Genomic DNA, 1,153,433 nt, shown 5'->3' on the forward strand with positions numbered 1-1,153,433 from the left:
AAGGAAAAATACATGGAAGGTGGACCCAAATATTTCGTCATTTGTTGTTTCGTGGATACACTTTAATGCTTAACAACAATCACCACGATTATAAATTCAAAAAAAGAATAACAACACTCACAATAATTTGAAAAACTTGAACAGGATCAACTCATTAATAACAAACTTTAACAATTTATGCCTTTAAGAACAAGACTTGAAACCAGGAATATGCAGTCTCACAAATACGAAGAAGAAGCCACGCCAACTGGGCCTGGCTGCAAGCGGGTTCAATAAACTGAGTTTTACCACTAAAATGAATTACAAATGACTGCCACTAAATGTACTAACAATTCCCAAGCACGGATTACGCTACACAAGCAGACAACGCCCGCCCAAAATACAGAAGGGATAACAAGTCGCCCCACTGATCGTGGCTTCGGAAAGCCTTAATAAAATCCCTTAAGCAATAAATACACAACCCCCAAAATGCAAGCAAAGCTAGAAAGGTATACATTTTAAAATGTGACTCCCAGCTGGTACACATCAGCAGAAATATTGACAATGACCCTTAAATAAATTACAATTCCCCAAAATACAAGATAAGTTGGGAAGACATGCAATTTAAATGTGACCCTCTGCTGACACACACCAGCAGAAACAATGACAATGACCACTTGTTTGGGCTGCCGGTGTGGCCGAGCGGTTCTAGGCGCTTCAGTCTGGAACCGCGCGACCGCTACGGTCGCAGGTTCGAATCCTGCCTCGGGCATGGATGTGTGTGATGTCCTTAGGTTAGTTAGGTTTAAGTAGTTCTAAGTTCTAGGGGACTGATGACCTCAAATGTTAAGTCTCATAGTGCTCAGAGCCATTTGAACCACTTGTTTGCAAATGAAACTGCCTTTTCGTGCTGCTAGTTACTTTATTTACCCCATACGCGTTTCGCCTTCTCCTGTCCTAAGGCATCATCAGTGGGATCTATAACGATACAGTTTTGTTAGTTTTAGATTATTAAGCAGTTCACTTCGCGATTTTTTTGTAAAAAAAGTAATTACTTACCATTTGCCGATCTGCGTTTCCTCACATCTGGTGTGGAGGTCGCACTACCACTTTTATCACTGCCATATAATCACATCTTTGTGTTCTCGCCTTCCACACACTGTTCACCATGTTTCTCACTCTTTTTTGTGGTGGACTGTTGTTCTTTTGTGACTCGATACAACTATTTCGTTTCATCTTCTTTGGTATGTTTACCTATTTGTTGCCAACTTGACGAAGTATATGTTCGTGACTAACTTCTATTTATGATGTTTATACCGTGTGTGTCGACTCTATCCCCTTCTCTCTCTCACACACACACACACGGTATAAACATCATAAATATAAGTTAGTCACGAACATATACTTCGTTAAGTTGGCGACAAATAGGTAAACATACCAAAGAAGATGAAACACGTAATGGAGTCTCAATATTTACGTTGTGAAAAACAGTGATAAAAGAACCACAAAAAAGAGTGAGAAACATGGTGAACAGTGTGTTGAAACCGAGAACACAAAGATGTGATTATATGGCAGTGATAAAAGTGGTATTGCGACCTCCAAACTAGATGTGAGGAAACGCAGATCAGCAAATCGTAATTACTTTTGTTACAAAAAAATCGCGAAGTGAACTGTTTAATAATCTAAAACTAACAAAACTGTATCGTTATAGATCCCACTGATGATGCCTTAGGACAGGAGAAAGCGAAACGCTTATGGGATAAATAAAGTAACTAGCAGCACGAAAAGGCAGTTCTATTTACAAAACAAGTATTTATATGCTTCCTGTGGAGAATGTCTCACAAACAAACTTGTTAATGACAATGACCCTTAAATAAATACACAGTCCGCTGAAGTACAAGATAAGCTGAGAAACATGCAATTTAAATGTGACTCTCAACTGGTACACACCAGCACAAACATTTACAATAAGCCTTAAATAAATATACAACTCCCCTGAAACACAAGATAAGCTGGCAAATACAGCAGGCGTCCATCACAGCCAACAGGCAACAACCAGGTAAGTTTTACAATGTGTGGAGTTAGCTATGACTGTGGATAAGAAGGAAAACCTCCACAGTTGATACTGATAACTAAAAGGTTTCAAAACCGAAGACTCTCCAGAACACAATAATGGTGCAAGGTTTAAACGAGTAGTGAAAGAATAGGTATAGTGACAAGTGACTTTGGGCTCTCGGGACACGCTTTAAAGCTTATGTGCTTTCTGAATTCGCAATATTGAATAGATCAGGAGTTCCAGATTGACTGGCGACTCTCCGCCGTTGCACGTACCAAACGATCAAATATGCTTAACTTGACCCGACACGGGGTGGCTGGTAGAGGAGCCAGACTGCGGGCCAAACCAGACGTCGTGAGACGACGGAAGTGTGTCCGCAGCAGATAGAAAACACGTCTCTGTTCTGGGCCCAGAAAACAGGAACGTGTGGTCTGCTGCCAAAAATACACTGCCAACACACATCAGAAAAAAGCAGTACTCTGGCCAAATAAGGGTACAGGCGAGAAGGTCTAAGATGTAGGCAATATCAATTTAATCCAAAAGTGACTACACATACAGGTTACAAGCTTAACACTTTTTAAAAATTACTTGAAAGTGAACGAAGCGAAATGTCAGCGCCTGCAAATGTATTACTAGGGCATACTCATCCATAAAGGGTGCCGTGCCTTCGACGCAGACTGTATTACAATTTCAGTTTCATCAACTCAATTTGTAATAGAGAATGCTCGTATACTTGCACCGAATATGGCCTGGAACAACAAATTATCATCAGTTACACTGAGCGATGACCACTCACACAATGACTCCGAGGCGCGTTAATATGACAGATCAAATCCCACGTTAACACAGATATGGCGTTAGGATAACAAATACCAGTAAAAAAAAAAACACTTAACTCCGCTCAGGTGTGAAGGAGCCGTGACTTCCAGGATTCCATGCAGGCGTGTTATTGCCTCCAGCCAGGCGCCCTTCGAGGTGCCGTAAAATTTAGACTTGCATAGTTGACCGGGAACTTGCCGACCGGGTAGCACATGGCTTCCACTGCATCTCGCCGCTGTCAATCCTTAATCCAGTAATCAAAGCTTGCCTCCGACCGATCTCACCACTCGCGGCTTCTCGAGGCCCGTACCGGACAGCAGGATCCCCCAAAACCAACAACTTACAGCCACGTGCCCTCCAGCTAACTGCCAGTACCAGGGCCCGTCAAAAACCCACAATACACGCCTCGACCAAAGACCCTAGCTCCCGACATATAATTAGGATCGATATCGATGGGCCAAGTAGTCAGTGGCACCAGCGGAGCGCCATGCCAGCCGAAATTAAGGCCGCCACGGCTCAATTTAGCTCTGTTCGTACTTCTTTAATTTGATGCTCACGTTTGATAGCTTCGTTAGGTATTATCTCCTTTACACTAACTTCAGCATGTCTAACCTCTTTCACACTCTCTGCTACTTTTCCCAACAACCAGGTAACCGCTTGACTGGGCCTTTTCCATAGGGTACATTGCCTCTGCGAACAGCCACCCACATCGCCACTTAATCTGTACGGCATCTTTTCCTCTCTGTGGTAGCGGAAACTGTCGAATTGGATTTTTCCCAAGTGGTAAACGACCATCACATATGATGGAGAAAGACAAGGCCAACAGACGACCACTTTGGTTTGTGGCTATTGCTCGAGAACCTGGACATCTTCCTTCTGACACTGGCAACGTATATTACACCGAAAATGGTACACCACTTCCCAAGAAGAATTTAAATTTGCTTACGCCAAGTATATAATCGTTTCGCCATAACATTATGTTGGTTAAAATCTGCGATCAAGTCGACTGTCAGGGGAAATTACAAAACTTATGGTCTATAATGTTCACGAAAGAAATGTGTGGTGGTTTAACAATTATCTGTGTTGCAAATTCTACAAGTTCATCACTGCCAAGCACTGCCTCAGGACGAAGCTACCATTAATACTACATGAGAAAGACAGCGTGACAGCAAGAAAAAATTGGGAAAAAACGCCAGGGAAGCACTGGAAATCATTTCTATTGACTATAAAAATTCTGGGGCTACATCATATGAAATAGAATTGGCTAATGTTAAAATTGATGTTCTAATGGAAGACTACCTACAACATTGGGGCAGATTCGTGTGGACGACTAATACATGCCGGCCGGAGTGACCGAGCGTTTCTAGGTCCTACAGCCTGGAACCGCGCGACCGCTACGGTCGCAGGTTAGAATCCTGCCTCGGGCATGGACGCGAGTGATGTCCTTAGGTTAGTTAGGTTTAAGTGGTTCTAAGTTCTAGAGGACTGATGATCTCAGAAGTTAAGTCCCATAGTGCTCAGAGCCATTCGAACCATATGACTAATACATTTTGGATTTGGACATAACACACGATTTTTCTGGTACTTTAAACAAAATGGAGATTTGTGACTATCTAATATCATATCACGACTTCTGCGTGGAAGGAGACTGCCGGGAAAACAGCAATGTGGTTGTGGAGAATGGATGACACTTGGGATTGTCTGTTTAATGTGGCTGAACTCAAATTGTAGAATAAATGTGTATAACAATTTTTATGTCAAATCACAAACCCAGGAGTGAACAAAGCTATTGATAACCACTTCACAGATTTCATAAACGATGCCACGGTTCGCGCGGCTCCCTCCGTCGGAGGTTCGAGTCCTCCCTCGGGCATGGGTGTGTGTGTTGTCCTTAGCGTAAGTTAGTTTAAGTCAGATTAAGTAGTGTGTAAGCTCAGGGAACGATGACATGGGCAGTTTGGTCCCATAAGATCTTACTACAAATTTCCAAAATTTCATAAACAATGCAAATACGCGACTATGAGAATCGTTTACGTCTTACTTGGCTAAAGAAAATGGAATTACCAGACTGGAGGCTACAATAAACAACTACAGAATGAATCATGTGTTTGGCACTGTGCGATGTATTAGACACCAAGAAACAGTAATTACAATATACCCCGCTGTACTATGCGGCAGTCACTTCTATGTGGTATCAATTAACGAACAGCCTACAGAAAAGCTGCTGTGCGGTGTTTAATGACGTACTGCAGTTTGTCCACTGGGATAATAAGAATGCCCGAAAACTGACAGGTGCACAAGTAAAGCTCCCAGACACTCAAGACCGAGAACAGCTTATAAACTATGTTCTGTGTGCGCACAGTTTTAAATATCCACCTGAAACTACGTAGCGATTCTTAATACAGACCCTAACGATGACGATATAAGTATTTTAAGGAAGAGTTACGTTTTATATTTTTTTCACTATGGAACAATGCTCCCTACAATATTGTCAAATGTAAATATTGCTGACTTATGTCTGGCACTCATGAACAATATTATCTCACAAGTCCTAAGAAAAATAACCAATGTGTCGAACACATTTTTGTGAAAATTGTGAACATTAAGTTCTATTCAGAAATTCCACAAGATCGTGTAGGAGAAGAGCTGTTAGCGTACACAGAAGAACATCTGAAATAAGTGCTCTCCCGTAGAAGAACTGCAGGAAGGAATAGAGCTAATTGTTAAAGCCCTAGAACAGAAATTTTACAGGACAAAATTCAGTAAATATTAAAATTCGAGCACTGACCTTCTTTCTATTTACCAAATTATTGACTGGAGAACGAAACATACGGGTCTACGTACTGTAGACTTAAATTATATGTTAAAAATTAAACTACTCCAAAAAAGCATAAATAAAGAATTGTTTTGTGTATGTAAATGTATATGCAAAAATTAATAAAGTTATTACAAGAACTTTTGCTCTCTTTTTCGCTGCCCTACCTGGGATCCTAAAAAGCATCCGATTTGCAAAAATCCACCTGTGTCTTTTGAAAGGGAAATGAAAGCTGTGTGACTTTGATAAGTAGATGAAACCAGGTAGCTGAAAGCACAGCACCCCATTTCTCACCTACTTGATCGACACCAGGTTTGTAAGGTCGGGAAGAACACATTCTGTGGATTGTGAGTGCTGCTACTGCTGCTGTGGCTGAGCTGCTACCTAGTCGAATGATACCAGATCAGGAAGACATCCTGTGAACAATGACTGGTGCCGCTGTGGTGCAGGCAGGAACTTCTGTAAGTTCTTGTCTGTGACAATAGCAACAAAAACTTAAGTTAATTTATCACAATCGGTCAGAGTACCTGTAAAATGCAAATGTACCCAAGCAATAAACTGAGCCGACAAAAGTCCTGGGATGCAGCAGTATCGCGTACACGAGCTATAAAAGGCCAGTGCATTGTCGGAACTACCATTTGTACTCAGGTGATTCATGTGAAAAGGTTTCCGACGTGATTATGGCCGCACGGCGGGAACTAATACACTTTGAACGCGGAGTGGTAGTTGGGGCTAGACACTTGTGACATTCCATTTCTGAAATCGTTAGACAATTCAGTGTTCCGAGATCCGCAGTGTCAAAGTGTGCCGAAAATATCAAATTTCTAACGTAAACGCTCACCACGGACAACACAGTGGGCGACACATTCACATAACGACCGAGAGCAGCAGCCTTTGCGTGGAGTTGTTATTGCTCAACAATGCGTGAAATAACCGCAGAATTCAATGTGAGGCGTGCAATGAACGTATTCGTTAGCACAGTGCGATAAAAATGACGTTAATGGACTACGACAGAAGACGACCGACGCGAGTGCCTTTGCCAACAGCACCGACATCGCTTGCAGCGCCTCTCCTTTGCTCGTGACCATATCAGTTGGACCCTAGACGACTGGAAAACCGTGGCCTTGTCAGATGAGTTCTGAGTTCTGTTGGTAAGAGCTGATGGCACGGTTCGAGTGTTGCACAGACCCCACGAAACCATGGACCCAAGTTGTCAAAAGGCACTGTGGTTCCATAATGGTGTGGACTGAGTTTACATGGAATGGACTGGGTCCTCTTGTCCAATTGATCCGATCATTGACTGTAAATGGTTGCGTTTGGCTACTTGAGGACCAATTTCAGTCATTCACGGACTTTATGTTCCCAAACAACAATGAAATTTTTGTGGATGACAGTGTGCCATGACGCCAGGCCACAATTGTTCGAGATTGATATAAAGAACATTCTGGATAATTCGGGCGACTTATTTGGCCACCCACATCGTCCGACATGTGGCATAATCGAGACCTTGTACCGGCAATACTTTCACAGCTATGGACGACAATAGAGGCAGCATGGCTCAATATTTCTACAGGGGCTTCCTGGCCAGGTCGGGTTGCTGCAGTACGCCGGGCAAAAGAAGGTCCGACACGATATTAGGAGTGGATCACGGTTTTCTTAACTTCAGTGTATAACGTTATCACTACGTTGGAGCAATGTGACCCAAACACATGCAAAAAAAAAATGGTTCAAATGGTTCTAAGCACTATGGGACTTAACATCTGATGTCATCAGTCCCCTAGACTTACAACTACTTAAACCTAACTAACCTAGGGACATCACACACATCCATATCCGAGGCAGGATTCGAACCTGCGACCGTAGCAGCAGCGCGGTTCCGGACTGAAGCGCCTAGAACCACTCGGCCACACTGGCCGGCATATGCAAAAGTTGCGGATTTTATACTAACAATTGCCATTTTGTTATAACAAAAAGAATTGACAAATACGTACTAATAGGTATCTTCTTCCCAGCTGATCGCTGCCGCTGCTGCTTTTCTAATTAATGTCGGCACTTCACACTGGATGAACGTACAGACGACAAAATGATGCTGATTGCACACTCCAACTACAAAAACTAAAATTGTTTTCAGGGTGGGGGCCGAATTTCCACGCCATTGGGCACTCTGTGTTTGCGTTAAACGCATAACGCCATTGGTTACCGAGGGGGTGGGGGAAGAGAGGGGAGAGTGGGGAGGGGGGGGGAGATAATTCCGGAAATAATGTCGTTGCCCAAGCTCTGGATACTGACGTCGACGATTCTGAGAAAAGTCGATGCTGATGTCAATGGTTCCAGGAATGTTGATGCTGTATCAACAACTTTTGGTCCTGTAACAGCAGTGCCGATCTACTTGCCAGTTATTCCCTTTTTATTCTTTCTCTTTATAGTGATTAATACAAATGATTTTCACATTCATTGATGTTCTGTTATTCAAACTATGCCTGCCATTTATTAAGTTACATGGTTTATGAAACCATCACCTGCTCAGTTATCATCGTTTTTACTATCGTAATCAGGTAACACTCATTAATTGATTATTTGGGCCATACATATATGCCTCGTTTATAAAAGGCCCAGTTTCATTAAGACAGGGCTTACATTAGCAGCTTAGTTACATATAGAGCAGTCACCTTGCAACTGCGCGTTTCTTTTAATTGCGTGTGTTTGCTGTTTATAGTATTGTCTATAGGCAGTTTTTGATGCTCATTTGTTTCGTGTGTAGGGATTTACCCTTACAGTTGCCACTTACACGTGGTCGTCTACGAAATTAAGTATCATTAGTAGCTATACCCATCATATATCACGTGCTTGTTGACAAAACATTGCGTGTTCGATTCCCGATTGGTATTATACTTATTTCTCGTAATAACACAATACTCCATGCACGTAAAAAAAACAAAAAAAAAACAACCCAGCGTCTATCTTTCCACCGTTCTGATTCTACGCTATAGGTTTCTGGAGATGATGAGGTATCTCGAACAGAATGACCTTTTCCATGTCAGACAGGTTGGACCTCAAAAACACCAATCATGCGCTTTTTCTTACACAACATCTTAAAAGCCATTGATAAAGGCAGTTAGGTGGATGCGGTACTTCTAGATACTCAAAAACGTTTGACTAGGCACTACATCAAAATTTATTAACAAAAATACAATTGTATGGGGTATCAAATAAAATTGTAGCTGGATTGAGAATTTCTTTGTAGGAGGGCCGCAGCATATTATCTTGCATGGAGAGTCATCGCAAAACGCAGAACTAAACGCAGGCATGCTTCAGGAAACAGTGTTAGGACTGTTGGCATGGATATTAATGACCTGACAGACAATATTTATGGTAACCTCAAACTTTTTGCAGATGATGGAGTTATCTACTCGAAGTACTATCTGACAACAATATCCAATATCCAATAAAATATCCAATAATAATTTAACCAGCTCCTATCTAAGACAAAATAGGCGAATATGCTCCTGTTTGTTGCAAGACCCTACTGAGAAGGGGGTATCAACCGCCTCATTCTACCCTCCAAAGCACCTTTAAAAGTTTTCCAAAAATATTCGCGCTCTTTTTAACATGCAGGTTACCTCTCTCCCACAAGCTCCCCTGATTAACTCGCTCACACCAGCTAGTCCATCTCTGTAAGTCGCTCATAACCACCCTCTCCCACTTGCCCATTCTTAGTCACTCGTTCAGCCCAACTCATTGTCATTATTTCTTCGTGTCTCGCTGTCATTGGCGTTTGTATCACAGCCATAGGCTCCTTTGTTCTGTGCTACTACTACAGTGTCCTCTCACTGTGACTGTCTGCCTCTTACTCTCTCTTACTGCTAATATCTTATTCATTCCTTCCTTCCTTCCTTCGTACTGCTGCTGTCTCTTTTCACTGTCACTTTTTCTCTCTTCCTTGTGGTCACTGTCATATACACTGTCTTTCATTATCACTGGCTGTCACCCAGTTCCTCTAACTCCATCTCTTTATTCCTCTCCCACTGCCACTGTCTCCTTCACTCTCTGTCTAGCACTGTTCTATCACTGTCAGCTACGTTGCACTGCCACTGTGTTCCTCTTTTCCCCTCACACTGCCATTGTCTCCTTCGCTCTTTCTATAACGCGACCACTGTCTGCTATCTTCCAGTATTTATTAGTTTTTCTTCTCCTTGCCACTGCCACTATCTCCATCTCTCTCGGGATAAAAAAGCATAAATACGTTTTTAAACGTGCTGAGGAAGGTAGAATGAGGCAGCAGGTACCCCACTTTTCAGGCAGACTCTTTTAATAAAGAAGAACATATTCGCCTTTTTTGTGTTCCGAAGCTGATTCTCTTCTTTTCCATTATACAGCAGGACACGTCACACACACGAAAACAATTTTATTACTTTACTTATGTGAAACTGAAATAAAGCACAACGATATAATTTTATACCTCAGTCCGGATTTTATGTGTACAAAAATTTTGCATGTACTTTAGTACTACAACAACATGGGGTTTCCAGAAACCTTCAGCTTATAAGGGAGGCACTTTACGCCTTATTTCTGCGTACTACGACATTTTATAAACTACGTTTCCGCCTTACACCGGATTTTCTTGCGCAAGTAGGTAACTTTCAACCCCTATACCTCGGAAACGGATAAAGATGTCAAGGAAATTTTCAAGGTTATTCGAGATCGTGATTTTAGAACATGTCGTAAACATTTCAGCCGTTTGGTCTGCACAGTCGTCTTGCTATTTCCGGTTCGGTTTCGGTACCCAAAAATCATATTTTTAAGGTATTCTCAGGAACTGCCCATGAACTAAACGGTACTTCCTTAAGCTCCTTAAGGCGCACCATAGACCACATCTAATGCAAGGAGGACCAATCGATTTGCTCTTGGAAATGCATAATATTCTAACTTTGACCCTGTACCTTACAATAACTACAGTAAGACGATCCTTCTGTTGGATGCAGAATGGTCCCTAGTCCAAGGGCTATCGAAAACATTTGACCCTATCTTCCTATCACCAACAGAACCCAAGCTGAGCCACGGAAAAATTTCGTTCCAGTGCTTGGCTGTTTGGAGCATATCAAGTAGCGTATCCTGTCGCATGCTTATATAAAAGATTTTAAAACTGTGCAAAGATTGACAACTTGCTTTGAATTCACAGAAATATAAAAAAGTGCACTTCCCAAAAAGTGAATTACAACAGCAATGAGTCATAATTTTAGTCAGTTATCTCATACAGGTACCTCGGTGTAACAGTTTGTAGGGATATAAAATGAAATGATCACATATTCTCAGTCGTTGGTAAAACAACAGACAGACTTCGGCTCATAGACAGGATACTGAAAACATGCAGCCAATCTACAAGGAACGCGTTGAAAGCACGGCTGCTTGCTGGGCCGCCTTGTTTCATGTTACGTGCACCCGCGCGACTAACGTGAGTCACTTTTTCTCTCCGAGAATCTCAGTCGCTGGCGAATTCTTCTGCTAGTGAGGAGGTGTGTGTGTGTGTGTGTGTGTGTGTGTGTGTGTGTGTGTGTGTGTGTGTGTCACTGCGTGCATCACTAAGTTTTTCCAATGGCTGCTGCTCCTTCGTCGAGTAGGTTTAACTTAGATGCTTGTCTTGTGTGTTTCGAGATGGACGCGTTCAATATGCTGTTTCAAAGGAGTTATTGAGACAGCTGCTTGCTTGACGCATTCGCGTATCGTTCACTTGGTGGAAATTAACATATGGCAAAAGCTAGTTAATTAGTTAGTTTACAAGAAATGCACACATGACTGATCTTAACGTTAATGAACACATTATTTTTTTGTCATACTCATGCAAATACATTGAAAACAGTTTTTTACAAGCTACAAGTTTTTAAACAGAAATTCGTCCTTGAAATGGGAGTTGTCCAGGAGAAATGATTTTAGGTTATATTTAAAACTTACTTTGCTACCTGTCAGACATTTTATTTTACTGAGTAACTGATCAAAATCTTTGTTACTACGTGCTGGACTCCTTTCTGAGCCTATGGAAGTTTTAATAATGGACAGTAAAGGTCATTTTTTTCCTCTATTGTTTAGTTATTGAAAATACTGTTCTCAAATTTTGTACCACGATTTTTACTAGCGAATATATATATATATATATTGTGACTGTGACGGTGTAGTTAAAATGCGGAACTCCTTAAGGAGGTACGTACATGATTTCCACGGATGAAGACCACAATATTCTTATTTCTCGCTTTTGGGCAATCGATGCATTTTTTTCCAGAAAATTGTTCCATAATACGTTATTGAGAGGAAATATGCAAAATTTCTCAGAAGGTTCATTCATTTGTTTCCGAGACTAGCAAATATACGAGGAGGAAAGATAGCTGAAGTTTATGAGACGTTCGGTAACATGTTTCTTCCAGATAAAGTTTTCATCAATATGTGCACCCAAAAATTTGGAGCATTCTATCCTATTTACTGACTCTTGAAGTTCCTGGCAGATCAAAACTGTGTGCTGGACTGAGAGTCGAGCTCGGGACCCTTGTCTTCTGCGAGCAATTGTTCTTTGACCCCACATTCATGTGCTACATTGGTAGCTGGTGTGTGTCTATTTGTCGTACAGAAATGAATATAGTGTATTTTCTCACAATTTATGGAGACTCAATTTTCAGACAACTACTTAATAATTCTTTGAAAAATGTCACTATCTGTTCTGTTGCTTTCTTTCTAATGGGATTTGTTGTAACACCAGTATCAGTTCTGCTTGTTGACAGGTATGGGGAAGGTGAGTCATTATTTAAGGAGCAGGAGTGGACCCAAAATTGAAACCTATGGCACTCTTTTTGTGGTTTCTCTCCAGTTACTAAAATTTCCTCCCTTCCAACAAAGAATTGTTCAGCACGACTTTTTTATATTTCAAACCAACAATGAGTTCCACAAAATAAGAGACTGTAGCAAGATTGGTTCATTTGGGGGAGGGGACGAAACAGCGAGGCCATCTATGCAATCAAATGCCCTTGGAAAGATTACACAAAGAAACCAACTGGTGATATTTTGTTATAAAAGGCATGTAATATTTGGTGGTTGAATGTATAAATAGTATTTTCTGTCATGCAACCCTTCTGGACTGCAAATTATGATATGTTAAGCAAAGTCTATCTGTTTAAATGTGAGACTGCTCTTGAGTACCGTTACTTTATGGAATATTTTGGGAAGAGATGTCAATAAGGAAATTGGACGATATTATACAAGTGTTTCTTCTCAACTTTCTGATAAAGAGGTTAACAGCCATATATTTTAATCTGACCAGAAAATTCCCTGTACCAATTATGCAACATTAAGTTAGAACAACTTGTCAGAACCCTGTTTAAAATTCCATCAACACCATATGAGCTTTTGTTTTTTGGAAGTTTTATAATTCTATTAATTTCAGTGAAGTATGTTTGTGCTACTTTACTTTCTTAAAGTTTTATGGAATGACATTTTTAAAATGCTCTCTTGCTTCTTCAAATAAACAACTTATTCCTGTTTTGGCTGCCACATTTAGAAAGTGGTGTTAAAAATACTCACAATTTATGAATTATCAGTGACACCACTGTTACTTAGTTTAATTGTTACGGTATCTCGTATTCTGGCTGTTCTGTTTCCCATTTGACAATATGCCACATAGTTTAATCTTATTACTGCCTTACTAATTTCTCTCAGGAGGTGCATATTTCTAGACATTTTAATGACGTCTGGTCCCTATATAAATTTTCCTCTTCCTCTTGCACGAAATTTTAACCCCTTTAGTTATCCATGTCTTACTTGTTTTCTTAATGGATTTTCTGGATAACTGTTTAGGATAACTGCTTTCAAATAATGACACAAATTTGTGTTGTTGTTGTTGTGGTCCTCAGTCCTGAGACTGGTTTGATGCAGCTCTCCATGCTACTCTATCCTGTGCAAGCTTCTTCATCTCCCAGTACCTACTGCAGCCTACATCCTTCTGAATCTGCTTAGTGTATTCACCTCTTGATCTCCCTCTACGATTTTTACCCTCCACGCTGCCCTCCAATACTAAATTGGTGATCCCTTGATGCCTCAGAACATGTCCTACCAACCAATCCCTTCTTCTGGTCAAGTTGTGCCACAAACTTCTCTTCTCCCCAATCCTATTCAATACTTCCTCATTAGTTATGTGATCTACCCATCTAATCTTCAGCATTCTTCTGTAGCACCACATTTCGAAAGCTTCTATTCTCTTCTTGTCTAAACTATTTATCGTCCATGTTTCACTTCCATACATGGCTACACTCCATACAAATACTTTCAGAAACGACTTCCTGACACTTAAATCAATAGTCGATGTTAACAAATTTCTCTTTTTCAGAAACGCTTTCCTTGCCATTGCCAGTCTACATTTTGTATCCTCTCTACTTCGACCATCATCAGTTATTTTGCTCCCCAAATAGCAAAACTCCTTTACTACTTTAAGTGTCTCATTTCCTAATCTAATTCCCTCAGCATCGCCCGACTTAATTCGGCTGCATTCCATTATCCTCGTTTTGGTTTTGTTGATGTTCATCTTATATACTCCTCTCAAGACACTGTCCATTCCATTCAACTGCTCTTCCAAGTCCTTTGCTGTCTCTGACAGAATTACAATGTCATCGGCGAACTTCAAAGTTTTTATTTCTTCTCCATGGATTTTAATACCTACTCCGAATTTTTCTTTTGTTTCCTTTACTGCTTGTTCAATATACAGATTGAATAACATCGGGGAGAGGCTACAACCCTGTCTTACTCCCTTCCCAACCACTGCTTCCCTTTCATGTCCCTCGACCCTTATAACTGCCATCTGGTTTCTGTACAAATTGTAAATAGCCTTTCGCTCCCTGTATTTTACCCCTGCCACCTTTAGAATTTGAAAGAGAGTATTCCAGTCAACATTGTCAAAAGCTTTCTCTAAGTCTATAAATGCTAGAAACGTAGGTTTGCCTTTCCTTAATCTTTCTTCTAAGATAAGTCGTACGGTCAGTATTGCCTCACGTATTCCAGTATTTCTACGGAATCCAAACTGATCTTCCCCGAGGTCGGCTTCTACCAGTTTTTCCATTCGTCTATAAAGAATTCGTGTTAGTATTTTGCAGTTGTGGCTTATTAAACTGATTGTTCGGTAATTTTCACATCTGTCAACACCTGCTTTCTTTGGGATTGGAATTATTATATTCTTCTTGAAGTCTGAGGGTATTTCGCCTGTTTCATACATCTTGCCCACCAGATGGTAGAGTTTTGTCAGGACTGGCTCTCCCAAGGCCGTCAGTAGTTCCAATGGAATGTTGTCTACTCCGGGGGCCTTGTTTCGACTCAGGTCTTTCAGTGCTCTGTCAAACTCTTCACGCAGTATCGTATCTCCCAATTTATCTTCATCTACATCCTCTTCCATTTCCATAATATTGTCCTCAAGTACATCGCCCTTGTGTAGACCCTCTATATACTCCTTCCATCTTTCTGCTTTCCCTTCTTTGCTTAGAACTGGGTTTCCATCTGAGCTCTTGATGTTCATACAAGTGGTTCTCCTATCTCCAAAGGTCTCTTTAATTTTCCTGTAGGCAGTATCTATCTTACCCCTAGTGAGATAAGCCTCTACATCCTTACATTTGCCTTCTAACCATCCTTGCTTAGCCATTTTGCACTTCCTGTCGATCTCATTTTTGAGACGTTTGTATTCCTTTTTGCCTGCTTCATTTATTGCATTTTTATATTTTCTCCTTTCATCAATTAAATTCAATATTTCTTCTGTTACCCAAGGATTTCTACGAGCCCTCGTCTTTATACCTACTTGATCCTCTGCTGCCTTCACTACTTCATCCCTCAAAGCTACCCATTCTTCTTCTACTGTATTTCTTTTCCCCATTCCTGTCAATTGTTCCCTTATGCTCTCCCTGAAACTCTGTACAACCTCTGGTTCTTTCAGTTTATCCAGGTCCCATCTCCTTAAATTCCCACCTTTTTGCAGTTTCTTCAGTTTTAATCTACAGGTCATAACCAATAGATTGTGGTCAGAGTCCACATCTGCCCCTGGAAATGTCTTACAATTTAAAACCTGGTTCCTAAATCTCTGTCTTACCATTATATAATCTATCTGATACCTTTTAGTATCTCCAGGGTTCATCCATGTATCCAACCTTCTTTCATGATTCTTAAACCAAGTGTTAGCTATGATTAAGTTGTGCTCTGTGCAAAATTCTACCAGGCGGCTTCCTCTTTCATTTCTTAGCCCCAATCCATATCCACCTACTACGTTTCCTTCTCTCCCTTTTCCTACACTCGAATTCCAGTCACTCATGACTATTAAATTTTCGCCTCCCTTCACTACCTGAATAATTTCTTTTATCTCATCATACATTTCATCAATTTCTTCGTCATCTGCAGAGCTAGTTGGCATATAAACTTGTACTACTGTAGTAGGTGTGAGCTTCGTGTCTATCTTGGCCACAATAATGCGTTCACTATGCTGTTTGTAGTAGCTTACCCGTACTCTTATTTTTTTATTCATTATTAAACCTACTCCTGCATGACCCCTATTTGATTTTGTGTTTATAACCCTGTTGTCACCTGACCAGAAGTCTTGTTCCTCCTGTCACCGAACTTCACTAACTCTCATTATATCTAACTTTAACCTATCCATTTCCCTTTTTAAATTTTCTAACCTACCTGCCCGATTAAGGGATCTGACATTCCACGCTCCGATCCGTAGAACGCCAGTTTTCTTTCTCCTGATAACGACATCCTCTTGAGTAGTCCCCGCCCGGAGATCCGAATGGGGGACTATTTTACTTCCGGAATATTTTACCCAAGAGGACGCCATCATCATGTAATCATACAGTAAAGCTGCATGCCCTCGGGAAAAATTACGGCTGTAGTTTCCCCTTGCTTTCAGCCGTTCGCAGCACCAGCACAGGAAAGCCGTTTTGGTTATTGTTACAAGGCCAGATCAGTCAATCATCCAGACTGTTGCCCCTGCAACTACTGAAAAGGCTGCTGCGCCTCTTCAGGAACCACACGTTTGTCTGTCTCAACAGATACCCCTCCGTTGTGGTTGTACCTACGGTGCGGCTATCTGTATCGCTGAGGCACGCAAGCCTCCCCACCAACGGCAAGGTCCATGGTTCATGGGGGGGTGGCACAAATTTACTATGAAATAAAATGAATTTGACGTTAGCATCTCTTTCCACATATACCTCATCCCATACCACACCTCTTTTAACTTACTCCTAAAACATTGCGTCCTGTTCTCATCAGCAGGCCTCACCACTTTATAATAACCTGCTTCAGGACTGTAAGGTACTACTTTGTTTATATAAATGGATTGTGCATCATGATCAGATAGTCCATTAATAGCTGGGTACACATTAACTGTTCCAGCCCAAGCAGTGTGTATAACAATGTTGTCAGTCAGGGTCCTACTACGAGGGTTCGAGTCTTTAATAGTGGCATCTATTTTTTTACAGTTCATACAAAATAGATACGTGTTTCAAAGTTTTACTGACCTTCAAAGGAGTCACCAGCATTGCGTACAACCGTTGCCAGCGATGTGGAAGTCGTAGAATACTATTAGAAGTCCCAGTTGTGTTGACAGTTCGAGCGGCGCAGTCTATTACCCGATGAATTTGTAGCAGTTCTGAAGCGAATGCCGTGAAGTGTTTCCTTCAGTTTAGAGATAGAGTTGAACTCTCAGGGGAGTGCAGTCGGTGGTATGGCACTTAGTGAAATCTGGCTTTGCAGGACAGAGCGGATCAGGTTGTAGAAAGGGGCCTAGATCAGTTACTGTTACACAAGAAGACACAACTTTATTCCTCGAAAACCAGTGCACAGTTTTCTCTTTAAAACAACAAGAATCAATTCACGGCTGAGTTTAAATAATTCCTTTTAAAACACAAGAATTTAGAGTAACGGCTGAAGGCCTTACTTAAGTAAAATTAAAATATCCTTAAATAATTTCTTTTAAGGCACAAGAATTTAGACAAACGGCTGAAGGACTTACTTAAATAAAATTAGAATATCTTCAGGCTAAAGGCCCAAATAATATTTCAGGTCAGCAAAGGAAATTCTTAAAAGGCAAGCATTTACAAATTTCGGCTAAAAGCTATATTAAGGAAAATTTAAATTAATTCCTCGGCTGAACGCCCAATAATATTTCAGCATAATAAAGGGGAACCTCTAAAGACAAACATTTACACAGTACAACAGAAAACCATCTTAAGAAAAATTGAAATATCTTGACGGCTGAAGGCCCAAACAATTATTCAAAATAATTAAAGACAAACCTTAAGATAAGCATTTACACAGTACGGCTGAAAGCCATTTTAAAATATCAAGATAATTGAAGAGATACCTTACACACAGGAATTTACACATTACGGCCTGAAATCCACAGATTTTAAAGCAAACGCGGCGAAGGCTTAAATACAGAGCAAACAAGAATTTTAAATAATACATGGCTGAAGGTCTAATCTTAAAATACTTCACTTAAGGTTCGGCTGAAGGCAATATACTGAACATAGAACAGACAAAATTAATACATGGCTGAAGGCCTGGCACAGTACTTTTGACAAAAGAAAATCACAATCACAAACAACAGAACAGTGGTGCTCAGAATTGTTCCAAGGGTCGGCCTGTGGAGGAAACTCTAACAACAATTTAGGTGAGACAGGCAGCCAAAAGTAAGATTAAATAATCAGGTGGCAACCCGACCCAGGGACGGCTGAAGGACCAACCAACAACCTAACCAATTCCCTTCCGGCCGACCAACGGCACGACATCAGAAAATGTCAGCGAGGACGAAGATACCGGCAGCGCTGTCTTCAAATATTCGCGTCTAAAAACAGCCAAGGCACAATAACTACCAACAACTCCGACAATCCTAGAACCAATCACCGTGGAACAACAAGGGGAAATGACAGGTCACACACACACACACACACACACACACACACACACACAGAGAGAGAGAGAGAGAGAGAGAGAGAGAGAGAGAGAGAGAGTTTCCATAAGTGGTCGGCGACCAAACACACGTCGACCGACCGAACGACCAACCGAGGTCGTCCCCACTCAAGATATGAGTGTCGGAAAAGATCGGGAGAGGCTTGGCTGTCCGGAGCTCACTGCCGCTCCAACCCGACTCAACTCGATGTCCATTCAGAACTCGGGGACTCGGCGACCCGGGCACACTGGCTCGGACCCACCCATGCAGAGGTAACTTTTGCGCATCGGCGACGACATCTCTGCACGAGGAAGGAACCGACCCACGTCCGGCAAGATGACCAACTGACGAGGCCCAGAAATGGTCAAAATCCCAAATACACGTCGCCCTATGAGACGACCAACGGAACGACCAACCGGCGATGGTTCCTGCTCCAATCTCCTTCCGTCGGACAGTTCATGTGTGTGGCCAGCGGTCGGCAAGTACTGGCTGTCCGAGCCTCACTAGCGCTCCGTCCCCGACTGCTGCTCAGTCCCCGACTGAACTCCCGACAGACGACGACCCGAAAATACTTCGGTCGCTCCAGAGATAGTACGACAGTGCACTTATCGATAAGCGCTGCTGCTGCCACTCAAGGGTAAGTAAACCAGCAACCTATTGATGGCAGTAAACCGAATTAAAAGAAAAACGAGGCGTCAGAACCACAAAAACAAGATGACGAGCAAAAAACGGCATGACCACGAGCCGCGCACGGCTCACTTAGCAGCCCCATCAGTCAAACAAATCAGTAACTGCTTGCACTGTATGCGCTTGAGTATTGTCCTGCAAAATGATAGTCTGGCGTGAGGTCAGTCGCTTGACGGCGCGTTTCGGCGCGGGCCCGCCCGTTGCTGGCGCGCCGTAAGGCACGGAACCTCGCACTGGGGCGTATGGCTTCCAGTCGGGCGTGCCGCGGCAGTCCTCACTCGGGGAAGTGATGCGTCTCTCATAGCCTCTCCTTCCCAAGTGGCTCTTTCCGCCTTCCCGTGGTGCCAGATGTTAAGCTCAGCATTCTGCCTTGTGACAAAAGGGAGAGCTGCGACCCAACCCGATGCGAAAGCGAAGGGTGCGTGGCACAGGGGGAGTTGTGTCAAGGGACCGAACACCAGTCCCTCTCTGTTCGCAGGGTACAGACAATCAGGTGCTCTGCATGCCGGAGACCTCGTTTGTCGGCGTGGGATCGCGGCGCGACTCGGCAAGGGTGTTTCTTCGCGCCCCTGGATAACCGGGGCGTGTTCTGCCAAACCCAGGAGGTGGTGACATCGTCTGGGCTAGGTTAGATGGGTCCAGACCGCTGAACGACTGGGTGACCGACCCACCACCTGAGTAGGAATGGGTCCTTGGCCGAGAGCTGGAAGCTCGGGCTAGTAAGCGGCGAAGGGCGAGGGGTGCATCCGCCCCTCCGGAGTGCGGGGTGCCCTTGCCGAGGTGCGTCGGGTGAAATCGACGATGACGGAGCCACCGAAGGGGACCAGTGCGCTGGCGACGGCGCGCTGAACCCTACAGTTCGAAGAGTGCCCTTGGCCTTGGGGCGAGGTCGGTGGGCGAGCTGCAACAGTCCCCCCCCTCCCCCCCCCATGCCAGAGGAGCCGGTCCAGGGCAAGAGACGGTCTCCCAACCAACCTTTTTTCACTCGTCAATCAACATGGCTGACCAAGAGACGAGTGATTCGAGTGCGACTTCGAGGGCGAGTATGTCTACCGTCCCTACCTCGCAGGAGGAAATGGGACATGACGATGAAAATGTGTACGACAGACACTGTCGAATTAGCCAAATTCTAGACTCCAGCGTAAAGAATGGAAAAATAAGCCAGGCTGCGGTCCTGGCAATAAAGAATGAGCTCGCTGCCTGGGCTATTGCCAATGCGAAGGTTGAGGGGCGTCTCGAGGAGCTGGGAAAAGAAAATGCCAGACTAAGACAACAGCCATTCAAGACATGGGCCGGAGTGGTGGCGCAAGCCGCCACGAAGGCTCAAACAACTAAAGAAACAATTGCTAAGATCTCTAAGAAACCAGACACGGCAGTCTTTCTAAGACCCCTGCCTGGTCAGACCATTAAAAAGGTGCAAGAGATCTTTACAACCACAATCGATCCGGCAAGAGATAAAATTAAAATCAACAAGGTGAAAGCCACAAAAAATGTTGTAGTTGTAGATCTTGCCACCGAGGAAGACAGGGACAAAATACTAAACAACTCTAAATTAAATAAGACTATCAGATGTGAACCACCCAAGAAAAGAAATCCTCTGGTGATATTGTATGATGTACCAGTGGCCCTAACAGAAAGTGACATATACGAGACAATGTATAACCAAAACTTTGAAGATATCGAATGGGAAACGTTTAAAAATGAATTCAAACTGCGTTTCAAAACGGGACCTCGGGAACGGGATGTTGTCCATCACGTCGCCGAGGTCTCCGGCAAGATGTGGCGTAAACTTACCGCTATGGGGAAAATATACATTGGACTTCACGCAATCAATGTCAGAGACTACTTAGTAGTCCCCCAATGCCACAACTGTGGCGATCTGGACCATGTCCATAAACTCTGTGATAGGAAGCCGGCCCGCTCCAGGTGTGGGGCAGAGGGCCACACAAGAAAAAATTGCAATAAAAACGCAACCTGCATTCCATGCACAAAAAGGGGAAGAAAACCCTGTAATACCACTGGTAGGAACTGCCCAACGTACAGGATGCTAGAGCAAAGATTAATTTCCCGAGATGACTATGGCTGAGGCCATACCTGAACTCAGGAAGCCAAAAAGGAAATCCCCAAGCAAGAGGATGAGGGACGCTCTCAGGGCGAACAAATTCAAAGAATTTATTCAAAAAATCACGCAATTGCGATCTCTGACGATAACAATGAAAGACGTTTGCATAAAAACCGACCCATGTGAAGAAGACGCTCCCTCTCCTCCCTGCTGGGGACCTAGGTCGAACCAAGAGCATTCTCGACCACGCAGGCATCCTGTACTTGGGAGTTCACAATCTCACTGCAAAGAAACAGTAACAACTGAACATGTCCAATGTAATGAAGTGAGCAGCACAAATCTATCCTCTGACTCACCATCCCAGAGAGGAATGGGAATTGATCCCCTACGAATATACCCCAACCTGGAGCATGCATTGCAACTATCAAGATTAGCGGAGCCGGCAATCCTCACTACCGCACTGAGACATGTGGTACGTGTTGGCCACGAGTACGGCAGAGACGTCACCTTTCCAGTAATGGAGGCTGTGGATAGAATCCATCTCGAGACAATGAATCTCCCCATCGACTTCGGAGCCCTGCGAGATCTAGTCAAAAAGGTTTTTGAAAGAAGAAATGAAAAATTCGACATAGATGAATTATACTATCAAACAGTAATAACAAATGGCAGAGTAGCCCACGACTGGTCCAAAAACTGGCCAGAATCACACATTCATACTTACTTCCCACGTGAACCAACTAAACGTGGGTCAGATCAACACCCACAATAGCAAACTAGTCTTGCAGGAACTCCGGAAGTGGTGGAAGAGAAGAGTCTAGATGTACTCTGTTTGCAGGAACCGTACTCCCAAGCGGGGCGGATCCCATTCATGGCTGCCAACTGGCAAGTAATACACTCTGACACAGAGCCAAAAGCTGCAGTGGTAATTATCAACAGAACATTTAGAGCCACAGTCCTTGCGCAGTTTTCTGGCGAACACTGCAATGTCGTGGAACTGCAAACACCTACATGAGTGTTATACATCTCCAACATATACTTTCAATATGGAAGGGAAATAGACGAGATTTTGGAGACACTTACACAAGTTGCCACGGCATTACAGGGACGCAGGATGCTCGTGACGGCAGATTTAAATGCAAAGTCCCCCCTATGGTTCAGTGGCACACACGACGATCGGGGGCTAAAGGCTGAGGAGACAATCATGGCATTGCAACTGGTGGTTGCCAAACAACAAGGGAACCCCCCCACCTATTCTGGTGGCGAGGGAGAAGGCACAAATATTGATGTTACACTAGTAACACCAAACCTCATCACAAAAGTCGCCAACTGGAAAGTGTGGGACAGAGCAACCACCAGTGATCATAACTTAATCACCTTTACTATTGGGGACAGGGAGTGCCACTGGGACATGGGGTGGGAGCTGCAGCTCATTTACAACAAGACCAACTGGGACCGTCTCGCGGAAGAGTACAACATCCCGGCATTGCTGGAGGGTGCCGAAAACGTGGAAGAGTACGCCGAAGAACTGGGACAAGCGATCATCAGGGCAGTGCGAGCTGCTGTACCAACCAGGAGGAGAGCCGTTGCGGCCACCCCCACACCATGTTGTTGTTGTTGTTGTTGTGGTCTTCAGTCCTGAGACTGGTTTGATGCAGCTCTCCATGCTACTCTATCCTGTGCAAGCTTCTTCATCTCCCAGTACCTACTGCAACCTACATCCTTCTGAATCTGCTTAGTGTATTCATCTCTTGGCCTCCCCCTACGATTTTTACCCTCCACGCTGCCCTCCAATACTAAATTGGTGATCCCTTGATGCCTCAGAACATGTCCTACCAACCAATCCCTTCTTCTGGTCAAGTTGTACCACAAACTTCTCCTCTCCCCACACCATGGTCGGTCGAATTAAGACAGATGCGCCAGGCTGTAAGGAGGGCAAGGAGGTACTACCAGCGGAGTGTCGTCTGGGGAGAAAAACAAAGATGGCTGCAGATCTATAGAGAAAGCAAGGATCAATTTCAGCAGGAGCTCAGGGCAGTAAGGTTCAGAAGTTGGGAAAATTATGTGAGAAGCCAATTGGCTACAGACTCTTGGGGAGTCCCGTACAAACTGGTACGGGAAAAAATAAGATCACCCATGGTCAGGGACGGGGACCGGATGACGGGCACATGGCAGGAAACTGCTGAGGCACTCCTTCGGGTCCTGTTACCTGACGATGTGGAGGAAAATGATACAGAAGAACAGAAAAGAACAAGGAGAGAAGACCTAAGGGATTATGACAATAATATCAGAACTTACCCCTTCTCTGAAGAAGAGGTTGCTGCCCAGATCAAGGCCCTCAAAAAGGGAAAAACTCCTGGCCCGGACGGCATTACTGCGGAGATGGTGCAATTCCTTGCCCCCCAGCTCGTAGCTCCTCTCACTAAGCTATACAACGAGTGCCTGCGACTCGGGAAATTCCCAGCAATATGGAAAAAAGCAAAAAATGGTTCAAATGGCTCTGAGCACTATGCGACTTAACTTCTGAGGTCATCAGTCGCCTAGAACTTAGAACTAATGAAACCTAACTAACCTAAGGACGCCACACACATCCATGCCCGAGGCAGGATTCGAACCTGCGACCGTAGCAGTCACGCGGTTCCAGACTGAAGCGCCTTTAACCGCACGGCCACACCGGCCGGCCGGAAAAAAGCAAATATAATCATCATTAAAAAGGGTCCAGATAAAGATCCTACCGAAATTAAGTCATATAGACCCATCTGCTTGCTAGACATACTGGGCAAACTTTTTGAGAGGCTACTGGCAAACAGACTGACAGCACACCGCATGCTGTGCGGGATGAGTGACAGACAATTCGGTTTCCGGTCTGGGCGGTCTGCGTCTGACGCAATCGCCCTGGCCGCCGAGGTCTGTGGCTCCACCCCGCACAAGTATGTCGTCGGCATCATGGTGGACATCAGTGGCGCCTTCGACAACCTGTGGTGGCCCTCACTCTTTTCCTGCTTGCGGGAGAAGAACTGCCCAGGGCTACTATATGGCTGTCTGAGGAGCTATTGTGCAGACAGGGAGATCTGGCTATCGGCCCCTAGCGGCATAGTCAGAAAGACTGTGACCAAAGGATGTCCTCAAGGCTCTGTCTTAGGACCTCTCTTTTGGGACATCAACATGGAGCCATTACTGGAAGACCTGAAAACAGTGACGATGTGCTAGAGGTCATAGCATACGCAGACGACCTCCTCCTGCTGGTCGGCGGCCGAAGCAGCGAGGACTTAGAGCCCAAAGTGGAGAGAGCCATAACTTTACTTACATCATGGTGTCATAAAACCAAAATGACGATTGCGCCCAGTAAATCTACATACCTACTTCTCAAAGGCCAACTGGTCAGAAACCCTACCGTAAGAATTAATGGCACGCCAGTTCTTCGGCGCCGCGAGGCCCGATATCTAGGTGTAATCATCGATGAGAGGTGGAACTTTGCATCACACATTGATACCGTATCTCAAAAATCCTTGGTTTTACTAAACAATCTCATTGGAATTGGTCACAAACGATTTCACCTTCCACCTAACTTAATCAAATTACACTCCTGGAAATTGAAATAAGAACACCGTGAATTCATTGTCCCAGGAAGGGGAAACTTTATTGACACATTCCTGGGGTCAGATACATCACATGATCACACTGACAGAACCACAGGCACATAGACACAGGCAACAGAGCATGCACAATGTCGGAACTAGTACAGTGTATATCCACCTTTCGCAGCAATGCAGGCTGCTATTCTCCCATGGAGACGATCGTAGAGATGCTGGATGTAGTCCTGTGGAACGGCTTGCCATGCCATTTCCACCTGGCGCCTCAGTTGGACCAGCGTTCGTGCTGGACGTGCAGACCGCGTGAGACGACGCTTCATCCAGTCCCAAACATGCTCAATGGGGGACAGATCCGGAGATCTTGCTGGCCAGGGTAGTTGACTTACACCTTCTAGAGCACGTTGGGTGGCACGGGATACGTGCGGACGTGCATTGTCCTGTTGGAACAGCAAGTTTCCTTGCCGGTCTAGGAATGGTAGAACGATGGGTTCGATGACGGTTTGGATGTACCGTGCACTATTCAGTGTCCCCTCGACGATCACCAGTGGTGTACGGCCAGTGTAGGAGATCGCTCCCCACACCATGATGCCGGGTGTTGGCCCTGTGTGCCTCGGTCGTATGCAGTCCTGATTGTGGCGCTCACCTGCACGGCGCCAAACACGCATACGACCATCATTGGCACCAAGGCAGAAGCGACTCTCATCGCTGAAGACGACACGTCTCCATTCGTCCCTCCATTCACGCCTGTCGCGACACGACTGAAGGCGGGCTGCACGATGTTGGGGCGTAAGCGGAAGACGGCCTAACGGTGTGCGGGACCGTAGCCCAGCTTCATGGAGACGGTTGCGAATGGTCCTCGCCGATACCTCAGGAGCAACAGTGTCCCTAATTTGCTGGGAAGTGGCGGTGCGGTCCCCTACGGCACTGCGTAGGATCCTACGGTCTTGGCGTGCATCCGTGCGTCGCTGCGGTCCGGTCCCAGGTCGACGGGCACGTGCACCTTCCGCCGACCACTGGCGACAACATCGATGTACTGTGGAGACCTCACGCCCCACGTGTTGAGCAATTCGGCGGTACGTCCACCCGGCCTCCCGCATGCCCACTATACGCCCTCGCTCAAAGTCCGTCAACTGCACATACGGTTCACGTCCATGCTGTCGCGGCATGCTACCAGTGTTAAAGACTGCGATGGAGCTCCGTATGCCACGGCAAACTGGCTGACACTAACGGCGGCGGTGCACAAATGCTGCGCAGCTAGCGCCATTCGACGGCCAACACTGCGGTTCCTGGTGTGTCCGCTGTGCCGTGCGTGTGATCATTGCTTGTACAGCCCTCTCGCAGTGTCCGGAGCAAGTATGGTGGGTCTGACACACCGGTGTCAATGTGTTCTTTTTTCCATTTCCAGGAGTGTATATCATAATAGTATCTTGACCTCAATAGTAGGATACGGATCAGGGGTCTGGGCACACAGACTCACGAGGGTCATGCCTGCCATGGCCGTAAGAAGAGTGCAGCGGAACATGCTCCTACGTTCAGCAGGGGCCTACAGGATAACACCTGGGGGAGCGCTTTTAGTGCTAATGGGGATCTGTCCACTGGACATAAAAATTCGTGAGCAGGCCGCCTGGTACTGGGCGAAGAAGGAGAACAGGGACAAAATTAGGGAGATACTTGGGGTTTATGCTGGGGATAAGAAGGCCATCAAAAAGAGAGGGATCGAACTGTGGCAGGAACAGTGAAGCAACGAGGATACGGGACGCAGAACCTATGAGCTGCTACCGGACATAGAGGAACGGATAAAACTTACATTTTTCACGCCTAAGAGATGAATGCTGCACTTTCTTACTGGACATGGACGATACCCAACATATCTATGTCGGTTTGGGAAGCAGGCTGCACCCGCGTGTGACTGTGGTGCTGTGCAAGGCACCCCAGAACATGTGGTGTATGAGTGCCATCTCTTCGATGGCGTAGCTCATGACCTAAGACAACAGCTACCAAACAATGACACGTACCACTTACTAAGGCACGACAACACTTTCAACATCTTAAACAAACTCACAGACGAAATGTCGAAAAAAGTCCTTAAGAACTTTTTAAGGGACAATCATTAAAAGCAAAATTTCTTCACCGACTTAAACTTCGTGCACCCATCCTGTACCGCCGGGTAGGGACTTGGGCAGCCGCTTCACGGCTGGAATCCGCCTTGCCCTGGACTAGGAGGGAGGGGGGTACAAAAACACCGGACTGGAACACGCACCAATTATGACTTATGTAATTTAGATTAGATGTAGAAGATAGGATAACACCTTAGAATAGACTGCAGCGATACCAAGTCGAGGGCCAGCCCAGTGCCAGGGGCTTGCCCTCTGGGATTAGCTCAGTGGGCCTGTCCAACATCCATCAGGCTTATAGTAGCACTGGCACACCTGTAACGCTGCAGGTAGCATGTAGTTTCCTTGTAGATTAAGTAGCTTAGAACCACATAGCGGTAAGATTATAGTAATAATAATAATAAAATCACCTGTAGTGTAGAACAGAAAGCTGCACTTCTTTGTATCATTATTAGGACCCACTAATGTAATTAGGTAGTGGGTTAATATGTATAATGCAATGAATTGCATAAAGAATTTTTTTTAAAAAAACAAAAAGAAAATGATAGTCAGGTCCTGCAGAAAGTGTCATCACTTCTGTCTCCAAGCCGGTCGTAGATAGTGTTCCAAAAATGAACAGCATGGAGACAGAAGTGATGACACTTTCTGCAGGACCTGACCATCATTTTGCAGCACAATGCTCAAGCACGTACAGTGCAAGCAGTTACTGTTTTGTTTGACTGATGGGGCTGCTAAGTGCTTTACCACCTATTGCACTCCCCTGACTTCAGCTCTCGTGACTTCAACTCGATTTCCAAACTGAAGGAAACATTTCACGGCATTCGCTTCAGAACTGCTACGAATTCGTGGGGAAAAGGACCGCGCCGCTCGAACTGTCAACACAACTGGCATTGCTAAGAATATCCTACGACTTCCACATCGCTGGCTACGGGTTATACACAATGCTGGTGACTACTTTGATGGGCAGTAAAACTTTGAAACACGTATCTATTTTGTACGAACTGTAAATAAATAGTTGTCACTATTAAAGTTCCAACCCTCGTATATTGCTGAGGACGAGCTGGAAAACTGACAATTGAAATTAGATTTAAATAGTCAAATAATGATCCCAGTTTATTCTTCCTGTCTGTGTCTTACGAAATCTACATTGCACTTTCCGCAAATTACTATTTTTTCTTGTCTAACAAATAACTCAATAATTCACCTAGATTTCTCACAAAAAGTTGAAAGCTTCCTAGAGGGGATCTATAGACCGCACAATTACCAGAGAAGTATTCTGCAGTAACAGCTCATCAGCACATGCTTCTAGCGTATTATCTGATAGTTTGTTTCACATAATATTGTTACAACTCCGCAGTTTTCCATGTTAACTCTACATGAAAATGGCGCTGACCTGTAATTCCTTACATTTAATTTCTCCATTCTTACGGTTCCATTGTCTTCAGAGAGGCTTCATCTGTCACTTCAGAATTTTCCACATTTTCTAGGCATGCGTGAAGCGCGCCTATCTTTTACTCAACAGTCTAATCTTCTGAAGAAACAAATTCGATTTGCTGACGGAACAGTATTTTTTGATGGTCCATTTCATCTCACTTGTGCACGTGGAGACCAGTATCTGCTGTTAGTACATCGATGCATGGATAAAGGTGACTTACTATCTCTCTTTCTTCCACGCCCTCTTGTAAAATAAGGTAATTTGCTTTTCAATACTATTTTGAATATCTCTTGTGTGCCAATACAGATTTACGACGTTGAATACCATGAACCGGATGTATCTTATCCGCCCATATAGGGTAATTCATTCTTCATATTCATTTACATAATTACAATGGCTATTTAGTACTTTTGAAGTTCGGGAATTCATTATTTTACGTGCTTTCGTTTGCCCGTGCTTCTGCTCACGTGTCCCTCACGTGATCATATTTATATCATAGTTGCTTACGGAAATGGGTCTCATTCTCGTACTTTTGTTACTTTCATGGGTAATAACAATTATTTATGAAGCGCATTTGCTAATGCCTTCCTTAGAATTTTCACAGCATTACAGGCAAGACTACGCGAAACAGATCTCCGAGGCACACAGTTGCAAAAACATCGTATCAGGAATTCAGTCTCTTCGCCACGCCAGCTCATAGATTACCAGATTTGTCATGCCTTGAAGGTTATGGATAGCAAGCACATTTGCTCTGCACGAATTGAGTGTATAAGTCAAGGTTTAATACACGACGATAACTTAGTTCTGCAGTGTTTGCAGTCAGTGTTCAAACCTGAATCTACTTATCGTTTCATAATAGCCCCTTTACGCTCTTGTGAAACGCGTGCCACTTACGAAATATTATTTGAGTCAAACTGCGGTTCAAGGGGCCCGTGTTCAATAATTCTGGAGTAGATTTCAGAGCCAGCCATAGTCAGACTTTTCATTAACGCCAATATTTAAATTTTTGAGATATGATAGAGTGTCAACTGCTCAGAAAACGCTAGTGCACTCCACCTTAAAATATGGGATACTGAACATATACAGAGTGTGGTGTCACCGCCAGACACCACACTTGCTAGGTGGTAGCCTTTAAATCGGCCGCGGTCCGTTAGTATACGTCGGACCCGCGTGTCACCACTGACAGTGATTGCAGACCGAGCGCCACCACACGGCAGGTCTAGAGAGACGTCCTAGCACTCGCCCCAGTTGTACAGCCGACTTTGCTAGCGATGCTATACTGACAAACTACGCTCTCATTTGCCGAGACGATAGTTAGCATAGCCTTCAGCTACGTCATTTGCTACGACCTAGCAAGGCGCCATTACCAGTTTATATTGAGATTGTCATTAATGTATCAACAAGAGCGATGTTCTCCAATTATGGATTACAGTTAAGTATTACAGCAACTACGTACTTTATTTGCTACTATAAACTCCTTTAATTGTTCCAGACCTCACGCCAGTCTGCGTGATCTTAAAGGCGTGCCTTTCGGCTACCTCCGAGTGGCTTGGCTGTCTTGCCAAGTCACTACACAGAATTTGTCCAAAAAGATGTTACCACTGATATGGTACTTCACAATTTTAAATTTTCTTTTGCTGCACACTAGAGATGGCCATCAGACTTACTTTGGAAGCATCTTGGATGGTAGTGTTTGGGTCACCCTCAGTAGCAAGAAAGATATTTCAGCAGTGGTTTCATAAGGATTCTGCAACCCGTTTAACTTTCCGTCGACTGAATGAGAAATTTCTGCGCACCGGGTCAGTGACCAGTGACTGTAAACGACCAGCAGACATCCAAGAAATATTCGAACAGAAGATAACATCATAAACATTCAAGGAGCCAAGGAAAGTCAAGTACGAGATTAGCACAGGAAACCGGAATTGGGGGGAACAAAGTCTCAAGAGTTCTCCATCTCGAGCTGGGAATGAGGCCGTATCACGTTCCAATGATGCGGACCCTATCTGATGTTGGTAAAATTGCTCGTAAAAGCTGCATAAGTGTTATCAGATATGACGCACATACATCCTAATGTCGTGTTCTTTATGTCGTACGAAACCATACTTCATGTCAGCGGCAACGTGAATAAGCACAGCTGTGTCGTCTGGAGTACAGACAAGCCCCATGAAATAAGAGAGCACTCTCGATCCTCTCCGAAAGTTAACGTACGAAGTGGTATTTCGAAATTTTGAATACTTGATCCATATTTTTTCCAGTTATCAGACTGTAACGGGAGATAACTACTTAGATATGTTGTAGAATTTTTTGTTGATAATCTTCCCCTCCGTAATATAAAATCAGGTTACTTCCAGCAAGATGGTGCACATTATTCCTTAAAGATTCGACATTACCTGCATGAAACATTTGGTAAACGCTGAACTGGAAGAGGTGGACCTTTGGCATTGCCATCAGGCTCAATTGATTTGATTCCATATGATTTCTGGCTGTGTGGAACAGTGAAAGAACGTGTATATGTTACAACGACATGGAAGAACACATAATACAAATTGCGCTCTCTATAGCTACGATAATGTGTTAAAGAGCTATGGCCTGTATGGTGGAAAAACTCTGCACATGCTCTGAGAACCAACGAGTACAGGTCGAAGAAGCGCACTAGCTTCACTTGGACTTGTGTACATAGCATGCTTTACATTAAATAAATAAAATAAAAATAAGAAATGGTAATATCTTTTTGGGCAATCCAGTACAAAGAACGCAAGCTTGGAAAGACATGGAAATGTTCAAAAATCTAGATTGGCTGTCGCTTGAGGAAGAGACCAATTATCCCCCGAAAACCTACTTACAATGTACTGGCAAGGGAACCGTGCGATCTTCCCCTCATCAATTTGATTCATATTGACAGGGTTTGAAGGGCAGGACTAGGACTTCAACCTACGTAAACAGCAAAGTACAACTCTTAACCGTTTTTGAGAAAATACGGTTTGAAAATTTCAAGCCTGGTTACGTATTTTGTATGGTCGCAAATGTTCAAGCAGTCGGCAGCCGAGCGAGTAAGCGCTTAGTTTCATAACCATATTGTCTCTGAATCGAATCTCGCTGCTGGTACTTTTTTAAAAAGACTCCCACGTAATTCTCACAATAGATTAATTATGACTGTGCAGGTTATCAGTATTTAATGATTCATTTATTATTCACATGATTTTTATCATAAAAAAAGGAGATAATTTTTCGTAAGGAGACTGTATACAAAAAGGATACACAAGAACTTTCAACTAAATCACTATTAATCAGTTTTTTCAGGTTTATTTCACTTCAATACCATAGTCCAGCCATAGGGGCAGTAAATTACTGAAATATTACATGACTAGTTTCGGCGAAGCTTTGTCACCATTATGAAATGTAATAAGCATGAAATAAGTCTGCTATTGATTATGAGAACCTGAAATACACACATCAAAAAAAGTTTTGCATCACCTCGGTTCCGAGAGTTCCGGAACCTATACAGAAAATTGGAACAGAGATCAACATAAACATCATTTCGCCCTTTATTGCTCATCTCATGAAAACCACACGTTGCATGTTGTACCGCCGTACAGCGAGACCTCCAGAGGTGGTGGTCCAGATTGCTGTACACACCGGTACCTCTAATACCCAGCAGCACGTCCTCTTGCATTGATGCATGCCTGTATTCAACGTGGCATACTATCCACAAGTTCATCAAGGCACTGTTGGTCCAGATTGTCCCATTCCTCAACGGCGATTCGGCGTAGATCCCTCAGAGTGGTTGGTGGGTCACGTCGTCCATAAACAGACCTTTTCAGTCTATCCCAGGCATGTTCGATAGGGTTCATGTCTGAAGAACATGCTGGCCATTCTAGTCGAACGATGTCGTTATTCTGAAGTAAGGCATTCACAAGATGTGCACGATGGGGGGTGAATTGTCGTCCATGAAGACGAATGCCTCGCCAATATGCTACCGATATGGTTGCACTGTCGGTGGGAGGATGGCATTCACGCATCGTACAGCCGTTACAGCACCTTCCATGACCACCAGCGGCGTACGTCGGCCCACATAATGCCACCTCAAAACAGCAGGGAACGTCCACCTTGCTGCACTCGCTGGACAGTATGTGTAAGGCGTTCAGCCTGACCAGATTGCCTCCAAACATGTCTCTGACAATTGTCTGGTTGAAGGCATATACGACACTCATCGGTGAAGAGAACGTGATGCCAATGCTGAGCGGTCCATTCGCATGTTGTTGGGCCCATCTGTACCGCGCTGCATGGTGTCGTCGTTGCAAAGATGGACCTCACCATAGACATCGGGAGTGAAGTTGCGCATCAAGCAGCCTATTGCGCACAGTTTGAGTCGTAACACGACGTCCTGTGGCTGCACGAAAAGCATTATTCAACATGGTGGCGTTGCTGTCAGGGTTCCTCCTAGCCATAATCCGTAGGTAGCGGTCATCCACTGCAGTAGTAGCCGTTGGGCGGCCTGAGCGAGGCATTCCATCGACAATTCCTGTCTCTCCACCACGTCCGAACAACATCCTTATGGTTCACTCCGAGACGCCTGGGCACTTCAATTGTTGAGAGCCCTTCCTGACACAAAGTGACAATGCGACACGATCGCACCGCGGTATTGACCGCCCAGGCGTGGTTGAACTACAGACAACAGGAGCCGTGTACCTCCTTCCTGCTGGATTGACAGGAACTGATCTTCTGTCGGACCCCTCCGTCTAATAGGCGCTTTTCATGCATGGTTGTTTACATCTTTGGGCGGGTTTAGTGACATCTCTCAACAGTCATAGGGACAGTGTCCGTGATACAATATCCACAGCAGCGTCTATCTTCAGGAGTTCTGGGAACTGGGGTGATGCAAAACTTTTTTTGATGTGTGTATAAGTAACATCTAGCTGCAACACCTTTGTCATAAAAACAATACTGTGAAATTATCGTGTTAAATTAAACCTCAAAATGCAGCAATGGCAAAGAAGTAACATCATTGCAATTGATCGTTGTGAAGCTTTTAGCTACACAGAACATTAAAACTGTAACGTCGTATATGCTGGATTAGGATCGGCGTTGTACAACTACCTGCATAGCGAACCTAACAAGTATAGAACTTGTCTTATTAATCTTAGCAATTTGCTCTTATTCTGAAACATACATTGCTCAAGTATGAGGTGGGATGGATAATCGAAGTATCAGACTGCACCTTAAATAAGTAATTCATGCTTGAACACTGCATATTATTATCTGCATATATTGTTTCCAAACCAGTTTGTCAACTCTGAGACGATCTCCACATCTCAACGTCTTAAAGCTGAAAATACTCAGCTTTCAATCTTGAACACAGCACTTTATAGCACTCAGCATATGACTCATATGGTAACCTCAGCTGTATGGGTCGTCCAAGCAAACAGTTGTTTCTTGGACGCAGTGTTATTGAGTACTTCGAGTGCTGTGTCCATCGTATTGATCAGTTATGTGTTAACGTCGGCTGTACACTTGTTGTCCACGCAAATAGTCATTTCTTGGACGCAGTGTTATTAAGTGCTGTTCAAGATTACAAGCTGAGTATTTTCAACTTTAAGATCTTGAGATGTGGTGTTTTTGTTTCAGAATTGACCAGTTGGTTTGGAGACAGTATATACAGATACTAATATACAGTATTCATGTATGAATGTTGTTATTTCATTAATTTCATCAAGGTGCATTCTGATGCTTTAATTAGCCATCCCACCTCATACTTGAGCGATGTATGCTTCAGAAAAACAGCAGAATTGCTAAGATTAGAAACACAAGATTTTCACTTGTTAAGTTCGCTATGCAGGTAGTTGGACAACGCCGAACCTAACCCGGCATGTATGACGTAGAAATTTTAGTGTTCTGTATAGCTAAAGGTTTCTCAGCCATCAATTGCAATGATTTTGCTTCTTTTTCATTACAGCCTAACGAGGTTTAAGTTAATATAATAATTTCACAGTTTTGTTTCCTACAACAAAGATTTTGCGGTTAGATGTTACTTATTTTCCGTTTCTCATAATTAATAGCAAATTTATTCCATACTTGTTATATTTGATGATGGTTAATTGAAACTAGTCATGTAAACTTTCTGTAATTCACTACGACTATACCTTGGCTACTGTAGTGAAGTCAAATAAATTTGGAAAGACATTTAGTCGCGCTCTTTAACAGAGTCATGTCTAATTACAAATCGGTGTAGTTATTTCACTTATGTTGTTGTATCTACATTTACGGCAATTTGTAACCTATGGAACGCTGCACGAATCAGGTTGATACTGATCGTAGAAAAGTAGTAAACAATAATTACTGCGACATACATCACGTGTGGTGAACGCCGAATTTTTACATTTACATGTGCATCATATTTCAGTGTGTTTATCGCAAAAAAAAAAAAAAAGATTTGCATTGATAAACGGTTCTCGGTCATCACATAATTTAGCGGCGTACCATGCATATCGAAGCATATCAACGAATGTTGATACAGACGGCTGTTGGTTTACTACAGATAAAATTTTTATGCCTTCTCCAGAAGCTATCTCTCTATTCCGCTCGTTGATGTACGCACAATTTTGTAGTCGTTTTATAAAGTACAAAATAACAGTCTCGAGGCGTCACCTGAGGAGGGAATTCTTTAACACTGCACGTGAAAAAAGAAAAGCCGTAGTCTGCTTCGATACAGGGGCCTCGCGCATATGAAACTTACCTCTTATTTTGTCAGCTGTGGACTGCTTATACATTTGCGACCATACAAAACAGGCCAACAATTTTCAAATTCGATTTTCTCGGAAACGGTTGAGAGTTGCGACTTCCTGTCACGTAAGTTGAAGTGCTAGTCACACCCTGTCAACATCAATCAAATCGGTAAATCAAAGTTAGTACGGTCCCCATGTTGGCAGTATTGAGTGAAGACTTTTATACACGTACTTCAGCCCGCTGCAAACCGCTCCAGAATTCTCCCGGAAAACAAGATGAGACTAATTACAGTGCACGTAGAGGAGTTACGCAGTTATTCTTGTCGCGCTCCTTATGTGATTGGAGCGGAAAGAAAGCCTAATGGGTGGTACAATGGACGAACAACAGTAACACCCTAATCATGAACAACATGTTCAAACAGTGGCGCCCGAATGATTCTGAACTTACATCTACATCACTACTCTGCAAATCACCCTTAAGTGCTTGACAGAGAATTCATAAAATCACTTTCAGACTAGTTATGCACTATTCCACTCTCTAATAGCATGTGAAAAAATGAACACATAAATCTTTCCGTGCGAGCTCTGATTTCCCTTATTTTATCAAGATAATCGTATATCTCTTTGTGCATGGGAGCGAACAATATATTTTCGCATTCGAAGGAGAAAGTTGATGATCGAAATTTCGTGGAAAGGTCTCGGCGCAACGAGACGATTATCACCCCAACTCGCTTATCATATCCGTGACACACTCTCCCCTGTTTCGCTGTAATACGTAATACAAAGCGAACTGCCTGTCTTAGAACTCTTTTAGTACCCTCCGCCAGTTTTATCTGGAAAAAAACCCATACCACGCAGCAATACCGCATAAGAGGACTGTCAATCGTAGTGTAAGCAGTCTCTTCAGTAGAATCGTTACATCTTGGAAGTATTCTGGCAAACACGGTCAGTAGTTCGTCTCTCCACAACATTTTCCTTGTGATGGTTCCAGTTTAAGTTCTTCGTAGATATTTAGTTGAATCGACGATCTTTAAATTTGTATGATTTATCGTCAAAACAAAATTCACCGGTTTTGTTTGTGCTCTTGTGGAGAACTTAACATATTTTATTGTTCATGGTCAATAGCTACTTTTCGATTATGCAGATATCTTTGGTAATCCGTATTGATTTTTTGTCGAGTTTACTAGACGGCAAACGACATCGTCGTCTGGAAACAATCAAAGAGAACTGCTTGTATTGTCTCCTAAATCGTTTATATGGATTAAGAACAGGAGAGGACCTACAACACTTCCTTAGGAAACCCTAGATATCAGTTCTTTCATTCGATGACACCCCGTCAATTACAAGGAACTGTCATCTTTCTGATAGGAAATCATCAATCTAGTCGCACAGCTGAGACGATGCTCCATAGTTACGCGATTTGATTGGAAGACTATTGTGAGGATGATGCAGTCCCATATTCCTTGACAGAGCGTAGGGGAACGATACGGGAGACCCGCACCGCCGTATTAGGCAAGGTCCTGGTGGAGGTGGTTTGCCATTGCCTTCCTCCAACCATAACGGGGATGAATGATGAAAATGAAGACAACACAACAACACCCAGTCATCACGAGGCAAGTGAAAATCCCTGACCCCTCCGGGAATCGAACCCGGGGACCCCGTGCTCAGGAAGCGAGAATGCTACCGCGAGACCATGAGTTGCGGACATCGTGAGGATAGAAGACGAGAGATGTTTTGACACCGACCCTCAAAAAAATGGTTCAAATGGCTCTGAGCACTATGGGACTTAACATCTGAGGTCATCAGTCCCTAGAACTTAGAACTACTTAAACCTAAGTAACCTAAGGACATCACATACACCCATGCCCGAGGCAGGATTCGAACCTGCGACCGTAGCAGTCACGCGGTTCCGGACTGACGCGCCTAGAACCGCACGGCCACCGCGGCCGGCTACCGACCCTCACAATCGTCTTCTATTGTGAGGATAGAAGACGATTGTCAAAACCCCTCTGGAGATCTAGAAATATAGAATCAACTTAAGACACCCTGTCGACAGCAGTCATTACTTAGTTTGAATGAAGAGCCAGTTGTTAGTTGGTTAGTTTAATATTCCTCGGATCGTTTGCACGATAAATCGTAGTGACATGGAACGAGTCATTTTACATTCTCGTCGCATATGAATTTGTAAATACAACTACATGCTGAATATTTATAAGTTTCTTTTTCTTTCTTTTCTTTTAATATACAGATGTGTGTTATTAATGCCTACCCACCGTCTTTTACGCATTACAATAACATAAATTGTTGTGTGGAATAGAAGGTAATATCAAGGAGAATCTCTTTCAGTTTGATTTCAACTTTTACCTTTGCTGTCTATCAGACATTTTACATCTCTGGATAAGTGATCAAAAATTTTAGTTGCAGCATTGTGCACTCCTTTTTGAGCTGAAGACAACCTTAAACTTGCGTAATGAGCGTAATTTTTACTTCTGGTATTATAACTATGTACATCATTGTTCCTTTTGAACTGCAGCGGATTATTTATAACAAAATTCGTGAAGAATGAATATACTGTGAAGCATTAGTCAGAATGCCCAACTCGTTAAACAGATGTGTACAAGGTGATCGTGGGTGAGTACTAAATATTATTCTTAGAGCACTATTACTTATTTGTCGCCGGCCAGAGTGGCCGAGCGGTTCTAGGCTCTATAGTCTGGAACCGCGCGACCACTACAGTCGCAGGTTCGAATCCTGCCTCGGGCATGGACGTGTATCATGTCCTTAGGTTAGTTAGGTTTAAGTAGTTCTAAGTTCTAGGGGACTGATGACCTCACAAGTTAAGTCCCATAGCGTTCAGAGCCATTTGAACCATTTTTTGAGCTTATTTGACTCTCCCAAGACTTGCAATGATTCTAAGTGCAAATGTGGCAGAAGTTAGTTGTTTTAGGGCTTTCAAAATGTGTTTTTTTCCAGTTTAAATTTTCCTAATGGACTTCTAAGAATTTAGAAGTTTCAACGCTATTTATTATTTCCTCACTATGTGTGTCATGTATCTATGGTGTAGTACCCATAGGTGCGCAGAACTGAATACGCCGTGTCTTTTCAAACATTGAAGATGAGACCATTCGCATAAAACCAGTCTATGATACTTTAAGAATATTGTTTACCATTTCTTCTGTTTCCGTATGTATGCTTGAGTGATTTCAATACTAATGCGATCTCCAAAAAGAACTAATTCTGTTTATTATATATTAGATGGAAGATCGTTTACTCGTACATATATGAGGAACAAGAGTGGACCAAAGATTGAGCCTTGGGGACCCCTATATGTGATTTCTTTCCAGTCAGTCACCGGACTACGTTGGATGTATAACCAAGTACAACTTTTTGCATTCTTTTGGTTAGATATGACATTATCCATTGTTTGGTTTTACCATCAGTTCCACAAAACTTCAATTTTATAGGAGAAATGATTCAAACACACAAGTGCCTTAACTAGGTAGCACAAAATACCAACTGGAGTTATTTTATTACTTAATTCTCGTAAAATTTGGTGAGGGAACATGTAAATGGCATTCGCAGTAGAGGTCTCATGCTGGCATGTAGCTCATAACACGATCTGGAAATTTATGTGATTGATTTTACTGATGTGGTAAGCTCTCGATTTTAGGGACCTTTATGTACAAATAGTTGCCGACACATTTCATGTGGAGGTGCTAGATCGCTTTACAATCTGACTGGTTGCTAATGTGAAGTTTGTTTCTTTTCCTTCTTCAGAAGGGTTAGAATCCGTTAGCACCATGGTTAAGATTGATTGAAACTCACCATTTATTGCAACTGGTTGGTAGTCTTATTCAACTGATATTCTGTAGCCGTTGCTGAGTGCAGCCATGTTAAAAAAATGATTTGCTGAGGATATTATTGTCGCTCAGGTGAGATACTATTCTAGAATACATCATCTTCTGCAAAATTTTGGCAAAAGATGTCAGCAGTAAAACAGGTAGGTAGATGTTGACATCTCTCCTATCGCTTTTCTTAAAAAGGAGTTTCACAGTTACATGGTTTTTTTTTATTTATTTACTTATTTTTTTTAGGAATGTTCCAAAATCTTACTGCAAATTGATATAATTGATTTGGGTCTATGATTCAGCGAATCCCATTTCTTTCCTTTCTCGTGTATTTGTGTGATTTGTGCAACTTTTCCAGTCATTAAGAACGGATCTTCCGACTAGCAATCTCTTTTAGATGATTACAAAAACAAAAAAAGGAAAAAAAAGATTTCATCAGCACACTTCGAAAGTAATGAGCCCTGTCCGTATTACGCTCTCCATGGAAACCATGCTCTGGCTGTAATAAATGAAATAAATGAAGTAAATGAATAAAATCCATCTTTTAAAAGACAACCAAGCAGCAGAGATCAGCCAGCGAATTGGTCTCACCTGGAGGGCATATGGGAAACTTGGTTACATTCGCTGTAAGCAGACTATCTCTGTAAATCGGAAGATTTATAAAATATGCATCCTGGCAGTAAAAACATGCAGGTTGGAAAGGACACTAGAAGCAGCGCAAATCGACTGCGGATCTAAGGGCAATAGAGACAGCAATGCTTGGAGTTAATCTGACAAGGAATCCCTTGAGTTAGAGGTTGCAGAAGGCCAATGATGTTTACGGCATTCGATGCCCCACGTATTGTGTACCATGCAACCACAATATTGGCTTCTATTGGCAACTGGGGATGGGACACGAGGTACGCAATGGTGAGCACAACATGATGCTACGGAGCGTAGTTGAACTGTTTAGTCGGTGAGTAACAACAGTGTTACCGTGTTAGTGGTGTTGATAAAAAGCAGAGCTATCTGCAACAGTTGCTGAAGTTGATATTTCGTGAGAAAGGAACCCAAGGTATTTCGCAGAGTGAGAAAGAAGTGGCAGATGAAGTAGTACCGTTTCTGCAAGATGAGTCAGTGGAATGTGTAGTGTCGGAGAAGCTCGACTGTGTGAACGATGTACAGTACATAAGGAGTGCAAGTGATACTGAAATGGGTGTCGAGCCACGTAATTCAGCAACCATGTCGGATAGGGAGCCACAAATCCCGTCTCCAGGGGAGCATAGTAAACGACAATCGTTATCCAAGGAGCGGGTACTGGACATGATTATGTAAATCGAAGATAGTGGTGACGAATAAGGTGAAAACTAAATGGGTAAAGGAAACCATGGAAGACCTCAAAAATCTAACATCTCCAGAGAAGAAATATCAAACAGAGGAAAATAAAGAGAAAAAATCAACAAACAGAAATTCGAAGAAACACCAAAAGAGAAGAAATCAGGAAAGAAGTGGACAGAAGAGAGGAAGAAGAAACACAGTGAATTTATGAAAGGTTTTTGGGAAGAGAAAAGAAAGAGACAGAAAAAAGTGCCATGAATTTGAAATGTACCAATTTATGTACCATATTGTCATTGTGAATATTGGTTGTGTTTTAACACTCTCCTTAATGGGGAATTAACGATAATAATAATAATAATAAATCGAAGATCATCAGCATCATAATAAAAAAACAATTACGAACACATTTCGAGTAAGTCCGCAACAATACGACCGTTTAGTGCATAAGGAAAACTACGGATATTCACGGGAAGACAAGGAGCACTTGTTACAAAAACTGGTGTTTGCGTTTTTCAAGGACGTTCGATGCAATTTAGAGGATGTATATGACAGTGATATATTACGTTATGCACATCACATTGTGCGTGGCATAGATTACAGTGATTCCAAGGGAAGCAGTGGATGGCTGCATAAATTTAAATAGTGTTACTGAATTGGACGACGTAGGATAACGAAATTTCAAACAAAGCGTCAACTTCACGATGCACAGCAAACTGCGGAATCGGCCTGAAAATCTGTAGAAGAGTTCAGTAAGGAAATTGTGTTGAACTCCGACCAGTCGGTATTTGAAGAGGAAATGCATAAGAAAGGAATCCTGGAATTTAGAGATACCAAGAGAGTTATATCAAATAAAATTTTTAGCTGGATTGAGAATTTCTTTGTAGGAGGGACGCAGCATACTATCCTGCATGGAGAGTCATCACAAAACGCAGAACTAAACGCAGGCATGCTCCAGGAAACTGTGTTAGGACTGTTGGCATGGATATTAATGACCTGACAGACAATATTTATGGTAACCTCAAACTTTTTGCAGTTGATGGAGTTATCTACTCAAAGTACAATTTGACAACAGATGCATAAATATCAAATAATAATTTGACTCCTTCTGAAAAGTTTATGACATTGCATTTCATATCATCTGGAACCACTGGCTAAATTCGCCCTCTGGATGTTTCTTTTTTCCCTGCATATAAAACATTATCGCACTACCTGCAGCTACGCCTTAAACGATACTGTTTCACAATAAGCTCTACGACAGACTGTTTCGCATTCGGTTGCATGCCATCATATTCCATCAGTTCTCATCGCCCCGCTGCACTAATATGAGTCTATATGCATTTCATAAGAGTGGATACATAACAAAACTTCCAGCACTATTTGTATCTCCCAAGGAGTTCACCTTCGATCTTGATGGTGCGAACTTGTCTGATCACTGTGGCGCAACACTTTTGATTCGGTGTTCATGGTGCAAGTTAATGGTTTCTTCTGAACATTTCTTGAATACAGAAGAAGTAGATTTTGTGAAGTGTAATACGTACCCCCCATATAAGGTTGATCTCTGCACTTCCCAGACTTCATTTTGTGTCGCCCTCTTGATGCACATGGCGAGTCATTAGCAGCTAATATTTTTCCTGTCGTAATTGTTAAGACAACACTTCCAAGTGAGCTTTACTAAAGATTGAACTTGCAACCTCGCACTCATGGGTCTCTTTGTGAGAGAGAGGATCAAGAAAGAAGAGATAAGGAGAAGACTTCGTCTTACAGCTAATGAGACAGAAGTAGCGTTAGACAGGACACTTGCCAAGGAACAACTTCAAATGGACGAAAACACTGATGCAGTAAAAGATGAATATCGCATCCTTTGGCGAGATAGAGAAACGACAACGAACGACATGAGGGAAAATACGAGATTGAGATTCCCAGCAAGGACAGGTAAGTAAATCTATGGAAGAAGCCTATGTCCAGTTGTGGGTATCTAAAGGCTGAGGAAGAACAAGACTCAGAAAGAAACCTGATTGGTGCACAGAGTGGTTATAATTAAACTTCCTATACTTGAGTCAGTTTAGGCGGAAAACTATTTACCCTACGGATACGCAACTCTATAGGAATGGTGTTCAGAATTTGCGCTGCAGTATTTGCGCTGTTAGGAGTGCTGGTGTTACGACTTGCCGTTTGGTGCCGGTTCTGGTGCGGTGACGTAGGGTCGAAGCGCAAGCATCGTTCTTCATTACAATTGCAGACAGTCAACACGCGACTGGACAAGGTGAGCAGAGCTTTGCTTGTGAAGTTGTTTAATCAAAACAGCAGCTGCTGCTCTTCGCGCGTATCGGCGCACTGAAGGAATCTGGAGAGATCCTCTTTCCCCACTGGGGTGGAAGAACATGATTCGGAAGTTGGAATTAACTGGCGATTTGGGAATCGCTCCTGCGAGAAGTCGACGGCCAATTGCGCCACAAGTTTTTGTTACAGTTGCCATGGCTGAAATGCTGGACGTAATGCGCAGCCTTCAAGCAGCGTACAAGGTGTGTCACGACAGGTGAACACTCCATGGACCATCATTCGAAAAGCAATGCGAACAATTTGTGAAACTGTGTCTTTATTGCGGTTCCAGACTGTTGTGGGTGCAGATGGTCGTCACGATGCGCAACGTTTGTAACACACAACATGGTGCGTAATAGAGATGGGCAAAGATGTTCATTCTTGGGAACTGACTCATTGGTGATCGCTCTTTTTTGGGAACCGTTCATTTTTACTCGTCCACCGTTCATTGTGCTTGGTATATGGTTCTTGTGAAAAATTGAAAATTAGTAGCATTGGTGACTGAAGATGGAAGGTGCCAAGAGGGAGCACTTGCCTCTCCCCTGGAATACAAAGATTTCATTCATAACAGAACTCTCACACACTTGTAATTTTAGTGATTCTATAAAACATCTCGTTTAGGCAATTGCAGCGTTATGTGGCTGATCACAGTGAAACAATATAAGGTGGCGCACGATAAACCGGCCCCGAGTAAAGACTGCTCACCAATTACACACGATTTGTTGACCGCTACGAGCAGAATAGATAAACATGTAATAATTAGGCAGTGAAGAAATAACAAGTAAGCTAATGCAAACAACTTCGAAACAATAGATGACGATTGGTAAGCGACAATCAGCAGTCTAGTACTCTGGGCCGATTTTTCGTTCGCCACCCTGTACCACTGACATAATATTGTAGGAGTCATGTTCTCTTTGCCAAATGTGACTCCATACACTCGATTACGATGCGCGGGCTTCATTCGGTTGTAAGCCGGTCTGCCTTCCATAACAATGAACATGCTCTTTTACTTTGGATCAAAAAAAGACGGAAAATGGCCACTCGTGAGTGTCGTGCCGACGTCCTTTGCATGTGTAATAACAAAAAATCTTGTCTTTTTACAACTATTTCTTCTACTGTTTATCGAAATAGTGAAATAAGCTGATACGCCGTTTTGTTACCTAAAAATATGTATTCATGAAACACGACGTAATTTTTATGTAATTTACGTAATTATAAAATACATTTTAACTACCGGTGGTGGACGCTGAATAGAATACGAAAAGAACCAGAAGTTCAGAATTCAAAAAAGGTTTGAGACAGATCTAGAATGGGCGTGAGAAGCTAACGAAACGAACAACTCTATACTGAACTAACTATGAGCAGTTGGCAGTGGAACTACGACGAGTGGCCGCGCGAAGGACGAGTCCAGCCGAGCGAGACCGAGACAGACGGGAACGAGACCGAGACAGACGGGAACGAGACCGAACGTTTCCCGTTCCCGGGAACTACAAGTAGAAAGCCGCGACCGAAGTGAACTATGGAAGACTGTTCCTTAGAATTCGTTCCTCGCTCGTTCCGTTCATCTTGGTGAACCGCTACTTTGGACCCGTTAGTTCGCGAACGATCCATCTCTAGTACGTAATTAACAAATGCTACCCAGAAACTCCCCGACATGTTAAAACTGTGTGCCTTAGCGAGACTCGAACTCGAGTCCTTTGCCTTCTAATCTCCCCAAGCACGATTCACCACCCGTTCTCACAACTTTGGTTCCACCATTTCGAGTCTCGGTCTGGCACACATTTTTGCTCTGCCAGGAAGTTTCGTATCGGCGCACACTTCGCTGCAGAGTGAAAATTTCATTCTCGGAACGTTAACCTCTAATGTGGGAATTAAAGTGTGTTTCTTTCAATGATTTGTTCGTAATTTCTCTCCCGCATGTCCTTAAAAATGTTTCCACACAGTTTCATTCTCCTATGATCACTGGTTTTTTCGTGGGGACCCACTCAAGAAGCGTCTAAAGGAATACAGAGAGCAGTCGAGCAGTGCCGAACTTATTACGGTTTGTATTTTCATTCAACCGCGATGGCGTTCCCAACTGCCTCAATAGCCCTGTCAATAAAAACGCTATTGGAAATTTTCTTCCGCGAGGTTCGTGACGTTATGTGCGAACTCAGCCTCTTTTTAAGTGCGCCGTGGAATGTTTGGAAGTTCGCTTCCTGGGCGCGGCGTGCCCACCTGTGGCTTCGGCTGCGTGCCGCAGACTGGTAGCTCAGCAGCCATCGCCGGCGGTTGCGCCAGGCTGCGCTGCCCCTTCCAGTTTCCAGTCTGCGCTGGGAAAGTGGCGGCCGTGACGTCACAGCCCACCTGGTCTCGCCAGCGCCAGTCGCGACCGAGCCGCTGCCGTGTGCGGCCATGACACGCACTCCCTGACGTCCCGCGCACGTTTCACTGCTGACTGCTGCTACAACGACGTCCTGCGGAACACTTGTGCGTCGCCGGTGCTTTCTGTTCTCCGAGACAAAGACACGTGTTTAGTTGCTGGAGGCGCCATGGCTAGCGTGTCGTCCGCTGTGCTTCGTTTCGCCGCGGCAGTGCTGCTGAACGCCTGCTTCATAAAGGTAAGGCGGCGACGGCAAAGTAGTGGGTTTTTCTCGTGCTGGACAGACCACTGCTTTGCACTATACAGATGAAGCGTCAGCTGTGTGCCGACTACGATCGCAGCTGCTCTGCCGCGAGCCCACGTTGGGTTGTATCCCCACACTCCCAGTCTCACAGAAAGGACGCCAATGGCAGTTTCAACACGAATGTGTGCTCTCCCTAGCACTAACGACGTAATTTATATTACGACGTGATGCCAGTGTAGTATTCATGGTTTTATTACCTGACGATAACGACTTTATATCTCGCCTAACATGATGCTGTGAGTACTTTTATGATCATGATGACAGTCAGATGACTGAAACTGGTTGTATAAATATTTTACCAGCAGCTCTGGGCGGTAATATGACATTTTTCAAATATGTAAGATCTCTGGGGCACCGCCTCACGAAAATATATTGGGCGAGTTTGTCATCTGCATTTATGCCAGTCCAAGATGCTGTTAAAAACAAATCTATAGTCACTGTAATCAACGCAAAACACAATCTGATTCATCTTTGTTTCTGTTTTGATACTATTATGAATGATTTAAAGTGTCTCTAACTTACTTACATTGCGAAAGATCGCTCTCTGAAGTTAACATTACCAAGGATATTTTTTTTTTTGGTGTAGTAGGCGTAAACCCTTTAACTGTATTTATAGTCCTTATTTATTTTGCAATCAATTGCTTTTTGACGTGCTGCCACGGGCAGACCATAGCAGGATAGAAGATTCAGCACAGCTACAGACTTTTTTGTATCATAAATGAGATGCATAACGATGACTGCCCAGTTTCCACGTATGGTATTGTAGAGGCCTGAAATAGTGCAATGTAACATCGAAATCGATTTGCAAATAAAATAAGATCTAGAAATACAGCTACAGGAGCAATCCCTGCTACATAAAGATATAGCAGCAGCTGTAGTCCCGTGGTCTATTGTAATATGGTGTAAGGAGATAAGAATTTCTTGTACGCTTTGTACAACATATCCTTCAGAGAAAGGGGAATGTGAATGAGTGCGATTTTCTGTGAACTTCAGTACCCGCGATTAGCCGCATAATATAAGCTACTCTCTATAACGTTGTTTATCTTCACGAGATTAACTAATCAAGGATGCCCCTCATGTATTTCCAGCAGTGAAGTTTATTCACGTTAATTTCCTATTTTTTCGATGCAATTTCTCTTCTTTGTTTCTTTCGTTGCCTTTCAGGGGATAACAATGTCACACTTTCCCGAAGGTGTGACGTCTCAAACATATCACTTTCGAAAATTCTTCGCTAAACACACACAGATGCATCTCTTGCCTCGGTTTATGCTTAGCACATATCACTATGGAGTAAAATACAGGGTGAGTAAGAAGGATAGGTACACGCTTTGAATGATTCTAAACAAAAAACTTCATATGGACATACACCCTGTTCCGAATGGTTTCCGAGACAGAACATATTTCATATCACTTTTGTACGTTTTTCTTGAATGACTCGAAAACCGCACCCTCCAGCGCAAACGTGTCGCAGTACACAATTAAACTACGTTAAATTTCCTTCAAAATAGCTTATATTTCTCGCGCGATGCGCGTACTCTGTAGCTTAGGTAGATTTTAGAGGTCAGTTTGAGAGAGTTTCCCGACTTGATGCACCACAAGCCTCCTGTATCAAATTTTTCGCCTTAGCTTCTTCTACACTACTGTGGTACCTTGTAAACAATGACAATATTTGAATAAAGCAGAAAATAAATAACAATGCATATATTTGTTCTATCTATCAAACAATTTAAAATAGGGCATATGTCCGACTGTTTTTTTTTCTTTTTTTCGTTCAGACACTAATAATATAAGCCCTCGAAGCGTGTACTTCCTTCCAGACTCATCCTATATAACCTATGTATATGGATCCAACCATGTACCTTCGCTTTCCCTTTAATTTCTTGGTCCATTTGGGACTTTCCCACCTTCAGGGCCCTATACAACACATGGTATATTTCTCTTTTCTGCTCTAAAGTGATTGTAACGTTAGTGTCAACTTATCACAATGGTGACCTGTTATTTCGGTGGAGTACCCTGCCATTTAATAAGAGTCTTACCTTGTGATGAGGTGTGTCATATTAACTATGAATTGCCTGCTCGCGTCTTATAAAGCAAAAATACTAAATAATGTTTATCTGAGGCACTACGCTTTATGACTGATTGTATGGAAAAGAAACATACGTAAGCAGTCAGTTTTTCGTCTATGTAAGCAGTTTGGGCGAGGTGTTTCAGTTTCCTTCCCATATCGCTGTTGTTATGTCAGCGACATCCACCACGCTAACTTGTTCATCCATCTTAACATCGTTCTATCAGACGTATATATAGCAGCCAACGTATATTACGACCTTCCGGCTTTTCACACTGGAGTACTCGTGTGCCTGGTTCGAATTGTCGCTATCCTTCCGGGAACTGCAGCGATTCACACCTCGCGTGACAGGAATGTGAATGAGCGCATGGTTCTGTGAACTTCTGACTAATGCCCGTCGCAGACAACGCAATAGTTGCTCTCTAGAATAGTCGTCTCTTCCTAGGCGCAGGTATCAAATGTTTTCTTTCCCTTAATTCAATTTGTTTCGATGAGAAAATATTAATATTGCGATTTATTTATTAGGGAAGGTTGCTTAAGGTTTTACGTCATTTTATCGTCGAGTACTATTACCGCCTCGGCTCATGGTGATACGCTACAACCAACGTTCTCTACATAAATTTTACTGTAACGGTGCCACTTTGGTGGATCAGACTAGCGAAAAGAAAAACGGACAAGTGCAAGTAAGACTCACGCTCGAGTGTTTCATACAAACTGAATTATGTACATAGACAGCTCATCTATAGGTTTTGACGCATGAGTTCGCGAGCATCAAAATATTTGACATGTGGCCGTATCTTAGAGTGCACTTAGTTAGAAAGTTAAAATTTTTGCACGATCAAGGGACCGTAAATTTCAACTTTATAACTATGCGTTCCTGAGAAAAAAAAATCTTAACAGACTCGCAACAACGTGATCGTATAGGAAAAGCGTTCCATTTTTTATCGATCGAGCCACGGAAAATTTGGCTTTAGGAATTTGAGAATTTATTGTCACTAGCTGTGCTTTTAATCTCTACAATACTATTCGCAAGTACCAGATGGTACCGTGTCTAGGATTACAAGGTAACCTGTGTCCCTTACTCGAATTCCCTGAGCGAATGAGTATACAGGTAGGAGCGGTCTATAACAGGTCGCAGCTAGCAAAACATGGCGGTGTTCAAGATCTGCTTCGGACTCATGAGTGATCGACTTGTTACTATTACCGTTTTCAATTTTAATAGCCGTCATTATAACTATTATGATTGCAACAGAGGAACGGTATTGCCAGACAAAAATTCTTTCCGAGTTTTAGTACCCAATACGCAATGTAGATTATGCGAGGAAAAAAAATTAGTTGTCATCTGTGCTCCGATCAGTTCTGTTTCACAAGAGTTCCTCGAATCGACGTTCGCCATGGGACGCTGGTGGAGTTCTATATATGACGCAATAATGTGCAAGTTTCGGTTGAATTTCGGTTCACTGTTGCTTTGCCCGTGGCAAAAGTTGTGAATGTCTTCCATCACTGGCTTTTCAATTTAGGAATAAGCCCTTCCCTCTCTCCTCCTAGCTTACGTTTCTGAATCATTGCACAGTATAATGAAGCGCTCTTGTGATGTGTCATCTGGAGTGATGGGCCTTACTGACTCATCGTAGATGGGACTCATTGCGGTGCTGAGGTATGTCGCATACAGCACTAGCTGAGAAATCGCACCATCCTTTTCGTATCAGTTCTGTAATACACCCATACAAATTTTACTTGGAATGACTTCGATCGCGAAAGCTTGAGCACGAACGACTCATGGTTGACTACCATACCACCCAGCAACAAGGGGCTTTGAAACAGCTGAATAACATGTTCGTTTTGTGCTCTGCTATTTTTTGCTGAAACTTACTTTGATATTTTCCATTGTCCATGAAAAATGTATGATTTAATGTTTCAGATTTCATGTTAGCTAATAGTACCTGCCCTTCGATTGAATAAAACATTTTGTAGGTAAAATAGTACTATCTCCAGTAGCACTTCGTCGTGTTCAGACAAACTTTACACTCAAGGAGAACCGGTACAGATTTACCTCTAGTTGATGTCTTCACTTTGCTTTCTTTTCATACATTGCCGTCCGTGGTGAACACACACCGTATGAAGAGCAATATTACCGTCTTTTTTAATGTCCATAATCATAAATCGTGGTGAGTTCAGTGTAATTGTTGTCTTCAAATAATAGTGTCAATTCTGTTCGTCTCATTGGGTATTTATTTCAGTTACCTTCTGTGGTATACTGTAGCAGTTCTTTGTACATATTGTCCAAGTTTCATCGAACTCTGTTACTTAGCAGTGACACATCATGCGAAATATACTTTCGTATGTATTTTTGCACACCAGTATGTAAAAGGCAGTTCCCTGGTTTTTAGTCCAGAAGGGCAAATGCGCTGAAGAGCCAGAGAAACTGGTATAGGCATACGTATTCAAATACAGAGATATGTAAAAAGGCAGAATACGGCGCTACGGTCTGCAACGCCTATATAAGACAACAAGTGTCTGGCGCAGTTGCTAGATCGGTTACTGCTGATACACTAACAGGTGATCAAAATTTAAGTGAGTTTGAAAGTGGTGTTCTGGTCGGCGCACGAGCGATGGGACACAGCATCTCCGAGGTAGCGATGAAGTGGGGATTTTCCCTTGCGACGATTTCAAGAGTGCACCGTGATTATCAGGAATCCTGTAAAACATCAAATCTCCGACATCGCTGCGGCCGGGAAAAGATCCTCGAAGTACGGGATCAACGACGACTGAAGAGAATCGTTTAACGTGACAGAAGTGCAACCCTTCCGCATATTGCCGCAGATTACAATGCGGGACCACCAACAAGTGTCAGCGTGCGAACCATCATCGATATGGTCTTTCGGAGCCGAAAGCCCATTCGTGTACCTTGATTGCACTACACAAAGCTTTACGCCTTGCCTGGACCCGTCTGCACCGACAGTGGATTGTTGATGACTGGAAACATGTTGCCTGGTCGGACGAGTCTCGTTTCAAATTGTATCGAGCGGATTTACGTGCACAGGTATGGAGACAACCTCATGAATCCATGCGCCCTGCATGTCAGCAGGGGACTGTTCAAGCTGGTGGAGGATCTGTAATGGTGCTACGCTTGTGCGGTTGGAGTGATACGGGGTCCCTGATACGTCTAGATACGGATCTGACCGGTGACACGTACGTAAGCATCCTATCTGATCACCTACATCCATTCGAGTCCATTGAGCATTGCAATTCCAGCAGGACAATGCGACACCCCACACGTTTAGAATTGCTACAGAATGGCTCCAGGAACACTCTTCTGAGTTTAAACACTACCGCTGGCCACCAAACTCCCTAGACATGAACGTTATTGAGCATATTCGGCATGCTTTGCAACGTGCTGTTCAGAAGAGATCTCCACCCTGTGGTATTCTGACGGATTTATGGACAGCGCTGCAGAACTTATGGCATCAGTTCCCTCGAGCACTACTCCAGGCATTAGTCAAGTCCACGCCACGTCGCGTTGCGGCACTTCTGTGTGTTCGCGGGGGCCCTACACGATATTAAGCTTCTGTAACAGTTTATTTGGCTCTTCGGTGTAGAACAGCCAACGGACGTATGTAGAAAAGCGAAAATATTAAAACTCATTAATACACCTGAATCAGTTAGGCAAAGGTGTCGTTATGAAACGAAATATATCTCAGTTACGAAATGTAAGTGATAGTTATTTTTTATCCACAAGACAAGCCGTATTAGTCTTCCGTTTCACTTCACGAGACCGTCGGGAGAAACTGACGATATTGTCTCCTTATTGTGTCGGTATAGAACGCTTTTCTCCTGAATGAAGTAGCGCTGTTTTGCTACAGAAAACACTTTCGCCCCAAACGCGACGTCCGTGTCAAGGTGCGCTGCCAGATCGCTTGCGTAACGCGGCAGTGTCGAAGGAAGGACGCACTGCTGTAGGTCCCGCGCAAGTCTGCTACACGGTAGTACTACAGACAATATAGCGCAGTGCTGTGCTGGAGTGCAACGCTATACATCAAAGTAGCATGCGCTCTAAAAGGAGCTTCGAATGTGTACACTGCTATCAGATTGCAACTACTGTGACTTCTTTCAGGGATCCCACCTATTGGTCCCGTATCAGCAGTGGAGATGGACAAATTTTTGTGCGTGATTATACACAGTATTTAAGGAAGAACAAGACGTAAACCAATATTTTTGAAAATTGCAAAAGTATGAAGGGGTCGTCTTAATTAAATAACCTCCGAATGAACACACAATTCGCAAACGGGATGGCACTGTGGTATGCTATTTAGTGTACTATATATATCATCCCATGCCAGACTTGTAGATACAGACCTCAACTTAACCTGTAGGCAGATTACAGGAATCAAAAATTAACAAACACCGCCTCAAACACAATTTTGTATTACCGGCGACCAGTTCCAATCTGCTCTGCAGATCATCTTCCGGTACAATTTATAACAGAAAGTAAGGCAGCAACATTAAAAAGTTGCAAAAGTGTGGCCGGCCGGTGTGGCCGAGCGGTTTTAGGCGCTTCAGTCGGCAACCGAGCGACCGCCACGGTCGCAGGTTCGGATCCTGCCTCGGGCATGGATGTGTGTGATGTCCTTAGGTTCGTTAGGTTTAAGTAGTTCTAAGTTCTAGGTGACTGATGACCACAGATGTTAAGTCCCATAGTGCTCAGAGCCATTTTTTTTTTGCAAAAGTGTGCTATTACAAACCACCATCAAACTGAAGATAATTGCCATTTATTGTTTCATCTCAGTTGCACATGTTTAATTAGATTATGATGTTTCGATAATTGGGGATCATCTTCAGATCTAAGTAGTTGCGTCAACAATGGATCAAAGAAGTACTGTCAAATCTATTTTGGACAAAGTTTTTTTTCTTTTTTTCTCACTAGTCACATGAATAGACAAATGGCAAGAAATATTGTGAATTTTAAAATTTTCCCGGCGAATTGACTGTTCAAACAAATTTCGGGCTTGCAGCCGGTCGTCGTTCAATACTTCGCACGATATTTCAACTGGGCACCTGCCAGTCATCTTCATGTGAGCCGTCGCAGACTGGCGAAACCGTCTTTTTTTTTTTTTTTCTTCTTTATTGTGATTTCATTCCCCTGCCCCATATGGGCAGGGGAGGGCTGTCAGCTGCACAATCCGCCGCTCTTCAGCCGAGTGACACGACAACTAAAACAAGAATAAAATAATACATACATAAGGAGATAAAAAAGGGGAACATAAAACAGAGTAAGGGGAGAAAATGGAGGTAAAAAGACATGGACATGTAGACGTTCATGGGGGACAGTTAAAAAAGTCACCAGAAAGTTAAAAAACACAGTTGGCGATTCTTAAAACACAGAGAAGACACTGGATGCTCATGCACAGGTTAAAAGTTGGCCACAGTATTAAAAACACTCCAAAACAACACCCGTAAAAACCCACTTGGAGCACACACGACAAAGAATAGAACTACCAGGTGGGACCTGCCGAGGGAAAGGTCAGAGAGGATGGAAAAGGAGGGGAGAGCATGGGGCAGCTGGGGAAGCGGCGGGATGAAGAGAGGAGGGGTAACCGTGGGTTCACGAAGAGGCAGGACACACATGGGGCGGGAGAGGAAAAGGGAAGACAGGGCAGGAGGGAGCGCAGAGAAACTGAAAGAAGGCACAAGAGATGGAGGGGGAGTAGGAGGGGAAATCCGCTCAGAAGGAGGGAGGGGGAGGAGAGGGAGCCCTGAGGAGGAGGCAGGAAGAGGGGGTTAGAGTTGGTAGGAAGGGTAGATGTCAGGGCGAAGCTCATCATCCGGGAGGGGTAGATGGTGGAAGTTGTGTTGGGAAAGGAGATGGAGGGTGTGGAGATAGAGAGAGGGAGGGACACAACGGTAAAGGCGCGGCAACTGGTTGGGAGTGGAGAGGAAGGGAGACACCAGGGGGTGAGGGGGATCAAGGCGGCGGACAATATATAGTGTTCGGATGTGTTCAAGGAAAAGGAGAAGGTGGGGGAACGGGATGAGGTCATAGAGGATGCGCGTGGGGGATGGAAGGCGGATGCGGAAGGCGAGGCAGAGTGCATGGCGTTTGAGGATTTGGAGGGCTTTATAGAACCGGGGAGGGGCGGAAATCCAAGCGATGCTGGCATAACAAAGGATGGGGTGGATCATGGATTTGTAGGTGTGAAGAATGGTGGAAGGATGCAGACCCCACGTCCGGCCGGACAGGAGTTTCAGGAGGCGGAGGCGGTTGTGAGCTTTGCTTTGGATGGTAAGGAGATGGGGAGTCCAGGTGAGGTGGCGGTCGAGTGTGAGGCCAAGGTATTTGAGGATAGGAGTGAGGTGGATAGGACGGACATAAATGATCAGGTAGAAATCATGGAGGCGGAAGGAGCGGGTGGTGCGGCCTATGATGATCGCCTGGGTCTTGGAGGGATTAACACGGAGGAACCACTGGTTGCACCAAGCAGTGAATTGGTCAAGGTGGGTTTGGAGGGTACGTTAGGACCGTTGAAGGGTAGGATAAAGGGCTAGGAAGGCGGTGTCATCAGCGAACTGGAGAAGATGAACAGGAGGGGGAGGTTTGGGCATATCAGCAGTGTACAGGAGATAGAGGAGAGGGGAAAGGACAGAACCTTGGGGCACGCCGGCAGAGAGGTAGAAAGTACGGGAGTTGAAATTGTGGATAGTCACATAGGAGGGACGATGGGAGAGGAAGGAAGCAACGAGACGGACGAAGTTGATGGGGAGAGCATAGGTCTGGAGTTTGAAAAGGAGCCCGGGATGCCAGACACAGTAATAGGCGTTCTGGAGATCAAGGGAAACAAAGATAGCAGAGCGACGGGAGTTAAGTTGGAGGGAAAGAAGATTGGTAAGATTAAGGAGCTGGTCGTCGGCAGAGAAGGAAGGCCGGAAGCCACATTGGGTAAGGGGAAGGAGGCGGTGCTGGTTAAGGTGGCGGTGGATACGGCGAGAGAGGATGGCCTCAAAGACCTTACTGAACACGGAGGTGAGGCAGATGGGACGATAGGAAGAGGTAGCAGAGGGGGGTTTGTTAGGCTTAGGGAACAGCAGGACATGGGAAGTCTTCCACAGGTCAGGGTAAAATCCAGTGGAGAGGAGGACACTGTACAGGGTAGCAAGGACAGACAGGAAGGATGGAGGGGATTCCTTGAGGTGACGGTAGGTGACGCCATGATGACCAGGGGCAGTGTTGCGTTTGGAGCGGAGGACGAGTGTGATGTCTTGCGTGGTGATGGGAGTGTTGATGTCTGAGGGGGGTAACCGATCCAAGTACTGGAAGCTAGGGGCGAGCGGGGGCTGGAAGCTAGGGGCGAGCGGGGGGACACAGGTGTCAGTGCGGTCAAGGATGGTGGGGAAGAGGGAGTAATCAAAATGGGGATCGTCAGGAATGGAGAAGACCTCGGATAGGTGGGAAGCAAAATGGTTAGCCTTACTGAGGTTATCAGGAAAGGGTCGATCGTCATGGAGGATGGGGTAATGTGGGGTGGGGCGAAAACGTCCTCCGTTCCGCAGTATATAGCGTACTGTAACTATTCTGCGCATGCGTCGAAAACTTGATAGTTGGACCACACTGCCCGCCGGCAGAGCCCTCGCTGGTGGAATAGCGGAACACAGTCGCCCTCTGCGTTACAGTTTGCCACGGCCGTCGACGCACTCTGTCGTCTTCGATTTGAGCAAATCGTGGAGATGATGGGATTCCATGCAAGCCGCTGTCACGGTTTAACAGATTTTCCGCCAGTCGTATTTCTACTGATTCTTTAATAATGGAGTCCCAGAAAGACGTTGCTGTGGACAAAATCATTTTTTTCTCATACTCCATTGAATGTCCAGTAGAAATACAATGTTCAGCAATAGCGGACTTGCTTGGCTGCAAAAGGCGGGTGTAACGTTGATGTTCAGTGCAGCGTTCTTTCACGGTGCGTGTGGTTTGACCTATGTAAGCCATACCACATTGGCACGGTATCTTGTAAATTCCGGCCTTTCGTAGTAACAGATTGTCCTTAACTGATCCCACAAGGTCTGCAATCTTCGATGGTGGGCGGAAAACCACTTTTACCTGAAATTTTCGGAGGATTCTTGCTATTTTAAAGGAAGTGTTGCCAACGAAAGGAAGAAAAGCTAAAGATTGTTCCGGCATGTTCTCCTCTTTATTCACTTCCTGCTTCTTAGTTTTAACTGTTAGTGCCCTGTTAATCTGCCGGATGGAATACCCATTTTCGCTGAACACTGTCTTTAGATGGGCGAGTTCTTGAGGTAAGCTATCCAGATCTGAGACAGTATGAGCTCTATGAACAAGTGTTCTAAGCAATCTCATGGTTTGCGATGGGTGATGGCAACTCGATGCTTGCTGGTACAAATCAGTATGAGTGGGTTTCCGGTAAACTAAATGCCCTAGAGAACCATCATTCTTCCTTCGAACCAGGACATCCAAGAAAGGCAAACAACCATCTTTCTCTATTTCCATGGTGAACCAGATGTTGCTATGAATGGAGTTGAGGTGACGTAGAAACTCCATTAATTTATCTTCTCCATGAGGCCACACTATGAAAGTGTCATCCACATACCGCCAAAAAACTGTTGGCCTCAGGGCAGCTGATACAAGCGCTCTCTCTTCAAAATCCTCCATAAAAAGGTTGGCCACCAAAGGAGACAGGGGGCTACCCATGGCGACACCGTCAGTCTGTTCAAAATATTCTTGATTAAACATAAAATAAGTCGAGGAAAGAGCTGCACTGAACATCAACGTTACACCCGCCTTTTGCAGCCAAGCAAGTCCGCTATTGCTGAACATTGTATTTCTACTGGACATTCAATGGAGTATGAGAAAAAAATGATTTTGTCCACAGCAACGTCTTCCTGGGACTCCATTATTACAGAATCAGCAGAAATACGACTGGCGGAAAATCTGTTAAACCGTGACAGCGGCTTGCATGGAATCCCATCATCTCCACGATTTGCTCAAATCGAAGACGACAGAGTGCGTCGACGGCCGTGGCAAACAGCAACGCAGAGGGCGACTGAGTTCCGCTATTCCACCAGCGAGGGCGCTGCCGGCGGGCAGTGTGGTTCAACTATCAAGTTTTCGACGCATGCGCGGAATAGTTACAGTACGCTATATATTGCGGAACGGAGGACGTTTTCGCCAGTTTGCGACGGCTCACCTGAAGATGACTGGCAGGTGCCCAGTTGAAATGTCGTGCGAGGTATTGAACGACGACCGGCTGCAAGCCCGAAATTTGTTTGAACAGGCAAGAAATATTCTCTGTGGTAATACCGGATGCTCTCAAGTTTTCCCGCGGCGGGGATACGTCACCAAGCTTCCTGCAAGGCCGGCTCATGCTTAGCCACGAGCTGAACTTGACATTCGTGTTGTTGCCTTGCGTATCGTCTGTTGCATTCAGCGCAGGGCATGCCGACAACAGTCCGTCTGTTTAGTTAGATGACCATTTGTCTTAACTACTAAGCCACCTCTCGTTTGTACTAGCTTTCTGACACTGCGATTCAACGACGGCGGATTTTCCTCGTTTCTCGACCTTTCTCGGTGCTGACATAATATCTAAGACCAAGTATGTAATCACCTCATCGTCTGTAGGACCTGAAGCCACTATTCTCTCTTCATTTAAAAAGTTGCTTCGAAACAAAGATAGTTCCATCAGAGATTTAAAAGAAACTAAAGCGCCTTATGGATATGAACCATAAGTAAACAGACAAACACCGACATAAAAATCCTCAAAAGCAGCAACCGCCTTCCACATAATCTTATAACCCAAGTAAAATATCATACACAAAAAGCCGCAGTAGAAGGAACAGAAACAATAAATAATTATACAGACCTATGCAAAGGAACGCACAAAAAACAAAAGAAAATTTTAATAAGTACCGTTTACATAGGGACATGACAGCGTGCAAACAAAATCTAAGTACAGACAAACTACATACACCCTTCTCACAGCACTCACCGACCTGCAAATTCTATCACAAGTAATATCTCTTCACAACATTTTCGAAAGCTGTTGACGCAGCAAACCATAGATGAAAAGTTAGTAACAAATCAATGTTGACAGCTGAACGTGACAAATATTTGTAGTAATAAAACATTAAAACATTGAGAAGATAAACAGTAGTTTCTTTTTTGGGATAGCATTTCGGGACATGTATATGATATATCATTGAGAAATCCTGAGGAATTACAGATGACACACTATAGCAAAATATCAACTGCACTACAGACGACAGACAGCTACAAAATAAGTATGTTATCATCATAATCATCATCATCGTCATCATCAGTCATTTCCATCACTAAATGATGATGCCTGTCTAAGTACTAAGCTCAGGTGTCTGCAACTTCTTTTTACAATATTAAAGGTCCAGGACGAAATTCAAGCAGTTGACTCCAGCGATCTTCCCTTCTGTATGATAATCGTCGTTTTGAACTCTCTCTGTCTCTCAGACTCCATTCGAGCACCGCCTTTGTCCATTGCTCATCATTTATTGTGGCAACATGGCCGGCTCATTGGCGTTTGATAGCGGATTTTCTCTCCAGGATATCCTTGACATCAGTAATTGATCTTACTTCTTCCCTTTTTTTATCTTTCCTTGTAAACCCCAACATAAACCTTTCCGTGTCTCGCTGTGTAGTTCTAAGTATCCATCTTGTATATTCATGAAGTGTTCAGGTTTCACAGCCGTAAATCAAAACAGGTACTGTCGTGAAAGCGTTAGCTGCGCAAAAGGCAAAGGTGGCCTGTATCATTTGTACGAAACTTCTACTGTTTTTGCTGGTGTCAGCGGACCAACTCAGGAGTTTTCAATTCACACAGGAATAAATAAGGTGGTCCCGTCTATCCCAAACTGATATGTACTGACAGAAATGGCAGTGTCAAAACTGAAGTGAGAAGAAATCGGAATTAGAATCTATGATGTCTCTATGCTCGTCATCAAATATGTGGAGTCCAGGAAGCCTGCTTACTCGGTTCGCTAGACATACAATCCAAACAAGTCGTATTAATGAGTTTTATTACAAAAGCAAATATACAATATTTAACTGTGCAATTACACTGATGTGTCGCAAGCAAAGGGCGACGTACGAAATATTAAATCTTCTTCAGTATAAACAATTCCAAGTCCGTGCCACATAGAGTGGACAAGCGAAGTAACTAGCATTGACCTTCTGTCCAAGTCGCTATTCTTGAAGCCGCTATTCTACTGGGGCGTCGCCAGTCGGTCGCGGCGCTTTAAGTCGTCTTCGCGTAGGGGCCGCTGCTGTAGCGTTGTCGCCTTGGAGAGGGGTCGCTCAGAGTGCTATTGGCTTACGTCTTCTCACAGCTGTCTCTTCTCTATCGTTCACGACTGGCCTGCCGGCGCTTGACTTTACGCCGTAACAGAATCAACGGGAAGAGACTTAAGAACCATAGATTTGCAGATGATATTGAACTACTGGCAAATGACTTTGAAGAACTACAGACGTTCGTATCGGATCTCGTCTTGGAACGTCAGGTTGCGGGACAGAACATAAGCCTTTCTAATTCAAAAGTTACGTCTAATAAATAGAGCACGATAGGAAACGTAGGACTCAATGTAAGAGAATACATCATATTGGTCAGCTTTTAGATGTGATGGGAGAGATAAGATTGGAAATGTTTCCAACACATCAAACTAGGCTGGCAAGCTTTTGAAAGACTTTCAGTTATCTTCAGGTCAAGCACGGCGGTAAAACTGAAAAAAAAATATTTTGATTAGTATTGAATATTAAGGTATATATTTTGTCAACAATGTTATACTGTGATCCCAAAACTGTATGAAGACCTGTTGTTACACAAGACTTTTACCTGTTATTAGAGAGAAAATAAAATGAACTCACTGATGATGGTGAAACTTGACCGAAACATGGGAAGACAATTATGTATACTCTAGGCAGAGCCCTGTTTCCGCAATTATGTATTGGAAATGAAACACGGACAGAAAGCGAGCCTCAATCCCAAGGAACCTAAGACTTCTTGATAAAGAAGCCATAATGAATCTAAAATGAGCGTAACAAAAGCAATGGTAAAAGCATTTCATGATATCGAAAATAGAATTTTGTCAATCGATCTGATCAAAATACTGAGAAGTTTTGGTCTTACGTAAAGACAATAGAAGACCCGTAATACCATCCGTCAAGCATCACAAAGTGATTTTCGGAGATTGGAGGTACAATTCCTTTACCCCGAACAATTTTCCTCCCTATACCTTAAAAACACAGACTTTTGTCAACACCTGGTCCAGCTGACCACAAGATAACTTTGCCTTTCAGCAGGATATCTGCTTCGTCATAACTATGTGTGGCCAGTAACACACGGTCAAACCCACCGCTTTAGAAGTCCCGTCTTTGACGTTGGTGGGGACTTCAAATCTGCTATTGCTGTGTGCCCTCTAGATGAAGGACTGATAGACATGTCTGCTAATTATGAGTGAAGAAAATAAGTGATACATAAAAATAAAGATGACCGATTTGAAAGAGTGGGTGGACTGTTCGTTCTAGAACCTTAACGGTAAAAATATTAAGCTTCCTCCACTGCTTCGATGATTTGTGTTTCCATCTCACAGGGGTTCAGAGTTCCGGAAAATGCGTTTCCGCTATTCCGATAAACACCAAAAAGTATAGATCTATAGTGACTGTGACGCATGCACGCCAGTATTTTACAGCCATGATATTCAGACGACAGAAGATGCTTAGCTATCCTAAAAACGAAGTACTTTAAGTTACTTCTGTTCACACTTCTACTCTTAATTGGTTATTATTGCTTTTCCCTCTTGAGCTTACTGCAATTTAGTTAAAGAGAATTACACCAGACGCATTTCGATTTTTATAAATAAAAGCGAACCGCGTCTGTTGTAGTTCTCTTTAATTAAGTTGCAGTAAGCTCATGACGGAAAACCAATAATAACTGATTTCAACAGCTACTACAGAAGATGGCCCTGCAAACAAACGTACTAATTGTTTTGTAATACAATTGGATGTTCCTTTGGTTTTCCGAATGAGTTTCATGAATTCTTTTGTATACGTCAACAAATTTGTAGAAGAATGGGATTCTAAAAGAACCAATACGATGGACTTAGGAATGAATAAATTTATCAAATATTTTATTTGCGCTTGATCAGGTTCTCCTAAACATACAGTGAGAGTGGTTTAAGAGAAAATGTAGATAAATTGAATAATATTTCCAAAAGAAGTTTTCTGCGATATAGAAAAAGAATGGAGTTTATTCAAAGACACTTTAGTCGAAGCAGTACAAAAAGTATGTGGTAGAACATCTGGAAAGGAAAAACTAAGACAGAGAAGTTGGTGGGATGATACCACAATCCAAGCAGTTAGAAGGAAAAATGGAGCATGGAGAAAGTGGTAGAAAACTAAAAATGACGAAGACCATAAAAGATATATAGAGGAAAAGAAGAAGTGCAAAGAAATAATGGAAACAACAAAGAAAAAGGCATGGGAAGAGTTTACAGAAAAACTTGAAGATGTGAAGAGCAATAAGAAAATGTTCTATAAAATGATGAAAAATAAAAGGAAGGCTTCTGAAGTACCAGTAAATGTGGAAATAGAGGACGTTACCGTGACTGAAGATCCAGGGAATATAAAAGATCTCTGGAAAGAATATTTTAAGAAGCTGTTAAACGCTGAGGAGCAGGTACATGAGGAAACAACAAATAATGGAGAAACTGAGAGAAGTTGGGAAGCAGAATTAGGACAAATTACACAGGAAGAAATGGGAAAAGCTATGAAGAATGGGGGGGGGGGGGGGGGGGGGAAAGGGAAAGCCCCAGGACCTGATGAGGTATCAGTGGACATGATAAGAGCAGCAGATCCAGTGGGAATGCAGTGGTTGTATAGAGTACTATGAAGCGTGTGGACAAATAGTACAATACCTGACGATTGGAGAACAGGAGACATTGTTCTCATCTTCAAGAAAGGCAATAAAAGACTTTGTAAAAAATTACAGAGGAATAACCCTTATGAGTTATACTGCCAAGATTTTTGAAAGAATTTTACTAAATCGAATAAGTAAAAAGATAGAAAAGGAGCTGAGTGAAGAACAGCATAGGTTTAGGAAAGGAAGAAGCACGATCGACCTGATATTTTCTATCCGTCAACTGATGGAAAAAAGTTGGAAGTATAACACACACATATATATATATATATATATATATATATATATATATATATATAGAAGATGGATACATTAATGTAATAAAGACAATGACAGAGGACACAATTGTAGAATTAGAACACCATTGGGGAACTCTGAATACTTCGCAATAAGACAAGGACTTAAACAAGGAAGTATTCTATCTCCTGCACTTTTTAATGTTGTAATGAATGGAATGAATAGGGCAGTTAAAACTATAGTAAAAGAAAAAGACAAAAAGATGATTTTTGCAGATGATATGGTAATATGGGGTGATAAAGAGGTAGATGTACAGTTAAAGCTTGATGCGTGGCAGGAAATAATGAAAAGGTACGGATTAAAAATAAATAAAGATAAGAGTGAAGTAATGGTATTTGGAAGAGAGAAGGGATCAACGGAAATATTACATTGAATGGAGAACCCCTCAAAGTGGTAGAAAGTTTCACTTATTTAGGGAGTGAAATATCTAGGGATGGAAGAATAACTAACGAAATTAATAGGAGGTTACAGAAGGGAGGCAATTTCTACCAAACAATAAAACACCTGATTTGGAATAAGATGTATAAGAATTATTACTTCCCTATTGTCACCTATGGTGGAGAAACATGGACAATGACAGAAAGGGACTGGAGCAGACTGCAAGTAGGGGAAATGAAATTTCTCAGAGCTGTTAAGGGAAAAACAAGTATGGACAGAGTAAGGAATGTAGAGACTAGAAAGGACCTTAAACAAGAAAGTATGAGAAAAGAATTTGAAAGAAAGAGATTAAGATGGTATGGGCATGTTAAGAGGATACATGGGCAGAGATTCCCCAAAATTATGGAAGAACTAAAGATGGATGGGAAAAGACCTAGAGGGCGCCCAAGAACACGGTGGAAAATGGGAGTGAGAATATCTGTAGAAAGGAGAGATGTGACCTGGCAGCAAGTGGAGGAAGAAAAGTGGTGGAAGGACCGAGCCAGATGGAGAGGACTCGTCAGCACCCAGACCCGGCAGTAGCTGGAGCGGGATTCGGATATAGATAGATTTTGCAATTTGCAAGAAGAAAAAGAACTAGTAATGAAAGTAATGGAATAGGTAAATTCGTTTAAATATCTCGGGGCAAATACATCAATACATAAAATTAACTCGAATGTGATTCAAAATACACAGAAACAAAGCGTATAAATGGTTGTATAGGAAGGCACCTTGGCAGAGCTATAAGGTAAAAGATAACACTGAGACTGCACAACGCGGTGGCTTAGCCTGCTCTTGTGTATATTATGAAAACTGGATTCTAAGAAAAGGGAAAGAACAGGGACTTGAAATACCGGGGATTAACATCAAGAGACAGAGTGCGGAGTGAAGACATAAGACAGTAACTAGGTATGAATACGACAACGGTTCAAATGGCTCTGAGCACTATGGGACTTAACACCTGAGGTCATCAGTCCCCTAGACTTAGATCTACTTTAACCTAAGGACATCACACACATCCATGCCCGAGGCAGGATTCGAACCAGCGACCGTAGCAGCAGCGCGGTTCCGGACTGAAGCGCCTAGAACACGACAATGACAGAAGAGGTTAGACACTACCAAAAAAAAAGTCGTATAGCCACATCAGAAGCACTCCACCCGAGTGCCTGCCATGCTAAGTATTACATTTTAAGCAAACTGGAAGACGGGATATAGGACGGCTGGTGAAGAGTCGGATACAAAAGTTCTGTTAAATTCCTGAACGGTCCAATGTCAAGCCCTTGAGAAGAAGAAGAAGAAGTGGACGTTCATCTTCAGGCATTTCTACGTTCTTCGTATCACGATGTGTAATGTAATACGTGACAGTTGCTTTGTAACTGCTTTTCATGAGTTCTTTTTTTCCATGTGGGGCTAATATCTTTACTCACAATAGTTTTCAGAAAACGTTGTCGGGAAGTACGAGCGGTCCAGTCACGCAGTGAGAGTGTGAGGAGTTAGTATGTAGGTGCTAAGAACTTCGGGGTAGTGCGGTTGCCTGCTGGCCTTGGAGGCGTTCTCGAAAGGTAGTGCACGCCACGCAGACCTGAGAGGTGAGCACCTCGAAGTTGACCGACGGTGTTACAAGAAAGACATGCAATTGTTCGTGGGTATCCGCTAGAGATGGACAGGGATCGGCCAGATATGGGCTACAACCATTTTTTAGATATTACCTTGAAATAACCTACGGTTACACACTACGAAGCTACGAGGAGTTAGTATGTAGGTGCTAAGAACTTCGGGGTAGTGCGGTTGCCTGCTGGCCTTGGAGGCGTTCTCGAAAGGTAGTGCACGCCACGCAGACCTGAGAGGTGAGTATTAATTTGAGCACCTCGAAGTTGACCGACGGTGTTACAAGAAAGACATGCAATTGTTCGTGGGTATCCGCTAGAGATGGACAGGGATCGGCCAGATATGGGCTACAACCATTTTTTAGATATTACCTTGAAATAACCTACGGTTACACAGAACGAAGCTGACCAATAATGTTTTTCATGTGCCGTCGACATCGAGATCATTAGAGACAAGGAAAGAATGCAAATTTAATTCTGTATCGGGAATTGCGTCGTTTTAAATCATTCTGGCAGATCAAAAGTGTGTACCTGGCTGGGACTCGAGCCTGGAACCTTGCGTTCGTGGGCAATGCTTTCACCGGCTGAACTATGCAGGCACGATTCACGACCCGCATTTACACCTCTCCTACCACTGATTTTATTTTTTTATTTTGGCTTTAGGCAACAATAGGCATACAGCCAGCAATATTTATAACGGTACAAAGTTAGCATAAAAACTTTGAGTTAAGACAAAATGACGGAGTAACCTTAGCTTTGTAGATAACCAGTATGCTAAGGAAATTACATTACGTACAAGTATGGGCTTCAAATGTTTTCAGATGGAGTGAATTATTCAAGATACTTTGAGTCTACATATACAGAGATACCAGTTCGTAATGTATGAATTATACAAGGGAACAATAGATGGAATCCTTATATAAAATTCAAACCAGGCTGTCTCCATAACAATACTTGAGCCACATGGACTTATAGCAAAAATTTACATCTGTATGTTAGCTTGTTTCAGATATCAAACTGTACTTATTTAAAATCGAATCAATACAGTAAGGGGGTAACACTTACAGGTAGTGGGCAAAGAGTTTCCTGTTCAATAGTTCTTGTGCTTCCTTGTTCTTGGTGCATGCCAGTTTACATGATTCACATCTGCCACGTCAGTTTGATGCTCATCGCAATGTCTAGAGACCAGAACTTTTATATAACGCAAATATGTGGGGTAAACATCCGTGTCCCGGCCTTATGTGAATGACTGGCGTCACATGACGTTTACTTAGTTTTACGTAGGTGAACCATGGTCTAAACGTGCTGAGATAATAGCCATTCGCGGTTCCATTCATGGTAAGCAGCTTTCTTGATCGTAAGTTTGAAGTCAGCAGAGGTTCTATTCTGTTGCAATGAACTTTATTATATTTTTATAATCTTAATCAATTCATTATTCGACGCAGATGCCCATCTGAGACTGCTGAAGATGCAAAGAATTGCTTGTACGCAGTAATACACGGAACATATTGATAACTAGTCAGAAGAGAGATTTAGAAGAAGAAAGAAATGTAGAGATGAAAAAAATGTGCAGCTTACCTCCCTTGTATTTAATTTTTTTGTAATTGTTAGAATTTCAAAACATCGAGAACATGATCTGAGCACTGCAGCTGAAATCCCCCATTTGTATTTAAGTTCTCTGTGGTTTATCAGACAAGCTCAGAAGAAGTGCTGGATTGAAATGGACATATTCGACTTCCTTGCGCATTCTACCCCAATCCATCTTGTACTACATCTGATGATGATGATGATTGTTGTGTCAGCTACTGTGCGAGTCAGCATCGACCCAAATAAGGAAGGAGAGAAGTTGGCGATGGCCGGTATCAGGAATCGAAAATGATTTGTACATATCACATGCTGATTAATATAACATTTTATTTATACAAAGAAAAGAGATTTAACTTCTTGATTCCTTTGCTTCCTGTGCCTTCCACATGCAAGTTCTTTGACACTTTTGGAATCTATTACTGTCGCAGAACGCAGGCTAAGAAACATCTTCCTATTAGCCAGTACTGACGCTCTAGAAGTCTACTGCCGAACTAGGTCGACGAGCGATGGGCACCTGGTTACTTCAACGTTGACAGGGGGCGCTGAACTCTTGCTGGGGTTGTGGCGTTGCCTGCTCTTTCCATGACACACGGGTCAGCGCCTTCTTAATGCCGTGTAGCGGCGCTGCGCTGGTCGCTCTGGAGTCGATGCTTTAGAAATGCACAATGTTGATTATGAGTTTAAAGAGATTAAAAACATATGATCATCAGTTCCTCATTCACTCCGCAGGACGGAACGTGTGCCGCCTCTGAGTATAGAGTAAATCCCAAGTGCAAGAGTGAGACCTTTTTCTCATTATTTGCGAAGCATGTATCTGAGACAGAACGAGGATACCAGCTCGGTATTTATCTAGTGGGATGTGGGAAAGAGCATAAAAACCAAATCCAGGCTGTGCCATCTTACCAGGTCACGTTGTTTATCTGCGAGGCGGATTCGATCCGGACCAGGCGACAGGACGATAAGTTCTAAACTGACATCCTGCTGTATTTGAAGGGCAAAATTGGTTATCGTACAAGGAACGCCTTGAGTGCGAGGCTGCAAGTTTTGTCTTTAGTAAGGCTCATTTGCTAGCCCACCCGGCTAGCCGCGGGGTCTAACGCGTTGCTTCCCGAGCGAGAAGGCGTGCCGGTCCCCGCCACGAATCCGCCCGGCGGATTAGTGTCGAGGTCCGGTGTGCAGGCAGCCTGTGGATGGTTTTAAAGGTGGTTTTCGATCTGCCCACCGAGCGAGGTGGCGCAGTGGTTAGCACACTGGACTCGCATTCGGGAGGCCGACGGTTCAATCCCGTCTCCGGCCATCCTGATTTAGGTTTTCCGTGATTTCCCTAAATCGTTTCAGGCAAATGCCGGGATGGTTCCTTTGAAAGGGCGCGGCCGATTTCCCTCCCAATCCTTCCCTAACCCGAGCTTGCGCTCCGTCTCTAATGACCTCGTTGTCGACGGGACGTTAAACACTAACCACCACCACCTCCATCTGCCTCGGCGAATGGGGGCTGGTTCCCCTTATTCCGCCTCAGTTACACTATGCCAGCCCGGCGTTTGCTGCGCAAACACTGTCTCCATGTACGCGTACACCCTAATTACTCTACCACGCAAACATTTGGGGTTCAATAACCCTGGGATCGGTGTGGGAGGCGGTGGGATGGGTGGACTGCTGTGTCCTGTTCTTGGGGTTGTGAACCACAGAGAGCTGCGGCGGGACGAAGCCTCTCTGTCGTTCCTAGGTCCCCGGTACAATACACGCAAGGCTCATTTGAAAGTGTTGTGTTAGCAATTACGACAGGAAAAAATATTAGCAGCTAATGACTTACCAAGTGCATCAGGAGGGCGACAGAAAATGAATGTCCACAAAGTCGACATCTTCTATATTCAAAAAATGTTCAGAAGAAACTATTGTACCATGAACACTGAATGAAAAATGATGCATCACAGACAAGTTCGCACCATCAAGATCGAAGGCGAACTCCCTGGGACAAACAAATAGCGCTGGACGTTTTGTTAGGTACCCATTCTTAAAAGAATGCATATAGACTCATACTAGTGTAACGGGGCGATAAGAACTGATGGAATGTGATGGCAGGCAGCAGAATACAAAACAGTCTGTCGTGGAACTTATCGTGAAACTGCCTGTCTTTTAAGGCGTAGCTGCAGATTGTGCGATAATGTTTTATAGGCAGGGAAAAAACAAGCATCGAAAGGGCGAATTTAGCCAGTGGTTCCAGGTGATATGAACTGCAACGGCATACACTTTTAAGAAGGAATAGTTTGCTCTACAGAAGTATGATTTTTATACGGAGACCAGGAACCAAGCAAAAGCAAGTTATTTAGACCAGCTATTGGCCAAAAGCAGTGCTTATATCACAGCAGTAGTTCTCTATGCCCATTTTCCCACTCTCGCTTGCTGTTACGTAAATATTTCTTACTGCCCCTTGCAAGATTACGCTCACGAGAAAAAATCGTATTAGGTAGAGCACCTCCAATTTCTCGCAGTACAATACACAACTTTCCAGCCAATTTACAATACGGATTCACAGTGGGCGTAATTGTATGCAAATGCGTTAAGGCATATAGGTTTGTTGATCCTGATGCAGCTCTCTTGGTACATATGATTTCCTGGGTTCCTTTCAAATGAATTTGCTCTTCAAATCCTGATCGGTCAGAGCTGAAAACGAATTTCTTACTGAACGTTGGGCTAAATTTGTTTGTCTCATTTTCGGGCCGATTTCGCATTTTGCTGTGCATCGTCATGTTGATGCTTTGTTTGAAATTTAATTATTTTACGTCTTCCAATTCTGTAGCAGTGTTGGAAGTTATGCAATCAGCTGCTGTTTCCCTTGAAATCGCTGTAATCTACGTCGCGCACAATTTGATGTGCATTACGTAGTAGGTTACTATCATGCACATCCTTTAAATTGCATCGAGTATCCTTGAAAAGCGCAAACACAAGTTTTTGTAACAAGTGTGCTGTGTCCTCACTCGAATATCCGTAGTTTTTCTTATGCACTGTACGTTCATATTGATGTAGACTTGTTCGAAAGCTTTTCATATTTTATTTTTTTTTATTTTTCATTTTTTTTCCCTGCTGAAGAGGACTTCCTGCTAGCAACTCCAGATGCAGTGCGCTGGATTGGATGACTGGATATTCAGTTGTAAAGACAAACTTGAGTTTCTTGCGTGTCTATATGTACATATGTATATGTAATTTAATTTTAGGATATGTCTGTATTAGCCATACGCTAAATAAAATAAAATACTATGCTGCAGATTATGTGTAGTACCTGCTCCTTGGACAATGATTGTTCTTTACTTCGTTTTGCTGTAAATGTGATTTGAGGAACCCTATCCGACAAGGATGATGGACTACGTGGCTCGACACTTGTTTCAATATCAGTTTCACTTGTCAAGCATGTATCGTTATCTTTGTACTCATCATGTACATTGTCCGCATAGACGAGCGTATACATTACACATTCCACTGTCATCTTGCAGAAACGATGATATTTCATCCGCCACTTCTTTCTCAGTCTGTTAAATCCCTCGAATTCCATTCTGGCGAAATTTAAACTTCGGCAACTGTTGTTGTAGATACAATGCAATGTTTGCTTTGTTTATCGTTGCCACTGCTCTGCTTTTTGTCAGCATCACTGTTTATAGCACTGTAGCACTACTGTGAGTTATTCGTCGATTAAGTAGTTCAACTACGCTCCGTAGCTTCATGCTGTGCTCACCATTGAATACCCTCAGTCCCGCGCCCTGTTGCCATTAGCAGCCAATGTAGTGATTGCAGCACAGACAATATGTGGAGCTTCGAATGCCGTAAACATAATTGTCGACCTCGCACTCAATGGGTTCCTTGTTATTAGCGTAGACGTGTTATTACTGCTCCGCAGTTAAGTACAAGACTAAGGTGGAATTACACAGTTTGATGCACTGATTGCCTGTATCACAGTTTTATAGAACATCTGAATTGTAGTTCAGCGGAGTTATGATCTGCAAGGAATGTGAGACAACACTTGCGGCCTTGGTGCTGGTATTTGTCGTGCTTGGTTTCCTGTTCACGCATCTGTCATAGCATCTACGCTGTGGCGGCTTCCGGAAATTGCTCAACTGTTTGCACAAGGCTGCGCGCTTTGTATGACTGGCTTCAGCAGAAATCACCTTTCCACGACTTTGTATCTAGAAATCAGTCGATAAACCCGCACTGTGCAGCTTTTCATGCGATCTCTAGAAACGACAAGTAAGCGTTCCTCTGCCACTGGGTTTTGGCTTCCGCGATTAGCGCTATTTTAGCACCTGCAGATGATTTACACATTTACATACAGCACTCTTTTTTGTACGATTAATTGATTTAGAAAATTTTTGCAACGTACATTAGCCTAAAATAATGCAAAATTAGGGCGCGTTAAGTTGGATCACCCAGACGGGAAAATAAACCAGAGGCTATACATGAATCAGGCGGCAACTGTCAAAATAAAAGATAATGACACAAAAATTGCAGGAAAGTGTTCTGCTGGAATGCAGCATTTCCTCATTACTTTTCACCATATGCACTGAGGATGCGATATTAACGAATGCAAAGATGCATTTGTAGAATGAACAACAGTACTTCGTTAAAACATAAAAATTCTTTAATATGTAGCTAATGTGGCAGCGTAATCCATATCTGAAAACAGTATCCAAAAGGCGATAGAAGGAATGAACAAGGTATTTTCAAAAAATAAATGAGGGGAAAACCGAAATCCGCCTTTAAGATTTTTTAACCAACATGGTTGGGAGTGTCAGCAATCTTACTGTTGATAATTACTTATGAAGAAACAGTCACGATCGCAAAATATCATTTATTTAAAATGACTACTTTCAGCACATACAGAAGGCCAGCTTCAGATTGATTGCACTGTAAATATTATAAAAGTCAAGGTAATTAGGGAAGACAGTCTTGCATAAAATACACGATGTTTAGACTAAAAAGCCGTGATGTTTTATCCATTTGCTGTAGCTGGCGACGTGTTGAGGAAATGGGTAAAACATCACACCGTTTTAGTTTAATCTTGTACATTTTATGCAAGACTGACTTCCCTAATTACCATCCACTTACATAATCTTTACAGTGCAATAAATCTGAAGATGGCCCTCTGTATGTGTCGAAAGCGGTCATTTTAAATATTTGATATTTTGCGATGGTGACTGTTTCTTCGTAAGTAAGAAATCCTATTTTTTGTTAAGTTCCAATAACAGCAAACCTACTTCTTGATGGAGACAATTTGAAACAAGTCACCAACTGTATGCATTTAGGTAGTAAAGTAACAGAGGATGGCCAGACCATGCCAGGAGATTAAATGCAGAATTGCACAAACTAAAACATCATTCAACAGAAGAAGCGTCTACGAATATCCAATAACATTAAACGTCTGGAAACTGTATGTACAAATTTTTGCTTGGAGCTTTGTCCTATATGGCTCGGGAACATGAGCAGTAGGGGGACCAGAACGGAAAAGACTATGATTTTGAGACATGATATCATACAAGAGTCCTAAAGATTTCAAAGACAGAGAGAATGACCAATGAAGAATTCTTCAACAACATAGAAGAGGACTGTCAAGTAACGGAGGGACCGATGGATTGGCCGGCTGGTGTGGCCGAGCGGTTCTAGGCGCTTCAGTCTGCAACCGCGCGACCGCTACGGTCGTAGGTTCGAATCCTGCCTCGGGCATGGATGTGTGTGATGTCCTTTGCTTAGTTTGGTTTAAGTAGTTCTAAGTTGTAGGGGTATGATGACCTCAGTGCTCAGAGCCATTTGAACCATTTTTTGAACCGGTGGGTTGGATACCTACAGACAAATTGTCTATCGATTGTGAAGTTAATAAAAGGGAAAGTGACTGGGAAGAATGCACGAGAATTGCTGCCGACCAAACTGCAGATTGAGAAGAATAGAAGAACATGTTTATTTTTAAAAATTTTGCCGCTTCATCATACACACATAAATTAGAACATATGATTCAAACAATAATAATAATAATAATAATAATAATAGGTTACATATGTCCGATGAAATTCATAATGTGACCATATTTTTCGCCGCAATCATGGTCAACGTGAATCTGACAGGCGACTTCGTCCCACTGACTGATTTTGCATAAGACCTAACCTTTTTGGTTTTTTTACTACTCAGCTGATCTTGCTGTAGAATTTATTGGTCGCTTCCCACATAGTTGTCCTCCCGACTTTTTTCGAATCAGTTCAGCTTTTGTATGTCTGTGACAGCTCGACTTTGTTTAAATCTACTGTTCGGTTCTCTTTACCTTCTTAGTTGTTATTACTACTACTGAATGGTGGCAAGTTCTTACTATCCTCACTATCTTCTTGGACTTCAAAATATTTAGCACGTGGCTTAAAATACGTCTGAATTTATGATAGAGAGCCTCCACATTCTATTCCTGAGACCTGAATGTTCCCTGCTGACTACCAAGATAACTTCTAATCATTTCTGAGACTGTATTCGGTAGACAGGAATTTCTACTTCCCTGTTCCCATGGCACTAGGGAGCAATAATTGTGTAATAGTTTTATGGTCGCTGATTCCTACCCGCGTTCGAAATGTTCAGGCGTTATAGTTGCCTACGGATCTGCCAACAGAGACGCCACCTCTTCACTAGACACAAACTACTTTTTAGCCACTAAGTTCTTCAAATGTGAGAAGAAGATATAGTCAGAAGGTGTCGAATCTGGTGATAGCGTCATGTTTCAACGATTTGTGTCTCTAAACCCTCAGTTTCCCCATAATGCCGCATTTGGAAATACGTAACGTCCACTCCTGTTGTTCATCGTAACAGCGTCACAACGATCGCAAAAGTATTGGTGACAATAACACGAGACAGTATGGTCTTTACACTGTAGAAACACGCGAACTATTTACAGAAAAATTGCTACAACCCGACCTCGGGGAAGATAAACTTTGGTTCCGAAAAATGTGGAAACATGCGAGGCAGTAGTGAGTCAACGATTTATTCTAGAAGATACGTTGAAAAAAGGGATACCTACGTTTATAGGCTTAGAGAAAGCTGGTTATGATGTTGACTGGACTTAACTTTTTGAAATTTTGAACGCAGCAGGGATAAAACACAGCGAACGCAAGATTAAAACTTGCACAGGAACCAGTTCTAAGAGTCGAAGGACATGGAAGAGAAACCTTAGTTGAGAAGGTGACGAGGCATGGTTTAGCCTATCCCCAATATTACTCAAATTATACATTGAGCAAGCCGTGAAGAAAACCAAGGGAAATTTGGAGAGCCGGCCGATGTGGCCGAGCGGTTCTAGGCGCTTCAGTCTGGAACCGCGAAACCGCTACGGTCGCAGGTTCGAATCCTGCCTCGGGCATGGATGTGTGTGATGTCCTTAGGTTAGTTAGGTTTAAGTAGTTCTATGTCTAGGGGACTGATGACCTCAGATATTAAGTCCCATAGTGCTCAGAGCCAAATGTGGAGAGCGAATTAAAGTTCAGGGTGAAGAAATATAAATTTTAAGCTTTTCCGATGATACTGTAGTTCTACCAGAGATGGTAAAGTACTGGCAACAACAGCTGAATGAAATGGATAGTGTCTGGGAAAGGGATTTTAAGATGAACATTAGCCGGAGATTTTAGGATGAACACGAGGATAGCTGAATTAAATCAGGCGGTGCTGAGGGGATTACTTTAGGAAATGAGACTCTAAAAGTAGTAGATGAGTTTTGCTTTTTGGGTAGCAAAATAATGATGGTGGCCGAAGTACAGAGGATATAAAATGCAAACCAATAGCAATAAAACCGTTTCTGAAGAAGAGGAAGTTGTTAACATCTAATACAAATTTAAGTATTAGCAATTCTTTTCTGAAGATATTTGTCTCGGGTGTAGCCTCATATAGATGTTGACCATAAACAGTTCAGGCAGTAGGAGAATAGAATATTTTGAAATGGTGCTATGAAAAAAATACTTAAGACTGGATGGATAGATTGAACAATTAATAAGGAGGTACTGAATCGAATCGGGGGCAAAAATAAATCTACAGCATAACTCGATTAAAGGAAGCAATCGTTGGATAGAGCATATCCTGAGGCATCAAGGAATTATCAGTTTGGTAAAGGAATGAAGTGTGGCGAGTTAAGCCGGTTCAGGTTTATGTAGGTTGCATTACTTATGTACACAAGAAGGGGTTTGCAACCCGCCAGGTTAGCCGAGCGCGCTAATGCGCTGCTTCCTGGACTCGGGTAGGCGCGCCAGCTGCGGACCGAATCCGCCCGGCGGCTTAACGACGGAGGCCGGTGTGCCAGCCAGCCTGGTTGTGGTTTTTAGGCGGTTTTCCACATCCCACTAGGTGAATACCGGGCTAGTCCCCACATGCTGCCTCAGTTCCATAGCTCGCAGACATCTGAACACATTCGCACTATTCCATGGATTACATAGACACAAGACAGTTTGGGTACACTAATTCCATCCTGGGGGTATGGGATGGTGGCAGGAAGGGCATCCAGCCACCCCTTATATTAACCTTGCCAAATCCGATTAACCATGCCGCCCCTGCGTCATTGCGGGAAAAAGGCACAAGCAAAAGAAAGAAACATGAAGGGGCTTGCAAAGGATAGAATAGAGTGAAAAGCTGCATCAAACCAGTCTTCGGGCTAATAGTGGTACATGTCGCTATAAAGCATAGTGACATGTCTCACTTTCCTTTTGCTAGACTGATGAAAAATGTGCATGTGAGAAACGTGACTTTAATTAGCAGGAGAGGAAAGGGCATCCACTGTGCCTGGGTTTGTTGGAATTTATGTGCAGATGTGAGAAAGAAAAATACGGGTACAGTGTAGAAAGCGACGACAGATGAATAATTTGGACTGGTCAGTGAGGGGTCACTTGCACTTTGCAGTCGATCTATAGGTTGCTATGTATCCCTGAGAAAAAAGGTACCTGACAGCGATCAGGCACTAACGATAAATGAATGTTGTTATTCCATGCCATACCGTGCTATCTGGAGTTAAATACGAACTTATGGTTTTGGTGAAGCTTGGAAGCATGCATGAACATGTTGTCTGAAAGGCTTGTTAATTATCAGTTTTGTGAGTTCATAACTTATTTGAATATAGAAGAATTATGGAAAAGGTGTTTTGTGATTTAGTTGTGAGTTATTTAAATGTAGAAGCTCTCTTATAGTCCTCGCTTCCCTGCAATCGGAAAGCCGGCCGTTGTGGCCGTGCGGTTCTAGGCGCTTCAGTCCGGAACCGCGGGACTGCTACGGTCGCAGGTTCGAATCCTGCCTCGGGCATGGATGTGTGTGATGTCCTTAGGTTAGTTAGGTTTAAGTAGTTCTAAGTTCTAGGGGACTGATGACCTAATATGTTAAGTCCCATAGTGCTCAGAGCCATTTGCAATCGGAAACGAAGCCCGCGGTTAACATCAAGAGAGAACAGGACGGCAATCGGGAAATTCGGGAAAAGAAGGTAACTGTTATTACATGGAAACGAATAGAGACCTGGCATCTCGCAATATATAGGTCACTTAAAGTCAACAAACAACAAACAAAGCACCTTAGGCTGAAGACCATAATAACAAAAACGCAACAGCAGAAGCTCCGAGGATATTTTTCTCTCCTGAGTGCTGTAGACGGTTAGAAAAATGAAGAAGCAAGATCTGTGTATAGTTTTATTGCAATTGTGTGTAAATCCTTAAAGAATTCGTTGTAGGGCGATCTTTGGTCTTTTTTGAGACTAATTTTGGGGTTCTTGGCCTGAGGAATTTGTAAGATTATGGGCGCAAAAAATTTGTTTTAGATAATATTTAATGGAAGGCAGGAGGGAAACGTATATAACTCATCACTTGAAGAATTAATGGTTGCCTTAAGCGTTGCCTAACGAAAATATTGAGATTATAGCGGAGAGCATTTGCCGTAAACCGAAATACCTTCGTTTGAAGGTTTTGCAATCTTTTCAGATGAATGTCGAAGACCATTAATCACACTTTCGAACCATACAAGATCGCCCTTTTTATCTTCTGACAGTCACTCTTAAAAGAGGAGGTACAATTGATAATGTAGACTGCAACCTTTGTTAACTAAACTGGATATGTGCGAACCCCAAGACGGTCCATAGTAAGTCCTAAGTATGTCACTGAACTAGAACAATGCAAGTCTGTCTCACCAATTACAAGCGTAAAAATAGTCTTTCGAGTACGGTACCAATGAGAACAAAAGTTCAGAACTTGGAGCACGAAAATGCTATGGCGGATACTAAACCAAATATTAAAAGAATTGTTAGAAATAAGCAAAATCCGACATACCATTGAGTCGTTATTTCTTGTTTTAGTGAAATACATAGAAAACGCATGAGTTTCAGGTTTTGAACATTAACGAAGCACCGGCCGATGTGGCCGAGCGGTTCTAGGCGCTTCAGTCTGGAACCGCGCGACGCCTACGGTCGCAGGTTCGAATCCTGCCTCCGGCATGGATGTGTGTGATTTCCTTAGGTTAGTTAGGTTTAAGTAGTTCTAATTTCTAGGGGACTGATGACAGTTCCATGCTCAGAGCCATTTGAACCATTTTTGTAAAAGGGCAGTGCATGGGAGGAGCTGTCATTTGTACTCAGGCGAGTCATGTATAAAGGTTTCCGACGTGATTATAGCCGCACTACAGAAGCTAACAGACTTTGAACGCGGAATGGTAGTTGGAGCTAGGCTCATGGGACATAGGACATACCATTTCGGAAATCGTTTGGGAATTAAATATTCTGAGATCCACCCTGTCAAGAATGTGCTGCGAATACCAAATTTCAGGCATTACCTCTCACCACGGACAAGGCAGTGCCCGACGGTTTTAACTTGACGACCGAGAGCATAGAGTTGTCAGTGCTACAGACAAGCAACACTGCGTGAAATAACCGCAGAAATCAATGTGGGACGTATGGCGACGTATCCGTTAGCACAGTGCAACGACATTTGGTGTTAATGGGCTGTGGAAACAAACGACCAACGTGAGTGTCTTTGCTAACAACACGACATCGCCTGGAGCGCCTCTTCTGGGTTCGTAACTCTAGATGACTAGAAAACCGTGGCCTGGTCAGATGAGTCCCGATTCCGATTGGCAAGAGCTGATTGTAGTGTTAGAGTGTGGCGCAGACCCCACGAAGCCATGGACTGAAATGGTCAACAAGTCACTGTACAAGCTGGTGGTGGCTCCATGATGATATGGATGTGTTTCACGAAATGGTCTGAGTCTTCTGGCTCAGTTGAACAAAACACTGACTTACCATTTGAAGTCATTCATGGACTTCATGTTCCCGAACAACGATGGAATTTTTATAAATGACAGTGCGCCGTATCACCGGGTCACAGTTGATAGCGATTGGTTTGAAGAACATTCTGGAAAGTTCGAGCGAATGATGTGGCCAACAAGATCGCCCGACGTGTATCCAATCGAGTATCCGTGGGACATAAAAAGATCAGTTCGTGCATAAAATCCTGTACCGGCAATACTTTCGCAGTTATAGAGGTAGCATGGCCCAATATGTCTCTAGGAGGCTTCGAACGACTTGTTGACTCTGTGCCAAGTCGAGTTGATGCACTGCGCTGGGAAAAAGGAGATCCGACACGGTATTAGGAGGTATCGCATGGCTTTAGTCACCTCAGTGCGTAAATGACGTGTCACTTCAAAAATAGGAGGGCTAATTTTAAAGAATCTGTTGTCTAATAACGACTCAAACTGTATTCTGTGTATTGGACGACATATCATCTCGTTCAGGGGTGATGATCCGAAAGAAGTTTGGAACCATTGTTGTGGAGGGGCCTGTGTGCGGCAGGTCCCGGCGGAGGTTCGAGTCCTCCTTGGGGCATGGGTGTGTGTGTTTGTCCTTAGGATAATTTAGGTTAAGTAGCGTGTAAGCTTAGGGACTGATGATCTTAGCAGTTAAGTCCCATAAGATTTCACACACATTTGAACATTTTTTTTTTTGGGGGGGGGGGGGGCTCTTTTCCGAACAGACGTCATTACGATGTGGCTGGAACTGCGCCGCAGGCAGTGCGGACGTCCTCGCTGACGTCCTCCGGAGGACAATCCGCGAGCGTGTGCGCTGGAGCGGCTTGCTTTCCGACAACCGGCGCGCTTCCGGGCTGTGGAAATCACCTCCTGACTCGTAGCGGCTGGCGCCGCGCTGTTTGACGCGAAGCATCGATCTTTTCCCGTTAGGGATACCAGAAGCAGATTTATACACGGCAATTTTTTTCCACCGTGTACAAAATCTAGGGATTCATCGATGGGAGTATAGGGAACAAAAAATGTCTAATGAACTTATGTCCGGAAATGCATGGTTTCCATGTTAGAGACCATTTATTCAGTCTTACTTCGTTATAGAGACTGCGGCCTAATACGCGGTGTACCATGCAGCCACGGATACAGTATGCGTTAAAAACGGTTTCCGTGTGCCTATGCACGTGCATGAACGCGTCGTAGCGCGTCCTGTCTCACACGTTCACATCGGCTAGGCTGCTTCCGAACAGTGTCAAAGGTAACACAAATACACTGGTCCAGTGTCTCAACATATGGAATGGGCTCTGCATATACGATACTTTTGAGATGGCTCCATACCCAGAAGTCACACGGGTTGAGTTCTGTTGAACGAGCCCGCCATGGAACTAGACTCCCTCACTTTACTCATCGATAAGGGAAGACATGGTTGAGATGCGTCGCGGCGTTAACGGCACGTGGGCTGGATCACCACAGCCACATAACCCTTCGAATCATCAACGGCCCTTCTTCCAGCAGGGGAGGCAAAGTCACCCACAAGAAACGTCGATAGTTCCAGGGTGTTAGGCGACGTGGAAGGAAGACTGATCCCAAAATGCGATCGCCAATTATCCCGGCCCACACAAAAATCTTGTGTGTGAAATCTTATGTGACTTAACTGCCAAGGTCATCAGTCCCTAAGCTTCCACACTACTTAACCTAAATTATCCTAAGGACAAACGCACACACCCATGCCCGAGGGAGGACTCGAACCTCCGCCGGGACCAGCCGCACAGTCCCTGACTGCAGCGCCCTAGACCGCTCGGCTAATCCCGCGCGGCCCGGCCCACACATTCCGGCGGCACTGATGCTGATGATTCTCTGTCATCATACCGTGGGGTTCTGCATACTATTTCACAGATGACTGTTACGAGAGGTGAAGATACCACTCCGCGTAAAGGAGGCCTCATCTGTGAATAGGATGGATGACACAAATACCGGAATCGTGGTTGCCTGGCGAAGAAACCAGTGACAAAACTGCTCCCGATGTGGAAAGTCTGTCGCTAGCAAGCCCTGCACACGCTGTACGTCATTTGGGTAGTAACAGTTGTCGTGGAGAATGTTCCACACTGTCGTCTGGCTTACCCTGTACCGGCGAGCCAAATGCCTGGTACTGCACGGCGGTAGCCTTCCACAGTGTCAATCACATTTTCCTCCAAGTCTGGTGTCCGAACATTTCGGGTACGTCCTTCATGATTTTCTACTTCCTGAAACGACCCTGTCTCAAACGGCGAAACACTGTTGCAAATATTCAATGCTGTGGTTGTTGTCAGCGGGGATAGATCTCCTGCTACAACCTTGCTGCCCGCCGCCTGTTGCCGTTTGCCTTTCCGTAAGCAAACACCACGTCCGGAAGCCTTCGATCTGAATACGGAACCATTGTGTACAATTCTGTATCACATCCACTAAAAGGTGAGTCAGCAAGAGAAGTGAATCGGACACATTAGCAATGATTATGGCGGGAGAGGGCGCTAGGGGATGACGTATAAGGGACAGTACCACCATCTAGGAGGAAACTATGCATACTGTAACTGTGGCTGCATGGTACGGCGCGTATTAGATCGCAAGACTGAATAAATGATCGCTAGCACGGAAACCATGCATTTCCGGACGTAAGTTCGTTAGACCTTTTTTGTGTCTTATCCTCTCAGCGGTCATTCCTTAGAGTACTTACACGGTGGAAAAAATAACTCTGTATTATGGAAGCGGCGTACTACATCATCCACTCACATTGTTACCATCTCTCAAAAGCCTGAATAACCACTTTCTATAGCTCGGGCCGCTGTGGGACATGCAGGAGCCGGCCGTTGTGGCCGAGCGGTTCTAGACGCTTCAGTCTGGAACCGCGCGACCGCTACGGTCGCACGTTCGAATCCTGCCTCGGGCATGGATGTGTGTTGATGTCCTTAGGTTAGTTAGGTTTAAGTAGTTCTAAGTCAGATGCTCATAGTGCTCAGAACCATCTGAACCATTTGACACGCAGGAAGAGAGTCAATATGGTTCTGGAACTTACCGACAGGGATGTGGATCCATACCGATTCCATTGCCGTGGCCACCTGCGCTAGGATTCTCGGTTTATTATCAAAGTGGTCCCATTGTAACCTCCCCACAATAAAGTAATATAAATAATATTCAAATTTAGCGTAACTACCCAACAGTGAAAATATGTATAGCATTGACATTTAGTGTAACCTAGCAACAGTTTATTATTCCGTAACCTACCAAAACTAACGTGACTAATTTCTCAATAAAATTGTGGCTCACTTATAACCTTTCAATAATTGACTGTGGATTTAACCTGGTAAATTTTGGACGTCAGCAGTGCTGCGTCATGGCCCTGAAAGATCATTCTGAATAAATAGAAAATTCTTACCTCAATAAGGTTGCCGGATAACGCGTATATATCTGCTTCTATAAGAAATTTTTCTGGCACAGCTCAGTGCAATGCTGGCCGATAGATTGGTCATGTATAAAAAGAAACAACTGACTTTTCTTTACAATAATCGGGATGACCATGGATTGGAGAAATTAGTAAAATCTTTAAATTGAGATGAATGATTGTCAAAAGTTAATTTTTATAAGAAAGATTATTATTAAGAGATTTTTTAAAACATTTACATGGGACTTGATATAACAATAGTACATAAGCGCGAGGCTGCTTTTACCTTATACTACATCGCTCAGGCACCGCCATCGCTCCCCCACGACTGGCCCAGCCAACTCCACACACACGACTGCTTCCTATTGCTACTCAGTTCCTACTGCATACAACAGTGCTCTCTGGTCTGAGATTCTCTTGTAGCTTACATATCGCAGGCAGAGCGTGAGCAATCCATCGAAATTACATCTGCTCGAGTGCGCCAGCAAAAAAATTCCTTAGTCATGGACCTCTTACACCATATATTCTCGACTGGGTTTAAATCCGGGGAGTCTGGTGGCCAGGGGAGTACGGCAAACTCATCCTGGTGGTCTTCGAACCACGCACGTACGCTGCGAGCCACGTGATATGTTGCATTGTCCCTCTGATCGATGGCATCGTGCAGAGGTAAAACAAACTGTTTGTGAACTGCCCATGATCCCCAAGGATAGCTGCATAATTGTGTTGGCCTATCGTGCCTTCCAGAATGACGATATCACCCACGGAACGCCACGACAACATTCCCCAGACCATAATGCGTGCAGGGTATTTCCTTTCAGCGGGTTCACTCCGTACACGTCAAAGCCATCCGTACTCTGGAGCTTAAAACGTGAGTTATCTGGAAAGGCCATCAGTCGCCACGCACCAGAGTCCAGCTGCGGTATTAGCGTGCAAATTCCAGCCTCCGTCGCCGATGAACAACAGTCAGCATGGGTATACGAACCAGGCGCCCTGCTGCGGAGGCGCATAACGCTGCAACTGTTGGTAGCCCCTTGGTTCATCTGAGCGGTCAGTCGGTCAACATTTGCACGTCTATTCTCCCGTACACATTTCTGCAGCCGTCGTTCACCTCTGTTATATGTAGCCCATGATGCACCACTGTTGCCTCGACGCCGGTTTCGAATAGCGCCATTTTACTATGCTTGGTATACTTTAACCACGGTGTCATGCGAACAGATTACAGACTTTCGGAAATTCTTCCACCCTTGGCCAGAAATCCAATAAATACGCCCTTTTGTACATCTGACAAATCTCTCCGTTTCCGCATTACCACAACGACTGCATTATTTTCCCGCGCGCACCCCCCCCCCCCCCCCCCCCACACACACACACAAACAAACACACGTTTATATGACCAAAATTTCTAATGTTGCCACTCGCCTTCGTTATTACACGTCGACGTCGAACACAGGCGGTGATCACATTAATATAATTGGACCGTGTAGATAAGCTACACAAAACAACGTTTATCGTGCTAGTACAGGAGTCAGTAGGGAATAATATGCAACCACTCGCTCGGCAAATGATCTCTACCTATTCAAATGGCTCTGAGCACTATGGGACTTAGCTTCTGAGGTCATCAGTCCCCTAGAACTTAAAACTACTTAAACCTAACTAACCTAAGGACATCACACACATCCATGCCCGAGGCAGGATTCGAACCTGCGACCGTAGCGGTCGCACGGTTCCTGACTGTAGCGTCTACCTATTCAGAGTGAGAAGAGTCATGCCGGCCGTGGTGGCCGAGCGGTTCTAGGCGCTTCAGTCCGGAACCGCGCGACTGTACGGTCGCAGGTTCGAATCCTGCCTCGGGCATGGATATGTGTGATGTCCTTAGGTTAGTTCGGTTTAAGTAGTTCTAAGTTCTAGGGGACTGATGACCTCAGATGTTAAGTCCCATAGTGCTCAGAGCCATTTGAATTAGAGAAGTCTCATAAGTCACAACAATATGCAAACAAGGAAGGAGAATTAGTCCGTTAAATTATAGACCCATGTAGCTGACATCGATTTATTGTAGGACTTTGGCACATACCCCGCCATGTAGGTTATGTCGTCAATGCGTTGACCCATTAGTGGATTTGTGCACTTTTTGGTTTTGCAGTAAGTTCATGTTGATAACACCACGTCTCGTCACTAGTGATATTTTTGTCCGAAAATAATTCTCCTCGTTTTGCGTTCGGCTTCCACCTGTCGTTTTTGTTCGGCAGTCAAGGTGTGCGGGACAAACATTACACATACATTTCTCTTCTTCCGCTCTCGAGAATGTGTTCAACATTTGTTGTGGTATTTGTAACACAACTACTTTTGCACATTACAGTCGCACTTCACTACTCTGCCTGCTCACATCTGACTGGTTGGATGCACATATGTTGTTTACAGTTGTTAGTTCAAGTTGCCGTCGTAGTTAACGCGCTAAGGATAAAATCAGTGTGTTCCAGCATTACGAAATACGTCTAACAAAGTGTTCTAGTGATAAATTAGTTTCACAGATTCAGGAAATATATAAAATCGGCGCGTTCTAGCACTGCGAATTATCTCTTAAGAAAATGGTTTAGTGACAAATAACCAAACACGGTTTCAGAAAACATCGTCCTTGTGAAACACAACTGGCTTCTTATTCAGGCGTAATAATGAGTACTATCGACAAGGGATCTCAGTATTTCTACATTATTAGAAAACTTTTGATACAGTTCCGCACAAGTGGCTTCCAAGCAAATAGCGTACCTGTGGAGTAGCGTGTCAGTTGTATCACTGGACTCGTGATTTCTTGTCAGGAAGGTCACAGTTCGCAGTACTTGACGGCAGGCATCTACCAAGACAGTACTGATACTCGGCTTTCTCCAGGGAAGTGTTATAGGCCCTGTTATATACTTCATGTATGTAAACGATTTAGGAGACACCTTGTGCAGTCTTCTTTGATTGTTTTACTGTTTACTAAAGTCATCAGAAGATCAAAATGAATTGCAAAATGGTTTAAACAAAATACCTGTATGGTGCGAAAAGTGGCAATTGGCCTTAAATAATAAAAAGTGTGAAGTCCTCCGCATTACTAAAAAAGTTTGTTATATTTCGGCTACATGAAGAATGACAAATTTACAGGTTGCCGATTCAACTAAATATCGAAAGATTACAGTTACGAACAACTTAAATTGGAATGATCAAGTAGACAATGTTATGGGGAAGGCGAACTACAGACAGCGTTTCATTGGCAAAACCCATAGAAGGTGCAACAAATCTATAAGAGAGACTGCTTACAGTACGCTTGTCCGCCCTGTTCTGGAGTACTGTTACACAGTATGGGGTCCTTATCAGATAAATTTGACGGAGAACATCGAAAAAAAATTGAAGAATGGCAGCTCGTTTTGTATTACCGCTAAATAGGAAATGAAATGAATTTTTTTTAATATTATCAAAATTTATATATGTTTTTGGAGAGAGAGAGAGAGATTGATTTTTAATTGAGATTTTTACTGTAAGTCGTAACTGGTAACTGAATTTTGGTTACTGCCTCCTTGAATGATCAGCTTCTACACCAGCTGGTGACGTGTTACAATTTGGAGGAAGTTATTGTTCTTTCAAGGTTTAAAATACGTCTCTGTTAGTTACTTGGCCGTATTGCGGATAGCTTTGAGCCCAAGTTTTCGTAGCTTTTCATACCTAAGGGACCACTGTTATAAGTAAATAAGATCAAACAGCAATCTGCTTTTCGTGAGAAAAGGAGATTGCTTAGCACACAAACTTCCTTCAAAATACTCGTCCTGCTACATCGAAATTGGTCAGTGGAGTTCAGCACCATACTATTGTACAAGAACATAATCCAATTACAGTAATTAAGAAATTATGAGAGGTTGTTACTTATTGAATGAAAACTCTAGAGAATGCATTTCTTTTCCTGTATTTTAGTGAACTTTGTACAGTTAGAATTCTGTCGATTGATAGACGGCGACGACAATGAAGTTCACCTCCTTTTCCAAAAAAAAAAAAAAGATGTTTCTATTCTTCACTTCCAGAAAATTTGTATACATAAATGATTGGCAACTCTTATACATACTTTAGTCGGTTGTATCACTAAAATATCAATTTTCATTAAATGTAACAATACGTTATGAGCGACGGCCCAGCAACACGTCCTCTTTCCACAAGATACAGATTAACAGTTCTCTCTTTTTTTAATAAATCAATTGTCTTTTTTTTTTTAGAATCTGTACTCAGATTCATAACTACTATCGTTGCGGGCATTACGCGGTAAAGAGTTTGTTGTTGTCCAGATGCGCTTCACTTCACTTCACTTCAAGTACATTTTAAATCAAATTTACATTTACGGTATTTACGTACGTTACTGAGCTTCTCAGAATAAAATCAGGCACAAATTAATTAAAAAAGAAAAGCAGTGAGGCACACATAACACTACAGGGAGAGTGTGTCATGGATATAATAAACGTGTTGGGGCGGCTGTTACTAAACCAAAGGCGTTTTTAATTGAGGTGAGATCTTTTCATGAAATTTCAATCACCAACATTCTCCTCCGAATACCGAAATATTTTTTTTTAATGCCACCTACATAAGGGGAAATGACCATCGCAATAAAATAAGTGAAATCAGAACACACACAGAAATATTTAGGTGTTCATATTTCAACATGCTATTCGTGAGTGGCCGGTAAAGAAACTGAAAGTAGTTCCATGTACCCCCTGCCAAAGACTTAAGTGTGAATTTTGTGCAGTAAGCGTATAGATTTATATATAGAAGGAAGATTGAGGTTTAATGTCCTGTCGAGAAGGAGGAAATTACAGGCGCAGCACGTAGCCGGATGTGACTAGGATAGTGCGTCATGCAGCGTGTAATATTTTGAAAGGAAACAGTTTGGCTCAAATGGCTCTGAGCACTGAGAAAGAAAAACTATGCAGATTTCATTCCGGCAACAAGAAGCAGTGCGTATCACTCTTTTTGATGTGAAACATCTCTATTAACACACCACAAACCGCACATACCGAATTTGCGACGAACGAGGCGATCGGACGCATCTCCAGCAGCCACGCGCCTGTGACTCGCCCGTTCCAGAGAAAAAGCGTGTCCGAGGTGAGCAGCGGATTCGCGTGGAGGTGAGGAGGCTGTTGCGCTTTCTCCGTCTGTTGCGTAACCAGTGGTGTCCTGTGAGGTGGCTGTGCTTCCTTACTCTTCTGCCAGAATGCGGAACATTCGCTAGCGCTTCTGGCGGACGCAGAGCTGGTCTCGCACGCTTGTTCAGCTGTGGAGGAAGAGCGGTTTCACTTTTCCGTAGATTATGACACAATTTCTGCGAAAGTATACTGTACCTGTGCTACCTAGGTCTCCAAGAAGGCGCGGAAGAAAGCCCCTTTCTGTTTATGGGGTGCATTCGACGCAGTAGGCGGTTGCACGACGAAGAGCAAATTAGTGTGGCACTTGTACTTAAATATTGCTACTCACAGTAATCGGGAAAAGCTAAATTATCGCAGTTTGTACATAGTAGGTTAACTATGAGACTTGGATGAAAACTATAATGTGTGCATATGTCCGAGTACATGTTTATCCAGCAGTGAATATCAAATGACTGGCAGTATGGTATACTTCGTTCTTATCTAACTTGTATTCATCACTGATTTGGAACTGATATAACCGAGAGAGAGAGAGAGAGAGAGAGAGATTGTCTCCGGGTGTTCCTGAATTCATCTCCAATTAGACATGAAATTTCATTCTTCTTTTCTTCGCATTGGCTGAGACTAATGTCTGATATCTAAGCTTCAGATTTTTAATGCGGTATTAACTCTATTTGAGCTAGAGTCTTGAAACACTCAACGTAGCTCAGAACAGGGTGACAATGCTAACCCACTTTCCTGCCTGATGTGTGGCAGAGGGTATTTTTTGTATCACTACTTTTTGCTCCTTTTCCTGTTCCACTTCCGAATGTTACGTTATAAGAACGGTTCCTGGTAAGCCCCCCTGGGAGCTCGATTTTCTCTAATTTTTACCTTAGATGTCTTTTCGTGAGAACTGTAGGAGAAAGCAATGTATTGTTTGAGTCAGGTGAAGAGAAAGTGAAATAATCATGAAATTTATCACAAGTTTCTGTTGTACGCTCATCAAAGTGTTTGATGCTGATAGAAAAATTTGACACACGCAAGACTAAATAGCAGAAAATAATTATTTAAATAAAAAGGTTTTAATGTAACACGTTTTCAAAACGGACTTAAAAGTATAAAATATCTCTTAGCCTCACACAGAATCCTAACTCCATACAGGTTTGAAAATTTCTGCTTGTCAGTTTTTAAAAGCTGTGAAAATACTTTTAGATTTTAAAACTAAAAGGTGAGGCGCATGCAGTACATAATTGATCTATGAATATTTCACCTACTTACTATTGTCCATTGCATGTGCCCCCCCCGTTTCTCGTTTTAAATTCTACAGGTATTTTCATAGCTATCAAAAATTCACAAGCGCAAATTTTCAGAACTATCTGTATGGGGTTAGAAGACTGTATGGGGTAGGAGAAATTGTTTTATACCTTTTACAGTTTTAATCCTGGCGTCAGACAGCAACCTTGCAAGAATGTAATAGGAATAAATGTATATATGTAGCATCTGAAGGTGAGCTGCTAGGCAGCTCGAAACCGGTCATGGTTTACTGAAATACATCTATTTAAAAAGGCAACTGGTTGCGATAATTTTTGAAAACCTTTTCATATTATAGTCGCAGTGTTCCACATCCACTATGGATAAAAGTTTTATTTTGAAAAATTTACTGCACCAAAACAAAAAATAATTATTTACATGAAAAGTTTTTAATATAACACGTTCTTAAAACGGACTACAAAATATACAATAATTTCTCTTAGGCCCATACAAATTCCTAACCCAATACAGATAGTCCTGAAAATTTGTGCTTGTGAATTTTTAATAGCTATGAACATACTTGTAAAAATCAAAATGGAAAACGTGGGGCTCATGCAGTACATAATTGATGCAGGAATAGTTCACCTCATTGTTATCTATTGCATGGGCACCACATTTTTCGTTTTATATTCTACAAGTAATTTCATCGCTATTATAAATTCACAAGCACACGTTTTCAGGACTATCTGTGTGGGGTTAGGAAAGTGTATGGGGCTGGGAGAAATTGTTTTATCCTTTTTCAGTTTTAAACTTGGCTTTGAGACAGCAACCTTGCAAGAATACGATGAGTATAAAACAGCCAACGGGTTCCAACAATTTTTTTCTATTATCAAGTTTCGACACCGGCTATGGGTGTCTTCATGAGAGGACATCATGATTACGTATAGTAACAGACAAACAAATTTAAGAGGAATAATGCTTTCATCACATAAGATACTTCACTAAGAAGTTAATATTAAAACCACATAAAATTAAAGGCACTGAAACTGGCAAAGCTGGTAATTGCTAGTAGAACTACAGCTACACTGAAGTAGCGCGGTACTCGCCGCTAAGGACTGCCAGAGGTAAGTCGTTGGAGGTGGCGTCAGACTATATCTTTTAGTCCGTTCTAAAAAAAGTTACATCAGAATGATTTTTATTTAAGTAAATACTGTGTCAGCTCAGTTGTTGTCTTGAATAACACTAACTGTAATATCTCGTCATCTTGCTGTGCAACATCGTTGTTAATTTGTACTCTTACAAATTCAAAATGGTTCAAATGACTCTGAGCACTATGGGACTTAACTTCTGAGGTCATCAGTTCCCTAGAACTTAGAACTACTTAAACCTAACTAACCTAAGGACACCATACACATCCATGCCCGAGGCAGGATTCGAACCTGCGAGCGTAGCGGTCGCGCGGTTCCAGACTGTAGCGCCTAGAACCTCTCGGCCACCCCGGCCGGCTCTTACAATTTTCTTTCCGACAAGTTCATAATACATTGTGTTAGTTTTCTTGCAACGATTGCCAAACATAATTTCAAGCTTGTGTCAGTGGCAAATTAAATAGATCGTTTTCACCACCTGCAATTTGTATCCGATCAACAGTGTTGGGCATTTTTCCCACACGCGTACAAAGGGCTGCACAGAGTGCTTGCCGCCGCCACCTGCCGACCCAATTCGCTGGCCCCGGCTCGCCGACACCTGACAACAGGAGCAAAACCCACTCCACGTTGGCGTGCGAGACGGAATTGCCAATTTCTGCGACGTCCGACGCGCGTGGCGAATCCCGAGGCGACGGCGGACGGCACAGGCGGCAGATGAAGGGACGGAGTGAATGGCGGGCGGCGGAATGCTTGCGCAGTCCGGCGGTGGTCAGTGCAGCTCCTGCGCCTTTGTCGCCGCCTGCGCGACCGTGGGAGTGCCGGCCGCCGCAGATTGCGTCGTCTCGCCCGTGGCCCCCATCATTCCGTCGGAATGATCCCATCGCGGGCAGACAGTCAGACGCGTCTGGCGAGGCTGGGGGAGCGGCTCCTCTCACCGGTGCGTGACGCAGCAGTGTCTGGGAGTGAGCGCCGACGCCCAGCCTTACCCAGTGGTAGCTCGGTTTTCTAGACGCGTCACTCCGATTATCACCTGGTAGCATGAACTCCATAAGTTTTGGTTTCCAAAACACGTACTATCATTAATAAAAGGGACAACAGTCGTACTGCAACCATAAAAACATCTACATCTACATACATACTTCGCAATCCACCATAGAGTGCGTAGCGGAGGGTACCTCAACTAGCGTCTTCTCTCCCTGTTCCACTCCCAAACAGAACGAGGGAAAGATCACTGCCTACATGCCTCTGTACGAGCTCTAATCTCTCTTTACCGAGCGAGGTGGCGCAATGGTTAGACACTGGACTCGCATTCGGGAGGACGACGGTTCAATCCCGCGTCCGGCCATCCTGATTTAGGTTTTCCGTGATTTCCCTAAATCGCTCCAAGCAAATGCCGGGATGGTTCCTCTGAAAGGGCACGGCCGACTTCCTTCCCCATCCTTCCCTAATCCGATGAGACCGATGACCACGCTGTCTGGTCTCCTTCCCCAACCAACCAACCAACACACTCTAATCTCTCTTATCTTTTCTTTGTAGTCTTCCCGCGAAATATAAGTTGGTGGCAGTAAAATTGTACTGCAGTCAGCCTCAAATGCTAGTTCTCTAAATTTCATCAGTAGCGATTCACGAAAAGAACGCCTCCTTTCCTCCAGTGACTCCCACCCGAGTTCCTGAAGCATTTCCGTAACACTCGCGTGATGATCAAACCCACCAGTAACAAATCTAGCAGCCCGCTTCTGAATTGCTTCTACGTCCTCCCTCAATCCGACCTCATAGGGATCCCAAACGCTCGAGCAGTACTCAAGAATAGGTCGTATTAGTGTTTTATAAGCTGTCTCCTTTACAGATGAACCACATCTTCCCAAAATTCTACCAATGAACCGAAGACGACTATCCGCCTTCCCCACAACTGTCATTACATGCTTGCCCCAATTCATATCGCTCTGCAATGTTACGCCCAAATATTTAATCGACGTGATTGTGTCAAGCGCTACACTACTAATGGGGTATTCAAACATTACAGGATTCTTTTTCCTATTCATCTGCATTAATTTACACTTATCTGTATTTAGAGTTAGCTGCCATTCTTTACACCAATCACAACTCCTGTCCAAGTCGTCTTGTATCCTCCTACAGTCACTCAACGACGACACCTTCCCGTACACCACAGCATCATCAGCAAACATCCGCACATTGCTATCCACCCTATCCAAAAGATCATTTATGTAGATAGAAAACAACAGCGGACCTACCACATTTCGCTGGGGCACTCCAGATGATACCCTCACCTCCGATGAACACTCACCATCGAGGACAACGTACTGGGTTCTATTACTTAAGAAGTCTTCGAGCCACTCACATATTTGGGAATCAATCCCATATGTTCGTACCTTAGTTAGGAGTATGCAGTGGGACACCGAGTCAAACACTTACCGGAAGTCAAGGAATATGGCATCCGTCTGATACCCTTCATCCATGGTTCGCAAGATATTGTGCGAAAAAAGGGCAAGTTGCGATTCGCAGGAGCCATGCTTTCTAAAGCCGTGCTGATGCGTGGACAGCAACTTATCTGTCTCAAAGAAATTCATTATATTCGAACTGAGAATATGTTCGAGAATCCTGCAACAAACCGATGTTAAGGATATTGGTCTGTAATTTTGAGAATGATGAATACTCTGAGTTTTTCGATGAGAAAAATGGAGTCAGACTACTTTCTAGCGTATTAAAAGTGTGTGTCGGACCGAGACTCGAACTCGGCACCTTTCCCTTTTGCGGGCTAGTGGTCTAGCAACTGAGTTACCCACGTTCCACGAGCGGTCCTCACAGCTTTACTTCCGCCGGTACCTCACCATTTACCCTCGCTGAAGTTCTTCTACGAAACTTGCAAGACCAGCACTCGTGGAAGTGAGGATGCTGCGGAGAAAAAGCTTAGCCACACCGCGAGGGATGATTCCAGAAGGAAAGCACCAAAGATTCATTCTGGAAATATCCCCCAGGCTGTGGCTAAGCCATCTCTCTGCAGTATCCTTTTATTCCAGGAGTGTTAGTTCTGCAACTTTGGTAGGAGAGGTTCTGTGAAGTTTGGAAAGTAGGCGATGAGGCACTGAAGGAAGTAAAGCTGTGAGGACGGCCGTGCTTAGGTAGCTCAGTCGGTAGAGAACTTGATGGCGGCAAAGGCCAGTGTTCGAGTCTGAGTCTCGGTCCGGCACACAATTTTAATCTGCCAGGAAGTTTCGTATCTGCGCGCATTCCGAAGCAGAGTGAAAAATACATTCATGAGTAAGGCACGTTGTACACTGTCACCTCAGTTCTACAACATCTATGCAGTATATGTTATCAGGGGCGCATTGTATGGCTGAGACCATGGAACTTCGATTGGAAGCCCTACTACTCCCCCAATTGCAGGAACTCAGAAAAAATTAAGTGATCGGTTCTGCAGAATGAACACTATTAGTTCAAATTTCGGTCTAAGACAAGAAAAAGCCCACTCTAATGATTAGCAAGCTGCAGTTTCTCCAACATCCAGAGTGTTTAACCCAACTACTTCAAGGATTTTTGCGTTTCAGTGAGTATCACGGGGGTCATAAAGACCCCAAGTAATTTACCCGAGATATACTGGCAGAATTTTAATCAACTAAAATACATACATTCCAGCCGATCAAAATAACAGTCATCACTGTACATTGCACAACAGAATTAAAGGATCACTTTTTCGAAATGTCGTGATTCCCATCAATTGGGGCACTTAAATTTGAAATTTGGCTTAAAGATGCGTCCGACCTTCGTCTGTTGTGGTGCAAATGCATGGCGCCCCGTGACGTCACCCGCAGGCTCGACGACGCTCCAGATAGCACGGCGTCGACACTTTCGAAAAACAAGGCCACAGCTCAGGAGTTCATGTGACGTGTAAGGATGGCTAATGATATCACATTGGCACCAAACTTCACCACAATTGCCCAAAACGCCACCGTCGACGTGTCACGTGATGGGGTGGTCGTCACAGCCCTTCTTACCTACATGTCTGCCCAGCTTGCGACGCCTCTGTGATGCAGGTCAAACCACAGCGCCCAGCTTTGCAGTCACGCGGGTTTCTTGTAATTGGCCGAGAAAACATTCCAGACACATCGCCGCTCAAAAACAGCTCAAAAAGGTCGCAAGGGGTGGCAAAAAGACTTTCAATGAAAGAAGTCCTTCCTCTGGGGGAAGACGAGAGTGCGCAGTGCGATGTGTACCTGGAAAACGTTCTTCACATTCTTCGATCCTGCTGACACCCTCGGGCGGTTCAACCCTTCTCTAAGCAAATTGTGGGACAGCATCCGCAACGAACGTGATCACATCCGTTCGGTGCGTAACGCGACCACAATTTTTGCTATCCTGTACAGGTTGGACCACTAGGAACCGTTCAAAACCATTCGATGAAATTTGAACGTGATCTAAAGCAGGTAAGGGTGCTTACGCTTTTTCAGCACGAAGCAACGAAACAGTTTCATCATACGGCCAAATAGCTCATCGCTGAAAACATAGGGGAACACAGATTAGCAACAATTTATAATAATTTATTAATAGAAGTGTTACACAAATTAACTTTACTCTGAGGATGCTGCGTAACAATAGTTAAACTGCACTGACCTGATCCGATCTGTATTTAGCTCTGGCGACTCCTGAACCCAACGAACGACAACTGCGATCACTTGGAGATTGTCCACTTTGGTTCTTGGTGGAGCGTATATACTGTTGATACAGCGCGTACTCTCTCTGGATCTGCTTATACACGCGTTTGGCGGATATATGTTCCCTTGGGAACTATTGTGAAATATGGTGGAAGCATGAGTGGCGCCCTCTCTGTGGACTGTCCTTTACCCTGTGACACCTGAGTACATGGATACTTTGTGCACTTCCGGAGGAAACTGCAGTATCTCATTATTCTCTCTGTTTTTATGTAAAGAGTAGCTGAGTACCTGGCCTTGCCCGGGTATGTGTTTATTATTCCAATCGTCTGTTAGTCTCTCTCCTCCTTCCCCTTATCCTTTCTCCTCTTTCTCTCCATCTCATCCTTCACCCCCCCCCCTCCTCTGTCCCACTCTTCCTCCCCCTCCGTCTGCCCACCTCCTCATCTTCCTTGTCTGTGTCCACTCCTCCTTCCTCTCTCTCTCCACATTACTAAGCCCAATTTAATATGAGGCTCGTGGTTCTTAAGACCACAGTATTTGTTTTCAGATCGTAACTAATATGTCTACCAATTTTGACTGGTATCGTTCCAGGGGTTTATAATGAGCTTTTAACCCCCCCCCCCCCTGACTTTGCCTGCGTACGCACGTGCCAAATATATTTCACATATATTTAACCCATGTCGCACATATTTCACCTGTTTCTTTACTGAATTTCACACTGAAATTTCATTTTTACTCAGCTTAATCTCTATGACGTCGTATCCTATGATGTATGTGCTTCACAATGATACAGTTTTGCGGGTACATCTAGTAGTATATGAGTCTACTGTCTGCGAAATGTCTTATAATAGAGCTAGTAGTAAAGAATCATACATTAAAACGTCTTGAATGATGCTGCAGTTTTTCACGCGTGTCTTCGTTTATGACGTCACGTCCTGAATAGTGTATCGGTGGGGTTGTCAGTGAGAAAATTTTTTTCAAAGGTCTGAAATTACGCTAAAATTTGTGGCATGTCAATATGTGCTCTCATTCTCAAATACTGGGTAAATGAAATATGGCTTTTCGCGCATAGTGGTCTCTGCTGCTTCGCTGCTTTTCTACCCCCACCACTTTGATAGGTACGTGGTTCTTACGGGTTTCTTTCCAGACTGGAACATACATACATACCTCCATTTTTATTATACAGGGTGAAGATGAATAAAACCGACAAACTTCAGGGACGAATTCCTGACTGAAAATGGAGGAAGAAAGGGCTTATGAACAAGTGTCCAGAAATGAACGGTGTGCGTGCAACGACAACAAATCGTCCCGAAACAGAATACAGAGCTGCATCTCATCCACGTCACAACAGATGTTCAAAGCGGCCACCATGGGATGCAATGCACGCGTTCACACGTCTCATCATGGATTGCCATTCTCTTTCGCGTGTTCCGGCCTCTCTCCGAATAGCGTCACTGGCGCCGGCGTCATGGACACGCTTTTGAAGGGTGTGCACATTAGGAACCGGTTCAGCTTACATCACTCTTTTCAGATGCCTCCAGAGGTAAAAATCCAGGGTACTTAAGCCCAGAGATGTAGCAGGCCATGATACAGGGCCTCCGCGTTCTACACAACGCCTGGAGAACATGATGTTGAGGTATCGGGGAACGGTAATGCGGAAGTGGGGTGGTGCTCTATTGTGTAAAAACCACATAACCTGTAATATTGCCAAAGGCACATTCTCAAGCAGCTCAGGCAGAATATTGCGCAGGTAGTCCCGGTAGGTTCCTCCGTCGAGGTGTTGTGGAACAATGACCGGTGCGAGTATGTGTTCGCCAAGAATCCCTGGCCACACACTGACGCTGAATTGATGCTGATGAGACGCCTCAATCATTTCTCGAGGATTGTCTGTAGCCCACAGCAGACGATTATGCAGATTGGTGATGCCAGTTCTGGTAAAGATTGCTTCGTCGGTAAAGACGAATGGTGACAGAATCCCATAATTGCGATGGTCTGGTACAAAAACCAGCGACAAAATCCTTCCCTTGGAGGGAAATCCACTGCTGATTCTCCTCGCACTGATTCCAGGTGATAGATAGTCGCGGTTATCATGGAAGATACACATAATCGTACTTTGGCTTACACTATGTTGGCGGGCCGGTTGTCTGGAGCTTGTTCTAGGGTTAGTATCAATATCCTGCCTAACACGGCCCTCCAAATGTGGTGAACGCAGTCCGCCGGTTCCAGAGATTATAGACGGGACATAGTGGATGAAGGTTTACCTAGGAACACCTTTCCGGAAACGCTACAGAGCGTCAGAGTTGAAGGCTCTGGGGTCTGTAATTGTGTGTATATACAGGGTGATTCCGTGATGATGTTACAGACTTTCTAGGATGATGGAGAAGGATAAATGCATCAATTCAAGGTGATGATCCCTGTACCGGAAACGAACGAATCGGAAGTTATAAGCGAAAACTGTTGTGATACCTCTGGCAGTGGAGTGCGAATACATGTACTGGTACTGTGTTGTTGCTAATATTGTAGGGTACGCAACTTCCGGAGGTGGTATTATGGACCAAACCAAGAAACTGGTAAACATGAACTGTAAAATGCATACCTTAAACGCTATGAGCTCCTGTTCAGTATAGGAGAATGTGTTTCACAGTAGCGAAGCTGAAAAGTGCTAATAACTCCTCAGGTATGCATTTTAGAGCCTATGTTTAGTAGACAGTTTTTCTCGTCTTGGTCCATACTATCACCTCTGAATGTAACTTATCCTACATTCTCAGCAACGTGTATTCGACTGTCAGAGGTATCAGAAAGAATTTCGCTTGTAATTTTCGACTCGGTCGATTCCGAACCAGGTACACTTACCTCAAACTGATACTTTTATCCATCTCCATCATCCTAAAAACTTTTTAACATTACAGAATCACCATGTCTATACATACATACGGCGCCTATAGTTTTGACGCTCTGTAGTGTAGTTGGATGACGTTTCCGGACATGGGTTCCTAGATAAAACTTGACCTATTAAGTCACCCCTACAACTTCTAAAAGAGTGTAATATGAACTGTGAAATACCTTGTATTATATTTGTGAATGCAATAGTGCAAAGTTACTGTGAAAAAGAGCTGAAGCTAAGGCAAATTAACTACGGAGAAGGAAAGATGCAGGACGGTGACAATTTTCTGTCTCCATCTTAACGCGCCATAAGTAATGAAGAAGTAAGATTATATTTTAACGTACCGTCGACAGCGAGGTCAGTAGAGACTGAGCACAGGCTCGGATTACGAAAGGATGGGGAAGGAAATCGGCCGTGCCCTTTTCAAAGGCACTACCCCAGAATTTTCCTGGAGTGATTCAGGGAAATCACAGAAAACATAAATTAGGATAACCGTCGCGTCGTACCGAATGCGAGTCCCGTATGCTAACCACTGCACCACCTCGCTCAGTGTATCACAAGCAACTCATTCGTAGCTCAGTGTTTATGTACGGTGCAAATCAGGATTGAAACATATTTGGCCGCGGTGTACCCACAACAAAGAATCTGGGATATCTCGTCAAATGATGGAGATTTGTCCGACCTGAGTGCTGTGCAAGTAGGAGCGAACTGCAAGATCTGGTGCCATGACTACTCCAAAAACGAATTCGATTTTGTCTGGGCATCTGAGGAGAAAAGGAAAGAGAAAACGAGGCCGGAGCGAAGTAACAGCAGGATGTGTTGAGAGAAACAATCTCGAGAAGAATTTCTTTCTTCTGGACGGGCAGGAACGAATGTGACTGCATTCCTTGTCTCAGGGCATACCATTAGCCGACATTCTCTCCAGACAGGAGCACTCTCCCGTTGGGCCTTTTAGAAAACAAGCTCTCCTCTGCGATACGGCCATTGGTGCTTATCTCGTTCTCTGAGGCAGCTGCTCGTAAAACACTGTGACTCTTGGTGTCACAAGGAATTCTGCTTTGAATTCGGCACATTCTTTCACCACTTAGCTGAGGGGGTTCAACCCATGTTCGTAGACTCGCATTAATGTTGTGTACCTCCACTTTTCTACGCTGCTTACCAACACAATGGAAGAAATAAATGTTTAACTCCACGCAGTCCTTTCTCACTAATAATGCTCAATATAAAAAAAAAGACACTGATGAAATGTCTCTGCAATACAGGAAACAGCTGTCGGCTTCTCTTTTTCAGAAATCACGAAACATTAATGACAGAATAGACTAGTTAGTAGACTTTTTTTGTTTCATTAGCTACGAACTTTCGTGTCAGTACAGTACGAAGGCAATTTTTTTTCAATTTATCGGTCGTGAAAGTAAAATTACAGTGAAAATCCGATGACGCTTTGTACAGTGTCCCTGGTGTGCCTGTCGATCGCGTGAAGTCACACTTTTCAATTCTGAGTGCACAGTGAGTACGTAAATATGTCTAGAAGAATGAATAAGTCGTCCACCAAGTTCGAAATGGCTCTGAGCACTAAGGGACTTAACATCTCAGGTCATCAGCCCCCTAGAACTTAGAACTACTTAAACCTAACTAACCTAAGGACATCACACACATCCATGCCCGAGGCAGGATTCGAACCTGCGAACGTAGCGGTCGCGCGGTTCCAGACTGAAGCGCCTAGAACAGCTCGGTCACGAACGGCCGGCTCTTCCGCCAAGTGTGAAGTGCTTGCTGAGGGGTTCCGCCTGATTGCATGCAGTCCACATAATGTAACTGTCATGCGTCTCCTTCATGACAGTGCTCGGACGCTCACTACAGGCGCAGCGTTTTCAGTGAGACGTGTTTGACCACCCACAATACAACCTGAACTTGGCTCCCTCTTTGTTTCATCTCTTTGCTTACACGAACTGCTGGCTATGAGGAAAGTATTTTGGCACAGATAGCTAACTGGAGACTAGCTTAGGGAACTGGCAGAAAGCACAGGCGGCTGACTTCTATGACGAAGGTATTGTAAAGTTGGTACCATTCTATGACAGTTGTCTAAGTCAGAGCGACGGCTATGTAGAGAAGTAGCTGGAAGGTGTAGGTAACTGCTGAAAATAAAAAAAAATTGATTTTCACTGTGGTTTCCATTCCGCGACTGATCGGAGGTTGGGGGAAAAAGAAAAAGCCCTCGTAGTTGCATGATACTGCAAGGAACATTGTGATAGAGTAATTCCAACAAATCTTCGTCATTTTCTCAAAAAGAGAACTGCCCATCCGCATTGAACAAAGCCTTAAGGGATGTCATGATACGGGATGTAAAATCTACAGATTACTCATCGCCATTTCAACAATTTTAGTGTATTGTTCACTGAAAGTCTGCTCCGCCGTTTTTGCCTTTAAAGGAGCCCAAGAACACGTCTGTTATAGTCTGTTCGTGTGCTGTCACCGAGACGAACGAAAATGATGAAACGTGTCACTGCGCAATAGTATATTAGAAGGTCGAAATCTTTCGAGTACCAGTACGTTACGAAAAAGAGTTCTTCAGCAACTCGAGCAAGCTCGTTTCTGCGGTGTCGATGTAGTACTTGGGCGTGTTTTCTACTAGGAGTAATTATAAAGTTCTAGTTATCACCCTAAAAAAAGAAAAAGGCAGCGACCATGACACCTGGTGACGGTGTCGGTCCACTTATTCACTCTTCCATGCGATACATTTTTCGCAGCAACTGATACCTTGGCAGATACTTTTGTTGTAGTAGTCTTGAAATTTGGCTGTTCAGGAAACGAACCACCTGAAAATCACGTTATCGTCATGCTTAATGTGGTTTTCACACAAAGATTTGGCTGCCCAAGGGAAGAGGAAGAAATCATTGGCCGCCATGTCAAGAAAACACGAGGGGTTGGGCAAAATTTGATAGCCCAGAGAAGCAGCAAGTCTGAGTCCTGTGCAAAATGAGCCGGGGGGCTCACCGTGAAGCAAAAACACCACTTTGGACAGAATACCGTCACTCTTCATCTTGACAGACACCCGTAAGTCGGAAGATTTCGAAAGTACGCTACTCTGGCGGTTGACCCATACGAACATGAAAACGCTCCTAATGACGTTCTGCCCGATGATGTTTGAGTGTTCACCGTTCATGGCACGTTCCACATCATTACGAAATGTCGTATTCATGATCTATGGAACAGGGATAAATGTATGTATATATGTATGGTGAATCCGTATGTTTCAAATGCGGAGAAGGTTGTTTGAGACGCTGTGGAAGTAGTCCTGCTTGCTCTAGCGAATAACTGCTAGAAACAGCATTTGAGCCTTCCATACTGGAAGACTAACGGTGTGAAGTATGCAACACCAAGCATCCTTGCGTTGGAGTGGGATTGTTATGAATATCAACAGGATTTTACATCGTGATTGCTTGTTTTACTAGTCTCCCGACTGGTCTGGTGCGACCTGCCACAACAATTCCTCTCAGGGACCCATTCCACAGTAGCACTTGCACACAAAGTTCTCAATTATTTGGTGGATGTAGTCCAATCTCTGTCTTCCCCTAGAGTTTTAACACCGTGTGGCTCCCTCACATACCACGGAAGTTATTTCTTGATGGCTTAACGCATTTACTATCATCCTCTCCTTTTTCTTGTCAGTATTTTCTACGTACCCTTCTCTTAGTCGACTCCGCGGAGAACCTCCTCATTTCTTATAAATCAAGCTAATTTCCAACATTCTTCTGTAGCACCATATCTCAAACGCTTCGATCCTCTTTCCCCTTTTTCCCCACTGTTCATACAACGCTCTGCTCCAAATATAATTTCTTAGAAATTCCTTCTTCAAATTAAGGCCAGTTTTTTGAACTAGTAGACTTCTTTTGGCCAGGAATTCCCTCTTTGCCTGTGTTAGTCTATTTTTGTCCTCTTTGCTTCGTTCGTCATTTGTTATTTCACTTCAGCAGAATTTCTTCGTTTCATCTACTTCGCGGTCCCTATTTTTGACGTTAAATTTATAACTTACCTCATTCCCGCTACTCCTTAGTACTTTCGTCTTTCGTTTACTTTCAATCGGCAGTGTGTGCTCATCAGTGTGTTTATTCTATTCAACAGGTTCTGCAAGTGTTCCTCAGTTTCACTGTTTGTAGAAAATTTCATCAGCGAATCAGTCATCGATATCCTTTCATCTCGACTTTTTCCCCACTTCTAAACCTTTCTTTTGTTTACGACATTGCTTCTTCGATCGTAGATTGAACAGTTGTGGCAAAACACTACAGCCGTGTCTTTACACTCTTTCTAATCCGAGCACTTCGTTCTTTGACATTGTTTCTTCGATCGTAGATTGAACAGATGTGGCAAAACACTACAGCCGTGTCTTTACACTCTTTCTAATCCGAGCACTTCGTTCTTTGTGTTCCGTTTTTATTTTCCCCTCTTGGAGCTTTTACATATTACCTATATTTTCCCGTCGCCTTCACCTATTTTCCTGAGAATTGTGAAAGTCTTTTAGCCCAGGTCGAAAAAATCCTATGAGAGTGTCTTGATCTAAAGTTTGTTTGCGTTATGAAGCGCAACGTCAGAACTGCCTCTCTGTTGACCTTAACTTTCCTAATGCTAAATCAATCACCATCTAACATATTCTCAATTTCCTTTTCCATTCCTCTGTAGCCGGCCGTTGTGACCGAGCGGTTCTAGGAGCTTCAGCCTGGAACCGCGCTACCGCTACGGTCGCAGGTTCGAGTCCTGCCTCGGGCATGGATGTGTGTGATGTCCTTAGGTTAGTTAGGTTTAAGTAGTTCTAAGTTCTACAGGACTGGTGACCTAAGATGTAAAGTCCCATAGTGCTCAGAGTCATTTGAAATATTCCTCTGTATGTTATTCGTATCAGCAACTTGTCTGCGTAAGCTCTTAAAATTATTGTGTGATAGTTCTCGCACATATTTGCCCTTACTATCTCCGGGATTGTGCCCATAGTATTTTTCCGAAAGTTGCATGGGGGCATAATTTAAAAGAAAGGACTATAATTAATGAATAAATGCAATAATTTTAGTAGCTGTGTGACCGGTTACGAGGTCTCGTAACCGGTTGGCCCTGACTAGTATTAGCACGTAATCTGACTGCATGAAATAAAAATAAAGAATGACAAGGAATTTCCATTAACACAATTGATTAATCAAGTTCCCTGCAACTATAAAAGCTACGAAACAACAAAGCACAAGTGTAACTGTTCTGTGTGTGGTAGTGTGACTCAACGTACATGTATCTGGCTCGGTTCTTTCTCAATACGACAAAATATTTTAAATACCATTTACAATGAACTAATTGAAAAACCAAAAATACGATAATTGCACATAGAAACCAGAATTACAAGTCTAATAAATGAACACGAGCCAGATGCTTTGTTGACTGTACCTGTGAGTAAGAGGTATTGTCATTAAAGAAAACTGTAATACCTTTTTACCTCATTATATATTGACGAAAATATTCCATTACACCAGCATCATAAATCAAAAGCCTATCTCCTTTCTCAAATATATTCTGACAATTGCAACTTCTTCCATCGATACAATGCACCAACCGAACAGCGTCTACTCTCTCGCCCAACAGAACAACAACTGCCCTCGCCATCCTCTGAACTACTACTGCCCAGTGGAGGCGGCGGAATAATAATCTTTGGCGCAATCTCTGGCGCTGTGACTCAGTGTAGCCACCTGTCAAAGTCTGGTGGTTCATCTCAAAATTCATAGATTCCACAAGCCAAACTGTATTAGCATTTGGTTGCCACTTCCCACAGTGATTTTAGGAATTCCTAAAGAATATTTGCTATGCGTTTCGCCTATCTTACAGCAAGCTTTGCAAAGCTTTGTTAAATTCAGACTTCAGTACTGCATCCCCCAGGTCTTCCATACTGACTTTCTTTACATCTTGCATCACGTTATCAGAAATTTCTCCTTATCGTAGAGGCCTTCATGCGTAGCTATCTGCTGTCTCCTCTGCGTTTAACTGTGGATTTTATCTTGCACTTTTAATGTTCACATCTTGGCTTTTAATTTTATCGAAGATTGTTTTAACATTGCTACATACTTGAATCAGCCCTTTCGACGGGTATTTCTTTTTGGATTTTTCACATATTTCCTGCAGTCATTTCGCCTTGGCTTCTTATTTGTTTCACTCCTACGTGACTTGCTGCATTCCTGGCACATATTTGTACGTCCTTCTATCGCCGATGAAGTGCAGTCTCTCTTCTGTTAGCCAGTGTCAGACTCACTGGCGTTTATTGAGGCCATGTGGTGTTATCACTCAGCCCTAACGGCCCTTTTCCTCCGCCAGCGCTGCTACGGTCAGTCGCCTGAGAAAGCGCTCTTGACAGAAGAGCCGGCGCCCGCTGCACACCTCCTCGCCGAACACCTGCTCGGAACTCGTTCCGCGGCGCGGTGGTCCACCTCGAGTGAGTCAGCTGTAGCTGGCGTGCCTGCCCTCATTTGCGCCGTGACGGATTGCAAACTGCTGTGACTCGGACAAGGTGCTGCTCCCGTACAATCAGGGACGGCGAATGCTGTCACGTAGAAACAACTCCGACGGTCACCTCCAAAAGGCATGATTTTGGACGATTTAACATGACGCTATGTGTATATTGCGTTCTCGTTAACAATTAATTTACAATGCTCACCGGTAGTTGCTGAAAAATAAAATACACACTTGGAGGACGGGTATCACATGTGTTATATCCTCGTCGGACAAAATAGTTGTCACCCATTAAGAGTCCACTGGTCGCTATGGAGTTCTGTAGATGGGTAGAACTGACTGCAGGTGGTCGTCTGACCCTCCACAGCTGACGTAAATCGTGGAAGTGAAGAAATGCGTATGTAACAGTAGACTATATGGAATAAAACCAGCAGGATGGGTCCTCGTGGAGGCGTGATAGAATGGCGTAAAGGACCTATCGTGTTTGGACTTACGCGTGACCACAAAGTGAATTAAGTTGCCCCCGTTCTCAGTTTATCGACGCGGACTGTCCAGCGCGTTACAAGGAATGGTGTACCAACCGCGGTTACGTAACACGCCGTAAGATCAGTGGTCGTAGAAAGATCTTAACCGACAGGGACGGCACAAGAGTGTCACACCTTGCCAGTGACAGCTGTTTCAAATCCGACAAAAATTGCTGTTGTCCATGAATACAGCCCATCTCAACCAGTTTGCGAGCAACCATTGCGACTGGAAGTCCATGTAATGGACATCTGGTTTTGGGTACTTCACAGAGGCACACTGCTCACAACAGCATATAAAACTGCACTTGTTAAGTGCACCAAACAACATAGAAAGTCGCAGTTTCCCAATTTTCCAGATTATAGAAGGTGTCGAGTCCCCCAACGGCCCAATGAGACGCTTAACTCGCAGTATGGGAAAGGCGTACTTCAGGCTGGAGGTGGAGCTGTGATGTTTCGGTGGTGCTTCTCGTACATTGATGTGGGGCCAGTCTTTCCAGTTATTGTGAAAATGGATCTTTATGTTTATTTCAATATTCTCGTTACCTAATGTTGTCCTTTTTCCAACATCTTCATGATAAGCATCTTCAGGTCAATCCAATCTTCGAAGAAGACGACGACAGTCGCGTTCACAGAGTGAGCGCATATTTTACTGGAGTGACGAATTCTGAGGAACCGCTTCACACCTTGCCTGTCTTGATCCCATAGGAAGCGTCTGGGTCTGTTTGGAGCAGAAGGTGAGTGTAGCAAGCAATATCTCCGCACGATTAATCATCAGTCAGTGGATTCAGGTGGATGTGGCGTACAGGGATTGGGAAAAACATAGAAGCACTAAAAACACTATATATTACCATCCTTAATACGGTGTTGACATTCGAAACAGCTTCCAATCGTCTCAGAATGGATAAATAAAGGCCCTGTATGGTTTTCAACGGAATCTTTACCATTCCTCCTGGAAAATATTCGCAAGTTCAGGAAACGATGCTGGAGGTGAATAGCGATACGCACCATTCTCTCCGATAATAGGGTCACTAATACTGAGCTCTCATGACTCTGGTGACCAAAGTAGTTGCGAAAATGTACCTCGTGTTCACAAAACCAGTCTTGGACGATGCGAGTTGTCTGAACAGTGATCTTGTCGTCTTGGAATGCAACATCACCATTGGGGAAAAACATTGTACCATGGAATGGATCTGATCAGACAAAATGAATGGTCACATAAACCTTGGCACAGTAAGACCTTGCACAGTAACCTAGGCCCCATGGAGTACCACGATACAGCTGCCCAAATCATCACCAAACCGGCGCCAGGTTTCACTCTCGAACGTAAATTCTGCGAGAAGTTGGAGGAAGCAGTATGAAACAAGACTCATCCGACCAAATGACTTTCTTCCATTGCTCCATGGTTCAGGTTTTATCTATTCGGCTCCACATTTTTCTGTTGCGGGCATTTGCATCGCTGACTGGTTTGAAATTCGAGCTCGCCCTCCAATTGCCTGCTTATGGATCTCCCTTAGTATTGTTTTGGTGCTGGCAGGGTTCGGGCGACATTCAGTTCTAGAGCCGCTTTTGCAGTTATTTTTCCTCACAATCCTCTTAATGCCCATCCGACACGCTCGCTCAACACATACCTTCATTAACCGATGTTTTTCCTCTTTCCTAGTATGCGGGGCAGATCTTCGATGCGGTGCTTCTTGAAATACCAAACACTTCAGCTACCTTGGTTACGGAAACACCCAAAAGGCGAGCACCAACAATTTGCCCACATTCGAATTCACTGCTGCGAGGTAATGCACTCACAACTACACGGAATACGTTTCTCCAGACCACGACTGACATTTGCAATGCCGTTCTCGGTCAAATGCAAGAGCACGACCTGTAGGCTTGGCTAACATCAGTATTTATGAAACTTCCTGGCAGATTAAAACCGTGTGCCGGACCGAGACTCGAACTCGGGACCTTTGCCTTTCGCGGGCAAGTGCTCTGGAAACATCCCCTAGGCTGAGGCTAAGCCATGTCTCCACAATATCCTTTCTTTCAGGAGTGCTATTCCTGCATGGTTCGCAGGAGAGCTTCTGTAAAGTTTGGAAGGTAGGAGACGAGGTACTGGCAGAAGTAAAGCTGTGAGGACGGGGCGTGAGTCGTGCTTGGGTAGCTCAGTTGGTAGAGCACTTGCCCGCGAAAGGCAAAGGTCTCGAGTTCGAGTCTCGGTCCGGCACACGGTTTTAATCTGCCAGGAAGTTTCATATCAGCGCACACTCCGCTGCAGAGTGAAAATCTCATTCTGGGATCTGTATTTATGTTCAGGGATGCATTCAATGTTTTCGTCCAGCCCCTGTACCTGAAGAAGCTTGTGGACTCTCTTACTCGGCGAATTGAAGCCATTATCAACGATTGGGCGGAAGGGGCTTGAAATAATTGCATGCATTAATTGCCCGGCACAGTACTGTAGTAACCTGTTTAATTACACAGTCGACCATTCTTCCTCTACAAAATTCGAACTAATTCTGGCTAAGCCGCCGAAGATTCGTATAAGGCAACTAAAACAGCACGCATGAGTCGTTCCTATACCTACGCCAACGTGTTGAGCAGGTAAAGTTGCCCCTAACTTTTTGACTCTGTAAGGTCCTTATCCTCTCCACTGTGGAACATATCTTTCCGTGCTTGTAGGGTTGAACTTTTACATGAGTAATTATTCGGTCCGGAGCCTAATTACCTAGTGTGTCAGACTAACCCTCTCGCTGAGATGTGAGAGGTCCTTGTCGGGGATTTTGGGAGACACTGCGAACTGCATGGGTGCTGGGATACATCACGTGGCTTAGTCGGAAGTTTAATCATCCCTAAAACTTCTAGCTGCGACCAAAGAAATTTGGTGTTCGTCGTTCTCTATATATCCACTATTCGATATTAGGTATTCATCCCTAGAATGATCGACTTGGCAGAGATCTTGGTTGCAGAAGTCTGCATTTTTGTTATTCAGAAAACATTCCATCTTGAAAATTACCTCGTCGTCATTGCGTAAATGGCTGACACGCAATGGTTTCTTCACCTGAGGAAAGTGGAAGAAGGTTTGGATTTCATGTCAGTAGAATACGGAGAGTGAGACAAAATTTGATAGCCGAAAGCAGCAGTATAAGAGACTGGGTCCTTCAAAGACTGAACGATGGTGCTAACGTGGAGCAAAAACACCTCCTTGGACAGTTTCCCCGCAAGGCTTCGTCTGACGGTCTTCCATCTGGAGATTTCGGTTTTATACTCCCGTGTCAGTTTGCTCGTTTACGAGCATTATCTTTCAGAACCTCACCAAGGCAGTCCCAAAAAACCACTCAGCATCACCTAGCCCAGTGGCTGGATCTTCACATTTTATGACTCTAAAGTATCAACATGTTTCACTGCTTGCGTACCTCCTTGTCTGGGATCATGGTGACACATTCCGCACACATCCACGGTCATTAGATGGCTACAGAAGTCATCTGGATTGGCCTGATGTAGGTGCAATATTTCCAGGAATGTCCCAATTCGGAGGGTTTATTGAATGGGCGCGAGCAGTCACGCTCTCGTCAAACCGTCGACACACGGGACGAGACAGCTAACTTTGGCAAGCAGCAGACGGTATATCCAGCATCACGAGACAGCGCCGTCAGCACAGGGGACGAGGAGGTTAACGTGATTTTGTGGTCTCAGCGTCGTTCATCAGCAGCTGTCGACTTTATGTGGCTGGCAAACTATACTGTTTGTCCACGAAAACGGACACACGTAAAAAAATTGCTACGTTAGCGCTGTTAAAACGTACGTTTTCTCCTTGTCCATAAGGTAGTCATGTTGTTCCGTCTGTGGCACCCATCATGTAAACAAATACTTCAGTATCTGTGAACATGTATTAAGACAAAAAGGAGATAAGTATCCAGTCAGTGAGGACATCAGCTTATAAAAGTTCACCAAATCAAACAAACTGACTCTTGACAGAGAACGCAAACCGTAACGGGTATAAGTGCAGATACTTTTATATATTGCACCTTAATATGTACACACATTAGTGTGTCGGTTACTTTTGTCTCTGTGTCGAAGAGGCTTCACACAAACAAATGGTTCAAATGGCTCTGAGCACTATGGGACTCAACTGCTGAGGTCATTAGTCCCCTAGAACTTAGAACTAGTTAAACCTAACTAACCTAAGGACATCACAAACATCCATGCCCGAGGCAGGATTCGAACCTGCGACCGTAGCGGTCTTGCGGTTCCAGACTGCAGCGCCTTTAACCGCACGGCCACTTCGGCCGGCTCACACAAACAGGTCACGAACTTTATGACTGATGCTTTCTGCACGCTCGTAACTGCGCCACCACCCAGTGGACTGCACCTGTCAGTATAGACTAAGGGTTTTGCATCCATGTGTCCACACTTCAAGCCTGACCTGCTGCCCAAGCGAAAATACGCATTAATGGCTTTCTCTTGTCACATGTACTAGGAGCTACTACCCGACCTAAAAACCGCTATAATTATTAGTCTGCAAATGACGTAAGTACCGATGTAATATTGTTCAGTACACCGTCCTCAGTCAGTAGTAGAAATATCTGTTCAAAAAATTTTCATATGTGTGTGGAATCTTATGGGACTTAACTGCTAAGGTCATCAGTTCCTAAGCTTACACACTATGTAATCTAAATTATCCTAAGGACAAACACACACACACACACACACACACACACACACACACACACACCTATGCCCGAGGGAGGACTCGAACCTCCGCCGGGACAAGCCGCACAGTCCATGACTGCAGCGCCTTAGACCGCTCGGCTAAGAGAAATATCTGCACTTACACCCTTTACACCCTGTCTACATAACAATACATATTACATAATTATTTCTGTTAATTTAATTAGAAAATTCTGCAACGTTTTAGGACATGCAAAGGTGGAAAAAGACATTACATACAGCAGGAAGCGAACTATCTACCGGTCTGCCCTCTATTTCGTATTACGACGCAATGCTAAGGCTCTACAGTCAGCGACCTTGTTTTTCATGTTACGAGTTTTTAAAGGCTTTAATCGCCGAAATGTTATTAGCTGGCATTTATTTATAACAAATCCTAACAAGAACAACACTTTCTTCGTGTATCTTCGATGCGCGTTTACCTTGAAACGGCTTACTTTTACAAGGCGCGAGTTATAACGCGAAAATAAATAAACTCGAAAATTCTTTAACCACCAGTATGAAGTTGCCCTCCCGGCCAGCCACGTGGTCTAACACGCCGCTTCCCGAGCGGGAAGGCTTGCTGGTCCCCGCCACGAATACGCCCGGCGGGTTAGTGTCGAGGTCCGGTGTGCCGGCCAGCCTGTGGATGGTTTTTAAGGCGGTTTTCCATCTACTTCGGCGAATGCGGGCTGGTTCCCCTTATTCCGACTCAGTTACACTGTGTCAGCTATTGCTGCGCAAACACCGTTTCCACGTACGTTCACACCACAATTACTCTACCGTGCAAACATTTGGGGTTACACTTGTCTAGTATGAGACATTCCAGAGGAGGTCCACTGGGGGCCGAACCGCAAAATAACCCTGAGTTCGGTGTGAGGCGGCGGTGGGGTGGGTGGACTGTTGTATCCTGTTGTGGGGTTGTGAACCACTGAGGGCCACGGCGGGACGAATCCTCTCCGTCGTTTCTAGGTGCCCTGTTTAAAACAGTACAATACAATATAAACTTTCCCGTCATTTTATTACAAATCGTAGCAATAACTGTTCGTTCACGAGGCATCCAATGTGCTGGTGCTTACAAACACCACAGATTCAGTGTAAGGTCTAACATAAAACCCACCGAATATGGGCGTCTCCTGAACACGACAAATACAATATGATGTCTCACTTTCTGCTTGTGACGTAGGGAGCGTTCTCGCTTCTTATCGGTTCTTATTTTCGTCCCACGCAGCCGTAATATCACAGAACTTATTTTGTGTTTCACGTGACGAATCGTCTCCTTAACGTGTAAGTGACGTCACAAAAATCGTTGAGGGCCACATCAATATTAACTAACTCATTCCGTGTGACGACGGCCTTAGAGGTTGTCAGGTTGCCTCCGTAGCCGAGTGGTCAATATGGCTGAATGCGTACGGGCGAACCAGGTTAGATTCTCGGCCAGGTTGTAGATTTTACCCGCCTCGGGAAGGATTTGGGGGGGGGGGGGGGGCTGGATGTTGTGATGTTGTGTTGTTCTCATCATGACTGCATCATCTACGACGCGGAAGTCACTGAAGTAGGTCAAAATAAAGACCCACTAGGCGACCAAACAACGCCACATCTACATCAGCAAACCACCGCGAGGTGCGTGGCAGAGGGTACGTCCCATTGCATCAGTTTTTAGGGTTCCTTCCTGTTGCATTCACGTGGGGAGCGCGGGAACAAAGTTTCTTTGAATGCCTCTCTGCGTGCAGTAATTATTCTAATCTTATCTTTACGATCCGTATGTGAGCGATACGGACGGGGTTGTAGTATTTTCCTACAGTAATCATTTAAAACCGGTTCTTGAAACTTTGTTAACAGACGTTCTTCGGATAGTTTACGTCTATCTTCAAGAGTCTTCCAGTTCAATTCATTCAGTCTCTCTGTGACTCTCTCCCGCGGATTAAACAAACCTGTAACCATTCCTGTTGCTCTTCTCTTTATATATTCAATATCCCCTATCTGGTACGGGTCCCACACACTTGAGCAATATTCTACAACCGGTGGCACGGGTGATTCGTAAGCAGTCTCCTTTGTAGATTGATTGCACTTCTCCAATATTCTACCAGTGGGGTCTCCTGGCCAAAACTGCCACTTCTTAAGATTCTCATACTTGCGAACACTTCTCCACCGGTCTGGTGATTGCTGGTTCTAAACACCACCAGTGGCCCTCCACTTTCTCGTCCACCTGAGAGTGCCTCTCTCACCTCCAACCGAGAGGTGATCGTTACAGTTCCGTTGCAACGCCCGCTGAGCCTCCGCGACAACGGCAGTTCGGATAAAGGTTTCTGCTGCCGCAGTTCACATTTGCGTGGCATACTACTGGGAGCTGTCAAATGAAAATGAGACATACAGAAGAAAAGTAGCTGTAATAAATTAAAATACCTCGCTATGTCAAAGATCAAATTAAGCGCTCTATCTTTGCTAACACTTAGCAATCGTTGCCGTAATTTCGTTTTTTAAATTTTTTAAATAAATTAGGTACTAAAAGCATCTTCACTATTGCCTTTTCTCTTCTGTCCGTCTTCGCGTTAGGACTCGTTTCTTTGCTAGTTGTAACTTTAACAGTAATAATAATGATATTTAAGTTCATGCTTTTATTTAGTAAGCATTTGTTTAAAATCCCTATACTAACTATATATCCAGAATTTGTTTACCTTTCAGCTGTTTTAACTACTTTGGGAAGCGATTGGTTCAGTGACAACGCGGTTTCTCGCCATCAGCGCGATATCGTATATATATTTGCGTTTTCCTACAAGTCGAACGTTGCAATCTACTTTTATCATTACGAAGTTCGATTACTATTTTTCTGTTACCTAAAAAATTTCAGTGCATTATTCTCCATGTTATCACTTTCCGCCGCCACCAAGCTTTCCTGCTCCTCAGTGACGACTCTGTGCCTGATACCGAAAAAATTCCCCAAAAGATGGCGGTAACGGAGCCGTCTTGGCCACGTTGGAGTTGTAATACTATTTAATAGTGAACGTCTAATAGTTCGTGATCTTTGATGTGCTGTGCTGCTGCTGTGGTCATTGTGGTGTATCCCACATCCGAACAATTAGCTTTCGGATGTTTTTAAGTTCAATAACTTTATTACATATTTATTCACCTCTTCTTTTTTCATGGGATATATTCCGTAAGTAAACTGTTTATTATTTCAAAAGTACTCGCCATTACTCTTAATACTTTTATCCCACTGCGAAATCCATGTTGATTTTTATAGAGGAGATGTTCATTTGCCAAAAAGTCATAATTCTTTAGCATAAAACATGTTTCATAATTCTACAACAGATTGACGTCAACGATATAGGTCTATAATTGTGTGTATCTGTCTTACGGCCCTTCTTAAAAACGGGAATGACCTGTGCTTTTTTTTCAATCGTTAGGTACTTTTCGTTGCTCAAGTGATTTCCGATAAATTACTGCTAGAAGGGGAGCGAGTTCTTTCGCATAAACTTTATAGAATCTTAAGGGTGCTTCTTCTGGTTCTGACGCGATTGTAGCTGCTTTTCAATTCCGCTAGCGGTTATCTCAGTGTCTGTCATTTCGACGTTCATTTGTCACAAACAGCTGATGGTGTTCCAGATTCGCAAATTTGCGAATCCATTTCATAGTAATTGTCTTATCTCGCAATGGGATAAATGTATTAATGGTTATAGCGATTACTTTTGAAATAATAAACAGTTTACCCATTTCTTCTTCCATCCGTCTCATTTTCATTTGCCTGCCCCTTATACTTGCCTGGTTCCTTCCGATTCAGTGAAGTGCACTTGCGCAGTATTCAAAGCATTTGGGCAGGGTTGCTATCTGTTGCTGGCAGGTACAATACATTCGGCTCTATCTGTGTATCATTTATGTCTTTAAAACTCTGCTGTTCAAGTCTTTCGTTGTTTGTTGCTTGCCTGTAGGGCGTCGTACGCCGCCTCAGTTTTGTAACGATTCAGGTTGTGTGAAGGTGAGTATAAGATGAGTTTATTTGACAGTCCTTGAGAGGATGTTATTCTTTGCAGGACTTTCACAGTGTGCGCGCTGTCCGGTTTCGAACGGAATGCCGCCACAGCTAAAGGTCAGCGCGCACGCAAAGTAGCGAGGCCTACCGACCCTGGCGGCAGCAGTTTGAGTAACAGCCAGGGCAGAGATTACTGCATTACTCTGCCGCCGGGAGGCGGCGCTCATTTCACGGTAGCGTAGCTTTCGAAATGATTCCGTCTGGATAATGGCGGCAGCCAACTGAAATGGAACGAGGCGCTGGCCCACGGCAGATGCGAACTGCCCGGATGCGACTGAGTAAATACTCTCTCAGGAGGCACTGCTGCTACTCACGTAATGGCTAAAACCCACAGTGGATAGCTAGCAGCTGCTTCGTTCTGACCATTTCACGCAGCACCATCTCACTCGTCTGCGACCTAAAGGGATGAGTTAGCTAACGGTGACGTGGCTCTCTACGAGTTTTGTGACGTCACTTCCTCTTATTTCACGTTGAAGGGTCACTTCGTCAAGTGAAACACAAAATAAGTTCTGCTGTGTTTTGGCGACGTGTCACGTAAAGCAGAACCAATAGGAAGCAAGAACGCCCCCCAACGTCACAAGCAGAATGCACGAGACCTGCAGAAAGCAAGACGCCGTATTGTATTTGTCGTGTTCTGCAGAAGCCCATATTCGGTGGGTTTTATCTTTTACATCCCGTGAATATGTATTGTTTCTAAGCACCATCACATTGAATAAACTCGAGAACGAATCATTATCGGTACTATTTACTGTAACAAAACTACGCGAAACGTCATATTCGTGGTTAAAGAATTTTCGGTTGTAGTTGTTATCGCATTATAACTCGCGTGTTTTTAACGTAAGCCGTTTTAAGGCAACGGCCTATTGAAGATTCACGAAAAACTTGTCATTCTTGTTAGTATTTGTTATAATTAAATGCAAATTAATAACATACGATGATGATGATGAGGAGGTCCCATACTCCGGGGAGCGTAAGGGACGATGCGGGAGACCCGCACCGCCGCACTAGGCAAGGTCCTAGTGGAGGTGGTTTGCCATTGCCTTCCTCCGACCGTTGTTGTTGTTGTTGTTGTTGTTGTGGTCTTCAGTCCTGAGACTGGTTTGATGCAGCTCTCCATGCTACTCTATCCTGTGCAAGCTTCTTCATCTCCCAGTACCTACTGCAACCTACATCCTTCTGAATCTGCTTAGTGTATTCATCTCTTGGTCTCCCCCTACGATTTTTACCCTCCACGCTGTCCTCCAATACTAAATTGGTGATCCCTTGATGCCTCAGAACATGTCCTACCAACCGATCCCTTCTTCTGGTCAAGTTGTACCACAAACTTCTCCTCTCCCCATTCCTATTCAATACTTCCTCATTAGTTATGTGATCTACCCGTCTAATCTTCAGCATTCTTCTGTAGCACCACATTTCGAAAGCTTCTATTCTCTTCTTGTCCAAACTGTTTACCGTCCATGTTTCACTTCCATACATGGCTACACTCCATACAAATACTTTCAGAAATGACTTCCTGACACTTAAATCTATACTCGATGTTAACAAATTTCTCTTCTTCAGAAACGCTTTCCTTGCCATTGCCAGTCTACATTTGATATCCTCTCTACTTCGACCATCATCAGTTATTTTGCTCCCCAAATAGCAAAACTCCTTTACTACTTTAAGTGTCTCATTTCCTAATCTAATACCCTCAGCATCACCCGACTTAAGTCGACTACATTCCATTATCCTCGTTTTGCCTTTGTTGATGTTCATCTTATATCCTCCCTTCAAGACACCATCCATTCCGTTCAACTGCTCTTCCAAGTCCTTTGCTGTCTCTGACAGAATTACAATGTCATCGGCGAACCTCAAAGTTTTTATTTCTTCTCCATGGATTTTAATACCTACTCCGAATTTTTCTTTTGTTTCCTTTACTGCTTGCTCAATATACAGATTGAATAACATTGGGGAGAGGCTACAACCCTGTCTTACTCCTTTCCCAACCACTGCTTCCCTTTCTTGTCCCTCGACTCTTATAACTGCCATCTGGTTTCTGTACAAATTGTAAATAGCCTTTCGCTCCCTGTATTTTACCCCTGCCACCTTTAGAATTTGAAAGAGAGTATTCCAGTCAACATTGTCAAAAGCTTTCTCTAAGTCTACAAATGCTAGAAACGTAGGTTTGCCTTTCCTTAATCTTTCTTCTAAGATAAGTCGTAAGGTCAATATTGCCTCACGTGTTCCAGTATTTCTACGGAATCCAAACTGATCTTCCCCAAGGTCGGCTTCTACTAGTTTTTCCATTCGTCTGTAAGGAATTCGAGTTAGTATTTTGCAGCTGTGACTTATTAAACTGATTGTTCGGTAATTTTCACATCTGTCAACACCTGCTTTCTTTGGGATTGGAATTATCATATTCTTCTTGAAGTCTGAGGGTATTTCACCTGTTTCATACATCTTGCTCACCAGATGATAAGAGTTTTGTCAGGACTGGCTCTCCCAAGGCCGTCAGTAGTTCCAATGGAATGTTGTCTACTCCGGGGGCCTTGTTTCGACTCAGGTCTTTCAGTACTCTGTCAAACTCTTCACGCAGTATCGTGTCTCCCATTTCATCTTCATCTACATCCTCTTCCATTTCCATAATACTGTCCTCAAGTGCATCGCCCTTGTATAGACCCTCTATATACTCCTTACACCTTTCTGCTTTCCCTTCTTTGCTTAGAACTGGGTTTTAATCTGAGCTCTTGATGTTCATACAAGTGGTTCTCTTATCTCCAAAGGTCTCTTTAATTTTCCTGAAGGCAGTATCTATCTTACCCCTAGTGAGATAAGCCTCTACATCCTTACATTTGTCCTCTAGCCATCCCCGCTTAGCCATTTTGCACTTCCTGTCGATCTCATTTTTGAGACGTTTGTATTCCTTTTTGCCTGCTTCATTTACTGCATTTTTATATTTTCTCCTTTCATCAATTAAATTCAATATTTCTTCTGTTACCCAAGAATTTCTCCTAGCCCTCGTCTTTTTACCTACTTGATCCTCTGCTGCCTTCACTACTTCATCCCTCAAAGCTACCCATTCTTCTTCTACTGTATTTCTTTCCCCCATTCCTGTCAATTGCTCCCTTATGCTCTCCCTGAAACTCTGTACAACCTCTGGTTCTTTCAGTTTATCCAGGTCCCATCTCCTTAAATTCCCACCTTTTTGCAGTTTCTTCAGTTTTAATCTACAGCTCATAACCAATAGATTGTGGTCAGAGTCCACATCTGCCCCTGGAAATGTCTTACAATTTAAAACCTGGTTCCTAAATCTCTGTCTTACCATTATATAATCTATCTGATACCTTTTAGTATCTCCAGGGTTCTTCCATGTATACAACCTTCTATCATGATTCTTAAACCAAGTGTTAGCTATGATTAAGTTGTGCTCTGTGCAAAATTCTTCCAGGTGGCTTCCTCTTTCATTTCTTAGCCCCAATCCATATTCACCTACTACGTTTCCTTCTCTCCCTTTTCCTACACTCGAATTCCAGTCACCCATGACTATTAAATTTTCGTCTCCCTTCACTATCTGAATAATTTCTTTTATTTCATCATACATTTCTTCAATTTCTTCGTCATCTGCAGAGCTAGTTGGCATATAAACTTGTACTACTGTAGTAGTCATGGGCTTCGTGTCTATCTTGGCCACAATAATGCGTTCACTATGCTGTTTGTAGTAGCTTACCCGCATTCCTATTTTCCTATTCATTATTAAACCTACTCCTGCACTACCCCTATTTGACTTCGTGTTTATAACCCTGTAGTCACCTGACCAGAAGTCTTGTTCCTCCTGCCACCGAACTTCACTAATTCCCACTATATCTAACTTTAACCTATCCATTTCTCTTTTTAAATTTTCTAACCTACCTGCCCGATTAAGGGATCTGACATTCCACGCTCTGATCCGTAGAACGCCAGTTTTCTTTCTCCTGATAACGACATCCTCTTGAGTAGTCCCCGCCCGGAGATCCGAATGGGGGACTATTTTACCTCCGGAATATTTTACCCAAGAGGACGCCATCATCATTTAATCATACAGTAAAAGCTGCATGCCCTCGGGAAAAATTACGGCCGTATTTTCCCCTTGCTTTCAGCCGTTCGCAGTACCAGCACAGGAAGGCCGTTTTGGTTATTGTTACAAGGCCAGATCAGTCAATCATCCAGACTGTTGCCCTTGCAAAACTGAAAAGGCTGCTGCCCCTCTTCAGGAACCACACGTTTGTCTGGCCTCTCAACAGATACCCCTCCGTTGTGGTTGTACCTACGGTACAGCTATCTGTATCGCTGAGGCACGCAAGCCTCCCCACGAACGGCAAGGTCCATGGTTCATAGGGGGGGGATGAATGATGACGATGAAGACGACACAACAGCATCCAGTCATCTCGAGGCAATTAATAACATAGAAGGCTACAAATAATAAAATACATGGTCACTAATCATGAAGGTAGAGCCTAACTAATATTCTGGAATAGTTGACATTGCCATACATCGAATAGTAAGTTGCTCAAGAATGACAGATATATGGATGTGGATGAAATTTAAAGCAGTAAGTTTGCTGTCAACCACTGTTAACGAAATAAACAGCAAGAGAATAATGTATAGGGACGTAAAAGCGTTTCCAGCATCCATGACAAAAACAGTCACATGGCAAATATATTGTTTTGTGAGCTACATCTTAAACAAAGGAGGAGAGCCTATATAGTAGAGACGATAAACAACAATAAATGGAAAAAAGAAAATTTCATGTCATTCATACATCTTACTTAAATGTTGTATTTAAAGTCAGTGTAAAAGCTTTGTGATACCTGTTGCCGAATAAATTAACTAGAAAAAATAAAGAGGCCCGGTGCAGCCAGTCTCTTTCGCCAATGGCTGTTCGTTTCAGTTCCATGTAACTGTCATAGCCTATCGTCTTCTCGATTCTTACCAAAAACGTCATCTTCGCCGTCATTTCCCAAGACTGTCCCTTCAAGAATATTAATGATGAAATTGTTGTGTCTGGTGACATGTCCAATAAATTTTATTTTCTCTTTCCCATTTCCTTTAATAATCTTTTCTCTTGGTTGACTTCCTCGAGGCTTCCTTCCATCGAACTCGTTATTTTCGCGACATCCACATCTCATCAGCTTCAAGTCCATTCCTTTCAAATTTACCCAGAGCCGATCTTTCACTTCGTGTAATCCATAAACATTTTGTAAAAGAAATTCTGACATTTGTGTTCATACGTTTACCAGTTAAAATGTTTTTCTAAGTCATAAATTACCGCTTTAAGGGTCTGTTGTCCTCTGAGATTATACAAACGAGATAACAAAATTGTTTTACCTGCTCAATTCTAACGTCATCAGTTTTTATGTTGGTTTTAATTCTCCCATACTACCATTACTATTGTATTCCGATTGTTCACTAATTTGCGTAGTCGCAGAGTATCTGATACGATTTACAACATTATGTTCATTTCTTTTTCGGATTCTGCAACTATCACGATGTCATCAGCAAATCTTAATACAATGTATCATCCTTTCACCATTGCCGTTTATTCCCCATGTTTTCACCTCCATGATCTGAATAACTTCCTCAACGTACACATTAAATAAATATGGCGATAGGGGACATCCTTGTCTAATACCTTTTCTTTTTGATGTTTTTTTGTGGTTTGGTTTTCTCCAAAGCTTTTTCTAAGTCAATGAAGGTAACGTAAGTTGTTCTATTCATATCCGTCCTTCTCTCCAATAGCATGCACAAGGCCAAAATTGCTTGTCTTGTTCCTCTGCCTTCTGTAAATCAAAATTGGTCTTCTTCATTATACTTATGCACATTTCCTTTTATCCTGCTTGTAAATATATTAATGAGTATGTTGGAGGCATGTGATAACAGTGATGTGATCTATAATTGGTGAAAATATTTCTACAGGGAAAGCTGCATATGGTAGAAGGTAATACACTACTGGCCATTAAAATTGCTGCACCACAAAGATTACGTGCTACAGACGCGAATTTTAACCGACAGGAAGAAGATGGTGTGATTGGAAATGATTAGCTTTTCAGAGCATTCACACAAGGTTGGCGCCGGTGGCGACACCTACAACGTGCTGACATCAGGAAAGTTTCCAACCGATTTCTCATACACAAAAAACAGTTGACCGGCGTTGCCTGGTGAAACGTTGTTGTGATGCCTCGTGTAAGGAGGAGAAATGCGTACCATCACGTTTCTGACTTTGATAAAGGTCGCATTGTAGCCTATGGCGATTGCGGTTTATCATATCGCGACAGTGCTGCTCGCGTTGGTCGAGATCCAATGACTGTTAGCAGAATATGGAATCAGTGGGTTCAGGAGGGTAATACTCAACGCCGTGCTGGATCCCAACGGCCTCGTATCACTAGCCTCGTGTCACTAGCAGGCATCTTATCCGCATGGCTGTAGCAGATCGTGCAGCCACGTCTCGATCCCTGAGTCAACAGATGGGGACATTTTAAAGACAACAACCATCTGCACGAACAGTTCGACGACGTTTGCAGCAGCATGGACTGTCAGCTCGGAGACCATGACTGTGGTTACCCTTGACGCTGCATCACAGACAGGAGCGCCTGCGATGGTGTACTCAACTACGAACCTGGGTGCACGAAAGCAAAACGTCATTTTTTCGGAAGAGTGCAGGTTCTGTTTACAGCATCGTGATGGTCGCATCCGTGTTTGGCGACATCACGGTGAACGCACATTGGAAGCGTGTATTCGTCATCGCCATACTGGCGTATCACCCGGCGTGATGGTATGGGGTGCCATTGATTACACGTGTCGGTATCCTCTTGTTCGCATTGATGGCGCTTTGAAGAGTGGACGTTACATTTCAGATGTGTTACGACCCGTGGCTCTACCCTTCATTCGATCCCCGCGAAACCCTACATTTCAGCAGGATAATGCACGACCGCATGTTGCAGTTTCTGTACGGGCCTTTCTGGATACAGAAAATGTTCGACTGCTGCCCTGGCCAGCACATTCTCCAGATCTCTCGCCAACTGAAAACGTCTGGTCAGTGGTGGCTGAGCAACTGCCTCTTCACAATACGCCAGTCACTACTCTCGACCAACTGTGGTATTGTGTAGAAGCTGCATGGGCAGCTGTACCTGTACACGCCATCCAAGCTCTGTTTGACTCAATGCCCAGGCTATCACGCCCGTTATTACGGCCAGAGGTGGTTGTTCTGGGTACTGATTTCTCAGGATGTATGCACCCAAATTGCGTGAAAATGTAATCACATGTCAGTTCTAGTATAATACATTTGTCCAACGAATACCCGTTTATTATCTGCATTTCTTCTTGGTGTAGCAATTTTAATGGCCAGTCGTGTATTTGTACAGTAAGACCTCGTTTTCACGGACTGGTTGGGATCTTAAGTCATCCGGGTATAAGTAAGACTTCGCAACGGGGTATACTGTGCAGATCAGTGTTAACTTTGTAACTGGCGCCATACCAGGATCTGTGTGACGGGCGGGCAACTTTAAATTTAATTATTGTTTCGTCGATTGTTGACGCTACAGCAAAATCTGATCAAAAGCATCTGGACATCCCTACTTGCTCTCCATCCTAAGAGGCCTCGAAGGCCCAACGGTACATACCGACCGCCGTATCATCCTTACCCAGATAAGCGTCACTGGATGCAGGTATGGAGGGGCTTGTAGTCAGTACACCGCTCTCACGGCAGTTCTCAGTTTTCGTGACAGGGGCCACTACTTCTTAGTCAATTATCTCGTCAATTGGCCTCACAAGGGCTGAGCGCAACCAGCTTGCCATCAGCGCTCGGCAGACCTGGACAGTTAACCATGCAAGTGCTAGCCAAGCCGGACAGCGCTTGACTTAGGTGATCTTACGAGAACCGGTGTTGACACTGAGGTAAGACCGTTGGCTCAGAGCTCCCCCCCTCCCCGCCCCCCCCCCCCCCCCCTTGAATGTAAAGCAGAATTGACCATTAGACGTCACGAAAGACAGACCCACCAGTATAAAATGAGGCGGATAGTAGTGCGTTGTAGAAGTGCGTTGTCTGCAGAGAAACAGTAACAACAAAGTATGAACAGAATGGATCCGTCAGGAGAGCTCAGTGTCATCGAAAGATACCTGGTCTTTGGATGCCATCTGAGTAACAAATCCATCAGAAACATTTCAACCCTTCTAAAGCTGTCAAAGTCCCTTCTCTACGATGTTGTCTTCGTTACCGATGTATAGCGGTTTCCTTATCCTCTGTCGTGCCGAGGATGGAAGCACGCAGCAGGACTAGTAACCTCAAACGACGGTGGTTGCTTGGTTTCCGCAATGCCGCAGAATTGAAAGTCACGCGTGGCAAGAATGCTCCTTCGAGAGTAACGGCGTGCGTTATTAGCGGCTGCGGAGGAGGTCACGTGGACACGAGTACTTCTAGATAACTCGCTAACTCCCGACGCGCGAGAGAATCCTTTAGGAACTGGCTGCCCCAGTTTTGACGCCGCTTCTGCCACGCTCTGGTACTCAACGTAATTTAGAGATAGCATCTCGCGCGAAGAAAACCCTTTCCTTTCCACGGGCTCCATTCTGGCCCGACTGACGCCCTACTTCCGCCAGAGTGTCAGGGGTCGCGTCAGCTTCCCTCGCTCTGCGTCCCAAAACCCATCTCTTCATATTCGTCCCGCATTTTGCTGTCCTGTAATAAACTAGTAATTTCGTTTTGTTATGCGGCCTTGAAATGCAAAATATAGGGGAGAGTGCTGTACATTGGACAGATGTCATACCATCGCCTCTAGTCAACTCTGTAATAGAAGTTTAACGTATTTTCTTATGTCATTTTGAAATGATGGTGTTCACTCTTTGTGAGCTGCAACTTTTTTATGAAATTACAAAAATTACTTAGGAAAAGTAAGGTTCTTCCAAACGTGAAAACATGTTCCAAGGTGCAGCATAATTCTGTAGGAGCTTAATTGAGAAAATTTCGTCATTGCTGTATTTAATCGACCGTTTGTTGCATTATTCCTGTACTACTCATCAGTAACGAGTAAATGAAATCAAATTAGGTAAAATTATTATCATGCACCAGTTATAAATTAAATAGATTTCGAAAGAGAAGCTATTGGTAATTAAAACAAACTTTCATTTTCAAACAGGGAAAATTGTTAAGACATTAAAGAAATTCAGTTCATTTGCAAGTGCCACATGTTACATGGTAAAAGACATTCTTCTGCTTAACGGTACAAGATGGTGCAGACCGACAAAGTATGGCTTTCCTGTTCACATGTTACACAGGGTCATTACAACAAACTGAAATGTTTGTAAGGGTGTTGTTGCAGTGTAGGTTGTGCTGAGAAATAATTCTTAAACAAAAATGTTCTATACATTGTGCCGTTCCCGAGTTTATTAGCATCAAAGTTAGCCACTCAGGCCATTGCCCGCGTAAATTCAAGCGCCCCGCCGGAGAGGATGTTGCTACATGTTTTCCTGAAATCTAACAAGAGAACGGTATAAAAATTGGACATAGGACGATAGTAAGGATCGAACCCAAGCCAAAGGCCGAGCAGTCTCGTGCGCTGTCATTAACGCTGTGAGCACTTCTGACACTAACTCTATCTGGCGGGCTACTTGAATTTGCCCACAAAGGCCTGATTGGCTAACTTCAAAGCTAATTAATTCGGAAACGGTACAACGTACCGATTTTTTTTCTTAGCATTTATGTCTCAGCACAACCTACCCTGCTACACCGTCACAAGCTTTTCACAATGTTTTTGACCACCCTGTATAACTAGTTGTAAAACTATATGGAATTTTACTTGCCATAGAATTCTATCACAGAAGAATTAACAATGTCTTCTAAACAGCTTTAATATATAAAGGGTGTTCAAAAAGTTTTGCACAGTCGTCTCAATTTTTTTTTAATTTTTTGCAGGAGGGGAATGAAATTTTTGTGAACATACTTGGAACATTTAGCTATAACTTGCTGTAAAGAATATTTTATTTTATTTACATGTGAGCCATAATGGACCATGAAGTAGTTGTCAGGTTGTGGCAACGATCGGTAATGGAGTGCCTTTTCAAGAACGGCGATGACTCTGCCACATCGATTCACAAGAAGTTGCTCCCCGTTTATGGGGAGCACACAGTGGATCGCAGTAGTATCCAGCGGTGGTTGCAGAGGTTTAGAGAAGGTGATTTCTCTCTACTGGACAATCCACGATGCGGTAGACCATCGACAGCAGTGAGTGATTAGAATAAGGAGACAATTGATCAAATCATCCAAAATGACAAATGTGTGACGATACGACAGCTTGCTGAAATTACTCGTTTGTCATTGGTTAGTGTGGTATTACTGGTACAGAAAAATCTGTGCACGTTGGGTGCATAGATTATTGAGAAGAGAAATGAAAACGATGAGGAAGAATGTGTGCGAGGGTCTCATGCAGACCTTTACTGAAGAAATGGCTCTGAGCACTATGGGACTTAACATCTGTGGTCATCAGTCCCCTAGAACTTACAACTACTTAAACCTAACTAACCTAAGGACATCACACACATCCATGCCCGAGGCAGGATTCGAACCTGCGACCGTAGCAGTCGCGCGGTTCCGGACTGCGCGCCTAGAACCGCTAGACCACCGCGGCCGGCTTTACTGAAGAGTTCAAATGACTCAAATGACACTAAGCACTATGGGACTTAACATCTTAGGTCATCAGTCCTCCAGACTGAGAACTACTTAAACCTAACTTACCTAAGGACATCACACACATCCATGCCCGAGGCAGGATTCGAACCTGCGACCGTAGCAGCAGCGCGGTTCTGGACTGAAGCGCGTAGAACCGCTCGGCCACAGCGGCTGGCTTTACTGAAGAGTGGAAACAGTGTTTTGACGGCTTCATTACCCAGGATGAAACATAGTTGTTTTTGTCCGAACCTGAGAGCAAAACCCAATCCATGGAGTGGCGTCATCCGGGTTCCCCTCGGAAGAAGTAACCAAGATTTTCACGAAGAGCAGGCTGGAAGGGGATGGCCTCCTCCTTCTGGGATCAGTGTGGTGTCATTTTCATTGACTTTTTGGAACCAGGTTCCATAATTATCCAGGACCGTTACTGTTTGTCATTGGACAAGCTGCGACGTGCCCTCAAGACCCACAGACCACGGCTTCAGGGTCAGATCATCATACTACACCTTGACAATGCCAAACCCAATACAGCCCTTAAGACGCAGGAGAAAATCAGGAAAATAAGTTGGAAAATTGTTCCTCGTCCTCCCTACAGTTCGGACTTGGCTCCGTCTGATGTTTACCTCTGTGGTCGTCTGAAGGCCCACCTGCGGTAAATCATTTGCTACCGAGAAAGACCTCTTTGGTCGTCTGAAGGCCCACCTGCGGTAAATCATTTGCTACCGAGAAAGACCTATTTTCCTGTGTCAAGCGGTGGTGTAAAAGTCAATCACCAGAATTTTAGCAAAGTGCTTTTACGTCATGGGAAAAACGTTGGGCCAGATGCGTCACAGCTGATGTAGGCTACATTGAGTAAGCTCAATGTATAGCTAAATGTTCCAAGTATGTCCACAAAAAATTTCATTCTACTCCTGCAAAAAAATAAAAAAAGTTAGAGACGACTGTGCAATACTTTTTGAACGCCCTTTGTATTACACATCACTTACATGTGTAGAATTCCAAATATTTACAAATGCTGCTCAATATGCAGCCTCATGTCTCACAACAACGAAAGCTGCCTATGGCCGTCTGTAGTGTGCATTATCCGTGCGATTCTAAAATCGGTCTTTTGGTTGAAACACCAGGAAACATCATGTTTCCACAGGTAGATCATTCTCAGGAACAGTGCTCCCCCTATAATTTTTTTAAACCTGCCTGACCACTGCGAGGGAAAATCCAACGCTATGCGTACAATACTACAGCAAGGAGAGCCACGAAGAAGAAAAAGTAATTTTGTATGTCAGTACAAACATACAGATAACGATGATTAATGATAATTATTCCGTAGACTAAGATATCTGTTATTCGTGTTTTGCAACTGAATTTTAGTTTGATACTCAAACGATCACGTTTCGCCAAATTGTTTTAGGTATCTAGAATGGTCTACAAGAGATATGCTCTTTATAATTATTTTCCCATTATAACGCAAAGACAGAAAATTATACCAATTAGCACACACTTTTAATCCACATAAATGAATCTATAACGAAACAAAAGACACCACATAGTGTTAGGTATCGTAACAAGTGCACACAATAATTAAAATCATTAAAGAACAAGTACGTAAAACAGCCTTTAAAACAAATAATGCACTTTAAAAGATGACTGATTCCTACAACAGAAGAAAAAAACCAGCACAGTAGTTCAGGAATACACGAAAAAAAGTGTAACAGCAGCAACTCTCATTGTACTGGAATGACTGCCAGAGACGTTAGTATCAATTAATAAGCGCATCTGAGAATACTCTACAGTACGAGTACGTATTCTACACGTGCGTAGCACCCAGTATAGGAAAATCACCAAAACACTGAAAAAAGACGATGTCGATTACTGTAAAAATAGCAGCAAAACCGAGGGCCTCCTTACTCTTCAGCAAAACTATTGCACACAGAGTGTCGAATGACCCAAATAGCATCAATAGAAAACTATGCTGATGATTAGATGAGTAAATCGCATAACTAGTGACGAGGTGCTGAATCGAATTGGGGAAACGAGAAATTTATGGCACAGCTTGACTAAAAAATAACAGGCTACATACATGAGGTATCACGAAATTGTTGCTTTGGTAATCGAAGTAAGTGTTTCGGGAAACGGGGCTTGCCTACAGGAAGATGGGTTTGCAGTACTCATACCGAGACGGAGAAACTCACAGAGGGTAGACTGGAGTGGAGAGCTGTACCAAACCAGTTCTCGGACTGAGGACCACAATATCAGCAACAACACTGTTTACCGAAGACGGAAACAGAAGTTAACGGGAGTGTTCTTAATGCGCCACCACTACTATCATCGGAACTTCACTATTTTTCGCAACAGATTACCTGTTACGTCATCTGGCCTCGCAAAAAGCTAAAACACGATACCGTGAAAAAATATGTTTAAGAAGAGTGTCTTATCTCGGGTTCACAAAGGCAAAGTAGCCAGTAAACGCACGTAGTAATAGATCGGAGAGATTCCAGTAGATGATTAACACACTCTAAGACAAAAGAAGACAAACCGTTGTCCGAATAGGACGGAAATTGGTAGTTGTGATGTACATGTACCGAGAAACAAATTATTACAATTTCAGAAAAATTAGACGATTTATTCAAGAGAAAGAGCATCACACATAGAGGAAGCCAATAACGTGTTGGTACATCTATAGCCCTTATGCAAGCAGTTATTCCGCTTGGCAATGACTGATATTGTTGTTGGTTGTCCTCCTGAGGGATACCGTGCCAAATTCTGTCTAACTGGCGTCACAATCCATATCTAGTAGGAGGGCCCTGTCCAGAAAAGTCCAAACGTTTTCAGCTGGGAAGAGATCGGCGAGCACGGAGACAGGCGATAGAAACTCTCAGAGTGTGGGCGGGCATTATCTTGCTAAGCCCAGGATGGCTTGCTATGGAGGGCAACAAAACGGGGCGGACAATATCGTCGATGTACCGTTGTACAGGAAGGACCCCGCATTTGGCAACCTAAGGAGTCCTGCAGTGAAAAGAATTGGTAGTCCACACCATCACTCGCGGTTGTTGGGCGGTATAACGGGCAGGTTGGTATTCCAACGCTATGTAGGACGTCTCCAGATGCGTGTTCTGCAGCAGAATGTTTCAGTGTTGAGTCTCGCTTCGAAATGAGCACCGAAGACCAGCGAAGACGTGTCTGGAGATGCTCTGGGCAGTAGTGGGACAGCCATACGGCCCGGGAACCAGGAGTGATGGTCTGGGATGTCATTTCTTTTCATATCGGCTCCCTTATAGCACCGCGGTACTCGACGGTATTCGACGCCCCCTTTTGTTGCCCTCCTTGGCGAACCATGCTGGTCTTCCATTTTAGCAGGATAATGCCGCCTGCACACGACAAGAGTTTCTACTGTTTGTCTTCGTGCTTGTCAAACCCTACGTTGGCCAGCAAGGTCGTCGGATCTCTCCCCAACTGGGAACATTTGGATGGTTCAAATGGCTCTGAGCACTATGGGACTCAACTACTGAGGTCATTAGTCCCCTAGAACTTAGAACTAGTTAAACCCAACCAACCTAAGGACACCACACACATCCATGCCCGAGGCAGGATTCGAACCTGCGACCGTAGCGGTCTCGCGGTTCAAGACTGCAGCGCCAGAACCGCGCGGCCACTTCGGCGGGTGGGTACATTTGGAGCATTACGGTTAGGGCCCTTGAACCACCTCGGGGTTTTGACGATCTAACGCATCAATTGGACAGAATTTGACACGATATCCCTCAGGAGGACATCCTACAACAAAGTCTGTCAGAGCCAAGCAGAATAACTGCTTGCATAAGGGCTATAGATGGACCAATGCGTTATTGACTTGCTCAACTTGTGAAGCTCTTTTTCTTGAATAAACCTATTTTTTGAAATTGTAATCACTTGTTTCTCTGTGGATGTACATCATGTCTACCAATTTCTGTCCCATTCAGACAATACCTTCGTGGTGCGTCGTTTTTTTTCTTATTTTAGAGTGTATTTATACTTTATTTATAATATAATTATGCAAATAAGGAGTTGTCCGTAAGAGCTGATAAGTAATTTCAACACGTAATCAAACTATTCACTATAAAATAACTGAGGCAAGAAAGTGTAACAATGAATTGTGCTGTAGATGAAGGTAAATTCCAAACTATGTTTTGTGAAATGTATTTGGTTACCACGCAAAATTAAAATCAGCTGTGAAATACAATAGTTATGTAAATGTAGACTTACGTGCCAGTTGTCACAGTCTGTAAAATTCTTCAGGGTACATGACCGCTTTGTCAGTGTGTAAGTTAGCAAAAACACTCTGAGGAAGCCATTTGCAACAGTGACGGAAACGTCGGAGAATTTTAGACATCGACAATGCGGTCACAACCCTGAAGAATTTTATTGATAATATTTATCATGATGTGCAAGATAAACAACACTGAACTAGCAGACTCCTGAGTAGGGTTTACACTCGACCTGATAATTTTTTGTCGTTGTAACGCTCGTCGAGTGACTGCTGTGATGGAGTCGTTGAGAGGACGCAGCTTCTGGCGGTAGAGCACCTGCCGCGATGTGGAAAGCTCAGAGGTTTCCGCTTCCGGTAAGACGACCCCCAGCAACCAACCGCACGCCACGCCGGCACAAAAAATGCCGCCGTCTCGCCACGCCGTGCCAGTTAAGACCACCTGACCCGCCGGCTCTCAACAATGAAATCCATCCCACATATTTGTGGTACCCTATAGGACTTCGGTGAAACGAGCTCCTAAACATGATCGTGCACAGCGAGAGAGAGAGAGAGAGAGAGAGAGAGAGAGAGAGAGAGAGAAAGGACATCGAAAACTAGACACGAGCACTTGCTCCCATAGAATACAATCTCATTCCGACGTCATGGCTTCATCAGTGGAGTTTTGTTCTTAAATGTCTTACAGCGTTAGCTGTTACCTATAATGAACACGCCAAAAGTTTCTGTACGTAGTAGTTACTTCTGTTCAGGTTTGAATATAAGCAGTGAGGGGGAGGGGGAAGGGCGCGCTCGGATTGGGCGTCATAAGATACTGACCCCACACTCCAAAACTGTAGTAAATATAACATGGAAGCTAATATCGTTTGCGGTTGCAAAAAAGTCTTATTTGGACCTGACGTGTTTTGATTTCGTTAAAGTATCATCAGCGGTCAGTGTAGCAGTAGTCGTTCTGCTTCACATATCAATTTAGCAAGGCAATATCTCTTTCCATGCTTAGTATTAATTACACGCATCCTTCTGATCCTACATTATTTCCATGCATTATTCTACCAACAAGTGTTAGAGTTTTATTTTTAGCACACTGCACCGCAGTGGCACACAATATCTTCTCATTTTCATATTGCTATCTATCCATATTGACCTTGTGTAATTTGTCTTGCTCGCATGAAATGCATTGTCTTATCTTTTTGTAGCTGTTGCAGTGTCTATTTTGTCAGTGCAGTGTAGTGTACTGAGCTAAAAATCGTACTTAGGAGCGTAGAAGAACGCGTCGAAATAATGTAAGACCTAGAAAACGTGATCAATACAAGTAATTTTAAACATGGGAACTGATATGATCTTGCCACATCGATTTGTAAGCAAAACTATTGTTACTGTCCGCTGGAGATGTTTTAAATGAAAAGAGCAATGCATCTCATCCAAGTAAGACTTCGTTACAGTTGCAAATACGGCATAATAAAAACTGCGACTGTCCGCAGCTCGTGGTCGTGCGGTAGCGTTCTCGCTTCCCGCGCCCGGGTTCCAGGGTTCGATTCCCGCCGGGGTCAGGGATTTTCTCTGCCTCGTGATGACTGGGTGTTGTGTGATGTCCTTAGGTTAGTTAGGTTTAAGTAGTTCTAAGTTCTAGGGGACTGATGACCATAGATGTTAAGTCCCATAGTGCTCAGAGCCATTTGAGCCAAAAACTGCGACTGCAGAAGAAAGATCTATAAACAAAAACAAAAAAGTGCTTAGTAAAATTGCTTATATTTGTACATACGTAAACCTCCAAATTCCTCAGCTAATTTTGGAGAATAGAGAAGCATAAAATTAAATCTCTCGGAAATAGCAATGTCTTCCGGAAATTACTAACTATGTTTAATACACTATACCTTCCTCCTATGGGGGCCTGCAAATGTAGATAATAATACGTTCATAAATGTTAGCACTAATCATGTATACACAGAGGACACAAAAGTCATGGGATAGCGATATCGACATATACAGATGGCGGTAATATCGCTTACACAAGATGTAAAAGGGTAGTGCATTGGCGGAGCTTTCATTTGTACCTAGGCGATTCATGTGAAAGAGTTTTCGACGTGATTATGGCCGCACTACATGATTTAACAGCTTTGAACACGGAATGGAGCTAGACACATGGGACAGTCCATTTCGGACATCTTTAGGAAATTCAATATTCCGAGATCCACAGTGTCAAGACTGCAGAGAATATCAAATTTCAGGCATTACCACTCATCAAGGACAAGGCAGTGGCCGATGGTGTTCACTTTACGACCTAAAGCAGCGGAGATTGCATAAAGTTGTCAGTGCTAACAGACAAACAGCGCCGCCCGGTGTGGCCGAGCGGTTATAGGCGCTACAGTCTGGAACCGCGAGACTGCTACGGTCGCAGGTTCGAATCCTGCCTTGGGCATGGATGTGTGTGATGTTCATAGGTTAGTTAGGTTTAAGTAGTTCTAAGTTCTAGGGGACTGATGACCTCAGATGTTAAGTCCCATAGTGCTCAGAGCCATTTGAACCAGCCAGACAAGCAGCACTGCGTGAAATAACCGCAGACTTCAATGTGGGACGAATGACGAACATATCCGTTAGGACAGTGCGGCTATAGCAGCAGACGAACAATGCGAGTGGCTTTGCTAACAGCACGACATCGCCTGCAGCGCCTCTCCTGGGCTCGTGGCCGTGTCGGTTGGACCATAGACGATTGGAAAACCGTGACTTGATCAGATGAATCTCGATTTCCATTGGTAAGATCTGATGGCGGGTTTCGAGTGTGGCGCAGACTCCACGAAGGCATGGAGTCAGGTTGTCAACAAGGTATTATGCATGCTGATGGTGGTTCTGTGGTGTCACCGCCAGACACCACACTTGCTAGGTGGTAGCCTTTAAATCGGCCGCGGTCCATTAGTATACGCCGGACCCGCGTGTCGCCACTGTCGGTGATTGCAGTCCGAGCGCCACCACACGGCAGGTGTAGAGAGACATCCTGGCACTCGCCCCAGTTGTACAGCCGACTTTGGTAGCGAAGCTACACTGACCGATACGCTCTCATTTGCCGAGACGATAGTTAGCATAGCCTTCAGCTACGTCAATTGCTACGACCTAGCAAGGCGCCATAATCCTTTGCTATATATATTGTGGTTATAACATGTACCGTCAAGAGAGATGTTCTACAATTGTGGATTAAAGTTAAGTATTATATCAACTACTTACTTTATTTGCAATTCTCAAGATATTGTCCTGTTCGAGACCTCACGCCAGTCAGCGTGTAATTAAACGCGTGCATTTCGGCCTCCTCTAGAAAAACAGTGTTGGCTCTTCTGCCAACACTACAGGTGCCATACTGGTGTCGCTGTGTTTACATAGAATGGGCTGAGTCCTCGGATCCAGGTGTTACTTGGAGACCATTTACAGTCATTCATGAAGTTTATGTTCCCAAACAACAATGTAATTTTATGGATGACAATGCGTCGTGTCATCGGGCAGCAATTGTTCGCGATTGGTTTGAAGATCTTTCTGTACAGTTCGAGCGAATGATTTGGCCACCCCAGTTCGCCTAGCATAAATCTCATTGGAAATTTGTGGGACGTAATCGAGAGGTCAGTTCGTGCACAACACCTTTCACCTACAACTTTTTAGCCATTGTGGATGGCTGTAGAGCCAGCATGACTCATTATTTCTGCAGAATACTTCCGACAACTTGTTGAGTCCATGCCACATCGAGTTGCTACTCTACGCCGGGCAAAAGGAGTCCTGAAATGATATTAGAAGGTATCCCATGACTTTTTTCAGGAATGTGTGTGTGAATTTCTAAGGGACCAAACTGCTGAGGTCATCGGCTCCTATGACTATTTTCACCTCAGTGTGTACCTTCTAGGCTATTCCCTGGGGACCTGTCCACGTGGATAATAATGTGTTCATCAGTGTCAAACTAATCATGTATACATATCCTGTAAACTTACTCTTCCAAATCATTTCGATAAAAGAATCATTGAAATGATCTGTAGAAAATTTAAGTAACTAACGGTCTTGCTGGCTAACCAGCTGAAGAGAATACTCCAGTCATAAAATTGCTGCCATCAACAAATCCGACATGATTTGTGAGTTTACAGGTTGTAGTGATCTCAAACTCTCTTCTCTGGCATGACATGATATGCAAATTAGTAATGCGATCACTGTCCCTGGGAGCCAGTAATTAACGACGATCAAACACTGAAAGAAAACAGCAAAAAGTTACGAGATTAAGTGACTGATATATGAATGGAGCAGATTAATTAGAGGATTAAAATACGAAATACTTGCCTTTATTACGGTACCCTTTACAAAAATTTCAAATCTCATGGCCGATTTGCCTGGGCGTGGGCACGATTCAGTTACTAAGGAGAAGGAGGGGAGAATGAATCACGTCACCAGTCTTCGTAGTCATTTGTCGTGTTGTGGTGACGGCGGCAGACGCTGGGTCGGTATGACGCGTCACCTCGTAGCGAGAAGGCCTCACATCGGTACAGAGAGGGGGATGTCTTCGCTTTAGAGCCGACCACAGTGGCCGTGGCTGAACTTACAATTCTCAGCCACTACTGCAGTCATCCTCTGTAACTGAATATCAGCAGAGAGGTAAGTATAGGCGGCATTTGCGTACGTTGTGACGAAGGGACCGCGAACTTATTTGTTTCACGTCAGTGTTTCGTTCTTCTGAATTAGTTCACACAGCCAGCTATCTGCAGCCAGTACGCGATTACGCGAAAGAACCGTTTCATGTTCTTTCTTTTCTGGGTCTTTTCTTTAGGCTATCAACTTACTCAGCAATCATTGGGTTTTTTCGTGGTCATAATTCTCGTATCATTCTACCTCGAATCTACCCAACTCTATTAAGGTCTCTAGTATACGTTTTTTGCCTCCATGTACCCTTTTGTAGTTATCTGTTTTATTTATCCTGTGACTAATATCATGTTAATGCATATAGCACAAATCTGATTGTTACAGATATCTTTAGCTTCATTTACTATATTGATGGAAACATCTATCAGTATTTCTGTGTGATTTACAGTGCCCGTCTTTCATGTGTAATTGGGCTACCCCTGTTAGATTCATATGTGTAGTTAGTTGTCCGTTGCGCGAGTTTGCTTCTTCATATCACATGATCTCATGGGAAGCGAACGGTCAGCTGTAAAGGTCACCGACTTCCGATCTTGCAGCATCTCAGGTGTACGCTAAATGCTCATCCGACACAATATCACTTCAGTTCAGAAAATGGCGATGCTGAATTTCTAAATATTTCTTATTAGGAAAGAGTAGCTGTTCTTTTTTTTTAATTCTTTATTCATAACATTGTTCATCATACCTCAATAACCTACCACCTAACCAATTGGTGAGTCCAACAATTTACTACAATGTCACATGCAGCTACATATACAGTAGTGTTTCATTAATTCTAATGGGCAAGCTAACTACATTATTTACTCTACTGGGAACTAAGGAGTTATACTGCTATCCTTCTTCACTACACTACTGCAGAGTTACACGTGTGTCAGCACAGGTATAAACCTACTTTTGTGGCTGTTCCCATGGAGCTAACCCCAGTGGGCATGCCCCTGACACTGGGCTGGCCCTAGAAACTGTACTATCGCTGTAGGATCCTAAAATATTAGTTTCAAGAAATCTATTTTTACTAAACTACATCTATGGCTAACTTGTGCAATTTCCTTCATTGGTGTGAAACGCACCTCTCCTAGCCCGCGACATGTTGGAGTCCGACCGTAACGGCGGTCGGCCAGTCCACGTCGCGGCGGTACAGGGTGGGTGCGTAGTTACCTAGTTTGGCAATCCTCTACTTTTATAAATTATCCCTCAGATATTACCTTAAAATCTTTGTGGAAACCTCGTTTGCCAAGCTGTTGATGATCTCAAAGGTATTCTGCTGTCTTAATAAGTGATAAGTGTCATTATTTGGTAGTTATCGCTGCGAGCCGGTTGCAACGTCATCACGTATGGGGCACTCATAGACCACGTGGTCTGGTGTATCCTCCAAGGCGCCACAGCCGCACAAAGGCACCGCCCGCTTCCCAAACCCACATAGATATGCCGGATAGGGCCAATGTGCTGTGAGGAAGTGCGGCAGACCTCTGCTGGACTCAAAATACACTACTGGCCATTAAAATTGCTACATCAAGAAGAAATTCAGATGATAAACGGGTATTCATCGGGCAAATATATAATATTAGAACTGACATGTGATTACATTTTCACGCAATTTGGGTGCATACATCCTGAGAAATCAATACCCAGAACAACCACCTCTGGCCGTAATAACAGCCTTGATACGCCTGGGCATTGAGTCAAACAGAGCTTGGATGGCGTGTAAAGGTACAGCTACCCATGCAACTTCAACACGATACCACAGTTCATCAAGAGTAGTGACTGGGGTATTGTGAGGAGCTAGTTGCTCGGCCACCATTGACCAGACGTTTTCAGTTGGTGAGGGATCTGGGGAATGTGCTGGCCAGGGCAGCAGTCGAACATTTTCTGTATCCAGAAAGGCCCGTACAGGACCTGCAACATGCGGTCGTGCATTATCCTGCTGAAATGTAGGGTTTCGCAGGGATCGAATGAAGGGTAGAGCCACGGGTCGTAACACATCTGAAATGTAACGTCCGCTGTTCAAAGTGCCGTCAATGCGAACAAGAGGTGACCGAGACGTCTAACCAGTGGCACCGCATACCATCACGCCGGGTGATACGCCAGTATGGCGATGACGAAAGCACGCTTCCAATGTGCGTTCATCGCGATGTCGGCAAACACGGATGCGACCATCATGATGCTGTAAACAGAACCTGGATTCATCCGAAAAAATGACTTTTTGCCATTCGTGATCCCAGGTTCGTCGTTGAGTACATCATCGCAGGCGCTCCTGTCTGTGATGCAGCGTCAAGGGTAATCGCAGCCATGGTCTCCGAGCTGATAGTCCATGCTGCTGCAAACGTCGTCGAACTGTTCGTGCAGATGGTTGTTGTGTTGCAAACGTCCCCATCTCTTGACTCAGGGATCGAGACGTGGCTGCACGATCCGTTACAGCCAAGCGGATAAGATGCCTGTCATCTCGACTGCTAGTGATACGAGGCCGTTGAGATCCAGCACGGCGTTGAGTATTACCCTCCTGAACCCATGGATTCCATATTCTGCTAACAGTTATTGGATCTCGACCAACGCGAGCAGCAATGTCGCGATACGATAAACCGCAATCACGATAGGCTACAATCTGACCTCTATGAAAGTCGGAAACGTGATGGTACGCATTTCTCCTCCTTACACGAGGCATCACAACAACGTTTCACCAGGCAATGCCGGTGAACTGCTGTTTTATATGAGAAATCGGTTGTAAACTTTCCTCGTGTCAGCACGTTGTAGGTGTCGCCACCGACGCTAACCCTGTGTGAATGCTCTGAAAAGCTAATCATTTGAATATCACAGCATCTTCTTCCTGTCGGTTAAATTTCGCGTCTGTAACACGTCATCTTCGTGGTGTAGCAATTTTAATGGCCAGTAGTGTATTATGCTGTCTTAATAAGTGATAAGTGTCATTATTTGGTAGTTGTCGCTGCGAGTCGCCTGCAACGTCATCACGTATTGGGCACTCAAAGACCACGTGGTCTAGTGTGCACTCCGAGGCGCCACAGTCGCACGAAGGCATTGCCCGCTCCCCAAACTCACATAGATATGCCGGATAGGGCCAATGTACTGTGAGGAAGTGCAACAAACCTCTGCTGGATTGAAAATACTTAAGTTTCAGCCGTTGCGAAATGCTCGGTAAAAATTGCAATGTCTTGCGTCCAGTCCCGTCAGTCTCCCAGGTCTCCTGCTGTTTGCTGAAGCAGTTTCCTTGCAACAGGTGACGTGTTTGCCACGCACCCTGGGCACTACGCTAGTCAACGCACGTGGCACTGGAGGCCGCGAACCATTGTTCTGATCGCCGATACATTCGCGCTGACGCACGCCCGGTCCCAGCGTGGACATAGCTCTCCAGGGGTTGCACTGTACGTCGGCCGCACAAGGCGCTCACCATTCAGCCGTTCATGCGAATGGGATCGTTATGAGCCCCGAAGGGGACAGCGGAACCTCTCCACCGTCTGAGCGGCAATTCGTACCGGGAACTGGTCTGCATACGTTCATGCTGGATAGGCTATCATGGTGATATCTAATTATCGCCCGACAATATTCGCCAGCACAACGAAAAAAGGGTACGGGAAGGTAGTTTGACGACTGATATTCGGAACGCCACGGAACACTTGGTTTTGGAACTGGGAATTGAATATACAGTGAAGGAAAAAAAATTGTAACACCAAAAGATAATTAATGTAGAGTAGTGAAATTTGTGGAATACATTTGTCTAGGTAAGGTATTCAAGTGATTAATATTGCAAGATCATAGGTTAATGTAAGCGTGATATAGGCCATTGTAAATGCGAAATACTGGTACTTTAATAACTGGTGTAACCGCCACAATGTTGAATGTAAACATGCAAACGCGGATGTATTGTCTTGAACAGGTACCGGATGTCAGTTTGTAGGATGGAGTTCTATGCCTACTGCACTTGGTTGTTCAATACAGGGACGGTTAATGCCGGTTGCGGATGACACTGAAGTATCTAGGCGAGCGTTAGCCTGTTGGAAAACCTCCTTGGAACGTTCTTCATGAATGGCTGCAGAACAGGTCGAACACCAGATTGACGTACGAACTTTCAGTCAGGGTACGTGGTATAACCACGAGAGTGCTCCTATTGTCATACGAAATAGCACCCTAGACCGTAACTTTAGGCATAGGTACAGTGCGTCTAGTGCGCTGTTCAAATAGCTCTGAGCACTATGGTACTTAACTTCTGAGGTCATCAGTCCCCTAGAACTTAGAAGTAATTAAACCTAGCTAACCTAAGGACATCACACACATCCATTCCCGAGGCAGGATTCGAACCTGCGACCGTAGCGGCCGCGCGGTTCCAGACTGTAGCGCCTAGAACCGCTCGGCCACGCCGGCCGGCACAGACAGACTAGTTGTAGACCCTCAACTGTCCTTCTAACCAGCACACAGCAACCACTGGTGGAACCAGTTTTCATCAGAAACAACAGACCTACACCCTGCTCTCGAGTGAGCTCTCGCTTGCCACGACTGAAGTCGCAAATGGGGATGGTCTGGGTTCACTAGAATGCACGTTACAGGGCATCTGACTCGGAGCTGTCCTTGAAGTATCCGTTCTGTAACATTTCTTAAAAGACATCATAGTCACCATTGACTGTATGAAATATTTATTATTATGATCGCAATCTCGGTCTTAGGGCCATTTTCAAGTAACACTGCAAATGTTCAAGTAACACTGCAAAAGTTACCTAGACACAAAAAACACATAAATGAAGCACGGGGTGTATATACATAATTAAACAAATATTTCATTAAGATAGTAGCGTAATTATAAAAATTGGTGAGAAATATACATAACTTACATCCTGTCAGAATATAAGACTACCTGACAATTTCGATGGAATAGTATAACGTATTTACTTAGTCTTGTTCGCTATGATAGAGCCTGGTTGAAGGATGCATCCTGTATTTGTGCTGAGGCATTGTGATGTTTTGTCCCAATTTGTTGTCCTGCACAGTGAACTGAATTGCTGGCGAGCGTTTTACGTCATTCATCTTCGTAAAATGTATACGCACACGAAGTATTATATATCAGAACTCTGTCTTCATCTCATTTACGAGCACTTAAGTTAATGTGAGAGCTTTTTAACAGATAACACATGTATTACCCTCTATTATGTTATAAATAAATATTCCCATCCTGTCCTACTGCCCCTTACAATCATAGCACTATTTAGAAAGCTGTATGATGTCGATAGACGAAAAGACTTTACGATATAAAGCTTGTAAGTCGTATCCTTGGTGTGCACTATCTTTGCTACGTGCACAGTATCTTTAGTAAATGTATTTTCGCGCCAACAGACTTACCTCCACATGTCAGTGCACCTGAGCTTTTATTTTTGATAGATTATTAGAACGATGGTAACATTTACAATACAGCACATATTTAACAACATTTTACGATGTAATAAGTGTCGTACTCATCGCATCTTGTAGGACTCTCACAGTCCAAGGCTACATTTTGACGACGACATGTACTCATGTCAGGTAGTCTTATATTCTGAGAGAATGTAAGTTATGTATATTTCTCACCAATTTTTATAATTACGCTACTATCTTAATGAAATGTTTGTTTAATTATGTGTATACACCCTGTGCTTCTTTTTTGTGTTTAAGTAACTTTTGCAGTGTTATTTGAACTTCTGCAGTGTTACTTGAAAATGGCCCAAAGGCCGAAATTGTAATCATAATAATAAATATTTCATACAGTCAGCGGCGACTGTGATGTCTTTTAAGAAATATTATATGACTGTGAATCCCAACCATGAGAAGTTAATCGTTCTGTAACAGTTCGTTGTGTCATTGTGGTGCTACTGCTGCTCAGATTGCTGCTGCAGTTTCAGTAAGATGCGACTGAGGCGTATGCCGAACACGATGGTCTTCCCTCTCGGTGGTTCTACGTGTCCATCCGGAGGCCGATCTTCTTGCAACCGTATATTCCCGCAACCACCACTGGCAGCAATCATGTACACTGGCTGCATTTCTGTCAAGTCTTCCAGCAGTATCGCAGATGAAACGTCCAGCTTCTTTTAGCCCTATTACACGGCCTCGTTCAAACTCAGTGAGGTGTTGATAATGGCGTCGTTGTCGCCTTAAAGGCATTACTAACTAACAACTCACCACGTCCAGTCTCAAGGGTAACTGACGCTCATGATCGTTACAGCGTGTATTTAAAGCAAACCTGATCTGCAACATCATAGTGGCGCTACTAGTACCACTCCTATACGTCCAGCGGGAAATTTCAATGGACGTCAGCTTTCGGATGTACAAAGACGCCAACCAACTTTCGTTTATGTCTCAAAACTCTTGGTGCTGCCATTTTTTTTCTGTCAGTGTGGTTTAGATATGGCTCTATTTAACAATACAGCAAATAATTGAATCGTTAACCACCGATTGTTTTCTCGTTTCTTTTTAAAGTATAACCTCGTTTATATGATCATTATTAATCCGGATCTCCGGTTCATGCGCATGACATATTTTGGTTTTACAGTTTGACGTTCAGGAAGGTATAATTTGTGTTTTCTGTCATTTGATTCACAGATGCTGTCTTGTTGGTTTGACAGCTTGAAATTTGCAAAGGTTATAACACTGTAAATTTCAACCTGCCAAATCAACAAGACAGCATTCGTGATCCAAAACGAATAGAAAATGCAAATTTAAAGACAATGACTTTTAAATACCCAAGGCATAATTTTCTATTGCAGAACAACAACATCCCCCCCATCGGAGGTTCGAGTCCTCCCTCGGGCATGGATGTGTGTGTTGTTCTTAGTGTAAGTTAGTTTAAGTTAGATTAAGTAGTGTGTAGGCTTAGGGACCGACGACCTCAGTAGTTTGGTCCCATAAAACTTTACCACAAATTTCCAAACAACAAAATCACATGAGAATTAAGTTAAAAGACTAGTTGTGAACAAATTAAATTAATCCACCAAAAGTGGAAAATTCCTCCTCCTTTTAATAAATTCATTGCTGTGGTGCCCACTTCGAAAAAAGATAAGCTTTCGCATTGAATTTGCTCATATACTTGTTTTATGACCATCTAGAGCCTTTTGACTTAGAATGGTAGCAATCGTAGATAAACTGAATATATTAATTTTTTGTATATGAATTGAACTGTTTAAAGATATTTAAAGTGTATAATTAATTGTTTGACATTGTGAGGAATAAAATGAAATGAACTAAAAAACTTTGGTTGCAGCAGGAATCGAGCCCAGGTCTAAATATTACTAGTCAGCGAACTTGGCCACTCACCCACAGAGCTACTATTACAGTTGTTCCACAAAAACCCCTGGTGTGTGTGTGTGTGTGTGTATTGAACCGGGGACCTAGAAACGACGGAGAGACTGCGTCCTGCTGTAGCCCTCAGTGGTTCACAACCCCACAACAGACCACAGCAGTCTACCCACCCCACCGCCGCCCCACACCGAACACAGGATTATCGTGCGGTTCGGCCCCTAGTGGACACCCCCTCCCTCCTCCCTCCCGGAACGTCTCATACCAGACGAGTGTAAGCCCAAATGTTTGCGTGGTAGAGTAATTATGGTGTACGCATACGTAGAGACAGTGTTTGCACATCAATCGCCGACATAGTGGAACTGAGGCAGAATAAGGGAAGCCAGCCCGCATTCACCGAGGCAGTTGGAAAGCCGCTTTAAAACACCCACAGGTTGAAAAAAAAAAACAAAGATCTGACCACTGCGAGTGACTTAACACTCTAGTGCCGGTAGGGATCTCCTCACATTAGAGCATGCGCAGTTGACGTAAACAGACAACTGCGTCCCTTCTCTGAGTTGATTGTAGCGCGTCTGACCATCATTTCAGCACTAGACACTGGTTTCTAGTTATCTCGGTGAGAGCGCTGCAGAACTTGTTTTCCTCCGTTTTATTTTGGTGCCAGTACACATACGATGAGAAATGGCGTAATTTTTGTGCATTTTCTGACTCGCATCCGAAGACAAATGTAATTTTAGTATTGTTTCCGACTCGTATTCAGAGAGAAAAGGCATGATTTTGTTATGGTATTTACAGTGTGCTGTAGAACATTAGCACATGATAACTGGCCGCCATTGGAACGGTCCTAGAACCACTTGCGGAAGTGGGCTCGTGACGCAAAATCCTGTGGCTGCATTGCTGCACCTTCTGGGATGGTATGCGTGTAGCTGCTGCTCATGCAGAACACGCCAGACAGTTTGGTGAAATTTGGAAATTTGTGATAAGTTCCTGTGGGACCAAACTGGTCAGGTCATCGGTCCTAGTCTTACACTGTACTTAATCTAACTTAAACTAGCGGGTGATCCACATTCAGTCCAACTGCTAAGCTCCTGGTACTCATCAGTGCATCCTCTCCCTCTGCAAGGAGTACTACAGCCTCTTCACACTCGACTGTGTGGCGCCGTCTTGGAGCACCACAGTCGGCCTTGCTGGTGATGGGTATACCAGTCTCCGAGGCCCGCTGGTACACCGCAGCAAAGAGGGAGTGCGAAGGTAACTGGCGATGTGGAAAACGCTCCACATACAACTGACGAACAGCCCTACCATTGCATTGAGCTCTGTCGTACACTAACACATGTCGGTGTATTCTGCAAACGTGTGGTTCACGTGGGCGACACCAATACTCTAAAAATGAAATGTGTGTACTACTTGCATTCGGTATTGTATCGAATGACTACTACTGTACAGCAGTACAGTATGAACAGAGACCGCAAGCACAACAGCAGGTACAAACCTCTGGGCAGATCGCAAACTCAGCTGAATGACTTGTAAACATGCCTGAAGTGGGCACGGTGAATGACATACTTAATGCCGTAGTTGATAGCGCCGAAAATGTGGGTGATTTGAACGTATGCCATGGTATTTTGTATGTAGAGGAAAAACTATGTTTCTGGAGATGAGCTGCTAACTTAACGATCTTGGTCCCCACTACAAGTCTTCAACGTCAGTGAAGGGAAATTAGTTACGCCCTGTACAACGCAATTATTATACAAGGTGATTCAGCTGCCCTACCGATAGGTTTTATGCAATACACACTCACCATATGTGAGATTTTCGTATTCTCTCGCTCACCACACACAAACTATTTGTCCTACACAAAAATGAGCAGCATCTTTTTGTAGGAAATTTAATGTAGTTAAATTCTGTATTGTGATAATTTTCGCTGGAGGCCACAGTTTTCGAGTTATTCAAGACAAACGTACTAAAATGACCTTAAAACGCACCTCCACACCCAAACTCAGGCTCCACCGGTCAGGATTTCTAATATGTTGTTCACGCCGCTCCCTTCTACCACTATACAAAAATTAACGATTGCACCAATTATTTCCCATATTCGATCATTTTTAGCCTTCACAGACTTGCCTTATTGCGCCACCGGCATTATCGAGGGCCTTCTGACTACGAAATTTCTGTGCTTGTAGCGGTTAAATTGGAATCGAATTGTCAACGTAATTAGTTTTCGCGTAACGTTTGAGAAAGTCGTTTCTCTTTCATTATACTCATGGGCACGTTTAAATTAATAATGTTAAGAAAATAGCCGACTATGCTGGTGGCGTAATATCCCAAACAATAGAGACAAAAGAAGGTCGAATATCGCGAATAGTTCATGTAAAAAAATGGTTCAAATGGCTCTGAGCACTATGGGACTCAACTTCTGAGGTCATTAGTCTCCTAGAACTTAGAACTAGTTAAACCTAACTAATCTAAGGACATCACACACATCCATGCCCGAGGCAGGATTCGAACCTGCGACCTTAGGGGTCGCTCGGTTATGAACTGAAGCGCCTAGAACCGCACGGCGGCTTCCACCGGTCTGAAATTTTTGTACAGTGGTAGGAAGGAGTGGCATAAACAACATACTAGAAATCTTGACTGGTGAGGGATGAGCGTGGTGAAGAGGTTCAAAATGGTTCAAATGGCTCTGAGCACTATGGGACTTAACATCTGAGGTCATGAGTCCCCTAGAACTTAGAACTACTTAAACCTAACTAACCTAAGGACATCAGACACATCCATGCCCGACGCAGACTTGGAACCTGCGACCTTAGCGGTCGCTCGGTTATGGACTGAAGCGCCTGGAACCGCTCGGCCACACCGGCCGGCGTGGTGAAGAGGTCGGTCCTTCAAATGAAGTGAAAATTAATACATGTTTGTTATTATTTAACAGATCGAAGTATTCAGGCTGATTTACGGGAATACTCAGATATACAGCAGATAACCGTGTCACTGACGTTGTCAGATGTTAATCATGTTTTCCCACAGCATAAATCTTATATTTTGGTATGTTAGAAATAAGCAGACTGCTAAGAAAAATAACTGGTTTATCACAAACCTACCTATCTATTTCTCTCAACGAACCTCACGGATGACTCTTTACGTATTTGAGAGCGCGCGGACCATTATGCGTCGTATTCAACAAAAATCATCTCGTGATAGAAAGTTCTGGCAGAGTTCCCGTTTGGAGTTGGTGAACATGTCATATAATCTTAAGAGTGTTCGCATAATGCGTCCACTTAACTTCAGTGACAATATAGTTTCCCGGATGTCGAAAATTCGGTAACATCGTTAGAAAATGCATTTTCGTAAACTGTCCGTAATCCTCTTAATAATTTGTTTCGGCACAAATTTAAAATCTAAGCGTAGTGCAACTCTTCCAGAACACACTGATGCTAGTTCTATATTTGTACAGAGAATAGTTAGCCTGTTTGAGCGAGATGAATGAATGTAACATTACGCGTGTGTTCTGTGTCGGACATGGCGGACAACACACACCGAGAACCTTCTCGAGGAGGAGGGGAAGTAGCGAGAAGGAACTCTCTCGTCAGAGAATATGCTTCGAAATTTTTATTCGTGTGAAATCTATACTTTCTCGGAGAATTTCTTTTTGCTCTGAGAGTCTTCTCCGGAGAGTGTTCTCCTTTTTATTCATAAGACCGATTGGCACTGCCTGGAGGTAATGGTAAAAATATTGTTACTAGCGCTCTTGACTCGCGACCGGCGTGAGCCAGGTTATCTGATGGGGAAACGGCAGCAGAGTGGAGTGCCGCATAGCGACACGGCGCCCCTCCCAAGTCGGCGTCTGAGGCGAAGGTCGCCAGCCACGCCCTGCACGGCTGCCGCTGCGGGTAAACAGGGGGCCGTAACCTAACCAGCGTGGAACGCGCCGGGGTCAGGGGCTGCTTTCGCCGCCGTCTGCGTGGCAGCGAAAGCCGCGCTCCGGATCACCGGCCACAATAGCGGCGGCCCGCGGCGCGACGCCCCCAGCGAGAAAGGGAAGTGGCGAAGGAGAGTTACGGCGGCGCGACGCGACTGCCGGCTCGGTGAAGGGCGGTGTCTCGCGTGGGCGGAATGGGTGCGCCGGCCGAGCCGCTGACCGGAGCGCGGCTTTCACCGTGCATAGCTGCTGCTGCTGGCAACACCTCCGTATCTGTCTCCAACCTGTGTTGTACTGCTGCGCACGGCATTACGTCAGCTCGAACAAAGAAACTAAGAGGAGAAGACAACCCGTTTCCTTTAACCGCTCGAAAGAACAGTTTCGTAATTATTCTGTTGGTGCATAAGCTCGTAGCGTTTTTGTTTGCATGTTAATATTCCGGCTCATATATGCAGCGATAGTCATTTTTTATCTGTAGTTCACTGCTGCTGTTTGAGTTTACACATTGCATTTTGTCATTTGGAGACAATGAGTGGAGCTGTGGACGCTAGGAAATGGAGTGCCAAGTGGAGAAATCTAAACATTTCCGACATATTCTTCTGTCTGATTTCAGAAGAGGTGACACGAGCGGAGACAGCCAGAAACATTTGCGCGCAGATGGAGATAATACCATTGAACAGAGCACTGGTTTCATCGTTTTAAGGGGGATCGTATTGATATTAATGACTCTCCACGTTCAGCAGAACCTTCGGTGTTCGATGAAGGTCGTTTGAAGACATTAATCCACAGTGATTCACGTCAGTGTACTCGAGGACTGGGAAATGTGATGAACTGTGATCATTGCATCATCGTGCGACATTCTGTATGCGATGGGGAAGGTTCAAAAAACGCGCATAAGGGTACCGCATGTTCTAAACCAAAATCATAAAAATCATCACGTGGCCGTATGTGCGTTCAAATGTGTGTGAAATCTTATGGGACTTAACTGCTAAGAATGGGGCCCCCGGGGTCCCACGGTCGCGATGGCGGCGTCACTGTCCCGCCGAGATAATTTGTCCTTTTAGGACAATTATCTGAGCAAGCACCCACGCCAGCAAAATGCTTCCATTCTCTTCTGTTCCGGTTTTCCCACAGGCCATGTTTCACTACCATACAATGCTGTGCTTCAAATGTACTTTTTCAGAAATTTCTTCCTCAAATTAAAGTTTGTGTTTGACACTAGTAGACCTCTTGGCCGTATATCCTAGCCAAGTAAATTCAATGTTAGTTTGTGTTCCTAAAGATAAGGTTGTGGTGCTTTAAAGTTGTCAGTGAGGTAAAAGAACTAACAGCGCTATCTATTGGTTCTGTGGTGTATTCAGAAATTAACGCTGCCATCTATTGGTTCTTTAGTGTTTTACACCATGATGATTAAATATCCAAAGTACTAAACCGAGCAGACGATTTTAGATAAAACTTTAAATTACGATGTATTTTCTTTCATGGTCCGATGTTGACGAAATAACCCCCATACGTTACCCCATGAAAATTCGTCTACTAGTTTCGAAGATTAGCGTGTTCAAACAGACAGATAAAGTTCTTAAAATAATCTTATTGTAATCTACTACCCTTCCTACATCACCCCCCAATCAGTTTTTGGCAAATATTTTCGATGTACAGGCACGGCGGTTTTAAGTTTTATTATCAGTATAAATGCAGATACAAGGTTCATCTGAGAAGTTCGACGAATGGTCTCAGAATATAAAGGAAATAAGTTACAAACAAAATACTTTTATTGCCCTTCGAAGTAGCCGCCATTAGCCACAACTCACGTTTGATATTGATTGTAAAGCTGTTGGGAATTGTCATCAAACACTTCTGTGGCATCGTTCGAAGTACTATGCTCAGGCGATGTTGGATATCTGCATCATTACGGGACATGAGAGGTGGTGCTACCAGTACGATCCGGAGACCAAGAGACAGTCAATGGCCTGTTGTTAATCGTCTTCCTCACCTCCGTCAGGTACAAATTAGTGAAGGATCGAGTCCTTGCTTTCAAATACGGCGACCAGTATCGTCCGAATCTTGTGTTTTGTCAGCTGACTTTTTTTGCGAGTCGGGGAAGACGATGAACACCATGCAATCGGCTGTCGCTTAGTCTCCGGATTGTATTATGAATGAAACACACACAACACTGGTGAATTATTATACAATGTTCTTCAGCTGTTACACAAACTGGTTTTCGGCTGTTATGCCATCATCAGACACAAAGACAATAAGTATGTGGTGCAGTGAAATTTTGTTGGATCACAGATTTTAAACTAGTTCGTCTACAGAGTATCTGTATTTCCAGAGATGAGAATGTTAATGTTAGAATGGGAATAAAACAAACTACGTAAGATGATTTAACTAAGATATAATATGTGACAGTAACTGATGAACTATAGGCAAATTACAACAGGAGTACATAGAAGAACACAATTTAACAATAAGTTTTGGTGACATATTCTAAAGACGTAAGTAAATAAAATAATGTTATCTTTAATAGATCAAAAATTGCAAATAGATTAGATATAATAGTGATATTAAACAGAGATATAATAGTGATATTAAGCAGGTGAGTGAGTGATCCAGCCAAGTAAAATTATTTTAACACAACAAGGAAAATTATAGTAACTGAAATAAAGGAAGTGGAGCATGTGAGTAAGAGGGGCAATTTACAACGTGGCCTGGATGTGATTATGAGTAGTATTTGCAGTTAGAAGTGGTGAGTAAGGGAACTGTGTCTCGTCATTCAGTACTAGGCTTGGATTGATGCACATGTTTTTATTAATTTCCATAATTCCAAAAATCATCTTCCTTCCTTTGTGGACATGATGTTATACTTCATATTTCACCTTGTAACTAGGCGTTTTTTAAGCAGGTGGTTTGCGAAAGTAGTCTCCTTTCCTAAATTTCCAACTTCAGTGGTGTTCCTTCAAGCGGGTATGTATTGCCCTGCCAGACCGACGTATTCTAACATTAACATTTTCATCTCTGTAAATGGAAATGCTGTGTCATCCACTAGTTTAAAATCATTGATCCAACAAAATTTCACTTCCTCACATGTCTTTGTACCTGATGATGGCGTAACAACCGAAAACAAGTTCGCTAACAAATAAGAAATATTGCATAACTTTACACCAGTGGTGTGTGTGTTTCATTCATAACGTACAAAATATTCTATCAAATATTCTATCTATTCTTCGAACGATTCCACAACAAGTGTTTGATGGCACATTCTAACAGCTTCAAAACCGATACTAGAAGTGTTTCTAGTTATTGGTGATTACTTTGGAGGCCAGTAAAAGTACTTTGTTTCGAACTGTTGCTTCCCTTGTTTTCTGAGATCATTTACCTAACTTTTCACACGCGCATTGCCTTATTCTGTCTCATACAAACATTCTTACAAAACATACTATGAGACTCGTGAAATACGTAAACATTATTGAGAACCATTTGCATCATCCCACCAGGCACGGCACTTTCCAATTAGACAACTGTTCATATTACGAAGTCGGCATCTCAGTATATAGGACCGGTAAGCGTGTTGGGCGAACTGCAGCTGATAAATGAGTTCCGCAAAGTCTCTCGACGTAAACACTCTATAACGCACACATTATTTCGACGCCCTGCAGAACGGAGACAGTTAATCGCCTTCTTGTAGTCGAGGTGTGCAGGAGAAACTGCACACAGTTTTTCCTTCTTCAAAGCATTCTGGAGAATGTCTCTAACATTTGATTTAGAGATGTTACTCCATCGTGCTTTGTAACACTGCAATGTTGAGAGAATACGGTCCCTCGTGCCTGCTCATAACTGACTGGTCGAATGTACATCTGTTGTTTACGAATGTTAGTTCAAGCTGCCGCCGTTGTCATTGCCCTTGGTCGCATCTACGCCAGAAAAACAGTCTCAGAACGTTTTGGACGGCCATTGTAAAAAACCAGAAACAATACGCAAACATCTCGAAGACCTGGCCCAATTTAAATTAAATCCTTCCCTCATACAATGCAATTCTTCCTTCTTACCAATAGGTAACCGTGAAATTTCTTTTTATGTATACGCAAATGTAAAATTCCTTTTTTGAAAATGTAAATGTGAAAATGTCCATTTTTTTATTAGTCTGTAAAATATGGACAATTGCACATTTGCAAGATACAAGCTGCGCCTGAACAGTTCGGTTGGTTGGTTGAGGGGAGGGGACCAACAGCGATGTCATCGAATTACCGGATTAGAGAAGGGTGGGGAAGGAGGTCGGCCGTGCCCTTTTTTAAAAGGAACCATCCCGGCATTTGCCTGAGGCAATTTGGGGAAATCACGGAAAGCCTAAATCAGAATGGCCAGACGCGTGTTTGAACCGTCGTCCTCGCGAATGCGAGTCCAACGCGAACACATCGGTGAATGGTCTTAGAGCATATGGGAAAGAAGAGTTACGAAAAAAAATTACTGGCCTTCAAAGAATATCACCTTCACATTTACTGATTGTTCCGTCGATTCTATTGTCCCTCCTGCCCCTTAAATTAGTCCTGAAAGTCAAGCTTCGCATACGTTACTGATATCCGATAACGAGTGAGCACAGTGCTTCGAGCGAGTAAGTAGTGTTTGATGACAGTTTCCAACAGCTTCACAACTCCAGAATGAGATTTTCACTCTGCAGCGGAGTGTGCGCTGATGTGAAACTTCCTGGCAAATTAAAACTGTGAGGCGGACCGAGACTCGAACTCGGGACCTTTGCCTTTCGCGGGCAAGTGCTCTACCAACTGAGCTACCCAAGCACGACTCACGTCATTTGGTAGAGCACTTGCCCGCGAAAGGCAAAGGTCCCGAGTTTGAGTCTCGGTCCGCCTCACAGTTTTAATCTGCCAGGAAGTTTCATATCAGCGCACACTCTGCTGCAGAGTGAAAATCTCATTCTGGAAACATCCCCCAGGCTGTGGCTAAGCCATGTCTCCGCAATATCCTTTCTTTCAGGAGTGTTAGTTTTGCAAGGTTGGTAGGAGACGAAGTACTGGCAGAAGTAGAGCTGTGAGGATGGGGCGTGAGTCGTGCTTGGGTAGCTCAGTTGGTAGAGCACTTGCCCGCGAAAGGCAAAGGTCCCGAGTTCGAGTCTCGGTCTGGCACACAGTTTTAATCTGCCAGGAAGTTTTAGCTTCACAACTGACTTCAGAAGTCTGTTGCAGCTAATAGGTGTTACTATGAAGGAAGGTTGCTTGTAACTCTTGTTTGCTTTATTTTCTGAGACCATTCACCGAGCTTTTCAGACGCACCTTGTAGTTTCCCACTGGTCTGTGGACATTCTGCGATCATGCACGAAGCAGGCGTTCTGTTGCTAGACTAAGTATCCTGACACGACCACGCAATACAAAACGCGAGTCCACTGACAAGGCAGCTCGTAAAGATCGAATCACAACGTTCCCCGTTCACTGAAGTCGTAACTGTCAATGTCGCGGAGCCAACAATGGTATATATATCTGCAGCGGAATCTCATTCTGAACGGCGGCAAAATAACATTCTCCTCGTAAATAATTTTGTCTTCTCCAGAATTATTCCTACCTGTTGTAGAACAGTCATTTACTTTGCTTTACGCAATATGAAAGCGTACGACATTCATTTTATATGATGGGATATTGCGTTCAGCGCCTTAAATGCTGGTGGTTTCATATACTTCTTCCAGGTGCGGTAGATATTACTGTGTGTGAAATCTTATGGGACTTAACTGTTAAGGTCATCAGTCCCTAAGCTTACACACTAATTAACCTAAATTATCCTAAGGACAAACACACACACCTATGCCCGAGGGAGGACTCGAACTTCTTCCGGGATCAGCCGCTGCGGTAGATATTACTGCCAGCAGCACGTTTAACAAAGGACAGGCTTTGTCATTTCAACGATATTCCTTGCTAGCCATCAGCGTGCCAAATCTTCAAAATCTTGAAGATGCTCTTAAGTCAGCCACGTTATTGATTCTTTGGATACAAAGTTGGCCAGTACCTGCACGTATGTTACACTGTAGTACCATATAAAATGCCCAGCTCATGAACTCGAGATGCTTTTAGTGTTACAGTTTATTGGAACATCAAAAAATAGCATTAATGAACGCAGGCATTAGTAGCTATTTAAAAGGTAACTAACATAATTAATTTTATTATGATAACATGTTGCATGTTAACAGCTGAGCATACGCAATAGCAAAACTATTTTTTATTAATAACTAATAATAATTTCGTGTGGCTCAGTGGCCTGTTGCAAATCTGTCAGTTGTATAAGCAGACTGACGTTACGAATGAAAATTTACACTGAGGCCGGGATTCGAATTTGGGTCACCTGCTCCTTTGGCAGATGTACTAACCACTATGCCATCCTAGCACAGTGGCTTCGCACAAGTGAATGGACTACCTATGCCTGGGTTTCAGGTAGTATACCATATTAGTTCGATGCTGAGGTGCTATTCCAATATAGTTGGAGGCTTCTGCACTGCTGTTCGAAATTAAGCGCTACAAATTTTCATTCGTCGCGTAAGTCCGTACATGTGAAAAAAGTTGCTTCTAGGGAGATTCGAACTGTCGACATTATGATTACAAGAATTTTACACTACTCATTTTTTTAGATACCGGCGTCTATAGTAACTCCTTCTATAGTAACTCCTTCCGTCTATAGTAACTCGACAAAATATTTTTTCTCTTTTTTTTAATGAAATTGCATCCTCCTGCTTTAGGGAACTCATGTCCGAGTGCTGAGCTACAAATCCGAGAAGTATGCAGAACATCGAAGAGGTCTGGTCCATAAGGCGCCCTTGTCGCTGGTAATACCAGACTACAAATACAATGGTTCACAGTTCTAACTCCAGTCACTCCTAAGATTTTTCTGTCACTTCTTTGGTAATGTGGATAATGCCAAGATGCACTGTCGTTCGGATTCTGCGTTGGACTGTGAGTGACTCGATACGTCAGTTCGAAGGGCGGAAGAAAACGATGGCATACCACCTCCAGTAGCTTTGTGTTTGTACAAACCAAACAACAAGTTGTTGACGTTAACATACCGCTCTCTTATCTCTAGCAGATGCTGTAACATTCTTTGCTGCAGTTGCTAAACTTAATATTTGTCAGACAGCCAGTGCGAGAGCTGAAGACAACGTTCTGACATGCCGCGACGTGCTGTCCGCTTTGCAGGGCTGACAGAAACGCAACCTCATCGTGCACCGCAAGACAGCTGTCCTAAAAAACATTGTTGTGTGGTACACAACCTGGCGACACTTTGACATCTTGCACGGTGAAGTCGCTGCTTATTTACTGAAGATGCGGATCCGTTGAGCAACACGAGACTGAGGACAGGCAGTTCCTGAACTGTGGTTAGTTTAAGCTTTACAACCACCTTACGTTGTGCTTTGACTTCAATATCTACTCAGATTACTTACTTACTTCAATTAATGACGACCTCAACAAAAATTACTTAATGCAAAGAGCAAACGCACAAACAGAAACACAGAATTGATCAGAAAAGAACCACAGGAATAAACGCTCAGGCTTCGCTTGTGTAAGGTGCTTAAACAGACCATGCATAGGAAGCGAACTTTGAACTGAAAAATTGATTACATAAAAAATTTACAAAATTAATTCAAAATGGAAACTCGTGAAATTAAATCATTACAGCACTGCATTCAACAAATGATTCTAGTTCCAGAAGCATCCAGCTACAGTCTCTCACTGAACGCCAGCACCGGCCGCCTGATTACAGCTTCACATAACAGTTTAGAAAAGTATGGACAGGCACTTATAAAACACACGCAAAATAAGGCACTTATTCCACATGAAATATTTCAAGAAACCGCTAGGTTAATATAAAACACCCTTTAAACGAAAACCCACCTGACTCGGGACTATATGTGACTTTTAACTAACAAATGAACAAATAATTAAACATCACTTAAACGTGATAAAACTCAAAGACTGCACAAAAGTTCAGGCATTGGCATGAGCTTGAAAATTATCTATAAAATAAATGAAACTTAAAACCAAGACGGCGACTACACCGATTAAAATTACTAGCTCAGATCCAAAATTTCACATAGCTGCACTGTTATCTGTTCTGTTCTCAAACAAATTACAAGCGGGGGCAGTTGTGAATTAAATCAGCCAGAATATGCTTAAACTTAACGACAGACAAGTCCCATAGTGCTCAGAGCCAGTTTTGCGCCGACAGACAGTTCTCGAGCCACCATGCATGCCAGCTTTAACTAACGATCCCATTACTCGCCTGCCTCCTAGCGCGCAGCGATACCATGCTTCCACGAGATGGAAGCAAATCTTTGGAATCGACACCGGACCGGCTCAGTTTCTATAACAGCAAAATTTAGGTTGGCCGTTAGAAATATGATCTCTGACTGTATCAGTAGCTAACGATGCTAACCACTAGTTACTGTTACACTGATACCTCCATTATCGTAAAAGAGGACTACGTATAAAATGTTTCTCTTCCTTTTTAATTTTCATCTTATTTATTGTGGGTTATTAGTCTTCTGACTGGTTTGATGAGGTCTGCCGCGAATTTATATCCTGTGCCAACGTGTTCATCTCAGAGCAGCATTTGCATCCAAAGTTCTCAAAGTTGGATATTTTTCAGTCGCTGTCTTCCCCAAGAGTTCCTACACTCTACAACTTCTAGTACCATGGTAGTTATACCTTTATGTCTTAACACATGTAATATCATTCCATTCCTTCTGAAGCGTCCCCTTAGAAAAATTTAAGAATTACTGTGCTGATAAACCTCTTACATTATTTGATTTTCAAACAGCTGAGCAGAACTGAACGTACTCAGACATTTCGCTCTTTACCTATTCTGATCAACACTAAACTGACACAATATTTTCAGCGCAACGCAATCTGACTTTCAAAAATCCCTGCAAAAGAATAGCCCTGACTAGCATTAACCTATACCTTTCACAAATCACTAACCTCACAAAAATCTTCGTTACTCGCACTACTGCAATACAGCGAGCGCCACTACTGCCAGCTAAATAAAAGATTCTAACTACTGAAGGGACTAACTACTGATAGGCATAGTTAGCAAATGAAAGATTTTGATAGAGAACAAACAATGTATTCCACCACTGCTGGTGGCTCACCTCCAACTGCTCAAAGCTACGCGCTGTTGACAGCCAACTGCCCAACACTACAATGGCGAATATTACAACAATGCTAACCAGCAACAGACTGCACACAGCACAGCCAGTGATTTTCATACAGAGCGCTACGTGGCGTTACCAATATAAAAACTTAAACAGCCCACTTCCACTGGTCAATATTTACCACGTATTCCTCTCCTTGCCGAATATGCGGAGAAGCTTCTCATCTTCTATCTTATTAGTTTAATTTTAAAAATATTACTGTAGTACCACATATCAATCATTTCAGTTCCCTTCTTTCCCGATTTTCCCTGTTCCTGATTAACTTCCATACACTGCTGTGCTCTAAACGTAAACCTTACGAATTTCTTCCTCAAACTGAGTACGATGCTTGATACTTGTAGATTTCTTTCGGCCAGCAATGCCCACTTTGCCTCTGCCACTCTGCTTTTTATGAATTCCTTACTTCGTCCTTCTTATATCATTTTGCTTCGAAGGTAGCAGAATTCCTTGATTTCGTCTACTTCGTGGTTCCCGAATTCGAAGTTACGTTTATCGCTGATCTCATTTCTGCTACTCGTCGTTAGTTTCAAACTTCTTCATTTACGTAACAAACCGAAAATTACTGTGAAACAGTTATTTACGACGGCTATTCATAAAGTAAAATCCGTCTTAATGTAAGCCTAGCGTGCGTAATAGTGCGGAGAGTGGTGCTGCTCTTGCTGTGGAATAGAACTTGGACAAGTGCACTGTGCGTAGCAGAGAATCAAGGTCGTGTCTTTGTTCGTCTACGAGCCACGTTTTTCCAAAATATATACTGAAGTCACAGGTTCTACCAGTTGCGAGATACGTCTGCAGTAAGGTTTCTTGTGCCGAAAAATTGTAAGGCTAGCGAAATGTATAACGAACTTTGTGAATTTTATGGGCCAAACATAATGAGTGAAGATGACGTTAAGGCAATGGTGCCATATGTTCAAAAAAAGCGATCCAATGTGCTTGATGAAGAGAAAAGTCATCGACCGAGTATCGCGAAGGCGGACATGATTCCTTTGTTTGAGGAAAGAAAACCGCAGAGTCATCTGTTGTGTGTTCATTTTCCATAGATAAGTCATACTCTTCAGCACAAAGTGATTACCGAGGATTTGGGCTACCGGAAAATTAAATGCCAGATGAGTACCTGAACACTTTTCTGAAGAACAATTGCCTCATCTTATGGCAGCAGCGCTGTCCTTTCTTGTGCGTTAAGAAAGAGAAGGCGATGCTTTTCCCTATCAGATTGTGACAGGAGAGCGGTACTTGAATGCTGAAACAGGACTTCAATCAATGCAGTTAGGCCGTACTGGGTCACCAGAAAAACCCACACCACAAAGCGTCGTCACGCTTTTCAGCAGGAACCTCATGGCAACTGTCTTCCGGAAGAGGAGGAGATTGTTGACAAACGTTGGTCGACAGCGAGGTCATTAGAGACGGAGCACAAGCTCGGTCGAGGGGAGGATGGAGAAGGAAAGCGGCCGTGTCCCTTCGAATGAACCATCCCGTCATTTGTCTGAAGAGATTTAGGGATATCACTGAAAACTTAATTCACGATGGCCGGCCGGCCACGGTGGTCTAGCGGTTCATGGCGCGCAGTCCGGAACCGCGCGACTGCTACGGTCGCAGGTTCGAATCCTGCCTCGGGCATGGATGTGTGTGATGTCCTTCGGTTAGTTAGGTTTAAGTAGTTCTAAGTTCTAGGGGACTGATGACCACAGATGTTAAGTCCCATAGTGCTCAGAGCCATTTGAACCATTTGAACGACGATGGCCGGACACGGGTTTGAACCGTCGTCCTCCGGAATGCGAATCCAGTGTTTTAACCAGTGTGCGACCCCGCTCTTAGCTGTCTTCTGGGACAGGAACGTAATTTTGCTGGTGGAGTTCTTAGAGAGAAATGCCACAGTTAACGCTGAAAGTGTAGCACACTAACAAACTTGAGAAGGGCCATTCGAAATAAGCTTCGTGGCATGTTGAGCTGTGGCGTGATTATCCCGCGTAACAACGCGCGTCCGCCTACAGAACGACGTGTTGCAACCAAACTGCGAAAGTTCAAACTGGATGTATCGGTTCACGCTCCTTCAGCCCTGATCTGCGCCTGTCGATTATCATCTCTTCAGACATATGAAGAAGTGGTGTGGCTCGAAGCGCTTGTCGATGACGAACAGTTGAAACCAGTGTCTTAGGTTGACGTCAGTCGCAGGCGGCAGTATTCTGCGATCTTTTAGAGTTCTTCAAGTACTACGAGAAACGTCTGAATGTCGCTTTAAACTGTCTCGAAAAAATAGACTGTTCGGTACTTTCACAGTATCATAAAACAAATTCTGTAACATCGTTCACATTTTTTAAAAAAATAGACGCCGGCCGCTTTGGCCGAGCGGTTCTAGACGCTTCAGTCCGGAACCGCGCTGCTGCTACGGTCGCAGGTTCGAATCCTGCCTCGGGCATGGATGTGTGAGATGTCCTTAGGTTAGTTAAGTTTAAGTAGTTCTAAATCTAGGGACTGATAACCTCAGATGATGTCCCATAGTGCCTAGAGCCATTTGAACCATTTTCAAAAAATACCCGGATCTCTATGGCGTATATTATAGACCTTTCTCCACGTCCCTGTTTTTAGCTGTCTTATCTTCCTTCGATTAGGATTTACGTGTAGTCGTTTGTAACTCCTCTCTTTGTCTTCCTGTTCTACAGTTTTGACATGGGTGCGTATAACCCTAGTTGTTTTTGCGCCCAAAAACGAAAACAAAACGGACCGTACATTAGGTCGATTTGCACGTTCAACTGTGACTTAGGCTCATTCATATTGAAGTAGAGTTGCCGCCATGCGTTATTTCGTTGTGTCGAAAGACAGTTACTAGGCGTAGGACTCTCCGTTCGTACGCGACGAGCGCGCCGACCTTAACACAGATACAGTATACGGCGCGCTCGCTACCGCGCCGCCCTGCCGTTCTTTCGAAACAGTGCCGGCGCCCAGCTGTCGGCGTGTTTTGTGCCAGTAATACTAAGTGCTGGCCGCAGTACGCGTCGTCCATGCCCAACAGCGAGTCTCGAACACTTTCCTTTCCTCCAGAAGGCACGGTGTCATCTTTGCGGATTATTTTGCGTCTCTCTCTGCACAGTGCGCGTTTAGGAAAAGACTTTACAATCGCTTTTAACTTGGATAGTTCTACGTAACGTTTTAATCAGTATAAGAAACTGGACTCTGTTATCTACGTTACTGGCACACAGTGACTCAAATAGCAAACTAAGGAATCTCTGCAGCGACAAGCGTGCTGAACAAGCCACTGTAGAATAAGATTTTCACTCTGCAGCGGAGTGTGTGCTGATATGAAACTTCCTGGCGGATTAAAACTGTCTGCCGGACCGAGACTCGAACTCCAGATCTTTGTCTGTCGCGGGCAAGTACTCTACCACTGAGCTACCCAAGCACGATTCACGACCCGTCCTCACAGCTTCAATTCTGCCAGTACCTCGTCTCCCACCTTCCAAACATCACAGAAGCTCTTTTGCGAACCATGCGGAACTAGCACTCCTAGAAGAAAGGATATTGCGGAGACATGGCTTAGCCACAGCCTAGGGGATGTTTCCAGAATTGCCCGCGAAAGGCAAAGGTCCCGAGTTCGAATCTCGGTCCGGCACACAGTTTTAATCTGCCAGGAAGTTTCAAACCAGCGCACACTCCGCTGCAGAGTGAAAATCTCATTCTGGAAACATCCCCCAGGCTGTGGCTAAGCCATGTCTCCGCAATATCCTTTCTTCCAGGAGTGCTAGCTCTGCAAGGTTCGCAGGAGAGCTTCTGTGAAGTTTGGAAGGTAGGAGACGAGGTACTGGCAGAATTGAAGCTGTGAGGACGGGTCGTGAGTCGTGCTTGGGTAGCTCAGTTGGTAGAGCAATTGCCCGCAAAAGGCAAAGGTCCCGAGTTCAAGTCTCGATCCGGCACACAGTCTTAATCTGTCAGGAAGTTTCAAGCCTCTGTACATTGCAACGCTGAGGGTACTTCGTACCTCATATCACCTACAGGGGATGGACGAAAATATGGAAACACCACAAAAACAACGCGTTACTATGCCTGATGTGGTGTGGGAAAACAGTTATCATTCAAAACAGCTTCCAATCGTCTCGGAATGAATAAATACGGGTCCTGTACGGTTTACAATGCAATCTTTTATCATTATTGCTGCAAAATAGTGGCAAGTTCTGGCGATATTAATGGAGATGGTTAGCATTCACCCAACATTCTCTCCAAATTAGACCAGAAAGGAACAATAATATTGAGAGCTGGTTACTGTGGTGACCATATGAGAGCCGAGAATTCATCCTCGTGCTCATAGTTCTGGACGATGCGAGCTGCGCGAACAGGGGCACTGTCGTCTTTGATCACATTATCACCACTGGGAAACAAATACTGTACCACGGCATAAACATCGACAGCCAAAATGGCCTCATAATCCTTGACAGAAATGCGACCTTGCAAAATAACCATGATCTCTCAAATCATCACAGAACCCCTGCCATGTTTCACTCTTGGAACATAAACTGAGCTAGAAGTTGGAAACAGTATGCAGCAACGCTCATCCGGCCAAATGACTTCGTTCCATTGTTCTATAGTCCAGATTTTATATCGTCGGCAACACGTTTTTTTGTTGCGGCATCACTAGTGAGTGCTTCCGTAACCAAGGTAGTTGAAGTGTCTGATGCTTCAAGAGGTACCGTATAGAAAATTTATACCGCGTACGGGGAAAGCGGAAAAAACATCATCTGCTACGTCATAATCTGAATGAAAGTTTTCATTTTCTAATTCCAGCTCGCCTTGCCGTTCCCTGCTTATGGAACTCCCTTCGTGTTGTCTTGCTGCTGACAGGACTCGTGAGAGCGGCATTCAACAGAACAGTGACTTTTGCAGCTGGCATTCCCTTGTTTTTCTTCACAATCCTCTTCAATTGCCGTCTGCCACGTCCACTCAGCATTCAACACTCTCTCGTCCGTGTTGTGACTTAGCGGATGATGTTTTTCAGTTATCCCTATATGAGGTATAAATCTTCTATATGGCGCCTCTTGAAGCACCAAACACTTCGGGTACCTTCGTTACGGAAGCATCAACAGTTTGCCCACGTTCGAATGCACTGAGATCCAATATAATGTACCCACAAGCACAGAGAACACTGTTCTGACCATGACTGAGACTTGCAACGTATTTGGTCAAGAAATCTAGGTGAATTCGTTGGTGGTCAAGAAAACAACGTGAGATCGCTATCACTTTCCTGAAACCATTACAGAACGATTCTGTTCTTGTGGCAGCGTCGTGGTAGACATCAGACATGAAGGGGCGCTGGTGGTGTGCAATAATATTCACATAGTCCAGAGCTGTCGTGACCCGCCAGAGTCGCCGAGAGCGCTAACGCGCTGCTTCCTGGACTCGGGTAGGCGCGCCGGCCCTGAATCGAATCCGCGGATTAACGACGAGGGCCGGTGTGCCGGTCAGTCTGGATGTGGTTTATAGGCGGTTTTCCACATCCCTCTAGGTGAATACCGGGCTGGCCCCCACGTGCCGCCTCAGTTACACGACTCGCAGACATCTGAACACGCTCGCACTATTCCATTAATTACACTCGACGCAGATAGGGGTACAGTAATTCCGTCCTGAGGGGTACAGGGTGGCGGCAGGAAGGGCATCCAGCCACCCCTTTCCACTAACCTTGCCAAATCCGTTCCTAACAATGCCGACCCTGCGTCAGCGCGGGACATGGCACCAGTGAAAGAAAGAAAGAAAGAATGTCCAGAGCAGTCGTGGTGGCTTCGATAACTGTCATGGGTCCAATGCAAGATTTGTGATTTTCCTCCATAGCATAATTTATCCCACAGAGGTGTGCGTCTCCACCACAGCGCAAGTTTTAAGCAGTCGTAAGCTGGATGACGGCGTATCCGGACACGAACGTTTAGGAGTGGCCTAGCGGTTCTGGCCGCTACAGTATGGAGCCGCGCGACCGCTACGGTCGCGGGTTCGAATCCTGCCTCGGGAATGGATATGTGTGGTGCCCTTAGGTTAGTCAGGTTTAAGTAGTTCTAAGTTCTAGGGGACTGATGACCTCAGAAGTTAAGTCCCATAGTGCTCAGAGCAATTTTTTGAACGAACGTTTACGTGGTGTAGCAAAAAAAGCGTCGTCCAGACGACTCGTTCCCAGCGATGCGCGGTCCAATCTCATTGATCTCGTGCCAGCTGAGGACTTGTTGGGTCAAGAAGGGAACACGTAGGGAGTCGCCTGCTGCGGAGACCCGTGTTTAACAGTGTGCGCTGAACCGTGTGTTCCGAAGCGATTCTGAGTGCACCTACTTTATATTCTATGGTCAGCTCTGTCACGGATTGCCGCCCATCCTGCTTTAGAGAGAGATTCAACCTCCGACCTATGCGTTGTACGATGAGGCTTCCAAGTCCATCTTGCCGCCTTCAGCTAATTTCCATAATTGCTGACGACATTAGCAAGCGAACAGACGACCAGCTTCGCCGAGATGCTCTTTCGCAGGCGCAGGGCCTCAACAATCTGCCCTTTGTCAAAGTCTCTTACATCGGTGTATTTCGCCTTTTGCGGTCTTTATCGTCGGTAGAATGATTCTGCATTCGTCTCTGCTCCACTTATATACCGGGTGGTTATAATTAAACTGTAGCTACTCACGGCGTTCCATTGTTGACTGTAATCATCGTATGGTGCCGAACTTGGTAGATATTTCTTTCGTTAAAGTGGAACCGATTTACGCTGGAAAAAAGTAATTCAAATTTTGGCCACCAGGCGCAAATCTGGCGCTGTACAGCATCTCGTCTACTACTCCGGTGCTCGTATTTAACAAATTGTGTAAGCGGCTGTTAGTAATAAAATCATCACGCCTTTATCACTTGTTTCTGCCTTTGTACCGTTCCTAATGTGTTACATATGGAAACATTTCTAAGTGTCTTTCTTGCATTCACAGCGTCAGATTTGCGCCTGGTGGCGAAAATTAGAAGTAATTTTTTCCAACGAATTAAAACACTTGCCATGTTCCGCTGCTGTACAACAATTGTAGCCCACACTGGACCTAGGTGAGTAGCTGCACATTTATTATAGTCACCCAGTACTTTCCTTAATATGTCACGTGCCGGCAACGTCACAGGAGGCATTCAATCTCGCGGTTGGCAGTAGTTATAATGTTTTTGTTGCACTCCTGTAAGTTGGCTTCAGTATGCTACTAGTCAGTTTAGAGAACGATTCCTATTAAGAACCCTCACCTTTAACGTCTTCCCTTCGCAGCCTTAACGAAACGTTCCAAGTAAAAGGAAGCGAAATGAAGGCAAGTAAGAAAGTTGTAACTTTCGAACGTAAGAGACATACAAGGCGGCAGAACTATCGGACGGTGGATAATCACCAGCCAGTATGAATCCCTTTGTCCAGGACAAGAAGTGCTGTTCCGCTTTCAGGAGACGACCAACGCGACTAATTACAGACTGCGTCCCGTCGCGATGGGCGTAGAAAGCCGCTTCAGTGCGCATGCGCGCGCGCCACACACACACACACACACACACACACACACACACACACACACACTCTGCTTTCCACTTTCGGAAAGGAGAAAGTCACGCACTGTAAGGAGCAACATGTGGCTTCAAGTTCAGTACTCTTACGCACCAAGCCGTGCACGGCGACGCCTCGGATTTTACTTTCAAGTATGCAGAAACATTATGCTTTCTTGGTGCACCTCCTCTATCTATTCTGATCGTTCCGTACGAGTGAATAAGATAGTTTCTTTTACTCACTGCTTACGAACTACGATGCTATAGAACCTTCGCCATAGTTTGTTCTCTGTGGTCAAAATAGATTTCGAACAGTCAGCAATAAATCAGCTTCAGGATCAGCTGTTGGATACCTAGGACACAGCACATCGATGTAACACCGTATCTGCGGTATATTATACAACTGTAACATTAAGGAAGCGAACATAACGACTGAGGGAAGCCAGTTTAACCGCCTTCTAATGACCACGGAACTCTGCGTATGACTGACAGCTGTTACGTAAAATCTTCAGATCTCGGAAATCTTAGTTCGTTCTGTTTATCCATATGCGAAGCCTTCTATGAAGCCACTCCTAAATTCCTTCTGTGTACTGTTCTGAGAGCAGGGGTTCCTAGAAGCACCAACAAACCTATGCCTTCTACCTAAAAACAACTTTACTTTACTTTTTCGTGTCCGGGAACTACAATTTGTTTGCCCAGTATTGGGCAATGTCCAATGCTTCATCTTTAGCCAGCCATAGATCGTCGAGGGTGCATCTGTGGGGGCAGGCAGGGCATTGTAGGAGATGTTCCATGCCCTGTCGAGTACCACAGTCGCATTTGTCGACATTTTCGTCCAACAAACCACATTTGATCAGATTAGATCTCACAGGAGCCACCCCAGTTTTCCGATCACCAGAAACGCCGCTTGGTGGGTCCCCTCTTAGTGGATAGTAGATGGGAGGGGGGGGGGGGGCTCATCTAAGGCGCAACTTAGGAAACGGCGTCTGGATTTGAGTCTGCTGGGGCCACACTCTAGGCCAAATATTGAGTGACGGGCATCAAAAGTTTGTTTTAGCTTCTCGGTATGTTCATGGGCTTTCCTACGTGAGTCAGGGTTTGTGAAACCTGCGGCCCTCTGAAGATTTTCTATGGGGGTTGGTTTCATGCAGCTTGTCACTATCCTGCATGTTTCATTCAAGTTAATATCTACCTTTCTTTCGTGGTCGGATCTGCACCTTAGCGGGCAGGCATATTCGGCAGTTGAGAAGCACAAAGGTTGGGCTGAAGTTCTGACCACGGTAGATTTGGCACCCCATTTGCTATTGGACAGCTTTCTTATTAGGGAATTTCGTGCTTCTACTTTTTTGCGTGTTTTTTCGCAATGATATTTGTATGTCAATGTTCTGTCCAGCACGACGCCAAGGTAGGTGGGAGTATCTGTGTGTCCTAGTAATGTCCCATCCCAGGTAACATTGAGCCTGTACTTTGCCTGCCTCGAGTTCAGATAGAATGCACTCACTTGAGTTTTGGAGGGATTGGGTTTTAGAGAATTCTCTTTGTAGTAGGTTGACATTGTAGAAAGGGCGGTTTCTAGTTTCTCCTCGATGGCTTCAAATCTGTTGCCTTGAACTGTTATTGCCAGGTCGTCTTCATATACAAAAGTTTTGGTTTTGCCTGGAGTTTGTTGGTCATTTGTATGTATGTTGAATAGGACTGGCGCCAACACGCTCCCTTGGGCGAGCCTATTTTTCTGATTCCACCATCGACTCTGTTTCCTCTCAAGCACCGGAAACCAATGCAATAAAAAGCCTACAAACAACATATTGCATTATGTTGACCAAACAACATCGTCAATTAAGATTGCAGTGGGAACGCGATCATCGAGATGGGACCGAAGATCAGTGGAAACGAATCACCTGGACGGATGAATCACCATTCTTTTTTTGCACCAAGTCAGTTATCGAGTCCGGACCCCATCATCCAAACTAATGGCTGCTCGAAGCATGTACCGCGACCCTCCCGCAGGCTGGTTGCAGCGATATTATGCCATGGGAGACATGCAGCTGGGTTTTCATGGGACCTGTCTGAATAATGGAAGACACCATGACAGCTGTAGACCACGTGAACATTATTGTGGACCATCTGTACCCCTCGTGTTTGTTGTCTTGCCCGATAGCGGTGGCATCTTCTAGCAAGAAAAGTGTCCCTGTCAGAATGCCAGAATCGTGTCTAAAAGTTAACTGATGAAACCATGTCTGGCGTTGAAGTGAAGGCGACTAAAACTAAACACAGAAAAAAATTATTCAGCTTGACGGGGTGTAACTTATTTATCTTGGAAAAAGATCAGAGTAGGAAACTTAAAAACAGTCTTTCGATCAAATGAATTACTGTCTAGCCATATTGGCATAATAGTGGGAGCTTAGCACCTATAATTCGTGCGTAGCGAGCGACAGAATCTGAAAACGTCGCGTGTGTTTTTGAAGACCAGATATACATTGCGGGGTGCAAAAAACGGCATCGATAGTCTCAGCTGTCATCCTGTGTCATGTCGTAGAAAATGATTACTGGGGTGGTGCATAATTTCGTAGCGTTTTTCCATATTCTTCATAAACACAACAGATACTTTAGTCATCAACAATGTATTCATCTTCACTCTTTAGAACAGTCTTCCAACGCTGGGGTAACCTTTACATTTCGCGACTGTAAAAATCGAGGTAATTTCTGGAGTACCACAGGGAAGTGTGATAGGACCGTTGCTGTTCACAATGTGTATAAATAATCTAGTAGAAAGCGTCGGATGCTCTTTAAGACTATTCGCAGACGATGCAGCTGTTTGTGGTGTCACCGCCAGACACCCCACTTGCTAGGTGGTAGCCTTTAAGTCGGCCGCGGTCCGTTAGTATACGTCGTACCCGCGTGTCGCCACTGTCAGTGATTGCAGACCGAGCGCCGCCACACGGCAGGTCTAGTCTAGAGAGACTCCCTAGCACTCGACCCAGTTGTACAGCCGACTTTGCTAGCGATGGTTTACTGACTACATACGCTCTCATTTGCCGAGACGACAGTATAGCATAGCCTTCAGCTACGTCATTTGCTACGACCTAGCAAGGCGCCATTTTCAGTTACTATTGATACTGTGAATCATGTACCTTCAAGAGCGACGTTCATCATTAATGGATTAAAGTTAAGTATCCAACTAATTACGTCCGCTTTCTGAATTCTAATTCCTTGTCATGTTCCAGACCTCACGTCAGTAGAGTCCTTCCCTCCTCACGGCAGCCTGCATGAGCTAAAACGCGTGCATTTCGGCCTCCTCTAGTAACACGGTGTTGGCCCTTCAGCCAACACAACACTGTTTATACCAAAGTAGCAACGCCAGAAGATAATAAGAATTTGCAGAGCGACCTACAGAGAATTGATGAATGTGCAGGCTCTGGCAGTTGACCCCGAACGTAAATAAATGTAACATATTACGCATACACAGGAAAAGAAATCCACTACTGTACAGCTACACTATTGATGACAAACAGCTGGAGACAGCGTCTGCCGTAAAATATCTGGGCATAACTATCCAGAGCGATCTTAAGTGGAATGACCATATAAAACAGATAGTGGAAAAAGCAGACACACAATTCAGATTCATCGAAAGAATCTTAAGGAAATGTAAATCGCCCACAAAGGAAGTGGCTTATAAGGCGGTTGTTCGCCCGATTCTTGAGTATTGTTCATCTATCTGGGGTCCCTATCAGGTAGGACTGATAGAGGAGATGGAGAAGATGCAACGAAGAGCGGCGCGTTTCGTCACGGGATCTTTTAGCTGGCGAGAGGACGTTACAGAGATGCTAAACGAATTCCACTAACAGACGTTAAAAGAGTGGCGTTGTGCATCACGGAGAGATTTACTACTGAAATTTCAGGAGAGCACTTCACAGGAGGGGTCAGACAACATATTACTTCCCCCCCCCACATACATCTCTCGTATTGACCACGAGGAGAAAATTCGAGAAATTAGAGCCAATACGGAGGCTTACCGACAATCATTCTTCCCACGCACTATTCGCCAGTGGAACGGGGTTGGAGGGATCAGTAGTGTTACCGAAAGTACCCTCTGCCACACACCATTAGGTGGCTTGCGCAGTATGATGCAGGTGAATCGCGTGGTTTTGATGCGAGGAACTCGCCGAGACATGGTCGGAGCGCATTCTCATCTGAAAAGTAAGTTCCTTGAAGATTGTTGGATAGAGAGCGGAAAAGGTGAAAGTCTGAGGGCGCAGGCGAATAAGGTGGGTCCTAATGACTTCCCAACTAAACTCCTGGTCGTTGTTCTTGGACTACGTCCCCAAGACGTCTCAGTTGTTAACAACAAATGTCAGCTGTGATGTTTACACCTCGGTGAAGCAGTTCGTAGTATACCATACCGACGCTGCTCCACCAGTTGCATAACATTATCTTTTGTGGATGTTCACAGGTCTTTGTATACGGGGAGTTGCTGCTTTATATGGTCTCAACCCTTTCTTTCTTTTCCTTATGTCAGCATAAAGACACCAGTCTCTAGTAACGATACAGGACGGAAATGTGTTGTTCATGAGCAAGCAGAGTTACACACATGGGCACCAGCTGGTTTTTGTGATTTTAGCTTAGAGCATGCGGTACCGATACACCCATTTTTCGAAACTTCCCCACTGCATGGAAACGTCGCACGATGGTAGGATGATCAGAGTTCATCACATATGCGATTTCTCGAGGGCACTTCATCAAATCCCTACGGCCTTGCATTAGAGTCACTATTATCAAAAAGATCCACTTTAAAACAATAGAGACATTTTCTTGCCGTGCTCTGTCTATTGGCATTATCACCACACACGGCGTGAATGTTTCTGGCTGCTTCTACTGCAGCCGGCCGGTGTGGCCGAGTGGTTCTAGGCGCTTCAGTCTGGAACCGCTCGACCGCTACGTTCGCAGGTTCGAATCCTGCCTCGGGCATGGATGTGTGTGATGTACTTAGGCTAATTAGGTTTAAATAGTTCTAAGTTCTAGGGGACTGATGACCTCAGAAGTTAAGTACCATGGTGCTCAGAACCATTTGAACCATGTTTTTGCTTCTACTGCTGTCACCCCTCTGTTGAACTCAAACAGAAGAACGTCGGAAATGTTTTAATCTCTTCATTTGGCACTCCATTTTCTAGCGTGCACAGTTTCTCTCACTACCGCCAAATAACAGAATGACAATATGTAAACCCAAATAGCAACAGTGAACTACAATGAAAAAGGCACTCGATAAATAAACCCAAAACAACCAGAATACCAACATGCAAAACAAAAACGCTACGAACTCATCTAAAAGCTGCGGAGATCCAAGCATCCAAAATTTTTTAAGAGGCAATTAACATAATAACGAGCACTAGGGATGACTTAATCAGTTCATGCGTGCGACACGAGCTCCTCAGCGAATCTGCTAACACAAAGGCGGTGAATTAATTCTGGAATCGCAATACGGTAAGGGCTCGCGGTGCACAAGATTGTCTGCTGTCAGGCTGGCAGCGCGATGCATATCGGCGCGGCGCCGTATTTCATCTCGGTTATCAGAGACCGCATCTCGCGCGCGTGGCCGACTGCAGGCTCCAGAGATCTCAAGCAGTAAACGAGCGCTGCGCTCTCGTGAGTTATATACTGCCTGTCGCAGCGAGGCGCTTCGTGACGCGGGGCGCCCAGCCGACGACGGTGGGGCAACCAGCGCAGCCGCGGGCCTGCTGCAGTTCGCTACCGCCTCAGCGAGCGGGAAAACAACTTGCACAGTATCCCTCTCCAATCGGCATTTTAGGTATTTAGGTTAGATGAAATGCCGAGTTTCCCCTGTATTTTATAGTTTGCACTAAAGCAGTGGTTGTCAAACTACCGAGCGAGGTGGCGCAGTGGTTAGCACACTGGACTCGAATTTGGGAGGACAACGGTTCAAACCCACGTCCGGCCATCCTGATTTAGGTTTTCCGTGATTTCTCTAAATCGCTTCAGGAAAATGCCGGGCTGGTTCCTTTGAAAGTGCACGGCAGACTTCCTACCCCATCCTTCCCTAATTCAATGGGACCGATAAGCTCGCTGTTTGATCCACTCCCCTCACATCAACAAACCATATTATAAGGTATCACGCCAAATATTTGTAAGTGAAAAGAAAATAATATGTTGTAGCTACGTGCCTGTTTCTGAAGGCTTACATAGTGACCAATTCTCCGCACCTAAGCTGGTACTGTGGCCTGTGCCATCGCATTATGATCCCATGTTTGCTGTTCTGATGTCCAGACACATTTTTTAGGCATCTTCGTGCCCCAGCACCCGAAAGAACACCATGTGACTGCAGCAGACCGTTTCCAATCGGACTTTTCTATTGCGCCAAATATAACAAAATAGAGACGTTATTAAATAATATAAATAATTCAAAATTGTCACAAAGGGATAGAATGTCGGATCATAACTTTGTATGTAACAAGGTTTTTCTACAGGACTATGCATGTTATTTGGACGTTAGCTAACTCTTACTGGGGTGAACACCTCGGCCACTTTTACCGACAGGTAGCGTGCCCATTTTTCACGATCGGACGCCATGTCAGCATTTGTGATCCACAGAAGAAACTATAAAACTGAAATAAATAACCAGGGACTACACTTGCAGGCCAAAAGACGTTGTTTGAACATCCATATTATAAAAAAAATATTATTATCCATGCAAATGAGGTAATAAGGGTTCAAAATGGTTCAGATGGCTGTACGCACTGTGGGACTTAACATCTGAGGTCGTCAGTCCCCTATACTTAGAACTAGTTAAACCTAACTAACCTACGGACATCACACACGTCCATGCCCGAGACAGGATTCGAACCTGGGACCGTAGCAGCAGCGCGGTTCCGGACTGAAGCGCCTAGAACCGATCGGCTACTGCGGCCGGCGGTAAGAAGGGTACTATAAATGTCTTACCTTACATCCGACGACTGAAAATCAGAAAAGGTTTTACTAAAAAATAACGGAACAAGCTCTCTCCATCAAACTTATTGACAACAATGATGGTTTGTATTAGAACTAGTCTGACCACTTCTGGACAGGCAGCAGTGTTGTTTAAGTCAGAAAATGTGCAGTGGCCATTTTCCTCGTCCAGGCCACTTTACCACACTTTCCGTTATCGATCCTATCATTAATTGATAATCTACATTAACTAGTATTTTATATTAATTCATAGTAGTAACTGCGATGTAAGACACCGTCACAGATGTTTACTAAATATTTTGAACGTCACTTTTCTTTTACTCATTGCTTCGTACTACAACAGACATAATTTGAGATCATTTTATTTGCCACAAACATGTATCACATTTGAAGACGACCGTCTGTGTAAAGTGCATTCACCATGTTAGTTCCTTTCGACATTTACACCATAGCAGCTGACGGGCGCTAGTTGCGCATGCTCGTCAGCTGTCAGCATTGGAAGACAAACATTAAAATATTTCGCTTCTCATTTCTATTAACACCACAATGGACGCGCTACATTTCAGCCTGCCTCTGATGAAAACCCGCGCGACCCGTCGGTTGCAGGTTCGAATCCTGCTTCGGGCATGGATGTTTGTGATGTCCTTAGGTTAGTTAAGTTTAAGTAGTTCTAAGTTCTAGGGGACTGATGACCTCAGAAGTTAAGTTCCATGGTGCTCAGAGCCATTTTGAACCTGACGTAAGCTGCAAACTTTGCTTACGTCACAGCCGAATTCACCAATGTCAATTAAAATCAAGCACATCTTAAAATTAATATTATTGTCTCTGTACGTATTTTCGTGTGTCACTGAGTAAGGAAAACAGATTGTTAGGAAGCTCTTACCGTTAGTTGACGTTTCGGACTCTGCTGTTACTTGCTAGATGCTTATTATAAAATACAGCTGAAAACCGCGGGACGCAGGAACACATGATTCCACAGTTTGACGACCACTGCATTAAAGAGTTAGTCATTTAAATAACCAAGCAAGTAGTGTGCACGTCATTTCAGTGTTAACGATTTTTGCATGCCGTATTCATGGTAATGCAATTTTAATTGCCAGAAATATATTTGAATTTTAGTATGGATGGGTAAAAGGTAATAGCAAAGTCGTTCCCACGCGGGACGAAGCAGCTAACGTTGAAGTGGATGCGACCTTACGAGAGAGAGAGAGAGAGAGAGAGAGAGAGAGAGAGAGAGAGAGAGAGAGCGCAGTCAGCACACAAGACGATTTGATTAACGGGATTTGCGCTCTCAGCGCTCTCCGGTGGCAGTTGTCGACTTTATTTGACTCGCAAACCACACAATTTCTGTGTAGTTTCCTGACGTTTTATTACAACAAATCGTAGCTAAAACGACGCGTTTTCGAGAGATCCTCAAATTGCTGATATTCTTACCACGTATTCTATAAGAAAGAAAACCCACCAAATATGATGTTTAATTCCACACTTCGGTCAAAATGTTTATTTGTAATGCGGTAACTAATTTCGATCGGTACTGACCATCTTCAGACCTGAGTAGAAATGTGTTGCAGGTCACTATGGTCATCATCAACCGAAATTAATTACCTGATTATAAATAAACATTATGATCCATGCCTTGAACTACGAAAAACGAATACACTCCTTGATTTCTGAAAACTTGTTCGTAACTATGTGACAACTTGTATACGACGTTTACCGCCATACAATATGGCGGATTCTATGTTCTGCTTGTGACGAAAAACGACGTCGCGACTCACTGCTCACGTTCCTCTCTACTACGAAAAAATCTGGCAAGTCAGGTCCTTTATTTCACGCACGGCAGTGTAGTAGAACGTGGAATTCCAAGCTGTGACGTCATCACGTCCTCGTCCACGCGCGTTTTGACGTCCAGTGAGAGGGCGGCTTATTGATTGGCTGCACCTCTGAGTTATAGGTAAGCGGTTAACCCCCATACACAGCTTCGCTGGTAGTCGGACTTCGGACATTTCCCTGCAAATGTACAGCTGGTATTGTTCCAAATCTGCACGGTTCTTCCCGCGTACCTTAGTAACAATGACCTCTAACTAGGTCCACACCTACATACTTACTGCAGAATGTACAATTTAGAGTAAACCAAAGAAGCAACGAGCCTTTTGGCTCCGATGTTCGTCTTGAGGCCCCCGTAAACGAACAAATATTTTGTCAAACTTAACTGTGCTTGTCAAATATTTGACCGTGTACGGTGCTGTTGGACGTGTTTGTCAAGTATAGAGCGTGTTTGTCAAGTATAGAGCGTGTTTGACGTTTTTGCGGGAAATTTTGTTTGACGAAAAGTTTGACATGATGGCGGACTTTCCTTATGTCGATGATTCGCTGCAGATGTATAGTGAAAAACTGTTTTATTACAATTTATCACACTGTATCATGAGTTTCCACACCTGTGCAAACTACGATTAAGGATGAAAACAAACAAGCATTGGCAGCTGCCAAAGTGGTAGGGGTATCACAACTTTTTCAGCCATATATTACGTACGAAGAAATTATGAAAAAAATCGCTATTTTATGCTTAATATATGTACAAGCAGAAGTGCAGTGAAATAAAAGAAATGGAAATTTTGGGTTCTTCCACGAACGGGGTGGGCTGTGTGTTCCTATGTCGTGGTATTTTAATGAACTGTCATCACAGGAACAAGCCTAAGAGAATAAATTTTCCCATGCATGCCTCTTCTCGTTCAAAATGAGGGCGAAGTAACTCTAAACAACTTCCCATTAAAGGTTTCACTGCCCATTCGCAGAAAGTGGTTGTGATTATCAGATTCTGAGTGTAGCATTTCCATAAACAGGTTTTTATGTATATATTTCTCTCTCATTTTAAATAATTTCCTGGACCATCATCTTGTTTCCTTTTCTTTAAACACAGCGTCAGAGTCAATGCTAGAAATGCTGTACCTGCATTTGTAGCCATCCCCACTAGTCCCAAAATGCAGCGTACACGAAAAGCATCTGCTTCAAATGTAAGGTTAAATTGACAAGTTTTTTTGGTAAGTGCGCTGGCTTGTTTGACACATCCGTGGCTAGATATTAGCGAGTTTGATGGATAAGTTTCCTTTTTTACGATGGCCTTAACAAGTTTCTAAAAATATCATTGTTCATTCGAAGAAAGTTGATATCATCGTCGGGTTCTGAGAATAATACTTTCTTTAGCAGACTTTCATGGGTAAGTCTCTCTCTCTCTCTCTCTCTCTCTCTCTCTCTCTCTCTCTCTCTCTCTCTCTCCCCCCCTCCCATATGTTAAGCCATTCCGTGGGCCGGAGTCAAGTTTTCTTCTTCTTCAAACAAAGTACAAAAGTCAATGCCAGGGCCGCTTTGTCAATATTCGTGGCCAATCTCGAAACTGTGAAAAGACTCACAAACACGAACAGCATCTGCTTCAAAGTGAGGGTAAACTGTTGGCTTGTTTAACAAATCCGCGACTAGACAGAGGCTCGTTTGACAAACGGGTTTGGTCGTTTACGGGGACCTTTAAGGTGCATTTACACATGTGCGCCTCATGGCTAACAGCCGTGCGGCTGTAGCATGCCCCACACCAAAGCTCAAAATAGTTCAAATGGCTCTGAAGACTATGGGACTTAACATCTGAGGTCATCAGTCCCCTAGAACTTAGAACTACTAAAAACTAACTAACCTGAGGACATAACACACATCCATGCCCGAGGCAGGATTCGAACCTGCGACCGTAGCGATCGCGCGGTTCCAGACTGAAGCGCCTAGAACCGCTCGGCCACAACGGCTGGCACACCAAAGCAGAGGCGCCCAGTTTGAAAACATGTGTGAATGGAATCATTCGCACGCACATATTGAGGAAGGGACATGCAACCTACACGCGTGCCTCTATTTGCGTGTGGGGCAAGCAATGTCACACGGCTACTAGGCGCAAAGCGCACAGGTATAAACGCACCTTTCTGAAAAACAGAAAACGGTTAACATCAAATATATATTTAAGCGATAGGAGGCCTTTCCTGCAGGTATTTGTCTGGAGTTTACCATTGTCTGGGAGCGAAATACGAACGACAAACAGTTCAAACAAGTTGACGAGCCACATCAGAAGGGAAGAGTTTTGTGTATGTGTGTGTGGGGGGGATGGGAGAGGAGTAATGTAGTAGCGGGAGACCGAAAGTTAGAAGCTTCAAATGTATAGAGGTTGGCGTAGTCATGCAGCAGACCAGGGTGGAGATGGAGAGCTACATCAAACCAAACTGAATACCACAACAATTAATTCATCAAAAATTATGATGATATTAATAACCACACTTCATCGCTCTGACGAAATAGAAACAACTGGTGTACCGAATCATTTGTGTAAAACAACTGACGATTGAAAAACCAATATTCGTCCCGGATAGCGAAAGAGATTAACGTGTAACATGTAAACACGACATTGGAAATCGCTTTCGTCTTCAGGAAGTTGTGTGGCACGTGTGGGTGATGTGTGAGCCTGAGTTGCTTTGTAGTGCTGAACATAGGTGGGGTACCGCGCGGTTGGCAGGCCTGCAGCGTGGGCCTCTCCAGCAGAACTGGTCCAGCTGCAGCAGGGCGGAGGCGCTGCTGGAGGCTGGAACCACGCCAGCGCATAACTTACCCTGGACAGCGGCACAGCTGCGCTCAGGGTCGGCGTCACACGCGGATACTCGGTGCACGCAACTCTCATCAGACCTTCAAGTCAACGTTTTAAACTGAGAGATGAAAAAACTGATCAAGGGAATAATACGTACTGATTTGCGGTCCTGACCTGGCAATTCATGCACCAATGGCGCGTATCATTTGTGTTTGATTTCCCAAACGACAAACATTCTACAAGAATTAATGTCGTCACTGAAGAGTTCCATATACAGTCTCGGTTAGCGTATCGCTGTGTATAGGAAACTGAAGAAAGAAATGCGACTGAAAACGTATTTCCCGCTCCTTACCCCAGGGTGGTCACAGCAAACGAATTCACCTCACCAGCACTCAAAATTAAAAACAAATGCGACTGGCGTATCATGTTATCGAGCGAGGTGGCTCAGTGATTAGCACACTGGACTCGCATTCGGGAGGACGACGGTTCAAACCCGCGTCCTACCGTCCTGATTTAGGTTTCCCGAGATTTCCTTAAATCGTTTCAGGTAAATGTCGGGTACGTTCCTGTGAAAGGGCCGGCTGACTTCATTCCCCATCCTTCTCTAATCCGATGGTCCCCCGAATCATCCATCTGTACCTGGTGCTGAACGAAAAATATGTTGTGTGATCTCTAAAGAAATTTCAAACTTATTTTTTTCTTGTGACAATCCCCAGAAAAAGATGAAAACTACAGAATCAGTCGTCATGTGCTGGTTAACTGCTTCATACAAAGTTTGTCTGCCGCGCTGGGTAGCTGCATGGTCTAGGAAAAAAAAAATGTTCAGATGTGTGTGAAATCTTATGGGACTTAACTGCTAAGGTCATCAGTCCCTAAGCTTACACACTACTTAACCTAAATTATCCTAAGGAAAACACACACACACCCATGCCCGAGGGAGGACTCGAACCTCCACCGGGACCAGCCGCACAGTGCGTGGTCTGGGACGCCTTGCCACGGTTCGCACAGCTTCCTTCGTCTGAGGTTCCTCTCTCGGGCATGGGTGTGTGTGCTGTCCTTAGCGTAAGTTAGTTTAAGTTTGATTAAGTAGTGTGCAAGCCAAGGGCCGATGACCTCAGCAGTTTGGTCCCATTGGAACGTACCAGAAATTTCCAAAGTTTGCCTACTTAAGGTTCTAAATACGAAACGGGCAAAGAAAATCTCTTTTCATGTGTAGCGCGGCTGAAAGGGCAAGCTCGCATCAACGGAAGACGTTGCACTAAATCTGTATACCTCATAATGGCGGTTTGTACTTACAATGCGTGAAGCCAATAAAAAGAATTGACAAAAAACACTGGGATTGGTGCAGTACCCCCGGCGAAAGTATGACAACGAGTTTGTCACTTGAACCTCTAACGAATAGATACGACGGAGAGAATAGAAAGCACGCTATGAGGAAAATGGTATTTAACTCGATTATAACTTTCTTGTGCTACGACTATTACCACTGCTACTACAACTACCACCTCCGCTTATTATTGAACGAATTGGTCTTCTCTGTAAATAGTTATGAACGTTAAGCAAAATTAATAATTTTTGGGAGTATTGATGCATCTCCGAAAGAGATGGTAATAAAAACATGTAATTTTTTTCAATATATCTGTTATGAATTACCCGTAGCCACCTTCTTTGTGAGGTGTGCTATACATGTCAACAGAGAGAACGCAGAGAGATTGGTTATTTAGAAATTATCAACGTGAGAGAAGAGCAAAACAGTCGGCTAACAGCCACAGACTTCCGCCAATTATGTTGAAATCCCTGCGGAATTCAGTTTCCCGGTTAACACGTGTCATTCCACAATTTCCTTTTCTCGACGCCAAATTTCCGTTCCAACAGGCCCCTATTCGACCCTAGCGTGTTGATACGCAGTGAAGAAATCTAAAGTGAAAGCAGATTCGTTACTAATTGTTGAAACACGTATGTAACGCAGCAGCGATGGCGAGGCATTGTAGCATCTGTGACCAGAGAGTATGCGCTTGACCGCGCGAGTGTTGCGAGCGGTTCTCAGTCAGTAGTAGTCTTTGCGAGTTAGTTGTCGCTATGCAGAGTAGCAGTCAGTCTGTCGTTGCGAGTCGTTCAGTAGTAGTAGCCCAGTGCGGTTGTGTGATGTAGGCGGTCGGCAACACTGGTCAAGATGAGGAATAAGGTATACTGTTAATTAATATAATTATTAGATAATGAAAAATTTTATTTATTGTAACTATTCTCCAACAAGTTCCCCAATAATAATTTTTATTTCAAAAGCATTTTTTCAAAAATTTAATTTTTTATGGAACTAAAGATTTCGTTGCACTTCCCTTTTCACTCCACTTCTTTAAAAGAAAATTTTTAGTAAAATCACAAAAAAGGAGAATATTATTATTTGCAATGCAGTTCCTCCAAGCGGTGCGCAACAACAAGAGCAGATATGTGACGTCCATTTATTCTGAGGTAAGACTTTAATTCTGATTGTTTTACACAGGGCCAAAGACCGATATTTCGGTTTAATTGAATTTTCTTGTCACTGAATGGACTTTACTTTTGAAGGATTTATATTTGAGTCAGATTGCGAATTTCACATTTTTGCTGCCATTATCAGTACATTTGATTGTGGGCAGGTTACGCTTAGACCAATGTCCATCAGCATTTCTAATTAGTATCTTTATTTTCTTATAAAAATCACACTGAGGAGGTTACACTTGGCCCCCATTTCTATTAAGTATTGCTATATTTTCTTTCTTTTAAAATTACGGTGGGGAGGTTACACTTGGCGACACCCAGTCCAGGATCGAATTTCGTTGAGAGTCTTTTGAGCGACAGTCAGATATCTGCTCTTATTTGCTTAGATAATTAGGATTTGGCGCAACGCTTTTAATAATATTGTGACTTTCTTTCTACAGGTCAACGGCAATTTGCTGCTTTGTTGTATTTGTGTGTTGCTTTTGCATTGTGCTTATTTGTTTTGTGAATAATTGTGAGTATTGCAAAAATGCCGCGAAAGACTGTGAATAGTGTATCGCGAAGTATTGTGAATGAAATTACCGACTTAAACAACGTGACCGATAGTAATTGTGATACGCAGCGTAATGATGACAATCCTGCGTTCACTAACAGTCAGTGCATTCCAACCACTAATGATGACTTTTACCTTAATGATGAACAAACGAACTCAATTGTCTCGTCTGTTAACTTGACGACAATTGATGACGCGGAGCGGTCTATAGTAATGAGTGCTGCCGAGCTTAACATAACCGATTTAGTAAATTCACGTGACGAGCAGACAAATTTGTCTAATGAAGATGAACAGATCACACAAAGTAGGACGGATTTATTTAATTCCGAAACAATGACTGACGGTGTACGTCCGACTGATAAACCTTTCTGTGAATTACAGAATGACCAAATGGTCAAGCAAAACGTGACAATTGTCGGTACGCAATTAAACAGCACAGATATTAGAGTAGTTAATGGCTTGGGTCAAATTTTGGTAATGTTACGTCTAATGAATGAAAAACTGGATAACAATCTCGAACGAAGCAAACTGATTAATGAAAGGGATAAACAATCGAATGAAGAACAAGACAACATTGATAAAAAAATCAAACAACTTAGTGAACGAAATGAACGGATTAGTGAACAGATTAAAGCCATTGCCACGCAAAATTGTGATAATACAAGTCAATTACGTGAGGATACTAAGACTTGTGCTAATAACAGTAATGAAAAAGTTGGCACTGTTGCACAAGAATTAAGTAGCACACGTGTAAGCACAACAGAATTACATAAAGACGAAGTTAAAGCAGTCACTGAACAATGTTCAGCAAACGCAACAGTGATACACGAAATTAATGCAGTCACTGAAGAATGCCCTAAAAACGCAGTACAGATTCGCGACAAAATTAATTTAGAGTCAGTGGAAGTTTCACACACTCCGAACACGGAAGATGACGAGAAATTTGCACGACAAATCAACCAAATTGACAAAAGTGTTACAGTAACAGAGTTGAAAACTATTTCAGTCACCAATACGTCACAGAATCCGCTACTTTGCGAGCATTTGTCAAAGTCACGCAGCGTGTATAATATGAACAATTTACAGAGACTACGCGAATTAAAATCCGAAAAGCTACGCGACTTAAAATCTGAAAAGCTATGCAACTTGAAATCCGAAATGACACAGACGAACAGATACACTCACAAACCCAAACGTGTTTTCAAATTCAACGACGAGAACGTAGATTACGGGCAATTTTTATCCGCAAGAAAATGTAAGGAATTTAATAATGACATCGTACAGGTACACGATTTGCACTGTATACGAGAATTTATCTTTGTACATTCACCGCTATTACCTGTAATGCAAAAGCTAGCTTTGAACCAGATGCGACAATTTATTTTTGTATTTACAAAAGCATTGCCTATAATGAAGAAACCAGAATTAACTTGGATACAACTATTTGCTTTTGAATTTATACCGCTATTGCCTGTAACGCAAAAGCCAAAATTTATTTGTAGTGCGTAAATGACCTCAGGGGATTCATTACGCTTTAATGAATATGTGCCGTAGCGAGCATAGGGCCCCGAGCTGTAGTAGTGCTGTTTCATCTTTAGTTTTCTGCACTGCTGCCTTTTCTTCTACTATCCTTTATATCTATCAAAACTGCTCTTCAACTATTGCTCTATCTAGGATTAAGAACATGTAATGAAAACCGGATATGACAAATATTTTACCGAATGTGACAATTTTCAGTAGGCACTCCCGTAATGGCAACTACCGCCGTAATTTTAATAACAGATAAAATCGTAATCATCAGTATGTGTAAAATTATCAGCAATAGCAAACCACATTTTGGTAACAATATATGTTTTTCGGTACAATAGCATAAAAGTCAACCGCTTAGCATACCTAACCAACAATGCAGTCTACAAGGTTAACCAAACTTTAATGTTTCGCCGCGTGCACGTATAGTCCCAGCTCCAACAAATAGTAACGCACGGCAGCAAGGAAACAACTACGTACAGACAACATACCATTTCAACTCGTATCGCAATGCGCCGTATAGAAATTACTATCTTGACAGACGTAAAAATAACGAGCACAATTTTCAGCGTACATTTAATAACAATCGATCTTTTCAGCAGCAACAACCTTGGCAACAACATATTATGATGAATGAAACAGACAATAGGTGTCATCCATAGCGTAACACGTCAGTAAGAAATAACAGAACAGTTCATATAGTGGATATGCCACAACATTCTCCCGTAAATAATAACACGTACGATAGATTTTAACCAGATACAGCACAGATTGCATATTACAGTAACGCAAACATTACTTTTGATACGCAGAATTTTGCTCACGAGAATGTTATTTGAAAAATGCTCTGTTGAATGCACCACTTTTGTCGCACCCAGATCTTACTAGAAATTTTTCTATTGCCACCGACAGTTCCAACACCGCTTTAGGCGTACACATTTTTCAGGAAATTGAAGAAGATGGTTCTACAGTAATTAAAAACATCGCATTTGCAAGCCGCATTCTGTCACCTGCTGAGCGAAATTATTCCGTTACAGAACTTGAAACATTATGTGTTGTATGGGCTTTCACGAGATTTAGGCATTTTCTTTATGGCAGACACACCACCGTTTACACTGACCATAGAGCCATACAATTTTTGCTTTCAGCTAAATTTACTCACGATAGATTAAGCAGATGGAAACTTTATTTACAGGAATTTAATTTTACAATAGTTCACATTCCCGAATACGTCAGTAAGAGTTAACAGAACAGTTCATATAGTGGATATGCCACAACATTCTCCCGTAAATAATAACACGTACGATAGATTTTAACCAGATACAGCACAGATTGCATAATACAGTAACGCAAACATTACTTTTGATACGCAGAATTTTGCTCACGAGAATGTTATTTGAAAAATGCTCTGTTGAATGCACCACTTTTGTCGCACCCAGATCTTACTAGAAATTTTTCTATTGCCACCGACAGTTCCAACACCGCTTTAGGCGTACACATTTTTCAGGAAATTGAAGAAGATGGTTCTACAGTAATTAAAAACATCGCATTTGCAAGCCGCATTCTGTCACCTGCTGAGCGAAATTATTCCGTTACAGAACTTGAAACATTATGTGTTGTATGGGCTTTCACGAGATTTAGGCATTTTCTTTATGGCAGACACACCACCGTTTACACTGACCATAGAGCCATACAATTTTTGCTTTCAGCCAAATTCACTCACGATAGATTAAGCAGATGGAAACTATATTTACAGGAATTTAATTTTACAATAGTTCACATTCCCGGTACACAAAATGTTATAGCAGACGCACTATCGCGTTCTCTCGGCAACAATCAGCAAGACGTAGCGACCAACTTCTGCAAAACAAATTTCAGTGTCATGTACATTCAGCAAGTTGCATTTGAAAACTTTATTTCATCGTCATTACAGGACATAGCACAAGAACAAAACAAAGACAACGTGTGGAAAGAAATTAAACAGCTTTGGCAAGATAAGAATAATGTTACGATTAGAAACCACTACACTGTACGCAATGACATTCTGTTTCGCCGCTCTCATCCTGACAGCAACAATTGGTTATTATGCATTCCTGACGAACTGGTTAACAAATTAATCTGGTACACTCATTTAAGCTACGCACATTACGGAGCACGAAAATGTTTTCTTATACTGAGACAGAACTGTTATTTTACTAACATGGAGAAACGTATTCGACGAGTTTTAGCGTCTTGTAAAATTTGCCAGAAAGCTAAATCAGACACCACTTCACATATTCCTCCATTATATCCCATTATACCTGTTAAATTAAGACATATGGCCGCAGTAGATATTTTTGGTCCGATTCCGAGAACTAACAGAGGTTTTTGCTACATATTTGTCGCTGTTGAGCTCACTTCAAAATTTGTTACTTTCACTCCGTTACGCAAAGCTACTGCTAAAACTGTTTCAAATGCATTTGTAAAGCATTTTCTATCTCATGTAGGGCATGTAATGAAAGTAATTTCTGATAATGGATCTCAATTTCGTAGTAGCGTATGGACACGCATGTTACGAGCCAGAAACATTTCTCCGATCTATATATCCAAGTATCACGCTTCTTCGAACCCCTGTGAAAGATTAATGAAGGAAATTGGTAAGCTGTGCCGAATATACTGCCACAAAAGACATATTGATTGGGATACACACATACTCTCATTCCAAGATGTAATTAATTCCATTCCAAATGAATCCACTATGCTATCTCCGACTGTTATACTGAAAAACGTTGAACCACCGAACAAAATTAAAGAATTAATAGAATTTCCCAAAAGTCGTCGCCTACGACACCACGAAATAATTGACATTGCGCTGAACAACATCAAACGTGCCGCAGAGCGCCGGAGAAGACAGCAAAAACAGGTTTGTACACGCCGCGACTTTCACGTTGGACAGAAGATATTAGTACGTACACACTATTTATCCAGCAAATTAAAAGGTAAGTGCAGTAAATTTGAACTTCTATACGCAGGTCCATATCGGATTCGCAGCATCCCTCACCCCAATGTTGTACACGTCGAAACTTTGAGAACCAGAAAATCGAAAGGCAATCACCATATCTCAAACATTAAACCGTTTATTGAGTGAAACCACTGTATGATTCAACACACTATGATGCCATTTACTAATGCAATTAATTCACCTGACTAATTACTGATGATTATCGTATTTTTTCTTGGCAAGTGCCCGGCAAGGTAAGGTTAGCAGGTCGCTCTTCTTGTCGTTACACATCAGACCGTGCATATTTTTCCAGATGAATTTACACATTTACGACTATTTCTGCAATTATATTTATGTGACTACTTATTGATGATTATCGTATTTTTTTTTTTCTTGGCAAGTGCCCGGCAAGGTAAGGTTAGCAGGTCGCTTTTCTTGTCGTTACACATCAGACCGTGCACATTTTCCATTTTTTTGTGTATATGACTGTACTCCAGTTTTGTTTGTATGCACTATGAAATAGTTAAGATATAACACACACCAGTCGACTTTGACATTTTTTTTTTTTGCCTTATGACATCTCAACATCGTGACTGTTTCACATTTTTTTTGCTACTGCATTGTATTATTCTGTATATATTTTTGTTTTTGAACACTGTCAATGTTTTTAACATATTACGTTTTCTGTCATGTTATGCTGTATGGTTAATTATGTTACCATAAACCAGTCATTATCTAGTGGGTATATGATTTAAATGCAGGACATTAATCTTTGTTCATCAATTTCAGAAAGGAATGATGATTCTAAGAAATAAATTTAACATAAATGGAATTTCACCTACGGAATAAACGAAAGGAGATGCAATAACTTTATGAGGAAGAGTAAATGGATCAGGATTAACAAACATTAACAAGAATATACTATACTCATCGAAGAATAGCAGTCTTAACTAATTTTTTCTTTCAGAATACAAGGTGATTGATGCAGGCTGTCAGACTGAACTACACATCTTAGTTTTAGTGATGAAATATGCTAGAGATAAGGAATAGTTATGTAATGAGTAATGAAGTGATTTTTTGCAGATGATAATGAATACTGATGAATAATGATGAAGGATATGGTATTATGAATAATGAAGTTTTTCTTTACAGGTGATGATAATGGTGAAGTTATGATGATATGGATAATGAAGTTTTTTTCTTTACAGATGAGGATAATATTGAAGTAATGTATTTATGCTACGTAGTTATTTAAGTATTTGTTGCAGTTTGCTTTGACAGCAGGTGTTACATTGCATAGTAGGATGACGGAAAGTTTTGGAAAGGACAGCTATGGAACACATTTTATACACATTTCACTACTTGTTAATTCGAAGTTCACTTCTTTTCAGCATAGTGTGCGTTTCTTCTTTCAGGTCAATAATCCGTTTTTGTATTTTTTCCAGGAGAAGCTTTTCATGATACTTGCTAAACCTGTTACTTATTATACCTGTTCTAGTACTTGCATTTATATATTTTACCCATTTGTGTTTATCACTTCTAAATGTGATCACATGTACTGCCTTGTTACATAATCTTGCTACAGCTGACTCATGACGAATGACGTTACCTATCCTCATTTGCTGCAATAGGTCAAAAGCCAATAGTGTTATGTTTCAGCAATTAATTATCGATCCCAACGCAATGCATTGCTACCAAAAAAAAAAATGTATTACCAGTCGCACATAATGTCACTAGTTTATGATAATTCTGAATAATACTGATCAACTATGAATAGCATGTCACTTGAGTAATGACCTCTTAATGAGACTATATTCAAAATAATGCTTTGTCACTAGCTAATAACTGCCACTGTTTATTGTAATGATACTACTTATAATGCCTGTGATTACTAATGATTTGACTGTAATTAACTGATTTTAATAATGACTTTGTAATGGTCTGAATACTACTGAAGGAGGAACACTGTTTATTGTAATGTTACCACTTATAATGCCTGTGATTATTAATGATTTGACTGTAATTAACTGATTTTTAATAATGACTTCGTAATAATCTGAATAATACTGAATGATGATTCTATTCAATACTTGCTGGCCACTGAGTGCCAATAATTAATGTCACTCCACGAATTGTGATTAATTATGCCATTGATTAGCTCTTGTTTCCAATGTTGATACTTTGTAACCAGAAAAGAATGTGACTGTTTAATAATGCTTTGTGATTAATTAAGGCTACAAATGATTAATTAATTAACTGTAATTAGACAAATGATTAATTAACGACAAATGATTAATTAACTATAATTAGACAAATGATTAATTAATGACAAATGATTAATTAACTGTAATTAGGAAAAGGCTAATGATTCTTAATTATACTCTGTAACTGGAAAAGAATGCGATTATTTAATAATGCTTTGTAACTAGGAAAAGAAGATTACTGATTCTATGTAAAACAATTAATGAACATTTTTCTGTAATACTACATACTTGGTACAGAAATGTTCAATAACTAGGCTATGAATGCCACAAACTACTCATGAAGACTGTAATTGTCAATATTATGTGACTTGATGTCCTTCACCTCATAAGCTGACTACCCTGAATTACTGCAATGTCCATTTGTCCTGTTTATCCCACTGATCATGGAGCACTATATTTGGTTTTTGCACTAATTCTACGTTGGTGTGCCTTGTAAGAGCGTGGTGTTGACACGACATGCTGTCCACCACCGTGAGCAATGAAGACGTTATTATGGTCCCACTGTTTGGTGTACCTAATGTACTGCCAAAATGAAAACATGGAACATTACTACGACAGTTCAGTGTCTTGGCTACACTGATAAATTCTGATGGGAAAAGAACTTCAAGTTGTGTCACTTGGTGTTGTACTTCTGTGGAAAGATATGGACTTTCAGAGCAGCTGTGTGCAATCTAAAGTGCTACAACCATGATGCAATCCTTCCCTTTCCTATCCTGATTCTTGTCACATAAAGAAAAATTTTTTGGTAACATCATTTATGTTCATAGGTTATACATTTTTTCGATTCGCTAAACTCCAGTGTGAGTACACTTATGTCACTGGTCGACATGATGTTTGCCATTATGTTTATTTGTTGTGAAAATACTAAAGACATTTTTCAGTGCATGTGCACTTTGGACATGAATTTTTTTTTGCCATTATGTTTATTTGTTGTGAAAATACTAAAGACATTTTTTCAGTGCATGTGCACTTTGGACATGAATTTTTTTTTTTGCCATTATGTTTATTTGTTGTGACAATGCTAAAGACATTTTTCAGTGCATGTACACTTGTCAACATAATATTTTTTGCCAGTCTGTTTATTTGTTCTGAATATGCTAAAGAATTTTTTCAGTGCCTGTGCACTTTGTTATCTGTCAAATAATTTGTATATACTTTTCTGATTTGCTACTATGTTTTGTACTCACATTTTGTCTTTGTCTGATATATTTTGTACTTAGTGCGTGTGCACAACATTTACTTTATGTACTACATCTAATATTTTTTGCCAGTCTGTTTATTTGTTCTGAATATGCTAAAGAATTTTTTCAGTGCCTGTGCACTTTGTTATCTGTCAAATAATTTGTATATACTTTTCTGATTTGCTACTATGTTTTGTACTCACATTTTGTCTTTGTCTGATATATTTTGTACTTAGTGCGTGTGCACAACATTTACTTTATGTACTACATCTAATTATTCTTGCCAGTCTGTTTATTTGTTCTGCATATGCTAAAGAATTTTTTCAGTGCCTGTGCACTTTATCTGTCAAAAAGTTTGTATATACTTTTTTCTGATTTGCTACTATGTTTAGTATTCACATTTTGTCCTTGTCTGATATATTTTGTACTTAGTGCGTGTGCACAACATTTAAATATTCTGTAAGTTGTAGGATTTTGTTAATTAAAGAAAAATTTTGCCGCGCTTGGCAAGTCCAAATGACTCACCATCGCTGCCAAATTTTTGCCCCCCGAGTGGAGGGTTATGAAACACGTATGTAACGCAGCAGCGATGGCGAGGCATTGTAGCATCTGTGACCAGAGAGTATGCGCTTGACCGCGCGAGTGTTGCGAGCGGTTCTCAGTCAGTAGTAGTCTTTGCGAGTTAGTTGTCGCTATGCAGAGTAGCAGTCAGTCTGTCGTTGCGAGTCGTTCAGTAGTAGTAGCCCAGTGCGGTTGTGTGATGTAGGCGGTCGGCAACACTGGTCAAGATGAGGAATAAGGTATACTGTTAATTAATATAATTATTAGATAATGAAAAATTTTATTTATTGTAACTATTCTCCAACAAGTTCCCCAATAATAATTTTTATTTCAAAAGCATTTTTTCAAAAATTTAATTTTTTATGGAACTAAAGATTTCGTTGCACTTCCCTTTTCACTCCACTTCTTTAAAAGAAAATTTTTAGTAAAATCACAAAAAAGGAGAATATTATTATTTGCAATGCAGTTCCTCCAAGCGGTGCGCAACAACAAGAGCAGATATGTGACGTCCATTTATTCTGAGGTAAGACTTTAATTCTGATTGTTTTACACAGGGCCAAAGACCGATATTTCGGTTTAATTGAATTTTCTTGTCACTGAATGGACTTTACTTTTGAAGGATTTATATTTGAGTCAGATTGCGAATTTCACATTTTTGCTGCCATTATCAGTACATTTGATTGTGGGCAGGTTACGCTTAGACCAATGTCCATCAGCATTTCTAATTAGTATCTTTATTTTCTTATAAAAATCACACTGAGGAGGTTACACTTGGCCCCCATTTCTATTAAGTATTGCTATATTTTCTTTCTTTTAAAATTACGGTGGGGAGGTTACATTGTTTGCCTCAGTTGTTTCTCTTCTCATTTGTGGAAAACAATTCTTGGCACGCAACTCTTACACCGAGTGCAATTCGAATTTCGCAGTTCGATAGTCACAGGTATGAATTTCATGCCATCGGAAGATTCGCCAGTATAAAAGCAGGCGTGGAGAATTGTGTTGCCACTTCAGAAGCAGTAACAGCAGAACAGATCTGTCAGGAGAGCTCACTGGCTTCGAACGTGGACTAGTCATTGGACGTCAGCCATCAGCGGCTTGTCAACCTTCCTAAAACTGACAAAGTCGATTGTTGGTGACGTGACTGAAGTGAAAACAGCTACATCAAGACCAAGCAGTATAACAAAAAGGGACCGTTGAACACTGCGGGAGGTGGCTGTAAAAAATAGCGTGAAATTAACGGAAGAAATCACTCGATACATCTACATCTACATCTACATTTATACTCCGCAAGCCACCCGACGGTGTGTGGCGGAGGGCACTTTACGTATAAGTAGGGTGAAGCAATATATTCGATACCTCGTCCAGAAACGCACCCTCTCGAAACCTGGACAACTAGCTACACCGCGATGCAGAGCGCCTCTCTTGCAGAGTCTGACACTTGAGTTTGCTAAACATCTCCCTAACGCTATCACGCTTAACAATTAACCCTGTGACGAAACGCGCCGCTCTTCTTTGGATCTTCTCTATCTCCTCTGTCAACCTGACCTGGTACGGACCCCACATTGATGAGCAATACTCAAGAATAGCCCGAACGAGCGTTTTGTAAGCCACCTCCTTTGTTGATGGATTACATTTTCTAAGGACTCTCCCAATGAAATTCAACCTGGCACCCGCCTTACCAACAATTAATTTTATATTATCATTCCACTTCAAATCGTTCCGTACGCATACTCCCATGTATTTTACAGAAGTAAATGCTACCAGTGTTTGTTCCGCTATCATATAATCATACAATAAAGGATCCTTCTTTCTATGTATTCCCAATACATTACATTTGTCTATGTTAAGGGTCAGTTGCAACTCCGTGCATTAAGTGCCGAACCGCTGCAGATCTTCCTGTATTTCGCTGCCATTTTCTAATGCTGCAAGTTCTCTGTATACTACAGCATCATCCGCGAAAAGCCGCATGGAAACTTCCGACACTATCTACTAGGTAATTTATATATATTGTGAAAGGCAATGGTCCCATGACACTCCCCTGTGGTACGCCAGAGGTTACTTTAACGTCTGTAGACGTCTCTCCATTGAGAACAACATGCTGTGCTCTGTTTGCTAAAAACTTTTCAATCCAGCCACACAGCTGGTCTGATATTCCGTAGGCTCTTACTTTGTTTATCAGGCGACAGTGCGGAACTGTATCGAACGCCTTCCGGAAGTCAAGGAAAATGACATCTACCTGGGAGCCTGTACCTAATATTTTCTGGGTCTCATGAACAAATAAAGCGAGTTGGGTCTCACACGATCACTGTTTCCGGAATACATGCTGATTCCTACAGAATAGATTCTGGGTTTCCAGAAATGACATGTTCTAAAATTCTACACTTCCAAAGTGCTACCAATAGTTCAGCATGCTTGATGACTGTGGGTACGGAGTTTAAACGAAGGCAGTAAAATGGTCGTGGAGTTCCTATAAGCCACAAAATTGTTTAGTCAGTGCCGAGCGACGCTTGCATTGGGCTGTATATCACCGGAAACGAGTGATTTGGAGTGAAAAATCGCGCTATACCCCGTGGTAATCCAATACAGAGTTAGGGTTCTGCGAATGCGTGGAGAACGTTACTTGCTATCATGCATAGTACCATGAGTGCAGAGGCGGTGGTGTTGCGACATAGGGGTGTTTTTCTTGATTAGGACGTAGTCCACATATTGCCCTTAAGGAAACGGTAAATGCGGAACGATATGAAAACATTTTAGAGCATCGTGTACTGCGTGCTGTAGAGAAACGGTTCAGAGACTACGACTTTTTGAGCATGACAGTGCACCCTCTTATAAAACAGCATCTGTGAGACAATTGTTTGTGAACAGTAACGTTTTTGAAATGGACTAGCCTGCCCAAAGACCCGATCTGAAGCCAATGGAACACCGCTGGAGAGAGTTACAATGTCGACTTCGCTGACATCCGCAGCGTCCAACATCACTATCTTCTCTGATTTCGGGTCTTGAGGAAGAATGGGCTGCCATTCCTCGACAGATATTGAGACACGTCACTAAAAGTACCCTCAGCATAGTTCAAGCCGGCCGCTACGGTCGCAGGTTCGAATCCTGCCTCGGGCATGGATGTGTGTGATGTCCTTAGATTAGTTAGGTTTACGTAATTCTAAGTAGGGGACTGACGACCTCAGATGTTAAGTCCCATAGTGCTTAGAGCCATTTGAGCCATAGTTCAAGCGGCCATAAAGGCGATGGGTTGATACAGCCCATATTAATGTATTGATGTCGAATAGTAATTTGTAATCTTACCCTCCCACACATCATCATAAAATTTCTCTTAGTCTCTTCATTATTTTCAAAAGCTTCGAGAGGCGTAAGGTATACAAAAGAAAAACTTTTCACTTGTCTTCATTTTCTTTTCGTGTTGTTGGCTCGAATTCTTGCGTCTAGGGGTACATTCTTGCGGCTGAAATTTTGATTTACAACATTGTGGGTTCCTGATGACTAAATAACTGATGAAAATTTGCATGTATATTGCTTGAATTTTATTCTTTGTCACATTATTATATATCACTCCGTTTTTACAATATTCATTCAGTATTCCAAATTACATTTTTAGTATCGATCATATACATACGTCTGTCTCCATTAGAGGCATGCCCACTACTCCTAGCATTCTGCCGAACTCACAATATTCCAAAGAGTTTACAAAACAAGACAGCTTACAAACTTCTTTGACAAAAGTAGAATCTTTACCACACTATATCATTATCTTGTAGCCGGCCGGTGTGGCCGAGCGGTCCAGGCGCTGCAGTCTGGAACCGCGCGACCGCTGCGGTCGCAGGTTCGAATCCTGCCTCGGGCATGGATGTGTGTGATGTCCTTAGGTTGGTTAGGTTTAAGTAGTTCTAAGTTCTAGGGGACTGATGACCACAGATGTTAAGTCCCATAGTGCTCAGAGCCATTTGAACCATTATCTTATAAACGAATCCAGAAGGAAATTTAACAAATCACATTAGATTGTGCAGTTAATAATATGAATTTTAAATATGCTACAAATGTCGTAATTTCAAATATTTCTAAAAGAAGAGTAATTTCTACCATTAGTACATATCGATTGTAACAAATTAATTTCTTTTTATACATTTTAGCCTGAAATATAATACATCGTATACAAAATCATATGAACTTCTGTTAGTGGAACAGCCGATATAATGTTCACCTTTACGAGATTCGAGATTAATCCTGGTATCGGCTACTCCATAAAAAAAGTTAATGCTAGAGGAGAGTGTACCATTAGAAACTGTCTGAATGCTTTCGATCAGGTAGTGTATTTGGTTCAGAAAAGTTAATTTTTTACTTTTATTTTTTTGAAAAAAGCGTACTAAACTGAAGAAGTCCTAAATTATATTCGCCTTTAGCTTTTGATTTGTTGATGTGTGCAGGGAAGTAGGATTACTGTTTAACCTTCTGTCGATCACTGGGTCATTATAGACGGAGCAGACTGGAAGGGAGAGATATCGTATGTGTCGTTATGCAAGGGAAATGCATTAACCACGGTGGTAAATGGTCGTTTGCGAGGTGGAGGTGCCCGACTCCTTATGGTCATTACCTGCAGTTCGGCTCGCAATATTCTCTCGCAAATTGCTTGAGATGGATCTTCGTTCATTAACAGCAGCAATTACCGTCGATTTAAAAGTGATTGTCGTTGACAAGGCGTGACACTCTCCTGCAGTGTATGTTGAATTGGATGTTTTTACGACCGATTTTCTTACCTCGTGTTGCATGGCGGCGAGTGACACATCATGCCTTGTACACGCTTCGCACAGTCCACGCTGATTCAACAAAAAGTCGAACAACTTCATTTACGGCAAGTTCATGAGCACGCCCAAACGCACTAGCTTCTTCACACACACACACACACACACACACACACACACACACACATCACTATCATGACATACATTCAGCAGTGGGGGGTAACACCTTCTCGTACCAATCCTATACCACCCACAACGACCAACCCACCGAGCGAGCTGAGACACTGGAAAGACTGCGGTTCAAACCCCGTGCGATGCTCCAGTTTTAACGTTTCCGTGATTACCTTAAATCGCTTAAGGCTAATGCTAGGATCGTTCGTGTGAAACTGTTGGGCCGATTTCTTTTCCCGTTCTTCCGCAAACTGGGCGTGTGCTCTGCCGCTAATGACTTCGTCGTCGACGGGACATTAAACTCTAATATTCCTTTTTTTCCCAAAGCGGTTTGGATGTGTTCTTTTAATGGAGTAACTAACATTCAATTCAGTGAGCTTACGTGTAACATTTTGCAACAGTGCACCACTCTGAAATCTCTGTTCTCGTTACCACTGCAATTAAAGGGTAGTCTGAACTTGATTTCTTTCACTTACACGGTACGTTACCTATATCACGACTCTTACATCTCCCTCCTTTTTTTATCTTCTATCTGCGCATGAGCAGACTCCAAGCGTTCGTCCACTCTCTTTAGTTGTAGTTAGATAACAATGGAGATATTAATGTACATTACAACGAGCTTGGCGTTTCTTCTGATCACGGTCATCCTCAGTTACGTGCTTCCTCTTTCAAGGCCACAGACGATCGTTACCGAGAGCTCTAAATGGATATTAAATTGAAAATTAATTTATCTCGCTGATCTCTTGACACAAGATGTGTGGGCAGTCACTGTGTAGCTATAAAAATGAGAGGAAAGAAGTGAACAAATCAACTAGGTTTTTTTCCATATTACGTGGACTTTTTTAATTTAGCCTTTCTTATGGCTGGTTGTTGCAGTCACTGCAAGTGTAATAACATTAATATAAAATTTTGTATGATGCATGTGTATGGCTCAGTGGTAACGTGCCAGACTAAAAGTCTAAAGGTCTCGGATTTGATCCCCAGTCAGTCCCAGGATTTTTTTAACTCTCTGATTAAGTCAGTTCAGAGGTCGGCGGAAGGCAACAGCATGTCTCCTCCGACAGGACTATGTCTAGTAAAGCTCCGTCGTTTCCAAAACAATCTGCGGATTGATGACTGCATCACTTATAATCCTAAGTGTATTGCGAACAGCATTAATGTTAAAGATACGAAAAGGATAAAAAGGAAACACGCGCACATACGAATCTACGTACACGCACCTACAAATACAAAACACTTAAAACTACAAAATTCAATTACAGTTTTACACTATAATGATAACATGGGATCATGTGTAGCGATAAAATTTCGCTAATAAATTTTGTAGCTATATGTGGTCCCATGATACGGTAGACTATAATTGACTGTTTGTAGTTGTAACTGTTTTAAACGTGAGCGTAAGAACACGTATTTGTGGATATTTGTACAAAGTGTGAGTAAATTACTTGATGTATCTTTACCTTTATGCAATTTCAAGACATTAGTTTCAGATGGCTGCGGAGTTTTGACTTAGATTTGGTAATTGACACTGAAGCGTATCATATTCTTTCTTATTTCTCATGGACACTGTGTTTGAAACCACCAAACAGTCAATTTTTTTTAATTTATTAGCTTTCAGGACGTGTCCCTACAGCCATCTCAATAATGGAAGGTCAATTATTACGATACGAACGTAACGACTATACAACACCAAGTCCCCGAGCGGAGAAAATCTCCACCCGGCCGGGAATCGAACCTGGGCCCTTCGCTTAGGAATCTGCTGTGCTGGTCAAATAATTACAGTGATAATAGGATGTAGTTCCATCTTTGATACATTCTATGTAGAAAGTCTGCCATTTAAGCAATGATTACTGTCCTTGGTTGTCTGCTTCGATTTTTGTCAAATGGCCTTCGTCAGACTTGAAATGAATGTCTGTCCATCTTGAAACCGGAAACATTTAGGGGGCACTGTGCTGTACAACCAAGCGTAATGTAAATTAAATAGCTCGGATACGCCTCTGGGGAAGTTCCAATGTAAGCGACAGTCAGCCGGATGTGTTCTGAATAGCGTCTGTCCGCTTCTGTCTTAGACACGCCCAATCACCGAACTTTCACGTTGCTGTTTTAATTTATTTAACATTGTTGATGTCACTAAGCGATATGAATAATGTGTGTCGAATTCAGCATGTGGCTAATTACACGCAGAAAAGTGAATGAGGAACTGAACGCAGTGGGCCACAAGGACCGTACACACTTGAGTGCGATAAATGAGAGCGTTTTGTTTAGTTGTACATCTCCAACATAAGTTCTGACTGACTTTTTGCTGTTGTAACAAACTTCCCCCGTTTTATTCATAGGGTACACTCTGACTTGACTATCTGGTATCGCTGTTCGTGCGTTGTCATTGACGCAAGTTCCAGTCACTCCACGGGCATCGATGTGGACTTTTGTGTGTGAAAGTTTGCGTAGAGCCCTCTGTTCTCTCCCGATAATAATAACTACAGAGGTCTACTATTGTGTCCACGGCCATGTCTCTAGCGAAAAACATCGCCGTGGCACCGAAAGGTACTAGAGGACTTTACTACGCTACTCATCAAAGTGACGCAAAAATATGACACTATTTTTCAGCATATTCACCGAGGCTCTGTAAACTACGGTTGGAACCTTCTGGCAATCGCTTAGCTGCTCAACAATGGAAATTCGATCCTTGGCCACGAAACCATTCGACAACTGCTGTATGAATGTCCTCCTCATTGGAAAATCTGTTTTCCGTGGCCTTTGTCAAATTGTTGGCACCATTTCACTACGGTTAGACGTGACACTGCATTTGGCCTATAAGGCACCAGAATTTAATGGTGAATGTATGTGAAATAAACGTTTTGCCTACAAGAACCGTACTGCCCTGCATATTTCAACTATGGAATCCGTTTCTAGTTGCTGTGCCACTTCAATTGCACACTGCGTCACACCTGTTACTTCTACTGCAGCAGAAATGTGACTGCAGGAAACGATGAACATGCAGCCTCTTCTCACAATGCGCCACTCTTGCTGCGGAACAGTCTTAACGTGGGACGACATGAGTAACTTACTGTCTTAAGTCTGTAAGTTCAAGAAAAAACGACTACAAAAGGAAACTTTAAGACTATCAGCTACCCGCAGCTCTGCTCGCATATCAGTGGTTTTGTTAAAATAGGTGACGGAGAATAAGTAAGCTACTGTACGTGCAGTAACATCAGCTGCCGTCATGTGTTTGCCTGTTCCGGCAAGCATGGCCCGTGATGTGTGTCCCGCCTCTCCCTTCCACTTCCAACGCATGATGTGGTGGCATGCGCAGCAGCCCTGCCACGCAGTGCGTGAAATAGCATGGGCAGGAGTGCGCAACCATTCATTGTGCTACTGAAGTAGCTATTAATAAGACAACGTGTACATAAAGCATCAAATTTAATAATTTGTTGTCTGTGAGTCCGACTGTTAAAAACCCTTTTCCACAGGAACGGGTAGACGTAAAAAATTGAAATTTCCGTCAGATATACTGGGTCAATGGCCCCTTGGCCGTGTAAAAAAGGGAAGCTTCTAAGTCAATGCAATCAAAAGATTAGTCGTTTATGTCACATATTTTGATACTCACAAACTCTCAAAATGGTTCAAAAGGCTCTGAGCACTATGGGACTTAACTTCTGAGGTCATCAGTCCCCTAGAACTTAGATCTACCTAAACCTAACTAACCTAAGGACATCACACACATCCATGCCCGAGGCAGGATTCGAACCTGCGACGTAGCGGTAGCGCGGTTCCAGACTGTAGCACCTAGAACCGCTCGGTCACTCCGGCCGGCCGCAAACTCTCTCATCAAAGCCTATGTGGTACTTCCTTTGGCCTAGAATCATAAAATTTGACATGAAACAAGGTTCTACAGCCATAAGTATACGGGAAAAATCCGAAAATCGTTAATTTGTAATTACATCACCCAATAAATGTTTCTTTCGTCATTTATTATCTGACGTCAAACTTGAAACTAAAACAAGCAGCAGCTCTGCTTTCCGGTTGATAGGGTCGCAACGGTAAAAATCAAACATCAGGCAAGGAATGACTTTAATTCTTACATGACACGTTTCGGAATATATCCATCATCAGATACCCAGACTAATCTGCGAATGACTACTCGGAGAACGTTTGTTTCACATACAACGCCGTATCTACATCCAGCAATCGCTTCCGGATGTCTGGTGAAGGATAAATCCCGAAACACGTCATATGAGCAATAAAGTTATTCCTTGCCTGATATCTGACTTTACCATTGTGACCCCAGACAGCTTGGATGCATAGTTTCTCATTATTGTAACAATGGACGACTGCTTACAGCATGATTTTATGTCACATGTTATTGAAATTAGAACATTCTCGCAAATATTGAAATACTTGGGACTGATATCTTACCAGTATCAGTGTCGATAACAGGCAAAATAGTCGACATTCTCGATTCGCGGAATAGATAAACTGCCTATATACATAATTAAGTTTGACGGACTGTGTATAATCTTTCTGTTGTTCCCATCTATGTTTGGAAAAGTGAATCTTTCTGTTCTTTTTTTTTTTTTTCGCGGTGGAGCATCATTACCCTTCCGTCTTGCCTTCCCTCAGCTTCCTGTGGCTCTTAGGTTTTCCCCCAGTGGGCTGACGAACCGTGGCATATCTGTTATTGGCGACAGGCGTGGTCAGCCTGTGAAGGGGAACGTTTTCCTGGCTGTAAAGTTCTCTGCAACCAGTCAGGTCACAACTCAACCCACGTGGGCCGAAAAGTAATCTGTATTTAACGAAAGTTGTATTTTTTTTATTTTTTAGAACTTCTTTTTATTTACGAGAATTTTAAGTGTCACTAGATAGGTACCCAGCGTCCCCGGATTTCACTTGTATTATTAGTCAGTCTCCTCCTCCCCCCCCCCTCTCACTCTCTCTCTCTCTCTCTCTGTTCATTTTTTTCTCTGTCCACTTCCTCTATCCCCTATTCTCTGTCCATCTCCTCCTCCTCCTTTGTCCACCACCTCCTCCTTTCTTTACACGTGAAACTTCTGTTCCCCCCTGTCCCTGTACATCATCTGCTCTTTCGTTTCTCTATCCATCTGCTCCTCCCCTCCCTCTCTCTCTACTGTACAATGATATAATTCGGTAGGTACATTCAGCAGCATATGTGGATACTGTCTGCTAAATCTGTTGTGAGTAGAGTTAGTATCAAAGAAGAAATAAATTCAAACGTCATGCACGATGTAGCAGTTTTTCGCGAATCTCATTGTTTATAACGTCATATCTTCTGAACTAGGTGCCGTACAATGACGTAATTTGACGCTTTCAGTGGAATATTTGAAGATTGCCTGTAGAATATGACGCGAATACAGTTACTCGTAAAGAAGTAATAAATTAAAAAGTCATACCTGATGCGAAAATGAACAGCGAAACTGTAGTAAGTGATAAATTTGTAACCTTTCATCATTATGTGGAGGCTGTCAGTGAGAAGTGGTTTCGTAAAGGTTTGAAATTATGTGTAGAGTTTGTTGCAAGTCACCAAGTGCTACGTTCTCGAATACTGGATCAATAAAATCGGGGTGTTCACGCGTCATGGCCTACACTCCTTTTCACCCCACCCTTACCCGTCTTGATAGGTCCGTGATTCTTGCCCCACAACGATTATTTCAGGACATTACGCGGTATCTGTACCAAGTTTGGTCGAAATCGGTTCAGTGGTTTCAGCACAGATGTGGAACATAGATAAATTTTTAGTAAGTATGAATAGCCTATCTTTATTTTCGTGATCAGATTTTGATAAAGTATAGCCTATAAAGTGCCCTTAGCTACGTTTAAGTTGCCCGTGGAAATCGCAAAAAAACTCGTCCACTAGTTTTGGAGATTAGAATGTTCAGGTGGACAGGAACTTTAAATCGCCATATCTTTTTTTCCCTTGATCCAATTTTGATGAAGTAAAACCTATACAGTGCTCCAAACTACGTTCAAGTTACTTGCTAAAATCCATGAAACTTTTTACGAGATTAGTGCGTTCAAAAGACACGCAAACAAACTCGACAGTCTGTCGATTGTTAGAGATGGGGGTGGGGAGAGGGGTGGGGGGAGCTTCATGACCACCAGAGGCCCTGTCTCCCCTTTGGACCCTCTCCCGCCCCTGTAACACGGGCTTCAGCATTTGTTTACCGTATTAGCAACCGTGTTGGCACAGTGCAACAGCAAGGTGGTGATCAGTGGTTCGGTCAGCGCACCAGCAGCAGCCTGCGGGCGCTGCTGGGAAGAACAAAGGGGCCGCCACGCAAGCCGCCTGCAGCGCTCCAGTTAGCCCAGGGCTGGCGCCGGCCGTCCGCAGAAACACAGCACTGCTGCAGTGTACCGTACCCTACCAAAGAGCCGGCAGCAAGCCAGTCCAATCCACATTACACACGATATCCACCGCGCTTTGTTTACAAGCGTGTGTTACGTGGTGCCATTTTCTGATCTCCTGTTCTCGTAATATGGTTCCTATTGTCATAACATGGCTGCTAAGATGCGAAGGTAGCGGTTTTGATGGCTCGCGCTGTGCATTAATTTTGGATTTTATGTGAACAGGGTCCAATTACATAAATGACATCACCCTTTATGTTCGACGTCAGCGTGAAATAATCACTCACAGATGGCAGGTGACAGCAACTTTGGAGGATATATAAAGCATGTCGGGTGACACGGAAAACAGTGTAGGAGGACGGAGCGATTTATCTGACGTCCAAAAGAGCATGATTATTGGCTTTCGAGCCAGGGGTGGAAGCATTTCCGAAACAAGGCTGTAAACTGTCCGCGGGCCGCCATAGATTAAAGCATACCGTGGACACCAAAATGGCGATATCCAAAAATGGCGCCGAGGAAACTGGGTGAAGAGACGTGCCACTGTAGACCAACTGAACGTCCAGATGAACCAAGCGGCTACCAATAATGTCTCCACAACAACCGTTCAGCGAACGTTGTTGCTTATGGGCCTCTGAAGCAGGCGCCTGGTTCATTCACCCATGCTACTGCTATTCATGGCCAACGAATGGCTGGAATTTGCACACCAATACCGCAGCTGTACGTCCACAGAGTGGCGAGTGGCCTTTTCAGATGAATCACGTTTTATGTTCCATCGGACAGATTGCCGTTGGAGTGTTAGGGGCCATCTCCTTACCCACATGCAGTTGCTTTATCTTCGGTACGATGGCATCTGCCAGCGTAACAATGCAACATGTCACACAACTCGCAGTGTACGTGCATGCATCGAACACAAGGATGAGTTTACCGTACTCTCCTGGTCACCAGACTCCCTAATCGAGAGAAGCACCTCGATCGAACTGTTCGAGCAATGGATCCTCAGCCGAGAATCCTGGTGCAGCTGGACACAGCACTGGAATCGGCATGGCGCCACATCACTGTCGGTACCTTCCAGAACCTCACTGACACTCTTCCCGCTCGTCTGACAATAGTCCGTGCTGCTAACGGCGGTTGTTCAGTTTCATAACAGGTGATCACATTAACGTGACTGGACGTTGTATGAGGTGTATCAGTTAGTTGCGAAAACTGGCACACTTATCAGCCAAAACAGATGACCACTGCCCACTTCGAAACTAAATGCCGCCTGGCTGTGTTGTGGATATTTCACGTGCTAAGGAAAGTATATAAGTGGAGCAGAGACGAATGGGGAGAGGCAGGGCCGCAGATAGCGAAATCCACTGACAAAATCAACTTTGACAATACACAGATTTTTATGGTCCAGCGCCTGGAAATGATTTCGGGAACAACGAAGGTGGTTGGATGTGCTACTGTCATGAGCATCTTTGGATAATGCTCGAATCACGCACTGCGCCACAGACGCAGGGCGGTGGGAGCAGTATTATGCTATGGGGGACACTAAACTTGGTTTCCATGTGATCTGCAGTAGCAGTGCTACACATGATGACAGCTGTAGCCTACGTGAACGTTATTGCGGACCAACATTCTTTCGCGCTTGATGCCTCCCGTCGACGGTGAAGTTATCTTACAGCAGTACATCTCAAAAGACTAAAAACTTACTACAGTGATTTGAGGAGGACGACCATCAAATTTGCCTGACCTGAAACCGATGGAAAACATTTAAGACGGTATCTGGCGCCAGTTGCGCCTACACAAGCTACCGGCCCGCAATTTGCGGGAATTGTGTGACCTGTACGTATACATCCAAAGTCACATATTTCAGGAACCCTACCCAGGAGTTAGTCGAATCCATGCCACTCAGAATCGCCGTATGTTGCCTTCCAAAAGTGAACCAACACGTCACTAAGCGGGTGGTCATATGTTTTTGCCCATCAGAGTGCATCTGCTTCTTTCCGTTAGCGTTGAGTGTGGATCTTTACATAGAGCAACATTTTGTTGCTGCACGAACTAGCGGGGTATCAGTGCCATGTGAGTGGGCGAATAAATATAGTTTCGTTCGAAAAAGAAACAGCCTTTAAACAATGTTAGTCGAATCAATGCCACTCAGAATCGCGATATGTTGCCTTCCAAAAGTGAACCAACATGTCATTAAGCGGATGGTCATATATTTTGGCCCATCAGGGAGCGTCTGCTTCTTTTCCTTGCAAGGGAACCTCCCCATCGCACCCCCCTCAGATTTAGTTATAAGTTGTCACAGTGGATAGGCCTTGAAAAACTGAACACAGATCAATCGAGAAAACAGGAAGAAGTTGTGTGGAACTATGAAAAAAATAAGCAAAATATACAAACTGAGTAGTCCATGCGCAAGATAGGCAACATCAAGGAGAATGTGAGCTCAGGAGCGCCGTGGTCCCGTGGTTAGCGTAGCTGCGGAACGAGAGGTCCTTGGTTCAAGTCTTCCCTCGACTGAAAATTCTTCTTTCTTTATTTTCGCAAAGTTATGATCTGTCAGTTCGTTCATTGACGTCTCTGTTCACTGTAATAAGTTTAGTGTCTGTGTTTTGAGACCGCACCGCAAAACCGTGCGTTTAGTCGACGAAAGGACGTGCCTCTTTAATGGGAACCGAAAACATTTGATCGCAAGGTCATGGGTCAACCGATTCCTCCACAGGAAAACACGTCTGATGTATTCTATACGACACTGGTGACGGCATGTGCGTCACATGACAGGACTATGTTGTCGACCCACTTAACTTGTACACTTAGCGAATGGGTAAAAAGATTCCTCTGCCTTGCCCGATTTAGCTTTTCTTGTGGATGTGATAATCACTCCCCAAAAAGTGATGAAAACATAAGAGTTTGTCACATAAACTGAAAATAAAAAATTAAACTTTTCACTCGAGGAAAGACTTGAACCTTTTTTTCTTTTTATCTTATTTTGTTCGCTTTTTGTTCGTTGCATCTACTCGGGGCGGACGTCGTAAGACAATCTTTTAAGTTCGTTATTCATCGATTAACTCTTTTTTTTATTACAGAGCAAAAGAATAATCTCCAAAACAGCTATAAGGCAATTACTTTACAGCATTCTGTGTGGGAATGACAATGGCAGAGGCCTTTTATGTAAGTGGACCAAACTGGACTATAACCTAGGACCTCTCGTTCCGTAGCTGCTCTCGCTAACCACGGGACCACGGCGCTCCTTAACTCTCATTGTCCTTGATGTTGCCTATTTTCGCATGGACTACTCAGTTTGTATATTTTACTTATTTTTTTCATGGTTCCACACAACTTCTTCCTGTTTTCTCGATTGATCTGTGTTCAGTTTTTCAAGGCCTATCCACTGTGACAACTTATAACTAAATCTGAGGGGGGTGCGATGGGGAGGTTTCCTTGTTAGTATTGTGTGTGGATCTCTACATAAAGCAACATCTTGCCACTGTACGTACTAGAGGATGTCAGTACCATGTAAGCTCGCGAATAAACAGAGTTTCGTTCAAAAAAGGAACAGTCTTGAAACAGACGTAACGTGCATGAGTGATAGTATACAGCTACACAGTTCAAATCGCCTTGAGTACACTTTTCAGTTTGATGATTGTGAAATTTACGATAGAGGTGTGTGCATGCTGTGTGATCAGCTGCCTTTCCTATCTGTTTTTGAAATTATTCTTTTGTATGTCACTGTGATTATGATTGTTATTTTCTTTGTTCCAGGTAAGAGATTGAACATGGAAGAGAAAACCAACATCAGTGTTTCGAGGAGCATAATTGGTGAGCAACTCGACTTTCTCTCTGCACGATGTAGTTTGTTATATTCAGTGTTGTTTTGAATGGGACATTCGACGCCTTTTCTTTCTGTATGCAGTAACCATGTAACCATGCCACTGAGATGCACTCGTGTTTTCTATAGCCAACTGAGCTAGTTTGAAAAGGGTCAATTGTGGCCTTCTGAATGGCGGGGTGATCCTTTAGGAGAAGTGCCATACAAGTTGGACGTTCTGCGTCAGTTGTGCAACCATGCTGGTATCAGTAATCACGTGACTATTTCGCACGTGTAGACGAGGTTTTGGGCGTTCAAACGGCACAGCCGCCCGCCAGGACAGCAGTGCAGATCGCACAGCTACCACAGCTCACATGAGGGATTGTGAGCCCAGAAAAGTCAACACGAACTATTGTGAAACTCTTATTAACAGTGGACCTACGGGCATGGACACCTCTAGACCGTCTTCCACTCACGCCACAGCATCGACGTGCACGGCCCGACTGGTGCCGTCAAAGGCTCACCTTGAAGGTGGAATTACGCGCCGTGGTATTAAGCGATGAAAGCAGATTCTGCCTCCTCACAAGTGGTGGTCGTTTGTACGTACGAAGTAGACCAGGTGAGCGCTGTCTCGTAGAGTGCATTCGTTACACTGGCCCAATCCCAGGCCTTATGGTTTGGAATGCGATAAGCTACCTCTCTCGTGCACCTTTGTTGTTTTTGGAGGGGACGCTAAGCAAAACTCGGTATGTGCAGAATGTTGTTGGATTCGTTCTTTTGCAGTTCTTTCAAAAGGTAAATGATGTTTTATTCCAACAGGATAATGCTCCAATCGCTGCCCACGAACTCAAGTTGCTCTGCTAGACGTGTTGCAACTTCCCCAGTGAGCACGATCTCCAATTGAGAACGTGAGAGATACTATGGGACCAGAAGTGGTTCATGCGACTCGTCAACCAACAACTCTTACCGAACTACGTGAACAGGTCGAGCAGGCGTGGAATGACGTATCCCAGGACAGTAGTCGTCATCTGTACGATCGACTGGATGCCCGAGTTAGCGCCTGGATTGCCGCCATGTACTTTTATATGGGTGGTTCAGCATGGATCATACCTGGTACCTCAGAACCGCTTGTGCTGTTGATCTGTAAATCTAATCATCTCATATACTCCGTGTGCACTGTTGCAGCAATAAATCTTGAGTGAATTGGAAACCTCTAAAAAGATGTACTAATTTTTTTCCGGCAGTGTATTTCCAGTAGTGTCATGCTTCTACTTTTCTTAACAGTATGTGAAACTTCAGTATCGACTCATATTGGTGGTTTTCTGTGAAGATATGTTCGGCAGGGGTTGAATCTGCCGTTCTTAAACTCCAGTTTCTCTCATGTTCAGCTAACCTAATTACCGCAGCTCTGCCTGAAAGAGCAACATATACTTTTACACAATGCTTGTAGTATTTAACACACACCACTCTGACCCGAAGGTTGCAATTTGCGTCACCAAATAAATATAACTTTGCAGAAAATTGGGGAAGTGTTTCCTATTTAACATTAGTAACATATTGTTTCAGAAATAAATCAACTTATGGTTCAACAAATAATTATGATATCAAAGATACTGAAAATTTCCTCCTAATTCTGGAAGAGTGAATGATGAAACTGGACTGTATTAGTAGGAATACTATGGTGTCAGGTTTGAAGTAAGTTTACTTTTCAGATAAGAAATTTTTAAAAAAGTTTGGATAACATCATGAAAGCGTGTAAAATAAGTCATTGGAGCGAGAAAAATAGCTATAAACACTACTGTATTTATTAACACAGGGAAGTAACTAAGAGCACCAGTAAACACAATGGAGTTAGAAAAAAATTATTCAAATGTGTGTGAAATCTTATGGGACTTAACTGCTAAGGTCATCAGTCCCTAAGCTTACACACTACTTAACCTAAATTATCCTAAGGACAAACACACACACCCATGCCCGAGGGAGGACTCGAACCTCCGCCGGGACCAGCCGAAGGAGTTAGACAATGTTGCTGTCTCTTCCCAACACTTTCTAATATCTATGATGACGAGATCTTAGTAAGTCGGAAACAAATTTTCAAGTGTCGTATAATGCTCTCACCTCAAGAAAGATTTACCACCAGACAGCAGCGCTATTCAGTTCGCTACCGCCGGAGTACCGATTATTCTTCTTATTTTACTGTCCCTAATAACACGTACCGATAAAAAAGTATCGCACTAGACTAATCTCGGGCCGCACTATTGGATGGGCATGTAAAATTCTGGTTTAAAAATGATTTTGCTTGTAACGGGAAACAAACGACGCTTTGCATCAGCACCGAACGTCGCATGAAAGACGTGATGATCAGCATTTGTTTGGGCTGGCTCCAACTGCACCTTGCAAAAATGAAATTACAAATATCTGTTCAGAGAAAATTCGGCTGAAGACTCTTAGGAGAGGCACCCTGTGTATGTGCGAAAATGCATAGAACTTTGAAATAGAAAACCAGAAAGGAAACTAAACTGAAACTTCTCCAAACAATGGTGTAAATGATATTACTATATGGAGGTGGGCCAGCCGGAGTGGCCGAGCGTTCCTAGGCGCTACAGTCTGGAACCGCGTGACCACTAGGGTCGCAGGTCCGAATCCTGCCTCGGGCATGGATGTGTGTGAGTGATATCCTTAGGTTAGTTAGGTTTAAGTAGTTCTAAGTTCTAGGGGACTGATGATTAAAATGGTTTAAATGGCTCTGAGCACTATGGGACTCAACTTCTGAGGTCATTAGTCCCCTAGAACTTAGAACTAGTTAAACCCAACTAACCTAAGGACATCACACATACCCATGCCCGAGGCAGGATTCGAACCTGCGACCGTAGCGGTCTCGCGGTTCCTGACTGCAGCGCCTAGAACCGCACGACCACTTCGGCCGGCGGGACTGATGACCTCAGATGTTAAGTCCCATAGTGCTCAGAGCCATTTGAACCATATGGAGGTGGGACATGAGTGCTCTCAAAGAAAGAACGAAGGAAAATTACATTAGCTGAGATGAAATTTCTCGGGGCAGTCAAAGGCTGCACACTGATGTTCAGACTATGAAACACGGAAATAAGACAAGAGCTACAGATTTCCGATACGGAAAGCAAAACAAAAAAAAGAAAGTCAGCTGGTGTAACTATTAGGAAAAAAATGCGGCGAGATCATCTGCGTAGATTCGCCATGAACTACACACTGGGCAGCGAAGTGGCGGACGTGCGAGATGGTTTCCGGAATAGGCTGTGCAGCCTCCTCCTTGATGTGAAGATGGTGGTGGTGATTATGGTGATGGTGAATGATTCTTAATAAAATGTGATAGTGAAATGGGCGTCGTCGGTTGCGCAACGTCGCTCGGCGCCCGGTGCAGAGTGCAGAGGTTCGACCACCGCCGAGGGCGTCGACTGCAGAACTCGCCCGATCGTCCCACGACTGCAGCAAGTAAGGGCAACGGCCCCTTACACTGGAGGAGCGTTTCCGCGTTCACTCTTCGCATCACTGAGATACAGAAATTTCTATTCCACCGTACCATACACGCTGCTAGGAAATAAAATTACGAAACCACGACGGCGGCATGCACCAAGCGTCAAAATTGGTGTCAAGTGAGCCACTTGTTTGGAAATGCAAACGTTTGCAATTCGGCGCAGCCACACAAAATCAATGTGAGTAACTCCACCTGCAATCTGTATATTATGCAACGGGTTTCTCGTTCAGAAACCGCATTTGGTAATTTGTGAGAAGGTGGTCTTAAGCCTCATTTAAGAAGGAGAAACTGTACCAACAACACGGTTCTGTAATTCCGTGTTATATAAGTGGAAGAATGGGACTGCATAAGATCGACGATTTTCGGAAAACAGATATCCAAGCGCCGTAAATTTACGGAATAATTTTATTGCGCTATTGGTTTCGGTGTCTCATTAGGGCGTGAAGACGATGCCAACGAGGCACCGAAACCAGTAGCATAATAAAATTATTCCGTAAATTTACGGCATTTGGATATCTGTTCTTTGCAAGTCTACCAACACGTGTCGGAATTTGACAACGACAGTATCGTAGTCTATCGAGAATACGGCGCATCGCTACGTGAAATTGTTGGTCGCTTTGGTCGAGCCTGCTTGAAACCATGGCAAAGCTTGCATACCAAAGAGATTGGTGAGACTTGTAGAGATATCCCAAAATGGCATGACACCCCAGATTAAGATAGGCAATCAAATGACATAAAGTTTCCAGGATGTATAAAGGGCAGCCAAATGAAAAGGAAACTAATGGGAAAAATTATGTAAACTGTTCATAATTTCAAAAGTAATCACCATAACAATTAATGTATTTATCCCACTATGAGACAATACGGTCGATGCTTTCATGGAAAAATGTTTGCGGTTTCCTGTGGAACCATAATTGTACCCAGGCGTGGACCTCTTCGTCCGAAGGACATGGGCGGCCACGAATGTCTTTTTTCAGGGCTCCAGGAATATGGAAATCTGATGAGGAGAGATAGAGGCTTAGTGAAGTTGTGTAAGGGCTTCCCGGCGAAACTCCTGCGGCATAGTCGAAACAACCTGCCACAAAATGCCCGTCTGCATGTTGCCAAGATTGTATCGTCTACACCGCAGAAGTTTGGCTGGGAAGCCATTACACATCTTCCGTACATTCTCGATCTCCCTACCCTCCTTCCCCCCCCCCCCCCCCGTACTGTTTTTCGAGCCCCAAGAAAGACATTCATGGCTGTCGATGACCACACCTGGGTACAATCATGGTTCCGTAGGCAACCGCAAAACTTTTTCCGGGAAGGCATTGGCAGTCGCGTCTCACAGAGGGATAAATGTATTATATTAACAGTTGCGGTGTAAATTTTAGAAATAATGATCCATTTACTTACTTTTTTTCCGTGTGTGTCGTTTTCATATGACTGCGCTAATAAACAGGGTTGAGAGAAGATGGATTATCAGCTGCCGGCCGGTGTGGCCGTACGGTTCTAGGCGCTTCAGTCTGGAACCGCGTGACCGCTACGGACGCAGGTTCGAACCCTGCCTCGGGCATGGATGTGTGTGTTGTCCTTAGGTTAGTTAGGTTTAAGTAGTTCTAAGTTCTAGGGGACTGATGACCACAGATGTTAAGTCCCATAGTGCTCAGAGCCATTTGAACCATTTTGATTATCAGCTGTCCTTTACAATCTGACAGGCAAAAAGGTAATGCCGGAATTCAACGAACAGAACTTTCAGGGTGCTCAAGCTGACAATGTAAATATTATCTATCTGGCGCATGCAGATGACATTTCACTAATAGTATGCACAGGAGCAGGACTGGGAAGAAGTATTCAAACCCTGGAATTGGTGGCATGGTGGTTCAGGCTACAAATTTGTATGAATTGTATTAGTACAAATTAGTATGAAAAGACTGACAAGGAGAACACGGCAAGTGCCATCACAAGCTGACACAAGATCACATATTGCCAGTACTGTCCTACCTCGATACAGGGAGTGTTAGACTTTTGCCCTCGTCAGCATGTTTTGCAGAACTCTCGCTCATTGAGAACATATGCCCACGCATGGTTGAGAGCACATTACCACTTCACTTGCCATCATTGATATAATCTGGCAAAGAGTTCAAGCAGTATGGAATGACATACCCGGTCTGTCATACAAGCTTAGTGTGACTGTGTCCAGTCGTGATAGAGCCGTTGTTGCTGCCTGTGGTAACAAACCTGAATCGCAAATTTCACACCCTATAGACACCCATGAATCACCTACAAATTTAATATATTGTTCCTGCTCTGCTGTATATCCACAAGTATCGGTACTTACCATCCTTTACAATTTTAATGGCCAGTTATGTAGCATTGTCTCCACTTGCACTGAACAATGATACGAACATGATCGGATAGCAGCTTGAATGCCTCCGAAGACATTGTTGTTCTTTCTGCACTAGTTGAGAAATATATAAATGTGTACGGGTTTATAATGGGTTCCGGGTGTTCAGCCGAGTTGTTGCTTCTATTGTCGGCGTAGTATTTTGACGACTGGGAAAACAGGGAAAGAAGAGAGTAGAAGTATCAGAGAGGTCATGCTACAGAAGAATGTTGGAAATTAGGTGGGCTGATAAGGTTCTCCTCAGAATCGACGAGGAAAAGAATGTATGGAAAACACTGACAAGAAGAAGGGACAAGATGATTAGACATCTGTTAAAGGGAATAACTTCCTTGGTACTAAGAGAAAACCGTAGAGAATAAAAACTGTAGAGGAAGACAAGGACTGGAATTCGACAGCAAATAACTGAGGATGTAGGTTGGAAATGCTAGTCTGAGATGAAAAGGATGGCGCAAGGGAGAAATTCAAGGCGGGCTGATTCAGATTATGAGCTATTGTTGGTCTGAGTCCGCTTTTTGTAGACGACTTCGATTCCCGACGTCCACTGCACCGTTTGATTCTACAAATTTTACATAATTAACACAAACTTCTACAATGACTGACGTTTTTTAGAAAACATGTATTGTGGCTGATGTTTATTTTTTTAATTTTTAAATTTTTAATTTTTTTTACAGTCCGTTTGAATTTGTGGTCGTGGTGGTGTAGTGGATAGAGCACTAGTTTATGGTCTTGCAGGTCCCAGATTCACTCTCTAGGGTTGATGGAGATGGAGAAAAATATTTTATTAGACTTCAGTTACACATCTCGAAATCATTGAACACTCGAGGCAGACGCGCCCCACTACAGCTTGGCAAGCTGGCAATGGCCAGCAGACGGTTGGCTTGCACCCTGGCCCCGTGATCACGATGTCAGGCTGGCAGCAGCCCAGCGGCCCATTATTCGGCCAAGACCCTGAAGTCACTGGCTCTGTACTGCGACGGCATTCTGCTGCACAACGCCTGCTATCAGGTGACTCAGACCCTACTTGCATCCACCGCAGTGACGAGAAGAGACTACTGTGCACGGGAATCACACGCTGCCTCGTGACAATAGTTTGGCAGCGGCAGTCACGGACGGCATGTCGGGGCCGCAGTGGCACCAAGTCTGACAGGCAGAATTCAGTGCGAATGACGGCTGTCCCGACGCGTGTCTCAAACCCATGGCTGCAGCTGGCAGTGCCCAATTGTCTCATCGTTTAGCGTAGCCTTGTCATCATGATGGTGCTGCCGGACTCTGAATGAATTTGCCTCAAAATTCATAGCTATTAACTTTGAAACGCCAAAGAAATTGGTGTACGCATTCGTATGCAAATATAGAAATAAGCAAACAGGCAGAATATGGCGCCGTGGTCGGCAACGCCTATACAAGACAGCAAGTGTCTGGCGCAGTTGTTAGATCGGTTACTGCTGCTGCAATGGCAGGTTATCACGATCTACGTGAGTTTGAACGTGGTGTTATAGCCGACGCACGAGTGGTGGGACACAGCATCTCCGAGGTATCGACGAAGTGGGGATTTTCCCGTACGGCCGCTTCGCGAGTGTACCATGAATATCAGGAATCCGGTAAAACATCAAATCTCCGAAAACGCTGCGGCCGGAAAAAGATCCTGCAAGAACGGGACAAACGACGACTGAAGAGAATCGTTCAACGTGACAGAAGTGCAACCGTGCCGCTAATTGGTGCAGATTTCAATGCTGGGCCACCAGCAAGTGTCAGCGAGTGAACCGTTCAACGAAACATCAGCGATATGGGCTTTCGGAGCCTCAGGCCCACTTGGGTACCCTTGATAGCTACACGACACAAAGCTTGACGCCTCGTCTGCTCCCGTCAACACCGGCATTGGACTGTTGATGACTGGAAACACGTTGCCTGGTCGGACGAGTCTCGTTTCAAATTGTAAGGCGCGGATGGACGCGTACGGGTATGGAGACAACCTCATGAATCCATGGATCCTGCTTGTCAGCTGGGGACTGTTCAAGCTGGTGGAGGCTCTGTAATGGTGCGGGGCGCATGCAGTTGCACTGATATATGCCTAGATACGTCTCTGACAGGCGACACGTACGTAAGCATCCATTCGTGTCCATTTTGCATTTCGGCGGATTGGGCAATCCCAGCAAGACAATGTGATGCCCCACACGTCCGGAATTGCTACACACTGGCTCCAGAAGCACGTTTCTGAGTTTAAACAATTCCGCTGGCCATCCAACTCCCCATACATGAACATTATTGTGTATATCTGGGATGTCTTGCAATGTATTGTTCAGAAGAGAACTCCACCCCCTCTACTCTAACGGATTTATGGACAGCTCTGCAGGATTCATGATGTCATTTCCCTCCAGCACTACTTCAGACATTAGTCGTTTTACGGCGCTTCTGCGTGCTCGCCGAGGCCCTATACGATATTAGACAGGTGTACTAGTTTCTTTGGCTCTTCAGCGCATTGGCTCCAGGGCGCATTTGCCAGACTATTACCCAATCCTCGGTTGTCTAGCTTATAACATGGTTCTTGCCCTGGTGTGGTGACACCACCCAGCCTGTTGTGGCTATTACCGCTGCTCGGTGTAGGTTTCGCTGAGCACAGCTAACGTGCCTCACAGTCCTTTTGCTACATGTTGCTACACTGTGCTTACCAATTAGTGGTAACCAACGCAACGCTCCATGGCGGCTTTCTTACAAATTCCTACAAGTTTTATTTAAAATTAGCTAACGACACTTCTCTGCTGCATCTAAATTTACATCATTACTCTGCTATTCACAATAAAGTGTCTGGCAGAGGCTTCAACGGACCACCTTCAAGCTGTCTCTCTACTGTTCCACTCTCGAACTGCGCGCGGGATGAACGAGCACTTAAATTTTTCTGTGCTAACTCTGAGTTGTCTTATTTTATCGTGATGATCATTTCTCCCTATGTAGTTGGGTGCCAACAGAATGTTTTCGCAAACGGAGGACAAAACTGGTGATTGAAATGGCTCTGAGCACCATGGGACTTAACATCTATGGTCATCAGTCCCCTAGAACTTAGAACTACTTAAACCTAACTAACCTAAGGACATCACACAACACCCAGCCATCACGAGGCAGAGAAAATCACTGACCCCGCCGGGAATCAAACCCGGGAACCCGGGCGTGGGAAGCGAGAACGCTACCGCACGACCACGAGATGCGGGCCACTGGTGATTGAAATTTCACGAGAAGGTCCCGTCGCAACGAGAAACGCCTTTGTTTTAATCGTTGCCACTCCAGTTCACGTATAATGTCTGTGGCACTATCTCCCTTATTTTGCGATAGTACAAAACGAGCCGCTCCTTCTTTGAACTTTTTCGATGTCATCCGTCAGTCCCACCTGATGCGGAGCACACACCGCACAGCAACACTCCAGAATAGGGCGGACAAGCGTGGTGTAAGCAGTTTCTTTAGTAGACCTGTTGCACCTTCTAGGTGTTCTACCAATGAATCGCACCCTTTGGTTTGCTCTACCCACAACATTAGCTATGTGATGGTTCCAATTTAGGTTACTTGCAATTATAATCTTTAACTATTTAGTTGAATTTACAGCCTTCAGATATGTGCGACTTACCGCGTAATCGAAATTTAGCGGATTTCTTTTAGTACTCATGTGAATAACTTCACACTTTTATTTATTCAGAGTCAGTTGTCACTTTTCGCACCATACAGATATCTTGTTGTTGTTGTTGTTGTGGTCTTCAGTCCTGGGACTGGTTTGATGCAGCTCTCCATGCTACTCTATCCTGTGCAAGATTCTTCGTCTCCCAGTACTTACTGCAACCTACATCCTTCTGAATGTGTTTTGTGTATTCATCTCTTGGTCTCCCTCTACGAATTTTACCCTCCACGCTGCCCTCCAATGTAAATTTGTGATCCCTTGGTGCCTCAGAACATGTCCTACCAACCAGTCCCTTCTTCTTGTCAAGTTGTGCCATAAACTCCTCTTCTCCACAATTCTATTCAACACCTCCTCATTAGTTATGTGATCTACCCACCTAATCTTCAGCATTCTTCTGTAGCACCACATTTCGAAAGCTTCTATTCTCTTCTTGTCCAAACTATTTATCGTCCATGTTTCACTTCCATACATAGCTACACTCCGTACAAATACTTTCAGAAACGACTTCCTGACACTTAAATCTATACTCGATGTTAACAAATTTTTCTTCTTCAGAAACGCTTTCCTTGCCATTGCCAGTCTACATTTTATGTCCTCTCTACTTCGACCATCATCAGTTATTTTGCTCCCCAAATAGCAAAACTCCTTTACTACACTCCTGGAAATTGAAATAAGAACACCGTGAATTCATTGTCCCAGGAAGGGGAAACTTTATGGACACATTCCTGGGGTCAGATACATCACATGATCACACTGACAGAACCACAGGCACATAGACACAGGCAACAGAGCATGCACAATGTCGGCACTAGTACAGTGTATATCCACCTTTCGCAGCAATGCAGGCTGCTATTCTCCCATGGAGACGATCGTAGAGATGCTGGATGTAGTCGTGTGGAACGGCTTGCCATGCCATTTCCACCTGGCGCCTCAGTTGGACCAGCGTTCGTGCTGGACGTGCAGACCGCGTGAGACGACGCCTCATCCAGTCCCAAACATGCTCAATGGGGGACAGATCCGGAGATCTTGCTGGCCAGGGTAGTTGACTTACACCTTCTAGAGCACGTTGGGTGGCATGGGATACATGCGGACGTGCATTGTCCTGTTGGAACAGCAAGTTCCCTTGCCGGTCTAGGAATGGTAGAACGATGGGTTCGATGACGGTTTGGATGTACCGTGCACTATTCAGTGTCCCCTCGACGATCACCAGTGGTGTACGGCCAGTGTAGGAGATCGCTCCCCACACCATGATGCCGGGTGTTGGCCCTGTATGCCTCGGTCGTATGCAGTCCTGATTGTGGCGCTCACCTGCACGGCGCCAAACACGCATACGACCATCATTGGCACCAAGGCAGAAGCGACTCTCATCGCTGAAGACGACACGTCTCCATTCGTCCCTCCATTCACGCGTGTCGCGAACCACTGGAGGCGGGCTGCACGATGTTGGGGCGTGAGCAGAAGACGGCCTAACGGTGTGCGGGACCGTAGCCCAGCTTCATGGAGACGGTTGCGAATGGTCCTCGCCGATACCCCAGGAGCAACAGTGTCCCTAATTTGCTGGGAAGTGGCGGTGCGGTCCCCTACGGCACTGCGTAGGATCCTACGGTCTTGGCGTGCATCCGTGCGTCGCTGCGGTCCGGTCCCAGGTCGACGGGCACGTGCACCTTCCGCCGACCACTGGCGACAACATCGATGTACTGTGGAGACCTCACGCCCCACGTGTTGAGCAATTCGGCGGTACGTCCACCCGGCCTCCCGCATGCCCACTATACGCCCTCGCTCAAAGTCCGTCAACTGCACATACGGTTCACGTCCACGCTGTCGCGGCAGGCTACCAGTGTTAAAGACTGCGATGGAGCTCCGTATGCCACGGCAAACTGGCTGACACTGACGGCGGCGGTGCACAAATGCTGCGCAGCTAGCGCCATTCGACGGCCAACATCGCGGTTCCTGGTGTGTCCGCTGTGCCGTGCGTGTGATCATTGCTTGTGCAGCCCTCTCGCAGTGTCCGGAGTAAGTATGGTGGGTCTGACACACCGGTGTCAATGTGTTCTTTTTTCCATTTCCAGGAGTGTATTTTAAGTGTCTCATTTCCTAATCTGATTCCCTCAGCATCACCCGACTTAATTCGACTACGTTCCATCATCCTCGTTTTGCTTTTGTTGATGTTCATCTTATATCCTCCTTTCAAGACACTGTCCATTCCGTTCAACTGCTCTTCCAAGTCCTTTGCTGTCTCTGATAGAATTAAAATGTCATCGGCGAACCTCAAAGTTTTTATTTCTTCTCCATGGATTTTAATATCTACTCCGAATTTTTCTTTTGTTTCCTTTACTGCTTGCTCAATATACAGATTGAATAACATCGGGGAGAGGCTACAATCCTGTCTCACTCCCTTCCCAACCACTGCTTCCCTTTCATGTCCCTCGACTCATAACTGCCATCTGGTTTCTGTACAAGTTGTAAATAGCCTTTCGCTCCCTGTATTTTACCCCTTCCACCTTTAGATTTTGAAAGAGGGTATTCCAGTCAACATTGTCAAAAGCTTTCTCTAAGTCTACAAACGCTAGAAACGTAGGCTTGCCTTTCCTTAATCTTTCTTCGAAGATAAGTCGTAATGTCAGTATTGCCTCACGTGTTCCAATATTTCTACGGAATCCAAACTGATCTTCCACAAGGTTGGCTTCTACTAGTTTTTCCATTCGTCTGTAAAGAATTCGCGTTAGTATTTTGCAGCTGTGGCTTATTAAACTGATAGTTCGGTAATTTTCACATCTGTCAACGCCTGCTTTCTTTGGGATTGGAATTAGTATATTCTTCTTGAAGTCTGAGGGTATTTCGCCTGTCTGATACATCTTGCTCACCAGATGGTAGAGTTTTGTCAGGACTGGCTCTCCCAAGGCCGTCAGTAGTTCTAATGGAATGTTGTCTATTCCCGGGGCCTTGTTTCGACTCAGGTCTTTCAGTACTCTGTCAAACTCTTCACCCAGTATTGTATCTCCCATTTCGTCTTCATCTACATTCTCTTCCATTTCCAGAATATTGTCCTCAAGTACGTCGCCCTTGTATAGACCCTCTATATACTCCTTCCACCTTTCTGCTTTCCCTTCTTTGCTTAGAACTGAGTTTCCATCTGAGCTCTTGATATTCATACAAGTGGTTCTCTTTTCTCCAAAGGTCTCTTTAATTGTCTTGTAGGCAGTATCTATCTTACGCCTAGTGAGATAAGCCTCTACATCCTTACATTTGTCCTCTAGCCATCCCCACTTAGCCATTTTGCACTTCCTGTCGATCTCATTTTTGAGACGTTTGTATTCCTTTTTGCCTGCTTCATTTACTGCATTTTTATATTTTCTCCTTTCATCAATTAAATTCAATATTTCTTCTGTTACCCAAGGATTTCTACTAGCCCTCGTCTTTTTACCTACTTGATCCTCTGCTGCCTTCACAACTTCATCCCTCAGAGCTACCCATTCTTGTTCTACAGTATTTCTTTCCCCAACTGCTGTCAATTGTTCCCTTATGCTCTCCCTGAAACTCTGTACAACCTCTGGTTTAATCAGTTTGTCCAGGTCCCATCTCCTTAAATTCCCACCTTTCTGCAGTTTCTTCAGTTTTAATCTACAGTTCATAACCAATAGATTGTGGAAGTGTCTTACAATTGAATACCTGGTTCCTAAATCTCTGTCTTACCATTATATAATCTATCTGATACTTTCTGGTATTTCCAGGATTCTTCCATGTGTACAACGTTCTTTTATGATTCTTGAACCAAGTGTTAGCTATGATTAAGTTATGCTCTGTGCAAAATTCTACCAGACGGCTTCCTCTTTCATTTCATTCCCCCAATCCATATTCTCCTACTATGTTTCCTTCTCTCCCTTTTCCTACTCTCGAATTCCAGTCACCCATGACTATTAAATTTTCGTCTCCCTTCACTACCTGAATAATTTCTTTTATCTCATCATACATTTCATCAATTTCTTCATCATCTGCAGAGCTAGTTGGCATATATATCTTATCTAAATCATTTTGCACGTCGTTTTGATGATTTCATGAATTTACAAGACGGTAAATGACAGCATCATCTACAAACAATGTAAGACGGCTACTCAGATTGTTTTCTAGCCGTCAATATAGATCAGGAACAATGGAAGGCCTATAACACTTCCTTGGGGAACGCCGGATATTACTTATGTTTTACTCGATGACTTTCCGTCTATCACTACGAACTGTGGCCTTTCTGACAGGAAATCACGAATCCAGTCACACAACTGAGGCGATACTCCGTAGGCACGCAGTTTGGTTAGAAGACGCTTGTGAGGAACGGTGTCGAAAAGCCTTCTGGAAATCTAAAAATATAGAATCAATTTGACATCCCCTGTCGATAGCAGTCATTACTTCATGAGTATAACGAGCTAGTTATGTTTCACAAGAACGATATTTTCTGAAACCGTGCTATGTGTCACTAAATCGTTTTCTTCTAGGTAATTCATCATGTTCGAACACAGTATATGTTCCAAAACCCTACTGCAAATCGACGTTAGTGATATGGGCCTGTATTTCAACGGATTACTCCTATTTACCCTTTTGGGTATTGGTGTGACCTGAGAAATTTTCCAGTCTTTAGGTACGGAACTTTCTGTGAGCGAGCGGTTGTACGTAACTGCTAAATATGGAGCTATTGTATCAATATAGCATACTCTGAAAGGAACCAGCCTGGTACACAATCTGGACCGTAGGCCTTGCCTGTACTAAGTGATTTAAGCTGTTTTGCTACAACAGGGATATCTACTCCTATGTTTCTCATCATGGCAGTTGTTCTTGCTTGGAATTCAGGAGTATTTACTTGGTCTTCTTTTGTGAAGGGCCGGTCGGAGTGGCCTAGCGGTTTTAGGTGCTACAGTCTGGAACCGAGCGACCGCTACGGTCGCAGGTTCGAATCCTGTCTCGGGCATGGATGTGTGTGATGTCCTTAGGTTAGTTAGGTTTAAGTAGTTCTAAGTTCTAGGGGACTGATGACCTCACATGTTAAGTCCCATAGTGCTCAGAGCCATTTGAACCATTTCTTCGCGAAGGAGTTTCGAAAAACGCTAGGCAAATGTTTTGTCTGGAGTGTGGCACTATATGGGGCAGAAACATCGACGCTGAGAAGATAGGATGAAAAAAGGTTAGAAGCATTTGAGATGTGGGACAATGGAGAGAATAAGCTGGATGGAAAGAGTGGGTAATGAAAGAGTATTGGGAAGGGTTGATAAGAGAAGATGTCTGCTGAAGGTTGTAAGAGAAAGGAAAAAGAACTGGTTGGGACATTCATTGAGAAGGGAGTGCTTGCTAGCAGATGCTTTGGAGAAGACTGAGAGGAAGAAGGAGATACAAGATGGTAGACGACATAAAGGGAAGAGTAAATCATGCAGAACTGAAGAGGATGGCAGAAGACCGGACGGGCTGGAGAACTACCATGTGAAAACCTGCCTTTTGGCAGAACACTGTTGATGATGAGTGGCACTGTGATCAGTGACTTCAGCGTTGTTATCGCGCAGTGGTGTGCTTTATGTATGACGAGAATCTCTTTTGAGTTTCCTGCCATCAAATGAACACCACCACTCTCCTCGTCTTAGTGCCACGGCGAAGAAGGGCAGTTCAAATTGGTTCAAATGGCTCTGAGCACTATGGGACTTAACATCTGTGGTCATCAGTCCCCTAGAACTTAGACCTACTTAAACCTAACTAACCTAAGGACATCACACACATCCATGCCCGAGGATTCGAACCTGCGACCGTAGCAGTCGCGCGGCTTCGGACTGTGCGCCTAGAACCGCTAGACCACCGCGGCCGGCCAGAAGGGCACTACTCTGCCTACAATCGCCAACAGTCTGGTCACGGGCTTGAACCACAGACTTTTTTATGTTTTGAATTTTGGACTAGTGTGTGTGTGTGTGTGTGTGTTTGGGGGGGGGGGGGGGGAGTGAGGGCCGGGTAAAAACTGTAGAGCAAGACCAAGCCTTTAATGCAGCGAGTAGATTTAAATGGACTGGCTACGGCAAGATGAAAAGACTTGCAGAGGATGAGGTAGCACGGAGAACTGCGTCAAAACATTCATCTGACAGATGACTGCTACGACAACAGAGTTCGTTTTTGTGTAGCGCTCATAAACAAGCGCGAATATCCAGTAGCAGGAGTGGCCCCCCGAGGAGCACCTCAATAAAACCAAACCGATGCTGCGAGAGCAGCCGTGGGAACTCTTCAGAATACACACAAAGAACGAGGAGTGAGGTGGGAGGGCAGCGATTAGAGTCGTTCGTTTCGTTTTTCCGCCCCTCCATCTCTCTCCAGATCGCCGGCCGCAGCCCTGTTATTCTCTGTCCACTTCTTACCCGCCGACATCAAACACGTACGCACGCCGCCGCAGATGGCTGTGAGCCCCGGAACGGACCGTCACCGGCGAGTCGGAACAGCGGCCGCGTGGAGCCTCGCGGCGACCACGGCGTAACCGCGTTAGTGCCGGCCGGCGTCGCGTCGGGAGACCGCGCATCCCGCGCCCCCTCCTGGACTTCACGCTCCGACGCTCGTCGCCGGTGTTATTGTCGGCAAACATTTTGGATGCTAAGTACAGGGTTATTACAAATGATTAAAGCGATTTCACAGCTCTACAATAACTTTATTATTTGAGATATTTTCACAATGCTTTGCACACACATACAAAAACTCAAAAAGTTTTTTTAGGCATTCACAAATGTTCGATATGTGCCCCTTCAGTGATTCGGCAGACATCAAGCCGATAGTAAAGTTCCTCCCACATTCGGCGCAGCATGTCCCCATCAATGAGTTCGAAAGCATCGTTGATGCGAGCTCGCAGTTCTGGCACGTTTCTTGGTAGAGGCGGTTCAAACAATGAATCTTTCACATAACCCCACAGAAAGAAATTGCATCGGGTCAAGTCGGGAGAGCGTGGAGGCCATGACATGAATTGCTGATCATGATCTCCACCACCACCGATCCATCGGTTTTCGAATCTCCTGTTTAAGAAATGCCGAACATCATGATGGAAGTGCGGTGGAGCAGCATCCTGTTGAAAGATGAAGTCGGCGCTATCGGTCTCCTGTTGTGGCATGAGCCAATTTTCCAGCATGTCCAGATACACGTGTCGTGTAACGTTTTTTTCGCAGAAGAAAAAGGGGCCGTAAACTTTAAACCGTGAGATTGCACAAAACATGTTAACTTTTGGTGAATTGCGAATTTGCTGCACTAATGCGTGAGGATTCTCTACCGCCCAGATTCGCACATTGTGTCTGTTCACTTCACCATTAAGAAACAATGTTGCTTCATCACTGAAAACAAGTTTCGCACTGAACGCATCCTCTTCCATGAGCTGTTGCAACCGCGCCGAAAATTCAAAGCGTTTGACTTTGTCATCACGTGTCAGGGCTTGTAGCAATTGTAAACGGTAAGGCTTCCGCTTGTAAGATTTTCCAAACCGTCGGCTGTGTTACGTTTAGCTCCCTGCTTGCTTTATTCGTCGACTTCCGCGGGCTACGCGTGAAACTTGCCCGCACGCGTTCAACCGTTTCTTCGCTCACTGCAGGCCGACCCGTTGATTTCCCCTTACAGAGGCATCCAGAAGCTGTAAACTGCGCACACCATCGCCGAATGGAGTTAGCAGTTGGTGGATCTTTGTTGAACTTCGTCCTGAAGTGCCGCTGCACTGTTAGGACTGACTGATGTGAGTGCATTTCAAGCACGACATACGCTTTCTCGGCTCCTGTCGCCATTTTGTCTCACTGCGCTCTCGAGCGCTCTGGCGGCAGAAACCTGAAGTGCGGCTTCAGCCGAACAAAACTTTATGAGTTCTTCTACGTATCTGTAGTGTGTCGTGACCATATGTCAATGAATGGAGCTACAGTGAATTTATGAAATCGCTTCAATCATTTGTAATAGCCCTGTACATAGCCAGCGGCGCCCCCCGCTTCACGCGTGTACTTGTGATGGTGCATCGCTCCCTGAGAAGCATCGTAGAACAAAGGCTGACACAGAATGTACACATGTCACACTTGCGGTGTTTCCCATGGCCGTGTGTAACTTGATATCTACGTCTACATACATATTACAAATACGTGCTTGACGGGGAACACCTTGTACCACTGTTAGTCCTTCCACCTGCAAATGGATTTAAGGAAAAACGACTGTTGTTATGCTGCTCTAATTCCTATTTTCTCTTTGCGGATCTTAACCGAGATGGCAGCAGCATCGTCCCGAAGTCAAACTTGAAATGCCTGTTGTCTAAACTCTCTCAACACTTTTGAAAAGAAAGTCTTATTCCCTCTAGAGATTCCCATTTGACTTCACCTGACACTTCCGTAATACTCGCCTGTTAACCGGACCTACTGGTTAAAAGAAGGTTGAAATGTGTGTGAATTTTTAAGGGACCAAACTGCTGAGGTCATCTGTCCCTAGACTTATACACTACTTAAACTATCTTATGCTGAGAACAACACACACACATGCCCAAGGGAGGACTCGACCTCCGGCGGGAGCGGCGGCACAATCAGTGACATGGCGCCTACGGGTAAAAACAGTCCGCCTCTGATTGCTTCGATGTCTTCCTGTAATCCGTCGCGGTAGCAATGCCCAACAATTGAACACTACTCAAGAATGGGTCTTACCAGTTTTCCATACACGATGTCATTTACAGATGAACCACATTTTCCAGCCGGCCGAAGTGGCCGTGCGGTTAAAGGCGCTGCAGTCTGGAACTGCAAGACCGCTACGGTCGCAGGTTCGAATCCTGCCTCGGGCATGGATGTTTGTGATGTCCTTAGGTTAGTTAGGTTTAACTAGTTCTAAGTTCTAGGGGACTAATGACCTCAGCAGTTGAGTCCCATAGTGCTCAGAGCCATTTGAACCATTTGAACCACATTTTCCTACAATTCTGTCGGCCGGTGTGGCCGAGCAGTTATAGGCGCTTCAGTCTGGAACCGCGCGATCGCTACGGTCGCAGGTTCGAATCCTGCCTCGGGCATGGATGCGTGTGATGTCCTTAGTTTAGTTAGGTTTAAGTAGTTCTAAGTTCTAGGGGACTGATGACCTCAGATATTAAGTCCCATAGTGCTCAGAGCCATTTGAACCATTTGAACCTACAATTCTCCCAATAAACTGAAGTCGACCATTCGTTTTCCCTATAACTACCTTAACTGCTCGTTCCACTTCATTTCACTTTGCAACGTTACGCGTGGATTTTTAACTGACGTGACTTTGTCAAGCAGCGCACCACTAATACTGCATTCGAAATTTATAGGATAGTTTTTCCTATTCCACTGCTTTAATTTACATTCTTCTGCACTTCGGCAAGCTACCGAACAGCTATCAAAGTCATCCTGTATACTGATACAGTTACTTAAAAATAGCACTGACCCTAACACTGGGGCACTCCTGACTGTATTTTGACTCAGATGAACACTCGCCAGCCAGGACGACATACCAATCCCGAGAAAGTCACATATCTGAGAACTTATTCTGTATGCTGAAAAAGGACAAGCTGGGTTTCGCACGAGCGATGTTTTCTAAATCCGAGTTGATTTATGGATAGAAGCCTTTCTCTCTCTCAAAGAAATTTATAATTTTCGAGCTGCCCTCAAGAATTCTACAGCAAAATGATGTGTTACGCTTCTCATATAGTGCGCTTTTTTTCAATAGCTTGCGGCTTTGCGCTGGTCCGTAGATTCGTGATTAATACAACTTAAATATGGGGCCAATACCGAAAAGTACGCTCTATAAAACTGAACTGTGATTCCATCTGGATCTGGTCTATTTCTGTACCCTTCACACACGTGTGGCTGTCAGACTATCGTTTGTCTGCACGATCCTCCTGCAGGAATGATACTTTAAGTGTGGAACTGAAAGAACCAAGTTTCCATTTTGCAGTTTTCTACTGCTATTTCAAAATGTTTTCGGCTATACCTGTGCAATCAGGCAACAATGATGGTTTAAGCAGCACGATAAATTTTGTAATTACGACATGTTTGGGGACGGAAATGTCCAATATCAAAATTCACATAAAAATAGCGAACAGAATTCTTGCGAAAGTTTGCTCGCTCTGTTCGTCTAACAGATCCAGAGCGCCGCAGATAACACCAACCAGGTTGGCATGGTGTTCCTTGACATCAGGGTGGCGTCCGATAAACGTCGGCACAATTGCTTAGTGAACAAAATACGAGCATGATGTACCAGTGGCAAAAACGCTCCTACCGGGGCCCAAAAAGGATAACATGCTCCCGTTTTAAAAGGACCGGGCTGTAAAATGGGGTACCAGCTGCCTCCTTCTACGTTCCTCAGCACCTTTACAAATTTTCCCACAAATTGGGGCATGCGAACATATTCGTGCTCTGTTTAACAAGCAACTCACATCCCCTTAATCCATCGCTGTAAGTCGCTCATACCCATCCACTTCCGCTTTACCAATCTTACCAACTCATTCATCCCAACCCATTCTCATTATCTCTTTGTGTCTCTCTAACTGTAACTGTCTGTTGTCTCAAAACCATAGTCTCCTTCGTCTTGTCCTACTGCCACTGTCTCCTCTCACTTTCACTGTAATTGTCTCCATATTGCTCTTTCTCACTGATACTATCTCGTTCATTCCTTCGCACTGCTTCTGTCTTTCTTCACTATCTTTCTTCCTCGTTGTCGTTCTTATAGACTCTATCTCATTGTCACTCTCTATCTCACCCACTTCCACTTTCTCCTTCTCGTTATTCCTCTCCCATTATCTCCTCACTCTTTTCCTAGCACTGTCAACTATATTTTACTGCCACTGTCTACCTCTCTTTATCTCACACTGCCATTGTGTTCTTCGCCTTTTCTACGCACAACCACTGTCTACTATCTTAAGGCATTTATCACTTTTCCGTTTCTTTCCTAGCACCACTACCTCCTCTCTCAGCATAAAAAAGCGCGAATATGTTCGCAAGCCAAAATTTTTGAAAACATTTTTAATGGTGCTGAGGAAGGGAGAATAAGGCTGCTGGTGCCCCACTCTTCAGCCAGTCTTTCAATAAACAGGATCATATTCGTGGTTTCTTTGCTGGCGCAGGAGCATTTTTCCTCTAGTTTCCTTCTTTTTCGTGACGCATCAGGGCAAGCCACATATGTAAAAAGAACTTTATGGGTCAGTAAAATTTTGGCGGTTTACTTATGAGAAATTGAAATGACGCCAAACAATTTTACACCTCAGAATGGATTTTATGTGCTCAAAAATTTTGCAAGTGCTTCAATACTACAACATACAGTTCCCAGAACCATTCTAATGATAACAAAGACACTTTACAGCATTTTTGTCCGTGCTATGTCACTTTATGAACTACGTGTTTTCCTTACACTGGATATCACGTGCGTATTTTGTATGTACATGGAGGGTAACTTTGAACCTCTGTATCTCGGAAACGAGTACAGATATCAAGAAAATTTTTGAGGCTGTTCGAAATCAGAAACTTACGAATATCTCATAAAAATTATACCCAATTTCTGTGCAGGCCATCTTAGAATCCGCGGCTTGGTTTCGCTACCCAAAAACCACGTTTTGTCGGGTTTTCTCAGGAACTGACTGTGAACTAAACGGTGCTTCCGTAAGGACTTCGAGGCGGCCATTTGCCTAAGCTGGAAGAGTGTGAATATTTAAACTCTGATCCTGTTCTGCGGGATAATTACAGTAAGATGACCCTCCTGTTGGGTATGCAAATGGTCCCAAGCCAAGGGCTACACAAAACACTCGACCCCCACCTTTCTATCACCAACAGAACACGAGGTACGAGCCTCAGAAGAATCCCATTTTTATTTGCGGCATTTTGGAATATGTTAGGCAGCGCATACTGTCGTATGCGTACCGATATCAGATCAGATTTGAGGTTGGACCTCTTGAAAGTGGAAGAAGGGACGTCGTTCTTCGGCGAGAGAAATCGACAGATGTAAAGTTAGTTTTGGGAGTACCACAAGAGAGTGTTATAAGGCCGATACTGTTTACAATATACCGGATGAATCACCTGCATCTACAGGGTGTTTCAAAAATGACCGGTATATTTGAAACGGCAATAAAAACTAAACGAGCAGCGATAGAAATACACCGTTTGTTGCAATATGCTTGGGACAACAGTACATTTTCAGACGGACAAACTTTCGAAATTACAGTAGTTAAAATTTTCAACAACAGATGGCGCTGCAAGTGATGTGAAAGATATAGAAGACAACGCAGTCTGTGGGTGCGCCATTCTGTACGTCGTCTTTCTGCTGTAAGCGTGTGCTGTTCACAACGTGCAAGTGTGCTGTAGACAACATGGTTTATTCCTTAGAACAGAGGATTTTTCTGGTGTTGGAATTCCACCGCCTAGAACACAGTGTTGTTGCAACAAGACGAAGTTTTCAACGGAGGTTTAATGTAACCAAAGGACCGAAAAGCGATACAATAAAGGATCTGTTTGAAAAATTTCAACGGACTGGGAATGTGACGGATGAACGTGCTGGAAAGGTAGGGTGACCGCGTATGGCAGCCACAGAGAGCAACGCGCAGCTAGTGCAGCAGGTGATCCAACAGCGGCCTCGGGTTTCCATTCGCCGTGTTGCAGCTGCGGTCCAAATGACGCCAACGTCCACGTATCGTCTCATGCGCCAGAGTTTACACCTCTATCCATACAAAATTCAAACGCGGCAACCCCTCAGCGCCGCTACCATTGCTGCACGAGAGACATTCGCTAACGATATAGTGCACAGGATTGATGACGGCGATATGCATGTGGGCAGCATTTGGTTTACTGACGAAGCTTATTTTTACCTGGACGGCTTCGTCAATAAACAGAACTGGCGCATATGGGGAACCGAAAAGCCCCATGTTGCAGTCCCATCGTCCCTGCATCCTCAAAAAGTACTGGTCTGGGCCGCCATTTCTTCCAAAGGAATCATTGGCCCATTTTTCAGATCCGAAACGATTACTGCATCACGCTATCTGGACATTCTTCGTGAATTTGTGGCGGTACAAACTGCCTTAGTCGACACTGCGAACACCTCGTGGTTTATGCAAGATGGTGCCCGGCCACATCGTACGGCCGACGTCTTTAATTTCCTGAATGAATATTTCGATGATCGTGTGATTGCTTTGGGCTATCCGAAACATACAGGAGGCAGCGTGGATTGGCCTCCCTATTCGCCAGACATGAACCCCTGTGACTTCTTTCTGTGGGGACACTTGAAAGACCAGGTGTACCGCCAGAATCCAGAAACAATTGAACAGCTGAAGCAGTACATCTCATCTGCATGTGAAGCCATTCCGCCAGACACGTTGTCAAAGGTTTCGGGTAATTTCATTCAGAGACTACGCCATATTATTGCTACGCATGGTGGATATGTGGAAAATATCGTACTATAGAGTTTCCCAGACCGCAGTGCCATCTGTTGTTGAAAATTGTAACTACTGTAATTTCGAAAGTTTGTCTGCCTGAAAATGTACTGTTGTCCCAAGCATATTGCAACAAACGGTGTATTTCTATCGCTGCTCGTTTAGTTTTTATTGCCGTTTCAAATATACCGGTCATTTTTGAAACACCCTGTACATCTACATACATACTTCGCAATCCACGGTACGGTGCTTGGCGGGGGGTACCTCGTACCACAAATTTGCACCGTAAATATCGCGGAAATGGAAAGCGCTATTGATGTTCTGTTTTCACAGAATGAATTGGTGGTCAGGGGCTTGTATTCTTAGCTAATCAACAGATTGTAGTAGTTCTTAGAACGTGTATTTTTGTGGAAACATACACTTTTTAAATAAAACAATGCCTATTGACATTAACAGACTAAAAGTGGGGTAAATTAGAATGCCTGTGGTGTTTGTTGCATGATTCTAGCGCGAGTCGTTTACGAGATATCGTGTTTTGCAAAGTTTCCTCACCGACACATGTTCATGCCATTCGACCTGCTTAGTTGCTAGGTACGATGTTGTTGTGTTTGCTGACAGTGTGCTTATGTGTTTTTGGAGTGCATTCCGACTTGCTAGTCAGTCAGTTTGTGACAGTCCATGCTGTTGGTCACGAACGGACGATGGTATTTACTAATGCAGAAAAAGCTGACATACTCACGGTGTATGGAAAATGTTAGAAGAATGCAGTTATTCTTGTATGGTGCATGTGGCAAGATATCTCACCAACCGCCAACCATTTCGGCTATTAATCAACCTTTATAACCAGTTTCGTGAACGTGTAATGTAACACCTAGACAGCGTAACAGAAGGATGTTAGAAGACGTTCCTCTACAGTCTAGGAGGAACCTGTGGTATCAACACGAAGTAGTACAGCATGTCTACACGAGTCGTTTCCATAATGTTGGATTGGACGTAGAGGACCCGTACCTTAGCCTGCCCGTTCCCCGAATTTGACGCCTGTAGAGTCTTTTCTGCGGGGAAAGCTCAAAGACGCTGTCTACGAGGACATAACAACTGCAGCCAATGGTATGCAACGACGTATTACTGCAGCCTGCTCAGACATCTCCGCTGAAATTGTAGCACATTCAGCAGTCGTTGGATACTAGACAGGAAACGTGTATTGCCGCTGCCGGTGGTCATTTTAAACACAACCTGTTGGTGTCGAATGTCTCGTTACTGGTCAGAATTCACGTAACTAGATTATGCGCTTGGGTTGTTCTACAGTATGTGCTGCTACTGGTGTCAGTGTGGGAACTTTTCGAAATGCTATATCTCGTAAACGACTCGAAGTAGAATCCTGCAACAACCTCCACCGACATTTTAATTTACACTACTTTTAGTTCGTCAGTGTCAATAGGCATTGTTCCATTTTCTTTATAAAAGAGAATGTTTGCACAGAAAATACATTTTCTAAGTATTATTGCAATCTGTTTATTGGCCCCTGACTACTAATCCATTATGTGAAAACCGCTCATGAAGACGCTTTCCATTTCCGCAATATTTACAGTGCAAGATTTAGGTGATTCACCCTGTATATCCTTGAGATAGTAGATAATGTCCTAAGCTCGATGAGGATGCTCGCAGTCAACGCGGGTGGCTACAGGAAGTTTGCAGGAAGATCTGCAAAGATTCTATGATTGGCTCATGTACTAGCTAGTGACCTTGAACGTGAATAAATGTAACGTATTACGCATAAATATTCGAAGAGGTCCACTACTCTTCGATTTTACTATTGGCTTCAAATCACTGGAATCAGTAACTGTCGTAAAATACCTAGGACTAACTACCAGGAACGACTTAAAGTGGAACGATCCCGTAAAACAAATAGTAGAAAAAGCAGATGCCAGGATGAGTCATTAGGGAGGATCTTAAGGAAATGTAATCCATCCAAGAAAGAAGTGGTTTACATAACACTTGTTTGACTGATTCTTGATAGCCACTAGGACAGCGAAAAACAAGCCAAAGTTGCAAATTTCACTTTTTTAAATTCACTTGACTAGTTTCGGGCCGGGAGCCATTTTCAGATCATCGTAAGATAATAAAAATTGTATTTCCGAAAAAGGAAAAACCATAACATAAATGTGCTAACGAACAGTTACAACGAATACAGACAACTCAGTTGTACTGATTAACAGAATTTGCTGACGTACAATTATTCCAGCATGCTGGATTTTCGTACTTGCCCATCAGTCTAGGATCCTTACCAGGCTGGATTAATAGAAGAGATGGAGAAAATTTAACGAAGAGGCGTCATAAGGAAGGCACAGCGGTCAGTTTTGTAATGACTGTGTGTCATGCTTGTAGTACATTAGACATTTCGAGCATTTCACAAGTTGTAGTTTGCAAAAACCATTGTACGTTATCCTGTCTTAGGTTTTTAGTGTTTCTTTACAAAGAGGTTTGTATCTTGTACTTTCATTACTGTAATTTCCTATTGATTACCGTTTCTCTCTACTTATCGTAGGCGTAAAGATGATTGTTCAACAGCCGAAACCGGTTGTCTGATGGTAGTGCAATCGCCGCGCAGCGGGAAAGTTTGCACCACAAAAACCGTTATCGAGCGTACGCGGTGCGTCGTATATTCGCGACTTCACACAATAGAAAGAGTGGGAGAGGAGTGTTACAGGTTGGATGAACAATCACGTAGTCACGTAAACAGTGACTGTATCAACAGTGACTATTAGACGCTATTACTGCAATGCTGAGAAACGTGCGTTGTTTGAACAGCAGTACCGGCGCGCTCCGCTGTGTTGGGCTGGAAGATGAGGCGTCACCTGTATGTACACACTCGCGTCCGACGACGTGTGTGGTGAGATATGCGTCGTAATTGCTGTCGCTGCTCGTTGCCACGAGTCCGCGGGCAACGCATTATGGAGTCTTACAGCCGTTAAAGCAACACAATGCTTATTGTGGAAAATTTCAGGGTTGTAAGCTCGCTACGGGGTATGGAAATCTACGAACCTACACTTTTATTAAATGGCTTTCTTTTGTAATATCGTCTAAATGTTTTGACTTTGTTGTATGCCATTCGATATATTTCTTACGTCTACCCCAACTCCTATTATAATATCTAGAAAATACGTAGCATTACATCTTCTTCTTGCCTGAACTTGAAATTATTTGTAAGAATTAGCCTCATTCTCCAAACGGAGTAATACTACAGGGAAACTTCATTTCTCGTTATGGTGTGCTTCTTTGTATTAAACTCGTCTTTCGTTTTAGCTATGCCAAAGCCTTTGGAATTCCACCTCTGTACTCTCTGTCTGAGTTGATGAACTGACCAATGTTTCAGTCTTTACCTGAGCATTTTGCTCAATTAAACCACTAATTCTAGAGTAGAGCCTGAGATTTCAGTTCCGTCTCAATCATTATTTTGCTCTAAAACATTAAATCTTATTGTAGCGTCTGAAATTTGTTTATGTATCTTCGTCAATTCCTGCTCAGTAAGCTGTTTTATTTGTTTTGTATCTTAACTCGCTGACAAACTCGGCATTTCCAGGGTATTCGTTGTTGGTTCTCCATTTTATTGTTCTGTCTTGGTTCTTGTCATTTAAGGTGGTAACCAGTGTTTCGTCTGGTGAACTTGGACAGGATTTTGTGCTTGCAAGAGTTCAGGAAATGTGCCGGAGACGGCCAGTTAACGAGCGCTCGCGGCGGAGTGTGTTCCGCGGCTGGTTTGGTAAATCCAGAGCCAGACCTGTCACCGCCCCCAGCGGCGTACAGCTGCGGGAACAGGTTCTGCGCCGGCCGGTCCGCTCGGCGGGATTCACAGCGTCCGTCCGGAACGCAGCAACGAGCATTTTTTTGCCACCCGCTCACTGTCCGTTCGCACCTGTTAATGACGCCCTTATAACGGAACAGAAATTACGCCGTTGCAGAAGTTTCCCCAGGGCGAGTCTAACAGGTCTGGGGTTGAGACAGGACCTCGGGACGCACGTCCTTTAGTCGAGTATCCGATCTGGTCGATGGTCAAGATTCTTGATTTCACGTCGGTGCCAGTACGCCGAAAGGTGCACAATGTATCCTCGCTTTGTTATTTACAACCGGGCAATGCTTCGCAATTGCTTAATATTTATGGGAATTGGATATACGTCGTGCTTTCCTTCTCCTCCCTCTCTCTGTCGATCTCCTCCTCCCCCTCTCCCTTCCCCTTCCCCTCCCCCTCCTCCCTTTGTCTCTCCTCCTCTCCCTCTCTCTGTCCATCTTCCCTCCCCCCCCCCCCCCCCCCGTTCTGTCCATTTTCTCCATCTCCTTTGTCGGCCCATTCTCCTTCCACCTCTCTTTGTCCATTTCCTCCTCCCTCCCCTCTATTCATCTCCTCTTCCTCCCCCTTACTCTGATCTTAGGCCTTGTTCATTGTTATTGCAAATTAAAGCTAGCGTAGTAATATTCTAATAATACGCCGATAAGCTGTGAATGAAACTTTTCTGTGGAAACTGACTGTGAGAAAGAAAACAAAACTGCACATTTTCACGGTAGAGTACAGCACAACACTTTCTCGTAGTCAGTAATAACACAAAACCTGTGCGCCGTTGTTTCAAACAATTTATAGCCCGTGTCTTTCCGAATGTTTATCACAGTATGGTACAATTTTTTTTATAAAAACAGCCTATGTCTGTTCCAACGTTTATTAGAGCATACTACAAAAAACTGAAGTAAAGCGGCTAAAAACTTATCCAGGTTTTTGCTAACTAAGTTCTCTCCAAGATATGTGGCCTATGTCCGGCCGAAAGTTTATAAGAGTACCTTGTAAAAAGTTGAAGTAATTCTGTCAAGAACCTTTCGCTATTTTTGGTAACAGCGTTAAACAAAGACTTGTCTCTATAGAGTAGTATAGATTTTATATATATTTACATACCGTATGTACTAAAAAATATGTAGCCCATGTCTGACCGGACCTTTATTGGAGTGTCGTCTAAAAATTTGTAGTAAAGCGATCGAGATTTTTGCTAATAAAACACACACACACACACACACACACACACACACACACCAAATGTAGTAAGTATGTGTAGCCTACGTCCATCCAAATGCTTATTAGTGTATCGTGTAAAAATGTGAATTAAATACAGTAGTATATATTGCAGGCTTTACCTGTGTAACTAAGCAGGTATCCCGGTTCATGGTTCATGGCTAACAGTTGCAGGTTGCCTGTATAACCACTTCCAGGGCCAAGAAAAATTCGATTTTCAATTTCGCGCAATTATGGACCAAATTTAAAAATGTAAGATGCTGTCATAATCCCTTCACTAAGACATTTAGTCTTATGTGAAAGGTGCAACACAAGTATTACAGATATAAACTACGTATATATCTTGAGGCAACATAACTCACGCTCGCAAGTAGCCAGATTATATTCATCCGGTATTTGGGAAAGAACACTTAGTGACTTGCTCTGAATTTTAAACATACTTTCAAACCCTTACGAGACTTTTTTGTAGATGAAACCCATGCAAAGAAGTTTATTGCTTACTACATTTCCGCTCTTCGTGCAGTAAAACTGCCACATTATCCATGCCGTTTTAATTTATTACTAGGTTAGCACTAACTGTAATCGGAACATATTTTGCAGGCAGTATCCGTATACACCACTGAGTCTACGTGAAAAAATTTCGACTAGTAATTCAGGAGATATGACGTCATAAACGTGTGGAATGAAAGACCAGCTTCTGCTTAAAACGGAACGCAAATTACCCACACTATACTCACCGTTGTTTGAAAAAAAAATGGTTCAAATGGTTCTGAGCACTATGGGACTTAACATCTGTGGTCATCAGTCCCTAAAACTTAGAACTACTTAAACCTAACTAACCTAAGGACATCACACACATCCATGCCCGAGGCAGGATTCGAACCTGCGACCGTAGCAGTCGCGCGGTTCCGGACTGCGCGCCTAGAACCGCTAGACCACCGCGGCCGGCCGTTGTTTGATAATGACATCCTACGACCCTTAAATATGACTTCAGTTCAAAAAATTTTATCGGTTACATTTTTAACGTCAAATGTTTAACACATTAACTGTCTTGTGAAGTAATCAAAATTCGGAAGCTGTTTTATACCTGGGTTTTCGATTATTTAAAGAATCTAATGCTTGCTGGCTGATATAGAAAGGGCTTTCAACAATGTAGTAGATTTTAATGTGCATTCAATTGGAATACCGAGACTGGAAAATAACCCAGCAGCTTAAAAGCCAGTGACACAGAATTTTCAGGATTAAATAGAGGTGCACAGGGGTGTTCCATTACTCTTCAGTATATACACCATGGATGCAATTGTGTGAGTGAATAAGAGGTGTGAGCACTTGTTCATCCTGGCTACGTGAAGCACATCTCCTCCCCTGAACGAGCGCTCATAGCTCTTAAGGTATGCATTTTAGGACCCACGTTTACTGGAGTTTTTTGCTGCGAGTGATTGTTTCCATCATATTCCTGAATACTAACCGGTCCTGCTGGGACACCCTGTATCATAAGAGAATAAATAAGAAGAAAAGTGCAAGGATGTGGAGAATCCGAAGCACATTATCAGCTGTAAGCATCAAGATAAGACAATAACAGAGTATAGTGAACCATGCCTGGAGATTAAATGTGAAATTCCACAAGCAAAAATAACATTCAACAACAAGAAGACGCTACTAACACCGAAAAACCACAGTATGCACATATTTTTGTTTGAGGCGTTGCCCATATGGCTAGGAGACATGAATAGTAAGCGAGAACCAGATCGGAGAAGCTTAGTAAACGTAAACATGGCCGTTGTATGCTGTAAAGCGATTTTTATTAATCGTACGATTAAATAAAAATAGAATTACAGCTTACTACGGACCATGTATATATTTATTAGACATCTGGAGGCTGTGGATCCACACAAATATAAAAAAAAATTAAGAACGGAGAAGACCACAGGCTTTTGGGGCATGGTGTTGTAGTTAGTCCTTTCACGGACAGAGAAATGTTCAGTGAGAAAGTTTTCAACAACACTGGGGAGAAAAGATCGTTGTGGAGAACTATCACGGAACGGAGGGACCTATGCGTTACGTACCTATATATAGACATTGCTCAATCACTATGAAATTCATAGAAGGAAAAATGCCTGGGAAGAACGCACGAGGAAGACTAGGGCTTCAGTAGATCAGGCAGACGAAACAAGATACGAACATGAGAACATACTCAGATAAGAAAAGCGTTGAAGAATATAGAGAAAATACAGAACGAGAATTGTTGCCGAGCAATCTACAGGTAGAGAACAAAAGAAGAAGAAGAAGAAGAAGAAGATGATGATGATGATGATGATGATGATGATGATGATGATGATGGTGATGATGAAGAATAGGGAATGAAGCAACATTAGGATTTAGCGTCCCGTCCGCAGCTCGTGGTCTTGCGGTAGAGTTCTCGCTTCCCGCGCCCGGGTTCCCGGGTTCGATTTCCGGCGGGGTCAGGGATTTTCTCTGCCTCGTGATGACTGGGTGTTGTGTGATGTCCTTAGGTTAGTTAGGTTTAAGTAGTTCTAAGTTCTAGGGGACTGATGGCCATAGATGTTAAGTCCCATAGTGCTCAGAGCCATTTGAACCATTTAGCGTCCCGTCGAGACGACAAAGATGTCATTATACGGAGCACTAGCTAGGATTGAGCAAGGGTGGGGAAGGGAACAGGCCTTTCCAATGGAACCATACCGGCTTTTGCCAGATGCAGTTTAAGAAACCCACGGGAAACCGAAATATGGGCGGCTGGACGGGGATTTGAACTACTGTTCTCTCGAATGCGAATCCAGTGCCATACAGCTGCCCCATTCTGTATGAGAACAGAGACATATGACATCTGACGTTCTTCATTCAGGTTTTCAGTGGTTCTCCTAAATTACTTCAGGAGAATGACAAGTTCATTATTCAAAAAGCTCACGACAGGTTTCTTCCGATAACTTCCTCTGCAAATAAGGTAATGTCATGTCTCTAACGACGGAGACCTTGACGAGACGTACTGCTCTGTTCTGCCTTTGCAAGATCTTTAATTATATCGACGCTGACTTTGCGGTGAGGATGAGTTTTAAAATCATTCCCTTATCAAATGCTCATTTATACGAGCCGTAGTCTACATTGCTAAATTAGAAATTTCAGTATCAGAAGTATTTTACAACTGGAATTTCTTCCTGCAATGAAGACTGAGTAAATTATCCACTGTGTTTACTAATAGGTCGTTGAAAATGTATCGTTATTAATACTGTCTCTATTATATTCACAGAAAAATTATTTCCAATCCTTTACTGAAACTCTATCATATTAAACTGTTTTATCTTATTTTGCAGTGACCACCATCATTTTTTCTCTCGAGTATTTGTCACTACAGATCGTACAATATCTTCATAATATTAACATACTGGGAGATCAAAAAGTCAGTATAAATTTGAAAACTGAATAAATCACGGAATAATGTAGATAGAGAGGTACAAATTGACACACATGCTTGGAATGACATGAGGTTTTATTAGAACCGAAAAATAATACAAAGGTTCAAAAATTTCCGACAGATGGCGCTTCATCTAATCAGAATAGCAATAATTAGCATAACAGAGTAAGACAAAGCAAAGATGATGTTCTTTACAGGAAATGCTCAATATGTCCACCATCATTCCTCAACAATAGCTGTAGTCGAGGAATAATGTTGTGAACAGCACTGTAAAGCATGTCCGGAGCTATGGTGAGGCATTGGCGTCGGATGTTGACTTTCAGCGTCCCTAGAGATATCGGTCGATCACGATACACTTGCGACTTCAGGTAACCCCACAGCCAATAATCGCACGGACTGAGGTCTGGGGACCTGGGAGGCCTAGCATGACGAAAGTGGCGGCTGAGCACACGATCATCGGCAAAAGACGCGCACAAGAGATCTTTCACGCGTCTAGCAATATAGGATGGAGCGCCACCCTGCATTTTGGTTCCAATAATACCCCATGTCATTCCAAGCATGTGTGTCAATTTTTACCTCTCTATCTACATTATTTCGTGGTTTATTAAGTTTTCAAATTTATACTGACATTTTGATCACCCGGTATATAGGGAACAGTCAAATGAAAACGAGGCAGACGTAAAAAAAAGTAAGTAAATTGTTTAATATTTCAAAGTAACCGCCATAACTCTTAATGCGTTTATCACATTGTGAGAGAGTTCGGACATTGCCTTCATGGAAAAATGTTTGCGGCTCACTACGGAACCATGATTGTATCCGAAGCAAGTAGCTGGCCACTAATGTCTTCCTTCAGGGCTCCAAAAATAAGGAAATCACATGAAAGATGGTGATTTTTGGGGATGTGTAAGAGCTTCCCAGAGAGACTTTTGACAACGTGTGGGCAAACCCACAGCGAATAGCCTTTTTATGTCTTCGTCATTTCCTCTCCTGGGCATGTTGAAAAAAAAACAATGGTTCAAATGGCTCTGAGCACTATGGGACTTAACTTCTGAGGTCATCAGTCCCCTAGAACTTAGAATTACTTAAACCTAACTAACCTTAGGCCATGAGAAACATCCATGCCCGAGGCAGGATTCGAACCTGCGACCGTAGCAGTCGCGCGGTTCCAGATTGTAGCGCCTAGAACCGCTGGGCCACCCCGGCCGGGGCATGTTGAAGACGTGTGTCTCCCACGGTAGTAGTCTCTCGGGCTGTTCCCCAGTGCGCCGGACACACCGACTCCCTAAGGAGACCAAACAAAGACGAGCGCAATAGGTTGTCGAAAGCGCCAGTAATGTCGATCATTCTTGCTAGAGCATAACTCGTGGGCTACACGTTACGTAGGGGAAATTTTAAAGAGTGACAACAGGGAAATCGTTCAGCCTGTGTGGATTCCCTTTTGGCTGAGATAATCCGCGGCCAGTCGAATGTCGGGCTATTAGCGACGTGGCAACAGAGCGGCGGGCCGGCGGTAAAAGTGAGTAGCAGAACCCGTCCTGCCGCCCACCGACCCACCGGTCCAGAGGCGGCCGCCCCAAGTACGGAGGGCGGCGGCGCGTCGCGCCTGCCCACGCCTTATACAGCGCCAGCGCCGCCACGCCCACGCCGCTGACGTCACGAGACCTCGCGCTCCACGTGGGCTCCGCTACGGCGCTCAGCCTTTTGCTTTCTGCACGGACGGGGAGCCTACCGATGAGGACTCGAGCGCTGCTGATGCATCCGTCCCAAAGTCTACGGAAACGGTTAGGAGGCGACCTGTCCCTTGGTGAAATGACGAGTGTCGTATTGCACAGGAGGGCAGCCATGTACAGATTCAATCGACGCCCTGCAAATGAGAATTGTTGTGTACATAGTTCCGCGTAGTCAGCGCGTACACAACTTTCCCACTAGAGCGCGCCCCGATAAGCACAACAGCGCAGGCGCAGCGCTCGTCCGTCTCCGCACTACGAGATGGCGCTGTCTTAGAGACGGACCAAATTCTGCTTCCGCCGATCCGCGTATTAATATGTAACGCAGCTAATGAGATTGCTGCTAACGTAGAACCTTTTCTCCTCGCGGATCACACTCGCGCAGTGATACCTGAACGCGCGAGGTATTATAACGAGTGTACAGACCTCCGATCAGTCAGTCTGCATTAGTCTGCATTTGTCTGTACCAGTCTGTAGTCAAGTTTCAGTCTGCACCTAATAAGATTACCATATTCCTGTACCTAGCCATGAAGATAAATGTATAGACACTTTGTCAAGTATCAGAGATATGTGAGAATAAGATTAACGTACCAAGGCCAAAGGAACTTCAGATTGTCAATTGTAAATAGCATCCAGAATCAAGTTAAGTAAGGTTTATGCTTGTTACTATTTTAATAAATGTGTGTGAAAATTAATCAAGTTCTGTTTAAAGTTGGTCACCGTCAATCTGCTACTCTAAGCGTGCAAGTGGAATTTCTATCTTCTGACCTAACGGCAGAAGATAAACTCGCCACGATAAGATCACGAGACATGTTTCTGACACTAGCCTACTTCGTTAGAGCGACAAGTCAAATAATCTGATGGTGTGTGTACCGAAGGTCTTACAGTACACACAGTACAAGAATCTTACAAACTTTCGTAGGGTGCGTGCAAAGGCGAGGAGAATAATTCGGGATAGCAAGCAGAGCTCTTGGCAAGAGTTCCTGAACTCCGTCAGTAGTTCCTGAACTCCGTCTGTAAGTAAAGTGTGGGAAGCCATCAGGAGGATTTTGAGGCACAACTCTCGACCATCAATAGCAGCTGTACGAATACAGAGGTCTCTTGTAGCATCGACGAGGGATAGAGCTCAGATAATGACTGAATCATATAAATCCATTACCCCCCAGTTCTAGCTAGGATTCCATCTTCCGTCGCTATCGGCAGGCACAGGAGAAGGCTGATGTTGATTTCCATTCCACCAGCATGGATGAAAACAACCAGCCTTCCTCTCTGTGGGAGCTCGATTCTGCATTGTTAGAGGCTTTGATATAACCCCTGGAAAAGACCATATAACCTACAGCATGTTGCAACAGGTGGACCGACGGTAGAAGGAGGTCCTCCTTCAGATCTTCATAAAATTTGGATAACGGGTGACTTTTGAAACTCGTGGAAAGAATCTATTTCAATCCCAATTTTAAAACTAGGGAAGGATCGGACAGAACCCGCTAGTTATCGTACTATTTGCCTGATAAGTGCGTAGGAAAGACACTGGAACGTATGGTCAATCGGCACCTAGTGTGTGTTCTTGAAACCAGGTACCTAATCAGTCGCTCCCAGTGTAGGTTCAGGAGGTATCGCTCCACACTCGATAGCTTGACCCTGCTCGAGCGTTCACATTGCGGCAAGAAACAATCAATGCCTTCTCTGCACGATAACAATGGAGATACTATCGAAGACAGTGCTGTCAAAGCAGATTTACTAAACACAGCCTTCCGAAATGGCTTCACAAAAGAAGATGAAGTAAATACTCCAGAATTGGAGAACAGCTGCCAACATGAGTAACGTAGAAGTAAATATTCTCGGAGTAGTGAAGCAACTCAAATCACTTAATAAAAGCAAGTCTTCTGGTCCAGACTGTATACCAGTTAGGTTCCTTTCGGAGTATGCAGATGCATTAGCTCCATACTTAACAATCATATACAACTGTTCGCTCGAAGAAAGATCCGTACCCAAAGACTGGAAAGTTGCACAGTTCACACCAATATTCAAGAAAGGTAGTAGGAGCAATCCACTAAATTACAGGCCCATATCGCTAACATCGATATGCAGCAGGATTTTAGAACATATATTGTGTTCGAACATTATGAATTACCTCGAAGGAAACACTCTTTTGACACACAGTCAACATGGGTTTAGAAAACATCGTTCCTGTCAAACACAACTAGCTCTTTACTCACATGAAGTGCTGAATGCTATTGACAAGGGATTCCGTATTCCTGGATTTCCGGAAGACTTTTGACACTGTACCACACAAGCGGCTCGTAGTAAAATTGCGTGCTTGTGGAATATCGTCTCAGTTGTGTGACTGGATTTGCGATTTCCTGTCAGAGAGGTCACAGTTCATAGTAACTGACGGAAATTCATCGAGTAAAACAGAAGTGATTTCAGGCTTTCCACAAGGTAATGTTATAGGCCCTTAGCTGTTCCTTATCTATATAAACGATTTGGGAGACAATCTGAGCAGCCGACTTCGGTTGTTTGCAGATGACGCTGTCGTTTATCGACTAATAAAGGTATCAGAAGATCAAAACAAACTGCAAAACGATTTAGAAAAAATATCTGAATGGTGCGAAAAGTGGCAGTTGACCCTAAATAACGAAAAGTGTGAAGTCATTCACATGAATACTAAAAGGAACTCGTTAAACTTCGGTTATACGATAAATCAGTCTAATCTAAAAGTCGTAAATTCAACTAAATACCTAGGTATTACAATTACGAACAACTTAAATTGGAAAGAAAACACAGAAAATGTTGTTGGGAAGGCTAACCAAAGGCTGCGTTTTATTGGCAGGACACTTAAACAATGTTACAGACCTACTAAGGAGACTGCCTACACTACGCTTGTCCGACCTCTTGGAGAATACTGCTGCGCGGTGTGGCGTCCTTACCAGATAGGACTGACAGAGTACATCAAGAAAGTTCAAAGAAAGACAGCACGTTTTGTATTATCGCGAGATATGGGAGAGAGTGTCACAGAAATGATACAGGATTTGGGCTGGACGTCGTTATAAGAAAGGCGTTTTTCGTTGCGACGGAATTTTCTCACGAAATTCCGATCACGAACTTTCTCCTCCGAATGTGAAAATATTTTGTTGACACCGACCTACATAGGGCGGAACGATCACCACGATAAAATAAGGGAAATCAGAGCTCGTGCGGAAAGATATAGGTGTTCATTCTTTCCGCGCACTACACGAAATTGGAATAATGGGGAATTGTGAAGGTGGTTCGATGAACCCTCTGCCAGGAACTTAAATGTGATTTGCAGAGTATCCACGTAGATGTAGAAACTGAAGTGACAATAGTCATGGGATAGTGATATGTACTTCTACAAATGGCGGTACTATCGCATACACAAGACATGAAAGGGCAGTGAATTGGCGGCGCTGTCATTTGTACTCAGGTGATTCGTGTGAAAAGGTTTCCTAGGTGATAAAGGCCGCGAGACGGGGATTAACAGAGTTTGAACGCGGAATGGTAGTTGGTGCTAGACGCATGGGACATTCCATTTCGGAAAGTCAGCAATCCGAGATCCAAAGTGTAAAGAGCATGCTGATCACAAATTTCAGGCAGTACCTCTCACCACGGACAAGGCAGTGGCGGCGGTCTTCCTTTTACAACCGAGTAGCATTTGCGTGGAATTGCCAGTGCTAACGGACAAGGAACACTGTTCGAAATAACAGCAAAAGTCAATATAGGAACGTATCCGTTAGAACAATTCGGCGAAATTTCGTATTAATGGACTAAGATAGCAGACGATCGACTTCAGTGCAAGTGCAAACAGCACGACATCGCCTGCACCCTCTCTCTTGCGCTCGTGACCGTACCAATTGGAATCTAGTCTACTGGAAAATCGTGGCCTGGTCAGATGAGTCCCGATTTCAGCTAGTAAGAGCTGATGATAGGGCTCGAGTCTGGTGCAGACCCCACGAAGCCATGGACCCAAGTTGTCAACAATTCGCTTCGCAAGCTTCTGGTGGCTCCCTAATGGTGTGGGCAGTGTTTACGTGGAATGGATTGGGTCCTCTGGTCAATCAGAACCGATCATTGAATGAAACGATTATATCCGGAAACTTGGAGACCAATTGCAGCCATTCAAACTTCGATGGAATTTTTATGGTTGATAATGTGCCATGTCACCGGGCCACAATTGTTCGTGATTCGTTTGAAAAACATTCTGGACAATTAGAGCGAATGGTTTGGCCACCAAGATCGCCCTACATGAATCCCATCGACCATTCATGGGACATAATAGAGAGGTCAATTCGTGCACAAAATCTCGCACCGGTAAAGCTTTCGCAATTATTGACGGCTACAGAGGCAGCCTGGTTCAATATTTCTGCAGGGAACTTCCGGGACATGTTGACGCTATGCCACGTCGAGTTGCTATGCCGGGCAAAAGGAGGTGTGACACGGTATTAGCAAGTATCTCAAGCTTCTGTCATCTCAGTGTAGTTCGAGGAAGACGAAATTTTGTTACAATATTTATTATGACAATCTCAGTTACAATTAGTCACAGTTGATAACGTCCGCCCCCGGTAGCTGAAGGGTCAGCGTGACGGATTGTCAATCCTCTGGGTCCGGGTTCGATTCCCGGCTGGGTCGGGCAATTATCTCCGCCCAGAGACTGGGTGTTGTGCTGTTTTCATCATCATCCTTTCATCCTCATCGACTGCAGGTCGCCGAAGTGGCGTCAAATTGAAAGACCGGCACCCAGCGAACGGCCTGTCCGACGGGGGCCCTAGACATACGATTAAATAAATTAAATAAATAACAGTTGATTACTAGTTTCGTTCATATTTAATGATCATATTGAGATCTAAAAATAAAATAAAGTAAAATATTAATGAAGAACTATTTAACTAGATAACATACATCGGAAACATTTAAAATATAATTTTTTAAAGATGTACCCGAGTAAGTACGGGATGGTCATAATGAAAGTGCAGCTATTCATGGAGGTCTAGAGTGGGCTAAACTGTTTTATGTGAACGGCAGCAGTAATAATGTCGTATGGCCCACCAACCTGGTGCAAGTCTTTCAGTTGTACGCCACTTCGGCCTGCGAGTCCGTCAGCCAACGGCACCCGGATTCCCCTGGACGGTGACCTATCCAAGTACTAGCCGTGCCCAACGTTGCTTAACTTACCAATGTGACAAGGCCGTTGGCAACAGCAGCAAATTACAGTGCTACATTAAGAGAGTACCGACTGCAATGTCTGAGGAGAGGCTCAGTGTCATTAAATGGTTTACAGAAGATGGTAATGAAATTCGAAAACACGTGTGAGCTTGGTGTGGCACCTGGAAGAGGAAGATGTTCTACCACAGTGGAACTTGTAGATGAGGTTGCTGTTGCTGTAAGTGATCACTTTGCACGTGCTGGGGGAGTGCGAGTGCTCGTGCAGCGTCACTAGAATTGTCCATCCCATGAACAACAGTACGGAAAGCTTTGCTGTGGATATTACACTGAGACTAGTGCAAGATGCAGACGGTGAAGCAACGGCAACCTCGCGATTCGCAGCAACGTTCTGAATTTGCTCTTCGTTGTGCGGCACGGATCGAAGTTGATGACATGTGGCCGCTCAGTATTCTGTAGGGTGACGAGGCACATTGTACACTACAGAGTACAGTTAATACACAGAACTGCCTTACTTACAGTACTGTTAAGCCGCTTGCATGCACGAAGAGCCATTGCACTCCCCGTATGCGGCTGCGTGGTGTCAATTCACAAACACCTTTATTCTGAGTCCGTTCTTCTTTGAAGAGAATACACCCAGATGGCCCGTCACGTGTAGCGTGACGTTTCCACTTTATCGAGGCCTCCATCAGCGGCGTGTGATCTGCGCTTTTGAAGAGCGCAGCCGTGTGGAAACCACTGTTGTCAAGCAAGATGGGACAACACCACATGTCGCTCGCCCAGTGAAAGATCTTGCAACCTTCCGCGAACTTATTTTTCCAGATGCGTGGCCTGAAAGATCACCTAACCTCAATCCATGTGACTTTTGTCACTGGGGATATTTAAAACAACGTGTTTACCGAGCTCTCGTTCGGCCTCTACCTGATCTTATGGCCAGTTTACGGGACAACGTTGCTCAGGTTCCACCGGAATTGGAGGCAGTATCTCGTCGAGGTTTCCGGTGCTTATACTGAACCGATTGTGTAAGAAGCGGTTAATAATAAAATCAACATTACGCTATCCTGAATTGTCTGACCTTCTCTAACCGCGTCCAGTTTGTAATCTGTTACATACGGAAATATTTCTACACGTCTTTCTTGCATTCACAGCGCCATTTTTGCATCTGCCGCCCAAAATTGGAACTAATTTTTTCCACCGTAAATCGGTTCCGCATTAACGCATTATAATATCTACAAAGTCTCTCTGCCGTACGATAACTGCAGCCCGCACTGGAACTCCGAGAGCTGCACTTTAATTATAACTAGCCGATAACTAGCATAGACTGACAAAATTTAAAATTGTACCTGATTCGTTACGAGTTATGAAAAGAACATAGTTATAAGCTGCAAAATAATTGGAACAGCATTATAGCACACTTTTCACCATATTCATAAATCTTGTATTTTAATTACGAATTTTAACAAGACATCTCATGTATCCACATTAGATGCATTACCCAAACTGATGCCTAGTTTTATTAATTGCATTACAACTTTTAGATGATATCTTTGTCACATTTAAGACTGCATAGTACTAGTGCTTTTCCTTTACCGTTTCGCCTTCCTCCCTCCTATACGTACCATGGCTCGTGGATCGGTATGATGCAAAGTGGGTTTAGTAAAATGCTGGATACCATTGAATATGTATAGCAGAGCTGTTCCTTTTGTCTTACAGCTTACAAGAAATTTGACTTTTCACAACACACAATTTCAAGAATTTCTTCTTCTCCTCCTATTTAGGAATTAGGCGAAATTGCCTGTTACGTTACCCATCGTTGCTTGGGTCTTCCTCTATTTCGTCTTCCTTGGCACTTAAAATTTCTAGCTTCTAAGCGGAGTCTCACTCTCCATTGCTTGTAGTTATTCGTTCCATGTTTTCTCTATACTCTTTAATTTTACCATTTAGACTAAAAATTTTTAGTTCTTCTGTAATACCTCGATCCCTTAGTCTGTCTTCTATTGTGCGACCTTTAAGTCGTCTGAGGAATTTCATTGCTTTGGCCTAAATGCGCCTTTCTTGCTTTTTCTTTATCAGCCAGATCTCGCTTCCATAAAGCAGTGAGGGGACCACAACTGTTTTGTAGAATTTGATTTGAGTGTCTTTCCTAATTTTGCTTTTAAGGTTTCTGTTAATTTTTTGACATATCTAGCTAAATTTACTAAGCTGATTGTTACCTCACATCCCAGATAACTGATTTAGTTTACTTGCTCTAAAATCTTTTGATATACCACTATTTTCGTTCTAATGTATTCTTTCCCCATGAAGACCATTGTCTTAGTGGAGATCTCCATGTCAGATTTGGCACTTATTTGTCTCAGTAATTAAATTTCTTTCTGAAGGTCGTCCTCTTCATACACGTTTTTGAAATTCTGTTTTCCATTTTTCCATTGTTTCATGTATGAAAAAGTTAAAGTTCGGAAGATGCAGCAGCCTTGCAGTACTCCTCTGTTAGTTTCTATCTCATTGGAGTGAGAGTCGTATTCTGATACAAACGTTTCATCGCATTTATTGGATGTTTCGGATATCCGTGATTCGTCATTATCTTCCAAAGTTTCCGTCTATTGACATTGTCAAAAGCTTTTTAAAATGTATGTTTTTTTATTATATTGTATTATCTGTTGTAAAACAAAAACTGCATTATCGCAGAGAGTTCCTTCCTAAAACCTGTTTGTTCCTCATGCACTACTACTTCGGGTATGTTTTTAAGTATTGTGTTTAAAATTTTGGCATATGTCTTGTATGCCGAGTCGAGTAAACTTGTTACTCTGCAGTTAGTGCATAGGCTTTTGACTCCTTTATAAAACTGAAATCACTCTAGCAATTTTCCAGACTCTGGATGGGTACTCGTGCTCTACCAATATTCGTTTAAGGGATGTAGCAGTCGTAGATGTTGCATTCGTTCCTCCACATTTTAGCAGTTCAGAATTAGTACCATATCTTCCTGCCGCTTTCCCGTTCTTGAGTGATTTTAATGGCAGATTTCATTTCATCAGACTGTATTTTAGTCCAATATTCCTCTTTCTTGTGTCATATCGTCATATCATAATACGCTGTAATAATTTACCCATTGTTCTTAAAGTTTTAAAAACTTTATAGGCCATTTGCTGTCTTATGCGAACATCACTCTCCATATTAGAAATAAATCCATCCCAATGTTCTTAGTGTGCTTTTCGTACTACACATTTAGCAATATTTCTTCTCTTCTTATGGGACTGCATCTCTTCGGCTGTTGGGTTGCCTAAGTATTTTATACCTGCATCTTGTTTTTCTTTAACAGCTTTTCTTATACCATCACTCCAATTTTTTATGCCCTTTCTTTCCCTTACTTGTTTCCTTTTTACCGAAAGCTTCTCCTGTTACTCTGTATATCACATTCTTCAGATTTTGTCTTTTTGCCGGCTGCTGTGGCCGAGCGGTTCTAGGCGCTTCAGTCTGGAACCGCGCGACCGGAATGCTCGCAGGTTCGAATCCTGCCTCGGGCATGGATGTGTGTGATGTCCTTAGGTTAGTTAGATTTAAGTAGTTCTAAGTTCTAGGGGACTGATGGCCTCAGATGTTAAGTCCCATAGCGCTCGGAGCCATTTGAACCATTTGTCTTTCTTCTTCTACATTATCTCTAGTTTCCAAATTTGCTAGCTCTTTATTTCTTCTGCTTTGGTGAAGATGTTTGATGCTGTCCTCTTGAAGAAAGTATACTTTGCACACGATTTGATTTTGTTAATTACTTATTTGTTTTGTCTTTTTCTTCCATTTCGCTAAAAGATTTATTCTGGAGTTTAGTGAAAAATGATCTGATCCTACATCTTGTTCTGTATAAACTCTTGTATTCCTTATTTGACTCGCTAGCGTATCGTTTACTAAAATGTAGTCAGTTATTGAGCTAAGACCTCTACTTGTCCAATTATACTAAATTTTAAAAAAGTGAGAGTGTTATTTTTAGGGTATTGTAAGTGGGAAAATCTCATAGTATTTTTCCATTTTCATTACATATCGGTTCTCCAGAAGGCCCTATAATATTCGTTACTGGGATATTTCCTAGTCTGGCACTGAAATCACCCATTATAATAATGTGATCAATAGCATAACATTTATTCAGAGTCTTCTGTAGTTCTCCATATTTGCTTATAATGGTGACGTTACCTCTTGTCACTTGTCATTCGCTTATGTATGTGCAATCTTCGATCTCTCTTTCTCATCGGTTATGCAGGTGTAATGCCACACATTTGCATACATAATTATTACATCTCATTTTTATTTCCGTTTCTGTGATTGCTACAGCATCGATATTCATGTATTTTAATATACTTGTTAGCTGTATCTCTTTTTGGGAAATTCCTCTGACATTCCAGGTTGTTACTTCCATATATCCGTTGATCCATTTTCGTTTTTCCTTTATCATAGATCTGCATTGACCTTTGAGACCATTGTTTTTCGGAGGCTTCTTGGGCTACTAGGAGTAGTGTGTATTTTCCTAGAGCTGGTTACCAGTCATCTGCTCAACCCACTTTCGACGAGGATCAGGATTTTCTTGTGGAGTTATCTTCCTTAGCCGGTATATTCTGACTGTTTAAAGGCGCCGGAAAACGCCTTTCATCCTTTACCGTTGACTACATAATGTACAGCCACTGTATGGCATACATTAGGCAAAGGTCACGCGACTGATGTCTTCTTGGACGTGGGAGTAGGGTATGCTGGCAGAGCTGTCTTGAATTCTTGAAGGTCTGATTCATTCAGCAAATTTCATAGTTTTGACCCTCTATTGGTATCGGCAGCCTGAACGGACTCAGGGGTCCTTTGCCGCCAAAAGGAAGAGGGAAATGAAAGATAGCCTCAGGCGTACGGTTGGGGCCGAAGGAAACAAGAGTTGACCAAGGGAGGCCGGAAAAAAAACAGCTTGACGCAAAGTAAGTGGAAGAAGTAATGTCAGGTAAGGGCTTTTGTGGTTGCCACCCACATACTCCGAAGAATTCTATGTTATCTTCTTATTCACGTATTATTTCAACAACTATAAATATTTTTATGACGTAGCAATGGGGTTTTGGTGTTGGGTTTTACAGGGATACGTAATGACATTCCAGTGAACAAGGTTTCATACTTTTATTACACACAAATGCGTAAACAGAAAACTCAAGAGGAAATCTTAGTTAGCCTTACAAGAGAATCGGTAAAACAATTTTATCACACAACAGTTTACTTAAAACCACTTTTAAGATCAATGACTAGCCAAATATTTGAATTTAAACTACCATTCCCCTTTTATCTTTAAGAAACAACTAATATTACGACAGCAGATAATGAATCAACATGACGTAAGGGTACTTGGAAACGCTTTAAATAACTTTCAAACTGTGTGCTGGATTCACCTTCCTGCATTTAGAATAAACAATTTCAAAAGAGCCCATAGATAATTTGTACATTAAAAGAACTAACTAAATCCTAGCAACTAAAGTGGCAGACAAATCGCACTAGCAATTAACAAGAAAGCAGCATAAATAAGCGTTTTTGAAATCAACCAGAACAGCTTTCAAATTATGTTCTAGGTTCGCCTTCCTGATTTAGAATGAACAATTTTAAAGCGACCACATATAACCTTTGCATAAGGAACGAATTAATTGACATGGCAGAAAGAAATCACATAGTTCTCACAAGCAGTTAACAAGACAAATTTAAATTTACGTACTGAGTTCATTCTGCGTATCAGAATAAATAATACTAATATGACCACAGGTAATCCTTAGACAATAGACAAGTCCATTACTACATTTAATTGATAGCTCACGCGTTAACATTACCCATATACAGCCCTCCTTCCAAAATGTGAACATCTTTTTCACTAAAAATGAGTAACAGAATACGTAGTACTCATCGTAATGTAATAAATTTGGGCCGGCCGCGGTGGCCGTGCGGTTCTGGCGCTGCAGTCCGGAACCGCGGGACTGCTAAGGTCGCAGGTTCGAATCCTGCCTCGGGCATGGGTGTGTGTGATGTCCTTAGGTTAGTTAGGTTTAAGTAGTTCTACGTTCTAGGGGACTTATGACCTAAGATGTTGAGTCCCATAGTGCTCAGAGCCATTTGAACCAAATTTAATAAATTTGGTTCTTCTCAAGACAAGCACGCGCATTCAAAACCACGCGGGCTCAATATAATAACCACGATGCGCACTAGTAACGTACTTCGCTACAACCAAGTCATTCGATCGTGTGAGCAGTAAATGTGCCTTTACAAGCTGTCAGGGCCACGCTTATAGCTTTGGAGGGATGGCGGAGGCGATAAAGGATAATAGATTTTTGATTTTTCGAGTGACAGTAACTTCGTAGATTTATTATGTAGTGCCTGTAATTCGATGGGGTAGGTTACTTGTCGATCTATCTTCGCTGTAGCTCCTGAGAAGTTTCACTCCTTTTGTGTTTGTGAAATAAAAGTTGATCAGCTGACTTGTTTCGCTTCCAAGGCAATCAGCTTTGGAGATCAATCTGTTTCACTTTCAAGGCGATCAGCAACTTGTGTTTGCCAACAGACCGGCATAAAGGAATGTACGCTGGCGTATTCTACTGTAAAGTTCGTTACAAGACGCGTTCGCTGTGTCGTATTCACTATGTCTGTTTTATATAGAGCTAGCGAAGATTTCCAAAAAGTAAGTGCGGTACTATTTATATTCATGACAGCTGCCCGACTGGCGTACTTGTATCTCTCAAAGTTCTTTGCTGTGCTCTTTATTTTTTAGGACGCCTCATCGAGCAACAGTACTGTAAAACGCTTATGCTGCAAGGTGTCATCTGATATCTCGCAATAGAAATCGCGCTGATAGTCAAAAACAGATGGTTTTTCGCTTATTATGGTATTTTTAGGCGAGTAAGAGGACAACAGGCACTGTGTGAGCGTAAGATATTTCCAAACCCGCCAGTATCTATAGAGAAAGACATCAAAATATGTTACAGTAAAAGCATCATAATAACACGAAGCAGCTCACACACAACAAACATCAGTTCTGATATTGTCATCATACACGAAAAACGAACTTGTTATTGCGTAATACAGAAAACAAATGAAGGAAAATTGTGATTGGCAGCGTCAGATGCTATAGACACTGAATGAAGTGAAGTTTGGAAGGTAGGAAATGAGGTACTGGTGGAATGAAAGCTGCTTGGCCGAGTCGGATAGCTCGTGCTTGGGTAGCTCGATCGATCGCAGTTCCAGTATCTGCATCATTCAGATATAAAATTCATGTAATATATGGTAACTAACACACATCTAATCTTCATTTTTATGAAAAATGCACGTCTTCTTGTTTCTAATTACACATCGCATGCAAAATTCCTGTTCTCATTGCAAATACAAATTCTTATTTATCGATATTTTATAAAAGATTGTTAATAAATTTGTGATTTTTTTTAATTTAAGGAATCAATATTAACAATCTTTTACAAACTGTTGATAATTAAGCATTTATATTTGCAATGCGTATGGTATGTGATGAGAAACAAGAAATTTTTCGTAAATAATGACAAACAGATATTTGTTAATTGACATGTATTTAATGAATTAAATATTTAAAATGCAGGTCTCCGAACTGAACGAACAAAATAAATCGAAAGAAAGGATCACTATGAGATTCGAATCCGCGACCAATTGATTAGCAAATTCTCAGACACTACCGAGAGAACCATGCGAACCCCCATGAAAATTGCTTGAACTTTGATAAACTGAGGTTTCTGGGAAGTTTTCAGACGTGATTTTCTCGATAATTTTAGAGAGTTACTTTCACAACTTCGTGTAATTGATATTTGTATTCTGAATCTCAATTGCCATAAATACAAAAAAAAAAAAAAAACAAAAATAAAATAAATACAAAAATCTGATCGCCAGGTGGTCTCCTTGTTAGTCAGACTTCCTTAATTTTCTCATGTGCATTTCTTGTAGTTAAGGTGGCACAAATACAATATCAACAAAAAAATATTTAAGTTTTTTAAAGCCTATTCAAAATCGCGTTTTGCTGTGCCCCAACTTGTAGTTCACGCCCCCTTCTATCCGCCTCCTACCACCCTCTCCCTATCACCACTCGCCACCCCTTAGCCCCGCTCTTACCTTTTCACACACACACACACACACACACACACACACTTGAAATCACGCGCCTGTTTCTCAGGACAGTCCTTCATGCTCTTTGGCCAGAGGGCCAGCCCTAATGGCAGCGCTGAGTCGTGCCCGCATGCTCCGCCCCCGCTAGAGCGCCCCGATGACGGACCGTACGCCGTACAGCGGGCGATCACGGCGGGCAGGCACGAGCCGTGGGAAGCGCGGCCAGTAAATCAGAGGAACAAAGGCCGACACCCCAGCCAGGGCCCCAGCAGCCGGCAGCCGCCGGCCGCGGCCACTGGGCCGTACACGTCCCTCACGGACCGCCGCCTGGCGACCGCACATTAGTTCCGTCACTTGGGCGGAAACTGCCAAGTCTGGCCGCCAAGTGGCCGGAGAAACTCGCCCCCGGTTGCTCCTATTCTGGTGCGTAAGTAAGAAGGTGGGTGCGCGATGCTTTCTGCGCAGACAGAGGCGGAGAATACTTTGCGGCGTCACCTGCGTGCACTGGAGTCCAAAGTTTTTTTTTTTTTCAATAATTCCATTTGCGTTCTTATGGAGATTTTTCCATAGCATCTTTCATCCCCTAACCAATATGTCTTTATATCTAACACAGAAGTGGAATACCAGTTTTCGTAAATTTAGCTTTGAAATTTTTTTTAAGGTAAGGAAATATCTTCTTAAAAATTTTCGTCACCTATTGCACTCGCTTAGGGATTGAATTACCAGAAACACTGAAATACATTTTTTTTTATTTCTAACAGAGAAGCCGAATGACAGTTGTCATAGCTGTAGCCTTAAAATCCTTTAGTAGTTCTTAAGTAGTCATTTATTTTTACATCTTTCACCCACTATTGTACCCTCTTAGTGGTTGACTTTCCAAAAAATGCTGAAACATGTATTTTTTTCTGAGAAACCAAATACTAGTTTTCGTAGTTCTAGCTTCAAAATTCCGTTAATAGAGACACACTTTCAAAAAGCCTTACATCCACTATTTCGACCCTTTAGGAGTGGATTTCGGACAATATTTTTATGAACGATCCCTACAGTACAAGACCCACACTCCCTCCAAACTTCAAGTTTCTATCCTTAGCGGTTTCGGCTGGGCGATGATGTGTCAGTAAATCAATGTCATCCTATTTCACCCCCTTGGGTGTTGAATATCCAAAAACAGTCAAACGCGTATTTTTTCATCTCTAGCCGAGGAGCCAAACACTAATTTTCAAAAAAATGTCTCTGAGCACTATGGAACTTAACTTATGAGGTCATCAGTCCCCTAGAACTTAGAAATACTTAAACCTAACTAACCTAAGGACATGACACACTTACATGCCCGAGGTAGGATTCGAACCTGCGACCGCAGCGGTCGCGCGGTTCCAGACTGTAGCGCCTAGAACCGCTCGTCCACCACGGCTGGCACTAATTTTCAAAGATTTAGTTTCAAAAATGCTTTCACAATAAAATATTTACATTCGTTTCACTCTCCCCCCTTTCACCCCCCTTGGGGGGTATAGTTTATTTTTAAAGATTACCCAAATACAAATGTTCATAATTTAGCTTCAAATTTGCATGCACAATGAGATATTTCCATGAAAACTTTCATCGCCCTCTTCACCCCCATAGGGATTGAATTTCCAAAAACAGTGAAACACGTATTTTTTTTATTTGTAACCGAGAAGTCAAATGCTAATGTTCACGGATTTAACTTTAACAATACGTAAGTAGTTCTCTAATAATATTTCCAGAAACAGCTTTCGTCCACTATTTCTCACCTCATAGGGTTAAATTTCCAAAAATGCTGAAACACGTATTTCTTTATTTCTGACCGACAAACCAATAGCAGTTTTCATAGGTCTAGCTTCAAAGTTGCCTTAATAGTGACATTTTTCAAAAAAACTTTTCATCTGCTACTTCACCCCCCTAAGGTTGGGATTGCGAAAAATCCGTCCTTAAACGACGCCTACAGTATAAGATCCACACTTTCTCCAAACTTCAAGTTTCTATCCGTAGCAGAGTGGGCTAGGCGATGGTGAGTCAGTCAGTCAGGGCATCGCCTTTTATATATAAGGAAAAAGACAACAAACAATAAATAAACCAACATCTGTATTTTCATCTCTGATTTACTTCAGAGGCATCCGATTTCGGCTTTCCGTAATGCCATCATCAAGCCATCTATGGTAACATGGTGGGTGAGTTTACACTGTCAGATAGTTATGATACAAAAGCTAGCCAGTATTTTCACAAGCGCATATAACACGGCCGTACAATCGTAAACAATTTGAGGGTGTACGAACATACGCTGGTCGTGTTACATACTCTGGTGCGGATACTGGTTAGCTTTTGCATGATATTCTGTCTGGCAATATAAGCTCACCCGCTATGTTACCATAGAGGGCCTGATGATGTCATAATGGGATGCCGAAACCGGTTGCCTCTGGAATGAATCGGAGACGAAATTACATCTGTTGGTTTATTTATTGCTGGCTATAGCGTTCACTGTCTGTCCCAAACAAACGCTCAAGTTGGTTCCTATCCAGATGTCTTCCAGTGCTGCGGTAGGTGCCACATTGGGCCACTGTTTCTGCTTCTGAACACACAGAAAAATTTATAGGCACGGGGAACTACCGTTTCTTAACGTAATGTTTGTCGTATTTGCTTTATGCTACCCAAAATGAAGAAAGGAAGGCCAAGAATTATCGCACAATCAGCATAACAGCCCATGTAAGAACACTGAGAAGAAGAACTGAAAAGAAAATTAAGGATCTGATAGAATACTTTCCGACTGGCATTAGGTAAAATAAAGACACCAGGGTGTCAGTTCTCACGTCGTGCTTCACAATGGCAGCAAGACCTAAGAAAAATCAAGACACGGTTCTGGCATGCGATGACGAAGAAAAAGCTTCCGAAGGTATAAACAGGTGCATAGGCGAAGATGTTCGTAATTGTGCAAAAGACAGCTGTAAACTGTAGGGAAACACGAGTAACAGAGTGTCTCTTCTAACTGTCGTCAGGCACATTTTCTCTGGCTTTTCGGCAGATATTTGCAGCTTAGTTTTTCCAATGTGTTGATGGAGTCGGCCCAAACCAAACTGCTCATCAAGTCTTTAATGCGACGTCCAGTGCCGGCAGAAAGCGTCGGTTTGTTTCCTGTTGCACCGTGGTACTACTCAATTCTTTAGATAATCAAAAATTACAATCTCACCATAGTTATTTAAAGGCTATAGGAAGCCCGGGATCACTAGTGATGGACAAGCTTGTGATTGTTTTACAATTTTAATTTGACTCAAAACAGACTTTATTATAAACTTCAATTCGGACATTTGCCCTCTTACTGATGCAATACACAAATTTTCACTTTAATGAATTACATAAACACGAATAAGAATCATAGATAGTAGGCACGGTGAATAATCAATCATAAACAATCGTTCTTGTTTAACCATATCTCAAAAGACCAATAACACTATACACTTCCAATCCAAAGCTACACAGCCACACAATACCACAACTTCATTAAAAAAACAAAGATCTTAAAGCTTAATAAAATTGAACTGCCCACATAAAGGTTCACAGCGAAACATGCTTATACTAAAAATTCAAAGTGGGCCAACCAAGTTCGCAAAACTGGCACACAGGAAAAATAACAAGTTGCACCTTCATTAAAGATACACGAATGATTAACATAAGTGTTAAATAAGAATGGCTAGTAATTACTCAACCAGTAAAATAACTTACAGAAACGCTAATATTAACACAGTGGCCTCACTTAACTTTAGAGAACAGCGTTGAGGCCCACAGCAGTATTTGGAAGCAATAACGCTATGGCCGGGAGGCAATATGAGAGTTCACTCCCCACGGCTTGTGCACAGACTCACTAGCAGGCGGTATATACACTCCTGGAAATTGAAATAAGAACACCGTGAATTCATTGTCCCAGGAAGGGGAAACTTTATTGACACATTCCTGGGGTCAGATACATCACATGATCACACTGACAGAACCACAGGCACATAGATTCAGGCAACAGAGCATGCACAATGTCGACACTAGTACAGTGTATATCCACCTTTCGCAGCAATGCAGGCTGCTATTCTCCCATGGAGACGATCGTAGAGATGCTGGATGTAGTCCTGTGGAACGGCTTGCCATGCCATTTCCACCTGGCGCCTCAGTTGGACCAGAGTTCGTGCTGGACGTGCAGACCGCGTGAGACGACGCTTCATCCAGTCCCAAACATGCTCAATGGGGGACAGATCCGGAGATCTTGCTGGCCAGGGTAGTTGACTTACACCTTCTAGAGCACGTTGGGTGGCACGGGAAACATGCGGACGTGCATTGTCCTGTTGGAACAGCAAGTTCCCTTGCCGGTCTAGGAATGGTAGAACGATGGGTTCGATGACGGTTTGGATGTACCGTGCACTATTCAGTGTCCCCTCGACGATCACCAGTGGTGTACGGCCAGTGTAGGAGATCGCTCCCCACACCATGATGCCGGGTGTTGGCCCTGTGTGCGTCGGTCGTATGCAGTCCTGATTGTGGCGCTCACCTGCACGGCGCTAAACACGCATACGACCATCATTGGCACCAAGGCAGAAGCGACTCTCATCGCTGAAGACGACACGTCTCCATTCGTCCCTCCATTCACGCCTGTCGCGACACCACTGGAGGCGGGCTGCACGATGGTGGGGCGTGAGCGGAAGACGGCCTAACGGTGTGCGGGACCGTAGCCCAGCTTCATGGACACGGTTGCGAATGGTCCTCGCCGATACCCCAGGAGCAACAGTGTCCCTAATTTGCTGCGAAGTTGCGGTGCGGTCCCCTACGGCACTGCGTAGGATCCTACGGTCTTGGGGTGCATCCGTGCGTCGCTGCGGTCCGGTCCCAGGTCGACGGACACGTGCACCTTCCGCCGACCACTGGCGACAACATCGATGTACTGTGGAGACCTCACGCCCCACGTGTTGAGCAATTCGGCGGTACGTCCACCCGGCCTCCCGCATGCCCACTATATGCCCTCGCTCAAAGTCCGTCAACTGCACATACGGTTCACGTCCACGCTGTCGCGGCATGCTACCAGTGTTAAAGACTGCGATGGAGCTCCGTATGCCACGGCAAACTGGCTGACACTAACGGCGGCGGTGCACAAATGCTGCGCAGCTAGCGCCATTCGACGGCCAACACCGCGGTTCCTGGTGTGTCCGCTGTGCCATGCGTGTGATCATTGCTTGTACAGCCCTCTCGCAGTGTCCGGAGCAAGTATGGTGGGTCTGACACACCGGTGTCAATGTGTTCTTTTTTCCATTTCCAGGAGTGTATTTATAGATAGTCCGACCGGCCTCACAATGAGCGGTCCTGACAAGAATCCATAACCGCACCGACGCCAAGAAACGAGCAGGTTTAACAAATGGCCTGCAGCACAAATAGATTGCAATGAAAAAAGGTCAAATCACTGGAATATATAATAAGCACGCCCCCAAATTCTTATGGATCAATACTCTAACATTACCCGTCTCACAGTAAATTAGCAGGAAACTTAAAGATCGCTTCCAGTTGCCTTCAGGCACTTTCCACATTAAATAAACATACCAAATCCTGCCGTGGCAAATGGAATTATACCATTAACTCTACGGCTGCCGGGCGCGTACACAACCGCAACCAGTCCCCAAGCGGTCAATATGTCCTAAAACAAGTTAAAACTTGCATGAAAACCACTTAAAACACACACTCCACAGATGATGAGAAACGAAATGAGAAACATCAGCCTCCTTAAAATAACCACTGTGGAACCAAGTTCAGAACCATCTCCGGCAGCTACCAATGCCACAATAAGTTTCAACAATCTTCTTAGTTAAACACAGAATAAAAGTCATACGTAACTTGGAGTTTGCAAATTACGAGCTGGGAAGCTGTTCAGCGTGAGACGACGAAAACACCACAATTTTGCACGTCAAGTCGCCCAGTGATCGGCACCGTACATCCGGCGCGACAAAAGACAAGAACGGCGAACACGACGAGGCCCATGCACCACGGTTAAGCCGTCGGCACACGGACCGTGCTTCCGAAAGTTGAGTGTTGAGCGTGCCGAGTTTCTGACGTCATAGCGTGGAATAGCATGCTCGGGAGTCTTTCCGAACGTGCAGAGAAATATCTGGCATGTCAGATATTCTGAGCGTACGTCTGAGCGTTGACCAATGAGATGGCACAACACCACCTACGTCACATGTACGGTGTCTCCCTTCAGTACAGAGTTGTGAGGCGCCATATTGGCATTCATTTCAAGCCTATATGTATATATGCTGCTTGTGAGCACCAGCAAATTGAGAATCACTGGAAAACCCGTTCCTAACTGTGTGATTCGTTCCAATAAAATAATGAGAAACAACATATTCGTGGCAAAAGACTTATTGTAACTTGCGTATTATGAGAGTAGGCTATTTGAGGGCAGCGACACACTGAAGATCCACCCAAAACGCAATGTTCTTGGTACAATTTGTTATAATTAAATCTCAAGTAGTAACATATCTACGATTAAGGTTTTCAGCAAGAGGTAACATAACATGATTGGATGCGAGGGGTGTGATGTTGATTTAGCGTAATGAGTAAGTAGCCTCACTGTCCAGTATTGAGTTGTTTGTTGGGGCCAGTGGTTTGCGTCTTGAAACTTCCAAGTTTTTTTTCCTAACATTCACGTTTTTATTAGATTCTGATACTTTATTATTAGTTTATAAGTATATAATATATCTGATATTATGTAAATATAAGTTCACCTTTTTTTGAGGGGTGACTTTGTTCGATTGGCTTAATCTACAGGACAGCTTGCGCTACTTGTATAAAGATATTAAGCTCCTTTTTCTTTTACACTTCGTAATATACATGTTTCAAAGATTCTGCTACTGGGTAGGAACAGTGATCAAGTAAGTCTGACCTTGAGGTTTTTCTAAAATGTGGGAATAATGAAATAACGTTTATCTTATGCGGAGAAGTATTCCAAATTTGTATCACACTGTTTGTAATGGAACTTTTATAAGCCTGCGTCCTTATTGATTGGACGTGGTACTTTCCTTTTCATGGACGATGGAGGAAATGTGCGTTTTAATACAGCTAACGTGGGAATTTTACGCGCGCCCGTTGAGTAAACAGTGTGATTTACGAACTAGAAACATCCGTCAACTGCCGCTGGAGTGCGTTGCGATCGCATATAGCAGGTTGGGGCCCACGTACCATATGCACAAGTCGTATCCTTCCTGAGCGTGCAGCAGCACGTTGAACTTCGCACTCTCAACGTTAACGTTCGACAGCACGGTCCGTGTGTCGACGGCTTTAGGGACGCCGGCTTGTTTTCAACACAAATTGGTTCGTTGAACGCCGACCGGAGACTCTCCCGTCACATGTTCACCCGGAAAACCGCCTGGGGGAGCTGTCAAAGATAGCAGGACAGCCGAATATCGATATCAACGATGCAAGTAGAAGACCCTAGCGCCAGCCGCCACGGCTCACCTATTACGAGCTCACTGGATTGAGCGGTCCCGAATTGATCTAGTGCTAAAATAGTTCTATCGATCTGTATTAACGGGGTTACTAAAACAGGAACAACAACCAGTACTCCAGCAGCGACTGAACAGTGTGCTGCACGGCGGTAACAGTCAGTGCGGCCCTGATTGGTTCAGTCGCAGCTGCAGTACTCGTTATTCCTCATGTTTTAGTGTCCCCGATAATCGACAAAATGAATGTAGCACCGGACTAATTTGGGTACGACGGTTCAAACCCGCGCCCGGCCGTCCTGTTTTATGTTTTTCGTGATTTCCCTAAATCACTTCAGGCGAATACCGGGATGGCTCCTTTGAAAGGTCACGGTCGATCTTCTTCCCTAATGCGATGGGACCGATGAGCTCGCTGTTTTGTCGCCACCCCTAAATCAACCAACCAACTAATTTGGAACCCCTGAATCCAGTGGGCACGCAAGTGTCCGTTTTAAAATTCATTTTGCTCGTAATGGAAAAGAAACCGTCACTTTCATCGACACTGGGATTCGCAAGAAAGACCTGATGAGCAATATTTATTTAGGCTGACTCCAGCGAAAACTAAACTGCTAATACCTGCAGAAACACCAGAGAAATTACTCCTGACCAATGAGAGAGACGCTGTACAATATGTACGAGAAGCAACAGGTAATAATAAGAATGGAAAACCAAGAACTAAGTGCTCAGTTTAAAAACGGTATAATACAGGGATGTAAAGTTTCGCCCCTTCAGTTCAGTCTATACATTGAAGAAGGAATGACAGAAATGAAGGAAGTTCCAGGAGTGGGATTAAAACTCGTGGTGAAAGGATATCATTGACAAGATTCAGAGATGACATTGCGATCTTCAGTGGCAGTGAGGAAGAATTGTAAGATTTGCTGAACACAACGAACAGTCTGTTGATCGCACACTACGGACTGGGAGCAAACAGAAGAAAAGCGAAAGAAATGAAGAGTACCAGAAATTAGATTAGCATTAGCCTTGCAAGGGGAACTCCTCGTAAGTCGCTCTCTGATGCGTCGAAGCTTAGCACGGTAAAAGAACGACGACCTTACGTAAAAATGGAGCCGTTTCTGTATATAGATGGCCAAAGCGATCATTCCTTATACGATGGGTTGTTTGTCGATGATATCGGAATATCGAGTTTTCATTGAAAGTAATTGCGCCAAATTGTATGCGTTTAAGTTAACCCTGCTGAGGCGAAATAAGCCCCCTATCACTGTGAGCGAGTGTGCCGCGTGTAACGTTGATGCATTAAGTTGTTCTGAAAGCGGTGCTGATATTCAAGACAATAAAAGCGGGTTAAAAGCTGTGAGCTATCTGGGGAAGTTAACCTTGCAATACTGAGAAACCGTTTCACCAGGTATCCAGTCTAGCTTACCAAATTCCCAACCAGACTAACATTAATTATAATCTTTTAGTAGTCATCTTACGATAACTGGTGAATAGATATACACTCCTGGAAATGGAAAAAAGAACACATTGACACCGGTGTGTCAGACCCACCATACTTGCTCCGGACACTGCGAGAGGGCTGCACAAGCAATGATCACACGCACGGCATAGCGGACACACCAGGAACCGCGGTGTTGGCCGTCGAATGGCGCTAGCTGCGCAGCATTTGTGCACCGCCGCCGTCAGTGTCAGCCAGTTTGCCGTGGCATACGGAGCTCCATCGCAGTCTTTAACACTGGTAGCATGCCGCGACAGCGAGGACGTGAACCGTATGTGCAGTTGACGGACTTTGAGCGAGGGCGTAAAGTGGGCATGCGGGAGGTCGGGTGGACGTACCGCCGAATTGCTCAACACGTGGGGCGTGAGGTCTCCACAGTACATCGATGTTGTCGCCAGTGGTCGGCGGAAGGTGTACGTGCCCGTCGACCTGGGACCGGACATCAGCGAAGCACGGATGCACGCCAAGACCGTAGGATCCTACGCAGTGCCGTAGGGGACCGCACCGCCACTTCCCAGCAAATTAGGGACACTGTTGCTCCTGGGGTATCGGCGAGGACCATTCGCAACCGTCTCCATGAAGCTGGGCTACGGTCCCGCACACCGTTAGGCCGTCTTCCGCTCACGCCCCAACATCGTGCAGCCCGCCTCCAGTGGTGTCGCGACAGGCGTGAATGGAGGGACGAATGGAGACGTGTCGTCTTCAGCGATGAGAGTCGCTTCTGCCTTGGTGCCAATGATGGTCGTATGCGTGTTTGGCGCCGTGCAGGTGAGCGCCACAATCAGGACTGCATACGACCGAGGCAAACAGGGCCAACACCCGGCATTATGGTGTGGGGAGCGATCTCCTACACTGGCCGTACACCACTGGTGATCGTCGAGGGGACACTGAATAGTGCACGGTACATCCAAACCGTCATCAAACCCATCGTTCTACCATTCCTAGACCGGCAAGGGAACTTGCTGTTCCAACAGGACAATGCACGTCCGCATGTATCCCGTGCCACCCAACGTGCTCTAGAAGGTGTAAGTCAACTACCCTGGCCAGCAAGATCTCCGGATTTGTCCCCCATTGAGCATGTTTGGGACTGGATGAGGCGTCGTCTCACGCGGTCTGCACGTCCAGCACGAACGCTGGTCCAACTGAGGCGCCAGGTGGAAATGGCATGGCAAGCCGTTCCACAGGACTACATCCAGCATCTCTACGATCGTCTCCATGGGAGAATAGCAGCCTGCATTGCTGCGAAAGGTGGATATACACTGTACTAGTGCCGACATTGTGCATGCTCTGTTGCCTGTGTCTATGTGCCTGTGGTTCTGTCAGTGTGATCATGTGATGTATCTGACCCCAGGAATGTGTCCATAAAGTTTCCCCTTCCTGGGACAATGAATTCACGGTGTTCTTATTTCAATTTCCAGGAGTGTATGTAAGACAATTTAAATAAAAAGAAATAAATCAGTTTGTATTTGGACATTTATTTTAACATTGATCATTGTTCCGTTAAAATTTCAGCATATTAAACTTGATTCATAACTTAACTGGTGCCTTATTTAGGATTGTGAAAATGTGAGTTTGTAATCTTACGGAACACATCAAATATGGAGCCAAGATTAGGAGACTGCATACAACACTGCATTCATAAAATAACACACGAAGAACGTTGAAACATATGCAAGAGGAAATTAACCACAACCAACCGATTCAATTTTCACCCAAAGAAGTTACGTTCGTAGCGCAATCCTGTCTGTCATGAAATTACCACACACTGGTATACTAAATTCATGCTAACTCCCTGTGAAATCTTCCCGAAAAGAATAGCTGAGAGCTACTTTGGTGGTTACACCACATGCTTCACGTGGTCAATTTGGTTTACACAACGAGTGTAACTCCACAATAATTTTGATAATTAAAATAAATTACATCGAAACACAAATTACAAAAGAAAAGCCTCGAACTGGTTACTACCGTTTACTATTAACCTGATGGGCCAAACAATTGTATAAGCACGTGGTACTGGTCTCACAAAGTACACCCCACGTGGGTTGAACATAAAGAAAAGTTGCTATATTGAAAAATATTGTCAGGACGAGACGTTGTAATCTCATGCACATTCGCATTTAAGATTGATGATCTTAGTTAGAGTTACGGATCATCCACACGTGGTTCCACTTTAATCACAAAGTAGTGACACTGCGTTGCAATTACATTAGATATTTTAGATCTAAACCTGAAACAAAGGTGATTAAATTTTCAGTTAGGCTGAACTTAAGAAATCCATTGTCCTACGGACTTAGCAGAGATGCACTTAGCCTTCGCACTTCAGACGCTCGCCGCGGACAGACTGGCCTGGACCCCTACCGAGGGTGCTTAACAGATACAAACGGAAGTGACCAGAGAGGCAGCTTCCTATACCAATATGACAAGGGACAGACAGGACCGTACTAAGGCTAGAGACCTCTTTGGTTTTAGAAAGCACAGCTACCTGTTCCGACGTTGGTCCTACTGTTCTCTAGCAGACAGGCTTGTCTGCTACCATCAAGCATGCAACTAGAAATACATTTGCTCATTCATCCTTTCACACAGAAGGGAAAGGGGATGACAGTATCTTATCATATAAACTATATAAAAAAACGCATGTAGGTTCAAAAAAATGGTTTAAATGGCTCTGAGCACTATGGGACTAAACTGCTGTGGTCATCAGTCCCCTAGAACTTAGAACTACTTAAACCTAACTAACCTAAGGACATCACACACATCCATGCCCGAGGCAGGATTCGAAACTGCGACCGCAGCGGTCGCGCGGCCCCAGACTGTAGCGCCTAGAACCGCTCGGTCACCCCGACCGGCCCATGTAGGTTCCATATGAGACTGTGTGACATGTTTTACATGTAAACTGTGTTTTAAAGTGTACCAGTTTGAAAGATCGTTCTTGTTTAGGTGTAAAAGTAACACGTTCCACTGCCTAGTCTCCTCCCAGATGGAGTCCGAAACACCACAGTAAATTCAAAAGTGGAATGTATGCCGTAAATGACAACAGATTTAAGAAATTAACATGAAAGGAATCCAACAAAGACCTCTCACGTGGTTTACCCCAGTTTACCACTTACAAGCCCCGCGTCGTCTGAACGCACCTGCGCTTAACGTACAAAGGATTGCATCATAATCTAAGAATGAAATCAAAAGTTAAAATAAACTTTTCCAAACTTCAGCAATACGGCCTTGTCGCAGTGAATACACCGGTTCCCGTGAGATCACCGAAGTTAAACGCTGCCGGGCGTGGTCGGCACATGGATGGGTGACCATCCAGGCCGCCATGCGCTGTTGCCAATTTTCGGGGTGCACTCAGCCTCGTGATGCCAGTTGAGGAGCTACTCGACCGAATAGTAGCGGCTTCGGTCAAGAATACCATCGTAACGACCGGGAGAGCGGTGTGCTGGCCCCACGCCCCTCCTATCTGCATCCTCCACTTAGGATAACACGGCGGTCGGATGGTCCCGGTATCCCACTCGTGGCCTGAAGACGCAGTGAAACTTCAGCAATGCATGCTTAAGTACAATGTTAACGTTTTAAAGTCTCAGAATGATCAAATGAATATGTCAGACAAAATATATGACGTTAAGAAAAAATAAGTGGCGCTGAGTAGTAAGACTACAAAGCTAAAAATTGTGTAAATGTATGTCACAATTAAAAGTTACCAGTTTCAACTTGGTCGGAGCAATATTTTGGCCAAAATCAGCGTTTTTCGAAAAACCGAAGACGCTAAAAATTTGTCTGAGAAAGATGAAAATTCTCATGTTACCTCAGCTACATGTAAAAACCTTATATCTGTGACACCAATTAGCTATCGCTATTAGTTTTCAGGTTATTTACCAAATATCAAATTTGGAATGATGGAGTCCTTATTCATAACAGATTAAGTATCATTTGTATTTGTAATAGAAGGTCCTAATTACAGCATTCGATTACATTCAGGTGACAACACAACTTTACCAAGTTTCAAGTCTATTGTGAATATAAATAATTACAAGGAATCTTAAAAGATCCATTCAGAGGTCATGTCCTACTATCTGTTTCATTCTAAAAATTCTAGCTGGCAAAATTTAAATGGAGTCGAGCTAAAACTATTTCAATACCTAAAGCAAACTTAACTATATTTATAAAGAAAAATTAAGAATATTGTAAATTGTTGAACGACAGAGATATTAATTTGGAAATTTGTGGTAAGGTCTTTTGGGACCAAACTGTTGAGGTCATCGGTCCCTAAGCTTACACACTACGTAATCTTATGTAAACTAACTCTAGCTAAGGACGACACACACACCCCATACCCGAGGGAGGACTCGAACCTCCGACGAGGGGGGGGGGGGGGGGGGGGGGGAGCCGCGCGGACCGTGACAAGACGCCTTAGACTGCGCGGCTGATATTAGTTAATACGTGTCCGAGAAAGGGGCCATTTAGGGCGGTTGAAAGCAGACCGTCAGTTTGGCGGTCCGCTGCACCCGTGTATAAATACGGCCAGGTAGGCAGTTGAAGAGAGACCTCGCACAGGGATATCAACTGTCCGCTTCAGTCAAACGACTACTTGCACTGTGCTTCTGATGACGTCAGAGCTGGGTATCTACCAAAAGCGTTTTCGGTAAAAGTAGGATGTGAACTCGCGAGGACTGTACACAGTCCTGGATCGCTTACATTTCACGAAAGTTCCTGTTTGTGTGCTGCCCGTAATGTTAACAAAACGGCGTGGCGAGATTCTTTTTCCACTTTTAAGGCGAGTAATTAACTTTTGGCTATCAGAAATAAGGATGATAGACCATTTTACTTGGAACTTTCTGTAGACATCGCCTATGAACAGTTAATCGTGCTGTTTTCGATGGATATATCGTCATCATCATCATCAGGGATATTATTATATTTCGTACGTATGAACTTTTACTGAATATATCAATCAGATAAAACTCAAAACTTTTACCTATAATCATAGTTTCTGACCTCCCTGTGTAAATACGAGGGTCTTTCAATAAGTAATGTACTAAATTTTTTAAAAAACCATTAATATACGTAGACTAACGTCCTTGTTCTTGTTTCACATTTGATGTTTCTTCTGTGCGCCGGTGAAGTTTCAAGCCGTTCTGGCAGATGGCAGAGCCGTAGTACAGCGTCAAAATGGCGTCTACATAGGACTCACGTTACAAGCAGCGTGCTGTTATTGATTTCTTGTGTACAGAAAAAGAAAGCTTGGTGAAGATCCATAAACGTTTGTGTGCAGTGTATGGCGATGCTGCAGTTGATAGGAGTACGGTTGGGGGATGGGTAAAGAAAGTTACAGCCTCAGGAAATACAGGAACAGAGCTCCGTGATCAGGCACGCTCGGGACGTCCTGTCACAGTCACTGCTCCAGACGTGCTGAATCGTGCAGATGCCATTATTCGTGCCGACCGGCGCATCACAACTCGGCAGTTGGCTTTACAGTTGTCGGTCAGCATTGGAAGTGCGTCTCCAATGATAGAGACTTTCGGATATTGAAAGAGGTGCTCACTATATGTTCCACGAATGTTCACAGCGGACCATAAGATTCAAAGAAAGAACATTTCATCCGAATTGTTGGAGCGTTTTGAGACCAAGGCCTTTCTGTCACCTATCGTTGTGGGGGACGAAAGCTGGGTGCAGCACTTTGCGCCGGAAACAAAAAGGCAGTCTAAAGAGTAGCTTCATTCTCATTCTCCACAAAAGTAGAAATTCAAGGCAACCCCCTCTGCCAGAAAAGCCATAGTGACAGTCTTCTGGGATTGTGGTGGCGTCATTCTCGTGGATGTGATGCCAAGACTGTCAACAATCAATTCAGAGGCATACGTGGAGACTCTGAATAAACTCAAGAACCGTTTGCGACGTGTTCTATCGGACAAGAATCCAGCAGAAGTCTTACCCCAACCCGATAATGCACGTCCACCCACAACTCTGAGAACCCGGGAACACATCGTCAAATTCGGTTGGACAACATTACTTCATCCACCCTACTGTCCAGACGTGGCACCCGCGAACTTCCGTCTCTTTGGGCCGCTTAAAGATTCTCTTCGAGGAACGAGGAACATACTTTGAGATAACGAGAGTGTCAGTCATACAGTGAAAATATGGCTACACCTACAGGACAAGAGCTTTTACCAGCAGGGAATACATGGTCTTCCCCAACTTTGGGGTGTGGCCTTAGAAAATGATGGAGACTACGTAGAGAAATAGGACATGGACAAGATATGTTGTTGTATACTGCCACTAGTTTCTGACTCTTAACAATAAATATGTTCTGAGAAAAAAAAGTGGGGCATTACTTACTGAACGATCCTCGTAGCAAGTAGAAACTTAGATTAGTTTAGATTCAGTTTTCGTTCCATAGACCCAAAAAATGAGATGATTCTCGTGGGTGTGGAACATGTCAGAAAGTATGACATAAAAACATAAAACATTTGAATAGAATACTTACTACCCTGATCATTTGTCAGGAGATAGTCGAAGGTAAGCTAATACAATGCAGTAAACTGGAACAGCTAATATTTACAGAATTAACACACTGTCAGAATGAAACACTGTTATCCACTATTAATAAATTTATCATAAGCAAAATACCTAATCTTGACTGTTGTGACGAAGTGTTGTCAAGGCGGAAATCTAACAGATATTTTTACTTAAGCTGACTTAACAGTCTCTGTTAAGGTATTCATCTATGGAGTAGATGGAGTTGCCTATCAAAAAGTCTTTCAGACTCTGTTTAAACCGTGCTTTATCTGTGTTGTATCCTAGCCAGTAATGCCACCCGAGCCCGCTGCCAAAAGGTTGGCAGCATCAAAGTCCGGACGCCGTCCGCATAAGCAGCGCCAGCGAGACAGCAAATCGCCGCAAGTCTGCGCGCGCCACCGCTGGCTTCTGGCTTCTTAAGCGCTGGAGTCGCGAGCGCTAGGACAGTTCTGCATTCGCCGCTCAGTTGTGTACTCGCCACCGAATTGTGTACTTGCTAGTCAGTTGTGTGTTCATCGCGGCAGAGTTGTTGTTTGTCGTCAGCCGACGCTGACCTAGCCGCTCCGACTCGAACTAGACAGATTTCTGTAGACACCGAGTTCACTATTGTGTTTCTGTATCTTCATCAATAAAGATAAGTACCGACTTTTATTTAATCAGAGTGTTTCATCTTTCTGTTTACTGTTCCAGCGGACCGGTCGGCCCGCTATTAAAAGTGTGGCGGTGACTTCGTAAGCCATTTCTACAGCCAAGTGTTTGTCGCTACGAACACCGCCACAAAAATCTGAAACCAAGTTTTTAATGGTTGCTGGCAATTTATTAAAAATATGGACCCCTTTCTGGACCAAGATAAGTGATTTCAGGTGTTTATTTAGATTCTTCTTATTCCTAGTATTGATACTGTGTACTGAACTATTGGTTGGAATAAGAAATATATTACTTGTAACAAATTTCATGAATAAATATACTGAGAAGCAGTGGTTAGAATACAAAGTTCCTTGAACAGGTTTCTACAAGATGTTCTTGAATTTACGCCACAAATGATTCTTATCACACGCTTTTGCAGCCTAAAAACTTTTTCTCGGGTTGATGAGTTGCCCCACATTATGATCCCATACGACATAATAGAATGAAAGTAAGCAAAGTATGTTTTTTTATATTTATATCTCCTACATCTGACGTCATTCTCACGGCAAATACAGACTTGTTTAGGTGCTTAAGCAGTTCTGTGGTATACCCTTCCCAACTGAATTTATTATCGAGTTGTAATACCAGAAATTTAAACTGTCAACCTCTTCAATCTGCATGTCTTCATATGTTATGCTGGAAGGAAATCTGTTACGGATTCTGAACTGCACATAGTGGGTCTTCTCAAAGTTTAATGACGAAGAATTAGCTTTAAACCACTTATTAATGTCATTGTAAATTTGATTAGCAGCTATTTCTAAATCTGTACTTGACTTGCTACTTATTTCAATGTTTGTATCACCTGCAAACAAAACAAACTAAGCATCTGGCAATGCAATAGATGAGAGGTCATTAATATACACAAGAGAAAGTAATGGACCCAAAATGGAACCTTGAGGAACACCACATGTAATTAATTCCCAGTCAGATGAAGACTGAAAAAAAGTGAAATTGGTCGATAGTTTGATGGTATCTCTTTAACCCCCATTCTTGTAAAGAGGCTTAACTTCAGCATATTTTAGCTAGTCTGGAAATGTTCCGGTGATAAGAGATTGAGTACATAAAAGACTTAAGACAGAACTTAACTCGCATGAGCACCCTTTGAATAACTTTGTTGCTACGTTAGCATACCCACTGGAATACTTAGATTTTAAGGATTTTATGATGGATGCTACTTCTTTGGGAGATGTGAGTGTCATTTCCATTTTACTGAAGTTATTTTTAAATACTGGTCTCAGATACCCCATTGCACTGTTCACCGAACCAGTTTCTTTCAGTGAGCACAAAGAGTAATGTGGACTTGCAGATTGGAAATAACGGTCAGTATGTCGTTTCATAACGAGATAACAATGTAACGACCATTTGGATTTTATTACTCGCCTCCCCACACTGCAACATACACTTTTAGTGATAGTTGGAGAATGACTTTTGCCTTCATCGGAGCACATAGATAGCAGCTACAAACGTTGAGGAGGAACAGTAGAAGTGGGTAGGAAAAGTTATGGGCATGACGTTTCGACGGAATTTTCTTGCTACGCGCTGCTGCTGGAATCCTCCAGCGATGCGGCGAGTTGGTTGCAACGCAGGAGCAATCGGCTGCATCTGGAGTGTGTCGGCGTGTCGCTACAAGCTGACTAAGAATAGCAGCGAGGCGGGGAAGGGGCAGGGGCGGGGGTTGGGTGCTGGAGCCGGGGGCTAGCGGTGCCGTCTGAGGTCGGCCAGCGGCATTCCAGCTCCAGCCGGCCGTGGCGCTACCTCTCCAGCGCTCTTCTCCAGTAGGCCGCTACCCCTCCAAAGCCGGCTGTAGACGCTATTCACGTTGCTCTATACTTACTCGCAGTCCTATCTTACAACCATCGTCAGCGCTATAATGGGCTTCGCTGCGAGCGCCTGGGCGCATCGCCTTCCATTGGAGTGCTTCGTAAGAATACTACGACGGCGGATCGTACTCCTGAGGCTCACTAACGCCTTTGGCACTGTCGAGGGTTATTTTTCGGGTTACGTCCTTTGGACATCCTGGTACGCCTCAGGCCTGAGGCGTATTGGTTGGGGCGTGAACCGTATGATCGAGTATACATCACAAGAGCTCATATTTATAATAGAAAACACCTAAAAGCTAGAGAGTAGGCAAATGACGGTCCGATTGGGACTCTAGAAGCGCTGCAAGGTGGGTATGCAGGCAAGTATCAGAATAGGCTCACTATGCACTAAATTCACTCTATTCGAGCTAAGGTGCATCTATTTAAAGGTCACGACCTATACCCCAAACGTCTGCATCGAGTGGGTTATAGTAACTGTGAATGCGCACTAGAAAGTTCCGCTAATCATGTCATTTCTTGTTGCCTCCCATTTTCAGTTAGAGGGGCAATGCAGATAATTATGTTTATTTGCAAGCAGTTGCAAGATATCAAAGTTTATGCATTATAATTAATTTAAATGCAAATCATACATGAAAAAAAACTTCCAAAATTTCAAGTTTTAAGATCAAGTGCACGCCGTGAGTATGTAACTAAAGTCAATAGATCCAAAGTCGAAAGCTTTTATGTATATAGAATGCAGTGGCGAGTGAAAATTTGTATCAAGGCTGGGAATCGAACCCGAGTCCCTTGCTTATTAGGCAGGTGCGTTAGCCACTAAGCCACCTTTGCACAGCGGTTCATACAGCTATACGGATTACCCTGGTGTGCCAGTAAAGTGTCTGAAACTGTGTCATTTCATTTGTGTAGGTAACCACTTCTGGGTTCCAGGCTGGGTCTCCCACTTCGTTCAATACAGTGGTGCTATTCCAGAACATGGAGAGCCTTGGCAATTTTATTCATGTATAAGGGGGAATATAAAGTAGACTGGGGCGGCAGTCGGAATTTGGATCGAGGAGGGAGGCGTGTCAGTGTAATACATGCAGTTCTGAAACTTCCTGGCAGATTAAAACTGTGTGCCGGACCGACACTCGAACTCGAGACTGTTGCCTTTCGCGGGCAAGTGCTCTACCGACTGAGCTACCCAAGCACGACTCACGCCCCGTCTTCACAGCTTTACTTCTGCCAGTATCTCGTCTCCTATCTTCCAAACTTTACAGAAGCTCTCCTGCGAACCTTGCAGAAGTTTGGAAGGTAGGAGACGAGATACTGGCAGAAGTAAAGCTGTGAGGACGGGGCGTGAGTCGTGCTTGGGTAGCTCAGTTGGTAGAGCACTTGCCCGCGAAAGGCAAAGGTCGCGAGTTCGAGTCTCGGTCCGGCACACAGTTTTAATCTGCCAGGAAGTTTCATATCAGCGCACACTCCACTGCAGAGTGAAAATCTCATTCTGGACGTGCAGTTCTGTTAACCACTGTGCCAAGGTGACTTAGTAGCTAACGCCCCTGCCTAGTAAGTAGGAGACCCAGGTTCGATTTCTGGCACTGGTACAAATTATCACTCTCCGCATCAGTCTATACACATAAATCATATCCGTATGAGACCAGTAATGCCTCTGAAACTGTCTCATTTCATTTGCAAAGTAAAAGAATAATGTGAAGAGTCACATTCTGTTGGAAAATGGTAGGCATGACTAAAATGTAATTTAAAAAATGGAAAATCGGGTCTCAAGTTTTTTCATTTTAATTAATATTTTAAGTGTCTAGCAAAATAAATGCATTATCACAATTTCAGGAGAGTGAGAGGCTTGTTTCTCAAGAAGGAGACGACACCTTTCTTCCCACAATTAAGCTGATGTTCCATATCAACTGCCCTCTGTTGAGAAGAATGCGCGTGATAGGAATAAGGTAAACATGCCTGTATTTTTTCGCAGTCTAGAATGGGGAATGTGTTTACGTCAGTACTGTACGTGCGACTAACTTAGTTAGATTCGAGAGACGGAAATACACGGTCCAGTCACATTAATATGCAATAACAATTCACAGACGGCAGGTGGCCAGGGCATGATCATTGGTTTTCGGGCCAAGGGTTGAAGCATTTTAGAAACGGCTAAGTTTGTAAACCGTCCGCGTGCCGCCGTGGTTAAAATACACCGAAGTACGGCAAAAATGCACTGTCGCAAACGGGCGCCGAGGCAGCGATGGCGCACCACAGTCCATAGATGACAGGGGTGCACGACGGCTTCGGAGATGTGTACGGGCGAACAGACGTGCAACTGTTGAGCAACTGACCATCCAGATGAACCGAGGGACTACCAACAGTGACTCCTCAACGACCGTTCAGAGAACGTTGGCTCCGCAGCAAGCGATTGGTTCATGCAGCCATGCTGACTGCTGTTTACCGGCGACGAAGGCTGGAATCTGCAATACGACGTCAGCTGAGTGACGACATATGGCCTTTCCAGACGAATCACGTGTTACGCTCCACCGGACAGATGGCCTTCAGCGTGCACTCACACATTTGTCACCAAGGGCTCCTAAATAGGTTAACTGTGCTCACAACTGCTATGGCTACAAATTAAAACGTGACTATGATTGCTACTGCAAAACATGTAAACATGAATTCCAAAAATTGATTCCAACGATTGATGAGAAGTAACATATCTACGGTGGGCAGTGGTCATAATGGTGTCGGGTGTCAGTGTTTTTTCAGCTTAAAGTCGACAGTAGAATTCCGAAATAACTTTAAAAGTGATAAAAGGTCGTAGGCTTCCACGCCAGCTTGGCTGTTGGGCTATGTCATTGTAAACTACTGAAACAACTAAACTGCCGACGTTCCGACCGACTTCCTACCGTTCTTCTCTGTGAACTGCCCTAAAGAGGACCGCAGCAAGTCTGTCGAAACGTCGGCAGTTCAATTGTTTTAATAGTTTACAACAGTGCGGCCCAGTGCCCAAAATAATTTCTATCTATATATGTATCTGCATATGTATGTCTATATATCTATCTGCAATCTTTACCGGTTTCGGTCAGAATAGACCATCTTCTGACCATTTATACCAGCTGACTAAGCAACGGACGTTCACCTTCATCTACGTCATACTCAGCAAGTCACCTAATTTTGTGCGGCAGAGGACTTTTTTGTACCACTAACCGAGCCCTCCGACCCTGTTTCACTCGCGAATAGCGCGTGGGATGAATGATTGTCGGTAATCCTCTGCACTGGCTCTTCTCGAATTTTCTCCTCATAACTGTTACGCGAGACTATGTGGGGAGGGGGGGAGGGGGAGAGGGGGAGAGGGGGGGAGGAGGGGGGAGGAGTAATTTTTTGTCCAACTCTTCCCGGAAAGTGCTCTCTCAAAATTTCAGTAGTAAATTTCTCCGTGATGCACAACACTTCTCTTGTAACGTCCGGCAATGGAGTTTTGTGGGCATTACCGTAATGCTCTCGTGTCGACTAAACGATGCCGTGACGAAACGTGTCAATCTTCACTGGATCTTCTCTCTCTCTCTCTCTCTCTCTCTCTCTCTCTCTCTCTCTCTCTCTCTCTGCTATCAGTCCTATCTGGTAGGGATCCCAGATAGATGAACAGTACTCAAGAACCGATCGAACAAGCGCCTTATAAACCACTTCCTTCGTGGAGGAGTTACATTTGCTGAAGATTCTCCTATATATCTGATGGTTCAAATGGCTCTGAGCATTATGGGACTCAACATCTGAGGTCATCAGTCCCCTAGAACTTAGAACTACTTAAACCTAACTAATCTAAGGACGTCACACACATCCATGCCCGAGGCAGGATTCGAACCTGCGACCGTAGCAGTCGCGCGGTTCCGGACTGAGGCGCCTAGAATCGCTCGGCTACCAAGGCCGGCTCTATATATCTGAATCTGGTATCTGCTTTCCCCACTATTTGTTTTTGTGGTCATTCCACTTAAGATCACTCTGGATAGTTACTCCTAATATTTTACAGTAGATACTATTTCCAGCGGTTAGTCATCAATAGTATAGCTGTACAAAAAAGAAATGGCTCTGAGCACTATGGGACTTAACATCTGAGGTCATCAGTCGCCTAGAATTTAGAACTTCTTAAACCTAACTAACCTAAGGACATCACACACATCCATGCCGAAGGCAGGATTCGAACCTGCGACCGTAGCAGTCGCGCGGTTCCGGACTGAAGCGCCTAGAACCGCTAGGCCACCGCGGCCGGCTATAGCTGTACAGTAGTGGATTTCTTTTTCTATGTATGCTCAGTATGTTACATTTATTTACGTTCAGGCTCAACTGCCAGAGTCTGCACCATTCATCAGTTTTATGGAGGTCATTCTGCAAATCGTTACTACCTTCTGGCGTTTCTACTTTGTTGTAGACAGCCGCATCATCTGCGAACAGCCTTAGAGAGCTGTTTGCGGAGCAACCGTTTACCATCATGCTATAAACTGTCTGTAGATGGTCGCATTCCTGCCGAAACCGGTAACCATTGCAAACAAACATTTTATTGCGGTCAACACTGTTTTAAAACTATTTTTAAAATATTGTTACAAGGCCGCTGTTTTTTCTCCACTGGAAATATTCTCAAAAATTACTCGAAACAACAGTTGAGTGACAGAAAAAGGACAAGTTGCTTTTTACCGTGACGAAAGAGATGTTACTAAGAATATGCGTCCCCTTGTAATTCGTGAAGGTTGTGGAAGCTCCGAGTCGGGAGACGGGCCCTTGGGTCCTGGCCATGTATGGTGAGGCTAGGCGGGAGCGCCTGCATTCCAGGCGCACCACACAGAGGAGTCTGTCAGCCCGCGCCGTCTGAAACCGTCCCCGGCCACAACACACGGGTAGGTACGTGCGGCGAATACAAGCGCAGCCGCCGGACGAACGCGTACTTGACGCGAGTATTCGCTTCCCGATACGGTGTCGCCAGAAATAGTGCCTGCTCTGGAACAAGGGATAACCTTGTCGACTGAGCGAGAGCAATAAGTTACAGCCACACGACGAGGAAGAAAAAGCGACCCACAATTACTTACAACCATTTATGGGCGTAAGTTCTGCTTGTTCCTGGATGATAAACGAACAAAGATGGATTCCTGTACTCCACCACTGAATCAGACCGAGATTAATTGCAATGTCTTTATTTAGTTGCTCGAGGCAAAAAAAAAAAAAAGAAGAAGAATATTCAATGCTTCGTCAACGTCCATAGATTTTCATTTGAGTAAGGGCGAGAAATGGATTTGACAGTGGTCTCTTTCAGCCATTCGTTTTATGTTTGTGATACGGATGAGCAGAACACAGATCTTTAACCACTACGTCACTTTTCAGGATCGCTTTGCAGGTTAGCGTTTTTCCATTATTATTTTAAACCAGGTTGTTGCAGCACGGCGCTTCACAAAAGCGATTCGTGTACTGAAATGAACAGCAGCACTTCAGAAGCAATTCATTGATGAACGACAATCATGTTTACGCTCGAGAAACGGACAGAGGAGGTAAAACAGCGAACACTCCAGTATTGTCGACAAGCAGAACGCTGCCGCACGCCACACGTCTGTATGACAGTCCCTTGCTCAGCACTGACCTACACTTTCGTTTGACCATACTATTCGCATATTGCCACTGTGAAAACATTTACTTATAATGTAATGCGTCTGATTAAAACACTAGCCGTTGTACGAGGGCTGTCCAGAAAGTAAGTTACGATCGGTCGCGAAATGGAAATGACTATGAAAATCCGATAAAGCTTTGCAAAGATGTGTTGGGCAGTGTCTCTAGTATGACTCTAGGTTGAGTTATGTCGCTCTTTTCATTCCTGAGCTCTTAGTGAGCGCGTAAAGATGTTATAGAAAATAGTGTCTCCCGCCAAGTACGAGGACATGGTGAGAATTTTCCCCTGAAGCTATGCAACGAACGTTACAAAACTGTCGTGCGGTTTCTACTTCAAGACAATTCTCAGCCTCATTCTGCAGGGGCAATGAAGATGTTCCGGCATCGTTTCAATTGGAAATGTTTGGTTACCCACAATACAGCCCGTAATTGTCTCCCACTGAGTTTCATCTCTGCTCAAACGAACCGCTGGCTATGAAGACAACATTTTGGCACAGACAACGAGCTTTAGGCCAGCGTAGAGAATTGGCGGAAAGCACTGGCGGCTGCCTTCTATGATGAGAGTATTGGAAAGCTGGTATAACGCTACGACGAATGTCTGAGTCAGAACGGCGACTACGTAGAGAAGTAGCTGAAAGGTGTAGCTAACTGTTTCAAATGAAACATTTTTGATTTTCACTGTGATTTTCATTTCGCGATCAATCGTAACTTACTTTCTGGACAACCCTCGTATTTCTAATGCATCATTTTTTCCTAAAAACCTAACATAGCGTATCTTCTTTTGAAACCATGTCGTCTCGTTCGCAGATGATGACTTGTTGAGGCACCTTTTAAAACCAAATGTCATGAGCAGAATAATAAGTGTCAAAGTTTCCGTGTCAGCCATGACGTCCAGTTCCGCACAATAACAACAGCTGTGAACTACTCGCGAAGTTTGTGTTTCTTTCCGCTTTTCATAATAACTCAGAAATTACTACCTAATGACACATGCATAACCCCCAACTGGATATTTGTTTGTGTACTTTGCTTCCTCTTCGGCTTACATAAGTATCTGATCGCTTAATCGCATTAATCCACAATGATCAACGCTAGTGTGAAGCAACGATGGTCTGGTGTTCTACGAATTGCTTCACCGTGGTGTAACCATTGCTGCTAATATTTATTGTCAACAACTGAGACATCTTGCAGACGCTGTCCAAGAAGCCGGCCGCTGTGGCCTTGCGGTTCTAGGCGCTTCAGTCCGGAACCGCGCTGCTGCTACGGTCGCAGGTTCGAATCCTGCCTCGGGATGGATGTGTGTGATGTCCTTAGGTTAGTTAGGTTTAAGTAGTTGTATTGTATGTTAACCGGGGACCTAGAAACGACGGACCCCCCCCCCCCCCCAGGGAACGTCTCACACCAGATGAGTGTAACCCCTATGTTTGCGTGGTAGAGTAATGGCGGTGTACGCGTACGTGGAGAACTTGTTTGAGCAGCAATCGCCGACATAGTGTAACTGAGGCGGAATAAGGGGAACCAGCCCGCATTCGCCGAGGCAGATGGGAAACCGCGTAAAAACCATCCACAGACTGGCCGGTTCACCGGACCTCGACACAAATCCGCCGGGCGGTTTCGTGCCGGGGTCCGGCGCTCCTTCCCGCCCGAAAAGCCGTGCGTTAGACCGCACGGCCAACCGAGCGGTCTTTAATTAGTTGTAAGTCTAGGGGACTGATGACCTCAGATGTTAAGTCCCATAGTGCTTAGAGCCATTTGAACCATTTTTGCTGTCTAAGAATAACGATCAGGAAGACTGCGTGAAGTGGTGCTACTCACGATAACGCCCGACCGCATTCTGCTAGACTGACAAAAAACGCTGTACAGGAATTGGGTTGGTAAGTCAATCCTCACCCACCTTATTCACCCCATCTTGGGCCCTCAGATTTTCACTTCTTCCGCTTTCTTTCTAACAGCCCTCAAGGAACCTCCTTTCCGCATGAAAATGCGCTCAAAATATGGCTTGACGGATTCTATCCGGATACCACTATGTAAGGCGGGATTGACTATTAGGCCTCAAGAGAGGTGGACCGTCATTATAAAAAAAGGGGGGAGTCACTGTATTGTCAGTAGGAAAGCAGAAACAACAGAATACGGCCAGGAGGGCTAGGTAACTTCGAACGTAGACTAGATATTGGATGTCATCGTAGTAACAAATCATGAGGTACATTTCAACTCGTATGAAACTACTCAAGTTGAGATGATGTGAGTGTGATGTGGAATCGCGAAGAAAAAACCACAGTTAAACCAACAACAGGCAACGTCATGTACGGACAGGGACCATCGAGCATTGCGAGGGTGGTTGTAAAAAATCGCATAAAATCGGCGAAAGAAATGACTCGTGAGCTCCAAAGTATTACCAGCAGTCCATCTAGCTCGATGACTGCGCGTGGAGAGATAAAAAGAATGGAGCACAATAGTCGAACAGTTTCTCATAAGCCACACATTTCTGCGAAGGTTGTGGTGGTGTAAAGTGCGACGTCATAGACAGTGGATGACCAGAAACTAATGATTTGGAGTGATGATTCATCGTGGAAGTGCGGTGGGTTTGTCTTTGGAAAATGCCTGGAGAATAATACCTGCCATCGTGGGTAGTGCCAACAGTGAAGTGCGGAGGAGGTGATGTTTCGGTATGGTACCGTTTTTCGTGGCTAAGGCGTGGTCCCTTTATTGCACTTAAGAAAACGCTAAATACGGAAGGATTTTAACACACTTTATAGGGTTGTGTTCTCGTACAGCAGAGGAATAGTTCTGAGGGGATGATTGTATTAGCATGACAGTACACCCAGTGATGAATCAACATTTGTGAGGCAATGGTTTGTGAACAAAAACATCCTTGAAATGGGCTGGCACACCTGAGTCCCAGTGCAACGCCTTTATATCCTAATTAAAAGGTAGGTCACACAAATGTTTCGAAAACTGCGTCTCCAATAACATTCGACCAGAATCCCCTCAATTAATGACAGAAATATTTTTCATTGTGATACAGCCAGATACCTGATCATATTTTGCGAAACAACGCCATGTGTAATTATGACCATCAACATATACGTTAACTGCCCGATTCTTGTTTTCTTACGCCCATGGAGAACGCCTGTTCCACGCTGCGCGGGATTTATTCCATGGTTTTACCTGTTACAAATTGGTTTCATTCTCCTATTTTGAAAGCTGCGAATCAAAATTTATCAGATCAACGTACATTTAGGCGTGATGAATTTCTTTACACTCTTAGCACCTAGCATGTGATGTGGGTTTCATGATACGCGAGTTACATCTCTGTACTCGCGGTATGGCCACGGGATGAAACGGAGCATAAAAATAAAATATACGATAATAATTCCTGTCTGCTTTGATTCTTATGCTCCTTATATTATTTCATAAAAACACACCGATGTGTAGTGACATACATTCCAAAGAAGAGAGGTGCTGACAGGGGTGAAAACTACCGAACCACCAGTTAAAAAGTCATGCTTGCAAGACACTGAAACCAATCATTTACCGAAGAAAGGAAAGACTGGCAGCAGCCGACCTCGGCAGAAGAACAGTTTGGGTTCCAGAGAAATGTAGCTACGCGCAAGCCAACGCTCATCCTGCTACATAGAAGACAGATTAAAGAAATATAAACCTAGCATTTGCAGATTTATAGGAAGATTTTGACAGTGCTGACTGGACTGCACTCTTTGAAATTTTGAAGGTAACAGGGATAAGATGCACAGAGGGAATGATTGTTTACATCTTGTACAGAAAGCAGAACGCACTTATAATAGTCGAAGGACATGAAAAGGAAGCAGTGGCTGAAATTGGAGTGAGACACGGTCGTAACCTGTCAAAGACATGATTCAGTCTGCACATCGTGGAGGCAGGAAAGGAAACCAAGGAGAAATTTGGACTGGGTATTCAGGGAGAACAAATAAAATCTTTTTGGTTGACGGTTGTGTTGTACTAAGTTGATTCATAAGCTCTTAGCGTTTTTCCACAAGTTTAATAAACAAAACAGGTACACCTAACAGAGACTTCAGTCATCAGTAATATGTTATCCTTTACTATTTACAAGTCTGCCAACAGCGGGGTAACTTTTAGATTCCGCAACTGTAGAATCACGTGGTTTTGAGGCGAATAGCTCGTCGTGCCATGTTCGGAGCAAATTTTCATGCGGAAAGGAAGTTCCTTGAGGCTGTTCGATAGAAAGTGGAAGAGCTGATAATGTGAGGACGCAAAATCAGGTGAACAAGGAAGGTGCGGAATGGCTTCCTAACCCAACTCCTGTGTAGTGTTTTTTGTCAGTCTAGCAGAATGTGGTCGGGCGTTATAGTGACCAGCATCACTTCACGCAGTCTTCCTAGTCGCTGTTCGTGGACAGCGTGTGCAAGACGTCTCAGTCGTCGACAATAAATGTCAGCAGCAATGGTTACACCTCGGGGCAGCAATTCGTAGAACACCATAACGTCGCTGTCTCACCAGATGCATAACATTATACACTACTGGCCATTAAAATTGCTACACCAAGAAAAAATGCAGATGGTAAATGGGTATTCATTGGACAGATATATTATACTAGAACTGACATGTGATTACATGTTCACGCAATTTAGGTGCATAGAGCCTGAGAAATCAGTACCCAGAACAACCACCTCTAGCCGTAATAACAGCCTTGATACGCCTGGGCATTGAGTCAAACAGAGCTTGGATGGCGTGTACAGGTACAGCTGCCCATGCAGCTTCAACACGATACCACAGTTCACCAAGAGTAGTGACTGGAGTATTGTGACGTGCTAGTTGCTCGGCCACCATTGACCAGACGTTTTGAGTTGGTAAGAGACCTGGAGAATGTGCTGGCCAGGGCAGCAGTCGAACATTTTCTGTATCCAGAAAGGCCCGTACAGGACCTGCAACATGCGGTCGTGCATTATCCTGCTCAAATGTAGGGTTTCTCAGGAATCGAATGAAGGGTAGAGCAAGAGGTGACCGGGATGTGTAACCAATGGTACCCCATACCGTCACGCCGGGTGATACGCCAATATGGCGATGACGAATACACGCTTCCAATGTGCGTTCACCGCGATGTCGCCAAACACGGATGCGACCATCATGATGCTGTAAACAGAACCTGGATTCATCCGAAAAAATGACGTTTTGCCATTTGTGCACCCAGATTCGTCGTTCAGTACACCATCGCAGGCGCTCCTGTCTGTGATGCAGCGTCAAGGGTAACCGCAGCCATGGTCTCCGAGCTGATAGTCCATGCTGCTGCAAACGTCGTCTGACTGTTCGTGCAGATGATTGTTGTCTTGCAAACGTTCCCATCTGTTGACTCGGGGATCGAGGCGTGGCTGCACGATCCGTTACAGTCATGCGGATAAGATGCCTGTCTTCTCGACTGCTAGTGATACGAGGCCGTTGGGATCCAGCACGGCGTTCCGTATTACCCTCCTGAACCCACCGATTCCATATTCTGCTAACAGTCATTGGATCTCGACCAACGCGAGCAGCAATGTCGCGATACGATAAACCACAATCGCCATAGGCTACAATCCGACTTTTATCAAAGTCGGAAACGTGATGGTACGCATTTCTCCTCCTTGCACGAGGCATCACAACAACGTTTCACCAGTATCGCCGGTCAACTGCTGTTTGTGTTTGAGAAACCATTGGAAAACTTTCCTCATGGCAGCACGTCGCCAACCTTGTGTCAATGCTCTGAAAAGCTAATCATTCGCATATCACAGCATCTTTTTCCCGTCGGTTAAATTTCGCGTCTATAGCACGTCATCTTCGTGGTGTAGATTTTATTGGCGAGTAGTGTATTTCGTGGATGCGCGCAGGTCTTTGTACGGGGAGTTGCTGCTTTGTTTGGGCTCAGCCATTCCCTCCTTTTCCTTATGTAAGTATAGACACCATTTCTCGTCCCCTGTAGCGATACAGGACACGAATGGTCGTTGCTGTTCACGATCGAATTAATGACAAGCAAGCAGGAGATGCACATATGGCCACCCGCCTTCTGTGATTTTGTCTTAGATCATGCGTTAGCCATACCCCCGGTTTTCAAGCTTCCTCATTACATGAAAATGTTACACGATAGAGGTATGAACACAATTCATCACATTTACCACATCTCAAGTGCACTGACGTGATCATTGTAGAGTAATATGTTTAACCGATCTTCAGCAAACACCGATGGTCTTCCTGAACGTGAAGAGTCGCTAATGCTAAAACGGTCGTCCTTAAAACGTGGAAACCATTTTTTTGTCGTGCTCTGTCCAATGGCATTGTCCTCAAACACGGCGCAAACGTTTCTGTCTGCCTCCGCCGGCCAGAGTGGCCGAGCGGTTCTAGGCGCTACAGTCTGGAACCGCGCGACCGCTACGGTCGCAGGTTCGAATCCTGCCTAGGGCATGGATGTGTGTTAGGTCCTTAGGTTAGTTAGGTTTAAGTAGTTCTAAGTTCTAGGGGACTGATGACCTCAGCAGTTAAATCCCATAGTGCTCAGAGCCATTTGAACCATTTTGTCTGCCTCCGGTGCTGTCACCCCTTTATTGAACTCAAACAGAAGAATATGTCGAAAATGTTCCGATTGCTCCACTTGGCACTCCATTTTCTAGCGTTCACAGTGTCACTCACTATTTCCAAATGACAAAATGAGAGTATGCAAACTCAAATAGCAACATGAACTAGATATATAAAATGACAATAGACAACTAAACCAATGACAACCGAAATACCAACATGCAATATAATTCTGTCAGAGAAGGGAAAGGACTTGAAAGAGCAGTTGAACGCTATACAGAGTATCTTCAAAAGAGGTGAAAATCCACAAAATTAAAAGGCGGTAATGGAATGTAGTCGAATTTCATCTGCCAATGTTGAGGGGATTAGGAAAGTAGGTACTAAAAGTACTAGGTAAGTTACTTGGGCAGCAATATAACTTACGATAGTTAAAATAGTAAGGATATAAACCGCAGGTTGGCAACAGCAAAACAAGCATTTTTTAAGAAAAGAGGAATTTGTTAACATATAACAATAAAATTGAAGTGTGATAAGACCTGGAGTGTAGCCTCGCACATAAGTTAAAATGGTCGATTAGCTGTTCAGATTAGAAGAGAATAAAAGCTTTTGAAGTGTGGTGCTACAGAAAAATGGTGAAAATTATATGGCGAGAGCGAATAACTGATAAGGAAGTACTGAATCCAATTGCGGCAAAAAAGAAATTTGTGGTTCTACTTGATTAAAAGGTGGTATCAGCTGGTAGAACACGTCCTGAGACATCAAGTTATAGTCCATTTGGTAATGAAGTAGGGGGGTAAATATTGTTGAGGAAAATCTAGGCATGAATATAATAAGTGGTTTCAAATGGATGGAGATTGCAGTAATTATTCAGGGATGGAGAAATCTTCACAGGATAGGCTGGCGTAAAGAGCTGCATCAAAACTATTTACGAACTGAAGACAACAACAACAACAACAACGGCAGCATACCTTATATTGAAATCTACATGCATCTCGCGTGATTAATTACGAGATATGTCGCCTGTACAAGTTTACTCGACATATGCCATCAAAAAGGGAAAACCTCATTAACGGACTAACGGCATGTCTGATTGATGACGCAGCCAGACGAGTTGGCACGTCTTGTTTAACGAGCGCCTGAGGAGTTGTGATAGCCCACAGAGAACGGACAGGCTGACTTGCGAACTCTTCTGGCCTTTCCTCGCCCCGTGAGAGCATTGTCTGGCGTCGGGTCCCAAACCGCCCGAACGCTTTCCGCGAAACAGCCGTGTCCGCGAGCGATTTATGGCGCCATTAGCGAATGTCTGTGGCAAACGAGGGCTTGCAGCAGATTGGGCGATTACCCATCCGTACGGAGAACTGATCGTATGTCGGTGGCTACACAGTGTTTCGTAGAAGTGCTTCTTGAATTTTGTCTTCACAGCTTTCCGATTAAATCCCCCGAAAGACGGACCCTGAATTGCCGTATTCTTTAAAATGGCAGATTCGACTCCGCTTTTGCAATCTCTCTCTTTACGGGAGGACTGGGATTCAAATCCCCGTTGGACCATCCAGAGCGCTCCCTCCCTCCCCACTCCCCCTCTGTGTGTGTGTGTGTGTGTGTGTGTGTGTGTGTGTGTGTGTGTGGGGGGGGGGGGGGGGCTCTCGCAAGTCGAAGAGAGATAGAGAAGAAACAGACAAACAAATTTTGTTTAATATATAATATAAAAAAATCATATTTTTGAAAGTTTAGTTAATGGCTCTTTCAGCCTGCTGTATTTACATATGGATTTTCTGAGTCTGGTGCAACTTTTCAAGTCTCGTTAATTTCACCTTGTTTCCTCCATGTGCTGATGTTAGTTTACCTTTGTGTGTCTCACCTGACATGACTATTCATCTTGTCACGATGAACCCCAGATTCGTAATCAGAGAAAAAGTCGTTCAAAATGAGCAAATATTCTCGTTTATTTACTCAGCTATTTAGAGCCGACGCCGGAATATTTTCTTCAAACCGGCCATTGCAGCAGCCACCAGATCTTTGACAAATCTCAGCCATCTGTCTCCAAGGAGTGTACTGGCGACGGGATTGTAAACCATAAAACGGAAATATATAAACGCAACTGTAATGGAGATACGTGGTACGTTAAAGGAGAAGATAATAAAACGTGTTAACACAGAGTTTTTATGCGTAGACACAGTGAAAGAGCGAAGTTATGATGGGACATGATGTTCATTTTGTTCCAAGGCTCAAAACAGAGATCAGCATTCGAAGAAGAAAGCGAAAAATTGTACGAAACTGCCAGTTACACAACATTGCTCTGCATGCCAGTACTACACTAGTGCAGTAAGCCTTACAACAAAGGATGCAGTATCACCCATGTCTCCGCGCATCTAATAGGACCAGCACAGCTTGCAACATCGTAAGAAACAAAACCACCACCACAAAGATTCCACAACATACAAATAATAATTATACAGAATATGAATGACCAATCTGTTACAATTCATCATGCCAGTTACTAACAGACAGATCTTGGTTAAAAGATAACTTCATTTGTATGTCTTCCATAGTCTTTTGAAACGAGTGGCTACTGCTTGAAACTCCTAATAAAAGCTTATGGATGTGACACAGTACCCTTTTACGGATATACGGTAAGTTCATTACTGTCAGTGTTAGTTATTGCGTTTTGATCTCACAGGCTCTGCCTGAAATGCGAGAAAGCCAACACAAATCACCGAAGTGGCGTCCAATTGAACGTCTGGCATCAGGCCACCGAGCCACAGTAAACAGATCATTCCTCCCTTCCAGTTTGGTGCCCTTTATCCAGCCAGTGACGGTTGGTATAATGCTTGACCAACTTCTTAGAGAGCCAACCGTATCCGTACATAGGCTATTACTACGATGAGGTCGCCACTCCCAAAGGCATTTTAAAGCTACTGCCAGCATCTCCCCTCCCCTCCCCCCTTCCTCCTCTACTCCATGGAGAAAATCGTGTCCCGCATCTGTTTGAGCATGATGAAATGTGTCCTCATTTTTCAAAGCGTTCGTTAATCGAGTAACTGAGGCAGGACGTGAGAGTCAGCCCGTTACTTACTCAGGTTCATGTGGAAAACCGCCTAAAACACATCAGGTTGGCCGGCGCTCAAGCCCTCGTCGTTAATTCGTGAGGTGGATTCCACACGGTGCTGACAGGGCACGTTAACACCCTCGGCTATCCGAGCGGGTGACGAAATGGTTCTTTGTCCCTACGACCTATAGTCAAATTTTCTCCCCTTTCCGAAACTAAGGCGAGTGTTTCAAGATTCCGACCCACTGTTACCTCACTGATATCTTTAGCCAGATCTCAGTGAAGTTTAAGTTGAACAAAAAGTTACCATTTTTTTTCATTTACTTCTCGTGAGAGCAGAGCCGGCCGGCTAGTCTTTTAAACCAAATGTCCCAGTTGGTTAGGAATGGGGCAGAATAGTTCCGAATGGGGAATTTCTGTTTCTGACGTTCTCCTGATAGCCGAGGAAAACCTCCAGAAAACCTTGGATGGATGGAAGGAAGGAAGGAAGATTGAGTTTAACGTCCCGTCGATTTCGAGGTTATTACAGACTGAGCACAAGCTCGGATTGTGTCAAAGGAACCATCCCGGCATTTGCCTGGAGCGACCTTGGCTAGAATTGGTATTGTGTGAGTGAGTGTGTGTTGGCGTATACGGATCAGTGAACATGTGGCCGTTGCGACCCATACTGTCAGCAGTGACTCTTATCATACGCCCTTCATCGCCTCTTGAATATAAGAATTAACATTTAGTGATGGCGTATTGTACCAGTCAGTACTGATTTATAAGGTTGATCATAGATCAAACAGACGTTTGAGAATTAAATTTGTTATTCTCATTTGTATAATACGTTAAAACGAACGACCGCGATTGGCTAAAAACGTGTTTTAGGGCAGAATGAATTTTCACTCTTCGGCGGAGCGCGCACTGGTTTGAAACTTCCTGGCAGATTAAAACTGTGTGCCGAACAGGGGCTCGGACCTGGGATCTTCGGCTATTGATTCAGTGCGTAACCATTTAACCAGCCCGAATGTAGTGCGTCAGTACTCTACTTCGTGTGCGTTTCTCTTCGAAATTTATAGTGGGTTTCGAAATGACGACGCATTGCTACTAAGAGAGTGGTGAAGGTGAAAACATAATGTACGAGTGCGTGCTGAAATGTAATGCGACCGAATTTTTTTATGTGAAAGCTTTTTAAATAAAACGAACTTCATCCACCTGCTTCATGTGTAGATATTTATTTCTCAACGTCGACACCCTGACGAGATGCCAGTTTGTTAATACCGTCACTGCAGAATGTTTGACTTTCTCGAAGGAGCCACAACCTCACCTCTGCAAGCACCGCTTCATCACTATCAAAGTGAAGTACTCGAAGGTATTCTGGAAACAGATGAAAATCGGATGGGGCCAAGTCGGGACTGTATGTAGGATGATCGATGACAGTGAACCCAAGGCGTCGGATTGTTGCGGAGGTCTCTTGGGCTCGTATGCGGTCTGGCGTTGTCATGTTGAAGGAGAAGGCGCTGAGTGTGTGGCCGAACTATTAGAATTGGAAATTCGATTACAGCGAACCAACATAGTTACGTTACACACACTGTCATGTTACGCGCTGTAGTTCAGAGCCGTCTAGTGGCACACGGGTGCAGATATGTAGACACTAGGAGCATCCCGCTGAGTTTCCAGCGGTAAAAATGTTGTTTGTATATAAAAAATGCCTGCACATACACTACTGACATTAAAATTGCTACACCAAGAAAAAATGCAGTTGAGAAACGGGTATTCATTGGACAAATATATTATACTAGAACTGACATGTGATTACATTTTCACGCAGTTTGTGTGCATAGATCCTGAGAAATCAGTACCCAGAACAACCACCCCTGCCCGTATGGGTATTGAGTCGAACAGAGCTTGGATGGCGTGTACAGGTACAGCTGCCCATGCAGCTACAACACGATACCACAGTTCATCAAGAGTAGTGACTGGCGTATTGTCACGAGCCAGTTGCTCGGCCACCATTGACCAGACGTTTTGAGTTGGTAAGAGATCTGGAGAATGTGCTGGCCAGGGCAGCAGTCGAACATTTTCTGTATCCAGAAAGGCCCGTACAGGACCTGCAACATGCGGTCGTGCATTATCCTGCTGAAATGTAGGGTTTCGCAGGGATCGAATGAAGGGTAGAGCCACGGGTCGTAACACATCTGAAATGTAACGTCCACTGTTCAAAGTGCCGTCAATGCGAACAAGAGGTGACCGAGACGTGTAACTAATGGCACCCCATACCATCTCGACGGGTGATACGCCAGTATGGCGATGACGAATACACGCTTCCAATGTGCGTTCACTGCGATGTCGCCAAACACGGATTCGACCATCATGATGCTGTACACAGAACCTGGATTCATCCGAAAAAAAGAAGTTTTGCCATTCGCGCACCCAGGTTCGTCGTTGAGTACACCACTGCAGGCGCTCCTGTCTGTGATGCAGCGTCAAGGGTAACCGCAGCCATGGTCTCCGAGCTGATAGTCCATGCTGCTGCAAACGTTGTCGAACTGTTCGTGCAGATGGTCGTTGTCTTGCAAACGTCCCCATCTGCTGACTCAGGGATCGAGACATGGCTGCACGATCCGTTACAGCCATACGGATAAGATGCCTGTCATCTCGACTGCTAGTGATACGAGGCCGTTGGGATCCAGCACGGCGTTCCGTATTACCCTCCTGAACCCACCGATTCCATATTCTGATACCAATCTCGACCAACGCGAGCAGCAATGTCGTGATACAATAAACCACAATCGCGATAGGCTACAGTCTGACCTTGATCAAAGTGGGAAACGCGATGGTACGCATTTCTCCTCCTTACACGAGGCATCACAACAACGTTTCACCAGGCAACGCTGGTCAACTGCTGTTTGTGGATTGAGAAATCGTTTGGAAACTTTCCTCATGTCAGCACGTTGTAGGTGTCGCCACCGGCGCCAACCTTGTGTGAATGCTCTGAAAAGCTAATCATTTGCATGTGACAGCATCTTGTTCCTGTCGGTTAAATTCCGCGTCTGTAGCACGTCATCTTCGTTGTGTAGCAATTTTAATGGGCAGTAGTGTATATTTATTCCAATCTTCTGTTACTCCAGCTCTTACTTCCGCTTCCCTCTGCCCATGCTTTCCTGTTCCCTTTCGCTGTCAATTTCCTACTCGCTATTCACTGTCCATGTCCTTCTTCCTTTTCTCTGTCCATCTACTCGTACTCCTTCTCTCTGTCTATCTCCTCCTCTTTCGCCTCTCTCTCCACCTTACTATCCACACCCCAGTATGGGGCTGGTGGTTCTAACCAACTCCAACCCCCCTCCCCCCTTCCCGCCACGGTACTTCTTTTCACATTGTGAGTAACTTGTCTACCAAATTTGTTTGAAATCGTTCGATGGGTTTAGGATGAGCTTTTTTTATCCGTGACTTTGCCTGCTTGCGCACACGTCAGATATATTTCACTTGCATTTAACATATTTCTAGCGTATTTGTACTCATATTTAACCTGTATCTCTATGAAAATTTCACCTTGCAGCGTCATTTTCACGCAGCTCAATGTTTATGAAGTCGTCCTTCCTGAGCTATGTGTTGCACAATGATATCATTTTGCAGACAATTCCAGTGGTATCTGTGGCTGCTGTCTGCGAAATGTGTTGCGAATACAGTAGTAAAGAAGCAACAGATTAAAACGTCATATACGATGCGAGAGTTTTTCACGTGTCTCAGTGTTTATGATATCATATCTCCTGAACTATGGCTCGTGCAATAATATACTTTTCTAAGTACAATTAGCGGCATAAGCTGATACTGCCTGCGAAATGTATTGCAAACATAGTTAGTAGTAAAGATGTAATAAATGAAAACATCATACATGATGTCGCAGTTTCTCAAGCTTTTAAGTATTTGACATCATGTCTTCTGACTTGGGTCGTACAGTCATATAGTTTTGCCGATACTTTCAGTGGTATATGTCAATACTGTCTGTAAAATGTGTCGCGAATACAGTCAGTAGAAAAGAAGTAACAAATTAAAACGCTTAATGCTTCATAAGGCAGTTTTGCTGCACGAACAGCGAAAATGTAGTAAGCGATGTACTTTTTTGCTGTCATTATTTTGTTGGCATTGTCAGCGATAAAAAGTTTGGTAAAGTTTCGAAATTCTATGTAAGGTTTGATGCAAGTCACTAAGTGCTTTCATTCTCAAATACTGAAGGAATAACGTAGGTATTCGCGTGTCATGCGTAAACTTCATTTTGACCTCTTCCGAAGCCCATATGAAAGATAGGTCTGTATAAGATAGCCTACATATTAATATGGGATATAAGCTATCTCCATTTCAAATTTCATCCAAATCTGTCCAGCCATTTCAGCGTGATGGAGTAACAACAATACTAAATGCACACACACAAACTTTCGCATTTATAATATAGCGGGTGATCAAAAAGTCAGTATAAATTTGAAAACTTAATAAACCACCCAATAATGTAGATAGAGAGGTAAAAATTGACAAACATGCTTGGAATGACATGGGGTTTTATTAGAACAAAAAAAAGTTCACAAAATGTCCGGCAGATGGCGCTGGACAGCAAAACGTAACTGCTACCGTGACGGGTGAGAGGTACGCCAATATGTTACAGAATCGCATCATCCCCAGCCTGGCTGATAAACACCTGCTGGAACGTACGATGTTTATGCAGGAAGGCGCTCCGCCTCATATTGCTAGACGCGTGAAAGATGTCTTGCGCGCGTCGTTTATTGATGATCGTGTGCTCAGCCGCCCCTTTCGTCATGCTTGGCCTCCCAGGTCCCCAGACCTCAGTCCGTGCGATTATTGGCTTTGGGGTTACCTGAAGTCGCAAGTGTATCGTGATCGACCGACATCTCTAGGGATGCTAAAAGACAACATCCGACTCCAATGCCTCACCATAACTCCGGACATGCTTTACAGTGCTGTTCACAACATTATTCTTCGACTACAGCTATTGTTGAGGAATGATGGACATATTGAGCATTTCTTGTAAAGAACATCATCTTTGCTTTGTCTTACTTTGTTATGCTAATTATTGCTATTCTGATCAGATGAAGCACCATCTGTCGGACATTATTTGAACTTTTGTATTTTTTGGTTCTAGTAAAACCCCATGTCATTCCAAGCATGTGTGTCAATTTGTACCTCTCTATCTACATTATTCCGTGATTTATTCAGTTTTCAAATGTATACTGTCTTTTTGATCACCCGGTAGATAAGGGATGAAGGATAAAGCTGTAGAATGTTAGTAAGGTTTATTTTATTTAAAAAGCTTTAAGAATTTACACTTAAAAATCGGAGGAATTACTTTTCAGCACGCCCTCGTAATTATCTGTATGTAGCGTGGACGGAATCGTAGACTGAGAAGTCGTTCTCCAAAAAAGTTAGAAGTCAAGAGGATAAATCAGGAGATAGACTAATCGGTTCTGTGTGACGAAGAGGAGCGATGTGTACTCTGTTAATAAGCCGACTCGTAATCTGACAGTGCAGTAAACGGCAATTGTGCGACGTCTCACCAAGCAGGCTATGAACAGCGTGTGACGTCAGAATATGGGATGTGAAAACTAACTCTCCGCCGATGGATGACACCGGTGAGTGAAGAGCGAAATTAGGAAAGCCCGTCACGGCGCAGTCCAGTGCAGAACTAACAGGTCTGCCGTGAGAGTTTCCAGCTGGGGACCGCGGAGGACTTTCTCCCGTGCGCATGGACAGGCGTCGGCTCTTCTTTGTGGCATTCGCTTTAGTCGCTCGGAACGACTCGCTGCTTCAAAAACTAGTGGAGGGGTTGAAAGAAAACCGAATTAAATTGCCCATTCTTCTTCAATGTTGGCATCCGGCAGCGTGAGCGTTCTGTTAAAGGCAGACGGCGGCGTAACTGAAAATACTGCAGACGCGTTTGTCTGCCCAGGCAATGTGGCGGAGAAAGCGGCAGCAGTACATATGTATGCAGAAAGTTTTAATTATCACCTCGAAAAACTGAAGTTACTTAATTAATTTGTATTTTTGGCAAGTATAGAAACTGAAACAATGAATTACAATTTGTGCCACAGCCAGGACTTGAACGTTGGTCTCCTGCTTATTAGGCAGATGTGCTAACCACCACGTCACCGTAGCATTGCGGCTATCACAACTGCACAGAGTACTCTGCACGCGGGTCTAATAAGCAGGGAGACCTGGGTACAACCCTGGCCGTGGCACAGATTTTAATTCATTGCTTCAGCTCCTGTCAGCGAAGATAAAGTTGAGACTCGCATGTTTCCAGGAAAATATAATTCCATTAAATCAATAATTTGTTTTTGTTTACAGCTACATTTCTGCAGTGATAATGTGGAGATGAAATGAAATGACTGTATGGCATTGTTGGCCGGGAGGCTCCATTGACTGCGCCATATTGGTTTGGTTCCCCTAGCGGCGTGCTACGGTATTGCAGTATTGTGGAGTGGGGATTTCATTGTGTACTACGGTTGCAGACACGTAGCTGCGACCAAACAAAAGCTTTATTATGTAACTTTATTTTTCGGATTGATGGTTAAAACCACAGTCTTAACATGTACAGTCGCGACACTCACTGCTGCGAAAAATGTTAGCGTCTGACAGCACTAACGTCAGTAGCGTTCCTGGCGACAAGACAGCCAGCCATAAGGTTAATGGTTGTTTTGTTTTCCTACTTACTTAGCGAAGTAGTTATAATATTTTTGCGTTTCAAGCGGTAGTACATCAGACGTGAATGACCATGAAATAAGTGAAAAAACAGCCGAATTCTGTTGATTCAGTGACAAAAATTAAAATTTATTCAAATACTTTCGAATGTGCGTGTAATTGCAGCTTACTCCACTGAAAACAAGAGAATATAAAGACATATTTCATGCAAGAGAAGCATAGAATTCTTTTGTATATTTTTTCAATTAAGGCAATCTCGGTTTGCAGCCAAGACTGCCTTTATATTAAGAAGAAGAATATCATAACCGGTTGTTATACTAGACAGTCAGTATTGGAATGGAACCACTATTGCTTAATTTCTGTTGCTTTCTGTTCTTATTATGATAGTCATTTTCCTTGACATGTAACAATTTTGTATGGCGTCTGTTAATTCGCACATTCTTACACATCATTAGACATGCTAATATACAAATATTTTTTTGCAAATGCAACAATTTTTGTTTCAAAAGCGAATGTGTTGAAGACTGTTGCCGTGCATGTTCGAAGGAACATGACACACAGTTCTTAATAAAACAGGCACTAGTATTTTGTATTTATTAGCCATTGCCAGGCCCTTACCTCCCAATAAATCTGTTCTTCCTGGATGGGAATATACGAGGGTGAGTCAAATGAAAACCTTAAATATTTTTTTAAATATTATTTGTTGTGCAGAAGTGGCACAAAGCTGTATCGTTTTTCAACATAATCACCCCCACGCTCAATGAAAGTCCTCCAGCGCATAAATTCCTTTAGAAAAAAATTCTTTTGGTAGTCTGCGCAACCACTTAAGCACCATGAGCAATTTGTAAACATGCTGCAATGTCATTCAATGTCACTCGGCGGTTTTCCTTTACTATGGCTTCAACTGCTGCAATGTTCTGTGGAGTCACAACGCGTTGTGCCTGACCTGGAAGAGAAGCATCTCCACTGAAGTCGCACCATTTGCAACTTCCTACTCCATTCGTAGACTTGCTGCAGTGACAAACATGCAGCACCGTACTGAGCCTTCATTCGTCGATGAATTTCAATAGGTTTCACACCGTCACTACGCAAAAACCGAATAACAGAACGCTGTTCTTCCCTGGTGCAAGTCGCAAGTGGGGCGGCCATCTTTATACTGATACTGTGACGGTATGTGTGCATCTGCACTATGCTGCCTCCTACAATCCATTCTGTAGCACGCTTACCAACTTAAAGGATAACGGCGCGAAATTTCGATTTGTTATTACAAATTTAAGGTTTTCATTTGACTCACCCTCGTATATAATGTACGAGTACAGATTGTGAGACATGGACGGCGACATACGGAAGTTTGGGTGTGGGCGTGATTTGTGCCAGATGAACGAAGTGGTAAACGCGATAGTTCGCGTAAAGCGGGAAAGCCGGGCTCAACTCCCGGTCCACCACAAATTTTCATTGACGTCATTCCAATATAGAGGCGGAGGTGGCTCACATTCGCAACTGTGAATACGTTTCCTGTAATTGTGGAATTGTTTCTTCTATGTTGGAAAACCATTTTAGTGCTTTTGACGCTGTATTATCACTTCTGTATGCTTTAACGACACTAATCTTACGCATCATGTATCGTATTCAGAAGTGTAGCTTTCTGTCCGCATGGAGCGCTGCTATCGCAGTGTATAACACAAATGGTAGGAGAGTCGTGCCTGTATGCGTCAAAGTGTGGTTAAAACTTTCGACTTCTCCTAATATGTACAGGCAAAGAAATCCTGTACACTCCTTTTTAACAACGGCGCAGGGTTATTCACGTGATTTGGACACAGCTTGGAGAAGTCGATGGAAACTTACGTGCGATGGCAGTTCGGAAAGTAAGGTCGCGAAATGGATCACAGCGAAAATCAAAAATGTTTTACTTGCTACATTTAACAGCATCTTCTAACTACTACTCTACACAGTCGCCGCTCCGACTTATATATCTGTCGTAGCGTTGTACCAGCTTTCCGATACCCTTTTCATATAAGGCAGCCGCCTGTGCTTTCCACTAATTATCTACTTTGGTCTACAACTCGTTGTCTTTGGCAAAAAGTTGGTTTCATAGCCAGCGGTTCATGTGAAAAGAGATAAATTTCAATAGGTGCCAAGTCTGACCTGTTTATGGGTGATCAAACACTTCCCACCGAAAATGCTGCAGTAGTGTCTTTACTGGCGCCAGCTGCGTGCGGCCGAGAAGTGTGATGAAGAAAGAAATGCATGAAGCTACATTATGTGGGATTGCCTGAAATTAGGCGAAATCTCTCAGTAGACACTCATACCTGGTGGGAGGCACTGTTTTCTAGTTTTCTAGGCATTTTTACGTCCTCACCGTGCGCTTAGAATTGAAAAGCGCGGCCTGACGCGATCGACAGGGGTACTAGAGACATGGCCCGACACCTCTGTGCAAAGCTTCATCAGATTTTCACTGTTTTTTCCATTTCGCGACCGATCGAACATTACTTTCCGAATAACTCTCGTGTATTTCACCATCCTGTGTTGCAGCGCAAAAGAATACTCCAGAGCCTTAGCGTCACAATTATGCAGAATATCCTAAATTGAGTGTTTTGGGATGAGGAACCAATGGCTCGAGGTAAATATTTCTGGATGAGGAATGCATGTGAGGCACGTGTTTGTAAACTGTTTGTTTCATAACAGTCAAACAACAGAACTGTATGGCACAAACTGCAGAATACATTCCCCACGCGTAGACGAAGAAATTATGTTATCTGAACCTGGGTCTGGAAACGTTTTGTTTCCGTGTTACAGCTCATTTCCTCCAACTCATTAATCATGGGAAACACACACGAATAGAAGGGAGCTGCGTACCACACGCAATGCTTCCCCACAGCAGAAATTCAACCTGCTCTCCCTGAGCACTGATATGTGTATCAACGCACCGTCACAGCGAATCTTGGATGCGCTGCTGTACCCCTGTAGTACTGGGTATGGTTTCTGCTGCCTTCCACAATACGGACACGGAGCCTCTGAACATTTCGTACTAGGGTTCCATACACAAGAGCTTTCAAAAAACCCCACAAATAAAAGTCCAGGAGGTTTAGGTCCGGAGAGCGTGGAGGCCAGGCAGTTGGTCCATCTTTACCTATCCATCTGTCTCCGAGTCTGTTATTTACAATCCGAGGGACATTAACGCTAAAATGAGAAGAAGCTTCATCGTGTCTGAAAAATACGTATTTTGTCTCATAGTTAAAGACACATCTGGTAAAAGATAAGGTGGAACATTCTCTACGAAATTATGATAAGTTTGTCCATTGAGTCGGCGCAGAAGTAAGTGAGGCTCTACCAAACAGTCACCAACGACGTCGGCGTGAATACTGAACGTTTGCTCATACATGCCAGTTGTGAAAACGTACAGTGAGTTGTAACATGGAAACAAAGCGTTTCGAACCCTGCCTCGGGAATGGATGTGTGTGATGTCCTTAGGTTAGTTAGATTTAAATAGTTCTAAGTTCTAGGGGACTGATGACCTCAGATGTTAAGTCCCATAGTGCTCAGAGCCACTTGAACCATTTGAACAAAACGTTTCCAGAGCCATGTTCACATAACGTAATTTGGTTCAAATGGCTCTGAGCACTATGGGACTTCTGAGGTCATCAGTCTCCTAGAACTTAGAACTACTTAAACCAAACTAACCTAAGGACATCACACACATCCATGCCCGAGGCAGGATTCGAACCTGCGACCGTAGCGGTCGCGCGGTTCCAGACTGAATCGCCTAGAACCGCTCGACCATAGCGGCCTGCTAACCTAATTTCTTCGTCTACTTGTGAGGAATGTGTACAGCAATTTGTGCCGTACATTTTTGTTACACCTTGTATAATATGGCCGCTTTATCAGAAATGGTATCTGCGCACATATAATTGCGTTCAATGTGATTTCTGAAAGAGAACCATCTGCATAATGTCCATGGTGTAATTTTAATCACAGCTGTGTACTTTCTTTAGTGCATTCATCATGGTCACGATGTACTCAATTCTCATTTAACATTTTTCCTGCGTTTAAAGTTGTTTCTGTATTTCATTTGTCGTTTTATTTGTAACTACTTCCTGTATGCATTTATGTTACTAATAATGACACTAATCAAAACATGTCTCAGATATAATTTACTAGTTCGAGTATCTATGTAAAGTTTCGCACCATATCTTCCTATACAGTCGACTGTTCAAATCATAGATCACCTCTACTTTGTACTTTTAAGTGTCTGATTCATTAACATCCTCATTAAAGCAAAATGAGTAGACGCTGTGTGGTTCTGGGATAACTGATAGTTTAGTCTGGTTTTCTTGTATAGGGAGCATGTTTACGCAGAAGTTTGTCCTTGTCCGTAATTGTTGTCAGGTCTGGCGCTTCCGAAGTCATGCGCCACGTTATAATCTTAAAGTACGGTTGTCAATTGTTATCCACGGACGCCACTGTGAAAAGATTTTTAAGACAGCAGTATGAATAGTTAGTTTTTGTTTGTGATATAAGCTACAATGCTGCATCGTTAGTGTAACATTACCATATGGGAATCGATTTGCGTTAACTGGCCATCACTCAGAAATTTCTTCCCAATGATGAGGCTATTGCATACCTAACGATCTACATGTTTGTCTGCTCTAATAACTGCTATCAAATTTAAGAACACATAAGATGTTGATGCGGACATCTCCGTTCCGCGTTCTGCTTAGATCGATAAGAAGACGTTTTCCGCGCTAATAGCTGAAACGGGATATCTGGCTGCACGTGTTTCAGTCGCTCTGGAACCAGTTCTGACAGAGGAGAGCTAGTTTAGCTCCCGAGCCGCAACGCAATCGCTTCTACCCAGCGGCGCATCGCAACGCAGGTGGCCTATTAACAACGGTTTACGAACGGAGTTGCTGTTCTGCGCATGCGTTTAAATCTCCAACATTAGCGCTCTAGACAAGCATTTCTTAGCCGACCCCTAGACGGTCAGTAATATTGACAATATTTCCCGAATGCACAATAATAATGACCTTCTAGGAATGAGATTGATAGGTCGCGCAGTAATATCAAGAACCTCAAAAACTTTGGAAATATGTTGCGCTGCCTAGAAATATTGTGCCGTCTATGGGCAGTATTGACAATATCCTTAACAGTCTCTTGTGTCCTACACAGAATACGGAGGTTAGGTTTGGTTTGTTGTTGTTGCGTGGAAAATGAGTTTAGAACAACATGAAAGTGAATCGAAATGTATAAATCATTCCCTGCATTGTAGGGTTTTAGGGCGTATGACTACAAAAACGCAAGTGTTGAGAATGATGAATCGTATTATTTGTTGCTCAGAATATGTAGAGAACGGTCAGGAAGGAAGATGTTTTTAAAAAATTTAATGAATGCAAAATTGTCAATAAAAATGTATATGGATATATATCTGCGTATAGATTACTTAAGTCGGATTTAATCCTTTAGTGCTTGCAATATTGCATGAAACGTTTCAATAACTATGCCTCAAGCACTGTGAGGTTAAACTACTCTTGTAAATTTCAAACCTTCGAAAGAATTGCCAGTAGCAAGGTATCGTGATGTAAGATGTAAGCGCTGACTTGACGGAACTGCGTCTTTCATTGTATTGATTTGTTTTATGATGACAGGGATATGGGCTCCGCAGAAATTTATCCGGCGGGGGGGGGGGGGGGGGGGGGCGGCAAGTGCTTATGTATGGGGATAACAATTTCCAATAATGCATCAAATGTTGCACGATCAACACACAAAAAGTTACAAAATCTTTTTTTTCTCGTTGAACCTCAGGTCTCTCAACAAGTTTCAGTGAGTGATCTTTTACGCTCCTTGAGCCAATTTTTGATCCACCTTTTCTTCTACTTGCAAGAAAGTAGAGGAATTATCACAGCACCAATATCTTATCGTCCAACATTCTGCACCACAGTATTATTGCACCATTTTATTGACAATATTTTGAACAGTCTAGGGCTACGTAAAAGTATTGCGCAATATTATTGTGCAGAATTATTGGCCGTCTTGGTACCTCTTAATACAAACGGACCGAGAACGGAGTTGCTCTTCTGTTCATGCGTTTAAGTCTCCGTCATAAGCTATCTAGACCAGCGTTTGTTCAACTATGTTCTGCGGAACCCTGGGGTTCCCGTGATCACTGAATGATTCTGCGAACAAGCGGCTTCTTCCATAACATTCTAGAAAGTAAATGAAAAAAAAAACAACAAAACTTTTACGAGTTTGAAATTGTAGAATAACAACTAACTTTCGCCTCCACGTGCTAATTTATCTGGTCAGTACGGATACGACGCCGGCAGCGGATAAGGCTCTATTTATCAGAGAGACAGACTGTAACCTTTCAGACAGCAAACTTAACAGTGAGAGAACAAGGCATCATTACTGAAGGCCATTCTAACCCTGCAGAAGGCGAACTAAACCATGAGGGAACGACAGGACAAAGTGTTACTGTAGCAGGCCATTTAAACCGTCACCTTCCTCCGTTCACAGCACACCCGTATCCTCAGCAGCCTGAATCGCTCTGTCGTCTACTGTTAGTACTTTGTAAATGAACAGCAGATTTAATATCAAAATCAACTGCGAATTAAAAACCCGTTTATTGTCAGTGCACGATCTTCAACCATGTCATCAAAAATACGAAAATTCAGTTGAACTGACATCAATTCATCGTCTCGTGAAAAATTTAAATTAAAGCTGTCAGCGGAATTTTGGTGCAGATTAAAAGACGAATATCCCCAGAAGCCCATGTGGAACTTCTACTATTTGACAACTACATGTGCGAAACAGGGTTCTCAGCTTATAAGCAAATACTTCAGCTGGTAAAATAAATACGGCAAGAGACTTGCCGTCGTAAGGGTGCTGTCCGTTCATTAAGGCCAAATCGGTCGCGAAATGGGAACCACAGTGAAAATCCGATGAAGCTTTTCACATATATGGTGGGCAGTGTCTCTAATATGCCGGTCAACCGGGTCAACTCGTTCTTTTTAGTTTTGAGCACACAGTGAGTACGTAAAAGATGCGTACAGTATAGTTTCTCTCGCCAAGTGGAAGTGCTTGCTGAGAGATTTCACCTGATTCCATGCAGCCCACGTAACGTAACTCTCATGCATTTCTTTCTTCATGACAATTCTCGGCCGCACAGTGCAAGAGCAATAAAGACGCTCCTGCAGCGTGTTTGTTGGGAAGTGTGGAGCCCGAACTTCGCTCCCTTCGCGTTTCTCTACTCACGTGAACCGCTGGCTGTTAAGACTTCTTGGCACAGACAACGAGCTGAGGCCAACTTAGAGAACCAGTGGAAAACACAGGCGGTTGTCTTCTATGATGAGAGTACAACTCTACGACAGAGGTCTAAGTAGGAAAGGCCACAATGTGGAAGGTGTGGCCAGCTGGTCCGAATAAAACATTTTTGACTTTCACTGTTATTTCCATTTCGCGACCGATCGGACCTTAATAAACTATATACATGTCATAAGAATTCACCTTTCCTCGCAAAGCCTAATATACCGGGTGATCAAAAAGTCAGTACAAATCTGAAAACTTAATAAACCACGGAGTAATGTAGATAGAGAGGTAAAAATTGACACGCATGCTTGGAATGATATGGGGTTTTATTAGAAAAAAAACCTCATATTGCTAGAAGCGTGAAAAGATCTCTTGCGCGCGTCGTTTGGTGATGATCGTGTGCTCAGTCGCCACTTTCGTCATGCTTGGCCTCCCAGGTCCCCAGACCCCAGTCCGTGCGATTATTAGCTTTGGGGCTACCTGAAGTCGCAAGTGTATCGTGATCGACCGACATCTCTAGGGATGCTGAAAGACAACAATCGTCGCCAATGCCTCACCATAACTCCGGAAATGCTTTACAGTGCTGTTCACAACATTATTCCTCGACTACACCTATTGTAGAGGAATGATGGTGGACATATTGAGCATTTCCTGTAAAGAACATCATCTTTGCTTTGTCTTACTTTATTATGCCAATTATTGCTATTCTGATCAGATGAAGTGTCATCTGTCGGACATTTTTTGGACTTTTGTCTTTTTTTAATTCTAATAAAACCCCATGTCATTCCAAGCATGTGTGTCAATTTGTACCTCTCTATCTACATTATTCCGTGATTTATTCAGTTTTCAAATTTATACTGACTTTTTGATCACCCGGTAAAGCACCATATTTGCGAAAATAAGAACCAGTACCACTTACCTCATTAAAATTTAATTTCAAAAGTCTTATTCGATTGTGTTATTTGAAATTTAAATTACTTTAGAACTTTTGTCTTAATTTTGAAGTTATTGTTTGAAACAAATAAATTTAATTTGGAAAATTTGTCATTTCTCTTGGAGATACTCCACTTACAGAATGTTGCACTATAATCTTTTATAAAAAGAAATCGGGGCTGCACGATAAACGGGGACATTAAAAAGGGTTCCACAGAGAGATGAGGAAGGAGGATGTGGGCAGAGCGAATAAGATGCGGTCTGAGGGAGATGACTGAGGAGATGGAGAGACGGAGAGTGGGGTAGAGGTGATGGGAGGATGAGGATGAGGTGGACAAAGAGATGGGGGAAGAATAAATGGACAGAGAGAGGAAGGACCGTGGATGGCTTTGAAGGACGAGGACACCGCAACGGCAGGCGGTAATTCTTCATGTAGTTGACGACGACCCTAGTGTCAGTACAAAGGCATGTAGCTGTAAAACTGAATGTTGACCACATAACTGTCTGGTGAGTGTGCTGTATCCATATCACTTACAATGTGTGTAGGCACCATCAGCAGCTATTTTCCTGCAAAGACTAAAAATGGTTCAAATGGCTCTGAGCACTATGGGACTTAACATCTGTGGTCATCAGTCCCCTAGAACTTAGAACTACTTGAACCTAACTAATCTAAGTACATCACACACATCCAGGCCCGATGCAGGATTCGAACATGCGACCGTAGCGGTTGCGCGGTTCCAGACTGTAGCACTTTCCATCTGACAGAGGTACAGAGTTTCGGAAAATGTGTGTTTCCGCTATTCCGATAAACACCAAAAAGTATAGATCTATAGTGACTGCCGCATGCGCGCCAATACTTTACAGTCATGTTATTCAGACGACAGAATATGCTTAGCTCCCCTAAAAACGAAGCACTTTAAGTTACTTCTGTTCACACTTCTACTCTTAATTGTTTATTATTGCTTTTCCCTCTTGAGCTTTCTGCAATTCAGTTTAAGAGAATCACGCCAGACGCGTTTCGATTTTTATAAATGAAAGCGATCCGCGTCTGTTGTAGTTCTCTTTAATTAAGCTGCAGTAAGCTCATGACGGAAAACCCATAATAACTGATTTCAACAGCTACTGCAGAAGATGTCCCTGCAAACAAACGTACTACTCTTAATTGTTTTGTAATACAATTGGATGTTCATTTGGTTTTCTGAATGAGTTTCATGAATTCTTTTGTATACGTCAACAAATTTGTAGAAGAATGGAATTCTAAAAGAACCAATACGATGGACTTGGGAAGGAATAACGTTATCAAACATTTTATTTGCCTTCGACCAGGTTCTCCTAAACATACATAAAATTAACTCGGATGTGATTCAAAATACACAGAAACAAAGCGCTACAAATGGTTGTATAGGAAGGCACCTTGGCAGAGCTATAAAGGTAAAAGATAACACTAAGCCTGCACAACGCGGTGGCTTAGCCTGCTCTTGTGTATGTTATGAAAACTGGATTCTAAGAAAAGGAAAAGAACAAGAACTTGAAGTACCTGGGATGAAGACCCTGGGGTCACTTCCTGGATTAACAAGAGACAAAGTGCGAAGTGAAGACATAAGACAGCAACTAGGTATGAATACGACAATCGTTCAGATGGCTCTGAGCACTAAGGGACTTAACATCTGAGGTCATCATTCCCCTAGACTTAGAACTACGGAAACCTAACTAACCTAAGGACATTACACACATCCATGCCCCAGGCAGGATTCAAACCTGCGACCGTAGCGGTCGCGCAGCTCCAGACTGTGGCGCCTAGAACCGCTCGTCCACTCCGGCCGGCTTCCCTAATTCATTGGGACCTATAAGTTCGCAGTTCGGTACCCTGCCCTCAAATCAAAAATGGTTCAAATGGCTCTAAGCGCTATGGGACTTAACATCTGAGGTCATCAATCTCCTAGACTTAGAACTACTTAAACCTAACTAACCTAAGGACATCACACACATCCATGCCCGAGGCAGGATTCGAACCTGCTACCGTAGCGGTCTCGTGCTTCCAGACTGAAGCGCCAAGAACCGACGGCCACACCGGCCGGCGAGGAAGGAGGAAGATACGTGTGCAATATGTGTGTTGAAATCGTACGCGAGCGAAACCAAATTCGTTCTTGTCACTGGCACGTATTTTTGTAGCAGGAGAAATTTGCCATTAAGCACATTTTGTGACACCTAAAAACTAATCTAAAGTACCACTGTTGCTGGGAAAAAAAGATCATTTACATTAGGTAAAGAAGTAATAGTTATAATAAACTGGAGAGACTTGGGGGGGGGGGGGGGGGAGAACTACGAGAAGCGATGGACTGGAGTTGCGTGTCTAATGAAGGTCCGCTATTCCGCAGAAATCGCCTCGGCGCTTCCGCGTCCGCAGGATTCCAGTGGCGTTACAGTGCAGGGAGCGCAAGAAACAAACGGCACCCGGGGCGAGGCAAATCGCCCCTCACGCCGCTGCCCTGCGGGGAACCTGTGCCGGCCTCCACAGCTGGCGCCGCCCATCTGGGGCGTACGGCGCTCCGAGGCACGGCGGCTAGGCTTGCTCCACGGCCTGGACGTGTCAGCCTATTCACAGACAGAAAAAGTTTCAAGGTGGCATCAGTGCTATAATGGACGCATTAAAATAAATGGAGGTTATAGATTGTGTTGTGACTACTTTTATGAGTTAGGCGTTTCGATTTATACATTATCATCAGAGTCATCAGGGTTCGTGTGAATACGTTATACTTATTATTGTGCTGGCAGAAGAGCCAACACCGTGTTACTAGAGGAGGCCAAAATGCACGCGTTTTAGCTCACACAGGCTGGCGTGAGGAGGGAAGGACTATACTGACGTGAGGTCTGGAACATGACAAGGAATTATAATTCAGAAAGCGGACATAATTAGTTTGATACTTAACTTTAATCCATTAATGATGAACGTCGCTCTTGACGGTACATGAGTCACAATGTTATCTGTTCAGAAGACATAGTAACTGAATATGGCGCCTTGCTAGGTCGTAGCAAATGACGTAGCTGACGGCTATGCTAAACTGTCGTCTCCGCAAATGAGAGCGTATGTAGACAGGGAACCATCGCTAGCAAAGTCGGCTTTACAACTGGGGCGAGTGCTAGGGAGTCTCTCTAGGCTTGCCGTGGCGGCGGCTCTCGGTCTGCAATCACTGATAGTGGCGACACGCGGGTCCGACGTATACTAGCGGACCGCGGCCGATTTAAAGGCTACCACCTAGCAAGTGTGGTGTCTGGCGGTGACACCACACTTATGTGTAGAGTTATCAGTCTTATCCATGGAGAGGTGACTCCATACATACATAAGTGATCGTACAGACGTTTCGTTTTTGCCGATAAACGTAGGAAATCCTAAAACGTGTAGAACAAACAAACGCCATGCCATGGAAACCCACTTTTGCTTCCTACAGCCGACTGAGTGACTTTGGGGCCCAAATTGTTGCCTTTCGAGTTGCGGATGGTATTTTTGACGATTTGTTATGCAAATTGGACGGGCAGTGGTGCTGGTAACAGCGAAAAAGAGAGCGTTCTCACACCCGTAGTTGAGATTCTGTATTTTAAATGCAATACTGACACCCGCCTAGTCTTCGTATGTAAAGGTAGCATTGGCAGACCGTACAGCTTCTACAACACATTTACAGCAAATGTGACGTCAGAAGCGTCAGTGCGAACTGGTACTAACAATGGGACTGTGGACGTGCACAGCTTTAGCCAATCGTCCACCCACGCTACACCGTCTACATCCACGGCTAGAATGGTGCCGTCGGAGCCTCAGCTGGTCAATGGAATGTCACGCCATGGACTTTACCGCTAAAAGGAGATTTTGCCCGCATGCAAGTTTCAAAACATTGAAATGGCAGTGCCACATTAACCCTTTTTTTCTGTCCCGTACCTATCTTATGCTTTCGCAAACTGGGGTCATAAGTTTATATTCTGCTAGATATTATTGATGTGTTTAGCGCACTAATGGAGCACAACAACCCGTTACTTAGGCGCGTGACACCAATACATCAGAGAACTTCACTGCAGGGATCTGGGATGAAAGAGGGGTCTCTGCTGAGTCCTCGACCCAACTTCTTTACTGCTATCTCGTTTAGAACTGACCATCTTTAAATGCCTCTTCAGACAACTGCTGGAGTATGCGGCGGGCGTGTGGGGCAATACCGATCATACACACATTCGTACTCTTCAGCTTCATAACAGGACCCTCAGGGCGGCCTTAACCTGCCAAGGAACTGTTAATCACGTGAGCTGCACGACATCACGAGATCGCAGTCTCTTGTAAGTCGTTTTCGAGCAACGGCACGGTTATTCTACGCCAAGAACGCGTGCTGCCCCAGTGGCAACACCCGCGGCTCGGACAAAGTCCACTGGCGTCCTGCTGAGACAGTGAAAACTTTCATCACAGGCCAGCAAACCAGTGTATGCAAACATTAATAGGCAAGCTACTGCCGGCTTAACGGCGTCATAGCTTACACACATCATTCGAGACATACAACAAGCTGCACACTCTATGGAGCTGGAAACCAAATGGCGGTAGAAGATAGACAAACCAATCGAATAAATAGCAAAGCTTTTCGCGCTGGAATTTCATCTCTCTTAGAAGCACATCTGTGTCCTGTGACTTGATAATTACGTTGCTTGTAATGGCACAGAAAAAAACAACTCAGGATCGGATGATGTTGAGGACCATGAAGGCTGTACGCCAGACTAGTCAGTTACGGTTAACAAACTGTTTACTATCTCATTTGTCACACGAACACGTCATGTCTGAAAAATGTCTGTATGCCACGACTTACGAGAAATTCTTTCACACTGAAACTAAGTTTAGCCAAAAGTCCTACGGCTGATTAATCACATCTCGGACATATAATCTGAAATAGTAATTAACATACTGTGGCACGAACACAAATCGACGCTCTCATCAATGCTACCGAAAGGCTCGCGCATTGACTGGACGATTCAAATTTTTCTTTTTTATTTCCTTTTGTGTAGTACATCATGTGTAGGGTCACCATGCAGCTCAGGTAGTCTCTGAACGTCAGCGTTTACAGATGTTATTGCGCTGTTCTCCTGCTACTTCTATACTCCGAAAACCACTTGAAGAGTGTGGCGGAGGGTAATTTGTGTACCAGCTCCGCTTCCCCGATTTCCTGTTCAAGTCGCGAATGGATCGCGGAAAGAACCATTATATGTAAGACTCCGTGTGAGCTCCAATCTCTCATTTAACCTTCAGAGTCTTCTCGCGACATATACGTAGGAGGAAGCAATATATTGATTGGCTCTTCTAGGAATGTAAGTTCCCGGAACTTTAAGAGTAAATCACACCGTGATGCAGAAAGCGCCTCTTCCAGCGTCTGTCCCCTACCTGAACGTCTCCACGACGCATTCTAGCGTACTAAATGAACGCCTAACCAAACGCGCTACTCTTCTTTCGATCTTTTCTATATTCCCTACCAGACCTGTCTGGTACAGATCCCAGACTGACAAGCAGTATTCATGTATCGGTAAATGTAAATGTCAAGGGCCTCCCGTCGGGTAGACCGTTCACCGGGTGCAAGTCTATCGATTTGACGCCACTTCGGCGACTTGCGCGTCGATGGGGATGAAATGATGATGATTAGGACAACACAACACCCAGTCCCTGAGCGGAGAAAACCTCCGACACAGCCGGGAATCGAACCAAGGCCCTTAGGATTGACATTCTGTCGCACTGACCACTCAGCTACCGGGGGCAGACATGTATCGGTCGAACGAGTGTTTTGTAAGGTACCCCCTTTGTGGGTGGACTATATAGCTCGAGGATTCTTGTAATGAATCTCAATCTGGCATCTGTCTTACCTGGGATTTGGATTATGTAATCGCTCCACTTTAAATCGCTCTGTAAACACTGTACCAGATATTTTGTAGTTTTGACTGCCTTCAGTGTTTTTGCAATCGTGTAATCATACAATATTGGGTCTTTATGACTGTTTGTATGCAATACATTGTTCAGAGTCAACTGCCAATCCTCCACGAAACGCCGAGCCTCGGCAGGCCTTTGTGCATTACACTACAATTTTCTAGCTATGTGAATTCTCTATTGCAGTAGGATAATATTCAAAAAGCCTCATGGAACTTTCAAAGTTATCCTCAAAGTCATACACGGGATGTCCCAGAAATATAGCGATAAATGTCGACGGGTTGTAGAGGTTGTCTTGAGGAATAAATCGAGAATATGAACTCGAGTCATCCAACGACGCTACTAGCTTCGACGTTATAGGCGACGGTGCCTGCCACTAGGTCACCCCTTCGGCAGCAAATAAGTCATTTTACGCTGACGGACAGTAGGCAGGATGTCTCGCAATGTTGTCTGTTATTCAGTGATCGGGACTGATTGCCGGGATCGCCAGTGGAGCAGACGGAGCTAGCCGCTGCTCAGACAGGCCTTGTCTCCTATGAATGTGATGCTCTGTTGCCTCGGCGGATGACGGTTTCTGACGCTGGTTTCTATCCTCGATTTGTTCCTCAAGACATCCTCAACATCCCTCGAAGTTTGTCGCAACATTTCTGGGACACACTGTATATGCAGTATAAAAATCAGTGGTCCAACAAAACTCCCTTGAGCTACGCCACAATGTTGTTTTACACTTGAAGATGCCTCTGTTGAGAACGACTGGTTGTTTTCTGTTGCCTAACAACTCGTCAGTCCACTCTAACCGTTGGAGGCGCTACAGTTTGGAACCGCGCGACCGCTACGGTCGCAGATTCGAATCCTGCCTCGGGCATGGGTATGTGTGATGTCCTTAGGTTAGTTAGGTTTAAGTAGTTCTAAGTTCTAGGGGACTAATGACCTCAGCAGTTGAGTCCCATAGTGCTCAGAGCCATTTGAACCTAACTGTTGGTGTGGTACGAGGGTAATCCCAAAAGTAAGGTCTCCTATCTTTTTACAATTACATAGACCTGTTTATTTCTACAATGGTATACATCAGTTTACAGCTTGAACACTTAGCTATTTTTCGACATATAATCACCATTTCTGTCGATGCATTTTTGTAGACGCTGTGGCAGTTTTTCTATGCCCATGTCATACCAGCTTGCCGCCATGCTGTTCAGAAAGTTATGAGCCTTTTCTTTCACCTCGTCGTCGGAGCTGAATCTCTCTCCTGCCAAATCTTCTTTTAACTTGGGCAACAGGTGATAGTCACTGGGCGCCATGTCAGGACTATAGGGTGGGTGGGTGATGATGTTCCACTGAAACTGTTGCAGGAGAGCAACGGTTCGCCGAGCGATTTGTGGGCGAGCGTTTTCATGGAGAATGTGTACAACCTTGCTCAACATTCCTTTTCTCCGGTTCTGAATTGCCCGTTTGAGTTTTTTCAGAGTCTCACAGTACCTGTCAGCGTAAATTGTGGTCCCAGTGAGCATAAAGTCGACCAACAATATCCCTTTCCGATCCCAAAAAGCGGTTGTCATCATTTTACCGGCAGACTGTGTTTGAATTTACGCGGCTTTGGCGAAGAAGGACGCCGCCACTGTCGTGATTGTTGCTTGGTCTCAGGTGTAAAGTGGTATGCCCAGGTTTCGTCACCCGTGACACTTGAGTCCAGAAACTTGTCCTGTTCGGCTGCAAGGCGGTGAAGAAATGCGTGGGAAGCATCAACTCGTTGCCGCATGTGGTCCTCAGTGAGTATGCGTGGCACCCATCTTGCGCACACCTTCCGGTAGTTCAATGTTCCCAGTGAGCGGTGCTTCGGGAAAACTCAGGAACCAACGTGCAGAGATCATCCAGGGTGATCCGCCGATCTTCACGCATGTCTCTGCTCAGTCGTCAACACTGTCTCTGCTCAATCGTCAACACTGTCTCCTCAGAAATTGCTCAACATTCCTCTTCTCCGGTTCTGAATTGCCCGTTTGAGTTTTTTCAGAGTCTCACAGTACCTGTCAGCGTCGTGAATTTCAGTCCGACCAGCTACAAACTCTCTACACCACTTACGAACATTTTTGGCATCCATGCACGAGTCACCATACACTTCTGTCAATTGGCGATGGATTTCTATCAGTGCAGTGCCCTTTGCGTTCAAATCCAAATAACTGCGCGCAATTCCGCTTGGCGGTAGCATCCAACTGGAGCTCCATTCTCAACGGCTGCCAAGCCAAGACTGAGCACCTCTGCGCGGCGTGTGCATGTTTACACACAGCGCGGGAAGCACTCTGCATAACAGTGTGACCAACTGCCACACAAACAGAGTTCTGTACTTATAAAAAAATAGGAGACCTTACTTTTGGGATTACCCTCGTATTTCGTACTCTCGCATTTTGTTCATTAGACGACTCTAGAAAACGTGCACAGTGAACATGGAGGAGTACCACAAACCGATATAATAGAAACTGTGTGGTCTCGTAAACTTCCGGCGTAATGGTTCGTTGTATTCATATCGGGTCTCCAGCTGGAACATATCGCCACCTGGACACAATATTTCGGCGGTCCACCTGGTCGCCATTTTCAGGTGAGTAGGGCGTCGCACTACCTCGCCGGAACTGTTCCTGCAAGGTAATGCAACGGCCTACTCACCTGAAGATGGCGACCAGGTGGACCGCCGAAATATTGTGTCCAGATGACGAGATGTTCCGACAGGAGCCTCGATATGAATACAACCAGGAACTGTGTGGTCTTTGAAAATCGAGAACATTCGAATTTTGAGTTCTATGTACGTGGAAAGTGACAGTGAGGACCGAGCGTTTTGTGTGGATGCCAAATCAGTTTTTGCGAAATAACGCATCCGAGTGCACTGAGACAGGTCTTTGGGCGTGGTGAGGCAGTGCCGGTCCAGGCGAGGTAAGAGTGAGCTCGCAACGGGCGTGGGGAGGCGGAGGTGGTGCGGTGCTGTGCAGGAGAGCCTCATTAGGACCGTTACAGAGTCCGCGGCCGGCCCGCTAACGGGACCCACTCGGACCTCCGCGGCCCGCGGCGGGCCAGCGAGGGCAGGGCTCGCGTAATCACGGCCGATCACCTCTGACGTCACGCGGTGCTCCACTGGCGCGAGACCGCGCAGCGTCCGCCGCGGCTGCGGTTTGCGCAGGCGGCATTTATGGAATTCGTACCAGTGTGACGCCGCAGCGCACATTATAAACCAAAGTGCGTGACTTGGCGCCGGAGCGTTTTAAAAATGACACGTTATCTTGTAAGTTGTTGCTAAAAGTGTTCTTTAGTAAGCGACCGGTTTCGATCAGATACCTTGACAACTTGGGTTAACGGCATGAGTGCTGTGATGAAAAGAAAGGAACACACTGTCGAAAAGTCCACTGGAAACTCTGCACGTAGTTTCTACTGTGAAGAATACGTAAATGGAAATGTAACTGAACGGCAGGCATAGTTTGAAATATTAACAGTAGAATGTATTAAATGTCTCAATAATAATATAATAATAATAATAATAATAATAATAATAATAATAATAATAATAATAATTTTTACATCAGTGTTCAGTACATCGCTTTGGCATAACATTCGGAAAGTTGTAGTTCATAGATATACAGGGTCGTCCATTGATCGTGACCGAGCCCGATATCTCACGAAATAAGCGTCAAACGAAAAAACTACAAAGAACGAAACTTGTCTAGCTTGAAGGGGGAAACCACATGGCGCTATGGTTGTCCCGCTAGATGACGCTGCCATAGGTCAAACTGATATCAACTGTGGTCATATATATATATATATATATATATATATATATATATATATATATATATATATATAAATTACATATTCGTGTAGTACGTAAAGAAATATGAATGTTTTAGTTGGACCACTTTTTTCGCTTTGTGATAGATGGCGCTGTAATAGTCTTCTGGGACCTTTACCAGGTAGGAGTGGTAAAAGAGGTAGAGAAAAAACAACGACGAGCCTTGCGTTTCGTCACGGGATCGATTAGCCGGTGCGAGAGCGTTCCAGAGACGCTTTGCGGGAGACCCGCACCCCTGACCCCTGTACTAAGCAGGTTCCTAGTGGAAGTGGCGAATTCGCTATTGCCTTCCTCCTACCATAATGAGGCTGAATGATTATGATGAAGACGACACAACAACACCCATTCATCTCGAGGCAGGAAAAATCCCTGACCCCGCCGGGAATCGAACCCGGGACCCAGTGCGCGGGAAGCGAGAACACTACCGCGAGACCACGAGCTACAGACAGATGCTACAAGCGAGGCGTTGTGAATTGAGGATCGGCATACTATCGAAATTTCGAGAGAGCACTTTCCGGGAAGAGTCAGACAACATATTACTTCCTCCCACATACGTCTTCCGGAATGACGGTGACGAGAAAATTCGAGAAATTATATTTAATCACTTGTTATAATGACAATGCATTTCTGTAAGCAAACAATTAAGATAAGCTTCAGAAACTTTTAAATATATTTAACGTGGCAGGCAGAAACCTAAATATGGTTATATCTACTCAAAAAACCATATGCGTGGCCATATCAGTGGAACCAATTACACGCAAATTGGAGATGGATGGAAAAATTATTCAACAGGTAATGCATGGAAATATCTTGCCACTGAACTGTCTGGTAGCGGAAATGTCGAAAAGGAAGGGGAAACAAAGTGGCGGGCTGTTTAAATGGTACAAAATGATGATGCAAAAACAAACATACAGGAAAAGATGCGAAGGCAGTAATGAGACCAATAATGACATACACAGCTGACACAAGGCCTGACACATCAGAACGTAGAAGACTTCTGTAAACCACAGAAATGCAAATTCTGCAAAAGATTATAGGGAAGAAACAGAGATAGGGAGAGAGAAATAAAAGCATTAGAACAGAATGTAGACTCAGTTAATGAGTGGGTACATCAGACAAGGCATGAATGGAACCACAGATAGGCTGGATGAATGGAAGATTGTGAAAATTGTTAGAAATAAGGGCACAAGCTGGTAAAAGAAATACAGGCCGTCCAAGGAAAAATGGAGTGTGAGTGAGGGGTACTGAAGGAAACATGTTTTAGTCTAGGAAGAAAGGAACAAGAAGATGAACCAAAAGAAGAGGAGCTAATGCAGAGGATTACCGACAATCATTCTCCCCACGCACCATTCGCAAGAGGAACAGGGAAGAGAGGATCAGTTAGCGGTACTAGATGCCACAAGTCAGTTGACTTGCGGAATATTGATGTAGATTAAAAAAGAACACATTCACATATGCCAATTTCTCTTTTGTCGTTAACGTTTTGAGCCATACTGTGGCCCTTGTAAACACTTCTCGGCCCATAAATGTGTTACCACAATCACTGCCCGTGTCTAGATAATATTCCTTTATCTATTTCTAGCCTATGAAAACGGACAATTTAACGCGAAAAACATTGTTCAGCCTCAGTGTTGACCGTTTAGCACTAACTATTCGTAACATCCAAATAGTGATATGATCTCAGATGTGCGCCCCCGGTAGCTGAGTGGAGCCGGCACGGTAGCTCAGCGTGCTCGGTCAGAGGGTTTCGCTACCCTCTGTAATAAAAACTGAGTGAACGGATCAACGAAGAAACTGAACGGGTGTCGTCGGACGTCCGCCCTGAACAAATTCAACAAACAATGTAGAGCCAAATAAGATTAAAAAAAAAAAAAGAAAGTGGTCAGCGCGGACTGTCAATCCTAAGGGCCCAGGTTCGACTCCCGGCTGGGTCGGAGATTTTCTCTGCACAGGACTGGGTGTTGTGTTGTCCTAATCATCATCATTTCATCCCCATCGACGCGCAAGTCGCCGAAGTAGCGTCACATCGAAAGACTTGCACCGGGCGAGCGGTCTACCCGACGGGAGGCCCTCGTCACACGCCATTATATCAAAGATTACAACATTATTTTAGAGCAGAGTTTCAAGAAATAACTAGGAGAATATTGTGATTTCTTTGTCGTAGTCAAACACTTATCAGTTTTCGAGAACAGCAGCGAACTATGGACTGACTAAGTTTTCTTTTATTTGCCTATTTAATTTAATATTTTGATTCTATGTCTCTTGAAACTAGAGAGTCAACATTTTTTAGTCTTCGCTCGGTTTCTACGCTTATTACAGGAAATAGTAGGAATAAAACACCGAACATCGCTTATTTGACAAAGCGATTATTTCGAGCGGTTTCAACACTCAGGTTAAACCGTATCGAATAAACGGATGTAACGAAAACCTGTAGTTTCAGACACAACCGCCATCCATAGGAAGTGCCACTAGTGCACGAGAATCGATCACTTACAGGGGCACCCTCTGCAGGAGTTCTGGTCAGTTACTCTACAGTTGCTCTTCAGGGCCCTAGCCAGTCCAGTGCAGGACGACGCCAGCGGGCCACTTACCAGTGCTGTGGCGTACATCGCTATCCAGTATTTACTCGGCCTCAGAGACGTCAGCTCATGGCTAGGTCAGTTAGCGTCGTTGAACTCTGACATCAGTCAGACACAACAGATCCGCTTGTCGGAGCCTTACAGTTATGCATGTCAACGCCGTCGTTAGACAAAGGACTGCATCGCATGCAGATCTTCAACGTATCAGTTGAGTATTGACAATATATATGTTTTGCAGTGACGTACGGTTATTCATTCCATGTTTGATTTATGCACCAGTTCCCGTGCACCTTCCTAAACTGAACTACACTACTGGCCATTAAAATTTCTACACCACGAAGATGACGAGCTACAGACGCGAAATTTAACCGACAGGAAGAAAATGCTGTTATATGCAAATGGTTAGCTTTTCAGAGCATTCACACAAGTTTGAAGCAGGTGGCGACACCTACAACATGCTGACATGAGCTCATACACAAACAGCAGTTGACCGGCGTTGCCTGGTGAAACGTTGTTGTGATGCCTCGTGTAAGGGGGAAAAATGCGTACCATCACGTTTCATACTTTGATAAAGGTCGTATTGTAGCCTATCGCGATTGCGGTTTATCGTAACGCGACATTGCTGCTCGCGTTGGTCGAGATCCAATGACAGTTAGCAGGATATGGAATCGGTGGGTTCAGGAGGTTAATACGGAACGCCTTGCTGGATCCCAACAGCCTCGTATCACTCGCAGTCGAGATGACAGGCATCTTATCCGCATGGCTGTAACGGATCGTGCAGCCACGTCTCGATCCGAGAGTCAACAGATGGGGACGTTTGCAAGACAACAACCATCTGCACGAACAGTTAGACGACATTTGCAGCAGCATGGACTATCAGCTCGGAGACCATGGCTGCGGTTACCCTTGACGCTGCATCACAGACAGGAGTGCCTGCGATGGTGCACTCAACGAACCTGGGTGCACGAATGGCAAAACGTTTACTGCACATCTGTTTACAGCATCATGATTGTCGCATCCGTGTTTGGCGACATCGCGGTGAACGCACGTTGGAAGCGTGTATCCGTTGTCGCCATACTGGCGTATCATCAGGCGTACCATTGGTTACGCGTCTCGGTCACCTCTTGTTCACATTGACGGCACTTTGAAGAGTGGACGTTACATTTCAGATGTGATACGACCCGTGGCTCTACCCTTCATTCGATCCCTGCGAAACCCTACATTTGAGCAGGATAATGCACGACCGCATGTTGCAGGTCCTGCACGGGCGTTTCTGGATACAGAAAATGTTCGACTGCTGCCCTGGCCAGCACATTCTCCAGATCTCTCACCAACTGACAACGTCTGGTCGATGGTGGCGGAGCAACTGGCTCGTCACAATTCGCGAGTTACTACTCTTTATGAACTGTGGTATCGTGTTGAAGCTGCATGGACAGCTGTACCTGTACACGCCATGCAAGCTCTGTTTGACTCTATGCCCAGGCGTATCAAGGCCGTTATTACGGCCAGAGGCGGTTGTTCTGGGTACTGATTTCTCAGGATCTATGCACCCAAACTGCGTGAAAATGCAATCACATGTCAGTTCTAGTATAATATATTTGTCCAATGAATACCCGTTTATGATTTGCATTTCTTCTTGGTGTAGCAATTTTAATGGCCAGTAGTGTACATCTTGTGCGCGTACGCGTGTCTACCACTCGGACACACATCTTTCGGCACCGACGCCAAGCGCCATAACAGTTACTAACGAAAATTGTCAGACATTTGTAACTCTGCGTTTCATTCTGGCGTCTGACATTGTTTCGAAGTGCGCATCAAGGTATCTGGAGCCTGAGCCAGCAGCAGCAGCAGAAGTCGCGGCTGTGGATGTGACAGTTTTTCTCGGGCACGGGAGCGTTCGGCTCTTCAAACAGCGACCGGCGCGCCTTTGTGCGGAGGCAGCGCGCCCCCGGGACCCGGCGTCCTTTTTCTGGGCGCCGGCCTCTTCATTCGCCACGCCGCCGCTGCCACCTCTGCGGCCCTTGTCGCTGCAGTCGCCGCCCGGCGGACGACTTAACGAACTGGCGCCGAACAGCAAGTCATTGTTTGTAATTAACCACCGGCCGCCGTCTTTTACAGGCCTAGCTGCGCCATTTGCAAAAATTCCAAGCGCTATGTATTTTTTTTTTTTTCAGTTGCGCCTTCAGTTCTTGGACTCTTTGACACTTAACAGATGGTCTCCGGTGAAAGAGGTGAAGGGTGCACAGTAAGGGGCATTTACACTGAGGTGACGTCATGAGACAGCGATATGGTCATATGTAGATGACGGTGGTATCGCGTAACACAAGGTATAAAAAGGGCAGTGCATTGGTGGAGCTGTCGTTTGTACTCAGGGTATTCATGTGAAAAGGACTGCGACGTGACTGTGGCCGCATGACGGGAATTAACAGATTTTGAGGGCGGAGTAGTAGCTGGATAGACACTTGGGTCATTCTGTTTCGGAAAATCATTAAGGAATTCAATATCTCGAAATCCACAGTGTCAAGAGTGTGCCGACAATACCAAATTTCAGGCATTACCTCTTACCACGGACAACGGCCTTCACGTAACTACCGAGAGGTCTTTCCGTAGAGTTTCCAGTGCCGACAGACAAGAAACACTGCGTGAAATAACCGCAGAAATCAATGTGGGACGTACGGCGGACGTATCCGTTAAGACAATGTGGCGAAATCTGGCGTTAATGGGCTATGGCTGTAGGTGACCGAAACAAATGAATTCGTAACAGCACGACATCGCCTGCTCCGCTTTTCCTCGGCTTGTGGCCATATTGGCTGGACACTAGACGATTGGAAAACCGTGGCCTGGTCAAATAAATCCCGCATTCAGTTTGTAAGAGCTGATGGTACGAGTATGGCGCACACCTTCGAAGCAATGGACCAAAGTTGTCAACAAAGCACTGTGCAAGCTGGTACTGGCTCCCTAATAATGTGGGCTGTCTTTGTTTAGGCGCTGTAGTCCGGAACCGCGCGACTGCTACGGTCACAGGTTCGAATCCTGCCTCGGGCATGGATGTGTGTGATGTCCTTAAGTTAGTTAGATTTAAGTAGTTCTAAGTTCTAGGGGACTGATGATCTCAGATGTTAAGTCCCATACTGTTCAGAGCCATTTGAACCTTTGTATTTGTTTACACGGAATGGATTGGGTCCTCTGATCTAACTGAACCGATCAGTGACTGGAAATAATTATGTTTGGCTACTTGGAGACCATTTGTAGCTGTGCATAGACTTGTGTTAACAAATAACGATGGGAATTTTATGAATGACATGTATCATGTCACCGGGACACAGTTGTTCGAAATTGGTTTGAGGAACATTCCGAACATCTCGAAAAAATGATTTGGCCATCCAACGAACGTTTATGGGTCATAATCGAGATGTCAGTTCGTGCACAAAATCCTGCACCGGCAACACTTTCACAATTATGGGCGGCTATAGTGGCAGCATGGCTCAATATTTCTGCAGGGGACTTCGAATGAGCAGTTGAGACTATGCCACGTCAGTTGCTGCACTTCACAGGGCTAAAGAAGATCCGACACGATATTAGAAGGTATCCCATGACTTTTGTCACGTCAGTGTATATCTGAAACGTTGTAGAGAGATAATGGCTGTCAAGGCTCTAACACAAGCCTTAAATACTGCAGTACAATTTCAGCAGTGGTTTGTTTCGCGTCGGTAGCTAACGACGCGATGATCAGTTCCCGATGACGTGTTCAGGTCTATGTATGTGTGAAAGAACGAACAGAAGGAAAAAAAAAAAAAAACGACACCCAGTGACACTTTTAGGCTATTGTAGTGGAGACCGGGGCTAGTTATTATAAGGGACAGCTCGACATGTAATTGTATCATAAGTTGACGAAATGGATTGCGGGCACACTAATAAAACTGTCTTTCTGAAATTTTGCTGAATTACTCTTCGAGCATGTCTGCAAGGAGTAATAGTCCAATTTTTTTCCATTTTAATTTATTCAGTAGTTATTGCAAGAAACGTCACCAAAACACATAAAAAACTTTGTTTCAGACGTCCGTCATTTTATTATTTTTTTCAATTTTCAAAAAAAAAAATTGAGCTGTTACTCCGTGAGCAATATCCTCTAGATTAAGAAAATTGCTTTCTTGCTTTCAGGTAAGATTTGTAGACTGCAGGACTTCCGTAATGGACACACCGCATTTTGAACGGAGCAACTTAAGCTCCTCCCATTTGTGGGGGGGGGGGGGGGGGGTTGGGGGTTAATTACTGATTTTCTTGGAGAAAAAAAAAACGTTTTCCGAGAATCAATAAATAATGTGCAGAAATATTTACTTTGATTGTTTCATTATCTTTTGAAATAATCGTAAAAATTGCTTATTTTGTAGGCTCTCTGAGGATAATGGATCCATACTACAAAGTTAATAAATTTTGATAACGTAATATTCAGCATATATAAAAAATAGAAGGCACTGCTTATCTTTGTAGCTGATACATCGTTATTTTTAATCTTGATTGTTAGTACTCTGTGCTCAGGTACCTGTAATTCAGAAGCCGCTTCATAATCGTGTTGCCGGCCGCTGTGGCCTAGCGGTTCTAGGCGCTTCAGTCCGGAACCGCACTGCTGCTACGGTCGCAGGTTCGAATCCTGCCTCGGGCATGGATGTGTGTGATGTCCTTAGGATACTTAGGTTTAAGTAGTTGTAAGTATAGGGGACTGATGACCTCAGATGTTAAGTCCCATAGTGCTTAGAGCCATCTGAACCATTTTTTTCATAATCGTGTGAACATTTCATTTCCAAAGAAACGATAGAAGTTGGTGCCGACTGTGAACTATCCATTGCAGCTTCTTCAAAACTTGACAGTGTCCATTAGCATTGCTGGTTGCTTTTCGTATCAGAAAAACGATAAACGACAGACCATCTTGGTTCCAGAAGGCGGCAATTGTTAATGAACGATTAGCCTATTCTAACTTGAATCTCTTTTTGCTCTTTGACCGCCGTGTTCTGTGAATAGCAGGGTAGAATACTACTGTTTCATTATTAAATGTTAAATGGGGGATGGGTCTTATTCATTAGAGTAATGGCTGAAAAACTTGAAGACTGCATCTAGTAGCTTCTTTTTGTTTTCAGCTGTAAAAGTATGGAAAATTCACCGTGCACACATTTTCCTGCATCACAGTGCATACTTTATAATTTCTTAAAAGTGGTAACCTACTCTGCGCCAACCACCTTACGGCACTTCGGATGCCACTGTATCATCTCCCTTTCCTGTTCTATTCAAGGGCATAGACGATTTTCGGGAAACCTCCGTATGAGTTCTCATTTGTCGTCATGGTCATCTAGCTAGATGTGTGTTCGAGGAAGTAAATGTTGCCCGATGTTAACCTTGAAATTTTAGCAGTAAACTTCTCTATGAAGTACTACACAACTCGCAGCATTGCTTTCGATCTTCTCTGTCTCTCCTATTAATTCTGTCTGGTAAAATAGTGACTATCGACCAGCGCTTAAGAGTCGCTCGAGGGAAGGTTTTATAAGCTTGAGAAACTAATGAACTTTGTAAGTTACAATATTACAAATAAATAAATAAATAAATAAGCGTCATAAATAAATAAGCATCACCTATATTAAAAAATGAAGATTTCGTTTTTATCCTCTACGAACTGAACATTTTAAATTCAGAACGATTTTTTGTGTCATCTGTGGCTAAAAAGCATTCAGTGTTTCAATTGAGAGGGGTTTATAAACCTGTTGTTTCAGTCTCGTGTGGCAAGCTGGCTCGCAACTGCTGCAGTTGATGATGATAATGATGATGATGATGATGATGATGACGATCACGATGACGATAACAATGATATTTGGTTAGTGGGGCGCTCAACTACGTGGTTATCAGCGCCATACAAGTTGCCAATCTTTTCACTGTCCAGTCTCGTCATTTTTCCCAAATGATGGTGAATTGATGAGCACAACACAGATGTCCAGTTCCCGGGAGGAGAAAATCCCCGACTCGGGCGGATATCGAAATTGGGACCCCGCGATTCAGAGGCAGCAACGCTAGCCACCAGATCAGAAGCGGCGGACTGCTGCAACTGGTTCTCGATATCCTGGCACTGGGACGAAGTTGACGGTCGGGGACAAATGTGGGGATCTTGCTGGCGAAGGGAGTATCTCAGCGTCACGCACACTGTTCAGAGAGACAAGTGCCATCTTTGGCCGAGTATGGTCCTGTTGAAAAATGGCATCAGGATACTGTCTCATGAGAGGTAATACATGAGGACGCAGGATGTCGTGACGTACCGTTGTGCCCTCAGATTTCACTCAATCGCTCGCCCAACATCGGGCAACTATCACATCTAAATGCCCCACAAACCTGGATAATGTTCGTTACGACCAGTAGGCCAAAGGGAGATGCACAAGAAGGCCCCTTTGAAATTCTGTCAGGTGCCGGTAACGCCATCTGACTTGAGTAAGCGGCATTAGTGTCCTTCACAGTGATCATTCAACATTTGACGCCGTTCACGCCCTTTATATGACCTGCATTCCTGGTAAACAACGTAAACCCGAACAACACTAATGCACTTTGGCGGGTGTTCTTTCTGCCAGAGAGAAGTGTTGCAGTAATCATTTACATACCAGCTGCTGCTGTGCATGTGTACGAAATTTCATTAGCGTCTGACCATGTTTTCTGGGTGCTTCCTTTCTTTCCAGGCAGTGCAGAATAATATCGACACATGTTAAAATAACAACGCATAGAAATAAGTCTCAAATCGTCAACATTTTTAGCTAACGATCTGTGTCTTTCATTATGTATATGAATATCTGTTCACTTGGTATTTTCTCTGTTTACAGGTAAGACTGAGAATGGAAACCACTATTGAAGGCACACGTCGTGTCCAGAGCGGGTAAGACTCCGTATAACTGTTCTTTGCTTCTTCTTTGTGTGTGCGCGTGCTCACCCGCGCGCGCGCGCGCGCGCGCGCGCGCGTGCACACACACACACACACTCACGCGCGCGCGCGCGCGCGCGCGCGTGCACACACACACACACACACACACACACACACACAAACAAATGCGCGCGTGATGGCGCGCCAGCAGCCATACTCAAAAGAGTTTCTGAGTCATATCGAGAATCTCAGTAATTGAGTAAAGATACGACAAAAAATGATGTTTGATATGGAATAAAGGAAATTTCCTCCCCCCCCCCCTCTCTGTCTCTGTCTCTCTCTCTCTCTCTCTCTCTCTCTCTCTCTCTCTCTCTCCCTCCCCCTCTCCCCCCCCCCCCCTCGATTCCGACTCTCCGTGGACTCCAGTTTCTTCTATACTACACTATCTCCCGGTCATTTTCCGTGTTATAATCCATTATGCTGTGACGCTGTCACTCCATCTCTTCCTTTGTCGCCCTCTTCTCATTGTGCTTTCGATCTTCGGCAACATTAAGATCTTTTCCAGAATGATGTATGCCATTATCAAAGCAGGTCAACGTAGATCAGTTTATGGTTCAGTATCAGACTTCCCAAGAAGCAGTGTGGTTTTTTTTTCTTTACTGATGACCTATTCCTTCTTCCTACAGTCCACGGCACTCGAAGGAGTTTCTTCCAACACCAAAATTAAAAGAAGTCTGTTTTACGACGTTCAACCTTTCTTGTGGTCCAAGTCTCACATTTATACATTAAAACTAGAAAGACCATGGCCCTTAAAATGTGGGCTTTGTTGTTAAACTCATGTCTCTAATCCTCAAATCATTGTCAAGGCTGGACAGTGCCTTTGTGCCAAGTCACAATCGTCTCTTGATTTCGCGGTTGCAGCCACCATCAGCAGAAGTTTGGGCGCCGAGATAGTTGAAAATATAAATTACCGTAATTGTTTCTTCTCCTACAAGTCATGAAGTGTTAGACGTAGTTGCCATTATGTTCGTTGTCTTTTTTATTTCACCTTCAGTAGGAGAATGTTTAACTTAATACTAAATACACACTTTCTGAACTTTGGTGTATCCTATATCTTGTGTACCGAAGAGATATTGAAGAAAGGTAAAAAAAATAAAACCAGGGTGGATGTATCTCAAATAGAGTATGTGGATTTATTCAAACAAAAGTTGACCTAAGAATCAAAGGATGAAGGGAAGGAGTAACAGTTCTATCTGTATGTTCGGGCTTATCTCAGGAACTGCTAATAGACTGTTTGGTCCAAGAGGAAGGTTTGTGCATATAACTTATTATTGCTAAAGAATAAAGAGTGTATAGTTTTTTTTCTACCTGTTGCATTTTTATTGACTTTGGAGTGACATCTCGTGGCAATCATAGGAGCAGTGGCCTGATCAGCTATAGAGGAACCTATGTCTGGAGGAGAAACAGTGAAGCAAACAGCTGCTAGAAATACATATCGAGCAACGAAAGATGACTGGAGTATGCGTAGCGCGAGGAAACGAAATGTCGAGGGATCGAATCCTGGTCAGACCACGAATTTTTCCTTCTCCCTTTAAATCCAGTTTTCCCCTTTTAGTGATGTGGAGACCGTCCAAATTTTATGTTAAACTGTGTGTCCTCTTTCCGCGGTCGGATAGATAGGGTAGGTTACGGATACGTAAGTCGCGGAGGTAGCGTCAAATAGAAAGACTTGCAGCAAGCCATTCAGCCAAACTAGATAACTGTTGCCATCAGAATCTACACAGCTGTACATACTTCCTTCTTCTATACATATTATGAAGTCCTCCGTCGCGTTTCTCTGTCTCTACGTGGAGGCTAATCTCAGGAACCATTGTAGGGATTCTGACAGTTTTCCTTAACAGATAGACTGATTCATGAGCTACGCTAGACATGTCGTCCGGCTCTAGCTACCAGTGCGAAGCTGATATGGCTCAAAACTTGAGTTAGAGGCATCCGTGACCACCTCTAACACTCGCATAACGAAGGAAGACCTTTTTTACAAGTTACTTTCTGATCCAGATCTAATTACTTTGAACTGCAGTTTGTCAGCATCGAAGAGGCAGTTAAACTTCACTGTGCTGAGGAACTGCGGTTTGCGGTAATTAGATATGGATTTTAAGATGAGTTGTAACAGACGTCGAAATCGATAATTCTAATAAACTGAGAATGAGCCCAGGCGCCGTCTGTCTTTTCACATAAAGATTACAGTAACATATTGAAAGGATCATAGAACAACGGAAGATAGCAACAGTACAATACAAAATCGTAGACCCGCTGCTACGTGCAGAGACGTGTATCGATCTGTCTACGACAGTGCAATATGTTCCAAAAAGTCACCCGCAAAAATTCGATTTTTCAATGGGTCGGGTTTTGTTGATCACAGAGAGAAGGGGTCAAATGATTTGGATAGCCCTTGTCTTAGCGACCATACATATATGTATCGGAAGAACGGGCATACTTGTAGCTGTCCTGCAGTACAGTGTCAAAATTTAAACATTACACCCGTCTTCCTGCCCAGGCAAATTGAGCAACGCAGTTTGCAGACAATATAAACTTATGCCACTGAATGTACGTGAAAAACTATATAATTGTACGGCATAGTTCAGGAGATATGACTCTTAAAACTTGATATGCGTGATACGTATACTTGTGAGATCGATTCTTTAAGTAATTAGATGTGGGGAAGTGAGGAACTAGTGTCACTGGTGACTGACTAAAGCAGTATCACGGAGTTTCGGCTCAGGGACCACATCTAGTGCGATTTTTTCATTAGGTTTGATCTAGGGTGGACCTTAGACGGCTTATAAAGGCAACATGGGTTCATGGGCGGCTCCTAAGAAAATCGCAAAAACCGGTTTTTAAGCTTTTTTGCAACATGGGCCGCAATTATCTAAATAAATAACCACAGCAAATGGCTCAAATTTAAACTGTATATTCTTTAGAGATTTATCTAGAAAGACATTTCCACGTTTTCGAACCCAGTTTGGGGATGGCCTTTTCTATAACTTCTGTTCATGGAAAATTGTCGTAATTTGCCCTATATGTCCTTAAGATGATTTTCTCGGGAATTCTTGAAATAGTTTCGATGTAATTATCCGTTACCAAGTTCCAGAGTTTTAAAGTTACTTTGCTTATGCACGCCAGATAATATGCGGTATAGGGGTCAAAACCAGAGCAAGCCCTCCTCAACGAAATTTGTGGAGAGGAGACAGTGGTGGTTGAAGAGAGAGACAGCAGATGCAAGAGAGAAAGTAAGGTCAGTAGCCGTCGGAGAGAAAAGCCTGGCCTGTCGGAGAGAAAAGAATGGCATAGAGTGGTGGTTGGGGAGAGAGAGAGAGAGAGAGAGAGAGAGAGGCAGAGAAAGAGACAGTGGTAAGGGAGATGTGATGCTACTGGCTGTGGTCGCCAGTATTTTATTTTGCTAGAAGCTCGCCTTGATGCAGCTTGATATACGTGAAGTAGCATATGGTACAAAAGTGGAGTGAGGTACCAGCGACAGACGGTACAGTACCAGCCCCGTGGGAGAGTCCGCCAACTGTACTGAACTTGCTTCTGATTGGTCGGCACATTCGGGTGCCAGGCGCCGAAACGCTTAGCTTCTCTTATAAATTATTTATATACTTTTCATTGTATTTAACCCACTTTTTAGTATGACAATCTCTCATGGTTACCATACGAGTCTATAGTTTTTGTTTATTAAATTTCGCCAGTTTTGAGAAAAATAAAAGTAACGATATTGCAACTGAAGTGCTTCGGGGCGCTTTGGCGCGCCTAGGGAGACGAAGTACTTCGGCTGGGCTAGTCACTGTGTTTCGGGCGTTCGTAAGAGCCGAACACGTATCTCTGGTTCGGGCGGACATGTACTTTATATCGGAAATGGATAGAAAAATTACCGTACAGTTAAGAAAGCTATTTCGAGTGTTGCAAAAGACAGTGTAAAATATGTGAATATTTAAATAATAACCAAACAGGAAAAGCTAATGAGAAGTGTCGCCTGACATCATCGTCAGTACTACAGATCTTGGCCTCTGTGGATACAGAGACTAACCTGGGCAAGTGGCATCCCATGAAAAACACAATCACAGGTTCAAGTTAACAGCGTAGCAGCCTCCGCCGAAGCAGAACCCACAACCGACGAGCTGTCTTCTGCGCTGGGGACACAACTTTAGAAGATGGCATGTTGTTGGAAAGAACGGTTAGAGACTCTTATTCAGTCTCTCCAGCTCCCAGATCTGACTTCCAAAGCGCACCTAATCTATAAAGAGTGACAGAAAGAATGAAGACAATGACAGTGGGAGAGGCAGACAGGTGAAAGTGCCAAAGAGAAAGAAAAAAAGAAATATATATATATATATATATATATATATATATATGCACTGGTTGTGAGAAGGAGATAATGCGTATGAAGGCTCAACTACGAAGGTAGACTGGGTAAAAGTGTTTAGAATGTTCTTTGCTAAAAGTAGGGACTGAGGCAGCTGGTTCCCACGTTACTGTCAGAGTCTTTTGAAGAGGAACACATTCACCTTTTTGTGCTCCGACAGGAGCCTTTTTCAGTTTGTTATCTATGTATTACTGAAGGGCTAAATCGGACACACGATCCCAGATGCAAGTTTAATGCAACAGAACAAGTATTACAGTTAGAAACTGTGTATATATCTTGAGGCAGCGTAACACACGATCAAGCGTGGCGGCGCAGTGGTTAGCACACCTGACTCGTATTCGGGAGGACGACAGCTCAAGCCCGCGTCCGGCCATCCTGATTTACGTTTCCCATGATTTCCCCAAAAGTGCTTCAGGCAAATGCCGGGACGGTTTCTTCGAAAGGGCACGGCCGACTTCATTCTCCATCCTTCCAAAACACGACGGTGACCATGATCTTGCTGTTTGGTCGCCTCCCTCAAACCATCTACACGTCCGTAGCTCACGGCACACAAATAACCCAGACTATATTCGTCCAGTAATTGGGAATGAGAGTACTTTGAAAATTCCAACCATCTATAACATACTTTCAAACGTTTTCTAAACGTTTGTCACTGACATTTCTCACAGAATAATGAAAGAAAAAAATTTATCGTATACTTCACGGAGCAAAACTTCAGGACCAGGCATTTTAATTTGTTACATCTTTGCTACTAGCTACACTACTGGCCATTAAAATTGCTACACCAAGAAGAAATGCAGATGAAAAATGGGTATTCATTGGACAGATATGCTATACTAGAACTGACATGTGATTACATTTTAACGCAATTTGGGTGCATAAATCCTGAGAAATTAGTACCCAGAACAACCACCTCTGGCCGTAATAACGGCCTTGATACGCCTGGGCATTGAGTCAAACAGAACATGGATAGCGTGTACAGGTACAGCTGCCCATACAGCTTCAACACGATACCACAGTTCATCAAGAGTAGTGACTGGCGTATTGTGACGAGCCAGTTGCTCGGTCACCATTAACCAGACGTTTTCAATTGGTGAGAGATCTTGAGAATGTGCTGGCCACGGCAGCAGTCGAACATTTTATGTATCCAGAAAGGCCCGTACAGGACCTCCAACATGCGGTCGTGCATTATCCCGCTGACATGTAGGGTTTCACAGGGATCGAATGAAGGATAGAGTCACGGGTCGTAACACATCTGAAATGTAACGTCCACTGTTCAAAGTGCCGTCAGTGCGAACATGAGATGACCGAGACGTGTAACCAATGGCACCCCATACTATCACGCCGGGTGATACGACAGTATGGCGATGACGAATACACGCTTCCAATGTGCGTTCACCGCGATGTCGCCAAACACGGATGCAACCATCATGATGCTGTAAACAGAACCTGGATTCATCCGAAAAAATGACGTTTTGCCATTCGTGCATCCAGGTTCTTCGTTGAGTGCACCATGGCAGGCGCTCCTGTCTGTGATGCAGCGTCAAAGGTAACCGCAGTCATGGTCTACGAGCTGATAGTCCATGCTGCTGCAAACGTCGTCGAACTGTTCGTGCAGATGGTTGTTGTCTTGCAATCGTCCCCATCTGTTGACTCAGGGATCGAGACGTGGCTGAACGATCCGTTACAGCCATGCGGATAAGATGCCTGTCATCTCGACTGCTAGTGATACGAGGCCGTTGGGATCCAGCACGGCGTTCCGTATTACCCTCCTGAACCCACCGATTCCATATGCTGCCATCTTCGTGGTGTAGCAATTTTAATGGCCAGTAGTGTATTTGCAGACAATATTGACATATGCCACTGAATGTACGTGCAGAACTATATAATTGTACGGCACATAGTTCAGGAGATACGACTCGTGAATCTTGATATAAGTGAAACGGATGTTTTATACATGTGAGTTCGAGTCTTTAAGGAACTCGTTGTGGGAGAAGTGATGGAGTGGGGTTTTTGGTGACTGACCAAAGCAGACGCAGAGTTTCGGCTCTTGGACGACACCTATGCGCTCCGAAGATGCGTCGCCACTGAGCTCAGCGGGCAGAAGTAAGGCCGCGTTCCACTTGGCTGTCGTCATCGGAAGGCGCCGCGTGTACTGACACACTACGTGGCCTTGTACCGGGAAAACTGTGGACAACTACCTGTCCCAGCGTGCGCAGCGACCGGAGAGAAGTACCGCCCAATCAGTTTAACGTCTCATGTGTCCGAGCTGCTGGCAAGAATAGTATGAAGATGAATCGAAAAGGAAACTTAGGGTCAGTCAAATGACGGTTACCTTGGATTTAGGAACGGTAGAGGCATCAGAGAGGCTGTCCTCACTTTGCGCTCGACAGTGGTAGCAAGATTTAAGATACATCAATAGACATTCATCGGATTCTTCGACATAGGAAAATGACTTGACAACGTAAAATGGTGTAAGGTGTTGGAAATTATTCGGAAAATAGGTGAACACTGTGGGGAAATGTGGGTAATATACAAGAAACAAGAGGAAAAATAAGAATGATGGACCAAGAACAAAGTGCTCGAATTATTAAGGATATAACACATGGGTACAGTCTTTTGGTCCTGTGGTTCAATCTGTACATCGAAGTAGCAATGACGGAAAGTTTACAAAATCTTGACATGGTAGCAGTCAGCAACTGTAGAATTATGGATACAACGGGGATCATACAAACAGACAGCTGCACGTCGAACGTGCAACTGGTTGGCTGTATGATTCCCATTGCATCCAAATATTATGAAGGTTCAGGAGTGGAATTAAAATTAAGGTCGAAAGGATATCAGTAACAATTTTGTGTGTGTGTGTGTGTGTGTGTGTGTGTGTGTGTGTGTGTGTGTGTGTGTGTGTGTGTGTGTGTGTGCGTGCGCGCGTGCGCACGCTCGCGCGTTTGTACTGTGGCGGAAGAGGGGGTGGCTGGTCGGTCTTCCCCTCCAGTGCCAACCTCTTCATCTCGGAGTAGTGCTTACACTCAACGTCCTCCGTTACTTGTTGAGTATATTCCAATCTTTTGTCTTTCCCTACAGTGTTTACCCATCTATAGCTCTCTCTAGTACCGTGGAAGTTATTCCCTGGTCTCTTAACAAATGTTCTAACATCCTGCCGTTCTTCATGTCAGTGTTGTCCACATTGTCCTCACCTATTCTGCGGAGGACATCCTCCTTTCAGTCCGCCTACTTTTCAGTGTGTGTGTATTGTGTAATAAACTGCGGACCTAGAAATGACGGGAGGCTTCGTCCCGCCGTAGCCCTCAGTGGTTCACAATCCCACAACAGGACACAGCAGTCCACTCACGCCACCGCCGCCCCACACCGAACCCAGAGTTATTGTGCGATTCGGCTCCCTGGAACGTCATAAGAGACGAGTGTAACCTCAAATGTTTGCGTGGTAGAGTAATTATGGTGTACGCGTAAATGGAGACAGTGTTTGCGCAGCAGTCGCCGTCATAGTATAACTGAGGCAGAATATGAGGAACCAGCCCGCATTCCCCGAGGCAGATGGAAAACCCGCCTTGAATACCATCCACAGACTGGCCGGCACACCGGACCTCGACACTAATCCGCCGGGCAGATTCGTCGGGGACCGGCACGCCTTCCCGCTCGGGAAGCAGCGTTTTTCTTTTTTTTTTCTATTAGCCTTTTCTAACAGTCTGTGGCTAGTGTGTTTATTTTATTCTTTGTTCATTTCCTTCTGCGACAGATAATAAGAATGTAAGTACTTCAGGAGCTATAGTGACCAGTTATTGTATTAGAGTAAGGACATTTTAATTTAGAATTTTGACTGTTGGAAGTCCACGTTGTGTTTAACTTTCTTGAGAAGCTCTAGGAATTGTATGTCAGCAAGCTCCAGATGCTCTTTCAGAATGTACGGAGGCGAAGTGAGGGTGTGAATATACATTATTTCTTCTAGGGTGTCAATTTTATTGCCTGTGCTAGTTGCATATAATATCCCTAAGTTTTGAAACGCCGTGACTGTCTTGAGCTATGTGAATGGCAACTGCAAATTCACTAAAGTTTTTTAGTCTAAAAGCATTCATGTGTTCACGGTACCTGTCTGTTATGATGAGACAGCAAGTGAGGCAACTGTCACAAATTCCTTATTTTTCAAGACGAAGACTAGTGGTTTAGGAGTTGCTGTATATTATGTTGCACAGGGTTGTTGGTGAAGAAACGCATTTGAACTCCGATCCTTCGGAATAGTTTTGCAACTTGGCATAAGATTGCACCTAGAAAAGGAATGCTTGAAAATGCTTACTATTCTGTTAATAGTTGTGAATTTACTGGAGGTGATTCTATAGCTTTAATTTTGTTATAAAAGCAGTCAATTATATGTGTTTCATATCCATTTTTAGCTACTGTTTTAATCATCTTGATGTGGTATGGATAAAATAACCCTTTTAATGACCGTGCCGTACAGAAGACGTAAAGATAAATGTAAACACAACTGACGGATTTGGCTTGCGGTCGGTCTGGCTGACTGCTGCGTACAAGGCAGTACGAGGATCAGTCTATGCTTGCGGGACATGTGAACAGCATGTTCCCAAACCCATCAGTCGTTATTGACATCAGATGGATCATGATGATGCCACTGCTACCTTATTCAGCCAGCTCCAGACCTAGAGAGGCTGAAAGGACCACGTTACTGCCCTCCCTACCTCTATAAAAATCCATAAAAATCCGAGGAAGTGCAGGGAATCGAACCATGGTTCTTCATACCAAATGTGGCGCTAACCATTTTTTCTTTTATTTACGTTTACCAACATTTTTAACATCACTGTCAGCTAACAAGCATGCAAAAAACAAATAGAAATATGAAACTTCCTGGCAGATTAAAACTGTGTGCCCGACCGAGACTCGAACTCGGGACCTTTGCCTTTCGCGGGCAAGTGCTCTACCATCTGAGCTACGGAAGCACGACTCACGTCCGGTACTCACAGCTTTACTTCTGCCAGTATCTCGTCTCCTACCTTCCAAACTTTACAGAAGCTCTCCTGCGAACCTTGCAGAACTAGCACTCCTGAAAGAAAGGATATTGCGGAGACATGGCAGGAGACATGGCAGGAGAGCTTCTGTAAAGTTTGGAAGGTAGGAGACGAGATACTGGCGGAAGTAAAGCTGTGAGTACAGGGCGTGAGTCGTGCTTCGGTAGCTCAGATGGTAGAGCACTTGCCGGCGAAAGGCAAAGGTCCCGAGTCTCGGTCGGGCACACAGTTTTAATCTGCTAGGAAGTTTCATATCAGCGCACACTCCGCTACAGAGTGAAAATCTCATTCTAAAAAGAAATATGTATACGGCAATTTTTTGACGATGAGCATTCTCATCACCCATCGTCAAAAAAACGTCTGCCAAGAAGGGGCAGTCGAGGAAGGAGACACTCAAATGTAATCGTGTGTAACAGCAGTGGTAGGCAGGTGAGAGGGAAAACTGAAAACAAAGACAATGCGGTGCGCGCGCCGAGGATTTGAAGTAAGGCGAGGCGGTGCCAGAAGTGCCCTCGACAGCAATCGGGGCAACCACGCCAGGCGCGTTCCAGCTGACCGGGGCAACGCGCAGAACCCCACGGAGCAAAGTGGGCTAAGTGGCGAAATAGGCGTCGTTCAGTCTCGAAGGAAACACACGTCCTCTGGGCGAATGAAAGCGTACGGTTCGACCACAAATGGAGGGTGCAGCATAAACTGGTGACCATTTGCCGCAATAGCGTCCGATCTTCACCAACACCGGCGCAGATCAGGCGATGGGCATATACTCCATCGAGTGACAGGTGCAGGAAAGGTTCCGTCAAACCTATCGCATGTGAACGCTGGTCAGTGGCGAATTTTCCGCAGACGACGTGATACGACGTCGTCCGGACTGAAATCGGGAAGTACAGCTGTGGCCGAGCGATTCTAGGCGCTTTAGTCCTGAACCGCGCTGCTGCTACGGCCGCAGGTTCGAATCCTGCCTTGGGCATGGATGTGTGTGATGTCCTTAGATTAGTTAGGTTTAAGTAGTTCTAAGTCTAGGGAATCTAGGGAATTGATGACCTCAGATGTTAAGTCCCATAGTGCTTAGAGCCAGTACAGCTGATGAAGGTCGCGCCGTAACTTTGCTTCGTTCTGTTCCGTTCACCACAGAAATCCTGGTGATGGACAGCTTTGTAAACAGGTCAGGGGACTGGAGAGCCCCTCGTGCATACAGCCTGACGCATTAGTCCTGTCATTCCCCCGTCGGGTGCTCATCTCGAGTAACAGCGCCCACAGCGCTACAGCCAGCCATGTTTCCATAACAAAGAGCCCCGTCGCCATTTTGAGATGGGATGGCGCTGGGAAGGACTCTGCATGTGGTGGGGTCGCTGTCCCTCTCGACGCGAGCGCACATCTGCATTTGAAGCGCCCCCTAATTTGCATGTCACCGACTCGGCCACAAACGACATGCGATCAGCCAATCTGGCAGGAGAAATCCCAAAAGCTATTATGCACTTGTGGGCATTCGCGACAACTGCCAGGATCCGACGTGTGCAGGCGTCGAAGAAAGGAAGAAAGGAATTTCTCGCAAAGCGCAAAATCCCAGCGACTGGAAAAAGGCGCACGTGACTCTCGTATATAAGGAGGGTAAAATTACAGACCAATATCCTTAACGTGGGTTTCATGCAGAATTCATGAGAATATTGTAAGTCCGAATGTAATAAATTTCCTTGAGAGAAAAAAAGGTTCTGTCCACAAATCAGCACTGATATAGAAAGGATCGGTCGTGCGAAACAGCTTGCCCTGTTTTCAGATGTTATCCTACGAACGCGTGAAGAGAACCATGCGTATTCCAAATTCCTAAATTTCCGCAAAGCGTTTGGGCAGTGCCAAATTACAATCTGTTAACGAAGGTCCGAGCGAACGGGAAAGGGTTCTTAGATGTGTGAGCGTGTGAAAGAATTTTTAAGTATTGTAATTGAATTAGGTTTCCTGGACGAAGGGTGCTCATCAGAGCATAGATAACATCAGGAGTGCCCCAGAGAAGTGTGGTGGAACCCCTTGTGTTCTCTCTCTCTCTCTCTCTCTCTCTCTCTCTCTCTCTCTCTCTCTCCCTACCTCCCTCCCTCCCTCCCTCCCTCCCGCCTTCCCTCCCTCCCTCCTTCCCTCCCTCCCCCTCTCACCCGTTTTGTGGCTGTAGGGGGATAAAGATTGATTCGGATAGAACTTATATTTGGTTTGAAGAGTGGCAGCTAGCTCAAGACGAGCAAAAATTTAAGATAATGCAAATGACTAGGAAAAACAAATAATGTTCGAATACAATAATATTGATGCGCTGCTTGAAACAGTCAGGTGGACTATTCTCACTTCGAATGTAAAAAATTTCCTTGAGACGGAGAAGCTTCTTGTCCACGAATCAGCACTATTTCAGAAAGCATCGCTCGTGTGAAACTCTTCCTGCCCTTTTCTCTAATGATATACTACGAACTATGGGTGAAGGGCAGCAGACAGATACCATATTTCTAGATTAAACAAAAACATGTGACACCGTGCCTCACTCACTAGCATATGGAATACGTTCCCATATATGTTAGTGGCTTGAAGACCTCTAAACTAATAGGATCAAGTACGTTGTTCTCGACGGCGAGAGTCCATCAGAGACAAACGTATTGCCAGGAGTGCCCCAGGGAAGTTTATATATGGTGAACAGCAATTTACGGACAATCCTGTAACGTTTGGATACACCATATGTAGTGTGCAGGTTGACTCAGTCACAGCCGCGCGGGATTAGCCGAGCAGTCTCAGGCGCTGTGCGGCTGGTCCCGGCGGAGGTTCGAGTCCTGCCTGGGGCATGTGTGTGTGTGTGTGTGTGTGTGTGTGTGTGTGTGTGTGTGTTTGTTCTTAGGATAGTTTAGGTTAAGTAGTGTGTAAGCTTAGGGACTGATGACCTTGGCAGTTAAGTCCCATAAGATTTCACATTTGAACATTTTTGAACATTTCACACACATTTGAACATTTGACACGGTCACAGAGATTAAATATTTAGGCATAACGATGCTGATGCAGAGCGATATGAAATGGAATGAGCGCGTCAGGCTGGTGGTGGGAAAGGCGAACGCGCGACGTCGTTTTATTGAGATAGTTTTGGGGATGTGTGGCTCATCTGTAGAAGAGACAGTATGTAGCACGCAAGTGCGACCTATTCTTGAGCAGTGTTAGAGTGTTTGTGAGCCTCACAAGGTTGGATCCAAGAACGACATCAAAGCAATTCAGAGTCGTGCTGCTAGATTTGTTACCGGTAGGTTCGATAAACACGCAAGTATTAAGGAAATGCTTAGCGAACTCAAATTAGAACCCTGGAGGGAAGACGAAGCTCTTTTTGCGAGACACTACTGTGGAAATTTAGATAACCAGCATTCAACGCGGACTGCAGAGCGATTCTGCCGCCGCCTGCGTACGTTTCTCATTGAGTCGTCCTCTCACAGAACGTGAAAACGCATATGACGTGGAGCTGGTAACGCTACAGCGTGGAATTCCACATTCCACTACAATGCTGAGCGTGAGATGAAGAATCTGCCATATCAGATTTTTGCCTCGTGGAGAGGGACATGTACAATAGTTGAGACATCGTTTTCACCTCCCAAGCAGAACGTAGGAGCCGTCATGTTGTACTGAGTTTAACTACGTATTTGGTGGGTTATCTTTATCGTAGATTACTTGGTATGAATGTAAGCCGTTTCAAAGCATCAGAAAATTGAGGATCTCTCGAAAACGCGTCGTTTTAGCATCAATTTTTTTGTAATAAAATGACTACAAACTATATATCGTTACAAAAAGGGTTCCTGAATTTGATATATTTAGTGTTATAACTTATGTGCTATGTAAGTATATTGTTTCAATGCTACGGAATAATAATGATCTATCAAAAACGCGACGTTCTGGTGCAATTTGTCATAGTTACATATCAAGTAAAGACACTTGTATATACAGTCTTTTAGACAGCGTATACTGTACATGGAGGCTTGGTTGCGATGTCGAAGCCATAGCTTAGCCGACAGCGTCGTGAACTGAGCAGATAAAGGTAACGGATTCGCGTCCATGAATTTCCAGATCTTTTACGCCTTTTTGCTGTCTAAAAAGATTATGGATCTTTACTAATTTAATAGAAGTATTGCCTGCAGTAATCGATATTATATATTAGAAACAATGTACGACGGACGTTCAATGAGTAATGCCCCACATTTTTTAAAAAAAGTCAATTAGTACACATAGATAAACATGCTTGTTGGTGCTTCACATTTGATGTTTGTTGTGTGCGCCGTTGATGTTTAGAACCGTTCTCGCAGATGGCAGAGCTGTAGTACAGCGTCAAAATGGCGTCTACATACGACTCGCGTTACAAGCAGCCTGCTGTTATTGAAGAAAAATAAACCGTGGTGAACACCAATAATCGTTTGTGTGCAGTGTATGGCGATATTGCAGTTGATAAGAGAACAGTTGGGCGACGGGTAAAGAAAGTTACAGCCTCAGGAAATGCAGAAACAGAGCTCCACGATCAGCCATGCTCAGGACGTCCTGTCACGGTCACTGCTCCAGTCATGCTGAATCGTGCGGATGCCATTATTCTTGCCGACCGGCGCATCCCAACTCGACAGCTGGGGAGCAGACTTTGAAGATGACGACAGTGTCAGTCATGCAGTGAAAACTTGGCTACGCCTACAGGACAAAAACTTTTACCAGCACCGAATTCTCTTCCACAACGTTGGCGTACGGCCAAAGAACTTGATGAAGACTACGTAGGAAAATAGGACATGGACAAGACATGTTGATATATATTGTCACCAAATTATGACTCGTAACAATAAATATCTTTTGAGAAAAAAATGTGGTGCGTTACTTATTGAACGACCCTCGTATTTGCACCAACTCTTGTTGCAGAGGCCAACGACTAGAATGTTTCCACAGTGACCAGAAATCTTAACTAATTGCCAGTCTGTCTGAAAGTAAACACGAGTTACGCACTGGAAGTTTTTGCTATTATGGAACTTTGTGTTGTCCGCAGCTCGTGGTTGTGCGGTAGCGTTCTCACTCCCCACGCCCGGGTTCCCGGGTTCGATTCCCGGCGGGGTCAGGGATTTTCTCTGCCTCATGATGACTGGATGTTGTGTGATTTCCTTAGGTTAGTTAAGTTTAAGTATTTCTAAGTTCTAGGGGACTGATGACCATAGATGTTAAGTCCCATAGTGCTCAGAGCCATTTGAACCATTTTTTTTTTTTTAATTTTGTGTTAAATATATTTTTTGTGTCTATGGACTGCGTCGTATTTGTATCTTGCCAGTAAATATCTTTTTTAGTGATGATGAGCAGATTCGAAAAAATCTCCTCTTCCGTTCAAATGAAATTACGAAACGAATCTCTATCTTGAAATCTGTGTGCTGCAGTACATACTTCAGAGTGATGGTAGTTAATGCAACATCGAGAATACGGATATAATGCAAGAACAAACTGACATTAGACGTTAACTATATTCAATTTAAAACCAAAAATGGGATGAAGATTGAATTGAGTTAACGAATAACTTCTAGTATCCATGTCAGATGGTGGTGCAGCATTATTCACTGTCGAAGCCATCGACGATTCCAGAATCCTCTTCGCGATTTCCTTCGACAGTCGCTAAAATAGTTGACGCAAGTATTTTACGCTCGTCTATTTTCCCAAAGAAACTTTGTGATTTGGGCGCCAGATGCCGCTGACTGCCGCTGAAGATCACTGAGGTCGCAAATCGGGACGAGGACACGTTCCGTGAGATGTAGCAGGTCGTTTCAGAGCGTGCAACAACCATAACGGACATCACGTCTGGCGTGCTTTGCAAAGAGAAACACGTACTGTGTGAAGACGGCTACAGTAGCATAAAGATAAGATGCGAGAAATTACCGTTTTTAAGGACGTTTTTAGACAGTGCTTTTTCCCTCTTTCTATTTTCTAATGGAACAGGAAAGGAAATGACTGACTGTGGTGCGTGGTATCTTCCTCCATGCACCGTGCGGTGTATGTATCCGTGCAAGTGCAGGTTGTAAGTTCCCATGGGACCAAACTGCTGAGATCATAGGTCCCTAGGCTTACACACTACTTAATCTAACTTAAACTAACTTACGCTAAGGACAGCACACACACCCCTGGCCAAGGGAGGACTCGAACCTCAGTTGGGCGGAGCCGCGCGAACCGTGGCAAGGCGCCTAAGACCGCGCGGCTACCCGGTGTAGATGTAGAGGGCGTGTGTAGATGTAGGTAGCACACTGCAGAAAGGCGTCGTGCCAATAATTGTTAAAGATATTAAAAAACTTCAAATAGATAAAAGATAAAACTCCTTGTACATTATACGCCAGTTAAAGTGGATTCGCACTGTTTAGAATGCGTCCAGCATATGGGAACATATGTGCGATAGTGTACCGTGATTTTTTGATGTAACAAGCATCTGTGAGCAATACGTATATGGACATAGCCTTTTGCACGAGATACTTTGTTTTTAAATATTTTAGCGATGACAAACCTTTTATAATGCGATGATTTCCATCCACTTGACATCTTGTGTAAAATGAACATATTTTACAACAAAAAGATTTTAAGACATGAAGATGACAGAAAAGTCTGTTGAAACTGGTTATATCTCATGCAAGCTTAGCTATCGAATGGTTTTTTTACAATTAAAACACATCGCCCTTCACTACTCTCAACACGAGAAAATTCAGTCAAATGTTAGAGAATCTTTTTTAGCGTACCGTCCCCAGTCTGTGAAAAAGGAACTGTTATAGGATTGGCTCTAAATGGTTCAAATGGCTCTGAGTACTATGGGACTTAACATCTGAGGTCATCAGTCCCCTAGAACTTAGAACTACTTAAACATAACTAAACTGAGGGCATCACACACATCCATGCCCGAGGCACGATTCGAACCTGCGACCGTAGCAGTCACGCGGTTCCGGACTGAAGCGCCTAGAGCCGCTCGACTACAGCGGCCGGCGTTATAGGATTGCTTTGTTGTCTGTCTATCTGTGTAACTGTTAAGAATCTTTTTTTCTCAGGAATGAGGAGACATATCATGTTCATATTCTTTACATACTGAGATTTTTGTCATTTGTTGGTGTAACAGTTTTAAGCTTCTAAGCCAGTGCAATTGAAAGGTACGGGCGTCTACGTCACATATTTTGATACTCGGAAACTCACTCATCAAAATCTTTAGAGCACTTCCCGTTAACCTAGGATTATGAAATTTGGAAAGAAGCAAGGTTTCATAGAACAGGTAAAGGAAAAAAACTTCAAAATCGTTAGTCTGTAATTTATAACACAAAAATATTTTTTCGTCTTTTTTATTCTTTTGTCTGTTTGACCGTCAGAAATATTTTTTTGTGATTTTTATCCATCTGTTTGCCTGTTCTTCTGTAAAGACCTTTTTTTCTCTGGAACAGTTTGGCATATGAAGTTGAAATTTGTGTCACAAAAAAATGGTTCAAATGGTTCTGAGCACTATGGGACTCAACTGCTGTGGTCATCAGTCCCCTAGAACTTAGAACTAGTTAAACCTAACTAACCTAAGGACATCACACACATCCATGCCCGAGGCAGGATTCGAACCTGCGACCGTAGCAGTCGCACGGTTCCGGACTGCGCGCCTAGAACCGCGAGACCACCGCGGCCGGCTTTTGTGTCACATGCTAAGGTCTATTGTCCCTTGGTGGTGTACAAATTTAAAGCTTGCAAGCCATTGCAATGAAAATATACGGCCGTTTATGTCACATATTTCGCTACTCATAAACTCACTCATCAAAGGCTGTAGGATACCTTCCATTGATCCAAAATCATGAAATTTGGCAAGAAGGAAGTTTTCACAGTACAAGTACAGGAAAGAAATACAGAATTGTTAATTTGTAATTATATCACACGAGAAAATATTTCTTTCGTCAGTTGTTATGCTACTGCAGACTCGAAATTAAAACATTCTCGAAAGTCCTAGAATCCCTGGGACCGATATCTCGCCAATATCATTGTCGATAACAGGCAAAAATTGCCAATATCCTACACGACTGGCCATTAAAATTGCTACACCAAGAAGAAATGCAAATGATAAACGGGTATTCATTGGACACATATATTATACTAGAACTGACATGTGGCTACATTTTCACGCAATTTGGAAGCGTAGATCCTGAGAAATCAGTACCCAGAACAACCACCTCTGGCCGTAATAACGGCCTTGATACGCCTGGGCATTGAGTCAAACAGAGCTTGGATGCCGTGTACAGGTACAGCTGCCCATGCAGCTTTAACACGATACCACAGTTCATCAAGAGTAGTGACTGCCGTATTGTGACGAGCCAATTGCTCGGAAACCATTGACCAGACGTTTTCAATTGGTGAGAGATCTGGAGAATGTACTGGCCAGGGCAGCAGTTGAACATTTTCTGTATCCAGAAAGGCCCGTACAGGATCTGCAAAAGCAGTCTTGCATTATACTGCTAAAATGTAGGGTTTCGCAGGGATCGAATGAAGGGTAGAGCCACGGGTCGTAAGACATCTGAAGTGTAACGTCCACTGTTCAAGATGCCGTCAATGCGAACAAGACGTGACCGAGACGTGTAACTAGTGGCACCCCATACCATCACGCCGGGTGATGCGACGGTATGGCGATGACGAATACATGATTCCAATGTGCGTTCACCGCGATGTCGCCAAACACGGATGCGACCATCATGATGCTGGAAACAGAACCTGGATTCATCCGAAAAAATGACGTTTTGTCATTCGTGCACCAAGGTTCGTCGTTGAGTACACCATCGCAGACGCTCCTGTCTGTGATGCAGCGTCAAGGGTAACTGCAGCTATGGTCTCCGAGCTGATAGTCCATGCTGCTGCAAACGTCGTCGAACTGTTCGTGCAGATGGTTGTTGTCTTTAAACGTCCCCATCTGCACGATCCGTTACAGACATGCGGATGCCTGTCATATCGACTGCTAGTGATACGAGGCCGTTGCGATCCAGCACGGCGTTCCGTATTACTCTACTGAACCCACCAATTCCATATTCTGCTAACAGTTATTGGATCTCGACCAACGCGAGCAGAAATGTCGCGGTACGATAAACCGCAATCGCGATAGGCTACACTCCGACCTTTATCAAAGTCGGAAACGTGATGGTACGCATTCCTCCTCCTTACACGAGACATCACAACAACGTTTGATCAGGCAACGCTGCTGTTTGTGAGAAATCGGTTGGAAACTTTCCTCATGTAAGTGTCGCCACCGGCGCCAACCTTGCGTAAATGCTCTGAAAAGCTAATCATTTGCATATCACAGCATCTCCTTCCTGTCGGTAAATTTCGTGTCTGTAACACGTCATCTTCGTGGTGTAGCAATTTTAATGGTCAGTAGTGTAGATTTCCGGGATGGATGAACTGTCTACATACATGATTAAGTTTGTACGGAACCCTCAGTGGGCGTGAGCTCGCATCCGGCCAGTTTTTCCCTGCGACACGGCTAGCCTGCTCGGGAAGACGGCTGTACCGCAGGCAGCGGACCTCCCAGGTGGCGAGCGGCTCGGCAAAAGAGCCCGCCTCCGGCGTCGCGCCGCGGCGTGGCGTTACGTGACGTGAGGGTAGGGCAGCCGCCATTACCTTCCGAGGGCCTCGTTAGGAGGCAGGCAGGGCCGCGGCCCGGGGCACAGGGGCCCTCGTAAATTACCGCCGGCACGCCGGACTGTTCTCTGCCAACACACCCCGCTGACGCGGCGGCCCACCCAAAAATTTCAGGGAGTCACAAGTGAGGCGTTCTCCCTGAAGTAGCCGTCACGGAACTGTAGTCGAGTAAGACGATCCCTCGCAGTTCTGAGCAGTGTTGTCAGCTTTCAACTGTGAAGCGCTAATGGCTGTGCACGAAAAGAGTCCGTCTTCAGTGCTGTGACAACACTGAGGCGTTGCTATAGAGACGTTTATAAGAACGCGTTACGTTGTTGGTTGAGGCTGCCACTGTCAGGGATCAACTTATGCCGACCACCTGGCTTACGTACAGCATTGCCAGTTAACTTATCGTACTGTACATGTGCCTCATTGCGTGCTTTCAATTGCAGAACACCTGGCTTCGGTATTGTGAATCGTTTACGAGATATGATTCGCGATGCGCAAGGACGTCAATAGGAACTCGAGAATGAAATGAGATATCTTTCTGCTCTCAATTTTCAATAAAGTTTCGCTATGTTATCTACATTTCATTCATTGCAGTGCATGAGCTAAACTTAACTTTACCCACAGTTTCCGCAATACGTTTTTACCTCTACGAACTCTCTTAATATTTCGTGCAATGTTTTACTTAATTTGATGCAGCATACTAAGCATGACGGACAACGAAAAGAAATTCAGTTCTTTACCGATCGAAGATATGAGACTACAACAGCTGCAAAAATAAAATTTTTTCGCCTAATAGTTTCCGGAAAATTGTATGATAAGTGTTCCATATCGTCCGGAAGGTCGTCATTCAATACAGGTACCAACATTTGCCGTGCAGGACAGACGTAACAAAAGCAGCGTCAGCATGGAATGAAAAGGGCACGTCTGCAGCAGCAAAAGGGCGATTCATTCGTTTTCAACGTACTGTTTTTCCCATTGAATTATATGTACAAATATGACTGATGCATGAATAGAACAGTAAATTCACAGAGTTATCATTGTGTCCAATAGTTGGTGTCATCAGCCGGCAGCTGTGGCCGAGCGGCTCTAGGCGCTTCAGTCCGGAACTGCGCTGCTGCTACGGTCGCAGGTCCGAATCCTGTCTCGGGCATGGGTGTGTGTGATGTCCTTAGGTTAGTTAGCTTTAATTAGTTCTAAGTCTAGGGGACTGATAACCTCAGATGTTAAGTCCCATAGTGCTCAGAGCCATTTGAGTTGGCGTCACCAATGCAGTGGCTGTACAAAATGGCGACAAAGCAAGAAAAGAGTTTTTGTGGGTTGGAATATGCGAGATCTATATCTGTTACAGCAGTGCAGCGTTTATTCAGAAGGAATTACGGAAGAGAACCGCCATGTAAACAGGGCATTGAACCTTGGTGTCGACTATTTAAGGACACTGCTTGCTTTTGAAACCAGAAAAGTAGCGGTAGAGCAAGTCTGCCAAATGCAACTTATGGGAGGGTGAGGGAAAGTTTCGTGCGCAGTCCAAAACAACCAACGGTCCACGCCAGCCACAAACTTCCAATATTGCAGCGAACAGTGCGGAAGTTTTGCGACGGAGGTTGTAATTCAAACCGTACCTTCTGCAGCTCGTGCAACAATTAAAACTGGAATATTGTGGCTGGCTGCAGGAGTCACTTCAAGATGAACATTTCATTTCCAAGCTGATATTCAGAGACGACGGAACATGTCATTTATATGGAAAGGATAACTGCCACAATGTGGGACGCTCAAAATCATCTTGAAATTGTGGTACATCAACGAGAATCGCCGAAGTTTTTTCTGAGCAATGTCACAAACGAAGCTGTATGAGCCGTTTTTCTTCTGTGAGAAATCTGTGGCGGGAACTTCTTACTTTGGTAAGTTCCATTTGCGATCATGTCCACAACTAACTACTGATTTAGAGGACTTCATGTTCCATCAAGTCGAGGCATGGATGTCCGTCGCTCTGAAAGCGATGAGCTTCCGCTTCACTGGATCGGCGTTGTGGTGAAGATGGTGTGGCTCTGTTCCCTTGACACCTAGGTCGACATATGTAAAGACTTGTAACTCTTTCCATTTGGGAAACATTAACCCCAGATCACTATAGGGAGGCAAATGTTACATTTCTACTAAAACACCCGTAAGTTTACTATTCCAAATTTCATTCAAAGGAAGTCCTAATTTATAGAGTATGCAATAGTTATAATTATCATTATTAGATCTCTAATGGTATTTTACATATCAAATTAAGTGCAAAATGTCGTATTTTATACCCTACTGCAGTCACAAATTTTACGAATATTTAGTAATATAGGGTTAAGGACAGTGTACATACGACGTAGAACTACCTGGTTTCGGTTTCGTGACGGCGACTACGAATCCAGCGGCGGTGGGGGCGTTTCTTCGGGACCATGATCTTCCCCCCCCCCCCCCCCTTCCCCGCTTGGCCAGTTTCGCTAAAGCCATAATATTTTTAAAACTGCTTTGAAAACTAAGTTTCGAAAATGGCAAAGAATTCTATAAATAACAAGCTATTGCAACGTAAGGAGAAATAAACTGTCCTTCCGCAGAGAGCTAGCACTAGCATTCGCAACCATCGCCAGGCTCCGTTGGTCGTGGCGGAATTCCAGGTAGGTGACCAGTCAGTTCGTTTTGCCGACCTCAAACACACACACACACACACACACACACACACACACACACACACACACACACAAACAGTGTGACATAGTTTCTGATGGCCGATTAGTTACTCTGTGGCACTTTAGTGAATTCACGCACAGCAGCAAGTAAACGACATTGCGCGACATGCAGAGACCGATCAACTGGCACCTAAACGATTTGTTACGCCAACGACTGGACACCCTGGAAATGAATGCAAGTCTTGAAGTACAAGAAATGTGAGACGCTCCCATGGCACATTGACTACTATAACGAAGCAGGAAATTGATAACGGAAAGGAGAAAGGGGAATGAGAGACACTGTTGGTAGAATGGCGTGTACTGGGAGGGCAGAATCGTGAACTGTGCCAATCGTGACGATGCTAAGCAAAGCCCTGGTTCTACGCGAAGAACGGGAAGAAAACAGTTTACATGGACGTGAAAATCGCTTCGTCACTTTAACACATAGTCTATATACAAGTTGTCAACATAACAAACCGATTACGAGTGAAATGCGGTAGAGTGTTTACATGGCGTGAATACCGATTTTCGAAGCTGAAACCCTAGGGCCAACCTCTATTTCCAGAATCAACACTGGAATGTTTACTTGACGAACGAAAAGCTGTATTGGGAAATCAGTTTACACGAGACATGATTTGGGACCTCTTGTAAGTGTAGTCATAAAGAAAAAAACTAAGATCAATGAAGACAGTAACTGTTCTCGAAAGAACAGTTACTATTGATGACCGTGCAGCTTTCTCTAGAATAAATGACAATTAATTAAACCCCTCAACCGTCCGAAGTGGCCGTGCGGTTCTGGGCGCTGCAGTCTGGAACCGCGAGATCGCTACGGTCGCAGGTTCGAATCCTGCCTGGGGCATGGATGTGTGTGATGTCCTTAGGTTAGTAAGGTTTAACTAGTTCTAAGTTCTAGGGGACTGATGACCTCAGAAGTTGAGTCCCATACTGCTCAGAGCCATTTGAACCATTTTTTTGAAACCCTCAACTGCCGACAGGTGTTGGTGACAAACCTCGATGGGGACAGCTGAAAATGTGTGCCCCGACTGGGGCTCGAACCTGGGATCTCCTGCTTACATGGCAGACGCTCTATCCATTTTTTTAAAATCTCATTTTGTTCGCTATCGTTCTTGACCTCTGCTCGGGGCGGATGTCGTGAGACACCCGTTTAGGTTCGTCGTTGATCGATTAACTCAGTTCTTTTATTACAGAGGGCAGCTAACCCTCTGACCGGACACGCTAAGCTACCATGCCGGCTGAGCCACCGAGGACACAGATGAATAGCACGACGGCAGGGACTTATCTCTTGCACGCTTCCCGTGAGAGCCACGTTCCCAACCGTCCACAATTCTACATACGTAGAATATGTGGTAGCATACGCATGCCTATATCAGTTTCTTTGGCGCTTCAGCCTATATTTGATTGACGTCAGTGTTTTTGGAAAGCCTGTAGTACACAAACAAGCTGTGTATGAGAATATTGGGCAATAACTAGTAGTATTTTGCGTGTACTGGTCAATAAATGCTTGTGCTGCCCAGCGACTCCATTTTCTGCAGAAAGGGCTCTGTCCAAGATAGGAGAAATAATTGATGAAAAACGCAACATAATGAAGGACAAGAATTTAAATACCTTACTTTCTAAAAAACAAAATTTCCATATCTTATATTGCAACTCATTATATTAAACAATGAAAAATTATTATAGAGTTATATTTCGGTTGAAATACCTGCAAAAAATAAACGATAGTTTACCGATATGTCGATATTTTTAAATATACAATCGATGCTATCGTATATTACAAACCACCGATGTTAAAGCAACATTACATCACATCGCCAATGTCGGTCCACGCAGCAGAGAGGTACCAGTCGGCCATTGCTCACGGTGGGCGCCGTGCGTGGCGTCACTGCTGCATAACGTAAGTGAGCGCCTGTGGCCAGCCCGTTACAGGGAGTGCCTCGCCCGACCGAGGCGTGACCTCGCACGCCAGCGCGCTGTGTCAAGCTGCGCACGTGTGTGGTGGGGCCGTGTGTTGCGAAACTGTTTGCGTCCGCCACCTCGAGTCGGCTCGCTTGGCAGTCTGTTCTTGCTGGGAACGGGTCAGTTGAACCCACCGATACTGGATATCGGCTTCATCCCGTAACGTGACGGTGATGTAGTGACGCCATACGTGCGCAAATAGAAAGCGAACAGACTACTGACAATATTTATTAACTGTAAATGGCTCTGAGCACTATAGGACTCAACTTCTGAGGTCATCAGTCCCCTAGAACTTAGAACACTTAAACCTAACTAACCTAAGGACATCACACACATCCATGCCCGAGGCAGGATTCGAACCTGCGACCGTAGCAGTCGCGCGGTTCCAGACTGTAGCGCCTAGAACCGCTCGGCCACATCGGCCGGTTTTTCTTAACTGTATGTATTCGTTTTTTGAGTATAGATTCTTGCTACTGCCTGATCTGTAGCGTAGCCTGAGTTCTAGGTTAGGTTGAATTATGATAGTTGGTTGTGAATTGAGAAGCGGTATCGAACACTTCAGTTAATCCCCGGAAATTTCATATGGATCTGCATTCCTTGTGGCATATTACGTGCAGGTTTAAAACTCAATCTAAATTATAGAAAACACGCACAATGGTGCAATAAAAGTTTCATTATTTAGACGACTATAAAAAATAATTGCGCTAAGTTTGCGTTCAGGTTTTTCAGTGCCTGCTAACAGACACGTTTTTGTTAATTTGTGTAAATTATTTATTATCTCAACATGTTTCGAGATAGAGTCTCAGCGTCAGGTACAATTTGGAACACGAAGACATTTAACATCAATACAGATAGATTATGAACCGAGCGAGGTGGCGCAGTGCTTATCATACTTGACTCGCATTCGGCAGGACGACGGTTCAATCCTGCGTCCGGGCATCCTGATTTAGGTTTTCCGCGATTTCTCTAAATCGCTCCAGGCAAATGCCGGATGGTTCCTTTGAAGGGGCACGGCCGACTTCCTTCCCCGTCCTCGCAGTTTGGTCTCTTCCCCCAAAACCAACAACAACAACGGATAGAGTATGGCTTACATTTATTTAGTGCTGCCTTTCGAGCTATTGGCTATATTTATGTAAGAAGTCTTGTTTACAACATTGTTAGATATCGTTGGCGTTCTAATTGATAACCACCGTATGTTTAAGCACATTAATAATTATTATAATTGTGATAGTAACAGTGATTAAGTAATATGAAAAATTATGCTTGTAATAGGAGAAATATTAATTGACAGAATGCATGTACATGCTCTGGCTAAAAATAAAGAACACGAAAATTTAAAAAGAAGAATTAATATAAACGAATAAAATTTAACAGTAATATGCATTTTACAGACGGTTATAATTCAAGGGCTAGAGGTGGAGACGAATAGCCAGTCAAAGAACGTTAAGTGTTATGTCCTTGCTGTGACCGTAACCATTTTTTTTGTTTTAGTAAACAGTCGTGAAAAGAATCCGGAGTGTTTATTCCACTGTTCCAATATACTCCTTCAGTTCCGCAAATAAGATGAATCGCTTGTGCAATAACATACTAACGTAGTGAGTCAGTGCTGCCTGCAAATAGTCTTGCCCTAAGACACGATCTGAAGAATACTTTTCCTCACTCAAGCGAGGTGATCATCCATGCAACACACAATTTACAATGACGTTTTCCACCTCAGCCGGCCGCGGTGGTCTCGCGGTTCTAGGCGCGCAGTCCGGAACCGCGCGACTGCTACGGTCGCAGGTTCGAATCCTGCCTCGGGCTTGGATATGTGTGATGTCCTTAGGTTAGTTAGGTTTAAGTAGTTTTAAGTTCTAGGGGACTGATGACCACAGCTGTTAAGTCCCATAGTGCTCAGAGCCATTTGAACCACCTCTAACATTTTCGACAGCCAAAAATACATGTTTCACTGCTTTCTTCATTGTCATTTCTCTGTCTTCAAATAATGACTTTGTATGATTATACACTATGCACAATTACCCTACTCTCCCTTATCAAATGCCACAATGTAATGGATGGAAGTAATGCTTAAAACTATGCCTTCACTCTGATACTTTTATATAGGATGAATCAACTAAAACTTGCCTCACAGATAATGGAGAGATGGAAAGTGATATTGATGTGCAGTTTTCAGGGAATGGATTCTTAGTCAAGGCTCTTATTGTAAACCAATAAACAGATTCTAATAACGCTTAGAAAGTGTATTTTTCTTTTTTTTTACAAACGTAACATTTTAAATGGAGCAACGTCTATTGACATTAACAAACTAAAAGTATGGTGAATTTGAATTTCAGTGGTGTTTGTTGCAGGATTTTAGTGAGAATCGTTTATGAGATATCATGTTGTGAGAAGTCTCTACACAGACATATGTTTGTGCCATTCAACCTGTATAGTTGCAAAGTACGATGTTCTTATGTTGCTTACGGTGTGCTTGTGTGTTCCTTACGTGCATTGCGACTTGCTAGCCAGTCAGTGTGTGGCAGACCGAGCAGTAGATGTGAGTGGGCGAAGGGACTTACCAATGCAGAAAAAGCCGACATACTCATTTTGTACGGAGGGTGTAGGAAAAGCACAGTTAGTTCTTGTACGGTGTTTGCAGCAAGATATCCCAATAGACGTCAACCATCTCGGCAGTAGTTTCAGTCTCTTCAACCAGTTACGTGGAAGCGATACTGTAACATCTAGACAACGTAACAGAAGGAAACAAATGACTAAAAAAGAGGGGGGGGGGGAAATTAATGTTCTTGCTGCTGTCTCAGTTGATCCTCACGTTAACTCCTGCACAATCGCGCGAGGAAGTGGCATGAGCCAAGCAAGTGTACTATGCGTTCTCCACCGACATGGGTTCCATCCCTATCACATCTCTCTCCATGGGCATTAAGACAGGATACTCCAGATGTATCGTGTGTCTTGTTTAGTGATGAAGGAACATTTATCAATCACGGCCAGGTAAATCGCCGAAACTTGTACTGTGGACAGCCCCTGTTGGCATCATTAGGTGGAATGTCAAGCGTCCACGGAATGTACACGTGTGGTGTGGGGTAGTGAACCATAAGCTCATAGGCTCGTTTTATATAGGCAGATCACAGAATGCGCACAGGTATCGCAGCCCCATAACAGACCATATTTCACGGATGCCAGAAGACTTTCCTTTGTAGACTAGGAGAAACCTGTGAAACCAACATGGCGGCTGTTCAGACCGTTGTGCAAGAAGTACTTTAGCAAGGCTTCACGAATTGTTTCCAAATCATTAGACTGGACGCAGAGGACCTTACGTTGGCTGGCCTGTGCCCTGGATTTGATGCCTGTATACTTTTGTTCTGTGGGGAAAGTTGAAGGACGCTGTCTACAAGGACATCCCAACGAACCCCAATGATATGAAACGACGCATTACTGCAGCCTCGGACATCTCCGCTGAAATGCTAGCACGTGTGCAGCAGTCGTTTCTTACCAGACTGGAAGCGCCTATTAACCCCTTGCGGTGGTCGTTCTGAACACAGCTTGTGATGTTCAATTGTCTCGTTACTGGTCAGAATCCACACAACTAGTGTATGAACTTGTGTTGCTCTTTAGTGTGCGCTGTCATAGGTATTGTACAAGTGTTGGTGTGGGAACTTTTCTAGATACGATATCTCGTAAATGACTCACAGTAGAATCCTGCAACAAACACGAATGTCGTACTGACTACACTACTTTCATGTGCTAATGTGATTATTGTTTCATTTAAAAAAGTATATGTTTGCGCGCCCTCAGGTTTAGTGGTGAGAGGGCCCAGTGGACAGCATAAATCAAGCATGAAAACAGGAAGAAGGTGTACTGGATTGTGAAAAAAAAAGCAAAATAAAAACAGTGAATGGTCCAAGAACAGGAAGTGCAATGTAGAGCAGCTGTAGAGAGAAATAGCGTCGTGGTTAAGTAGTCGATGTAAGTGCCATACGGGCAGGCCTTGTTCAAACCTCCTTCGTGCCAACTTTTTTTTTTCGCTGTTCGCGTCGTTCAAATTTGTGTCTGTCGTGGCGTAACGTCCGTTTGCAATAGCGAGGTGTAAGGTAGGGACCTATAATGAAAGTTGTTTCTGCACAACTACTCTATTAGCAGCCAAAAGGAAGTGGCGCAACAGGCCAACCGAATCCTCCACCGGAAAACACGCCTGGTGTGTCATACACAGCATTGGTGACAGTACCTATATCTTATGGCAGGAATATCTTATCGACGCACCTAACTTGTCCGCCTGATGCGTGAGTGAGATATGCAAGGGCCCGATTTAGGTGTTCGTATGAAAGTGAAGGTAATCACTCCCAAGAAAATGGCGAAAACATAATAGTTTGGCACATAAGCTGCAACAAATGAACGCAACAGTTTCACAATCACACCGTTTCTCTGTGTTCTTACAAAACATACATTTTTAACGTTTCTGAAGTTGCATTCCGTTTTGGAAGTCTTGATTCTTGAATTCCTTTGTTGTAACATAATTGACACCCGTTACTTGTTGTTTTCATTTCTGTGAGACGTCTATGCGATATCTCGCCTGCTCTCACTATTCATAACATTTACTTGCGAGGGTAACGTATTCTTACCACATGACTCATATTCTATAACAATGTTCAAATGTGTGTGAAATCTTCTGGGACTTAACTGCTAAGGTCATCAGTCCCTAAGCTTACACACTACTTAACCCAAATTATCCTAAGGACAAACACACACACCCATGCCCGAGGGAGGACTCGAACCTCCGCCGGGACCAGCCGCACGGTCTATGACTGCAGCGCCAAGACCGCTAGGCTAATCCTGCGCGGCTATTCTATAACCAATGTATAGCATGACAAATGCCAAGACTACAGCAAGAGAAAAACAATTTCAGTGACCGGATGGACACTTTATAATGTTGTGGAAACAGAAGTTAATGGCACGGGGGAGTACTGAACACAGATGGTCCGCTTGGCAGTCGAACGAAAAAAAATGGTTCAAATGGCTCTGAGCACTATGGGACTTAACATCTATGGTCATCAGTCCCCTAGAACCTAGAACTACTTAAACCTAACTAACCTAAGGACATCACACAACACCCAGTCATCACGGCAGTCGAACACCATGACCACTTACCCACTACGACGATGCTGTTTCAGGTTGCTGTTTATTGCACTTCTTGTTCTTGGACCGTTCACTGTTTTTATTTTGATTTTCTTTTCACAGCTCAGTACGCCTTCTTCCTGTTTTCGTGCTTGATCTGTGTTTAGCTTTGGCGGGCTATCCACTGCGCCATCTTACCACTAAATCTGAGGGGCGTGCGACGGGGAGTTTTCCTTGTAAGCATTATTACAATCTGTTGATTGCGGAACAATACGAGATCCCGACCACCAATCCGTTCTATGAAAGACACATGCCAATAGCACTTTCTATATCCGCTGTATTTGCGGTGCAAGCTTTAGGCTATTCACTCTGTATAATGACATCGGACGTGTATCGCGAGGCCCATGCCGAGTCTGGTGCTACATACGTGACGTAGGTCAGCGTGGTGCCTGCAGACTCAGATTTGAGAAGCAGAGGGCGGCTGCGTCCCTGGTCGCTCCTTAGCGACGTGCGCAGCCCCGACTCCTGTGGGAGGAAGCGCGTGCCACGCTTGCCAACCTCCCAGCAGTGTTGCCAGCACACCGGCCGTGTTCTGTCGGGCTAGTGCCAGTCTCCTATGACTTGTTCCTTCCCCACGCCCTCTCCAGCCCCTCCGTGACGTCCGAACCTAACGGCACGCCGGGGGCTCTTCGATATGCGCGCTGTGTCTGGCCAACTGAATGCCCCTTTGTTGTACAGAGGGACGGCCATTGTCTCAGAGACCCGGGGTCTGGGAAGGTGCAGCAAAGCCACCGCATTGCACTGTGGCCTTCGACTGGAACGAGCAGCTCGTGACTGCGCCAGGCGCAGTGCTGCCTTAGCGTGACCGTTCTGCAATCTACTGCTGACCAGTCTGAATTGCATGATCTAATTTTAGTTACACTGTTCAGCGCATGTAAAAAGTTGGACATTAAGAGCTATAAGCGATTCTGGCCACTCACCTGTTCATGAAGTACCACGTACATTAAGTCTCTAGGCTCCTTCTATCTTTGGATGTCCCAGAACACATGAAATGACGACTGTGTATTATCCGGACTTGATGAGTCTTCAGAATGAGATTTTTCACTCTGCAGCGGAGTGTGTGCTGATATGAAACTTCCTGGCAGATTAAAACTCTGTGCCGGACCGAGACTCGAACTCGGGACCTTTGCCTTTCGCGGGCAAGTGCTCTATCAACTGAGCTACCCAAGCACAACTCACGACCCGTCTTCACAGCTTCAATTCTGCCAGTACCTCGTCTCCTTACCGTCCAGACTACACAGAAGCTCTTCTGCGAACCTTACAGAACTAATGTGCAAGGAATTTCATATCAGCGTACACTCCGCTGCAGAGTGAAAATCTCATTCTGGAAACAACCCACAGGCTGTGGCTAAGCCACGTCTCCGCAATATCCTTTCTTCCACGAGTGCTAGTTCTGCAAGGTTCGCAGAAGAGCTTCTGCGAAGTTTGAAAGATCGGAGACGAGGTACTGGCAGAACTGAAGCTCTGAGGACGGGTCGTTAGTCGTGCTTGGGTAGCTCAGTTGGTAGAGCACTTGTCTGCGAAAGGCAAAGGTCCAGAGTTCGAGTCGCGGTCCGGCACACAGAGTCAATCTGCCAGGAAGTTTCGTGTCACCCACTGTCCAATGGCGTCGCTCGTCGTACTCCATTCTTTTCACCTCCTTTCGCATATTCATTGTGCTCGCTGGACTGGAACTCACGAGTGATTCCTCCTCTGATTTATTGCGACATTTTACAGCCACCCTCCACAATGGTCGACGGTCCCTATCCGTCAGTACATGAGGTCTTGATTTAGCTGTAGTTGTTTCTTAGCGTTCCCACTGCACCAAGAGTCGTCTTGGACACCCCTATATGGATTTGTTACTCAGGTGAAAACTAAGAACCAGCCACGTTTGAAGTCGCTAAGCTTTCCTGAGCTACCCATTCTAATATCACGGCGTCTCTACTGACAACACAATATCCTCGCCTACTTGTGTGCTGGTAGATCCGACTCTCGTGACATCTGGCAGTCAGTTCCGAATTACATAAGGGCTTCAGGATAGTGTGTATGTCATACTTGCCAGGTTGCACTGAAGTTGTAAGTTAATCTGATGTCCACCCGTGTATCCGGATTGCTTAGTTTAGACGTTGCAACAAGGCGAGGGCACCTCCTATACGATAATGCCTCGTTTAGAACTGTGATGTTCAAGCCATGTCTGAGGTTGAAGACAACTGTACTTTAGGGAACTGTTGACGGTCGTTTATTGTAAGTGAACACCGAATGCCTTTACCAGCTGATGGTTAACTGTCACGGTCAATAACATAGCACAGAGATCACTATTCATAACGGGAACTGTATCCTCAATTGGTTGAAGCTCTGCTATGATTTACCGAGCCAGGTGGCGTAGTGGTTAGCACATTGGACTCGCATTCGGGTGGACGACGTTTCAAACCGGCGTCCGGCCATCCTGATTTAGGTTTTCCGTGATTTCCCTAAATCGCTTGAGGCAAATGCCGGGATGGTTCCTTCGAAACGACACGGCCGACTTCCTTCCCCATCCTTCCCTAATCCGATGGGACCGATGACCTCGCTGGTTGGTCCCCTACCCCCCAAATCAATCAATCAGTGCCATGATTTTCTGCACGTTGTAAACTTACTAGGACGATGAACACCTACTTCCAAGCTCGTGCCACTTGACGTCTCCTTCCCATGATGTGGAAACGAAACAGACTCAAGAATAAACTAAATTTTTAAAGGAATTGTAGGCTCATGATGAACTGTTTCACTAACAACCGAAACAACCTTTAGGTTGCATTGCAGTTATTTTCTACATGATCTCTCAAGTATAACAATTGACTGCGTGTTCAATAATCGCAGCACTATGCGCAGAATTATTCTGAAACTGAATCTCTGACCATTAGACATAACATGATACGCAGAATGCCGACAACACCACTATAATGCAAACGAGCTTGAAAACTGGAGGAGCGCAGGTCACTGTCTGGGCGTGTACTGAACCCAGTTAGGAGGTCTGAGTGTCAACGTCGCTGTTTCATTATTCAAGCGTCTCTAGCTGTCGCATTTAAGAGGTTGTGTGGGCCTCGTTCATTGCCACCAACCCACAGGAAAATCTAAAATGGAGAAGGAGAACTTACTTTACGAGCTGAAGCTCTCCGTTATTCATCTGATTTATGCTGTGCAGAAGAAGCCTTGCCTGCAACTCGCCGATACGTACATGAATTGTACGTACAAGTCATTTATGTAGGGAACTGCATACTCCTTCTTTTATCCAAGGACACAAGCACGTGATTTTTTTCTTCTTCCTTTTATCTGTGTTTGCAGTTTTTCAGCCGTACTGAAGTACTGAACGTGAAAACTAGAGCCAAACGTTTCAACAACCTTAACGGTAACTGACTAGTTGAGTTAAAACAGTACGTGCAGGAACAAAGTTTTTCGTTTAAGACGGCCGGGCAAAGTTTTTCGTTTAATGCGTATTCCATTTGCTGTCACGATGAAACTGCAACGCCATTATTACAGAAGTTTTCCAGAAAATTTGATAATGTTTTATAGGCACTGAAAAAAGATATTTCCAGAGGATGAATTTGTCCAGTGGTTCCAAGCAGAATGAACTGCAATGTCACACACTTTTCAGGAGGCATAGTTTGCTCTAAAGGAATATGATTTTTATACACAGACCAATAATGAAGCAATAGCAAGTTATTTTGACCAGGTACTGGCCAAAAGCAGTGCTCATATCGTAGTCTCACTTCTCTTACGCCCATTTTCCCACTGTTGCTTGCTGTGGCGTAATATTCCCTACTGCTCTTAGGAGATCACGCACACGAGAAAGAATCGTAGGGGGGGAGAGCCCCTCCAACTTCTTGCAGCACAATAAATTACTTTCCAGTCAATTTACCATCCAGATTAACGATCAGCATAATTGTATATGAATGTGTTAAGGCATTGATGTTAGTTGACCTTGATACAGCTTCTTGATACATCTAATTTCAAGGATTCCTTTCATACGCATTTCCTATTGGTCGGAGTTGAAAAGAGATTCCATACTGAATGACGGGATAAGTTTGTTTATCTCATCTTCAAATTTTTGGGCCGATTCCGCTGCTTGCTCTGAGTCGTCAAGTAGACACATTGTTTGAAATTTCGTTATCTTACGTCTTCCAATTCCATAGCATTGTTTCAAATTGTGCAACCATCTACCTCTCCCGTTGAAACCACTGCAATCTATCTCGTGCGCAGTTTGATATGCATGATGTATTAGGTCACTATCATGCACATCCTGCAAACTATATCGAGCAACCTTGAAAGGCGCGAACACTAGTTTTTGTAATAAGTGTGCCTTGTCCTCCCTTGAATATCCGTAGTTTTTCTTATGTACTATACGGTCATATTTCTGCGGATTTATTCGAAATCTGTTCATAACATTTCTGTTGCTATGCTTCGGATGATCTTCCATGTACGTGATTATGTTCAGTACCTACCCCCTGGACAACGATTGTCCTTTTGTACGTTTCACTGGAGACAGAATTTGTGACTGCCTGTCACAAGATACTATGATAAACTACATGGTTCGACACCTGTTCCAATATCATTTTCACTTGTTAAGCACGTATCGTTGTACTCCTCATGTACGTTGTCCGCACAATTGAGTGTCTTCGGCAACACATTCCACAGTCTCATTCTGTAGAAACGCTAATATTTAAAGTGTCACTTCTTTTTCACACTGCGGTATTGGGTTCCTTTCTGACGAAATGTCAACTTCGACAACTGTTGTTGCAGATATAATATAATATTTGCTTTGTTTATCATCATCATTGCTCTGGATTGTATCAACACCTCTAGCACTGTAGCACTGTTGTGAGTTACTTGTCGGCTAATTAGTTAAACAACGCTCCGTAGCCTCATGCTCTGCTTACCAGTACCGCCCCCTTTTGCCATTAGCAGCCACTATTGTGGTTGCATGGTAGACAATATGTGGGCATCGAACGCCATAAACATCATTGGGCTTCTGCGACCTCGCACTCAGTGGGTTTCTTGTAAGTCAGTTCGAACGTGGGCCAGTTGTTAGCGCTCGTCTGTTGGGTACTTCCGTAAAAAAGATATCGAAGTTTTCTACGTTTCAAGAGGCACGTACCGAAAATTTATACAGCATACAGGGAAATCGGAAATACGGCATCCACTAAGTTACAACGCAGACGAAAGTGCATGTGCAATGATCGTGACTCGCGGTCTTTGGAGAGGATTGTGACAAAAGATAAGATGACAACCTCTGCTGAAGTCACTGAAGAACCCTGTCCGCATCAAAACAACACAAATGAAGATCCATAAGCACGGAGTTGTAGGGAGAGCCGTAATTCTAAAGCCACTATTATCACTATCACTATTATCACTATCACTATTATTGAGCCTTTGTGGTCTACTTTGGAGAGAAGTGTGCACGACCCCCATTCTCGTTACCTGATCTTACCACTATTTTGCAAGAAGTATGCAAATACCCGTGACAGGAAAGTGTGGTGCCGAAGCTATAAAACCTAGACTAGGGGCCAATGGAAGAATGTCTTTAATTTGGATGAGTCTTGCTTCACACTGTTTCCAACTTCTAGCTGAGTTTATGTCCCAAGAGTGAAATACGACGCTCGTTCGGTGATGATTCTGGCAGCCACAGCGTGATGTTCTACGAGCCTTATGGTTACTCTGCAAGGTCGATTTACTGCCCAGCATTATGTGACAATTTTGGCTGCTCAGGTCCATCCCATTGTGCAGTGTTTGTTCCCCAATGGTGATGCTTTGCTCTAAGACGATGGAGCCCCTGTTCACACAGCTCGCATCATTAACGATTGATTTTGTGAATGCATTGTCACATCTCCCTTGACCACCAGTCAGCAGATGTCACTATTTTTGAGCCTTTGTGGTCTACTTTGGAGAGAAGTGTGAATGACCTCCATTCTCGTTACTTGAACTTACCACTATTTTGCAAGAAGTATGGTATAAGATTTCCTTAAAAACCACTCAGGACCTGTATTTATCCATTGAGACGACTGCAAGCTGGTTTGAATGGCAACGGGCTTAAAACATCTTATCAGTCGTGATAATGCGTTGTGTTTATGGTGTTTCCATACAGGGTATTTCACGAAGATATGCAAATATTTTAATATGTTATTCTACAAGTAAATCTAAAGAAAAAAAGTTCATATAAACATAAGTCCACAAATGTTTAGTTACGGACTTACGGTTAATAAAAGATTTTGCCTGAAATTTAACAACTTCCCTAATATGAAGCCATCGCAAAACTGTACGAGATTAAAGTGAAGCACGATTTCCATTTATTTTGTTTTTACTGGTCTGGTGAATCTAATAAAACAAGTCCCAAACGACAAAGTCAGTACATGTGAGGCATTACTTGGAAAAAAAAAATTGGAAATTTGTGGTAAGGTGTTATGGGACCAAACTGCTGAAGTCATCGGTCCCTAAGCCTACACACTACTTACTCTAACTTAAACTAACTGACGCTATGGACAACACACTCACCCATGCCGGACAGAGGACTCGAACATCCGACGGGGGGGAGCCGGATTAACTGCTCGCATTATGAATGCAATACACGAAATTAAGAACAACCCTGTGAAACCGAAACGAGCAACAAAATCTGTTCATACACGTGCAGCTAAATGCGTTGAACTCTGTGGAGACATTTTCGAACATTTATTGTGAATGTATTGTGAAATTGTATGTACGCTGTACAACTTCCTTAACACTGAGCTTTGTTTTTTCCGGTTTAACATGGATTCACGTGTGCTGTGGTATTTATAAAAGCAGATTATCTGACACATTCATACAGTTTTAATGTTATTACCATAAATTTTTCCAAAATTAAGTTCTCTGCAACTTCTGTTGAAAACTTGGTGGAATTGACTGGAATTTAAAAAACAAATTGGACCAAGTAGTTAATAAATAAAAATTTTTACGAAATTACTGCTTTGCTTCTCTGGATTTTCTGGAAAACTATTGCAGATACATGTCTGGGACATGTTTTATTAGATCGTGCTTTACTTTAACCCCGTACAGTTTCGCGATGGCTTCATATTAGCGAAGTTGCTAAATTTCAGGCAAAATCTTTTATTAGCCGTAACTCCGTAACTAAACATTTGCGGACCTATGTTTGTATGGACTTTTTTTCTTTAGTTTTGCTTGCAGAATAACAGATTAAAATAGTTGCATATCTTAGTGAAACGCCCTGTATATATCGTGCTCATAAAATTAGAGAGATTGGATTTCACACGAAAGCTTACCAACCATTCACCACTGGAATACAAGAGGAAGGAGGGATGGGGGGAGGGGGGGGGGGGGGTTAGTGTCAAAGGTATCCACCGCCACACTCCGTAAGATGGCTTGCGGAGTACAAATGTAGCTGTAGATTCACTCTCCTGAAACACCGTAAATAAGCCGCGGATAGCAAGTATAAACTACATGGGTCTGCAGACAACCTCGCAGATAGGGCAACCACATCTGGTGTGTTAATAAACCGCTTCAGCTGTACTTAGTCCTTTCTAGGTCTAATGTTTTACATATATGTTCAACTGAAGATGTGGCTCGTAGTGCTATGAAAGCAGTAGTGATCTAAAAATAAAGGACTAAATACGGCTGATGCGGTTTATTAATACCCAAGACTTCCATGAATGCCTTACTACGAAAAGAAGGAGGGGTTCTATGCAGAGTTGTTTGGGGACTGAAACTTCGTGGCAGATTAGAAATGTGCGCCGGACCGCAACTCTTACGAGGAACTTAAACTTTCGCTAACAATATTCTTACCGGCTGACATGTCCAAGAATGACCAACGACCCGTTCTCACAGCCCTACTTCCTCCAGTACCCCATATGCTACATTCCAAACTTCACAACAGCTCCTCGGCATACCTTCCTTCACTGAAGCAGATGAGGTACTGGCGGAAGTAGAGCTGCGTCCCGGGTCGTGCATGGATATCTAAGCCGATAAGAGTACTGCAATGGTTCCAATGGCTCTGAGCACTATGGGACTCAACTGCTGTGGTCATAAGTCCCCTAGAACTTAGAACTACTTAAACCTAACTAACCTAAGGACATCACACACATCCATGCCCTAGGCAGGATTCGAACCTGCGACCGTAGTGGTCGTGCGGTTTCAAACTGTAGCGCCTTCAACCGCTCGGCCGCTCCGGCCGGCTAGTACTGCAATGTTCCGGATTGTAATCGCGGTGCGGCTAATCTGCAACAGGGTGTAAGATTAATTCGAAAATGATAGTAAAAGAATAACGAAGAGAACCGTGATACGGACATTTTTTTCGTTTCCTTGTTAGAAATGCGTTGTTGGTGTGCTTGTTGTATTGTAGTAGAGAAGTACAAATCCAGCACCACTATCGCCGTCCTAATTGCTCTTCACTGTGGGAGAATGTTGCTAAGAAAAACAGTTCAGAAGAAGCTACATTCCACATTTGTTATCCTTCCACATCTGAGGCCTTCTTAGTAATTCGCACGGCTGCACTAACGTCCCACGGTCGTCAAGGCTACCCTAATTGACGCCAAGGTCTCTGGGCCAGTGTCGTTCACACCCGGTTCAAAGTCGAGTCTTTCTTACTCGCGATTCTGACCTTGATTTCGTTCTGTTTGTGTTACATTCACCACATCCTGTTAATCGGGAGTTCAGCTGCTATTACGGTGCTTATCAATGGGGAGCCAGCACACACGGAAGGTTTCCTCGCAATCATTTGTCTACGAAATCTGTTATCAAGCAACAAATCATTTTTTAAAATTTTATGAAGGTACCGGCTTCTCAAAAATAGGGCTTCAATTTTACAGCAATAAATCTCATCGTCTTGTAGTGGTCTCTTTCATGATTTTTCGTTCGTGAAGGCAGTAACTTGAATTTCCTCGAACACTTCGCAAAATATTCAGCGTTATTCGCAAACCATAGTCAGAGATGTATAAAGACAACTTGTTATTACTTAACAAAACCAATAACTCATTAGCAGACTTGTAAGTGGACCTACTTCATGCACGAGGGAACAATTCTCTCTAGTGAAATTCTTGGTTAGAACTGGATCGATTGCTCTAATTTAACTTATATTTTCTGAAATTCTATTTTATTAAATCAAAATAGTTTCCGCGAGTGACCTGATCGACAAGTTTAAACAATCTTGACAGGTCTATACATTCGAATGCCTTCGAAAGGACAAGTTTAAACAATCTTGACAGGTCTATACATTCGAATGCCTTCGAAAGGTATACATATTGGTGGCGCTGTTTCTTGGTGGCTGTTCGTTAGCTGTGCGAGTATTGCCTCGCATTCATCATAAACTTTAGAACAGTATCATACTTGGGACGTAGTGCCTTCTTTCTGATACTGCCAAGAACTTTATTAAACAACGTGACTGTATTATTTTCAGTCATTTTGTCTCATGGCGCTACTCGTTAGTGTTAACGATTTCAGTAATGCATTGTCAGTACTGGATGTCCCAAACCTGTAGGGTCAGGCATATACAGAAGGCAGACATACTAAATTGAGCGTTTACTGTTAAGGAACCAACGGCCGAAAATTAACATTTAACACAGTAAGAGCTGTTGAATGCCTGTAAAGCACGCATATGTAAACTCCTTAGGTTTCTGTAAACAATTGCTTGCCTTGTCGAATTTGGTGACGCTACCCCGAAAAACAGTTCACAGTATCATGGAGGCGTTATGACTGATAACAATTTATGACTGGCTACCGAAGATAGTGCATTATTTTTTGCTGGAAATTGGAGGCACGCAGTTAATGTTTGACGCAGCAGGATAAAGGCGAATGAAGAAAGAAACGCTTCGCAGCACGCGCTATCCTAACAGGAAAAAAAATAATGGCTGCGGACAGAAACCATCGAGAAATAATTGGTCAAGTCACAGGGGGCTGGTAAAGGTTTTCGAGAAAAAAGTTAGAGGCACAGCTGAATTTGAGCAGTGTTGAATCGGGTGGTAGAAGATTCTCTGTGAAATGCACACGCTGGAGATTTCAGTCTTGAGAATACCAGTGAAGTGTTGGAGAATACAGTTGAAGTGTTGAGAATACCAATAAAGCAGAAAATACGCTCCCCCCTTCCAACCACCGCGAAATGGTTTTGAACCAAGGGCTTAGTTTTATTAGTGGATTATACAGTGCAGTTAGTACTGTGATTGTCGAACTCCCTGTTATTTGTATTGTTTATGGGTGAGACCACCTCCACTTTGATTAAGTTCTCAACTACCATAATAGTCATGTCCGGAGTGATAAAAATCTTTACACCACTCTCGTCTGTTCACCGGCAACAATTTTCTGTCAACTGTATAGCACTCCACAGTCGCACTTGAAGATGAGATCATCTGCCTTGTTGACACATTATACAGTTTCCCCGAAAGCATACTCTGCAATGACCAAGAACATTCCGAACACTGTGCTCTAAGTTTTATACCAGAAGTCTGATGAAAGAATATAATCTACGGAAATTACGGTTTTTATGCGATTTTGCCCTAAGAACGGACGAGAAACGAGGACACAGCACAGCAGATAAACTACTGTAGTCTATAATATAGACTTCAGATTAGACAGATATAGATAGAATACAAACTATCAGATTTATCAATTCTCTATAAAGCGACAGAACGAAGAATACATTTTGATAGGCCGAAGTGAGTAACAATAATCAAGCACAAGATTGAATCCTCAACGGTTAGGACTTGTTAAAGGTCTTCTGCATTACTGAAGAAGGCAGATTTTAATTTCGGACGCAGTAACGGTCTGCTGTAATTGCTTCTTAATGTTGCATTAATGGCACACCGCAGACTAGGTGCAATGATAAACGTGACCGTTAAGTTTCGTGACAGCCAGTTAGAAGGTAACAGTCACTAACGGCGGATCGCTACAAATAAGATCACTGAGTTGAGTTTGCCGTTCGAAGTCCCAGTGCGACGTCAGAAGCCAAGTGTAAAAACTGCAAAAACAAAAACACCTTCGTTAAGAAAACCGGAGACCAGTTTGCAGTCTACTTGAAATGAATTAAATGCTGCCGCGATGTTTATATGATACGAGACGCTTTGCAGGGCTTATAGTGAAATACGTATTTCCAGGACTTTACGTTTCCTGAAGCAACAAGATTATCAATTACGTACTGCGCCATTATTTCTTTGAATCCTTAACCCATAGAACAGACACTGTGTACAACAAATTCGGAAGCTGTGCTTTTCTAAGAATGTATGTTGTTTAGCAACTGTTTAAATATTTGCTAACGTGGCAGTTATATTTCGACGTCTTCTTGCTTATGTCGATTTCGTGTCACCTCTGCTGCATTGAACTTAGTCACCTAGAATTATTAAATCTTGATAACAGAACGTATCTTGTGCTGTAACGAACTAACACTTATTTTATCCACAGTGGTGTACAATCATAGTCACTTCTAAACTGGTCGTAACATACGTAGCTATATCTCTCACCTCTTTTTCTTTCCTATCTTCAAAACATGATCTAAAATGAGTCGACATTAGTGTAAACTTGTTATTTCTTCTTAGAAATCAGCGCTCTTCCGATATCCGGCGTCGCGCACCAAGGAAAAATGCGAGATCTACTTTTTTTAAGCTCTGGTCTGTTGGGAAATTAAACCACAGTAAAAATCCTGTGAAGCCTTGCGCAGATGTGCGGCGCAATGTCTCTAGTGTGTCCAACGATTGCGTCACATAGCACTTTTCATTTCTGAGTTCACAGTGGGTGTGTAAAGTTGTCTAAAACGATAGTGTCAAATAGTGTCTCCCGCCAAGTGCTGTCATTCGACTTATTCATGCCGGAGGTTGCGCCTGAATTCATGCAGCCCATATAACGTGACTTACATGCGTGACCTTCATGGCAACGCTAAACCACACATTGTAAATTCAACAAAGACGCTCGCAGTGTTTTCGATGGGAAGTGTTTGATCACCCACCATGCGGCCCGGACTTGGCTCCCTCTGATTTTCGTCACTTCGCTCATATCACCTTCGCTTCCATCACCTTATGGAATATCAGTTTTCTCTCTCTTCATATATTTTTAACTTTCTATTTATAGTGGCACATATGCTCTGAAATCCTGTAATTTAATATCTACATCCTCTGTTTTTTGAAAAGTAATGTAGCTCCTTAGGTAATTGAAGTACTGAACTTGGTTCAAAATCTGATCTTAGATTACAGTTTTGCTTCACACTGGGTACGTCCTATGGAATATCACTGTCTCAGTTTTATTTACTAATATCCTTAAAATTATAATCCTTTCTAATTAAGTTTAGAAGATGTATTTCCTTTTATAGTTCGTCTTCAGCATATTATAGTATGTTAATATACTATTCTTGTTTATATGGATTCCTTTCCATTTTCGTATGACATCGTCTACATAAAATTAAAAAGAGCTGGCGGTAAAGTAAACCCCTGTCTCACACTTTCGTTTATTAAAATCTTTTCTCTTGTGTAATGGGGGACGTCAGGTATAAGTTCCATTACACAGACTCTTTGATATATTTTATTAAGTGATTAGGGTATATAAGTTTCGCCATAATTTCTCATACTGTGGTTTCCTTTTCTCGACAGATCGGAACTTAACAAAGCCTTCGTGTAACTATGTGGACCACTGCAGGTGCTAACGATGTGGCACTTTTTTTTCTTTTTTAGTCGTGGTCGACGTTGACGACAGCGACAGAGGCCCCGACACGTCTCGTTCCCCTTTAGGCAGCGTGTACATGAAGAAAAAAGAGCATTTTTGTAGTAACATTGTTTCTACCTGCGGACTCTTAGCATATCTTTTGCTATCGAGTATTAGTTTGTCTGATTGTAAAAGCACAAGTGCTTCACATCACCCGCTCACCCGCATAGTGGTGGCGCGATAATGTACAGTCGTGTGATAAGAAAAAAGCAATCGTGAGGAGTATTTCTCAGTCCTCAATGGACCGTTGCATTCCTGTTTGTTGAAGGTTAACTGTTCGTCTTCGGTGAATTGAATTATCGGCTGACGGTGCGCGATGTCTGCAGTTCTCCAAGGTCGCATTTCATTATAAAGCGAGTCGGGCCTGGTGGTTTGACGGGTGGCTTTGTGGACACGCAGCTCACGACTGCCGGAAAGCCTCCTTGCTCGCTCGAATCTCTCTAATTTTACATTCGTGATCTCCTCGGGAGGTATAAATAGGGGGAAGCAATATATTCGGTACGTCATCCAGAAACGCCCCCTCTCGAAACCTGGACAGCAAGCTACACCGCGATGCAGAGCGCCTCTCTTGAAGAGCCTGCCACTTGAGTTTGCTAAACATCTCCGTAACGCTATCACGCTTACCAAATAATCCTGTGACGATACGCGCCGCTCTTATTTGGATCTTCTCTATCTCCTCCGTCAACCCGACCTGGTACGGACCCCACACTGATAAGCAATACTCAAGTATAGGCCGAACGAGCGTTTTGCGAGCCACCTCCTTTGTTGATGGACTACATTTTCTAAGGACTCTCCCAACGAATCTCAACCTGGCACCCGCCTTGTTTGTTTGCCGATGGCGAGAAAAATATCCTTGATTTCTGGCACTTCCTCAATTAACGCCATTGTGCAATTTGCAATCCCAAACGCAGAAAATTTTTCTCCAATTTCCTTTGCAGTGTGTTTCTTAACCAACCCCAGAGCTGAAGAGTTACTGCAATGAGTTGATCCACGCCTTTTCCATTCTTAGGACCGGTTATTCTCCGTTGATGGGAATGTTCTTCTCCGCATAATTATGCGTAGATAATGTCACCGAATCTAGAAACTTGCCGCTCCCTCATCCTCGCGATACCGGTTTCCTGATATTCTCGGTGGTATTAATGATTTACAAAAATAAATAAATAAATAATTGATGTCTTTTGTAGAGAATGGGACATGGTAGCCAGGCTTCGGGTTCCGACTCCCGCCCACGTTGCCCTCACCCTTTGGTCGCTATAAAAAACAGGATGTGAGCAATCGCCAGAAACGACACATGGTTTCGATTCCACGTTAAACTGTAGGTGGCCTTTCCCCGATTGGGGTGGGTTAGGGTCAGGCAAGTCGCCCAAGCGACATCCACCTGAAAGACTTGCGCCAGGCTACTGGGCCACACGAAATTATTATTGTAAAGCGAGACAGGTGCTATGACCTCTGTGATTCTATGACTGCATGTTTAGAAATAGTATATTATTGTTGCTCTGTGGTCATTGATCAGTCTCATTTGAGTGGCTTGGACGTGTATATAAATGTACTCCGTATCTATTTACGAGTCTTGTGGTAGCATCGCACACTCATAGTACAAGAGTTACAGGTCATTTTATTCTGCCTGGGAGCACTGGTAGAGCTCGCCCAGTGTGATCTAGTGTAGGGGTGGGGAAAGTAGCAGCTGCGCCACTCTTAACTCGCGTTTGAAGGATACACCACACTAACATTACCAATGTGATGGACACAGAAGCATTGGTAGTCTTCTAGCGATGTCACACACTGTCTAATAATAATAATAATAATAATAATAATAATAATAATAATGAAATAGTTAACATTATGTTACGTGTTTTCATTCGACCTGGAAGCTGTGGCTGGTCCCCGATGCTGGTGTTTCACGATGATCCACTCCCTACTGTGAGGAGAACAACAAAGATACCATCCACGCAGAGGCTCTAGCATTAAAAACGGGATTATTCGGGGAGGAGGGGAAATTTATTTTTTACTGGTTCAGAGCGAAAGGGAGAGGGAGCGCTTGGCGCTTAAACTGTTAGCTACGTTTGTAGGCTTCGGCAAGCTACTACTGGTTTGTTGTGGCGGGATGCTCCATCCGTGAATAACTGATTTCGTAGCAGTGGGCTCGATCATTCTTGGGGATATGATCGTGATCTGGTGTAGCCGAGTGTTCACCAAAAAAGTAAGTATCACGACGGGGATATGGTCATTAATGCGGCAGTCAGAATTATTTAACTATCGCCTCAAAAATACAGTCACATAATTAATTTTGTGTTTATTAGAAGGCAGTTGCACCCAACGTCCTCAGTTCTTTGCTGGATGCATTCCAATCTCTGTCTTTTTGTTCCTCTACAGTTTTTACCCTCTGCTGCTACACATCGAAATCCCCGCGCCACAGTAGCGCAGCACGGCGCCAGAAGAACAAAAACAAAACGGCAAGTCCATCAATAAAGCTGAATACCGTGCGGTAATTCGTTTTCGGCAGCATCAGAAATGTTGCAGCTGTATCCGGCTACTCTGAACGGCTGGAGATTTTAACTTTGCCATTGGGCTGTGCTGTTCTGCTTTGGCTCCTCAAGCGGTGTGCTAATGATACTGCGGCCAGAGCTTTACGGTATTTACCACGGCTGCAACACACAAACAAAAAAATTATCATACAAGTATGTTATTTTGAAGTGGTAATTAAAATTTCGTTACTACCCCTCGTATATATAACGGTTTGTCAGTCAGAGTGAGCACCGGTCTCACATAACTCTGACGCCAGTAACCGTCACATCGGTTTAATACCTAGATGTAACGCTACGAAGTGATATGCAATGGACTGAACACTTAAAAGTAGAAGTTTCGGGAATTTTGGCGCATCTCTGAGGGAGGCTGCATATCAACCGAGTGCGACTGTTCGACGATAGTGTGTGTGGGATACCCGTCTAGTCAGTTCAAACCATACAGGACACGCTTTCTGTGATTCCTGTGTACGGGGAGACAATACCAAAACGATAATAACAGTTCCTCGCCCTGTGTGAGAATTACAGAAAGTGTGCAAGTTGTGCGTCGGTCCGGGAGCCGTACACGGCTAGCCGAAGTTGGTAAGGCGACCACTCGCGATAAACGGGATATCCAGGTTTCAGTTTCGGTCCGGCACTAATTCTCATGTGTCACAAATAAATTGTACAGCTGCTGTCAATTACCAATACATTTCGTCTATTTAATACGGGTGCAGGTCGTCGAGCAGTGTCATTGCGTAGTACTATGCACTGACGTGACAAAAGTCGTGGGATAGCGATAGGCATGTATACAGACGGCGGTAGTACCGCGTACACAAGGTATAAGAGGGGGTGCATTGGCGGAGTTATCATTTGCGCTCACGTGATTCATGAGAAAAGCTTTCTGACGTAATTATGGCCGCACGACGGGAAGTAAGACTTTGAAGTCAGAATGGTAGTTGGAGCTACAGGCCTGGGACATTTCATTTCGGAAATCCGTACGTCGTTCAGTGTTTCGAAATTCACAATGTCGAGAATGTGCCGAGAATATGAAATTTCAGGCATTACCTTTCATTACGGGCAAAGGAGTGACCGGCGACCTTCACATGGCAACCGAGAGCAACAGCGTTTGCGTAGAGTTCTCAGGGCTAGCAGACAAGCAACGCTGCGTGAAATAATCGCAGGAATCAATGTGGGACGTACGGCGAACGTATAAGAACAGAGCGGCGAAATTTGACGTTAATGTTAAGTTTATTCGGCCGACTTCTATTCACTAATCAGTTATGGAATCATCTTTTGGGGAAACTCCTCTCACGAAGAGAACATTTTCAAAATTCAGAAACGACTCATTAGAATTATATCTGGTGTCAGTGCTAGATCATCATGCAGAGACCTCTTTAACAAACTTGGTATTCTAATTAATACTTCTCAGTACATATACTCATTGATGTCCTTTGTCATTTCCAACATGTCTCTTTTTACACAAAATAGTGCAAAACAGGATTATAATACCAGAACCAAAAACAAACTGTATAAGGACTATAAAAGCTTAACATTAGTACAAAAAGGAGTAAAATAAATGGGTACTCATATATTCAATAACTTACCAGAGCATATCAGAGGTCTTGTAAGTGATGAAGATTGGTTTCAGAGTGAACTAAAGAACTTCCTCTTGGCCAACTCTTTCTACTCCATCGATGAATATCTTCACAAGACTTATAGCTCATAACTCTGTCTGCATTAGAATTGTACAATATACATGTATCTGAGTAAAAAAAAAAAAAAATCGACTCTTTCCACATCCCACAGACTCCTCTCCAAGGGATCCATGGAAAATGATAAATGTAATGCCTTTGCTAACAGCCTGTCCTGGGCTCTTGGCCATATCGACTGGACCCTAGACGACTGGAAAATTGTGACCTGGCCAGATGAGTCCCGATTTCAATTGTTAACAGCTGATGGTAGTGTTCGAATGTGGCGCAGATCTCACGAAGCCACGGACCCAAACTGTCAAGAAGGCACACTGCGTGCTGGTGGCGGCTCCATGATGGCGTGGACTGTGTTTACGTGCAATAGACTGGGTACTCTGGTCAACCTGAACCGGCCTCTGACTGGAAATGGTTTTTGCAGCCAGTCATGGACTTCATGTTCTCAAAAGTCGATGTCCTGTCACCGGGTTACGACTGTCGCAACTGGTTTGAAGAACATTCTAGACAATGAAACTTCCTGGCAGATTAAAACTGTGTGCCCGACCGAGACTCGAACTCGGGACCTTTGCCTTTCGCGGGCAAGTGCTCTAGCAACTGAGCTACTCAAGCACGACTCACGCCCCGTCCTCACAGCTTTACTTCGTGAGGACGGGGCGTGAGTCGTGCTTGCGTAGCTCAGGTGGTAGAGCACTTTCCCGCGAAAGGCAAAGGTCCCGAGTTCGAGTCTCGGTCCGGCACACAGTTTTAATCTGCCAGGAAGTTTCATATCAGCGTACACTCCGCTGCAGAGTGAAAATCTCATTCTGGATTCTAGACAATGTTAGTAAATGACTTGGCCGCCCAGATCCCCCGTCATGAATCTTATCGAACATTTATGGGACGTAATTGAGAGGTCAGTTCGTTCATGAAATCGTGCTCCGGCAATACTTTCGCCGTTGCGGACGGCTGTAGAGGTAGCATGGCTCAGTATTTCTGCAGGGGACTTCCAACGAATTGTTGAGTCTGTGTCACTTCGTGTTGCTGCACTATGCCGGGCAAAAGGAGTTCCGACACGACATTAGTATGTGTCCCATGACTTTTGTCCCTTCACTGTACAGACACTGAAAAATACATACCTAAGTAAAATATCGTTACTTGCTATCCTGCCTGGTGGTGCATTTTCAGTGTCCAGCAACCATGTGCCTATTTAATCGATGCCGCTATGTATGCAAGATGAGCTGGTGAGCGTGGTAAACGGTGGCGTGTCATTAGCTAGCGCACACGGGTAACGAGATTTCTTTTTTTTTTTTTTAGGCGAGTCAGGGATCGTCAGTTTGAACGGGCAACCGTTACCTCGTAACGGTGTCGGAAGCACGCCCGAAAACGCACACTTCTGGTGGCAACTCAAACCAAATGGCTGCTGTTTGTCAGAAAAGTCACTCGTTCTTAAGTAATCCGAGAAAGAGATTACATGAAGAGTATTCTCGGTTATTTTGGTGACAATGATAGTTCTAACAGCAAATTAAGTAGGAAATCTCCTGCAGGGCCCGTAATAAGAGAACTATGTAGGATCCTTTTCCCCATTCACATGTATGTCTGAAAGACAGACACTAATCACGATTCACTGTTCTAAGAAATATTCTCGAAATTCGTATTTTTTTTTTTTTTAAATCATCAGCCTTCTTCCTGGTTCGATAGGGCCCGCTACGAATTCCTCTCCTGTGCCGAACCTTTTCATCTCAGAGTAGCACTTGCAACCTACGTCCTCAATTATTTTTTACGGTCTTCAGCTTCCTCTAGTACCACGGAATTATTCCATGATGTCTTAATAGGTGTCCTTTCATCCTATCTCTCCTTCTTGTCAGTGTTTTCCACACATTCCTTTCCTCTCCGATTCTGCGGAGAACTACCTCATTCCTTACCTTATCGGTCCGCCTAATTTTCAGCATTCTTCTGTAGCACCTCATGTTAGATGCTTCTATTCTCTTCCGCTCCGGTTTTCTCACGGTCCATGTCTCACTGCCATACACTATTGTGCTCCAAACGCAAACTTCTTCCTCACATTACGACCTATGTTTGATACTAGGAAACTTCTCTTTGCCAGGAATACTCTTTTTGTCAGTGCTATTCTGCCTTTATGTCTTCCTTGCTCCATCCGTCATGGGTTATTTTACTGCCTAGGTAGCAGAATTCCTTAATTTCATATACTTCGTAATCACCAATTTTGATGTTGAGTTTCTCGCTGTTTTCATTTCTGTTACCTCTCATTATTCTCGTATTTCTTCGATTTACCTTCAGTATATATTCTGTACTCATTAGACTGTTCACTCCATTGAGCAGGTCCTAATATTGTTGTACAGTTTCACTAGGGATAGCAGTGCCATTGACGTCCTTTCAACTTGAATTTTAATCCCATTCTTGAACTTTCCTCTACTTCTGTCATTCCTTCTTCGACGTTTAGATTGAGCAGCATGGGCGAAAGACCACATCCCTTTCTTACACTCTTTTTAATCCATGCACTTCTTTTCTGTGGTTCTTGTATATACTGTATATTACCCGTCATTCCCTATGCTTACCCTTATTTTTCTCAGAATTTCGACTATGTTGCACCATTTTACACTGTCCAACGTTTTTTCCAGGTCGAGAAATCCTATGAACTACCGTTATTTTTCTTGAGTCTTTCTTCCATTATGTCGCACCGTCAGAACTTCCACTCCGGTCCCTTTACCTTTCCTAAAGCTAAACTGATCGTCATCTAAGAGATCCGCAGTTTTCTTTTTCATTCTTCTGTATATTATTCTTGTCAACAACTTTGCTGCAGGAACTGTTAAGCTGATTGTGCGATAATTCTCGCACTTGTTGACCCTTGCAATCTTGGGAAATGTGTGGCTGATGTTTTTCTGAAATTTTCACGTATCACAAATAATTGTACAGCTGATGTCTAAGCGTAGTTGTAACTTCGAATTCCTTTGGTCTCTTTAACACGGCTGTAGACGTCAAGCAGTGTCACTGCATAGTACTGTACAGACACTGCAAGCTTATAAGTAAACTATCCATCCTTCCTTGTGTTCGATTTTCAATGTCCAGCAGTTTACCTGAGAGCCCGCGGCCCACCGAACGTTGGCTGGGGTGAGGAAGCACACTTGTGATGTTTGAGCTAAGTACAGCTATTGACATGGTGCACACGTACCGTTTATTTTACATTTTATGCGAGTCTTTTGCCCTTTTGGGCGTTCTGTGTTAATGTTGGACCATGCCTATTTAGTCAGTTTGTAGTTTTAGTGTGTTCCGATAAGGCGTGGTTATCCGCGCCGAAACGTAGATCAACGTCCGGTTTCTATCTGCAACCGAGGCGGATTCTTTATAATCATTAATATTAAAATGTCATGTGACTAGGGCCTCCCGTCGGGTAGACCGTTCGCCGGGTGCAAGCTTTCGATTTGACGCCGCTTCGGTGACTTGTGCGTCGATGGGGATGAAATGACGATGATTAAGACAACACAACACCCAGTCTCTGAGCGGAAAAAATCTCCGACCCAGCCGGGAATCGAATCCGGGCCCTTAGGATTGACATAATGTCGCGCTGACCACTCAGCTACCGGGGACGGACATGTGCATATTTAATCGGTGCCTGATGACCTGGTGAGCGTGGTAAATCGGTGGTGTGTCGTTAGCTCGCATACATGTGTATCGAGATGACTTTTTTTTAGGCGTGTCAGAATATCACAAGTTTGAAAGAGCAACCGTTACCATATAACGATGTCGGCAGCACGCCCTAAAACGCACACTTTCGTAATCCGACAAAGACATTACCTGAACCGCATTCTCTGTTATTTTGGTGTCAGTGATAGCCCTACTAGCGAGTTAAGAAGGAAATCTCATCTAGCAGTTTCTAGCTCGTCATGAGAGAACTTAGTAAGACCGATTTTTCTATTTACATTCGTGTCTGAAAGAATGGACACTGTTGACGATTCAACTGTAGGAAATTTTTTCGATGACTGCGAATCCCTTGACATCTGCTGTGTTAGTTTGTTTCTACTACCCAATAGTGACACATGAAAATATGTGATGGACTTAAACTCGAACACGGATAACGTTGTGGGGACCTCGAAGATACGGGACGCTCACCGGCTTTAGCACTTCAGAAATGTAACGGCTGTTGGTCAGTTTACCATCTACGTGAACCATAGGTGATCATGTCTTGTACCCAACGGCACCCCATACCATCACCCCAAATACCGTGCCCATGTGACGATGGCGAATACAGCTTGGCAAGTTCCATCCTCCTTGGAGCTCCACACATGGAAATGCCCATCATGATGATGTACGCAGAACCGGGATTCGTCTGCACAGACGGCGTGGTTCAGCTGCTGTGAACCGTATTGTCGATATTAAGTGGTAAAGCGAGGGCGACCAATTGATCACTTCAGTGTGAATGATCACCACGCTCGAACTCTTACGGGAATCGTCGAAATGCCGTGAGTAATGATGCTCACTAGAACAGTAGTGTGTGGACAAGTTGGGGATTTGGGCCTGACGGGAGGCGTGCTATGTAGTCCGTGGAGTTTGTAATGGTTCTTTATTTGCGAAACCATTACCACCCGCCAACCCAATTTTTCGATACCGTAGATTAATGAATATTTTTCTACGTAATGTCTCATAGTTTTCACTCTATTCGAATTTGGTTTCATTTTTATATGTAGGTACGTCGATATTTTGAGATGTTGAAATCGATATAATATCTAGTGTGAATATCTTTGTACTTATTGTTATCTTTGAGGCTGGCTTGTGATTTTTGGCGCGGAAGCGAACAGAGCAGTCAAGTTTTTGTGTTGAATAATATGAACAGTCTTGACTTTTTGTTGGAAATCATAAGATGAGTCTGAGTTGTGAACAATGAAAAATGTTGTGAGTTTTATTAAGCGCAGTAATGGCTGCGAAATTGTATGATGAAGTAATGTTTTGAACATGCGAAAGTATAAGAAGTTTAATAAATGTGAATTTTTGTGAAAGATTGTTTTCGTAAGTTCTTCAAGCCGGCGTAATTAACATCCGAGTGCCTACCGCACCATCAACGATAGCCATGCTACCTAGACAACAATTTTAATTACGAGCCAAAGCCAGAGCGAGATCGTCGTTGGATTTCAAATACAAGATAAGTGATATTATTGTTAATTTTCTTCAGTGACTGCGATTAATTGATGTAGCAATACCTGACACATTAAAGACTGTTTTAGTTGCGCAATAAAAAGATCATACTTTGAGTGCACGACGTGTTAATTTTTGAACTAATTAGGAGGTCGACCACTGTGTCCGGATGGCACAATGGTGAGCGCATCTGCCTAGCGAGCAGGAGACCCGAGCTCGAATTCCGGTCCGGCACAAATTTTCAACTTTCCCAATTGATTTAAACCAGTTTCTACTGACGCACCACTACGTGCGCGCCGTCTGTGCTACCGCATCATGGAAAAACGCCCCTCTTACTTCTGACTCGACATTTTATTTAGGAGTGTAAAATAATTTTATATAGTTTCAAGACGAGTGCTTAAACCTGCCCTTGGTAAAACACAACAATTTCACTGTCATTAAACAATTTTTTGGTGAACTTATACCTCTTAGCACAATATGGCCTACGTATTCATCATCACTGTTCTAGTTGCAATTTACGCGCACACAGAATTATGTGTTTCCTGTGGCACAGTTGTCGTCAGACCACCTTTTAAAACTAAGGCACTGGACCCATTCTTTCTTTTTCACTGATTGTATCGTTTCAAGCAGTAAATACAAGTTTCATCCTCTTCATCAGACTACTGCAGGTTATAAGAGAAAGTAAGAATTGGATGGAACATTTGTTTTTTCAGGCGCTTTGAAAGGACTGTTTCGTGAGAGGAGACTGAGAGGATGGAGGAGATACAAGATGATAGGGAAGCGGAAATTACGCGGACCAGAAGAGAATGGCAGAAGCCGGAAAGCATGAACAGCTACCTTGTGAAAACCTGCCTGTGGGCAGAAGATTAATGATGGCATCAGAAATAGGCACATCCAAATTTTTCCTTGCTCTTGCTCTTAAAAATTTCTTGCCCGTATCAGTCCATGCTCTCAGAGAAACAGTTGTTTCTGTTTGATTCATTAGGTTCAAATAGCTATTTTTTAGCAATTTCTATTTTTTCTTTTCCTGTGGTTTGATTTTTTTTAGATCGTGTTTCTAACTGCTGCTGTCTTTAAATTTCCTTGGCTGGGGTATCACTTAGCATGGCAATGCGAAATAGTGCTAGACGTACCCAGACAGAACTCTGTAAAGGTGCTACATCGCCATGATTGAATTAGTTTCGAAACTGAAGTAGAAACTTTCACGTTTTCAGATTATACAAACGTACATTTTAAAGTAGAATAAATTCCTGTACTCGAACCTATATTTATCTATTCTTAATTCTAAAACATATACTGCCTAGGAGCTTCGATATTTGAGCAACAAAATTTACTCACGTTACACGAGCGTCGAGGGTCGACGAAACTCGTCTTGCAGTCCATCCACCGCTCTGGAGTGTGAAGATGACTCTATGAAAGAGTCGAAACCGGTCACTCACTCTAATAAATAAAAAAATTGCGATCAAGACTGTTTTACATTTTAATTTTAATTAGAACACCGACTTCGGTCCAGACCGCAGTGTCCATCGTGACTACGTTCTCTGCTCTTGCCTGTGCGCAAAAATGTAGAAGTGTGGAAAACACCTCATATTAATGTCCACTAATAGACGTCTGAATAGTGTCGATCAGATCGTGTATGATATGTCTGATAATGCTTGATAAAGGATAAATATAATTTCTGCTCTGTCGTAAAGACATTAATGTTTTCACCTGAGGTACAAATGCATTGTAAAATGGACGCATAACGGAGAGAGGAGAATTTCCCGACTCGGGCTGGCAGGTTCGCTCGAGGGCCCTGGCGACTCCATGAATATGCAGCGAGCGCCGCGCCGCGCTGCGCCTTGGTCCAGGCAATGCGTGTCGCGCCGTCCCGTGGAAACCTGCTGCGCTCTTTGTGGCAGCCGCTTTTGTGCTGCGTGTAAATGCAGACTGCGAGTCCGTTCACTCCGCTGCATTGACCTGTAGCACGACCTGGGGGTCCGCAGGGAACGGCGACAGCCCCACGGCGCCGGAGAAGCCTACCACTTTGCCGGCGGGCGGAGACGCAGCCGTTCGCTGCCGTCAACCGGAAGGTTCCAACATGCTTGCACCTATCGCGAGTCCGTCGCCCAGGACAAACTCCCAAGCGACTGGCAAAAAGCGCAGGTGACTCCTAAGAAAAGTAAAAGAAAGGATCCGCATATTTACAGACCAATATCTTTAACGTAGGTTTGCTGCGGAATTCCTGAACACACTCTGAGTTAGAGAACAAAAACTTCACGTGAGACAGGAAAGCTTCTGCCCACCAATCAGCAAGGATTTAGAGAGCGACCGTCGTACGAAACTCTGTTTGCCCTTTTCTTACATGATACCCTGAAAACCTTGGATGGAAGGCAACGGGCACTTTCCATATTCCTAGATTTCCGGTAAGCGTTTGACACGGTACCCCGCCACAGACTGTTGATGAAGGTACGAGCATACAGTTTAGGTTCCCAGGTATCTGACAAGGGAAACTCCCGATCGCATCCCCCTCACATTCAGTGGTAAGATGGTCCAAGGGATAGCCCGTCAGAAAATGGACACTGGTCAAATGGCTCTGAGCACTATGGGACTTAACATCTGAGGTCATCAGTTCCCTAGAACTTATAACTACTTAAACCTAACTAACCTAAGGACATCACACACATCCACGCCCGAGGCAGGATTCGAACCTTCGACCGTAGCGGTCGCGCGGTTCCAGACTGAAGCGCCTAGAACCGCTCGGCGACACCGGCCGGTAGAAACTGGACCCAGGTCAAACATGAAAACAGGACGAAGGTGTACTGAGCTGTGAAAACAGAATCAAAATCGAAAAAGTGAACGGTTAACGCTCAAGATGTGAAACATCGAGCCAATCGGAATAGCTACGGCGTCATGGTTATGTGTTGGACTGCGAAGAGAGAGACCCGTTTTCAAATGTTCCTCGTGCCCCACTTTCTTTTCGACACAACTATGAACCGGCCGTCCATTCATTGACGCGTCCCTTCCCTGTATTCAAATTTGTGTCTGTGTCGTGATGTAATGTCCGCTGCAACACAGAAGTTAAGAGAGAGACCTCCAAACGTATGCACCTCCTATTTGTTCTACACGATTACCACTTGTTATGACTCTTGCGTTCCGTTTTGGAAGGTTTGACTTTTGCACTCCTTTGTTGCAACGTAGTTCATATCCGTTTATTTGTTGTTTTTGTTTCTGTGAGAGGTCTATGCGGCATCTCGCCTGCTCTCACTGTTCATCACGTTTACTTTTGACGGTAATACATTAATACCACATGAGACATATTCTATAACTAATGTGTAGTATGACAACGGCCAAGACTACAGAAGGAGAATAGGCACGCCAGTGACCAGGCGGAAATTTCATAATTTTGTGAAAAAAGAGAAAAGAAAATGGGGCAGGAAGGACATTTGAACACGGGTGTCCCGCTTTGCAGTCCAACACCGTGACTACACAATAACGACACCGTCGTTGCTGGAGTTCGCTCGATGTTGCACATCTTGAGCGTGGACTGTTCACTGCTTCTATCTTGCTTCTTTTTTCACAGTTCAGTACACCTTCATGTTTTCATACTTTATCTGTGTTCAGTTTCTGACGAGCTATCCACTGGGTCATTTTACTATTAAATCTGAATGGGTGCGATGGGGAGTTTTCCTTGTGAGTAGCTCGAAGATTTTTTAAGTACCAGAACACAGTACGTTGTCCTCGATGGATGGCATTCACCGGACACAAGGATACAGTCGAGAGTGCCCCAGAGAAGTGTGAGAGGACCGCTATTATTTTCTACATGTATAAACGATCTGGCGGACAGGGTGAACAGCGATTTACGGCTCTTTGCTGATGACCCTGTGAAGTACGGGACACTGTCGTCCTTGAGTGACTGTGGGGGGGATGCAAGATGACAGACAACATTTGTAGTCGGTGTGATAAACGGCAGCTTACTCTAAAGGTGGAAAAATATAAGATAATGCGGATGACTATGAAAGAAAAGTCATATCACTTACATATCAAGGCGTAACGTAACAAAGCCACATGAAATGGAATGAGCTCGTCATGCTGGTAGTCGCAAAGGCGATTGCTCGACTTCGTTATACTGCGACAATTTTGGGAGTGAGTAGCTTATCTGTAAAGGAGACGGAGTGTAGAGCACTAGTTCGAACCATCCTCGAGTACTGCCCGAGCGTTTGGGATCCCCACCAGGTGGGATTAAAGGAAGACATCGGAACATTTTGTTACCGTTGGATCCGATCGTGACGCAAATACTGAGCAAATCCTTAGTGAACTGGGATTCCCTGGAGGGAAGATTACTCTCTTTTCGCGAGGCACTACTGCGGAAATTTAGAGAACCGGAATTTGAGGCCGACTGCAGATCTATTCGACAGCCGCCAACGTGCATTTCGCATAAGAATCACGAAAATAAGATGAGAGAAATTAGGTATCGTAATGAGACTTACAGACAGTCGATTTTTCCCTCTGTCTGTTTGCAAGAAGAACAGGAAATGACTAGTAGTGATACATGGCTCCCTCCGCCATGCACCGTACGGTGGCTTGCGGAAGTGGAATAAATTTCCTACCACAGCAATTGGCCGGTGTAGCCGCGGTGCATAAATAGTAGCGTTAAGCTGGTGATCGTCAGACTGTTCCGAAATGTCGCGTGATTTATTACAAAACTCTCCGCACCGTTTCGTGGAATGAGAATATGCGACAGCCTTAACGCATTAGGGCTGTAAAAGTAGTGGCTACATTTTGTACCGTATGTATTCGATATTCTCAAGTCATACATCCGTTACAAAGTTCTCGTTACTTTCGTTATTGAATGTCATTACGTGTAAAGGTTTTTGCAGTTGTTGTTAATACATGAATATGATTGTCGACATAAATCACATTTTGCTTCATTTCCCAGCTCTTCTCCGAAAAAATCACGTCATTTGCTTCTTTCTTGCTACGTGATAATCCCACTATGTAATTGGTTACCAACGTTCCTGACACCATTACCCATGAGTGCAATTAGATGTCGAATACGAATTTCGTGCGAAGAAAGAAACACGCAAGGAAGGAAGCGCCTCAGGCAGTAATGAAACGATACTTAAGAGAGTCTCATGGCTCAGTTATTGCTCAGTAATGGATACATAAGATACGCGACACCTCTACATAGCTTAGGGACGTTGAAATCGGCCCCTCGTTTCGCGCTGTTCGAGAGGACTCAACTTTATGTGCGGACATCCTTTCGTTGTTACAGAAACACTTTACACGGTGTCATAGCCTGTTTTATTTGTAAGATTTATGTTTGGCGAAGAAAGGAAGCAGGTGAGCGCAAATAAAGTAAATGTTGTTTACTGTTGGAATTCCGAGAGAGGACATTCTGGGAAGAGACCGACAACTTCTTACTTCCTCCTACATACGTCTCGCGTTTAACAGCAGTGAGAAAATTACAGAAATTATGCGAACACGGAGGTTTACCGATAGTCATTCTTCCAAGCATTCGTGAATGGTACAGGGAAGATGATGTTTGGTGTGTGGGGAGCACAACTGCGCGGTCATCAGCACCCGCAAAAAGTCCCAATTTTTACATATTCCAATTTGTTCACAGTCCAAACTAGCCACTGTCACGAATGATGAAGATGATGATAAGATGAGAACAACACAAACACCCAGTCCCCGGGCAGAGAAAATCCCCAACCTGACCGGGAATCGAAACCGGGACCCCGTGATCTAGAGGCAGAAACGGTAGCCACTAGACCACGACCTGCGGACGGGTAGTGTAATGTCGCTTGCGCAGTATAATTGTAGATGTAAGGCGATCGGACAAAAAATAGCTCCCTTCTAGGTAGGTAATCGCGTCAAGTATAATTTAATACCGTGTAATTACGCCCCTGGACTTCATAATCGCGTGTATTCGGTTAGGAAAGTTGTGCAGGTACGTCGCACCGGGTTAAGCCACTCGCTGAGGATTTGATTCCACGAAACTGCCAGGGAGCTGATGTCAGAGTTTCAGCCGCTGTTACAACATGTCCAAAGCCAGGTGATTTTGCAGGCCAATCGAGATGCAGTGGGGTCGCGGAGTGTTCAGAAAACCAGTGAGATATTGTACCACCACGGTGAACTTCGCTTTTGTCGTCTTGGAAAATACGGGTTTCAACAGCATAGGCCTCCGCACCAGGAAGATCGTGACTGACCATTCAGAACGTGTAAATAAACATACTGGTTCATGTTAATGGTCACTTCAGTGAGGAGGCCCAATTTATGATAGAAAAAATTCCCAAGAACATCACAAACCCATCTCCGGCTTGCGCCTGGCCTTGAACACGTTCAGGATGAAATGCTTCATTTGGCCTTCGGTGCACTTGACGACATACGTCATTTGAATGAAGGCAAAAACGTGATTTGTCAGACCACATTGCGCTTCGCTAGTCGGCTACTGTCCTCGTTCGACGATTTATAGTGCATTGAAGACACGCAGCTTTATGTGCCTGTGTGAGCAATGGTGTCTTGCGAGGTGACGGGTTTCAAATGTTAACTGCATGCAGTTCCCGTCGCAACGTTCTCTGGCTGAGAGGTTGGGATGGACGTTCATCCACTACCTGCAGCAAGTCACGTCAGGTTTGGAAGCGATTTTGAATCACAAGCCGTGAAACGCGTCTCCGGTCCCTCTTAATGAAGATCTTCGTACAGCCACAATTCCGACGTGGTGTTTCTTGGCCACGTGTGTTACACCTCTGCTTGTAGCCACGCTGAACAATCCGCCGCGAACCACTAACAAATCTAACAACTTCACACATCATGCGACACACAATTGCCACTTTTTTCCACTCCGTCACGTCCTTACGTTTACCTATATTTGCGTAAAATAATTGCCTGAAAAATAAACGTCTCACTGACCGCTTTTCCTCACGAGTTGTTGTTGTCGTGGTGGCGGCCAGGGTGGCCGAGCGGTTCTAGGCGATACAGTCAAGAAACCGCGTGAACGCTACGGTCGCAGGTTCGAATCCTGCCTCGGGCATGGGTGTGTGTGATGTCCTTAGGCTATTTAAGTTTAAGTAGTTCTAATTTCTAGGGGACTGATGACCTCAGAAGTTAAGTCCCATAGTGCTCAGAGCCCCCATTTGTTGTCGTGGTCTTCAGTCAAGAGACTGGTTTGATGCAGCTCTCCATGCTACTCTATCCTGTGCAAGCTACTTAATCTCCAAGTAACTACTGCAACATACATCCTTCTGAATCTGCTTAGTGTATTCATCTCTTTGTCTCCCTCTACGATTTTTACTCTCTTCGGTGCCGTACAGTACTAAATTGGTGATCTCTTGATGCCTCAGAACATGTCCTACCAACCGATCCCTTCTTCTAGTCAAGTTGTGCCACAAATTCTTCTCCTCGATTCTGTTCAGTACTTCCTCATTTGTTACATGATCTACCCATCAAATCTTCAGCATCCTTCTGTAGCACCACATTTCGAAATCTATTCTCTTCTTGTCTCAACTATTTATTACCCATGTTTCACTATAAGGCTACAATCCATAAAAATACTTTCAGAAAAGACTTCCAGACACTTAACTCTATACTCGATGTTAACAAATTTCTCTTCTTCAGAAACGCTTTCCTTGCCATTGCCAGTCTACATTTTATATCCTCTTTACTTCGACTATTCTCAGTTATTTTGCTCCCCAAACAGCAAAACTCATGTACTACTTCAAGTGTCTCATTTCCTAATCTAATTCCCTTAGCATCACCTAATTTAAATAGACTACATTACGTTATCCTCGTTTTGCTTTCGTTCATGTTCATCTTATATCCTCCTTTCAAGAGACTGTCCATTTCGTTCAATTGCTCTTCGGTCCTGTGCTCTCTCCCATAGAATTACAATGTCATCGGCAAACTACAAAGTTTTTATTTCTTCTCCGTGGATTTTAATTCCTATTCCGAATTTTCTTTTGTGTCCTTTACTGCTTGCTCAATATACCGATTGAATAACATCGAGGAGAGGCTACAAACCTGTCTCACTCCCTTCCCAACCACTGCTTCCCTTTCATGCCCCTCGACTCTTAAACTGCCGTCTAAACAATCTTTCGCTCCCTGTATTTGACCCCTGCCACCATCAGAATGTGAAAGATAGTATTCCTGTCAACATTGTCAAAAACTTTCCCTAAGTCTACAAATGCTAGAAACGTAGGTTTGTCTTTCCTTAATCTATCTTCTAAGACAATTCGTAGGGTCAGTATTGCCCCTCGTGTTCCACTAGTTTTTCCAATCGTCTGTAAAGAATTCGTGTAAGCATTTTGCAGCCGTGACTTATTAAACTGATAGTTCGGTAATTTTCACATCTGTCATCACCTGCTTCTTTGGGATTGGAATTATTATATTCTTATTGAAGTCTGAGAGTATTTCACCTGTCTGATACATCTTGCTCACCAGATGGTAGAGTTTTGTCAGGACTTGCTCTCCCAAAGCTATCAGTGGTTCTAGTGCAATGTTGTCTACTTCCGGTGCCTTTTTTCGACTTAGGTCTTTCAGTGCTCTATCAAATTCTGTACGCAGTATCATATCTCCCATTTCATCTTCATCTACGTTCTCTTCCATCTCCTCAATATTGCCCTCAAGCACATCGCCGTTGTATAGACCCACTATATACTCCTTCCACTTTTTGCTTTCCCTTCTTAGGACTGGTTTTCCATCTCAGCTGTTGATATTCATACGAGTTGTTCTCTTTTCTCCAAATGTCTCTTTAATTTTCCTGTAGGTAGTACCTATCTTACACCTAGTGATATATGCCTCTACATCCTTACATTTGTCCTCTAGCCATCCCTGCTTAGCCATTTTGCACTTCCTGTCGATCTCATTTTTGAGACGTTTGTATTCCTTTTTGCCTGCTTCATTTACTGCATTTTTATATTTTATCCTTTCATCAATTAAATTCAGTATCTCTTCTGTAACCCAAGGATTTCTACTAGCCCTCGTCTTTTTACCTATTTGATCCTCTACTGACTTCACTATTTCATCTCGCAATGCCACCCATAAACACATTATAGTCTTGACTGGACGAAAATTGTTATAGATGTTTAAAATACGGCTGCGCAACTATAAGAAAATATGTTTTTATATCAAACGTTTCGTTTTAATTGTGTAGAAATCACCAGTGGTGTGTAGTTGCAAAAACGGATTTCAGATACCTTTAATAACTGTAAAGCAACTACGGACACTATGGCCACACAAATGAAGACTTTAAATGTCCTAATTGGGTTACACTTTTTAGTTCTGAGTATAGAAGCTATTATCTGCGAATTTCCGGTATTACGCCACAGATGGGTAATATGAGAAGCCGTTCTATGTCGATACATCCCATATGGTTGTGTGCTATCATGGCTAATCTGTTCCCATAGCAGTTCGCTATTTTGTGAGGCATGGAGGGGAGCCATACCTGAACCGAATCCGCGCGGTAGATTAATGTCCATATGTCTGGAAAACCGGCCAGGAAAAGCGTGCTTTTATGCTGTTTCCCACGCTCGTTTAGGCAAGTACTGGGCTAGTTCCGAACCTCCCTCTCAGAAAATACAATTCGCAAACAATTGAAATATGTTAACACGCAGAGCAAAGTTTACACGATTCACAGAGGACGCACACGAGTTTCTTCTATTACAAGGGCCGATCAAAAAGTTTCTGTCTGAAGATGTTGCTGCAGCGTATATGCAACGTGGAGCGACTCCGATGCGGGTGTGTAAGCGCCTTGATGTTGGCAAACGATTATTGGGATATTCGTGTCTTTCCGATGTGCATGCGGTAAATGCGGAGACGTGACTTATGGCGACGTTATTACAAAATGCGTCTAAACAGGACCAAAGTGCTGTTATTCTTTTCTTGGATGCCGAAAGACAAACACCGGTAGACATCCGTCGGAGACTGAAGAATGTGTATGGGAAGCATGTCTATCGAGAACCAATGTTGCGGAATGGTGTTGCTGCTTGATGGTAACGCAAATCCCCTTTGTACCGCAGAAATTACACCAACTTGAGACACTTGAGCATCCGCTCTATAGTCCTGATCCCGCCCCATGCGATTATTTCGCCTTCAGTCCCATAAAAAAATTCGTTGAAGGATCGACGATTCCTGTCGGATGAGGATGTTCAGCAGGCAGTTACGGACACCTTCACGCAGCAGGACACGGCGTTTTACCAAACGGTTGCCTTCAACCTGGTGCGTCTATGAGATGATTGCCTCAATGCTCACGGCGTTTTTGCATGAATGGCGTACCAGATTCTGGACTGTACGGCCTTCGAACGGAAACTTTTTGATCGCCCCTTATCGTTTAAATGACGACTGCGAAGCAGGATGGAGCTCGGCTACAAAGTTAAATACAAATTAAAATAAATTTGCCAAATCATGGAAAGAACGAACCCCGTTCGACGGATTAAACGCTAGGGAAGAGCCGCGTGGATCATGTTAAGTCTGAGACAGATGAACGCTTATAATTTTGTTTAATGGTGCTTGGTAATTCCAAGGGCATGAAATTTGACGAATACGAATGAAATAAAGTGTTTGTTTCAAATACGAACAAGTGATCCGGGAAAAATGACTTTGCATAAGTAATATGGCTGTTAAGCAGAGCGTAAAAAAAGTACTTCGTGATCAATTACTATGCGTGCCTCACGAGTGCAGCGTGAATAATTGGACGGAAATTATCCGCTACTGGCTAATCAGTCGCGGTAAGCTGAGCCGTATTGACGATAATCTGTTACCTGGATGCACCTCGAAATGAGAGCATTATACAGCAGTGGATGTGTTACAGTATCTCGCTGATCAACGTGCGGTCAATTACAGGGTCTTGCATAAAACAGGAATAGGATGATGTTCCTGCAGTGATTAGCTGAATTAAGCAGCATTACGTTGACGGGTGCGGAGCTGAAATTGTGTATTTATAAGTTTCACATATTGCGGTTGAGATGAATTGAAACGTTTCTCTATTGACAATTCTCCGAGACGTATGCTAGAATTAGGTCAACTGAATTTCGTGTTTTATTCACATTCTATGGGTAGTTGTCTGTTTTACGATATTTTTTCAGTTCACAAAGAGTATGACAACTGAAAATTTTCTCCTATTAATTTTACTTTTTCGAAGATCCTACTTCTTTCACACACAAACGAACACAGCGCGCCGGCCGGGGTGGCCGAGCGGTTTAGGCACTACAGTCTGGAAGCGCGCGACCGCGGCGCTCGCAGGTTCGAATCCTGCCGCGGGCATGGGTGTGTGTGATGTCCTTAGGTTAGTTAGGTTTAAGTAGTTCTAAGTTCTAGGGGACTGATGACCTCAGAAGTTAAGTCCCATAGTGCTCAGAGCCATTTGAACCGTTTGAACACAGCGCGTGAGGACTCCAAATTAAGATTGTGCCCGCCCGGTTAGCCGTGCCGTCTAACTTGCTGCTTCCCGAGTGGGAAGGCGTGACGGTCCCCGGCACGAATCCACTCGGCGGATTAGTGTTGAAGTCTGGTGTGCTGGCCGGCCTGTGGGTGGTTTTTAAGGTGCTTTTCCTTCTACCTCGGCGAATGCTGGCTGATTCTTCTTATTCCCCCTCAGTTACACTGTGTCGACGATTGCTGCGCACACGCCGTTTCCAAGTACGCGTACCTTATAATTATTCTACCAGGCAAACATTTGGGATTACACTCGTCTGGTATGAGACGTTCCCGGGGAGCCCACTGGGAGTCGAACCGCACAATAACCCTGGGTTCGGTGTGGGGCGGCGGTGGGGTGGGTGGACTGCTGTGGCCTGTTGTGGGTTTGTGTGCTACTGAGGGTTACGGCGCGACGAAGCCTCTCTGTCGTTTCTAGGCCTCCGGTTTAATACAATACAATACAAATTAAGGTTGACAAAATTGGTTACTGTCGCTGGGCACGGAATACCTGAGGAAGGGAATGAGGAACAGAAATGTGTTGGTTGGCAAAAGGCGTAGAATCTTACATCTGAGCCATTTCGATATCTTCTGGGCCAGAGATGGAACAAACAAACTGACGAGAAATGTATCTAGGAGTCTGCCACAGTAAGATTTAAAAGTTAACAGATGAGAGCTCCCAGGTGTAGAAGCTAACGCTGACAATTCACGCAAAATGTCGCCTACGACTAGAATCAGTATGTATGCGTTGGTGTGTACTGAGATGACAATTACATACAACGGTCATTTTATTCTGCACTTCATTGCAAATGTGGACTGTTGTGCCAAGAACACAGATTTCGCTTCGCAACTCTGCGGAGGTTTCGCGTTATGACAGCGACAGCATACTTTAGAGCAGACCACGCTCTAGCGACTTTTAACTCGGCGACAGTATCGGCTGACGCAACCTGTAGGCTAGCTGGCGCCGTCGCCTCGGCCACCACAGGCGTTGAGTATTGTTACACAGGTTGAGTCAGCAGAAAAGGTACATGCTTTGAGAGGTAGTAGTACTGGTTATTCTGAACAAAAAACTTCAAATAAACATACGACCTTTTCTTAACCGTATCCGATGTACAACTGTAACAGGCGTCAGCCACATGTCCTCCTTCACCAGGTTTCAAATGCGAACACAACCAAAGCGACATTAAGCTACGTAGTGTTTGTCACTACAGACCATTTCAATGCGCACTTAACTTGCGTATGGCGTGGCGACGAATCCTGTAAGTGTGTTCAAGTAAAGGACCGTACGAATGAGCTCACGTCAGCAAAACAGCAGCTGTCTACAAGAGCTGCAAAATGCATTGCAGTTGACGGTGGACTTTTTGATCATCTTTTGTGAGGACATATACGCAGTCATACAAAACACTAGATCAGAATGTGTCATTTACTATCACCTACATTTTTGCTGCACCCCATTGTCTTCATTAGTTTCCTCGGAAACTTTTACGAACAGGATATATAGTCATATGGCTTTTTTGTTCAGAATCATTAGTATTGTCACATCTGAAAGAATGTAACTTTCCTCATGACTCACTCTGTATACTTTGCTCTTCTTCCCGGTATATACGAAAATCAAGCTTACTACTCACCTAAGTATCACCAATACGACAGTGTTCACCGGTCCACAACTCATGCCGACTATTTTACCTGCAGAAGAACCATAAATCACAGAATTTTGACCGTGCACTGTAAATAATTTTCACATTTCATTCGCGTCACCTGCGTATGCACCGTTTACGTGTTCTAAGGCTTTTTACTAATGTGCGTTTTTCGCCCTTCAAACAAAAAACCACCATATTGTTTTTCTAAGATGTCACTTTCATTGCATCGAAATTTGGTTCCATATCTCAGTTTCGAAGGCATAAACGCAACGGGCCCTACCTTCCTCTCCTCTCTCTTATGAAAAAGTTGTGGCCTAGCTCCTCCATTTTAGTGAGCGTTCCCTGGTCGCGGAGTTCGCTTCTAGCGCGTTCTGCTATTTCGTGATTTGGCGATTTATTTCTATTTGAAGTTTGTGGTCCTATGTCGTTCCTGCCGCCACGCAAGTCAGTTTGCCTAACGGAACAAAGTTGTGTGCGCCATCTGTATGTGAATGCTGCAAACTGTTACTCAGTCTGTTATCTTATTATACCTGTTTTCTAGGCAGAGATTGAGAACCAGCAAGGCACTTGCCAAGATGAGTGGTTATAACCACTAGGAATCACACTTTGGTTAGCCGGCGCGTCAGACGAAAGGTGTCAATTCGCTGAGCAAATTCGAGTTCAGTCTGGGTCACCTCCCTATGTCGTAGGGCAGCGCGCTGCGCGTGAGCCTATACAAGCAGGCTGTATCCTAGCTTACCAAGATGCTGTGAAACGTTGTCGTCCTCGATATTCCGTAGCGTCTGGTGAAGTCCCAGTTGCGGAAGCGGCCAGAGGCCATGCATGCACTGTTAGCGCCATGGCGTGCGCGAGGCGAACCACGAGGCGTTTTGCTCCGTATACTTACCCTGAAACGTATGTTTGCATACCAATTGAAGGCATGAAGCTTGTAATTGAGTCCGCGATCAAATTATGGCACTTTATTTTTATATTTCCATTTTAATCACGTAAGTTGTGTAATTCATAATTACCGGTTTCGGCCATTGCTATCTTCAGATCTGTTTCCGACAGAAAAACAGTGGTGTGACAAGTCCATCGAGCTGACGGTAAATCCATAACGAGCATAGTCATACATATGAACAACAAATAAAAATGTTAACATGATTAAAAGTCATACATACCAGCCAAATATACAATAAAAGTATTGTGGTAAAAGTATCAACGTCAGTACCTTTATAATACTGGTGATGGCCTGGTTTCATCCTGTTCGTATACAAATAACTGAGGCAAGTAGAGAGCAGTAATGCTAATTTGACATTAATAATCTCTATACTAAATTCAGCATTTAAAATTTCCGCCTCCGGTAGCTGAGTGGTCAGCGCGACAGAATGTCAATCCTAAGGGCCCGGCTTCGATTCCCGGCTGGGTCGGAGATTTTCTCCGCTCAGAGACTGGGTGTTGTGTTGTCCTAATCATCATCATCATCATCATTTCATCCCCATCGACACGCAAGTCGCCGAAGTGGCGTCAAATCGAAAGACTTGAACCCGGCGAACGGTCTACCCGACGGGAGGCCCTAGTCACACGACATTTACATTTTTATAAGTTAAAATGCAGTAGGTACCGTCTTTAATTAAAATTCTTTCATATGGAAAAAGTAAGCGTCTGAGAATAAAAAATTAATTGACATAAGTACGGATTGTATTTCCACATTTATTGTCAGAGGCTCATTTTGCCATATGAAATAATTTTAATTAATGGCTGCGCATATTACATTGCAGCTATTGGATTTACGATACTGGTTACTCATGTACCCTAGCATTACTGCCCTCTACTGGCCTCAGTTATTTGTGCAAGTACGGGTCGCCACCAGGCCACTAGCAGCGCTCACTATATATCTAGGAATATTTATAATTACGTTGACACTAGTATCCGAATATTGTTGTAGTATATATGGCTGGTACGGCCTTGCCGCAGTGCATACACCGGTTCACGTGAGATCACCGAAGTTAAGCACTGTCGGGTGTGGCCGGCGCTTGGATGGGTGACCATCCAGCCGCCATGCGCTGTTGCCATTTTTCGGGGTGCACTCAGCCTCGTGATGCCAATTGAGGAGCTACTCGACCGAATAGTAGCGGCTCCGGTCAAAGAAAACCATCATAACGACCGGGAGAGGGGTGTGCTGACCACACGCCCCTCCTATCCGCATCCTCACCTGAAGATGACACGGCGGTCGGATGGTCCCGATGGGCCACTTGTGGCCTGAAGACGTAGTGCTATATATATGGTTGGTGTGCACTCTAATATTTGTGTTTGTTATGTTACTGGGGTTTTTGTAGATTTAGCTCCAGGTAATTGAACATATTTTGTCACACCGCTGTTTGACTATTTCTAACAGATTTGAAGATGGTAGTGTCTGAAACCGGTAATCATGAATTGCACAACTTACATGGCGGACCTTCCAAATGATGTCTGTTGGCGTACCTGGATAATATCTATGCATACAGTGTCACGCTAAATTAGGGTCGCCAACCTCGCTATAACCCGCGAGAAAGGGTCAAAATAGTCACTTCTTCTGTACCACTACTCAGTGCCCTGAATACAACTGACTGCATTAAAGAAAAATACTCCCAAATCTGATCTCTGGAGTGGACAACGAACAACGTAGTCAGTCACTTCACCTTTAACCTCTGTAAACAACACAGGATCACAGTTTGAAGTGAAAGGGGACAAGGACATACGTAAAAGCTGCACATTTCAAATTTCTGTTCGAGCGAAACGCAATTTGTTGTCTTCTAGTACCCCTTTAGAGTGGTCCTATCTTTCTTAAAATTTCTTGAACTTTGATTCTGGCGGGAGTCGGACAAGATTTCAGCAAATGCCAGAAAGACTTCTTAGAATAAAATTCTGCCTGCGAAGTGAAAGCCGAAATGCCGAACACTGCCTGGATTTATTATCCGCAGAATAATTACACTACACTTTACACTCTGGTAGCTTTGTACAGACACTCTATGCAGAATGTCTTATTGATTGAGATGTACTTCAAAGACGGGTTGATTATCGCTGAGAAGCCCAAACCACGGAACATCACAAGGAAGGTCTCCATGGAGCAACGCCCGGCGTTGCAGACTGCGAGGAAATACTGCTGATGATGCAAGCACGTCGAATGGAGACCTTGCTTCAAGGCACGGCACCCCAGGAGTACCTCAGACATAAAAAATACGACCAACCGAAACCAAAATTTCAACTAGTAAACAGTAACTTCATTTTGGTGAATCGTAATTTGAGATGGTTAAGCTTGCCCAGTTATAAAAGTCGATGAGGCTACTAAGACTTCTGCGTAAGGGAACGCACTTCCGAAAGCTTTCCACGCGGAGAGAACTACTTTCGCAATACACCTCCGCACCAACTCCGTCCCAGAGGCCTCCATAATCGCCCCCTGCACTCCACAAAGGGCTGCCGTCCGACTCCCCAACTTCGTCCGCCCCCAACCGCTCCACTAAATTATTTTGGTCATGCAGGCCTTCCGGACAATCAGCGTCCAAAGCGAAGAAGACATTCGATTGACCAATTCCTGCTAACGCTCATAGTGCTACCATCAATTGCTGCTGCTTGCTGACACTTTCATGAGGAGATGCCAGCCATCCTTTGAAAGCAGCCAAGCCTGGCCAAGTCACTAGCCTTTAGCTGGGTTAAGGAAAGACAGTACACTTACCTACCGGCGGGGGGAACAGTCCCCGTCCCCCAGAAGCCGGTAAACTGACACTATTGTTTGCAACAACGACGAGTACTTGCTGACGATCGCGGAACGGCAATCATACGTTGCGACCGCGCCAAATTGAAATTGTATACCTGTCCGGAAGTCGAATGTAAACTAGTGGATCAAACATCGCAGACATCGGAAAACCACAAAGTCCCTTTGGTTTCTCCTAACACCAACCAATCTCCTGTGTGGCTACAGCGTGCAAATACGTCGGATCAGTAACAACCTTGAGGCTACCGTTTAGGCAAACACACGGCTGTATCCTTTCTCCAGGGGTGATACGCTGTAGCATTGTAGGAGAGCCTCTGTGAGTTTGGAACGTATGGAGAGAAAAGAGAGGCGAAGTTGGGTTCTGAATGAGTACGTGAGGGATAGAGGTTAGGGAGGAATTCAGGCTCTGCCCGTAGTTTTAATTTCTCTCAAATCTACATTACGAAGCAGTTCGTGCAATCACCGAGTCACGCGGTTGCTGTAGCAGGTTTTCTGTCTAACGGCTTCCAGGGACAGCAAAAATATGATTTTCAGTATTTTATGTAATTATTGACAGGATTTAAATTTCAAAATACTGTATTAATCTACTCATTAAGAGTTATAATGTTACGTTAAAGGTTTAACACAATAAGAAATGTATTAAAGTTAAAAACTGTTTTTATGTCTTGAGACAGAGCACTTACTGAGTTCCAAAAACCTTTCTATGTAATTTAAAACCGTTTAGACACTTTTTTTTCGCAGGGAGACCCCACAAAAATAAAGAAAGGAAAAGGTTTATCGCTTACTACGTTTTCGCGCCGTCCATCTGGTAAATCTTCAGCATCAGATGTGACATTTTAATATGTTACTTCTTTACTACTAACTTCGTTCGCAATGCATTTTGCGCGCAGTGTGCACATATACCACTGAATGTATCTGCAAAATTATATCGTTGTACGAGACAAATTTCAGGAAATACAACGTCATAAACATTTAAACGCATCAAAAACTAGCTTTATCTGAAATCGGAGTGCAAATTACCAAACTACTCTCCTCCAAAATCTGATTTTCGAAACCAGGGTGACCTTGGATAATGGGGATGAAATCGTCTTACAGAACCTTCACTTCTTCGGTAGTCACCGTACCAGCAAGGAATATCGCACCGATTATTCCGTGACTGGACACTGCACATCACACAGTCAAACGTTGAGAGTGAAGAGACTTCTCGATCGCGAAATGCGGATTCAGTGTCCCCCAGATGCACGAATTTTGCCTGTTGATGACGCCATCAAAATGAAAGTGGGCTTCGTCGCTAAAGCAAACCATACTAATTCCCGTCATGTCCCGCGGCGAACAGTGCAGTTTGAACGTCCTAACGCAAACCGTTCAGAAGCTGTGATGATTTTATTTGATATGGTTCAATAATTGTCACTCTGCATTAACACATTTGTAAAGTAAACAGAGTTGTGAAGCTGTTTTATCCATGGGAGTAAAATTCTTCAAAACCTCTGGGGCGATGGAGTCATTGAATGACGTATAATCAGCTACAGAGTGCACACCATATCGTTTGGCACCTGCCTTACCGACGGCCGTGATTTGAGTCTCAAACAGAAGAAGATGAAATTTTTGGCCATGTCTTGCTCGGTACTAGTGCTGTTTCGGTTCAGCAGCTGGATACTTGTTTGCAGTGGGCAAAAGCCGCGCAGGTGCCAGGGAGGACAGTAGCCTCTGCCCACGTGCTGGTCCGCCGCCAGATGGCGAGCATAGGGGCGACGTCAGACTGCGTGGTGAACGGAGGGCCCAAGGACTCAGCGTGGCACCTGCGAGGACACCGGCAGACTGACGTCCTTGTCCTTTCCTTGCTTTCGGTGCTCTGTCCCTCCACGCAACTACAGATCACAATCCTCTAACGTAGTCAAATGGCGACCTGTTCCGAAGTTCACGCGGCGCTGTAAGTTCCCCCGTAAATGGCTAGCTAAGTCGATTCGAAGATCGGAGCAAGGCAACAACATAGCAGCTTTGATAGAAAGTGAAAATGCCAAAGCTTATGAGCAGCTCCTTTTTCAGCTTGCGGCCCTGTGGGCAGGCTCGCTGGAGATGAGGTAACTGCCGAGAGCAGTCATAGCTTTTGAAGCTGTTGTGATTGTGACTGCAGACGAAGTTGTTCTGCAACCGACCCTTTGATGCAATGCGGTGCCTACGCCAGCCAAAGAAATCAATTTCGTGCCAGTCTTCTGACTGAAGACTACAACAACAACAACAATTATATCCAATATGACCTGCGACTGTATTGTGGAGTTTTGATAGAACGCTTTATTTTATTCTGGAACGTAAGTTTCGGATGCGCTCCAGGAAAGTGTGTTAAGGTAATTGTTGTTATGTTCTAATCACTCAGAGATAATTTTATATGATCTGTGAGCTCAGCGGTTATGTTAATGTGATGGTTAACTAAGAGGACGTATTATTTCAAAAATGCACTGATGCCCAGGTAGGTCTTTCAGCTGGATACAAACTAAGAGAAAGATAAACTTGCATATGTGATAAAATTTAACAAGGATAATGGATTTTTGCTACTTTATAATTGAGTGACAGATAGTCATCCATGCCATTTAAATATCTAGGTTAACAATGCAGGGGAATGTGAAATGAATCGTTCACATAGATTTAGTTGTGCGCAATGACTATTTTGTTTCGATCCCTCCGTAGGTTACTGAAAAACTATAATTTTCCTACGAAATAAATGTTTCGGAAGTCCTCTGTACCAACTTCGTCGAGAATATGCCAAGCACAATACGTTCACCGTACGTAAATAAGAGGAGTTGTTTCGACTGACGGGGGTCACTGAAGACTGAAAAATCAAAGAAGCCGTACGTTGGAAAACTAGAAGAATACTTGCTTTTCTTACATTATTGCGTAAGCAACAGCTCTCTCTAATACACACACACACACACACACACACACACACACACACACACACACACACACACACACACACACACAGACACACAGGCGCGCGCGCGCGCGAGCACACGTTAACGACAAAACCGTATCAGCAAAGGCTTTAAGAATGATCTTTTTAAGCCAGGGAACGGCTTTGTATTTCAGATTCGGCTCATCTCCCACAGGAAGAGGTATTGTGCTGCAGCAGTTCTTTTAGAAGCAAAAATATGACATCTTTGGGAAACCAACACTGCTCTTACTACACGGACATGTCCGAAAGAACAGACACCATATCCATATAAGTATATCGTTCTGGCAATACCGGCCGTGACCTTCTTCTTCTGTGCAGATGCACACATACTCCCCGAACTCTTACGGGACTTGGTAAGAATTTCTTCCACGAGTAATGAGTGTGTGGACGTACAAGGTGAGAATATGGGCCTCGCGGGAGGCGTGCGCGAGATAGTCCCTGCAGTCGCGCTATCGTCTGTGTCCTCGGTGACTCAGATGAATAGAGCGTCTGCCATGTAAGCAGGAGATCCCGGGTTCGAGTCCCGGTCGGGGCACACTTTTCATCTGTCCCCGTTGATATATATGAACGCCCGTCAACTGCTGAAGGTATTAATATAATTAAAATTTCATTCTAGACAGCTGTAGGTCGTCAATGGTGTCTTTTCTTTCGGACATGTCCGAAAGAACAGACACTATATCCATATATGACTACAAATGTCGCACTGAGCAGTCGTTTCATGTTATGTTATATTATGTTAACCGGGGACCTAGAATCGACGGAGAGGCTCCGTCCCCGCCGCAGCCGCAGTGGTCCGCAACTCCACGACGATTACCGCAGTCCACTTCACCCCTCCGCTGCCCACACCGAACCCAGGGTTATTGTGCGGTTGGGCCCCCGGTGGACCCCCCAGGGAACGTCTCACACCAGACGAGTGTAACCCCAAAGTTTGCGTTGTAGAGTAATGGTGGTGTACGCGTACGTGGAGAAATTGTTTGCGCAGCAATCGCCGACATAGTGTAGCTGAGGCGAAATAAGGGGAACCAGCCCGCATTTGCCGAGGCAGATGGAAAACCGCCTAAAAACCATCCACGGACTGGCCGGCTCACCGGACCTCGACACAAATCCGCCGGGCGGATTCGTGCCTGGGACCGGCGCTTCTTCCCGCCCGGAAAGCCGTGCGTTAGACCGCACGGCCAACCGGGGGGGCCGTTCCCGCAGAACAGGTCAACGTGAGCAACATGTGGTTTTTGAAAGATGACGTTACGGAGCGTCAAAGGTAACGTACAGCTGCCGGACTTGATACGTCAGAAGGTCTGTCTAATTTAGCAGCTACGTCAACCAGGGCACCCCATGACATTACACCAGGTGCTACGCCCGTACGGCGGCGACGAATCTAGCCTGACGTTCGTTCTTCCCATAGCCCTAACACCAGAACTACTCATGAAATATCGATATATCTATATTTTTCCAAAGAGAAAACGATGTACGTGGGCGGTATTTTCTCAACGATATATCGCTATATCGATACCCGAATGGCAACAGAGTGTACCGATATTTCTATATGTGCCACTTACATCCAGTTATCAATGTTAACAAAGTGGTTATCGTTATGCGTGAACGTGCATCATTTTCCTTTCAATTCTTCCTCTAAGGGGGATAGGCAGGCTGATAGCTTCTAGATGTATAGAATGTCTAATAATAAATGAATACTTAAAAACACAGCTCTAAACACCGTCGGTATATTTTAATGCGCATACTTTTGTAAGCCGGCATATCGATATTTTTACGTGGGTATATCGATATCATTTTTCGGTACATAGAGAGCTTATAATGATGTTTTTTTTAAATCGATATATCGGATCTCCGACATTTTAAAAATTGCAACAGTCCTACTCCACACACGGATTGTCACTAGTGAAAGGTAGATCAGCGACTAGTATGAAAACAAGACGTGGTGCCACTTTCGCGTCCACTGTCGTCGGCAGAAGCATCGATGTCGACACTCCTGTCACTATTGCCACGACAAGTGAAGCTGCAACAGGTGTTGCATTGTCCTTGTGGATACTTGTCTTCCAGCGAACAAGCGCACATCCTGACCAAGGTATGTCATGTGACTGCTCGATCGTGCACGGCCCACAATACAAGGGACAGTTGCAAATTCTTAATTTTCACATCTAAAAAATAAAGTAATTATTTTGTTGTGTTGGTTCAAATGGTACCGAGCACTATGGGACTTAACTGCATTGGTCATCAGTCCCCTAGAACTTAGAACTACTTAAACCTAACTAACCTAAGGACATCACACACATCCATGCCCGAGGCAGGATTCGAACCTGCGACCGTAGCGGTCGCGCGGTTCCAGACTGTAGCGCCTAGAACCACTCGGCCACTCCGGCCGGCTTTGTTGTTTTGTGTTGCATGGTTGCAACACTGGTACTCTCTGAAATCACAACACCACCATCTAGTAGCACGCCACCAGAAGTTCCGAAACAAAATAGCGCAGCCATTGAGAGACATTGGCGTGCATTCAAATGTGTGTGTCCCGTCGGGCTAGTCGCGCGGAGGCTTCTGACACTTCGCACAGTGTTAAATGTGACTGTCCCAGGAGCCTCAGCTGGAGGCCAACTTACTGTGTCTGAATTCCAGTCATGGCCGTGTCCCTGCTCGGCTATGTTCTTCTCGGACTGTTGTGGACACAGGCTCTTTGCAGAAAAGGTCATTTCACTTTCGAAGACCAAATAGTGAGACCAAATAGTGGTAGAACACCTGATTTTGCGGACCGAGTACGACGGCATACTACGGAAAATAATGACAGCAGTAGCAGAGAAATAGCAGAAACTGAGAATGTGAGTCATGTGACGGTGTGGAAAGTGCTACGAGAGCAACTTCATTACCCATACCATCTTCAGAGAGTGCAAGGTGTAATTGAAACAGACTTTCAATCCGGCAAAACATTTTGTACTTTGTTACGGGGGTTGTGTGCTCAAGACTAACACTTTCTGTCTACCATACAACAGTATTCACTGATAAAGCAAAGTTTACCAGGAATGGAGTGCAGAATTTTCATAACTCACAAATCTGGGAAGATGAGATTATTTTTGCAGTTTTGGAAAGAAGACATAAACAACATTTTAGCATTAATGTATGGGCTGGTACTGTTGGGCACAGATTAATTGGGAAATTTTTAATGGAGAATTTAAACATCAGCACACGTGGTTCATGCTAGATGAAGCACCACCACATTTTGTTCTGCAAGCAAGAACAGTTTTAAATTAGCGTTTCCTGAATAAATGCTCGGGCAGCAACATCTCGGGCTTCTCAATATCCTTATCTCAATCCACTGGATTTTTATTTTCGGGGGCATTTAAAGGACATAGTGTATTCAAGATCTATTGCCAATGTTAACATTCTACTCCAATGTGTTCAAAAAGGATTTCAGCAGATACATAAAACAGCTGGAATATGGGAGTGAGGAAGACAATCCACGAACCGGCGTTTAGAAGCTTGTGAGCTTGTGTTAGAGCTGATGATAACATTTTGAACATTTCATGTAGCCATCAGAAGACAACATTCTGAAAATAAATCATACCTATAGAACCAATCAAAAATTTTGAATACAAGAAGACCAAAACGAAACGAACATGTAACAATAAAAAGTGTCTGTAGTTAAAAAAAATAAGAAACGACCTTGCGTGCATGTGAGCTTTTTTCCTTCTTTTTAAGTCCTCTATACATTCCCTAGAGGTTTCGCACATACATTGAAGAGTCAAAAGAAACTGGTATACCTGCCTAATATCGTGTAGGGCCCGCGCGAGCACGCAGAAATGCCGCAACACGAGTGGCATGTACTCGACAAATGTCTGAAGTAGTGTTGGAGGGAACGGACACCACGAATGCTTTAGGGCTGACCATAAATCCATAAAAGTACGAGGGGTGGAGATCTCTTCTGAACACCACTTTGCAAAGCATCCCTGATATGCTCAATAATGTTCACATCTGAAGTGTTTGGTGACGAGCGGAAGTGTTTAAACACAGAAGAGTGTTCCTGGAGCCACTCTGTAGCAATTCTGGACGTGTGGGCTGTCGCATTGTCCTGCTGGAATCGTAAAAGTCCGTCGGAATGCACAATGGACATGATTGGATGCAGGTGATCAGACAGGATGCTTACGTACGTGTCACCTGGAAGAGTCGTATCTAGAGGTATCAAGGGTCCCATCGCTCTCCGACTAAACTCGCCCCACACCATTTCAGAGCCTCCACAAGCTTGAACAGTATCGGTGTTACTGGCCGGAGTGGCCGAGCGGTTCTAGGCGCTTCAGTCTGGAACCGCGCGGCCGCTACGGTCGCAGGTTCGAATCCTGCCTCGGGGATGAATGTGTGTGATGTTCTTATGTTAGTTAGGTTTCAGTAATTCTACGTTCTAGGGACTGATAACCTCAGATGTTAAGTCCCATAGTGCTCAGACCCATTTGAACTATTCGTGTTGCTGACATCCAGAATTCCGCCGCTGCCTAATAAACACAATATGTAACAGACGCCGCCTGTAGATCCGTACTGGGGAAGGGAAGATTGTGAATCTATCACTAATGTTGTCAGATACTCGAGAGTCTTTGCCGTTTTTTCTTTTGTGGGCACTAGGCACTGGTCTAAGACAAATTTTTCTACCTAACGTTTTGTCTTGCAGTTCTTGGTACTCTTGTACGCTGTAGATAAAGTTGTCGAGCATGTACAGGGCGCTCTCCTGCACATACAAATGCTGCGGGAGGGAGATGCCTTTTGCTGCGTGCCAGGTAAGCGGGTATTAATTCGAAGGGTGGATGTAGCAGCCAAGGAGGCGTGTCCATGTATTAATGGTGCTATATCCATACCCGTACACGTCCATTCGCTCGATACAATTTGAAACGGAACTCGTCCGACCAGGCAACAAGTTTCCAGTCATCAACAGTGCAGTGTCGGTGTTGACGGGCCCACGCGAGGCGTAAAGCTTTGTCTCGTGCGGTCATCAAGGGTACACGAATGGGCCTTCGGCTACGAAAGCGCATATCGATGATGTTGCGTTGAATGGTTCGCTCGCTGCCACTTGTTGACTGCGGAGCAATGAAATCTTCAGCAGTTTGTGGAAGAGTGCACTTCTGTCACGTTGAACGATTCTCTCCAGACGTCGTTGGTCCCGTTCTTGCAGGATCTTTTTCTGGCCGCAGTGATCTCGGAGATTTAATGTTTTACCTGATTCCTCATATTCATGGTACACTCGTGAAATGGTCGTACGGGAAAACGGCCACTTCATCGCTACCTCGTAGGTGCTGTTCCCCGTCGCTCGTACGCTGACTATAACACCACGTTCAAACTCACTTAAATCTCGATAACGTGCCATTGTAGCAGCATTAACCGATCTAACAACTGCGCAGACTCTTCTTGTCTTGTATAGGCGTTGCCGACCGCAGGCCGTATTCTGCTTGTTTACATATATCTGTATTTGCGTACGCATGCCTGTATCAGTGTCTTTGGCGCTTCAATGTACTACGGTTATTGTGTATTACGGTATAGTAGTTAACACCCTGTTTATAAGATGTAGATGGCGTTACTGCTACCTGTGCGGTTGTACTGAAATGCTAATCATGTGCGCATCCAATTACGAAGTACATTTCTTGCTCATTTTACGTTCGTGGCAGGTCAGCTTCATCTAGGTGCATGAAGTTCTTCATTGTACTTCTACGCGTAACGTAACTACGTAACTCGTAGTTACTTCCAGATTGACAGACGGTTGTGTTGCCGCGTGAGTTCATGACGTGTGGCCGCCGCTGCCGGCGTGTAGCGCACCCATGTTGTGCCACATAACGGCGACCGTTACGTGATTGTGCGGGTGTCACGAGCCGTGTCTGCCAACTCGACCAGAGCGTGCGCGGACGCTGGTGGCGGCCGATAGCGGGCCAGCTGTGCGCCGCCGTGCCGGCCGTCCCCGAGAGACACCGCCGAGGCACGCCTGCCCTGGAATGTCGCGGCTGATCATTGCGTCCCAACGGAATCGAGCCAGCTGCCGGAATAGCAAGCGCACACCGCGCGCGCATCGAGAATCAACACGGCCAGGTCTCCAGTTATACGGTCGCTCAGGTCCAACTGTGTCATCATCTCGACACACATAGCACGGCGAGGCCGGCGTCGGTGCCCTGTAACAGGGCCACGTATCTGCGTTGCTGACATCCAGAAATCCTTCGCTGCCTAATAAACACAGTATGTATCAGGCGCCACCTGTAGATTCCGTACTGGGGAAGGTTGTGAATCTGTCACTAATGCTGTCAGATACTCGAGAGTCTTTGCCGATTTTTGATTTATGGGCACTAGGCACTGGTCCAAGACACATAATGAGCGAGGTGGCGCAGTGGCTAGCACACTGGACTCGCATTTGGGAGGTTGTTGTTGTTGTTGTGGTCTTCAGTCCTGAGACTGGTTTGATGCAGCTCTCCGTGCTACCCTATCCTGTGCAAGCTTCTTCATCTCCCAGTACTTACTGCATCCTACATCCTTCTGAATCTGTTTAGTGTACTCATTCCTTGGTCTCCCTCTAAGATTTTTACCCTTCACGCTGCCCTCCAGTACTAAATTGGTCATCCCTTGATACCTAGGAATATGTTCTACCAACCGATCCCTTCTTCTAGTCAAGTTGTGCCACAAATTTCTCTTCTCTCCAATTCTGTTCAATACCTCCTCATTAGTTATGTGCTCTATCCATCTAACCTTCAGCATTCTTCTGAAGCACCAGATTTCGAAAGCTTCTATTCCCTTCTCGTCTAAGCTATTTATCATCCACGTTTCACTTCCATACATGGCTACACTCCATACAAATATTTTCAGAAACGACTTCCTGGCATTTAAGTCTAAACTCGATATTAACAAATTTCTCTTCTTCAGAAACGTTTTCCTTGCCATTTCCAGTCTACATTTTATATCCTCTCTACTTCGACCATCATCAGTTATTTTGCTCCCCAAATAGGAAAACTCCTTTACTATTTTAAGTGTTTCATTTCCTAATCTAATTCCCTCAGCATCACCGACTTAATTCGACTACATTCCATTATCCTGCTTGCTTTTGTTGATGTTCATCTTATATCCTCCTTTCAAGACACTGTCCATTCCGTTCAACTGCTCTTAAAAGTCCTTTGCTGTCTCTGACAGAATTACAAAGTCATCGGCGAACCTCAAAGTTTTTATTTTTTCTCCTCGGATTTTTATAGCTACTACGAATTTTTCTTTTGTTTCCTTTACTGCTTGCTCAATATTCATATTGAATAACATCGGGGAGAGGCTACAACCCTGTCTCACTCCCTTCCCAATCACTGCTTCCCTTTCATACCCCTCGACTCTTATAACTGCCATCTGGTTTCTGTACAAATTGTAAATAGCCTTTCGCTCCCTATATTTTACCCCTGCCACCTTCAGAATTTGAAAGAGAGTATTCCAATCAACATTGTCAAAAGCTTTCTCTAAGTCTACAAATGCTAGAAACGTAGGTTTGCCTTTCCTTAATATTTCTTCTAAGATAAGTCGTAAGGTCAGTATTGCCTCACGTGTTCCAATATTTCTACGTAATCCAAACTGATCTTCCCCGAGGTCGGCTTCTACCAGTTTTTCCATTCGTCTGTAAAGAATTCGCGTTAGTATATTGCAGCTGTGACTTATTAAACTGTAGTTCGGTAATTTTCACATCTGTCCATACCTGCTTTCTTTGGGATTGGAATTATATTCTTCTTGAAGTCTGGGGGTATTTCGCCTATCTTATACATCTTGCTCACCATATGGTAGTGTTTTGTCAGGACTGGCTCATTTGGTAGGACGACGGTTCAATCCCGCGTCCAGCCTTCCTGATTTAGGTTTTCCGTGATTTCCCTAAATCGCTCCAGGCAAATGCCAGGATGGTTACAGTGAAAGGGGGCGGCCGACTTCCTTTCCCGTCCTTCCCTAATCCGATGAGACCGATGACCTCGCTGTTTGGTCTCCTCCCCCAAACAATCCAACCCAAAACATATTTTTCCACCTAACGTTTGGCCTTGCAGTGCTTGGTACTCTTGTACCCAGCAGATAAAGTTGTCCAGCAAGTACAGGGCGCTCTCCTGCACGTACAAAGGCTGCGGGAAGGAGGTGCCTTTTGCTGGGTGCCAGGTAAGCGGGTATTTACGCGAAGGGTGAATGTAGCAGCCAAGGAGGTGTGTCGTGATCCTCAAACACTTCTGTGTGCCTTCCCTCTACATGCTGTCGCCTCGCTGTTGAGGTACGGAGTCATGCGTCGATGGGAAGATTGGCTGGAAGTGACAGACAATAATCTAGTGAAGTCCACAACGCGGCCATGGCATGCCACGTTCCGGATGATGTCTTCCTTACTTGTCTTCGCATAGGCCACAGCCGTATAACGCTTGGCTTCTTGGTCCGGCGAGAGGACCCTCCTACGGGTAGTGTTAGTGGCGTACATAATCACAGTGCGACACATTTTACCACATATTGTTTCATTTTTAGACCAAAGTGCGGCAGTTCATTTGCGGATAGATTTGCTCTACTATTGAGGCTTTGTGAATTGTTCGACTTGTTCCTGAAAATTTTAGGGCGACGTTTTGAATATGTTATCAGGGGTGGCAGGCTCATCCCAGTGTTTTGTAAGCGATCAGCCTGCCACATATATTACTGTTAATCTGTTTCACACACACACACACACACACACACACACACACACACACACAAAATCATGAGAGGCTGTAACGACTCTGAAAGCAGTTACAATCTCAAACAAGCTCAGCAAAACTAACTGTTTATATGTACCCGTTGACTCCATCAGACCACTGCGTACGATCGAGGTTCAAAAATGGTTCAAATGGCTCTGAGCACTATGGGACTTAACATCTTAGGTCATCAGTCCCCTAGAACTTAGAACTACTTAAACCTAACTAACCTAAGGACATCACACAACACCCAGCCATCACGAGGCAGAGAAAATCCCTTACCCCGCCGGGAATCGAACCCGGGAACCGAGAACGCTACCACACGACCACGAGCTGCGCACGTACGTTCGAGGACTCGCGCTGAAGTGTGTTATGCAGAGTGTAGTGGGAAGATTTGGCGCTGTTTGCTTCATTTAGCATTAAGGTCCACTTTCAATTCTCCTTTTCTGCAGTAGTTGTTTTTGCGCTTTTGATTAGCTATGATCTCTTTGTACATCTTAACATAGTAATATTTGGATTCTGACAAAATCATTGTATCGGAGTAACGAATTAGTTGCTTCCCTGTTCAGAGTACATGATCTGCTACTGCCGAATTATCTGTTTTGCCCAGACGACAGCTGCTCTTGTAAAAGTAATGGTTGGAATACCGTCGTAAATTGAATTAGGAAGGCTTATTTATTGTCAGCGACTAGTTTCGGACTTGCGTCCATTCTCAAACTATCCGTTTTCGTAAGTGATTGAATACAGTTATGTATGCTTGGGTGGCACAATGACAGTCCTCTTTCATTGCTCATCGTAACTTTCTGCTGTATGCTAAAACAAGTGACTTAGCATTTGGATTGTATGCTATGGTTAATCGACGCGCGCATAGGCCTACGTAACTGTATTCAGTCACTTACGAAAACGCATGGTTTGAGAATGAACGTACATCCAAAAGTAGTCAAAAATGGTTCAAATGGCTCTGGGCACTATGCGACTTAACTTCTGAGGTCATTAGTCGCCTAGAACTTAGAACTAATTAAACCTAACTAACTTAAGGACATCACACACATCCATGCCCGAGACAGGATTCGAACCCGCGACCGTAGCGGTCGCTCGGCTCCAGACTGTAGCGCCTAGAACCGCACGGCCACTCCGGCTGACTGTTCCGTAGTGCTTATTTTGGCAGTTCCTACTACACTGCACCGTATGTGCAAGTGAATTCACTCAGGGTTTTCCAGAAGGAGCGGTGAATATTCAGGGATATAGATGGAATAATCAGACGAAACGAAAAAGGCTAGTAAACCTGGACTCTAAAATGCATACATTAAGAGCTGTGAGTACTTTTAAGTAGAAGAGAGGGTTCACACTACGGTCGCAGGTTCGAATCCTGCCTCGGGCATGGATGTGTGTGATGTCCTTAGGTTAGTTAGGTTTAAGTACTTCTAAGTTCTAGGGGACTGATGACCACAGATGTTAAGTCCCATAGTGCTCAGAGTCATTTGAACCATTTGAGGGTTCACAATAGCGAAGATGAACAAGCGCTCAAAGGTATGTACTTTAGAGCCCGTTTTACTAGGCGTTTTTTCTTGTTTTGGTCCCTACTACTATCCCTCGGAATACCTGTAGCAAAGCGCTTGCAATAGAACGGATTTGTTTCGCAGTTATGGAAGATGAAGTAGTGTTCAAAGATCTTAAGGGGTGCATTTTATAAGCCGGCCGCGGTGGCCGAGCGGTTCTAGGCGCTTCAGTCCGGAACCGCGCGACTGATACGGTCGCAGGCTCGAATCCTGCCTCGGGCATGGATGTATGTGACTTCCTTAGGTTAGTTAGGTTTAAGTAGTTCTAAGGTCTATGGGACTGATGACCTCAGATGTTAAGTCCCATAGTGCTCAGTGCCATTTTAGCCGTCTGCTATGGCAAGCGGCCGGGATAGGTCCTTTGCAGTGTCGATGTATTTGCACACATTTCTTGTTAGTTTAAACAGTTGGTCAATTCAGTATCTTCTTATTACACTGCTGATGTGACCTGTGACTTTTTTACGACTGGCTATTCATTGGGCCATCTTACTGCTAACTCTGAGGGGGTTGTGATGGGGAGTTCCGCTTGTCAGTAACCGGTGCGTGCGACATCCAACTGCTCTGTGCCTAAGTGTGAGCTGCGCCGTAGCGGCCAGTGTGAAGCCAGGGCGTGGCGGACACGAGGCGGTGTGCTCTTGTGCAACGGCGCATGTCCTTCGCGCCGACACCGGCACGGCCCGCGCTACGCCCTGTCGGAAGCGGCGCGTCGCCCCTGCTGCATTCCTAATGGCAGCACAGTAGGCCCACGTACCGGGCACACCTGTTGCCGAAGCGTCGTCAGCACGCGCGTGTGGGCACTGCTCCGTGTCTCAACTGCTGTGACAAGGCTGTCGGTAGCAAGGGAACAGCTACACCGCTACGAGAACCGTACAGTAATGTACCAGAATGAAAAATGTTCCTACCACAGCACTAAAAAGGCGAATTTGTCAAATATGGAGTTATATATGTAAAAGAAGGTAAATAACTTTCCGACTTGAAACTCCCTTGCAGATTAAAACTGTGTGCCGGACCGAGATTCGAACTTGGGACCTTTACCTTTGGCAGGCAGGAGAGCTTCTGTAAAGTTTGGAAGATAGGAGACGAGATACTGGCAGATGTAAAGCTGTGAGGACGGCTAGTGAGTCGTGCTGGGGTAGCTCAGATCGTAGAGTACTTGCCCGCGAAAGGCAAAGGTCCCGAGTTCGAGTCTCGGTCCGGCACACAGTTTTAATCTGCCAGGAAGTTTCATATCAGCGCACACTCCACCGACTAATCTGGCAGTCAAAATATCTTGAGATATATATATACATAGGCTGAACATTGTTTTAGTGTCCCCCCCCCCCTCCTTAGGAAAAAAAGTCCACCCGTAGAAATTTTATCTACCAAGAATTTTTTAGCTATTACATGTAGGCTTTTCATCCTATGATATATTGTTTTTACTATGACTGGCAAATATTCTGGATATTGGGCGCAGGATCAGCGATGTCAGCCTACAAATTCCAAGATGGAAGTGTGCCAATACATTGCAGCTAAGAGAGCTCACTGCGCTGGAGAAGTAGGGCAACTCGAAAAAGGCGTGAATATGTCAAGATGTTTTGATTTAAATGTCCTTCAAGCTGCTAGAGAAGTCGAAAACCTACATCCCTAACTCTACCCTGGATGTATGCGCCTTTTTGTGCTATGATGGTAGCATTTTTCACTCTGGTTCGCCGGCCGCTGTGGCTGACCGGCTCTGGGCGCTTCATCCCGGAACCGCGCTATTTCTACCGTCGCAAGTTCGAGTCCTGCCTCGGGCATGGATGTGTGTGATGTCTTTAGATTAGTTAGGTTTATGTAGTTCTAAGTCTAGGGGACTGATGACCTCAGATGTTAAGTCCCATAGTGCTTAGAGCCATTTGAACCATTTTTTTGTGATAATACAGTATAAATAATATGGCTAGAGATTGACATTCCTGGAAAATAAGCTATCTGTATGGTAACATAGTTTTCTGTTCACTAAGGGGTTGATCATGGTGAGTCTCCAGAACATCGGAATGCTTGATTTCGGTGGCAGCCCTCGGACTTCGCTATCAACGTGCCAGATTTCTGTGTCTGTTTCCATCCAACCGCCCTAACTGTCGCGATGGCCGACCGGCGGTATATAAACCACAACCTTTTTAATAAGGTAAAATGTCCATGAAGTGGTAGTGGCAGGCTGACCCGCCATGGATACTCACCGAAATCAAGCAAACCAATGGCCAGAGGCAGAGGGTCTCGACGAAATCCAGAGCCACAGTGATGAGAGGCAACGGGACTCGCTGATATCGAGCGTTCTGATGGGAACAGAAAATTATTTCATCCACGTTCTTGTCCCTGAATCATGCTAAAATGTAAATTGTAGCCACGAAACGATGGCCATATTGTACAGTAAAATCAAATTTGCAGTAAATGTCAACCGTTAGAAGTCAGAGGCTTACATTTACATCGTAAATGAAATGTAGAATCAAATGTGTCGCTTCTTAATTCCAAAAGCAGGCACAGTTGATATTTGTCGATTACAGTGCCATCTACCACGCATAGAAAACGATGGTTTTTGTAAACCGTTCGAACATTTTAGCTCAAAATCTAAACATGCAATATAAGTGGTGGGTTACTATCTGAAAATGCAAAGTTGACCCCGCCCAAGCAGGCGGGGTGAGTAGGAGGTTGCCAGTTACAGCATAGACAGATGTCCCCTTTACTACACTACTGGCCATTACAATTGCTACACCAAGAAGAAATGCAAATGATAAACGCGTATTCATTGGACAAATGTATTATACTAGAACTGACATGTGGTTACATTTTCACGCAATTTCGGTGCATAGATTCTAAGAAATCAGCACCCAGAACAACCATCTCTGGCCGTAATAACGGCCTTGATACGCCTGGGCATTGAGTCAAACAGAGCTGGGATGGCGTGCACAGGTACAGCTGCCCATGCAGCTTCAACACGATATCACAGTTCATCAAGAGTGGTGACTGGCGTATTGTAACGAGCCAGTTGCTCGGCCACGATTGACCAGACGTTTTCAATTGGTGAGAGATCTGGAGAATGTGCTGGCTAGGGCAGTAGTCGAACATTTTCTGTATCCAGAAAGGCCCTTATAGTACCTGCAACATGCGGTCGTGCATTATCCTGCTGAAATGTAGGGTTTCGCAGGGATCGAATGAAGGGTAGAGCCACGGGTCCTAACACATCTAAAATGTGACGTCCACTGTTCAAAGTGCTGTCAATGCGAACAAGAGGTGACCGAGACGTGTAGCCAATGGCACCCCATACCATCACGCCGGATGATACGCCAGTATGACGATGACGAATACACGCTTCCAATGTGCGTACACCGCGATGTCGCCAAACACGGATGCGACCATCATAATGCTGTAAACAGAACCTAGATTCATCCGAAAAAATGACGTTTTGCCATTCGTGCACCCAGGTTCGTCGGTGAGTACACCATCGCAGGCGCTCCTGTCTGTGATGCAGCGTCAAGGGTAACCGCAGCCGTGGTCTCCGAGGTGATAGTCCGTGCTGTTCGTGCAGATGGTTGTTGTCTTGCATCTGTTGACTCAGGGATCGAGACGTGGCTGCACGATCCGTTACAGCCATGCGGATAAATACCTGTCATCTCGACTGCTAGTGATACGAGGTCGTTGGGATCCAGTATTTATTTTTAAACCTCTTTACAGGCAGGCCTGCAGCAGCATACTACGCCGCTCTTTGGCCGCAGAGAAACACAAAAGATACAAATGGAGACAATTAGAGAAAAAAACGGAGACAAACACTTTTTAACATACATGGAGCCGTTCACGGGCGTAGAGTCCAAGATAAAATTTGTTCAGACACTTGGACACATACATGGACGAAAACTGTCACACGTGAACGTAGGTGCACAAAACGAATAACACTGAACCACTTAAGCACAAAACAACGGCACACACAGAAACGCGAGGCGTTGATCTCCGGCGCGCGAATGTTCACTAACCGTGTACGAGTCCGGGGACCTGCCAAGAGAGGTGGATGGGGGGGGGTGGGAGAGGGAGAGGGGAGAGCAGGGATGCCACGGGCAGGGGAGATATTGCAGTGGGGAGGAAGGGGGAGGGGAAGCCAGGGGGAAGAGGGGTGGAGGAAGGGGACGGGGGAAAAGGAAAGAGAAGGGAGGAAGGGTGCCTAAAGGAAAGGACATAGGAAGTGGGGGTGCGGAGGATCAAAGTTGATAGGAGGGGTAGATGGAGGGGAGGAGGACATCATCAGGGAGGGGGAGCTGGCGGAAGCCACCTAGGGAGAGGGTAAGGAGATTGGAGAGATGGAGACCGGGTGGGACGTGGGAATACAGGCACGGCAGCGGGCGGGGGTGGGAGGGGATGGGCGAGACAAGCGGATGAGGAGGATCGAGTTTGCGGGAGGTGTACAGGATCCGTATCCTTTCAAGGAAAAGGAGGAGGTGGGGGAACGGAATGAGGTCGTACAGGATCCGCGTAAGGGAGGGGATACGGATGCGATAGGCGAGGCGGAGAGCATGGCGTTCAAGGATTTGAAGGGATTTATAAATGGTAGGGGGGGGGGGGGGGTGGAGATCCAGGCTGGATGGGCGTAACAAAGGATAGGGCGGATGAGGGATTTATAGGTGTGGAGGATGGTGGAGGGGTCCAGACTCCACGTACAGCCGGAAAGGAGCTTGAGGAGACGGAGTCAGGAGCGTGCCTTGGCTTGGATTGTCCAGAGATGGGGGGTCCAGGAGGGGCGACGGTCGAGGGTGACGCCAAGGTACTTGAGGGTGGGGGTGAGGGCGATAGGACGGCCATAAATGGAGACGGAAGGAAGGGCTGGTTTTGCCTACAATGATCACCTGGGTTTTGGAGGGATTGACCTTGAGCAACCACTGGTTGCACCAAGCGGTGAACCGGTCAAGATGGGATTGGAGAAGGTGTTGGGAGCGCTGCAGGGTGGAGGCAAGGACAAGGAAGGCGGTGTCATCGGCAAGTTGGAGAAGGTGGATGGGGGGGGTGACGGCGGCGGCATGTCCGCCGTATACAAAGGGTATAGAAGGTGGGAGAGGACGGAGCCTTGGGGCACACCGGCGGAGGGAAAAAAGGCCGAAGGTTTGGAGCTTCAAGAGGAGTGGGATCCTCCTGAAACCACCGATTCCGTATTCTGCTAACAGTAATTGGATCTCGACCAATGAGAGCAGCAATGTCGCGATAAGATAAACCGCAATCGCGATAGGCTACAATCCGACCTTTATTAAAGTCGGAAACGTGATGGTACGCATTTCTCCTCCTTACATGAGGCATCACAACAACGTTTCACCAGGCAACGCCGGTCAACTGCTGGTTGTGTATGGGAATTCGGTTGGAAACTTTCCTCATGTCAGCACGTTGTAGGTGTCGCCACCGGCGCCAACCTTATGTGAATGCTCTGAAAAGCTAATCATTTGCATATCATAGCATCTTGTTCCTGTCGATAAAATTACGCGTCTGTAGCACGTCATCTTCGTGGTATAGCAATTTTAATGGCCAGTAGTGTAATATTAACTATTCACCTAAAACATTTTTTTTGTATGATGTGTCGTTTTCTCAAGTTAAAACGAATGCCCTATATACTTGACATGGATTCAGGATTAACAAGTTCTTGTTTCTTATTTCGTAATAACCAGACGCACCTTTCTTGCATCGTTTCTTTTTCTTATTACAGACACAAGGCAAATTTACAAATATTGTCACAACATAGTTACACACTGCCAAGCAATATGCAGGCTCCGATTCTCATGTCGTCTACAGTAACAACTGCTGACAGCTGCTTCATCAGTTTATAAATTTTTTAATAACACAGAAGCATATGTTATTGTTAGCTTGTCAGAAAATAATGAAAACTATTAATTTATGAAGCGTTACAAACTTTTCGTGGCGTTTTTCTGTGGTTTAAATTCAATCTTAACGTTCGAAACAACTTGTGCGATCCAAAAATAACTAATGAATTTTATAGAGGTTTGTAAATTTAGAGGCCCAATTTTTTGTTGTGATATTTACTAAAGTTTCACAAGGAATTTACGAAATTGTTTGCATGTCGGCCTCTACTGTTTATGAATTGTGTTGTTGTTGCCCCTAAAAGTTTATCCAGAAGCTGCCGGCCGCGGTGACCGAGCGGTTCTAGGCGCTTCAGTCCGGAACCACGCGACTGCTACGGTCGCAGGTTCGAATTCTGCCTCGTACATGGATGTGTGTGATGTCCTTAGGTTATTTAGGTTTAAGTAGTTCTAAGTTCTAGGGGACTAATGACCTCAGATGTTAAGTCCCATAGTGCCCAGAGCCACTTGAACCATTTTATCCAGAAGCTATTGACATAGTGCGTATCTGTTATTTGTGAGCAACTATTAATGAAACGTAAGATGTTACAAGAACCGAGACTAACAGAAAATAAGTATAAAAGATACAGAATATACTTAATTTCAGTTCAAAGGAGTGAAATGAAACTACTACTGTTTGTAAAATTCTGTAAGTACGAAAAAAAAAAAAACACATTCGGTATCTGGTTGCTCGAATATGATAATTGTGTATCGTGTTCTAAAATAGTACTTGACATTGGCAGTTACATTAAAACTGGCTTACAGGTGCCCAGAAGACGTAGCGCGTAGTAATAATACGCCAAGATTTTTAAATTGATGTCGTCAAACTAGGTGAATATCTTTTGTATTTATAGTATTTGACGGCAATGACTAGGCGAATACCAAAAGCAACATACACAAGAGTAAAAATTGTTGGGAGTAATTTTCGTAAAATGTCCAAATCGAAGCTTCCAGTGTGTCTGAAAACGGAGGTTCGGAATCAATACCTATCGCCGTTTTCGACGAACGGCAGTGAGACGTGAACTTTTAACGATAAAAACGTCCTAAAGCTGAGTGTTCTTCAGCGAACAACGGGGAGATGTATGTCGAGAATTGCTATAAGAACAGGAAAACAAACCAGTGGGTTAAGTAACAGATGGCGGAAGGTGTAATAATAGCTGCAGTGAATATTACATGGAGTTTCCAGGACACGCAGACAGGTGGAGGGACTGTAAGTGGATGATGGACATACAGAAATACCGACATTGTAACATGTCATTTAGCAGCCGTCCATGTGTGCTAGCCCTGTTCGCTAATTGTAGCAGTCTCTGTCAGTTTCCGGTTACAGGGTTAGAACTGTTTTTGTCCGGCCTGATGATGACAGATCATTCTTTCACTAATCCTCGTAAATCGCTGGTGGTCGAAGACGACTATGCTGATTTTAAGGGCCAGTAATCACCCCGTCACAGCTGGTGTTTTTCAACATCTGTGACAGAGAAATTTCTGCGAGTAATCACCCCCGGACAGCCGGAGTCTTCCAACATCTGTGACAGAGAAACTTTGGAAAGCCCTGCAGGAGACAGCACCTTACACAAGCGCTATTGGCGCTAACAGCAAATAGCCAATCAACGTTCGTACATTCTGCTCCAAATTCGGATTGGCTGGAAGGCCTAAATCTGTATCTATACTAATAATAAAGACCGTCGTGTCTGTCCGTTTGGACACGTTTATCTCCAAAACTATTACACTAATTTTCATTTTCATGCGGTTTTCGCAGGTAAGTCGAGGGAAGCTTAGGACAAAGTATAGGCTTTATTTTATGAAAATCAAAACACAAAAAAGAATATCGTAATTTAAAGTTTTATCTAAAACAGTCTGCTCAGCTCAGTGGCTCGGATGTTTAACCATCGTGGTGTAGTACACCAAAGACCAGTAGATGGCGCTGCCTATGTTTCTAAACTCCGCAACCTTATCTCTATACGAACAGAAACTAACAGCGAATTTACTTGGCTAAGATAGACGGATTTACTCATTTTACTTTCTGTGTTAAAAACTTAACGCCGTTGCTTTGCTTCTTTATTTATATTCTTTGCTGGGAAATACAAATTTATTAAGTTTGCCTTGTGATTTGGGTGCCTGTTTATTAAATTATGATTTTGTTTCGTTAATGAATGTATTACCTAGAAAATAGAGGAGTCTTTCTTAATATAACAGAACGGCTAAAAGGCAGAGCGCTATGCAGTCTCCAGAATCCAATGGAGCTCGCGAGTCAAGGCTTGCTTCGGCTTGAACATCAGGTTTTAACAGGCTCTTTGGGAACTCCTTCCGAATGCAAGGGCCGATTTAAATCTGATCGAGAGCATAAAGTATTATCTCGCTCCCCAGAACGCTTCACTCGCAGAGGCTTGAAGTTACTTCTCTCAGCGTAAGATCATAAAAACGGAAATCTTGACCGGAAATTGCCCAGGTGAGCAAGATTTCATAGCCCGAATCTCGATTATTCCTAATCTTTATCATTTCGCTTTAAAAGTGTAAAATTCCCGTTGAGCTTATGTTATGACATGATCGTAAGCAAAGCGCAAGGCCAGTGGGTAAGTATTGCGAGGGTGGACCTTACTGTCAGTTGCTTTTCGCACGGCTCTCTCCCGTGATAATGAAGCAAACAAGCTCTTCGTTCTGTCCCCAACAACGTGCTACAACAAACGTTGTATACAAAGAAGCTTTATAAGTCAAAAACAAATTCTATGCGTAAGAAGCCTCGGGCACAGCTATAAACAAATACCTGGGTAACGCCGGATTTCTCAGCTAGTGCTAAATAATTTCATGGGGGGTTTGGGTGCTCTCGAAATTAGGGAGGCGGCTTGCGGTCCTCGTGGATTGTAGAAGTCGGGTGCCCTCTGGGATGGAGGTCATGTGTTTTCGTAGTATATTTCAGAAGCCGGAAAAAGGCGATCCTTCATGATCAATCGATTTATTTCTTGCGATACGTAAAATTGAGAGAATCCGAATGTGGGTTCCCATGTGTGCGTTCCCGTGCGCGGACGTGGATCACGGGTGGAGTGATTCCGGTTTTTTATGCAAGTGTTGCCTTTACAGCGAGTGTGTCGGTGTTCAGTAAGCAGAGATCTGATATTAGGTTATGGAGCCAAGTAGCGTGCTGGATGGTGACGTTCATTAAACGAGACGTTGCACATATCCCAGGTCAGTGGGAATTTTCCTGAGAGTAGTTGGATAGCTGCGGGACTCTTAGTCATTAATTTCGGAATAATGAGAAGTTTCACCTTGTCCCACGGGCCAAAGCGAGGTTAGTGACCATTGTCTAGACTGATCTGACATGTAGTAATGCAGAGGTTTAATCCGACACTGTTAGTGAACGTTTCCGATCAAATCCGTTGGGCAGTACGTCGCGTAATTTGCCTTTCGCGTCGACGCTACTAAGAATGCCTGGCTTCTGGTCGTAGCTGCAAGCGGAAATAGGTGCGACACTACGGATATTCCACGAAGAGACGAGAGGAACGTTTCGCGATTATGTAAGACAATGGTGCCCAGCCTTGGGGTTATTACCACCTGACGGGAAAACACAATTTTCTGAGGGCTAAAAACAAGAATGACCCTTCTTGTGCCGGCTGGGGTGGCCGAGAGGTTCTAGGCGCTACAGTCTGAAGACGCGCGACCGCTACGGTCGCAGGTTCGAATCCTGCCTCGGGCATGGGTGTGTGTGATGTCCTTAGGTTAGTTAGGTTTAAGTAGTTCTAAGTTCTAGGGGACTGATGACCTCAGAAGTTAAGTCCCATAGTGCTCAGAGCCATTTGAACCATTTGACCCTTCTTGTGGTTCGATCGAGAAACTCAATTTTTTTTAAAAGATCAGTACTATTACCACTAAGACTATAATATTGATAACATATCTTACCATTAATTACATTTTTTTTCAAATTGGCATTTAAAAAAATGGTTCAAATGGCTCTAAGCACCATGGGACCTATCATCTGAGGTCATCAGTTCCCTAGACTTAGAAACTACTTAAACCTAACTAACCTAAGGATATCACACACATCCATGTCCGAGGCAGGATTTGGACCTGCGACCGTAGCAGCAGCGCGATTCCGGACTGAAGCGCCCAGAACGGCTCGGCCACAGCGGCCGGCAAATTGGCATTTACTCGTGACACAATGTGATAGAGGTTACGGCTTGTAAAACGAATGTATGAACATGATCTTCCTCACTTAGTCCACCCATTCCACACGTACTTTTTACTGTTTACCGTGCAGCTATGAGAGTAAATCTGAGACTTATATGTTTAAGTACCTCACGAAAATGTCGTCTTCCAGTTGTGGGTAGTTCGTAAAATAGACCAGTCATTGCTTCATTATTCACTTTAACAATGTACGAACTAGTTGATAGCACAACACAAAAGTGACTATGTAATGTCTGCAAGACAGCTGTAGGGTCTACACTATATTATTATTTACTATTATCAGTGGCAATGGTCAGACTACTGGCAGCTTGAAATCTTCCAATTTCCGCCAGTTCAGAATTAAGGAGACAAATAAGTGATTTACAAACAGTAGGCCTAAGTATAGTGCATGAAATTTAATTGTGTTGATTTTAAAAGGGGGTGGATGAATCAAGTCTCGCTCGGGAGAGGTACAGTGCAGAAGAAACATATTTTGTAACAAGTGTCTATCCTCAATGTGGATAGGTAGCGTTCTTTTCTGTGAAGGGATTGTAGGTAGCACTCGCTATGTACTGTCAATTACTTCATAATTTAAAAAAAAAGTTTTTTGAATAAGCAGGACCAGTGTCTCACTGCCTCATTAGTTCAGGGGTTAACGAAACACATACAGAAACTAAATATCATTTATCTTTCCTGATTTTAAAATGAAAGTGTTCAAAACATATTCTTTCTATTCTAAATCTTAGATGGGCATTAATGTTGATGATGGAGGGAGAGGGGGTGGTGTACTAGGTAACATCCTATTGCTCTCAAGGGCAATAGTATGAGGATTATTGAAAATCACTGATCCAAGGGAAGGTGAGTAGAGCACATGTCCGAGCAACACAGACGACAAGAGATTCTAAATCCACCACTGCTTTTGAGCAATTACTAATAATCCACGGTTACGATGAATCATTAGCGTTGCACATCAAGTGTAAACAACATTTATTGCAACGATATGGATCTTGAAATTCAAGTTACCTTTTTTACGGCATCTGTGTCCATGGGCAGGTAAATTCTTTCAGATATTCGGTTAGACCGTCAGTGAGAGAGCACTTCGATTTCCTGCTGCTAATAAGGCGAGTACACCGTTCGCTTGTTACACATTTTTGCGAGCTTCAAACAGGTACAACTTATTTTCAGTTATCTGGGTAGTTACTATTTTATTTTTGTAATTTCTTGCGTGTTTGAGTGCCTACTAGACACAACCTTTTATTTTAATAACAGTGTAGTGTACAGTATCGCCGTTGCTACTGACCCTCGTATCGTACAGGCTTTTGTTTGTTTGGTTAGAACAGCTCAGTGTCGATTAGACCGTCAGTGAGAGAGCATTTCGATTTCCTGCTGCTAATAAGGCGAGTACACCGTTCGCTTGTTACACATTTTTACGAGCTTCAAACAGGTACAACTTATTTTCAGTTATCTGGGTAGTTACTATTTTATTTTTGTAATTTCTTGCGTGTTTGAGTGCCTACTAGACACAACCTTTTATTTTAATAACAGTGTAGTGTACAGTATCGCCGTTGCTATCGACCCTCGTATCGTACAGGCTTTTGTTTGTTTGGTTAGAACAGCTCAGTGTCGGTTAGACCGTCAGTGAGAGAGCACTTCGATTTCCTGTTGCTAATAAGACGAGTACACCGTTCGCTTGTTACACATTTTTGCGAGCTTCAAACAGGTACAACTTATTTTCAATTATCTGGGTAGTTACTATTTTATTTTTGTAATTTCTTGCGTGTTTGAGTGCCTACTAGACACAACCGTTTATTTTAATAACAGTGTAGTGTACAGTATCGCCGTTGCTATCGACCCTCGTATCGTACAGGCTTTTGTTTGTTTGGTTAGAACAGTTCAGTGTCGGTTAGACCGTCAGTGAGAGAGCATTTCGATTTCCTGCTGCTAATAAGGCGAGTACACCGTTCGCTTGTAGGGTAGACATAGTCATGTGTAGGGAATGTGGTTGTTGTGAGCGGACGCAAGGAGAATTGGCCACTCTTCGGGGGCAGGTGGAGGCTTTGTCTGTTAGGCTCATCGAGCTCGAGGCGCAGGCGTCGGCTCGTAGTGGCGTTGGGGCAACTGTGGTGAGACCTATGCCTACTTCGGTGGCCTTGGAATCGCATGGAACCCCTGATGTCGCTGCGTCTTCCGGCAGTGAGCATCTTACCGGTCAGCCATCACTCCAGGGTGAATGGCGGACAGTGGTGGGCTCGCGCGTGCCTGGCCGAAAGGCGAAGGTGGGATCTGGCCGCGTGGCAGCTGCCTTACCCCTTTCCAACAGGTACGGGGTGCTTCCTAGTGGTGATGACATCGTTTCCGAGCCACCACAGGATGCCTCGCCTGTCGGGCCAGTGGCCGATTCTCCGGCAAGGTCCCGACAGTCACAGAGGGCGGGCCTATTAGTTATAGGGAGCTCCAACGTTAGGCGGGTTATGGAGCCCCTTAGGAAAATAGCGGGTAGGTCGGGGAAGAATGCCAGTGTGCACTCGGTGCGCTTGCCGGGGGGTCTCGTCCGTAATGTGGAGGAGGCCCTTCCGGCAGCTATTGAACGCACTGGGTGTGACCGGCTGCAGATAGTAGCACATGTCGGAACGAATGACGCCTGCCGCTTGGGTTCTGAGGCCATCCTTGGTTCCTTCCGGCGGCTGGCTGATTTGGTGAAGACAACCAGCATCGCACGCGGAGTGCAAGCTGAGCTTAATATCTGCAGCATAGTGCCCAGAGTCGATCGCGGTCCTCTGGTTTGGAGCCGTGTGGAGGGTCTAAACCAGAGGCTCAGACGACTCTGCGACTAAAATGGTTGCAAATTCATCGACCTCCGTTATTGGGTGGAGAACTGTAGGGCCCCCCTAGACAGGTCAGGCGTGCACTACACACCGGAAGCAGCTACTAGGGTAGCAGAGTACGTGTGGCGTGCACACGGGGGTTTTTTAGGTTAGAGGGACCCCCCCTTGGGCGAAACGATAAAATACCTGACGGCTTACCAGAGAGGACATTATCATCGTTGATAAAGAACGTCCGTCCTCAGAGACCAAAAACAGGAAAAGTCAACGTAATATTGGTAAACTGCAGGAGTATCCAGGGCAAGGTTCCTGAATTAGTATCTCTTATTGAAGGAAATAGTGCGCATATAGTATTAGGAACGGAAAGTTGGTTAAAACCGGAAGTGAACAGTAACGAAATCCTAGACACAGAATGGAATATATACCGCAAGGATAGGATAAACGCCAATGGTGGAGGAGTATTTATAGCAGTAAAGAATTCAATAATATCCAGTGAAGTTATTAGCGAATGCGAATGTGAAATAATCTGGGTTAAGTTAAGTATCAAAGGTGGGTCAGATATGATAGTCGGATGCTTCTATAGACCACCTGCATCAGCAACCGTAGTAGTTGAGCGCCTCAGAGAGAACCTGCAGAACGTCGTGAAGAAGTTTCGTGATCATACTATTGTAATAGGGGGAGACTTCAATCTACCAGGTATAGAATGGGATAGTCACACAATCAGAACTGGAGCCAGGGACAGAGACTCTTGTGACATTATCCTGACTGCCTTGTCCGAGAATTACTTCGAGCAGATAGAGAACCAACTCGTGAAGCTAACGTTTTAGACCTCATAGCAACAAATAGACCGGAACTTTTCGACTCCGTGAATGTAGAAGAGGGTATCAGTGATCATAAGTCAGTGGTTGCATCAATGACTACAAGTGTAATAAGAAATGCCAAGAAAGGAAGGAAAATATATTTGCTTAACAAGAGTGATAGGGCACAAATCGCAGAATATCTGAGTGACCACCATCAAACGTTCATTTCTGAGGAAGAGGATGTGGAACAAAAATGGAAAAAATTCAGAAACATCGTCCAGTACGCCTTAGATAAGTTCGTACCGACTAAGGTCCAAAGCGAGGGGAAAGATCCACCGTGGTATAACAATCATGTACGAAAGGTACTACGGAAACAAAGAAAGCTTCATCATAGGTTTAAGAGTAGTCGAATCATAGCTGATAAGGAAAAGCTGAACGAAGCGAAAAAGAGCGTAAAGAGAGCAATGAGAGAAGCATTCAACGAATTCGAACATAAAACATTGGCAAACAATCTAAACAAGAACCCTAAAAAGTTTTGGTCATATGTAAAATCGGTAAGCGGATCTAAATCCCCTATTCAGTCACTCGTTGACCACGATGGCACCGAAACAGAGGACGACCGAAGAAAGGCAGAAATACTGAATTCAGTGTTCCGAAACTGTTTCACTGCGGAAAATCGTAACACGATCCCTGACTTCAGCCGTCGCACGGACGCCAAAATGGAAAATATTGAAATAAACGATATCGGAATTGAAAAACAACTGCTATCACTTAGTAGCGGAAAAGCATCCGGACCAGACGAGATACCCTTAAGATTCTACAGTGATTATGCTAAAGAACTTGCCCCCTTTCTATCAGCAATTTATCGTAGATCGCTGGAAGAACGTAAAGTACCTAGCGACTGGAAGAAAGCGCAGGTCGTTCCCATTTTCAAGAAGGGTCATAAATCAGATGCGAATAATTATAGGCCTATTTCGCTTACGTCAATCTGTTGTAGAATAATGGAACATGTTTTGTGTTCTCGTATTATGACGTTCTTAGATAATACAAATCTCCTTCATCATAACCAACATGGATTCCGCAAACAGAGATCATGTGAAACTCAGCTCGCCCTATTTGCCCAAGAAATTCACAGTGCCGTAGACACTGGCGAGCAGATTGATGCTGTATTCCTGGACTTCAGGAAGGCATTTGATACGGTTCCGCACTTACGTTTAGTGAAAAAAATACGAGCTTACGGAATATCGGACCAGGTTTGTGATTGGATTCAGGATTTCCTAGAAGAAAGAACACAACATGTCATTCTTAACGGTTCAAAATCTGCAGATGTAGAGGTAATTTCGGGAGTACCGCAGGGAAGCGTGATAGGACCTTTATTGTTTACAATATACATAAATGACTTAGTTGACAACATCGGTAGCTCCGTGAGGCTATTTGCAGATGACACGGTTGTCTACAAGAAAGTAGCAACATCAGAAGACTCGTACGTACTCCAGGAGGACCTGCAGAGGATTAATGCATGGTGCGACAGCTGGCAGCTTTCCCTAAACGTAGATAAACGTAATATAATGCGCATACATAGGGGCAGAAATCCATTCCAGTACGATTATGCCATAGGTGGTAAATCATTGGAAGCGGTAACGACCGTAAAATACTTAGGAGTTACTATCCGGAGCGATCTGAAGTGGAATGATCACATAAAACAAATAGTGGGAAAAGCAGGCGCCAGGTTGAGATTCATAGGAAGAATTCTAAGAAAATGTGACTCATCGACGAAAGAAGTAGCTTACAAAACTCTTGTTCGTCCGATTCTTGAGTATTGCTCATCAGTATGGGACCCTTACCAGGTTGGATTAATAGAAGAGATAGACATGATCCAGCGAAAAGCAGCGCGATTCGTCATGGGGACATTTAGTCAGCGCGAGAGCGTTACGGAGATGCTGAACAAGCTCCAGTGGCGGACACTTCAAGAAAGGCGTTACGCAATACGGAGAGGTTTATTATCGAAATTACGAGAGAGCACATTCCAGGAAGAGATGGGCAACATATTACTACCGCCCACATATATCTCGCGTAATGATCACAACGAAAAGATCCGAGAAATTAGAGCAAATACGGAGACTTACAAGCAGTCGTTCTTCCCACGCACAATTCGTGAATGGAACAGGGAAGGGGGGATCAGATAGTGGTACAATAAGTACCCTCCGCCACACACCGTAAGGTGGCTCGCGGAGTATAGATGTAGATGTAGATGTAGATGTATTCCATAAATGTGGTCTGGGCTTTTTTACGCAATTTCAGAGACTGTATTGGTCTCACACAGACATGATTTTATGCATATAGACGGAAGCGGCGAGTGAAAATTTGGACCAATAAATTCTCTGAAATTATGTCATTTCATTTGTATAAGTATCTGCTCCCGGGTTTTGAGCCGTATCCCCCACTTGCGTTCGATGTTGAGGTGCTATTCCAGAACAATCCAGAACAAGAAGAGCCTCGGCAATTCTGTTCGTGTGTAAAGGGGGGTTTAAGGTAGACTGGGACGGCAGTGAGAATTTGGACCGAGGAGGGATCCGTGCCATGGTAATCGGTTGCAGTTGAGTGAACGGCTGTGCCAGGCTGCCTTATGGCTAACGCACCAGCCTAGTTGGCGGGAGACCGGGGTTCGATTCCCGACCTTCGTACAAATTTTCGCTCGCCACTTCAGTCTATATACATAAAATCATCTCTGTATGGAATCACTAAAGTCTCTGAAATTGTGTCATTTCATTTGTATAAAAATATTACTTCTGTTTCTTTTCTATTGATCGAGCTACACATGCAATAATATTGCGGCTATAATTTTAGTCTGACAAAATAGTGTTTCAAAATGTTCTTTGACATTAAGCCGAGCAGGTGGCAGTTCATGGATTTAACGGACATGAAGGTTATTAAGTTCGAAAGATGGATCAAAAACTTAGTGAGAATTGGAGGTGACGATAGGCTTCGAATAGTGAGAGACACGATCAACATCCCATAATAAGTTCCGAAAATTTGTTGCTGGAGTGCAGTTTCATTAAGTATGCCTAGAGAACTCCAAATCCTACAGGAAAAGGCACAAGACCGATGATAGGCACCAGGGCTAAGAAAGTAACAACTAGATTTTCTGCCATGTGTATTCGGTATCGTCGAGAGCATACTCGTTATGAAGCATTCGTCATTCGTTACTGAACGTCATTACTGATGTTGTCATTACACAGACATGTCTTTTTGCCACCGCACCAAGATTTGGATGTAATCATGGTCGTGAGTGAGCCATTGGAGTGTAATCTCTTCGCTGAACAGACTTTTCTACTCACTGACCAGCAGTGACCATGGTTGTGCTAACGTCAATGGTAACAGCTGAAGCTGCAAGAATACATTCGCAATCATATCAAAATACATGGTGTCCCAAAACGTACGTTACAACTTCAATGTCATGTATATCGAATTCGGTTCTAGGCGCTTCAGTCTGGAACCGCGCGACCGCTAAGGTCGCAGGTTCGAATCCTGCTTCGGGTATGGATGTGTGTGATGTCCTTTTAGTTAGGTTTAAGTAGTTCTAAGTTCTAGGGACTCAGGACTGAAGACCACAACAACAAGTTCTAGGGGACTGATGACCTCCGATGTTAAGTCCCATAGTGCTCAGAGCCATTTGAACCATTTGTAAATCGAATTGTAATTAACTTAGAGAAGAAAGTATATTTTGTCTGATGCAACGACTCAAAAAAGTTTTTGTTCATGTAAGATATTAAACAAACGTTTGCCCTTTTTAGGTGACAAGAACAACATAACTGAAGGGAAGCTTTTTATTTGTTGTTGCACAGCGAATACAGAACCCTAAATGGATCGAAAAATGGGGTCTGCCTAGCAAAAGCCGCAGTATTTGGTATACTTTTTTGAAACTACGTCAGACACTCAAGTTCAGAGTAACAGATGAGACTTTCTGAGCACCCAGTGCACTGTCGTACAGGGGTTGGTAATTCTTTTGATGCATTATGAACAGACTTGTATCGTGAACGTTGGGAAACATATCGAATTCCGTCTTGTATCTTCTGCACCACCCTGGCCAGCCTACATGTAGCTTCACATACACACTCCCTATTTCTAAAAAGTTGCTGTGCCACTTTCTTATGGATGGCTGAGAGGATGGTGGTTTCCCGCATCGTGTTCTGAAATTTCTCTGAACTTGGGTGTCTCATTTTGTTTCAATAAATCAAGCCACACACTGTGCCTTTTCAAGTGGACACTCCATTTTTCTATTCATTTGTAGTGCTCCAGCTAGAGTACAACAAGAAAAACCCTTTTTTCGGTTATGTTGCTCTTGACACCTGAAAAGGGAAAACATTTATTCATTGTCTTTCATAATTTATTTTTTTATGATTTGATGCTTCACATAAACTTTACTTTTCTTCTCCAAGTTTATTACAAGTTGAGTTACGAGTAAATGACACTGAAGTTGTAACATGCCTTTTGGGGCATCCTGTAAATCCAAACTGAGTGACCACGGAACTGCCTCACGAACGCCGCTACAGGCAGAAACGCAATTCTGTCGTATGGCGGTTAGCCTCTGCTAAAGTCCCTGTTTAACGCTATGCTTTAACGAAAAGCTGGCAATTTGCCGTATCGTAGAATCGGTAATGCATGAAATGAAGGAAATGGCCAATTGCAAGCAGGGAAATGGTTCAAATGGCTCTGAGCACTATGGGACTTGACATCTGAGGTCATCAGTCCCCTAGAAATTAGAACTACTTAAACCTAACTAACCTAAGGACAGCACTCGCATCCATGCCCGAGGCAGGATTCGAACCTGCGACCGAAGCGGTTGCGCGGTTCTAGACTGAAGCGCCGAGAACCGCATGGCCACACCGGCCGGCCAAGCAGGGAAATAAAACATTGCGAGTGACAAAATTTATTCGTTACCGGGCCCCCCACGAGAATTACGGGACCCATAACGAATTTGTGACGTCACAAAAGTCAGCTTCTCCACCTTACTTCGCAAACGCTCGTCTCCATGCAGGACCCATGGGAAATCAGTATGTCAGTGAAGAAGTACCCAAAAAGGTTTTAACTTTGTCGTGAGGTATCTAGAGCTTGCATGCCCTTAAACGCGCAGTTAAGAATTATTAAAAGCGTCTGAATCAGTTACACGCTCCCCTCCGACTCTTGGAAATCGTAAGGCCTCTGGTGTCGCGTGCTGTGACGTAAGCGCCACGGCTTGTCTTTCTCGTGGGCCTCGTTCGTTACACAGCATCATTAAACACTTGCTCTGTTGAGAATAAGAAACTGGTGGAATACGAAATCTATCGAGTCGCCACGAATCTGCGGGAAGAAGACAAGGCGTTTCAGGCAGTTACGAAACGGTACTTCGAGTGAAGCGGAACATTCTTTACTCAGTAACGAAAACATACGACACGCAACAGCCCTACTGGACACCCAAAGAGCGATTAGCTCGCAGCTACGGAGGCTGCAGGATCGCGGCAAGGTACGTTGTTTACCTTCCATTAGGCATCCGTAACGACCAGCCAGCTAACGAACAGCCGAAAACACTATGCAAATTAGTTACAGTCCAGACTGCCGATGGCCGGAGAACCATTTGAGAGACGGTTACTTTACTCCTCGGCCATCTGTTTATGGACCACCACATTCCCCCGCCATGTTTACGCAAGAACTGCCGTGTTTGTGTGTCGTTTTAAAGGTTGTTAACCCAACGTTAAGGATTTCGTGAGAAGTTCAACTACCAGAATTCTTTTCGTTCTTGATCCGGTCAGAAGCCGTTATTGGCCTTAGCAGTTTTCAACATCAGACGAAGACTGAACTATAAATGCTTGCGAGATTCCCTTTAGGGAGCTCCATTAATAATCACTCGACGAATCATTCCGTCTAGTAGCCCCTATTGCTGCGCTGTTATTCAAAATTGTTGGTATTCTCATCGGCAACTTTGTTAAAGACGGCCAACGTCCCTGATGTCGCGGTCACGTGCTTCCTGGTTTCTTCCGCGTATCAGGGCTACTCTTCCACTGGCGACGCCGCCTGTCAGGCACCGAGAACGTGGGCGCGTGTAAATACTGCTAGCAAACACCCGTGTCCGCCGGCGCTGCTCTGTTTGCCTTCTGGCCGAGCTGAGCCGTCTCACAGACGCCAGTGATGAGTGGACGATGCGGCCGACAGGGAGTGATCATTAGATAGTAATGACATCTAGAATATACGAGGTGCGACACTAAAGTAATGAGACTGATGTGAAAACAGTGTTGCATACCGTTTTAGCCAAGTTTACTGTTGTCTCCTTCAAAGTAGTTCCCTTCTGATTGCACACACTTTTTCCAGCGCTTCTGCCATTGATGGAAAAAATTCTGGAACACATCTTCCGTAATATCCTCCAAGAACCTCATCACAGATTTGGACATCTTGTGTTGTTTGAAAATGGTGTCCCTTGACCGCCGTTTTGACTCTTGGAAATAGAAAAAAGTCGCACAGAGCGAAATCTGGTGAATAAGGTGGCTGTGGTAGTACTGAAATTTGTTTTGAGGTTCAAATGGTTCAAATGGCTCTGAGCAATATGGGACTTAATTTCTGAGGTCATCAGTCCCCTAGAACTACTTAAACCTAACTAATCTAAGGCCATCACACACATCCATTACCGAGGCGGGATTCGAACCTGCGACCGTAGCGGTCGCGCGGTTTCAGACTGTAGCGCCTAGAACCGCTCGGCCACTACGGCCGGCTGAGGTTAAAAATTGCTGTACCGACAGAGCAGTATGGGATGGTGCATTATCGTGATGCAGAATCCAATTATCAGTAATGTTGGCATGGACACGAATAACTCTTTTTATGAAGTCTTTCTAAAATTTCTTTGTAGTAATATTGGTTAACAGTTTGTACAGGAGGCACCCAATCCTTATGAACAATTCCCTTGGAATCAAAGAAGCACACAAGCATGCATTTCACTTTGACATACGATCGTTTTTTGATCTGGGTGATCCCTTTGAGCACCATTGCGAACTTTGGCGTCTCAGGATTGTACTGAAAAAAACCTTCTGAAGCTTACCATAAGTTGTCGTCGCGTTTTCACCCAATTTAATGCAAAAAGAAATGGCATACCGTTGTACAATCTTACGCGGTTCCATTTCCGTGACAAGAGACACAAACAGGTGTTAACTTATTACAGCACAACTCTGGACTGAGCAGTTGCATCGATGTGCCGCTTGGACAAGAAACTGTTCATAGACCGAGATCAAAGATATTGTGCCTACGCAAGCCTACAGGTTCAAAAATGGTTCAAATGGCTCTGAGGACTATGGGACTTAACATCTGTGGTCATCAGTCCCCTAGAACTTAGAACTACTTAAACCTAACTAACCTAAGGACATCACACACATCCATGCCCGAGGCAGGATTCGAACCTGCGACCGTAGCGGTCACGCGGTCCCAGACTGAAGCGCCTAGAACCGCACGGGCACACCGGCCGGCAAGCCTACAGGGTTGCCACATCTTGCAAAGAAAATCAGTCTCATTAGTTTATTGTTGCACATCGTATATAAAAGGAAGGATTACACAAAAGGTTTCTCATTCAAAAGGCGCATTTGAATTTTTGTTGTTCGTGAGAAGTTGATATTATTAGTTTCTCCTTGTTCGGAGAGTGTTTGTATTCCGCGTCTCAGTATTCAGCTAATAAAAGGGCGCTCCATAACCTGATTTGTTCTTTATGTAACAACCGCTTTCGGCCTTCACATCTGGGGCATTTTCAAGTGCATCTGAAACTCCCAATGTTAATACATAATGTTATGGATATATAAATATTTCACATAACGGGAGATGAAAAATAAAACTTGCACATGTAAAAGTAGAAGTACGTAAGTACATATGTGTCTTATATTTTGAAATTGTGATGCAGTGTCAAACTATGGTAGTCCGATGGATTTTAAAGCTATGTGCCCATATCGTAAGGAAAGTGGGCGCGTCATGATTGTGAAAACTACAGTTCGATACATTAAGGGTATTGGCATGCTTTAGCTGTAAAAGGAATTATTTTGTGTCATATACTGGGTGATCAAAAAGTCAGTATAAATTTGAAAACTGAATAAATCACGGAATGATGTAGATAGAGAGGTACAAATTGACACACATGCTTGGAATGACATGGGGTTTTATTAGAACCAAAAAATACAAACGTTCAAGGAATGTCTGACAGATGGCGCTTCATCTGATCAGAATAGCAATAATTAGCATAACAAACTAAGACAAAGCAGAGATGATGTTCTTTACAGGAAGTGCTCAATATGTCCACCATCATTCGCCAACAATAGCTGTAGTCGAGGAATAATGTTGTGAACAGCACTGTAAAGCATGTCCGGAGTTATGGTGAGGCATTAGCGTCGGATGTTGTCTTTCAGCATCCCTAGAGATGTCGGTCGATCACGATACACTTGCGACTTCAGGTAACCCTAAAGCCAATAATCGCACGGACTGAGGTCTGGGGACCTGGGAGGCCAAGCATGACGAAAGTGGCGGCTGAGCACACGATCATCACCAAACGACGCGCGCAAGAGATCTTTCACGCATCTAGCAATATGGGGTGGAGCGCCATCCTGCATAAACATCGTACGTTCCAGCAGGCGTTTATCAGCCAGGCTGGGGATGACGCGATTCTGTAACATATCGGCGTACCTCTCACACGTCAAGGTAGCAGTTTTGCTGTCCAGCGCCATCTCTCGGACGTTTTGTTAACTTTTGTCATTCCAAGCATGTGTGTCAATTTTTACCTCTCTGTCTACATTATTTCGTGGTTTATTAAGTTTTCAAATTTATACTGACTTTTTGATCATCCTGTACAATGGTCTGCAAAACCTAAGGACGAAAATGATTCTCACATGATGTGTCACTGCCAAGTACAAAAATGGTTCAAATGGCTCTGAGCACTATGGGACTTAACATCTGTGGTCATCAGTCCCCTAGAACTTAGAACTACTTAAACCTAACTAACCTAAGGACATCACACACATCCATGCCCGAGGCACGATTCGAACCTGCGACCGTAGCAGCCGCGCGGTTCCGGACTGCGCGCCTAGAACCGCTAGACCACCGCGGCCGGCCACTGCCAAGCAACGCACCTCAGAAAAGCTGGGCCATACGTAGAAAGTACTGCTGCAGTACAGTTCAGATATTAACTGAGGGAAATGTGCAATGAGATGAACATAAATAACATTTTTATTCAAAGACAATTTTAAGTAGGCCGCGATTCGTGATGGGCCGCTGGACGTTACAAACGGACGGACCTGGTCCTCAATAGGGCGTGACGTCACCACGGACAGCTCTGCAAGGTGCTGCCGTATTGGTCTCAAGGTTGGCAAGGAGTTCTTGTGCTTGGGCGTTCCAGTCCGCCAGCAGCGCGGTTGACAACTATTTAATGATCGTTGGTGCTATTTAGACGTGCTGCAATATGCCTCTCCAACACATTCCACGAGTACTCCATGGTTTTTACGTCGGGGAAACTGGCAGCCAATCCATTCGCTGAATATCCTCTCGTTCCAAGAGCTCATGCCTCCTACGCGGTCGCGCACTGTCATCCACAACAATGAAGTCAGGATCGAATGCACACCTGGAAAGGCGCACGTGTGGAAGAGTAAAGTGTCACTATGTTCACGGTTGAGTGTAGCGTGTTCAAATATTTGGATGCAATTTTGTCATATGAGAACATGGTTGGAGACTGTGGCTGTTATTTGAAGACAAATGATGATGGTGTTGGAACAGTTGAACATGAAACTAATAAAAGCATTAACTTCCTTGACCTGAGATTTGCAATAGTAACAATAAACACCAATTTAGTATTTACAGAAAACCTACCAGAACAGATCTCAGTATTGACAACTCATCTTGCCACCCCCACCAACAAAAAATGGAATATTTCTGAGGATGGTACACCGAATTAAAAAAAGTACCAACGAGCGACACAAACCAACAAAATGAAATCAGTATAATTAAAACAGTTGCTCATAGTAATGGATATAAACCTATAATAACAGAAAAACTCTACAAGAAAATGCAGACAAAAACCACAGATTCACTTCACAGCAATCCACACAATATGCGCTTCAAGCCAAATCAGTGTGCCACAGAAGCCAAACCCAAATATGCTACTCTCCCATACATAGGCCCACTGTCATACCAAATAGCAAACTTATTTGAAAAGAATAATATCACAATCAGCTTCTCCACAAATAATAAATTACAACAAAAAGTAATTCATGATGTAAATACCTCCAAGAGTCCATACTGTAAATCAGGAATATACAAACTCAAATGCGATACATACCCAAAATTCTACATTGGGCAGACAGGCAGAAGTTTTGAAATTAGATACATAGAACACATTGATGCTTTAAAGCTTGGCAACTTGAACAAATCCGCATTTGCAGCCCATACTGCTGAAGAAAACCATTCAGTGAGAAACATTCAGAACAACTTAAAAATTTGACATCTAGCAGAAAAAGGAGCCACTATGAATATATTAGAAGATTAGAAGAAATAGAAACGCGCGCGCACACACACACACACACACACACACACACACACACACACACACACACACACACACACACCCGCGCGCGCGCAAAAGCAACACCGTAGACTATATCCTTAATGGAAAAACCGAGTTAGCTAACGTCCCTTTCCTGAAAAATTTCTAAAAATTATTTTCCACCCTCCAAAGCAAATAATATTCCCACGCTGATCTGCAGATCAAGGAGCAAATTTATATGTTACTATAATTCTCATGATACTAAATGTAAATAAATAATCTACTGTTTTACCTATACCGTACTTTAAAAAATGGACCAATGGAACAACTTTATAATAAGTGTGTCCGCAGCTCGTGGTCGTGCGGTAGCGTTCTCGCTTCCCACGCCCGGGTTCCCGGGTTCGATTCCCGGCGGGGTCAGGGATTTTCTCTGCCTCGTGATGACTGGGTGTTGTGTGATGTCCTTAGGTTAGTTAGGTTTAAGTAGTTCTAAGTTCTAGGGGACTGATGACCATAGATGTTAAGTCCCATAGTGCTCAGAGCGATTTGAACCATTTAATAAATGTAACAGTATCTGCTCAAAAACTCACAAAATCAATGTCTCTCTGTACTCGTGTAAAAGCCGTTTCAGTTGAGTAAGTGAATATATGATCTTTTTCCAAACATAGGACGTCTTCAAATGTTATGATATATCATAGCATCTTTGACACTCATATGTTTGTAAGCTCTTTGTATTTATCAAAACATGTGGTGCGTGGTAGAAATCTTTTCTGTGACACATCTAAAGTGCTCAGTGAGAAACATTAACGTGTGCAACGATAACAATGCAGTGGGAATGTATTCAGATCTGTTGGACGAATGTTATGCAAACAAACACTCCAAACCGACATTTTACGTAAGTCGCACCCAATGAAAATCTGTTACGCAACCATCTGTGTGGCGTGCTTATAATTATGTATTATTCATATTTTAGGACAATTAATCTGTAAAAAAGCGCACCATATGTTGTAAGGAAAGCATGGAAACCGTGTGAAGAGGAATCATAACGATTCGAAGCCGGTAACGGTACCCTTTGAATAAAGGAACTGAAAGTAAAGAAAGTAAATTTGTGGCTGGTTGCTGCCCCTGCACCTAGAACATTTGTCTTCAAATATTTCGAGGTCATTACACCCATGCCCTCCGCACTGGAGCACCAAAACGAGCATTTCGATAATGTTCCTAAGTGCATTGTGTGTTCCCACCTCTGTCCGTATGAAGGTTTGTCCAGCGTTGTCGAACATGGACCATTTTGGTGGACCGGATGCTATGGTGCGGGGAGGCATAATGAGTCATGGGTGTACTGACTTCCACATCTTCCAATACTGTACACTTAGCAGTCAACGTATTGTGATACTGTGCTTCTCCCCGATGTGCGTCCTTTCAGGAACGCATTCGGCACTGACTTCATTTTTACGGATAACAGTGCGCGTCAGCATCGAACACCGCAGACGAAAGAACTCGAAAGGAGCCGCGTGACCGCTACGGTCGCAGGTTCGAATCCTGCCTCGGGCATGGATGTGTGTGATGTCCTCAGGTTAGTTAGGTTTAAGTAGTTGTAAGTTCTAGGGGACTGATGACCTCAGAAGTTAAGTCCCATAGTGCTCAGAGCAATTTGAAACTTTTTTTTAAAAAGAAAGGGTATTGGGCGAATGGACTGACATGCCCCTTCCGCAGATTTAAATACCTTCGAGTACGTGTGGGATCCATAGAGCAGACGTATTGCGGCACGTCCACTTGCTCCGACAACCTTGCAGCAGTTGTCAATCGTGCTTGTAGAGAAATGGAACGCTGGGCCACAGGAAGGCCTTACCAGTCTTGTGGCCAGCATTGGAGCGCGTTGCAGAGCGTGCATTGCGGTCGTGGTGATCGTAATCAGCTCAAATTTTAAGAAGCATCATCTTGTGAGCTGAAGTTTACTTGGTAGTATGTGCTATTTTGCTTTTTATCTGTTACATAACAACACTCTAGCCCAGTAACATGTCCTAGCCGACTTATTTTTCGGCAATTACGATGTTTCGTAATATACAAAATTTCACCATTGTGGCTTTATCTGGTCTACTTACGTCATTAAATGGTGTTCTATAGTTTAAGCTGATTTATTTTCGGCAGTTACGGTGTATTTTAGATGACAAAGGTCGCCAGTGTGGCATTTCTTGATGTATTATGTTTGTATGTATGGAATCAAAGACTATAATGTACATCTTAGTAAACAGATACTGCAATTTCTAGCATGTACTATAGAATTTTTAACATGTTGCAGCCCTGTCAGCAACTGTCATAAATTAATATGTCAAAAATCCGACTCAGTTGCGAAATGTTACTGGTCTTTACCCAGCTTTCAGCTAGAATAATGTAGCCTTCTTCAGAAGCATAAAATAAACTAGTACAGGCCAGAATAAGGCACGGTCAAACATAAAAAGCTAAACTACCGTGGTACCGTGTCAAGCTACGTTACTTAGCTGAGGAACAGCCCCGGCCCCATTTCGTGGAAAGCGGTCGGATAGCCGCGGACGCTATGTTGGAGTTCCAACGACATAGAGAGATACGGAATGTCGCATTTTGAAGATATGGTCAGCAGTCCTTGTGGCTGCACGGAGGATTCTCGTCACCGAAGTATTCGGAAGGAACTCGGCGGAAGGACACAATTATTTTCACATTTCCCGCGCGCCCGTTTCCACACGGTCGCCGGATAGAAAGCGCACTATTCTGTACTGGTGCTTGTGAACGCGGACGAATAGCAGAAAGTTTGTGACCGCCACGATAAAGACGTCGCAGTGGGATCTCGGGCAACGCCTTTCACCGCAGCCTGCAGGAACCGCCCGCGGCGTTCGTCAGAGTTCCGCCCTCGCGAAGAAATCAACGAGAGCGTGAGCGACGAAAAATCATCAGTGAAAAATGGCGGCGTTGTCAGCTGCAGCAGGAATGACGCATCAGGAACTGATATCCTGAAACACCAGTAGTCAGAGTGAAAGAGGTAAACTTAAAGCCGTACAGTGCATCGACATTGAGGCTGTTCGCCATGAGACACTGGTTCACGTGAGAAAGTATTTAAAAAATGTTCAAATGTGTGTGAAATCTTATGGGACTTAACTGCTAAGGTCATCAGTCCCTAAGCTTACACACTACTTAACTTAAATTATCCTAAGGACAAACACACAGATCCATGCCCAAGGCAGGATTCGAACCCCCTCCGGAAGGGAAAGTATTGGGAATATAACAGGCCATACTGCCATCATCTCGCATTAGCATGAAGTGATTTACCGAGACTATTGAAAATCCCCGTCAGAATGACCCGCCAACGATGCCTGATTCGTTCTTTTTGAATACGAATCTGGCAATGACACCGGGACAACAGTAATATCTACAACCGTAAACATAACCATATAATATTAGTCACCCGCAAGAGGCACCGCGTTAAAACAGTGAAGACCACTTCTAGCGTTGATAATGGCACAATTTGGCAAGAGAGAGTCCACAGGGTCCTTCAGGTACGTCGTATCCAGCTGAAGATAGTCATTGATGATAAAACTACTGAGCTACCAACTTTGTGGAAGACGCTCCAAAGACGAGACACTACGCAGTTCATGTCAATGATTGATCCACAATTAAAACTGCGACGAAATACCTCTGCAAGAAATTCCTCTTGTCGCTCTATTTCGACGAATGTGACCCCTTGCCAAAAAATCCGGATCTAACATCCTACCGTGTGTGCGGAAGATGCTGGATAAATAAGCAGAGATGCAAACCTTAAAGTACAAGGTGTGAAAAGTCCTCTATACCGTATTACAACAGGCCATACGCAACGTCGATACTGTAGACTGATGCCACAACCAGTTTAACTCACAACCAAGACCGAACCAACGCAACCGCAACGCAATTCCTGTCTATCATGATCCATGCGTGTTGTAAAGAAATGGGTACAAGTTTAGTGACGATGCTGGTAGTGCCTATTGGGTACCCAGATGGAAACAATGCTGACTATATCAGCTGGATTCACACTCTACTGTGATGACTGCTGAGCTGATGGCCATTTTGATAATCCAGCTATTCGCACCGACGGCCGCAGCAGATGCAATAGTCATACTGGACTCGCTTTCGGGAGGACGACGGTTCAAGCCCGCGTCTGGCCACCCTGATTTTGGTTTTCCTTGATTTCCTTAAATCGCGTCAGGCAAATGCTGGGCTGGTTCCTTTGAAAGGGCACGGTCGACTACCTTCCCCATCCTTCCCTAATCTGATGGGACCGATGACCTCGCTATTGCTACGATCGCAGGTTCGAATCCTGCCTCGGGCATGGATGTGTGTGATGTCCTTAGGTTAGTTAGGTTTAAGTAGTTCTAAGTTCTAGGGGACTTATGACCACAGCAGTTGAGTCCCATAGTGCTCAGAGCCATATGAACCATTTTTGAACCTCGCTATTTGGTCCCCTCGTCCCAACCAAACAACAAATAATCATAATCTCTGACAGTATGGCTGGCACACAACTGATTAGAAACCATCACAATAGTTGTTCTAGCCCCCATAGTTGTAGAAATTATCAACGTTGTGTTTCGGGTGCAGATCAATTATCGCAACATCGAGAAGGTACGTAAACTTTTAAAAAACGTATGTTTCAAGAGAAGCAATTTAAAATTCAATCTAAGGTTATTTTCTTATGTCACCTCTTCAGGAGACCGCAGACTTGTAGTCAGTGTCGTCTTTCCCTTAAAAGCTTCTCTTCTGGTTCCTGGTTTTTTGTTTCTGTCTTCTTTCCTTTACCAGGTCTTTGCCTGATTTTTCAGCTGCAGAGAGGCGCTCCAAATCTATTTTTCTCAAGATGCCGTGAGCGGAACTTTATCTTAAAGCCAATTCGCACTAATAACTTCAGTCTCCCTATGTTCCCATTATTAAAAACAAGAACGCATCATAAGCTGCAAATCTGACAATTGTAGCATATGAAAATTTGGTTTTACGCCATCGTTTCAGTATGAGTGAATTTAGAGACACAGAGATACGGAACAGACTCGCAGATATATATCCCGTGAAGATTTGCTTGAGAGCAATCCACGGAATCGTCATTCACCGAGCTGGTATTGAAGAGTTGCTTCAAAATGTGGGCAGGGTACAAAGCTTGAGTCACATATTTCATTATTTTTCGGGCAGTTCGGATGCCATTTCAGCATTAAAACTCTGGGAACTTGTCCATTAATTCTACCAAAATAATTTTTAAAAAATCGAAAATTGATGTTTTCGGCCAATTTCGTGAGCGTATCCCGCCCCCCTTAAGTCTATGTAACTTCGTACCAGGGCATGACTTCAACTAATGTACACCCCGAATTGTCAAACTGCCCTATAATATTTCTAGTGATGAGATGGCTGTATGGGCGCGTAAAGAATGGCATTCAACTAAAAAAAGTGTGGAGATGTTAACTGGTACGTTTCACCCGCTGTTCCATATTTTCTTGTTGTCTTCAGTCCAAAGACTACTTTGATGCAGCTCTGCACGCTACTCTGTCCTGTCCAAGCCTATTCATCTCCGAGTAACTACTGCAACCCGCATCCTTCTGAATCTGCTTACTGTATTCACTTCTCGACCTCCCTCTACGGTTTTTACCCCCGCCCCCGCTCCTTCCCCCCCCCCCCCCCCACCCCTCCGTATTAAATTAGTGATCCCTTGAAGCCTCAGAATATTTCCTACCAACCGACTCCTCCTTCTAGTCAACTTGTGCCACAAATTTCTCTTCTCCCCAATTCTGTTCAATAGGTATTCCATATAGCCCCAGACAATTTTCTGTGGGATTAATGCTAAGTGACTTAGCGGACAGGTTGACGTGCGATAGGCTGCCTGGGTGTTCGTCAAATTAGCTACGTATACTTTCAGCCCTGTGAACACCGTCTTCTAAGCATACTCAACATGAAGATGTGGAAGATAGGTTTTGCAGTTTCTTTATTGTTTCACCTATTGAAGACCTGCAGCTTCGCTCTGAGATGACAAAAGTCATGGGACAACGACATGTACACTCTTTGACATAAAACTTGACCGGCGGCCGGCCGCTTCAGAGGCTAAGTCCGCGCCAATCGCGACATGGGACAAAAAAACTGGCCAACTCGCTAATTCTCTAAGTCCGGTTATCTGCACAATCTGGCAACACTGTAGACTGCGGCACTTCCTGGAGGAAAACTTGTCCCATGATAGAGAAACGCTAGGCTGATTACGCCTGTGGTCTAGCGGTAGCGCGCGTTGTTTCTATTCATAATGTCAGTGGATCGAGAGCAGGTGGTATAAAATATTTTTATAGCCTCTTCTGTCTGAATGCTGAAGACGTGAATGTAATGGTAGCGCAGATTCAATCTATTTCGCTTTGTGACACACCGATATCAAAATTTTATCCAGTAACGATTTTGCGGCAGATTTCCTGCAGACTGTCCTCCTCTGGACGCCGTATGCGGCAAAGCTCCGGGATCCATTTGCTGGCTACTGGCAGCGGCCGTGGCGACAGCAGCGGCGCTGCACTCCCCCGTTCTTTATCGAAAGCGCCTGCTACCGCTCATCGCTTTTGACGATTTAAAACGCTTTATTATTAAATGTTGCTCCACAGAAAATTTCTACAATTTCCATTCACGCTCAAAAGCAACGGAGACAGACGCCCTGATTAGTAGGCGGGTATTATATTACATTAATCGGCAAGAGCTGAGTATGGCCCGAAATTAATTTTATAGACTGGGACGAAATTAAACCACCTCACTACATTCGATGAATTTATAAATGCTTCATACCTCGTTTCTTTTCCTTTCAAACTCAATTATTTGTGCAACTTTTGGTCAATGTTTGGATGTTTTCGTCAAGCCAGAGTGAGCGTCTGTGGTGTAAAGTGTATTACAGTTCTTGTTTCATTCCTTATGGTAAGTCTATGCGATAAACTGTGTGAATACCTTGCAATGCATGCTCTGTAGCAGTGCAGGAACACTGCACATTTGGAGTTCCATGTATGGGTTCATGAAGTATTTATCGTTGATCGGAAGTGATAGTTAAGGTCATCAGATTTAAACCAGAAAAATTTGTCGTTTTGAAGGTTTCAGAGAACGGAAAGGAATTGCTAACGCCGGTGTTAGAAAACGTCTACAGTTAAATGCTATTGCAAAAATTTAGAAGAAGGGAACTACATTAATGAACATGTGCACTTCATAAACAACCTTCTGACATGTTAGACCTATATGACGAACAAAGCTCAAATTTATATCGTTGACAGTCGGTTTGAATCTTTTCAGGGTCTATTTTACAGTGAAGCACCTTGGAATTCGCAAAGCAGAAATCCATGATATTAACTTAATTTACTAAGTCGAAATCGGACGAAGATTGATGTTTAAAGGCATTCTTCAGATTTCGCATAAGAAATTTTTACTAGCAGTTTGCAACTCCATTAATTAAAATGGAAAATAAAAGGTTGTACTCAGCGGCTTCTACCGTGATTCGAACTGCTATGTCTTATAGTACAAGCACTGCAACGCACAAGGGAACCTCTGAGCTAACGACACACTGGCGGCCAGAGGCGGAATATAGTCACTGCGATGTTGCCTGAGCCTCAAAACGCAACCTTAAACACACGAACAGAGGAGGTGGAGATTACTGTTTTAACGTCCCGTCGACAACGATGTCATTAGAGACGGAGCACAAGCTCGGATTAGGGAAGGATGGGGAAGGAAATCGGCCGTGCCCTTCCTAAGGAACCATCCCGGCATTTGCCTGAAGCGATTAAGGGAAATCATTGAAAACCTAAATCAGGATGGCCGGGCGCGGGATTGCACCGTCGTCCTCCCGAATGCACACACAAACAGGTGTTACTTATGTGAAGAACGCCATTCTTGGAGTCCAGAAATTAAATATACTTTCTAATTGTGTCATCTTGCAGTGGATTATATCGTACGAGTCTTCGATGTGGAAAACGAATGTCAAGTGAATTTAGCGAGGTAACGCCGACCTACACCCGGGAGTAAATGCACTATCAGAGTGTTGACAAATACTTGCTACGACGCTGCCATTTCTAGGCTCTCTGACGAGGCAGCTCTTCAGCGAAATGCTTGCCGTGATTCTCCGATACGGTTCTTCAGAGTGGAGACGCGCGCGCACGTTTGGTTTTTATGCGGCGTTCTCCCCTGATGGTTTCTGACGTCGCCTTCTGGGCTATGTATACATATGAGACATTCAATTATCATTAATCCAGAATGATACAAGTTTCAGCTTCCGGCGTGGAAGAAGGCTGTTGACGCCGACATTATATCATTTCAACGTAGGGAAAGCAAAACGGATCATTCAATGTTTCTCATTCAACATAAAGCATGTGAGATAATTTTCCGTAACGTTCATAATCATCTAAAAATACAAACGAAGTAAAAATACACCGGAAGCTTATTCGAATTGAATATAACGCTTTGCACCTCGATGTCGAATCTGTCCACTTGCAATCTTTTGCAGCATACACATAGAATGTCATGATTACCACGAGAATGAAGAAATATGTTGGTAAGGATGGAAGCAAGAAGAGACACAGTCAACAAATATTCTATTCCTCATGGCATTCATTTCATTTGACACGTAAGAAGAGGTAAAGCGGGAATTTACTTTCGTTAACACGAAAGATATGCCGCACATATTGATAACGAGGAAGTCTGCGTCTTCATACGTTTCCTCCTTGAAATCTGTATGCTCTATTATATACTAAGTAGCCCGATCATTGTTTCAGTAATGTTACCCTCTTGTTTGACCCCGTAACGATGAACAGATTCCAAATGCATGTCTCCCTTCCTGGGTTGTTTTTTGTGTTTTATTGCTTGGAATTCCTGAAGCTGACCACTGTGCCTTCCCCCCTCGTGGGTTAGGTCTCAAAACTAAACCGCTTTGTATCCAATGGCATAATTTATTCAGACAGCATCAGCATAAGACTATCAAACAAAGCCTTCCATTTACAGTTGCAGCACTCTAACCAGCACTGACCAAAGTGTAATCCACGGTCATGGTCCTAAATTACCAGCTGTCTGCTACTGTGGCAAAGTCCGTACTACACTGTCGATTCCGCAGCACCATTTTATCTGGTAACACTGTGTAGTTGCACAGTTGTGCTACCAGGTCTGTCCTCACACTGTCAACTTTATGTATCTCACTTCTCCTGTAGCGTAGATCACGAGGAGCCGAAGTAAATGAGTGTATTCTGCATGACGTAACATTCAGTATTCCCTTCTTTCATAGCCACTCTTCATGTGCATCGATACCAAATAGGAATGCGAAAACTCTTGCGAGTGAGAGAATGACAATAACAATCGTAACAAGAACAAGCAAATAATGAATGATGTTTATTCCAACGCAGAACGAGAATGGCTTTAAATATAAAAATCTGTATCTATATCTATATCTATATCCATATCTATTGATCTTTGAGTTGGCACAATGCAAATATATTCTTAGCATTTAGTTACTGAATTTAGTTCTGGATGTTTGCAGAGAAAAGGAAAAGTCGGTACTTCTCGCTAGTGTAATATAATGTGAACCAGCAACTACCCTTTCCTTAGAACACGACTCAAGCAGGTCCTCAAGTAGGTAGCAAGGCACTGCTGCATTCTGTTCCCTGACAGTGCTCTGATGACGGTTAATGCAGATAGTTCCGATTATGAAATACAAAACGTATTGCAGGTTAGTTCCTAGGATAGTAACATTAAATTTGCGTTGTAGACGGCACATGAACGTGACGACTATCCATATTACTCATCAATATAAAAATACAATATTTAGGGAATTTAGCAGGATTACTCAAAATGAATTCTGAAATTGGGTGACTGACTGCACAGGTGCTAAACGTCGTCAAGAGTATACGATGTCCTAATCGCATTAGGAATATGAAGATCGTCTTCGACAGCTCTCAACTTTCACATTGCTATCTCCACCCTACTCCAGACAGCCCTCGGTGGAGTTGCACTACGTTGCCGATGTTATGGAAGGCCTTCAAACCGACAACAGACCACATATTGAAAAATACAAGCGAATTCTCTTGCAGCGTAAGCTTATTGTAACTAATCTAAAAATTATTGGAGAGGAACATTGTCCTATTCAAAAAAAGTAAAATGTTACACACTGTTGACGTCAAACGGACATTATCTATGTCCTGTCTTGTGTCCTACTCATCTATAATATCAAGTGTACTATGAAAATGATTATATATAATGGATGATAGGGTAATGCATTGATACCAGATGGTGGGGGCCGGCCGGTGTGGCCGTGCGGTTCTAGGCGCTTCAGTCTGGAACCGCGTGACCGCTACGGTCGCAGGTTCGAATCCTGCCTCGGGCATGGATGTGAGTGATGTCCTTAGGTTAGTTTGGTTTAAGTAGTTCTAAGTTCTAGGGGACTGATGACCTTAGAAGTTAAGTCCCATAGTGCTCAGAGCCATTTGAACCATTTGAACTATTTAACACAAAATGACATTAAAAATTAAAGTTATTCACGAGCAGCTAGTTGAGAATATGTATGAACATTAAATGACACGACGAACTGAAATAATATGACGAAGAGTTCAGCGCTCACTGGGAATAGAGCCCCACACATATCGTTGTTGACTACACACAAAGAGACGTCAGCTACCGAATTTTTCTCCACCAGCTGCTCAGAATAGCATCTTGAACTTACAGTCATCTCGCAAATAGTTCTGTGTCTCACTGGGAGTTAAAAACGTCAGATATCGTTAGTGTTGACAACGAATGAAAATACATTAAAAATCAAAATTATTATCCACCAGCAGATAGGTGTTCTCATGATAGAGCTTGATAATACATAATTAAATCTTTAGTGCCGGGCCAGGATTCGATCCCATTCACGCGTAATATGTGAAGGTGTTGAGGAATCTGCAGTTTTGAACAAACAACAAATTGTAGCCGAGCTGTATTGCCACGAAGGGATCAAATTCCGCGTTAAGGGCGGTCTGAGTTGCATTCCCAGTTTAGAACCAATTTTATCGACATACAGAAGCTCAAATAAAAGATGGAATAAGTGTCCTGTGACCATACATAGCGTTTGTGTCGTCACTTGAAATAAATAACTAGTATAAGAAAGGTTACTGCTGATAAGAGTTTCTACATGTCGCCACTCCAGACTTTATTGTGGTTCAACCTACCGCCTACTTGGTAAGGAAGGAATATCATCTTTAATGTGAATTTTCAGACCACGCAGCCATTATATCTCCTCACTTGGTGTAGCAAGGAGAGAATGGAATCTGTCTCTCCCTATCTAAAATCATTGACGGAAGTGGGAGTCGAACCCAGACCATAGGTATAACAACCTACCATCCGTCCAATAGACCACGAAATCCTCTTCTCTGCGAGTCATTTTTCTATCGTAACGCAGTTGCGCCACACTGGATGAGAATTCTGACACACAGGCTCCCTGTAGTAATTTGCAGCATGCTCAGTAAATTCATTTACTTGGTTGACCGAATCACCATGAACTAGCTGCCTAGGCTACCCAGTGCATACGTTCGACTATTTTGTAATCACCGAAATAAAATCACCTAACTGCCACCTACACACAACTGCCAACAGTGTAGGATGCAGAAGCTTAAATAGGAAGTGTTCCTTTCCACTTGAGCTATTCTATTGCGCTATCTGTTACTAGAAAACGTCGTTCAGTCCAAAAGAAAAGCTGTAACTGTTTGTCTCTCAGAAGTCAAGACCTGGCCATATGCATAATCTCACAGTGCTGTGGAATCCAAAAGTTCTGGAGGAATAGTTACCGAGCTCTGGAGCTGCTGTAGCTACGTGTCAGCTTGTAGCATAGATAAGATGTCGCGAGTTCGAATACATTCAGTGCTACATTTTTTAAAACGCAATTCTGCTCTCTGCTGAAGGTATCAATCTAATGGAACTTTGAACATAATTCCCTTCACTTCTCAACCCAAAGTAGTCGCATGTGGAAAAAGGTCTAACTACTGTGACATTTTGTTCTATTCAGGTTTAATAGACAGCAGGCAGCAGATGCATCTCGAAGATGTGCAGGGAGAGCGCATCGTGCCATAATATGTCAGAAAAGTATTTTCTATATTAGCCGTCGTGTGGTAGTGATATTTTATTCTTCTTCAAACTTTGTTTGACAGCTTTAACTCAGAACAAGTTTTCTACATGCATGTAATCAATAAACTGCATGTGCATTGTCAGACTGTCATAGGTAACATCTGAGAATTCGCATATATCGTTGATGATTAATTTCTCTCTCATGTTTACTATTGTTTTAACAACACTAAAGGAAACCTTACGAAAATTGTGCACTGTATTATAAGAAATGAAATAAAACTAACCATGGTAACCTTACGACGAAAGTATCTGTAAACAAGCATGCCTCTATCGACACGAGTTAGTAAAATACTACTCACTTAGATTTTGATTGGGTCTGTGTTTAATTGTTATGCTGTGTCATACTCAAGAGGTATGCAAATGTGGCATTTCATAAATATAGTTACGTATTCCTAGAAACCCAAAATTCGCTTGTCAGCAGCGGAAAGAGGCGTTACCTGTTGTGCAGCATTGTAAGTTTTTCAACATTGCACTATGAGCTGAAAGCATTTTCTTGCGATTTCCTTATTGATGTTTGATCTGACTGCTTGTAGCTCTTTCACAGAAGGGATAAAAACGTTACAGTCAGTGAGACTGGAACTGCGAACCGTAACAGACGCTTTTTCACAGCTCAGCACGTTACCACAGAGCTGGCGAGGAGGTATGGGTCTTAGCTTCCTATTACGACGGAAATAGTAACTAGAACTCGTAAACCGCTATTTGAATGTCGAGATTAGTTGCGGTTTCCACCTGCAACGACTTTCCTGGGCTGGAAACCGTAAATTTTCAATTTTTTTTGTTACCCTGCAAGCGATAATAACTGGGATTATTCAATGGAAATGACAGGTAAAATCAAGTGAACTTTGAGGCTTAATTCCGTGCACACCAGGAAGTAACTCGTCGATCACAGGGTTGCCAAACATACGTTGCCTTGTTGCCAAATCTCAGTTACAGTACCAGCAGGAAGAAGACGAACCGATGTGATCCTACAGCGGTCTGGGAAGTGACCATAGCTGGTGTCTCCAAGTCACGGCTGCTACGGCCTGGAATACGTAATGCGTCTGATTCGCTTTCTGTAACTAGGTTTAGGGACTGGAGCGTAGTTACTAATAATACTCAGAACTGACTGCAAACTGAGCATCATAAATCAGTAACTCTCATTGTTGTTTTTATATTTCTTTCGTAAGTGTACTCAAAACTAAGAAAGTCATTCACAGGCGTTTTCGTGCCTCGCCGATAGTCGAGCACAACATACAAATAAAAATAAAAAAGAATGTGTGTGTGTGTGTGTGTGTTTGTGTGAGAGAGAGAGAGAGAGAGAGAGAGAGAGAGAGAGAGAGAAATAAAAAGCAATGAGAGAGAGTGTAAAAAATTGTTGTAAAGAAATTGAATCAAGGTATTTAAAGAAATCTTTCATTAAAATGACACGTTCCATATCATTACGAAATGTCGTATTCATGATCTATGGAACAAGAGTTAATCTAATGTAATCTAATCTAATCTAATCACATCATATTGATGATTAGCCATGAAGAGTCATGAATTACCGAAATTTTGGCCAATACCAGTAACCAAATCTAAACTTGAAAATAAAAGACAATTTTTGTAATAAACCGTGACTCCTATCAAGACCCTTTCGTCCCTGTTATCGAACCACGAAAGATGTCTGATATACCTCCATTCTGAAGTAACAAAGTGTGCATGCATTTAAAGATGAAGTGCATGATGTGAAGTTCTGTGACGGAGATACGAACCCAACACGTAATCCGATTGTTAACTAAGAAAAATCAAATGTTACGTATCGGTTTTTCTTACGAGCCGCTAGGTGTCTGAATCTAAAATAAGGATACAAACTTTTGTGCCTAAGCGACAATCGAACTGCACACCTACCGTGCATCCACGAATATAGCTTAAGTTTCAGTTGCTTACTCATGAACAGTAAGATGTGTGCGTGTTTGACCAGAAATAACGACACCTGTTGCCATTGTTGGAAACACATGAACAGACATTGAAATTGCGCGTTAATTTTCACTAGCAGGTGGGTGTGCACTTGATAAAGCTAGAAATGAAATTATGAATATTTTTGTACTGGATCAGGTTTCAGACCCAAATACTTACCTTTGGAGGAGACCTAGAGAAGATTGCAGTCTTGGGAAAAGGAACGAAATGACTGAACTATACTGTTCCGAGAGATTCAGATCCTCGAAAGAGGAGATACGAATTCGAATCACAGTCCAGCACCAAATTTTTAAACGTCTCTAGTTCAATCAAGTACAAGTAAAATAAGAGCCCTGTCCCTTTAAATGGCTATCGGTTCATCAAATAAAATAAAATTTTCTAATGTAAGTAAGCTTACTGGCGACTGTATTTCTGTTTACCATGACTTCCGCTGTGTCGTTACCCAACGTAAACCGGCTCTGCCCAGTTGGTAATGAAGGAACGTGATGTTTAATGCGGATTCTGGATTATAACGTCTTTCTCTTGAGGTTACCAGAGGTAAAATAAATCTGTTTGTGCCTCTTAAAAGTAAATGCCTGAACCCACGCATTGCACCTGTGATAGCTCGTTCCACCATACCATTGTGGCCACATTACCCAGCCCCAAGAGTGTGCTGTAACGGATGATGTGCTTAGCTTACAAAATTAGTCACGGTGGAAAAAATGCGAGTCTATTAAATGGTCGAGTAGAAGCAAGCTTCTGACGCAGAGATTATGCTATTCTCATGTCATCAGGATGTAAAGACTCTTCTAGGCATCATAGGCTGGATGTGAAGCCATTTTGATTTTTCACAAATTCAGCAAATTTCTTAGTTCGAGAAAATCCACTGTGAAGTGTGAAGTTGCCGGATAATTCGATTATTACTGTTATTATTAATATCATTTTATTCAAACCGCTGCTGGAACACGACCGTAGTCTTCAGGTAAAACGCGAGACCAGCTAATATGACGTCTGGCGACCGAAAGCACATATCGACAAAATATTTATCGCCCCTTTCCTCTCGGTGCTGAAGCTATGAGTGTAATTCAAGCGAATCTACAATATCATATTAGCTGGTCTCGCGTTTTACCTCAAGACTACGGTCGTAGTCAAGAGTAATGTATTAAGACTGGAGTCAAGACTTCCTCTGGGAAGTGCCGCAGTCTACATGTTGCTAGATCGAGCATATTGCCAGACATAGAATTCTGAGATGAGCACGACTGTATTGTCCACCTTACGTGAACGACTCGGCGGTCAATTTTTTGGTCTGAGACTGTATCTACAACACATATTGCACGCTGAAGACCCAGAAGAATTAAAAAAAAAGTAGTTTATGAGAGCAACGTTAACCATAGCGTTCGAAGTATTCATAGTATTGTATACGTGTGTGTAAACGCCTTCCAATGACCACTCAAGAAAGACAAGGATACACAGTCTAGCTCCAATATTATAAATATGCCTCAGTTTGTGGATGAACTCAGACTTAGGTTGATAATAATTGTGAAAATTTAGCAGCACTGTACCCATTGGTGTTAAACTCGTTTTCAACCAATGATTCCCACAGCTACAAGGATACTACTTGTGATACCTCTTAGACAAAATACTTAAGCAGTGTTATCAGACGAAAAGATCAACCTGACACAAACTGTGGGAAGTTTGTTTTACAACCTTCGTACCTGGATATTCGGCTTTTTCCTATTTGAGATATGTGATTGTTGCTGCTTAAGACGATGTAAGCAGAAACTAAATTCCCTCAGCTTCGACAATGTTTAAAGAAATCGTCTTATTGGCACTAAATCGTGGTTTGTGAATTGTTTACCGGCCGTACTCTGCCGTATTTTGCCGGTTGGAAGGCAAAAACTTACTGACAAATTTCACACAGAAATTACTGTTACAGTGTACTTATGGAGCCAAATGAGTGAATTGCGTATTTTCCGGTGAGAAAGAGCACTGGCAAACAGTCTTCACTACATTAGGTTATTTAAACTGGTGTCACTCTGAGCTAGAATTTATGGTCAGCGACTAAGTGTAAGGTCAACGTTTCGGATGCGAGTTTTGCGACTGTGAAATACTTTCCTACATTATAGAAGCGAATATTAAATTTGAACTAATATTGCGAAAATTTTGTACTTGGGCAGCTTAGAATGAAAATACTTCTGTTTATTTCAAAGGGAAACAATAGATTTTCTCAAACACTGTCTGTCATACACAACTTGAAACAGGTCATGTCGACCAAATCATGTAATCATGTGGAAGAACTAACAGCAACGTATATCGGAAGGCAGTAAGATCTCTTGCCTTTTGGTTTGTCAGTACTCGATAGCCATTTCTAGGCGAAAGTAAGTGAAGAAAGGCAGTGCGTTTTTGTTACCAAGTAACGTCTTCGTCAATTACTTTAGTTTTAAAGTAATCTACGAGTAATTGCTGGTGTTTGATATTAACATGAAAAGGATTCTGTAGACAGGGAAAGAACCTGTTCATGAGAAACTACATCTATAGTGACCAAAAGGCATTAAATGATGTTCAAGCACTTGTGTTACAGCAGCGGTATGAATAAAATGATATTAATAATAACAGTAATAATCGAATTATCCGGCAACTTCACACTTCACAGTGGATTTTCTCGAACTAAGAAATTTGCTGAATTTGTGAAAAATCAAAATGGCTTCACATCCAGCCTATGATGCCTAGAAGAGTCTTTACATCCTGATGACATGAGAATAGCATAATCTCTGCGTCAGAAGCTTGCTTCTACTCGACCATTTAATAGACTCGCATTTTTTCCACCGTGACTAATTTTGTAAGCTAAGCATATCATCCGTTACAGCACACTCTTGGGGCTGGGTAATGTGGCCACAATGGTATGGTGGAACGAGCTATCACAGGTGCAATACGTGGGTTCAGGCATTTACTTTTAAGAGGCACAAACAGATTTATTTTACCTCTGGTAACCTCAAGAGAAAGACGTTATAATCCAGAATCCGCATTAAACATCACGTTCCTTCATTACCATCTGGGCAGAGCCGGTTTACGTTGGGTAACGACACAGCGGAAGTCATGGTAAACAGAAATACAGTCGCCAGTAAGCTTACTTACATTAGAAAATTTTATTTTATTTGATGAACCGATAGCCATTTAAAGGGACAGGGCTCTTATTTTACTTGTACTTGATTGAACTAGAGACGTTTAAAAATTTGGTGCTGGACTGTGATTCGAATTCGTATCTCCTCTTTCGAGGATCTGAATCTCTCGGAACAGTATAGTTCAGTCATTTCGTTCCTTTTCCCAAGACTGCAATCTTCTCTAGGTCTCCTCCAAAGGTAAGTATGTGGGTCTGAAACCTGATCCAGTACAAAAATATTCATAATTTCATTTCTAGCTTTATCAAGTGCACACCCACCTGCTAGTGAAAATTAACGCGCAATTTCAATGTCTGTTCATGTGTTTCCAACAATGGCAACAGGTGTCGTTATTTCTGGTCAAACACGCACACATCTTACTGTTCATGAGTAAGCAACTGAAACTTAAGCTATATTCGTGGATGCACGGTAGGTGTGCAGTTCGATTGTCGCTTAGGCACAAAAGTTTGTATCCTTATTTTAGATTCAGACACCTAGCGGCTCGTAAGAAAAACCGATACGTAACATTTGATTTTTCTTAGTTAACAATCGGATTACGTGTTGGGTTCGTATCTCCGTCACAGAACTTCACATCATGCACTTCATCTTTAAATGCATGCACACTTTGTTACTTCAGAATGGAGGTATATCAGACATCTTTCGTGGTTCGATAACAGGGACGGAAGGGTCTTGATAGGAGTCACGGTTTATTACAAAAATTGTCTTTTATTTTCAAGTTTAGATTTGGTTACTGGTATTGGCCAAAATTTCGGTAATTCATGACTCTTCATGGCTAATCATCAATATGATGTGATTAGATTAGATTAGATTACATTAGATTAACTCTTGTTCCATAGATCATGAATACGACATTTCGTAATGATATGGAACGTGTCATTTTAATGAAAGATTTCTTTAAATACCTTGATTCAATTTCTTTACAACAATTTTTTACACTCTCTCTCATTGCTTTTTATTTCTCTCTCTCTCTCTCTCTCTCTCTCTCTCTCTCTCTCTCTCACAAACACACACACACACACACACACACACACACATTCTTTTTTATTTTTATTTGTATGTTGTGCTCGACTATCGGCGAGGCACGAAAACGCCTGTGAATGACTTTCTTAGTTTTGAGTACACTTACGAAAGAAATATAAAAACAACAATGAGAGTTACTGATTTATGATGCTCAGTTTGCAGTCAGTTCTGAGTATTATTAGTAACTACGCTCCAGTCCCTAAACCTAGTTACAGAAAGCGAATCAGACGCATTACGTATTCCAGGCCGTAGCAGCCGTGACTTGGAGACACCAGCTATGGTCACTTCCCAGACCGCTGTAGGATCACATCGGTTCGTCTTCTTCCTGCTGGTACTGTAACTGAGATTTGGCAACAAGGCAACGTATGTTTGGCAACCCTGTGATCGACGAGTTACTTCCTGGTGTGCACGGAATTAAGCCTCAAAGTTCACTTGATTTTACCTGTCATTTCCATTGAATAATCCCAGTTATTATCGCTTGCAGGGTAACAAAAAAAATTGAAAATTTACGGTTTCCAGCCCAGGAAAGTCGTTGCAGGTGGAAACCGCAACTAATCTCGACATTCAAATAGCGGTTTACGAGTTCTAGTTACTATTTCCGTCGTAATAGGAAGCTAAGACCCATACCTCCTCGCCAGCTCTGTTTTAACGTGCTGAGCTGTGAAAAAGCGTCTGTTACGGTTCGCGGTTCCAGTCTCACTGACTGTAACGTTTTTATCCCTTCTGTGAAAGAGCTACAAGCAGTCAGATCAAACATCAATAAGGAAATCGCAAGAAAATGCTTTCAGCTCATAGTGCAATGTTGAAAAACTTACAATGCTGCACAACAGGTAACGCCTCTTTCCGCTGCTGACAAGCGAATTTTGGGTTTCTAGGAATACGTAACTATATTTATGAAATGCCACATTTGCATACCTCTTGAGTATGACACAGCATAACAATTAAACACAGACCCAATCAAAATCTAAGTGAGTAGTATTTTACTAACTCGTGTCGATAGAGGCATGCTTGTTTACAGATACTTTCGTCGTAAGGTTACCATGGTTAGTTTTATTTCATTTCTTATAATACAGTGCACAATTTTCGTAAGGTTTCCTTTAGTGTTGTTAAAACAATAGTAAACATGAGAGAGAAATTAATCATCAACGATATATGCGAATTCTCAGATGTTACCTATGACAGTCTGACAATGCACATGCAGTTTATTGATTACATGCATGTAGAACACTTGTTCTGAGTTAAAGCTGTCAAACAAAGTTTGAAGAAGAATAAAATATCACTACCACACGACGGCTAATATAGAAAATACTTTTCTGACATATTATGGCACGATGCGCTCTCCCTGCACATCTTCGAGATGCATCTGCTGCCTGATGTCTATTAAACCTGAATAGAACAAAATGTCACAGTAGTTAGACCTTTTTCCACATGCGACTACTTTGGGTTGAGAAGTGAAGGGAATTATGTTCAAAGTTCCATTAGATTAATACCTTCAGCAGAGAGCAGAATTGCGTTTTAAAAAATGTAGCACTGAATGTATTCGAACTCGCGACATCTTATCTATGCTACAAGCTGACACGTAGCTACAGCAGCTCCAGAGCTCGGTAACTATTCCTCCAGAACTTTTGGATTCCACAGCACTGTGAGATTATGCATATGGCCAGGTCTTGACTTCTGAGAGACAAACAGTTACAGCTTTTCTTTTGGACTGAACGACGTTTTCTAGTAACAGATAGCGCAATAGAATAGCTCAAGTGGAAAGGAACATTTCCTATTTAAGCTTCTGCATCCTACACTGTTGGCAGTTGTGTGTAGGTGGCAGTTACGTGATTTTATTTCGGTGATTACAAAATAGTCGAACGTATGCACTGGGTAGCCAAGGCAGCTAGTTCATGGTGATTCGGTCACCAAGTAAATGAATTTACTGAGCATGCTGCAAATTACTACAGGGAGCCTGTGTGTCAGAATTCTCATCCAGTGTGGCGCAACTGCGTTACGATAGAAAAATGACTCGCAGAGAAGAGGATTTCGTGGTCTATTGGACGGATGGTAGGTTGTTATACCTATGGTCTGGGTTCGACTCCCACTTCCGTCAATGATTTTAGATAGGGAGAGACAGATTCCATTCTCTCCTTGCTACACCAAGTGAGGAGATATAATGGCTGCGTGGTCTGAAAATTCACATTAAAGATGATATTCCTTCCTTACCAAGTAGGCGGTAGGTTGAACCACAATAAAGTCTGGAGTGGCGACATGTAGAAACTCTTATCAGCAGTAACCTTTCTTATACTAGTTATTTATTTCAAGTGACGACACAAACGCTATGTATGGTCACAGGACACTTATTCCATCTTTTATTTGAGCTTCTGTATGTCGATAAAATTGGTTCTAAACTGGGAATGCAACTCAGACCGCCCTTAACGCGGAATTTGATCCCTTCGTGGCAATACAGCTCGGCTACAATTTGTTGTTTGTTCAAAACTGCAGATTCCTCAACACCTTCACATATTACGCGTGAATGGGATCGAATCCTGGCCCGGCACTAAAGATTTAATTATGTATTATCAAGCTCTATCATGAGAACACCTATCTGCTGGTGGATAATAATTTTGATTTTTAATGTATTTTCATTCGTTGTCAACACTAACGATATCTGACGTTTTTAACTCCCAGTGAGACACAGAACTATTTGCGAGATGACTGTAAGTTCAAGATGCTATTCTGAGCAGCTGGTGGAGAAAAATTCGGTAGCTGACGTCTCTTTGTGTGTAGTCAACAACGATATGTGTGGGGCTCTATTCCCAGTGAGCGCTGAACTCTTCGTCATATTATTTCAGTTCGTCGTGTCATTTAATGTTCATACATATTCTCAACTAGCTGCTCGTGAATAACTTTAATTTTTAATGTCATTTTGTGTTAAATAGTTCAAATGGTTCAAATGGCTCTGAGCACTATGGGACTTAACTTCTAAGGTCATCAGTCCCCTAGAACTTAGAACTACTTAAACCAAACTAACCTAAGGACATCACTCACATCCATGCCCGAGGCAGGATTCGAATCTGCGACCGTAGCGGTCACGCGGTTCCAGACTGAAGCGCCTAGAACCGCACGGCCACACCGGCCGGCCCCCACCATCTGGTATCAATGCATTACCCTATCATCCATTATATATAATCATTTTCATAGTACACTTGATATTATAGATGAGTAGGACACAAGACAGGACATAGATAATGTCCGTTTGACGTCAACAGTGTGTAACATTTTACTTTTTTTGAATAGGACAATGTTCTTCTCCAATAATTTTTAGATTAGTTACAATAAGCTTACGCTGCAAGAGAATTCGCTTGTATTTTTCAATATGTGGTCTGTTGTCGGTTTGAAGGCCTTCCATAACATCGGCAACGTAGTGCAACTCCACCGAGGGCTGTCTGGAGTAGGGTGGAGATAGCAATGTGAAAGTTGAGAGCTGTCGAAGACGATCTTCATATTCCTAATGCGATTAGGACATCGTATACTCTTGACGACGTTTAGCACCTGTGCAGTCAGTCACCCAATTTCAGAATTCATTTTGAGTAATCCTGCTAAATTCCCTAAATATTGTATTTTTATATTGATGAGTAATATGGATAGTCGTCACGTTCATGTGCCGTCTACAACGCAAATTTAATGTTACTATCCTAGGAACTAACCTGCAATACGTTTTGTATTTCATAATCGGAACTATCTGCATTAACCGTCATCAGAGCAATGTCAGGGAACAGAATGCAGCAGTGCCTTGCTACCTACTTGAGGACCTGCTTGAGTCGTGTTCTAAGGAAAGGGTAGTTGCTGGTTCACATTATATTACACTAGCGAGAAGTACCGACTTTTCCTTTTCTCTGCAAACATCCAGAACTAAATTCAGTAACTAAATGCTAAGAATATATTTGCATTGTGCCAACTCAAAGATCAATAGATATGGATATAGATATAGATATAGATACAGATTTTTATATTTAAAGCCATTCTCGTTCTGCGTTGGAATAAACATCATTCATTATTTGCTTGTTCTTGTTACGATTGTTATTGTCATTCTCTCACTCGCAAGAGTTTTCGCATTCCTATTTGGTATCGATGCACATGAAGAGTGGCTATGAAAGAAGGGAATACTGAATGTTACGTCATGCAGAATACACTCATTTACTTCGGCTCCTCGTGATCTACGCTACAGGAGAAGTGAGATACATAAAGTTGACAGTGTGAGGACAGACCTGGTAGCACAACTGTGCAACTACACAGTGTTACCAGATAAAATGGTGCTGCGGAATCGACAGTGTAGTACGGACTTTGCCACAGTAACAGACAGCTGGTAATTTAGGTCCATGACCGTGGATTACACTTTGGTCAGTGCTGGTTAGAGTGCTGCAACTGTAAATGGAAGGCTTTGTTTGATAGTCTTATGCTGATGCTGTCTGAATAAATTATGCCATTGGATACAAAGCGGTTTAGTTTTGAGACCTAACCCACGAGGGGGGAAGGCACAGTGGTCTGCTTCAGGAATTCCAAGCAATAAAACACAAAAAACAACCCAGGAAGGGAGACATGCATTTGGAATCTGTTCATCGTTACGGGGTCAAACAAGAGGGTAACATTACTGAAACAATGATCGGGCTACTTAGTATATAATAGAGCATACAGATTTCAAGGAGGAAACGTATGAAGACGCAGACTTCCTCGTTATCAATATGTGCGGCATATCTTTCGTGTTAACGAAAGTAAATTCCCGCTTTACCTCTTCTTACGTGTCAAATGAAATGAATGCCATGAGGAATAGAATATTTGTTGACTGTGTCTCTTCTTGCTTCCATCCTTACCAACATATTTCTTCATTCTCGTGGTAATCATGACATTCTATGTGTATGCTGCAAAAGATTGCAAGTGGACAAATTCGACATCGAGGTGCAAAGCGTTATATTCAATTCGAATAAGCTTCCGGTGTATTTTTACTTCGTTTGTATTTTTAGATGATTATGAACGTTACGGAAAATTATCTCACATGCTTTATGTTGAATGAGAAACATTGAATGATCCGTTTTGCTTTCCCTACGTTGAAATGATATAATGTCGGCGTCAACAGCCTTCTTCCACGCCGGAAGCTGAAACTTGTATCATTCTGGATTAATGATAATTGAATGTCTCATATGTATACATAGCCCAGAAGGCGACGTCAGAAACCATCAGGGGAGAACGCCGCATAAAAACCAAACGTGCGCGCGCGTCTCCACTCTGAAGAACCGTATCGGAGAATCACGGCAAGCATTTCGCTGAAGAGCTGCCTCGTCAGAGAGCCTAGAAATGGCAGCGTCGTAGCAAGTATTTGTCAACACTCTGATAGTGCATTTACTCCCGGGTGTAGGTCGGCGTTACCTCGCTAAATTCACTTGACATTCGTTTTCCACATCGAAGACTCGTACGATATAATCCACTGCAAGATGACACAATTAGAAAGTATATTTAATTTCTGGACTCCAAGAATGGCGTTCTTCACATAAGTAACACCTGTTTGTGTGTGCATTCGGGAGGACGACGGTGCAATCCCGCGCCCGGCCATCCTGATTTAGGTTTTCAATGATTTCCCTTAATCGCTTCAGGCAAATGCCGGGATGGTTCCTTAGGAAGGGCACGGCCGATTTCCTTCCCCATCCTTCCCTAATCCGAGCTTGTGCTCCGTCTCTAATGACATCGTTGTCGACGGGACGTTAAAACAGTAATCTCCACCTCCTCTGTTCGTGTGTTTAAGGTTGCGTTTTGAGGCTCAGGCAACATCGCAGTGACTATATTCCGCCTCTGGCCGCCAGTGTGTCGTTAGCTCAGAGGTTCCCTTGTGCGTTGCAGTGCTTGTACTATAAGACATAGCAGTTCGAATCACGGTAGAAGCCGCTGAGTACAACCTTTTATTTTCCATTTTAATTAATGGAGTTGCAAACTGCTAGTAAAAATTTCTTATGCGAAATCTGAAGAATGCCTTTAAACATCAATCTTCGTCCGATTTCGACTTAGTAAATTAAGTTAATATCATGGATTTCTGCTTTGCGAATTCCAAGGTGCTTCACTGTAAAATAGACCCTGAAAAGATTCAAACCGACTGTCAACGATATAAATTTGAGCTTTGTTCGTCATATAGGTCTAACATGTCAGAAGGTTGTTTATGAAGTGCACATGTTCATTAATGTAGTTCCCTTCTTCTAAATTTTTGCAATAGCATTTAACTGTAGACGTTTTCTAACACCGGCGTTAGCAATTCCTTTCCGTTCTCTGAAACCTTCAAAACGACAAATTTTTCTGGTTTAAATCTGATGACCTTAACTATCACTTCCGATCAACGATAAATACTTCATGAACCCATACATGGAACTCCAAATGTGCAGTGTTCCTGCACTGCTACAGAGCATGCATTGCAAGGTATTCACACAGTTTATCGCATAGACTTACCATAAGGAATGAAACAAGAACTGTAATACACTTTACACCACAGACGCTCACTCTGGCTTGACGAAAACATCCAAACATTGACCAAAAGTTGCACAAATAATTGAGTTTGAAAGGAAAAGAAACGAGGTATGAAGCATTTATAAATTGATCGAATGTAGTGAGGTGGTTTAATTTCGTCCCAGTCTATAAAATTAATTTCGGGCCATACTCAGCTCTTGCCGATTAATGTAATATAATACCCGCCTACTAATCAGGACGTCTGTCTCCGTTGCTTTTGAGCGTGAATGGAAATTGTAGAAATTTTCTGTGGAGCAACATTTAATAATAAAGCGTTTTAAATCATCAAAAGCGATGAGCGGTAGCAGGCGCTTTCGATAAAGAACGGGGGAGTGCAGCGCCGCTGCTGTCGCCACGGCCGCTGCCAGTAGCCAGCAAATGGATCCCGGAGCTTTGCCGCATACGGCGTCCAGAGGAGGACAGTCTGCAGGAAATCTGCCGCAAAATCGTTACTGGATAAAATTTTGATATCGGTGTGTCACAAAGCGAAATAGATTGAATCTGCGCTACCATTACATTCACGTCTTCAGCATTCAGACAGAAGAGGCTATAAAAATATTTTATACCACCTGCTCTCGATCCACTGACATTATGAATAGAAACAACGCACGCTACCGCTAGACCACAGGCGTAATCAGCCTAGCGTTTCTCTATCATGGGACAAGTTTTCCTCCAGGAAGTGCCGCAGTCTACAGTGTTGCCAGATTGTGCAGATAACCGGACTTAGAGAATTAGCGAGTTGGCCAGTTTTTTTTGTCCCATGTCGCGATTGGCGCGGACTTAGCCTCTGAAGCGGCCGGCCGCCGGTCAAGTTTTATGTCAAAGAGTGTACATATACAAATGGCTTTAGTATCACGTACACAAGGTATAAAAGGGTAGTATCATTCGAACTCAGTAACTCATGTCTAAAGGTTTCCGACATGTTCATGACCGCACTACGGCAACTGATAGACTTTGAACGCGGAATGGTAGTTAGAGCTAGACACATGGGACATTCCATTTCGAAATCCACAGTGTCAAGAATGTGTCGATACTACCGAATGTCAGGCGTTAGCACTCACCAGGGACAGCGCAGCGGCCGACAGTCTTCACTAAATGACCGTGAGCAGTGGTATTTGCGTAGAGTTGTCAATGCTAACAGGCAAGCAACACTTCGTGAAATAACCGCAGAAATTAATGTGGGGCGTACGACGAACGTATCCGTTAGCACAGTGTGGCGAAGTGTGGCGTTAATGAGCTGTGGGAGCAGACGACGGCGCGAGTGTCTTCTTTAAAAGCAGGACAGTGCTTGCATCGCCTCTCCTGAGATTGGTTTGAAGAACATTCTGGACAATTCGAGCAAATGATTTGGCCACGCACATCGCCCGATATGAATTCCGTCGAATATTTATGGGATATAATCGAGAGGTAGGGGTAGCGTCTTTGATTCATAATCAAAACGTCTTCAGTCGCGGGTTCGATCCCCGCCACTACCTAAATTTTGATAAATAATCAGCATTGGCGGCCGAAGACTTCCGGCATAAGAAGTCAGCCTCATTCTGCCAACGACCTTGTCAAAGAGGGCGGAGGAGCGGATAGAGGTTCAGGGCACTCTCTTGTCCTAGGGGTGGGAAATTGCCCCTAAAGGCGGAAGAATCAGCAATGATCAACGACATGAGGATGCAGAAGGCAATGGAAACCACTGCATTAAAGACACGTAACGTGTATCCACAGGACATGTGGCCTGTAATTGAAGAAGTGTCATGATGATCTCTCCATTGGCAAAAGATTCCGGAATAGTCCCCCATTCGGATCTCCGGGAGGGGACTGCCAAGGGGGAGGTTACCATGAGAATAAGATTGAGTAATCAACGAAAGGATAACGTTCTACGAGTCGGGGCGTGGAATGTAAGAAGCTTAAACGTGGTAGGGAAACTAGAAAATCTGAAAAGGGAAATGCAAAGGCTCAATCTAGACATAGTAGGGGTCAGTGAAGTGAAGTGGAAGGAAGACAAGGATTTCTGGTCAGATGAGTATCGGGTAATATCAACAGCAGCAGAAAATCGTATAACAGGTGTAGGATTCGTTATGAATAGGAAGGCAGGGTAGAGGGTGTGTTACTGTGAACAGTTCAGTGACCGGGTTGTTCTAATCAGAGTCGAAAGCAGACCAACACCGACAACGACAGTTCAGGTATACATGCCGACGTCGCAAGCTGAAGATGAACAGATAGAGAAAATGTATGAGGATATGAAAGGGTAATGCAGTATGTAAAGGGGGACGAAAATCTAATAGTCATGGGCGACTGGAATGCAGTTGTAGGGGAAGGAGTAGAAGAAAAGGTTACAGGAGAATATGGGCTTGGGACAAGGAATGAAAGAGGAGAAAGACTAATTGAGTTCTGTAACAAGTTTCAGCTAGTAATAGCGAATACCCTGTTCAAGAATCACAAGAGGAGGAGGTATACTTGGAAAAGGCCGGGAGATACGGGAAGATTTCAATTAGATTACATCATGGTCAGACAGAGATTCCGAAATCAGATACTGGATTGTAAGGCGTACCCAGAAGCAGATATAGACTCAGATCACAATATAGTAGTGATGAAAAGTAGGGTGAAGTTCAAGACATTAGTCAGGAAGAATCAATTCGCAAAGAAGTGGGATACGGCAGTACTAAGGAATGACGAGATACGTTTGAAGTTCTCTAACGCTATAGATACAGCAATAAGGAATAGCGCAGTAGGCAGTACAGTTGAAGAGGAATGGACATCTCTAAAAAGGGCCATCACAGAAGTTGGGAAGGAAAACATAGGTACAAAGAAGGTAGCTGCGAAGAAACCATGGGTAACAGAAGAAATACTTCAGTTGATTGATGAAAGGAGGAAGTACAAACATGTTCTGGGAAAATCAGCAATACAGAAATACAAGTCGCTGAGGAATGAAATAAATGGGAAGTGCAGGGAAGTTAAGACGAAATGGCTGCAGGAAAAATGTGAAGACATCGAAAAAGATATGATTGTCGGAAGGACAGACTCAGCATACAGGAAAGTCAAAACAACCTTTGGTGACATTAAAAGCAACGGTGGTAACATTAAGATTGCAACGGGAATTCCACTGTTAAATGCAGAGGAGAGAGCAGATAGGTGGAAAGAATACATTGAAAGCCTCTATGAGGGTGAAGATTTGTCTGATGTGATAGAAGAAGAAACAGGAGTCGATTTAGAAGAGGATCCAGAAGGGGATCCAGTATTAGAATCGGAATTTAAAAGAGCTTTGGAGGACTTACGGTCAAATAAGGCAGAAGGGATAGATAACATTCCATCAGAATTTCTAAAATCATTGGGGGAAGTGGCAACAAAACGACTATTCACGTTGGTGTGTAGAATATATGAGTCTGGCGACATACCATCTGACTTTCGGAAAAGCATCATCCACACAATTCCGAAGACGGCAAGAGCTGACAAGTGCGAGAATTATCGCACAATCAGCTTAACAGCTCGTGCATCGAAGCTGCTTACAAGAATAATATACAGAAGAATGGAAAAGAAAATTGAGAATGCGCTAGGTGACGATCAGTTTGGCTTTAGGAAAAGTAAAGGGACGAGAGAGGCAATTCTGACGTTACGGCTAATAATGGAAGCAAGGCTAAAGAAAAATCAAGACACTTTCATAGGATTTGTCGACCTGGAAAAAGCATTCGACAATATAAAATGGTGCAAGCTGTTCGAGATTCTGAAAAAAGTAGGGGTGAGCTATAGGGAGAGACGGGTCATATACAATATGTACAACAACCAAGAGGGAATAATAAGAGTGGACGATCAAGAACGAAGTGCTCTTATTAAGAAGGGTGTAAGACAAGGCTGTAGCCTTTCGCCCCTACTCTTCAATCTGTACATCAAGCAAGCAATGACGGAAATAAAAGAAAGGTTCAGGAGTGGAATTAAAATACAAGGTGAAAGGATATCAGTGATACGATTCGCTGATGACATTGCTATCCTGAGTGAAAGTGAAGAAGAATTAAATGATCTGCTGAACGGAAGTATTAGAAATGAGAACAGCGAGAAACTTAACATCAGGATTGATGGTCACGAAGTCAATGAAGTTAAGGAATTCTGCTACCTAGGCAGTAAAATAACCAATGACGGACGGAGCAAGGAGGACATCAAAAGCAGACTCGCTATGGCAAAAAAGGCATTTCTGGCCAAGAGAAGTCTACTAATATCAAATACCGGCCTTAATTTGAGGAAGAAATTTCTGAGGATGTACGTCTGGAGTACTGCATTGTATGGTAGTGAAACATGGACTGTGGGAAAACCGGAACAGAAGACAATCGAAGCATTTGAGATGTGGTGCTATGGACGAATGTTGAAAATTAGGTGGACTGATAAGGTAAGGAATGAGGAGGTTCTACGCAGAATCGGAGAGGAAAGGAATATACGGAAAACACTGATAAGGAGAAGGGACAGGATGATAGGACATCTGCTAAGACATGAGGGAATGATTTCCAGGGTACTAGAGGGAGCTGTAGAGGGCAAAAACTGTAGAGGAAGACAGAGATTGGAATACGTCAAGCAAATAATTGAGGACGTAGGTTGCAAGTGCTACTCTGAGATGAAGAGGTTAGCACAGGAAAGGAATTCGTGGCGGGCCACATCAAACCAGTCAGTAGACTGATGACAAAAAAAAATCGAGAGGTCAGTTCGTGCTCAAAATTCTGCACCGACCTATCGCAATTACGGACGGCTATAGAGGCACCATGGCTCAATATTTCTGCAGGGGACTTCCAACGACTTGTAGAGTGTATGCCATCTAGAGTTGCTGTACTACATTGGGCAAAAAGAGGTCCGACACGATATTAGGAGGTATCCCATGATATGTTGCAACTCAATGTATGCACTGCTGTGAGCAGGGGCGTTGTCCACTGCAGACAGTTCTTTTCGCAATGTTCGTTCGGAAAGTGGTTGAGGTGGACCTAAATTCACTAACAACAGTAATTCCTGTCGGGTTTGATACTGAATATCATTCACAAGACGTGACACTCGTCTCCAATCCCTATCGCAAAGGTATTTTTTACGACCACTGTTCTTGTTACACAGCTGCTACTGGTACGCCATTAATTGTAGGTACCCCACTCGGTCAGAACATTATGACTACCGACTTACTATCGATATAAACCTGTCCACATGATAGCAGCGTCACCTGGCGAGGAATGACTGCTAGACACATCCACGGTTCGTACAGTATCTGTGAGCGTGTTGTCCGTCTGTAGAGTGGAGAAGCCGCACGATCTGAGTTTTAACGAGGGCAGATTGTGATGACCCGGAGGCTCGGCACGAGAATTGCGGAAACTGCACGACTTGTCGGTTGTTCGAGGAGTGCTGTGGCGAGTGCCTTCAACACGTCCTGAAACCAGGTGAAAACACGTCCAGACGTCATGGGGTTGGGCGGCCACCCCCTCGTTACAGAGGTCCGACGTCTTAGGCCAGGCACACTGATAAAACAGGACAAGCAGCTAATTGTGGCGGAAGTAACATCAGACTTTAATGCTGAGCAAACTACAAGTGTGTCTGAACATACAGGGCACCGAACGCTCCTAACGATGGGCCTCCACGGCCGACTACCCACGCATGTAAAATATTAGATACAGGCTCCAAGATAGATGCCATTTCCCTTGTCTTCCGGAAGGCGTTCGATACAGTTCCGCACTGTCGCCTGATAAACAAGACCCTACGGAATATTAGATCAGCTGTGTGGCTGGATTGAAGAGTTTTTAGCAAACAGAACACAGCATGTTGTTCTCAATGGAGAGACGTCTACAGACGTCAAAGAAATCTCTGGCGTGCCACAGGGGAGTGTTATGGGACCATTGCTTTTCACAATATATATAAATGACCTAGTAGATAGTGTCGGAAGTTCCATGCGGCTTTTCGCGAATGATGCTGTAGTATACAGAGAAGTTGCAGCATTAGAAAATTTGCAGCGAAATGCAGGAAGATCTGCAGCAGATAGGCACTTGATGCAGGGAGTGGCAACTGACCCTTAACATAGACAAATGTAATGTATTGCGAATACATAGAAAGAAGGATCCTTTACTGTATGATTATATTATGGCGGAACAAACACTGGTAGCAGTTACTTCTGTAAAATATCTGGGAGTGTGCGTGCGGAACGATTTGAAGTTGAATGATCATATAAAATTAATTGTTGGTAAGGCGGGTGCCAGGTTGAGATTCATTGGGAGAGTCCTTAGAAAATGTAGTCCATCAACAAAGGAGGTGGCTTACAGAACACTCGTTCGACCTATACTTGAGTATTGCTCATCAGTGTGGGATCCGTACCAGGTCGGGTTGACAGAGGAGATAGAGAAGATCCAAAGAAGAGCGGCGCGGGTTGTCTGGTAAGCGTGATAGCGTTACGGAGATGTTTAGCAAACTCAAGTGTCAGACTCTGCAAGAGAGGCGCTCTGCATCGCGGTGTAGCTTGCTGTCCATGTTTCTAGAGGGTGCGTTTCTGGATGAGGTATCGAATATATTGCATCCCCCTACTTATACCTCCCGAGGAGATCACGAATGTAAAATTAGAGAGATTCGAGCGCGCACGGAGGCTTACCAGCAGTCGTTCTTCCCACGAATCATACACGACTGGAACAGGAAAGGGAAGTAATGACAGTGGCACGTAAAGTGCCCTCCACCACACACGGTTGGGTGGCTTGCGGAGTATAAATGTAGACGTAGATGTAGATGTGTCAAAGCTAACACTACGACATCGACAACTACGACTGAAATGGGGACTTGACCGTCGGCTCTGGACTTCGGAGCAGTGGCAGATTATTGTATGGTCTGATGAATCCCGATACCTTCTTCATCATGCCGAAGGAAGGGCGCGAATTCGTCGTCCTCCACGGGAACAGCTTCTTGCCACCTGCACTGCGGGAAGGAGACAAGCTGGCGGCGGCTCCATTATGCTCTGGGGAACACTCATTTGGGCATCCATGTATCCGGTGAAGCTTGTGCAAGGCACCATGACGATCCAAGGAGTATCGTATACTGGTTGCAGACCACGTACACCCCTTCAGCAGTGGCATTTTTCAAAAAGATGATGCGCCATGTCTCAAGGGCAGGAGTGTGATGGAGTGGTTCGAGGAACACAGTGGCGAGTTCCCATTGATGTGCTAGCCCCCCAACTCGGGATATCTGAATCCGTTCGAACACATCTGGAACTGAACGTGGCGCCAGGGCTCATGACCCCCTCCCCGGTGTTTACGGGAATTACGTGACCTGTGTGTACAGATGTGGTGCCAACTCCCTTCAGCGACCTACCAAGGCCTCATTGCTTCCATGCCACGACGCGTCGCCGCTGTTGTCTGCGCGAAAGGATACCGCCTATTAGGTAGCTGGTCATAATGCTCTGGCCGATCAGTGTATATTGGATGGACGTTGTAGGATAGATAATGTATTGTAAAACATACATGTCAAAATCTGTTCACTCTTATATATTATTCGTGGTAGCAATATGTTACCCTTGTGAGTTAAACTTCGAATCTGCGTACGTAATTCAAATTTTATATGAGACACGTACATAAACATTTCTGTTATTTCTGGGGGGGTAGGCCACTTTCTGTCGAGAGTACACATACTTTATTGGTTTCATGTCTTGCATGTAGGTTATGCAGTCTTTTTCATCGCTGCTAAATGTGCAATGCGTCGTTAAACGATACTCAAATTCCGTTTCCATACTTTGCAAACGACTCTTAACTGGTCATTGGCATTATATAGTGTGTAACGGGTGTAAGTCCACGTGTTGCTTTTGGTGACTGAGGAGTGTGTACTGAACAACTTTACATCAGTATTTACTTCATTTGCAGACTACTAATTATAGCTATTAGGAATAGTATGTTATTAGGTTGGTTAGTACATCCAAGTATATGTGGCAAGAGCTAGCCGTTAATGCTTATTTTCCGCTGGGCAGTATGTCAGGTATTGAAGTTTGGACGCATGGGCGCAAATGATTAGCCTATACTGCAAGCATAGTCCTCTTAGTGGTGCAGTTAGGACCTTGTAGAAGACACTAGTTAATAAATTACGTGATTATATCCGGGAAGACTGTTTGACACAGACAAAAAATAACAAAGACACTGGTGTGTGTACAGTTCAAGGTACCACTTATAAAAATGTCTGCACTTATACCCTTTACACCCTATGTAAGTAGGTTGATATATAAATATTTCCACAGTTATTCGGTATGTTTCTTGAAGTTTTCCCGGTGGATACAGTACTGCATCTTATAGGCGTACATTTGGGACAACAGTATCGGAAGAAGAAAGACTATGGAATATAATAGGCTTGAGATACTCTTTTGTTCAAAAATGAATATTGTGGAAATAAATTTGTGGTAGATGAGCGGGAGGTTTCTTGGGGTTACTTTTTCAGTTGTGGTTCGGTACTTGCGTAGAAATACAGACGTAGTTTCCTTATTGCGACTGAAATTGTTTGAAAACACCTTGCGTGTTGAAGCCAGTTATGTAACTTTGATTCATATTCTGCTGCTCTACAGAAAAACAGTTCCACTGATTAAATCTCACCCACTGATTTTTCAATTACACGATTTGGAGATTCTCAGTTGATGGTTTTTGTCTGCTGATGGTCTCTGCTACCGCTTCGAATATGTCAACTTGCTTTCCATACTATCTATCATAAATGGATCTCTTTCTCAGTTTTGGTCATGTGCATCGAACAATTAGGAACGTCTAGAAAATCAAAACTTATCACAAAACAGATTTAGTGGCCAATAAAAAATAGCTTGTGATTGATGTCGGTAGCAGATGATTTAATTGTGACCCCAATAGTACGTATTGGTGACTGTTAGATGACCTGATGTTGAAACACGTCAAATGAGTATCTTGGCAATTGGTGGAGTATTGGATGGGAAAGTGGATCGCTTCCTACCTGTCTCTCATACATTGAAGCATTGGTTATTCTTCTATTGAGCACATAAGAATAGATTTTTTTATCGCTATTGCGTAATGCAATGCAATCTCAATCGAAATACGAGAGAGCCTCTACCTAGCCTCAAGATGAAGGTGCAGTTATCACCTGGACTTACTAATAGAAATAAAATAATTTGCGTCCCTATTACATCACACTGATGCACAATATAGTACGAGAGAGAGAGAGAGAGAGAGAGAGAGAGAGAGAGAGAGAGAGAGAGAGAGAGACAGAGCACCAACTTACTAATAACTAAACGAAACCCCCTTTCTAATGGTTAAATGAAATCTAGACCATATACTAACAATGCTATTTGCAGATGAACAGGTAATTAGTAGTAATAGTGAAAATCTACAAAGAGCTGCATCATCTGTGAAGAACAACATACGTACAACTTAGAGACAAAACAAAAGTGATGACATAAACAAAATCAGATTTAGAACAGCAATAATTGTAGAGCAAGCAACAAATTTTAAATACTTAGGACGCAATGTAATACAAGGACACGAAACTGATTTTCAACATAATTTAACTTGGTAAATGGTATTATCACACGAACCTCCACGCGGAAACCAAGGAAAGGAACGATTTCAGTATTTTATAAAATATTGCCACTCACAGTTTTATGTATGGAAGCGAAAACTGAATAATAACTAAGAAGGATACACTAAGTCTTCAGAGGGCAGAAATGAGACACTCAGATATGTAGCGGTATGCACAAGATAAGATCGAAACCGAAATACAGAAACAAGAGTAATATTAGGACTGATGTCTCTGAATGAAAAGTATAGAAGATTACGGAAGGAAATGGAAAGAGCACTCACTAGGATGGAGCATTACTGACTACGAAAAATACTATATAAATACAAACCAACAGGACGAAAAAGCATAGGTAGACTCGAAACCAGACGGAAAGACAGTCTAATTTCTGTATGTAGCGTACCTGTCAAAGCCTAAGACGTGCTGAAGATGATGGTCCAATCTGTTGGTTCTGATAGAAACTGCGAATCCTTTGCCATTGGATCGCGACACAGGTAATAAAAATAAAAACAAGCTTTTATAGTCTCATCTGACAGCAGGGTACCGTGTCACGATTAGTAATTTACTGGATACCGCGGTAGCTGAAGACTTCGCACACCAAATATTACTCGCTGCCGGCGGAGCTATCGTGCGTGTTGGAAGATTGACATATCAGTCTGAGGTACGTTCCACGGCTTTGTTTGTCGTGAAATGCCTCTCGTCAAACGAGTCTAGTAATGAGGATCGCTTGTTACCTGTATTCTATAGTTCTATTGTCCATGTCGGAGTATCCTGCCGTCCCATTCTGCTACGCGTGACAATGCTGCGAGAATCCGTTAAGCGCTGAATTGTCTCTGCGAGGCGGGGCGAAACATTTCTCTCGAGAAAAGTTTGAGTCTAATGTTAATGTCAATTGGTGTACCAGAGTTTCGTTGGTCTTTTCTTCTCGTGAGACCTGAAGAATCAGCATTGTGAAACGTGGAGTGCGAATCGAAGAGAGATTTTTTTATCTGCTGTCACTAGATACGTGGGACTGATAGTGGATTGCACTTTTTCCCCACATTAGATCATCTTGAACCAATTTATTTTCACGTGTATGATGTGCTATTAGGGTTGTTATTAATTCGTTAGGTACTTTAAAGACATACAGCCACTAGTGAGCTTTACTCATCTTGTCATTCTCAGCTTCCCAAAACCTTTTAATACTTCACTATAGCAAATGCTTATTTCGCTACATAAAAATACGTTCCACTCCAAAGATAAAAGCTTCACAGTCCAGTCACGCAATTTGGGTATATGTTTGGATGTTACGACCAGTCAGTGAAAGCGTTTGACACGAAACGATTTATCAGATTCGAATACGAACAGTGAACGTATACACTGTGGATGACTTGAAACTTAAAACATTTTACGTTGTTCTGTTGAACTATGGATCAGTGTCAAATGTTGTGCGATGTGTGTGCGAATAGTTTCATCCACAGGCAGGACTTGTCGAAGCGTATGCCCGTTTCAAATTTTCGAAAACATTCTGGGAAAACAGTGATCAATTTCAAAGCTTTAGTTAGAAAAACAGTATAGATCGCACAAATCATATTTACTGGTGATCGGTTTCAATCCAAAGGCGAGTCGTCTTCAGACCTTACGCCAAAGTTGATGCGTGAAGACGGATCCACGAAGCAGGAACCGCAGAAGTCTCATGATGATTTCAACCGCAGCAGAGCAGTTGGATCCATCTCCATACAGCAGATTTCGAGTACGGTCTGAAGATAGTACGCCTTTGGGTTTAATCCGGTCACAAGTAAATGTAATTTGTGCGATCTAGACTGTTATTCTTAGCACAGTACGCACGTTTACCACAGTAAAACCAAAGCATTGAAAAAGCAGTGTTGTTGTTCTTGTTGTGGTCTTAGTCCAGAGACTGGTTTGGTGCAGCTCTCCATGCTACTCTATCCTGTGCAAGCTTCCTCATCTCCCAGTACCTTCTGCAACCTACATCCTTCTGAATCTGTTGAGTGTATTCATCTCTTGGTCTCCCTCTATGATTTTTACCCTCCACGCTACCCACCAATACGAAATTGGTGATCCCTTGATGCCTCAGAATATGTTCTACCAAGCGATCCCTTCTTCTAGTCAAGTTGTGCCACGAATTTCTCTTCTCCCCAATCCTATTCAATACCTCCTCATTAATTATGTGATCTACCCATCTAATCTTCAGCATTCTTCTGTATGTTATATTGTGATAAATGTGTAACTGCTGTTGACGTACTCATAAAAAACACAGTTGTACAGGAGAACAGGGAAGAAAAGTATTGAGCATAACATAATCACACGCGCGCTCGCGTCTCTGTGTGTGTGTGTGTGTGTGTGTGTGTGTGTGTGTGTGTGTGTGTGTGTGCGCGCGCGCGCGCGCCCGAGCGGGCACCCGCGCGCGCTCCCATTCGTTGGCACGTAGTGGAAAGCCTATTTCTGATTTACTGACGCTCAGACGTTAACTAATCTCCAAGAGTTAATTTGCACTCGATTCACGCCGAATGTTTTTTCGTTTGTAACTCCCACAGATAACTGTCAAATAATAATCCGGTCAGCCGGCCGTTGTGGCCATGCGGTTCTACGCGCTTCAATCTGGAACCGCGCGACCGCTACGGCCGCAGGTTCGAATGCTGCCTCGGGCATGGATGTGTGTGATGTCCTTAGGTTAGTTAGGTTTAAGTAGTTCTAACTTCTAGGGGACTGATGAGTTCAGATGTTAAGTCCCATAGTTCTCAGAGCCATTTGAGCCAATAATCCGCTCAGAGTATTTAAATACCCAAATCTGCAGAGTTGCAGTTGCGGTACAATCACAGTCTGTCTGTCTGTCTGTCTGTCTCTCTCTCTCTCTCTCTCTCTCTCTCTCTCTCTCTCTCACACACACACACACACACACACACACACACACACACACACACACACACACACACACACACACATTTTTTGGATTAAAAGTGCCTCGTTTCCCAGCCTAAACGCTTAAATAATATCACCCGAGACTGAAATAAACAGCGCCACACTTTAGTCACAGCTTCTTTCTAACAGTTGTACGTAATAATTTTCACATACATTCAACAGTTTTCAGATTTTGAAACAAAATTCGTGGAAAGAAGTTGCTGGTATTCTTCTGGAAAGCAAACGTCGTCCTAAATAAAGTTGTGTGTCGGAAGGTGATTCTGTAAGGGGGCGATCAAAAAGTTTCCGTACGAAGACTGTACAGTCCAAAATCGGCATGCCAATCAGTCAAAATCGCCGTAGACATTGAGGCGATCAGTAAACCGACGCACCAAGTTCAAGATACCCGTTTGGTGAAAAACCGTGTCCTGTTGCGTGAAGAAGTCCGTAACTGCCTGCTGTAGGCTACTTTCTAGTCCGACAGGAATCGTCGGCCCTTCAAGGTATTTTTTTAAGGGACCGAAAGCATGACAGTCTCGTGGGGAGACGTCAGATGTGTAGGGCGGGTGCCCGAGTCCTTCCCACCTGAGTTGGCGTAGCTTCTGCGTTACATTTGCTATATGCGGGCGCGCTTTATGAAGCAGCAACACAAGCGTGGTTTTCGACAGACATTCTGCATTCATGCACCTTCATTCTCCGATGAATGTCTACCGCGGTTTGTCCTTCAGCGGCCAAGAAAAGAATAACAGCACGCTACTCCTGGTCGGACGCCTTTGGAAATAACGTCGTCACAGTTCACCTTTCCGCATTTATCCCACGCACGTCGGAAAGACGCGAATGCCACACTAACCCCTCACCTACATGTCGGGGTTTATATACCCGCATCGGAGTCGCGCTACGTTGCATATACGCTGTAGCAACGCCCTCAAACGGAAACTTTTCGAACGCCCCTTATTTGTATAAATCATTGCATGCTCACGAGAAATACTCCCGCATTAACAACTGCTGTTTGCCATTCGATTTTCAGTGTGTACAAGGAGTCTTGCCATTCGATTCGCAGTATGTACAAGCAGTCTTAAGCATGTAGTGAAATGGAAATTAATAATGCATGTAAATGATAGGACATCACGCAGGACGCCAAAAATGTAACAAAATGTCGATCTGGAACTATATGGTTCCGTTTTGGACACCAAACTGTAATACATCCAAATTAATAATGTAGAGAAATTTACATTTATTACAATAGCGCAAAAATTATCGGGACAGGAACCTCGACGGCCGGTTTGACTGGATGTAGACACAGCAATTTGGCCTGTAAGGGGGAGATTATGGTGCATGAAGTTGTGCTCATGTGGCACAAGTTTGGCGCAACTTGTCAGTCTCCATACAAATCGACATGGTGTTACGTGACCGTTGATTGGCAGCTTACGTCATTTACGTCCAACCATTGCAGCCTTGGGGCTCAGCTCAGAACAGTTTAGTCCATTTCTTGTTCCTCGCTTCCGCCCAAGTGCTCCAGGTGAAGCCACTACCCGGCAGTAGTATTGGCCAGGTCGCTAGCCGGCTACCAAAAAAGGTCGAGATGAAGGCACAAATCTAACTTGAAGTATGAGCTCTCTGTGCGAAACAGCAATCGATTAACTTAGCAAAATGTTGTTTAAAAGTATCTCCAGAAATTACTCCAGTAAGAAGACACAATGAAAACTCGAATCACCTCAGACACTTCTCCAAAGTACCACAAAAGACATGCAAAGGATTTCAGAGTGTTCGTCGAATGATGTCAGAAAGAAATCACAGGCTGCTTGTGGTCTATACTGTTGTTGTTATACCCTCTGCTCTTGTGCTTCAAGGGGCTGAATGCGCATCGTATCATCTTATCATTGGTGGGCTCAATTTAGGCTGTCACCCAGCGAGTAATCGACATTGCTTAAATCGCCCTTGTAAGTGATGGTTACAGGGTGCCAACCGTTTCTTATCTTCCTTCGAAAAGTCCATGGCCAGTGGCCGGCCCGGAGCATGGGAATACAGGCGCCGTTCTCACTCCGTGTTCCGTTGATGTGCCCGCCACTTGCTCGTGGTCAATTCCCTAAACCACTGAAAACGCCTGCAGGTGCGTCTCTATCTGCCTGACTCGTAAGAAGGCCGTGGCTTAACAGCAGGCCTGTATTCGCAGCAGGAAAGTCTTTGTATCTCCTCCCCCCCACCTCTTCCCACTCAAGTGTCTCAGGTCCTCGGAACTCGACGGCATCCCTAGGATGTCAGTCCGCCTTTTTTCGAGGCATTGTTTCAGAACGAAGCACAACACCTGCAAACCGTGCTTGTCCGTCTTCCGTAGCTTTTGTGAAGGTTTCACCATAACAAGGCAATGGCTGAACTGGAAGACGTTTTGTGCAGTGCATTGGGCTGCGTTGTATTACAAGCTTTTTTGGGCCAAAGTTATATAGATGGAAGCGTATCCGAAACTGATTTGAGATGACGAACAAATCGTTGTAAGTAAATACATGTTTACTTTTTTATTTATGCAAACAATTAATGTCTTATTCCAACAAGTGAAGGTCCTATTAGTCGTTGTTATACAATTTTAGCTCAGAAGCTGGAAGAGAATCATTGCTGTTAGTGCGAGGCGATCGTGGCCTATGAATTTTCATTACCCCAGGCACAATGCAACTATAGTGAAAAATAATAATACTGTTCCTTTGAGAGTGAATGTAAGATTCACTTGAATGGTTTTCGTGCTTGACTGTTTAATTTTTATACAGTTAATGCTTCTCGTAATAGTCTTTTGCAGCAATGAAATGAGTTATCCTTTGGAACTAGAAATATTATTCTGTGAATTGGATCTCTAAATTGATAGTAGTAAATTATGTTGAGGCATATAAATTGTTTCTTTCTTTTTTATGCTCTTGTATCCTCCGAGATACCACACGTCCAAATCCATTTTTATCTTCCGAACCTTGAGCTAAGTTTAATTTCATAAAGAATTAAATAATCTGGGAAAGTTCTTTCTCCAGTAACTTCTCAGGTGGGTTTTATAAGCATTATCATTTTTGTCGTGACTTCATCGTGTAAAGTGAATGCTCATGTGACATGCATGAAGGATTTTTGACGCTATTGCCAGTAGCATGTTTAACAGGAAATAAGCAGTTAGGAACATCGACATTCCGTATAATTTCGACTAACAAATGTTCGAGGCATCTGTTGAACTGACGACACATCATTCGCGGCATTGTTGCTCTTGTGAACGATTGTACTGAGTGTGTAATATTTAGAGTCATCGCCCGACAATATGCTTGAGATACTGCCAGCTGGCACCGTTGTCAGCGCTGCCGGTTGACTCGTTCTCTTGCTTGTGTTGCAGGGTGCGGCGGCGCTGTTGGACCAGGAGTTCTCGCCGGTGGTGACGGCCAGCTGCAAGGCGGGCTACATGACCATCAGGGTCAACACCAACCAGTCCTTCCACGGTGAGTCACCGCCCCTCACCTCTCCCACTCGTAACAAGAGTTGTACTCAACACTGCTCAGATTGCCTTCTAGTGTAACGAGAAATAATAAAAAATACAACACAATAGATGGTGGACAGGCACCTAACTGTAAATCAGACATAAGTAGTTGTTGATGCAGTCTTCACTTTGATGACTGGGTTTGATGCAGTTCTCCAGGCTCCTCTATTCTGTGCAAGCCTCTTCACCTCCTGATAGCTGTTTCAACATACGCTACTGGCCATTAAAATTGCTACACCAAGAAGAAATGCAGATGATAAACGGGTATTCATTGGACAAATGTATTATACTAGAACTGACATGTGATTACATTTTCACGCAATGTGGGTGCATAGATCCTGAGAAATCAGTACCCAGAACAACCACCTCTGGCCGTAATAACAGTCTTGATAGGCCTGGGCATTGAGTCAAACAGAGCTTGGATGGCGTTTACAGGTACAGCTACCCATGCAGCTTCAACACGATACCACAGTTCATCAATAGTAGTGACTGCAGTATTGTGACGAGCCAGTTGCTCGGCCACCATTGACCAGACGTTTTCATTTGGTGAGAGATTTGGAGAATGCGTTGGCCAGGGCAGCAGTCGAACATTTTCTGTATCCAGAAAGGCCCGTACAGGACCTGCAACGTGCGGTCGTGCATTATCCTGCTGAAATGTAGGGTTTAGCAGGGATCGAATGAAGGGCAGAGCCATAACACATCTGAAATGTAACGTCCACTGTTCAATGTGCCGTCAATGTGAACAAGAGGTGGCCGAGACGTGTAACCAATGGCACCCCATACCATCAAGCCGGGTGATACGCCAGTATGGCGATGCTGTAAACAGAACCGGGATTCATCTGCAAAAATGACGTTTTGCCATTCGCGCACCCAGGTTCGTCGTTGAGTACACCATCGTAGGCGCTCCTGTCTGTGATGCAGCGTCAAGGCTAACCGCAGCCATGGTCTCCGAGCTGATAGTCCGTGCTGCTGCAAACGTCGTCGAACTGTTCGTGCAGATGGTTGTTGTCTTTCAAATGTCCCCATCTGTTGACTCAGGCATCGAGACGTGGCTGCACGATCTATTATAACCATGTGGATAAGATGCCTGTCATCTCGACTGCTAGTGATACGAGGCCATTGGGATCCAGCGCGGGGTTCCGTGTTACCCCCCTGAACCCACCGATTCCACATTTTGCTAACAGTCATTGGATCTCGAGCAACGCGAGCAGCAGTGTCGCGATACGATAAACCGCAATTGCGATAGGCTACAATCCGACCTTTATCAAAGTCGGAAACTTGATAGTAAGCATTTCTCCTCCTTACACAAGGCATCACAACAACGTTTCACGAGGCAACGCCGGTCAACTGCTGTTTGTGTATGAGAAATCGGTTGGAACCTTTCCTCATGTCAGCACGTTTTAGGTGTCGCCACCGGCGCCAACCTTGTGTGGATGCTCTGAAAAGCTAATCATTTGCATAGCACAGCATCTTCTTCCTGTCAGTTAAATTTCGCGTCTGTAGCACGTCATCTACGTGGTGTAGCAATTTTAATGGCCAGTAGTGTATATCCTTCCTATTCTTTCGGTATCTTCCGTGCTATGTGGTGTCCGGACATTTGCGACCCTGCACATTTGCGACAGCCCGACCCCTAGAGTTCCCTTGTTGGACGGTATCCAAGCACTTATCGATTTACCTGCTCCAATCGGATTACGCCATCGTCGTCGAAACACAAACCGTCATGCTTACTTTGCTTTCAAAGCTCTTATTGTGATAATCAGTAGTTACAACGACGTGATGGGCATCAACCTTCATTAGTTGTAAAAATTAGAGTGTTTGAAGCCTTACAGCAACTGCCCTTACTAGCTTAATGGTGAAACTAGCTGGTCAAGGCACGGTTTACTAGTGTTTAATCAATAAGCAGTGGATTTGGCCGAACAAAGTCAACTTAAACATCACTCAAATGACCCTTCTGTCACTAGAAATTACAGTTACATCTATCATTTTTCAAGTGTAATATCCTACTTAGCTACTACATTTTCTTTCTCTCTTTTGAGCGTTATCCAGCGATACATTGATTAATAATGTTTCGCCACAAGGGATATCGGATTTCAGTGAGCAAATTAACTTCTTTTCAACTATTCACACACTCATTTCTCCTTTCCTTATTGTTTTATGGACTGTCAGTCATAGTAAATGAAATAGCCACAAACGCAGCGATTGATTAGCGAACATTCTCACTCTCTTTTACATCGTTGCTTTTCTGTTCCTTCCATGACCATAGGCTATTCATGAAATATCAATACATCGATATTATTTTTAACAAATATCGATATTTAAATGGTGTCTTTCCTCGCGATACATCGAAATCGAAATGGCAATTTCGACTAACTATATCCTTTTTTTTTTCACAATTTTCGGTACGTATTTAAAATTGTTCTTTTGAAATTGTAATAGAACATACGTTTAATTGCGCTGTGTGAAGGAGTCTTACTAAGTTTTGAGCTTTCATCACGTCCAGACTTACTCTTTAACTGTGTGAAGTAAGTAGGCCTAAAGAAGAAGTCCGAATGCACCGAGGGATGGCAGTATGGATGAAATAACGAGTTTTCCGATGTGAAGAAACAGCACAATTTTTAATGCAACTAGTCTGCTATTTCATCAAATCGGCATTCTCCAAAAACAGTTGCTGAAATTGATTAAAAAAAATCTGAATGACACGATTGGTTTTTGCGGTGGGTGGGGATGTGAGAGACTAAATTCTGACGTAATCAGTGCTCGGCGCTATCAACAGAAACTACAGTTTTGACACTACAACCGCTAGGTCGCTGGCATTGGCAGAAACGAAGAAAACCAGGAAAGTCGATATGAAGTGTTCCGGACAAATCCGATATGTGACGAAACCGAACGACGGACACATTGGACATCGTTTATTGTGCCATTTACATGCTGTTACCATTGTTGGCAAAATGGTTATCACCAACCGTGAACATGCATCGTTTTCCTTTCAATTCTTGCTCTAACGGGGATAAGCAGGCCTTGGGCAAGTACAGAAAGGGCAACAGCCTCAACGGGTGCGGGGCAAAGTCAGGACATGCGGGAACCAAGCAGCAATCGGTATTGTAATTGTCAACTGTCGAAGCTGCGTTGGTAAAGTACCGGAACTTCAAGCGCTGATAGAAAGCACCGAAGCTGAAATCGTTATAGGTACAGAAAGCTGGCTTAAGCCAGAGATAAATTCTGCCGAAATTTTTACAAAGGTACAGACGGTGTTTAGAAAGGATAGATTGCATGCAACCGGTGGTGGATTGTTCGTCGCTGTCAGTAGTAGTTTATCCTGTAGTGAAGTAGAAGTGGATGGTTCCTGTGAATTATTATGGGTGGAGGTTACACTAAACAACCGAACTAGGTTAATAATTGGCTCCTTTTACCGACCTCCCGACTCAGCAGCATTAGTGGCAGAACAACTGAGAGAAAATTTGGAATACATTTCACAGAAATTTTCTCAGCGTGTTATAGTCTTAGGTGGAGATTTCAATTTACCAGATATAGACTGGGACACTCAGATGTTTAGGACGGGTGGTAGGGACAGAGCATCGAGTGACATTATACTGAGTGCACTATCCGAAAATTACCTCGAGCAATTAAACAGAGAACCTACTCGTGGAGATAACATCTTGGACCTACTGATAACAAACAGACCCGAACTTTTCGACTCTGTATGTACAGAACAGGGAATCAGTGATCATAAGGCCGTTGCAGCATCCCTGAATATGGAAGTTAATAGGAATATAAAAAAGGGAGGAAGGTTTATCTGTTTAGCAAGAGTAATAGAAGGCAGATTTCAGACTACCTAACAGATCAAAACGAAAATTTCTGTTCCGACACTGACAATGTTGAGTGTTTATGGAAAAAGTTCAAGGCAATCGTAAAATGCGTTTTAGACAGGTACGTGCCGAGTAAAACTGTGAGGGACGGGAAAAACCCACCGTGGTACAACAACAAAGTTAGGAAACTACTGCGAAAGCAAAGAGAGCTCCACTCCAAGTTTAAACGCAGCCAAAACCTCTCAGACAAACAGAAGCTAAACGATGTCAAAGTTAGCGTAAGGAGGGCTATGCGTGAAGCGTTCATTGAATTCGAAAGTAAAATTCTATGTACCGACTTGACAGAAAATCCTAGGAAGTTCTGGTCTTACGTTAAATCAGTAAGTGGCTCGAAACAGCATATCCAGACACTACGGGATGATGATGGCATTGAAATAGAGGATGACATGCGTAAAGCTGAAATGCTAAACACCTTTTTCCAAAGCTGTTTCACAGAGGAAGACCGCACTGTAGTTCCTTCTCTAAATCCTCGCACAAACGAAAAAATGGCTGACATCGAAATAAGTGTCCAAGGAATAGAAAAGCAACTGGAATCACTCAATAGAGGAAAGTCCACTGGACCTGACGGGATACCAATTCGATTCTACACAGAGTACGCGAAAGAACTTGCCCCCCTTCTAACAGCCGTGTACCGCAAGTCTCTAGAGGAACGGAGGGTTCCAAATGATTGGAAAAGAGCACAGATAGTCCCAGTCTTCAAGAAGGGTCGTCGAGCAGATGCGCAAAACTATAGACCTATATCTCTTACGTCGATCTCTTGTAGAATTTTAGAACATGTTTTTTGCTCGCGTATCATGTCATTTCTGGAAACCCAGAATCTACTATGTAGGAATCAACATGGATTCCGGAAACAGCGATCGTGTGAGACCCAACTCGCTTTATTTGTTCATGAGACCCAGAAAATATTAGATACAGGCTCCCAGGTAAATGCTATTTTTCTTGACTTCCGGAAGGCGTTCGATACAGTTCCGCACTGTCGCCTGATAAACAAAGTAAGAGCCTACGGAATATCAGACCAGCTGTGTGGCTGGATTGAAGAGTTTTTAGCAAACAGAACACAGCATGTTGTTATCAATGGAGAGACGTCTACAGACGTTAAAGTAACCTCTGGCGTGCCACAGGGGAGTGTTATGGGACCATTGCTTTTCACAATATATATAAATGACTTAGTAGATAGTGTCGGAAGTTCCATGCGGCTTTTCGCGGATGATGCTGTAGTATACAGAGAAGTTGCAGCATTAGAAAATTGTAGCGAAATGCAGGAAGATCTGCAGCGGATAGGCACTTGGTGCAGGGAGTGGCAACTGACGCTTAACATAGACAAATGCAATGTATTGCGAATACATAGAAAGAAGGATCCTTTATTGTATGATTATATGATAGCGGAACAAACACTGGTAGCAGTTACGTCTGTAAAATATCTGGGAGTATGCGTGCGGAACGATTTGAAGTGGAATGATCATATAAAATTAATTGTTGGTAAGGCGGGTACCAGGTTGAGATTCATTGGGAGAGTGCTTAGAAAATGCAGTCCATCAACAAAGGAGGTGGCTTACAAAACACTCGTTCGACCAATACTTGAGTATTGCTCATCAGTGTGGGATCCGTACCAGGTCGGGTTGACGGAGGAGATAGAGAAGATCCAAAGAAGAGCGGCGCGTTTCGTCACCGGGTTATTTGGTAACCGTGATAGCGTTACGGAGATGTTTAATAAACTCAAGTGGCAGACTCTGCAAGAGAGGCGCTCTGCATCGCGGTGTAGCTTGCTCGCCAGGTTTCGAGAGGGTGCGTTTCTGGATGAGGTATCGAATATATTGCTTCCCCCTACTTATACCTCCCGAGGAGATCACGAATGTAAAATTAGAGAGATTAGAGCGCGCACGGAGGCTTTCAGACAGTCGTTCTTCCCGCGAACCATACGCGACTGGAACAGGAAAGGGAGGTAATGACAGTGGCACGTAAAGTGCCCTCCGCCACACACCGTTGGGTGGCTTGCGGAGTATCGATGTAGATGTAGATGTAGAATATCTAATAATAAATCAATACTTAAATATACAGGTCTAAAACTGGCAGTGTGTTTACAATGTGCAGCCAATATTTTTATAGGCTAGTGCGTCGATTCGTCAGTCGATACGACAATGCATCGATACTTTCTCTCGATGTATCGAGCGCTGATATTGACGCTTTTTCAAAAATATCCCTATATCGGATTCCAAATATTTTAAAAAATATCGACAGTCTCAGTTAGTAAGCGTCGAAAGAAGCTATCGTACAGACCGAGGGATAAAAGGGCTATATTTATATTTGGAAGAATTAAGTACATATTGAAATAGTCGATGGTATTGCCATTGTTTCCCAAAAGGTGTAAATATTTCGTTTTCCGAATAATGAAAAGAAGGTCTGTATTTTGGTACTATGAAAAGGTAGTTGGAAATACCTTGGTATTAGATGTAGTTACTTTACCTAAAATCCTTCTATGTAGTGTCACAGCGTCAGTAATTATATCAGTATTTTCAACTGGCAACGTGATTTCAAGAAGCCAATATGTCGGGTAAGATGCGGAGACGTCGGCTTGAAAGCGGACAAGGCGCGTACGAGGAAGGCCTCCCTTGCCTGAGGGTTCGCTGCTCAAACTGCCTGGCGAAGGGGCTGACCGTCGATGGCCAGTGAACCCTGCCGATTGCAAATGTCCGCGGTCGCAACCGTCCGGAATTCGTGCTATACTGTCAAGCAGTTCTTTCTTTGTATAGCTTAAGTTTCATCGAGCTGTGTTACTTGGCAATGGCACATCGTGCGAAACTTGCTTTCGCTCTTAAGTTTTGCACGCCAGTCTGCACATAACGACCTTCAAGGTTTGATGCTAACTGATCGCCGTTCCTCATATGACAATGGCGTCAGTTTGATGCGATATGGATTAGCCTGGGATCAGCGCACCGGTCTTCAGCAGTTATCAGCTTCCAAATCTCGAGCCCCTACTTCTCATACAAGTAGTTCCTGGACAGGCATCACGAGGCTGCGTGCACTGTGTTCAAGTACTCCCACTATGAAAAAAAATTCGTAACAATACCGGGAATTGAACGTTGTCGTCGGCCTGGCTGTCAGAAACGCTGGGGACAGTGATCAAGATATTCACCCAAATTCTTAACAAAAAAATTGGCTGTTGACTTATGTCTCCGCTTCTTTGGCCGACGTTTGTTTGATGATATTTCTGACATTTCGCTAGCACGAGTGGCCAGCACTTTCAAAGTTTCACCTTCTATTGCTGCTGGTGGTGGTGGTGACGACAATGGAGGGTGACATTTTGACAATACTAGCCACTCGTGCTGGCGAAACGTCTGAAAAATCATCAAAAAAACGTCGATCGAAAACCTGAGACAGAATCCAACAGACAATTTGTCAACAAGTGGCCGCGAAAGCCTTAAAAATTTCGTAAATCAAGCAAAGGTAAAATCAGGGTTTAGAAGTGTATCTTTAATAACGCAGTATTTCCAAATCGTGTATGTAATTACAGCGCGAACAATGAATACGAATTCTATTTCATTGTAACCCAAATATATCAGAGAAATCTAAAGCGATTATAACAAGTTCTGCCCTTTAAAAATACAGTATTTATTTCAAGTAGGTTAGTATGCGAGGGCAAATATATTCATCAGTGCTACAACTTCTATTACACCTCGTTTGGGGTAGTTCGAAATTGGATGAGGAATCAGGCAAGAAGATTTCGTGGCATTTGAAGCATTCCCAAGAGCCTTAGAAGAAGTCGTCAGTTCTTTCAATACGTATTAATGGTACACTGCCAGTGGCTTTTACACTGTTTGTCTGTAATATAGATGAATTTTGGTATAAAATACAGGAGCTTGATGAAACAATTGAAAAGTACGCTGAAAATCAATGGTAATAAGACTGGACTGACCTGATTTGGGGGAAGAGACCAAACAGCGAGCTCATCGATCTCATTGGATTAAGAAAGGAAGTCGGCCGTGCCGTGTCAAAGGAATCAACCCGGTATTTGCCTGAAGCGATTTAGGGAAATTACGGAAAACCTAAATCAGGACGGCCGGACGCGGAATTGAAACTCCGTCCTCCCGAATGCGAATGCGAGTGCCGTATGCTAACCACTGCGCCACCTCGCTCGGTTGTAATAAGATTAAAGTAACGTATAATCTATAGAACCAACAGAAAATCGTACAAATTAATAATAAGTCCACAGAACCAGTCGTACATTACTGTAGGCTAACAACAGTACTGAGCAATGTCATAATATAGATGGACTGGAAAGTTAGCAAATATACCTGATTTAATGAAGTTAACAGGGAAAGCAATTAAAATACGTAGCCACGAATATGACTGTCACGTGGTGTAGAATCACAATAAAATAATAACCACACACGCCCCGTAACACCGGGTCTCCGCTCGCGTACTTTGCTTACAGCACCGGTGCAAACAACTGAAGGGGGCGTGACCGCTAGGCGTCAGTGGCCGAATATAGTTTGCAACAGCGTAATACAAAGTTAGAAATGCAATCTGAGACTACGTCTATATACAACTAAATTGAAACAAAAAGTGCAATTGAAGGGGAGCTAGAATTATGAGTCGAAAGAGAAATATTAGTTTCAATTCTGGAGGGTTACTGTAAGTAATTTTATTTGCCAAAGGCATTACAATAAAGTTAACGGACAGAAACTTGTGAAACAAAGTCGCGGGTTTAGCAGAATACCAGGAACTGCTACTGACACGGAACCAGTAGATAATTAAAATAACCAGAATGAGGAATAAAATTATTAAAAGCTCCAAGGCTGAGCAAAAGTACGGTTATACCTATCGTTAAGATTATAAAAGGTAGTGCCTACAGGTAGTCTGTGACATGTACAATACACAAATAAGCGAATTGAAAGCAGCATATCTAAACACGATAAAAAGACTGTGGGCACAACAAATTTCCCGAAACCAGAGCAAGAAAAACTTGGGCTGCACGGAGCTGAGCAGAACTCTACCAGGATGTAATACTTATAAAAGCTCAGCTTTTCATATAATGAAAACTGCGAATTGGCCGCTAATTCATTTTGTTCATTGAGAAGTGTAGGTGGATGGCGTTTCCTATTCTCACAAATCACTATTTCTTCTAAAAGATTCGGGAGGCATCTGTTGAATCTTTGGTTATTATTTTATTATAATTTCACTCCACGCAACAGTGCCATTTGTGGTAACACATTTTAACTGCTTTCTCTCTTAACTTCCTAAAGACCGGTATATTTGCTAATTTTCCGGTCCGTGTACATTACGACACTGGTTATTACAGTTGTTAGCTTACCATTACGTACATTTTGTTTAACACGTGCACATTTCTGTGGCCTATTCTGTCGAAACCGGTAACTAAACAAACTAATATTTTCGATCGGTGACTGTTGTGGCTTAAAAACGTTGTTGGATCGCTATCACCTTCACAGTGACTATGTCGCTCCACATAAAGACGTAAGGAAAGGAGGTGAGTTCTAAGTTCTAGGGGACTGATGACCTCAGAGCCATTTTTTGAATACGAGGAGGCACATATATACCACGGGGAACCATAACATTACGACCACTGTACAGCGCGGGATTCGATGTCAAAAAAATGTTCAAATGTGTGTGAAATCTTATGGGACTTAACTGCTAAGGTCATCAGTCCCTAAGCTTACACACTACTTAACCTAAACTATCCTAAGGACAAACACATACACCCATGCCCCAGGGAGGACTCGAACCTCCGCCAGAACCTGCCGCTCAGTCCGTGACTGAAATTCAGTGTCACTTAGTGACTGAGAGGACGTGATGCAATAAATAATGTATGCCGAGTGACAGCGGCAAAAGGGCCAAGTAGAGGTAAGTGTAACGAGCAAATAATCGTAATAAACATAGGTCGGGAAACCAATGGTTCCCATATACGACGTTCTACGTCTGACTACATGAACGTTTCACAACTGTATTGCCGAGGAATCAAGCTGCATTTATTCACCTGAGGACAAACACATTACAGAAAGTGTTTCACACGCCCACCGTTCACACGGGTGCAGGCTTCGGTACTTCATCGATGTCGGTACACATTCGAAAACCTCAGGCGTGTCCCGAATGCGTTGACAACCATCCACAGTGCGTTCTCGGAGTTCTTCGACAGTCAACAGGACTGGAATACATCAAAGCTCTTAAATATCCCCACACAAAATATCCATCGGGTTCAGGTTCGGGGACCTGGGAGGCCATGGTATTAGCCAGCTACGATCGATACATTTGCTGTCGAAACATTATTTACCAGTACTTAATATCGGGAATGATCATTAATCCAAACAAGGGTAGTTTATCACTTTGTGATTTGCACATCACTTGCGATGTTCCGAAAAAACATAGCCTTGGTCATTAACAGTGTTTTAACGCTGGCATGACTGCACTTGTGTGGACGTGGTATTGGGGACACCGTTGGTTCCAGACCTATGTTTGTTGGTATTATTTGCTTTTTTCACGGTCCTCTATTCGGCTGTTTCGTTTGTACCGATAACAGACACTATGTACAAGTGGAACAGAGAAACGGGGAATCATTCGACGATACGGGCCGCAAACTGGGAAATCTGGTGACACGAATGACTTGTACGAAGATTGCTATGGCTTGGCGCCTGGAACTGAGCATTTCGCAAACGGCAAAACTTTTCGGCTGTTCGCGTCCTTCTGTCATGAATATATATGGAAAGTGGTTTGGTGAGGCTCACCAGCCTCGTAAAAAAGTATAAGGAAAACCAGGCTTGGGCTCCAGATTGAACTTTATTTGCAAAACCTTTCATCGTTTTCAACTTCTCAAAGCACATATAATTTATTCAAACAATCTTAAGATTTTACAAAACACAAAATATACAAAATTAGCCCGGTTAATATAAAACTGTCTGCCGCTTGTGGTCTCGCGGCAGCGTTCTCGCTTCCCGAGCACGGGGTCCCGGGTTCGATTCCCAGCGAGGTCAGGGATTTTCTCCTGCCTCGAGATGACTGGGTGTTGTTGTGTCGTCTTCACCATTATTATTCATCCCCATTACGGTCGGAGGAAGGCAATGGCAAACCACCTCCACTAGGACCTTGCCTAGTACGGTGGTGCGGGTCTCCCGCATCGTTCCCCTACGCTCTGTGAAGGAGTATGGGACTTCATCATCATCAGTATAAAACCAAGAATGTTGAACAGGCGTTTAAGTTAAATTTTTAAAAACAAGATGTTCTCTACATAATTCAAAAGTTGTTAAAGTCAATTTTACAGAAAGTTTAAAATAATGAATAATCAGTCCGACCAGAGACTCCAGCTTAGAAACACTGGAGTACACAGAACCTCCAAGACGGTAAGAGCTGACGTAGAGCGTCTTAAGAACAGACAAGAAGTAAGCCAAAGACTAAACAGTACACGTTTCAACAGCTGGGACCAACTAAAGGAGACTCTTGTGAAGACGGCCAATGAACTCACCCCCCTCACGAGAAGAAGGAAGCATCCGTGGTGGAATGAAGAACGTGTCAGTGCAACAGCCCAAAGATAGACACTCTGGGGGAAGTGTGATTGTAAGAAAACCAAGAAAAATTGGGGGAACTTTTTGGAACAAAGAAGGCTTACAGCTAAGATAATTCGAGGAACCAAACGGATCTTCACACAGAACCAAGGAATCCAAACCGAAGAGAACTTCGCTAAGAATAATTCAAGAGATTTCTACAGAACCGTCAAGCAGACACTCAGAAAATAAAATCCGGCAAGCCCAGACCTCAGAGACTCGCAGGGCAAACAGTCTTTTAACGACAACTGCTAGCCGGCCAGAGTGGCCGAGCGGTTCTACGCGCTACAGTCGCAAGTTCGAATCCTGCCTCGGGCATGGTTGTGTGTGATGTCCTTAGGTTAGTTAGGTTTAAGTAGTTCTAAGTTCTAGGGGACTGATGACCTCAGAAGTTAAGTCCCATAGTGCTCAGAGCCATTTGAATTTTTTTTTGACAACTGCTACCTCTTAGCTCAGTACTTTAGAAACCTACTCAGCTGTGATCCACCCAGTGAAGACATCGACTACAAACCACACCAAACCCGGACTCACTGCCTCCTTTATTGGAAGAAGTTGTACAAACCATTCAACTTCTAAAGAATAATAAGGCAACTGGAGAAAACTCTGTCGTTGCTGAACTCTGGAAATGTGCTGGAAGCAGTGCCATGGGCAATCTCACCGAGATCATCCAGGACATGTGGGAAACAGAGAAATTACCACCTGATGGGAACACGGCTCTGATCCATCCGGTTCACATTTTACTGATCTGAACAACTATCATAGAATTTCTCTTGTCCTGGTAACATGAAAGATTCTCTTCAAGGCGTTATTAACAAGGGCAGAAGATCAACTGGACAGTCAACTGGGAGGCTTCAGGAAGACCAGATCCTTTGCTGAACAAATCCTCAATCTTAAAATTGTACTGGCATACTCCAAGATGAGAAACCGCAAGGTCGTCGACACCCTTGTTGATTTCAAGAACGCCTACGACTCTGTTGGTAGAGAAACGCTGAACAAAATACTTCAGAAACTAGGACTAGACAACAAAACATGCAGACTCATTCTAGAAACCTTGATCAACACCGATTCCAAGGTCAGATTTAGAGGTGAGATCTCAGAAAACTTCGAGATAAAAATTGGAGTGGGACAAGGTGATGGACTCTCCCCACTTCTCTTCAACTGTGCCCTTGAAAAGGTTGTGATAGAATGGTGCAAGGAACAGACCAATATGGGTGTTCAGAGTGCTGTTTACCTGGGCTGTAAGAACGAGGGACTGATTGTAGATTGCCTGGCTTTTGCAGATGACATGGCACTGATTGCAGATTCTCTTTAAATGGCAACAATGCAGGTACACTGCCTCAGAAAACACGCAGCCAAAGTGAGTCTTCAAGAGTCGCTGGAGAAAACAGAGTTCTTCACCAACATCAAAGAAGCTAACAAAGAGGTGTTACTAGACCAGGGAAACATCAAAAGGACTCAGAAGTTTAAGTATCTCGGCGAATGGATTGAACCCAACTTATCAGAAAAAACGTCATAATCCATGAGAGTCAACAAGTTGGAACTAGCCTATCGACTTACTATGAACTCCTACAACAAAAAATGTCTGTCACGCAACCTGAAACTTAAGCATTACAATCAGATGCCGGGATGGTTCCTTTGAAAGGGCACGACCGACTTCCTTCCCTGTCCTTCCGTAATCCGATGAGACCGATGGCCTCACTGTTTGGTCTCTTCCCCCAAACAATCCAAAATTAAGCATTACACATCAGTCATACGAGCAAAAGCCCTGTATTCCAAGGAATATCTTTTCATGAACCGACGAGGTGTGATGGAGAAATTGGAAGTCAGAGAGAGAAGAATCCTCAGGAAGATCCTAGGCCCGATAGAAGAAGTTTGGGAATTCAGAAGGCGACATAACTCGCTGCTTTACAAACATGTCGAGAGGCTCTCTGACTGCAAGAAAAATAAGGGTATCTTTCTATAGCCATGCTGCAAGATTGCCTCCAAACAGATTGACCAACCATCTGTTCACGTTCTGGCAAAACAAGAATGTTCACACCACTTGGCTGATAGAAACTGAAAAGGACATTAAAGAAATGGGAACAACTGCTCTCCAGAACAGATAGTCTGAGAGACATACCCTGAAGGAAGTCCGAGGATTTCAGGAAAAGCGCCGAAGAAAAGGTACCCCCTGGACTGAAGAAAGGAAGCAGTTACATCGGCAGAGGATACAACAATACTGGGCAAATATCAAAGCCCAAAACTTGAACAAGCGTGGTCCAAAGTAGGCCCATTCGAAACAAGAAGGAGAGTCAGTCTGATCAATAACTAAACTAAGATTCTTCAGAGTGGGCATCCAGATTAGATTCTCAGCATAAAGTTCTTTAGAAAATTCAAAATTTAAGTTCATTTTACCAAAAATTCTAAAACGATGTATCATCAGCCGATTAATAATAAACAGAAAGAATTCGCAGGGCGGGAATATAATTTACTTTTTCAGAAACAAAGAAGTACACAATCAATGTACAATGCAATGACATCGAAAGTTTACATTTTCGACCTTGAATCATCAAGCGTGGAGGCCATTAACCTTGAACTGAGGGAGGCCTCAATATAGATTAGAATCCCACAGGAGTAGTTCTAAACAGTTAAAATTAAACCCAGAATCCTGAAGTGAGACAACTCTAAAGCACAGACAGCGTTTAAGTGCGGCACACAAGCGCAGGCACTATAATTTACTGTAATAAATGTTGCTTACTGGAACAAAACATATCTTAACTTGGGTATAAATGCTGCGAGCGGGAAACAGAAGTATCTCGGACGCAAGCTATCGCGCCACGTTCCGGGCCCGCACGGCTGGACTGCCAAGAGGAAACCGCACAGTCAAAATACCGGTATGTTGACGCAACGACACTGTCAGTTAAGACTGGAGCAAGTATAGAATTACGGAGTATGGACCGTGGATCAATGTAAACTCGTCGTGTGGTCGGATGAATTCTTGTTACACCTGACTGACGCCCATTTTCGAATACGCCGTTCTCCAGGCGAATAGCAACACGAACGTGCACCGCGCCACGGATGCGCTGTAATGACTGTTGAGAACTAAACGAGGTTTTTCTTCGATCGAAGACATATTTCTCATCTTCACATGTAGTCAACCTAGCTTTATTGATCCCTTAAATAAGACGAAAATGGAGGCGATGAAAAAAAACAGCAAGCACTATGACTGGCAACTCAACTTTAACTCCAGACAAAGAGAATCGTAGATAATGGCAGAATTGGCTGCCGTCCAAGTAGGAAATTTCTCTGATGCTAATGGGAAGAAGATTGGCACACAGTACCAAAGTCGATACTGACGCAGTTACACTCACCACAAAGATTAGACTAATACCAGAGAGGAGACGTCCACGACTCTCAACAATGGGGAGCGTAACGATTAAAGAGTGCATCCGAATTCGATCTATTAAAGAAACGCTTCGTATGCATCGGTTTTGAATGGCTAAAGGGAAGCCTCTGTGCACCAGAGTCACCACGTAAAAGACAGTGACGAGAACTAAGCTGCTACTGAATACGTGATACGATATGGGAAATCAGGCGATAGACAGCTGATAAGTATAAAGTACCCAATACGCTATTGTATGTGAATGCATTTAGATAGTAGTTAGCATCCTATAAAAGATCGAAGTTAATGACTTTAATTTTATGTCATTGAGAATTTCTGTTTTCTCTTCAGATCGGGTTGACAGCCATCCCTTGATTCTGAAGAGATAACCCTGTTTCTATAGAATGTACGCCAGTAATAAAGTTTGATTCGTCTGAGAAGTCGAGAAATATAATGTAGAGAAGTGATTACCCCTCCTGTCTAATAAAATCAAGTACTTCCGTGAAAAACGAGACCCTACGCCCTCTCATCTCCAAAGGCTTCATTGAAATTTTACCTTGGAGAACACTGCTGCCCAATCTTAAATCTATCTTAAGGTGCAACCTAAAGCCGTCGGCTTTCGGACCATTCAAAAAAAAAATGTTCAGATGTGTGTGAAATCTTATGGGACTTAACTGCTAAGGTCATCAGTCTCTAAGCTTACACACTACTTAACCTAAATTATCCTAAGGACAAACACACACACCCATGCCCGAGGGAGGACTCGAACATCCGCCGGACCATTCATTCGAACGCTGAGCGTGCCTTCCTGACTTCGTAGCCTGTAAAAAGCACGCTGGCAAGTCTTTTCGAACGTGCAGAGCAATATCAACCGTGTCGTATATTCTGAAAATGGGTTTGAACGTAGACCAATGAGATGAGAGAACGCCACCTACCTCACATGACGACATCCCTCTTCCGTACAGAATCGCGAGATGCCATATTGGCTTTCAGTTAAAGCCCATATGTATATATACACCGTTTCTAAGCACCAGCGAGTTGAGGATCTCCCGAAGACCCGTCCTTAACTGTACGAATTTGTGTAATAAAATCACAGAAACGTCATATTGATGGTTAAAACTGCAGCAAAAGTGGAAAAACATCATCCGCTACGTCACAACGCGGACGAAAGTGTGTGTTGAGTGGTCGTTACAGACGAAGTGAATTCTGACGAAAAATACGAAGACAACTACAAAAGTCACTGCAGAACTGAATGTGGCACTCGCGAACCCTGTCGACGTCGAAATAACACGCAGGGAGCTCCTTAAGCAGGGAACTGCAGGGCGAACTGGAATAAGAATCGAAAGTGTGGTGTCGATACCATAAAACCCGGAATATGGAGAATTGGAGGAATGCCATTTGTTCGGATGAGTCTTGTTTCACACGGTTTCCGACTTCTGACCGAGTTTGCATGGCAAGTGTGCCACATGGCAGGGATTCGTTAATGATTGGGCAGCCATATCGTGATATTCCATGGGTTCCATGGTTGCTCTGAAAAGTCGTATTACTGCCAAGGATTAAGTGACCATTTTGACCGAACAAGTCCGTCCTATGGTACATTGTTTGCTACCCGTTAGTGACGCCGTGTTCCAAGAAGGCCCTTATTCACGCAGCTAGCGTCGTCCAGGACTGGTTTTGTGTGCACAAGAATGGACTGTCGCATCTCCGCTGCCCACCACAGTCACCAGATATCAACATTATTTAGCCTTTGTGGTCTGCTTTGAGGAAGATACGTGGTTTCTATCCTCCTCCAACATCGTTACCTGGATTGGCCAATATTTCGCTGGAAGGATGGCATAAGATTCTCTTGACAATGACACAGAACCTTTATTTATCTATTCCGAGACGAATGGGAACTGTTTTGAATGCCAACGAGGTTCCTGCACCGTATTAGGCATGGTAATTTGCTGTGTTTTCGTTGTTTCCATTTTTCTGTCAGATCCCTGTACCTCTGGTTACTTACCAATGACTTGTCGAAGAGCCACTTAAAATTTTTAAGTGCAATCCAAATGGACATCATGATCACAGCTTTGAGACTTTACCGCAGAGACGGCGGTTGGATGTCAGACCCGCCAGGGTAGCCGAGAGCGCTAACGCGCTGCTTCCTGGCCCCGGATCGAATCCGCCCGGCGGATTAACGACGACGGCCGGTGTGCCGGCCAGCCTGGATGTGGTTTTTAGGCGGTTTTCCACATCCTACTAGGTGAATACTGGGCTGGTCCCCACGTCCCGCCTTAGTTACCCGACTCGCAGACATTTGGAACACATCCACGCTACTTCACGATGTACACTAGACACATGGCAAGGAAAGCTTTTCTGACGAAGAGAAATTTGTTAACATCGAATATAGATTTAAGTGTTAGGAAGTCATTTCTGAAAGTTTTTGTATGGAGTGTAGCCATGTGTGGAAGTGAAACATGGACGATAAATAGTTTGGACAAGAAGAGAATAGAAGCTTTCGAATTGTGGTGCTACAGAAGAATGCTGAAGATTAGATGTGTAGATCACATAACTAATGAGGAGATATTGAATAGGATTGGGGAGAAGAGAAGTTTGTGGCACAACTTGACTAGAAAAAGCGATCGGTTGGTAGGACATGTTCTGAGGCATCAAGGAATCACCAATTTAGTATTGGAGGGCAGCGTGGAGGGTAAAAATCGTAGAGGGAGACTAAGAGATGAATACACTAAACAGATTCAGAAGATGTAGGTTGCAATAGGTACTGGGAGATGAAGAAGCTTGCATAGGATAGGGTAGCATGGAGAGCTGCATCAAACCAGTCTCAGAACTGAAGACCACAACAACAATAACAACTAGACACAGACAGATGGGGTGCACTAATTCCGTCCCGGGGGGGGTATGGGGTGGCGGCAGGAAGGGCATCCGGCCACCCCTTAACATTAACATGCCAAATCCGTTTAACCATGGCCTACCTTGCGTCACCGCGGGACAAGGCGCAAGCGATAGAATAGAATAGAATTTCGGTTGGATGTCAGTGTTTGGCAGAGGCTGTGTGTCCTTTTTGCAGGTGCAATCCAGGCCCGGGACACGCGGCAAGCGCCTTGCATCGCGCTGGGCGACGGCGGCCACGTCACCACGCTCACCGTCAACCTCATGGCGACGCCCGGCGCGCCCGACTACTGCGGCGTCATCGTCAACAACGTGAGTACTCGCCGGATATGAATCACAAAATTACTGCGACGACAACGACGATCTTTCGGTATCGACGACCCCACATGCTTCTGGCGTAGGTTCCTGGCCAGACCTTGCGTACGTCGCAGCGCCTGCGCAAGAACAAAGTCCTTCCTTTTGGGCCCTTGTGTTCTGTTTGTGGTTCAGGAATCCGTGCGCCTGGGTGGGGCGTGAGACGTAGTGAAAACGGTGCGTTAACCCGCGCAACCAGACAAATCACAAGCAGCGCATTGTGGGCGCACTTTGGGATGCTTGCACCTTGAGGAATAGCCATGAATAAACGTACCCAGACCATGAGGCACTAACTTGATGCATGTTTAGCAGTCAGTTTCTCTGCCCCAATAACTTGCTTCACAATTCCGAATTGTGTCCCTGCTCCGTAGCTGAGGCCCTAAACGCAAGCCTGTGCTGTGGCGCTCGTCTCAAGTGTGATTGGAGCTCTATTATTCCTTATATACATAACTGGTCTGGCGGACAGGGTGGCAGCAATCTGCAGTTGTTTGCCGACGATTCTGTGGTGTACGGGAAGGTGTCGAAGTTGAGCGACTGTTGGAGGTTACGAATTAGACAAAATTTCTAGTTGGCGAGATGAGTGACAGCTAGCTCTAAATGAACAAAAATGTAAGCTAATGCTGATGCGTAGGAAATACAGACCAAGAATTTTCGGATACAGCATTCCAGTGTCCTGCTTGATTAAATATCTAGGCGTTATGTTGCGAAGCAGTATCAAATGGAACGCGCATGTGAGGGTGGTTGTGGGGAAGTCGACTGGTCGACTTCAGTTTATTGGGAGAATGTTAAGAAAGCGTGGTTCATCTGTGAAGGAGACCGCATGTAGGAAACTAGTGCGACCCATTCGGGAGAACTACTCGAGTGCTTGGGATCCGTACCAGATCGGATCACAGTAATACTTCGAAGCAATTGACAAAGGGGGTGCAGGATTTGTTACCGATAAGTTTGAACGACCCACAAGTGTTACGGCGATGTGCTTTGGGAACTCAAATGAGTATCGCTGGAGGGAAGGCGACGTTCGGGGCACAACAACAATGAGAAATTTAGAGAGCCGGCGTCTGAAGCTGCCTGAAAAACGATTCTACTGCCGCCAACATATACAAATTTCGCGTAAGGACCACGAAGGTAAGGTACAAGAAATTATAGCTCATACGGAGACTTCCCCTCGCACTGTTTGCGAGTGGAACAGGAAAGCAAATGACTAGCAGTAGTACATGGTACCCTCTTCCACACGCCATACGGTGACTTACGGAGTATGTACAGGGTGTTTCAAAAATGACCGGTATATTTGAAACGGCAATAAAAACTAAACGAGCAGCGATAGAAATACACCGTTTGTTGCAATATGCTTGGGACAACAGTACATTTTCAGGCGGACAAACTTTCGAAATTACAGTAGTTACAATTTTCAACAACAGATGGCGCTGCAAGTGATGTGAAAGATATAGAAGACAACGCAGTCTGTGGGTGCGCCATTCTGTACGTCGTCTTTCTGCTGTAAGCGTGTGCTGTTCACAACGTGCAAGTGTGCTGTAGACAACATGGTTTATTCCTTAGAACAGAGGATTTTTCTGGTGTTGGAATTCCACCGCCTAGAACACAGTGTTGTTGCAACAAGACGACGTTTTCAACGGAGGTTTAATGTAACCAAAGAACCGAAAAGCGATACAATAAAGGATCTGTTTGAAAAATTTCAACGGACTGGGAACGTGACGGATGAACGTGCTGGAAAGGTAGGGCGACCGCGTACGGCAACCACAGAGGGCAACGCGCAGCTAGTGCAGCAGGTGATCCAACAGTGGCCTCGGGTTTCCGTTCACCGTATTGCAGCTGCGATCCAAATGACGCCAACGTCCACATATCGTCTCATGCGCCAGAGTTTACACCTCTATCCATACAAAATTCAAACACGGCAACCCCTCAGCGCCGCTACCATTGCTGCACGAGAGACATTCGCTAACGATATAGTGCACAGGATTGATGACGGCGATATGCATGTGGGCAGCATTTGGTTTACTGACGAAGCTTATTTTTACCTGGACGGCTTCGTCAATAAACAGAACTGGCGCATATGGGGAACCGAAAAGCCCCATGTTGCAGTCCCATCGTCCCTGCATCCTCAAAAAGTACTGGTCTGGGCCGCCATTTCTTCCAGAGGAATCATTGGCCTATTTTTCAGATCCGAAACGATTACTGCATCACGCTATCTGGACGTTCTTCGTGAATTTGTGGCGGTACAAACTGCCTTAGACGACACTGCGAACACATCGTGTTTTATGCAAGATGGTGCCCGGCCACATCGCACGGCCGACGTCTTTAATTTCCTGAATGAATATTTCGATGATCTTGTGATTGCTTTGGGCTATCCGAAACATACAGGAGGCGGCGTGGATTGGTCTCCCTATTCGCCACACATGAACCCCTGTGACTTCTTTCTGTGGGGACACTTGAAAGACCAGGTGTACCGCCAGAATCCAGAAACAATTGAACAGCTGAAGCAGTACATCTCATCTGCATGTGAAGCCATTCCGCCAGACACGTTGTCAAAGGTTTCGGGTAATTTCATTCAGAGACTACGCCATATTATTGCTATGCATGGTGGATATGTGGGAAATATCGTACTATAGAGTTTCCCAGACCGCAGCGCCATCTGTTGTTGAAAATTGTAACTACTGTAATTTCGAAAGTTTGTCTGCCTGAAAATGTACTGTTGTCCCAAGCATATTGCAACAAACGGTGTATTTCTATCGCTGCTCGTTTAGTTTTTATTGCCGTTTCAAATATACCGGTCATTTTTGAAACACCCTGTATATAGATTTAGATGTATAATCGAAGGTAAGCGGAATCATGGTGGTGAATGAACTTTTAACCGCCAGTATTTTGCCACGAAGGAGAGGAGAACTGGTTGCGTAAAGTTCCTGATGACCATCTTTGCGCCAATGTTTTGCATTGAGCCGTGTTCACATACGTAAGTAATTTGACGCTACAGCTTTTAGCTGTCTGTAGTGGGACTGGGAGCTACTGTTCACACATACTGCCAGAAATTCTACGTAGATGCACAGCTTTCAGCATGGCATCGATTGAAATCATATTGACGGGCATTAATGTTATAGTACAGGTTACGGCGTTAGAGCTGTGACAAGGTCTAACATTCTGCGTGGTGTCTGTCTGTTCTATATCGTGTCTCCCTACCACTTTCGCGCAACGACGCTCTGAGCGTGTTTTTTTAGGGAATTGACTAGTTTGAACCTGGGACCTATTGCTGGTAAGGAGACGCCAGACCACACATGACATGTAGAGTTCAGAAGAGTTCAGTGAGACTAGCGATGATATAACCCAGTACTTAATGACTTAAGCGTCAGCTCCACTGCACTCCCTGTAAAAGAATCTTAATACTAACTAAATTTAGTGGAAGGGGTTCAAGGCTTTCCTATTTTTAGTTAGCTGGTAAAATAACGTCGAAAAAGCAGTTAAGTTTACCATTGGAAATTTTATTCTACTCACAAAACATTGTTTATAAATTACACTATTGATAAAAGGAAATGTTTTAATGCAGGATGGTAAAAACCAACTGCATTCAACAAAAATGTGAACGAATATTCCCTGAATGGGTTTCCAAGTTCTACAATGGATCGAAGGATGACCCATGCCATATCACATCTATAATCTAGGTTTAAACTATCAAAATGGTCTACAGTGACCCTCAATTATCTTTAATTACTTATCTAACTTGTCATAAATTACAGTGGCTGATGTGGCTTCTCAATAACTATATAACAGAAAAATCATCGCGTTTCAGATTTTTACTTCAAGTGGCAAATGTGAACACCATGAGCTTTAATTGACGATCGACACTAGTATTACGCCAAAAGGGGGTGTAACAGATGAGACTTCTATAGTTCTGAGTGAAGCTTTATGCGCTGTTATGTGGCATCGCGTGCGTTCATTACCTTGTTGGTGTTCGTCAGGGGGCGGCGGCCAGCACAGCTCCGCTCACCTCGCCGTCTCGGAAGCAACTCTCCCCTAACTTCTCCTTACTACAATTTACCGAAGTTGGTTTAAAAAAAACTATCTGGCTGTGTTTTCATCTGACCAATCAGCTCCGCCTACAAAAATTCTGTCTATCCAATGAGAAACGTTATACTTTTCGTGGTGGGGCAATGTTTTTAAAGTTTGCAACGTAACAGAGACGCGAAAAAGTCTCACGCTAAAACTTGCAGCTGGTGTGGTCCTTTTAGTGTTATCGTAAGATCTATACTGTTTTTCTGGAGGGCTCTATCTTTTAACATGGGCTGGGGGGTGGTCCTGACGTAACAGAGACGCGAAAAAGTCTCACGCTAAAACTTGCAGCTGGTGTGGTCCTTTTAGTGTTATCGTAAGATCTATACTGTTTTTCTGGAGGGCTCTATCTTTTAACATGGGCTGGGGGGTGGTCCTGACGTAACAGAGACGCGAAAAAGTCTCACGCAAAAACTTGCGGCTGGGGTAGCCATTTTTGTGTTATCGTAAGATCTATACTGTTCTTCTGGAGGGCTCTAGCTTTTAACATGGGCCGGGGGGTGGTCCTAGCGGTTAGCTGGAGACGTGGGTGTCCGTCCCTTATCGTAGGACCTTCAGCTTAACACGGTTCTGCTCTCGGCTTCTGTTCTCGTTTCTCCCCTCAGAACTGCGTCTGTCCCACGGTGGGAAGGTATGACATGCATTTAGGCATTCTTGTGTTGGTCTATGGTATTCCATTTGCTCACTCGTTACTCGTATTACTTTGGTTAATTTAATGTCACGATTTATTCGGAGCTATGTGACATAGTACTGGATTTGCTTATCATGTCAGAGTTTTCATGGAAGGTGTTGGATTTGCCTGACACCTTACAAAGGAAGACGAAACCCAATGTTCGATTCGAAAATAGACTTCGTGCAGGCATAAATCAAGGGGAAAAAGCACATTTATAGAAGAAATAGTGCCCGAAGCCGAAAATATTGTCGGCTGTGGCAAATTTAACCAACATCTGGCATGTGAATATCATCTGAACACACGCCACTCTTCCAAAATGTTAGAATCTTATTTTATTCGTTGATGTGGGCATTTCGAGTAACAAATTTTTGGTTTGACAGCTGTGACCTTAAGCTCGAGGGCTATTTCGTTCTCAGAATCCACAATGTGTACAGTGTTTGGTCTCACAGATCACGAAGTTTATACGACTCATTTTCTTGGTGCTATATTAATTTTATTTATTTCTCATGAAAAAATCTTTCAAGATTTTGAGATAGATGATTTGCGCGCGCGCGCGCGCGCACACACACACACACACACACACACACACACACACACACACACACACACACACACACACACTATTGCAGAAAATTAAACATTCGTTGTTGTTCTTGCTGATCCAGAAGCTGCGAAAGTGTACCTGCCGACAACTGCTAAGACTGTTTTCAGTAACAAAATGAAAACTCACTGATACCGAGTGAAGTACAGCAGAAATTACTCCACGATAACTGCGATAGAATGATCGTGTTTCGTAATACAGCACCAGGGAGCAGTGATGGAAGGAAAGCGGAGTAATAAAGTACAACCACTCTGAACTTTCTGTATCATGACAAAAGTTGCGCCTCTGAATTTGTGCCACTGAAAACTGGGAGTTCGCTCATGCAGCTGAATTGCAACTGCAGCATGCCACTAACTGCAACTAACTGTGAACTGAGATTTAAGTTCCGAAACTTTCCGCGGCGATCCGTCCGTCGGATGGGAAAGTTAACCCACACGGTCCCCTTGGATGCTGTTCGAGGTGAGAAGGATAGGTGCCGGCACCGGGTTTCAGCATCTCCCTTCTGTTAACCTCGTCACACAACATAAAACATAACGCCACACTACACATATCCACTACACGCACTCACACTCAACAGATAGACGTAGGATATACAAGGTGACAATTATTGAACTAAATTGGAAAAAATGTAAATTAGTTACAAACTACGGCGTGCACACACTTTATTTACCATGTAAACATCACCACAGATATTCGGATTTAGGTTATGACATGTTCGATATGCCTGCCATCATTGGTGATGATGTGGCACAGACGACTACCGAACTTCTGCTTGACCCGCTGAGGTATGGGAACATCGATGCTGTCGATGACCTCCTGGATGGCAGTTTTCAGCTCAACAGTGGGTTTGGGGGTTATTTCTGTACACCTTGTCTTTAATATAGCCCCACGAAAAGGGGTCGCATGTGTTCAGATCCGGAGAATATGGTGGCCAATCGAGGCCCATGCCAGTGGCCTCAGAGCTCCAAAGTGCTCCTCCAGGACATCAAACACTCTCCTGCTTCGATGGGTCGAGCTCCGTCTAGCATGAACCACACCTTGTCGAAATCAGGGTCACTTTGGATAATGGGGATGAAGTCATCTTCCAAATCTTTCACGTACCATTCGGTAGTCGCTGTGCTTTCAAGAAATATCGCACCGATTATTCCGTGACTGGAGATTACACACTACACAGTCCCCCGCTGAGTATGAAGTGATTTCTCGATCGCGAAATGTGGGTTCTCAGTCCCCCCAAATGTGCCACTTTTGCTTATTGACAAATCCATCCAAATGAAAGTGGGCTTCGTCGCTAAACCGAACAATACTAATTCTCTCATGCTCCACGGCTAACCGTTCAGTTTGAACGTCCTAACTCAAACCGTTCAGAAGTTATGACGATTTTATTTCGTATAGTTTAATAATTGTGACCCGGACCTCTCACCTATCCGCAGTGAAACGGGCCATTGTGTGCGGCGGAAGTAACACTCTTCCTACTGCGCGGCTGAAGCTACCTCTTGTGGTCTCCCAGCAACAGTGTCAAACTTAATTACTTTTTTTTCATTTGCAAGGTTACTAATACTCCTTCTGTGCTGGGTAGAGGTGATACAGGAATTTGTACAGATTTATATGTCTACTGTTGACGAAAAGCGGGGAAACCGGTTTGAGTCACGACCTCACACAAATTTTCGATTGTCGCGACATATTCATTATGTTCCAGATTTAGCAGTTCTTACCGTTCTGCACTGATATCGTTTTATGTCACTGCATCTACACCGATCTCAATCCAACTAATGCATTCATTTCATTGCAGTACACTTAGGAAGGAAGATTCGAATTTCAGGTCCCATCGACAACGAAGTCGTTGGAGACGGAGCACAAACTCGGATTAGGGAAACATGCGTAAAGAAATCGGCCGTGAGTCTTTTAAAAGGAACCATCCTGGTATCTGAATTAAGCGCTTGAGGGAAATGTGGATGGCGGTATGGCTGCGCTAACCACTGTGTGAGATGTCAGTTAAGTTGTCTAGCATACCCCTGGGATGCTACAAGTCCCATCACTTATGGCATACAGGGAAGGGAAGCTCGCCAGAGGATCATGCAAATTTAAGAGACACAATTTCTCACTATGGATAACGCTTTATTGAATGAGAATTACTGGGGTTGACCCTGTTAAGCACGAAAATACAAGTACCATACCTCACATGGGTGTCCTAATGTAGACACACATCTAACTAAAGAAGGAAACTTGCAGTCAGTATAATAATTTAGTTTAGTGCCGTAAGACGTAAAATAAAATGATTTATCCACTGAATCAAACTTATGAACATTTACTAAATGTACCAAAGGTTGTAATTATGACTGTAAACTAAGTACAAGTGGGTGGACACATGAAATCATAATATTAAACCATCGCAGATATTGCCACTGACTGTGCAAAGGCTTAGTGGTTTGAAGAAAGAACCCCGGAAAGTACGACCTCCGAGAGAGTCATCAAAGCACATGACAGGTGCAACTGGCTGGCGGTGAATGCTAAAACTGTGATATTAAACCCTGATGCAATTTAACTAGCTTTGCGTACCGCTCGCCACAGTGGTTACATCGACGGCTCATCCTTACCAGGTGTGTGTGTGTGTGTGGGGGGGTGGGGGGGGGTGGGGGGGGTGGGGGTGTGTGGGAGGGGGGGGGGTGGAAGACGGTTGCGGTAGCAAATGGAAATTCTCAGTCCAGCTCGAGCCCTGTTCTCTGCTCTAAAGCCGCCTATTCACAGGCCAACCAGCCGGCCGTCCCCTCCTCCCTGCGAAGCTGGTCTGCCCCGACATGTCCACCTTTGTAGTGTACGATATTACAGCGGTCGGGTCCTGGGTCACGGTGCGTTCGGCTCTGCTGGCGCACCGCTACCTGCCAGCTTGCATCCTTTACCCTTATGTTTTGGCATGGTGAAAACTGCTACGCGACAGTGCGCAAGCAGGGTCCCGCACATGGTCACATTGTGCTCACACATAGTGAGACGGGTTGTCTACCAACTGAGCTGGGGAGTGGTGTGGAAGGGGGGGGGGGGGGAACAAATTGGCCGACTTTTCTGTCAGTGAATGGGTGGCCTAAGTTAGTGACATCTCTCTCTCTCTCTCTCTCTCTCTCTCTCTCTCTCTCTCTGGTTGACTAAAGTGGAGTGCATTCTCGCTCGATGGCACTCCTGAGTCGAATGTATCTTTGACAGCTCAGCAGCAAGTGTCTTCACTTCAATCTATGTACCGCCAGTGTGTTCTGGCTTTACTCTCTGAAACCTGGCTATTATTTCCCACGTAGGAATGTCGCCATCCAATTGCAGTAGCCCCTGTGAGTGCTGACCAATAATAACAAGTTTAATTAATTCGTATTCTCACGGATTTTGTCATGGTTAATCAGTAATGGCTTGGCATGTGGAGGAAGGCAGAGAATCTCTTCTACTACAAGACAGATTTCCAGCATCGGAAAGTGGAAAACCTTGGACACTGACACGTCCAGGTGAACGGTCCTTCTAGTAAAATGAAGCGCCAGAGAAACTAGTATAGGACTCCGTATTCAAATACAGAGACGTGTAAACAGGCAGAATACGGCGCTGCGGTCGGCAATGCCTATATATGACAAGTGTCTGCTATAATGGCAGGTTATCAAGATTTAAGTTAGTTTGAACGTGGTGCTACAGTCGGCGCACGATCGAGGGACAGTATCTCATAGGTCGCGATGAAGTGAGGATTTTTCCGTACGATCATTTCACGAGTGTAATGTCAATATAAGGAATCAGTTAAAACATCAAATCTCCGACCGCGCTGCCGATGGAAAAAGATCCTGGATGAATGGGGCCAAAGACGACTGAAGAGAATCGTTCAACGTGACAGAAGTGCAACCCTTCCGCAAACTGCTGCAGATTTCAATGCTGGGCCATCAACAAAAGTCAGCGTGCGCACCATTCAACGAAGCGTCATCGATATGGGCTATCAGAGCCGAAAGCCCACTAGTGTACCTTGATGACTGCACGACACAAAGCTTTACGCCTCACCTGGACCCATCAACACCGACATTGTACTATTGGTGACTGGAAATATGTTACCTTGTCGGGTGAGTCTCGTTTCAAATTGTATCGAGCAGATGGATGTGTACGGGTATGGAGACAACCTCACGAATCCATGGACTCTGCATTTGAGCAAGCTGGTGGAGGCTCTGTAATGATGTGGGACGTGTGCAGCTGGAGTGGTATGTGACCCCTGATACGTCTAGATACGACTCTGACAGGTGACACATACGTTAAGTATCCTGTCTGATCACCTGCATCCATTCATGTCCAATGTGCATTCCGACGGACTTGGGCAGTTCCAGCAGGACACTGCGTCACCCCACACGTCCAGAATAGCAGAGTGGCTGCAGGAACGCTCTTCTGAGTTTAAACACTATCGCTGTCCACCAAACTCCCCAGAGACGAACATTATTGAGCATATCTGGGATGCCTTGCAACGTGCTGTCCAGAACAGATCTCCACCCCCTTGTACTCTTACAAATATATGGGCAGCCCTGCAGGATTCATGGTGTCAATTCCCTCCAGCACTACTTCAGACATTAGTCGAGTCCATGCCACGTCGTGCGGCGGCACTTCTGCGTGCTGCGTGTTTGCGGGGTCTTGCACGATATTAGTCAGGTGTACCAATTTCTTTGGCTCTTCCATGTAAAATAATTACTGTGAACCAACCCCAGACCCTCTTTCTCGGATTTAAGCGAACATCGCGAGCAGCCGCGACCAACAGCCACTGCCATGACCTCAAGCTATGTGTTTTCCACCTGCCTTTCAGATTTTATTTTGCCAAAAGGATTCCTTCTAACTTCTCGCACAATGCACGGTGAATAAGTTTACGACACTCTGGTTCGTCTAAGTTAACTTCCAAGTTACGAGCGTGCTAAAGAATACCGCCAGCGCGGGAGAAAATAAAAGGAGAGGGGAAGAACAAGTAATTACCAGTGCAATCAGTGGCATTAGTGAATATTGTTTGCAATTTCCATACAGCATTAAGGAAACGACTACACTAATATTGGAATGTGCATATTATATTATGTATTATTATGTGATAATTCGATCACAAGCTGCCTCGCAACAACTGCCTCAAAACTTTCGGTTCAGCGTGTTTAATTCAATTCAAATGTTTGGTAACTATATCGTGGCATCCATGCTGTACGTAAAAGTGTTGAGTAGACGCTTCAAATAAGCAGAAATAGTAAAAAAATACGGGGAAGCACCCTCTTCAAGGAGGTTTTCATTCTTTCAGACGCCGTCGAAAGAAGCTGTCATGATATTTGCATAGTCAGTGTAATGAACTACGACCTTCTCATCATAAGACCGATGTGATACATTTTTTCCTCGAGGAAGGAATCTGCGAATAACACATTGTAGGGCGTTTGATCTGCCTTGGGTATCACTTAAATATTCACTTCGTCTTCGGGGATTGGCTCATCAGCCATTCAACGAACCTTGGACGAAGCGAGCGGAAGAGCAATGATGCTAGTGGAAACTGCTTAGGTTACAAGGTCAGCTGACATTGCAATTCTGTAGTTACTGCAGTCGAGGGAGCTTCCGAGAGGAGAACGGTGAATCCTGAAAGGCCGCTACTGTTGGCTCACCTTGGGAACTATTGCAGGCCCTCTTATGCAGCGAATTTATCCTCCCATTGACACATCCGATGAACACACCGCATTACTCCAGGCGCAACTAGCTGCGTCAATTCATTTCAAGACTGAAGAGCGCTCGACACTCAAGTTCCTGAACCTAGTTTCTTTTCTTGGTGATAGAAACGTTTACGGAAGTGTTGCATCCTTAGGTAACAAAACATCCAGGGTAGTTTCTGTAAGTGTTACACACAGATATTTCATGCGAGTGTAGATTCTATACTATAAATATTATAGTCTTTCAGATATCGGCTTGTTCCAAGTAGCATAGATTTTCAGGTGAAATAAGAGCCAAAGGTTTACTATGTGTAGGAAAACCTGATTGAAAGCAATCGTGACTGGGAGACAGTTGTAGGTTCGACATCATAGAGGACTGTAACTATACCTGCCTTTCTTTTCTTCTTCTTTTCACTCGTCGCTGCGTTTAATACCACTTTCTCCAAATATTTCTTTAACTCAACTGTAAATTTAAAATTTAATAATAGAATAGAGGAGAAGTATCCGAAGTGTCTCTAAACTGCATAATGCAATGGCTGATCAAGACAAGAAAATAATAATTACAGTAGCGCCTACATTTTAATAGAGGACAATATACACATATGCTGCGAGAAAGTAAAATAAAATCCAAGTTGAGTTCTGTCTTCGATAAAACTGTACGGAATAATGCTGGCCTCCATAACATGTATTTTCTGTAATTTTATCAAAATACTTACAGAAATCAGTGAAGCTTCGTTTACGTTGTAATGGACATACGTAGCAATTCCAAGTTACAAGAAGTGCATAAGATCCAGGAATTCGACCTCGGCTTCGGAATATTTCTTCCCTGGAAACGCGAGTTTCCTGAATGGTGACGGCATCGGTATTGTTGTCCAGCAAAAGTTTTGACAGGTAGTCACACTTTACGTTGCTAATGCTTTCGATATTCAGTTGAAGGAGTCTGATATAGTTTGTCCAATGTTTCTTGTTAATGGGCTCTGAAAAGAACTGTTTCTGCAATTTAGTTGATATATCATTTCCCGGGGATCCTATGGATAGTCTGGCTGCCTGTAATCACTGCTGCTCAATTAGCACCACCCGGGAGGCACTTGTAGGGTATTTTAAGGTTAAACCTACGGACGGTTGGCGAACGTAAAACTGGAAGTAAGTTTCAGAGGCAGAATTCTTCGTCATAAGTGGAACCGAAAATATCTTGGTGTCATCCTGGACCGTACATTATGCTTCAAACAACACCTTTTTATCTCAGCTCAATAGTTGAGGACTCGAAGCAACATCCTCCATAAGCTATGCGGAACTACCTGGGGATCTTCAGCAACCAACCTGCGATCTTCAGCTCTGGGCTTGGTCTACTCAAGTGCGAAGTATTGTGCACCTGTTTGGATGAACAGTCATCATGGCTTGTTGACACCCAGCTGAATACGACAAGGCGCATAGTATCTGGCGAAATCAGATCTACTTCAGTTTATTGGCTTCCACTGTTAACTGGTATAATGCCTCGTGATCTACGCTGATGTACTGCCCGTACGAGGGAATTCCACAAGATCTCCAGGAATTCTAACCTACCCGGGCATAGCGACCTGCCACTTTTAAATCGTAAGAGACTGAAATCACGCCATCCAACTAAAAAATGTTCAAATGGCTCTGAGCACTATGGGACTTAACATCTGAGGTCATCAGTCCGCTAGACATAGAACTATTTAAACCTAACTAACCTAAGGACAACACACACATCCAAGCCCGAGGCACGATTCGAACCTGCGACCGTAGCAGCAGCGCGGTTCCGGACTGAAGCGCCTAGAACCACTCGGTCACAGCGGCCGGCTCCATCCAATTCTGTGCGATGCTGCTGACATCGTTGCTAAGGATTTCAAACCGCTTGAAGAATGGAAATATCGGTGGGAAGCAGTGACAGATGTGCACCTGCATAACATCTTCTCAAGTGCTAAACTTCCAAGTGGATTCGACCAACCACGCAAGGGGGCGGGGGACGACAGGTTGGCCGACTCGTCAGCCAGTAAATGGGTGGCTTAAGTTGGTGACATCTCTCTCTCTCTCTCTCTCTCTCTCTCTCTCTCTCTCTCTCTCTCTCTCTCTGATTGACTAAAGTGGAGTGCATTCTCGGTGGCACTCCAGAAGCGAATGTATCTATGACATCTCAGCAGCAGGTGTGTTCACTTCAATCTATGTACCGCCAGTGTGTTCTGGCTTTACTCTCTGAAACCTGGCTATCATTGCCCACGTAGGAATGTCGCCAGCCAATTGCAGTAGCCTCTGAGAGTGCTGACCAATAATAACAAGTTTAATTAATTCGTAATCTCACGGATTTTGTCATGGTTAATCAGTAATGGCTTGGCATGTGGAGGAAGGCAGAGAATCTCTTGTAATACAAGAACGATTTCCAGCATCGGCCAGTGGAAACTTTTGCAGATTGTCACGACCAGGTGAACGGTCCTTCTACTACACTGAAGCGCCAGAGAAACTGGTATAGGAATGCGTATTCAAATACAGAGATATGATATAAATAGGCAGAATACGGCGCTGCGGTCGGCAACGCCTATATATGACAAGTGTGTGCTACAATGACAGGTTTTCAAGATTTAAGTGAGTTTGAACGTGGAGCTACAGTCAAATGGTTTAAATGGCTCTGAGCACTATGGGACTTAACTGCTGTGGTCATCAGTCCCCTAGAACTTAGAACTACTTAAACCTAACTAGCCTAAGGACATCACACACATCCATGCCCGAGGCAGGATTCGAACCTGCGACCGTAACGGACGCGCGGCTCCAGACTGTAGCGCCTAGAACCGCTCGGCCACATCGGCCGGTGGAGCTACAGTCGGCGCACACGCGAGGTACACAGTATCTCATAGTTACCGATGGGATTTTTCCGTACGACCATTTCACCCGTGTACTGTCAATATCAGGAGTGAGGTAAAATATCAAATCTCCGTTATCGCTGCCGCCGGAAAAAGATCCCACAAGTTAGGGACCAACGATGACTGAAGAGAATCGTTCAACGTGATAGAAGTGCTACCCTTCCGTAAATTGCTGCAGATTTCAGTGCTGGGCCATCAACAAATGTCAGCGTACGAACCATTCAACGAAACATCGTCGATACGGGCTTTCGGAGCCAAAAACCCACTTGAATACCCTTGATGACTGCACGACACAAAGCTTTACGCCTCGCCTGGGCCTGTCAACACCGACATTGGACTGTTGATGACTGGAAACATGTTGCCTGGTCGTACGAGTCTCGTCTCAAATTGTATCGAGCGGATGGACGCGTACGTGTATGGAGACAACCTTATGAATCCATGGACACTGTATGTCAGCAGTGGACTGATCAAGCTGGTGAAGGCTCTGTAATGGTGTGTGGCGTGTGCAATTGGAGTGGTATATGACCCCTGATACGTCTAGATACGGCTGTGACAGGTGACACGTACGTAAGCATGTCTGATCACCTGCATCCATTCGTGTCCATTGTGCATTCCGACGGACTTGTACGATTTCAGCAGGACAATGCGAGACCCCACACGTCCAGAATTGCTACAGAGTGGCTCCAGGAACACTCTTCTGAGTTTAAACACTTCCGCTCGTCACCAAACACCCCAGCCGTAAACATTATTGAGTATATCTGGGATGCCTTGCAAAGTGGTGTTCAGAAGAGATCATCACCCTCTCGTACTCTTACGGATTTATGTTCAGCCCTGCAAGATTCATGGTGTCAGTTCCCTCCAACACTACTTCGGACATTTGTCGAGTCCATGCCACGTCTTGTTGCGGCTCTTCTGCGTGCTCACGGGGGCCCGACACGATACTAGGCAGGTGTACCAGTTTCTTTGGCTCTTCAGTGTATGTCTCCATCTTGCCGGTTGGTCGAATCATGCCATATTCAAGTTTGTAGGGCTTTTAGATGTGACAGTGGCCCAGTCTTGGACTGCGTGAGAACTTGAGTGCAGGCATACTCGTCATCAAGGTTCCAGTCACCACATCTGAACCGAGCGAGGTGGCGCAGTGGTTAGACACTGGACTCGCATTCGGGAGGACGACGGTTCAATTCCGCGTCCGGCCATCCTGATTTAGGTTTTCCGTGATTTCCCTAAATCGCTCCAGGCAAATGCTGGGATGGTTCCCTTCAAAGGGCACGGCCGACTTCCTTCCCCATCCTTCCCTAATCCGATGAGACCGATGACCTCGCTGTCTGGTCTCCTTCCCCAAAACAACCCAACCCAACCCAACCACATCTGACCATCACGATGGGGGACTGCTTTATTGTGCTCCACGCATATCGTAACCCCTTCTCGTCTGCAGCTGCCGTCCGAGAACAAGTAATGGACTCTGTGCAACATTATGCACCATTCCACACCCCTGGTCGGAAACTAGCAGCAGAAAAACTAGGGAATCGTCCCATGTGCGGACTGCCGTTAACACCAAAACACAAACTGCTGTGTTTGGTGTGGCGCAGTGCCCAGGAAGCACGGGCCGCCGATGAAAGGCGTCGCATTGTGCTCAAACATGAATCGCGATTCTGCCCTATTTTCATTCTTCCAATGTTTTGGAGATACACACCTGTATTACTATATGTGTCACGGCGCCGGAGAACCATCGCGTTTGAGTTGGGTGGTAGTGATAGAGTGAACTGTGACAGCGCAGTTCGTAACAAATATCCTGCGCCCTAATGTGTTACCTCTCATGCGACAATACAGGGTGTCCCAAAGAGAATGGCACGATTTTAACTTGTAATAATATTGAGACAAATGTCACTAGACAACTGAAACAGCGCTAGATGTAATCAGCATGGTCTAGGGTTTCAGAAAAAATCCGCAAGATGTCGCTACGAGCGCTGACCTGGAGCGTGCAGCCAGTCTCGCGCAATATGGCGTCCGCGCAACAGAAGGCGTATTGTGTTATCGAATTTAGTCGTACTCAGTGATCGCAGTTTAGCGGGCGTTTCATATTCGATTTCGTGCTGAACCATCATCACCAAAGAACATTCGACGGTGGTATAAACGGTTTGAAGAAACAGTGTATCACTATAAAGGCAAAAGTCCTGGCCGGCTCCGCGTTCGAGGACAAACAGGACAATCTAAAAAATGGTTCAAATGGCTCTGAGCACTGTGGGATTTAACATCTGAGGTCATCAGTCTCCTAGAACTTAAAACTACTTAAACCTAACTAACCTAAGGACATCACACACATCCATGTCCGAGGTAGGATTCGAAGCTGCGACCGTAGCAGTCGTAGGACAATCTATCTTGCAGTGATACGGAACTGGTTATTCACACAACTTGACTCTGACAATTTCACCTATCAGCAAGATGGAGCACCACCACACTGGCACAACAACGTGCGCAGTTTCCTCAATGCCAACGTGCCTCAACGTTGGATAGGGCGTAGACGAGGCCTCCGAGAAAGACAGGTCGCGGCGCGTACGTCACGAAGGTAGCCCTGCGCTCGCTCGCTCGCTCAAATCAGCAGAAAAACGACGTTTCTACACCTGTTGACTCGTAACTAGGCGTGTCTGTACAAACGAAAACTGAATCTTCTACTGGAGTCCGCTATTATGGAATCTTAGTATTGTTAGTCCTATAATGATGGGAAGTCCATGAGCGTACTTACAATCTGTTACGGCTGTACTGGCGTTCAATAAAATAAAATCATGCTAAAATGATTATCAGTTGCATAAGGCACCACTTCCAGCATGTAATGAGTACTGTTAAGCAGAAGAGACTAAAAGCTATAATCAAGCCGTTATACCATTTATATCGACTATTGATCTTAAATTAAATTTTGCTGTAGTACTGTTACTCAGTAAGACTTCATAATAGCATATTCCAGTGGAAGACGCAATTCTAGTTAGTACTTATACGCCCAGGTGCGAGTTAAGAGATTTAGAAATGCATTTTGTCTACTGGGCTGAGCGAGCGACCGAGTTCAGGACGTGGCGTACGCGCCGCGGCCTGTCTTTCTCGTGGGCCTCGCGGCGTACTGGACTGCGAGACCAGGCTTTACGCTCTTAGCCTCCTAGGTCCCTTGAATTAATACCATTTGATTTTTTCCTATGTGGATATGTTAAACAATGTGTTTTCGTTCCTCCCTTACCTCGTGACATTGTTGACTGAAAGCCAGAATATCAGCTGCTGTAGCTTCAGTGACAGAAGACATCTTACGCTCAGTTTGGGATGAATTCGGCTATTGGCTAGATGTCGTCCGTGCAGGCAGTGTAGGACATAGTGAACATTTATGATAGATTTTTATGAACTTCTGTCTTTTCTGGGTAATTTAGTATGCAATTTGTTGATGTTAAGCCCTTCCTAACAAATAATTATATTTAAAATCGGGTCATTCTTTTTGGGACACCCTTTATTGTGGTGTCATTTTTCAACAGTGCAGTGCCCGCCCACACACAGCACGTACGTCCATGAAGTCTGCTTGATGTTGAGGTCCCTATGTGGGCAGCGAGATCCCCATATTTTTAACCGATAGAACATATAAGCTCTGATATCAACTCCGTCTCAGTGCTCAGTATCCAGGGCATCTAGGACTGGTTACAACAGCTGTGGGACAGCTTGCTTCAGGAGAGGTTAAAACGACTGGATGACACTCTTCCCAACCGAATCACTGCATGCAAGCATTGAGGCCAGAGAGGATGAAATACCATAGTGATACGTGAGCTCATATTGAGAAGTTCTTTGTACATTTGTATTTTCTTGTAATCGCTCAAATAACGTCACATACCCTCTCAACCTGTGAAGTTTCATTTCGTTTCCTCCTCCACTTCTGGGTGCGCTATACAGCGCGTAGTTAGAGGAATTCATTTCCATATTTGTGGAAACAAATATATTGTAGATATGACAAGATTGTAAGCTCCATGTCGTTTGTTGTTCTAATTTGTAATAGACCAAAGAAAGTTATTGTTTATTACCTATAGCTTTGCCGATGTGTGGAATAAACAAAGAGCGCAATATTCTGTAAGAAATTAACTTGGATTTTTCATTTCCCTTCCTGACATCAACAAGAGACTGTGAAATGAGAACGAGACATATGAAAAGTTCGTAATTAAACTGTTTATTATTTCAAAAGCACTCGCCATAAATGCTAATACATCCATCCCACTGTGAGAAAAGAAGGTCATTGTTCTAATGCAGTTGCCAATCGGACCATGACTGTTCCCAGGAGTGCACCATTTAGTTCGAAGCAAACCGACGGCCGTGAATGTCCTTCACGGCACCAAAAATGTGAAACTCACGTGGGGAGTGATCAGTACTGGATGGAGGATGTGTAAGGGCTTCCGAGCGAAACTTCTGCAGCGTAGTCGAAACAACTTTGGCAGTATGTGGGGCCCATCCGCGCACTGACCGTCTTGTCTCACAGCAGGACAAATGAGTTAACAGTTCCGGCAATTAGTTTTGAAATAAGACACTTTACTTAGTTTTTCTCATTTGTCTCGTTTTCTTTTGTCTACCATTTATATAGCTGGTCTACAAAAGACCAGGAAAAAAACAAATCGCATTAAAGCTTTGAACGTAGAAACACAAGTAGAATGAAGAATAATGAAACTTTAAAACGTAAGACAGGTCAATGTACAGCTATTTAAAATAGCTGACTACCTTTAGATTCATTCAAGTTTTTTTTTTTTTTTGTATTCACTACTGTCTTTTGAAACAGGTACATATTCTATAAACTGCTTACCCGTCGTATTTCCTCTGAGTGAATGAACTGAGAGCGTCGACAGGCGTTGTGCACTTGTGCACACTTTTAAAAGTCACCGGCTCTAAATGGCTCTGAGCACTATGGGACTTAACAGCTGTGGTCATCAGTCCCCTAGAACTTAGAACTACTTAAACCTAACCAACCTAAGGACATCACACACATCCATGCCCGAGGCAGGATTCGAACCTGCGACCGTAGCAGTCGCGCGGTTCCGGACTGAGCGCCTAGAACCGCTCGGCCACCGCGGCCGGCCACCGGCTCTCTGCGTTTTGTTTCCCACTATAAACGCACCGAGCGAGGTGGCGCAGTGGTTAGCACACTGGACTCGCATTCTGGAGGACGACGGTTCAATCCCGTCTCCAGCCATCCTGATTTAGGTTTTCCGTGATTTCCCTAACTCGTTTCAGGCAAATGCCGAGATGGTTCCTTTGAAAGGGCACGGCCGATTTCCTTCCCAATCCTTCCCTAGCCCGAGCTTGCGCTCCGTCTCTAATGACCTCGTTGTCGACGGGACGTTAAACACTAACCACCACCCCCCACCACTATAAACGCAAGCACGAAACGAACAAATGGCCAAACGCGATGGGGCAGTCACCGCATGGACTGGAAATACAGTAATAAATGGTGCGCTATAAGAAGCTGCAGCCAGTAATAATAATAATGACCGTATGGCATTGGTGGCCGGGAGGCCCCTCGCCGGGCGGTTTGCCACTACGGCGACTTGCGAGTGAATGAGGATGAAATTATGGTGAAAGACACACAACACCCAGTCATCTCGAGGCAGAGAAAATCCCTGACCCCCGCCGGGAATCGAACCCGGGACCCAGCGCGGGAAGTAATAACGCTACCGCAAGACCACGAGCCGCGGTCAGCTGCGGCCACTCATTAGGCGATGAGATGGAAGTGGAGGGAGGCGGGGGAAGTTACATAGTCACAATGTTTTTCTAAGCTTTTTTGTCACGTAGCACAAGTTTTTACGAACCAGTATTGTAGCATGCCGGGTCCTGTGCTCCTAACCAGCTTTTCACTGTTGATCTGAATTCATCATCGATGTCGTAGTGCTTACTTCCAAGATGAACTTTGGGCTGGAGCAACATGTAAAAATCACTCGGGGGAGAGATTGGTGAACGTGGAGGATGCGGGAACACCTCCCGGTTGTATCTTCCGAACTTCGCCTGGGGTATTCGAGTTGCAGAGCGGTCTTGTAGATGTAAGGTCATGCACATGTAGATATGTTGGAAAATAGTGTATCTGCATTCCCACCCCGTCTGTGTCAACAAAAACAAGCACCCCCACAGCCCAGCGGTAAAGTTACGTCAGGCAAGTAACTTTTTTTTGTTAGCACAAAGTACTCTAGCAACAAGCCCGCCCAGCTAGCCGCGCGGTCAACGGGCTGCTTCCCGAGCGGGAAGGCGTGCCGGTCCCCGGTACGAATCCGCCCGGCGAAATGTGTCGAGGTCCGGTGTGCCGGCCAACCTGTGGATGGTTTTTGAGGCGAATGCTGGCTGGTACCCCTACACTATGTCGGCGATTGCTGTGCAAACACTGTCTCCCCATATGCTTGCACCATAATTACTCTACCACGCAAACATTTGGGGTTACACTCGTCTGGTCTGGTATGAGGCGTGAGGCGTTCCTGTGCGGGGGGGGGGGGGGGGGGGCGGGCACTGGGGGCTGAACCGCACAATAACCCCTGGGTTCGGTGTGGGGCGGCGGTGGTGTGGGTGGACTGCTGTAGCCTGTTGTGGGTTTGTGGACCAATGAGGGGTACGATGGTGGGACAAAGCTTCTCAGTCGTTTCTAGGTCCCCGGTTCAATACACACACTGTAGCCAGCCGGGGTGGCCGAGCGGGTCTAGGCGCTACAGTCTGGAACCGTGCGACCGCTACGGTCACAGGTTCGAATCCTGACTCGGGCATGGGTGTGTGTGATGTCCTTAGGTTAGTTAGGTTTAATAAGTTCTAGGGGACTGATGACCTTAGAAGTTAAGTCCCATAGTGCTCAGAGCCATTTGAACCATTTTGAACACACACTGTAGTAACAGCAGAGGTGGTACTAATTGTTTAGATTTAGAGCGTTCAACGCGATGAACATTCTGCTGGTGGTGACAGTGTTAAGCAGCGCTGTTTTGCATTACTAAGCGAGCGCTGGCGCGGTGTTGCAGAAGACGGAGGAGCGGAAGGTTCCGGTGGCGGTGCGCATCCACCGCACGCTGGAGCTGGCCAACGATAAGTTCTACGTCATCACGTGCGGGAAGGCGGGCTTCCGGAACGCCAACAACCAGACGTCGCTGGTGTCGCTCAAGCTGCTCGACCACGACCGCAAGGTCACTGAGGTCGTGTATGGCCGCCCCTACACGCTGCGCGCCGACATCTCACGCCCCGATGGTGAGCTACTGATTATTATAACTACTTCGTTTGGCTCTTTAAAGACTACGTAGAACCAATAATTAGCGTAAGTCTTCTTTTTATTTCCTCAAAACATTTTCGACCTATCATTATAGGTCTGTCGTCGTTCTAGTGCCCATGCGTTACTTTTATCTTTTTGTCAGCTGTTTCGGCGTGAACTTATAAATGTCTATCGTTTGCCTCACGTCCGTGTCGTTGCTAGTCTCCATTACCCGTATGCGTCTTCAGGCGCACATCCAGTGTGCGTCTAAAAAGCTTGTGTGAACTATATTTAAAAAAAAGGCCACGTGCGAGTAGGACTAGCGCACTAAGGGTACCTTACACACTTAATTACGTATACAGTTCATCCATTCCAGGAGTCGAGAATCTAGATGATTTTTGCCTGTTATCGACATTGATCTTCGCAAGATATCTGTCCCAGAGATTCCAACAGTTTCAAATGTGTGAATTCCTAAAGAACCAAACTGCTGAGGTCATCGGTCCCTAGACTTACACACTACTTAAACTAACTTATGCTAAGAACAACATTCACACCCATGCCCGTGGTAAGACTCGAACCTCCGGCGCGCAGTTCGTGACGTGGCGCCTCAAACCGCGCGGCCACTCCGCGTGGCTCCTACACTTTCGAGAAAGTTTTAATTTCAAGTTTGAAAACAGATAACAAATGACAAACATTTTCTCTTGTAATATAATTACAAATTTACCATTGTCGGATTTTTCCTTTATTTGTACACTTAAACCTTGCTTTTTGCCAAATTCCATGCTTTTAGACCAACGGATCGTACCCTGTATGTTTTGATGAGTGAGTCTGAATCAAAATACGTGACATAAATGGCCGTATCTTTTGATTGCATTGACTTAGAAGCTAACGTTTATTATATTGAATGACCATAACCCTTAGTGTGTGACATAGGTTTCAACTTCATAAGTCTGTCCGTTCTCGAGGAAAACGGTGTCTTAGATGGACAGTCCGATAAGAAATGACAAAAGGAAATCTTGCGTTTGATATAATTGCAAATTAACAATGTTTGCGTTTTTTTTCCTTAGTTGTAGTATGAAACCTTGCTTGTTGCCAAATTTCATGATCGTATGTCAACGAGAAGTGTCTTATAGGTTTGACGAGTGTCAAAATATGTGACATAAATGACCGTATCTTTTGATTGCATTGTCATAGAGGCTACAATTTTTTACACCGCCAACGGACCGTAGACCTCAGTAAGTGACGTAAATTTCAGTTCGGTACGTGTACCCGGCCATGAGAAAAAGGGTTTTTAACAATCGGACAAAGTGGCAGACAGAAAACATAATGATCGTACAGGGGTTCCGTTTTTACCGATTGTGCTACAGAACCCTAAAAGTACGAAATACCATCGAAATACATTTATTTTTTCCTCCAAAATAATGTTGTTACTATTATCCCTCCCCGTCTTGATTCTTTGACAACCGACTAACGTTATACACGGCGGAAACCGTTCGAAAATATAGTTTACAGAACCAGTCACAAAGCATTTTTCGTATGTTGCAGCGCCGACATCAGAACCTCTGGTATTCGAAATACCCTGTCATATTTGTCGCTGTGGTGATCCATCACAACTGGCATATGTAAATCACTGAATGCTAGGCTGTTCCCCAGACACCAGTGAACACACCAAACTCTCTAAGGCAACCGACCAACTGTGTATGACCCCCAACCATAAGGTCGCACCGGCTTTCGCAGCAAAGATGAACTTCGGGGCCACTATTCACCAGTCAGTTTCATGTGGTTCTTGAGCGTATTATTTCATTCCCATATAAAAAAGTAGTGAAAAACAACAGAGCACCACATGAAGACGGGATATCAGCTGAGATCTGGAAACTGGAAGGGAAGCGGGCAGTTGAAACTACTTACGAGGTTATTAAAGATTGCTGGGAGAGGGGAAGAATACAGAAAGATTGGAAAAAACCATAATCCATCCGCTACATAAGAAGCGAGACAGAACAGACACCAACAATTATCGAGGCACATCCTCACTCCCAGTCACCTACAAAATTATATCCAAAGTTCTACTGAACAAGAGGGCCAAGCAGAACACACAACAAGCGAGTGCTATGCTGGGTTAAAAAAGAAAAAAAAATAGATCGTGCCCAGAGCAAGTATTTAACATGAAAACGATGCTCAGGATAAGAACAACACGGAATCTTAATACAGTCGTTACTTTCATTGACTTTAGAAACAGCCTACGATTCCGTAGGCAGACAGTAATTCTAACACTGGAAGAAGGGGGCGTCGACAAAACCACCAGATAGCTAGTCGAACAGACACTCACAGACAGCATGGGCGGCAAGCATAATCCTCGTATATTAGTGTCTAATTTTAAGCTATCCAACCAGTAAATTGCAGCATATAGACCTGTTTTTGGTCCTGGGTACTCCCTAGCGTTGCACTCACTTACAACATGGTCGCTTGTCAGACACACAGCGCCACACTCACACTGAGGACTTGAGGAGTTGCCCCATTTAAAAGCAGGGAAAATATTCAGAAACATTTTAGGACCACAAAACTGGGCGAAGGGAAGAAATGAAGATTTGTACAGAAACATAGAGACAATAACCGACACAATAAGGAAGAGGAGATTAAAGTTTTACCGTCATATTCACAGAATGAGTGCTAGTAGGCTAACCAAGAAAATTTTCAGTTTCATTTACAAATTTGAAAACTCCAAGCTACGGCTGGAAGGCACAAAAAGGAATCTGAGTGCACTAAACATTACAGAAGACACCAGACAGGACACAGAAAATTTTATTCTGCAATATAAATATTGCAACCTGTCTTTCTTTTCAACAACAAAAACCACAAACTATGAGAGAGATGTCAGATGAGAAGAAGCAGATCATCAGCCAGGGCGTGAAGTAATTCTGGAAAGATAAGAAGTAAAATATTGCATAGTCTTGGATTCTAAGCGGTCTACAATTGGCCAATTTATATCATAAAAAGTTAACAATAAATGAAATTTTATTTCAATAATTTAAGGCCTAACAGTTGCTATGAACTATGATTTTCGGACCATTTTTCTGACTAATACAATAAACATAAGTCAAGATAATTAAACTATCCGTCTCAGGTGACTTTTACTAGCTCGCTTCACATAGAGAGGAAAAAACTATTTAATCGCGTAAATAGTTAAGTTACCATGTCATAATTTCAGATTACATCATGGGAAGCAACGCTCTGTCAGTTGAGCAACATTAGTAAGCAGCAGTCTCGATCGCACAGTCTTTTATTAAAAATGTAGCCGGTTTCGGGCTTTAGTAGTAGGCCATCTTCAGATAATGCATCATCTGGCTGACGTTGATGACGTCTGGAACAACTGTGCTGTCGCAAAACTGCTGCTCAAAGGAAATCATGACATGTCTGCAATAAGCAACATAGTTCACAAACATATAGTTTACTTCAGTTACATTTAATAGCAGGCCGCATACATCTTTCGCACGGTAAACTCATGACGTCACTCAGGATGTCATGGGTCAAAGCAGACGAGTGGAATCGGACCTTGCACTTGACTCAAATTTTAGGCTTGGGCGTTTCTGGCACCCGTCTCAGGCTTGGTGTCCCGAGCGGCTGCTTGTGTTCTTTGGACCTTAAACTGGCATCAAAAAACCAAACACAATCCGACCGGTGGGTAAGAGAATCGTTATCAGTATCTTTGCAGCATTTCGGCTGCGAAAGAAACCATTCGGAGTTTACTGAGTACATGATATCCTGCCCGCACTCTCTAGAAACCATACACGTGCATCTGATGAGTACAATAAGATAAGCACACAGCGTCCATTCCGTTATGTGGAGAAAAGGTGGATGATCTGTAACAAAGAATAAATTAAAACAGTTTCTCACAACTGAAGAGATGCTACGCCTTGGGAAGATAGATTCCCAGCTTACATTTCAACATCATTTCTCGTGTTGCTCTAACTGGTAGCATGCTGTTTATCTCTTGTCTGTTTACAATAGAAGCAGCTTAGGTGTATATCATATTGGGTAGTTGGTAGAAATCAGGATTTACATATCATGTTTCAAGACGACTTTTGCTATCAGATATAGCCTCCCGTTTCCCAGCTTCTCCATAACTCTTGGTTCTGCCACAAACTGTTCTATCTCCTACACTACATTCCCAGCTCACGCTCCAAACCAACCTGACACACACAGTGCCTTTTCATAACCTCACAGAAAATCCATACTTACTTCCTGCTATATTATTTCACTGCTCACGTTTTCAACAATCGGTAGTTACCAATAGGAGCTATTCATTCGCTAGCAGTGCACAACCATCAAATCATGAAATCGCCATATTCATAAACGTGTTTTATTTATGTGTGACCGTAAATTTACACGGAAAATCAACTGTTTGTATTTGTTGGAGTCATTTACGAAGTACGATATTTTGGCTACATAGCTTCAGTTGAGTCCTGTAGAATGAGCGTCTTTGCTACATCGCATTAGGTTTACGTTAAACGAAATTTTATTTCACTAATTTAAGGCCTGACAGTTGCTATGCACTATAACTTTTGGACCACTTCCTGTACAGTATAACAAACATGCACTGGTCAGCCAGAACGCTATGACCACCGAGCTACTGTAGATATAAACCTGTCCAAGCGATAGCAGCGTCACCTGGCGAGAAATGAATGCTGGCCAGACACAAACACGGCCAATGTAGTATCAGTGAGAATGCTGTCCGTGTATAGGATGGGGAAGGCGCGCGGTCCATCTGAGTTTGACAGAGGGCAGATTGTGAGGCTCGCCACTAGCATTTCGGAAACTGCACGAATAGTCGGGTGTTCGAGGAGTGCTGTGATGAGTTCCTCAACACGTGGAGAAAACAAGGTGATACCACATCCAAATGTCGTGGGGTTGGGCGGTTACCTTCATTTCAGATGTCGACGTCACAGGCTGGGCAGACTGGAAAACTGGAAAGGCGGAGAACTTCGGTGGAACTAACATCGGACTTTAGTGCTGGTCAGAGTACAAGTGTGTCTGAACAAACAGTACACCTCAACTCTCCTAACGATGGTCGTCCGCAGCCGATGACCAATTCATGTGCCAATGGTAACACCACGACATTGGCAACTACGACTGAAATTGCCATGTGAACTTGACGTTGGCGCAGTGGCAGAGCGTTGCATGGTCTGATGAATACCGGTACTTTCTTCATCTTGCAGGCAACGGCCTTGCCGCTGTGGATACACCGGTTCCCGTCAGATAACCGAAGTTAAGCGCTGTCGGGCGTGGTCGGCACTTGGATGGGTGACCATCCGGGACGCCATGCACTGTTGCCATTTTTCGGGGTGTACTCAGCCTCGTGATGCCAATTGAGGAGTTACTCGGTCGAATAGTAGCGGATCCGGTCAAAGAAAACCATCATAACGACCGGGAGAGCGGTGTGCTGACCACATGCCCCACCTATCCGCATCCTTAGTGTATGGTACTTCTTGGCCGTCACGGTGCCTTGCACGAGCTCCACTGGACCCATAGAGGCCCACGTAAATATTTCCCAGAGCATAATGGAGCCGCCGCCAGCTTGTATCTGTCCCGCAGTACAGGTGTTAAGGAGCTGTTCCCCTGGAAGACGACGGATTCGCGCCCTCTCATCGGCATGTTGAATCACTCCGTCACGGCGGTCAGATGGTCCCGATGGGCCACTTGGGGCCTGAAGACGGAGTGATTCGACATATCGATGAGAGGGCGCGAATCCGTCGTCTTCTAGGGGAACAGCTCCTTAACACCTGTACTGCGGGACAGACACAAGCTGGCGGCGGCTCCATTATGCTCTGGGAAACATTTACGTGGGCCTCTATGGGTCCAGTGGAGCTCGTGCAAGGCACCGTGACGGCCAAGAAGTACCATACACTGGTTACAGACCACGTACACCCCTTTATGTCGATCATGTTTCCTGACGGCAGAGGCATTTTTCACCAAGATAACGCGCCATGTCACAGGAGTGTGATGGAATGGTTCGAGTAACATCTTGACGAGTTCCCATCAAAGTGCTGCCCCTTAGAATCATCAGATCTGAACCCGATCGAACACATCGGGGAAGTCATTGAACGTGGCATCAAACTCATTGCACCCCTCCCAGAAATTTACGGAAACTGCGGGACGTGCGTGTGTGTGTGTATAGATGTGGTGCCAGCTCCCTCCAGCGACCTACCAAGGTCTCATTGGTTCCACGCCACGACGCGTCGCCACTGTTATCCGAGCCAAAAGTAGACATACCGGATATTAGGTAGGTGGTAGTAATGTTCTGGCTGATCAGTGTAAGTCAAGAAAATTAAACTACCTGTTTCGACTTTTACTAGCTCGTTCTACATAGCAAAGAAAAATCTCTGAATAATCGAGTAAGTAGTTAATTCACCATGTAATAATTGTAGATAACCTTATGGAAACCAGCAATCTACGATACACTTAGGTACATATACGAATGTAATGCACTGTAGCAGTCATTTACAGCGTTCACAGTAACATTCAGCATGGAATTGGTGCCAAATGACTGTAGGAAATGTGATAGCGAAAGTAAGTATATATAACTGCATTGTAACGTAAATTTGAGTTTGTTCTACTGCTTTTATGAGCGGTTTAGGCATGAAAGATCAGGAGCAGCATGTACTTTTGATATAGATTTATTACATTATAGTCCCACTTTTGCTTGTTATTTAGGACTATAATTTGTTTTAGGCATTATGAGTTCATGAGAGTTTCGAGGTGTGGGGCTGCGTAGGAAAAATAATGCGAAATTGTTTTCAAATATATCACACAAATGATGAGTGGCTGAAAACGGTGTGTTCCAGTGGTTCCAAAGTGAAACCACCTCCTTGTTTACTTTTTGCATATTTTTACTTTATTCATTGCCTACCATGATAACAAAATTGAAAAATTTTAATTTTATATAATATTTTTTATATTGTTGGAACTAATAGAGTTAAGGAACATCACATTTTCACGATTTGCAGAATTTTCAGTGATGTCAATGTATTTGTCGTATCTATTCATCCATCAAAGCCTTCAGAAGTTAAATCAACTAAATTTTCTTTCTTGTCATACATAAACCATTCTGAACATTAAATATGGACTGACTCGTATTTGTGTTTCTTATGTGAAATCAAGACCAGTAAAATTTTTTGTGTCTTCAATGCGGCCATACTTCGTAATTCAAGTGACTGTTGGGCATCCCTGTTTGGCAGGCATGTACGGCATCCGAGTGAGGTCCTGCTTCGCCTTCAGCAAGCAGAACGCCAACGTATCGCTGATCGACGACAGAGGGTAAGTGCGCACCTACTTTCTTCTCAGTTTGTCTTTGCTGACGGCGTACACTCGTAGTAAGATGATGTTTCCCAGTCTTCCAGTTTACGCTGTGTTCCTTTCATACGTAACTCCAAAGCCAAGCAAAGCAAGTTGTCTTTAAATCACTAACATACTGGAAGTTCCAAAGTGAAATCTGGGGCTATGTGCCCAGTAAAGGTAGACAATGGAGCTGTAAATCAAAAGCACAATGTTGTCGACGTTCTACGATAAATAGCATCTGATTTACAATCATGACTCGACAGAAGAATCAAATAAGACAGTGGAGATTGTTATAGATTTAAACTGTGTGTCAGGTTGAAGCTCGAACCTACATCCGTAACTTCCAGGATAAAAAATAATTTTCAACGTACCGAAACCCTAGGAATGTTAATGAGGTGACAAATTTTTACTCCATGTCCTTGACGGGCCCAGCACGTAGTTGTAACGTCACAAATATTCACTGCAGCGTTTACTCTGCTAAAGAGTAGAGATATGCTGTATTAGTAACAGCCGTGTGAAGGTCAAACTGTATTCCGTCTCCTTGTGGTGTTTCCTCTTCCCGGTAGCATACAGGAAAAGTTTTGTGGAGATAGGAAGCGTACGATAGAACTAGTGGCTCATCGAAACTTTTGCTGGTCCACTGGTGGCGAAATGGCCACGAAAGGTAATGCTCTAATTGTGATTCACAATTTTAATTCGGTGATATGCGACCGTTTTTATCAAAACTGCCACGCATCATATTCACACTCTATTAAACTGAAGAGCCCAGCTCATCTGAATTAATTTCCGACGACAAATGAGACTACGAGTATTGATAAAGTTAATGTCAGTGATTGCCATACCTAAGCACTAAAATCTGCATTACTTTCTTTTTCTGGAGGATTACTGAAATGAGTGGTTGATAGTCTGAGTGAATACTTGTTGAGTGAAGCTTCACAGAGTGGAGATGGGAGGACCGACGTTGAGCCATTAGTCGCGAGTGGATACGGATCGTTGTCAAAGAGCACGGGCCGCCACCGCCTTGGGAGACGGCACAGCAGGTTGCAAGCCACTAGGCCCGGTGCATCCCGTGTGAGCAGAGGACGCTGCACACTTTAAATCACTAACATACTGGAAGTTCCAAAGTGAAGTCTGGGGCTATGTGCCCAGTAAAGGTAGACAATGGAGCTGTAAATCAAAAGCACAATGTTGTGGACGTTCTACGATAAATAGCATCTGATTTGACAGTGACAGGACGATATTGAGTAATAGAAGACTATTTTAACGTAGCGTGTCTGACAGCGCAGGGGGCGCATAGCGACTTTTTTTTCCCCCACATGCTAACGCCAACAGAGCGTCAGAATTGTAAAGAACTGGGTCAGGTGTCCCGCATTCTGGGAAATGCTGGGCGAGGGACAGTTTAGAGATAGAACCTTAGAAGTGGAATGTGAAGAGGCCATCCTATCCCTTCGTACTTGAGAGTGTGGCACCAGTAGCCATCAGGCAGGTGTCAAGCTAGTTGAGACTGTTAGTTTTGGCTAAGAAACTGTAAGAGCAGCAACCATTGGTTAACATAAATAAATTCAGGACTGGGAGAACAGAGCTCGCGTGTGCGTACGTGGAGAAGGCCTTATTGGCTGGAACAGAAAATAGGAAAGATCCTGGGACTCGCAAGACGCCTGAGTTCGAGCACTAAATGCCCCACTATTGGTAAGTCACACTAAAGTTAAATATGGGACTGGTGCTTTATTACAATGAGGAGACAAAAGTCATGGGATATCTCCCAATAACGCGTCGGACTTGCTTTTCCCCGGCATAGTGCAGCAACTAGACATGGCATGGGCTCAATGAATCGTTGGAAGCGTCCTGCAGAAATACTGAGCCATGCTTCCTCTATAGCCATCCATAATTGCGAAATTGTTGGATGTGCAGGATTTTGTGCACTAACAGATCTCTCGGTTGTGTCCCCTAAATATCCGATGGGACTCATGTCGGGCTATTAGGTGGCCAAATTATTCGCTCGAATTGCTCAGAGTGTTTTTCAAACCAGTCGAAAGCAATTGTGGGCCGCTACATGGCGGATTGTCATTCAAAAAAATGCCATTCATGAATGGTTACGAGTGGTCTCTACGTAGCAGAACATAACCATTTCCAGTGGATGGTGGGTTCAGCTGGACAAGAAGACCCAGTCGATTCCACGTAAACGCAGCCCACACCATTATGGAGCTACCACCAGCGCGCACGGTGCATTGTTGAGAACCTGGGTTCATGGCTTCGTGGTGCCTGCGCCACACTCGAACCCTACCATCAGCTCGTGCCAACTGAAATCGAGACTCATCTGACCTGACCACGGTTTTCTGATCATCTGAGGGCCAACCGACGTGGTCGCGAGCCCAGGAGATGCGCTGCAGGCGATGTCGAGCTGTTAGCAAAGGCACTCCCGTCGCTCGTCTGCTGCCGTAGTCCGTTAACGGCATATTTCGCCGCACTGTCATAACTCATACGTTTGTCGTACGTCCCACATTGACTTCTGCGGTTATTTCATGCAGTGTTACTTTTCTGTTAGCACCGACAACTCTACGCAAACGCCGCTGCTCTCGGATGTTAAGTGAAGGCCGTAGGCCACAGCGTTGAGATGTAATGCCTAAATGTGGTATTGTCGGCACACTCTTGACGCCCAGGATCTCAGAAGAATTACGTAACGACTCAGGAAATGCGGTGTCCTATGCGTCTAGCTCCGACTACTATTCCGCGTACAAAGTCTGTTATTTCCCGTCGTGCGACCATAATCACTACGGAAACATTTTCACATATATCACCTGAGTACAAATACCAGCTCTGCCAATGCACTGTCCTTTTATACCTCATAAGCGATACTATCGCCATATGCTTATGTGGATATCGGCACCTCAGTGTAGAACGTATCTGATAGTGTGGCAGTCGGTAGACTCATTGTCATTTCCGATAAGAGTCATGCCCAAGGCTCACATTCATAAAGTTGAAAAAAATGCTAAAGTTTTTGTGGGGCATCGCGGAATATTCCCGTTCCAGCCCCTATACTTCCTTGTAGTTTCGATAAGCGGCGGCGCTATACGTAACATTCAAAATGACGTCTGTAATGGAAGTGCGTTCTAAGCAGAGAGCTGTATTTGAGTTTCTTTTGGCAGAAAACCAGAGCATCGCAGATATTCAAAGGCGCTTGCAGAATGTCTACTGAGACCTGACAAAACACTTCGCTGCACAACTGGTTAATTCTGTTGGTAGTACTGAGACACTCGTCCACCAGTTGGGGTGTTCAAAGGTGTGTGCCCGCTGCGTTCCTCACCGCCTAAAGAACACCATAAAGAGCACCAAAGGACCATATGTGCGGAATTGCTTGCGCGTTACGAGACTTGTCGTGCCAATTTTTTGTCGAACTTCGTCACAGGTGATGAAACGTGGGTTCATCACTTCGAACTGAAAAAAAAAAAAACGGCAATCCATGAAGTGGCGCCACAGCACCTCTCTTCTGAAGAAGTAGTTTAAAGCCGCACCCTCATCCGGTAAAGTCATGGTGACCACTTCTGGGACTCTGAAGGGTTGATGTCCTCCCTCATGGTGCAACGAACAACTCTGAAGTGCCTCACAGAACTTCATCCACCCTACAGAAATTGATACTGAATCACAGTAAGACTCAGTTTTTACAGTTTCTAACTCACAATTCAACAAGAGCTGATATTTTGATCAGACAGAATGGGCATATTACACTCCTGGAAATTGAAATAAGAACACCGTGAATTCATTGTCCCAGGAAGGGGAAACTTTATTGACACATTCCTGGGGTCAGATACATCGCATGATCACACTGACAGAACCACAGGCACATAGACACAGGCAACAGAGCATGCACAATGTCGGCACTAGTACAGTGTATATCCACCTTTCGCAGCAATGCAGGCTGCTATTCTCCCATGGAGACGATCGTACAGATGCTGGATGTAGTCCTGTGGAACGGCTTGCCATGCCATTTCCACCTGGCGCCTCAGTTGGACCAGCGTTCGTGCTGGACGTGCAGACCGCATGAGACGACGCTTCATCCAGTCCCAAACATGCTCAATGGGGGACAGATCCGGAGATCTTGCTGGCCAGGGTAGTTGACTTACACCTTCTAGAGCACGTTGGGTGGCACGGGAAACATGCGGACGTGCATTGTCCTGTTGGAACAGCAAGTTCCCTTGCCGGTCTAGGAATGGTAGAACGATGGGTTCGATGACGGTTTGGATGTACCGTGCACTATTCAGTGTCCCCTCGACGATCACCAGTGGTGTACGGCCAGTGTAGGAGATCGCGCCCCACACCATGATGCCGGGTGTTGCCCCTGTGTGCCTCGGTCGTATGCAGTCCTGATTGTGGCGCTCACCTGCACGGCGCCAAACACGCATACGACCATCATTGGCACCAAGGCAGAAGCGACTCTCATCGCTGAAGACGACACGTCTCCATTCGTCCCTCCATTCACGCCTGTCGCGACACCACTAGAGGCGGGCTGCACGATGTTGGGGCGTGAGCGGAAGACGGCCTAACGGTGTGCGGGACCGTAGCCCAGCTTCATGGAGACGGTTGCGAATGGTCCTCGCCGATACCCCAGGAGCAACAGTGTCCCTAATTCGCTGGGAAGTGGCGGTGCGGTCCCCTACGGCACTGCGTAGGATCCTACGGTCTTGGCGTGCATCCGTGCGTCGCTGCGGTCCGGTCCCAGGTCGACGGGCACGTGCACCTTCCGCCGACCACTGGCGACAACTGTGTACTGTGGAGACCTCACGCCCCACGTGTTGAGCAATTCGGCGGTACGTCCACCCGGCCTCCCGCATGCCCACTATACGCCCTCGCTCAAAGTCCGTCAACTGCACATACGGTTCACGTCCACGCTGTCGCGGCATGCTACCAGTGTTAAAGACTGCGATGGAGCTCCGTATGCCACGGCAAACTGGCTGACACTGAAGGCGGCGGTGCACAAATGCTGCGCAGCTAGCGCCATTCGACGGCCAACACCGCGGTTCCTGGTGTGTCCGCTGTGCCGTGCGTGTGATCATTGCTTGTACAGCCGTCTCGCAGTGTCCGGAGCAAGTATGGTGGGTCTGACACACCGGTGTCAATGTGTTCTTTTTTCCATTTCCAGGAGTGTATAAGCGAGACGAAACAGTTCAAGTTCCTAGGCGTTCGGATAGATAGTAAGCTGTTGTGGAAAGCCCATGTCCAGGATCTTGTTCAGAAGCTAAATGCTGCTTTATTTACCATTAGAACAGTATCTGAAATAAGTGACAGTTCAACACGAAAAGTAGTCTACTATCATATTTTCATACGCTTATGTCGTATGGTATTATTTTTTGGGGTAATTCTTCTGATTCAAAAAGGGTATTTTTGGCCCAAAAATGAGCTGTTCGAGCTATATGTGGTGTAAGTTCGAGAACCTCTTGTCGACCCCTATTCAATAGTCTGGGAATTCTGACATTGCCCTCACAGTATATATTTTCTTTGATGTCGCTTGTTGTTAGCAATATTAGCTTATTCCCAAGAGTTAGCAGCTTTCACTCAGTTAATACTAGGCAGAAATCAAATCTGCGTGTGGAATGCACTACCTTGACTCTTGTGCAGAAGGGAGTGCACTATTCTGTTGCATCCATTTTCAATAAGCTACCACAAGAACTCAAAAATCTTAGCAGTAGCCCAAACACTTCCAAACGCTTTTAAGTCTAAACTGAAGAGTTTCCTCATGGCTCACTCCTTCTATTCTGTCGATGAGCTCCTGGAAGAGCTGAAAAATTAAGCAAATGCCAGTGTTACATTGTTGATTTTCTTTATTTAAACTTACGAATTGTCGCCTGAATACGTCTCTTGTATTTCATTTTATCTGTTTCTAGTATCGTGTTATAATTTCATGTATTGACTCGTTCCATGACCATGGAGACTTCTCCTTAATTTGGTCCCACGGAACAATAAATAAATAAATAAATCAGTGTAGTCCAATTAAAGATGCACTCCGCGGGAAGCAGTACGTGGATGATGGGGAGGTTATTGATGCAGCGAGGGGTTGGTTCCGACGTCGACCAGCAAAGTGGAGGCATTCAGGCATACAGGCCCTCCGAGTAAGGTGACGTAAGACCATCGAATTGAACAGATGTTATGTTGAAAATGTTGTAGCCAGAAGTGTTGGGAATTATCTGATGTATTGGAATCCTGAATAAAACCAACCTGCTTTGCTTTCAGGAAAAAAAAAGTGTTACATTACTTATTGAACGACCCTCGTAAACAGGACTTCATAGTGACCATTATTTCAGTCAGTAGTTTGATTAATACCTTACCTCTGCCAGCTTTGTGAGTTACAGCACCCATGTTTCACAGTTGGTAGGGCCACCCCTGTTTAATTCATTCAGTTTACTAAGTTATTCATTGCACGACACCTGGAATTAAATTTACGTGATCATATGGGGAGCGATATGGTTATCAGTATCATCCTATGCACGTCATTCTGACACCCACAGAGGTATGTCGATTGCTCAACCGTAACCTCACATCGGTCAGGTATGTTAATCGCACTGTATATTCCACTCAACTGTAAGAATTTGTCATAACAATCCAAAATTTTCTGTTAGTATTTGAAGGAAGCCACACATAGTGACATACAAATAGTTAGAAAACAGTGACAAGTGAAAGCAGAAAAACTACTTCCGTGGAAGTGATTATTTCCAGTGATTGTTTGGCAATCGTGTATTCAGATCTTTCGTCCTATTTGTGTGTTGTAAGTTACATTTGTTTATGCTCAGCAACTGTCAGTCCTTGTATTAACTGTCGAATCTCTGCTGCTACAATTTTCTAGTGTAGTGTCTGCTCTATACACAGAAGCTTCAGCTGCGAATAGCCTCATGGAACTTCCATCTTAAGTCATTTATATAACTGCTCGATCCTCCTGCGGGAGGGGCCGCGCAATCCGTGACATGGCGCCTCTAACCGCGCGGCCACTCCGAGCGGCAAACTTCATTTTCAATTTTTACTTTAGTTACACTAAGAACAAAGCGAAATAACGGTCAAGATATTCCATTTATGGATATTTTTATAAATTGCACGAAAAGAAAAGGCAAAGAAAAATTTCGAATTGCAAACAAATTTACGGGAAAGGATTGTAAGGTGTATATGAAAGCTTCATTTACAAAATTAGATACTTTGATTATTTTACATTATTGCACATGCTGGAATGACATTCATTACAAAAACAGTTGTTGTATCGTCTTGCACACGTTATACACTGCATTTTTACAATTACATAGTGGTTTTAAAGTACCTGTAAAGAATACAGACTTGGTTTACATTCAGAAAAGGTGCACAGTTTGGGAGCAAACCACGAATAATGACATCATTTCACCAAATATTTGCGATGGTAGTTGGTGATGTGCAATAGAATGTATTTTGATGCAGTCTTCGCAGGATTTCCTTTTCTCTCTCTATGGGTCACTTTACCTGCACCAGGAACCTGCGATTCGCGTACAGCTGCCGTGGGCCACCCGAAGGTCACAATCATACTAACGGCATACGACGTCCTGTACGCTTTAATTACAATTCATTCTTGTAAAGTTACACTACTGGCCATTAAAATTGCTGCACCACGAAGGTGACGTGCTACAGACGCGAAATTTAACAGACAGGAAGAAGATGCTGTGATATGCAAATGATTAGCTTTTCAGAGCATTCACACAAGGTTGGCGCCGGTGGCGACACCTACAACGTGCTGACATGAGGAAAGATTCCGACCGATTTCTCATACACAAACAGCAGTTGGCCGGCATTGCCTGTTGAAACGTTGTTGTGATGCCTCGTGTAAGGAGGAAAAATGCGTACCATCACGTTTCCGACTTTGATAAAGGTCGGATTGTAGTCCATCGCGATTGCGGTTTATCGTATCGCGACATTGCTGCTCGCGTTGTTCGAGATCCAATGACTGTTAGCAGAACATGGAATCGGTGCGTTCAGGAGGGTAATACGGAACGCCGTGCTGGATCCCAACGGCCTCGTATCACTAGCAGTCGGGATGACAGGCATCTTATCCGCATGGCTGTAACGGATCGTGCAGCCACGTCTCAATCCCTGAGTCAACAGATGGGGACATTTGCAAGAGAACAACCATCTGCAGGAACAGTTCGACGACGTTTGCAGCAGCATGGACTATCAGCTCGGAGACCATGGCTGCGGTTACCCTTTACTCTGCATCACACACAGGAGCGCCTGCTATGGTGTACTCAACGACGAACCTGTGTGCACGAATGGCAAAACGTAATTTTTTCGGATGAATCCAGGTTCTGTTTACAGCATTATGATGGTCGCGTACGTGTTTGGCGTGATGGAAGCGTGTATTCGTTATCGACATACTGGCGTATCACCCGGCGTGATGGTTTGGTGTGCCATTGGCTACACGTCTCGGCCACCTCTTGTTCGTATTGACGGCACTTTGAACGGTGGACGTTACATTTCAGATGTGTTTCGACCCGTGGCTCTACCCTTCATTCGGTCCTTGTGAAACACTACATTTCAGCAGGATAATGCACGACAGCATGTTGCAGGTCCTGTACGGGTCTTTCTGGATACAGAAAATGTTCGACTGCTGCCCAGGCCAATGAATATTTGTCCAATGAATACCCGTTTATTATCTACATTTCTTCTTGGTGTAGCAATTTTAATGGCCAGTAGTGTATTTGCAGAGTCCTCGTGGGCGCTGTAAGTACAATCCCTTATTGGAACTTCGTTTGCAATCCTAAATTTTCCCTTGCCTTTCTTTTTCATGCCATGAAAATATTAGTAAATACAATATAATAGCATTTTAGGTGTATTTGCAGTGAAATAATGTAAAAATGGAAAACCAAAACTTATTCTACAGGGAGTCGACCCCACGATCCTCCGATTGCCGTTCTTAACTCTTTCTGTTGCGCCAAACGCTGTTTGAAAACTACGCTAAAATACATGGCTAATGCCTCGCTAGACCCGCGTCAAAAACGCAACCTTTTTTTCTGTCTACCAAAATTTTTATTTTCTCAAACAGCACTATTACCCCCTCAAAGTAATTACCTCCTGCAGCTATACACCGGCGGAGTCGTTGTTCCATGTATCGGTAGCACCGCCCAAACGTCAGCTGGTAGGGTCTTAAACATGTCGATCAGATTATTTTGAATGTTCTCCAGAGTCCCAAAATGACGCCTTTTAAGACAATTTCCAATTCCTGAAAAGAAAGTGAGAAGGATTCAGATCAGGTGAATAGGGGTGTCGGCAGGGGGGGCGGGGGGTGGCTGTTGAACAACTGGAATGCGTTTTGAGGTCAAAATTCCGTGGTGATGAAAGTGGCCATGTGACATGGACCGTTGTTGTGATGCAGCATCCAGTTGTCTCCAGTTTCCGGTCTCAGTCGATTCACCCTTTTGCTGAACCTTTCAAGGACATCTTTGTAAAACACTTGCTTGGCAGTTTGCCCTGGAGGAACTAATTCTGTATGCCTGATAGCCCTACATTCAAAAAAGCGGATCAGCGTTGTTTTGATTTTTGATTTGCTCATTCGAGCTTTCCTCGGTCAAGGAGATGTCTGAGTGTGCGAGTCCTCACTTTGTCGCTTTGTCTCAGGATTGTACTTAGAAATACAGGATTCATCACCTCTGATCACACGACTGAACCATTTGTGGTCATTGGCATCCCTCTCAAGAACATCAACGTACACGTTCCTTCGATTGTCCTTCTGCTCTGTTGTGAAATTTTTGCGGCACCATTTTGAAACATAAATTCCCGTTTCAGTGACCAGCTTTGTGAAAGATGATAAGAAATCCCGCCATATGCAAATATTCCGTCAAAATATGATGTATGTTGAAAGTGTTTAACAGATCACTCATCATCCTTATTGTTAAACGTCGCTCTGACCTCACAAGAGCACGCACACATTTGGCGTTTTCGTCGGTTTGTTAAGTTGGAGGTCTCCCTTCGTATAGGCTTGTTTCAACTTTTCATAGGCCACACTCGTTGATTCCCCAAGTCTAATACAAAACTTGGCGGCACAACGTTGCTGTAAATTCCGCTATTCCATTTTCGTAACACACAACAAAAACAGAACTACACTGATAGCTCTCTCAAAGCCCACGTGATGTACAGAGCTGACACGCGGACTGAGCATCTGGAGGGGATGAACACACCGGTCTACACAAGTAGAACAACACAGCGTTGCTAGATCGCTCGCATAGTTTTCAGTCCCATTACTTTCCTCTCACATCTCGTATACCACAAATTTTGATGAAATCGGTAATTATGAATAGGTGCGCGTTTCTAAAACTACAGCATAGAGGCCTGCAACCCTCTAGTCACTTGTGAGAGACTCCCGGTTAGTAGTTTGAAGCTAGTGTCCTCGTGATAGAGCGAAACTCAGAAGCCTTGAGAGCGCAGGTGAAGAATTCGCTTACTGGCAGTGGATGGCACGGGCGAGTCCAGAGCAGACCTTCAGACGTTGTTAACACGGCCGCCACCGACCCATCCAGCAGAACAATGGAGCGCTGCGGCCTTCTGTAGTCGTCTCGCATGGTTAACGAAAACCTCACGCCAACTCTGTGATCGTTAAAGTCGTGGCGGACCCAGAACCATCCTTTACTGACTCTGATGGAGGTTACTATCTGTTAACCTAAAAAAATTGCATCCTGCCATTCGTATACGAAGCGTGTTCGGGAAGTAAGTGTACTGTGACCATAACGGGCTATGTTTTTGCTGTTTGAGGGTTAGCAACAGTCAGTGGTAGAGGGCCATCCGCTGACTAGAGCGAGCATCGCAGGAATAAGGTAGCACGTAAATTCCCGTTTTAATGACCACTTCTGTGAAAGATGATAAGAAATGCCACCAAGTGCGAGTCACCTGCTGTGGTCCGCTTCCTGCTCGCGAAAGGAATAACATCTACCGGAATTTTTTCATCAATCACAATGATTTATGGCGAAGGTGTTTAAATACAGCGAGTGTGTTTAAGCGGCGTTGGGAATTTAGTGGAGGCAGAACAAATGTTTGCGATGCATGGAGGAGTGGAAGACTTTCAATTTTGATTCATGAATTGGTGCAAAAAATCAGGAAACTATTCTTGAAGACTGCTGGTTACCAATGACTGTTTACTAAGATAATGAACTGGACGGAGGATAACATGATGAGCGTCAATTTTCCTCTAAAATTTGTTTCACAAGTTCATCAAGTACCGGACCATTATTTGAATACTTCACAGTTTTTTGATACTGACTTATTGGGCGTTATAATTGAAAGCTCGAATACCTAAATAAATCTTTATATTTCGGTAGAATGAGAAGAACATACGAAAGAAGAGTAAGTGGGCAATGTCCGGGAAAGCAACCCTTAATTGAAGGGACAGCTGAAGTTGTGAAAAGTAAATCAGGAGTAAATTATACTGCAAATAAATAAATAAAAAGAGCCAAATATGAGAAGAAACACGAGGGAAGATGGTAGAACGGTATGCGAAGAGATAGAACATAGGTCTTTCATTAAGGTTGAAATTCAGTCTACTATTGTAGTGAGGTGTATTACAGTTTGAAGGATTGAGTCCTGCATGCGTTGCAGTAAAGAAACTGTTCACAGCGGCGCAATATTGTTGACACATAGAAGGTTTTTATTCCAAGTCACCAATTTTTTATTATTAGTTTTCGAAGACATCCAAACTTAACACAACTGAAAAATTAATATTAGTTGCTATTGTTATCTTAATTCGTCGTCGTAGGCAATACTGTTAATCAGCTTACCACGCGTTGCATTTCGATGACGAAAACCACTTTTCTTGTGACAACTGCAATTTTTTAGTCCCAAACACGAAATGAATTTCTTTTGATACTACTGTAAACCAGACTATTATAAGGAAATTCTATAGAGATCTAGCCCTCAGTAACAAACATAAAAATCAGCAAAATTATCCAATGCTTAAGTTCGCTACCTAACACAATTTCCTCGTACTTTGGATGAATAAGCGTTGACATGTTCTAATATAGTAAAAACATGCTGATATCACAATGGTTGTTATTAATTGTATATAGAAAAATATTTTATTCTTCAGTTTCCTCATTTCATAGTGCCGTCTCAGAAAGGTTGGTTTGTTGGTTGTTTGGCGGGAAGAGACCAAACTGCGAGGTCATCGATCTCATCGGATTAGGGAAGGAGGGGGAAGGAAGTCGGCCGTGCCCTTTCAAAGGAACCATCCAGGCATTTGCCTGGAGCGATTTAGGGAAATCACGGAAAACCTAAATCAGGTTGGCCGGACGCGGGATTGAACCGTCGTCCTCCCGAAGTCTCAGAAAGGAAGATGTTACGGTGTGTGCCTGTTTATTATTAAAACTACTATTTTTACAAAATCTGCTAGCAAGATCTAGTGGCTGCTGTACAAAATTTGCGGCACAGATAACTTACAACTAACATTCTGATCTCAAACTTCAGCGCAGCATTTTTATGTGAGCTTAGATGGTGTGGTAAGTAGTGTTTTGTTACGGTCGGCATAGGTTAGTCTCCCATAGATGTAAAAGCAAAGCTCCTATTCTTCATCAACAACAGTTGGATATTAGAAATTAATCTTTCGATCTGTTACATGCAGAACACCGCTCTCAAAATACATAACTCATCACGTAACATGTTGCACTCAGATCAGTATTTTAAAGAGGACGCTCATTGCCATGAAAATGGAAGGCACTCACGCAAGAAATTAACACTATTAAAATTACTGCAATAAACACTTAATATTTATCAAAAGGAATTGACAGAATGAGCAACAGAAAACACTTCAGTACTAAAAATATGCAGAAAAAACTACCTAACAGTGCAAATCTCTAAAACCTTGTCATATATCATCACCGAATCGCACAAAAATTGCCCCCATATTAATATGTACTAATGTAATGTTATCCTTCTCCAAGAACAACAAAGTGAGTCGTCACTTGCAATGGATACAAGTAGTCGTCTGTGATATAACATAGCGAAGTAATGTGATACACTGAGAAAGGAAGGCACAGACAGATAAAGGTAGATAAATAAATACAGATGTTACAATGTTCAGCTGACATACCAATTGTTTCCCAGCTTACATCAAGGGTAATCAGGAAGAACTTTTCAAAAACGCTACACAGGGCACATGGATGCTCTCATGTTTATCCGCTACGAAAAAATCTCCCAAAAGGAGATCCTCCTCCATCTTCTAAGCAGCCATGATGATCCTGCGGGCCCTTTCGGCAGCTTCTGTCATCCGGCGCTCTGATCGCTCGACACGTTTTTCGTCCGCTTTTGTGCAGTAGTCGCAACAGATTGGTCTGGTCTCAAGCTGGAGCACGTTCATAATTTCCATAATGCCTATTTTCTCCTGCTGTGAATCGTTTTCGAGGTATTTTTTCACAAATCACCTTGAAACTCCATAACGGAGGTTCTAGCGAACTTGGGATGAACACTACAATAAAGCAGACATAGCAGAGAAAATTTTAAACAAAACAAAAAGATTTTTTTTTGAAAGTTTCAAAGAGAATTACTCCTTAAGCCAGTGTCTGTATCACTGGACGAAAGCATTTGCTGCAAGAGTTTGTCTTGTTATTCTATCATCTGTGTCTCGTGGTCTAAAATGTCTGTAAAGGTCCTTAAGTTTTGCACAGCATCAACAGATGCTTCTGTGTGATTTCCGCAGTGTGTAAATACTGTTTTGGTTACTAATATATGGTTCAAATGGTTCAAATGGCTCTGAGCACTATGGGACTCAACTGCTGAGGTCATAAGTCCCCTAGAACTTAGAACTACTTAAACCTAACTAACCTAAGGACAACACACACATCCATGCCCGAGGCAGGATTCGAACCTGCGACCGTAGCGGTCGCGCGGTTCCAGACTGTAGCGCCAGAACCGCTCGGCCACCAGCGGCCGGCGTTACTAATATACTTTAAGGTAAGTTGACGTGTGTCTCATTTGCGAGTTGGAATCTGTGTAAAGCATTTCTATTTTCTCGGAAAGTGTGATGCCATCATTTCTATTCTCAACCTACGTAAATTAGTTCATGGATAATATCCAACGTATCCTAAGCTGTTTTCCGGAAACTAATTCATTAATAAATATCCACTGCTTGTAAAATTAACTGCAGAATCCAAGTACCAGTACATGGTGCAGTGACTAGTAAATAATCTTAACATATGCAATACAGTGTCCATAATCGGACTTGAAGAAAATGTATAATTCAGTAAAGGCACTAATTTATTAGGATCACTGACGTTCGTTATATGAAACACTTATAATAATGGAACGATTATATGTCGTAGTAGGCAAGTACCAGACTCCTGTTTAAAGGCAAAATATATTAATACGCATATTCAAAAGAACTCACTTGCAAGTACACGTCTGAAACATGTTAAATATATCCTATCAAATGTTCAAATGGCTCTGAGAACTATGAGACTTAACTTCTGAGGTCATCAGTCCCCTAGAACTTAGAACTACTTAAACCTAACTAACCTAAGGACACACACACATCCATGCCCGAGGCAGGATTCGAACCTGCGATCATAGCGGTCGCGCGTTTCCAAACTGAAGCGCTTAGAATCGCTCGGCCACTCCTGCCGGCTGCTGTGTTCAAATCCCGTCTAATCAGGATTTCCCGCGGTCTCCTGAACATTTCTTGTGGCGAATACCCTAATGGCTGTACACGGTTGTAATTAAACTTTCGCTAATTGAGAGGGCCACAGAGAAAAACGAGTGATCGTAGGACAATTAAAACTTCCTGGCAACGTCTGCGAGGACATACGGAACAGAAATAAACCATTGAAAGGAGCACATTTTAATTTCCACATGAGAAAGTAACATTTGTTAATTGCGTACTATGTTTACGTTCCAGGTTACGAACTTTGCTCAATGTGACGAAGATCTGCACCCATGACAGCCTGGAACTGCAGTAGAGATACCATTTCACAATTCTTCACAGCACTTTTTGATCGGTGCACCATGAAATGTGCAGCTGTTGCGTCCACATTCTCAGCCATGACAACAGTAACTTATTCAACAGTTTGTGGCGCAACTGGCCGTCGGCCTCTCCCAGAAGCAATTCCAAAATCGCCAGTGAATTAGAACTTTCAAACCATGTTCCTTAATCCCGTTGCAGAAAGTGGACCTCTCCGTATTGCTTTAATGCGTCTAGACTCGTGAAGAGTACCAGCATTATTGCTGTTGTTTTGGTAAAATAACTTACGAGTAAGGCCCTGCTCACCTTGTCCAGATCCATGTTGATTGTCTGCAAGCGTATTGCACACAGGAGCTTCTGTTTCAATCCTATGTCGCCGTACCAGTACCGGCGCTTAACGGAAAATCATGACACTAACACTTCTATCAACGCAAATCCACCAGAAGACAGTCTGAACGTAATTCCTGTAAAGTCCGGTCCCCATACGGTAAATACATTGACGGAAAAAAATCGCAACACCAAGATGGAGTTGTGGGAAATAAACGAAAGTTGGTAGGCGTGTTTCTACAGCTGAAAGATTGTCTACTCGTACTTCGAGCCAGTCGCGTAAGAGTGGCGCTAATAGAGCCATTATGAGGATGCAAATCAGATTTGCATTAAATACACTCTGTAACGGTCGTGAACGTTAGTTACCTTTGAGATTGGGCGTGGTGAGTTGATGTTAGTCAAGAACGCCTTTAAGGCGATAAAGACGCCACTATCAACACGTGACTAATGAGGTCGTGTAATAGGGCTACGAGAGGCTGGATGTTCCTTTTGCGATATTGCAGAAAGACTTGGCAGGAATGTAGCCACTGTTAATGGTTGCTGCCGGCGGTGGTCACGAAAATGTACGGTCGCAAGAAGACCGGGCTCCGGACGGCCACGTGGCACTACCGAGAGGTAAGAGCATCGTGTTCGATGTATGGCTCTTCCACGTTGTACTGCATCCGCAGCAGCAGTTTGGGCAGCAGTTGACACCGCAGTGACACAACGAACTGTTACAAATCGGTTACTTCAAGGGCAGCTCCGAGCCAGACTCCCTGCAGCGTGCATCCCTCTGACCCCAAACCATTGCCATTGCGACTTCCATTGTATCAAGCGAGAGCTTATTGGAGGGCAGTGTGGAGGTTTATTGTGTTTTCTGATGAAAGCTGGATTGACCTCGGTGCCAGTGAACTACGTGTAGGTTACGACGAGGCCAGTTGAAGACCTGCAAGCAATCTTTGAGTGCTAGACGCAGAGGACCGACCTACACGTGCAGTTACACCTGCACCTGCATCCATACTCCGCAAGCCACCTGAGATGTCTGCCGGAGCGTACCTTGAGTACCTCTATCGGTTCTCACTTCTATTCCAGTCTCGTACTGTCCGTGGAAAGAAAGATTGTCGGTATGCTTCTGTGGGGGCTCTGATCTCTCTGAATTTATCCTCATGGTCTCTTCGCGAGATATACGTAGGAGGCAGCAAATATACTGCTCGACTCCTCGGTGAAGGTATGTTCTCTAAACTTCAATAAAATCCCGTACCGAGCTACTGAGCGTCTCTCTTGCAGATTCTTCCACTGGAATTTATCTATCATCTCCGTAACGCCCTCGCGATCACTAAACGATCCTGTAACGAAGCGCGCCACTCTCCGTTGGATCCTCTCCATCTCCTCCATCAACCCTACCTGGCACGGATCCCACAACGGCGAGCAGTATTCAAGCAGTGGGTGAACAAGCGTACTGTGACCTACTTCCTTTGTATTCGGACTGGATTTCCTCAGGATTCCTCCAATGAATCTCAGTGTGGCATGCACCCTACCGACGATTAATTTTATATGGTCATTCCATTTTAAATCACTCCTAATGCCTACTCCCAGATAATTTATGGAATTAACTGCTTCCAGTTGCTGACCTGCTATATTGTAGCTAAATGATAAAGGATCTTTCTTTCTACGTATTCGCAGCACCTTACACTTGTCTACATTGAGATTCAATTGCCATTCCCTGCTCCGTGCGTCAATTCGGTGCAGATCCTCCTGCATGTCAGTACAATTTTCTATTGTTACAGCCTCTCGATATACTACAGCTTCATCCACAAAAAGCCTCAGTGAACTTCCAATGTTATCCACAAGGTCATTTATATATATTGTGAATAGCAACGGTCCTACCTGAAATCACTCTTACTTCAGAAGACTTCTCTCCATTGGGAATGACATGCTGCGTTCTGTTATCTAGAAACCAATCCAATCACACAATTGGTCTGATAGTCTATATGCTCTTACTTTGTTCATTAAACGACTGTGGGGAACTGTATCGAACGCCTTGCGGAAGTCAAGAAACACGGCATCTACCTGGGAACCCGTGTCTGTGGCCCCCTGAGTCTCGTGGAGGAATAGCGCGAGTTGGGTTTCACGCGATGCCTGGGATTCCGACACGTCCTAGGGTCCACACAAATGCCACTGAACGATGCGACCGTTCCAGGGCAGATAGACTCCTGAATGGACGCTACCAAAGGATGGCGAGGGTTGCACTGGTCGATAGCTTGTAGGCTGATCAAGGAGTCAGTACACAGGAGAAATGACTCGCCAGGGCATGAATGGATGAACTCGAGAGAACGAGATATGGCCGACAGCTCTGCAGTGGAAACACTGCAGCCATCTGGCAAGGAGTGCTGTTCAATATGTCCTCCATGAACATAAGTAAAACCTACGTGACTATCAGCCATCGAACCATTGGTGTAAACCACTTCATGGTCCCGGTATATATCGAGAATCGAAAGGAAGTGATAGTGGAGAGCCTGATCCTTAGGGCCATGCAAAAGGTCCAGAAGAATCTGCGGCCTAGGTGTATACCATGGAGGTGTAAGGGAATGGACCTCGAGGAGAGGTGGTCTCAGGTGTGTTTTCGTGGGATAGCAGGAGCCCTCTCGTGCTTATCCCACGCACCCTGATTGCAAATTTATACGTCAATCTGATGATCAGACCTGTTGTGCTGCAACAGCTTTCCAGGGGGTGTTTTCCAACAGGATAACGCTCGGCCACAAACCGCTTTGATAAACCAACAGGCTATACAGTGTGTCAACATGTTGCCTTAGCCTGCTCAGTCAGCAAATCTTCCTGAAATCGAGCACATAATTGCACCCGTGGTCTAGGGAAAGCATCTTTGATCAGTAAGCAAATCATTAGCTTTGGCGGCCGAAGACTTCCGGCATAAGAAGTAACCCTCGTACTGCCAACGGCCTTGTCAAAGAGGGCGGAGGTGTGGAGAGAGGTTCAGGGCACACTCTTGCCCTTGGGGTGGGGAACTGCCCCTAAAGGCGGAAGAATCAACAATGACCAACGGCATGAGGATGCAGAAGGCAATGGAAGCCCCTGCATTAAAGACACATAATGCGTATCCACAAGACACGTGGCCTGTAATTGAAAAAGTGTCATGATGATCTCTCCATTGGCAAACGATTCCGAAATAGTCCCCATTCGGATATCCTGGAGGGTACTGACAAGGGGAGGTGACCATAAGAAAGAGGCTGACTAACCAACGAAAGGATAACGTTCTACGAGTCGGGGCGTGGAATTTCAGAAGTTTGAACGTGGTAGGGAAGCTAGGAAATCTGAAAAAGGGAAATGCTAAGGCTCAACTATATATACTAGGGGTCAGTGAAGTGAAATGGAAAGAAGGCAAGGGTTTCTGGTCAGATGAATCTAGGGTACTGTCAACAGAAACAGTGAATGGTATAACGGGAGTATGATTCGTTATGAATAGGAAGTACGACACAAAGTGTGTTATTGCGAACAGTTCATTGATGTGGTTGTTCTCATCACAATCGACAGCTAACCAGCACTGACAACGATAGTTCAGGTGTACATGCCGTCGTCGCAAGCTGAAGATGAAGAGATAGAGAAAGTATATGTGGATATTGAAAGGGTAATACAGTGCGTAAAGAGAGATGAAAATCTAGTACTCACATGGGACTGGAATGCCGTTGTTGGGGTAAAAGTAGAAGAAAGGATTACAGGAGAATATGGACTTGGCAATAGGAATGAGAGAGGAGAAAGACTAATTGAGTTCAGCAGTAAATTTCAGCTAGTCATAGCGAATACTCTGTTCAAGGAGGAGGAGGTATACTTGTAAAAGGCTGGGAGGTACGGGAATATTTCGGTTGGATTACATCATGATCAGGCAGAAATAAGAAACTGGATTGTAAGGCGTACCCAGGAGCACATACAGACTCGGATCACAATTTAGTAGTAATGAATGAAGATCTCTAAGGCTATAGATACTGCGATAAGGAATAACTCAGTAGGCAGTACAGTTGAAGAGGAATGGACATCTCCAAAAGGGTAATCACAGAAGTTGGAAAGAAAAACATCGGTACAAAGAATGTAGCTGCTAAGAAGCCAGAGTTATAGAAGAAATACTTCAGTTGATCGATTAAAGAAGAAAGTACAAATATGTTCAGCGAAATTCAGGAGTACAGAAATAAAAGTCGCTGAGGAAGTGCAGGGAAGCTAAGACGAAATGGCTGCATGAAAAAGTGAAGAAATCGAAAAAAAAATGGTTGTCGGAAGGACTGACTCACCATTTAGGAAAGTCAAAATAACCATCAGTGAAATTAAAAGCAAGGGTGTTAACAATAAGAGTGCACCGGGAATTCCACTGTTAAATGCCCAGGAGAGAGCGCATAGATGGAAGGAATACATTGAAGGCCTCTGAGGTGCGAGATTTGTCTGATGTGATAGAAGAAGAAACAGGAGTCGATTTAGAAGATATGAGGATCCAGTATTAGAACCAGAATTTAAGAGAGCTTTGGAGGACTTAAGATAAAATAAGGCAGAAGTGATAGATAACATTCCATCCGAATTTCTAAAATAACGTGGAGAAGTGGCAACAAAACGTCTATTTATGTTGGTGTGTAGAATGTATGAGTCTGGCGACATAGCATCTGACGTTCGGAAAAATATCATCCACACAATCCCTAAGACTCCAAGGCTGACAAGTGCGAGAATTATCGCACAATCAGCTTAACAGCTCATGCATCCAAGTTGCTGGCAGAATGATATACAGAAGAATGGAAAAGATAATTGAGGATGTGTTAGACGACGACCAATTCGACTTTAGCAAAGGTAAAGACACCAGAGAGACAAGTCTGACATTGCGGTTGATAATGGAAGCAAGATTAAAGAAAAATCAATACAGGTTCATAAGATTTGTCTACCCGAAAAAAAGCGTCCGTCAATGTCAAATGGTGCAAGAGTTTCGAAATTATGGTTAAAATAGGGGTAAGCTATCGGGTAATATACAATATGTACAAGAGCCAAGAGGGAATAATAAGAGTGGAAGACCAAAAATGAAGTGCTTGGATAAAAAGGGTGTAAAATAGGAATGTAGTCTTTCGCCCCTTCAGGAGTGGAATTAAAATTCAACGTGAAAGGATTCAGTGATACGATTCGCCGATGACATTGCTATCCCGAGTGAAAGAGAAGAAGAATTAATGATCTGCTGAATAAATGAACAGTCTAATGAGTACAGAACATGAATTGAGAGTAAATCGAAGGGACGGCCGGTGTGGCCGAGCGGTTCTAGGCGGTTCAGTCCGAAACCGCGGGACCGCTATGGTCGCAGGTTCGAATCCTGCCTCGGGCATGGATGTGTGTGATGTCCTTATGTTGGTTAGGTTTAGGTAGTTCTAAGTTCTAGGGGACTGGTGACCTCAGATGTTAAGTCTCATAGTGCTCAGAGCCATTTGAACCATTTTTTAAAGTAAATTGAAGAAAAACGAAAATAATGAGAAACAGCAGAAATGTGAACAGCGAGAAACTTAAAGTTAGGACTGAAGGCCGTGAAGTCGATGAAGTTAAGGAATTTTACTACCCATGGAGCAAAATAACCAATGTCGGACGCAGCAAGGAATACATAAAAAGCAGACTAACACTGGCAAAAAGGCATTACTGGCCAAGAGAAGTCTACTAGTATCAAACATAGGCCGTACTTTCAGGAAGAAATTTCTGAGAATGTACGTTTGGAGCATAGCATTGCATGGATATGAAACATGTACTGTTGGAAAACCAGAACACAAGAGAATCGAAGCATTTGAGATGTGGTGCTACAGTCGAACGTTGAAAATTACTTAGACTTATAAGCTAAAGAATGAGGAGGTCCTGCGTAGAATCGATGAAGAAAGCAAAATGTGGGAAACACTGACAAGAAGAAGTGACGGGACGATAGGACATCAGTTAAGACATCGGGGAATAACTTCCACGGTTACAGACGGAGCTGCAGAAGGTAAAAACTGTAGAGAAAAACAGGGACTGGAATATCTCCAGCAAATAACTGAGGGCAGGTTGCAAGTGCTACCTTGAGATGAAAGGGCTGGCACAGGAGAGAAATTCGTGGGGGGGCCGCATCACACGAAGCGGAAGACTGGTGACTCATAAAAAAAGGGACAGCATCGGACGACAAATCCAGCGTCATCCACAAACAGCATTAAGCGTCCCTGCATTGACCGACCAAGTGCAACAGGCATGGAACTCAATCCAAATGGTTCTAACACTATAGGACTTGACATCTGAGGTGATGAGTCCCCAAACCGTAGAACTACTTAAACCTAACTAAGGACATCACACACATCCATGCCCGAGGCAGGATTCAAACCTGCGACCGTAGCAGCAGCGCGGATCCGGACTGAAGCACCTAGAACCGCTCGGTCACAGCGGTCGGCGAACTCCATCCAACTAACTGGCATCCGGCACCTGTACACCACAATGCATGCACGTTTGCATGCTTGCACTCGACATTCTGGCGGTTACGCCGGTTATCAATGTACAAGCATTTCACATTTATGATGGCTTATCTCGCGCTTCCATTAACCGGTGGTCTTGCAATGTTAATCACTTAAATATGTTACGTAGACAAATGTATTCCCGAAATTTCATTGGCCGCGCGGGATTAGCCGAGCGGTCTGAAGCGCTGTAGTCATGGACTGTGCGGCTGGTCCCGGCGGAGGTTCGAATCCTCCCTCGGGCATGGGCTTTTGTGTTTGTCTTTAGGATAATTTAGGTTAAGTAGTGTGTAAACTTAGGGACTGATGACCTTAGCAGTTAAGTCCCATAAGATATCGCACTCATCTGAACATTATGAAATTTCATTACTCTACATTAATTATTTTTTGGTTGCGTTTTTTTTCCGTCTGTATAGTTTTCCATCTACACTAGCTCACATAACAAAAGCTTAATTATAACCACCCTGTATATGAATGTAGACTTTCGCGGCGTATAGTACTGACGAAATTTTCCCGGGCTTCCATACCGGTGGCGCGTTGAAATTTCAACATTAATGGGTACTTTATCAAAACAGTATCACGAATATTTGCTTCCTTGTCATTGGCGGAGTGAAGTAATGCTCTTCTCGTAATGACCACCACGTCAACGGGTCGTTAAACTTGTAACCTTACTTCTTACGATTCCAAGAACCGTGCGTAAATTACCAAGCGATCAAAGAGGCAAAACATTTGACATCAAGAAATTCACGGAAACTTCTTGCAATTGCTTAGTGGAGAGCAAAGCAAATGCGAGCACTGGCAGCGATCATAAAAAAAATGGCACCTTCAGAGCTATCGTGGACAACGCGTCGCAAATGCGCATCTATACGGCGAATGGCGAAGGTGTCAGCGCAAGGAAAACGGGACGCTAGTATGTAAACAATCTACGTATCGTGTTCGCAGTCGGCGGGAAGACTAGCAAGAAAAAGCAACACAATGCAGCAGCCCCTCTCGTCGCGGTCCCCTTCTCGCTTCTCAGTTAATAGCCCGAGACTCATCCCGCCGTATTATTGATTCTCTGTCGCTCTCTTCCCATCTTCGCTTCTTCCCCGCCGCAACATCGAGATAATGGCGACCGGGGTATGATTGATCGCTGTAATAGCCGTTTGTATCGACCGGTCGTTTTCGCCGGTGATTCGACGCGTATCCGAACCGCCGTTCTGATTGGCCGGCTGCACATACGCGGGGAAAGTGAAAGTCAAGGCCAAGGGAGCCGTTGACACGTGGCCAGCCCACCTTATTGGTTCCTTTTGTGCTGCTCGCCGTGCTTCCTTTATGCGCACTTCCACAACCCAACCGGTTACTAATTTACCTCCCGTCAATATTCTGCCGCCTCTGCAGTATCAGTTAATTGAAATCGTCACGTACCTCCATTAAACCCTAAACCGCCCACGTGCAGACAAGAAGCAACTTTTCGACCGGCTAATCTGGGCGGCCAATCGCGTTATAGAGACGAACGAGAACGAACAGCGTTCCCTTTATCCGAAATTGAAAGCAGCTACAGCAGCTTGCGAAACAAAGATGATGGCTCACGTGTGGAATGAAGAGCTCCATTCGACCTGCTGTGTTAGGGACCTGTACAGGGTGTTTCTATGTTGCCGTTACGACCAGTGTAGAAGAGTAACGTAATTGGCGATCTTTCTACTATCCCCGCCTCCTTTCCAAATGGGCACATTCGTAAACCACTGCCACAACAAAGCAAATCTAAACGTTGTACGTTATTTAGATGGATAATGTAAGATAAGTACACTGTCGAGTCACATTAATCTGACTACCTGTCAAAAGCCGCATATGGTCCGTAAGGATAGATGCATACTTGTCTTGATGCATTGTGCCTTCCACAATGACAAGATCAGCCAGTGATTGCCAAGAAAACATTCCCAAGACCATAACGCTCCCTCCTCCAGTCTGGACCCTTCCGACGATGTTACAGGTTGTTTGCTTTCAGACGTTTCAAGCCTTATACCCCAGCGGCCATCTGTCCGATGGAGCATGAAACATGATTCATCCGGAAAGACCACCTGTCGCCACTCATTATACATCCAGTTGCAGTATTTGGTGTGAAAATTCCAGTCTTCGTCGCCGATGAACCCCTGTGTGTGACTGCATCAACGAGGCGCCTTCTGCGGGGGTCCATAGCACAGCAACCTTCGCTAAAAGGTCGTTGAGGAGACACTGTTGGTAACCCATTCGTTCATGTGGGCCATGAATTGCTCAACAGTTACACTTCAGCTCGCCTGTACGAATCTCTGCAGCCGTCATCTACGGCTCGTGGTGTACCATAGTTCCCTCGGCACTGGTTTTAGAAAGCGCCATTTTGCCATGCACGGTAAACATTAACCACAGCGGCATGTGCACAGCTTACAAACGTAGCCACTTCAGAAATGACTCCACTCTTGGCCCGGAAGCCAATGATCAAGCCCTTTTGTACGTCAGATAAACCGCTCCGTTTCCGCATTACGACGAAGGCACTGTTTTTCCGGGACTCAGATATCATGGTGAGGTTTGACATAGTTTCGTTATTCACCAGGGTGCTTCTACGTGAGTCAATAGAACTCACTGCTCAGAAATTTGTCGAGAGGATCGCCTATCTTTTCAGGCGTATCCTAATCTCCACGTATCTTCCGTTCACTGGAGAATACTACGAGCAAACCGAGGGATTCATAACGGTCAGCCTACTCTCGTCAGTGGTCGTGAATTTGTATATGGAGCACTTCGAGAAAGAGGCCCTGATGTCATGCAAATGAAACCCATCTGCTTTTTCCCGTAAGTGGATGACACGTTCTTCATTGGCACCATGGAAGTGACAAACTCCTTGACTAACTTGTACATCTAGACACCATACATCCCAAAATGAAACTCGCTGTGGAGACCGAAGAAGCAAGAAGACTACCAATCCTGGACGTCACGGTCAACAGAAGAGCTGATGGCACCCTGTGCCACAGTGTGTATCGGAAGAAAACACACAAGATAGTTGCTGCGGTACTAAAAACACTAGTACATAGGGCGGGCGCATGTCATCTGACGCAGAGCGTGTGCGCCAGAAACTGGAACGTCTTAGAACTGTGTTGCGAGAAAAAAAAAAAAAAAGATACTCAGAATGGCAGATTAAGTGCGCTCTTCGCCCCACCACTACAGTACAATCCGTGGAGACGGAAGAGATCACGCAAGAAGAGAGAGCCACAGTCTTTATACCGTACACTGGCGCGCTATCAGCGAAAGTCAGGCGCATACTGAAAAAGCACAGCGTACGAACTGTCTTTTGCCCGTCCACTAAACACAGGCGTTATTGGGGAGTGTCAAAGATGACATCGGTTTGCGGAAGATCGGGGTATATCAGATTTCGTGCCAATGTGGCAAGACAAAGATTGGACAAACAGTACTGAGAACACCAGCGAGCGACTAATGTACCCCAGCTTGGCGGTAGCAGAACACTGTTTGTCAGAGGGTCATGCTATGGAACACGAACGTCCAGGATTATAGCGCAGACTCCCAAATATTGGTACAGTGTCGTTCGAGAAACCACTGAAATTCGCGCCAGGAACAGTCTTATCAGTCGGAAATACGGCTTAATGCCAACAGGGCTTGGAAACCAGCACTGGGTCTAGAAAGAAAGACACTCAATGAACACATCTGGCGATCAAGGCGGACATAGAAACTACGTCGGCGCTATCATAGGCGCCAAGGCAAGTGTCCTCGAGCGCAGATCGCGGAGGAAACGGCTTTCTATAGGAGGGGATGTACACTGATCAGCCAGAACATAATGACCACTGACCTACGTCGAAATAAAGCCGTTCAAGCGATAGCTGCGTCACCTGGCGAGGAATGATATTAGTCAGACACACGCGCGGTGCACGTAGTATCAGTGAGAGTGGTGTCCGTGTGTAGAGCGGAGAAGGCGCGCGCGATCTATCTGAATTTGACCGCGGGCAGGTTGTAATGGCCCGGAGATTCTGCACGAGCATTTGGGAAACGGCACGAATTTTCGGCTGGTCGAGGAGAGCTGTGGTGAAGGTCTTCAACACGTGGAGAAATCACGTCCAGACGTCATAGCATTGGGCTGGACAGGATAGGCAGCTAACTGTGGATGAACTAACATCAGACTTTAATGCTGGGCTGAGTACAAGTGTGTGTAAACACTCAGTGCACAGAACACTCCTAAAGATGGGCCTCCACAGCTGACGACCCACTCATTTGCCAATGATAACACCCTGACATCGGCTACTACGACTGAAATGGGCAATGATCATCGACACCGGACGTTGGCGGAGTGGCAGAGCGTTGTATCGTATGATGAATCCCGATACCCTCTTCATCATGCCAATCGAGGGTGCGAATCCGTCGTCTTCCAGGGGAACAGCTCCTTGAGACCTGTACAGTGGGATGGAGACAATATCGTGGCGGCTCCTTTATACTCTGGGGAACATTCACGTGGGTGTCCAGGGGACTAGTGGAGCTCACGCAAGGCACCATGATGGCCAAAGTGTGTCACACACTGGTTGCAAACCACGTACGAGGTTCGACAATAAAGTAATGAGACTGATGTGAAAAAAAAATGTTGCTTATAGTTTTAGTCAAGTTTAGTGTTGTCTCCTTCAAAGTAGTTCCCTTCTGATTGCATGTACTTTTTCCAGCGCTTCTGCAATTGATGGTAACATTTTTGGAACTCATCTTTTGTAATATCCTCCAAGACCCTCGTCATAGCTTTTTGGACAGCTTGTGTTGTTTGAAAATGGTGTCCTTTGACTGCCGTTTTGACGCTTGGAAATAGAAAAAAGTCGCACAGAGCGATATCTGGTGAATAAGATGGCTCTGGTAGTACTGAAATTTGTTTTGAGGTTAAAAATTGCTGTACTGACAGAGCAGTGTGGGATGGCGCATTACCGTGATGCAGAATCCAATTTTCAGAAATGTTGGCATGGACACAATTGATGTTCAGTTCTTCTGAAATCATTTTCACGTATAATCTTCGATCAGATAGTACGTTCACGCACCCTGGCCAAGTTGACATCCGTCCGTGAGGTTGATGGTCGTCCATTGCGGTCTTCATCTTCAAGATTCGTTCTGCCTTCACTAAACATTTTATGCCAACGAAAAACTTGAGCTCTTGACATAACCTGCTCTCCAAAAGCCTTCTGAAGCTTACCAGAAGTTGTCGTCGCGTTTTCACCCAATTTAACGCAAAAAGAAATGGCATACCGTTGCGCAATATTATGCGCTTCCATTTCCGTGACGAGAGACACAAACATATGTTGACTTATTACAGCACAACTCACGACTGAGAAGTTGCATCGATGTGCCACTTGGACTAGAAGCAGCTTATAGACCAAGATCAAAGAAATTGTGCCTTCACAAGCCTGCAGGGTTGCCACATCTTGCAAAGAAAATCAGTCTCATTAATTTATTGTCGCCCCTCGTACACCCCTTCATGACAATCATATTTCCCGCCGGTAGAGGAATTTTTCAGCAAGATAATGCGCCATGTCACAATGGCAGGAGTGTGATAGAGTGGTTCGAGGAACACAGTGGTGAGTTCCGTTTGATGTGTTGGGCCCCCAACTCGCCAGATCTGCACCTGATGGAACACATACGGAATGTGATTGAATTTGGTGTTAGAGCTCATTGCCCCATTCCTCAGAATTTACGGGAATTAGGTGACTTGCGTGTACAGATGTGGTGCCAACTCCCTGCAGAGACCCGACTAGGCCGCATTGCTTCCATGTCACGATTTTTCGCCGCTGTTATCCGTGCCAAAGATGAACATACTGGCTGTTAGGCAGGTGGTCACAATGATCAGTTGAAGTCGGCAACGCGCCCCCAGGAGCTCAGTTCGTCAGCGCACGTGACAATGGCGACATGATTCATCGCCAAATAGTGTGTCCGTTAGACGCTGTGGCTAACCACGGGCTGCTCGACTAATAAATAAGCTGAAAGAAACTGACGAACCATGACAATATAACTTGACTGGCCCTCGCTTACCTATGTCTACATCTGTATCTACACTCTGCAAACCATAGCAAGTCAGTGGCAGAGGATACGTAGCATTGCATTGCGTCTTAAGGTTTCATTCCTTCCCTATCGATTATGGAGCGCACGAAAAATAACTGTTTAAGTGCCTGTGTGCACACTGTACTTGGTGTAATTTTGTCTTTGTATACTCTTCTTCTCTTAATACGGCTTCTGCAGGATAATTGGCATCTGTCTTAAACGTCTGCCCAATTGGCTCCAGTTGGCAGGTAGATTGGACGCTAAAAAAAATCCGAATTTTATGAAATTTTAGTATGTTGTATGTGTGTGGCCGAGTGGTCTAGGGCGATGCAGTCATGGGCTGTGCGGCTGGTCCCGGCCGAGGTTCGAGTCCTCCCTCGGGCATGGGTGTGTGTGTTTGTCCTTAGGATAATTTAGGTTAAGTAATGTGTAAGCTTAGGGACTGATGACCTTAGCAGTTAAGTCCCATAAGATTTCACACACATTTGAACATTTTTTGTATGTGGGTGGTCTTTAGTGTAGAATCAAAGTTCTCGACTTAGGAAACCCTTTGTTAACCTGATGGGAGCCCAAAAATTGCGAAATTTTGGCATTTACTCCCCGCCCCTCTGATATCACAAGCCACTTGTGCTATTTACAAAATGGTGTGAAATTCAAAAATCCAGGATAAGCATTTGTCCTATTGCTGGAAAATCCAAGAGGGCGGATCTGAGGACACTGGTGCAGCTTGCACTGTTTCCAGGTCACTTAAATCAAAGACGGTGATCGGCGATGTTGGCTGCCAGGTTTCATAAGATTTCCCAAGCCCTACGACATCACAATCCAAGATGGTGAACCTAATGATACTGGCACAGGCTTCCAAAGATGTCGGAATGATGTTTGAATCCACAATGGCGAATCTGTGGGTAATGGCGCGCCTGTGGCAGGAATATGAAAGGTGTTGTGACTTAGCAAGACAGTCAAGTCACAACGAGAGGAAGCCGAAAGGCACGCGTTAAGCTCACGCAGATTGGCGTGAGGTCTGGAACAGTTAAAGGAATTAATAGTAGCAAATAAAGTACGTAGTTGATATAATACTTAACTTTAATCCACAATTGTAGAACATCTCACGTTACGGTACATGCTTCATAATATTAATTATCAATTGAATACGGCGCCTTGCTAGGTCGTAGCAAATGTAGCTGAAGGCTATGCTAACTATCGTCTCGGCAAATGAGAGCGTATTGTCAGTAATCCATCTCTGGCAAAGTCGGCTGTACAACTGTGGCGAGTGCTGGTACGTCTCTTTAGACCTGCCGTGTGGTGGCGCTCGGTCTGCTATCACTGACAGTGGCGACACACGGGTCCGGCGTATACTAATGGACCGCGGCCGATTTAAAGGCTACCACCTAGCAAGTGTGGTGTCTGGCGGTGACACCACAAAAGGAACAATTGCGTCTTTATTTAAACAAATGCAGTGGCAGGAGTGCCTCTTCAGCACCAATGTACCTGTCTGCAAGCTGCTGCTGCAGCCAGTTTCATGTGTGCTGAACATGTCTAGGACAGTATTGGACACATGCAATCACTCTCACATCTGTAATGTTAGCATATGACTACTTTTAGCTTGCTGATGAGTGTCCAAGTCCTTCAAGCGACAGATGACATCTCCATCAGCTATTCCCCCCACCCCCCACAAGCAATAAGATTTAATTTTTCGCCCTGTTGCTCAGACCTTGAGATTTTCTGTGAGGTACAGACCCCTTGATGAATGTGTCACACCAACTGCATGTATTCTGTGACTCTCTTGCATGGATGTATATGGTGCTGTCAATCATCTTTGATAGCAAACCTGTGGCACTTGTCACTGATCATATAGTATATAGCAATGCACAACTGTCACAAAAAACAAAAAAAAAACAAAAAAGGGGGTTTCTCTATCACAAATAGAAAAATTTACATCACTTGAAAGTACACGACTTTCATGATAATTCTGTCAAGTTACACACTGTGCCCTTAAAAAGGCGACTTTGTGGACCGTTTCGACAACTGGTTTAGGCTGGAAAAATCTTTGTCCGCAATCGAATTTGCAGACTGTTGCAAATGTATGTTATCTTAATTTTCTCAACAAAATTTCTAAAAAAAAAGTCTTCATGCCTCTGAATTGCTCTAATGTATTCCTTCTCTCCCAGCCTATACGTTATATTTGCATTTTGGTAGCTGTAGAACTGTTGCTTGGACGTCACATTTTATCATTTTCCGTCTTTTTTCCCGAAAATTTCCATTGCAGAAAATATTCACAGACCATTATATCCCATCTTAACTCTGTCAGCAACAATGACTGCAACTGCAACTACAGTACCACTCATAGAGCTGCTGCCTCACACACTGGTAGCTGGTTGCCCAACATTGATCTGCAGTCTTACGACTGCTAACCCCAGTGTCCAGTGGCTAGCCTGACTTTCAGCTGTGGTACAGTTTGGTGCTGCCTGAACCGTGTGATGCATGTCTCTGCTATGTAGGCAGTACACTCTTGTGTGAGAAGTCTGGTAAGTACTCTGCTGTGTGAGTCAACCAACTGATGTGGCCCTTGACTGCTAGCTATTGGAGTCTGACATCTACCACTGGTTGCAGCCGTTATTTTTTTTCTCAAAATAATGTACACAACTAGGCTGTTGACCACTACTCTCATAAAAAAAAATTTCCCATAGACTGATATCTGCAGTGTTCTTGATGGTCATGATTCAACTTACCATTTTGTATAAACGTTTTTATGTTTCAAATGAAGTTAATACATTCCTGATGCATGTTTAAGTTCCCATATTATGATGGCGCTGTGCTGCCTGGCTATTGACTAGGCTGTCTTGTTTACTAGCTGCCACCCATCTTGCAAATAATTTTTTTGTGATGTATTTTAAAAACACAGTAAATGGACCTTTCAACTCTTGAACCATTTCATATATCCTATCCTGAGAACAAGTCTGCATCTCCCAATTTTTGAAATTCCCTCCCAGGCACTTGAAATAATGCAATACAGCAGAACGTATGAGTATGTGTGAGCCATTGTACAGCTGCTGACATTTTAAAATTAGGACAATTTTGTATTTCCCTGCATTTTTCAATATGGGTTGAAGCATAAGTGTGCTTCATATATTTTCAAATTTCCCTGCCATTTTAATATAGAACACATCTTTTGTGGCATCAGAGGGCCAATGGGGTGACTCTGGTGCCGTCACAAACAACAAACTAGTGCTAGAGATTGGAGCTACAGTCTTGGATTTTTTAAATTTTGCTGCAACGTTTAACTTAGGGCAGATGTGCTCTTTGGTGATGTAGAAGATAGATAGATATAGATAAATAGATAAGCACTTTCAATGCTCCTCGTCTGACAGTCTACTGGACTTTGCAAGGCTACTGGAGACTTGCATTCACATGGGATCCCATTGATGGTGGCACACAGACAATCCAACATGGGGAAATCCAGAGGGGTATTTGAATCTTCCACATTTTAAATTTAGGCCAGGATTCCAGACTTTACGTTATTGACCTGGCAACCAAACAGGTTGTGCCAGTGAGTGGAAAACCTGGCAACCATGCAGGTTGTGTCAGTGTCAAAAGAGGTACCATATTGGATCATCATCTTGAATCGTCACATCATTAGGATGTCATCAAAAATTTGGCAGCCTGTGCTATTTGGCTGAGGTCCACCATATTTGGTTGTGATGGTATAGGATGTGGGAAACGTGGCAACCATGCAGGCTGTGCCAGTATCCCCAGATTTGCACAAATAGGAAAACTGCCCATATTAGGTTTTTGTATTTTCTGATTAATGCAAATGGCACAAAGCATCAGAAGACTGGGTGAAATACTGCAGCATAGTGTGGCTATTTTGAATTCCCTAGAATTTGTTGTTTCCCTCATTTTCTGTGCAGAGACTTAGTAGGTCCGACATGATGTCTGAGAGGTGGAGGAAATACACTGCTGGCCACCATAAATGCAACACCAAGAAAGACAAGAGGTAGCACAACAAAATTTATTTTGTAGATAACATGTAGACCAAGTATCAAATGATTACGTTTACAGACGTCTGTGACATGTGGTTCCTGCCAGAATCAGTAGCCAGAGTAGCCGCCATTGTTGGAGATCACCGCTGCCACACGTCTCGGCATTGAGTCAAAGAGACGTTGGATGTGTTCCTGGGGTACAGCAACCCAAGCAGCTTCCACACGTTGCCAAAGATCATCTGGTGTGGCAGCTGCGGATGTAATCTGGGTCACTCGTTGAGCAACCATGGACCACATGTTTTCTATCGGCGAAAGATCCGGAGAGCGAGCCGGCCAGGGAAGCAATTCAATCTGGTTATTGACGAAGAACCTTTGGACAATGCGTGCCACGTGTGGTCGCGCATTATCCTGTTGAAATATGGCTGTGGCCGAGCCCTGAAGGTAAGGAAGGACAACTGGCTCCAGCACCTCGGATATGTAGCGCCGGCTATTTAAAGTACCGGCAAAGCGTACTAGAGGCGTGCGAGAGTAATATCCAATACCGCCCCGTACAATAATACCCGTCACAAGACCAGTGTGGCGGTGCATAATGCAGCTGTCCAGCATCCTCTCTCCACGGTGTCTCCACACTCGAATCCGACCATCGTGGTGCTGCAGACAGAAGCGTGCCTCGTCAGTAAAGACAACGTCATTCCATTCTGCCGTCCACATCCGTCTGTCATCACACCATTGGCGACGGAGACGTCTGTGGATCTGCATCAATGGTAGACGAAGCAATGGACGTCTTGCGGACAGACCACTCTGCTGTAAATGGCGTCGAATGGTACGCGCAGACATTGGATGATGCATTACAGACGCAATGTGCTGTGCTATGGTTCGGGATGTCCCTGAGCGATCCGTCACTGCCATGCGCACAATTTGCCTATCACCACGTGCAGTCGTGCACCGAGGTGAATACGATCGACCACATCGGTCCGTCGTACCCTCCTGCATCCAATGGTCACATATCCGCATTACAGTTGTTTGGTTTCGTCCAACACGACTAGCGATTTTTCTGTATGATAATCCACAATCTCGGTAAGCCACTATCCTTCCTCTGTCGAACTCGGATACTTGATCAAAAGATGTTCGCTGTTGTCTACAAGGCATAACTGATCGTCTTGTGAAACAACCACAAGGTAAACACACGTGCCGAATGTACACTTGTCGAAATTGCCAAGCCTTAAATGGTGCTATGAGGTGGCGCCACAGGCGCGCGTGATGTGCGTCTGCGCTGAAATTCTAATCAGTTGCATATCTCATCGCTGCAAACTCATGGTGTAAATTTCACTTGATTCGGATGCTTCCTTCAGGGTGTTGCATTTACGGTGGCCAGCAGTGTAGCTGAGGAATAAAATTTACAACAGTGGATGGCGACATTGTCTATGGTGTATTAGAAATCTGGCAACAACACAGACTTCGCCAGAAAATGTCCAGCCATCCTACTATTATTATGCATTTATTTGTGAGACTGTGCTCAGCAACTGCTGAATTTGCAAGTTCTTGATTTTTTTATGTACCTCTCATGTTCTGCATAGTACGAGTACCAGTAAGGATAGACTACTTGATGCAGTTCCTTCCACATTCATGAAGAATCTGATAAATTCCAGTTATCCTCAGTCCAGAACTACACTTAACCAGGTGCAACATCTCCTTCATCTTTTTAGATGTTCAAAAATAGGTCTTGTGCCTCTTCCTACCAGAATCCTACCTATTTTGCTAGTTATAGCTCTGTAGAAAGTAAGAAGTACAATAAGCATATCATCATATGATCATTCAAAATTTTTGTGTTTTCAGTTTTTCAGTTCTTGGAGAACAGTAACTTTCTATTTTGAGCCCCATAACTGTAGTTTCAGAACACATGCTTCTGCTGATTAATCTCAGAAACCAGGTGGTCCTTTTTACAGACAGCTGTAGCTATATATATATTAATATAATTAAAATAGTTATCTTCTGGACTGGGTGGGGAAGGATCAAGCCACCCATTCAATATGCTGCAAGTCTTAGAGAACACTGATGGACCTTGTTTTTCTTATCGTGACTTGGGCTCAGTCATTCAAGTTATGACAAAAATGGGCACAGATATTTATTTAAACATAACTTTTTTCTATACCTCCATGCTGTGGACTCTCCTGGCTTCCAAGTTGACAATAGCTGTGTCAATAGGGAGGCAAACATATGTTCCTGGTTTGTTGAACACTCAGGCACTCTAACAGATCTCATCTTGTGCATTAAATCACCCGGTCTTCTCCCTGTGGAAAATCAGTGTGACTATTTGGAACAACATGTGAAACACAGGTGCCAACATCCCCTCTGTTTAGTAGCTTAACAGGGTCTGATCATTAATGATAGCTTCAGCTGTATACAACATTCCGAAGAAACTTGTGAATTGAGGTAATTATCAAGGCTAGATGTGGTATTATGCAGTATTTGTGTGCTTATACTTCTAATGTCCTTATTATGAATAAAATTATAACCAGATGGGTCTACTGTTTATGGTGTCACTTTCCATTTTCTTCAGTATGATATCATCACTGATATTTTTAAATTTCTGTGCCATGAAGACAATTTTTTGTAAGATTTAAGCACTCAACTTTAATTCATGACATATAATGAGAATCAAAGGAACATTTAATAATGGAAGTACATTACTGTCTAGGCTCTAAAGACTAATTTGTATGGCTTATGTCAGTTGTAATCTTTTTCTGCAGGTGTCCGGTGTCACGTCAGGTGATATCGCCACTCAAGTACAACCAAAAGGAAGGATGGGCAGAGGCCACCATTTACTCTATGTTCAGGTTCCCAGACAGCACACAGGTCAATTTGCAATGTGACATTGCCGTCTGCAAAGGTATGTAGCACATCCACAACATGAGAAAAAAGTAGGATCCTAACACTTATCTTATAATGTGTATACATCTCTCCAAAAATCTATTTACAGTGTTTGTATCAGAGTATGTGATCCAAAGGAGCTACTCCTCTTGATAAATGTAAAAGAAAATCTGCACTACTTTATTCCAAGACTCGTAAATGTGAAAAAGACATACCTGTAGATAGTTGTGATCAAGGGCAGAACTGTGAGCCTACTGTTACAATCCATAGCATAATGTGTCAATCAACAATTCAAATTCCACCCTGTGTGAAATTTACAAGTTACCACATTAATGTACATCACTATAATGAAAAGACATTTTTGGTCATTTTAATAGGTCCACCCGAGGGGGTGGGTGGGGGGGGGGGGGGAGTGGGGGGGGGGTTGGGGAAACATTGTATTTTATATTAACTAAATGATAACCTTTTTGCCTTGTATCACAAAACTTTATTATTTTTATACAAAATAAAAAAGTTTTGTGAAACAAGGCAAAAATTCATAATACAAATTTTGGTCAAAGCCCATCCAACAGCACTCAAACTGAGTGACCAGGTGCATCCCTTAGGAAGGGTACCAATGAAAAGAACACTAAATTATTAGTTTTGCTTCACTTTCTCACTGCCAAAAGTGATAACACTCCTAAGGTCATCTTGGGCTCTTTGTATGGATTCTGATCAGTTTCCTGACCCTGTCTGTTTTGTCATAAACTATGTTTTTGATGATACTGGTATCAGGTCCAGAAGAACACCAGTGTAGGTGTTCATATTTATTGTGTTAAGCACCAATTTTGGCACCTTTATTAATACTTGTATTGGAGGCTAGTCCTGCTTGAAACAGATGGTGAGACAGTAGCACTACTAACAATATGTGTAGACTGAACAACATCAACATGTAACTGTCCTACTAACTTCTTAAGGACTGTAAGATATCAACTGCAATAGTGGTCACAGATTGTGATTACAGTAAGGTGAGTTCTGAGTAACTTTTGGGTCACAATGGACACACAATCATCTATATATCTGTACCAGAGCAATACTTAGTGAGAAAGACATAGACTATTGAAAAAGTATTTTGCAAATGTAACACTTTTTAGCTACAAATTGTATTGTTCTCAGCACAGATTAGTTTGTTGATTGCTGTTTTATTTCTCTGTTTTCAGAAACTAGCCATTGTTAGAATAGTGAGGCATTTTTGACAGCCAAACCTTTCAACCATCACTCAATTGGCTTTTGCAAATGATACACTACAAAGAAACCCTTCAGAACAAAACAACAATTACTTTGCCTAGAGTTAAAAAAAATCCTCAATTCCAATCCTGAAGCTGTGGATAAGCCAGACTGTTGTCCTTTCTCTTGGAGGTCCTAGCCCCACAGCATTGTGGGAGCCTCTGCAGATTTTAAAAGGAAAGTGGGCAAGCCCATGACTCCTGCAGGAATTGTGGGAAGTCATGCTAGAATAATATAATGATAATGCACTGTCCACAAAGGCCAAGGACCCAAGATTGAATTCCTGTCTGGACCACAGTTTTAACTTTCACCATGAACAATCATGACAGCAAATGCTGTTCTAAGAGGAAGAGAATTAATCAACAACTATTCTGTTGGTATGTTCTGTAACCTCACCAAAGCCTTTGTCTGTATGGCCTACTAAATTGTACTTGGGAAAACAGTGTATATTACAGGATTAATCCTAACCCTCTTGCATGGAATGAATCTGCAACAGAAAGCAATGGCTCACACTAACTAAATGTGTCATAGCTAAGAAACTAAACTTGAAATCAGGGCACATAAAATATTCCCACAAAGTATGGTACTCTTTCTTGTCCTATTCCTAATTTATGTAAATTAGGTTTCAGGGATTTGAAACTGTCATTCAGGACATGTCATGTTTGCTGATGATGCAGCTGCGTCAGACTTGGCACAGATGATAGCTAAAGAGGACTACAGCTGTTTCGCAGCTACTGTTCTGAATATTAATGTCACAAAGTCCTATATTATGTCATTGCAGACAAATAAAAATGATTTACTTTTCATGGATGGGATTCACAGTCATGTAGAACTTCTTGAAATATATCATAGTCAACAGTCAATGGCGAATATGGTGTCTTTTAAAAAATATAAACAACTTGCTGATACTTCAGATAGACATCAATGGTATACATTGAATGAAAAAGTGTCTAAAATTCCTTGCAGTCCAACTGGCTAGCAATTTAAAATAGATTAAACACATAAAAAAGTAAATTTTGGTCAGTTCTGCATTTTTACACTTAAAAGTATCTGTAACTGTGTTGAAGTCTAACGTGCTGGCTCATGTTGCTTATTTTCAATTCCTGTTGCTTATGTAATTATGTTCTGAGATAATTTAGCAGAATTAAGTTAAGTATCCATTTAGCAGAAGTGAGCACTGAAAGTACTGTGTAAAGTACAAAATCAATATCTTGCAGAGACATCTTCAAAACTCTTGGAATTTTGTCAGTCAGTTCACTGTGCATTTTCTCCTTTATAACAAGTGGTTGCCAATAATACAAATTTGCTTCTTTTTAATTGTCTTTACCACTGTCGTAAGACAGTTTTTAAGAGATTTTAGAGATGTAATATTGCCCACATGTACCTGCAAGCATTTTTGTTTATTTAATTAATTCATCCATTGTGTTCTACTGATTCAGCATAAAGCAGAAAATTTGCAGATGTGGAAGAGTAAATGGTTACATTAAAAGAATAACATAACTATGTATGGATGAGTAAAATTTCAGTATTCTCTTGATTTTCTGAAAAAGAGCTAAGATAAAATAAAATCCTGTAGGAGTCTTCATTCATGAAACATATGGCTTAACTACTTTTGTAAAGTTATTGTTATGCCTCTTGATGTTGATTTAGATACTCCTGTAAATTAGACAATAGATATTTTTATTGCATTCGAAATATAATTATCAAATAAATTTTCACATTGTAATTATTATGTTACAGCTGGTACATGTTCTGAACCAGCATGTCCAGATGATCTGGAACCACTCGCAAGAACTGTGACAAAGGATATCTACACAGAAGCAGCTCCTGAGGATGGTGTCTTGATGGCTAGTACCAGTGTCTTTGTACTGGATGCCGGAGATGCTCCCCGTATGTGTTGTAGACACTTATTCATTCCTATCAAACAGTAATGGACATAGATATAACCCAGTAGCTAGAGTTCTAATGAAAGCTATCCAGTTACATCTACGGTATTGTTTCATTAGATATTGACCCTCAATATGGTTGCAGTTTAATTATTTGTTGTAGTAAACATAGCTACATCAGTAATTGATGAATACAAATGGATAACATTTTCCTTCTTTTTGTCTATTTTAATGTTATCATAACGATATTTTTTCAATACCACAAGTTAAATTATGAGGAAAAGTTACACTTACACTTAGGCTCCCCTTTACAGTTCACAAGCTTATTAGATTATGATCAATGCATTAAAAAAATTAAAAATGATTTTATCTACTGAGACCATAAATGAAAATATCAAAAGCACTTTGCTCTTTAAGGTTGCCATCAAAAAGTGTCTCTGAGTCTTCATAAAAGTTTCAGTTCCAACTTATACTTACACAGGAGAGGATTAATCAAGTTAAGATACAGTCATGAATATAATAGAGGGAAATATTCCAGGTGGGAAAAATATATCTAAAAACAAAGCTGATGTGACTTACCAAATGAAAGTGTTGGCATGTTGATAGACACACAAACAAACACAAACACACACACAAAATTCAAGCTTTTGCAACCAACGGTTGCTTCGTCAGGAAAGTGGGAAAAGGAGAGGGAAAGACGAAAGGATGTGGGTTTTAAGGGAGAGGGTAAGGAGTCATTCCAATCCCGGCAGCGGAAAGACTTACCTTAGGGGGAAAAAAGGACAGGTATTCACTCGCACACACACACACACACATATCCATCCGCACATATACAGACACAAGTAGACATTTGTAAAGGCAAAGAGTTTGGGCAGAGATGTCAGTCGAGGCGGAAGTACAGAGGCAAAGATGTCGTTGAATGACAGGTGAGGTATGAGCGGTGGCAAATTGAATTTAGCAGAGGTTGAGGCCTGGTGGGCACCCTCCCACAACCACCTACTCCAGTCCTGTAACCCAGAAGGTGTACACGATCAAAGGCAGAGCCACGTGTGAAAGTACCCACGTGATTTACCAAGTGACCTGCCTACACTGTGAAGCTTTCTATGTGGGAATGACCAGCAACAAACTGTCCATTCACATGAATGGACACAGGCAGACAGTGTTTGTTGGTAATGAGGATCACCCTGTGGCTAAACATGCCTCGGTGCACGGCCAGCACATCTTGGTACAGTGTTACACCGTCCAGGTTATCTGGATACTTCCCACTAACACGAACCTGTCAGAACTCCGAAGATGGGAACTTGCCCTTCAGTATATCCTCTCTTCCCATTACCCACCAGTCCTCAACCTCCACTAATTTCAAGTTGCCACTGCTCGTACCTCACGTGTCGTTCAACAACATCTTTGCCTCTGTACTTCCTCCTCGACTGACATCTCTGCCCAAACTCTTTGCCTTTGAATACATAGAAAGAAGGATCCTTTATTGTATGATTATATGATAGTGGAACAAACACTGGTAGCAGTTACTTCTGTAAAATATCTGGGAGTATGCATATGGAACAATTTGAAGTTGAATGATTATATAAAATTAATTGTTGGTAAAGCAGGTGCCAGGTTGAGATTCATTGGGAGAGTCCTTAGAAAATGCAGTCCATCAACAAAGGAGGTGGTTTACAAAACACCCGTTTGACCTATACTTGGGTGTTGGTCATCAGTGTGGGATACATACCAGATCGGGTTGATGGAGGAGATAGAGAAGATCTAAAGAAGAGCAGCGCATTTTGTCACAGGGTTATTTGGCAAGCGTGATAGCGTTATGGAGATGTTTAGCAAACTCAAGTGGGGGACTCTGCAAGAGAGGCACTCTGCATTGCGGTGTAGCTTGCTGTCCAGCTTTCGAGAGGGTGCGTTTTTGGATGAGGTATCGAATATATTGCTTCCCCCTACTTATACCTCCCGAGGAGATCACGAATGTAAAATTAGAGAGATTCGAGCACGCATGAAGGCTTTCCGGCAGTCGTTCTTCCTACGAACCATATGCGACTGGAACAGGAAAGGGAGGTAATGACAGTGGCACTTAAGGTGCCCTCTGCCACACACCGTTGGGTGGCTTGCGGAGTATAAATGTAGATTTAAATGTAGAGGTGGAGCTTAATGTCTGTGAAGGTGGCACATTGGGTTGAGGAGGACCAGCTGAAGTGGATGGGAGAGAAGGTGTTGGGGTTGTGGAGCAATGAGGATAGGATGTCTATGCACTGAATCCATATCATAAAGATCTCAGCAATGGAACTGAACCAGGCAGGGGGTCTGGGGTTTGGGAGGCTAGGAAGGTTTTGTATACTTTCAAATCAAATGAGGAGTATCTGTCAGGATATAGTTAGTGAGGTGTGTGGGGAATGAGTTAATGGGTTTGGAATCCAATGAATGTCAGGAAAGATAGTTTTCAACAGTGGCATAGCTGTGGTTGAGAGATGTTGGTGTATAAGAATGTGGTGTCAACAGTGATGAAAAGGGGTCCAGGAGGTAAATGGGTGGGGATGATGGAAAGTTGGTAAAGGATGGCTTTGATGTGAGAGGCTACATTTCAGGCAATAGATTGGAGGCATTGGTCAACAGGAGCTGAAATTCTTTCAGTAGGACCACAACAAACAACAGCAATGGGTCATCCAGGATTGGTGGCTTTGTGGATTTTGGGAAACATTTAGAAGGTGGATGTACAGGATATTGTTGGGATAGAGTGGAGATGGACTCAAGGGAGAGGTTCTGGGATGGGTCTAAGGATTTCAGTAGGGTTGGGAAGTTATTTGGACCTCTGGTATGGCATCACTATGGCAATACTTCTAGAAGGAGTTAGACAACTGGGGAAGAATGGGGAGGCCAAGTCGGCTTAGCCAGCACTTTAGGAACAGAGTGTGATACTGGGTTTTAGCTAAGGAATGGAATACTTTCCTTTACTCCTAAATTATTTACATTCTTCCATAGCTTTCCTGCATATTTATGGCATATTCTGTGTTGTGCATAGAGCTCCAGTTACAGTTGTGATGATAACTGCAGGTGTCAGTCAACAGCACAAAAAGATATCATTTCCATAGACGTATGCTGCATTGGTAATAAACTGTTGCTGAAAGATTTGTAACCAACAGTGCGGATAATGATGTCTCACAATAATTTGTAGTGCAGTCTGTGTGCTATTACAAGACTATATGCTTTATACCTACCCAATTGTCCGTCCCCGGTAGTTGAGTGGTCAGCGTGACAGAATGTCAATCCTAAGGGCCTGGGTTCGATTCCAAACTGGTCTTAGATTTTCTCCACTCAGGGACTGGGTGTTGTGTTGTCCTAATCATCATCATTTCATCCCCATCAACACGCAAGTTGCTGAAGTGGCATCAAGACTTGCACGCGGCGAATGGTCTACCCGACGGGAGGCCCTAGTCACACAACATTTACATTTACCTACCCAATTTATTTAGGTACTTTCAATTTTGATGCATATTTTTAACGCTATACCAGACTTCCTAACAATTCACATTAACATATATGCAAATCATATGAGATCCTTTATGTCTGGAATAGATACCTATAATATGTCATTCCTATAATTGTAGAGTGTTGTGCTGTAATTTGAAATAGCCAGAAAAGTAACTCATTTCTTTTTTTTTTTCAGAACTGGAGAGTATTTGTGACAATTCAATAAATCCTCCTTGGCTGCTGTATCTCTGTATAGCATTTGGAATAATGTTTCTAATAATGTTGATTATCAATGTCTTCCTTTGCTCTGCCATGACCTGCAGCTGTGCTCGAACTGAAGTTATTGAGAAAGAACCAAGTATCATAGAAGAGTACGATCCATACCGCAGTTGGCATGGATCACAGTATGGATCGAGGTAAGTCTGTAATGATGACTGAGATGGGGATTGGGGAAGGTACGTAAGTGCCTACTTAAAGCCTTGTCTGAGCTACACTCTTGGAAAATTCAACAGTAATATCACTGAAAGAAACTGCTCACATTTTTGTAGATATTTAACATGGCCCAGGTTATAGCATTGGACTCTCATTCAAACAGAGTGAGGATCACATATGTGTCTGGACACTGGGATTTATGTTTTTTTGTGATTTACTTAACAGTTTAATGCAATGCAGGGATGACAGGTAATTCCATTGAATGAGGAATTGCTAATTTATTTCCCCATTCTTGCATACTCTGAGTTTGTGCCTGTCCCTAATATCCGCATATCACTGACATGATGTTAAACCCTAACCTTTCTTCTTTTACATCACTAAATGTATAAATAGACCATGTAATTATAGATAAACAGCACACATCAAATCTTATAGAAGTTAGTAGCAGTAGTGAGATAGACAGACACAGAACATTACTTAGTGTGGATGAGATGTAGACAGAACATGGACACAGCAAGAAACAAAGAGTAGCACAAAAGTGAAACACAATATAGAAAGTCTCCAAATTAAAGAAATGTGAGAAGGCATTAGATGATTCTCAAGAATTGAAAGAACACAGGAAAGGAAGGAGATGTGGAGACTAAATGGGAGATACTGAAAACAGCTACCAGTGTAGCTGCAGATTGGTTATTGCAGAGAGAAGAATACAAAAGAGCAAGTTTGACAAGGAGTGCTCACTGGCAATCCAAGAGAGAAACGAAGCACACAAAGAATGCTGCAAAAGAAAGCAAGACTTGTAGTGGAAGACAACATAGAGAAGAAAAGAGTGGATCATGTAGGGTGAAGAAAAGGCAGCATGGAAGGAGGAAGATGGATGGAGCAATTGGATGAAATGAAGGACAGTCATGAGATACAACAGTTCTAGGACAGATCTAAAGAATTGAAGAGAGGACAACAACCAAGAGCAGAGTTCAATAAGGATAAAGATGGAAACCTAATTGGAGATCAAAATAAAGCTTTGAAGAGGTGGCAAGAGTATTTTATTGAGTTACTTGATGGAAATTAGGAAAGTAGAAGAAAGTAAATATTGAATGAAGAAGTCTCAGTCCGGCACACCGTTTTAATCTGCCAGGACATTTCATATCAGTGCACACTCCACTGCAGAGTGAAAATCTCATTCTGGAAGTGCTAGAGAAATTTTATGAAGATGACAACAAACTGCATGAGCTGAATATTGATTTTAAACAAGCATACATTAGTCTAGACAGGAAAAATATTCTCCAGATTATGAAAGAGCTTAGAATCATGCTAAAATTAATGAGGCTGATCGAAATTACAATGAAAACAACAGTCTGCTGAGAGCTGTCATGAGAGTTCCCTGTAAAGAGGGGACTGTGACTATGACTACTCTTGAGTTGAACACTGGGGAATGTAATTCAGCAAATGACAACAATCTTAGGGAGAAAAGTTTTAGCTGGCAGGTCCAGGTGGTCACATAAGCTGATGATGTAGCATTAACTGCAAGGAATGTCAGAGCTTTGAAGACTAGTTATGCTGCACTAGAATGTGTGGTGTAGAAGTTAGGACTTGAAGTGAATATAAGCAAAACAAAGAACATGATGATGGGAGATCCTAGTAAGGATAGAGGAGACATTTCAATAAAAAGAAATGGGAAATAATATCAAAGGATGCAAAAGTTTAAATGCCTAGGTTTGATAATGACAGAAGATAACAGGACAGCAATAAAAATTCAGGAAAGGCTAGCAAGCAGAAACAGTTACCAATATTCTTTGCAGAATACAATGAGGTCCAGGAATGTTAGTAGGAATACAGAAATCAAAATATATTTGACTATGTTAATATCTTAGAAGATGTATGGATTGAAAGGCTGTGTGATGTATACAAATGAAGGAGGTTGGTTCTTGAGATGGTAAAGGGTGATTTTGAGAAAGATATGTGGGGCAGTGAGAAAGCAAGAAAGGTGGAGAATAAGGACAGATACAGAACTACAAACACTTTTTGGACAGATGAATACCACATTGAAAAATCAAGCAAGGAATAATGAAATAAGCTGGTCATGAACAGAAAATGCCAGAAACTCAAAGTTCTGAAAAAAGTGTTTATAGGGAAACCTGAAGGGAGAAGGAGAAGAGAAAGACCAAGGGAAAGGTGACGTGCAGATGTAAAAGAGGACCTCAAAGCAATGGAGACAGATGACAAAAGAGGCCAATGTTCTACAAGGACTGGAGTGCTGATGAGTGAGTACATGTACAAGGCTTAGAGTAACATCTAGTTGATGAAGATCTCAGTCATATTTTTAGAACACCAAGGATAAATGAATGAGAGTTCAGCTATGCTACAGCCTTCAAATTGATCAGTGATATGAACATCTGGTATCAATACATTTCCTTTCTTTTGCACACAAATCTAAAGAGAAACAAATTCAGCTTAAAAACACCTTTGTGTAGGTACACTTAGTCTGAAATGAATGTTATAGTTATTAAATGGATGATTATCTTTTTTAAAATTTGTTCTTCACATTTGTGTTGCTATATTAGATTGATGTCACTTCTTTTCTTTTTTCAAAGTTAATATCCTATGTGTTATGTCAAAGAATTAGCTCTGTTAGGTGGTGATTGGAAAAGGAATCCACCATGGCCATGATGAAAGGCCACTACTACACAAAATGCTAAGTAGTTAGGATGTATGTGAGAGAGATGACTTTTGCCTTTTAGTCACTATCTATTTTCCAGTTCTGTACATAAAAATTCGCATGTACATAAGCTTATAGAGTAACATACTGTAGAGCTGAACATATTAAAAAGAACTTTTAACTTTTGCAGGTACTCTCTCAATGGTGGCAAACAAGGGTACACCTCAGGAGGCTCAACCATGAATTCAACTAGATCAATGTCAACAAACAGTGACCACTATGCAATTGTGCACTCCCGGCCAGGTTCACGGTTCTCTCAGAAGGCTGCAACTCTGTCACACCCACAACACCGTGGCCCTCCCTCCCATATGGATTCACACTATTCAGGAAAGATGTAATTCCCTGACCGACTCTTTTGTGGAAATTATTTGAGTGAAACATTACAGATTACAAGGAGTCATAGAAGTTGAGCCCTTGAGGAGCACTGAATTAGAGCATGTGATGTTACATTAGTCTTTCTTCACCAAATGTTGAAACATTTGAGTATCACCACAGTCATAAGAACTTGCATTTAGTAACATCCAGTGCTGCGTATATGCTATGAACATTGATTCACATGGATTTTGAGTATGGCTGGAGTACTAAAAACTTCTGCATTTACAGTTCTTCCCCTTTACAAATCCTTTGACATTCAAAGGCTTAAAACAAAAGAACTGTTATATGCAAAAGTGAAATGTGTTTGACTTTTCCCACCCATGTTACTATACATTTGGAAATAAATGCAGAGACCATTTATTTCTAAACAATAAGTAATATATGGAGTGTTGAAAAGAAGCACTAAAGTGATAACAGTGCAAACAGGAGTACACTGTTGATCACTAAAAACCTAATTAACAATTGATAAGCATCTTAGGTCTCTAACAGAATGAATTAATGTTAGACATATAAGGATATACCATTTACTGTTCCCCATTGTAACTATATACTGAAGAGGATGTAAATATTTTATATTTTTATGTGATAAATCTCCTAGGAGCACAGAGATGTATTGATATTTTAATACCGTTACAGTGTGAAAACACACAAAAAATATTGTATACCTAACTTCTCTCGCAGTAAAACTTTTTCATTACTTTTCTAAATTATGTACTGCTTTGGGAATACAGACGTCACGAAATATGAATGACAAAAAAAAGTCTGTGATTGCTTCAAAAAACTGTGGACATTTGTGATAAATCATAATTTACCAGAAAAGAATTCTGTATTTCTTTGCTATCTACTTTTGATAGTGTGAAACTGTTGAGAAATATATTTGTAGTTTTTAAAATGTCCTAACATTGTTTCTTTTCACCATTTAACACTTAAAGTTTAAGAACATGGAGTTAACAAATAAATTGTTCAATCTGTCAGCTTAAATCACAAAGTTTTGTAGATGGAAGATGCAGACTTTTAGCTATGAACTTAAAGAAACAGATTTTGTATTTCACATTCAAGTTTTAAACACAATGTCACAGACATACCCATAGCAGAAATTGTACATAAGAACATTGAAAATTTGAAAATAAAGTTATCTTTAAAAATTAACACTTGAACCATTAATATGAACACATGGAAATGTCCGTTCAGGATTTTGCTGTACTGGCTTTTCAAAAAAATTTTCATCCCATAACTAAATCTATAAGGATGTATGTGAAGTATTGCCCTTCCCCTCATGTTCACACTTTCTGACTCCCACACCAATTCCCAGTTCAGCCCTTAACCTATCTCTGGGATGTGTGGAATGGTGGTTCATATCTTCATTGGTGCTGAATTGCATTTCCTTCAATATGGGTTTAAATTTAAGAAGCAAAAAGAAGTCAAAATGCTCCAAGATATCAGAGATTTGGGTAGAAAGGAAGCAGAAGAGTAACTGAGTGGGGTTCATGAAAGTTTGATTTGCAATGAAATATGTCAGACCTGCTCACATAATATTGCATATGATATAAAGTGGCACTGTTACACAACAGCATACACACACAACATGATCATTACCCTTGCACAAAAATACAAAACCCCAATATTTATAAGCAAAGGGCAATGAAGAGTTACGAATCAATGAGGGTGGTCTTCAGATACAAATTGAATATCTTTACATACAATGAAAACAGTGGCTCCCTAAAATGAATTTTAGTGTCAGTCATTGTAACATGAGAGTGTCTACTCAGTATTTATATTCACCATTTTGCAAAATTTGTAAAAAATATATTCTCAACTTTCAGCAGTTAAAATTTCAGAGTTACCAAATAATCACTGATGTCTTTATCAATGCAATCTGAACTGACTTCACACAAAATTACTATTACTTTTAGCCACCTTTCCTGGATGAGCATTTTCTTGTAAAACAATCTTGTTACTTGTTTGTCTTGAATGAGACTGTTCATTAAAATTTACTTTGTAGCAATAGATTCATTATTTTGGTATGCACTGAACACTCTTGTTCTTTTTCTCCAAAATTATGGATGGAAACAGGAAGATTCAACTGCATAAAACAACAATATAAAATGCCAGGTTTATGTTGGCAAACTGTCAGATGACTCTCTCACAGCATTATCAACAGCTCTGCAGTTATTAACAATCCATGCAAATAAGTAGCTTCCTCCGTGCAAGACAATTAAGACAATGTCAGTCCAAGGCACATCATAACACCTGTGTACAAAATCTAGACCACCACAGGTCCCCCTCTGACCACTGCCACTCATAGACTGGCATCACCGGTGCACAACAACAAAATTAAACTTTGGCACACGTACCAGTTCAAGTGCAGATCCCACAAATGTTTGTACAAATTTCACGAACTGTTATTGTGTTCACTGTGAACAGTCTACTAGAAATGTTACAGCAATGTTTTTTTATGTGCATATTCATGTCTTCACAGTGCAATGGCTGCTGCGTTAAATTTCTGGTGTGCAGCTTCAACTTCCAGCGATCTTCAGAGTCAGTCTTCTAGTATTTTGGCTGTATATTGTTCAGCCATCTTCAGCGTCAGAAGAAGCTGAATTTATGCAGCTGAACACCCAAAATTTAATGGAGCATGTCTATTTTCATCACCATACACTACCAAAAAAAGAAGAAAATGATTTTTTTTATAGATTACAGACAATATTGAATAGTTTTTCATGCCATTCACAGTGGCTCTTGATTGCTAATTTGACTGTACCTTGACATGAATACTATGATAGTTCAATCCAAAGTTTACAATAAATTAAGAAAGAAAATAATTTACTTATCAGTAATGAGAATTTACTGTGTTGTTACAACACCCTTAGGATCATCAGTACTATGTGCTGAGGTCATAAACTGTAGAAGAAGAACATCTCCATCTATATTCTGCAAACTACAGTGAGGTGCATGGCAGAGGGTATGTCCCATTGTATCAATTATTAGGGTTTCTTTCTGTTCCATTCATGTATGGAGTGCAGGAAGAATGATTGTTTCAATGCCTCTGTGCATGCAGTAATAATTCCAATCTTATCCTCAAGATCCCTGTGTGAGCGGTATGTAGGGGGTTGTAGTATATCCCGGGAGTAATCATGTAAAGCTGGTTTTTTAAACTTTGTTAATAGACTTTCTTGAGATAGTTTATGCCTGTCTTCAAGAGTCTGCCATTCCAGTTCCTTCAGTATCTCTGTGACACTGTCCTATGGATTAAACTAACTTGTGACCATTCGTGCTGCCCTCCACTGCATATGTCCAATATCCCCTGTTAGTCCTATCTGGTATGGATCCCACACACTTCAGCAGTATTCTAAGATGGGTTGCATGAGTGATTTTTAAGTAATCTCTTTTGTAGACTGATTGCACTTCCCCAGTATTCTACCAATAAACCAAACTCTACTACATGGTTTACCCATGACTGAACCTATGATATCATTCCATTCCATATCTCTATAAAGTGTTATACCCAGGTATCTGTATGAGTTGGCCAATTTCAACAGTGACTCATGATGATATAGTCATAGGATACTACATTTTTTGTCTTGTGAACTGTGCAGTTTTACATTTCTGAACATTTACAGTAAGTTTCCAATCTCTGCACCATGTTGAAATCTTATCACGATCTCATTGAATATTTATGCAGCTTCTCGCAGTTAGTACTTCATTATAGATAACTGTGTCATCTGCAAAAACCATAATTTTACCATTAATATTGTTTTCAAGGTCATTAATATACAATATGAACAGTAAGGGTCCCAAAAAACTTCCCTGGGGCACACTTGAAGTTACTTCCACATCTGACAATGACTCTCCATCCAAGATAATATGCTGTACTCAGTCAAATGCTTCTAGGAAATCAAGAAACACTGTATCTACAGGTTGCCTTGATCCAAAGCCTTCAGTATGTCATGTGAGAAAAGTGTGAGTTGCATTTCACATGATCGATGTTTTCAAAAACCATGCTGGTTGTCATTGAGGAGGTCATTCTGTTTAAGATACCTCATTATGTTTGAGTCAGAATAAGTTCTAAGATTCTACAACAAATGGATGGTAAGGGTACTGGATGGTAGTTTTGCGGATCACTTCCACTGCCCTTCTTACAGATGGGTGTGACCTGTGCCTCTTTTCCAAGAACTGGGCACAGTTTTTTTGTTTGAAGTATCAATGATAGATTATAGTGAGAAGAGGAACTACTTCAACTGCAAATTCATTATATAATCTGACAGGGATTCCATTGGGGCCTGGAGCTTTGTTCAGTTTTAATGATTTCAACTGTTTTTCAAGAAAACTGACATTATTACTTATTTCATTCATCTTGTCAATGGTATGAGGATTAAATCTCCTGCATTTTTCTTTGCAAAGGAACATTTGTAAATGGTGTTAAGCATTTCAGCTTTTGCTTTACTACCATCAATTTCAATTCCTGTCTCATTTGCTAGGGACTGGACACCAACTTTGATCCCTCTAACAGCGTATCCATATGGCCAGAATTTCTGTGTGTTCTGTGAAAGATCATTTGACAATATTCTGCTATGGCATCTGCACTGTTCTCTTGACAGCCAAATGCATTTCATTCAGTGTCTCTCTACCTATAGCCCCACACTTTGTTTTACACCTATTATGCAATAATCTCTGTTTCTTTAGAAGTTTCTTTTACAGTGACAGTATACCATGGAGGTTCCCTCCCATTATGAACTGTTCTACTGGCTACTTTCTATCCAGTGTGTGGTCAATTATTCTTTTAAACTTAAGCCAGAGTTCCTCTTCATGCTCCTGACCTGTGTTGAAAGTTTCAAGTTCCTCATTATCTACATTACTGATTTTTATCTTGTTCACTGAACATGTATATCTTTCCACTTGTTTCAGTTGTCCTTTGTGCTTTTGGTAATCATTGTTACCACAACCACGTCACGGTCATTTATACCAGTTTCGATGTGGACATCCTCAAAGAGGTCAGGTCTGTTTGTTGCCATTAGATCCAATATATTTTCATCATGAGTGGGGTTTCTAACTATCTGTTCTTGGTAGTTTTCAGAGAAGGTAATTAGTAAAGTTTCATAGAATGTTTTATTATGCCCACCACTAACAAAATTGTAATTTTCCCACATACAACACCTCCATTTCCCATTTGCATATCCTTTCAATATACACTTAAACTTTCCCAAAAAATCTTATTGGTATAAATTTCAGGTTGCAACCAGCTTCCTGTACAAAGTATTATGTGGTAGGTTCAAGATGTCACTCAACCTTTCATGCATGCTCATATAGTACACACATGGCGAGTCTATGCAAATTGAAACAATTTTAATGAACAATGAATTTGTTTGTCATTTGTGACACGTTGCAACTGTGTAATTCAAACCTGCGCACAAGCCCTGCAAGTGATAATTCCATAGCAGCAAGCAAGAAACTCTGTGGAGCTCAGAAGGATTGGAAAGAGCAGTGGCAAGTTGAATCAATAAGGAAGACAGTGGTCCTACTCTGTTTTGAGACCATTTACGAAAAGCAGTAGACTGCAATGTCTATCGGTGAAAGAGAAACCTTTTGTTGTTATTACTATTTTACAAACACTGTGCATTACATCATACAGAAAAAAGAAAAACATTATTTGTTTGAAAAAGTAGGCATTTATTTTGTTTTTATATAGACTAAAAATTTTTACGTACAATTTACAAATGTAGTTTTCCTTTTGTCAGTTCCGGAAACAAATTCTTTCATGACATCCATAAGATTAATTTTTCCAGCCTTGTCTTGATGATCATGGAGGAGGAGTAGATGGGTGAGTCTTGACTGAATCACTGTTGGTCTGAGGCAAGTTTTAGGTTGTCTCAAGGTGCTGAATGATCTCTCAGAGGATGCTGGTGATACTGGAACTGTCAGAATCAGAATGATTAGGTGAATAACTTTCTGAAACAGTTCTTTAATCCTACCAGTTCAGCAATAAGTTTTCTTCCAACAGAGTATACATTACGTGGTTGTACACCAGTCATAATGGTTCACAGTATTTTCAGCTGTGCATGTAGTCTGCCTAGGTTAGAGTTTGTCGTATGTGCTCCTAACGATTCTTTCAAATGTTGTGTGGATAGAGGATGTGTTTGGGAGGACGTAATAAGTATCTCTTCAACATGGGATGGTCCCTTTACATCCTCTTGGTAGATCAATCTCATTCAGAAGGAGATCAAGAATTTCAAACAATCTTTCTTAAACTTTTATTCTGGAGACAAATCTTTGGGAAAAGATGGTGTTTCTGCGTGTTGCAATTTTGCTGGTATTTTTCTTGGCTATGAGATATTTGGGTTTTTCATATTTAGGTTTTTAGAATAATCTTTAGATTTCTCTAACAGCATATCAAATGCTTCCATAGTCCTAAGATTTGCAAGAGCTACTTTTAGAATCTCTACAGATAGTTTCACTGTGGCTGTATTAAAATTTAGATTCCGTTGGGATCTGGCCAGATCCTCACACAGTCCAAACACTTCAGTTGCTTTTGTTATATAAAAAATAATTTCAAACTTTTTGAGCCGCTTCGCATAGCTTCTTGAAACTCCCTGTAGTGCCAGATCCAAACAATGATTGCCGCAGTAGATGTAACAACTCTTTGGCTGCTCTGCCTGGACGTATTAACTGTACCATTGAAACAGTGGGTGCATAGAAACTCAACTTGTAGTGACACATCATTATTCCTCTTACTGAGAAGTGTCGTGAGGTTCCCAGAGACCATTTCATGACCTCACAGTGCATTTCCAGTTGACCCAGAAACCTGAGTGAACTGACAATTGCTAGTAACGTGGCTCTACCTTTCTCCTGACTGGTCAGCAGAAGTCGCGCGACTTGGGCAAACACAGGTGTGCTATTTTCCTGTTGCTGAATGACTGTGAGAGATTCTCAATGGAAGAGACTCTTCTTGTGTATCTTGAACTTTTCTGTAGCTTTTTTCCAGTTACAGAAACCTTCTTTAAGAAAAGCCATCTATTGTTCTTTAAGTGAATGGAACAAATGCAGACATAGCAGAAAACACTGCCACTCCTTTCTTCATAACATAGCAATGGAAAAGCCACAAACCTTTCCAGTTTACAAGATCTTCCACTCCTTTATGGAAACTTACACTCTCTGATGGGTGAAATTTTGTTTCAAAATCAGATAGTGGGAATGGGGAGTCTGCATGCTTTGACAGTCTTGACAGTCTTATGGCACAACTTTTATGTCCATTGTCTCTAACTGAAGTTGTTAGAGATAAAAATATGCAATATGATGTTATGTTATGTTATGTGGTTTATTCATCTCATTACATACAATTTTCAAATCATTTGATTTGATGTACAGGAGACATGTCAAGGTTTACAAAAGAAACTTTTTTTCACTTTTTTAAGAGAATTACAAAAGTTTACATTATATTTTACATTTCTAAGTTACAGCTACACATGTACATAAAATAATAAATGTATTACAATCCCTGTGTTCAGATTGTGAAGCTGTCCTCAATGAATTCATCGACAGAATAATAACACTTTTCCACTAGGAGAGTAAAGAGCAATCTTTTCAGTGAACCAATCTCCATTTTAAATATATTACTGCCTTTTATTTTATTGAAAATTTTTAACCCCATATACTCTGGCGTTTGGGCATAAAGTTTTAAACGATGTGTTGGAAGTTTGAAGTTATCTCTGTGGCGAGTGCTGTAGTTGTGGTCAAAACGGAAATTGTCTAGTGTATGTTGATTTCTATATAGGAACACCACCATCTCATATATGTAAAGTGAGGGGATAGATAGTACTTTTAAATTTTTTAACAGTGGTCGACAGGATTCCTGTTTTTTTGCAACACACATGTTTCTAATTACTTTCTTTTGTAATACTAGGAGCCTAGTGACATTTGCTGAATTTCCCCAGAAGATTATGCCATAACGAATAACTGACTCAAAGTAGCAGTGATAAACTATCTTTCTGGTATCTATGTTTGTGGCACCTGACAAAATACACATTGCAAATGCTAAGTTGTTCAGTTGATTTGCTAAGTAATCTATGTGTACCTTCCAATTTAAATTTTTGTCAAGATTTAGGCCTAAGAACTTCACGTGGTTTGCTTCTGTGATATCCTGATCATTGCAAGTTATCTTTATTTCACTCCTTTCTACTGATTTAGCTTCAAATTGCATCATTTTGGTTTTAGTTACATTTAGTTTTAGTCCATTTTGATAGAACCAAGATTCAAGTTTTTCTAAAGTGTTTTTGGCTTTTTCTGGAATATTTTCAGATACCTCACTTTCAATTAGAACTGATGTATCATCAGCAAATAAGACTGAATGAACATCAATAGCATGTATCTCACATGTATCTCACATATCACACTAACAAATAAATAGCTTTTAACAAGCAAAGTATGTTAATGGCAAACAAATAGTATAATAGCACAAGCATAAGAAGAAACTCTCATAGTTGACTATGAAATATTTAGCCTAACAGTATCAATGCTTGTTCTTTCTCATAAGCATCTTTGACTAATGTTACTGCTGTCAGACTGAGACTGCCCACTGTCATGGGTAATGCTAATACAAATGATGTGAGATGTTTTAGTTCTACTACCAGCTCTAAAAAATTCCTTGGTAGATTTTTGTGGCATTGTGCAGTAGCACTTAATAAAATAGTAATAATCATATCTAAATATCAGCCATGACCCATGGATCGATGCACACGTAAAAAGGGAATGAAAAGTTAGATACTGAAATTTAAAAATGATGTTATAACTCACCAATTGTGTGTGCCACAAATAGGAGGAATCACTTTAAATATTATTGAACATCTATATAGTGAATTACAAAAGAGTGTGCAAATACGACCTTAAAGCAATAATGCAGTGTAAATAGAAGAACATTAACATCATACATAGCAAACAAACTGGCACAATTCATACCAAATAGATTGCAACTGATAATTTATTAGAAGGAAACTCATATGGTAAATAAAATATTTTCAGCTGTAAAGATAATGAGTCCTACCATATTTGTTCAATCATGAACTGCGGTGTTCATTTGAATTCAACTTTAGTTGTTAAATAAATGTATGTAGATTGAACAATGTTTGTACCATTATATGTAACGTTTGTGATGGGACTGATATGAAATACAAGGAACTCAAACCTTGTTTTCTGAGTATGAATGCTTTTCTCAATGACTGTATAACAGGCAAGAATGAAGCCACACCCACAGCATACTAAAACTACTTGCCAGAAGCAACTGTATATTTTTAATTGCTGCTGTTTTTGTGACAAGTTTTATTGTAAATATTGACTAGTATTTTAGCACTGTACTTTTCCTTTTATAAGGTAATGATTGGCATTAATATATTTCCATGTTATGGTAGATAAAAACATCTCAGTATTTATTGTACAGAGAACTACTCATCTCTTTGCTCACTGTTACTTGCTGAAAACCTTGTTTCAGTATTTTGAACTGTTTATGTATAGTGATTTGTCACACTGTACTCTGCATGGCATGCATAAATGTATCATGTACAATGTGTCACCAACACATATAATTCACTTACTCATCACTAGAAAGATACAGCTTTTCTACCACGATAAAAAAATACTTTGGTATGTTAGCTTCAGTTGGTACATTGCAATACATGACCTAAAGTGCACAAAACATGAAATAGCCAGTGAGGTCATTCTTCACTGCAAATTCTTTAAATTACATTCATTGAGTTACAGAACTTCATTTGTAAACATCATAAAAACTGCGATTAATAACAAAAAGGTAGCCACTTCACTGCCAAGCACGAACGTCCAGCTATAATACACTGACTGGCATGACAAACGTAACACCCAATAAATGATGTGTAATCTTTGTGCACCTATCTGTTTGATCAAAGTGGCACACTTCAACCAATGTTTTGAGACAGAATATGTTATTGGTATTGCTTTGCAAGCAAACAATGAAGTGTTGATTGTTTATTGCACTAGCCTCGATTGTTGTTTCCCATGCTACATGGACAACACATCACTGAATGTGAGCAAATAATGTTTTCCTGCTCTTGTAGTGCTTATTGTTGTGCCCTGGTTTGTTCCCCTTTCAATCACATGTGTTTGTGGCACCTTTCTGTGATCATTGTAATCAGCTTTCTGGACTAATCATGTGATTAAGCCCTGAACATGCTGCAAAAGCTGTTGCCTTGGTGGAAGATGGCTGCAGCATGCATTACATTGCAGAAGTGTTGAGGACTACACTTGCCAGAATGCCCTCCTGGAATAATGGGATATCATTCATCATCAGGACATATCTGCATTAATCAAGACCATGCCTGAAAGGTTGAATGCCTTCACTGGTGCAAGAGGTGGCAATACATGCTTTTGAAGATGTGAACAGAGGTGTCCAAGATCACCTCTGAGATCTGTGAAGTAAAATGCAAAGAGTTTAACATCAAAGCAGATGTGGATTACCTTTATGGACTTATTCAGTTTCCTCGAAGTGTGCATCTCTGGCTTAATTTGTTAAATTTGTTTATAATGGTCTTTGTTTCCTCATTGTTGGAAGCTTAGGTGAGACCATATCACAATATTCCATCATAAGATAGTGGATTATTGTCATAAAAATGAAATAAATTTAAAATAAATTTCAGTTTATGAACCATGGACCTTGCCGTTGGTGGGGGTTTGTGGAGAGGCTTGCGTGCCTCAGCGATACAGATAGCCATACTGTAGGTGCAAACACAATGGAGGGGTATGTGTTGAGAGGCCAGACAAATGTATAGTTCCTGAAGAGGGGCAGCAGCCTTTTCAGTAGTTGCAGGGGCAACAGTCTGGATAATTGACTGATCTGGCCTTGTAACACTAACCAAAACGGCCTTGCTGTGCTGGTACTGCGAATGGCTGAAAGCAAAGGGAAACTACAGCCGTAATTTTTCCTGACGGCATGCAGCTTTACTGTATGGTTAAATGATGATAGTGTCCTCTTGGGTAAAATATTCCGGAGGTAAAATAGTCCCCCATTCGAATCTGTGGGTGGGGACTACTCAAGGGGACGTCGTTATCAGGAGAAAGAAACCTGGCATTCTATGGATCAGAGAGTGGAATGTCAGATCCCTTACTCGGGCAGGTAGGTTAGAAAATTTAAAAAGGGAAATGGATAGGTTAAAGTTAGATATAGTGGGAATTAGTGAAGTTGTTAAAGTTAGATATAGTGGGAATTAGTGAAGTTCAGTGACTGGAGGAACAATACTTTTGGTCAGGTGAAAACAGGGTTATAAACACAAAATCAAATAGGGGTAATGCAGGAGTAGGTTTAACAATGAATAAAAAAAATAGGAGTGCAGGTAAGCTACTACAAACAGCATAGTGAATGCATTATTGTGGCCAAGATAGACACGAAGCCCATGCCTATTACAGTAGTACAAGTTTATATGCCAACTAGCTCTGCAGATGAAGAAATTGATGAAATCTATGATGAGATAAAAGAAATTATTCAGATAGTGAAGGGAGATAAAAATTTAATAGTCTTGGGTGACTGGAATTCGATAGTATGAAAAGGGAGAGAAAGAAATTTAGTAAGTGAATATGGAATGCAGGAAAGGATTGAAAAAGGGAGCTACCTGGTAGAATTTTGCACAGAGCATAACTTAATCATAGCTAACACTTGGTTCAAGAATCATGAAAGAAGGTTGTATACATGGAAGAACCCTGGAGATACTAGAAGGTATCAATAGATTATATAATGGTAAGACAGAGATTTAGGAACCAGGTTTTAAATTGTAAGACATTTCCAGGGGCAGATGTGGACTCTGACCACAATCTATTGGTTATGAACTGTAGATTAAAACTGAAGAAACTGCAAAAAAGGTGGGAATTTAAGGAGATGGAACCTGGATAAGCTGACTAAACTAGAGGTTGTACCGAGTTTCAGGAAGAGAATAAGGGAACAATTGACAGGAATGGGGGAAAGAAATACGGTAGAAGAAGAATGGGTAGCTTTGAGGGATGAAGTAGTGAAGGCAGCAGAGGATCAAGTAGGTAAAAAGATGAGGGCTAGTGGAAATCCTTGGGTAACAGAAGAAATATTGAATTTAATTGGTGAAAGGAGAAAATATGAAATTGTAGTAAATGAAGCAGGCAAAAAGGAATACAAACGTCTCAAAAATGAGAACGACAGGAAGTGCAAAATGGCTAAGTAGGGATGGCTAGAGGACAAATGTAAGGATGTAGAGGCTTATCTCACTAGGGGTCAGATAGATACTGCCTACAGGAAAATTAAAGAGACCTTTGGAGAAAAGAGAACCACTTGCATGAATATCAAGAGCTCAGATGTGAACCCAGTTCTAAGCAAAGAAGGGAAAGCAGAAAGGTGGAAGGAGTATATAGGGGTTCTATACAGGGGAGATCTTTTTGAGGGCAATATTATGGAAATGGAAGAGGATGTAGATGAAGATGAAATGGGAGATATGATACTGCGTGAAGAGTTTCACACAGCACTGAAAGATCTGAGTCGAAACAAGGCCCCGGTAGGAGACAACATTCCATTAGAACTACTGACAGCCTTGGGAGAGTCATTCCTGACAAAACTCTACCATTTGGCAAGCAAGATGTATGAGACAGGCGAAGTACCCTCAGACTTCAAGAAGAATGTAATAATTCCAATCCCAAAGAAAGCAGGTGTTGACAGATGTGAAAATTACCGAACTGTCAGTTTAATAAGTCATGGCTGCAAAATACTAACGCGAATTCTTTACAGATGAATGGAAAAACTGGTAGAAGTCGACCTCGGGGAAGATCAGTTTGGATTCCATAGAAATATTGGAACACGTGAGGCAATACTGACCCTACGACTTAGAAGATAGATTAAGGAAAGGCAAACCTAAGTTTCTAGCATTTGTAGACATAGAGGAAGCTTTTGACAATGTTGACTGGAATACTCTCTTTCAAATTCTGAAGGTGGCAGGGGTCAAATACAGGGAGCAAAAGACTGTTTAGATGGCAGTTTAAGAGTTGAGGGGCATGAAAGGGAAGCAGTGGCTGGGAAGGGAGTGAGACAGGGTTGTAGCCTCTCCCCGATGTTATTCAATCTGTATATTGAGCAAGCAGTAAAGGAAACAAAAGAAAATTCGAAGTAGGAATTAAAATCCATGGAAAAGAAATAAAAACTTTGAGATTCGCTGATGACATTGTAATTCTGGCAGAGACAGCAAAGGACATGAAAGAGCAGTTGAATGGAATGGACAGTGTCTTGAAAGGAAGATATAAGATGAACATCAACAAAAGCAAAATGAGGATACTGGAATGTAGTCGAATTAAGTCGGGTGATGCTGAGGGTATTAGATTAGGAAATGAGACACTTAAAGAAGTAAAGGAGTTTTGCTATTTTGGGAGCAAAATAACTGATGATGGTCGAAGTAGAGAGGAAATAAAATGTAGACTGGCAATGGCAAGGAAAGCGTTTCTGAAGAAGAGAAATTTTTTAACATCAAGTATAGATTTAAGCGTCAGGACGTCATTTCTGAAAGTATTTGTTTGGGGTGTAGCCATGTATGGAAGTGAAACATGGACGATAAATAGTTTGGACAAGAAGAGAATGGAAGCTTTTGAAATGTGGTGCTACAGAAAAATGCTGAAGATTAGATGTGTAGATCACATAACTAATGAGGAGGTATTGAATAGAACTGGGGAGACGATGAGTTTGTGGCACAACTTGACTGGAAGAAGGGATCAGTTGGTAGGACATATTATAAGGCATCAAGGGATCACCAATTTAGTATTGGAGGGCAGTGTGGAGGGTAAAAATCATAGGGGGAGACCAAGAGATGAATACACTAAGCAGATTCAGAAGGATGTAGGTTGCAGTAGGTACTGAGAGATGAAGAAGCTTGCACAGGATAGAGTAGCATGGAGAGCTGCATCAAACCAGACCACAATAACAACACATTGAAATGTTGTGTTTTTGTGCCAGTCAATGTATATAAATTTTTTTTATGAAGTCACATTAGCATAGTGAAAAGAAAAAAAAACAACAAAAATCCAAAAACAGCGTTTTTAAAATTTACGTGTGCAAAAAGTAAAAAGTTTTCTGAACAAACTAATTTCAGAAAAGGATGCTGCTTTGCCTCATTTGTATAAAACAATGATCTGTATGACAGAAGTTGCAGTGTGAGAAAGAGTTTTCTACAAACTGTACACAACAATAATACCACATCTATGAGCCAGGACCAACAAATTGCAATAATGAGCCTGGATAATAAATCAGTGCGTACTAGACTTGAGGATAAAATTATCTATAATACCTTAGTAAACAGAGGGCTGCTTTTAACAGGAAAGGCATTACCTAAGCAATAATTGCCACAACTGATTGACTGCATTGCTTAACTACTATCACAGGGTTGAGTATGAGAAAAGTGGCCCCTAAACAAAGCAGGTATTAGTAACTAGTCAAATTAATTAAAATTTTCGTACTGAAATGTGAATGTAGTGCGTGTCATGAACTATGAACTTACCTTGCTATATAGTAATGTTTCAGATCATATGTCTCACTTTTCTGATCCTGCAACTTTCTCTTACTGTGGAATGATCTGAGTACACTGTCACGATGCCTAAATTCAGGACAAGCTACAATGGGTTATGGAAGGATTGTCTTGTTGCAATACTACACCTAGCTCAAATGCATGTGTCCAAATACTAGTTTTATTGCAACTTACAAGCATTATTCTGTCTTAGCTCTTGATATGATGTTATATGCACATAATTCATGCCTTTCTGTATGAGTTTAACTTATATTGTTACATAGTTATTATTGACACCTTTATTGATTGAACCTGTACTTGGTTTGTTTTAGTGGTAACAGAAGGCTTATTCACAGGCTGTTGTTGAAGTTTCTGGGCCATGTTTTTGCTTGAATCATTGGGGATGACCTTTTTGCTATTGATATAGATAATCAAGAGAGTTCTGAGTAGTCCGCAGCTCGTGGTCGTGCGGTAGCGTTCTCGCTTCCCACGCCCGGGTTCCCGGGTTCGATTCCCGGCGGGGTCAGGGATTTTCTCTGCCTCATGATGACTGGGTGTTGTGTGCTGTCCTTAGGTTAGTTAGGTTTAAGTAGTTCTAAGTTCTAGGGGACTGATGACCATAGATGTTAAGTCCCATAGTGCTCAGAGCCATTTGAACCATTTAAACCATTTTTTAGTTCTGAGTATTCCAGTATAGATCCAGGCACTCTTTTGTTGCTTTTGCATTGAAGTTTGGTGCCCTCTTTAACTCAAAAGTATTTCGACTCTGTCGGAAATAACTGACATCTTTTGGGCACTCCACAGCTCCCCCCCCCCCCCCCCCCCCTCTTCCCATAAAAGTTTCACTGAGAAGTATGGGAAATGGGAACATAATTACAACATAATTACATTTACGTTCTTCAATGAGCAACTGACAACAATCAATACTGAGCTAGGAGATTTATGACAAATCAATGACATAAAAAAACTATGTACCTTTCAGCACAAGGGTTCATTCACATCACCTCAAAACTGCAAATGAAAAGTGTGTGTCTTTATCTATATATAGAAAACTGTTATCGTGTTGTTTTTATTTTCTTAAATGTTTGGTTGTCGGTAGAGTGTGGAGGACATTGTCATAGTGATGAGCCAGGTCAGGTGCACCGACTTCTGCTTGGGCACTGTTGGCCGGTGTTTGTCATTTTCGAAAGGACCGCACATGGTTTGTGCCTGTGTGACTGCAAGGCTAAACTCAAGTTTTGCACCACCTGCAGATCTGCGAACGTGTGTCAACTTAGGTTCAAGGGGAACCGAACGGTAAGTAATGATGGTGGTGGCAATGCTTGTTTTGAGCAGTATATTATCATGCAGGTGCAGAGCATAACTGTTAACAATGTAAAGGGACAGCAAAACCAATTTTTTACATTCAAGATTTCTACCTTAAGTCTGGCAGCCCTGCCCCGAATTTGGCACACTGGCCACTCTGTAGTTTGCCTTTATGACATGAGGGCCCGATCAGTCTCAACTAATGCTCGAAAGTGCTATGCAGAATTTTTTACACATGCATACAGTGGCTGTCTCCCATAGGACAAAGGGAGAAGACAGAATGTAGTAGGTGTTATAAGATGCATCAGTCAAAAGCAAAAATTGTTGGCAACAAAAATACTGATCCCATATTTCTTGACGGCAGCACAGTTTATCCACTGGCACTTCCTATAGTTTAAATAAAACTCCAAGTGAATGTGGGGGGGAGGGGGGTTGAAAATCGTATCTTGCCCCCCCCCCCCCTCAGTGTTTGAAGTGATGGTGGTGGTGGTGGGGGGAGGGGGGACTGCCCCCCTCCCACAGTTGATACGTCATTGCCAGCTAGTATGACAAGTGCCACTCATCAACCATGTTCATCACTTAGTGAATGGATAGAACCCGATTAGGACTTTGATACCTGGTGATGAGTCAAATATTGTGTCTAATGCTGGTGCACTTCAGAAGAGAGTCAAGTGCTGTATATACTGTACTCAGTAATAAATGTTCTTAATTTTTACTTAGAACTGATGTAATATTTTGTACATGCTCAATACAGCAAGAAACATTCTCAACTTAAGAGTCCCAGTCTAACATATAATTTTAACCCATCAAATGATGAACAAAAAAGAACAGAATAATTTCATCTCATTTTTTTGCTCAACCCAAATATTAGAGATGAAACGTCCTGACCGATTTAAACTATGGGCCAAATGGGGAGACAAAGCTGAACTCTTGCCTTTCATGGGCAATAATTTTTACCAAATGACCCCTCCAGGCGTGATCCATGACGTCCTCTAAAAACTTTATTTCTGTAATTGTTTCCAGAATGGGTTTTTCACTGTGCATCAAAAATTAAATTCTTAATGAAGCAACAGACAGCTGTGGATATTATACTTTGAAATGCTGAGATATCAAGACTACACAATGATGTCTTTCATTAAGTGTGAGCAACTACAGTACCTGTAAGAAAGCCATATATAAGATTGTGTACATAATGGAAGCAACGTTGCTGCTGTTATGAATTCTGCATTTTATCAAATATGAGAATCACAGGATTTGTCAGAAAGCCAAGCATAAAATTTACTGTGCAGTGTTAATTCCTGTTGCACATTCTGCATGGGTGCAGGCATGAAAGCTCAGTTGTGAAACTATGACATTATTTTCTGGGCACTGACTGCAATTTCTGGGATGCAAAGTGATACAAACACAGTTCTCCTCGCTTTGTGTCAGACATGGCAAGAAAAAATATTTGGCAAATAATAATCATTTTGACAAAGTATTTTTTTGTCACACATATTGGAACATATATTTAGTGTATGTCGTAGACTCTAATATTCATACAACAGATTTTTCTGAAGACTTTAAAAAAATGCATTACAAATTATGAAACATGGGCCAAACTTTACAATAAAATAAGTAAAATGCATAAATAATTGAACCCAGGAGTAAAGTCCTTGAAAATCCGATCAGTATTCTAAGGATGTAATGTATCTACTGTAGGCTGACAGGGATAAGTTGTCAGCGGGTGTAATTATTTGATCCAGATATCAATCCAAAGAGTAATTTTATTTTATATTGTACAGATCCAATACAGACTGTTCTAAAATGTCTCACGCATTCAACAAATTTTCAGAGCTGACTGGAATTTGGCAAAATGGGAAGTCGGACATGGAACTTTGAATGGGGAAGAAGGCAGATCTGATGATCCATTGACTGTTATTAGCAGTTCTAACTTTCATAGATGAAATTTGTCATTTTTGAGTAAGCATGCATAAAATAATGACAGTAGCTTTGCTGTAGTGATACTGATAGGAATATGCAATTTCCAAAGTAAAATATATGTTTTAGTCCCAATGTGTGACTACTTGGTGTCATCCTAGCATTAGATCAAGGAACTAGTAATAAGATAAGGTGTTAGTACAAAACCAGACTTGGTTACAATTATTAAAGTGGAAATAAACTGTATTGTTTCTGTGAAATCTGAAGTGTTTGATTTTGCAATGGCTTTGTGACCTTCATGTCAGTGAACTCTCATTCTGAGACTTTTTATTTGTCAAAATTGCTGATGACTTTGTAATGATGTTGTTGGAGGTTAAATAGTGACTAAGTACTGTAATTACTGTAATTTTCCAGTCCACTTGCCAAATCCTGGAACTTATTTTACAAGGAACCCCTTGAGTTCGAGTTTGCATGTTCAGTCTTTAGTGAAGCTCATTTGAAAATGTTGTGTTAACAATTATAACAGGAAAAATATTAGCTGCTAATGACTCACCATGTGCATCAGGAGATTGACAGAAAATAAGTGTCCAAGAAGTGCAGAGATCAACCTTCTATGGGATGTGTGTATTACACTTCACTTCGCCGGCCGGAGTGGCCGAGCGGTTCTAGGCACTTCAGTCTGGAACCGCGCGACCGCTAAGGTCGCAGGTTCGAATCCTGCTTCGGGCATGGATGTGTGTGATGTCCTTAGGTTAGTTAGGTTTAAGTAGTTCTAAGTTCTAGGGGACTGATGACCTCAGCTGTTAAGTCCCATAGTGCTCAGAGCCATTTGAACCATTTGAACACTTCACTTCACTTGCCTACTGTGATGTAAATATTCCCTGCTACCTTCGCAATATCATGCACATGAGAAAGAATCATAGGGGCAGAGGAATTCCAACTTCTCATAGCACAATAAATAACTTTCCTGTCAATTTACAAAACCATATTAGCAGCCAGCATAATTGTATACAAATGCATTAAGGTATTGGTGTTGGTTGATCTTTATACAGCTCTCTTGGTACCTCTAATTTCCAAGGTTCCGTTGATATGCATTTCCTCTTCAAATTACAATTCACTGGAGATGAAAACAAATTCCTTACTGAACAATGGTATAAATTTGTTTATCTAATCTACAAATTATTGGGCCAATTCTGCAATTTGCTGTACATTGTCAAGTTGCCACTTTCTTTGAAATTTTGTTATCTTACTGCTTCCAATTTTGTAGCACTGTTTGAAGTTATGAAACCATCCATTGTTACCCTTGAAATCACTGTAATCTATGGTGCATGCAATTTGCCTCCTCCCTTGAATATCCATAGTTTTTCTTACACACTACATGGTCAGATTGCTGTGGACATATTTGAAATCTGTTTCTTATTGTTTTTTTTACTAAGTTGCGGATAATCTTCTATGTACTTAATTATGTTTATATATGCTCCTTGAGCAGCAATTGAACCTTACTAAACTTCACTGGAGCTGGGCTGTTAAACAACTATGATGAACTACATGGCTCGACACCTGTTTTTATGTATACAGGGTGAGTCACCTAACGTTACCGCCGGACATATTTCGTAAACCACATCAAATACTGACGAACCGATTCCACAGACCGAACGTAAGGAGAGGGGCTAGTGTAATTGTTTAATACAAACCATACAAAAATGCACGGAAGTATGCTTTTTAACACAAACCTATGTTTTTTTAAATGGAACCACGGTAGTTTTGTTAGCGCATCTGAACATATAAACAAATACGTAATCAGTGCCGTTTGTCAAATACGTAATCAGTGCCGTTTGTTGCATTGTAAAATGTTAATTACATCCGGAGATAATGTAACCTAAAGTTGACGCTTGAAACCTCCGACGTTCAGTTGCGTGTTGTAACAAACATGGGCCACTGTCTGCGAGCAGCATCTGCAGGGACATGTTTACGATGACGACCGTGTTTACAAGTGTGGCTGTAGTGCATTGTTGTGGTTTGGTCTAGCTGTCACAGTGTCCGCATGTAGCGCTTGCTGCTATTGTTATTCTGCATTCGTCTCCGCTCGCAGACCAACTGTAGTACACCGTGTTACCAGATGTCTGTGATAGTGTAGTGTTGTCGGAACTGTGACCATGGTGTATTCGAACTCTGAAAAGGCGGAGATGATACTCGTCTATGGCGAGTGTCGACGAAATGTAGCTGAAGCCTGCAGGGTGTATGCAGAACGGTACCAAGACAGAGAGCATTCAACGTGCCGCACATCGCAAAACATCTACCGCCAATTGTATGCAACAGGTATGGTCGTAGCACGCAAACGGGTCCATAACAGGCTCATCACAGGAGAAGCGGGTGCAGTTGGTGTGTTAGTTGCTGTTGCCATGAACCCACACATGAGCACACGGGACATTGCGAGAGCCGGTGGACTGAGTCAAAGTAGTGTCATGCGCATACTGCATCATCACCGCTTTCACCCATTTTATGTGTCGCTACATCAGCAATTACATGGTGATGACTTTAATCATCGAGTGCAATTCTGTCAATGGGCATTAACAGGGAACGCGTTGCAGTTCTACCTGTTTACCGATGAAGCGGGTTTCACAAACCACGGGGCAGTGAATCTACGGAACATGCTTTACTGGTCCGTGAACAATCCTCGCTGACTCAGACAGGTAGAGCGACAGCAACCGTGGACTGTAAACGTATGGTGCGAAATGATTGGCGACCACCTCACTGGTCCACACTTCATTGCAGAGGCCCAAACAGCTGCAACATACATCGCGTTTCTACAGAATGATCTGCCAACGTTGCTCGAAAATGCCCCACTGGAAATGCGTCGACGCATGTGGTATCAGCATGATGGTGCACCTGCACATTCCGCAATTAAGACTAGGCTGACCCTTGACAGGATGTTCGACGGGCGTTTCATAGGACGTGGAGGATGCATAAATTAGCCAGCCCGTTCTCCTGATCTTCCACCTCTGGACTTCTTTCTGTGGGGTACGTTAAAGGAGAACGTGTACCTTGATGTGCCTACAACCCCAGACGATATGAAACAACGTATTGTGGCAGCCTGCGGCAACATTACACCACATGTACTGCGGCGTGTACGACATTCATTACGCCAGAGATTGCAATTGTGTGCAGCAAATGATGACCACCACATTGAACATCTATTGGCCTGACATTTTGGCACACACTCTATTCCACTCCGTAATTGAAAACGGAAACCACGTGTGTACGTGTACCTCACCCCTCATGGTAATGTACATGTGCGTCAGTGAAAAAGACCAATAAAAAGGTGTTAGCATTTGCACGTAATGTGCTGTTCCAGTCTCTTCTGTACCTAAGGTCCATCACCGTTCCCTTTGGATCCCTACGTAATTCGGTGCTCTCCGATACACACGATCGAACAGCGGAGGAGTGGTAGTCAAGCGTCAACTTTAGGTTACAATATCTCCGGATGTAATTAACATTTTACAATGGAACAAACAGCATTGATTACATATTTGTTTATATGTTCAGAAGTGCTAACAAAACTAATGGGGTTCCATTTTAAAAAACGTAGGTTTGTGTTAAAAAACATACTTCCGTGCATTTTTTTATGGTTTGTATTAACGAATTACACTAGCCCCTCTCCTCACGTTCGGTCTGTGGAATCGATTCGTCAGTATTTGATGTGGTTTACGAAATATATCCAACGATAATGTTAGGTGACTCACCCTGTATATATATATGAATATAATAGAGGGAAACATTCCACGTGGGAAAAATATATCTAAAAACAAAGTAGATGTGACTTACCAAAAGAAAGTGCTGGCAGGTCGATACACACACAAACAAACACAAACATACACAAAAAATTCTAGCTTTTGCAAGAGTTTGGGAACTCTTTGCCTTTGCCTTTACAAATGTCTGCTTGTGTCTGTGTATGTGCGGATGGATATGTGTGTGTGTGCGAGTGTATACCTGTCCTTTTTTCCCCTTAAGGTAAGTCTTTCCACTCCCGGGATTGGAATGACTCCTTACCCTCTCCCTTAAAACCCACACCCTTTCGTCTTTCCCTCTCCTTCCCTCTTTCCTGATGAAGCAACCATTGGTTGCAAAAGCTAGAATTTTGTGTGTATGTTTGTGTGTCTATCGACCTGCCAGCACTTTCGTTTGGTAAGTCACATCTACTTTGTTTTTAGATATATATCTAAAAACAAAGATGATGAGACTTACCAAACAAAAGCGCTGGCAGGTCGATAGACACACAAACAAACACAAACATACACACAAAATTCTAGCTTTCGCAACAAACGGTTGCTTCATCAGGAAAGAGGAAAGGAGAGGGGAAGACGAAAGGATGTGGGTTTTAAGGGAGAGGGTAAGGAGTCATTCCAATCCCGGGAGCGAAAAGACCTACCTTAGGGGGCAAAAAGGACAGGTATACACTCGCACACATGCACATATCCATCTGCACATACACAGACACAAGCAGACATTTGTAAAGGCAAAGAGTTTGGGCAGAGATGTCAGTCGAGGCGGAAGTAAAGAGGCAAAGATGTTGTTGAAAGACAGGTGAGGTATGAGCGGCGGCAACTTGAAATTAGCGGAGGTTGAGGCCTGGCGGATAACAAGAAGAGAGGATATACCGAAGGGCAAGTTCCCATCTCCGGAGTTCTGACAGGTTGGTGTTAGTGGGAAGTATCCAGATAACCCGGACGGTGTAACACTGTGCCAAGATGTGCTGGCTGTGCACCAAGGCATGTTTAGCCACAGGGTGATCCTCATTACCAACAAACACTGTCTGCCTGTGTCCATTCATGCGAATGGACAGTTTGTTGCTGGTCATTCCCACATAGAAAGCTTCACAGTGTAGGCAGGTCAGTTGGTAAATCACATGGGTGCTTTCACACGTGGCTCTGCCTTTGATCGTGTACACCTTCCGGGTTACAGGACTGGAGTAGGTGGTGGTGGGAGGGTGCATGGGACAGATTTTACGCCGGGGGCGGTTGCAAGGGTAGGAGCCAGAGGGTAGGGAAGGTGGTTTGGGGATTTCATAGGGATGAACTAAGAGGTTACGAAGGTTAGGTGGACGGCAGAAAGACACTCTTGGTGGAGTGGGGAGGATTTCATGAAGGATGGATCTCATTTCAGGGCAGGATTTGAGGAAGTCGTATCCCTGCTGGAGAGCCACATTCAGAGTCTGATCCAGTCCCGGAAAGTATCCTGTCACAAGTGGGGCACTTTTGGGGTTCTTCTGTGGGAGGTTCTGGGTTTGAGGAGATGAGGAAGTGGCTCTGGTTATTTGCTTCTGTACCAGGTCGGGAGGGTAGTTGCAGGATGCAAAAGCTGTTGTTAGGTTGCTGGTGTAATGGTTCAGGGATTCCGGACTGGAGCAGATTCATTTGCCATGAAGACCTAGGCTGTAGGGAAGGGACCGTTTGATGTGGAATGGGTGGCAGCTGTCATAATGGAGGTACTGTTGCTTGTTGGTGGGTTTGATGTGGACGGACGTGTGAAGCTGGCCATCGGACAGATGGAGGTCAACGTCAAGGAAAGTGGCATGGGATTTGGAGTAGGACCAGGTGAATCTGATGGAACCAAAGGAGTTGAGGTTGGAGAGGAAATCCTGGAGTTCTTCTTCACTGTGAGTGCAGATCATGAAGATGACATCAATAAATCTGTACCAAACTTTCAGTTTGCAGACCTGGGTAACCAAGAAGGCTTCCTCTAAGCGACCCATGAATAGGTTGGTGTATGAGGGGGCCATCCTGGTACCCATGGCTGTTCCCTTTAATTGCTGGTATGTCTGGCCTTCAAAAGTGAAGAAGTTGTGGGTCAGGATGAAGCTGGCTAAGGTAATGAGGAAAGAGGTTTTAGGTAGGGTGGCAGGTGATCGGCGTGAAAGGAAGTGTTCCATCGCAGCGAGGCCCTGGACGTGCGGAATATTTGTGTATAAGGAAGTTGCATCAATGGTTACAAGGATGGTTTCCAGGGGTAACAGACTGGGTAAGGATTCCAGGCGTTCGAGAAAGTGGTTGGTGTCTCTGATGAAGGATGGGAGACTGCATGTAATGGGTTGAAGGTGTTGATCTACGTAGGCAGAGATACGTTCTGTGGGGGCTTGATAACCAGCTACAATGGGGCGGCCGGGGTGATTGGGTTTGTGAATTTTAGGAAGAAGGTAGAAGGTAGGGGTGCGGGGTGTCGGTGGGGTCAGGAGGTTGACGGAGTCAGGTGAAAGGTTTTGTAGGGGGCCTAAGGCTCTGAGGATTCCTTGAAGCTCCACCTGGACATCAGGAATGGGATTACCTTGGTAAACTTTGTATGTGGTGTTGTCTGAAAGCTGACGCAGTCCCTCAGCCACATACTCCCGATGATCGAGTACCACTGTCGTGGAACCCTTGTCTGCCGGAAGAATGACGATGGAACGGTCAGCCTTCAGATCACGGATAGCTTGGCTTCAGCAGTGGTGATGTTGGGAGTAGGATTAAGGTTTTTTAAGTTGAAAGCGGAAAGAAAATTTTTTTGGTTATGGTTTGGAAGTGGGTTACGTATTATTACGTATTACGTATTATTGAGTATATATCGGCGGGATAAAATTGTATAGTAGATTACGGTAAAAAGGAGATGGTGAATACAAAGTGAAACTACTGGCAAAAAAATCTATATTCACACACACACACACACACACACACATATATATATATATATATATATATATATATATATATATATATATATATATATATATATATATATATATCAATATAATGGAAGGAAACATTCCACGTGGGAAAAATTATATATAAATACAAAGATGAGGTGACTTACCGAACAAAAACGCTGGCAGGTCGATCATTTCAGTATCACTTTCACTTGTTATGCACATATCATAATCATTGCACTCCTGATGTACATTGCCAGCACAGTTTAGTGTCTACTACTTCATGCATTCCACTGACTCACCTTACAGAAATGCTAATATGTTTCTGCTATTTCTTTCTCTATATATATATATATATATATATATATATATATATATAATAGAAGGAAACATTCCACGTGGGAAAAATATATCTAAAAACAAAGATGATGTGACTTATCAAACGAAAGTTATATATACAAACAAAGATTCTGTAACTTACTGAACAAAAGCGTTGGTACATTGAGAGAGACAATAACAAACACAAACACACACACACAAATTTCAAGCTTTCGCAACCCACGGTTGCTTCATCAGGAAAGAGGGAAGGAGAGGGAAAGATGAAAGGCCTTTACATATGTCTGCTTGTGTCTGTAAATGTGCGGATGGATATGTGTGTGTGTGTGCAAGTGTATACCTGTCCCTTTTTCCCCCTAAGGTAAGTCTTTCCGCTCCTGGGATTGGAATGATTCCTTACCCTCTCCCTAAAACCCACATCCTTTCGTCTTTCCCTCTCCTTCCCTCTTTCCTGATGGAGCAACTGTCGGTTGCGAAAGTTTGAAATTTGTGTGTGTGTTTGTGTTTGTTATTGTCTCTATCAACGTACCAATGCTTTCGTTCGGTAAGTTACAGAATCTTTGTTTTTAGATATATTTTTCCCACGTGGAATGTTTCCCTCTATTATATTCATATAAAGGTTCAAATGGCTCTAAACACTATGGGACTTAACATCTGAGGTCATCAGTCCCCATTTCAGTATCACTTTCACTTGTTATGCACATATCATAATCATTGCACTCCTGATGTACATTGCCAGCACAGTTTAGTGTCTACTACTTCATGCATTCCACTGACTCACCTTACAGAAATGCTAATATGTTTCTGCTATTTCTTTCTCACTCTGTAAAGTTCTTTGGGTTCCTTTCTGACAAAATGTCAACTACAGCAACTGTTGTTGTAGATACAATGCAATGTTTGCTTTGTTTATCATTGCCTTTGCTCTACTTTGTGTCAACACCACCAGAACTGTACCACTGCTTTGAGTTACTCATTGACTAGGCAGTTCAACTATGGACTGTAGCCTCAAGCGGTGCTCACCATTGGATACCTCCAGCTCCACCCCCTGTTAGCATTAGCAGCCAATACTGTGGGTCTTGGTAGACAATATGTGGAGTGTTGAACGCCGTAAACATCACTGGCTTTTTGCGACCTAGCAGTCAAGGAGTTCTTGTTAGTGCAACTGTTATAGTACTGGGCAGTGATCAGGTATTTTTAACTCCCTAACCTCATCCTACATGTTAAGGTGACATTGAAATGCCTATCAAATAATATTTCACTAGTATTACAAGGCAGATAGTTGATCCAGGTCTGCTGATTAACAGTTCTTCTGCCTGACATTGGTGCAACTGCATCGTGCAGTGAGGTAGCATGTGTTACAAAGGGCTGAACCATATGGGATATAGTATGAATTTGCTTTTGTAACATTAAGCTGCTGAGAAGAGATTGTTATGTTGCTGTTGTGGTCTTCAGTCTGAAGACTGGTTCAAATGTTTTGATGCAACTCTCCATGACAGTCTAATCCGTCAAACATTATCAGTCATCTCTGAATGACTGCTGCAATCTACATCTATTTGAACCTGCTTACTGTAATCAAGCACTGGTCTCCATCTACAATTTTAACCCCTCCCTTCTCCCTGTCACCCACTTGGCCACGTTTACTTATCCACACACTCTCTCTCCCTCTGTGCCATAAATTTCATTTCTTTACACTTTGATTCATTTCCTCTTCATTAATTATCCAATCTATCAATGTAATCTTCAGCATTCCCCTATTGTTGCAACAAATTTCAAAAGCTTCTATTATCTTCTTGTCTGATCTGTTGCTTCTACCTCTTATTGTATAACTTGACTCATTTCACACCCAAAAGTCTCTCCTTCATGATGGAATTTATGAAACATAAAGCAAATAACTGACTAAATGAATGGAACTTGATACCCATACAAGAACATTTAGAATGATAAAACATTACATGTACCAACTCAAAAAAATAGAAAAAACTTCTCTAAAATGCACACACATGCACACACACACACACACACACACACACACACACACACACACACACACTTGTAATTTTATTAGTTCTAAAAACTTTGGATAGAAATAAGGACAGTTATTGATGGAAAAAAAAGACTGAAACCTCAGCTAATACTTGTGTCTGGCTGGTCACTGAACTAAAAATGATAACTTCAGAAACCCTGTAACATAATGAAATCTCCAATCCAAAAGTCTAGGTGGTAGACCCTAAGAAAACAAAAAACTTTTTTAAACAGATACTACACATATTTGGCAGTAGGTTCATACTTTAGTTTACTTCTGACACCTTGCCAGAATACTAAATACACTGAATTTCATCTCTTTTTTGTGATCAGTTGTTATGAATCAGAATGTTACAACCTTCTACTGTGTCTGTAGCAGGATAAGAGTGTCACATATTATTTGAATCAGTTTTTCTGCTATATAGATTTGTCTAATCAGTTGGAGGGAGATGGAACAGATGAGAAAACTTCTCATTTGTTCATGTCTGACTTTTTACAGTGCTCTCGGAATTGCAAACAGTTCTGATTAGATATTATAATGGATATTGTATTGAAAGTAGCCTCAAGACATGGTAGATGTCACAGAAAATTCAGAATACAATTTATAGATGGAGGAATGATGGTTGTAAACTCTTTGTCACTAGAACTTGTGAGACGAATTTCTGGAATACAGGATAGGTGGACATAACGAACATAACCTATTTCAATAGTGACTGAGTCTGAGTCTCATTCACGGACAGGAGGATAGCTGTCTGCAGTAGGTGAAAATACACAACCTCGTAGGTCTGAGAAATACAATTTCATATGTTGGCAATGGTGGACTTATTGTTGTGAATTGGCAGGAGCCAATTCACGGGGTTTGGAGGAAGCCGAAAGGCATGCGTTTAAGCTCACGCAGGCTGGCATGAGGTCTGGAACATTACAAGGAAATGAGAAATTAGAAAAACGGACGCAGTTGCTGTAATACGTAACTTTAATCCATAATTGTAGAACATCTCTCTTGACTGTACATGCATTAATATACTCTCAATATAACTGGTAATGGCGCCTTGCTAGGTCGTAGCAAATGACGTAGCTGAAGGCTATGCTAACTATCGTCTCAGCAAATGAGAGCGTATTTGTCAGTGTAGCATCGCTAGCAAAGACGGCTGTACAACTGGGGCGAGTGCCAGGACGTCTCTCTAGATCTGCCGTGTGGTGGCACTCGGTCTGCAATCACTGACAGTGGCGACACGCGGGTCCAACGTATACTAACGGACCGCGGCCGATTTAAAGGCTACCACCTAGCAAGTGTGGTGTCTGGCGGTGACACCACACTTATTGCTGGTGTACAGCAGTGCCTAAAATACTGAATATCACTTACTGATAATATAATGTAAATGTATATAAAAAACAAAGATGCTGTGACTTACCAAACGAGAAAGCGCTGGTAGATAGACACAATAAAAAACACACAAACAAACACACAGATTTCAAGCTTTCGTAGCCCAAGGTTGCTTCATCAGGAAAGAGGGAAGGAGAAGGAAAGAAGAGAGGCTGTGGGTTTTAAGGGAGAGGGCAAGGTGTCATTCCAATCCTGGGAGTGGAAAGACTTACCTTAGGGGGAAAAAAGGACAGGTATACACTTGCACAGACACACATATCCATCCGCACATATACAGACACAGGCAGACATATGTAAATTTTATATTTACATACGTCTGCCTGTGTCTGTATATATGCGGATGGATATATGTGTGTGTGTGTGCGAGTGTATACCTGTCCTTTTTTTCCCCCCAAGGTAAGTCTTTCCGCTCCCGGGATTGGAGTGACTCCTTACCCTCTCCCATAAAACCCACATTGTTTCGTCTTTCCCTCTCCTTCCCTCTTTCCTGATGAAGCAACCTTGGGTGGCGAAAGCTTGAAATCTGTGTGTGTGTGTGTGTGTTTTTATTGTGTCTATCTACCAGCAGTTTCTCGTTTGGTAAGTCACAGCATCTTTGTTTTTTATATATATTTTTCCCACGTGGAATGTTTCCCTCTATTATATTCATATAATGTAAATGGGTAGATAAAAAAATCTACTCACCACGTGACAGTAGGGGAACACACACACACACACAAGGATTTAATGTTTACAAGTTTTCAGAACCAGTGGCTGCTTCTTCTGGCAGAAGAGTTGAAGGGAAAGGAAGAGGGGTGAAGGAAAAGAACTGGAGAGGTTAAGGGGTATAGTTCAGAAAAGTCACTCAGAACCCCAGGTCAGGGGAGACTTATCAGATGGAATGAGAAGGAAAGACTGATTGGTGGGGACTGCACCAGATGAGATTTGAAAATCTGAGGGATTAAAGGTGGAAGACAGGGTAATATGCAAGGCAGAGATTACTACTAAAACATCGTGTTGAAGTTAATAAGACTGAAAAGCTAAGGGCATTGTATGTAACAGAGGTGGGGGGGACAGCAAAAAATAAGACACGTCAGAAAGTGAAAGATGTAGAAAACTAAAATGGAGTGAAGAAAGGAGTAGTTACTCTGAATAAATGCTGAGACAGAAGGGATTAACATAAATTAAGGCCAAGTGGGTGGCGATAACCAAGGACATGCAGTAGTGCTAGTTTCCACCCGCAGAGTTCTGCGAAACTGATGTCTGGGGAAAGAATCCAGATAGCCCATGCAGTGAAACAGGCACCGAGGTCATGACTGTCATGTTATATAGTATGCTTGGAAACAGGATATTGTGTGTTGCCTGTATACACCCTCTGCCTATACCCATTCATAATGATGGATAACTGTGTGGCAATCATGCTGATGTAAAAGGATGAACAATGTTTACATAATTGCTGGTATATGACGTGTCAATTCTCAGGTGTCTTTCCCTTTGATAGTATATGTTTTGCCACTTACAGGACTGGAATAGGTGGTGGTAGGAGGGTGCATAGGGCAAGTTTTTCAGTGGGCACAGTCACAGGGGTAAGAGCCATAGGGATATGGGTGCAGAAGGAGCATACGGTCTGTCAAGGATACTGCGAAGATTGGGAGTGTGACGAAAAGCTATTCTAGGTGTGGTGGGCAAAATCTCAGACAGTCATTTATGATAAGTAAAGGACTGATATAACCACACACACAATGGATGTGACAGCTATGTTATAAGAAAATTCTTTATAGAATAATATTACTGGGGTATTAATCTACTTTGTGTGTGTTTCGCTTTAAGAGTAACACACCTAATAGCAAATAATTAGTGCACTCACTGTCAAATTAATAGGGACTATTATTGCAGACAGCTATACTAATAAATGGTGTGTCCAGCATTGTACAATAATTTGCAGAAAACGGGCATTAGAATTACTTAATGACTTTCACCTTTAATGAATCGATACAAACAATGAAGCATAGGAGCACACACTTAGGTAGACTTTCCAATGCATAAGATAATACTGTAGGGCACAGTGATTAGATTTGTTCCTAGTTTTAGATAATTAGCTCTTAAGTTAATTTGGCTGGTATCTGATAAATAGTGCTACATACAATAATATGATAACGAAAAGTCATGGTTGGAATACAAGTAATGGAAGGACCACTTACTGTATAGTTAAGGCATTAAGAGGTTCATAGATACACAAACAAGACTGGAAACATTGTTGAGGTCTCAGACAATGCCCAATGCCTTGCTTCAGAAAACACACACACACGAACACACACACACCAGGCTACATTGTCCTGCCCAACTACTTTGTGTGTGTGTGTGTGTGTGTGTGTGTGTGTGTTTTGTGCTAGTTCTGAAGGAGGGCATTGGCCAGAAGCTCATCATCATTTTCAGTCTTATTTGTGTCTATTGACTATTCAATACCTTAACTGTACGGTGGGTGATTACCTTTACTCCTTCCACTAGATACAATAATTCTAGCTACATCACGTGAAAGAACATATCAGATTCCATAACAAGGACATAATGGATAGACATGATTTCAGTCTGAGTAGTGTGTTGGGTGCACTGTTCTGAAGAGTTAGCACTCCACCAAAAGCCTCCAGTTTCAGGACTTTGGTAATTTTAGGAGAGTAATCACTGGACTTAATTAAGTAGTATATCCTTAACACTAAATGAAAGTTTATGGCAATTCAGTTGGTTGGTTTCTCAACGGTACCTGAGATCATTCTTCATAACTGTGTTGTTTTAACCCAATTCAGCTATTTTTGGAAGCTTCTTGATTAAATAAACAGTTTTTTGAGTTAATTAGTGTTTTGGAGAATATTATTTTGATCATTAATAGCACGTTGCTTAGTTATATAAACTTAATACAGCTACTTCTATCACCTCGTTTGATTATTGTGACATATTGCAGATGTGTGTGGTTTCCCTTAGACTATTAAAAAGCACTTCAAGGCCACACATTGTTGTAACTCATGACAACAGATTAGTGAGCCTCAAGCTGGAGTCATTAATCCCCACAGGACAAGTAGAAATTAGCAAACTGAAGTTCCAGTAACAATCTATAGCTGGATCTCAGCTGGCAGTAGTGATAACTAAAAACAGATGCTCTGCCATGGTGTGATGAATGGCTTATTTGCTGATAGAGAGGACATCATCCTCATTACAACATTAATAGGGCACCTTGCCCCCTTGCCTGAAATCCTCATGATAGTGATACAGTCAAAAAATTAGTAGAACAATTTATGAAGCTCCTAGAGCAGGCCATGAGAAGATAACCATGAGAGAAAACATTATTTATAAACATTCTAAGCTTGCTTCTCCAACCATGTACAAAGTTTTAAGATTATTAAACACATGTCTGATAGAGTGTCACTGCAACAAAGATGAGGCAACACAATGAGAAATGACAAATAACGTTTATTAAAATTCTGTACTTGACTAAATCTAATACCAAGATATTTGATTAACTTTGCTCTCTCTTGGCTTTCTATACATTGTAAGTATCACTGATAGTAATATTTACAGACACTATGTTACTGGTCCAAGTTCTCCCAAATAGTGACTGCTATGTTGGAAGGTAGTCTTTGGGCACACGGGGTTAACCAGTTACTTGGTGTTTCTCTATTCTATGCAGCAGCCTCCAGATGGTGCTCGCAAACATGGGCCTCTTCCTGCTTCTGTGTCATATCCTGTGGTGCACTGTGCATGTCTACCATTAGTGTGAATAGCCAATAGGGACTGCTGCCAAGTGCAGACTACTTCGCTTCCATCTTTACTGGCAGATGTGGATATTCTTCCACTGACAGGCTCAAAACATGATGTGCTGTGGACACTTACACAGTTCCACACCAGCGATCAGTGCAGTTAGCTCAGACAGTACTCCACAATCACAGTGTAGCCGACGTCATCATCTGAACATATGTATTTCTGACGACAATTGGTGATATTCAAATCAGCTTTTTTTTTTTTTTTCATTCATAATGGCCGGCATGACACGAAACATGAACTGTGAGTAACTGATAAATTTAGTCAAATGTGGAGTTTGTGGCATCCCGAGCATAACAAATATCTTAACTGAGACATAGTTCAGAATCTATGGACTGAAACTGAAGGTTTATTGGAAACCAGAAGTGGGCAAAATCTTTATCAGAAATTTTAGGTGTGGATTTTAACTTGGAAAAATAATTTGTTCAAGTGACAAAGATGGATTATCTTTTGCTTAAAGCTACTGCAGTGGATCTTTTTGGGTAGTGGTAGGTGGACATCAGCTGCCTACAAATTATTATTACTGCGTACTGTCGTTGTTTTTTGGCAGTAGGGTGATGATTCTGTTACATGAAGTGGTTTGCAAATGTGGTGTACGTATGTTTTCCCACTTTTCACTGCTATAGGAGTTCAGAGTATCTTACACTAAACTTCATGTTTGCCTTTCACAAGTATACTCAATGACAGTCATTGGTGGTTAATTGACATGTGCCTGCACAATGTTAAATAAATTCAGCATTACAGATTTCGAGTAGGCCCCTGCTTGTAGACATGCGACTCCGAAGTGTATTAAAAAGTCCGATTCTCACATTGAAGATGCAGTTCTGGTTCAACTAAAACTAGAAGCGACGATTTGATATTTGACACCTTTTGATTACATCTTTTTAATTATTAGATCTATACCACAGTCTGGAAACTACAGTTTCAAAGTTTTTGTGTGATAAGTTGGATGTTATTTAAGATGTTCTAAACTCAGAATGAAATAATACTGCCCCTGGGATTATTTTGTTACTTCCTTTCTCAAATCCACTAGGTACGTGTTTTTAGAGAGCAGTGAAGCGGACTAGATTCTGATTATCTGAATATCCTGCCAATACTGCATTTATTTTCACCATTTTCAGAATGAAGTGAGCAGCTGCGAAACAGCAAATTTACCTTCCATTAATTAGATAATATTCTCTTACTTACACACATATTTTATCCACGCATCATATAACAGAAACATGTACTTTTGCCACGTAAAGTAGTCATAACGTGCTCACAACCTCATTGCCAAGAACTTGACAAATTGTAGTCGCACATCCTACCACTGTGCCATAATTAACCACTCTCTGTACAACATGTTTTGGAGAGATAATTAATGCACTGTATCACTGAAACTACATATTTTCATAACACACTTGTATAAATATGAAAAACATCAATTACGGCCTGTTAGTTTCGACGATGGTGGTCCCTACAGGTGACAGAAGGAAAGTGGCGTCACAAAGTTAAAGCGTTTTTAACTTTTGTGGCATGGTGTTCTTCCCTTCATCTCGAATATTTGTAAAACTTGTCTGGTTATTCTGTTACACTCTCTGTAAATCAGGCTCATTTAAATTTTTCCTTCTGTGATCGCAACATCCATGGTCTACTTGTACGACTGTTATCCAAACGATAGGAAGGTGTGCAAACAACAAACGATGCGCGACAGGGCCGGACCTGGTGGTGGGGGGGAGGGGGTGTTCAAACCGGGTTATCTGCCCCGGACGTCAATTTCAGGGGGCACCAAATTCATATTCTTGAAGAAAAAACCCTTGCTTCACAAAGCACCTAGCATCCACTGCACATTGGTCTGTCGATTATTCATATGATTTTGAAACTCATTCCTGCTGGTTTTTGAACATTCTTGAAGACATTCCAACTTGATTTCTGAGCGAATCGGAAGTTGGTTTTTGAATGCGTGCATAGTATAAGAGATGTCTCTGCCAGGGGAATCCCCGTCGCATCATGAAATAAAGAACTTGAACCGCAACTGAGCCGAATAAACCCGAATAGGCAAATACTAATCGCTGTTTTTTTTATTTAGTTGATTGGGTGTGCGAATTATAAATGTTGTTATAATCATTAGCGATATCCACAAATTCAAACCAACAGAATGGAAACAAATGGTTAACAAAATGGTTCAAATGGCTCTGAGCACTATGGGACTTAACTTCTGAGGTCATCAGTCCCCTAGAACTTAGAACTACTTAAACCTAACTAGTCACTAACCTAAGGACAACACACACATCCATGCCCGAGCCAGGATTCGAACCTGCGACCGTAGCGGTCTGGTGGTTCCAGACTGTAGCGCCTAGAACCGCTCGGCCAACCCGGCCGGCAATGGTTAACAGGAATAACAGGTAAGAAAGATTACACATATCTTCTCAGTGTATCCAAAGAAATGAAAGTTGTACAATCCCTGGTTACCAGCCGGTTAAGTTCTGTTCTCGGAATAGCGCGGACAACGCGTTGTAAGAAAGCGTAATAACGCCTAACTAGAGAATAAACGCGGGGAAAAGCCGGTGGTCCTGGCAGGGTTAGTGTAGTTAACCGGTGAATTAGTCATGATTGTTTGTTAGAACGAGGAAAGAGAAGAAACTGGGACATCACACAAATTATATGGAAGAATATATCGATTCCAAATTTATATAACAATTTCGTACTTCTACTTCTATTACTTTTCGATCTCATGCTTGAGAAATGGGAGCATTTGAATGAAATGAGAAACTATTTCCTAACGTAAAACATTTCACTTATAATAAGCCTAATGGGCATTTGGTATTGGTACTTCGTGAATTATTTTCTGTCTTGTTAGTTAGGTAAATGAGGTAGAACGACCACGGTGGCACTACCAGTAGTCCCCTGTTCGATGTATGTGCGATATATGGGGTTTGGAATTAGAAGTTATAAAATACTGGAATGTCCTACCCTCGCAGCATGGAAGTGCGATCCCATGTGCCATTGAATATTCGAGAAGAATTGAGTAGCACATCGTAAATTACTACTGTGTACCAATTTCTATTCCTCCGATTACAGCGCCATCTGTGGCAAAACGAAGAATCGTAATCTGCATTAAAATAACGGGGGCTCCCATTGAATAGTTCAAATTTGCCCCTGCCACCCACGCACGGGGTGGGGTGGCAGGTCGAGTGAGATATCATTGGATTCCACCCCCCCCCCCCCCGCCCCCCCCTCCAAGACAAACAAATAGAAATTATAACTTTTTTGATACAATATGTAGTTTTAGAGGTGTTTTAACGTCTTCAGTTATAATGAACACCCTGTATATTTATAAACCTTGCACAACATGGTGGTTGTTATGCGTTCCTCATCAAGACACAGCAAGTGCACTAGCGTCGCGTATGAAACGCTTGCTCTAAGGAAAGTTTCTGGCAAGAGAGGGCACTAATAGCATGCGGAAGGAGGGTGCGCGATAGTGACTTTATCACAGTAAACTTGTTTCAGAGGTTAAAACTAAAATTATGATATTAAAAACCAGCTCATATAGAGCTGTGTACATATTTAAAATTAATAAAATCACAATAAGTAAAAAGTTATCATCTAAAAATGGTCATTGTGGTAAAAACAAATTTTGTAAAACTGTGAATAGTACAAGTACAGACACTAGCAAAAAGAACCAGGGCGGGTTGGGGGGGGGGGGAGGGGAAAAGAATGGGGATGGAAGAAAATTTTCCTTACTACGCTCACTACGTAGATGACATACACTACTGGCCATTAAAATTGCTACACCACAAAGATGACGTGCTACAGACGCGAAGTATAACAGACAGGAAGAAGATGCTGTGATATGCAAATGATTAGCTTTTCAGAGGATTCACACAAGGTTGGCGCCGGTGGCGGCACTTACAACGTGCTGACATGATGAAAGTTTCCAACCGATTTCTCATACACAAACAGCAAGCAGTTGACCGGCGTTGCGTGGTGAAACGTTGTTGTGCTGCCTCGTGTAAGGAGGAGAAATGCATACTATCGCGTTTCCGACTTTGAAAAAGGTCGGATTGTAGCCTATCGCGATTGCGGTTTATCGTATCGCGACATTGCTGCTCGCGTTGGTCGAGATCCAATGACTGTTGGCAGAATATGGAATCGGTGGGTTCAGGAGGGTAATACGGAACGCCGTGCTGGATCTCAACGGCCTCATATCACTAGCAGTCGAGATGACAGGCATCTTATCCGCGTGGCTGTAACGGATCTTGCAGCACGTCTCGATCCATGAGTCAACAGATGGGGACGTTTGCAAGATGACAACCATCTGCACGAACAGTTCGACGACGTTTACAGCAGCATGGACAATCAGCTCGGAGACCATGGCTGCGGTTACCCTTGACGCTGCATCACAGACAGGAGCGCCTGCGATGGTGTACTCAACGACGAACCTGGGTGCACGAATGGTAAAACGTAATTTTTTTTGATGAATTCAGGTTCTGTTTTCAGCAACATGATGGTCGCATCCGTGTTTGGTTACATCGCGGTGAACGCACATTGGAAGCGTGTATTCGTCATCGCCATACTGGCGTATCACCCGTCGTGATGGTATGGGGTGCCATTGGTTACGCGTCTCGGTCACCTCTTGTTCGCATTGACGGCGCTTTGAACTATGGACGTTACATTTCAGATGTGTTACAACCCGTGACTCTACCCTTCATTCGATCTTTGTGAAACCCTACATTTCAGCAGGATAATGCACGACCGCATGTTGCAGGTCCTGTACGGGCCTTTCTGGATACAGAAATTGTTCGACTGCTGCCCTGGCCAGCACATTTTCCGGATCTCTCACCAATTGAAAACGTCTGGTCAATTGTGGCCGAGCAACTGGCTCGTCACAATACGTCAGTCACTACTCTTGATGAACTGTGGTATCGTGTTGAAGCTGCATGGACAGCTGTACCTGTACGCGCCATCCAAGCTCTGTTTCACTCAATGCCCAGGCGTATCAAGGCCTTTATTACGGCCAGAGGTGGTTGTTCTGGGTACTGATTTGTCAGGATCTGTGCGCCCAAATTGCGTGAAAATGTAATCACATGTCAGTTCTAGTATAATACATTTGTCGAATGAATACCCGTTCATCATCTGCATTTCTTCTTGGTGTAGCAATTTTAATGGCCAGTCGTGTACTTATTTAAAGTGTTTGACGGCAGTGACCAAGATCTACAATAAATGTCCCATGCCTTTAACAACTATGATGAAAAAATCAGTTTCGGAAAATAAATACAAAATGATACAAGAGAACTCAATTTTTTCGATTTGTAACTAAGGTTACTTAACAACAAAATCAGCTGCGACATTTTTTGTAAACCTATTTTTGCAGATAATATCATTCCAGTTGATCCATCTGATCCAAAAACCCATAAAACCACTTTTTTCCACTCAGAACCGCTTTGTTTCCAAAAAGAAATATCTGTAATTAAATCCATTGCAATGAACAATGGATATGGCCATAGGTTAGTTAACTATATCGTAAAGAAACAAACAGTTGTTAATTGTTGTTCAACTTTGGGCAACAGCAGATTGAAGTCAGAAAGCCGGCCGAAGTGGCCGAGCGGTTCTAGCCGCTTCAGTCTTGAACCGCGCGACAGATACGGTCGCAGGTTCCAATCCTGTCCCGGGCATGGATGTGTGTGATGTCCTTAGGTTAGTTGGGTTTAAGTAGTTCTAAGTTCTAGGGGACTGATGACCTCAGATGTTAAGTCCCATAGTGCTCAGAGCCATTTGAACCACTTGAAGTCAGAAAATGAGTGTTATAAGTTTATTTCTATACCTTTTCTAGGAAATATCGAAAGTAAATATGGCGGCAAAGTTGCTTTCTCTGTAAACACTAGCCTAAAACAAAAATTAACCCATTATATCAGAACACTAGAAGATTGTTTCACAAACTCTGGCGTTTATAAAATTATATGTAATGACTGCCCTAACTATTACATAGGACACACAGGGAGATCGTTTAAAGTAAAACATAAAGAGCACCTGCTAAGTAAAGATCGGAGAAATGCTGAACATCTGCCACTTCTGCAGCACACACCATGGAGACTAGAAGATTTAGAACTTTTACGTAAAGAAATTAAAGGTTACAGACCTGACCTGCTAAAAGAGTGAGAGATTTTTAAATATTTCGCTCACAGAGAACGATCCATTTTAAATGAACAAGTGCAACTCAAAAGTAGAAGTTTTCTAGATGGTTTCAGATCCGTACTTCCGTTAAAGTAGCAGAGAAATGGCCTGATCTTCCATGTGACTATAGGATATGTCATTTTCCTCGCTTTTTAGTGCTACTGAGACTAGTGTTTCTTCTTCTTTGTGATATAACATACAGGGTAGTCCATTGATAGTGACCGGGTCAAATATCTCACGAAATAAGCGTCAAACGAAAAAACCACAAAGAACGAAACTTGTCTAGCTTGAAGGGGGAAACTAGATGGCGCTATGGTTGGCCCGCTATATGGCGCTGCCATAGGTCAAACGGACATCAACTGCGTTTTTTTTTTTTTTAATTAGGAACCCCCATTTTTATTACATGTTCTTGCAGTACGTAAAGAAATATGAATGTTTTAGTTGGACCACTTTTTTCGCTTTGTGATAGATGGCTCTGTAATAGTCACAAACGTATAAGTACGTGGTATCACGTAACATTCCGCCATTTGGTATGTGACACATTACCCGTGTTAAAATGGACCGTTTACCAATTGCGGAAAAGGTCGATATCGTGTTGATGTATGGCTATTGTGATCAAAATGCTCAACGGGCGTGTGCTATGTATGCTGCTCGGTATCCTGGACATCATCCAAGTGTCCGGACCGTTCGCCAGATAGTTACGTTATTTAGGGAAACAGGAAGCGTTCAGCCACATGTGAAACGTCAACCACGACCTGCAACAAATGATGATACCCAAGCAGGTGTTTTAGCTGCTTTCGCGGCTAATCCGCACACCAGTAGCAGACAAATTGCGCGAGAATCGGTAATCTCAAAAACGTCGGTGTTGAGAATGCTAAATCGACATCGATTGCGCCGTACCGTATTTCTATGTACCAGGAATTGCATATCGACGCCTTTGAAAGTCGTGTACAGTTCTGCCACTGGGCACAAGAGAATTTACGGGACGATGACTGATTTATTGCACGCGTTCTAGTTAGCGACGAAGAGTCACTCACCAACAGCGGTAATGTAAACCGGCATGATATGCACTATTGGGCAACGGAAGATCCACGATGGCTGCGACAAGTGTAACATCAGCGACTTTGGCGGGTTAACGTATGGTGCGGCATTATGGGAGGAAGGATAATTGGTCCCCATTTTATCGATGGCAGTCTAAATGATGCAATGTATGCTGATTTCCTGCGTAATGTTCTACCGATGTTACTACAAGATGTTTCACTGCATGACTGAATGGCGATGTACTTCCAACATGATAGATATCCGGCACATAGCTCGCGTGCGGTTGAAGAGGTATTGAATAGCATATTTCATGACAGGTGGATTGGTCGTCGAAGCACCATACCATGGCCCGCACGTTCACCGGAACTGACGTCCCAGGATTTCTTTCTGTGGGGAAAGTTGAAGGATATTTGCTATCGTGATCCACCAACGCCTGACAAAATGCGTCAGTCAGCACATTGTCAATGCATGTGTGGACATTATGGAAGGCGAACTACTAGCTGTTGAGAGGAATGTCGTTACACGTATTGGCAAATGCATTGAGGTTGACGGACATCATTTTGAGCATTTATTGCAGTAATGTGGTATTTACAGGTAATCACGCTGTAACAGCATGCGTTCTCAGAAATGATAAGTTCACAAAGATACATGTATCACATTGGAACAACCGAAATAAAACGTTTAAACGTATACGTTCTGTATTTTAATTTAAAAAACCTACCTGTTACCAACTGTTCGTCTAAAATTGTGAGCCATATGTTTGTGACTATTACAGCACCATCTATCACAAAGCGAAGAAAGTGGTCCAACTAAAACATTCATATTTCTTTACGTACTACACGAATATGTAATAAAAAACGGGGGTTCCTATTAAAAAAAAACGCAGTTGATGTCCGTTTGACCTACGGCAGCGCCATCTAGCGGGCCAACCATAGCGCCATCTGGTTTCCCCCTTCAAGGTAGACAAGTTTCGTCTTTGTAGTTTTTTCGTTTGACGCTTATTTCGTGAGATATTTGGCCCGGTCATGATCATTGGACCACCCTGTATACGCCTAGATGTTTCATGTTCATAGTTTTTTTCAGATACGTTGTATTTGGGAGTTATAAACGTTTTACCATAAACTAAGTGATGTATCAAATTCAGCTTACTGTCAAATTTCCGTTCATGAGGCCCCCTATCATTTGTCTCATAAAATGTCAGAAATACTGCTTTCTGTTTTCAAGTTGGAAATATTAGGGATACCGAAAATAAGTTCGCTGATACTCTTAGTCGTATGCTCCAGTGTAAGCCAGAAATAACCGGACAGCCACAAGTCATCCAAGAACCTTTATGTTTTTCTACAATCCTGAGTGAAATACCACCATTATTTGGCAACTCGAGGAAAAGACAGAATCGAGATGGTAAGTTAAGTAACACCAAACAGCATCTAATGACAGTCAACTTATTTCAGGGTATTCTACTAACAAAGGCCGTTTGTGTTAGCATACCTACTGTGATGGTAAATTAAAGATTTTTCTCCCAAAAAAACTGGTTAAAGCTATTCTTAAGTATTTTCACGAATCCTTATTTGGGAGCAGTTTGGGTGCATACTCAACAAACATGAAAATTAAGGAGCATCCGACTTGGGAGAATTTGAAATATGTTGTAAGGAAATAAGGTGACTAGTTTCAGGACTATAGGACGGCTAAGCCTAATTCAAACACCCGTGAAGCTATCTTTCATTCCACCCGAGAAGACAAGCCGAAGGACAAGTTCTTTGTCGATTTTCTGGGTCCTCTTCCACATACAAAAGACGGTAATAGGTATACGTTTCTTGTGGTTGGCTCATTTACTCGTTTTTTTTCGGCTAGTTCCTAGTAAAGCAATGACAACCACAGTTACAGTCAGGCGTGTGGCAAAATTGTTTTCTGTTTTTAGGATGCCGAAGGCTCTAGTAAGTGACAATGCGCACACATTTTTGTCACAGGAATTTAAGAAATTTTGCTTTAATAATGCAGTTTCTCAGCTCGTGACCATACGTTGCACTGAGGTGCCAAAAGTCATGTGATACCACCTAATACCGTGTCGGAGCCCCTTTAGCCCGGCGAAGGGCAGCAGCTCGATGAGGCGTGCAGTGGACAAGTCGTTGGAAGTCCCCTGCAGAAATACTGAGCCATGCTGCCTCTATAGCCGTCCGTAATCGCGAAAGCGTTGTCGGTGCAGGATTATGTTCCATTAATGTTCGATGGTATTCATTGTCGGACGATTCGGGTATCCAGATCATTCGCTCGAACTGTCAGAATGTTCTTCAAACCAATCGCAAACAATTGTGGCCTGGTGACATGGCGCATTGTCACCCATAAAAATTCCATTGTATTTGGTGACATGAAGTCCATGAAAGGTTCAAAAATGGTTCAAATGGCTCTGAGCACTATGAGACTTAACAGTTGTGGTCATCAGTCCCCTAGAACTTAGAACTACTTAAACCTAACTAACCTAAGGACATCACACACATCCATGCCCGAAGCAGGATTCGAACCTGCGACCGTAGCAGTCGCGCGGTTCCGGACTACGCGCCTAGAACCGGAGACCACCGTGGCCATGAAAGGCTGTAAATTGTCTCCATGTAGCCGAACATAACTGTTTACTGTTCGTGATCGGTTCAGTTGGAACAGAGGACCCAGTTAATTCCCGTAAACACTTCCTACACCGTTATGGAGTCACCACCAGCTTGTACAGTGCCTTGTTGACAACTTGGGTCCGTGGCTTCATGGCGTCTGCGCCACACTCAAACCCTATCATAAGCTCTTACTAACTGAAATCGAGACTCATCTGACAAGGCTACGGTTTTCCAGTAGTCTAGGGTCCTACAGATATGGTCACGAGCCCAATAGAGGCCCTGCAGGCGATCTCCTACTGTTAGCAGAGGCACTTGCGTCGGTCGTCTGTTGCCATAGCCCATTAACGCCGAATTTCACCGCACTGTCCTAACGGATATGTTCGTCGTACGCCCCACACTGATTTCTGCGGTTATTTCACGCAGCGTAGCTTGTCTGTTGTCACCGACACCGCTGCTCTCGGTCACTAAGCGAAAGCCGTCGGCCACTGCGTTGTCCGTGGTGAGAGGTAATGCCTAAAATTTTGTATTCTCCGCACACTCTTGACGCTATGGATATCGGAATATTGAATTCCCTAAAAATTTCCGAATTGGAATGTCCCTTGCGTCTAGCTCCAACTACCATTCCGCATTCAAAGTATTGTAATTCCCGCCGTGCGGCCATAATCAAGTCGGAAACCTTTCCACAGGAATACAAATCACCTGAGTACAAATGACAACTTCGCCAGTGCACTGTCCTTTTATATCTAATGTACGCGATACTACCACCATCTGTACAAGTACATATCGCAAACCAACGACTTTTGTGACGCCATTGTAGTACCCCATCCACTGCCGAATGCGTCCACTGTAATTTGAAACGTTTTTTTTTTTATTATTGTCATTTTTCATGCTGAATCTCAGGTGAAGTGAGACCATTGACTTAGTTTTGCCTTTAACGCAGCAGTTCGTGAAAGCTGTAGAATAACACCCGCTATGTTGATGTTTACATATCCTGCTCTATCTTGTTAAAAGTCGGTGGTGTGGCCTTTTTTTTAAAAAAAATTATGGGCACATAGTAAGGGTGATCAGATGATTTCAGCCAAGATGCTCCCATAATTTGTTGGTCAATTCGATTCCATCAAGGTTACATTGCCAGTCACCTTTCATGTCCAGGAATGAGCCACCAAGAAAAAAGTTAGAACATATATAAGTCAGCTTAAGGTAGAGCCTGATAACTGTGAAGCTGAACCACAATCTATACCTTAATCATTTTAGTGCCTATCCCCTACGCTTCCTTTTAAGGGAAGGGCAATGGAGACTTGGATGCGCTAGTATCGATACCTGACGCTCATAAAACTTCTTTGTACTTCGTGTTACAGCGATTTGTTCGCCGGTCTACCATCAGAGGCAGCATAAGCGCTCGCTGAGCAGATTTAATTGCAAGTGCGCCCTCTCCTGCTCTCAATGTTTACCTGTTCTTCTCCGTGATGACTAGCGTTGTTCACCGAGGACAGGTCCAGTTTGTTATGTTAAGAATGGTGATCTTTAATAGTGAAAAGTGGGCCTATGACATTCGAGGAATTACTGCTTCCCACTGCCTTTGTGCTTGCAGGTTCACAACTCCATAGTGGGCACGTTTGTCATTTCTACTGCTTCGGCTTGTGGATGCTGAACTGCCAGTATTTGTCAGGGACGACCAAAAAGTTTCCGTTTGACGGCGTTGCTGGAACCCTGCGCAACTCCGATGCGGGTATGTAAGTACCGTCATGATGGCAAGAGGTTGGTGTGGGTTTCGAACGGAAGTTTTTTGATTGTCCTTTATACTGTACAACCGAGGACTGACACAGAAAGAAATCTGTGATCGTCTTTTGTTAAGTATGACAAAAGTACTTGTTGTGATTAGCGAAAACGCTTATTCTTTGAGCGAGGCCTTGTTATAGAAATTTTGCTTGGGTTCTCGAACGTAGCATTGTCCAGCTTTGATTAGTGACTTTCATATTTGCCTAAGGCCTCAGTGTGGATCAACATTCCGAATGACCAGAAAATACCTAAGTTATGCTAATGCCCACTTGTAAAATGTAGTACCTTGGCAAACTGAGACTCTTTTACTATTTGGTCAATATGGCTGGGCACGAAAAAAATCAGTCATTTTTAAATTTAGTCTTTCCTTTTAAAGACACATGAGTTAAAATTGCCGTGAAAAATTAATATTTTGAATTGCTTGTTCCCTTTTAAATGCTCACATGTTAAGCTGCCACAATTATTTTCAAGATTACTGAGACGAAATATAAAAACGTATTTTGTTAACAGTTAAAGTCTGTAAGGGCCTTATGAGATCTTTCGGAGTGCGATTTGTAATTAATTTCTACTGTTAAGCTGGCCAGCTTACGTCCATACTTTTTAACCAAGTGTATTTGCTTTGAGCTTCTTGAATTGTGATTTAATACTGATAACATTTTCATTGATTACGTATGATTTGAACATTTTGTTATCTCACCTGTTGAGTAACGGTAAATAGTAGTGAAACTTGTAAATTCTGTTGTTACTGATTCTGAAATTCTTTGTGGGATTCAAAACTCGAAAGTGTACTATTTTAAAATTTTCTTTCATTGTTTAAGAGAATATCTTGTAGTGTCATTCTCATTGTGTTATTGATTAATAGCTTTATGGTGGTTCCTATATCACCTCTTTTGGAAGAAGGCAAAATAATTGTGTGTTTCCAGAAATATTATCTTTCTCAGTATTGCCTGAATTCCGCTGAGGCGATTAACAGTTATAATAAAGTCTCTCTTTTTTCTGGATTTGTTGAGTTCAGAAATTTACCACTCCTAGATCCAAGATATAGGCCATTTCACTAGTATTTCGAAGAAATTATAAATTAAACTGACGTATACATCATTGATCTATAAGTCTGGTCTAATTAGAATTTTGTACTATGCTACATCTGTACTGAAAGGGGAATAAATGAAATATATAAAAGCTACGTCAGTGCCTCATAAACATATCGGATGAACATTGTACGTTAGTTTCTTCACTTTTTTCCCAGGATATGATTTTATCAAATTTCCTTTATAACTATTTTTTGGATCCACCAAAATTTTGCAAATCAATCCCAAAAATTATTAAAAAGTAGATACGATATTTGTTTTCTCTTGTACAAAATGAACTAGTTCGTACAGCTTCCTTAACTGAAATATAGTCGTAGTACTTCTGCTAGTTCTTGTTCGAACAACAGACTAAAAATGTATTACTTACTTAATCCCGAGTTGCACTTAAATGGGCGAAGAAGAGTCCCCGTAGTAAGTGCACACATTGATTGGAAAAGTTTCTGTAGTACCTTTTTGGTGTGCAAGTCTGTTTAAAAGAAGACCTTATTTATTTTTGACAAATATTTATTTTAACATCATACAATAACACTTACAAAACAGTTGATATCACATGAAATGGCAAATTCTGACAGATACCCGACAGTTAGAATCATTCTGTTCCCATATAACGGACGGTGAAACATGCAATGGTGGAGGAATTAGCGGCGAGAAAGAGATATCAACCTTCATGACGCCCAGAGGGGGGCCTATGGCTCGTCAGCGGTTGCAACTCAGCCTCCACGCTTTCCTTCCCTGACTACACAATCTCACTAAGATCTTGGCCTCCGCTGGCTGGAGGACTACAGCGAAAGGCCATTGGCGGTTAACAAAATCATCAGTCCTGCCAGAGGTGAACTGTTGAAACTCGATCTGACGGATTCCTGCACAACAGCCCTTCGATTGCGGCATCGAAATAGTGCATTAGGACTTAAAAGAACAGAAATTGGTTTAAATTGAGACACAATGTCGCGAAGGAGGCACAGCATCCCTTTAAGATTGTCTCGTTTCGCTAAATAACAAATATCCACTTGTTACGAGTAGAAATGGTGTTTGGACAGAAACAGAAACAGAAACAAACATTGTTCAGAGTATCGTGTAAAGTGATGAGCTACTAACAAACAAAGTAGCATCAGCACTTGACACGATACGTTGTACGATGTTTGATCCTGATATCGCTGAGATGGCCCATGCTCGGACCGCGTCAACAAAGCATTTACGAGTGTAACAAGTGTATACTTGTTATTTAGTGACATTAGACTACATTAAGTATGTGTACCTAGTATAAAACATTTATTTCTCACTCTTTATACTTCATATTTGCGATCCTACTAATGGCTACATGCTACGAAACTGACAAGTAAGTCTCAAGTGCAGATTCTTTGTATGATGAAAGTGATGCTGTTGTTCCCAGCACCAACCACAAATTCGTAGCATCTGAAGATCTAACATCCACAGAATTTTGGTGCAGTTAAGCTGTTCAGTACTTAACTATTACTTCGATGGTTCTATGAATTAATGTGTGATAAATATTCACCTACTAAACCACTACACATTATCCATATGATTTACTAAATACAGTTGTTCTCAGCCTAGCCATGCCTAAGGATACTGTACTTCCGAAGTGAATTCGTCCACCAGCCGTAAACGTAATTACAGTGAAACTCTGCGACGCTGTATCATATTCACAAGCAACCTGATACCTGCCAACCCCAAGCACCGTTGTGCATTCACGGCGACCACATTGCCAGCTTCCCCTAATGTGTGTAGTGGATCGTCACCTAGATCGGCAGATCCAAAATACAGTAAGGTTAGCTCCTTCAAAGATGGTCCGAGGACGGCGGGTCACCGTTGGTGGACTGCATGCACTTCCCCAAGTCTTGACGCTTGCTCTGCATTCAACCACCTGGAAGTCAGCTCTCTATGTACAGTGGATCCTGAATACAGAAGTGTAACCTCCTCCAAAGAGGACCTGAGGGCAGTGGTTGATCGTCGGGGGGCTGTAAGTAGATCTCCAACTCCAGATGCGTGGGAAGTGCCCAGCCGCCTGGGAGCCTAAGCCAGCTTTCCCTGCTGTGTACCATGGACCATCACCTGGCCCGTCAGATCCAGAATACAGAGGAGGAATCTCCTCTGAAGACGGCCCAGGGATAGCAGGCCACCATCGGTGATCTGTACGCAGTTTCCCAAGTGCGGACACGCGGTCGGCGTCCAGGCGTTCGAGCGCCTACGCAGCGTCGGGTGCGCGCTTGAAACAGAGCGGGATCCCGCCAACTGTTCCAGTCATAAAGGAGTACTTGTTGAAGCGCAGCGGCGGTGTGGGCGTATCCTCGGCCGGCAGCACCTGCACCCCGCTGGATATGATTTTCACCAGTGCCAGACGCATCACCATCTGAGCGAACCGGGTGCCTGCAATCAATAAATCCGCCACTGTGACGAGGAATACTGCACTTGGCAGAAGGTTTACAATGGCTACAGAGAGTAAACTTCAAAATTAATGAAAACACACGTAGCACTAATGTAATATGCTACAATATTTATTATTTATTTCACAAAACAATTTTTGGCTGTTACGCCATCATCAGGTATAAAGATAAGTAGATATTGACAGATGTGAAAATTACCGAATTCTTTACAGACGAATCGAAAAACTGGTAGAAGCCGACCTCGGGGAACATCAGTTTGTATTCTATAGAAATGTTGGAACACGTGAGGCAATACTGACATTACGACTTATCTTAGAAGAAAGATTAAGGAAAGGCAAACCTACGTTTCTAGCATTTGTAGACTTAAAGAAAGCTTTTGACAATATTGATTGGAATATTCACTTTCAAATTCAAAAGGTGGCAGGGGTAAAATACAGGGAGCGAAAGGCTATTTACAATTTTTACAGAAACCAGATGGCAGTTATAAGAGTCGAAGGGCACGAAAGGGAAGCAGTGGTTGGGAAGGGAGTGAGACAGGGTTGTAGCCTCTCCCCGATGTTATTCAATCTTATATTGAGCAAGCAGTAAAGGAAACGAAAGAAAAATTCGGAGTAGGTATTAAAATCCATGGAGAAGAAATAAAAACTTTGAGGTTCGCCGATGACATTGTAATTCAGTCAGAGACAGCAAAGGACTTGGAAGAGCAGTTGAACGGAATGGACAGTGTCTTGAAGGGAGGATATAAGATGAACATCAACAAAAGCAAATCGAGGATAATGAAATGTAGTCGAATTAAGTCGGGTGATGCTGAGGGAATTAGATTAGGAAATGAGACACTTAAAGTAGTAAAGGAGTTTTGCTAGTTGGGGAGCAAAATAACTGATGACAGTCGAAGTAGAGAGGATATAAAAGGTAGACTCGCAATGGCAAGGAAAGCATTTCTGAAGAAGAGAAATTTGTTAACATCTAGTATAGATTTAAGTGTCAGGAAGTCGCTTCTGAAAGTATTTGTATGGAGTGTAGCCATGTATGGAAGTGAAACATGGACGATAAATAGTTTAGACAAGAAGAGAATAGAAGCTTTCGAAATGTGGTGCTACAGAAGAATACTGAAGATTATATGGGTATATCACATAACTAATGAGGAGGTATTGAATAGAATTGGGGAGAAGAGGAGTTTGTGGCACAACTTGACCAGAAGAAGGGACCAGTTGATAGGACATGTTCTGAGGCATCAAGGGATCACAAATTTAGCATTGGAGGGCAGCGTGGAGGTTAAAAACCGTAGAGGGAGACCAAGAGATGAATACACTAAGCAGATTCAGAAGGATGTAGGTTGCAGTAAATACTGGGAGATGGAGAAGCTTGCACAGGATAGAGCAGCATGGAGAGCTGCATCAAACCAGTCTCAGGACTGAAGACCACAACAACAACAACATATAGTGCAATGAAATTTTGTTGGATCAATGATTTTAAACCAGTGCATCTACAGAGTATCTCCATATTCAGAGATAATAAATGTTAACGTTAGGTTTAGGAATAAAACAAGAGGGATTATTTCAATGTAAAAGCGGTGTAAGATTGGTTAACTAAGATAAAGTATCTGAAACATAAACTAATTTACTGTATACAAATTACAACAGTTGTTCATAGAAAAAAAATAAATTGAACAATAAACTCTGGTGATGTGTTCCAAAAATATGGCTGAACAAAATAACCTTGCCTTTAATAGGTACTAGATTACAAGCAGATAATAACTGAAGCAGCTGTGATTATATATAGTAATTTTCTTAACACAATAAGAGAATTTAAAGTAAATATAATAAAGGGAAATGAGACTTGTGAGTAAGAGGGGTAATTTACAACATGACATGGATGGGATTATGAATAGTATCTGCAGTTAGAATTGTCGAGTAAGAGAACTGTGTCTGGCCATTCAGGACTAGTATCTGCAGTTAGAATTGTCGAGTAAGAGAACTGTGTCTGGCCATTCAGGACTAAGCTTGGGCTGACGGCCATATGTTTATTAATTTACATTACTTCAAGATAGCCCATCTTCCTTTCTTTATGGATGTGATTTAATGCTTCATATATCACCTTGTAACTGTAGCCCTTCTTTAAGCAAGTGGTCTGTAATAGTAGTCTCTCATTTCCTAAGTGTCCAACTTCTGTGGTGTTCCTTAAAGACGATTATTTTGTTCAGCCAGATCTTTCGAACATGACACCGAAGTTTATTATTCAATTTATTTTCTTCTATGAACAACTGTTGTAATTTGTATATAGTTCATTAGTTAGTATGACATATATTTCCTCTTTGTTAAATAATCTTACATAGGATTAACAGTGAAATTACCCTCTTGTTTTATTCGAAAACCTAACGTTAACATTTTCAATCTCTGGAAATGGAGATACTCTGTAGATACACTAGTTTAAAATCTTTGAGCTAATAAAGTTTCATCGCACCATATCAGTACCTTTGTACCTGATGATTGCGTAGTAGCCAAAAATAGCTTTGTGAAACAAATAACAAATATTGTAGAATATTGTTGTGTGTGTTTTCATTCATAATGTGTAAAATATTCCACCAATAACTGACAGAACAGTCAATCAATAGAAATAAACTTCAAAACACGAGAAAAGTAATACCATGGAGAAATTATACAGAGCGGTTACCCCCACATTAGCTGTCAAGCAAAGTTAAAACTAGTAAAGCAAACCCCCATGTAGAGCAGCATGTACAAACCTAGCAAGTAATAAGTTGGACCACTCTGTTTTATGGAAGCTAAAAAGTGCCAGAACTGTTTATAACCTCGAAGTACAATGTCTGGTACGTAGCACAAAAAAGTATACAGAAAATATGTATACTGTTAATATTTGCAGTAACTTCTCCTCAGTTGCTACTTCAACTACGTTTATCACAGGTGGACAGTAAACGCCTAACGCAGATGCTATATATTTCTGGATTGGTTGGTTTAAACCGAGCGACATTCTCCGTTTGTAAGAGTAATGGTGATTTACAGACTATTTCTGACACAATGAGCCGGAGGAGTGAGGGAAAGACAGCAGATGATATACTCTTTCGCTGTTTGCGTGGAGAGGGGCCGTTCCAATGACGCTCTTGAAGCAGGAACACGTAGCGGGAGCGAGTGCGCCCGTGCTTGTACACAGAGAGCGAGGAACAGTCTCTACTCAGTACTGCACTGAGAGAGCACCTCTGTCGCTAGCGAATCGGAATGATACCCTATACTGAGTTGCTCGCCATTAAGCGTTTGTTCACTGTGTTGGCCGCGACACTTAATGTGCGGTGTGAACACAGACGTAGTATTAGTTAGCGCCTGCGAGCGAACATTGAGTGGCACCGCAGTGGACTGGTTATGTGACCGGTGTACCGATAGTTAGACTAGGGGCAGATAGGAGTCCTTGACTTCATCAAGGCGCAGTGAGAGTTCGTTTGGTGAAGGTCAATCCAGATAGAAAGAGATAGTTTTGTTATTTTTCAGCAGCGAACGACGCAGGCAGCAGTCGTCGCAGCTCACGGTATTGTGTGCTACAGCGTAGGTGAGCCCCATCTTTCCTCCATTAGAAATAAAATACTTTATTCACGTCACTCCATTACATTTCTCACGCGACAGCCTCGACCGTACTTAGAAAAATTCAATCGGATAATTATTCAAGTTGAGTAGGCATAACTCTCAGCCATTCTGCCGAGTAAATAACATTCTTAAAGAAAAGGGATAAATGAGCTTTCCCACACTTTGTATATAAATTTCATTAACAGGATTCCGAAAAAACGCAGAAATTTGTGTATCAGTTGGTAAATAAAAGTTTCACTTGATTTTCTCAGATTTTGTAATAAATAATATTTTCCATTCGTTTAATGTTTTTGTTACACTAACTAGCAATACTAAAGTACCCAAGTATCCCACTAGTTACGTAAGAAAATAGAATATTTTTGTGTCTTTTCCTTACAGCGGTCGACTCCAGAAAATATTTATTGCTGAAAGTTTTTCAGGCATTTCTTTTTGGTACGTTAGGAGCGTCGAGCGTCTGTCTGACTTTGTAGTAGTGTGGGGTGGAAATTACTTCTTGCAGGAGCCAAAGGGTAGTTGCCAGATCAATCCGTTGCGCAACTCGTCAACAAAATAAAACACACACACACACACACACACACACACACACACACATACACACAGTGAACAGAAGGCGAACGACTTTTATGATCAAGTCTACGGTGAGGCCGTAGATTTGAACACATTTCTTTGGCGAAAGGCGAGATTTGCCAAAGTTCCCTATTACAATGTCAAATTTCTTTGACATAATTATTTGATATATCAACTTTGACAAAGAAGTATACACTCCTGGAAATGGAAAAAAGAACACATTGACACCGGTGTGTCAGACCCACCATACTTGCTCCGGACACTGCGAGAGGGCTGTACAAGCAATGATCACACGCACGGCACAGCGGACACACCAGTAACCGCGGTGTTGGCCGTCGAATGGCGCTAGCTGCGCAGCATTTGTGCACCGCCGCCGTCAGTGTCAGCCAGTTTGCCGTGGCATACGGAGCTCCATCGCAGTCTTTAACACTGGTAGCATGCCGCGACAGCGTGGACGTGAACCGTATGTGCAGTTGACGGACTTTGAGCGAGGGCGTATAGTGGGCATGCGGGAGGCCGGGTGGACGTACCGCCGAATTGCTCAACACGTGGGGCGTGTGGTCTCCACAGTACATCGATGTCGCCAGTGGTCGGCGGAAGATGCACGTGCCCGTCGACTTGGGACCTGACCGCAGCGACGTACGGATGCACGCCAAGACCGTAGGATCCTACGCAGTGCCGTAGGGGACCGCACCGCCACTTCCCAGCAAATTAGGGACACTGTTGCTCCTGGGGTATCGGCGAGGACCATTCGCAACCGTCTCCATGAAGCTGGGCTACGGTCCCGCACACCGTTAGGCCGTCTTCCGCTCACGCCCCAACATCGTGCAGCCCGCCTCCAGTGGTGTCACGACAGGCGTGAATGGAGGGACGAATGGAGACGTGTCGTCTTCAGCGATGAGAGTCGCTTCTGCCTTGGTGCCAATGATGGTCGTATGCGTGTTTGGCGCCGTGCAGGTGAGCGCCACAATCAGGAGTGCATACGACCGAGGCACACAGGGCCAACACCCGGCATCATGGTGTGGGGAGCGATCTCCTACACTGGCCGTACACCACTGGTGATCGTCGAGGGGACACTGAATAGTGCACGGTACATCCAAACCGTCATCGAACCCATCGTTCTACCATTCCTAGACCGGCAAGGGAACTTGCTGTTTCAACAGGACAATGCACGTCCGCATGTATCCCGTGCCACCCAACGTGCTCTAGAAGGTGTAAGTCAACTACCCTGGCCAGCAAGATCTCCGGATCTGTCCCCCATTGAGCATGTTTGGGACTGGATGAAGCGTCGTCTCACGCGGTCTGCACGTCCAGCACGAACGCTGGTCCAACTGAGGCGCCAGGTGGAAATGGCATGGCAAGCCGTTCCACAGGACTACATCCAGCATCTCTACGATCGTCTCCATGGGAGAATAGCAGCCTGCATTGCTGCGAAAGGTGGATATACACTGTACTAGTGCCGACATTGTGCATGCTCTGTTGCCTGTGTTTATGTGCCTGTGGTTCTGTCAGTGTGATCAGGTGATGTATCTGACCCCAGGAATGTGTCAATAAAGTTTCCCCTTCCTGGGACAATGAATTCACGGTGTTCTTATTTCAATTTCCAGGAGTGTAGTATAATACCGGCCTAAGGTGCTGTTGTTATGTTCGTTGTTTTGGATCGTATGAAAAATTTTGACTTTCCTTAACTGAAAAATGAAAAGAGAGTAAAATTGTTACCAATGCAGATGCGAGGTCCGTCGCCGAAGGGCAGGTAGCCCTTGGGTCCCTTGCCGACCACCTCCGGAGCGAACCTCTCCGGGTCGTAGCGGTCGGGTTCTGGGAAGAGCTCGGGGTCGTAGTGCATGGCCATGACGGGCACCACGATCGGCGTGCCCTTCTCGATGCGTAGTCCGGGCACCAGCGAGTCGCACGTTCGCACGCATTCACGGTCCAGCTGCGGCAGCGGCGGGTACTTGCGCAGCGTCTCTGTAACACCGACCACCGACCACCGTGACGCTCTGGCCAGCTAACAGCGGCCGACCACCACAGGCAGAGTCCGCCTTATTAGCTGCCTTACCCCCTACTACACCTATACTCCGCGAAACACTCTTGGGTGTGTGGCAGACGTTATCTCCAGTACATCTACATAGATACTCTGCAGATCACATCTAAGTGTTTGGCAGAGGGTTCATCTAACCATCTTCACAATAATTCTCTATTATTCCAATCTCATACAGCTCGCGGGAGACACGAACACCTATATCTTTCGGTGGGAGCTCTGATTTCCCTTATTTTATTATGATGATCGTTTCTACCTATGTTGGTCGGCGTTAACAAAATATTTTCGCATTCGGAGGAAAAAATTGGTGATTCAAATTCGATGAGAAGATTCTGCCGCAACGAAAAACGCCTTCTTTTAATGAATCCAACCCAAACCCTGTAACAATTCAGTGACAATCCCCTATTTCGCGATAATACAAAACGTGCTGCCCTTCTTTGAACTTTCTCGATGTACTCAGTCGATCCTGTCTGGTAAGGAACCCACACCACGCAGCAGTACAGTAAAAGAGGACGGACAAGCGTAGTGCAAGCAGTCTTTTTAGTAGATTTGTTACATTGCCTAAGTATCCTGCCAATAAAAGGCAGTCTTTGATTAGTCTTCCGCACAAAATTTTCTATGTGTTCCTTCCAATTTAAGTAGTTCGTAATTGTAATTCCTAGATATTTAGTTGAATTTACGGTCTTTAGATTTAACTGATTTATCGTGTAACCCAAGTTTAACTGATTTCTTTTAGCACTCATGTGGATGACCTCACACTCTTCGTTTATAGCGTCAATAGCCAATTTTTGCACCATACACATATCTTCTCTAAATCGTTTCGCATTTTATTTTGATCTTCTGATGACTTTAATAGGCGATAAACGACAGCAGCCGGCCATTGTGGCCGAGCGGTTCTAGGCGCTTCAGTCTGGAACCGCGCGACCGTTACGGTCGCAGGTTCGAATCCTGCCTCGGGCATGGATGTGTGTGATGTACTTAGGTTAGTTAGGTTTAAGTAGTTCTAAGTTCTAGGGGACTGATGACCTCAGATATTAAGTCCCATAGTGCTCAGAGCCATTTGAACCATTTTTTAAACGACAGCATCATCTGCAAACAACCTAAGACGGCTACTCGGATTGACTCCTAAATCGTTTATATAGATAAGGAACACTATCTTGGGGAACGGCAGAAATCACTTCTGTTTTATTAGATGACTTTCTGTTAGTTACTACGAACTGTAACCTCTTTGACAGGAAGTCACGAATCCAGTCACATAACTGAAACGTTATTCCATAAGCACCCAATTTCACTACAAGCCGCTTGTGTAATACTTATCCCCATCCTCTGTCATCACTTTTAGCTGGATGGATGCGGCCCGCAAGGAATTCTTCTTATGCGCCAATCTCTTCATCTAAGAGTAGCATTTGCACCCTACGTCATTAATTATTCGTCAGATATATTCCAATATATCGTCTCCTACAGCTTTTTTAACACTGTACAGCTGCCACAAGTACCATGTAAGTTATTCTTCGATGTATTAACACATGTCCTATCATACGAATTCTGATTTTGTGCCAGCCTCATCGTCTAAGAGTAGCACTTGCACTCTACATCTTTAATTACTTGTTGGATGTATTTCAATATATCTTCTCCTGCCGCTTTTTAACCCCATAAAGCTCCCTCAAGTACGATGCAAGTTATTCCTTAATTCATTAACACGTGTCCTATGATACTGTTCCTTCTTCTAGTCAGAGCATTTCACACGGCTCTCTGCTTGCCGAATTTGTGGAGAACCTTCTCTTTTTTAGGTTTCCGTAACGCAATCGGTAAAAACGAAATTCTTGTAGGAGCGCTGTCTATGAATCTGTGTGTCTGACTGTTAAGAATCCATTTTCTCAGGAGTAGGAAGACGTATCAAGTTCAAATTTATGTCACATATTAACACCTATGGTCCCTTGGCAGTGTAAAAATTTAAGCTTTTAACTCAGTTCAATCAAAAGATACGGCCATTTATGTCACACATTTCGATACTCGCAAACTCATTCAACAAAACCTGTAGGGTACTTTCCGTTGACCAAGAACAACGAAATTTGTCAAGAAGCAAGATTTCACGGTAAAAGTGAAGGAAAAAAATCCAAAAATTTGTAATTTGTAATTATATAGCACTATAAAATATTTTTTGTCGTTTTTCATCCGCCCATCTCTTTGTCTGTCCGTCTGTAAAGCCCCATTTTTCTGTCAAAAGGTTGGCTATCAAATTCAAATTTATGTCACATACAAAAATCTATGGTTCCTTGGTGGTGTAAAAATTTTAAACTTGTAAGTCAATGCGATCAAAAGATACAGCCTTTCACGTCACATACTTGGATACTCGCGAACTCGTTTATCAAAAACTACAGGGGACATCCCGTTGACGTAAAATCATGAACATTGGCAAGAATCGAGGTTTCACAGTACAAGTAAAGTAAAAAAAATCTGAATGTTGTTAAACTGTAATTATATCACATAAAAATATCTTTATGCCATCAAACGTACATTCCATCATGATACGTCAAAAGCATGATAGGAAAATATTACTGCATGCAAACAAAATGTAAAGTGTACTCATGTTTCAGTAATTAAATAAAAAACATTTTATTACATTTTGTGTATCTACATGCCGGTATATAAACTAAAACCACCTGCTCCGTGTTTTTGGAAGGCCGGGCTAGTATGAGTAGAGATTCTGATACGGTCTTGAATTCGCGAGACCGATATGTTTCCGGAGTCTATATCGAAAACAGGCAAAAATGGTTGGAGTTGTCGGAAGTAGAAGTGACCGGGAGACACCAGGGGGCTTCAGAAATAATACATCTAAATTTAAACTCCGCAAGCCACTTGACGGTGCGTGGTGGGGGGTACTTTCGGTGACACTAACTGATCCCCCCTTCCTTGTTCTTTTCGCGTATGGCGCGTGGGAAGATCAATTGTCGGTAAACCACCGTGTTAGCTCCAGTTTCTCGAATCGAATTTTCTCCTTAAGGTCATCGCACAAGACGCTTGTAGGGGAAGTAATATGTTGTCCGACCTTTCCTGGAATGTACTCTGCGGTATCATTGCGACACCCAGTATTGTTTCCCGTTACAAGCAAAGTGTTTATTGAAGCGGACATTTACGTGCCCATTTGATTGAGCGGTGCCAAATTATTCCAGCGCGATATTCGTTTTACCGAAGTGTTTTTTGATGCGGAGATTTACGTGACCATTCGATTGAGCGGTCCCAAATTAGTCTGTTGCGATATGTGCTCTATCGAGACTTATTAACGTGAACAGTAAAACACGAAGAGTAACCAGTACTCCAGCGGCAACGGCACCGCCCTGGCCCGTGCTGACTGCTACCCCCATTCAACGGCACATATCACAACAGACTAATCTGGGACCGCCCAATCAAGTAGGCTCGCAAAATTCCGATTTGAAAACAATTCTGCTCATAACGGGATACAAACCGACACTTTCTGTAGGTACTGGACGTCTCGTGGAACACGTGATGAGCAGTATTTGCGTGGACTGACACCAGCTACACGTTGCAAAAAATAAATTGTAAATATCTGCGGAAACAGCAGAGAAAATGCGCCTGACGACTCTTAGGAGTGACACCCTGTCTATACAGGGCTGTTCAAAAAGAAGGAACGCACTTCAAACATTTATTGCTGTCGACACAATTCCAGCGTTCCTGGAAAGAGAAAAGTTCAAATTTTTATGCATTCAGTGTAAACACCATGTATCAATACAGTGGCTCATTCCCTGCCACACACGAAGCAGCTGGTCCCTCGTTATCGAATTCACAGCTTCAACAGTGCGATGTCGCCGACTTTCAAGTGTGTGAGACATAGAGGGGGTAAGAACGCAGTCTTTTACGTAACTAAAATAAACTCCTCCCGAACAGGCCACGAAGGCTCAACTGTACCGACCGGCCACCGTGTCATCCTCAGCTCATAGGTGTCACTGGATGTGGGTATGGAGGGGCATGTGGTCAGCACACCGCTCTCCCGGCCGTACGTCAATTTCCGAGATCGGCTTTTACGTAACTCCACAGATAAAAGTCACAATGTGTGAGGTATGGAGACCGAGGAGGCCGTCGGTAATAAAATTCATCTTCTGCTTCTCCTCTTCCATTCCAACGTCCTGGAATGGTACCATTCAGGTAACTTCGGGCGTGCTTAGGGAACTTCTCTAAGCACGTACAACGTTACCTGAATGCTTAGAGAATCTCACACCTCTGGGGTTACGTCAAGACGTTGGTGTACCAATTCCCCGTAGAAAGGGATGAAGAACTGACTACTGGGGCCCAATCTGCCTGTCTCCTGGTACAACGGACAGCAGGGATCTTTGAGAGAGTGCGGCAGAAATTAATGCGCCGTTGCAACACGGTGGTCGTCACACTGTCCGTCGTCACACTGAACAACTAATGTGAGGTACGTTGTTGTCATGTGGTGTACGCTGTATATGGCTACAGCACAATAATTATGCACTTCCGACCATTTCCCTGTCTCAATATAATCGGTTGCGGACCAACTATTACCTATTTCAATTTGACCTAAAAGGTTTGAGACACACTGTAGATGTCTGCGTAATTGACGGATGTAAGTTTTCACAATTTAATCTGCTAACACGCCTGAAGTTTGCTGGCTTTCAAATAAAATGAAATGAAATGAGGTGGCTCTCAACTACGTTCCCCCCGACTCAGAGTTGAAATATTAAAAGTTTTGGCTGCTTTCGCTGTCTGGGGGCTAGGATACGTAGTTGCCGCATTACAGGCCAAATACTGCTGAGTCTACAGTACACGATAGGAATACACACATGAATCGAATGGTCGAAGGTTTCTATCACTCGGCAATTGAGAATTATGAAAGTAACATATAAATTCCTAAATGAAAAATTGCAATTAAATAAAATCTGCAGGTACTATCTTAACGACTTTAAATGATGGGTACGATAGTAGAAGTCCTTTTGAGAATGCCTTATATTTCTGCAAAACACTTATTGGTGTCGATGGTCCAGCAATTAAATAAAATACACTCCTGGAAATGGAAAAAAGAACACATTGACACCGGTGTGTCAGACCCACCATACTTGCTCCGGACACTGCGAGAGGGCTGTACAAGCAATGATCACACGCACGGCACAGCGGACACACCAGGAACCGCGGTGTTGGCCGTCGAATGGCGCTAGCTGCGCAGCATTTGTGCACCGCCGCCGTCAGTGTCAGCCAGTTTGCCGTGGCATACGGAGCTCCATCGCAGTCTTTAACACTGGTAGCATGCCGCGACAGCGTGGACGTGAACCGTATGTGCAGTTGACGGACTTTGAGCGAGGGCGTATAGTGGGCATGCGGGAGGCCGGGTGGACGTACCGCCGAATTGCTCAACACGTGGGGCGTGAGGTCTCCACAGTACATCGATGTTGTCGCCAGTGGTCGGCGGAAGGTGCACGTGCCCGTCGACCTGGGACCGGACCGCAGCGACGCACGGATGCACGCCAAGACCGTAGGATCCTACGCAGTGCCGTAGGGGCCCGCACCGCCACTTCCCAGCAAATTAGGGACACTGTTGCTCCTGGTGTATCGGCGAGGACCATTCGCAACCGTCTCCATGACACTGGGCTACGGTCCCGCACACCGTTAGGCCGTCTTCCGCTCACGCCCCAACATCGTGCAGCCCGCCTCCAGTGGTGTCGCGACAGGCGTGAATGGAGGGACGAATGGAGACGTGTCGTCTTCAGCGATGAGAGTCGCTTCTGCCTTGGTGCCAATGATGGTCGTATGCGTGTTTGGCGCCGTGCAGGTGAGCGCCACAATCAGGACTGCATACGACCGAGGCACACAGGGCCAACACCCGGCATCATGGTGTGGGGAGCGATCTCCTACACTGGCCGTACACCACTGGTGATCGTCGAGGGGACACTGAATAGTGCACGGTACATCCAAACCGTCATCGAACCCATCGTTCTACCATTCCTAGACCGGCAAGGGAACTTGCTGTTTCAACAGGACAATGCACGTCCGCATGTATCCCGTGCCACCCAACGTGCTCTAGAAGGTGTAAGTCAACTACCCTGGCCAGCAAGATCTCCGGATCTGTCCCCCATTGAGCATGTTTGGGACTGGATGAAGCGTCGTCTCACGCGGTCTGCACGTCCAGCACGAACGCTGGTCCAACTGAGGCGCCAGGTGGAAATGGCATGGCAAGCCATTCCACAGGACTACATCCAGCATCTCTACGATCGTCTCCATGGGAGAATAGCAGCCTGCATTGCTGCGAAAGGTGGATATACACTGTACTAGTGCCGACATTGTGCATGCTCTGTTGCCTGTGTCTATGTGCCTATGGTTCTGTCAGTGTGATCATGTGATGTATCTGACCCCAGGAATGTGTCAATAAAGTTTCCCCTTCCTGGGACAATGAATTCACGGTGTTCTTATTTCAATTTCCAGGAGTGTATAAGCTGAATAACAGGGAAACAATAGATTCCTACTGTACGTAATTAGTTAAGAACAACAACATAGCTGGCTAGATATTCACTTCTAAACGCACACTACGTCTTCACTGTAGAAGCCACGGAAATCTCACAAGTGCTCAAGTCGGCACTCCAATGTATTTCTCTCCTCCGGGACCTCGCGCAAACCGCTCCGCTCTCCAAGTCTGTCTCGCGACCTTGCGTCCGCCGCGCCGTCGCGTCCAGCCCTCCTGTGCCGTACTCTGCACTCTCCCGAACTGCCCTGTCCTCTCTGGAAACGATGCTCTTCTCCCGCTTCCATCCAGTCTCCCCATTCACGAGCACTGTGATTGGCTAGAGCACTCGCACCATGTCTTCAAGGTGACGCACCCACAAACATATTTAAGCACATAGGAAATACTGGATCTACATTTAAATACTTGAAATTAAATAAATATTCCTACGGCTGGACCATAAACACGCTCTAACACACATTATATATTCAACAATGTGATGCCGCCGACTTTCAAGTGTGTCAGACACTAGGGGGTATAAGAACTCAGTCTTATACATTATATATATAATACACATAATATGAACATCAAAAAAAGCAAAACGAGGATAATGGAATGTAGCCAAATTAAGTCGGGTGATGCTGAGGGAATTAGATAAGGAAATGAGACACTTAAAGTAGTAAAGGAGTTTTGCTATTTGGGAAGCAAAATAACTGATGATGGTCGAAGTAGAGAGGATATGAAATGTAGACTGGCAATGGCAAGGAAAGCGTTTCTGAAGAAGAGAAATTTGTTAACATCGAGTATAGATTTAAGCGTCAGGAAGTCGTTTCTGAAAGTATTTATATGGAGTGTAGCCATGTATGAAAGTGAAACGTGGACGATAAATAGTTTGGACAAGAAGAGAATAGAAGCTTTCGAAATGTGGTGCTACAGAAGAATGCTGAAGATTAGATGGGTAGATCACATAACTAATGAGGAGGTATTGAATAGAATTGGGGAGAAGAGGAGTCTGTGGCACAACTTGACCAGAAGAAGGGACCGGTTGGTAGGACATGTTCTGAGGCATCAAGGGATCACAAATTTAGCACTGGAGGGCAGTGTGGAGGGTAAAAATCGTAGAGGGAGACCAAGAGATGAATACACTAAGCAGATTCAGAAGGATGTAGGTTGCAGTAAGTACTGGGAGATGAAGAAGCTTGCACAGGATAGAGTAGCATGGAGAGCTGCATCAAACCAGTCTCAGGACTGAAGACAACAACAACAACAACACACATTATTAAATACATAAACAAATTAAATAAACATATATCAAAGGAATCGCAACAAGAGGTAGGCCAGTAGCGTAATGTCTCTGTGCTTTCTAAAACGCAGTAAATATTTAACCAATTTCTTCATGAATAGTATATATCGGATATAAACAAAGACAGAGATGAATAAATATATTTATAAGTATGCTGCTACCGTTTTTTCGTGTATCTGTGGAGTACTTATTGCCTGACGCGATCAATAGTAATCGGCCACTTTGACCTCCAATAGCTCATGAAATATTCAAGTTACATGCCTGTAATTTATACCAATTTAGGGTTACACTAATAGCTTTGTAAAGACACGTCGATCGACGAAATCGGATGAAGCGTTTAAATTTTGGAAATTCGTTCTTGGGTGTTACATGTATAATTTACCGTCAGATACTAAACTTTAAACTAATAAAGATATTGAAAATCTGATTACACCATCAGAATCGTCGTGCAAATACTGTTTCTTTTTGAGGTATCATGATTCGTCTGGCTACTATTAATTTCTATACGAACTGCGGAATGTCTGCCATTAAGGTTTCACACAGTCCACCATCTTTGTCCCTCCCGGCGTGTCTCCGTCATCAACATAGTGTCAACATGGAATTGCCAGCCACACGACTGGACCCCCCTTGCTTCGGCCACCGTCTGGCAGCACGTGGTCGGCCTGCCCAGCTGCCCGCGCCCGCCAAGAGGCCCTTGCGGCCACTGCTTCCCCCGAAGTTAGAATATCTTCAGGGCGCGACGACTCGCCAGTTACCTCACAAGTTATGAGTTACGAAGGGGGTTTAGGATCCTCCACCATCTGTACAGTTTCTATTCTCAGCGTTTGCTGCACACTGTAACGGATGAAAGTGTGGCGAGTGGGTGTACCGACCTGCGATGCACATGTTGAGGTATCGGATGTCGGCGACCGTGTCGTAGGTGAGCGGCCCCTGAGGCGCCTTGGCCAGCGCCTCCAGCACCTCCGCCCTGAGGCGCTCCTGCACTTCCGGGTTGTGCGCCAGCTCGTACATCATGAACGTCAGCGCCGACCCCGTCGTCTCGAAGCCCGCCGAGAAGAACACCGACGCCTGCGCCACCAGGTCGTCGCCCTCGAAGTCTGCAGTGGAAAATAAAACAAGTAAGCGCCGTCTCTTATTTGTGGTCCCACAGGTTGATTGGTTGATTTGGAGAGGGAACCAAACAGCGAGGTTATCAGTCTCATCGATTAGGGAAGGAAGGATGGAGAAGGAAGTCGGCCGTGCCTTTTCAAAGGAATCACAACGGCATTTGCCTGTGACGATTTGGTAAGTCACGGAAAACCTAAATCAGCATGGCCGGACGCGCGTTTGAACCGTCGTCCTCCCGAATACGCGCTGCGCCATCTCACTCGGTGTCGTCCCACAGAAACTACTGTGTGTCCGAGAATTTCATATATACCTAAAGCAAAACAGTATATTCTGTACCGGAGTATGTATACAGGGTGGTCCATTGATCGTGACCGGGCCAAATATCTCACGCAATAAGCTTCAAACGAAAAAACTACAAAGAACGGAACTTGTCTAGCTTGAAGGGGGAAACCAGACGGCGCTAGCATAGGTCAAATGGATATCAACTGCGTTTTTTTAAAATAGGAACCCCCATTATTTATTACATATTCGTGTAGTACGTAAAGAAATATGAATGTTTTAGTTGGACCACTTTTTTCGCTTTATGATAGATGGCGCTGTAATAGTCACAAACATATGGCTCACAATTTTAGACAAACAGTTGGTAACAGGTAGGTTTTCTAAATTAAAATACAGAACGTAGGTCCGTTTGAACATTTCATTTCGGTTGTTCCAATGTGATACATGTATCTTTGTGAACTTATCATTTCTGAGAACGCGTGCATGTACAGCGTGATTACCTGTAAATACCACATTAATGCAATAAATGCTCAAAATGATGTCCGTCAATCTCAATGCATTTGGTAATACGTGTAACGACATTCCTCTCAACAGTGAGTAGTTCGCCTTCCGTAATGTTCGCACATGCATTGACAATGCACTGACGCATGTAGTCAGGCGTTGTCGGTGGATCACGATAGCAAATATCCTTCAGCTTTCCCCTCAGAAAGAAATCCGGGGACGTCAGATCCGGTGAACGTGCTTCGACGACCAATCCACCTGTCATGAAATATGCTATTCAATACCGCTTCAACCGCACGCGAGCTATGTGCCGGACATCCATCATGTTGGAAATACATAGCCATTCTGTCATGCAGTGAAACATCTTGTAGTAACATCGGTAGAACATTACGTAGGAAATCAGCATACATTGCACCATTTAGATTGCCATCGATAAAATGGGGGCCAAGTATCCTTCCTCCCATAATGCCGCACCAAGGTCGCTGATTTTCCACTTGTCGCTGCCATCGTGGACTTTCCGTTGCCCAATAGCGCATATTATGCCGGTTTACGTTACCGCTGTTGATGAATGACGCTTCGTCGCTAAATAGAACGCGTGTAAAAAATCTGTCATCGTCCCGTAATTTCTCTTGTGCGCAATGGCAGAAGTGTACACGACGTTCAAAGTCGTCGCCATGTAATTCCTGGTGCATAGAAATATGGTACGGGTGCAATCGATGTTGATGTAACATTCTCAAACACCGACGTTTTTGAGATTCCTGATTCTCGCGCAATTTGTCTGCTACTAATGTGCGGATTAGCCGCGACAGCAGCTAAAACACCTACTTGGGCATCATTTGTTGTAGGTCGTGGTTGACGTTTCACATGTGGCTGAACACTTCCTGTTTCCTTAAATAACGTTAACTATCCGGCGAACGGTCCAGCCGCTTGGATGATGTCGTCCAGGATATCGAGCAGCATACATAGCACACGCCCGTTGCTCATTTTGATCACAATAGACATAGATCAACACGATATCGACCTTTTCCGCAATTTGTAAAAGGTACATTTTAACACGGGTAATGTATCACGAAGCAAATACCGTCCGCACTGACGGAATGTTACGTGATACAAAGTACTTATACGTTTGTGACTATTACAGCGCCATCTGTCTCAAAGCGAAAAAAGTGGTCCAACTAAAACATTCATATTTCTTTACGTACTACACGAATATGTAATAAAAATGTGGGTTCCTATTTAAAAAAACGCAGTTGATATCTGTTTGACCTGTGGCAGCGCCATCTAACGGGCCAAGCATAGCGCCATCTGGTTTCCCCCTTCAAGCTAGACAAGTTTCGTTCTTGGTAGTTTCTTCGTTTGATGCTTATTTCGTGATATATTTCGCCCGGTCACTATCAATTGACCACCCTGTATACAAGAATTCGGTATCCAATGAATCTACAGGGCGTTACAGGAAAATTAGTTTATATTTCAGGAGGCGGTAGCATAGCATAATGAAAAAAGTACAAGCGTTTTGAATACTACATTGAGTGGGTGATTGGACTAAAGAGTTTCTAGCAATCAGAACACAGTATTTTATGTATATAGACTGAACCGGCGAGTAAAAATTTTGCACCATGGCCAGGAATCGAACCCGGGTATCCTGCTAATTAGTCAGGTGCGATAGCCACTATTTTTTTACTCTCTTTTTTTTTAAATCTCATTTTGTTCGGTATTGTTCGTTGCATTTGTTCATGGCGGATATCCCATGACACCCACTGAAGTTCATGATCGATTCATTCACTCGGTTTTTTAAATTTCAGGTGGCATCTAACTCTCGATCAGAACACGCTGAGCTACCATGCCGGCTTTTTTATCTCATTTTGTTCGTTAGTGTTCGTTGTATTTGTTCGTGGCGGACGTCCTTTGATGCTTGTTCAACTTCTTTGTTCGACCATTAACTCATTTTATTATTACAGAGGGCAGCTAACCTTCTGACCCAACACGCTGAGCTACCGCGCCGGCGCCACTAGGCCACCTCAGAACAGCTGTTCCAACAAACTGCACGTACTACCCTGGCACGCCTCTCTCCTCGGTCCAAATTCTTACTGCCGCTCCAGTCTATTTAAATTCCCCTTCCACACGAACAGAATTGTCGCGGCTCTCCGTGTTCTGGAATAGCACCTCAGCATCGAAAGTAAATGTGGGATCCAGCCTGAAACCCAGGTGAAGGTACTCATGCAAATATCCACTCACCTCATCAGTCTATACTCATAAAATTATATCTGTATGAGACCAGTAAAGTCTCTGAAATTTTAGAACACAGTAAGTCATTCTGAACGCAAGGAAGTCTCAAGACGTAAAAGTAGCTTTGGCGTACCACAGGGGACTGTCATAGACCATTACTTTTCACAAAATATATAAATGACCTACTAGATAATGTCGGAAGTTTCATGAGGCTTTCTGCGGATGGTGGTGTTGTATACAGAGAAGTCGCGACTCTGGAAAATTGTAGCGAAATGTGGGAAGACCTGAAGAGGATCGACGCTTGGAACAAAGAGTGACAGTTCACCCTCAACATAAAGAAACGTAACGCATTGCTAATACATAAACAGAAAGACTCTTTTGTGTGTGGTTACAAAATTGCAGAACAGTCACTTGAAGAAGCTGCTTTCATAAAATACCTGGAAGTAAGTGTACGGAATGATTTGAAGTGGAGCGACTACATAGAATTAAAAGCGAGTGAGTCAGATGCTAGACTGAGATTCAGTGGAAGAATCCTCAGGAAATGTAGTCCATCAACAGAGTAAATAGCTTCCAAAACACAAGTGCGATCAATACTTGAATATTGCTCATCATTATGGGATCCTACAGGGTAGGACTGGTAGAAGAGATCCAAAGAAGAGCACCAAGTTTCGTTACAGGTTCATTTAGTAAGCGCGAAAGCGTCACAGAGATGCTCATCCCGGTCTAATGGCAGGCGCTGAAAGACAGGCCTTCTGCATCATTCACAGTAGTCCTCTCAGATTGTTTACAGATGATACTGTCATACACCGTCATGTAAAGTCATCAGATGATCAAAACGAGTTGCAAAATGATGTAGACAAATTTCCGTATGGCGCAAAAATTGGCAACTGACTATAAACCATGAAAAAGTGTGGAGTCATCCAAATGAGCACTTAAAAGAATTCGCTAAATCTCAGTCACACGACAAATCACACAGTTTTAATGGCCGTAATCTCAACTAAATACTTAGGGATTACTATTACGAATAACTTAAAACTAGAACAATCACATGGATAATGTTGTAGCGAAAGCAATCCAAAGACTGCCATTTATTGCCAGAACACTTAGAAAATGTAACATGTTTTCTAAAAAAAGGTTGCTTACAGTAGACTTGTCCGTCCTCTTCTGGAGTATTGCTGTGGGATGTGGAATCATATCAGACAGGACCGTCGGAAGACACGGAAAGAGTTCAAAAAAAGGGCAGCTCGTTTTGTATTATCGCGAAATAGATGAGAGAGTGCCAAATTTTTCGCTCCGGCAGAACCTTCACATGAAATTTCAATCACCAGCTTTCTTCTAAAAGTCCGACAGTATTTTGTTGGACCCAACCTACATGGGAAGAAGTGATCATCATAATAAAATAAGAGAAATCTGAACTCACACGGAAAGATTTAAATGTTCGTTTTTCCCGCGCGTTGTTCGAAAGTGTAACTGTAGGGAAGTAGCTTAAAGGTGATTCGATGAAACCTCTGTAAGGCATTTAATAGTGAATTACAGAGTAATCATGGGGTCACAGATTTCCATTGTGGTCTACTCTTAAAATACCAGGAGCGTACCTTCCTAGAAAAGATAATCAATATGTTGCTTCCTCCTATGTATATCTTGCTAAAAGTCCATGGAGATAAAATTAGAGAGGTTCGAGTCCACAAGGAAGGTTACCAGGAATCGTTCTTCCTGCGAACCATATGCGACTGGAACAGGAAAAGCACGAAGTGCACTGGTGCACAAAGTACGCTTCGCCACACACCGTGAAGTGACTTGCGGAGTACAGATGTAGAAGTAGACTAATACGAATAAAACGTTTCATACTCGGTGGGGAAAATAAAACTTGTCCATAAAATATTTCACGCACCTTAAGATAGACAACCCAACTTCTGCACTCGGGGAAGATGGTGGAAGTGGGGTTGCCTACCTTCAGGTGCTTGAAATATTTTATGGAGCAGTTTTATATTACCAGCCTTGCATACCCTGCGTCACATATATATCTGTAACATAGACACGGCTATTGGAATGTAAACTAAACTGCGGCGTTGGTGACCAAGAACTATGAAAATGTCTACCGTTGCATCTTGCGTGGAATGTTAGGTTAAGACGATGTGTTACCTGACTGCCAGGATATGCAAGGATCCCTGTCATGCTGGGAGAACTGACCTACCCGTGTATCCAAAGAAATCTCTTCCACCAATGCTCGAAGCTCGTTTTCAAGAGAGTTTAGATAACGGGGTGATTTAAGACGATTCGGTAGCACAACACTCCCATTCAAGTGATTGTCTGTCATACCACACCACATATTTACAGAGAAGCATTCTTCAAAATGTGTCCCGACAAAGTCATGCGGGTTTCCGTTGGACCACCATTGTGAGTTACGAGTGTTACTGATACTATCACGAGTGAAAATGGCTTCATCAGTAAAAACTATTACACATACATCTACATCATACTCTGCAAGCCAGCTAATGGTGTGTAGCAGAGGGCACTTCTGGTACGACTAACTTGATCACTCCTTCACCGTTCTACTAGCGATTGGCGCTTGGGAAGAATGATTGGTCGTAAGCGTCTCTATGAGCTCTAAATTCTCGAATTTTCTCGTGGTCATTTCGCGAGACGTATGTGAGAGGAAGTGCTCTCTTGAAATTGAAAAATTAAGCCTCTCTCTCATGCATAATGACTCTCTTATAGTGTCTGCCTGCCGGCCGTAGTGGCCGTGCGGTTCTAGGCGCTGCAGTCTGGAACCGCGAGACCGCTACGGTCGCAGGTTCGAATCCTGCCTCGGGCATGGATGTGTGTGATGTCCTTAGGTTCGTTAGGTTTACTAGTTCTAAGTTCCAGGGGACTAATGACCTCAGAAGTTGAGTCCCATAGTGCTCAGAGCCATTTGAACCATAGCGTCTGCCACTGCAGTTTGTTGAGCACTTCTGTAACGCTCTTGCGCCGCCTAAACAATCCCATGACGAAACTCGCTGTTCTTCTTTGGACCTTCTCTAACTCTTTTATCAGTCCTACCTAGTGAGGATGAACAATATTCAATAATCGGTCGATCAAGCGCCTTATATGCCGCTTCCTTCGTGGATGAGTTACATTTCCTTAGGATTCTTTCTATGAATCTTAATCTAGCATCTACTTTTACTTTCCCTACTATCTGTTTTATGTGGCCATTCCACTCAATATCACTCTGGATAGTTATTCCTAGATATTTTACAGTAGATAATGTTTCCAGCAATTTGTAATCAATAGTGTACTTCTATAGTAGTGGATTTCTTGTTTTATATATGCCAATATGTTACATTTATTTACGATCAGGGTCACTTGCCAGAACGTGCACGATTCATCAATCCTCTGCAGCTCATTCTACAAATCGATATTGTCTTCTGGCTTTCTTATAGACAACAGTACCATCTGCGAACACTCTTAAGATTTTCCGGTGCTTTATTCTAATCATTTATATATACTGTCAATACCAAAGGTCCTATCACACTTCCTTCGGGTACTCCGGTAATTATCTGTACATTTGTCGATTTTGTTCCGTTAAGAGTTCTGTCTGCATGGAATTCTTGAATCCAGTCGCAAATCTGATCCAATACTCGATAAACTCGTTTTTTTTTTTTTTTTTTTTTTTTACTAAGCGACAGTGCGAGACGGTGTGTGTCAAATGTCTTCCGCAAATCGGGGAACACTGCATCAACGGAACGCTATGGATCTCATGCAGGAAAAGGGCAAGCTGAGTTTTGCAAGATCTCTGTTTGCGGAATCCATGTCGATTTTTATAGAGGAGATTGTCGTTCTCCAAAAACGTCATAATAAATTAATGAATTACTCGATGATTTGCAACTAGTCAATGGCAAAGTTCCAATCCTCTGCGTTCGTCTCCGTCTGGAATGTGCTGAACATGCTGCAGTTGATTACGATAGATACGTAACGTTCGCGACATTCTCGTCTGTGCAGTACCAATACATGCAGAAATTCTACACGTGGAATATGCTCCACCAACTGAATAATGCCTTTAACTTCATTCACACCTTGTTTATTTGCAAGTTCAGGTGAAACAGCCCTGCTGCCCGCTGCAACAGTCTCATACAGCGTACTGGAAACACCGGGTAACACCCTTCAATTTGGTTATGTGCAGTTAGGAAATCGTATACTGTATTCTCTACAAGCTTTCGTGGAAACCTCGAAATTCTCCAGTGTATTTCGGTGTTGAGGAGAAAAATAAACTGCAGATGGAAATCTATGTCTGAAACCATCATCCCAAAAGGCAACAGAGCATTGCATTCATAGTAGACAAGGCCTGTCTATGCAGCAGCTAGCTCCATCTTCTCCACTGGTGATCGGGTAATCAGTCGCGATCACTGAATAACAAACAACATTGCGAGACGATCCACCAGCGGTCCGTCAGCGTACACAGTGACGTCTGCTGCCGAGGGGATGGCCTATGGCAGGCGCCGGCGCCTACCACTCCGACACTTCGTAGCGTCGTTGGATGACGTTTCCGGACACGGTTTTTCGTGGTCTCGATTTATTCCTCAAGACATCCTCTATAACTCCTCGAAGTTCGTCACAACATTCCCGGGACGTACTGTGTAGAGTACCAAAACAGAAATGCTCACCTTAACAAAGCATCAACCAAAGCAAAACAAGATAGACAACATCCTGTCTTATGGAAATGTCATAACAAAGAAGTAAGAAATTGAGTATAGTGAACAACGTCACTTACTGCAATAGTGATAATGGAAAATAAAGGACATGAGGCACATGACATTGTGTGTTACTTCCCTGAAAATCTTTTCTTCAATATTATCCAAAAATAAAATTTTCTTCAATTTTTTTTCGTGCATTTTTGATATAGTTAAGTCTTGAAAAGCATTTGTGGCTATTTTTCAGCCTCCTTCTTTATTTTCTTTATTGAGTGATTGGAATAGCTAGTGATTCATGTAATCCTCTCAAGCACGCTTATTAATGATACTTTTGCTTCCTCGTTTGCCACTTGCAGCAAAAATTTAATAGTATTGCATATAATCGTAGCTGTCTGATTATGAAGAACATTTCCCGCTCCCATGGAGCGCAATGGCTGCTGTGCCACGCTAGGTGGCAAAGTGATAGCAACTAGAATGTTTGAAGTGCGCAGGTCAGCAGGCGACAGACAGACAAATGGACTCGCCCCGCTGTCTCAAGGAGGATGCGCTTCTGCGCCGGCGACACCGTATTTTGCAAGAAATCTCCTTGTAGGAATGCGCAGGTAGAGGCTTACCGAATAGTCCCTTGTCCTTGGCCTCCACATTGCTGCCGTCCTTCTCCTCCCCAGCTGGCGAGATGACGCCCTTGTTCTTCAGCTGGATCAGCAGCTCCACGAAGTCACTCCTCTTCTCGCCACTCTGTTCCCTGTAACAGAGCAAACCGGTTGGTGGCCTTACATTTAAGCAGACACAAGGCGCTGTGACAAAGCTTGTACAAACCCTAGGGATTGGTCGATGAGAGAATACGGAACAAAAAAGGTCTATGAATTTGTGTCCGTAAAGGCATGGTTTCCACGCAAGAGACCATTTATTAAATCATAATTTGTTACAGAGAGTATGGTCTAATACCATCTGTACCGTGCAGCCACAGTTACAATGTGCTGAATATGGTTTCCTTGAGTATCGACGCATGCATGTACGTGTCGTAACATGTTCTGTCTCACAAGTTCACATTGACCACGCTGCATCCGAACAGTGTCAAAGGTAGCACGAATACACTGCTCCAGTGTCCCAACGTATGGAATGGGCTCTGCACACACGATACTTTTGAGATGGCCCTATTACCATAAATCGCACATGTTGAGATCCGATGAACGAGCAGGCTATGCAACTGGACCTCATCGTCCGATCCATCGACCTGGGGAGACACTATTGGAATGCATCCGTACGTTAGCAGCGAAGTGAGCTGGAACTCAAACCATCATGCAGCATCCATATAACCCTTCGAATCATCAATGGCACTTCTTCCAGCAGGCGAAGAAGGAAGGAAGACTGGTCCCAAAATACGGCCATCAATTATACCGGCCCACATATTACGGCTCCACCAATACTGATGATTCGCTGTCACCATACCATGGGGGTTCTGCATACTATCCCACAGATGACTGTTACGAAAGTTGAAGATACCACTCCGCGTAAAGGTGGCCTCATCTGTGATACGAAGTATGACACAAATTCTGGAATCGTGGTTGCCTGGTGAAGAAACCAGTGACAATACTGCTCCCGAGGTCTAAAGTCTGTTCCTAGTAAACCCTGGACACGCTCTCAGTGATAAGGGTAGTAACAGTTGTCATGGAGAATGTTCCACACGGTCGTCTGGCTTACCCTGTACTGGCGAGCCAATTGCCTGGTACTGACACGGCGGTCGCCTTCCACAGTGTTAATCACATTTTGCTTCGAGTCTGATGTCCCAACATTTCGGGCACGTCTTACACGATTTCTTGCTTCGTGAAACGACCCTGTATTAGACAAACGGCGTAACACTGTTGCAAACATTGAATATTGTGGTGGTTGTCGGCGGGGATAGATCTCCTGATACAACGTCCCTCCCCGCCGCCCATTGCCATTTGCCTTTCCGTAAGTAAACACTATGTCCCCAAGCTCACGCTTTGAATAAGGAACCATTGTGTACAACGCTATATCACATTCACTACAAGGGGAGCCAGCAAGAGAAGTGAATCGGAGGCAACTTTACCAATTACTATGGCAGCAGAGGGCACTAGGGCATGACGTATGAGGAACAGTACCACTTGAATAAATGGTCTCTAGCATGGAAACCATGCATTTCCGGACATAAATTCGTTAGACCTTTTCTGTCCCGTATCCTCTCATCGATCAATCCCTGTATAGGATATGGCTCACATCCTATTCCATGATATGAGGAATGTCAGTTGCGTACCAAACTTCTGTTCACTGTCCCATTGTTTTATGCTAGTAAGAAGATAAATACCATGCGCAGCAGAATTTATTATTGTGTACAATATTTGTTTGGCATTACTGACCAGTAGGGTTACTCGACAGCTGAGTACTGTGAAAGAGGTAGGTCAAGTGATTAGATGTAGCCATGCGCATCAACAGAAATTTATCTCGCGGAGAGGGGTCAAGACTCTAAAACTACCAGTTTTGACAGGAGTGTAAACGAACTGGTCACTTTCAAGACCTGAATTTCATAGGTGACACAAAAGAGTTACCTGTATCATATCACTGACAATTGATGGTTACCCATACAATAGCCGGCCTGGATGGCCGAGTGGTTCTAGGCGCTACAGTCCGGAACCGCGAGATCGCTACGGTCGCAGGTTCGAATCCTGCCTCGGGCATGGATGTGTGTGATGTCCTTAGGTTAGTTAGGTTTAAGTAGTTCTAAGTTCTAGGGGACTGTTGACCTCAGATGTTAAGTCCCATAGTGCTCAGAGCCATTTGAACCATTTGAACCCATACAATATTTGTTTGATACTTAAAAGGTACGTCTTTTTTGTGTTACTAAAATAATCATGGACATGGCACATTTTTGAAGTTGATCTGAAGTTATATCTTAATGGGATTTAATGTGAGATGTATCGAACACAATGATCAGTAAGTTAGGAAATAAAACAGTAAAATATTTAGGAAAGATATTTTTGTTCATATTGCAATAACATTAGATTGGTACTGAATATGAAAAGTGCGAAGTATGAAAAAGTCAGAGATGAGAAAATACTGTCGGTCATAGACAAAAAAGTCACTTAACAAGTTGCCTTTGACGAACCTTCGTCGAAAGTGATTGCCTTGTTACGATTGAAACAGACACATCTGCTGCACGCCACAGTTTCGTTCTTCGTGTAAAACTAACTACAGTCTCAGCAAGCTACCACAAGGATTGTTTGTGCACAGACGAAAAGTCAAGTGCTGCAGTGTCGGAGAGAGTTGAGGTGACTTTCTGAGAGCTGGTGACGGCCGCCGGCCAACTACACTACTACCATCTTTACGTAGCGCGGTATTGAAAAGAGGAAGGTTTCGTTCCAGGATTTTCTGGTGGCCTGTCTCTGTGTTGGACTGATTCTTGTCTGTACCCTGAGTCAGTTTGAGTTTAGGTCAGCACAAAGTCGCAGCTGTGCCGAATGAATTAGTACAATTTTCCATGAACATTGTGACAGCCAAACGCAAGTTATACAGCAGTTGCTAAAGCATTGTATGTAAATTGAAGGGGGATCACTGCTGTCAGCTGCAGCGGGGCATTAAGCGGAATAGGTGGCGCTCGCTGGGAGTGTGGATCGGCCGTGACGCGTGCCGGGATAGTAGGTGACAGTAGGCGATAACGCTGTCCCCTGCATGGCGTAGTCGTTACCCCACCTGTCTAGTAAGCAGGAGATCCCGGGTTCGAATCCCAGTCCGGTACACATTTTCGCTCGTCGCCGCTGATTCCTCTTAATGTCCTGCTGCAGCTGACAGCAGTGATCCCCTCCCCCCCTCCTCAATTTACTTGCAATATTTCGAAGCTGCGGACACCACACACTCAATAACTGTTGAAATGGTAGTATTGTCTCACTGTTATCAGCTAGATTGTGCTACAGTTACCTAAACGAGAGGTTTAGAGGAATCTCTACTACAGTTATTAGTCCAACAGCTATCTGAATATGGAATTCTCTAATGAGTAAAAGTCTGTACTCGAGAAACAACTTACGGGCGCCTACGGGTGCATCCCCGACCAATTTTCCGAACTCCGTGCTGTTAGCTCACAGTGTGTGCTCGGAATGTGATCGCGAAAAATAATTTGGTGGGTAACCACAACGTCATTAATTTATCAGTGACGAGGAGGAGGCAGTAATGACGGAACGCGTAGGCAAATCTTTAAAGTTGAGAAAGTCCATACGTGCAAAATACAGCTGGAGGGGCACAATGCTTAGTGGAATGGAAACAGAGAAGAATAAACAAAATCCCACTGCCTTTATGAAATGTGTTGATAAGGTTTGAGGACTACTCTCAAACAAAACTTTGTTGTGCTATAGAGAAAATGGTTCAAATGGCTCTGAGGACTATGGGACTTAACTTCTAAGGTCATCAGTCCCCTAAAACTTAGAACTACTTAAACCTAACTAACCTAAGAACATCACACACATCCATGCCCGAGGCAGGGTTCGAGCCTGCGACCGTAGCGGTCTCGCGGTTGCTGACTGTTGCGCCTAGAACCGCTCGTCCAGCCCGGCCGGCTGCTATAGAGAGCATATGCATATAGACGTGTAGCAAGTAACACGGCTGCACATATAATGTGCAGGTGGTCACTCGATTGGAGGGAATGAGAATAATTTATTAATTTTTTAAAAAGTTTGTATGGTCAAGGTTAATCTCTGCTGGAAGACAGTTTCCACAACTCTGTAGTGGTGCCGGTTGTGTGGCTAGGCTGACGTTGTCGTCAGTGTTGCGGGTTGCGGACGAACGGACGCTTCGTTGCCTACAACCCTCAACAAATCGGAGCGTAGGAAACTGCCCACGTGAGGTCTCGTGAGCTGGCAGTAGAGTGCCGAGCTGAGGCAAGCTCTCTCTCACTTCTGCTGGCTCCCAACCCGACATGTTCTTTCCCTAATCTTCTGAAATGTTAAAATTACTTGTTAGTTAACATTTCATGCGTTGGAGCTGGTTTCCTACAATCAGTGTGGTCAGTGTCACGTCTGAACTGCTCGCCACTGCCAGACAACCACAAAAAACGATCAGTTCACTCTGAGTTCCTTGTCCAGCTTCCTTTCTTGATTTCCAGTATAATGTGAAGTGATGGTGCAGTGCAGTGGTTAAGATACAGCCCTCCTATGCAGAAGGTTATGAATTCGAATCTCACAAGATGATACATATTTTTGTGTTTAAATCTTTATCAATATGATTTATTCTTATTTTTGTTCAGTTAATTGGTTCAAACGTAATTCTCTTTTAGTTTGAATCCTTTATTGTGTCATTTTCATTATCATATTGACTTTTTTGTTTGATGTTATATTTTTCTTTCTATCATTCTTTTTTCGTTTGGGAACTACTTGTGCTGCCTATAATCCGCAGCCGAGTACCAACAAGGACTGCTGATCCATTAGTATCGCGTCAGCTCATATAGCCAGCGTCGCAATGAGAGCGAGATATTCCAGCTCGCTTTTAGTGATGAAAGTGCAGTTTTCCTGTCTTGAGTGGGCTCGTAGAGGTCAGCTTTAATCGCCGTGAACAAAGATATCGTGAATAATGATTTTGCCGCAGGTTGCTGACCGCCGTTTCCTCGCATTCATTGCACACCACGAGGTTGTGGTTCGGTGCTTACCCCACATTTCAAGTAAATGTGTACAACAGGGTCGTTCCTATTTCACGTCTAATATGCTATTTATTGTTAGGACCAGGAGTCATCGTAAAATAAATGAGTGTGAGTCCGTAGCTGTATGGTTTAAAGGCCAAGGAAATTGTGTCGAAATAAAAGTGACTGGTGATCTTACCTTTCATTATAGAAACTGAAATAAAGTACCCTTCCTTCTGTAGAACGCGTCGTCTACCGCGGTACGACACTGGTCACTTAAAATCGGCTGTGGACTGAGCAGAGAAACTACTTCCACCACAGCTCCGTGTTACATGTAACAACACATCAGCACTTGTAAAGTGACCCGCTGTGTTTGCGTGTCGCCTTCAGAGTAACTGATATGCAAATTGCCAATAGATAAGTAATTTTAATCGGACTATAACTACAGCGCTTAAATCCGGGCAAATTTTAATTTGAATTTACCACCATATCGTAGTTCTGCCGGAGGTCACGACTGGCATTCTTGAAAACCATAGGCATCTTAGGCATCTAGTAAACAGTCAGAACCTCAAAATGGCCGAGATGTTACGAACAAGTGCGGAGTACAAGAGAAAGCAGCGATTATCGAAAGTCTTCGCGCTGGGCTTTGGCCCACTGAAATAATTCCATTCTTCGGGTATCCGAGACCAGGTGATTACGGTATTGTGGTAAAGTATAATGCTTCGGAGAAGTCTGGGGAAGGTTCCGCTAACTCGGCGAGGAAACATCATTCAAGGAAATATGTGTCACGAATGGCGGCAGTCATCGAAAAGGCTCAGGCGCTAATTTTGGAGGACCCGGGCCAATCGCTGAGGAAATTGGCGTCAGTGCCGAATGTCAGCGAGCGGATAACGTGTCGAATGGCACAGGAGGACCTCATACGAGCCATTTGCTATAAAACTGGCTCTCGGATAACGTAAACACGTTCGGTCAAAGAACTTCTGACCCCCAAATAGGCCGGATTTGAACCCCCTCGACTTCCATGTTTGGAGCGTAGTCGAAAGAGTTACCAACTAGACGAGGCACCCCAATGTCGCATTTCTACTCAACGTTGTCGAAGCAGAATTAGCGAATATGGGTAGCGCTGTTTTAAAGAGTGCTTGGAATCGCTGCAGGACAAGACTGGAGGCTGTCAATGCGGCTGGAGGGGGTTGCATCGAGTAATGTTACTCTTGAAAGGTACCACTATTTATATGTAAAAAGATTCGCATTATCATTTGTATTTTGTTTTAATAAATTTGGTGCAAAAAAGTTTCATTCATCCTGATTTAAGCGTCTCACCCTGCATGTCCTACTCGACACTCTGGCCGTAATGACCCCTACAGAGGTAAGGCACCTTTCCTGGGTCGGCCTTGTGTATCCCTGAACAGATAATTAATCTGAAAACATGTTTACGCCAATTGTTTGCTTACTACTGGAAAACCACAAACTTTAGATATCTGCTCCCTGGCCTGATCTCCTTCCATCCTGCACAATATATTAATTTCGTGTGACTTGATGGCTAGGTGTAAGTCTTTCGATTTGGCGCCTTTTCGGAAACTTGAATGTCTCTAATCCACCCAATTTATCCACCCAGGATAAGGGGACCTAGAGTTTAATGTGGAAACTAAACAACGCGACTCCTCACATCGTGGAGAGGTGAAGGCCTGATTAAAGGAGGACTGAAAATTTCCCTGCTCCAACTGAGATTCGGTCCTGCGACCTATCGGCTTCCACGCGTACGCTTCACCTTGGACCACTTTTTTGCGACATTATGAAATTTATTATCCCTAAAAAATTTTGTCATCCCATATTTAATAAAAAAAATTTCACGGAAAAATTTTACCTATCCGAGTCTTCTAAAGCAAGCTGTTCTCTACCTTGCACTGCAATTCCGAAGCTGACAGAGACATTAATAAACAGATGTACATAAAAATTAATTGTTTTTGACAAATCATATTACCGCAGTATTTACGTCAACTTTTTGAAACCCACTGAGCAGAAAAGTTTGATTTAACCAATCTTGGAAGTCCGAACATTTACAATAAATGTGACAGGTATATAGTATACTATTTGCCACAAAGCTGAAACAGTGATAAATGTAGATATTAAATGAATTACCTGAACCAACTGCAAACAGGCAAATACATTAAAGTAGAGTTATTACGAAGCAAAACAAAAATGTGTGTACAGACAAAAATTTTCTATAAAATTTTCAATGAGCACATGTACGAGAGCTGTCCAGAAGGTAACAGACAATTTGGGCTATCACGACGGTAGACGGGTTTACAACCGCCATTTTGGTGCCATAACGTTCCCACTCTCAGTACCCACCCAGCGGTGTTAGCGTGTGGTCTGTCTCTCTGATACTTTGCTTTTTATGACGTGTTAAAATGTGTGCTACTACTGTAAATCCTGCAACTTGTGAGGTGCGTTCTGTGGTTAGGTCTTTGTCGGCAAAAAACTGCGAACCATTTTAAATTTATCGCGATCTTGGTAATGAATATAGGAAAAGGAATAATGAGTGAAAGCCGAGTGAGTTAATGGTGCTTTGATTTTAAAAATGACCGTACCAATGTTCACGATGAGGATCCCAGTGGTAGGCCTAAATAAACGACAAAATTCGTGGAAACTATTGTTTCACGATTAAGGAACTGTCACTGCATTTCCCCAAATTTCACTGAGTTTGGTGCCTGAAATTGTGGCAGAGTAGTTTGGTTATCACAAATTTTGTGTTAGATGGCTTCCCAAAATCCTAACGGAAGACCACAAAAAACAGAGAGTGACTGCAGCACTGATCTCCCTCGAACATTACGAGAAAAATGGTAGCAAAGTTAGCGATCGGATGGTAACTGGGGACCAGACTTCGGTGAAATATGTCAACACTGAAACAAAAAGGCAGTCGATGGGATGGGGACACACAAATTCCCCAGGAAACCAAGGAAGTGTTTGCAAACGCTGCCAGCGAGGAAGATCGTGGCTACTACGTTCTGGGACTGTAAAGGAGTGACTCTCGTTGATTTTGTTAAATGTGCCACAACAATTAACTCAGAGCGATACAGCCCAATACTGATAAAGTTAAGGCAGGCGATATAAAACAAACGCCACGGAAAAGCTGGCGTAAAAGTTTTTTTTTTTCATGACAACGCGCGTCTACGTACAGCCAATCGTGTCCGAGAGCTTGTAAGGGGTTTTGGATGAGAGGTGTTTGATCGTCCACCATACAGCCAGGATTTGGCGCCCAGCGACTACCAACGCTCGCCAGCAATGGATACATGGCTCGCTACACAGCGCTTTGATACTGACACCGAACTGCGTGCCGATGTAAACCAGTAGTTGCAGTCGCCTTCGGCAGATTTCTATAAAGATGATATTGAAAAACTTGTGCGGCGGTGTCATACGTGCTTCAATTTGAGTGGCTATTATGCAGAAGCTTAAGACTGTGCCTTTAAAATGTTTATAATAACATTTGGTTCTTCCGTAATGTTAATTTTTTATTTAAAAAAGTTTGTTACTTTATGGATACCTCTCGTATAATTATGTGTAAACAGAGCTAAAAACGTAGCCATTTGGATATGGAAACCTGAAATACTTGTAAACTAGACCCGACTGTCAGAATAAGGGAATGTACTTTATTAATACACTCCTGGAAATGGAAAAAAGAACACATTGACACCGGTGTGTCAGACCCACCATACTTGCTCCGGACACTGCGAGAGGGCTGTACAAGCAATGATCACACGCACGGCACAGCGGACACACCAGTAACCGCGGTGTTGGCCGTCGAATGGCGCTAGCTGCGCAGCATTTGTGCACCGCCGCCGTCAGTGTCAGCCAGTTTGCCATGGCATACGGAGCTCCATCGCAGTCTTTAACACTGGTAGCATGCCGCGACAGCGTGGACGTGAACCGTATGTGCAGTTGACGGACTTTGAGTGAGGGCGTATAGTGGGCATGCGGGAGGCCGGGTGGACGTACCGCCGAATTGCTCAACACGTGGGGCGTGAGGTCTCCACAGTACATCGATGTTGTCGCCAGTGGTCGGCGGAAGGTGCACGTGCCCGTCGACCTGGGACCGGACCGCAGCGCCGCACGGATGCACGCCAAGACCGTAGGATCCTACGCAGTGCCGTAGGGGACAGCACCGCCACTTCCCAGCAAATTAGGGACACTGTTGCTCCTGGGGTGTCGGCGAAGACCATTCGCAGCCGTCTCCATGAAGCTGGGCTACGGTCCCGCACACCGTTAGGCCGTCTTCCGCTCACGCCCCAACATCGTGCAGCCTGCCTCCAGTGGTGTCGCGACAGGCGTGAATGGAGGGACGAATGGAGACGTGTCGTCCTCAGCGATGAGAGTCGCTTCTGCCTTGGTGCCAATGATGGTCGTATGCGTGTTTGGCGCCGTGCAGGTGAGCGCCACAATCAGGACTGCATACGACCGAGGCACACAGGGCCAACACCCGGCATCATGGTGTGGGGAGCGATCTCCTACACTGGCCGTACACCACTGGTGATCGTCGAGGGGACACTGAATAGTGCACGGTACATCCAAACCGTCATCGAACCCATCGTTCTACCATTCCTAGACCGGCAAGGGAACTTGCTGTTCCAACAGGACAATGCACGTCCGCATGTATCCCGTGCCACCCAACGTGCTCTAGAAGGTGTAAGTCAACTACCCTGGCCAGCAAGATCTCCGGATCTGTCCCCCATTGAGCATGTTTGGGACTGGATGAAGCGTCGTCTCACGCGGTCTGCGCGTCCAGCACGAACGCTGGTCCAACTGAGGCGCCAGGTGGAAATGGCATGGCAAGCCGTTCTACAGGACTACATCCAGCATCTCTACGATCGTCTCCATGGGAGAATAGCAGCCTGCATTGCTGCGAAAGGTGGATATACACTGTACTAGTGCCGACATTGTGCATGCTCTGTTGCCTGTGTCTATGTGCCTGTGGTTCTGTCAGTGTGATCATGTGATGTATCTGACCCCAGGAATGTGTCAATAAAGTTTCCCCTTCCTGGGACAATGAATTCACGGTGTTCTTATTTCAATTTCCAGGAGTGTAGATCACCAACCAGATTCTGAGGCGTAAATTAAAATGTGATCTAACTTGACTTTGCCGAATAATACACCGGTGCTGGCGACTTACAAGCATGTGCTGTGTTAGCTGTTGTTACTGACAATGTCTGCAATATTGTGAACTGTACGGTGCGGACGTAGCTTACCTGCCCCTGATGACTTGCCACAGTGAGTTTCTGAGGAACTTGCTGGTCTCCGACTGGAAGAAGCTGAAGCCCAGAATGTCACTGAGCCACGGCGTGTAGAAGATGCCGTTTATCTCTGTGCCACGGGCCCTCGTAAACTCGAAGATCTTGCGGCCGAAGGCGCGGAAGGGGGACTTGGGGTCGCCCATAGCATTTGAGTTCACGCCTGTACACAAACAATGGTTATATATGACATTGCACATTATACAAAATTGAAGCGTTTTGCTACGCTCACTGAAATTTTAAGCAGTATCTATAAAACAATATATAGATGTTCCTATGTACAAGGCGATTCTTATTAATGTTTAAAACCCCCAAAGCGACGTGGATGATTCTAAGACAAGTAATTAAACATAGGACACGTGAGGCAGCAAATGTCGGGAAATAACTCAAAAGTGGATAAGATATGTTGAACATGTGGTGAAACTCTGTCTCGAAATCTGGCAGAAAAAGCAACGAGATTCTGCTCACATGTAGAGTGCACCAGCGGCAATCAACACCACCATTGCGCAATAGCAATGATAATGTTGCTGATGGCAGTGCCACTAAAGTAGTGTTACTAAACCGTCTAGTAAAGGCATCAGATAGTCAAAACCAACGATCCAGTGTTTGCAACCAAATCGCTGGAGCATAGGCTTGGTCCGATTGGCAGTGTGGTGCTGACTTTATCGTGCAACAGGATGATTCCACCAACAACATTCCGACAGCCTGAGGACAAACAACAACAGTGGAAACTCTCACATCTCTCCCGCCAAAGAAATCCAGACTTGTCCACACAAGTTCTGGTAACGTCATTATGATGTCCTCTTCCGACTGCAGGTGCCCTCTTCTCGTCGAGTTCCTGCAGCGTGGGATCTCAATCAATGCACAGCACTATGAAGACACATTGCAGAAACTGAGACTTGCCATAATGTGAATACCGCCAGGAATGATGTCGGAAGGAATCATCCTTTTTCACGATAAGCCCCGTCCCCAAGTACGAACGCACAAGTGCAGTCCATCCCTCGAAATCGCTCAGGGGTGCACTGTAAATATGATGTAAACTGCCAAGGTAAGAGAAGCTCTTTCTACGGGCAGCGTTGTCCTTCGACAGAGTGTGTGGCGGCGAGGGGCATTGTGGGCAAGCGCCGTTTTCAGAAGACACCGTGGCTCCCGGTTGGCGGCGTTCCGGGGCTATTGGTATCTACATGGTATTGCCAACCGGACGAAGGATACGCTTCACCGATTTGGTTGGGAAATACTCGAACATCCTCTTCACAGCCCGGATCCTTCACTGTGTGATTTTCAGATCTTTGGCGATTTAAAGAAAGACATTCTTGAATGTCGGTTTCATTTGGATGAGGAAGTTAACGAGTGGTTATAGTTGTGGATATGTCAGCGACAGACTGCGTTCCACAAAAAAGGAACTGATCGTCTCCTCTCCTAATGGGATAAAACTCTTAATGGTTGTTGGGTGATTGATCTCGGAAGGGGGACCAAACAGCGAGGTCCCACCAGATTAGGGAGGGACGAGAGAGGAAGTCGGCCGTGCCCTTTCAAAAGGAACCGTCCCGGCATTTGCCTGAAGCGGTTTAGGGAAATCACGGAAAACCAAAATCAGGATGGCTGGTCGCGGGTTTGAACCGTCGTCTTCCCAAATGCGAGTCCAGTGCGCTAACCACTGCGCCATCTCACTCGGTAATATCTTAATGTGTATGGTGATTACTTTTGAATGGAACCATTCCATGGTCCCGGTGTGGCGGGAGTTCGGTTTTCATCTGACTATCGGCTATATTTTTGACTTTGTTTTTGGTTGATTTGGATGTATCGACAAAGCCCCAAATTGGCGCTGCACTGAGAGACACGAACTGCTTCTTTCCGGTAGTGTGAGAGTAGAGGCCGGAGCAGAAAGGTACTCACCGAAGGCGCAGTTGCTGATGACGTCGGTGGTGAAGCGGGCCATGATCTCGCGGACGTCGACGGCGCCTTGCAGGAGTCCGAGCAGCTGATCGGCGCAGCGGTCGACAATGGGAGCCATGCGGCGCAGGTGGCCAGAGGTGAAGGCGGGGCTCAGCTTGGAGCGCAGAACGCGCCAGCGCGGGCTCCTCATCAGGAAGAGGTTGGCATGTCCCAGCGGGTCGCGGAACTGGCCCGTGCGCGCGTGCCGGTCAGGGAAAGACGCGAACTCGGACACCAGGACGCGCTGCACCAGCTCGGGGTCGCGCACCATCAGCGCTGGCCTTCGAATAAAGTACAGCGTGACAATTATTTAACTATATGAAAACAAAACCTAAATTAGTTACAAACTTTATTCAGCATGTAAACATCACTACAGATATTAGGAGATAAGTTATGACATGTTCTACAGGGTGTTACAAAAAGGTACGGCCAAACTTTCAGGAAACATTCCTCACACACAAATAAAGAAAAGATGTTATGTGGACATGTTAGAGCTCATTTTAGTTTCGTCAGTATGTACTGTACTCCCTCGATTCAGCGCCAGTTGGCCCAATTGAAAAAAGGTAATGTTGACTTCGGTGCTTGTGTTGACATGCGACTCATTGCTCTACAGTACTAGCATCAAGCACATCAGTACGGAGCATCAACGAACGTGGTTTTGCAGTCAGTGCAATGTTTACAAATGCGGAGTTGGCAGATGCCCATTTGATGTATGGATTAGCACGGGGCAATAGCCGTGGCGCGGTACGTTTGTATCGAGACAGACTTCCAGAACGAAGGTGTCCCGACAGGAAGACGTTCGAAGCAATTGATCGGCGTCTTAGCGAGCACGGAACATTCCAGCCTATGACTTGCGACTAGGGAAGACCTAGAACGACGAGGACACCTGCAATGGACGAGGCAATTCTTCGTGCAGTTGACGATAACCCGAATGTCAGCGTCAGAGAAGTTGCTGCTGTACAAGGTAACGTTGACCACGTCACTGTATGGAGAGTGCTACGGGAGAACCAGTTGTTTCCGTACCATGTACAGCGTGTGCAGGCACTATCAGCAGCTGATTGGCCTCCACGGGTACACTTCTGCGAATGGTTCCTCCAACAATGTGTCAATCCTCATTTCAGTGCAAATGTTCTCTTTACGGATGAGGCTTCATTCCAACGTGATCATATTGTAAATTTTCACAATCAACATGTGTGGGCTGACGAGAATCCGTACGCAATTGTGCAATCACGTCATCAACACAGATTTTCCGTGAACGTTTGGGCAGGCATTGTTGGTGATGTCTTGATTGGGCCCCATGTTCTTCCACCTACGGTCAATAGAGCACGTTATCATGATTTCATACGGGATACTCTACCTGTGCTGCTAGAAGATGTGCCTTTACAAGTACGACACAACATGTGGTTCATGCACGATGGAGCTCCGGCACATTTCAGTCGAAGTGCTCGTACGCTTCTCAACAACAGATTCGGTGACCAATGGATTGGTAGAGGCGGACCAATTCCATGGCCTCCACGCTCTCCTGACCTCAACCCTCTTGACTTTCATTTATGGGGGCATTTGAAAGCTCTTGTCTACGCAACCCCGGTACCAAATGTAGAGACTCTTCGTGCTCGTATTGTGGACGGCTGTGATACAATACGCCATTCTCCAGGGTTGCATCAGCGCATCAGGGATTCCATGCGACGGAGGGTGGATGCATGTATCCTCGCTAACGGAGGACATTTTGAACATTTCCTGTAACAAAGTGTTTGAAGTCACGCTGGTACGTTCTGTTGTTGTGTGTTTCCATTCCATGATTAATGTGATTTGAAGAGAAGTAATAAAATGAGCTTTAACATGGAAAGTAAGCGTTTCCGGACACATGTCCACATAACATATTTTCTTTCTTTGTGTGTGAGGAATGTTTCCTGAAAGTTTGGCCGTACCTTTTTGTAACACCCTGTATATGCCTCTCATCATTGGCGATGATGTGCGTAAGACGAATAGCGAAATTCTGCATGACCCGCCGAAGCGTCGGAACATGGATGCTGTCGATGACCTACTGAACGGCTGGTTTCAGCTCAGCAATGGTTTTGGGGTTATCGCTGTACACCTTGTCTTTAATATCGCAACATAAAAAGGCGTCGCATGTGTTCAGATACGGGGTATATGGCGGCCAATCGAGGCCTATACCAGTGGCTTCTAGGTACCCTGGAGCCAGAATGTGGTCCCCAAAGTCTTCCTCCAAACATCAGACACTCTCCTACTTCGATGGGGTCGAGCTCCGGATTACATGAACCATATCTTTTCGAAACCAGGATCACTTTGGACAATGGGGATGAATTCATTTTCCAAAACCTACACGTATCATTCGGTAGCCATCGTGCCATCGAGGAACATCACATCGATTGTTCCGTGACTGAACATTGCGCAGCACACACAGTCATCTGTTGAGGGTGAAAAGCCTTCTCCATCGCGAAACGCCGATTCTCAGTCCCCCAGATGCGCCAATTTTGCTTATTGACGAATCCATCCGAATGAAAGTGTGCTTCGTCGCTAAATGGTTCAAATGGCTCTGAGCACTATGGGACTTAACTGCTGAGGTCATCAGTCCCCTAGAACTGAGAACTACTTAAACCTAACTAACCTAAGGACATCACACACATCCATGCCCGAGGCAGGATTCGAACCTGTGACCGTAGCGGTCGCGCGGTTCCAGACTGTAACGCCTAGAACCGCTCGGCCACTACGGACGGTTCGCCGCTAAACCAAACCATATTCACATCAAAGTCCTTTTCGTCAATTTTGCGTCGGCGAAACACACTCGCTGTTCCATGGCCCTGGGGCTTAAGGGGTCATAGGTTTGAATTTTGTATGGGAAGAGATGTAGTTCTTCAACAAAAATTTGTCACAGTGTCTCCCAGTTGATCCCTACCTGTTGTGCAGCTTGTCTGATCGATTTCACGGGGCTGGTTTCAAACACAGTGACTGTGTTATTCATGTTTTCAGGCGTTTTCGCCGTTATTGGACGACTGATATTGCCAACCCTGTCATCACGAACATTATCCGTTCTCTCAAACTTGCGAATCAAATTCTTCATTGTTAGCACACCTTGACCGGTCGTCTTCAACTTGAACTCGGTCGCAAACTTCCCTTGAACCGCAGCTGGGCTATTATTGCTCGCGTAGTAGGCCTCCTTCACTAGTGCTATACGCTCAGGTACTCTCTATCGGGCAACAAAGCGCTTGTGCATACTGATTCCCATCATGCCCCGCGGCCAACCGTGCAGTTTGAACGTCCTAAAGCAAACTGTTCAAAACTTCTGACAATTCTATTTCGTATATTTAAATAACTGTCACACTGTAAGTCACGTCAGCTCGGACAATAAACCACTCCCCTGCAGTCCCTTACAAAGATTGGCACACTCTGCTCTAGGTATCCGAAAGCTTTGCGATTGTTACAATTGGTTCGTTCGAGATACGGTTGCAAACACTGCAAGCACGCGAATGCGTTCGAGGCAGTCATTCTAGCAATACCCGTGGTTTGCGTCTGGGCGAAAGATGTTCAGGTGGCAGATAATCGACGGCTGCAACTGGTTTCGGCTGACCAAAGGAAATTCTTCTGACTCAAAAGCGTTTAACAAAAACCTGCTCCAAAGAGATCAGTGCGTGCATGCGCGTAGCTTTTTGTGATCAGTCTCGTCGTCTTGTTGTTGAAAAAAATAAGTATTAGGTTCCTGCTACCCCATGAAATGAACTACACATCTCACTTTTTTGAAAATTTAAAACATCCTAGCGGCACACTTAAGACTGGATATGGCGTAAGTAGAAACTTGGACGCTGTACTGTAACACGTATTTTGGTGAAACTGAGCTGCATACCAGATTCATAACCATTGGACACATTGCCGCCAGTGCCTACCAACTACACCAGTGATAATTTTTCTTAAAATTAGATAGTTTCCAGCACTTTTAATGTTTGGCTATTTATTGCATTGTAATTTATTAACATTGGCATTAATTATTTGTAATTTATAATCAATCAGCAATAAAATTTGTGTTACTAAAATCAATGAGACAAGTTTATTAAATTTCTCATCGTTTGTATATAATAAAAATATGTAAAAGGAAACAGGATGTTGATGAGGAAAGTGGCAAGTGTCAGAAAGAATTCAGAACTCCTTCAGTTAACATTAAGTACATAACTGCTTCTCCAAGAAGTGCCGATCACAAGTGGGAAGCACAAACGTTTGACTCAATTTCATTCATCGTAATCGATATTTCTGGAAAGCCTGCATCTGTTCAAAAAATGGTTCAAATGGCTCTGAGCACTATGGGACTCAACTTCTGAGGTCATTAGTCCCCTAGAACTTAGAACTAGTTAAACCTAACTAACCTAAGGACATCACAAACATCCATGCCCGAGTCAGGATTCGAACCTGCGACCGTAGAGGTCTTGCGGTTCCAGACTGCAGCGCCTTTAACCGCACGGCCACTTCGGCCGGCCCTGCATCTGTACTTAATTATTTATCTAATGAAGCTTTGCACCACTTACGTATTTTTTTCATTCCAGAATTTCTTACTGTCACCAACAAATACTTACATCAGTATTTTGTGTGTTGTACTGCCCCCCTTGCATTGTAATAGTCCTTTTGAAGTTATTAGATACTGTGCTGAAAACCACTACTTGCAAACAATTGTTCACACTGTTTGTTTGTGAAATTTCACACTGTGTGTGTGGTTTTCTGCATTATGGAGGCGGCACAGTATCTTATAACGCCACAGTACATTGCAAGATAGGCATAACACACATACAGACATTACACAAAATACTTATGTAAATATTCGCACTTGACTATAAAAATAAATTGGCGAAACGTATAGTGCTAGGCATACGTACCAGAAGCAGTGTTTCATTGCTTACATCAAAAACATTTGAGCAAAGGTGTCAACTAGCGTACAGGTGGCCAAAAAACGGAACACGGGACTAACGCGCTCGAGTAAACGCAAAGGTTTCTGATGGTCGAAACTATCGCAAAGGAGTGCATCCGCAGTAGATACAGTTCAAAAACAGTTGCACTCTTTTATGATACCTTTCCTCTAACGAATCTAATGTAACTGCCACATGGACTGTTCGGCACTAACACACTGGTTTACCACGTGTGTCTGTTGTGTTTTCCGTGTCTGTATTACTAGTGCACAGTGTCTCCACACTAAAATTAGTACTTCAAAAATGAAAGGCAGGAAACTGAATCGTCAATCTCAGCAGACTGTACACAATGTTTTAATGTTTATGGAAGGTGAGTCATCTCAGGGAAGGAACATTACGGTGCACAAAGTTCAGCTGAGAGCGCATATGGCCACAGGCGTTTCGCGTTACGCTATCTAGAAAATTAAAAGAGAAGGTAGGCTATGGACATCTAGCGGAGAAAGGAAGTTTGTAACTCCAGGTATAAAACGGAAACTCAAAACAATTACAGACAGTGATAGTTTTGATGAAGCCATTGTTTAAAACTTTTATCTGATCGAAAACGAGTGCCTATAGTGAAATGAATTAAACACGAATTGAAAGAAACTGTAAGCTTTCAAGAAACGCTAGTGTAAGGCAGTTGTGGAAGGAATTAGATTTCCACTGGAAGAAAAAGAAAATCATATAGTTTCATATTGTTAGAGAGAAGCGACATCCGCGAAAAAGAATTGCGTATTTGAAGCAATTAAAAAAAGAAAAAAACAGGGAGGAAAACAGTACTTGTTTAGTGATAATACAACTCACCGTCTCTTCAAACCGGTATCAAAGGAACAGTGCCCAATAATATCCCATGCAGGCGGTGAAAATTGGTTTATTCCTAACGTGCTTGTTACGTGGAAATCAAATCAAGCAACGGAAGATCACCGCAACCACATGAACCAACAAAATTATGAAAAATGGTTGACAGAAAAAATGATACCCAATTTAAAATCCAACTCTGTACTAATTTTCGTCAGTTCTCCATATCACAACGTTAAAATAAACAAAGCTCCGACATCTAATTGTACTAAAGACGATGTCAGAAACTGGTTAACGAAGGAACGTATCACTGAATACAATTCGACTCCAGTCAATGACATTCCAGGTCTAAGACGTTTCTGGAGACGCCCAGGACAGCGGTGTGATGCCAGCCTGACTGTCGCCAGCCGTACAGTCGAACAGCCTGGAGTGATGGTCTGGGGTGTCCCAGCAGGACCCCTGTGATTGTCATCCACGGCACCCTTACAGCACTCCCCGTTTTGTTGCCCTTCACGCAAGTTATCCTATGCTCACATTTCAGCAAGATAATGCCCTCCCGCACAGGGCGAGTGTCTCTACTGCTTGTCTCTGCGCTTGCTATGCCCTACCTTGGCCAGCAACGTTGCCGGATCTCTCCCGAATTGAGAATGTCTGGAGCATTTTGGACAGCGCCTTCCAACCAGCTAGGATTCTGACGATTTAATGGGCCGTTTGGACAGATTATGCCTCAGGAGGACATCCAATACCTCTATCAATCAATGCGAAGCCGAATAACTGCTTGTTTAAGGGTCATAAGTGAATAAACGCGTTATTGACTTACTTTATTTATGAATATCTTTCTCTTGAATTAATCATCCAATTTTTTTGATATTTTAATCATTTGTATGTATTTACATGTAGAGTACATCACATCTACAGATTTCCATCCCATTCGTATAATTCCTTCGTGGTGCATCTTTTTTTGTCTTACAGTGTACGAGGGCCATTATGGTTACTAAAAATAAATTAATGCTAGCTGCTTCATGGAACTTGAGCGGTTGAAAAATGAGACTTCGAAACCCATGTCGTGTCAGGCAGATCTTTGTTTCGTTCGTCATTGTGTAAGCAGCATGCGACTGAAATGGACTGTATTATTGTATCTCCCGCCACTTGTGAGGTATGTTCTGTGATTCATCTCTTGCAAGTAGAAGGACTCAATGCGGGCAAAACTCATCTTCGATTGTTCCGGATGTATGGGAATAGGGTTGTGAGTGATGATGTTATGAGCAGTGATGCAGAAAATTAATGCCTGGTCGCATAGGTGAGCATGTCGAAAGTGGTCGAGGATGACATGAATTTATGTAATATGTTTACGAAATTGTGTAGTAGAGACGTTTTTTCTCAGTTTTCGAACTTTCGGAAAATCTGACTAAGATTTCAAGGGCAACCCTCTTTAACGTTGTCACAGATGCTTTCGGTTATCACAAGTCTTATGCACGGTGGGTACCAAAATGTCTAATCGATGTTCACAAAACCGAACGAATGGGTAAGGCCTCGATTGCCATCGTACGAAGTGGCGTAGTGGCTAGCGCACTGGACTCGCGTTCGAGAGGATGATTCAAACCCGCGTCCCACTATACAGATTTAGGTTTTCCGTAATCTCCCTAAATGGCTTCAAGCAAATGCTTGGATGGTTCCTTTGAAAGGGAACGGCCGATTTCCTTCCTCATCCTTCATACAGTCCGAGCTTTTGCTCAGTCTCTAATGGCCTCGTTGTCGACGAGACGTTAAACCGAACCTTCCTTCCTTCCTCAATAACCTTCAGCGCTACAATGAAGAGAGGGAGGATGTTATGAAGAGGACCTTACGGGGAGCGAGATATGGATGCAGTACGTGATCTCTGAAACTAAGGAACAGTCAAAACAGTGGGTGCACACTCATTGTCCCAATGAGCTCAAAAAACTCAAGCAGATGCTATCAAATCTCAAAATATTTGGTACAGTTTTCTGGGATCGCAAACGATTTTTGACAATAGACTGTATGTAAATAGCGTTTGAGATAACTGTGACATCACAGATTTCTTGTGAGCCTCTTCCTAAATTCCGAAGGGCAATCCAAAAAATGTGGTGATTACCGAAGGAATGACAATGCTTGACTCTATACTGTGAATCGACTGAAGGAAAGACTCAGACTTTTCAGCAGGTAGATTTTCGAACATCCCCCCTTCCGCCCCTTTATAGTCAGAACTTGGCACCAAACGACTATCGTCTCTTCCCCAAGATGAAGACCTGGCTAGCTGTTCAGCATTTCACTGCCAACGATGAGCTCAAGAATGCTTTCAACAACTGGCTGAAGCACTATGCAGCATCTATTCTTGATGAAGAGGTAAAGAAACTGGCGTCATGGTATGGCAAATGATTGAATTTGGATGGTGACTACGTGGAGAAGTTCTGTCAACATGTAAGTACAGATTGCATATAAAAATGTTCTTTTTTTCTTTTTTTTAATCGGCAATCGGAGGTTAATTTATGACTATCTTTCATGACTTCCTTATAGGGTCTCTAACAACAGAGCAGTACTCTATAATTGCTCGCTCTAGTCTCTTGTGGGCGATTTCCATTATACAGTTGCACTACATTTCCCCAGACCAATTCCAAAAAAAACGAAGTCCTTTATTTGCCTTTCCTGTTACAGGTTTTACTTGATCATCCTACTTCATACTGCTTCTTCATGTTATCTGGAAATACTTATACCACGTGAAATGGTCAATGTGTAACTCACTGACCTTGAGAATAGATACTGCCGGGTGCAGCATCTGGTGGCTGGCTTATTTATTGCTCCGGTCAGTTATCACATTGTCTGCTCCGCTTGTTCCGGCCGGCATCCTCCTACGTCGCACTGAAGGTAAACAGGAGACCACTACTTGGAAACTCTGAGTTACTTGCCGGTGACCTGGGTTCGGTGTCCAGCTCTAGGACGTAATTAGAGCTCTCCAGAGACGTGACTCGTAGTGTTCACTTTGCTCTGGTGTGCGAGAAGGGGAGTATGGATAAACTTCGCAGAGCTTGGCGCAAGGTGCCGAAGACAAGACACTGAGGACAGAGCCAACTTCGCGGCTTACATAGCCACGCAGAAATAACGTAGACGCGGTTAGGTGGAGAAGTTGCAATGTGTGCAGGCTTCATACTCCTGATCTATGCCTCGTGCTGCATTATGACGTAGCTAACCATCATGTTTGCTTAGGACAGTTACTGGGAGGGACCATGGTCGGTTACGTACCGTTTTAGGCCCCTAGCAACTGAGTTGTCAGTTTCCGGTAACGTTCAAGTATTGCAGTGGATCTTCAAATGTTTGACATGTTGCTAGCTTCCAAATATAGTAAATAGCATTTTCCGTTAAAAATGTGTAGCTTCGACTATCCATGTTTTTCAGTTATCCGGAAAGTCTCTGGTGCTTGCTATAAACCCTGATTTAGGATGACATTTTCATTCAGCTATCCTAACTTCATTTAGCAGCAGCATCATCCCATCAACTGGCTATAACACATTCTGGGTGATACAAAACTTCATTTATACAGCAACAGCTCAGCACATACTGGGTATAACAGAAAAAAATGTAATGTAAACAGAAAACATGTAATGTAGCAACTCCACGTACGCTATAAGTTAAAAGCTTATTTAATGCTCGACTACTACAACATAGTCTTGGTATAACACAAAACTTCATGTGACGTAACGACTATTACAACATAGAAAACTTCATGTGACGTATCGACTATTGCAACATAGAAAACTTCATGTGACGTAGCGACTATAACAACATAGTCTTAGTATAACACAAAACTGCATGTGATGTAGCAACGACGCACTCAACATCTTCGTCGAAGACGTATTATTAGAGGCCACACAAAATTCTACTCGGCGTGTCTTCATTTTGTTCGTAAACAGCTTCGGCATTATAAGTCAGCATTTCAAACAGCTTCGGCATTATCAGTCAGCATTTCGGCTTCCCGTGAAGGGTCTGAAAAACGAGGAATTATGTGAGTACGGGGCTAGTGTGAATCCCTGGGAGCTCCTAGCACGCGGTCTGTCGTCAGAACGTACCTCGGTGTCATTCTCCCAACTGCTTCGACGCCGCCACCTCCACTGCCTCTGCGTTCCCCGTGACTAGGACACGACGGCGGCTTCGCCGAAAACTCCAGTCTTCACAGTCTCAACTTTGGCCATCACAGCTTTTTACAGCTGCCGAGGTTTGTATGCAGCGGCGGTGTCTCGGGAACACCAGACTCCTTATTCTCCCACAGCCTCCTGTTACGAGTTGTGTGGCTTTCAAACTGTGTCACAAACGATTAGCATTTCTCCTTTTATATCTTTCCAACAATGTTAACTTAGGTTTCCGTGGAAATATCTCGTGACGTTTTAGCTTCGGCTATTGTTTTCAAAAACCGCCTCATTACATATCCATTTTAGATGTGTAATCAAGGAAGATCGATTGTGATAATAAGTAACGGGCCGTCTATTCGTTATAAGTACTCCACTTACGTCGAAAATTGAGAGAACATGTTTGAAGATTATTATCCAAGTCGCATCTATTTGCCAGGAGACTGCTTTAATGTTGCCTTCACAATTGCATCACGCAAGGGAAGGCGTCACACGCCTGTAGAGTTGCAATTGGCGTGTGCTCGTCCATGTGAAAGCGAGTGCGACCGAACCACATGGATAGCGAGTCTTAGAGAACGACTTCCGCACACTCGGCTTCGGCACAAGGATGCAATGCTCTGGGTGTATGTAGTGCCTAAAAACCCCGGCGAACGAACAGGGAAAAGATAATGTTGCGGAACAATCTTCCTCCAGTTGGAAGCAATTTTTCGCCGTGCACAGACGCCTACGAGAGTCTGAGTAATTCAAGCCGCAGTGAGATCGCAAAAGTCTTCGACAAAGAATTGTTCTCACAGAAGAATCAGAGTAGACATTATTTGACCATGAGCGAAAAGAACGAATTTTCTCGGAGCGGAGGAGTACGCGCTAATATGAAACTTCCTGGAAGACTAATTCTGTGTATCGGGTCAGCACCCGAAACCGATACCGGTAATTTCCAAGAATGATTGCCTATCGAAGTCGGTGGATTCCAGACAATTCATATCGAACGTGCGGTCGTAAATTGATCATGCGACTCCGGTAGCGGTCGTTGTGATCAATGATTTGTGATCGTCATTTTTATCTGTTTTCCGTCATTCCCTTACTTGCTCTAAATTACATACCTCCGCGAATTATTTGTGAATTGCTAGGGAAAGACAGACGATTTACGTCGTTAGTCAGTGGGATGTCTGGTGTTCTTGATGTTATTTCGGCGGATTCTCTCACATGGAAGACTCTAATTCCATGTTTATAAAGCATAGAAAATTGCTCGACTTTTTGTCGCAAATATGAAGTACTACTGCCCAAGGAAAGAAGGGACTGTGTAGACTGTGGTGGTGCGAAGTGTAAGAACAGTTTCGATGCTGAAATACCGTTACAATTTCATTGCGGACAGTGCGGAAAACGGACGAGTATCAGGAAGAACACATGGTTCGACTCTTCCAAATTATCCATCCAGACCACCGTAATGGACTTCCACGTGACGACAACACCGACGACGAGTAAGGTAAGTCATCTCCTTCGCAATAACAGGTATTTTTGTAACGCTCTTGTTTTGTCGGTGCTGTAGTGACCAACGTAAACATATTCATAATGCCCGTCACCAGAGTCGCATGATCGATTTACGATCGCACTTTCGATGTGTATCGTTTGGACCACCGACTTCGATAGGCAATCATTCTTGGAAATTACCCCGAGACCTTTACCTTTCGCGGGCAAGTGCTCCACCAACTGACCTGCCCGAGTACGACGCACGACCCGTCCTCACAGATTTACTTTTACCAATACCTCGTCTCCTACCTTGCAAATTTCACGGATTTTTCCCTGCGAAACTTGTGGAAGTAGCCCTCCTGGAAGGAGGGATATCGTGAAGACATGGTTTAACCACAGCGTGGGCTTCGAGGAGTACTAGTCCCGCATGTTTCGCGTGAGAACTTCTGTGAAGTTAGCAGGGTAGGAGATGAGGTACGGGCAGAAGTAAAGTTGTGATGAGGGCTCGTGTGTCATACTCGAGTAGCTCAAAAAAAAATGGTTCAAATGGCTGTGAGCGCTATGGGACTTAACTTCTGAGGTCATCAGTCCCCTAGAACTTAGAACTACTTCAGCCTAACTAACCTAAGGAAATCACACACACCCATGCCCGAGGCAGGATTCGAACCTGCGACCGTAGCAGTCGCGCGGTTCCAGACTGTTGCGCCTAGAACCGCACGGCCACAGCGGCCGGCCGAGTAGCTCAGTTGGCAGACAATTTGCCAGCGAAAGACAAAGGTCCTGACTTTGAGTCCCGATCTGGCACAGAGTTTTAATATGCCAGGAAGTTTCGTGTGGGAGAAGATTCATCAGCACACATTTTAGCCTATGAAATGGTTATTCTACGCCTTCTCAGTGTAGCCTGTAGATATAAGTGTGACCCGTCAGGTGAGTTCTATTACGACTCTTTATCACGTAGCAGTCGGAAGTTAGTATGAGGGGCTTTTAATAAGCAGTGCGAAACATTTTTTCCCGCCAAGTTTCGGTTGAAAAAATACGAAATTCGTTTCGGGATATAGTGGAATATTCCCGTTTAAGCCTCTATAGTTTTATGAAGTTCCGATCGGAGTTGGAGCTACACCTAGCCTTCAAAATGGCACCTGTAACGGAAGTGCGTTCCAGGCAGAGAGCTCTCTTTGAGTTCCTTTTGGCGGAAAACCAGAGCATCACAGATACTCAAAGGTGCTTGCAGAATGTCTGAGGAGACCTGGTAGTGAATAAAAGCACGGTGCGTCATTGAGCGAGGCGTCTGCCATCATCCCAGCAAGGTGCTCTCCCGCGTGCCAGTCGCTCGCACACAGATGTGACTCCTGCTGTGCTGAAACGTGCAGTGAGTCTCATTCGAGGTGAGCGGTAAATCACAATCAAACACCTCGCTGTACAACTGGACGTCTTTGTTGGTAATGCTGACACATGTGTCCAACAGGTGGGGTACTGAAAAGTGCCCATCTTTGGGTTCTATGCCGTCTAGCAGAAGAACATAGAGCAACGAAGGACCGTCTGTGTGGAATTACTTGCGCGTTACGAGGCTGATAGTGAGAACCTTTTATCGAATACCGTCACAGGCGACGGAAAATTGGTTTATCACTTGGAACCGGAAAGAAAACGGCAATCCATGGAGTGACGCCACACCATCTCTCCTCCGAAGAAAAAGTTCAAAGCCGCACCCTCGTCCTCTAAAGTCATGGTAACAGTCCTCTGGGACTCTGAAGGGGTTATTCTGTTTGCTGTGCTCCCCAATTGTGCAACGATCAACTCTGAAGTGTATTGCGGTACCCTCAGGAAACTGAAGAAACGACTTCAGCGTGTTTGTCACCACAAAAACGCAAACGAACTTCTCCATCTCAACGCAAGGCCTCACACAAGTCCGAAAGGAGGTCACAAAATATCACTGGACTGTTATTCCTCATCCATCCTACAGCTCGGATCTCGCACTTCCCAACTTCCATCCCTCTGGCCTATGAAGGATGCACTCCTCAGCAAACAGTACGTGAATGATGAGAAGGTTACTGACGCAACAAAATGTTGGCTTCGATGTTGACCGGTAGAGTGGTACCATGCAGCTACACAGGGCCTTCGAGTAACGCGCCGTGAGGCCGTAGCACAAAACAGAGATTATGTAGAAAAGTAGGGTTTTTAGCCAAAAGAGTGAGGAATAATGTGATGTATTGAAATTTTGAATCAAACCAAACCGCTTGAAGAAAAAAAATGTATTACTTATCAAAAGTTCTTCGTACAGTTCTATGTTCAAAGAAGCATATTAAATAAATTTCCTATCACGAACAACCTATGGCCAGTATTTACATCGGGCAGACTTTTTGCAGGACTCAGCCGGACCTTACTTCAATTTTTATTGCAAAAAAGTTACAGGTCTTGTGAATGGGAATGAATAGTGTAATGAGCATGCACTATGATTAGAGAGTAAACCCAAGTAAGACGAAAGTAATGAAGAGCAGCAAAAATCATAGTAACGATAAACTTAACATCATAATAGGGGTTTTCACAGCAGACAAAATGAAGGAATTCTTCTATTTTGGAAACAAAATAACACGTGCTGAACAAAGCAAGGACATAAAAAGCGGACTAGCACGTGAAAAGAGGGCGTTCCTGACCCAAATAAGTTTTCTAGTGCCGAACATCGACTTTAATTTGAAGAAGAAATTTCTGAGAATGTTTTGAACACAGCGTTGTGAGGAAGTGAGTCATGGACTGTAGGAAAAATGGGAAACAGAGCCAAAGGTTTTGATCTGTGGTGCTGTTGAAGGATGATAAAAAATAGGTGGTCTCATAAGATATGAGGATGTTTTCCGCAGAATTGGTAAGGAGAGGACCGTGTGAGAAACACTGTCGAGAATAAGGGTATTATACGCGGTCCAATCACATTAATCCTCTCAGACATGATTTTTTTCTGGAGGGAGGAAAGTTCCTCTTTGTGTGCTATTGCTGTTAGGTGATTTTTAATGATTTTAGATGCAAGTTTTATACAAAAATATGCACCCGTTTTCAGGACATACTTTGTACAGCTTGGCTACATTTTATGGACTAAAGTAACTATGTAGTAACCTTGATACGCCTGGGCATTGAGTCAAACAGTGACGTGTGCAGGTACAGCTGCCCATACAGCTTCAACACGATACCACAGTTCATCAAGAGTAGTGACTGGCGTACTGTAGTAACTAGTAAAACGATCATTCAATAATTGCCACGCGAAATAACAATAATAATATTCGATTATACAGTGGAATAAAGTGAACGAACCACATCTATGTACACTACTGGCCATTAAAATTGCTACACCAAGAAGAAATGCAGATGATAAACGGGTATTCATTGGACAAATATATTATACCAGAACTGACATGTGATTGCATTTTCACGCAAATTGGGTGCATAGATGCTGAGAAATCAGAAACCCAGATAAACCACCTCTGGCCGTAATAACGGCCTTGATACGCCTGGGTATTGAGTCAAACAGATGGCGTGTGCAGGTACAGCTGCCCATGCAGCTTCAACACGATACCACAGTTCATCAAGAGTAGTGACTGGCGTACTTTGACGAGCCAGTTGCTCGGCCACCATTGACCAGACGTTGTCAATTCGTGAGGGATCCGAAGAATGTGCTGGCCAGGGCAGCAGTCGAACATTTTCTGTATACAGAAAGGCCCGTAGAGGACCTGCAACATGCGATCGTGCATTATCCTGCTGAAATGTAGGGTTTCGCAGGGATCGAATGAAGGGTAGAGCCACGGGTCGTAACACATCTGAAACGTAACGCCAACTGTTCAAAGTGCCGCCAATGCTAACAAGTGGTGACCGAGACGTGTAACCAATGGCACCCCATACCATCACGCCGGGTGATACGCCAGTATGGCGATGACGAATACACGCTTCCAATGTGCGTTCACCGCCATGTCGCCAAACACGGATGTGACCATTTGATGCTGTAAACAGAATCTGGATTCATCCGAAAAAATGACGTTTTGCCATTCGCGCACCCAGGTTCGTCGTTGAGTACACCATCGCAGGCGCTCCTGTCTCTGATGCAGCGTCAAAGTAACCGCAGCCATGGTCTCCGAGCTGACAGTCCATGCTGCTGCAAACGTCGTCGAACTGTTCGTGCAGACAGTTGTTGTCTTGCAAACGTCCCCATCTGCTGACTCAGGGATCGAGACGTGGCTGCACGATCCGTTACAGCCATGCGGATAAGATGCCTGTCATCTCGACTGCTAGTGATACGAGGCCGTTGGGATCCAGCACGGCGTTGCGTATTACCCTCCTGAACCCACTGATTCCATATTCTGCTAACAGTCATTGGATCTCGACCAACGCGAGCAGCAATGTCGCGATACGATAAATCACAATCGAAATAGGCTACAATCCGATCTTTATCAAAGTCGGAAACGTGGTGGTACGCATTTCTCCTCCTTACATGAGGCATCACAACAATGTTTCACCAGGCAACGTCGGTCAACTGCTGTTTGTGTATGAGAAATCGGTTGAAAACTTTCCTCATGTCAGCACGTTGTAGGTGTTGCCACCGGCGCCAACCTTGTGTGAATGCTCTGAAAAGCTAACCATTTGCATACCACAGCATCTTCTTCCTGTCGGTTAAATTTCGTGTCTATAGCACATCGTCTTCGTGGTGTAGCAATTTTAATGGCCAGTAGTGTATTCTGGTGGTCACGAACTGCCGTACACTGCTGCGTTGACTTGCTGATATTTTCATAGTGATGCTCAACAGTTGGCAACACTTGCACATAAAGAAAAGGTTGAACATTCACAAATGTGTACCTCAGGTTTCCATTCGGAAAAAAAGCTTCTGCTGCAGCTAAGACAAAGTAAAAGTTAATGTACACATTTGAAGTCAGAGGGTCTGAAAGGGTTAAAGTGACCACCGTTTATGTACGATGTCAAAGTGCAATAGCCATTCGCAGCGGCAGGTGATAGCAGTAGCAGTAGCAGTGAGGGGTGTATAAACCATTTCGGAAAAAGTGTGCAGTCTTTGTTGACTAATGCGGAAACGCAGGCATATATCTGACGTCCCAAAGGGCACATAATTGGCTTTGCGGCCAAAAGTGGAAGCTTACCGCAATGGCTAAGTTTGTAAAGTGTTCGTGTGCCGCCACAGAGGAGCAGCTGTTGAGCAACTGACGGCCCAGATGAACCAAGGAGTTATTGACAGCATCTCTTCAACGGCCGTTCAACGAACGTTGCTGCGCAAGGGCCTCCGGAGCCGGTTTCATGTACCCATGCCAACTGCTGTTGATCGATGACGAAAGCTGGACGTCAATGCCGCAATTGGACTCCGATGGGTGGCGACAGGTGTAGCCTTTTCAGATGAAACACGTTTTATGCTCCATAGGGCAGATGGCAACAATCGTCAGAAGGGTGTAGGCCGGAGAAAGGGAGCATTATGATCTGGGGAACGTTTTCGGGGTGATCTAATCGTTCTGGAAGTTACAATGGATCAACACAAATGTGCATCTATCTTTGGAGACCATGGCCACCTCTACATGCAGTTTGTTTTCTCCTCGGCACGATGGCATCTATCAGCAGGACAATGCAACGTGTCACGCAACTTTCAGTGTAAATGCGTGACTCGAAGAGCACAAGGACGTGTCTGCCATGTTTCCCTAGCCATTGAACTTCTCGGATTTAGACCCAATCGAGAATCTGTTGGACCACCTCGTTCGGGCCATTCACGCCGTAGATCTTCAACCGAGAAATCTTGCACAGCTGGCGACGGTTCTGAAGTCGGCATGGCTTCACATCCCTGTCGGTACGGTTCAGAATCAACTGATTCTTTTCCCGCAAGTCCACGCTGCAAGCGTTGCTTATTCAGGCCTTTTGGCAGGTCGCCACTTTCATGTGAGCGGACCGAGAGTTAAGGCGTCACGGAGTAACTACCAATGTACTAGAGGGAGTTAAAGGGGGTAAAAACTGCAGAGGAAGAGAGAGAGGCTGGGATACGAGGTGAGACAACAAAGTAATGAGACTGATGTGAAAAAAAATGTTGCTTACCGTTTTAGTCAAGTTTAGTGTTGTCTCCTTCAAAGTAGTTCCCTTCTGATTGCACACACTTTTTCCAGCGGTTCTGCCATTGATGGTAACATTTCTGGAACTCATCTTTGTGATATCCTCCAAGACCCACGTCACAGCTTTTTGGACATCTTGTGTTGTTTGAAAATGCTGTCCCTCGACCGCCGTTTTGAGTATTGGAAATAGAAAAAAGTCGCACGGAGCGATATCTGGTGAGTAAGGTGGCTGCGGTAGTACTGAAATTTGTTTTCAGGTTTAAAATTGCTGTACTGACAGAGCAGTATGGGATGGTGCATTATCGTGATGCAGAATCCAATTATCAGCAATGTCAGCGCGGACACAAAGAAATCTTTTACACAGTATTTCTAAAATTTCTTTGTCGTAATATTGGTTAACTGTTTGTCCAGGAGACACCCATTCTTTATGAAGAATTTCCTTGGAATCAAAGTAGCACACAAGTATGCCTTTCGCTTTTGACTTTGACATGCGAGCTTCTTTTGATCTGGGTGGTCCCTTCGAGCACCTTTGCGAATTTTGATGTTTTGTCTCTGGATCGTACTGAAAAAACCAACTTTCATTACCAATGATAACACGGCTCAACAATTCTGGATTGATTTCCGTTTGCTCTAACAGATCGGCTGCCACATTTCTCCGTGTTTCTCGCAGTTGTGGTGTAAGATTTGTGGGGACCATTTTTGCACTAATCTTTCTCATACTAAGATTTTCAGTTATTATTAGAAAACCGTTTCTCGATTGATGTTCAGTTCTTCTCCAATCATTTTCACGGATAATCTTCGATCAGATCGTACGAGTTCGCGCACCCTGACCAAGCTGACATCCATCCGTGAGGTTGAAGGTCGTCCACTACGGTCTTGATCTTCAACAATCGTTCTGCCTTCAATAAACATTTTATGTCAACGAAAAACTTGAGCTCTTGACATAACCTCCTCTCCAAAATCCTTCTGAAGCTTACCGTAAGTTGTCGTCGCGTTTTCACCCAATTTAAGGCAAAATAAATGGCATACCGTTGCGCAATATTATGCGGTTCCATTTCCGTGACGAGAGACTCAAACACGTGTTAACGTATTACAGCACAACTCACGACTGAGCAGTTCCATCGATGTGCCGCTTGTACTAGAAGCAGCTTATAGACCAAGGTCAAAGATATTGTGCCTACGCAAGCCTGCAGGTTTGCCACATCTTGCAAAGAAAATCAGCCTCATTACATTATTGTCGCACCTCGTATGTCGTTGGGGCAAGCGCTACTCTGAGATGAGGGGGTTGTCGATTGTTACAGTGGCGCGTGAGAGGAATTCGTGGCGGCTCGCATTAAAGAGCATATGGACTATCAGATCAATTATGTAATTGGATTGAAGAATTCCTAGATAACAGAACGCAGCATGTCATTCTCAATGGAGATAAGTCTTCCGAAGTAAGAGTGCTTTGAGGTGTGCCGCAGGGGAGTGTCGTAGGACCGTTGCTATTCACAATATACATAAATGACCTTGTGGATGACATCGGAAGTTCACTGAGGCTTTTTGCGGATGATGCTGTGGTATATCGAGGGGTTGTAACAGTGGAGGATTGTACTGAAATGCAGGAGGATCTGCAGTGAATTGATGCATGGTGCAAGGAATGGCAATTGAATCTTAATGTAGAAAAGTGTAATGTGCTGCGAATACATCGAAAGATAGATCCCGTATCATTTAGCTACAAAATAGCAGGTCAGCAACTGAAAGCAGTTAATTCCATAAATTATCTAGGAGTACGCATTAGGAGTGATTTAAAACGGAATGATCATATAAAGTTGATCGTCGGTAAAGCAGATGCCAGACTGAGATTCATTGGAAGAATCCTAAGGAAATGCAATCAGAAAACAAAGGAAGTAGGTAACAGTACGCTTGTTCGCCCACTGCTCGAATACTGCTCAGCAGTGTGGGATCCGTACCAGATAGGGTCGATAGAAGAGATAGAGAAGATCCAACAGAGAGCAGCGCGCTTCGTTACAGGATCATTTAGTAATCGCAAAAGCGTTACGGAGATGATAGATAAACTCCAGTGGAAGACTCTGCAGGAGGGACGCTCAGTAGCTCGGTACGGGCTTTTGTTAAAGTTTTGAGAACATACCTTCACCGAAGAGTCAAGCAGTATATTGCTCCCTCCTACGTATATCTCGCGAAGAGACCATGAGGATAAAATCAGAGAGATTAGAGCCCACACAGAAGCATACCGACAATCCTTCTTTCCACGAACAATACGAGACTGGAATAGAAGGGAGAACCGATTGAGGTACTCAAGGTACCCTCCGCCACACACCGTCAGGTGGCTTGCGGAGTATGGATGTAGATGTAGATGTAGAAACCACTTAGAAGACTGATGGGAAAACAAATCACCCTACGGGTACCAGTACAGCCTGCAGTGTGGATGTGGCGACCTCACCCACTGGCAGCAATAAGCTACGGGATACATTAACTAGTGCTAAATAATTTTTATGCGTGTTGCGGAGGCATTACTCACTTGTGCATGAAGTACATGCCGACGTAGGGGATGCCCTGTCCCGCGTCGTAGACCCGCTGTAGCAGGTCCCTGGCGGACTCTCTCAGCAGCGCGAGGTTCTGCAGGTGGCCCAGCAGAGGGTGCGGCCGCAGCGGGCACGCCACGCCGCGCTGTTGCCAGTAGCTGTGCGACTGGCGCACCAGCCACCAGCACAGCAGCGCCGCCAGCGTCGCCGCCGACAACCACAAGCTCGTCATACCTGCCGCCTCCATGCCGACCTGCAAAACAAGCACCAATTGTTGTTGAGCCTAACACTGCCACGTCACTCCCACATACCTATGGTACATGTTGACATGCAAAGAACACGCAAACCTGCATTTAGCTTCACAGTGCCGTAACCATAGGATCTCGTATTAAGTGTTTTCGATGATAATATAAATAAAACGTAGATGTTGCGAATTTAAACAATAATGTTTCAATATCGATACACCCGGTAGCTAAGTGGCAGTTCCGCCCTCCCTTATGCCCTCACTCGCGACGCATGATATACCCCCACTCTTCTACTACTTCGGGAACTTTTACATTGAACACAGCTATGTCCGTATCGCAGTACCACCGACGAAACAGGCGTCGGCGCGGGATATACAGGGTGTTACAAAAAGGTACGGCCAAACTTCCAGGAAACATTCCTCACACACAAATAAAGAGAAGATGTTATGTGGACATGTGTCCGGAAACGCTTACTTTCCATGTTAGACCTCATTTTCTTACTTCTCTTCAAATGACATTAATCATGGAATGGAAACACAGCAACAGAACGTACCAGCGTGACTTCAAACACTTTGTTACAGGAAATGTTCAAAATGTCCTCCGTTAGCGAGGAAACATGCATCCACTCTCCGTCGCATGGAATCCCTGATGCGCTGATGCAACCCTGGAGAATGGCGTATTGTATCACAGCCGTCCACAATACGAGCACGAAGAGTCTCTACATTTGGTACCGGGGTTGCGTAGACAAGAGCTTCCAAATGCCCCCATAAATGAAAGTCAAGATGGTTGAGGTCAGGAGAGCGTGGAGGCCATGGAATTGGTCCGCCTCTACCAATCCATCGGTCTTACGCTGGAATGTTCCGTGCTCCCTAAGACGCCGATCAATTGCTTCGAACGTCTTCCTGTCGGGACACCTTCGTTCTAGAAATCTGTCTCGATACAAACGTACCGCGCCACGGCTATTACCCCGTGCTAATCCATACATCAAATGGGCATCTGCCAACTCCGCATTTGTAAACATTGCACTGACTGCAAAACCACGTTCGTGATGAACACTAACCTGTTGATGCTCCGTACTGATATGCTTGATGCTAGTACTGTAGAGCAATGAGTCGCATGTCAACACAAGCACCGAAGTCAATATTACCTTTTTTCGATTGGGCCAACTGGCGGTGAATCGAGGAAGTACAGTACATACTGACGAAACTAAAATGAGCTCTAACATGGAAATTAAGCCTTTACGGACACATGTCCACGTAACATCTTTTCTTTATTTGTGTCTGAGGAATGTTTTTCTGAAAGTTTGGCCGTACCTTTTTGTAACACCCTGTATATCATGTCCTACAGCAGAGGCGCCCACCAAACATCGTGGAGACCAAAAGCCAACAGGTTAATTGGAAGGTGGTGTGGAAGACGATTCACGCGGTTACACTGGCCACAGACGTCCGATTCACATGGTACATCACAGTCAATGGTAAACAGATCACCCGATCACGTCTCCACAAGTTAAACATGGCGGAATCGCCTCTCTGCGTAGACTGCGGGATACCAGACACGGACTAACACCGTCTCACATGTGGCGCGGCAGAAGACGTATGGCGCTTGGTGCGACAAATTTTGTCGTATTTTCTACGAGTGACTCCGGAACACATTACACCTCGGTTTCTACTATTTCCGGATCAACAGTATTTCCCGCGTGCCAAGACCAACGCTGTCACGTGGATCCGTGCGCATGCAGTACACTACTTATTTCACGATGGACCTAAAGATGTATTCGACTTTTGGAACTACCTACAAGAACATCTTTGCAAGATCGTACGGAACCCAAAATACAGACAGTATTTTTCTAATTACTTAGGGAGTGCCCTACGCGACCGTCCACGCAGCTGGATCATCAACAGGTAAGAGAAGACACCCCTTGAGTGAGCTGACGAGACTAAGTTCGATTCTCGGTGGAAAAACATACGACATGCGTGAGGACGTACCTGGATGATGAAGCGTAAGGAGAGTAGCGACACGCCCTTCTGCGTCATGTACGCAGCACTTTTTTTTTCGTTTTCCCCATATACATTACCTCGGTGTAGGAACGTGCCGAGATATTGTTTTCTTTACTCAGAGCACGATGCGGTGCAAGGTACATTTATTTTTGTTGTGGTATAAAGTAAAACTAAATTAACAATATATTAAAAACAAAAAATAAAAAAATAAAAAGAAGTGGTCAGCGCGACAGAATGTCAATTCTAAGGGCCCGGGTTCGATTCCCGGCTGGGTCGGAGATTTTCTGCGCTCAGGGACTGGGTGTTGTGTTGTTCTAATCATCATCATTTCATCCCCATCGATGCGCAAGTCACCGAAGTGGTGTCAAATCGAAAGACTTGCACCCGGCGAACGGTCTATCCGATGGGAGCCCTAGTCACACGACATTATTTTAATATCGATACTTCAGTCTGTAACATAAGCAATATGTAGAATGTTTGGTTATGTGCAAGAGAGGATCTGATGACCCTAATATTGCCAGGTTAAATGAATCTATAAATAAATAAATATAAATAAATAAAATAAAAACAAAGTCTTTGAAACATCATAAAGGTACCCTTACATGTGGGATTCGAATCAGCATTAGTAAGCGCAAAATGCATAGATGCACACACGTCTCCAGGACCTGTATCACGACCTATATGAATTTGCTACTTGCAAGTCATACATGTATGATCGTGCGTTTACATCTGACAATTTGAATCATTGCCTTCGATGGTGCAGAGTTGTTCGGTATTCACGATAGCTTCTCAAAACGTTGTGCAAGATTTTACATTTTTATGTACTGATGCACTTGCCCTTTTGGATGAAGAAAGGAAAACCCATGAAACACAATGAATAGAACGGACTCCACAGAACACTCAAGATAAAATAGGCATTTGTAAATAAACATGGCGGCATGACGCCAAGGAAGACTGGTACTGTGCATGCGTGACTTCCGCAGCTTGTCGAGAATATCGCGAAAAAACTATATAAAAAATGCATATGCGACTTGTATAAGCGGGAAGGTCTGCATAGTTGGGTGAACTTTAGTTTGAGATGATGTATTGCAACAAGTCAAATTAACATGACGCTGATACAAGTTGCGATACATGTATCTCAGTGTAAACGTGCCTTTACATGTAATAACAACTTCAGTGTATCTCAATGGCCTGGTAATAGGCTTTTCATTATATGCTACTTCGGCGACTAGCGTGCCCCTAGGTACCCCAGTTATCGAACCGGGGAAAGAAGTGCTACAGTCTAGTGTGGAATTCGAATACCTTCTTGCTGACGACTCCTTACTTCATTGAGAGGTGAAGGATAGGTTAAGTAGAAGACTGAAGAACCCGTGGAGATTCGGTTCCGCGACCTCTCTGTTTCCATGCTCACACTGTACCGCTAGACCGCCATGCCCGAGTTGAATACAAATAAATGACAATTAATCGAAACCCTCAGCTGCCAACTAGTGTTGTTGATAGTTAAAGGCTACCCAGCTACTGACTTTCTTCTGTGCGAATGCGCACACTTTGCCCGAACTCTTACGGGAATCGTCACCTTAGTTGGCACGAGTAATGAGTGAATGGGCAAATATCCTTTAGGATCGTTACGAATGTGGGTTGTGGACAGTTGGGAATGTGAGTCTCACGGGAAGTGTGCAAGGGATAAGTCCCTGCAGACGCGCTGTCGTCTGTGCCCTCGGTGGCTCAGATGGATAGAGCATCTGCCATGTAAGCAGGAGATGCCAGGTTCGAGTCCCAATCGGGGCACATATTTCCAGCTGTCCCCATTGAGGTATATCAACAACACTTGTTGGCAGCTGAGGGTTTCGATTAATTATCATTTCTTTCTAGAGAAGCTGTATGGTCATCAGTGGTATCTGTTCGTTCGGAACAGTTATTATCTTCATATGAAAACAAAGAGTTCATCTATAGGATCTGATGAGTAAGTTTGCGAGTATCAAAATAGGAGATATATATGGCCGTATATTTTAGTTACATTGACGTAGAAGTTTAAACTTTTTGCATTGATAAGAGACCGTAGATTTAGTATTTAACATAAATTTCAACTGTTGACAGAGCGACAACAAATGCCGAAAAATGTATATACACTCCTGGAAATGGAAAAAAGAACACATTGACACCGGTGTGTCAGACCCACCATACTTGCTCCGGACACTGCGAGAGGGCTGTACAAGCAATGATCACACGCACGGCACAGCGGACACACCAGGAACCACGGTGTTGGCCGTCGAATGGCGCTAGCTGCGCAGCATTTGTGCACCGCCGCCGTCAGTGTCAGCCAGTTTGCCGTGGCATACGGAGCTCCATCGCAGTCCTTAACACTGGTAGCATGCCGCGACAGCGTGGACTTGAACCGTATGTGCAGTTGACGGACTTTGAGCGAGGGCGTATAGTGGGCATGCGGGAGGCCGAGTGGACGTACCGCCGAATTGCTCAACACGTGGGGCGTGAGGTATCCACAGTACATCGATGTTGTCGCCAGTGGTCGGCGGAAGGTGCACGTGCCCGTCGACCTGGGACCGGACCGCAGCGACGCACGGATGCACGCCAAGACCGTAGGATCCTACGCAGTGCCGTAGGGGACCGCACCGCCACTTCCCAGCAAATTAGGGACACTGTTGCTCCTGGGATATCGGCGAGGACCATTCGCAACCGTCTCCATGAAGCTGGGCTACGGTCCCGCACACCATTAGGCCGTCTTCCGCTCACGCCCCAACATCGTGCAGCCCGCCTCCAGTGGTGTCGCGACAGGCGTGAATGGAGGGGCGAATGGAGACGTGTCGTCTTCAGCGATGAGAGTCGCTTCTGCCTTGGTGCCAATGATGGTCGTATGCGTGTTTGGCGCCGTGCAGGTGAGCGCCACAATCAGTACTGCATACGACCGAGGCACACAGGGCCAACACCCGGCATCATGGTGTGGGGAGCGATCTCCTACACTGGCCGTACACCACTGGTGATCGTCGAGGGGACACTGAATAGTGCGCGGTACATCCAAACCGTCATCGAACCCATCTGCCCAACTAGACCGGCAAGGGAACTTGCTGTTCCAACAGGACAATGCACGTCCGCATGTATCCCGTGCCACCCAACGTGCTCTAGAAGGTGTAAGTCAACTACCCTGGCCAGCAAGATCTCCGGATCTGTCCCCCATTGAGCATGTTTGGGACTGGATGAAGCGTCGTCTCACGCGGTCTGCACGTCCAGCACGAACGCTGGTCCAACTGAGGCGCCAGGTGGAAATGGCATGGCAAGTCGTTCCACAGGACTACATCAAGCATCTCTACGATCGTCTCCATGGGAGAGTAGCAGCCTGCATTGCTGCGAAAGATGGATATACACTGTACTAGTGCCGACATTGTGCATGCTCTGTTGCCTGTGTCTATGTGCCTGTGGTTCTGTCAGTGTGATCATGTGATGTATCTGACCCCAGGAATGTGTCAATAAAGTTTCCCCTTCCTGGGACAATGAATTCACGGTGTTCTTATTTCAATTTCCAGGAGTGTATTATGCTATGTAATTACAAATTACCAATTTCGGGTTTTTTCATTTTGTGTATTGTTAAACCTCGCTTCTTGTTAATTTTTGTGATTCTAGGTCAATGGGAAGTACACTATGGTTTTGATGATTGAGTTTGCGAGTATCGATAGAAGTGACAAAAATGGCCGTATCGTTTGGTTATCATGATACGGAACCTTAAATTTTTCGCATAGCCAAGGGAGCCTAGACCTTAGTATGTGACATAAATTTCAACTCGACACCTCTATCTATTCCTGAGAAAAAGGGGTCTTAACAGTCGGACAAGACAGATAGACGGACAGACAGACGGACAAAGGAGGGATCCTGTAGGGGTTCCGTTGCTACTGACTGAGGTGCGGAACCTTTAAAAAAAGTGCTACTTGTTACCACGAAAACAATTTTTTGTCGTTTTAGGTGAATATGGTAGGTGGAAAAAGGCACATACGAGGAAGAGAACTGGTGACGTGTCAGAAGAACTGGTGATCGATATGGAAGGCAGAACGGACCCAGTATTAGAGTCAGAGTTTAACATGACTTTGGAAGATTTGTGATCAAATAATCCAAAAGCGAAAGCTAACATTCCTATAATATAAAAATCTCTAGGTGAAGTGACAATCAGATGACTCTTCAAGTGCCGGCCGAAGTGGCCGTGCGGTTAAAGGCGCTGCAGTCTGGAACCGCAAGACCGCTACGGTCGCAGGTTCGAATCCTGCCTCGGGAATGGATGTTTGTGATGTCCTTAGGTTAGTTAGGTTTAACTAGTTCTAAGTTCTAGGGGACTAATGACCTCAGCAGTTGAGTCCCATAGTGCTCAGAGCCATTTGAACCATTTTTGACTCTTCAAGTCGGTATTTATGAGACTGGAAACATACCATCACTCTGTCGGAAAGGTATTATCCACAAAATCCCGCAAAGAGCAAGGGCAGACAAATACGAGAGCTACCATACAGTCAGCTTAACAGCTCATGGATTCAAGTTGATGATAAGAATAATGTACAGAAGAATGGAAAAGAAAAATGAGGATCTGTTAGATGACGATTAGTTTTGCTTTCGGAAAGGTAAAGGCACCAGCCAGGCAGATCTGACGCGATGCTTGATGATGGAAGCAGTACAAGGGGACCACACCGTGGTTCAAGTCGAAAAAAATTGATTCATCATATGTCGATAATAGATGAAGGTTTTATATAAGTGCTCTGAAAAGGATTTTGCTGACAATTTTTTTTTCGAGCATTGGAAGAGCATTTTCCTACCACGTGTGTTTATGTGCCACGCCCACTTCACTGTCAACCACTTTTCTGTATATATTTTAGATCTTTATATCCCCTACATTGCACATTAGGGATTTCTTTTTACTCCCGAGTGTATAGGCTATCCTTCGAATGCAACGGTCGGTATTCTTTTGTTTCTGCTGTTTGTAAACAACACGCTTTCAAGCACGCGGTTAGTTTTGTTCAAGTGTGATTGCGAGTAGTTGCTGTACCTACGTTTGCAGTGCTTGTTTACGTATGTATTGTTGTGTTTATTGAAGATGACGAAACGTAAAGGCATTTTCAAGAAACGATAATTTAAAGGAAACAAGTTTAGAAAGTTTTCTGTACAAGACGTTATGTCGTCTGGCAACGATGTTTATAATTGTAATTCTTCAACAAGTGCATCATCAAAGGAGCTCTCTCCATTTCTGCTCCTGCTGCAGTTATTACAGCAAGTAAACCTATTTTCAGAGACTTTGCTCACCCTGACCTTCTAAGGAAATGTCTACATGGGCAGACACAGAACCCAAATGAATGTTTCAACAGCATACTTTGGAACCGCCTTCCTGAAACTGTACTTGTAGGCATGCATACAATGAAACCAGGAGTTCATGATGCTGTTAGTACATTCAATTGTGGTAATATTAGAAAGTGCTGGATACTGAAAAAGCTGGGAATTAATCCTGCAACATTGCGATAAAATGAGGATAGCCGATGCAGACAGGTCTGCATCTAATATGGCCAAGAAAGCAGGACAAACATCCAGGAAGGTGAAAAAGATGCTGGAAGACCTGCTAGTGGCCAAAGAAGGGCCATCATATGCAGCAGGACAGTTTTAATTAACTGTAAGTAACAAATTTCAAAAGTTTTTTCTTTAAAGCCAATTTCCTGCAAACCAAAATTTTCAGTCCATATGTCCCATTACATCAGAAACTATCACAGATAAATGAATGAAATTTTCAGAGACTCTGCATAACATAAAAAGCCACGTCTGATACTACATTCATTAATATTTCCCCATTAGAAAGTTCACAAAAAAATATTTTCTGCAGAAAAAACTTAATATTTTTTGTTAATAAGTTTAAAAAAGTATTTCTCAAAAACTATAAAATGGATAAAGTAGATTTTAGTACAGTTGACTCTATTAGCATTATGTAACATACCGAAAAAAGGTCCTGCATCAAATAGTTTTTTTCAGAAATGGGTCAAATACTTGCCTAAATTAACATGGGTTAGACGGGCAACATGTGGTCCTCTTAAGGGACACTTTCGTAGAATTTGTGCACCTGGAAAAAGCGTCCGACAGAGTGAAGTGGTTCGAAATTCTAAGAAAATATAGCACTAAGCTATAGGGGAAACGGGTAATATATGTATATGTACAAGAACCTAGAGGGTACACCAGTAATGGAAGATCTAGAACGAAGTGATCAGATCAAAAAGAGTATAAGGCAGGGATGCAATCTTTCACCCCTGCTGTTCAATCTATACACCGAAAAGGTGATGACCGAAATAAAAGAGACGTTCAACAGTTGATTCAGGGTGACAGGATGTCAATGATAAGATTCGCTGATGATATTGCTATTCTCAATGGAAGTGAGGAAGAACTACGAGATCTGTTGAATGAAATGAACGGCCTAAAGAGTAAAGAATATGTGTTGAGAGCAAACTGAAGAAAGACGAAAGTAATGAGGAGTAGAAGAAATGACACTAGCCGTGAACTTAGCATCAAAATTGGTGCTTACTCAGTAGAGGAAATGTAGGAACTCTGCTACCTTTGAAGTAAAACAACGTATGACGGACGAAGCAAATGACATAAAAAGTGGATTAGCATAAGTTAAGAGGGCATTCTTGGCTAAAATAGATCTATTAGTACAAAATGTAGGACTTCATTTGAGGAAGAAATGCCTTAGGATGTATGTTTGGAGCACCGCATTGTATGGCGGCGAATCACAGACAGTGGGAAAACTTGAACGGAAGATAATCGAAACGTTAGAGATGTAATGCTACGGATGCCCGCCCGGTTGGCCGTGCGGTCTGCGCACGACTTTCCGGGGGGGAGGAGCGCCTGGTTCCCGGCACGAATCCGCCCGGCGGATTTGTGCCGAGGTCCGGTGAACCGGCCAGTCTGTGGATGGTTTTTAGGCGGTTTTCCATCTGCCTCGGCGAATGCGGGTTGGTTCCCCTTATTTCGCCTCAGTTACACCATGTCGGCGATTGCTGCGCAAACAAGTTCTCCACGTACGCGTACGCCGCCATTACTCTACCGCGCAAATATAGGGGTTACACTCGTCTGGTGTGAGACGTTCCCTGGCGAGTCCACCGGGGACCGAACCGCACAATAACCCTGGGTTCGGTGTAGGGCAGCGGAGGGGTGAAGTGGACTGCGGTAGTCGTCGTGGGGTTGCCACTGCTCTTTACCTAATTGGATAGTGTCTGACTATCTCTAGGTTAAGCAAGTTAAGTGCTTTGCACTATTCCTGCGTTTCCCAATATGTATATTGTGTGGGCCTATCGTATGTGTTGGTCCTATTTTGTGATGAGCATTTTATGTTAGTTAATAATCGTTACTGTAGTGGTTTTTACTGCCGTAGCAGGTCGGGCCATCTTGTGGTGCCCCTTCTATGTATCTGGTTCCCGAGGTTCGAGACCAGTCTGTTCTCTGACTGCTGTGATTTCTCATAGAAAAATTGAGCGGTCTGTCTTATTCTTTCCTTTATTGGCTGCACTCCAGTGATGGTATGCAACTCCCTAGTGGGAAAATCACGCGGGAGGTTCATGATCATCCTAAGTACTCTACCCTGGAGGCCTTGTAATCTCCGGATGTGTCAGTCTGCCGCGTTGCCCCACACTACTGCCGCATACTCCATCACCGGCCTTACAAGGGCGAGAAACAGCGTAATGCCGTAGCGTGTGGGTAGGGTTGTCTTCGGGTTCAGGATTGGGTATAGCGCTCTGAATCTGCCATAGGCTTTACCCACAATGTCCCTTATATGTGGTCCCCACGTGAGGCGCCTGTCTAGGATCACCCCAAGGTATTTCGCAGTGCGGGTCCATGTGATGGGGCCTCCCATGATCCGCACCGGCTGTAGGTCGATGGGGATTCTTTTCCTCGTAATGATGATTGCCTGGCTTTTGCTGGCATTGTGTTTCAGGCGCCACTTTGTGGCCCATGTACCTAGAGCTTCACATGCCGTCTGCAGGCGGCGGCGCATGAGGTTCACGTTCGCGCTTCTGGTATACAACGCGGTGTCGTCGGCGTACAATGCGAGCGAGACTCTGTTAGCCTTTGGCGTGTCCGAGGTATATAAGGAGTACAACAGGGGGCCAAGGACAGAACCCCGTGGCACTCCCGCCTGTATGGGCCTTGCTGTGGATATACCCGCTCCCGCACGGACATTGAATGTTCGTCCACTAAGGTAAGACTTGATGAGTCGAACGTGTGGCGTAGGTACCCCGATTGCAAACAGTTTGTAGAGGTGGCCCTCGTGCCACACGCAATCGAAGGCCCTAGAGTCATCAAGCAGCACTACCCCTGCGTACTGTCGACTCTCCAGGGCACCCATCGCATCCTCCACAAGACGTAACAGCTGTTGCTTTGTGCTATGTCCACGTCGGAAGCCGAATTGTTCCGGCGGGATCAGCTCCTCTGCATTTACGTGAAGCATTAGCCTTTTACAGTACAGGCGCTCAAATACCTTAGAGATTGCTGGTAAAAGGCTGATCGGCCTGTAATTCTGTGGAAGCCTGATGTCTTTGCCCTGTTTTGGTATGGCAATCACCTTTGCATGTTTCCACGCAGACGGGAAGTTGCCAGTCTGCATGATTCGATTGAAGATCGCGGTGATGGGGCGAATGGCTGCTTGTGGTAACTGAAGTAGTATTGCATTTTCTAGCTGGTCGCACCCCCCCCCCCCCCACCCCCCCGCTTTCCTCGGGTTTAACTGCTTCAATTGTGCCTGTACTTCCTCCTCTGAGAAGTCTTCTATGTCTGTTCCCGCATCACTTTCGAGGAAGACTGGGAGCCGTTGCTGCACTAGACGAATGTGCTCCTCATCAATGGGATCCTCTACAGGAGTGAAGTTCTCCGCAAAGACATCGGCCAAGGCACTGGCCTTGGCGTCAGGCTCGCATATCGCCTCATCCCTGACTTGTAGGGGAGGGATGCTTTGACCTTTCCTCAGAAAGTACTTTGTCGTTTTCCAGGCTGACCCATCGTTAATCTGCAAGCTGGCTATTGTCCCTTCCCATTCCCTATTACGATGGCCTTCCACCGCCACTTTCAACTCTCTCCTGAGCCTGTTGAGGAGACGCTTAGTGACAGGACTTCTGGTTAGTTGCCATTCCCGAAAGACTCTATTTTTGCGGGCTATAGCGTCTATTAGCTCTGGGGGGAGCTGGCGTGAGAGGTCTTTAATTTTTTGTGGGTCTCTGGGGGACGCATTTGCTACAGCCTGTATTGTAGCTGCATTAAGTCTTCTGATTGCCTCATCTGTACCTATGTCAGCTGGGTCTGAGATGTCATTGAGGGTACCTTGCAGGCTCTCTCTAAACTGTTCCCAGTTGACTTTACCTAGTGGCCTTCAGTGGCTCTGGAGTAGCTCGCCTTGAACCTCCGGGTCGAATATTACCGGTAGGTGATCCGACGAGAGCGCGTTTCGGGTTGTCGCAGTTCTGCGGTTGCCCACTCCCTTCAGCAGTGCGATGTCGAGCACGTCGGGACGGCCGCCTTTTGCAGGGTAGGAGGTGGGATCATACGGTCCCAGGGCGACTGCGTTGTGCTGCCGAACCACATTTAACAGGCGACGTCCACTCGTGTTGGTCACTCTGGAGTTCAATTCGGCGTGTTTGGCTTTGAGGTCCCCCACGATAAAGATTTTACCGCGGATGGACAACAATGCCGCGAAGTCCGCCGGGTCCAGTAGTTTACCTGGTGATCGGTAGGTTGCAACGAATGTGGTTTCGCCTGACGATGTTTTCACTACAACTGCTGTGGCTTCAACTGTGCGAAGTCTTGGCAGTTGCACAATGTGGTGTTTGAGGCAGTTTTTAATATAAATAGCAGTGCCTCCTCCATGTGTTAACCTATCTGTGCGGTGGCATGTGTAATTCGCCGCGCGTACGTAAATACCTGGTTTTAGCTTAGTTTCCGAAACTAGGCATATATCTATTGCCTCGTCCCGGAGAAACTGCCTGAATTCCCCTCCTTGGGTACGTATGCCATTTGCGTTCCAGGCGCAAACTGTTAATCCATGAATGGTGTTATTCATTGGTTATAGTGGTTCCAGATGGTTGTTGAGCCTTGTTGGCTGTCGTAATTGCAGTTACCAGAAGCTGCGGGAGTGTTTTCATCATTTCGGCTACCGATGTCATTAGAAGGCGCATCTCGCGGAGTTCTTCAGCGATGTTTGTGTAGGTGTTATTCGCGTCATTGGTGTGTTCTGTGGTCGTCGCTGTTTCGCTCGTGTTAGCTGCGCTCTCGGTGGCTTGCTCGTTCGCGCTTCTTGCGCCTGCTCACTTGACACCCGCTGTTGCGCATCATTTCGCGGCTTGGCAATGCTGGAGTAACTTACGCCATTTTCGATTTTCCTGGCTGGTGTGGTGTTTTTTCTCGCCGGTATGTTGTTCCTAGTCTGTTTGTTGTCAGCCTTCTTGAAGACCACGCACCCCCTGTAGCTTGCTACGTGGGCGAGCCCACAGTTGCAGCACTTGGGCGTGTTCGTGCTTGGTGCGGGGCAGTCTCTACTTTGGTGCTCCCCTGCGCATTTCACACACCGTGGGGGCATTGTGCAATATCTTGCCACGTGGTTTAACCCTTGGCAGGAGTAGCATTGTGCCCTGCGCCCTTTACCGCGGAACTTCTCAACTTGCACGTTCGTAATGTTCGCGACCCTAGTTACCTGGAATATCTTCCTGTTTTCTACGTTGTCTACCAGGACGACCATGAACAGCGGCGTTTGCCGATTTGTCTTCGGCGTCTTCATGCGTGATACAGCCCTTATTCCGTAGCCTAGGTCCTCAAGTTCCTCTTTCAGATGGTCAGGATCCGTCTGGAAGGGTAGTCTGCGGAACACTACCTTCAGGATCCTCAATGGTTCCGTGCTGTGAGTATATGAGTGCAACCGTTTATCTTTCACTACCTTCATAATATTGTCGTAGTCCTCTCTGGATTTTGTGAGGACCTTGTAGGTATCTCTGCCTGCCACCTTGAATGATAGTGTGGACGATGTCACACCCTTCAAAAGTATTTGGAGGCTTTTGAAGTCCTCGGTCCATACAATGACTAGTGGGGGGATTTGAACTGTTCTCTGTGTCGGTTCCTCAGTGGGTTCCCCTATTGTTGGTTCCCCCGGCGCGTTCGTGAATGTGACGTACCTATTTGAGGTGTCAAGTGGTCGTACTTGTTTGGGCACCGCTGCTCTGGCCGTGTGCCTCTTTTTCGGCACTTGGAAGCCGTCCTCAGTTAGCTGTACTCCTTTTGTGGCCTTTGTGCCGGCATGTGAAGCCTTTTTGCACGTTTGCAAACTGGGAGCTTTTCCTTTCGAGGTGGTTGGCTTTTCTGGGGATGCTATTTGGGAAGTTGCCGCTGGCCTCTTTCGTGGGACATTTTCCTCTCCTAAATCGGTCTGTGTTGGAGGGAGTGTCTTCTCAGAGGCCGCCTCTGAGCACCCCTGCTGGTCAGCAGCCCCGTCTGTCGCTGCCTGGTTCCTTCCTGGAATCAGACTTGTGAGGAACTCTAAGCTACTACTAGCCGCGTCCATTCCCGCGTCTGCAGAGTTGGGTTGTGGACCACTGCGGCTGCGGCGGGGACGGAGCCTCTCCGTCGTTTCTAGGTCCCCGGTTAACATACAATACATACAATACAATGCTAAGTACAAAACATGGGTAACACTGAAAAAAAAGAAGGGACTAGATGATACAACGTTTTGAGACATCAGGGAATAACTTCGCTGGTACTAGAGGGAGCTGTAGAGGGTAAAAACTATATCGGAAGACAGAAATTGGAATACATCCAACAAGTAACTGAGGACGTAATGTGTAAGTGTGGCTCTGAGATGAAGAGTTTGGCACAAGTGATGAATTCATCGCGTGCCATGTATGACCAATCAGAAGACAGACGAATAAAAAAAGGGGGCGTCGACTAATGCCTTTAATTGTCTATTCAGTTGATACTGTTGGGGGTGACAAGTTGTTTACCCATCTTTTTGGATTTTCTTTTTCTAGCTGCTAGCCGGCTGCTGTGGCCGAGCGGTTCTAGGCGCTTCAGTCTCGAACCACGCTGCTGCTACGGTCGCAGGTTCGAATCCTGCCTCGGGCATGGATATGTGTCATGTCCTTAGGTTAGTTAAGTTTAAGTAATTCTAAGTCTAGAGGACTGATGACCTCAGATGTTAAGTCCCATAGTGCTCAGAGCTATTTGAACCATTTCTTTAGCTGCTAAAAATAACACTTCGAATTATGTAAGCACACACTAGTGCAGCATCCGTGCTAGCAGTTGTAGTTATTGTATATCTGGCAGATGTTCGTGATATCCTGAGACCTATAGGAGTGGCTACTCGTCAAATTTGAGTAGAAAAGTTCGTTCTAAAGTGTAAATGAATCTCAGTAGCTAGTATGTTTAATATCAGAAAATCCAGCTTGTAACCAATTAACAGCATAGGAGAGAATCTGAACAGTAACACCATGACAGAAATCAAAAAGCGCTATCTATTAATTTAACACTTTAAGATATTAGCCACATCAACGTTGCTATATCCTAGAATCAAGCATATGCACTTACAATGTACTTCAGCATGTCTGAAGGTTCACAAAACTACTAAGTATTTCCTTGCAGCTGTTTGCAACGACAATCAACGAGAATGGGCAACATGTTGATACGTTATAGGAAAACTGAAAAAGAAAACATATTTGATATGTGGAGTGAACATTATAAAATAGCACAGGATAAGAACGATTTGCAAACTGGAACAGAAATGAATCTACTACCACAGTTCAGTTACTATCTGAAAGACTGTCTTCTAGATCTTAAAAAGATCATTAGAAGTACAGAATAATGTCATTCGTACTATTTATCCAAAGTTACAAAAAATTGTACTAAGTCTGTCAAAAGTAGGATGTGCTCTGTCAGCAACGCAATAAGCTGAAGGGGAAACTTGTCACAAAAATGATGGTTTTACGGTTTGTATGCAAAAAGTTTGGAGGTATGTTATTTATGTATTTGTTGATTAATAAATAGATTAATAAATATCTTAGAATTATGTGTATATTGCTTTTTAAGACGTACTATAAAATAATAATGTAACATCGATGTTAACATCAGTCAATGGTTTCGATTATTATCGGCCATCGAAGATTAGACGTCGATGATGAAATCGAAAACAGCATCGATGATGCGCCAAATTTTCACTTCCTTACTTAAGACTCGATTCGATGGCGATATGTAGCTTCTGAATACCCACATGACAAGTATTATAATGAGGGTTACTCAATCCCCTATACCGATTCGAATGGCATCTAGCAGAAAGCACAAACATCTATATCTACATCCATATCTATACCCTGAGGGTCATTATGAAGTCCCTAGTAGAGGGTATTTTTTATTTTAGGGGATTGTCTGAAGAGTCGTTTGCAAATTTTGTAAACCACTTTCAGTAGCTGTACAGCAAACTATTCGAAAGAGTAATGCTTTAATTAATTCATCAATTGTATTGGTTGTAGGAACTTCGCGGCTGTGTGTTGTGCTGGGCAGGACAAATAAAACTAACACAGAAAATATTTATAAGACAGGTGGAACTGAGCCTTGTTGACGGCCCATGACCGAAATTGCTGGAAACCGTGATTTCGATGCAACGATTGGTTGCTGACATACGTCTACGCATGCACATCTCCTGCGTGCTCTGTCGCCAGTACTTCGATGTGTCATTCCGTTTGAGTGAGTGATAGGAGCAGACGAACTAGTGACCACAACTCCAAATGGCGCTCGTGATAAAACAGCGCGTATTCCTCGCCGAGTGTTATGCGAAGTAGAGTTCGTTGGAAAATGTGTGCGTAAATGTAGTTAAGGACTACAAGTCTTTACGCAAGACCTCCAGCAAAGTTGAGGAAGAAAAACTTAGTAGCAAAATAGCGCTAAACCGGCTTTGCAGCGAATAAAAGCCGTAATTATCCAAAAACAGTTCCATCACCGGGAAACATTGCTCGAGTGAAGAAAGGCCTGAAACTGAGTCCGACGAAATCTCAACGCCTTTTATCAGCACCAGTGGGAATTAGAGATCGTCTTGTAGAAACATTATCGAAAGGGACCTGCATCCGTATCCTTAGAAATTTACTGTTATGCATAATTTAAGTGTCCAGACGATCTCTCACTTGTTGAGTTCTGAGTGGTGGAAGATAGACTACTTGTCCCTGGTTCAGCGTGTCGAGGTACGCGAACTCCGAAATACGTGCCATTTTGCATCGGGAAATCCCCATCAGAACTTTAAATAATCATTGCATTATCTCATGATAGGTGTTCGGTGCATGATTGTTTCACCTAACGGGTAATGCTAACCAGCATTTCCAGAAACGATTTAGTACATATTTCAGAAAGACGTAGCTGCAGCACAGACTTCTTTGACAACCTCATCATAAGTGCATGAGCTGTTCAGTGAGGAGAGGGCAATCAGCAATGGCAGTGCAAGCTCCTGGCCACCACGATCGCCTCCTCTCTCTCTCTCTTTCTGTTTGTGTGTGTGTGTGTGTGTGTGTGTGTGTGTGTGTGTGATTTGTAGCTCTGGGGCAAACTGAAGGGAGAGATGTACTTAAATAACGCTCATATACTGGAAGAACTACAGCAGATCAACGAAAACGCTGTTGCTGCTAGGACAGCTGTCATTTTTAAAAAATATCGAGAATCTGATAAATCGATAGTTGAAGAAATATCGTTGTCAGCCCAGACATGTTGAAGAAAGTAATCGATACATCGACGGAGAGAATATCGACGTACCGGCCTATAAAAATATACGCTGCACATTGCAAATATATAAACGGCTTTAGACTTGTATATTTAAGTATTGATTTATTACTTGATATTCTGTAGATCAACAAGTTAGCAACCTGCTTGCCCCTCTTAGAGCAGGAATTGAAAGGAAAACAATTCAAGTTCAGGCTTAGTGATAACCACTTTGCAAACGGTGATAACTGCATATAAGTGGCACAATAGAAGGTGTCCGATGGGTATGCTGGATGTTTTCTGGGCAAGTTTTAATTTGTACCCTTTGGACTACTCTAAGAAACACAAGATCCAGCCAATCTGTGGTTGGTAGATCTATTTCATAATATAATGTGCTTCTTTCAGTACCTTGTCGATCGATTTCGTCACATATCGGACTTAACCAGACCCCTTAATGCCAACTACCCTGTTTTATCATTTTTGCAAACGCCAGCGACCTAGCAGTAATGAAGTTAAACGTTGCAGTTTCTGTTGGTACCGCCGAACGCAGATTACAGCAACATTTCCTTTCACAGGTGACCACCCACGGCAAAGACCAATCTTGTTATTTAGAATTTTGTTCATCATTTTCAGCAACTATTTTTGAATAATCACATTGGTAATATTGTCATTTTATTCCCACCACCAGCCCCCAGTGTAATCGAATTTCCTCTTTGTGCCATCTAAACTTGCTTCACACAACAAAGAGATAGACTGGACGTGATGAAAGCTCAAAAAGTAGTAAGATTCCTTCACACAGTGAAAGTAAAATTACGTTCTACTACAATTTCAAAAGAACAGTTCCAAATAAATAGCGAAAATTGGCGAAAAAAATATAATACAAAATAAAAATATCGGGACTTGATATTGTCATTTAGGTATCGATATATCTATACGTCGGTGAATAAAATATCGACGATAAATATCGATATCTTTGGGAAAACGACATTTCGATATATCGATATAGTATCAACAACGCTAGTTGCTGCTGTCCCTCAGGCGCGTCTCATCATCATCATCTTGGACAGTTTCCAGCCACTGGCTGGGTCTGTCGGGAACACAAGCCTCTCCATCGTGTTCTGTCTTTCCACCATTCCCCCTCTTCCACCTTCGTCCAGTTCTCTCCTCTTCTCGTCACACATTCCTTCACTCCCTTCACCCATCTATCTCTTGGTCTTCCCCTGGGCCTCTTCCCCTCCAGTTGCAGATCAAATATCCTCTTTGGAATTCTTCCCTCATCCATTCTCTTCATGGGTCCATACCACTGCAGTCTTGATTTTTCTATCCTGTCCTGTACTGGTTCCTCCTTTAGTCTTTCCCTCACATACACATTTCGCAATCTGTCTCGTCTTGTTACACTCAACCTGCTCCTCTGGAACTTCATTTCACTAGCTTGTATTCTACTTTTGTCGCTTTTGTGCATTACCCATGTCTCACTTCCGTATGCCAATATGGGGACAAAGTAGGTTCGGTATATAATTCCCTTGGATTTCTGTGGCACCTCCTTGCTCCAAATAAGCCCCCTAATGCATTTGAAGAACTGCCCTGCTTTTCTGCACCTTTCATTTATTTCCATTGCGTTTCCCCCCTTACTTTCAATCATGCTTCCCAGGTACTTGAAGTTCTCTACCACTTGTAGTTTTTACCCTCCACAAGTTATATCCACATTTGACCTATTCTTCTTCCTTGTTGTGACAATTATTTCACTATTCTTTGCAGAGAAATGCGTTCCATATTGTGCTGCCGTTGCCTCCCATACATCTAACTGCTCTTGCATCTCCTTCTCGCAATTTCCCCATATCATCAGGTCATCGGCAAAAAGCACTGCTTTCATTTTATGATCTCCAATTGCATCTGATACTTTCTGTAGGATTTCATCCATAACAATAATAAACAATAAAGGGGAAAGTGCACTTCCCTGTCGCAGCCCATTTTCCAGCTTGAACCATGCAGTACGTTCCCTCCCCACTTTCACACAACTCTCACTTCCCTCATACATTTTTCTGACTTTTCGTGTTATCTCTTCATCTATCCCTTTTGCGTTCAGCACATCCCAGAGCTTGTCCCTATAGATACTGTCATACGCCTTCTCAATATCTAAAAAGGCCATGATTAAGTCCTTCCCGTACTCATAGTGCCTTTCCTGCAGTTGCCTTACCGCAAATATGAGGTCCCTTGTTGATCTTCCCGGTAGGAAACCATACTTCTCCTCTTGCAGTCTACTTTCAATACTGCTTCTTATTCTCTTCTCCAGGATCTTTTCATAGATTTTTCCACAGTGGCATAGCAGGTTGATTCCTCTGTAGTTCTCACATCTCCTTTTATCCCCTTTCTTGAAGATCGGGACTATAATTCCTTTCTTCCAATCCTCAGGAATTCTGTTCTCCTTCCACACCACCCTCAGCACTCTGTATAGCCACTGGGTTCCTACTTCTCCTGCTGCTCGTATCATATCCACTGTTACTTCGTCCCAACCTGGTGCCTTGCCCCCTTTCATCCTCTTTATGGCTTCTTCCACTTCATTCCAAGTTAGATCATCAATTTCCCCACTATTATAATCGTCTGCTGCCTTAGGCTCTCCATCGCTGTTAGTTACCCGCTTGACGGCATTCTACGGATCTTCGAAGTACTCCTTCCAAATCTTTTTGAGCTCATGCATTTCCCCCACAACTCTTCCATTATTATCCATGATCCTCAGGCACTCGCTTATGTCGTTCCTCTTATTTCTTACCATGGTGTAAAGTACTTTTTTGATCCCTTCACTGTCCTCTTCTAACATTCTTGTCCATTTTTCCATCCACTTCTTCTTCTCCGCCCTTACTATGGTCTGTGCCGCTTTCTTCCTTTCCTTATATTTTACCCTAGCTTCCTCTGTTCGGGTCTGGAACCATTCTCAGAAGGCTTTGTTCTTTCGAAGTACTGCCTCTTTACATATGTTGTTCCACCATGGGGTTTCCTTGCTTCTCCTCTTTGTGCTAGTTCTTCCGCACACAGTCTCAGCTGCCTCAACTAGAGCCCTCTTAAAATCTCCCCATTCTTCTTCCACTGTTCTCTGATCTTCCTTTGGCAGCTTCTTCCTGATCAGTGTCTGGTACTGGGTCCTCCGTTCATCCTCTTTCAGCATCCATGTCTTCAACCTTTTCTCCTGTATATCTGTTGCCCTCCTATCTTTTTTCTCTCTCAGGGTGGCTACCAACAGCCGATGGTCACTGTCTAAGGCCTCAGATGGAATGACCTTAACATCTGTGAGGCTGCTCATCATCTGCCTATCCACTAGTACATAGTCTACTACTGAAGTTTGAGACCAGTCTCCACTGTACCAAGTTATTTTGTGGCTACTTCTCTTCTTGTACCAGGAATTTGCGATCGCCAGCCCCTTCCTCTTGCAGAATTCCAGCAACAATTTTCCTTCTCTATTTCGGCTCCCCCAGCCCTCTGGTCCCATTACCTCCTCGAATCCTTTCCTGTCTGTGCCAACATGTGCATTGAGGTCCCCTATTATAATCTGATTACCTCCATTTAGCTGCTTTTGCATGTCATCTTCAAATTCCTCCTTCTCCTTTTTTGTACACCCCACCTGTGGGGCATATGCTTGGATGATTTCAATGCTTTTTCCTTTCACTCGTACTCTGGCTTTTATCATTCGATCATTGATACCTTCCACCTCCTCTTGCAGACCCTCTCTGACCACTATTGCCACTCCATTTCTTCCCCTCTCATTCCCTATCCAGTACAGTTTACATCCTTTACTTAGTGGTTTTTCACCAGCTCCTCTCCACCTAGTCTCAGCAAGTCCCAAGATGTCCAATTTCCTCCTTTCCATCATTTCTACAATTTCTTCTAACTTCCCAGTTAGAGTCCTTACGTTTAAGGTGCCCAGTCGCAAACCATCTCGTAATCCTTTTCCATTGCTTGGTCGGTTTCCTTTAAATCCGTTCCGTGATCCGAGGCATGTTCCCTTTTTGAAAGCAGTTGATTTATCCACTACTGGCTTGCTAGGCCTATCGCTAGGCGGGTCTCACAGTTTATAAATCGAGCAGAGCGTTACATCGACGTCAACGGTGGCCATTTGCAGCACCTTCTGTGATGATCATTAAAAAGGGCCAATCCCACGTCAGCCTTACTTTAAATGTTTTCTGGGCAAGTTTTATTTTGTATGCTTTGTACTACTCTAAGAAACACAAGAACCAGCCAATCTGTGGTTGGTAGCTCTATTTCCTAATTTAATGTACTTCTTTCAGTACCTTTTATGCTTAACTTAGTGTTGCCGAGCATGCTTACAGGACGATAAACAGCATTAAAGGAGGAACGAAGGAAGATTAGTGTTAAACGTATTGTCGACAACGACGTCAAAAGAGACGTAGCACAAGTTCTGAATAGGGAAAGATGTGGAAGGAAATCGGCTACGCTCTTTCAGAGAAACCATACCAGCATTTTTCTTACCGGTTTGGGAAAATCATGAGAAACCTATATGGGGATGGCCGGACGGGATGTGAACCCTTGTCCTCCCGAGCGCTTGATAATAAATTCAACTGGGAGGAGCACACCACAGAACTGCTGAAGCGTCTTAACAAATCTCTGTTTGCAATGCGAATTTTGTCAGACATAGGGGATATAAAAATGAAAAAGCTGGCATACTATGCTTACTTTCATTCCATAATGTCATATGGGATTATTTTTTGGGGTAATTCATCAAGCCAAGCTAAAGTTTTCCCGGCACAAAGCACAAAAACGTGCAGTAAGAATTATATGTGGTGTGAACTCAATAACATCCTGCAGAAGCCCGTTTAGGGAACTAGGGATACTAACTACTGCTTCCCAATATATTTATTCCTTAATGAAATTTGTCATTAAAAATATATCACTTTTTCAAACCAACAGCTCAATTCATGGAATCAATACTAGAAATAAGAATAATCTTCACAAGGATTTAAAGTCACTTAGTCTTGTACAAAAAGGTGTGCATTATTCAGGAACACACATTTTCAATAACTTGCCAACAGCCATAAAAAGCTTAACAACCAATGAAATTCAGTTTAAGAGAAGCCTAAAGGATTTATTGGTGGCCAACTCCTTCTACTCCATTGATGAATTTCTTAGTAAAACCAACTGATTTGTATATAAGTACAACATAAGTTCTGCACAATTTCAGTGCAGTAATGTGTTCATTGAAAATTTGTGTGTGTGTGTGTGTGTGTGTGTGTGTGTGTGTGTGTGTGTAAGTATAATCTAGCTTCTGCACCATTTCAGTGCAGTTATGTGTTCATCTTCCCCCATGAACCATGGACCTTGCCGTTGGTGGGGAGGCTTGCGTGCCTCAGCGATACAGATGGCCGTACCGTAGGTGCAACCACAACGGAAGGGTATCTGGTGAGAGGCCAGAAAACATGTGGTTCCTGAAGAGGGGCAGCAGCCTTTTCAGTAGTTGCAGGGGCAACAGTCTGGATGATTGACTGATCTGACCTTGTAACATTATCCAAAACGGCCTTGCTGTGCTGGTACTGCGAACGGCTGAAAGCAAGGGGAAACTACAGCCGTAATTTTTCCCGAGGACATGCAGTTTTACTGTATGATTAAATGATGATGGCGTCCTCTTGGGTAAAATATTTCGGAGGTAAAGTAGTCCCCCATTCGGATCCCCGGGCGGGGACTACTCAAGAGGACGTCGTTATCAGGAGAAAGAAAACTGGCGTTCTACGGATCGGAGCGTGGAATGTCAGATCACTTAATCGGGCAGGTAGGTTAGAAAAATTAAAAAGGGAAATGGATAGGTTAAAGTTAGATATAGTGGGAATTAGTGAAGTTCGGTGGCAGGAGGAACAAGACTTTGATTACAGGGTTATAAATACAAAATCAAATAGGGGTAATGCAGGAGTAGGTTTAATAATGAATAAAAAAAATAGGAGTGCGGGTTAGCTACTACAAACAGCATAGTGAACGCATTATTGTGGCCAAGATAGACACAAAGCCCACGCCTACTACAGTAGTACAAGTTTATATGCCAACTAGCTCTGCAGATGATGAAGAAATAGATGAAATGTATGACGAGATAAAAGAAATTATTCAGGTAGTGAAGGGAGAAGAAAATTTAATAGTCATGGGTGACTGGAATTCGTCAGCAGGAAAATGGAGAGAAGGAAACATAGTAGGTGAATATGGATTGGGGGTAATAAATGAAAGAGGAAGCCGTCTGGTAGAATTTTGCACAGAGCATAACTTAATCATAGCTAACACTTGGTTCAAGAATCATAAAAGAAGGTTGTAATCATGGAAGAATCCTGGAGATACTAAAAGGTATCAGATAGATTATATAATGTTAAGACAGAGATTTAGGAACCAGGTTTTAAATTGTAGGACATTTCCAGGGGCAGATGTGGATTCTGACCACAATCTACTGGTTATGAACTGCAGATTGAAGCTGAAGAAGCTGCAAAAAGGTGGGAATTTAAGGAGATGGGACCTGGATAAACTGAAAGAACCAGAGGTTTTAGAGAGTTTCAGGGAGAGCATAAGGGGACAATTGACAGGAATGGGGGAAAGAAATACAGTAGAAGAAGAATGGGTACCTCTGAGGGATGAAGTAGTGAAGACAGCAGACGATCAAGTAGGTAAAAAGACGAGGGCTAGTAGAAATCCTTGGGTAACAGAAGAAATATTGAATTTAATTGATGAAAGGAGAAAATATAAAAATGCAGTAAATGAAGCAGGCAAAAAGGAATACAAACGTCTCAAAAATGAGATCGACTGGAAGTGCAAAATGGCTAAGCAGGGATGGCTAGAGGACAAATTTAAGGATGTAGAGGCTTGTCTCACTAGGGGTAAGATAGATACTGCCAACAGGAAAATTAAAGAGACCTTTGGAGAAAAGAGAACCACTTGTATGAATATCAAGAGCTCAGATGGCAACCCAGTTCTAAGCAAAGAAGGGAAGGCAGAAAGGTGGAAGGAGTATATGGAGGGTTTATACAAGGGCGATGTACTTGAGGACAATATTATGGAAATGGAAGAGGATGTAGATGAAGACGAAATGGGAAATAAGATACTGCGTGAAGAGTTTGACAGAGCACTGAAAGACCTGAGTCGAAACAAGGCCCCAGGAGTAGACAACATTCCATTAGAACTACTGATGGCCTTGGGAGAGCCAGTCATGACAAAACTCTACCATCTGGTGAGCAAGATGTATGAGACAGGCGAAATACCCTCAGACTTCAAGAAGAATATAATAATTCCAATCCCAAAGAAAGCAGGTGTTGACAGTTGTGAAGATTACCGAACTATCAGTATAATAAGTCACAGCTGCAAAATACTAACGCGAATTCTTTACAGACGAATGGAAAAACTGGTAGAAGCGGACCTCGGGGAAGATCAGTTTGGATTCCGTAGAAATGTTGGAACACGTGAGGCAATACTAACCTTACGACTTAACTTAGAAGAAAGATTAAGAAAAGGCAAACCTACGTTTCTAGCATTTGTAGACTTAGAGGAAGCTTTTGACAATGTTAACTGGAATACTCTCTTTCAAATTCTGAAGATGGCAAGGGTAAAATACATGGAGCGAAAGGCTATTTACAATTTGTACAGAAACCAGATGGCAGTTATAAGAGTCGAGGGGCATGAAAGGGAAGCAGTGGTTGGGAAAGGAGTGAGACAGGGTTGTAGCCTCTCCCCGATGTTATTCAATCTGTACATTGAGCAAGCAGTAAAGGAAACAAAAGAAAAATTCGGAGTAGGTATTAAAATTCATGGAGAAGAAGTAAAAACTTTGAGGTTCGCCGATGACATTGTAATTCTATCAGAGACAGCAAAGGACTTGGAAGAGCAGTTTAACGGAATGGACAGTGTCTTGAAAGGAGGATATAAGATGAACATCAACAAAAGCAAAACGAGGATAATTGAATGTAGTCAAGTTAAATCGGGTGATGCTGAGGGAATTAGATTAGGAAATGAGACACTTAAAGTAGTAAAGGAGTTTTGCTGTAAAATAACTGATGATGGTCGAAGTAGAGAGGATATAAAATGTAGACTGGCAATGGCAAGGAAATCGTTTCTGAAGAAGAGAAATTTGTTAACATCGAGTATAGATTTAAGTGTCAGGAAGTCGTTTCTGAAAGTATTTGTATGGAGTGTAGCCATGTATGGAAGTGAAACATGGGCGATAACTAGTTTGGACAAGAAGAGAATAGAAGCTTTCGAAATGTGGTGCTACAGAAGAATGCTGAAGATAAGGTGGGTAGATCACGTAACTGATGAGGAGGTATTGAATAGGATTGGGGAGAAGAGAAGTTTGTGGCACAACTTGACTAGAAGAAGGGATCGGTTGGTAGGACACGTTTTGAGGCATCAAGGGATCACAAATTTAGCATTGGAGGACAGCGTGGAGGGTAAAAATCGTAGAGGGAGACCAAGAGATGAATACACTAAGCAGATTCAGAAGGATGTAGGTTGCAGTAGGTACTGGGAGATGAAGAAGCTTGCACAGGATAGAGTAGCATGGAGAGCTGCATCAAACCAGTCTCAGGACTGAAGACGACAACAGCAACAATGTGTTCATTGTAAATAAGTATTACAGTAGTTGTATTACATGTTTATTACCTTATAAATAATTAAAAAACTTTTTAATTTTAAATTCAGTGCATTAGTATTTGTAAAATGACTCTTAGTGTTCATTAAAAAATGACGATCATTCCACTTGGGACCTGTGGAATGGTACATTAGCTTATTTGTTTTAGTTGTAAATACTTGTCATGTATTGTTGTTTTTCTGACATGTTCCACATCCTGGAGGACCTCCTCACTACGGATCAATTGGAAAGAAAGTAAATCTAATCTAATCTCGCGATGGATGTGTGTTTCGTAACAAGTGGTGCCTCTATTGGGAAACGTGTTAAAGTGGGAGAATGACTCGTAACACATTACTACCAATTCGAAGTGACCTAATTTGACGACTTTATCCCTGACATTTGTGTTTACTTATGTAAATCTTTAAGCGATTTAATGACATTGGAACTAAAAATCACCTCTATCAAAGAGTTTGATGACTAAAATTAATATCGTAGTCTGAGTTTATATATAGACTTTCAAAAAAATGGCTCTGAGCACTATGGGACTTAACATCTATGGTCATCAGTCCCTTAGAACTTAGAACTACTTAAACCTAACTAACCTAAGGACATCACACAACACCCAGTCATCACGAGGTATATAGACTTTACAGGGTGATCCACCAAAATCTGCCACCTCATATATTTTCGAAACAAAACAAAATGTGAAACATGCATTTGGCCAGGGATGCATCTATGTCAATGGCTCACACAATAGGCAGGAATGCACAACCCTTAAATGTAAACAAACATCATTTTCAAAACAAAGTTATGGTTTTTTATGGCACTTGTGAAATGAAAACCTGACGTGCAATTAGTGACAGCAGACCTGTTTTCACTGTTCTAAGCGTTATACCTTCTGATATACGTAGACTTCAAATGATGGCAACGGCGCTACAGTTTTCTGCCATAATGCACGGAACGAGGGTTGCCTACCGCAGGCTACAAGACTGTGTAGGCAACCCGCTTTACGGCTCTATAGCATTGTGGCAGAAACTCAAGGTTCTCATTATTTACAGGTATTAGGTTTAGAGGAGTGCAACCAAGTCTGCCATCACTAATTGCACCTCCAGTTTTCATTTCGGTAGAAAAAAAAACACGTGTCATTTTAAAAAAGTAATTTTGTGTTGAAAGTGATCTTTGTTTACTCGTAAGGATTGTGCATTCCTACCCATTGTGTGAGCTCCTGACATAGGTGCACCTCCGGCCAATTGCCTTTTTCATATTTTGTCTCATTTCGGAAATAGATGAGGTGACAAAGTTAGTTGGCATATCCAGTATATAAACTCAGGCTTCTCGTGGATGATGCTGATAAATGCCGAGAACAATTGTAGCGAAATACAGAAAGACTTGTAGAGAATTGACACTAGGTGCAGGGACTGTAAATTGACCCTCAACATAAACAAATGTGATGTATCGCGCATAAAAAGGCAGCAAGACCCATTATTGTATGATTAAACGATTGCTGAACAGTCACAAGAAGAAGTCACACGCATTAGACATCCGGGAGTATGGGTTCGGAGCAATGTTTAAGTGATAGGAACACATTAAACCAATGGCAGGTAAGGCAGATGCTGGACTATTTTATATATGATCTAGTAGATAATCGAAATTCTATGGCGCTTGTCACTGATGATATATCTAGTTCTAAAGTACGTTCCTTGACACACAAAAGCCTCGCTTCCGGCACTGACAACGATGACATAAACTGACAGTAGCAATCTCATGCATCTGTGTATAGAGAGTTACTTGTTTTCACCCATTAATCTATTGAGTCCATCGTGCAACCAGCTAAATAAAATGAGAAAATAAACCATAGCGCTCCGACCTAAAGCCCCCTCCCCCTTCATCCCCCACCGCCACCCACTCCCCCACCGTGCTGCTAAGTAGCTTTCCAGGATGTAGAAAGCACGTTTAAAAGCAGTAAGCACACCTAAAGAACGCTACATTCACAACTCACTGTATGATAGGTATGAAACCACTTCGGAGAGGCTAGCCGAAGTGGCCGAGCGGTTCTAGGCGCTACAGTCTGGAACCGCGGGACCGCAACGGTCGCAGGTTCGAATCCTGCCTCGGGCATGGATGTGTGTGATGTCCTCAGGTTAGCTAGGTTTAAGTAGTTCTAAGTTCTAGGGGACTGATGACCTCAGCAGTTAAGTCCCATAGTGCTTAGAGCCATTTTTGAACTTCGAAGATGATAGCCTATTTGTAAGCAAAGCAGGGAAAAGAGAGAGTTTTATTTCGCCTAGGCTACTATTAATGTTGAATACGAAATGGGTTGATCAAATGGGCTCTGTCGTAGGTAAATGAAGCGGTAAAATTTGGCTCACAGGTACAATACTAGGTAAAGTGGTCAGTCTAAAAAATGGTTCAGGTGACTGTGAGCACTATGGGATTTAACATCTGAGGTCATCAGTCCCCTAGAACTTAGAACTACTAAAAGCTAACTAACCTGAGGACATCAAACACATCCATGCCCGGCAGGATTCGAACCTACGACCGTAGCGGTCGCGCGGTTCTAGACCGAAGCGCCTAGAACCGCTCGGCCACACTGGTCAGTCTACGTAGGCCAAGTGCATGGGACCCATACCAAATGGAACTATCAGTAGATATTATCGTACACAAAGAAGAATGACACGAATGATCACAGGTTTGTTAGAGCAATGGGGGAAGGTACGAAATAGACACCAACTATCTCACGGAACTCTGCTTACCAAATTTGCAAAGCCAATGTGAAGTGAGAAATCTACCCCTATGTATCTACGCGTCAGTTCCACAGGGATAGCGAAAGAAGAGTAAACTAATTACAACAAGCCCAGAGGCAGTTACGCAATCATTCTCCATTCGCTCTATACGCGAATAGGACGGAAAGAAGCTGTAATAAGAGATGTAATGGGAATTACTCCCTGCCTTGCACTGTACAGTGGGTTTTAGGATTCAAACGATAATAACTTTGAAACAGAGGACTACACAGAGAATTCCGAAATACTAAACATCTTTTTACAAAACTGTTTCCAAGAGGGACGTCGCACTATAGTTCCTCCTTTAAATCACCACATTAACGACGAAATGGCTGATATAGAATTAAATGACTATGGGATAGAAAAGCCACTAAAAAAGTTCAACAGAGGGAAGGCCGTTGGACCTGACGGGAAGCAACATGGTTATGCGACAGAACTTGCTCCTCTTCTAGCAGCAATATACCACGGGTTTTTTGAGTGAGGAGATGTTCCAGATGATCGAAAAAAAAACTCAGGTCCTCCCTGTCGTTAAGAAAGGAAGTCGAACACACGCACAAAACTATAGGCCTATATATCTCTGACGTCTGTCTGTTGTAGAATTTTGGAACATGCTTGAGTAATACGACACTTCTGGAGACCGATTATCTCCTCTATAGGGATCAACGTGGGTTCCGAAATCAACGATCGTGTGAGACCCAGCTCACTCTGTTCGTCCACAGGACCCAGAAGGCAGCAGATGCAGGTGCCCAGCTAGATCTTTTATTTCTTAACTTCCGTAAGCTATTCGATACAGTTTCGAACCACCGCCTGATGAACAAAATACGAGTGTACGGAAAATCAAAGCAAATGTGTGATTAGATTGAAGAGTTTCTGACAAACAGAACACAGCATATCATTCTCATTGTAGAGAAGTCATGACGCTAGAAAACTGTAGCAAAATGTAGGGAGACCTGCAGAGGATATCGACGCTTGGTGCAGGGAGTGGCAGTTGACCCTCATTGTAAGCAAAAGTAACGTATTGCGTGTACATAAACAGAAAGACCCATTGTTATATCATTAGACGATTGCAAGTCTATCACTGAAAGCAGTTACTTCCATAAATGTCTACGAGTCTGCATACGTAGCGATTTAAAGTGCAACGACCACATAAGACTAATCACAGGAAAGGTCAACGTCAGACTGACATTCATTGGAAGAAACCTCAGGAAATGAAGTCCATCAACAGAGGAGGTAGCTTACAAAAGTTTAGTTCGATCGGTACTTGAATATTCCTCGTCAGTGTGGGATCCGTACAAGACAGAATTGATAGAGGAAACAGAGAGGATCAAAAGAAGAGCAACACGTCTCGTTACGGGTTAATTTAGTACACACGAAATCGTCACAGGGATAATTAAGCAACTCCAGTAGCAGGCGCTGCAAGAGAGGCGTTATGCACCACAGGGTGGTTTATTGTTACAGCACCGAGGGAATACGTTCCTAGAAGAGTCAACAAATACAATGCCTCCTCTTACGTATATCTCGCGAAAAGAATGTGAAGACAGTATTACAGAGGTTCGAGCACACACGTAGACTTAGCGGCAATCGTCCTTATCGTGAACTGTTCGCTACTGGAATAGGAAAGGGGCAGGGGTGAGAGCGGTATCCGAACTACCCTCCGCCACACGCTGCAAGGTGGTTTGCTGAGTGTATTATGTACATAGCTGTTTATAACGTACCGTATAAATATAGGAGAAGTCGAGACTGTCAATTTGTTATAAGACGCTTGCGTTCTATCAAGCCGCTAAACAACACCCAACTGGTTTACAGAAGCCACCTAAGCTACAACACATGCGTTCCAGGTGAGTTTTTTTTTAATGTCTTTCCGCCCTGTTATGCCAACGGCTTTTGTTAACATTACTAAGTCAACCTTTCCTGTGACCGTAATGAAAGGAAAAGACTTTTCAACACATTATGCAAAAACTGATTACACTTTCAGTTCGTTATGGACTTATAAGTGTAGTCGTCTCGTAGTAAGAAGGCAGAGAAACAAAAAAAATTGTTAATTTTGTGCTGATAGTGAGGTAAAACGTCAATTTTACATTTCATATTAAATCGGGCGATACTGCGGGAATTAGATTAGAAAATGAGACACTTAAAGTAGTAAAGGAGTTTTGCTATTTGGGAGCAAAATAACACACGATGGTCGAAGTAGAGAGGATATGAAATGTAGACTGACAATGGCAAGGAAAGCGTTTCTCAAGAAGAGGAATTTGATAACATCGAGTATAGATTTAAGTGTCAGGAAGTCGTTTCTGAAAGTATTTGTATGGAGTGCAGCCATGTATGGAAGTGAAACATGGACGATAAATAGTTTAGACAAGAAGAGAACAGAAGCTCTCGTAATGTGGTGCTACAGAAGAATGCTGAAGATTAGATGGGTAGATCACATAACTAATGAGGAGGTATTGGATAGAATTGGGGAGAAGAGAAATTTGTGGCACAACTTGACTAGAAGAAGGGATCGGTTGGTAGGACATATTCTGAGGCATCAAGGGAGCACCAATTTAGTATTGGAGGGCAGCGTGGAGGGTAAAAATCGTAGAAGGAGACCAAGAGATGAATACACTAAACAGATTCAGAAGGATGTAGGTTGCAGTAGGTACTGGGAGATGACGAAGCTTGCACAGGTTAGAGTAGCATGGAGAGTTGCATCAAACCAGTCTCTGGACTGAAGACCACAACAACAACATTTGGACGAGTAAGCCGGTGACACAAGGCTGTGAGAGGATATTAAAAATTTCGTGCGGCGCACATGCGCTGCCACTTATGGGGTTTCGTAGGCCGTATTGAGGTTGTTTTCTCGGCTTGATAGACCACAAGTGTTTCGTGTCAAATTGTTCGCCCCGACTTCTTCTACGTCACTGTGGTATGCTGTAGACAGTTATCATTCACACCCTGTAGATGTAGAGGTAGCTGCAGAATACTTTTCAAAAGTCTGTTATTAAGAAAAAAATATAATATCGCCTACGGATCGAACTTGGAACCACAGGTTTACACCCGAGAATCTGCGCCCACTATGCCAGAAATAAGGAAGAAATAAGTTGGTAAACGACGAGAACGTGAAGTTTTACACTATAACTGTGACTTGCAGTTACGCATCAAATGTCAATCAGTCATTCTGCTGAACGTACTTTAGAGACCCTAAAACTTCTTCACCATCACATCGTCGGATACATCCTGTGGTTTTCCGAAACATAAATCAGATCACTTGTCACTCTTGAACACTCTTAGAAGCTACCTATCTTTGGCTACATAACATAACAGAACGTTTCGCTCTGCAACAAACTGTCATCGTCAGCGGCACTCACCTGCTGCTGAGATTCCGGGCAACCGCGCTTACGCCAGTGGCGTCGCAGACGCCGGGCGCTGGCGGACACGCGTCTTTATACGAAACTTCAGGGTCGTGCTAGAGCTGTTGACTCTGGCACAAGGACGTCTAGACACGTGAGGTTACGCGGCGCTTCCGGCAGGGCCAGAGCAGGGCAGTTGTTTCACCGGCTAGATAGGCCATCCCAACAAGACATATAGCAGGTAGGCCCTGGCACAGCTTCTGATGACGTAACATCGACCTCGCGCATGGTCACGTCTAGTTTCTGTATCGTCTCTGCAGTAAATTACGACTTATCGTCTGGAGTGCTCTCCCAATACGCTCAAAAGCTTTCTAGCCTTTCATATAGAGAAAAAGATGGATTAATGCCCGTCGACGACGAGCTAATTAGAGACAGAGGATCTACACTGAAGCGACAAAAAGTCATCGGATAGCGATACGCACATATACACATGGAGGCAGTATCGCGTACACAAGGTATGAAAAGTCAGTGCATTGACGGAGCTGTCATCATGTGGACAGGTTTTCTACGTGATTATGGTCACACGAAGGGAATTAATAGACTTTGAAAGCAGTGTGGTAGTTGGAGCTAGATGCATGGGACATTCTATTTAGGGATTTCAGTATCTCGAGATCCACAGTCTCAAGAGTGTGCCGTAAATAACAAATTTCAGGCGTTACCTCTCACCACGGACAACACAGTGGCTGACAGACTTCACTTAACGACCGAGCACAGCGGCGTTTGCTTAGAGTCGTCAGTGCAAACAGACAAGCATACTGCCTGAAATAACCGCAAAAACAATGTTGGACTTAAGAGAAACGTATCCGTTAGGAATCAACATGGATTCCGTAAACAGTGATAGTGTGAGACCCAGCTCGCTTTATTTGTTCATGAGACCCAGAAAATATTAGATACAGGCTCCCAGGTAGATGCTATTTTCCTTGACTTCCGGAAGAATCAACATGGATTCCGGAAACAGCGATAGTGTGAGACCCAACTCGATTTATTTGTTCATGAGACCCAGAAAATATTAGATACAGGCTCCCAGGTAGATGCTATTTTGCTTGACTTCCGGAAGGCGTTCGATACAGTTCCGCACTGTAAGAGCCTACGGAATATCAGACCAGCTGTGTGGCTGGATTGAAGAGTTCTTAGCAAACAGAACACAGCGTGTTGTTCTCAATGGAGAGACGTCCACAGACGTTAAAGTAACCTCTGGCGTGCCACAGGGGAGTGTTACGGGACCATTGCTTTTCACAATATATATAAATGACCTAGTAGATAGTGTCGGAAGTTCCATGCGGCTTTTCGCGGATGATGCTGTAGTATACAGAGAAGTTGCAGCATTAGAACATTGTAGCGAAATGCAGGAAGATCTGCAACGGATAGGCACTTGGTGCAGGGAGTGGCGACTGACCCTTAACATAGACAAATGTAATGTATTGCGAATACACAGAAAGAAGGATCCTTTACTGTGTGATTATATAATAGCGGAACAAACACTGGTAGCAGTTACTTCTGTAAAATATCTGGGAGTATGCGTGCGGTACGATTTGAAGTGGAATGATCATATAAAATTAATTGTTGGTAAGGCGGGTACCAGGTTGAGATTCATTGGGAGAGTCCTTAGAAAATGTAGTCCATCAACAAAGGAGGTGGCTTACAAAACACTTGTTCAACCTATGCTTGAGTATTGCTCATCAGTGTGGGAACCCTACCAGGTCGGGTTGACAGAGGAGATAGAGAAGATGCAAAGAAGAGCGGCGTGTTTCGTCACAGGGTTATTTGGTAAGCGTGATAGCGTTACGGAGATGTTTGGCAAAATCCTGTGGCAGACTCTGCAAGACAGGCGCTCTGCATCGCGGTGTAGCTTGCTGTCCAGGTTTCGAGTGGTTGCGTTTCTGGATGAAGTGTCGAATATATTGCTTCACCCTACTTATACCTCCCGAGGAGATCACGAATGTAAAATTAGACAGATTGGAGCACGCACGGAGGCTTTCCAGCAGTCGTTCTTCCCGCGAACCATAAGCGACTGGAACAGGAATGGGAGGTAATGACAATGGCATGTAAAGTGCCCTTCCCCACACACCGTTGGGTGGCTTGCGGAGTATAAATGTAGATGTAGAATGGTGAAATCCGGCATTAACGGGCTATGGCACAGACTACCGACGCGAGTGCCTTTGTAAACAGCGCGACACCGCCGGCAGCGCCTCTCCTGGACTCGAGACCACTTTAAAACCGTGACCTAATCAGATGAGTCCCGATCTTAGTTGGTAAGAGCTGATAACAGAGTTCGGCACGGAGTGTGGCACAGACGCCACAAAACGTTGGACTCAAGTTGTCAACAGCGCATTGTGCAAGCTGGTGGTGGCTCCCTAGTGGTGTAGGCTGCGTCTACGTGGAATGGACTGGGTCCTCTACTCCAAGTGAATCGTTCATTGACTGGAAATGGTTATATTCGACTTCTTGCAGACCAGTTAAAGCCGTTCTTGGACTTCATATTCCCAAACAACGATGGAATACTTATGGATGACAATGCGCCGTGTCGTCGGACCGCAACTGTTCGCAGTTGGTTTGAAGAACATTCCGGACAATTCGAGCGATAATTTGGTCACCCAGATCGCCACACATGAATCCCATCGAACATTTATGGGACGTAATTGAGAGGACAGTCCGTGCACAAAATCCTGCCAGGCAAAACATTCACAATTGCGGACAGCTGTAGAGACATCATGGCTCAATATTTCTGCACGGGTCTTCCAACGACTTGTTGAGTCCATGCCACGTTCAGTTACTGCACTACGCCGGGAAAAAGGAGGTCCAACACGATATTAGGAGGCATCCCGTGACGTTTGTCACTTCATTGTAGTATGCTGCTTCCAGGATCCTGAGGAGCGAGTCTGAACCCGTACCGAATCCGCCATGTGGATCAACGACCAGCTAACCTGGATGTGGTTTTTAGAGTGTTTCCCACATTCAGCTAAGTGCATACTAGGCTGGTACCGACATCCCCTATCAAATACACGCAACAAAACCATTTAGAATACGTTCTCACGCTTGAACAACAAAATTTTCTCTAGATGACGAAAAAAATGGTTCAAATGGCTCTGAGCACTATGGGACTTAACATCTGAGGTCATCAGCCCCATAGAACTTAGAACTACTTAACCCTAACTAACCTAAGGGCATCACACACATCCATGCCCGAGGCAGGATCGAACCTGCGACAGTAGCAGTAGCGCGGTTGTGGACTGAAGCGCCTAGAACCGCTCGGCCTCCGCGGCCGGCTCCTAGATGAAGACAGACAGTGCACACAATGTCCGTCCCGGAGGGAGTGATGGTTCAGGAAGGTCTACCTACCACTGTCACTAACACTGAGAAAATATATAACAAAGAAGAATAAGATTAAAGGCGTTTATCCTCAGTCTCTGAGTTATGCGAAACTCTTTGTTTAATTTCCAAATGAGTTTACTTTCGCTTAATTAGACTCAGATTATTCATATAGCACCAATATTATGCTAACATAAATCTTTACACTGAACATAAGAATTGTTGGACGCAAACAATGGCTTCATATTAGAAAGAGATTTTCACTCTGCAGCGGAGTGTGCGCTGATATGGAACTTCCTGGTAAATTAAAACTGTGTGCTGGACCGAGACACGAACTCGGGACCTTTGCCTTTCGCGGGCAAGTGCTCTACCAACTGAGATACCCAAGCATGACTCACGCCCCATCCTGGCGGAAGTAAAGCTTTGAGGAGGCGCCGTGAGTCGTGCTTGGGTAGCTCAGTTGGTAGAGCACTTGCCCGTGAAAGGCAAAGGTCCTGAGTTCGGCTCTCGGTCCGGCACACAGTTTTAATCTGCCAGAAATTTTCGGCTTCATATTACATTGCTTAGAACTTTCGGTAATTATTTCTGATTTTGAGAATAACATTCCCAGCAAATTTTACAGACCTTGTAGCCACAACGGAATTATAACTTCCTCCTTTTATATCCCTTTTTTCTTTAATATCTCGTACCTAATAATTCGAATTATCCCAAAATTTTTGGCCTTTATCTTGTCCCTACACTTTTTTTAATCTCTCATTTTGGCCATTTGATGTAAAATAATGTCACCATTATTCGTTTTGTAGATTTTGGAATGTATCTGAGTTCCTTACTGTTCTTGAAACGGAAACTGAAAAGCACTAAAACAAAAGGGATAATTGCTCTCACTCAGAAATGATGGCATGAGTTCAGCTGAAACTAAAGAGCAAAACTGATTCGAAATTGCATTTGTATTAAAATTGTGTGAATAAGACTTTATAAATTTTTAATTAGACTCAACATTTTGAAAATACACTTAATAGTTTCAAAATATATTAGCAAAATTTGTAAATTGTGAAAGAATGAAATATTCAAGAGTAACGCCTTTTGGGCACACGCCACCTGTAATTTCTTTTAAAACTCCGTGTGTGGCACAAGTGTGTGATTTGTACTCGTATATAGTGCAAATTTAGTGACACTGCAGAGATTGCAGAAGAGTAGTTTTGTATAAAGATTAAGGAATATGACTCGGACAATAAATAGGCACCTTTAAATGAAAATAACATAACCTGGACATCAATGTTTCTAATGAAACTGATAAGCAGATTTTCCGAGAAATGTCGCGACAAATCTCGAAGGTTATAGAGGATGTCTTGAGGAACAAATCAAGGGTTTGAAAGGTTTGAAATGAAACTGATAAGCAGATTTTCCGAGAAATCTCGCGACAAATCTCGAGGGTATAGAGGATGTCTTGAGGAACAAATCAAGGGTAGAAAAGCACTGTGCAAAATTATGCAATGAGGCCACCCCTTCGTCAGAAAACATGACTTTGTACACTGCCGGAAAGTGGGCGGAACGTCTCGCAAAGTGGTTTGTTATTCAGTTATCGTGACTGATGGCCACGATCGCCAGTCGAGAGGATGGAGCTAACTGCTTTCCTTCATAAATACGATGCTCTGTTGCCTCGGTGAATGACGCTTTCGGACAAAGGTTTCGAGCCCCCCATTTATTTTTCTCCTGGAACCCTCTAAATTGTCCATAGTTTTCTGATACACAGCAAAATAAAAAAAAAAAAAATATGAACGCCGGGTGGAAACCGTGTCCGAAACCGTCATCCAGTGAGTCAACAGAGCACTGTAATAATGGGAGACAAGGCCTTTCTATGTAGCGGCTAGCTCCTTCTTTTCCACTGGCAATCGTCGCAATCAGTCGCGATCACCGAATAACAAACAACATTGCGAGATTTTCTGCCTTCAGTCTATCTGCGCACAAACTCACGTTTGCTGCCGAAGGGGTGTTGTAGCGGCAGGCGCCGGCACCAATAGCTTCGATGGTCTGTAGCGTCGTTGGATGACGTTTCCGGGCACGGGTTCCTATCCTCGATTTGTTCCTCAAGACACCCTCTATAACTCTTCGACGTTTGTCGCAAAAAAAAGAAATACCTATGTATTCGAAATTTCAGAGTGTTATGGGAAAGATATTTCAACCTGTATATTGAGCAAGCAGTAAAGGAAACAAAAGAAAAATTCGGGGTAGGTATTAAAATTCATGGAGAAGAAATAAAAACATTGAGGTTCGCCGATGACATAGTAATTCTGTCAGAGAGAGCAAAGGACTTGGAAGAGCAGTTGAAAGGACAGTCTCTTGAAAGGAGGATCTAAGATGAACATCAACAAAAGCAAAATTAAGATAATGGAATGTTGTCGAATTAAGCCGGCCAGAGTGGCCGTGCGGTTCTAGGCGCTACAGTCTGGAACCGCGCGACCACTACGGTCGCAGGTTCGAACCCTGCCTCGGGCATGGATGTGTGTGATGTCCTTAGGTTAGTTAGGTTTAAGTGGTTCTAAGTTCTAGGGGACTGATGACCTCAGAAGTTAAGTCCCATAATGCTCAGAGCCACTTGAACCATTTTTTTGAAGAGTGGGAGGAGAAGTTGGACAGAGAGAAGGGTAGGAGGAGACAGACAAGACTTTGGAGTTGAGGCGGTATCAGAGAGAGGGGGAGGAGGGACCGTGGGAGGGTGTGGGGGAGATGGACAAAGAGGAGGTGAGATGAAATAATACAAGACTAGAATAAATAGATACCCAGGCAACAGCAGGTATTCAGCCAGTTATCCAATAAAAATAATTTACTCCTACCTTAGCCTACATTTTCTTAATTTTACTAGCTTTTTACCAATGGCTTCACCTTCATACCCATATGCTCTTTTAGTTCACTATATATATATATCTCACATATTTAACGTATTTCGCGTATATTTGCACACATATTACATCTGTAACTGATTGTCGCTGTAACTGTCTGATTCTCCGTTGATTTACACCGTTCGATTCTAGAGAGAGAACTTTTAATATATCTCTGGTAGTCGGCCGTAATGCATGATCTTAACCGCTAAACCTCCTGAAAACTCCCGACCTGGTTGACGCACTGAACAACAGAAGTAAGATATCGATTTCGCTTTATACTTTTAAGTTATTCAAAATCAGCAAAATGCAGGAATAAATACCAACAGGTCGTTCTCTAATATTTTCACGTGTCACCTCGTCTCATCCCGATCATGACCCTTAGGGGTATTAGGGGTATCTTAAAGGTATAGTATTTAATATATATAATATAGAATGAGTCATATATAGGATTCGGATGAAATTATTTCAGCGTTCCTGACTCATGTAATCCCCCTTTCAGCCCACCCTCAGTCATAGAGAATATAGGAAATAGGGAAGTGTAATCGTCACATAACATTTTTCAGATGACAAGTTATACATGTGCAAGTTTCGCAGAAACTGATTGAGGCGTTACACACATATACTGGTATGCTACTGTCTTTGCATCCTTCCCACACTCCTGGAGGTGAAACCTTATCAGGGCTGTCACCAATGAACCTAGCGACCAAAAAACTATCTACGTCTACATCATTACTCTGGAACTCATAATTAATTGCTTGGTAGAGGGTTCATCGAACCTCCTTCAAGCTATTTCTCTACCTTTCCACTCTCAAACAGCGCGCGGGGAGAACGAACGCTTAAAAATCTTTCCGTGCGAACTCTGATTGCTCTTATTTTATTATGATGGTCATTTCTTCCTGTGAAGGTGGGCGCTAACAAAATATTTTCTCATTCGAAGGAGAAAGTTGGTGATTGAAATTTCGAGAGAAGATCCTGCCGCAACGCATTCGGACGAATGAGTTAGTTATTGAAATTTCTTGAGAAGATTCTGGAGCAACGAAAAACGTATTGTTTTAATGATGGCCGCCCCAATTCTCATTTCGTGTCCGTGGCACTCTCTCCCTTACTTCGTGATTATACAAAACGAGCTGCCCTTCTTTGAACTTTTTCAATATGCCGGTCAGTCTTATCTGGTAAGGATCCCACGCCGCACAACACTACTGTAGCAGAGGACGAACAAGCGTAGTATAGGCCGTCTCTTTACTGGGCTTATTGGATTTTCTGAGTGTTCTGCCGATAAGCCACGATCTTTGGTTTGCTTTACTCACAATGTGATCGTTCCAGTTTAAGTTATTCGTAATTTTAATCTCTAAATATCTTTAAATATGTTTCATTTATCGTGTAGCCGAAATTCAGCGGGTTCCTTATGGTACTTATGTGGATTACTTCACACTTTTCTTTATTTAGAGTCAATTGCCGCTTTTCGCAACATACACATATCTTGTTTAAATAATTCTGCAACTGATTTTGATCACCTGATGACTTTAAGAGGCGGTACAAGACCGTATCACCTGCAAACAAACGAAGAGGGCTGCTCAGATTATCTCCTAAATCGTTTATGTAGATCAGGAACAGCACAGGGTCTGTAATACTTTCTTGGAGAACGCCAAACATTACTTCTGTTTTAATCAATGACTTTCCGTCAGTTGCTACGAGCTCTGACCTTTCTGACAGAAAACCACGAATCCAGAACGAAATTTCCTGAATCCGTATTGGCTATATATCAGTAAATCGTTTTCTCCGAAGTAATTCATAATGTTTGAACACAGTGTGTGTTCGAAAATCCTACTGCATATCGACGTCAGTGACATAAATCTGTAATTCCGCTGATAACTTCTATTTCCTTTCTTGAGTATTAGTGCAACGTGTGCCTCTTTCCAGTCTTCCGGTACGAATCTTTCGACGAGCGAGTGACTGTAAGTGATTGCTGCGTACGGAGCTATTGTTTAATGGTTCAAATGGCTCTGAGCACTATGGGACTCAACTGCTGAGGTCATTAGTCCCCTAGAACTTAGAACTAGTTAAACCTAACTAACCTAAGGACATCACAAATATCCATGCCCGAGGCAGGATTCGAACCTGCGACCGTAGCGGTCTTGCGGTTCCAGACTGCAGCGCCTTTAACCGCACGGCCACTTCGGCCGGCGCTATTGTTTAAGCTTACTCTGAGAGGAACGTAACTGGTATACAATATGGACCACAGACCTTGCTGTTGTTAAGTGATTTAAACTGCTTCGGCACAACGAGAGTATTTACGTCTAAGTTACTCATGTTGGGAGGTGTTCTTGATTTTAATTCTGGATTCGATTCCAATATCGAATAATTTTACAAGTCACTGCTTCCCACCCTCACCCCTGGGGGTGGCAGGGGTATTTAACTCCCACAGTATTTTATGCAAATGATGACATACGTATTACATACAAAATTTGGTTGAAATTACTCCAGACATTCCTGAGTTAATCTTCTACATCATTCCCTTTTCACCCACGAAAGCATTCCCACTATTATAGGGGGTAGGTAGTTCTTACCCCCAAAGTATTTTTTTCCAGTTAGCTACTAACATGTAGAGGGAGACCAAGAGATGAATACACTAAGCAGATTCAGAAGGATGTAGGTTGCAGTAGGTACTGGGAGATAAAGAAGCTTGCACAGGATAGAGTAGCATGGAGAGCTGCATCAAACCAGTCTCAGGACTGAAGACCGCAACAACAACAACACTAACATGTGTACCTAGTTTTGTTGAAATTGGTCCAGTAGTTTAGACGGAGATGTTGAACGTACACACGTTCACACACACATGTTAGGATATGTTAAGACGGACTGGCAATGGCAAGAACAGCGTTTCTGAAGAAGAGAATTTGTTAGCATCGAATGTATATTTAGCATTAGTAATTCTTTTCTGAAGGCATTTGTTTGGAGGTAGCCTTGTACGGAAGTGAAACCTGGACAATGAAAGCTCAGACAAAAAGAGAATAAATTGTTTTGAAATGTGGTGCTACAGAATGTCCTGAAGATTAGATGGGTATATCATGTGACTAGTGAGGAGGTACCGAATAGTACTTGAGAGATAAGAAATTTGTGGCACAACTTGACGAAAAGAAGGGATAGGTTGATAGGATGTGTTCTGAGACATTAAGGGATTACCAGCTTAGTACTGGAGGGACGTGTGGGGGACAAAGATTGTAGAGAGAAACCAAGAGATGAATACAGTAAGCAGGTTCAAAGAACTTAGGTTGCAGTCGTTTTTCGGAGATGAGGAGGCTTGCACAAGTTAGAGTAGCAGGGACAGCTGCATCAAAGGAGTCTCCAGACTGAAGGCCATAAAAACGACAGCTACAATGGATAGAATGTTAAGAGGATTATAACGTAACTGACAGCATAAAGGTGAAATGAAGTGGAATCTAGAGAGGACTTCAACCGAGTGCACTGATAAAACAGGTAACTTTTACCTTCTGCCAAGCATTGTTAGTAGTTTGTGAAAGTTAATGTAATAAGAAGTAATAATAATGATAATAAGTAATGCGTCTTCTTGAAAACGCAATAAGGATGGCCTACCTTTGGCGACGGCGATCGCTGCAACGGAGTACTACGTATGCGCAGCAGGTTCCGCCTTTCTTTTATACCGTGAATCCTGACCGTCTGACAGGTATTTGCTACAAATAAGCAAGGTGAAAACAAATAAGCACTTTGCCAATTATAGCAACATGACACCACCGAAACAAGTTCCGTGTAGACCGGTTTGCCAGCAAGAGCAATGCAATTGTCCGCAAATGTAATTATAGAGTACGTTCAAGCTCCGTCACGTAAGGCGTCCCGTGTCCCAACAGGGTTGTTCGCTCTGGGTTATGCTCCAGAACATTCTGCTCTCCAGGATGTTGTCAACAGGCCATCGTCCTCAGCCGCTGTGTTTTTATTTTTATTGTCTACTTGCTGATTACCAAACGTCACTCTGTTACTTATTTATTCTGATCTTCAATTAATCAGGAAAAGACTTGAACTCCAATTATATTTTCAAAAATCCTTTTATTCCCTTCTTCACCACCTTAGGGGTGAAATTTCGTAAATATCTAACTGAACAACGCCCACAGTATGTGTTGAACATCTTTTGCAGAACCGAGCGAGGTGGCGCAGTGGTTAGACACTGGACTCGCATTCGGGAGGACGACGGTTCAATCCCGCGTCCGGTCATCCTGATTTAGGTTTTCCGTGATTTCCCTAAATGGCTCTAGGCAAATGCCGGAATGGTTCCTTTCAAAGGGCACGGCCGACTTCCTTCCCCGTCCTTCCCTAATCCGATGAGACCGATGACCTCGCTGTCTGGTCTCCTTCCCCGAAACAACCAACCAACCAATCCTCTGCAGATTTCAAGTTCCTGTCCTTAACAGTTTGGATTGGGCGATGATGAGTCAGTAAATTAATGAGATTCCATTATATGAGTAGCTCCTTAGGGGTTGAATTTCCAAAAACACAGCTATGCGCATTTTTTATTTCTAACTGAAAAGACAAATACAAATTTTCATAGATATATCTTCAAAAAATGCCTTCATATTGAAATATTTTCGTAAAATATTTCATGCTCTATTTAATCCCTAGAGGTTGAATTTCCAAAAACGCTGAAACACGTATTTTCTTATTTCTAACCGAGAAGTCAAATACCAAATTTCATGGATACAGCTTTAAAACTGCTTTAGTAGTGCTTTGATAAAGACTTTCACCCAGTATTTTACCCCCTTAGTGGCTGAATTTTCAAATATGCTGAAAAACATATTTCTTCATTTCTGACTGACAAATCAAATACGAACTGTTGCAGTTCTAGCTTCAAAATTGTCTTAATAACGACATATTTTCAAAGAACCTTTCATCCTCCATTTCACCCCTTCAGAGGGTGGTATTTCGGAAAATCCATTATTAAACGATGCCAAAACTATGAGATCAACACCCTCTCCAAATTTCAAGCTTCTGTCCGTAGCAGTTTGGGCCGGGCGACGAATGAGTCAGTCGAAATTAGAATCATATATTAATACCTTCAGCTGCTGACGGGCATTGATGTATATCAACGGGGACAGGTGAAAATGTGTGCCCCGACCGGGACTCGAACCTAGGATCTTCTGCTTAGATGGCACACGCTCTATCCATCTGAGCACCGAGAGCACAGAGGATAGTGCAACTGCAGGGACTATGTCGCGCACGCCTCCCGCGAGACCCAAATTCTCATCTTATATGTCCACACACTACATTCGTAGTGTCCCTACCCAACATACTCATTACTCGTGGAAGACATTCTTACGAAGTCCTGTAAGAGTTCGGGTAATATGTGTGCATCCGCACAGAGGAAGAAGGTTGCGGCCGGTATTGCCAAAACTATATACTTATATGGATATACTTATATGGATTCGGACATGTCCGAAAGAACAGACACCATATCCATATACGAGCCAGCCAGCCAGGACATTTCCTTTTATATACGAGAACACTGACGTGACGAGAGTCACGGGATACCTCCTAATGTCGAATCGGATCTCCTTTCCTCGACGTAGTCCAGCAAATCGACGTGGCACGGACTCACCAAGTCACTGCAAGTCCACTGCAGTGAATGTTGAGCCATGCTGCCTGTACAGCCGTCCGTAATTACGAAAGTTTTGCCGGTGCCGGATTTTGTGCACGAACTGACCTCCCGATTATGTCCCGTAAATGTTCGATGGGATTCGTGTCAGGCGATATGGGTGGCCAAATCATTCTCTCGAATGTTCTTCAAACCAATGGAGAACGATTGTGGCCTGGTGACATGGTGCATTGCCAAAAAATTCCATCGTTTTTGGCTGTAAGTGATCTCCAAGTAGCCGAACATAACATTTTCCAGTCAATGATCGGTTCAGTTGGACCAGAAGACTCAGATAATTCCATTTAAACGCAGCCTACACCACCAGCTTGAAGAGTGCCATGTTGACAACTTGGGTGCTTGGCTTCGTGAGGTGTGCGCCTACTCGAACCGTATCATCAGCTTTTATCAACTGAAATCGGGACTCATCTGACCAGGACACGGTTCGTCGGCCGTGGTGGCCGAGCGGTTCTAGGTGCTTCAGTCTGGAACGGCTACTGCTACGGTCGCAGGTTCGAATCCTGCCTCGGGCATGGAAGAGTGTGATGGCCTTAGGTTAGTTAGGTTTAAGTAGTTGTAAGTTCTAGGGGACTGATGACCTCAGATGTTAAGTCCCATAGTGCTCAGAGCCATTTGAACCAAGCTAGGACACGGTTTCCCAGCCGTCTAGCATCCAACTGATGTGGTCACGAGCCCAGGACAGGCGCTGCAGGCGATGTCGTGCTGTTAGCATAGGCACTCACGTCGCTGGTGTGCTTCCATAGCCCATTAATGCCGAATTTCGCTACATTGTCCTATGGGATACGTTCTTCGTATGTTCCACATTCATTCCTGCTATTATTTCACGCAGTGTTGGTTGTTTGTTAGCACTGATAACTCTACGCACACACCGCCGCTCGGTCGTTAAGTGAAGGCTGCCGTTCACTGCATTGTCCATTGTGAGGGGTAATGCCTGAAATTTGGTATTCTCGGCACACTCTTGACGCTACGGATCTCAGAATATTGAATTCCCTAACGATTTTTGGTATGGAATACCTCAAGCGTCTAGCTCCAACTACCATTCCGCATTAAGAGACTATTAATTCCCGTCGTGCGGACACAGTCACGTCGGAAACACTTTCACATGAGTAACCTGAGTACAGATGAGAGCTCCGTCAATGCACTGCCCTTTTATACACGGTACTACCGCCATCTGTGTATCTGCGTATTGCTAGTCCATCATTTTTGCCACCTCAGTGTATAGAGATAAACGTGGTAGTTGTTGGGCTCCTTCAATCTGAAGATTGGTTTGATGCATATCTCCATGTTAGTTTATCCTGTGTGAGATTATAGGCATAATTATAGCAACCTAACCGCAGTGAAGCCTCCTGCAGTCAAGCCCGGGTCTCGCTCTACAAGTTTAACCTCTCCGTCACCGCACTTCCTTTCATTACCCAAGTGACAATACCTTGACGCACGAGAAAGTGTCCTATCAACCTATCTTCTTTTTTTATGTCCATCCTTTTGTCTGGAGGTATGAGGGATCACGCCTACAACCGTCCTTATGACCTTATTTATTGTGTAGCTATCAGTTTCGACGCTTTACTTCGCCATTTTCAAGCCTTAGTTGATGCTGAAGGGGATATCACGATCCATATATACGATGCATCAGTGACCAACATAACTGGTTTACGCAGACTATCGGTAGCTGTGATGTTGACTCTGCAACCATCACGGTAGTATGCGTAAACCAATAATGTTGGCCACTGATGTGTTATATATATGGATCGTGATAGCTATATGTGTCGTTATAACCCCTTCGACATCTTTTAAGGCCTGCAGATGGCGCATTGAAGCGCCGAATCTGGCAGCTACACAACAAATAAGATCATAAGAACGGCTTTAAGCGTTTCATTCTCTTAAAACATCCCTCCTTTAGTGAAGTTGTGGCATGAATATCATTTGCCCCCAAAATTCCTCATTTAAATTTATATTCGCCGTTAGCAAATTTCTGTTTTATAGAAATACCAGTCTGAAATTTGTATTCTCTCTATTTCGGCCATCGTCAGCATTTTTACTACCCAAATAGCAAAACTCACTTACTATTTTTAGCGTCTCATTTCCTAATCGAATTTCCTCAGCATTGCCTGTTTTGAATCTATTACATTCCCTTACACTTGTTTCACTGTTCTTGATATTCATAGCCTCTTTTCAAGACACCTCCCCTTCCATTCAACTGATCTTCAAAGTCCTTTGCCGTCCATGGCAGAATTACAACGTCATCGGCAAACATAAGAATTTTTATCCCCTTTCCAAACTTCTGCTTGGCTTCCTTTAGTGCTTGGTCAGTGTTCAATTTGAATAGAATCGAAGATAGGCTACAACCCTGTCTCATTCCCTTCATACCTTTCATTTCTTTTAATACCAGCCTGGTTTTTGTATGACGTACATAATCTTTCGCTCTCAATATGTTACCTTCAGAATTTCTGAGACTGCATTCCGATCAATATTATTAAGAACTTTCTCTAAACGTGCGAATGCTATAAACGTAGGTTTGCTTTCTTCAACCTATCTTCCAATATAAGTCATAAGGCCAGAACTACCTCAAGTGTTCTTGCATTTCTTTGGGACTCAAACTGATCTTGCACGAGGTGTGCTTCCTACCATCTTTCCATTCTTCTGCAAATGATTCGTATATAACGGGTGGTCAAACGAAAACGAGGCAGATGGAAAAAAGGAAGTAAACTGTTTATTATCTCAAAATTAATCGCCATAAATGATAATACATTTGTCCCACTGTGAGACAAGACGGTCGCTGTCTTCACAGAAAAATGTTTGCTGTTACTTGCGGAACATGATTGTACCCAGCACTCACCTCTTCGTCCGTTGCAAATCGACGGTCGTAACTGTCTACATCCAAATCTATATCTACATCTACATAGATACTCCGCAAGCCACATACTCCGCAAGCCACCCCACGGCGAGTGGCGGAGGGTACCCTGTGCCACAACTAGGCATTTCCTTTCCTGTTCCACTCGCAAATAGAGCTAGGGAGAAATAACTGTCTAGATGCCTCCGTCTGAGCCCTAATTTCTCGTATCTTGTCTTCGTGATCCTTACACCAATTTATGTTGGTGGCAATAGAACCGTTCTGCAGTCAGCTTCAAATGCCGGTTCTCTAAATTTTCTCAACAGTGTTTCTCGAAAAGAACATCGCCTTCCCTCCATGGATTCCCAGCTGAGTTCCCGAAGCATCTCCGTAACACGTGTTGTTCGAACCTACCGGTAACAAATCTAGCAGCCCGCCTCTGAATTGCTTCGATGTCTTCCTTCAGACCGATCTGGTACGGCTCCCAAACACTCGAGCAGTAGTCAAGAAAAGGTCACGCCAGCGTCCTATATGCTGCCTCCCTTACATGTGAACCACTCTTTCTTAAAAGTCTCACAATAAACCGAAGCTTGACATTTCGCCTTCCCTACAACATTTCTCAAATGCTCGTTCCATCTCATATGGCTTTGCAACGTTATGCCCAGATATTTAAACGACTTGACTGTGTAAGTCGCATAGTGCTCAGAGCCATTTGAACCATTTGAACTGTGTCAAGCAGGACACTAGTAATACTCTACCCAATCATTACAGTTTTGATCTTCCTACACTTCCGCGTTAACTTATATTTTTCTTCATTTAGGGCTAGCTGCCATCATTACACTGACTGGAAATTTTGTCTAAATCGTCTTGCATCTTCCTACAGTCAAATGGTTCTGAGCACCATGGGACTTAACATCTGAGGTCATCAGTCCCCTAGAAATTAGAACTACTTAAACCTAATTAACCTAAGGACATCATACACATCCATGCCCGAGGCAGGATTCGAACCTGCGACCTTAGCGGCCGCGCGGTTCCAGACTGTAGCGCCTAGAACTGCTCCGCCACTTCGGCCGACTCCTACAGTCACTCAACGTCGACACCTTACCGTACACCATGGCATCATCAGCAAACAGCCGCAAATTTTTGCCCCCCCTGTCCGCCAAGTCATTAATGTATACAGAGAACAATAGCGGCCATATCACGCTTCCCTGGGGCACTTCTTCAGTGCTCCAAAAATATGGAAACCACATGGCGAGAGTTCAGGACTCTATGGAGGATGTGTAAAGGCTTCCCAGCGGAACTTCTGCACGTTGGTAACAAGCATCCTCCGTAGAGTCCCGATCCCTGCCCCTGTGCTTTACCTATTTTGGGAGCCCTCAAGAAATACTCTCGTGGCCGTCTGTTGCTTCGGACGAAGAAGTGCAAGCCTGAGTACAACCATGGTTCCGTGGGCAACCACAAACATTTTCCTTGAAGGCACCGAGCGTCTTGTCTCACAGTGGAATAAATGTATTAATAGTTATGCTGATAACATAATAATAGACAGTTTACTTACTTTTTTCCATCTGTCTCGTTTTTATTTGACTGTCCCTTATATGCTGTCATGACTTATTAACCTATTAGTTCCGTAATATTCATACCACCCAGTATCTGCTTCTTTTGGAATTGAGTTCCTGAAGCATCTCCGTAGCTCTTACGTCTTGATCGAACGTACTGGTAACAAATCTAGCAGTCCGCCTCTGAATTGCTTCGATGCCTTCCTTTGAAGTCTATAGGGAGGAAGGAAGTTTGTTTGTCTTATATTGGTCATGTATTCTTTCCACGTTTCAGCCTTCCCATCTTCGTTTAGTAATGGCTTACCATCTGAGATCGTGACCTTGACACGGTTGTTTCTCTTTCCTCCAAAAATCTGTTTAACTTTCCTATAAGCGACATCTATATTTCCTCTAGGCATGCCTGCTTCTACAGCCTTGCATTTGTCCTCTAGTCATGCTCACCCATTTTACATTTTCTGTCAGTCTCATTTTTAGACATCTCTATTCCCTATGCTTGTATTATTTGATTCATTTGTTGTATTTCCTCCTATCGTTGATTGAGTTCAATATCTCGTGAATTATCTAAAGATATTTACTGGGCGTAGCCGTTTTGCCTTTTTGATTCAGTGCTGCATTCACTATTTCATCTCATTAATTACCAATATGTCTTGTATTAATCTCCCCTGATTCATCTAATCATTTTCCAGTGCTCCCATTGAAATCCTAACCAGTCTCTGGTTCTTTCAGCCTACCGAGTTCTAATCTTAATTTCCTAGCTACCTCCAATTTCCTCGGTTTTATTCTGCTGTTGGTAACTAATAAATTATGGTCAGAGTCTACACTGGCGTTAGAAATGTTTTGCAGATTAGAATCTGGTTTCGAAATTTCTCTCTTGCCCTTATATAACCTACCTGAAACCTTCCGGTGTTTCCAAGTCTATTCCGCTTATGCAACCATCTTCCATCACTCTTAAAACCAAGCGTTTCCAATTATTGATATGTGTTTCGTCCAAAATTCTCCTACACAAGTTCCTTTTCTCAGTCCATACTCTTACTATTTTTCCTTCTCTTCCTTTTCATGATATCGAATTCCATTTCCCTACCACAATAAGTTTTCATCTCCCATACGGTTTAAGTAATTTATTTTATCTCTTCAAACATTCTTTCAGTCTTTTCAGCATCTGCTGTGATAGTAGACATATAAACTTTCACTACTGTGGTGCATGTTGGCCTTCTGTCTAATTTGTCCTTGATAATGCGTTTGTATTGTTATTTATGCTAGCTCGCCCGGATTTCTATTTTTTTACTCATTGTTTGCCCTCCTTCTGCATTATCCGTACCCGATTTTGTTTTGATCATCCTATATTGACCTGCTCTTCCTATAACTGCCGCGCAGGGTTGCCTCGCGGACTGAGGCGCCTTGTCACAGTCCGTGTAGCTCTCCCCGTCGGAGGTTCGAGTCCTCCCTCGGGCATCGGTGTGTGTGTTGTCCATAGCGTAGGTTACTTTAAGTCAGATTAAGTAGTGCGTAGTGTGTAGTTTAAGTCAGATTAGGTACCAATGACCTCAGCATTTTGGTCCCTTAAGACCTTACCACAAATTTCCTGTTTCTTCTTACAACCGCGCTTCACTAATTCTTACTATATCTAGCTTCACCCTGTGCATTTTACATTTTTAATTCTCTAGGTAGTCCCGCCCAGGTATAAAGCCTAGTTTACACGACGACACTAGGTTACATGCAACTGCGCTGCCGGCCACTGCGCATGCGCGCCGCGCGTTTGCGCAACTCGTTGGTGAAACTAAACACTTTCGGCGTGTTCAAACTTTGGCGACACTAGTTGTATGAGTTTTGAGGTTATGTGTGTTCGTAGAGTGTAGATAAATTGAAATATGAAGTGGGGAGCGGAGAATAATGTTCGCTTTTTAGATATCTATGCTACTATGCTTTGCATAGGTGTTTGTGGGATTTCAGTGATGCTGATTACAAAAAATAAGCAACATACTGCTGCCGCTGAGACCGTCATGTGCGATCATAACATAGATGGTTTGACAATATCTGAGCTGCAGGGCAAAATTTATTGAGTTAGGAGCACATATACAACTGATTTAAGAAAAATACGAGCAAGTGTAATTCTAGCTGAGGCAATGCTCTCGTCTACAAGACTAAAATCCCATTGTTCGAGTTGGCCAACTCTTTGTCAAGCAATATTGTTGACAGGAGGGAAGGCTATACAAATTCAAGAAGCTGCATCATTCATTAGATATTCATCTATTTAAAACGTCGGTGCAGAGCTCCCCATTCACATATGTTAGAATTTTGAAATATTGCCACTGCACAGATCTATCTTCAAGAGAGTAGTTTGCAAATCATTCTCTTCTTAATGCGGCCTGCTTCGAATAATTACTGCTGTTAATGTTAATAATTATTGGTGTTAACGAAAAAGCGTCATCACCAACTAAAACAGCATCTTATAGCATGCCGAGTGTTCTCGATTGTAGTGCACTCAATATGATACGTAATTTCAGTTCTGGCGACAGTGCTTCATGCATTACAATATCTTTATTCCTTATCGCATAATTATTTAGAAGAAACGGTAACAGTTCCGGTGACATTCTAAGACAATTAAAAGAACTTCTTGAATCCACCGTTATAAATTATTTCAGCAAGGATACTGAGCAATCGAGCTGACGTCTTTTCTTCATCCAGTCACGAATCTAAACACGTTTCTTAATGTTTTATTATGCAGCGATTCTACGAAACAAGCTTTAACTCCATCACAACTCGTACGACTTGCCATAACTTTCATTTCAGACACGACTCAGGAACCCACAAAACGACGAAATTGAAGTTTATACTGGTTTCGCCGTGTCTACAGTCAACTATGAAACCATTTGCGTGTAACTCATTCCACGCAACGAATGGTGCAATCCAATGTCGTCGTGTAAACTAGGCTCAAGAATAGGGAACAATTTTGGCTTCGGCATATTCCACCGGCAATTTCGCCGCCACTGTTAAGCTATACAAGTGGGCTACATATCTTAGGGAAACATAAAGGCTGTAGTTCCTCTTTGAATTCAACCATTCGCAGTACTAACATAGGCAAGTCATGATAGCTGATACTACAATCAGTCAATGTTACAGATATGTCAATTATCCAATCTGTTCGACCTGCAACTACTGAAAAGGTACTAGCCCTCTTCCAGAACCACAGGTTAGTCATATCTCTCCAGAGACACTCTTCCAATGTGGTTGCAGCTGTCGTTCGGCTATCTCTGTTCTTCAGGTACGTAAAGGGCACTACCTCGGCAAAGTTTATGGTTCATGAGAGGCCACAGTACTAAATTAAATCTAATCTGTTTGCACGGTATTTCCGGATCCATGTGGTTTCCGTGAATTCGTTGGAGGTCACTAAGAACGAGAACTATTATAGAAATTGTGAAAAATTTGTAATCTGCCGTTTACTGTGAACTGAGGTAATTTATGAAAGTTTCGGCAATGTGAATATCTTTTTCCCTACCTTATATAATCTCTCATTTTAGTAACATTATCTATTTTGTGCTGAAAATGGCACGGATATAGACGAACAATGGTGTTTTTGGGCACTGGAGTGTAAAAGATATTGTTGTAGCAATAAAATGGCCCTGAGCACTATGGGACTTAACATCTATGGTCATTTGTCCCCTAGAACTTAGAACTACTTAAATCTAACTAACCTAAGGACAGCACACAACACCCAGTCATCACGAGGCAGAGAAAATCCCCGACCCCGCCGGGAATCGAACCCAGGAACCCGGGCGTGGGAAGCGAGAACGCTACCGCACGACCACGAGCTGCGGACAGCAATAAAACATGTTAGAGAAATTTAAATTCTATTTTCCAGAGTTGCGAAACGATTCATTTGGCCAGGAAGCACACTACGTGCTGGGACAGTCGTTCCCAACTTTTCTCAGACCATCACCCCAAATTTCAAACAGAGATCAGCTAGTATCCCCAGTGCCCGCTTCCACCATTAGCGCCCAGTTAAACATCAGAAAGGAAAAGAATTTTCCTTGAAGACCTTCATTTTTAAAACGACGATGGATAATGGATATTTGGTTTTTGTGGGTGATTAATTAAACCAAGAAATAATCAGTCAGTGAGACAGTTGGTACCAGTAACTCCTAACAACATTTTTTAAAAATAGAATGACGAAGGAATTCTCAATGCATCGCGAATGCTATCTACAACTCCTTCTCAGAAAAGAAACTAACTGTCTACATTGGGGAGGGGGATAGACACTTGTTGCAGTGCAACTTTCCTCTGCACCATTCCTCTCCCTAGCGACAATTGCTTCACCTTTACCCCACGCCCCCACTTAAAATCAGCCTTATTAAAAAGTATATGATATTTCAATGCCTGTGTTGTTCACAATTGCGATGGAACATGCATACATGTCCGAAGAACAGGCACTGAGGTGATTACAGCCATTATGAAATACATTAAATTTATCCGCAGTTGCGATTATGGACAACCATCAGCCTTATAATTTAAAGACAACGTGTGGAGATTTGAGTCTGTTCGTGGCGCTTGCTCGGATGGTGTAATGCTGCCGGCACGGTAGCTCAGCATGTTTGGTTCGTGGACTGGCTGTCTTTTGTAACAAAAAAACTGAGTGAAATATTCAACCACGATGTTGATGAGATGTCATGTGACGTTGGTCCAGACCAAAAACCGAGAAAATGACAGACAAGACTGGTAAAAAAAAAAAAAGGCAAGGCGACAGCTGGCAATAGGCGGGAAATCCGGGTTCGAGTCCCGGTCAGGCACAAATCTTCACTGTCGTCATTTCATTATACAGCTGATGCTTTGTCCATACTCATATATTTCATTTATATTAATGTGTGTACGCTACACTTATGCCCAATGTTTGTAAACCACTTAATTGCTGGACTCCTTACTTCTGAACTATCAGAAATTGGAAGACTTTAGGCCACTAGTACTATCCACAATTCTGAGAACGCATTTTAATTAGCTATTTAAGAACGTTTGATGTATGTATCTCAATTTTACTGTCCTAGATGCATTCAGGAGGACGACGGTTCAATCCCGCGTCCGGCCATCCTGATTTGCGTTTTCCGTGATTTCCCTACCGGGATGGTTCCTTTGAAAGGGCACGGCCGACTTCCTTCCCTGTCCTTCCCTAATCCGATGAGACCGATGACGCCGCTGTCTGGTCTCCTCCCCCAAACATCCCAACAAACTCTCCTAGATGCATTCTACAAAACACAAAGTATATGCGTAGTGAGTCGACTATTTGAGGAAGATGATGTTTATACATTCGTTTCACTAACTGCAGTCTCCACCACACTGTGTCACGATTTGATGATAGTTGGAAAAATATGTAATTGGTGGTAACGTATGTAATCAGACTTATAGTCCTACGAAATACTTACAATAAAAACGCTCTTTTGAAAATAATTTAGTTTCATAATCGAAACGCAATTGAACACTTTTGTTTTTAGCCCTCAGAAAATTATATTTTAGCGCTCAGAAAGTAATTGTCCAAAGCTCGGGAACCACTGTGCTAGTATGATTGCAGGGATTTCACACAAAAGGTAAATTGGCGAATTTGCTACTCACGGAGGATCACTTTGTCGATCATATTTTCCTATTATTGGAAAGGCTTTGCTTCGCCAGTCACAGCCCTGAGTTCTCTATCGATAACGTCAGGCAGTCAGAACTACGAACAATAGTGGGACCCTTCACCATACCATACATACCATAGCACATCATATGGGGGGGGGGGGAGGGGCGAGCGGGGGGGGGGAGGGGTCTTGACAACTGCTGTACAGAATGTAGTGGTTTCTCTCATGCAGATTAATCTCGTGAAAATGGGATGGAAAGAAAGTTCGCAGTAACTGTAGACATGACGGGGAAAAAGACTGCAAAAGACTTGAAACTTTATGAAGCCTAAGGTTTCAAATTAGTTACGAGATCAGCATCGTCAGGGAAAATCCAATGAAACTTTGCACAGACGTGTGGGGAAATTTCTGTAGTATGCCTGTCGATGGCCTCACGTCGGACCTTTCGGTTCTGAGCGCGCGTTAGACACATAAAGATGCTTAGACCAGTAGATTCTACCGCAAAGTGTGAAGTGCGTGCTGAGAGGGTTCCGCCTGATTTCGTGCAGCTCACGTAACGTAACCGCCATGCCTTTCTTTCTTCATGAAAACGCTCGGGCACGCACTGCAGGTGTAACAACTACGCTCCTGCAGCGTTTTCGGAAAGAAGTGTTTGACCACCTACAATACAGCCCGGACTTGGCTGCCTCCCATTTTCATCTCTTTGCTCACCTGATCCGTTGGCGGTGCGGACAGTATGTTGGCACAGACAGCGAGCTGGAGACCAACACGGGGAACTAGCGGAAAGTACAGGTGCGTGCCTTCTGTGACGAGCATTTTGGAAAGCTCTATCACGCTATGAAAAATGTCTTAAGTCGGAGAGGCGACTACGTAGAGAAGTAGCTGGAAGTTTTAGCTAAATGTTGCAAATAAAATATTTTCGATTCCGACTGTGGTTTCATTTCGCGACCTACCAGAGCTTTTTAAAAAGAGCTCTCACGTTACAACTTAAAAAAAATATCGGAGCGTAATAATTATTATTTCTGTAACCAACAATTAAAATATCTTTTTCCGATTAAAGACAAAGAAAATGTCAGAAATTATAATGAAATATTTTATCTCATAACGTCTCGAGATGTCGCTAAATGACCATAAGTTTAATATGTACACTGAGTAGCCATGTGAAGGCACTGAATGTAACGTTGACAGCAAGTCTCTCCCCCGCTGCTCAAGACAGTGCGGTGCATTTGTCTCCCTGCAGTGCTGGTAGAAATGGGATCCTGACGCCCCCACAATTATATTAACTGACAGCATAGTGTCCATTACCCGTATGGCCTTAAGAGGGCGATGTCCCGTCTGTTCGCCAAATACTTGTGACAGCGATTGAAAATCGTCGCTGCGCTGTTGAAGATCCACACTTGGTACTTATGAGCTCGGAAAGACGAATTCTTGTGTAAACACCAGTACGTTATGACTCAGCCATATAGCTCTAAGTATTATCTAACGCTCAAAGTTAGTTATTTGGTGTCGGCCAGTGTGGCCGAGTGGTTCTAGGCGCTTCAGTCTGGAACCGCGCTATGGTCGCAGGTTCGAATCCTGCCTCGGGCGTGGATGTGTGTGATGTCCTTAGGTTAGTTAGGTTCAAGTAGTTCTAAGTTCTAGGGGACTGATGACCTCAGATGTTAAGTCCCATAGTGCTCAGAGCCATTTGAACCATTAGTTATCTCGTAACGTGCTGACATGTTCATTACACATCTGCCTGTAACAGATTGGTGAGGTATCGTGTTTACACTGCTGCCATACACCGTATCTAGACGAGTCATTCTGATGTCATACATGACGCGCCTTCAAATGGGACAGTCCTTTCCGTGGCTTTCAACCACTCAGCTTTAATTCTAAAGGATCTCTTATGATTTGTATCTCTGGCATAAAATCTGTTTCACCCTTTTGCAAATACCATCAAGTGTCTGAAAATTAAAGAACTTGCTAAGCAGTCTGACAGCGTCTCCTCCCTATACTCTGCATATCACCAGCAGTTCTAAGAAAATACCAGAAGAATCTGTTGAGTTATGTTCGACGAAACTTAAACTTTATTTCATCATTGTGATGTGCCGGTTGAACTGTTTAATATACGCCTAAGATACTACAGATCTGATCCCTGGTGACATACAGAGAAGGAAAGCTTCACATAAGAGCAGGAAAATTTCAGAGAAACAATGTCACACAGTAGATAATGTTGTATTAAATAAAAATTACTAGTGGCGACCCAATAAGCTTGAAAGTATGGGTACCACACACACCTTACGTGGCTATATTAATGAAGAGGAGGTATTTTCTGTCTTCTTCCCCACAGCATTGGTTAACCATGACAGAATCCGCGAGAAGCAACAAGCGACCACTATAAAAATTTCGTTTATTGTCATAAGATACAAAAATGATTTATCCACTGAAACATGCATATAAACGTTTAGTAAGTGGAGCCATGGACCTTGCCGTTGGTAGGGTGCCTTGCGTGCCTCAGCGATACAGATGGCCGTACCGTAGGTGCAACCACAACGGAGCGGTATCTGTTGAGAGGCCAGGCAAACGTGTGGTTCCTGAAGAGGGGCAGCAGCCTTTTCAGTAGTTGCAGGGGCAACAGTCTGGATGATTGACGGATCTGGCCTTGTAACACTAACCAAAACGGCCTTGCTGTGCTGGTACTGCGAACGGCTGAAAGCAAGGGGAAACTACAGCCGTAATTTTTACCGAGGGCAGGCAGCTTTACTGTATGGTTAAATGATGATGACGTCCTCTTGGGTAAAATATTCCGGAGGTAAAATAGAGCCCCATTCGGATCTCCGGGCGGGGACTACTCAAGAGGACGTTAGTATCAGGAAAAAGAAAACTGGCTTTCGACGGATTGGAGCGTGGAATGTCAGATCCCTTAATAGGACAGGTAGGTTAGAAAATTTAAAAAGGGAAATGGATAGGTTGAAGTTAGATATAGTGGGAATTAGTGAAGTTCGCTGGCAGGAGGAACAAGACTTTTGGTCAAGCGAATACAGGGTTATAAAAATAAAATCAAACAGGGGTAATGCAGGAGTAGGTCTAATAATGAATAAAAAAATAGGAGTGCGGGTAAGCTACTACAAACAGCATAGTGAACGCATTATTGTGGCCAAGATAGACACAAAGCCCATGCCTACTACAGTAGTACAAGTTTATACGCCAACTAGCTCTGCAGATGATGAAAAATAGATGAAATGTATGATGAGATAAAAGAAATTATTCAGGTAGTGAAGGGAGACGAAAATTTAATAGTCATGGGTGACTGGAATTCGAGAGTAGGAAAAGGAAGAGAAGGAAACATAGTAGGTGAATATGGATTGGGGGTAAGAAACGGAAGAGGAAGCCGTCTGATAGAATTTTGCACAGAGCATAACTTAATTATAGCTAACACTTGGTTCAAGAATCATAAAAGAAGGTTGTATACCTGGAAGAATCCTGGAGATACTAAAAGGTATCAGATAGATTATATAATGGTAAGACAGAGATTTAGGAACCAGGTTTTAAATTGTAAGACATTTCCAGGGGCAGATGTGGACTGTGACCACAATCTATTAATTATGAACTGTAGATTAAAACTGAAGAAACTGCAAAAAGGTGGGAATTTAAGGAGATGGGACCTGGATAAACTGAAAGAACCAGAGGTTGTAGAGAGTTTCAGGGAGAGCATAAGGGAACAATTGACAGGAATGGGGGAAAGAAATACAGTAGAAGAAGAATGGGTAGCTCTGAGGGATGAAGTAGTGGAGGCGGAAGCGGATCAAGTAGGTAAAAAGACGAGGGCTATTAGAAATCCTTGGGTAACAAAATAAATATGGAATTTAATTGATGAAAGCAGAAAATATAAAAATGTAGTAAATGAAGCAGGCAAAAAGGAATACAAACGTCTCAAAAATGAGATCGACAGGAAGTAAAAAATGGCTAAGCAGGGATGGGTAGAGGACAAATGTAAGGATGTAGAGGCTTATCTCACTAGGGGCAAGATAGATACTGCTTACAGGAAAATTAAAGAGACCTTTGGAGAAAAGAGAGCCACTTGTATGAATATCAAGAGTTCAGATGGAAACCCAGTTCTAAGCAAAGAAGGGAAAGCAGAAAGGTGGAAGGAGTATACAGAGGGTCTATACAAGGGAGATGTACTTGAGGACAATATTATGGAAATGGAAGAGGATGTAGATGAAGATGAAATGGGAGATATGATAGTGCGTGAAGAGTTTGACAGAGCACTGAAAGATCTGAGTCGAAACAAGGCCCCCGGAGTAGACAACACTCCATTAGAACTCCTGACGGCCTTGGGAGAGGCAGTCCTGACAAAACTCTACCATCTGGTGAGCAAGATGTATGCGATAGGCGAAATACCCTCAGACTTCAAGAGGAATATAATAATTCCATCCAAAAGAAATCAGGTGTTGATAATGTGAAAATTACCGAACTATCAGTTTAATAAGCCATGGCTGCAAAATACTAACGCGAATTCTTTACAGACGAATGGAAAAACTGATAGAAGCCGACCCCGGGTACTATCAGTTTGGATTCCGTAGAAATGTTGGAACACGTGAGGCAATACTGACCTTACGACTTACCTTTGAAGAAAGATTAAGGAATGGCAAACCTACGTTTCTAGCATTTGTAGACTTAGAGAAAGCTTTTGACAATGTTGACTGGAATACTCTCCTTCAAATTCTAAAGGTGGCACGGGTAAAATACAGGAAGCGAAAGGCTATTTACAATTTGTACAGAAACCAGATGGCAGTTATAAGAGTCGAGGGGCACGAAAGGAAAGCAGTGGTTGGGAAGGGAGTGAGACAGAGTTGTAGCCTCTCCCCGATGTTATTCAATCTGTATATTGAGCAAGCAGTAAATGAAACAAAATAAAAATTCTGAGTAGGTATTAAAATCCATGGAGCAGAAATAAAAACTTTGAGGTTCGCCGATGACATTGTAATTCTGTCAGAGACAGAAAAGGACTTGGAAGAGCAGGTGAACGGAATGGACAGTGTCTTGAATGATGATATAAGATGTACATAAACAAAAGCAAAACGAGGATAATGGAATGTAGTCGAGTTAAGTCGGGTGATGCGGAGGGAATTAGATTAGGAAATGAGACACTTAAAGTAGTAAAGGAGTTCTGCTATTTGGGGAGCAAAATAACTGATGATGATCGAAGTAGAGAGGATATAAAATGTAGACTAGCAAGGGCAAGGAAAGCGTTTCCAAGGAAGAGAAATTTGTTAACATCGAGTATAGATTTAAGTGTCAGGAAGTTGTTTCTGAAAGTATTTGTATGGAAGTGAAACATGGACGATAAATAGTTTGGACAAGAAGAGAATAGAAGCTTTCGAAATGTGGTGCTACAGAAGAATGCTGAAGATCAGATGGGTAGATCACATAACTAATGAGAAGGTATTGAATAGAACTGGGGAGAAGAGGAGTTTGTGGCACAACTTGACAAGAAGAAGGGACCGGTTTGTAGGACATGTTCTGAGGAATCAGGGGATCACTAATTTAGCATTGGAGGACAGCGTGGAGGGTAAAAATCGTAGAGGGAGACCAAGAGATGAATACACTAAGCAGATTCAGAAGGATGTAGGCTGCAGTAAGTACTGAGAGATGAAGAAGCTTGCACAGGATAGAGTAGAATGGAGAGCTGCATCAAACCAGTCTCAGGACTGAAGACCACAACAATAACACAAGTGGAAAGCGATTGCAAATACAAAATACAGCCTTTGCACATGAAAGCATAATACGAAACTATATCATGGATATGGCCAATTACTGTGAAAATGGTTAGTGACTTAAAGAAAGATCCCCGGAAAAGAAAGATCGAACACCAATACTCTCGCCAGAGAGCACGATGGGTGCAGTTAGCTGGCTGTGAATGTTAAATGTGCACAATGAAACACTGATGCGGATTAAGTAGCCTCAGTGGCAGCATATACGGTACATGCTTACTACTCTTGAACAGTTCGAGTGCAAAAGATTGCTCAATAGCGGCCGGAAACTCTGAGCCCAGCTCATCCTCTTTTTTTTTTTGTTCTAAGTTGGAGAAATCCCTCTATGCGAATGTCTTCTACAGTTGCCCATTGAGAAGTGCATTCTCGACAGTGTCCCTGAAGCAAGTGCTTCTGACTTAACTTTATGAAACTTGGACGATTCTGCCAGCATCAGAATCTCGTCTGCCAAACGCAGGACATCTTGCAAATTTCAGCCAATAATAATGTTATAAATTAGTTTCGTAGTTTCCTACTCTTGCGGATTTTGACACGGTTAACCAATGATGGTATGGTTTGGGACAGAAGGCAGAAAATCTCTCCAACTACGTAACAGATTTGCAACCACTATCAACAAAAAGCTGTAGGTATGCAGAGGTAATCCCCCTACTACCAAAATAATTATTGTGAGCCATTCAGAGGATTTGAACAAACATTCCTGCACAGCACAGCAGCGTCTAATGACTGGTCCTGTGACCCGAAGTCGGAGTTTTCATCTGGCCTTCAGATCTTATCTAGCTAAAAAGTATTCTTTTTTGTTTCTCAAACAATGCAGTTTTCATGGAATGCATTACAGCCTCTACTACACTCATGTGCAGACACAGGAGACTGCCGTTTCTTTGGTCTATATCTTCTTGGAGACAACTTTCAGCAACAAACAAGTTTATGATACTACAGTCCTTCTAATATAACTTCCCTGTCATGAGCTAGCTGATGAAAGCTCCCAATACTGCAAAAATAGCGGGTCTCTCGTATCATATTAAAACAAAAGAGAAGAAGAAGTAGTCAGCAGTGCAATCACTGGCAGCAGTAAACACAAGCTGCAGTTTTCTTGCAGTGTTAAGGAGCTGACAATACCGACTGCTCGTAACCGCGTAATACATTACAAAAATAACCTACATGGCAGTTTGGCATAAACTCATCCTCAACCCTACTAGCAGGCGTGGTTATGGTGTGCTAGTCCCGTAGAATCTTTTTTTTTTATAGCTAGTTATATGTACACCGAAATTGATTACAGATGGCGTCCAACTCTCAGTATTTTATGTTTTTTTGTTTTTGTTTTTTCAAAATGGCAAATTACAAGTGCGTCAAATGTGATTGAAATTATCGCAGATGTTCCAAAAATATATAGGTTTACATATTTTGCTCCGTTGCAACCCCTTTCCTACCCTTAGGGGATCTTGCGAAACACAACTTGCTCTGTTCTTCCATGAGATCCACATTGCTGTAGGCATTGGGGCTCAGGTTGATGCCGTGTTTCTTGATTTCAGGAAGGCTTTTGACATTGTCCCGCAGAGTCGTTTAATGAAAAATATACGATCACAGCGAGTATAGGACCAGATTTGTGATTGGATTCAAGTGTTCCTTGGAGACAGAATTCAACACGTCACTTTTAACGAGGCAAAATCGACAGATGTAAAGGTAACTTCAGGAGTACCTCTAGGACGTGCGATAGGATCGTTGTTGTTTACAGTGTATATTAATGATATAGTAGAAAATGGCGGAATCTCCATGAGGCTATGCGTAGATTATGCGGTCGTCTATAAGAAAGTAGCAATGCCAGAAGACTGTAACAATTAGGACCTACAGAGGACTGGTCAATAGGCAGGGAATGGCAGGGGACTCTGAACGTAAATAAATGTAACACACTGTGAATACTTTATTATATTTTTTAATTAATTAATTTATTTAAGAAATTTATTTAAGGAGATTCTCTGCTTCTTATCTGTTTTTGGTATTTTTAGTTATGAATTCCAGTGGTTTTATTTAGGATTTAGCTTCAGTCTTTTAAAAGCTAAAGAATATAAGTCTTTGGTTTTAAATGTCACAGGAGAGCCAGATATATGTCCCGCAGCGTCGATCTCGCTAATACTCCTCGTCGGAATTGCTCCACCTGAAATCTCTAAAATGTTTATTTCGCTACGAAAATCGTTCGGCACAACTAGGTGCTGCGTTGTATGATGCGTATGGATTGATGTGTCTAACTTTTTTTATCAACGAAACGTTTATTGCTTCTGAGACATTCTCTCGAAGAATATTGAACGTGAAAAGATGCAGGCTCGCACCATCATTCCACACTGCACCTCCCATTGATCTACGTCTCGTGATATCTGAAGAATATTTGTCAAATCTTTTATAATTTGATGAATACTCACCTTGAATGCGTATTATTTTCTTGAATTTGTTTATTGTGCCATCGACTAACTAAACATTGACAATGGAGCTTAATGGCGTCTCATAACAATAGCAAAATCTTTCCAACATAAAACACGTCTGATCTCTGTAATCGCTTAACACCGAGTCCTCAAATATACATCTTTGGTTACTTATTCTAGAGAGATGCGTCCGTAGCACGCAACGTCCAATTCTCGCAGGCAGTTTATACTACTCTCGGGATTAATAATTCGCCGCAGCTGATTCTAAATGTGTATCTAGTTACGATCAATTACAACACGAAGGGATAGGCGTCCAGTACTATACAACTACACTGTTGGTGACGTATTTCCGCATACAACACGAAGGAATAGATTACAACACGAAGGGATAGGCATCCAGTACTATACAACTACACTGTTGATATATTTCTGTATACAACACGAAGGAATAGGCATTCAGTACTATACAACTACACTAGTGATGACATATTCGTGTATAATATTAAATATTCAGGAGTGTCTACCTGGAGCGGCTTTAAGTGTAAGTAAATTAGTTGAATATTCAGGAGTGTTTACATAGAGCGGCCTTAAGGGTAATAAAATTAGTTGCAGAACTGAGATTCGTATGTAGAATCTGAAGGAAATGTAAATCATCCAGTAAATACTGGCTAACAATGCGCTTGTTCGACCGATTCTTGAAAATAGCTCGTAATTCTGGGGCCCTTACCAGGTAGGACTGAGAGAATAGATAAAGCAGAGCAAATGAACAGTGGCGCGCTTCCTCACGGGATAGTTAGTCGGCGCGAGAACGTTGCAGAGATACTCAACGAACTCCAGTGGCCTTGCGCATCACGGAGAGGTTCATTATCGAAATTCCCACAGAGTACGTTCCGCGAGGAGTCGTACAACGTATTACTTCCTCCCACATACATCTCGCGAAATGACCGCAACGAGAAATACGGAGAAATTAGAACTAATACAGAGGTTTACCAATAATAATTGTTCCCACTCATCATCTGCGAATGAATCAGGGACAGTGGGACCAGTTAGTGGTATCTGAAGTACCCTCTGCCACACACCTCCAAGTGGCCTGCGGTGTATTGATGCAGATGTAGGGCTGTGTTATCATCACGGTACATTTCGCAGTTAGCAAGTGCTCAAATGGATGACTTCACACTTTTCATGATTTATAATCAATGTCCAATTTTTGCATCATACGGATATTCGTCTACATCATTTTGCAATTTGTTTTGATCATCTGATGACTTTAAATGACGATGGATGACAGCATCATCTGCAAACAATCTGGCCGGCCGCTGTGGCTGAGCGGTTCTAGACGCTTCAGTCCGGAACCGCGCTGCTGCTACGGTCGCAGGTTCGAATCATATCTCGGGCATGGATGTGTGTGACGTCCTTAGGTTAGTTAGGTTTAAGTAGTTCTAAGTTCTAGGGGACTGATGACCTCAGGTGTTAAGTCCCATAGTGCTCAGAGCCATTTGAACCATTTTTGATTTCAGTTGATTGATGATGGGAACGAGAAAACTCTGTGCATTCATGTTAATAGGAAACTACTGATCATTTGGAGGAGTTGAGTTACTACTGGTATGTTACGTCAGTCACTTTGCTTCTATTGCTATTTTTACTATTTTCGATTATATATTGTTATTTAAAACGAAGAAGATTGCGCCTGTTTTGTTCCAAGAATAAGATTTTCTGGACACCTCTGACCTGGTGTGCGCTATATATGTAATGAACGTATGTTCACGTATCTAAACATAATTCGAGTCTAAATCTGGGGCATGACAACTATGTACTCGTATTTTCCCTTTCTTCGACTATACTAATCTATATCGAAATCAATATCTTGTGCTCTTGCTGATCATATGCCTTCTATGGTCGCAGCTTCCATCCTAAATCTCAAAATGGACTCGACTCTCCGTTTCAAAAGTAAGTCAACGTCTTGGCAGGAAAATTAGAAAATTTATTGAAATTCACACTTAAATAGTTCATACATTAAATATTCAGATCGAACAATACAAATCTTAGAAACAACATGCTCAGGTGAAGCTAGCCCGTAATTTTTGTTTCATTTTTCTGTTCCGGTCTAAAGCAGTGTACCAGCAAAGTTGCAGGTATGTGCTATGCGCTACTAACATTGTGTCTTCCATGTTAACATGCCGAGCCCATGAAGATGCGGGATAGAGAGCAGGAGAAAGGAGAAAGAAAATGATCCCCAAATAAGTAGAGCAGCGACTTCTTAATGTCGTTGCTAGCAACTACTTTTAGCTTTTGGATAAGTGGTGAGAACGTTTCTTGTGACTAATCGCTACGTATTATTGTCATGATGGTTTTCTGTCCGCTTTGTGCATGTTGCCATCGATGTTCTGGATTTTGGACACATCTTCTGTAGGATTAATGTAGTTGTATAAGAACCGTGTAAACTGTCACCAGTTTGTGAATTTTGAGGTAGCTCTGGAGGACAGGTACCTTTAGTAATGTAGGCTAAAATAGGAGGACGATCAGAAGACAAGTTATATGTTGAGTCAGTTTTGGTTATAAGTACAGGGTTCTGAGTATCACAATGTCGACAGCATTGCATCTTTGGTTCCTAGGCCTAGAAATGTGTATCATGTTGTATGGGAAGACATGGAGCAAGTTGTATTATGCCTATGATGTCCATTAGAAGAAAACTTTTTAGATTTTGTCAATATTGGAGTTCTACATTTGCAGTTTGGAGTTGAAGTCCCTGTTGAGAACGACTTTTCGATGTGCCGAATATTTTCTCAATGTTTTCTTGATCAACTGTCTGTTTCAACTTAACTATGTAGTTATAAGCTGTATATACCTTATGTTTTGTTTATTGTTAGAGCAGTGGCAATATACACTCATCAAAAAAAGTTTTGCATCAACTCGGTTCCGAGAGTTCCGGAACCTGTACACAAAATTGGAATAGAGATCAACATAAATATCATTTCCACCCTCTTTATTGCTCATGAAAACAACACATTGCAGGCTGTACCACCATACAGCGAGACCTTCAGAGGTGGTGCTCCAGATTGCTGTACACACCGGTACCTCTAATACCTAGTAACACGTCCCCTTGCATTGATGCATGCCTGTATTCGTCGTGGCATACTATCCACAAGTTCATCAAGGCATTGTTGGTCCAGGTTGTCCCACTCCTCAACGGCGATTCGGCGTAGATCCCTCAGATGGTTGGTGGGTCACGTCGTCCATAAACGGCCCTTTTCAATCCGTCCCAGGCATGTTCGATAGGGTTCATGACTGGAGAATATGCTGGCCACTCTAGTTGAGCGATGTCGTTATCCTGAACGAAGTCATTCACAAGATGTGCGCGATGGGGGCGCGAATTGTCGTCCATGAAGAAGAATGCCTCGTCAATATGCTGCCGACATAGTTGCACTATCGGTCGGAGGATGGAATTCACGTATCGTACAGCCGTTACGGCGCCTTGCATGACCACCAGCGGCGTACGACGGCCGCAAATAATGCCACCCCAAAACATCTGGGAACCTCGTCCTTGCTGCACTCGCTGGACAGTGTGTCTAAGGCGATCAGCCTGACTGGGTTGCCTCTAAACACGTCTCCGACGGCCGTGCGGTTCTAGGCGCTTCAGTCTGGAACCGCGTGACCGCTACGGTCGCAGGTTCGAATCCTGCCTCGGGCATGGATGTGTGTGATATCCTTAGGTTAGTTAGGTTTAAGTAGTTCTAAGTTCTAGGGGACTGATGACCACAGATGTTAAGTCCCATAGTGCTCAGAGCCATTTGAACCATTTGAATCGTCTCCGACGATTGTCTGGTTGAAGGCATATCCGACATTCATCGGTGAAGAGAACGTGATGCCAATCCTGAGCGGTTCATTCGACATGTTGTTGGGCCCATCTGTACTGCACTGTATGCTGTTGTGGTTGCAAAGATGAACCTCGCCATGGACGTCGGGAATAAAGGTGGGCATCATGCAGCCTATTGCGCATAGTTTGAGTCGTAACACGACTTCCTGTGGCTGCACGAAAAGCATTATTCAACATGGCGTTACTGTCAGGCTTCCTGCGAGCCATTATCCGTAGGTAGCAGTCATCCGCTGCAGTAGTAGCTCTTGGGCGGCCTGAGCGAGGCATGTCATGGACAGTTCTTGTCTCTCTGTATCCCCTCCATGTCCGAACAACATCGGTTTGGTTCACTTTGAGACGCCTGGACACTTCCCTTGTTGAGAGCCTGTAATGCCCCAAAATTGAAAAGTAGTGTGAGTGGTATATGTATGTGTCATTACGTGCGTAAGTCGCCTCAATTTATTATCAAAATGCCAATTTCGATTTATAAAAATGGGTTGCTAATATTATTTGTATTTCCTTCTGAAAATGTTGTCAAAATTATGTTGTAGAAAGAGCATATGCAGCCGAGCGTGTCGCGGCCAGAGATGTCACACAACCGCAACGATAGCAGCAGCGTGGCGCGCGGCAAAGATATCGACTGATGCGCAGCTGGCCGCTATTGAAGAGGAACGAAAGCATCTAATAATGAAAGCTGTGGAAAAGAGACAATTAACGTGACATGTTTGTTTGTTCAAAAATTCTGGTTCTTGGTTTTCTCCCTTGTTTCAAGAGGAGTTACCGTTAAGATCTTGTGTATAGAGTTACATTTGAGACATCGGGGAGTCAGTCACCATTGAGGGCACGGGGTTTTGGAGTTGGCGCTCGAGTGATTTAATGTCGGATTTGGGCTTCTAAAGTTATTAGTTGAACTAGTATTGGGATTATGGCCTATATGGGAAGTTATATGTTATTATTGCGCGAGGTGTATTGTTCGCAATCGGTAGTGGGATGTGCGATGATATTTGGAGTTTTCTTTAAAAGAGTAACGCGTTGTGAGACACTCTAAGAGATTAGTTTTTCTCGCATTTTCATGTGATTAGTGATAGTGTAAAGTTTGGTCAAGCTAACCTTGGAGTTACTCGCAATCAGGCGTTACGTATCTCGTGCTAAGGGGAGGTTATTTTCAGTCTTGATTGTGTGTATTTGGTATCGCCTTCACGCGAAGACTTTGTGTGTGATTGGTTTAATAAGGGTAAGCACAAAGGTACATGTGCCGTTGCCGCTTGTGTAATAAGGATTTGCTAAAGCCTTGGCGTGAGTGTGCGACTGTATTGGTTGTAATTGTGGGGAAGTCCTAAGGCAATAGAATCCCCAGCTGAAAGAACTCTCAAATTGAAGTGCGGTCTGTGATTGTCGTGTAATTATTGTGAGAACGGACGTCCTAGTTTGATTAATGTAAACGAGAGAACCAATCTGTGACAGATACTTTGTGACACACGAGAATTGGTGTAATAGTAATTTTCCATTCAACGAAACTGACAGAACCAAGACCTATTAACTGAATAGAGCACGATAATTGTCTCTTTGAAATTGTGAGTGCTGAGTGTTTTAAATTTGGTATGAGGGTCCGCGTATGTCAACGCCTGAATCGGGAGAGATTTGCTTTGATTTGTGTGAATATTAATGATACTTTAAAGTGGCGGTGACGCTTAGGTTTTTTGTTTCTTTTTTTACTTGCTTCCGCTTAGTGGGGAAGTAGTTTACCACCAGCACTCAGGCCTGACGCAACTTTGTGGAGACATTGAAAATTAAGAAAATGGCTCAATAAAATGATGCTCAGGCCCTGTGCATGATAAAGGAAAAAATTGGTGTCTTGTGTTATCATTCCCCCTCCCCCCCATATAACATAACTTGAAAATACGATAGCAGAATCTTTGAATCTCAAGAAGTAAAAAGGTTAAAGATTATGCAGTGAATCAAAACGGTAAAGTACAAGCAGGACAAAGGATATTAAAGTGAAAGATAAGTCACACTGAGAGTTTGTTACGATAATTACGTTAAGTTCGACTTAAAGTATATGAAGAGGTTTTTGTCCGACTGTTTAAATGATAAAAAGTGGAAAAGTTAAGTTATGGGGAATTAATAAACTATGAAGGTTGTGGCATAAACCATTATCATTGATAGAGTGCAAATAGCGTTATCAATTGTGTGTGTTCGTAAAAAGAAATAAGTAAGGATAGAGCTGCAGTGCAGTGACTGTATAGGATTAATAATCTCTGACTAGCAACGCTCAGTCAACACGTAAAATTACATCGCTGGGGTACTCTTACGAAAATTAAACTAACTGAAACTGGTAGCTAAGAAAGTTCAGTCTAGATTGGTTGCTTCAGTGGGGTTCTATTAAAAGGAACGCTTAAACTCCACGTTGGATAGTCTTCAAGCTGAGAAAAAGAGAAGATAAATCCAAGGTATCAGCGTTGGAGTGTTGGATTACGTAAGCGAGGTTTCCGATCACTTTGCTGTGAAGTGTGGCACACCGCAGTGAGTGGGGTTTAACTGACTTAAGTAACACATCCTAATCAGACTTGTAGTTTCTGCTTGATTCCATCGACTAGTAGATTACTTTTGGTGTTAGCTTGCTGTTCGAACCTGTAAAATCTTGTGATAGTTGGATGCGTTAATTTAAATTTTCAATCGGGAGCTAACACTAGCCGATAAAACCAGAACCCGTTTGTACTAGTGGTGGTCCAGTTGCATCTTCGGCGGTAGCTATTGTGCGAGAGGTAAGCATTTGGTTAAACTTTCCATCCTCACAACTACTTGCAGATAGCTGGTATAGTACACGGCGTTGCGGAACTCTATGAGTATATGGTGTCGCTACGCTTTTTAATACACTTGATATCTCTGTGTATCAGTGCCTTCCCACCCAGGTTTGACACTATGGTAAATAGTAGTCACTTTAGCAGATGTTGTTGGCTAGCGCAGTAAATACAGAGTGATTCAAAAAGAATACCACAACTTTAAAAATGTGTATTTAATGAAAGAAACATAATATAACCTTCTGTTATACATCATTACAAAGAGTATTTAAAAAGGTTTTTTTCACTCAAAAACAAATTCAGAGATGTTCAATATGGCCCCCTCCAGACACTCGAGCAATATCAACCTGATACTCCAACTCGTTCCACACTCTCTGTAGCATATCAGGCGTAACAGTTTGGATAGCTGCTGTTATTTCTCGTTTCAAATCATCAATGGTGGCTGGGAGAGGTGGCCGAAACACCATATCCTTAACATACCCCCATAAGAAAAAATCGCAGGTGGTAAGATCAGGGCTTCTTGGAGGCCAGTGATGAAGTGCTCTGTCACGGGCTGCCTGGCGGCCGATCCATCGCCTCGGGTAGCTGACGTTCAGGTAGTTATGGACAGATAAGTGCCAATGTGGTGGCGCTCCATCCTGCTGAAATATGAATTGTTGTGCTTCTTGTTCGAGCTCAGGGAACAGCCAATTCTCTAACATCTCCAGATACTGTAGTCCAGTTACAGTAGCACCTTCGAAGAAAAAGGGACAAAAAGCTTTATTGGCTGAAATGGCACAGAAAACGTTCACCTTAGGCGAGTCACGTTCATACTGAGTTGTTTCCCGCGTATTCTCAGTGCCCCATATACAGACATTGTGACGGTTGACTTTCCCGTTAGTGTGGAAAGTTGCTTCATCACTAAACACAATCTTTGAAACGAAAGATTCATCTGTTTCCATTTGAGCAAGGATAAAATCACAGAAATCGATTCTTTTAATCTTAACAGCTGCAGACAGTGCTTGAACCAATTTCAGACGATAAGGTTTCATAACTAACCTTTTTCGTAGGACTCTCCATACAGTTGATTGTGGAATTTGCAGCTCTCTGCTAGTTCTGCGAGTCGATTTTCCTAGGCTGCGAACAAATGCTTGCTGGATGCGTGCTACATTTTCATCACTGTGCCTCGTACTATGGCAAGTGTTAACCATGAATTACCAGGAACAAGTTCTGTCGTAGTACATGAAAAGTTAATCTTACACCCAACAAATGTGATGGGACCAGTCAGTAGCTCTTCTTGAGCAACATTATTAGGAACAAAACTAAAAGTGTCCACTGTCTTGTACACTGGAAGTCTGCTCCTCCTCATGTTTCTTCTGTTTATCCTAAAAAAAATCTCTTATCAGCTACTGAAGCATCTTTCTTTTGTGTGGGTTGCAGGGGTTACGACCCCTGGGGAGGTGGGTGGGTTTCTTTTCATGGCTGTGTGAATTTGCCTTGTGCTGCTGTGTAAGGCGTGTGACCTTGAAGCGGACTTAGCCGCTGAGCTACAATTGCACAAACACCCATTCTCTGTGAACTGTTTATACCAACGTTTAATACACCACCTATCAGGAGGTTTAACACCATACTTCGTTCGAAATGCACGCTGAACAACTGTCGTCGATTCACTTCTGCCGTACTCAACAACACAAAAAGCTTTCTCTTGAGCGGTCGCCATTTTAGCATCAACTGACGCTGACGCCTAGTCAACAGCGCCTCAAGCGAACAAATGTACAACTAAATGAAACTTTATAGCTCCCTTAATTCGCCGACAGATAGTGATTCGCTCTGCCTTTTGTCGTTGCAGAGTTTTAAATTCCTAAAGTTGTGGTATTCTTTTTGAATCACCCTGTATAATTTAACAGACACACCACCACCGAGGAGCAGTACAAGCCCTTCCTGGCACAAAGTAACAATGGGGACGCGAGCGAACCGCGGTATTGACCGTCTAGTCATGGTTGAACTACACACAACACGAATTGTGTACCTCCTTCCTGGTGGAAAGACTGGAACTGAGCGACTGTCGGACCCTCTCCGTCTAATAAGCGATGCCCATGCACGGCTGTTTACATCTTTGGGAGGGTTTAGTGACATCTCTGAACAGTCAAAGGGACTGTGTCTGCGGTAAAAATCCACAGTCAACGTCTGTCTTCAGGAGTTCTGGGAACCGGGGTGATGTAAAACGTTTTTTAATGTGTGTACATCGCATTCAATATTACGACTCATTACTTCATACAAGTACATCTCATTGGCGAGTACGTAAATGATTAAAGCTTCAATTCTCTGTGACAAGTAGAACGACCACCATAGTGCATTAGTGGTATTCGTACTTAGAGCTGTTCCCAGGCCTGGAAAGATATAAAAGTGGCGTGAACAGCGTCACATGTTGAGGGAACTTAGTGAAGGACATGGAGATGCCGCGCACTCGTATAAAACAGCGTTATCAGCGCGTGACGCAGCTTGAAAAGGACCTCATTGCGGGTCTCCATCTGACTGGCTGGTCTAATCGTCCAGTATCAAGATTTCTGGGGAATACAGCTGTGTCAGTGGCCCGACGCTGGACTGCATGGGAACGTGAGGGCAGGCATATCAACCACATCTTACCACCACAAGGGAGGTTCAACGTACTGTGTACCAAGATCATCGTCACCCTTCACACCTGCGCCTGCCATCCGAGAACAGGTAATGAACGCCCGGCAACAGTCTCTGTCATCCGACACCATCTGTCGGAGACTAGCAGCGGCTGGAGTAGCGAATTAACATCCCAAGCGTGGACTGCCATTAATAGTACAAGACCAAACGGCTGCATTTGGAGTGGTGTCATGATCGGGAAGCATGGGCGTTGAAGAATGTTGGCGCATTGTGTTCAGTGCTGTATTGCGGTTCTGCACTACCCAAAATGACCATCATCATTGAGTATGGCGGTGACCTAAGGAGAGGTCCCATTCTTCCAATGTTTTGGAGAGGCACTTGGTGTTATGATGTGGGGAGCGATCGGGCGCGATGCAGGTTACTGTTCGTAGTGACTGAAGGAACTCTGGCAGCACAACCGTACGTCATGGACATACTGCGTCCTCATGTGTTAACTCTCATGCGACAACATCGTGCTGCCATTTTTCAGCAGAACTATGCTCATTCACACATGGCAAATGTCTCTACGAACTGGCTGGCTGATGCTGAATTACTGCTTTTGATGGCAAAGTCCCTGGATCTGTCCCCGAAAGAATATTTATGGGACCAGCTGGAACGTCGACTCCGTCCTAGTGCCAGCATTCAAAATATCAAGGACAAGTTACAACAGTTGTGAGCCAGTTTGCCTCAGGAGAGGATCCAATCTACATCTACATCTACATCTACATCCATACTCCTCAAGCCACCTGACGGTGTGTGGCGGAGGGTACCTTGAGTACCTCAATCGGTTCTCCCTTCTATTCCAGTCTCTTGTTCGTGGAAAGAAGGACTGTCGGTATGCCTCTGTGTGGGCTCTAATCTCTCTGATTTTATCCTCATGGTCTCTTCGCGACATATACGTAGGAGGGAGCAATATACTGCTTGACTCCTCGGTGAAGGTATGTTCTCGAAACTTCAGCATAAGCCCGTACCGAGCACTGAGCGTCTCTCCTGCAGAGTCTTCCACTGGAGTTTATCTATCATCTACGTAACGCTTTCGCGATTACTAAATGATCCAATGGTTTTATGATGTCCTTCCCAACCAAATCAGTTCGTGCATCCAGTCCAAAGTGGATGCAACGTTATACCGATACATGGACTCGTACTGCCAAGTTCTTTGTAAATATGATTCAATTTTGAAGCCACTGAAGTAACATCAAATATCCTCTCAACCCATGAAGTTTCATTCCGTTTCCTCCTCCCCTTTCTGGTGCTTCACTTTTTTTGTCAGACGGTGGATTTTTTTTTCCTACACCGCGACGAGAACACCCTACTTCTTATCAGTTGCGTAGCGTGGTTGTAAAGGTTGGGGAGACTCTGCAGTTATTACAGGGAGACAAAATGGTACAATAAACAATAATTTAAACAAATGAAACAAAATGCATCAAATAAAACAACAACAACTACTACTACTACTTCTACCACTACCACCGCCACTAATAATAACAATAATAATAATAATAACTAACTGTTTCAAGAGATGATGACAAATTTGTAGAACTCCAGCAGCAAGAGAAGAAGCACTTATATTTTCTTGTACACAAGTGCAATTCGTCTGTCTTTTCTTTCCACGAGTAAGTCTATAACTCGGTCTACAAAGATCTGATCACTGGATAGCTCTCCAAACAGTGTCTTTTCTATTGCTAACGTGCTCAATCACGACTACCGGATGTTGGGCATTGAATTCTTTAAATACTTTTTCACTCGTTTAATAGTACTTATGATTCGTTCAATGCTTGCTGTAGTTGCGGGTAGGGTCAAAAGCAAACGCAGGAACTTAGTTGTTTCTTCATAAACGGAGTCTAAATCATTGTTGACAATGTACCTTAAGAGGATTCTTGGAGATGTTTTTTCTCATCAATATATATGTTACACAGTTTGTTTTCAAGTTGTTCTTGTTTGAAAAAAGGGTACTGTTCTAATAATTAAAGCAGTCTCAACTTTGGGAATTCTTTTTGATAGTTCGGGAAACACTTTTCGTTCAAAAGTTCAACAAACTGAATTTGGGGAATGTCTTCAAACCTTCTTTTCATCTGAACAATTTGCAAATGCAGTGTCTCGTAAGTTAGTGCCCTGAGAGATGTCTTTTTGACTGTCAGAATGATAAGTTGCCATTCAAACACAAGCTGCAATTAATGCATTCATCAACGAATGTTTCCGTTCTTAATTGTCGTAAGTTTCTCAAAACAGTTCTTATTTCGTCGTGCAAGCAGTTATACTGACAGATTTTGACTGAAGAACATTAAAGAGATGATCAACATAAACAAAGCACCCTCGGTAGAAGCGAAGCAAGTAGACAAACGTAGAATCATCCATCCATCGTTTCATTCACACAGCACAGCTCAAAGATTCTGGGTCCCACTGAGAGTCTGTATCATCAAATAGATAATTAAAAACACTATATAGCCCTGAGAAATGACTAAATGTTGTTGAAACTGCCCTGGAATGAAAGTTCCAGCGAGTGCTGCTTGCATATGGCAGTTTAAATCCTTTCTCAATTAGCAATACAGTCCGTTTTGATGATCTGCTGAAAAACGAATGAAATGCAGTAAGATCACTTACAAACATGCGTACATGTTGTATGAGTTTGGAGGCATGTAACAGTACCAAATTCAGCTGGTGTGCGTAACAAAGAATAAACAGCGCATAGTGACAGAACTGCTTCACCAATTGTACCGTAGTCATCTTTCTCTGCCCGCCATTGCTGAAGCGCCATCATATGTTTGACTAACCACTTTTCCTTCCACATTCCATTCTTTCAATACTGCATGAATAATGTTTGACAAACCTTCAGCAGTTTTATCTCCAGAAACATAGTAAAGTCCAACGAATCTTTCCCCAATTTTGTCTGCAATACAGCACCTGAATATTACACCCATTTGACTCTTGCATGACACGTCTAATGTTTCATCAGACTGAATCGAAATGAAATTGCAGTTCTGAATTTCAGATTTTATTTTCTCATTAACTGCGAGAGTTATCATTTCTATTACATCATTCTGTATAACTGAAGAAGTTCCTTTAAAGGTTGAAGATGATGATAGATGGTCTCGGATTACCTGCTCTCCTTGAGCTAGTAAATCCAACAATTCCAGATAGTTACATTTGTTGCTGGAGAATTTGTCTTCTCGATGACCGCGAAAGGCTAGTTCTTCTTTACAAAGAAATATTATTGCCGGAATAAGACGAGCCAATACTCTCCTGCTGGATGCAACTTGTTCGTTGTATTTTATTGCTGTCAGACGAGCGGCTTCAGAAAGGGCGTGCTCAATTCTACTTTTGCCTAATAACTGAAATGATTCTTTGTTCTGCAGGTGACGTTTTGATATTTGATGCTTTTGTGCTTTCCTGTCAAATTTCTTTATTGTAAAAATGCCCTCATTGAATCATTCCTTTTCACCACCAAACAGAAGATACGTATAACAATAAAATCTGTTATTAACTGCATTCGCAGTCAGCCAAGCATACTTTTCGTACCAGGCTGTCTGAAAAGTGCGTTTCTGTTTGGCTTCACTTAAAACTACAGGAGGTCTTTTGTTCTTCAATTCGCACTTTTTTCGTGCATTAATGTAGAAAAAGGCGTTTTTAATAAAAGTTCTATAAGGTGTTCATTTGCTGGCTCACTCATGTTGGCGACACAACGCAAATATGCACTAAAATCACTCAAGAATGACTGTGAACACAAATCGCGCGACTGTTCACTTCCGTGTTAAAAAGCCAGCATAGAAGCGGCATAGACTAGTCTCGACACCTGCTAGCAAGTGCAGCGCACCGGCCTTCGTGGGAGACGGGAAGTGGAGGGGGCGCAGGCGCACACAGCCAGGTAAAGGAAGGGAGGCAGAGAGCAGTCTAGTCTCAAGCAGGCAAATACACCAATATTCAGGGCGGGATACATTTAGTGCTCTTAGTAGAAAGTTGTTAATGTTTTTGTTATGAATTACTGTTGCATCTTTTTTAAGCACAAATACAGGGGAGACTAAGTCTCAAAGTCTCCCCTCACGCTACGCCACTGTTTCTTATTTACATAGATATTTCAGTTAGGAATACTACTCGTAAATGTTCTTCGTTTTCGGTGATAAAGTACTAATACATTGTTTTTTTGTTAGTGTAAAGCCATTTGCATTATAAATGCAGGTACTTCAGCTCTGTTTCCGTCAGGATGTGATGGTCCTCCCAGGTCTGAGATACCTTAGAGCAGATCCTTCAGGAGTGCAAAAATTTTGTCTTGTGATCAATTGCTTGTAGTATCTTTGTTGCTGTTTTTTTGTAACTTGCATTATATTCGGTTTTGCGGTAAATTTAGCAGCATTTGCGACGCTGTTGCCTCAGTTTCGCTGCTTTCAGATTTTTTACCCTTTCCATACCGTTACGTCGGATTTCAAAGTGCGACGTGACTACACTCTCGTATGATTACACCCTACTGGTTATCTGCTGTTTGTTAGCGCCCGTTTTTCCAGCTGTCGGTTGCAGTAGAACTCCTGCAGGTCTGTTTCTTATTTAGATAAGCTCTATGAAGTGGTATGTTTGGAGAATCCTCTCCGAAATAAATTATTGTTTCATTTGCTTAAATATGTTTTGATGTGCAGTGCGTCCTTTTCATGACGGGGTAACTGACTTTCCTGTAGGAATGCAGGCACGTTAAACGTTTGTATGGCTATGTCAGAAAGTAATACAACATTGAGTAGTTTGCCCACAATAAACACTTTTGTAAGAAAAAGAAGAAAAATTGATTCACCTCATGTTAACCACCATATTCTCAAACTTGTAGTTTAATAGCATCATTTTGTGGTATCTGATATTTTCCTTACTGCTAAATAAATTGGTCCTGTGTAACATTTGCCTTATGGAACAGTGCACTGTTCACACAGTTCGACTTTGACAGCGGGAAAGATAAACCAGAGAGTATTTGGGAACATGCCACTGTATAATGTCCCAGAATAAAAGGGCATGCTAATTAGGCACAGTCAGGCAACTCTGATCCACCAGGTCTTCTATAAGGGTTCATTACCTATAATTTTTCTCCGCTAATGATGGCGGCTTATTCGACTGGCTAGGTTATGATACAGTATTATACTAAGAGTCTTTGGGATCGCTATTTACTACTTAATTCAAGTCACAAGTTGCAAACTTTCAGCGCCAAATTAATGACACATATGGAGAGCTATCCAGACACTGCTAATGATCCATCTTCCAGGAACCTGTTTTTGATTTTGTTTCAGTACCATAAATAAAGAAGATAAATAATCAAAGATCTGACACTTTAAATAAAATGCAATGACTATCAGTCAGTTTAACTACAGCAGATCTTTAGCGAAGGTGAACAACAAACAATTCTGGAGGCTAAACATTTTTATTAAACGTAAACGTGAGCGAAGAAAGTTGAATACTTCTATTCACAAATTTAAAAATGTACCTCAGTCCACCAGTTACTTGTAATCGTACTTTGCAGTCAGTCACTTCTTGCTCTTCCATCCGCACGCTATGAGGGCAACTTACATTGTTCAGTAACAGGATCTTCAATGAGAAACGTTCCTACTCTGTAAGAGGAGCCTAACTTATCAGAGAATGGTGGCTCCATCCGTGTATTTTTCCAGACATATTTCGGGCTGATCGTGATTTTATTTTTATTTTTTATTTATTTATTTATTGTTCCGTGGGACCAAATTAAGGAGAAGTCTCCATGGTCATGGAACGAGTCAATACATGAAATTATAACACGATATTAGAAACAGATAAAATGAAATATAAAAAAAACATATTCAGGTGACAAGTCGTAAGTTTAAATGAAGAAAATCAACAATGTAACACTGGAATTTGCTTAATTTTTTAGCTCTTCCAGGAGCTCCTCGACAGAATAGAGGGAGTGAGCCATGAGGAAACTCTTCAGTTTAGACTTAAAAGAGTTTGGGCTACTGCTAAGATTTTTGAGTTCTTGTGGTAGCTTATTGAAAATGGATGCAGCAGAATACTGCACTCCTTTCTGCACAAGAGTCAAGGAAGTGCATTCTACATGCAGATATGATTTCTGCCTAGTATTAACTGAGTGAAAGCTGCTAACTCTTGGGAATAGGCTAATATTGCTAACAACAAACGACATTAAAGAAAATATATACTGTGAGGGCAATGTCAGAATTCCCAGATTTTTGAATAGGGGACGGCAAGACGTTCTCGAACTTACACCACATATAGCTCGAACAGCCCTTTTTTGAGCCAAAGTACCCTTTTTGAATCAGAAGAATTACCCCAAAAAATAATACCACACGACATAAGCGTATGAAAATATGCGAAGTAGACTACTTTTCATGTTGAAGTGTCACTTTATTACACGTAAACGTGAGCGAAGAAAGTTGAATACTTCTATTCACAAATTTAAAAATGTACCTCAGTCCACCAGTTACTTGTAATCGTACTTTGCAGTCATTCACTTCTTGTTCTTCCATCCGCACGCTGTGAGGGCAACTTACATTGTTCAGTAACAGGATCTTCAATGAGAAACGTTCCTACTCTGTAAGAGGAGCCTAACTTATCAGAGAATGGTGGCTCCATGAGTGTATTCTTCCAGACATATTTCGGGCTGATCGTGATATTGAAATACGCGTGCAATTTCTATCACTGCTGCAAAGACGACACTTTGTCTCAAAGTGACCTGATTATGAAAATGAGTCTTTCATTCCGTAACACTGTTCGCGTTGTTTTGAAACTTCCTGACAAATTTAGTCTGTGATCTGCATCAGTATTCGTATCAGAAATTGTATTCGTGCCGTCTTTGCTCGGATTTTGACTGAGTTGTAGCAGATCACAAGGACAAAGTAAAAATGTCTCGTGCTGAAAATGGAAAATTATGTGCGTTACTATGAAAATACTTTTATTTTTCCACACAGTAGCCTTCTACCTAAATGTAATTTATCCAAGATTACGGTTCTATTCTGAAGAGCAATTTTGGAATAACCGCAGAATACAGTACCCATCTTTTTCTTCAGTAGAATCAAAACTTTTTGCAGCCACTGATTTCATTTGATAAGTTAACTGTATGGAGGGGCGTGGGAGAGAAAGCTCTCACTTCACATCACTCAGTTTTCTTCTAATCGAAGTACCTTTGTGGTCAGATTGTCGTCTTGACAGAATTTTACAATTCAGGCCTTATACCATATATTTTTCATCCAGAAGTAGCGTATTTCCCAGTTATTCCAAACTGTTTACGTCCTTTGCAACGCAATCAATAAGAACAATTTTCTTTGTATCCCAGAGTATACTGGCCATGACTCTTATAACGGATGAAATCTACTTCGCGTTTCTGGTGAAGGGCTACGATTTTTCAGCTACTGCTTTGATTGCAGTTTCGTTCTGGACGTGAAATGGTGCTCCCTGGTCTAATTCGCACAAGACATCGCCGTGCAAACTCGATTGAATTACTTTTAAAGCGCTACAAACATTGCTAAAAAATCTAGTTTTGCACTTAAACAGCAATCAACAAAATGCAGCGTCAATCATGTACAAAGGTCTCTCGCAACTATTTCTGCATGTTAAACCTGCCGCATTCTTTCTATAACCGTATGGTGTCAGCTGTTTCATATATCCATAACCTATCTCTAATCACTGATCTACCTACGTCGTCTTGGTAAATTAAACCTACAATTACACAGTTTTTCACTGTCTCCTAATCAACAAAATACGAACCTACAGAATATCAGACCTGCTGCGTGATTTGATAGAACAGTTTCTGTCAAACAGAACACAGCATGTGATACACAACGGACAGAATTCTTCAAACGTAAAAGTAACTTCTGTTGCAGATGAAGGGAATGTTACAGGACCATTACTTTTCACAACACACGTAAATAACCTAGTGGATAACGTCGGCAGTACCATGAGGCTTTCCGCGGACGAAGCTATTGGATACAAAGAAATCGCAACGCTAGAAAATAGTAGCGAAATGCAGGAAGACGTGCAGGGGTTAGACGCTTGGTGTATGAATTGGCAAGTGACCATCAACACAAACAAATGTAACGTACTGCTCATATATGAACAGAAAAACTCTTTGTTGTTTGGTTACACGATTGCAGAACAATCACTGGAAACAGTCACACCCGTAAAACACTCGTATGTAGGAGTATGAATACCGAACAGTTTAAAGTAGAGGTGCAACAGAAGCCAGACTGAAATTATTTGGAAGAATCCTCAGGAAATGTAGCCCATCCACAAAGAAGGTAGCTTAGTATGCAGAAGCATGGTTTAGCGACGAAGTCTAATTTAATTTGGATGGATTCGTCAATATGCAAAACTGGCGCATTTGGGGGACTGAGAATCCGCTTTTCACGATCGAGGAGTCTCTTCACACTCAACGGGCGACTGTATGGTGAGGGGCTATATTAAAGACAAGGTTTACAGCAATTACCCCAAAACAATTGCCGAGCTGAAAACAGCCATTCAGGAGGTCATCGACAGAATCGATGTTCCGACACTTCAGCGAGTCATTCAGAATTTCCCTATTCATGTGCGCTACATCATCGCCAATGATGGCAGGCATATCGAGCATATCATATCCAAATATCTGTAGTGACGTTTACATGTTGAATAAAGTGTGTGCAGGCCGTAGTTTGTATCTAATTTACGTTATTTTTCATATAGCTGAATAATTGTGACCCTATATATAAATAAGCCAACGGCCTTGCCGCGGTAGTACCACCGGTTCCCGTCAGATCACCGAAGTTAAGCACTGTCGGGCTGGGCTAGCACTTGGATGGGTGACCATCCGGTCTGACGAGAGCTGTTGGCAAGTGGGGTGCACTTAGCCTTTGTGAGGCAAACTGAGGAGCTACTTGATTGTGAAGTAGCGGCTTCGGTCTCGTAAACTGACACATGGCCGGGAGAGCGGTGTGCTGACCACAAGCCCCTCCCTATCAGCATCCAGTGACGCCTGTGGTCTGAGGATGACACGGTGACCGGTCGGTACCGTTGAGCCTTCCGAGGCCTGTTCGGACGGAGTATATAACTAGGTATAGTTAGTTTGTAGGTCGTTGGTTTGTACACAGCTGTATATATTCGTAGATCGTTGTTGTTTATAGCTGTATATATTCATATATAGTTGTATACATCTTGTAGCTTAACAGAATGGTATCCATTTAACATATCCTAAAAAAGAGCATACAATTAACACCATGTGATCAAAAGTGTCCGGACAACTGGGTGAAAATGACTTACAAGTTCGTGGCGCCCTCCATCGGTATTGCTGGAATTCAATATGGTGTTGGCCCACCCTTAGCCCTGATGACAGCTTCCACTCTCGCAGGCATATGTTCAATCAGGTGCTGGAAGCTTTCTTGGGGAATGGCAGCCCATTCTTCACGGAGTGCTGCACTGAGGAGAGGTATCGATGTCGGTCGGTGACACCTGGCACGATGTCGGCGTTCCAAAACGTCCCAAAGGTGTTCTATAGGATTCAGGTCAGGACTCTGTGCAGACCAGTCCATTACAGGGATATTATTGTCGTATAACCACTCCTACACAGGCCGTGAATTATGAACAGGTGCTCGATCGTATTGAAATATGCAATCGCCTTCCCCAATTTGCTCTTCAACAGCGGGAAGCAAGAAGCTGCTTAAAACATCAATGTAGGCCTGTGCTGTGACAGAGCCACGCAAAACAACAACGGGTGCAAGCCCCCTCCACGACCACAGCATAACACCACCACCTCTGAATTTTACTGTTGGCACTACACTCGCTGGCAGATGACCTTCACCGGGCATTCGCCATACCCACACCCGCCATCGGATCGCCACACACCGTGATTCGTCACTCCACACAAAGTTTTTCTACTGTTCAATCGTCCAATGTTTACGTTCCTGACACCAAGCGGAACGTCGTTTGGCATTTACCGGCGTGATGTGTGACTTATGAGCAGCCGCTCGACCATGAAATCCAAGTTTTCTCATCTCCCCCTAACTGTCATAATACTTACAGTGGCTCCTGATGCAGTTTGGAATTCCTGTGTGATGGTCCGGATAGATGTCTGCCTATAACACATCTTCAACTCCCGGCGGTCTCTGTCAGTCAACAGACGAGGTCGGCCTGTACGCTTTTTTGCTGTACGTGCCCCTTCACGTTTCCACTTCACTATGTCATCGGAAGCAGTGGATCCAGGGATGTTTAGGAGTGTACAGACGTATGACACAAGTGGCATCCAGTCACCTGACCACATTCGAAGTCCGTGAGTTCTGCGGATCACCCCATTCTGCTCTCTCACGATGTCTAATGACTTCTGAGGTCGCTGATATGGAGTACCTGGCCGTAGGTGGCAGCACAATGCACCTAATATGACAATGTATGTATTTGGGGGTGTCTGGATATTTTTGATCACATAGTGTATGTACTTCAATTGGCTCTCATAAAGTATTGCTATCATCATCTCACAACGTAATAGTGTCCTCTATGTACATGTTTTTTATTTAGCACTCGCCCCCCGGTAATGTAAGGTCATAGCAAAGTTATATACTACGTACATAATTTTCAGGTATGTCCCCTAGTAGTCATGCGAAATGGATCTTTATTCACGTGTCTTCCTTTAGGACAATGCTCGTAAGTTAAACTTTTTACTAACTATATTTAAACTTATTATTAACTATTTACATATTTACACTCTTCTACCTTTTATCCCAGGCATCATGAAGTCACAAGTTAACTGAATAATTTCTTCATATCTTTGTCTGTGTACATTCCTTTGAACTATCCAGATTTAGGTTATGCTAACAAATAGGATCCTGAATGTGGAATTTCCGTTATCAGGAGAGGTCCTGAATATAATATTTTCCACTTCTTGTTTATTTTTTTAACTACTAGATTTTGGATGCGTTCACAGCAGCATCTGATCTCCTACCTGGAATGTGAAAATCCAGTCTAAATTCTTGTCATACGTGGCCTTCCCTTATTTGTACTTGTTCACTCAAAATAATCACAGCTCGTGTTAGTTTCTCTTTAAGTGAAATTTCACGCGCTGTTTACATGACAAAGGTTTTGATCATTTGTCAAGTTCATTTTTCGCTAACCTTAGTTTATTGCGTGTAAATCCTGTAGATGGGTGTGATAATTTAATAATTGAGTTGAAATGGAGCAATGTACTATATAAAGCGATGAAACTCTTTGGATATAGGTTCAACTCGACTTGTTTCTGAGTGAAACAGGACTACTAAAATGTGTTTTACTTGTTGTGCTACGAGGAAGGTTTTCCATTTAGGATTTGTAGAATATGATGCATTATCAGTTAATATAGCCTTAAGTGTACCTCTAGAAAAATATTCCTCTACTGTATTCCTAATAATTGTATCAGTTACAATGGTTTTCGTAGCATAAGCACAGCAGATTTTGTGAAGACAATGTACTTAGGAATCAAATATTTGACAGCTTCTCTCCCTCAAGAACATGGGCCAGCTGTCAGGTGACACTAATTCTAGTGATTTCGTTGCAACGATAGGATGTAATTTATTCAGGCGATACCGATTGCAGTGTCTGACCTACTGTCATATCATACATGTTTTTATTGCTTTTTGCATCTTCTGGAGCAAATTTGGAGAGTAACAAATGGTTCAAATGACTCTGAGCACTATGCGACTCAACTTCTGAGGTCATCAGTCCCCTAGAACTTAGAACTACTTAAACCGAACTAACCTAAGGACATCACACACATCCATGCCCGAGGCAAGATTCGAAACTGCGACCTTAGCGGTCTCGTGGCTCCAGATAGCGCCTAGAACCGCACGGCCACTCCGGACGGCTGGAGAGTAATAGTATGACATAATTTTTCTCATTACACTTTTGTACTCGACAATGACCCCATGTTTGGTGTGTAAACTTAACATAATCTGTTACATAAACCTCAGGTACACAAATGTATACAGATGCACCAACAGTTCGATTCTGGCGCTGACCAATGAAGTAGCACTCCTTTGTATACTGTTTAATCTTAACTGGATTTCCATCTTCCTTGTTATTCAGTTTCTCTTTTACCTACCCCTCTAGAGGATCTTTTCCTTATAAATTTCCGATTTCTTGACACAGTTTAAAGTAAAAGGGTCTATAATTTTCGTCTTGTACTAATTAGATTTTGAAAGCTGAGGTCTGTTCATTTGGTGTTATAAATTCATTTAATCCTTGTGGGTGTCTATAAAGTGTATCGGTTATAATGTTTCATTCGTCTTTTATACATATATTATTTCAAAACTGAATTCCTGTATTAATAAGGACCAACAAGCAATTCGCTTATGTAATAACTTGCAAGTCAACAAGTCAACATAATAATTTTTGTTTGTCTCACACACAAAGAGTATTCAGACTACCGAAAGCCTCACACTATGGCTAATGCTTCGAGTTTGGAAGACGAGTGTGATCTTTCACACTCGGTGGGTCTTCGGCTAGCAAAACTAATTATACATCTTGTGCTCTTTCCATCTACTTCTCCAGTATGAAACAGACAAGCACCGAGACACTGAAACGATACATCTGTGCTTAAGAAAAACTCTTGTGTCATGTCTGGATGATGTAATGTATTTGCATTTACTAAAATTTAGTTTATGGCCTGGAAGTTTCTTTGGCTTCATCAGTCCATAATCATGTATTATTTTTCTTAACAGGTTCAGGAGGGGATCACTATTTAACAATTGTTTGGGTACGAATTTCCTAAGGAATGAAGTTAGTCCCAGAAAAACCTTCAATTGTTTTCTGTTCTGTGTTGTAGAAAAGTGTTTAATAGGATCAGGTGAAATGCCTGACTTTCCTATAATTGTAAAAATTAAATGCAAATATGCCTAGTATGATTCAGTTGATGTTAACTGAATTTTTACCCACGTGTTCCAAAGACGAGTACGTTCGTGAATGTCGTTCCCTGTAAATGTCTTGTTATATTTTTTAACTATTTATACTTCTACAAGATTCTTCTAATCACAATAAATATTTTCCGCTTATATATAGAACCGTTTTTCCATGAAATGAAAAATTGTTGGCATTAATACATCTACATTTGGACAATTGATTCCTGAGTCAATTTTGGAAGCTGTGTATTTCATTAAGGTGTGTAAAGCACCTTGTATTTTCTTACGAATATCTTGCGCAGTGATTTTACTGACGCGCATTAGGACAATTCTTCTGACGTCTTTTTGTAGCCAAGATGTAGTACCTCTTCTTTCTTGACCGCGTCGCCTGGAATTTGAAATAATGAACATTTCTTGTTAACAATGCTTAATGAGAAAACCGAACTTAATTTTCTTTCATTTGCAACTGAACTATTGCTATAAGTATAGTTGTGATATATTACAGCTGATGTCTTTATCATTTCCGTGATAAAATAACTTCTGTTTATTTTTCAGAAATGACTTTTGGTGTTGCAACATCACTATTGCTCACGAAAATAGCTAAATACTGTAATATAGAATTCATAATACTTCATCCACTAACATCTTTAAGCGACTACAGTGTAATATATTGTCTCTAAATAATTGTTCTCAGACATAGAACGTTTACCCTCAAGGTACAGCAATTTTTTTTATTTTATAAAAGTAAAGGATAAAATACTTATTTGTTTTTGTGTCTCATTTGGGAGCTTTTAGCCTTTGTTAGGATAAATTTCATAAATTTAAACATCAGCCTACAACAGGTGTCGTATACTGAAATAATACATTATAAGTGGCGAGTGCACATAAAGTAACCCTAATGATGCTTTTTTTCTCCAAGTAATGTGTGCATCCGCCATATGGATTACAATGCAGCCTTGGCTAATAAATATTGAAAACCGAGGAGAAGCACATACCGCCTATGGGAAGAGATGCTATAAATTCAATGAACGTAAACGTCAAAGCAAGTAATGGCAGGAGAGAAACTCGTGGTAATGACGCGGGAGTATGGAAACGAAGGTCCGAAGATAAGGAAAATCATCTGATATTGGTTGTTGTCTACTACGTGGTTGGTCAGGCTGCTATGCGAATTTGATTGACACCTACACCTGGAGCTATGAAGAAAACTGAAAAGAAAGATGGAAAATGGATTGTAGTAGAAGGGAGAACAAGAACAAGGAAATGGATACGAGAATTGCTTGCCATTTTTAATAACATTTAGCAATATATGGCTAGAGTCTGCATTTTCTGCTTCCTTTTTTTCTTTGGTTTGTTTTTGTGATTTGGGTTGCTAGAACGTATGAGCCGAGGTTGTAGTTTGTATACATTGTAAATGACCACTAACGAATCTCCTGCAAACAGATGGGTACGTGAATGAGATTTTCACTCTGCAGCGGAGTGTGCGCTGATATGAAACTTCCTGGCAGATTAAAACTGTGTGCCGGACCGAGACTCGAACTCGGGACCTTTGCCTTTCGCGGGCAAGTGCTCTACCGGCTGAGCTACCCAAGCACGACTCACGCCCCGTCCTCACAGCTCTACTTCTGCCAGTACCTCGCCTCCTACGTTCCAAACTTTACAGAAGCTCTCTCCTGCGAGAGAGTAAAGTTTGGAACGTAGGAGACGTAGGAGACGAGGTACTGGCAGAAGTAGAGCTGTGAGGACGGGGCGTAAGTCGTGCTTGGGTAGCTCATTCGGTAGAGCAGTTGCCCGCGAAAGGCAAAGGTCCCGTTTTCGAGTCTCGGTCCGGCACACAGTTTTAATCTGCCAGGAAGTTTCAGATGGGTACGTATTCTAAGTCTTGGCACTTTTTTGCCATGTCCACTCAAACATTATGATAATTCTTGGTCAGAATCCAAAATTGTAACGCCCAGTGTTTACGTCATTGTGTATCAACTGCTTAGATCCATAAGAAGGCGAGACGAGTGGATTGATGACAGGGCTATGAGTTTGCTTCTCATTTTTATTCAGAAATTATTTCTTATGTGTACATAGACCTCGTTACGGACTGTTGTGTACTGCAAGTTGATCTTTATTTGACCACGATTTACCTTCACCAGTAAGAAATTTTTTAGAGTTAATTGTTATCTTAACATTGTCATAAAGATTGTTGAGTTGATACCACAGTTAAGTTCAATGTGACTCCATGGGGAACCTGACTTTTTAGTTTCAATATGTAAAGTATCAGGTGTTAGTGACCAGTAAGTTAAGTTCTTTGCAGACAATGGAACATGGGCGATGTGCACTGATAATCGCCACACGTGGTTGCCTCGCTGTCTGAGGTGCCTTGCCACGGTTCGCGTGGCACCCACCGTCGGAGGTTAGAGACCTCCCTCGGGCATGGGTGTGTGTGTGTTGTCCTTAGCGTAAGTTAGTTTAAGTTAGATTAAGTAGTGTGTAAGCCTAGGGACCGATGACCTCAGAAGTTTGGTCCCACAGGAACTTACTACAGATGTCCAAAATTTCCACTGGTAATCGTGGCAGGCATACATCGTGCGCAGACACCTGCTGGGCAGCCCGGCACAACAGGGTGCCAATCTACAACGGAGGACAAACACGTCTTTGAAGATACCCCGTGATGTGAGTCGGGTCGCTTTTCCTAACCTCCCGTGACCACAGAGAGCATGCTAGCTTATCACAGGCAGAGTACGGAATGTGGACTACTGCGATCCCAAGAGTCATTCTAGCGCCTTCTTATCCATGTGGAATGTAATGAGCAGCCTACTTGTTCAGTAGCACTGTGTCACAAGCGACAGTCCCGTTTTCTCTTTATGAAAAATATGTCTCTCTCACCGCTGGTTAAGCAGTGGCAGCCGCGCGGGATTAGCCGAGCGGTCAGGGGTGCTGCAGTCATGGGCTGTGCGGCTGGTCCCGGCGGAGGTTCGAGTCCTCCCTCGGGCATGGGTGTGTGTGTTTGTTATTAGGATAATTTAGGTTAAGTAGTGTGTACGCTTAGGGACTGATGACCTTAGCAGTTAAGTCCCATAAGATTTCACACACTTCTTTTTTGAAGCAGTGGCAGAAGCATTTCCTCATCTACTAGTACGTCTGGATAGCCTACGGTGCTCAGTAATGCTGCTCCACAAGTGACTTTAGTTTTTTCTCTTTGTGAGAACCACGTTCCTCTCACTGATGATTATACGATTGCAGAAGTTTTATCTCATATTACGATGCCCTTTGGGACTTGGTAAAGCTGTACTTACGTGTTCACTAATCTCTTTTTGAGAACTACGAGTTCCAGACCGCTAACAAGAAAAATGGCCATATAACCCATTTGCTTCAGTCACAACACCAACAACTCCGTTTTACCCTGAAAACACGGCCAAGAGATGCCTGGCCAACCATGCCCAGACAGGTTTGCGCAGGATATAGACTTGATGACGCCAAATACGTAACACTGCAGAAGCGGATGACGGAAGTTCTTAACGTAGGTTGGTCTCTCTGAACTGAACCACGTCACCTCCCTGTGTTCATGGTTGGACTATCTGGTTTGGCGGTGGGGCCCAAACAGCAAGGTCATCGGTTCCATCGAATTAGGGAAGGATGGAGAAGGAAATCGGCCGCGCCATTTCAAAGGAACCATTCAGGTATTTGCGTGAAGCAATTTAGGGAAATCACGGAAGACCAAAATCAGGATGGCCTGACGCGGCTTTTAACCGTCATCCTCCCGAATGCGACTCTAGCGTGCTAACCACTGCGCCACCTCGCTCGTTCATGTATCTGTGTTTGTTAACAACAATGTGTGTAAAAACTAAGGACATCTGGTGAGAGAGAGATGGAGGAAATGTGAAATGTGTGTACTGCTTCCTTTTCACCAGGACTACAACTCATGGCAGAGGTGTAGGCCAGCAGTTGCAGGAAGTGCTGGGGAGTGAGTACCAGGTCACCAGCATTGTGAAGCCTAATGCAGGGTTGGCTCAGGTGACTGTTAACATAGGGGGGTTATGTAGTGATTTTACTAAAGAGGATCAGGTTGTGATTGTGGGTGGGGCTGGTAATAGTATTAATAGGCATGGGTAGTATAACATAGATGGTGACCTGGAAAAGATAGCCACTCAGACTGGCAACACGAATGTGCATTTCGTGGAACTGTTTCAGCGTCACGATCGGCCTCATCTTAATACAGCCGTCAGGCGTAATAACATGAGACTTTGGAGTGCGCTGATGACAGAAAGCATGGGTCACATTTCAGTGGTGTCGGTGGAGTCTATCAGCAGGACGGGTTTCACTAGACATGGCCTGCACCTCAACAGGTATGGGAAGGGGAGGTTGGCAAAGCTTATAGGTGACAGCATCGGTGGGGTTGGCGGGATCACTCATGGGAAAATTCCTTTTTAGATTGAAGTCAGCTGATAGGTATTCCTGCTTAAGGGAAGTCTCTCTAACAAGGGAATCACTTTTGACAAAGCTTAGGTATCCGAGTAATAGGGAATTAGTATATTTCATCAAAATATACAAGGTATTAGCGATAAAGTTAGTGAACTGCTTATAGATGTTGACTCTGAAATTATTGGTATATCTGAACACTTCTTAAATAAGGAGATAATTCAGAGGCTTCCTTTACCAGGATACAGGTTAGCTGGCAGCTTTTCGAGGAGCTCTTTGCGGTGTGGGGGAGTAGCCATGTATGTGAAAAACGGCATCCCATTTGAGTCAATTGACGTTTCAAAGTACTGCACTGAAAAGGTGATTGAATGTTGTGCAGGTGTGGTTAAATTTAACGGAACTAAACTTCTAACTGTTGTTATTTATAGATCCCCAGACTCCGATTTCACAACATTTTTGCTAAAGCTAGAGGAGGTTCTTGGTTCACTTTATAGGAAATACAAAAAGTTAGTTATATGTGGTGACTTCAATATTAATTGTATAAGTGATTGTGCAAGGAAGAGGATGCCGGTAGACCTCTTTAATTCATATAATCTTATGCAAACCGTGTTCTTTCCAACGAGAGTGCAAGGGAACAGTAGAACAACCATAGACAATATTTTTGTTCTTTCCTCATTACTAGAAGGGCGTTCTGTTAGCAAAAAGGTGAATGGCCTTTCAGATCATGATGCACAAATTTTAACTTTAAAAGATTTTTGTGCTGCAACACGTGTTAAATATAGTCATCAGCTCTTCAGGAAAGCTGATCCAGTTGCTGTAGAGACCTTTGTAAACCTTATAAAGGAACAAGAGTGGCAAGATGTTTATAGCGCTGATACAGTAGACGATATGTAATGCTTTTCTCAAGACTTTTCTCATGCTCTTTGAAAGCTGCTTTCCGTTAGAACGTTTAAAACAGGGTACTAGCACAAACAGGCAGCCTGGGTGGCTGACTAGAGGAGAAGGAGGAGATTAATGTTTAACGTCCCGTCGACAACGAGGTCATTAGAGACGGAGCGCAAGCTCGGGTGAGGGAAGGATGGGGAAGGAAATCGGCTGTGCCTTTTCAAAGGAACCATCCCGGCATTTGCCTGAAGCGATTTAGGGAAATCACGGGAAACCTAAATCAGGATGGCCGGAGACGGGATTGAACCGTCGTCCTCCCGAATGCGAGTCCAGTGTGCTAACCACTGCGCCACCACGCTCGGTGCTGACTAGAGGGATAAGAATATCTTGCAGAACAAAGTGGCAATTATATCAAAACGTTAGAAACAGTTAAAATCTAAATGCAGCAGCCCATTACAAACAGGATTGTAAGGTGCTTAAAAATGTTATTAGGAAGGCAAAAAGTATGTGGTATGCAGATAGAATAGCTAAGTCTCAGGATAAAATTAAAACCATGTGGTCAGTCGTAAAGGAAGTTGCTGGTCTGCAGAGACAGGTCGAGGATATAGAATCAGTGCATAGTGGGAATGTCCGTGTTACTGATAAGTCGCATATACGTACAGTATTTAATAATCACTTTCTGAATATAGCGGGTGAACTAAATAGAAACCCAGTCCCAACAGGGAATCATATAGCGCTCTTAGAAAAAAGTGTTCCGAGACTGTTACCTGAAATGCTCCTCCATGATACTGACAAGAGGGAGATTGAGTTAATAATTAAATCACTGAAGACAAAGAACTCTCATGGATATGACGGGGTATCTAGCAGAATACTGAAGTGTTGTTCTATGTATGTTAGCCCAGTTCTCAGTCATATCTGTAACTTTTCCTTTAGGAGTGGTCGGTTTTCTGACCGATTAAAGTACTCGGTAGTGAAGCCACTTTATAAAAAGGGAGACATTGATAATGTTGACAATTTTAGACCTATTTCTATGCCATCGGTGTTTGCTAAAGTTATCGAGAAGGTTGTATATACAAGGTTAATGGAGCATTTAAATTCACATAATTTGCTGTCAAATGTTCGGTTTGGTTTTAGAAATGGTTTAACAACTGAAAATGCTATATTCTCTTTTCTCTGTGAGGTTTTGGACGGATTAAATAAAAGGTTGCGAACGCCAGGTGTTTTCTTTGATTTAACGAAGACTTTTGACTGTGTTGACCACAAAATATTACTGCAGAAGTTGGACCATTATGGAGTAAGGGGAGTAGCTTACAATTGGTTCGCCTCTTACTTTAAGAACAGAAAGCAGAGGGTAAGTCTCCGCAATATTGAGAGTGGTAGTGATGTTCAGTCCCAATGGGGCACTGTTAAGTGGGGCGTTCCCCAAGGGTCGGTGCTGGGGCCACTGCTGTTTCTTATTTATATAAATGATATGCCTTCTAGTATTACAGGTGATTCAAAAATATTTCTGTTTGCTGATGACACCAGCTTGATAGTGAAGGATCTTGTGTGTAATATTGAAACAGTAACAAATAATGTAGTTCATGAAATAAGTTAGTGGCTTGTGGGAAATAATTTGATGCTAAATCACAGTAAGACTCAGATTTTACGGTTTCTAACTCACAATTCAACAAGAACCGATATTTTGATCAGACAGAATAGGCATATTATAAGCGAGACGGAACAGTTCAAGTTCCTAGGCGTTTGGATAGATAGTAAGCTGTTGTGAAAAGCCCATGTCCAGGATCTTGTTCAGAAGCTAAATGCTGCTTTATTTACCATTAGAACAGTATCTGAAATAAGTGACACTTCAACACGAAAAGTAGTCTACTTCGCATATTTTCATACGCTTATGTCGTATGGTATTACTTTTTGGGGTAATTCTTCTGATTCAAAAAGGGTATTTTTGGCTCAAAAACGGGCCGTTCGAGCTATATGTGGTGTAAGCTTGAGAACCTCTTGTCGACCCCTATTCAAAAATCTGGGAATTCGGACATTGCCCTCACAGTATATGTTTTCTTTAATGTCGTTTGTTGTTAGCAATATTAGCCTATTCCCAAAAGTTAGCAGCTTTCACTCAGTTAATACTAGGCAGAATTCAAATCTGCATGTAGAATGCACTTCCTTGACTCTTGCGCAGAAAGGAGTGCACTATTCTGCTGCATCCATTTTCAATAAGCTACCACAAGAACTCAAAAATCTTAGCAGTAGCCCAAACACTTTTAAGTCTAAACTGAAGAGTTTCCTCATGGCTCACTCCTTCTATCCTGTCGAGGAGCTCCTGGAAGAGGTAAAAAATTAAGCAAATTCCAGTGTTACATTGTTGATTTTCTTCATTTAAACTTACGACTTGTCACCTGAATATGTTTTTTTATATTTCATTTTATCTGTTTCTAATATCGTGTTATAATTTCATGTATTGACTCGTTCCATGACCATGGAGACTTCTCCTTAATTTGGTCCCACGGAACAATAAATAAATAAATAAAATGTAAAGAAAAGTATTTGTAACTTGTATGCTTCGCTGCCCTTTTATAAGATTTGACACGATTTTGTTTTGTGCGGACCTAAACTGTGACATTCTTTTTATTCATTACCTTAATAACGTGCTATGTTGAATTGCAGTTACTGTAAACTCATACATTAAAAAAAAATTCACCAACTCGGTTCCAAGAATTACTGAAGATAGATGTTGACTGAGAATATTGCATTACAGAAACAGTCCCTTTGACTGTTCATAGACGTCACTAAACTCACCCAAAGATGTAAACAACCATGCATGAGCAGCGCTTATTAGACGGAGGGTGTCCGACAGCAGATCAGTTCCACTCATTCCACCAGGAAGGAGGTACACAACTCCAGTTGTCTGTAGTTCAACCATGCCTAGACGGTCAATACCGCGGTTCCATCACGTCCGTATTGTTACTTTATGCCAGGAAGGGCTCTCGACAAGTGAATTGTCCAGGCGTCTGGGAGTGAACCAAACCGATGTTGTTTGGACATGGAGGAGATACACAGAGACGGGAACTGTCGATGAAATGCCTCGCTCAGGCTGCCCAAGGGCTACTATTGCAGTGGATGACGGCTACCTACGGATTATGGCCCGGAGGAACCCTGACAGCAACGCCACCATATTGAATAATGCATTTCGTGCAACCACAGGACGTCGTGTTACGACTGAAACCGTAGGCTGCATGTTGCGCAACTTCACTCCCGACGTCCATGGCGAGCTCCATCTTTACAACCACGACACCATGTAGCGCTGTACAGATGGGCCCAACAACCTGCCGAATGGACCGCTCAGGATTGGTATCACGTTCTCTTCACCGATAAGTGTCGTGTATGCCTTCAACCAGACAATCGTCGGAGACGTGTTTGGAGGCAACCCGGTCAGGCTGAACGCCTTAGACACACCGTCCAGCGAGTGCAGCAAGGCGGAGGTTCCCTGCTGTTTTGGGGTGGCATTATGTGGGGCCAACGTACGCCGCTGGTGGCCATGGAAGGCACCGTAAAGGCTGTACGATACGAGAAAGCCATCCTCCGACCGATAATGCAATCATATCGGCAGCATATTTGCGAGGCATTCGTCTTGATGGACGATAATTCGCACCCCCATCGTGCACATCTTGTGAATGACTTCGTTCAAGGTAACGATATCGCTCAACTAGAGTGGCCAGCATGTTCTCCAGTCATGAACATGCCTGAGATGGATTGAAAAGGCCCGTTTATGGACGACGTGACCCACCAACCATCTGAGGGATCTACCCCGAATCGCCGTTGAGGAGTGGGACAATCTGGACCAACAATGCCTTGATGAACTTGTGGATAGTATGCCACGACGAATACAGGCATGCATCAATGCAAGAGGACCTGCTACTGGGTATTAGAGATACCGGTGTGTACAAGAATCTGGACCATCCCCTCTGAAGGTCTCGCTGTATGGCAGTACAACATGCAATGTGTGATTTTCATGAGCACTAAAATGGGCTGAAATGATGTTTATGTTGATCTCTACTCCAATTTGCTGTGTTGTAGAACACTTATGTACGAAACTGTAAAGTATAAAAATATGAATGAGGATGAAAGTAACAACTACTTTTAAGTTTTTCTTTAATGAATGATTAAGGTGTGCAAGTTTGACTTTTTGTTCTCATTTTTCTTTGATTTTGTATAAATTTAAACAAAGTCTAGAGCCCAAATACCATCCCTGAGTATGAGTGAGTATTGATGGCTCTCGAGTATAGTGGATGGCAATTAACTTGAGCAAATTTGGCCTTGGCACAGATCCATTTACACTCTAACCATCCGTTTCAATCGTAAGGACGTCCTCTAAATACAAAATTTGCTCGCTGACGTCACACGTTGATTTTACTGAGTGCGACACCCTCTTGTGTCAGATGTGATGAAATGAATCGGCCAAGTGATCGGCTGACACATCTCATATATCCTTGCTTTTGATTCATTGAATCAAAATCGATATGCTGTTTCTACCGGTCTATGAATATCTGCTACTGATAACATAGGTGTAATCAGTGATTCGCGAAGATCGAGCCGCTAACACATCTCTTTAATTTTTCTCTGTGTCTGTAGTTAATCTCACGTCTGGTATTGTTGAACTGTGTGAGCTTGACAGATTCTTGGAGAGTTCCTCACGGCATCAGGGGCAGTGGCTGCTACCAGCCAGCCCTCGGAGATTCCTAGAAGAGTAGGCAGCTTCTTGGAAATGGATCATTGGAAGCCAGGACGATGACTCAGACACTGCGACGTCAAGTAGGCAGTTCTTGGACGATGTATTGCCCAAACTGGCGGCATTGCGGTACAAGAAGTCAAGATTGCACTGACACAGTTACACACTGTGGGATTGCCGATCGTATGGTGGCTAATGATTAGTATGTGACAGGAGACTCCTCCACACGCAGGACTAGACACTCCAACTCATCAACTATGGTGAGATTATCTGGCGGCGTAGGCTAACCGGGAGTGAAAGCAAAGCAGTTAGGGGTTTTTCCAGTTCGTTGCATCTGAACTTGATTCGACAACCGATCGGAGATTCGGAGGCTCATCCATGGCCGAGCAGACTCTGTCTTTTGCTTGAGGCTTTCGTATATCTTCCTGGCACAATCGGGCTAATGACTACACCCCCGTCCACAATTATGTGTTTTTCGGAATGATCTATTGAGACTTGTAGATTTTGCTAAGCCGGTCTACCCCCGATCTAAGTGCGTTTAATTGTTACGGCGTAAAGTCAAGCGCCGGCACGCCAGATGGGAACGAGAGAGCAGAGAGGGCTGTGAAAAAGACGTCAGCCATTTGCACGCTGATCGACACCTCTCCAGGACAACAACGCGACAGCAGCGGTCTCTATGCCAACAGGACATAAGCGCTGCGCCCGACTGTCCGCGGCCCAGTTCTACAGCAGCTTGAAGACTAGCAACTTGATAGAAGCGTCAAAGCTCATTACTTTCCTCGTACACTCTATGTAGCTCAGTCTTGGAATGTTATACTGAAAAACATTGTTTATTCTGCACGTCGCCCTTTGCTTCCCACACATCTGTTTAATTCTCAAAGTTAAGTGTTGTCATTTACTTTTCGGAATGAAACTCATTAAAACGATTTGCTTCAATTGTTGTCTAGCGATCCGAGAAACCAGGATCCTAGACACCCCATATTCGACGACTAGGCAGGATTCAACTGTAATGTTCATAATTGATAGTCCCTGATACTTTTTAATTTATCGCCTTCTTGATTATTTGTGCATTTATGAGCAATGACTGTGTTCACTTATGAGCAATGACTGTATTAAAATAGGGTTACATTTGGTCAAGATTATTAATTCATTAGTTAGATGAAACCCCCTTTTAGTTATTAAACCTTGATACTTTTTGTAAGAACCAACACATCGGGGGTCATGTATGATAGTCATTCAATTCGTATTGTTCAGTCCATTGTAGGACCGAATAAACGCCCCTGAGTTCATCGTGTTCGATCTGTTTCTTGGTCAATCCAGACGGTGCAGTTCACTTTTGCAGCCGAAAGGCTTTCTAGCTGGGTTGGCGCCCTAGAGTGTACACAAAAAATCGTCGGAAGTAAAGTTTAAGAAAATAATAAGTTCGGCCAGATTGGCGATCAACGTTCATAACGTAATCCGTCCAGTTTGCCAGTAGTCCGAAGATAGCGGCCCATCACTGTGTGATAGACGTGAAGCGCTTATTTCAGCAGCTTAATTATCTGCGCTTTATGATATGTGGCACATCGCGGGACTATGGACAACTCTCCTGTGTGTGATGAATGTTCATTCGATGAACAGTAAAAACCTATATCTAGGGACAGGATAACTTCCAAGACAAGACAACCCAAAAAATAAAGCTAAATGCCGGCCGGTGTGGCCGTGCGGTTCTAGGCGCTTCAGTCTAGAACCGCGTGACCGCTATGATCGCAGGTTCGAATCCTGCCTCGGGCATGGATGTGTGTGATGTTCTTAGGTTTAAGTAGTTCTAAGTTCTAGGGGACTGATGACCACAGATGTTAAGTCCCATAGTGCTCAGAACCATTTGAACCATTTTTTGAAAGCGAAATGGACTTTTACGAAAAAAAGCAATTTCTCCGTTTCCGTGTATAAATTGTTGTACATTGAAGGGCAGCAGTTTACTAATAATGGTAACTGGCATTGTAAAATGTTGTTAATAGCAATATGTCATACACACACACATATAAACATAAAGATAGAGAGAGAGAGAGAGCTATGACTTTCGGGCACTTACATAACAATAAATCTTTCTCATTTTAACCACAAATAGAAGAACCCACACGCATATGATACCAATGACAATCATGGTCAGTGCACTGATTTTTTCGCTTTACATAAAGGGTGCTCTCTGTCTACCCAGAGACTGACAATCATTCATTGAATGAAGATGGAAAAACATAACGTTATCGACATGTTGCTTACAACATCGTGAGCCGTTGTACGTCGGTTAAACAAAGTTAAACAAGAAATTCGCCTGTCAGATCTTATCTTGAACTTCTGAATCTGATATTTTATGGACGATTGTCTAAAAAATGGCTCTGAGCACTATGGGACTTAACATCTGAGGTCATCAGTCCCCTAGAACTTAGAACTACTTAAACCTAACTAACCGAAGGACATCACACACATCCATGCCTGAGGCAGGATTCGAACCTGCGACCGTAGCAATCGCGCAGTTCCCGGCTGAAGCGCCTAGAACCGCTCGGCCACCCAGGTCGACTGGACGATTGTCTAGAGTTTTTATCCGCTTCAAGGTTTCAACTCACTACCATAAGAAGAGTTCGTCGTAAAACTGTAGTCAATGCGCTACTTTAACAGGCGTATTATGATAGCTCACTTTAGTGTAAAATACCCTTTTTTCAACTGTAGGCGTGTCAGATTGAGCAGTTCGCCTTGGTAGGAAGGAACACGCACAGTCGACGGAAAGTTCTTCAGGGTCAACGTCTGTGTGTCTCTAAGAGCAGCGACGCTAGAGAACACATCACACAGTCCTGTCGCGCCGGTGTTTGTGGCCGTGCGGTTCTAGGCGCTTCAGTCTGGAACTGCGTGACCACTACGGTCGCAGGTTCGAATCCTGCCTCGGGCATGGATGTGCGTGATGTCCTTAGGTTAGTTAGGTTTAAGTAGTTCTAAGTTCTAGGGGACTGATGACCACAGATGTTAAGTCCCATAGTGCTCAGAGCCATTTGAACCATTTGAAGTCCTGTCGCATAGGCCGGTATTGATGCACTGCGGACGCTGCATTGGAGGATGCAAGCGAGCCTTACGGAAGTGACGCTACACAGGTAATCATGGGTTCGAGACCGATGTTTTGGAACAGCTCCGCACTACCGATTTGTAAATCAAATACCTGTAATGCCTGTACACGGAACATAATGCTAGGTGCGTATATTTCTGTATTCAGCTTCAGGCGAACAAAATTTGGTAGGTCTTTCCCAATGAGAAGACTTATGCACAAGCAAACGCGGCATCGAAGGTGCGCCATTGGTGCTAAATTTCGAGATTGTGTATTCCTAGAAGAGCCAACAAATGTATTGGTTCCTCCTATGTACACTACCAGTCCAAAATTTTCGACCTCCCATGAAAAAAGCCATACCCTTTATTTCAGTGTCCAAACACACCGTAAAAACTAAATTGACCAACAAAATAAACAGTTTCTCTCTCTGTCATTAACTATAACACAATATCGCTTAATTTTAGTCTCTTCGTACTATCCAACTTTCACCCTCAGAACAGCTGCATAAACTCTTGGTATTCTGAAGATCAGGTTTTGTAATGATTTCGCAGATATTGCAGATCAACATGTCTGTAAATTATTCCACAGACCTTCAATATCAGATGACCTCTGTTTTCTCACTTGCCTGTCAAATTCATCCTAAGATTTCACTGGGATTTAAGTCAGATGACAGATTTAGCCAAAACTTATTATACTTTTCCTTTTCTAATGAAATATACTCTGCACAATTTAGAAGCATATTTGGGATCATTGTCCTGTTGCAGAACGAAGCCACGACTGGCAAGCCACTTGCCAGATGGAATTGCATTGTTCATCAGTATTCTGTCAACTCCTTCCTTCTTTAACGTTCCATTAATTCTCACAAGATCACTGACCTTATCAACCGCAAAACATTCCCATATCAGGACCGACCCTCCACCATGCTTCACCGTTCGCGTATCACACTTTCTTTTCATACATTCTCCACGAAGTCGACGAGCAAACATTTGACGACGGATTCGAAATACTTCAAATTTAGATTCTTCCGTGAATAATACCGTGAACCACTGCTGCAAACTCCAGTTTTTATGTTGCTCTGCTCATAGCATTTTGTTTGCATAAAAAAAGATTTTCGGGCCGATATGCAACACTTTAAGCCTTGTTCACGGAGATGCTGTTGCACTACTGAGACAGAGCTGAAGCTGCTCGTACACTACTTATTTCCTCGCGAATTTCAAGTGCAGTACGAATCCTGTGACCTTTACTCTACACGCATATGAACTGATCTTCCCTGGACCATGTGACTCGGGATTCTCCAGATCGCGAAACATTTGCATTGCTATCAGTTTGTTTGAACCGTTGCAATACGTACACCTATGCAGATTGGGCTATGGCAACGTTCGTTGCTATTGTCTTACTACAGTGGTCAAACTGATGCAGAGCTACAATTACATCACTTTTTTCAGTTCCAGTCTCCTGCTTCCGTCGCATTAGGAGATAATATGGTATGAACGTGATCAGTTATACAAAGACACAGCCAGATGCAAACTTTTTACTGTGAACCAATGCGAACTGACGGTTACTCAGACAGCATGCCGGCCGTTGTGGCCGAGTGGTTCTAGGCGCTTCACTCCGGAACCACGCGGCTGCTACGGTCGCAGTTTCGAATCCTGCCTCGGGCATGGATGTGTGTGATGTCCTTAGGTTAGTTAGGTTTAAGTAGTTCTAAGTTCTAGGGGACTGATGACCTCAGATGTTAAGTCCCATAGTGCTCAGAGCCATTTTAACTATTTTCAGACAGCAGAAGGAGTGAGGCCTGTTCGATTGGAACCGTGTTAGTTAAATGCACGCCAGTCTTATTGTGAATACTCATCAGAGCCTCTCTAGGCGAATAACCAGACAAATAAGCAGCGGAGGAGCTTAGTCTTTACATGTTTTGTTGTCAATATGGGGATATTACAGAATATTCAAAACAAAATCCCTGTTTCAACAACAGATACATAGTTGTGATAGCTGATCGAAAACTTTTGACCAGTAGTGCATATCCCAAGAAAAGACCATAGGCGTAAAATCAGAGAGATTCGAGCTCACACGGAGACTTTCCAACAATCGTTCTTCCTTCGAGCCATTCCCAACTGGAATAGGAAAGGGTGAAAAATCACAGTGATACGCATAGCACCCTTCGCCAGACACTGCAAGCTGGATTGAGGAATATGCAGGGTGACATGAAAGAATCGTCATAACTTCTGAACGGTGTTCGTTAGAACGTTCAAACTGCACGATTGGCCTAGGGGCATGATGGGAATTAATATGGTTTGGTTTAGCGACGAAGCTTACTTTCATTTGGATGGATTCGTCTATAAGCAAAAGTGGCGCTTTTGACGAACTGAGAATCCGCATTTCGCTATCGAGAAATCATTTCACCCTCAACGAGTGACTGTGTGGTGTGCAATGTCCAGTCACGGGATAATCGGTGTGATATTCCTTGATGGCACTGTGACTACCGATTGGTACGTAAAAGTTTTTGAACATGATTTCATCCCCATTATCAAAAGTGACCCCGATTTTGACAAGACGTAGTTCATGCAAGACAGAGCTCGACCCCACAGTAGCAAGAGAGTGTTTGATGTCCTAGAGGAGCACTTTGGGGACGGCATTCTGGCTCTGGGGTATCCAGAGGCTACTGGCGTGGGCCTCGACTGGCCGCCATATTCTCCGTATCTGAACACATGCGACTCATTTTTGGGGGGAATATAGTAAAGACAAGATGTACAGCAATAATCCCAAAACCATTGCTGAGCTGAAAACAGCCGTTTAGGAGGTCACCGACAGCATCGACGTTCCGGCGCTTCAGCGGGTCATACAGAATTTCGCTATTCGTCTGCGCTACATCATCGCCAATGATGGCAAGCATATCGAATATGTCATGACCTAAATCCGGATATCTGTAGTGACGTTTACATTTTGAACAAAGTGTGTGCACGCCGTAGTTTGTAACTGATTTACGTTTTCTTTTCATATAGTTCAATAATTGTCACCCTGCTAGATGTAGATGAAGATTTAGCCGAAGCGACAATATGTGTGACATGCTGTAACGGAAATGTCACTAGCACGTTGCAGATCGAGGCAAGTTACTTCTTAGTCGATGATGTTTCGAGAGTGCAGCTGGTCATCTACTAGCACTCACGATATTTTGTTTGAGCACCTGCCAGACATCTTCAGGTGAGATGTCTAAGACTTATATCGGACACCCACGTTGTACAGTTTATTAGCACACTTTATATGAGTTTCGCCCATGCGTCATGATACTAATTGCACGACTAGGTTGTAAGAGAGCGACAAAATTTTCTATTCCATGTATTTCTGTTGTTGCGCCACGTAACCATTACAAAATATTCGTTACTCATTACTTTCGTTACTGGACTTCTTCTCTCTAAAACATGCTGTTACAGCTGAACAAAGAGAGCGCTAATGTTTGTTAGCAAATGAATGCTGTGACAGGAGCGGTATTGTATATAGATAATGGGTCAAACACTCATTCTGTGATGTCAGATATCGCGGTTAAAGTTATTTTTTGATGTCAGATTTGATTTCATAGTTCTGAATGTAAAGTATTATATGGGGTGGATTGTGTGTCACAGGTTGAGTGCAACGAAAAACAAGCATTTCTAACTGCCAATGCATTGAAAAGCTGACATGATACAATATGCTACAATAGTAGTAGGGCAAGGGGGGCACCAGGATAATTTGTTAGTGTGGGTAGCATACATTCAGGGGCAGACCTATGGTTCTCCTATGATTGACAGGTCCTTAACTTATTGTTCTGCTAAGAGGATGATGACTCCCTAGGGATAATCCTTCCTTTTGATTGACAGGTCCTTAACCTATTGCACCCAAACCCCTCCCCCTCCTCCCCCAACACCTCAGGAAACATCCAACCCTCCACCCTCCCCCACACTGATACAGTACACTTTTAGGCCTGAATTATTCGAATAGCCCCCTCTCACTCCATCAATTTTATTGTCTACTTAATTAAATCAAGCAATTAATTTACCCCTCCCACTCTGGTAAACCCCCCAACCTTCCCCCCCCCCCCCCATCCTCCTCTTCCATACCCCCATCCCATACCTGGAAATTTGCGGCTCTGTGCTGGAGAGGAAGGATGTCATGACAATAAATTCAATTACATAGCAGATGGTATATTGTTTATTTATACAAAATTCTCTCTCGCTCATCATCCTCTGCTGTTTGGGAAGATTCTGCTCTTGTAAAGTCAATCGAAAAGAAATTATTAAATCGATTGCTTTTTTTAAAATCTCGATCATGCAAGGAATACCATCATGAAATACCCATTACATGTAATTACACTGTTAGAAAACTTTCGATGGTGAAGCATGCACCGTCCGTCATTCACTGGCCTGCACAGAATGCCTGCTCCCACCACCCACACCGACTGCAGACAGTCAGGCTGCATCGGATGCATCGGATGCCCTCATGCATCCGTCGGTGACCACATCATGCGCCAGTGTCCAAGAGGAGGCTGCTCGAGCCCTATGACTGACCGGATGTCACGCTAATCTCCAAAGAAAAGCACCTGAGAAATTCCTGTCAAAACATGTACTGTCTCTCTCTCTTTCTTCTCCTGTCCTGCTGGGCCTGCGTGTGTCATCGATTGCAGTTCGGCCAAATCACAAACAAAGAGGCATTTACCCAGTAACCCCTGCAGAATACCTATGCACGTTAGAACTCCTTCCAAGGAAAATGCCTAGCTGAGAATGAATTCTGCCATGGGCTCTGAGCTGCCACCTGTGCTGGAGAGTAAGGATCTCACGACAAGAAATTCAATTATATAGCATAGGAAATACTGTTTATTTAAATTCAATTCGCAAGGGCTGGATCTCACTTTTATTTGGTGGGAAAAGCTCACATCCAGCAACTACATGTCCGATTAGTTGATTCACTGCTGCAGATTGGAGGTGTCGTCTTATTGGAAAATTTTCATGTGTGCACATACCTCGACATGCAGGCATCGACTGAGCTGGTCCACAGTGCTACCACCAGAGAACATCCCACCCCCTACCCTTCGCCCCCTCTCTCCCCACCCCTCCCAGAAAAAATTGGTAGGAAAAAACTCACTCTGTGCTAGAGAGGAAGGGTCTCACGACACGAAATTCAAATCAAAGTCAATAATATATTCATGCTTATCCTTTATTTAATTAGCTTATGGTAGAAATCATGACTGCACTGCCCCCCCCCCCCCCCGCCCTTGCTCCCCATGACATTATAACTGTAATCACAAAGGAATGGAATGCGTGTGTGTCTATCGTCAGGGCGCCACCACAAAGGTCAGAACAGCCCGACGTCCTAATTACAGATAACTTTACTAAATACCACCGACCACAGACCTGATATTGGCCTCCTTTGATCTTGCTGCCCCTAAACAAAGCATCAAATGGCGGCATTCTGTTGATCAGCAAATTCCAAACTCGCTTTCTGTCTCTGTCGCTCTCAAGAGGCCACTCCCTGCTTCTCTGTGTGAACCAACGTCTTCAAACACAAGTATGGAGGTTTTTATCTCTCCTCAGAATGCTGTATTCCTGTTGGCTAATGCTAGAGACAAAGGGAAAGCCGACGCAATTTCGATATCAAAAAATAGAGGTAAATAATCCATTTGCTCTATTCTGTCAAATTAATTGTTTAACAAGTTACAGGTGTCAAATAGATCGTTTAAAATTCTCACTTCCACCTACAATGATCCTTCTTCACAATAATACTTATTTTCAACGTTTGAGTATCAAACGCAAACATCATGCAAATCAAGCAATGAAATTTCCGTCGCAAATAGACCATAGAAATATACTCGAGGTCTTGCACTCGCCCTCCTCCACCACAACGTTTCCACTACACATATCTGGTGAAAAAAAGTTCACACGATCACATAAACTCGAGATCATGAGGCACACCATTCGCCGACTGCAGGGTAGCCCTGTCTGCGCCGGCTGGTTGGGAATTTGACGTCGCGGTTGGGTTTTGAATGTGTTATAGACTTCCTCAATTTGTTGTCTTCGCTGCATTCGGAAGAAGGTGGATGGTTCTACTGCGTGATAGAATACACACAACAGCAGATACCACTGCAAGACAGAGTCCATTGCGATGTAATGAGAAGCACTAAACAGACGCACTTAAACATGATCCAGTCTGTAGAAATAAGCTATCATCGCTAGGAGTAGGAGACAGCTGGAAACACTCTCACATCCCGTGCACTCGTGTCCCGAGGTCACATGCAGTGCGCCGTCCCCTCGTTCACCGCCAGCGCCGACGTAAATAGGTCAGTAAAAATTACCGCCGAGGCTGCAGCCGCAGTCGTTGACGTGCGTGTACGCAGAGTGCACCACCCCCGGGAGGGCATCCAGGGATGATTGAAGTGGTAGGAATTCAGATATTATCAACACGTCCGGCGCAAACAAGTGAAGAATCATATACCTGGTGCCTTAGCCATCGCGACATGTCACTGACGTCAAATTGAAAGGCTAATAAATTAAATTGATCATGAGAGTCACTTTGAATAGCGAGTAATTTTCTTTTTTTTCAGTAGTCGGATTACACTCACCATATAGGTCAAATGGGAATTCCCTGGAGGGAAGACGATGCTCTTTTCGAGGAACACTATTGAGAACCGACATTTGAAGCTGACCACAGAAGGATTATACCGTGGGCAACATACATTACATGTAAGGACCGTTCAAATGGCTCTGAGCACTATGGGACTTAACATCTGTGGTCATCAGTCCCCTAGAACTTAGAACTACTTAAACCAAACTAACGTAAGGACATCACACACATCCATGCCCGAGGCAGGATTCGAACCTGCGACCGTAGCGGTCACGCGGTTTCAGACTGAAGCGCCAGAACCGCACGGCCACACCGGCCGGCGCAAGGACCGTGGCATTAAAAACACGATCACAGCTACTATGTTACCATCACCCTGCAGAAAAAGCAGTCTTTGTTCTACAGGCAAACAAAAGAGTAGTTGGTAGTGTGGCGCTTTCTGGTAGAAATGCTGTCATTGATCTGGAATCAAATCTGTCCATTCAACCATATACTTGTGTTGTATTCTATGGAGACGTCTTTTAATTATTACAGTCATTAGTGAAAAATATTCGTGCAACTCTCATATCTCGAAACGAGTCATCTTTTCGAACCTATCTGCTAGAGCGAAAGTCCAACGCGGTTTTCGACAGTCCCTTTGCATCTTGTAACTGTTCCTCAGTCTCTGCCCCGGCCTCCCTGCAGCTGCGTTCATTTGATCGTTCCAGTTTAAGTCGGAACTGAACGGAAGTCAGAGAGCGCTATATCCACCACCTTCTGCAACCTGTGTAGAAACAAACTGAGCTGAGTTAATGCAACAAGACCATCTTTTGACCACTCGTGGAAGTGGGAACATGTTATTGTATCTCCGCCAACGGTGTACTATGTGTAACGTCAGTGCCAAAACGAAACTTTCTCCTGCAACACGAGGAAGTATAAAAGACAGTATGAACAGTTATGGTGATGTTCCTTATCGGAAAAATTAGAAAGACTCCACATCACACAGGAACTGGAAGAATGACGAGTATTTTGCTACTGCATTGCAATGGGTTTCTAAACTACATACATGCACTGCAGTCTGAATGGTATCTGCGACTCTCACAGTGCATGCACGTCGGTCACCCAAACGTTCTGCCATCGTTATTTTGTGCCATCTAACAGAGAAAAACTATGAACTATAAAAGATCCGCTAACTTCATCCGACAGAGAGCTCGATAAGATTTTTACCACATCTTTCACTTCTGATATATCATAAACAAATACCATCTGAGTGCTGGCACCAAGCATATGTGCCAACCCCATTAAATATACAGGTATTGACCCATTGGCGCACGTGGGCAGTGATCGAAGTCGCTTGCACAGACTGGTGTAAAGTTTTATCTCCTGTACTGTAGGAGGACGTTCTCCCACAGACTATCAGTCATAAGAGAGAGTGCCTGTTTTGTTGTTTGATACATTGTTTTATTTTATTTTTGCTGTAACACACTATGTACACCACCATACATTTTGTTTTTTCCGCCATGGCTTCGAGGTCTGTATCAGGTTCTATACTGACATTAACACGCTTTAATCAATTGGCTCTCATAGAAAACTGGAAATCGCACGTTGTAAGTCATTTTGCCACTGCTCCCACAACATGATGATTGAAATAAAAGACAGTTACAACATGAGGAAACCACCTCTGGCATGCTATTCTCACACCAAAAAACACTTGTTATCAGATGATATGGAACTGTACAGCACAGGACTTAAAAATAGTACTCTGGAAGAAATAAAATATTTTTGACCCTATGGACGACTGCCTACATCTAGAAACGGTGATATTGTTTATCAGTCTTACGTTTTGACACTAAGATCATGATTTTTTCAATGCCGTTCACTGTTTTTGAAGGTAATATTACAATCATGTTGTAATCATGGCCATTATATTAAGAGGAGTCCTATTTAGCTGTTATGTGCCTTGATATACAGAGCTGATGTACATTACACCACGTTTAGAAAAAGACAGCAATATGCTTTGGGTGTGTACAGTTACACAGCATTTTTTGCGAACTATACCATAGGATTCGTGATTTGTATCTCTGGTCCAATGTTAACTAAGTAGGATATCCAAACAAGACTACTTATCTCACATGGAATAATAATATTTGTGGGGAACAGTAGCAGTTTATAGTTCTTTTTTTTCTTAAGACCTGTGCAATAACAAGATTGTATGTATGTATTGTATGTTAACCGGGGACCTAGAAACGACGGAGAAGCTCTGTTCCCGCCGCAGCCGCAGTGGTCCACAACCCCACGACGTCACGACGACTACCGTAGTCCACTTCACCCCTCCGCCGCCCCACACCGAACCCAGGGTTATTGTGCGGTTCGGCCCCCAGTGGAGCCCCCAGGGAACGTCTCTTACCAGACGAGTGTAACCCCTATGTTTGCGTGGTAGAGTAATGGTGGTGTACGCGTACGTGGAGAACTTTTTCACGCAGCAATCGCCGACATAGTGTAGCTGAGCCAGAATAAGGGGAACCAGCCCGCATTCGCCGAGGCAGATGGAAAACCGCCTAAAACCCATCAACAGACTGGCCGGCTCACCGGACCTCGACACAAGTCCGCCGGGCGGATTCGTGCCGGAGACCAGGCGCTCCTTCCCGCCCGGAAAGCCTTGCGTTAGATCGCACGGCCAACCGGGCGGGCCATAATAACAAGATGCTCATCGACAAGTCCACCACATACTGATATAGTGTAACCATCCTTTCTAAGCAGATCCAAAGGAGAATGGAGGGTTGGAAATAGATTTTTCATAAGCCTCATAATACAGTAGTAAATGTCGTCATTTTTGACAAGTCCACCAATGTGTGATCACCCTACATTACCACTTACTTTAAAAGCGGATATCTTGTATCCTTCATTCGTATTCACATTTCATCCATACACTATTTAATGTAAGCCTTTCTTGCACATTACAAACAAAGTTTTCTTGCTCAAGTAGCAGTTTACAGTTGTCCTAGTGGTAAAGTTTTCCACATTAACTGCACTTAAAGATGTAATTTATTTTTAGGGATTGACTTTAGTGTATATGGTACACTGCTTTTCGTGCACAAGATCTGTGGAATAAAAATATGTGCAATGTCCAGTCCACCACATGTTGGTACAATACAATCACCCTTTTTTTAAAGAAATCCAAATGGGAGTAGAAGTTTTTATGAAGGTTTTTCGTATGTTTCCCAATGTAGTAAACACCCTCGAATTCATTATTATTCTGCAAGGATACCATTGCGTGACCACTTTGCATCAGCATATAGAGTGTATCGTAAGTAATGGTGCAAACACATACAGATGAAAGTACACGAAACCAGAAGTAAAAACGTAGGAGTAAACGTTGGTTTGCAAGAGATCCATTTGCTAGATAATTGCGATCTTTCTATTACCAACCACCAACACCACTTACTTGATTATGTGTAAGCGTCATCCCAGTTAGGAAAAGGTAACAATGCTACACTATATTATGGAAAGATACCAGAGATACTGTGCTCGATGCACAGGTGTTTTGAATGAACATGAGAACAGGTACATCAACATACTTATTCAATGGACGCATTCCAATGTTTTCTTTGTACCCAGAATGTAGACTGTACCCATCACCACAATGAATTTCGTACCCTTCACGCATGTCGAGATTATTTCGAAACTCTTCACATACATTGGAAAGTTTCTGCTCAACTCTTCAACCATGTTAAACAGAGTGGCCGCAAACACAGAAATCTAAGGACTATCAAGTAATCTCGGAGGCCATGGTACAAGTCCTCTTCCCAAGTCCATCTTTGGCCAAATTGGAGTATTACAGGTCGTCTCACTGTAGCACCAAAATGTACCACTGCTCCATCAAGCATGTAACACATCAATTGGCGTTGCTCTAACGGAACATCCTCAAGCAATCCTGCAAGATTATGCCGAGAAACCGAAAGTAATTTCGTCCATTGAGTTTGTTTGGTAAAATGTACAGCCCAATGAGATGGTCTCCAAGTACGCCTAACCACACATTCAATTAGTAACGTCGCTGGTGTGGAGACTTATGCACAGCGTTAGGGGTGGAGCCTAGATGTCTCCAAATGTGACAATTGTGATAATCAACACAGCATTGCGAGTGAACTCTGTTTCAACTGTAAATGAATTTTTTTTGTCAAACGTACGATTTTCTACAGCGTGTTGTCGCATCCAGAAACGGGACGTTAGTCTTGGACCAAATTCCGCTTTACTAAGACACTGAACTCGTTTCGCTGGCCGGGGTGGCCAAGCGGTTAAAGGCGCTACAGTCTGGAACCGCGCGGCCGCTACGGTCGCAGGTTCGAATCCTGCCTCGGGCATGGATGTGTGTGATGTCCTTAGGTTAGTTAGGTTTAAGTAGTTCTAAGTTCTAGGGGACTGATGACCTTAGAAGTTAAGTCCCATAGTGCTCAGAGCCATTTTTGAACTCGTTTCGCGACTGCTGCGGTCGCAGGTTCGAATCCTGCCTCGGGCATGGATGCGTGTGGTGTCCTTAGGTTTGTTAGGTTTAAGTAGTTCTAAGTTCTAGGGGACTGATGACCACAGATGTTAAGTCCCATAGTGCTCAGAGCCATTTGAACCATTTTTTTGAACTCGTTTTGGGTGGTACAAGTACACTGCACTGCGACAAGTCTCTTTGCCGACGTGACTGGAGAGTGTTCAATAGTTTCCAGTACTACATACTCAATAACAGCTCCAATTTGTGATATGTACGATGGCGGGTGTAGAATTATTGCGCAGCCTACCTCGAACACACGTTTCCTAAAATGACTCAACAGAGTTTCACGAGAATTACACTGCTGTTCCTCCATGGAACCCCATTTACTGCGGAGATGAGAAACCAGCCAGAAGCGGCATATGCATATGTCTGTACAACTGTCAGGCTAACCTGTGAAACAGACAAATGGTTGCGAAATGTGCACACATGTCAGAGCATTGTGTTTCGCTATTTTCTTTTTCAAATACGGTCTACGTTTCAACTGGAAGACCACCCAATAGTAATGTCCACTAGTATGTGTCTGTATATTTTTGACCAGATACTATATACGTAATGTAGATCACACATTATACTACCAGGCAACCAAGGTTGACTATCTGGTGCATGTTGGGGTGAGATATACTCTATCCTAGTCGAATTCTGGTACCAAAGTCATTCTTGAATGCTGTTGTACGAAGTGATATTGATTTGTGCGTGCTGTACTAAGAAATATATAACTGAAGGTGCAGTACCAAGGCTTATTTCATCATTGTTGTGAAGAATTAATAATTTGCCTTCGCCTACAATCTTGTCATTAAGGAATTATTATTGTCTTCGAGATATACAGCAAAATTCGTCTTCCTAATTCTGAAATTCAGTTTGTTTATTATCGTCAGCACTTCTCTCTCTCTGTAATTGATTCATAACAATTTGGCAATCTTCGAACAGTGTACCCATCCTGTACGTAGTGGAGGGTGCTTGCTACCCCAAAATTTCACCCAGCACGCTGGCAGCCATGACATTCGAGTAACTACATAACCAAGTACACTTAAAAAAAGTGTTGTAGGGGGACGATGTATATGGTGGATCGAATTGGGGCGCTGAAACATTTGTTAACAGCAGGATTATAGGAAGAGTCAATTTTAACGGATGGGATAGAGTCTCTATTACACAACCAATGTCATTTGGTACTCAGGTGACGTGGATAAATTGCTAGGGTGTTGCACTCTGCTATACTGGAGCGCTGGATATGTTTCATGTTTCAGTGTCTCTGTTAATACATTTCGATTTTACGTACTGAATTAAACTAATTTAGGACAGATCTATCGAATGACCAACAGTGTATCTCTGAACATTAACAAGGGGGAAACATTATAGAGTGGGAGTAATCGGAATTTGCTTTTATCTGTATGTAGTTTCAGTTGTGTCAGGTTTGAAACATCCTTCTGTTACTAGTGCGACATCAGCTGCAATTAGAATTATACATTGCTTAGTATTTTCTTATTCGCTACACTGCCAAAATCCAAAAAAGTCTCCTATTTATTACGAACTACCCATGTCTTCCAGACTGTGTCATTGCGCATTTACTACTGCAAAAATCGGACGGGGTACATTGTGGGCGATATATCACTTTCTCCCACAAATGTCTCGCAAAATGACTGCAACGATAAATATGAGCTAATGCATAACTTTATTGACAAGTCTTCTTTCCACATACCATTCACAAATGCAAAAGAGACAGATGCTAAATAATGGTGGTAGCAGAAGTTCAATGTATAGAACGAAATGTAAGTAATGGACTTGTTCATTCATTTTTTTCGACACTTAGGTGCAATAAAAGATATGTTTAATCAGTGAGGGAAAGCCCAGGCAGCATCTCTATTGGAGACCTATGATTTTAGCAGTGGTCGTTGCAGTCCCTCTGTCATTACGGGACTGCAGTTTCAGCAATTTTTTTTTTTTTTTAAGTTTGCAACCGAAGTTACTGTGTGGCTAGCTGTACTACAGATCCTTGTTCAATACATACTTCATATTAGGTTTATTAATAAAAGATGCCGGCCATAGTGGCCGTGCGGTTCTAGGCGCTACAGTCTGGAGCCGAGCGACCGCTACGGTCGCAGGTTCGAATCCTGCCTCGGGCATGGATGTGTGTGATGTCCTTAGGTTAGTTAGGTTTAATTAGTTCTAAGTTCTAGGCGATTGATGACCTCAGAAGTTAAGTCGCATAGTGCTCAGAGCCATTTGAACCATTTTGAACCAATGAAAGATGAATTACTCATGGCAGTGTTCGGAACCAGAGCATTTCTGGTTGTGTTAAGTGCACTACCACAATCACATTGGTGTATCCATCATTACTCGTTTAATTATAGTACATAAAATGTTAAAATAGATACTGTACATGTATTGCTATGGACAAAAATATGTCAGGTTGATGGAATGTTAATAACACCTCATCCTGGAAATATTTCAGTTACAAAATTCTTAGAACTTAAGCCTGCATACGATGTCCACGTCAGTGGCTCCCTACATGCATCTTCACCTCTGCAGAGCCCTCGCCAGCAGATAGGAAATTAGCGACAGGTCACACAGTGGGATCTCTGTCTATACAGCTGCTACCGTCATGCGTGTGTAACGGTGTGGGATTTAATTTTATTATTTCAGGCATGATCGTTATTGCTGGCCATTGACTGAGGTGGCAATTTCTCCTGAGATGCAAAGCCACATCCACTGTGACACAACACACACACACATACACACATACACACACTGCACACTGTAACTTGTGGTGTAGCAGGGTTAGTGGTTGTGATGCTGGAAGGCTGGACTCTCATGGCGGCATGTGTGATGGCGACTCCAGATGGATGGTGCAGAGGTCATGCACGTTTATCGAGGAGATCATGGAAGATAATTTTTTGCTTGTGTTTAAATAAAGTACATAGCTCTATCATTACAATCCTATCCTAAGTGGCAGTGGTAGCAACATGGGTGCTGACACTGGTGTAATTAAAGAATGTTTTGAGTATGTACATACATGCCTGGGGAAACGTTCCTAGTACAATTTTTTTTTAATTTTTTTCGCTGCTTTTTATATTACAGAAATGTCATACTGTTAGAATACTCTTAAGCAGCCTGACAGTGACATCATATCGTGCAGATCATCGTTTCTAACACGCTGAAAAACCAGAAGCATGTTTCCGTACAGTGAAACAAAGATTTGGTACACACTAAGAGTGTGTTTTTTAAAGAATACAATGTGGTAAATGTTAAACATTAAACTATTGGGACAGTAGTGTATTTGTTTAAATAAGGTACTGTGGCGGTAACTGTTAAACATTTAATGTTCCATATTTATATGTGTCTATGAATGGCACTCTTGAGAAGTGGCTGTTTGGAATACTGGGAAAATATCAGTCACAACTGTAACAAATCCCTCCAAAACTGTAATTGGAATGATAGATGGTCATACTTGGAGTGCCTGCAAAAAATTCCATTGCCCAAAATAGTCTCCTGCAACATATATCACCTGAATTTGACTGTCTATGAGCTGTAGCTGATCTCTGCTGTATCCTGGTGATCATCTGACATAGAGAACATGAATGATGAGTCCATCTCATGATAGTGGATACCATATCCCTAATGGTTGTTTGGGGCCTGGTGGTGGTAGTCAAATCCCACCAGTAGGGTAATGCCCACAGTATAGAGGAGGGGGACAGCAATTTTTTGTTCATAAACTGTGGTAATTAAGATAAGACTTGCATAAACAAAAGAGCGCAAGTAGGCTACTTGGAAGGGGGTGGCAGCCGTTTTGGGTCATAGCTTGTGGACGTTAAGATAATGAGATGTGAATCTGACAGTCATGGTATTATAGTGAGTCATAAACTGTGGTTATTAAGATTAGGCTAAAAGGGTTTGCTTGTAATAGACTTGTGTAAAAATATCCAAGAGCACACTTACCCAGCCTTTTTTACATTAGGGTCATAAATTACACTGCGTTGTTTACATGAAGACACTAGGCCAAGTGGGCAGTTTGTTTACATGAGGATAACAATGATCCTCTGAGTTCATTCTCTAATTGTTCGCCGGCTGGAGTGTCCGAGTGGTTCTAGGCGCTACGGTCTGGAACCGCGCGACCGCTACGGTCGCAGGTTCGAATCCTGCCTCGGGCATGGATGTGTGTGATGTCCTTAGGTTAGTTAGATTTAAGTACTTCTAAGTTCTAGGGGACTGATGACCTCAGAAGTTAAGTCCCATAGTGCTGAGAGCTATTTGAACCATTTTCTAATTGTTCCATTACTCACAACGGCCAGCTATACAGGATGAATAACTTGGTCGAAAATAATATAATTTGTCATGTCTGACTGCTCTGTTATACTATCGTTATACTCAAAGCATCTTTTGTGGAGTGGAAAATATCACCACCGAGGACAAACTGTAACTGGCGTCATGCCCTGCGTAGATGTCATTTTATCTTTGGGTGAGGACGTAGCACGAGATCGTTTGTCAAAGACTTAAAGGGATTCTCTCTAAAACTGCTTGGTCTTTCAACAGTTCTCACAAATTGCTCCTCTATAGAAACATTGTTAAACTTACGTGACAGAGTTGTTAGCGCTATGTAAAAATCATATACACATATGCATGTACAAATCTATTCTGTTAGTCACCATAAGTACAGGTTTTATTAACCTTCAATCTTTTCTTCGTGTCACTCACCGCCGGCCGGGGTGGCCGAGCGTTTCTAGGCGCTACAGTCTGGAACTGCTATGGTCGCAGGTTCGAATCCTGCCTCGGGCATGGATGTGTGTGATGTCCTTAGGTTAGTTAGGTTTAAGTAGTTCTAAGTTCTAGGGGACTGATGACCTCAGAAGTTAAGTCCAATAGTGCTAAGAGCCATTTGAACCATCTGTCACTCGCCCCCCTTATTCCCTTCTCGGATGGGGCAAGGGGAAATGGCGAATGCCTGTACACAGATTTGCTCTAATTTTATCAGCAAGGTGGTATGTGAGCTTAACAAGTGAATCTTGAACATTTTCAAGTGTAACGAATACTGGATGTTGTTTCAGGAATGCAGTCGGTCATCATTTACTGCATCATGTGATAGCAGATCTATGCTTGTGCCACACACCTCGAAGTGAACTGTCGAAGACTGGCATCGCCTGTTTTGTTTCTTTATTGTTATGTAAGATCCCCAGAAAGGAGCATGCTGGCAGCGGATAAAACGAGCCTTTAGCCAAATGTTGTGCATATTCAAAAGATGTTTTAGACTAAACTCTAAAACAAAAAAAGAAAAACGCTGCACCATGAAGGAATTATACAATTGGACGGAAATCAGTAGATGTATATTTACAGACAAACAAATTATTACAATTTCAGAAAAACTGGGTTATTTGTTCAACAGAAAGAGCGTCACCAACTGAGCAAGTCCATAACGCATTGGTCGACCTCTGGCCCTTATGAAAGCAGTTATTCGGCTTGGCATTGATTGATAGATAGAGTTGTTAGATGTTCTCCTAAGTGATATCGTACCAAATTCTGTCCAATTGGCGCATTAGATTGTCAAAATCCGAAGCTGGTTGGAAGATCCTGCCCATAATGCTCCAGTCATGCTCCATTTGGGAGAGATCCGACAACCTTGCTAGCCAAGGCAGGGTTTGGCAAGATTTAATACATGCAGCAGGAACTCTCGCCATGTGCATCTGGCGCGTCTCAGGACATGTGTTCGCTACTGATCGTGGTTCAGTTCGAAGTGGGACTCGTTATAGAAGAAAAGTCTACTCCAGTCAATGAGATTCCAGGCTGGAGACGTTTCTGGCCAGTGGTGGTATACCAACCAAACTGTTGCCTGCCATACGGCTCTACAGCCAGGAATGATGGACTCTGGTGCCATTTCTTTTCATAGGAGGACCCGCGCGGTACCCTTACAGCACAGTGGAATGTCGACGATATTCTACGCCCCATTTCTTGCTGTCCACAGCAAGCCATCCTGGGCTTTCATTTCACCAAGATAATGCCTGTCGACAAACGGCGAGAATTCTACTGCTTGTCTTTGTGCTTAGCAAACGCTATCTTGGCCAGCAAGGTTGCCAGATCTCTCCCCAGTTCAGGACATTTGGAGCATTATGGATAGAGACGTCCAACCAGCTCGAGATTTTGACGACCTAACGCACCAATTGGAAATAATTTGGCATGATATCCCTTAGGAGAACATCCAACAACTCTATCAATCAATCAAGAGGCGAATAATTGCTTGTACAAGGGCCTGAGGAGGGCCAAGTCGTTACTGACTTAATCAGTTTGTGAAGGTCTTTCTTTTGAATGACTCATCAAATTTTTCTGGACTTGTAAACATTTTTTATTTCTACATGTCTCTCACACAAAACACACACATCCGCTTCTCTTGCGCTCACCCAGCACACTGGTCACTTCGCCAGCCCTCACTGCCACGGGCAAGATCAGACAGGTAGGAGCATTGTCTGTGCACATCAAAGGCTGAGCTAATCCATTACTTCTGGCTGCCAACTCCTCGTGACAGCCCTTGTAAGCAGCTATGGTGCACTGCAAAACTATCAGCTGAAGCTTGGATTATACAGTAGTTCTAAACATTTCCACCTCAACATAGACCCACCAGTTTAAAAAATCTACTTTACCCAATCCGAGGCAACGCCATTGCTGACCATACACCTCGAATTTCTTAGTCTAAATGTGATTCGTCCAGTTTATACAAGTTATTTTCGAAGATAGAAGAAATCTGACAATACACACTTTTTCACGTCGCTAAAGTATCGTTGCTTGTTGTGTAAATCCTGTACAGGACAATGGCATACGCTATATTCCCTCTAAATATTCTTTCATCAGGTAGTGAAACATCTTTTCTTGTCTACCATGTCATGCATCTCAGGAGTGGTATTTTAAACTCATTTTTGGTTTATGATGGAGTGCTAAGATCTAGCACTGTCCAAGACACCTCCTCGCTTTCGAACTCTCTGTTAAAGTAACCAGATGTCTCGCCACATACGAAATCTCTGAAGGTAGCAGCACAGAGAAGTTGTAAATATAAGTTTTATTCTATGTGTCACTTTATAAATTCGGCAACATATCTGTTGTTATTACGGTGGTTCTCTCTCCCTGTATAGGTCGACGACTGAAATATCTTTAAAAGATTTCGCCGCAACGAAAAATACAACAAGTGAAAAATCAAATTCATGGTGCCCTAGCCATCTCCTACACCCGCCAGGCGGCATGTCACTAATGTCAAATTGATGTTTCTATCATCGTTATGTTGTACCACCCAACAGAGAAAATCCATGAACTATAAAAGCTCCGCTAACTACATCCGACAGAGAACTCGATAAGATTTTTACCGCATCTCTCCTTTCTGATATATCACAAACGAATACCATCTATGTGCCGGCATCAAGCACATGCGCCGAGCCTGTTAAATATACAGGTATTGATCCATTTGCGCATGTGGGCAGTGATCGAAGACGCTTGCACAGACTGGTGCAAAGTTTCATCGCCTGTTATGTAGGAGGGCCTTATCCCGCAGACTATCAGTCGCAAGAGACAGTCCCTGTTTTGTTGTTTGATACATAGTTTTCTTCTGCTGAAACACGCTTTGTACATCACCGTACACTTTTTTTTCGCCTCTACGTGGAGGTCTGTGTCGAGTTCTAAACTGACGTTAACGCGTTTTTATCAACTGGCTCTCATAGAAAACTGGAAGTCGCACATTGTAAGTCATATTGTCGCTGCTCCCACAACATGATGATTGAAATAAAAGACAGTTACAACAAGAGGAAACTGGTGGAGTTTTGGGGCATTGTGGAGCGTATCCAAACTACTGTCCAAAGGTGACTCATGACCTCTACATTTAAAAACATCTTTTCACAGTGACAGGATAGCTGATGGCTCCATGTTCCATTTCGATTGATTCCTCATTTTGCACTTAAGTATACAATCATTGTTTCGGTGCTAGCCATCTCTGTATGATGTTGCTTTTCCACCAAGACTCTTTCTCCATCTTAAACAAGTGATGTCAGTCAATCATTACGTGGTAATCAAGAGCGTACCAGTGGAAGAATGGAGTGGAAAAGGCATCGCTGATGTACTGTAATAAGCATCACAGTTGATAGTGAGTTCAATTTCAGCAATTCTACCAGTTTTTTTTTATAATGCCGACCAGTGACAGATCAGCATGTTTTCCAATTTCTATATCATCGCTAAACCTTCCCTCCCCTACTTTGCGAGTACCATTGCGAATGTAGATAGATGACTCATCCATTCATTTTTAATTCTCAAACATATACACCAAAGTATAACAGTCAGCGATCTTCACATTTCTAGCACTTCCATCATTACCCTATGTACCTGGAAGTTACAGAGCATTCTCGCATTCTTAGGATCAAGTTAGAGACTCAAAGATCTTCTTGCATTGTCTTAATGGGAGCAGTCTGACTCACATGCATAGACACAGCCATACAGAAAACAGAGGAAACGGACTTCAATTGTAGAATATGTGGTTGGAAGTGACTGGATGCATTCGAGTACAGTGCTGTACTTCTTCGCCTGACCAGAAAAATATTGCATTTGCGCTAGGTGTTGCCAACTGTACTATATTTACGAGCAATTTTAGAATATAGAACGAGAAGTCATGTCATGATCGCAGGGGTTTAAGTGACATGAAATCGGTAAAGTTACGACAAATGTTGCAGAAATGTGTATAAACTGAAGGACAATATGCCGAAATGCAGGTAAATGAGGAAGTACTTGCATGTCTTCTACTAGGCACACAATAATTCTTGTACATGGGAACGAGTATGCGACAGCAAGAGGAAAACGAGAAAACGTTGACATGGAAGCACCGGGAATCAGAGAAACAGTTATTTTTCGTCGAGGCAACATTCTGCGGAATGTTTGTTGAGGGAATAGTGTAATACGCGAGTTGACTGCAGTTTCATGCTTTCCTGGAGAGAAGAGAACCATCTGCCTCTAAACTTACTTGGATCTGCGTTGAAGGATGGCAGATAGTGGATGGAGTGATCAGTTGATATGGAGTTGTAACGAAGTGTGATTTAATGGTAGACTGATGATGCATTCTAGAGAGAGAGAGGGAGATGTTGCTGCAGGCCATTTGATCAGTTTTTTTCATTGTTCTGTCAGGATGCAGCAATTGTGTGACATAGCCTGCGTTCGACTCGTATACAACTGCGTGTTCTGTGTGTGACTTAGTGCAGTGTCTACTTGCGATCGTTAACAGCAAACTTCTCAATCATCAGAGAACTTCCATCTCATGTATGGTGAAACATGTCCATCCCGTTTCGACACATACCTTTAGATCAGTGTTTCTCAACCTGTGGGTCGCGACCCCCTGGAGGGGGGGCGCAAAGCCATTCTCTCTTACCAATAACTTCGTGGTACTGATTGCAGACACTAGAACAATACTTTGGAATTGACAGCTCCATCCCTCTGAGTTCCATCATGCATAAAAACCACCCGTTTCTTGTTCTTAGCCGTCTATTAAATCATCACAACATTTTCATATCTACTATCCAGCGATAAGGGGTGCTAACGCCCTCGACGTTTGCGCATCTGAAGAAATCTTGTGCACTTGTGTTGGTGCCGTGAGTAGGACTGGTGCAGAACAGCGGTTATGGAATCGGCTCACTCTGCTCCTTCGTGAGAAGTGGAGTATCGCTGTCTACTTCTGTTTAACTGCAGATTAAATCGGTGACAATACTGAAGGGAGCGTTAGTCAAATACAATGCAAGGATCCTAAGAGTGCGAGAATGCTCTGTGACTTCCATCTGCATAGGGATAGATCGTAAATTGCGCACAATGGTCGAAGTGCTAGCAATATGTAGATCGCTGTCTGGTATACTTTGGTGTATATGTTCGAGAATGAACAATGAATGGACGTACTGCGCAGTCATCTATCTACATTCGCAATGTTACTCGCAAAGTAGAGGAGGGGCGGCTTAGCGATGATACAGAAATTGGAAAGGATGGTGCAGTGTCACTGGTCGGAATTGTAAAAAATTGGTACAATTGTTACAATTGAACACACTATCAGCTGTGATGCTTATTACAGTACAACAGTGACGCGTATTCCACCCCATCCTTCCACTGGTACGCTGCTGACTACTACATAATGATTGACTGACATCCCTTGTTTGAGATGGAGAAAGAGTCTTGGTGGAGAAGAAACATCTTCTCGGGATGGCTAGCACTACAATGATTGCGTACATAGCTGCAAAATGAGGAATCAATCGAAATGAAACATGAAGCCATCAGCTATCCTGTCACTATGAAAAGATGTGTTTAAATGTAGAAGTCGTGAGTCGCCTTTGGACAGCAGTTCGGAAACGCTCCACAACGGCACACAGCTGGATAGGACTCCTCTTAATACGATGGCTATAGTTACAACATGATTGTAATACTACCTTCAAAAACAAACAGCATTGAAAAAATCATGATCTTAGTGTCAAAACGTAAAACTGATAGACAATATCACCGTTTGTTGATGTAGACAGTCGTCCATAGGGTCAAAATTATTTTATTTCTTCCAGAGTACTATTTTTAAGTTCTATGCTGCACAGTTCCATATCATCTGATAACGAGTGATTTGTGGTGTGAGAAGAGCATACCAGAGGTGGCTTGTACATTCTGCTAACCCAGTAACATAGTAGTGACCTGAGGTTGGCTATGGAAAATATACTGTTACGTAACAATTATAATTCCTTGCTTACACCCATACGTCGGATCTGTACGACATAATTATGTATTATCTGCTAACAAGTGCTTTGTGATGTGGAAATAGAAGTTTAGAGGCAACCACTGAGCTAGTAGCAACTCGACAATCTATTAAGGTGTACGTAATTAGTCAGGTTCATGTTCTATGGAACAAATGAACGTTCTTTTATCGAAATGATGTAGAACGAGTCAGGTTACAGGATATTTACGTATGATTACTGTTAAATACTGAGCACACTATTTTTTAGTTCTACTCATTCCAGCTACACTTAAAAACAAGGCTATTTTTTCAGGATACAAGTTATTACATAGACACTCGTGCATGGAACAGAAGGAATTGTTTAGTACAAATGCTTTTAGGTTAGATTCAAAACTTTCTTTGCTATGTACCAGACATTTTATGTTACTGGGCAAATGATCAGTTTTTCTTGCTGCATACTGATCTCCTTTCTGAGCCACTGAAAGCTTTAAAAATGGGTAATAAAGGTAACTTTTTCCTCTAGTGTTGTAGATATGGACATTAGTATTCTTCTCAAATTGTGATGGGTTATTATTTATGATGAGGTTCGTTAGTGGATATATGTATCTTGTTAGCGTACTTCAAATGCATAACTCCTTGAAGGGGTAGCTACATGACAACTACGGATGAACATCACATATTACTCTTATTTCTCGGTTTTTGTACAATCAATACTTCCTTCATAAATGGTGAGTTACACAAGGAAATTATTCCACAAGTCATTATTCAGTGGAAATATGCAAAATCCGCCAGGGGGTTGATTCGTTTGTTTCCAATTGGTAATTACACTAATAGCCAACTTAGTTCCACTTAACTGTTTGAGCAGCTCAGTAGCAGTTCAAGTTTTCATCAGTACGAATAACCAAAAAATCTGGATTAGTCTACCCTCTCTACTGACCCCTGTTCAATGTTATGTAAGCTGCTGGTACGATTCTACTTGTTCAGAGCTGAGTATAGAGTGTTTTTTCAAAATTAAGGAAGAGTTTGTTTTCAGAGAACCACTTAATTATACTTTAAAAACATAATTAACAATTCCTTCTGTTTTTTCTCACTAATAGGATTTATCATGGCACTAGCGCTGTTGGCAAAAACTACCAATTCTTCTTCATGCATGTTAAATGGCAAGTAATTCACACACATAAAGGATAGGAGTAGACAGTTAATTGAACTGTGGGGGACTCGTATCATAATATCTCCTCCACAGCTAGTAAAATTATCTCTCTTTTCAATATTATCTGAATTATTCATCACAAATTTTTGCATTCTGTTTGACAGTTAATTGAACCGTGGGGGGCTTCCAACATAATATCTCCTCCACAGTTAGTAAAATTATCTCTCTTTTCAATATTATCTGAATTATTCATCACAAATTTTTGCATTCTGTTTGTTAACATGATTCAAACCAGTTGTGTGTAAAGCTATCAGTTCCAAAAAACTTAAGTTTTTCTAAGAGTAGAAAACAATCTACGTAATCAGATATCTTGGAAAGATCACAATAATACCAACAGACGATATTTTATTATTTATAGCTAGTAGTATTTGGTGAGAGTATAAACAGCATTCTCTGTCAGGCAACCTTTCTGGAATCCAAACTATGATTTGCTAAGTAAATTGAAGAAAGTGGCCAATAATTATTTCAATCTTTCTTGTCAACGTTATTGCAAAGGCGTTTAACAACTGCATATTTTAAACTGTCTGCAAAAATTTCCTGTGGAAGTGGTGCATTACGTATTTCACTTAGGACATGACACAGAGTTAGAACAATTTTCAAAATGCTGTTTCAAATTCCATCAACACCTTATGAACTTTTGGTTTTTGAATCTTTATAATTCTTTTGCTATCGGTGACGGACATTGGTGTAACTTGCTTATGGTTTTGTGGAATGATATTTGTGGTATATTCTCTTGTTTTCTTCAACCAAATCATTTTATTCTATTTTTTCTGCTGTATTTAGGAAGTTACTGTCAAAAAAGTACCCACAACTTGTGAATCATCAGTCACAAAATTGTCATTATTTTAGTTTAATTGCCATGTCTCTTGTTTCACAATACCCCATATAGTCTTAATCTTATTATCTGCATTATTTATTTTAGTCAGGATGTAAGGATGTACATTCTTCTTGATACATGCTTCTTGACATTTCAGTGACTTCCTTAAAATATTACAGTATTTTTTTGTAGTATGCAAGTAATGTCAGATTCAGAGTCATACTAGTCTTTATATAAATGTCTGTCTTTCTCTTAAATTAGATTTTCATTCCCTTAGTTATCTGTGACTTACTTCCTTTTTTAGTGGATTTACTGGATAATTACTTAGAAAAGATATTTTCAAATATTAACATAAATTTACCATGTAATAAATTGAATTTGACATCAGCATATTTTTCTTATACACTTCACCATGTACCAACTGTCCCTAATTTATTACCGAGCGAGGTGGTGCAGTGGTTAGCACACTGGACTCGCATTCGGGAGGACGACGGTTCAATCCCGTCTCCGGCCATCCTGATTTAGGTTTTCCGTGATTTCCCTAAATCACTTCAGCCAAATGCCGGAATGGTTCCTTCGAAAGGGCACGGCCGATTTCCTTCCCCATCCTTCCCTCACCCGAGCTTGCGCTCCGTCTCTAATGACCTCGTTGTCGACGGGACGTTAAACACTAATTTCCTCCTCCTCCTCCTCCCTAATTTACTGTTGAAACTTTATATCCTGTTATCTTTAATAAGCCTCTCTGCTTTATATGAACCTGCCTTACGACTGTGAGGCGCTACATTGTTTATTTCCATTAACTGTGTATCATGATCAGATAGTCCATTAACAATTGGGTACACATTATTGCTTCAGCTTGAGTACTGTCAATAAAAATTATTTCAGTCAATATCAATATCTGCTCCATATGTTTATTGATCAGTGGCATAGTGTTTTTTGCACATGCTATAATCTCTCTTATCTTATTCGTATGGCCTGTATGCGAGATTGGCAATGATTGGGATACAACTATCACAGAGCCTATCCTAAATGCATGTTCCCTGAAATTATCCAAAGGAGATTCTACGTTGTTATTCTTCCATAGAACCCCATTTACTGTGGAGATGAGAAAACATCCCAGGGATTGCATATGCATAAGTCCAAACAACTGTCAGGTTGATCTGTGAAACAGAGAAATGGTCACAGATCTTCCACACGTCCCAGCCTTGCGAGTTGCAGTTTTCTTTTTTTAAATATGGTCTACACTTCGACTCGAACACATCCCATATTAAACCCACTATGTGTGTCTGGATACTTTCTTCAGATGCTTTATGCATAATGTAGATCACATAGCAACCTATTGGGCAGCTAATGGGTGACCAGTTTGTGTATATGGCGATGAGATATATTCTACCTTCATCGAATTCCACTGTTGAATACTACTGTACAGAGTGATACTGGTCAGTGTGTCCTTTACAAAGCGATGTATAACTAAAGGCGCAGTAGTATGGCTAATTTAATATTCCCCTGGACAACTATTAACCTGCCTCCAACTATATTCTCGATATTAAAAAGCTACTGTCTTGGAAATATACAGTGCCCTTTGTTATCCTGATTTTGGAATACAATTTGTTTATTGTTGTCAGCACTTCTGTTTCTGTGATTGTTACTTTACAATTAGGCTTTCGTCCAACAGTGTACCTGTCCTGTACATGGTGGAGAATACTTGCTACATCAAAACTTCACACAGCATGCTGGAAGCCATAGCATTTGAGTAACTACAATGTCAAGCCTACTTATAGGTCACAGGCAGAAACTATGTATGGTGGATAAAACTGGGGAGCTGGAACATTTGTTAATGTCAAGAACGTAGGGAGACCCAGTTTCAATGGACTAGTTGCTGTGTCTATTGCAATACTAAAATGTCTCCTACTTACAATTATCTCCATCTGTCTTTTGCATGGTAATGGTACACATCAAAAAGTGGTTTACTGTGCCAAAACTGGAGGGAATATGTTGTGGGCAATATATTACTTCCTCCTACATATGTCTCACAAAGCGACGGCATAACAAATTAGAGCTAGTACAGAGGTTTGTCCAACAGACAGTCTTTCTACGTGCCATTCACAGCTGGAACAGGGACAGAGGTTAAATGCTGGTTGTATCAGAACTTCCATCTTCCGAACTAAATGTAAGTAATGGACTTGTTTACAAGATAACTTTTTAATATAACTTTTTTCGACACTTGGAGTGTAGTAAAATACATGTTTAATCAGTGAGGGGAAGCCCAGGTGGCTTTTCTATTGGAGACCTGTGGCTTCAGTGGTAGTTGTTGCAGTTGTTACTTCCTAGATTTTTTCTTTGGTGTGACGTCACGCGTGCTGGACTGCTGTTGAAATTGATCGTCAATATTTTATAAAGTTTCAGTCTTCAGTTACTTATTTTAAAGTTTATTTGTGTTAATATTTGCTGTAAAAGAAAGTTGTTAGTGGATTTTCATTAATCTCAGTCGTTCTTTCTGTGTTATTGACTAGAGTGGTCTGTTATTCGTGAGTGTGCTTTCGTCGTCCGTCCAAGCCTCGCGCCTCAGTAGTAGGTTTACACTTTGCGGCGTGCAGTTGCAGCTGTAGCTGTTATAAAGCTAAGTACTGAGAAAGTTATTTGTGCACTGTTACACAGTTATTCATCTTCAGCGATGTTTCGTGTTGTTTGTGGCGAAGTAAGGATTTGGAAACGTTCGTTTGCTGTGTTTTTTAAAGTTTTCTGTGCGTTGAAGTCGTTTAGTTTTCAGCTGACGTTCCTTATTGTTTCTAATGGACTATTTCAGTAAAATTTTAATTTAGTGTTTTAACTTCGTTGAGTGTTACAGTGGTCGCTTGAATTTTTGGTTTTAGCTAATAATTTTATGATGTACTGGTATCAACTGTGGTGTAGTAGTATTAATATAAGTAGTTGCTTTCTTATTAGACAGAGAATTTCGAGACCGCTATTGTTAGTCCTATGAATAGTTCTGCTTGTGTAATTGAGCTTAGATAACGTAGACGTATAGTTTTTTTCAATAACTGTAAAATTTTACCCTGAGTGAGAGGTGTGAGATCTATCGTAGGTTCGTGAGTAGTAAGTTACAGTGTGGGATTTGTTCAGAGTATTTTCATTGGGGGGAATGCAGTGGGGAAGCCAGTGGGCATTCAAGTGAGATCCTCTCCTCGGAATGTAGAATCTGTAGTAGAAATAAGTTGACAGAGGAGCAGGTGCGTAAGATCTGTGCCCTTCAGATGCAGTTACAACGCACAAAGAAGGAACTAGATAGGTAGATAAGGTTGAAGGGTGGTGTGGAATGCGAACTGGCAGTTAGCTAAGAATGCAGCTAGGAGGAGGAGGTATTCAGATAGTTATACTTTGCGTATATGCAATAGATTTGACCAACAGAGTTCAGTCGAGAGGAGCCTCTTGTAGCTGCAGATGTAGGGAACATGCAGCACTCTTCAACAGTTATGAAGCCTAGGTCAGTTTCAAAGTCTAACAGAAAGAAGAAATTTTTGCTGCTAGGTAGTTCGCATGGTAGAGGAGTGGGCCAGCAGTTGCAGGAAGTGTTGGGGAATGAGAACCAGGTCACCATCGTTGTGAAGCCTAGAGCAGGGTTGGCTCAGGTGACTGACAGCATAGCGAAGTTATGTTGGAATTTTACGAAGGAGGATCAGGTAGTAATAGTGGGTGGAGCAATGAACAGTCTTGATAGGGACGGGGAATATGATGTAGTTGGTAACCTGGTAAATATAGCTACTCAAACCGGTGGCACTAACGGGCATTACACGCAACTGTTTCAGCATGATCGGCGTCATCTTAATGTGGATGTTAGGCGTCTTAACATGGAGCTGGGGAGAGACCTGATGGCAGATGGCTTGGGTCACATTGTAGTGGTTCCAGTTGGGTCTATCAGTGTGTCAGGTTTCACTAGGCATGGCCTGCACCTCAATGGGTATGGGAAGGGGAGGCTGGCAAAGCTTATAGGTGACAGTGTACTGGGTGGTGGTGGGATCACTCATGGAAAAATTCCTGTAGTAGTTGGTGTTAGAGCTGCACCTTTTTTACACTGAAGTCAGCTGACAGGTATACCTGCTTAAATAAAGTCCCTCTAACTAAGGGTCCACCTTCAGAGGAAGTCGTGTTTCCAAGTGGAGAAGGAATGAGCATATTTCATCAAAATATGAGGTATTAAAAATAAAGATAGTGAACTCCTTATAGATGTAGACTCTGAAATTATTGCTATACCAGAGCACCACTTAAATAACTTGACAATTCAGAGGCTTCCTTTACCAGGACACAGATCAGTTGGCTGTTTTTCAAGCAGTTCCTTGTAGGGTGGGGGAGTGGCTATGTAAGCAAAAAACAATATTCCATTTGAGTCCATAGACATATCACGGCACTGCACTGAACAGATATTTGAATGTTGTGCAGGGGCAATTGAATTTAGTGAAACTAAACTTCTAATTGTTGTTGTTTATAGATCCACTAACTCTGATTTCAGAACATTTCTGCTCAAGCTAGAGAGGGTTCTTGAGTCACTTTCTAGGAAGTACCAGAAATGAGTTATATGTCGTGACTTCAATATAAATTTTGTATATGATAGTGCACAAAAAAGGATGTTCGTAGATTTCCTAAATTCATATGAGCTGATGCAGACTGTTTTTTCCAACTAGAGTGCAGGGGAGCAGTAGCAAAGCCATACACAATATTTTTATTCATTCTTCATTACTAGATGGGCATTCTGTTAGTAAAAGGATGAATGGCCTTTCAGACCATGATGCTCAAATTTTAACACTAAAAGGCTTTCGTACTCAAACAAATGTCATATATAATTAGAAACTATGTAGGAAAGTTAAACCAAGAGCAATAGAGTTTTTTAAAACTTTTCAAGGAACAAGTGTGGCAGGATGTCTATAGTGTCAATAACATAGATGATAAATACAATGCTTTCCTTAACACATTTCTCATACATTTCTTTCCATTAGAGCGTTCTAAATGGGGTACTAGCAGTAGTAGGCAGCATGGGTGGCTGACTGGTGGGATAAGGGTATTATGCAGAACAAAGTGGGAATAATATCAAAATGATAGAAGTAGTCACAATCAAGCTACAGGAGCCCATTACAAACAGTACTGTAAGATTCTTAAAATGTTATTAGAAAGGCAAAGAGTATGTGGTACGCAAATAGAATAGCTAATTCACAGGATAAAGTTAAAACCATGCGGTCAGTTGTGAAGGAAGTGTCTGGTCAGCAGCACAAGGTCGGTGGTATAAAGTCAGTTTGTAGTAAAAATATTTCTGTTACTGATAAATCAGATACATGTACAGTATATAACAATTATTTTGAGTATTGCTGGTGAATTAAATAAAAAATTAGTTTCTACAGGGAATCATATAACTTTCTTGGCAACTGCCTTTCGAGATTCATGTCTGAAATACTCTGTGATACAGACAAGGGGAGCTCAAATCAGTAATTAAATCACTGAAAACTAAGGACTCTCATGGTTATGATGGAGTGCATAGCAGAATATTAAAGTACTGTGCTGCACATGTTAGCCCTGTATTTAGCCATATTTGTAATTTTTTCTTTTAGGAATGGTCAGTTTGCTGAATGACTAAAGTACTCAGTAGTAAAGCCGTTTTATAAAAAGGGAGAAAGGGATAATGTAGACACTCTTAGACCTATTTTTATGTCATCAGTGTTTGCTAAAGTTATTGAAAAGGCTGTGTATGTAAAGATAATTGATCATTTTTTATTACACGATTTGCTCTCAAATGGACAGTTTGGCTTTAGAAGTCGTTTAACAACCGAAAATGCTATATTCTCTTTTATCTGTGAGGTACTGGATGGGTTAAACAAATGGTTTCGAACGCTAGGAATATTTTTTGATTTAACTAAGGCGTTTGCTTGTGCTGGTCACAAAATATTGCTCCATAAGTTGGGCCATTATGGAATACATGGAGTAGCTCACAATTAGTTCACCTCTTACTTTAGCAACAGACAGCAAAAGGTCATTATTCACGATGTTGAGAATGGCTATGACGTGGGGTATGGTCAAGTGGGGGGGGGGGGGGGCCCAGGAACCAGTGTTGGGGCCACTACTGTTCCTTATTTATATAAATGATATGCCCTCTAGTGCTACAAGTAACTAAAATATTTCTGTCTGCTGATGACACTAGCTTGGTAGTAAAGGATTTTGTGTGCAACACTGGCTCAGTTTAAAATAGTGCAGTTCATGACCTAAGTTCATGGCTTGTAGAACATAAACTAATGCTAAGTCACAGAGAGACTCAGTTTTTACATAACTCAACAACACCTGATATTTTAATTTCACAGAGTGAGCATATGATTAGTGAAGCTGAACAGTTCAAATTTCTAGGTGTTCACGTAGATAGTGAACTGTCGTGGAAAGCCCACAGTGAAGATCTTGTTCAATGACTAATGCTGCCATTTTTAGTATTTGAACGGTATCTGAAGTGAGTGATCGTTCGACACGAAAATTAGTCTACTTTGCTTATTTTCATTCGCTTATGTCGTATGGTGTTATATTTTGGCGTAACTCTTCCAATTCTAAAAGGATATTTTTGGCTCAGGAACTGGTGGTTCAGGCAATAAGTGGTGTAAGTTCACGAACCTCTTGTCGACCCCCGTTAACAAGTCTGGGTATTTTGACATTGTCTTCTCAATGTATGTATTACTTACAGTCATTTGTTTTTAACAATTTTAGCTTATTCCCAAGAATAAGCAGCTTTCACTCAGTTAATACTGGGCAGAAATCAAACCTGCATTTCGATCATACTTCCTTAACTCTTGTGCAGAAAGGTGTGCAGTATGCTGCTGCATTCATTTTCAATAAACTACCACTGCAATTCAAAAATCTTAGCAGTAGTCCACGCGCTTTCAAATCGAAAGTGAAGAGTTTCTTCATAGGTCTCTTCTTCTATTCTGTCGAGTCGTTCGTTGAAAAATTAAGCTGATTCTTGTTGTATTGTTGATTTCGTTTACTTAAACTTATGGACCGACTTTTTTGGGGTCATAAACATTTTATTTTTATCTGCTATTACTTTTATGTTGTAATTTCATGTACTGACATGTTCCATGGCTTGGAGATTTTCTCCTCAATATGGTCCTACAGAACGTGATGTGATTCTGGTTTCGGAAATTTTTTAACACATTAATAATGTGGGGTCATGTTTCCTTACATTGAAATGTGCATTTGGTAGTGTTTTTTTAAGTAATGCACTATGGTTTTCCATGTTAAACATTTAAAGTTCCCTATTTAGGTATGTTTTTGGATGACAATCTTGAGAAGTTGGTATTTTGAGTAGAGGAGAAAGAAACTGTAACAAATCCTCCGCCACCCATTGTAAGATGGCAAGAACTATGCCCCTTACATGAAGTCATTAAAAATCACCGAACTCACATTGAGTGAACAGTAGGGCTGAACAAAAATGACTGACAAGGCACAATGCATCGTGTAGAGGGATAGTATGGAGGTATTGAAATAATTAATGTTGGGTGATGGTTTTAAAGTAATTCATGCGACATGAAAACTTTGTGGAAACGCGTTGATTTACTAGAGGCTAGTTCATCCTAGGGAAGTATTCAGAGTTGACAGCGGCTGGGGAGTGGCGAAGGGAAGTGACAATAGGCAGCTTAGGGCGGCTCAAACTCTGAGAAAGCAGTAATGTGGCACGGCCTCCAGCTGCCTTAAGATAAGTGACAGTGAGGGGGTGGTTGACCACATACTGGTGTACCGCGAAGCAGATGGAGAACTTGTACACCTGTTGATAAATTTCCGTCATCCTGTTTTCAGTGAAACATGAGAGAAAGCCACACAAAGCTATGGTGGACTAGTCAACAGAGGCCAAAATATGCGTGTTCATGACTATAGCAACTTCACGCTGAATTCACGGTCCACAGAGTCTGAAGTAAATCAGGCGAAGAGCGACAGAATGAAATACGCCGGCCTTCGATGGCAACGTAGGACTGAGGAATTTGAAGTACTCTCCTGGGAGTCAGAATTCCGGAAAAATTGGTGTTTTGTGCAGACGCTAACCTTGATGGGTGGCCTGGGAGGAGCTAAATAGCAGAAGTTGAGAGGAAGGGAAATTTTGTGGGAATTTGTTCACTTCCTAGAGCAGGCATTGGTCGGCGCTGGGAAGCGACGCATAATTAACGCGTCTTGCGCTGTAATTGGCGGAAGTGATTTTGCTGGAGGGGAAACTGTGGCGAAGAGTGGACTGGCAGAAGTCTCCATAGAGGTCTTCCATTCCCTGCTTGCCTAGAGTGCGGATGTGGCGTTCTTTACTCAGCTTGCCTGAGAGAGAGTGAGCATCTCTGCAGTTTATGACTTAGCAAACAGAGCCATTGAGCTTGGAGATAGCAAGTTTTCGTTCAGCTATGTACTGAGAAAGATAGCTAGGAGTGAATAGACGAGCACAGCCTTGCAGCACCACGAGGCCGGCCAACGTCCGCCCAACGACGACACTCCGCCACACTGAATTCGGTGATACTGTGTCTGCTCTGGCTTGAGTTAGGTCACAGATTAATTTGTTGGATCACGCCAGCAAAGTTTCCATGAGGGTTTCATGGGCCGTGTATTGTAGAATTCTTCTCGCATTTCGCATTACGCCTGCATCGGTTGATAGGAATTAATTTTGATTTATCGTGTTCTACTCCACGTAAACGCAATTTATTCCCACTGCCTGTTAGGAGAGTCATGTAATGTGATGATTGAAGGTCGTGAGTTAAAATTAATTTGTGCTAATCAACTGCATCTGTTTTCAATCAAGTAGCTGAAATTCCAAATCACTTTCTTAATTAATTTTATGTTCAACATTTGCATCTGGTGTTCTATAGCTGAATATAACATCAATGTGCATCCCTTTTTAATTAAAAGGGATCAATTCTGAATCAATTAATGTCAACACTGCCACCACAGTTCAATCAGGAGTCACAGGGCCATATTACTTTCTTTGCGTTATCCGATATTGCGGCAGTTTTGCACTCTCTGTTAATCTGATAGTCCATTAGCTGGGGTGAACACACACCAGAACCAGATAAGTGATGGGTGGGGTGTTATACCATAAACTGCAAACAGCGATGGCAGTTGCTCATACATTGGAGCACTCGTAGAAAAATCCACTGGCCACAATAGTCTCCTGAAAAAAATATAAACGTAATTGCATATGTTGCCTAAGTGTTGTCTGGGGGTGGTGGCTAATCTCCGCTGCTTCATGGTGATTGACCAACATAAGAGCAGAAACGAAGAGCCCATCTTATCATGGTGGCTACCATACCGCTATGGTGGTCGGAGAAGGGGTTAAATCCCACAGCAGGATAAAGCCCCTAGACTAGAGAAAGCAGATGGGCATTTTTTGGTTCATAAATTATGGTACAAGTGTCACTCCAAAAAAAGTGCACACTATTTTTGTAAAAATACAATTTTCATTCTGCATGTGTGAAAGTTTTCGAATGTGAAGATACATCCTTCCCGCTTGTTTTCAAACTTAGTCCAACCTGTTCCCGTGAGTGGCGCCGTCACAGCATGTGTTCAAGATGGCTGCTACACTTGACGTTCGTCAGAAGCAACGTGCTGTCATAGAATTCTTGGGCTGTGAAAACGAGACAGTGGGAAACATCCACATGAGATTGAAAAAGGTGTATGGAGATGCTGCTGTCGATCGCAGTACAGTTAGTCGGTAGGCAAGCAGGTTACGTGAAGAAAGCAGGTACGGCAATATTGAGGATTGTCCTCACAGCGGTAGGCCTCGTACTGCATACACTCCAGCAGACAATGTGTATAGAGTTAACGAGTTGGTGACTGCTGACAGACGCATCACAGTGAACGAATTGTCATTCTACGTTGCAATAGGGGAAGGAAGTGTTGGCAGAATACTGAAAGTGTTGGCGTTAAAAAAGGTTTGTGCCAGGTTGGTTCCCAGGATGTTGACAGTGGCTCACAAAGAAACAAGAAAAACGGTATGCAGCGAACTTTTAGAACAGTACGAGAATGGAGGAGATGAATTTCTTTGAAGAATTGTGACGGGTGATGAAACATGGCTCCATCATTTGTCACCAAAGACGAAGAGGCAATCAATGGAATGGCATCATGCAAATTCACCCAAGGAAAAAAAAAATTCAAAACCACACCTTCTGCTGGAAAAGTTATGATTATGGTGTTTTTCGATTCTGAAGGACTCTTGCTTGTGGACATCATGCCAGGTGGAACCACCACAAATTCTGATGCGTATGTGACGACAGTGAAGAAACTTCAAGCTCGACTGAGTCGTGTTCGACCACATCGGCAAAAGCATGATGTCTTGCTGTTGCACGATTATGCGCGGCCACATGTCAGTCAAAAAACCATGGAAGCGATCACAAAACTCGGATGGACAACACTGAAACACCCGCCTTAGTCCCGACCTGGCTCCATGTGACTATCATCTCTTTGGGAAACTGAAAGACTCTCTTCGTGGAACAACGTTTGAAGATGATGATTGCCTTGTGCACGCTGCCAAACAGTGGCTCCAACTGGTTGGTCCAGAATTTTACAGTGCGGGTATACAGGCGCTGGTTCCAAGATGGCGTAAGGCAGTTGATAGGGATGGAAATTATGTGGAGAAATGAGAATATTGTTCCTAAAGAATGTATCTACACAGTGTAAAACTTTCAAACATTTAGAATAAAAGATGGATTTTAAAAAATAGTGTGCATTTCTTTTGGAGTGACCTTCGTAATTAAGATTAGACTCATGCAAGTGTTAGAAACACGTGGACTGTTCAGAGTGGGGTGGCACCCCTTTTGAATCATAAATTATGGTCCTTAAGATGATGCTAAAAGTATGTGACAGTCATGTTATTATAGAGGGGCAAGAATTATAGTCATGAAGATTAGACTAAAAGCGTTTGGTCGTAAATTAGAGTTGCATAAATATAATTAAGAGCACATGTCTCCACTTCGCTTCCTTTTGGATCGTGAAGTACAATCAGTTGTTTACATAAGGATGCAAGAAGAAGTGGCCAGTTTCTTTCCATAAGGAGAACAATGGACCATTCGAGCTCTCTCTCTCAGAGCTCCAATACTTACACGGTAGACATATACTTATGTTACATTTCGTTTAAGATGCCAATGTGGAAGATCAAAGTATAATTATAGAATAGACCCATTTTTCTGGACAGTGATTCGTCAAAGATCACCATTTCATGTATGTATCACATCGTTCAAGCAGTGAACTACGCCATGTGTAGGACAATAGTATGGATTATTAGCCAAAATTTGAAAAGCTGAGATTTTTTCAGGCTGCTTTTTGATCCGAGATATTTGGCTTCAGTTGTGATGCTACCTCCTATCTAGAGGATACGAGATGGCAGTATCTACAGTGACTAACATTTACGGTTCGTAGATATAAGGTAAGAGATAAAATAACCCTCAATTCCAAACCTAGAGGGTTTAGTAGTTTGATTGGAGCAAAGCGCCACTCATGATACGAAATCCTTAAAAGAATATTGCTTTGATCGTCAAATCATGTGAAGACATATGGTGTAATGGCAAGTGGCAAATGTGACTTACGGATGTAACCCAGAGCGTAGTCAGAAAGATATATCCCTGGAGGTGACTGTAAGGAAGCTCAGGGAGAGTAAAGGCAGAGGCAGATGCGGACAGGACAGGACAGGACAGAGATGTAGACCCCTGTGAAGAACCAGATAATAAACCGTATTGAGACAGAATAATAAGGATGGAAGGCGGTGCTGAATATCGAATATAAGAATACTCGCACGAGTTTAATTTTGACACAGTGTAACTTGGTGAGTATTGTCGTTGCAATAGGTAATCACACTGTAAGATAACAGTTCTTGTTTGTTATAACAGTGGAAGTAATAACAGATAATACGGAAGGAATGAGTGTAGGTCTCTCTCTTATTTCAGCAAGCTGTTTTCCTACAAAATTATCTCTAGAAAGAATCGATGCATTCCGTCGCAGCGACACCACATCTCGAGATGACAGAGAATTCAGTTTTATTGGACACGTGCAGTCATCTTTTGCAGAGGAAGAAGATGGTTTAGGGATGTCAGTAGTTTTCATGTTGCAGAAGCTTTAAGTAAATATCGTTACAGTCAGATTCAATAACAGGTAGAGACATAAATTCCTTTGTGCATAAACGTTAACCTTTTAAAACCAGATAACAGTAGGCATATTATACCTGTCGATCTGTGCCAGTGAGTGGTAGCACACTATAAGGATTAGGCAAGGATAGTGTGGGAGAACATAGATTGGCCACTAGGATACACACATGCCGTACTAAATTGAGTGACATTTGTATTTTTAGTTTTATCTTGTAACGCATCATTCATATTGACGTCTATTAAGTTGAAATATTTTCGATTTTAATAATTTATTTTATATTGGAAGAATAATCTTTGCACTGAAACAATGTGCTGGTCAATGGTGTGAGGGTGCACATGACACGTGGCTGACTATGTAGCCTTCCCCCTTGCTTTTTGTGTCTCTTTTATGTATTTTTATTTTACATTCATAGCACGACTGACAAACTGCACCTTGTAGTGCAAGGTAGGAATATATTCGCGGTGGTTTTTTGTTATTTGTAGTATCATTCTCGATGTCATTTATAGTGTTACACTCACATAGTTGTTATATTAACACACCTTACTATTCCTTTTCCCAATTTAGATCTGAAGAGGATCCGGTTGTCAGATCGAAAACAATCATCATTAATAAGCAAAGATAGACGGTGTTTCTCATTCATTGTACCAACGGAGATCACAGTTTCCTGAGACGTACTGTCAATTATGAAAGTCAGAAAAGGTTTCCCCTGGACTGTGAGCCAGGTGAGTCCGTCACCGACGCTGCCGGAATCGGCGGCGACCTCTGACGAATGCTCTGCAGTGGCCGCAAGTTGTAGGTGGTGTGGCCGATGCCGCAGGCTCCTGGAGGCGGTCAGGGCTGGTCGCGGAGCGGCGTGAAGATGAGCGGCACGCCTCCCACCGGGCTGAGCAGGAGCGAGAGGGCACTCGTCCGCAGCTGCGGAGTGTCCGGCGCCAGCGAGACGCGCAGCGAGCTGACGACGCGCGCCACGCACAGCTTCACCGCCAGCAGGCCCAGCCGCATGCCTGCCAACACCAGAGGCCGTGCCCAGACCGACAATACGACAAGCCATTCGTCTCAGCTTCAGTCTCTCATCAGTAAACTCATGAGGATCAGAATTAGACTGACCTACCCAAAAGTAGAGAGGATACAAAATGCAGACTGGTAATAATCAGAAAAGCGTTTCTGAAGCAGAGAAATTTATTAACGTGGTATACGATACAACTTTTAGAAAGTCTTTTCTGACCATATTAGATTCGTGCATAGGTACTGTAATGGGACGCGAAATTAAAGCGTCACCCATCCACAAGGATCAGCTCAGTTTGCAGGTAAATATAAGTTTAATTTAGTGTTTTGTTTATGTATTTGTAATATTTTATGTTTGGAAAACATTTAAAGTTTTGTATTTTTGTTTTGTATGTTTCATGTTTGGAGAGAGCAGCGCAACTCGGTGGCCCAAACTAATGCCTGAATTCGAAAATTAGTAAACGAATGACTCATCTAACGACAGGGTTATCACCTATAGAAATTTTAGGCAAACGAATTATAGGAGAGCCTTTACTAGCTGCTTTACCTTGGCCACCAGAAAATGAGACCCAACAATGCATTTCAAGCGACAAAATTCGCTAACAGATTGATAAGAAACCTGAACGGAGACTTAAAAGTTGTAATCAACATGCTATTGAACCCACATTTCAAGCAGGAGACCTTATATTAGTACGATTTCATCCTAAAAGTTCGAAAATTAATAAGGAATTTAGGAAATTTTTCTTTACCTTTGAAGGTGCATATGTTGTCGATAAGGTTGTACATCTTATGGAACCTCTTCGTCAGGTGTAATTAAAGGTTAATGTAGTGTTGATCAAATTAAACCCTTCATTCCTAAAGAAGTTAATATTTAGTTTATGTTACATATGGATGAGTGTTCGTGGTTTATTCATGCAACTTTTTTGTGATAGGGACGTATTATTTTAAGGAAATGACAAAAAGTTTACACAAGGGCTCAACAATAATCTACCGGTACTTCAAGAAAGGAAAGATAACTAAAAAGGGTTTGTATGGAAAAAATTTTGTTATTAGGTCAGAAGGAATTTTGTATAATTTTGTATTTACTCGGATAGTAGGAATCAAAGGGGATGGTTAATGGTTTTAGGGACCATGGGCGTCCAGAGCTATAATGCTCACGAGGACATAGCAGAGTGCCTTTAATAGAGATTGGTAACGGTGTTAGTATAGAACACACCAAACGGGGCTCTCTCTCTTGTTTCTCCTAAATAAATTGCTATTACCTAATAAGAGTGTCCGAAGGTAGAGAAAACCATGCCGAGTTTCTAAAGAAAGTTTTCTTGATTTATTCTTGACCTCATGCATAAACAAAGTATAAACAAAGAATTATGGAAAGGAACGATGTTTGAACGCTCTATCCTAATGTAATAACGTCAAGGAACGTGCTAAATCATTATTTACTAGCAACTATTAAGTGGAAAAGAGTAATCTCCATATATTCAGCTACGAAGAACAACAATAAAAACGACTAAAAAGTAACTGACAAATAGTCACAAACATTCATGACATTATTTCTTTAAAGTCATAAAAGGATAAATCTATCTAAAAGCAAAGACATTAGACTACGTAAAATGTAAGAAAAATGTTTGAAGCTTTTATTACCTAACAGTTAATATTGCATATACGAGAAGTTTTATTTTCGGTTAATTCCTGCCAAACTGAACTTGTGGGTGGGGTATGTAATGGGACGCGAAATTAAAGCGTCACCCATCCACAAGGATCAGCTCAGTTTGCAGGTAAATAGAAGTTTAATTTAGTGTTTTGTTTATGTATTTGTAATATTTTGTTATGTTTGTAAAATATTTAAAGTTTTGTATGTTTCATGTTTGGAGAGAGCAGCGCAACTCGCGGAAACAGCATCTTCACTGCCGGAACCAGAAAGAAAATTGCTGGCCACTAGACGTCGCGGGTCAACGGCCAAAGAGCAGCCGAAGAAACTGTGACCGGGTTGTTGCGTCGAACCGCCAACATTCAAATAAATAAAAATTTGTAATTTTCCATTGTAATGATGTCACAGAATGTTTAGTTCATGTTGTACTTTGTTCAGTTCTATTTTGTCGAGTCTGATGTTCACATATGTATGTAGCATATACGAAGACAATAAAACAATGTATGCTCTAAAGCTTAAATACGTGTTCGAGAATTATTTATGAAGAGTTATATTGAGGAAGAATTATTACTGAATTTTTCCAAGATATTGATTTTCAGAAGAGTTTGATTTCGATTTTTGAATCTTAAAGGTTTTACAGTCTGATTTTAATATGGGAAAAATAAGATAACTTGCAAGAATGTAATTTCCTAGAAGAAACGAACGACATCTACATTTCAAAAGTTTGCGCAAACCAGTTGGACTGAGTGACGTAGTTTGACACAAATGACTCAACTGAAGGTGTTTTAATTAGTTTCGCTCAAGAATCTTTTATAGAGAACTTTAAAAGAACTTAAATAATTTTTTTGAAGTGTTTTGTAAACGACGTAGGTTACGAAGTCTGCACATGGTCATATTTCAAACAAAAATCATTGAGTCATACGCGTCGTTACACTACCGTACGTAGCGTTTTTGTTTTGCATGTTGGTATTCCGACTGCTATGGGTTTATTTATCGATTGTCACTTTTTATTTGTGATTCACTATTGCTATTTGAGTTTGTATGTTGTCATTTTTTCATTTGGAGTTGGCAGTAGAGCTTGGGTGTTGGAAAATGAAGTGTCAAGTGGCAAAATCGGAACATTTCCGACCTATTCTCCTATTTGACTTCAATAGAGGGGTGACAGCAGCAGAGGTAACCAGAAACATTTCCGCCCTGTATGGGGACAATGCCTTTGGATAAAGCCATAGAGTAAATATCTCTGGAGTGAGCATTGCGTTCTGCGCATGTTGTCAACATTAAACCAGGATTGCCACGTGTTTTCGGGACTTCGCTGTGCGTGTGTGCCTTCTGCAGCGTTTGAAGTTTGTAATATCAAGAGTTTTTGTTGTGTTTCACCGTTTGTTGATAGTGTAATAGCGATGGTGAATTACTGTTGTCGCTACGGATGCAAAGAAAAATATGTGAAAAGAGGGATAGTAACATTACATGAGTACATACCATGTAGCTCTAATTATTGTTATATTATTAAGATACACTGTATATGTTTAAAAATTTCGAGACGTATTATAATTAAGGCGTGATTCTGTAGACCTATTTTTCTACGATTTTATGACTATATAATAGATATAACGGATCGTACAAAAGCTTACAACCAATCGCTTCCTCTCGTAAATTTGCTAATGGAACAGGAAAGGGAATGGTTAGTTGTTTCAGCAAATACTATCCTCCATGCATTTCAGTGACATGTCGATTATGTATATAGATTACGCAGTCTACTATTTATTTAATAAACTGAGAGAAAGTACGTAAAATGCGTTAAATAAATACTTCAAAGTGTCACCAGTAAGAAAAATTGTGCTTTAGGTCGCAAAAACGAGAAAATAAATACGCAGAAATAGCAGAAAGAAAGGACGAATTAGTAGGGATATAATCGCTAATGTGTGGCAAATTCGGTGTTTTTCGAACACTTGCAAAAGTACTAGCGTACTGTCAAGTCGTTTTGCAAGACTATCACTGCAAAAATGTACGTCAGACTCTGTAATACTATAAAGTGCCGTATCATAACGAAAACTACCAAAAATCGAGTGCATCTGAACTGTGATACCTATCGCAAAGAAGCAGAATGCAGTATCACTTGCCCTTAAAAGTTAGGTAGCTGGTTTATTCCCGGTATCAAATGGATACTGCTAAAATGTCTGCGCATCACATATAAATAATCCACGACACGTTCGAAAAGAATCCGTCTGTACTAGGGATGTAGTGACATTCGAAATATACAGGGCGCTATACGGACAAACACGCGACGTCCCGAGAACACGTGACCAGGCCGGCAATGTATGTTGACAACACAAAATCAGTTCTGCGCATGTGAATGCTCACTCCAGAGATATTTACTCTATGGATAAAGCACGGCAAGCACGTTTTAAGGTGAATCTTGTAGACAATAGTAACTCCCCCGTTTCAAGCAGACATTCGCAGTTTGATGATTTTTCAAACGCATTAATCCACAATGATACACTTCAGTGTACTCGACACCTGGCAAATGTGATAAACTCTGATCTTTCTACCAACGTACGACGTTTGTATGCACTGAAGGGGTATGGATACCACAAACGCTAAGCCAAAATGACAAAACTCGGCGGGTGGCCATATGTGCAGCTCTGCTTGCACCTGATCAATTGGCTCGTGGACAACACCGACCATTCCTATCCTGTATGGTTACTGGTGACGAGAAACACTGTCATTATGCAAACGTAAGGAAAAGAAAGGAGTGGCTGGGCCCAAAGAAAGCAACAACTCCCCGTACAAAGACCTGCACGCATTCACAAAAGATAGTGCCATGCATTTGGTGAAACAGCGACAGAGTAGTGTAATGCGAATTGCTTCTCCGAGGTGTAACCATCACTGCTGACATTTATTGTCAACAACTGAGACGTCTTGTAGACGAACTCCAGGAACAATGGGCAGTAGGACTGAGTGACGTTATTTCACGATACTGGCTCCCTGCTTTCTGCTAGACTGACAAAAAACAACATACAGAAGTTGGGTTCTGAAGTCATTCCACAGCCACCTTATTCACCTGACCTTGCGCCCTCAGTTTTTCATCTTTTCCGCTCCGTAACGAACAACATTGCAGGAGCTTCCTTTCCGGATGAAAATGCCTTCCGAACATGGCTCGACAAGTTCTTCGTCTCAAAACCACGTGATTTCTACGATTGTGGCAGACTGTTCTAAATAGAGAAGGAGAATATACCGGGTGATCAAAAAGTCAGTATAAATTTGAAAACTGAATAAATCACGGAATAATGTAGATAGAGGGGTACAAATTGACGCACATGCTTGGAATGATACGGGGTTTTATTAGAACCAAAAAAATACAAAAGTTCAAAAAATGTCCGACAGATGGCGCTTCATCTGATCAGAATAGCAATAATTAGCATAATAAAGTAAGACAAAGCAAAGATGATGTTCTTTACAGGAAATGCTCAATATGTCCACCATCATTCGTCAACAATAGCTGTAGTCGAGGAATAATGTTGTGAACAGCACTGTAAAGCATGTCCGGAGTTATGGTGAGGCATTGGCATCGGATGTTGTCTTTCAGAATCCCTAGAGATGTCGGTCGATCACGATACACTTGCGACTTCAGGTAACCCCAAAGCCAATAATCGCGCGGACTGAGGTTTGGGGACCTGAGAGGCCAAGCATGACGAAAGTGGCGGCTGAGCACACGATCATCAGCAAACGACGCGCGCAAGAGATCTTTCACGCCTCTAGCAATATGGAGTGGAGCGCCATCCTGCATAAACATCGTACGTTCCAGCAGTGTTTATTAGCCTGGCTGGGGATGATGCGATTCTGTAAGATATCGGCGTACCTCTCAATGGTCACGGTAGAAGTTTTGCTGTCCAGCGCCATCTGTCGGACATTTTGTGAACTTTTTCTTTCTTTTTTTTTTTTTTTTTGTTCTAATAAAACCCAATGTCATTCCAAGCGTGTGTGTCAATTTTTACCTCTCTGTCTACATTATTCCGTCGTTTATTAATGTTTCAAATTTATACTGACTTTTTGATCACCCAGTATTATTGATGACGACGTCTCAGCTATGTGTACCACTTGTGCTTATTAAACGTATGGAAAAAGCTACGAATTTATGCACCAACCCAGTATTCGTATGGAGTGTAGCCTTATATGGAAGTGAATTGTGCATGATAAGCAGTTGAAACAAGATAAGAATGGAAGTTTTCAAATGTGCTGCTACAGGAGGACGTTGCAAATTAGATGGAGATATCGAATAACTAATGAACAGGCTGTGATTCAAACTGGGGAAAAATTAAATTCCTGACAGAACTTAACTAAAAGAAGGGATCGGTTGGTAGGACACATCCTGAGGAATCAAAGAATCGTCAGTTTGGTAACTGGAGGAAGTGTAGGGTGTAAAAATTATAGATACAGGTAAGAAAGATTAAAAAGGATGTACACTGCCTGACAAAAAAGGGAAGTACCCAGAAAGGAAGGAGGAAACGAAATGAAACTTACTGCGTTGACAGGGTATGTGATGTTATTTCAGTGATTACAAAACCAAGTCAGATTTACAAAGAACTTGGCAGCACGAGTATGATGTTGCACTCTCTCCGGACTGCATCCATGTTCCTATTCCAATGGGAAGAATCTCATAAACACGTAGCATCCTCTATCGAGGCAAGCTGGCCTCCAAGTGTTGTAACTGGTCCTCGATCTGCTGAATACTGTTACCGAGATGGAGTTCATGTCCAAACTAGTTCCACACACACTCTTGCTGGCCACGAGAGTTACTCAACAACACCATTCCATAGACACATGACACGTGTGGACGTCCTTGTCCCGTTGAAACATGGCTCCAACATACAGTTACTTGAGGTGGATCGCATGAGGATGTCAGTGACAAGACGTTATGCTCTCAGAGTTCTCTCATTCCCAACGAGCCGTGACATAAAATCATACCCGATGTCTTCCCAAATCATGAGCCCAGGATTAACACCACTGTGCCTCTCCAAAAAATTGGAAGAATGGGACCTCTCCCCAGATCGCCATCATAGGCACCAACGATGGTCACCCATGGTACTGCCGAATCACAATTCGTCGCTGAAAACAATACGCCATTCGTCAGCAGTGCCTGCTTCCCAGTCATGGTACCACTCCAAATGCAGCTGTTCCTCTTGGGTGATAACGGCAGCCAATGGATGGTACGGTCATTCTCTAGTCTGGCGGCACTTAGTCTCTGACCAATGGTCAGGGATGACACAGAATTTTGCAGAGAGTCTACTACTTCTTCTTGAAAGGCAGGCTCATACGCCAAGTCGCTGCGACGTACCTGGTGCATAATACGGCGATCCTCCCTTGCGATGGGCAGACTTGATCGATCAGAATTCTGACGATGAGCGTGCCCACCCTCATGTTCCCATGCATTCCACCGCCGGCCGCGGTGGCCGAGCAGTTCTGGCACTGCAGTCCGGAACCGCGAGGCTGCTACGGTCGCAGGTTCGAATCCTGCCTCGGGCATGGGTGTGTGTGATGTCCTTGGGTTGGTTAGGTTTAAGCAGTTCGAAGTTCTGGGGGACTTATGACCTAAGATGTTGAGTCCCATAGTGCTCAGAGCCATTTGCAGCATTTTTTTGCATTCCACCATCAGGACACTGTCACGTTCCAATTCTACTCAAATCCTAATATTGCACGATTCGACCAGCTGGGCAAATGGAACCCCACAATGAGGTTCCTACCAAACACTGTCAGTTGTTGATAACGCTGTCTCATATGAGCCGCCATCCACAGTGATCACTCAACGTTTGATGCTGTTTGCGCCCCTTACTCGTCCTACCAGGCCTAGTAACAACAATAAACACGAACACCAGTAATGCAATCTAGTGAATTTTCGATCTGTCACAGACAACTTTGTCTCCAATCATTTACATACTCGCCAATGTCAAAGAAGTTACATTGACATCTTGGCAAGTCTTCTTGATGCTTCAGATTTTTTGTTGGGCAGTGTAATTTGCAGTAGTCATGCATAGATGAAAACCCTTACGCAGATTAGACTAGCGTGTAAAGCTGCATCAAATCAGTCTTCTGACTGAAGACGACAATACCAACAATATTCTAGAATAATAAGAGTGGTGAAAGTCGACCTCGGGAAAGATACGTTAGCGTTCCAGAATAAGAAGACTCAAGAATAATTTTAAAGGGCTACAAAGAATAATTTGTTTGATTCAAAGACAAAACACGTGCGAGAGCCTTAATAATATCGAAAAATGTGAAATACTTGTAAAAGATTTTGATAAACGCTCAGTTGGCCAGACACAACAATTACAATTCTGAAAAAAGCAAAACATTTTGTGAAGATTCTGTAACAGATAAACTTTCGAAATTGTCACAATCAAACATCACAAAATATTTGAAAATAGTTTCCAAAAGAATTTAGACATCAGAAATGATCCACAAAGAGAAGAAAGTCATCTTGGTAACCCCATTGCACAAGAAAAGTAATCACAAGGCATCAGTAACTATTGAGGAATAAGCCTTCTATCAGTTGCCTGTAAAATACTTTAAAAAATTCTGATGAATGCTGCACAGGAAACTCTTAACAAAAAATTTAAATGAATGATTTAAAAAGGTGGTTCCTAATTTTGGCAGATGTAAATTAGAAGTAGGTTTCACAAACAACTGAATACTAAGAATATCGTTCAGTCATTTGTGGATTTCAAGAAACCATTTCATCTTTGATATGTGAAACAATAAACAAAATATCCGAGAGCTTGGCATCAGCTTTAAATTTACAAATCTAATATTGATTATTAATACAGCCATAGCAATATATTTAAAATTTATGGGAGAAATCTCTAAGCTCTTTAAAACATATACAGGTATAAGGCATGATGGCCACTTCTCTCAAGTCCTATTCAACAATATATTAGAAGCAATGGCAAGAATTTAGAATTAGAAATTAAAAGAATATGAAATGTCACCAATGAAATGTGTAAAAACAAAATAACATAGTGAAGTAAATTACATGAAATTTGTGAATGAGTTTGCTCTGTTACCTGAAAATCTAGCAGGTGCATTAAATATAAAACTATCTCTTGGAAAAAATAGCTAATAGAATAGGTTTAAGAATCTCTGTAAGGAAAATTAAATTTTAGTAACATAAAAATACACAAAATTTTTAATGTTACACAATGTACAAATACATAGGGTTAAAATGTTATCTAGGAAGAAGCTAATTAAATATCTAAGAATATATTCCACATGAGGAATGAAAAGATACTTCATTACAGTTTGATAGATGGAATTCTTCTACGCAAACAAATATCTAACATGGAATCCATAGCCACACATACGACAAAAATGGGTGTACACATGTATCTATGTTCCCCATGTCTTCCTAAACCACTGGACTGATTTCAACCAAACTTGGTACACACACCACATACTGTTTCGAAAGAATCGCTGTGAAGGTAGCAACCACCTATCTATCAAAGGGGTTAGGGTACGGGTGAAAACGTAGGACAGCACATTAAGCGTGAATTCCCATGTTAACTCATCCAATATTTGAGTAAGAGAGCATATAGTTACTTGCAACGAACTTCACACGTAATTGCAAACCTTTACAAAACTTTTTCTCGGTGACAACTCTCACAAAATGATGAAATGAAAAACGTTTGTCGCTTGCTTCATTTTCATTGTTCACGCAGTAATCGTAAATTGTCACATCACGCATGACGTTTTAATTTATTACTTCTTTACTACTAATGGTATTCACGACACATTTTTCAAACTGTTGCTACATACCCAACAGACGTAACTGCAAAATGAAATCACTGTACGACACATAGTTTAGGAGAAACGTCATAAAGAGTGAGATGCATCAAAAAATTCCCGCATGGCGAATGACGTTTGATTTATTACTTCTTTACTACTAACTCGATTCGCAAAAAATTTCGAAGACTGTATCCATATATGTCGCTGAATGTACTTACAAAAATAGATCACTGTACGGCGCATAGTTCAGGAGATATGAAGTCAAATACTGAGATGCGTCAAAAACTGCGACATTTAATTTAGTACCTCTTTACTACTAAACGTATTCACAACACATTTCGCAGACAGTAGCCACATATACCCCTGGCTGTACCCAAAAGTTATATCATCGTGTAGCACATAGCTCAGGAGATACGTCAAACACCGAGCTGCGTGAAAACGAAACTGCAGGGCGAAATTCGCTAGATATATAGGCCTTGGTGAAATGTGTTAATACATGTGAAAAGGAAGGTTAAAATACAGGGAGCAAATGACTATTTACCATTGGTGCAGAAACCAGAGAGCAGTTATAAGAGTCGAGGGCACAAAAAGGAAACAGTGGTTGAGAAGGGAGTGAAACAGGGTTGTAGCCTATCCCCGATGTTATTCAATCTGTATATTGTGCAAGCAGTAAAGGGAACATAAAAAAATTGGAGTAGGAATTAAAATCCAGGGATAACACTTTGAGGTTTGCCGATGACATTACAATTTTGGCAGAGAGAGCAAAGGACTTTGAAGAGCAATTGAACGGAATGGACAGTATCTTGAAAGGAGGATATAAGATGAACATTAACAAAAGCAAAACGAGCATAATAGAATATAGTCGAATTAAATCAGGCGATGCTGAGGAAACTAAATTATGAAATGAGACACTTAAAGTAGTAAATGAGTTTTACTATTTGGGAAGCAAAATAACTGATGATGGTCGAAGTACAGACTGGCGATGGCATTAAAAGACTTTCTGACGAAGAGAAATTTGTTACGTCGAGTACAGATTTAAGTGCCAGGCAGTCCTTTCTGAAAGTATTTGTAACGAGTGAAACATGGACGATAAATAGTTTAGATAAGAAGAGAATAGAAGCTTTTGCTATGTGGTGCTACAGAAGAATGCGGAAGATTAGCTAGCTAGATTACATTACTAATGAGGAGGCACTGAATAGAATTGGGGAAAAGAGACGTCAAGGGATCACCAGTTTAGGAAGCGTGTGGGGTAAAAACCGTAGAGGGAGACCAAGAGATGAATACAGTAAGGTATATAGGTTGTAGTAGTTACTCGGAGATGAAAAGGCTTGCACAGGATAGAGTAGCATGGGGAGCTGCATCATACCAGTCTTTGGACTGAAGACCACAACAACAACTTGTGAGATGTATTTGAGATATATACATAGGCTGATTCACAGGTAAGAAGCTCTTCCTAAGTCTCTGGAACGATTTCAACGAAATTTCTTATACATATACATATAAAGAGGAGATTGACACAAATTGGGCGAGAAGGAAATGGACAGAGAAAGGGTGAAGAGGAAATGGACAGAGAGAGGAAGGATATGGACACAGAGAGAAAGGAGATGGACATGGGAGAGGAAGAGAGAGACAGAGAGAGGCGGAGGAGGAGATGGACAGGAGAAGGGAAGTGGAGGAGATGGACAGCAAGTGAGGGAGGAGGAGATAGTGTAAGAGAGAGACAGGATGAGGTGGAATTAGAAGGGGGAGGAAGACATGGACAGAGGGGGAAGGAGCAGGTGGACAGAGAGAGGGGGAGGAGATGGATCGACATAGGGGCAGGCAGGTATGTACACAGTGGAAGAGGTGAAGTACAAAGAGAGGGATGGAGGAAATTGACAGAGAAGGAGTGAAAGAGGAGATGGACAGAGAGAGGGTGTACTGATAGAAAACTGGAATAAATACATACCCAGTCAACGCCGGGTACTCAGTTATAAGTAAGACAAACAGCAGGTGTTAGAGAAAGAGTGAGACAATACAAGGAAAAGATTGAGTCCAGTAACAACAGAATCCTGGAAATTAAATGTAACTGTGAAATACATAAAAAATAGATAAATCACAGAAAGAACAAACAGGAAAAAGATTGATATTTTTTGTTCATTAATACAGAATGAATGAAGATATTACAACAGAGTAGCAAAACAGAGCTTTTCAAATCTCACTGAGAAACGAAAATAAGTGTAAGCTGGATTTGAGGAACTATACATACATTTAGAAAGACACAACAAGAAAGTAGAAGCATCAGGAGAAGTAAATATTTTTTGGACGGAAGTATCAAAATTTAATAGGATTCCAAGTAATAAGAGGAAAGAAAACCGGTGAAATTGTCTGAGAAAAGATGAAAAGATACTTAGTAACGTCAGAAAAGAATGATGGAGAAAAAGAAAACAGTAAAAATTATAAGGGATTCAAAATTGACATGTGATTCCCAGCTAACGACAATGAACAGCAAAGAAAATCAAGAATAGTTGTAGTATTCCAGTAACAGTAAATTATGTATTACTGTATTAGCGGGCGGTAAGATTCGTGATCTCAAATACTTCGCAGAAGAACGTAATTATTTATGTGCATAAAATGGAATTAACAACTCGGCTCTTCTTGTCAAACCATACTACAAATCAATCATATCGAGAAAGACACAGAGGCCACATTCATGGGGAAGTGTTATGCGATATAAATTGTTTCAAAATGAAAATCTTAAGAAAATAGCCATGTGCGATGATTGGAAAGCAATTTTTAATGTTGAAAAATGTGGAAATGTTTCTTTAATGAAACATAAAAATGTAAAAGCAGTTGTCTACATGGGGTTAATCAGTGACAACGGAAATGAAAAAGTGATGCACCTGAGAGTAGGACTAAATGGTGATATGAAGTACAAGAATCATATTTTCTCAACTGTACGTGAAGAAAATGGTACATTCCTTTATTTTAGCAGCCTTTACTGCGGTCTCTTGGTGTAATTTTGTGATACACATATGTTTCTCAGGACTCAATTTGTTAGTTAGTTAATTACATTTTCCACGAAGTGTTTGAACAATTCATTTATGGAAATTATGTCGAACGAGTCAGTTTGGAGGATATGTAACATGTGAATGAAGTTAACATTAATAAACACATTGACTTTTCACCCTACTTATAAAAGTAATCTTAAAAATAGGTTCTTTTCTTTTTTCACAGGTCACCAGTTTTTAAACAAAAATTCGTCTACGAAACAAAAGGCTTTATTTGCAAGATATTATTTTACGTTAAATTTAAAAATTGCTATGCTGTCTGTCGGACATTTAACATTTTATGACGAATTTCACCAGCACAGTGAAGATGCCTAACTCCTTTAAGAGCTACCTACATGATGTCTGTCGGTAAACACCTCTTGTTATTCTTATTACTCATTGTTTTTTGTTTTTTCTGTTTTTTTTTCTTCAGTCAGCACTTCCTTTCTAAGTGGTGAGTCACTGCAGAAAATTATTCCATAAGACATTACTGAGTGGGAAATACAAAGTATGTCAGAAGATTCATTCGTTTGTATCCAAGACTAGCAAAGTAGCTGAAGTTAACTGTTTTAGCAGCTCAGTAATGTGTTTCTTCTAGTTCTAATTTACTTCAGTATAAACAAAACAAAAAATTTGGAGCATTCTATCCTGTTTACTGATCACAGTTCATTTACAACATCAATTGTTGGTATGGCTCTATTTGTTGTATAGAACTGATTGTAGTGTGTTTTCTCAAAATTAAAAGAGAGTATTTTCTCAGGACCACTTGATAATTCTTTAAAAAACAAATAACAATTTTATATTTCGCTTCCACTCTAACGGAATTTATTACAACACAAATATCGTCTGCAAAACGTACCAATTCCACTTGATGAGCATTAAGTGAAACTTAATGTACATGAGGAATAAAGTGGACCCTAAATTGAATCTTGTGGGACTCTTTTTGTGATTTCTCCCCAGTCGCTAAAATATTCCCTCCTTTCAACCTATTTTGAATTATTCAGCACAAATTTTTACACTGTATTAATTTTGTTAGATATAATTCAAACCAGTTGTGTGTGGCCTTCAGTTCCATAAAACTTAATTTTTTCCAGTTATAAGAGAATAACATGATCTATGAAATCAGATCTATTGAAAGATCACAAAAATAGCAAAAAGCCATATTATATTATTTAAGCCTTCTAATATTTGGTGAGTGACAGTATATATAGCATTTTCATTTGAGAAACCTTCTGGAATCAGTGACATGCCAAGTAAACTGTTACTTTTAAAAATGAGATCACTCTCGAGTACATTACTTTTTCGAGTATTTTGGAGGAAGACGTCAGTAAGGAAACTGGAGAATAATTATTGAAGTTTTTATTGTCACCTCTCTTAAACGGTCTGGAAAAATTTCCTGTGCTAGTGATGCATTTAATGTATCACCAAGAACTTGATTTATTATGTTAAAAAAACTTTTAAGAATTATGTTAGAAATTATGTCAACATCTATTAGCTTCTGTAAATCTATAATTTCAGTGAAAGATGTTGGGACTACTTCTAGTTGCTTAAGGTTTTGTGGAACGGATTTTTAAATTCATTCTCTTGCTTCTTCAATGGAACATCATAATTTCATTTTTTCTGCTGCATTTAGAAAGTGATTCTTAAAGAAATTGTTGTGAATCGTCAGTCATAACATTGTTATTTAGTATAATACTGTTGTGGTATCTTGTAAATTGAATTTTCCTGTCACCAATTTGACAATATCCCATATAGTTTTAATCTTATTACCTGCAGTATTAATGTCTGTCAGGACATGTATATTTCTGGACGTTTTAATTAATTTCCTTAAAAAGTTATAGTATTTTTTGCAGAATGCAAGTAATGTCAGTTCGTGACTTATTGTGGCGTCTATACCAATGTTTCCTTTCAGTTTTGCACTAAATTTTAATCCATCTAGTTATCCATAGCTTACTTTTTTTAATGGAGTTTGTGGAAAAATTTTAGGGAAGTCACTTTCAAATACTGAGACAAATTTACAATGGAATATATTGAAGTTGACATTAACGTCTCTTTCCAGGTATACCTCATCCACTGCACTTAATCTTACTCTCACTACATTTTATACTCTTCTCATTAATAAGCCTCCGTGCTCTGCACCAGCATTCCTCAGTGCTGTTAGGTGCTACATTGTTTATTTTCATAAATTGTACATCTTGATCAGATAGTCCATTAACAACTCGTTACATATTAATCGTTTCATCCTGAAAACTGTCTTTAAGAATGTTATTAATCAGGGTCCTCCTATCTTGCTGCACAAGAGTTGGAAAATTTACCGCCAAAATCAGATTAAAACAGCCAAATTATTTTTCCAATAACATCTTTCCCGTCAGAATGCTGTAAGAAATCTGTTTTGAACTCTTCAAAAAATTACTAATTATTTCTTATTGTCTTACAGGTTGCTTACAAATGGATCTAGATTTCTCACAAATAGTTGAAAGCTCTCTAGAGGAGCTCTGTAGACAATTACACCCACCAAAGATGTAATCTACAGGTATAACTCACAGGTACATGGTTCTAGGTTCTGATCTGCACAAAACCTATTTGTTTAAATATTTTTCCTTGCGTTCAACTTCTTCTGTTGCAACACTTTCTTTTTTCTCCTGCAGGAGAATGATGCTAATCTATATCTCTGATACTTAACCTTCGATATCTCTAGTTATGCGTAACGGTACTGAGGAACTGAAATTTGTCTGTGGGAGACATTGCACGTAAAACATTTGTACGACTAATGCCGACTTACTTTTCCAACATGCGGGATTCGTAATATGTTGGTTTCACGAAAAACGCTGCGATTATCGAGTAGAAGCCAACCGGAATTGTGAGAGACGATTTCACTCGTAAGAGACTGTAACAGAAATGTTGAGAAATCTTAGCGTGTCACAGTAGGTAGAAAAGTAGGGGAGCAGGGACTGGTTAAGCGTAAAACGTTTGGAAGATACAGTGGAAGAACTGATATCCATCAAAGAGGCAAATGGGTATCAGGAAAAGCTTGGCTCATGGGTATCAGGAAAAGCTTGGCTCAGATCATTCACAACATGTAATTGAATCAGCTCTTACGGAAATGTCGTAAGTCAAATTTTTCACAACTGCAGATTTCAATATTTTTGCATTCGCCATCTGTAGACGCATGTATCTGTGTTGAGAACGTCATGAGTTTTTGCCTTTAAAGCCAATAAAATCGTTGTCAAAATATTTAGCTGTTACGAAAATGTCATGAGTTCAGGACTAATGACCTTTTCATACTATATCTTCTCATTAGTTTTATGTAATATTTTTTAAATCACAGGAAGTAGCCTATGGTTTATATCCCTACGTTAACAAAAATCAGAATTTATCAGTACCGATTTCATGATCTATTGTTGGCACCACCTTGTAAGACAGATCTTCTTTGGTTGTTGTCTAATCTTTCATCAGTAATGGCAATTTCATCAGGAAAGAGAGCATCGACTCAAATGAAGAAGGTAACAGTCACAACAAGAGGAAAGGCATACGGAATTATGATATACACAAACCCATCATAATAAAGAAAGCTAGATTACGAGGAGAAGCGTACATTAACTACGAAGGACAAAACATTCCTGCAACTGCAACGGGGAAAAATTGCAAGTAAGTATGAATTAAAAAACTAAATGTTGAACACATGTTTTGTACATGTATACTGAAACATACAGCCTATGTTTCCCTTGTTTATTCTAAACATTGCTTTCTTCTATTCCAGTTGTAAGCTTCGCTATTTCGATGTCACTGATGAGATCGACAGAGCCCAGGTCCTGGAAATGTTAAAGGAATTCGGGAGCAAGAATGCAAAAGATGGGTATCTACAAGGTCTTATGGAAGTTACGGAAATTACCCGCAGGCGCCCAAGGAAGGATAATCCAAAAAGTAGTTAGAAGAACTTCAAATATCATGTTCAGGTTCAGGGAAAGAGAATACTGGTATGTAAAACTGCATTTATTACTATTGATGGCCTGAAGAGTGACAGGAGGATTCGAAGATTAGGAGATCTCCTGGTTTTAGGAAAATCTGCTGTAGCTAACAGGGGTAAGAGCATGGGACGCAGAGTCAGAGCTATAAAAGGTGATGTTATTGATCAAATAAAGAAACACATTGAATCGTTTGAGGTAAAAATTACTCACTATGCAGAGATATTAAGTATTTGAAGGCCGGTTTGAATGTAAAGATCATGGATTCACTATTTCTAGAGACGTACACTGATTTCGATGTAAAATATGCATTTTATTAAAAAATTTTCCACGAAAATTATAGTTACATGTTTGGTAGACCTCAAAAAGATGATTGTGGTTTCTGCGAGGAACTAAAAAACACTTACCTTCGTGATTCAGCTAAAAGCGTGGGTGTGCTGAGCAAATGGTTCACATTCTAAGGACCAAAGAGTGTTATAGAAAGATAAAAGTGTGTAGGAGAAGTGCAAGCAAAACGACGATGTCGAGGGCATATGTGTGGATTTCATGTAGAACGTACCACTTCCCTGCATTCCAGTGCAGTAAGTGTTTTACTTATGTCATCTCTAGGTCTTTACTTTCTGTGTTTATGACCTTAAGACCGGCAAACCTCATTTCTTTGTATTTCACGAAGGAATAGCAAAAAGGGAGCTAATGAGATTTGTAGTTGCTTGCTCACTTTTTGGAAGAACATTACTTTGGTAAAAATATTAATGAGATGCACATTCTCTCTCATGGTTGCCCAGGACAAAACTGTAACAATACAGTAGTCAGATTCCTAATGGCAATAGTAGGGCTTGGTATGTTTGAAAAAATCTTTCAATACTTTCCTATCAGGGGGCACTCTTTCGTACCTTGTGTTCATATACATGAAGAAAGATACGACAAACTGACAGAGTTTCCACTGTGAAAGAATATATTGAACTTATTCTTCATTCTGCCAATAAAAAGAACTTATTCATTGTCAGCTACCTTGAGGATAACAACATTGTTAAGAGCTATAAAGACTGGTGACCAGATCTTTTCAAACGCAATGCCCAGGGTTTATAAACAATGGGAAAGGACAGTTCAATGAAAGTCAACTTCGGTGTTTCACAGTACAATATGTTTGAGTATGACAGCCACAACCCAGGGGTATTAGTAGCCCGATCACTCATTGATGGACTGATTCAAACTCTTTCAGACTTTTTAAACCTCTAGCAAATATCAGATTCCCAACAACCTTTGCACATGGAGAGAAATGTCTTATAAACGAAGTTAAGATAAAAGATATAAAAAAACTGGAACAGTACATCCCAGAGGAGTGCAAAAACTTTTATATTGATTCATTCACTTGGAGTACAACAACTGTAGAAGATGAAAATGTATGAAACCTACAGAAAGTGTTGCAACAATGCTCATCTGTAATGATGTTTATGTTAAAATACTATTTGTAATTTGTGTTTATTAATAAATTTTCTCACAATTCTATAGCTCTACTATTATTTATTTTCATTTGGTTCGTAGAGGTCATGAGTCCAAGATGAAAAAATAATTTGAAGAAAATAAAAATTGATGATTTGAAGATGTAGACTTAATGGTTTCCAGGTACACCAGAGTATCAAAATCCAAGTACTTCATATCATCTACCATTGAAGGGGGATGAAAGGGGAGCAGTGGTTGGGAAGGGAGTAAGACAGGGTTGTAGCCTGTCCCCGATGTTATTCAATCTGTATATTGAGCAAGCAGTAAAGGAAACAAAAGAGAAATTCGGAGTAGGTATTAAAATCCATGGAGAAGAAATAAAAACTTTGAGGTTCGCCGATGACATTGTAATTCTATCAGAGACAGCAAAGGACTTGGAAGAGCAGTTGAACGGAATCGACAGTGTCTTGAAAGGAGGATATAAGATGAACATCAACAAAAAAAAAAAAAGGATAATGGACTGTAGTCGAATTATGTCGGGTGATGCTGAGGGAATTGGATTAGGAAATGAGGCACTTGAAGTAGTAAAGGAGTTATGCTATTTGGGGTGCAAAATAACTGAGGATGGTCGAAGTAGAGAGGATATAAAATGTAGACTGGCAATGGCAAGGAAAGCGTTTCTGAAGAAGAGAAATTTGTTAACATCGAGTATAGATTTAAGTGTCAGGCAGTAGTTTCTGAAAGTATTTGTATGGAATGTAGCCATGTATGGAAGTGAAACATGGACGATAAATAGTTTGAACAAGAAGAGAATAGAAGCTTTTGAAATGTGGTGCTACAGAAGAATGCTGAAGATTAGATGGGTAGATCACATAACTAATGATGAAGTATTGAATAGAATTGGGGAGAAGAGGAGTTTGTGGCACAACTTGGCAAAAAGAAGGGACCTTTTAGTAGGACATGTTCTGAGGCACCAAGGGATCACGAATTTAGCATTGGAGGGCAGCGTGGAAGGTAAAAATCGTAGAGGGAGACCAAGAGATGAATACACTAAGCAGATTCAGAAGTATGTGGGTTGCAGTAAGTACTGGGAGATGAAGAAGCTTGCACAGGATAGGGTAGCAGGAAGAGCTTCATCAAACCAGTCTCAGGACTGAAGAGCACAACCGACGTCTTCATATAATTATAGTGGTTTAAAGATATTAGTTTTAGTATATCGATATTAGGTTTTTCTACATAGCAACAACAGCTGATTCAAATTGTGCGCTAGGATGGCTTTTTTTGTTACGACGAGTGAAGCTGCGGGATTGAATAGAGAGACACTTCTGATGTCAGTTTCGGTAATACAGGGGCGTCATGGCTTCTTTAACCAAGTGTTCATTATTCGTAACATGTATCAGGAAAGCACCACAAATCGGATGAACGTTATGTTGTTCCAGAAGGACGGTAGTGGTTCAGCGTCCGGTCTATAGCCAGCTCATTAAAGACACAGTGCAACTTCAGTTAGACAATAATGAAAAGAGAAAGCACAATTTATGAACGATTTATTGAACCCCACTCGTACGGAGCATGAATCAAGTTGTTAACCTTCTATATAAACAAAAATGTAAATGTTCGCTCCTTTACACAAAATCGCAAATCTCCGAAAGTTTTTCACCAGTTGCTTTGAACTTTGACAGAACCTTACAGTCGAATACGCGCGAGTTTTTAAGGGGATATGCCTACTTTAGCGGCACATGGTAAATATGGAATACGTTGTAAGTGAAAATCTCATGTTCGTTTGTACAGAATCATAAATCTCAGAATCTTCTTCACCAAATCCTTTGAAATTTTAACAAAAAGTTGCGTTCGAAGACGCCCGTGTTTCCATATACCTGTTGGAGCGCCATATTGTATTTAAGTATTTACTTTAGATACATAAAAAATAAAAAAGTAATACATATAATATACGTAGTTACATACCATATGGTACTCCAGCAGCTATATAACACGCATGTATTGGAATGCAACGTCGTGTAAAAATTTCAAAGGAATCGGTGAAGAATTTTCGAAAATACAAGACTAAGGAGAAACGAACATGAATTTTTACTAACCGTGTTCCTCCTTCACATTATACATATTTAAATCTACGAAAGTTATTCTCCAATCGGTATGAAATTTTCACACAGTGTTGCATTTGATTACATACGTGTTTCTATAAAACTTTGGGAGCGGAATGTGGTGTGCATATTAGGAAAGAGGATATATTGTTGGCAAAAATCTCATGCGCGTTTGTCCAAATCTTAAGTTACCGAAAATTTTCACTGATTGCTTCGAAATTTTCATTCGAGTACTCGCATCTTCTTATATACGAATTTTTAATATGTATAATTTGTAAATAAATATGTAATATATAAAGAGGGAAAGTTTTTACCAAAACTTTTGAAATGTTCTTGAGATTGCCTTCAATTTTTTACACAATGCTCTAATGAACCTTCGGATGGACAACAGCTATATATTTGAATATGTATAAAATATAAATATGTATAAAGTGCACAATAGTGAAACATTATTAGAAAACAAGAATGCTGTATTTGTGGCTTATCGGCTTGTGATTTGAATAATACTACAGAATTTGAATTTACAGCAACAATAAACAAGGCTCAAGATCACTGAGAGCGGTGATCAGGAGATGGACATAATGCTGGGAGAAAATGGCCATAGAAGGCAGAAGGGAGGAGTGGTCAGAGAGGGGAGACAGGAGGAGATAAAGAGAGAAGGGGAGAGAAGATGGACATAGAAAGGGGGAGGAGATCATGGGCAAAGAGAGGGGGAGAGAGAGAGTAGGACGACATGAAGAGAGAGAGGAAGAGAGAGAGAGAAAGGGGTAGAAGGTGATGGCAGAGACAGGAGGTAAAGGAGATTAGGACTTATACCCAATTTGCACACATATTAGAATCGTGTTCTTTCTTTCTTCTTTCTTTACCACTTAAACAGAATGAGTGACAGCAACGCGTGGCCAAGAACAGCTAGTTTTACACGAGGGGTAGGATAGTGATTATCTTCAGAAAAAATTTCTTATCATCATTTTGATTGCATTTTTCATATGTAAGAAACTGTAAAATATCGGAGTAATTGAGAAAGCTGATTCCCCTAGAAGCGTTTTTCCATGTCGTGAAAATTATTAGCATGTTTGTATCGAAAGAACTGACATTAACGTTGACCTGGTAAACAACTACGTAAGAGTCGTACAAGCCAACACGGCCTGCAAAAGTCCTTCGCGTGCAGAGAGATCACACTCAACTTGTTTTTATTCAGATAAAGTCAGTATTCTTCCACACTCCAGACTACGTGAACAGACATACATGAATGTAAATATGTCGCTAATTGTCTTTGTCTGGTAGACTGAACGTTTGCAGTGAAGCGGTTTCTTACACGCAACTGCTTAGTTGACTAGTTCAACGGTATTGAGGCTTGCTGGTACAGTAAATTTTTACGAAGAGAACTGTTTATTTTGTCTTGTGTCACATGGAATGAAGATACAGATAAAAAGCATCAGTTAAGAGAGAACTATAACAATATCGCGGATATCGCTTTCGAAGGTGGTGAATGTTGATAAGGTGGTATTACTTTGCAAACGATCTGTGAGTCGAGGTTTACAAAAATAAAAAAGGACTTAAGAGAATATTACTTCTCTCTCATTGAGAAATAAAGGAAGAACAATCTAGTCGCCGAAACAGCAACCTGAAGCCGTTGAGGGTGTGAAGAGTAGTCTGGTTACGAAGAACAAAAGAAAAATTTACTCCAATCAAGGTTCACATTACTCTTGCTAACATAAGCATGTCCAGCGTTGTAAAAAGACGAATACTGACGTCGACAACTCAAAAAAAAATTTTGAAAATAAATGGGAAGCATCTGACCACTCAACATTAGTTTACAGACTTATTCTTCAGAACCGAATCCTAGAAAATGCAAATTTTTACTCACTCATCATCAGTTATTTGACATACATTGTTAGATAAAAGCTTCCTCCAGACTTCATCATGAATTACAGCTATAGAAAAATAGTTTTTAGGTGTAGTTGCATTTTCACGCTAATAACGTATAGACATCCTGTCAACAGACTCTTTGCACACCATTTTGATAAAAGAATCATTCAAGTGTCTTGCGGAACATTAACTAACTAACTATTAGTATCCATACTAGTCATGTGTATATTACTACTGTCGCTTATCCTATTTCCATTAATTTATCTTTTCAGGCTTTCATTAGCTCCTGGAATTCAGCAAGGAGTTTTCTGCTATCTAGCATCCATTCGCCTGACTTCATGTCCCACTCATCTCCCGTTTATTTGCATTGCGACCTTAATATTGCGAAGGCGTGCTGAAAAGCACTGCCTCCGACTTTTTATGTGAGATCTCTTATAGCTTTTTAAATAAATCAAATGTTATTAACATTCTACATCTTTGTTCTTCATGTTTACATTATTTGCAGCCCTCTGCCGCTAGAGGGCTCCGAATTGTAGCATGTAACATGGTGGTGTGTAATGTAACTATGTTGGTGAGTGAGAAACTGCGTGTTCTAATAGAGTTTCGAATTCGAAGAGTTAGTTCACACATGGAACACCTCTCCTTCAGCATGGCAATGCCAGACCACACACTAACGCTGCGAAATTTGCGACAATCCGACGCCTTGTGTGTGGTGTCACCGCCAGACACCACACTTGCTAGGTGGTAGTTTAAATCGGCCGCGGTCCATTTAGTACATGTCGGACCCGCGTGTCGCCACTGTGTGATCGCAGACCTAGCGCCACCACAAGGCAGGTCTCGTGATACGAACAAGCACTCGCCCAGTTGTACGGACGACCTAGCTAGCGACTAGATGTACGAAGCCTTTCTCTCTCATTAGCCGAGAGACAGAATAGCCTTCAGCTAAGTTAATGGCTACGAACTAGCAAGGCGCCATTAGCCTTACAGTGATTGTAATTAAAGTCTCCTGTGTATCGTCAAGAGCGATGTACCACAATGATTGATTAAAGATAAGTATTAATCCAGCTACGTACTTTTCTTCATAGCATTAATTACGTAGCCTGTTCCAGTACTTCACGCCCGTCTGCGTTAGTCTAGCGTGCATTTTCAGCCATCTCGAGCTACAAGGTGTTGGCCCGGCTGTCGACACATCATTGTGTTCACTGCCATCGATTATCCTCCATAAGTCCCGGCTTGGCCCCATCTGATTTTCACCTGTTTCCAAAACTTAAAGAATACCTTCGAGGACTGGACGTTGATAATGATGAAGCGGTGCAAGCAGAGGTAAGGTTGTGCCTCCGTCACCAAAGTCAATCATTGTCCAGTTACGCCATCAACAAACTGGTCGCTCGTTGGGAGAAATGTGCTCGTCGCCAGGTGACTATGTTGTGAAACAAGTATGTGGACATGACGAATAAAAATGTATAATGTTAATGACGTATGTTTTATGTAAAAGATCTCCAAGAGTTTGGATATAAAAAATCCGGACGGATTAGTTTCAGCAGGCTTTCGTACTTCTTTCGTGTAACTCGTTGAACTGAGTTACCTGAACCAATGATGATTTGTTTGCCTAGATCTCCCAGTAGTTCTCACCATGCATATCTCTGCTGGCAACTGAGTAACGCTGAGCTCTTGGACGGTTTCTGCGGTGGATTTCATTTCCAGATATCACAATTTAAACATCGTAATACACAGTAGGTATTAACGTTCCGTTTCAGACACTTGGTTCTGAAATACGCAGATTTACTGTTCTGTTAATTTACGAGTATTTTCCAGTCAGTCATGTGATCGTATTCAACGCCTGTAAATTCAGGAATTCAGTTGGTTTTATGACTTCATACTCAATTTCTATAATTTTCTGTTCGATATATATCTTACATATTTTACTCACCTGATAATTAATTCTCAGGCTCTCTCTCAAACTTTCTGTACCTAATTCTTCCACTAGTGTCAACGCTGATCTCTAGTAGAGATGAAATGTGCAACACTGTCGTAAACAAAACGCAACTGATCCAACTACGTTGAAGTAACTCGAATTCCTTTGTCATTTCCATAGGTTAAGAGTCTGAAAGCTTTCTTTAGTGCTTAAGGGAACAGTATTTGTGATATGGAATCCTCCTGCCTGATTCCTTTATTTCTTTATTTATTGTTCTCACGATAAAGTCTAATGTGAATTGCATCATTCACGTATTTTTACATTTGACAACTTATTAAGGAAATCTCTCTGTATAACTGCATCAAACCCTTCATGATTCAGACAATACAGGGCGAGTAAGATCTTGTCCATCAGTACAACAAGTTCCGCCACTTAGGTACGGTCCAAAAAAGAAACAAAGAGACAGATGGGCAGATAAAAATAGACACAGAGAAGGAGCATAGAGAGAGAGAGAGAGAGAGAGAGAGAGAGAGAGAGAGAGAGAGAGAGACACAGACATCGATCCTACACGACAAGAAAACATTTTAAACTAGTAAAAAGAAGTAGAAAATACTCCCATTTGCAGCGATTTTTCTATATACTAACAAAATCGCCAAGTTCAAGATCGAATACATTTTTTTATGAGGTCGTTTGTAATGCATTTTTGCACTTTAAATTTGTATAACAACCGCCACTGCGTTCCCAACTAGCAAATTTACTTTTATTGACGTTACTTTAAGGTATTTTTATTCACAAACATATTTTTCCCAGTGTATAAAGTCAATCTGAAGAGGAATTCCGCATTATGCAGCGCCACGTTTTATAGTTTCGTTATTACATAAAGATCTTCAGTGGGATTTTTGTACACTTTGTGTCTCAAAAATTATTTTTACTTGTTGACACTACTATCACATATTGCTACGTGATATTGATTCATTTTTGCCACCATTTCATCGTTGATTTCATTTAAAGTGTACTGGCACATATGCTAGGAGGAAAGCTTTGCACTTTTATCAGTAGGAATGTGTTCTCTGAGTGTCGCTTCTTGGTCCTCTTTGTCAGCAGAAGGCAGTCGTCAATCTCATTAGGAGGGACAAAGGTGCTTTGGGAGCTGGGAGTTTTTCGCTGCAGTAGGGCCTCTGCCATCCCAGGGAATAACTGAGCGCAACATTTTTGCCTATTCTGTTCCGGCACAAAGGACGAGAAACCGAGGCGTCAAATGACCAAGGTGAGAAGGTGCATTGCTTTCACTCCAAAATTTGATACATCCAGATGGTCTGAGTCGTCCCACGACCGTGCTAGGCGTGGAGATCAATCGAAGGAACACTGCTACATCCTAGTACCAACCACTTACTTGTTAGGGTACATTTTGCTTGCTAAAAGTGGTACGTTTCTGCCAGAGTTTCCCCGTTTATACATGAAATAAGCAATATGCCCGTCCATCACATTGGCAACAGCATTGAGTCATCCCCTCCATATAGACCTTTTGGATGGAAATCTGTGTTTCGTGGTCATTCAGACGTCACCCAACATAAGGGTTACTCATCTCATGCCCGCTGTTTGCTGCTGATGAGCGCATGGTTTGCTGATTCTGGGGAATGTAAGTGTCGCAATTGTGGTAGTGGAATCAATATTCTAAAGTGCTCGCTACTTGCTTACTTCGTCAAAATACTTGTTTACTTTGGTTTAATTTGTGACGTCTTGTCGTATCGTTTGCATTGGTGAGCTGCACAGATGAACAGATCTTGTGATTTTTCCGTACAGTCTTCCACATTATTTACTACCTCCCGACAATGAAGGTATCACTTTGTAATTTCATTTGGGTTTCGGAGAACTTTGCTCTCTGTTAATTTATACTGCGATTTTTGTCTGTTAAAGCAAATTGATATCTGTTAATCTCAGTCTTGAGGTACATACCAAGATCCTTTATACTGTGCTACAATTTTTCCTACACTTAAGCTGCTTGTTACCACAGTAACGGCGTTATCGTTATACATAGTGACCAAGCTCAGCGATCAGTTATATTAAGAATTCAGAGAAAAGAACGAAAATTGCACTCGTCTTGCATGTTCAAAGATTTGTTTTATAAAGAACATTGCACTTGCGCTCTTCCAATCCGATCCAGAACAGGGCGACCTTTTTGATTTCTTTTGATATCGCGTTTTAGGAAGTTAAAGTAAGACATATCTAGCGAGTGCAGAAGTTGTAGCAATTACTTTTGTTCTATTTTGTAGCTTGCAGATTAATCTGCAGGTCTATCGTTCACGTTACCCGCCTCTCTGTAATGTCTCCACACCTCAGACACACCAGTTTGAGTGATATATGAGCGATCGGCTTCATCTTGATTTGTATGACTAGCTGAAAGTAAAGCCCCTGTCCTTACTCCATCAAAATGTTGTATGTCTCTACGTGGCTTGCTACTGCAGTGCTGAACAGAAACTGAATGAAGCTGCTGTTGATACTGGACTACTCGCGGTGTGCCGCTGCGGCAGCGTTTTACGTTTACGTGACTGTAAAACGGCCACAAAGCACGCCAGTAGTAAACCACCGTCCGGTATATGGGCTCTTAACTGGATAATGCAAGAAGTGTCTAGGTCAATGAGACGTCTTGTATCGTAGACTACATTTTAAAACAGTATTCCAAGCTTTTAATGAGCAGTGTAGTAGAAATTCGGCATGCGATTCCAGACCGGAGTCAACAAGTATGAGTCGACATAGTACAGAAAACGAGGATAGATAGTGGCCACGTATACGCTCTGAACGTATTAAAATATGACGATGTAGTGTCAACTTGTTGGCCACGATGGACAACACTGAAGTACCAGTGTGTCCCAGGATAGATTTTAAACTTGGTAAAGTTCTTGTTCGTTTTTAGCAATAAGTCTTTATGTAATCTTTTTATCATGACACCTGCGATTGCTATAATTTGTTTATGTTTATTTGGGGGGGAGGGGGGGGGGGGGAATGTCAGAGGTAAAAGTGTGGGTAGGTGATTGATACTAGACGTACTTCGCCGATCTCTTTTTTGTTGGACATTACTCTGTGTGTGTGTGTGTGTGTGTGTGTGTGTGTGTGTGTGTGTGTGTACGTTTGTCAGTCTCAAAACTGCTTGATGCAATGATTCCAGGTTACATGAGCATACTTCCTGTTTTGCAAATGTTTTAAATAATGAAGTGCAGCTACAATCAGCGAGAATCGTCAGCATATCCTGATTTTTCTCTTTCGGTAGCGTAAAACATGTAGTGTAAGAAAATGTGTTGTCTCTTTCCCCTAAAATTTTCTCATGGCGCACTACCTCATTTTCTTTTGGCTTTCTGTCCACGAGGTGTGTAATAAATTCCGTTGCGAATTTATGTCTCTATCTTTAAGGAACCCTATAGTTTCTGCCAGTTGTTTAAAGTTCCAAATGGTGTAGCGAATCATATTGTGAAGGGAGGTGTGATTTTTGTGTGTGGTATGAGAACGATTTAGGGATGTTGTCTTCTGCATAATCAGTGAACACACTGCAGAAGTTATGAGATTTTTTGGCTTACAGTCAGGTGTTAATTACGTCCTTGCTTATTTCCTGAGTTGCTTTGTGGATTTGTGATATGCCAGCTTCGCCAATTGAGTGCTGAGCTGTCCTGACCATAATTATGCTACGAATTGTGTCCTCCTCTGTGTTATTGTCGTACATTCATCAGGCTGTACAGCTGATTCGTGTTGTCTAATTTTGATCATGCCTCCCACTCTGAACTTATTACGGATAGTGCACATCTTACATAGACCATCACATGGACAGACCTACGGTAGAGCAACATGAGGCAACGGGATGTGAGTGAGATAATGAGTAACGAGTTTGACTGTCAGGATTGGCACATAGATTTTGATTTGTGAGTAAATAAATTGAACTAAGACATCAAGCTGAAGTACATTTATAATAAATTTTCCTTGGTCGCGCAGTCACTTCCATTCTAAGGTTTAATCATTGTGATACAGCCAGCCGTAGTGGCCGAGCGGTTCTAGGAGCTTCAGTCTGGAAACGCGCGACTGCTACGGTCGCAGGTTCAGTAGTTCTAAGTTCTAGGGGACTGGTGACCTCAGATGTTGAGTCCCATTGTGCTCAGAGCCATTTGAACCATTTGTGACACATCAAGACAAGATTATCGTGTGCTGGGATAATACTAGGCACAGTAGCATAACTTGCCAGTTGATTTTTACGGTTGTTTTTGAAGCAGACAAGCTGCAGGAGACGCGAAGAGAGTCCAGGGCAGCGGGTGCAGAGGTGATCAGTGATAACCTGTGCGTTAAGCCACAGAGAGACGGCTGGCATGCGCCTCGGGCCAACTCCGTGTTGGCCAACATAAAACACGTGTCGATGTAACCCGACCATCGCAGAGCTCTATGCCACAAATGTAGCCGTCGTTTTAAACGAGTGTAGCCTTACGCGATCTGACATGTTTTCAAAAGAAGAAAATTTATTAAAGCTGAACGGAAACGACGACTGATTACTGCTCTTTACCATTTTCAAAGTTATAAAGAATACTCTGAAAATGAAGCCCTTTTGGAAAACTTGGTGGAGTTCATGTACAATTAATTTTAAAAATAATTTTCCAGAACCATTCATTTTTCAGAGTGAACAAGAGGCAGAACCCACCATTCAGTGGTGCAGCTCATATCCACATATACTGTCCTCTAAGCCATATTTATTAAGTAACAATTACATGTGGTCCATTGAGCCGTGAGAGTCGCTTCCTCGATCTATTAACGCTCCGTTATCTTAGCTGATCGATATAAGAAATTTCTCTGCTCCACTGAAACGGGGCAGGATTAGCAGTTTTCAAAGAAGGGTCGCCGGGAGAGACCTAAGACGATGGCGCTACAGTGAGTTGGGTCCGTTTCCTCGAGCTGACGGTGCGGCGTGAACGAGGAAGCAAGGGCCGCTTGGCCACTATGCATATGGAACGTTACAGTACCTACTGCGGTAACGGAAGGGATCCAAAGCTAATTCATATTGGCCAACCTTCGTCGCCCTTATGGAATCTGTGGCGCTGAGACCAGCCTTATGTTGCAGCTAGTGTCAAATGAATTTAGGACTGATGCATCAGCACCATCTGATGATGGTGGAATGGTTATAAGCCGAAATATCGTGAACATTCCACGATCGTATCCAGCTGGACGCCCGAGAACCCTTCAAACAGTATTTTCCCTACCTGGATCTGGAGCTACGGTTGGTTAATTGCTGAACTACGTTTTTAGTTTACTCTAATCTGACTACATTACTACCAGTCTCATTACATTGAAGATTACATTCTATTCTACCGATATTTAATTTGGTTAAAGTTTTTCTGCAGTGCTGGGTCGCCTTTTTTCCTACTCGGACCACTCTATGGAATTTCTCATCAAACATACTCAGGTTCATATATGTGACAATTTTCCGCACTTTATCCATGAGCTCTATATTGTCCATAAGTTGCTAATAAATCCCAGGTCAGTCTTCTATCTTTCAGATCAACTCTGCAAGTTCACAGGATTTGGTGCTCAACCATTCACATAGCAGGATCAATGCCCATGAAATCAGTATCGTTTGGACCAAAATATTTTCTTCATGCTACTGTCTCCTCTCGAGTCTTCTTGTCATTCATGAGGTTTTCCTCCCGTTTTCAAGTACTTTCAACTGTCTACTTCTAGGCAAGTTAATTGTAAAATTGGATTGGTTACTGCTTACACTTTGTATGGTCCTCGGAATTGTGCATCTAGCTTCCTAAAACGATCCCTTCTTATGGTCTCGCCATACAAAAGGACCTTCTCTTCTGTCCTAAATATTATTGGATTCTCTGTCTTATCATAGTGAGCCTTCTTTTATCCCTTCTCGCGCTACTCGATGCGCCGCTTATTCCAGTTCGCAACTTATCTACATAACATCATAATAATATCCAGCATTTCTTTTCTCTTTCTTTAGAACTACTGGAATGTTTACTTTTCTTCCAAACATTAACTCCAGCGGTCTGTACCCAGTGCAACTATGGCTCAAATGGCTCTGAGCACTATAGGACTTAACATCTGAGGTCATGAGTCCCCTAGAACGTAGAACTACTTCAACCTAACTAACCTAAGGACATCACACACATCCATGCCCGAGGCAGGGTTCGAACCTGCGACCGTTGCGGCCGCGCGGTTCCAAACTGAAGCGCCTAGAACCGCTAGGCCACTACGTCCGGTTAGTGCAACTATGAGATGCTGTATTAAATACAAAAATACCAATTACTATGGTCCTCTCTAATGATGTGTCATAAATATTCCACAAGCGTCTGTGTGTTCCCTCGAGAGCCTCATTTGTCTTTGGGTGAAAAGCTGTGGTCTGGCTCTTCTGGATCCTTAATAGTTTACGTACTCTATTGAAGACTTCGCTTAAGAATTCGATCTCTGGTCGGCCAACAACACTGACGGAATTGTGTGCTTCAGCGCAATTTCTTCTACTGATTTCTGCGTCACTGTCTCGATTTCTTTTCTCTCAAATGGCACTGGTTCTGTGAACTTGCTCAGGTCATCTAAGAATGTCAAGATGTATTTACTGCCAGTTTCTCTTGTATCTAACGGACTTACAATGTTCATGTAAAATTTTTCAAATACTGCTGCCAGTGTGTCTGTAATTACTAGATGCTCTTTGTCTTGTTCCGCATGTACTTATTCCTTTCGCGTTTGTCACACTTCCAAATACATTCTTCTGTGTGTCTGTCCATATCTTTCCACTGCTAGTAAGTTTTATTTGACCTAAGTTCTGGGCATCCATTGATTTATTTCTAGCGGATTATCATACATTTCCTTCATGATTTCGGCCTTTTGCTCTGCGCTAAATTCCTCGTTTTCTTCTCTGTGTTCTTGGCTTTCCCTAATCACTCTTGTGTGTTCCGTACTTTCATTTATATACTCTACATCATCATAGCGCATTTGACTTAATACATCTTCATTTTCACTAAGGTTTTTGAGTTAATAAACGACACAGTGTCTAAAAATACGTCTCTAGTTTCAATCCCATTGTTTCGATGAGGGAACTTTGACACTGAAAATCCATGTCAGTGGCCTGTGATCTGTTACTATAGTAAAATGTCTCCCGTAAACGTATAGATGAAACTGCTGTACGGCCAACACAATTCCTAAGCACTGCAACTTAGTTGCAGGAGAACTTATTTCAGCCTTCTTCAATGACAGTGAAGCGTAGTCGACTGACAAATCAGCGCCGATCTTCTTTTGTGCCGGAACTGCTTCCCACGCTTCTCTTCTAGCAACAGTGATCACTATAATTCCTAAAAACTGTCGCTTGGCACCCTGAAATCCTACCAAAACAACATTCATTAGTCTCCTAAACGTACTTGGTGGATTCTTTAGTCGCATTGGCATCCTTTTGTAGTCACATTATTGAGAATTTACACAAAACGCTGTCTTTTATCGTTCTGCTGGTTCCATTGAAATATGATAATATCCAATGGCCAAATCTAAAGTGGAGAAATACTTGGCTTTCACCAGTTGGTCCAATATCCCACTTATGTAGGGGATTGGAAAAGCTTCTCTCACCGAAATTTTGTTCAACTTTCTATAGAGAAAATACATTGCAATAGACGTTACAGAGTTTCTACAATTCTGATTGCTCTTCTTTATTCAAATGAACAGTTCAGATTGCTTCTCTAACCAAGGCGAACATTCCCGATGCTCTATTTGCACATCTAATTGGCAATGTATGCTCCTGACACTACCTTCTCTTCCAGATTGATCACTTCTTTTTTGTTATTTGGATTCAAAGCTGTTTCTGCACATATTTCTAAAATCTTTTCTTTGTTATCACTTTCCGGTGCTACGTTATTTTGCCTCTTTAACCCACGACTTGCTTTGATGTGCATATCTTACATTTTCCTTCGCCATCCTGTGATGTACACTGTTCCATCTTATCTGTGATCCACTTGCGTCTTATCCTCTTATTCGTAGATCCTTTTTGCCATCTACTATTTCTGTTCATTTTCATTTTCTTTTCTGTCTGAGTCAAGGACTGTCTGAAAGCATATCTTCTGTCATTACATATCACTTTTTGCATTGTCTATTAATTCGTTCCCCATCGCCTTAGTTGCCACACATCCAATGTGCTTTTAAAAAGCTTTCGGTGTTGTTTCTGTCCCCTTCACTGTCAGCAGCGGAAAACTTTGACACTTTATTCTGATCGCCTTCTATCCATAATTAATCACAACCTTCTTTTTCCTCAGAAAGTTGCTTCCTACTGGACCATCATACCGAATATCCAATCCTCTCTCTATGACGTGAAGCCTGTGCTTTACTGCATCTTTCCTTGTTAATAGTAATTGCGGATCCATGGTTCCCAATGTCTCTACTGTACCTTGCGTCATATCCTTCAGTCTATGGATATCTTCCCTGCTGATTGCTGCATCTTTTGTGAGCCTCTCATGAGGTGACAAAAGTCATGGGATGCCTCATAATATCGTGTCGGACCTCCTTTTGCCCGGTGTAGTGAAGTAACTCGATGTGGCTTCGACTCAATAAGTCAATGGAAGTCTCCTGCAGAAATATTGAGTCATGCTGCCTCTGTAGCCGTCCATAATTGCGGAAGTCTTGCCTATGAAGAATTTCGTGCACGAACTGACCTCTCGATTATGTCCCGTAAATATTCGATGGGATTCATGTCAGGTCATCCGTGTGGCCAAATCATTCGCTCGAATTGTCCAGAATGTTCTTCAGACCTGTCGCGAACAATTGTGACCCAGTGACATGACCCATTGTCATCCATGAATATTCCATCTTTGTTTGGGAACATAAGGTCTATGAATGGCTGAAAATGGTTTCATTTGATTCAGCTGGACCAGAGCATCTAGTTTATTCTATGTAAACACAGCCCACCACCAGGTTGTACAGTGCCTTGTTGACAACTGGGGTGCATAGCTTTGTGGGGTCTGCATCACACTAGAACCGCACCATCAGCGCTTACCAACTGAAATAAGGACTCATCTGACCACTCCACGGTTTTCCAGTCGTCTACGGTCCAACTGACATAGGCACTTGCCCCGGGGAGGCGCTGCAGGCGATGTCGTGTTGTTAGCAATGGCACTAGCATCGGCCGTGTGCTGCCCCATAGCCCATTAACTCCACATTTCGCCGCGCTGTCCTAACGAATATATTCGTGGTATGTCCCATATTGATTTCTGCAGTTACTTCACGTAGTGGTGCTTGTGTATTAGCACTGACAACACTAGGCGTTCAATGTCTGTTAATTCCCGTCGTGCGGTCATAATCAAATAGGTAACCTTTTCACATGAATCACTTTAGTACAAATAACATCTCCACAAATGAACTGCCCTTTTATACCTCGTGTAGGCTGTACTACAGCCATCTGTATGTCTGCACATCGCTAATTGATGACTTTTGTTATCTGAGTATCTTTTAATGACCTTTAACTAGAGCCTCAAAGGACAGACGCATTTTTTCACAGTCACAGCACCTACCTTGCTTCAGGAAACGGACTTTTCTGCACCAAGCAGACTACCCACACGGTCACTGTGATGACGCTTGGAGCACTACTGGCTATCAGAACGGCGACCGTTCTTCCGCCTTGCCTTGACACAGCAGCGGCCACAGCGGTGCGCCCACTTGTACACAGGAGTGGCACCATGTTGTCTTTTTAGATGAGTCTTGGTTCTGTGTACTGCATCACAAGGACGTATCTGTAAGTGGAGGCTCTGAGAGAACGAAACTTCCCACATTACATTCGTCGTAGTTATATGGACCCAACAACTAGCGTGATGGTATGCCATTGGGTATACAACACGATCACCTCTGGTTCGTATAGCCGGCAGTTTGGACAGCACCCTATTAACAAGGTAAATAAACTTCCTGAACGCCTCCATGATCATGGTGAATAATTTATGAAGAAACTGTCTAGGTTGCTGAACATTATGATGGGCTGGAGGTTCGGCACGGGCATTTCGGATACTACACGACTTGTCGGGTGTTCGAGGAGTGCTGTGGTGTCTTCAACACTTGGCGAACCCAAGGTGAAACCATATCCATATGTCGGGGGTTGGGCGACTATCCCTCATTACAGGTGTCGGAAGCTGGGCAGACTGGTAAAACAGGACAGGCGGAAACTGTGGCGGAACTAACATCAAACTTTAATTCTGGGCAGAGCAAAAGTGTGTCTGAACATTCAGTGCAACAAACACTCCTAATGATGTCCATTAGCAGCCGGTAACCCACGCATGTGCCAATGTTAACATCACGACACCGATAACTACGACTAAAATGGGCACTTCACCATCGGCACTGGACGGTGGCGCAGTGGCAGAGCGTTGCATAGTCTGATGGTTCCCGATACCGTCTTCATCATGCTGGTGGATGGGCGCGAATCCGTCGTTTCCAGGGGAACAGCTCCTTGACAACTGTACTGCAGGACGAATATAAGCTGGCGGCGGCTCCATTAGCTATGGGGAACATTCGCGTGGCCATACAAGGGTCCAGTGGAGCTCATGCAAGGCCACCTGCACACTGGTTGCAGACCACGTACGTACCTTCATGACGTTCATCTTTCCCCATGGCAGTGGCATATTTCAGAAAGACAATGCGCCATGTCACAAGGCCAGAAGTTTGATGAAGTGGTTCGAGGAACACAGTGGCGAGTTCGAATTGATGTGCTGACCCCCAAGCTCTCCCCCCCTCCCCCCTCCCCCCCTCCCCTCCGAACCAGATCGAACACATTTGGAATGTGATTGAACGTGACGTCAGAGCTCATCGCCCGCCCCTCCCTCCTCCCGGACCTTACGGGAATTAGGTGACTAGTGTGTGGAGATGGGGTCCAACACCCTCCAGCAACCTACCAAGGCCTCACTGCTTCCATTTCAAGACGCGTCGTCGCCGCTTTATCCGTGTCAAAGATGGACATACCGGCTATAAGGTAGGTGGTCATAATGTTCTGGCTGACAGGTGTATAATGTTTTGGGTACTGCCATCATGAGAGCTCGAATTAAGATTAACGGAACATAAGAACGAGAGGTTTTTGTTATACATTATCAGGCAACAAAAAATGAAAAATAAAAAAAAAATTAAAAAGTTCACTCACCAAAACTTAGAATGGTAAAACAACATTCAGTTCAGTATCAATATAACCTATGCCTGAATCGGATGCCAACCGTCAACTCGGCTCAGAAATTCGGAAGAGACAGCGTCTAAATTACAAAAGACGACTTAAAGGAGTGTAGTTGCACATTTATAAAATTAGCTCCTCAGGCATGGCACACAGACTAGCGCCACCTCTCATCTGTCATTTACCAAATTTTTCAGGTGATAGTTGGCGCCGCGCTTACACATAAGCTTTATTGATGCTGACACTGAACACTGTTTCACAGCTTCTAAATTTGGTTGAGGAAACTTTTTAAAAAGTTTTTGTTCTTTATATTTTTCTTATTTTGAAAGTCTGAAAATGTACAGACAAATGTATCTGGTTCTCATATCCCTTTAATCTTAATTACTGAGCTGATAATGGTATTAGGTTGACTGGAATATTCTCTTTCAAATTCTAAAGGTGGCAGGGGTAAAATACAGGGAGCGAAATGCTATTTACAATTTGTACAGAAACCAGATGGCAGTTATAAGAGTCGAGGGACATGAAAGGGAAGCAGTTGTTGGGAAGGGAGTAAGACAGGGTTGTAGCCTCTCCCCGATGTTGTTCAATCTGTATATTGAGCAAGCAGTAAAGGAAACAAAAGAAAAATTCGGCGTAGGTATTAAAATTCATGGAGAAGAAATAAAAACTTTGAGGTTCGCCGATGACATTGTAATTCTGTCAGAGACAGCAAAGGACTTGGAAGAGCAGTTGAATGGAATGGACAGTGTCTTGAAAGGAGGATACAAGATGAACATCAACAAAAGCAAAACAAGGATAATGGAATGTAGTCGAATTAAGTCGGGTGATGCTGAGGGAATTAGATTAGGAAATGAGGCACTTAAAGTAGTAAAGGAGTTTTGCTATTTGGGGAGCAAAATAACTGATGATGGTCGAAGTAGAGGATATAAAATGTAGGCTGGCAATGGCAAGGAAAGCGTTTCTGAAGAAGAGAAATTTGTTAACATCCAGTATTGATTTAAGTGTCAGGAAGTCATTTCTGAAAGTATTCGTATGGAGTGTAGCCATGTATGGAAGTGAAACATGGACGATAAATAGTTTGGACAAGAAGAGAATAGAAGCTTTCGAAATGTGGTGCTACAGAAGAATGCTGAAGATTAGATGGGTAGATCACATAACTAATGAGGAAGTATTGAATAGGATTGGGGAGAAGAGAAGTTTGTGGCACAACTTGACCAGAAGAAGGGATCGGTTGGTAGGACATGTTCTGAGGCATCAAGGGATCACCAATTTAGTATTGGAGGGCAGCGTGGAGGGTAAAAATCGTAGGGGGAGACCAAGAGATGAATACACTAAGCAGATTCAGAAGGATGTAGGTTGCAGTAGGTACTGGGAGATGAAAAAACTTGCACAGGATAGAGTAGCATGGAGAGCTGCATCAAACCAGTCTCAGGACTGAAGACCACAACAACAACAACAACAACAACAACAACAATGGTATTAGCCAAAACGTTGTTATAAATAAAGATGTATGTTAAGTAATCTAGAGGTTTTTTCCCCATAAACTGTTGGACAGCAGCTGTTACATTCCTAAAGTGTTAAAGCTGGTGGCTGTGCCTGACCTTCAACATGTCTGTGAAGTTTTCTTTCAACAAGATCTGCCTGTACTGTCCTGATCTTCCTCGACACAGAGGATGTTTGATTGTTGCCCTGGCCAGCGCGTTCTCCAGATATCCCACTCACTGATAACGTCTAGCCACAATCTGCCAAGAGACTGGCACTTCACCACTTGACAGTTACCACAGGTGAAGGCAAAGAAGTGAAGTGGCGTGAAATCATTTACTCATATCTGTCACTGAAGCTCAGTTCAAAGTGATACTCGACCGGATTAGAGCCTCTGTTGCTGCCAGAGGTTTTACATTCTGCATACCCCAAATCACCTACAAGTTTAATAATGTATACTTCCTAATATACTGCCCAACTAGGAAGTAAAAATTTAAATTTTCGTTGTTTGCTAGCCTTTCTGATTTTATAGTTTTAATGGTCAGCTCTACGACCAGTCTGGAGTGCTAAATGGTTGCCAAAACCAGTCTGGACTGCTAAGTGGTTCAACGATTTGTTCTGACTTCTTTCTAAGACCGCTCCTAAAAGCTAAAACCGGTACGCCACCTGCCAACGTTAAGGGAGAAGGGCTGGAATCGATTCGTCCTTCGAAGCAGCCGCCCCCCCCCCCTTCGAAATTGGCAGGTCAGCATCTAGTAAGGGTGCTGATGACGGTGCTGTTGAGCGCCCCATATCCTCCATCATCACCATCATCATCATCATCATCATCATCATCATCATCATCACCATCATCATCATCACCACCACCACCACCATACTCATCACCACCATCACCACCACCACCACCACCACCACCATCATCATCATCACCACCATCATCATCATAATCATCGCCATCATCATCATCATCATCATCATCACCATCATCACCATAACCATCATCATCATCATCGAAAAAGAGTGATCGCATTAGAACACGTGACACATGTGTGGATTCATTGGTACGTACCGACGCAGCTGCGTGGTCCGTGGCCGAAGGGCGCGTAGCAGTAGGGGTGCCTGGTGCGGCAGGCGTCCTCTGAGAAGCGCTCTGGGTCGAAGCGGTCGGGCTGCGGGAAGAAGCGCGGGTCGTGGTGCAGGCCCAGCGTGGAGACGAACAGCGGCGTGCCCGCCTCCAGGGGAACCCCCGCACCTGAACCTGCGCACGTGGACGTGTCCAGGCTGCGCGGCCGCCGGCAACGCCGCTCCACGTACGGCAGCGCCGGGTACTTGCGCAGCGTCTCTGCCACAGATGTTGTTCATCTGTTACTGATGACTGAGCCTCCACAGCACAGCATCAGTGCAATAATATTTCCCCAGGAAATCACTTTTAAATTCTGCCCTTCACGGTCATAATAACTTATCCACCGCACTCTGATACTGTAAAGGCAGTAGTTGTTTTCATACTCCCTTACATCATACGGCCCATCCTTTACCGTGCTAAAGTTGCGTGGTTCTCCACCCCTCCCAAGTTCTACAATTCCATTTAGATCCTGGAACGCCATGCACTCCGCCTCGACTTCTGTTTCCGTTTACCTTCTCCTACTAGCATTCTGCACGAACTCATCAAATTTCCACCTCTCCTCACTCATACTGAACACCTCCAAACAATCTACACTATCCGCAAACTCGACTCGAATAATCCTACAGTTTCCCCTCTACTTTCCAGTCGTCATACGGTGCTGCGCCTTAACCAACGCATCTCACCCACCCTGCACCTTACACCCTCCACATACTCTCCCAAAGAAACTTCAATCATACCCCCCCTCCCATATTATGACCTCCACTCTGATGTTTACTCATCCTATCAGCTGTCAGTCCAGCCCACCCATTCCATCTCATCAGGGCTACCTCTCCCTCCCTTATCCACATTTCTTTACGCCTTTTTCCCCCATCTGCCTTTCTTTCTCCACCAATACCCTTTTCCCAACCACCCCTACCCATCTCTACTCCATCCGCTCTTCTGAACCAACAGCCACTCCTTCCCCATCGATACTGTGCATCCGTCCTCCATCCTTATATCACAACATTCCTACCGTGCTCGCCGATCAACCTGTTCTCTTTCAACAACAGACACCCTATCCTAGGGCAGGTCCTTCCACCTTTTAGTGCCAGGAAAGTGCTTCTTTTAGATATCAGCGTTTTGGCGTCATGCTCAAATATTTCTAAATGTGCTCTTAAAATGTTTAGTTTTACCTTTTATCTTAGTGTTTTTAACTTAAAGTGCAAGATGATGTATCTCTTGCATATACATAAAAATTTCCATTTTATTTTCACCTTTAAAAAGTTTAAAATTCATTGTAATATTTGCCGGCCGGTGTGGCCAAGCGGTTAAAGGCGCTACAGTCTGGAACCGCGTGGCCGCTACGGTCGCAGGTTCGAATCCTGCCTCGGGCATGGATGTGTGTGATGTCCTTAGGTTAGTTAGGTTTAAGTAGTTCTAAGTTCTAGGGGACTGATGACCTTAGAAGTTAAGTCCCTTAGTGCTCAGAGCCATTTGAACCATTGTAATATTTCAATTTTCTGTTTCTTGTTTTTTCGCCTCATTTAATTTCTGCTGTCAATTGGCTGAAGAGTGGGTTGACTGTACTGCTGACAATCCACCCCTCACCCACATGGGAGCGGGGGTCATGAAATACCAATACAGAAAAAAAAATTTCTCTATATCTACGAGCTGATCTGCTTCAACTTGAGTCAGGCGAATCCAGAAAAATTTAAAACAACTGAATGTCTTCAGAATGCGAACTCGACACTTTACTCAACACTCAAAACGCTCATACAGCACAAAAATGTGCGCTGATGTCCGCATTGACTATGCAGTTTGACAACGTCCAAATGCGAAAATGGTAAGTTCATAAAACGCCCCTACGCGGATGCACTTTGTCATACAGCGCGCTGGGGGTGCCCATCTCCGTTCCTAATGGGTTGCTACCTTAGTTGACTTTCGCCAGGCGACCTGTACACTTCAATCGTTTTCGTTGTTATACGCACATCAAAAAAAGGTTTGGACAGAAAATTGGAATAGAGGTCAATATAAACAGCATCTCCGCCATTTTTATTGCTCATGAAAACTACACATTGCGTGTTGCACCACCATACAGCGAGACCTTCAAAGGTGGCGATCTAGATTGATGTATACACCGGTACTTCTAATACCCAGTAGCACGTCCTCTTGCATTGATGCATGCCTGTATTCATAGTGGCATACTATCCACAAGTTCATCAAGACATTGTTGGCCCAGATTATCCCATTCCTCAACGACGTAGATCCCTCACAGTGGTTGGTGGGTCACGTCGTCCATAAACAGCCCTTTTCAATCTATCCCAGGCATGTTCGGTAGGGCTCATGTCTGGAGAACATGCTGGCCACTCTTGTTGAGGGATGTCGTTATCCTGAAGGAAGTCATTCACAAAATGCGCACGATGGGGCCGCGAATTATCGTCCATGAAGACGAATGCTTCGCCAATATACTGCCAAGGTTGCACTATCGGTCGGAGGATGGCATTCACGTATCGCACAGCCGTTACGGCGCCTTCCATGACCATCAGCGGCGTACGTCGGCCCCACGTAGTGCCACCCCAAAACAGCAGGGAACTTCCACCTTGTTGCACTCGCTGGACAGTATGTCTAACAAGGGAACCTCCCCATCGCACCCCCCTAAGATTTAGTTATAAGTTGGCACAGTGGATAGGCCTTGAAAAACTGAACACAGATCAATCGAGAAAACAGGAAGAAGTTGTGTGGAACTGTGAAAAAAATAAGCAAAATATACAAACTGAGTAGTCCATACGCAAGATAGGCAACATCAAGGATAGCGTGAGCTCAGGGGCGCCGTGGTCCCGTGGTTAGCGTGAGCAGCTGCGGAATGAGAGGTCCTTGGTTCAAGACTTTCCTCGAGCGAAAAGTTTAATTTTTTATTTTCAGACAATTATCAAATTTCACGCACTCACACATAATCAACTTCGCTCTCCAAAATTCCAGGACATACTCAGATTTGCTTGGACATATGCAGGATCTGACGGTCTACACACGGAAAAATTTGAAAACGTTAAAAACATATGTTTTGACAGAGCACAGGGAAAACTGTGGGACTGTGAAACTGTTGCATTCATTTGTTGCAGGTAATGTGACCAACTCTTATGTTTTCATCACTTTTTTGAGAGTGATTGTTGCAGTTAATGTGACCAACTCTTATGTTTTCATCACTTTTTTGGGAGTGGTTGTCACATCCACAAGAAAACCTAAATCGGGCAAGGTAGAAGAATCTTTTTACCCATTCGCCAAGTCTACAAGTTAGGTGGGTCGACAACATATCCCTGCCATGTGACGCACATGCCTTCACCAGTGTCGTATAGAATATATATCAGACGTGTTTTCCTGTGGAGGAATCGGTTGACCTATGACCTTCCGATCAAATGTTTTCGGTTCCCATTGGAGAGGCACGTCCTTTCGTCTACTAACCGCACGGTTTTGCAGTGCGGTCGCAAAAAGCAGACACTAAACTTATTACAGTGAACAGAGACGTCAATGAACGAACGGACAGATCATAACTTTGCGAAAATAAACTTTTCACTCGAGGGAAGACTTGAACCAACGATCTCTCGCTTTGCAGCTGCTTACGCTAACCACGGGACCACGGCGCTCCTGAGCTCAGACTATCCTTCATGTTGCCTGTCTTGCGCATGGACTACTCAGTTTGTATATTTTGCTTATTTTTTTTCACAGTACACACGACTTCTTCCTGTTTTCTCGATTGATCTGTGTTCAGTTTTTCAAGGCCTATCCATTGTGCCAGCTTATAACTAAATCTGAGGGGGGTGCGATGGGGAGGTTCCCTTGTAAGGCGTTCAGCCTGACCGGGTTGGCTCCAAACACGTCTCTGACGATTGTATTGTTGAAGGAATATGCAACACTCATCGGTGAAGAGAGCGCGATGCCAATCCTGAGCGGTCCATTCGCCATGTTGTTGGACGCATCTGTGCCGCGCTGCGTGGTGTGGTTGCAAAGATGGATCTCGCCATGGACGTCGGGAGGGAAGTTGGGCATCATGCAGCCTATTACGCACAGTTTGAGTCGTAACACGACGTTTTGTGGCTTCACAGAAAGCATTATTCAACACGGTGGCGTTGCTGTTAGAGTTCCTCGAGCCATAATCCGTAGGTAGCAGTCATCCACTGCAGTAGCAGCCCTTGGGCGGTCTGAGTGAGCCATGTCATCGACACTTCCTGTCTCTCTGTTTGGTTCACTCCGAGACGTCTGGGCTCTTCCCTTGTTGAGAGCCCTTCCTGGCACAAAGTAACAATGCGAACGCGATCGGACCGCGTTATTGACCGTCTAGGCATCGTTGAACTACAGACAACACAAGCCGTGTACCCTCTTCCTGATGGAATGACTGGAACTGATCGGCTGTCGGACTCCCTCTGTCTAATAGGCGCTGCTCATGCATGGTTGTTTACATCTTTGGGCGGGTTTAGTGGCATCTCTGAACAGTCAAAGGGACTGTGTCTGTGATACAATATCCACAGTCAACTTCTGTCTTCAGAAGTTCTTGGAAACGGGGTGATGCAAAACTTTTCTTGATTTGTATATTTCTACTACTTGGAATGGCATCAAAATTTCCGCTCTCCATTGATGGAGGAACCATTCTGCATAATCACACACATGTTAAATCATCCATTGTCATGAAGCTTATGTCGGAAGAGGGAATGTTACAAACTGTGCCTGAGAGGGCTGCAAGAACCGAGGGAATAAAGAAAGAGGGCAACAGCTACAAGAACCTCCTAGGATTTCACTAACATTTTGCAACACACAGAAAAAGCACAAGAAAGTTTTATATTTTGGTAATAATGATGAAAAGGTTGTAGGGGGCTGACACATAATTTCCACAGGAGACATTCTTTGTTTTATCTTGCAAGTAACATAGTAACCACAGTTTTTACTAGGCTACATTTTTACCCCTTTTTGTTTATGACAGCGTACAGTCGGACTCCTTTTGCTTAGGTTGACCCTATGTTAATGGGGCTAGTTATTTTTCAGTACTATAGTGAGAATGTATTGACTTAGGACGTTTATATTTGTCGAGTTATTGATTATCTATGTTACTAACCGACAAATCCAGTTCATGGTACATGGTTCATAGTTCCACAACAGCTTGCCTCTCTAATGGCTTTCGGGGCCAATAAAAATTTGATTTTCAATATTTCATATACAGTAGTTATTGACCAAATTAAAATATTTTAAATGCTATTATAATCTACTCATTAAGAGGTATAATTTTACATCTACATATAGATACATTTTACATCTACATCTAGATACATTCTCAACAAGCCATCATAAGTTGTGTGGCGAAGGGCACCTTGTACCATTAGTAGACATTTCCTTTCCACTCGCAAATGCCTCCATACGAACCCTAATTTCTCTTATCTTGTCTTCATGGTCTTAACGCGAAATTTGCCTTGGCGGCCGTAAAATCGTTCTGCAGTCAGCTTCAAATACCGCTTCTCTAAATTTTCTCAGTAGTGTCCCTTCAGAGATTCCCCTTTGAATTCCCGAAGCATCTCTGTGATCAAATTTTGTGTTGACTGAACCACAAGTAATAAATCCAGCAGCCTGCTTCTGAATTGTTTCGTTGTCTTTCTTCAATCCGCCCCGTGTGGATCGGAAACACTTGACCAGTGTTCGAAAATGGGTCGCACTAGTGTCCTATATGCGGCCTTCTTTATAGATGAACCACACTTAAATTCCTCCAATTAACTGAAGTCGGCCATTCTGTTTTCCCACTACAATCGTTACATGCTCATTCTATTTCATGTCGCTTACACCTGGATATTAATCGACCTTACTGTGTCAAATAGCACACGACTAATGCTGCATTCGAATGTTACTGGATTATTTTTTCTACTTATCTGCATTAACTTACATTTTTCTACATTTTTAACAAGCTTCCATTCATTACACCAACTCGAAATTCTAAGTCATCTTGTATTCTCGTATAGTCGCTCAACGACGACACCTTCCCGTACACACAGCGTCATTAGCAAACAGTCACAGATTGCTGCTTACCCTGTCTATTAGATCATTTATGTGTATAGAGAGTAAATGGTTTAAAACACAGTATTACAGTTAGAAATAGGCTATATGTCTTGAGACAGGGTAGCTCAAACGCACAAATAACCCCAATTATATTCATCCAGTATTTGAGAATGACAGCACTTTTCGACTTCCAACAAACTTGAAACATAATTTCACACCTTTTATAAACGTTTCCCCGCTTACATGCTTAACACCAAATATTCAATACATAGCCCATATGTAAGGTAATCAGATGTTGAAACTTCAAAGAACTGGGGACATACTGGTGGTGACCTAGCCTGTTAAGGCGATAATTTGGAGGTTGGCCACGTGTAGCTTACAATTTATATGAGTTGTGTGTTCGTGAGTAAGCGTCAGGTGTCGAACCTCCCCTCACCTGTCGTGCAGTTGCCGTCCACACTGGAGAGCTCACCAGTACTACTGTCCCCTCCCTTAGTGTGGCCTCTGCACAGGTATGGGTCAAGTTATTCTGAGCACACACTGAGAAATTGCATGATCCTCTCACGGTACCAAATTATGCATGTGGTCAACCTGTGATAAGAGTCGTTTGATTCGTCATCTGTCTTGCAGTCCGAATCCAAATCTGTACTTCGCTTTAAAATTAATCACATATTTGATGTACCTTTCTTTGTAAGTCTGAACGAAATTATCGTTTGAGCCTCTCTATTTTGGTGCATGTATGTGCTAGAAATAGCTCCTATTTCCCCAAAGTCTGCTTCTACGAGTTTTCCCATTCTTAACATTAGTGATGTCTGCAGAAAGTACCGGACCAAAACTTCCTCTTACATCGGTCAACACGCTGAAAACAACTTAAGAATTTGTGAAGTGATAGTGACATATCGCTGAGCAATATTTTATTACCTTTCTCTTCATTTCTTGACTGCCAACGGCCTTGCCGCAGTGGTAACAACGGTTCCCGTCAGATCACCGATGTTAAGCGCTCTTGAGCTGGGCTAACACTTAGATGGGTGACCATGCGGTCTACCAAGCACTGTTGGCAAGCGGGGTGCACTCAGATCTTGTGAGGCAAACTGAGGAGCTACTTGATTGAAAAGTAGCGGCTCCGGTCTCGTAAACTGACATACGGTTGGGAGAGCAGTGTACTGAACACATGCGCCTCCATATCTGCATCCAGTGACGCCTGCGGGCTGAGGATGACACGGCGGCCGGCCGGTACAGTTGCGCTTTCATGACCTATTCGGGCGGAGTTTAGTTTTTCATTTCTTTACTATTTTTGAGGAAAGTGCAAAGGTTGCTTTCTCTGGAGGAAGGTTCCAAATTATCCTGTTACGAAATGAGCGAGGCCATGTGTGCCTTGACCACAGGAGGCTTGTCGCAAACGCCGTGTAGAAGGTAAGAGGGTCCTGAGGGCGCTGCAGCTCGTGGAAGAACTTGCAATAAACCCCTGGTCCTCACTTTGCTGGTGAGTGCTGCTTTCTCCTCTGAAGGCAGCTGCTCCTAAGCTATTGCAAGTCCTTAGAGTATGAGTATGCATGATGAATTCACCTCTTTGTACGCAGATGTAAGAACAGGCCAACATGGTGCTGCTCAGTAACCATGAGAAAATTCGTTGCCTTTCCCTTCAAATCTTGTTACCCAATCGACTCAGTCTTGGCTGCCAAAGTGTTTAGGTGCAAAGGGCTCGATCAGTGACTGGAACATGGCTAGCGGACGATCCCAACCTCTTGTATTTTGAGATGCTTTCTGTAATCCAAGGAAGGAAATTTTATGCAAGATTTCTCTGTATTCACGTAAATTAATCGAATACCAGTTACTGTGGCAATGGCTGGATGTACTCTCCTCCATGTGGCGTTTTTTAAAAGTCAGGAGCTAGATTTAGAGGAGAATTTCGGGCGCTTGTCGTGGGGTAGCCATCTGGGGCCCTCGTGGTCCAGAGATCATCGGATACTGCCTTTTACAGTCACGTCATCTCGGCTGTCTTTATTCGATACTAACTGGCGCATCCCAGCACACATTTTCTAGATTTTAGTAAAAGTCGCATTTTGGATTCGTGCTATGCACTTTCTAGGCAGCTCACAAGTTTCTCGCTTTGGTATGCAGCTTGAGTTGCCTGATTAATTGTATTGGTCTGTGGCTCTTGAACTCGTTTACTTCGCATCAGCGAAAATTTCAAAGTTTGTAGCGTTTCCAAAGCAGTCTTCCACGCAGATTAGGTACCTCCTCACAATGTTAGCGAAACATTCTTGATTAAACTGAGCTTCGAGAAAGCTTTGTGTTTCAATATTTTGACGAGTTTGTGCTCGTTGCATTAGAGCATAATTCTCAGTCAGCTTTGTCGTGACTTTATCTTCATTTAATTGCTAAGTTATTTCGAGATTTTGAACAAATAAATGACTTATTAAATTCAGACTAAATCTGAATGTCAGAACCAAAATATTGTCCTACAACTGATCCTGGTTATGCGACTGTCTAACAACCAATATAACCTCTGCATTCCTAATTTATTGTCCTCACTGTGACGGTGTTTTATTGTAAAGCAACCTTTTTATTTAAACTTGACATATGAGAGCATTTTTATCTGTGATTTAATTTCTGGTTCACGAACATTGAGCTGAGCACGTCTTAGATTTACTAAACCAGTTATGGTTCAGAAATTATCTACTGTTGGCATCAGTCCATGACAACTAGCCATGACAACTAGCCATGACAACTACTGCTACGAACTGGGTCGTGGTTCAAGTATGTCGTGTTCAGGGCTTCTCAACTGTCTTGCAGTGGTATTTGCTGTTGTCTCTATCCTATCACACAGTAGGTACTTCCTCCTCCTCCTCCTCCTCCTCCTCCTCCTCCTCCTCCTCCTCCTTCCAAATGTAGCGGAAAGAACCAATTTACGAATTCTATACCGCTTCAGAAACACAGTCGCAACATTAGTTCCTCGATTGATCAATTTATTGTTTCAGATAGTTGTCCTGCAAGCAAGCATCCGTCAAGCCCCTCCCGTAATGTTTTTAAGGACACAGCATTCAGTTGAATTGAAATCTGAAATTTTCAGCTACCTCGAACGTAATGGACTTCCTACCGAATGATCTAACTGTGCCATTATCCACCAATAAGAGGCTAGGAACAAAAATCTAGAAGGGGGAAGCGTAGGGTTTGGAAGCCGGGTAGCGTGGGATCGAATCTCACCAAATATATCAGTCCTAGTATCCACCGACAGGATGCAAGAAAAAAACTGGCTGTGCACAGAGGATATTGATTCAATTAATTAGTAAATTAGTCTCACAGAGTGAGGGGATATTTCCAAGATATCCACAGTTGTGGGGCTTTACCAGGTATCCACTGTTTTGTTCAGGACAAAGGTAGGGTTAGTGTACCACATGAAAGACACTATCTGCTTCTTTTCGAATGTCTTTGTTCCATCCGCTACAGGTTTAAACAGCAGTGGAAGTGCAAGAAGAAAGACATGTACTGACTACCAACACTGAGTCTGCATGAGTGGTGAGGGGGCAGGAGAGGGGGATGGGGGCTCGGAGGGGTGGGGTAACATCTTGATGTGGATGTATTTGCATACAATGGTTTACTCAAACAGGAAGCATCCACATGAGAGAGAGAGAGAGAGAGAGAGAGAGAGAGCATGTGTTTCAAGAGGAATTTCTCAAGTATCAACATCAAACGGTTGCCGCCACCCATGACTTGTTTGGGAATTAGCATGACAACCGGTCTGTGCACCACAGTAGACAGTTGGCTGTACAGCAGCTGACAGTGGTCCTTGGGCCTGCACATGCGGGAACACGCGAAGCGGCCGCCCGGCAAAGTTTGGGCGTGGGCGCGCAATGCTTTGTGGTCAGTGTCAAAGATTTTTAACAGTGTAATTATGTGTGGTGGGTTATGTTGACGGTATTCCTTCTGAGGTCGGAAACGAAAGCGATGTAATTGCTTAAATATTGCTTACTGCCTTGTCAGCCTCGACATCTTTAAATAAGCAATATTCCATACACAGCAGTTAATTTTCCGACAAATTATTTAATTAAGTAAATAAACTATATTTCAAACACTGCCTTGTATCCCATAAATTGTTTAAATAGACAATATTCCACATGTTGCCTTGTCTATCAGAAACTGTTTACACAATGTTCCATATGCTGTAATCGATTTCCTGCCAAATACTTTAAATAAATACACAAATAAACTATATTTCGTACACCGTCCTTTAACCCATAAATTGTTTAAATAGACAACATTTCACTGATTGCCTTTTCTATCAGAAACTGTTTAAACAATATTCCATATGCTGTAATCGATTTCCCTCCAAATGCCGAACAACTGAGTCTTTTTCCCATCAATTTGTGGGTGGGGGAGGGGAGAAGGGATCGAGGTTGGAAGTGAGGATTTAATTAATTGATCAATTTAATTAACTGGTCAATGAAACTGATGGGGTGGGAGGAGGGCTATTCAGATAACTCGGGCCTGAAAGTGTGCTTGTATCGGTGAGTGGGAGGGGGGATTTTGGAGCTTCCCAGAGGGTTGGGAGAGGAGGAGTGGGAGGGTAAGGGGTAGAGGGCTTTTCTTGGAAGGGTGGATTATCCCAAGGGGGTCACAAATCAACCTCTGGTGGTCGTAATCCACTCAGCAGAGCAATAGGTTAAGGGGAGGGGGTAGGTGGTAATAAATTAATCAAGTTTTCCCTTTTGTGTTAAAATTATTGTAGTGCTTATAAATCTCAATAGTCTCTCTATACATAAAGGCATAATAATGTGATGTTTAGATATTGATACTCGTCTCAGTGAATTTAATTTCGTAGTCACCCTCTTGGTAAAAGATATTCCACTATGGCCTAATTGTCTGTATGTTCCACGCGACAATTCCTCTTTTGTTCAACCAGATGGGTGTTAACACTTATTTTTTGGTACCTATATAGACCAGACCACAACTACAAAGAATTTTATATACACCCAGTGTAACCAAAGGATGTCATATAACTTTTGCCGATCTTATCTTCCTGGTGGGTCTGAAGGTAGTTTCCACACCATACTTGCTCAACACTTTCAGAATGCGATAAGTAATCGTACTAATGAACAGAAGGAAAAATTTTTCCTTTTCACGGCCGTCGTTCCTCGTCGAACCTGATTCACTTCTTATGGTGAAGTGCTCGATCTATCTCCTTGTTCAAATAAAGCTTCTTCTTGAATGTCGACCTTAGATGTTGAATTTCATCTTTTTAATAAGTCGGTTCACAAATTTTGTGCGTCCTGTCCACCAAAGTTTTAATCACACCTCCTTTTTGTCAGGGGTGTTGGTTAGAATCTTTGTGCAGCCAGTGGTCAGTATGTGTGGTTTTTCTGTATACCCTATGCCCCAATGTCCTGTCCCCTCGCTTCATAACAGACACATCCAAGAAATTCACTGGGCCATTATTCTCTGTCTTCATAGTACACTGCTGGCCACTGTAAATGCAACACCAAGAAAGACAAGAGGTAGCACAACAAAATTTATTTTGTAGATAACATGTTGACCAAGTATCAAATGATTACGTTTACAGACGTCTGTGACATGTGGTTCCTGCCAGAATCAGTAGCCAGAGTAGCCGCCATTGTTGGAGATCACCGCTGCCACACGTCTCGGCTCTGAGTCAAAGAGACGTTGGATGTGTTCCTGGGGTACAGCAGCCCAAGCAGCTTCCACACGTTGCCAAAGATCATCTGATGTGGCAGCTGGGGATGTAATCTGGGTCACTCGTTGAGCAACCATGGACCACATGTTTTCTATCGGCGAAAGATCCGGAGAGCGAGCCGGCCAGGGAAGCAATTCAATCTGGTTATTGACGAAGAACCTTTGGACAATGCGTGCCACGTGTGGTCGCGCATTATCCTGTTGAAATATGGCTGTGGCCGAGCCCTGAAGGTAAGGAAGGACAACTGGCTCCAGCACCTCGGATATGTAGCGCCGGCTATTTAAAGTACCGGCAATGCGTACTAGAGGCGTGCGAGAGTAATATCCAATACCGCCCCATACCATAATACCCGGTGCAAGACCAGTGTGGCGGTGCATAATGCAGCTGTCCAGCATCCTCTCTCCACGGTGTCTCCACACTCGAATCCGACCATCGTGGTGCTGCAGACAGAAGCGTGCCTCGTCAGCAAAGACAACGTCATTCCATTCTGCCGTCCACATCCGCCTGTCATCACACCATTGGCGACGGAGACGTCTGTGGTTCCGCCTCAATGGTAGACGAAGCAATGGACGTCTTGCGGACAGACCACTCTGCTGTAAACGGCGTCGAATGGTACGCGCAGACACTGGATGATGCGCTACGGACGCAATGTGCTGTGCTATGGTTCGGGATGTCACTGAGCGATCCGTCACTGCCATGCGCACAGTTTGTCTATCAGCACGTGCAGTGGTGCACCGAGGTGAATGCGATCGACCACGTCGGTCCGTCGTACCCTCCTGCATCCAACGGTCACATATCCGCATTACGGTTGTTTGGTTTCGTCCAACACGACTAGCGATTTCTCTGTATGATAATCCACATTCTCGGTAAGCCACTATCCTTCCTCTGTCGAACTCGGATACTTGATCAAAAGATGTTCGCTGTTGTCTACGAGGCATAACTGATCGTCTTGTGAAACAACCACAAGGTAAACACACGTGCCGAACGTACACTCGTCGCAATCGCCAAGCCTTAAATGGCGCTATGAGGTGGCGCCACAGGCGCGCGTGATGTGCGTCTGCGCTGAAATTCTAATCAGTTGCATATCTCACCGCTGAAAACTCATGGTGTAAATTTCACTCGATTCGGATGCTTCCTTCAGGGTGTTGCATTTACGGTGGCCAGCAGTGTAAATTGTTTTTGTTGAGTTGTATCAGGAATGCATGCAATTCCTTTGCACTGCGTGTCCATACTACGAAAGTATCATCGACACAGCGGTAACACCTGGCTAGTCTTTTAGTGGCAGTCTGCAATGACCATTGGTCAAAGTTCTCCATAAACAAATTGGTTACAGCCGGACTAAGAGGCCTGCCCATATCCACCCCGTCATTCCGTTCATAAAAATCATTATTGCATTGAAAATGGCGGACCGGTGTGGCCGAGCGGTTCTAGACGCTTCAGTCTGAAACCGCGCGATCGCTACGGTCGCAGGTTCGAATCCTTCCTAGGGCATGGATGTGTGTGATGTCCTTAGGTTAGTAAGGTTTAAGTAGTTCTAAGTTCTAGGGGACTGATGGCCTCAGATGTTAAGTCTCATAGTGCTCAGAGCCATTTTTTTGCATTGAAAATAGGTCGTCGTGAAGCAGTGTCTAAATAACTCCACAATATCTGCTGGAAAAATATCCGATATATATGAGATAATTTCGTTCATTAGACAAAGTTTTATACATCGACCACGGCCTATTAGCCTGGTAGTTTTAAATATCAGTACCAGCCGTGAAAACTTACAATGTAAGCTTTAATGGCTCATGCGTCCCCAAACCAAAGGTAAAAAAGCTATTTTTCTCTAAACTTTGGCCATCTGGACCTCCCACTTCTGTCACCTTCATTTACTGCAAGCCCTGCATATACAAGAAATTTGCAAGAAATCGATGATGACGAGTAGCCATAAAGTTCTCACACCATGGACATTTTTAAAAATATTTTTGTGGGATTCCACAGTCTCAACGTGTTTTTGGGATGACAACACGCGCCAAGTAGGCTGTAATCTGTTTATTATCCATGAAATTAGCCAATTTTAAACATGGATCATTTTCTAGCGCCTGTTGCGCGTTCAAAAATGACGAGATTGGTTTGTGCATCAGTAGTATACAAGCTCTCGCATACACATATACCTTATAACCCAAGTTACATACATGTTTTAAGCTTCAAGCTTCATCTCACATTTTACTACATGGCTGGTACATGTGGGCAGGTATACATCGTACTTCTCTACGAATATGGCGCAAAAACAGTACAACAGTGTAGATGATTGCGTCCATTAGCACACATACAGAGAGCTGCCATATCATAGTATAAGCACAGCTGTTATGGTATGACCTAGGATTTATGTAATTTGTTACTGGGTCTAATGTACCACATGACGTATTCGTTACTACATCAGTACTGTTTTATTTCATAGACTGACTGGCACATCCCATTAAGAGGCCCGACATGATCTTTTGTAGTTCGGATTTTGTGCTGTAATTTCTAATAGTATATGTTGTATGACATGACATATGACGTATGAGATTTGGCCCTCCACTTCTAATAAGATAGCACTTGTGAGAATAACGAGCATAATGTGCCAGTAAATATTGCGCTAGTAGCTTAGATAATTTTATTGACCATCCATAGCTACGAGGCGTATTCGGAAAGCAAGGTCCGATTAGGTGCGAAATGGAAACCACTGTGAAAATCCGATGGAGCTTTGAGTAGATGTGTTGAGCAGTGTCTTTAGTGTGCCTGTCGATATCTTCACGTCGCTCTTTGCAGTTCAGAGCGCAAAGTGATCACGTAGAAATGCCTAAAACAACAATGTCTCCCGCCAAGTGTGTGAACATGGTGAGAGATTTCGCTTGAACCTATTCAGTCCACATAACGTAAATGTCATGTGTTTCTTTTTTCAAGACAATTTTCAGGCGCGTTCTGCAGGGGCAATAAGAGTCTCCTGCAGCATTTTCGATGGGAAGTGTTTGATCACCCACAATACAACGCTTAATTGGCTTCCTGCGTTGTTCATCTCTGTTCACGTGAACCGCTGGCTACGAAGACATCATTTTGGCACAAACAACGAAAGGCAGACCGGCGTAGAGAATTGGCGCAAAGTACAGGCGGCTGCTTTCTGTGACGAGGGTACTGGAAAGTTTGTACAAGGCCACGACAAATGTCTAAGTCGGAGCGGCGACTGTTTACAGAGGTAGCTGGAAGATGTGGCTACCTGTTGCGACTAAAAAATTTTTGATTTTCACTGTGGTTTTCATTTCGTGACCAATCGGATCTTACTTTCCGAACAGCCCTCACAGAATTCTAAACGTCTTTGGTCTACCGTAACAACTGAACCTATACTGTGATATGGCAGCTTTCTGTATGTGTAGGCTAATGGACGTAATCATGTACACTATCCTATTGTTCTTGTGCCACATATGTACAGAAATATGATTCCCACCTGTACACATGTACCAACAATGTAGTAAAATGTGAAATGACGCGTGAAGCTTAAAACATTTAAGTAATTTGACCTATAAACTATGGGCGTATGCGATAGCTTGTATACTATTGATGTATAAACCAATGTCACTATTTTTTAACGCATTACATATACCTGAAAATTACCTACAGTCGAAACTGTAGCAGATTACAGCCCACTTGGAACATGTTCTCATTCTCTGGACATTTTTGTTATCCTGCACAGCACTAATACACCAGGAGTGTCCGAGCTAATCCTGGACGTATGGTAAACCTAGCTAACGGCAGGTTAAGTAGAAAAGAAAGTAAAGATAAGAAGCACAGGTTCTGTTCGTATCGACGCAGGTCGTAAGATCGAAACGGTAATTATTCAAATCCTATCGCTGTATCATTCGGCAAAACCCAAGCTTGAGGAGCAACAACACTCGCTGGATGTCATGAAAGATCCTCTCTATTTTGTTATTTTTTTATATGTCATGTACCGTACGGTCAAATTGAGGACCATGTCTCCATGGTCATGGAACGAGTCAGTACATGAAATTATAACAGAAAAGTAACAACAGCTAAAATGAAACTTATATGAATCATATGGACACGACAAGCCATAAGTTTAAATAAACATAATCAGCAATGTAGCACAGGAGTTAGCTTAATTTGTTAATTTGTCCAGGAGTTTCTCGACAGAGTAGAAGGAGTGAGCTTTGAGGAAACTCTTCCGCTTAGGCTTAAAAGTGCATGGACTACTGCTAAGATTTTTGAATTCTTGTGGCAGCTTATTGAAAATGTGTGCAACAGAATACTGCACCTCTTTCTGACAAGAGTCAAGGGGGTGCGTTCCAAATGCAGGTTGGATTTCTGCCTAGTATTAATTGACCGAAAGCTATTAATTCATGAAAAAAAACAGATGTCGTTAGTAAGAAACCACATTTTAGAAAATATGAATTGACAGGCCATTGCCAGAATTCCCAGACTACGGAACAGGGATCGACAAGAGATTCGCTAAGTTACACAACATATTGCTCAAACCGCCCGTTTCTGAGCCAAAAATACCGTTTTTGAATCAGAAGAGTTTCTAAAAAACTAGTAACATACGTCATAAGTGATGAGAATAGGCAAAGTAGACTACTTTTCGTGTCGAACTGTCGATTATTTCAGATACTGTTTTAATGGTAATTAAAGCAAAATTTAGTTTTTGAACTAAATCCAGAACATGAACTTTCCACGACAGCTTACTGACTATCTGAACGCCTTGGAATTTGAGCTGTATGGTCTCACTAATCACATCCCCATTCTGTGTAATCAAAATGTCAGTTTTTGTTGAACTGTGTATTAGGAAGTGTAAAAACAGTCTTACTGTAATTTAACATCAATTTATTTTCTATAAGCACTGCATTATTTGATACTGTGTCAATACTGCACACATCCTTCACTACCAAGCTGGTGTCGTCAGCAAACAAATATTTTAGAATCGCCTGTAATACTAGAAGGCGCATCACTTGTATAAAGAAGAAACAGAAGAGGCTTCAACATTGACCACTGAGGCACTCCTGACTTAACTATGCCCCACTGGGACCGCACGTCGTGGAGAACAACTTTCTGCTGTCTGCCCTTAAATAAGAAAAAAAAAAAAAAAATGTGTGTGAAATCTTATGGGACTTAACTGCTAAGGTCATCAGTCCCTAAGCTTACACACTACTTAACCTAAATTATCCTAAGGACAAACACACACACCCAAGCCCGAGGGAGGACTCGAGCCTCCGCCGGAACCAGCCGCACAGTACATGACTCTTAAATAAGAGATGAAACAGTTGCGAGCTACTCCCCTTATTCCACAATGGTCCAACTTCTGAAGTAATATTTTGTCATCGACACAATGGAACGCCTTAGTTAAATCAAAGAAGACACCTAGCGCTCGTAATCATTTATTTGATCCGTCCAGGGCCTCACAGAGAAAAGAGAATATGGTATTTTCAGTTGCTAAGCCATTTCTAATACCAAACTGTATATTTGACAGCAAATTGTGTGAATTGAAATGGTCGATCGGCCTTGCATACACAGCCTATGTGTTACTCTAGTAGAAGTTTACGATACGAACTGCGTTTACACGGCGTTTGAGCGGCTGGGAGGCTGCGCGCGCTCACCTGCGACGACCATGTGCAGGTAGGTCATGGCGGCGATCTGCTGGTAGGAGGGGAGCGGCCCGAGCCCTTCCCTGACCTCGTGCCGCAGGCGCTCCTGCAGCGCCGGGTTGGCGGCCAGCTCGTACAGGCAGCAGGTCAGCGTCGTCGCCGTCGTCTCGGAGCCCGCCGTCACCAGGATGGACCCCTGCGCCGTGCTCAGCTCCAGGCCGCCCTCTGCGGGAGGAAACCACGTCTCAAAATAAACAACCACGTGCCGTATCCTAGAGGCAGCCCGTGCGTCGATGCTACAGGTTTGTGTGGCTAAATCCCTGACCTGGGGCAAAGACAATGCGAAAAAGTACAGTTTCTGAAAGATTCAGTTCTTTAACGGGGTTGCATTGGTTGGCTGGCTGATTTGTAGGAGGAGAGCAAACGGCGAGGTCATAGTCCCATCGGATTAGGGAAGGATGGGTAAGGAAGTCGGCCGCACACATGCGAAGGAATCATCGCGGCATTTGCCTGAAGCGATTCAGGGAAATCACGGAAAACCTAAATCAAGATGGCCGGATGCGGGTTTGGAGATGGCCGGATGCGGGTTTGAACCGTCGTCCTCCAGAATGCGAGTCCAGAGTGCTAACCACTACGCCATCTCGCTCGCTGAGGCTACATTGGGATGCTTTGAAACGTTAAAAGAAAAAGAAAAAATCACACTGCCTGACAAAACTGTGAAGCTCCCAGCACGGGAGGAGGAAACGAGATAAAACTTCGCGGGTTAAGATGGTTCTTGTTCTGGTCTTCAGTCCGAAGACTGGTTTGATGCAGAATGAGATTTTCACTCTGCAGCGGAGTGTGCGCTGATATGAAACTTCCTGGCAGATTAAAACTGTGTGCCCGACCGAGACTCGAACTCGGGACCTTTGCCTTTCGCGGGCAAGTGCTCTACCAACTGAGCTACCGAAGCACGACTCACGCCCGGTACTCACAGCTTTACTTCTGCCAGTACCTCGTCTCCTACCTTCCAAACTTTACAGAAGCTCTCCTGCGAACCTTGCAGAACTAGCACTCCTGAAAGAAAGGATATTGCGGAGACATGGCTTAGCCACAGCCTGGGGGATGTTTCCAGAATGAGATTTTCACTCTGCAGCGGAGTGTGCGCTGATATGAAACTTCCTGGCAGATTAAAACTGTGTGCCCGACCGAGACTCGAACTCGGGACCTTTGCCTTTCGCGGGCAAGTGCTCTACCAACTGAGCTACCGAAGCACGACTCACGCCCGGTACTCACAGCTTTACTTCTGCCAGTACCTCGTCTCCTACCTTCCAAACTTTACAGAAGCTCTCCTGCGAACCTTGCAGAACTAGCACTCCTGAAAGAAAGGATATTGCGGAGACATGGCTTAGCCACAGCCTGGGGGATGTTTCCAGAATGAGATTTTCACTCTGCAGCGGAGTGTGCGCTGATATGAAACTTCCTGGCAGATTAAAACTGTGTGCCCGACCGAGACTCGAACTCGGGACCTTTGCCTTTCGCGGGCAAGTGCTCTACCAACTGAGCTACCGAAGCACGACTCACGCCCGGTACTCACAGCTTTACTTCTGCCAGTACCTCGTCTCCTACCTTCCAAACTTTACAGAAGCTCTCCTGCGAACCTTGCAGAACTAGCACTCCTGAAAGAAAGGATATTGCGGAGACATGGCTTAGCCACAGCCTGGGGGATGTTTCCAGAATGAGATTTTCACTCTGCAGCGGAGTGTGCGCTGATATGAAACTTCCTGGCAGATTAAAACTGTGTGCCCGACCGAGACTCGAACTCGGGACCTTTGCCTTTCGCGGGCAAGTGCTCTACCAACTGAGCTACCGAAGCACGACTCACGCCCGGTACTCACAGCTTTACTTCTGCCAGTACCTCGTCTCCTACCTTCCAAACTTTACAGAAGCTCTCCTGCGAACCTTGCAGAACTAGCACTCCTGAAAGAAAGGATATTGCGGAGACATGGCTTAGCCACAGCCTGGGGGATGTTTCCAGAATGAGATTTTCACTCTGCAGCGGAGTGTGCGCTGATATGAAACTTCCTGGCAGATTAAAACTGTGTGCCCGACCGAGACTCGAACTCGGGACCTTTGCCTTTCGCGGGCAAGTGCTCTACCAACTGAGCTACCGAAGCACGACTCACGCCCGGTACTCACAGCTTTACTTCTGCCAGTACCTCGTCTCCTACCTTCCAAACTTTACAGAAGCTCTCCTGCGAACCTTGCAGAACTAGCACTCCTGAAAGAAAGGATATTGCGGAGACATGGCTTAGCCACAGCCTGGGGGATGTTTCCAGAATGAGATTTTCACTCTGCAGCGGAGTGTGCGCTGATATGAAACTTCCTGGCAGATTAAAACTGTGTGCCCGACCGAGACTCGAACTCGGGACCTTTGCCTTTCGCGGGCAAGTGCTCTACCAACTGAGCTACCGAAGCACGACTCACGCCCGGTACTCACAGCTTTACTTCTGCCAGTACCTCGTCTCCTACCTTCCAAACTTTACAGAAGCTCTCCTGCGAACCTTGCAGAACTAGCACTCCTGAAAGAAAGGATATTGCGGAGACATGGCTTAGCCACAGCCTGGGGGATGTTTCCAGAATGAGATTTTCACTCTGCAGCGGAGTGTGCGCTGATATGAAACTTCCTGGCAGATTAAAACTGTGTGCCCGACCGAGACTCGAACTCGGGACCTTTGCCTTTCGCGGGCAAGTGCTCTACCAACTGAGCTACCGAAGCACGACTCACGCCCGGTACTCACAGCTTTACTTCTGCCAGTACCTCGTCTCCTACCTTCCAAACTTTACAGAAGCTCTCCTGCGAACCTTGCAGAACTAGCACTCCTGAAAGAAAGGATATTGCGGAGACATGGCTTAGCCACAGCCTGGGGGATGTTTCCAGAATGAGATTTTCAATCTGCAGCGGAGTGTGCGCTGATATGAAACTTCCTGGCAGATTAAAACTGTGTGCCCGACCGAGACTCGAACTCGGGACCTTTGCCTTTCGCGGGCAAGTGCTCTACCAACTGAGCTACCGAAGCACGACTCACGCCCGGTACTCACAGCTTTACTTCTGCCAGTACCTCGTCTCGGTCGGGCACACAGTTTTAATCTGCCAGGAAGTTTCATATCAGCGCACACTCCGCTGCAGAGTGAAAATCTCATTCTGGAAACATCCCCCAGGCTGTGGCTAAGCCATGTCTCCGCAATATCCTTTCTTTCAGGAGTGCTAGTTCTGCAAGGTTCGCAGGAGAGCTTCTGTAAAGTTTGGAAGGTAGGAGACGAGGTACTGGCAGAAGTAAAGCTGTGAGTACCGGGCGTGAGTCGTGCTTCGGTAGCTCAGTTGGTAGAGCACTTGCCCGCGAAAGGCAAAGGTCCCGAGTTCGAGTCTCGGTCGGGCACACAGTTTTAATCTGCCAGGAAGTTTCATATCAGCGCACACTCCGCTGCAGAGTGAAAATCTCATTCTGGAAACATCCCCCAGGCTGTGGCTAAGCCATGTCTCCGCAATATCCTTTCTTTCAGGAGTGCTAGTTCTGCAAGGTTCGCAGGAGAGCTTCTGTAAAGTTTGGAAGGTAGGAGACGAGGTACTGGCAGAAGTAAAGCTGTGAGTACCGGGCGTGAGTCGTGCTTCGGTAGCTCAGTTGGTAGAGCACTTGCCTGCGAAAGGCAAAGGTCCCGAGTTCGAGTCTCGGTCGGGCACACAGTTTTAATCTGCCAGGAAGTTTCATATCAGCGCACACTCCGCTGCAGAGTGAAAATCTCATTCTGGAAACATCCCCCAGGCTGTGGCTAAGCCATGTCTCCGCAATATCCTTTCTTTCAGGAGTGCTAGTTCTGCAAGGTTCGCAGGAGAGCTTCTGTAAAGTTTGGAAGGTAGGAGACGAGGTACTGGCAGAAGTAAAGCTGTGAGTACCGGGCGTGAGTCGTGCTTCGGTAGCTCAGTTGGTAGAGCACTTGCCCGCGAAAGGCAAAGGTCCCGAGTTCGAGTCTCGGTCGGGCACACAGTTTTAATCTGCCAGGAAGTTTCATATCAGCGCACACTCCGCTGCAGAGTGAAAATCTCATTCTGGAAACATCCCCCAGGCTGTGGCTAAGCCATGTCTCCGCAATATCCTTTCTTTCAGGAGTGCTAGTTCTGCAAGGTTCGCAGGAGAGCTTCTGTAAAGTTTGGAAGGTAGGAGACGAGGTACTGGCAGAAGTAAAGCTGTGAGTACCGGGCGTGAGTCGTGCTTCGGTAGCTCAGTTGGTAGAGCACTTGCCCGCGAAAGGCAAAGGTCCCGAGTTCGAGTCTCGGTCGGGCACACAGTTTTAATCTGCCAGGAAGTTTCATATCAGCGCACACTCCGCTGCAGAGTGAAAATCTCATTCTGGAAACATCCCCCAGGCTGTGGCTAAGCCATGTCTCCGCAATATCCTTTCTTTCAGGAGTGCTAGTTCTGCAAGGTTCGCAGGAGAGCTTCTGTAAAGTTTGGAAGGTAGGAGACGAGGTACTGGCAGAAGTAAAGCTGTGAGTACCGGGCGTGAGTCGTGCTTCGGTAGCTCAGTTGGTAGAGCACTTGCCCGCGAAAGGCAAAGGTCCCGAGTTCGAGTCTCGGTCGGGCACACAGTTTTAATCTGCCAGGAAGTTTCATATCAGCGCACACTCCGCTGCAGAGTGAAAATCTCATTCTGGAAACATCCCCCAGGCTGTGGCTAAGCCATGTCTCCGCAATATCCTTTCTTTCAGGAGTGCTAGTTCTGCAAGGTTCGCAGGAGAGCTTCTGTAAAGTTTGGAAGGTAGGAGACGAGGTACTGGCAGAAGTAAAGCTGTGAGTACCGGGCGTGAGTCGTGCTTCGGTAGCTCAGTTGGTAGAGCACTTGCCCGCGAAAGGCAAAGGTCCCGAGTTCGAGTCTCGGTCGGGCACACAGTTTTAATCTGCCAGGAAGTTTCATATCAGCGCACACTCCGCTGCAGAGTGAAAATCTCATTCTGGAAACATCCCCCAGGCTGTGGCTAAGCCATGTCTCCGCAATATCCTTTCTTTCAGGAGTGCTAGTTCTGCAAGGTTCGCAGGAGAGCTTCTGTAAAGTTTGGAAGGTAGGAGACGAGGTACTGGCAGAAGTAAAGCTGTGAGTACCGGGCGTGAGTCGTGCTTCGGTAGCTCAGTTGGTAGAGCACTTGCCCGCGAAAGGCAAAGGTCCCGAGTTCGAGTCTCGGTCGGGCACACAGTTTTAATCTGCCAGGAAGTTTCATATCAGCGCACACTCCGCTGCAGAGTGAAAATCTCATTCTGGAAACATCCCCCAGGCTGTGGCTAAGCCATGTCTCCGCAATATCCTTTCTTTCAGGAGTGCTAGTTCTGCAAGGTTCGCAGGAGAGCTTCTGTAAAGTTTGGAAGGTAGGAGACGAGGTACTGGCAGAAGTAAAGCTGTGAGTACCGGGCGTGAGTCGTGCTTCGGTAGCTCAGTTGGTAGAGCACTTGCCCGCGAAAGGCAAAGGTCCCGAGTTCGAGTCTCGGTCGGGCACACAGTTTTAATCTGCCAGGAAGTTTCATATCAGCGCACACTCCGCTGCAGAGTGAAAATCTCATTCTGGAAACATCCCCCAGGCTGTGGCTAAGCCATGTCTCCGCAATATCCTTTCTTTCAGGAGTGCTAGTTCTGCAAGGTTCGCAGGAGAGCTTCTGTAAAGTTTGGAAGGTAGGAGACGAGGTACTGGCAGAAGTAAAGCTGTGAGTACCGGGCGTGAGTCGTGCTTCGGTAGCTCAGTTGGTAGAGCACTTGCCCGCGAAAGGCAAAGGTCCCGAGTTCGAGTCTCGGTCGGGCACACAGTTTTAATCTGCCAGGAAGTTTCATATCAGCGCACACTCCGCTGCAGAGTGAAAATCTCATTCTGGAAACATCCCCCAGGCTGTGGCTAAGCCATGTCTCCGCAATATCCTTTCTTTCAGGAGTGCTAGTTCTGCAAGGTTCGCAGGAGAGCTTCTGTAAAGTTTGGAAGGTAGGAGACGAGGTACTGGCAGAAGTAAAGCTGTGAGTACCGGGCGTGAGTCGTGCTTCGGTAGCTCAGTTGGTAGAGCACTTGCCCGCGAAAGGCAAAGGTCCCGAGTTCGAGTCTCGGTCGGGCACACAGTTTTAATCTGCCAGGTGGTTTGATGCAGCTCTCCATTCTACTCTATTCTGTTGAAGCCCTTTCATCTCCGAATAACTTTTGCAACCCACATCCTTCTGAATCTGTGTATTACATTTATCTCTTGATCTCCCTCTACAATTTTTACCTCCCCCTCCCACTTCCATTACGAAATCGGTGATCCCTTAATGTCCCCAATGTGTCCTATCGATCCATCCCTTTTTATAGCCAGGTTGTGCCACAAATTTCTTTTCTCTCCAGCTCTTTTCAGTACCTCCTCACTAGTTACATAATCTACTCGCCTACACTTCAACATTCTTCTGCTGCAGCACACTTCAAAATCTTCTATTCTCTTCTTGTCTTAACTGTTTACGTCCATGTTTCACTTCCCTACGTGGCTACACTCCATACAAATACACTCCTGGAAATGGAAAAAAGAACACATTGACACCGGTGTGTCAGACCCACCATACTTGCTCCGGACACTGCGAGAGGGCTGTACAAGCAATGATCACACGCACGGCACAGCGGACACACCAGGAACCGCGGTGTTGGCCGTCGAATGGCGCTAGCTGCGCAGCATTTGTGCACCGCCGCCGTCAGTGTCAGTCAGTTTGCCGTGGCATACGGAGCTCCATCGCAGTCTTTAACACTGGTAGCATGCCGCGACAGCGTGGACGTGAACCGTATGTGCAGTTGACGGACTTTGAGCGAGGGCGTATAGTGGGCATGCGGGAGGCCGGGTGGACGTACCGCCGAATTGCTCAACACGTGGGGCGTGAGGTCTCCACAGTACATCGATGTTGTCGCCAGTGGTCGGCGGAAGGTGCACATGCCCGTCGACCTGGGACCGGACCGCAGCGACGCACGGATGCACGCCAAGACCGTAGGATCCTACGCAGTGCCGTAGGGGACCGCACCGCCACTTCCCAGCAAATTAGGGACACTGTTGCTCCTGGGGTATCGGCGAGGACCATTCGCAACCGTCTCCATGAAGCTGGGCTACGGTCCCGCACACCGTTAGGCCGTCTTCCGCTCACGCCCCAACATCGTGCAGCCCGCCTCCAGTGGTGTCGCGACAGGCGTGAATGGAGGGACGAATGGAGACGTGTCGTCTTCAGCGATGAGAGTCGCTTCTGCCTTGGTGCCAATGATGGTCGTATGCGTGTTTGGCGCCGTGCAGGTGAGCGCCACAATCAGGACTGCATACGACCGAGGCACACAGGGCCAACACCCGGCATCATGGTGTGGGGAGCGATCTCCTACACTGGCCGTACACCACTGGTGATCGTCGAGGGGACACTGAATAGTGCACGGTACATCCAAACCTTCATCGAACCCATCGTTCTACCATTCCTAGACCGGCAAGGGAACTTGCTGTTCCAACAGGACAATGCACGTCCGCATGTATCCCGTGCCACCCAACGTGCTCTAGAAGGTGTAAGTCAACTACCCTGGCCAGCAAGATCTCCGGATCTGTCCCCCATTGAGCATGTTTGGGACTGGATGAAGCGTCGTCTCACGCGGTCTGCACGTCCAGCACGAACGCTGGTCCAACTGAGGCGCCAGGTGGAAATGGCATGGCAAGCCGTTGCACAGGACTACATCCAGCATCTCTACGATCGTCTCCATGGGAGAATAGCAGCCTGCATTGCTGCGAAAGGTGGATATACACTGTACTAGTGCCGACATTGTGCATGCTCTGTTGCCTGTGTCTATGTGCCTGTGGTTCTGTCAGTGTGATCATGTGATGTATCTGACCCCAGGAATGTGTCAATAAAGTTTCCCCTTCCTGGGACAATGAATTCACGGTGTTCTTATTTCAATTTCCAGGAGTGTACTTCCAGAAAAGACTTCCTAACACTTAAATGTATATTCTACCACGCTCTGATCCGAACGCCACTTTTGTTTCTCCTAGTGAGTAGTCCCCACCCAGAGAACAAAATGGGGAACTGTTTTACATCCGGAATATTTCACATAAAAGGATACGATCATCATTTGACCATACAAAGGACTTTGTGCCTTCTGAAAGAATTACGGCTGTAATTTCTCTGGCTTTCAGCCGTTCTCTGTACCAGCACAGCAAGGCTCTTTCTGTTGATGCTACAAGCCCAGATCAGTTAATCATACACATTGCTGCTCCTGTAACTACTGAAAAGGCTTCTTTTTCAGGAATCACAAGTCTGTTCTGGCCTCTCAACAGGTACCTCTCCGTTGTGGTTGCACCTGCCGTACGGCTACCTCTATCGGTGAGGCACGCAAGCCACCCCGCAAACAGCAAGAGCCATGGTTCGTAGAGGGTGGAATAAGACGGTATATGATGTTATTTCAGTGATTTCTTGGTGGAAGCCCACTTATTAGTATGACGTTGCATCCCCCTTTGGCCTGGATGTATGCTCTTAGACCATTGGAAATGGTGCCATAAAACAGTTGTATCCTCTCCTCAGCTGGCCCACAACTGTTGTAGCGAATCCTCACTATCCTGGATGCTGGTACTGGAAGAGAGCTGACGTCCGAGCTGGTCCCACACACGTTCTATCTGGGTATCTTGCTGGTCATGGGTTCACTGAGACATGTGCCGTGTGTGGACGAGCATTATCCTGTTGGAAAATGACACCATGATATACTGTCACATGAGAAATAACAATCAGGATGTCCGTGATGTAGCGTTGTGCTGTTAGAGTTCCCTCAGTCCGTACCAGTTATGATCCAAAGTCTTACCCAAGGGCTCCAGTCACCACGACGCCAGGAGTAACACCGCAGTGCTTTTCCAAAACACTGAAAGCATGGTGCCTCTCCACAGATTTCCACCATATTCACTGACGACGGTCAGCCGCCGTATTGTATCGCCGCTGTTCAACGATGAAGACGTCCGCCCCCGGTAGCTGACTGGTCAGCACTACAGAATGTCAATCCTAAGGGCCCGGGTTAGATTCCCAGCTGAGTCAGCGATTTTCTCCGCTCAGGGACTGGGTGTTGTGTTGTCCTAATCATCATCATTTCATCTCCATCGACGCGCAAATCGCCGAAGTGACGTCAACTCGAAAGACTTGCACCCGGCGAACGCTCTACCCGACGGGAGGTCCTAGTCACACGACATTTACATTTTTAACGTTGAAGACAATGTGACGCCATTCATCAGCAGTCCATGCTTCTGGCCACACCACTCCAGACGCATCCGTTTGTGTTGTGGTGTTAATGACAGCGTGCCCATAGGACTAAGTCCAGCTGCGTCTAGTCTCTGACCAATGGTGTGGGATAACACAGAAGAATGTCCCAGCGAATCCACTACTTGTTCTAGGACGGCAGGCACAGATGTGAAGCGGTTACGATGTGTTTGGGGTACAATACGGTGATCCTCCCTTTTGGTGGTCACGTGTAGTCGACTGGAGCCTTGACAGCGAGTGTGTCTGCTCCAATGCTACCATCCAGTCCAAAATCGGGCCACTGTCACATCCAAATGCCCAACAAATTTGGATATTACATGATCCGATAGGAACAGAGACTGGCAATCAAATCGCTTTCAAAGTTTGTCAGGTGTTGATAACGCTGTCTGACACCAGTACACTGCATCCTGGTGTCCTTTACAGTAATCATTCAATGTATGACACTCCTCCCACCCTTTGTAATTATACCCTACCAGGCCTGGTAACAACGCTGAACAGGAGCAACACTAATGCGCCCTGGTGACCATTCTAGTTCAGGCAGAGAATTGCAACTCTAATTATTTACATATCTGCCGATTGTGTGTTAGTATATGAAGCTGCAATGGCGTCCTACCATGTTCTCGGTGCTTGACTTTTTTGGAAGGCAGTGTAGTCGCTCGTTGCTGAGTGAGCTTCGTAGGAGTCCTGTCTTTCTAAAAATATTTGTTCCCATCTCGCCAGTCTTTAGTTCCACTTTCAAAAAAATGCACATTTATTAGCAAATCGTAGTGTTATCGTAATGTACTGTAACATATTTTTAATAGAAGTAACACCTTTTTATTTTTAGATACTGGTCGTATGAAGATAAATTAAAATTTGAGACATACTTTCGAAATGCCTTATTGTTATACGAAAAAAAAGTACTTCAACAATATTGGTCAATCTCTAAAAATAAAAATTATTTAATTTTATATTTGATGTTTCTCATTTTTGTAACAAATTATAATTTATCGTCAATACACACATTTTCACGTGATTAGTAATTAAAAATTAAAATATAAAATTTTTATTAAAAATTATGATTCTATAATGTAACGAACATTTCCATTCGATAAAAATATAGAATTTTAATAAAAGTAGGGAAAAAATAAAAGTTCCTACTGGTGATATTCGAACGAGCGACTTATGATTAGAAAACTTACCCTACGAATTTTTTTCTCAACTGCCGGCGGCTAGCTAGTTTGCGGTGAAAATTATATCTCGCCTGTTGGCTCAAAGCACGGAATATGACGTATACTAGACACACCTTGGACGTTGACGCTGCATATTTGTGTGTTCAAATCACTGAACCAAGACAATTCGGCTACGAGCTGTTTCTGAATGATTCACGCCTGTAAGCAGAATCGATAACGATGCTTTGAAGCACTAAATGAGGAAGAATACTAGGCACAAAATACAGGGTGGCCAATGGGCATGGAACCACACTTCTAAAGCAGAATCAGATGGATAAATTTTATAAATTATATAAATGTAAGTTATATAAATTTAATGTCAAATGACAAGAGATGGGAGAGAAAACCCGAAACGGAAAGATAATTACAGAAAGAAAAACCATAACGACTTTCGTCTGAGCATAACTTTGTTTATTTTCCATTTGTGAAAGACGTTTGTTCAATCCCGTCTCCAGCCATCCTGATTTAGGTTTTCCGTGATTTCCCTAAATCGTTTCAGGCAAATGCCGGGATGGTTCCTTTGAAAGGGCACGGCCGCTTTCCTTCCCAATCCTTCCCTAACCCGAGCTTGCACTCCGTCTCTAATGACCTCGTTGTCGACGGGACGTTAAACACTAACCACCAACCAACCTTAAAGGTCAGAGAAAGCTGATGGCGTTAACAGAAGTCAAGCGCATCGAGATCCTCCTGATAGAAGGAGACTGGAGTACCTGTGTAGTCACAGAGAATTTCAGACTACACGTTATCCACAGTGCGGTGGAAAAAATTGTCACGAAATATGGTCAAATGATTTTGTCACAGGCAAGCCGAAAACTTGACAGTTTAAAATAACTACGGATCAGTCGTCAACCGCCGTTCTGGCATTAATCATTAAGAGTTCAGAACTCTGTACCCATCACATCTCTCAGGAATTTGGGTTGAGTCGCACCGGGTGAGAATTTTTGGCACACACAAATAGCACCCTTACAAAATGCAAATATTACAGTATCTCTCCTAAAAAGATCCCAATCGTCGTTTTTAGTTTGTAGAATAGGTGACAGACGGACGAAAATCGTCATTTCCCTTATGATGTTCTGTTTACCAACAAAGGTAATTTCTATGTGCCGGCCGGTGTGGCAGAGCAGTTCTAGGCGTTTCAGCCTGGAATCGCGCGACCGCTACGGTCGCAGGTTCGAATCCTGCCTCGGGCACGAATGTGTGTGATGTCTTTAGGTTAGTTAGGTTTAAGTAATTCTAAGTTCTAGGGACTGATGACCTCATATGTTAAGTCTCATAGCACTCAGAGCCATTTGAACCATTTTTTTAAATTTCTATGTGAACAGACAGGTAAATAGACTCACAGATACTGATCAGATGGATCAGACGTGAACCCTAACTGGAATGATACATCGAAGTAGTTATGGTTTGGTGTGGAATATAGAGTCTTCGTACTGTTGGGCTCTTCTTCATTTGGGATACACCAACAGTAACAGTCCGTCATCTGCAGTTGTTAGAAGATGTGCTGTCATCGCTTCTATCTGAAGACGGGACATTTACAACTTTCTTTCAGCACGATAGTGCCTCAACTCATTACAGGATAGCTGTCTGGAGGTACCTGGATACCCAGTTTTTCTGGAGATGGATACGTCGTAGAGCTCCGGTGGACCGGTCTCCGTTTCTCCGATTTAAGACCCAGAGATTTCTATCTGTGGAGAGATATGAAGGAAACTGTGTGCCGTGAAGATTAGAAACGTTTAACACTTCATCGAGTAGCTTGTTAATGCCTGAGCTAGCATTCCGGTACATATTATGTTGGTTAGAGTCCATGAGGAATGGATGAAGCGGGTGACAACAATCGTACAACGTGCTGGTAACACCTGGAGGACACCCTGTGGCCCTTACGTGTTATGGTCAGCACTTAATTTGTTGCTTAAGAAGTGTGTCATTGTGATATTTTTCTCAAATGAAAGACACTACTGCTTTTCCTCGTGTAATTCTTTATGTACCTGATATCATGAATCCTTTCCTTTTGAACAAACGGAGTTGCATCGAAAGAGGTCTAAGGAAAAAGCTTGGCACTCTGTGGGGCGGAAATGGACACGGCGACGAGAGGATGAAAAACGCAAGAAGCATTTGAGATATGCATTGGGGGAGAATGGAGAGCATAAGATGGGTGGAAAAAGTGAATAAGTTAAAGGTGTTGGAAAGCATTGGTGAGATGAGGTCTGCTGCAGCTTATAAGAGCAAGTAAAAAGAACTGGATCGGAAATCTGTTGAGACGGAAGTGCTTGCCAAAATACGATTTGGAAAGTCTAGTTTATGGGAGGAGACTGAGGGGAAAGAGGAGGTACAAGATGATAGACGACACAAAGGGAAGCGGAAATTACTCGGACCTGAAGAGTATGGCAGAAGACAGGAGAGCATGGAGAGTTACCATGTAAGAACCTGTCTTTGGGCAGAACACTTTTGATGATGCTGATGGCAGAAGACAGGAGAGCATGGAGAGTTACCATGTAAGAACCTGTCTTTGGGCAGAACACTTTTGATGATGCTGATGACGACTTCCATCCCAGATGGCATCCTCCAAAGTAGCCGCCATATTGGTAACATAGCGTCACATTTTTCCCACTCTCACATCTCATACTACTTTACTTTAAATTTGTGTTTATCCACCTGTTTTTCTTTTAGAAGTTTGACTCCACATACATGGACTATCTTGTATCTTGATCGATCCCGTCCTATTATTTGCCTTCCGTAAACAATATCGTACAGGATCCCTGTGTAGCGACACCACATACAACCTGTTGAGGTACTCTCACGACCGACACGTGGACCAATTCTACCTTGACACACATGCATATATAAATGCCGGCCGCCAGTCGAGTCACAGAATCCGGAAAGCGTCAGCACGATGAAGTAACAAAGTGAAATAACACTAGAGTACGTCCTTTTCCTGAAGGTAATGTGTGTTCAAGTTGTATGTCAACCGAACATGGAGATTTTTCAGCTGTTAAACAGGAAATTGTATTCTATGAGGAGTTGTTCATGATAGACTTCTGGTTCACTTTTCTATATTTCCATTCATGCTCCGCAAATCAACGCATGGCTCATGATGGATGGTGTGTCATACTAACTAAATTGTACGTGTCGAAAGCGCTCTTTAGTTATCACTTTGGTCTCTGATTAATACCAATAGGGCAAGTTAGCTAAACTGTTCATCTCTGATATTCCGTGAACCCTAAAAGATACCGTAATCGTGTTTTCACCCCGATGGATTGTGAGAAAGTCCTCAATAGCCGACGCATCCTTTGTTTTCACAGTTTTATTAATTAGAGAAACGTCGGGACCAACTTTGCTTTTTCAAAAGAAACTAAAGCAATGTCCTCTGCTAATATCGTAGTTATAAATGAGTGGCGCTTAAATCTGAAAAATCAGATTAGTAGTTCTGTAGTAATTACAGTATTTAGAACTTGGAGTTTATCTGTTTGGAACATTAAACCGATTGCCATCTTATACGGAAGTTCGTGTTGTTGTATGGAATAGTACCGTCAGGTAGATGGGCGCTCCGTTTCACGCAGCTAAGACAATCTATTCACAAAAGTCGAGCATTGGAGAAAAGGTTAGTGCAAAATTGATATTAATCTCATTTGGAAACATGTGGTTTGACCACAGGAAGACAAAGGACCTGGCATCTAAGAATGACGCACAGTTAACTACGGTAACAGTTCTGCTTTCGCTTTTGCAGGACTTTGAAAGAAAAGTGCATCTCAAAAATTGAATGAATTTTTAAACAAGGGAATTCAGGTACAAAGATTGTTCAATAATAATTTCGCATCATTAGTTTAATGTCCGGAAATACATTTACATTGAAAACTTACATCAGCAGATGCATAAAAAATACGACATTACAAAAGAATTTGGTCGTAACACTTTCTTAAAACTGCATTCACAGAGAATGGACAAAAGAATGTGAACACCTGACATATACACAATATTTTTTTATTAATAAGGTGGTGGGCGACCATTGGCTTTGAGAACAGCTGCAGTTCTCCGTGGAATAGATTCGTAGTGTGTCTGAATAGCTTCCAATGGAGTGTTCTCCCATTCTGGTACCAAAATATCTGCCAATTGTTTGAACGATGTTGGAGCTGGAAAGCAGTTCCCCACTCTCCGCTCTAAAACTCCCCCTGACGGTTCAATGATGTTGAGTTCTGCCGATTGTGCTGGGCAGGGAAAAAGTTTGATGATATTCTGGTGCTCCATAAACCGCACCTCAACGTTTTTGGCTGTGTGTATGAGCGCATTATGGTCTTGGAATACGGCAGTGTTGGGCAGCAATATTTTCGTAATAGTAAGCACTTTCTTATCGAGAACGTCATTTGTAGCAATCCAGCCAGTGAGGGTAATGATACGTAGGTGCCACTAAGGAACATGACATACGGTAGCTGCCCAAATCATAAATGATCCTCTCCGATGCTTGGCTTTAGGAAGCAAACAGGCCTGATCGTAGGCTACTTTTGGGGTTCTCCACGCATAAACCTGGCTGTTTGTAGGAAACAATATAAACCACGATTCATCGAACCACGCCACATTCCTCCAGTCATCAGGTGTCTAAGTTTTATGGTCGTGGCACCATTCCTTTCGCAGCTTTGCAATGGTTTCCTTTATTAAGGGTTTCTCAATTGCAGCCCTTCCATGAATGTTCTCTCTCACTGTCCTCATTTTTATTTCTTTTTTAATTTTTTTACTGCGAATATTTCATTTGAGAACCACGTTCCAAATTCAGTTCTTCTTTCTTTGTTCTTTTCTTTTCTTCCAGTATACCTTCATCTATTCACTATGTTACTTCTTTCTGTCTTCAGACCATTTTCACCCAGCCTTTTTTGCTATCCTGCCTTGGAATCCTTCCAGTTTCCATACCTTCTCCCTAAAAACTTGTCTCTTGTTTATTCTTCTATTTTTATATTGTTTCTTCCTAAATCCTTTTTGACTTCGCTAACCCAGCTTGTTGTGGACTCGTTACCCCACAAATATTTGAAAATTTTACTAGTTGCTCTACTGTCCTGCATTCGAAATACAGTAGATATCTAGAAAACACGAGTCTTCTTTCTTTCATTACGTATGATATATTTTCTATATTTTGGTATACTTCAGCATTACTTCGTAATTTTCAACCTTCTTCTGTGTATTGTGGTCCTAATATTTTCTTTATAATTCGCCTTTCTAGTACTTCTGATTTATCTACATTATAGTTTAATGCCAGGCTTTCGCTTGCATAAGGCATTCTGACTTCACTACTGTGTTGTAATGCCTTATGTTTGGATTTTTGAATAGACCCTTTTTATTATCCTCTCCTTTATTTTTCGACCTTTTTCCGCTGTTACAAATATGCAAGTTGTATAGGTTAAATACTGTCTTTTGCAACTGTAATGAAAGTCATATAAGACCACACGCATGTGGGTTTGCTCTTTATCTTCAGTGGTCACTGCAACAATACGGTTTTGTTTGCTAGTATCATGAACAATTTGCATACTTTAATTTACTACTGTAAACAATATTACTTCATATTGTTACTCACGGTCTTTTTTTTATTTATGTCATTCTTCCCGCTCTTTCGCTTATATGTGTTAGATTTGGACACACATCACGCTAAACTTATTTACGTTTTTATGTTGTAAACAATTTCTGTCACCTCGCCATTTCGAGACGACCAAAACAGAAGACGAACACATCTCGCAATAGCGAAATAAAACACACGAAATGGCGAGATAATAGTGGTTCCTCAAACACAAAAACATGAATCTGCTTAGTATTACTGAAAGTGCAGAGTGCTAAAATCTGACGCATACGATAAGTGGAAGAACAGGAAGAATGACGAAAACAACAAAAGAACCTTGAGTAACCACAAGAAGTAATACTGTTTATAGTAATGAAATAAAGCGCGCGAACTGTTTGTGATCCTAGCAAACAAAATGGTAACAGAAAAGAACAATATTGTTACAGTGACAAATGAAGGTGATTTAGAACAAAGCGAAAGGCGTTTGGTTTTAGCAAGACTCTCATTACAGTTGCAAAAGACGGGTATTTAAATTATATAACCTTAGGCTTGTGAAGCTCCTGCCGTACTGTTTTTGTCGACAGAGCATTACTCAAGCGCGTGTTGAGTTCAGTAGTCACTTTTGTCGTGAAAGTTTTATATTGTCTGCCTACAACCATTTTTAATGCTCGTCGGCCTCTGTCAGTTAACTTCGGCTTTCGTCCACCATTCCTCTTTGCCGATGGTGTTTCACCATGTTCAGTTTTTTGCTGTCATTACCGTGGATTCTGTCGCTCGTGAAAGGTTATAAAGTTGATCCGTTTTCGTCACAGATGCTCCAGCTAACTGCGAATTAACGAGTTACCCTTTTTGGAAGTCTGGGAGATCACGCATTTCACCGATCGCAATGTATTAACCGCCGCAGTACAAATACACGTGCAATACACTGGAAGATAACCTCCATTACTTGGACCGTGAACTGTGCACTGCAGCCGCGCCGCAGTATTTACACTTTCACAATGATGCCAGTTTGAAATAAGATATACTATATTGCATGGTGTCCGCCCCCCTCCGTCCCCCCAGTATGTCATTAGATGTTCAAAATACTGCAATACTCGTTTGCAGTCGCTGGTGCAAGAATTCCTGGACAGACTAATGAGTTTCCTTCGATGTCATTGCAAATGCAATGTTTTTAAATCAGCTTGATTCGCTGTGAATTGTGCACAGACTTCGTCTTCGAGTTTACCTAGAGGAAGAAGTCCATTGGCGTCATATAGGCGTTTGGTTTGACGCAACTCTCCAAGCTACTCTGTTCATCTCCGAATAAGTACTGCAACTTACATCCATTTGAACCTACTTACTGTATTTGCCTCTTGGTCTCCCTCTATAATTATTATTCCCCCATCCCCCATCCCCCTCCCCCCTCCCCCCCCCCCCCCCCCCACACACACACACATTTCCCTCCATTATTTTAGTCAAGTTTTGCCACAAACTTCGTGTCTCCTCAGTTCTGCTCACAATGCAAGGGGAGCTCCCATCGCATCCCCTCACCCCTCAGATTTAGGGTGTAAGAGGGCCCAGTGGATACCCCGTCAAAAACGGAACACAGATCAAGCACGAAAACAGGAAGAAGCCGTACTGAACTGTGAAAAAAAGCGAAATAGAAACAGCGAATGATCCAAGAAGAAGAAGTGCAATATATAGCAGCTGAGAAGAGCGCTGGCGTCGTGGTTAAGTCGTTACAGTGTTGGACTGCCAAGTGGGCGAGCCGTATTCAAACCTCCCTCGTGCCCTTTTTTTCTTTTTTTTTTCGCTATTCGCTTTATTCAAATTTGTGTCTGACTCGTTGTGTAAAGTCCGTTTGTAACAGCGAGTCACCTATGACAGTTAATTCTGCACAACTACCCTATTAGCAGCCGAGAGAACGTGGCTTTCGAATGGAAACCGCAAACGTTTGCTGACAAGGCGACAAGTGAACCGGAAAACACGTCTGGTGTGTCATACAGGGCATTAGTATTTTATATAATAGGAATCGCCTATCGACGCACCTAATTTGTACGACTGGTAAGTGAGATATACCTCCTTGTCCGATATAGGTGTTCGTACGAATGATCACTCCCAAGGAAATCACGATCATACAATTTCTCTGTGCTGTGTCAAAACTTTTTTAACGGTTTCGAAGTTGCGTTTCGCTTTAGAAGTCTTGACTCTTAAATTCCTTTGTTGTAGCATAGTTCAAATCCCTTTTATTTTTGTTTTCATTTCTGTGAGATATCTATGTGGTACCTCGCCTACTCTTACTGTTCATCACATTTACTTGCGACGGTAACGTATTCTTACCACATGACTCATATTCTATAATCAATGTATAGTATGACAACTGCCAAGACTACAGAAACACAACATACATTTCAATGACCGGACGGACAGTTCATAATGTGAAAAATAAATAAAGGGCACGAGGGAGTTTTGAACACTGCTCGCCCACTTGGCAGTCCAACACGGTGATCGCTCAAGACGCCACTGCGATGTCAGGCTGCTCTGTATTGCACTTCTTATTTTTGGACCGTTCACTGTTTCTATTTGGCCTTTTTTTTCGCAGTTCAGTACACCTTCTTCCTGTTTTTATGTTTGATCTGTGATCAGTTTTTGACGACTATCCACTGGGCCCTCTTACCACTAAATCAGAGGGGGTTGCGATGGGGAGTTCCCCTTGTCAGTACCTCCTCACTAGTTACGCAACTACCCATATAATCTTCAGCATTCTCCTGTAACACCACACCACAATTCAAAAGCTTCTATCCTCTTCTTGGCTAAACTGTTTATAGACGATGTTTCACTTCCATACACGGCTGCACACTACACAAAAATCTTCAGAATTTCGATTTCGTAAAACTTAAATCTGTATTCGATGTCAACAAATTTGTCTTCTTCACAAACGCTTTACTTGCCATTGTCAGTCTACATACTACATCCTTCTGCTTGGACCTTAATCATTTATTTTGCTGCCCAAATAACAAAACTCACTACTACTCTTAGTGCCTAGTTTCCTGATCTAACTCTCTTAGCATCACGTAGTTTAATTCTACAAATACTACATTCCATCACCTCTGTTTTGCTTTTGTTGATATTCATCTTATATCCTCGTCTCAGAACAGTGTCCATTCCGTTCAACTGCTCTTCCAAGACCTTTGCAGTCTCTGGCAGAATTACAATGCTATCGGCATATCTAAGTTTTTATTTCTTCTTCCTGAACATTAATTCCTTCTCCAACTTTTTTGTTTGTTTCCTTTATTGTTTGCTAAATGTAGGGATTGACTACTACAGGGGGAAACTTACAGCCCTGCTTCATACACTATTACCCTTTCTTGTTCAAAAATGGTTCAAATGGCACTGAGCACTATGGGACTTAACTTCTGAGGTCATCAGTCCCCTAGAACTTAGAACTACTTAAACGTAACCAACCTAAGGACATCGCACACATCCATGCCCGAAGCAGGATTCGAACCTGCGACCGTAGCGGTCGCGTGGTTCCAGACTGCAGCGCCTAGAACTGCTCGGCCACCACGGCCGGATACCCTTTCTTGTCTTCGAATTTTTCTCCCTGCTATCCATGATACCCTCATAATTCCAAAGAGAATATTCCAATCAACATTGTCAAAAGCTTCCTCTGGTTCAAATGGCTCTGAGCACTATGGGACTTAACATCTGAGGTCATCAGTCCCCTAGAACTTAGAACTACTTAAACCTAACTAGCCTAAGGACATCACACACATCCATGCCCGAGGCAGGATTCGAACCTGCGACCGTAGCAGTCTCGCGGTTCCGGACTGAAGCGCCTAGAACCGCACGGCCACCGCGGCCGGCCAAAAAAGCTTCCTCTAATTCTACAAATACTATAAATGGAGATTTGCCGTTCCTTAATCTTCTAAGAGAAATTTTATGGTCAGTAATTAATCGCTTGTTCCTACATTTCTCCGGAATCGAAACTCATCGGTTTCTTCCAGTTTTTCCATTCTTCTGTAAAGAATTCGTATTAGAATTTTGCAACCGTGACTTATAACTGATAGTTCGGTAACATTGACACCTGTCAGTACCTGCTTTCATTGGAATTGGAATTATTACATTCCTCTTAAAGTCTGAGGATACGTCGCCTGTGTCATACAACATGCTCACCAGGTGGAAGAGTTTTGTCGTTGCCGGCTCTTCCTATGCTATCAGTAGTTCTGACTGAATGTCACCTACTCTAGGGGCCTTGTTCCGACTTGGGTCTTTCAGTGTTCTGTCAATTACTTATTGCAGTGTCATATCTCCCATCTCATCTTCATCCTCTTCCCTCTCTATCACATTGTCATCAAATTCCTTTGGTTAGAGCCTCTATATACTCTTTCCATGTTTCAGCTTTCGCTTCTTAGTTTAGTATTCGTTTCCCAATTGAGTTCTTGATGTTCATGCACCTGCTTCTCTTTTTCCAAAGGGCTCAATTTTCCTGTAGGTGGTATCTATTTTTTCTCTGGTGAAATATGCTTCTAAATCCTTACATTTGTCCTGTAGCCATTCCTTCGTAGCCATTTTGACATTCTGTCAGTCTCATTATTAGACGATGTATTCCCTTTCGCCTGCTTCATTTCCTGTATTTTTATTTTGTATTTTCTCCTTTCATCAAAAAATTAATTACCTCCCGTAATATCACAGTATTTCTACTGAGTCATGTCTTTTTACCTCTTTGATCCTCTGCTGCTGTCGCTCTTTCTTCTCTCAAGGCTACCCATTCGTCGTCTACTATATTCCTTTTCCCTATTCTAGTCAATTATTGCCTAACGCTCCCTCTGAAACTCTCAAGAACCTATCGTTCTTTCAACCTATCCATATCCCATCTCCTTACTTTCTTACATTTTTGCAATTTCTTGATTTTTTAATCTACAGTTAAAAAAAAAACATGTGGCTGGTAAACCTTTCTCGAAGTAGTGTTACTTCTGTATAATTATAAATCCAATGAAGCCTTCATTCTATCAATAAACTGTAGTGACTACAATCCGCCGCTGGAAACTTCTTATAATTTTAAATCTGGTTCTTAAATCTCTGTCTAACCATTATATAATGAATCTGAAACCTTTCGGTGTCTCCACGTCTCTTAAACGTATACATTCTTCTTTCATGATTCTTAAAACAAATGTTAGCGATGATTAAATTATTATATGTGCAAAATTCTACCAGGTGGCTGCTTCTTTCATTCGTTTCCCCCAGTCCGTATTCACCTACTACTTTTTTTCTCTTTCTTTTCCTGCTATGGATTCCAGTCGATCGTCACAAATAAATTTTCGTCTCCTTAACTATCTGAATAATTTCTTTTAGCTCATCATTCATTTCTTCAGTTTCTTCGTCATCTGCAGAGCTTTTTGGCGTATAAACTAATACTACTGTGTTGTGTGTGGGCTTCGTGTCTGTCGTGGCTACGATAATGCGTTCACTATGCTGTTCATAGTAGTTTACCCGCATTCCTATTTTCTTTTTAATTATTAAACCTAGTCCTGCATTACCCATAATTGACTTTGTATTTATAGCCCTGTATACTGCTGACCAGAAGTCCTGTTCTTCCTGCCACGAACTTCACTAATTCCCACTATATTCAACATCAACTTAACCATTTCCTTTTTTTAATTTTCTAACCCACTTGCCAGATTAACGGATCCAAATTCCAGAATGAGTGAGTCAGTCGAAATTAGAATCATATATTAATACCCTCAGCTGCTGGCGGTTGATATATATCAACGGGGACAGGTGAAAATGTGTGCCCTGACCGGGACTCGAACCCGGGATCTCCTGCTTGCATGGCAGACGTTCTATCCCTTTGAGCCACCGAGGGCACAGAGAAGAACGCGACTGCAGTGATATCTCGTGCACGCCTACCGCGAGACCCACATTCTCACTTTGTATGTCCACACACTACATTCGTAGTGTCCCACCCCATCACACTCATTACTCGTGGAAGACATTCTTATCAAGTTTCGTAAGAGTTCGGGGAATGTGTGTGCATCCTCACAGAAGAAGAATGTCATGGTCGGTATTGCCAGAACTATATACTTATATGGTTATCCATGTAAGTATATCCTCATGGGTAGTCCCAGCTCGGAGATCAGAAAGGGGAAGTATTTTACTTCTGCATTATTATGACTGTAGTTTCCCCTTGCTTTCAGCCGTTCGCAGTACCAGCACAGCAAGACCATTTTGGTTGATGTTAAAATGCCAGATCAGTCCCAGACCGCTGCCCGAGCAACTAAAGGAAAGGCTGCTGACCTCCTTCTGGGGCAACATGTTTGTCTGGCCTCTCAACAGGTAACCCTCAGCTGTGGTTGCACTTGTGGTATGGGTATCTGTATCGTTGCCGCACGCAAGCCGCCCCACGAACGGCAAGGTCTATGATTCATGGGGTGGGGGGGGGGGGGGCATACAAACAAACATCTACTTATTTCAAGTAGTATTTCCCCCCATAGGAGAAACGGAAGCACATCTACAATGCCCCTATCTTTTACCTGTAAACGTTTCTTCAGTGAAGTAAGGACCAATCACGGATACTTCAATAACCCCGCAATAGAACTTCACACTCCACTGCCTCTGATGTTCAACTTTATTCAGCCAATGCTGATTCTCACCGGCCCAAAAATCCATATTTCTAACTTTCAGTCTTCCATGATTTGTCAAGATAGCTTCATCGATAACGAGACTGTTCGAAGAAAGAACCTATTGTCCTGATTTTGCATCAGAACCGAGCTACAGAATTCCTCGAGTCTTCTGAAATCCAACAGCTTAATATGCTGGTGAAGAACACCTGATACGGATGGAAGCTGCTAGCGGGAAAAATGAGAAAAACCCTGAGCTGGCTCATTGCAGAGGCACCCTCTATTTCTCTGGAGCAAACCTGCAGCTACGAAAACAAAGGAAGTAGGTTACAGTACACTTGTTCCCCTACTGCTTGAATACTGCTCAGCAGTGTGGAATCCGTACCAGATAGGGTTGATAGAAGAGAGAGAGAGAGAGGATCCAACGGAGAGCAGCGCGCTTCGTTACAGGATCATTTAGTAATCGCGAAAGCGTTACGGAGATGATAGATAAACTCCAGTGGAAGACTCTGCAGGAGAGACGCTCAGTAGCTCGGTACGGGCTTTTGGTGAAGTTTCGAGAACATACCTTCAGCGAGGAGTCGAGCAGTATATTGCTCCCTCCTACGTATATCTCGCGAAGAGACCATGAGGATAAAATCAGAGAGATTAGAGCTCACACAGAGGCATACCGACAATCCTTCTCTCCACGAACAATACGAGACTGGAATAGAAGGGAGAACCGATAGAGGTACTCAAGGTACCCTCCGCCACACACCGTCAGGTGGCTTGCGGAGTATGGATGTAGATGTAGATGTACGAGCAACAGCTGCCAAAACAAGTGTTTCGTTCGCTTCGCTAACTGCAGACTTACTTCTTACACACTGCGTAGTATTCTATTGCACTTACAAGAACAATGTTTTGCACATTTACCGAATAGTCGTTCTTGTTCGACATCGTTCTATCGTTATACATTTTTTTCTGTGCATTCATTCTGAATTTCCGTAGAGAAGCATATATCTAATTTTTCTGTTTGTAACAGGCATTTATCATTTCAAACTAACCATCACTCGGCTCACGTGAATGACACAAACGGCATGAAAGCTACATTTACATCGTGCCACTTTTACACCGGTAGCGGTAGCACAAAACTTTTTCCTTCTCATCCGACCAGTTGTATTTCCTTATTTTGGTATCAAATCACGAACTTCCACACACGACACTATCGATTCCTTAATCCAAGCAGATACATCCTCAGTTCCTGATATAATTATAACGAAACACTAATCATATTTTTAAAAGTGAAACGGCATAAAATTCATCTCTCATACAAGGGGAAAATCCCCATCGCACCCCGTCAGATTTAGTGGTAGAGTGGCCTAGTGGACAGCTCATCAAAGACGGAACACAGTTCAAGTATGAAAACAGGAAGGAGTTGCGCTGAACCGTGAAGAAAAGAAGCAAAATGTAACAGGGAATGGTCCAAACTCAAGATATGCAACATCGATCGAATCGCGGTTATGTGGTCACGGTGTTGGACTGCAAAGCAGGAAATCCATGTTCAAATTGGTTATAGAATATGAGTCACATGGTGAGAGGATACCATATTACCTTCGTAAGTAAATGTGATGAATTGTGAGAGCAGGCGAGATGCCTCACAGATCTCTCAAAGAAATGAAAACAAGAAATAAACATATGTGAACTATGTTACACAAAGGAATTCAAAAGCCAAAACTTCCAACACACCGTAACACGTGGTACTTGTGTAGAACAAGCAGAAATACGTACGTCTGGAGGTCTCTTCCTTACACCTCGCTGTTGCAAATGGACGTTACACCACGATGTTATTGTTGTGGTCTTCAGTCGTGAGACTGGTTTGATGTAGCTCTCCATGCTACTCTATCCTGTGCAAGCTGCTTCATCTCCCAGTATGTACTGCAACCTACACCCTTCTGAATCTGTTTAGTGTATTCATCTGTTGGTCTCCCTCTACGATGTTTACCCTCCGCGCTGCCCTGCAATACTAAATTGGTGATCCCTTGATGCCTCAGAATATGTTCTACCAACCGATCCATTCTTCTAGTCAAGTTGTGCCACAAACTCCTCTTCTCCCCAATTCTATTCAATACCTCCTCATTAGTTATGTGATCTGCCCATCTAATCTTCAGCATTCTTCTGAAGCACCACATTTCGAAAGCTTCTATTCTCTTTTTGTCCGAACTATTTATCGTCCATGTTTCCCTTCCATACACGGCTACACTCCATACAAATACTCTCAGAAACGACTTCCTGACACTTAAATCTACACTCGATGTTTCCTTGCCATTGCCAGTCTACATATTATATGCTCTCTATTTCAACCATCATCGGTTATTTTGCTCCCCAAATAGCAAAACTCATTTACTACTTTAAGGGTCTCATTCCCTAATCTAATTCCCTCAGCTTCCCTCGAGTTAACTCGACTACATTCCATTACTCTCGTTTTGCTTTTGTTAATGTTCATCTTATATCCTCCTTTCAAGACACTGTCCATTCCGTTCAAGTGCTCTTCCAAGTCCTTTGCTGTCTCTGACAGAATTACAATGTCATCGGCGAACCTTAAAGTTTTTATTGCTCTCCATGGATTTTAATACCTACTCCGAATTTTTCTTTTGTTTCCTTTATTGGTTGCTCAATATACAGATTGAATAACATCGGGGAGAGGCTACAACCCTGTCTCACTCCCTTGCCAACCACTGCTTCCCTTTCATGTCCCTCGACTCTTATAACTGCCATCTGGTTTCTGTACAAATTGTAAATAGCCTTTCGCTTCCTGTATTTTACACCTGCCACCTTTACAATTTGAAAGAGAGTATTCCAGTCAACATTGTCAAAAGCTTTCTCTAAGTCTACAAATGCTAGAAACGTGGGTTTACCTTTTCTTAATGTAGCTTCTAAGATAAGTCGTAGGGTCAGTATTGCCTCACGTGTTCCAATATTTCTACGGAATCCAAACGGATCTTCCCCGAGGTCGGCTTCTACCAGTTTTTCCATTCGTCTGTAAAGAATTCGTGTTAGTATTTTGCAGCTGTGACTTTTAAGTTGATAGTTCGATAATTTTCACATCTGTCAACACCTGCTTTCTTTGGGATTGGAATTATTATATTCTTCTTGAAGTCTGAGGGTATTTCGCCTGTCTCATACATCTTGCTCACCAGATGGTAGAGTTTTGTCAGGACTGGCTCTCCCAAGGCTGCCAGTAGTTCTAATGGAATGTTTTCTACTCCCGGGGCCTTGTCTCGACTCAGGTCTTTCAGTGCTCTGTCAAAGTCTTCACTCAGTATCATATCTCCCATTTCATCTTCATCTACATCCTCTTCCATTTCCATAATATTGCCATCAAGTACCTCGCCCTTATATAGACCCTCTATATACTCCTTCCACCTTTCTGCTTTCACTTCTTTACTTAGAACTGGGTTTCCATCTGAGCTCTTGATATTCATACAAGTGGTTCTCTTTTCTCCAAAGGCCTCTTTAATTTTCCTGTAGGCAGTATCTATCTTACGCCTAGTGAGATAAGCCTCTACATCCTTACATTTGTGCTCTATCCATGCCTGCTTAGCCATTTTGACTTCCTGTCAATCTCATTTTTGAGACTTTCAGATTCGCTCCAGGTTGGGAACGTTGAGCTTGGACCATTCACTGTTTCTATTTTCCTTCTTTTTTCACAGTTCAGTACACCTTCTTTCTGTTTTCATGTTTGATCTGCGTTCAGTTTTTGACGGGCTATCCGCTGGGCCTCTTTACCGCTAAATGTGAGGGGGGGAGGGGGGGACGGTGCGATGTGGTTGTTTCCCTTGGTAGAACCAAATTACCAGCAGCAGAAATTACTACACAGTGAAGACTCGAATATCCGGATCTCGGTTATACAGATTCGCGATTATCCAATTTGTCAACTGCGAGGAATTATTTTTGTCGTCTACTCCGTGCGTGCGCCGACATGTCGCACTGGCACTGGCCGCCCGCGCCGTTTCATTACTGTCTGAGTTAGACAGTTGCCAAACGCTACGCCTCTGACAATGGGTCGCGTCGCATCTGTGCTTAAAAACGTGAAAACGCTAGAGAATGGTGGTGGCATCGCTTAAAGAGTGGCAAAGTTGCGGCAGTGGTGATCAAGGTTTTCCGATCATGTCGGATGACGAAATGCTGTAAACATATTGCAGGCAAACGAACAGCAGGAAATTCAAGAAGATGAAAGAGAAAAAAATTAGAAGCAGAAAATGATGCAGGAGCATCTCTTGGGGAGGCATTTCAAGCCCTGGAAACAGCTTTCAAATTGTTCAAAAAACAAACAGTGTGATTTTATCGAATTATAACGAATTCATGATGTAGCAGCAACGAAGAGAAAGAAGTGTTCGAGTGTAATGACTATTACCAGATATATTAAACAAAATTAAACTCCAGGACTGTCTTATGCGGCTTTTGTTACGTATTTCATAATTAACGTTGTAATATTTTAGTAATTTTAGGAAAATATGTATGTACATACGAAAATGTAACATTGTGAAATAACCATGTGACAACGTACCTAAAAGATTACACACGATCGACCGAGGTCATCTTCCGAGGGTGAACTTTAAAAAATCGCTTTTCTTCAAACATTCATCTATCCAGATTTTCGATTATCGGAAAGACTGACATTAACAATTATTCTGGTTAATCGAGTCTCCACTGTAATTCCATTTGGAATGCAATGTTGATACCGACATCATTGTAATTAATATAGTTACAAAAAGAGACTATGCGTCGTCTAGTATGGGCTGTCTCGCAATTCATCTGGATGAAAGCAGAATTGCTATGCCTCAAACGGGTCGGGGAACATCTAAGGCGGACAGCTTAGCTGAATCACGATGTATAAGCATAAATCGGATACGGAATTAGTATATTCTCTGGTGAAGACGTGTTTACGAAACTTCAGTAGCTGCCTTTAATTTCAGCTTTCCTTAACGGAAGTCAAATATCTGCTTTTATTTATCACTAAGAACCCGCCCCAGCCTCTCACAGGTAGTATTAAGTATGTATGGGTGGATGGCTTGTTTACAATAGGTAGAGACATGCACAAACCGTCCTCGTAGGTATTGGTGAAAATCATATCAATAGTACCTGAGATTAACCTGCACAAATCACACCAATACCCAAGAAAGCAAAAGGAGTAATCCGCTGAATTACAGACCCATATCACTAGCGTCTATTTGCAGTAGGATTTTGTAACATATACTGTGTTCGAACGTTTTGAATTACCTCGAAGAAAACGATTTATTGACAAACAGCCAACATGGATTCAGAAAATATCGTTCTTGTGCAATGCAACTAACTCTTTATCCTTACGAAGTAATGAGTGCTATCGATAGGGGATCTCAAATTGAAACCATATTTCTAGATTTACAGAAGGCTTTGTCGTTCTTCCCAAGCTGCTTCTAATTAAATTGTGTGGCTGTTGAACATCGGCACAGTTGTGCGACTGGATTTGTGAATTCCTGACAGAAAGGTTATAGTTCGTAAGACTGACGGAAATTCATTGAGTAAAACAGAAGTCATATCTGGCATTCCCTAAGGAAATATTATAGGCCCTCTGTTGTTCCTAATCTACATAAACGACATAGGAGACAATCTGAGAAGCGCCGGCCGAGGTGGCAGAGCGGTTCTAGGCGCTGCAGTCTGGAACCGCGCGACCGCTACGGTGGCAGGTTCGAATCCTGCCTCGGGCATGGATGTGTGTGATGTCCTTAGGTTAGTTAGGTTTAAGTAGTTCTAAGTTCTAGGGGACTGATGACCTCAGATGTTAAGTCCCATAGTGCTCAGAGCCATTTGAACCAATCTGAGAAGCCCTCTTAGATTATTTGCAGACGATGCTAGCATTTACAGTCTTGTAAAATCATCAAATGATCAAAACTAATTGCAAAATTATTTAGAAAAAAAATTAAAAATATTAAGTGTCGTGTAATATTTTTTGTGATGTAATATCTTGTATAGACACCTTTTATTAACCTGACACGTTCCACATCATTACGAAGTGTCGTATTCAAGATCTGTCTGGTGTAAAAAGTTTCAATTGGCTCTAAATCATGAAAAGTGTTAAGTAATCCACGTCAACACTAAAAATAATCCACTAAATTTCAGTTACACAAATCCCCAAATCTAAAGGTTGTAAACTCAACTCGACCAGAGGCCTCCTTGCCTTTAGTAAGTGATTTAAGCTACCGAGAGAATCTAAGTTACTCATATTGGCAGCAGATATCAGGTGAATCCCATGACTCTAAGTCCCCTCCCAAAGATTCCCATTTGGGATTTCCTCCGCCCCAGACCCAGCTTGCTGGGGTTATAGGCTAATAAGAACTGGACCGGATCTCGAACAGCTCGGTCTGCTCCTCATAATAGAGAATGAAAAGTGGAATAAAAATGGGGACGAGTAACAGGCAAAACTTACGTTTATGGTCTTGCTTACCTAGACACGAAGTTACTTGAATATTGCAATTGTCAGCATCTCTCTCTCTCTCTCTCTCTCTCTCTCTCTCTCTCTCTCTCACTCACTCACTCAATTGCACGTGCGCATAAAGCCTAAACATTATGAGAGGAAGAAGTTGCCGTTGCCACTCCGAACTGCCGACCTCGACCTCGCATTCTGTGTAGCAGAGTGGGTCAAGTGTGGAGACACAAGGAGAGCGCCGCGCCTCACCTCTGCGAGCGAACGCCATCAGCATGTCTAACACGTGCGCCGGCTTGCCGGTGTCCGCCGCCGATCGCCGATGCTCGGAGAGCTCCGCGAAGGCGTGCCGGTAGAAACTCTCGGGGACGGCGCCGAAGAATCTCGGCGCGAACAGCCGCAGCGGGCGCAGCTGCGGAGCCACGAACACCGACAGCACCTCCAGCGCGCGCCGCGGCGAGAACCCAAACACGCCTCGCACCGCGTCGTTCCAGCCCTGGCTCTCCCCCGACAGCGCGCCGCCCTCCACACCTGCACACCGCGCAAACCCCGTCAGTGAAGCACCTGACACCTCAACACTACACTAACAGAGGACAAAAGTCGTGGAATACCTCTTAATAACGTGTCGGACCGCCATTTGCCCAGCGCAGTACAGCAACTCGACGTGGCATGGCCCCAACAAATCGTTAGAAGTTCCCTGCAGAAATATTGAGCCATACTGCCTCTACAGCCGAAAGCGTTGCCGGTGCAGGATTTGTGCACGAACTCACGTCTCGATTGTTGTTGTTGTTGTTGTTGTTGTCTTCAGTCCAGAGACTGGTTTGATTCAGCTCTCCATGTTACTCTATCCTGTGCAAGGTTCTTTATCTCCCAGTACTTACAACAACCTACATCCTTCTGAATCTGTTTAGTGTATTCATCTCTTGATCTCCCTCTACGATTTTTACCCTCCACGCTGCCCTCCAATACTAAATTGGTGATCCATTGATGCCTCAGAACGTGTCCTACCAATCGGTCTTCTAGTCAAGTTGTGCCACAAATTTCTCTTCTCTCCAGTTATATTCAATACCTCCTCATTAATTATGTGATACACCCATCTAATCTTCAGCATTCTCTTGTAGCACCACATTTCGAAAGCTTCTATTCTCTTCTTGTATAAACTATTTATCGTCCATGTTTCACTTCCATACATGGCTACACTCCATACAAATACTTTCAGAAATGACTTCCTGACACTTAAATCTATACTCGATGTTAACAAATTTCTCTTCTTCAGAAACGCTTTCCTTGCCATTGCTAGCCTACATTTTATATCCTCTCTACTTCGACCATCATCAGTTACTTTGCTCCCCAAATAGCAAAACTCCTTTACTACTTTAAGCGTCTCATTTCCTAATCTAATTCGTCTCGATTATGTACCATAAAACTTCGATGGGATCCATGTCGGGTGGCCTGCCCTTTCGCTCAAATTGTCCAGAATGTTCTACAAACCAATAGCCAACAACTGTGGCCCGGTGCCTTAAAAAATTATATCGCTGTTTGGGAATATGAAATTCATGAATGGCTTCAAGTAGCCGAACACAACCATTTACAGTCAACGATGGCTTCGGTTGGACCTGTGGACCCAGTCGATTACACGTAAAACAGACCACACCATTATGGAGCCACCACCAGCTTGCATAGTGCCTCATTGACAACTATAATCCATGACTTCGTGGGGTCTGCACCACACTCGAACCCTACCATCAGCTCTTACCAACTGAAATCGCGTCTCGTGTAACCAAGCCACGGCTTACGAGGGTAATATCAAAAGTAAGGTCTCCTATTTTTTTATAAGTACATAGACCTCTTTATTTCTACAATGGTTTACATCAGTTTACAGCTTGAACATTTAGCTATTTTTCGACATAATCACCATTTCTGTCGATGCATTTTTGTAGACGCTATGGCAATTTTTGTATGCCCATGTCATACCAGCTCGCCGCCATGCTGTTCAGTAAGTTACGAACCTCTTCTTTCACCTCGTTGTCGGAGCTGAATCGCTTTCCGGTCAAATATTGGATTTGGATTGTTTGGGGGAAGAGACCAAACAGCGAGGTTATCGGTCTCATCGGATTAGGGAAGGACGGGGAAGGAAGTCGGCCGTGCCCTTTCAAAGCAACCATCCCGGCATTTGCCTGGAGTGATTTAGGGAAATCACGGAAAACCCAAATCAGGATCGCCGAACGCGGGATTGAACCGTCGTCCTCCCGAATGCGAGTCCAGTGTGCCACCATGCTCGGTGGCCAAATTTTCTTTTAACCTAGGGAATAGGTGATAGTCCCTGAGCGCCAAGTCAGGACTATACGATGGGTGGGTGATTATGTTGCCCTTAAACTGTTGCAGGAGAGCAACAGTTTGTCGAGCAATGTGTGGGCAAGTGTTGTCATGGAGAATGTGTACGCCCTTGCTCAACATTCCCCCCCCCCCCCCCCCCCTCCGGTTCGGAATTGCCCATTTGAGTTTTTTCAGAGTCTCACAGTACCTGTCAGCTTTAATTGTGGTCCCAGCGATTCAGCTCCGACGGCGAGGTGAAAGAAGAGGTTCATAACTTTCTGAACAGCATGGCGGGGAGATGGTATGACATGGGCATACAAAAACTGCCACAGCGTCAACAAAAATTCATCGACAGGAATGGTGATTGTATCGAAAAATAGCTAAATGTTCAAGTTGTAAATTGATGTAAACCACTGTAGAAATAAACAGGTCTATGTATTTATAAAACATAGGAGACCTTACTTTTGGGATTACCTCGTACAAGTCGCCTAGTGTCCAACCGATATGGTGACGAGGCCAGGAGAGGCTCTGCAGATGATGTCGTACTGTTAGCAAAGGCACTTTTTTCCGTCGGCTTTTGCCATAGCCCATTAACGGCAGATTTCGCCGCATTCCTCTAATGGATACGTTCGTCGTACGTCCCTAATTGATTTCTGCGTTTATATCATACAACCCCACGCAAACGCCGCTGCTCTAGGCGGTTAAATGAAGGCCGCCGGCCCCTGCGTTGTCCACGGTGAGAGGTAATGCCTGAAAGTTGGCATCCTCCGTACACTCTAGACACTGTGGGTCTCGGAATTCGATTTCCGAAATGAAATATCCCACACTTCTAGCGGCAACTAACATTCTGTGTTTAAAGTCTGTTAATTACCGTCGTGTGACGGTAACCGTGTCGGAAACGTTTTTTCATGAATCACCTGAGTACAAATGATGGCTCCGTCAATGCGCTGTCCTTTTATACCTTGTGTGCGCGACACTACCACCATCTGTAGATGAGCATATCGCTATCCCATAAAGCTTTGTCACATTAGTGTTTGCCGTCAAGCACCGCTGAGCACCCACTCCTCAGCATTTCAAACACATCATACTAGTGGCACTCAGAATTTTGCCTGCATCTACTTACATAGCCTGGAAACCATTGTGCAGAGGATACCTACCGTGGTACCACACAGTAGGATTTCTTCCCATTCCAAGCGTGTATCGAGAATAATTGCTTAAATACCTCTGTGCATGCTGCAGTTACCCCAATCTTGTCATGATGAAAAAGGCCGTTTCAGTTGTATGATAAAAATTTATTTGTGAATCTGTTACTTCTGCTTTTAATAAACTGCTTTACACTAGGCACGGTTGCCGCCACTCCCCCCCCCCCCCCCCCCCCCTCCTTACCGGTCTTGTTTAGATAATAAAATTACTATTGTACCTTAGGTTCTTCTACATTTCATTTGTAAAATTACTCGTAAAGATGCTACCCGAGCTTCCCTACCACATTTTATGATTCTGTCCCATGTTGCCTCTCATTGTATACGTCCATACGCACGTGACCAATTTTCCTTATCAGCACCGGCCATGATAAACCTCGGTTGCAGTCCTGGCAGTTGCTGCGTGCCTCATTCAGTCACGATAACGTTATGCCTTGGGTATGTCTATATAATATTTTTAATTTTTTCTTTGCCTAGTCCTTTCTTTACCTCGGTGATGGCTATTTTGTTAGTAGCATTTTACACGGAAAGTCCAAGGAAACTTATACACCTGCCTAACATAGTGTAGGGCCCCCGTAAGGACGCAGAAGTGCCGCAACACTCGTTGCATGAACTCGACTAATGTCTGAAGTAGTGATGGAGGGAACTGATACCATGAATTCTGCAGAGCTGTCCATAAATCCGTAAGAGTACGAGGGGGTGGAGATCTCTTCTGAACAGCACGTTGCAAGGCATCCCAGCTATACTCAATAACATCCATGTCTGGGGAGTTAGGTGGCCAGAGGAAGTGCTTAAATTCGGAAGAGTGTTCCTGGCGCCACTCTGTAACATTTCAGGACGTGTGGTGTGTGCATTGTCCGTGTGAATGAGCAACGGACATGAATGGACGCAGGTGATCAGACAGGATGCTTACGTGTCACCTGTCAGAAACGTATCTAGACCAATCAGGGGTCCCACTTCACTACAACTGCACACGTCCCACACCATTACAGAGCCTCCACCAGCTTGAACAGTCCCCTTCTGACATGCAGGGGCCATGGATTCATGGGGTTGTTTCCATACTCGTACACGTCCATCCGCGCGAAACAATTTGAAGCGAGACTCGTCCGACAAGGCAACGAGTTCCCAGTCATTAACAGTCCAGTGTCGGTGTTGATGGGCCCAGGCGGGGCGTAAAGCTGTATCGTGCAGTCATCAAAGGTACACAAGTAGGCCTTCGGCTCCGAAAGCCCATATCGATGATGTTTCGTTGAATGGTTCACACGCTGACACTTGTTGATGGCCCAGTATCGAAATCTGCAGCAATTTGCGGTAGGGTTGCACTTCTGTCACACTACACGATTGTCTTCAGTCATCGTTGATCTCGCTCTTGCAGGCTCTTTTTTCGGCCGCAGCTATGTCGAACGGCAATATCCCCATTTCATCGCTACCTCGGAGATGCTGTGTCCCATCGATCGAGCGCCGACTATAACACCACGTTCAAACTCACTCAAATCTTGATAAGCTGCCATTGTAGTAGCAGTAACCTATCTAACAACTGCGCCAGACACTTATATAGGCGTTGCCGACCGCAGCGCCGTATTCTACCCGTTTACATATCTCTGTGGCTGGGCTGCAAGCACTATCGGACTTAACACCTGAGGTCATCAGTCCCCTAGGACTTAGAACTACTTAAACCTAACCTAAGGACATCACACACATCCATGCCCGAGGCAGGATTCGAACCTGCGACTGTAGCAGCAGAGCGGTTCCGGACTGAAGCGCCTAGAAACGCTCGGCCACAGCGGCCGGCTTACATATCTCTGTATTTGAATACGTCTTTACCAATTTCTTTGCCGCTTCAGTGTAGTAATATACAGTTGTTGGATATGAGTTTTCCTTTAAATACTGTTCCAGTAAACTTCAAAAATTTAAAATACGATCAACTGTTGCTTCAAGCTTATCATCACCAACAAGTGGCAGTGTTCACAGTTCGATCTTAGTAACACATTTAGTTTAAAATAAAACAGAGCCTCAAATTAATTATTTTCACATCTGCGGTGATGGCAAGTGTCACAATGTTCTTTCCAAGTGTAAAATGAGTGCAACAATAAATCAGGAAAATAGAAAAGAGCGATGTTTTTTCCATGTACACACATATTCTTCAGTTTAATGCCTAAAACATGATTGTGAACTGTGAAGTACCCCAATGCTATTTCCACATATAAATAATTACAAACAACATACTAAATTAACAGTTTGCATTACAAGTTTGGCCTGATAGATCTATGTCATAAAAGTAGCCTGACCAGGCTTGTAAATGGAGAAATTTTCTGTTAGCTAAAATACTACGCTGATCAGGAAACACACTTATTTTAAGTCTGTGACGTATTTTTAATAAATAATTCAGTTCGTCTGTATGCTTTTGAGCACAGGTGAGATGGGGCTACATTGCAACTCACACTTTCATTTTAATGTGACTAAGGTACTAGACCCCATTTGGTGTTTGTTTGTTTTCGTTTAAATTGACTGCCCACCACCATCTTTATTTTTTAAAATTTAGTGCTGATTTTTCAGACTTTCCACGCTCGTCTCTTGATGACATCATCAATAAATGGGTGTGGCTTGTGATATCATTGTGACGCCATATATAAGGGAGATGCGCCTTATGACGTCATCAAAAGCCCAATGACCTGGGTCACATGATGTAAACACAGTGGGTCAGAGTATACAATGTAAACGAAGTGAGCTGGAGACGCTGTAGTTACACTACTTACAGCAACAATGTGTCATCATATGACACTGTTGTTACATGGCACAGACGTTTTCAGTGTCGTGTGACAAGTCTGCAAGAAGAAGAATGAAGCGTCAAGCCATCTCTCTGTGAAGAATAAGGAATTTCAAATGGAGTGGCGGTCCTGGTGCTCGAAGTCTGATGAACAACAATCAAGGAGATAGTAGAAAAAATGAAAATCAGTCCGGAAATTTTTTTCAACGTCTTGTATTGTATTGTATGGAACTGGGGACCCAGAAACGACGGAGAGGCTTCGTCCCCGCCGTAGCCCTCCGTGGTTCACAACCCCACAACAAGCTACAGCACTCCACTCACCCCACCGCCTCCCCATGCTGAACCCAGGGTAGTAATTATGGTGCACGCGTACGTGGAGAAAGTGTTTGCGCAGCAATCGCCGACATAGTGTAACTGAGGCGGAATAAGGGGAACCAGCCCCCATTCGCCGACGCAGATGGAAAACCGCCTTAAAAACCATTCACAGACTGGCCGGCACACTGGACCTCGATACTAATCCGCCGGCCGGATTCGTGCCGGGGACCGGCACGCTTTCCCACCCGGAAAGCAGTGCGTTAGACAGCACGGCGAACCGGGCGGGCTTTTCAACATCTTACACGACATTTTGAACATAATAAGGTTCATCGCCTGCTGGGTTCTGTGACTGCTCCTGCCCACGTTCAAAGCGCACCGGACAGATGCAGCAGCTGCGTCTGCGTCAGATAACCCAGTTGATTCTTTAACGGCCTAGTCTTCGTGGAAGAGTACCTACTCTATAACTACGTATGACCCCGAGACGTAGGACCAAAGCAAACAGCGGAAACATGTACACTGACAAAAAAAGAAAAAAATCGAAATATCAAGGAGGAGCTATGGATTGCCACGGTGTGTTGTTAACAGACTATGCTCTTAAAGGGCAAACAGTCACAGCAGCCCACTACCGAAATCTCCTGACTAGATTACGGGGGCTGTCCAATCGTAGCGTTGCCGGAAACTGTCCAAAGGGATGTTTCGGCTCTATGAAAATGCTTCACCTCATTCTACACATGACACAGACACACAGATGCTGCTTCTTTCGATTATCAGATTTTGTCTCATCCCCCTATTCTCTTGACACGGTACCAACTGACTCCTTCCTTTTTCTTCCAAGTAAGAAACCGCTCCATGGCAGTCGTTTCCAGAATAAATTGAAGAGCGATTATGTGGAAAAGGATTAACATTGTCACAAAGTTTCAGGGTCACAGCTTGTTTTTTTCGAGGTGATAATTGAAACACTGTGGCCATTTTTTATAGTACCCTGGAGGTACAGGATGGTCAGAAAGTCCCTTTATGTGCAATTACTTCATTGTAAGTTCAGTGAAACAGTTATTTGTCCAAAATGTCCTGATCTGCACCATCGTCACCCCTATACAGCTTAATATGCCACCATACTCTCCTACTTATCCACTATAGGAGCTACTGTGTACATTTTGGAAGGCTTCAAGCATACTTGCCTGCAGAGCATCAGTGTCCACATACTGCTTCTTCCTGACATATGATTTGACGATCCACCACTGGGCACTGGTGTCGTAAGGTCCAGACTTTGAGGCAACTAAGGATAAGGAGACCAGCGCTGCTATCCACCAACTAGGGAACAGTCCATTCAGGAGACAATGAACAGCAAGTGCGAGGTGAGGTCACGGACCCCTCAAAGTGAAGTAAATATTAAACATGCGTTCTTCAGTCACCCCCACCCAAAGTAGAATATGTGGAGGATTGAAACTTCTTGGCAGATTAAAACTGTGTGTCGGACCGAGACTCTGACTCGGGACCTTTGCCGTTAGCGGGCAAGTGCTCTACCAACTGAGCTACCCAAGCACGACTCACGCCCCGGTCGGCACACAGTTTTAATCTGCCAGGAAGTTTCATATCAGCGCACACTCCGCTGCAGAGTGAAAATCTCATTCCGGATGTGGAGGATTGTTTTCAGTGCAAATGTAAGCTTCTGCGGCCGTTCTCACAGCCAATAAAATTCTTCTGGGTTTGAGACCGCATTGTCATCTGTAAAATTCCGACGTTTCGGCGACTGTTGCAAGGCGCCTTCTTCAGGGTGTGTTGCTAGCAACACAGCATGAGGAAGGCGCCTTGCATCAGTAGCCGAAACGTCGGAATTTTACAGATGAGAATGCGGCCTCAGACCCAGAAGAATTTTATTGACCCTTTGTTGTCAGGTTCTTGGTAAAAATGTAGGTGTTACCTGCTCATGTATTCCACCCCTGAAACTAATTGGTTAGTGTGGCTGACTGCCATGCAAGGGATCTGGTTTCGATTCCCAGTACTACCAGCAATGTTTCCTTGGTGGAAGGACTGGAATGGGCTTGACTCAGCCTCGTGAGGCCAAGTGAGGATATAGTCTACCGATCAGTAGCGGTTCCAACGTCAAGAAACCCAACAAAGACCGGCAGAGCTATGTTCTGACCACACATACCCCTCCAGACCGCATCCGATGACGCCACTGGCAGACGATAACATGGTAGTCAATTGGGATCGATTAGACCGCCAATGCCAGAACGTGGAACTTTACCAACCTTACCCTATCCCGCAGAAACCAATTAATAGCACATTCATCGAGGAAAAGAATGCGGATGAGAGCTGGAATGGTGGCTAAGGCCTCCATCAATACTCTGCATGCTTCCTGTCGGTGGTTTAATAGTCCTTCAGTGTGATGACATTGACGTTACTGACGCTGTAACTTCAATACATGTTTCTCTTTGGGCTGATGGACGATCAGAGAGGGGGTCATCTAAGCCCCTTACCAGGTGAAAAGCATCTTCGTTCAAGGGGTCAAATTCTGACGACCTGGTAATTCCTTACTAAACTAAATGATAATTAGTTGAAACCCTCACCTGCCGACAAGTGTTGTTGATATACCTCGATGGGAAGAGCTGAAAATGTGTGCCCCGACCAGGACTCAAACCCCGGATCTCCTGCATAGATGGCAAACGCTCTTTCCATCTGAGCCACCGAGGACACAGATGAACAGCGCGACTGCTGGGACTTATCCCTTGCACGCTTCCTGTGAGACCCACATTTCCAACTGTCCACAGTCTACATACGTGATGTCCCCAGTCTCCATACGTGATGTACCTAATAGATATTTGCCCATCCACTCATTACTAGCGCACACTAAGGTGACGATTCCCGTAAGAGTTCAGGTCAATGGCTGGGTAGCCTTTAACTATATATATATATATATATATATATATATATATATATATATATATATATATATATGAAGATAGTAACTGTTCTCGAAAGAGCAGATACCATTGATGACCGTTCAGCTTCTCTAGAATAAATGATAATTAATTGAAACCCTCAGCTGCCGACGGGTGTTATTAATATACCTCTATGGGGACAGCTGAAAATGTGTGCCCCGACCGGGACTCGAGCCCGGGATCTCCTGCTTACATGGTAGACGCTCTATCCATCTGAGCCACTGAGGACACAGATGAATACCGCGTCTGCTGGGACTTATCTCTTGCACGCTTCCCTTACTAAACTGTCCACGTTACGTATCCATCACGTGTGTCACATTTCCGTCGTTATGCTTCCTCTCATGGACCCAGACACTTATCGCTAAGCTCTCCTCCAAAGTCAACTCGCTGGTTTCTGCCACTGTTTGTCACCAAACAACAATGAACTGCTAAACGACGGACTTTATTCTCTTATCCGGGCATACACGTGGCACTTACGCGGCAATCACGTGAGAAGCAGTGTTGGCGTATCAATGATCAGGATGTGAGTTTAAAATCTTACATATCTTACCATCTTATACCGTTTCATGCACTTAGTCCTGGTGTGTAGGGACTTTCTGGCCATCATGTACAACAGATGGATTGTCTGTTGGTAGGAGCTACGAACCAAACAAGCAGCTGGTGAGTATGTCAGTGATGCATCTGCTGGCGACGTCCCGAACCTTGACGGGCTGCGTCCCGCCGGCTCCCGTCTCCAGGAGGCGCTGTACCATCGCACATGCGCACCGGTCCACCTGCGGCAACATCCCGCGCATGCGCGCTCCCGTGAAAGCGGGCGACGTGGCCGAGCGCAGCCGCCGCCAGAGCGCAGCACGCGCGCCGAACATGTTGAGGCAGCCCATCGAGTCCTCAGGCCGCGCCTCCGTGTGGCGGTCAGGGAAGTCAGCGAAGTCCTTGACCAGCAGCTGCCGAACCAGGTCGGGATCGCGCACAAGCAGGGCCGGCCTTGAAAGAGCCACAATGTCGCTCGATGTTACCGAGAAAAGCCTGGACTGCAGGATATTGTAAGTTGACAATAATCAGACATGGGTGAACTACAAGGTTCTATTTTAGGTCCTCTTCATTTTGATATACACCTGATACAACTCCTAAGAGTTGTCAGGCGAATTTTCACTGATGTTTCAGCAGATCTTTGCAGTCTCATTCTTGCAGTGGTAGTAAAGTCTGCCCAACCAAATACAGTTCACCAGGTAGAAAGCGTCGGTTTGTTTCCAGTTACAAATAAAACGATTTTTAATGCTGAATTTCATGTGCATGCTCGAAAGAGCGCTCCCAGATTAGTCTAGTGCGATATTTATTTTATAGATATCTACTAACAGGCCAGTAAAACACGAAGAATAATCAGGAGCCCAGCTACTCCAACAGCGACTGAGCAGCGCTGATCCATGACAGTGGCAGTGAGCGCAAATCATGGCAGTGCTGTCGCTGCTTTGCCTTACCGACAAAACTAATACAGCGTTACTTTCGAATCGCTATATCGAATGGGCTTGTAAAATTCTGCTTTAAAAATCATTTTGTTTGTAAAGGGGTACAAACCAACGCTTTCCTACGACATTGGGCTGACGCCCAGTGTCAAAGGAAAGCGTTGGGTTTTATCGCTTTACAAACAAAATGAAAGACAGGATGAGCAGTAGTTGGTTGGGCTGACTCTAGCCACTCATTGCAGTTATCTTCCGAAACACCAGAGAAAATGCGCCTGCTGACTCCTAGGAGGGAAATCCTTTTTATTGGGCGGTCAGAAACAGTCTTTTAAGCATGTTGTATGGTAGGTTGTGCTGAGAAATAATTGATAAGATAAAAATTCGATATCTTGCGCCGTTTCTGAGTTAATAGTTAGCCAATTATGCTGTTGAATGCGCAAATTCAAACACCCATCAGATACAATTCGTTGTTCTCACAGCATGATGATAGCGCACGAGACTGCCCAGCCTTCGACTCAAGTTCGATCCTTACTACCGTCCCATGCCCAATTTTTGTATCGCTCTGTTGTTCGGCTTTAGGAATACAAACGAAGTACACCTTTGGCGACACCGTCTCTGGCGGGCCGCCTGAATTTGTGTGCGCAATGGCCTCATTGGGCAACTTCAATGCTAAAACTCGGAAATGGAACAACGTATCGAATTTTTTTTTCTTGACAAATATTTCTCAACACAACCTACCCTGCAACACCCTTACAAGCTTTTCAGACTGCTTCTGAGCACCATGTACATTAGTGATCTTCACAGAAGAAACAAGGCTATTATTAAAAATGATTGAAGCGATTTCACAGATTTGCTGTAGCTATATTATTCGACGTATTACCACAGGACTTTGAGCACACATAGAAAAATTAAATTTTTTTTTACGTATTACAAGTGCTCCATATTTGCCAACCTACTGATTCTGTAGATATCAAGACGATAATTAGGTTCTTCCCACGTTTTGGCGTAGCATGTCCATACCAGTTTGTTCAACAGCACTGTTGATGTGAGCTCGCATTTCTTCTAGCTTTGTTGGTAAAGGAGGCGTAAACGCTGATTCTTTCACATAACACCACAAAAAAAAAAATCGTACGGTGTTAGATCGGGAGTGCGTGGAACCCATGACATGAATTGCTGATCGTCAACCTCACCATGATCGATCCATCGGTTTCTTTATTTACTGTTCAAGAGTTCACGAACGTCTTGATGGAAGTGGTGTGGAGCACCATCCTATTGATACACTCCTGGAAATTGAAATAAGAACACCGTGAATTCATTGTCCCAGGAAGGCGAAACTTTATTGACACATTCCTGGGGTCAGATACATCACATGATCACACTGACAGAACCACAGGCACATAGACACAGGCAACAGAGCATGCACAATGTCGGCACTAGTACAGTGTATATCCACCTTTCGCAGCAATGCAGGCTGCTATTCTCCCATGGAGACGATCGTAGAGATGCTGGATGTAGTCCTGTGGAACGGCTTGCCATGCCATTTCCACCTGGCGCCTCAGTTGGACCAGCGTTCGTGCTGGACGTGCAGACCGCGTGAGACGACGCTTCATCCAGTCCCAAACATGCTCAATGGGGGACAGATCCGGAGATCTTGCTGGCCAGGGTAGTTGACTTACACCTTCTAGAGCACGTTGGGTGGCACGGGATACATGCGGACGTGCATTGTCCTGTTGGAACAGCAAGTTCCCTTGCCGGTCTAGGAATGGTAGAACGATGGGTTCGATGACGGTTTGGATGTACCGTGCACTATTCAGTGTCCCCTCGACGATCACCAGTGGTGTACGGCCAGTGTAGGAGATCGCTCCCCACACCATGATGCCGGGTGTTGGCCCTGTGTGCCTCGGCCGTATGCAGTCCTGATTGTGGCGCTCACCTGCACGGCGCCAAACACGCATACGACCATCATTGGCACCAAGGCAGAAGCGACTCTCATCGCTGAAGACGACACGTCTCCATTCGTCCCTCCATTCACGCCTGTCGCGACACCACTGGAGGCGGGCTGCACGATGTTGGGGCGTGAGCGGAAGACGGCCTAACGGTGTGCGGGACCGTAGCCCAGCTTCATGGAGACGGTTGCGAATGGTCCTCGCCGATACCCCAGGAGCAACAGTGTCCCTAATTTGCTGGGAAGTGGCGGTGCGGTCCCCTACGGCACTGCGTAGGATCCTACGGTCTTGGCGTGCATCCGTGCGTCGCTGCGGTCCGGTCCCAGGTCGACGGGCACGTGCACCTTCCGCCGACCACTGGCGACAACATCGATGTACTGTGGAGACCTCACGCCCCACGTGTTGAGCAATTCGGCGGTACATCCACCCGGCCTCCCGCATGCCCACTATACGCCCTCGCTCAAAGTCCGTCAACTGCACATACGGTTCACGTCCACGTTGTCGCGGCATGCTACCAGTGTTAAAGACTGCGATGGAGCTCCGTATGCCACGGCAAACTGGCTGACACTGACGGCGGCGGTGCACAAATGCTGCGCAGCTAGCGCCATTCGACGGCCAACACCGCGGTTCCTGGTGTGTCCGCTGTGCCGTGCGTGTGATCATTGCTTGTACAGCCCTCTCGCAGTGTCCGGAGCAAGTATGGTGGGTCTGACACACCGGTGTCAATGTGTTCTTTTTTCCATTTCCAGGAGTGTAGATAAACTCCATATTATTGGTCTCCAATTGTGGCATGATGCAGTTTCCAGATACATACATCCTGGGACAGTCTTTTTTGGAGAACGAAAGGGACCGTAAATTTTAAATCGCGAGTCTACACAGAATACATTAACTTCTTACTGCCGGCACGGTAGCTCAGCGTGTTCGGTCAGAGGGTTAGCTGCCCTCTGTATTAAAAAAACTGAGTTAATCGATCAACAACGAACTTAGACGGACGTCTTACGACGTCCGCCCCGAGCAGATGCAACGAGCAAAAGCGAACAAAAAAGAAAAAAAGCAAAGCGAAATGAGGCAGTCCGAAGTTTATTTTTTGAGATGCCGCCGGCATGGTAGCTCAGCGTGTTCGGTCAGAGAGCTGGTTGGCCTCTGCAATAAAAAAGCTGAGAGGAATGATCAACAAACGAACTTGACCGGATGTTATGTGACGTTCGCAATGACCAAACACAACGACCAAAAGTGGAAAAAAAAAGCAAGACGACCCGGGTTCGAGTCCCGACCGCAGCAAAAATTTTAATTCATTTCGTCTGCTTCGATCATTATCGTACATTTCCTTCTGGTGAATCTCGAAGGGGTAGCACAGCAGTGTGGGGATTTCTGTTTCACAATTTCCACCATTGTGTCTGTTCACCGTGTCATCAAAAATAGGTAGCTTCATCACTGAAGATCAGTTTCTCACAAAATCTCTCCTTTCCATAAGCTGTTGGAACTGTGCCGAAAATTCAAAAGGGTCTGTCTTTGTCATCATTAGTCAGGCCTTGGAGCCATTGCAAATGCTAAGGCATCAGCTTCAGTTATTTCCTTAAGGTCTTCCAAACGGTCGGTTGTGGGGCATGCATCAATGCAAGATAACGTGCTACTGGGTATTGGAGATGCCAGTGAGTACAAAAATGGTTCAAATGGCTCTAAGTAGTATGGGACTTATCATTTGTGGTCATCAGTCCCCTAGACTTACGACTACTTAAACCTGACTAACCTAGGGACATCACACGCACCCATGCCCGAAGCAGGATTCGAACCTGCGACCGTAGCAGCAGCGCTGGATATGGACTGAAGCGCCTAGAACCGCTCGGTCACAATGGCCGGCCTGGTGTGTACAGTAATCTGGACCACCACCTCTGAAGGTCTCGCTGTATGCTGATTTTCATGAGCAATAAATAATGCAGAAATGATGTTTATGTTTTCTGTACAGGTTCTGGAACTCTCGGAATCGAGGCGATACAAAACTTTTTTTTATGTGTGTATTTAGGATAGCACTGGACTGCCCTGAGTCAGTTACACATTACACCTCAAGTCGGCAGTGCCAACAGTTCCATCCAGCTGCGTCAGCATTTCAGTCCCAGCAGTACAGGTTGGCAGTATCAGTAATTTCGTCCTAGTGCTCTGTGCCACCAGACCCTCCCCAGTTTGTCACGGTCTTCACCAGGCATAGAACAGCCATCACATGCCAGCAGTACTGGAGCAGTAATGTCCGAGGTTTTCATGTCGCCGCCTACCACAACTGTGGTTTGTCGTGGAGGCACATCACAGAAATTGTCACAGAAGAGAAATTACACTACTGGCCATTAAAATTGCTACACCACGAAGATGACGTGCTACAGAAGTGAAATTTAACCGACAGGAAGAAGATTCTGTGATATGCAAATGATTAACTTTTCAGAGCATTCACACAAGGCTGGCGCCGGTGGCGACACCTACAACGTGCTGACATGAGGAAAGTTTCCAACCGATTTCTCATACACAAACAGCAGTTGACCAGCGTTGCCTGGTGAAACATTGTTGTGATGCCTCGTGTAAGGAGGAGAAATGCGTACTATCACGTTTCCGACTTTTATAAAGGTCGAATTGGAGCTTATGGCGATTGCGGTTTATGGTATCGTGAATTTGCTAATCGCGTTGGTCGACATCCAATGACTGTTGGCAGAATATGGAATCGATGGGTTTAGGAGGGTAATACGGAACACCGTGCTGGCTCCCAACTGACTCGTATCACTAGCAGTTGAGATGACAGGCATCTTATCCACATGGCTGTAACGGATCGTGCAGCCACGTCTCGATCCCTGAGTCAACAGATGGGGACGTTTCCAAGACAACAACCATCTGCACGAACAGTCCAAAGACGTTTGCAGCAGCATGGACTATCAGCTCGGAGACCATGGCTGCGGTTACCCATGACGTTGCATCAAAGACAGGAGCGCCTGCGATGGTGTACTCAACGATGCACCTGGGTGAACGAATGGCAAAACGTCATTTTTTCGGATGAATCCAGGTTCTGTTTACAGCATCATGATGGTCGCATCCGTGTTTGGCGACATCGCGGTGAACGCACATTGGAAGCGTGTATTCGTCATCGCCATGCTGGCGTATCACCCGGCGTGATGGTATGGGGTGCCATTGGTTGTCTCGGTCACCTCTTGTTCGCATTGACGCCACTTTGAACAGTGGACGTTACATTTCAGATGTGTTACGACCCATGGTTTTACCCTTCATTCGATCCTTGCAAAACCCTACATTTCAGCAGGATAATGCACGACCGCATGTTGCAGCTACTGTACGGGCCTTTCTGGATACAGAAATTGTTCGACTGCTGCCCTGGCCAGCACAGTCTCCAGATCTCTCACCAATTGAAAACGTCTGGTCAATGGTGGCCGAGCAACTGGCTCGTCACAATAAACCAGTCACCACTCTTGATGAACTGTGGTATCGTGTTGAAGCTGCGTGGGCAGCTGTACCTGTACACGCCATCCACACTCTGTTTGACTCAATACCCAGGCGTATCAAGGCCGTTATTACGGTCAGAGGTGGTTGTTCTGGGTACTGATTTCTCAGGATCTATGCACCCAAATTGCGTGAAACTTCTAGTACAATAGAGGGTGATTCAAAAAGAATACCACAACTTTAGGAATTTAAAACTCTGCAACGACAAAAGGCAGAGCTAAGCACTATCTGTCGGCGAATTAAGGGAACTATAAAGTTTCATTTAGTTGTACATTTGTTCGCTTGAGGCGCTGTTGACTAGGCGTCAGCGTCAGTTGATGCTAAGATGGCGACCGCTCAACAGAAAGCTTTTTGTGTTATTGAGTACGGCAGAAGTGAATCGACGACAGTTGTTCAGCGTGCATTTCGAACGAAGTATGGTGTTAAACCTCATGGTAGGTGGTGTATTAAACGTTGGTATAAACAGTTTACAGAGAATGGGTGTTTGTGCAAAGGGAAAAGTTCTGGACGGCCGAGAACGAGTGATGAAAATGTAACACGCATCCAGCAAGCATTTGTTCGCAGCCCAGGAAAATCGACTCACAGAGCTAGCAGAGAGCTGCAAATTCCACAATCAACTGTATGGAGAGTCCTACGAAAAAGGTTAGTTATGAAACATGAACGTCAACTACCCGAGGCGATGGATCGGCCACCAGGCAGCCCGTGACAGAGCACTTCATCACTGGCCTCCAAGAAGCCCTGATCTTACCCCCTGCGATTTTTTTCTTATGGGGGTATGTTAAGGATTGGTGTTTCGGCCACCTCTCCCAGCCACCATTGATGATTTGAAACGAGAAATAACAGCAGCTATCCAAACTGTTACGCCTGATATGCTACAGAGAGTGTGGAACTAGTTGGAGTATCGGGTTGATATTGCTCGAGTGTCTGGAGGGGGCCATATTGAACATCTCTGAACTTGTTTTTGAGTGAAAAAAAAACTTTTTAAATACTCTTTGTAATGATGTATAACAGAAGGTTATATTATGTTTCTTTCATTAAATACACATTTTTAAAGTTGTGGTATTCTTTTTGAATCCCCTGTATATTTGTCCAATGAATACCCATTTATCATCTGCATTTCTTCTTGGTGTAGCAATTTTAATGGCCAGTAGCGTAGTATTTTATGAAGTGGTGTGGATATTCAACCACAGACATAATAATTGAATTTTGTTCTGTTAATATACAGTTATTCTTTCGATGTTTCTTCAGTCACTCTTCAGGAAGAGGATACTCCAAGAATACCTGTCGAAGATGTAGAAGCCGACGAGCGGGCAGTCGTGGTGGCCCTTAGGAGGGTTGAGGTGGAGGTTGGCCAGCAAGTGTGGTGGGGAGGTGACGTGCAGCAGCAGTGGGCCCAGGCTTCCCACCAGGGGGAGAGGGCGGTGGTGTGGCACGCCGGCGCGTCGCCAGTGGCCGTGTGTGCACGACAGCAGCGCCACGGCGGCCAGCACCAGAAGCAGCGTGGCGTGGAATCCCAGCAGCAGCAGCGGCGCCGCCAGCAGCACCACCAGCAGCCTCGCCAGCACCGCCGAAGGTCTCAGCGGCGACACGGGCCGCAGCACCACGTCTGCGCACACACTACTCCTCACACCATTTTCCGTGAGAGACTTGTATAATAACTAGTTGCATTCGACGGTATTTTTGTCCAACATACAGCTCTACAACGCGTTTCCAAAGAGAATGCTCTCACCATCAGGTTGTAAAACTTAGCTCACAAGTTTAAAACGCTAAAAAGTCTACCAACACAATTGTGGGAATCAAAATCATAGCCCAGATTTTTTTAAATATTATCATCAGAAGCCTGACGCTGGACTAACACCTAAACACAGTTAGTGGAGGCTGAAGTGGAATGGAGTACTGGGGCATAACGGTGTAAGTACGCTGTTTAGGTTTTTATGTTGGTAACGTCACGTAGCGCTCTGTATGAAAATCACTGGCTGTGCTGTTTGCAGTCTGCGGCTGGTTGGCATTTTTGCAATATTCGCTTTTGCAGTGTTGGGCAGTTGGATGTGAACAGTGCGTAGCGTTGCACCGTTGGAGGTGAGCCTCCAGCAGTGGTGGATGTGGGGAGAGAGATGGCAGAATTTTGAGAGCGGACGATCTGGACGTGTGCCCATCAGAAAGAGTAAATTTGTAATATTGTACAGGGTGTTACAAAAAGGTACGGCCAAACTTTCAGGAAACATTCCTCACACACAAATAAAGAGAAGATGTTATGTGGACGTGTGTCCGAAAACGCTTACTTTCCATGTTAGAGCTCATTTTATTACTTCTCTTCAAATCACATTAATCATGGAATGGAAACACACATCAACAGAACGTATCAGCGTGACTTCAAACACTTTGTTACGGGAAATTTTCAAAATGTCCTCTGTTAGCGAGGATACATGCATCCACCCTCCGTCGCATGGAATCCCTGATGCGCTGATGCAGCTCTGGAGAACGGCGTATTGTATCACAGCCGACCACAATACGAGCACGAAGAGTCTCTACATTTGATACCGGGGTTGCGTAGACAAGAGCTTTCAGATTCGCCCATAAATGAAAGTCAAGAGGGTTGAGGTCAGGAGAGCGTGGAGGCCATGGAATTGGTCCGCCTCTACCAATCCATCGGTCACCGAATCTGTTGTTGAGAAGCGTACGAGCACTTCGACTGAAATGTGCAGGAGCTCCATCGTGCATGAACCACATGTTGTGTCGTACTTGTAAAGGCACATGTTCTAGCAGCACAGGTAGAGTATCCCGTATGAAATCATGATAACGTGCTCCATTGAGCGTAGGTGGAAGAACATGGGGCCCAATCAAGTCATCACCAACAATGCCTGCCCAAACGTTCACGGAAAATCTGTGTTGATGACGTGATTGCACAACTGCGTGCGGATTCTCGTCAGACCACACACGTTGATTGTGAAAATTTACAATTTGATCACGCTGGAATGAAGCCTCATCCGTAAAGAGAACATTAGCACTGAAATGAGGATTGACACATTGTTGGATGAACCATTCGCAGAAGTGTACCCGTGGAGGCCAATCAGCTGCTGATAGTGCCTGCACACGCTGTGCATGGCACGGAAACAACTGGTTCTCCCGTAGCACTCTCCATACAGTGACGTGGTCAACGTTACCTTGTACAGCAGCAACTTCTCTGACGCTGACATTAGGGTTATCGTCAACTGCACGAAGAATTTCCTCGTCCATTGCAGGTGTCCTCGTCGTTCTAGATCTTCCCCAGTCGCGAGTCATAGACTGGAATGTTCCGTGCTCGCTAAGACGCTCAGATGGCCGATACAGTTAAGGCAGCCACTCCCGTCAAGGGGGAAATATAGGTTCGAGTCCTGGTCTGGCACAACTTTTCACCTGTTAACAGTGAAATGAATCAATATTCAGACGTGGCCAACGTCACTGAAACCTCTGAATGAAGTTAATTATTTGACTTCTGATTACAACCAAGTCCTAGGAGTGATCACGGAGGCTATGAACCATATGCAATAACTATCAAAAATTATTGCAAATTGAGCCCAAGTCGAGAGGTGGTTACAAAGCAGTGTTCATCCCACTAAAAACACAACTCATCGACAGTGCAATTGACAAGCTTATGTGGAAAATCAAGAGAGCATGTGTCAGTCTCTACTACCTGCCTTCCATTGTACCGCGAAGAACTTTCTCCGCTTATACAAGACCTAAAACCCTCAAGAACAGGGACAGGCTTCGATGGCAACGTTATCACAACCCGGCCGACCAAAGGCAGATGAAGCGACCGTCATGCGAACTCCACCACCGAGCCTTGCACCATCAATCAGGAATGTGGGAGGACAAATGGCTTCATTCTTGCTCCAGTCTCGCAATGAATAGAGCCTTGTCCGAACTCTACAGACCCCCGAGGCCTCCTAAACATACAAAACATGGCACAACCGGACCACTAAGTAAGGCCAAACTCTTTGCCTCAACCTACGAAGCACAACAAGCAGCAGGCAGCTCAGAGGGGGATGAAAAGGCCAAGGGCATTAGACGTCGATCACGGGAGATCAGCGAAGCTGCTCAACAGACTGCACCGCTTTTAATGACTCCTGCAGGAGCTCGGAAAATTATTCGCAACCTTTGCCTACACTCCTCCCCAAGACCGGAAGGTGTCGCCAATGAACACCTAAAGCATATAAGACTAACGCCCTTGGTCCTACTTACACTGATATTAAACAGCTGCAAGTCATTGAGCTATTTCCCGAGTGTTTGAAAGATCGCTCTTGTGGTACTCGTACCAAACCAGGGAATGACATGAACCAGCCAGCTTACTATTGGCCAGTTAGTCTCTTACTATAATGTCAAAGATTGTTGAACGACTTCTCCTCTACAGATTTCGACCACTTATCTTCGACCAGCACGTGATCAGGCCAGACCAATTTGGCTTCCAGCCGCGACTGTCATGGGAACTCCAGCTACTGCGAATATCGGAATATGTAGCGTATATCAATGTTTCCAACTACAACGCTGCCATATTACTGGACGTACGACCACTCCTGGTGAGAGAAGTTAATTACCAAACTTCAAGACCTTAACGTTCTCGCAGACTATTGGGCCAAGATGACACTCAGCTTTCTCCAAGACAAAGATAACATTCAAGATTGATGGCCAACGAGCAAGTCCGAAACACTTCACAGAAGGTATTCCACAATAGGCAGTCGTCCTCACGCCAGCGTTATTTACGTATATGTCAATGACCATCCTACCCCACCACAAGCTGTACTAGCTCAGATTTCCGACAATACGGCTTTTTTGACAAGTAGCAGATGTATCACCGCTGTCACAGGACCTCTCCAAAGACAGCTGATGTTAACAGGACAATGGGCAGCACAAAACTGCATTAAATTAAACTCCGAAGAAACGAAAGCTGTAATGTTCAGCCACCAGTGCCCTGATCTCTGAGAGAGATTGATTCTACTCAACCAGCCCTTAAACTGGACGGATCGTGTTAAGTACCTCGGAGTAAGACGGTAAGCCGCTCTTCAAGCCACGTGTCAGTGAGAAGCAGATGAAACTACTACAGCTCCAGCATCAACCCTATCCACGGCACGCCAGCACGCAACTACGCACCAGAACCAAGCTACAACTCGTACTCTGCAACAGTCTCACCTAAGCTACTATATGGCTGCTAAATGTGGGGCACTGTTATCTCTTCACACATGAAACATCTTCAGACTATCCAGAGCAAATGCTGTCGTATCATTCTCGATGCACCCAGGTGGGCCAGAATCCTAGACCTTCAAAGGGAATTCAACATGCCAGCCGTAAAGGAACAGATCCAAGCGTCAACCAGACTTCTCAACCAAGTTGAAGAACTTCGCCCCACATCACAGCACCTCGAATATGCTGGTTCTGTGGTACAGAACGGTGGCGCATGCTACAGTATTATGTGCTGTCGTGAACAACCCTCAAAAATGGCAATAAAATTAAGACAAAGTAATGACAATTATAGCAGGGCCCAAGGACCCCTGTGTCCAAGATGCTGCTCAAGAGTAAATAAAGATGACCTTGAACCGTTCACCTACACATCCCTGAAGTCCAGCCACACAGCTGTTAGAACTTTGGAGACACCACACCAGACCTCCAAATGGAATAAAAACTTATTAGACTATAGATGCTCGTCTTACATTAAACTCGACGACTCTTACCAGTGGCCTTCCCATCTCACACCGCACACGGCCATCAGGCCGCGTCCTGCTGATCTGGAGCCTACAAAGAATGTCAAGTTGACGATTTTGTAGAGCTCCAGGGGTTGTTCTGAACTGACACATCCGCGGTATTAATGCGTAAGCGCAGCTATTGGCTCAGTCATAGTGCAGTTTTATTGTTCGCCTGCATTTTTCTCATTTCCTATGTCTACCGTCGGCAGTTTCTAGTTATTCCGTCAAAGAGGAGATGGAAATTTAAAATTATGTGTCTGCCTTAAAATAATACTACAAAGCCGTTATGAAATCTCATTCCGTGGTCATTATCTTGTGCATTCGAAATATTGTTATGTTTCTTTTCATGAATGGTAATTTCCAATTCTTCCAGCAAGTCGAGTTCGTCCCTTTCTTTTGTGTTCGCAAGATTTCCAAGTCGTCCTCTATCCTCTTAAGTACATGGCCTGTGTTCGTGTATATGATTCGTAACAACTGACAACGGAATGAGATTTCTTAACGCCTTTGTAGAATTGTTATATTCTCCACTACATCAGTTACTTCCAAGTCAGTAGTCCGTAAAAGAACTTTTAACTTTCCAATAAAAAGTGGAGCTACAAAATGCAGAATCAAAAATACGTAATGCCATACCCTCCTAAGACATCCTAAATATGAAAATAACAAAATAAGAGGAAAGCTATTTTTTTATTTTCTGGGACAGATAAACTGCTCAAAATAATTTTTGCACCACCTAAAGGTCTTGGATCCTCCTAGGCTTGCTGTTCACAAGGTGATCGTTGCCTTGAGTGGCCTGTCCGACTCTTCGACAGCAGCCTTCCTGAGGGACATCCAGTCTGTGAAGGAGGGTTATTTATCCATTTTACTGGTTGTTGATCTCCATGACTGTGCATTATAAACTGATGGGAAAAAATCGAAACACCAGAACACAATCAATGTAGAGTAATGAAACTTCGGGATCACATTTGTCTAGCTAACATACTAGGGCGAGTCAAATGAAAACCTTAAATATTTTTTTAAATATTATTTATTGTCCAGAAGTGGTACAAAGCTGTATCACTTTTCAACATAATCTCCCCCACGCTCAATGCAAGTCCTCCAGCGCTTACAAAGTTCATAAATTCCTTTAGAAAAAAATTCTTTTGGTAGTCCGCGCAACCACTCACGCACCGCGTGGCGTACCTCTTCATCAGAAAGGAACTTCTTTCTTCCCATTGTGTCTTTGAGTGTTCCAAACATATGGAAATCACTTGGGTCAAGGTCTGGGTTGCTCGCTCTCTTCGTTTCCGGTTGGTGGAAGTGAACCTAGGTTTCGTCTCCAGCAACGATTCTTGCAAGGAAGCCATCTCCTTATCGTTCAAAGCGCCGAAGAAGTTCTTCACAAGCATCAACACGTCGTTCTCTCGTTTCAGGAGTCAGCTGCCGTGGCACCCATCTTGCAGACACTTTATGAAACTGGAGCACATCATGCATAGTGTGGTGTGCTGACCCACGACTAATCTGTAAACATGCTGCAATGTCATTCAGTGTGACTCGGCGGTTTTCCTTCACTATGGCTTCAACTGCTGCAATGTTCTCTGGAGTCATAACTCGTTGTGCCTGACCTAGACGAGGAGCATCTTCCACTGAAGTCACACCATTTGCTAACTTCCTACCCCATTGGTAGACTTGTTGCTGTGACAAACATGCATCACCGTACTGAACCTTCATTCGTCGATGAATTTCAATAGGTTTCACACCTTCACTACGCAAAAACCGAATAACAGATCGCTGTTCTTCCCTGGTGCAAGTCGCAAGTGGGGCGGCCATCTATATACTGATACTGCGACGGTATGTGTGGATCTGCACTATGCTGCCAACGCTGTTTGTAGCACGCTTACCAACTTACAGGATAACGGCGCGAAATTTCGATTTGTTATTACTAATTTAAGGTTTTCATTTGACTCACCCTCGTATTTAAGTGATTAACATGACAAGATCACAGGTTAATCTAAGCGCGATATAACCACTGCAAAAGTGAAATGTTGGTGCATTAATAACCGCCAGAATGTTGGATGAAAACATGCAAAAATGAATGCATTGTATTGTACACGTGCCAGATGTCAGTTTGTGGGATGAACTTCTATGGCTCTTGCACTTGGTCAGTAAATACAGGAACCCTAAAATGCTGGTTGTGGATGACGCTGGAGTTTTCCGATGATGTCCCATATGTGCTCAATTGGAGGCACACCTAGTGATAGAGCAGGCCAGGGCAACATGCCGACAGTCTGTAGAACATGTTGGGTTACAACAGCGGTATGTGAGCGAGCTTTATCCTCTTGGCAAACACTCCTTGGAAAACTGTTCATGGACGGCAGCAGAACAGGTAAAATCAGCAGACTAACGTACAAACTTGCAGTCAGGATGCGTGGTATAGGCGCGAGAGTACTCCCATTGTCATACGAAATCATACTCCACACTATACACCTCAGGGGTAGGAGGTGCAGTGTGTCTAGCACACAGACCCAGTGGTTGCAGGCCCTAAACTAGCCTCCTCCCAAACAACACACAGCCATCACTGGCACAGAGGCAGAACCAGCTTTCATCAGAAAAAACTACAGACCTCCACCCTGCACTCCAGTGAGCTCTCGTTTGTCACTACCAAGTCGTAAATGGCGGCAGTTTGGGCTCAGTGGGGAGCACACTACAGGGGGTATGGTTCGAAGCTGTCCTTGAAGTGACCGATTTGTTACAGTTCGTTGAGTCACCATGGTGCCAATTGATGCTCGAATTGCTGCTGCAGATACAATACGATGAGCCAGAGACATACGTCGAACTCGGTGGTCTTCCCTCTCGGTATTATCAGAGCCCAGTCTTCTTCCATTCTCGTGAGCATCTCTGGCAACAATCACACACATTGGTGACATTCCTGTCAAGTCTTTCTGCAGTATCGCAGAAGGAACTTCCAGCTCCTGCTAGCCCTATCAACGACCCCGTTCAAACTCGGTGAGGTGTTCATAATGGCGTCTTTGTTGCCTTCAAGGCATTCTTAACTGACGTCAGCTCACCCTGTCCAATCTCAAAGGTGACTAACGCTCACGACCGTACAACGCGTATTTTAAGCAAACCTGATCTGCAACTTCACTGTGGCGCTATTGGCGCGAAATATGAACAAACATCTTTCAGACGTTGAAACACGCTTACTACCTTTCGTTCATGTCGCACAACTCCTCCTTTGTGCTGAAATACTTTTCCGTCAGTGTAGTACTTCCAGAAATGCATATATATATATATATATATATATATATATATATATATATATATATATATCGGGGCGGTTAGTAGACCCGCAACCGAGCGCCTCCCCAGGTGGCGGATAGGGGAATGCCTCCTAGATATAGGTGGTACCGAGGAAATGAAATACTCGGGGCGGACCAAAACTACTAGTAGCGCCTGTTCCCACAGTGGGCGGCTACAAAAGGCGTCTGCTCCACATGTCAGTGGCGGCCTCAACCAACCTCCTGATCTGGAAAGTCAGGTTGTAGTCGGCAGCATGCCATACATCCAACTACTAAACATCATGATGGTACAACGAGAAAAATCTCATTACCCCGGGCCCCAGTCAATAGACTGGGATCGTCGTGAGCATCGGATTCCGGGGGCTCACGGACATCATGAGAAGAATCGGAGCTTCTCAAACTCCCTCAAGACCAAACGCAAACACTATATCGGCACACTCAACGTGAACACACTGATGAAGACAGGAAACATGAAACAACTGACAGACACTCTCGAAAAATTTCAAATCAAAATATGTGCACTGCAAGAAACACGATTCACAGACGAAGACCGTTTCAACACGGCGAATTTCAGAATATACAAACGAAAACCATCGAGACAACTGAAAAACCTAAGGCTTTTTGGCACAGGATTTGCAGTACAGAGGTCCATCACGGACAGCATAATCGACTTTTCGTCACCAAACGAAAGAATCAGCACCATCACAGTGAAATCAGCCAATAAATCCTACACAATAATCGACGCACATGCACCGACTAATGACTACAACAGGAAAAACCCGGACGAAATTGATGACTTCTGGACGACAATGGAAGAAACTATCAGAAAAATTCCTGCACATAGAGTCAAAATAATACTGGGAGACTTCAACGCTAAATTCGGAAAAGAAAAGATATACAGACATATCACAGGAAAACATACTCCACACAAGGACACCAACAAAAACGGAAAACATCTGATAGACTTTTGCAAAAGCCAGGACCTCGCCATTATGTCAACAAAATTCAAGAAACCAACACGAAAACTTACCACATGGAAATTCCCCAGCGGAAAGCAAGAACTACAAATCGACCACGTAATAGTCCAGAAAGACTCACAAAAAGAAATTTTGAGCATAGACACCCGTAAAGGCTACTTCGACTCAGACCACCACCTACTACAGATCAGGACTCGTCTTTTGCCCAAGAAAAAGCTCCATAAGAACAAAATTGTTAGACCAGATCCAGAATACGTTACTTTAAACCAGACACAAATATTACACAAAATAAAAATGGAGAAAACGACAGACTGGACACAACTTTCACGAAGAATCCGAGAGGCCATGAAACTAGCAGAAGCACCATGCACACGGAAACACCGTTGGTGGAACCACACATGTGACCAAGCTATTGACCAACGAATCAATGCATGGAAAATATTTAGTAGCCATAAATCCCAGGAGAATTGGATGAACTTCTTGAAAACACAGAAGCAATCAAGCAAAATCATTCGCAGTGAAAAACGACGGTATGACAAACGGCGACTGACAGAGATCGAATCGGACTTCATGAAGAACAATACAAGAAACTTCTACAGAACGTTCAGAGAAAATATGACTGGATATCAACCACCCAACTTGTGCTTCAGAAGACCGGATGGAACCCTAGAAACCAATACCAAAAACAATTGTGACATTCTGGCAAAGTACTTTGAAAAACTGCTCAACACGGACCCCCCTATGGAAGAAATGATGACAGAAACGAGCACATACAATCCAGATAGTGAACCTCCAACTCTAGAAGAAGTTAAAGAAATAATCAAGTCACTCAAGAATCGTAGAGCACCAGGAGAAGATGGCATCATCGCGGAAATCTGGAAGTTACAAGACCCAGAACTCACCAAAGACATCCACAGGATCTTGGAAGACATCTGGAAGACGATGAAAATTCCTGACGACTGGAAAACTGCCCTGATACACTCACTACACAAAAAAGGTGACAAGACTGACCCGAACAACTACAGCGGAATATCCCTACTACCGGTCACATACAAGATCCTCTCTAAAGCTTTACTGAACAGACTAGAATGCTAGACCGACCACTTGATTGGGGAATACCAAGCAGGCTTCCATAAAGGGCGGTCTTGTGCGGAACAAATTTGGAGCCTGAAAATGATTTTACCACACAAACAGAACCTGATCATTACCTTTGTTGACTTCAAATAGGCGTACGACTCTATCGACCGGAAAACTCTCTTCAAAATTCTAGCAGAATACAAAGTAGACAACAGAACACGGGCTATCATAGAGCAAACTTTAACCAACACGACCTCCAAAGTAAAATTCTGTGGGGAACTATCAGAGCCCTTTGAAATTCGCACAGGTGTCCGACAAGGCGATGGCCTATCACCTCTCCTTTTCAATCTGGTGTTAGATAAGGTCATAAAAGAATGGGAAACATCACAACAGGGGATAACCTTAGGAAACCTACAGATTAAATGCCTGGCTTTTGCAGACGATTTGGCGATTGTCACGAAAGGTATAAAGGAAACAAAAGACGCTATTGAAAAACTGCACGAAATCGCTTCCAAATCTGGACTACAAATCTCTTACGAAAAGACACAGTTTATGAGCACAAAGAAACTCTCATCTCTGAACACAAAGTATGGCACGATTTACAAAACGGCAAACTTCAAATACCTCGGTGAAACACTACAAATGAGTGGACATAACAGAGACTCAAACGAAGAAAGAAAGACTAAACTGGACAAGGCATACAAAGTAGTGTGGAATCATTACAACAAGAAGTCTATCTCACAAAAAGCCAAATTACGCCATTACGACACGGTGGTGCTCCCCGAGGCACTATATGCAGCAGAGACCACACTAATCTGAGGGCATACACGTATCAGACAATTAGAAAAAGGAGAACGGAAAATACTTAGGAAAATATTTGGCGCAACTAACAACAATGGAATATGGATCAAGAAACCTACAGAGGAACTGTACAAACATACGGAGACAATCACAGAAAAGATTAGAAAACGCAGACTACAATTCTATGGACACCTATACACAATGCCATCACACAGGCTGACCAAACAGATCTTTGACTGGGTAACCACTAGAAACAACAAATGGGTGGCAGAGGTAGAAAACAACCTGAACCAACTCAACATAACAGCAGACACAATAAACGACAGAATAAAATTCAGAAACATCATTAAGAAAAGTAAACTACATGAGATACAATGTGACAAACGAACAGGCATAAAATGGACCGAAGAACGCAAGCAAGATCACAGCCAGAAGATGAAAGAAATATGGGCAACCAAAAAGGCAATCAAGATGAAGCCGAAGACACAAAGCCGACAAAAAGCATGGACAGAGGACCGGAAACAGAAACACAGCGAGCGAATGAGGGAAGTTTGGGCAGCAAGGAAGGCAGCAAAAGGAACTGGCCATGTAGTTTAGTCCAAATGCGCTCTTTAAGGGCAAAACACCAATAATATATATATATATATATATATATATATATATATATATACTACTGGCCATTAGAATTGCTACACCACGGAGATGACGTGCTACAGACGCGAAATTTAACCGATACGAAGGAGATGCTGTGATATGCAAATGATCAGCTTTTCAGAGCATTCACACAAGGTTGGCGCTGGTGGTGACACCTACATCGTGCTGACCCGAGGAAAGTTTCCAACCGATTTCTCATACACAAACAGCAGTTGACCGGCGTTGCCTGGTCAATCGTTGTTGTGATGCCTCGTGTAAGGAGGAGAAATGCGTACCATCACGTTTCCGACTTTGATAAAGGTCGGATTGTGGCCTAGCGCGATTGCGGTTTATCGTATAGCGACATTGCTGCTCGCTTTGGTCGAGATCCAATGACTGTTAGCAGAATATGGAGTCAGTGGGTTCAGGAGGGTAATACTCAACGCCGTGCTGGATCCCAACGGCCTCGTATCGCTAGCCTCGTGTCACTAGCAGGCATCTTATCCGCATGGCTGTAACGGATCGTTCAGCCACGTCTCGATCCCTGAGTCAACAGGTGGAGACGTTTGCAAGACAACAACCATCTGCGCGAACAGTTCAACGACGTTTGCAGCAGCATGGACTATCAGCTCGGAGATCATGGCTGCGGTTACCCTTGACGCTGCATCACAGACAGGAGCACCTGCGATGGTGTACTCAACGACGAACCTGGGTGCACGAATGCAAAACATCATTTTTTCGGATGAATCCAGGTTCTGTTTACAGCATCATGATGGTTGCATCCGTGTTTGGCGACATCGCGGTGTACGCACATTGGAAGCGTGTATTCGTCATTGCCATACTGGCGTATCACCCAGCGTGATGGTATGGGGTGCCATTGGTTACACGTCTCTGTCACCTCTTGTTCGTATTGACGGCACTTTGAACAGTGGATGTTATATTTCAGATGTGTTACGACCCGTGGCTCTACCCTTCATTCGATCCCTGCGAAACCCTACATATCAGCAGAATATTGCACGATCTCATGTTGCAGGTCCTGTACGGCCCTTTCTGGACACAGAAAATGTTCGACTGCTGCCCTGGCCAGCACATTCTCCAGATCTCTCACCAATTGAAAACGTCTGGTCAATGGTGGCCCAGCAACTGGCTCGTCACAATACGCCAGTCAGTACTCTTGATGAACTGTGGTATCGTGTTGAAGCTGCATGGGCAGCTGTAACTGTGCACGCCATCCAAGCTCTGTTTGACTCAATGCCCAGGCGTATCAAGCCCGTTATTATGGCCAGAGATGGTTGTTCTGGGTACTGATTTCTCAGGGTATATGCACCATAACTGCGTGAAAATGTCAGTTCTGGTATAATATATTTGTCCAATGAATACCCGTTTATCATCTGCATTTCTTCTTGGTGCAGCAATTTTAATGGCCAGTAGTGTATATTCGTTTATACCAATATGCGTTTCAGGCGTTAATCCATCTTCAGTTGGCGTAATACATTATTGCAAAATGAAAAAGGAACATCTACGCGGAAGTGAGTAAGGCATGCCATACTTGCACGGGACACTACGAGAGAGCAGTTAATACGATTATCAGTGCTGCAGAAAAACCAGGACCGCGATACGAGCCGTGAAGTGTTGCAAGCTTCGTAGTAGTTGTTCACCTACAGAGCCAGTCGCAGCCAGTTTGCCGTGTCTACAACATTGTTACCGTGCCGCGACAACGTGGACATGAACGATCTGTGCAACTGACTTTGTGCGAGGGCGTATAGTGGGTCTGCGAAAGGCTGGGTGATCATACTGCAGAAATGTGCTACACATGGGGGCGAAAGGTTTGCTTACGAGTGTTCAGGGGAAGATGCATCCGCCCGTCTGCCTGAGTCTGGACAGGACGACACACATGTGGATGCAAGGACCGTCGCATCTTTTGAAGTGCAGTGTCGGACCGCACAGCAACTTCACAACAAATTAGGGACACTGCTGCTCCGAGGGTATCAGCGAGGACCATTCTCAGCCGCCTCCCTCGAGCAGGGCCACGATCCAGCGTGCCGTTTAGAGCGCCTTGTGCTCATGACTCAATACCGTGCGGCTCGCCTCCAGTGGTGCCGCGATATGCACTCTGTAATATTTCTGGCTTATTCAGCCATCATATTAGGCTCCAGGAAGCTATTCCCAGGGCAGTGGAGATGCAAGAAGCATAGCGATGACGCAGTGTGGGATGAGGTACCGGTGACAGATGTTAGATTCGGTACCATTCCCGTGAGAAAGACTGCCTACATGATGCTGCTGCTCTGTGATTGGCTGCTGTGTTCGGCGGTAGGGCGCCAGAACGCTAAACTTTAGTTGCTATTGTTAATTAAACCTGTCATCCAAATTACTTCATTTTTTAAAATAAACATCTCTCAACAGCCAGCTACCAATCAGTCATTTTAAAATTATTAAAATCGAAGTATTACTAAAACAAAAGACTGGCGATATTACTGCCGATGCACTTCGGTGGCGTTCGGGTCACGCCTTGCTGCCTTGGCGCGCAGAGTGTCTCGGGCAGTCCGGCTCTCCAGTTCTGACCGTTCCAGTAGACAGACATGTTGTCTGTTATAGCAGTATTTGTTTCATGCAATTTTATTTACTACAGTTCCGACCGTCGCTAGGTACAGACATGTTGTCTGTTGTTGTTGTTGTGGTCTTCAGTCCTGAGACTGGTTTGATGAAGCTCTCCATGCTACTCTATCCTGTGCAAGCTTCATCATCTCCCAGTACCTACTGCAACCTACATCCTTCTGAATCTGCCTGGTGTATTCATCTCTTGGTCTCCCTCTACGATTTTTACCCTCCACGCTGCCCTCCAATACTAAATTGGTGATCCCTTGATGCCTCAGAATATGCCCTACCAACCGATCCCTTCTTCTAGTCAAGTTGTGCCACAAACTTCTCCCCAATCCTATTCAATACCTCCTCATTAGTTATGTGATCTACCCATCTAATTTTCAGCATTCTTCTGTAGCACCACATTTCGAAAGCTTCTATTCTATTCTTGTATAAACTATTTATCGTCCATGTTTCACTTCCATACATGGCTACACTCCATTCAAATACTTTCAGAAACGACCTCCTGACACTTAAATCTATACTCGATGTTAACAAATTTCTCTTTTTCAGAAACGCTTTCCTTCCCATTGCCAGTCTACATTTTACATCCTCTCTACTTCGACCATCATCAGTTATTTTGCTCCCCAAATAGCAACATTCCATTATCCTCGTTTTGCTTTTGTTGATGTTCATCTTATATCCTCCTTTCAAGACACTATCCGTTCCATTCAACTGCTCTTCCAAGTCCTTTGCTGTCTCTGACAGAATTACAATGTCATCGGCGAACCTCAAAGTTTTTATTTCTTCTCCATGGATTTTAATACCTACTCCGAATTTTTCTTTTGTTTCCTTCACTGCTTGCTCAATATACAGATTGAATAACATCGGGGAGAGACTACAACCCTGTCTCACTCCCTTCCCAACCACTGCTTCCCTTTCGTGCCCCTCAACTCATAACTGCCATTTGGTTTCTATACAAATTATAAATAGCCTTTCGCTCCCTATATGTTACCCCTGCCACCTTCAGAATTTGAAAGAGAGTATTCCAGTCAACGTTGTCAAAAGCTTTTTCTAAGTCTACAAATGTTAGAAACCTAGGTTTGCCTTTTCTTAATCTAGCTTCTAAGATAAGTTGTAAAGTCAGTATTGCCTCACGTGTTCCAATATATCTACGGAATCCAAACTGATCTTCCCCTAGGTCGGCTTCTACTAGTTTTTCCATTCGTCTGTAAAGAATTCGCGTTAGTATTTTGCAGCTGTCACTTATTAAACTGATAGTTCGGTAATTTTCACATCTGTCAACACCTGCTTTCTTTGGGATTGGAATTATTATATTCTTCTTGAAGTCTGAGGGTATTTCGCTTGTCTCATACATCTTGCTCACCAGATGGTAGAGTTTTGTCAGGACTCGCGCTCCCAAGGCCGTCAGTAGTTCTAATGGAATGTTGTCTACTCCCAGGGCCTTGTTTCGACTCAGGTCTTCCAGTTCTCTGTCAAACTCTTCACTCAGTATCATATCTCCCATTTCATCTTCATCTACATCCTCTTCCATTTCCATAATATTGTCCTCAAGTACATCGCCCTTGTATAGACCCTCTATATACTTCCTCCACCTTTCTAGTTTCCCTTCTTTGCTTAGAACTGGGTTTCCATCTGAGCTCTTGATATTCATACAAGTGGTTCTCTTTTCTCCAAAGGTCTCTTTAATTTTCCTGTAGGCAGTATCTATCTTAGGCCTAGTGAGATAAGCCTCTACATCCTTACATTTATCCTCTAGCCATCCCTGCTTAGCCATTTTGCACTTCCCGTCGATCTCATTTTTGAGACGTTTGTATTCCTTTTTGCCTGCTTCATTTACTGCATTTTTATATTTTCTCCTTTCATCAATTAAATTCAATATTTCTTCTGTTACCCAAGGATTTCTACTAGCCCTCGTCTTTTTACCTACTTGATCCTCTGCTGCCTTCATTACTTCATGCCTCAAAGCTACCCATTCTTCTTCTTGTCTGTAATAGTAGTATTTAATTCATGTAATTTTATTCTTCAGTTCTGACGGTTCCAGTAGACAGACATGTTGTCTGTGGCAGGATGTATTTCATGTTATTTTAAACAGATATAATGACTGTGGAAAGATATGTTCAATGCGTTGTGATCAAGAACAGTTTCTCGTGTCTATATCAATAAAAACGCGAGTGGCATCCCAAATGAGCTATAGTTTATTCGTAGCAGCAGTTCCTTGCGAAGTTAATTTCAGCCTCAAGAAAAAGAATCCACGACCTGCGTGCTGTTTTCTGCGTTAGGGACACCATCATCATCATCATCATCATCATCATCATCATGAAGATAGCAGGTTAGTGAAGTGTACAAGAACTTATGTATTCCACACAGGGCAGTGGAAACAACTAGGCACCTCACGTGTTCTGCATGCACAGTACAAATGTTGTCAGTGACACGTCATCTGCAGTAATGCAGAGGAGGTAAAGAAGGATGAAAGTATTAACACTATCTCACTTCTATTCCTTTTTTTTTTCTTGCCGTAACTCATGGAAGGACGAATGAAGACTTCACGTCTTCAGCGACGAGAGTCGCTTCTGACTGTGCCAATAATGTTACTGTGGGGTGTGGCACAGTGCAGGTGAGCGGCAACGTCTGGAGTGCATACAAAGAGGCATACAGTGCCAACATTCTGCATCATGGTGTGGAGAGCGATACCTTGCAATGGCCGTTCTCCTCTGGTGTTGGTAGAGGGAACATTGAACAGTGCCTGGTACACCCAAAAATCTTTCAGTCCATCGTGCTACCGTTCCTGCACCAACAACGCGACGTGCTTTTCCAACAGGACAGTGCACATTCACACATATCCTGTGCCACCCAACTTTCTCTCCAAGGTGCACGTCACCGACTCTGGCCAGCACGATCCCCAGATCTGTCGTGCACTGAGCGTATTTGGGACTGAATGAAACATCTTGAGCAGTCTGTAAGACCGACAAGAGATTTGACCCAATTCAAGCATCAGGTAGTAATTGCATAGTACGCCATTCCGCAAGAATAAGTTCGTCATCTCTACGATCGTCTCCTTGGGAAAAAGGAAGGAATATAGGGTACTAGCGGTGACATTTAGCACGGCCTGTCGACTGTGCTCAGTCACGTGTGGCTCAGTCGGCGTGATCGTTTGTTGTATACATTCTCTGGAGATCTCAGTGAAATTTATCTTTTCTGGATCGATGAATTCTTGGCGTTCTGTTTTCATTTTCCAGTACTGTACATATTAAAATCTTCAGTTAGCACATACCGAGCAAGGTGGCGCAGTGGTTAGCACACTTGACTCGCATTCGGGAGGACGATGGTTCAATCCCGTGTCCGGCCATCTTGATTTACGTTTTCCGTGACTTTCCTAATAATCTCTTCAGGCAAATGCATGGATAGTTCCTTTGAAAAGGGCACGGTCGACTTCCTTCCCCGCCGGCCGGTGTGGTCGAGAGGTTCTAGGCGCTTCAGTCTGGAACCGCGCGTCCGCTACGGTCACAGGTTCGAATCCTGCCTCGGGCATGGATGTGTGTGATGTCCTTAGGTTAGTTAGGTTTAAGTAGTTCTAAGTTCTAGGGGACTGATGACCTCAGATGTTAAGTCCCATAGTGCTCAGAGCCATTTGAACCATTTTTGACTTCCTTCCCCATCCTTCTCTAATCCGAGGAGACCGACGACCTCATTGTTTGGTCTCCTCCCCCAAAACAACCCAATCCAACTCGGTTAGCGCATAGTTAAAAACACCGACTGGTGTTTGGATGCTGCGGCTGCCATGTACAAAATAACAATTTCATTTAACTACTACTCTTCACGAGTTTTATGTTTACAATATGTTGATGGCTAGATGCTCTTACTTTCTATCTGTTTGTTGTTGCTCCAATTTTAACATTTATAAATATGGTACAAACACTGTGTTTGTATGTTGCACAAAAACAGTGCTGTTTTTTACGCCGTCTGGAGATGGCCGAAAGCTCGAAACGTGTATTGGTAGAAGTAAATATACATAAAAAATAGCTTGTTGTTGTAGTTCTAAAAGTAATGTGAGTTGGGCGCCTGCGTTGTCACGCTGCAAGTTTCAGCTGGTTCCAAGGTGCTGAGTCGGATTCATGTCAGCAGATACCACAAGCCATTCTATTCAGCTGACTTCTGTTTTCTAGTGGAAGGGCACCACGAGAGGGGCGTTGTGCTCTATTTCATTTTCGTCCTGAAAGAGAAACTCGTCGACTAAATATTGAGTGTGGGGCTGGGCAATAGATTGGCGGGTCTTGTCCCGATGCTATACAGCTCTGATATTTCCCTCGATAGCTGTGAGAGACGTCCTAAGTCCGTACACTGTATAGGCCCAAAATGTTACTGACTCAGCTGAGTGTTCAACACGTGGGTTCACATGTCAGACTAGCGTAGATACCTGGATATCCCCATCCTCTTCTGGGATGATCATAAGGCGTTGAGAAAATCCCACAATCGTCGATGAAGAATACCCCAAGTCGGTGAACCAAATTTAGTTCCAGATGGTCCCTTGACCACTTACTTTGCACATCACGAGTGGACGTAGGAAGTTTATATCGTTAGTAGCTAAGTACGTGGAATGCCCAGGTATGTATCTATTCCAGTGTTCGATTAGACCATCTCCTCTCTCTGTCAATATCTTCCTCCACACTCTCTATCCATCTGCTCCTCTCTTTTTCCATCTACTCCTCCCCTCTTTCTGTCCATCTCCTCTTCTCCCCTCTCTCTGTCCGTCTCCTCCTATTTCCTTTCTCTGTCCATCTGCTCCGCTTCCCTTTCTCTGTGCATTTATTCCTCCTACCCATTCTGCCGATCTCCTCCTCCCCTCTCTCTCACTGCCGTATTTTCATGCACCCTCTCCCTGTTCATCTCCTTCTCCTTCCTCTCTATGTCTATCATCTCTTCTCCCCTTTCTCTTTTCCCCCTCGCTCTCTCTTTGTCCATCTTCTCCCTCCTCACTGTCCATCTCCTCCTACCCCCTTCTCTCTTCACGTTGTGACACCTATCCCAATAGGACTTTGCTGGTTCTAATATTTCTTTACAGATAGTAGGTAGTATGTGTACCAAATCTGGTTTAAATCGACCCAGGATGAACTTTTTACCCGTGGCTTTGCCAGCGTTCGAACACGTCAACATATACTTAGCATTTTCACACTTATTTGCACGCATAATTCATCTAAAAATGGTTCAAATGGCTCTGAGCACTATGGGACTTAACATCTGAGGTCATCAGTCCCATAGAACTTAGAGCTACTTAAACCTAACTAACCTAAGGACATCACACACATCCATGCCCGAGGCAGGATTCGAACCTGCGACCGTAGCGGTCGCTCGGTTCCAGACTGAAGCGCCTAGAACCGCTCGGCCATAATTCATCTGTATCTCGACTGAATTTCGCCCTGCAATATTTTCGCACCTCGATGTTTGTGACATCATATCTCGTGAACTATGTGTCGTACAATGACATAATTTTGCAGGTACAGTATATTCAGTGGTATACTGTATGTGAATGCTGTAAGCAAAATGTGTCACGAATATAGCTAGTAGTAAACAAGAAATAAATTAAAACATCATGCCTGATGCGAAAATGAGCAGCGAAAATGTAGAAAGCCATAAACTTTATTTCTTTCATCATTTTGTGGAGGTTGTCAGCGAAAAAAGTTTCTTAACTGTTTGAAATTGTATGTAAAGTTTGTTGCAAGTCACTAGGTGCTGTCATTCTTAAATACAGGATGAATAAAGTCAGGGTATTCATGCGCCGTGAGGAACGCTCCATTTTCATCCCCATTACCACCCATTTGATAGTTTGGTAGGTGTTGTCGAGTGGTTCATACATATATACATACATATGTACATCCATTTTCATAATATGCATGGATCCGTATTGGACTCGTTATGAATACTGTCTGGGTCGACAAAGCTCTGCAGATTGCTGTGCGCATGAAGTTATTGTGGTAACACACTCATGAAGAGGCTTTCTGTTAAAGAAAACCCATCCAAGCTAAGAAGAGGTGCGAAACATTTTTTGTGCAGTTTAGTCGAAAGATATATACATCTTTTAAAGAAGAACAACGAGAGTACGTTATCCACGTACAGCCAGAACATGAAGATGGAAGAGAAGACATATTTTACCACTGCCATAGATCGGGTCGTAGATTTACAAGTGAAGAGCTGTGGTAAACATTAGTATTGGTAGCACCTTGAAATTGGCTCACCTCTTGATGAGCTGCCCACAGCTGCGGACTCGCTTGACTGCTGCCCCATGGTCGTGCAGTGAGCGCTCTGGAGGCCTGCGAACGACGTGCTGCGGCCCCGACGCTGCTGGGTGTGACGCCGATGTGCGTAGCCGTGCGTCTCCAGCAAAGGCACGCACCCTGACGACACAGTTAACTTACTAGCACTGCTGTTCTTGCTTTGTGTTAATGATCTACCATTTTATTTCAGCCGGGAGGGAAAATTAACTCTGTCTGCACGTGTACAAGCATTGCCGTGGAGATGAGTGAAGAACCATCAACAGAGAAAATACACTACTGGCCATTAAAATTGCTACACCAAGAAGAAATGCAGATGATACACGGGTATTCATTGGACAAATACATTATACTAGAACTGACATGTGGTTACATTTTCACGCAATTTCGGTGCATAGATCCTGAGAAATCAGTACCCAGAACCCGTAATAACGGCCTTGATACGCCCAGGCGCAGAGCTCTGGCCGTAATAACGGCCTTGATACACCTGGGCATTGAGTCAAACAGAGCTTGGATGGCGTGTACAGGTACAGCTGCCCATGCAACTTCAACACAATACCACAGTTCATCAAGAGTAGGGACCGGAGTATTGTGACGAGCCAGTTGCTCGGCCACCATTGACCAGACGTTTTCAATTGGTGAGAGATCTGGAGAATGTGCTCGCCAGGGCAGCAGTCGAACATTTTCTGTATCCAGAAAGGCCCATACAGGACCCGCAAACGGGTCGTAACACATCTGAAATGTAACGTCCACTGTTCAAAGTGCCGTCAATGCGAACAAGAGGTGACTGAGACGTGTAACCAATGGCACCCCATACCATCACGCCGGGTGATACGCCAGTATGGTGATGACGAAAACACGCTTCCAATGTACGTTCACCGCGATGTCGCCAAACACGGATGCTACCATCATGATGCTGTAAACAGAACCTGGGTTCATCCGTGCACCCAGGTTCGTCGTTGAGTACACTATCGCAGGCGCTCCTGTCAGTGATGCAGCGTCAAGGGTAACCGCAGCCATGGTCTCCGAGCTGATAGTCCATGCTGCTGGAAACGTCGTCGAACTGTTCGTGCAGATGGTTGTTGTCTTGCAAAGGTCCCCATCTGTTGACTCAGGGATCGAGACGTGTCTGCACGATCCATTACAGCCATGCGGATAAGATGCCTGTCATCTCGACTGCTAGTGATACAAGGCCGTTGGGATCCAGCACGGCGTTCCGTATGACCCTCCTGAATCACCGATTCCATATTCTGCTAACAGTCATTGGATCTCGACCAACGCGAGCAGCAATGTCGCGATACGATAAATGGCAATCGCGATAGGCTACAATCCGACCTTTATCAAAGACACGAAACGTGATGGTACGCATATCTCCACCTTACACGAGGCATCACAACAATGTTTCACCAGGCAACGCCGGCAACTGCTGTTTGTGTATGTGAAATCGGTTGGAAACTTTCCTCACGTCAGCACGTTGTAGGTGTCGCCACCGGCGCCAGCCTTGTGCGAATGCTCTGAAAAGTTAATCTCATTTGCACAATACAGCCGGCCGGCGTGACCGAGCGGTTCTAGGCGCTTCAGTCTGGAACCGTGCGACCGCTACGGTCGCAGGTTTGAATCCTGCCTTGGGCATGGATGTGTGTGATGTCCTTAGGTTAGTTGGGTTTAAGCAGTTCTAAGTTCTAGGGAACTGATGACCTCAGACGTTAAGTCCCATAGTGCTCAGAGCCATTTGAACAATTTTTTTTTTTTTTTTTTTTTGCACAATACAGCATCTTTTTCCTGTCGGTTAAATTTCGCGTCTGTAGCACGTCATCTTCGTGGTTTAGCTATTGTAATGGCCAGTAGTGTATAGTCAGCCTGTAGATCTGCATGGCTAATCCGCAAGCCCCCGTACAATGCTTGGCGGCTGGTACCCTGTACCACTACTAGTTATTTCCTTTCACGTTTCACTCGTAAACAGAGCGAGGGAGAAACGATTATCTACATGCCTCCGTATGAGCCCTAATTTCTCGTATCTTGTCTTCAAGGTCCTTACGCACAATGTAGAATCGTGTGACAGTCACCTTCAAGTACCGGTTTCCTTAGTTTTATCAATAGTGTTTCTATCGAGTGGTCACTGGGATGGATACGGAGATTTAGCGTGCAGTAAATAAGCAACGACTGAGTAGTGCTGCTGCATAGCCGTAGCAGCCACTCTGTGGTTGGGCGGTACGCAAGTCACTGCTGGAGTACTGGTTGCTCTTCGTGTTTTGCTGTCTCTATTAATACCACTCTGTCGAGTAGGCAAGTCGAAATCCACTTTAAAGATGATTTTGTTTGTAACAGGGACCAACTCGGCGCTTCCCATCAGCGCTGGGCATCTCACTAGAGGTGTGATTAGCATAATCTATTTAGGATTACTCAAGCTACACACTGCAAAAACTGCAAATATCTGTCGAAACATCAGAGAAAATGCGCCTGACGGCACTTGGAAGAGCTGTATACTACCTGTTCTAAGCTATCTGGACATCGCTATGTAATGCAGAATTCACTGCAAGATGTCACGAGATGCAGACTTCCCACTTTAAAAGGAGACGGTGGTATTAGTTTGTCAGCGGAGAAGCAGTAACAGCTCAATGGGTCAGTCAAGGGAGCATAGTGACTTCGGCTACGTGGATTTACCAACCGCAGCGTTTCCGAACATATCTTAGGTGGCATACACGAGGCCTGTCCAAAACGTATTCGACCTATTGCCAGAAAAAATATTTCAAATACCTGACGGGGTTGCGACCCTAATCCCCTTCAAAGTAGTCCCCTTGTGCTTGCACACACTTAGCCCAACGAGCCTTCTACTGCTGGAAACACCTCCGGAAGTCTTCTTTTGGAATGGTGCTCAGTTCCGTCGTCGTGTTCCGCATTATATCTTCCCTACTCGCGAAACGGGATCCTTTCAGTGGCATCTTCAATTTTGGAAACAACCAGAAGTCGCAAGGAGCCAAGTCTGGACAGTAGGGAGGTTGGCGAACAGCTGTAATTCCATGTCTCGCCAATTTTGGATCAAGTGGGACGAATGTGCGGGGGCGTTTTCGTGATGCAGTTGCCAGTTTTTTGCCGTCCACATGTCTGGTCTTTTGCGACGAACTGCGTCACGAAGTCGCCGGAGAACATCTTGATAGTACTCCTTTGTCACTGTTTGTCCTTCCGATGCGTATTCGTGATGCACAATTCCACGGATACCAAAGAAGACAGTCAGCATCTCCTTGATTTTGCTTCGCACCTGCCGCACTTTCTTTCTTCGGCCTTGGAGGCTTGGATGCTTCCATTCCGACGACCATCTTTTTGTTTCTGGTTCGTACCCGTACATCCATTACTTATCTCCAGTTATCACGGTGTTCAGAACCCAGGATCAGTGTTAGCGGTGTCTCAGAGGTAAAAGGAATTATTCGTTTTTCTCGTGCTTTTGGCGTGGCAGTAGTTTCTTGGAGTGTTATTTCTTGTTTTTCCTGTCGTCTCTATGAGTCTTGGGAGGAATCGTAGGGAAAGGCTATATAAAATCGGCTGGGCAGTTTAGACTTAGAAAGAAAGTACTGATTGCGCAAAAGCGAGCAATAAGAATAATACCGGTGTCCACCTACATGTAGGTATCTCTTCAAGAAGCTAGGCATTTTTAGAAATACTCTATCACAATTTGAGAAGATCAGTGATGTCCATAAGTACTAGAGGGGAAAATGACCGTTGCTACCGATTGTTAAGGCTGTCAGTGACTCAGAAATGAGTTCAACCTATTCAGCGATAAAATTTTCGATCATTCGACCAATAACGTAAATGTCTGACAGGTAGCGAAGCAAGTTTTAAATCTAATTTAAAATCATTCTTCCTGGATATCTCCCTCCATTCCACTGACGAATTTCTACTTAAAAGCTGATTGCCAGTAAAAACAATGTAGTGTACAGTGTAGTTGTATGGGTAGGACTAAAGATAATAATGTGTTGATTAATATTAACACCAGTCATGTATACATATCGTGTAAACTAACTCGTTCCACATCATTTCGATAAAAGAATAGTTCAAATAATCTATGGAAAATGTAGCTAGCTAACTAACTGACTATCTATTCGTGAAATCGTGCGACAGTCAGTGGTTACCGAGGAAGCTTGCGATGTTTACATGGCCTTGGCAGCAGCTCTGACCGCCAACGATGCGAAGCAGCTTGGAAGGACTGTCAGTCTATGCGCGTGCAGCCTCTGTCGTTAAACATGGCGGATATGCACTGATCGGAATATAAACTGACGTTTTATTCAAGTAAGCGCTGCGCGTGTATCAGAATGAGGAGCTTGTTGATCCGAGCCGAAAGAAACCACAATAAGACCGTCCCTGACCTAGACGCCCTCGTCATAACCGCTGCAGAGCTTTGTCCTCATATCGAGGACAAAGACCGCAAGAAATCTTAATTCTTGTCGTGCATCGAGCGATGATATCTTCCCTTCTGGAAGGCAGGTGCCACAGGGACAATGGTGTGGCCTACAGAAAAATACTCGACAGTACTGAAAGTTCTTTAGAAGACACGCTACAGGGATATTTAGGGTTTAACGGACAGTCGACGAGAAGGTCTTTGGAGACAGAGCACAAGGTTCGATTGGGGAGGTATAGGAAAGGAAGTCGGCCGTTATCCTCTCAAAGAAAACTTTGAGGCGTTTGTCTTAAATGATTTAGGGAAAACTACATCTGGATGATCCTATGGGGTTTGAACCGCTGTCCTCCTGAATTCGAGGCCAATGTCTTACCGTTGCACCACGTCATTTGGTAGAGGAGGCGTTTTATGTGTTTATTGGTAGTTATTTTGTGACAAATCGATGTGCCAGTTCATGTTTATTCACAGCAGTTTCTACCATTACTCTTGCGTCAGTTCTTTAGAATGCATCTGTATAGCTTTTGCGTATTAGTGGCTAACCCCGCCGCATCTCTTATTAGATCATTACTTTTTAAGGTCAAAGCTTAAGGTTGTTTTAGCGTTTTCAGAGCTGTGTAAGACATCCTAACCACCATAGTCCCCAAGTATATCCTAAAGGGACCCCAGGGCAGTACAAAAATAAATGCTTCCCTAACGATCTGTAACAGGTATTTCAAAAGAAAAAAGGAGCAGCTGCGAGTAGGAGTCGCATTCTGAGGGTTCCGTACAAAGTTAATTACATATAAAGACAGTTCATCAATTCCAGGAATCTCGACGATTTATGCCTGTTATAGACGTTGATACTAGCAAAGATATCAGTTCTGGGATTTCAAAGACTTTCGAGAAAGTTTTAATTTCAAGTCTATTGTCGGATAACAAATGACAAAAGAAATATTTCCTTCGCGTTATATAATTACAAATTAAAAGTTTTCGATTTTTTTCTTGACGTGTACTGTGAAACCTTGGTTTTTGCCAAATTTCATGATTCTAGATCAACGATAAGTAGCCTGTATGTTTTAACGAGGGAGTTTGAGAGCAGAGTATCAAAATACGTGACATAAATGATCGTCTCTTTTAATTACGTTGACTGAGGAGCTAAAGTTTACTACAACACCAAGCGGGCATAGACATCATCAGTATGTGATATCAATTTTAACTTGGTGCATGTACTCGTTCCTGCTAAAGGCATCCTAACAGACGGACGAATAGAGAGACAAATGACAAAAAATTCCTTCTTATGATACAACTACAAATTAACAATTTTCGGATTTTTTCCATTACTTGTACTGTGAAACCCACTTTCTTTCCAAATTCCATGAATCCAGGTCAGCGGGAAGTACCCTATAGCTTTAGATGCGTGAGTGAGCGAATATCAAAATATGTGACATAAATGGCCGTATCTTTTGATTACATTGACTTAGTAGCTTTGATTGTTTACACCGCCAAGGGACCGTAGATCTTAATATGTGACATAAATTTCAACGTACATCTATCCGTTCCTGGGAAAAAATGATCGTAAGAGTCGAACAAACTGTCTCCGCAATATCCTTTCTTCCAGGAGTGCTAGTTTTGCATGGTTCGCAGAAGAGCTTCTGTGAAGTTTGGAAGGTAAGATACGAGGTATTGGCAGAATTGAAGCTGTGAGTATGCGTCATGGGTCGTGCTTGGATGGCTCAGTTGGTAGAGCACTTCAAAGAGAAAGGCAAAGGTTCCGATTTCGAGTCTCGGTCCGGCACACAGATTTAATCTGCCAGGAAGTTTCGCTTTCCTGTTCGTTTGTCAATCTTAAATTCAGAATACATTCAAATTTGGGCTCGTACACTTGTGAAATGGTCGTACATGAAAATCCCCTCTTCATCGCTACATCAGAGATGCTGCGTCCCATCGCTCGTGCGCCGACTATAACGCCACGTTCAAACTCACTTAAATCTTCATAACCTGTCATTGTAGCAGCAGTGACCGATCTAACTGCGCCAGACACTTGTCTTATGCCGGCCGCTGTGGCCGAGCGGTTCTAGGCGCTTCAGTCTGGAACCGCGCTGCTGTAACGGTCGCAGGTTCGAATCCTGCCTAGGGCATGGATGTGTGTGATGTCCTTAGGTTAGTTAGGTTTAAATAGTTCTAATTCTAGGGGACTGATGACCTCAGATGTTAAGTCCCATTGTGCTCAGAGCCATCTGAACCATTTGAACTTGTCTTATATAGACGTTGCCGACCGTAGGGCCGTATTCTGCCTGTTTACATATCTCTGTATTTGAATACAGTTCTTAAGCGTATTTGTCCTTCTGGACTAGAAATGCGAAAAGATGGCAGCTGGATTCCAAGAATATGTGATGTGCCTATGGTATTTTTGGCTGACAGTTCCCTTCTGAGGAGTTCGGCCACCTGGCGCAAGTCGTTTTATTTCACGCCACTTCGGTGACTTGCACGTAGATGACAATATGATAACAGCACACCACCCAGTCCCAAGGGGACCCGGTTGGGAATCGAACCTAGGACTAGTCATATTCAGCAACCCTAACCCCAAAACCACGAGCTGCTGACTGGGATCAGGTACCCTGAAGGAAAGTGAGTAAATGACATAAGAAAACATCCAGGAATAATATGTAGGGATATGGCGGAAAACTGTAATAAATGGGAAAGCTTAGAGGAAAAATGGCAACTGTCCGAATATTTGACAATTTTCTGACATTATGTAAGGACCACTACCGTCACTGATGCAGTGAATCAAACACCTTATATGTCACTGGTTTCTGAAACTTTTGCTCACGTACGTGAGTGCAGTGCATTGATGGGATATTGAAAGAGACACTGAAGTGCCAAAGAAACTGGTAAAGGGGTGCGTATTCAATTACAGAGATATGTAAATAGGCAGAATGCGGCGCTGCGGTCGGCAACGCTTATGTAAGACAACAAGTGTATGGCGCTGTTTTTAGATCGGCTACTGCTGCTACAGTGGCAGGTTATCAAGATTTAAGAGAGTTGGAACGTGATGTCATAGTCGGCGCACGAGCGATGGGACACAGCACCTCCGAGGTAGTGATGAAGTGGGGATTTTCCTGTTCAACTATTTCACGAATGCACTGTGAATATCAGGAATCCGAAAAAAACATCAAATCTCCTACGTCGCTGCGGCCGGAAAAAGATCGTGCAGGAACGGGACCAATGACGACTGAAGAGAATTGTTCAACATGACAGAAGTGCAACCCTTCCGCAAACTGCTGCAAATTTCAATGCTAGGCCATCAACAAGTGTCAGCGTGCGAACTATTCAGCGAAACATGATGGATATGGGATTTCGGAGCCGAAAGCCTACTTGTGTACCCTAGATGACTGCACGACACGAAGCTCCACGCCTCACCTGGGCCCCTATACATCGACATTGGACTATTGATGACTGGAAACATGTTGCCTGGTCGGACGATTCTCGTTTTCAAATTGTATCGAGTGGTTGACCGTGTACGGGTATGGAGACAACCTCTTGAATCCAAGGACCCTGCATCTCAGCAGGGCACTGTTCAAGCTGGTGGAGGCTCTGTAATGGTGTGGGGCGTGTGCAATTGGAGTGATATGGGACTTAATATACTTCTAGATACGACTCTGACAGGTGACACGCACCTAAGCATCCTGTCTGATCACTTGCATCCATTCGTGTCCATTGTGCATTCCGACGGACTTGGTCAATTCCAGCAGTACAATGCAACACCCCACACGTCCAGAATTGCTACGGAGTGGCTCCAGGAACACTCTTCTGTGTTTAAACACTTCCGCCGGCCACCAAACTCCCCAGAGATAAACATTATTGAGCATATCTGAGTTGCCTTGCAGAGCGCTATTCAGAAGAAATCTCCACCCGCTCATACTCTTACGGATTTATGGACATCCCTGTAGGATTCGTGGTGTCAGTTCCCACTAGCACTACTTCAGACAATTGTCGAGTCCATGCCACGTTGTGTTGCAGCACTTCAGCGTGCCCGCGGGGGCCCTACACAATATTAGGCAGGTTTACAAGTTTCTTTGGCTCTTCAGCGTATATATCCACATTCTATTACTAGCGTACTGAATGTACACTGATGAGCCAAAACATTATGACTACCTGCTTACAGCTTGTTGGGACATCTCCGTAACGCAATATATCATCGCTTCTGCGTATCATCGACTCTACAGTCCATTGGTAGATTTGGGGAGCTATGTGGCACCAGGTGTCCACGCACAAGTCATGTGATTCCCATAAATGACTGGCCACTGATTTGTGTACGCGGTGATGGCGTCCGAAGGGAACCATTGGATTCACATCATGCGAATTTCGTGCCCAAGAGATTAACGTGATATCACTATCATGTTCCTCTAACGACTGTAGCACGCTTCTGGCTCCGAAAGACGTCATTTATACTGCTGAAAGATGACATCGCCGTCGGGGAAGACGGCAAGCTTGATGAGATGCAGGTGGTCCGTAGCTGACACAGTATCTTCGGTTACTACTAGAGGTCACATTCAAGCGGAGGAGAATGTCTGTCACACAGCGTAATGCTGCTCCCATTAGCCCGCGGCTATGGCACGATGCACGTTTCGTAGCAGCCGTTCGTCAGGTTGACGGCGTTTATGGAGACGACCATCGACCTGGTGTAGCAAAACATGATTCATCCGTCAAGCCGACACGGTCCAATCTCGATGATCCCGAGCCCACTGCAATCGTAACTGAAGCTGTCGTTGTGTCTACATGTAAACACGCAAGGGTGGTCTGGTGCAAAGCCCCTTGTTGAAGAATGTGCGCTGAATAGTGTGATCCCAAACATGTGCTACCACCGGCATTGTGCTCTTTCACCAGAGGTGCCACAGATTGCCATCTATCCTACTTTACAGAGCAGACAAGCTTCATAACCCCACATTCTGTGAAGAGTGGTGGACGTCGAACCACTTAACCCCTAGTGGTAGTTTTACTGGCCGTCTACCACTTTCAGTAGATGCTCACGACAGTAGCACGTGAACATTCGACTAGCTTCGCCGTTTTCGAGATACTCGTTCACAGGCTCTTCGTAACAGTAATTTGCCCTTTTGTAAAGTCGCTTATCTCCTTGGTGCTCCACTTGCAGCGCTTGTTTGCGCTAGGGTAATCCCTCATTCTTCTCTGCTCGGGTTACATACGTTTCTTACTGCATCACGTGCCCGCAACGCCACTATGAGCCATCTAACCTTTTGGTTGTAAGTGGTCATAATGATGATCGGTGTACACTACTGGCCATTAAAATTGCTACACCAAGAAAAAATGCACATGGTAAACGGGTATTCATTGGACAAATATATTATACTAGAACTGACATGTGATTACATTTTCACGCAATTTGAATGCATACATCCTGAGAAATCAGTACCCAGAACAACCACCTCTGGCCGTAATAACAACCTTGATACGACTGGCCATTAAGTCAAACAGAGCTTGGATGGCGTGAACAGGTACAGCTGCCCATGCAGCTTCAACACGATACCACAGTTCATCAAGAGTAGTTTCCGGTATTTTGTGGCGAGCCTGTTGCTCGACCACCATTGACCAGACGTTTTCAATTGGTGAGAGATCTGGAGAATGTGCTGGCCAGGCCCATGCAGGACCTGCAACATACGGTCGTGCATTATCCTGCCGAAATGTAGGGTTTCGCAGGGATCGAATGAAGGGTAGAGCCACGGGTCGTAACATCTGAAATGTAACGTCTACTGTTCAAAGTGCCGTAAATGTGAACGTGTAACCAATGGCACGCCATACCATCATGCCGGGTGATACGCCAGTATGGCGACGACGAATACACGCGTTCAATGTGTGTTCACTGCGATGTCGCCAAACACGGATCCGACCATCATGATGCTGTAAACAGAATCTAGATTCATCCAAATAAATGACGTTTTGCCATTCGTGCACCCAGGTTTGTCGTTGAGTACACCATCGCAGGCGCTTCTGTCTGTGATGCAGCGTCAAGGGTAACCGCAGCCATGGTCTCCGAGCTGATAGTCTATGCTGCTGCAAACGTCGTCGAACTGTTCCTCCAGATGGTTGTTGTCTTGCAAACGTCCCATCTGTTGACTCAGGGATCGAGACATGGTTGCACGATCCGTTACAGCCATGCGGATAAGATGCCTGTCATCTCGACTGCTAGTGATACGAGGCCGTTGGGATCCAGCACTGCGTTCTGTATTACCCTCCTGAACCCACTGATTCCATATTCTGCTAACAGTCATTGGATCTCGACCAATGCGAGCAGCGCTGTCGCGATACGATAAACCGCAATCGCGATAGGCTACAATCCGACCTTTATCAAAGTCGAAACCTGATGGTACGCACTTCTCCTCCTTACACGAGGCATTACAGCAACGTTTCACCAGGCAACGACGGTCAACTGCTGTTTATGTATGAGAAATCTGCTGGAAACTTCCCCCATGTCAGCACGTTGTAGGTGTCGCCACCGGCGCCAACCTTGTGTGAATGCTCTGAAAAGCTAATCATTTGCGTATCACAGCATCTTCTTCCTGTCGGTTAAATTTCGCGTCTGTAGCACTTCATCTTCGTGGTGTAGCAATTTTAATGGGCAGTAGTGTATATCATCGATGGTAGGAATCGATAGCACGATATATCGGTGTCAAAAATATAGTTTTGAAATTCCGATTATGACTTATGATTGCATGTGTTATTTAGAACTGCGAGGAATGATTTTTAAGAATTCGTAAAAAATTAGGGAAAACCAGATTTAATTACACATTATTTTTCATATAAATAGAGGCTCGGAGTACCTTCCCACAATAATTGCACTTCGTGCTTTTACTGTCATATAACCTAAAAAGCTTCCACATATCACTTTTGAGAGGCATTTCCTTTTCCTTTTTTTTTCACACTCTAAGATCACTATTATAAAGATGCAAAGATCAAGGAGCAACAAAAACAGAGGAGGTTTCGAGAATTACGCGTCTGGCACTTCTATCAACTTTACTTTGGTGGTTACGAAATTACACAATTGACAAAAGGAAGATTTCTCTAAAAACATCAAAGTAAAAAACTCTAGGCACCGCTCTTCAATATTAAAAAGAAAGAGTTGAGTTTTCTGAATTATGAGCTTGATAATAATAATAATAACTCTGTCTAATTCGGTTCCAAACCCGGTTGAAAAAGGAGGAGGGGGAGGAGTAACACCTCATTAAAAAATCTTGGTTCACCTGACCTGTGTGATAGTACCTTGTAAGGTTTGTTGCCAGGATAACGGCGAAGACCTCAAGGGCAGTAAAATCGGAGATGCAGATCATCGGAACGGTGGAGCTGGCAGAAGAGGTAAGCTTTATAAAGAAGATAAAGCATATCTGAAAATCCGGACACTCCTATGTGGTAACCACCGGTAGTCTAGCCAGCGTCTACAAACCATGTGATGTGCGGCTAAACACTGAGCTCCAGGAGCTAACAATCCCTGGTTCTATCCAACCAGCATTAGCTGGAACCTCGTTACAAGCAGAATGATTCGCACAAGTAATATTAAAATTATTACAGGTGTCAATCCACTCGCCCTGTGGCGACAACCAAGCTATCGGATTCTGAGGAGCTTGGGCTCGTACGACAGAGAAAGTCGGAGTTCTCTGGTAAATTTCCTCGAAAATCTCACACATACATTGGCACTTTTAACATTCAGACACTTATTCAGACTGACAAAATACAGAAACTTACTACAGAACTCAACAGCCAGAAAAATTCAAGTCCTTGCACTTTAAGAGACTAGATTCACCGATTCGGAAACAACAGACTGCGACAACTACCGTATCTTTATGAGCGAAACAGAGAAGAAAATATGCAAAGGAGCTGTATTATTTGATATGGCCTTTATTAGGAATAAGGACATCCTTGACTCTGCTTTAGATGTTAATCAAATCAGCGACAGACTAATGACCATACGAATTAAGAACAGCAACAAAATATATAAAATTATTAACGTTCACGCACCTACTAAATTGACAGCCAAAAAGAACCTGAGAAGATAGAAAAAAATTGGGAAAAACTTGAAACTGACATGTCCAAAATTCCGAAGGAGGACGTAAAAATTCTTCTTAGTGATTTCAACGCACAAATTGGCAAAGAGAGGATATATATATATATAACAGTCGGCAGTTACCCTGCACACAAATTCACGAACAAGAATGGCGTGAGACTCATCGAGTTGTACCAACAAAACAATCTAAAAATCATGTCCACATCACTTCGAACGAACCCTAAGAAGCTAAAAACGTGGCGATCTCTGATCCTTCAGCTAGGTGAATTTCAAATAGACCTAAGATTTCCGAAAAGAATATACGACGTTCAAGTCCGTAGAGGGGAAATATAGATTCAGACCACTATCTTACCAGAGTCAAAATTAAATTCACACCAAAAAGGAAATGCCGAAGGAAAACACCACTAATTCCCAAATTTGATTTGTAAAAATCCAAGAATCAGAATTTCATAAGTTTGGGAAAACAACCTACAAACAACTGGAGAGATTTCCAAACGAAAATTATACAGGAGGTAAGATAACTGATCCCATTAAAGAAAAAATCCAAGCAACCGTGGTGGAATTCAAATTGCGATAATGTAATAAATGAGAGACAACGAGACTTCTTAAAGTATAGTTGTGACAAATCCGGAACCACAAAAAAATTTTTTTGGAGTCAGAAAACAAACAGCTGAAATACTTAGACAAACTAAAAGAAAATAATTTAATCAACAACGAAACTCGATTGAAGAAGGTTTTAGGAACCACAGAAAACACGACTTTTACAAAACGATTGTAAATCAAATCAAAGGATACATTCCTCGAAATCTCTGTTTCAGGGAACAAAATCGAAAATTGGCACTAACAAAAAAAATTGTAAAGAATTAGCCAAATATTTCTATAACCTCTAAATTGCTCACAAACAAGGACGGGATTCCTCAGATTACAACCAGGAAACTTTACTACCGCCGACTCAAGAAGAAATTTCTGGTCACATTAAAAAGCTCAAAAATAATAAGTCATCGGAAGAAGATGGAATTGTAGCTGAACTACTGAAGAACCTTGGTCCACATTCCTTGAAAGGGATCACTCAAATCATCCAAGAAATTTGGAAGACAGAAAAATTCCAGAGCACTGGAAATGTGCACTAATTCATTCATATCACAGAAAGGAAGAGAGCTCAGATGTGAACAGCTACAGAGGCATTTCAGTTTCGCTGGTCACCTACAAAATTTCATCCGCGTTTCTTCTGCAGACAGCACAGGAACAGCTACAGCATACAATTTCAGATCATCAAGCAGGCTTTCATCCTAACAGATCGTGCCCGGAACAGCTCTTTAATATTAAAACTGTCTCAAAAATTAAAGCAATAAGGTTGAAACCAATAGGCTGTAAATTTATTGATTTTTAAAAAAAACCGTACGAAGACTGTCTATAGGTAGACAGTCTCTACGCAGTATTCTAGAAGGACGCGGACTAGACACAAAACTCGAAAACTGATCGAACAAACACTGTCAGAAACCAAACCAAAAGTTGAATTCATAGATGAAATTTTGAATCATTCTTATTTAAAACAGGAGTAAGATAAGGCGATAGGATATCGCCACTATTATTCAATATACTTTTAGGCAAATTAATGAAAGAATGGGAAATGGAACTAACAAAACAAAACTTTGGGAGCCAGCCGAATTAGGAGGAGGTCAAGGAAAATGAACTTTCTATACTTAGCGTTTGCAGATGACTTGCCTATTCTAACTGACAGTTAAGAAACAGCAGTAAAACAAAGAGTGTGCAGAGAAGGTTGGCCTGGAAGTCTCTTTTGAGAAGACTGAATTCATGAGTTCAAGTCAGATATTCTGAAACTTAAAAAAAATTATGGTGAAATCAACAGAGTCAAATACTGTAAGTACCTAAGTGAAATTATTGAACCAACAGGACTTGAAGAAATAGCACAAAAATACAGATAGCAGAAAATCACGAAAGCGTCCAGACTTGTTTTACACACAAGATGGATACAGACTGCAAACCATCGACGCTACAGAAAAAGTATCAGACATCGAAATTGATATCAGAAAGAGACGTATGAAGTTTTATGGATACCTAGACAGATTACCTGGAAAAAGACTAACTAAACGTCCGTTGGACTATGTAACATCCCTTAAAGCACCAGTACCTTGGGTAACTGAAGTTAAGAAGAATTTGAGAAAAGCAAAAATTGACGTAACAAACAAATCAGTCAAGGATATATTCAGAACCAAAATTGATAGGTGGAAGGTTATTCCAGATATGGAACCAAACCATACCGACCAAAGTGGACCGAAGGAAAAAAGAAGACCTTCGTCGAGGAAATGAATAAATATTGAGAAAATAAGAAGAACCCTAAGAAGGATTGAAAATCACCTGCTTATCGTTCTCCAATGGGGACATTCACTTATAATAATAATAAATAATAATAATATCTGATTACAGCGCCAAAAAATATCGATATTATTGATGTAGATGGCCAAATATCGATCATAAAATCGCGTAAGTGTTCCCGATCTGTCTGATATCGCAACCCTAGCGGAGTGTCGCTGTTTGTGCCGCAAGACGCGGTCACGTGCAATCATGTCGCGCACGAATTCGTCCGAAACGTTGCTACGATATGGCTGTGAGATTGAAACTTCCACGTTTGTTCATAGGGTAAAGGTAAATTATGATTCGTTTTGTTCGCGGAAAAATTGCAAGGAATTATTAGTGAAATTAGTGGACGATATAGCATCCTGGTTTTTGGTCAGTAACTTCCACTGACGGAATATATTGCTGTTTGGACATGAAAAAGCTTCCATGAATAGTGACAATCTGGTAAATCAACGCTGATATGCGCTGCAGCAGTAGCTACTTCTTAGAAGATGGCGCGACATTGCAGCTAAAGAACGTGTCCTATTATAGAACAAAGGACTACAGACAATTTCTTTAAAATATAACTTACATTTTACATCTTGGAAATGTATGCCCATATATGTATATGTAACACAGGCATGTACTACATAGTTTTTATTCATTTTTATCATTATTGTGATCATTAAACATTTGTTCATGATTTACCCATTGATTTAGTAATATTTCAGTATTATCCGAGTATTTTGTAATTCGAGGTAGCCTCAGCCCCAATTAGCTCAAATTTCCGGGGCTGGACTGCTTTCTTCAGTTAGAAAGTTCTAACCTATCGTTTACTTTTTTAATCTCTGTTAGTACTAACATTTCCTAAGTGCCCACCAGTTACACACTAATGGATAATTTATAAAGTAGGTAGGTAACTTGTAAAACTTATAAAGTAGAGTTGCAGCAAGTTAAAGCATATAATAATAATTAATTACCAAGTTTTTTTAAAACATAATGAAAACATCTTTAAGCCCAGCCACCTACGGCCCACCACGAAAGCTGAAGAGGCCAAGATGACTTCAACTGTTCTAAACCTTACAGTGACGTGAATGTTGATATTGAAGCACATTTTGCATTTTATTTCAATGCAGGATATTGCGTATCAGAAACTATATCATTCAGCTGCGCGAAAATATTAATGGTCACTTTTGAAACTAAATTCACGAATTATAAATAAAAAGAGCAAATGTTTGAAATTTAAATTTCGTGATATTATAGTCCCATGAGAATACAGCAGTTAAGCGTGATCTCTGGTCGGTATAGCAACGGGAAAATTAACGAAACCGACTGCGACTGATTTCAGGATTGGTTTAGAAAAACAACAGTATTAACCTGGAACATTGTAGAACTGATGTCCATATTCAAACGCTGAAGCATACAGAAACCAGTCAGTATTAAATAACCTTCGGGTTTATGTGAAATAGTGTTAGCACAGGATACGGCGGCAGACACACAGTGACCAGTTTTCGCTCAAAGTGCTGAGCGAGTACATTCGTTTGTTCGGAAGGGGAGGCCGTCAGTATTTGCCACCTTTCGGCCAGTTAGTGTTGACGGCAATCATTCTCAAACGACCGTACAGAGTCTATTCTGAAAAAGAAAATGATTTTTGCGTTATTCGTAGTTCTATATGATGATGTGCCCATCATTTCGTTAATGGTCATATTAGTTGTGATATTTACGTGGAAGAAAGACACTGCGCGAAATTCGAAAAAGTTTGGGATGGAAAATAGAGGTCGCTACGATTTTGCGTTTGGTGTAAATTACATAATATGTTGTTGCATATGAAATTTAGCTAATATACTGAGCTTTTCTTTAGCCTTGGGTGGAGATCTCTATCTGGTACCAATCTTCAGAAAATTGATCTTATGTAGTGCACACATTTACCCATAGCGCCTTGCCAAAGATAAAGCCAGAGTGAAATATTCACAACATTCCTAATCTTTCATAAACGGTTTGAGATATCGAGATGAGATTTTAGTAAATGATAGCTCGAAAAGAGGAGAATATTTGACCGCATGGTTATTTTGCAAAATTTAAGTTAGAAGGAACAGTCAGGATCGCAATAATATTTGTTTATTTATTGGTTTCGACTTATATAAAAGCCATCTTCACAATTTTTGGTCCCCTATGGCTGACGCTGGCGGCTCCTCTGTTATCACGAGACAACCGAGGAACTGCCAGTACCAGTCATTGGGTGCCAAAAATTCTGAAGATGGCTTTTACATAAGCTGGAACTGGTAAATAAACAAATATTATTGCGATCTTGACTGTTCATTCTAACTTAAATACAGCATTAGGTCGCTGTTCTCTGTAGACTATGTTGTTTAAATTTATATTCTGCAAAACTTTATTATATACTGTGTTACTCGACCAACTACAGAATTTTCCTACGAAAGAAGGTAAGGTTTAAGGGCCATCGATATCTGGTGAAACCAGAAACGCTACAGGTTTTGGAACAACATAATGAAGACTTACACGTTTAATTTATTTTTCCTCAGTGTGACAGAGTTTTCTCGGAATTGTGTCTGAACAACTTGTTAGTGAGGTGACAATGTGTAATCTCCGCTGTCTATGACGAAAGAAGCAAATCGCGACATGGCAACAAAAGAAGGTGTAGGTTTTACTCAAAAATCGCCACTCATGATGCTCCTCTGAAAGTTACAAGTGGTTAACAAGCCAGGCGAAATTAAGTCGCTGCATTTTCAGTGGAATTGTGTTTAGATACTAACCAAAGCAGTAGTAACAGATCTTTTGAATGGTCATCATGCAAGTTTGGGCGTGTAGGGGCTCTACTTAATATTTAGAAAAAATGCGTACACCGGTTTCAGATTAGAATGGCACTTCACCTCAAGTGCTCGGCATTTCTCCTATGGCGCTTGCCAGTAACCCCCACCAACACTCTCCCCACGCGTGCTCTGCCCACTGCGCATCGGTAGATGCGATGATATTCTGTGCTGGCTCTACGATCTTCATGGTTGAAACTAGCGATCTGACTAAGAGTAGGTGCGTCACCTTAGAGACAGACTGCTAGCTGGATAACGAGGTTATCCCACATTAAGGAGATCTAAGGCTGCAAGAGCTTGACCAGAAATGAAAGTGTCTGAAGTGGGAGCTCCAGATGGCCAAGTGTTTAGAGGAAATGGTATTTTGTCGGGACAGGCGAGGCATCAACTATTTATGTTAGTGCAGGTTCCAGACAGTGGTTGGCGCAGCGGTAAGAGTACTAAAAGGTGAACCAAGGGTCTTAGTGTTTAGGTCCTATACGGAAGCACTGTTATTTTCAATTTTTACTTTACTTACACTGCAAATAAACCGAAATGAGTGTTTATTGATTTTTCATAAAATTAACGAAGAAAGGCAAAGAGAAATTTTGGATTGTAAATAAATGCACAGAATGGGATTGCAAGGTGAACACGAGAACTTCATATACAAAATTACATACATTTAACATTTTACAACTGGTGATATTCACTTGCTGTGGTGATATTCATCGTAAAAACAAGGGAAGTAATAATTTTCTTGCATGTTGCACTTTTACAATTTCCTGGTTCTTTAAAGTTTCTGTAGGAAGCAATCTTGATTTACATTCATAAAAGATCCGCTCTCAACGCTCAGTCTGTCAGCAAAATATATATAACGCATCAAATGGTTCAGATGGCTCTGAGCACTATGGGACTTAACATCTTAGGTCATCAGTCCCCTATAACTTAGAACTACTTAAACCTAGCTAACCTAAGGGCATTACACACATCCATGCCCGAGGCAGGATTCGAACCTGCGATCCTAGCGGTCGCGCGGTTCCACACTACATAACACTGTATAACGCATCATTTCCCGAAAATGTTGGCTAGTGATGTACAGCAGGATGTATCTGGTTGCAGTCTTCTTGAGACGAGAGGCGTTTGAAGATTTTTGATCAAATTATTTACCTGATGGTAAAAATAGCCATCACAGAGCTGCACTAGCGGAAGGCATTAGAGAGGAATCACTTTAATAGTGTATGATGGCAGTCCTACTTTAGAAAAATCTCATCCTGTAATTCTGTATTTGTTTGACTTCCCAATGAGCCAATTAAAAGACGAAATTTGTTATCTTGCAAGGAGGACTTCATCACTCAGTAAAAAAAAATGTATAAGGTTGTTTTAAGTTTCCCAAATTTTGGCGAAGTAATGACTTTCCAATTTTTTGCCACCCACTCATCCATCAGCTTTTGAATCTTTGGTCCAAAAGAGCTAGTACTGTCTTGTAGGCCTATGTAGACTGCTGACAATAATTTTCCTGAAAGGGTTATAGATACTGCATTGTATAAGAGTGGGTTACTTGGTTCATATTTCAGTTTATTTGCAGTTAAGTATAGTAAAAAGTGACAATAAAAAAAAGTTTCCGCAAAGGGCTCAGCCCCACGACACACATGTCTCTTCTCCTAAATTCTGTTCATTACCTCATCGTTAGTTACATGGTCTACCCATCTAATCTTCAGCATTCTTCTGTAGCACCACTTTTCAAAAGCTTCCATTCTCTTCTTGTCTAAACTGTTTATCGTCCATGTTTCACTTCCATACATAGCTACACTCAAGACAAATACTTTTAGAAAATACTTCCTGAAATTTAAATCTACACTCCATGTTAACCAATTTTTCCTCTCTAGAAACGCTTTTCTTGCCATTACCAGTCTACATTTTATTTCTTCTCTACTTCGACCATCATTTATTTTACTTCCCACATAGCAAAACTCATTTACTACTTTAAGTGTCTCACATCCTAATCTAATTCGCTCAGAATCACCTGATTTAATTAGACTACATTCCATTATCCTCGCTTTGCTTTTGTTGACGTTCATCTTATATCCTCCTTCAAGACACTGTTCCATTCCATTCACCTGCTCTTCCAAGTCCTTTACTGTTTCTGGCATAATTAAAATGTCATCGACAAACCTCAAAGCTTTTATTTCCTCACCCTGGACTTTAATTCCTTCTCCATGTTTTTCTTTTTTTTCCTTTACTGCTTGCTCAATGTACAGACAGGATAACATCAGGGATAGTCTACAACCCTATCTCACCCCCGTCTCAACCATTGCTTCCCTTTCCCGTGCCTCGATTCTTGTAACTGCCATCTGTTTTCCATGTCAACTGTAAAGAGTCTTTCGCTCTCTGTATTTTACCCCTGTCACTTTTAGAATTTGAAAGAGAGTATTCCAGTCAACTTTGTCAAAAGCTCTCTCCAAGTCTACAAATGCTATAAACGTTGGTTCGCCTTTCCTTAAACTATCTTCTATGAGAAGTCGTAGGGTTAGTATTGCCTCACGTGCTCCTACATTTCTCTGGAATCCAAATTGATCTCCCCGATGTTGGCTTCTACCAGTTTTTCCATTCGTTTGCAAAATATTCATGTTAGTGTTTAGCAATTGTGACTTTTTAAACTGATAGTTTGGTCATTTTCACACTTGTCAGCATCTGCTTTCTTTATTCTTGAAGTCTGAGGGTATTTCACCTGTATAATATACCTTGCTCACCAGATGGAAGAGTTTTGTCATGGCTGGATCTCCCAAAGCTATCAGTAGTTCTAACAGAATGTTGTCTATTCCCAGGGCCGTATTTCGACAGGTTTTTCAGTGCTCTGTCAAATTCTTCACGCAGTATCATATCTCCTATTTCATTTTCATCTACGTCCATTTCCATAATATTGCCCTCAACTACATCTCCCTTATATAGATCCTGTATATACTCCTTCCACCTTTCTGCTTACGGGGGTATATTAGGGAAATGTAAGCCACTGATGTGGTGTCCAGTTGAAAAGCTTGCATCAACCTGTTGATCCACATTATCATTATTATCACTGTCACTTGTAAGTGTGCACTTCGATGTCATGTCGTTTAAATTATGATAAAGTCTAAGTAATTGAGTTCACTGCAATTAATAATTAAATTAAATGTCGTGTGACGTTGTTGACTGGGAAATCTCAACGGGCAAGACCAGCTGCCTTGTCGGAAAGGGTATCCTTTCTCTGCGCGTATCGCCCCCTTTCCCTGTGGATGTATGAGAATGTGTCATACGAGAAGGCACAAAAAAACCGAAATAACTTTCCCGTGGGCGAGGCTTGTGTAGTACGCATTTATGCCGCTAGGTGTATATAGCGCAACTCATCACCAGTTCAGTGCTGCCTGTGTTTTCGACCTGACTTGTTCTCTTCATCTTCAGAGATTGTTTTTGCTGTCGCCTGTTTTTTTCTGTTTTAATGTTGAAAGCAGCTTATCAAGATGATAAACTCAAGTGTACGAGTGGTTTGCTCGATTTAAAAATGGCGACATCTCGATTGATGAGTAACCTCGTTCTGGACGTCCATCAACTGCGTGAATCGACGAAAATATTTTAAAAAATTCGAGAGATTGTGCTCACAGGCCGTCAACAGACAATTGAATAACTGTCAGATAACAATGGGTTACCTTGGAGCTCGGTTCAGCGAATTTGTGGTAGACAGGAGACTGGTTCTTCCACCACAAGGACGCATCTACACACACAGCCATGGCTGTTAGACATTTTTTGGCTAAAACTGGCATTATTCTGCTCCCCAGTGCACCTTACAGGCCTGACCTAGCCCCATGTGACTTTTTTTTACTTCCATGTATGAAAAGGGGCATGAAACGACACCGATTGGCAACGTTGAAGAAGTCAAAGAAAACGAGGGAGGAGCTGTCAGCCATTTCTAACGATGACTACCAAAAATGTTTCGAACGATGGAAGCACCGATGGGTCTAATGTATTCGTTGCAATGGAGAGTATTTTGAAGGGTATAAGGCTGTTTTGTAAACAACAAAGCTTTTAAAAAATAATTCCGGTTTTTTTGGTACCCCCTCGTATGCGTGTTTGTAGAGTGTAAGTGAGTGTAATCAGTGTACGTATAGCGCAATGTCGTGCTTGGGTTGTATGACGAGAAGGAGGATGATGGAAGAAGGAAGAGGAAGCCAGGTGCCGGCACTTAGCCTGCTCCTCTCAAATAGCACGAAGTGACCTGCCGGCCGCTGGTGGCCGAGCGGTTCTAGGCGCATCAGTCTGGAACCGCAGGACCGCTACGCTCGCAGGTTCGAATCCTGCCTCGGGCATGGATGTGTGTGATGTCCCTAGGTTATTTAGGTTAAAGTAGTTCTAAGTTCTAGGGGACTGATGACCTGAGATGTTGAATCCCATAGTACTCAGAGCCATTTTCAACGAAGTGACCTGCCGAGCTTAACGTCCCAAGCGATGAACGGATCAACATCAACTGTGTCACACACCCTCTTTTCATGACACACTGCGGAGAGCTTTGAAATTTAATCCATGACGTTGACGCAAAGGCTGACGAACAGGAACTTACACTACCACCTCCGTCACGTTTCCGACCGAATAGGGGCGTGAAAATTACACTCACCATCAGCATTCGAACAGCCCTACCTGGCCGCTACACAAGCTCGCGTTACCGCCCTCAACTACGGGAACAGATGCTGCTACTATGGATCTTAACCCAACCGTGTGACAGATGTATTTCTCCGGTGTTCGGACGAATGCTTTTCAATTGACATACGTTTCTCAACTGCAAATTTATTGAATGTTCGACCCAGCCGGGAATCGAACCCGTTAGGTATGACATTCCGTCGCGATGACCACTCAGCTACCAGGGGCGGACAAGTATAATAACGTATAAATACTAAGTATGCGAAGTATTTCCATGACGCTTCTCATACAGGTTTGGAAGGCCACAAATAGATATAATTTTGCAAAAACAGACATAATGTCTTATGGGATAACAGCAATCAGTGATTTTATAATGTTACTTAAAATCCGTCTTGATTGCAAATTTTTTTTATTATTCATATGACCGGTTTCGGTTCATTCAGAACCATCTTCAGATCTGTAAAAATAATTATACTAATTTACTATTTCACGAAAGCAAATCTTTTTCATCCTATCTAATCAACATCAAATGTACCAGAACGTACCTGATATTTCAGTTACAGGAGTAACCCGTCCAAATCCAGCAACTTTCACATGCTACGTCACATAAAATTGGTTGGCAGAGTGCACGCCATTTATATTAATTATAACACTATTACCGACAGGTGGCGTCTGGTACATTTGTTACATTCCATTTGCACATACTGTATTCAGTAGATCTTTTTTATATTAAAAATATTTAATTAAAATATGTAGATGTCAAAGCTAAAATCTGTACTTGTCAGGATTAAAAAACAGTAAAATTATCATTTTTATACGATCTAAAAGGCATAGGGCGATTTATATATCTATGGTGCTGGTGTGAACTTGTTTTCTTCTACGGTCTGCTTCCGTGGTTCCCGCCACTTTGGTGTTGTGCCACGGTCCGCTCAGTCGTCTGCTGTCCATCGCCGCGGGCAAGAGGGCCGCACAGGAGGGCCCCGTCAACGACGCCAGGCGTTGCACTCGTCTTCCGGCTTCTCCACCGCGCACCATCTCTCATCCCTCGGCCTGGATCTCCATACGCAACAGTTGTCATCTTAGTAGGTCGTCATAAATGCTAAAATAGGCGTTATGATTGAATTCGCTTTGTTCGTTGAGGATTAAATCCGGATCTTTATTTTTGTGGGTGTATATTTCGATCTCTTCTAAAATGCTAAAAAACCGTCCCTTGTGAGCTCTATGCAGGATGTCTAAGTTGTTTTCAATATTCGTGACTGAGTGCTTTGTCGCAGCCATATGCGCCCCAAAAGCTGTTTTGTTTTGAGAGTAGTTGTGCTCCCTGAATCTGGTTTCAAAGTTCCTACCAGTCTGCCCTATATATTGTTTATAGCAGTCATTACATTTGATTTTATATACACCTGAATCCTGAAATTTATTCCTACTTTTACATATTCTATGCCGGAGCTTCAATTTTAACGTGTTATTTGTTCGGAACCCTATTTTAACGTCGGATTTACGAAAGCATCTTTCAATTTTGTCTGCAATTCTTCCATTGTAAGTGAGAGCTACATATTTTTTCTTGTTGTTCCTCTTAACTGCTACTTGACTTCCTTCTGTTTGTTCCATTTGCCTCTTCTTTATCTTCCTATAAATATTCATCACCTGCTTACACGTATATCCGTTCGCTACGGCCACTTGTTTTAAAATACTTAACTCCTTTTCTACTTCGTGTTGGCTTAGTGGCAATCTTAGCAGCCTGTATACCATCGAAGTAAAATATGCCCATTTGTATCGCGGTGGGTGACAAGAGCGCTCATTGATAACTAGATCTGTACACGTAGGTTTTCTGAATATGCTAAATTCATGAGCGGACCGCGGCACAACACCAAAGTGGCGGGAACCACGGAAGCAGACCGTAGAAGAAAACAAGTTCACACCAGCACCATAGATATATAAATCGCCCTATGCCTTTTAGATCGTATAAAAATGATAATTTTACTGTTTTTTAATCCTGACAAGTACAGATTTTAGCTTTGACATCTACATATTTTAATTAAATATTTTTAATATAAAAAAGATCTACTGAATACAGTATGTGCAAATGGAATGTAACAAATGTACCAGACGCTACCTGTCGGTAATAGTGTTATAATTAATATAAATGACGTGCACTCTGCCAACCAATTTTATGTGGCGTAGCATGTAAAAGTTGCTGGATTTGGACGGGTTACTCCTGTAACTGAAATATCAGGTACGTTCTGGTACATTTGATGTTGATTAGATAGGATGAAAAAGATTTGCTTTCGGGAAATAGTAAATTAGTATAATTATTTTTACAGATCTGAAGATGGTTCTGAATGAACCGAAACCGGTCATATGAATAATAAAAAAAAATTTGCAATCAAGACAGATTTTAAGTAACATTATAAATAGATATAAGTTGGAAATGTGAAGTTTTAGTGCACAAAAGGAGAAGCAAAAAATTTTACAGGAAGAACATTGAAACTGAACGAAGCAGCAACCATTTGTTTTGTTTTAGTGCAAGATCTCCCACTACCAAAAATTCCTGTCCAAGAAGTATTTTGCAACAGACAACTTTGAGTAAAAATCTGTAAATTCAAAAATTGAAAATTCCCGTTTCTACGTTTATTTGAGGTTTGTTGATGGTCTTGTAATTCTGTCAGAGACATAACAAAACTTGGAACAGCAATTAGAACGGAATGGACAGCTTCTTGAAAGGAGGATATAAGATGAAAACCAACAAAAGCAACACAAGGGTAACGGGATATAGTCGAATATCACCTGATTTAAGGTGATGCTGAGGGAATTAGATTAGGAAATGAAACACTTAGAATAGTAGACGAGTTTTGCTGCTTGGGCAGCAAAGTAACTCATGATGGCCGAAGTTGGACGAACATAAAATGTAGACTGGCAATGGCAGGCAAAGCGTTTATGATGAAAAGAAATTTGTTACCATCGAATACAGAATTAAGTGTTTTTGAAGCCTTTTCTGGAAGTATTTGCCTGGAGTGTAGCCATGTTTGGAACTGAAACATGACGGTCTTGAAAGTGAAACATGACGATCAACAGTTTAGACAACACCAGAATAGAAGCTTTTGAAATGTGGCGCTCCAGAAGACTGCTGAAAATGGGTAGATCACATAATTAGTGAGGAGGTACTGAACAGATTCAGGAAGTAAAGGAATTTGACTAAAAGAAGGGATCAGTTGATAGGACACATTCTGAGACATCAAGAGATCACCAGCTTAATATTGGTGGAGACGTATGAGGATTTAAAATCGTCGAGAGAGACCAAGAGACGAATACAGTAAGCAGGTTCAGAACGATGTAGTTAGCAGTAATTATTCGAAAATGAAGAGGCTTACACCCAATACAGTAGCATGAAGAGCTGCATCAAACCAGTCTTCGGAATCACAGCAACACCAATAACAACAACAACAACGTTGACGATGAATGTCAAGCGAAAAACGGTTGTGCTGAAGTTTGCTTCTTTATAAAGCGCTGTACTGATAGTGAAATACGAATTAAGGTAACAGAGTTACATTTGTTCTCAGATGCTTCCCGGGGCAGAATCATTCAATGGTAAGATTCGTTCTGTCACTTCTAGATGTTTGAGGTTTCAAACTAATATATCATTACTTGACCTTAAGGGGTTACTTCTACCTACCATCTAACAGACAATATCGATTAATAAAGGCGATAACCAGGAAATCCGACAGAGTTTACATTTAAAAAAAAAGTAGAAATGATCCTTTCAGCACGTACTCAAGGTACCTAACGACAGAAAAAGCAGCTTCAACATTGCCTCATTTTCATCATTTGATCAGCAAACCTGGAGCTGTCTTAACAAGAGAATACATTGATAGGCTATCTAGACATTTGTTTCCACTTCCCTTGCCATCAGTCCTAAATATCTAGCTGTGTATGGCACCAGCATATCCAGAAGGACATGTATCGATTAATGCAAATAAGCTAGAAGATATTAGGAAAGTGGTAAATTACATTCCGTGAAGTGTCTGATATTTATGGTCTATTTTGGAATGGCCAACAACCTCAGACAACAATGAGTAAAATATTACAGTGCTGTGTGAAATACGGTGTTTAAATATACTGCACCATATAAAATTATATTTACAAAGTGTCTAAGGTGTGGTTTCGTACACAAATAGTGCCATACATAAAACATTTTTCTTATTCAGTTGAAGAAGGTGCTAAGCCCAAGAAATAAATTGAAGGTAATATGTCACTCTTTAACTGAAAACATTTATATTTCTTGTACGCTTTATAAAATATTATGTTTAAATGGTAACAAAAGTTTACTAATTGACAAATAATGTAACAAATCATTATTGTGTCTTGTTCTTTCGAAGAAGGGGCTAAGTCTCCCAAACAAATTGCAGGAAATATTACTCTCTTTGCTTGCAATCATTTGTTCTGTTTTTATGCACAGTCATACCATAATCCCTTATCCTTTAAAAAGCATTTCAGGTTAAAATTGTTAATAAATATTAATATAAACAGTTTTATCTAATTATCTCAAAAGTAGCTCCAGTTTACATACCCCCCTTTTGATTTGATTATTTGATTAATTTTTTGAGTTCCATGGATTCTTGATCTGAGTGTATCACTAGGATATAGAATGTGTCATATTATTACAATAATAATCATATGTCAACAGTGATGAGGCTTTTCATCTAAATAATATGTAAAATCTAATTTTATTAGCCTGTTATTAACGACATTCCTCAAAACATTTCAGACCACTTGCATAGCTAACAAATATGATGAAGTGTATAAAAGAATGCTAACTGAAATTACTCTTACATGTCACCCATATACCACTAGGGTTAGATAGATACTGCCTACAGGAAAATTAAAGAGACCTTAGGAGAAAAGAGAACAACTTGTATGAATATCAAGAGCTCAGATGGAAAAAAAGTTCTAAGCAAAGGAGCGAAGGCAGAAAGGTGAACGGATTATATAGAGGGTCTATACAAGGGCGATGTACTTGAGGACAATATTACAATATTATACAAATTGAAGAGGATGTAGATGAAGATGAAATGGGAGATACGATACCGCATGAAGAGTTTGACAGACCACTGAAAGACCTAAGTCGAAACATGGCCCCAGGAGCAGACAACATTCCATTAGAACTACTGATAGCCTTGTGAGAACCAGCCCTGACAAAACTCTACCATCTGGTGAGCAAGATTTAAGAGACAGGCTAAATACCCTCAGACTCCAAGAAGAATATAATAATAACAATCCCAAAGAAACCAAGTGTTGACAGGTGTGAAAATTACCGAACTATCAATTTAATAAGTCAAGGCTGCAAAATACTAACACAAATTCTTTACAGACGAATGGAAAAACTGGTAGAAGTGGACCTCGGGGAAGATCAGATTAGATGCTATAGAAATGTTTGAATATGTGAGGCAATAATGACCCTACGACTTATCTTAGAAGATAGATTAACCAAAGGCAAACCTACGTTTCTAGCATTTGTAGACTTAGAGAAAGCTTTTGACGATGTTGATTGGAATACTCTCTTTCAAATTCTGAAGGTGGCAGGGATCAAATACAGGGATCGAAAGGCTATTTACAATTTGTACAGAAACCAGGTGTCAGTTATAAGAGATGAGGGACATGACAGGGAAGCAGTGGTTGAGAAGGGAGTGTGACAGTGTTGTAGCCTATCTCTGACGTTATTCAATCTGTATACTGAGCAATCAGAAAAATTTGGAGTAGGAATTAAAATCCATGGAGAAGAAATAGAAACTTGGAGGTTTGCCAGTGACATTGTAATTCTGTCAGAGACAGCAAAGGACTTGGAAGAGCAGTCGAATGGAAAGGACAGTGTCTTCAGAGGAGGGCATAAGATGAACATGAACAAAAGCAAAATGAGGATAATGGAATATAGTCTAATTAAATCAGGTGATGCTGAGGGAATTAGATTAGGAAATGAGACACTTAAAGTAGTATTTAGGAAGCAAAATTACTGATGATTGTTGAAGCAGAGAGAATATTAAATCTTGACTGGCTATGGCAGTTTCGATTCAGTTAGATATTTTCTCCCATATATTCTCTCTTCTTTACATACATATACACACATAATTTTAAATAAAAACTGTATATACAACGATTTTCTGTTTTGTTTTCTTTCTCATAGTCGGTGGCAACAGAGGACAGTAAAGTTTGTTGTTGTGTACATAGTTCCGCGTAGTCAGCACGTACACAACTTTCCCACTAGAGCACGCCCCGCTAAGCACAACAGCACAGGTGCAGCGCTCGTCCGTCTCTGCACAACGAGATGGCGCTGCCTTAGAGACGGACCAAATTCTGCTTCCGCCGATCCGCCTATTAATATGTAACGCAGCCAATGAGGTTGCTGCTAACGTAGAACCTTTTCTCCTCGCGTATCACACTCGCGCAGTGATACCTGAATGCACAAGGTATTATAACGAGTGTATAGACCTCTGATTAGTCAGACTGCATTAGTCTGCATTTATCTGCACCAGTCTGTACCAGTCTGCATTAGTATGTACCAGTCTATAGTCAAGTTTCAGTCTTCGCCTAATAAGATTATCATATTCCTGTATATAGCCATGAAGATAACTGTATAGACACTTTGTCAAGTATCAGAGATATGTGAGAATAAGATTAACGGACCAAGACCAAAGGAACTTCAGATTGTCAGTTGTAAACAGCATCCAGAATCAAGTTACATAATGTCTATGCTTTTTATTATTTTAATAAATGTGTGTGAAAATTAATCAAGCTCTGTTTGAAGTTGGTCACCGTCAATCTGCTACTCTAAGCGTGCAAGTGGCATTTCTATTGTCTGACCTTACGGCAGAAGATAAACACGCCACGATAAGGCCACGAGACATATTGCTGACACTCGCCTACTTCGTTAGAGCGACAAGTCAAATAATCTGATGGTGTGTGTACCGAAGATCTTACAGTACGCACACCACATTTGTATTAACGGCTTCCCGGGTTATGATTAGAATACTACTACGGAATCTGAATCGTCGGAAAGTTTGAAATCCTATCCGTTTAATGGCTAAAACTATGTGATATACTGTCACTGAAGTTACTACCGACACAAATCCAACAGGAGAACAGGTCTCTCATACCCCGAATACCAATTATCCGAACTAGAGATGGGTCGTTCGCGAACTAACGGGTACAAAGGAACGGGTCACCAAGTTGAACGGAATGAGCGAGGAACGAATTCTAAGGAACGGTCTTTCATAGTTCACTTCGGTCGCGGCTTTCTGCGTATAGTTCACGGGAACGGTAAACGGTCTGTCTCGTTCCCGAACGTCACGTCGGCCGGTCTCGTTCCAGCCTCGGTCCCGTTCCCGTCTGTCTCGATCTCGCTCGGCCGGACTCGTCCTCCTTCGCGTGGCCACTCGTCGCAGTTCCACTGCCGACTGCTCATAGTTCAGTATCGAGTTGCCGTCCGTTTCGTTCGCTTCACACACTCATTCTAGATCTATTTCAAACCTTTTTTGAACTCTGGACTTCTGATTCTTTTCGTATTCTATTCAGCGTCCTTGACTGGTAATTAAAATGTATTTTATAATTCCGTAAATTACATAAAAATTACGTGGTACGTAATACATACATCTTTTCAGGTAACAAAACGGCGTATCCGCTTACTTCACTATTTCGACAAACAGCAGAAGAAATACTTGTAAAAAGCCAAGATATTTTTGTTATTACACATGCAAAGGACTTCGGCACGGCACACACAAGTGGTCATTTTTCCGTCTTTTTTTATCCAAGATAAAAGAGCATGTTCATTGTAATGGAAGGCAGACCGACTTACAACCGAATGAAGCCCACGCTTCGTAATCGAGTGTATGGTGTCACATTTTGTAAAGAGAATATGATAACGCCTACAATATTATTTCAGTGGTACAGAGTGGCGGACGAAAAATCGGCCTTGAGTGTTAGACTGCCCATTGTCGCCTACCAATCGTCATCTATTATCCGAAGTTGTTTGCATTAGCTTATTTGTTATTTCTTCACTGCCTAATTATTACATGTTTATCTATTCTGCACGTAGCGGTCAACAAATCGTGCGTAATTGGCGAGCAGTCTGTACTCGGGGCCGGTTTCTCGTGTGCCACCTTATTTCAGTTAGATCAGCCACATAACGCTACAGCCGGCCGAAGTGGCCATGCGGTTAAAGGCGCTGCAGTCTGAAACCGCAAGATCGCTACGGTCGCAGGTTCGAATCCTGCCTCGGGCACGGATGTTTGTGATGTCCTTAGGTTAGTTAGGTTTAACTAGTTCTAAGTTCTAGGGGACTAATGACCTCAGAAGTTGAGTCCCATAGTGCTCAGAGCCATTTGAATCACATAACGCTACAGTTGGCTAAATGAGATGTTTTGCAGAATCACGAAAATTACAGAGTTCTGTTATGAATAAAAACTCTTACTCCTGGGGGGAGTCACCTATGCCACTAATTTTCAGTTTTTCTTAAGAACCATATACCAAGCATAATGAAGGATGAACGAGTAAAAAAGAACGGTTCCCAAAAAGAGCGATCACCAGTGAACGAGTTCCGAAGAACTTTGCCCATCTCTAATCCGAACCAAGTTACCCAGTCATTTTAAAGGACTTCAATTCCCAATCAAGATTTCGTTGGCAATGGACAGAAAGGGAGAGTGGGAGGAGATGAACAAAGAGAGGGTGAGGAGGAGATGGACAGATAGGAGATGGGGAGGAGATTAGGACACATATTTAATTCCCATATAGATTTAGTAATTATTTTGAAGCATCGCCGAGTTCGCTAGTGATATAATAATTTCGTGTGGCTCAATTGTCTGGGGCGAGTCTTTGAATTGGACACCAAATCGGTGACTTGCTTGCCCGTGACCTACGTCATTTATCCACTTGCTGAAAGAGGACCTACAGTTTAACGTGGAATCCGAACTGCGTGTCGTTTCTAGCACTCCTCACATCGTTGAGACGTGAAGGTTACGTTAAAACGAACACTGAAAAATCCATGGTTCGATCGAGGTTTGATGCGCGACTTCGTGGTTACTGCTGTACCGCCAGGCCCGACATATTTCTTCTTTGACGTACTATGAAACGTATTTTGGTGGGCCCCAATTATTTCTAAGCACTAATACACATGTAAAATTATGCTAAATTAAGCTCACCAACAGTGCTATGACGGGCGAGCCAGATTAAATTAGTCGCTTCTTCTATACTGCTAATCAGTGCCCTGTTTCACTGCAACTGCTTTTAAAACACTGTCTGATCCGACCACTGAATTGGAAAGCGACCACTGCAGGCACCTAATAAAATTTCTCCGACTAGTTTACAGTATCTCCTTCTCAAACAAAAATGGGTAAGCCTAAAACTAAGAGGAAGAGCGACACACACAAAAACACGGCATGTTTCCCCAGGAACAACTGAATTTTTTTTCTACACTGTCCAGTCACATTGCTGTGCCCACCTGTTAGTCAAAAGCCTGCATAGCCACCTTTTACAGCACAGTCCACTGCGAGTCGTTCAGGAAGAGAGTCAAGAGGTTCTGGAAGGTACCAACAGGGTTGTGGAGCCATGCTGTGGCCAGCTGCGCTAGAATTCTCGGTTGGCGACCACATAACAGCGCCATCGAGATGGTCCCACAGCTTCTCGATTGAGTAACTCTTTTTCTTTCTCGAAACTGAAAAATGGCTTGAATAGGCCTCACTTTGGGACTCCGGAGTACATTCGAAAGAATGTGACCAACATGTTAAAAGCTGTACAGCTGAAGCCTTGCAGCGCTCCTACGAAGACTCGGAACGGCTATTACACCGGTTTATAGTTGCCGAAGGAAACTGTTTTGAAGGGGAAAAAAACATTAAAAACTTCGGTAGATAAAAAAATCAGTCTCATTACTATCCTCACACACCTTATATTTCACTATAGTTTTAGTGGTAGTTCTTGATTGTTGTAAAATATGTTACTTGAGTTTAGCCAATCTGACCGAAGAAACTGCAGTTTTTGTGCTTTAGTAATTACAGGTTTTGTTCTCTTTTATCCGACTGTTCCTTTATAACCTATTGCTAACGGACGCACTGCTCGTTGGATATTCCGATGTACAGTGCTTGCCACATGAATCACTGGCACGCAGCTTTAAGATATTAGTTTTCACAGCAGAGTAGCTACGAGGGGAATGACATGCAGTGTTAAGCGTTCGGTGATAATGAAATACGGAAAATACGCCTCACGACTTCCGTGCGGGCGCTCCCTGGACCTCCAGCTAAACGCCAAGTGCTGGAAATTAGACAGGCATGCGAGAGCCTAACGAATTGCGTTATCTTTTTCCAGCGAGCGTGTAGTGGGGAATATCGTCACCAATGTTAACGTAAAATAAGTGCATGGCAAATTCGACGAAATGTGATGGCGTTTTAAAAAGGTAAGACGTCTTGCCGCGCGCGAGATACAATTTTACGGCCAATGAATTTCGCTATAGCCCTTCCGCGGGGCGTAGATTGAGTCAGCGTACTGGCAAGTACTCCGATAGATGGAAAATGTTGGGGCCTCGCGACGACCGTGCCCGAAACTCGGGGAGCGGTCTTGCTCAACCCACAAATTCGATTACAGTGCTGTCGGCCAGGGGAGAACGGCAAACTCGTCCTGGTGCTCTTCGAAGCAAGCACTTACACTGCGAGTTGTGTAACACGTTGCATTGTCCTGCTGGTAGATGCTATCGTGCCGAGGAAAGACTACATGTAGGGGTAGACAGGGTCTCCAAGGACAGGTGAATACTTGTGTTGATCGATAGTGCCTTCCACAACGACGAAAACATTCCCCAGACTATAATACTCCCCCGTCCTGCCTCGACCTTCCCGACGATTATTGTAAGATGTTTACTTTCAGTCGTTTCACGCCGTACACGCCAACGGCGATCTGTATGATGGAGCATAAATCGTGATTCATCTGAAAAGTCCACCTGTCGCCACTCAGAAAACATCCAGCTCCGGTACTGGGGTGCAAATTCTAGCCTTCCTCGCCGCTGCACAGCAGTCAGCATGAGCGCATATGTCATGCACAGTATACTTTAACCCGGACGGCATGCGAACTGTTTACAAACTTAGCCAATTCGGTAATGCTTCCCTCAGTGTCTCTAAAGCCAATGATCATGCCCATGATCGCTCAGTTTCCGCAATGCGGCAACGACTGCACTGTTTTCCACATCCCCCGACACGTTTTATGTACCTTCCACTGCTAATGCTTCCACCTGCCGTCTGTGAGTACCTGTTGCACGTCAACGTCAAACATGAGCGGGGTTACATTAATGTGAATGGATCGTATGTAACACCTGGCGAAGGCCACCTTGTTCTTATCAAATACACTACTGGCAATTAAAATTGCTACACCACGAAGATGACGTGCTACAGACACGAAATTTTACCGACAGGAAGAAGATGCTGTGATATGCAAATGATTAGCTTGTCAGAGCATTCACACAACGTTGGCGCCGGTGGCGACACCTACAACGTGCTGACTTGAGAAAAGTTTTCAACCGATTTCTCATACATAAACAGCAGTTGACCGTCGTTGCCTGGTGAAACGTTGTTGTAACGCCTCGTGTAAGGAGGAGAAATGCGTACCATCACGTTTCCGCCTTTGATAAAGGTCGGATTGTGACCTATCGCGATTGCGATTTATCGTATCGCGACATTGCTGCTCGCGTTGGTCGAGATCCAATGACTATTAGCAGAATATGTAACCGGTGGGTTCAGGAGGATAATACGGAACGCCGTGCTGGATCCCAACGGCCTCGTATCATTAGCAGTCGAGATGACAGGCATCTTATCCGCATGGCTGTAGCGGATCGCGCAGCCACGTCTCGATCCCTGAGTCAACAGATGGGGACGTTTGCAACACAACAACCATCTGCACGAATAGTTCGACGACGTTTGCACCAGCATGGACTACAAGCTCGGAGACCATGGTTGTGGTTACCTTTGACGCTGCATCACAGACAGGAGCGCCTGCGATGGTGTACTCAACGACGAACCTCTGTGCACGAATGGCAAAACGTCTTTTTTTTTCGGATGAATCCAGGTTCTGTTTACAGCATCATAACGGTCGCATCCGTGTTTGGCGACATCGCGGTGAACACACATCGGAAGCGTGTATTCGTTATCGCCATACTGGCGTATCACCCGGCGTGATGGTATGGGGTGCCATTGGTTACACGTCTCGGTTACCTCTTGTTCGCATTGACGGCACTTTGAACAGAGGACGTTACATTTCAGATGTGTTACGACTCGCGGCTCTACCCTTCACTTTTTCGGATGAATCCAGGTTCTGTTTACAGCATCATGATGGTCGCATCTGTGTTTGGCGACATCGCGGTGAACGCACATCGAAAGCGTGTATTCGTCATCGCCATACTGGCGTATCACCCGGCGTGATGGTATGGGGTGCCATTGGTTACACGTCTCGGTCACCTCTTGTTAGCATTGGCGGCACTTTGAACAGTGGACGTTACATTTCAGATGTGTTACGACCCGTAGCTCTGCCCTTCATTCGATCCCTGCGAAACCCTACATTTCAGCAGGATAATGCACGATCGCATGTTGCAGATCCTGTACGGGCCTTTCTGGATACAGAAAATGTTCGACTGCTGCTGGCTGGCTCTGAGCACTATGGGACTTAACATCTATGGTCATCAGTCCCCTAGAACTTAGAACTACTTAAACCTAACTAACCTAAGGACAGCACACAACACCCAGCCATCACGAGGCAGAGAAAATCCCTGACCCCGCCGGGAATCGAACCCGGTTCGATTGCTGCCCTGGCAGCACATTCTCCAGATCTCTCACCAATTGAAAACGTCTGGTCAATGGTGGCCGAGCAACTGGCTCGTCAAAATACGCCAGTCACTACTCTTGATGAACTGTGGAATCGTGTTGAAGCTGCATGGGCAGCTGTACCTGTACACGTCATCCAAGCCCTGTTTGACTCAATGCCCAGGCGTATCAAGACCGTTATTACGGCCAGAGGTGGTTGTTCTGGGTACTGATTTCTCAGCATCTATTCATCCTAATTCCGTGAAAATGTAATCACATGTCAGTTCTAGTATAATATATTTGTCCAATGAATACCCGTTTATCATCTGCGTTTCTTCTTGGTGTAGCAATTTTAATGGCCAGTAGTGTAATACCTACAGATAGCTTCTGTCTCCATGTTCTGAGGTTTCAGTCCACCTAGCAAATTATCGCTCACAAAGTCGCTCCCTTTTCTCACAAAAACCAGAAAACAACTACCAGGTATTTCAAAATGAATATCGAGATTTTAACATTCTAAAAATTTTGACATTCATAAATAATATGTCGAATAAAAGACCAATTCTAACAGTTGTATATCTGTGCTTGTGCACTGTCTCCTGTCTCTTCCGTTAGAAAGTGCAAATAGCAAAGATGGCGACTAGTGAATAAAAAGGATTGCAAGGACTGAAGCTGTTGTTACAATGCAACTTGCCTTCCATATTAAGTTCCGTTGTAGTCCACCAAGTGATAACATCTGTAGATTATATCATCACTTTGAAGACACCGGCTGTCGTTGCAAAGGGAGGAGTACAGGACAATCAACGGTGACTGAAGAACGTGCCGAACGAGTGTGAGAGTCTTTCGCTCGTAAGCATAAGAAATCTGTTCGCAAGGCTACACGTGAATTATCAATTCCAATGACGTCTGTGTCGAGACCTTTATAGAGACGGTTACAAGTACGTCCTTATCGTTTGCAGTTGTTACAAGTTCTACAGCCGAAAGACTACAGTGTATATGCCAACTATGCAAACGAAATGTTGGTGGATGATGATGGTTTTCTGGATAGTGTCATCTTCAGTGATAAATCATCATTTCACTTAAGTGAAAATGTAAAAAAACACATTGTGCGTATCTGTGAGACAGCAAATCCACACAAGGTGGTACAGATGCAATGAGATTCTTCTAAATGGGGTGTTTTTTGTGCCACAATCTGGTAAAATGTTTATGGGCCTTTGTTTTTCGGTGAAACAACTATAACTGGTATTTCTTACAGAGTCATAATTATTGAACTATATGAAATAAAATCGTCATAACTTCTGAACGGTTTGCCTTAGGACCTTCAAACCGCACGATTGGTCGTGGGACATGATGAGAATCAGCTGCGCATGCGAGACAAAGCCCACTTTCATTTGGACGGGTTCGTCAATAAGCAAAAACGGCGCATTTGGGTGGACTGAGAATCCGTATTTCGCTATCGAGAAGTCTCTTCATCCTCAACGGGTGACTGTGTGGTGTGCAGCGTCCAATCACGGAATAATTGGTACGATATTCACTGATGGTGAATAAATAAATAAATAAATAAATATATATATATATATATATATATATATATATATATATATATATATACATATATAGGGTCTATACAAGGGCGATGTACTTGAGGACAATATTACAATATTATACAAATTGAAGAGGATGTAGATGAAAATGAAATGGGAGATATGATACTGCGTGAAGAGTTTGACAGAGCACTGAAAGACCTGAGTCGAAACAAGGCCCCGGCAGTAGACAACATTCCATTAGAACTACTGACGGCCTTGGGAGAGCCAGTCCTGACAAAACTCTACCATCTGGTGAGAAAGATGTATGAGACAGGTGAAATACCCTCAGACTTCAAGAAGAATATAATAATTCCAATCCCAAAGAAAGCAGGTGTTGACAGATGTGAAAATTACCGAACTATCAGTTTAATAAGTCACGGCTGCAAAATACTAACGCGAATTCTTTACAGACGAATGGAAAAACTAGTAGAAGCCGACCTTGGGGAAGATTAGTTAGGATTCCGTAGAAATATTGGAACACGTGAGGCAATATTGACGCTACGACTTATCTTAGAAGCTAGATTAAGGAAAGGCAAACCTACGTTTCTAGCATTTGTAGACTTAGAGAAAGCTTTTGACACTTAAAGTAGTAATGGAGTTTTGCTATTTGGGGGTCAGTATAACTGGTGACGGTCGAAGTAGAGAGGATATAAAATGTAGACTGGCAATGGCAAGGAAAGCGTTTCTGAAGAAGAGAAATTTGTTAACATCGAGTATAGATTTAAGTGTCAGGAAGTCGTTTCTGAAAGTATTTGTGTGGAGTGTAGCCATGTATGGAAGTGAAACATGGACGATAAATAGTTTGGACAAGAAGAGAATAGAAGCTTTCGAAATGTGGTGCTACAGGAGATTGCTGAAGATTAGATGGGTATATCACATAACTAATGAGGACGTATTGAATAGAATTGGGGAGAAGAGGAGTTTGTGGCACAACTTGACAAGAAGAAGGGACCGGTTGGTAAGACATATTCTGAGGCATCAGGGGATCACCAATTTAGCATTGGAGAGCAGCGTGGAGGGTAAAAATCGTAGAGGGAGACCAAGAGATGAATACACTAAGCAGATTCAGAAGGATGTAGGTTGCAGTAAGTACTGGGAGATGAAGAAGCTTGCACAGGATAGAGTTGCATGGAGAGCTACGTCAAACCAGTCTCTGGACTGAAGACCACAACAACAACAAAAACAACAACAACAATTCACTGATGGCACGGTGACTTTTGGAAGATGATTTCACCCCCATTATCCAATGTGACCCTGATTTCGACAAGATGTGGTTCATGCAAGACGGACATCGAAGCAGGAAAGTGTTTGACGTCCTGAAGGAGCGCTTTGGGGACCGTATTGTGGCTCTGGCGTACCCAGAGGCCACTAGCATGGGCCTCGGTTGGCCGCCTTAACTCCGGACCTGAACACCTGCGACTCGTTTTTGTGGGACTATATTAAAGACAAGGTGTACAGAATAACCCCAAAATCATTGCTGAGCCATTAAGGAGGTCATCGACGTTCCGACACTTCAGCGGGTCACTCAGAATTTCGCTATTCGCCTGAGCCACATCATCACCACTGATGGGAGGCATATGGAACATGTCATAACTTAAATCCGAATATCTGTAGCGACGTTTACATGTTGAATAAAGTGTGTGCACCTCTGTAGTTTGTAACTGTTTTACATTTTTCTTCTGTAACTGTCACCCTGTAGATTGGCGCGTTACTACTATGGTTCTTTCCTCTACTGGAAGAGGGTAAACCATGGAACTTTGCTTGGCAGCAAGATGGTGCACTTTCTCCCTGCGTAGCTCAGTATGCGGTTGGTTAAACAACTTACATCATCTACATACATGGAATAGTCAGTGCTCGGAAACAAAATATGAGTAGTACCTGCGGCATAAAGGTCAACAGAGAGATACACTTTAATATTCTGCTACGCGCAGACCATCCAATAAATATCGAGAAGAAGAAGATGATCTTCAAAGAGCGCTTTATGTATATAACATCAACATCCCCACTAATAAAACAAAGGTCATAAAATTCAATGGCCGGCCGGAGTGGCCGTGCGGTTCTAGGCGCTACAGTCTGGAGCCGAGCGACCGCTACGGTCGCAGGTTCGAATCCTGCCTCGGGCATGGATGTGTGTGATGTCCTTAGGTTAGTTAGGTTTAATTAGTTCTAAGTTCTAGGCGACTGATGACCTCAGAAGTTAAGTCGCATAGTGCTCAGAGCCATTTGAACATTCAATGGAAAATCGTCCATAAGATCTAAAATTATAATATTTGATGTAATAATGGGAAAAGTGGGCCCTTTCAACATATCTGGCTGTAACACAGAACGAAATTTCGACATTGAAAAGATCCTAAAATTTAAAGCAATCTGTAGAAGAATCAGAAATACGCTACAAAAAGCAGCCACGAAAGAGACAAAGATGGAGTTTTATGAAGTCATGGAAGTGCCCTCTAAGCTGTATGGGTCTTAAGCCTGGGTTCCGAAGCAAAAAGATATGAGGAAGATCCAGGCTGTGGAAATGAGATTTCTCTATAGGTTTAAAGATCGCTTCGTATTCAAGACATTAGAAATGTACTGCAAGGTGTGTATGTATTTGTGCGGTTCGGCTCCCAGTGGCCTAGCCACCCCCCCCCCCCCCCCCCCACCCCCCTCCCGAGAACGTCTCATACCAGACGAGTGTAACCCCAAATGTTTGCGTGGTTGAGTAATTATGGTGTACGCGTACATGGATATGGTGTTTGCGCAGCGATCGCCAACATAGTGTAACTAAAGCAGAATAAAGGGAATCAGCCCGCATTCGCCAAGGCAGATGGAAATCCGCATTAAGAACCATCCACTGGCTGGCCAGCACACCAGACCTTGACACCAATCCGCCAGGCGGATTCGTGACAGGGACCGGCACGTCTTCCTGCTCGGGAAGCAGCGCGGTAGACCGCGTGGCTAGCCGCGCGGGCAATTACAAGATGATTTAATCCTCAAGAAAATAGATCTTAATGGGGCAGATGATGAGAATATGAAAACAGAATGCATGAAAGTAGACTTCCAAAACAATTTCTTGACTTTAAATGTAGATGGACATAACATCAATACACTGGCAAGCCACCTGACGGCATGTGGCGGCGGATGCTTCTGGTAGCACCAACCTCCCCCCCCCCCCCCCCCCACCCCACCAATTTACCAATTTACGAGGAATGAACATGTCAATTGCTGTTGCTACTATATCTTTGAATTTGAGCCACATCTCGTCTACATTTGCATAGTCAGTTCGGAAGGAATGGAGATTGTCTCTTAGGAAGGCTTCTAGTGACACTTTATCCGATTTTTAAATAAAATTATTTGCGTTTGTTTCTGGTGGATTTGGAAGAAACGGTATTGTGATCACCAATCCCTGTATCAGTCATGATGCTCTCTATTAGCGTCTTTTTTTTTTTTTTTTCATACGACAGGCAGCATTCCTGAAGACGGGCAGCAGCCTTTTCAGTAGTTGCAGGGGCAACAGTCTGGATGATTGATCTGGCCTTGTAACATTAACCAAAACGGCCTTGCTGTGCTGGTACTGCGAACGGCTGAAAGCAAGGGGAAACTACAGCCGTAATTTTTCCCGAGGACATGCAGCTTTACTGTATGATTAAATGATGATGGCGTCCTCTTGGGTGAAATATTCCGGAGGTAAAATAGTCCCCCATTCGGATCTCCGGGCGGGGACTACTCAAGAGGACGTCGTTATCAGGAGAAAGAAAACTGGCATTCTACGGATCGGAGCGTGGAATGTCAGATCCCTTAATCGGGCAGGTAGGTTAGAAAATTTAAAAAGGGAAATGGATAGGTTAAAGTTAGATATAGTGGGAATTAGTGAAGTTCGGTGGCAGGAGGAACAAGACTTCTGGTCAGGTGATTACAGGGTTATAAATACAAAATCAAATAGGGGTAATGCAGGAGTAGGTTTAATAATGAATAAAAAATAGGAGTGCGGGTTAGCTACTACAAACAGCATAGTGAACGCATTATTGTGGCCAAGATAGACCCGAAGCCCATGCCTGCAACAGTAGTACAAGTTTATATGCCAACTAGCTCTGCAGATGATGAAATTGATGAAATGTATGACGAGATAAAAGAAATTATTCAGGTAGTGAAGGGAGACGAAAATTTAATAGTCATGGGTGACTGGAATTCGTCAGTAGGAAAAGGGAGAGAAGGAAACATAGTAGGTGAATATGGATTGGGGGGAAGAAATGAAAGAGGAAGCCGCCTTGCAGAATTTTGCACAGAGCATAACTTAATCATAGCTAACACTTGGTTCAAGAATCATGAAAGAAGGTTGTATACCTGGAAGAATCCTGGAGATACTAAAAGGTATCAGATAGATTACATAATGGTAAGACAGAGATTTAGGAACCAGGTTTTAAATTGTAAGACATTTCCAGGGGCAGATGTGGATTCTAAGGAGATGGGACCTGGATAAACTGACTAAACCAGAGGTTGTACAAAGTTTCAGGGAGAGCATAAGGAAACAATTGACAGGAATGGGGGAAAGAAATACAGTAGAAGAAGAATGGGTAGCTCTGAGGGATGAAGTAGTGAAGGCAGCAGAGGATCAAGTAGGTAAAAAGACGAGGGCTAATAGAAATCCTTGGGTAACAGAAGAAATATTGAATTTAATTGATGAAAGGAGAAAATATAAAAATGCAGTAAATGAAGCAGGCAAAAAGGAATACAAACGTCTCAAAAATGAGATCGACGGGAAGTGCAAAATGGCTAAGCAGGGATGGCTAGAGGACAAATGTAAGGATGTAGAGGCTTGTCTCACTAGGGGTAAGATAGATACTGCCTACAGGAAAATTAGAGAGACCTTTGGAGAGAAGAGAACCACTTGTATGAATATCAAGAGCTCAGATGGCAACCCAGTTCTAACCAAAGAAGGGATGGCAGAAAGGTGGAAGGAGTATATAGAGGGTTTATACAAGGGCGATGTACTTGAGAACAATATTATGGAAATGGAAGAGGATGTAGATGAAGATGAATTGGGAGATAAGACACTGAGTGAAGAGTTTGACAGAGCACTGAAAGACCTGAGTCGAAACAAGGCCCCGGGAGTAGACAACATTCCATTAGAACTACTGATGGCCTTGGGAGAGCCAGTCATGACAAAACTCTACCATCTGGTGAGCAAGGTGTATGAGATAGGCGAAATACCCAGAGACTTCAAGAAGAATATAATAATTCCAATCCCAAAGAAAGCAGGTGTTGACAGATGTGAAAATTACCGAACTATCAGTTTAATAAGTCACAGCTGCAAAATACTAACGCGAATTCTTTACAGACGAATGGAAAAACTGGTAGAAGCGGACCTCGGGGAAGATCAGTTTGGATTCCGTAGAAATGTTGGAACACGTGAGGCAATACTAACCTTACGACTTATCTCAGAAGAAAGATTAAGAAAAGGCAAACCTACGTTTCTAGCATTTTTAGACTTAGAGAAAGCTTTTGACAATGTTGATTGGAATACTCTCTTTCAAATTCTGAAGGTGGCAGGGGTAAAATACAGGGAGCGAAAGGCTATTTACAATTTGTACAGAAACCAGATGGCAGTTATAAGAGTCGAGGGGCATGAAAGGGAAGCAGTGGTTGGGAAAGGAGTGAGACAGGGTTGTAGCCTCTCCCCGATGTTATTCAATCTGTATATTGAGCAAGCAGTAAAGGAAACAAAAGAAAAATTCGGAGTAGGTATTAAAATTCATGGAGAAGAAGTAAAAACTTTGAGGTTCGCCGGTGACATTGTAATTCTGTCAGAGACAGCAAAGGACTTGGAAGAGCTGTTGAACGGAATGGACAGTGTCTTGAAAGAAGGATATAAGATGAACATGAACAAAAGCAAAACGAGGATAATGGAATGTAGTCAAATTAAATCGGGTGATGCTGAGGGGTTTAGATTAGGAAATGAGACACTTAAAGTAGTAAAGGTGTTTTGCTATTTGGGGAGCAAAATAACTGATGATGGTCGAAGTAGAAAGGATATAAAATGTAGACTGGCAATGGCAAGAAAATCGTTTCTGAAGAAGAGAAATTTGTTAACATCGAGTATAGATTTAAGTGTCAGGAAGTCGTTTTTGAAAGTATTTGTATGGAGTGTAGCCATGTATGGAAGTGAAACATGGACGATAACCAGTTTGGACAAGAAGAGAATAGAAGCTTTCGAAATGTGGTGCTACAGAAGAATGCTGAAGATTAGATGGGTAGATCACATAACTAATGAGGAAGTATTGAATAGGATTCGGGAGAAGAGAAGTTTGTGGCACAACTTGACTAGAAGAAGAGATCGATTGGTAGGACATGTTTTGAGGCATCAAGGGATCACAAATTTAGCATTGGAGGGCAGCGTGGAGGGTAAAAATCGTAGCGGGAGACCAAGAGATGAATACACTAAGCAGATTCAGAAGGATGTAGGTTGCAGTAGGTACTGGGAGATGAAGAAGCTTGCACAGGATAGAGTAGCATGGAGAGCTGCATCAAACCAGTCTCAGGACTGAAGACCACAACAACAACAACACGACAGGCAGCTGAGGACCATGCTTGTTTGGCTGTCTAATGTGTTCAGGTTATGCTGTTGAGCGATTTATGTGCAACAATGTCAGCCGACTCCAAAGGAAGCGCCTTCGAGTTAATAGGTGATTACAGACAAAAGAAACTCGTGTCGAACGCCGCTTCTAATGATTATTTGAATAAAAACTTGAGAAATGATGTCCTCAGCGTCAAGTATTAGAAAAAAAGTCTCTGATAATATTACTGTAAAGAATAAGATAGCGTAAGTTTCGAAGAAAAAAAAAACAGGAAGGAATAAGCCAGAAATTTATAAATAGTGTGTACGAAAACTGGACGAATATCCGTGCTATGGCGACTTAATTGCACCACTAAACAGCCTGACTTCTGAACAAAGGAAATGACGAGGTTTGTATAGCTCCTCAACAGACTACTACAAATAAAAATTCACTTCCAATGGATTCTGACCTCTGTGAAATTCCCAAGTTTGTCGAGTCGGAGGATGTTAATCTTCATACAATATTTCGTTATTAAAGTTGTGTAAACAACGTTTTTATAAAGTAAAGTACAAATGACGTGTCTCAAGTTAATTAACCTTCACATGGAGATTAAGAACCTCCATTAAGAATTTCTCAGTTTCGGGAATAATCACTGAAATGCTTTGTTTTTAAATAAGAAAGAAGTAGCTCAAAATCCCGTAAGTAGCCGGTTATAACTAACGAAATTTTATTTCGAGCCTTATGGTTGCAGTTTCCCTGACAGACAATCTAAAATGTCGTTGTGACCCCCTTCTGAAATTTGCAAACAAAACGTTGCCACTTTGTATTTCTCGTTCTGCATTATTTAGACACTTCTTTACCTACAGTCGCTTTTGTGTTTTCTTTTTCTCACACCTTTTCATCGCAATAAACGTAGCACAAACTCCCAGGCAAAGAACGGAATCCATAGCAGACTGCTTGTGCAATGTGGTAACTTGTGGACACATGAACGCCATGCATAGATGTGTTCTTTCCACAAATTTTTGTGTATGCCCTTCTATTCCCAATGTGTCTGCTATTACGCACGAGGAAAGAGGCATCATGTGGACACGCTTTAAGATTAAAAAGTTGTGTGTCATATGCTACGATAAGTAAATCTGACAGTCATAACAGATAGTCTGTATATTGCATCTAATAGCAACTTACACGTGATAGTCACAGTTGGCGTGACAGAAACAAAATGTATAAAAGTAGCGACTTACATACTCTCATAGACACTAGTGTGAAACAAACTACAGACATATTTCTCACGCGCAATGCTTCCGCCGTAAAATAACTATTAAGCACAGGGCGTACACATACAGGAAATATATTCAGAACCGAATTCAAAAAATGGTTCAAATGGCTCTGAGCACTATGGGACTCAACTGCTGAGGTCATTAGTCCCCTAGAACTTAGAACTAGTTAAACCTAACTAACCTAAGGACATCACAAACATCCATGCCCGAGGCAGGATTCGAACCTGCGACCGTAGCGGTCTTGCGGTTCCAGACTGCAGCGCCTTTAACCGACCACTTCGGCCGGCTCAGAACCGAATTGTCTGAGTATCACATACGTTATTTCTCGACGGTGTTTTTTTTCGTCGGTACGTCATATCTCCCGTATAAATTAATTACGATTAATTATTGGGAAATCATTTTCAATATTTTGTGCACCGCTAATGACGAAAAATACATAAATAGTTTAAATTTAATGTTTTCGTTAATAGACTTTATTTTGAATGTTTTTTTTATAAAAACGATGTAGAAGGTGTGATCTCTTGACAATGTTTAGCTAACGTGCATGAAAGCTATTGCAGTTGCTTATATGCTTTACTCAAGTTTAGTGCCTCGAATGCGATTTCGATCGTACACGTCGATATAAAGAATTTAGAAGGCGCCATCTATTGACAATCTAATTTTATTAGTATGCATGTTTACTTTATTTAAGCAAGTGTTGTATACTGTGCGAATAAACTGAATTACATACAACCGTTAATCTGCATCACCAGCAAAGGTTAAACAAACTCATACGGCCAGGAATATCCATTTATTGTTAATTTTTCTTAACAAATGAATAATTAAAAAAATTAAAACTGTCAGAAGTCTGCTAACTTCTTCCTTCCTGTAATTCAGTTTCCACATTCCCATGGACCGAGCGATTTGGCGCAGTCGTTAGCACACTGGACTCCCATTCGGGAGTAAGCCGCTTCAAACCCGCGTCCGGTCATCCTGATTTAGTCTTTCTGTGATTGCCTTAAATCCCTTCAGGTAAATTCTGGGATGGTTCCTGTACAAAGGCACAGCCGACTTTCTCCCCCATCTTTCCCTAATCCGATGGGGCCGATGACCTGGCTGTTTGAATCTCGCCCCAAAATTAACCAACCCACCAATTCCCACGGGGCACAACATGCAGACCGAGAGGGAGTCATCCGATTCAATGCTCAACGGCAACAATTAGTGCAAGACAACAACTTTGTGTCATGAACTTACTGACTTCACCTCTATCAAAATGTCTCTGCTAGAAGACAGATACATTAACTTGCAAAAAACATATTATCGTTCTGTCCGTCTTTTCCCTAAAGACTATGAAGCGCAAACACATAATTCTGGCAATGTTGACCAAAAGTGCGTTCATTGCTCTGCATGGCTGTATACAGGAGAGTTCAACGACAATTCAGCTACCATTTGTCGCCACAATGGAAAGGTTAACTTGGAGCCCATTAAAGTTTGTGAAGAGCTTCAAAAACTCACAGAGCAAAATGACGACTATACGAAGAACTACCTAGAAAATATTAGACAATTTAAAAATACTCTGGCATTTCTTTCGGTTAGACATTCCTGGTAGTGGACCATACTGCTTAAAAATTCGTAAAATTCATCGGCGGGTTTGTCATACCGTTAGGAAGTTTGCAACCTCCTGCAGGAGTTGCACCAACTTACGTTGACCTCTTCACTATACATTTTCATACTGCATTACGACATACAAAAAATAAAACTAATCTGAGAAACATATCGGTTTTTTATATGTTTTATAATTAACCATATTGTGTATGATGACATCGATGTTCGACAGTGACACTAATATGTGTTACTTCCGTTCAAAATATAATAAGTTTTATTAATAAATACTTGCATTTACATATTTCTCCGTTATTACCTACCAGTGATTGATCAGAATACATTGCGAATTACTTGATCCCATAGACAAATTACTCGATCTCACGTAATAAACTTACGTGGCAGTTGCGTCTAGTGTATGACCAGATGAAATTTTACACAAGATAATAGCTCGTGGATATTAGCTAGTGTTTGTGTTGGGTAGGTTGTAAGCTAGGAGCGGTACCCACCTGGCGGAAGTGTTGGCTCCAGCGGCGGCTGCGGTAGACTGCGCCGGCGGTCTAGTCCGCTGGCCGCACTGTTATTATCATTGGCATTGTCATTCGCCGGAGTACCTGCAGCGAGCGCGCACGCCCTGCAAACAGCCGCCTTAACCGGCCCAGGGGGACGCCACTCAAGGCGTGCCGACTAAATTCCTTTCTCCGCTCGTAATCGGCACATTTGCGAATTGGCGTCGAGTTCCGTGACAGCAGTCCCTGACCACTGGACGTCGAGGGACATTCGCGGGGCCCTCGACTATGCGACTACGATAGGTAGCCACTAGTATACAGGGAGGTCCATTGATCGTGACTCGTCCAAATATCTCACGAAATGAGCGTCAAACGAAAAAACTACAAAGAACGAAACTCTTCGAACTTGAAGGGGGAAACCAGACGGCGATGTGGTTGACCCGCTAGATGGCGCTGCCATAGGTCAAACGGATATCAACTGCGTTTTTTTTTTTTTTTAAATAGGAACCCCTATTTTTATTACATAAAGTACGTAAAGAAATGTTTTTTCGCTTTGTGATAGATGGCGCTGTATTAGTCACAAACATATGGCTCACAATTTTAGACGAACAGTTGGTAACAGGTAGGTTTTTTAAATTAAATTACAGAACGTAGGTACGTTTGAACATTTTATTTCGGTTGTTCCAAAGTGATACGTGTACCTTTGTGAACTTATCGTTTCTGAGAACGCATGCTGTTACAGTGTGATTGCCTGTAAATACGACATTAATCCAATAAATGCTCTAAATAATGTCCGTCAACCTCAATGCATTTGGCAATAAGTGTAACGACATTCCTCTCAACAGTGAGTAGTTCGCCTTCCGTAATGTTCGCACATGCATTGACAATGCGCTGACGCATATTGTAGGGCGTTGTCAGCGGATCACGATAGCAAATATCCTTTAACTTTCCCCACAGAAAGAAATCCGGGGACATCAGATCCGGTGAACGTGCGAGCCATGGTATGGTGCTTCGACGACCAATCTACCTGTCATGAAATATGCTTCAATTCCGCTTCAACCGCACGCGAGCTATGTGCCGGACATCCATCGTGTTGGAAGTACATCGCCATTCTGTCATGCAGTGAAACATCTTGTAGTAACATCGTTAGAACATTACGTAGCAAAACAGCATACATTGCACCATTTCGATTGCCATCGATAAAATGGGGGCCAATTATCCTCTCTCCCATAATGCCGCACCATACATTAACCCGCCAAGGTCGCTGATGTTCCACTTGTCACAGCCATCGTGGATTTTCCGTTGCCCAATAGTGCGTATTATGCCGGTTTACGTTACCGCTGTTGGTGAATGACGCTTCGTCGCTAAATGGAACGCGTGCAAAACATCTGTCATCGTCTCGTAATTTCTCTTGTACCCAGTGGCAGAACTGTACACGACGTTCAAAGTCGTCGCCATGCAATTCCTGGTGCATAGAAATATGGTACGGGTGCAATCGATGTTGATGTAGCATTCTCCACACCGACGTTTTTGACGTTCCCGATTCTCGCGCAATTTGTCTGCTACTGATGTGCGGATCAGCCGCGACAGCAGCTAAAACACCTACTTGGGCATCATTATTTGTTGCAGGTCGTGGTTGACGTTTCACATGTGGCTGAACACTTACCGTTTCCTTAAATAACGTAACTATCCAGCGAACGGTCCGGACACTTGGATGATGTCATCCAGGATACCGAGCAGCATATATAGCATACGCCCGTTGGGCATTTTGATCACAGTAGCCATACGTCAACACGATATCGACCTTTTCCGCAATTGGTAAACGGTACATTTTAACACGGGTAATGTATCACGAAGCAAATACCGTCCGCACTGGCGGAATTTTACGTGATTCCACGTACTTATACGTTTGTGACTATTACAACGCCATCTATCACAAAGCGAAAAAAGTGGTCCAACTAAAACATTCATAGTTCTTTACGTACTACACGAGTATGTAAAAAAAGGTGGGTTCCTATTTAAAACAACGCAGTTGATATCCGTTTGACCTACGGCAGCGCCATCTAGCGGGCCAACCATAGCGCCATCTGGTTTCCCCCTTCAAGCTAGACGAGTTTCGTTGTTTGTAGTTCTTTCGTTTGACGTTTGTTTCGTGAGATATTTGGCCCGGTCACTATCAATGGACCACCCTGTATATTTAGTTATTGAGACGTTCCTCTGCTCGCCAACATAGCAATGCATTCGAAACTCAACAGTGTCTCTTCAAGATGCTCCTCCAATTACTTTGATCTTGTGCAGCCCCTTCTTCTGCACCAAATGTTCTGATTGTCACCGATTGTCCCCTTCTTCTTCCCTCAGTTTCCCAAGCCAGTATCAGTTTTGGTATTTTTGTTTCCTTTAAATTTACCTCATACTCAGCAAGCCACCCTGCGATGTATGGTGGAAGGTAATTCTGGTATCACTAATTCATCCCCCTCCCCCCCCCCCCCTTCCTTATTCCGTTCGCGAACGGCGCGTGGGAAGAATAATTGTCGGTAAGTCTCTGTGTTGGCTCTAATTTCTCGAATTTTCTCTTTGTAGTCATTTCGCGAAACGTATGTTGGAAGAAGTAGTATGTTCTATCACTCTTCCCGGGAAGGACACGCTCGAAATGTCAATAGTAAACATCTACGGGAGGCACAAAGCGTCTCTTGCAGGGTCTGCCACTGGAGTTTGTGGATCATCACTGTAACACTCTCGCGCTTACTAAGCGATCCCGTGACGAAAAGAGCCGATCTTCGTTGGATCTTGTCTATCTCTTCTATCAGTCCTACCTGGTAAGTGTCCCAGATCGCTGACCAGTACTCAAGAATCGGTCTAACAATCGTCTCATCAGTCAGTTATTTAGTGTATGAATTACATTTCCCTTTTTCCTATGAATCGGTCTTGCATCTGCTCTTCCTACTACTCATCTTATGTCGTCATACAATTTAAGGTCGTTCTGTATAGTTATTCCTAGATAATTCACGATAGTTCCTGTTTCCAGCAAACTTTCATCAGCATTGTAGTTGTGCACTGGTGGATTTGTTTTCCTGTGTGTGCGCAATGTTTTACATTTATTTCCCCTTGTGGTCAAGTGCCTCTCCCTCCATCATTCATCAATCCTTTAGAGGTCATTTTGTTCAAATGTTCAAATGTGAGTGAAATCTTATGGGACTTAACTGCTAAGGGCATCAGCCCCTACGCTTACACACTACTTAACCTAAATTATCCTAAGGACAAACACACACACCCATGCCCGAGGGAGGACTCGAACCTCCGCCGGGACCAACCGCACAGTCCATGACTGCAGCGCCTGAGACCGCTAGGCTAATCCCGCGCGGCGCAAGGTTATTTTGCAACCCGTTATTGTCTTCTGGTGTTGCAACCTTCTTATGGACAACCGCATCATTTGCCAACAGCCTTAAAGAGCTTTCGACACTTTCTACTAGATCATTTGCATACACAGTAAACTGTAACGATTCTGTCCTACTTCCCTCCTTGAATTACACCCGAAATAACCTTTACATTTGTCGATTTTGTTCCGTCAACAGTGACGTGTTGAATTCTATCTGCAAGGAAGTCTTGAATCCAGTCGCTAATCTGGTCCGATACTCGGTAGTCTTGTATTTTTTGTCACTAATCAGCAGTGCGGGACAGTACCAATTACCATCCAGAAGTCGAGGAATATACCACCAACCTGTGCGCAGATATCTACAAGCGCTGTAGATCTCGTGGAGGAACAGAGCGAACTGAATTTCGCAAGAAGTCTGTTTGCGGAACCTATGTTCAGTCGTACACAGAAGATATTCGTTCACGAAAAAAGTCGCGAAACATGAGTGTAAAACATGTTCCGTAGATCTACAACAGATATATAGGTCCATACTTATGTGCACCAGTACTCCGACCCTTCTAGAAAATGTAATAACCTGCCCTTTTTGCCAGTCGCTAGGTACCCTCCGTTGCTCCATGGACCTAGGGGAGCAAGTTCTCCGTTCTTCTTACATGCCCGTAAAACTGTAAATTTCTTCTATCCGTCACATCATACATTCCTTCCCCAACTTCCATTATCCTTATCACTCCGATGTTCATTACGTAGTCTTTCCTTTAAATCTTTGCTATTCTCCAGAAATACTTCTCTAACACTTTCAGCTTATTTGTACGTCTCTGTTTGTTGTCCAGATCTCTGCTCCACACATGACTATACCCTCTAACATTGACTTCGATATGAGTCTTTACGTTCTGATCACCATATTCCTGCTCCATATGATTGAATTCAGCATCCCAACGACCAGATAATTACTAAGGCATTGAATTTTTTATAACTAATCCGTAAACCCAATTTTTATATCATTGCTAGCCGATTAAATATATAACTTGCAACCTCCAGAACTTGTTGTATGATGATATGTTTGTGAACAAATAGTAAGCAGTGCAGACATGTTCCACCTGCACTCTCTAACCCCCATTCCCTTACATTTATGAGACCATTTCCTGATAATTTTCTATTATCCAATCATCAAAACTGTCTAAGGAACAAACTGTCTCTTAATGAAAATCCATAGGATGTCTGTTTGGAATGTATCTATCATATACCGTTCATATATTTAGTCATATGTACATATTATTTCATAGCTTTGTAACAACACTCAACCATTTCTCTACATAACTTCGTAACAACGTTCAAACATTTTCTTCAGAATAAATAACGCAGCACGAGAATTATAAAGAAACAGTCACATAATTCACAAGGCCTTATGTCTCAATTGTCAATATTTTTTGGCATCAATAAATGGTAGCTCCTTCTCTTGAATTACATACAACTCGGCACGTCCTTGACATTGACGAAATGAAATGGAAGGTCTCATCTTGAAGAATGTTCTGCCAGTCGAGCGAACAGCTGATCCAGATAGTGGGCGTTCCCTTCATCCTCCGAGATTTTTCTTTGAAGGTTTTCCAAAGATGTTATAAGTGGTTTATATCAGAAGACTGTCAACTTGAATATTGTGTCTTTCATATCAATCAGACACCGCTCAGGCAACATGTGGCCTGAACGTTATCATTAATGTAGAGGAATGCAGCTATCGGAAGCACCAACGATTGCTAAATGTTTTGAATATAGGGATTTGCTCAGTGTGTTCCTCTTCCAAAAACGGGGGTTCGTTTCCCTATTGGTCATTATTCCTCACCAGACAATAATAGAAATGATTTGCTCCTTGTGTTCCTCTTCCAAGAACGGGGGTTCGTTTCCCTATTGGTCATTATTCCTCCCCAGACCATAATAGAAACTCCTTGAAATTTGTGGGGCTCCTGTACGATTCTAAGCCTTTCTGCGTCATCTGGTCGCCTCCATATGGGCACTCTTCTCGAATCTGATAGAAAACCGAAGCGTGCTTCATCTGTAAAGAGGACTTCTCCCCATCGATCCATTGCCCAGTTTTTACACTGCTAGTACGATTTTCCATGATGAATAACTTGAAACCTTAAAGACTGACGGGCATGAAGACATCTTTCATGCAGTCTACTTCTTATAGCTCGGGTTGAAATAATTACGTTGCTTACATTTTGCAAGGCATTTCTTAACATTCTGGCAGTTAAAGTTCTTTCTCTCACGTTCTGAGGCACAGAAACCTTTCTTGCCTTCCAGTGGCAACCCTTGGTTTTCCTTAGTGCATTTCTTCTGTACTATCAAACTGTTGATGACGATTCCTCTTCCCGTATTTACAGCCGTTGCAGATCAGCCTGTGTTCCGCCATTTTCAGTTATCCCAATTGTCTTAAGCAAATCATCAAGCTTTAAATTACGGCATTCTTTCATAATTAAATCTATTTTTAAGTGTTCTCAACCGTTATTACAATGTTACCCCGTTGTTAGTTACTTATGTCTCCTGTTAAAAACACGCTTACGTACTTCTTTCGTCTGTAAACGGTAAATAACAACGTTGGGTACTGTGGTAACCTGGTAGAATGACAAGTGACTGTTACTCTAATATTCACTTCCATTCAGTAATGGAATTTGGTAAATTTTTTAAGTGTTTTATATATCCGGGTATCACTCCCACGGGTCGTCAGGCGAATTTTCTGTGGTGCTTTGGGAGATATTTGCAATATCATTTTTGAAATGCGTGGCTGGTGTCAGTCCAAACTAATCCTGCTAATCGTGTCTGACATACAGACTGACAATTATTGAACTATATGAAAAAAACGTAAAATAGTTAAAAACTACGACGTGCATACACTTTATTCAACATGTAAACGTCTCTACACATATTCAGATTTAGGTTATAACATGTTCCATATGCCTGCTAACAGTGGCGATAATACGGCGCACACGAAAAGGGACATTCTGCATGACCCGCTGAAGTGTCGGAACACCGATGCTGTTGATGACCTCCTGATGGCTGTTATCAGCTGAGCAACCGTTTTAGGGTTTCCAGAATGAGATTTTCACTCTGCAGCGGAGTGTGCGCTGATACGAAACTTCCTGGCAGATTAAAACTTCAAAATGGCTCTGAGCACTATGGGACTTAACAGCTGTGGTCATCAGTCCCCTAGAACTTAGAACTACTTAAACCCAACTAACCTAAGGACATCACACACATCCATGCCCGAGGCAGGATTCGAACCTGCGACCGTAGCAGTCGCACGGTTCCGGACTGCGCGCCTAGAACCGCGAGACCACCACGGCCGGCGATTAAAACTTGCCAGGAAGTTTCGTTTTAGGGTTATTGCTGTACACCTTGACTTTAATATAGCCCCACAAAAAGGAATCCCATGTGTTCAGATCCGGAGAATATGGAGGCCTATTGTGGCAAATGCCAGTTGCCTCTGGGTACCGCAGAGCCAGAATGTGGTCCCCAGAGTGCTCCTCCTGCTTCGATGGGGTAGAGCTCCGTCTTGCATGAACCACATCTTGTCGAAATCAGGGTCACTCTGGATAATGGGGGATGAAATCATCTTCCATAACCTTCACGTACCGTTCTGTAGCCACCGTCCCATCGAGGGATATCGCACCGATGATTCCGCGACTGGGCATTGCACACCACACAGTGACCCGTTGAGGCTGAAGAGACTTCTCGATCGCGAAATGCGGATTCTCAGTCGCCCCAAATACGCCAAATTTGCTTATTGATGACATTTTGACGTGCAAATGGGCAGCAACAAGGCTCGTGCGCATGCACATACTAATTCCCATCTTTCCCCGCGGCCAACGGTGCAGTTTCAACGTCCTGACGCAAACCGTTCAGAAGTTATGACGGTTTTATTTCACATAGTTCAGTAATTGTCACCCTGTACGACGCTTAACGTCTGTGGAAAGCATAGGTTTGTTTCTCGTTACAAACCAAATTATTTTTAAATAGTAATTTTAACTGTAAGACCTCAAGAATATACAATGCTTCAGGAGCGACTGAGTAGCGCTGCTGCAAGGGAGTAACAGTCAGCGCGGGCCAGGGGGCGCTCTCGCTGCTACAGTAGGCTGGTTGTTCTTCGTGTTTTACTGTCCCTCTTAACACACGTCAATAGAACGACTATCGCACGAGATTAATTTGGGGCCGATCTTTCGAATGGGCACCTAAAATTCCCCTTTAAAAATAATTTTGTTTGTAACGAGAAACAAATCGACGTACGTGATCAGCAGTATTTGTCAGCGCGGGCCAGGGGGCGCTCTCGCTGCTACAGTAGGCTGGTTGTTCTTCGTGTTTTACTGTCCCTCTTAACACACGTCAATAGAACGACTATCGCACGAGATTAATTTGGGGCCGATCTTTCGAATGGGCACCTAAAATTCCCCTTTAAAAATAATTTTGTTTGTAACGAGAAACAAATCGACGTACGTGATCAGCAGTATTTGTCTGGGCTGACCCCAGCAACACATTGCAAAAACGGAATTTTTAGTTCTTCCTTGATGAATTTTGATGTGAGTATGCTTTGAATGGCGCAGTCGACTTGAGGCAGCCCTGTAACAAGCCTCTGCGTGTTCTAAATTTATGTGAAAGTATATTATCATGATGCACTGCCTACTATCTATACCACAGAACAAACTGCACTCATGCTCATAAATTAAGGATAATGCTGATACATGGTGAAACAACGCTCTGGTGGGCTGTTTGCGGGTTTAAATCACCTCGGGGTATGACCATGCGGTGCATCTGACCTGCGGTCGTCGCACGGTGGCGCTGGCAGCAGTCCACATAAAAATGACTCTGAGCACTATGGGACATAACTTCTGAGGCCATCAGTCACCTAGAACTTAGAACTACTTAAACCTAACTAACATAAGGACATCAGACCCATCCATGCCCGAAGCACGATTCGAACCTGCAACCGTAGCGGTTGCGCGGTGCCAGACTGTAGTGCCTGGAACCGCTCTGCCACTCCAGGCGGCACAGTCAACATATACAGAGGTGTGTTAGCGCATGTCAGAGTACAGTGCAATGAGTAAGTGGGCAGACGTTTTCAGACGTGCTAATGGTGACTGTGTGTTGAAAATGGCTCAAAGAACACATACTGATGACGTTATGAGGGGTAGAATACTAGGGCGACTGGAGGCTGGTCAAACACAGCAGCAGGTCATAGCACAGGCCATCCGTGTGCCAAAAATTGTGATCTCAAGATTATGGCAACGATTCCGCAGACAGGAAACGTGTCCGGACGCTACAGTACGGGACGTCCGCAGTGTACAACAGCACAAGAAGACCGATTCTCACCATCAGTGCCCGCAGACGGCCACGGAGTACCGCAGGTAGCCTTGCTCGGGACCTTACCACAGCCACTGGAAGAGTTGTCTCCAGACACACAGTCTACAGACGACTGAACAGACATGATTTATACGCTCGGAGACCTGCAAGGTGCATTCCACTGACCCATGGTCACAGGAGAGCCCGTAGAGCCTAGTTTCAAGAACACAGTACGTGGTCATTGGTACAGTGATCCCAGGTTATGTTCACAAACGAGTCCAGGTATAGTCTTAACAGTGATTCTCGCCGGGTTTTCATCTAGCGAGAGCCAGGAACCAGATACCAACCCTTTAATATCCTTGAAAGGGACCTGCATGGAGATCGTGGTTTGATGTTGTGGGGTGGGATTATGATTGGTGCACGTACACCTCTGCATGTCTTTGACAGAGGAACTGTAACAGGTCAGGTGTATCGGGACGTCATTTTGCACCAGTATGTCCGCCTTTTCAGGGGTGAAGTGGGTCCTACCTTCCTCCTGATGGATGATAACGCACGGCCCCACCGATCTGCCGTCGTGGAGTACCTTGAAACAGAAGATATCAGGCGAATGGAGTGGCCTGCCTGTTCTGCAGACCTAAACCCCATTCAGCACGTCTAGGATGCTCTCGGTCGACGTATCGCTGCTCATCTTCAAACCCCTACGACACTTCAGGAGCTCCGGCAGGCATTGGTGCAAGAATGGGAGGCTATACCCCAGCAGCCGCTCGACCACCTGATCCAGAGTATGCCAACTCGTTGTGCGACCTGTGTACGTGTGCATGGTGATCATATCCCATGTTGATGTCGGGGCATATGCCAGGAAACACTGGCGTTTTGTAGTACATGTGTTTCGGGACGGTTTTCTCAGCTTATCACCATTACCGTGTACTTAGAGATCTGTATCGTGTGTGTTCCCTATGTGCCTATGCCATTAGCTCCAGTTTTGTGTAGTGCCACGTTGTGTGGCACCACATTCTGCAGTTATCCTTAGTTTATGAGCATGAGTGTAGATTTTGAAAAATTTATTGAAACTAATTAAAGAAATAACTTACAGGAATGGTTATAAACCTATCCTGATTGACAACGTACTCACTAGAAAGAAGAGACGAAGGATAACAGCACTTCTTTATGCTCCTCAGACGGCTTTAAACCACGCTGCCACATGCGATATGTAGGTAGGAATGCACAGGTACCTACCAGAATATTGAAATCCAGGAAATATACTCCAGAGTTTTACACCAGGAATGCTGTTGCCCACAGTCTCTTAAACAGTAAAGATGAGAGTCCACGTTTGGAACTGAGTAGAATCTGTGTGGCAAATCAATCAGGTAGCTGCTATAACTATTGCACTAGCTGGGCATGAAAGGTGTTTGGAGACTGAATAAGGAAGTCTCCACCTTTACTGAACACACTCTGAATAAATGTCATTCATATGATATTATTTAATAGCACGAAAAATCCGCTTCAGTTGTCGGTAATATCTTATTTGTTGCACGATCGGTTTCGAATCCTAAAGCTTCCTCTTCAGACGACCCCAGATAGCAATGGAAACATGCCACGCGCGTCGCGGGCGCAGCAGTTGCTGCTCCTACCCTCCCTGGGTTTGTGTGTCGTGAGCTGTCTCTCCCCATGACTGTGTGGCCCGACCTCCACACATTTGATTCCGTTTTTATTTGATGGCATCTAAATATGAAGCTTTAGGTTTCGAAACCGGTCGTGCAACAAATAAAACAATTCTGGTAACTGAAGCGAATTGGTCATTTTGTTAATAATTTCCTCAGTTGTGGATGTTCGCCTGATCACATATGATATTAAATGTGAAGTGCTCCTTAGAGGAACTTAAGGCGGAAAACTAACATTTCTCGAAATTCTAGCCATTAATAAATGCCAGTCATAGAATACTGACATGGTCCTTAATGATCAAACATAGTTCTATTACTCAACCTTACCATAATAGCGGCAGCAGTTAATATTTCTCTCACCAGTAGATAATATGCTTTTTGTGACTCTGCCACACACATGCCATACAATTCTTTCTCCCTTCTGGCCCTCACCCTCCTTTTGGCCTGTTTATCACATTCACTAGTTTGTAAATTACATGTTAAACAGCCCGCATCTCGTGGTCGTGCGGTAGCGTTCTCGCTTCCCACGCCCGGGTTCCCGGGTTCGATTCCCGCCGGGGTCAGGGATTTTCTCTGCCTCGTGATGGCTGGGTGTTGTGAACTGTCCTTAGGTTAGTTAGGTTTAAGTAGTTCTAAGTTCTAGGGGACTGATGACCATAGATGCTAAGTCCCATAGTGCTCAGAGCCATTTGAACCATTTTTTTTTTTTTTTGAACATGTTACACAGTGATCTGTGCCATTACTCGCTTCTACAATATATTTGTATTATACATTCATACACTTTTAAAATTTGAATATACTGTAACGTAAGATTTATTTGTGCAGAGCCCCTTTGGGTATTACGTTGTTCTTGTGTTTTACTATCAATATCGTCATAAAATGTCACGTCTTTCAAAAACCATCTTTGTACAGCTATGAGCTTTCACTGAAGTCACTGGATTATCACTGTAGTATTAAGTTATATGACGGTAGCCTAGAAAGTTGAAAGCAGGTTCATAACGAACTATTAAACAAACATTACTGTGGAACGTTAATTCTGTGTATTGAAGTATTTAATGTATCTACGTTCCTCCAAGAACCGATGGAATATTCCATAAATCTTATATTATCAGTTTTTATTTCTCGTATATTACGAGGGGTAATCATGAATTTTTTAATCATTAACTCGAAAATTCAAGCTGTCACCATGAAACTTGGTGACCGTGTTACTCCTTATCTTCTAATTCACCTTTCAACGCGACACATTTTTCACAACGATGCAAGACTTGACGCATACTTGGTTGTAGAAGTCTGCGTTTCGGTTCCTCAAGGAACGTCACACCTCGAAAATCAATCAATACGTAAGGAGAAAGAACGAAGTCAGTGGGTGCGTTGTCCGCAGAATACGGGATTTGGTAGGCAAAATTTCATAGCCCAAAGGAGCAGAATGTACGACATGTCCAGAATGAGCCGGGGTGTTGCCGTGAAGCAGAAACATCCCCTTGCACAGCATCTAGCGACACTTATTGTTAGTATTGACAGTTTCCCACAATATCTTCCGGAGATTTCGGGTGGTACTCTACTGCGACTATTCGTCCCTCAAGCCGTCGGCACAAGAACCATGCATTCGCACTTCAATTTTGAGCGTTCTGGTGTTCCTGACGTCGAAGCGTGGAAAAATCACTTTCTTTCCGAACACGCAGAGCATTATCTAGCGTTTCAGACATTCTGAACGCGTGTTTAAACGTAGATAAGTGAGATGGAAGAACGCTTTCTACGTCACGTTGAAAGGGTACAGTACCGCCCGACATTGAAAATAGGTACAACATACTTCATTATTTTTGTCAGAAGAACACATTTTTTTTGTAAAATAACTCAATTTCAATTAATACAGTGAAGCCAGATACCAGTGTGGGAAAGAATGACAATTTATTTATTTAATTGATCACATGTGCACTCCCACTAAGTAAATCCCTACATCCAGTTTGGTGAGATCTGTGAAATGAATGAATGTATGGTCGTCTGCTAACCGCAGATAGTGAATGTGAATATATGATCATCTTTGAGTCGATCCTTTGGCCACCTTTGGTGGGACCAAAGAGATGAAATTTACCAGAGCTTTGAGCGCCTGAAATGTGGCTGACCAATACGGTAAGAAGGTGCTCCCCCCACTTCGACAGAGGTGCGAGAGCACCTCGAGAACGGCCATATTTCAGCACTCTGCCGCTGGATCTTGTGCTGTTAAGACCTGTTTTAGTTGTGCTTCGTAATGATGAAAGAGTGGAGACATGGTATGCATGTGGAATATTTAAGAGTAGTTTGAAATAATAATTTCTCTATTTCAGGAACTTTTGTGGGGAGAATTAAATGTCAGGCAGGTAATATTAAAGGGATTGTAGGAATCTTTGGAAGTGACCAACGGTCACAATGAAACCACGTGTAGCATTAAGTTGAAATACTTCCGTGTGCTTAAGTTAAGCTGAATTACTAGCGTGTGTACAATAAGTTGAAATATTTAAGAAATAGCGTGTGTACCATAAGTTGAAATATTTAAGAAATGGCGTGTGCAGGACTTGAAATTAGAGACGAGTACTTCCACGTGGTGAGTACTGTGTGAGTCTCAAACTGTGTATGAGACAAAAGATAAAGAGAAGTACTCGTCCATGGTATCAGTTGAGGACTCGCGTGTGTGCCTGATATTAAATTGTGTGATATGATTCCGTGTGACGCTAGATTTAAACTCAGAGAGAATCAAGGTGAGTCGGCCGTCTATCCAGTAACGCCACTTGGCTTGCATTGCACAGGAAGACGTGCATATATCTCCAGACTTCACAGTAGGAAAGTAGAATTACAAAGTGGGGCAGTGTCGTGTGAAACTGGGATAAATATTAATTGAAGTGGGAAAGCTGAAAGTGAAAATGTTGTAACCATTCTTTGTGTAGTATTTCATATTGTTGTGTGGTGTCTGTCATGTAATTTGGGTATGTGTGGTTTGCATGGGAGAGTAGCGAGGTAGTTTCAAAAGATTAGTGGGTTACGCTTTTGGTTCAAAATGGTTCAAATGGCTCTGAGCACTATGGGACTCAACTGCTGAGGTCATTAGTCCCCTAGGACTTAGAACTAGTTAAACCTAACTAACCTAAGGACATCACAAACATCCATGTCCGAGGCAGGATTCGAACCTGCGACCGTAGCGGTCTTGCGGTTCCAGACTGCAGTGCCTTTAACCGCACGGCCACTTCGGCCGGCGTTACGCTTTTGGGTTATGCTTGTTCCTTCGGTACCGCTCGGTCTGGAGGAAAGTTTAGTGATGATGATTGTCAGAGTCGAAGCGTGAGGTATAATAAAAGATCCACCATCCTATCCAGAAAGTGCACTGTAGCGTTAAAATAATTACGAGGCCATAATATAGAGATTCACCATTGTAAAGCCATGCCCACTGGGCGGAATTTCTCATGTGTTATTGTTGTAGGTTGTAGAATTTGTGTGTTTAGGTTAGAGAATTTATCGGAATAAATAAGATAGTGAAAAGAAAAAGATTGGTAGACTATTCCTTCGAATTGTGTGTTGTCATTATGTCCCGAATTTATAATGTGTGCGGTGGCCACGTGTTGACAAAAGCCGTTAAATAAAAGACAAAAAGGAAAATGTGGTATTGCCAGTGCGTAGTGTACAGTCAGAGTTCTGTAAATTATTGATAGTCAGATGCGTGTTTCCGTTGCGTATTAATCATATAGGAGGATAACTTGTAACTTAAATTGTGAGTACGAGAGTTCATGTTACTCGATAAATTAAGAATGAATCCACTCGCTTGGCAGACCACTCATCTTGCAGGCCTGACTGCTTGATGCCACAGTATGAGCAAGGCATGTGGGTGCCTCTCAACGTGACGCCATCCCTTTTCAGTACCGAATCTCGAGGCGCCATATTGGTTTTCAATTTAAGCCCATATGATTACAAGGCGTTCAAAGAAAAGTGTCGAGTACTTTGAGAGTTGGTAGTACTCATCGAAACAAGAAAATAAGTCCATTGAACATGGGTCCAGAAATGCGTACTTTCTGCAACAATTCCATGTTTACAGGAGGCGTTCAACGTGGCGTCTATTCATGACAACGCACCCTTCTGCCCTTCGACATAAGGAATGACGCACCCTTTGAAAATGGAAATGAGCGTATGGCATCGTTGGCCAGGAGGCCCCTAGCCGGGGAACATCAGACGCCAAGTGCAAGTCTTTTTTCAGTCGACGCCACATTGGGCGACTTGCACGCCTGTGATGACGATGAAATGGTGATTAAGACAATACAACACCCAGTCCCCGAGCGGAGAAACTCTCCAACCCGGCTGGGAATCGAACCCGGGCCCCCTTGTATGGGCGGCGAGCACGTTACCACAAAGTTAAGCAGGCGGACAGCATCCATTGAAGTACACCCGGTTCTTGTTGTACCTGCTGGCTCGCACTGAAGACGCGACCCTATAGTGTCCTCACATCACTGATTGGCGTGACGTAGATCAATTCCTTCAAGTGCATGCACCATAACCAAAGTTCTAGGGGATTGAGGTCTGGAGAGCGAGCAGGCCAAGGTTCACCACCCCCCCCCCCCCCTCCCTCCGGTCCTGAAATGTCTGCATCAGATGTTTGCACAGATTGTGATGGAAGTGTGCCGGTACGCCATAATGCATGAACCACATTTCTATTCGTTTGCTGCAATGCCACAACTTCCAGTAAGATATTCAATACAGTAATGACGAAGTCCAGATAATGCAACCCAGTTAACCTTTCTGGTAGCACGTATTAATCTATCGCCAAGTACGCCTGTCCATACGTTGATTGAGAATATGTGTTGATGACGTCCTGAACTTCTTGAGGTCTTACATCCACCCATACATGCTGGTTATGGAAATTCACAACACTATTTCGTGTGAACCCTGCCTCGTCAGCAAATAAAATCTTGGATGCGAACAGTGGATCTGCAGCACACTTCTGCAAGAACCATTGACAGAACCGCCATCTGCCACAGGCGCCGACTCCATGGGGCCTGAGACGGCCCATGCCCCCTCAAAAATTCGTTTGGAGGGGGGGGGGGAGTTGGGGCGGAGCCCTCCAATAATTTAAGAAAATTATTAGTTATATTATGCTTTGTAAAATCACAAAATTATGTTGAATTTTTTTATTTTCTTTGTTTGACGATAGTTACCTACTATAATGCATTCAGTAATGAGTTAAAACAAATAATTGTTAAAGTAGTAAGAAAGTTAACTGAAAACGAGTGATGTGAATCACGATAGTGTTGCGTTGCGGTGCTGGCGAATCTTTGGGTAAAGTCTGGCGCCGGCGGGCCAGTGCTGCGGCCGCGGCGCCAACAAAAGGACTCGAGCAGAAGCGAATGGAACCCTCCACCTTGCGTCGCCTTTATGCTTCAAGACACTATGACGCCGCGGGTACATAAAGCCCACCCTGCTGTCGCAGTGTTCATACCTTAGGGTCCAGTGGACTACTTTATCTGACTATATTTTGTTTAGTTTAGTCTCTCAGTGTACTGTGAACTAAGTTTGCAATGGATAAATTTGTCACCAAAAGGCGTGCTTGGAAGTTGATGATACTGCAAGTCAACCTCCAACAATTATTGTGTCGTCAATTGCTTTGTCGCCTTCAGGCAAGAACCGTTCACAGCCGAAACCTGGACAATCCAGTAAGGGAAGATCATTTCAGAAGTCTTGGTTGATCAAATATACATAGCTAGAATATGAAGAATCTACCGAAAAAGTTTTTTGCAAAACCTGCAAAGAGGCAGATGCTAAAAATCTATTACAATTTTCTTCAAAAAAAGAAGATGCATTTACTTCCGTAGGGTTTTCTAACTGGAAAAAGGCTTTGGAAAAATTCCGTCTTCATGAAAATACGTTTACGCATAACGAAGGTGTCCTGAAACTAAATTCTATCAGTAATCAAAGTGTGCCCCCCAATTGAATGATCAGTTAGATAGTGCTATGAATAAAGACCGTTTAGGTCTTAAGACAATTTTACTACCGTGCAGTTTCTATGCCGACAAAGACTAGGAATTAGAGGGCACGAAGATGTAAATTCAATTTTTTTTCGATTGTTGGAACACCGAAAGAATGACATACCTGAGTTTAAAGATTGGTTAGGGCGTTTGGGGTATAAGTGGATGTCCCACGATATTCAAAATGAGATCACTGATCTACTAGGAAAATCTGTGTTGGGAAAGGTATTGGCTTCAGTCGAAAATACTGAATATTTTTCTATTATGGTTGACGAAACAAGTGATCAATTCATGAACATGTGTCATTTTGTATTCCTAAAGTCGATGATTCCTTAATCATCAGCGAAGACTTTATTGGCTTATATGAGACCCCCACACTGAATCACAGACTCTGTTTAGTATTTTAAAAGACGGTTTTGCTCTTCTTGATTTGTCAATGTATAACTTACGAGGACAGTGCTACGATGGTGCCTCGAATATGAGAGGTAAGTTCAAAGGACTAAAAATGTTTGTTTTTGATATACAACTAAAAGCACGTTATGTGCACTGCACTGCTCACAGTTTAAACATGGCAGTTGTAGACAGTCTCCGCCATCTTATGCCTATGAGGGATATTATGGCTTTAGCCAAGGACTTAATAAACACCAAAAGGGAATCCAACAAAAGAATGGGACTTTGCTCAGGCATACGTTGTACGAGACCAATTACCAAGCTGGCCTACGACCCCTTTGCACGACTCGATGGACTATGCGAGCTTCTAGTATCTTGAGAATATTTAAAAAGTTTGAAGATCTTCTAGAGTTTTTTGAAACCTTTTCTGCAGAGGACAAAACAGAGGCAGGTTACAAATGTGCAGGCTCCCCTAGTCAATGTTATAATTAAAGACTTATTTCTTTTACATCTTTATTGCCGTGCAATGAACCCAGTAGAGGATGTCAATGAAAAAATTTAATGCCCTCATCTAAGTGTTGCTAATCTGGAAAAAATATACGAGGGCTTGATTTGTATATTGAATGGAAGGCGTGATAGTTTTGAACAATTTTGGGAATTGTGTTTAAATGGAAAACCTTCACAAGTTGATGATCCTTCGCTTCCACGGAATCGAAGTATACCCAAGAAGTATGAAAACAATGACGCCAGCTCACCGCACGCTTTCAAAACCCCAAATGAATACTACAAAGCTATTTACAATGATGTTTGTGAAATGGTGCTATCTTGCATTTCTGAATGGTTTGCTTCAACTGGACTCACACAGGCCATTGCAGTTAAACAAGAGTGTTTGCTTTAGTACAAAAAGGTGAAACAAATTTGGAAAAATCAACCGAGTTTTTCAAAAATGACCTAGACATTGAGATACTGCGCTTACACTTGAATGTGTTAGCCGATATCGCTAATAAAAAACAACTGGTCTTAAAAAACATGTGTGATGTAAGAAACTACATTACACAATAGCCTGGAGTTGGAGAAATATTATGTGAAGTAGTGAGACCCAACTCGCCTTATTTGTTCATGAGACCCAGAAAATATTAGATACAGGCTCCCAGGTAGATGCTATTTTTCTTGACTTCCGGAAGGCGTTCGATACAGTTCCGCACTGTCGCCTGATAAACAAAGTAAGAGCCTACGGAATATCAGACCAGCTGTGTGGCTGGATTGAAGAGTTTTTAGCAAACAGAACACAGCATGTTGTTATCAATGGAGAGACGTCTACAGACGTTAAAGTAACCTCTGGCGTGCCACAGGGGAGTGTTATGGGACCATTGCTTTTCACAATATATATAAATGACTTAGTAGATAGTGTCGGAAGTTCCATGCGGCTTTTCGCGGATGATGCTGTAGTATACAGAGAAGTTGCTGCATTAGAAAATTGTAGCGAAATACAGGAAGATCTGCAGCGGATAGGCACTTGGTGCAGGGAGTGGCAACTGACCCTTAACATAGACAAATGTAATGTATTGCGAATACATAGAAAGAAGGATCCTTTATTGTATGATTATATGATAGCGGAACAAACACTGGTAGCAGTTACTTCTGTAAAATATCTGGGAGTATGCGTACGGAACGATTTGAAGTGGAATGATCATATAAAAATAATTGTTGGTAAGGCGGGTACCAGGTTGAGATTCATTGGGAGAGTGCTTAGAAAATGTAGTCCATCAACAAAGGAGGTGGCTTACAAAACACTCGTTCGACCTATACTTGAGTATTGCTCATCAGTGTGGGATCCGTACCAGGTCGGGTTGACGGAGGAGATAGAGAAGATCCAAAGAAGAGCGGCGCGTTTCGTCACTGGGTTATTTGGTAACCGTGATAGCGTTACGGAGATGTTTAATAAACTCAAGTGGCAGACTCTGCAAGAGAGGCGCTCTGCATCGCGGTGTAGCTTGCTCGCCAGGTTTCGAGAGGGTGCGTTTCTGGATGAGGTATCGAATATATTGCTTCCCCCTACTTATACTTCCCGAGGAGATCACGAATGTAAAATTAGAGAGATTAGAGCGCGCACGGAGGCTTTCAGACAGTCGTTCTTCCCGCGAACCATACGCGACTGGAACAGGAAAGGGAGGTAATGACAGTGGCACGTAAAGTGCCCTCCGCCACACACCGTTGGGTGGCTTGCGGAGTATCAATGTAGATGTAGATGTAGATGTAGAAGTGCATTAAGCTTCTCCATGTAGTTCCAATCACGACAGCAACAGAAGAACGGTCATTTAGCGCCCTTAGACAGTCTGAAGTCATATTCCGATTAACAATGGGACAGAAGCTGTTGAACAACCTGGCTGTTCTTCGTATCCACTGAGATGTTTTGGATGAATTGCATATCCGATCAGTCATCAACGACTTCATATTCAGTAATCCAGTCAGACGGTCGACATTTGCACCTTTCTAAAGACACTCTAGCCCTAATTATGGCATTTAGAGCAATATTAAAAATCTTTATAAAATAGAGAATTAAAAACACACACAATGTTAAATTTTCAGTTTCTAAACATTAGTACTAGTTTAATAATATAATACTATATTACTATAATAGTGTATTTGTTATTTTCAAATACTTAAATTTTTTTAGGGTGTAAGACCCAATTAAATGGTTCAAATGGCTCTGAACACTATGCGACTCAACTTCTGAGGTCATCAGTCGCCTAGAACTTAGAACTAATTATACCTAACTAACCTAAGGACATCACACACATCCATGCCCGAGGCAGGATTCGAACCTGCGACCATAGCGGTCGCTCGGCTCCAGACTGTAGCGCCTAGAACCGCACGGCCACTCCGGCCAGCCCCAATTAAAACCTGATATTACATACTTTTGACTGAAAGTATTAAGCATACTGTATTAACTTTATTAACTATATTAAAGCATTAACTTTGAGACATTGTTTGTATTTAATGAACCCTGAGCCTTATTCAAAGTAAGCTTAAATTAGATGTTTCATTTATTAATCATAGTGCTGTTACTGTGCGACAGCAATATTTTATGTTTTATTCTTTTAATGATAGTTTAGGATTTATTTAAATATAATTTCAGTTTTCTCAGAGCTATATATATTCATTGATCATATGACTCTAAAATGCTTTAAAAATCTTTAAAACTTACAATTTTTCAATCCAAAATTTAGAAAATTTCCCGGGGCTAGACCCCCAGTATGGGCTCCCCAGTATTTTTTATAAGTCGGCGCCCCTGCCGTCTGCTATGATGATATTGTGACCTTAGGGCCTGAACGCGCTATAGTTGATATGGGTGCAGCAATTGTTCATGAAATACCCTCTATATAAGACTGTGAGAAGCCCCCTCTGCTGCTGCTAATCGTCGCACACTGGTCTAAGGGTTTCTTCCACCGAACATAGCACAAGCGCCTCCATGTCATGCATGCGGACTGTGCGGGGCCTTCCATCGTCAGTCTTCTAAGGTGCAAGGGCACCTGTGTCTATCAGACACCGGAAGAGTCTGCCAAACGGCTTACCAGAGAGTACTCAGCGCCGTGGATATTTTTCACCTTATAAGCTACGGGCTCTCAAGCTACGCCCATTTGCTAAGCCATAGCAGAATATCATATCCGACATTTCACTTGTAACAGGCTTCCATTGCTAACAGTACTGTACAATAAGGCACACAAAGACTTCGAAAAGCAACTTCGCCTACAACACGACTCGACCCACCAAACTGACTGCAGACCATCTAAGGGTAGGTACAGTACTGTGTGTAAGACATCATAAATACACTGTCGACATATTTGACGGACCGCCAACGCAACGACTTGTGTTAGCATCCGCAACCAAGCGTTGAGCAGCCCTTCCTATAAACACGTGTTTATCTCGGAAAGTATGTGTTTTCGGACGTACGTTTATTGGACTTATTTTTCTTGTTTCGATGAGTAACACCACCTCTCAAGAATTTGACACTTGTTTTTGAAGAATCTGTATATGTCGTTTCTAAGCACCATTAGATCGAGGATCTCTCGAAATCCATCGTTAATTCTACGATTTGCTATACCAAAATGAAAGGAAACGTCACATTGGTGGTTAAAGAATTATTGTAACTTGTGTATTATGAAAGTATGTCATTTCAAGGCAATATCACATTGAGAAGCCGTCAAAATCGCATTGTTCTTGGTAAAAAATCTCAGTAGATCCATACTTTTTTTACTCATCTTCACGTTTTCTTATAGGTTCTGACACTTTCTTATTAGTTTAATAGAAGTATATGTTTGATGTTACGTGAAAACGTGTGTGCTCTTTCTGAGGAGTGAGTTTGCTCGATTGGCTATATGTACAGGGCAGGTTGTACTATTTGCAGTGAGACATTTTGCACATTGTTTCAAGTATTGCATTTCACTTGTAAAGATTCTGCTACTGAGTAGAAACAGCGAACGTGTAACAATGACATCAGGGTTTTACTAAAAAGTCAGGATGATGAAATAATTTTTATCTTTTCGTGGAGAACTATCGTAAATTTGTGTCGCTCTATTTGCAATGGAACTTTTGTAATTCGAGCTCCAGAACCTCCATTTCTCTTGCGTTTCCCTTCTCTTCACATAGAGACAGTCCGCCATTTGATTCTGTGTCATTCAGACTTGTTTGAGTACACTGGAAACAACGGCGCCGCTTAATCACTGTGTCATGTGATGGTGCCTTGTCACCGTGGACTTCACCCACTCAGCAGGGACTGATGAAGTGTTGTTCCCTTCCAAAAACAGAAAACGAATTATTGTGCGATAATCCACTATATCAATGTGCTGCGCCGTTTTGTTTTGGTTCCTCTATCGGAGTGCTGCAGTACCTGTGGCGCGAGGATTTCGGTGTGTACCGGGACTGCGGACATGTTAACAAACTCGACACTTAATTACTCAACTTTACTTTTTCGATGCGATTATTAAAAGTTTATGACTGCCCCTCATATGCGTCCCCTAGTAAACTCCATGACTGCATAGATCTATCTATAGCTTATTTTAAATGGCGTTAATTCCAGTTACCGCTTATGACGTAGAATTCCAAAGCCACGATTTCCTGTGGATAGCCAGTGTGGTTATACTTCAGCTCTCATGAAAACAAGAGTGATCGTAGGACAATGAAATTTGATAGACACATTTGTAAGCCCATGCGGAAGAGAAGTAACGAATAAGCCAGGGACAATGTTGATCGTACACAGTACATATGTCATTAGCTGTCTTTTGAAACTGGAGATGTAATGCAGTTCTCTATTATAATGAGGGAGGTCATTGCAGTGTCACATGCCTTGCTACAAAAGAGGGCTCGAGAAAGTGCCTAAATGATGGAGAGGGAATGAAAGGATTTTGTCCTGGCGCCAACGGGTGTTCAGATAAGGGCACTAAGGTCGAGGAGAGATGTGAGGGACACTGTTCCTTGTTACGACAGTAGAGGAATTAGCGAGTATGGAAATCTCTGCATTTGTCTGTATACAGCCAAGGTAGCTCAGCGTTTGATGGTAAAATATGATGAAACAGACGAACGTCACAGATATATTAAACATAGGCGTTCATAACCAGTTGCTGGCACTGTGAGCTTTCCTGAGAAAGCCCTTACAGTATCACATCGCAGTAATCAATAATCTCCAATATAAGTATGCGTGCAAGTTTCTTTTTCAGGTCAAGTGAGGAGGGCTTTTAACATTTTGTAGGGCATTGAGAGATGCTGCTTCCTTCATGTACACTGGAGTTACATTCTCAGTGCAATTTAGGTTTTCATCTACTATTACTCTTAGAATCTTTGCTGGGACAGAGAAGTTGATTCAGTACAAAACAATAGCATGAGCACAGTGAACTGAAATATCTCACTTCTTCATAGTTGCCATCCTCACCTTAGGCAAAAACAATACAGTACTAGTAAGTGGTTACATTGAGTGCACTAAAGGAGTACAGCACATTCATGACCCCCAAATAACCATGGAGACAGCTGTCAAGAAAAGTTAAAATAAGGTAAATTTGAAAATACAAATACAACTAGAAATTTCAGATCATGAAATTCATTATCATTATTTTTAATTTTCTATATCCGTTTATATCTCAGTTTATTACTTCCACCTTCAAAATACTGAAAATCCAAACCAATAATTAATTTATAATATCTGCTTGGCAAAATAATTTTAAAATGATTATCCAGCTCTGTACAGTTTTTTTTCTCTATATCTAGTTTACAAATATTCACATCCTGTGACAAAATATAATTCATTTATTTCTAGTTTGCTAATCTTATTTATAAGAGAATTGATAGCATTGTTGAGCTTCTTGAACAGAGATTCCATTTATACAGAATAAAAGTTTGATAGGAAAAAATTATACATTATAAAAATTTTAATCCTATAAATAAGTATGAATATGACTAATATGTGGGATGAATTTAAATCTGACATTTTTGTTGAGAGAAATAATAAACCAAAAGAGAAACAAGTTGAATATGATACTTGCAAAGATTATTTTAAACCATCTCTAGTTATATAACATTTGAGATGTCTAGAAGATATTGATGTATTAAAAATAATTTATTGAGAAGAAGAATACAAAAGGAGATTTGATTGTTATGAGGAAACTCTTATAGAAATATGAGAACAAATAGAAAACTCAATTTCTCTTTTTTTACTTTAAAAAAATAGCGAATTATCAACATTATCGTTATAATTTACCGACAAAAAAATCTACTGAAAACATTAAAATTTTGTAATTGTGTTTATATAACAACATTGTCTCAAAGAGACGTGAGAGCCTAATCGTACCAACTTGCCATGGTGTCATCCTCAGACCTTGGGCATCACCAGATGCAGATACAGAGGGGCATGTGGTCAGCACACTGCTCTCCTGGCCGATGTCAGTTTTCATGACTGGTGCTGCTATTTTGTAAGCAAACAGATCCTCAATTGACCTCACAAGGGCTGAGTGCACGTTTTTCACTCAGAAACCAAAACATCTAAACCTCTAGATTTAGAAAACAATGAATTCATTAAAAGATAACTAATAAAATTATGTAATTGTTTTAAAGAAATTACAATACAGTTTTAATTTTTACATTAGAAGATATAGAAAACTTATTTTAACATCCATGCGATTTCAGACTATTCTTATAGTTTAAAGTGAAGCCCTTTATCTTTATCACTGTGCTTTTATCATTCTTCAGGAAATAGTAGCTCTTAGGTCCAGTTGAAGCCCAGTTTGTAAGCCGTTTATTATTTCCTAACACATAAGTCCATTCACCTAACATACAACTTTTTTCTACCATCATCCTGCCCATATAAAAATATATAACATTTTTCCTAGCTTATCTAACTTATTATACAACCTTAACCTTGCATTTGATGTGGTGAATGTTGCTGTAAAAATATTTGTAGACATGTTATTTTCTACATAATAATCCTTGAAACTGTACTTCATTTGTCATTAATAAAATTTATATGTATATTAGCTAATTAGTCATCCAGTAGAATCTCACAAAATTGTTCTAAATTTGTACCATAGTGTGGTTCACTCATATTTTTTGTTGTCCAAATTTTCCTCATAATGAATTCAGACATATCTTGCCAACAACACATTTTCTTGGATTTTCTTTTATTCTATCAGGATCTAAGTGAATAATCAATTTTTCTTTAACTGTATTGATATACAACACATTGGTTTCAAAATCGTAAGGACAGTTTTTAATCTTATTTCCATAAAGTCTTCTACATAATTTTTGAACATGTTATTTTTATTTCTACAGTCACATACTTTATAAACTTCTAAAATCTTATGTACTTTTTCTACAGCTTTCTTTACTTCATCAGTTGTCCACGCTCCAGGAAACCCTCTCTCAACACCATTGTCATTATACTTATTTATTTTTCTCTTCTGCAAATTTGACACACAGAGGAAACAACAGTTTTTCGTTTTAATTGGTCTTTATCCATATGGGCAAAACTGAATGATACAATCCCCTGGGAGCTGGAACTTTACGCTTTTTAGAAACAAACGATTTTTGGAATGATACCTTGGTCTACATATTTTTGTGAAATGTTGCTCAGAATAATAAGCATAATATTATACAGTTCAATAAAGACTGTAAATATAACCATATCTTATTTTTGTGTTAATGCCATCTGCTTTAGCTCTCAATTTTATTATGTTCATTTGACTAGCACAAAAAGCATCTCTTGGATTCAAAGGCTCAATAACATCACTTAATTGTTTCAATTTGTTAAGTTTTTTTATATTCTGCTTAGTTGGCCCAATCACATTCCCAAATGTCTACTAAATTATATCCAAAATTTCTTATTTCGCTACTTCTTATTCGTCTTTTGACATAAATTTAACGAATTTCATCATGTCATTAATTAAATTTAATATGCTCATAATCCAAGCAAGTTGAATATGTGAGCCACAGCACCCCAGATGAGAAATGCAACAACTGTAAAGCATTCTGAGGAACAATGGTAGTCCACCAGTTATATTACTCATAGAAGTGTAACAGAGTCAAACACTCGGCAAAGTGAAACATCGAAAAAAGAAACACTGGGTATGGCCTTCCTGCCATACATCCCCAGAGTGACAGACAGAATCGAACATATAAGACCATTTACAAACCGACAAAGACGATCAAAGAGTGTCTCACATCAGCAAACAAGAAAAGAGACCCACTTTCAATGTTGGTAATATATTTCATACCATGTACATGTGGAAAGGTTTATGTTGGAATCACTGGACGATCGATCAACACCATGATCACAGAACATAAGCGACATTGTAGGCTGGAAAATCAACTGGCCACATAGTAAAATTCGCTAACATGAAAGTTACGGCTGTAGAGAAGACGTATCACACCCATTTGTTCAGAGAACTCATAGAAATACACAGACATGAGAATAGCTTCAACAAGAAAGAAGAAAACAAGAAAGCATCATTAAATGGATCCTGGATTCCTGTGCAACAACGAACGGCCATTACAGGTAGCAAGAGCAAATCACACCGGAAATAGCCATGAAAAAGTCCTTGGACGTTGGTGCGCCAGATACGTATAATCTGCTGCCGACAGTTCAGATCCATCCACAACCAGTGATGGAGGATGAAGCTTTGACAATGATAGCTACTCATGCTGGCGAAACGTCAGAAAAATCATCTGATAAATGTTAGCTGAACAATCCAAGACAGAAGCTAACAGGCAGTTTGAGAGATTCTCAAGGATTATCTGATACTTTATATCCTGTAGACTTGGATAAAACATTTTTGGATTTGCTACTATTACATTTTACTTATCTGCTTTTCTGAAGTTAGTTATCTTTTTATGTACTTGTACCATAATATTAAGTGCTTTCATTAGATAAACTGTTTCTTCATTAATGGGATCGATTTTTCTAGTATTGTCATTATAGACAGTTTTGTAGTCAACAGCCATGCCTTAAATTTTTCATCCATTTTAGCCTCTATTATTAAAGAAAAATTTTTATCAGATTTGTGTAAAACTAGATTCTATTAAAAATTATAATTTAGAATATGCAAAAATAATCCTGTTACTTGAAATTTAGTGAATGTTTATTTAACAGGAATTATATTTATCTTCCTTCTCTGTTTATTATTATCATAAAGTCAAACCTTACATCTACTTGACAATTCTTATCCTTAGATGTTCTACTCAAACAATTTAAATCTTCAATTTCTTGACTACCAATACATTTTACAACTTGATTGTTGTTCATCATTTTCCATTAAAGATAATATTTTAGAATGATCGACTCTCGAAATTCGTTTTAAATGTGTCAAGTAATTACTTGGTGTAATATATTGTCCACATACACAGAGAACCTTAATACATCTATTTCTCTGATAGTTTCTAATATTTTCTTTGCACATATGTAAATGCTTATCTTTTCTACATTTCTATGAGTGAAAGCTATCAATTGGCTTCTCTACTTCACAGAATTTACACCTTTGGGTTTTAATAGCTTTCATTTCTGTGGATTAAAAATCTGTTAATTTTCAGTAAAATTTAAAATTTATATTGTAGCCTCAGGTAATTTAAAGTCATCTAATTTTGTTAGGAATATGCTTTACTTTGCTTCTTTATCATAGAGTTCACTTAAGATATAAAATAAAATTATAATGAATATTATTGATTGTCTATGCACCAGCAATACGAAAATTTTGTCTATATGTGAATGAAGCAAGCTACAACAATCCATATATAGAGAATAAATTTTTGTAATAAAATTTTAAATATAATAAATGGAGACTATTCCAAACACGTCTAATGCTACTTATAGTTTAATGAATATATTTTAATTTATTCAGAAGACCGACAGAGTCACTAAGAAAAATAAGGATTGTTTGTGATAACTGATAAAGAGAATAATCCCGGATTTAAAACAAAGCATGTTGCAGAGATGTTAGAATATAAAGATATAAAACAAGTGAATGGAAAAATACCGATGTTGATGATTGTATAGTATTAGAAAATTTGTTAATTGAATGTGGAGTCTCTGAACAGTACCTTCGAATAAATGAAAAGTACAATATATATCAATGAATTTGGTTTACATTCTTTAATATTAAAATTAAAAAGAAGGTAACTAAATTATTTATAAATGCATTACTAGTGAAATTTTAGAATCGATTCATAAATATGGAGAGAGAATAACTCACTTGGAAAATTTAAACAACATTAAAGATGATGGAATTAAAATGAGAGAGGAATGTATAGAAGATTTCATTTTGTTGGTAGATAATGCTTTAGTAATAGTACAAGAGAGAACAGACAAATAGGTAGATTATTGCCTCATGCTGTTCCTCAAACAGTCGATCAGAATTTAAGATCAAATTCTGATCTTATAACATTATTTGATTGTGAATACAATTATTATGTCGTTAGATTACAAAGAAAACGATTACAAAAACATTTTCAAGGCAGCCAGATTTTGATGAAATGTTAAGATTTATTTATGATCTGAACTCAATAAACTACAGAAATAAAATACAGAATGAAGAAAATTTACCCATTGTTTGCGATTATAATAAACTTAACCTTTTGAATATTTATACACAAGAGGAATTGATTAATGAAGTAATTAGTCTTCATCAGCTTGAGTTAAGGTAAACATTTCTACACACTGGAGAAGAAGAATGATCTGTTAATCATTTAACAACACATTCTTTATGAAATATATGATTACATATTGTTTTGACAAATTGATGATTTTGATTGATTAAGCATGTAAATTGCTGCCTTCAGGCAGCTCCTTTACTTCATAAGGTGGTGTTAATCTATGTTTCAAAGATTCTGATACATTTTGATATCTCAAAATGATATTTCAATGTACTTTATCTTTAAATCCTCTTACAAAATCTTCAGAAAATTCTTGCTCACTTGATATATTCTACCAATTTAATTTGTCTTTCTAAAGGGCCTCGAAACTTAACACTACTATTGTGTTGATATAGAATTCCAGTTCATTTTATCTTTAATTGATAATTGTTGTTCACTTGGAATATCGTTCTAGTCTACTTTATCTTCAAGTTTTCTATTAAATTTTTCAGATAAATTTTAATTCAAAGACATACTATCTCAATACACATTGTCCTGAAATTCTCTTATAAAATCTACAGATAATTTTTAATTCCTTGATATTCATATCCAATCTAATTTATCTTGAAATTCCCTTATGAAATTTCTAGTTACATTTCATTGAAATATCTTATTCCAATTAATTTTATCTCGAACATCTTTTATAATATTTCCCAATAAATTCCCTTTAGTTAACATAAATTCCCTGTCGAATTTATTTTGAGATTAAAATATCAAATTTTAGTAAAGTGTTGATATGATATTGCATTCCAATTTATTCAATCTTGAATACTTCATAAAATCCTCAGACAGATTTTGTGAAATTGATAGAACATCGCAATTAATTTTGTCTTGAACATCAATAACAAAATTTTCAGATAAATTTGAAGGTATCATTAATACAACTTCCCAGTCTAATTTATCTTTAAATTTTCTCATGAAACTTCAGATAATACCAAACATCCTGATATAAATTTCCATTCAACTTTATTATATTTTAATATAATATTTTATTATATTTTTAATACAGTCAGTATCTTATTTTCTGTGTATTTCGATTGTTGTTGAATACAATTTATGTAATTGCACAAAATACAAATATTCAACACTATAGTCCATCAATGCAATATTTTTTCCCTTTTTTGATCTAGAACATCCTTCAATTCCTAGTTCCTTTGCTTCAGGTTTCAGTTTCGTCACTCCCATGTGACCAGACTGTGTCCTGTTGTTGTTGATATCATTTGAGATAAGATCAATAAGATATTGTTTTGTCATTTTAGAATATATGTTATATCCTAATTCTTTTGCTCTAGCTTTTAGGGCTTAGAGGCTTTCCATTTATAAGATTTTTTTTAGGAGAATAGAAAATGAACTTAAAGCAATGCAAAACCAGTGGCTGGAAAATTTTATAAAAATCATTTTATTGGCTTACAAGCTTTCCATTTATAAGATTTATTTTTTAACAGGAGAATAGAAAATGAAGTAAAAGTGTTGCAAAACCAGTGCTGCAAAAATTATAAAAATAATTTTATTTTTATTTATCTGTTATGTAAACTATCAAATCTGAACCATTTAACATTTGTCTCCTTTCTTTCTCAAAACATTTCCAACAAGATATATATGAAGATAATATGTTTTCTATAAATCATGCTCATAAAAATTTCCTTTCATTTCCTCTCCATTTAAATCTCTTGATCTGAATGAAATTGAATTAGTAAGAATGCCATCTTCAATTTCAAAATCTTCTGTTAACCAATTAGCTGTGTATCCTTTTTCGAAATTCCTGTAAGCTTTCTGGTTCTCACTGTGTCATCCACTTTATATTTGGGCTTATTATATGTCACAAAAAAACACTTTGCACAAAGTTATCTTCATTTTCTTTTAATACAGCTTTTGATTTCATATTTATTGTTGAATGTTTTTTTGTTGTTGTATTCATCATCTAGTTTCAAAACGGTGTCTACCCACTTAAAATCTCCTTCAAGAGCAAATCTCCTCCATATTTTTTTCTTCATTGTTCTGTAAAATCATTCTACTATAGTTGTTTTTAATTTTATAAAAGCTGAGTAATGGTTAATCTTGTGTTTCTTCACCAGTTCATGACATTTTTATTGTAACATTGTTTACCATTACCTGTGTGTAAATTTCTTTCAGTTCTTACTTTACTAATTTTTCAAAAGTATCAACTGCATTTTTACTAGCTTTATCTTTAACTGGTGTAGCACAAGCAAAATTTGAAAACATCACTAACAGTAAATAAGTATTTGTATGCTTTATTTATTTTTCATATTCCTCTCAGGTTAGCAGAAACCATTTCTATAAGATCAGCTTGCCATAAATCATTTATACCAAGAGAGACAATATGTCTTCATTTAAAATTTTTCTCATTGGTTTATGTAATTCATTAATTATTTGTTCACAAATATTTCAAGGCTGGGGTCACTCACTTGCCCCTGTGCCTACAAATTTTCTTAACAAATTTACTCTTTTTAGTTTTATGTATTGTGCAGACATCTTCAGCCCTCCGTCTTCCATTTTTACTCTGTGAGGATTATATGTGCCTGGGAACGTTCTTCACCTTAAACACCAGATATGATTATCCATTTATATAATTTCAAGCTTATGAAGTTAAAAAATTATTGTTCAATTCTATCATCATCATTTGTTTCTAAAACACTAGACAAGGGTAGTTCATCGAAAATTGGTACAATCTTAACAGATTGATTTAGAGAAACAAATATTTTATCTTTCATTTTCATTTCAAGTGATGGATTATATATAAACTTTGCAGTTTGTTGACATTATTTCTCGTTATCCCCATTTCAAAATGAATAGGTGAAGGTCATCATTAGCATGGGCCCCAAATAAAATAGTCCTCTTCATCTTTCCATCATACTCAAATGTGTATCTCAATATTTCTTCACCAATAACAAATTAAATTTTCAGTTTACGATTGTCACACATTCTATTCTGACTTTCACTTCATTGATTTAAGTATAGTGTTAAATCTGCCTTAGAGAAATAATTTGGAAAAGCTTTTTCAATCTCCTTCTTTGTACAGTAATTTCGTAGAGTAATCTGTGTCAGAATTCTTGTGTATTCAGGTTTTGTAACATATTCTTTTTGTAAGCATTGTTTGGTACTGCATCGAAACCATTTATGGGCTCTTTTACATCTATTAATCATCTACCTATGAAAACAAACTTTTAGTTGTTTTAAAATGGTATGTAAATCTTTATGACACTGTTAAATTAACCTGTCTGTTTTCAGATCAGTTCTTAATTCTAATTCATTTAAGTTTATTTTTCTATTATTCATACTGCCTTTGCACTGAGTTAATTTCTAAAAATATCTATTTATTTAATTCAAAATATAATTAAACTTATATTATCTGAAAACAGTTTCAAAACAAAATAGATGCAAATGACCACATATTACTTCATTAAATTTTGTATTCGTTGAACACTGTAGTACAGCTCACTTACACTGAGGTATTTAACCAATTCTTCATATAAATTTTCTCCAAATGAATCAAATACAAATTTTTGTCTTTATTCCTATAGTAACAAATCCAATGTGTGCCAACAGGACCAGATATATCTAAATTCACCATTCGAGATTCATATTCTCTAGGATGGTTAGGTAATTCATCAATCATATACACATGGTAAAGTGTTAAGTTTTTAATTTTTTAACAAGTTTTTTACAGGAAAAATATGTATGCATTTGGGAACACATCAATTATTTCTACGAAATTCCTTTTACACCTTTGCCCCACTTTCTCCCCCATTGCTAAATTATGTCTTTTCTATTCTTCCAATTCTGCACCATATTTTTTTATTTATAGCTGCATTTGCGGTAGCTGTAGATACACCTGCTAATGAAACAACAGCAGCTAAATATCATAATGCCACCAATAAGATAGTAAGAAATTATCCTTCCTGTTTTGTTAATCCACAGCCTTCTCCTTTTTTGCTAGATATACAATAATCGTTTTCACAAGTATGCTTATAGTTATGAGTTTTTTATCCCTTTTTCTCTTTTGTACATCAGTTAAAAATTATCAACATTGTACAGTTGATCATTATTTAGTTCAATTTTAAGTGGTGTATTTTTTCTACTTGATAGAAAACATAATCAATGCTGAAGTTATTCATTTACATAAAATAAAAATCGAATAACGAATTTCATAAACCCCATCCATTATCATCAATCTCTAAACCCATACCTAATTTTCTCTTCCCACACATTATTACTCTGACTGCTGTAACTGCTAACTTTTCACCATCTGAAGCATCAGAAGTATACATTCTTCCTTTTGCAGCTAGTTGAAGTTGTTTATCTGCTTTGTATCTTCTTTTCTAAAACTTTATTATCTACACTCCTGGAAATGGAAAAAAGAACACATTGACACCAGTGTGTCAGACCCACCACACTTGCTCCGGACACTGCGAGAGGGCTGTACAAGCAATGATCACACGCACGGCACAGCGGACACACCAGGAACCGCGGTGTTGGCCGTCGAATGGCGCTAGCTGCGCAGCATTTGTGCACCGCCGCCGTCAGTGTCAGCCAGTTTGCCGTGGCATATGGAGCTCCATCGCAGTCTTTAACACTGGTAGCATGCCGCGACAGCGTGGACGTGAACCGTATGTGCAGTTGACGGACTTTGAGCGAGGGTGTATAGTGGGCGTGCGGGAGGCCGGGTGGACGTACCGCCGAATTGCTCAACACGTGGGGCGTGAGGTCTCCACAGTACATCGATGTTGTCGGCAGTGATCGGCGGAAGGTGCACGTGCCCGTCGACCTGGGGCCGGACCGCAGCGATGCACGGATGCACGCCAAGACCGTAGGATCCTACGCAGTGCCGTAGGGGACCGCACCACCACTTCCCAGCAAATTAGGGACACTGTTGCTCCTGGGGTATCGGCGAGGACCATTCGCAACCGTCTCCATGAAGCTGGGCTACGGTCCCGCACACCGTTAGGCCGTCTTCCGCTCACGCCCCAACATCGTGCAGCCCGCCTCCAGTGGTGTCGCGACAGGCGTGAATGGAGGGACGAATGGAGACGTGTCGTCTTCAGCGATGAGAGTCGCTTCTGCCTTGGTGCCAATGATGGTCGTATGCGTGTTTGGCGCCGTGCAGGTGAGCGCCACAATCAGGACTGCATACGACCAAGGCACACAAGTCCAACACCCGGCATCATGGTGTGGGGAGCGATCTCCTACACTGGCCGTACACCACTGGTGATCGTCGAGGGGACACTGAATAGTGCACGGTACATCCAAACTGTCATCGAACCCATCGTTCTACCATTCCTAGACCGGCAAGGGAACTTGCTGTTCCAACAGGACAATGCACGTCTGCATGTATCCCGTGCCACCCAACGTGCTCTAGAAGGTGTAAGTCAACTACCCTGGCCAGCAAGATCTCCGGATCTGTCCCCCATTGAGCATGTTTGGGACTGGATGAAGCGTCGTCCCACGCGGTCTGCACGTCCAGCACGAACGCTGGTCCAACTGAGGCGCCAGGTGGAAATGGCATGGCAAGCCGTTCCACAGGACTACATCCAGCATCTCTACTATCGTCTCCATGGGAGAATAGCAGCCTGTATTGCTGCGAAAAGTGGATATACACTGTACTAGTGCCGACATTGTGCATGCTCTGTTGCCTGTGTCTATGTGCCTGTGGTTCTGTCAGTGTGATCATGTGATGTATCTGACCCCAGGAATGTGTCAATAAAGTTTCCCCTTCCTGGGACAATGAATTCACGGTGTTCTTATTTCAATTTCCAGGAGTGTATATAAGCAACATCTTGTTGTTTACATACTTCTTCCTTGAGTTCCATGTGCCAATCTTTCTTCTGGTTCAGCAAAAGTTCCACAGTACAAAAATCCTAATAGATGCATCTCTGGTGATGGTAAACGATTTAAATCCCAATGCACTACACCATTTCCATGTTTTTCACTATTTCAAAATGTATGCAGTGAGTTATTCAAAAATCTGATCAAGTGTCAGATTTCTTTTGGATTGTTGATAATAATGTCATTAAATTTTCTTGTTGACATTTGTGTTATTCCTAATTTTTAGTGATAATTTTTATTTCCAGCTAATTCTTGTGCATTAATTACTGCTAATCTATTGGTTAATTAATAGACATCACTCATCAAAACATATTCAACACCTTTCTCTATATGCTTGTTTATCAAACCATCACGTGCTTTCTCATCTGCACTTGAACCTAAATCTGCTGCTAATTTTTTTGAAGCAGACACCAACAGTTTTTATTATCAAATCATTATATTTTATACCTCTACTTGCTTTTCTTTTATTTGGATTATTATCAGAATATAATGTTCTAAATTGCTACAGTATAGCTGTATAATTTGATAAATCAACAACAGAGAGCTTTTTGCCCATATTATCCATAGTAATCTGTTTTTTAGTTACAAGATTCATTAATCCATCTCTACCTTCATACGTTCTTTCACTAACTTTTAATTTATCCCCATTGAATTCAACTGGTAATTTACCAATAAATTTAAAATGACTGACCAGTTTTAATTCAAGAACTTTGACTTTACTATGTTTTGTATATTGTAGCAATCTTCCACTTACATTTATTTTTTTATGTTTTCTTTATAATCTTTTATTTTTAACCTCTTCTTCATATTTTGTCCATAAATTTTTTATTTCTGGCTCACTTAGCATACAGTCACATAGAGGGCCTTTATACTGTTTAATTAGTAATATATCATTAAAATCTTCTAAATAGCAGTGAGTACAAGGAACCACTTGTTTTTCAACTTCTCTGCTTCTTCTGTAGCTTTCAACACATCATCACCTAAACCTTCTATTTCTTCTTTTACCTTTTCTATTCCATCAATAACAGACTGATCTTCTTTTTTATACTTTTCATTATCTTTTGTAGGTCACTTCTACCATATTTAAATTTTTCTTTCAATGCTTCCATTTTCTTTCTATTTCGCTTAGCTTTTTTAACAATCTCTGGGTTGTACTTTGCAAACATTTATTATAGATAGAAATATTAGACAATTATGTTTTATGTTGTTAAACAAAATTTTATTCAATATCTGTACACACCTTCAGCTTGCTCCCTGTCATATCTAATGTAAAAAAAGTCAAACTGATCTTCATTCCAACAGTTACTACATATTTCTTTAATGTGAAAAAATTTTAAATCACATCCAACAAACTCATGGTAAATATGACTTAAATTTATGTCACTTCACTGAAAATATTTAAAAAATGTAGATTATCTCAGAGTAATTGTTTTGGTGTTTTTTTTAATTTGTGTGATCTAAATAAAAACGATCTATTTCTCCATGTCTGCTTCTAGTAAAATATTCTCTTATGACATCCTGATTTCAAGAACAGAATCATCAAATACAACAAGCAAGTTTTCTTGCTGTTGATCTAGTGCTATGATTTCATGATTGTTTTCAATAAAAGAAGCAGTCTTCTCATTATTTTATCTTCTACTTTCTTCCAAATTTCTATAAATTCCGAGTATTTTGGCTGATCTAATCCTTTAAAGCAAACCTACAAAGGATTGATTTTATTCCATTTCAGCCATCCTGGAACCAAAATATAATTGTCAATCCTTAATTTTGTTTTTCTACATCTATTATTGCACATTGAATAGAATTCAGGAGAAGTTTACCATTGTTTTTTTCAGTTTCTTCTCTGGAATTCGTATTTTGGGTTCTCAATCAGTTTTCATTAATTAATAATATTCCATTAATAATAAATAAGCAGATTATTTCAATTGAGTGATACATCATTTGTTCTCAAAAGCAGGTTGACTGTCTACACAAGACAGTTATAGTAATGTTGCAATAGTTGATTTTTATACAAAATTTTAACCCCAAATGTTACACAAAAAAGTAAATCGTATTCTGATGGGGAAACAGTAGAAATAACTGTTACTCAATAAAGCTAGAAAAGATGATATACTTATTCACACAAAATAGCATAATACAGACAATAAAGTGGATAAAATTTTAAATACATCTACATCTACATCTACATGATTACTCTGCAATTCACATTTAAGTGCTTGGCAGAGGATTCATCGAACCACAATCATATTATCTCCCTACCATTCCACTCCCGAACAGCGCGCGGGAAAAACGAACACCTAAACCTTTCTGTTCAAGCTCTGATTTCTCTTATTTTATTTTGATGATCATTCCTACCTATGTAGGTTGGGCTCAACAAAATATTTTCGCATTCGGAAGAGAATGTTGGTGACTGAAATTTCGTAAATAGATCTCGCCGTGACGAAAAATGTCTTTGCTTTAATGATTTCCATCCCAACTCGCGTATCATATCTGCCACACTCTCTCCCCTATTACGTGATAATACAAAACGAGCTGTCCTTTTTTGCACCCTTTCGACATCCTCGGTCAATCCCACCTGGTAAGGATCCCACACAGCGCAGCAATATTCTAACAGAGGACGAACGAGTGTAGTGTAAGCCGTCTCTTTAGTGGACTTGTTGCATCTTCTAAGTGTCCTGCCAATGAAACGCAACCTTTGGCTCGCCTTCCCCACAATATTATCTATGTGGTCTTTCTAACTGAAGTTGTTCGTAATTTTTACACCCAGGTACTTAGTTGAATTAACAGCCTTGAGAATTGTACTATTTATCGAGTAATCGAATTCCAACAGATTTCGTTTGGAACTCATGTGGATCACCTCACACTTATCGTTATTTAGCGTCAACTGCCACCTGCCACACCATACAGCAATCTTTTCTACATTGCTTTGCAACTGATACTGGTCTTCAGATGACCTTACTAGACTGTAAATTACAGCATCATCTGCGAACAACTTAAGAGAACTGCTCAGATTGTCACCCAGGTCATTTATATAGATCGGGAACAGCAGAGGTCCTAGGACGTTTACCTGGGGAACACCTGATATCACTTCAGTTTTACTCGATGATTTGCCATCTATTCCTACGAACTGGGACCTTCCTGACAGGAAATCACGAATCCAGTCGCACAACTGAGACGATACCCCATGGGCCCGCAGCTTGATTAGAAGTCGCTTGTGAGGAACGGTGTCAAAAGCTTTCCGAATCTAGAAATACGGAATCAACTTGAGATCCCCTGTCGATAGCGGCCATTACTTCGTGCGAATAAAGAGCTAGCTGCGTTGCACAAGAACGATGTTTCCTGAAACCATGCTGATTACGTATCAATAGATCGTTCTCCTGGAAGTGATTCATTATGTTTCAATACAGTATATGCTCCAAAACCCTACTGTAAACCGACGTCAATGATATAAGTCTGTAGTTCGATGGATTACTCCTACTACCCTTCTTAAACACTGGTGCAACCTGAGCAATTTTCCAATCTGGAGGTACAGATCTATCGGTGAGCGAGCGGTTGTATGTGATTGCTAAGTAGGGAGCTATTGTATCAGCGTAATCTGAAAGAAACCTAATCGGTATACAATCTGGACCTGAAGACTTGCCCATATCAAGCGATTTGAGTTGCTTAGCAACCCCTAAGGTATCTACTTCTAAGAAACTCATGCTAGCAGCTGTTTGTGTTTCAAATTCTGGAATATTCCATTCGTCTTCCCTGGTGAAGGAATTTCGGAAAACTGCGTTCAATAACTCCGCTTTAGCGGCACAATCGTTGGTAACAGTACCATCGGCACTGCACAGCGAAGGTATTGACTGCGTCTTGCCGCTTGTGTACTTTACATACGACCAGAATTTCTTCGGATTTTCCACCAAATTTCGTGACAATGTTTCGTTGTGGAACCTATTAAAGGCATCTCGCATTGAAGTCCGAGCCAAATTTCGCGCGTCTGTAAATTTTAGCCAATCTTTGGGCTTTCGCGTTCTTCTGAACTTCGCATGCTTTTTGCGTTGCCTCTGCAACAGCGTTCGGACCTGTTTTGTGTACCATGGGGGATCAGTTCCATCTCTTACCAATTTATGAGGTATGAATCTCTCAATTGCTGTTGCTACTATATCTTTGAATTTGAGCCACATCTCGTTTACATTTGCATAGTCAGTTCGGAAGGAATGGAGATTCTCTCTTAGGAAAGCTTCTAGTGGCACTTTATCTGCTTTTTTAAAGAAAATTATTTTGCGTTTGTTTCTGGTGGATTTGGAAGAAACGGTATTGAGCCTAGCTACAACGACCTTGTGATCACTAATCCCTGTATCAGTCATGATGCTCTCTATTAGCTCTGGATTGTTTGTGGCTAAGAGGTCAAGTGTGTTTTCGCAACCATTTACAATCCGCGTGGGTTCGTGGACTAACTGCTCGAAATAATTTTCGGAAAAAGCATTTAGGACAATCTCGGAAGATGTTTTCTGCCTACCACCGGTTTTGAACAAGTATTTTTGCCAACATGTCGAGGGAAGGTTGAAGTCCCCACCAACTATAACCGTATGAGTGGGGTATTTATTTGTTACGAGACTCAAATTTTCTCTGAACTGTTCAGCGACTGTATCATCGGAGTCTGGGGGTCGGTAGAAGGAGCCAATTATTAACTTAGTTCGGCTGTTAAGTATAATCTCCACCCATACCAATTCGCACGGAGTATCTACTTCGACTTCACTACAAGATAAACCACTACTGACAGACACAAACACTCCACCACCAATTCTGCATAATCTATCTTTCCTGAACACTGTCTGAGACTTCGTAAAAATTTCTGCAGAACTTATTTCAGGCTTTAGCCAGCTTTCTGTGCCTATAACGATTTCAGCTTCTGTGCTTTCTATTAGCGCTTGAAGCTCAAGGACTTTCCCAACACAACTACAACAATTTACAACTACAATTCCGACTGTTCCTTGATCCAAGCACGTCCTGTATTTGCCACGCATCCTTTGGATTGCAGCCCACCCCATACTTTCCCGAGGCCTTCTAACCTAAAAAACCTCCCAGTCCACGCCACACAGCCTCCACTACCTGTGTAGCCGCCAGCTGAGTGTTATTATTGGGCGTGATGTTAAATTATGTATGAATAAAAATGTTAGTACAGGAAGTGTGCTTCGATGTAGTGGTCATACTACTGAAGATAATAAAAACTGTCACTAACAATGTTCCTAAAGTTATTCCATTTGAGTTAATTAATATAAATTTTAATTTAGCTAATGGAATGTTTGTGAAGCATACTGATTCTTTTCATGGAGAGGCTAATATTATTTCTTTATTTAAGCCTAATGCTAAATTTGGTGGCCAGTAACCCATGAGCTCATTATTCTGTATATATTCCAATTTTGAAAATATTCAGGATTTAGAAATCACTATAACTAATAAAAATGATTAATTGATTCAGTTTAACAGTGCTAGTGTGCCTGTTGTTTTAGAAACGTCTTATAAAATCAGTTTTACTCACACCCTGTGAATGAGAAGACTAAAACAATAAAGAAGCACTGTCTGCACTCTTAGAATCATACCAGTTGTGATCTCTGTCTCATAGTATAAAAGGAAGAACGTTTTTTTGTTTCATTGTCTTCTTGGTTCTGATGTTCTAGCAACACAATTTATTGGTGATGTTAATGTAATCCATACAATTTCATCATAAATTATCCCATCTGTGTTATAAATATGTCTAGAAGAAGAAATGTATTAACAACACAGAAAACAACAATGATCTGTGCACTACTTTCAGTGACAAAATTCCTAATGATTCTTGATCTTATACAGTTTCCTATGGAAAAAAAGAATTTAACTTATGATGCCCAACACAGAATATTGAGAGAAAATTTTTAATTTTATATATATATATATAATTACGGAATTGTTAACTTCATATTTTCATTTCCTTTACAAACACTTTAAGAAAGATAGAAGAAATAAAAACTGAAAATTATTTATTGTGTCAGTTACAAGATGATGTCCAATTTTATTCATTATATTTTCTCTGGATAGCTCTTTTTTGTAGATTATGTTAGCATTTTGAATTTTTAAAATCAGTTAATATTATGCTCAGAAATTAAGAACCAATATTTTGCCCTTCCCTACGAGTTATCTGGCCCAACCTACTTCCGTGTATTTCAGGTAGTGGCTCTTCAGGGTCATTGTTCCTGTTCAAAAATGCAATCAGAATTCGACTATCTCTAAAAAAAAAAGGTGTAACGAAAAACCTACATCTCATATATCTTTCGTGCTCAACAGTACAAAAAATGGTTCAAATGGCTGTGAGCACTATGGGACTTAACATCTGAGGTCATCAGTCCCCTAGAACTTAAAACTACTTAAACCTAAATAACCTAAGGACATCACATACATCCATGCCCGAGGCAGGATTCAAACCTGCGGCCATAGCTGCCGCATGGTTCCAGACTGAAGCACCTAGAAGCGCTTGGCCACTGCGGCCGGCTCAACAGTACAGTTGATGCTTCTTACATGTGTCAAACTGAATGGTTGATGCATCTTACATGGTCCAAACTGTACACACAGTGGTGCAATCTGTATTAGTGGGAACTAACTTATTTAGAAAATCTGTCAGCTGATGGCAGTGAGGTAAGCTCCACTTAAATTATTAGGAGAAATTACCTTACTTTAAACACAAAATATTCTTTTTTAATATCAATTTCAGTGATCAAAATCAGATTTAAATGTTGTTTACAATTCATCTCTTCTAAAAAATTACAGTAATGGATAGAATATCATCTATTTACATCCAAAATAATCCAAAATTAGCACATTTTAGAATGTAACTTTTTAATTCACTTAGTTACTATATAAACAAGCTGCAAATGGCTTCATTTGCTCCCAGTGTGCCTCAGGCCAGGAGAAGGCTAGCCACCCAAGCTGAGCTGAAGCTCATCATCGCTCCATTACATCACTGCTTCCCACGCTCTGCCTCCTCAATTAAAGACGACAGGTGACAGATGCAAGAAGGATAAATTCTATCAAGATGCTTGATCATCACGACACCACCATGCACCTGGACTTCAAGTTGGACTATGAAGAAGCCCCAGAGGGATGAGAGATGGGAAAGGTGAGAGAAATATGAAAATCCCTCCGGGGTTTCCTTCAGATGGTACTGAATGTATTCGACATTTTTATCCTGTTAAAGTATTATTCTATATAAATGGAGACTCTACTCGAGAAGCTCAATAACACTAACACATCTAAAGCGTTTAAAAAACTTAGTGAGCTGGAATTAAGTGAAGCATATTACATTACAGGATGTGAATATTTGAAAACTACATACAAGGAGACAATTTGAATGGAGCTAAATCATAAATTTAAAATTATTTTTCCAAAAAGATCTAAATTAATTACTGGTTGGCATATTCAATATTTTGAAGTTGCTGTACTAAACTGAGATATCGAGGAATGAAGAAACTTAAAAATAACAATAATAAATTTCATGATCTGCTATTTGTAATTTAATTTTTTGTTTTCAAAATTTACCTTTTTAAAACTCTTTTTGATCACTGCAAGGTACATTAATTACCCCCCCCCCCCCCCCCCTCTAGTGCATACCCACTTAACTACTTACAGTGCCATCTTGAAAATCTGCACATCTTTAGCTGTTAAAGACTCAGCTAGCATCCCTGATCGATACTGTGTGAAGACTGCAAGCACAACTGCCCAAGTGCCACCCTTCTTGTGAGGCTCTTGGTTTTCTTTGAGTGGCTTTTGACTTCATTTCAGTGATGTCAAACAAACCATATGTCAGAATTACGATTTGTATTACAAATCAAAGTTTGAAGTAATTTTAAAGTTATATAGATGGCCCATTATACAGATAATTAGGAAAACCCAAATACCATTAGAAATCTCTCACAAATTGCCAGTTCTGTTTTCATGCAAATTGTTTTACACTACACTGATTGAACTGGGTTAAGTACGGGTGGTAGGGTTAAAAACAAACAGTACAAAATCATTAGGAAAATGTCAAATTAAAAATTACTGTTATTGTGATATGCACTCTAAAACAAAAAACAATGATGCACCACGAAGCTTTTATGTAAACTAATCACAAATTGGTATCCATAGAGCTATAGACGGAAGATGCAAAAATGTTAACTTTGGCGACTGATGTATGGATGTGTGACGCTGTAGTGGAATTTCAGCGCCCTGGTGGCAAGGATAATATGTCGATACCACAGTATAAAGTCTCTGTCAGTTTCATACTATGTACGCAGTTGGACAGTAACTATGCATCACAGACAGACACATGAACAATATAAGCGGATGTCAGCATTTGAGAGAGGATGTGTAGACGGGCTCAAAGAAGCTAATTGGCGTAATTGGTGACTCATTCAAGATTTGAATAGGAGCGATGCGACTACTCAGTGACGGTGGTAGGGTTGGGTGAACCAAGGTTGAACATAGTGTCAGGAAGGAAGCGGTCGATCTCGAGAGACAACAGAATGTGAGGACTGGGCAGTCTTCAGAGAGGCACTCAGAGCCTCGGATCCATCATTATCATTGATCCAATATGCAACTGTTGCTTCAGTGACCACAAAAACCATTAACAGGCGGCTCATAGAGGCAGGGGGGGGGGGGGGGAGAGGGCTTAGCTCAAGGTGACCCTTGCACCGACTACCATTGACCTCTGTACACCAACATGCTCATTTGCAAGAATTTTTAACATGTCGCAGCCCTGTCAGCAACTGTGATAAATTAATACGTCAAAGATCCGCCTCAGTTGCGAAAAGTTACTGGTCTTTACCCAGGTTTCAGCTATAGTAATATAGCCTTCTTCAGATGCATAAAATAAACTAATACATGCTGGAATAAGGCACGGTCAAACATAAAAAGCTAAAGTACCGTGGTACCATGTCAAGCTACTTACTTAGCTTTAACACTGGTAACTTTTCGCAACTGAGGCGGATCTTTGACGTATTAAGCTCATTTGCAGTGGCGTCAGACACATTTGGCCTCGAATATTATTGAATGGAATAGAATTGTCTTCAGTGATAAATCCCACTTCGAAAACTGGGCCGTAGTGGCCAGTGAAGAAGTGTCTGGAGACTCCCAGGACAGCAGTGGGGCACCAACCTGACTGAGATGCAACCCGACTGTCTCCCGCCTGGCAACCAGAACTGATAGTCTGGGGTGCCATTTCATTCCATAGCAGCACCCGTTTTTTGCAAAGCGGTGCGTCGACGCTGTTCTACGCCCCCGTTTTGTTGCCCTTCATGGCAAACCATCCTGAGCTTACATTTCAGCGAATTAATGTCCTTCCTCACATGGAGAGAGTTTCTATTGCATGTCATTGTGCTTGCCAGACCCTACCTTGGCTCCACCAAATGAGAAGGTTTTGAGCATTATGGGTGAGGCCCCTCAGTCAGCTAGAGATTTTGAAGATGTATCTTGCCAATTGGACAGAATTTGGCACGATATCCCTCAGGGGGACATCTAACTACTCTATCAGTCAGTGCCAAGCCTTAGATAGACACTGAATGGCTGGAGATTTAAAAGACCTACCAACACGCTGGTTCTCTCGCTCTGTGTGTAGAGCAAATAGTGAAAAACTTTTAACCAATCAAATAATACTTCGTGTCGCATGAGTAAAAACTAAAGGTACTCCGAGACTTTTTCGAAGATGAGTTATCTTTGGCAACCTGGGCTTTACATTGAACATTGGTGGTCATTTTGCGTCATTAAAGGCAAAGTTTCAATCTGATTATGCTCTTATATCAGACTTATTTGACGTTATGAACCAAATAAAGAAAGGAATATCAGTTATATGGCTCTGCAGCATCCTCGGTCGCCTTGAAGTCAGTAAATGACGGTCGTGTCAGAATATTCAAAAGAGACGCGACCAATTATTCCAGAGTATCTTGACAAAAGTTTTGCCTTTGCAGAGAGGGTGTATAAATCTTTCAAACCATTTTCATTAATAGGGAAACGGTGCATAGTTTCATAATTCATCAAAGCTACTTTTCGATATGAACTTCATGCGAACATGGATTTGATGTTCGAAGAATGTGTGCAATTAACCACTTCTCTAAAGGAAGAAGAGGACAACTTTTTTAAGCTGCTGTCTGATGATAAGTCGATGAAATTTTTTCGTCGTTTTGAAAACTGTGAGACCATGTTCAAAGTTGTCTGTTTAGTGATTTTTTATACCCCATTCCAATGCTGTTCCGGAAAGAATTTTCACCCTCATGAGGAATACTTGGCAAGCTGAGAGAAACCATTTATCAATGGCTACATTAGAAGCTCACTTAATGGTGAGGATGAATTACTAATTTACTTGCTTGCAGTTTCGACGTTTTCTTGAAGAATGGAAATCCTACTCAGGAGGTTGAAAAGCAAGCAGAAATATCAATAAGGTAAAATGCAGTGCTTTGTTATACTGCACTTGGAATTTTAGGCCTATGTGTGTTTTGTACAGGTTTTGTAAAAAAAATCGATTTTATTCAGAAAAACATGCCAACCCTGAGAGAAGTGGAAGGTGAAATTTCACTCTGTGACGTCACCAGCTCTTCGTCCACCTGCGTTTTCACGTCCCGTGAGAGGACCCGTTTAGCGAGTACTGCCGCTGTGCTGCACTAGTTGCAAATTATAAAAGGTCTAGTAATAGATGCAAGTTATTTAAATGTTGGAATCTGTGTCTTTAAAGGAAAAATATCCAATTAAGTAACTTTCAACTCGTAATTTTGACTTCAAAGATGAAAAACATGATAATCATGAACACTTTCAAAATATTTACTCGAAAATTAGCTGAGAAATGGTACATTAAAGCATTTATGGACATTTTTTCTTTTAAACAGAGAACAGTTACTGAGCCTATTTCATATTGTCATTCACTGCATTACCTGTTCCCACCTCTCGCTATATTGTGTTAGGTCAACCATTTTAGAACATGATTGTTTTGGTGGTCCAGGTGTTATGGTGTGGAGAAGCATAATTTTGTTTGGGTATACTGACCTCCAAATGTTTGAACACTGTACACTCACCGGTCTACGTTATTGTGTCACTGTAATCCTTCCACCCGAGTGACTTATCAGGGGTGCATTCGGCACTGACTTTTTTTTTATGATGACAATGCGCGACCGCATCGAACTGTGCAGGTGGAGGAGCTCTTAAGATACTGAGCGAGTGTATTTGGCTGTCCGTTCCCCCCGACTTAAATCCGATCGAACACGTGTGGGCTGCATTCGGAGGCACATTGCAGCACGTCCACATGCGTCAGCGACCATGCAGCAGTTGTCATCCGTGTTGGTGGGAAAATGGAACTTCCTACCAGAAGGACTTCTTACTGACTTTGCGGCCAGCATGTAAGCAGGTAGTAGGGCATGCATTTCGGTCCTTGGTGATCACAGACCCTATATAAAACCGTCTCCCATCTTTTGTAATGTCCAGGGGATCATCATAAACCGCTGTGGCTTCAATGTATCCTTCTGTGGTATGTGTACAGGAGCAGTTCCTTCTATGTATGGTCCACGTCCGTGGTAGTGACATAATGCAGAAGGTACTTCCGTTTTTACGTTTTACACACAAGTGTATAGCTCGTGATGGAGTCAAACGTGTGGTTGTTTACACGATGAAATCCAGGAAACAAATGTCTGGCCACAGATGTGAAGTGCGGTGATAACGTTGGGAGAAAAGTAGATGGTGTAGAGAGAGAGAAAAAGAGAGATATAGAGAGAGAGTGTGATTGGAAAGTAATGTATTCCAAATGAAGTTGTAGTATGAGAAATTTTTATTTAGAGACCACACGTAAAAGTAGATCAGATAACGAAGAGTATGTGAACTTATGCTCCAAAAAGTGAATATTCTTTTGCACTTAGTATAAATGAAGTGGAATATAAACATTGCGTTTTTAATATTGTCATCCTCTCGTGTGATATGTGGCTACCGTACTATTGGGAGAGTGAAACTAAAATGAAAATTTCCTTAGACTGTGTGTACATTGTCAGAAACCAACTGTAATTATTCGTCCTTGTGGACAATGGAACGAACAGGCAGGCGAACGTTCTGTTGTCTAAATAATAACAAAAAGGAAAGTACAGGGTGTTTCAAAAAGCATATACGTATTTCGAATGCATATATTTATTAAACTTTAAGACATACGAATATGAAACTTCACAAACATATTTATGATCCTCTCAAGTTCAGATTACACATATTCAATATGTCCTCCACCAGCGACATGAACGATATCACATCGATACACAAATTCCTCCCATACTTGGGCAAGCATGTCCTTTGTCACTGATATTATGGCAGGTTCTGTGAGAGTGCCGGTACATAAACGTTGTTTTTAACGAAACCCCACAGGAAGAAGTCAGAGGGTGTCAAATTCGGTGACTGTGGAGCCCAGCTGACATATGCTAAGTCGCCAGCTCCTTGACGACCAATCCAACAGTTCGGTAGAGTTTCATTCAGATATTCACGCACTTGGCGACTCTGGTGAAGGGATGCTCCGTCTTGTTGAAAAATGAAGTTGTCTTCGTGCAGCCTCGGAGACAACCAGTTTTGTAACATAGCGAGATACTGCTGACCGTTAACTGTGTTTCCATCAAAGAAGAATGGCCCATAAACAGATGATTGATATATCACTCAGAACTCATTGACTTTGGGGGAATCTCGTACATTTTCAATGTTCTGTAGGCTCCAAATTCGAATATTGTGTTTGTTTACCTGACCACTTCATCACTGAACACGATGCGTTGTGCGAAAGTGTTATCATTGTCAATAGCACCAAGAATTTCGTTACAAAATGCCACACGTTTGCATTTGACATCAGGATGCAGAGCTTGCAACAGCTGTAACTTGTACAGCTTTATAATCAACCGACGTCTCAAAACACGCCAAATTGTTGTTGTAGGCAGCTGTAACTCGCGACTAGCACGACGAGTTGATTTTGAAGGACTACGTTGGAAAGCAGTTCGAATTCGTGCAACATTTTCTTCAGGAACACGAGGGCGACCAGGACTCTTTCCTTTACATACACATCCTGTATCTCGAAACTGTTGGAACCACTCTGTATAATAGCTGGTAGTTTCAGTTGGCCAGTTTTCAAGCTATTTCTCTTCGTTAATCGTTTCACAACATTGCCATCATTTCCTTTTCTCTATCTAAAGTATCATTCACTTAGTAAGCCGCCAAACTGAAAGAATCCGCATAACACGAACCCTTATTCCATCTCTCCAGCAAAGTCTGAACGAGTTCAGAGAAGAACGTGAACGGAATATATAGATCGGTTTGCTTGTCGTCGGAAACAGTCCCCTTCATTCCAGAATTGAAGGAGACATAAGATGAACGCGCAACAGTAATACCATGTGCATTCTCCTGGGCATGGAATACAAGAGTACATCGCAGCACAGTCCATCAGGGTCACCTGCCTGCTGTAACTAGTGACGATTTCTTTCCACTTCCGGCAGTCTTCGAGTCGACTTACAGCAGAAAAATCACGCACATTTTCCATGTTAACTCAACCAATATTTCACTCCACTTCCCGACATAAAGTATGTGGGTATAGTTGGTACTCTGAGGAACGGAATAGCTCATACACTGGAGAAAGGCCAAAACAGGCAACGAATAACACTTTATTCAAATTCTGTGTTTCTCGACTACCGGCACTAAAAAACGTTTTTCGTCTACACTCATGTTGGCGTTACTGGAGAGAAAAGTTATCAGTCCTTGCATTTCCCGGGTTCACCTCATCTGTTTTGAGCTCCTATCAGTGTCCACGTCCCTGATTACCTTCCCAGAGCGAATCTTTCAAGCTGCTGTGGTTGGTTTCGGGTAGGAGAATGTATCGCTGTTTTTTACTGTTCTCTCCCCCCCCCCCCCCCCCCAAATATAGCTTGCTGTTACGCCCATTTTAATTTCTATTCTACATCTACATGGATACTCTGCAAATCACATTCAAGGGCCTTGCAGAGTGTTCATCGAACCACCTTCACAATTCTCTCTTATTCTAATCTCGTATAGCGCGCGGAAAGAATGAACACCTATATATTTCCGTACGAGCTCTGATTTCCCTTATTTTATCGTGGTGATCGTTCCTCCCTATGAAGGTCGGTGTCAACAAAATATTTTTGCATTCAGAGGAGAAAGTTGGTGATTGAAATTTCGCGAGAAGATTCCGTCGCAACGAAAAACGCCTTTCTTTTAATCATGACCAGCCCAAATCTTGTATCATTTCTGTGACACTCTCTCCCATATTTCGCGATAATACAAAACGTGCTGCCTTTATTTGTACTTTTTCGATGTACTCCGTCAGTCCTATCTGGTAAGGATGCCACACAGCGCAGCAGTATTCTAAATGAGGACGGAAAAGCGTAGTGTAGGCGGTCTCCTTAGTAGGTCTGTTACGTTTTCTAAGTGTACTGCCAATAAAACACACTCTTTGGTTAGCCTTCCCACAACATTTTCTACGTGTTCCTCCAAATTTAAGTTGTTCGTAATTGTAATACCTAGGTATTTAGTTGAATTTACGGCTTTCAGATTAGAATGATTTATCATGTAACCGAAGTTTAACGAGTTCCTTTTAGCACTCATGTGGATGGCCTCACACTTTTCGCACCATTCAGATTTCTTTTCTAAATCGTTTTGCAGATTGTTTTGATCTTCTGATGACTTTATTAGTCGATAAACGACAACGTCATCTGCAAACAACCGAAGACGGCTGCTCAGATTGTCTCCAAAATCGTTAATATAGATAAGGAACAGCAAACGGCCTATAACACTACTTTGGGGAACGCCAGAAATCACTTCTGTTTTAGTCGATGACTTTCCGTCAGTTACTACGAACTGTGACCTCGCTGACAGGAAATCACAAATCCAGTCACATAACATATATTCCATAAGCACGCAATTTCACTACGAGCCGCTTGTGTGGTACAGTGTCAAAAGCCTTCCAGAAATCCAGAAATACGGAATCGATCTGAAATCCCTTGTCAATAGCACTCAACACTTCATGTGAATAAAGAGCTAATTGTGTTTCACAGGAACGGTTTTCGAAACCCATGTTGACTGTGAGCCAAAGACCGCTGACTTCGAGGTAATTCATAATGTTCGAACACAATATATGTTCTAAAATCCTGCTGCATATCGACGTTAACGATATGGACCTGTAATTTAGTGGATTACTCCTACTACCTTTCTTGAATACTGGTGTGACCTGTGCAATTTTCCAGTCTTTGGGTACGGATGTTTCGTCGAGCGGACGGTTGTATATGATTGTTAAGTATGGAGATAATGCATCAGGATACTCCGAAAGGAACCTAATTGGTATACAGTCTGGACCAGAAGACTTACTTTTATTAAGTGATTTGAGTTGCTTCACTACTCCGAGGATATTTACCTCTACGTTACTCATGTTGGCAGCTGTTCTCGATTCGAATTCTGGAATATTTACTTCGTCTTCTTTTGTGAAGGTATTTTGGAAGGTTGTGTTTAGTAAATCTGCTTTGGCAGCACTGTCGTCGATAGCAATGGAGATACTATCGACGACAGTGCTGCCAAAGCAGCTGCCGCTAACATACTTCACATACGACCAGAATCTCGACCAGAATCTCTTTGAATTTTCTGACAGTGACAGGTTTCGAGACGAAGTCTCGTTGTGGAAACTGTTATAGGCATCTCGCATTGAAGTCACGCTAAATTTCGAGCTTCTGTAAAAGATCGCCAATCTTGGGGATTTTGCGTCTGTTTAAATTTGGCATGTTTGTTTCGTTGTTTCTGCAACAGTGTTCTAACCTGTTTTGTGTACCAAGGAGGATCAGCTCCGTCGTTTGTTAATTTATTTGGTATAAATCTCTCAATTGCTGCCGATACTATTTCTTTGAATTGAAGCCCCATCTGGTCTACACTTATATTATTAATTTGAGATAAGTGCAGATTGTCCCTTAGGAAGGCGCCAAGTGAATTTTTATCTGCTTTTTTGAATAGGTATATTTTTCGCTAATTTTTCGAGGATTTGGGGATTACAATAATCCATCTCGCTACAACAACCCTGTGTTCACTAATCCCTGAATCGATTTTGATGCTCGTTATTAACTCAGGATTATTTGTTGCTAAGAGGTCAAATGTGTTTTCACAACCGTTTACTATTCACGTGGGCTCATGAACTAACTGCTCGAAATAATTTTCAGAGAATGCGTTTAGCACATTTCGGATGATATTTTTAGCGTTCCTCCGGAATTAAACATATACTTTCTCCAACATATCGAGGGTAAATTAAAGTCACCACCAACTATTATCGTATGAGTCGGGTACGTGTTTGAAATCAAACTCAAGTTTTCTTTGAACCTTTCAGCAACTGTATCATCTGAATTGGGAGGTCAGTAAAAGGATGCAATTATTATTTTATTTCGGTTGCCAACAATGACCTCTGCCCATACTAAATGACAGGAAGTATCTACTTCAATTTCGAGACAAGATAAATTACTTCTGATAGCAACAAACACGCCACCGCCAACCGTGTTTATCCTTTCGGAACACCGTTAGGTTCTTCACAAACATTTCCGCTGAGCTTATAACCAGCTTTCAGTTCCTATAACGATTTCAGCATCAGTGCTTTCTATTAGCGCTTGGGTCCGCCCCGGTAGCTGAGTGGTCAGCGTGACAGACTGTCAATCCTAAGGGCCCGGGTTCGATTCCCGGCTGGGTCGGAAATTTTCTCCGCTCAGGGACTGGGTGTTGTGTTGTCCTAATCATCATCATTTCATCCCCATCGACACGCAGGTCGCCGAAGTGGCGTCAAATTGAAAGACCTGCACCAGGCGAACGGTCTACCCGACGGGAGGCTCTAGCCACACGACATTTCCATTTCCATTAGCGCTTGGAGCTCTGGTACTTTCCCAACACAGCTACAACAATTTACAACTGTTATACCAATGGTTCCTGTATCTACGTTCTTCCTGTGTTCAGCCTGCACCATTTGTGACTGAAGCCCTTGTTGTGCTTTCCCGAGACCCTCTAACCTAAAAAACCGCTCAGTCCACGCCACGTGTTTCATTCGTCTCGTACAGGATGAGACGAATAAAAGTGGCCTGGAGAACAGAGTTCCAGTGTACAAAGAAACACAGAAGAAGGAAGGAAATACAGTACTAACCTGACTTTAGCAGATGTTAAAAGTGACCACCATTCATATCTTGACACTCTAGGGCCCTGATCAACAAGTTGCTGAAGGCAGATCGAAACTGGATTGCTGGAATTCCTGCAGTCTCAACCGAAATATTTTGCTACATTTCTTAAAGACTATGAGGGTTGTTGCGATATGCCTTAGACTTGAGGGCTCCCCACACGAAGTAATCGCACTCTGACAGATCAGGTGACCTAGTGGACCAGCTAACGCCGCGACCAGATTGCAGGACCGGGTACTGTATCGATCGCGTGATCGATCTGAAATGCCTGTCTCTTGCGACAGGCGTCGGTTTGATTTGGTAGGACTCTGAAGCATTTTCTGGTGAACTGCGGACATTTTTTCGGGCGTGCGGGCATGTTTCGGAATGTTTTTGACTTGTTCAAAACAGATCCTGTCTGACGCCATTTTCGGACTAAGCGTTGCTTGGCACTCATTGCTGGCACTTTGACACCATTATACTACTCAGCAAATAACTGATCACACCGTTTCCACGGCTTTGTTGTCGCGTAACCTTCCACAACGAACACCCGCTGCTCTACTGTGAGTACCAACGTCCCCTTTGCATTGCTCCACACACACTGAAACAGCCCGCACTACGCTCTGAACCGATGTGGATCACGTGGCGGGTGTAAATGTGATGTGCACGTCACGGCGTATGGTTTATGTGCATTCATTCACGTCCTGTCGAATCCGGTCTCTCGGTCAACTTTTATTTGACCACCGTGTATTTTACGCATCATCTGATCTTACTGTACAGGAGACATGTAAATTTTTCTGGAATGAAATGTTCACTCCGCAGCGGAGTGTGCACTGATATGAAACTTCCTGGCTTATTAAAACTGTGTGCCAGACAGAAACACGAACTCAGGACCTTTGCCTTAGTGAGCAAGTGCTCCACCAAGAGAGCTATCCACGCACGACTCACGACCCGTCCTCACAGCTTTATTTCCGCCAGCATGTTTTCTCCTACTTTCCAGACTTCACAGTTCTCCTGTAAAACATACAAGACTAGCACTTCTGGGAGAAAGGATACTACTGAGTCAGCCTCAGCCTGGGGATGTTTCCAGAATGAAATCTTCACTCTGCGGTGTACTGTGCTCTGATATGGAGCCTCGTGGTAGATTAAAGCTGTGTCTCAAATTCGACACGTTTGTCTTTTGCAGGCAAGTGCTCTACAGACGAGCTTCCCAAGTATGACTCACAACCCATCCTCACAGCTTTACTTCCGCCCGTAGCTCACCTCCAGCCTTTCAAACTAAGCTAAGCCATGTCTCTGCAATATCCATTTTTCTCAGAGTGCTAGTCTTGCAAGGTTTGCAGTAGAACTTCTGTGAATTTTGGAAGGCAGTAGATGAGGTACTGGCGGAAGTAAAGCTGTAAGGAGAGATCGTGAGTTGTGCTTCGGTAGATCAGTCGGTGATGCACTATTTTTGGATTTTTGATACTATGATCCCCTTTGGTATTTCCCTTTACTTTCGAGAAGACGTGCAAGGATTTCTCCATAGCTACGAGCGGATTCACTGGCTTAACTCAATGGTTAAAATAAATAAATAAAATAAAATTCTGCTCTGTTACACCCATTTGATACCCTCCCCTCCCCCTTTGCCTTTCCTTCTTTCTTAGGTTTATGTAGAACTATTGACAAAAAAAAATGGCTCTGAGCACTATGGGACTTAACTACTGAGGTCATCAGTCCCCTAGAACTTAGAACTACTTAAACCTAACTAACCTAAGGACATCACACACATCCATGCCCGAGGCAGGATTCGAACCTGCGACCGTAGCGGTCACGCGGTTCCAAACTGACGCGCTTAGAACCGCACGGCCACACCGGCCGCCTAACTATTGACATAGGCCAAATTAGGGGCCAACGCCTGAAGTGGCGCAGACATTTTTTTTTGTTAGAGTCAAAGTGGCAGTGGTAAATAGAGCTTTTTGTAGGTTTCTTTATAACCAGGAAAGTGAGAGGAAAAAAAAAGAAAAAAGTCGGTACAGCACTGGCCCGTGAAAGGCAAAGGTCCCAAGTTCGAGTCTTGCACTGGTCCATAGTTTTAATCTTCCAGGAAGTTTCATATCAGTACATAACATAGTTCTCCAACACTATTTTTACCAGCACAGGTTTACATTGAAAACAATAATATTATTAAATTGTTTTTCTTATGATGTATCAGTGCATTCGATATTATACACAACACTACGATATTAAATAGTCGCCCTGTTCAACAGATCATCTCATCATTCATAAATAACTCAGTTGAGTGATACATTTTTCAACCGAGGTATCATGCAGCTTTGTCTTCAGTGAACATATCTCTATGCTCAGTACACCTGTACTTGAGTTTATTGACAACTTTCATTCCCATGTACTTAGGTGTCTGTTGGTACATTTTTATGAGATGTTTTGGAAGCATGAAATTTTCTTTGTGACTAGTGTTGTACATATGTTTGAAATGGTTTTCTTCAGTTAGCTCAGGATTAGTACGTAAAAAAGGTGATAATCTCAAATATGTACGATGCATGGATAGGCAATACTTTTAAGTTCCTGAATCTTTTTGAAAATAGCAGGATCCGTGACATGTAGCTTGAATCCCCCCCCCCCCCCCCTCCCAAAAGTAAACCATATTTCGAGGAAAAGAGATGACAACGATTTTATTAATAATAAAAATAAAATTTATTAAATATTTTAATATAATAATAATAACAATAATAATACACAAATAAAAAAGTTTTGCATCGCCTTTGTTCCGAGTTCTGGAACCTGTACAGAAAATTGGAATAGAGATCAACACAAACATTATTTCCGCCCTTTTTATAACTCATTAAAACCACACATTGCATGTTGCACCACGATACAGCGAGACCTTCAGAGGTAGTGGTCCAGATTTCTGTACACTCTGGTACCTCTAATACCCAGTAGCACGTCCTCTTGCACTGATGCATGCTTGTATTCGTTGTGGCATACTATCCACAAGTTCATCAAGGCACTGTTGGTCCAGATTGTCCCACTCCTCAATGGCGATTCAGCGTGGATCCCTCAGAGTGGTTGGTGGGTCACGTCATCCATAATCAGCCCTTTTCAATCTATCCCAGGCATTTTTGATAGGGTTCATGTCTGGAGAACATGCTGGCCACTCTAGTCGAGCGATGTCGTTATCCTGAAGGAAGTCATTCACAAGATGTGCACGATGAGGGAGCGAACTGTCGCCCATGAAAACGAATGCCTCGTCAGTATGCTGCTGATATGGTTCCACTGTCAGTTGGAGGATGGCATTCACTTATCGTACAGCCGTTATGGCGCCTTCATTGACCACCAGCGGCGTATGATGGCCCCACATAATGCCGTCCAAAACAGCAGGGAACCTCGACCTTGCTGAACTCGCTGGGCAGTGTGTCTAAGGCGTTCAGCTTGACCGGGTTGCCTCCAAACAAGTCTCCAACGATTGTCTGGTTCAAGGTATATGTGACACTCGCTGGTGAAGAGAATGTGATGCCAATCCTGAGCGGTCCATTTGGCATGATGTTGGGCCCATCTGTACCGCACTGCATGGTATCCTGGTTGCAAAGACGGACCTTACCATAGACGTCAGGAGTGAAGCTGCGCATCATGCAGCCCATTGTGCACCATTTGAGTCGTAACACGACGTCCTTGGCTGCACGAAAAGCGTTGCCGTCAGGGTTCCTCCGAGCCATAATCCGTAGATAGCGGTCATCCAATGCAGTAGTAGCCCTTGGGCGGGCTGAATGACTCGTGTCATCGACAGTTCCTGCCTCTCTGTATCTCCTCCATATCCGAACAACATCGCTTTGGTTCACTCCGAGATGCCTGGACACTTCCCTTGCTCAGAGCCCTTGCTGGCACAAAGTAACAATGCGGACGCGGTCGAACCGCAGTAATGAACGTCTAGGCATGGTTGATGTACATAGAACACGAGCCATGTACCTTATTCCTGGTGGAACGACTGGAATTGATTGGCTGTCAGACCCTCTCCGTATAATAGGCGCTGCTCATGCATGGTTGTTTACATCTTTGGCGGGTTTAGCGACAACTCTGAACAGTCAAAGGGACTGTGTCTGTGATACAATAACCACAGTCAATGTCTATCTTCAAGAGTTCTGGGAACTGGGTTGATGCAAACCTTTTTTTCATGTGTGTATATGACTGTCCGCTACATGGTTCAAGAGATATTACGTAATAAACACTGAGATGTGTGAAAAAATTTCGTGTCATGCATTAAGTTTTAATGCATTTATTCTTTACTGTTAAGACTCTCCTACAGTCGAGTCAGCCTAAGGAAATCACTGACATCTGGCAGCACTTTTCACAACTTTCAACTGCAAAGTGCAAAAGGTTGTAGGCGAAAACCATCGCCATTTGTAGAGCTATGAAGGGGCATTTCATAGAAAAGTTTACTCAATTGCGTTGTGGATCTACAACATAGCTCTACGAACGGCAAGGTTCGCAGGAGAGCTTCTGTGAAGTTTGGAAGATAGGAAACGAGATACTGGCAGAATTGAAGCTGTGAGGGAGGGGCATAAATCGTGCTTGCCATGTTTGGCTATCTGAGTTGGTAGAGTACTTGCCCGCGAAAGGCAAAGGTCCTGAGTTCGAGTCTCGGTCCGGCACACAGTTTTAATATGCCAGGAAATTTCATATCAGCACACACTCCGCTGCAGAGTGAAAATCTCATTTTGGAAATCCATATGTATTTGGCCTGTAAAACAATTTACGTCATGCCAGTTGCGCTTGCACAAAATCTTCTTAACACATGTACCATATAAGGTGTGCTCGCGACGCTGATACCAAGATTCATAGAGTCTAGAAGAGTAACAGTGTAGCACAGCACGGTAGATTTAGTGTTCTATATGTCAGATTATTACGTCTACGATACGTTTAACAGCATTCAAGCAAAAATAATAAATCCGTAAGGTATCAAAAGTTAAGGTGTTTACATGCTCTTGTAGTCTTACACAACGGCTCCCACTGCATTATACTGTATCTGCCCTCTCTGACCTATTTTTCATGTTCCATTCGTGAATTTTTCTGTTTATCTCAATATGTCCATTTTGTCAGATGTGTATGGACCACAACATGAAGAGGGCATCCCAACAAAGTGAAACTGACATGAAATATACTACATGCCTTTGATATGCAAATGATTTCCATTACAGCGCGACCATACGAAGTAAGTAATGCCATCTGCTTTCTGTTCGAGTAGATCAGTAAAGATTAAGTGGAGGGTTTCTCATTCAGAAATCACACTTTAATATTGGTTCTTTGTGAGAAGATGTTATGTCCCATGGAACTAGGAGAAATGTCTGCAGCTCGTATAAAAATTTGACAACAGGATTACGTCTTCTAGAGACTAACAAGGAGAAACGTCTACCAATACTTGCAGAAATTTGACTTCGTCAGGATCGTGGCATACAGAGACTGCAGTTTCTTGTCCTGAATACTGCTGCTTGCGTTGGTCAGGATCCAATGACTGTCATGTGAACCCATATGACTAGTGTTCGAGACGACATACTTACTACTATTGTTCAATCGGTTGTGCAGGATAGTATGCTACGTCACATATCTTGAGTCGAAAATGGGCTAGTCTGCAGCAAGACCAATACCCACATAAACCGTGTGATGACGTCTGAAGCACCATGGATTTTCAGCATGATGACCACAGTTGCACCTTCCCTTGACACGGCAGCGGGGAGAGAGAGTCACGCACTGAACAACAATACTGGACACAGTAGTGGGGTCATGTTGACTTTCTATGTGAGCTCTGGTTTTGTGTACAGCATCACGATGGGTGTATCCACGTTTAGAGGCTTAAAGAAGAACGAACATTGCCAGACTGCTTTCATCACTGTCACACAAGGCCAGCACCTGGTCTGATAGTATGGGGTGCAATTGGTACACAACACAATAACCTCTGATTTACATAGCCAGTAATTACAGCACGCATTACATTTGAGGCCAATGGCTGCACCTGATGTTTGAGGGCTCTGTGACATTGCTGCCTGTGCTGTCCTTAACTCGCTATGGAAAGGGTGTTCACTTGATGCCCTGAGCCAGCATGATCTCCACATCTATCGCATTTTGGAAATATCCAGTTATATAATATCTAGTTCAATAAGTTATGCAACACTTTTTTTTTCCTCAGCCAATTTCGAGTGAAAAGATATGGAACTTGTGTGATATCGTGGAATATTACCGCTTCAGCCCCTATAGTTTCATGAAGCCGTGGTAAGTGGTGGCGCTATCTGTAGCCTTCAAAAAGGCACCCGTAATGGAGGTGCATTCCAAGCAGAGCGCTGTCATTGAGAAGTACTTTTTTTTTATTTGGCGCAAAACCAGGGCATCACAGATGTTTACAAGCACTTACAGAATGTCTACGAAGACCTGGCAGTGAACAAAAGCACAGCAAGTTGTTGGATGAGGCATCTCTCATCCTTGCAATAAGGTCACGCAGATCTGTCCGATCTCCTGTGTGCCAGTGAGCCGCATGTAACTGTGACCCCTACAATGCTATGCTGTAATGTATGAACACTCTCACTTGAGGTGATCGATGGATCACAATCAAACATCTTGCTGCACAACTGGACATCTCTGTTAGTAGTGCTGATACACTCATCCACCAGTTGGGGTATGCAAAAGTGTGTCCACTGGCTTCCTCACCGCCTGTTGTGTGTGCAATTGCTTGTGAGTTACAAGGCTGAGTGTCACAATTTTTTGTTGAACATTGTCACAGGTGATGAAACATTGGCACATCACTGCGAACAGGAAAGAAAACGGCAATTCATGGAGTGACACCACACCGTCTCTCTTCTGAAGAAAAAGTAGAAAGCCACATTCTCAACTGCTAAGGTCATGATGATGGTCTTCTGGGACTCTTAAAGGGTTATTCTGTTTGATGTCCTCCCTCATGGTGCAACGATCAACTCTGGAGTGTTTTGTGCTCCCCTCAGGATATTTAAGAAACGACTTCAGTGTGCTTGTCACCACATAAATGCAAATAGACTTCTCCTTTTCCATAACAACACAAGGCCTCACACCATTGTGCACATCCAAGAGCTCACAGAACTTGACTACAGCCAAGACCTGGTAACTTCCTTCTGTTTGGCCCAATGAAGGATGCACTCTACAGAGAACAGTATGTGGATGATGGAGAAATTATTGATACAGCAAGGTGTTGACTCCGACATTGATCAGAAAAGTGGTACCATGCAGGCATACATGACCTCCCAGTAAGGTGGCAAAGGCCATTACATTGAAGGGAGATTATGTTGAAAAACAGGGTGTTGAAGCCAAAAGAGTGAGGATAATATATTGTAGTGGAATTCTGAATAAAATGAACCTCCTTTTAGATTAAATGTTTTGCATTACTGATTGGACACCCTTCATAGGTTACCTATAGATGGACATAACACCACTCACCAGCCACTATAATTGAAGAACTTTAGCATAGAGTAGAAGTAGCATGGAATAAAATACCTGTGTCTGTCACACCAAGCACAGTTCACCTTGATGCCTAGTTGTCTTAGAGCCATTGTTACTGCTAGGAGTGCCAGCCATTTCTTCTAAATTTTGCACCCTCTATGCTACCAAATCACCTGCGACGGTAATTACATATTCTTCCAACTACATTGCATTCCCTCAATAAGAAAAATTTGGTTATTTTTTATATTTCCTGGCATTGCAGTTTTAATGACTGGTAGTGTGATATTATGCCTAACTCTCCTTGAAACTTGTGCTCTGGAAATTTTAGAGACAATGTTTCAATGATGCATAACTCCTGTATTCTAGCATGTTTGGTGAGCATTTCCATAACACTCATTCACTTACTAAATGAACCTATGATGAAGCAGGGAGTTTCTTTTATTTTCTCTCATTCCTTTATTAAATATCTGTTAGTCTCAGAAGAATAATGCTCTAGAATTGGTGGATAATGGGTTTTGTAACTACATCTTTTGTAAGAGACTTAAAACTCCTTATAATTCATCCAATGAATTTCAGTCTGACATATCCTTTTTCTATGATTTGTTTTATGTAATAGTTCCACCTTTGATAGCTCCAGATGTGTACTCCTAAAGATTTTATGATCATTGTTGTTTTCAGTGATTAACTGACAGTTATGTAACCAGGTGAGGAGTCACAGTGCTAAGAGACTTGACTTACAGTCTGAAGGACGGTGTTTCAAATTCCAGTTTGGCCTCACAGGTTTAGGTTCACCTAAATTACTTAATACAAATGCTAGGTGATTCCTTTAAAAAGGACACAACTATTTTATCTTAGCTATCTTACTACATCTTTGTATCTAATGACTTCCTTGTCAACAAAATGTAAAGCCCTACACTTTCTTTATTTTCCAATGTATAATCTAACAATAATGGGTCTTTGTGCCTGTTCATGCATAACATTATAATATGATGGTTGGGTGTGCTATATTATGACAATTCTGCCTCTCTCCACTCCACGAGTTTAATGACACCTGTTGCAGTTACTGATACTTTAAGGAAGTGGATAATGATGGGTTCAGTTCAGAACAGTTATTGTCTGTGGATCACCAACACCACTCACAAATTTGACCTGTCACGGTTGCCATATATAACATGATGGATGGGTGTGTTACAATACAGCAATTCTGCCTTTGTCCATCCCATGAATTTAAAGACATCTTTTTCAATTACTAACAGTTGAAGGAAGCACATAATGATAGGTTCGAATCAGAACAGTTGTTGTTAGTGGATCACAAATAGTATGATTTATTACATAAAACATTACTCATTCTACACACTTTTAAATAGGTGCAGTCAGTCATATTCCACATGCCACCATATGACACTGATCAGTTCACACTGACACTCTGAAGTGGACAATCACTTTTCAAATTATTATATCAAAAGTGAATTAGCAATTTCACCTGAACAATGCTGCCAAGCACATCATCTGAGCACATTTGACTTGAGCACAGATTTCAAACTCTACGCTCTCCACTCAACTGACACATCAAGTGCTCTTGCCCAGCAACAACAGTCACACATTATTCAAGACACTGTCATCAGGCAGTAATCACTCTAGAATCCTACCTCCACAAACAAGAGGTAGAAGCAATAAACAATCTGTGATGAAACAGATTGGTAATTTGTGATCGAGCATTACATATAATGATGAGTACCTTGATGTGTGATGATACCAGTTCATCACAACATGTTACATTTATTTATGTTTAGGAGAAATGTACAACACCTGCAAAAAGCATCAATCCTCTACAGGTCTTACGCAGTTCACTAAAATTCTGTAGTGGTTATAACAGCCCATGACAAGGGGCAACTGGTCTAATGAATCACGATTCCAGTTTCATACCATATTTCAAATGAGATGCATGATACACAAAGACAATTTTCAGTTTATGTAAATTTCAGGTTTCACTAATATCCAGATCAGTCTCAGTTGCAATGGATATGTGATTGCTGTTTGTCTGACATATATAATGTGTGTAGTGACATAAGTTCATCGATGATGGCTGCTGTAATGCTGAGACAGATTATTCCTGTTAGCTTTGTGAACAAACTTATCCACTTATTCTCACATTGGTCATTGGTAATAAGAAGTGGAACTTGCTATGTGGGACCAAGTATGGCAAATGTATAGCTATGTGAATGCATGGTGTCTGTTCTGTCAGACATGTCTGACAGAACAGACACCATGCAGAATCTGCAGCTGTTGTACATCATGTGTAAACTGACGGTGGAGAGGGGATGAAAGGAAAGGAGAGGAAAAGGAGGAGATCTCTGCTGTCAGCTGCATTGGTACATTACGTGGAATCAGTGGTAACAAATGAAATTGTGTACTGGACCTGGATTCGAACCTGGGATTTCCTGCTTACTAGGCAGGTGCAGTAACCACTGTGCCACACACAGCACACACTCCGTTCGAGAAACATACCAGGCCGTGGCTAAGCCATGTCCCTGCAATGCCCTTTCTTCCAGGACTGTTGATTCTGCAAGGTTCGCAGAAGAGCTTCTGTGAAATTGGGAAGTGCGGTTTTCATACGCCAGCAGGTCTCATGCCAGTGCACACACTGCCAGTGGGTCTCATGCTAGTGTACACGCTGCGACACACTGTTATCACAACTGCAATGAGTATCTCAGCACACCTCACAGCCAATCCACACTCCCACCGAGCACCACATATCCGCAGTCCCTGTCCATTTCTTTCATATTCACTCTCTGAGATTCCCAAAGGAAGTCGGAAGTATTTATGCATCTGCACTGAACAATATAGATTCATTGCCCAGCTATGCCTATCAAATTATATGAATGTGTGGAAATGTCCAAAAGAACAGACACCATGCATTCATATAATGTGATAGGCTTAGCTGAGCAATGAATCCACCTTCTTCAGTGTGGATGCACAAATATGTTTGATGTGCTGTGGAAATCTCGGAGAGCAAATAGGTGGTGCTTGCTGGGAGTGTGGATCGGCCATGAGATGTGCCAAGATAGTCCACGCTGTTGTGATAACACTGCATCCCAATTGGCACAGTGATTACCACACCTGCCTAGTATGCAGGAGATCTTGGATTCAAATCCTGGTCCAGAACATATTTTCACTCATCGCTGCTGATTCTATGTAATAGACCAGTGCAGCTAACAGCACTGATCCCCTCCTTTTCCTTTCCTTTCTTCCCCTCTCCATCTTCAATTTACATATAAAGTGTATAGCTACTCCAAGGATCAATTCTCTCCCCCCTGCTTTTCAATATTTTTATGTTGAACCTACATGACAGTTTGCCATAAAATGTAAGAGTTTTCTGGTTTACTAATGACATGTGTTTACAGTGTGCATCAAAAAGGACATGACAACTTTGGAATGATATAGCAATGTATTGAGATAACTTACAGGATCAGTAGATGTGTCATTTTGTAGAAAACAACCTCAAATTTCACTTAAAAGGTTCAAGTATCATTTTCATTTAATGTGACAACCGTTGCAGCAAACATCCCACCAGTAATCAGTTTCTTTCCACACTTGTTGCAGCAAATCAGGTGTAGCTTGTGAAATGACAGAATAGATTCAAATTTTTAGGTTGGGTAAATTGTTTGGCAGGGGAGGTATAAATGCACAGTTTTTAATGATACCCCAAACAAAGAAATCCAGTGGTGTCAAGTCTGGGGAATGAGGTGGCCATGTGATTGGTCCTCCATGGCCAAACCACCGACCTGAGAAGTGGTTATCGAAAAAACCTTGAACATCCATGAGAAATGAGGTGGTGCACTGTCTTGCTGGAAGTAAACCATCCCATCTCAGTCATCTTCATTGATCTGTGGAATTAAGAAGTTTTCGAGCATATCCAGATACACAGTACCAGTGACACTTTTCTCCGTTAGGAAGAAAGGGTCTTACAACTTCAATTTGTTAAGGACACAAAACACGTTAACTTTGGGGCTGTCGTGAACGTGTTCCAGGCTTGCATGTGGATTTTTGCTGCTCTAAATTTTGCAGTTTTAGATGTTCATCATGCCACTGATATGAAATGTCAACTCATTGCTGAAGATTATTGCGTTCAGGAATGTCTCATTTCCTCTGTCCTATGCAACATTGCCACACAGAATTTCCCATGAGCAACCTTATATGCATCACTAATGTTATGTGCCATTGTGAATCTGTATGGTTTCAAGTGTAAATGTCTATGCAGTACTCGCTAAACAGTCTTTTGTGGAATGCCAGTCTCACGAGATGAGTGTTGTGTAGATTTTTTGTGGGCAAAGCCCTCCCTAACCCAGTGGTCATCAAACTTCTTTGCTCAAGAGCCAAAACTGACATTGTGGCCAGCACCTCGGGCCACCTATTATGTTCCAATCTTAATTGGTAACCCACATAAATTACTACGAGACCTCAACTGACTAGGTACAGTTAGGCCATTATAAATCAGCTGCCAGCCCCCAAGTACAGGTTGTTAAAAGCCAGCACCATTCCAAGCAATATGTGCCAACCGTTGTCTGTTTAAGGTTGCTGCCACCCTCAGCAACCTGAGGTGTGATACTGTAATTGCTTGATGAAGTAGTGTTCTGTTGTCTGTTGTGGTGTCTGCAGATACAAAGAGACTAATATTGTATATGCAAGAATATTGGTTAAAATTACATTCAAAGACAACAAAAAATGTTTCTTAAATTTAAAAAAAATTTACTTTGAACAAGCCTGTCAATGACATAAATAATAATGAATTAGCAATCACTATCCTAACTGAAAAATGCAGCTTATTTAATAACAATGAATGTACCTCGAAGGGGAAAAGTTCTTGTCAGTGTCATCTTTCATAATCTCCTTCACAGCAATATAAATGAGAAGCCACAAATATTTAAATAAATAGGAACCTGTCTTAGAAAATGACGATTATTCATGAGTGCATTCATTATTGGATGAAGCTATGTAATCTCCCCACGGAAAATTACCCTCTACCACGCAATAATTAATAATGGTCAACCAAATCATCCACATGTATTTACGTTTGAAAAGTATGTGATCAGATTTTCTAGTAATATATGCGCCGACAGCTCGTCGACGGCAAAGTATTTTTCTAGTACGTTTATTCTTTGGAACAACAGAGGTACAGAAATGTATGCTCCATGGTTATTATAGAGAGAGAGAGGAACAGCTTCGAAGTATCGGTTGGAAGATTGTCGGATTGCTAAAGGAGATTTATTTACTCTTCTTCGCGCTAAAGCGAGCTAGGAAAGTTTGTGCCGCTAGCGTGATAGATAAACAGAAAACGAAACATGTACGGAAATGGATTCAATATACAATTTTCCTCAGAAATAAGGTTTGTGAACATTTTATTCTAGAGTGAATGATGAATGAGTTCTCTGTCTGAATCACTGATGATTGTCTGGGCCCTGTAATTAATTGGGAAGTTTCAGCTGTGACGAAGAGAGCCTGCAATCTCTGAGTTTTTATAAATCGTCCAAAAAGGCTTCGTCCACATCTGAAATTTTAGATCTGTCGTAAACTGAACGAATTTTTCAAACGATCGATTTTCCCAACTGAATACAGCGCTTAATAATAATATCAAATGTAAAGCTCTTTTCCAGCAAGCCAGCCGCTGAACATTAAGACGAAGGGCTCCACCCGAGATTCTACTAGGCTGATTTCACGTAATTAATATATTTAAACTGTACACAGATAAAGGACAGAGAGAGAGAGAGAGAGAGAGAGAGAGAGAGAGAGAGAGAGAGAGCGAATGAAATTCGAGAAATTACTCAGAATCCTCCATTAGCATAATTGTTTGTCTGTCTTTTCACGGATCAGCCTAATAAGAAAATACGAAGCCCTGACTTTATTGTACCGATTTATGTGTGAGGGTGAAAGAGCGATAAAGGCGACAGATACACTTCTGTACAGACAAAACATTACACCAAATTAGCGGCAAACTGCATTCACATAGACTTTCATCATTTACAGAGTAGAATTCATTATAATGGCCAATCCGTGACAGGACACGTTTTTGGACGTTGTTAAAATAATTTTGTTCTCTGTTTCATGTGAACTACGACGAGACAACTTAACTTGGAAAAGAGAAGAAATACTCGCAGGCAAATTAAGTCCATCTACAAATAAAAGCAGCACGCTGTGCGCAGACAAGTAGCCAGATCTATAATTTTTTATTAAAGGTTGCTAGTATTGAGAAAGTAGACGTAGATTTGAACATTTACTAATTGTGCTCATGGCAGATGTAGATTGATTGACCTGCCCTAGTTGCATTTACCTGTATAAGTACTATAAAAAAGTAGCCACAGAAGTATTCTTGTGTGAAGGGAGATATATACGTATTGACTGTAGAACATTTATATGGTTTTAACTGTTGTTGTTGTTGTGGTTTTCAGTCCTGAGACTGGTTTGATGCAGCTCTCCATGCTACTCTATCCTGTGCAAGCTTTTTCATCTCCCAGTACTTACTGCAACCTACATCCTTCTGAATCTGCTTAGTGTATTCATCTCTTGGTCTCCCCCTACGATTTTTACCCTCCACGCTGCCCTCCAATACTAAATTGGTGATCCCTTGATGCCTCAGAACATGTCCTACCAACCTATCCCTTCTTCTGGTCAAGTTGTGCCACAAACTTCTCTTCTCCCGAATCCTATTCAATACTTCCTCATTAGTTATGTGATCTACCCATCTAATCTTCAGCATTCTTCTGTAGCACCACATTTCGAAAGCTTCTATTCTCTTCTTGTCCAAACTATTTATCGTCCATGTTTCACTTCCATACATGGCTACACTCCATACGAATACTTTCAGAAATGACTTCCTGACACTTAAATCAATACTGGATGTTAACAAATTTCTCTTCTTCAGAAACGCTTTCCTCGCCATTGCCAGCCTACATTTTATATCCTCTCTACTTCGACCATCATCAGTTATTTTGCTCCCCAAATAGCAAAACTCCTTTACTACTTTAAGTGCCTCATTTCCTAATCTAATTCCCTCAGCATCACCCGACTTAATTAGACTACATTCCATTATCCTTGTTTTGCTTTTGTTGATGTTCATCTTATATCCTCCTTTCAAGACACTGTCCATTCCATTCAACTGCTCTTCCAAGTCCTTTGCTGTCTCTGACAGAATTACTATGTCATCGGCGAACCTCAAAGTTTTTATTTCTTCTCCATGAATTTTAATACCCACTCCGAACTTTTCTTTTGTTTCCTTTACTGCTTGCTCAATATACAGATTGAACAACATCGGGGACAGGCTACAACCCTGTCTTACTCCCTTCCCAACCACTGCTTCCCTTTCATGTCCCTCGACTCTTATAACTGCCATCTGGTTTCTGTACAAATTGTAAATAGCCTTCCGCTCCCTGTATTTTACCCCTGCCACCTTTAGAATTTGAAAGAGAGTATTCCAGTCAACATTGTCAAAAGCTTTCTCTAAGTCTACAAATGCTAGAAACGTACGTTTGCCTTTCCTTAATCTTTCTTCTAAGATAAGTCGTAAGGTCAGTATTGCCTCACGTGTTCCAGTGTTTCTACGGAATCCAAACTGATCTTCCCCGAGGTTGGCTTCTACTAGTTTTTCCATTCGTCTGTAAAGAATTCGTGTTAGTATTTTGCAGCTGTGACTTATTAAGCTGATAGTTCGGTAATTTTCACATCTGTCAACACCTGCTTTCTTTGGGATTGGAATTATTATATTCTTCTTGAAGTCTGAGGGTATTTCGCCTGTTTCATACATCTTGCTCACCAGATGGTAGAGTTTTGTCAGGACTGGCTCTCCCACGGCCGTCAGTAGTTCCAATGGAATATTGTCTACTCCGGGGGCCTTGTTTCGACTCAGGTCTTTCAGTGCTCTGTCAAACTCTTCCTGCAGTATCGTATCTCCCATTTCATCTTCATCTACATCCTCTTCCATTTTCATAATATTGTCCTCAAGTACATCGCCCTTGTATAGACCCTCTATATACTCCTTCCACCTTTCTGCTTTCCCTTCTTTGCTTAGAACTGGGTTTCCATCTGAGCTCTTGATATTCATACAAGTCGTTCTCTTATCTCCAAAGGTCTCTTTAATTTTCCTGTAGGCGGTATCTATCTTACCCCTAGTGAGATAGGCCTCTACATCCTTACATTTGTCCTCTAGCCATCCCTGCTTAGCCATTTTGCACTTCCTGTCGATATCATTTTTGAGACGTTTGTATTCCTTCTTGCCTGTTTCACTTACTGCATTTTTATATTTTCTCCTTTCATCAATTAAATTCAATATTTCTTCTGTTACCGAAGGATTTCTATTAGCCCTCGTCTTTTTACCTACTTGATCCTCTGCTGCCTTCACTACTTCATCCCTCAAAGCTACCCATTCTTCTTCTACTGTATTTATTTCCCCCATTCCTGTCAATTGCTCCCTTATGCTCTCCCTGAATCTCTGTACAACCTCTGGTTCTTTTAGTTTATCCAGGTCCCATTTCCTTAAATTCCCACCTTTTTGCAGTTTCTTCAGTTTTAATCTACAGGTCATAACCAATAGATTGTGGTCAGAGTCCACATCTGCCCCTGGAAATGTCTTACAATTTAAAACCTGGTTCCTAAATCTCTGTCTTACCATTATATAATCTATCTGATACCTTTTAGTATCTCCAGGGTTCTTCCATGTATACAACCTTCTTTCATGATTCTTAAACCAAGTGTTAGTTATGATTATGTTGTGCTCTGTGCAAAATTCTACCAGGCGGCTTCCTCTTTCATTTCTGTCCCCCAATCCATATTCACCTACTGTGTTTCCTTCTCTCCCTTTTCCTACCCTCGAATTCCAGTCACCCATGACTATTAAATTTTCGTCTCCCTTCACAATCTGAATAATTTCTTTTATTTCATCATACATTTCTTCAATTTCTTCGTCATCTGCAGAGTTATTTGGCATATAAACTTGTACTACTGTAGTAGGTGTGGGCTTCGTATCTATCTTGGCCACAATAATGCGTTCACTATGCTGTTTGTAGTAGCTTACCCGTACTCCTATTTCTTTATTCATTATTAAACCTACTCCTGCATTACCCCTATTTGATTTTGTGTTTATAACCCTGTAGTCACCTGACCAGAAGTCTTGTTCCTCCTGCCAGCGAACTTCACTAATTCCCACTATATCTAACTTCAACCTATCCATTTCCCTTTTTAAATTTTCTAACCTACCTGCCCCATTAAGGGATCTGACATTCCACGCTCCGGTCCGTAGAACGCCAGTTTTCTTTCTCCTGATAACGACATCCTCTTGAGTAGTCCCCGCCCGGAGATCCGAATGGGGGACTATTTTACCTCCGGAATATTTTACCCAAGAGGACGCCATCATCATGTAATCATACAGTAAAGCTGCATGCCCTCGGGAAAAATTACGGCTGTAGTTTCCCCTTGCTTTCAGCCGTTCGCAGTACCAGCACAGCAAGGCCGTTTTGGTTATTGTTACAAGGCCAGATCAGTCAATCATCCAGACTGTTGCCCTTGCAACTACTGAAAAGGCTGCTGCCCCTCTTCAGGAACGACACGTTTGTCTGGCCTCTCAACAGATACCCCTCCGTTGTGGTTGCACCTACGGTACGGCTATCTGTATCGCTGAGGCACGCAAGCCTCCCCACCAACGGCAAGGTCCATGGTTCATGGAACTAGGGCAATGTTTAAGATGAGTCAAGCAGAGCAGAGCAACACGCAACAGCCTTCAGCTGTTAGCACTGATGATAATGAGGTAGTAAGAAGTGTTGTAGAACCGATCGCGACAGATAGCGCAATAGAACGCCCGGTAGACACGGCTGGAGATGTAACAGCAAGTACGCAACATGGATTAGATCCATTGGTCATTATCATGAGGCAGATGCAGATGTTAACTGAGACCATAAGTAATATGAATACGAAATTAGCCTCAGTTACTGAAGGGCAAAATCATTTGAATTCGAAATTAGCCTCAGTTACTGAAGGGCAAAATCATTTGAATACGAAATTAGCCTCAGTTACTGAAGGGCAAAATCATTTGAATACGAAATTAGCCTCAGTTACTGAAGGGCAGGAAAATTTGAAAACCGACATTAACGCGAAGTTCGCCTCAGTTAATGAGGGGCAGGAAAATCTGAAAGCTGAGATTAAGCAGCAGTTACATGACAGTTTTTCCGAATTAGAGCAGCGGATAGAGGCGAAGACAAAGGAGCTTAAAGATCAGGCCGAAGAGACGGAACGAAAATTAACTGCACAAATAGAATTGGTTAAAGCTCAATGTGAGGAATCTACTCAACGCGTACGTGTAGAAATGAAGGAGTATGTGGCTATTAAGATAGACACCGTACGGGAACAGGTGGAAATGGTTCCGCAATTAGTACAAAAGCAAGATGCCATGTCATGTGCAATTGCGCAACTTCCTGAATTGGCACGTACGCAGACTAACCTAAAGGAAAGTGTTGAACATCTGACCGAACGTCAAGACGTTATAGATCACCAGATTAATGTATTAACGGGTAAATTATCCGAAATCACATTAGAAAACAAAAGGCTAATGTGTGAAAATGTTGAGCAAAATGTTAAAGCAGCATTCCAGAGTCTATGTGGCAAACAGGAAGAGAATTTGTTTGCGAAAGGACTTGAGGAAGTGCGACAGCAGTTAGGGGCTGATTTCGAGCAGTGGAAACAAACGATAGCAGAGTCGATACGCGTTTCACAACAAGGCTCAGAAAAAATGAATACAGGCCAGCAGCAGAAGTCGGCAGCGACGATAGAGCCAGTTACTGCACATTCGCACACAATACCGACTTGTGTGAGTAACTCGAATATTAAATTGCCACGAGCTAGTTGTTCGCGTGAAGTTTTATCTGACGGAGATTACGAAAGTCTTTGCCATGCTGAAGAAAAAATGATAAAGCATCGGCAATTCCAGATTTTTAACGATTACAAAAGGGGGGTCCATCCGATTGTTTTTATCCGAAGTTTTAGAGGAGTGCTACCCAGAAATTGGTCGGAGTGGCAGAAGATCAGTTTCGTGACTGGGTATATACAAGGTTCGGGGGCGATCTGGGCCTCGGACATGACTGCTGTATGCTCGACATATGACGATTTTGAGAAAGCGTTTTTAGCAAAATTCTGGTCAGAAGGGGTACAGGAACGCCTAAGGCAGGACGTGCTCTACCCAGAGCTTTTCTCTTTTTCAAAAGGAAGCCTTAGGAAGTATTTTGAAAAATATATAAACAAAACTAGATATTGGGACAGACCTATGCCGTTGCCAGACATAATAAACATACTTAAGGCAAGATTACCAACTAACATCCGGAATCAATTAATTTACGGGAACGATAACGACTTGGAGTCGTTCCTCACGACGTTAGATCATATAGACATTATAGAAGAGAGCAACCAGAAATCCCGTAACAACAGATTCCAATATAGGGAGATAGAACCTCCGCCAAATGGTAGGCAAGGGAACGCACAGAGATCGATAAATAGTGGAGAAACCCCTCAAAATCTCAATAATAATACCGGCAATAGTCTTGCGAGGGGCTATCCAAGGAACAACAGGAATGGGAAACGATACAATCCCGTATGGGGGAACGAAAGGAATTTCAGACCGCAAGCCTGGAACAATAACAGTAATAGAAAGTGGAATCAACCGGGGGGAATAGATTCAAATAACCAACATCAGTGGGGACGGACATCTACGAATCAACCGGTGATTACCGAAGTGACGGACGATGTCAACCACCAGGCGAATCAAAATCCAACAAACTTGTAAGGACCCACTCGTGCCCCGGAGGAGCGGTCAACAATTGGTTGAGGGGCAACAGGATATGTGTACCCATGCTAACGTATAATGATGGACGATTACTGGCAGATGAATTGACCGAGGACTTAGAACTCCAAGATGAGGATAAGGAACAGGTGGCAGTAGCTGAAGTGCAAGTCATTTTGGAGACTGTACCTATAGTGGCGGTTTTAGACACAGCTGCAACCACGCATGTTATTTCGGAGGCTCTATTCAACAAGATCAGAAATATAAGACGAGTACCAATTTTTCCAGTTCAAAATTGTAGAATAATAGGCGCCGTTGGGGCTAGATCGGCTAATGTAAAAGCGCAGTCACTACTTAGTGTAGAAGTCGGAAATGTAGCAATATTAAGCACATTCCTTGTTGTAAAAAATTTGGTGGTAGACTGCATTATAGGAGTCGACAGCCTACGTCAATACGGATGCAGAATAGATTTCAAAACAGGAAAAATTTGGTTAAAAGTAAATAAACAAGAAATTGAGTTGGACTTGTTGAAAAAGGAAACCCTTACCAGAAAATATAATAGTGGGATCAGTGTGCAAGTAATCAGGACTGCACAAAATTCTAAGCAGCACGTGAATAATGAGTTCCAAGCAAAAGGAGACTTCGGTCAATTAGTGTATGAGAAGTTAAAGGAATCCGACTGCATTATTGAAGAGCAGAAGAAGCAGCTCAAAGAATTATTATTAGTGTATGAAAACGTGTTTGACGAAAGGCCAGGAGTTATTAAGGGATACATATGCCATCTCTACGTTAAGCCGCACGAAACATATTGTAGAACTTTCTATCCTGTTCCCTGGAGGTTAAAGGCTCAAGTTCAAAAAGAAATAGATCGCATGTTGAAATGGGGTTTGATCGAACCCTCCACAAGCCCATACTGCTCCCCATTGTTGGTCGTGCCAAAAGCAAATGGAACTGTGAGATTGGTACTCGACGCCAGGGAAATAAATAAAATCATAATTCCAGTGAGAACACATCCGGAAAACATAGACGAATTGATACAACGGTTCCAGGATGTCCAATATTTGACGAGCATCGATTTGCGGAGTTCTTATTGGCAGGTCAAGCTGGACGAGTTGTCAAGGAAATATACAGCTTTCATTTATGCCGGAAGAAGTTACCAATTTACTGTAGTTCCTTTCGGACTCAACATTAGTGCTGGGATCTTTATAGCAGCTCTGGATTATGCTCTAGGACCAGAACTATGAAGCAGGATAACAGTATTTGTTGATGATATGCTTATTGCATCGAAGACCTGGGAGGAGCATATTACCTTACTGAGTCGGGTGTTGGACGTGTTCAAAACCATGGGAATAACTGCTAACCTACAGAAATCCCATTTTGCACTAAACAGAATCAAGTTCCTGGGACATATAATTGACGCAAAGGGAATTTTACCGACCAAGGAGAAGCTAATTGCGATTAGTAAGTTTCCAACACCGAGAAATAGGAGGCAATTAAAAGGGTTTATGGGTCTTGCCTCATTTTTTAGAAGATTTATAACGAATCAGGCCATGAATGCAGCAGCTCTGAATAGTTTGCTGAAGAAGGATGTGCCCTGGCTATGGACATTAGAGTGTCAAGAAGCATTTGAAGAGATAAAGAAGCAATTAGTAAATGCACCGCTTTTGTACCATCCGGACATGCAAGAGGAATTCTACTTGTCAACAGATTCGTCAAATGTGGGTCTTGGAGCGTGCCTCTTCAAAGTACGCAAGATAAATGGACAGCTTACCTTTTGTCCTATTGCGTTTGCTAGTCGTGTTTTGTCCAACTGTGAACGAACCTACAAGACGACAGAATTAGAGGCTCTTGCGGTCGTCTGGGGATTTAAAAAATTTCATTATTATTTATATGGGTCAAAGACTATCGTATATTGCGATCATCAATCATTAACGTTTTTACAAACGTGTAAACTGTTACACCCCAGACTGGCTAGATGGACTCTCGCTCTGCAACAATACCAGTTTAAGATCGTACATGTCTCAGGGCAGCAAAACATTATTGCTGACGCTCTATCAAGGTCACCGCTGGGTTTAACAAAAGAGATTGAAGTAAATAATTCCTTTGAATTCCCTGTATTGCTGCTGCAGGAAAATCCATTTAAGACGTACTACGTCAATTTGTGTGTGCATATGGCCAAGTTACAGAAAAAAAGATGCTCAATGGGGAAGTGTCATTCAAAGGTTACAACAGCAACCTTCGGATCAGATGGCAAACTATTACAAGCTGGTAAATGGCGTATTATTTTTCCGCTGTGGAAGGCCAAACAAAGTCCGTTGGTGTGTTTGTATACCTGAGGCACAAATAGAGAAACTTGTATGGTTCACTCATTTAACATGGGGACATTTCGGTGCGACAAAATGTGCAGAGAAAATAAGTGGGTACTGTTATTTTCCCAACATAAAGCGCAGAGTGCATGAGGTCTTAAAGAGATGCATAATATGTCAAAAAACAAAGCCGGATTCGAAAGGGACTAAGCATCCATTATGCTCTATATTAGTACAAAAACCAAAAGAATTAATTTCATGCGATCTGTGTGGACCGTTACCTACTTCAAGAGGTGGTGTTAAATATGTGTTGGCATTTCTCGATGTGTGTACGAAATACGTAAAGCTATACCCGATAAAGGCGGCTACAGCCAAAGTAATTGTATTAAAATTGATAAGGGATTATCTTCCACATGTTGGTACACCTAAGGCGATCATAACAGACAATGCTAAAATATTCACGGGACTCCGAAGCAGACTTTGTCTCAAGTCGGTGTGAAACATATACTAACATCATTTTACCACCCACAAGGCAATTTGGTTGAGAGGATTTTTAGAGAATTCAATCGATTTATGAGGACGTATTGCCATAATAAGCAAACTGCGTGGGCAAATTATGTGGAAGAGTTTGAGCAAATATACAATAACATGCCCCACTCCTCAACTGGATATACACCTCGTGAATTGATGTTCGGAGCAAAAGAGGAAAACTTCTGGACTGACCATATCCCCAAAACTCAGGAAACTGAGATGCCCTGGGAAGAAAAAATAAGACAAGCTATCATAAATATGACGAAAAAGGCTGATCAAAGAAAACAACGATATGACAGATTAATCAAAAGGGTACAGACATACCATGTCGGAGAGAAGGTACTAGCTAAACGACATACCAAATCATCCGTAATAAAGAAAAGTATCAAGAAATGGGAGTTACTATATACTGGACCATACATTATCCTACAAATTCCGAATCCGGGGGCTTATCTGTTAGCATACCCGGGATCGAATAAAATAAAAGGGTTATTTTCTCATAACGACTTAAAAAAATATAATGAAGATTAGAAGATAGTGAGGAATGGTGTTCAGAGTGACAGAAATGAACGCTCGTAAAAAAAAAAAAAAAAAAAAAAAAAAAACATAATAATAAACTGTGTGTGTGTGTAGTGATAGAAACCTTTAAATTGAAATAGTTAATCAGTGACATAGAGTATAGAAATAGTGACTAACTATTAATATCAAGTGTTGTAAAGAAGATAGTGGAGATAGGCTTCACCTGTGGTTTAGGTGAACATAGAACTTTAGCATTGCTAATGTCATCAAGAATGATTAAGGATCTAACTGACCTTCAAGAAGAATGAAATGTTTCCCGCAAATAACGCGGAATAATCAAAAGAGGTTCCGAGTGAATATTCATATATAATCTCATGTGAACGCTTACATGTGTAAACGTGTGAAGGGATGTGTTGTGGTAGTGAATCGTGAGTGACGGTTAACGCCGCAAAGATAATTTCCCGCGCAAAACAGTTGACGTCGGCGCGAGAATTAAAATCGATATAGACGATACAGATATGCTTTGTAAGAGACTCGCACCAAACGCGAGGATAAACTGATTCATGTTGAACTTTAAAAGGAATAGGTGTTATAATTAGAAGTTAAGAGTTTTTAATTTATTAACGAATGATTAAAGAAAGTAATATTCATAGATTCAGTAGTAATTTAATGGTTCGTGTTCGTTTGGGAATTTTGTGTGAAAAATCCATTTCCATATATGAGCATGGATGAACACCGTATGAATCAGAGAGTAATTGAAAGAAGCGAATCCGCATTCCTCAATGCTAATAAATTTTACGTTTCAGCACTCAAGCGAAGAAATATATGTATTTAGAATAAAAAGTTTTGAGTATAGCTAAATTATATGACTTATCAAGGAAATATGGATGATGTCTTGGTATAAAATGAACTACACTTTCCATTATTCGATGATTTGAATCCAAAATCTATAGTAAGTTACATGAATCCTTTAAATTAAGAATAACAAATCAGTCATAGAAAATCTGTTAAAATTTTTGGACTTATAAGCACAAGTGGGGAGGTAAAGTCAAAAGGAGTATGCAAACGACAGTAAATTGGATGATGCTTTTGGCAACATCATTAGTTAATGGTTGAATTCCTTGAAGTACGTCGTAACAAAAAGGATCCATGAAGCCATAAGGATTTTGCTTTCAAAAACGAGAATCTTGGACGGTGCAACCTAATCAGTTCTCTTACAGGAAGAGTTTCCCTTTTGGTCATTGCTAATTCTTTTGGAATGAATGTTGCATGTGAATTCGAGTATCCCTGTTCCTTCTACTCTTCCCATTGTGGGCCGCGTAGAAGATCAACTACAGAGGGGGCCGCGTAGAAGACCGACTACAAATGTGGACGTCGGGGACATGCAAGACCCGGGGGAGTTTAGCACCGCAAGATATTGTACCAGGAGCAAGATTGTAAAACGAGAATTCACGTTATTTATTGTAAAACGTTTTTTTTTTTTTTTGCTAGAGGCACAAACCACTCTTCTCCAAATCGTGATACAAATGGATCCCTGTCTTTCCTTTAGAGATCTATATCAAAATTATATTTTTTTTCTTCTATAGGCTTTCCTATCTTCTATGTACCGTAGGCTGGGGGTCTAGGCTTAAGAGGTTTTCCAAGGTTTCCCTGCTTAAGAAAGTTCCCGAATGGGTAGACCCTGACATCAGTTCATGAAAGATCATCTTCCTTGGTTGTGCACAGCAAATATAACACCTAGATGCACGTAAAAGCAATAAAGCCGCGGTACCGGTCTCTTCATTTCTTCTGTCTTCAACATTTCTTTTCTTCGTCTGTCTCAAATATAATATTCTTTTTCAGTCGGAGGACTGACAATCATCACTTCCGGGTTATCCACGCTAATAGATAGCCCGCGAAGTGTGTTCGGTGAATCAAAATTGAGCTCACAAACTTCGCTCGCTGCGAGGGGCATTGTAATCTCCCCACGGAAAATTACCCTCTACCACGCAATAATTAATAATGGTCAACCAAATCATCCACATGTATTTACGTTTGAAAAGTATCTGATCAGATTTTCTAGTAATATATGCGCCGACAGCTCGTCGACGCCAAAGTATTTTTCTAGTACGTTTATTCTTTGGAACAACAGAGGTACAGAAATGTATGCTCCATGGTTATTATAGAGAGAGAGAGGAACAGCTTCGGAAGTATCGGTTGGAAGATTGTCGGATTGCTAAAGGAGATTTATTTACTCTTCATCGCGCTAAAGCGAGCTAGGAAAGTTTGTGCCGCTAGCGTGATAGATAAACAGAAAACGAAACATGTACGGAAATGGATTCAATATACAATTTTCCTCAGAAATAAGGTTTGTGAACATTTTATTCTAGAGTGAATGATGAATGAGTTCTCTGTCTGAATCACTGATGATTGTCTGGGCCCTGTAATTAATTGGGAAGTTTCAACTGTGACGAAGAGAGCCTGCAATCTCTGAGTTTTTATAAATCGTCCAAAAAGGCTTCGTCCACATCTGAAATTTTAGATCTGTCGTAAACTGAACGAATTTTTCAAACGATCGATTTTCCCAACTGAATGCAGCGCTTAATAATAATAACAAATGTAAAGATCTTTTCCAGCAAGCCAGCCGCTGAACATTAAGACGAAGGGCTCCACCCGAGATTCTACTAGGCTGATTTCACGTAATTAATATATTTAAACTGTACACAGATAAAGGACAGAGAGAGAGAGAGAGAGAGAGAGAGAGAGAGAGAGAGCGAATGAAATTCGAGAAATTACTCAGAATCCTCCATTAGCATAATTGTTTGTCTGTCTTTTCACGGATCAGCCTAATAAGAAAATACGAAGCCCTGACTTTATTGTACCGATTTATGTGTGAGGGTGAAAGAGCGATAAAGGCGACAGATACACTTCTGTACAGACAAAACATTACACCAAGTTAGCGGCAAACTGCATTCACATAGACTTTCATCATTTACAGAGTAGAATTCATTATAGCTACTCAATGAAATTACATAAAACATGAGTTTTACTGAACAGACATGTAATTGCAATACTACAAGAGCCACACAGAGGAGGCAATAATTGCACACGTCTTTGCTTGAATGCAAGTGTCGGAAAGGGTGAGGATAGAGGCGAAAAATCCACGCATTGCGTTAATACATCAGAGGACTGGAATTAAATCAGCGATAACTTTAATTGTGATTCACACCCAGTGGCGCCAACATAGGGGGGGGGGGTCGGGCGAGGTACTTTGTGCCCCCCCCCCCCCCAATAGTTGAAAGTAGGGCCACCCCCAATATTCAAACATGCATTTCTCACCACTCTCCCCCCCTTCGTCATCCTTTACTGGGAAATTTGTTAAAACTTGCACATACATTTTTGCATAATAGTATGTAACGATTATGTAGGAAAAAAATACCGATTTTACGAGCTATTGCATATTCCTTTCTGCTACTCCTCCAACCTCTGCACATGACGAACTGTCGTGACAGGGTTTGTCCCCTGCATCTGTACTATTCACACACTTTTACTGTATGGAGGTATGCGGGGAATGAAAGCTCACCGTGAGCTCGCAGCGCTTTGGCTGCTAGGATGAGCTCCACTTCTTCCCACAGCAGCCTGCTGGCAGCTTATAAAAGAAACTAATGAGCAATAGTGACATCGAATTTGATGGCGATCGCTAGAAGGACTAGGTAACGTTAAAGACTCTTCATTCATTTTTGTAAATCCTATTGACAATCACTAGGTACAACACCACACAAATCAGCACCGGCTCCACTGCTCCAGGGATTTTGCCGCCCCACGCGAACATGTCAAATGCCCCCCCCCCCCCCCCTGCCTGCCCCCTGTTTTTGACATAGTCAACTTTTCCCATAATATATATCATACATGACGCCTTATTTTCACATATCACACTCATTCGTCTCTTTGTAGTGAATATCAAAGCAGCGGTCAGTGATACATTTACAGTGCAATACATTTTAAGCCATTTTTGTTGGAGGAAACGTTTCTTTCATAAATTGGAGCACACTGTTTCTGTACCACAGATAATTTTCAATAAGACCCTTGATTTTATGAATAATTTGTATTTGCAATTTATTTTCACACATTTCTTCATTTGCCGCCCCCCAAAAATCTGCCGCCCTGGGCGATGGCACAGTTCGCCCCTCCCCCTCCCTAGAGCTGGCCCTGACAATAATCAACACTATTGTTACATGGCTACTTCTTGTTAGACGCACAGTACTGTTTATGCAGGCTGCAGGTAATGTTGGCAGTCTTCCTGTGACTCGGTTCAGTTGTTAATCTTTCGTCCCTTATTGTCCAGTTTAAAACGGACAAGTTTATAATTGGGAAGAAATGTGACAATGTGGCAAGTGTTAGCGATGGTGAAGCTAGACCCAGTGTTAATGGTGCTGTGTGTGACAACAAAGACACAGATAGTGACGGAACTGTGGCGGTGACAAAAAACACAGTTCCTGGAAAAAAACAACGCTGTTACCAGCCCTCTTGGAAACAGCAATTTGCACGGATCGAATAAAATAAGGTAAAAGATGTTATTTTTCGAAAAATTTGCAGACAGTTTTCTCACAAAATGGGAAAAACTTTAATGGAAACTGGTTTTTCAAACTGGAAGAAAGGGGTAGAAAAGTTGAAAGCGCATGAAGCATCGGGCTGCCACAGAGAAGCTGTACTGAAATTCAAATCCTGAAAATCGAATGTCAACGTATTTAGCCAGATTTCCAAAGAAAAACTGAAACAAATGAAAGAATATCTAGCTTGTTTACAAAAAATCGTATCTTCCCTCCATTATTTAGCAGTGCAGGGGCTTGCAATACGTGGGCATACTGATGAAACACGTAACTTTGACAATTTATTACGCTTTCGATGTGAAGATAACCAGCTACTTTTAATATGGCTACAGTGCGAAACTTACAAATGGACATCCCATGATGTGCAAAACGAAATTTTGGCCACTCTTAAGTCATACACTTCTTAGAAAATTATTGGAGGGTATCAAGAGTGCAGAGTATTTTGAAATAATAGCAGACGAAACAACAGACATACCCACCAAAGAGCAATTTAGTATCTGTGTAAGATTTGTTGATGCTTCGCTAGAGATAGAAGAATATTTTTTAGGGCTATACTCAATACAAAGTACCACAGCTAAGGCTCTGTTTGATATTATTATCGACATTTTAAGACAAAGTGATTTGCCTGCTTCTAATTGTAGGGGCCAATGCTTTGACGGTTTAGCTAACATTGCCGGATTATATAATGGCGTCCAGGTAAAGTTTATGGAAATGGAGAAGAGAGCTATGTTTGTGCACTGCCTTGCACACTGTTTAAATTTAACACTACAAGACACTGTGAAAGCAGTTCCAGAATGTCGAAATGCATTGAATGTTATTAAGGGCTCAATAAAACTGTTTGGTCACATTGATACCGTAAACATAGCACTACAGAGGAAATCCCTACACTTAGAGGAGGCCAATAAGATGATTTCCACTCTTGTAACTTCTATTAAATTTGAATCATTCTGGGGTGAAGTAACTTCAAAATGTCAAGATATGGATGTTGATTACCCAAAATCACCCTGTAGAAGAAAAGTCCCTAAGAAATACAATGACTCCATCAATTCATCTGTAGAAACATTCACTGAAGTATGCGACAAATATAGAAGATTGTGTTATGAAACAATGGATACATCCATCAGCTTCTTGGAATCACGGTTCAAAACTTAATCATTCATGTTTGTAAATCAAATTGAACAATTTCTTCTTGGTGATAACAAACATTCATGTATCTTCGTTCTATAATGAGGCAGGATCCTCTTAATGCCATCACCCTTCTCAATGCCCATAGAGATGAATCGATGAAACTCGACCTTGATGCCATATGTGACGAGTTCATATGCAAGAATGATCTGAGTAGTAGTACATTTGCCATCAAAAATTAAGGTATGTTTCTTCAACTTTATTAATGTATTTGTTTTGTACCACTACTGACGTATACTCTGACTGAAATGACATTGTGATTGACGTTTCAGTGAGTCGAGGGGGGGCTAGTCGCCAGCCAATCGTAGTTTGCATGATTTTCAGCTGTTTGCATTTTTCATTATCCTCACAATCTTTTTTTGTTTCTTGAAAGTTGTTATGCTGTGAGGGGAATTTTCCGAGAATATGATGTCATAACTCAAAAGGGAAAGTATGCATGCATAATACACCTCTCTCCTTCAGCACTTGTGTTGTTCCATATAATTCTCATTGCATAGGTCATTTTAGATAGCTCAGAATTGAAGAATGTGATGTGGGAATTCAATTTCAGATTTTCTTGTAAGTAAACAAAGAAATTTTGTTTCAGTGACACTTAATTTTTTGGTTTTCCAAAGAAATATTTGGTTTTAATGGATTTATAATTTTGCTGTGTGTGGAATTGAATAGTGGCGTTTTTTTTATTCTTCTTTTTTTTTTTAAGGGTTAATCAGTAGCTTATTCCTCACAAACCACTCTGAAATCTTTTCGTTTGTGACTTCAGCATACAACCTCAGAGCCTTTCTATTTCCATCTTCAATCAATACACTGGTGTCTTCTGCAAATAGGACTGGTTTGGAGTGCCGAACATGTAGATGGAAATGCAAAGTTATCTGTCAAATGTAGTACCTAACAAAACGATTCTTGCCCCCCCCCCCCCCCCCCCAAAAAAAAAAAAAAAAAAAATATTTTCAAGTCGGTGCCTCTGTTCACACCTCAAAACTTCACAGTGGCTTGGGTTATGATATTTCACTGTAAAAATGAATGATTAATTGATTAATAACAGTAATGGTACTTATATTTAAATGAATTATGCAATATGAGAGATGATCACATATGTTTAATAAATGTTTATAGTGTCATTTTTCTTCTACTCATTGCGTTGTGCTACAACAGCACTAATTCAGTCTCATATTACTTGCTACAAATAAGTACCAAATTTGAAGATGACCACTTCTGTAATGCATGTAAACAAATCCATTTATTTTCTTCGTAATTTGTACTATAGCAGCAGATCAGTAAGAAGCACACTCACCCAGGATCTGTAAGTACTGAAAGACAAACAATAAAACATCCCCCTCTCATATCGTTTAACCCTGCAGTGGCCACACTACTTACCCCTCTGCCGCTGAGGAAAGCAGCCAACTTATCTCTTGGTCAAATTCACCAATCACAATGAAAATTAAGCACATCTTAAGATATTACTTTCTCTGTAATAATTTTTACTACACTCCTAAAAAGTTATTAATGTTAGCTGACATTTTTGTATTCGGCTGTTAGCTGCTAGGACTATGCATATTGTTGTAACATACAGCTGAGAACTGCAGGTCACACAAATACTTTGATCCAGGCTGCACATGGCCACTGTCCTACCCTGTTCAACACAATAAACAACACATGGGCAACCTGGTGATTTGTCATGTTGCAGTGAACCCTGTTTGGATGGGACAAGAGGTGTCAGGATAGGTGGGCGGAAAATTGAATGCATAAGATTTGCAGATGACATGGTGATCCGCACAGGAAATCAAGAGACGCTGACTCCAATTCTAAATGACCTGAATGAAGCCTGTGCAGCATATGGTATGAAAATTAATAAAAAGAAAACTAAAAGCATGGTCATAGGCTTAAAGAAGAGAAAAGTGAAAATTAAGTTGGGGTCAGAAACAATGGAACAGGTAAGAGCTTTCAAGTAATTGTTAAGTTGGATTAAAGAAGACATGAATTGCAAACAAGATATCAAAGTGAGAAAGGCTCTGGCACAAGAGGCATTTCAAAAGCAGAGAAGACTCCTAACTAGTTGTTTAAACGAAGAATTAAGGAAGCGACTGGTTAAGTGCTTAATAAGGAGTGTGGCCTTGTATGGAGCAGAAATGTGGACTCTGAGAAAGCAGGGTGGGAAGAATATTGAAGCTTGTGAAATGTGGATATGGCGTAGAATGGAGAAGATCAGCTGGACTGATAAAGTTAGGAATGAGGAAGTACTGAGGAGAGTTGGAGAAGAACTGTGCTACAACAGCACTAAATCAATCTCATATTACTTGCTACAAATAAGTAACATATTTGAAGATGGCCACTTCAGTAATGCATGTTAAAGAACCCATTTATTTCCTTCGAAATTTATACTATAGCAGGAGATCACTAGGAAACTAAACTGGATAGGCCACAATCTAAGAAGAGACTGCCTTCTAGTAGAGGCAATTGAAGGTTTCATTTCGGGAAAAAGAGGAAAGGGCAGAAGAAGGTTCCAGATGCTGGATGATGTCAGCAGGCCACAAGGACTGTGCCAAAGAATGAAGAGGAATGCAGAAGACAGAGAAGCATGGATGGCTATGCAGTCAAAACCTGCCGCAAGGCAGACACCCTAATGATGATGAGTGAACAACCTGTCTCAACGAAACTATTGTGCCCAGATTAGCTTGTGGGTCCATATGGAGGTTTTTTAGCATATTCAGCATGAAATTTACACTCAACAGTTGTTGCAGAGTATGTTTAATGAAACCAAAACACACAGCAAGCAAGCTCCACACCAGTAAAAGTAACCATTTTAAATATGCACTACTCTGGTGCTCTTGGTGGTGGAATGGGGTGTTGATGTACTATATGAATCAAACATGAGGTTGTTTGCTACAAAATGACACATTTACCGATTCTGTAAGTTATATTAATAAAATTCTGTATCATTCCAAAGCTGTAAAGTCCTTTTGATCCACCCTGTATCTTTAGTGAGAGACCTTTTAGAGAACATTCATATGTGGCGAAGAATGGTTTTGATATTGACACGGCAAGTCTTCAGTTCTGCTCTTCACCAGACACAGGGTTCCTACAATGGGGATGCTAAAGCATGGACTGTATAAACTACCAGTAAAGAAAGTAGTCAAATAGTGTGGACTCTATACTGACCACAAAGTTTGGTGGAAGGCACATATTACAGAAGTTGTCAAACTATGAAAAGTGCACTAATATACTGCAAGCTATAATGGAACTGAACTAGGGGGTAGGTACAAATTATATTGTGTTTAGGTACATCTGTATATTTATTTTCTTTTCTTTCTTTGGGGTCAGCCCCAGACAAATGTCTAAAGACGATTAGACAAATCTCAGTACAAAGCACTTGAAGTATTCCTTGAGGCAACACAGTTTACACTGACTAATGCTTTTTTAGTTGAAGCAAATAAGCCTCCCCTACATCTGAGTCATGAATATGTGAATGCAAAACTTTTATTTAAATGGTCACACTTCACACAAGACCAGATATTACAAAATGTCTATATATTAATGAGTAATACTACATACCCGAATACTGGTTCAGTAAAAGTCTTCCTACTACTGCTGCCACATACATGGATGCTAGTCTATTTCTCAAGCAAAAGCATGTCCGCACAATGAGTACTCTGGTAATGGAAGTTACAGTATCAGTGCATTAGAACCACAAGTTGTATTTGACCTGGACTTTGGCTGTAGTTATTCATAATTGCAATTTTGGCAGAGTACCTCTCCAAACACAAAAACGCAATCATCATCTACATCGATGGTTTAAAGAATGAAGATGGATGTGGTTGCACTTACTGGCACAGCAGCTATCATCCAGAAAAGAAATTCAAGCTCCTATGGAATACACGATTATAACAGCCAAGCTTTCAGCTATCCTTTGAGCCCCTTAGTAAACAGAGAAGTACTTAGGTTCATTATTCTTCTTGATTCCAGATCAGCATTGGAACCATTAAGACATCTGCACAGTGGAAGATCCAACCATCCAACATCATGAATCTAAGGCTACAGATAACAAATACAAATCGGAACATTTCCATGTGGTGGGTAAAAGCAAACTGTGATGTACCTGAGTAGACAAGCTAGCCAAAGCAGCCATCTATTATGGAGCAATAGGACACAAGGAATTACCATCTACAGATCTTCCAATTGTTACTAAATCAGCACTCAGAGAAAAGTGGAGCACATAATGGCAATAGACCATCAAAAACGAGGGCAAGGATTATTTCAAAGTGAACCCTGTACTGATTCCTAATATCTGCCACAAGAAAAATCAATGTTCAAAAGACTTAGGAACTCTATAATGTGCATCACTACAAGATGAATCTTCATCGTACTGGCCTGGCTGCATCTCCATCGCACTAGTTTGGTGAAGAAGAGGATGTGAATCACATTTTTTTAGGCTACATGGACAGATACTACAGTACAAACCACCACCTGCAATGTCTATTCATCAGTTGCTGTTTGCCAAGATGTACCAGCATATGCTTGGAAACTTGAAAGTATATCACCATTTATAAGCATTTTTGTTGGAAGAGTAGCTCAGCTTCCACTGAGATTCAACTGTAATTTCATGTTTATGATGATGTGTATGGTATGAAACCCAATGTGCATGTTGCTCTCCAATGTATTCAATCTTTTATGCACAATGATGGCTGTTTAAGCCCTGCTCTGATGAAAAACAAAAGAGCTACATACTTTCCTACTAGACCACCAGACCCACCCTCTTTGATAAGGTGTGGCTATAATAGTCTAAGAATTATCATGTACATCTCAATTGTATTGTACATTCACATTTTGTAACAAGCTTGTTATTACCTTTTAAATTAGGACATGTTTCAGAGATTTTGACTTAATCCACATTCACGAGAATCATTTCACTTGGGATCTGTGGAAGATTCATTAGAATGTCTCTCTCTCTTTGTAAATGTAGTGGATATTCTTGAGATATGACACATTCAACATCCTTGAGGACTTATTCATTATACATGTGTGGAACAAAAAATAAATCAAATCTAATTTACAATTCTTCTGAACAAATTTTTTGAGACCTGTACCTAGGTTAATAGCATTTTTTATTATCCTTCTGTCATGCATAGGTAAATAATCTCATTATTTGTTGAAGAGTATAGAAGAGAAAAGAAGTTGTCAATGACAGCTGCATGGTAACCTTCTATCAGTATTACACATCAATACGTGAGGAATAAGGTTAAGTTGGACACCAGTTATTCTGGATTCACATACTACCTGACACACAATGATCCTTCAATACCCTCTCTACAATGATTCTTCATTATATATGCAAAATCCTATTAATTAAATCTAAAAGTGCCATGATGATAAAAGCATTACCTGGTTTATAAAGTTGTATTGCCAACCAGCATGGATTTCAATTACACAGGTCATGCAAAATTCAATCTTCATCACATATTATCTGGAAAGCCACAGATCAAGGTAATCACTGGTGCAATATTTCTTGACTTCCAAAAGACTGTTCATGTTGTATATTAGTGATCATGAAGACACTATTAATAGCAATTTCAAATTTTATCAGATGATGCATTTGTCTACAATGAAGTGCTGTCTGAAAAAAAGCTTCATAAATATTCTGTTAGATCTCCTTAAGGTTTCAAAGTGCCACAAAGATTGGCAACTTTCTTTAAATATTAAGAAATGTAAAATTGTGAACCTCACAAAACTAAAAGAGCATAGTATCCTATAACTATAATATCAATAACTCTTGAATGGAATCTGCCAACTCATATGAATCCCTGGGTGTAAGAATTTGTACGAGTATGAAATTGAATGATCACATAGGCTCTGTCAAACAAAAGGAGATTGCTTATAAAACACCCATGCAGCCCATACTGGAATATTGCTCAAGTGTATGGGACCTGGACAATATGGTGGGGATATTAAATGTATACAAAGAGGAGCAGCATAAATAGTCACAAGTTTGTTTGACCCATGGACGAGTGTCACAAATATGCTAAAAAACCTAAAGTGGAATAGGCTTGAGTTATAGGTGCAAACTATCCTGTGAAAGCCTAGTTACAAAGTTTCAAGTATCAGCTTTAAGTGAGAGATTTAGGAATATATTTCAAACTGCCATGTGCTGCTTCTGCAGGGATCACCTGGGCGAGATTAAACTTATTACAGCAGGCACAGAGGCATTTAAGCAATCATTATTCTCACACTCCATATGTGAATGGTATGGAAATAAGCCCTACTAATCGATACAATGGGAATTACCATTTGCCATATACTTCATAGTGATTTTCAGAGTAGACATTTATATGTAAATTTTGATGAATTCTGAAGAGATTTTTGGCAGTTTGAATGTTGTATTCCTCCTCCACCACCTCTTCTTCTTCTTCTTCTTCTTCTTCGTATTTTCCCATTTCTCCACAGGGTATGCATTGTTAGACGGGTCAAGGTAATGTTGGTGGGGGGTTGATGGCTGGATGCCCTTCCAGGTGGCACCACTACCACTGGCACAAGTCGCGTATCCCATCTGTCTCAATCAAGAGTAAATCTCATATACAAGCGTGAGAACATTTTCTAAATGCTTGTGTAGCATGTACATGAGGCAAGACGTGGGGATAAGACTTAGCTCATCAGCTGCCATCGTTAATGTACAAAGTGGATTCAATCCCGGGCAGACTCACATCCCTATATCACTGAGGTGGTGTGTTAATGTACTTGGCTATCTAAGTGAGCAAGTTTGAATGTTGGATTGTTCTTAATATTTACGACTGGTCTGACAGAGGTTCCGTCTCTGTGAATTATCAGCTGTGGCCTGAGGGGCAGTGCCTGGTCACTCATTATTAAAGTGTTTCTTGTATTGTGGGTAAGAATTTTGTTATTTGAAATTTACTTCATCTCATTCTATATCTCACTGTTGTCATAGAATAAGTTCTCTATTTGCAAGGTGCTTTGCTCACAACTACAATGTAATTCCAGAATGAGATTTTCACTCTGCAGCGGACTGTGCGCTGATATGAAACTTCCTGGCAGATTAAAACTGTGTGCCCGACCGAGACTCGAACTCGGGACCTTTGCCTTTCGCGGGCAAGTGCTCTACCAACGGAGCTACCGAAGCACGACTCACGTCCGGTACTCACAGCTTTACTTCTGCCAGTACAATGTAATTGCTATTTTCGGCTTATTTGTTGATATGGGAAGTTGTGTTGTGTGGCAACGGGTTGAAAGGTGCTGGCCCATGGAGATATCTTCAATAGGGTTGGTGTTGGTTATGCACTGAAAGCCAGCCCCCCCCCCCCCACCCCCCCCCCCCCCAACCCATGAACCATGGACCTTGCTGTCGGTGGAGTGGCTTTCATGCCTCATTGATACAGATAGCCATACCATAGCTACTACCATGATGGCGGGGTGTCTATTGAGAGGCCCGACAAATGTGTGGTTCCTGAAGAGGGACTGCAGCCTTTTCAGTAGTTGGAGGGGCAACAGTCTGGATGACTGACTGATCTGGCCTTGTAACAGTAACCAAAATCGCCTTGTTGTGCTGGTACTGTGAATGGCTGAAAGCAAGGGGAAACTACAGCTGTAATTTTTCCAGAGGGGATGCAGCTCTACTGTATGGTGAAATCATAATGGCGTCCTCTTGTGTAAAATATTCCGGAGGTAAAAACTCCCAAACGGACCTCCAGGTGGGGACTACTCAGGAGCATGTCTTCCTCAGGAGAAACAAAGCTGTCATTCTACAAATCAGAGCATGGTATGTTAGATCCCTTAATCAGGCAGGTAGGTTAGAAAATTCAAAAAAGGGAAAGGTTGAAGTTAGATATAGTGGGAAATAATGAAATTCGATGGAAGGAGGAACAGAACTTCTGGTCAATGAATACAGGGTTATAAGTACAAGGTCACATAGGGGTAATGGAGAACTGGATTTAACAATGAATACGAAAATAGGAATGCAAGTAAGCTACTATGAACAGCATAGTGAACGCATTATCATAGCCAAAACAGACACGAAGCCCGCCTACCAAAGTAGTACAAGTTTACATGCCAACTAGCTCTGCAGATGATGAAGAAATGTATGATGAGATAAAAGAAATTATTCAGAAACAAGAATTTAATTGTGATGAGGGACTGGAATTCAATATAAGGAAAAGGAAGAGAAGGAAAAATAGTAGGTGAATATAAACTGGGGGAAAGGATTAAAAGAGTAAGCCATCTGGTAGTGTTTTGTAGAGAGCATAATTAAATCATTGCTAACACTTGATTTAAGACTCATAAAAGAAGGTTGTATATGTGGAAAAGATCTGGAGACAACAGAAGGTTTCAAATTGATTATATAATGGTTAGACACAAATTTAGCAACCAGATTTTAAATTGTACGAATTCCCAGGGGCAGATGTTGACTCTGACCACTATTTATTGGTTATGAATTGTAAATTAAAGCTGAAGAAATTGGAAAAAGGTAGGCAATTAAGGAGATGGGACCTGGATAAGCTGAAAGAGTCAGAGATCATTGAAAGCTTCAGAGGGAGCATCAGGCAATGGTTAGCTAAAAGGAATACAGTAGAAGATGAATGGTTAGCTTTAAGAAATAAAATAGTGATGTGAGCAGAGGATCAAATAGGTAAAGAGACAAGACCTAGTGGGAATCCTTGGATAACACACGAAATTTGAATTTAGCTGATGAAAGGAAAAACTTTAAAATTTCAACACATGAAATGGGTGAAACAGAATACAAGTGTCTCAAAAAAGGGGATTGACAGGAAGTGCAAATTTGCTAAGCAGGAATGGCTAGAGGACAAATGCAAGGATTTAGAACTGTATTCCAATAGGCAAAAGATAGATACTCCCTACAGGAAAATTAAAGAGGCCTTTGGGGAGACGAGAAGCAGCTGCATGAATATCAAGAGTTCAGATGGTAAACCTAACCTAAGCAAAGAAGGGAAAGCTGAAAGGTGGAAGGAGCGTATAGAGCATCTATATAAGGGAGATGAACTTGAAAGCAATATTATAGAAGGGGAATAAGACGTATATGAAGATGAAATGAGAGATATGATACTGAGAGAAGAATTTGACAAAACTCTGAAAGACCTAAGTCAAAATAAGGCCACGGGAGTAGACAACATTCTGTTAGAGCTACTGACAGCCTTGGGAGAGCCAGCCATGACAAAACTCTTCCATCTGGGTGCAAAATGTATGAGACAGGCGAAATATGTTCAGACTTCAAGAAGAATGTGGTAATTCCAATTCCAAAGAAAGGAGTTGCTGACAGGTGTGAAAATTACTGAAATATCAGTTTAATAAGTCATGGTTGCAAGATACCAACATGAATTCTTTACAGAAGAATGGAAAAAACTGGTAGAAGCACACCTTGGGGAAGATCAGTTTGGATTCCAGAGAAATGTAGGAACATGTGAGGCAATACGGACCTTACAACTTATCTTAGAAGACAGGTTAAGGAAAGACAAACCTACATTTATAGATTTTGTAGAGTTAGAGAAAGCTTTTGAAAATGTTGACTGGAATACTCTCTTTGAAATTCTGAAGGTGGCAGGGGTAAAACATAGGGAGCGAAAAGCTACCTACAACTTGTACAGAAACCAGAAGCAATAATAAGTGTCTAGGGGCATGAAAAGGGAGCACGGGTTGAGAAGGGAATGAGAAAGGGTTGTAGCTTATTCCCGATGTTATTCAATCTGTTCATTGAATAAGCAGTAAAGAAAACCAAAGAAAAATTTGGAGTAGGAATTCAGGGAGAAGAAATAAAAACTTTTGAGGTTTGTTGATGACATTGTAATTCTGCCAGAGACAGCAAAGGACTTGGAAAAGCAGTTGGACAGAATAGACATTGTTTTGAAAAAGGGATATAAGATTAACAACAACAAAAGCAAAACAAGGATAATGGAGTGTAGTCCAATTAAATTAAGTGATGCTCAGGGAATCAGATTAGGAAATGAAACACTTAAAGTACTAGATGGGTTTTGCCATTTGGGTAGCAAAATAACTGACGACAGCCAAACTAGAGAGGATATAAAATGTAGACTGGCAATGGCAAAAAAAGAATTTCGAAAGAAGAGAAATATGTTAACATCAAATATAGATTTAAGTGTTAGGAAGTCTTTTCTAAAGGTATTTGTCTGCAGGGTAGCCATGAATGGAAGTGAAACTTGGATGATAAACAGTTTAGATAAAAAGAGAATATAAGCTTTCAGCATGTGGTTCTACAGAAGAATGCTGAAGATTAGAGGGGTCAATCATGTAACTGATGAGGAAGTACTGAATAGAATTGGGGAGAGAAGAAATGTGTGGCACAAGTTCACAAAAAGAAGGGATTGATTGATAGAACACATTCTAAGATCTCAAGAGATCGCCAATTTAGTATTGGAGGGAAGTGTGGGGATTTAAAGTCATAGAGGAAGACAAAGAGACGAGTACACTAAGCAGATTCAGAAAGATATAGGTTGCAGTAGTTATTTGGAGATGAAGACGCTTGCATAGGGTAGAGTAGCACAGAGAGCTGCCTCAAACCAGTCTTTGGACAACAACAACATGCACTGAAAGAAACTAGATAGTTGTCAGTCTTTGTCAGATGAGGAACTGCAGCCAGGAAAGAAGCTTTTAGTGGTCACGTCACTGGGTGGGCTACACAGAAAATTCAGAAAAGGGTGGTAATATGAAGTAAATCACAATTAAATACAAAAAGAATAATTTTATTAATCTTCTTTTTCTTTCTTTTAAATGTAGCATATCCTGGCAAGATATAAAAACATCTTTGATGCACAGCTACAAAACTAATCTTTTATGTTAAATATAGTCAGTGGAAATGGGCAACAGATTCATACTGATGCAACATATTTTTCTGTTGACAATACAGTAATATAACACTATAGTTTCTCCATAAAAATATGATAATTCACATATGTTATACATTTAAATAATGCAATTAAATAATTACATCACTTATTGCTTTCTAAAATACATATGCCACTGTCTGGAGTTGTAGACTTACTTGCTAGGTTTAGGTACATTTGGAAGTTTAATCTGCATATGGGTCATATCAAAAGGCAGTAACTGTTCTGCATTTTGATATATACACATGTACTACATGGACAAAAGTATTCAGACTCAGACCTGGAGATGTGTTTTAGACACAGTATCTTCATGTGCTGTGGACAGAACACACAGTCATATGGAAGCAAGAGGCAATAGACTAGAGCATCCAGCATTATGCGCTCACTCCCAAATCAGTCAGATGGTTACATGTTTAAGGTATAACAGAATGATTGAAGAGAATTTGGTCTGATTAAAACTAACCCAGTCAATTGTTTTTGATATCATAAAGTGGAAATGTTACAACACATTCACAACACAGAAGTGGTAGTGGCCACATTGCATTTTGACTGAGTACCATCATCATTGCAGTCCCAACTGAGAAATTTGACATTGTAACAGAATTTAGACCTAACAGTCTAAACACATTTTTTCCCCTCAAATTGCTCATAGGTACCATATTACAGTGATAATACTAGATGCCACCCTGTGTACTGCACAAAATAACACTGTACTTTGGAACAAAAAAAGTGTCAATGATGTGGTCATTAGGTATGGATCACAAGCTCAGATTGAGGAAGGAAGAGAAGGAAACTGGCAGTGCATTTTCAAAGGAACTCCGATTTTAACCAATGCCTCCCAAAGTCAATTCCAGAAACCCCCCACTTTATAACAGTGAAGACACTTCAGTGGAATGGTTACTTGCACTGCACAAGTGGCATTTTTAAAGAACTAGGTGGGTTTACATAACAGTATCTACTGACCCATACAGCATTAACAATAAATTTGCAAGCACAGGGGTTACAAGTGGTCCTTTTCCCTGCAGTATAATGAAATTCTCATCTGTCACATTCTGATCACCATGAACACTAGTTTAGGATAAACACTGAACATAATGGTGTGGCAGAGCATCCAATGATGACATTATGTTGTAATGCTGTCTATGGAGGAGTGTGTTTGCAATAAACTGATACTGGACTGCTCATATAGGTATTCCAATTTGAGGCTAACTGAATATTTAAGGGAATCCTACACTGTGTACTTCTTTCAATACCACAAAAAGATTTGTACTGATACTTGCTCTTCTTGCACAACTTGAAGAAGACTGGTCTCCTGTTTCTTGGGAAATCTTTCAATACATGATCACTGCCTTCAGTTTCTATTGCTAAAGGAACTGACAGCAAATTGTATCTGTAAATGCAAAGAAGACGCAACCGCAGTGTGTGAAATATGTCAAAAGTAGGTAATTATAAAACTGTACACAGCTATGAGCAGCAGATCTACTTCCATTTAAACTCTAACATAACAGAAGCAATAGATCTTTCCAGTGTTGAAGAGCACTTAAAAATGGTGAACTGTTTTCATCCTTTTTTTCTCTCTGGAGTATCTTCATAACAGATGCCTACTACAATTACACACATGGAATTGTTTTCAAATGAATAATTATTACTGTTTGCTATTACAAAGATTTCTTTCTTACAAACTACATCAAGACTGTTTATTCCTGTATACTGCACAATTTACAATTTTACAAGTTGCTACTCAACTGTTCCTGAAACATATATGATGTGCCAAGCATCATTAACAGTATAAGAGATCAGTTGTACTGCAAGGTTCATGTCTTGTTTGAGAAGCTGCAGCAAAAATAAAATGGCTTGATTAAATTATGCACTTTTTTTCTGCTTCTGAGTTACCTCTTGAGGAGAAGGTTGAATTGGGTAGGCCATATAGCAAGAATGACAGAATAGACTACCTAGAATGGCATTCAGCAGAACAATAGATGGAACAAGAGGGAGAGGGAGACCCAGAAGCAGATGGCAGGATAACATTCAGGAGGACACAACTAGGATGAACAACAACAGCAACTGAACAAACGGCACATTGGACAGGCAGCGCACTGGACAGGGAGAAGTGGAAGAGGGTCATAGAGCAGGCGTATGGTCAATAAGGCCCTTGCCACATGTAAAGTAAAGTAAATTAAAGTAAAGTAAGAGTTACCTCATTCTGTATCTGCAGACTGCAGGTATTTACTGTTTCGTGTCTGGTCACAGTTAAATATACAGTTTGTAATAGAGCTATAGTAGCCACTGTTGAATGCTATGTTTCATTTTGATTTGCTACATGATCAGTTTCTTTGTGGCAGAATGAGTGATAAATCAGTTCATGGTCAGATCATTGATGCTACAAATGTCTCATTCTTGGAAAAGAATGAAGAAGGAATATATATGTTGATTGAATTACATTCTTGCCTGACTTGGCATATGGAGAGAGATTACCAGTATACATCTGTGTGTGTGTGTGTGTGTGTGTGTGTGTGTGTGTGTGTGTGTGTAAGGGGAAAGAACCAGCTGTATCCATTAATATAGACAACTCTTTCTTTTTGAACACAAAAGACAAAAATATGAGGGGCATTCAATAAGTAATGCAATACTTTTCCCCTTGGCCACTTTTGGTTGAAAAGAAAATGCAGAACTTCTTGTGGGAATCTGCAGAATATTCTTGCTTCTGCACTTGTGGGAATCTGCAGAATATTCTTGCTTCTGCACCTATAGTTTCATGAAGTTATGATAAGTGGTGGTGCTGTAGGTAACCTTCAAAATGGCATCTGTAATGGAGGTGCGTTCCAAGCAGAGAGCTGTCATTGAGTTTGTTTTGGTGGAAAACTTGAGCATCTTAAATACTCATAAGCACTTGCAGAATGTCTATGGAGACCTAGCAGTGCACAAAAACACAGTGAGCACTGGGTGAGGCATCTGTCATCATCGCAACAAGATCGCGCAAACCTGTCCGATCTCCTGCATGCTAGCCAGCCACACACAGCTGTGACTCCTGCAATGTTGGAGCGTGTGGACACTGTCATTCAAAGTGTTCAATGGACCGTAAACAAATACCTCACTGATCAACTGGAATTCTCTGCTGGTGGTGCTGACACATCCGTCCTCCGGTTGGAGTACTGTTCTTCCTCATCCACCCTACAGCCCAGGTGTCTCACTTTCCAACTTCCACCTGCTTGGTCCAATACCAGATGGACTCCTGGGAAGCAGTACATGGATGATGTGGAGTTTATTGATGTAGCAAGATGATTGCGCTGATGTCATGCAGGCACACATGCCTTCCTAGTAAGGCGACATAAGCCTGTCACACTGAATGGAAATTATGTTGAAAAATAGAATTTCTTAGCCAAACGGGGGAGAATAACATGGTGTATTTGAAACCTGAATAAAACAAACCTGCTTTCAGAAAAAAAATGTGTTGCACTACTTATTGAATGCTCCTCGTATATTCTGCAATCTGAGAGATGTTAATTAGTGTGTATGTGTTTTGTATGGTGTTAAATATAGTGCTACTCATTCTGTATCAACATTGGTTTATGTCAGTTTATATTCTTCTATATTCCAATATTGCATCAAAACTTTTCAACCCTACAAGAGCAGCAATATGGTTTCTTGGTCTCTATACTCTCTCTCAGAGAGAGAGAGAGAGAGAGAGAGAGAGAGAGAGAGAGAGAGAGAGGGGGGGGGGGGGTACTGAACATTGCATAAATGTCACATGCTTAATTTAAGATAAATAATGATGGAGTGCAACATAATGGAAAGACATATTGTTATGATTAAAACACATCACAGGTATGGAAATCATAGAGAAAAATGAGTGGGACATTGCACATAAGGAATGTATCGTACAGAATCTGACAAGGGACATTAGTTCAGTTCTCCAGATGTCAATCCAATCATCACTCTGTTGAAAATATCACCACCACGAGTGATATATTTTTATGAGCCAGAGGAAAATCAAAGTCAACGTGGGAAATGCAAAAACAATAATGTATTTGTTATGTGAGAGATACCCTGACCAGTAGTTTTCGCACATTTGCACCACAAAACACCCTCAGACATCTTATGATTTGGCACTGTGTGCCTTCTTTCTTTGAGTGTTTCTAAATGCTGATGTGCACACTACACAATAAGAAGCCAAATTAATGTCTACACCTCAGATTAAGACTCAATATGACATCTTTCAAATTGAGCTGTAGATGGGCAAAAGACACATGTACATTTAATAAAAAAGGAAGAGTGGCTACTGTGTCACGTAGAACATCTGAAATGTATCATATTGTAAGTTAATCATAGAGAGCATAGTTTACAAGCAGATACACATATTCATTGTGGGACATGAAGTGTCTCCTTTCTTTATCTTCCTCTTTTAGAATAACATAGTAATGGCACTGAAAGTACAACTTACAATATTAAACAATTATATGAAATAAATGGGTCATTTTTGATGAGTTGTATGGAATTTTTCTTCACAGAAGCCAGAGTAAGTGCACCAGAACAAAACTGATACAGGAAACAATACACCTGCTTAAGAAAATGTGAGCAAATGAGTTCCTATTTGGGAGTAAAATATCCAGTTAGTCTCACATAATATTTATCCACTAAATAATGGCTTTTCTTCATGCCAAACTTATTTTTAACTGAAATTTGTACAAGCTTCATTGCACACAACTACGAGGGTAAGTCAATTATATATAAGTTATATTTTTGTTTATTCTGGCAGTACTGTCATTTTATGTTGATGATGCATGCTTTGTTTATTTGTTGTACGTCTTTGCAATTTTTAAGCTGCTAGGTTAGTTTCGTTATCGCTGCCATGCTGTTAATCATGACTGCTCTGCTGTCTATTTGCACCAAAGAAGAGCAACATTCAGTGATCCGTTTTTTGTGGTCAGAAGGCATATCAGGGGCCGAAATTCATCGAAGACTTTTGGTACAGTACAGGAACAGTGTTTTGCCACAACGGAGTGTCTATGAATGGATTGACAAATTCTGAAATGGTTGCACAAGTGTTATGCACGATGAAGGAGCCAGACAACCATTTACCACCAGAAATGAAGAAACCTTTGAGCATTCACATGAAATGATTCTCTTAGACAGATGATTAACTATTGTCAAAGTGGCACACTGTCTGCAAATTAGTCACGGTTCTGCCTACAAAATCATCCACAATGGACTTGGGTTTCATAAAGTTTGTACAAGATGGGTCCCAAAACAACTCGCACAGTTGCATAAACAAATGTGCTTGGACATCTGCCAAAAACATTTGGATCTCTGGTAACAAAGGGGACTACTTCTTAGACAGGATCATTACTGGTGACAAAACATGGATCCATCATTATGAGCCGGAGAATAAATGGCAGAGTATGTAATGGAAACATTCAAATTCGCCATGCAAGAAAAAGTTCAAGACCCAACCGTCCGCAGGAAACCTGATGCTTACGGTGTTTGGGACACAAAAGGTCCTGTACTGGAACATTATGGGGAAAGGGTCACAACAATAAACAGTGTACATCACAGTGATATGCTTACTACCAGGATAAAGCCTGCAATTCAAAGCAAAGGCTGAGGGTTGCTGTCAAAAGGTGTTGTGTTGTTCCATGACAATGCCTGTCCACATACTGCTGCCCACACTGCTGAAAAGCTCCAGAAACTCAAATTTGAAGTACTGGATCATCCTCCATATAGTCCCAGTCTTACCCCTTCTGATTATCACTTGTTTGGTCCACTCAAACAGGCATTAAGGGGCCACCAATTTGCCTCGGACAAAGCAGTGAAAGAAGTGGTGCATTCCTGGCTCACAGCTCAACCGAGAACCTTCTTTTATGTTGGCATCAGGAAGCATGTACAATGATGGACCAAGTGCATTGAAACACAAGGAGACTGTGTCGAAAAATTATGTTCTTGTAAGTTTCCCATTTGATTACAATAAAATTTTATAATTACTTTGCAGATAATAATTGACTTACCCTCGTAGTTTTAACTCCACTCCCATGCAGCTTTTAAGCCTCTTTGGTTATCAAAATAATACTAAAGCATGATTAATAACACTTAAAATAAATACTGGGGCTGTGCTTTCATTTTAAATCAGATATAACTGACAACTAGTTTACACAGGAACAAACTTACACAGCTGCTGGAAATGCAGTCCTACAATAATCACTCAGCAGTCATGTAACTGGTTTTTCGTATCTTTCAAACTTTCTGCCATTATGCTATGAATACTATATTAGTACAAAAAAAAACCTTTACAAACTTTTAGTGATGAAGACAATGGAAATTAATAGCTGCACATTCTCATCCTAAGCTTGTATTTGGACAAATAATAATAATAATTATTATTATTTTGTGTGTGCTTCGATATGCAATGGAATGTTTACAATCATATTATTAATTGAAGTTTCTGTAAATGAGATCCAAAGAAATGTTTTTCGTTTCCATATTGCTGACATACAGTTCAACAGAGCAGAGTTATGTTCCCTGAGTCAGCGCCAAGGAGCAGCAGCCTGTTGAGAGGAAGGACAGCCATGGACGTAAGAACACCTTTGAAGGTATCGGATCGCAGGCGAGTTGACGTGTATGAGGCATCCATATCGACAGCAGAATGGACTCCTATTCGGCTAGCTGTGGTCCCTGATATCAGTTCCGATCCATAGCTCATAAGACAGTGAACAGGTTCTGTAGGCCCTCTGCAGCAAAAATCATTTTAGCAGGTAGTAAACAAAAACTGTATAACAAGAAACAATTTTGATATAAAATGTGAACACATAAAGCAACATTAATGACAGCAACAGCAGAAATCCTAAGATCAAAAACCTACCGAAACATAAATGGCAAATCACTTTTCATCTTACAAATGACTTCATTACTGATAAATATAATATAATAAAAAGAAACTGGTGACATTAATGTAATTTAATAAAAGGAAATCAATGCTGTTTTAGTTTCCAAGTTCATATTATTTGTTGAAAGAGAAAGAGAAAAAGAGAGAGAGAGAGAGAGAGAGAGAGAGAGAGAGAGAGAGAGAGAGAGAGAGAGATACATAGATATCGTACGCATACACAAAGTGTGGTAAGAGTGGACACTTCATAGAACTGTGCTGAAATATTGTCTGATCATTTCTCTGTCACTTCCATGTACAACCCTTATAAAGTTACAAAAAGTAACTGATGCAACAGCCTGATGCACAGATTTGCAGTACATAATAAACATGTGTAAAGGATGTGGCAGACAGTAGGGGATTTTAATTTATTATATGAGCTTTCAAATGGTAACTTCATTTTTCCATTGTGACCAAGCCACGGCCAGCAGTGTTAGCTGCCTGTAAATTCTTTCATCCCACAGTCTGGTAACAGGAAGTCAGCACCGAGGAAGGGCACCTTGATCACGCACCTCTTTCATGTGCTTACAAGGTAATGCTGCCCGAGGCGTCGCTTAGCAGGCAACGCTCTGGAAAATTCCATGCCGCCTGCACGGTTTTCTTGATCCTGTCCAATCAGGGTGGAGGAAGCCATGTGGTGCGGCGAATATACCTGGCCGCCTGTCTCCGGGCCCGCTCTCTTGTATTCTAGCTCACTAGCAAGTCGGACGCGCGCCCTGTAGCAGTGTAGACCTTCCCGCTTCTCCCGGTGCTGCAGCACTGTGGACTTAGTTTTGGCAGACAACAACTTTCATTAGCTTTGCAAACTATGGCCCGCCAAACTCTATGCTCTGGCTCACCCTCACCTCCCTAGGCCCATGTGACCCCTTTTTAACATGCTTCCGCCAATAAATAGCCTTTGTCTAAATTTTGTTCTATTCATTTCATAACGCCCACCGTCTGCCCATATGCCCATCCTGTACACATGGTAGCAGTGTAACAATAGTTTACCATTTGACTGTGGATAAAAAAGACTCCTAATAGCTTGCTAAGTCTACATTCTCTTTTACATGGCAGAGATATTGTAGTGGACTCTGAAGAAAACAACCAAGAAGGTGTGGTACACCTATACTAAATATACGAGCCCAAATGTATCAGTTGGAAAAGGAAAACAAAAAGTAATTTTCTGCACTGGAAGAGAAGAAAGAAAACTGTGAACTTTCAAGCTGAGAAGATGTCCTCTCCAGGGATTAAGATGTTCTCAAACTTTATAGGATGCAACACCAACACACACTCACAGAGCAAAAAACCTGCAGCCCAGTTGGCAAGGCTGTGTGATATTATGACAAACTGGAGTGGCGAGGACTGACTTGGTTCACTCATAGGCTGTTAAAAGTCTCTTCTACTATTCCATCTGAGTGGGGTTTTGGGAGATTTCCCGCATTCATCTAGACATACACTGGCCATGGGGTGTTCTTTACTTAACCAACCCAAGAAATGCAGCTTTCAAAACACATTCTGTTCAACTTTAATTATAGCAGTCAACATTAAAAACAGAAAACATGACACTAATGCAATTAATCCATTAACATGATCAGGTGTGAAGTTTTGCATCAAAGTTGAATATGCCATTTTTTTATGTATTTCACTGTTTCTCCACTTTTATGTGAATAAATATGGCAATCTTTTTTGATATTTAACAGAATTTTCTCAAGTGTTTTGCTTTGTCCCTTCCTGTTTCAGAATTTTAATTTTGCAGTTTTAAGCTAATATGATGGGCATATGAATAACTTTTTTGGTGAATATGTTTTCTAGTTTTATTTCATAACTCACTGGATACCTTGATTCAATCATATGACACCTACATTCATATCAATAACATAAAAATATGTACTTTGGATATACTACTGAAACATGTTTACTGCTTAGGTATCAAAGCAATCAAATTCAACACACTAATTAGGTAACTATCAGTCATTTATGTTTTAGCTTGTTGTTGTTGTTGTTGTTGTTGTGGTCTTTAGTCCAAAGACTGGTTTTATGTAGGTTTTGATGCTACTGTATCCAGTGTAAAAAGTCTCTTTGTTTCTGAATAACTACTATGACTCACATCCTTTCAGTAAGTCTTGTCTAATCTAGTTCTTCGGACACGACACATTTTCAGACTCACTGAATCAGTTATATTAAAACTGGCAATTTTAAGATCTTTCCCCCTCATGAGAAAATTTCTGTGGATGTCCATAAAGATGAGCTGAGAGTTTTACTGTACACTCTTCCACGGGCAGATCCCCCAGTTCTATATGGTGCTTAGCCATAATGCCAACAATAGCATCATCCTATATATGGGTTGTAATCTATGCCCTCAATTTCATCAGACTTAGTTAATAAATGTACTGGAAAACTAATAAGAATTAGGTAAGAAAGTATTTAGCTCTTCATGTCACCAGGGCCAGTGGAATGATATCAGTTCAGCATACACAGAACATAAAAAACACTAAGCTGACGATAAGTCTTTCACTATTTATAACGATACTCTTGGAGATGGGAAATGGCCGATGCAGATAAACAGCCCACACTTAGGTGGTATGTGATAAGTGTTAAAGTGATAACATAGCACTATTGGTTCAGGAAGAGATTCATGGTGATGTGTAACAATATATTATTAACTGTATTGACCATGTAGACCTTGCCTGATCACAACTGAAGAATATATTTTATTGGAAGAAGCTACTGCTTGTAAGAGAAGTAAGTGTAAAATTTGCATCACAGCAAGTGCCAAGTTGGTGGCAAAGCTTGTGATCTTTTATACACCCTGAGAAGGAATTCATCAGAGTAGTCTCATAAAACATATCTATCAGACTTGGAAATTTAGAATATTATGGTAGAATGTTATGAAGAACACTTCCACAGAACATTATGTCTGTGCACCATCAAAGAATCGGAAACAATACATACTGAGACAGTGTGTTTGGAAGCAGCACTTGCGGTGGAGGTAGCTGTGGTGAGATTCAGCAGGTACGCTTAAATTCACTGCAAAGTTTTTGCATACAGGATGAAAAGCATTTAAACCGACAAACTCTGGGAGGTTGTAGGGGACATCAAAACAAATATTTTCGCCTAATGTCATTTTTTCCTATGAGGATGATTTAAACTGGTGGAGGCCTTATTATGCTCTTCAGTTGTTAGAAGGCGTATTACGATCTTCAGTTGTAGGAAACTGCTGTCCACCAGTGTAGTAGTGCAGTGTCTCTGTTTACTAATGGACCGATACACCTGGAGTGAGTACACTTATATGGTTGGTGTGTACTACATAGCGCACCACAACAGACGAGCTGCACAGCGGGTTTATCAACAACAATATCCCAATCGCCGTATCCCGCATCATACAACATTTGCTGCTGTGTACCAATGTCTGCGTGAGACCGGGTCATTTAGTAGATTACCTGGACAGGGATGCCATCCCACGGTAAGAACGATGCAATTTGAGGAAGCTGCCTTGCAGCATGTGGAGCGGGATCCTTCAATCAGCACTCGTGCAATTGCACGTAACATGGGGATGAATCCAACGAATGTAAGAACAGTCATTCACGAGCAATTGTTACGTCCATTTCACTTACAGCGTGTTCACAACCTGGAACCAGTTGATTATCCACCCAGAGCACAGTTTTCGCAGTGGTATCTGGAACAGTGTGAAATGCATCCTACATGTCCATCCTCTGTGTTGTTAACCGATGAAGCAACATTCGGGCATGATGGAGTCTTCAACATGCACAATTCGCATATTTGGAGTGAAGATACCCCCATGCCACAATTACTAGCGCTCATCAAGTGCGATTCTTCGTTAATGTGTGGGTCGGTGTTGTTGGGGGCTGTTTAAATGGGCTGTATCTGCTACCTAGGCCATTAAATGGCAAGCACTATTACAATTTTCTGGCCAGAGCATTGCCAGAATTGCTGGAAGACGTCTCGCTCCCTACAAGACAACGCATGTGGTTCCAACATGACGGGGCGCCGGCACATTTCAGTCATTGTGTGCGTTGATTCCTGGAGCGACGGTTCCCAGAAACGTGGATTGGCAGAGGTGGTCCTGTACCATGGGCTGCTCAATCCCCAGATGTGTCCCCTCTGGACTTTTTTGTGTGGGTTAGAGACGTGCAACCTTGTTTACGCAACTCCTATTGCATCAGAAGAGGATCTGGTTGCCCGAATAGTAGCAGCAGCAGGAACAATTCAGGATACTCCTGGGGTTTTTGCCCGTGTAAGACAAAACATGATCCGACAGTGTAACCTTTGTTTACGTGTCAATGGAGGAATTTTTGAAAATCTACTGTAAATGAAATTGGGTTGTGTTAATATGTTGTCTCTTGGTCATAAAAAAATGGAAAAGTGTTTGTTGGTTTAATTAATTTGCCGCCAGAGAAATCTACTCCTAAGTATAGTGAAGGTGCCAACATTGACTCACAAGTCATTTAGTTCATCAATGCCACAGTGTTTGTAAATAGAAGAGAAATTCACAAAATTATTTGAAGTGACTGTTTATTAATTACAAAGCTTAAAAGTCATCTCAGACTTTAATGTGATGCCATGAACCGGCACTCTGGACAACAAATGACTAAAAGCTAAGTGTATGCATGGGAATAATGGATTTGGGGTTCTATATTATTAGTGGGGGCTCGACTTAATGCTGATTAAAATAAATGATGGGTGGATATCAAAGCTATCCTGCAATTTCCAAGACTTAGATTACAGGGTCGAGAACTGTAGGATTTCCCGAAATCAGGCAGGTGTGCACTACACACTGGAGGCTGCTACACACATAGTTGATTGTGTGTGTGGAGCACATAAGGTTATTTTAGACTAGACAAATCTCCATCCAGCCCAAATAACGAAAGCTGTAGGAGACCAAAAAGTATTAGTGTAAGGTTCAAAGCAATGGCACCCCACAAACTACGAGTATTAAAATCATTACAATTAATTGCTGAATCATTCCAAAAAAAGTACCTAAGTATGAAGTGCCCCTAAAAAGCAGTGGAGCTCATGTAATACTAAGTACAGAAGGCTGATTAAAACCCAAAATTGATAGCAATGAGATTTTTGGGGAAAATTTAGGTGTACATCAAATGATAGGCTAATGGTAAATGGACATGGTCTATTTGCCCCAGCACACAAGAAACTCACATCCACCAACATAGAAATCGAAGCTGCATGTGATATTGTTAGGGCTAGACTAATTATTAAGGGAGGGCATAAACATATAACTTGATCCTTCTATTGACTACCACACTCACCTTCTAATGTTGCCAAAAACTTTAGAAACATCTAAGTTAATTGATATGAATGTTACCCAACCATATTGTCATCCTCAGAGGACACCTTAATCATCCAATAATCAACTGGGAAAATTAAAGTTTTGTAAGGGTGGGCATGACAAGATGTCCTGCAAAATATTACTAAATGCTTTCTCTCAGAACAACCAGAACAGATAAGTTTGGAAGCCTACTCATTATGGAAATATACAAGATATAATGGCAATAAATAGGCCTGATGTCTTTGAGGTTGTCCACATTGAAACTAATATCTGTGACCATGAGGCATGGTTATTACTCAAGTGCAAATGGTAACGAAAACAAGAAAAAAGAGAGAACAGCATGTAGAAGAACTATGGCTAAAAGTTTAAAATATCAGTAGCAGCTTCAAACATTTTGCAGATGAAGCAGTTATGAAAAAAGCTTCATAAATATCATTTAGATCATGAGAAGATTGCAAAGTGGTGCAAAGACTGGCAAACTGCTTTAAATGTTCATAAACATAAGATTGTGTGCTTCACAAAGAAGGAAAAATTTAGTATCCTATGACTACATCAATGAGTCACAGCTGGAAATCATCTACTGATACAAATATCTTGGTTTAACAATTTGTAGGGTTGGAAAGACTATATAGGCTCAATCATAGGTAAATCAAATGGCAGGTTTTGGTTCATTAGTAGTGTACTCTGGATGTTACTCAGTCTACACAGGAGATTGCTTATAAAATACTCATGGGACACATCCTACAACATTTCTCAAGTGTGTGGGCCCTGTATTAAATAGGATTAACACGGAATATTGAATGTATACAGAGGAAGGCAGCATGAATGGTCACATGTTTGTTTGACCCACAGAAATGTCAGAGATGCTCAAGAGACTGAACTGGCAGACGTCTGAAGATAAAAGCAAACTATCCCAAGAAAGCCTGCTTATGAAGTTTCAAAAATGGGCTTTAAGTGACGAATCTAGGACTATACTACAGCCCCCTATGTATTGCTCCTGTAGGTACTGCAAGGTTAAGATTAGACTAATTACAGCATGCACAGATGTATTTAATCAAATCATTCTTCCTATGCTCACTACATGACTGGAATGAGAAGAAACCCTAATAACTGGTACAATAGGAAGCACCCTCTGCCATACATTTCACAGTGGTTAGCAGATGACAGATGAGCCTGATCACAAATACAGCTACATAGAAGCTTAAATTTTCTCACACTGCCAAGGGACCATAGACCTTAGTATTTGACATAGATTTCAGTTTGCTACCTCAAACCATTTCTAAGAAAAGAGGGCTTAACGGATGGACAGACAAACAGACAACGAAGTGATCTTATAAAGGGTAACATCTATTTCTACTGATTGAGGGGAGGAACTGTAAAACAAAGTAGTCCGAAACTTTGCACTTTTATTGTTCCATTGACTGTCTCTGTTTACTATTAATGAAATCCCAAACAAACCAAGCAAGACAGTACCACATTACAACATTGTATTACTGCTCAAAGAGATAAATGATCAGAATCATGGTGCATGTAATTAGACTGTGCACAGTGTAATTATCAGATATTAGTTTGAGCTTCAGCCATATTTACAAACTGAACTTGATTTCTGTGACCTGCCTTCCGAAAACATAATTTCTCTTTTTATGAACAATGGGCAGCTAATCAACAGTGTAGTAACAATAAATAGTAATCTTCTTAACTTACTTTTATGTTTAAAGTAAAACTGTTTTATCTGTGTAGTTACTTTTTTTGCAGCTAACAAGCTATTCCAACACCATGATCAAGACAGCTGAGCTATATTGTCATGATGCAAGATAAAAATAAATTAAGGAAGATGCTACGGCATAGACTATGCCTTGTTCTACATGAACTACATTCAAACTCTGTAGAATCAAAATTTCAGTGGCGTAAAATGATGTACTAACTGACTGTTCCATTGGTTCAAGAAAGAACAAAGGTTCACTGACAATGGCTTACAGCAACCAAAAGTTTAAACATTGTTACAGGTTCCTACAACCACTTGAAGAAAATTCTACGATTAATGGTTGAACATATTTATGCATAAAACCTTTCTTGTTCTAACATATATAAAATGAGCTACCGTATTTACCCGAATCTAAGACGCACTCGAATCTAAGCCGCACCTGAAAAATGAGACTCAAAACAAAGGAAAAAAAGATTTCCCGAATCTAAGCCGCACCTGAAATTTGAGACTCGGGGAGAGAAAAGTTTTAGGCCGCACCTCCAAATCGAAACAAAGTTGGTCCATTGTAATATGAGACACAATTTAGGTCGAATGAATGACGATACAGCTACAGTAGTTTGGTTTGAGTCGTAAGCTTTACCAGGTAGCCATTGCTATGCGTCAGGCGCTCCGTCCGTATTTATACGGGTACCCTTCCTTTTCCACGTGCTTCGTCTGGTTTGAATCGATTGCTTATTTTGTTTGATCTGATAAGTGCCGTTTTCTCTGTTATAGGTGTTTACGTCACTCTAAGCTGAAAATGCATCACTGTACTGTGTCATGCATTGTTTGTCGCATTCTGATAGTGCGTGTTTACGGCCTGTCGCTGTTCGCGACATGGCTTGCTTTTGTGCGCGCTACCGCCGCTTACAACTAAAAAGAGGCGAAGCAATGTCAAGAGACTGCTATTTGTTGTTACTTACACTGCTGCTTTCTTTGAGAATGATCAACAAGAACCAAATAATAGGCTGTGTATGATAGAACATGTTCTGAACGAGAGTTAGGCGAAAATTTTTCTCCGTTTGAAAATCTTTGCGGCCGCTTCTTTAGTACATCAAATTCTGCACAGAAATTAGAGTCATCTTAGATTTAAAAATCTAGTCAGTTGCCGTGGTTCATTTCTGACTGTATCACTATTAGGCTAAGAAAAATACGAATATAAACATGACACGATAAGTGTATTCTTCCGCGTTTGCTGTTGTCTCACTCTAGTTTCGTAGTTTATTAGGCAGACAAGATTTAAATGAGACAGCAACAAACACGGAAGAACACATGGCAAAATGTTTATATTCGTATTATTCTTATGGTGAATGGTGAAGAGAATACTGCTTGTGATTCACATTTCATCAGGTTACTGTTAGCAACCATCTCTTCTCACAGATAGGAAAAAATTCAGAACGTAGAGTTGGCCATATTGAAAAACAACCCAAACAGTCTTGCCAGTCGGATTTTCGTAGTACAGTGAAATTCTATTACATTCGAAGATGAACAATACGGAATTTGTATTTACTTCGTTGGATAATGTATGAAAATGCAGTGGTCGAAACTCGGGGCGGAGAAAAAAAAGCTCGTCTTCCACCTTTTTTTTAAATTTATTTACTGACGCAGAGGTTTTGGCGCCAGTATTTATCTTTGATCCTACAAAGCATGCCTGTGTAGCGCTACATATATTCGACGGCAGAAGTTAGTTGTGGCGGCACCTACCAACATTTTTCAGAACTTCCGCTTGCTTTGCGCTCAATTCTAAGCCGCAGGCGGTTTTTTGGATTACAAAAACCGGAAAAAAGTGCGGCTTAGATTCGAGTAAATACGGTACTGTCTGTCTCTAAATATGCTCATGCCAATAAGCCATTAAACCTCTCCCAAAAGTGCACAGAAGTTGCAAGATCAGAAAAACAAAAATAAAAGACACTGCTTTATACTCACTTCATAGGAAAGCAGAACCTGCCATCAACAGCACTCCAAACAGAAACTGCCTGGTCCAGAGAAGAGCTAACAATGGAGTTGCCACCATTTGCTGATATAAGTTGCAGTATCTCTGAGTCATGACCTTTCCAAGAGGCCAGTAGGGCACCTGTGCGGATGTCCAGCATAGACAGGAATCCCGATGACTGTCCAACAGCCACCCATGTGCCTTCAGGCCCAACAGCAATGCATCTTATTAGTCCTGTTGCACTCTGTGACACCTGCAGTGATGGAAAATAGTTTAACTTGCATTCTACTATTATAACTCCCATTAAGGACATTTATGTTACAGATGACAACAGGGTAATTAACTTGAGTTGCAAAGATGATCAATACACATGCAAGTAAATTTTACGAAAGTGATGAGAAGACAATAGCCCTGAAAAACAATCCTCTATGACTACAAATCTGTATTACAAATTTTTCCATTTTCATTTAAGAAAGGAAAAATTCAATAAACATCTCTGTATTCAGTGATAATATGAAGGAAAAATGATCTCAAGGAACTGAATAAATGATATTAACAATACTGGTATGTAGGACAGCAGGAGACAAGATAATCTTTCTAATTACTGGCAAAACTGTAACAGGAAGATGTCTGTTGGGTTTAAAATATTACTTTATTGTGTAAATTACAATTAAGACTCAGAAACAGAGAAAGGAAATCTTTAGCTATTACATTTCATTTGTCACCAATTCAAAGAGTCTTCTCTTAAACCAAGGAACGTTAGCCTAGTCACCACCCTCCCCCCTTTTCTTGTTCTCTCAACTGCCAATAGAAAGTAGGATTAATACAAATATCACACACTGAACATGGTACCACTCAATCATTGCTCCAGTCCTGCTAAGGAAGAGGTGTCTGGTGCTGTCATTTTCAAAGGGTCAGGTGCAGGTGGCACATCATGTCCATCCTTCTTAGTCTCTTGGATACGCAGTTACACTATAATGAAGGCTTATTTTTAATGCAACAATCAAACCACGCATATCAATGTCAAATGTCTTTTCACCATTTGTGAGTACTTTAATGGGGGCAATCATATGGTGACTGTAAAAACTACCTGGCTGCATCATGGCACAGGATACATGTTCACTTTATAACAAGTCTTGAAAAATGAATGCATACTTGGTGCCATGTTCCATGATTATTGTAGGTCAAAACCTGCAGATCTGTGTGTGTAACCATTGCACAAAGCCAGATACTTCATTTTCATTATTGGGAGTGGTATGAACAAATTCTCCAGGTTGTGTGTCCATAGATGATAATTTAGGTCATCTTTGAAGGCAATCTGCAGAGCAAGCAGGACAACCAGTAGAGTCTTCATCCAGAGTCCAAAGGCATGATACCTGAGAGAGGCCTTTAAATCATGATGTAAAACCTCTACTAGTTCATTCAGTAAAGGTTTGTAGCCAGATACCCGAATTCTGTGCAGCTGGTCCCTGCAGTAGCATTCCTAGTGCCTTGAACAGATGATAAACTGTCAGTATTGACCTGTAGCTACACACAGTGGTATGTCAAAGATCACAATCTATTCACAAAAGAATGTTTTGGCAAATCTGCCAATTACAATCAGATAATATGGAGAGGCTTGAATCACTGGTTTGGAGAGTTGAAATTCCAAGTGGGGAGATGACAAGGTGACTAATTTCGTTTCTACCAGATGAAACTTTTCTATCTATCAGGAACAGAACAGAAATTCTAAAGCGTCTAACAGATAATCCATGAGGCAAATGAGACAGACATATAGGTGACACAGCTGTCACTGTCTCAAATGCTTCACTATTATGTTTATTTGTGGCATTGCCAACAACATATGGCATACTTGTGATCTTGCTGGCAGACAAGAGCACAGTGTCCTCACTGGTGTGGCACACCTTGCCAAAGTGTGGTTTTGTGTTTCCCTCCAGCCATTTATACAAGACAATTTTGAAACGTATCAAAACAGGAATTTTGATTAGAGAACCTATAACATTAAGATCGGCTTTGACTTAGCAAATGATGGGAAGGACATTAAGATTCTAACAGGAGCAACTAAAGAAACAGTTTATATACAAGCATTCCATTAATGGTATGAATATAATAGAGGGAAACATTCCACATGGGAAAAATATATCTGGCAGGTCGATAGACACACAAACACAAACATACACACAAAATTCTACCTTTCACAACGAACGGTTGCTTCATCAGGAAAGAGGGAAGGAGAGGGAAAGATGAAAGGATGTGGGTTTTAAGGGAGAGGGTAAGGAGTCATTCCAATCCCGGGAATTGGAAAGACTTACCTTAGGGGGAAAAAAGGACAGGTATACACTCGCACACACGCACATATCCATCCACACATACACAGACACAAGCAGACATTTGTAAAGGCAAAGAGTTTGGGTAGAGATGTCAGTCGAGGCGGAAGTAAAGAGGCAAAGATGTTGTTGAAAGACAGGTGAGGTATGAGCGGCGGCAACTTGAAATTAGCGGAGGTTGAGGCCTGGCGGATAACGAGAAGAGAGGATATACTGAAGGGCAAGTTCCCATCTCCAGAGTTCTGACAGGTTGGTGTTAGTGGGAAGTATCCAGATAACCCGGACAGTGTAACACTGTGCCAAGATGTGCTGGCCGTGCACCAAGGCATGTTTAGCCACAGGGTGATCCTCATTACCAACAAACACTGTCTGCCTGTGTCCATTCATGCGAATGGACAGTTTGTTGCTGGTCATTCCCACATAGAAAGCTTCACAGTGTAGGCATGTCAGTTGGTAAATCATGTGGGTGCTTTCACACGTGGCTCTGTCTTTGATCGTGTACGCCTTCCGGGTTACAGGACTGGAGTATGTGGTGGTGGGAGGGTGCATGGGACAGGTTTTACACCGGGGGTGGTTACAAGGGTAGGAGCCAGAGGGTAGGGAAGGTGGTTTGGGGATTTCATAGGGATGAACTAAGAGGTTACGAAGGTTAGGTGGACGGCAGAAAGACACTCTTGGTGGAGTGGGGAGGATTTCATGAAGGATGGATCTCATTTCAGGGCAGGATTTGAGGAAGTCGTATCCCTGCTGGAGAACCACATTCAGAGTCTGATCCAGTCCCGGAAAGTATCCTGTCACAAGTGGGGCACTTTTGGGGTTCTTCAGTGGGAGGTTCTGGGTTTGAGGGGATGAGGAAGTGGCTCTGGTTATTTGCTTCTGTACCAGGTCGGGACGGTAGTTGCGGGATGCGAAAGCTGTTTTCAGGTTGTTGGTGTAATGGTTCAGGGATTCTGGACTGAAGCAGATTCGTTTGCCACAAAGACCTAGGCTGTAGGGAAGGGACAGTTTGATGTGGAATGGGTGGCAGCTGTCATAATGGAGGTATTGTTGCTTGTTGGTGGGTTTGATGTGGACGGACGTGTGAAGCTGGCCATTGGACAGATGGAGGTCAACGTCAAGAAAAGTGGCATGGGATTTGGAGTAGGACCAAGTGAATCTGATGGAACCAAAGGAGTTGAGGTTGGAGAGGAAATTTTGGAGTTCTTCTTCACTGTGAGTCCAGATCATGAAGATGTAATCAATAAATCTACCAAACTTTGGGTTTGCAGGCCTGGGTAACCAAGAAGGCTTACTCTAAGCGACCCATGAATAGGTTGGCGTATGATGGGGCCATCCTGGTACCCATGGCTGTTCCCTTTAATTGTTGGTATGTCTTGCCTTCAAAAGTGAAGAAGTTGTGGGTCAGGATGAAGCTGGCTAAGGTAATGAGGAAAGAGGTTTTAGGTAGGGTGGCAGGTGATTGGCGTGAAAGGAAGTGCTCCATCGCAGCGAGGCCCTGGACGTGCGGAATATTTGTGTATAAGGAAGTGGCGTCAATGGTTACAAGGATAGTTTCCGGGGGTAACAGACTGGGTAAGGATTCTAGACGTTCGAGAAAGTGGTTGGTGTCTTTGATGAAGGATGGGAGACTGCATGTAATGGGTTGAAGGTGTTGAACTACGTAGGCAGGGATACGACTGACATCTCTGCCCAAACTCTTTGCCTTTACAAATGTCTGCTTGTGTCTGTGTATGTGCGGATGGATATGTGCATGTGTGTGAGTGTATACCTGTCCTTTTTTCCCCCTAAGGTAAGTCTTTCCACTCCCGGGATTGGAATGACTCCTTACCCTCTCCCTTAAAACCCACATCCTTTCGTCTTTCCCTCTCCTTCCCTCTTTCCTGATGAAGCAACCGTTGGTTGCGAAAGCTAGAATTTTGTGTGTGTGTTTGTGTTTGTTTGTGTGTCTATCGACCTGCCAGCGCTTTTGTTTGGTAAGTCTCATCATCTTTGTTTTTAGATACATTCAATTAATGGGATAGAGAGAGTAAAGAAAAACCTTATGACAGGGAGATTAAACAAGAAGAAATGACTGAGTGCACTGACATGTTAGAATTTGTATAGCCTGTTAATAATTTTAAATTTAATGACAAAGTTTTTAGCTGCAGGGCAGACTAACCATGGGGATTAACCTGAAAGGGACTCTTAACTGCCATCCATTTGGCTGCAATCTCATCACAGGAGCTACCCTGGGATTTGCTCAAAAAGATTTACAGATTCCATATGAAATATAAATTTGGATAGCTGAAAGATAATGGTGCCATAACAGCTCCACCAATTCGTTCAGTAAATAAGTATTAATTTGTGATCTATTACCATGACCTCAGGATATGCTGTGATAACCAGAAACAGCTCTTACAAATTTACAGAAAACTTAGTAAGTGTATTTTCTAGTTTAAGAATAGATTTTAACAACACTTCCAACATTTTTATTATTCATATAGTATTATCATTAACAAGGAGAAACACAAACAGCTACCACTTGATCTGTATTTGGTGACACTAATAATACTTCAAGAGGAATACACAATATTTTAGGAGGTAACAATATAGACTAATCTGAATAAAACATTTCATATAACATGTCCAATTTTTATTGGTTACAGAGATACAGCTGTTAGAATATAATCCACAAAAATACTCCCAGAAGCTGTCAAATAAAGCAAATGATTGAGTTCAAAGTTAGTTTTCACAAATTTAAGCTCCAACTTCAATCCACATTTGAATTTTGACGAGACTGCATGTAGCTCTTGTGAGGTTGTATTGGTGTTCTTTCATGAGAGCAGCACTGTTAATAATCAGAATGATCAATTTGTCTTTTGTGATTACTTTTTCTTTGTAGACTTCATCTTTCAACTATCGCCTCAGGCAAAAATCTAAAGAGGTAAGGGACAATGGTGGCCAATAAAATGGTCATTTCTGCCTACCCATTTTCCAGGGAATGTTAAGTTTAGATTATGTGTCACTTGATGACAAGAATGTGCAGGAGCAACATACCCATCCTTGTAGCCATAATAATCTCCTCCAATAATGCTGGAAGCTCATTTTAGAAATTCTAATTAACCGGGCACAGTAAGATGACACTGTAACACAACAAGCCCAATCAATTGATTGTCATAACCACACCACATATTATAAGAAAAACTTTCTTGAAAATGAGTCTTGACAGAGGATGTGAGTTTGCATTGGATGACCAATGGAGTTATGAGTGTTACTGATACCAGTAAGCAGTATTAATGGAATTATTCAGAGATTTGCAATTAGGTAATGACAAGATTCCAGCTACCTTCATCTCCTCCCTGAAGAAGTTGAAATTACTGTAAATGATACTTAATGTCGACCATATTCCTATATGTGGAGCACCATTATGTGTAGAAATTCTGTGTGTGTTTGTTGAAGGACTACATTCTGTGTTGTTTTTGTGGCCTTTAGTCTAAAGGCTGATGTGATATAGCTCTCCACACTAGTCCATCTTGTTCAAGCCTCATCATCTCTGAATAACTACTACTGCAACCAACGTCCATTTGAACCTACTTACTGTGTTCCTGTCAAGGTCTCTCTTCACAGTTTTCACCCCCCACACTTCTCTCCATTACTGACTTTTCCTTGATGTCTAAGGATGCATTCAATTGGCCAGTTCCTTCTTCTAGTCTAGTTGTACCATAAATAATTTCTTTTACCCCTAGTTAAGCTCTGGGCCTCCTTATTAGCTATTCGATCCATCCATCTAATCTACAGCACCACATTTCAGAAGTTTCCATTCCCTTCTTGTCTGAACTGCTTATCATCCATGTTTCATTTCTGACCAAGACTATTATCCAGATGAAGGTCTTCACAAAAAACTTCATAACAGGTAACCCTTCAGCACCACATGGTTTTTCACAACATGAGGGGACGTGTGGTGCACTTTGTACACATGTAAAGAAAAGCTGTCTTTATGTTACTGAGGTAAACATGTATGAACAAAATTACAGTTCACGCTTAGTTTAATTACACAATAAAAAAATAGGCCTTTCACTGTATCACTTTGTTGCTGCACCCAAGTTTTACCCCACAGTAATGAACCATTCAAAGCATTAAACAGTGCTGCTGCATTAGATCCCTGCCACTCACTTATTTGATTACTAATTACCTTGTAGATAACTGCCCCATTGTGGGATTGGGCTGTTAGCTCTGAATCTGGGCCATTTTCTTCCATGGATCACTAATTTTGTCTTACCTAGGTTGCTATTTATTTTATATTACTGCTGATCACTTGAATGTATGGCAACACAACTATTACTGTGTTAACTGATGCAATTATGAAGGAATAGGTAGAGGCTGGAAACTGTAAAACAACAATGGAACAGTACAAAACAATATTATTTGTGATTTCCACACTTCATACCCTCTCAAGGGTTAAATTTATTTTCCTCTTTCTCAGAAATGTTTTTTGTGCTATTGCAAGTCTACACTTTACGAGCACCATCCAGGAAATAAGGAACATTTGCACACACAGTCCGCACATCTGTCTTGTGGCAGCCCCTCATAGGTTTCTGGTGTTCAGTGTTATGTGGACAGGTGCTGTATATGGTTCAAGTCAGACCCTATCACATGATAGGTGTAGAGATAGCTGTGACAACTGTGAATTCCACAGAGTGTGAGGTGTTAGATATTCATCTTCTGCAGCCAGAAAATGTTATACCCTGTGACACCCACTGCAGACTTGTTACCGTTTATGGCGAAAGTGTAATGAAAGCAACCAGTGTCTGAAAGTAGTGCTTAATGTTTAAGAATGAGAGAAAAGATGTTCAAGACTAAGAGGAATCAGGGTGATCCTCCATCATCAGAGAGGCACCACAACAAAAAGGTGGATTGTATCATTAAAGAGAATCGGCAATTCATGATCAGCAACATGCACGGACAACGTCAGGAAGTGTGTCGTTCAACTGTGCTTTGAAAATGTCACTCAGCACTTAGGATACCACAAAATCGGCACACAGTGGGAGCCATACGTGCTCACAGATGACCCGAAAGCTGTGAAAATGGGTGCTGCATTAGCTTCCATAGAGCATTACAAAAGGGATGGCAACACATTCATTGACCAGAACGTTACAGGAGATGAAACCCAGGTTCCTCACAATGCCCCTACAAAGAAGCAACAGTCTATGGAGAGGAATCATCCTCAATACCCACAGAAGCCTCACAAGTTCAAACTAATTGCATCAATTCACAAACTGATGGCTTCTGTGTTCCAGCATAACATCAAGTGCCAGCATGTTGGCCTGAAACATAACAGCAGAGAACACTGATGTCAGTCAATAGTACACTGACTAGGACCACACAACGATGGGAGCAGCCCCTGTAGAAAGAGAATATAAACGCTGCTCCAGCTAGCCTCAGATACACTAGAAGAGCCTCAATAGAAGAAGAGCCTTGATCCACACTATTTAGCTCTGACTTGTGATCTATATTATTTGCTTGCAGGGAAATTGCATATATCAAAGGACATTGATTATTTGCATGTTGTCAATTGTTTGCAACACCTCTTTGTAAAGAGGCAAAGTTAAGTACTGTCAATTCAATTTACTGTTATAAACTCCATTAATATGATGTGCTTGAATGTTGTCTAGCTAACCGAGAAAACAGCTTCCTAGGCAACCTACATTAAACGAGTGGGCAGGATCTCACATTCTGTATTCTGTGACAGTGGAAGGGTCCTACTCATCAATTTTGTGTCCCACAACACAACAATCAATAGTGATGCTAAATGTGTTACCCATCAACATCTTCATCAGGCTATCCAAAACTGCTGAAGAGGTAAGCTCTCACATGGAATTGTTCTCTTATACAACAATGCATGTCTGCACATGGCTATATTGCTTAGCAGACACGAACCTCATTGCAAGAGAAATTCCTACAGTCTGAACTTGGCATCATTGAACTTTTTCCTGTTTCCAAAAGTGAAAGAGCATCTTGTTGGTAAATGCTTTACAAATGATGAAGACCTGGAGGACGCTGCTGTGACATGGTTGAAAAGGCAGGTGGCCACATGGTATGAAGAGGGTACATGTGCCTTAATGTCAAAGGCGACTATGTGGAAAAGTAGACCAGTATGTGACAGAATGTGTATATTCAGCTTCTGTATTATTATTATTATTGTTATTATTATTATTATTGTTATTAAAGAATATCTTGGTGTGGCAAAATGTTCTTTACTTTCTGGAGGTCCCCTTATAGCCTCTACTTTGGATGTCATTTATTTTGCTGCCTAAATAGCAAAACTCATCTGTTACTTTTAGTGTCTCATTTCATAATATAATTTCCTCAGTACCACCTGATTTAATTTGATTACATTCCATTTTTCTCGCTATACCTTTGTTGATGTTATATCTCTTTTCAAACTACTACCAACCGAATAATTTTTATACTTCATTCACACACTGTTCATTTGCAAGTATAGATGACTGCTGGACACTGTACCAATCTCATAGACAGTTTAGTGGAAACATGAGTAAAAACTCTTCAACCAGGTATTCTTCCATTAGGAAATTGTCTACTGTATTCTCTACATGTAGCAGCAGCATTTCCATTACAAAACTCTCAAACAGATACCATAGTGGTATATTAAGCACTTAAAAAATACATGCAACAGGCTTAAACAATACAGTAAAATTGGTCAACAAATTATAACCACAATCATAACTGAAAAATTCAATTATGCAAACTTAGGTACAACTTGAACTTTACAGCAAAAATGACAATCAACAGAGCAACTCACTTCAACCTATCTCAGTAATCAGTTATATCTCTGTAAATGGTACAAATTGGACACATAATATATGGAATGTTTTATGTGAAATATTCTGTATTAACACCTCCTACAATATTTGAATATTTACTATTTCTCCTGAGACACCCAGTGTGTGTGTGTGTGTGTGTGTGTGTGTGTGTGTGTGTGTGTTTTACAGAAAACAGAGAAAAAATATAGCCACAATAGTTCCATAGCATCCACACAGAAAATTTCTCTTTAGTCTTATTGGTGTTTATACTACTGTGCAAAATACAAATTTATTGTGCCCAAATATCTCACCTATTACAAAAAACTTTGGTGACATAATTAAAATGTAACTATAACAGAGTTATAATAGGTAATAGATGATAGAAATATGACTACATAAAATGTCAATAAACTAAACTACACAAACATATTAAACACTAACTGAACAAGTGATTTACCTTCAGTTCATTGACAAAAGAACAGGTTCGTGCATCAACAAGCCGCAGTGTAGTGTCTGTAGTGGCCGCAAGCAGGACACGGCTTGGTGGTGGCAAAGCCTGAAGGACATTGACAGGTGGGTAGCGTGGTGAGTTCATATGAGCAATTACACTTCCCATAAATGGGTCCCATATATGGATGATTGAGTCACACGAGGCAGCAAGCCGTAGTGACTCTATAAGTGCCACTGCCAGTACACACTTACGGTGACCAGTATAAGTCCATCGACACGGGGAAACAGCAGTTCCATCACCCTAAAATAAATAAAAATGGAAATTAATCAAGAATTTAAAAAGGGTCAGAGATACTCAGGATTATTAGTTAGTAACATGATTACATCACTGCACACTTTTTTTTCCTTTCATGAAAACTCTAATTAAATAAGGCAAAAAAGAATATGATTATTATGTGGAACAGAATCATGGGGAAACTATGCTGTAATTTCGCCTGAGGGCATGCAGCTCTACTGTGTGCTTAAATGATTATATTCCGGAGGTAAAATAGTCCCCCATTCGGTTCTCCGAGTGGGGACTACTCAGGAGGACATAGTTATCCGGAGATATAAAATTGGCATTCTACAGATTGGAGCATATGTCAGATTCCTTAATTGGGCATGCAGGTTAGAAAATTTAAAAAGGGAAATGGATAAGTTAAAGTTACAGCGGGGATTAGTAAAGTTCGGTGGCACAAGGAACACAAATTCTGGTCAGGTGAATACAGGGTTATAAATATAAAATCAAATAGGGGTAATGCTGGTGTAGGTTTAACAATGAATAAAAAACAGGAATGTGGATAAGCTACTATGAACTATAACTAAAAGATAAGCGTAGAAAAATTTTGTGGACAAATTTCCAGAATTTTTTGGACAGAATTCATACATGATGACACTGCAAGCCAAAGATGAAGAGAGAGAGAAAGTATACAAGGATATTGAATGGATAATTCAGTATGTAAAGGGAGATGAAAACCTAACAGACATGGGGGACTGGAATACGGTTGTAGGGGAAGGAGTAGAAGAAATGACTACGGGAGAATATGGACTTGGTACTAGGAATGAGAGAGGAGAAAGATTAATTGCATTCTGCAATAAATTTCAGCTAGTAATAGCAAATACTCCGTTCAAGAATCAAAAAGAGGAGGAGGCATACTTGGAAAATGTTGGTAGATATGATAAGATTTCAGTTAGATTACATCATAGTCAGGTAGAAATTCTGAAATCAGATATTGAATTTTAAGGTGTAATGAGGACCTGATATAGACTCAGATCACAGTTTAATAATGATGAAGAGTAGGTTGAAGTTTAAGAGACTAGTTAGGAAGAATCAATGTGCATAGAAGTTGGATATGGAAGTACTAAGAAAGGAAGAGGTATGCTTGAAGTTCTCAGAGCTATAGGTACTGCAATAAGGAATAGATCAGTAGGTGGTTCAGCTGAAGAGGAATGGGCATCTCTAAAAAGAGCAATCATAGAAGTTGGAAAGAAAACAGTTGGTACAAAGAAGGCAACTGTGAAAAAACTATGGTTAACAAAAGAAATACTTCAGTTGAATGATGACACAAAGAAATACAAAATGTTCATGGAAATTCAGGAATACAGAAATACAAGTCCCTTAGGAGTGAAATAAATAGGAAGTGCAGGGAAGCTAACGTGAAATGGCTGCATGAAAAATGTGAAGAAATAAAAAATGAAATGGTTGTCTGAAGGACTGACTCAGCATACAGGAAAGTCAAAACAAGCTTCACTGAAATTAAAAGCAGCGGTGGTAACATTAAGAGTGCAATGGAAATACCACTGTTAAATACAGAGTAGGGTGAAGATAGGTGGAAAGAATACACTAAACATCTCTATGAGGGGAAGGACTTGTGTGATGACGTGACAGAAGAAACAGGAGTTGAAACAGAAGAGAGAGGAAATCCAGTACAAGTATCAGAATTTAAGAGAGGTCTGGAAAACTTAAAATCAAATAAGGCAGAATGGATGGATAACATTCCATAAGAATTTCTAAAACCATTGAGGAAAGTGGCAACAACATGACTACTCACACTGGTGTATAGTGTAGGAGTCAGGCAATACACCATCTAACTTCCAGAAAAACATCATTCACACAATTCCGAAGATTGAAAGAGCCAACATGTGTGAGAATTATTGCACAATCAGTTTAACAGTTCATGCATCCAAGTTGCTGACAAGAATAATATGAAGAATGGAAAAGAGAGTTAAGGATGTGTTAGATGATGACCAGTTTGGTTTTCAGAAAGGTAAAGGCACCAGAGAGGCAATTCTGATGTTGTGGTTCATAATGGAAGCAAGTCTAAAGAAAAATCAAGACACATTCACAGACTTTGTTGACCTGGAAAAGGTGTGTGCAATGTCAAATGGTGCAAGATGTTTGAAATTCTGAGAAAAACAGGACTAAGCTATATGGAAAGATGGGTAATATACGATATGTACAGGAACCAAGAAGAAATAATAAGAATGGAAGACTAAGTACAAAGTGCTCAGATTAAAAAGGTTGTAATATATGGATGTAGTCTTCCCCCTGCTGTTCAACAATCGATACATCAAAAAATCAATGAGGGAAATAAAAGAAGGGTTCAAGAGTGGAATTAAAATTCAAGCTGAAAGGATATCAATGATAAGATTTGCTGATGACATTGCTGTCATCAGGGAAAGTGAAAAATTATAGGATCTGCTGAATGAAAGCAACAGTCTAATAAGTAAAGATATGGATTGAAAGTAAGTTGAAGAAAGATGAAAGTAATGAGAAATAACAGAAATGAGAACAGTGAGACACTAAACATCAGGATTGGTGATCTTAAAGTAGATGAAGTTAAGGATATCTCCTACCTAGGCAGCAAAGTAACCCATGATGGATGGAGCAAAAAGGAGACTAGCACTGGCAAAAAGGCGATTCCTGGCCAAGAGAAGTCCACTAGTATCAAACGTAGACATTAATCTGAGGAATAAATTTCTGAGAATGTACATTTGGAACACAAGATTTTATGGTAGTAAAACATGGACTGTGGGAAAACTGGAACAGAAGTGATTTGAAGCAAATAGTATTGAAAATTAGGTGGCCTGATAATGTAAGGAATGAGGAATTTCTCCATAGAATTAGTGAGGAAAGGACTATATGGAAAACACTGACAAGAAGGGAAAGGATGGTAGGACATCAGTTAAGACATCAGGGAATATCTTCCATGGTACTAGAGAGAGCTGTAGAGGATAAACATTGGAGAGGAAGACAAATATTGGAATACATCCAGCAAATAATGGAGGACGTAGATTGCAAATGCTATTCCGAGACAAAGAGGTTGGCACTAGATAGGAATTTGTGGCAGGCTGCATCAAAACAGTCAGAAGAATGATGACTTTGATATGCTGCTCGTATTACAAAATGCATGTCTCTAGTTGTGAAACTTTAATTTTACCAGAAAATGGGATGATGCACCAGTTTTCGTAACTACTGACTGGTACCTGTTGGCCATCATACATCTATATCAAAGCTATCAAAATGCAAACAGTTTAGTTCTTTATGAAAAAAGTTATTTTGTTATAAAAGGAACCAGTTCCTTGATATTTCTGACTTTCAACATCTACTCCAAAATCTTTAAGAATAGGTGATAAGCGAGATGGCAATAACAACTGACCTGTTTTACTGCTGACATCATTTTTCAAAATTTTTAAGAAGGTGATGTATTCTAGAATAGTATCTCATCTTAGCAATAATAATATCTTCAGCAAACCACAGTTCAGTGTCAGAAGGGTTGCTCTACTGACAATGCCATTTGCACGTGCATTCACCAGATTTACACGCATTAAATAATAAAACAGCACTAATTGGTATTTTCTGTAATCTGTCAAAGGCATTTGACTGTGTGCATCACAGTATTCTCCTAGATAAATGGAAGTTTTATGAGACTGATGGTTAGCCAACCAATGGATAATATCATATCTTTATAAAAGAATGCAGAAAGTTGTACTTAGTAATCCAACCAATGTAGTCCAGTAATAAAATGAAACACCTGCAGCCATCATTATGATGTTATTTTATTATATTGTAACCAGTTTTGGTGACTCAACACACCATCTTCAGGTCTGGGTTGGTAATTGATGGTTGCAGACACAACATCAATTTTACAGTATTCTGCAGAATCCAGTGCATAGATTTTGGCCACTGATGGAACCATGTAGGCAATTGGGGTCAGTTGAGGCCTGAAGATGGTATATTGAGTTACCGACAATGGTTGCAGTATAATAGATTAACATCATAATGACAGGTGCAGGTATTTCATTTTATTATGGAAGTGAATGGCCAAAGTCCCGCAGACCATCATTCACAAGTATGGACATACAAAAAAAATGTATGCCTGGGAACATAATTCTGCCTGGGTACAAATCAAGTATGGACTTCCCCAAGGTTCAATCTTAGCTCCTCTTATTATTCCTCACACATGTAAACGATCTTCCGTCTCATATACAAAAGGAGAATTAGTTATTTATGCAGATGGCACTAATACTGTAATCAATCCAAACGTGCATACAGAAACAGATGAAATGGTAAACAAAGTTCTTAAAAGTATCATTGACTGGTTTTCTGTGAATGGTCTCATCCTCAGTTTTAAAGAGAGATCAATTTTAAAAAGACAGAACATATCAGTTCTGCACATCTAGGGATACTACGCCAATGATAAGTATAACACATGGTGAGGAAGTAATAAATAGGGTGGAAACTACAAAATTCTTATGTGCCCACATCGATGAGAATTCAAATTGGAAAAAGCACATTTTGGAACTCCTAAAACAACTTAGTTCAGCCACATTTGCAATTGGAATCATTGCAAATCTTTGGGGAGGGGGGAAAATCAGTAAGTTGACATATTTTGCATATTTTTATTCACTAATGTCATATGTGCTAAGCTGTCCAGGGGCACTAGCCGCAACATGCATGGCAGCTATAAGACATGAGTCACGGGAAGCAATGCTTGTGCAGTCTGTTGCAGCCACGTGGGATTTTCAAGTATACCCCAGACTGATAGGAGGCACACTGAGAGCTACAGACTACCAGGAGCCTCGCCAGGCAAGAGCAAGAAGTTGCTGGCTGCATCACAAGACCATGCCTGTGGTCATGAGTTAGTAGAGGGAAGCACCTCTCTTCCTGGAGAATAGCTATTTAAGGAAACCCAGGGATCACTGCAGAATTCCTGCAACAATACCTGGTCAATTCATACACCGACGGTAACGCCAACTAGTAGGGTTCTGCATTGGAAAATAGCTGTCTTGAAGTGTTAGACATTTCAGTGTTTAGTTCTGGCTCCACAGAGGTAGGTGGAGCCAATTCTAAAGAGCTGTATTTTGTTTGGAACTGCAGAAGAGACAGATTAATTTGTAATTATAAATTGTGACAAAGAGTTTTTTGGGTTTTGGAAGGAAAATAAAGAAGCTCTCTTTCAATTAGGAAAAACAGACAGATTCTACAGTGACGATGAGAATTTTTTTGAAGTGATTAGAACCTGTGTACCATGCCCAGGTAGATCAGGAACAAGCAGCATCCTTGCCATTGAACACAGACACTACGCATCTGGTGTTGCTCTCACTCCAAAGGATGCATCAGGTGAATAACGCTCTACTGACACAAGTTTTCTCTTTAAAGTCACCTCCTCCGGTTACTGTGGGGATCGGTTCCCAAACCACCACCCAGTTAACACCCAGGCACATTGGCGCCAATGCCCTTCAACCCTCTGACATGAAAATAGAACCTTGGGTCAGCTGCATAGCCTAATTAGAGCAGCATTTTGCAGTGAACAACATCTGTGGTGATCAGCAGTAGCACACCTTCCGCTTGACCAACACAGGACACGGGACCTGCGATCTACCAGCTGCTCAATAGTTACATCCCCAAGCAGAACTGCACTTAGTGCCCTATGATTCCTTGAAGAAAAGCTTAGCTGATTACTTAGATGATCAGATACACATTGCTGCAGCTCGACACAAGTTCTTTAGCTGTCAGAAGCTACATTTTGAAACCTGTAGGGAATTGATAGCTAGACTCTAGGGTCCCTCCCAGGAATGCTGGTAACAATGTGCCAATGGACAATGCAAGGTCCCTTGTGCATCAGCTCTGGTCCACAAAACAGTTTAGTTCACACCCCTGATGAAGGCCTATAGTAGGATCTACTGAAATCAAAGGTTGCTTGAACCATGCCTTCCCACCATTCAGGCTTTTGAGCAATCTCTCAGGGCAGCAGGCGCTGTACAAGCTCCAGCTCTGTTATTTGCCTCCCATCCTGACTTGTAAGCTTTGCAACAGTGGTTGACACCCATGTTCATAAAAGACCCTCCAAGGACATATCATTTCAAACAATTACCATCTTGTAAACAGTGTTTTGTTACATACCCATGACAACGATGCCCTTTTCGCAAGGCGGAGTGAACTGCCTGCAGTAAGTCTGTCCAAAATTATGAAGCTCATTACTCCTCCACTTTCCTGTCCATGCCTGGGCATAGGGCAACTGTGAAAAGGATCCTTTCCAACAAAATTTTCCAGAAATGGCACTGGCACAGACTGGCCTCCCACAGCCCACTCAGCTGCTCTCTCTGTAAGTTGACTTGGAAAGCAAATCAGTCACCATCCAGATTGACACTGCGCCAGCAGCTATAATAATCAACTGGTTTGCATACCAAGCCATCAGATCTCCTCCACTGTGCCCCTTCGCCACAACGCTATGTAGTTTTACTAACGACCACATTTCCATGGCAGGACCAGGTTCTGCCATGGTGCCATGTTAACCTGGCTAAAATTTTTCAGGTTGCAGTCCTTGGGGCACCTAAGCTGCTTGGCTTAGCCTTATTATATGCCTTGGGCCCCAGGACCCATAACACCTCTGAAGCGATCCACATCCTCAGCCTTTAGTGTTCCAGAAGCTGTTGGTGGGGGTTTTAGGGTTCGAGGCACATATCCTCCTATTACCCATGGTGTCCAAAAATTTTTTAAAGTGTGCAATGTCGAGTTTGCTCTCCATGATAAGCTTCGATAGGAATTGCAGTGTCTCCAGAATAGGGCTTCCTCAGTCCAGTCATGCGTAATCAATGGGTGTCCCCCCATCGTGGCTGTGGAGAAAACGTCAAGTGTCGTCTGTATTTTGGCGACTTCAAGACCGCTGTGAACACTCAGTCCACAGTCACCAAGTATACCATTCCCAAGCTTAGGGAAATTGTTTCCTGTCTGACTGGGGATATGGCATTCACCAAAATCAACATTCAGGATGCTTATCTCCATCTCCCATTGGATGACAACTCCAAGACGATTATGGTCATAAACATTGGATTGTTTCAATATATGTGGCTTCTGCATGGCATCACCAGCACCTCATCAATCTTCAAGAGGTAGTTGGAGCAACTCTTAAAGGACATCACAGAGACAGTGAACTATATCAATAATATTCTGGTCACTGAAAAGAATATGATTGATATTGCCTGGAACCTCAACATGCTCTTCTCATTGTTCATGATGGCAAACCTTCTTGTAATCTTCACAGATGTTCTTTTTCCGCATTCCACGTCAAATATTTAGGACACAACTTCCTTTCATCAGGAATATGGCCTATGCTGCAGCATGTGTGTGCCATCCAACATTTATTGGCCCCCACAGACATGTCCCAGCTCAAGTTTGAACTATTATCGACAGTTCACTCCCATGCTACATCCACTGCACGAATTGCTCTGTAAGAATGTGCTCTGGTAGTGGTCTTCCCAATGTGATAAGCTGTTCCATGACTTGAATGAGGCCACCCCTCGGCCTACTTGTCTACAGGCATACGATCCAATGAAACCACTGGTGTTAGTGGCCGATGTCTTTGACTATGGGATCAGTGCAATTTTGTCCCACATTGAGAATGGCATGGAGTGACCCACTGCATTTGTGGGTAGCACAGAGGAACTACAGCCAAATAGAAAAGGAGGCTTTGGCCATTATTTTTGGCACCAAACACTTCCATGATTACATCTATGGCCAGCTATTCACACTCATGACAGATCATAACCTCTACTGCATCTCTTCAAGCCTTCAGCAACAATACTGACCTGCACGGCATGCCAGCTGTGACAGTGAGCTCTGTTTCTATAGGATATGCCTACAATATCCAAATTGTGATTGCCTGTTGGTCACGACCCAGAATTTGATAAGGATCTGGAAGTCTGTTTTCATGAAGACAGTGAGGCTGCTGATGTCATGGACATCTCATGACTGATGCGCACCTCTTGGGAAGAAAAATGGTGAAAGATCCTTTCCTCTAGGAGGTTTTGCATTATACAACACAAGGCTGTCCCTTGGGCAAGAAATGTCTTGTACACTCAGACCTCCATGCCTTCTGAATCAGGTGTCATGAGTTTCATCCTCACCTGGCACTCTGTTGATACAGGGCACCATGGGCTGCGCTGGGGTACTCTTTCCCAGAACCCTCTAACATAAGGTTCTTCGGCTTCTCCATTATGGTCATTGGGCAGTCATTTTAACAAAGTGCCTCACCTGGGAATATGTCTACTGGAGAGGCATCAACACAGATATTGCCAGGATAGTGAAGGAGTGCCCCACATGTCACAGCAGGCAAGCGGCTCCCCATCGGTATTTCCCACAGGTCACAGCAGTGTCTCCTTGGTCCCGCCCCCATTCATTTGGACTTTGCTGCCCCATTCCTCAGCTCTATGTGGCTCCTGGTTGTGGATATGAGCAGTGGATGCCCCTTCATGTTTCACATACAGTCCACAGCCTCAGCGAAGATGATCTAGGAGTTGGCATGCTTGTTTGCCCTCAAAGGCCTCTCAGAAGCCCTGGTCACTGACAATGGGCCCCAATTTACATCAGCAAACTTCCAGGACTTTTGCACCTCAAATGCCATCTCGTTATCCCATCCTTGTCACCAAATGTTGACTCCTGCCTAAGCATTGAATATGTGGTGTCTAGGAAACCTGCTTTCTTGGATCACTGCACAAACTCAAACAAATCGTATTAAAGAAGTTTATTACAAAAGGAAATGATTACAATACACAACTTTGTATTTACACAGATGTGTAGTAAGCAAAGGGCGACAGACAAAATAAGCAAGTTTCTTCAGTATAGACACTGCTACATAGCAGAAGTGAAATGGCTAGTCTTTATGCTATTCTTGAACTGGGCTGCTACCAGTTGGGTGTGGTGCTTATGTTCTCTTCACATTGAGGCCACTGCTGTCACATTATCGCCCTGGGGAGGAGCCGATCAGCGTGCAATTGGCTGACATCTTCTTCACAGCTCTCTCTGCTTATTGTTCCTGACTGGTATCCTGACACTTTACTTTACGTCGCAACATAAACACTATAAGTGTTATCATTTTTGTATCTTTTGGTCTCCTTTATATATATAATATCTGTACAAGTTGCACATCATTGTGTCTGTGTTTGTGACATTCAATTGTCATGTGAATATGGTCTAAGAAGCCGGAAGGTGCTTAGTGACCAAATAAATATAATTTTGCAAAACATACAAGGTATACAACTTTTCTTCCGCCATTTTTTTCCCCCACATTTGAGGCTTTAATGAAACAAATTGGTTACACATGTATCATTCTAAGTATTTTCCATCGCTGGCCACTACTTTCTCCCATCTTTTGGGCAGTGTACGAATCCCGTGTCGAAAAAATTGTTCATCTTTTGAATCATTCCACAAATCGATCCAATTTGTGACTTCTTAATGAGATCAGAAGTGTTGGTCAGCCAGGCCATGCACCATTGATCTAAGCAGGTGAAAGCCAGAGGGAGCAATGTCCGGAAAATAAGGCGAATGGGGTAGGACTTCCAAAAATGGTTCAAATGGCTCTGAGCACTATACAATTTAACTTCTGAGGTCATCAGTCGCCTGGAACTTAGAACTAATTAAACCTAACTAACCTAAGGACATCACACACATCCACGCCCGAGGCAGGATTCGAACCTGCGACCGTAGCGGTCGCTCGGTTCCAGACTGTAGCGCCTAGAACCGCACGGCCACTCCGGCCAGCTAGGACTTCCCATTTTAACGTTTCCAAGTAGGTTTTGACCTCTTTTGCAATGTGGGCTTGAGCGTTGTTGTGCTGCAAAATCACTTTATTGTGCCTCTCACTGTGTTGCGGCCGTTTGTCTTCTAATGCTCTGCTCAAATGCATTAATTGCATTCAATAATGAGCACCTGTGATTGTTTCATTTGGTTTTAACACCTCATAGTACACAAAGCTGAGCTGGTTCCACCAAATGCAGAGCATGATCTTGGAGCCGTGAATATTCAGTTTGGCCATTGACGTGGAAGCATGGCCGGGATATCTTTCCGAATCATGCCCACAGCCTTGAGACGTTTTGAAATGGCTTGCTGTGTCACTCCTACTAATCGTGCCAATTCTTCTTGAGTTTGATGAGAGTCTTCACTCAGCAATGCCTCCAATTCTGCACCTTTGAAAACATTCTCTCTCCCACCACTGTGCTGGTCTACAACATTAAAATCACCATTCTTGAAGCTTTGAAACCACTCACGACACATTCTTTCACCAATAGCGTCCTTACCATATGTACTTGAGAGTATTCAATGAGACTCAGCCACTGTTTTCTTCATATTGCAACAAAACAGTAACAACTCCCGCAAATGACGAGAATTAGGCTTGTAAACTGACATTTTCAATCAAGAACAACTTTATGATGCAGACACAAATTGACTAATGTGTGAATAAGGTTATGTTGACCGAGGTCTCAGCTAACTGCCTAATGTCTGCGATCTGTTTCTTTCAACTGCTACTTACTGTTGTCGCCACCTATCGGCAATCAGCGGAAGCAAAGTTGTACACCTTGTATATTGAAGGAATACATTTTCAACAGATGAGAGAGAGGTACTAAAACATTAGATTTTTTTTGGTAACTCCTCACAACACAACCCTAATTATTCTGTGCTATAGCTACAAATATCATGTGTGAAGAGCACTAAGTAGGATCTGCATGGACAATTTTGAAATATATGTTAATTATAAATGCTGCACATAAGAAAGAGACTTTTTCAGAGCTCATACATTGGGTCCTATTGGTGACAGAAAGGTAGGGTCAAGTGTTTTGAATAGCCCTTAGGCTAGGGACCATTTATAATTTATATACACAACAGAAGGATCATCTTACTGTAACTATCCTACTATACAGCATCAAATTTTGAATATTACACACTTCCTCCAGCTTAGGCAAATGGAGCAAATAGGTTTGTTCTTTTCACATTAGATATCTTCTATGGTGCACCTAAATGGGCTAATGGAGGCACCATTTAATTCATGGGCTGTTCTTACGAGAACTCAAAAAAAGCATTTTTCACCATTTTTCGCCATTTTTTTGCCACAGTAGCAGATATCTAAATGCGCCCACTTCCAACTTAAAAAAAATATTTATCCATTATCAATAAACATCTCCAAAAACATCATTTTTGGACAGCAAAACCAAGCTGCAAATTCCAACATGGCTATTCAAAGCAAATGGCTTAATTTTCACAATATATTCCTAAGATCATGATCTCGAACACACTTGAAACTTTTCTTGATATCTTTATACATTTCCGAGATATAGAGGTTCAAAGTTATGGCATGAGAACATATTTGTAATTTTTTATGTTGTGAGAGAAGGAGACAGTGGCAGTGGGAAAGAGGTGGAAAAGGAATAAATACTGGAAGATGGTAGACAGTGGTTGTGGTATAGAAAGAGTGAAGGAGACAGTAGCAATGAGAGACAGAGGGGCACAGCGGCAGTGGAACACAGGCGTCAGTGACAGAACAGTGCTAGGAAAAGGGTGAAGTACACAATGCCAGTGGGAGAGGAATAAAGTGAAGGAGAAAGTGGAAGTGGGTGACAGCCAGTGATAATGAGAAAAGAGTCTAGGACAATGACAACAAGGAATTGAGAGGCAGTGACAGTGAGACGAGAGAGCAGCGGTGGCAAGGAATTAATGAAATAGTAAGCAGTAGGAGAGAGGAAAGAGAGAGCAAGAGTGAGACAGTGACAGTGAGAAGAGACAGTAGGTGGAGAACAGAATGAAGGAGACTGTGGCTGTGAGACAGGAGACACAAAGAGAAAACGACAATGAGTTGGACTGAATGAATGAGTGAGAGTGGGCAAGTGAGACTGGATGGGTATGAACTACTTCAACAGCAATGGACTAGTAGGTGTGAGCAAGTTACAGTTAGAGGAACTTCTAGGCGTGAGATGTAAGTGACATGTTAAAAAGAGCGTGAATATGCTTGCATGCCAAAATTTTTGGCAGAAATAGGCTGCTGGTACCCCACTTTTCAATCAAAGTCTTTTTTGTGCTCTGATAGGAGCTTTTTTCCACTGGTTCTAAATTAGATAGAATAATTTAAGGAGTACAAGTTACACCTCACCAAATAGTTGAAATGACGAGACATTAATAGACATACACAGAGCACTGAAAATATCGCTAGCTTTCAGACAAGTCCTTCAGAGTTATAGAGTACATACACAGATATCCATGTGTAGAGTTACGATTATTTGCATTCCACCAAGGACTTTCCATTACCAAATTAGGTAATACTCTAGACATTTCTACTGGGTAGGGGTCAGTAATACAGAATGACAGTTTTTCTTTTCAATTAAATACAATAATATGTTAATGGAGCATAATTACACACACTAAATGAAACAATATGTGCAAATAAAACAAGATGTGCCCAATGAGGATATAGGAAATACGAATGATAGTAAAATAATTATGCAGTACCTGGCTTCTTAGGGACCACAGTTTCACAGTCTTGTCACGACTTCCACTAAGGAAACTATTTTCATTGTCTAACACTTGTATGGTGCGGATGTTACTTGTATGGCCTGAGAATCTCTGAAGTTTTATCTGCTTGAAATTAAAATTTGTTTCTTTATCAGGTCGCCCAATCTCATGTTCCCAGTATGCCAACCAGTTTCCATGTAAATGCCTAGAAATTTAGGTAAGGCAATATTTCAACAAAAATAGTGAATAATTACATTTAGCAATTCTGTGGCCATTATAAATACCTGTTTGTATTCTCCATTTTTTTGCTTATGAGATTCATCAAGTCACCTGCACTTTCTTGAAAAGCAATACCCGCACTTTCTGTTGGTAGAACAGAAGGGATATCTGCACTCTGAAATAAAAGAAATAGTAATATTAAGTTCATGACAATCACTGTAAAGTATTTTAATGTCTCGGTTCATAGGTAACAAGATGCTAAAATGTGACAATTAGTAAATTTTTGGTAACAGTCCTAACGTACTTAAGCAAAAACTTGCAACTCACTTTAACAATATGTATGGTGAAAATTATGATACTGATTTAAATAGTTGTGACTGGCTTGAACACTGACTAAAATGGATGAACCAGTCACTCTGAGACACACTGCAACAATCTACGCAATAATCTGGGCAAGAATACTCACAATACACAAAATATTACAATCTTTTCCACATTAATCTCATTACCTAAGACAGTAAACAAACCCTTATCATGAAAAATGGTGCCTACTTGTCAGAATATAAAATGGTATCCAGTAAATGTGGTGCACTGGCACTGGTACACCAGAAGCAATCCACACTGGTGAGTCTCCATGCCAAGAAGGACCTGTGTGTCAGAGTACAGTGGCCTATTCTCAGTCATGTTAAAGCCATTTCTTTCCACCTGTGTGATTGGAATGATGTTCTCCATGGCAAAACTGTAGGTTTAATCAGCCTTATAATTTGTTATTTCGTATCTCCAGCCACACATCCTCTCTCTGACCATAACACTCCACCTTAGCAATAAGGTAACAGCACTGAAGAGGGCTAAAAGGTGCAATACATTACTTTAATTGTAAGTGTCCCTTGTTGCTGTGTCAGTTTGATGATTTGCCAGTATTCCCACATGGCCCAGTGCCCAGAAGAATGATACTGCCTTCCCTTGATACTGTAGTATACAAAGTATGTCTTACATGTTTAGCACTACTTTGTCTGCTGGTATGTTTGCTGAAAATTCTGTGTGGTACTTAGCGAATCAGAACAGGCAAAGTTATTCAGCTGATTGCACCTCATCTGCCCCAGTGCATTTAGGATTGCAGAGAACTGTGGATGAAAGACTGAAAGTATAATCGTAAAGACACCATAAGGAGAAACTACTGAACAGTCTACAGTATGGCCTTGCTTAGACCTAACAATGTAAATAATTATTAAATTTCTGTGCTACTCTAAAAGCATTTAAAAGATTTGTTTGAAAACAATAATCTGGTGCACAAGATTTCTTGAACTTTATCAAATAGTCTTGGCCTCACTATTGAGTATACTTGCTCCAGCCCTGTGTTAAAACTTTTAGGTATGGCACAATCTCTAGAAGCTACTCCTCTGCTCTAGTCCCAAATGGTCTCATTACTCTCCTATGGATTAAATACATCAATTCTGCTGATGATCAGACAAGAAGAGCAGAGGCCATAGACAGGAGGATTGATCAGACATTACATGCATGTCACACAATGAGGAACTTCTGTCACATGTTTAGAGGTGGTTCACCATCCTCGCCACAAAGGCTGCCTATAGTACTTGTCCTGAAGCCTCCTAACACCAATCTAATGCCTTTATGGTGAATGGATTCCAGAACATGTAAATAGGTTGTTTGTGCAGAACCATACACAACACTGCCATAGTCCAGCCACGAGCAAACAAATATTCTGTAAAATAACAACAGGAAGGATCTGTCAGCCTCCCTGTATCTGCCACTAGGATGCTTTTGAGATGTTGAGAGCCTTTCGAGTTTTTACTTCTAGATACTTCAGGTGCAGCAGGCAGGAGTCTCTCATTGAACATGAGACCTAAAAACATTATTGAGTCCTTAAAACTCAGAGTGGTGCTCCCACAGACACAATTCAGGCTGATTAAAAACATCACATACATGATTAAAATTGATGCACACACTTATCTGTAGAAAAAGTGAAGCCTATGTCTTAGCCCATATTTCTAGTCTTCTTACTGTTAGATGCAGCTGTCAAGCCAGTTGTTTTGAAGTTGGAAGATAAACAAAAGACTGAAAAATCAGCTACAAAAAGAGAACACTGGGCAGGACTCCATACTTTGGTCACTGCGCTGTTCATGGGCACTGCGAAAGGAGTAACACTTATCATAATTCCAGACAGACACTATTCTCCTGGGGATGCTGGTCTGAGAGAGTACTGACAACTGTGAACCTAGAATATTATCCTGAAAGGAAGGTTCACACTATGATGGGAAGAAAACCTTGGAAGACCTATTCCTATTGTTGTCAGCAAAGCACTACATCTGTGTGATGAAGTTCTGGGAGCAGCAGTCATTATTTATCATTCACTATCTATGTGGATCACTCTCACTTGCTTTCATAAGTGTGAGCACTCACTGACTGTGTCTCAGCAGGTGTGTAGTCCGTTCCATGATGGTTAGCAATGCCACAATGCAGTATGAGGATGTAAGTGAAGCATATCAAGTCTGCACACACTGCAACTTCACAGCCTATGTGCACGCATGTGAGTTCGCATAGATGTAGTTTTTACTACGAAACATCTAATAGTAAAAATTAGCAGTTTAATGTAGAGATCGATATCTCCTTGTAGAGTTTTGAAAAGCTTTTTATAATGGCCTATGATTAATTTTTGGGGAGAAAATCAAACAAAAGGATATAATACAACTGAACAGGTAAAAAAAGTCTACTCACCGAGTGGTGGCAGGAGAAAAGAAGATATGAAACTTATGGAAATGTGCAAGCTTTTGGAGCCAGTGGCTCCTCCTGGCAGAAGGGTTGAAGGGAAAGGAAGAGGGATGAAGGAAAATGAACTGGTGAGATTTAGGGAATGGGGAGAATAAAAGAAAAGTCACCCAGAACTCTGGATCAAGGGTGACTTACCAAAGAGGATGAAAGGGAAAGACTGGTAGATGGGGACTGAACGAGACATGATCTGAAAACCTGAGAGCTTAAATATATTAAGATAGGGTAACAAGCAAAGCAGAGATAACTTTTTTTAAAAAAAGACATCATGCAAGAGTTAATAAGACTGGAAAGCTATGTGCACTGTACATGGTAGGCATGGAGGGGTATGAGGTGGAGAGAATGCAACCGGTCGGAAAATAAAAGATATAGGTAACCAAAAGGGAGTGGAGAAAAGGAATACTAACTGAAAAGAAATGCCGAGACCAAATAAATTAAAGCAACTAGTCTCAGCATTTCCTTCTATTACAAAACATCAACAGTATTAGATTTAGAAGATCACCTAACAAAGAACTTAGAAACAAAAAAGGAGTATGACAAAGCTTTTGTGCAACCCCCTCAGTTTGTAACATTTTTATAGATGATTTCTTGAGGGGGTGAACATAAACAATAACAACTGAATTTTATTTAAACTTTGACACAATTCTAAATATTTTATACATCAACCTCCATCTGCATCTTCACAGATGCTCTGGAAGCCACCATATAGTGCGTGGAGGAGGGTACGCAATATCACTTCTTGTCATATCCTTTCCTGTTCCACTCTCAAATGGAGTAAGGGGAAAACAACTGCCTGTATACCTCTGTATCTTATCTTCATGGTCCTTATGTGCATTGTAAGTTGGCAGCAGTAGAATTATTTGGCAGTCAGCTCCAAATGCCTGTTCTCTAAATTTTCTTGATAGTGTTTCTCGAAAAGAACGTCGCCTTCCCTCCAGGGATTCCCAATTGAGTTCCCTATGCATCTCCGTAACACTTATGTGTTGTTCGAAACTACCGGTAACAAATCTAGCAGCCCTCCTCTGTATTGCCTCGATGTCTCCTTCAATCCGAAGGAGTACTCAAGAATAAGTTGCACCAGCATCCTATATGCAGTATCCTTTACAGGTGAACCACTCATTCCTAAAATTCTCCCAATAAACCGAAGCTGACTATTCGCCTTCCCTACACAGTTCTCACATGCTCATTCCAACACATATTGCTTTGCAATGTTAAGCTCAGATATTTAAACAACTTGACTGTTTCAAGCAGGACACTAGTAACATTGTATCCAAACAGTACAGGTTTGTTCTTCCTACTCATCTGCATTAACTTGCATTTTTCCCACATTTAGGGCCAGCTGCCATTCATCAAACCAACTGGAAATTTGTGTAAGTCATCTTGTATCTTCCTACTGTCACTCAGCTTTGACACTTACTGTACATCATGGCATCATCAGCAAACAACCACAGATTACTGCCCACCCTGTCAGCCAAATCATTTACATAAGTAAATAACAACAGTAGTCCTATCACACTTCCCTGGGGCACTCCTGACGATACACTTGCTTCTGTTGAACACTCACTCATGAGGACAACATACTGTTTTGCATTATTTAAGAATTCTTTGAGCCACTAACATATCTGTGAACTTATTCCTTATGTTTGTACCTTCGTTAACAGCTTGCAATGGGATAGTGCATCAAAAGCTTTCTGGAAATCTAGGAATATGGAATCTGCTTGTTCTCCTTCATCCATAGTTCTCAGTATACCATGTGAGAAAAGGGCAAGCTGAGTTTCACATGAGCAATGCTTTTTAAAACCATGCTGATTTGTGCACATAAGCTTCTCAATTTCTAGAAAGTTTATTATATTCAAAATGAGGATATGTTCACAGATTCTGAAGCAAACAGAAGTTAGAGATATTGGTTAAAGTTGAGTGTGATAGTGAAGTCATCTGGTCACATATAAGAGGTGAAGGTGAAATCAATTTAATTGTTGGATGTTTTTGCCTGATTCTGCTGTGACAGTTCTAGAGCTGTTCAAAGAAGGTCTTTAGTCAATAGTGCGTAAATATGCAGATCTTGCAGTAATGGTTGGAGGCGATTTTAACCTGCCAAATACTGACTGGGGTATCTATGGATTCATTGCAGGGGTACAGACAGACAGTCAAGTGGAATACTTTTGAACATGTTTTCTGAAAATTGCCTTGAGCAGCTAGCTTGGTAGCCCAAATGGAAAGGAAATATCTTAAGACCTTGTACCTACAAATAGGCCAAACCTTATCGACAATGTCAGTATACAAACGGAGACTAGTGATCATGATGTCATTATAGCAACTATGATTATGAAAGTTAATAAATCAGTCACAAAGGCTAGGAGGGTGTTTCTGCTAGATGATGTGGTTATTGTATATAGAACTTGAAGTGACTTGCAATGCCTGCCTTGAGGTCATCTAGTATAAAGTTGCCGAGTACACTCTGCACCACTGAGTACACTGCTAAACTATATGGTTCACTTAGATGCTTCCACAATGTAATAGTTCAGTTGAGCTTCAGCCATGGGAATATGCTCTCCAATAAAGCCTTGGATCCTGACACTCTCCTGTAGTTAACTTGCATTAACTACACAACACTCCGCCTCCCCTTTGGAGTAATTTTTTAAATTTTACTTACTTATTTATATGTTTATTGTATTATTTTTTACTGTATCTTAATATTTCCTTCTCTCTGTACTTTTTTCCCATTCTCTTATTTCCACTTACCTCCTAATTCTTATCTGCACTCACTATTCATTTCACTTCAAATGCCTGTATAATGTAGTAGGACCTGGTTTTCTCTGCATTGGTCAGGTGAAGTGTTTGATGGCTGCAGCATAAGTCTGAGCAGGCTGAATCTCTTCTTCCTGATGTATTTGGCTGGTTTCAGAGATTGGTGCTAAAGATCATTACACTACTTCTTCAACATTCTCTAGTACCTTTTGACACATTATGTTAACATTTACGGCAGTTATCTCTTGCTTACTCAGTTCAACAGTTTTGGCTCTCATAAAACACGTTGTTCATTCTCTCACTAGCTGGCATATGAGAGAGCGATGTCGTGGCGATTTTCCACAATTGCCATATGGACCACATTCATAAGTCAATCATACGTCTTTCATCTGACTCCTTTCTGTTGCATATCCTCAATGTGATGGAATCACTTGATGTACTCCTAATATGTTGTGACACCTTTTACAACTACTACACCTCGATACATTTCTTCTGTGACTCCTTTCATCAAGTGTGAGATTTTGTCAGATTTTTCATATTCATATTCACACTGTAACATAGGGCTATAGCATTCTGTAAGTACAACTGAGTCCTTTCCTTATGACACTGGGCCCCATTCTGCCGATGACTGTCACCAGCATTTTCTTCAGTTCGGCTTGCAATTTATCTGAGCTAATAAGCTTTCCATTTTTGTTCTCAAACCACTGGTGGATTGTGCCATTCAAGTTGGTTGGTTGGTTTGCAGAGTAAAAGGGACTAAACTGCTTGATTATCAGTCCCTTTTCAGTGGTTATGCAGTTCTCAGAAGAAAACCATAACCTGAAGAATCCTATTGCCTGAAAGCTGGGAAAGGAACAAAATGTGTAAAATTAGGTGTGTAACCACACAGAAGGAGAAAATGAAAGAAGCAAGCCAAAAGTGAAAACATTAACTAAAAGGAAAACAGTTGTAGAAGGTGTTATAACAATATAGCAGATGACCTGGGCTGGCTGATCGCAAGAATAAAAAAGGGATGAGCCTGCCACTTGCAACACACTAAAATCTCCAGCCTAAAAACAAGGCAAGAGAAACACAGATGGTGAAAAGATGAACATCAAGTCGAACAGGCAGCACCAGAGAGAGTGAGGAAGAGTAAAAATGAGGGTGAAGGCCTGGGGGAGAAGGCCACATGATAAAAACACCCAATCTCAAATAAAACTTAAAACTAGATCAGCCATTCAGGCATTGTCACCTAACATGATAGATAGTGCCTCAGGAAGGTCAAAAGTCCGTCTCAGGATGGTTAAAGTTGGACAGTCCAACAAGATGTGATCACTGTCAAGTTTGAATCATGGCAACACTGAGGTGGGCCCTCGCAATGTAGATGGTGACTCTGAATCATCCAAGTATGGTCGATGCGAAGATGGCAAAGGAGAACAGAGTCCTAGTGAGAGGGTTGCATGGAGGGAGGACTGCCACACCTTCATTGGCTCCTTTATCATAAGTAACTTGTTCGGCATGGTCAGGAAGTGCCATTCTGTATTCCAGAGCCCAAAAACCTTTTGGCATAGTACCAATCAAAGATCAGATTCTGGTGTGCCAATGTCCAGACTCCGTTAATGGCTAGCCTGTTGGCAAGTTCATTTCACAGGGTCCATATGAAGGCCACTGATCATCCACACTTTTCAGGGACATAGAGAGACTCTTGGGTGGCCATTACAAAAGGATGGTGAGGGTAGCAATGATGAAGAATTTGTAAAGCGGTCAAGGAGTCGCTACAAATGAGGAAGGACTCCCTGGCACATGGACGGATGTGCTCAGGAGTACAAGAGATGGCTACCAGTTCTGCAGCGAAAACACTGTGGCCATCTGGCAAGGAACACTGTTCAGTATGTCCTGCATGAGCATATGCAAACCCAAAATGACCATCAACCATCGAGCCTTCCATGTAAACTACCTCCGAGACCTGGGACAGGGCAAGAATAAAGAGAAACAGGCAGTGGAGGGCCACAGGATGAACTGAGTCTTTTGGGACATGGGAAAAACAGGCGTTGAATCTATGGGGCCTGAGGGGGCCTGAGCCAAAAAATTCCTGTGTGTGTGTGGGGGGGGGGGGGGGGGGGGGGGGGGGGGGGGGGGGGAGCAATAATTTAAGAAAATTATTAGTTATATTATGCTTTGTAAAATTACAAAAAAAAAATATGTTGGAACTTTTTATTTTCTTTGCTTGATGATAGTTACCTTTTGAAATACGTTCAGTAATGAGTTAAAGCAAATAATTATTATGGTAGTAAGCAGGTTAACTGAAAATGAGTGGTGTGAATCATGATAGTGTTATGGTACTGCGGGCACACTTAGAATTTGTCCTGGTGCAAGAACCTTTGGGTAAAGTCTGGCACTGGCAGGCCGGTGCTGCGGCTGCGGCAACATCGAAAGGACTGGAGCAGAAGTGCCTGGAACCTTCTGCCTTGCATCATCTTGATGCTTTGAGACATTATAATGCCGTGCCTATATAAAGCCCACCCTGCTGTCGCAGTCATTCACTTTGGATAGTTTCGTTCAGTGCATGCTGCAGATGTTTTTAGTATTCCGACTTTAGTGTCTAGTGGACTATTTTATGTAACTATATTTTATTCGTTTACTTTAGTCTCTTAGTGTACTGTGAATTAAGTTTGCAATTGATAAATTTGTTACCAAAAAGGCGTGCTTAGAAGCTGATGATACAGAAAGTCAACCTCCAACATTTATTGTGTCGTCAATTGCTTCGTCATTTTCAGGCGAGAACCATTCACAGCCGAAACCTGGACAATACAGTAAGGAAAGATCATTTCAGAAGTCTTGGTTGGTCAAATATACATGGCTAGAATATGAAGCATCTACCGAAAAAGTTTTTTTGCAAAACCTGCATAGAGGCAAATACTAAAAATCTATTACAATTTTCTTTAAAAAAGAAGATGCATTTACTTCCGTAGGGTTTTCTAACTGGAAAAAGGCTTTGGAAAAATTCCTTTTCATGAAAATACATTTACGCATAAAGAAGGTGTTCTGAAACTAAATTCCATCACTAACCAAAGTGTGGCCTCCCAATTGAATGAACAGTTCGATAGTGATATGAAGAAAGGCCATTTAGCTCTTGAGACAATTTTTACTACTGTGCAATTTCTAAGCCGACAAGGACTAGCAATTAGAGGGCACAAAGATGTAAACTCAAATTTTTTTCAATTGTTGGAACTCTGAAAGAATGACATACTTGAGTTTAAAGACTGGTTACGGCATTTGGGGTATAAGTGGATGTCCCACGATAATCAAAACGAGATCATTGATCTACTAGGAAAGTCTGTGTTGAGAAAGGTATTGCCATCAATCAAGAAGAGTTAACATTTTTCTATTATGGTTGACAAAACAAGTGATTCTTCGAATCTCAAACAAGTATCATTTTGTATTTGTACTGTCGATGATTCCCTAATCATCAATGAAGACTTTATTGGCTTATACGAGACCACCAACACTGAATCACAAACTCTGTTTAGTATTTTAAAAGACTTTTTGCTCATTTTGATTTGTCAATGGATAACTTAAGAGGACAGTGCTATGATAGTGCCTCAAGCATGAGAGGTAAGTTTAAAGGACTAAACAAGTTAGTTTTTGGTACATTACCAAAAGCACGTTATGTGCACTGCACTGCTCAAAGTTTAGACTTGGCAGTTGTAGACAGTCTCTGCAATCTTACATTTATGAGGGATATTATGGCTTTGGCCAAGGACTTAATAAACACTGTAAGGGAATCCATCAAAAGGATGGGACTTTTCAGAAGCATACACTGTGACAGTGCCAACAACCAAGCTGATCTACAGCCCCTTTGCCCGACTCAAAGGACCATGCAAGCTTCTAGTATCTTGAGAATATTGAAAAACTTTGAAGAACTTCTAGAGTTTTTTGAAACCTTTTCTGCAGAGGACAAAACAGAGGCAGGTTACAAATGTGCAGGCTACCTTGAATCAATGTTACAATTCAAAACTTATTTCTTTTTATGTCTTTATTGCCATGCAATGAACCCAGAAGAGGATGTCAATGAAAAAATTCAATGCCCTCATCTAAGTTTTGCTGATCCAGAAAAAGTATACGAGGGCTTGATTTGTATATTGAATGGAAGGCATGGGTAGTTTTGAACACTTTTAGGAATTGTGTTTAAAAGAAAAACCTTCACAAGTTGATGATCCTTCGCTTCCTTGGAATCTAAGTATACCAAAGAAGTATGAAAACAATGAAGCCAGCTCACCGAACACTTTCAGAACCTCAAAGGAATACTACAAAGCTATTTACATTGAAGTTTGTGAAACGGTGCAATCTTGCATTACTGCGCGGTTTGCTTCAACTGGACTCAAACAGGTCATTGCAGTTGAACAAGAGAGCTTGCTTTTAGTAAACAGAGGTGAAACAAAATTGGAAAAATCAACTGAGTTTTTCAAAAATGACCTAGATATTGAGAGACTGCTTACACTTGAATATGTTAGCCGATATCGCTAATAAAAAACAACTGGTCCTAAAAAAAACATGTGTGATGTAAGAAAGGACATTACACAAGAGCCTGCAGTTGGAGAAATGTTATGTGAAGTAGTGAAGTGCATTAAGCTTCTCAAAGTAGTTCTAATCACGAAAGCAACAGCAGAAAGATCATTTAGTGCCCTTACATGTTTGAAGTCATATCTCCGATCAACAATGGGACAGAAGCGATTGAACAACTTGGCTGTTCTTCATGCCCACCGAGACGTTTTGGATGGATTGGATATGCGACCAGTCATCAATGACTTCATATTCAGTAATCCAGTCAGACAATCGACATTTGCACCTTTTTAAAGACACTCTAGCCATAATAATGGCATTTAGAGCAATATTAAAAATCCTCATAAAATAGAGACTTAAACACATACATAATGTTAAATTTTCTGTTTCAAAATATTAGTACTAGTTTAGTACTGCATTACTGTATTACTACAGTACTGTATTGGTTATTTTCAAATACTTAAATATTTTTAGGGTGTAAAACCCAATTAAAACCCGCTATTTACATACTTTTTGACTGAAAGTATTAGGCATACTGTATTAACTTTTTTAAAGCATTAACTTTGAGATATTGTTTTTATTTAATGACCCCTGAGCCTTATTCAGTGTAAGCTTAAATTAGCTATTTCACTCATTAATCATTATTCAAATATAATTTCAGTCTTTACAGAGGTATATATTCACTGCTCTGCAATAGTCAATAAGCATGATTATTACTGTAAATTAAATTAGCTTTTTACAAAAATACTGTGCATGTTTATGTTTTGTTTCTTTTTTCAAAGTCAAAAAATGTGTCATGCTTGTCGAGTTTCTTGGAGTGTCAAGTTATCAAGAGTCCAGTTTTTGGGGTTCTAATGTTGATCATAGGACTCTAAAATGCTTTAAAAAACTTTAAAACTCAACATTTTTCATCTAAAATTTAGAAAATTTCCCAGAGCAAGACCTCCAGTACCCCCCCCCCCCCCCCCCCAAATATTTTTTATAAGCCAGCGCCCCCTGATGGGAGAGGTCCAGATGAAGCTATGGCTGAGATACACACCACAGAGGTGTACGTCATTGGGCCTGGAGGACAGACAGTAGAACAAACTACTTGAGTTCAATGAGAAGGGACTGGACACAGACTGCAATTGTAATTCACGATCTGGGTAGGGATGTGGGAGATGGACTGCTGTGTTAAGGACAAGGAGACAGTAATTTAGATGTTTAGGAGAGCTGTGAATGTGCTCCGTATAGTGGGCAAGCATTTGCCTTTTACCTGATCCTCTATGGAGGAACCACAGTTTCCATGAGTAGGCTGCTCATCAGGCTCATTTGGAAAGCTCTCATCACAAGTCAAACTCCACTGTGCTGTATAGGGTCCAGCGTCCGAAATACTGAGGGCGATGTTGAAACATATGCCAGGCTCCCATAGTCAAGACAGGACTGTACAAAGGCTCTGTACAGATGAAACAGTGGAGGGCAATCTGCATTTTTGTTTAAGGTGATGAAGGTGGGGAAGCTTAGTTAAGTGGGTGCCAAAAACCAGCCATAAAAAGTGATAGGAGTCCACTACATTAAGGAGATGGTCATCAAAATAAAGTTGTGGGTGCGGGTGAACTACCCAATGGCAACAGAAGTGCACGATGCAAGTCTTGGCTGCTGAAAACTGAAAGCCATGGGTGTGGACTCATGACTGTGTTTTTCATATGGCTCCCTGCAGTCGATGTTCAGCCACATCAGGAATAGATGAACAAAAGGAAATGCATCATATAAGAAGGGTGATACTGAGGACCCCACAGCTGCTGCGAGACCATTGAAGGACACTAAAAAGAGTGGGACACTCAGTACAGAGCCCTGCAAGACCGCATTCTCTTGGACATGGGGGGAACTGTGTGAAACACTGACTTGAACTCTGAAGGTGCAGAGTGACAAAAAGTTCTGCATAATGATCGGGAACGGGCCGATGAGGTTCCACTCATATAATGTAGTGAGGGTTTGTATTGCCAAGTGGTGTCATTGGCTTTCATCAAGTCAAAAAAGGTGGCAATAAGATGACAATGGTGGGAAAAGGCCATTCTAATGGCAGACTCCAGGTATACCAAGTTGTCAGTGGCGGAGTGACCTTGGCAAAAGCCACCATGGGATGGAACCAGAAGGCACTGAGACTCAACGAGTCAACACACCCGCCAGCTCATCATACATTCAAGCAGTTTGCACAGAATGTTGGTGAGACTAATAGGATAGTAGCTATCCACATCTAATGGTTTCTTGCCAGGTTTTAGCACTGGAATGATGATACTTTCTCACCATTGCGAGAGAAATTTGCCATCACTTCAGATGTGGTTAAAGATGGCAAGGAAGTGTCAAAGTGGCACTGGTAATGCACTGATAGATGTTTCTTCCAGAACATTCAAAAATTACAAACACAATGTATTTCAAGAACCTTTCTGAAATGATAAATACTAAATAAAAAATAATTGCTGGTGGTCGGTTTTGAACTGGCAACCCAATGCACGCCAGCCAGCAATGCTAACCACATCACCACAATGTGTGTACCACAGCCCATGGAAATACTGTGCAACTGTATCACAAACGAAATAGTTCAGTATCATAACGAAAGTCACCTCAGAAACAGAACAAAACCAGTCAAAATTTTAGCACCGCAAGACAGACAGATTTTGAAATGTGACTGTGCACTGGAACTGACTTTGTTATTAATGAGAGCAACAAAATTCCTGGGAACAACAACATACTATACACTTTACTAGGATATCCATGCTTTTTTTCTGGCTAGCAAATATATTTGCAGTAAATACACTCAGCAAATACTGAAATGATATTTATGTACAATGGACAGCCTATCATGCCTTGGTGTCATCCGGTATAAATCATACAACAGAAGTATGGGGTATCATAACACAATCTAATTTTTACAAGTTTTTAAAATAGCAGATAAATGCTGTTAGAATAAGTTGCAGTACAAACCAAGAGACTCACGTCATGAATTATTCTCTGAAGCTGGGATATTAATCATTATAAATATGGATGTTTTTAAATCAACCATGCTGGAACAAACACTTAAATATCTCAGCTTTGCACAGAATAAATAAAATTTTATGTAAGCTTTATAAATGTATATTTTTATTACTTAATATAATTCTTTAACATTTAATTTTGTTCCATTCACTTCTAAAATACATAATCAGTACTATGTAAGCCTGTCCTGCCGTATCAATATGTCGTAATAAAAATAATAAAAAAATAAACCCACTTGTTACAAACTGACAAATTCAGGAAAAATGATCTTTGCTTTTTCATTTGATGTTGAATAAAGTAGCTATTATTATTATTATTATTATTATTATTGTTGTTGTTGTTTTTGTTATTGATTTCTCTTGTGTCCTACTATTTCTGGAATGAACCTAGTACAGAGATTACAAGATGCTGTCTTTGAATTCTTACTGTAAGATCCCCCCCCCCTTTTCATCTTTGTATGTCCTCATCCTCACAATAGGTAAATCTGACTTAGTCTGGAGCCAGAGTGATCTGCCTCTCCTATCTATCCTTCACTAGCCTGTGCATCTTCCCTCCCTTAGGAAGAAACTGACAGTTCTGAAAATGAAAATAGTTTCTTTACTTTTATTTGTGTCTATTGGTAGTACTGGATTTCACTTTCTGCAAGAAAGTGTTGACCAGCCATTCTGTATCCTGATACTTTTACAGTTTTGTTAAGGGAATCTCATCTTGATATTATTACTGTGATAACAGTCTATGTATTGGGACTAAATTTGGGCATACTTAAATGTGCCTAAAAGAGTTTAGAACATTTATTTATTTATTTATTTATTCCATGTGATCTGATGGCACACAGTGTGTTGCAGATGTCAGAAAATATCATTTAACATTGTTAACATATATTAACATAGGCCTATAGTATCCTAATGTATTATATTGCTCAATGTTTTCAATTTAACACAAACACAAGATTACTGTTCTAAGTATTCATTTACAGAGTAAAAGCAGTGACACAACAAATATGACTTCACGACTTTGCTAAATTTTATGTTGTCTTCGATGGACCTAATACTAGTGGGAAGATTGTTGAACAGTTGGAGGCCCATGTGGAAAGCTCCCTTTTTACACAGTTGAGTGTTTGTACGTATAACATGCAGATTTGCATTTTTCCTGGTGTTGTGTTCATGTATTTCATTATTTTTTATGACTCTGGGGTCAGTTGGCACTATGTGGTTTCTGAAAAATTTTAGAGTCTCAAGAATGTAGAGGCAAGGCAGTGTAAGGATTTCCAACTTTCTGAAGATGGGTTTGCAGGAGTCTCTGGGTTTGCTCCCAGTAATAATCCACATTGTTCTCTTCTGGATTCTGAATGTGCTCAGAGCAGTTGGAGAATTTCCCCAGAATATTACACCATATTTTAGGTGGGCTTGTATGTAAGCGTAGTACACACTGGTTAATGTTTTCAGGCTAGCAAATGTTTTCAGTACACTCAATGCACAACAGCCAGTACAAATCCTGGCATTTACCTTTCCTATATGTGTATTCCATTTCAGGTTATCTTGAACCCACAGACCCAGGAATTTGAAAAGACTGTCGGTATCTATTGACTGGTTATTTACAGTGACAAATGGCTGAGAGGAATTTGCTTTTTGTGTTGTGTGAAAGTTCATGGAAGCTGTCTTTTTGGTGTTGATAGTTAATCTGTTTGATTTTAGCCCAGTTGCTGAGTTGTTCAGTGGCCAAGTTCACTGCTTTTTGCACAGCCTCTGTATTCTCCCCTTTGAGGAGTACAGTTGTGTCATCAGCAAATATTATTGTTTTGTGTGCATCAACATTCAGGCCCAAGTCATTAATATACAGGAGGAAAAGTAGGGGTCCCAATACTGAGCCCTGTGGAACACCTTGCTTTACAGTTGTATTACTTGATAGTATTTTGGTTATTGAGTTGCTTTGTCTATTAGTATATTTCATGCTGGCTCTCTGCATCCGATTGGTTAGGAATGTAGCAATCCAGTTGTTTGCAGTTCTTCTGATACCATAGTGTTCTAATTTTTCCACTAATATTTTGTGGTCAACAGTGTCAAAAGCCTTTGACAGATCCAGAAATATGCCTGTTATGGGTTGTTTTCTATCTAACAGTTCTAATAGTGTATTTATGCAATCATATACTGCAGTTTCAGTAGATTTGTTGCTTCTGAACCCATGTTGAGCTAAACTTAGTAAATCTTTTTTTTTTTCAATGAAGTCCATCATTTTTTTGTACATTATTTTTTCAAAAACTTTAGAAAAGCAGGATGAGATTGAGATAGGCCTGTAGTTATTCATATCTTTATTATCACCTTTTTTGAAGACAGGAATTACTTTAGAAAGTTTCAGAGCTTCAGGGAAGATACCTGCCTGGAAAGAACAGTCACAGAGGTGAGTTAATGGTTCAGCAATTGTGTGTTCACAATTTTTGATTACAGCTGCTGGGATACCATCAATTCCAGCTGAATATGAATTTTTAACTCTGAGGGCTTTTGCAACATCATTTTCAGTGACTTTGGTAATGAAAATTGACTCTGCACATGTGTTACATTTTTGGTTTGCTGGTTGGTAATTTGTGTTAGGATTATTTTGGACCAATTTTTCAGCTATGCTCGTAAAGAAATTGTTGAAAGAGTTCACCACAACTTTGGGATTAGATATAGATTCATTGTTGAGTTTGATTTCTATGTTCATGTGTGAAGCTTTCATTTCCCCCTCTTTCCTTTTTTATGATATTCCACATTGCTTTTACCTTATTGCTGGATTTGTCAATGTGCTCATCATTCTGCGTCCATTCTGCTTGTCTTATCACTCTTCATAGGATACATGTGTAGTTTTTATAGTATTCTGTTAGTTGGGGGGAGTCACTACTTTGTTTACATAACATGTGGAGTATTCTTTTATGCTTGCAAGAGATTTTTATAGCTGGTGTAATCCAACTCTTGTTTCTATTATTATTTATACATAACAGCTTGACAACATAGACATATACCATTCAACAGAGAATCACACCAAGTTTTGATTCATAGTTTTTATTTATTTATTTATTTATTGTTCCGTGGGATCACATTAAGGAGAAGTCTCCATGGTCATGGAACGAGTCAATACATGAAATTATAACACGATTCTAGAAACAGATAAAATGAAATATAAGAAACATATTCAGGCGACACGTCATTAGTTTAAATAAGGAAATCAAGAATGTAACACTGGAATTTGCTTAATTTTTTAGCTCTTGCAGGAGCTCCTCGACAGAATAGAAGGAGTGAGCCATGAGGAAATTCTTCAGTTTAGACTTAAAAGAGTTTGGGCTACTGCTAAGATTTTTGATTTCTTGTGGTAGCTTATTGAAAATGGATGCAGCAGAATACTGCACTCCTTTCTGCACAAGAGTCAAGGAAGTGCATTCCACATGCAGATTTGATTTCTGCCTGAGTGAAAGCTGCTAACTCTTGGGAATAGGCTAATATTGCTAACAACAAATGACATTAAAGAAAATATATACTGTGACGGCAATGTCAGAATTCCCAGACTATTGAATAGGGGTCGACAAGAGGTTCTCGAACTTACACCACACATAGCTCGAACAGCCCGTTTTTGAGCCAAAAATACCCTTTTTTAATCAGAAGAATTACCCCAAAAAATAATACCATATGACATAAGCGTATGAAAATATGCGAAGTAGACTACTTTTTGTGTTGAAATGTCACTTATTTGAGATACTGTTCTAATGGTAAATAAAGCGGCATTTAGTTTCTGAACAAGATCCTGAACGTGGGCTTTCCACAACAGCTTACTATCTAACAGCTTACTATCATGCCGTGTATAAATACACAGTACTATCAATACTCCCATGACATGTATGTGTGAGCTAGAAGTACATTTTGTGTCCTGTAGTTTGCTAAGCCTGAGTCAGTTATGATGCTTTAGTGGAGATTAGGCATCACATATTAAACAGAAACTTCAACTGACAAAACTATTCATGGAACATATGCAGTAAACAGTCACAAGCCCAAGAAAAGTGACAAAACACATTAGCCATAAATTGCTAATACCACTGCCAATGGTCTGACACATTCAACACAAATCATAACAAACTGTATTAAGTGCAGTTGGTCTAGCTGATAAGTCCTCAAGATTACATGCTTTATGTTCAATTTGGCACAATTTTCAACAGAAGTTATGTTTCATGTGCCACAATGAGAATTGTCATAATGTAAACACTGAGGCAAATGAAAACCTCAAGAAAATATTTCACACTTTCCCAGCTCACTAAAGTGAATGTGTCTTGTACTCCATTCTCATCCTTCATAGAGAGAACTGTTGCAAATATTATGTATTTGACTATTCTGAGAGAATGACACAACCATAGCAAGACAGTGATGATTTTAATTTGGCAACATGACAGTGTCTCTCATTCAGATGTCCATGAGCATATAAAATTTTGCAGAATTGCATAGAACATGCTACTCAATAGGATTTTTCTCTTTTTCAGAAGCCTTTGAGGTCACTTGATTTCATCTCTAAGGACAGCCACAATGAAGACCTACAAGTTGTGTTTGAAACCTACTTTTCTCTATTACCTAATGCAATTTTTCTGTGTCTTGTAGTTTTCCTCCACTTATTTTCTGAAACTCCAAAAACATTTATGAATAATCCTGTACATTTATTTTTATACAAACAATTTTGTTACTACTACATGTAGTCCGAGGAACATACCTGTAAATCAATTCTATTGCCAACAACTTCAACATTACTCCCAAAGCTACCAGTTGATGTCCTCTCTGCCACCTGTGTCCCACTTGGAGACAATCGGTCAGATGAGCATCTTGTGTCTTCCACAACTGAAAAATCACAAAAAACTTTTATTCTAATGGTAAGGAGAGCATTAAGAGGTATCACTCTATTCACAGTTTGCATCTTATTAGGATTATTCAAAGTGACTACTCACTTCCCACAGGGGATGCCTGTTGCTGACTCTCCTGTTCAGCCTGAGAACACAGACTTCTAATAAATTCCTCGTTCTTCAGAGACTGTGCCATAACTGATTCACCAAGGAATCTTAGCAATGGGAGATATGTTCTATGTGCTAACTCTGGCACAAATACTTTTTTTAACTCTTCCATCGCCTGAAAAATCATACAAAGAAAAAACCAGTTACTTTAGTGGCAGCAAGACTGTTACCAAATTACTTTATCATGGAGTGTAGTACATTTGTATTCTGAACAATGCAGATAGATCTGGTTCATGAACACACGACCTTTACATGCAAGGATTAATTACGAGCTAAGTTGCGTCATCTAATGCACTAAAAGTTTTTGACATATTTCATTGAAGACAGAGTTATGTTTGCACGTCTTCCAATGGTGGGGAAAAAAAAATTAAGGAGCTGTATTGTTAGCTAAATGGTTTGGAGCTTCTGGTAACTATACAGAGTCTAAACAAATATTGCATGGTGCTACACTTTTAATGTCATTGCTCATAAATTCTAGACATGCACAAATTACTGGGTTGTTCTCATGATTCCCCAATGGCTCTGTTATTAGAGATATGGTACTGCATTTTACGTTAACAGACAAAACTATTGTAGGCTACTTTTTAACTTAAATAGCAGCTGTGAAACATAGCATTTTCCACTCTTCTTCATTTCCTGCAGCACAGCATGGAAAAAAAAATGAAACAATGGCTAGAAAATATATGCTGTCAGTCCCACATTCATCTTTAATATCAGTTAAACTTTATGAAGTTCCTAAAAATATGCGCAGTGCTATGTTGATTTAGTTAAGTTATGGTCAGTTATAAACTGCAGGAAATCTCTTTAACAGATTGTTTCCCAAACCTTCAATACACAGTGGCTGTATATTCTCTTCCAGACCTTGAATATATGGTAACTGTATATAACCCACCAAATTTTCAGGTGGGTGGTGCTACAGACAGTGCTATTAATTTACTTAGAACAATCACCAAGACAGACTGCTGCAACAGATTCTCAACAGTTGGCCTACAATATAATGCAATGTTATTAAATTCACCTACATTGTGGTCTACCTTACGGAACATTGCTGCAATACTTTATGCTTATAAAGATTCCACATTCAAAATAACTTAAAATTATTTTATTGAAAATATTCTGATATGTTTCTACAGAATCTGATATAACCAGAAGCAATTTACAGCAAAAAAAGGCCACATTTATTATCAATATACCGATGGACTCAAGAAAATTTATAGAAAATAGGATGCTATATGGTTTATCATGAGAATGATCTAATAAGAATGGCAGTAGCAGAACATTTACAACTTGTAGCTCAAACACATGTTCATGCTTAATGATACAGCTGAGAGTTTGAAATTTTGAAGGCAATTTCCAGTGCTTACAGAAGAGGACTGTTATGTGATAAATTTATCTTCAGCAGTGAAGCAATATCTTTACTGAGCAGCAAAATGTTTAAGAAGGCACTAGGTGCATCTTTGGAAACTGGACAATCTCCACAGTTTCAAGCTGCACATTCATGATCAGGGTGGTTACTCACACTTGAAAAAGAATTCCAGGTATGGGAAAGAAGATGATACCATATGAAGTTCCTGATAAAGTAACAGGAAAAGGGGGGTGGGGTGAGGGCAACTCACGTCACAGTACTGTTGTTTCTGTCCTCAAGGCTGAGACATTCTAGCCAATAAGAAGTAGTTTAACTGCACTTTTCAAACATCAATAATTTATAGGGAATTATTCATGTAATTAACACACTTAAAAAGCTGAATAAAATTAAATTAAAATGCTAGACTAAAAGACAGAACCCTGAGAGTTTATGAAATTCCCTGAGGTACCCAGATTTTTCCATGTAAAATGTAATTCCTGAAAATTCTAGGTTTTCCAGAAAAATCATCATTCTGATGATCCTCCAAAGCACAATATTTATGAGCTGTCTAAAAAAAATTAGCATCACAACCTCTTATCCTTATCCACTTATTGTAGAATCCTGAAAAGTTCCCTGATATCCCCCTTTAATAGTCCAATAATCAGGTAAGTTTCTCAATTGTCAAACATACAAGTAAAAATATTATTGTGCAAACCAATACTGGCTTGCAGTTAAAGTCTCTCACATGGAGCCCCCCCCCCCCCCCCTAAAATAAACATTAAAATGCATTTTACAATAATATATTATAGAATTTAAATCATCAGAATGCATTTCACACATTAATTTAAATAATGACAGTTAACATCTGTGGAACTGCTGAAACTGCGTGATGTTTTTTGAACAGGTAGTAGCTAGTCATTAGGCTGTGTCTTGGAATGACATTTGCAGGCGTGGCTTCTTCGGAGAACAGCAGTTATGGGCATCTTGAAGGCACTGATTGTACAGCTTAAGAGTGCCCTGCCAACTTCCACACTATTTTCATGTTCCACTGTAGCTGAAACTTCGCTATTTAATTCTTGTCTCTGTACATCTCTATTATGCTTTGCTATGTCATTAATCAACTTTTAGTATTAAGGTTTTCATAGTGTTTTAGGTAGCAATTTTATCCACTGTAGGAATAAGATTCTAAAGGTAGAGTATACTAAAATACAGTAATGTGTACCCATATAGTGAGGGTTTCACGAATGATTATAGGAAACTTCAGTTTCCTTGCTTGCTGACAGTGTTTGTCGGATATAGTGTGTTATTAGCATGTTTCTTTTATGAATGTATTGTGCTAGTGAGTTTTGCTTTGTTGTGAATTACTGCAGTATATCATCCTGTGGGTCTGAAAACAGCACAATATGAATGCAGTGTGCAATTTATTACACAAAAATTTTGAACATAAACTTAGGACAAAAGTGAAGGAATTAGGTGCATACAGGCCCAATCTGAACATCAATCAGAACACACACAGTGTAAACAAAGGCAAAGATATGTATGCAATTTCCAACAAAGGGATGTATAATACAGCTAAGTGATTGTGTTGTTGTGAAGTGAAAAAATTCAATTCTCTGTTTCACTTGTCTTGTTACAAATTGTACTGATAGAATGTGGACTGAGAATAGTATCACAACCTTAAAGAGTTTTTACACAAAGATGTGTCAACTATGTAGTGCTTACTGCCTTAATATAGAGAAATACACTGAAAATGTGCCAAAGAACCAGTATAAACTGGGTGAACTTATAGACTGCATCAAATCTTGAGGCAAATTTGAGCTTCTCTTACGGAGCGAAAATAAACACAAAATACCAGGATCACAGGAATTTTCTGAGGGCTACTTGGTCTAATTTCAGAGTGGGATGGCATCTTGATGCAACACATTTTAAAAAATCAAGTTACTTAGGTCTGTTCAAAACAATTTAAAATGAACTCCTGGAATTAATTTATGATAGTTTATGAGGTATGCCTCAATCTCACCAGGAGTGGGAAAAAAAGCTAATTTCCCCTTGCAATCGAAGTTTGATGAAACCACTGACTTCCCAAATCAGTCACAACTGGTCCTAATAATTTGGGATGAGTTACCGCCAAATATAAATGAAAGATTTATTTCCTTTGTAAAATCAGAAAGACACATTGCATATTATGTAACAGTAGCTGTTCTCAGCAAGGCAGACAAAATGAAATGCCTGAAAAACTGACAGCTCAGCATTACGAAAGTGTTCCAGTTATGAATGACTTCAAAAGTGGAGTTCAGGTGAAAATTAAAGTGGTGTAAAATCATGAAGCAAGGGAATATTGATGCAGTGAAAACTAGTGAATATGTATCTCACTTTGCAGCATCTCTTCAGTATGTTAAGGTCTCACTTGCCATTGATGATCATTTGGAACATGAAGAACCAACTACAAAATGGTGATGTTTCCAGCTGAACAAGGTCAAACAGCTGATGCTTTCAGGAAGTCCTTTTGGCTAAGCATCACATTCAGTTCATGACATTAAGTGTGGAAACTGTAATTTAAAGAAATTTGCAGCTACTTCTAATTCTTTTTCTGGGAAAACAACTTGATGCTTTGAAAACAGTGATGGTTCAAACAACTGCGCAACTGACAAGCTACTCAAACATTTAATTCAACATGGTGATTGCTCAGTTTGGTTTTGTCAGCCAATCACAGCACAATAGCCAAGGTGTCATGAAAACATTGTAGATTAAACATACACAAAACATTAAGCATCTCATGTTTAGAATTGAAAATGTTAAAAACATTAAGCTTGTAACAAAGCTAACATATGGAAAGCTAATAATAAAGATCTCTTCTAAACAAATCTTTTAGTATGATTTGTTGCAATAAAGTGTTGGTAAATGTGATGTCGGCTGATAAATATGCTACCCATAGAGATTATCTTGGATTTTGCTTATGGTGTTATTTACTAGTAGATTATGAAAGAGGAAGAAGATACGTTACATAAATTTTTGACTGGAATGTGAGCTCGGACACTCAGTGAGTTTCAACATTTGATAAGAGACAAAATTATGACTAGCTAGACCCCACTAAATGCCTCCAGTCAATTATTGTGCAATTTCTGTCTTGTTTGCACACTGAATATGTGCAGCTTTATCTACCATTGTAAGCAATGACTGTTTGTCTGGTGCCTGACTCCAAAGATCCATTGCATACAGTCTGCTCAGAAACTAGTTGATGTGTATCTGTATTCACTGACAATAAGAACTGCTACCAGGTTTAAAAATCAATTGTCATTGACAAGGCAAGACATGTCATAGGGTTCCTGTGGGTTTGAGTCTTGTTATGATCACTATTCTTACACCATGTTACTCAGCTGCAAATCGTACAACATTCCTTATAAATACACTGCACAACCTGTGTCGATACACTACTAAATTTGACAATTTTATTCATGGTATGGTCATAACCTTAACTCATTTCTGCCATTCTGTCACATCTCTGCCTTGGTTCATCTTACAGCACTGATTCCACGCAACTGACTGGCATATTCACACCACTTCACTGCCACAACTTATGTCGGTTATGGAGACTCACATGATTGCCTGGCACCAGTTTTACACTGTCTCCAGTGTTCCAAAGAGACCAGAGTGCTCTTTTAAGGTGGGGACTAACATTTTGTCCAGTAAGCTTATAATGCAATAAAACAATGATTTCAAAACATTTTGGCAGATTTTTATTGTCTCCAATACTTTTTTCCAGCAGACAGGATGAGGAACATCTCTGCACAAGGTTAATAACTATAGCTTGAGCTGCATCACGTGCCACAAATCCTGCTTTCCTTGTATTTCAGATTGTCTCATTAACTGCAACTGGTTCCTAATTTTTTCCCTATGTACAGTAAACTGTCGTTATTTTGAAACCAGATAAACCAAAAACTCAGTTAACTCTGCTGAATTACATTGATATGCACTACATGTATTTTTCATTATACATTTCACATAATTTTTCTCAATAATGTATTGTACAATAATTTTGAAACAATGGCCCAATTGCCTGCATGCTGCTCACTTCCACAGTATAAGACTCAAGGCTCAAGGATGAGGGAAAAGAGGGGCTGGTCAGCAGAACATATGCAGCGAGCGACCTACAACAATCCAGAGAGCTTTCTGTCCCTGTTTGTGATCAATGAATGTGTTTTTTTTTCCTTTTGCTTTATCACTTGCAATAGTCCACCAACACAGTAATGAGCTCATAATGCTCTGACACTAAAACAAAAAGCAGCAAATTCTACACATGCAGAGAAAACTAAAACACAGGCTGCAATGCACTTTCAGATCCTGAAGTCTACTCTCCCATTGATAATAAGTTCAAGACAAAAAATAGCGAAAGTCTTGCAAGCTGTTCATTTAGTGGCAATAGCAAGGCCAGCTAAACATAAAGAAAAGGAGGATTCACTGTTTGAATGGTTCAACACATGCGGTCACAGCAAATTCTGTAATCTGGCCTAGGCCTCAAGAAAAGGCTGGTTAAATCATCCAGAAAAAGGTAATTTCTGGGTGTGTTCTGAGGGCTAACTGTTGTGTTTTCAGAAGAAGCATAAATCAGAGCTGCCATCAGTGCAACTGAACTACAGGAAACAATTCCACATTGGAATGCACTGCAAGCTAACTGCAACATACCTGCTGCTTGGGATAAATTACCAAAGAGACTATAACTAACTCTTTTAAGAAAGCATGGACAGCAACTGATAAAGCCACTGAAACTGAAGAGGAAACTAACAATCCAACATCTGAACTTATTCATAATGTGAACACAACTTTGGAGTCCGCAGTTGCTCTTCCGCACGGTTACACTTGGTTTGTGCTCTCTCTTGTACTGTCAATATGGAAGAATGGACACAGGCAGACGACAACATCTGTGCTCCTGAAGAACCAGCCAACAGTTCTGTTGATGATGCAGAAGATAATGATAATGCTTTCCTGTTATCTTCAGAGAATGGCTATAAAGAATGACTACACCCCCCCCCCCCCCAAAAAAAAAAAAGAAAAGAAAAGAAAAAAAGAAGCTGCAGCTGCAATTGGGTGTTCTCAGGAGATTTGTTGCAACTTCTGATGTCTCCATGATATTTTGGGCTGCTCTTGATATGGTAGCTTTGGAGAGTACCATAATATTGTGACCAACAGTCCAACAAACAACAATTAATGATTTTTTTTCAAATTAATGTATAGAAGTAAAATGTGAAGTGGATAAGGATTGTTGTAAACTAAAATATGAGTTCTGATTACAACTTAGTGTGTTAAAGAACAGTACATTAAAGTGTTTCTTAAGATTATCATTTATTGTATTACATGACACACTAGTTCAATGGCTACAGTATTGTTCCATAATATGTATATATGTAATTTGTTTGAAAAAATTGACATGCGTTTAACATTATGTACATACACTTTGTCAATTAAAAAAATGCCAGAAATACTATTGTACCTATACAGTGTAGTTATTTTTTCTTCTTCTTTAGAGGTCACAAAAATAAAGCACACTCATTAACTGGTAAGCTTAATAAGATAAAAAATGAACTCAAAAATTGTATATTTTTATAAATAAACTTGTTAATTCAAACTTCATTAAATTGAACTGGCTATTTTTCAGTCCCTTGAAATTCTGTTAAATTATGGTCTTTTGAAGTAACCGAGTGAAAGAGTATCAACCGCTAGGTGGACAACTCCATGTGCATGATGCAACATATGAGCACTTCACACCACACAATGGCTCACCACCTGGACAACTATGATTGTTAAAAACTAGTCAGTGAGGAAAGTATTTTATTTTTATTACTGAAAAGGAAATTACAAGAAAGTTCATGTGCTTAGTTAATAAATGACCAACATTTTGTCCTCAAAATATATCTCTCCCTTTCTCTCTTCCTTAATGGATTCTTCCATTACTTCCTGGTAGAGCAATTCCATATTTAAGGTTCAATAACAAGTACACTGTTTTTGTTCTACTGATTCTTGTTTATTTTGAACTAGTTTTCGGCTTCTTCAGGAAACAACTGCCTAGTGTCTGGAAGGGACACTACTTCTTCGGTGACCAAACATTATAGGCAAAGATATATCACATACATAGTGTGTTGTGCATCAAACTTTTTTCTTAATTATGCAATTACACATTACGCAATGGACAATGTTACACACAATAATTAAACTACACAATATTACAGGTTAAATGGTTATAACACTATTTTTTTGTCATTGGCGGAGGAACTGTGCGTACTCTTCATTATGTTGTGCAAAATACATCTTTTTTAACACTTTAAACTAAACTTTATACGATGGACAGTATTATACACAATAATTAGAATACATATTCTTAACAGTATTACAGGTTATACAGTTATGTGCCATAGTTTATGAGGTCGTGAACTGGATGAGAATTATTTAAGTGAACTACTAACTTATGATGAGCAACAAACACGTCTTACATTATAAAAAAAAAACATTTTTATGCAATGGAAAATTGCCACTCACCATAGAGCAGAGATGCTGAGTCACAGATAGGCACAACAAAAAGACTCACACAATTATAGCTTTCAGCTCTTAAGGCCTTCGACAACAATAGACACGCACATACACATACACACATACACTCATGCAAATGCAACTCACAAACATGACTGTAGTCTAAGGCAACAGAAACCACACTGCAGGAAGCAGCAGCACCAGTGCCTGATGGGAGTGCGACTAGGTGGGGGTAAGGAGGAGGCTGGGACGGGGAGAGGAAGGGATAGTATGGTGGGGGTGGCACACAGCGAAGTGCTGCACATTAGATGGATGGCACGGCAGAGGTGGGGAGGAGAGGGGGGAGAAGCAGAAAAGGAGTGAAATAAAAAGACTGGGTGTGGTGGTGGAATGACGGCAATGTAGTGCTGGAATGGGAACAGGGATGGGGCTGCATGGATGAGGACAGTTAATAGCGAAGGTTGAGACCCGGAGGGTTACAGGAATGTAGGATGTATTGTAGGGAAAGTTCCCACCTGCGCAATTCAGAAAAGCTGGTGTTGATGGGAAGGATCCATATGGCACAGACTGTGAAGCAGTCACTGAAACGAAGATATCATGTTTGGCAGCATGTTCAGCAACAGGGTGGTCCACTTGTTTCTTGGCCACAGTTTGTCAGTGGCCATTCACGCGGACAGACAGCTTGTTGGTTGTCATGCCTACGTAGTATGCAGCACAGTGGTTAAAGCTTAGCTTGTAGACCACATGACTCATTTTACAGGTGGCCCTGCCTTTTTGATGGGGTAGATGATGTTAGTGACCAGACTGGAGTAGGGGGTGGTAGGAGGATGTATGGAACAGGTCTTGCACCTAGGTCTATTACAGGGATATGAGCCATGAGGTAAGGGACTGGGAGCAGGGGTTGTGTAAGGATGAACAAGTATATTGTGTAGGTTTGGTGGATGGTGGAATATCACTGTGGGAGGTGTGGCAAGGATAGCGGGCAGGAAATTTCTCAATTCAGGGCATGACGAGAGGTAATCAAAACCCTGGTGGTGAATGTAATTCAGTTGCTCCAATCCTGGGTGGTACTGAGTTATGACGGGAATCTGAAGCCTTCACTGATCTTAATTATCACTCCAACCTTGTACAAAAACAAATCTCCCATGTCTTATCTTTCCAGTCTCCCACCACCTCACAAAGTCACACTGTCCTGTCACAGAGAAGCATTCCTCTTGTAACTCAGTACCATCCAGGACTGGAGTAACTGAATTACATTCTCCGCCTGGGTTTCGATTACCTCTTGTCATGCCCTGAAATGAGAAATGTCCTGCCCACTATCCTTCCCACTCGTCCTGCAGTGGTATTCCATCGTCCACCAAACCTACACAATATTCTCATCCATCCTTACACAACCCCTCCTCCCAATCCCATACCTCATGGCTCACATCCCTGTAATAGACCTAGTTGCAAGACCTGTCCCATACATCCACCCACCACCACCTACTCCAGTCCGGTCACTAACATCACCTATCCCATCAAAGGCAGGGCCACCTGTGAAACCATTCATGTGGTCTGTAAGCTAAGCTGCAACCACTGTGCTGCATTCTATGTAGGCATGACAACCAACAAGCAGTTTGTCCACATGAATGGCCACCGACAAACTGTGGCCAAGAAACAAGTGGACTACCCTGTTGCTGAACACGCTGCCAAACATGATATCCTTCATTTCAATGACTGCTTCACAGCCTGTGCCGTATAGATCCTTCCACAACACCAGCTTTTCTGAATTGTGCAGGTGGGAACATTCCCTACAATACATCCTACATCCTCACAACCCTAATGGCCTCAACCTTTGTTATTCACTGTCCTCACCCATCCAGCCCCTTCCCTGTTCCCATTCCAGCACCACACCACTGTCATTCTATCACCACACCCAGTCCTTTTATATTTCTCTCCTTTTCTCCTTCCGCCCCCCCCCCCCCCCCCCCCCGGGCACCTCTCCCTTGCCATACATCTAACCTGCAGCACTTCACTGTCTGTCACCCCTCACCATAATATTCCTCCCTCTCCCCACCCCAGCCTCCACCTTACTCCCACCCAGTCACACTCCCATCATGCACTGGTGCTGCTGCTTGCAGTGTGGTTTCAGTCGCCTGAGACTACAGTCATGTGTATGAGTTGCGTTTGTGTGAGTGTGTGTGTGTGCGCGTTTGTGTGTCTATTATTGACGAAGGCCTTAATGGCTAAAGCTATAATTGTGAGAGTCTTTTTGTTGTGCATACCTGCAACTCAGCACCTCCACTATATGGTGAGTAGCAACTTTCCTTCTCATAATATTGTTACACTCCATCCTGGATCTACCAGTGTTTGATTTTTATGCAATGGGCAATATTAAACATAGTACATAGTTAAAATTACAATATTAAAGTATTACAATTTATGTAGTTGAAGACTGTGGTTTAAGGAATAGGCAATTCTTTTATGTTTTACTTTTTGTAGCAGTATGTGTCATTGTGATGGTTTATGGGTGTGTGGCTGCTTGATACAATCATGTGAAGCATATCCCCATTTTTATGCTTCACATGATGCTATCAACCTACCACATACCCACAAACCGCCACAATGGCACATACTGATACTCAAACTTAAAACATAACATAATTTCCTATTCCTTACCCCTGAAACTTCAAGAATATATTTTGTATTACTTTAATATAGCGTATTTAACCATGTACTATGTTTAATACTGCCCATTGCATGAAAATGTTATTTACCCCCCATGAACCATGGACCTTGCCGTTGGTGGGGAGGCTTGTGTGCCTCAACGATACAGATAGCCGTACCATAGGTGCAACCACATCGGAGGGGTATCTGTTGAGAGGCCAGACAAACGTGTGGTTCCTGAAGAGGGGCAGCAGCCTTTTCAGTAGTTGCAGGGGCAACAGTCCGGATGATTGACTGATCTGGCCTTGTAACACTAACCAAAACGGCCTTGCTGTTGTGGTACTGCGAACGGCTGCAAGCAAGGGGAAACTACAGCCGTTATTTTTCACGAGGGCATACAGCTTTACTGTATGATTAAATGATGATGGCGTCCTCTTGGGTAAAATATTCCGGAGGTAAAATAGTCCCCCATTTGGATCTCCGGCGGGGACTACTCAAGAGGACGTCGTTATCAGGAGAAAGAAAACTGGCGTTCTATGGATCGGAGCGTGGAATGTCAGATCCCTTAATAGGGCAGGTAGGTTAGAAAATTTAAAAAGGGAAACAGATAGGTTAAAGTTAGATATAGTGGGAATCAGTGAAGTTCGGTGGCAGGAGGAACAAGACTTTTGGTCAGGTGAATACAGGGTTATAAATACAAAATCAAATAGGGGTAATGCAGGAGTAGCTTTAATAATGAATAAAAAAATAGGAGTTCGGGTAAGCTACTACAAACAACATAGTGAACGCATCATTGTGGCCAAGATAGACATGAAGCCCACACCTACTACAGTAGTACAAGTTTATGTGCCAACTAGCTCTGCAGATGATGAAGAAATTGATGAAATGTATGATGAGATAAAAGAAATTATTCAGGTAGTGAAGGGAGACGAAAATTTAATAGTCATGGGTGATTGGAATTCAAATCTATTGGTTATGAACTGTAGATTAAAACTGAAGAAACTGCAAAAAGGTGGGAATTTAAGGAGATGGGACCTAGATAAACTGGCAGAACCAGAGGTTGTAGAGAGTTTCAGAGAGAGCATTAGGGAATGGTTGACAGGAATGGGGGAAAAAATACAGTATAAGAAGAATGGGTAGCTTTGAGGGATGAAATAGTGAAGGCAGCAGAGGATCAAGTAGGTAAAAAGACGAGGGCTAGTAGAAACCCTTGGGTAACAGAAGAGATACTGAAATTAATTGATGAAAGGAGAAAATACGAAAATGTACTAAATGAAGCAGGCAAAAAGGAATACAAACGTCTCAAAAATAAGATTGACACGAAGTGCAAAATGGCTAAGCAAGGATGGCTAGAGGACAAATGTAAGGATGTAGAGGCTTATCTCATGAGGGGTAAGACAGATACTGCCTACAGGAAAATTAAAGAGACCTTTGGGAAAAAGAGAACCACTTGCATGAATATCAAGAGCTCAGATGGAAATGCAGTTCTAAGCAAAGAAGGGAAAGCAGAAAGGTGGAAGGAGTATATAGAGGGTCTATACAGGGGCGATGTTCTTGAGGACAATATTATGGAAATGGAAGAGGATGAAGAAGATGAAATGGGAGATACAATACTGCGTGAAGAGTTTGACAGAGCACTGAAAGACCTGAGTCGAAACAAGGCCCCGGGAGTAGACAACATTCCATTAGAGCTACTGATAGCCTTGGGAGAGCCAGTCCTGACAAAACTCTACCATCTGGTGAGCAAGATGTATGAGACAGGTGAAATTCCCTCAGACTTCAAGAAGAATATAATAATTCCAATCCCAAAGAAAGCAAGTGTTGACAGATGTGAAAATTACCGAACTATCAATTTGATAAGTCACAGCTGCAAAATACTAACGCGAATTCTTTACAGACGAATGAAAAACTGGTAGAAACCGACATCGGGGAAGATCAGTTTGGATTCCGTAGAAATGTAGGAACACGTGAGGCCAACACTGACCCAACGACTTATCTTAGATGCTAGATTAAGGAAAGGCAAACCTAGGTTTCTAGCATTTGTAGACTTAGAGAAAGCTTTTGACAATGTTGACTGGAATACTCGCTTTCAAATTCTGAAGGTGGCAGGGGTAAAATACAGGGAGCAAAAGGCTATTTACAATTTGTACAGAAAGCAGATGGCAGTTATAAGAGTCGAGGGACATGAAAGGGGAGCAGTGGTTGGGAAGGGAGTGAGACAGGGTTGTAGCCTCTCCTCGATGCTATTCAATCTGTACATTGAGCAAGCAGTAAAAAAAAAAAAAAAAAAAAAAAAAAAAAAAAAAAAAAAAAAAAAAAAAAAAAAAAAAAAATAAAATAAATAAATAAATAAATATTCGGAGTACGTATTAAAATCCATGGAGAAGAAATAAAAACTTTGAGGTTTGCTGATGACATTGTAATTCTGTCAGAGACAGCAAAGGACTTGGAAGAGCAGTTGAACAGAATGGATGGTGTCTTGAAGGGAGGATATAAGATGAACATCAACAAAAGCAAAACGAGGATAATGGAATGTAGTCGAATTAAGTCGGGTGATGTTGAGAGTATTAGATTAGGAAATGAGACACTTAAAGTAGTAAAGCAGTTTTGCTATTTGGGGAGCAAAATAACTGATGATGGCTGAAGTAGAGAGGATATAAAATGTAGACTGGCTACGGAAAGGAAAGTGTTTCTGAAGAAGAGAAATTTGTTAACATCGAGTATAGATTGAAGTGTCAGGAAGTCGTTTCTGAAAATATTTGTATGGAGTGTAGCCCTGTATGGAAGTGAAACATGGACGATAAATAGTTTGGACAAGAAGAGAATAGAAGCTTTGGAAATGTGGTGCTACAGAAGAATGCTGACGATTAGATGGGTAGATCACATAACTAATGAGGAGGTATTGAATAGGATTGGGGAGAAGTTTGTGGCACAACATGACAAAAAGAAGGGACCGGTTGGTAGGACATGTTCTGAGGCATCAAGGGATCACAAATTTAGCACTGGAGGGCAGCATGGAGGGTAAAAATCGTAGAGGGAGACCAAGAGATGAAGACACTAAGCAGATTCAGAAGGATGTAGGTTGCAGTAGGTACTGGGAGATGAAGAAGCTTGCACAGGATAGAGTAGCATGGAGAGCTGCATCAAACCAGTCTCATGACTGAAGAACACAACAACAACAACAACAACAACAACAACAACAACATACTTTAATATTGCGTATTTAACCATGTACTATGTTTAATACTGCCCATTGCATAAAAATTTTATTTACAATGTAAAACATGCTTGTTGCTCAACTTATGTTACTAGTATTCACTCAATCAAACAATGGAAAATCCAGGACAGAATGCAACAATATTAGTGATGGAAAATTGCCACTCACCATATAGCGGATATGCTGAGTTGCGATAGGAACAACAAAAAGATGCACACAATTATAGCTTTCGGCCATTAAGGTCTTTGTCAGCAATAGATGCACATACACACACGCACACACACTCATGCAAACGCAACTTGCACACACGTCTGCAGTCTCGGACAACTGAAACCACACTGCGAGCAATAGCACCAGTGCGTGATGGGAGCGGTGACTGGATGGCAGTAAGGAGCAGGGATTGTGTAAGGATGGACGAGTATACTGTGTAGGTTCAGTGGACATCAGAATACCACTGCAGGAGGTGTGTGAAGGATAGTGGGCAGGACACTTCCCATTTCAGGGCATGACGAGAAGTAATTTAACTCTTGTGGAGAATGTAATTCAGTTGCTCCAGTCCTGGATGGTAGTGAGTTATGAGGGGAATGCTCCTCTGTGGCTGGACTGTGGGACTTTGGGAGGTGGTGGAGACTGGAAAGATAAGGCACGGGAGATTTGTTTTTGTACAAGGTTTGGAGCATAATTACAGTCAGTGAAGGCTTCAGTGAGACTATTGGTATAGTTTGAAACAGACTGCTCGTCACTGCAGATGCAATGAGCATGGGTGGCTAGACTGTACAGAAGGGACTTCTTGGTATGGAATGAGTGGCAGCTATCGAAGTGGAGGCATTGCGGGTAGTTAGTAGGTCTGAAATGAATGGAGGTACTGCAAGTTGTGTTTGCGTGTGTGTGTGTGTGTGTGTGTGTGTGTGTGTGTGTGTGTGTGCGTGTGTGTGTAATGCTGACAAAGGCCTTAATGGCCAAAAGCTGTAATTGTGTGAATCTTTTTGTTGTGCCTACCGCAACTCAACATCTCTCATCTCTGCTATATGGTGAGTGGCAACTTTCCTCTCTCAAACAAAGACATGACATCGCGAACTATGGCATCAGAACCATATAACCTGTAACATTGTACAGTTATGTATTTGAATTATTGTGTGTGCAACTGTCCATTGCTTAAAGTTTAGTTTACAAAGTTAAAAACCATGTTTGTTGCACAACATAAATGAAGAGTAGTCAGTTTAGTAGAATATTGTGTAGCTTAATTATTTATTTTGCTTAACACTGCTCACTGTGTAAAGTGTAACTTCAACATTAAGAAACAAGTTTGATGCACAACACTGTATGTAAGTGATTGTATCTTTGCCTATATTGTTTGGTTACCTAAGGGCCAGTGTCCCTTCAAGACACTAGTCAGCTGTTTCCTGAAGATGGTTTAATAAGCCAAAAACTAGTTCAAAATAAACAAAAATCAATAGAACAAAAACATTGTACTTGTTATTCAACCTTAAAAATCAAATTTTTTTAAATAAATAAATTCTGAAGATTCAAAATAGGTTTGCTCTGTGTGCTAGATTTGAAATTTGCTCTTTGTGGACATAAGTTGTTGTAACTGAACTTGTTAAGATTGTCACATGAGACAGTTTAGTTCAAAGTTTTAACAGGCCATTACTAATTCCATTATGAACACTTATGTTTTGGTTTCAATCAGGTAATGACCCATCACAAATTCTCAGCCCAACACATGTTCATCAAATAGAATAAAAGATTTCATTCTGGTGAAGTTCTTCTTTTAGACTGTTTGTATGACTTACATGCTGAGCTTGGGCTTAAGTACAATGTTCTGGATTGTCATCTCAAAAACTTTGTGTTATAATCTTCCTTTTGAATTTCTATAATCAGACACATCTATGAATGTATGCATAAAGTTATCCTCTTACTTAATGATAAAAGAGATTCTGGCAGCGATATTCAAATACTCCATACTGTCTTTATCTAATGCATGTCAGAGTGCAGTCAATTCTGGTTAAAAAGAGAAACTTTGACACCAAGGAAAATTTTCTGACCCCAACACAATAAATGATATACTATTATTCCTAGTAACTTTCAGTATGATCATTATTTCTTATGCACTTAAAATGAGAATTACTATACAAATTATTTAGTTACTTCTATACTATATCTGTGGCATAGGTACAGCAGCAGAGAGTAATTCATAATAATTACAAGTTCAGAAATTTAAAACAAATACCAACACTTACTGAATCATTCGAAGAGTGTTCAGAAATCATTCAATTAAATACAAAGATTTGAAACTCAGTCAGAGGCACACAGAGTAAAAAAGTATCCAACACTAAACTTTCAGAATGAGTGGTTAACAAAAAGGAACAGGTAACGAAGATATATACAACATGTGTAAGGATATTTTGACACACTGAAGGAATCTTAAAAAGAGTCTAACAGTCTGTTAAGATCATTATTACTAGAAACCAATTCTTTGGATATAAACCCTTTAGTTGTTAAATACTTCTACACTCAGTATTACCCACATCAAATAGTTGTCTTCAGATGTGCTACGCAAATTAATTACCTGGTGTCTGGTTTGCTCCAGCAACTGCTCTCCATCTGAAGAAATAGCTGGAGGGGGAGAGTATGAATCTGTAAAATCATTCTCCTTCACTCTGTTGAGCAGATTCCCACGCATTTCAGCTCCAATAGATATGTCAGGGCCCTCACTGTCATTGTCAGACCTGCATCAATTAAAATTGTCACTAAAGCTACACAGACATAATCGCATTTTATAAAACAGTGAAAAACGCACAGTAAAACGTTAAAGCAACCACATGATGATTCGCCTTTAATACAGCCCAACTTTTGACTTTTTCTATAACAGTATTATACTTTGTGAAAGGTTTATTAAGACAGAGAGAGTTTTATCATGACAAATAATGTGCTACTCTCCTGTTTGGGGCTTCGCAGAATTTATATTTATAGTTACAAACACCTAAAATTGTATGTTTGGAGATAGTATATTTTAACATGATCACAGCTTTTGAGGTTTCATAAGAAAAGGAACACATGTCTTGCATCATTCTTTTTTTTTAAATCACGCTGATGACACTTCCTGCTCATAGGTAAATAAGTTTGAGGTGACTGTCAGTCCAAATTTTGCCAAACTGTAATCATGCAACAGATGCGGCATTGTTAGCAGTAGAGTAAATGCATGACACATAGGCTTCTGCAAGCAAGTGTTACTTTACTAAAAAGAGAGCAACTAAGCTGAGAAAAGAGGTGGAGTTCATAACTAGGCAGAAAAGCAAAAGCATCAAGTACGATATCAGTTCTCTGTTAACTACAGTTCATCACAAGAGATGTGTGGTAAACATTAAAATAATCAGAAATACACTAGGTAAGGAATCAAATGTGAAATTGATGAAAATAAAATAAAGAATATATTGACTAAGGCATAAAAAGATCATTATTCCTAAGTATAACAGGATTTGACTAATATTCTACAAATTGAAACCTCCTGACAGACTGAAAGGTAGAAAGTACAGAATAAAAGTAGGACTCACCAAATTCATGACACTCCTTACTCAGTGGTGGAGGGACAGAGCTTTGAAAAATAAGCATTAAATTTCAGACACTTGGTTAGGGAAGAAAGGATGACAGCAAGTAATAGAATGTTAGGGTATCATACCACCTTTTTCCAATTTCTTCAGTTTTAATCTACAGTTCATAACCAATAGATTGTGGTCAGAGTCCACATCTGCCCCTGAAAATGTCTTACAATTTAAAACCTGGTTCCTAAATCTCTGTCTTACCATTATATAATCTATCTGAAACCTGTCAGTATCTCCAGGGTTCTTCCATGTATACAACCTTCTTTCATGATTCTTGAACCAAGTGTTAGCTATGATTACGTTATGCTCTGTGCAAAATTCTACCAGGCGGCTTCCTCTTCCATTTCTTAGCCCGAATCCATATTCACCTACTACGTTTCCTTCTCTTCCTTTTCCTACTGTTGAATTCCAATCACCCATGACTATTAAATTTTTGTCTCCCTTCACTACCTGAATAATTTCTTTTATCTCATCATACATTTCATCAATTTCTTCATCATCTGCAGAGCTAGTTGGCTTATAAACTTGTACTACTGTAGTAGGCGTGGGCTTTGTGTCTATCTTGGCCACAATGATGCGTTCACTATGCTGTTTGTAATAGCTTACCCGCACTCCTATTTTACTATTCATTATTAAAGCTACTCCTGCATTACCCCTATTTGATTTTGTATTTATAACCCTGTATTCACCTGACCAAAAGTCTTGTTCCTCCGGCCACCGAACTTCACTGATTCCCACTATATCTAACTTTAACCTATCTGTTTCCCTTTTTAAATTTTCTAACCTGCTCGATTAAGGGATCTGACATTCCACACTCCGATCCATAGAACGCCAGTTTTCTTTCTCCTGATAACAACTTCCTTCTGAGTAGTCCCTGCCCGGAGATCTGAATGGGGGACTATTTTACCTCCAGAATATTTTACCCAAGAGGACGCCATCATCATTTAACCATACAGTAAAGCTGCATGCCCTCAGGAAAAATTATGGCTGTAGTTTCCCATTGCTTTCAGCTGTTCGCAATACCAGCACAGCAAGGCCATTTTGGTTTACAAGGCCAGATCAGTCAATCATCGTTTACAAGGCCAGATCAGTCAATCATCCAGACTGTTGCCCCTGCAACTACTGAAAAGGCTGCTGCCCCTTGTCCTTAATAGTATATAACATTGAAGGTGGAGTTTCAAAGGTAGATGCGTGCAAGTTGTCTTTCTTTATATGTGGCTGCAGGTGATATTAGTGTAAGAGCATGGCTTACGAAAAGTGATGATAGTTCCACACGGTCAAATAAGCTATACAGTGAGTGTGGTTTTGGTGTGCTTGTAGACCTGGTTAAACATCATGAAAATATGCAGTATTTATCAATAAGTATATATCTATCAAAGTAGTTGGATGACAAGATATTACAGAAGTTCAAAACTACAAGATAGTTCTCACTGAAATCCATTTCATTTTACTCTGCATTTTTTGTACTACCTAGTCTGAATTATTATTAGGTTTCTTTTGACCTTTTTGGGCCATGAGTGACTTGTTCAGTAAGTCTTCTTTCTTGCAAATACTACTTCATTCTCCCAGGGTTCTTAACCCTCTCTGTTTTGTTGATCTAATTTTGATTCTGATACCACTCCATCCACGATCTTTCACTGTTTTCCTGTGGCTGGACCAGTTTGCACTGTTGCGGACTTTTCTTCTATCCTAATTGCTTTCCAATCATCTCTGACTTCTTCCTCTTTTGTTCTCCAATACCCATGTTGTGCCCCACATATTCTTGGTCAATACACTATACAGCCTCATGATGTGTCTGGAAAATCTCAATCTCCTCTTTCACATCATGCTTGCAAGTGGTTCTACACTCAAAAATAACACCTGCATTGATTTTTGTATTAAAACTTCATCATGTTTTTTTTTCTTTTTTTCCCCCGCAGACATCTCTCCAAATCTTTTGTTCCTCCTCCTCCACTGAGTACATGCTCTTTTGCTCAAAGTAGACACTGTGTCTTTGGCTGTCATTACTCCCCTGGGTACTGTTTATGCATTGAGATGGCTTCACCACCTTCCTCTAACAGGAAGTTGAGTGCAGTGTATGGCTGGTGCCTTATGACTCACCACATACGCCACACAACATTGCTCAGTGGGCTGGCACTCTGCAGATGCCTGTAGCTGAAGCAGCTCTGCTGCACTGTGATATCTGCTGCAGTAAAGAGGGCACTAGTACCACCAGACACATCTGGCGTTACCTTGCATCCATGAAGCCACATAATACCACTGGTTTCTAGTATCCATACACAAGATGGTCATTATAGGACCACTGCCTGCTGCAGCTCCGGAAATATGAATTCTGAAACCAAATTAGAAACTGACCATGAATCCAAGCAATACCAATGAGTTTCTCATATTGCACACCAAAACTACGCCAGTGCAGCCACCAATGTGAACAATCCTGACCTTGCAGAGTACCCTATGGTGACAGATTGTGTGTCATAGGCGGTTGCTGTCTTTCTTGGCATAATCCACTGAAGTGTCACTTCGCCATAAGATGATGGGTACGAAACTAATTGAAACATTGCGACTAGACAATACCACCACTCGGCTGATAACCCGAGAAGAATTCATCACTTGTGTGCTTTCTCTCACACCTTTGTGGAACTGTATTTAAAGCATAACAGTTCCCCTCACAGATCAGGATGATCGCATATTTTCCTTTCATTGAGAATCTATTTTCTGTTGTTCATGTTTTCGTGTTTGCTTTGTTGTAAAATAAACTCCCACTGTTCAATGCTATCTGGACATCATCTTGCTTCCTGTGCACACCATCCCACAATGGGATACTTTAGTAGTAGTCTTAGTTGTAGGCCAGGCAGCATTTATGAATATCAGCACAGAATGTTGCAATTTGATATGCCTCAATAGGTTTTCTTTACAGCACTTCATAGTTTCTGCAGTATTTGAAATCTGTCTGTTATGTTGTTGTTCATCTGTAGCTTACCTTTTATTTTATCCCCCAGATACCTGAATCTGTGTACACTCCCAACTATTTCACTGTCAATCACCCCCCCCCCCCCCCCCCACCAGTTTCTGTATTCATCACCTTAGCATTATTGTGCATTATCTCACTGTCAGCTTTCACAGCAGTTTCATCAAGATTTTTCAGTATCATTTTTGAACCATCACCATTCTTATGAATTAATGAAGAAGATGCAAAAACGTAATTGGAAAATTTTAGTGGAATCTAACATGAAGATCAGTCTGTGTAAGCTTCAAGGAATTTCTAACACTCAAGCAGACTCTGTTTGGGAACATTTTTCTGCACAAGTGACTTTTTATTTGGTGCCACACCCATCCCTCCTTTTCCCTTGTATATTTTCACCTGGGTTAGTTTTTACTACTAATTGCATTACATGCCGTATCAAAATCTTGCACTTGGGTGCACCCAGTTGGATGCTACTAATTGTGATATTTTGTATAGAAATAGTATAGTTGTGGTATCACAGGTGCCCCTCTTAGCTTAGCACCCCAAGCAACGGCTTGCATCACCTTAAACCAGCCCTGTTCTCATGGCAATTATATTTTGAGTGCTAGTGTGCATTTCTTACTCTACTACTAATGAGTAAATACATAACAAATTCATGTGTGGATCTTTTTTACACTCAGGTTGAACGTCTACAGAATGTGCGAATTAACAATCAGTGCATTTTTTTTTTCAGTCTTTAGATCTTGTTCTCCAACTCCACCTGTGACGTTAATTTCATAAGTACTCGTTAGGATGTCCAAGAAAGAAACTGCAACTAATTACTTGGTCATACAAAAACTTTAAGGGCATCAGCATATCTGAATGCAAAGCAGAGTCACAAAAGATAGCTTGGGAGATGACCTCCTTTCCCTTTCAGACAGTTACTTTGTTTTACTCCTGAATATCACATTGACTACAAGCAGAACAAAAACAGAGTCAGTAACTCTGTGAGAAACGCTACGCTCAGGCATAGCTATACATTAATAAGAGACACAGGCTAGACGTTCTATGTGAAAACATGCAAAGCAAACACTGCAGCTGATCCCACTGTCTCAACTGAGAAACTAACTTTATTGGCAAACATCGTTCAACAATAAAGGAAGCAATGAGTTATACACTGCGTGTACCAGTTCTCTTAGGACTGCTTGTGTGAAATTCCAAATTGGAATGCTATCACTTGGCAGCATCAGTATTATAACCCTTGAAGTTTCAACAACAGCTGTGTACAAGGTCACTGCAGTGGGAGTCCTGGCTGCGAATATAACAGTATGCATCTGACTCTCATTGGAAAATGGAGGTGAAGCAGTGAGGCAACATCAAGTTTCTTGTTAAGTTTTGTGTTTGTGATTAAAAATTCTTAGAATATGGCTGAATAACAAGAGGCAGTTTCCTGGTGGCTTCTCCAAACCACCACCCCCAGTTCACAAAGTGAAGATCGTGTGTGAATTTTTGGCCAGCAAACAGATTGCAGTCCTTGATCACCTGCCATATTTGGCCCCACTCGACTTCTGATTGTTCCTCAAATTGAAGCTGGCAATGAAAGGACACCATTATGATGCAGTTAAGGACATAGAACAAAACTGTACTGCAGTACTAAATGTTGTTCTTGTTGTTGTTGTTGTTGTTGTCTTCAGTCCAGAGACTGGTTTGATGCAGCTCTCCATTCTACTCTATCCTGTGCAAGATACATCATCTCTGAGTAATGACTGCACCCTACATCCTTCTGAATCTGTTTAGTGCATTCATGCCTTGGTCTCCCTACATGATTTTTACCCTCCGTGCTTCCCTCCAATATTAAATTGATGAGCCCTTGATGCCTCAGAATGTGTCCTACCAACTGATCCCTTCTTCTAGTCAGGTTGCCCACAAATTCCTCTTCTCCCTAATCCTATTTAATACCTTCTCATTAGTTACTTGATCTACCCACCTAATCTTCAGCATTCTTCTGTAGTACCACATTTGAAAAGCTTCTCTTCTTCTCTAAACTATTTATTGTCCATGTTTCACTTCCATACATGGCTGCACTCCTTCCTGACACTTAAATCTATACTCGACGTTAACAGATTTCTCTTCTTCAGAAACACTTTCCTTGCCATTGCCAGTCTACATTTTATATCCTCTCTACTTTGACCATCCTCAGTTATTTTACTTCCCAAACAGCAAAACTCATCTACTGCTTTAAGTGTCTCATTTCCTAATCTAATTCCCTCACCATCACCTGATTTAACTCGACTACATTCTATTATTCTCGTTTTGCTTTTGTTGATGTACATCTTATATCCTCCTTTCAAGACACTGTCCATTCCGTACAATTGCTCATCCAGGTCCTTCACTGTCTCTGACAAAAGTACAATGTCATCAGCAAAACTGAGAGTTTTTATTTCTTCTCCATGGATTTTAAATCCTACTCCAAATTTTTCTTTTGTTTCCTTTACTGCTTGCCCATATACACAGATTGAATAAAACTGGAGAGAGGCTACAACACTGTCCCACTCCATTCTCAACCACTGCTTCCCTTTAATGCCCCTCGATTCTTATTACTGCAATCTGGTTTCTGTACAAATTGTAAATAGCCTTTCACTTCCTGTATTTGACCCCCTGCCACCTTCAGAATTTGAAAGATAGTATTCCAGTCAACATTGTCAAAAGATTTCTCTAAGTCTACAACTGCTAAAAATGTAGGTTGCCTTTCCTTAATCTATCTTCTAAGGTAAGTCATAGGGTCAGTACTGCCTCACGTGTTCCAACATTTTTACTGAATCCAAACTGATCTTCCCCAAGGTCGGCTTCTCCCAGTTTTTCCATTTGTCTGTAAGAATTCTTGTTAATATTTTGCAGTCGTGACCTATTAAACTGATAGTTTGGTAATTTTCACACCTGTCAACACTTGCTTTCTATTGGATTGGAATTATTATAGTCTTCTTGAAGTCTGAGGGTATTTTGCCTGTCTCATACATCTTGCTCACCATGGGGTAAAGTTTTGTCAGGGTTGGCTCTCCAAAAGCTATCAGTAGTTCTAATGGAATGTTGTCTACTCCCGGGCCTCATTTTGACTTAGGTCTATCAGCACTCAGTCAAGCTCTTCACACAGTATCATACCTCCCATTTCATCTTCATCTACGTCCTCTTCCATTTCTTTAATATTGCCCTCATGTAGATCACCCTTGTACCTTTCTGCCTTCCCTTCTTTGCTTAGAACTGGTTTTCCATCTGAGCTCTTGATATTTATACAGGTGGTTCTCTTTTCTCAAAAGATCTCTTTAATTTACCTGTAAGCAGTATCTATCTTACTCCTAGTGATAAATGCCTCTAAATTCTTACATTTGTCCTCTAACCATCCCTGTTTAGCCATTTTGCACTTCCTGTCAATCTCATTTTTGAGACATTTGTATTCCTTTTGCCTGATTCACTTAATGAATTTTTACATTTTCTCATTTCATCAGTTAAATTCAATATCTCTTCTGTTACCCAAGGTTTTCTACTAGCCCCCGTCTTTTTACCTACTTGATCCTCTGCTGCCTTCGCTACTTCATCTCTCAAAGCTACCCATTCTTCTTCTACCGTATTTCTTTCCCTTGTTCTTGTCAATTGATCCCTAATTCTCTCTCTGAAACACTCTACAACCTCTGGTTCTTTCAGTTTATCAAGGTCCCAACTCCTTAAATTCCCACCTTTTTGCAGTTTCTTCAGTTTTAATTTACAGTTCATAACCAACAAATTGTGGTCAGAATCCACATCTGCCCATGGAAATGTCTCACAATTTAAAACCTGGTTCCTAAATCTCTATCTTACAATTATATAATCTACCTGAAACCTTCCAGTGACTCCAGGTCTCTTCCATGTACACAGCCCCATCTTTCATGATTCTTAAATCAAGTGTTAGCTATGATTAAGTTATGCTCTGTGCAAAATTCTACCAGGTGGCTTCCCCTTTCATTCCTTACCCCCATTCCATATTCACCTACTACTTCTCCTTCTCTTCCTTTACCTACTACCGAATTCCAGTCCCTCATGACTATTTAATTTTCATCTCCCTTCACTATCTCAATAATTTCTTTTATCTCATCATACATTTCTTCAGTCTCTTCATCATCTGCGGAGCTAGCTGTCATGTAAACTTGTACTACTGTGGTAGCGTGGGCTTCATATCTATCTTGGCTACAAAAATGCGTTCACTATGCTGTTCATAGTAGCTTACCTGCACTCCTATTTTTTTTATCCATTATTATACCTACTCCTTCATTACCCCTACTTGATTTTGTATTTGTAATCCTTCATTCACCTGACCAGAAGTCTTGTTTCTCCTGCCACTGAGCTTAACTAATTCCCACTATGTCTAGTTTTAACCTATCCACATCCCTTTTTAAATTTTTGAACCTACCTGCCCGATTAAGGGATCTGATATTTCATGCTACGATCCATAGAATGCCAGTTTTGTTTCTCCTGATAATGATGTTCTCCTTAGTAGTCCCTGCCCGGAGATCCGAATGGGGGACTATTTTATCCAGTACTAAATACACTTCCAAAAAAAGGACTACAGTGACTGCTTAAAAATGTTTTTAAAATGCTTTCGTGAACACTTTTTATAGTCACAGTTCTAATGGAACTGGGACACACTGTGTAGATCAGTGCACAGAGTAATTGACAGTGCTAATGAAAAATTCTGTCTTGAGCATGTTACTGACAATACTATCAAAAGTTCATTATGTGCACATCGGCATCTGTTGGACATGCACTTTCCGTATCTGCTTTTGCACCAAAAGACAATGTAGCTAACTTGCTTAAAGAATTTCCAGAACTATTTTCAGAAGGCATGGGAAAAGCTAATAACTTTGTAGCACATGTTACATTGAAAGATAATGCACAGGCTAAGTTTATCCGGGCCCGTACCATTCCAGTTGCTTTAAGAGACAAAGTAGCCAATGAATTGAAAGAATTGCAAGATAATGGTGTAATTGCTCCTATTCAAGCTAGTCAGTGGGCAAGTCCTTTAGTTTTGTTGCCTAAGCCTTCTGGTAGCATTCACATCCGTATTGAATTCAAGTCTGCAGTCAACCCACAGACAGCAGTTGGCACCTATCCGTTACCTTGCCCTGAGGAACTCATGGACATGCTTGGTGCAGGAAGTTACTTTTCTAAGATAGATTTGTGTGTTGCCTACTTGTAAATTCCATTGGATGAAGAACCACAGAAAGTGTTTGTTATAAGTACACACTTAGGCCTGTTCAAGTATTTACATTTGCCTTTTGGCAGTGCTTCCGCACCTGCCATTTTTCAATGTTACTTGGCTCAGCAGACCGCAAAAGTGCCATTTTGCTCAAGCTTCCTTGACAATATTGTTGTCTCAGGTCATACACCAGAGGAGCATACTGCCAATCTGCATACTCTTTTTTGAGTGTTGTCAGAAGCAGGACTCAAGTGCTGCCTCAAAACGCGTGTCTTTTTTCAAAACAAACTACAGTACTTAGGTCACATGATAAACAGTGAAGGTGTGCATCCTCTCCAATCTCATTTTCTTGCAATCTGTGATCTGACTGTTCCTCAAGATGTATCTGAACTGCTGTCAGCACTAGGCAAGATAACATACATCATTTGGTTCATACCAAATGCCACTCAGATCAATGCTCCATTGCATCACTTGCATCGCAAAAACTATTTTTTGTGTGGACTATTGACTGTCAAGATGCATTTCGTAAACTCAAAAATGCTTTGCTTAGTGACATGTTTTGTGCATTTTGACCCTGCCAAGCTGGTTGATTTGCAAGTCGACATTTCTTCCTACTGAATCGGTGCTGTGCTTTCACACAGAATTGGTGCACAAGACAGACCTATTGCTTTTGCCTCAAAGTTGTTAATTCAAACTCAGTGTAATTACTCTCAAGTTGTAAAAGAAGCTCTCATTATTGTGTACATTGTGACAAAATTCCAGCACTATTTGTATGGTTGCAAGTTTTATTTAGTGACAGAGCACAAGCCTTTGCAGTCTTTGTTTCATCTGTCAAAGATGGTTCCCACAAGCACTGCTCAAAATTTGCAATGTTGGGCTTTGTTGCTCTTGCAGTATCAGTATGAAATTGTGTAGACATACCACACAGAATGGCAATGCAGACGCTCTAGCTCAACCTTCCGATTGGCCCCGACTCTGATTTTGATGCATCTGCTGCATCTTGTTGCCAAATTGATGCACAGGACTCAGATTTGCTGCAATCTTTTCCCTTGCACTACAGAAAAATTGCACAGGCCACAGAAGCAGACCTTGATCTCAAGATTTTCTTGTCTTACATTTGCATGTGTTGGCCTTGTTGATTGAACAGTATCCAGAACTCAGTTGTGCGCTGATATTTTGCACTTCAGCATAACCTTACAATTCAACAGGGTGTGATTCTAGTTCAAAATGACAGTGGACAATCACATGTGCTTATTTCCAAAGTTTTGCAAAAGAATGTGTTGTGATTGCTCCACCAGGGATATTGGGAAATAGTTCGCACCAAACAGTTAGTGCACTGGCACTCTACTTGGCAGGGCATGAATGTCCATACTGATTACATGACATCACAGAGTCTTGCATGCGTAAAAAACCAATCTGATCCACCACAGATATTCTCAGCTTGACGTAAGACTCAGTCGCCATGGCAACTAGTGCAGACTGACTTTTCAGGACCACTCTGGAACACTCATTGCCTCATGTGGTAGACTCTTTTAGCAAGTTACCTTTTGCGGTGCCTATGGCTTCAACCACATCACATAGCACCATTCAAGCGTTTTGCATAGAAGGTTTGCCAGAAATACTTGTGTCAAACAATGGACCACAGTTCACTTCATGTGATTTTGAACAGTTTCATGAATGAAATGGTATTCCTCATCTAACAAGTGCTCCGTTTCACCCCCAGTCCAACGGAGAAGCAGAATGCTTCATACACAGTTTCAAGCAACAGATGGCCAAGATTCACACCACTTACACATGGGAATAGGCACTGCAACTCATTCTCACCTCCTATTGCTTCCACCCATGAGACGTACCATCACTGGTGGAACTTCTGCACGGCTGCCAACATCTGATGCTGTTCCACTTGCTACATCCACCGCAGCATCCGGCGCTGCCAATGGCCTGCAAGTATCGCTTTGCGCCACATGATCTTGTTCTTTCCAGGGCTTATGTCAACTGTGGGCACTGGAAAAGAGGCATGTTCCAGGAGCGCACTGGCTCTTTTATGTACTTTATTGAAGGTCCTGATGGTTGGCAGTGCCACCACCATAACCAAATTCATGCATGTCATTTGCCCCATGATTCTGCTGCTTTTCTTTCCTCAGATTCACAGCCTCATGGGACCACATGTCCTTTGCCACCAGGGACCCCAGGAGGAACAGATGGACAATGCACCCTCATCCCCGCTCACAGACCCAATGGACCTGGACCGACCATTTCCATCGCCGTCACCGCCCCAGGTCATGCCCTCAGGCCTGGACATGTGCCCTGGCAGCAATTTTCCAGAGGAGATTCCTGTTGCCTCGCAAGCCAGATGATGGGGTATGGTCGGGAGTACGTTGTCCTCCACAGTCACGGCTTCCAGCTCATCTCAACGTCCACAGTCCTGACTCCCTCCCCGTTGTTATTCGCATCTTCCCTGCACAACAACGGTGCAGCATTTCAAGAGGGGGGGGGGAGGGGGGGAGGAACATGCTGTCACCACCACACCGATCAGTAAAGATGTAGCACAAAGATTGATAGTAGATGCTGGTTCAAGATCATCTATCAGGAGAGAGGCCAAAGACAGATTGCAAGCAATGTGCTGTCAACCCCTTCTAGACCGCAATTATTTAGATCACTGCCTCTGACCTGAGGGCTGCAGTCTCAGTCACTAACTGAGTCGGTCTAGCTTACTATCTCAGTCTCAGTCACCAGTGAAGTCACTCCGTCACTAGCTCAGTCACTGACACACCAACTCGCACTCCAGTTTGGTGACTGTCATTCATCACATAGTGGGACTTGTAATTCACCAGCAGTGAGGTTGACATGAACTATTCTGGAGGAGCTTGTACCACAACACATGGACGCTGTAAAGTTAGGTAGCAGCTATCCGTTTAAGTAGATAAAGAACCATGTTAATACATGTGTGCAGTTGTTTCATAGAAAGAGGATAGTGGCCCTCAAACAACATCCTCTCCCTTGATTCCTATGGTACAAGATACTAGCATGCCAACAAGGACACAACAACAACAATAAACATCAAAAATCATGAAATATATGACTAAGAAAAGTAGAATATGGGGAAATAATAAAACTGTGATTCCACTTTAACTGTATTGATGAATTTTTATTTCCCCCCAACTAGTCTAGGCCTTAAACCAAACCTAGCCATGAGAAAACTAATAAGTTACAACACAGTACAATTACGATGCAACCATGGTTATCATTTTCACAGTATATAGTTGCTGCAGAATGCAGTATGAGCACTATATATGTACAACTAATTACTAATGGCAAAACAGTATGGAAAGCAAGAATTTGTTGAGAAGTTTGGACTCTGTGTACATACAAGAAAGAAAATATATTTTGTTTATATAGTGACTGACAGAACTTTTGTATTATTTGTGATGGTTGAGACTGTTGATGATAGCTGATGGTGTGCCAAATCATTCACCAACACACTTACTTTGTTTGACAATTCCAGTGGTATATGTATACTGGAACATGGTGCTCAACATACTATAGGTCAGAGTACGTCATCTTACTGATTGAAGCACAGCCAAAGGACAGAGACACTCTGTCACCACAATTTTCAAGTATGATGAAGAAGGTAAATCAATCTGAGCTAAGGGATCCTGGTCAGGAAGTGACCAAGCCACAAGCTATAATTGAAAATCGTTCTGATACCTCTTGCACTGGACCTCTTCTTCTGCTACCTCTTCGATTTTCACATTTTGGGAGGAGGGAGTATGGACCAAAATAAGAAAAAATTGTCTAGTACACATAAACTCTAAAATGCCAACCTAGCTATGGGCAATTGTTCAGTAGAAGAAATGTACTTCATACTAGCAAATACGAACAATTATTTACAGCTCTTGAGTTATGCACTTTACAGGCCACGTTGACTGCACTTCTTTTGCCTAGTTTTGGTCAGTTATACTTCCTACTAAAATTTGAAAAGCAAAGAGCTTGCAGAAGGAGAAATTCATTGTCAGCTTTTCATTTACTACTTTTGACTCTGTCATTTCCTGACCAGAGTTCCTCACCTCAGATTAATACATTTACTCTTCTCCATCAACCCTGAAAATCCGTATCATCATCAGAGAATCGCCCTATATACCAGCAAAATATACTTACATATGTGAAAAAATTCAGACAATAAACTTCTTTAGAAAGTTTACAAATAGGAATATCTACAAATTAAAAATGAAGAAATCAAAATGAATACTGATTTTTAATTTTGTGTGGGTCAATAAGTGAAATTGCAAGAACATTCAATAAAATACCTTGTAGCAGCTTCTTTTGTAGATGAATTCACAGACTGGGCACCCTGTAATGAATCATCGAGTGCACAGCGCATGAAGGCTTTGTCGAAGGCAAGAAAAAATCTCTGCAGTAGAGGTACTGCTAGATGGCGTCGAGACATCTCTTGACCGATCCTCAATGCAACAACATAAATGGCATCAGCAAATTTCCGAGCAACAGCTGAACGTGCTGCTGCACCAGATGGAAATACTGTGCGTGTTGTTGATAAAAGTCTGACAACAGGGTTTAGCACAGATTTCAAAATAACATCCTGGAAAAAAAAGCATGTGAATTTTAGTAATCTCTTAGGCTAGTTTTTCAGATTAGTTAGTTAGATTGTTACTTATTATTATTATTATTATTATTCATAATTGTGAGACAAATGTAACAAGCTAAAGAAATATCCTCAGTTGTTTAAGAAGAAAACTGCAAGCATGCTACACTCTGGACCATTCACAGGCATCATCAAATGGGAGAGTAGGCGAGGAATGGTATATTATGAGGTTGCCATTGTAATTGGAAGACCATCACTTTGGCAGGAAGCAAAGAAATTAGATGTGGATTATGACACCTCAGTTACAAAACTTCTACTTATTAAGATGCATAAATGGAACTGTGGGCAACTACCACACACTTTGAAGTTCTGGAATGGTCATACTACATATAATAAACTATACTGCACCAGTGTAATGTCCTGGCAGTTTGTTGTGTGAAATGTTCATATTTACTTGTGCATGAAATCTCATTGCTTCCAGCACGGTTTAAAGGGAGCAGACACAAGGCAGTATTGTTGCTTTGTCAGCAGTGGTCACCCTTTTCCTGGCTTGTATGCTGCCTTCAGATAGTTTGTGGAAGTTTCTACACCATATCAATAATTATCTTTATGCTTGTACCTCAGAATATAGCAAGGGGTTGAAACTTAGTTGCAATAAATGCACAGAAACTAATTTGGGGGGGGGGGGCGAGGGTGTGAGGGGGAAAGAGGGGGGAGAAAGTGGGGAGGGAGGGGTGACGGAGGGGGGGAGAGAGGGGGCGGGGTGCTGGAGAGGGGGAAGGGTAAGGAGAGGGGGAAGGGTAAGGAGAGGGGACAGGGTAGGGGAGGGAGAGGGGGGAGAGGGGAAGGGGGGAGAGGGGGAGGGGGGAGGGAGAAGGGGGAGGGGGAGGGAGAGACGGGGAGGGTGAGGGAGAGAGGGGGAGGGTGAGGGAGAGAGGGGGAGGGTGAGGGAGAGAGGGGGAGGGTGAGGGTGAGGGAGAGAGGGGGAGGGTGAGGGAGAGAGGGGGAGGGTGAGGGTGAGGGAGAGAGGGGGAGGGTGAGGGAGAGAGGGGGAGGGTGAGGGAGAGAGGGGGAGGGGGAGTGAGAGAGGGGGAGGGGGAGATGGGAGGGGTAAGGGGAGATGGGAGGGGCTGGGGGAGGGAGAGAGGGGAGGGAGAGCGGGAGGGGGAGATGGGAGGGGTAGGGGGAGATGGGAGGGGCTGGGGGGAGGGAGAGAGGGGAGGGGGAGCGGGAGGGGGAGGGGAGGGAGAGATGGGAGGGGTTGGGGGAGGGAGAGAGGGGAGGGAGATCGGGAGGGGGAGGGAGAGGGGGAGGGAGAGACAGGGAGGGGGAGGGAGAGGGGGAGGGAGAGACAGGGAGGGGGAGGGAGAGGGGGAGAAAGGGAGGGGGAGGGAGAGGGGGAGAAAGGGAGGGGGAGGGAGAGAGGGGGAGGGAGAGATGGGAGGGGTTGGGGGAGGGAGAGTGGGAGGGGGAGAGAGATGGGAGGGGAAGGGGAGGGGGATGGAGAGGGGAGGGAGAGGGGGAGGGAGAGGGGGAGGGAGAGGGGGAGGGAGAGGGGGAGGGAGAGGGGGAGGGAGAGATATTTTTTGAAAAAATGGTAAAGCTCCATGACATTGTCTTCATACCTCTCCTACGTCAATCACAAAAGCAGAGAAAAATGTGTAACTAACTATATTCATAAAACAGTACCCATGATTAGAACAGGAAAGAGCGCAAATGATACAATTTCTTGTCATTAAACAAAACACACTATTTGGTACCTTTCTGAGTACTGTAGTTACAGACACAAAAAGTATTTTATTCAGAGAAACAAATAATATCTGAAAGAAATCAATGTTGTTCAACCAACACTACTAAGGCTGTTGTTTATTCCTGTTAGATGATGCATTTATATGAGAACAAGCACAAACATACATAAATACTAAAATAACATATTTGTAAGAGGAAGAAAGAAAGCTAAAATCATTTTAAACTGTTACATGTAAAAATAGATGATGCTCTGAGATCAAAGAAAGTAACTACAGAGAATAACACTATTTGTACAAAAGGGTTCAAAGGAAGGATGATCAGAGATGGAGCAAGTGCTCATAAAAGACAAGAATGGGGAAGGAATTTGATTCAGTTCTTTTCAGAAGAACCATGGAAAAACCTAAATCTGGATGGCCAGATGTCCTTCCGAATGCAACTCCAGCCTTTTAACTGTTGCTCCACTTAATTCCCCCCTTCCAAGCCCATCTCAACCATTGATGAAATTTAAGGGTACAGGATACTTATAAATGATGGAAAAATAGAAATTATTTGATGAATTTATTCAATTCTATAGTCTTTCCTGATTACACTGATATATACATTATAGGGTTTCAAATGAAAAATGGAAAAATGACCTATATAAACCTAATTTTAAAGTTACAGTCATGTATGCCACCATGCCCCCTTTACCCTTTATTTAGATTACATTAGATTCAGTTATCTTTTCACAGACACAAGAAACGAGATGATTCTCATGGGGGTGGAACTTGTCAGAAAGTATAACATAAAACATTTGACTATCATACTTACTACCCTGATCATTTGTCAGGAGATAGTCAAAACAGGTTAATACAATGCAGTAAACTGGAACAGCTAATATTTACAGAAGTAACACAGTGTCAGAATGAAACACTGTTATGCACTATTAATAAATTCATCATACACAAAATACCCAATCTTGACTGTTGTGAACAAGTGTTGTCAAAACTGAAACCTAACAGATATTTTTACTTAAGCTGGCTTAACAGTTTCTGTTAAGATATTCATCTGTGGAGTAGAAGGAGTTGCCTATCAAAAAGTCTTTCAAACTCTGTTTAAACTGTACTTTATCTGACACCAAGTTTTTGATGGTTGCTGGCAGTTTATTGAAAATGTGCGTTCCTGAATATTGGACCCCTTTTTGGACCAAACAAAGTGATTTTAGATCTTTATGAAGATTGTTCTTATTCCTAGTATTGATAGTATGTATTGAGCTATTGGTTTGAAATAGAGATGTATTACTCGCAACAAATTTCATTAAGGAATAAATATACTGAGAAGCAATGGTTAGAAAACAAATTTCCTTGAACAGGTTTCTACAAGAAGTTCATTAATTTACACGACAAATGATTCTTATCACACGCTTTCACACCCTAAAAACTTTTGCTCAGTTTGACGAGTAGCCCCCGAATATGATCCCATACGACATAACAGAATGAAAGTAAGCAAAGTATGCAAGTTTTTTTTTTATATTTATATCTCCTACATCTGACATCATTCTCACAGCAAATACAGACTTTTTTAGGCACTTAAGCAATTCTGTGGTATGCCCTTCTCAACTGAATTTATTATCGAGTTGTAATCCCAGAAATTTAGCACTGTCAACCTCTTCGATCTGCATGTCTTCATATGTTATTGTTATAACTTCAAGTTGAACTAATATATTTCAAGGAAGACGCGATACATGAAAGTCACAGATCAAGTAAACAGAGTAAGACGTGTGTACACTTTAACAGTCAAATCATAACTGAGTCCAAGTCGAGCAGCTGCTGGCTGGCTGGCCGCGAGTCACAACACTTTGAATTTTTTGCACAGGTCTTGATGGGGATGGCCTGTAGATTGCTAATGTCCATAGGTGTTGTTTGACTGGCCGTAAAGTCTCGAGGAGGAGGCTTCCCGTACGGATGGAAGTGTCCCTGATGATAACAGGTCGAGATGACAGGAGACGTGGGGGTCGAATCTGCTGGGGCCTCATGCACCAATCTGCCCACTGCAGCAAGTCCAGTTGTTATAACAGGAGACATGGGCGATGTGTCCGCATCTGTAGGAGAAGGAGGCGAGTAGAGTTGCTCCGACAGATGATGGTCATCTGGTTCCTGCATGGGCACATCTGGTGGCGTCAGCTCTTGTGCTGGCACCGATATGATGGTGAGAGGACTGCGTTGTGAGTAATGAGAGATTCCAGTATCCCGAACATCAGGTAGAGCCGAAGGTGGTGTAGTGGCATCCTGAACAGGCGTTGCCAGCACACAAGGCCGAAGCTGGTCCGAATGACACACTGCAACACCCGTGTCCATCTGGATTTCATACAGGCATCGGCCACGGTGTCGTAAGATGAGGCCAGGACTCCATTTTGGCTGCCTGCCATATCCCCGTACCCATACAAGGTCGTCGGCGATGAACCGGCCAAGCGAAGGCACCCGCGGCCGTGAGGTGGAAGGCCGCAGAAGATGAAGTAGCGTGCGGGGCTGTCGGCCATGTAAGAGCTCAGCCGGGATGTGGTCGCCCCTGGGGGTGAAACGGTAAGTAGCCAGAAATTGGAGAAGCGCATCATCAGCAGAAGAAGAAGTCAGGAGTTTCCTTATCTGAGCCTTAAATGTGCGGACCAGTCGTTCAGCCTCACTGTTTGACTGTGGATGGAACAGAGGGGCCATGACATACACAACACTGTGATGGGCACAAAAATCCGCAAAATCGGAACAGGCCAATTGCGGGCCATTATCAGTAACGAGTAGAGGGAAGGCCTTCCAAAGAGAAAATGCGAGCTAGAGAATTGGTGGTTGCCGTGGTGGTAGGCGACGTGCAATGGACAATGAAAGGAAAGTTAGAGTAGGCGTCAATAACGAGAAGCGAATAAGTACCTAAAACAGGTCCCGCGAAGTCAGCATGAATACGCTCCCAGGGCTTCTCAGGCGAAGGCCACGGTGACAAAGAGGACTTCGGGGTGGCGGCCTGTGACGCACAAGGGCCGCAGGCAGCGAACATGTGTGCGATTTCAGAGTCGATGCCGGGCTAGTACACATGACAGTGCGATAGAGATTTTGTGCGAGACACACCCCAGTGCCCTTGGTGAAGGAGGCACAAGACCGAAGCACGCAAAGAAGCAGGTACCACAACACATGGCGAAGTATTTTCGGTGGAAAGGGGGATAACACCATCCCTAGCCGTGAGGTGGTAACACAAAGTGTAGTAGTTCCGCAACGGATCAGAAGTCTTAGCAGATGGATGATCTGGCCAACCCTTCTGAATACAGCATAAAACCCGGGAGAGGGTAGGGTCAGAACCCGTAGCAGCCGCCAACTGGTCCCCGGTGATGGGGAACCCGTCCACAACCTGTTGCTCAGCAACATCCAGGTGGAAACACGAAAGTTCGTCCCTATCGAATGCCAGATCAGGACCCATGGGAAGGCGAGACAGTGCATCAGCATTCGCATGTTGAGCTGTCGGCCGGAAATGAATCTCATAATTGAAATGAGACAAGTAAAGAGCCCAACGCTGGAGGCGGTGTGCAGTCTTGTCGGGAAGTGATGTTGATGGATGAAACAAGGAAACAAGTGGTTTGTGATACATAACAAGATGAAATTTGGATCCATAGAGAACAACACCAAACTTACGAAGAGCACAAATAATGGCCAAAGCTTCTTTTTCAATTTGAGAATACTTTTGTTGGGCATCCGTGACTGTTTTGGAGGCATAAGCAATGGGTTGTTCAGAACCGCCAGAAAAATGGTGCACAAGGACTGCACCAACCCCATATTGAGAGGCGTCCGTGGCAAGAACAATATGTTGGCCAGGTCGATAAGTAGCCAGGCACGGGGCCTGTTTCAGCATAGTCTTCAGTTTCTGGAAAGCAGCATCGCATGATGCGGACCAGTGAAGAGGCACATTTTTATGCAACAGGCGGTACAACGGCTGAGCCACCGAAGCAGCAGACGGAAAAAACTTGTGATAGTAAGCTATTTTCCCCAAGAAGGCCTGCAGTTCCTTAACAGATGTAGGGCGATGAAGGGCATCGATTGCAGCGACAGGTTGCTGAAGCAGACCAATACCATCCCTAGAGAGTTGAAACCCCAAGTACGTGATAGATGCCTGAAAAAATTTTGATTTCTGAAGATTACTCTTAAGACCGGCAGTCCGTAAGGCATTAAAAAGTGTGCGGAGATTTTGAAGATGTTCATCAGTGGTGGAGCCAGTGACAACAATGTCATCTTGGTAATTTATACACCCAGGGACAGTGAGCAATAATTGTTCCAAGAATCGCTGAAAGAGAGCAGGGGCACTGGCAACCCTGAATGGCAATCGTTGGTATTGACAGAGGCCGAAAGGCGTGTTAAGGACCAGAAACTGCCGGGAAGCAGTGTCGAAAGGAAGTTGATGATAAGCTTCTGACAGGTCAAGTTTAGAAAAATACTGGCCTCCAGAAAGTTTAGTGAACAATTCTTCAGGTCGAGGCACAGGGTAAGTGTCGAGAAGGCATTGAGCATTTACAGTGGCTTTGAAATCGCCACAGAGACGAATATCACCATTTGGCTTAGCAACAACAACGACAGGAGAGGACCACTCACTGGAAGTGACAGGAAGCAAGACCCCTGAAGCAGTGAGACAACCCAGTTTCCATTTGACCTGATCACGAAGGGCCACAGGAATGGGGCGAGCCCGAAATAACTTAGGCCGAGCAGTGGGCTTGAGCGTGATATGAGCTTCAAAGTCGTTTGCACGGCCTAACCCAGGAGAAAAAAGGGACAAAAATGTCATCGACAAGGAATCCAATTGAGCATAAGGAATAGCATCAGAGACGATATTGACAGAGTCATCTATGGAGAACCCAAAAACGCAAAAGGCATCGAAACCAAAAAGATTCTCCCCGTTACTATGGTCGACCACAAATATGGGAACAGTGCGAACGACAGATTTGTTTGATACCTCAGCATCAAATTGTCCCAAGAGAGAAATCTTCTGTTTATTATAAGTCCATAATTGCCTAGTGACAGGTGATAGGATTGGAGAACTCAACTGAAGATACGTCTGAGAATTGATGATAGTGGCAGCAGAACCAGTATCCACCTGCACGCGAACATCTCGACCAAGTATTTGGACAGTGAGGAATAACTTCCCTGAAAGGGAAGAAGTACAATTGACAGACAACACAGAATCAGAATCAGCGTCATGTTCATGAACATCATGTATGCGGTCGAATGTGCAAACAGATGACACATGACCCTTTTATTTTGCATTTGTGACACACGGCCCAACGTTGTGGACAATCTTCTTGTGAATGTTTCGTAAAACAAGGCGGACATGAAGGAAGTTGCCGTGGGTTTTGCTGCAGTTTCTTAAAGGTTTGTTTACGGTTAGGCCGAGGCTGCGCTTGGGAGTGTACTGCAGCCACGTCAGCCGGCGGGGACACGCCACATGCTTCGTCAACATCGCACAGAGGTTGTATTTCCCCGACGTCGCCCCATGCCTCTATTTGCGCTCCAGCGGCGCGAGAAATTTCAAAAGACTGAGTGATGGATAGGACTTCATCTAGAGTCAGATTTGCCAACTGAAGGGCACATTGCCTAACTTCTTTGTCGGGTGCCGATCGGATAATAGCATCCCGTACCATGGAATTGGTGTAGGATTCTTTGTGAACTTCAGTAACAAATTGACACTTTCTACTGAGGCTGTGAAGTTCAGCAGCCGAAACATGATAGGATTGATTCGGTTGTTTTTAACAACGATAAAAGGCAACACGAGAGGCTACCACATGCATTTGCTTTTGAAAATAGATGGACAGAAGTGAGCACATTTCAGCAAAGGACAAAGATGCAGGATCTACCAAAGGAGCCAATTGCGACAAGAACCGATACATTTGAGGTGAAATCCATGAAAGGAACAGAGACTTACATGTTTGTTCATCTGCGACATGAAATGCCAAGGAGTGCTGTCGAAGATGTTTTTCGTAATCAGACTAGTCTTCTGCCATCTCGTCGTAAGGAGGAAAAGTAGGTAGAGAAAATGACGAGAGATGCCCCGCATTCAATGCCACGGCAAAATCACGAATCACATTTGTGAGAAGCGTTTGCTGTTCTATGAGACCTTGCAATAGCTGCTCTAAAGTAGCCATGGAAACATGTGGGTCAACGATGGAAAAGAAAAGTCACTACCTCGCCGCCAATTGTTATAACTTCAAGTTGAACAAATATATTTCGAGGAAGACGCAATACATGAAAGTCACAGATCAAATAAACAGAATAAGACATGTGTACACTTTAACAGTCAAATCATAACTGAGTCCAAGTCTAGCAGCCGCTGGCTGGCCGGCCGCTTAGGTAGCGCTGGTGCTGTATGGCTGGCAGACAGCGCCGCATGTGGAGGATGCACGTAACTGCGCGGCAGCACTTTGAAAGATCGGCGAGTCACAACATTTATACTCATGCTGGAAGGAAACCTCTTACAGATTCTGAACTGCATATAGTGGGTCTTCTCAAAGTTTAATGACAGTGAATTAGCTTTAAACCACTTATTAATGTCAGTGAAAATTTGATTAGTAGCTATTTCTAAATCTGTACTTGCTTTCTTACTTATTGCAATGTTTGTATCATCTGCAAAGAAAACAAACTTAGCATCTGGTAATGTAACTGATCAGAGGTCATTAATATACATAAGAAAAAGCAATGGGCTGAAGATGGAACCTTGAGGAACACTACATGTAATTAATTCCCTGTCACATGAAGCCTGACTGCTTACTGCACAGGTATTTCACAACACCACCCTTTGTTTCCTGTTAGATAGATAAGACTCAAACCATTTCGCAGCATTGCTGGTGACACCATAATATTAAGAGAATGCTGCAGTTCACACAGTCAAAGGCTTTTGGCAGGTCACAGAAAATGCCAGTAACCTCTAATTTACTATCTAATGAATTAAGTACATTCTCACCATAAGTGTAAATAGTTTTCTCTATATCAGAAGCCTTCCAAAATCCAAACTGTGACTTGGACAATATATTATTTGCTGTCAGATTCTTAAGCAGATGCTTGAATACAACCTTTTCAAATATTTTTGAGAAAGCCGGCAAAAGTGAAATTGGTCGATAGTTTGATGGTATCTCTTTATCCCCCTTCTTGTAGAGAGGCTTAACTTCAATATATTTCAGCCAGCCTGGAAATGTTCCACTGATTGATTACATACCTACTGGAATCCTTAGATTTCAGGGATTTCTTCTTTGGGAGACGTGAGTGTCATTTCCTTTTTACTGAAGTTATTTTTGAAGACTGGTCTCAGATACTCCATTGCACTGTTCACTGAACATGATAACCCCAAGCTCTCAGTAAAAGAAATTAAGTACTGTTTAATACGTTTGCAACACTACATGTACTTGTTACCAGAGTCTCGTTTATTTTTAGAGCTATCTGTTCCTCTTCCTTTTTGGCCCCACCTGTCTCTGTCTTCCCAATATCCCATTCAGTTTTTATTTTGTTATGTATGTCATTATCTTTTTTTCATAATAAAGCTGCTTCGATTTCTGGATTACTTGCTTCAATATTTTGAAGTGTTCTTTGTAATACATTACAATTCTAACATCAGAGCTGTTCCTTGATAGTACATACAGTCTCCTTTTTGTCCTACATGATATCTTTATTCCTTGTGTAATCACAGTTTATTTTTTGATTTCTGTGTGATTTGAGTTACCTTTAGGAGAAAACTATTTTCAAAAGTGGAGGCAACTTTATTAATGAATACTTTGTATTTTCCATTTGAGTCAGACGTATTGTACACATCTATCCAGTCCATGTCTTTCAGCAATTTCTTGAATTTCTCAATTTTTGACTTATTTATTACCCTCCTGTACTCAGATTTAACAGATTTTTTTTATCCTGACAAGTTTCAACATTTAACACAAGATACTGCATGCATTGATCAGATTGCCCATTTACTATTGGTTTTGTGATATGACTTTTTTCCCTAGATTTGTCTACAAAGACATTATCAATAGCAGTCTCAGACCATTTACATCTCCTAGTAGCAAAGTTCACAGTAGGAAATAAATTGAATGATAGTGTTACTGACTGCAATAATTGTTCACTAACCGAGCTTTGCAATAAATCCACATTAAAATCCTCAGCAATCACTATTTCCTTGTTGTTGGGACAGCAGAGCTTCCAGATTTTTTATGAAGAGGTTAAAATTTCCTGAAGGTGATCTGTATATACCTATTATTATAAAGGACTTATTATGAAATACTAATTCTGTTGCACAAACTTCTAAGTGCTGCTCTGAGCAAAATTTATTAATATCAATATTCTTGAAGTCTAAACAGTTTCTGACAAATATGGCAACTCCTCCTTTCTCTATATTTTACCTACAGAAATAAGATGCTAACTTGAATCCTATAACATTTAACATATCTATACCAGTGGTCACATGATGTTCAGAGAGGCAGATTATATCAACTGGTTTGCTCAACTCTTAATTCTTCAACACAAATAAACAACTCATTAAGCTTACCCCTTAGTCCTCAAATAGTCTGATGCAATAGAAATACCTGATTTTGTGCATTGGCTGAATTACAACTGGATGAACCTAATTTTCCTGCCAATTTTTGAGTATCTTCAGTTTCAATCAGAGGCTGTCTGCATGAATTGTGTACATTAAAATTTGCTTTCTGGCTGCTTGTTTTCTCAATGTGAATGTCGTTTTCAGCCTGTCTCTGAACATCTTTTGTTTCTGCCCTCCCTACACTAAAAAAACTGGTGATCTGTCACTTGTAACCACTGGTCCTTTACCACTTGTGACAGTGCCCCCCCTTAAGTTATTTGCTATTAGCCCAGACAGTTTCCCTTCCCTTTCCTGTTGAGGTGAAGGCCATGCCTAGTATAGTTCCACCTGCTGATAGAGTCAACAGGAACCACACCGATATGAGACCTCATATCTGATCCAAGCAGCCATTCCACCTCTAAATTAACTCTCCTAACAGAAGAGTTAAAATGAGGCCGGTCATGGCGCCTCAGAACAGACACAAGCCCAACACCAGTATGGCTTGTTGCTGAAGCTATCTTTACCAGGTCACTCTCAATTGAATAATTAGGGTTCCTATTTATGCTGTTGCCTGCCCCACCCACTATTACCATGGTGTCTTCCTTTGTAAAGTCTTTACAAAATGAACCTACATCCTCTATCACCTGACCCAGATTTGCACTAGGTTTAAAAAAGCTTGTGACCTGGTAACCTGACCCTAGTTCATCCTGCAACAGTTGGCCATCACCTCTACCATGTGAACTACCTAACAACTAAATTTTCTGCTTCTTCACAGATTTTTCTGACTTCTTACTTTTGAAATACTTTTTGAAAGTTGTGTCCTGTCTACTCCTACATCTATTTGTGGCTCATCAGTTTCCAACTGTGACAACAGATCAAACCTGTTTTCCACATTCACAACCACATTGTCTGAGAACATCCTATTCCTATTTCTTCTATAACCTACTGTTACTTCCCACCTCTCTTTTCCCTTCTCCCCCCTTAACCTTTCCAGATCTTGTTTTGCTTGATCTAGTTCTGCCTGAAGGGCAGCAATCTTCTCCTCCTGTTCCACTATCTTCCTATCTCTACAGCAAATCCTACATAACCAATGAGCCTTGTTTATTTCCCCAATTCCCACACCAATACAGTCACCCACATGAAAGAAACTGCAACAACCCTCACACTGCACCCCAGCAAATCCTACACAACCAATGAGCCTTGTTTATTTCCCCAAAATTCCCACGCCACTACAGTCACCCACATGAAAGAAACTGCAACATCCCTCAAACTGCACCCCAGGACTAACAATCCTATTGCAAGTCATACACTTCTCACTCATGGCAAACAAATTTTAGCTTTAGCCTGCATTAAAACAAGAATAACTTCATAGACTATTCAATTAATATATTACATTTCTTAGAAAGTTTAGGCCTATAGTTCAGATACTAATTCAAAACTTCTAGAGAAAAGAAAAAGAAATAATCTGTATTGTTTACGTGATGAAACAAAGAACTAAGCATACACTATATAAAGTTTCCACTTACTTTGGTACTTTTCACTTCGACTTCTTACTAGAGAATCAAGGGTATAAGAATACACTAACAACACAAACTTTAGTTTATTGAAATAATCACGTAACTTACAGTATATCACAACATAAACAAATCCTAGCCTAAAACTCGTGGCTATGAAATGTTTTCTTTTTTCAGAAAATATGCAAAAAACATGTGAATCCTACAATTAATAGCTTAAATAGGTATTACTTTGCTTACTTATGATGTAATATTACCTTAATTAATTGTTATTATGCAATTAAACACTTATCTTTATGAGAGCTGTGAATGTGCATGATCCACCAATGTTTTTGTTACAGAAATCAGTATTATTTCAAAAAGAACTGTAAACTTTCTGTTTCCAGCAATTATACATACAATACATTGTATATGTTGGTAACACTGCAGGTTTCTAGTGTCTGTAAATGATTATCTTTGCTAGTGTTTACTTTTGTTTCACTGAAGCAGTTTGTTCACGTGTTTCTGAATGTTTGTTGCCCAAGTGCTACATATATTTGTGGAAGTACATATCCTTTAGTGTGCAATACATACAAACTATGCCACGCATCAAAGAATTCAATAAAAGAAAATTCTGTGGTAACCAGTTCACAACCAAAGCAAGCCACACTGTTGAAAGTAACCTATGTATCAGTTCTTCAGGGAAGAAACTCACACAAGGCACGCCTCCTGGTGATTCAAATTTTTGTGCTAACAATGACGATGTTTGTAGCGGATTTGTTGTTGTTGATGTGGGCATCTTATCTTCTTTGATAAAGGAAGTGGTGAAATGTAAACAATGTGATGTAGGCTGTCTGGAAATAACTGAACAAAGTAGCAGGAAGGGTTTAGCATCAAAATTAGTTGTTCTGTGTAGATCCTGCAATAAATCTACCTCGAAAATCACTTCGAACATTATGTATAATTCATATGAAGTGAATTTTAAGTTAGTGTATGCAATGCATGCAATAGGAAAAGGAAAAAAAGCTGCTCAAATGTTTTGTGATTTGATGGACCTTCCTGCTCCTCCTCCTCCAAATTCAGCAAGTATGTAAAAGTACTTTTAGGTGCCTTGACAGTTGTCTCTAAAGCACCTATGAAACGTGGAGTAGAAGAAACTGTAAATATTAGTGGAACCAGAGACATTGCTGTTGCACTTGATGGGACATGGCAACATCAAGGACATCATTCCTTGAATGGTGCTGTAAGTGCTACTTCTCTGGAGACTGGAAAAGTTGTTGATGTTGAGTGCTTATCTAAGTACTGCCGCACCTGACATAGTAACACTGAAGGGCATATTGAACGTCAGTGTTCTAAGAATTATGATAGTTACAATGGAGGTATGCAGTGTAATGGAGCTCTAAAAATATTTCAGAGGTCAGTGCCCATTTACAATGTTCGATAATGAAGTACCTAGGCGATGGGGACTACAGCTTTCAATAAAATGAATGAGTTCAATGTTTAATGGTGATTCCTTGGTAACAAAACTGGAGTGTTGTGGACATGTGCAAAAGAGGATGGTTGCTAGATTGAGGAAGCTACTAAGAGAAATGAAAGGAAAGTTGCTATCTGATGAAAAATCTATGTCTGGCTGAGGCAGATTGACAAAAACTGAAATAAACCTTCTTCAGAGTTATTATGGACTGGCCATTAAACGAACTGCACCTATGAATGATGTTACAGCAATGAGAAAAGCTGTATGGGCCACCTACATCCATAAGTTGTCGACAGATGACCAGCCTGTTCACGGACTTTGTACTAGAGGAGCAGATTCTTCGTGTCGTTACCAAAAAGCAAAAGAAAGTAGTCAAATATACCATCATAAGCATTGTCTTCCTAAGCCTGTTATGAATGAAATAAAACCAATTTTTAGAGACCTGAGTGACCCTGTTTTGCTTAGTTAATGTCTTTATAGGGGCACTCAGAATACAAATGAAAGTTTCAACCACTGGATATGGGAAAGATCACCCAAGAAAATTTTTGTATGACTAAATACATTAAAAATTGGTGTACTAGATGCAGTGATATGTTTCAGTGATGGAGAGACAGGAAGGTTGGAAGTCCTGAGAAATTTAGGAATAAAATGTGGCTCTAATATGGAAGATCAATTGCTTGTGTGTGACAGACAACGGGTGCATAATGCTGAAAGATTCGTTCTTCAAATTATCAAGAAGCAAGAAGTGCTAAAAGGAATGCCAAGAGGAAGCTTGAAGATGAAGAAATGCTGCAGGATGAAGACTATGCTTCATGAATGTTCTGAGGCACAGTTTAATTGGACTCATATCTTCATTTGCAATTTCCCGCAAGTTGTATTTTTCGGAATTCAGGAACATATATTTCCTAAAGTTTATAAAGCATTGCTCTAATTTCTTTCTGTAACTTGCAATAGCCCATTTTTATGTATTAGACCTAAGCTTTATTGCAGAATCGACTAAATTATTGAAAAAAATAACATTTTTATTAGGAAAAAAATTATAAAAATTAAAATGTTAAGATGTAATATTTTTTTATCCTTGTACTATACATAATAGATGGAATTAAATAAGTCTAGTACCTCACCCATCATGTTATGCAAATCTGGTAAAAATTTGGTCTCCTTCAAATGTAAAACATTGGATTAAATGGTACCTCAATTTGAGGAAGCATTTTAGAAAAAAAAATTGCATCAATTTCTTTGTAATTTTTTAAATAACCCTAACCAGGTTCAAAAATATTCAAAATACTTCTAATCTGTTTAGAAAGTATGCTGCATTACCTGATGTCAAGAAAAAATCTGTAAAACATATACATTATAAACAGTGTCTGAAAGAAATAGGTCTTGATTTTTACATAATATTGAGGCGGAGAAGTAACCTGTATTCTTAAGGTTGAAGCATGCATGGCACTCAGAATGAGCAGTGACTAGACATTTACTCGGAGGCACAGACTGTATTGAGGGAAGATTGGATGAAATCAGTGTCCTAGTGAAATTACACTAAGAAAGTGTCTTGTCGTTAGCTGGAGTCTCTGCAACGTTATCAGTCTCATCTGGGATAAAGATTGGTTTAAATCTGTGAATGGATATCATGGCAAAAGGGCTATTAATGTTGACATTGAATGTTGTGTCATAATACACCAGTATTGGGCATGAACCATTGTACAGTGGTTAGAGGGGTTTTATATAGTGTCATGTTTGGCTAAAGCCTGTTTGAAGGAGTGCAAGTTGTAGAAAATGAATGGTCACTGCTTGGTATGTTGTTTTGAAATGGCTGGGTGATGCTTGTGGATCTGTAAGCATAGATGTTATGCAAAGTCTGATGCTTCAGTTACACTGTTCGATGTATCAGTGAATGATCCTACATGTGGTCACAATGTTTGTCCAGATATTCATTCAGCTGTTGTTGTATTCAAATTTGAGTGAGTCATTTAATGGTTGATGGAGCCACTCCATGATAACACTAGCAGTGGGATGACAGACACAGGCTTCAATCTGTTTCATGCCAAGTAATGTTGGCAGTGCCTTTAAGAGGCAGGGTTTCAACTGTTTGCCCTTATCAGTAGTGATGTGTAGAGGTATGCTGAAGTGGGCAATCCATTCACAAAGAAGGTTATAGCTGCTGTTCCATTTTTCAATGGACAGGCTTCAGGCGAATGAGAGACATGGTCAATTGCTGTCAAGAATTACTTGTATCATTATGATGCTGGTAAAGGTCTAATGATTTTGAGCTGGATATGTTGATTTGATGGAGTGAAAGTATCCTGCAGAAGTGTAACATGCCAAGTAATTTTGGAATGCTGACAAATATTGCACTGGCAGACAAACGCCTAGAAAAATGCAATTTTCATTGGTCATATAGTAGCCCTTACTCCTGGATGGCAGAGTCTGTGGAGAAAGGAAATTTCTAGCTGACGAAAATCTGCTGTGGTGAATGGGTAATGCTTGTGATGTTGATATATCACAGTATATCACTGTGTTCAAGGGCAGTAACTGAATATTTCAGTCTGTAAGCATCATGAGGCTCTGGGGAAGGTCTTCAGTTAATTGTCTCTTTGCTCAGCACGGGCAAGTGCAGTGAAGTCATGTTCCTTCATAAAGGCGTCAATGTGAGACAGCATCTGGTGGTCCATTCTACTTACCATCAACATGGTGAATGTGCTCAAACTTCTTAATTGAGGGATAGACCACACAGAAGTTACAATTGGGTGTGAACCAATTTTCTTGTGATGGTGATACTTTGAAGCCAATGGTGTTGCCAGTCATGTTGTATATGTTGTAATACGGCAACCAATGGCAGGTGATGATGTGACTAGCATAACTGCAATAGGTGCATTAGGAAGAGGATAAGTTAATAATCTAGCATTTGCAATACCACCTCTTACTCTGGTGAAGGACACTTTCATTTCATCAGTCCGCTGCAGCATATCTCCTGGTTTAGGTGACCTTCTAGACATTCATTGCACACAAAATGCAAATAAAAAATAAAATAAATAGATAAATTCTAATAATAGCAATAATAATAATAATAATAATAATAATCTCACAACAAGGCACATTTCACATATTGTAGGCAGTGTAAATTATGAAATAGCTCTCACTCTGTCTTACGGTGGCACGATTCCTTGCACAGTGTTAAGTTATCCTAAGAGTTTTGTTTCAGTTGCTTCAGATATATATTTCACTGTATTAATCACTAAGCAATGTCATAATAGCCCAGAGAACATCTTCTGCATGTGGGCTAGATTCACTGATTCAGTAGATTATTTTACAAGCAGATCACCATTACAGAAGCAATTGAACTCCAAACCTCCAGTTATTTTATCCTTGAAGTGCTAGAAAGTCTTGGCAGCACTGCACACTCAGAATGACATTTGAAGAGATTCATAGTGTCTGAATGGAGTGCAAAGAAAAGTTTTGAGTATATCTTCTGCTGCAATACATCTACGATAAAAAGCATGGATGGATTGATAACTGAGAAAATTATCTTGCCATGGCTGTGCTAGCACAGTATCCAATATCTGTCACTGGGTAGCAATCAGGTACCATTCTGGTGATAAGATAACCACTGCACACGCACATGCGTGCATGTGACTGTACGAATATGTACATGCAAACACATATGCACGCACGTGCGCGAGCGCGCACATGCTGCCAGTAGGACGCACAATGCCAGTGCTGCATTTCGGCAGATGGACTAAGGAGAGGTGGGGGGTTGTGTTGGGTGGGGTGGATAGGAAGAGAGAGAGAGGCGGGAGTACGGGAAAGCGTTGAGAGTGAGTGGTTGACGTCTCGAAGGTAGGCAGCTAATTTGCTCGCTAGGACTGTGAGTGGGAGCGATGTCAGGTGCATAGGCTAAACGTATGGGAAATGTTTGTTGAAGCAGTGCACACTGAGAGTCACATGGGGATGCAAATTGGGAGGGGTGTCCAGAGAAACTGGTGGTGGAGGGAAGGTTGCAGATGACTCAGTTTGTGAAGCAACCATTGAAATTGAGTATTTGATGCTCAGCTGCATGTTGTGCCACAGGGTGATCAGTTTTGTTGATGGCAATAGTTTGGCAGTGGCCTTGTATCATGATGGATCACACCAACATAAATAGTTGTGCAGTGTTTTCAGCAGAGTTGGTACATGGCATTGCTGCTTTCACTGGTGGAGCAGGTCTCTGATGGAGTAGGATAAACCTGTGACAGGATTAGAGTAGGAAGCACTGGGTGGGTGGATTGGGCAGGTCTTGCACAGGGATAAGATCCCTACTGCAAGGGACTATGAGTGCGAGTTCCATAAAGATAGACTACAATGTTGTATAGGTTGGGATGGTGACGGAACACCACTTTATGATGGCGGGGAAGAATCTTAGGTAGGTTGTCCCTCATTTCTGAGCATGATGCGAGCTAATCAAAGCCCTGACAAGGGATACAGTTCGGCTATTCCAGTGCAAGGCAATACTGGGTGTTGAGGGGAGTGCTCCTTTGTAGCAGCTTCTTGGGGATGGTGTGGGATATGAGAAATCTGTTTGCAGACTAGATTTGAGAGACCTTCAGAATACTATGCAAGGGACTTCTCATCACTGCAGATACATTATCCATGGGTGACCTGGCTGTGTGGGAGGCATTTTCCAGTGTGGAAGAGATGGCAGCTGTTAAAATGCAGGTAGTGTTGGTGGTTAGTGGGTTTAATGTGAGCAGAGGTGTGGATAGAGGCATCAGAGACATGCCCAAAGGATAGCATCTGACTGGCTGGATTTCATCATTATGACATCACGGAAATGGCACATACTGAGGTGACACCCTCTATGTCTGTAGATTATGCTTGCTCTCTGTCCAGCCTATCTTGCAGCGCCATCACTAACGTCGAGAAATAAACTGCAAGTAGCCTTCTTCTGCACTCTTTCTTTATCAGCTGCACACTTTCATGCATTGCTAAGGGCACAACTGACATCTTTATTGGAGTTTTTATCACAAAGTCTTATTTGTAGCCAATCCCCAATGTCATTCATTCCATACATTGAAGAAGCAGTAAAGGAAACCAAAGAAAAATTTAGAGTAGGAATTAAAGTTCAGGGAAAAGAAATAAAAACTTTGAAGTTTGTCGATGACATTGTAATTCTCAGAGACAACAACAAACTTGAAAGAGCAGTTGTATGGAATGACAGGGTCTTGAAAGGAGGATATAAGATGACCCAAACTAAATCAGGCAATGCTAAGGGAATTGGATTAGCAAATGAGACACTTAAAGTAATAGATGAGTTTTGCTATTTGGACAGCAAAATAAATGATGATTGCCAAAGTAAAGAGGATATAAAATGCAGAAGGAAAATGATAAGAAAAGCATTTATGAAAAAGAAATATTTTTTACAATCAAATATAGATTTAAATGTTAATAAGTCTTTTCTGAAAGTTTTTTGAAGATAAGATGGGCAGATCATGTAGCTAATGAGGAGGTCCTTAATCGAATTGGGGAGACAAGAAATTTAATGCACAATTTGATCAAAAGAAGGGATCAGTTGATAGGACACATTCTGAGACATCAAGGGCTCACCAATTTAGTATTGGACAGAAGTGCGGGGGGAAAAGTTGTAGAAGGAGACCAAGAGATGAATAACGTAAGCAGATTCAGAAGGATGGAGGTTGCAATAGTTATTCAATGTGAAGAGGCTTGCACAGGATAGAGTAGCCTGAAGAGCTGCATCAAACCAGTCTTCGGACTGAAGACCACCACCACCACCACCACCACCACCACAACAACAACAACAACAACAACAACAACAACAACAGCCTTATTTCACTGCTTCTGTCACAGTATCTGAATAGTTAAAAACTTGGGTCAGAATTCTCATTACTCAGACACAATCTTGTGTTCATTTAGTAGGCTATGCTCAGTCACCACGGATTTTTCAAAAAGCCTGTACTTCAGGTTATGCTGATGTCATTCGCAGTGAGTGGCAACAGCCTGTATATTTGCTCCACATAACAGCTGCCACACTCACACAGATTATTATAAATCCATGGCACTCTCAGGTCAAGATTATCTTTAAGAGGTAGCAACATTTCCTTAATTTGGGCTAACAATTGTCTGATTCCTTGCCTGTTTAGTACTCTATCTATCTATTTGTTGCACTGCAAAATGGAGGCTGCACTGTGTTAGTTCTTCCAGCTTTGTAGAATGGCACTGCATATTGGTTTTCTCAGTAAGACTGAGCTAATATCATGGACTGAATATACGATCACTCTGAACAGCATTATCTGAACACACAGCGTGAAGATTATTTCAGGCAAGGAACACCTCAGCTCCAAAAGAGTCACATGATGACGGTATTAGTCTTTGATATTAGGTCAAAGCTGTTGAAAAAACCATGATGCAGTGTCATTCAACAAATCCAGGGGAACCAACACACAGCAAGGCTTCCAATCTGTGGTGGAAATCAGACTTGTTTTTGCCCATTCAAGAAGATTAAGGAAATGTTGTGACCTGTTAAATACAACCTTTACTGTAGAGTGCCATAATTTCTAATATTCCTTGTGAGTGTGGCAGCGGTTAAATGGGGCAGTCTTTACAGACTGTTCTGATTACAGTACTGAACACCAGCATCATCTGAAGCAAAAGAAGATTGAAAACTCAGCTGTGGCTGAGCACCACCTGTTAAATGAAGATAAGGTTATGTTTGAACACGTGACAATACTGGCTCAAGCTTCGAATTATTGGGAATCTGTGATTCGAGAAGTAGTCGAAATCAAACTATGTGATAAAAACTTCAATAAAGGCACCTGCTATGAATGGAAAATACATGCGGTACAGAAAGAACACAGAGGAAGACTTCACATAGTTTAACATACAATGCTAGTGATGGCACTGCAAGCGATGCTGGATGAAGGGTGCAAACGTAATCTATGGACATAGAGGGCACCTCCATACATGTCACTTCTGTGATGTCATCATGACACAATCCTGCCAATCGCATGCCATTCCTTGAGCATATCATTGCCAGTCAGACTTAGCCCCCTGACAATTATGATGGAGGCAGTCATCGACAGTTTGGGACTTCATCCAAATTCAACATGGCAAGTTCACAAAGAACTCTTTATCCAAGACTCTGACACAAAAACTTCATAGCCATTTTTCTTTGTATTTTCCACTTACACACCCAGTGGCAGTCGTAAAGTCTTAACTGGTTATAAATTGAAGTAAAATAAAATGTCACCAAGACTATGAATTTTATGATTCTTTAACTAAATGTCAGAAAGAAGCAAAATACACAACTGAACTAACCAGTGAAACAAAAGAACTACTGGAGTGTAGTGCCACAGCTGTGAGCTGAATGTCTTAATGAAGAGGGACTGAATCTGTAAATACATGCAGTCATATACAAATTTTAATTGTATGTGTAAAACTCTTCCAAAAATGATATAAAACATTTACCTGTAGCTGGTCCATTAAAACAGCATCAGACAGGAATGGAACAATATGTCTGAGCAGTGCCAGGCTCCCAACTACACCACCTTCTAAATTTGGAGTAAGTTTCCTTTTGCAAAGTGCTATTAACTCACTCATATGTGGAAGATACTGAAGAACAATCATCTGTTCCCCATACAAAGCTGGAAAATATTATAATGAAATGGCATAAGATTCTTTAAAACTCTGTATTAACATCAGTTTATAAAAACAATTTTACATCAACCTCTTCTCACAGCATATTAAGGCAGTCTGAACATGTGCTGTGCAAGAATTTGCTTTAGGGTCCATTCATCCAAAAGTACTGTTAAAAACCATCTACTCACTTCATAGAACACAAATGAAAAGAAAGAGCTTTAGAGATATCAAGAGTTGAATTAGTAACTGAAAATGTAAATATTATACAGGATGTATCATAGTCATGTAAAGGAATACAGCTGATAGTTCACAATAATCAAAGCAAAAAAGTCTCAATAAACATGGGCTATAAGACACATGCCTTAAGAGCTATGAGCACTACATCTTTCATCTTTAATATCGTGAAACAAACTCTTCTACTGCAAGCTCTCTGCTTTCCATATTTTGAGAAGTGGTAGTACGGACCAACACAAAGAAGTCCAGTAAACATGGGCTCTAAAGTGCATTCTTTAAAAGCTATGAGCACAACTTCAGCTTCATTACTGTGAAACTCGTCTTTCTCTGAACATGTGCTCATAGCTCTTAACACGTATATTTTAAATCCCATGCTTACTGGACATCTTTTCTCATTTTAATCCATACTAGCGCCTCTCAAAATATGGAACACAAAGAGCTTGCAGAAAAAGAGATTTGTTTCACAGTATTGAAGATGAAGTCCTCATCATTCTAAAGGCACACATCCTTAGAGCCAATGTTTACTGAGACTTTTTTGCTGCTTGTACCTTCAGTTGTAAGCATTAGTGTCATTAATTACAACAGACTTTCTACAATTGTGAAAAAACATCAAAATATGATACAAAAGACCTGTTAAAAAATCTTGAACTCTTCTTCACAATTTACCACAAAAATATAAGAATGTAATTATTGTGCAAATTTTATGTGGGCTTGATGATGGAATCAAAATGAGAAATTGATCTTCTGAATCTCATTTTAACATCTAATTTAAAACAGACACAGCAATGTCGATAACATCGGTCTCAATGATTGATGAAGTATTTGTAAATGTATCCTAAACATATAATAAAAGATCTGTTTTAATACACATGTTGAGAATAATTTTACATAAATAATATATCTTAAGTAAAAAATTGTCTGAAGTTCTTAAACAGCTTGTAACGGACACTGTTAGCAGCTACAGTGAATCAAATAAATTCTTTTGAGTGCTTCCTGACAAAGTAAGCATGAGAGGAATTCTACATCATCAGAAGCATCAAAGCATAATTTAATGTATTTGTTAGCATCTATTGTTGTTATTTGATAGCACTCTTGAAACAACAAAAACAGTGGGAAAGTTGTGTACGCGCTGACTATGCAGAACTATGTACACAACAAACAAACAGATAAATGATAATGACAAACAAAATTTTCAAAACAAAATTAAAGCACGAATGAGATTTTCACTGTGGATCGGAGTGTGCGCTGATATGAAACTTCCTGGTAGATTAAAACTGTGCGCTGGACTGAGACTTGAACTCGGGACCTTAGCCTTTCGCGGGCAAGTGCTCTACCATCTGAGCTACCCAAGCATGACTCGCGCCCCATCCTCACAGCTTTACTTCTGCCAGTACCTCGTCTCCTACTTTCCAAACTTTACAGAAGCTCTCCTGCGAAACTTTCAGAACTAGCACTCCTAAAAGAAAGGATAATGTGGAGACGTGGCTTAGCCACAGCCTGGGAGATGTTTCCAGTATGAGATTTTTCACTCTGCAGCAGAGTGTGCGATGATATGAAACTTCCTGGCAGATTAAAACTGTGTGCTGGGCCGAGACTCAAACTCGGGACCTTTGCCTTTCGCGGGCAAGTGCTCTACCATCTGAGCTACCCAAGCACGACTCACGCCCAGTCCTCACAGCTTTACTTCTGCCAGTACCTCGTCTCCCACCTTCCAGACTTTACAGAAGCTCTTCTGCGATCCTTGCAGAACTATCCTATCACCAGAAATACCCTTTGTTTCAGGAGTGCAGTTACAAAAGGACATGTCAGTTGTACTCCTGTGCTAAACTTCATCCTTCAAAGATATACTGAGTTAGTTCTTGGTGAATAAACAAACAATTAGTAATACAGTGTCTGCATATCTATCACAACCTTGCACACCAGTCGCCCAAGGGTTACTCTACGCGAGAGAGTCAGTTTTTTCAACCACGGAAGGGCTACAACTCCTAACACAAACCACCCATGGTTATCAGAAGCTACTGACAACTACATACACTGTATTACAGGCAGTGCTAACACCAGAGGCAACCACAGGAACATCACCTGTGCTACCCAAGATTATGACTTTTACAGATTTTCCACCATTTCATGAACACCATGAGGAGTAGGACATCTTCCACCGAAGACGGCAATTATGAGTACATTTTTTGCCTCATGAAATATCCAATAAAGAAAGACAAAAGGCATTTTTTTTATGAAATCCCAAACTATATCATCTGCAACAAAACCTAGAGACATCAACAAATTAGGTGGAATATGAGTTGCTTACAGTTTTCTTTATTGCAAGAACATTTTTCAACAAAGAAACATATTATTTTACAAAAGTTACTATTTTTGCAGTGATAAAAAGGGGCCCCAATTAAATGTATGCAGACTGGGCTGCCAACCTACAGGGATTAATCAGGGATTGCAATTTTAAATGTTTGTGTGGGCACAATTGTGTGATCTCTCTGATCAGGGACGTTACAGTGTCTCTTACCCCTGACATAGACGTGAGGAACTGAGGAAATCAGATTCATCTCTGATGGAAGTTATGTGAAGCAACCCAAGCCCATGAAACTGCCCACACAGCCCAGAGATTGTTTATGGAGGTAAAAGATGTTGCGATGTCCAGTTCCCCAACATTGATCGCACTGGTCACGTGGGGCATCATGCCACCTTCAGCAGGTATCCCATCCACTCCACGGTCTTAACTACCTTGTAAACAACTATGCCAGCTGTGACAGATCAAGTCAGCAGCAGAGCTGTTACCTGTCAGTAATCATTGTTTCATTTGCCATGCACACAACATGTGCTCATATTGGCACACAATGTGCCACAAGTACGGAAAAAAAGGAACTTACAAAATGAGCTGCCCTTCTTTGAACTCTTTCAGTGTCCTCTGTCTATCCTATCTAGTAAGAATCCCATACTGCACAGCAATACTTTAGCAGATGTTGAACAAGTGCAGTGTTTCCAATCTCTTTTGTGAATTTGTTGCACCATGTAAATGTTCTGCAAATAAACACACAGTACTTGGTTTGCTTTACCGCAAACATTATCTACTGATCATTCTTATTTAAGTCATTCATAATTTTTATCCATGGGTAATTAGTTGAACTAGTAGTCTTTCAATCTGTGTGATTTATTGTGTAACTGAAATTTAGGAACCAAGTGGATGACCATACACTTTCCATTAGTTAGGATCAATAGCCCCTTTTCATATCTTACAGATACCCTGTCTAAATCATTTTGCAATTCGTTTTCATCTTCCGATAACTTTACTTAACAGCAAATGACAGTATCATCATTTATATAGCTTAAGAGTATCAGGGGGATTGTGATACTTCCTTATGCCAGTTGTCACTTCA

The 1,153,433-nt window shown here is 42.7% G+C and overlaps 4 protein-coding genes, 1 non-coding gene and 2 pseudogenes across 5 annotated transcripts in view; 4 read left to right on the forward strand and 3 right to left on the reverse strand.

Annotated features, from left to right (window-relative positions):
- The first annotated feature begins 45,071 nt into the window (after window positions 1-45,071).
- LOC124805201 lies at window positions 45,072-548,358 on the forward strand. Its single transcript, XM_047265697.1, has 9 exons — window positions 45,072-45,324; window positions 455,855-455,957; window positions 473,840-473,973; window positions 494,892-495,114; window positions 502,348-502,426; window positions 536,946-537,085; window positions 540,073-540,222; window positions 543,886-544,105; window positions 546,965-548,358. Exons 1-9 carry the CDS (start codon window positions 45,256-45,258, stop codon window positions 547,170-547,172), a joined length of 1,326 nt encoding a protein of 441 aa, XP_047121653.1. The 5' UTR covers window positions 45,072-45,255; the 3' UTR covers window positions 547,173-548,358.
- LOC124709152 lies at window positions 500,328-500,445 on the forward strand (annotated as a pseudogene).
- A 43,952-nt stretch (window positions 548,359-592,310) lies between the features above and the next one.
- LOC124805136 (cytochrome P450 6k1-like) lies at window positions 592,311-691,328 on the reverse strand. The gene is made up of 8 exons (XM_047265597.1): window positions 691,306-691,328; window positions 649,771-650,027; window positions 629,784-630,103; window positions 627,846-628,050; window positions 617,594-617,724; window positions 609,069-609,293; window positions 600,103-600,351; window positions 592,311-594,206 (listed from the first exon to the last, which is right to left on the reverse strand). Exons 2-8 carry the CDS (start codon window positions 650,019-650,021, stop codon window positions 594,025-594,027), a joined length of 1,563 nt encoding a protein of 520 aa, XP_047121553.1. The 5' UTR covers window positions 650,022-650,027; window positions 691,306-691,328; the 3' UTR covers window positions 592,311-594,024.
- Window positions 691,329-729,529: 38,201 nt separating this feature from the next.
- LOC124709299 lies at window positions 729,530-729,647 on the forward strand (annotated as a pseudogene).
- A 41,395-nt stretch (window positions 729,648-771,042) lies between these two features.
- Window positions 771,043-771,115, forward strand: Trnaa-cgc. Its single transcript has one exon. It is a non-coding gene; the product is annotated as a tRNA-Ala (tRNA).
- Window positions 771,116-782,917: 11,802 nt separating this feature from the next.
- LOC124805166 (cytochrome P450 6l1-like) lies at window positions 782,918-952,066 on the reverse strand. Its single transcript, XM_047265648.1, has 8 exons — window positions 952,020-952,066; window positions 905,404-905,562; window positions 885,371-885,695; window positions 877,838-878,175; window positions 867,905-868,183; window positions 838,580-838,792; window positions 821,195-821,467; window positions 782,918-783,740 (listed from the first exon to the last, which is right to left on the reverse strand). Exons 2-8 carry the CDS (start codon window positions 905,450-905,452, stop codon window positions 783,568-783,570), a joined length of 1,650 nt encoding a protein of 549 aa, XP_047121604.1. The 5' UTR covers window positions 905,453-905,562; window positions 952,020-952,066; the 3' UTR covers window positions 782,918-783,567.
- A 96,097-nt stretch (window positions 952,067-1,048,163) lies between these two features.
- Window positions 1,048,164-1,153,433, reverse strand: part of LOC124805125 (WD repeat-containing protein 81) — a 303,608-nt gene continuing 198,338 nt past the window's right edge. Inside the window, exons 18-27 of the mRNA XM_047265582.1 lie at window positions 1,149,640-1,149,815; window positions 1,128,611-1,128,900; window positions 1,115,100-1,115,259; window positions 1,098,738-1,098,915; window positions 1,098,506-1,098,630; window positions 1,080,754-1,080,863; window positions 1,080,467-1,080,674; window positions 1,067,657-1,067,950; window positions 1,058,066-1,058,325; window positions 1,048,164-1,048,917 (exon numbers count right to left, since the gene is read on the reverse strand). Coding sequence (XP_047121538.1) covers window positions 1,048,686-1,048,917; window positions 1,058,066-1,058,325; window positions 1,067,657-1,067,950; window positions 1,080,467-1,080,674; window positions 1,080,754-1,080,863; window positions 1,098,506-1,098,630; window positions 1,098,738-1,098,915; window positions 1,115,100-1,115,259; window positions 1,128,611-1,128,900; window positions 1,149,640-1,149,815 — 2,033 coding nt within the window. The 3' untranslated portion in view covers window positions 1,048,164-1,048,685. The remainder of the gene's footprint in view (window positions 1,048,918-1,058,065; window positions 1,058,326-1,067,656; window positions 1,067,951-1,080,466; window positions 1,080,675-1,080,753; window positions 1,080,864-1,098,505; window positions 1,098,631-1,098,737; window positions 1,098,916-1,115,099; window positions 1,115,260-1,128,610; window positions 1,128,901-1,149,639; window positions 1,149,816-1,153,433) is intronic.

This window comes from Schistocerca piceifrons, chromosome 7 (assembly GCF_021461385.2).
Source record: "Schistocerca piceifrons isolate TAMUIC-IGC-003096 chromosome 7, iqSchPice1.1, whole genome shotgun sequence".
Lineage (NCBI taxonomy): Eukaryota > Metazoa > Arthropoda > Insecta > Orthoptera > Acrididae > Schistocerca > Schistocerca piceifrons.

Coding starts and splice junctions, on each gene's coding strand:
- LOC124805136 (XM_047265597.1), bottom strand. CDS start 650,021: ATGGAGGCGGCAGGTATGACGAGCTTGTGGTTGTCGGCGGCGACGCTG. Junction 617,725..627,845: donor TGGCAAGTCATCAGGGGCAG/GTAAGCTACGTC, acceptor GCTCTGTTACAG/GGAACAGAGTGGCGAGAAGA. Junction 600,352..609,068: donor CCTCAACATGTGCATCGCAG/GTCGGTACACCC, acceptor TCGGTGTTACAG/AGACGCTGCGCAAGTACCCG.
- LOC124805201 (XM_047265697.1), top strand. CDS start 45,256: ATGGCTAGCGTGTCGTCCGCTGTGCTTCGTTTCGCCGCGGCAGTGCTG. Junction 495,115..502,347: donor CGACATCTCACGCCCCGATG/GTGAGCTACTGA, acceptor CCTGTTTGGCAG/GCATGTACGGCATCCGAGTG. Junction 544,106..546,964: donor GGATCACAGTATGGATCGAG/GTAAGTCTGTAA, acceptor TAACTTTTGCAG/GTACTCTCTCAATGGTGGCA.
- LOC124805166 (XM_047265648.1), bottom strand. CDS start 905,452: ATGGGGCAGCAGTCAAGCGAGTCCGCAGCTGTGGGCAGCTCATCAAGA. Junction 885,696..905,403: donor TGTGGGCAGCTCATCAAGAG/GTGAGCCAATTT, acceptor GTGTGTGCGCAG/ACGTGGTGCTGCGGCCCGTG. Junction 878,176..885,370: donor GGCTTCTACATCTTCGACAG/GTATTCTTGGAG, acceptor GGCTCTTTCAAG/GCCGGCCCTGCTTGTGCGCG.